At 39.9% G+C, this 935,407-nt stretch overlaps 1 protein-coding gene and 1 pseudogene across 19 annotated transcripts; both read right to left on the bottom strand.

Annotated features, from left to right (window-relative positions):
* Window positions 1–153,752: 153,752 nt before the first annotated feature.
* On the bottom strand, window positions 153,753–799,862 carry MAGI1 (membrane associated guanylate kinase, WW and PDZ domain containing 1; the record flags this gene model as incomplete). 18 transcript variants are annotated; one of them, XM_084248127.1, is made up of 25 exons in its annotated part: window positions 154,475–154,531; window positions 156,448–156,536; window positions 158,556–158,694; window positions 161,000–161,143; window positions 162,109–162,169; window positions 162,304–162,397; window positions 169,859–170,062; window positions 172,961–173,254; window positions 176,074–176,266; window positions 177,586–177,677; window positions 180,473–180,556; window positions 184,696–184,912; window positions 194,147–194,178; window positions 220,420–221,040; window positions 221,587–221,769; window positions 227,705–227,797; window positions 229,829–229,974; window positions 232,504–232,561; window positions 238,024–238,059; window positions 242,247–242,329; window positions 251,675–251,876; window positions 266,922–267,128; window positions 280,833–280,952; window positions 412,229–412,345; window positions 799,550–799,862. In XM_084248127.1, 25 exons carry the CDS (start codon window positions 799,860–799,862, stop codon window positions 154,475–154,477), a joined length of 3,879 nt encoding a protein of 1,292 aa, XP_084104253.1. The 18 variants fall into 18 exon arrangements, with proteins under 18 accessions (XP_084104251.1, XP_084104262.1, XP_084104261.1 ...); XM_084248128.1 differs by having other exon boundaries at window positions 169,859–170,059; XM_084248125.1 differs by lacking the exon at window positions 156,448–156,536 and having other exon boundaries at window positions 153,753–154,531; window positions 238,024–238,062.
* LOC311180224 (large ribosomal subunit protein eL27-like) lies at window positions 387,597–387,994 on the bottom strand (annotated as a pseudogene). The gene has a single exon. The product of its transcript is annotated as a large ribosomal subunit protein eL27-like (transcript).
* Window positions 799,863–935,407: the final 135,545 nt, after the last annotated feature.

Here is a 935,407-nt window from a genome sequence, read left to right as displayed (position 1 = left end):
CTCACAGCGATAGCAAACATGTGCCTCTCCCACTGCAACTTGAGCCAGTTCTCCAGGTGCTCAGTCATTTTAGCCATTTTACTGCCCTGGGGCCATGCCATGGCCTGGTGTCATTTGGTGTTTTGAGAATGTTCCCTCAGCCCGTCGTGCTCTCTCAGTCCCCTGCACCCAGTCTTCAGGATTCAACTCAATTGTCCTGTTAGGGAGAACTTTCTTTGAGCCCATTCTCTCCTCCCTCCACTCCACACTAAGGCTTAGACATGTTTCTAAACATTGCTAGCTAGACATTCATGCTGGGTCATGCCTATGCTGCACCAAACTCTTAAGGCCCAGGAAAGCAGACACTTATTTAATGTGTACCACTGCATCCTCAATGCAACACAGGGCCTAGCATGTAGAAGGCAATAATACCGGATGGATGGATAGATGGATGGATGGATGGATGGATGGATGGATGGGTAATTAATGTCTCAGGTGTCTTTTGCATATTGTGTGCATATTGTGTGCATCACTAAAGTGTGTGCATCACTAAAGTCCCCACAGGGGGCAGGAAAGCAACATATTTGTGTGAATTATGCTGGGCGAGGTCATAAAGAGGAGCAGAGTTGTACACTGAACTTTAAAATTTTCTTGAAACCCCAGGTTACAAAAATGCCCACTTTTTCGCAGCTTTTAATTGAGGCCTTTGAGAAGGTTGTTCCAGGACGCTCTTCCATCGGGTCATCAGAGAGAAAGGAAGGCTCTGGAGCTGACAAGTCTCTCCCCCAGACCTCAGTGGTATGAAGGCAAGGTCTGTTCACAAGCAGAAGAGACCCATACACACTCACGTCTAGTGAGGAAGGACTATTCTTTAACCTGGAAGCCAGAGATTGAATTCCTACCCTAGCAATTCAGTTTTTCAATTAATAAAATTTGTTCAGTAAATGGAAGGGAGGAAGAGAGGAAGGGGGCTGTTAAACTTTGTAAAAATACAGGAACACAAAAACATTTCCTGGGTGCAAAAGGAGAATTGTGGTTTTGAAATTCTGCCTTTTGTCTTCATGGGAAAAGCAGGAACTTCCAAGTTGAATAAAATAAGTGTCATATTGGTAAACTCACAAGACCTTGGCTATCGCTTCTCCACATCCTCAAGTGGGAATTTTTGCTTGTTTGTTTTGATGTTTCCTGACCATGATTCACCATGTAGAAATACTGAAGACAGAAGTCAAGCTAATTTTCACATAACATACTTACTCTTTTCTGTGAAAAGGACTCAATATAGTCTAGGTTTACATGTGATTTTGCCAGATTTTTACCATTACAAATCTTCTTTTCCCTTAACTGAAAACCACCTGATTCTTATTTTCCTTTGTTGCAAATGTGAATTTTACTATGTTTTATCTGAGATTCACAGCAGATGGGCTATGACACAAACTAACAAAAAAAAAATACAATGGGAGGAAAGAAAAGATAAAATTCTTGGGCAAAAACTACACAGAAAATGAAAAATTCTCAGATAGGGTATAATGGGGATGAAAGAGGAAATACCCACGAAGCTAACAATTAACTTTAAAGGAAGAAAGCTTTTTTTCTTAATAAAACTCTAGAAACAGCTGTATCCACCTTTAGTGTTGTTGCAATCCAGAGAGCGGAGATACATCAGCCTTACAGCATCCATATTTTTATGTCCTGCCATCAAAGATTCCGGCCCACTGCTTTCTGTATATTGTCTGGTCGTAAAAGAGCAACCATTTTCTTTCTTTTTTTTTTTTAAGATTGATTTATTTATACAAGAACCGGTGTATAGCAGGAATGGACCACTGAGCAGGTTTTCTGATCCCATGCCGACCGGGTAAAGGAGGAGTCAGAGTCCTCAGTGGTTTTGCAGGTTTTTATTGGGGTTCACCAGGCATATGGCAGGCAGGGATGCTGGGGGACTGGGAGGCTGGCAGTCCTCCCAGCCCCCAGCAAATCTTCACTCTATCTGGGCTCTCTGGCGTTCTCTGCTTCTGCTTCGGGCTTCTTCTCTTTCGGCTTCTGCTGCTGCTTTCTCGGCTTCTAGCGTCCCTGTGACGCCGCCCTTAAAAGCACAGTCTTAGCGCAGGTGTACCCACTTCACGTGCCCGCCATCAGGCATGCATTCAGGACCACAGGGTTCCCTCATCTATCCTGATGGTGGGAGGGCAGAAAAGACTGGTACCTTTTACCTTACCCTACAACCGGGTATAGGCCAGATGCGTGGAGGGTGAGAGGATTCAGAGCAGGGAACAGAACACGTAGACTGATGAAATGCATTGTTGAGGGGAGCAGTGGGTGAGACAGGAGAGTTCTGCCGTGCCATGTGGAACTCTCCCCGGCCAGCTGGGATCGAACCCACACTGCAGAGGCTGCGGACAGCCCCCAAGCGCAGTGTTCAACCACCTGCGCCACCAGGGAGGCCCCACAACCATTTTCTATGATGTTAAATCCACTAATTTACATATTCCTCACCCAAGACTGCATTTTTCTCAAGAAACAAAACTCAACCAGATTTTTTTTATTAGCCTTGCAGAAAGATATTATGAAAATCAATGTCCATTCAAAATTTAGTCCATCCAAATGGCTAGGTGAGAACAGAATCAATTAACTGAGGACGTCTATAATTTTTTTATTATGCTAAAATGCATGATTAAAGGCAAAGAGAAATTTGTATTATGATGAACAATATTCAAATAGAAGTTCAATCCATGTTATTGTACTATGCCCACCTGATGCCAAATAGTTGACTTCACAGTCCTAAGTTGAAACAACTGTGTTCACATTAGCAACTTGCTATGTCAATTCTATAGGGTCTTGATATGTATTGTTGTCTTTTTTTTTTTAATTTCTTAGCAGAAATTCATGCACTACCTTTATCTGATAGAAGAATCCCATTTCTCATGAGAAAAGTCACTGACAAAACTTGACTTTTAATACAAACCAAAACTTCATTTCCAAAAATATCTAGAGCACAGTTTTCAGCAAATTTAGATTAACAGATCAGAGTTTTGTGGTAAAATCTCATTTGGTCACAAGTCACATAAATTCACTGAAGCTTCCTGTGGGTCAGGGGATGAACACAATTATGGAACTCAAGGCCAGGAAATAGCTGATGAAGGATGGCACCTAAGAAATAGATAAGCAGGGGCCTCCCTGGTGGTGCAAGGAGTTAAGACGCAGCACTATGAAGCTATCTGTAGCCACTGCAGCACGGATTCGATACCCAGCCAGTGAGTCACCCACATGGCACAGCAGACCTCTCCTGTCTGGCCCTGTGCTCCCCTCAGCAGTATATTTCAGTCAGTGTACCTTTTCTGCTCCCCACTTTGCCTCTAGTGAATCCTCTCACCCAACCCCACATCTCTGGCCTGCACCCCAGCTCTCACATGCATAAATAAATAAATCTTTAAAAAAATGAGATAGGCAGTCTCTGGAGGTCTTGATACTGTGTGTGATGTCCGATGCCCTCAGCTTTCATCATCTCTCTGCTGAATAAGACTCTGGCACTCTGGGCATGACAAAAGAAGGTTATCTCCAAAATTTGAAAGATTGTGACTGTAGGGTAAATAATTATCAGGTTTTTCTGCCCTCTCACCATTAGTATCGATGATGAACTCCTACAGTCCTGAATGCATGCCTGATAAAGGGCACCTGGAGTAGGGTGTGGGCATGTGTAAGTGGGTATACCTGGGCTAAGAGACTGTGCTCATAAGGGTGGTGCCACAGGATGCCAGAGAACGGAACAGCAGCACCACGAGAAGAGATAGAACAAAGGCATGAGAGAACACTGGTGTAGGATAAGGAAAAATGTCAGGCTTTTCTGCCCTCCCGCCATCAGAACAGATGATGGATCCTTGCGGTCCTGAATGCATGCCTGATGGTGGGCACCTGGAATAGGGTGTGGGCATAAGTAGATAGGATTCACCTGGGCTGAGAGACTGGACTTTTAAGGGCGGCGTCTCGGGGATGCCAGCAGCAGCAGAAGCTGAAAGAGAAGCCGAGAGAGAAGCAGAGCCATGAGAAGAGCAGAGAGAATGTGAGAGAAGGCCAGAGAGCCCAGATAGAGTGAAGACTGCTGGGGGCTGAGAGGCCTGCCAGCCTCCTGGCCCTCCAGCACCCCTGCCTGCTGTGTACTGGGTAAATCCTAGTAAAAAGGCCTGCAAAAAGCCACTAAGGACTCTGACTCCTCCTTTACCCGGTCTGCTGGATCAGAAAACCGACCCTGTGACCCATTCCTGGCCCCCTACAACTGGAGAGGCCAGAAAGAGTGATGACTCCCTGAGGGCTGGGAGGCCTGTCAGCCTCCCGGACCCCTTGCACCCTGCCTGCCGTGTACCTGGTAAATCCCAATAAAAGCCTGGAAAAAAAAGGGCTCCAGGACTCTCTCCTTCACCCGTCTGCTCCAATCATAGAAAACTTGCCTTTTGGCCTTCCTGCTGCTACAGTGACTCCCCGATTTAAATTATTAGATAGGCTACTTTTCCAAACTCTGGATTTCCCAATGGGCTCTCACTGCCAATCAGCTTTCAGCACAGGGGGATATTTTCACAGAAGAGTGATCTGGAATTATTCAGCAAATTATATTTATGTATTTTCTATAACCTAGGAATTCTACTCCAAGGATAGTGTCACAAGAGTTCATCAAGGAACATGAATAAGGATTTTTTTTTTATTTTTATAAATCTCTCATATTTATTTTTTTACATCATTGTTCATTTTTAAACAATATTTGCTTCCCCCCACCCCCTCAGATTGAGTCCCCATAAAGTTTCCTTCCCCAACGCCCGTGCACCATCACCTCAGTCCCCTGTGCTCCTCCCTACCTCCCTATTCCCTCTCCCTCCTCCTTCCCTGCAGGATGCCTCTGATTTATAATTGTCTGTTTTTGCTTTGTTGTGTTTTGTACTGCTACTATTTTTTTACACTGATGTCTTATTTGGTTCCCCTATATTCCTGCTGTAAGTGAAACCATGTGATATTTTTCTTTTTCCTTCTGACTTATTTCACTGAGCATAATTCCTTCTAGTTCCGCCCATGTTGCCGCAAATGGCATGAGTTTATCTTTTCTGATTGCTGAATAATATTCCATTGTGTATATATGCCATGTCTTCTTGATCCAGTCATCTATTTTTGGGCATTTGGGTTGTTTCCAGGTTTACCTATTGTAGATAGTGCTGCAATAAACATAGGGGTACAGGTGCTCTTTTGAATCAATGTTTTTGTGTCCTTTGGGTAGATCCCTAGCAGCGCAATTGCCGGGTCGTATGGTAGCTCCAGTTTTAGTAGACTGAGAAACCTCCAGACAGCTTTCCATAGTGGTTGGACCAGTTTGCACTCCCACCAGCAATGTAGGAGAGTTCCTTTTTCACCACATCCTTGCCAATATTTGTTGTTGGTTTTTCAGATATGTGCCATTCTTACTGGTGTAAAGTGGTAGCTGAATGTGGTTTGAATTTGCATTTCCCTGAAAATAAGGGATGCTGAACATCTTTTCATATGCCTGTTGGCCATTTGCATTTCCTCTTTAAAGAAATGTCTTTTAAGTTCTTCTGCCCATTTCTTGACTGGATTGTTTATTTTTGTTTTGTTGAGTTGTGTTAGTTCTTTGTATATCTTTGAGATCAGTCCCTCTGAACAAGGATGTTCTTTGTGACAGCTTGTGGTGGCAAGAAGCTGGGTGTCCATTACTGGAAGAGATGACTAAGTGAAAATCTATAAGGGCCTCCCTGGTGGTGCAGGGGTTAAAGACAGCGCTACCCAGCTATCACCAACCACTGCAGCACAGTTTGATCCCTGGCTGTCCAAGGAGCTACCCACATGGCCCAGCAGACCCCTTCTGCCTCTCCTACTGCTCCCCACAGCAGCGTATTTTAGTAGATCCGACTGTTCTGCTCCACAGCCTCTCTGGTGACTCCTCTCACCACCCCCCACCCTGCACCTCTGGTTTACACCACAGTTCTTGTATGCATAAATAAACAAATCTTTAAGGGAAAAAAAAGAAAATCAGTGAATGCACATTAGAGTATTAACTAGCAAGTTAAAAGCAAAGGACTACACAGAGCCAAGTGAGAGGTGGTTGTTGAGTGCAGGACTTTGTAAGCTTCATATGAACAGATCTGAAATCCCAAGAAGGACTGCAACAAGATGTTGAACATATTGTTGCCCTTTATCACAACACTACGGAGAGAAGCTCTTGGCTCAGAGAGCAGTGAACACACGTGACCCAGCACTAGCTGATACTTAGGGGGGCGCTGCATGCCCCTGGAATCACCTGGGGAAACTTTAAATTGAGACGAGGTGTAGCCCATCAGGCTGGCAAGAGGGGAGGAAGAACTCAATCCCAATCAACTTGTTTCTAGTTAACCAGTTAACCAGAAGAGAATACTGGGCATTACAGTTCACATCCTATTGGTCACGGCACAATTTAAATACACAGTGCTAGCGGGGGGAGGGAAAATAGGAAATAGAAAAAGGCACTATAGAACAATAAAGAATACCATTTGCATGAACAGGAATGGAGTATGTGCCAGTGAAGCAGAATGAATGAAGAACAAATCAAACTTAGAGGATCATTCACAGAACAATGATAAAGGGGCAGCAACTGAGTTACACAATTAACTGAAACTTATCTACCAGAGAGACAAAAGCAACAGCAAGTTCTTAATAACTAAATAGACTTCCTGGCAATAGTTTCAGAATGGCTGTGGGGTGAGAGGGTCTCACACTGAGAAGATAGCCTCAAAGCTATAAAAACCTGTCACTAATCATTTGTACAGACATTAAATACTGATTCTGAACCAGAAATGAAGTTTGCTTTCGAGTGAAGTTGGAATGACCTTTATGTAACAGCCTATCTTTGTCACCAGGAGATTTTTCACTTACTGGTAAACTGCTAGGAAATAAGATTAATTCTTCTTTTCTTTGAAGGTGTTAGTGATAGTGATATCAAATATCCTCTTGACCTCAAAAATCCCATAAATAACAGTTCAGCAATGTCATGCTTCCTTGTTGTCAAGGAAAATCTTGTCCTTGAACAGTAAAGCATTTGTAGAGAAAGTGGAGGAAAGAAGTTCCCGGCAAATGTGTCATAAATCAATACAGCTTGGAAATGTGTCTGAAGGCACATGGCGTAAATGGATCTCCCGATTTCTGATCTTAAAATCTAGAAAATACTTACATATCTGTAAGAATTTACCTATTTCAAGTCTCGTCACTTTTTTCAAATCTACTTGAAAACAGGCCAAGCGTACTAACGTCACAGAGCATCTCTGGCCAATAAGGAACAAAGCAAGTTTTCCATGTCAGAGGATGATGACATACAAATTTAAGTATAAACTTTCCATTACACATCAACTTATATTCTCAACTGTTACCTTGTATCAACATAACGGGATTGCCAAAGAAAAAGTTTTGGGCGGAGGGAGGAGGGGCTCAGGAATGCTGGGTAAAGCCGAGCTTGGGGTAGAGCTGCCATTAAAAACAAGACCTCTCTTTCCCTGGAACTGCTTGGATCTCAGAGAACACAGATGATTGGTTCTGCAGGAAAGAGGCCTCTGGCCACCAACAGGCAAACAGAAGGTCAGGAGTTTAATGACATACACAAGGTCATGGTGACCCCTCACTTGGGTCTCAGGTTTCACAATTTATAGTATGGGTCTTAGGGGACCTGTGGGAGTTTACTGAGAACCATTTGTCCTCATTAGAAGACTTTTTGTTGTTGTTTCAAGGTTTTTTATAGCTCATCTCTAGAATTCTTACAAAGAGAACTATGTTTTATAAATTATCTCAAAACTAAGAACTTGGCTGAACCAAGGAAGGCAACCCTGGAAAGTGGGTAACATCTATTTTTGTTATCCCAAGTCTACCACCTATGCACTTCCAGGGATGCTTTATTACTAAACCCAATACATGTCACCAGTTACACACCCTGCATCTTGGTCCCCAGGTATCCTTAACTCCGCAGCTCTGATTTGGGTTTTGGCTAGGAGATAGCTGATAATAGGATGAATTCAGAATGTGAAAGAGTGAGTGCCTGCATCCCAATGTTCTATTAAGGGTATATCAATGAAATGATCGGGATTAAGGAGCACCTGTTCCAATGGCTCAGTGCCCATGCCAGATCAGTTATTAAATACTTGAACATTACTCTGCTTGTGGAGCAGGGTGCTGCATGTTTGAACTACATATGCCATTTCTTCTCTTCCCCCAGCTTCTCTGTTCCCTTACCCTATCCCAAGATTCCATCTCATGAATCAATGCCAAGGGTGAGTCACTGTGACCGATCAAAGTATGTGGTAAGCTGCAGGTGTTTTGATTCAGGAAAAAAATAAAATACAAGGACCACAGCTTAATTGTTATTGCAATTGTTCTTAAGCTTGGTTGCAGATTAGAAAATCAGACAGGAGAGATTTTTTTAAGTACTGTCTGGCTCAACCCTATGTCAATTAAATTATATTTTTCTGTAGATAATGAATGGCATCAATAGTTTGTTAAAGACTCTACATGTTGTTCTAATATGCAGCAAAGGTTGATAACCACTGGGTTGCCATAACCAGACAGAATAACTTATCTGTGCTTCAGGGTCTACCATCCTTTAACTCAAAGGGAAATTTCACAGATGAATTCCAAGTACTCTATTTCTTCTCAGAGTAAGAAATGCTGTAGAACAGTTTTGATATCTAGGATATAATCGGTCTCTTCTTCTATCTAAGCATGGAACACCAACATTGTGCCCTCAATTCTCATCTTATCTAAGCAACAGGGGCATCAGACTGACTGAAGACTCTGCTGAGAGGTGCTCTGATATCTGCTGGGTGTGTCTGATAAAAACCTCTCTAAGTACTTGTGCTCATGAATGCAAAATCAAACTCCATGGTACCATGCTGTTGAGTACTGAAATTAATAAAAGAAAGAAAGAAAAATCTATACCCTTAAGACACTTGACATATTATGCTTGATTTACTCTACTTAAGTTTAGTCCTTGCTGGCATTTCTACATTAAATTGTTTTTCCTGCTGTCTTATATTTTTAAGCCTTTTGAGAAGTCTGACATTAAACTGGCCACACAATAGAAAAATTGGGAGAAGTCGACTCCCTTCCACCCTCTTTTGTTAGCATAATTGTTTTTGATTAAGTCAGGTCCTAAACGAGAACCATGGGGACTTACATCACAGACATCCATCACAAGGCATGTTGAAAGCATTCTCCTACTCCAATTGGAAGTTCAACTTATGTGAACACTGAGAAACTTCTTGGAAATTCTGATGTCTCAGAAACATTTTTGTGAATCAGGTTAGGGAGTAAGGTATAGGTAAAGATCATTAAGTTAAATAACTCGAGATTAGGAAAATATCTCCCTAAAATAGTTTTTAATCAGAATTTTTACAAAATGATATCACCACAAAATAAAAAATTAATAATAAAATTTTAAAAATTTAAATTCAAGTGTTAGTTAATTTTCATGGGTTCAGCATTTCTTCTCTCATTACTTTTGTTTCTGTAACGAATATTTTCTGTCTTGATTTCAAAACCTCTATATCAAGCATAATATATCATACATGACGTATTTCTCCAGAGGGGATGGTGGTCAGGGATCTTTATTTGACACAGAAACTGATGTATATGTTTGTAGCTATCTGCAATACAATTCATAAATGCAGGATTCATTCATCGGCTTAGCCCAGATGCGAGTTGGCAGGGCCGGTCAAAGGTTCATCTACAGAGTCTAGTCCTTGCTTCTTCATACAACTATCACTCACTAAGTCTCAGTGTAGACTAAGCATGGTGCTCTGTCTTGTTGCATTTTTACCACAGATTTCCCCCCTCATTTTACAAATGAAAAAACTGAGTTCGGAGTAGTTAAGTTCCTTGCTTAAGGCAAAGACAGAGTTCTAGGTTATGTCATTCCAAATTTTATTTGTCCTCAATAACAGCTATGCACAATATTTCCTCATGGAAGAGAGATTATTAAATACAACTTGAAAGTGAAAGCAAATGCACGTTCATCTTTTTTTTCTTTTTGAAGATTCATTTATGCATATGACAGCTGTCGTGCAGGTCAGAAGTGCGGGGTTGAGAGGATTCACCAGAGACAGAGTAGAGAACAGAACAGATAGATCTACTGAAACACACTGCTGAGGGGAGCAGCGGGACAGGAGAGGCCTGCTGCGCCATCTTCTGTTTTGAATCTTCCCAGGCCTACCTTGAAGGCCACCGGGACTGGGATCAGATCATTCATGTAGATCAGGACTTTGCCTGCTCTCACTCTAGACATTCAGGGGCAAAGCTAATTCTCTGGTATGGAGGCTGTCCTGTGCATTGTAAGATGTTCAGTATATCCCAGGGCTCTAGCACCCTCTCTGCCATTGTGACAACCTAAAATGACTCCAGACATTATGAAGTATCTGCTGTGAGCAAAATCATCCCAGTTTGAGAAGCTGTGACAGACACCAAAATGAGAATGGGGAGCCCTGGAATTTTGCCAGAGCAGCAGCCCTATGACAGCCCACCCATCACCAAAATGTTCCAAATGAAAACTGAGATCAAAGTAAGTGAGTCAAATCAAAGGCAAAAGGGCGCTCCTGGAAGAACAGAGGGTTGGAGACTCCTCTAAAGCATTTATATACCCACCAGACAGACTAGACTGGAGTCAGTGCCACCCCCCAAGACGGTGACTTTACAGATAGCCACATTCACATTCCTCTAGGAGCCATCAGCTGATGTCACCTTGCAATGTCTGGTTTATGTCACACCCTGGTAGACCTATTGTCTGCTCTGTGCTGTGGTCTACATTTCCCATTTCTCAAAAGGAGAACAGAGAAGGGAGCCAGCAGCTTTGGCAGAGGTGAAATCTTGAGGTCAATGTGTAAAGTCTTGCTACTGGTCTGGTTTCCTTCACAGCATAAGGATTATTCCTATTCCACAAAATGTTCCTGTGTCATACATTCCAAGGGCTTTCAACCTAACATTATCCAAATTGCTGATACCCTCCCCTCTCCAAACACCCCAACAAAAGGAGGCAAACTAAACCACAAAAGGCAGTTATTTAAATCTTGGGACATTAAGACTTAGAATTAAGACCCTAAGAATCACTGAGCAATGAATTTTAACCTGAGCACCAGGCCGTGTTAGCAAAACAGAGTAACCAGGGGATGAATTTAATTTATTTGTTGGTCTTGGCATACTGATTTTCTTATCTCCCCAAGTGTTGATCCTGGTGGAATTGCAGACACTTTCAACTCCAGTTCAAGGTGATATGCAGGATGAATGCAAGCCACTTCATTAACAGTTGATAGCAAGTACAGAGAGAGGGGGGACAGACACAGGAATGTTCTAAAATTCCAAAGGTATTTTCTCCAGAGCAATTCTCTCTCCAGCTCAACTGCAATTTGGTTTCTATTTCAAACAAGCTCAAGAGAGTGGGCTCTGGCGAATTGCACACAATATTGAAAAGCCTTATAGCTTGGTTTCTTTTCAGGCTCCCTTTGCTTACTGCCACCCTGGATAGCACAGGAGATATGGTCCCCGCATTGTCATGGCAACAGGGTGCCACTAAGTTGGCTGAAAGCCACTAGGGGCCTGAAAATGATATTTCTGCCACATGGACGCTTCTCCCTTGGCACATTGAGGACCCCAACTAAACCAAAGGCATTATGTGCCTGCCAGAAATATCTCTAGGGGTTTCCCTCTAGTAAACTAGCACACAGACACGCTCTTGGCTGGAGAACTCTTCCTGCCATTGAACTCAACTGACAGGATGAGTTATTTTGAGCAGAAGAGCCTTCTTTGAGCTCAGAACTGATCTGCCCTAGCCAGATGGCTCAAAGAATGAATCTGACTTTTCCTCCTCCTTCCTAATCTTCTGATATCCAGGCCATTTATGTGTCTCAAATATTTTTTCAGGGAGTTGAGTAAGGAAAGAATAAACCAAGTAGTAAATGCTCCCACTCTGCTCCTTCAAATATTCTTCTGTTGTATAAGCCCCAAAAGAACTGAAAAATCACTGGCTGAAATAGGCACATCTGAAAACATGTGACTTTTCCCAATCTGTGAGCATGTCAATTTGTTTATCAGTAATTGATGGTTGGCAAGTTTTTTCCTTGCTGCTCAACACTGAGGCTGGTAGGTATGGATCATGTGATGCTCATGGTAAATCTCAGCTTCAGTGTGGTCAGTCTTGTCAGAGTTCAGAGAAGACAGTCAATGGAACACAGTCCAGAAATTAAACGAGAATCCACGTATGTGAACTGCTCACCCGGTCACCCGAAGAAGAGCCAGACTATGACCTCCATAAATGACATCTGTCTTTTTTTATTTCCTGCAATCTCTTCTCCATAAAGCATGCAGAACAATCAAATGAAAATGACGTCATGCTGCACCTCAGTTTAGAACAGCAAACTCCAAAGTTTTATCAGGGTCTCTTTGAGTTTTATTATGGTGTCCAGGAATTTTTATCATGATTTTAAGAGTTTTATCATGGTCTTCACAAGTTTTATCACGGCCTCCATGATCTGGCCCATGATCAGCTCCTTCTCCAATCTCATTTTTCAGCTGTGCCGTCTCAGTGACTCCAGTTCAACTCTCTGGTTTTCTTTTTTTTCTTTGAATGCACTGAGCCCAGTTCCTACCCACACATGGTTCAAATGTCTACTGACCTTTGAGGTCTATGCTGGCTGGCCAATAAAACCCTCTCATAGCCTTTTACCCAGAATATTCTTTATCACCTTTACTCCTTATTTTTTTGTCATAGTAAACACAGATTTATTTCTCATTCCACCCCTAAAAGGTCAGCTATATGAGAGCAGAGACAGGGTAGTCAAGGAAGGCCTCTCTGAAGAGGTGGTATTTGAGCAGAGACCTCGGTTGGTAAACTCCCAGGGGTGCAAAGGATCAAGGTGGAGGAAAGAGGACTCCTGTCAAAATAGAAACACAAAAACCCCGCGGCAGGAGTGACTTCAAGAAAATAAAAGGGGAAGTGTTTTTTTTTTCAATAATTTTGTAAGTTTTTTTAAAATGCTGGAATCCCCCCCAATTTCTCTGCCAAAGCTGTTTATTTACATTTGATAGCATTCAATGAAGACTTTGTATACTTAGAGGTTCACCAATTCTCTCCTCTGTGCATGAACATTTTCTGTACTGATACGTGTGGGCCAATAGGCATTTGTGAAAGACATTGTGTCTGGGAAAAGAAAACCGAGACTGCTAATCCATCCCTCGCTTAGCCCGGAGGAAGATACTTATCTGGACTTTTTAACATGCCTTCTCACTGTGGAACACTAGTTCTAGCCCATTTAGAAAATTGGGATTAAGCAAATGAAGTGTCATCTTGACCATTATCAAAAAGAGTAATTTATGGAGCATGCAGGCTAAAGCCTAATTCTCTGGAAGAATTAGAAAGATAGTCCAAAAAACCTTTCATCGGAGAGACGAAGTGCTAATTCCTGGTTACTCCACCACTCCACATTATGGAGAGAAATAGGATTAGATTGTGAATCCTTAAAATGTATATGAGATACATATACAAAAGCTGGCTTTAGAGAAATAAATTACGATACCAGGTAATACCTTGGGCGTAGATAGGAAAATGTAGGCCAGACACGTCTAATTTAATTATGCCAAAAGATCTGAGTTGCTCAAATTTTTAAAAAGCTTTAAATACTTTATATGTCTCAGACTAAGGAATAACAGTGGATATAAGTTCCATCTATCACCTAGCGTATAGGAAAAGACCAAATAAAGTCATTTCACCCTAAGGTGATGCAACCTAATCTGCCACCACGCCAACGTGTGTTTGCATTGTAATTTCATTCTGTTGAAAAGTTATTAAGCAATAAATCAGGCTTTCTGTTCACTGATTAAGCTTGTCTTATTTTTCAGTGATCTTTAATAGGATGTGGCTATTATAAATAGGTGACGGGGTTATAAGTAATTTTTAAAATGTGTGTAATAACTTTATCATCTTCATCACAAACTATGGACATTAACGTTCAACCAAAATCTCCCCAGTGAATGACCTTGTGCCACTTGACCCAAGAGCCTGAGCTTCCATCATCTTTGCCTCCTCACTTTGTCCCACAGTCCACGGGTGGAATGAGTTTTCTGTGGTTGCTGTCTGGTTACCAATTCCTGTCATCGTCTCAGCCTCTCTTTCACATCACCCATTAATAAGTCTCTTCATTTTAGACCTTCAATTGTATATAGATACAGAGTGGTCTGCTAAGATTGATTGGATCCTAACTCATACAGAGACCATGCATAACATGTCCAAGGCCATAGTTAAAAGAGATAAAGCGAAAGTGAAACTCAAGTCCATGTACATCGATACTCTTTCCCCTACTTGCTGTTGCTTGGATAAATTAACTCATTCAGGGAATATTTACTGAGCACCCACTATCTGCTAGGGACTGTAATAGGAAGTGGATAAATAAGATTCTGAAAGCTAACACAACTGGCAAAGATATCAGAGATGACCCTATTTTGGACTCTTTCTTTACAGATGAAATCTCTTCCCAAAAAAAAGTCTGATTCGTTGCTTTTCCTGTGTTTATGGCTACCTACTCCAAAGGGCAGCTTGGGCAAAGAGGAAATGCTTCACATTCACCAATGTCTCAGAAATGATTCACAAGACTCTTCTAATTTAAGGCAATGACAATGTTCATTTACCATAACGTCAGAAGGGGCATTCAGAATCAGATGATCAGAGAGGATGAACCCCATGACTGCCATCATCCCAATTCACAGATGCATTCTTGTTGGCGTGTTCTGTTTGGCTGAGTCCTTGAACCACCTCTCCCCAAACCCTCCTAATCCCCCAGCCCTGTACCTACTTTCCCCATGGAGATACACTCATAGGGAGTCTGGCCTGGGCGCTACAAACTTGTCATAAAATTCATGTTTCGTTATCTTCTGCTCCCAGAGCAGGTAACCCCTAAATGATACCATGAAATCCATCTTGTTTTAAGTAGAGAGAGTAGAGGATTAATAAAATCCATCTTGTATGCCCTATCTCTTCCTGTATCTTATCAGTAAGGGGAGGACTGAAAGCACATGGCAGTGGCACAGAGGCAGCAGGGAATTACTGAGAGGCTAGGCATGTCCATATTAAGGTTTATGAAGTTTATGCACATCTAAAAGGAATTTGATAAGATACAGAATCAGGAAAGAATTTTGTTTTGTATATGTCAGGCTGAGTACCTCAGACTTTAAGGTTTATAGCTTTTAGAATAAATAACTCCATGCTCAAGGTAGCCCAACAAAGAAATTGAGGCACATAAAGTTGAGATGACTTGCCCAAAGTCATAATCCAAGTTTGTTGCGAATACTGTTGTCCCCAGACAGAAAAGGATAACTGCTTAATTTGGTTTTGCCAATAAAACATTTCAAACTATTTATTTACACGCACATACATATACACATGGTTGTTTAGGAATTGTTGGAAAATGTAATGGCATGAAAGGAGATTAGACTTAGAAAGCAAAAAGCAATTTTACCACTCAGAATATCTATCTTCAATAAAAATGATTATTTACACAAGGAAACAAACCTCTAAAGAGATCCAACATCCTCTGTATGCACAATAAATGCAGTAACTTATAACTGAGCGAGTCCACTCTCCTCTTTTCACCACTAGGATTGTTGAGGTCAATAAATAAGAATGCAAATACTGGTGTGTGTATAAAGTCTCAGTATTAAAACATGTGTTTCTTTGGGGTTTACAGCACAGCTTAAAACAATGTGATTTTTCTTTTCACGATACCGAAAACTTCAATCCATGCATTTGGTGACTTGACCACCTTCCTCTGTGAAACACATCAGGTGTCAGTCACATCTTGGCCTCATCTGGGAATAATTCACAATTAAGTATTGGCTCAGAAAGACAAAAAAATAATATTTTTTATTTAATTTTTAGTGATGAACTTTTCATTTTTTTATTTAGGGAACAGCAGTTTACAACATTTTATGTGATTTAGAGACATAGGATCACACCCGTTAGGTGTATGTTACTATACCACACCCCCCCACCACCAAGGAACTGGAAGCCCTCCACCATAGTCAGTTATACCCCATCCTCATTTTGCTCTTTCCCCTCTTCTTCCTTTACTGGTAGATTCATTTCTTTGGTGAGAGTTCTAGGATTTGTTAATGGTTTTGTTTTGCCTGACCCTTTGTTTTATTTCCCTATATTCCATCTGGCATTTGTCTTTCCTGACTTATTTCACTTGGCATGACCCTGTCTGATTCCATCCATGTTGTTGCAAAAGAAAGGAGTTTATTTTTTTCTTTACAGTTGAGTATTAAATTCCATTGTGTATATATAACACATCTTCCTGATCAACTCATCTGTTTTGGGGTGCTTAGAGTGTTTCCATAGTTTGACTATTGTAAATAGCGCTGCAATGGTCATTGGGGTGTACATGCCCCCTTTGAAACAGTGTTTTTACATTCTTTGGGTAAATAACTATGAGTGAAATTGCAGGATCATATGATAGATCTATTTTTAATATTTTGAGAAATTTCAATACTGTTTTCCATAAGGAATGGAATTGTCTACATTCTTACCAACAGTGCATGAAGGTTCTTTTTTCCCCATATCTTCAACAATACTTCCTGTTTCTGATCTTTTTGATGTGGTCATTCTCATAAGTGTGAAAGGTATCTCATTGTGGTTTTGATTTGCATTTCCCTAATAATAAATGATGATGAGCATTTTTTCATGTGTCTGTTGGCCAGCTGTATATCTTTTGGGAGAAGTGCATATTTAGTTGTGCCAATTTTTTATTGGGTTGTTTTCTTTTTGTTGAGTTGGATAAACACTTTGTATATCTTCCATATCAATCCCACGTTAGATGTAATGCATGTAAATATTTTCTCCCATTTAGTAGTGTGTCATTTTGTTTTAATGCAGAAGCTTTTTAGCTTGATGTAGTCCTAATTGTTTATACTCTCTTTTATTTTTCTTTCTATTGAAGATGAATCCATAAAGACATCACTGAAGCCTGTTTTTGTTTTATCATGCAATGTTTTTGTCCATTTTTTTCTTCTATTTATTCTATGGCTTCAGGTCTTATATCCAAGCCTTTACCTATTGTGATTCAATTTTTGTGTATGGTGTGAGCCAGTGATCAAGTTTCATTCTTTTGCATGTAGCTGTCCAGTTTTCCCAACTCCATTTTTTGAAGAGGCTTTCCTTTCACCAATGTATACTCTTGTCTCCTTTGTCATAGATTAACTGTTCATATAAGTATGGGTTTATTTCGGGGCTTTCCGTTCTATTCCATTGCTCTGTGTGTCTATTTTTGTTCCCATACCATGCTGTTTTGATTATTTTAACTTTGTAGTGTAGTATGAAGTCTGGGAGAGTGATAGCACCCTTCTCCCTCTCAAAAGAGAACTTTTTAAATCACATATATTGGTATAAAAGCATATTCATAAATGCTCTGAGGATCCCCTTATCAAGCATGCAATTTCATTCCATTCCCCTTTAACGTAACTCTCTTCTAAGAATAAGGCAATGGAAGTCATACTCTGTGACTTCTCAGACTGTATCCATAAAAGGCACCTGGTGCTCTCTCCTCTTGAGCCACCATGTAAAAAGTCTGGCTACCATAAAACTGCCATACTGGAGATATCATACAGAGAGAGATAGGCAAGGAATTCTAGTTATATGAGTTGTCCCTGCCCAGCACCAAATATATGAATGACAACCGCTTTAGGGTGACTCAAGGTTAGCCACCACCTGTCTGTAACTTTTTTAATAACTTCAAGTAGCAATTATATAGTAGAGCCCTGTCAGCACATTGGATTGTGAGAGATAATATAATAAATGATCATTATCATTTTACACTATGAAGTTAGGGTGATATACCAATATATATCCACAGCATCCAAAAATAATTACCTTTCTAGTTAGTGGGACCCTGATACTTTTCAACTGCCTGAATCTTTTTCCCTTTTAGGAACTTTTCCCCATTCCAATTCCATATGATTTTTCTGGCATTGTTCACTAGGTAACTCAAAGACCTCTGCCTCAGTGGCAGATTTGTAGCCCAACCTGGCAATCAGAGTACCCCACCCTACAGATAATGATTTATTCAAGGCAGGGGACACATGATCCAGCAGGGTTAATCACAGACACTTGGGGAAAACAATTCAGACCCTCGATAAAGGAGATGTTGTCCTTTTCTCTGGATCCCCTAGTTACATAGTGGTAACTTTACTTAAAGGAAAAAGGAAGTTGGCCTGGAAATAAAGATAGGACAAAAGAATGCAGAGGCCAGAGATAGGTGTGGAAAGCAGAGAATCAAGGATGGGGGTTGGGGTGGAGAGATTGAGATCTATATTTTAACTGTTGTGTCTAGTCATACTGAAGCCAGGGTCCTCCTCTCAACATTTTTTTCATATACAGGAGTTTATAAAGCATCCTCTTTGCTTTAATCTAGTTTGAGTTTTCAAAAAGTTCTGTCTAATTCAATAAGCTTTTAGAAAGAAGGGATCAGGAAAGAGTTTAAAAGATGGATACAATTTTAGTATGAACAACTTACAATTATCCATACAAATGCTGTGTGCCAATGTTGGAAAACAAAGCATGCAATTCATTTTTAATACAGACAACATACTTAATCTAGCAGAAAATAGAAGTATACAACTGAAGGGCCAAGATAAAGATTGGAATGTGATTTAATATATATTTTACTTTAGGATGTAAATATTACTCTAAGACCCAAAACTTAATGGTTTAAGACATTTGTTCTCACCTTTCCTATGGGATAGCTTTTCAGGAGCAGCTTAGCTGAGTCCTCTCTCTTAGGATCTCTTAGGCTTAAAAGTGTCCAATAGAGCAAGAGTCTCATCTGAAGACTGAAATGGCAAGATCTACTTCCAAGCTCACTTGTGAAATTACTGGCAGGATTCATAACACCACAGGCTGTGGACTGAGAGGTTCATTTCTTCACTGTGTGTTGGCAAAAAGACACCTTGCTGCAGAATTCTCTAAAGGACAACTCAAAGGTGGAACTGGCTATCATCAGGATAATCAAATAAGAGAATGAGAGTAGAAGCAAGATAGAAATCACAGTCTTGTAACCGATACCAGAGAAATGACATCCATAACTTTGCCCTATTCTATTTCCTAGAACCATGTCACTAAGTCCAGCACACTCCTGAAGGAGGACATGAACACCAGGAGTCAGGGATCACTGAGAACTGATTTAGAATCTCAGTATCCCTCCAGGCCATTCTCACTGCACATAGAACTTCTACATTCTCTGCTACCACACTTAAATCCAACTGTCTTTTTTAAGAGGGAGTTCGCACTACAGAAACTGGTGGCAGAAAAACCATTTTAAAAAAGTGCAGGGAGAGATTTTCCAAAACCCGAGCTGCTCCAGGATTTCTATATATTTGGTTATTGTGAACTGACCAACAATTTTGTGAGACAGTCACAACTAAATTTGTCTCATTTTATTTTAGCTTATCGATGAGTGATCAGGAAAGGGCACAGGGAATGAGAGACAGTGATGTCACTAGACCTTCAAGCATAAGGTGTGCCAGCATCGGGATATGCTGACTCCTAACACAAGAAAACACAACTTTTTTTTTTAAGATTTATTTATTTATTTATACAAGAACAGGCCAGATGCACCGGAGGGTGAGAGGATTCACCAGAGACAGAGCGGGGAACAGAACAGGCAGACTGATGAAATACACTGCTGAGGGGAGCAGCGGGCGAGACAGGAGAGGTCTGTTCGCTATGTGGGTTGCTTCGAGGCCTGCGGGAATTGAACCGGCACTGCAGAGACTGCAGACAGCTTCACAGCACTGCGCTCAACCACCTGCGCCACCAAGGAGGCCCAAAAAAAACACAACTTTCATTGTCTTAGGGAAGACTGGCCTCGGACTAAAGCCTTCCAATTCAAGCCACTGAGGTCACTCCCCACCTGGCTCCACTGCTTAGAAACACAGTACACTTGAGTCTGCAGGAATGGTAGCTGGAGTTCAGAGTGGATAAATTTGAAGGCATGGGAAGATCATCACAAGCTATCTGTTTATCAGAAGCACTTAGATCCTCCTTATTCCAGAAAAAAATTAGTTCCTCTCCTTTATAACCATTAATTACTCCATAAAACCCTGTTTCCCTATTGTAAACATGTTCCTCCAGCTAAATGAATCTGTAAAACCAAACTGACACCATTAGAAGAGCTCTTTGTTAAGCTTAGAAAAGAACTTTCATTACTCATATTTGGCACAAGAAAAAGGATGAAATCATTTGCATAAAAACTACTGAATGTAGAATTTTAAAAGAAGCTTTAGATTCCAAGATGCTTTATTATAAAAATAGTTTTACTTTATTTAGAGACGCATTATAGAACGTGTTATTATCATTTTTATATTACCTTTCTCTCAAATAGAGCAGGAGGTTCTAGATTTCACTTTTGCTACTTATTCTTGAATTAGTGTCTTTAATTCCCACATACAGAAAGGGCCGTATAGATTTGTCCAGGGAGAACAAAAGCACTAGTCAGTGGCCTGAAGGTTTCTTTTATTAGCATGTTCCCTAGAGAGGAAGGCCAAGCTTGATGTAGGAAGTAAAGCAGCAGCAGAGACTTTTCCCAACTTAATTCAAGTTATGTGTATGTCAGGTTTACTTAAGAACACACACATACACACACAACCTATGTAATTACTAAATAAGGAGATTCTTGAGAGAATTATTGCATGTTAGTAGAGAGCTCTGCTACAAAATCCTTCCCATCACCAAAATACCAATATAAAAATTGAAACTTTATGTTTAGCTCTGACCATCAAAACTGTAACCAACTCTCCCTAATGTGCTTTTTCAAGCTAGTTATGACCAATCTAAGCACGAATCTAATATGGAGTTGTCTGTGAGAAGAGGCTTTAATGTTCTTCTCTCTTCCTTTGCCTTTCAATCCAAAGAAGAGAATTAAGGTCAGAAAAGACAAGTGTTTCCATTCTGTGGTCTCACTCAATATTGTCCATGAAAGGTATCTCAGAAGCATGGGAGGCTACCCTGGTTAGAGTAGATCTTAGGTTTTGCAATTAGAGTAATGACATCAAATGTGTGCCAACAGGAATCCAGGTACACATGGTTCTTGAAGTCATTTTAAAGTGGCTTACTTGAATATATTGTTCCATTCACTGCAATTGTGACAAGGGACATAATTGCAAAATGCTTGACTCATTGGTTTTCATTCTTAGTTCCTCCAACTTGGAAGGGAGAGTACGATCTTTTCCATCTAGCATTGGAACACCATACTTGTCTCTTGTTTCCAAGTTACCAACCTTGACAGATTTTTTTTTAAGGTTTATTTATTTATACAAGCACTGGGTACAGTCAGAAACGTGGGAGGGTGAGAGAATTCACCAGAGCCAGAGCGGAGAGCGGAACAGGCAGAATGACGAAGTACACTGCTGAGGGGAGCAGCAGGCGGCAGGAGAGGTCTGCGTGCCATGTGGGACCCTCACCCGGCAGCCGGGGATCAAACTGGCGCTGCAGAGGCTTCGGGCAGCTTCGCAACCCAGCATTCAGCCGCTGCGCCACCAGGGAGGCCCATCCTTGACAGATTTTTTAATCATGAACTACTTATAACCTCCTACCTGGACTCAAATTAATTTTAGCAATTTTATCCAGAACTTCAAATGAGTTATTTTGGTTATTTCCAAATATCCTCTCCAGCTTGGAAGCAGACTCACAGATTGGGAAGATGGAACCCCACTCCAGGTAAATTGTACTGCAATTTTGCAGTCTTTTGCTTCCCATGGAAGGCAGCTTAGTGGCCTTAAGGGTACAGGAAATATTGTCAGAGACTCTGAGTTCTAATCCTAGTTCTGCTTCTTTGAGCTGCATTTTGTTCATCTCTGCAATGGCAATTAATAATGGTACCCACTTTTACAGACATGTTGTAAGGGTTAAATGAGACAATCTATGTAAAACACCCTTAACAGTGGCATGACATAGGAATATAGTAGGATTCAATACAAAGCAGCACATACCATCATTGTATTTGTGATAGCAAGATTGTGTATTATGCAGCAGGTCTTCCACTTTCATACATTCAAAATAAAAAAAAAAAACTCAGAGTAACAAAGCATGAGTTTTCAAATGGGAATGTGTAATCTGAGTGGGTTAGAAAAAGCTTGGTTGATTCAGTAGTTGGATGGTTGTCGTGTGTGTCCAGTGGTTGAAGTGATGGTGGAAAAAGAAAAACACAAGCTCCTGGGCCTTTTAAGTTATACTTCTCCCAATATCTAGGGATTTAATGAGGCCATAATAAAAGTCCTAGTCCTACAGTCATAGTAACTTAGAAATATCAAATACAATCCTCTAATTTTAGAGATGGAGAAATGGAGGTCCAGCAAGATGAAATGACTTGTCCAAGATTATGCAACTGGTTTGTGGTAGAAGTAGTGATGCAATAAAGATCTTATGACAGTCATGCCATTCATTTTTTAACACCATTCAGTAAATAATTATATTTCCTGAATTATAGTTTTTATTGTAACACTATCATGAAAGTGTTCAAAGTGTCATGATCTTCAAATCAACTTTATGCTTCAACTAACTCCAGTTTAAGTTTTTACTACTAAGAAGACAAATTTGACATCATAAATTCCTTTTCATCAGGACTGAAAGCAAATTATTATTATGCTAAGAGTTCCCAATGACTGAATTCATCAAATTCAGCAGCCTACACATAAAATAGAGTGAAACATAGAATAGAAACTGGGTATAGGAAGAATGGGAAAAGGTGGAATGGTCAACAAAAATAGTGTGAGCTGAGTCAGAAGAACTAGAAGGTACTCTCATGATCTGCAATTGCCATTTGACTCATACCTGTCACAAGAGGGAAAACAAAGACCTATATTTCAATTATCTTCCACTCATGAGCTATGTGACTGGAGTCAGTTACTTAAACTTGCAGGGCTCCAGACTCTGTTTCTATAAACAGGAGATAATAACATGTGACTCACAGGGTTGTTTTCATGAAGCATTAAGAGAAAATGTTGATGATGTCCAGCACAGTGCCTGGTCCATTGTGTTTAACATTCTCTCAATCCAGGTATATCCAAATACACTAATTTTCTAAAAAGCAATGATAGTCTGTTATGCAGCAGGTCTTCCCTAATTGGGCTCTTGTTTTGTTTTGTTATGATTTTTCCAAATTAAAAAGAGTGAGATGGGAGCTGGTTTAGATTATACCATCACCACAAAAGAGTTGCATTACGACCTATTTTTAAGTTGGCACAGCATAACTGGGGCTATTTCTTGGTGTTGGGTAAAAGCAAGAACTGGCAGTCACCCCACCTATGCTGTGTGGGTCATATCAACCAATACAGTCATTAATAGCTCAGAGGCCTGGATTCATGCCTAGGCTCTTTCCTTCCTCTGATATTCAGGTGTCCCTCTCCATAAAGCTTGCTTAGACCACTATGCAGCATTATTGAAATGCCCTCTACTTACAATTAGAGTTCCAATCAAGGTGATCACAAGTGCATTTATGATGCTATTGATGCAACCTCTAATGCCATCTATTGGTGATGGGTAGAATTGATATGTTTCCAGTCCAATGCATAACTTTGTTGAGTTCTGCAACAATTTATGGTAGACTGTCTCCGAAGATGGTCATTAAGTACAAAAGGTAATACCAATGCCCTTGTTCTTCACTTTCTTCCTAGCCAATATAAAAAGCAACTTATAAAAAAAAAAGTATGCAATCATATTGTTAGACTTATAATAGAGATGTGGAATATTTGACAATAGTAGTACAAAGGGAGTGAATCAGAGCAAAGCTATCTTGGAGTAAAGAAATGATACCAGACAGTAATTTGAATGAATAGAAATAAATAGAACCAGAAATGATTAAGAAGGTTAATATAACAAACTATAAATATATACTGTTCCTTTCTTCTTTCAGTTTTGTCACATCCTTGAAATGTTGTAAAGCAATAATTTTAATGATGTATTATTGGGTTTATTACATATGTGTATGTAGATGTAGATGTGTAATAATAACAGCACTAAAGGAACATGGGGTAATAGAGTCATAGCATAGTAATGTTTTTGTTGTCACTGTAATAAAATTTTTACTAGTCTGATAAGTTCAGATATATGCGGTAAGACACAGCAAGCAGTAAGAAAACATCCTCCAAAAACAGTCTGTAAAGATCATTAAAGGAATTAAAAGTTTCAATGGAAAACATTTATATAATGTAAAAGAAAGGAGGGAAAAAGAAGCAGCAGTAAAGGAAGAAAGACATGCTCCATATACAAAAGAAAAAATAAAAAGACACACATAAATCCCACTAAAGAGTAGTAACATTAAATGTGAACAGACCAAACAATGCAAGTAAAAGTTAAAAATGTTACACTGAATTAAATAACTATATACCAACTAAAGGAGATACCCTTTAAATTTAAAAATACAAATACATACAAAGTAAAAGGGATGAAAAAAAGACACACCATGCAATTAGCCACCATAAAAGAGCTGGAATATGTATACAAATAATAAAATCTCTCTTAAAATAAAAATTGTTACTAAAGAAAAAAAGGATCATTTTATAATGGCAAATGTGTCCATCAATCAGGAAGACATAACAGTTATAAATATCAATGCATATAAAAATAAAACCCCAAAACACATGAAATGAAACTGACAGAATTAAAAGGGGAAAGAGACAATTCAGAAATAATAGTTGGTGACTTTAATTTCACTTTCAATAATGCATATAACTAAGATACTAACAAGGAAGCAGAAGACAAACAACATGATAAAACAACTAGACTTAACAGACATCTATAAAAAAGTACAACTAACAACAAAAAAGACACATTTTCCTCAAGAAGTACAGGATACTCCAAGATATACCACATGTTGGGCTTCAAAACAAACCTCAGTAAATTTAAAGGGATTGAAATAATATAATAATTAGTTGTCTCACCACACTGGAATGAAATTGGAAATCGGTAACAGATTTTTGGAAAGTAACATCCATGTGGAAATCAAAGAATTCACTTATATATAACCCATGAACCAAAGAAAAAAAATCACAAGTGAAATTAGAAAATATCTAGTGCTAAGGGAAAATGAAGACTAATACTCCAAAACTCATGGGATGCAGCTAAAGCAGTGTTAAAAGGGAAATATGTAGCTGTAAATGACTACATTAAAAAATAAGAAACATCTGAAGTCAGTAACATAAATTTTTACCCTAAGACACTGGAGAAGGAAAAGGTAAACTAAATCCAAAGCAAATAGAAGGTAGAAAATAATAACAAGTAGACCTGAAATTAAAGGATAGAAAAACAGTAAAGAAAAGTTAATGTTAACAAAGAAAAAACACCAACACTTCCTCCTTCCCACTATATACACGCATCTCCTTCCATCAAAAGGTGTGAGTTTATTTTTCTTCCCTTTGAATCTGAACCGGCATAGTGGCTTACACTGACCAATCAATTATGGCAGAAATGACACTTAAAGCAGCCACTATGCTACATAATACCCAGCTAGCATGCTGGGAGAGAGGTTTCATGGAGAGGCCCTGGGGGATGATGGGATAGGTGGTGAAGAACCAAGGTTTTCTAACCATCAGCCAGTGCTGGGTGTGAAACAGGGCTTTTGGAGCCACACAGTCCAGCCTAAACACCAAATGAATGTGAGTTCATGAGTTAACAGCCAACACCATGTAGAACAAAGGAGCTACCTTGTCATCAACAGAATTGTAAGAGATAACATTCAGTTGTGTTAACTTACTAATCGATAAATAATTGAAAAAAGATTTTAGGTTAAGACAAACAGATAGAGACACAAATGTTGGCTGGACGTCTGTCTCATTTCTATACTGTTAAAGATAGAAAGCACCTGATCTTCTGGTCCAGCGGGCTTCAGATGCCCACAAATGAAACTCAGTGAAAGTGCGGTTTCTCTAGTTGAAGTAACAACATTGTTTACAAGACACCCAATCCCTTTCTGTTTGGCTTCTCTAATTAGCCCTCACAGGCTTCTCAATCTCCTGCCAGATTTTGAATAATTTTTGAATAACCCAAACATTATTTTTTTTAAAGATTTATTTATTTATTTATACAAGCACTGGAGAAACGCGGGAGGGTGAGAGAATTCACCAGAGCCAGAGCAGGGAGCAGTACAGGTAGACTGATGAAGTACACTGCTAAGGGGAGCAGCAGGTGTGGCAGGAGAGGTCTGTGCGCCATGTGGGACCCTCGCCGGTGGCTGGGGATCGAACCGGCGCTGTAGAGGCTGCAGGCAGCTTTGCAGCCCAGCGCTCAACCGCCAACCCAAACATTATTAACACTATTTCAAGACCCTTAATTTAATACTGTGATTTTACAGATGAGGCAAAGGAGGGAAAAGAACATTTCTAAGTCATCTAAAAAGTTATTGCTGATTTATAATCAAAGCCTAGTCTCCTAAGTTTCATTCACTACTTCATTCTCAACACCAGAGTTTTTCTAAAAAGCGCTTTCACTCTCTGCTTACTTTTGGGGCCATGTCCTATTATAGGCTAGCTAGAGCATAGAAGTTAAAATACAGACTTTAGAGCCACATTCCCTTATTAGTTTTGTGATCTTAACCTCTCTCAGCCACAGAGACCAACACTGAGTCCCCAGTATAGCAACATTCCCTGGGGGTGATCAGCTAGTTACACTGGCCTGGTTGATTACCCTGGACGGCTTCCATCACAGAAGGCGCAGCATTTTGTTCTTGCAGGAATAGACGCTTACCCCTGATATGAATTTGCCCTCACTGAACTCAGTGCTTCTGCCAAAACTACCATCTGTGGACTTAAGGAATGCCTTAGCCACACTCATGCTGCTTGACACAGCATGCTTCCAATCAAGGAACTTCACAGCAAATGAAGGGTGACAGTGGGTTCATGTTTATGGAATGTACTGGTTTTGCCTTGTTCCCCACCATCCTGAAGTGACTGCCTTGACTGAATGCAAAAATAGCATTGCAAAAATTCAGTCATAGTGCCAGAGAGGTGGCAAAGACTGCAGCACTGAGCAAGGTTTTCCAGGAAGCTCATATTATTACAAATGTGTTCGTATATTAAGCAATTTTTTCCTTCCCTCTCTTAATTCCTTATCATTCAACATAAGAGGTAGTAAATTTAGTTCATGGTATTTAAGTTACCAGATATGAAAGGGAAGTGTGACTATCACCCCAGGACTTTGCACCCTCTTCTGAGGAAAGTGTTGCTGGTTGTAAGCAGGGTAACTGTATCATGTTAAGCAGAAGTTATAGTCTTTTTTAAATTATTATTTTATTTTTAGCATAGTTTTACATCATTCTTCAACTATAAACCAGAGACATTCTGCAGTGGGGAAAAGGGAGTAGGCTCAAAACGGGCTGGGAAGAGCAAAAGGGACTATGGTGATGGTACACGCGTGAACTAGTGGTGGGAATTTCACGGGGAGTATAACTGAGAAGTTACTGTCTTTATTTGGAGGTTAACTATGGTTTAAGGGGGTGTGTATAGGTGACAAGTTGACAAGAGGTGGACTCTGTTGATTAATTTTATATGCCAACTTGGCCAGACTATCTAGATGCTGTTATAAAGGTATTTTTAAGATGTGATTAGCAATTAAATCAGTAAATTGAGTATAGTAAATTAGCTTATATAATGGGGGTGGGCTTCATCAATCATTTCAAGGCCTTGAGAGAAAATGACTGCACTCCTCTGAAGAAGATGAATTCTGCCTCCAGACTGCCTCTGGACTCAAGCTGTAATATCAACTCCCCCAGGTATCTCCAGCCTGCCAGCCTGCCTATGCAGATTTAGGACTTGCCAGTCTTCAAACTCATGTGCTCCAATTCCCTAAAATCAATTCGTGTCTCTCTTTCTCTCTCTTTGACTCTCCCCTGCGTCCCCCTCCCAGGATAATATTCTCCCATTGGTTCTGTTTCTCTGGAGAATGAAGACTCCTGACTGATAAAATCACTAAAAAGTGGGTGCTGTTATATTACTGCATACACTTCCTTATTTTAGGGGTCTTTGTACACCATCTCAATTTCGCTTTAGACCATTATATCAACTCCTTCCCATGGAATACTTCAAATTAAGTATGTAAAGGCCTTACTAAAATGTAAGGCCTTAAAGACAAGAACTGTTTTGTTCATCATTATAATTCCACAGCAAAGACAGCTGATCAATAAATATTTTGAACAAATAAATGGTGAATGGATGAAAACAATTCTGCCTTCAAGAAGACACTGAAGTCTACCTGCTCATAGCTCATGTTACATGACGCTCATCAACTCTTTCAATGTCACCAATGGTTAAGCTTTGGTTATGTTAAAGAAAGACTGAAAGCAATGGCTTCAATAATGAATCACCTATCTTAGGATCCAGAAATGCCTTATAATGCTTTAGCTAATATGTATTAGCTAACACTGCCCAATAGTCTTAATCATAAGACAAAAAGGATACATTCTGGTTTCCAAAGTCAGCTAGTACAAGAAAAGCTGTATTCAGGTTTAAAGTGCTTAAGAATGACGAGGACATGCTTTGAGAAATGTGAGTAGCTCTCAAGACTTCATGATGCCTCAGAACCAGAGTCATAAAGAAGCCAGAGACCAAAACCTTCAGTCCATCATCCTCCCTTAACCCGACTGCGTGCCATCAGCATGGGGAGTACTTAACTCACTAAAACTGGGTTAGCCTATGTTTAGCAGCTTGTTCTTCCAATTTTAGCACATTTGCTGAATTGGTGCAAACCAGAAGGCAAGCAGTATGTCTGGAAAACCAGCATATATTTTACTGGCTAATGAGAGTCAAGTGCTGGAATTTCAAGAGAAACAGACTTTCATTATCATTATAATTAACAATAATAATGACAAGTGATTTTCTAACCAGCAAGGGTGAAATCACTCAACACTTGAAATTTACACATATTCTCAATCAGGATTATAGGCTCAACCTTTTAGCGGCTTGGGAATCTCCAAATTCTCCTATCACTGGGAGGAAATGAGCTTGAGGATTTGGGAAATTTGGCTTACAGTGAGTCATGGAACCCCAGAGTCTTAGGAGGTCAGAGACTACTGTAGAAAATCATCTACAATCACTCTCTTTAGAGTATGCTTAGCAATGAAAATTTGTCCATAGCGCCAAAGTGAAAATACTAAATTGCAAGGCAATACGTATAATACTATTTGTCACGAACAAAACAACCATAAAAAAAGTAGAAAATATGCTTTCTGAAATAATATATACTCTTCAAAATAAGAATAAATAGAAGATATTTATTCTGGATAAATCCAGATGAATATACATTAAAATGTTAGTGATTTTTTTTCTGAGGGGATCAATTAATTTTGTGATTTCAAAAATAGCATTAATTATTCCTCCATCCTCTATGTATGCTGCTTTGCAATGTAATTTTGCAATTCCTCTCACCAGAATGTGGAGTCAATTTCACCTGTTCTTGAATCTTGGCTGACCCTGTGACATGCTTTGGTCAAGAAAAGAAACAGGAGCAATGGTGTATGAATTACAAATCTAGGCCTCCACTTGCTCTTATTTAGGACCCTGCTCAACTCCCCTAAGAACAAGCCCCAGACTAGCATGCTGTATGAGACATGGCCCAGACACCTCATTCTCCCATCTGACAGCTGGGTCCACCGGATTTGCAAATGAGGTCATCCTAGACCAGACAGCCCCCTGCTGATAAATCAGCTGACCACAGACACATAAGCAAACTTAAGTGTGATTTGTTAAACTAGATCCAGATCAGCAAAACTACCCTATTAACAGAGTCACAAGCAATAATAAACACATTATTTCAAGCCACTGGTTTGGGGTGTAATTTATTGCACAGCAATAGCTAACTGATTCAAATAGTTTCAGTGTAATAATCCCTTTCTATAATGTTACCATTTTTTTTTAATATCTACATTTAAAGAGAAGAATGCTGAAGTCCTCAAGGATTTGCCTTGTAGGTTAGAACTGGCTACAAGTATTCAAAGTTGAAGCAAGTCTGTAAACTTGCTCAATCACAGGACTCTGAGAACCCAAGTAGGATATTTCAATTTTCAGTAGTGGTTGATTCTAGGTGAGCCAGTCATATTCATCTGGAATATGTTTTACCATTTCTTTTATATGTTTTCCTTATGGTTATGCTTCAATCTCAAGCAACACTCCTCTGAGAATAAGATGACCATCTATAGGTAGAGCAGCTGCTCATATACAAGAGAATTCTTTCCTAAAAATTATAGCAAAGTCCCAGGAGTCACTCTCATTGTCTCTGTTTGGGTCACATGCCCAACTCTCACTGAATCACTGTCCTCCTTAGTCAGGCTGTTTGTATTCCATCACTCAATAGGGGGTATGCACTGAATGAGTAAGGGGAAGTTACTCAAATGAAAGCTTAGCGCTACTGCTACCCTAGGAAGGGGAAAGTGGAAATTTGACAGGGAAAAAAAAAAAAAAACCAGGCTCACAACACCCAAGACCCTATGACTTCCAGGTCTGCTGATGCCCAGCACAGCAATACACAACAGCATAGCATTCTACATCTGGGCATAACAGGGTGTATCTCTGCCCTTGTACTTTTCCTCCACCTGAAAAGCAGCCTTAGAAGCTTTAAGAAATGCTCTCCTAGAGCCTCCCCTGTGGCGCAGCGGTTGTGCGCTGGGTTGCAAAGCTGCCCACAGCCTCTGTGGCGCCGGTTCTATCCCGGGCTGCTCCCCGGCCACCAGAGGCGGGTCCCACATGGCGCACAGACCTCTCCTGCCGCCCGCTGCTCCCCTCAGCAGTGTGCTTCAGTCCTTCTGCCTGCTCTGCTCCCTGCTCTGGCTCTGGTGAATTCTCTCACCCTCCCGCACTTCTGACTGTACCCAGTGCATGTATAAACAAACAAACAAACAAATAAATAAATCATGCCTCTATTAAAAAAAAAAAAAAAGAAATGCTCTCCTATTATGAAATCTCATGATGAAATATTGTGCCCTCACACATTAAAGTCAAGTACCCATAGTTCATTATTGGAAAGCAAAAAAACTCACATTTATTCAATAACTATCTTGTGGCCCCTCAGTATGCCTTAGTCTGTTCTATGACTATATCAGCATAGAAGTGAAAAGATAAAAACATAACCTAAAAGGGGGTTAAATTTCACTTTCACCTCATATTCCATCTGTTTTGCAAACTCTCCCAAGTTGAGTGGGAAAAAAATGCCTTATCACAGAAACATAGGGAGATCATCATTTGAGACAGGCGATAAACTGAGTCCATGAAAATAAAAGCTTTCAATGGGCTTTTGCTGTACTTAAATAATTTTCATGTCTTTCTCTTACAGTTTCAAAACACTTAAATATTATGGCATTTGCCATAACCTCTCATGGCAAAGCCTCCTAACTCACTTTAAAGTGGATAAAAATTAAGACCCAGAGAGATAAAGCAACACATCCAGGTTCACTGTTTCACCAGCGTGTCAGCTCTGATAATCCAGGAGTAGAAAGGATTCTGACCCACAAAGTGGGAGGCAAAGATATTTTTTTCCATATATTTTGACATCCCATCAACAACGCTGGCACATAGCGGAAAATATTTGATGCTCTCAGCATCTCCTCTGATTCATTTGGTAATTAATCACACACTGCCTCTGGAATTTCTTTTTCCCTTGGCTATTTTGAACTGGGAATTTAATCTGTAGACCTCCCTTTTCTCATGTTTGCCATGTCCCCAAATGCCATGTCCAAGCAACCACTGGTAACTGGTTGCAGTTTGATGCCAGGCTTCCATGGCAAAGAGGGCTGGAGTCGTTGGCAATGCCAGCCATGGGTTTCACACGCAGGGAGTAGGCAACCCCAAGTCTGCCAGGCACTTGGCCACCTTATAACCTCAGCTCCTGCTCTCTTCTCTCTTGACTCATCTCCGGTCTCTTGAAACATTAATCTGCATTATTTTACAAGACTCAAGCCCTTACATAGGTGTGGATAAATAAGTTAGGTCAGCATATGCAGGTACTACTGTAATAGTAGTATTGCTTTGTTTTCTGATTAGAATGTAATCATGTAATCATCTGGTTTGTGTAGTAAATTCAGAAAATAAAGGAAAAATGATAATAAATGTAACTGGAAAATGACTGTAATTAGATCATCCAGAGATAACCACCAAAAATGTTTGGGTTGGCAAAACGAAATTATTTTTCTGTTTGGATTCCCCCCAAATTTGGTTCATGACATTATATTGTTTTTATTATTTATCATTTATTATTGTATCTTGAATATTTTAAAAGTTATCACTCTTCCAAAAATGCTTTTATTTTTATTATAAATAATATTCCTTTATATGGATTCCCATGTGTTGATTTTCAATTTAGATATTTACATGTGGCTTTATTTGTATTAAATTATATTGGTTTTGATTTAGAGAACTATTTATAACTTTCCTAACAGCAGTAACATTTCTCACTGCATTATTAATAAATAAGACATTTTCAGGGGTTCTACTTCCAAACTAGAAAAACATCATGAATTCAAACTCAGTCAAGATGGAATTTGCTTTGCCTATATGGTTAGAAACACAAATGATCTTAAATGGAGAGAAGAATGATGGGTTATGTGACTCTACTGGAATATAATCTGGAAACAAATTAAACCCTTTTCCCTACTGAATTAAGAATTTACAGTAATCCATCTGGTTATCCTTTTTGTTTGTTTTTGTTTTTGTTTTTGTTTTTTTGTGGGACCCTCGCCGGTGGCCGGGGAACGAACTGGCACTGCAGAGGCTGCGGGCAGCCTCACAGCCCAGCGCTCAACCGCTGCGCCACCAGGGGAGGCCCCTTTTTGTTTTATTCTTAAGAGAGCCTCCACATACCTGGACCCATGGGGGTAAAGAATCATATTATCAACAGAGAATATCCTGTTAACCTTAGGGCGGATAAAAGCCTCCACATTTCATTCAGGGAACATCCTCAGGAATGACATCACAGAGAAGGAAAGGTCAGCACAAGCTTGAACATCCTAGCAATCATCCATAGTAGGCATCCTTATTATTTTATAGACTTAAAAAAAAAAAACATTAACTCTATTACTAGCTTTTTAAAACGTTTCTTCATGTTGATCTGCAGTAGTAGCTCCTAAATTTAACTGTACATAATGACTGGGGTTTGTTAAAATCTCAGATTTCCAGGGCTCACCCTAAAGCTACAAAATCAGAATCTTGCATTAGAGAAAAGGAAGCCAGAGAATCTATACATAAAATAATTCCCAAAGTGATACTGATGCAAATTATGGGAAACCACTGTCTCAAAGCAAAACCTGGAATTGAAAATCTCAGACAATAACCTCCTATTCAGTCTGCTTGATTTAATATCAAACTAACAGAATAACTTACCTTGATGAAATAGGTTTGTTTTTTTTTTCCCTCAAGCCAACTAACATGTACTAAACATTAACATCGTGTTTATGATCTCAGCCAATGGTTTGTAATTCTTTCAGTATCAAACCATGGGAATCTGATAGCTGGTCTTCTATACACAACCCAGGAAAATTCAGCAAGTCTTCTGCAGCCAAATGGCACATCTAACTAAGAATAAATAACTAGGATTACCATTCTGTTGATAAAATTCCAGCCAAGAGCAAAGAAGTTTGACATTTTAGGTGGCCTAAATGGCTCTGGGCTGGGAAAATACTTCATGTCTGCTTGACATTTTAAAATACTAAAAATAGGTCAAGGATTCTCATCCACCATTCTCTACTTATGGATCCCTGGCTGGGTATCAGTTTGCCAGCGAAGAAAAATAGAAGGCATAGCCTTACTTAAGACACTCACAAAGGGAGAGCAGAATAGCATTTACTCCAATAACAAAAAGGGAAGAACATGAGACACTGCATAATCGAGGCCTAGATTAAGAAGGAAGGGCCTTAAGTACCTGCACAATTTGTTGAGGAGAAAAACTATAGGATATTGGGTCTACGTAATTACATTTGCCTTGCAGATGGCGACTTGTCTGCAATCGAGTACTTTCTCATGATCTCTATTTTACATGTCTCATTATAAAACAATCTCTGGAGCCTAGGAGGGTTAACCATTTTAGTTTGTGAATATATTTGTGAATTTTTTAAAAAACCTGATTTAAACCATAAATCAGTTGGTAAGGACTCTCAACATAAAAATCCATTTAAAGAAGCGATTATAATTCACCCTCTCCTTGTGCCTGTATGAAAATAATTTTTCACCCCAGTGATCCAATTGTGAATTGTCCAAAAGACATCACTTTCAGAATAGTTTGCGACATATAATGGAGTGGAGACTTTGATCAGCAGCAGCGATTCATTCGTTCTATAGGCATGTATTAAGAATGCACTTTGTGCCAGGTACTGTGTTGGTGATGACAATACAAAGTTTACCAACCAGGGGACCTCCCTGGTGGTGCAGGGGTTAAAGTCTCAGTGCTCTCAAGCTATCTCCAGCCACTGCAGCCTGAGTTCCATCCCCGGCCAGGGGCTACCCACATGGCACAGCAGACCTCTCCTGTCTCGCTCGCTGCTCCCTCAGCAGTGTATTTCAGTAGATCTGCCTGTTCTGCTCCCCGCTCTGTCTCTGGTGAATCCTCTCACCCCCTGCACCTCTGGTCTACACCCCAGTTCTTGTATACATAACTAAATTAAATTAAATCTTTTAAAAAAAAAAGTTTACTGACCAGTGTCTTAAATGGAGACTAACAGATTCTCAGACATGATCCTGGAAGGATGTGATGTTTGCCGCATGTGAATCACATGCAGGGTGCCCTGAAAACCCACAGGACAAGGAGACAGGCTGTACCTAAGAGAGCAGAGCCACAATCACAGGGCATCGCCTATTCTGAGCCAGAAGGAATAGTAGTTTTCCAAGTAAACAAGCAAACAGGAATGAAAGGACATTATAGGCAGAGGGAACAGAAACACAAAAGCTCAGAGCCATGGAAGAGAATATGACATTGTGAGCAATTGCAAGGAAATTAAGGCTATAGTGAGAAAGCACAACTCCCAGCACAACAGGACATGAGGATGGAAACGTGGCCTGAACATCAAAGACCCATAAATGCCACATTAGGGACCAGGGCATGTAAAGATCATTGGAGAAACCCTTTTCTGAAAAAACAAGATTTTGAGGAGATTTTTATCTTTAAAGATCTGACTTCATTTGACCAGATTGTGAGAGGTTAAACAATATTACATTGAACATAGTATCTTCCTCACAGAATTATTCTAATGACTAACTGGTGGGGCAAGTAGTTTGACATTTGAGAAGAACTCCACACAATGCCCTAGCTATCCTCTGCACTCAGCAAGTAGACGTGGCAGTGTGAGACATGCTCACAGCGACCTTTTGTCGAAGGTGTGAGAGGAATGGAAAATCCAAAAGGGCTGAGCGACTTGTGTAAATTCCACCAGGAGAAACCTGAACTACACATGAAGCTTCATGGCTGTAAATCTAGTGCCCCCCCCCCCTTTTAACATCACAATGTTCTGTTCCACGGTGTCCGAACTGGTCAGTGCATTTCCTCCTGCCTTCTGGTTTTGATAGAACCAAATGGAACTGCTCTAAAAGATCTGCTCTCCATCCTCTCCATCCTCTCCAGAGAGCAAAAACACAGTTGGGCTAACCATTAGCCTGGATGAAAATAACATCATCCATAATGTTAACACAGCAGCAAATAACAACAGCATTAACAACCTCGAACTTTCACCCAGCATTTCCACGGGGTCACACCTTACATATAACACCATGTCACAATGCCCCAAATGAAGCACAAAGAGACAAATGAATTGAGGACCTGAGAGATTAAACAATTTGCCCAAAGCCACAAAAACAATAAATGCTAGAGTCCAACTTGACCCAAGGGCTTCTTAAGCCAGCCTTTTTAGCCACTGTAAACATTGTGTCTAAATACTTCCGGTAACGCATCTCTTCAACAAAAAAAGAAAATTCCACACCTTCACAGAAGCCATCATCAGATATTTTCTAGAATTGAGGCTTCTATACTGGCCCCAGGAATCACAAGGCTGATCCTGGCATGTGAAGGTGCAGTCTCTAGACAATCTCCCATCTTAGAGGCTGCATTGGGGAAAAGGCTCTTGGTGGCCTTAGAGCTAATAGGAATTTCTGCAACTGAGTAACACTTCCTGGTAGTGTGTCTAAGGCTGGTGATGAATGGAAAGCAAGAATGAAATTTACTGAACCAGGTTGTATCCTCCATGCAGAGGAGTGAGGAGCATCAGTAAGCAAGAGCGATTCGCTGAATCCGCTTTAGCAATCTGTGAAGACTTTATTTCAGACTCACAGCAGGGAAAAACATACTTAAATCTTGCCTGCCGAGCTTTCTGGGAATGAAATCTATCATATCACTGTAGGGGAAGAGAGAAATCAGCTCTGCAATTGTGTGCTGCATCCAGCAACCAGTCACTGCTGTCAATATTCAAACTTCCCTGGATGCATAATGAGATTCCACCAGCAATGTTCACACATGCAACATAGTACTGGCCCACAGGCAGTACTGGGCAGAGAGCACCTTTGATATAGTGCACAGAGGATGGGAGGAGACTTGGTTTAAAGGCTATAAACTGCCAGGTGGAATACAAACAGGATTCTAAGAACACACTGCTTCTGTCTCCCCAGTGATAAGTCATCCTCTCCCTAAGCCCAACGTGAGCTGCTGTGAGATCCAGCCTCCTGTGCGGCAGAAGTAGGTCAGATGAGCAGTCGCATTCTTGGGTAAGGGGAGACAGGAGAGCTTCAGCAGCCCTTTACTACCCAGGCCTCTTCCCTAACCATATTGCCTTCGTAATGCTATGAGTAATATTATGACTCCTAAAGTGAGTTGAGTCCTCACTGTGCGCCATGTTCTTAAAGTCTATTAAGCAATATAATTTGTAAAATGACCCTCCAAAGAGGGGAATTTTATTACCCTTATTTTACAGAGGAGATTTCTAATAATTTGTCTGAGGTCACCCAATTTATGAATGACTTCCTCACAGTGTATCTAGAACCTTAAAATGTAACTATTAAGCTACACCTCAAGTACCTACAATCAGTTCTGCCCTCAAAGGTCATTGGTAAATTACCATTTATCCAGAAGGGGTGATACCAAACCACTATTGAATTCCAAGTTCATTTCCTTCATAATAATTATCACAATGTGGACAGACCTCATATCCTTATGCTTATTTACTATTGTTTTCTCCAAGAGAGCAATGTCATGTTCCATGTTCACTAATGGCTCACCAGGACCTAAAACCATGCCCAGCATGTCCAAGGCTTTCATTACATATTTATTGAATGAGCAATTTTCCATTAATACAGTTGCTTTAATTAGTTATATAGGTCATGAGCTTCTCAGAGGCAAGGTCCTTATTTCATTCATCTGTGGGCTTATCATCTAATTCAGGACCTAATCCATAGTGAACATGCAATTAATGTTCATTGCCATGTGATGTAGTGTTAAGAGCAGACATCTGATTTTCTTAAGCAGACAGAGCTGAGCTCCATCACTCACTAATTGTGTGACTTTTAGAAAGTTCCTTAAGCAATCTCCGTCACCACCATTGCAACATCTATAAAATGACAAGGCTGTGGATGAATTAAATGATACAAAACCTGGCACCTCGCCACATCTTAACATAACTTGCAAGTTCTTTATCTTCTGTGTCTTGGGTAACCATAAGCCTGCAGTAGAGTCTGAGAGATGGTTGTTGACTGACTAAAAGGAACAAAGTGTTCTAGGAGATGAAGTTCCTAGTTCATGTGGCCAAAAGCAAACAATTTAGGGCTAGGGTTGGGGGTACTTCTCAAGACTAAAAACTATGCTGAACTGAGGGTGGTCCTTTTTCCTTTTCAGAAGAAGAGAGGATACAGAGAGCAAAGCCATATGAAGACACAGAGGTAGAGACTTAGCAGTGCATTTCAGTAAATCCTCCTTTTCTGCCCCCCAAGTCTGTCTTTCATGAATCTTCTCAGCCCCCACACCTCTGGCCTACACCCCATTTCTTCTACACAAAAATAAGTAAATAAATAAAAATAACAAACACAAGTCAATCCACCAAATGTTTTAACCACAAATTTCCTTTCTACACTTAGTAGCAAAATAAGAGATAATTATAAAAACCACTGTCTTTAAATCAATCGTTGTCCTTTTCTTCACCTGATTAAAGGAAATGGTGTATTTCTTAGACATCTTCTTTTGTGACTTTTTTAAATAGTAAATGACTTCATTCAAGTGTCACTAACATATCCTGTATAGAAGTGTATGGTTCAGTGAGTTTTTATAAATTTTTCACAACCTATAATCAGGCAAGGAATTGAATATGACCAGCATTCTACAAGCCACTGCTTCCCAGTAATTCTCTCTCCTACACAAGAAGTAGCCATGCTATTGACTACTAACACCTTTGATCATTTTGAGCATGTATTTTGAATAGCATAACATGAAATCATACAGTGCTTACTCAATGTCTTCTGGTTTGGCCAAATAACATCTCTTAAGATTTGTCCAAGTCATTGTATGTGACGTAGTTTGCAATTTTGTATAATTGTGTAAATACAACACAATTTATCTATATTCTACTCTTGATAAAATTTTGTTCCCAATTTTGTGGCCATTAAAAACAGTGCTTCTCAAAAGTAAACATGGGATCAGATCGAACTAAAATGCTTCTTGCAAAGCAAAAGATACTAACATCTTAATGGAAAGGCATTATACTGAATAGAAGAAGATAGTGGTAAATCATAAATTTGACAAAGAGTTAATTTCCAGAACATATAAAACTCAACAATAACAGAGCCTCCATGGTGGCCTAGGGGCTAAGTTTGAGCTCTATCACCTCTATGGCCTGAGTCCAATCCCCGACCAGGGAGGTGACCCACATGGCTCACCAGATCTCTCCTGCCTTGCCCGCTGGCAGAACAGATCTGCCTATTCTGCTCCCCACTATGTCTCTGGTGAATCCTCTCACCCACAGCATCTCTGGCCTGCAACCCAGCTCTTGAATGCATAAATAAATAACAAATTAATTAATTAATTAATCTTTTTTAAAAGAAGGCAGGGAATCTCAATTTCTCTAAGAAAACAGCCAACACACACATGAAGAGATGTTCATCATCATCACATCATTAATGAAATGCAAATCAAAATCACAAGATATCACTTCACACCTATGAGAAAGCCTATTCATCAAAAAAAAAGCAGCAACAACAAGCATTGGAGAGTATGTGGAGAGAAGTGAATCCTTGCCCACTCTTGGTGGAAATGTAAGTTGGGGCAGCCACTATGCAAAACAGTATGCAGATTCATCAAAAATTACAAATATAAATTCCATGCAATCCAATTTCCCACAAAGTTTTCAATATATTTTTTTCCTAGTAAAAAGTATTGATTTTCTTTTCTAATTTTCACTTTGCTTTTAGAGCTAACATTCTAAGTATGACTGGCTGGTTTAATCTGGTTTGTGTCCATACTGATGGCCTCTATTCATCACTGGAATGACCAACTGGAACCAATTTGTCTTATTGACAGTCAAATGATACAATTTTCCAGGATTCAGGTAGTGTAAAAAAGTACCTAAGATAATAGCTTGAGTTCTCTGGGAAGAGTGAAAAAACTTTTACACTCAATAAACAGATCAGGGCTCCTACTGGCATTTCAGACCTTGGGCCAGAGGTAGTTATGCAGGAAAACCCTGGGGGCGGTGGGAGGGGGCCCGGGGAGAAGACTGCAGAATTGAAAATGCAGACCTCAGACATTTTTATTAGGTGACTTTCCCAAATGCCATTCTGAAATGTTACCTATACACCCTCTTTGTTTGCCCCCCACCACTTAATCTTAGGAGAAGCTAGATACAGATCAGTAAGTGCAAATTTCCAACCACTGATCAAGTTATTTCCTCCAATAACAAACCTAAGTCTCTACCTACGATTTATACCCTGAATCTAGTGCTAGAGATAGCCACCAAAATTGATGACAAATAGCTTTGTTGATTCTGCTTACAAAATAGATCCCAGGGTCTCCCTGGTGGTGCAAGGGGTTAAGCACATCACCATGAAGCAGTCCACAGCCTCTGCAGCACGAGTTTGATCCCCGGCCGGCCAGAGAGAGACCCACATGTTGCAGCAGACCACCCCTGTCTCGCCTGCTGCTCCCCTCAGCAGTGTATTTCAGTCGGTCTGCCTGTTCTGTTCCCCACTCTGTCTCTTGTTAATACTCTCACCCCCAACTCCTCTGGCCTATACCCCTGCTCTTGTATAAATAAATAAATAAATCTTTAAAAACAAAACAAAATAGATTCTAATGAAAGAATAAAGGATATGCACAAATACTTGCAGACAAGGACAGTCATCTCAGCATTATTTATAATGGTGTTGCATTGTCAATAGCCTAAATATTAAACAATAAAAGATTAGAATTATGCTGTTTTCCTTATGATTGTTTACATGTTTTCTATTTTTCCATAAAAATGTTTAGTAAAAATTTATTTTAAAAATTAAGTAGTGATGGGCCTCCCTGGTGGCACAGGGGTTAAAGAAGTGCCATCAAGCTATTGCCAGCCACTGCAGCATGAGTTCGATCCCCGGGCGGCCAGGGAGAGACCCACATGGCGCAGCAGACCTCTCCTGTCTCGCCCGCTGCTCCCCTCAGCAGTGTATTTCAGTAGATCTGCCTGTTTTGCTCCCCACTCTCTCTGGTGAATCCTCTCACCACCCCACATCTCTGGCTTACACCCCAGTTCTTGTATGCATAAATAAATAAATCTTTTAAAAAATTAAGTAGTGGTATTAAATATCAAGACAGATAAGTAAAGGAATATGGGAAACAATCACAAGGTAGTATTTTATAATCCTTGAAGTGGAAGTTGAGGATGGGACTGAGTGGGGCTAGGCTTTAAAGTAGCTTCGTGTAGAAAAGGAGAAGTGCCAGAGGCTCTCATTTGATAGAAAATAGTAACCAGGATTTGCCCTTGTTTTCAGTAATAGTTACTGAGTAAGGGCTATGAGATGGCAGGCCAGATGCCAGAAATGACAGTTAGATGTTCCCCTTAATTTGGGCAAAGATATGATGCTGACATATTTTGTAAATAATACCTCTGTGTCTCCTGGCCCTCTATCCTTCCCAGCCACACTACTTCTCCCATGCCCCACTCCACACCATCCCTGTTCCCAACTCCCAAGTTAGTGGTTGAATGTCAAATACCTCCCTCTTCTTCTCCAGAATTATCAACTCATCTCTGCTAACTGTCTGGTACATTCTGGACTCTAACCCCTACCCCACAGTCACACTATGTACAACAAAGTCATTCATTCATTCTTCCATTCAATATTGAATCAAGACTCAAATCTGGGCAGACCAACTCCACAATTATGCTCTTCACCTCTCTGCTTTTCTACACTTTTCTACACTTAGCACACCCACAAGGTTTGTGCTGGCTGTTTCTAGCAGAATGGGATTGCCAACAAATCATTAAATTCAGCCACATTACCTTTATTTGAAAAATGGGTTTACTGATTGTCATGAGAGGCTTAAGGTCAGGGTTACATTAAATAAGACAATGTAGCAAAGCCTAACATACAGGCATATTTAATGAGTAGCAATGGTTACAATTCAACTAAGATACTGGTCCATCAAATTAGGTTTTTAAAAGAAATATTTATTGTGTTAATTGCCACATTTGGAAAGTCTCTATAGATGGGCCAAATAAACGAAGCTATTTGGTAAGTATATAGAGTTTCTATGGAGGCAAATTGTCCCCAATCACCCCAAATTGTTATTTTATAAAGGGCTAATTGAAGGCTTTCTGTTCCAGAAAGTAAGCATCTCCTCTAGCAAATTTTCTGCTGACCTGCCTTTCCCTCTGAGGAATAATCTTCTGGTCTCCTTAAGGCCTCCCCATAAGGTTTTAAATATTATCACCTTCTGTTCAAAAACTGGCACATTACTTGAAAGAAGGAAGACCCTTCCAGTAACATCCCTCCTGGTATGTCTCAGTCTCTATTTGCATCACCTGATATTCTTTGTTAAAATGCAGCTTCTGGTGTGGCAGCAGATCTGGGGATGATCCCAAAAGGCTACATTTCTAAGAAACACCCGCATATTGCTAACCTAAGGATCACGCGTATTAGCATAGTAACAGAGCCCCAGGTCTCAAATGCCACTGTACATTTGAGTCACCACAGACGTTATAAAATACTAATGCCTGGTTCTCACCCAAGTTTCTGATTTCACTAACATGAGATTCTTCCATCAGTGGGTGTTCTTGTGGTTGGTAGCTATATGTACACAATTTTTATGTTAAAAGGCAACACATTTTTAGTGAAGTATTCACATATCATAAGTGCACAGAATGCACTATGGTTCTCAGAAACAAGAGAAGACATGTTTACAGACACAGTGCAGACTGCTGTCTATCAGGGAAACTCCCCGTCAAGGACAACTGCTTCTTTTCTGTATTTTCTTCTTTTTTTTTTTAAGATTTATTTATTTCATGTATACAAGAACTCGGGTGTAGACCAGAGATGCAGTGAGTGAGAGGATTCACCAGAGAAAATGGGGAGCAGAACAGGCAGATCTACTGAAATACACTGCTAAGGGGAGCAGCGGGCGAGACAGGAGAAGTCTACTGTTCCGTGTGGGTTGCTCCCTGGCCAGCCAGGGATCAAATTCGATGCTGCAGTTGCTGGCAATAGCTTGACAGTGCTGTGACTTTAACCCCAAAGCCACCAGGGAGGACTTTCTTTTCGGTATTTTCTATGTACCCAGAACTTCATTAGAACACACACAAGTGTTATTTGACACTAAGACAATCTTCTGTCTTTTTCGCCTTTTCACACTTGATACTCAAACAAGTAAGTGGTTAGCCAACCTAATACCATTAGCAAGAGGCAAATTTGGGATTCAAAACTAGGTCTGTATAAACTTCACATATATAAAGAGTATGATTTGATGAGTTTGGAACTATGTCTCCATCTGTGAAATCATCACCACAGTCAACAAAATTATTCTATTCATCTCCCTCAAAAGTTTTCTTATTTTCTATGGCATTCCTTCTGGACCTGTCCTTTCCCTACCTTCAAGCAAGAACTAATCTTTCCATCACTATCTCCTGGTTTGCATTTCATAAAGTTCTATATAAATAGAATTATAGACTCTGTACATTTTTTTTTTTTTGTGTTTAAAGTCGTTTTAATGTTCATGGGGAAGATGCCACATTAATCATATAATTTGAACTAATGTGAATATTTTTATAGGGTTATTTTTTTTTTTTTGGTATTATATTTTTTTTTTCATATTTTTTATTTATTTATTTATTTATTTTTTTTATAAATTTTATTGTTATATTCCCCATACAATTGCAGCCCCCCATTCTGACCCCAATCCCTCCCCTCCCGCCCCCGCCCCCCTAAAAGTGTCTCTGGTTCATAGTTTTTTGTTGATTTTGATTTTCACTTTCTTATAGTTATTCATTTTCCTGGTCCCTTATTTAAGTTTTCTAGATTCCTGCTATGAGTGAGACCATCCGGTATTTTTCTTTTTCTTTTTGGCTTATTTCGCTGAGCATGATCCCTTCCAGCGCCATCCATGTTGCAGCAAATTGCATGTGTTTATCTTTTTTGAATGCTGAGTAATATTCCATGGTATATATGTACCACATCTTCTTGATCCAGTCATCTATTTTTGGGCATTTGGGTTGTTTCCAAAGCTTAGCTATTGTAAACAGTGCTGCTATAAACATAGGGGTGCAGGTGTTCTTTGGAATTGATGTTTCTGTGTCCTTTGGGTAAATACCTAGGAGTGGAATTGCTGGGTCATATGGAAGCTCTATGTTTAGTAGGTCCAGAAATCTCCACACAGCTTTCCACAGTGGTTGGACCAGTTTGCACTCCCACCAACAGTGCAGAAGAGTTCCTTTTTCTCCACACCCTCGCCAACATTTGTTGTTGCTAGTTTTTTTAATATGTGCCATTCTCACTGGTGTAAGATGGTATCTCATGGTAGTTTTGATTTGCATTTCCCTGATGACAAGTGATGTTGAACATTTTTTCATATGCCTGTTGGCCATTTGCATTTCCTCTTCAGAGAAGTTTCTTTTAAGCTCTTCTGCCCATTTTTTGACTGGATTATTTTCTTTGTTGTTGTTGAGACTCATCAGCTCTTTGCAGATTTTTGTGATCAGTCCTTTATCATTAGTGTTGGGTGCAAAAATGTTCTCCCAGTTGGTGGGGTTTCTCTTTGTTTTTGTTATTGTCTCTTTTGCTGTGCAAAAGCTCTTTAATTTGATATAGTCCCAGCTGTTTATCTTTGCCTTCACTATCACAGCTTTGGGTGATGTGTCTGTAAAGATGTCTTTGATGTGCAAATCACGTAGTGTTTCGCCTATATTTCCTTCTATATATTTTATGGTTTCAGGTCTTATGTCTAGTTCTTTAATCCATTTTGAGTTGATTTTTGTGTATGGTGTGAGGTGGTGGTCAAGCTTCATTCTTTTGCATGTAGCGACCCAGTTTTCCCAGCACCATTTATTGAACAAACTTTCTTTGCTCCAATGCATAGTCTTTGCTCCTTTGTCAAAGATTAGTTGACCATAAACCTGTGGGTTTATTTCTGGATTTTCTATTCGATTCCATTGGTCTGTATGTCTGTTCTTGTTCCAATACCATGCGGTTTTGATGATTATGGCTTTGTAGTATAGTTTGAAGTCTGGGAGTCTGATGCCTCCATTCCCTTCTTTTTTTTTCAGGAGAGCTTTGGCTATTCAGGGTTTTTTGTGATTCCATATGAATTTCATCAATAATTGTTCTATTTCTTTGAAGAATGACATTGAAATTTTGATTGGAATAGCATTGAATCTGTATATTGCTTTTGGAAGGATGGCCATTTTAATAATGTTTATTCTTCCAATCCATGAGCAGGGGATGTCTCTCCATTTCTTTGTGTCTTCTTCTATTTCTTTTAACAGTGTTTTATATAGACTCTGTACATTTTTCACTGCCTTTTTTTTACCTGGCATATTGATTTGAGATTCATCCATGTTGTTGGGTATATCCACTCCTTTTTATTGCTGAGTAATATTCCACTGTGTGAATGTGCCACAATGTATTTATCCATTCACTTTTGATCAGCATTTGATTGTTTCCAGTTTGTGACTACTGCATATACTACAACTAGAAATATTCATGTAGTAACTTTGTGTAAATATATGTTATCATTCCTCTGGCACAGAAAAAAGTTGTGAAATGTCTGGGTCATCTGTTAACTGTAGCTTTTTAATGAACTACCAGATTGATTCCCAAACTGGCTACACCATTTTACAATGACATGATCAATGTATGAGTCTTCCAGTTGCTAGGCATCCTCACTAACACTTGGTAAGAATTCATCCTTTTTATTTTAAGCATTCTGATGAATATGTAGTGATAATATTGTGGTTTTCATTTTCATTTCCCGGTGACTAATCATGTTGAGCATCTTTTCATGTACTCATTTCAAGTGCAAGCTTTTACATTCAACATCACCATTTCTCAAATAAATATGATTCTTTTTATTTATTCTTTTTAATATTTATTTATGCATACAAGAACTAGGGTACAAGCAGGTCAGAGGTGTGAGGGGTGAGAGGATTCACCAGAGACAGAGTGGGGAACAGAACAGGCAGATTGACTGAAATACACTGCGGAGGGGAGCAGCGCGTGAGACAAGAGAGGTCTGCTGCGCCATGTGGGTGGGTAGCTCCCTAGCCGGCCGGAGATCGAACTTGTGTTGCAGTGGCTGCTGATAGCTTCATAGTGATGTGCTTAACCCCTTGCACCACCAGGGAGGCCCATGTATGATTCTTTTTAAATGAAAAATAAAAATTCTAACCCCCAAACTTCACTTAAATAACTTCATAATGATGTTTATTTTTATTGTATTATTAACAGCATGCATACGAATATAAATGTAGGCAAACATTTCTTTTACTTATGTATTTCAAATGACAATAAAAAATTAAATCCAAATGAAACAAAAAAAAAATCCGGAATAATAATTTGAAAGATGATGAAGTTTGCTGACCCTAAGTTATCACTTGTAAGTTTATTTGAGTTGTCCACCAAGAAGCCCACAGTACTGGGTTACCTTTCTAAAGAAGAATTCGTAATTTATGTGTAGCCTTCATTCACTGGCCTATGACAATCAAAGCAATTCTTCTTAGATTCAACACAGTCATAAACACCAATGCAAATGTGGGCACTGGCATTGCATGGCCAAAGTTGGTTTTAAGGAGAACCAGATGGTTCAGAACATGCTTATACTGTTTTTGTTAGATTTTCTTCAAAATGAAAAACACAATATTGAAATACTCTCATAGCAAAGAAATCATTCCCTAAAGACTGGATTATGAATTCCAATGGTTGGCATACTCCATGGTTAGAAAGGTCCACACTGTGGCACAGTGTCCTGTGCTGTCTTGATTTGATTACAAACTCCCTTTATGTCCTCCCTCCAACAATCTGTTCACTGCCCCACATTACTCAATAACCCTCATGCCAATTTTTATTTCACTGTGTCACTTGATCCCAAAAAACTCTGCAAGGAAGGAAAATAATCATTTTGAACTGCTGATGGGGAAACTGAGGCTGACAATTCTAGGTGAGTCCTCCATAGTCATATAACAGAACCAGGTAGAGTCAAGACTAGAGCCCGTTCTTCCAAAACAACTTACATCTTTTCTTCTACATCATAGGACCTTCCTAGCATTATTACTAGGAAGAAACATTCTGGAGAACATGCAAACCTGGGACTTTTTAATAGTTCTTCTTATGATCAAACAACCAAATGTTTTCCACCCATTTCATTTCCACTAATCCAAAACAGACTCAGTACTCTTTTCCCTTTAATTCATGTCTATTTTTCTTTAGTTGTCTCTTTGTCCTGTTCAACAAGAAACACAGTCTCGGGCACACAACTGGGTATGACACAATACAGCTGCCACCCACCATGCAGCTACTGCCCATCATGTAAAGCAGGACCTCTTCCTCCTCATTCCCACAGAAGAGATCCTGGTGGTTTTATAATCATGCCAGCTTTCAGTACCTCCAGCACGTTCACAAATGTCATTAGGATGTCACCTTTCTTTTCCAGGTGGAACTTTTCAAACACAGCTCGAAGAACAATTACAAGGAAACCATGACATCTGCCATTCATTGAATCTTCGTTCCTTCCCAGGCACTCTACTGAAAGCTCACACGTCTCATCCCCATGCTAGGTTCCGACGCAGCAGACACTATCTTACTCCCATTTTGGAGATAGTGAAATGACTTTTGAGAGTGCCATTGTGACACAGATTAAAAACCAGTGGAGTCAAGAATCAAATTCTAGTCTTTTTAGTGGCAGTGATATAGGCATCTTATCATTATGCTAATATTCCCTCTGAGAAGTCTTTTCCTATTTCCCCCAGCTGTAGGAAATAGCTGCTTCCTCTGAAAATGTATGCCCTTCAAATATCTCTCTCTCTCACCCTACCTAGCATTTCTGACCTTGCATTACAGTGTCTTGATTTGTGAGTTATGCCCAACTCTACTAGAGAGTCTCATACAGGACATAGCACACTGCTTACATACAATACACGTTTTGTAAATGTCTATCAATTTTTTTATCCGGCTAGGTGGATGGGTAGATGAAGAGGACCTAGTTGCTTTCATCTTCATTCTGGAACTGACACCCACCACCATCACCACCTATTGCATCAGTGGTCAATCATGGGTGTGCACACCCTTCCCCGATCACAAGAATATAATTATTCCTGAACTTCCACATAATAATGATTGATCCAAAAATGGCAGTTAATCCCAGTACATTCCTTCCCTGTGGTCACAGATGAACACAGGTTTCCTTCCAGAATGGCTTAACTGGGACAATGTGACACTGGGATGGTCAGAATTCACTTTATCCTGACCTACTTAAAACTTATATTTATTTTAAATATCTTAAATATATTATATTTATTTTAAATATCTTAAAATGATATTTCAAGAGTAAAATATCACTTAACACCCTGGATTCAGCTGGTAATGCTTGAAGCATTAACCCCCTACAGACTTACCAGTTAAATGAGCCATGCTTGGCTTATATTTAGACTGTCCCATCTGAGGTTTGTCACTTCCAATTTCAAGTGTCCTAAAAATACAAAAAAAAAGCTAAGAATAAGATATGTACAGTTTCATTTACACAAATTCAAACTTGTGTATTATTATTAAATTGGTGATGAGAGGTAAAAAAGACAGGCATGCGTTGCATGCAATCTCTCATCATTCACAGGTCAAATACTATTTAATACACCTGAAATACCACAGCATTCAAAGGGGGCTTCTTCTCTAGTCTTTGATTTATATTTTTATGCATTTAAAAAAAGCAATTTATTTTCTCACTCAAATGAAAAGTCCAGAACTACAACTGATTTCAGGGTACACTCCAAACAGTATCAACAAGAACCTGGCTCTCCCTGACTCTATTCTGAACCCTACCTTGTCGGATTTACTCTTGGGTTTCACACATGTGGTGAACCTGGCGTTTTCAGGCGCTCGTGGTTATAAAATGGCTGCTGCAGTTCCAGCATCATGTCCTTATGCTACATCAGTCAGAGAAGGGAAAAAAGCCTCTCATTGCTACCAGAAAGCTTGCAGAAGTCAGGTTGTCAGTTCTCCCACAATCACATAATATAAATGAGAAATCCATATTCCCTAAAGCAAAACCCATGTACCGTATCATGATGAGAAGGCAGAAGAGACAGAGACAGATAGAAACAAAGAAAAAAGAGCCAGGCATCTGGATGTATATATAATTTTTCAATAATTTTATATATATATATATAAAAAATTTTCTTTTTTTTTTAAAGATTTACTTATATTTATTTATACAAGCACTGGGTACAGTCAGAAGCGCGGGAGGGTGAGAGAATTCACCAGAGCCAGAGCGGGGAGCAGAGCAGGCAGAAGGACCGAAGTACACTGCTGAGGGGAGCAGCGGGCACAGGAGAGGTCTGCGCGCCATGTGGGACCCTCCTCCCGTGGCTGGGGAGCAGCCGGGGATAGAACCAGCGCTGCAGAGGCTGTGGGGAGCTTCGCAACCCAGCACTCAACTGCTGCACCCCCGGGGAGGCCCTAAATATAAAATTTTCATGGTAGAAAGTCAGTGGGAAAGGAGGTATAGAGGTCATTAGTACTGTTCACCAAGTATTTCCAACTTAGTCTTTAAGGCCCATGGTGAATTTATACTTTCCAGCATCTTAGAATTTATATGTGGACAATTGACTTGCTTTGCCCAGTGGGACATGGGTAAGGCCATTTCTGAAAGTTTTGTAGGCCTATTTGTGACTCTCCATGTCTGCTTTCCACTGTTACATGATCAAAGAAGCACATATTGAAATGAAACCTACTTTAACTTGGGTCTCTGACTGTATGAGAACAGCTGCCTGACAAACCCCGACTGGCATGCATCTAAACAAGAAATAAGCCTCTCTCGTCATGTACCACTAAAACTTGACGTTTGTTTAATCACAGCAGCGACACCTAGATCATCTTGACTGATACAGAATAGAGGCTGTGCAGGAAAAACAATACTACTCCATTCTCTAAATAACAGGAAGCTTTAACCATAAAGCTTTAACTGCTAGAACATTCTTTAAAAGGAGTTCTCAAGCACACACTCAAAGTAAGCTAAAAATAATGATTTTGTTGTTTCAAATGATCAATCAAATTGTGGCCCCACACCAAACACAATGTGATCATTCTTTTGAGGTATCTGTGCTATTAAATATTGGGGAAATGATTCCAATTGCTGTATTTTCTGCTCTCCTATCCAACAAGAATGTAGCCCAGAATGGTGTTGGAGCAGCAAGAAAGTTGCAAAAGGCTAGACTGTCCTATTAGCCTTTGCTTGTGACTCAGCAGGGGACACATGATTACCCAGTCCCTTGTAAGGCAGATCACTGCACAATAATTCTAACCGTGAACAAAGAAAAGGGGAAATGTACCTAGCCCTTGGGAAGTTTCCAAGGAGAATTTATAATAGGCAAGTGGAAGTGAGTGAATGCACTGACATCAACCAGAGAAGTGAATGACTTCTCTTCACTATTCAGAGGAATCTTCCCTAACTACTCAAAACCCTATGCCCAACTCTATAGGAATCACCTGTTGTGGCAAGTGGCACTTGGTAAGGCAGTATTGGATTTTTTTTAAAGTAGTTCAAGTGACCTCTCCAAAGAGAACTCATTTAAAAGTGAAGTCACCTGGAGTCCACACTCCACATGGAAAAAAAGATTCTGTAAGAACACAGAGAGAATAGGAAAATGGATAGGTATGTATTTTTCGGAAAGAGAGAATCATAGAGTTTTTGGTGAATACCAGCTCGTGTCAGCTGCAGCATGGAGTGGTTCTCACCCACGCCTGGTGTTTCCTCTCAGCAATTCCTTCAGCACTGTCAGAAATGCTAGGATTTGACTAAATTGACTTAATAATCATATGATCTCCAGCAAGTTACCTAAAATCTCTAAGCCTCAGGTTCTCCATTGATAACATGGGAACAAGTCTTTTATAAATATTAAATAAAATAAAAATGTGACGTGTTTAGCAAGGACCAAGTACATAGTAAGAGTTCCATATAATTCAAGTTCAATGGCTATAATTCTAATTTTGATGTCTTCCTTGGGAGAATCCTGTGTGTTCTTCTGTGTGCTGGCTAGCCTCTTCCTTTCGAACTCTTCAAGGGCTCAAGTCATTATTTCCTTTCCTGTTTAATTCAAGGACATTAAACTAAGTGCCAGGCACTGTCCTCATAAGTTAGTGACAATGATGAATGAGATAGATTTCCTTGTCCTCAGACAACACACAGAATGTAATGTGATCGGAATGTAATACCAAAACCCTGGGGCTGTCCTCCCACAGAGGAGGGGCACCTGAGTGAACCTGGTTTTCAGTAGCTCTTCTCTGACTAGGTGATATTTGAATGGCATCCTCTCTACAGCCCAGGTCCATGCCCCAGGACCTGCATATGCCACTTCACTGGGGTTAGGAAGCTAAAGGTCCCCACTCCACCTTTCTGTGCTATGAAAGCGGCATAAGGAAAGCTCTCACAGGGGACTAAGGTGATGGTGCACGGGTGCACTGGTGAAGGAAATTCTATGGGGACTTCACCTGAGGGCAGGGGGAAGCAAATATTGTTTGAAAATGAACAATGATGTAAAAAATAAATTAAAAAATTATTCAGCACAATAAAAACACTCTAAAAAAGAAAGAAAGAAAGAAAAGCTCTCCAGGATACGGGGGGTAAAGCCTAGGGCCAAAGGCAATTGGACTAAAAGCAGGGCAGGGTGGTGGATGAGACAGGCATAGTTCCATGGTTTTCTTGCTTGTGTGCTGGAGATATTCATACCAAAACCCAAGTATAGGGCTTCTATTGCAACGGACAGTTCTCATTGCATGCTCTCGTCATCAAGCTTCATTTGTTAATCTTCCTGCATTTTGAATCTGAATTTACTGCTTCAGCAACACATGAACATTATATTGGCATGACCATACATCTTGATTTGACTGGAAGAGTCCGGCTTTAGTATGCCTGTCGTCATAGCATAATTATTAACAGCATTATCTTTCACTTTCCAAAGTGTACCAGCTTGAATAATAAATTACAATTATAAAATCAGCCTAATTTTAGTAAATCTTTCTAAAACAGTTTAGGGTCTTTTGGTGCTTCAAATATCTTAAAAGCATAAAAGATGTTGATTCATTTTTAGTCATTCATATTACAGGTTGACAGTCATACTAATGAAATTATTCACTATTCATTAAAAAGTAAATATGCTAGTTACTATACTAGGGATTCTCCTCATTTTATTTGAAATATAAACTTTATAGTGTCATTTTTGACCAGTTTCTACAGAGGTGGAAATGCAGCACAAGACTAGGCAGCAGGTTGTTGAGAAGTCATCAAGAGGTAGGTGGACGTATGCTGTGGAGGAAAGACAGAGTCATCATACCCAGCAGGGAATGGAGAAGATTCTAGAAGAAGAGGCATGAAAATAGGGACAAAGAAGAGACAATGTACTTTGCCTGGTTCAAGGCCGATTACACTCCTTGGTTAGTGCACCTTATATAAGTGGGATCACTGATGCTTCCTGGCTTTAGACCTTGAATCAAATATTCAGCTAACCAGATGCTTAAATGGAAAACTGATGTCCTCTGGACTCTAGAGCACTGAGACTCAAACCTTAATAACAACAAGGTTTCTTCTTTTCTCAATTATTCATCTCCCCCGTGCCCAACCCTAGCTTTTCCTTGGCCTTATATCACCTCTCCAGAGCTCTCTCAAGATATATCAGGTGATAAGGATAAGCATGACTTTAAAAAATCCAAAGGTTATTTAAAATGGATAGAGAATTGGCATGGCCTGCAAAATCACTGCTAAGGCTCTAGTACTGAGGTCTAATCCCCTGTCTTTGATGAGTCTACTGGCTACTGGAAGTATGGTCAGTGCATCTGAGCACTGGGAGATAGTTTCCAATCACCATCCTACTGCCACAAGTACAGGAGTCCTATTTCCAAAATTATGATTAACCTAATCCCTCCAGGTTTCCACAACTAATCACATCTTCATAAAGTTTAATTTAATGTAATTTAACGTAACACTGCCCTCTTGTGCCTCACCACACAAGGGGCCTGTCTGGGGAAAGATTTCTTTTTAATTAAAAATAAAATTTATCATTTCAGAGTCTTATTGAACATTATGGTTAGGAAGGAAAGGGATATTTCTTGTTTATCTCCCTCATCATTTATCCCAGTCTTTTGTTACATTGGTTTCCATCATTGATAACTGCTGGCCAAGGAAATCAACTAACCCTGAGGGCAGACTTGAACATAAATCCACATGTGATTATTTTAAAGTAGCATATGGTCGGAAATAGCAAACAATGAATCCAGGCTGTCCAGGAATGAGGAGTGCAGGAGAAACTGAGTAAGAAATCAGGAAATGAAAAGAAAGTTATTAAATAGACTTGCCACAGCTGGCTTAGTGATTTCAATAGACCTGGTTAATGGGAAAAACAATCATAGAGAGAGCCCTTTAATTGCTTTTCTGCCCAGTTCCTTTCCACATCTCCATGTTTGCAGAGATTAATTAGGAGTTCCAATCACAACCTAAAACTAAACTCAGTAAGACAGATCAGAGAATTAAAAAAAAAAAAAAAATGGAGGCATGCTCTGGGGACTTGTGAGTAGTGTGCCTCATAAAATGATGATCAGTGGTCTGGTTTGCAAAAATGTATTCATAAGGAATAAATAATGCAAGGCAGAACTTTAAGTCAAATTATGCACAAATCACTACTTTTTGAATCTTATTCCAAGCTCCAAAAAGTGGGTATTAGTATTGTTCTCCTGATTAGTCACTACTCAGCACTCTGGGCAAAAATGACGGGTAGAATAATGATCCAGAAAATCTTGGAAGTTCTTTAAATCACCAAGGCAGAAAGAATATAGCCTCTCTGATATAGTAACAGGCAGGACTGCATAAATGATGCTTTGAAAGTGTGCACTACACTTCTGAGAACGGTTCCATTTCTATTTGGTTTTCTAAATCAGGCACCCATCCTTGCTTATCTCAGAAGAGATAATCTTGGACAATTACAGATATCTGAGAATTGAGTGCACAGCAGGGGTGCCTAAAAAACCCATGTGTTTATTCCCCCATCCCTCACTTATCCCCTCCTAAATTATACTTTGCTTTCTGATGAGCTCTTTTTACCAAGTCCAGAAGTTTCAGTTTTGCCTAAGGTTCTGGACATTTCTGTTGTCTGAAACCACCAAGAAGTCTATCACTGCTCCCATTTTGGATTTGGTTTTATGTATTGCACCCCCTACTGGTCTGTTGTTTCACACAAAACCCTATTATGGTGCCATGACAGATATGCTGAAAGTGCGCTGGGTTTATGATAGGGTTGTCTCACCCAGCTGGGAAGGTAGGGACAGGTTTCCCTGGGGAATTCACACTCTCCCTAGGGAAGGGTAAAGGAGAGAAGAATCATTTCCAATGGAAGGCCCAGCAAGGGTGAAAACTAGAGAAAAGAAGCAATTTGATATGTTGGCTGAATTTAAAAGCACAGTTAAAATTAAACAAGCAAGAAGGAGACAACATCACAAGATGAAACTGGGAAGATCCATTCTATGCCCTTCTTCAGGAGAAACTACGAACTCTTGTCATTATACTACTTGGCTCCCCTTTCCTGATATTAGGTCCTTCCTTGCTCCAGGCATAAAAAGATCTGCACCTTGCAATTCCTCCTACCCACCAAAGCTATTTCTCCATCACACATCTAAAAAAATTTGGTCACATGGAGAAGTAACGACAAAAGCTTGATGAGTGACAGTAGTTTCTGAAGGCTCCTAGACCACAGAGCCCTCAGAATCTGTAGCCTGAGTTTAAATCCAGGGCTTCACCCTGAATTTCAGTTTCATCATCTGTGAAGTAAAAATATTAACAGTACCATCCACATGGTACCATTCACCAGAGACAGAGTAGGGAACAGAACAGGCAGAAGGACTGAAGGCACTGCTGAGGGGAGCAGCGGGCAAGGCAGGAGAAGTCTCGCCATGTGGGAATCTCCCTGGCCGGCTGGGAATTGAACCTACACTGCAGAGGCTGCAGGACAGCTTCACAGGTGCTCAACCTGCTGCGCCACCAGGGAGGCACCCATTCTTCATTGAGTTTTTTACAGGCTTGGACACTTGCAATTATTTCTTTAAGAATTCTGTACCAAGGGCCTCCCCTGGTGGCGCAGGTGGTTGAGCGCCATGTCTCTGCAGCCTCTGCAGCACCAGTTCAATCCCAGCCGCCCAGCAAGGGTCCTACTTGGCGCAGCAGACCTCTCCTGTCGCGCCCACTGCTCCCCTGAGCAGTGTATTTCGTCAGTCTTCCTGTTCTGTTCCCCACTCTGTCTCTAGTGAATCCTCTCGCCCTCCTGCACATCTGGCCTGTACCCTGGTTCTTGTGTAAATAAATAAATAAATCCTTAAAAAAAAAAGAATTCTGTACCAAATTTTGAATGCTAAAAAATTTCATTCACTTTATCATATACTATGGGCATTTTTCTTTTGGAACAATATCTAGTACTTTTAAATATAGGGTAATAATCATATTTGCCAAATAAATCATTACCTATCATGTATACAGCAATGATATAGAACATGTATGTGTTACAAGCGGCATTTGTTAAAAGCTGGAAATGAAAAAAGGGGAGCCATCAGGAGAAACACTTTCAGAATTTACGTTACTGGAATGGAGTTTATAAAGAATAATAAGATTTATCCAGGTAATGATGGAGAAAGGGCAGACAGAGGAGACAATCAGCAAAAGAAGCAGAGAAAGAAAAAAAGCAGATGGGACTTTGAAGGTAGCAGTGGGACAAAAGTCTCTTTTAGCGGTAATACTATTACTAATTCCAGGTGTTTTTATATCAAAAAATTTATTTTTTGTGTATGAAAACAAGTCCAAGCAGACAATGAAATAAAACATATTTTCAAGTGTTCAAAAAAAAAAAAGTGTATGTGTTGTGGTGGTGGGAAAGGATTAGGAAAGGGAGCAAATGATGAGGTCCAGAGCATAATCCAGCAAAGTTACAGCTACAGCATCCTGCTTCACAGTGTGGGAAAGAATCAAGATGGCAGTAGGGGCACTTAGCTTTCCATGTGCATCAGAATCCATTAAGGAGAGCTTAAAAATATGCAGATGTCTCTGTTCTGTCCTTACAATTCCTGACTCCATCCATCTGGGGCAAGACAGTGAGATTGTGTGATTTTTTTTTTTTAAGGGATCCTCAGGTGATTCTGATATATAACCAAGGTTAAGAACTACTTTAACAGGAATATAGGGGAACCAGAAAGGACATCAGTGCGGAAAAAAAATATAACAATAGTACAAAACATAACAAAGCAGAAACAGATGATTATAAATCAGAGACCTCCTGCAGGGGGGAGGAGGGAGAGGGATCAGGGGGAGTGAGGGAGGAGCACAGGGGACTGTGGTGAAGGTGCACGGGTGCCTTGGGGAAGGAAATTCTATGGGGACTACACCTGAGGGGGTGGGGGGAAGCAAATATTGTTTTAAAAATAAAAGTATAAAAAAAAGAACTATTTTAACTAGATAGCAATGGTGAGTCCAAATAAAGCATGAAGTTATTTGCCCTAGAATGAGACAGACTTCATAGAAGAGATGACCACTTGCATGTGTGTACTTGTAAGATGAATGTTAGTGCAACATATATGTGATGTCATCCTATACCTAGACCAACACAAGCACATAATTACTGGTGATTCTTAACTCCACAACCAGATAGCATGGTAACACCCAATGTAAGATATTAGAGATAAACAGGGACAATAACTAAATATAAATATGCAAGAAAGCATTTGGTACTCCAACAAGCAAGGATATTGCCTTTCTGATGTAAAGAGAACTTAAACTGCTGGAAGTTTAAAATAAGTAAAACCCTGTAGTTCCAAAGCTACAAAATGGTAAATTTTAAATAGCATGTCCATTGTTATTGAAGTGCTCCTCTCAGCCTGTCATTTGAGAAGAGGAAAGGGGCAGATGGGTGACATGAACATGGCAGTGCTACTGTGTATTGTTTTCCTGGAGTATCCCAAGGTACTCCAGGGAGGGAGGGAGCGCTGATATCTGTTTTAACTAGATAGCAACGGAGAGTCCCAAATAGCTCACTATGGCTTCAGCTTTGCTAGGAAGGTGAGGAAATACAGGGTGAGACCACCTGAACTCTATCATCAAAAGCACTCCCTCTCATTCCATTCTGCCATCCTCATAGTTCTGCTTGTATTTGAATGTATTGGCATGGCAATGGGCATTTGCGGTATTGGACTAGAGCTGGAGATACATTTAGCTTAGATTTTGTGGGGGACATTTATGTGGTTCATAATCACTACCATGTAATGACATGAAGGTAGAGGGCAAGAGGTTGGATCATGGGCCTCCCCGGTGGCACAGCGGTTGAGCGCTGGGTTGCGAAGCTGCCCGCGGCCTCCGCGGCGCCAGTTCGATCCCCGGCTGCTCCCCGGCCACCAGAGGAGGGTCCCGCATGACGCGCAGACCTCTCCTGACGCCCACTGTTCCCCTCAGCAGTGTACTTCGGTCCTTCTGCCTGCTCTGCTCCCCGCTCTGGCTCTGGTGAATTCTCTCACCCTCCCGCACTTCTGACTGTACCCAGTGCTTGTATAAACAAAAAAAAACAAACAAATAAAACATGCCTCTATAAAAAAAAAATAAAAAAAAAAGAGGTTGGATCATGATCTTGTTCTACAGTTCATATGTAGAACACGGGGCTCAGCCACCAGCATCTAGGGAGGAGACTCAAATCCCAGCCTGGGCCTTGCAGGGCCTAGCTCTTCACCTCAGGGCCCCACTCACACTGAGGAAGTATATTGCACTCAGAACTCAGCCACCAGCACCTTGGGAGCAGACAAAAGCCCCAGACCATGCTGCAGAAGGCTTCACACTATGTCAGTGATCTTCAGCAACGCTCTGCCCTCCTAACCACTGGCAATAGGCCCTGAGTCACCGTGGGGCCATGGTGAGGTCCCAGTGACAAAGTCTCTCTACACTCACCATGCCCCTCCTCCACTCCTGCCCCCAGCCCTTCCAGTCACCAGAACTTCCAGCCTGGAAGTGCTTCATAGGAGGCTATAGCATAACCTTAGATCCTACAAGACCCCAGTAGCTGTACCCACCATCAAGTAACCGCCCACTACAGTGGGAGAGAAGGACTCACACACAACAAAAGCCCCAATTACAACAGGAAAACCTAAAGCAAAAAAATGGGGAAAGAGGAAAATATAAATGGCCAAGCAAGCCCTCAGGGAGACAATTAAACAGAAGGAAAACAAAACCCCAGAGCCAAACCACAAACATGGATGGAAGAGCATCTTCACCTATAAGGCATAGAATTCAGGATGGCCATGATTAAGAAAAATAAAGAATGGGAATGATGCAAAGAAAACTCAGAAAAGGAAGGGAATACTATGAGAAAGACAATCAACAAAGAGAAGATTGAAAATGGAAACTTTAAATAAGAACATAACTAAATTGCAGGAAGAAGCAGAAAATTCAGGACAAAGCCATGGAGGTAGAATAGATCAAGTGGAAGGAAAAAAAAAAAAAGTGATCTCGAAAATGAAAGAAGTAAGGAGAAAGAAAAAGAAAGAGATACACAAAGAAAAAAGAATGAAAAAAACAATTCAGGAATTATCTGACGTTGGAAAAAAATATATAGGAATCCTAGAAGGAGAAGACAGAGAAGGGAATCTATTTAGAGAAAAAGTAGAGAACTTCCCAAACCTGAAGAATAAAATGAACATACAACTACAAGAAGCAAGAACACCTAGCTACCACAGTCCCCTGTGCTCCTCCCTCCCTCCCTCTGATCCCTCTCCCCTCTTCCTCCCCTGCAGTATGTCTCTGGTTTATAATTGTCCATTTTTGCTTTGTTGTGTTTTGTACTGTTGTTACTATTTTTTTTTACACTGATGTCTTATTTGCTTCCCCTATATTCCTGTTATAAGTGAAACAATCTGCTATTTTTCTTTTCCTTCTGGCTTATTTCACTGAGCATAATTCCTTCTAGTTCCATCCATGTTACTGCAAATGGCATGAGTTTATCTTTTTTTGATTGCTGAATAATATTCCATTGTGTATATATACCACATCTTCTTGATCCAGTCATCTATTTTTGTGCATTTGGGTTGTTTCCTGGTTTTACCTATTGTAAATAGTGCTGCAATAAACATAAGGGTACAGATGTTCTTTTGAATCACTGTTTTTGAGTCCTTTGGGTAGATCCCTAGGAGTGGAATTGCCGGATTGTATGGTAACTCCATTTTTAGTAGACGAGGAACCTCCCGAAAGCTTTCCACAATGGTTGGACCAGTCTGCACTCCCACCAGCAATGTCGGAGAGTTCCTTTTTCACCGCATCCTCGCCAACATTTGTTGTTGCTTATTTTTTTGATATGTGCCATTCTTACTGGTGTAAGGTGGTATCTCAGTGTGGTTTTTATTTGCATTTCCCTGATGATAAGGGATGTTGAAGATTTTTTCATATGCCTGTTGGCCATTTGCATTTCCTCTTTGGAGAAATGTCTTTTGAGTTCTGCCCATTTCTTGACTGGTGCATGGGTGCCTAGGGAAGGAAATTTTATGGGGATGTAAATATTGTCTAAAAAAATGTAAAAAATGATAAATGTTAAAAAAAAACCATCAGTTCCCATTAGGCATAAGGTATTCTTATCAGCTACCAATTTTTATCCCAATAAAGAGGATATTTTAATCCAAAAAAAAAGAAAGAAAGAAAGACAACACCTAGCTACCTAGATGAAAGGAAAATTACAGCAGGACACAGAATACTAAAACTCCAATTAGTTCAAGACAAAGAAAAAATAATGAGGATAATGAGGTAGAAGAAATAGATAATTTATAAAGAACACTGATTAGACTAATATCAGACTTCTCTAAAGGAACACCATGGACAAGAAGAGAATGGAACGGCATACTCAAAATAGTCGAAGGAAAAAATGCCAGCCAAGTGTACTCTACTCTGCAAGGCTCTGCCTTCTGCATGGGAGAGAAAGAGAAGGACTTTCTCAAAGAAAGAAAACCTTAGGGAGTCTGCATCTACTAAATATTCCCTGCCCCACAAGAAATATTAAAAGTTGCTTTAGGATCTGAATGAAAGAAAGGAACAAACACACAGAACTGAACAAGGAATTAAAAAGAACCACAAAGCTGGAACAAAATGGCAGTGTAGACATTTACATGTCAATAATCACTCTAAATGTGAATGAGCTGAATTCACCAATAAGAAGACACATACTATACAGTTGGACTAGGAAACAAAATCCAATCTCCTGTAGCCTCTGGGAAACACACTTAAGTACCAAAGATAAACATAAAAGTGAAAGGGATGGAAACATGAAAGTAAAGGGATGGAAAACAATCCTGCAAGCAAATAGACCCAAAGGCAGGCAGGAATGCCCATACTTATCTCTGCCTTTTAAATAGACTTCCATCTTAAAAAAGTAACAAGGAACAGGAATGGACACTATATAATGATCCAGGGAACAATAAAAACAGGAAGACATAACACTCATTGTATACTCACCAAATGAAGGAATACCAAAATACATCCAACAACTACCATCAAATTTGAAAACAGACATTGGAGAAAATACATATGTGGTTGGAGACATCAGTACCCTACTCTCACCAATGGACAGATCAATGAGACTGAAAGTAAGGAAGGACATAATTGTCCTAAACAAAGAACTAGGCCATATGGGTCTAATAGACATTTACGGGCACTTAGTCTGAAAAAATCCAAATACACACTTTTCTCAACTGCACATGGGTCATTCTCCAAGATTGACCATATACTGGGCCACAAGACAAACAACAACAAATTCATGAAAATCAAAGTCATACCAAGTATCATCTCTGACCATAAAGGTACTGAACTACACAACAACTACAAAAAGAAAACAAGGAAAGAAGTTTGAATATATGGAGACTGAATAGTACATTATTGAATGACCACTGATTCAATGAGGAAATGAATGAAAGAAATTAAAAAAAACAAAACATTTGTCTTTGAGACAAATGATAATGAGGACACAACCTTTCGGACTATATGGGACACAGTAAAAGTTGTTCTTATAAGAAAGATACAGCAACACTGGCCCGCATCAAGAAACTAGAAAGAGCCCAAACTATAACCATGTCTCTCATCTCAAGGAACTAGGAAAAGCACAAAAAATCCCAAAACCAGCAGAAGGAAGGAAATAATGAAAATTAGAGCAGAAATAAATGAAATAGAAATTAAAAAAGACAATATAAAAGATCAACAAAATGCAAAGCTGGTTCTTTGAAAAAATAAAATAGACAAATCTTTCACTAGACTCACTAAGAGGGAGAAAATGCAAATAAAAAGGATGAAAAATGAAAGAGAAGTTACAACAGATACAGCAGAAATTCAGAGAATAAGAGACTACTATAAATAATTATATGCAAATTGATCCAACAACCTAGATGAAATGGACAGATTCTTAGAATTATATAATCATCCAAGACTGAGTAGGGAAGAAATAGAAAACCTGAACAAAACAATCACAATCAAGGAAATTGAAACAGTAATCAGAACTCTCCCAAAAAACAGAAGTCCAGGACCAGATGGCTTCACTGGTGGGTTCTACTAAACCTTCAAACACAAACTAATACCTACCCTGTTCAGACTTTCAAAAAATCAAGAAAGAAGGAATTCTTCACACATTTTATGAGGCCAACTTTACACTAATACCAAAACCAAATAAAGACAGAAAACTACAGCCTAATCTCTATAATGAACACAGATGCAAAAAATCCTCAATAAAATCTTAGCAAACTAAACCCAACAATGCATCAATATGATTATAGAGTGATTCAGTCTCTGTAGAAAAAAATGTGGGGATTTCTCGAAAGACTAAAAATGGATTTACCATATAACCCAGCAAGTCCACTCTTAGGCATCTATGCAAAGAACACAAACAACACTAATTCAAAAGGAAACCTACATTCCTCTGTTTATTGCAGCACTATTTACAATACATAAGATATGGAAACAGCCTAATTGCCCCAGAACAGATGACTGGATCAAGAAGACGTACATATACACAATGGAGTACTACTCAGCAATCAAAAAAGATAAACTCATGCCATTTGCAGCAACGTGGATGGAACTAGAAGAGATTATTCTAAATGAAATGAGCCAGAAGGAGAAAGATAAATACCAGATGGCTTCATTTATATGTGGAATCTAGAGAAACAAAACAAAGAATCAAAGACTCACTGTAAGACTGACCCTTGAAAGCAGACCTTAGATCTGAGACACCAAGAGGTGAGAGGGCTGGGCAGAAGAGTATAGAACAGGGGTAGAAAAGCGAGGTGGAGGGTGGTGGAGGACTTGGGCACTTTGGTGGAGGGAAAACCATGGTGACCGTACCTGAGGGGAGAAATCCTCTATTGTGAGAAAATAAACAAGGATTTAAAAGAAAAAAATTTAATACACACAGCATAAAAAGAAAAAAATAAACTTCGTAGAAGAGAAAAATGACAAAGTGTATAGATCCAGACACTTACGTAGAAAATTCTTTCAATACTTAGCACTCATTAATGAAGGAAATTAGATAAAAAATTTCCAAATTTGACAATTCTAAAAATGTATGCTGTTGACAAAAGCTATGTGTTAATCTGAAACTACTTTTATAAATTATAAATAACAAAAATTAAATTTTGGTCAAATATGCTAGTGAGAAGACTGAATTACCTTCTATTCTCCTTAAGAACAATGTTATAAACTTTTATGAAGAGGATGCCAACTACAGTTCTTTTTCTGGATTTTCTATGTTTGTGGTATTTGTCAGCTTTTCGAAATCCGTAATTTGCTGGGATTTCTTTTTGACTTCCAAATTTAAAGTAAATACTCTTTACTTGTATCACTACAAACTTTTGGCTCTAGTAAATAAGACATCAGTGTAAAAAAATAATAACAGTACAAAACACAACAAAGCAAAAATGGACAATTATGAATCAGAGACATACTGCGGGGGGGAGGGGGGGAGGGATCAGAGGGAGGGAGGGAGGAGCACAGGGGACGAGATAACAGGTGCACGGGTGCATTGGTGAAAGAAAGTCTATGGGAAGTACAGGGAGGGGGGAGCAAATATTGTGTACAAATGAACAATGAAGTAAAAAATAAAAAATAATAATAAATAAAGAGTGAAAAAAAATTTTTGGTTCTCGTAAAAGCAGCAACAGAGTGATGCTAAACGGATGTACCTAGTCTTTAATTTCAGGAGGGTGGCAGCTCTCCTCCTAATACTGCCCTCTATGTCTATGCAGGGGTCTCTAGCAACTAAATCTGCCCCTTTCAGGCATAGCCTCCTGCCGCGTACGACTATGGAGGTTGCCTCGCTTTTTCTTTCTCCTTTTTCTAATAAACTTGCTCTTTTGGATATAAAATAATAATAATACAGAGAGAATATTGTCCCAAAACATATTTAAGCAGCATTTCAAATTTAAAGAACAAATCTGACCACACCATTCCCCAAACTATTTTTCCACAGCTTGCCATAACCTATTATGTAAGGCATTTAACCATATTGACAAAACCATTTATGATGTTGTCCCCGCCCAATAAACTCCACAGAGACATTTAACACATTTTAACATGCTTTAAGCTGCCTGAGGGTCTTGTTAAAATGCAGAATCTGACTCAACAGGTCTGCAGCAGGGCCTGAGATTCTGCATTTCTAGTATGTTCTCAGGTGATAGCACAGATCCTACTTCAAGGCCCATATTTTGAGTGGCAAGGGGCCACTGCTTTCCTTTCTGAGCATTCCATATGTAAAACCCTCCCACCACATCACACAACCCCACAGTCTCTTAAATGATTAGACTGGCACCACTTAGTGGAAGCGAACCACCTACTACAGAATTTCTGAGTGCTTTTCTTTAAAATGCTGGCTTCCTGATCTCATCCCATATTTACCAGCTCACAATCTCTGTGGTGTGTCCTGGTATCTGCATGTTAGCAAGCTCCCTGGTGATGCATACACGGCATAGCATTTAGGAGCCATTGCTCTGTTTTTGCCCATGATTAACTACTCAAAGTATTGCTAAAATACCTTTCACTTTCCCATCCCCACGGTTTTACATAAACTGGAACCCCCAATACCTTAACCAACATCACTCTCCACCTCCTATTTGGATTATTCCTGGTTAACCTTCATGCCTTCTTGGCTCACTGGTAGTCTGGGATGAGCATGCTCTGTGCTGCCTCCAAGCAGCCATGAATACCCTGATCCCCACAGTCTGGGTACTTGCTTGTCTCTTTCATAGCTTGTGAGCTACTTTAAGTCAGGAAATTCACCATTTTTAGACCAGGGTCATTACCAAGAGATATCAAGTATCTCAAAAGTAGGGCTCTTCCTCTCAAAATGGGAACTAGGTGACAATATATTGTTTGTTTTTTTTTTCCTTAAAGATTTATTTATGCATATAAGAACTAGGGGGTAGGCCAGAGGTGTCGGGGGTGAGAGGATTCATCAGAGACAGACTGGGGAGCAGGACAGGCAGACTGACTGAAATACACTGCTGAGAGAAGCAGCAGGTGAGACAGGAGAGGTCTGCTGTGCCATGTGGGTAGCTCCCTGGCCAGGGATCGAACTCATGTTGCAGTGGCTGGTGATAGCTTGAAGGTGCTATGCCTTTAACCCCTGCACCACCAGCGATGCCCGAATATATTGTTTTTTTAAGATCCATTTGAGAGTCTCTTCTTCCACAATTCCACAGCCTATGTTATCCACAAAGGGCACCTCAGTTTCTACCACCATAGCTGTTGTACTGCAAACGAAATTACGGCAACAAACCTCAGTCTGCTCCTCTTTACAAGAAGATAATCATGCTACTGACTTCATTGGGTAGTAGTGAATATTAAGTGAAGAAATTCAATTAACATGTGTAGAATAGTTGGACCAGGTATGTGCTCAGGAAATACACATGCAATTATTTGTAGATCTGTCTCAGTCTTTTCCTAAATTACAAGATTTTTTTTAAGGCAAAAAACAAAATCTATCCATTTTTGTGTCCCTAGCAGCAGGCTGTAAGTGATGCTCTTTTTTTTGTTAGTTGAAAGAATGAATAAATGAATGAATGAATGAGAGATAAGTCACTGAAAGAAGATCCAATTGTGTCCATGGCTAATAAGCAATTATTTTCAGACTATCCCACTGAAAACCTTAACTTTAAAGTCACAGAATTCTGTTCTTCATGTCATCTATCATAACCCAAGCCAAGTTTTCTCGACACCAGTGAGCTTTCTGATGCCTTTTCTGTTTCTACCCTACCTTCAACAACACCCTGCACCAACCTAGAACATCCTGCCTTTCCAGCCACAAAGGAAATGCTATGAGGCCATGGTTAGAAATTTCATCCTTCTGTCTTGCTTGTAATAAACTGTTAGATGACCAAATCAGTTTATAAAACTATTCTATGCCCATTTCAGTAAAAAATACATTTTATTTAACACATGTTCAAACCTGTAACTTTAACCTGCACAGTAGACATTAAAAAATGACCCAGGCCTAGCTCTGCTCCAGACCATTTGAATCGGAATCTGTGGGGGTAAAACACAGGCATCCTTATTCCTTAAGAGCTCTCCAAGTGATTTTCTAAAGATATAAACTGATATGTTATCAGTGATTGTCACTGCCTTGTGGGATTGTTAATGTTTTGATTTTCTTCTCTTTGCTTATCTCTTCCGCACCCCCCCCCCCAATAAACATGTATTGCTTTTGTGATAAGGAAAAAAAAAAACACAAATACAAAGTAGAGGCGTGAAGGCGGGTAGAGTGGAAACAATTTTTAAAATGGGTGAGTCCCTTACTAGAAGAAAAAGAACTGTAACACTAGGCATGCCGCAGAGTTTAAATTGTGATTCCAGAGGAGCTGCAAGGCATAAGCAGGGCACAAACACACCATTGTACTGCAGATCAGTGCCAGCCAATGCAGAGATAATGAAATGATAAGCTGGATAGTTCCAAAACACTAGATTCACTTTTCAAGTTATTAACCTTCTTGTTAGTGAAAGCCCAGTTTTAACTGCCACCAGACCCTTACCAAAAAACAGATACAGTATTCACAGACATTCCCCAAAGGTTCACAAGGCAGGCAAGATAACATAGATGTCAGTGACTACTACTATATGGACAAACAAAGTCAATTTTCTCTGATGTGCAGAATTTGAAAATAAGCTCTGATTTTTCTCTGCAGTTCAAGATAATCGGCAACATAAGTTGTTACTTAATTAGTTGGCTGGATATGGAGATCTGAGAAAGCCCACCCGTAATATATTCAGGGCCTGGAGCAAGGGTACAAATGCAGGGCTACATTCCATATGATAATGTTTCTAACTCAAGCTAACAAACTTAAATAAAATATGTCAGATTTCCCTAGCTTGATGAGTTTTCCTTTCAAAAAGATAAAAATGAAAAATTATAAAGGCAAGATATTTTTGCAATCAAAAATTAATGAAATATTAAAGATAATTTAATTTAAATATTATTTTACAGGGTTGAGTATTCTACAGCTGGGTCAGGAATTCGTGGATGAACAATAAAATCGAAATATAGAGATCCAGACATGCCCATATATAGATATTCCCTAAACTTTTTTCCTGCCATCATTTCTACAGAATCATGAATTATTTTGTTATAAATTAAGATTTTCATGTATTTGTGGATCTATGAATAGTAATGGTGAAGACAATTAAACATAAAATGTAAATTATATTCAAAGTTTGCAAAATTTGAGAATATTTTTATTCAAGGGCCTCCTCTGGTGGCTCAGGTGGTTGAGCACCAAGCTGTGAAGCTGTCCACAGCCTCTGCAGTGCAGGTTCGATCCCGGCCAGCCGGCGAGGGTCCCACATGGCGCAGCAGACCTCTCCTGGCTCACCAGCTGCTCCCCTCAGGAGTGTATTTCATCAGTCTGCCTGTTCTGTTCCCCACTCTGTCTCTGGTGAATCCTCTCACCCTCCTGCGCATCTGTAACCCAGTCCTTGTATAAATAAATAAATAAATCTTTTAAAAAAAGAATATTTTTATTCAAACATTAAAGTCAATGCATAGGGCCTCCCTGGTGGTGCAGCAGTTGAGCACTAGGTTGCGAAGCTGCCCGCAGCCTCTGCAGTGCCGGTTCCATCCCAGCCACCAGCGAAGGTCCCACATGGCACCACAGGTCTGTGGAGCAGAGACATGTGAAAAAACTGCACTTGCTTTTTGGTCCCAGAGTGGTTGAAACAGACATGGGTGTCTGTTTCAGAGCTGTGGGGAGGATAACAATGGCAACTTTATCTTGATTTTGATTTTGCTCTTTTCCTTCCAGAATTGTCTGGCTGTTTCTGACCTTTTTCTATGGGTCCCTGCCAGAAGGTGCTTCAGATTTGTGGCAGGCTTTCAGGCCTCAGTAGCCCTGCTTTGGCTGGGCATTTACCCACGAGGTAATTTTGGGTGCTTGATTTGGAAACCTTTTTGTCTTTTCTGTATTGCACGGTAATTGTATTAAAGTTCATTTACACTAAAAGTCTTATACACTAGAGTATGTTTTGTCTTAATGCTGCAGATGGCAAAACCTATTTACAACAGGCAAGTTTGGGGGATCTGGGGTACCCCTCTCCCTGTCCTGTGACAAAAGAAACAAGGCAAGAGTTTAAATTACATAATTATTTTCAATGTTTTATTATCTTTTTTATTCATTATTAAAGTTAACACTATTTAAAGCATTGCTTTCAAACTTGTTTATCTCCTAAAATATTTAAGTTGTCCATTAAAATTAAAAGATAAAATTTAAAATGATTCATGATTCCCTAAATTTTAAATCAGAACTACTTAAATAAAAGAAAAGTATATTATTTAATTTTCCAACGTTTATCCAATTCTGTTAATTATTTGTATAAAATAAAATTGCTCACAATTCTAATGTTCATTGACTTGAGAATAAAAAAAATGGTTTCTGGTTTACTCATGTTATATGTAGACCTAAATACATAGAAATTTAAGAGTCAATTTTTTGATATTGTCAATTATTCCATAGCTGCCTGGAGAAACTGTTGGCAATCAGAGCCAAGTCATGAGTAATCTTGAAAGAGGATTCTTATAATGCAAAAATCTCTTCTTGCATTTATGCTACTAAAAAGGAAGTTTTTGGTTTGTAATGTATCTTTTCCTGACTCAGTGCTTCTGTCACCTGAGACCCTCATGGAGCAGAAGGAATATTCTCTGATGTCATTAGCAGCACAGTCCACAGATCCCATGGCATTCAGAACAGTTACCTTTTACTTCAAGGACCTTGGGCAAAGGAAGTGAAGCCAATTCTCTGGATCCTGAAATGTGCTGATCACGGAAGTGGATATTTAGGCTTGCAGTCTCCTTTGTGCTGTGGCTGAGCAGCTAAACACTGGATCGTGTGTGACAGATGTACCATATGCTTGTTATTGAGAGTGAGAGAGAGAGAGAGAGACTCTGTGTATGTAATACATGGTATTCTCTTGCCTAGCTCTAAGAATAAAACGCATCTCAGAGAAGTAAGGAGAAATTCTTTAAGAATATCTCCTTCAGGGGAAGTTCAATGAGGAATGATATGTTTGCATAACCTCAAAGTATCTCCCCCCAAAAAAAATACATAATAATTACAAAGAGAAAAAAGAGAATACAGCAGAGAAATTTAGAAGACACCAATTTAACACTCTGATCGAATAAACTGGCCCTGTGCTGGGAAGCAATGAGGAGAACGGTCAGTGGCATCTGTGATAGTCCTATCAATGATGCATAAAGTAATCATGAGGAAACATCAGCAAACGCAATCAACAGAAATGATTCCAAACAAATATGCTATGATACTCAAAAGTGCCGCAGTCATAAAAGCCAAGGAGAGACTAAGGGACTGTTTCAGATTGAAGGAGACTAAAGAGACATGAAAACCAAATATCATGTGATCCAGCATTAGATCCTTTCGTTATAAAAGACATTACTGAAACAATAGACAAAACTTGAATGGAAATCACCTGTCAGTGTTGATCTGTTTTGATGATTATATTACAGTTTTATAACAGAATAATTTTGTTTAGATCAAATATACTCTAAAGCATTTAGGGATGACTGAGCACTATGTCTGCAACTTACTTTCAAGGGGTTCAGAGGAAAAAATTTGTAGTTTCTACATTTTTCTTTTTATTATTTTTTAAATTTTTTTAATTTTATATATTTTACATAATTTTTGTACAATGTATGCATTTTCGTCTTGGTTATAGTCACCATGATATTCCCACCAAGTTTCTCCATTTTTGCATATGACAGAAATTTAACTATTCTTTTTTTTTTTTAAAGATTTATTTATTTATTTATACAATCACTGGTTACAGTCAAAAGCGCGAGAGGGTGAGAGAATTCACCAGAGCCAGAGCGGGGAGCAGAGCAGGCAGAAGGACTGAAGTACACTGCTGAGGGGAGCAGCGGGCGGCAGGAGAGGTCTGCGTGCCATGTGGGACCCTCCTCCAGTGGCCAGGGGAGCAGCCGGGGATCGAACTGGTGCTGCAGAAGCCGTGGGCAGCCCCGCAACCCAGCGCTCAACCGCTGCGCCACCGGGGAGGCCCTAACTATTCTTTTTAAATTACCCTTCACTCAGTCTCTACAGTAAATAAAATTCCACTATAGCTGATAACACTAGTTCTTTACATGGGAAGAAAGCATTAACATCTTTCGGCTCCTCTTTTTAAACTACTAATATTTCTGAAGGGTTTTTATTTTTATTTTTTTTTTTTTAATAAATTTTATTGTTATATTCCCCATACAATTGCAGCCCCCCATTCTGACCCCAATCCCTCCCCTCCCGCCCCCGCCCCCCTAAAAGTGTCTCTGGTTCATAGTTTTTTGTTGATTTTGATTTTCACTTTCTTATAGTTATTCATTTTCCTGGTCCCTTATTTAAGTTTTCTAGATTCCTGCTATGAGTGAGACCATCCGGTATTTTTCTTTTTCTTTTTGGCTTATTTCGCTGAGCATGATCCCTTCCAGCGCCATCCATGTTGCAACAAATTGCATGTGTTTATCTTTTTTGAATGCTGAGTAATATTCCATGGTATATATGTACCACATCTTCTTGATCCAGTCATCTATTTTTGGGCATTTGGGTTGTTTCCAAAGCTTAGCTATTGTAAACAGTGCTGCTATAAACATAGGGGTGCAGGTGTTCTTTGGAATTGATGTTTCTGTGTCCTTTGGGTAAATACCTAGGAGTGGAATTGCTGGGTCATATGGAAGCTCTATGTTTAGTAGGTCCAGAAATCTCCACACAGCTTTCCACAGTGGTTGGACCAGTTTGCACTCCCACCAACAGTGCAGAAGAGTTCCTTTTTCTCCACACCCTCGCCAACATTTGTTGTTGCTAGTTTTTTTAATATGTGCCATTCTCACTGGTGTAAGATGGTATCTCATGGTAGTTTTGATTTGCATTTCCCTGATGACAAGTGATGTTGAACATTTTTTCATATGCCTGTTGGCCATTTGCATTTCCTCTTCAGAGAAGTTTCTTTTAAGCTCTTCTGCCCATTTTTGGACTGGATTATTTTCTTTGTTGTTGTTGAGACTCATCAGCTCTTTGCAGATTTTTGTGATTAGTCCTTTATCATTAGTGTTGGGTGCAAAAATGTTCTCCCAGTTGGTGGGGTTTCTCTTTGTTTTTGTTATTGTCTCTTTTGCTGTGCAAAAGCTCTTTAATTTGATATAGTCCCAGCTGTTTATCTTTGCCTTCACTATCACTGCTTTGGGTGATGTGTCTGTAAAGATGTCTTTGATGTGCAAATCACGTAGTGTTTCGCCTATATTTCCTTCTATATATTTTATGGTTTCAGGTCTTATGTCTAGTTCTTTAATCCATTTTGAGTTGATTTTTGTGTATGGTGTGAGGTGGTGGTCAAGCTTCATTCTTTTGCATGTAGCGACCCAGTTTTCCCAGCACCATTTATTGAACAAACTTTCTTTGCTCCAATGCATAGTCTTTGCTCCTTTGTCAAAGATTAGTTGACCATAAACCTGTGGGTTTATTTCTGGATTTTCTATTCGATTCCATTGGTCTGTATGTCTATTCTTGTTCCAATACCATGCGGTTTTGATGATTATGGCTTTGTAGTATAGTTTGAAGTCTGGGAGTCTGATGCCTCCATTCCCTTCTGAAGGGTTTTTAAACATTCTATTGTCTATTATTTATTCATTCATTCAATAATTTTTTTCAGTAGCTGTTATGTGCCAAGGACTATGTTAGGGCAGTAGGGATATGCTGGTGAGCAAAATTAACCTTGTTCTAAGCCGCTAATAGGATTTTGGTCTAGAAAAGAAGACACAATTAATCCAAAATTTACACAAAACTGCGAAATTCCAGTAATGGCAAATAATGCAAAAAAAAAAAAAAAGAAGTTTTTCATGTTACAACAGGATATATCAAGAGGAGTTGACCTAGATCATTTGTTAGGGGTCCTGGATATAAAAGGATTAGTGGGACACTACTCTTTTTTACTCCATGTTGTTTATTATAACACTGATGAGAAAAAAGAAACTTATTTCTTACTGGGGCCACGTGGAGTTGGCACATTTCCCCATGTCTGCATGAGTTTTCTCCAGACACTCAAGCTTCTTCCCACACCCCAAAGGTTCACTGGTGTGTCTCAAATGTCCCAGTCAGAGTGAATGTCTGCGTATGTCCCACCTCGCACCCTGAGATGCTTGATGGGCTCCAGCCACCTGCTCTTGAAAAAGCAAGTCATTGAATGAGTAAATGAAAGAATACAAATGACTGTTTAATTTTCATGGTCGGGGTCTTTATTTAGAATTTTGGTGATTTTTTTTTTTATGACAAGAAATGTACCATAGGAACTTAATACTTCCTTAATTAAGTTAGCCTGTGGCAAAATTGGTTTCATTATCCATTGTTTCACTTGTCCCAGTTTGAAATTAAGAGAGGGCTTACTATAACTGCATTCATCCAGAATTGAGATTCCAAAATGTTGAATGAAAAAAAGAATTAATGAATGAATGAAAGCGATCGATGCCTAAAATTTGGCTTGTTGAGAAAATTCCTGGGAAAAGCACAAGATACAACCTAACCTCTTTTGCTAATGTGGGCATCTGTTTTTTAAAAACACCACCTCATTTACTCATTACCCAATCTACTCAAGAGTTGAATTGTCTAGACTCGCACCCACAGCTTGTGCTGTGGGTGAATCTCTTCCACAAACCTTGACCAATGAAATGTGGTTTTCTGGAGGAAATAAGATGCTACCATCTTTAAGCTTTCTTTGACAAAGATGGGAATGTTTTAGCTATACAAACACAGGAGGGGTTGCATCAAAATATGTCAAGTCACATATTATGAGTCAGAACTTTATATAGAAGTGACAGAAACCCAACTCAAAACTAGTATAAGCAACAGGAAATTTATAGGAACGTATAACTGAAAAAACAAAAAGTTAATAGATTTAGGCACAGTCTGACTCAGAGACTCACAAAAAAATCAATGAAATTCTGTATCTACCTTCATTTCCTATATCTTCCTGGATTTCTTCAGTGTCATTTTCAGATAGGCTCTCATTTCATGTGGCAAACCATTACCAGAAGGGCCCCGTTCTTACATCGAATGTTTAGAACTCTCGGTGGCAAAAACAAGCTTAGCTTTTTCTTAGCTCTTAGAAAGGAGCTCTGGGGAAGACATTTATAGAACTAAAACAGATAAAGTGCACACCTATAATCCAAGCTCAGTGTCAAGAGGGATCAATTAGTCTAATTGGTAACCTCAGTCAGTATCTACAATGGAGCATGCTATTCCCTAATAGAAAAAATAAAATAAAAAAGATGTGTTTCCAGAGAGAAAAGGATGATGGGTACCAGGCAAATGAAACAATAAGTGTGGTAGATTTTGCAGATTGGCTCAAACCTCTTTACCACAGCTCCCTTGCAGTGTGCCCTACTAGATGTTCACAAGTGGAAAGCTAAGAACTATACATCTCTTATAGCCTAGATTTGCACCAGGCAGTTTCTGCCAGCAGATATGCTCAGCAAAATTGAGCAGCTTATGTTAACTGACAAATGCATTCATGGAGCATTTTGGTGAAATAAATATAGATGGTCCAAATTTCAGTAGCAAAAAAAAAAAAAATGGAGCGTGAGAGTTTAGGCATCTAATTTGCTGGTAAGGGTCACAGCCAAGGAAATTGGGTGTTGGAGCCAACAGCAGTGGGGGTGACGTTCTAGGCATTGCAGATACTGCAGCTCCTTTCGCCAGCCACTTCTGCAATGTAGTTTTGGGGACCTTCTATGAAAGCCAAGCTCCCAAATGTCTATATTAACCCTTTCTACTAAAATCAGGTAGTTACTTTCTGTTACCTGCAACAAGAACCCTGACCAATGTAGCTACCCACTGTAATTTTTTAACAGTGCTATACAAACAAAACCTTTCTTCTATATTCGTTATAAAGATATGGACTCAGAATCCAGCTAGGTGGAGTTATTCTGTACCTTTCACGAGTCCATTCCATGCGTGACAGCTCCAGCAATTTGACATACACTTTCTTCTTCCGATTTCTTACAGTTTAGTGATTTACTTATTCCTCATGTGCATCTAATTTGCTGTTAAACTCATCTTTTAAGAAGAAATTTTTGATTGCTATTGTTTTCAATTCTCATGTTTCTATCTGGTTCCCTTAAAAATCTGTTGTGTCAAGATCTACAGAGTGCATACCACTCAACAATAAAAAGTAAACAATCCAAGCAAAAAATGGGCAGAAGAACTAAAAGGACATTTCTCCAAAGAGGAAATGCAAATGGACAACAGGTATATGAAAAAATATTCAACATCACTTGTAATCAGGGAAATGAAAATTCAAACAATGAGATACCACCTTACACCAGTGAGAATGGCACATTTTAAAAAATTGGCAACAACAAATGTTGGCGAGGATGTGGAGAAAAAGAAACTGCTAGTGGGAATGCAAACTGGTCCAAGCACTATGGAAAGCTATGTGGAGGTCCCTCAAACTACTAAAAATGGAGCGTCTATATGACCCAGCAATTTCACTCCTAGGAATCTACCCAAAGGACACAAAATTAATTCAAAAGGATTCCTGCACCCCTATGTTTATTGTAGCACTTTTTGCAATAGGTGAGATAAGGAAACAAACCAAATTCTCAAAAACAAATGACTGGATCAAGAAGAAGTGGTCTACAGACACAATGGAATACCATTCAGCAATCAAAAAAGATAAACTCATGCCATTCACAGCAACTTGGATGGAGCTGGAAGGGATTATGCTCAGTGAAATAAGTCAGAAGGAAAAAGAAAAATATCTGATGCTTTCACTTATAGGAAGAATATAAGAGAACCAAATAAGGTATCTGGGAAAAATAATAATAATAAAAATTAGCAAGCAACTATAAATCAGAGACATTATGAAACGGAGGGGGAGGGAGAGGGATCAAAACAGGGGAGGGAAGAGCACAAGGGACTATGGTGATGGTTCACAGGTGAACTGGTAGTGGGAATTTTATAGGGACTACACCTGAGAGGAGAAAGCAAACATTATACAAAAATGAACAATGATGCAAAATATATACACATATAAATAATTATTTAAAAATCTGTTGTCATATAACAAAAACAAAGAGAAACCCCACCAACTGGGAGAACATTTTTGCACCCAACACTAATGATAAAGGACTGATCACAAAAATCTGCAAAGAGCTGATGAGTCTCAACAACAACAAAGAAAATAATCCAGTCAAAAAATGGGCAGAAGAGCTTAAAAGAAACTTCTCTGAAGAGGAAATGCAAATGGCCAACAGGCATATGAAAAAATGTTCAACATCACTTGTCATCAGGGAAATGCAAATCAAAACTACCATGAGATACCATCTTACACCAGTGAGAATGGCACATATTAAAAAAACTAGCAACAACAAATGTTGGCGAGGGTGTGGAGAAAAAGGAACTCTTCTGCACTGTTGGTGGGAGTGCAAACTGGTCCAACCACTGTGGAAAGCTGTGTGGAGATTTCTGGACCTACTAAACATAGAGCTTCCATATGACCCAGCAATTCCACTCCTAGGTATTTACCCAAAGGACACAGAAACATCAATTCCAAAGAACACCTGCACCCCTATGTTTATAGCAGCACTGTTTACAATAGCTAAGCTTTGGAAACAACCCAAATGCCCAAAAATAGATGACTGGATCAAGAAGATGTGGTACATATATACCATGGAATATTACTCAGCATTCAAAAAAGATAAACACATGCAATTTGCTGCAACATGGATGGCGCTGGAAGGGATCATGCTCAGCGAAATAAGCCAAAAAGAAAAAGAAAAATACCGGATGGTCTCACTCATAGCAGGAATCTAGAAAACTTAAATAAGGGACCAGGAAAATGAATAACTATAAGAAAGTGAAAATCAAAATCAACAAAAAACTATGAACCAGAGACACTTTTAGGGGGGCGGGGGCGGGAGGGGAGGGATTGGGGTCAGAATGGGGGGCTGCAATTGTATGGGGAATATAACAATAAAATTTATAAAAAAAAATAAAAATAAAAATCTGTTGTCATTTTTCCAGTTTTCTGACAAGATTTTAGAATTTTCAAACATAGTTATTTTATTTATTTTTTAAAGATTTTTTTATTTATGCCGACAAGAACTGGGGTACAGGCCAGAGGCATGGGGAATGAGGATTCACCAGAGACAGAGTGGGGAGCAGAACAGGCAGACAGACTGAAGTACACTGCTGAGGGAGCAGCGAGCGAGTCAGGAGAGCTCTGCTGCACCATGTGGGTAGCTCCCTGGCCGGGGATCAAACTCGTGCTGCAGAGGCTGTGGACAGATTCATAGGTTGCATCTTAACCCCTTGCACCACTAGGGAGGCCCCAAACATAGTATTTGATCTTTCCCACACCTGGGTAAGGCCTCTCTCTACTGTCTATTTTTCTGTCTTTACTCAGGGTGTGTACCTTATCATCTGCAGATTTAAAAGTATTTGCCTTTAAAAATATTTGAAAAGATGTTTGCAGAAATAATTTGAGAATTCATATCATATTATCTTGTTACAAAGTTTTTTCATTTAATTTTTTCAGACCACTAGAGGCATTAGGAATCTAAAATCACCTCTATCCAATTTCAAGGGTCACTCAGATAATTCAAAGATGGGCTACAGGCTCTAAGAGTGCATCTTTTGCTCCTGATTCACCATTTCTAATTAAGGAGTAGCCTTTGGGCCCCCCTGGTGGCACAAGGGGTTAAACGCAACCTATGAAGCTATCCGCAGCCACTGCAGCACAAGTTTGACCCCCAGCCAGGGACCTGACCCACATGGCACAGCAGACCTCTCCTGACTTGCCAGCTGCTCCCCTCAGCAGTGTATTTCAGTCAGTCTGCCTGTTCTGGTGAATCCTCTTACCTCCCACATCTCTGGCCTGAACCCCAGTTCTTGTATGCTTAACTAAATCTTAAAAAAAAAAAAAAAAGAGTAGCCTTTTATGTCTCCAACACAACACTCAGTGCTTTCCCTAGGTCTCTACCCTTAGAGGGTTTTCAACTCTGACTCATCCCACCACCTCCATGAGACTGTCAGAGCCACGCTCAGCCCTCAGCTGCCTTTGCAGTATCAGCAAGTCCACCATTGTAAAGCTGCCCAAAATGCTGGTTTCCCTCACTTGAGTGTTTCTGCCTCCCTCCTGAATCTTGGTTCAAGAATTTCTTGGGTTAGCTAAATTAAACCTTCAAACATTTTTTAATACATGATTTTTTTTTTTTTTATACAGCTTTATGGTTGTCATCAGCAGGAAAGTTGTTTCAAAGTACAGAATCTGCCATAATCCAGGGGCATTTTGCTTTTCTGGAATTCAGAGATAGCTTTTCAAACTGTCTAGCTCAGATTATATGGAAACTCAACAGAAAATAGAAATTTATATAGGATGTTTCACCTGTTTTAGCTTAAATAGTAAAAAATCATCTTGGGCACACTTATGGGATGGACTGGTCATTCTGAGGAAGTTAACGACTAAGAACTTTGTCCTTCTTCAAACAAAAAGTGACTGAAAACTCTCTTGTCAAGGAGCCTTCTCCTGGTAAGACAAGCAGTTCTCACACAACCGGCAGCTAGCTGGAGTGACTTCATTACCGACAACTACTCTGCTTTCTCCTCTCTCCTAACAACCTGAGAGGTTCCAGAATGGTTCTCCCGGGAAGCTTTTTGTGTGTGTGTCATATTTCATTTTTAGTTGGCAGAGCAGAAAAGTTGTGTTTTGGGGTGAAAACAATTTCCTCCAGTGAATGAAAGTAAGGCAATAACTTGACTCAAATATGTTTTACAAAGAATTTAAATTTTAAAGATATAAGACTTTATCATCTTTCGTGTCTTGCCTTAGTGTTTTGCAACACTTCTCCAGAGGAACTTATGCCTACTTTTAATACTTATCAAAAATCAGACCTGGTTTAAGCCTGGATGTTTTAACAGTCACTTGAGAAATTGTTTGTTTCTGCCCTGATGCTGAGGGACAGCAATCATAGAACTTAAAGCCATTTGAGCCGTGAAAAATCATGAAATAGTACCTAGGGAAGCTTCAGATTTTCTGGTTTTGCTTTGTGAACAAAATTTTTCATTTCACTCTACAAGAAATTGAGTCCCTCCAGGCTGTTCCTTTGGTAGACAGATTCATTATTGCTCAGAAATTGGAGAGTAGTTTCCATGAAATGCTAAGGGCTGCAGTGTTAATTGTATTTATTAAGTACCAAGGGTAAAATATTGGTGGCAATATTTCAGAAATCACACAAAATGATCCATGGAAGGCATTAACTTTTAACAGGGGAAAGGACTAGAGAGACTGTTTTCTGAGTTGCCCAGAAAAAAAAAAAAAGGAATGTTATTATTTGTTGTTAATGAAAGGCCCTGTGAAGTATTGAAATGGAGGTAATATACAAAGCAATGAGACACAGCCAAAAGACTGAAAAATTAAAAGTCATTTAAAATTGGTGTCAGGGAACATAAAAATTTAGGTCTTTGAATATTAGTTTTTCCATATGGATCTATGTAATGGAAGAAATGTTTTCCCCCAAGAGTGGAATGAAAATAAGCTCAAAGTCCAGATTGGCTCCTTACTAGTTATATGAGTTGGGGCACATTTCACAATCTCGCTATAACTCAGTTTGTTCACCTCTAAATTGGGGTTAATAATGGCTGCTCACAGGCCAGTTTCATGTGTCAAATTTATGACAGTAATTGGGCGTGGAATAACTGATGGATATTATTATTGTTGACAAGACCACGTTATTGTTAACTTGCCATGAAACCCAAAATCAAATGACAAAATGAAATGGGCCCAAGGGAAACTGGAGGAAGAGAGTACTACGGTGTTTTAAGATAGATCTGGGGCATTATGATAAAATATCGTTAAATCAAAATCCACTACTCCTGATCCAGAGCAGTGAAGAGCAATGCCTCACTGACATTTTCATCTGAATTTCAGATTTTTTTTAAAGATTTATTTATCTTATACAACAACTGGGGTACAGGCCAGATGCGCGGGAGGGTGAGAGGATTCACCAGAACAAACAGGCAGACTAATGAAATACACTGCTGAGGGGAGCAGGGGGCACGACAGGAGAGGTCTGCCGCACCATATGGGACCCTTGCTGGCTGGCCAGGATCGAACCAGCACTCCAGAGGCTACAGACAGCTTCTCAGCGTGGCACTCAACTGCCTGTGCCACCAGGGCAGGCCCTGAATTTCAGATTTTTAAAACTATCTTTCTACGAATAAAATAGTGGGAAGCAGATTAGATGGACTGTATACAACCAGCTTCAACAGAAATGGAACATGTGCCTGTTGACCACACAAAAATGACTGCTCTTGGCCTTGCCTATGAGCTCTCTGACCTTGGCAGAGAGCAATTTGCACAAGCAACTGGCTCTCCTCCCAGTTCTCTGACATTTCCCATCTTCATATTCTTGGCAATTTCCTCTCCATCTACTTACCTCTTAATTTGTATGGTTTCCAGTTGTTTGAGTGGCTTATTTTGCAGGAACCATATATCATTCAGGGCCCCTCACTCACCAAGGTGAGATCTCACCTTAATTTAACTTAAAAAAAATGGCTGTTGTTTAATAAAAAAAAAAAAGTGAAGTGGCATATGGACTTCAGCTACTCAGATGATACCCATCAGGAATCTTTTCTGTAATGTCTCCATTAAGTTTTCCAAGATGGTAGCTGTCTCTCCTCACAGCAAGCTGACCACCAGATGCTGCTCTGCTTAACATCATCAGCAGAAAGAAAGTTCCTTTTTCTAATGTACCCCATCATCTATCATAGGGTTGACTTTTACTTCATTGACTAGGATCCTTGCCCATCACAGAACCAATCTCTTTGCAAAGGGGGAAGAAGATACACTTTGCTAGACCATGATTACATACCCATTACAGGTAACCAGAAATGGGAATCAGTTATAGCCCAACTACCAGACTAAGCATGGGTGGAACAGTGAAAAAAGGAGAGGTATTCGGTTAGCAGAAAGAATTCTGGGAAGATAAAATAACAATTATTGCACATATCAGGTCTTCCCTGATCTGACCCCACCCTCTCCTCTCAGCTTTCCGGACACCCCCAATTATGACACCCAGAGAACACCCTTGGTCACATCCACCCCTTCATAAAGGAAATCTCATTCATCCTATAAGACTCAGCTCAGTTATTAATGCCTCCAAAAAGTCTTCCCTAATTATTCACACCACCATAATCCCAAGCTGGGTTAGAAATCCCCAATGATTCTATGACTCCCTTTGCTTTTCTCTATCATAGTACTTACACATTTGTGCATCAGTCTCTGCTCCTCTACTAAAGTCCTTGAACTAGGGTACTTTCTAACTTAGTTTCATAGCCCCTGGATTTAGCAAAGTATCTCACAAAGAGTAGGCACAAGTCTTCTTTGAGTGAAGGAATGAATAAAAGAAATTTCAACATAAGTTCAGAGGTCAAATAGTTACACACACACACACACACACACACACACATGACAGTCAGAATAGTAAACAATTAGAAAACTCATAGACCAGTCAGAAAGGGTCCTAGATATAGGATTCCAATAGGGACCAATAGGCACTTTCCAACAATCAAGTGCTGTCACTTCAGCTGCTGGATCATAGGGAGACTGAGGATTACAGGGAAGAGCAAGATAGAGCAAAGGTAGCAGCTACTTCATTATTTCATCAACAGTAGTTATACTGTGTATACTTGAAGATTACAGCTATGTATGCGTATATCTGTGCAGTATAACTAATATACGTATATATGTATAAAATGTAAGATTTCACCAGTTTGCATTTTATATACTCGCTTATGCAAAATCTTACAATGGTATTCAGGGCAGGTATCCAGGATTCTGAAAAATTTATCCTTGCTGGAAAAATATTATAACTCTCTTTCCCACTATACTGTCCATTGATGAAGTATCTGCTCTGTCTTCAGCTCCCAAAGCAACCCTCCCCAAAAAGATCCCATCATCAAAGATGATGTCTACTCAGTGGTGCTTGCTCCTCATAGAAGCAGTCTAGTCATATTCATGGCCTCACCCCAAACTCAAATTCATTTCCTAAGAGGGTTCAAAACTCTCCTCTAAAAAGACAGAACAAACATTAGGAGTCTTCAGTGATCTAAAAGCAACCAGGTTGGGGAAACCTTCAGGGAAGCTAATTTCACATTCACAAAGGAAATGGTGGTGGTCAGGTCCTGCCAGTGGGTGAAATTGCAACATATAATTCTTTCAGAATGAGATATGCAAATTAAATCAATTAAATCCTGGCTGTGCTTGGCCATTCTAATGTGCACACTCATCGCCACATTAATTGAAATGGCTTTGAAGGAGTCTTAAATTCAGGGTAATAAGTTGTGTCTGAGATAATCAACAGGCAATGCATTCATATTAGGGCTGAGTAGGAAAAGCTGATTGTAAATCATTCAAGAATCCAGCATTGCATGCAAGAGGGGCTAGCCATGTAGAGCTGATAACCAAAAAGGAGCTTCTTTTTTTCAATTCTATTGGCTAGAAGATACAACTTGCTCTGAAGAAGAGGTGGTTTTTGTTTGATTTTACTTTTTGGATACAGAGTCAACATCAAGGTGAAGAAGAGCAGGGACTGAGACTTTGACTCAGCAAGCGCTGAAAGGAATGAAATTTCATAATAAAACCAAAAAAAAAATAATAATGTCTACCACATATGAGTAGCAGCTCAAGACAAAAGTTGGGAGTTATCCTGGATTCCTCCCATTCTGATGATACCTCTCTCCATCAGCCAACCCATCATAAAATACTGATTTTCCTAAATACCCCTAATCTATCAGCCTCTGTCTCCTGCTCCACTGGCTCCACCACCCTAAATCAAGACATCACCATTTCTTCCCTGGACTTCTGTAATTGCTCCATCTCTTACTTGTCTAATTCTACTTTTGTTTCCTTTCAATTCATTCTCCTTGTAGAAGGCATAGTGTTTGTTATAAATACAAATCAGGTCGTATTACTCTTTACCTTGAAATCCCTCAATGGTTTCCTGGTGCACTTTGAGTAAAATCCAAACTCTGCATCATGAGCCAGCTGGCCAACCATAATGGTTCCCTTCCTTCCTCTCCAACCATGTCTAGATGCCCAATCTCCCTTTTTACCCTCCATTATCCTCCCCATTCACTATTTATAGTCCCATTGGCAATTTTCTGGTGCCATTCCCTCTGCCTAGAACATTCTTTCCTGCACCCTGCCCTCATCCCTAACCTCACTATACAGATGATTAGTCCTGACCTCACTGGTCTCAACCGAAATATGTCCTCCTCCATGAGTTGTTCTCTGACCACCTGCAAAAAGAACATCTCTCTCCTACTCTACGCCCAACACCACCTCAAAAGGAAAGAAAGTTCATCCCTTGTTCTAGGATTTCTGTATTATCACTTTTGCTTGTTTAGTGAATGAGCTATAGAAACCCCAATTTTTACTCTAGCCATCTCAAGCCTGTCAATGCTGAAGCACTAGCAATGAGAGATTGAATACGCAGAGATCTGCTCCTGCTGGGATCCATTTCCACTATCAGCAGGCACACTCCAAAAGGGATAGCATTCGGATGGCAGGGGGCCCACTTGAGCTGATTTGCCTTCAATCCAGTCAACCAGGCGAGACAATTTAGCCTCACATTTACTACCACTTGCTTTGCTAAGTACATCCTAACAGAGTTTTAATGACCTGACCCAGGGAGTACTTTATCTACACATAACTTGATTGGTCGAGAACTTTGATTTCCCCATTGGAGACCTCACTATTAGACCATGATTTATTAAGCCATTAGTCAAATATTTCAACAGCCCAAACATGCTGTCACGGGTATTTAAGCCACCCTCCTACCTCAGCCTTCTGTTCCATTTCTTGAGTTGACTTCTTGGGACCACTGCTTCTGAGTATCTTCCTCAAGAATGATTGGCATCCCCATTTGTCCTCATGTTCTGCACACACCCTCAGCATTTACCTCTGAATTATGCACAGAGGTCTTGACAGAACTGCTATAATCTTACAGAACTTCTACACCTCTTCATTTGATTTCACCCTTTTGGCATTACGTGTAAGTGAGGGCTGTTAATATGCCTGGTGACAGCTTCCCTTTTATCTCAACTGATTAACCTAACCCACTTAATCACATTCATCTTCTGAAAACTCACTCATTTTTGTAAATATGCTTCAGGACATGATATAAAATAGGTATATATAATGAATGTCACCTGCCAACCAAACATGGTTCATCAAATTGCTCATTTTGTATAATTGTTTTAAATGTATGTTTTAAAAAAACAAAATTGTACCTCTTATAATCTTTTTCTAGGGTTAAAGAAGTAAAGTCTGGGAGGGGGATAACCACCAGTTTATTATTAAATTCTGTCATAAGATACTTTCTTCATAATATGTGGTCTAGATACAGTAAATAGTGTACAACATAGATACAAAGAGAAACAGACATGTAGATGTTAAGCATTAGTCTAGAATTTAGCTTTCCTTTTTTTTTTTTTTTTTGTCATGTATTCCCTTTACCTACCAGAATCCCTAGTTCCAAGAAACCAAAACCATTTCTCTGTTTCTGGAGACAAATGGAGTTCATTGGAAGGAAACTGAATACTCAGAGATTCATGAAGGATTGGAAATATGGAACCCTGGGAAGCTGTGTTTCAGGGATATTTTGACCAGTTACTACTGCCAACCACAAGCCTCAAAAGACAACCAGGCCAGGGCCTCCCCGGTGGCGCAGCGGTTGAGCGCTGGGTTGCGAAGCTGCCCGCGGCCTCTGCGGCGCCGGTTCGATCACCGGCTGCTCCCCAGCCACCGGAGGAGGGTCCCACATGGCGCGCAGACCTCTCCTGCTGCCCGCTGCTCCCCTCAGCAGTGTACTTCAGTCCTTCTGCCTGCTCTGCTCCCCACTCTGGCTCTGATGAATTCTCTCACCCTCCTGCACTTCTGACTGTACCCAGTGCATGTATAAACAAAACAAACAAACAAATATAATAAATAAATAAATAAATAAATAAATAAATAAATAAATAAATAAACATGCCTCTAAAAAAAAAAAAAAAAAAGACAACCAGGCCTACTGCAGCTACTGCCACTCTAAGGGAATGCTAATGGACCCTTCTTTGTATCCTTTGCTTAAGAGTTCAAGTTCTTGGTGAGAGAATGTGGTAAGCTGAGCTAACTCCTCTTCTCATCTTCTGCAAACTCACTCATTTTTGTAAATATGCTTGAGGACATGATATAAAATAGGTATATATAATGAATCAACCAGAATTCCTAGTTCCAAGATACCGAAACCAATTCTCTGTGTCTGGAAACAGAATAGAGTCTGTTGGAAGGAACAAACATCCCCTGTGCACAGGCCCTGGAAGCTAGGCATGTGGAGACAGGGAAACTGGGCCCAGAAGTGGACACTGTGGTGTATTGCCGGTCCTTCCCTTCAGGACTTAAGCCCTCATCCCACAGCTGCTGGGAATGTTGCCTGTTGACTGCTCACAACTGAGTCCCTGGGAGGGATTTTCCACTGGAAGAGTGGCCTCATGCAAGGTTATATCATCTAATGTTAGCAGCCTGCTTCATGCCTGGTTGACATAGGGATGCAAAGGATGGTTCCCTGTGCCTTAAGTTTCGTTCATCTCTGAAGGTCATTCCAGACTCAGAGCTCCATGTGGTTGACTGACATCTCTGTGCAACTTGATCACAGTTCAACCTTCTTTTCTGCCCAGTCCTGCTTTTCCTGATCCCTCACAGAAGTTGTTGTTAAGACTACTCCCTAGTCAACCTTTACCTACAAGCAAACGTCTGTCTCAGACTCTTCAACCTATAACAACAGCCCCCCTCAGTCTCCGAAAAAGAATGACCCATAACAGGAGAGTCTGTCATAAATAAGGCAGAGTTTGGCTACTGGGGAACCAAATAAAATGACACATGTCCACCACATGTACAAGAGCTTTTCCAAGTTAGATTAGATGCTGCTTCTAACAAATGATTTACAATTTATAGTGCTATTATTTAAATCCTAGAAGACAGCTATCAATCTGTTATAGAGCAGCCCCAATATAAAACAGGGTGCCTGACTGTGGGTCCTCACCCACGCACTTAAAAGGACTTATCAATGCTCTACTGCAGGCACACGCGAAAGGTTAATAAAAGGTTTATTTACAAGGGAAGGGGAAATGAGGAAATGTACAGCTCAGGGAGAAAAGTGGGAGACAACGTTTTAAATGAGTCCTACCCGATCCGCTGATCTGGAATCCCAAATGGCACTCTGAGAGCTGGCCGCGAGCCAGGAGCCATGAAGCCAGGAGGCAAGGGACAGCGAGCCACCCCAAGGCCTATGTGTTTGGTTTTTATACCCAACCTGGCTGCTTAACTCCACCCTCAGGTGCCAGCCACCTTCCCTTTGGTGGTGACGGGATTTGTCTTTCCCAATGTCTTGATGGCTTTGGTCTGGAATGGGGGTGGAGTCCACAAAGCCTGTATGGGATTAGCACAGGACATCCTTTCCCCCTAACAAATCCAGTAGATTTCCAATTTCCTTACCCTCGCTCATACTCTCCTTTTTCCATTCCTCCTCCTATATTTCAGAGATAGATAGATAGATAGATAGATAGATAGATAGATAGATAGATAGATAGACAGATAGATAGATAAATTCTTATCTATCTCTTGAAATCATAGAACAGATAAGGGAGGAAATGGGGAGGGGAAAAGAGGAGGAAGAGGGAGAGAAGGGAAGCAGGAGAGAGAAACAGGGAATGAATGAATGAATGAGAAGCCAGAAGCAATTTTACTCCTGACTGTATTCATGTTCTTCTCCCTTCCTGGATTCCATCCCCCTTTTCTCTCTTATTCATAAAAGCAATCCCTCATGTTTGAAAAACACTTGGCTAGTTCTAAGTGCTTCAGTATACTTCAACTGATGTGATCTCATAAAATTTCCATGAAGAAAACAGAACAGATACTGCTATATCCATTGACCTATCTTAGAGATGTGAGGTAACTCATTCAGATTCATTTCTCGTTGTCTTGTGTTTGAGAGTCTTCCAATCAACTTTGCTTCTTCTCTCAACCATGGTAGTGATTATACTTTGTACACAAAACTTGATTAGGAATATTTTCCTGATATTCCTCACATGGATATAATTTATTTCATCCTAGCATTTGAGTTACTCTGGGCCCAGCTAGATAAATGTGTCCAGGGATCAGAATCCCATCTTCACACCTATCACAACATGGTAAAGGCCGAGAGACCAAGGCCAGTTCTGACATTGGCACTTCTTTGCTGCTCGACCTTGAACAACTTATTTAACCCCTCTGAACAGGAGATCCTTTGTCTATAAATGATAAATGCCTACTTTGCAAAATCATAGGGAGATTTTGCAAAATGATTCAGGTATTTGAAAAAACATATAAACAGTCACACAGTGGCCCCTTAATAAAGGATTATTCTTCCTTCATGTTCACTTTCAAAGCATACCAATGGCTAAATGCTTCTCATTAATAAATATTAATTTTTATGAGTATTTATTAATTTATCACGAAAGATATGGACATGGTTATAATTAAGAAGAAAAGGTATGGGGACTTCCCGGTGGTGCAGCGGTTGAGCACTGGGTGTGAAGTTGCCCGCAGCCTCTGCAAACACTGGTACGATCCCCAGCTAGCCGGCAAGGGTCCCACATGGTGCGTAGACCTCTCCTGCCACTCGCTATTCTCCTCAGCAGTGTACTTCGTCACTTCGTCAGTCTGCCTGTTTCTGCTCCCCGCTCTGGCTCTGGTGAATTCTCTCACCCTCCCGTGTTTCTGACTGTACCCAGTGCTTGTATAAATACATAAATAAATAAATCTTTTAAAAAAAAAAAAGAAGAAAAGGTATGTAGAAAATAGGCAATGGTCTGAAAACATGACTAAAAATGTGTTTAGTATTTGCTACACACAAACTCAAATATATATTTCAGTCACATCATCGATTAGTAAACACCAGCTAGTTCTTATCCCTTTTTACCAGCAATTCATCTGTTTTTGGTATGGACCATCATAGCCGATTAATAGAGATTTCATATGCATATTACCAAAACATACTATTTCATAAACTAAGGACAACCCTCATTTTGCGGATATGGTAACTTCAGCCTAGAGAATAAGGGATTGCCTAAAGTCACATAGTCAAAAACTAACAAAATGGGGGCTGAGATTCAGATTTTATGAGTCTGGAACCAAGATCTTTTTCTGTAGCCCACAAATGAACAGTGTTATTGCATGACTGGTTGACTTTCTCTAAGACTTATGGTGAAAACCCTGAACTGGACATAAAAAAAAAAAAAAAAAGATGAGATTAATGCTAGTTTATTTTGGCAAAGGTTTATAGTCAGTTGGTTTCCAAAGATGGAAACTCACTCAGCTTTCCTGAAGCAGAGGAATTTTTTTGGTTTAGGGGTTGTTTGTGGTTGAAGAATCCGGAGTTATCTTGCGGAATCTCAAATTTTTTGAGAAACTCAGAACTAGCAGGCTAGCATAAACCAAGGAAATGATTTTCTCTGACTCACTCTTCTCCAACTGCATGTCACACTGTCTCCTGGTCTATCACTGTGACTGTCTCCCCACAGGTACACAATCTTCTCAAACCCAGTTTTCTTAAACCAAGCATTATACTGCTTCCCATTCTACTACCAACAACTAGTAAACTATCATCCCTCTGTCCTGGTGCCAAACTCTCACGTAAGAACATCTGATCTGCTGAGCCCAACCAGTGGGAGGACTCACTCCACTCTGGGGTCTATACTCGTGTAATCTGCTCAAATCATGGGATATAGTTATTTAATGTAATCGTGACTACAGGGTGTCACTTCTTTGCATATGAAGAGGGACAATTTCTCAGAGAAGGGGCAGTGGTTTATAGGAAAACACTGGATATTAAAATGATGCCCTGTAACAATCATCTGATCCTCCCAACATCTCCATTTATGCATTATGACAGTCCAGCCAAAAAGAGATGTGAAGCCTAACAGTGCCACCATCCCAGGGTGCGCCACTCAGCTCTCCTTCTAAAAGAAATATTTGTGCCTCCATGTTCACTGTAGCATCATTCACAATCGTCAACAGTGGGAAGTTATCTAAATGATCTCAACACAAGAATGGATGAAAGAAAAATGTGGTGTGAGTGTGGGTGTATGTTGTATGTATATATATGTGTGTGTGTATACATACATGTATATTGGGTGTATGTGTTTGACACATTAAAAACAGGCTCTCCTGTATTCCCATAAGGGAAAAAGGTATGCATGTGAATTCATACTGATAGTTAAAGACACTGCATCAAGAAGATCCTCTATAGCCAACCTCACACCCCAGATGGTTTTAACTGCTCTGTTTCCTTTGCATCTTTCATACCTCCATTATCAAATTTAGCACACCATGACACACTTGTTTACAAGCCCATGATCCCACTGTGAATATGATCCTTGAAGATTAGGGGCATATCCTTATTTATTTCTGCATCTCCAGCAATTGCAAGGCTGCCTGGAAGTTAGAACATGCTCAAGAAATATTTGAAGAAGAGAAAAGGGCAGGAAGAAGTGAGTAAAATAGGAAGGTTAAAAGGACAGGCGCCATTTTTGGGATATCCCAGGCCATGGCTGACATTCAAAACTACCCACAGGCTGCACATATGCATATACCACACAGACAGTAGTCCACGCCTTCTGTCACCCACCCAGCAAATACGTATTGAGAGCTTACTGTGTGCCAGTGAAGAGAGCATGACTTAGACATGTGGTCTCTGTCCTGAGCATTGAAACACAGGGGAATTTGAGTCTACTGTCAGCTGGTATCCATGATCTCTCCAGCACTATTTGGTCAACAATCTATCCTGTACACATTATAGATTTTGATGGATGTGAGGCGGGGTGAGGGTCACCACTTGGGAAAGTGGACCTTAATGTCACTGACGGTTGTCCCTGCATGGCACAGGGAAACATGCCTCTTAATGACTTATTAGTCATTTTCAGGTACATCTTGAGCTTTCTCTTCACTAATTATGCTGACCTTTCTTGAGGCAATGATTTACACTGTGAATATATTACCCAGTTCAAAAATTAACTGTTTATAAATGAAATGGTGCCATGAAGCCTGGAGAGGCTTACAGACTTGGCTACATCCGTATTCCTTTTAAAAATCTTTGTTTGGAAGATTTTACTATATTTAAGCTGTTGAAGTTTTTAAAAACAATTGTCCCAATCATTTCTTAAATTTGGGACTTTAAGAACAACTACTACTAAATTTAGCCTTATTTTAGCTCAATCTTTAAAATTTGTTGTGGACTCATCTTTGCTTTGGGTAGATTTCTGAGTTCCAGAGTGGAGTGACCAGTAAGTGATGGAGATTGCTTCAGTTCAGTGTCCCTTAGCAACCATAATTTCACTTTCCTGTTGCCATAACAACTATAACATGAACATCAAGGTCATCAAGCCCACTGAGCCTCTCTCAGGAAGCTGAGTCTCCACACTCGAGGCTTCTCTTCTCTGTTCTCACAGGAGATGTTTTATAGAAAATGACATTTGCTTCTTCCTTCCTCCACACCACATAACTTTAGAGAACAATGTCTTTAAATAATCAAGATAATCCAAGAGAAAGGGGTTACAAAGACCTTGCCTGCAGCCAAATAGTGCCAGTGTAATCTGATATTTAAACTGTACTATAGCATCAATGGTTCTGCTTTAAAAGAATGGAGAGATAGTATGGCAGGGGAAAGGATTTTAAAATTCTGAAAGTCTTGGTTTCCAAAATGACATTTATCACGGTTCTCATACTCATGTCCTCCAGTTTCTCGGAAGAGAGGGGGAGGATGAATTTGTATAATCTCCAAGGTCCTTTTCAGTTCTCATATTCCGTGAATTCACATTTCGATGTGTCACATTTTGCAAAGGTTTGCTTTTAAGTGGTAAAATGAAGCTAGTGCTGGCAGAAGAAGGCCTGTCCACTTCTTATAAAACAATCAGCTTCACAGAACAAAAGAAAAGGTCCCTCTTGATATGAGGTTTTGTGCTCATTCCCATGCGTGCGTGGTAGCTGGCACTCCAAACTGTTGAATCACCACGAATAATTATGCAGCAGGGAAACTTTCCCTTTTTTTGTGTTCTCTTAAGAATTATAAATAGTCTACATTAAAAATGGCTCTTTGCCTCAGGTCTCACCCGAAATTTAGAGAAATTAACTAGTTATTAGCATTCAGAGATAATATAATTTCATAGCCCTATTAAGGCAGAAATATAAATCTCCCAGCAAAAAAGATTCTTTGGGGGAAAGAAGAGTCTACTTAGGCTCCTTTAAGAATATGTGACCTTTAGCCCATTCCAGATAAACCCCACTTGCCAAGTTTCCCATGTCATCAACATTAAACTGCAACTATTTTCCAAAATGCTACTGATCAGGCAATAAAGTCTTAACAGTAAGTAAATAAATTTGATTTTTATTTAAAGATTTATTTATTTATTTATACAAGAACCGGGCTACAGACCAGATGTGCGGGAGGGTGAGAGGATTCACCAGAGACAGAGCAGGGAACAGAACAGGCAGACTGATGAAATACACTGCTGAGGGGAGCAGCAGGCGAGACAGGAGAGGTCTGCTGCACCATGTGGGAATCTCCCCCGCTGGCTGGGATGGAACCCCCGCTCTAGAGGCTGTGAAAAGCTTCACAGCGCTGCGCCCAACTGTCTGCACCACCAGGGGAGGCCCAAATAAATTTGATTTTAAACCAAGTGTTTTATACTCATTTACTGAACAGAAGGCTTCCCTTTTTCACTCTTTTTGCTTATTTTTATTGGGAAAAAAATCATTAGTTCAGAAGAGTTCTTATGGCATTGTGCCTTTTTCTATTTGCCAAATATTTATGACATTGATATATGGTTTTCCTTTTCTTGTTTTCAAAAAGTACTTACTAGCTGTGATTCAGCTGGAAATTATCATCTGTGTCCCACTTGCTGGCTCCACCACACCTGAGTGACATCAAAGCCTCAATGCTTGCTAGTCACAGCTTTTTCTCCTCCTGCCAACAAGTGCACCTTGAGAAGCTTCTGGGGAAATAGGACTTCAAGAAGGCAACTTACATAGTTGAAATTTTTTCCTTGGGAAACAGAAGCAGGTTGCAAGAGAGAAAGGCCTTTTCCTGGCTGCCCTTATTTTATCAGTGCTTTCCCAAGAGGAACAAAATGGCTTTTGGCAAAGGCAATGGACCACCTGGAAATTAGTAAATAATCTCCTCTTGTAGGCACTGAGATCTGAGGAGTGTGTTCTGTGCAAAGGAGAGAAGATGACAGACTCACAAAAAAAATACTAATTCCTTAGAAAATGCTAATTTTAAGATCTGGCACATAGTGGGAACTTAATAAATATCTGTAGAGTGATATCTGAATCCCAATAGCAGCAATTAACAATTGCTGGGAGGAGATAGAATCAAGTTGCAACACTGAAGAATTAAATCAATTCATCCATTCGTGGATAATCTACCTAATTATATCTCATACTTAAAATTTATATGGCATTTTGGCTTTTCAGTGCTCCATCACACACTCTCACTGGCACTCACAAGAGCCTTTAAAGAAGAAAATTTTCCTACTGTCATTTTCTAGAAGAAGAAGCTGAGATAAACATTAAATAACTTACTGGAAATCATAAAGCTAAATGGCTACAGAGCTAGGGTTTTAATGTCATTTTCCTGACTCCAGGCTTTTACCCTAAGGTGGAAATTTTTCTATAAAATGCAAGGAATTTGGAATTAGAATTCTTTAGTTATAAAATAGAGCTATGGGGTTTTTTTTGTTTGTTTGTTTGTTTGTTTGTTTGTTTTTAACAAAGGGATCACTTAGAATTCCTGGGGCAAACAAGATAAACCAAGTGTAACCACCTTCAGTGAGAAGAATGTCAATGGCTCCATGTCAAGAGGTGGTTGGAAAGTCAGGTTTGGAAATCACCAGGATTCTAGGGCTGATTGGCTGGCAGTGGGAAGAAGTGCCATTCTCTCTCTCAGAACTAGTCTGATCAGAACATTGCAGGTGGCACTGCTCTTCCGTGCCATTGTCCCCAGTGGCTGTGCAAATTCCTTCAGTTTTTTAATAAATATATCACTAGTTCAAGACTTCAAGTCTCTGGAGAGAGCGTCTGAGTGGCTGAACTCAGGACATACAATCAGCTCCGGCTCTTTCTTAGAACACAAGGAGGAGGAATTGGTTCTCTTTTTCCCCACCCCCAGTTTCTGTAGCAGGACACTGGTTCATAGTGTGTCCATCTAATGGAGGAATAATTCCCTAGAAAAAAGCTGCTGCAATTAGGAAGATGAATGATTATTGGGCTAGTGAAAGTCAGGCTTGCTATACCATATTATACATCAGCACATTATCCAAGAGTTTGACTAAGAAGCTAAAGCCTAGACATAGAAAGCTGGGCCACAGACCATACTTGGATACTTCTTGGCATCTCAAGAGTAACACAGTAAGAACAGGGCTAGTAGAACATACTAGTAGAATACTATGAAACCTGGCTGACTTTGTGAGATGTGCAGCACCATGGAAGAAGACATCTTAATCCTGCTTAAAGCACACTGCTATAAAGGCTTGTGTGGGTTCAGCCGCGCCACCCCCCATGCTGCCAATCACAGTGTCCTCCCATGTCAGTTTACTCCTCTTTGCCATAATAAGCCACAGCTCAAACTGACAGTGGGGTTCTTATAGGAAAGAAAGGCAAGCCAGAATAGGTAATTTTTTTAATGCTAACATCAAATGCAATATTATTACTTATATAATATCCTTAGGCAAATGAGATTACCATAGAATTAATTTATTAGTGATAGTTTATGTGTTCTTAATTTCTTCATTTTCTTAATATTTTTAATTTTATTTTTTTAATTTTATATATTTTTACATCATTTTTCATTTTTGCACAATGTATGCATTTTCATCTTGGTTATAGTCCCCATACAATTCCCACCCCCTTATTTTGACCCTAATCCCTCCTCCCCTCCCCCTCAGTGTGTTTCTGGTTTATAGTTTAATCTGGAGCACAGCACTGCGGGTCTCGCGGGGTCATCTAGTGAGCACTTCAATCAGTTCTTTCCAAGGTTGTTTCTGCATCTTTGTTTCAGGGATACTCACCTGACTTAAGAGGTGTTTTGGCACCACAGTGAAAATTGTTAGTTTTACCTATCTAGCCCTCCTTCTCTTTTTTTTTTTCTGAAATAGCATCTGGGTTTTGGCAGGAAGGAATAAAACCTCCTCTGCTCTTAGAACACTTGGTTTATTAAGGCTGACAACACCCTCTCTTGATCCTGGGATAGGCATGACCATACACAGCTCATCTCAACAACCCTTCCCCCACCCCATCCTCCTATCCCCCCCCCCCACCCCGGCAATAATTACAGGTTCTAGAAATGACCATGTTATCCAAGCTGGGCCAATAATATTCAATGCTGGCATTTTGAGGGAATGATTAAAAGAAAGCAACTCTATTACTTTGAATTAACTAAATAGGGAGGATACCATCCACAACTTGCTGCAGTCTATTCTGCATAAGATAACAGATTGCCGAATAAAGATAACACAGAGAAAGAGCTGAGAGCTGGAGAAAAGCAGATTTTGACCCTCTGTTTGAGCCCTTGATGCAGTCATTCCTGCATCCATTCCTAAATCTATACCTGAGTTTTCAATTATGTGAGTCATTATTCCCTTTTCATGACTGAGTCCACTTGAATTGTATTTCTGTCCATGCTTGTTCTCCACAAATATTAGAACAATAAATCCATCCATTCATCCTGCAAATATTTATTGAGTGCCAGATACTCTGATAGCTACTGGGGTTATGGTAATGTACAAAACAGACATGAACTCAACAGTGTTGAGGTGGACAGAGACATCGGTCAAGTAAACACATGATAAATATACTTTGAAAAATTGTGATGAGTGCTAAGAAGGAAATATAGGCTTTGAAAAAGGCTATCTGAGCACTCCCTGACCACAAAAGAAATTAGGAAATGCCCAAAGGAAAAAGAGAAAGCAGACATTAGCGAGGAATAAAGGATCATCCTCAAGGAACCAAGGAACCAAGACCAAGGAACATAAAAGGAGATCAAACCAGCTGGGTAAGAAGTTCACCTCAATGTTATTTAAGAACCCCTCTTTTATTAAAAAAAAATATTTATTTATTTATACAAGAACTGGGGTACAGGCCAGAGGTGTGGGGGTGTTGGGATTCACCAGAGACAGAGTGGGAAACAGAACAGGTGGATCTACTGAAATACACTGTTGAGGGGAGCAGCGGGCAAGCCAGGAGAGGTCTGCTGCACCATGTGGGTCACCTCCCTGGCCAGGGACTGAACTCATGCTGCAGTGACTGCACATAGCTTCATAGTGCTGTGTCTTAACCCCTTGTACCATAGGGAGGCCCCAAGAATCCTTCTTTTTTAAAAAGGTGGTAAGAACACTTGATGTGAGAGCTACAATCTCAAACAAAAATTTAGGCCCACAATACTACTGTTAACTATGGGCTAAATGTCATACAACAAATCTCTAGAACTTGATCGTCTCGTGGAACTGAAATTTTATACAGGTTGAATAGCAAGTCCCCATTTCCCCTCCCCCATAGTCCCCAATAACTACTATGCTACTCTCTGGTTTTGAGTTTGACTAGTACAGACACCTCATATAAGTAGAATCATGCAATATTTGCCCTTCTGTGACTGATTTATTTCACTTAGCATGTCCTCTAGATTCACTTGTCACATAGCAGGATTTTCCTCTTTTATATGGCTGAATAATATTCCAGGGTCTGTATATAACTTAATTTTTTAATCCATTCATGGCCATGTAGGTTGCTTCCACTTTTGGCTAGTGTGAATATGCTGCAAGGAATATGGGAGTGTAGATGTCGATTCAAAATCCTGATTTTAGGGCCTCCCTGGTGACACAGGGGTTAAAGTCTCAGTGCTATCAAGCTATTGCCAGCCATTGCAGCCTGAGTTCAATCACTGGCCAAGGAACTAACCCACATATAATGCAACAGCCCTCTCCTGTCTTGCCCGCTGCTCCCCCCAGGAGAGTATTTCAGTAGATCCGCCTGTTCTGCTCCCCACTCTGTCTCTGGTGAATCCTCTCACACACACCTCCCACAACTCTGGTCTATACCCCAACTCTTCGAAGCATAAATAAATAAAAATAAATCTAAAAAAAAACTTCTAAAAATCCTGATTTTAATTCTTTCAGAAAATTTTAAGCATCTAATCATAGACATAAACCATGGACATAAAGCTGAGACTAAGAAAATTTAAGTCTTTCAGAGCAGGGAATACAGTGTAAATTTCAAAGGAAAACGTTGCAGAGAGAAAATCCTAAGTGAACCAAGTCTGAGCAATTTGTTTGCAATGAAGAACTCTGAGCATCTCATGTCTCCAGCACTGGGGAAGGCCCTGAGGGAGGCTAAAGGAAAATGGTAAGACAGCCTCACCCTCAATGTCATTGTTCAAGACAGTGATTCCCAGCAGAGAAGCAGCTACTTGATACTGGAAAAAGGATTCAGTAGCACAGAAATACAGTTTTACTTAACAAGTTTGTGACTGATAACGAAACACAGAAGACAGTGAAAAGCATTAAGAGACCCAGGTTTTAGAAAGATCTTGAAGAAGAAATGTAGCTGGGTATAGCAGTAAAGACTGTAGCTCTTGTAGTTATGAGGGTTTTGTGGTCAGATGGACCATGGTTCAAATAACAGCACCGCCACATACTAGCTAAAAGGACTCCGGAGCATAGGACCTCACTTTTTTGAGGATCAGACATCACTTTCAAATAATAGAGATTATAATGCTGCCTATTTTAACACTCAGGTACTACCATTACTATTGTTATTCTAGCCTTTGGTGGATGGAAAAGGTGTGGACAAATTTGACTGTTATAGACTAACATTGCCGGGCCTCCCCAGTGGTGCAGCGGGTTGACCGCAGTGCTGTGGAGCTGCCGGCAGCCTCTGCAGTGCGGGTTCGATCCCGGCCGGCCAGAGAGGGTCCCACATGGCACTGCAGACCTCTCCTGTCTCGCCCTCTGCCCCCTCAGCAGTGTATTTCTGTCATCTGCCTGTTCTGCTCCCTGCTCTGCCTCTGGTGGGTCCTCTCACCCTCCCACGCCTCTGGCCTGTACCCCAGCTCGTGTATAAAAGTAAATAAATCTTTAAAAAAAAAAAACTAACATTGCCCTGATAGCTAATAATAATAGTTAACTTATACAAAGTGTTGATTCACACCAGGCATTGTGCTGAGCTCTTTCTGAGTTAATCCCCACTCATAGTGAAATGGGTAAGTACCATTATTTGCAACACCAACACCAGGACCACCAATCTAATGCTGAAGTCGGTCCTTCTCATTGTGCCATGGCCTCCAGAGTAGATAGTGCCCCATCTTCTGCAATATTGAGTAACTGTTTTGCTGCAGTGCTAACTCATTTGGCACCAGACATAATTCAGCAGACAGGGACTCACTCCAAGTGCCAATTCTTACATCAAAGTCAAGAGTTTTCTTTGCCCAGATTTAAGGGCCACTCAAATATTAATTTCAGTTCCCTTATAAATCATGGGTTCTACTTTGTGCTTAAAGTCTTTTAAAATAGCTTGAGCTTTCTAGACTTACCAAGTCTGTGACCCAGCTTCCCCACTCTCTCACAAAATGTTAGGTAATCCATTAATGATCATCCGTGGCCCCCCAAATCCTGATTGGACACCAGCCTGTTAATCACAGCTCGATTCTGTGATTTAGAACCGAAAGGTTCCTCCATGATTCTCTGTGCAAACTCAGAACACAGAAGTTAACTGCTTGAGTGCTTTTGTTATAAGTTTGGCACAGTGTCACTACAAGCAGAAGCTCTATTTGATTTTCTGAGAAAATGTAGAATGAACTTTGCTCACCTAACCAAGACTGAAGTTATTCCCTATGGTCTGTAAAAACCACCGGAGGTAAGGGCTGCACACATGTGGCTTTCGGCAGAATCTAAAAGAAGTTATCACTTCCACCAGGCAATCCCAACAAGTCATTAAAAATGTAAGTGCAGGTGCCCATAGATTATTAGCACAGGCACATATATCCAACAGCATCCAAAGTCTGTGGGCACCATGTAAATGTTTTATCCAGGCCAGGAATTTGTATGAGGCAGCACCAGTCAATTGCTAAACTCTTCCTCCTTTTTCAGCATGATATCCCAGCAGTCATTGCGCTGCCTGCAGCAGCAATAAACCTTATTTAGACAAGTGTTTGAAGCACATTGTTCATACAACAATGGAAAGAGAGACGCAGAGCAAAAGCTCCATGCTTTGACTGATGTGCAGTACAGACTAAAGTGACATATTATAAAATATTTAGTTGAAACAATACATATAGCTGGAATTCATGCAAATATAAACACTAGCACCTTCATAGCAATTTCCTCATTATCTACTGGTGGTTTTCCGTGCAATAGCTCTTGCTTTATCCTCCTCAATAGAATACTTCTGAGAACTTCCTCCACTGACTTTCATGTGCTTTTTAATACAGATTTTTAACTGTGTTAAAGAAATACGTTTAACTTCATCCAAAAAATCTGGGACCAATGTTATTTGAAATCCAAACAACCTTATTTTCTGCACAAGGGGAAGTTGGAGGGTAAGCTGTGTTATTTAGTGGCATTTGACTTCAATCTGTGAAATGGATCTCTTCAGGATATATGCAGACAAGTAAGTGAGCTGCCTTCCAGCTCATACTCCAATGTCTCTGCCCTGGAATATGTATTTAAAAGAAATTGTCAGCACGTTAAATACCCCCCGTTCCTGACCTTTAGAGGAACAAGCAAACCATGAAATTAAATATAAGAGGTGAACTTGGGAAATGTCTAAGATTTTTCTATCCCTATTTCTGGTTCCTCTCCATAAATGCATTAAATATAGCGATGTGCTGTTACTCATGTGTCCCAAAACATACTTTTGTGCCACTGGGGAAATTGATTCTCTTTTAGTAAGAGTCATTTCCATATTTTTACAATTGATTCCGTGCCCCTACTTTTCTTGTTTAACGGCACATTCGGAATTCACTTTGCAAAGCCTGTCTAATTCTCAGTGTTACAGTGATTAAACACATTCAAGTGACAAATATGTATTGAGTACATCCTTTGTGATGAAGACACAGCCTCTACTCACAAAACAACTCAAATCAAAATAAGGCATGCATCTCAATCATCTCTCATCCTGACAAAGGACCACAGTGCCCATAATAGGGGTTACCAAATCATTGAGTGTTGCCATTTTCTAAGATATTGCGGCAACCTCCTGCCCTTTGCTATTTTTTTATCTGTTTGGGCTACTTAAAGTCAGCAATAACCTCTTACATGCAGCTGGTCCTGAGAGTTAAAATCAGAGTCACTGAGACAGATACAGAAAAGAAAGCTTAGTAAACGATCCATAGTAGTTCTCCATGCTTCCTCCACTCCTTTCTCAAGAGCCAAATTTGAATTTGGAGATCCATGTGTTTCTGGGATATTAATGACAGATAGCCATTAATATAAAATATTAACAAAAGTTGCTTTCAAAGACTTAAAGGGGCCTCCTTGGTGGCACAAGGGGTAAAGCACAGCACTACGAGGCTGTCCGCAGCCTCTGCAGCACAAGTTCAATCCCCGGCCGGTCAGGGAGTTACCCATATGGCACAGCAGATCTCTCCTGTCTCACCCGCTGCTCCCCTCAGCAATGTATTACAGTCAGTCTGCCTGTTCTGTTCCCCACTGTCTCTGGCGAATCTTCTCCCCAACCCCCCTGCACCTCTGGCCTGTACCCTAGTTCTTGTATGCATAAATAGATATTTTTTTAAAAAGACTTAAAGGGTGTGAACTACTTAAAACAGAAGAGCTGAATATTAATAAAAGCAGACAACAATACAAATATCACTGCTTAAAATAAAGAATAGATGACAAAGTAGAGTTGATGCTGAACAGTCAAGGAATAGAACGTGTTCAATAATTATTTCCAAAACTGCTAGTTTGGCTGAACTCTACCGTCATATTATATTCTGTTGAATGCCCTTCCACAGAAAAGAGTTTAATGGGTGAGATAGTGCTTCAAATACAGCTGTTCCATTGGATTAGCAATTATTCTAGGTCAAAGCCTTGGAGAGTTGCCCCGGCCTTGATTCTCCAACAAATTCTTTTGTGGTAGTCAATGTGATGTTTTGAAAAGTAGCTTTGTAACCTTCCAAGTATATTCTCTAAATTTCCGCCAGCTCTTGGCCCTGAAAATAAAGCCAAACAATTATTATCCTTCTAGTCTTTATTTTTCCCTTAAATCATCATCAAAAAGTCATTCAGCAAAATTTACAGTATAAATGCATACGAAAGTGGCACAATTTTTAGATAACTATGGAAGGGGATGGCTTTTCCTATAACTCAAAGTTGAATAAAACATTATCTTTGGGGGAAAAAAAGGAAATTTAAGAGATGAGAAAAAGTCAGATAGGAGATATTTACTCTTTACAGTCACAAATAAATTAGAAGCTGAGTTAGAATTAAAAATTCACACAGTGGGCCTCCTGGTGGTGCAAGGGGTTGGGCACAGCACTGTGAAGCTATCTTCAGCCTCTGCAGCACAAGTTCGATCCCGGGAAGGCCAGGGAGATACCCACATGGTGCAGCAGACCTCTCCTGACTCGCCCACTTCTCCCCTCAGCTTTGTATTTCAGTCAATCTGCCTGTTCTGTTCCCCACTCTGTCTCTGGTGAATCCTCTCACCTCCCACCTCCCTCTCACCCCTGGCCTGTACCCCATTTCTTGTACACATAAATAAATAAATCTTTAAAAAATAATAAATAAATAAATAAAATTCACCCAAAATTCCTTCCAAATTATTGCTTTCTAGACTGAGAAGACAAAGACAGTTGGGTAAGTAATGATGGAAAGATGACTTAATTGGTATTCTATGCAAAAGTTCATTCAGATTCAAAAAACAAAAACCAGGCATCCACACAGTTATTTTCATATATTATTTTGCATGTGAGACAGGCAGGGAATGAAGCAAAGTTCTTAAGAACAGAGATTGTGGAGCAAGACATTCATTCATTCCATGAACATTGATTGTCCCTGATACATACCATGATATATAGCATTAAATAAAACAGACAAGAAACTGCTGTCCTCAAGCCCTTAGGTAATGATCAGGGTTAAGCAAAAAGTTGTAAGGAGACTAGAGAGGCCTGTGGTAGCAAGGAATGGTGTCAGTTTTAAGTAGCCTGATCACAGCAAGGCACCCTGAGAAAGTAGTTATCTGTTATGCCATAGAAAATTACCCAGCTTGGTGCACCTTTAATTTATTATCTCTCAGTTTCTTTATCAGGACTTTCAGAGCAGCTTAGTTAGAAGGTTCTGACTCGAGGTGTCTCATAAAGTTGCAGTCAAGCTATCAACTGGGTTGCAAGCACCTGAGGCTTATCTAGGACTGGAGCCTCTGCCTCCCTGGTGTTGTAGGCCTCAGTTCCTCGTCACATGGATTCTTTTCTCTACGTGCTTCTGAGAAGCCTCACTACATGGAAGCTAGCCTTCCCCAAAGCCAATGATAAAAAAAAAAAAGAGAGCACAAGAACCCAAATGAAAGACAAAGGGTTTTATAACAGGTTTTTCACCCCAGCAATGAAAAGCCACACCTTCTGCTGTATACTCTTGGCCACACAGATTAAACCTGGAACACTGTGAGTGGACTACCAGAGGCCACGACCATGGGGGCCTTTGTGAAGGCTGCCTGACACTAATGTCAAGTTGGTACCTGACAAGCACATTCAGAGCAACACAATTTTAGGTAAGTCATTTAATTTTCACAAATTTCCATTTTCTCATAAATACACTAGACATATTTAGAAGGTCTGCATTGTAGTCATGTTGAGAAAACAGAGGCAAGCAAGCTTCTCTGGTCCAGTGCCTGGCACTCCATAAACAAGCAGTGAGTGCTAGCGATTAGTACTATTATCATTACTGTTGATGTGACTGTCATTATCATCCTCATTTTACAGATGAGGAAACTGAAATTTAAATACCCACTGATGGGTATGCCCCAGAAATAGTAAGTACGTTCGAGCTTTCAGAATCCCATGGCTTCTTTCTTTAATTCATGGTGATGCTTCCCAGGTATCATGAAAAGGATGAAAGTTTTAGAAGAATCCAAAGCAGGAAATAGAAAATTTAAATTATATGAGGAAAGAAAGGCAAGACAAGACTCAAATTTCCCCCCACTGGCAGTACCTAAGCAGGGCCATTAGGAGTGGTTTTGGCTACCGTAATAGAAAACTCAGCACTCTGTGGCTTAAACAAGACAAATGAAGGCAAGTAATTGCTGGCTTTGAGTGTGACAGTCACCTTTTGGGTCTTCTGTCTTCATGCCTGTTACCTCGTAGTTACAAGATGGCAGCTATAGCTTCTCTTATCATATCCACTCTCCAAAAGAAGGAACACCTTTGTGTTTCTTGTACAACAGGCAGGTTGTTCCACAGTTGGGTAGATCCCCCACCCCCAAGCCCCAGGACAGCACATACAAAGCCTGGACCTTTGGGCCACACTTTCCAGGTTAAATTGACTCAAAGTGAAACACTGACATGACAATAAGAGTAAGCATAGTTTTCTAGATAGAAATTTTGCAGATAGGCCCCTGGGCAAATGCCCAACTACCCACTGGAAGCACCTAACCTGATATCGCAGAGGCACTTCAATGAAACACACCTGGCTCAACTTGCTGGAGGTTCTTAAAGGACACAGTCAATAGAACTGTTGGCAATTCAACTGGATTCTACTGTCAGTGCCTGCTTTGTAGCATTACTTCCCTTGCCACAATACAGCACTGCCTGGTGTTTTCTTCCATGCTAATTCAGAAATAACACCTTTTACTCTTGGTGGGTAGCAAAAATTTTCTCACAATTCCAAACCACAGACAATCATGCATATAAACATTTAGCATAGAAAAAAAAGCACCTTTTAAATTTTTTCAAATTGGATATTTTTGTATAACTGTTTTCCATATTGCGTGCACCAGAGAGCCCCAGAGATAAAAATCTACAGTGGAAAAAGGTTTCAAAAGCTAACAAAAGTACACAGCAGACTTAGAAAACAATGACTTCCTCTAAGATGATCAAATGAAAGTACATGTAGAAGACTTTTTTAATTAATTCAGAAAAAGCACATTATTATTATTATTATCATTTGGGTCGTTTTTATATTTTATTTTATATAAATCTTACATCATGTTTCATCTTTGTACAATGTATGCACTTTCATTTTGGTTATATTCCCCATACAACTGCTCCCCCCCCTTATTTTGACTCTAGTTCATGGTGTGGTATATTAGGAAGAACAAAGTATCAGATTTCCTAAATTCTAAGCCCTCTTTACCTACCATACGACCTAAGGAATGAAGCAATTCACCTGTGATAAGGCAGAGGTATTTTCTGCCAACACCATGGTTTGGGGGAGTTGATACAGTTTTGAGCAAAATTAAAAACATAGCCTTTTGTGTGCAGTACTTCAAAAGCGCAATTTACTCTTAACTCATTTGACTTCAAATTGGGGATCAGAAGAGCCGAAGTGACTTAGTCTTGATTATATAGACATAAAACCATAGGACTAGGACTCAAATTTGAATTTGCATGACTCTTTCACCACAGGAATATTATTTGCATTTCAAAATCACACACAAAAAAGAATGTAATGGCCTATATTTATATTCACAAGACTTATCCACTTGCCAAAACAACTCACTATCCTTCAGATCTGCCCAAGTTAATACTTGAGAATCTTTAAACAAAATCCAACAATTTACTCTGGTACTCTGTCCTCTCCTGACAAATCCATTGCTTTAGAAACACACACATTTATAAACATGGGTAATTTGGGATTTTATAGTTTTAAGTAAGCTATCAGATGAATAAAGTGACTCAAACAGGCTAAATTGAAAAAAAAAAATAGAAGGAATAAAATTGCTGGAGCTACAAAACTTTTAAAAGCCAATAATTGGGATAGTGAAGCTTACTGACCTTTTTGATAAATACAGAAAATCAAAGAGATGAGAATTATGTGAATATTGTCCTGCCTTTTAAAAGTGAGAGGAAGAAAAAAGAGCAAAATAAGCTAAAGGAATAATTAAAGCAAGATATATTTAATCTCAGAAAAATTTCTTTGATAACCAGAAAACACCACACTATAAAGTTAGAAATTTCATACTCATCAGTCCACTACAGATAGAATCTTTAGCATGCTGGAAATAATTGAAAAGCTGAGTTATGCAATTGATCACTTTATAGCTTCTTTGATTTCTCCAAACTGTTTGAAGAATTAAATTCTGGAAGGAATTTGAAACAGGGTACACTAACCCTGACCATCTAATTGCCAATGAAGAAGAATGAATTACTCTGCAATTATATTAAAGGTGAAAGAGGTCCCAGGGAACAATCCTCACAAAAAATGGACTGACATGGGATAAAAGCTGGATTGGTGACAGCCATGACTATTAAGAGATGGAGCCTGAGTTCAAAGGGAGGACAAGATCAATTTCATGTTGACAATCTTAAGACAAGGTCACCACCCTCTACCAAGTATAGGCCAACTTATTCAGATATGACTTGCCATTCCATATATGCTTTCTTTACCCACAAGTTTAAAATATGCTATCATATTTGCTTACTGTTACATGTACCAAGGTTTGTCTTTAAGGTTTTACATCTAAGACATTAGTTTGACCATTGTCAAGTTAGATAAATTTATGACAGAACAGCATAGGTACACTCATTCTTACAAAGTTGTATATGGTCTGTCACCTTATGGAAATCATTTATCTCAAAAGCTGATAGAGCTTGAAAATAGACATAGATTGCAAACAGGTTTTGATAGTTCTTGGATGACAGATCTCAATGGGTTACTAGGGAAAAGAGGTCCAACAGCTATCAACTGAATCTCTATTAGGGTTGTCACATAAATACTAAATACCCAATTATGTCTGAGTTTTAGACAAGAAATAGTATTTTAGTATAGGTATGTTCCATGTAGTATTGAGAAATACTTATACTAAAAAAAAAGGATTATTTATCTGAAATTTAAATGTTTTGATTTTTGCTTTTTTGTGTGCTTACTTGTTTGATTTTGCCAAATCTGTCAAACCTAGCCTCTACTGGTACAGACTTCCATCTCAGCAGAATTAGTTTCTTAGTTGGTAAGTAAGAAAAAATATTGCCTATCTTTAAAATTATCATGGAAAATCATTCACATCACTCAAATCAAGTCTACTTGATTGTATACCATCATTGTACCATCTCACAATGATTCCAAGGCAGACAATTTTTCTGTGCTGAAACATTCTCAACTGAACAACAAATGAAGTCTTTGGGTTATGTTTATGGGTGATGCTGTAAAAAAAAAACATATTGTGTACATACAAAAGATCATATCACTATTATGAACATCTTACGCCAACAAACTAGATAATCTAAAAGAAATGGGTAACTTTTTAGAATCATATAACCTAAGATTTAATCAAGAAGAAAAAGAAAATTTAAGCAGACCAATTACAAGAAAGGATATCAAAATTGTAATTAATTAAAAGCTTCCCAAAAAACAAAATTCCAATACCAGATGGTTTCACAAATGAGTTCTATCACATCTTCAAAGACAAACTAATACTTAGCCTTCTCAAACTCTTCCAAAAAAAACTGAAGGAGTGGGAACATTTCCCAAAACATTTTATAAGAGCAAAATTACCCTAATACATTAAGAAGAAACATACACAATGACTAAGCAGCACTTATTCCAGAGATGCAAGGATGTTCAACAACCATAAATCAATTAATGTAATCCACCCCATTAACAAAAGGAAAGATAAAAGCTGTGTGATCATATCAATAGCAATAGATAAAGCATTTGACAAGATCCAGCATCCATTTCTGATAAAAAAGAAATTCTTAATTAAATGGAATAGAAGATAATTGCCTCAATATAATAAAGCCCATATATGACCAACCCACAGTTAATATCATACTCAATGCTAAAAAACTATAAACATTTCCTCTATGATCATGTACAAAACAAGTATACCCAATTTCACCATTACTATTCAACACAGTAATTAGGCAAGAGAAAGAACAAATATATAAAATGAACCCAAATTGGAAAAGTAAAACTATTATTATTTGCAGTTGATATGACAATATGCATAGAAAACCCTAATGATTCCACTAAAAAATTATTAGAAACAATAACTCTGTACCGTAAAGTGGCAGGCTACAAAATCAATTTACGAAAGCCTGATGTGTTTATATATGGAAATAATGAAATGGAAGATTTAAAAAATCAAGAAAACAATTTCATTTACAAACACATCAAAAAGAATTAAGTACCCAGGAATTAACTAAGTAGATAAAGACCTAGGCAAGGAAGACTACGCTATTGTTAAGAGAATTAGGCACATGAAGAATGGAAAGACTAGTTCATGTTCATGTATTAAAAGAATTAAAATGGTAAATAGCCATAGTGCCCAAAACAATATATAAATTCAACAGAATCCCTATCAAAATTACAAGTCATTCTTTTTTTTTTTTTATGTATAAGCACTTGGTACAGTCAGAAGCACGGGAGGGTGAGAAAATTCACCAGAGCCAGAGCGGGAAGCAGAACAGGCAGACTGATGAAATACACTGCTGAGGAGAGCAGCGGGCAGCAGGAGAGGTCTGCGCGCCATGTGGGACCCTCAACAGCAGCCAGGGATAAAACCAGAGCTGCAGAGGCTGTGGGCAGCTTCGCAGCCCAGCGCTCAACCACTGCGCCACCAGGGGAGGCCCATTACAAGTCATTCTTCAAAGAAATAGAGCGAACATTACTGAAATTTATATGGAACCACCAAAGAACCCAAATAGCTAAAACAATTTGGACACACAAGAAGAACAGAGGTATTAATTTACCAAACTTCAAATTATACTACAAACCAATTGCAATCAAAATGGTATAGTGTTGGTATAAAATAGATATGTAGATCAATGGAGTAGAACTGGGAGCCCAGAAGTAAACCTAGATTTATAACATAAGGGTCAAGAACATACTATGGAAAAAAGAAAGCCTCTTCAACACATGGTCTTGGGGAAAAGTAAACAGTCACATGCAAGGTGTGGACTAGACCACTAGCTCACACTATACACAAAAATTAATTCAAAATGAATCAAAGACTTCGGTGTAATACCTAAAACCATAATACACATAAAAGAAAACATAGACAAAGCATTCTAAGACATTGGTTTCAATTGTGTCTTTGGGGACTTCCATCCATTGGCAAGAGAAACAAAAGCAAAAATAAACAAATGGAAGTATATTAAGTAAAATTCACACACACACACACAAAACTATCACTAAAACAAACAAACACCCTACCAAATGGAAAGAAATATTCGTATATCATACATTCAACAAGGGGCTAATATCCAAGATATACAAAGAACTCATTCAACTCAGCAACAAGAATACAAACAACTCAGTTCAAAAAAATGAGCAGAAGAAGTAAAGACACTTTTCCAAAGAAGACATACAGATGGCCTACAGCCATATGAAAAAAAAAAAAATGTTTATCACATATTACTAGGGAAATGCAAATCAAAACCACAATGAGATACCACCTCAGCCCATCTCAACTTAAAAGCCCAATGTTAGATTAGTGGATAAAGACGTGTTATATACAATAATGGAATATCACTCAGGAATTATGCCAAGTGAAATAAGTCAGGAAAAAGACAAATGTATGATTTCACACATTTGTGGAATATAAAGAAAACAAAAATAAGCATTTATACTCTGACAACAAAATGGTGGTTACCAGAGGCAAAGGATGGGGGAGGGAAGGATGAGAAATGATCAGCTGCTGGGTGGTAGATGGCAAAAGGACAACTGGTTATAGGCGTGATGAGAAAATGTAGTCTTGGTACATATACACAATGGACTACTACTCAGTGGTCAAAAAAGATAAACTCACGCCATCTGCAGAAACACGGATAGAGCTGGAAGGGATTGATCTAGGCAAATGAGCCAGAAAGAGAAAGATAAATACCAGATGGTTTCACTTCTAGGTGGAATCTAGAGAAACTAAAGAAAGGATCAAAGACAAACTGTCAGACTGACCCGTGAAAGCAAACTGTAGATCGGAGACACTCAGGAGGGGAGAGGAAGGTGGAGGAGGAGGGCAGTAAAGAACAGGGCAGGAGGAGAGCGGGTGGAGAGTGGTGGACTGTGGGCACTTTGGTGGTGGGAAAACTATGGTGACCACACCTAAAGAGAGAGATACTGTACTGTGAAAAAAAAACAAGGATATTTTAAAAAATGTAATCTTGGAGCCCGTACAGCTTTGTAAACTAATACTACCTCAATTAAAAAAAAAAAAAGATGTGATATGTATAAATACACTGTGGATATATATATATATATCATATTTATATATGCACAGTGTATTTATATATATCCACAGTGTATTTATACATACCACATCTTTTTTTTCATAATATCTTGCCATGGATAGACCTAGAGAGGATTAAGCTAAGTATAAGTCAGAAGAAGGAAGATAAATGTCAAATGATTTCACTCAAATGTGGAATATAAAGAAACTTAGTAAAGGAACATATAAAACTGAAACAAATCAAGCCCTTTAATTGGATTTCAGAACTCATGCTACCAGAAGAGGGGGTGAGGTTGGGAAGTAAAGTGGGGAAGGGGCCTAATGGACTATGATAGATTATCAGGGCATCAGTGCTACATGTGGTGTAATAATGTACGTTTGAAGAGGTCTAAACCTAGAGTCCTAATACATGTGTTATAGGACAGGGAGAGGGGCAGCCCAAAACCCCGCAAACCTGCCTATTCTAAATGGGTTCTGCCATCCGCCGCATCAACACAAAACATAGGAGACTTTAATGAAAAAGAACTTTAATAAAACTAGGAAACAATACAGGTAAGGCAAAGAATCTAGTTTCTAAATAAAGCACCCAAAGTTACCCATCCCCTCGTGGGTAAAAGTCCATCCAAATGGGATTGGCCCAGAGCAAGGCCCCAAGGCCTGCCACAAGTCTAAAGCATCTTCCAGTGGGGACCTACAGAAAAGGGTCACAAACAACCGGACAAGCCCGGAAGGAAAAGAGCAAAATCAACATCAAGATAAAAGCTGCCATTGTCACCTCCCCATGGGTCTCACCCACAACTGTGTCACCCAGTCTATGACCAAAAGACAAGCGCAGTTTCGTCACGTGTCTCTAGGCTCCATGTGCCTCCTCCAGGTCTCCTGGCTTCATCCTGCTTCCTACCTCAGTCTCTTCTTCAGCTTCTTCTCTTCCTGCTCAGCTCCACCCTCCCTTGGGTGGGGCAGGGAATCTCCCCCTTTCCTGGGGACCACCCTGTTACACATGTACAGTGTTGTAAACTGTTACCTTAATAAACATAATTTTAAATATACAGTCTTTATTTTTTCATTAAAGTAACATTAACTTACTATACTGTCAATGCTTCAGAGGTATATGTGTATATATTTATATGTGTGTATGTATATGCATATATAGCCTTTTAATGTTTATCAAAATAACACAGATGCTTAGTTTTAAATGTCATACAGTACACTTACTTTCTTTTTTTTTAAGGTCAGGTATTAGTGGGTAGTGAGGTAGAGTGGGGAAGGAATTGAAGTCATGGTTTTGTTTCCAAAGCCTCCACCAAAACCACCCATGTCCATACCCCTTAATGACATGATGAAAAATTACATTCCTCTATCCATTTACTCTACATACTTTAAACAAATTCCCCATAAACAACACTCAACTCTGCTACATATTTTCATTAATATTTATTTCCATATTTATAAATAACTTGCTCATACTATTCTTTCTTAACTTACCCAATTTGGATATTATCTACATAATTTGTTACTTTGCATGCTTTTGCCTAATTTTCTAAGTACACATTATTGATATTTCTAGAATGCTCCATCTCTGCCATATTTTCAGTGTATTCAAACATGTCAGTTCCAGTTTTTTTCTTCCCCAAAGATCTCCCTCCCAGGGTTTTTGAATCACTTCACTCCATTCTGGAATTTCTTTTCTAGGCCTGCTAACCAATGGTCATTCTAGGTCTTTTCCTCTGCAATCCTCTTGGTAGTGCCTACTCCTGAGTGTCATGTCTGTGTTTGTGGTGTTTACTCAGTTGCTACTCCAAGCACACCCTCCTAGGAAAGACTAACCTGAAAATGAGTTTGAGTCCTTATAATCTAAAGTGTCATTTGGGTATTCTTAGATGAGAAGGTAGAATTTTAGCTTGAAAATCATTTCCACTCAAAATGGTCTTGCTCCGCTGCTTCTAGTTTACAATGTTACTGATGATGAGAAATCTGACTCCATCCTGACTTCTGATTCTCTACACATGACTGGCTCTTTTTTCCCTCTTGAAGTTTTTCAACTACTCTCCAGCCTCTGGGGCTCTGCAACATTATGCTGATATTCTTTTATGTGAGTCTGATCTCATCCTTAGGACTAGGTACTTGTATTAGTTTTCTAGGGCTGCAGTAACATAATACCACAAACTGGGCATCTAATGCAACAGAAAATTAGTCTCTCACAGTTCCAAGAAGTTTAAAGTCAAGGTGTCAATAGGCTTGGTTCTTTCTGGAATATTTCCTTCTGGACACCCAAAGGGAGAATCTGTTCCATTCCATTCCTCTCTTCCAGCTCTGATGTTTGCTAAATATCTTTGTCATTCCTTGGCTTATAGCTGCATCACTCCCATTTCTGTCTCATTTCAAATGGACTTCCTCTTTGTGTGTTTCCTCTGCGTCTCTGCATGGTCTTCTTACAAGAACACCAGCTATTGGAACTAGGGCCCACCCTACTCCAGTATGATGTCACTTCATCTTAACTAATTACATCTTCACAGACACTATTCCACACTACTCAGCAATCAGAAAAGATAAACTCATGCCATTCACAGCAATATGGATGGAGCTGGAAGGGATTATGCTCAGTGAAATAAGCCAGAAGGAAAAAGAAAAATATCAGATGTTATCACTTATAGGAAGAATACAGGGAAACTAAACATAGGGTCAAAAAATAAAGACAAAACTTGTAGGCAACTATAGATCTGCAACTTAAAATAGGAGAGGGGGAGGAAAAGGGATCAAAACAGGAGTAGGAAGAGCACAAGGTGATGGTTCATGGGTGACATGGAGGTGAGATATTTACGGGGACTACACCTGAGGGGAGAAATGAAATACTGCAAAAATATCAACAACAATGTAAAAAATTAATAAAAAATAATAATAGTTATCAATGCATGCCAGCTGAAAAAAAAAAAGACCCCATTCTAAATTAAGTCACATTCTAATATTCCAGGTGAACATAAATTTGGGGGATACTCTTCAACCCACAACAGTGCCCAAGGGTCTCCTTCATCCTAGAATTCACCTCTTTCATTTACAGATGTTTTTTCTTAATTAATTGATGTCTTCCTCCCCTCTCCCCTAATTTTTAGACCTGAAATTCCTATTATTTGAGCCCTGAATCTCCTGCAATCATCCTTACATTTTCTGATCTTTTCTCTATTGTTCTTTTTCTTGTTATGCCCTTCTTTGAACTTTTAACTTCAGCTTTTGTTTCCACTTATCTCAGCATTTAATCTCCAAGCCTTTTCTCTTCCTTAGATTGTCCTCTTTTTTTGTAGCCTCTTGTTCTCCTATCAGGGATGTATTATTTTGCGGTATCTCTGAGGATATTAACTACTGGTTGTTGTTGCTATTATTGTGGATTTTAAAGCTTCCTCTGGTTCCTGACTTTTCTCTTTTTCTTCCAGGGAAATGAAAATATCACTCAAAGTTGAAAACTTTGCTCAAATCTGTGTGATTTTTTATTGTTGTTGTTCTTCCAACTTTTAAAAAGGGAGATGCAAAAAAAATAAATCAAGTTGGAATCTCCCTACATAACAATGAGGCCAGCTAATGGGAGATGTACACTCAAGGCAATGACACAATAAACCCCCTTCTCACATTCAAATTCTCCAGAAAATAAATATACTGTCTCTTGTCAGGGGTGGATAGGGATAGGAGTAGTCTACTGGCTGGTCAGGGTGGAACAGAGAATCTAAGCTATAAAAGTGCGAGATAATTTTTCCCCCCAAACAACCTCTGCTTCTTTAAGCCCATTCATCACTCCTGCCCTGGGTAATTCCTTGTTAGAGGAAGACAGGGTTATGAAAGAAGTTACTATTTTTTATGGTAGAGTGTATACCAGGCACTTTGGCCAATTTAAGAAAGTGCCACCAACTAAATCTTCTCCTCAAATACTGCTTTTCAAATGATGGTAAGAATCCTACCTTATGTGATATGGAAAGAAGGAAATTACATTCACTAATACAGGCATCCTGGTTTTTCAAAAACTCACATTATGACACTTAGCTTTCATGAAAGACCTACATTAGTGCCTCGTTTCCTTAACAGAAGAAATTCGAAGAGGATTTTTGTTTTTATGACAAAAAGAAAAAACACAGTTCTGCAGTGGTTTTCTAGAGGCAGTTGCACCCCAGACAGTGAGGGTGGCCCTACTAAGTTCCTTCCCCAAGAACTACTTTAGACAGGCTGTGTGTAATTGCTTCTCGGCCTTTTGGCTAAGAACAAGTGTAGACAGGCTGTGTATTTATCACAGTACCCCTGCTTTTACTATATGATAGTGTTATTTTAGGCTTTATATGTCTTATGGTATGATAAGGTTGATTATATTTTAGTTTTGGTATGCTCAAAAAACTCCATATAAATTCACTGTAATTGCTTCTTTGCTTTAAATCATTTTTGCTTGCAACAGCTTTTATGGAAGCACTTCACTTAAAGATTGTGGGAGAAACCTGCTATCAAAGTAGTCCATCAAAATGGCATCGGAGAATTCTAGAACAGGTATGCATTGCAGACGCAGTAATTAATGGAATCGAGAAATTCCTCGCTGGCTAGGATGTAACACTAGTTGGAAAATGGTACTGGGCTTCAGCTAAGGGCCTTGGGGAAGGCCAGGATGGAGACTACCATGCTCAGAACTCCAGTGGTGAGGAATGGGATCTGAATTTGAGTCCCAGCTTACATGTCTCCTCACCACCTGATTCCAATTTCTGTCTCATGCTGAATTCTCCAACTTTGCCGTGAATTTCTCCCTCACTGGTGCTTTCCCTGAGAGTATCAGGCCACAGTGGACATCACCCCAGTGCCTTCTCTCCACAGTGTACCCCAGACATAAAATAACATCTGAATTCTTCCTACATGTGGTTCAGGAAAGAGTGATGGGGCATGCTTTCCTGAAGCATACAAAAAAATAGCTAAAGGGTAATGAAATGTCAAAGTGAAAGAACTTAGTTGTAAGACCTGCAAAATCTATGGTGCTATTCAGAACACTTTCAGAGATGTTGACTAAAGATTAGATTTTGGCCATTGTGTGTTGTTTTAATCCATTTGCAATGCTACTAGCTTTCAGTTTATCTCTAGCTAATTTGCCTCTTTCTACAGTGACTCTTGAGAGCTTTCAGACTCATATTTTATTTATTTTTTTTTTTTGGTGGGGAACATTTTTTATTACCTTTATTCTAAAATCATAATTCACACTACAGACTCATATTTTATTATGAGCAGAATGTTTCTTTGTTTTAATTTTCTACCTGAAGGACTTGTGTAGGGACCATCATATCATTGACAAGTGGCAAATTAATGTAGTTTGTTGAGAAAAAGTTTATCTTATCTAAAAAGAAAAAAATGTCGCTCCTTGAAGAGATAGATGTGACTGCATAAGTTTTATTAGTAAATAATAATTTTGTTTTTCTCACTCCATCATGCAATCATACAGTGTGGCACATATACGTGTTTGTATAAATACACACACACTCCATATACATGTATACATGTACATATATTACAAATATATGTGTATTATATATATTACATATTTTTCATACATGTACAGAGAGAAAAAGAGAAATCTGGGATGGTATTCACAAAAACTTGTTATAAAAGAGTGCTATTAAATAAGAGCTTTGGTTTTGTATAAAACATGAGAAAATGTAAGCAAAAGTATCTCCATTTAGGAAAAGTAAATTGAGTATGTGTCAGGTGACTAACAAATATGAAAGGTCTAACTGGAACCACAGAGAATCTAAAAAAGAACCAAAAAGAAAAAAAAAGACATTTATAATAGGGAGAATAAATCACAATCTTAAAAAACTCATTAAAACAGAGGCTAACACATCTTATGTGACATTCCTGTAATAATAAAACAGAGGTCCTGAGTGCATTTCATGAAGCATGAAAAAAAACGCAACCAAAGGTTAATGAAAAGTCAAAGTGAAGCTAGCTGGTTGTAAGACCTAAAATATCCAAACTATCGGGAACTGCATTTATGTTAAGGTTCACCCTACTCTTCCCAATTTACCTCTTCATAGGATTCTCTGTTTTTTCTACCAGATTAATCCAGTTCAGATCACTTTCTTTATGGAGATATGTTAAGCAAGTTAAGTAAATTTGTCAATGTGGTTGACGCGGTGTTTATGTATATATCCCACCCCACAATCAGCAGAGAAAGGAGTAGAGGTCTGTATTTCACTGCAGCAGTCACCAAAGCTCACTTCATTTCCCCTAAATGCCCTGAAGTTGAAGAAAACATGTGGCTCTTCCTGGTGGCCTAGGGGTTAAGTCTCAGCATTATCATCATTATGGGCTGAGTTCCATCCCCAGCCAGGGAGTTAACCCACATAAAGGGCAGCAGACCTCTTGCCCTTTGCCCCCCCTTAGCAGAGTACTTCAGTCAAGTCACTCATTCTGCTTCTCCTTCTGTCCCCGGTGAATCCTCTCACCCACTGAACCTCTGGCCTACACCCCAGTTCTTCTGTGCAAATATAAATATAATTAAAAAAACAAAACAAAACATGAGTCCCAAGAAGTTAAAAATAACATCAAAGTTCAAAAAAGAAAGAATTGGGGTATAAATCAAATGAAGGGGAAAAAATTTTCTGAATTTCTCAGTTTTTTTCCTGATAGTAAAAGAAAAAACATTATTAAGGATGATTAAAGATAATTCTTTAAAAGTTGATGAGATAGCAGTGACAGATCAGGTTATTTGGACTATCTCTCCAAAGAGAACAACAGAAACTGCTGCCTTAAACATTTTAATTCTATTAACAGTATCAAAGAGGTGAAAAAATAGAAAGGAAATGCCAAATCTGAACTAAAATAAGAAAGGAAAATGGAATACTGCAGAGTCGCCTTAGCTCTAAAGCCATCTGCCACTCTGGAAGAAATTAAGTTGTGTTTTTTTATGGTCTTGTGGGATGAGGAAAATAAAAGTTAAAATGTGTGTAACATACATAAAACGTGCTACACACACACTGCATACATACAAGAATAGGACTGGAAACACCCCAAAAGATGCCACTTTGACACAGCGATTCTTTTGCATCCTGGACACAGAAGGGCAGGTGGGCCCCAGAAGAAGATTCTGACTCCCTTTTACAAGTAAGATTAGAGGGCTTCCCTGGTGGCCCAAGGGGTTGAGATGCAACCTATGAGGCTGTTTTCAGCCACTGCAGCATGAGTTCAATCCCTGGTCAGGGAGCAACCCACATGGTGCAGCAGACCTCTCCTGACTCTCCCGCTGCTCCCCTCAGCAGTGTATTTCAGTCAATCCACCTGTTCTGTTCCCCACTCTGTCTCTGATGAATCCTCTCACCCCTCACACCTCTGGCCTATACCCCAGTTCTCGTATGCATAAATAAATAAATCTTTTTTTAAAATTAATAAATAGGGCCTCCATAGTGGTGCAGCAGCTTGAGCGCAGAGCTGTGAAGCTATCTGCAGCCTCTGCAGCACCAGTTCAATTCCGGGCCGGACGGGGAGATTCCCACATGGCGCGGCAGACCTCTCCTGTCTCACCCACTGCTCCCCTCAGCAGTGTATTTCGGTCCTTCTGCCTGTTCTGCTCCCTGCTCTGTCTCGGGTGAATTCTCTCACCCTTCCGCGCCTCTGGCCTGTACCCCAGTGCTTGTATAAATAAATAAATCTTTTTTAAAAAAGTGTGAGAACTTTAAAAAAATTAATAAATAAAACTAATATTAGAACGTATTAGTAAAAAATGTAATAACCAAAATTTAAAACTTAACATATAACTAAGATCACAAAAAAAAGAATAAGTGGGTCTCCCTGGTGGCGCAAGGGCTAAAGCACTGCACTATGAAGCAATCCGCAGCCTCTGCAGCACAAGTTCGATCCCCTGCCAGCCAGGGAGCAACCCACATGGTGCAGCAGACCTCTCGTGTCTTGCCCACTGCTCCCCTCAGTAGTGTATTTCAGTCAGTCTGCCTGTTCTGTTCCCCACTCTGTCTCTGGTGAATCCTCTCACCCCCCGCATCTCTGGCCTGTACCCCAGCTCTTGTATACCTAAATAAATTGTTTTAAAAAAGAGAGAGAATAAGTGATCCAGAAATGAGAGTAAAAGAACTTATTCAAAACACAGCCACAGATCAAATAATCAAAAAAAGACTTAAAAAAAAAAAGATGATGATAGAGGTAGAAAGTCTAATACAGATTTAATAAATTTTAAGAAGGTGATGAATAGTCAAGGAAATTGGCTACTGTGGCTTAAAATGTTAACTAGCCCTCAAAGAATAGTTACAGTGAAAGTCTTGGGAATAGGTAGAGGAAGCCCTGCCAGCCCCTTCCCCAAGGAGTCCCTCATAATTGCTCCTAAAGGAACTTTGAAATGTCTGGTGCTCAACCCAGAAAATGAGACATGAGCCACAGGCCCCACCAAGTTCCCCAAGAGAGAGAACGGAATCATGTACCTCATTGGCATTACAAAAGCTTTTTTATGATGTGAAATTCAACTTTCTTTTTTGATCACTTTCCTTGATACTTCTTTTCGATTTCTGTAAAATGAACATGTAAAGTAAAACTTACATATACATTAAAACTGGTTACATGAAGCCAAAGGAAAGTGCTACCTAATTCACATGTGATTTTTGCTCACTCACACATTTATTTGTTGGATAGATCACTGAGTGCATTCTAAGTGTCCAGGCTCTGTGGACACAAAGCCAGGCACTTTGTAAAGATATTTAACAAGCCAACTTTGTCCTCGAAGTGTTGGTAATATCATGTTAACACTGATATACATACACACTCTGCATGGCAGAAAAAGGAATTAATCTAGGACATTCTTGAACAGTGAAGTATTTATGTCATGGACAAATTAGCTTAGCGTTAAAGTTAATGTTTGCAAATAAGAGTAATTGGAAATGTAATGAAATGTGTTTCTGTGTAAACTTTCATTTCCAGTCAAGCTGAGCGACCTTGGACAAGTTGCAAAGTCTCTGTGAGCCTCATTCTTCTGACGAGGAAAACAAAGATAATAATATCCAACATTGCAGATTTTTTTATGGTTAAAATACCTCTTAAAAAAAAAAAAAGCATAGTGCCCAGCGAAGAAGAAACACAAATGCTATGAATAGCTGTGCCTACTATTATGACAAGTGCCTGAACAATATTAATCTCACTAGAGGGTAAAGTGTTTACATATTTCACGTATGCTTGAATTTTACAGTATTACCTTTCTTCTACTAAAGAGTCTGGTCCCTGAATTGTCCCTACTGACTCAGTTCTCATCAAGGCAAAATGTTTTATTTAAGCAAATAATATGGGGGGGGCACAAATTATAGAAAGAAAGCAATTTAAGAATCACATAAAAAAATTGAAGGTTTAAAAATTATTGAATTTAGGTTACACCCAAAGGAACTAGGAAAAGTAAATTGTCAATGAAAGGAAGGAAATAAAAAACTTAGAGCAGAAATAAATGAAATAGAGACCAAAAAGACAATTTAAAAAATCAATGAAAACAGAAACTGGTTTTTTTTTAAAGATTAAAAAAATGTAAAATCCTTTTAGTCAGACTCAAAGAGATAAGGAATATATATTAAAATAGATAAAACAGAAATACAAAGGATCATTAAGAGGGTATCATGAACGACTGTATGGCAACAAGTTGGATATGCTACAAGAAAAAAATCTTAGAATCATAGAAAATTCCAAGATGAATCAAGAAGAAAGAAAAACAGAACAGACCAGTCACTAGCATGGAAACTGAACAGTAATCAAAGCTCCTCAAAAAAAAAAAAAAAAAAAAAAAAAAGCCTACTACCATGTGGCTTCACTAGAATTCCACCAAACTTTTAAAGAATAATTAATAATTCCTTGACAAAGTATTATGACAAGTCCTTCTGTAAAATCGAAATGGAAGGAAAACTTCCAAAAACGTTTTATAAAGTCAACATTACCCTGGTTTCAAAATCAGTAGGGGATAATACAAAAAAGGAAATATTTACACCAAAATGTCCAATGAACATAGGTACAAAGATCCTCAACATAATATTAGTGAACTGATACATTATCAATAATACATTAAAAGTATCATAGAAGTACCAGACACTACCCAATTGTAACACTGGAATTCCATCATTAAAAGAATCAGGGCCTCCCTGGTGGCGCCAGGGGTTAAGCACCGCATTATGAAGCAATCCGCAGCCTCTGCAGCATGCGTTCGATCCCCGGCCAGCCAGGGAGCTACCCACATGGCGCAGCAGACCTCTCCTGCCTTGCCCGCTGCTCCCCTCAGCTGTGTACTTCGGTCAGTCTGCCTGTTCTGTTCCCTGCTCTGTCTCTGGTGAATCCTCTCACCCCCTGCATCTCTGGCCTGTACCCCAGCTCTTTTAAATCTTTTTTAAAAAAAAAGAATCATATACCATGACCAAGTGGAATTTTCCTCTAGGATGAAAGAATGGATCAACATATGCAAATTGATAAACATCATACACCATGTCAACAAAAAGGAATACAAATAAATCTTTTTTAAAGAAATTTAAAAAAGGAATACAAAAATTATATGATCATTACAATAGATGCAGAAAAAGTGTTTGATATGACAATATATTCTTTCATGATAAAAATCATCAACAAAATGGGTCTAGGAAGAACATACAACATAGTAAATGCCATAAATAAAAAACCCACAGATATAATCACATACAACGGTGAAAACCAACACCTTTTCCTGTGTTCAGGCACAAAAAAGGTTGCTTAGTCTCACCACTAATAGTCAAGACAGTGGTGGAAGTCCTAGCAAGAACAATTAGAAAACAAAAGGATCTAAGACATATCCCAATTAAAAAAGAAAAAGCGAAACTATAACTATTTGCATATAATTTATACTTAGAAAATCCCAAAGACTCCAGTAAAAAAAAAAAAAAACTATCAGAACTATTAAACAAATAAAGTAAAAATGGCAAGTTACAAAATCAATACACAAAATTCTGTTGCATTTCTGTACACAAATACCTTGGAATATATTTAACAAAAAAGGTGAAACCTGTACACTGAAAACTAGAAGATATTTTTGAAGGAAATGGAGAACACAAAGACAAGGAGAGACATTCCATGCTTAATGACTGGAAGAATTAACACTGTTAAAATGACTCATAACATACACAATATATAGATTTAATGTAATCTCTCTCAAAATCCCTATGGCAGCCTTCAGAGAAAACGAACAAAAAAGATAAACACATGCAATTTGCAGCAACATGGATGGCGCTGGAAGGGATCATGCTCAGTGAAATAAGCCAGAAAGAAAAAGAAAAATACCGGATGGTCTCACTCATAGCAGGAATCTAGACAACTTAAATAAGGGACCAGGAAAATGAATAACTATAAGAAAGTGAAAATCAAAATCAACAAACAACTATGAACCAGAGATACTCTATGGAGGGTGGAGGTGGGGAGGGGAGGGATTGGGGTCAAAATAAGGGAATTGCAATTGTATGGGGAATATAAAAATAAAATTTATTTTTTAAAAAAGACTAGCAAAAAAAAAGAAAAAGAACAAAAAAAAAATCATGAAACTTATTTGGAACAAAAGATCTTAAAAGGAAAAAGTAAACCTGAGGGGAAAAAAGAACAAAAATAGAGGTATGGTGCCCCCCAACTTCATAAAGTACACTACAAGGTGACAGTAATTAAAACAGCATCATATTGGACTAAAAACAGACACAAAACTCAAAAAGAATAGATTTGTGAGCCAAGAAATAAAACCACACATATGTGGACAACTAACTTATGACAAAGGAAACAAGCGCAAACAATGGAACAAAGAATGTCTCTTCAACAAATGGTGTTGGGATTATGGGACAGATAAGCAAAAGAATGAAATTAGACCACTATCTAACAACATACAAAAATTAATTTACAATGTATTAAAGACTTAAAAATACATATGATTTTATATAAATGTAAAATGCACAGAAATGTAAATCAAAACCAGGATGAGATGTCACCTCACATTTATGAGAATCGCTATTATCAAAAAGACAAACAACAAGTATTGGACAGAACATTGAGAGAAGGGAACCCTTGTACACTGTTGGTGGGAATGTAAATTGGTGCAACCATTATGGAAAGTAGTATCTCTAAATAGAAAGATAGATAGATAGATAGATAGATAGATAGATAGATAGATAGATAGATAGATAGATTTCATATGATAGTTATTCCACCTACAGGAGTTTACTCCCCAAAATGCAAAAAACACTAATTTGAAGAGATATGTGCCCCACCATTTTCATTTTAGTATTATTTACAATAGCCAAGAGCTGCAAAGAATCTAAGTGGCCATCTACAGATGACTGGAAAAAGAGAATGTGGTATATGTACATGATGGAATATTACTCAGCCATAAAAAAGGTTAAATAACACTTGAAACAATATGGATGGGTAAAATGTTTTATGCTTGATGAAATAAATCAGGTGGAATAATACAAACACTGCATGATTTCACTCATGTGTGATCTATGGAGAAACCAAACAAATGACTGCACTAAATAAAACAAAATAATTTTTTAGACTATGGAACCAAATTATAGGAGAAGGAAAGGGGCAGATAAGGTAGGTTCACTGAATCAATTGTATAGTAAATTATGAATTGGGCTTTTAGTGGTGTACTTTATGTGGGATACAGATGTTGGTTTTTATGACACACACCTACAACTTATATAACATTATAATTCAATGTTACCTAAAATTATTATTTAAGTAAATAGCACATTGTTAGTCTTCAAATGTGTTTACCAGTCATGGAATTAGCTGTCTTTCTTGTATTATCATCCACTAATCTTTTGAAATCCCTCAGAAGAAATCTCTTCACCTTCTCTATAAAATGAGCAATTCTGTATTAATTACTAAACATTATTCTGTAGGTGCTTCTTTTAATGCATTCCTATTTCTCTTCAACATAACACTACTTAACCATTTGTAAACTTATTCAATAAAATATGTCCTGTGTACCTACTAAGATTCAGGCACTGTTAATTTAGAACGTTAAACAATGTCACCAAGATAGCAAAATTCCTAACCTCAGATGCCTTAATCAAAGCTGCTGTTCCACCTGTGGTCCAAAAAGGTCTTTGGATTCTTTCATACATTTTCCTGGCTAACCATTAAAAAATTTCACCTCTTAAAGATGGCCAACACCATAAGTACCACTAACCTCCTATCTTTATTTATAGACTATAATTTATCAAGATTATTTTGATTTTCATTTCTATTCTCTAATCCACAGTTTCTCAAGTCAGTGGCTCCCTAATGGACAGAAGTATTTATGCTCAATTTTGGTGGCTGGAACATTATTCGTGTCAAGGTTTGATTGTACAATAAGTCACTCCTCTGACACAAATGAGGTCCTAATGCAACGTGATGATGACACATAAAAAGGAGGCTTTCTAGTAAATTCTTTAACGTTTTCATCAACTCAGCGGGTAGGAGAGATTGAATATGTGCTCAAAGCATGTGTTTATCAGGGACATATGCACTAAGATGTGAGCTCTCATTTTTCCAAGCAAGATTTTAAATTCCAAGTACTTTCATGTTACAAGACATAAAAGGCACTGAACACTCACTGTGTGAATTATAGCCGTTTACTGCATGGGGAACCAGTGGGTAATTCTGTGTACATCAAATGATGTGGCCACCACATTTCCCATCTCTCTCTCTTTCTTGACGTTAATACTAGCTTTGGCTGATCCTCCATGAAAGACTAGCACAATGTCTTTTTAAATGACCTTTTGCCTTATTGAACAGTCACAGACTGGGTATTTGGAAAAACCTTAGCAAATTTCTGGGAAGAGTTGAAAGTATGTATTGTTTTAGATGTTCATACCCTCCTTTATGGAGAGATGAGATAAATATATTTCTACAGGTTCAGCAAAAGTGTTTCAGAAGTTCAACAAAACTCCCGGAAAGCTGGAAGGATCAATTCCTTCTAGCTCACAGTAGTCTCTCAGACAAGTATTTAACAAATGGTGGCACAAGGTCTATATTGAGGTCCTTTCTGAATCACCTAATTTATACCCAGGAAGTAACTCACCCAGCGGGACCTTGCCTCTCTGTTGAATCACCCACCAGTTCTCCACAGTTCAATCATGATGATAAAGCACATTGCTAAAGCAGGCGCCCATCAATAGCTAGGAGCACCCCTAGGTGATCACAGGCTGCTAATTCTTCCCCTGGCTCTGCCCATCTTATGTTTCTCTTTCCATCGCAACAATTTGACTGATTGACACTGTCTCTGTGTCTATCTCTACCTCTGATTCTTCTTCCCTCCCTATTTCTCTGTAACCAGGTGAGTCTACTTTTGCCTCTGTTTACCTTCCCCATCTCTTACTCCCTCCCTCTCCCTCTCTCTCTCCATCTCTGTATGTATCTCTGTCTTGATTTCTCTAAGTTTCATATTCTCTCTCTCTCTGTGTCTTTCTGTCTCTCTGTCTCTCTGTCTCTCTCTCTCTCACACACACACACAGGCATTCATACACAAACAGCAAATGGCATTATTTTTTAACCTATATTATTAACCCCAATATATAATTACAAGTCTCCCAGATGATTACAATGAAAAACATGTTTCCATGCAGAAAAGTGTTCATAGAGACATCGTTCTTTGGGTATAGACTGAATATTTTATATTTAAACTCACTATTTTTTCACACATAGGTACTTCAAGGTGTCTTACTGTAGGATTCACAGATGTCCACAACAGACATTCATAACCCACTGAAACTATAAGTAACTTTGTCCATAAGCACTTTTCTGGAGAAAAGTCCTCTCATAAACACCCCAACAGCTTTTAACAAGAATTCTCATAGGGCCTCCCCAGTGGCACAGCGGTTGAGCGCTGGGTTGCGAAGCTGCCCGCAGCCTCTGCAGCGCTGGTTCGATCCCCGGCTGCTCCCCGGCCACTGGAGGAGGGTCCCACCTTGCGCGCAGACCTCTCCTGCCGCCCGCTGCTCCCCTCAGCAGTGTACTTCGGTCCTTCTGCCTGCTCTGCTCCCCGCTCTGGCTCTGGTGAATTCTCTCACCCTCCTGTGCTTCTAACTGTACCCAGTGCTTGCATAAATAAATAAATAAATAAATAAAATATAAATAAATAAATCTTTAAAAAAAAAGAATTCTCATAAAGTGTGCATCACTAAAAAATAACAATAATAATCATCTTATAATCGTGAAGGTGGTTTACATTTTCAAAATATATATATATATATAATCTCATTGCAAAGAGTTTAATTTCAGTCAATATATACTTTAACAATCAATGGATGCTAACAGGCATAACCCACCAACATGTGAAAGTTCACAAAACATTTTGACAATTAAAACAGTGCGAACCACTGTTTTAGAGGTTTATAAATTCCACCTACAAGAAATTTGGCTGTGCTGCTATTTTTCAATCTTGACTTAATATTTGAGAACAATTTATGACAAATGAGCTTCTTCCATAGATTTTTACCTTCCTGAACATTTCCTTAGGAAACTTTCTTTTCTAACATAGCTCTTTAAACAGACATTCATAGGAGAGGATAAGGACATGATGCATTTATCAAGTAGCACATTCTAGTGTCCACAAATAGTCCCACAGTGGAGGTGTGTTAGCAAAAAGAAAAGGTTACCTATTGTCTTGCTTCTCAGTACAGGATGAGCTTGTGTGTTTGACTTCAGCAACAAAACTGCAGAAAAATGGTCAAGGTTAATTCTATTTAGAAACTTCATTTTCAATGTAATTGTCACATCATTTCTAAAGCACTTAAAGAAATGATTGCTTAGGATATGACATTGTTTTTCAGAGAACTGAAAGCAAACATCAGTTTCTAGCTCCAGGAAGCAACATGAGACCAAGAATGGCCAAGTCCTTTAAGAAGTTCTACAACTCCAAAATGGGAAATCTCTTAAACTGGCCTTCAATACATCCTAGCATGTGACACTGAACTTCAGATCCCATCCTTACCTCAAATAGACTTCAACTATCGTACTGACTTTGACAGTTTTCCTTTTATCTGCTCCAAAGAAAGAACTTGCAAATCATCAGCACGTGCCCCTACCAACACAGCAGGGCTTGCCATGGTGAAGCTTGTCTCTTTGCACCAATGCCTTTGACTCTTTTCTCCTCTTGTTTTCATTTGGGAGTTTGATAGCAAGTTACCAACAAAATAGAGAGATATATTTTTTCCTTGTTCTTTTTCAAAGCAAGCTTCTTGATTTTTCTCTGGATAAATATCATCCATTTTGACTAAGAACCAACAAACACCAGCCAAAATGGAGTCCAAAATCTCATTAGATGAAAACAAAGCTGAGCATCCAGAACACCTGTGCAAGCAAACATTCCAGCACCATCCAGGGTACACACAAACAGTCCATGGAGCTGAAAGAGGCACTGTGGCACATATTGGTTCTAGAACTCTATTTCCTGTTTTATTTTCTTCATCAGACTTGAAATTAGTAGATCCAGAACTTGGATACTCTACAAGGCAAATGTAAAGTTGGGTTTCTCAGTCCCAGAACTGCTGGCATTTTTGCCTGCATAATTCTTTGCTTCAGAGGTTGTACTGTCAGATGTTTAATAGCATCCCTGGCCTTTACTCCCTAGATTCCAGTAGTGCCTTCCCGGTGTGACAATCAAAAATATCTCCAGATATTGCCAAATGTCACTTAGAGGCTACAATGGTCCCAAGTGAGAACAATTCAATAAAGGCTCAGTTATGTACCCCTGGGCAAGTTACTAATCCTCTTTTGCTCTCAGTTGTTTACCTCAACAGTGGGGAGTGATAATGTGATCCTGCATGCCTATAGATAGAAAATTTCATTATGTAATTCTCTGAGCTCTCTCTTCCTGATCCATGCTCCAGATGCATATGTAAATCTATAATATGCAATGAAGCCATTACATTGGATTGAGAGCATACCTATGAAACCCGTGATGGCCAAAATGGAATCATATTCAGCTCTGTAAACCAGTGTCAAGCCCCATATGTGACATGCTGTAGATTCTCAATAAATACTTAATTATGATTATATATTACCCATACTGTTCTTATGATTGGCATTACTGGACCTCTTGCACCCAGCATATAGTAGGTACTAAATAATTGCTTAAGCGTGTCAAATAATGTGGTGAGATCACTTTAAAAGCCAGTCTTTTATTAATTCAAAAATGTTTAACTTAACCAACTTTATTGATCACTTACAGTGATCTAAGTAGCAGATGGATAGATATGAATGGAATATGGCCCCCTGCCCTTCAGAGAGACAAGCCACAGTGGCATAACATAATCCACATTATATGACGTTCCATTTTACAATGAGAGATTGTTATAGTAAGGATGGCAGAGGGTTCAAAGGATAATTCTGCAAAATCTGCCAAACTTTTCCTTGTGTGGTTTCCTAAGGTCAGGAATTGCAGAGAATGAAAGCACATTAATCGATTTAACTACATTTTATAGAAATTAAATTATTTCTTGGTTAGAACATTTCATGAAATAGATCACATATTCCCCCACCTTACTGAACCATATGTTAGTTGATTTTGGTAATGATTTTATCTTCAGTGCCAACTTTGACAAATATTGGCTTTCAGGAGAATTATATTAAAAATGATTCTGAGACCATATTCAAAGCATGCTCAGTATCTGCTATGGAGGTGGCCTGATGAATCAGCAGCTGATCATCTCTGATTTAAGTGAATATTACATTGTAAATATAGCCCACCATCTCAGTAAATGACAACTCCAGCATTTGATTTTCCTGGGACAAAATCCTTGGAATCGCCATGGATTCCTCTCTTACTCTCATTGGCCACATCCCAAAGTGGGGTGCATGGGTAAGAAAAGAGGAGGTGAACTGATTATGAAGATGGGACATCACGACTTCATGGTAGACATTTATATTGTGGGATATACAATTTAGAGAACATGGGGTACACTTCACATATATATTACCTCCAATGCACTTTGAAAAATCCAGCCAAGCCTTCCTCAGAGGTCAGGGCAGGCAAACCTCCCTAGAAAGAAAGTCTTTTCACTGCCTACCTTCAGCTCTCCCCTCTACTGAGGACAAACAGATCTGTCACTGCTGAAAAAAAGTCTGCTCTTTTCTCACATATTACTGTCACCTTCAGGGACCCCTTCAGTCTTTTTCCCTCCTTACCTGCTTTCAGCTCCATCTAAGGAAATGGATTGACAACAAGCCCTGACCTCCCTCCAGGAGCAGAGTCGAGTTTGAAGGAGAAACCAGGATGATCTGACCCAATTTTAACCCTGCTAATCAACTAAATGAAAAATAATCAAACATCTAAAAAAATACTCCAAGTTGTTTTTTAATTTGCAGTTAGCTATTTATTTTGAAAACAAGTCCTTTTTAATCTCTTTTTTTCCAGTCTGAGGAATACGTCTACTATGTCACAGAACATACCTATCATATTCTGAAGGCGAAATTTTTGACATGGTGATTTCACTAGGGAATGTGTTTCACGAATGCCAACCTCAATGCTATATTTTACAAAGATGACCGCTGAGGACTGTGAACAACCTTTTTTTTTTAAGATTTATTTTTATTCACCTATGCATACAAGAACTGGGATGTGGCAGGGGGGTGAGAGGATTCAGCAGAGACAGAGTGGGAAGCAGAACAGGTGGATTGACTGAAATACACTGCTGAGGGGAGCAGAGCGCAAGACAGGAAAGGTCTGCTGTGCCAGGTGGGTTAGCTCCCTGACTGGGGATCAAACTTGTGCTGCAGTGGCTGGTGATAATGTGATTAACACTGAGACTTTAACCCCTGTGCCACCAGGAAGGCCCCGATTGTGAACTATCTTGTTTATATCTTGTGCTCCTATGGGGCCTCATACAGATTCTGATCATGATCTGGTATGGAAATGTTGGATGACTGTACAAATGAATTAGGTGAAGAAATCTGACAAGGGCTTATGGAGGTAGGTCTTGACCTGTGAGTCTTCAATTTGAGAATGTCTTATATCTTGCAGCTGGAAGCACATTTACTGGTGAGACTTGGTTACTGTGCAGAATAGCCTGCTTGCCCCTACCCAGGAGTAATTAGGAGAAGATGAAGGAGAGATACAAGGAGGACACACACAACATGGGAAGGATCCCTTTTTTACCACATCCTGGCACCTGACCAAAATGGCTGTAATGACTCCTCAGTTGGTGTTTAGGTGACACCATGAAATACAGTCATGATCTCTAGCTTAATAAGACGCCATGCAAATGTCAGAGTGCTTAAGTATTGAGGATTCTGGAAAGGTAGGCTAGTAGCAGCAGAATGAGTATGGCTTCTGAAGTTAGACTCCTTGCTCTGCCCCTGAGTCGGTCACACTTGGCTTTGAAACACAACTTACTCAACATCTCTGTGCTTAAGTTTATTCACATGCAAAGCTGATATAATAGGGCCTCCCTGGTGGCTCAAGGGGTCAAGCACAGCACTATGAAGCTGTCCATAGCATGAGTTCGATTCCTGGCCAGGAAGATACTCACATGGTGCAGTAGACCTCTCCTGTCTCTCCCACTGCTCCTCTTGGCAGTGTATTTCAGTAAATCTGCCTGTTCTGCTCCCCACTCTATCTCTGGTGAATCCTCTTCCACCACCCCCTGCATCTCTGGCCTGCATCCCAACTCTTGTATGCATAAATAAATAACTCTTTTTAAAAAAAATGGGATAATAATTGTCCCTACCTCTTGGGTTTTGTATAGATTCAACAAGTAGACAAATTAAAGCACTAAGTACAGTGCCAGGAATGAAGAAAGTGATCAATGCTCGGTACTATGATAGTGATGTTGGGGAAAGTGTACTATACTTCCAGAGTCCCATTCTAGGACAGTTTGTAATGCGGACAGATCTGGAATGTGTTCATAATCCTTGTGTCCTGTTACAAATTATGGATCAAGGGGTTCCACTATATTTCCCATATGCACCCACATGTGAGATGATTCTACAGCACAGATGTTCTGGGCCACCACCACAAAAGTGGGAGGCAGCAGAATTTAGAGCTCATGAGTCAGACTGGCATGAGCTCAAGTCCCAGCCGATTATCTATGCAGTGTGGACAAATTAGTCAACCCCTCTCTCTGTTTCCTCTTCTACAAAATAGAGATAAAAGCAATGCCTGTTTTCCTACTACTGCTGAGAAGATGAAATAAAATACCACATGCAAACTTTTTAATCTTTGATGTAGAGGAAGTGGTCAATGGAAGATAGCTATCATAATTTATTCTTTTGGTTAAGATGCTGGTGGGGAACACTGACCTGTTTCTTTGAGTCCATCACAGGACTTGGTTCAAAGAACAATCCACTCTCTGAGCTGAAAAGGAACTCCGGGATCATACTCCCCATGCTCCCTTCTTTACAGAAGAGAAAATCTGAGTCCCATAGAAGGGAAGTGACTTGCCCAGGCTTACCCATGTGAGCAGAGGTAGAACTATGATGAGAAAATAGTTCTGATGTCCGGAGGTGGCACTCTTTCAGCGACTCTGCAGGGACCCTGGTATGAACACAGGCCTCTTCATTCTCAGTCTGTTCTTCCCCTCCCCCACTGTAGATGATGCACATTTGTGGCTCAGCCTATGACTTTCTGGCCTGGTGAATGCTCTCTGGAATGTCCCACACTGACAACTAAGAATTACCCCCGATTACCGAGTCAGCTGCCCCAGAGGCAGCCTGCCCATAAACACACCTTGTATCAACGTCCTTCCTTTCTCGCCATGTTGGTAAGAATAATTCATTGCTGGGGGCTGCCCTTAGTCAGGAAAATTCAGGGGTGGGGACTATGCATTGTGAGGTGTTTAGCAACACCTTGGACGCTACACTAAATATCAGGGAGCTGCTGCAGACACTGCCGTCTCCCCTGCAGGGCAGTCAGCCCTGACTGAGGACCAGGCCTTAGACCAGCCAGCTTTGACAGGGAGCAGGTAACATGGACACAGGGAGCCTGGGGTGAACTGGACGGCCATCCTATCACAGCTTGTCTCTACTGAGATTTCTCCCTTGAACTTCAAATACTCCAAGATCATCCCCATCAAAGTAGCATAAAGCAAAACCCAAGGCAGTATTTTGCTTGAACTTGCCCCCTTTTTGTGTCTGCTATCTTGACGAATAGTAAAACCATGACCTGTTCTCACCAAGGCCGTGCCAGAATATCACCTTAGCTTCTTCATCTCCCCCATCGACTTCCAGGGCCACAAAGTTTTTAGGGTATCTCCCAACCCTCTTCTTTGCATCTGAGTTTCCAGACCCTTAGATCTGACCCATATCATTTTTTGCTGGACTCTGACGAGAGCTAACTGCCTGTGCTGTCCATCACCTCTCTCCTTTGCCATTGATTTTTTAGGCAATGGAATGTTCTCTGCAAAACTGGATCTCATCCTGGCACCTCCCTGCTCAAAATATCGTGTGCTCGTATTTAAGAAGCCGATGCAACTTTCTAGATTGGTATGTAATGTGATTCCCTGTCTTGCCTCAAAGATTTTCTCCATTTTCTTCTAGTTTCCTTTTCCTTCCTTAGTCCCTGTGATTAAGGAACTGCACTCGCCTGCAAAAATCATTATTTCAAAAGCCGTGCCATGTTTCTGTCAAGCCTTTTTAGAGACTATTGTTTTTTTTGTGGAACGAACTTTCCTTTTATTCCTAATAAACTCCTACCATCCTCAGCTGTCTCTGGAACACTCTCCTTGACATGTTTAGAATGAGATCCCTGCTTTCTCCTTTATGTTCTTGCAATGCTTTGTGTTCATCTACCATAACCTCTCGTTAGTCAGCAGTAACATATGTCCAGGAGCTAACAGAGCATTGGGCACCTACTACACACACAGCAAAAAGTTTAACTAAATGGATTCGTCCAATTTAAGTCTAAGCTGTTGTTACAAGGACAGCATGAAATCGTTAAATGCATGGTATCTAGAATCAGAAAAAGCCAAGTTCCAATCTTGGCTTTTCTCTACACCTGCGGTGTAATACTGGACAAGTTACCCTACCTCTCTATGTCGTGTCACTGAGCTCTGCACAGGACTGTTATGAAGCTCAAATAATGGATAAGTAAGGTTGCACCTAATAAGCACTTACCCCAGTGCCTTTGTAAGCCCTGAATAAATACTAGCTGCCATTATGCTCACAACCATCATCATTACTATCCATTTATATTCTGCCCAAAAGCATTCAGGTCCTCTGCTGAAAAGCCATTACTGACACTAAGTTAGAAGAGAGCCAGGAAAGACTACCCAGATTTGAAGGGTTGTGGCCTGGAAGCATTACCCAACACAAGCTGCACAAGCAGTGCTTTAGCAGAGGTTGGATGTCAGCATGTCAGATCATTCTGAGGCTGAGGACAGTGCACATTGGGAAATGCCCATCAGAATGAGAACTCTGGCTTAAATCCCCTAACCATCCAGTATTGGGCAGATCGCGTCTGGGTCTCAGTTTCCTCATCTGTAAAAATGGGCACAAAATTATCATATATACTTTCCAGGGCTTTGGAGGACATTTGAATAATATTTAAGACATTTTATTGTTATAGTGCTCCATAAAGCTTCAAAACTATCAGTAACTACAAATGTAGGGCCTGTGGATTTCCAGTCAATTGGATATTGCTGGCCATCCTGTATCCAGCAGAATGGCAGGGCTGTGGCAACTCAACCACTTGTAGGAACAGAATGTTCACAGAATCAGGGTAAAGACTTGGTCTATCGCTCAAATAACTTACCACACACCAAGCCACCTGGTGGAGAGGACCCATATTTGTACACACACTAAAATACACATTAGATTTCTTAAAGAGTGACATTTCAGCACCCAGGAAGGGGGAACTTAGTACCTAGGATCACAAGGTAGTCAGTGGAAGAAACTTGATTTCTCTTTGTGGAAACAGAGGCACTGGGGTTTCACAAAAAAACAAATATTCCATACTGTAGATTTTCAGCAAAAATTCAAATGGCTCCTACTATGTGTCAGTCACTTTATTAGGCACTACACATACTCCATTCTTAATTCTCCTCCAAATTCTAAAGTGGTAGGCATTACAAATTCCATTTTGTGGGTGAAATTGTAGCCCGGAATGATGCATTGATTTAGCTTGGGTCACACAGCTTATACATAGACTAAAAGGTGAACATATACATTACTCCAAAGCTTTCTACTCTATGACATCCTGCCTCATGTTCAATATATACTACCTCCTGGAAACATTCATTGTCTTACTCACTTTTTCCTGGCCTTGGTTAATTGAAGTTTTGCAGCCAGCACAATGGCTGCTCAAATGTGATTAAAAAAGCTCAGGGCTTTTCTCAAGTTGAAGATGTCAAAAGGATTATAAACGTGGACAAATGCAGCTTGTCTCCTAAGAAAAAGGTAATTCAGCCTGTGCAAGGCTGGAATCAGGCTAGTCTGCAGGCCACTTTTCCAGCCATAGTCAAGGAGGTCAAGGCTGACAGGAAATCCCAAAGGAGTAACTAAAGTGCTCAGCTGTCAATCAAGAGGTCTGCCAAGAAATTAATTCATTATGGAACAGGCTTCAGGGCCATGAAAAACACACAGCTTTTGATAAGGGCACAGAGGTAAGCCATGGCCCAAAATCTGGGAGCTTCCCATCCAAGGCAGAAATGGCATCCCCCATTTTGCAACCTTGGTGGTGTCCAGCTGGGGGCTCCCTTTGACAACCAACTGACCCCAGTTGAGATCATTTTCTTGGTTATAATGGCTACTTAGTCAACTTCAGAAATGAGGTTGGTGGGGGGGCTTACTGTGGAGGCTGAGGCGAAATCAAGGACATCTGGAGAAATAGGCAAAATCCAAAGTGAAAATGTCCAATGCTAAAATACAGAAACTTCATTTGGAAAAATAAAATTTGAAGTCATTTTAAGGTACAGAAAAGTCAAGAAGGGAAAATAAATGACTTTTTCATAAGCTCATCACTTTTGCAACAATTAAGGACATTCAGTATTTTATTCTCATAACCATGAGCCAGGAATTCATGCTGTCTTCAAATTAGGTTAATCATTTCATATCTTACTGTTATTGCCAAACTGCTGCCAAAGGAGACCGGCAATTTTTTCTAGAAGGGAAAAGCTACAGAGAACTCGAGGTTAAGCAAGCAATTAATCCAATATTGACAGTGGGGTTTGCTGATAGACTGACAGCTCATGTGTGATCTGGCTTCTGGCTGCCTAACATTTCCACTGTATTTGTATTAGTCTTTTTTGTATTAGGAAGAGAAGTCAATAAATATATAAGAAACATTTGTTAAGAGGTGAAAGGACCTGAATTTTAAAGACTGTTGTATTCCTGCATAGGAAGGACAAACAATAGGGCATGGGTGAAGAGTGTGGAAAATTGGAAGGAAAAAGCTGGGGAGGAGCCTCCCTGGTGGCCTAGGGGTTAAGTCTCAGCACTATCACCAATGTTCTATCCCCAGCTAGGGAGCTAAGCCGCATATGATGAAACAGATCTCTCCTATCTCACCCTCTGCTCCCTTAGCAATGTATTTCAGTAAATCTGTCTGTTCGTTCCCCACTCTGTCGCTGGTGAATCCTCTCACCCCTGCTCCTCTGGCCTACACCCCAGTTCTCCCACGAAACAAGTATTTTTTTAAGAAAGAAAAATCTGGGGAAATTGTCTTAAAGCTTCTACCACCAGCACAAGGCTTTTCTTTTTTTTTTTTAATAAAGATAGGAATTTTATTTTTTTATATAAATGAAGATTACTTTCTTTTTTAAAAATTATTTATTTATACAAGCACTGGGTACAGTCAGAAGCGCGGGAGGGTGAGAGAATTCACCAGAGCCAGAGCGGGGAGCAGAGCAGGCAGAAGGACCGAAGTACACTGCTGAGGGGAGCAGCGGGTGGCAGGAGAGGTCTACGCACCATGTGGGACCCTCCTCTGGTGGCAGGGGAGCAGCCGGGGAACGAACCAGCGCTATAGAGGCTGCAGGCAGCTTCGCAACCCAGCGCTCAACTGCTGCGCCACTGGGGAGGCCCAGCACAAGGCTTTTCCTATGATTGCATGCATATGTGCAGTGGGATACATGGGTTGATAGACACAAGCTTCTTAATAGCCCACGTGTGACACTGGGCAAGTTACTTAATCTCTCAAAATCTGAGGGATTTAGCAACATTTATTGAAGGCCTACATTGTCTAGACACTGAAGAACTAGTGGTGAAGCAAATGGAGATGTCCTGTCCTCATTCAAAGGAGATGAGACACAAAAAAATAATAGAAATATATACTGCAATTCCAGATAGTGTTAAGTTGGATAAGATAGTAAGGAGTGTTTGGGGGAAGAATACTACAATAAACAGTTTTTGGAAAATTACAAAGAAGTTTTTTCTGAGGGGAAAACAACTGAGCAGAGAACTGAGTAGGACATGCTTTCCATCCTCAGTATAAGCTGACATTTGGGGTCAGATAATTCCTTGTCATAGGGGTTATCCTGAGAAATGTAGGATGTTTAGCAGCATTCCTGGATTCCACCCACCAACGCCAGCTGTGACAACAAAATATGTCTCTAGACATTTGCCATACATCCTCTGTGGGAGCAAAATTGCCTCCCATTAAGAACCTCTGAAGAAGAGAGTAATGTATTTTGTTCAAGGGCAGAGCCTTCCAGGTAAAAGGAGGAGCAAATGCAAAGTCACCTGGGGGTGCAGGGGAGGTAGAGGACAGTATTTGGGAAGAACAGGAAGATGTCTAGATGACCAGACTGCCGAAGCCAGGGAGGTAGAAAGTGGCCCCCAGAGAAGTCAGATTAGTGGTGAGAAGCTAGATGATGCAGGCCTTTGAGATAAGGCTGGAATCTGAGTGTCAAGAGGAGCTATAGGAAGGTTTGAGCAGGAAAATGGATTTACATCTTTGAAAAGATCGCCCTGGCTGCCAGGGGCGATCATGAGGGAACTGACTCTAGAAGGGGAAGGGAAGCAATAGGACCACTTACAGGGGAGATTTGCTCGGGCATCTGAGCAGAGATGCTTGTGCTGCAGACAGGGGTGTTGGCATTAGGGATGTGGGGAAGCTGTCAGAACTGGGTTATATTTCTTTTTTAATATAAATTTATTTATTTTTAATTATTTTATATATTTTTACATCATTTTTGTACAATGTATGCATTTTCATTGGGAGCAAAGAATGTTTGTTCAATAAATGGTGCTGGGAAAACTGGGATGCTACATGCAAAAGAATCAAGATTGACCACTACCTCACACCATGCACAAAAAACCAACTCAAAATGGATTAAAGAATTAGACAAAAGAACTGAAACCATAAATTATATGGGAGAAAATATAGGCGAAACACTACATGACATACACCTTAGCAACATCTTTAAAGACATATCACCCAAATCAATGAGAGTGAAAGAAAGGATAAACCGCTGGGACTACATCAAATTAAAGAGCTTCTGCACAGCAAAAGAGACAGAGACACTCCACTGATTGGGAGAAAATTTTCGCACACAACACTAATGATAAGGGACTGATCACAAAAATCTACAAAGAGGTGAAGAGACTCAACAAAAAACAAAGTAAATAACCCAATCAAAAAATGGGCAAAAGAGCTAAAAAGAAACTGTTCCAAAGAGGAATTGCAAATGGCCAACAGGCATATGAAAAAAGAACTGGGTTATATTTCAATGAAGGATTTAATGACAGGAGAAATGGAGGGAACAGCAGGCAAAGAACTGCCTCATCTGGGGTGTGAGCAATTGAGCAGGGCAGCTGTCACTGAATGAGGCTGGGCTAGACTGAGCAGAGCAGGTTTGAGGGGAGAAACCAACAGTGCCAACGTGGACATACTAAGTTGGACAAGTTCTCCAGCGTTCAGGTCTGCACAATGCTCACCATATAGCAAGAGTTCAATTAATGGGGCAATAAAATTGGGGGTGGGAAGAGGAATAGATACCTGGGCAATCACAACATAGAAGTATTTACCTAACAGAGGTTTATGAACTGTTCATTTAAACTATGCATTTCTCCCAGCAAGGGAGAAATTAAGACACTCCAATTAAGACAAATTTGGGAAGAAAATTTTGTTCATTATCATTTACCCATGCCTTTTTGTTTCCAATACTTCCATGACAAAATGAATCAATTGACAGAATTATTTCAGTATCTGGGAGCCATCAACCATAAGATTCTTGGTTAATCTCCATGACTCTTCTCTATTTATCAGATAGTAAATCAGTGGTTCATTGGAACCAATCTCTTTACAATATTTTTCTCTACAGTTTCTTACATTCCAAAGAGAAAGCTGTGCTCCAGAGAGTATTACAGATTCTGATATGTTGACTAGAGAGAAAAGTCAAGGAGTTTAAGGGTAATGTTTATATTTAGAACAAGCTTGGCTCCCTGCTACTGAGTAGTGAAATTGCTATTGTTCATTAATTAAGTGACCCCCTGCTGTTTCTCTCCATGGAGCTCCCTGCAAGCATGTGGCCATGTGAAAAGCACTTCCATCCCAAGTGGGTGGCTGCCATTTGGAGGTCTACCTCTGCAGCTTTAAGCTTTTGCTTCTTATTTGAAATTGTTACTTTCTCTGTCCTTGCAGTCTTAGTCATTTTGGCACATCTCAGTCAATTATTAGCACATGAAACCTTAGTTTTAGATTCTCTGGAGCAGAGGATGGCAAACTTTTTTCTTTCGACTTTAATATTTTAGACTTTGCAGATCATACAATCTCTCAAAATTACATAACTATGGTTGTGATACAAAAGCAATCAGTCAGTATGTAACAAAATGAGTGTGAATGTATTCCAATAAAACTTTATTTACAAAAACTGGCTGCAGGTGGGATTTTTCCCCAAGGGCTGCAGTTTGTCAAGCTCTGTTCTGTAGGATGAATCTCTTTCAGATGACACTCAAGTTATTTGTACAGTGACTGCCATGTGTACCTATAGTCCATATTAAGACAATCATTTAGACTATAAGCTACAAAGCTGTTCAATATTATAAATAACACATATAGACAGAACTAAAGTACCTTTTCAAGTTTTACAAAAGGGACCTAAGCATTTCAAATTCCAATAGAAGAAATATTTGGTAGCATACCAGGCACATGAAGTTAAACAAAAAACAACCCAAAAGCTAGGAACTTAAAACAACAATCATCCATCATTTCTCCAAGGTCTATGTAACACCTAGATGGTTTTGCTAAATGGGCCCGGTCTGTTGATCTTGCTTGAACTTGCTTAAGTGTTAGCAGTCAACTGATGGGTTGGTTGGGGCTGGCTGGTCTTATATGACCTTGATGAAGATGAATGGGTTCTGTTCCGTATGGTCTCTCATTCTCGTGGTAAGAGTGAGCATGACCAATTGTGCAAGAGAAGTATGCAGGGCTTCTGGAGACACAGGCTTAAATAGTCATGCTATCACTTCCACTACAATAAAGCTAGCTTAGAGTCATATTGAAATAGACCTATAGTTTCAGGGCAAAAGGAATAAACACAACGAGATCATATACTATAGTCATCAAAACTGTTGGTCTATCTCTCTGGCCACTCATTACTAACTGATTATTGGCGCATGTTCTCAGGATTTAGATGCCTCATAGTATTTTTTAAACAGAGAAAGCTGGATGAACAACTGATTCAGATTCTTTGAAAACCTATGTTCCATACATATCACATTTTTAGATTAGCTGAAAAATAGCATTGCTTACTTCCATAACTATGCCTAAAAGAAGAGCTTTATAATTTCCAGGGTAATCGCTTTGCCCTCAAAGTTAGGACTTAGCAGAGACAAGAAGTTTTAAAAAGTAAAATGATACCAAAATACTCCAGACTCCAGTTGGATGGAAAACTAAAGGGAAAAAATGTACCAAAATAAAAAGCCTGTTAGCCCACAAAGACACAAAGCACAGTGCCCCCCCGCCTGCCGTCCTCCTGTGGCACAGGATGCTTTTTGTTTGGCCATATGAGTGTTTCAGACAAAAATCTTCTACCAGGAAAGCACATAAAAGATGTTTCACTTCTTTTGTAGCAAGTTCCATGGCAACTGTACCTATCTGAACCCTTTGGTTGCAAGTAAGAAATCAACTTGAGCTCATGAAGGAATTTTTTAAAAATCTTATAGAATACAGGTTGTCTGAGAACCCATGACAGAGAGGCAGCCGAGCTTCAGGGAAAGTCTGGAAAACACCCAAAAACCAAGATAGTCCTCTCTTTCTCTCACTTTGCAGATTCACATTTACTATTATTCAGCCCCCATGTGGTAGAAAATATGGGGAGGAAAATGGATTCCTATTGTTTGTTTTATATTTCTGATAGATTTATATCTAATTCAATGAATTAGAATGTCTATGTCCTAACTCTACATCCCTGAGAAAGTAGATTTTATTGGTCCGTCTTGGGTCAGAAGGCCACTCTCTTCAAATTATCTATAATCAGGGCTAGAGACTGCAGACAAGCTTCCCATGGTTTTATAGGTGACGGGGGCACTTGAGGGTCTGCTGGGAGTTGCTCAGGCACAGTCCTAAAGTGCTCAGGACAGCAATTCTCTCCACTTTAGGAAAGTTTCCATAGGAGGAAAAGTGGTCAATCTAGTGACAACATAAAATACATTCATTCAAACTCTCTTGCTTCTGTGCAAAACAATTCTTAATGTTCTTCTCATTAGGCACTCACGGCCGCTAGTGATCTAACACACTAAGAAAAAACTACTACCAGTTTACTAGTTTGGGGACCTCCAGCCACAAAAACCAAGTCAATATTCAAAAGAAATTTGCTTATTTGGGAGATAATCCTAGGAAATGCCAATACAGAAGTAAGACAATTAGACAGTGACTGTAAGTAACCAAGGAGTAATGAATCAATAAGCAAATCACCACTGTGGACCTTAATCCTGCTGGGGATCTCTGAGAAACAGGTAGCTTATGTACCCAAGATTTGCCAGCATTGGTTGAAAGCTGATGGGATTAGAATGTGTAATTCCCTGGTATAGTGGGTCTTCTGCTTCTGTGTTAAGAATGGCTTCACCAATCAGAGAAAGTTCACAGGCATTGACGTTCAGCTCTCACCACTGGAAGTAGACCTGGTTAAGCACTGAAGCAATTGCCTTCCCCAACCAGCAAAGGAAGTGGTGTAATGAAAGAGAGGTGGGGTGAAGGGCAGATAAAGGACAAGATCTCAACTACTTACAAAAATGCCCACGCTAGAACCACACAAGAAAGGTGGCAGGTATGGGAGCAGTGAAACCAACCAGAAGGCTATTGCATCAGTCCATCTCAAGATGATGGTATCCTGAACAGCATTAGTGCTGAGGATGGGAAGAAGTGGCTGACAAGTGGAAAGCCTCTAAGAATTACTAATGGATACAATGTGACGGGATGATTCCAGGGTGGATTTGTTTTGTTTCTTTGTTCTTGTTTTGTTTTCTCTGGCCTTGAATGGGTAGAATTTTGTTAGGAAGGTGAAGGTATTGCGGTCCAGCAGCAACCCAGGTGATGGCAAGTGACAGAACTTGGTATCTTGTAAGACTGAAAGCCTGGGAGGATCTGGTGCTGGGATCACTGATGTGTGTGGCAATGAGTGGCCATCAGAATTTACTGAGAATAGTGATGTGACCAGATCCAGCTACAAAGCTAGCCTAACACTGAAAGAACAAGGAATGAGGGTAAACTGGAGGCAGAAGCATCAGGAAAGAGGTGGAAGAGATGACCTGGATAGCATTTCAGAATGGTGGAAGAAGAGTCAAAGGAGCTAGTGAACAGATGCTGGAGCAGAAGCCTAGAGGCTCTGAATAGGTTTCCCAGAGGGGTTGACAGGGAGGATGGGAGGCTCTTCCCTGAGCGAAGGCACACAGGCAGGGAGGCTATTCCAGAGAAATAATTTTCTTTCTTTACGATTTCCAGATGAAAAATAGGAGGTCCGGGTACATTTGAATTTAAGAAAACAATTCTTTTCTTTAGGATAAATATGCCCTAGGTAAGACATGGAACATATTAATACTGAAAAATTACTCATGGTTTAGCTGAAGTTCAAAAGTAACTGAGCCTCCTGTGTTTTTATTTGCTGAATTTGACAATCTCCTCTTTGGATATTCTGAGTTTGATGTGGCTGGGGACACAAGGAGTAGGGGACACATAAGTCACAGTTAGAGGTACACACCTGAGAGTCACACATCGGGAATGATTCACACCTCTGCTTCTCCCATTTGGCTGCCTTTTGGAATGGTCCAAAAGCTTAAAAAAAAAAAAAAAAAAAAAAACACTGCTGGGGCCTCCCCTGGTGGCACAGGCAGTTGAGCACAGTGCTGTGAAGCTGTCCGCAGCCTCTGCAGCACTGGTTCGATTCCAGCTGGCTAGCCAGCGAGGGTCCCACATGGCATGGCAGATCTCTCCTGTCTCGCCCACTGCTCCCCTCAGCAATGTATTTCTTCAGTCTGCCTGTTCTGTTCCCCACTCTGTCTCTAGTGAATCCTCTGCACATCTGGCCTATACCCCAATTCTTGTATAAATAAATAAATCTTTAAAAAAAAAAAAACACTGATGGTCAGAGAGTCTGATTTAATTAGTCCATGGAACAATCTGGGTACTGGGATGGCTAAAAGCTCTCTGAGGTAATTCTTACAAGCTGCAAAGTTTAGGAACCACTAATCTAAACCATGGAAATAGATGGAATCATCAAAATAGAAAATGCCCTAGTTGATTTCCTGGGAACCATCAGCATTTCAAAGGGTCAATTAGACAACCAAGGTGGGGGAGGGGGATTGGTAGAGAGTACAGGCTGGAGACAGTGGAAGAAACACCAAAGGCAAAGGTTTAGAATCAAGAAGTGGTGGCCCTCAGTGTTCAATGTTCACAAAGGGAATAGAGGAAAGTGGCTTTGGACTTATCTATCAAGACAGTGGCCTTTGTGGGCTCAGAGTCATCGAGGTTAAAGCAGAAGCCAAATTGCGGGGGCTGAGGAGTGTATGAGAGGTGAGCAAGGTGAATTCACCAAGGGGCTTGGTATTCACAGACAAATCCTTTATCTCCTGTCTCTTTATCTGAAGAACAGGGAAAATACCACCTTTCCTAGTTGACTCTACAGGGCACAAAAGTCAGATCAAGCAAAGGGGCAGTGAAACTTCTTTTAGTTTGAGCTTCTAGAAAGAATGCAACAGCGACTTTGAAACAGTGCTGTCATCAACACTTCCCAGCACATGGGGCACTGTCCTAACAGCAGCCTCTGTGAACCTCAGTTACCACACGTGGCACCTATCTCCCCCAGGACAACGCCGGCTACATTCTGGCTTCATTTTCCCCCAAACCACAAAAGGTCATGCAAATATGATGACGGCGTCAATGACAATATGATGGGTATAAAAGAAGAAGGAAGCAGACTCCAAAAGTTTGCACGGAGGTAGTCGACACAAAACAAAGCTTTCCCTAGTACAGGCTGTGTATTATTTGAGAGTCTTCTAGACACCTAGAGACCATTGCTTTCCTGTCTTGGGGGATGGAGCTGCACAAGGAGGAGAAGAGACAGATGCATATGAATGAGAGAACACATCACTGATGTTTCAAAAGTGGTATCTTGAAATCTTCCATCGATGCTAAGGTATTTTAATTTCCCTTGGGGATGTTTTCACTGCTAAAAAAAAAAAAAAAAAAGAAGAGTATGAAAATAGCCATCACTCAGGAATGAGGCTTGCATGTTCCCATAGCAGGCCGCTACTGCTTATCCAATATCCTTCCTCCCAGAGAACTAACTGCTTAGAAAAGTCAGAAGGCAAGAGGATCAAAGCCACTTGTAATTTCTAAAAAGTACCTAATTTGCCTAATTATAATAGAACTCAAGGTGGATTTTTTATCTTTAAAGCACCTGACAAAAGTTAACTAATTATCCTCATGTAACACCTCTGAAGCATGTATTATTATTTAACTCAATGGAAGCTTCAGTTGGTGACTGAAATTTAAATCAAAATGTAGAATAAATGGTGTTCAGGCTTTTCTGTCCTCCCACCATTAGGATTGCCCTGCCTGATGGGGCACCTGTAGTTGTTACATTGTTGTGTTATTTACCTCTGTGGGCCATATGGGAGGGGTATTGAGATAGTTACCATGAGAAGCAGAAGCAATAAATAAGCAGAAGAGAGGCATGAGAGAAAAGGGGAGAAAGGCCAGAAAAGCCCAGAGTGAAGACTTGCCTGGGACTTGGAGGCCTGGCACCTCCTGACGGCCCCCTTCCACCCCCCCACACCCCTGCCTGCCATGTACCTTGTTGCTGCACTACATGTAAAAGCTCAATAAAAGTCGGAGAAACCCACTGAGCGCTCCAGCACTCTCCTTTACCCTGTCTGCTTGCATCATAGAAACCTGCTCTGTGCCCTTCCTGGCACTACACAAAGCCACGTGATAGTGAAAAGTAATCCAACTGAATTTGTGAACCAAACTTAAGATAGCTGTAGATGTCACAAATTAGTCTCCAAGAATTCTGTGTGTTGCAGTTAAGAAATTGAACAGATGCTTTGCTAGCTGTCTGAAAAAAAAAAAGAAAATTATTTACTAAGATACCCACTAATGTCAAAGAAACATTCAAAGCAGCAGTTAGGGAAGAATGCCAGCCTATCTAAAACTTATATCTTCTGCAATATTCTTTGAAATTGTTTTCCCAACTGTAGGGCCCTAGCTACTTTCTATCACTGGCTTAGAGAAACTTCTCCCAATCTCTGCACTTTTGACATTCTTGGCTAGATAATTTTTCATCTTAAGGGCTTGCCCCATGCTTTATAGAATGCTTAGCTGAGTCTCAGAACTCTACAGTGGGTACCAAACAGCATACCACTCTTTTCCCTTCCCCAGCTGTGAAATACAAATGTTTCTACACAGTTGTTAATTGCCCCCTGGGAGCAAAATTGCCCCTGTGTGGGAAGAACCTGGTGGATGAATAAAGGTCAAAGAATTTCTCTTCAGTATTGCACATATCCAGAGAGCCCATGTAGCTTTACCAGGAAAAATAATGTTGTTTTGTCCTCCCTGGATCATTTACTCTTTGAGTTAAATAAACTAAGAACCTCAGATTTTCCTCCAGCATGGGGGAACCTAGCTGTGTGTGCACCCAGAGGATCCCCAAAAGGTGCACAGAATGGTCAACACTGCAGTTTGATAACTAGATGCAGCTCCCCTAGGCAACTCTATCTGGGTAGTGACTGGAAACTGAGCTGGGGGTGTCTGCCTGCGGCTTGGAACTCTCTCTGTCTTCTCAGGTTTCCCACTAGCAATGTTAATTTCTAAGGAGGCTTGCAGCCCACATGGGGACATTTCTGGCCTTGGCTGCCTCCTTTGCATCCTCAAATGCCAGATTCTCCCACTTTCTAGTTTAGCTGGGAGAGAAGACGCTGAAAATTCCGTGGGATAGTGAGAATGAGTAACTGGATGTCAGCCTTTTCAAAAATCAATCTCTGGCTTCCCTATCCCTCCCCATTTCCATTTTTCTCCCTTGCCTTCCCAAAACCCACCAGAGGAAATCTTGGTGTCTTTTAGACCAAGGGGATAAAAATCATTCTGTACCTAAGCTTCTTAAAAAATGTTAAGGAATGTATCCACTGGCATACAAGGTTAAAGAGATTAAAAAAAGCGTAGTGTATGCATATTATACTTTATAGACTCTACTGTCTATATTAGTATGTAGAAACCCTAACTGCCACCACCCCCCTTCCCTGTGTGTGTCTGTATTAAGAGATAGGGCCTTTAGGGAGGTAGTTGAGGTTGGGAGAGAGGCTGAGTGTGGGGTCCTAATCAGAAAGGACCGGTCTCCTCACACAAGAAGAGGAAGAGACATCAACTGCAAGCCAGGAACAGATTCTCACAGGAACTGACAGGAATCTCCTGGCAGCTTCATCTTGGATATGCAGCCTCCACAAGTAGGAGAAAACAAATGTCTGTTGTTTAAGCCTCCTCCCCCGACCCCCCAGTTTTGTGGTATTCTGCTGTGGCAGTCTGAGTAGATTAAGACAATATGGAACACTATCTAGCAGGTTTTTGTTGTTGTTGTTTTTAAAAAGGCTCACTAATTTGGTAAGATCTGCAAAATGGATTAAGTGGGAGAAAACAAATAACACTGCCAAATGCTAGGTACTTTATCAAGCAACTGTCATTTCAGGATCCCACAAACGAAACACTATCTATGTATATATGATTTATGCCTTTGCTCACATACAGCGATGTGACTGGGAGAGCCTGGGGTTTGGAAAGATTGGGGTCAAGAGGGGAATTTAGCTTATACTAAATGGATTTTTTTAAAACAAGACTAATACGGTATATATTACTTTTCTCATAAAGTAAGTTTTAAAAAGTGTGTTTTGTTTTGTTTTGTTTTTTTAATTTTCTGGTCTCAAGTGCTCTTCCCAATCTTTTCAAAACCTAATTCATGGCTTCATTGAAGCCCACATCAGGCCCCTCCTAAAAGTAGCATTAAATGGTCGAAAATACGGAATTCTTTTTGGTGTAAATTCGTTAAGCGGCCCAGATCACGTCCCAACATTTGAGTGTAACTGTCCATGACGTCGTGGGGGAGAGGCACAAAGGTACAGCACCTCTCCTAAAATCCAAAGTTCATTAACAGAAAGGAAAATGAAGAGATTTTCCTTCTCTAGGCAGGAGCCTTTCAGATTTTGCATTCATTTCAATAGAATTCAGTAAGAGAGAATACATTCTTAATAAAAGCGAAACAAAAACAGCCCAGCTAAAGTGCACAAAAACAATAAGAATAAACCTCCTTGAAATAGATTTCTAAAGTAAAACTGAAATCAGTTGCACAATGTCGTCGGAAGCCAGACTGGGTGATTCTGAGACGGGGCTTCTTGGATATGCTTGCTTCTCTCTCCTTGCCTGTGGTCTTGGAAACAAGAACACTAACAATAGCACATGTAAACCTCAGCTCGGTAATTATAGCAAATCCTGCCTTACCCTCTGTCCCGAGGAACTTCGCTGTTCTAGCCGGTTGTTCTACCAGCCCAGCGTCCCCAGGACCAGCCGGATGCCCACGGGGGCGCATGCATCTTGCGAAGGATGCTGAACTTTGCCCGACCTTGTCCTAATCAAAATACTAAGATTTCCACCTGGGGGTACGGCTTGCCCTCCATATGCTAAACAAGTGATACAGGAAGACGTTTGTTCGCTATTGTGCCTGCACAGGGCTGCTCCAAAAACCTCCTCCCTCCCCCACCCGAAGTAGACTATGCCTCCCCTTGAGGGAGGCTCCCTGCGGCCTATAGGAGGGAGAGAGACTTTGTCCCTTGGGAGACGCTCATCCTTGAGGTCTCGGGAGTTTTCGGTTGTTCTAACTCGTCAATAAATCTCAGCTTTAAAATCCATGGCCACGGTTAGAGTCCTCATTTCACTCCTCAGCGAGGAACTCAAGAACCCACTGCCACTGGCGGTAAACAAGTCCGTGGGGATCGTGACTTTGCTCAGTAATTTTGCCCATCTAGCTTCAGAACTGTTTCTCTGTCTTACAAGTTTCCAAATAGACACGCAGTTATAAGAAAGTGACTGGCAGCAAAGTTCTCCCAGCTTAAGCAAGCTTCCCAGAACCCAAAGGTAGGCTCCTGCAGGGAGAAAATATCTGCTTCTTGAAAAACTTAAGTCCACACGCGAGTTTTTCTTCACATGTTTGTGGTTATTCAAGTAGGCTTTAGGATAATAGAGATGTTGAATGTGGGCCATTCTCACTGCCTTTTGTGAGTTATTTTTAGCAATTGGAGGTGTCACTTGTCCACTGAAATTTTCCTTTGGTCTGTCTTTTCTTCCCCAATGGGAACAGGCTTCTCTACCTAAGTCTCACAGACACATTGGAGGCCTGGCTTCTCTCTTTCCCTCCCTTTCTTTTTTTTTTTTTTTTTTTAGATTTATGTATTTATACAAGCACTGGGGTACAGGCCAGAGGCGAGGGAGGATGAGAGGATTCACCAGAGACAGAGCAGGGAACAGAACAGGCAGAACGACCAAAAACACTGTTGGGGGTGCAGTGGCCAAGACAGAAGCAGTCTGCTGTACCATGTGGCAATCTGCCTGGCCCTCCAGGAATCGAACCAGCACTGCAGAGGCTGTGGACATCTTCACAGCACTGGGCTCACTTCCTCCTTTTCTAAGTGACTTTAGTCCCATGACTCTTTGGTGTTATCTGAGGAATGCCATCAGGTCTTTGCCCAGGTGTCCTTGGGAAGCTCCTCCTCTTTGCCCGTTTTCTGTGTACCATCCAGATGACACCCCATATTATAGACACTCAGGAGTTATCACCTCCACCTCCATAGCTCTTATCACAATTAAACTCAATTACTTAATGTCTGTCTTTCTGGACACTAAACTTTAGTTTGGGATTTTTCTTTCATTTGTTTGCCTGAGTGCCCAGCACTTTGCCTGAAAAATAGTCGTCAGTATATATTTGTTAAAAAACTGCTTTGAACTAACCTGTTGTAGAGGCCGGACTGGCCACAGTGCAGGTTTTCTGATCCCATGCAGACCGGGTAAAGGAGGAGTCAGAGTCCTTAGTGGGTTTTTGCAGGTCTTTTATTGGGGTTCACCAGGCATATGGCAGGCAGGGGTGCTGGCTGGGGGGCTGGGAGGTTGGCAGGCCTCCCAGCCCCCAGCAAGTCTTCACTCTATCTGGGCTCTCTGGAGTTCGTTCTGCTGCTTCTCGGCTTCTCTCTCGGCTTCGGCTTCGGCTTCGGCTTCGGCTTCGGCTTCGGCTTCGGCTTCGGCTTCGGCTTCGGCTTCGGCTTCGGCTTCTACTGCTGCTGCTGCTGCTGCTGCTACTGCTGCTGGCGTCCCCGTGACGCCGCCCTTAAAAAGCACAGTCTTAGCTCAGCTGAATCCCATCTACCTATGCCCACACCCTATTCCAGGTGCCCGCCATCAGGCATGCATTCAGGACAAGGATCCATCATCTATCCTGATGGCGGGAGGGCAGAAAAGCCTGATATTTTCTTTACCCTACACCTGTATTTTTAGGATATAAGGGAAGGAATTAAAGTCAACTAAGATGTAGTTTCGAAGGAATAAGTGGAGAACCTGTGTAGCAGCAGGAAGAGCAAAGGGCAGGATCTCTATGACCCTAGCAGACGGGGTAAAGGAGGAGTCCTGGAGCCCTCGGTGGCTTTTGCAGGCTTTATTGGGATTTACCAGGTAAATGGCAGGCGGGGTCCCGGGGGCCAGGAGGCTGGCAGGCCTCCCTGCACCCTGCAAGTCCTCAGTCTTTACCGGCTCTCCGGCGTTCTCTCTTTCACTCTGCTGTTCTGCTCTGCTGGAAGCTCGCCATGACACCACCCTTATAAGCCCAGTCTCTCAGCCCAGGTGAATCCCATCTACATAGGCCCACACTCTATTCCAGGTGCCCGCCATCAGGCATGCACCTGGATCCATCATCAATCCTAATGGTGGGAGGGCAGAAAAGCCTGACAATTGTATCATTTATCCTACAACCTGCCTCATAAAATTCTTTCTAGAAGGGGTGGCTATAGATAGGACTCTGTTGGAGAGATGTGAAATTTTCGCTGGTCTTGCCACAATCAGCTACCAATGAAAGAGAGATGTTGCCTGGCTCCACATGGCAGGGCCCTTTCCATGTATTATTAAACTTCCCTTTGATCCTGAGTTAGGCCTAATCTTATCATAAGAGGTGTATTCTGCACCATTGGCCTTGGTCAATGTTGCAATCCCTTATGGTAAACCAGTGTTTCAAGGTAAATTGCATTGATTCCCAGCATTGTTTTCCCAAGAATTTTCTTTCCCTTAAATTTTCAGATATGTAAAATGTTTGGGTCATAAGTATGTTATTCAGTCAAAACAATTACTTCGGCCTCAAAGTTGTCTGCTAGAAGTAGTTGGGGGTGGAGGAGAAGCATCATAAGTACTTTGGAAGAACTTGCTAGAAAATAGTCTTTCATCCTTATGACTGCTAATTGCTAATTATTCAATATTCTTTTTCTTTCCTTGGGTTTTTTTTCGTTTAACACACCACATGTCCCATTTAATAAGAGTAATAAAATATTTCTCAAATGAATGTAAGTGAAAGTAGTCTGTATAAAATTGGTTTAAATGCTGTTGCTTTAATCACTATTTGAGAATAGAGAAATCTATTATACTTAGCAATGAATACTTTCTTACAGGAATATAAAATAGAACTAACAATCAATACATATAAAGCCCATTATGTTTATATGTTTATATTTGACTAAGAACTTCCTGGAATAGAAATGTTTTCTGTCTTACTTTGGAAAAAGAATCCCTAACCATCTTTTCTTTGAGCTGCTACTACATTGCATATTTCAAAAGGCAGCACTACATCATAAGGGAAAGCAACAAAATAAACCCATTCATTGTCACTCAGTCTATGAGGTTAAAGCAGATGAAGAATGAAATGCTTACCTATTAGAATCACCTGCAATTCTAGGCCACAACCCAGACTAATTATATCATGATGTTTGGGATGGAATCTGCATTTTAAAAGATTTCAGGTAATCCCAATGTGCAATCAAGGCTATGAATGTATGAATCGCTGGTGTAGATGTTATGCTGTGCTTGGTAACCCTCATCTGATGAGAAATAAATCTGTATGTAGCCTGCAAGCAATTTGTTAAAAACAGCTGTTTCCAATGAAAGCATGCAAAGTCTCAATAATATCAGTGTCACTAGAAATAAAAAAGGACTAAGAGTCCAATGCATACCTTCAAAAGTATTTAAACCAAACCACTCAAGAGTACCAAGTTTTATGTATAAAAAGGTTGTTTATTGCAACACATGTTTGTAATCCATATGGGACTAGTTAAATAAATGGTAGTCATCTTTGGAATAAGAAACTGCTAAGAGTGGATTATTTATATTCATTGAGCACCTACTATGTGCAAATACTATAAATATGTTCTTGTTTCAGGAATTTGGGGTTCATCAGAGTTCAGAATAAAGATCTTTGCCTTGTGATGTTTACATTCAAGACAAGGTCTGTTAAATAATTTGGGGGGCCTAGTAAAAATGGAAATACAGCTCTCTGTTCAAAAATGACTAATATTTCATGATAGTGACAGCAGAACATTAACCAAGCACACAGGACTATGTACAGGGCCATATGTGTCTGCACTGGCTGCATGCCCCTAAAGCCAGACCTGATTCTAGAGGGAGTTAGGTGATAAGCAACACAGATAACCTATTAGGTAAGTGCATAAATTATACAGCATGTCACAAGGTGCTGTGAAAGGGGGAACAGTAGACTCAAGAAGAGAATTCAGTTGCAATTTTCAATAGGATGGTCAGGGGAAGAGTAAGATTTGCACAAAGGATGGAATCAAGTACAGAAGTCAGTGTGAAATCTAAGAAAAGAACTTTCCAGACAGGGGAGGTCTAGCCAAAGCAAAGGCCCTGGGTAAAGCGGGCACAGATGTGGTGAGAACCAGAGAGGAGGAGAGACTGGATCACTTAGGGCTATAGAGCTTAAGCCAAGGACTCTTAACTTTAACTTGACGTTGTCAAAGAATTGTCCTGGATGCTGCGCGGAGAAGTGTGTGTAGGTGAGAAAGGCAGGGAGAACACTAATGAAGCTACTATAGTAATCTAAGAAAGAAGGGAGAGAGGACAGAGAGAATAAGAATAGATGAGATACATGATAATGGATATATATCTATGTGCACACATATATATATAATGGAAATTTTTTATGTAAAATTGCCCACAATAAATAAGCTAAAGTTAATAGTACATAACACACTATGTAATTGATGGTCCAATATTATGCACAAAAACAAAACCCTAGGGGCCTCCCTGGTGGTGCAAGGAGTTAAGCAAAGCACTGTGAAGCTATCTGCATCCACTGCAAGAGGAGTTCGAGCCCCAGCCAGGGAGCTACCCACATTGCACAGCAGACCTCTCCTGTCTCGCCCGCTGCTCCCCTCAGCAGTGTATTTCAATCAGTCTGCCTGTTCTGCTCCCCACTGTGTCTCTGGTGAGTCCTCTCACCCCCTGCACCTCTGGCCTGCACCCCAGTTCTTGTATGCATGAATAAACAAATCTTAAAAAAAAACAAACCCTAAACTACATATATACACATATATAAACGGGAAAGGTCAAAAAAATTGCAAATCAAACTGTTAGTATTTGTTACTTCTGTGAATTGGGATTGACAGTGGCCAGGAACAATTTCACCTTTTACTTGATATTCTTCTGACATACTTGAAGTCTGAAGGAATGAATTAGTTTTCTAAATTAAGAAAAAGCCTATTTTTCAATGTAGAATATCACCGGAGTGATTCCTCTAAACACTCAAACATGGGGCATATTTGACAAAGAGAATCCTTAATCAGGATTCTATAGTTTGAGAACTGTGCTTTATCTCAAAAAAAGTAGAAGCATGGTTTCTTGGTTTGAAACCAGGATCTGAAAAGCGAAAAAAGATAGTGAAGTGGGTTTCTGCAAACCTGGGGAAAACCAGTAGGATAGTAATGACTGACATTATCAAACGCAAGAAATCATGAACAGGTGTTCTGCGTGTATTAACAAGGGTATAGTGAAGGAGAGGTAGAAGGATTTAGGCTGGAAAGAAAATGAATTATTTAACAAGAGGAAGGTAAAGTTGGGTCTGGCATAACTTCAGCTCTAAGAAATCCCACTTTATCTAGGATGTCTTTATAAGATAATTCTTGCTGCCTGGGCTCACGCTATTTCCTCACTGGATACATCACACCCTCCTCCAATCTGTTCTCCTCAGTGGGGCTCACAGGCCAGGCTTCTCAACCTCACAGCTGAGCAGGTTGCCACCCCTCCCCCAGCACACACAATTTCTTGGGGAAAACTGACAAGCTGTCAAGGGCCTCCAGCTGGCCCTCCCTGGTGTAACCCCTTCCTTTTGGGAACACATCCACTCACACCTGGGCCCTTGTCTCACAGTCTACTTTCCTCCCCTTTCCCTGTTAACTCCTTTCCTTTTTGAAATTCCCAGAGGGTAAAGGTACTCTAGGCCATGTTTGTTGGTGTTTATAGAGTTCCAGGCTGTGAAGACCAAAATGTTATTTCATCAAGAGTGGCAATGTGGGCCTCCCTGGTGGCGCAAGGGGTTAAGACACAACCTCTGGGCCTCACCAGTGGCGCAGTGGTTGAGCGCTGGGTTGCGAAGCTGCCCGCGGCCTCTGTGGTGCCGGTTCGATCCCCGGCTGCTCCGCGGCCACCAGAGGAGGGTCCTACATGGCGTGCAGACCTCTCCTGCTGCCTGCTGCTCCCCTCAGCAGTGTACTTTGGTCCTTCTGCCTGCTCTGCTCTCCGCTCAGGCTTTGGTGAATCCTCTCACCATCCCGCGCTTCTGACTGTACCCAGTGCATGTATAAACAAAACAAACAAACAAACAAACAAATAAATAAAAACATGCCTCTGTAAGAAAAAAAGAAAAAAAAGAGACAACCTCTGAAGCTATCCGCAGCCACTGCAGCATGAGTTCGATCCCCAGCCAGGGAGCTACCCACATGGCGCAGCAGACCTCTCCTGACTCTCCCGCTGCTCCCCTCAGCAGTGTATTTTGGTCATTCTGCCTGTTCTGTTCCCCACTCTGTCTCTGATGAATCCTCTCACCAGCCCTCATACCTCTGGCCTATACCCCAGTTCTTGTATGCACAAATAAATCTTTTTTTTAAAAAAGTGCCAATGTGATGATTTAAAGCATAGAGGTCACGTGCAATATGTAAATATTTGCTGTCGATACCATCCTGTTTCTATGCACCTACCTTCACAAAGACCTTGTGCTTTGGATTCATGATCTCCTAAAACTTGCACTAGAGAAGTAAGGCCTTATAACTTCCATTGCTGCTGCCGAGCACAATGCATGAAGGCATCACTGGGTAGAACTAGTCAAATATTTTTCATAGAAGGCCTATTCCTGCAGAAACCACCTCAAATAATTGTTAGAAAGGGCCCAGCTTTGTCATTCCCCTTCTTAGAAGCTTGTGGTGATGATATGTATTCCCAAAGCACTAGGATCTTATTGTGCTGAACACCCGCAATGCTGATGGTGTTATCTGACTGTAAGAAAAATTACCTGCAGGAACTTGAAAGGGATCTACCTTTTACGATGAATGCAGACCATCAAAGGTGGTCTCAGATAGACCAGGAGCAGGAACAATCCTGACAGCTTTAACTGAGTCTTAGCACATTCTTTTTACTGTGGCTATTTATGGCAGGCAAAGAACTTGTGTGACATGAGAGCTTTACAAATAGCTTCTATTGTCAGTTAAGCCAGGGACCATTTCTAGATGCCTTCTGTAACAAAAGAGATACCAGGGAAGTGAGCAGTGTCCGTAATTACCACTTTGGTGACAAAATAAAGCAAAAGAGGGATTGTAGGAAGACCAACTATTAAACACAATACCCTTTTGAGAGCCTGGGAGCTTAGATTCTTTAGGAAAACTTTAACTATGTCATATTATAGGAACAATCCAAGAACAGCATGAAAGAAATTGGAAAGTCACTTGAAAGTACATGATCAAACAGGACACATATTAGCTAATTGGTTAACCTTTTCATCTAGTATGACTAGTTAGGAGTATGTCTAACTCCACCTACACCTTTCTCCAAAAGTTATGCTTTGCGACTATTTTTGCCTTTCATAGCACAGCAGTTTGATTTCATTTTTCAAAACATTGGTAAGTGTAATTACATTTGTAAAGTAGCATGAGCCATACCGTTTGTTGACTTTATAATTAAAACAAGGTTTTTCTCCCATTTCAGTGGACAAAATATTTTCTTCATTTTGATGGGGGAGGAAAACAATACTCATTAACATGCAGAAAATACTGAAAAAAAGTTTTGTGACTTACTGAGAATTTTTCTGATTGCTAGATGTTTGCTAAGTGCTTTGCATTTATTCTAACTGGCTCTGTGAGGGTATGCCCCTTTAAAGATGAGGAAACTGAGGCTTAAAGGTAGTTAAGTAGCTTGTTCAAGGTCACACAGCTAGGGGTAGATGAAGCTTTTGCCTTTATAGGTTTTGCTTTGGCAGAGTTCCATGTAATGTGCAAACTTTCACATGCAAATTAGCTGGGGATCTTTTTAAATGTATATTGTAAGTCAGTAGATTATGTGGGGTATTAGATTCTGCATTTCTAACACACTCCCCCAGTGATGATGAGGCAGTTGGTCCAGCGACCAACTCTACAAGGCACTATACTACAGCAAAGCCACATTCTTTCTCCTTCAACAGAATGGTTAGGTATTTTCATCTGCTTGGAGTCAGATACTCTTGATTACTTGACCCTGATACATTTGAAACAACACAGAGACAAGAAAGATATCAATCCAGAAGCGATAGTGGTTATGGAATGCATACATTTCCATGTATTTTTACAGTAAAAATGCATTAAAAAATCTTTCACAAAAGAAACTTAAAAAAAATACAAGTAGGGTGCTGAGTTTTTCACTCAACATTCTTTCAGGTATCAACCTTGTATTGGGTGGGATGGGGATTCCTAAAGGGTTTGATTTAATCATACAAAATACTCATCCATCATCTCTCATCAAGACATTTACATGAAGTTGGGGACTAGGGAAAGTTGGCTCACGAGAATCAGTCTCCAATGTAAGATTACAGTAGTTTAGAGAAAACGTTATCTTTCTGCTTAATGCATAGTCCCTTTACAGTACAACATTTCCAAAGCAAATTGTATGTGTGAAACTCATATTAAACTGCCACACTCAAAGTCGTCACAAACTGGACAAGCCCAGGTGGTTAGCACATAGATTTAAAAATGTCAGATATCATCTCTGACAACAAGAAAGACATCAAGATGTTAACTTCAGGATGTACTCCAAAAATCCACCTTGATTTATTTAAAACTCTGGATCACAATTGAGAGCATCAATCATTTAACATCACAGATTCTGCTAGAAATTGTAAGAAAAGTCCTAGCCTGGAACGTTAGGAATAAAATCCCAAGTTGGCTCGAGGAAATTAATGAAAAAGAGCATCATTATTCGATTGTATTCTCTCTCAGTCGTCATACTACAGTTCAATGTATGCCGTGTATGGAAAACTTGGATAACAAAAATAGCAGTCAGAGATTTTCCCCCTCCTTTTTAGTTATAGAATGTACGTTGTGTCTGTTCCAGGAAAGGAACTTGTTTCTTGAGTGTCCACACGACTACAGCTACTCATTCTAATGTCATATATAAACCCATAAATCAAATAAAGCTATGAACAATGTAATATTTATATATGCATAGTGTTTTATAAAAAGATTGGCCCACATACTGCTTTTCATCAATATAGAGAGAGCATTAAGTCCATAGCAAACTGCAAGAAATGAATGAAGAACAAAGAAAGCAAACAAGTGCTTAATAATTCACAAGAGCAGGCTCACCATGGAGGAAATGATATTCAACCCAACTAAAGCTTTAGAGAATTACTTATATAGTTTCCCCTTTTAAAACAGCTTTACATACCTGATTTAGTTTACATTAAAATATATCCCGATGAATCAATTTGTTCCATATTCAGAAATATAAACACATATCACATTCCCCACAGCTAAATTTTTTGTCATAAATTCTCTTTTATACAAGAAAAAGGCAACAGTTGTTTTTTTTTTAAACAGGCTCTATTAATTACAATTTTAAACTCTGTACACACAATAATTGGCTGGTTTTCTCCATTTTTTTTCCTTTTACTTTTTTTAAACAGTACCCTATAACAACAGTGATTGACTTGGAAAGGTTTGTGTAGGTATGGAAAATGCAAAACAGTACTACGGAAATACACAATGCACTGTAAGCAGCAGTTTGCTGTAGTGGTCCAACAGGTACAAGCAAACATTTGGCTCAGCTAGGCAGTAATCCATTTCCACCATCCTTAGGGCTATGGCCGACACACCGCACCTCTTGCGCGATGATGGCAAAGAATGGGTCTTTTTTGAAAGAAAAATTACTGTTTTATTCTGCTGTCCAAAGACTGAAAGGACAGGGTCATGCGGGCGGAGGTTTGCCAAGTAGGACCAGAACCACTGGGAGTGCATCTTTCTCACCCCTTCAGTCATCCTGGGGACTTGCAGGAGGGCTTCCAAGGGAAATCTGCATTTCTAAGAGAGAATACTCCCAATCCTCACTTTCAAAAATATCAACAGAGAGGTTCCTTCCACCATCACTTGTTCCCCTTCCCCCATTTGGTAAAGGACAACCACAGGCTTATGCTAAAAGGGGGAGGTATACAGTCAGTATTGGGGTATCTTATGGCTCCCTCCCACAGGATATATGTCCCCATTCCATCTACTATCCAGGCACAAATCAGACAACACAGAAAGTGTTTGTTGTCCAATCCTTCTAGTAGTCGAGCAAAGCTGTGATGGTGCTGCCTTAAGGAGATCTTATTAATGAACCTGGCTACCCGTGCTGGAGCTGCATGCCGGTAATAGTGGCCAACTTATTTTCTGTGTCTTTCTAAAGCCAGGGAGAGTACATATTATTTTCTGAATCAATAACTCGAGAACATAATATTTCTTTGTGCTGTGTAGCTTAGCTATAAATATCCTTCATTCCCAATAGTAGTCTCTTCATCGTTTCCTTAATTTTAGGATTATCTGCAATCCTAGCCCACCCCACAAGTCCTAAGTTTTTAGAAATATAGCTTTCACCTTTTGCTCTTTGTTAAGAAAAATTCCTAACGATCGTATAGCTCTACATCACTCCATAACAGTCTATAGCAAATGAATTCAGCTTAATAATTTCCCTTCCGTAGAGAAAATGGTCAACAGCCTCATTTAACCAGGAGAGAAAAAGATTGTCCAAAAGAGGGAACAACAATTCTTGACAATTCTACAGCTTATGTAGAAACAAAATGTATATCCCTTTGGGGCATCATTTGGCAAATAACTTCCAAAAAAGTATGCATTTAAAAATATTTTAATATACATCAGGCACAACACTTTTCATATATATTTTTTTTTCTTATAAGATTCCAAATGCATAAACGTTTGTTGCTATTCATAGGATCACCAGGTGTCAGATGCTTCATTAGGTAAGAAACGAAATTATTTCAGGTTTGTGACTTTCCTCTAAGAACCTTTGACACGGTAAAGGTTGGAATGTGATTCAGTCTCAGATACTGAGGTCGGTGCTACATTCTTTGTAAGGTCGCCTTCTCTGCTCAGGGGCGTGTCTGGAGCTTCTGCCTGCGTCCTGTTTCAGACTGGGCTCGTCCCTTTCCCGGTGACTGCCTTTGTCCTCGCGATTCCTCTTCTCAAGGGACCGCTCTCGCCTCCGCTCGGGGGACCGTGCTCGCCTGCGGTCGGTGGATTTGGCTCGCCTCTCCGGAGAGCTCCCTCGCCGCCGCTCTGGAGACCTCCTCTGATCCAACAGTCTTTCCAGAGACCTCCTCCGCCGGCTGGGCGAGCCGTCTCTTCTGCGCGGGGGTGACCCCTCTCTTCTGCGGGTGGGGGATCGCTCTCGCCTCCTCTCGGGAGAAACCTCTCTTCTCTTCTCGTGCTTCTCCCTTCTTTCCAAAGTGTTGTCAGCACTGCGAGTGCCTTCCCTGCGCTTCTCTGGAGATCTCCTCTTGGGGCCATTGGTAGCCATGCGCTCAGGCTGTGCGTCTCTTCGTCCTTCGGGCGCCCGGTCCTTGGGTCGGCATGCCCCAGTGTCGGGTTTTCTAGAAGTTCCATTCCATGTGTGATGTTCATTGGGTTGTCTGCTATGCTCTCTGCTGCCTTTTGGATCTTTCACGTGTGCCCGCTTTTCCCCGTGTGGTGATGATTTGTGAAGATCGGGTGGGTAACTGGACTCCAGGGACGGATGCTGGCGGCGGTCGGGAGGCCCTGCCCTCATTTCCGGAACACCTTGTGGACCGGTGGGGGGGCCGTTCCGGTCGCTGCTGGGGTCTGCCAGGGAAAGAAATGAGAGCAACAGTTTGGTAGAGGGATCTTCAGCTCCTGTCCCCACTCCCACACTTGAGATCTCATTAGTGACAACAAACAACTGTTAATGCAGTCAGGATCAAAGCCAACTGAATGAATCTTGGGTTAACTGCAACTACATAGGGTTAAAAACTAGGAGTTGTGGCTTTCAGCATCTAGCCTATTGTTCCCTTTACTCAAGATATTGATCATAAAAGAACTCATAAAAATCAGTCATGGCTTTAATCTTTAAAGGCACAACCCAAATAGTCTGTCTAGAAGTCTCAAACCTACCCCCACTCTATCCTGTGTGCATCTTCCCCATTCCCCCACAACCAACCCATCTGCCCTATCTAATTCTCCCTCACTCCCATGGGGGAAAACATTCTTTTAAGAACAATTTTTTAAAATGTGCTTACAAATAATCAGGGATACTGACTTGGAGGCAGATGAGGGAGCTTGCTGGGGGTGTGAAACTGTCTATATTTTGATCTGGGTAATGATTGAATGGATGTGTACATAGGTTAAAAAAAAGTCAGTGCATGATCCATTTAGGTGTTATGAGTTTTGCTATCTGCAGGTATACTTCTGTTCTTAAAACTAATCTGGGGTGATGGGCAAAGGGAATTATAGAGGCAGCACATTGGCCAGATGATGATTGGCAAATGTGATGCGTGTGAGGGTCCATTAAACAATCCTATCTTTGTGCATATTATTCAAGGATTTTCTCTATGTTTGTGTTAAGTTTCAAGTTTTAAAATGTGGAGACTTCTGGCAGATAAAAGGGAGTGCAGCAAAGTTGTCAGGTACGCATCTGATGTAACTTGGGAACAGATAGAGTCTTTGAAGTTCAGAGGCACTTTCTTTATGCTGAACAAAGCAGTCATAATTACATGTATGAGCTTTAGAGGCACTGGACTGCTTCTTATAACATCAGGATATCTATAGAATTAAAAGCAGGGCAGGCCACGAGGGCCCCTATTCATTATTAAACTATTTGAAACCAGCCTGCAGTTGTTTTAGATAGCATTCTGAATTTATGAGAACTCTTTTCAAAGCAGGGGTGTTTTGTTACAACTAGACCCAATTCATACACATTATGCCATCCCAGTCAAGGCACCTGAAATGAGGTGCTGTAGCTTAGAGGGCAAACCTGGGTGACAGAAAGATGGAGGAATCATGGGTGCTCTCTAAGGGCTTTCATTTGGCAACAAAGTCAACATTAAGCCATTAATCTCTTTCATGAGGATTTTCTAAAACCTACGGTGGGTTTCACAAAAGCAGGAGATAGCCTAGAGTAGGGATTGGTAAACTTTCACTGTAAAGGGTCAAAAAGGGTAAATATTTTTGGCATAGTGGTCCATATGCTCTGTGTCACAACTACTCAACTCTGTCATGGGAATGCAAAAGCAGCCCTAGAGAACATAGAAAAGAAGTGGGCATGGCTATGCGCCAATAAAACTTTATTGACAAAATCAGGCTAGGGACAGGATTGGACTGATAGGTTGCATTTGCTAAGAGATCATTGAGTGAGCATCTTCCTGTCCAGCAAAGTCTTATCTACTTTAGGTGAGAGTTCTGTGAGGTTCCTTGCTTCTAAATGCTTGGTAGGCTACTTGAATTAACACAAACAGGGGCTTACAATATCATTTCAAGATTTGAATGTGGGAAGGTACTCAGACCACTATCATTAAGTCTAGTCTGGGGTGGGGGGTGGTTGACACCTACTTTTTTAAGGTAAGGGGGAGCAAGACTTCAATAGGGTCAGCGGTGTACTTACAATTCAAAGAACGCAGGGTGCTCAGAATGAATTGCCAAACATATCAAAATAGAGCTAAGCAGAAGCAATGAGGAAATTAGGCCACAGCACAGAAACACCTAGTATTGATTGAGCTACAAACCGTAGTTTGATTATGGCCCATAAGGTAGAAGCAAGCCTCCCCGAGCTTTTCATTTCTCATACATGCAGCGATATTAGGAGGTATCATCGCTGTAGAAGGGAGGGCCCAGCACCAAGAACAGTCAGAAAGAGAAAGAGAGAAAGAGAAAAAGTTGAACATTTAGATTCCCTATAACAAAGAGGAAAGAAAAAAAAATCTGCATTTGTTAACATAGGGCAAAGAGAGTTTATTTGTCCAGTCAGACAGTCTAAGGCAACACTCAAATAAGGCTGCAGAGACCGCAATCAGAACAGTGACATTTTTAGACAGCCATATAAGGTGACTTGAGAACCCAGACAATGAATGCATCCTGTTTTCTTTTTCTTTTTCTTTTTTTTTTTCAAACAACTGGAACAATGACAGGCTGGCATAGGAGAGCATTAACAATAAACAACAAAAGAACAAAGTTCCCTCCCACCCCCCCTCCCCAAGACCGCGGCAGTTAAATTAAGTACAAAAAACTCATTACAAAAATAGCCTCACAGAGAAGCAGGTTCCAGTCAAGTCAGAAAAATATTGGAACTTAACATATTATAACCCATTTGTGACTCTAATCAATAGAATTAGAGAGATTTAGTCCGAACGACACATGGAGACATTACAGCAGCACAACCCTGGCACATTCAACCCTTCTTGGAAAACCGAGTATTTAAATGATCTTTATTTTTAGCCCAAAGAACATTTGTTAGTGTTGGATTTTCATCCTCAGTGCAACAGACATAGGTTTTGAGAAGGTACACAGGTTACTGACGATGACTCTCAAATGAAATATCACATCCAACAGAAGCATAGGGGAGACAGAAAAGGGAGACAATGTTACACAGTTTCAGTGGCATCGATACACCCAGGTTAGAGGTTTAGTACAGGGCACAGTTGTGGCATCTGAGTGTGGTCGGAATTCCTCCCCTGCGGTTGGTCATGTCTACAGGAACCTCCTCTGCAACCCACCCACGCCCCACCTCGGGCCCTTCTTATTTGCACCTGTATGAATGTCCAACACCTGGGAAGGGTGACCTTCAAGGGAATCATCCTCCTCCTTGAGTCACTTCTGAATTAAGGATCATCAAGTCTAAAATGCAACTGGGAATTGTGCAGAATGACTTTCAGAAAAGAGGGTGGTGACAGATAAATCCCTAATAAAGGGGACCAATGTATATGGGGACCATTCAATCACAGTTTCTATAGAAACTTTTGTAGACCTTTGGTTGGGAAAAAGCCCTACATCTAGGGCATAGCTTTTTTTTTTTTAATTTTAAACAAGCATCTCAAATAAATAGGACATAATTATTATAATATACAATATTTCGCCATCAGAACACTAAGCTATGTAAAGATCATTGCTGTTTACTCAAAGCAAGTGTATAGATATGACAAAGGAACTCTATGTATAACCTGGCTTTCCCCACAGGAAAGGTATAGTAACATGTTTCCCTCATGATGAGCACTGGGAATCTATTTCATCCTTTATCATTTAAAAACATATGGCTAATATATCAACAGTTCTGTTTGTTTTCTAGTCGTGGGTTCAGGTGGCCTGATTTGGGGGAGGGCCCCGAGGGGATGCAGAAGTGTTGTATACAGAGCAGAAAGGCGGTGAGCAAGGCCCCCAAATCATCTCAAAATTTCATGCCTCTTAAATAAAGACATCAAAAAACCAAAAAAGGAAAAAAATAATTGTGCCTCAACATATCACTCAGGAAACCTGCTTTCCTGCTTCTTAAAAGGAGTATAGTCATTTTGTGCTAACAATTGGATCTGAGAAACAGTTTGGCACAGTTCAAACAAACATTCCTTCGCTCTTGGTCGGACTAGACAAAATGTTCTCTCTGATTATCAGAAAGGGGGCTATAAAGATCTTGTCTTAGGCCATGCCCCAGTCCACGTAAGCAAGCAAAAGGATGAAATGTGTAGAGATTTCAGAACAAGCGAGGCAAATAATCACATGGTGCGAAAGGCTGGTAAGACACTGGTGAATAGGGGAAACAAAAAGACTTTCCTGCTGCAGTTCTGGAGACAAATTCATGGAGTCATGCCAGGGAAGGAAGGAATGTTTTCATAGTTTGACCCACCATATTCTGGTACTGAGCCGTCTCCCCGCTTCAGAAACAGACGTACTCTGCGGCCACCATTCTTAATCAGTTCTATAGCCCGAGAATGCTTCATGTTTTTGGTGGTCTCACCATTGATCTCTAAAATTTCATCGCCAATCTGCCAAAGCAAGAGAGAGCAAAGTGAGAAGATCACAAAAGTCTTTCCCCTTTCCTTTATTGGTCTATCAAATATCTATTGTGTATGTTCCAGAAAGTTTTCAATTACAAAAGGATGCAGCAGTGAAGAACACTAACCCCTGCCCTATGTGCAAGGCACCTGAATGCAGAAAGATAACTAACGAGAAAATTAGAAAAATACATATATGCTAGCTAGGTGCTAAGGATAAAGAAGACAGCAGTAGGGGGAATAGTAATTGATGAAGGGTGGGCAGCTTTTAGCATGGCCTCCAGTGATTTCTCCCTCCTGGCCGTCACAATGTGTGTAATGTCCTTTCATCTAATGTGGGTTGAAATTAGTTATTGCTTCTAACAGAAATGCCAAAGTGATGACATGCCAGTTCAAAGATAAGGTTACAAAATGATTTTGGCTTCTGTCTTACTTGCTCTCTTTTGTTCTCTCAGGGGTATGCTTTGATGTAGGTTCTAAGCGCCTCTACAAGAGCCCATGATAAGTAAATGAAGGAGGGCTGAAGCCAACAGCGCAAGACACATTGAATTCTGCCAACGACCCTGTGAGTGAGTTTAGAAGTGAAACCTCCCCAGCTGAACCTTCAAATGACACCACAATCTGGCCTATTATTGACTGTAGCATTTACTATGTGTCAGCTACTATTCTAGGCATCGTAGATAAAGCAGTGAACAAGACAAATCCTTACTATCATAGAGCTTATAGTTTAGAAGTTAGAAAACAAAAAGCATAGGCTTTGGAGCTTTAAGATTTGGATTTGAATCCTACCACTTGTTAGCTAACTGCTCAAGTCCCTTAACTTTTGGAATCTACTCCTTATCTGTAGAAAGGGATGACAGTAACACCCATGCATACACGGAGATGCAAGGGTTAAATTTGATAACACAGGTAAATGTGTCTTGTGAACTATTCAGAATTATATAAGATATCATGAAAATGACACTTCATTCAATAAGAAACTTTCAAAAGTGAGAAGACACAAGAACTATATTGCATGTATTTGAAATTTAAACAAAATATACATCACTGTATATATTCTCTGTGTAGACACAAGCATATGTGTTAAGGATCTACAAGAAACTGGTATGTAGTTTGACCCTGAATACTGTATACTTACTTACATCATGTTCACTGTTCAATTAAAATCATTTTTATGGTCTACTTCTGAATTAAAAAATGAAACATAATCTCCTTTAAAAAATTCAATCTGGGCCTCCCCTGATGGTGCAGCGGTTGAGCGCTGGGCTGGGAAGCTGCCCGCAGCCTCTGCAGCGCCAGTTCAATCCTCGGCCACAGGCAAGGGTCCCACACGGGGAGCAGACCTCTCCTGCCTTGCCCGCTGCTCCCCTCGGCAGTGTACTTCGGTCCTTCTGCCTGCTCTGTTCCCTGCTCTGGCTCTGGTGAATTCTCTCACCCTACCACGCTTCTGACTGTACCCAGTGCTTGTATAAATAAATAAATAAATAATCTTAAAAAAAAAAATTCAATCTGAACAAACTTAAAAATCAAGATTGTGCCTGAACTACCCTTGGTCAATCTGCTCAGGACCAATCTCATTCACATTTTTCCTCTCCTGACCCGACAATCGTGATTTCTTCTAATTCACTGCAGATTGGTTCCTATGTGTACGTCTCAATCTGTGTGACCTATCTATAATGAGCACATGATTTTTCTTTTTTTAAATCCTCTACTCTGACATATTCATCCACAGTCATAGACATTAGGTGCCTAAACATAGCAAAGTGGGCATTTGGCATTTATGTGCTTAAAATGTATGGCTTCGACTACACAGGGCAACCTTGAATACTCATGCACAGAGTCCTACTCTGCTCAGAGTTGACTCATTCCTGAGACCTCAGAAAAATAGCTGGTGACTAACTGGGGATTGAAGGGCTCTCACTACCCAGTGTTTGCACAACTACCTGGCTTTCCTGTTCTCTAGGCATCCTGTGTACCCAGGGGTTCTTGTGAAGTGATGTGTCTGCCTCTTAAGATTAAATAAAAGAACCATGGAAATAGGATTCAGAAGTTTCTACTTGAATAAGTTTACAGGTGATTTTAATCCTTGATTCCATCTGAGGTGGAAGGGCTCATCTACCTTGAGCAGCTTCAATTTTACTTTAGGGAGAAATTTACACTAGGGTGGAAGCCTTGCATTTAGAGCATCCAGAAAGCTGCTCCAGAATTGTTCATAATTCTCATGAACAAAAGCTTCTAGCCATAAGTGTCCATATGATTCATTTACACCATATACGCAATGCCTCTTTGTACTTACCCTCATCTTTCCACACCTTTCTGCAGGACCATCCTCTGCTAAGCGCAGAACATAGAGGTCCATGTTATACTCTCGGCCCCCTCTAAGACTAAAGCCAAATCCCTTGGCTCCTCTTTCCAGTTCCACAGTGTAAAAATCTTGTTCCTATTTAAAGAAATGAAACATGATCATTTGGAGGGAACTTTTATTCACATACATTTCTTTCTCTTTCCATTCTCTATGACTCTGGTTTGATAAAAAAAAAAGCAGTCTCTATCTTCCTCTTGGTGATTCTCAATTGTTTATTAATATTTATTAACCTTAGAAGTGTGGAGATCCAGAATTTGAAAATACTTGCAAACATGCCTTAGGAATGTACATCAACATGCATATATTAAAATTTAATTAGCAAGACTACATTTGTAGCTGCAGTAGGATAATTCTTCTTTATATGATACCATCCTAAACATTGCTGGCCGTTCAGTCTCCCTGTCCAATGCCTGAAAAATGCCAGCAGTGTCCATTGTCCACTGTAAGGTCACCAATAATAACCTCTACACACCTGGGCAGTTCTCTTTTGGTTGGGGAAAGTCATGGATGAATTCTGAAAAGCTCTGAGAAGGCCAGTAAAAAGAAGAACCTATTTAACTTTGCATCACCCAAAAGTTTTCAAACTGCTTCACCTACTATCAATATTATTTGTGCACACTTCATAACTACCCTTCAGGACAGGCATTTTCTCTAAGGGTTCACCTGAAAGTCAAAAGACTCAGAAAAACCTTAACAAAAAGAAATTCTCTTGGCATAAATATATTTATGAAAACCATGAGTAGACATGAGCTGTTCTGCTTTCTCTGCCTGCCAATACCTGAGATAGGTATGGCTTTTTAAATTTTTGTTTGCTTTCCCCCACTAGAAAAGGATATCAAGGAGTATTTTCCAAAGGCAGCAAAATAAAATGTCATTTTACAGACAACCAAATGTGAGTGTGTACTTGTTACATGCCCACACAACAGGTTATTTATTTTAATTGTAGAACCTTTCTGAAAGATTCACTCATAAATATGACTTCAGAAAGTTGGAAGGAACCAAACAAAGAAAATAGAGGAAAAAAGTGAAACAGTCTTCACCTGTGTTGCCTGGGGTGCTTTGAACTCAAACTGAGATTCCGGCTTTGGCTTGGTGGTATTCCTGCCAAAGTGAGAGAAATAAACATAAGAGACAACCCGTGGAGAAACAGCGAAAGAATCAAGGATGAGTACCGTCAGGTCTGGAGTTACTTGTTCCCCTTGAAACTAACAAAAGAAACCATAGCCACAGCTGACCTGGTCTCCTGGGCCCCTGGCTGAGAGGGCGTGTGCGTGGTGGTGATGGTGGCGATCTTCTCCGCATTGGTCAGCAGAGTGGCATTTGAAGACTCTGCAGGATGAGACCACACATGGAAATGAGGACCAGAAGACATCGTTCAACGAGGTGATGTGCAGAAGCCCCACACATGAATGACAAACCTGGCTTCTCTGTCACTATTTCCAACAGTTCTGCTTTTAATTTCTCAACAATCAAAAGTATACTCTCCCATTTTCCTCCTCCCAAACATCCCCACACATGAAATAGTTTGCCCAAGAAAATACTACTCTAAAATTTTCCCTAAGGTAGGTGCCCCTGACTTCTCCCCATCCCTTCAGGATGGCAGTCCCACAGAAACACAACATCACACCAAAACTATTTTCAAAATTTTAAGTGTCTTGCTAACATTTCCTGCAATTTATTAGCCATGTTTGGTAAGTGTGCTTGATATTGTCATGGGAATATTAAAAACAGAAGTGTGCTAGCAGCTTATTAAATACTCATATACACAACATCTACCCCCCCATTGCTTTTAATGAAGCACAAATGAAAATGTACAATTCTTGACAGATCTCTGGTATCATTCATGAAAAATTAATTTTAAAGCTGGCATTAGAGCCAGAGTTTGTAAATATAAGTTGTAAAATCATGAAGTTACCTAATGTAATGACTATGATTATATTCTTATGTAAATTGACTTTCTTTTCCACTAACCACATTCCTGAGTAACTTCATTAATCTCTACAAATTTGGAGATCCAGAATTTGATAACATGCATGAGCATGCCTACAGACTGCATACCAATGTGCAAATATTAAGATTTAATCATTCATATAGTAATGGCGATATGTTCCTGTAATAATTTTGTAATTATTTTGTCATTAAGATCTCTAAGGCAGAGAGCAAGCAACTATGAGTAAGTTGGATTTTTATTATTTATTATTAGATTGACTGTTTGGAATGTGGCATTAACTTCCTAATCAAGAAAGTGCTGAATGTGGTGCTCAGACCCTAAGATGAGCTTGTAAATGCTCATTTAAGTCAAAGTATGCTATGAAGCCCAGAAGTTTCCATAAGTCCTACCACCCATAGTAGGCATCCTGATGGACAGATGCATCTGTCCATTTATATATATATATATATATATATATATATATATATATGAGTCTCAAAGGGGGGATATGTTAAGTATGCAAACTGAGGAGGAGGGAGAGGGATCAAAGGGAAGGAGGGAGAGCATAGGGGGCTGTGGTGATGGTGCAAAGGTGCATTGGTGAAAGAAAGGCTATGGGGAGTACACCTGGTAGGGGGAGCAAATATTGTTTAAAAATGAACAATGATGTAAAAAATAAATTAATTAATAAAAAAAAAACCCTGGGATATCTGGAATACACCTTTCTCCACTGCAGTCCTGGAACACAAGACGTGCATTAAACCAACTCCTGGTGGTCTCCCAACCCTTCCATTTCATTTTCTAAGGCTATTTACTCAGCTTGGGTCTGGCTTCCTCTCACTTTATTTTCATTATACATAGTGGTTAAAAGACAGGCTTGAAATTCAAATCTCCTTTACCCTACTCATCAGCTGTGTGCCTTATTTTCCTCTGATGAGAGCAGAACATGACAACAATTCCCTTCCTGTGTATAGAAGTACGTGAAATGTTTAGTAGAGTATCTGACCTCCGATAAGCACTCACTACACATTTACTATAGCTGTGGTCCTTGCTGCTAATACTTGTATTTATTACTTTGGGAATTTGTATAAGCCATTTAAATGCTGCAAAATGAAAAAAAAAAGTTGAAATAAGATTTTAGCAGTTTGTATTCCAGCCATAAAGCCCATGAGTCTTACAGCTGAGGCACTAAATGAGTAAGAAAATGTAACTGGATCAAATGAACTACAGTGTGAGTCCCGTTCACACCTTAGGACAATGCTTCCCACAATCTGTTTTACCAAATGTTTAAAGAGATTCTGAGAGAAAAGAAACCTCTGGTCATTAAGGGTGGGAAATCAAGGGTGAAACAGAGAGAAAAGCTTTTGCATATCTGTGTTTTGTTTTTCCTGCAGACTCCTCCCGGAGTATTTAACTATGTGGATATGCCTTGTGGCCCTCCAAGTTGGGAAGCTTATTTTAGAGCTTACTGGGAGGCAGTTTAGCATAATGGCTGTGAGGTCAGATTCTAGAGTGAGACTCAGCTCTGGAATATCAACTCAAGTGCTGCAATTTACTGGCTGGGACTTAAGCAAAGTTACTTAAACTTTCTATTCCTCGGTTTTCTTATCTGCATGTGGGTGCAATGAGATGAGTGTCTGGTATTATTCTTGGAACATAAAATGTTCAAAAAATGATTAGCACATTTTTTGCTGGTAGCTTGTATTTATTACTGTTATGATATTAAAAGCATATTATTAGGGGACTGTTATGATTGCAGTTAACCAGCAAGTCAGCATGACAAATCAAGTGCTATCTCATAAAGTACACTCACTATGTCAGTAACAAAGTATTAAAAGACTGTAAATGCGATTTGCCAGAAGTTTATAAACACCTGTATCGGTCCTTTTAAAAACTTCATATTGCTCACTCTAATTAATTTTACGGAGACTCTCTGGGAAATCATGAGATTGTTCAGGCCATGGGGAAATCAAAACGGGATATCAAAAAGAATATTTCCTTGTAATTAAAGTGATTATAATTACTGAATTGTGCCTTTAGAGTTCTTGATATTGAGTTCTTGGGTGTTTTAGTAGCCAGTTTTACTGGCCGATCAGATCCCATTCTGACCAATTTTAATGTTTCTACTGCTTTCATGATCTGATGATTATAACACATAATCATTACTACACAAATAAACAGAATTACATTATCAAGTCTCCTCCTAGCCTTCATTTGCTATTTTTCCCACTTATATTTATATGCAAGTTTTCCTTGGGTAAAAGCCTTAACTTTAATCACTAAAAGAAATATTTAATATGCAATTGCCTATTTGTGTTCACTGAATTTTCCTCCTTTTGTTGATTTTTAATTTATTGAACTACCACAATTTAATGATCACTACAATATGTCAAGCACTGTGCTACTGCATTACCACATGGACTTTTTCGCTTGATTCTGACAATTCAATGAAATCAGGGCAATTACTATCTCCATTTTACTGATGGAAGACACCAAGGCTTAGAAAAAGTAAATGTCCAAGGTCATCCAGAGAGCAAGTGAACACACTTGGAATTAAACCCACGGTCTGCCTGAGAGTTAAATTTTAGACTCAATCTGTTTACAAGGGGATTATGTCTTGATATCCAGGAAATCATGTCTAATTGGTATGTTCCTTTCAAATAAGCAGTGTTTTTATTTTATTGCATAAATACCATTAACTTCACTAAGCATTATCATAGATTAATTAAAATACAAAATATTCTGCTTTGACTTTTAGATTTCATGGTCCATCTTCAGGCACTAAAATAAATTTTAGCATACCCTAGATTTCCAGGGTGCTTTTTCAAATATCAATAAAGATAAACATATTCAAATTAAATTTTATGTCTTCATTTGGAACTAAACCAAGAGTATGTACTGCAAATCTTTCTAGATTTTTAAAATAAAGAGCTGAAATCCATTATCCCAAATTTATAGCTCTATCCCAAAGCAAATTTTCCCCCATGTAATAGAAAAAATATCTAAAAGAAGGACCTGAAATAAGCATGTACTCCAGAAGCAGTATTATGAAGGGGTGTCAATGTTATTTGACTTTTAAAACTTCAAGGCAGATGGATAGATTGACTATTTCTATGATAAATCCTGAAAGTACACTACATCCTTTATTAAACAGCATTTACAACTACTGTAGCTCTCCCAGAGGAATGAAAATGGATATTGCTACACTTTCACAGCAATTGTCTATTAAGAAAAGCATATACTAGCTCTCATATCTGTCACTGTGCTGTTTTACATCAGGCCACTGACTCTGACAGGAGCTTCTATATTAGGATTTAACACATCTCGGTGACAAGTGATTACAATTCTAACCTTGCTCTCATGTTAATATCCTTAGCCTGCCTTATGTAATCTACACTATAAAGTCAAGCAGATTGACAAAAGATACAATCATTGCTCTTATAAATATTTTAATGCGTAAACACATGTAATAAATGTCTGAAGGAAGTATTTACAATTTTAAGCCCATCAATATTTGAAAAGTAGTGGGAGATTTTTTTAAATCTGTATGTTGTAACTCTGTTTCTTTTGCTTGAGTATATGTTAGCCATAAAATACCCACCGAGCCTTCTATTAAGATACTTAAACTTATACTATTCTATGCCAAGGAAATAGCATAGCTGCATTGCCAAGTCACACTGCCTATATAAGCAAATACTTCTCATCAGAGTAATCTGAAGTACAAATTTAAAATCATTATTTAAATAATGTACTTCAAAGTTCATGAATATTTTCATTCTGTTGAATTTGATTCAAACTGATGGTTCCATGTTAGACTGGCTCAGTCAAAACCTGTCCTGTCTGACAGGTTTTGAAATTTTGCTCCCACCTAGATTTCACAGGACTTTTCTATACAACCAAGTGTGAGGAAGCATGTGTGATTTGACGTATTGGATTTTGAGTTCTGATTCAGTAAATACAGCTATTTTCTGAGTCTCTCTTTGGTGCCGTTATATATTTATTATCCCGTGTCCATGTCTCATAGGAGAAAGGCTCTGCCCTGACCTCTACCTCCTATCCTAGTCTAAAAGGTAGAAAAGCAGAGACTGCGAGGACTCCTTTGCTTTAGCCTGTTCATGATATGTGAAACCAGACTTTCTAACAATGCTGTAATGCCAGATAAAGAGGAGGCATGTTTTGGAGCTTTTATTGGAGGATGCTGCAGCAACACAGGGAAAGAAAGAGAGGTAAAGAGGGGGAAAGATGCAGAGAGAGGAAAACTATTGATGGAGGTAAGTGCAAGTAAAGTGACTGATGACAAAAGAAAGTATCAGGCAGCATGAGCTAAAGAAGCAGATTCTGAGTGGGTTCCAAGCACTGCCCAAAAGACAGTGCATCCTTCTAAAGTGCCTCCTAGACTTTCTGAGAACTGTGCCCTGGACCAGGTGGATTTCTAAGAGCTTAGAAACCACTCTGAGGATCACAAAGCAGACTGCTTTGAGGTTACTTGACAAATTAAACATTAGAGTGAAGATCTGAAGGAGAACAGAGGACCCTAACATAGAGAGCACCTTTCTTCAACTACGTAACCTACCTACCGTGTCCAATACACTTCCATAGAGAAAAAAGTGGACCTAGCATAATTTTCTCTTCATCAAACTATAATAATCACACTTTGTCTGCCAGGTGTTAGCAAAATTTTTCTGGATTTCCCAGTTTGTCTATAGAAATTGAATTCTGCTACTTGAACTTTAATTTGCAAGATGACAATCTCAGCTGCATTTGAAAGACGAGCATCACAAATTCACCCTCTGCCATAGCTGATTTCCTGTACTTGATCTCTTATGATTACCATGATATTTATGAAGAGTTTTATTATCATGACAGTGAGTTCCTGAAATACCTTGGGATGAAGTCACATGCTCGGTAGCACATCAACCCTTAACTTTATCAATTTTAACATTTACTGTCTTCTAACAAAGATAATGTGAGATATGTCTAACTGAATTTTGTTTTTAAGTATTTAAGTTTAAAAACTATGTCCCATTGACAAATGTTCATGGATAAATACCTGGCATTTCATTTTTTGGTGTTTAGATTTTCCAAAAATAATATCATTCTTCTTGATTAATTATGCCAACACCTAGTATATGCACAGTGGTGTAAGTTGCTTCTTTGTGACTTTCCCAATTCTAAACTCTAATAAGCCTTTCCCTCAAGAAGCACTTGCTCCCTTTCCTGCCTTTTGTGGACAATCTCTTTACACATTAAGGTTGACCAATCAAGATCCAGTGATGGATCTTGTGTCCAATTCCTGTGTCTAGTTCTTTTGGGCTAGTTTTTTGGCATCTCTCCTTGGCATCTCTCTTATAAATGTATCTATATGTATATATTATATTTTGCTTTCTCAACCATTTCTCACTTAATTTTTCTGGCTTCCTTCATCCTTTCCATTAGGAGCCTATGGTCTATCATCTTGTGATCACTTTCCTCAATTGTAATAGCTTTCCAAAGTGGTGAACTAGTGGAATGGACTCCAGACCAGATGGTAAATTACTAACCATGCATTTGGAGGCAGGCTGTAGAAAGCATTATTCAAGGAGTTATTTTTTCCTCCACATTTGGTATGGGATATTTTTGGTACAGTGAAAATTCTTTGTTCTGAGAACCATAATTTTCAAATATTTATTGTTGGTTTTGAATTTACTTTTCCTAACTGGTACAGTCTAGACCATCCAATTGTAAACTAGTAAGGCTCATTTTTAAATAGTCAATATATAAAAATATTCAATTGTTAAGTTTCAGATAAAATCTCTCATTTTAGTTTACAGATCAATGACAATTTTTATCACACTATTCTATAAACCACATTTTTCCTCTTGAGAAATATATTTTTAATTTCATAACATGTATAGCAGGAGTGAAAAAAAAAAAACAACTACTGAAACATTTTGGGACAAGTTATCACTTCCTCCCTCAGGCAAAATCTTCTTAGAACGAATTCAAAATTTAGCACTGAATGCTCTGAAAAGTCTATACTTAGTGACATTAGTCTATTAACTTCACTTTTATTAAATATGAATAAAATTAGTATTAATTTTTTTGGCTAAGTAACTTTTTATGGGGAGGGGGTTGTACTGTGTACCCTCAGTTGCTTAGAGGCCTCTACCCATTAGAGACAATCAACACCCACTCAAGACAATGCCAAGAATCCCCAGGGTAGAGGTGGTGGGGGTGCGGCACAATCACCACTGCTGCAAAAGCACCAAAGATTTGAACTTAAACAACCAAGCAAGCACAGGCCTATAGTTTAATGTAGATATAACCTAGCAAAAATACAGTGATTTCATGTCTTCATCCAAATGCAAAAATTAGACACCAACACAAAGATTCCCCTACTAAAGAAAAAGTTTTGATACAAGCACTTATTCTGGAAAAACACACAGCCCTGGTTCTTCACTGTGATTATTCAAGTTTTGTGGTGTTACCACATTAAATGATTAAATTTTATTGATTGCTTAAAAAAGTCATTAGTGATTACCAGGTCAAATATCAGGAGATCTTCACCACCTATATTCAAACTATTCTATCATTTTAAAGGCAAAGGCACCAAATTAAATCAAAAGAAAAAAGGGTTTTCTGAAACTGTGATATCTGCAGCAGGACAGTGCCACAAGGCTAGAGGATTAAGTAAGGAGGGTGAAGTCAGGTTTAGTAACACCGGCTCAATGTTTGTTGGAGGGGTATGTTCAGTTAGAGATGGATAAGGCTGCTTCTAAATTGCCACTATTCAATTACATGGCACCCTAATGATAGAGAGAGAGAGAGGCAGTCAAAGGAAGAGAGAGACATTAGAGAGAGACACAATAGGTATACTTTACCATCCCCGGGAATGATGCGGAGGGTAACTGTGTTTCCTGCTTCCTTGATTAGGTTGACAATGTCTGAATGGGACTTGTTGGTGATGGAACATCCATTTACTGCCAAGATCCGGTCTCCTACTTTCAGCTTGCCACATCGGTCAGCAGGGCTCCCCTCAATAATCCGACCTATTTTGTGAGGCATAGCCACACATGCATTGCCTGCTTTGATAGTGAGTTTTAATTTTTTAAGTTACGTGGGAACATAGTGAAGGGAGGAGAAAAAGGGTTGAAAAGGGAAAGAGAAGGTTAAGTGTTAATTAATTAAAGCATTAAGCAAATGTTATTAAAGGAGAGCTCTGTGCCGATGGTGAAAACATTGGCGATATTAAGGGCATCAGTGTGAGAAGCCACTGCCCTGCACCATAGCTCACGGCTGTGGTCCCTTTCTGATTCAAAATGTGGGGGAAACCCAGCTTTCCTCCTTAAATCAATTACAAAATTTTTGATATTTAGCAACTTCAAAGATTCTCAAAGCCCCAAAATAACTTGCCATTTGCTTATTTAGGACTGCAAATGTGAAACTCAGAACTGCAATGGATGCTATTATGCATTCTGTGTTCATGTCACCTCGATTTTGTCAGCTGTTGTTTAAGCTTCTGCCAATGTTTTGTTCTTTCTCCATTTAGAAAAATAATCACTGGGCGTCTGGTGAGGCATAAGAGTCTGCTACCACCAAAAATTCAACCTGAAAACACCTAATGGACAAACACTTAGACTTTCTGCCTTCTATCCAGAATGATGAAAGCTTTAGAAAAAGGCTGTAATTATAAGATATGAGCCAAAAAAGCTCCCAACCACAACACCTATTTTTCCTTTTATGACCTTTGCTCAATCAGCCTCTCTCATCTGCTTTCAGGGCAGGGCCCAAATGGCTCATTAGCTCTGCAACCCTCCTTCCTGATAAAAATCCCCCTCAAAGGAATATGAAAATGCAATACCTACTCAGGACAATGATCCAAAGCTAGGTTCAGATCATTCCTTAACCCCTTTCCTTTAGTTATTTCCTTTTTTCAATATAAGTTATGATACTATATGAAAAACCAGGAAAAGTGCCTTTGGAGAGAAAGGCTTACTGTGTACTTTGAGAGACCCCATGTTACTACCAAGTGCATTGCTAACTTCTAGAGAGAGAGGAAAAATTAGCTTTGAGGCCTGACATAGTTTTTAGCTGATTATATACTTAGTTTTAAAATCTTATGCATATTTACTTATTCTGAGAATCTGTCTTTCTGGGGACTGTAAAGAGAGTTATACCATTGAGCCACCTTTGGGAAAGGATGACAAAATTAACACAGGAAACATCGAAACTAATTGAGTAGGCTCTTGCATTGTAATTTGAACCCCAAGGATAAAATGTGTGGGAAATGAGGCAGAACTTCTCTGAATTTCAGCATATTTATCTGAATTTGTATCATTGGATGTAACATCAAGGTAAAAGGATTTTTTAAAAAAAGTTAAACAGCCTTCTGGAATTCAACAAGCATGTGTGATGAAAATTTCCCATACACAAATTCAAGGTCTTGATTAAATTTAGCCCATCTCCAAGAAAAACTCGCATGAGAAAGATATCAAACAGCAGGTATAAGGAAAGCTCTGCATAGCTTGGAATGGAAGTCTCATGCAAGGTATTAGAGAAAGTTCAATTTGTTCATGTAAGAGCCAGAGGAAAATAATCAAAGATCAAGTAAGTGAATACATCCAATACCCATTAAATAACACACAGCCTCCCATCTGACTGTTTCATTCTAGAAAGTGACTGAGTATTCTGAAATCCTGAAAACATCACAGGGTGGGGGACAAATTGCAGAGCTGAAGAGTTCTTCCCCCAACTCCTGCTTATCTTTTTATTTTAAATTAAGTAGAAAAGTCTCCAAAATTAATTTAAAAATCAAAACCAAAAAAACCCTTGCCTTGATGTCAAGTCATCCATCCATGACAAACAGTGATAACTTTATTAATGTAGCTCACAAAAAGCACTGTTAGTAATGGGCATTTGTTATTGCAGCCACACATGCATAGACCTGACTGATGCATTGTCTCCGAATGAACAAATCTTGATGGGGGGAAAGATCTTAACTGGAAGTACTACACTGAGACAAAATGTGGGCAAAGGGCATTCTATGGATCAGGAAGTTAAAGAAAGCTTGTGGCTGTCATTTAGGGCTAGAGATGAGGTCAATTTCAAAGCCTTGCCTAGCCCTTTCTTGTCTCCCATCATATTTCATACTAATTAAAAAGTGTTTTGGGGGAGTAACAAATGACATTACATCAGTGTGGAAGATGGCTCATTTTTGGAGTACATATTTTAATCCATTCTAATAGGAAATAGATTCAAATATTACTAGTCCCTGGAATCATCTAGAGTCATCTTTGCCTCTGGCAGCGCAAAGTTAACCTTCTGAGGGGGTAACAAATGTATTTCTTCTTCATATTCTACCAAAACTCCCAACATTTGATAAGTCACCCCTGCTAGAATTCAAGGGTAGAGAAGAAAAATGGCTCTTAACTCAGATTTTAACTAGATTCTTAACCAGGCAACAGTAAAATTACTATTTAAATTCAAGTTAAAAAATTTCAGATGGGGATAGAACTTTGAGAAAGGTCACACATGGTAGAAGGGGCATGTCATGTAATATTTTTACTCCACATACCTTTATTATTTCTCAGGCATTTTTACAACCAATACGTCTTTGAAAAACAGCCTTTCTGAGGCCACTGGTATAAACGATATCCTATTTAGGATTTTGCAAAATACTGTCTCACAAGAATGTCTCACACTCTATACAGTCAAGGGGTTGCTCTGCAAATTTCACCTATGCTTGAAGTTGTAAAAACTTGAACATGCATTCAGAATGGAAGCTGGAGTTAAAAAAAAAAAAATTCCCAATTTTCAGGAAGGGAAATCTACCAAATAAGCTCCATCCCCAATTAAGACTTTAATTACCTGAAGCGAAAAGCATGAAAGCATTTCTGTTAATGAGATTTTGGCGTCTTTCACTTACAACAGAACATTCCCCGGCATCCTTTGAAACACTCGGGAAAAGAATGGTCCACACTTACCGAAAGTGGTGCCTGCTTCGGGCCGGCTTACTGAGGACACAATGACGAAGCCAAAACCTTCATTCTCCCCGCGCCGGATCTCCACGTCGTAGGGTTGCACCACGGTGCTCACCACGCCACTGCCCCCGCCCCCACCGCTGCCGATGCCACTGGTGCTGCCACTGCCAGAGCTCACGGTGTTTAAGGAGTTCTGGCTGCCCTGCGGGGTGCGCTTCTCCTCGGTCAGCGAAGCTGGCTGGTTGCTACTGTGATGAGACGAGGCTGGCGAGGGCATCTCGTTGTCTGTTTTGGGGACTGCACCACAGAAATGCACCTTTCAAATACCCAGCTTCATAAACAACATAAGCCCTGTCATAAGCCCATGCTCTTCCCAAACTCCACAGAGTGCAAGGTATCAAGAACATCACAGAGGTTAAGACGGCCTCTGGCCTCACAGAACAGAAATACAGGAGTTGAAAAGTTTCTCTTAACCATGGGAGTTCTGACTGAATGAATCCCTCAGGGCACTAAGTCAGCTGAGCACTGTCCAGAGTTGGGAAAAAAGCCTGCACCAATTTTGAAAAATTAAGGATTGAAAGATCTTTTTAACTTCCTAACATAGTCCTTTAAATCAGAACAAAAAATCACTTCTGGGGCCTCCCCAGTGGCGCAGCGGGTTGAGTGCCACAATGTGAAGGTGTCCGCAGCCTCTGCAGTACAGGTTTGATTCCCAGCCGGCCAGGGAGATACCCACATGGCGCCTTAGATGTCTCCTGTCTCGCCCGCTGCTCCCCTCAGCAGTGTTTTTGGTCTGTCTGCCTGTTCTGCTCCCTGCTCTGTCTCTGGTGAATCCTCTCACCCTCCCGTGCCTCTGGTCTGCACCCCAGTTCTTGTATAAATAAAAAAATAAATCTTAAAAAAAAAAAACTTCTCTTGATAAACATTGACTAGTCAGACTCTATTGTCTTGGGTCAATTGTAAAAACACCAAAAGGACACACAATTGTGTTATCATACAGCACACTGGACTCAAGTTTGCAGCAGCAGCCCAATCTGAAATATTTGCCAGTGCATAGACCAAAGGAAAACATACAGAGGGTATGGGCATGCCCACGCAAATGACTGCCACCTCCTCTGCCTCAGAGATAAAACCTTTGCTGTATATTTATATGTCATTACCCTTAAGTCCTCTTTCTGCTCAGTTTTCCAAATAGCATTACTTTTGACTTTTCCATCAGGCAAGATGCTGTAAGTTGACTGTTCCATTTAGGTGACCATATTGTTCGATTAGTAACAACACCAGAGGTACACTAGTTTAGCCTCCTAGTTTCCAGATGTCAGTTATCTATTCTGATCACACAAGTGGTATTAGTATCTTTGAGAATTACAGTTTTATTAAATTCTAGTATTGTTCTGTTAGGGTAAAATGCTCCTGAACAGCTAGAGCAGTGAGTGAGGATGGTGGTTGGGTGGACTAGATTATATTGATTCTTGAAAGTATCTCACTTCATAGTTCAAAAAAAATGTGGTTAAATATATAACAACATTTATTTTAATAATTTTAAAGCACATAATTCAGTGGCATAAAGTACAATCACACCTGTGCCATCATCACCACCATCCATCTACAGAACTTATTCATTTTCAAAAACTGAAACTCTGTAACCCATAATCACCAACTTACAGTTTTCCCATCCCCCCCAGGCCCGTAAGCATCAGTCTATCTTCTGCATCCGTAAATTTGACTACTCTATATACCTCATGTAAATGGAATCATTAGGTTGTCTCTTTGTGACACCCTTATTAGTTCACTTAGCCTAATGAGTCTTCATAGATGTAATATTCCTTTGACCCAGAACTAAAAAACCTGAAATATTTAAGATTTAAATATAAATTAAAACAAACAAAAATCCTATGCTCTACTATTTTTAATTGGGCCAGTGAAGTCAAAATGTTTTCATCTCATCACAAAATCCACTTCTAGCTGACTGGTATTGGTTGCAAAGAAGGACATCTATCTTAAGAAAGATTCTGAAGCCATAAATGAGCTGTGAAGGTACACCCCAGGTCTGTTAATGCTTTTTCCCCCTAGCTGTAATAGACAGGACTCTCACATTGTAGTATCTTAATTCTGCAATTAATTATATACTTTTTAAATGACTTGTACTAGTTTTTTAAAATAATCTGCCAGCTTATTTTATCTAATAAGTTGTTTCACTAATATTAAATTTATGGATAAATCCTATTTCATGTCACACTTCTTCAGTAGTTCAACTGATACACACTTAAACTGCCTCTTCTGCCCTCTAGGTCTGTCCTGAATACCTTGAGGTGGGGATTGCAGATAAAGATGAAGGACCCACATGTGTGCCTTTGGGGGGCTGGTGGATAGATGGAAAGGACAGATACTCACACCATGAGCTATCTAAAAATGGCAGATTCTGATAGAGAAATAAACCATGACTCACAAGATGGCAAGGAAAAGATGCTAAAATCTAAAGGCAATTGGAAGAAGGAATTTCCAAGGGTTTCACAGAAGAAGTTATATTTGTTCTGGGCCTAAGAAGATATGTGGTATTTTGAGAATTCAAGTACTTTGAAGCTTGCAGGGAAAAGGAAAGAATCAAAGATGACCTGGCCCTAGTCGGCTGGACAACTTTCTTATAGCGGGGAAAAAAAAAAAACAAATCCCAGTTTAATATGTATGGCCATCAACAACAAAGTAACTGTTTTATGGGCCTTTTTTATTTTGCAGCACAAACCTAATTTTTGTTCTTTTAATTTGATGCTATAATGCTCTTGATCATCATAATAACCTCTTCTGGTGAGAAGTACCATCAAATGAAGAGCATGACTAAGTCCTGGTTGGCAAGGGGATGGGGGAGGTAACATGTATCCAACCAGCCCTTTTCTAGAAGCCTTTGCTGAACATGCACAAATGGCACATTTAAGTATTTTTGACTGACAGTATAGTCTTGCGGGGTTTGAGAGAAGCAAACCATCTGGAAATTCTGAGCTTGATCACATTTGCAAACATTTGTTAAAATAGATGCTTGAGGAGGCAGACACAGGAAAGGGCCTTTTCTGTGCATAAAGTGACAGTGCACTGTCTGAAGCAATGAATGAAAAACATACCGGCAAACACCACTTTACGCCGCACTGTGAGATTGACGTGGCCTTGCTTGGCGGCTTGTTGCATAAGCTGGACCACAAGCTGGTGTGATTTTCCAATTACTGCTGTCCCATCCACACAGATTAATTCATCCCCAGACCTCAGGCGGCCATCCGTATCAGCAGCACCCAATGGTACAATGTGACCGATATAAATCTGTGGAGTAATTGGATGATGAATGATATATTGACCTTCCTGTTTACTATTACACTGACAGCATTCACATCCTTCAGAATGGTTCAATTCATTCGATTCATGCATTCATTCATTCATGCCACAGACATTTATTGAGCACCCACTGGGTATGAAGCATTGTGCCAGAAGATAGAACAATTTTTAAGTGGTAGAAAAGTAATTATTTCTTGTTTGTTCAAAGATGTTTATCTGTGGTCTGATGATTCACTCTTTTTCTCCTTGCAGGAACAAGTCATTTTTAATCTCTTTATTTTCAAAATCTTTTCTCCTTTTCTGTCTGAGAACCCTCCTTTCAAAACTCTGCTAATTACAATAGTGATAATACTACTTCCTTTATAGGTCCAACACTGTGCCTGGTAAAAGAAAATGCACAGGAAATATTTTTAAATGAAGACATGGATCAGTCAGTGTCTGTGCTGACATCTTTATACCTTTAGAATCTGCATGCTGAGCAGCCTTTATATTTAGAGTCTTACTGTTATATTTACCATTCATTAAACTTTACCTAAAATATTAGTGCTTTCCTTGCCTTTTCAGTAGATAATAACACCTCAAAGAATGTTAACAAATGAATGGTTAAGAACACGGGCTCTAGAATCAAACTCCAGTCCCTCCATTTACTAATGCTGTTATCTTAGGCAAGGTACTTAACCATTTTGTGTCTTTATTTTACAATTTGAAAACCGGGTATACATTCATGGATTTGATGGATAAATGAAAAAAAGGTATGTTAAAAATCAGCATAGTGCCTGGAACATAGTAAGTGGTCAATAAATAAGAGCTATCATTATTATTATGGGGAAATTAACAATGAAGTTTAGCTCTATTTTCTCTTTTCCAAAGAATCCTTTATGTTACGCTAAAACTTATTCTCAAGATGAGGAAACTGAGGTTGAAGGAGGTTAAATATCTCTTGACCCCGTTCAGATTTCTTTCTTTACTTTTGTAAAGACAGTGGCCCCACTTGTTCTAATCCCTTCCTGTATCTGTGGAATGCTCTCTATGCACTTACTAGCAAGGCATATACCTGCTAGCAGACTGAGCAAAACTGGTTAGAGAGATCAGGCTATTGTTTTTTTTAGATCAGGCTATGATTTCTTTGATGGGGATCGCCATAAAATGCAGTGAATAACTCTCACTGTTTGAGATGCAACAGCAACTGGTGCACTTGACTCAATTCTAGCAGATTTGTCACTGCTGCTTATTTGCTTTAAGTCTTAGAAAACAGGGGGGAGGGTGGTACTTAGAGGAGGAGGAGATGAGGTAAACAAGAGACTCACAGGTTCCCCTGGCTCATTTCCACCTAGAATCCTAAATCCAAATCCAGTTTCTTTTCTCCAGAGGAAGATATCCTGTTCTTGGTAATCTGGAACTGCAGAGAGAGGAAAGAGGAGAGAGATTATATCTTTGATAAAAGAAATTATGCTCACAAAATGAACACTGAGGCCTAACACTGATGGTGTTTGAGCAGACAACAATTTCCAACACAGACATGGAAACAAAATGATGATGTGGATAGATAACACAAGAGAACACTGGGCAAAAGTAATGAGCGGGATGAGTCACTGAGCCCTAAGTTTTTTCAAAAGTCTAATCACTGATAATTCCCAACCAAGCCCGAGCCATATCCCTGATAAGCCAGAAGCCTGCACTAACCACTCTCCTTGGAATTGTGCAAGGGAAATTTGGGAAATTATAACTATCATGTGTTGCACCACAGACTGGTTCCCACATGGAGAAAAGCACTTGTGCTAAGTCAGAGTCCTCTAAGCAAAGGCTGTCTCTTAGGATTTAGAAGTCCTTTTAAGTATTATGCCAAGTAGAGGATGAAAGAAAACAGGCTGGATTAAAAAGACTTTCCAATTTAAAAAAAAAATCACTTCTTTTTCCCTTAAAGTAATCAAGACTAGCAAAGCCAAAAATTTGATGTTAGATCATCTTTGCCAAAAAAAGTTACTACCAAATATTCCATTTTTTTCCAGATTTACAAAGTTTGCTATGATTGCAGAACAACTACCAAAAAGTAGCCAGCTTCCATACCCTTAAGATCAGTGACAACAAAAAGTTCTCTATCAATGAATTACATTTCATCATTAAAATGACTAACTGCCTTGCTTCATTATTTACCTAAAGAATTTCAATGTTATAAGTAATAATAACCTACTAACTTGCTATTTTACTTTTAAAATTCAGTAATGGTCCAGGGTTTTAAAATGAAAATCTCATTTTTTAAAAAATAAATTTCCCTGAAAAAAGGCTTTCTGGATATGAAATTATTTTACATAGTACTGTTACTTAACTTAGGTAATAAAAAAGGGTTATCATTTCTACCTCATTCTTATTTAATATTTTAATATATACACAGTATGTTTCATGGTCTACAAATTGTATTTTTTATACGAGAGAGAAAATACAGTTCAGTGGCCATGCATCCTGAAGGAGACTTTAACTTGTTCTGCATACTTTCTGGTTTATTTAATTAATTGGATTTTAGGCTGAGGGATTGTATAGGCCTGAGACATTAATCCTCATCTTTTCCAATTTTGTACAGTGGGGTACAGAAGAAGGCGGCAGTTATTTATGTTTCAAGATGGCAAGAGAGGTCCTTTTTAGTGACTTGCCAGCAAGCTTAAAATGTACAATGATTGACTATGCCAGGAGAAAAGATACTGAACGAACAGGTAAGTACACATCAGAGGAGTCCGACTCCAATATTTTTGCTTAAGCTATCTTAATGCTACCGGCTTCAATGGTACTTTTTATCCAATGCTTTTTTTTAAAATTATAATTGCTGAGGCTAAGTTTCAGGGGTCCATGGTATAAGCTACATAGTATGATGTTCATAAACAATTTGAGAATGATATTTTCTCAACCACGGAAAGGTAACAATATTTTCTTTTTGTTCCAGTAGCTAGCTACAGGGTATTTGCTGTAATAGCCTCATTGAAACAACAAATTAAATCAAGTTGGGTCTCTGTCTTGGGTTCACTCAAGCAGGAGAATTATTACCAAAATAGACCACAGGTGCTTTGTAGCTAGCACTAGATTTCTGGCAGAATCTGTCTTAAGTCAGCTGAGGCATTCTGTGAACAAAGAAAGGGTTTCTGCAGAGACCTCAAGTCCAGACTTACTTTTCTCAGCATCATTTAACACAAAAACATTTGCCCATTCTCCAGTGGCACCGAATGTGGCAAGTTTCTGCCTTATAATGCTCATTTTGGTATAAGCTATTATATTGGTGGTTGTGGCCACAGATTTTGGCTTATCATACAGTTTAGTTCATAGGGAAAAACACATGTGTTTCTCTGTAAGAATCAATGGGAAAATGGCAAATTTATTTAAAGACACTTGTTGAAAAAGGAGCTGTCCCATGATACCAAGAATGTTGAAGATGCAAATGATGAACCAAGAAAACACAAACATGATACACCAATACACAGACATGTTACAGAGGAAGTCTTTTGGCCCTTTGTGAGGCATTTTGGCAATTAAACTTGTCTACCAAACAAATGCCAGGTACCCAAATATATAACTTCAGTGATAAATCAGTCCAGGAGCATTACAGAATCATGCTCCCTGCTGCCATTTCTTCCCAGGTGCATTGAGGTTTTCTAAACTAGTCCCTAAAACGATTTATTCTTTATTTTATTTCTGGCAGATTTTATCAGAATTCAGTTTTTAGGAGACAGCAGGATAGAACCATCTTTCTGATATTAATATCCTTTTTTAATTTTTTTGAGTGAGGTTAAATCAAAAAGAGCTAAGAAATTCTTGTGCAGTTTCCTTCATTTTTAAGCCCTTGCATAGGGGACAATCTCAGCAGTTAATCTCCTTTGGTAACACCAGGGACAACACAATAAAGCAGTCAAAAGACTTCCTTTGATAATTAGGAAGAATGGAATCACCAGGTTTGCAGAGACACCCCCTGGTGTCTCCATTACTACAGACACACAACACATTTTCAGACAGCTGAAGCATGCCCGCACTTTTGATTTCATCTCATCTTTGCTCTTCTATGTTGGTCAATGAGCCCACCAAAACACTCCTTCATGGCCTTTTGCTTTCTTCCCTCCCTTTTCTGAGTTTCTGCCCAGCACCCCCGACCAATGAGAACATCAAACAGGATGAATAATAATGGAGAAATAAAAGTTTTCAGCAGATCCTTACTCTGACATTCTCCAAAATTCGAGGAATTGATTTCTCTCTCTCTTTCACCCTTGCTCAATCCCGATGCAGGCGAAGGTGACATAGCTGGAATATTAATTTCACAATTTTGCAAAGCTTAATGTATGTGCTTTCTCTTAGTTCATTTTAATTTCGTTTTGATTGATAAGGAACGTGCAGTTAAGCTTTCACAGTAAAGGTCATGGCTGCTGTGGATTTTAAAAGACTGTAGTTTGATTCCGGTTTTTTCTCCATTTTTTCATGGTGCTTTTCTTGTCAAAAAGTTAGAATTTACAATTGTGCCATTGAGGATTTTCACAGAACTACCATTACCATCTTAAAGTCTTCATTATTTAATTATACCTTAAAGCATGCATTTTCGTATGACCTTGTTTTAATCATGTCATGAACTTTAGGTTTGTCGAAACCCTCATTTTCTTTTGGAAAAAAAAATTAAGTATACTTTTTGTCACTGCCACATTATAACACTTATTTAAAAGGGGAGCAGATTCTTGATGGAATTCATTTTTGTGCTACTACCTGTTCAAATGAATTCTAGGCAGTTTAGAGACACAAATCGTCAAATCTGGTCAAGATCTGAATAAACACACAAACAAGAATTATCACAATAGCTCCTAGGGTCTAGAAGTATAGCTATGCTCCTTAAACTCACTATGATAAAGAAGCCCATTCACCAATTCCAAATTTGTAAGCCCGTCTCTCCTGAGGAGGCGGGACAGGTGCATAATGTTTGTTACTATGACAGCTTTGGCATTTCTTCTTTTCAAACTATTTTGTGAAGAGGCAAAATTGCAACTGCAAGCTTTAGACTTTCTTTTGTAGTTCACACTATTGGAAACTAGGTGCTCTTTTTGAACAGTTACTAATAAGATTGCATCTATGTCATTTTTAAAGGCACACACAATCAGTACCTAGAAAGCAGGCAACATAGCTCTTAAAGGATTTCTATGGTTGTCTTTGTTTTCAATTAAACACTAAGCCTTTCAAAGGGATTTATTAACACATCTGCAATTCAGGTTGATTCATTTTGACACTGCTGTTTCAACAGATGGCCATATCAAGAATATCATATTTTGCAAAGCATTTAGGCTGTGTGAAGGAATTTGATCAGAGATTGTGTTAATTTTCACATTGGCCTTCACAATAAAAGGAAATGTAAGAAAAACATATTTCCAGAACAGAGGGGATAATATATGGTACAATTAAGGTGTCATTGCTGACTTCAATTTTCCTTGAATACTTTGAACATTTTATTTTATTTTATTTTTTATACAAGAACCGGGGTACAGGCCAGATGCGTGGGAGGGTAAGAGGGTTCACCGGAGAGAGAGCAGGGATCAGAACAGGCAGACTGACGAAATACACTGCTTAGGGGAGCAGCAGGCGAGACAGGAGAGGTTTGCTGCGCCATGTGGGATTCTCACAGGCCGGCCGGGATCGAACTGGCACTGCAGTGGCTGTGGACAGCTTCACAATGCTCTGCTCTACCGCCTGCGCCACCAGGGAGGCCCTACTTTGCTCATTTTAATAAGTCTTGGGGGAAGGGCAGCCAATCCCATCTAACAGGGCCATGGGCTGTATTTTTCTTTTTTCAAAAGACAAAAGGAAAAAAAAAAACCAACCTAAGGGAATGACAGAAACTGATCTGGGATAAAGCAAAGTACTGATTAAAATAAGATTGATCTAGGTTCATTCCAAGGTAGAGTGAAGGAAGAAAATCGGTGACAGATACCGAATAATTATCACTGGGATGAAAAGTCGTATCATTATCGTCATTTAGTGGTGAGGAGGAAATCCAAGTGAACCTTATTGTCAATTAGGTTGCTAAGATCACTCAATCAGAAAGTTTCCAATCACTGAAAAGAAATTGATACTCATTTGTGTTGCTAGATCCTATTCCTTAGATGTTGAAGGCATAAAATTCGCACCTTTTCAAACACCACAGTCTGACTGCCACTTGAACAATTTCAATGCTGAAAGCAGTTGTCTGTGGCAAGATTACAGATCTTTTTTTTCCCTAATAATTTTTTCAAAAGATTTATTTATTTATGCATAGAAGAAATGGGGTGTAGGCCAGAGGTGCAGAGGGGTGAGAGGATTCACCAGAGACAGAGTGGAGAGCAGAACAGGCAGATTGACTGAAATACACTGCTGAGGGAAGCAGTGGGTGAGTCAGGAGAGGTCTGCTGTGTCAGGTGGGTCAGCTCCCTGGCCAGGGATGGAACTCAGGCTGCAGTGGCGATAGAGTTGAGACATAACCCCTAGGCCACAAGGGAGGTCCCTGATGAAAACTTGTTAAAAGATTGGATAAAATGCCAAATTCTTAAGAAATTTTGTTCCATCAAGGTAAAACTGTTATTTGAGCTGGAGGCTCATATTAAATGGAAACACTAGAATTTTCTATCAATCCTAGATGCCCCCACCAGCGCTTGAGAACACAGTTTATTTTATACAAGAAGATTCCTACATGGAAAACTCAATCATAAATGTGTCCTGTATTGAGAAAAGCAGGAGCATGTTCAATAAAGTAATATCTCAACATCAAATGAAGCTGGGTCATTGATTGGAAAAGCCACATGGTTAGAGAGAAATGTGAAGGGAATGTGAAAATATTCCTCTTTAGAAAACATTTCTTCAATAAAATCACTACAACTCATGAGAATACAGTGGGAACAGACCCTAGGTTCATACTTAGCAACTACTGCTTATAAGGGATGTACCAAATGGAACCTTATTTCCTTTGACCTTGAGTCACGCAAACAGGGACTCAATAAATCCCTTCTCATATTATCTGGCTTTTGTCAGTGTATGAACCCTTAGCCAAACAGCTTATTTAATTCCACATGCTGTAGTAAGAAGCAGTGCTATTTCTCCCTGGAAGAGAAAAAGGAGAGAGGAAGGCCTGAGTGGCTTCTAATACCTGGTAAAGACCAAGACTCCAGACTGTCATGTGTCCCTTAACTGCTGCTTCTCATGCAGCAGTACAGTAGTGCAGCCAACTTTCCTTCTCAGACAGGGATCCTGGCCTCACACCCCTGTTTTGTTTGGGTCACAGAGGGATTGCTTTAGCCAGCAAAGGAAATGCTTCAGAGCCAAGTCAGAGTGGGTGGGCACTGCTCCTACCACCTCCATGCTTGGACTCCGGAGGGGCTGAGGCTACTACAGTTGTGGCTACAAAGGAAACCTGTGCTGAGGGGGCAGGGACAAAGGGGATGGGCAAAGGCTTCTCTTCTTTCTTCAGGTTAGTCAGATCTTTGACCACACTGGGACTCTTCCCTCATTCAACATTCTTTCCCATTCCGCACCAAAAGGACAAAATGAAATGTATGAACTTCATCGTGGGCTTATTCTAACCAAGCATCCTCATGGGAAAGTGTCAGTAATAGCAATAGCCAAAATAGGGTCTTATTTGCATCACCTAAGATGAAAGCATTTTGGGGAACCTCCATTGGTAATGGTAAAATGTTATTTATGGGGAATTTTAAAATGTTATTTATGGGGAATTTTATTCATGAATAGTCTTTGAAAATCATCTCATAATAAAAAAACATTAAACATGAAGGCAATAGGTTTATAAGGGCCAAGAAGTCATGAAGTCTGCCATCACTACTTCATATATATTGAAAAGGTAAAGCCAAAGGAACACACTTAATCACAGTATAAATAATTAAAGTATAAGCCAATCACAGTTTTGTTGCTTTTGGTAAGGGGAATGTTTACAAAGACTGATAATGATAATGGTGAAAAAAATATCAGTAGTCTAAAAACCAGCAGAGCACTGAGGGCATTTAATTTCTTCTCATCACTTCTGCAATTCAATCGTATTTCGTATTTGTTCTGTTGTGTATCAGAGCTTTTCACAAGGTATAAGCTCAGAACATGCCACACTCTCCACTCAAGGAAGAATTAATGAGACAGCAGCTCTTATCTGCTACTTCTTTTAATTGAAAGGAAAAATAAGTCCAATTTTTTCCAGACCCCTATTTGATGACCATCATATCCACGCCTCCCCAAATGGAAGACATAATGAAGCCTCTGTGACTATCCAGCAGATTCTATCCATGCTCTGAGAAACTTTCACCTTTCACCTTGATTTACTTCTACTTATTTACAGGCTGACAATCTATTTTCAATAAGCCTCAAGAGAAAGTGGGGTGGGGGTTTGGGAGGGGTCTCAGGAAGACAGGAGTCAGGATGCTACTCACGTCGGTTTTCATACATGCTCCTGGACTGGGCCCAGATTTTAAAAGGATCTGGTTTTTTCTGCCCAGAGCTGTCGGTCTGATCTGGAGCAGGGGCCTCTGCAGGGGGGTACTCGGGGAGCACCTGTGTGTTGTGGCTTGGGGAGGCTGTGTGCAGGCTTCGGTGGCTGGAAACGCTGTGCTGAGAACTGTTCTGGCTGTCTTTTCTTTCCAGTGGTTGCTGAAAGTAAGCAAGTGAGAAAGGCAAGAAGAGAAGATTATTATTGGTTCTCCGAGTGGGTGTTTTCCATCAGTTTGTCTTTGTTCAGCACTTCTGTGCACACATACATAAATATATCAACATTTTGGCTTCCTCCTTTCTCCAGCTAATACTGAATGCAGATAAATCCCCAGGTGATTGGCAGACAGAGAGAGGGGTGGGCCAGATGGAAAGAATAATCACAAACCACGCTGCTCTCTGGGCTGTAGTGGAAAACAAATCCAATTTTCATCATGGGTTCTTGGCTAAAACACTGGCTCATTTATTACAAGGTATATCAGTTCTAATATCCTCATTTTTGGACAAAACATGTGACACAAAATGAGTGGTAAATGTAAATGTCCCAAAGAGATGTAATCAGGATAGACATGCATCTTGGGATTCCACATCTTGCATCTTTCAGTTGTAATAAATAATGAAGCACCCAACTACCATCTAAAGGTTTGCTATCAGTTCTTCTAGACAATAATAAAAGGGACCAGGTATTTTAAAAATCATACTTAGCTTTAAATGTGCACTTGCATTTACAAATATATAATAACTCTTATGAGAAGAGCTTTCATAATTCTCAGCTAATCAATTTCTCAGGCATCACATTTCACCTCTTGATCTCTTGACATTACTGTTGGTTGAAAACCAACATCAAATTTTACATATGGGTTGACCTCAGGGGTCAGTCTTCTTAAAATTGCAACTGGTCCAAAATCCAAGTAGATTTCAAAGGGAAAGAGTTTCATTTAAATTTCAGTAGAATAAGCAGGTTCCTGTTCTTAAAACCTGATAAGCAAAAAAGCTCCCAATTTATGAAATGCTCTTTGTTTGAATGGTGGTTGAATGGAGAGTAAAACCGAGTGGGAGGAAAAATGCCAGGTGGGAAACAAAGTAATTTCAGTTCTTATTTTTTCCAATAAAAGATGTGGTAGGCCCAGATGTTTAGTTCCCCCATTCAAAATAAAACCCCTAGAATCGTGCCGCTTGACTGGGAGACACCACACCCCTTTATTTATCTGCTAAGAGTACTGTAAAGAGGTGGAGGACAGGAAGCAGCACCTCTCTCCCATGGCTCCTGTAGAGCTTTTAATTTTTAAGTAGTTTATAAGATTTTTGACCTAGGGCACCCCAGTCCCCTAACAGTTCTTTACAGCATCAAATTTTTCCACCATTCTGCAGTCAACCCGATCATGACTCTCTTCCTCATTCTCTTGCTAGGTATTCTTTATCTTTCATTCCCCCATCCTGATGAAATTTTCCAAGGGCCCTTCAATTTAATTGCCAGGTCCCTCTATTCCCTTTCCTTTAGTTCTTGTCTTGAAGTAAGTATCTGAAGAAAGCCTGAAGATGACAAAAATTTTATTTGCCCTTAACAATTTACAGATCAAAGATCCTGAACATGGGTTTTGATAGAATTCAAAGTTGAGGAAAACTGGGCATTTATTTAATGAAGATAGACCATTTAAAATGATACATGGTGTGCCTTCAGAGAACTCTGATTACTATAGTCTAAATTAGAAAGAAGTCTTGGTACAACTGTGTGGAAGGTTTACTTCAAGCAGACTGAAGGAGATTGCCTGGAAAACAGCAATATTTGGGGGAAGAAGAGGGTGACAAACATCACTGCCCCATGTTACCACCATTCTCTTTCCAGGACAAAGGGCTCAGCTCAGCTCTGCACAGCAGAACCTGGTTCTGCCGATTTCCAGTAATGTCACCCAACAGCAAATTTGGTTCTCAGGCTCATGTATCCAGTTTCTGCTTCCAGAAGGTCAATACATTTACCTTTTTGCTCCCCCCTCCCTGGAGACATGCTGAAGCTTTTCAGTCAGCAAATGTTCATGACAGATACGATCCCCATTCTCTTTGGCAGGTGCACCGGAATTTGCTTTTCTCTTCATTGTGCTTCTCAACTATAAATGAGCATGTGTAGCAACGGTTCATTTTTGGTGTGAACACATGCTAGCATAAAATGAAAAAATAGTGGGATTCAGGGAGGATTTTCTTCTCCCCATATCTTTGTATTTTCCAGTATTGCTTACTTTTTATTTTTATAATACACAAGGAATTCTTTTTAATCAAGAAAAAATTTAAAGCTCTTCACTTTCAAATGGATCTTGGTAAGTAAAATTAATGGGGAAATGTTATGTCCTTTCTTTTTTTTACATTTTGGTAGCATTTTGGCTTTGTTCACCTCTTGGTGGGGGGAGCAGATATTTTAAGTGAAAAGCAAATCATGCAATAGAAAGTATGTCTGAGTTTACCCTGAGAGTTACAGCCCTCCTTCAAATACACTCTCTACTGTGTGAGTAGCACATCCAGATTGTGGGGTCAGTCCACGGACACTAAATTTATTTCACAGTTAAAGTCAGTCTCTCACCCTTGAAGTTCTAGCCTCCTTCCCCTTGAGCTTGCTCTTCACAAGATCTTATGACCTCCAGATTGAGTTTCACTGCAGGTTGACTGAACTTGAAGTTGTTCTGGAGTCCCTGGAAGTCCGTTTTAACTTTCTCTCTTATTCCCTCTTCCTAAACTGGAGACAATTATTTTCTTGCCACCCTGCCCCAATGAGAGAGGTTGATCAAAGGACAAAGCCTTTCTTCTGCATTAAAAGCACACATGCTTTGCACACATACTCACAAATGCAGGCACGCAGATCCTGTGTCACCTTGTTAGTTTCTGAGACATCTTCATGGCTATGTTAACAGATCTCTGACATGAGGACTTAGAAAGCTTTAGTTTTACTGAAGAGATGGCTCTGCCATAACCAGAGTGTGCAAAGTCTACAAGAAATGGTTTTTAAATTTTAACACCTTTTCTCACCTCCCTAATAAATGACTCACAGAGGTCCAGTGTAACACAAAATGACAGATACAATCTGGAATGAGTTTGAAAAACTGCCTTTCAATCATACTGTACTTCTGCATCCCTTTTAAAATCACCTAATCTTTCCTAAATATGGAAGATAATAGTAAACCAGCAGACTGAGACTATACTCTAGAAATTATGCCACCACTGAACTATCACTATATGGCACATTAGAACCTACAAGAATGGGCTAAAAGCACTTTAATTTGGAAGCTTTTTGGATTTGCCCCCGATAAGACTTAACTTCATATTTCTTCCCAAGGTCAGTTATGAGGATTACTTAATTTGAGATGAACTCCATATTTACTATATTGGTGGCACTCTGGGTTTTCCTAGCTATGCTCTGTGTGTGTTTTGAAAAGTTCAAAATGTGCCTTTTTATTTTCTGTGAACATGCTAACTAGCTCTGCCATTGTCTTTTATTTGGTTAAAGCCTAGAAATGTCCAGGAGAAAAGTCCTGTGTGTGTGTGTGTGTGTGTGTGTGTGTGTATATATATATATATATATATATATATATATATATATATATATATATCTCACTTAAACTAAAGTCAACTTGTACATCTCTTCAGCAGTCTGAAATACTTCCCCAAAGATTTGGGCATGAGAACAAATTCACTTCTAAACTAGTTCTAGCACAGGATCATATTTGCATCTAATTTGATTTTGTCTTTTGCCTCATATTTCTAGGTAAGAATGTAGCCTGAAGGCTGGTATCTATAGTAAAAAAGACTTTCACGTCTGTTAAAGTATGCTATCTAAGGACATGGCCAGAGGACATACCTACTACACCACTGACAGAGCATCCAGACTGTACTCTCCTGCGTAACTCCTGCAACTTATTGATTAACTCACCCAATAAGCACATACTGAGTAACTATGTGAGTCAGATTATGAGATGTATAATGTATTATTAAGAAAGAAGTTACCTGAATGCTTAGAATTTATCAGAGAATGCATCTAAGCATATGTGTGTATGTAGAGGTGTAGATGGATAATAACCAAATAATGATAACATGCTGATAAACTACTGCAATGTCCTTTGATAGGTGATATGAAGAAGCAAACAGGAGATTAGGCTGTGTGAACAACAGCCAGAAACCTAGCAAGACAACAAGGAAACGGTTGGTCTCAGTGAACAGACCAAATAAGGCAAGGGTCTTGTGCACTAGTTAAAGAATTTGGGTTTCAATTTTATTTCATGGGAGGAAAAATCATCAGTGAATTTAAAGCAGGGATATGCCAGGAGTCAACTGATTTCCAGAGAGTTGGGTCTGGCTGCTATCTGGGAACATGAGTAGGGAGGCGTGAAAGCAGCTAGCTACCCAGGAGGTTCTTGTGTGTACATGTGTGGGGTCCAAGGTGGCTGAGACTTGGGGAGTAGTGACAAAGGACAAATATGAATGCTGTCAAAAGACATTTTGGTCCCAAACTCAATAGATATTGCTGACAGATGAACTAGTGGTAAGGGGGAGGAGTAGATCTCAGAAACATAGATATCCACCCCCCAGGTCTCTGCTTCAGGAATTAGCTGGAAAGGCATCCCATATTGAAGTGGATATTTCAAGCATTATCTGTTATCACCACTTTTTTTTTTTTTTTTGGTTCATTTGTTTTTGGTTCTTCTAGTGAGGGCCGGAGAACCTGCTAGACAAAATCTAAGAGTTGTAACACTTATTGTGGTATTTTTGAAACAAGATTTTTATTTGTAAATATCAAATCAGTGCCAATGATGAAGAAAGAAATGGACTTAATTTTGAAAGCTCCATACAAGTCCTTACAAGTCCTTAACCACACACTAGCCATGAACTTGTGCCATAAGACCTTTTAAAATAAAACTACCAACATCCCTAAAACATGATTCTCTTTCTACTGGCTGCCCAAGGAAATCAGGAAGACACAATGGTTTTTTTTTTTTTAATGGAAATGGCAGGGGTTGGCGGGGGGAGAAATCAGCTCATCGGTATTGCACAGAATTTCAAAATGGAGGTGCTTATAAAGTGAGCTGAAAATATTTGCTCAGAGAAGCAAATGAATACAGACAGCACTTAGGAGCTTAAATGATGAAAAGAATTCATGTGGCTTAAAAATGACAAATCGATCCATTTTAAAGCAAAATTATTTACAGTTCACTTATCTGCCAAGACTGAAGGCCACTGCAGAGATTTACATGGACAACAGGGAAAATTCCAAGTGCAGATGAGATATTAGGCCAATGTCATTAAAGGTTGTATGAAGATAAACCAAAGCAGAGGTGGGTCCTTCCTTTTGTCTCTTTCTTTTATGGGGCTAGGACAACTTATTTCTTCCAAAATGGCAGTTGAGATGAGTTCATTCTTAAGAAAAGGAAGGTATCCATTGGCTAGAAAATGTATTTCAGTTCCCACTGAAGGCTGTAAAGGAATCAACTATAACAGTGAAGTCTATTTTCTAGACTATTTTCTAGAGTTTATTTTCTAGAGTTCCAAGGGGTTGAGAGTGTGAGTTTGCTGTAAGAGGTGAGTGGTGAGGAGACCTGCTTAAATAACCCTCCTTCTTCTTCCAGTCAGGTGGGGGATCTTTGGTAGGTTGTACCATTGACCTTGTTGTTGCACAAGTGGCATTAAGTAATGAGACAACTGAGAGTTTGAGCAAGAGGCAGCATCCCTAAGCTTGGATCATTCAGGCCAGGTCATTCACTGAGCACATTGCCTAAGAGATCTTTCTATCAAACCTTTTAAATGAATAGATGTTAGCAATGTCCATAGCATTCCTCCCAGGGGACACGAACAGAGGACAAGGGAACAGAAAGCTGTCAACGTTGCTGTCTTTCTGTGTGCTGCATCTGCTACAAAGAGGGGGTTGTAAAGACTGCCTTGCCCACCTTTCAGTGCCCCCTATGTGAAAACTTGGTGTGACAAGTTTTTAATAACTGAGAAATGTTGGCTCCTTAGTGACTATGCTATGTTTCCTTGCTCTGACCATCATAGCTAAGCAAATAATGTGATTTCCTATGTTGCTCAGGTTGCTGGGGAACTCAGAAGAATTCTAAAATTCAATCACAGCATCTAACTCAATCTTGGGTCTTTTTATGACCTGTCAATGTGGTTATTGTCTCTCCTCAGTTCCATGAAAGCAGGAGTGTTTTCTGTATAGTTTCTGTTATATACAAGCACTAGTTCTGGACCATAGAAGATACTCAATAAATACTTGCTGATGTAACAAATGGATAAAACAACGAACCCTTTTTTGATAGGAGCAGTCAATAAATCATTTGTTAGCTCCAAGAAGAAGGTACCAGGATGACCTTACTTATTTCAAAATTTCCAGTGTCTCACAACAATCCAGACACTTGATAGATTCTTAATAATAATTTGCTGAATAAATGGATGGAGATACGAAAGATGAATATATGGATATATGAAGGGATAGATGATGGGTGGAAAAATGGACATATGGAGGAAGGAGGAGAAGAAATAGTTGGAAAGAGCTAGTGAGGAAACACAGGTGAGCATTAATTTAAAACTCAGGGTTACATGTGATATTTAGAGCTTTAAATTCTCACACATTTAGACCAACAGTTTCAGTTAAATAATTTTCTGGTCATGATTATTAAATTGGGCCACAGAATCAGTTTCCCACTGAGGTCTAAAACCTGACAGCAAATATGTCTTATTATTGTCTCTCCCATTTGGCAGAAAAATTCCTGATGCTATAGAAGTCCAAGTTATCAAATTAATACAATTTTATTAAGACACTACCATTATCCCCAAGGAGTATATAAACCATAAATTCAGCATTTAAGCAAAATCTAGTAGGTGAAATTGCTTGTTAAGAGCAAGCTATAGAGGCTACCCAGAAGGGGAAACAAGATCAAAAAGATAAGTCCTTCTGTTCTAATAAAAACCCAACTACTTAATTATTGAAAACCTTAAAAAAAAAAAAAAAAAAGGTCTGAGGGCAAAAAGAAGCTGTCAGTCACATGAACAAGCCAACAATGTCAGAAGCCTCTGGGAGAAAATAAAAACTGCAGTCCTGGGTTAAGACTGTGTATCACAGAGTTTATGACACATGTGAGTCCAGCACAGCCCAGGCACAATCAGTGTGTGCATCTTGTTATGTACATAGCCTACCTAATGGACCCCACCTGTCACTATGGGAGTGGCTTTCTGGAACTATGACATATAGCATCCCCATGGATCACCTCTGACCTCACCAGAAAAATTCTACAGTCATCTGTCTCTCTGGCAGGACATCATCAAAATTCAAAGTGGGAAAGAGAAACAGCTTTAACCCACCTGTACAGAGCTCCCGCTGACCACAGATGTTAGCAAGGCTTTATTGGCAACACAGACCTTGGCTGGTATCCCCCAAATTTTGCACAGCAGTTGCCAGAGTAAGCCAGCAATGCTGTGAAAACCATCATCCCTGCTCTGGCACAGAAATCGGGTAAGGACAAGCCCCAACCTGGGGACTCATTCTTTCTAATCCAGCAATACACCCGTCTCTTAGCTTGTGGTAATTAAGAGCCAGCAGACTGTGGGCAAAGCAGTTAAGAGAGCTTTTTTCCTAGGAATGTAGCCTGAGTAATTGGTTTGCAGCTTGCTCATGGCATGGCTTTTACAAAAATAAACTGTCATAGGGAATTCTCTTAACAGGTTTAGTGATTGTAGGCTCAATACCTGTTTGAGACCCTTTGAGTTCAATTTTAGAATTCCAGAACACATTGGGAAAGAAGAGATGCAAATGAATCTACAAAAAGCCTCTTGCATAGTAAGTTTAAATAGGATGCAAGATAGGACTCCTTGCTACCTGATGTCATGTTGCTTGTGTACAACAACTGTATCTCCCCCAGTATGCTCTGTGTCAAGACTCCATTCCATATGGGTATGTAAAATCAGTCCATGTATTTTGCAGCATGGTTGAGGGTAAGGAAAAAAGGGAATGGCTCCCATGAATTCAAGCTCATGTGTCATGTCTTCCAGGTTGGTTCCTGTTTTTCGGAGGCTGAATAGGTTTCTGACTATGACCCAGGGTTGAGGACACACGAGAACACACACACACACACACACACACACACACACACACACACACACACACTCAACATTCTTTGGCATCTCTGTGGTTCCAATGTGGGCACCAACCAGCACTTTTCTGCCTGGACATTAACATAAACTGACAAGGGACGCAGCTCTGAAGTCACATGTTTCAATCACCACGACACTATTGCACTGGAATCACATCAATTATTGCAGGTTTTTCTCTTTGTATGACTTAGGAGGAGAACTTAAGAATGCAGGAAGCTCCCTATCTCATCTCCTTAATAAACTTCTGTCTCTCTCTGACAGATCTGGAGACAGGTGGAAAGAATTCAGCTGCAGCATCGTGAGCTGCAAAGTTTTAAAGGTTTTCTTTTCCCGTGTGGCAGAAAGCTGAAATTTTTCCTCCCCCAAAAATTCTAAGCCACATGGAAGACTAGCTCGTTATACTAATGTGAATGAACTGGGAAGCCTCTTCCACCTGGATCAATTTTATAGGCATTGGAGTTCCAATTTTGAGTTTTTAAGTAGCATTTTAATTTGTTGTTAGTGCCCCGGGAGCAGAAGCTCACACCACCAAGCAAAACACTACCAGCCTCTAAGCTATTAGCTAACACGTCAACTAGGTAATGCATCTTCAGGGAAACCAGATTAGAAAGGACAGCAAAACATTGATTTTTTTTTTTTTTAAAGAATCCTATACCTGCAGCATAATGCTGCTAAAGCTTGCAAAACAACAAAGGACATTTCCACGGCAAAGAAATGTCTTATTCTCAGTGCTGGGGCAGGGAACACTGTTCCAATCGAGCATGGACACAGACACGGGGCAGAGCAATTCTTCCTTAAACCCATAGGCTTTTAAATTCTGTAAATAATTCATCACCCAGTGCATAAGAAAGCTCTGAGGGCGATCTAGCCATGTGAAAGGCTGGAAACACCAGTTGAGAGCAATGCTACCTAGGAAGCAGGTGGAGCTTTTTTCTCCACCTCCCAAAGGAAACAATAGCATTTCTATCAAGTTAAAACATCCAAGAAAACTCATCCTTTTGAATGAGAGTTAGGATGCATTTACATAGCGAAGACTTCAAACATGCATTCTTAATCCTGGCTCCTGCAGCCTGGCCACAAATCATTAGGCAGTTAAAGACAAGTCCAAATACATTCGATACCAAACGGATCCCCAGAACTTAATATAATAAGCTCCGGCTCCCCCATTCAGTCAAAAATACATACAGTGAAGTCAAGCCAGAAGGCACCCCTCCCACCCCCACCCTCCCCCCCGCCCAAACAAGCACCAAGTAACTGATAAGTCCTTACCGACTTTGGGCTCTTCTTGGGAACTGGAAGCCCTGGAAAAAATGCAACAAGGAGGGGAGGGGGAAGAAATCATTAGCATATAAATGTTACCTTTTCCTTAAAGAACAATCCCCAGGTGTTTCATGGCAACCTAGCCATCTGCAGAGTTATGTCAGATTTCTCCCCAGCATCGGAGTTACCAGGCTGTTCATATCGAATCAAAGCAGAGGGAGGAGGAGACCGAGAGGCAGGAGATCTATCTGCATTAGCTATGCTGACTTGTACTGCAGCAGCCTGGAGGCTGGGAAAAGAAATTCACAGACCTCAGCGGCCTGGGAAATTGAACACTTGGACAGAATCTCAAATGCTCTTCTGGATTAAGAGAGACTTAACTTACAATTAAGTCCAGGATATTTCCTTTCTATAGGATCCACTTGTCAATTGAAGCGGACCAATCAGGACAGAGGGAGGGGTGTGTATATTTAGTTTCAGAGGAGTACATGGTTAAAATTAAAAAAAAAATTTTTTGGTTCCTTTTTTCCCCTCTGTCTTTCAAGAGAGGAAATGCCTTCCTTATTTGGATGAGCTGAACACCAAAACAAAGACGGATTTTTTTTCTTTTGCTACCACACAATACAAATGCAAGTCAGTCTAAAGGCCCCCTCCAGATCATCAGCACACCTCTCCGATGGGATGTATGCCAGTCTTCCAAGCAAACTCCGATTCAGCTTGTAGGAATGGACTCCGGGTGGGATTAGGGAATGCAGGTTGGGAGGGAGAAAGATAAATTTCACCAACCTGAGTGGAAAAAGATAATAATGGAGAAGGACAAAGGCAGAGGAGACAAAGGTGGTCAGGGAATCTGGCTGGCTCTTCCCAAACCCTGTCCTTAAGTGGGAGGGGGAGGACTGGAAGGCACCACTGATCTCTCACTTCTAGGAAACTCAGCAGCTATTAGGGACAGACTTATGGGAAATCTCCCACCGGGAGAGTACAGCAAAGGGAGGTTAGAAAGGAAAATAAAAGCACCAATTATTGGTGTTCCAAAAGTAACATTTCTGCAAGTTGCCCTTTCATTTTTAATATTTGATTTCAGCAAGGGTTTGAATGCAAAAGGCAGATGCCATCTGTAGTAGGCTCTGGAATCTGATGATTCTGCACTGGAAACTTTAATTTTTTTTTTGGAAAATGATCCCTAGGGAGATTTCCAGTCTTGGAAGTGACTAGTCAAACCATGAGCCAGGCTAAGTTCAGTGCAAGTAACGTGAGGCAAAAGAAGTGGGTGAGTGGGAGTAGGAGGAAGCCACCTCCAGACGCACTGCTAAGGTGCCCACTGTGAGTGGGGCGTGACAGGGATTACGCCTCCTCGCCAGGCTCATCTCATCACCAAAATGAGGTCAGCATGGTCTGACAGAATGGTTCTCACACTTCAGAGTGCATAAGGAGCACTTGGCAGCTTGTTAAATACGTACAATCCCAGGTCCCTCCCTCAAGGCCAGGAATCTGAAATACACGCCAGGAGATTCTGAAATAGGAGGTCTAAGGACCACACTTAAAGAAATTATGATACAGTTGAAGGAGGAACATTCTTTTAAGTCAGACAAACTCAGATAGGCAACCTCAGTTGAGTTGCTTCAGTTTCTCAATTTATAATATAGAGATAAAAAGACTCAGTTTGCAAGACAGCTATAATAATTCAAGAAAAGGTATGAAAGTATACCTGGCAAAAAGTAGCCTTGACTTCCAGCTCGTTTGCCTTCCTTTGCTTAATTTATACCATTCAGAAAGGAAGTGGTTAGGACTACCTTGCTCTATCCAGGGACAATGAATGTTAAGTACATTAAAATATAAGATAATATTATAGGGGAATTATTTTCCCTATGGAGAATTAGTATGTTGAGCAATTTAGATATTTTATTATGCTTGAAAATAATTATTGGGTGTTTTTATTTGTTCATTAAAGAATCCATCAAGTTATATTAATGTGAATTACTGCATCTACTTTAAATTATATTACATCTTTAAACGTAGATTTTTCTATAATTTAGATTGATCTCCTTAGAATTGAAATAAGCAAGATTTCACCAGAGCTAGATTTTACAGGACTTGATTTCACTTGGGATTACCATGACAAGCAACAAAAATTTGCAAACAATCTCCAACTAGGAGGAGAAGCCAAGGAAAATGGCTTCAATCCACACTCTGCTAATTATGGGTAAGACTGGTGATCTTAAATTCCTTGATTCTTGTAATTTTCATACATAAAACACAGGCACTTTTCATTCTCTACCTGAAAGATAATTCAAGGCTGCAGGTACAAGGAAGCTCAATGTAGCACTGTTGACTTGAAGGAAATCTAGAAACGAGTTCTGAATATACCATGGGATGGCAGGCACTTAAGCAGTCTGCAGAGGTTAAGTGGAATGAGCTATCTCTATGGGTCACAACATGGACAGTCTCCAAAACATAATTTTGAGTGGAAAACAGCAAACTCCAGAATGAGGAGGCAGGCAGAGCCTGGTGTTAAATGCACCCAAACACACGCACAGCATTCACCTTCCACAACCATGTCCAACTGCTAACTGGGCTACTTCTAGTGGAAGGAGAGGCACACATGGAAGGGGCTAACTGAAGACCTTAATTTAGAGTTCTTTTTTAAGAACTTCACATTTTGCTGAGGCGATGAAACATTAATTTCATATAAACATTAACAGCCCTTCTGTTAATTATACATTACCACCCAGCCTGAAACATACTGGGGTAACCAGTTAAGGTCTGTTTTCTCTGAGGAAGCACTTCATGGAACATTCCAGAAGGCCCCTGCTCCATTTCTACAATAGATTGTATAGATCAAAAAGATTTTTTTTAATTTAAAGGCGAATTTGCTCCTATTTGCTAGGCACTTGCCGAATCCCTCTTTTTAAAAAGCCACACCTTTGACAGTAATGAAACTGGCTACAAATTGATACTTACAAAGTCAAAAATCAAGAGACACCAGTTGACTGCTTTTTAAAAAAAGGTATCAGCGATGTGTTTTTGAGTCCATAGTGTTATTGAATCTTAAAATATGAATCCAGAACAAACCATATGATTAAAATTTAAATTAATTTTATCCAAATCTATTCAGGTGGAAGAGAAGAGTTAAGACACATAATGGAAAACACTAAAAAAAAAAATTACACTTTGGTAAAACTCTGCAAGGTCTAGAAATCACAGGATGTGGCTCTTTGGCTCCAGTGAACTGAAGGTGGGAGAAAGCAGTGGGATCCCACACTTCACAGCAGGGCAGTGGTTTTCCCAAGGACAAATGCAGACTTTGTGTTCCCAGGGGCAGCAGGAAGCTAGGGAAGTTGCTGAAACCATGTCACATGTGAAGCATATGGGCAGAAACGGTACCTACTAAATGGGCTCATCTGGTCCCTGCACCCTGAGGAAGACGAGTTTTAAGAAGAATCAGAAGCGTGCATGGATGGCACCATCTGCTCTTCAAGTTTTGAAGGTGGCAAATGCCACATCAAAGGGATCTTACAAAACTTTTACAGGGAAGTATACTTCGAAGTGCAATCTACGGAAGTGAGAATAGTTTGGGAGCTGAAGTTTAAAGTTTCCTATAAAAAGGTGTCCCTTTAGAGAAAACAAATGGTAAATTCTCTGCTAATAACTGGGATCAGACCAACCAACAATGAGGAGGAAGAATCTCTCTCCTTTTAAATATCAAGGTTGTAAACCATGCTACTGACTGACCATGTTCTCATATAAGTACATGGCAAAACTTTATCCTTGGTGAAGTGTTATAATGATTGTACACAAATAATTTATATGAAAAATGTGAAAATACAGCAGAATACACACACATATCTAAATATTTAGATACAAAATACTAGAAGGTCTAAAACTGTTCTTTTGGGTCATAGACTCGCAAATGGTTTTATTACACACATTTGTATCTTCTCAATGAAAGTTTCCTTATTTATTTATGAACTCTCACATACAAATGCCATCAACTGTCTATATTGCCTTTTTAGGTAAAATGAATACAGCATGTTTGAGAATTTTTTTAAAGATTTATTTTTTATTTATATAAGAGTTGGGGTGCAGGCTAGAGGCATGGAAGGGTGAGAGGATTCACCAGAGACAGAGTGGGGAGCAGAACAGGCAGACTGACTGAAATACACTGCTGAGGGGAGCAGCGGGCAAGACAGGAGAGGTCTGCCCCGCCATGTAGGTCTCTCCCTGGCGGGCTGGGAATTGAACCCATGCTGCAGAGGCTGCAGACAGCTTCACAGTGCATGGGAGGGTGAGAGGATTTACCAGAGACAGAGTGGGGAGCAGAACAGGCAGATGGACCGAAAGCTGCTGAGGGGAGCAGCGGGCGAGACGGGAGAGGTCTGCCCCGCCATGCAGGTCTCTCCCTGGTGGGCCGGGAATTGAACCCACGCTACAGAGGCTGAGGACAGCTTCACAGCACTGTGCTCAACCCGCTGGGCCACCAGGGAGGCCCTGTTTGAGAATACCTCATTGTACTTTTAAAGCTCTAGAACCATCACTGACCTCTGTGTATTTCAAGAATTGCTTGCTTTTCCCAAAATGAATACGTACATACAGTTTCCTTAAGCACCCTGCTGAGATCAAGATTGTGTTCATTGCACGGACTAAATGGAAACAGCCAATCAGAAAAGCCAAGCTTTGCCACTTTGGCAATAAGATCACCATAACCTGAAATTGCTGGGAAAGAAACCAAACTTCCCCAGGACTAATTTTTTCTAGGTTCAAAGGAAGTAAGAATGCCAACTATCTGAAAGAATCAATTAAAAGCCTGCAAAGGACTTTGAAAGGGTAAATCCTAAAGTCACTGTCACATGCAAAGCGTCACATGCAAAGTGTCACAAGACAAAAATGTATTTTGTCATTGATTTTGGTATTTTTTATTGCGATAGTCATTCTCCTCTATACTTGCACTTGGTCTCTAGAATTGAGTATTTTAATGGCCACTCTGATTTACTCCTCAGCATCCTAACAAATGCTGTGGTGCTGAATCACATGTTGTCGCACACATGGGATCCCTTAGCATTTTGCATCATGCTATTGCATTAAAAACTGCACTGAAATTGCATCAAAGAGCAGAGAAATGCTACACATATTTAGAAAAACAAGTTATTCATGAACACATTGAAAGTCACTGAAAGAAAAAGAATGAGAAGGTGGTCAGAGGTTAGTCCTAGATACCATGGTGGATAACACTATTCCTAAGTACGTTTTCATTTCAGAGCCCATAAGCTTTATCATCTGAGAAATCTATCATCTGAGAAATCTATCAATACATAATGCTAAATGCAGAACTTAATAATGATAGTTGACTAATTCAGGAAACTCATCATTGTGAGTTTTTATTAAGGAAATAACTAGGGTCTTGCAAAATTTACATAAAAGATGTTCAATATAGTTATTTAAAGAAGGTAAAATTTGGAAACAATATGAACTTTCATAAACAGAGTACTAAGCAAACATCTTGTTATACCAGTCAGATGAAAAATTATGAATCCATTAAAAATGAGCTCAATCAAGAAAATTTAGTGAGGGGGGAAAGTGGTAATGATATCAGACATAGGATAAAATAGGATAAAAACACACAAAATAGGATAAAATAGGATAAAAACTACACAAAGAACGTAACATTGTTAAAAAATTGGTGAACGTCTATATCCCAAGGTATATCATACACACAAAGACTAGAAATGTATTAAAATATTGTTTGTGAATTCTAGACTTAATAGGTGATTTGTGTTCTTATTTTCTGAATTTTCTAGATTTTTACATAGAGGATGGCAATAATCATAACAGCTAAGTATTCTAAGCAGTGCAGCCATACCGAGTGTGCTTGCACAATGGTATGTACTTAATGGTTTAGTGAACTATCAGATTAAAAAACAACTGGAGCTTGTTCTCAGTTCTCTCTTGGCTCAGTGATTGACATTTCTACTCAAGTGTCTGCGCTACTAAATTACAAGGCCATGGTCTTGATTGAAAATGGGCTAAAAAGCTGTTCAAACCCCTTCAAAGAAAAGCTGTACAGAAGCACTCAATTTTGCATACAATTTCAAGTATCTGAAACCTTGACCTGTAACCTTGAGAGGTCACATTCTACTGTGGCCTATGAGTCTCAGCTTAAACCACCTTGTTTAAGCACATGGCTGTGATGTCACAGACGCAATTCCTAGGGTGAGGTTCACTTTAGCAAAGTGTGTAACTCTGTTAAGGAGAGCTCATATAAAACACTCTATCTGCAAATAGAGGGAATAATGATAAGTATCAAGTAGAAAGAGAAAAATGCCAGTGCTTGTTTCTCCTGCTTTCTTGGGAGGATGTAAAGGGCACATCAAAATAATTTTAAGGAGAGAAACTGCATTACAGCATACATATCAGAACAGTTATATTTATCAGCAAAATTGCTGCTTCATGAAAAAATAATGAACCCAATAGGTAATGCTTTTATTGGGGAGGAGGAGGAAGGATGGCGATGAATCAAAATACTAGAGAGTGTGAGATACAGATGTGGAGGAGTGCAGGAAAGAGAGTGAGCTGTGATTTCCCTGGCACTGCAGAATAGGTGATTATTTGACTGCAAACCAGTGACTCTAAACAATTAACATTAATGGCCAGTAGCCACTAAAGAAAACCATCTGCACCACTCTCTGCCAGCGAGTTTTTCATTTTTTTGGTATTTTTAAATACAGAATACATAAACCATGAAATAAATTTAAATTGCCCTCACCTTACTGATAAAATGCTAAGGACAGTCAAGAAAACGGAAAGAGGAGGCATTAGTCAGCTCTAACTTTTCCTAGTGAGGACAGGAAGGGAAATCGGAAAAAATTCACTCACTCATTTAACCAAATTATGGCCTTCCACGTGCCAAGATCTGGCATGAAATAAAGCAATGCACAAGACCTACAACAACCTGTTTTCACAGTGCTTACATTCTGTGGGGAAACAATGAATTAACAACTTTGCAGATAATTTCAGAGTGATAACCTTGGTAAGGAGAATGAAGCAGGATAACGGAACAGGCTGCTCCCGGGGTGCAAAGCTCCTTTGCTCCAGGGGTGCAAAGCTCCTTGGGTGGCCAAGCATGTCTTTCTTGAAGGGACAGAATCTAAGCTGAGACCCGAATCATGAGCAGGAACCAGCCATGTGACTATTCACCCACATGAGATTTATTGAGCTCCACCATATGCCTAGTGAAGCGTTACTGAAGAGATAAAAGTAAATCAGACATGGCCCTGACCTGCAAGAGTTCATAGCCTGTCTTAAAAGATAAAGAAGTGGAGCGAAGCAACAAAGTTGTACTTCAGTGTGGTCCATGCTAAGTGCCTCGACAGAAGGGAAGCACTGCTCTTGGAAACAGTGTGAAGAAGTAGGCAAAGCGATGAGCTGATGAACTGAACATGGGAGGAAGGTCAGCATTTTTAATCATGAGGCTGGTGGTTGTGAGCAATATGCAAAGACTGATGCTTGACTGAATAACAACAATGACCTTTTTTTAGAAAGTTTTTTTTTTTTTTTAAAGCTAAATCTGTGTGCCAGCATACACTCAAGGCCAAGTTAAAACCAGAGTACATTGCATTGAATGACCTTACATACAGTATATATCACAAAATTGAATCCATAAAACAAAATGAAAAATGGTTCTAGTTTAGACATGTTGATTTTTTCTCCTTCCTCTGGCCAAATACCATTATCAACCCTGCGGTGTAATTTTTCAAAGTGAATATGATACCAGCTGCCAAGAACAGAAGCATCAGACCCAACGTCTCCCAGTAGATGAAGACATTCTTTCCTTGGGGGATCTACGGATGGTCATTATGAAATATTGTGACCTTCATAATTTAGAGAGATGGTGGACTTCAGATACCTGGATAAGCAGCTCCCAATGCAGTGTCAGTTGGCATTTTGTTAAGAAGATTAAGAATAGAGTTGTACAGCTTTACAGCCATGGAGAAGTCAGTTTCAATTACACAGTACATATAGCCTAATAAATATATCCTGAAGAGAAATAAATGGCTGGCCAGGCTGGTGGTTGTAATGGTTTACAGAGCCTTTCACCTCAAAGTCATGAGACTTGAACTGGCACAGGTGACGAGAGACCTGGAGTCATTAACATTCTGGACCACTCAAGCGCTTAGGTAAGATGGATGGGGTGTCATCATGCAATCCTAAGAGGCAAATGGTCACTTCAGATAACATGTCATTGAAATAACATGGAAGGTTCTATTGTTGTTGACTCAACACACATGGAGGTTACAAAACTTGGCTTCTCTTCTCATTTCTACAAAAAAAAAAAATCTTCAAAAGCAAGGGCTGAGTGCAAAAATAATAAGAATTGAGAGCTTGCCTCTGACACATATATTCTTCACAATTGCTATCTAAGTAATGAGATCATCCTGATTTTATAGATGAGAAAATTGAGGCACTGAAGGTTAAATAACATGGCCTAGGTAAGACAGTCACATGAGCAACCAAGAGGTGAGCTACTGACTGTTCTTTTCAACATTGAACTGTACATCTTGATTCAAAGGTGCTTAATCTATTTTGGATCATATCCCACAGGGAGGAACTAAAACAACAGTGTTTGTACATAGAAAATGTATTCATAGAATATTGTACATTCAGTTTCATGAGATATACAAAAGACCATCAATCAACGTAGGGGTGAATGGGCTGAAGTACCTTGGGCTCATAATTGTTATGTGAACTTAGGAATTCTTAATACCCTCTGGGGTTTTACTCCCAGTCACATACCTAAATCATTGATCATCCAAGGCTACACATGCTCAAGTATATCAAGACGGATTTCTGATTTGGGGGCAATGAAGCAAGTGTACACAGTCTCTATTTAATATAGAGACTTCATCTAAGCTTGCAAATATATCCTGATAATACCTGATAACATTTTTTTTTAATTGGTGGAAGGAAAAGATGCCGAGAGTCAGAAGTAGAGTGTCATATGCCTTCTCTCGGGAAGAGGAAAGAAAAAAAAAAAAAACTGTTGAGTTAAAAAGATCAACCAATTTGTCACAATGTGCTAGAAGGTCAGTCTTTATTCTGCAGAGAATATTCCTAGCAAGATCTGCTTTTAAGGATGGAATTAAAGACAGTTTCTGAAATGGTATGAGGAAAGCTCTCTAACTCCATGTGGGTTGAAAATATTTTGATTAGAGTATTTGGGTGTAGGGTCTTGCCTTGGTCTATAAAGGCTTCTGTCTGTGAGGAAGACTTCCCAGCTTGATATTTCTGCGTTTCAAATTTTAATTGCTTTTAATGCAAATGCTTAGGGCTTGGTCCTATTCCTCTTATCAACAATTCATAGAGGTGTCCATGGGGCAGGAGAAATTACTTGTGGCATGGAATCTCCAAACCTCCACACAGATGAAAAGTTTGACTTTTAGCTACTTAAGACATATGGGGGGGGGGGATTATAAGACAATAGCTCAAAATAGCTCATTGAAATAAAAAACCGATAAGCATTCCTTTTCTGGGTTGAAAAAAACAGGATGCTATTTGGGCCCTTGTTTTAAGGTCACTGGCCCTGAAGTGAAACTTATCATTGTAATTGGTGCTGAGAAGTGTCCAGGTTAAAAAAAAATATATGCCAGGATCCTTTACAATTACTGACTTTAAGAGTGATTCTTATCCTGGCTGCTTATTTTTAGCAATGTAAGTTAGGCACCCGACCACGAAACAGATCCAGGAGAATATCCCGAATTTTATCCTCATGGGACAGCAAATCTAAGGTCCCTCGTGAGACTTCATTATCTGCCACATGACTCTAAAACACATTCGGAATCCCTCCAAGTCTATCATGCTCCACTGGCACAGCCTGCTCTCACCTAGATGACAGAGAGCGTAAACACTGGTTTCTCTGCTTCATCCTCCATTCCCTAATCCATTATCCACACAGAGGCCAGAGACATCTTTCTACAGCATAAATCATATTATATGGTCTCCAGGCTATATGTCGCTGTGACTTCCCAACACAATTTCAGTGAAGCACAAGCTCTTTTCCATGTCCCACAAAGCCCTCCTTGACCTGACCCTGCTTGTTCTTTAATTCTTACTCTTTCCCATGCCCATATGTTCCAGTCAGGCCGGCATTCTTGCTTCTGGGCTAATTCCTTTCATTCCTCTGGGCATTTGGCTGGGCTATGCCCTTTGCCTAAAACACAGAGCCTGCAGATTTTGTGACTCAGGACTCTTCAAATGTCACTTCTTCAGAGAAGCTATCCAGGGATTCAGGCCTTCAGTGATATGAAGTGACCGTTCCTGCCACACTTTATTCACACATCCCAGTTTCTTTGTTTTCAGAGACCCTAGGACCCTCTAAAATTATTTGTTTGCTTGTTTGTTGTTTATCGTTATCATTTAGTTGTTTTTAGTCTTCTTCTCAGAGACCTGGTATCTTATTCTAGGGTGAGTTCCCAGCCCTAGAGCAATATCTGGTCCCAGTTCAATAAACATCTTGGGAGTGAGTGAGAGTATGTGAGGTTTATGAAGAGAGTTTACCCTGAGGGCTGTAGGAAGAGCTGATGGGGTGGGTGGGGGGGAGGTGGACAGGTGGCTTCATCTTTCTTTTCATCACCTCTGTGGCAACTACTTAACAGTTCTTGATCCAAGTCTGCTCCTTGATTTACTGGTGATCAGTCGGCCTCCCTCAATTCACTGTTGCCTCCCTCTGCTCCAGAGCAAGGTTCTGCTGTGCCACCTTGTGTTCTAAATTCCCATCACAACGGAGGCTCAAGTCTCACAATTAACTGAATGAAGGCTCACAAAGAAACTTTAAACCCTACAGTTTTCAGTGGCAGAAAGGAGTGTTCTCAGGGACTCTGAGTGTCTAAATAACTTTTCAGTAAGGACAATTTTACTCACATCATTCCATAGAAAAGCAACTTTTATAACAACACTGAGTTAAAAAGTTCCAAATGCCTCACTGTCCCCTACCCAGGTAGGCAAAAACTGATGAAAAAGAATTATTCCAGTTCTTTCTTCAGGTAAATCTAGGAATCTCTTGCACAGTTTTTAAGCACCACTGGTGTGACAATCACTTTTCTGCCACAGTCTACTTTTGCAAAACGGGGGAAATTTCCCTGTTGGCTTAATAAGGATGTCTACTAATTCAAGTAACATTTTAAGTATTTCAAGTAACATTATCCCAAACTTCTTAACAGCCACTAAAGCTACCCCTGGCATCATGTCAAACTTTACATTATTCTCCTAAGTTTAGGAAATCATATTAGCCTTAGAAAGCACAGGCTACAGTTAGCCACATCAAGGCCACTGACTTTGCAGTCCTGCGGTACTGCATTATTCAAAGTGTCTGGAAGTCAGATCTAAAGCGAAGTTTACCAAAGGGTCAGTTTTTTTTTTTTTTTAAAGATTTATTTATTTATTTATACAAGCACTGGTTATAGTCATAAGCGCAGGAGGGTGAGAGAATTCACCAGAGCCAGAGCGGGGAGCAGAACAGGTAGACTGACAAAGTACACTGCTGAGGGGTGCAGCGGGCGGCAGGAGAGGTCTGCGTGCCATGTGGGGCACTCACCCAGCAGCTGGGGATCGAACCAGCGCTGCAGAGGCTGCGGGCAGCTTCACAACCCAGTGCTCAACCGCTGCGCCACTGGGGAGGCCCCAAAGGGTCAGTTTTTGCAAAGAGCAAAGGACAAATGCTGAGCAGCCCATTCATCTCCCATGGAGATATTAAGTGTCTACAAAATCCCCTTGCAGAATCAATATCTGATCTAGTCTAAGTAATTATATGAATTACAGCGGAAAATAGCTAAAAATACTCTTTCCTTGACTTTGTCAATTTCTAATGAATTATGCCCCGTGTCACTCTGGGAAACAGCAGAAGCTTGTGCTTTGTTCAACTATCAGATTTCAGTTTTCCTTGTGTCAATATGCATTTTGCCGATTGGATTTACTAAAAGGCAGACTATACGGATTAGCTTCACCCCCTACACTCACTGTCCCATTCAGGAAAAATCTCAGTTAGACACAACTTTGACAGGTCAAAAATATTTAAGATGCAGGGAAAACCCAAGGATTGCAAACCTATTTAATGAAATATTTGGTCTGGGAAGAAGCTATATCACAGGACACTGCTTTGAAGGCGAACACTGCATTTATGGTGGGGAAAAGTAACAAAAATTCACACAGGAAATGAAATACATGTTTAGCCAGTAAGCATTTGTAGTGAGGACGCTATCTCCTTTCTCATAGTGGAGATCACATGTTAGGAGCTTTCTGTTTTCTTTCCTGTATAACTTTGACTCTTCCTGTTCCCTGTCTGCTCCCCCCCCCACCCCCCGGCCCTTGGCAAATAAGGCTCTGATCAGGCTTACAGTCAAAGCAGATGAAGACCTTAATGCAAGCACACACACTGAAAGTGAATTTTTAAAAAGTTGTCTGAACATTTTTGAGGCTGTTTTTATATACAAGAAATCAGCTGAAGATTTGGGCTGCCCCATGCATAGTGAATGTGCAGTTCATTCAATTTTTCATCTGCATTTGTATTTAACATTCTCTGGGTTACCCCAATAAATTATACAGGATAAGAAAATTCCTGGAAGAATCCGACCAGTACCTGTAGTATGAGAGAAGGACAACATGGGGGGAGTGAAAACTCAAGGCTTGCCTAGAATCCAAACTCAGCTTCTCGCTCAATGAAGAAACCATGAAGCAATGATCAGACAAAGGTGGGAGTTCCCAGGCCCCACCCACCACTGTCAGCTGGCTTTCCTTCTGTCCTGTTCTTATCCTCAGCTCCTGAGGGCCTCTCCAGCAGCTATTGCCAGATTTCAGATTTCAGCCAAAAAAATTATAAAACAGACTTAAGCAACTAATTATAAGTTACCAATTTCTTATTTTGTAAACTAGCAACATTAAAAGGGGAAAGGCACAGAACAATTAACTACCATTCCACAGGCAAAAGGATATGTAAGCAGTAAAAAAAGGAACGGATGTAATCTATAAAGGAGAGCTCTTCACCTTGAAAAAAACTACTTCATGAACAACCTGTAACTCTGTCCTGATTTTTTCTCACTTCACTGTTAATTGAAAATCATGTGATCATAGGTGATAGAAGGAACATATCTCCTGCTAGTTTTCCCTTGAGACTGTCCCTTTTGGATCTTCCCTTATCTTCTTTCTATCCCAGAAAATAAAGCTAGTACTTCCATTCTGAGCAAATGTAGAAACAATGACTAAGATGAAATGGGGCATTCTTACATTTTACCCATTCAAGTTCAACAAAAAATAATCCGCAAACTGATTTCAAATGCACCTAAAAAAAAATCAGAACATAGCATTTCCAATAAGCAACAATCAGATGGATGTCAAAGGGGTAAAAATATTGATTCTCAATCAGGGTTGACATTGCCCAGCAGCCAGGCCGAAGCCACTGTAGGATGTCACCACTGGGCACTACTGACCTCGAGTGGGTGGAGTCCAGGTATGTTGCTAAACATGCCATAATGCACAGGACAAGCCCCTCCCCCCACCAACGAATTATATAGTCCATGAGCTCAGCAATGCCAAGTTTGAGAACTTCTGGATGAAGAACAACTGTCTTTCTCCTTTTATCACCAAAACCTAAGTGAAAAGGCCATCTTCATCAGCACAGAATTGCATTAGTTCACGAGCAGTGCTATTATATTTTTAATGCAATCATTTGCCACTTTGGTAAGTGGTATCTATGGCAAAAGTAACTAGGGAGAACTTTTTTAAAATTAGAAACAACATAAATATCTAAGGGAGCATAGTCCTAATTCTATCTCCAAATGATAAAAAAAAAAAACCCTTGATTAGTGCTTATGCAACTATTAAAAAGCTTTTTAAAACACATCTTTTTAGATGGGTACATCATGCCAGAACCTCCTAAACATACCAACTGCCAAAACAAAAGTCTAATAAAAACTCAGGTTGCTGAATGTGGTGAGTTGACAGCCAACACCAGGGACAGAAAGAAACAGCTCTTTGCTGGAGTCTTAGAGGACACATTCAGCTTCCCATGAATATGATATGGCACAAAAGGATCTTCTGAACAATTCTGCCTCAAATATTAAAATCATAAAAGTGGCACATTGTAATTTTTCATGGCAAAGAATATACCAAATGAGATGTCTACTAAAAAGAATTATGAATCAAAAAAGGCGGGGGGAAGAGGATGAGATTAACCACACTGATTGCAGATGTTTGCCTGTCTGTCATTCAGCTATAAGGAACAATTAATATGGTGCTGAAGTTGCTTAAATGAATGAATGAATGAATGAATGAATGAATGAATAGCATTTACTGCATAGGGTGAGAAACAAAAAACCTTGAGAACATTAGAAACACAAAAAAGGGAACAGGAGTATGAAATGAACCCAAGTAGAAGGTGACACAAAAAAGGCATGTTCCTGTTGCCAGTGGAAACACAATATTTCTAAGGACCCAATTGTATTTTCAAAGTTATTAAGATTCTACGAATGAGATTTTCAAACTAAAAAGGATTATGTTCACAAGTTGGGGACATGATTAATATCTGTGCAGGATATAAGCAGGCAAAATACCAGGTAAAGGATAAGTTGGGGAATGTTTTTAAATCTGCAGGTGGCAATGCAAAGACAGACTCACTAAAAACCATGGCAAATACTTGACTCCAGATGGTGGTAAAGACTGTGATCTAATTTGAGGGAAAGGAAGGATGGTGGGAAAAGATTACACATAGAAATCCCTGCACAGATAATCATTTCGAAAAGGTCCACAACTGAAATAGAACAGCGGTTAGGAAGATACCTCTTGTAATAATGTCAAAGCACAGAGGAAGGAGGTAAAGCTGGTATCAGAGAAGGGAGACATCTCACATGGAAGATACGATCCAAGGCACTGATAGCCAAAAATTTAATTTTCATATGGAGCCAGAGTAGAGGTTAAAAAATAAACTCCAAAGTTAAGAAAAACATATATGAAACAGTCTTGGTTTTCTCACTTGAGAAAAAAAAGGAAAGCAGTCAGTTCCTGGAGTAGTAAATTTTGATGGTGATTCCAGGGAAATGGTTCAGGGCAGGTCTATGGACCCATATAACACCTGTCTTTGGGTCTCAAACTCAGCTTTCCATGGGCCACAGCCAGGTAACATACAAGATTCCATTAGGACAGGTGGAAGATAAAGGAGATGGCAGACTGTGGCAAAACAGAGCTGTCACCAACTAAATGCATCCAAATTTTAAAATGTATTAAAGGGACTATTAAAACTACAGGAATGGGTCATGCCAAATACTGCCCAGGACCACCAACTCACAACTCTAAATCCTTCCTATGCTTGAAAACTCTAGCCTCTAGTTCTCACTAGAGGATGAATTTGGTGTCTGTGGGTCACTTGCCAATATTTTGAAACATTTCGTGTTATCACAGCTTGGAGGTGGTTGTAGTGGAGGGGCAAGACAACCATTCAGAGACAAGGCATGTTGTTAAACAACCAACAATGCCCAGGACAGATGCCTATCACAGAGAATGATCTGGCCAAAAAGCTCAATGGTGCTGAGGTTGAGCCATTCTGTTCTAGTCTCATGTCATTCAGAAAGGCTCTTTTGTCACCCCTTGTCCCCTCCCCCACCCCAATCACCTCTTGCCAGAATCTGTATTACCCAGGTTCAGACTACACGTAAAATTTTGGTAAAACCACTGCTAAAATTCACTTATTAGTCTTGTCTCCCTAACTAGGTTGTGAGCACCCTGTTTCTCTCTCCTTACCTTATAATTATGCACAGAGTGCACTCAATCCTTGGCTTAAGAAATGTGTGGGAAAAAAAAAAAAAAAAAGAAATGTGTGGACTTTGGAGCCTCCCTGGTGGCACAGGGTTTGAAGCCTCAGCACTATCAACCTATCACCAGCCACTGCGGCATGAGTTTAATCCCCGGCCAGGGAGCTGACCCACATGGCACAGCAGACCTCTCCTGTCTTTCCCATTGCTCCCCTCAGCAGTGTACTTCAGTAGATCTGCCTGTCCTACTCCCCTCTCTGTCTCTGGTGAATCCTCTCAACTCCTGCACCTCTGGCCTACACCCCAGTTCTTCTATGCATAAATAAATTTTTAAAAATTAAAAAAAAATGTATGGACTGAAATGAAGCTTGGTTGAACTATGAAATTAAATAGGAGAGAAAACTAGTAACAACAGAAAAACTTCAAATGATTCTACCAATAGGAAAGCTCAAATATATAGAAATTTCCATAGCTTACTTTTAGGAGAAAAAAGAATGATCAAATCTGGTAACTTTTTCTGCATAGTTGACATATACTGGCCCCAAGGCCAAGTTTGATCTCCTTCTACTTGTTAAATACCTCACTCTTGCAATGATTCCCTTTTCTCCTTGGCATCTCCAGTTTCCGTCTCCTGAGTGATTTCTATCAGCATATAAAAATGCTGCAATATTTCCCAACTTAAAAACCAAACCAGCCCCTCTCCCTTCCCTCCACAGTCCAATACATGGGTCATAGCTCATTGACTGGGTAATCGCTCATAGATATGTATCTCCACTACCCTAACCTTGCCTGCCCTGAGCACAGACTCCAGACAACTGCCTGTGAGCTCCACTTGGATATCAAACGGGCATTTCACAAGGAACCTATCTGAGGAGGACCACTGATTCTAGAATTCAAAGTTCCACCTGCCCCTACCTCAGGATCCAAATCTTAGCTAATGGCCCTTTGTCTACCCAAAGGCCCAGGCCAAGAATCCAGGATTCACTTCTGGCTCCTCCCTTTTCCTTTCCTTCTGCAGCAGGGGTCAGTACACTATAGCCCAGGCACCAAGTAAAGTTTCCTTGGAACACGACCAATTTACTTGCTCACACACCATATGCTACAATGGCAGAGTCGAGCAGTGGTGACAGACTGTGTGGCCCATCAAGTTAAAATACTTACCAGCTGCCCTCGGAGAGAAACTGCTGATCCCTAGTCTGTGGTCATCCTAATTAGTCCTGCTGAAATCTCCTAAAAGATCCCTATTCTCCACTGTTACCCCTCCAGTCCAAGCTGCCTGCACACTTCTCAAATGCCTCCCATAGCCCGAACAGTCTCCCCATTACCACCCTGGCCCTCTAAAATGTGTTCTTCACACATGCCAGAAGGACTGCCTAAACATGTTAATGCTATCTTACCCCTTCACTGCTTGAAATTAAACCTTACACTGAAAATATAATTGCAGCTCCTGATGCTGGGGTCCATCTCTCAACTCCATCAGCACTGCCCTTGCTCACCCTTCAACAGTCACATGGGCTTCCACCCCATTACTTTCTTTTTTTTTTTAATAGAGGCATGTTTTATTTATTTATTTATTTGTTTGTTTTGTTTATACAAGCACTGGGTACAGTCAGAAGCGCGGGAAGGTGAGAGAATTCACCAGAGCCAGAGCGGGGAGCAGAGCAGGCAGAAGGACCGAAGTACACTGCTGAGGGGAGCAGCGGGCAGCAGGAGAGGTCTGCGCGCCATGTGGGACCCTCCTCCGGTGGCCGGGGAGTAGCCGGGGATTGAACCGGCGCTGCAGAGGCCGTGGGCAGCTTCGCAACCCAGCGCTCAACCGCTGAGCCACTGGGGAGGCCCCCCATTACTTTCTTGAGGCCTCTATACTAACTGCCCTTTCTTCACAGAATGCTGTTCCCTTCACACTGTGATTCCCTTCCCTGTGGGCACTCCAATCCCGCTGTTGAATCTCAAGGCAGACTTGCAGCCAACACTCCCACTCCCACTCGTCACTGGGCTTTGTTTTCTTCAAAACACTTCTTTCTGGTTCATAGTTTTTTCGTTCATCTGTTTATTTGGATTCTTTCTGTCCTCCCTCTAGACAAAAGCTTCATAAAATCAGGAGCTTGTTTGTTTTGTTTGCAAATGATTCTGTTATACTTCTAGTGCATAGACAATGCCTGGCATGCAATGCGAATGAATCTGAAATGTATATGGTGCAGGAATGTATATGGTGCAGGATAGTTCTCCAGCTTGCTATCCATGCCAGTAATTCAAACTTAGAATTCTTACACTCTTCCAGAAAGGGGTGAGGGTGTCACAGCTCCTTAATGAGAATCATAAATCACACAAACTTATAATATTGTACAAAAGCAAATCACTTGGTGCATTAAGGTTACCTTCAAGAAGGACTGGACATTCCATTACAGAAAAAAAGGGCAGAAGTTTTAGGTGTGCCAGTCACATAGCAGCATGAATATAACAAGAATAAAACTCAAACCATCCAATCAATTCTAAAACTGCATATAAATGTTAGATAAGTGAAGCCTGTATAGGTTTAAAAATTAAAAGGCCAATAATCCATTAAACATTTTTAAACCAAAACCCAGATTTCCTTAAGAAGCTGTAAGTGAAGGATCATTTTTATGTGTTATATAAAGAAAACAGAACCAAGACTTTTTACCTTTATCTCTTCTCTTGCTCTAAGTCATCTTAAATATAAATGTGACCTCATATACTATAAAACTGCATTTGTAATAAAGGCCAGAGGGATCCCAAATAGCAAATGCAATGCCATTCTCTTTAGCACCGCAAGGAAGTGCTAGGAAGGTTACTAATTTGAATTTGAACAACTTTTAACAGCTAGGAAGATAATGTGCAGCACACTGGATCTAACAAGAGAACTCAACCTCCAAAGTAATAAGAAAAAAAAAAAAAGCATCATAGATAAGTAAGAAGGTCAATTAGCTTTAGATAGTGATTCAGATAAATAAGCCAGAGACCTGGAAAACTTAAAATAGTCTGAGTCTGACAAACTGTAAGTTGCTAATAGCTCATGTGGCAGGCAGAATATACATTATTTTACATATAAGAATTTAAGGTGAGTTTTTCTTATGTTTTAAAGTGTCATCTCTTTTCGGATTAAAGATACTTTATAGAATAAAATAGTTAAACTTAGCCCCTTAAGCCATGTCAGTCCAGTGTAAAGATGAGCTGCCTGCAGCCTTGGCCTGTCAACCCAGTTCAAACCTGAGGCTGGTTTAGCATAGGGGTAGAACAGACTGCTCCATGTGCTAAGACATCACAGTCCTTTAAGCTCCTTGGCCCCAATTCTTTGTGACTCCCTAACATCTAGTTAACACCTGTAAAAAGCTAAGGGTGGTGCCTATACATGAAAAGAATTGAATAAATAGCACCTATTATTTTTACATAAAAAGAAATTCATTAATCATACTTTACCTTTAATGCCATATTTTTCTCTACTGAAAGGCGCGAAAATAACAGAAAGGGTAAAATAAAGGCTATTCAATGCCTCACTTTTGTTGGTAAGAGATGGGAAATCTCTAGAACAAGGCTGTCCAACAGTACTTTCTGTGAGGATGGAAATATTCTCTAACTACACTGTTCAATGCGGTGGTCAGTGGCTGCCTGTTGCTACTAAGTACTTGAAATGTGGCCAGTTGGACTGAAGAACTAAATTTTGAATTAGATTTAATTTTAATTAATTAAATAGCCACACGTGGCTAGTGGCTACTGTGTCGGGTGCTGAAGAACATGACAACTTAGTCAGCAACAGGATTCTCCAGTGTCTGGGCTTCAGACATGCCAACCACACATGTCTCCCTGTCACTGAAAGTAACCTGCCACACAGATTTTAGGCTTTTGAAGCAAACAGACTTGGCTTGGAATTCAGGCACTGTCACCCTTTCCAGGTGAGATTTTGTGGTCCATTTCTCATTGCCTATTTTTTCTCAGCTGTCATGATGGTGCTCACCTCCGAAATGTCTCTTGAGGATTAACCCTTATGAAACTGAGGGACTTGGTATTAATTCATTTCCTCACACACACAACACATGGAATTTTCTGAACACCTATAATGTGCCAGTCACAATTTCAGTGGTGGGGATAAAGCAGTGATTGAGGCCAAGTCCTTGTTGGCACAAGGTCACAAGTAAGTGTCTGTGCCATGTGGGAGAAGGAAAAAGCAGAAAGTGACAGTGGTGGAAGCTACTTGACTTTTAATGAAGTGGTCAGAGCAGGTGTCTCTGTGGACAGACCTTTGTACAGAAGCCTGAAGGGCCTGCATGAGATCGTCCCACAGCTAAATCTGGGAGATGAAAAATATAGACAGAGGGAAGAACTAATGCTAGGTCCCTGAAGCAGGAGTGGGTTTATCTGAATTGTGGAAAGTTATTTGGCCATCAGGAGTGTCTTGACCAAACTGACATTAAATGATTCTAGCCAAAGAATGGACTGTAGAAACATTGAGACCTATTGCAAAGCCAGGGGTCATATGATGACTGGTGGGGCTTGAGGGAGGGAGAGATGGAAGGTTACCCAAGTCTGGGCACACTGGGAAGAGATGGAAATTGCTGACTTGTATATACTGAAATTTCATCATTAGTAAGAAGGTATCACTTGGCAAGAAACCTGAATTCCCCTTTGGAGGCCCATAGCTTAATTTGAGAGATTCAGACATTCAAATGCTTGAGTGGTACAATTTGCAATTCATTCTCCTTTCCAAGACCTGAAGGAAAAGAGAGGGGCCTGATCACCCAGGTTTAACTCCCTAGTGAAAGCTCACTGTGGTTCTAATTACAATGGTTTTGCATTATTTAGAAGAGGTGGGGAAACCACTCACACACAGAAGACCTAATGATTGGTAACGAAGTGCTTAGATGATGAGATTAGGTATTACTTTCCCTATCTGGATCGATGATGATTTAATGAACTAAATATCATCAGTAAACTTGGATGAAAATTAAGTGGCATCAATTTGCCATGGGACTTCAGCACTTATTCATTCCTTTGTGTGTAAGATACACTCCTCAACAATTATGGTATTGGAGTGTTTTGTCTATGAACCAAGGCTACTTATCACAGTAATTAAGAGCCCAATTGATGGAGCCAGAAAATCTGAGTTCAAGCTGCAGCTTTGCCACTAGACAGTTGCGTGATTCTTGATAAATCACTGAAACTCACTGAGTCTCTGCATTCTCTTCTCTGAAATGGAGCTAAGGTTTTACTTAACTCAGAGTGTTCTTTGGAACTAAAACATAAAAAAAAAAAAATGTTTAGAATCAGCTATGCTTGGTACTTTGGGGAGGTGTCGCTTCTATTACAAGTGTTTTAAACTAGAGGAGTCTAACACATACTTTGCCAACCAAACCAGATATTTCCCCTTTGCTTTATCCTCATCAAATTTATCTATGGAATTTCAACATGAAAACAAAACTAAAAAAAACCCTTCTTTTATTTTCCCCTCAAGAAGGAAATTACTGTCTTCCCTTTCCAGAGAATTCAGATTCACACTACACAAACTGGTGGCAGTTTGAATGCAGTCATGACAATGGAGTGTTGTGAGATCTTATTTACATGCATGTATTGCTTGTACCACAGTAACAGGCCTGTCACGTAGTAAGGCCACAATCAATGATAGTCAGGCCATTTTTCACTATCACCACCATTTTCATATCTAATTTTTACCTTTTAACATCTCTTTATCATCTATTGAGATTTATGAAGTGTGACTGTAAAGCTATATGATTAATTTTCTATTGTGATGTGTAGCAAGTTTAATTTATTCAGTTAGTATTTACTTACGACGCCCCATGAGGTACTAGGAATAAAAGTGGGACATCGTCCTACCCTTCAGGAATCCTAACATATCATTATTTTGTAATCAGATCCTAACATCAGTGACCTGACAAAATTATTCAGTATAAGGTTTGTGCAAATTGGAAAGCAATTACTGTTGTGATTAAGAAAGCCACTGGGAGACTTTGCCCCAAACCAGTATCTCAGAGATCAATTCCTCCCTTCTATTTTCTGAAATAGGAAAGCTGGAATGGACCTTAAGGAAGACTGAGAAATCTTTTGTTATAAAGTAGACTTTAAAGAGACAAATATTACTCAGAAATGAAAATGATTTTGTAGCTTTATAAACTTATTCCCACCCAAAAGTTACAGATCATCAAATTAAAATAAGAACACTTTATGAGGCAGGACCCTAACACTGGATGTAACCTGACCGCATGTCAGACTTGCCAGCGGAGCTTCCAAAATAGGCAGGTGCCTGCATTGAGATTAAGGTTCTGTAGATCTGGGCTATAGCCTTTTACTAATTTTTTGTAAACACCAAGTGATCATTTGTAATTTGCTATGATTGCAACTTTTTGAATATGAAAAGCCACCTCACTTAGTTGCTTCTCCTATTAAGCAACATCGGTGAAACACATTATTTATGGCATGACTACTTTAATGTCAGCAATAGGCACAAATGCTACATTACTTCATCTATATCATGCATGTATACAAGCAAAGTAGGCAGTATTATTCACATTTTTTCAGATGACTTGTTAAGGATGTACACTGAGTGAAGTTAGGAGCTGAGATTTAAAATGCTATGGAATCTATGGCTTCTACTCCACCCATCATAAAATTGAGATGAAAGGGGTATCTCTAAAGATGACCCAATCAAATATTCATTTTTTTTGATGAAGAAAAGTGTATCAGGGCAGGAGAAACTAGTGTGAGTTACAGAGCAGCGTAGGGCAGAGATTGAACCAGATATGAACTCCTGACACCTCTAGTTCAGCTTCCTTTTCAATATATATGCTCTCTCAAAGCAAAACATGTTATCTACATTCACAAAGTATTGACAATTCTTCTCTTGAAGCATAGTATTCTGACTCAACCCAAAATTACCTTTTAAAGAGCTTCTGATCTACTACTGGGTGTCACTTAGCGAATATACAAAATATTTATACAGGGGGCACAGCTAGCTGTGTTACATATAATTCCTTTTTTTTTTTTTTTAAAGTATAAAACCTCTATGGGACCAATTTAAAATGTTGTGTTAATTAAAACAACAACAACAACAACAACCTGGTTTTGAAAAAAAAAAATAGTAAATTGCCTTCTAGTGTGACTTTCCAAACACCTCAAAAAAGTCTCTAGACTCACATGGGTGTCAGATGATAGGCCTTCTGAATGCAAATGCTATGTAAAATTTTAAAAATAAAAAGCATTCTCCTGACTGGACAGCAGAGGGAGAAGGAGGAAAGGATCCTCCACAGTAAGAGGGAAACCAGGCAGCAGCAGAAGCTTCCTTTAAAGATCATGACAGACCAGCAGGTGGGGACGCATTATATAAAGGAGACTACTATAGGAATTAGTGTGGTCCCAGATGCCAGGTATGGGGGGGGGGGATGCCCCTGTAGCTAAGCTTGACCTAGAGATGGTCTAACTCCTGAAATTTACAAATGATATTTTAACCTCTGCTTGATTTCCAAGTGAAGCAAAGACAAAAAAAGTACTAACAAATACAATATACCTCATCTCAACAAGAATAAAAATGACCTTGAGAGATAAAAACAAAATACAAATGTAGCCAGTTTTGCCCCAAAATAGAAAAAAAAAAAAAAAAAAAGAACACCAGTTCGTTAAGACATTTTAGAAAGGCTTGCCCTCAAGATCTGAATTCTTAAAAATCAAGGACAGTGTGAATTTAATGAGTTTATCAATCTGCTTACTAGGAGGTATGACAGAAATGAGATTCATTAGGAACAATCAGTGAAGTGGGCATTTATTTTCTCATTTAACCTAGCTGCTGTCTTTGTTGCTTCATCAAACCTTCTCATTTACACCCCCAACATACAGGAGAGATGATTAAAATGTCAGTCCCGATTGAAATAACTAATGTACAGCAGAGGCAAATATATTTACATGCTTTCTAGAAAGATTTATTAAGCTGGTACTAGTCTGCCAACTGCAGATGTACAAACTTTCCATGCTATACATAATTCAATGCAATGCATATGGTATATTTTAAAGACTGCTGATGTTACTGTGATTATAAATTAATCAGGTTCTATAATAAACTATGTAGATGTTGACTAATGTGGCAAGATAGCCTGGATTTTTCCACATTAATTTAATGCTATAAAATGCTATGGCATTAATAAAAAGGTCTTGTGAATTAAGGAGAGTGAAAATATATTTGAAATCGAGGGATATCATTCTATGATTAGTTGTTTCCTAGTTGGGCAAATTCATTACCAATTGGTTCAAGTAGCAATTGCAAATCAGTTGATTGTAACAAGACTTTATATTCTGGTGCCCTTCAAAGGGATTCTGATCGGAAAGAGAAACTCAACACCTTGAACAAAAATGAAGCAAATAAATGAGTCAGGAGATCAGGATTGCTTCTGACTGTCACATGAAACAGCAGCTGAATCAAAGATGGCCCGATATACCTAAAACTATTGAAAGTTTCCACGTTGCCAGCCACAGAAATCAGCAATTATGAAAAATATCAGCACTATTCAGAGTTAAACAGAGCAGAGCATAGACAGGAAACTGCAGATTTAAGGTTAAATATCTTCATCCTACTGGGCTGGCACCATCCTACCTTTTCAGGAACATGGTTAAAATGAAATGAGAGATATCTACGGGAATTGAAAGTGCTTTTTAAATCGCAACTTCTCTTTAACTCCTGGATATCAGGATCATTATCATCACCATTATCATTTGCATATCACCTTCCACATATCTCAATTACTCTTTAGAAACAACTATCAGCACAGTTCAATGATGTAGGCATAACAACAGACTTCAAAATTGCATCAATGGAAATAACATTTTAAAAACTAAAATTTACACAATGGTTTTTACAACTGTTTGAGAAGGGTTGACTGAATATTTCAGTTCCTAGAGACAATTGCTCTGAATCTTGGGTTTCCTTCTAATGACCTCAATCATTTTTGACCATAGAAGACACAGCTTCAGTTCTGGAGACCATAAGAACATTGCTGCTCTGACAAAAAAGCACTCCTCTGTTGCAACAGAACAAGAGGAAATGAAAATCAGGTTTCTGGTCTCTTTCCAAAGGATCTAAATATGCTGTGTACGAAAGAAATGAGGGGCGAGGATCAGGAAAACAACCAATCGTAGGCACACTGAGTAAGATGATCGGCCAATTCTAGTCACAAATTCATATGCTGGAGTAGGACTTTACAGCATTGTGGAAAATATTTCTCAGTGTGAAGTCCTGAGAGTTCATCTGGGGCAGGGGTGGGGGATTGTAGGCTAGGGAAAGGTGGAAGTTGAATGCCTCAAGGTTTAGAATTCCCCATTTCTAAGAAATGCTTAAACATTTCATTAAAATGTGATTTTTTTGAGATGTTTTTAACAGGACTGGTGAAGTTTTCCTGCCAAGTACAAATAATCACATATTGGGCCTCCCCTGGTGGCACAGCGGTCGAGCTCTGGGCTGTGAGGCTGCCCGTGGACTCTGCAGCGCTGGTTTGATCCCCAGCTGCTGGGTGAGGGTCCAACATGGTACGCAGACCTCTCCTGCCGCACCCGCTCCTCCCCTCAGCAGTGTACTTCGTCAGTCTGCCTGTTAGTTTCCCCGCTCCGGCTCTGGTGAATTCTCTCACCCTCCCGCGCTTCTAACTGTACCCAGTGCTTGTATAAATAAATAAACCAACCAACCAACAAATAAATAAATTGCTCAAAAAACAAAAACAAAACAAATAATCACATATTTAATCATTCACTCAATAGCACCTAGCAGAAGTCAGAGTCTGTGCTAATTTCTGGGGATAAAGCTATCAATATGCAGACATGGGGCCTGGCTTTATGGATCTTACATTCTAGCGAAAAAGAGAGAACAAAGGAAAATAAATAAGTAAAATAATGACTGTGACAATGCTAGCAATCATGATAGAGGCTATTAAGAAATGGGATGATATAGGAGAGGTTTCCGCTAGAAAAGTCATTCGAGAAGCCCTACCAAGGAGGAGACTTAAATGAGGCTAAGCCAGCCAAGGGAAAAGAATTCCAGGCAGCAAAAATGGGAAGTGCAAAGGCCCTGTGACAGGCAAGCGCTTGCAGCACTGAAGGTGTGCCAGAAAAGAATCTAGGCATCTAACGTACAGAAGGGAGGAGGAGGTGGGGAGTGAGATATGATGTTGAAACAATGGCAGAGAGCCGCATTTTGCATGCAGGCTATGCAAGCCAGGTTCAGGAGACTTAAAGGACAAAGGTTTGAAAAGGCAGAATCTGATTTAAGTTTAAAAGTCTCTAGCAGCATATGTACAGACACACAACCTTTATTCTAAGATTAGCATGTAGAGAAGTCAGAAAGCATTTTCAGTGGGCTTTGAAATCTTTACATAAAAATGATCTTGAAGCAGACATTCAAAAAGCCCTGAACAGCTGCTCGGAGACCAGTAGGTTAAATAATGGATTTTGTGTTAAAAATTCAAAGAACAAAATAAGCCTACATACCTCCTCGTTGCACCAACAATGTGACCTCACTTCCCTTTGGACATTCAATCAGCATATCCACGACTTGGTTGTGAGTCAGTGCCTGCACATTCTTCTTATTAACTTCCACTATCAGATCCCCTTCTTTCAGGCCTCGGCACCTTGGACTGTCAACAATCTGTTTCACTCTTTGGCCACCACCACCAGGACTGTCTGCGATGGTAAAACCAAAGCCCATTGGCCCTTTCACTATGTGAACAGTTATGAGTTCCGGCTGAGTGGCTATGGAAGAAGCCAAAGAGACAGTGTCACTGGGGTAACCATGGGAACCGTTTGAAGCCACGTCAGCGGGGCTGCTTGGCCTAGCATCCTTCATGCCATTGACTTTGCCAGTTTTACTACTGTGACTAGCTGGAGAATCATACGTCTCTTGCCCATTCACAATAATTGGTTCTTTATCCAAAATGGCCACCGACGTCACTAAGCTCGTATTGGGGTCATCTGGGTCAAAGGGCAACGGATAACCTCGGCAGAGTTCAAGGTCCACACTGGCACCAATGGGAATGGACTGAAAGATTTTCACAACTTGTGCATGTGTGTGTCCCAAAACACAGGTGTCGTTCACACTGACAATCACATCTCCTGTAAAAGTTAAGAGTTTGGGGGTTAAAAAAATTGTGCCCAGAAAAGCCATATCAACATAATAACATAACATACTACCAATAAGGAGATAAACTGAAATTGGATTTGGGTGTGGTACTAGAGGGCATAAAAAGATAGTTTCTAGTACTATTTTAACCGCTAATTATGCATTCTTTCAGCATCTAATGTATTTCCTCCTAATGAGAATATAATCACCACTGAAAGAATATTGGGGCTTTCATCTAAAAAAGATTCTCACTTCAGAAATCCATGTTTAGAATTAATTTATTCGAACGGATCTACATTTTTAGTAAATTACTGCTTTATTGTACTCAATTGTACCTGAACAGTTCCCCAAGGATAAAACCACTTCAGAGGTCTTCATCTATACTAGGGGGTCACTTTTCTAGTGGAGGAAAACTGTTCATTCACAAGGTTTATAAGAACATTTATAAACTCATGAAACCATGCTGCTGTTTGATCTTATTCAGGTACTGGTGAAAGTCTCCCTATACAAGACACATGAGGGCCAGGTGGTGTCCCTACCTGTTTCCATCTTGCCATCCAATGCAGCAGGACCATCTAGGACCAAGCTCTTGATCTGCAGAAACTCGTCAGGCTCGTCCCCTCCAACGACAGTGAAGCCAAAGCCACGACTGCTTTTCCGCAGCTTCGTGTGAATGAACTTACCTTTCAACTCCGAAGGGTTTCGTGTAAAAAAGGGTTTGCCTGGATTAAGACAAGAAAATGACAAAGAATGTCACCAAGTGAAAAAGGTGATCAAGTAAGAAATGATACAACTTAGATAACTCTCCATGGTCCTGTACTGGGACATGTGGGCAAACAGGTGTCTTTAGATAGTCCTCTCTTGATCTCAATAATCAGGCTCCAAGGCTGCTCTTTGGCTCTATGTTTAAGCACCGGAATACAGTAGTCAGAGCATGTCAACATAAAGGTCCAAAAGAAAACATAAGAAAAGGATGAACTCAGGGTCAATCACTGGTTTCAATTCATGAGTCTGATAGCAATTGAGCGGCTATGAGGTTCTTCTCAGAAAACGGAGTGGATTTTTTTTTGGTTTGTTTAGATTTTGTCTGTTATTTCTATTTTGCAACATGTTTTCCAATGTGCTGCTGCTTTGGGCTTGGCTTCCACTTGTAAAATGGGTTCAACAAAATCTTCAGCTTTTAATCAAACAGAAAACTCATTCTGAAAATACACTGGTAATACTAGGAAGCATTATGGTCACATAGAGAGTTTTGATAAGAATCCAGAATCACTACTTTCAAAACTAAAAGTTAGTTTGAATTCATTTTCAAAATTGAGTAATTTTTAATTGAATTATAAATTTCAACTGATTTTCCTATTAATTTGGATGATTTAAAAATTTGTGAAACAGTCAAGTAATATTGCTAGATTCTACTGCGAAAATTTATTTTTTTAGCTTAGTACACATGGCCTAGGAGGTGAACAAAATAGTTCTAACAAGAACCATACAGCTCCAAATTCAGCTGTTCTACTTAAATAGATAGAGAGAAGGCTAAATAACCCCCAAATAGGCTCTGCTAGGTTTTATTGGTTTTTTTGATAAATTCACAAATACAATTTTGTACACAAATCAAGAGTTTTACTTCAGTTTTTACCAGGTAGACATTTCCTGTAATTGAAAACCTTTCTGGAGTTTCTCTGGTTATCCCAAATAGTGGAAATAATTTGGCTCGCAGGCGCTTCAGTTCTCCTAATTATACTTCCCCTCTCCTGCCCTTGCCACAGCTTCCTCATCTACCCCTGTTGTTTTTCTTCGCATCAAAAAAAAAAAAAAAAAAAAAAAAAAAGCAAACAAAACAAAAGCAGAAGAAAATGTCTCCATGTACCCCATCACTCGGAACCTGGCACCCAGAAAGGAAAGTTATTTTTGGTTAGGTATATCTAAAAGTTCTTTTTAAAAAGGTCTCTGGGCACACATACAACTTTTAATTGCATATTTTTTAAGTTTCTGGCTTTTAAAAAGGCACTTACAGCTGCCTAGAGTCAAAGATCTGCTCCCCTCTGGTGCGATCCCCACAATGGCTGGAAGCATGACAAACCTCCCCCCCCCCACCCTGTCACTGCTGCTGAAGAAAAGACAAGAGGTAGCAGGATTCACCATGCAGAGTCCCCTGCCGAGGCACCAGGCAGGTGATGTTCCCTGTAGGCAGGGCTGGTCGGGAGACAGCTGCCATGCCAATTACCAAAGGGGAATCCAGGACAGGTGAAACCCCCCCAATTTTAATTTGGGGATGTGTACAAATGACTTAGACTCTGGAGGGAGAGACTGTTAGAGATAGAGAGTTCAGAAAGCTTGAAGGGGACAATATTCCAGGTATGCAAAGACATCAACAGCCATCATCATCCCCGTGACACTTTCCCTGATACTTTATTAAAAATTGCAATGCCTCTTCCACACTCCCATCCCCCTTCCCTGCCTTATTGTTGTCCCTAGCATTTACCACCATCAGACAGAGTACACATCTTACTATGGGTTTGGTGTCTCTCCTCATGTCCCTGTCTCTTGACATGAGGGGCACTGCACCTACAAGCAGTCACTGGAATACGAATACAAATGAGGATTTCCGCTTGTATAGCCGATGCCTACAATACTGCTGGTTTCATCTGCCATTTGGCCAAAAGCTGGTGTTGAATGAACCAACAATGGTGCAAAGAAATGAGGTTTGAGAAGTCTTTGCAAAGGCTGGAAAGAGGTTGGGGTGTTTAAGCACTTCAGATTTACTATAGGCAAAGTCAGAGAATGTGAAAATGTGCCTGGCACTTTATCTGAATGAATTTTTTAAAAAAGCTATTAACATATTTTGAGCTTAGAATGTTTTCAACTTATTAGAAACATGAGCAGAGCTTTGAACTTACACCACTTTTTTTTTTTTTTTTGTCAACACTTAACTAGGAAGGAAAGATCAGAGGATTTCACATTTATACACATTTTATTAGGTTTACTATACGGGAGGGATCATCAGTTAATGTAGCTTTTGAAAAGAAATGTTTTTCTCCCCACAATCAGTGAATTCTAGAGCTCTCTGCTGCACCCTATGATAATTTTTCACAGATGCCAGTCTGTTGACAGGTCACTAGTTGCAAGGCTGGTTAGGTATGAAAATCACATGGGTAGCTTTTGAAAATATACTCATTTCTCATTTCTAGGGATGTCCCTAGATTCATTGAATTAAGATTTTTTGGGTCTTGACCACAAAATCTACCTTAGCTGCATGCTTCCTTGGTAGGTTGGTTCTAGTGTTTAAATATCCCAGACCAGTGTCCAGTGGCACGTTCTGTGATGATGGGCATGCTCTGTATCTGCATTGCCCACCATGGCAGCTACTAGCCATATAAAGCTGCTGAGCCTTTGAAAGGTGGCATTTGGGACTGAAGAGCTGAATTTTTTATTTCTAAATTGCAATGGACTTAAATTTAAATGGCAACATGTAGCCAATGGAATCCACCCTAGATTTCAGATTATGTAATGAGGTATTTTGCAAGAAGTAGAAAGGTGTCAGCCAGAAATTAAACTATTCTTAATGATAATGATAATTAGGGGTCAGATATGTGCTCTGCTTTCTTTTTGGACTTGGGCAAGTACTAAACTTGCTCTCTACCTGGGTTTCACTAGTGTGAATGGAGGTGTCTGCACCAAACATCTCATGAAAATGATAGAGTAACTGTGACAGATAATATGGGTAAAGTGCTTAGGGAAGGGGGCCTGGCGCACTATGAGGATTCAATAGCTTTGAGTTATTATTTTGATGATGGTGGTGATGGAGTATGTTGCTGCAAAAATTTCTCTCCAAACAAGCTAGAAAATGGAAAGATTTCCTAAGAGTGAGTCTCTTAAATTATCATTTGCTGGAATTAGGAGTGTGTTCTTGATCAGAGGAAAGTTTAGGTGAGCAGTGAACTAAGCAAAATTAATACCAAACCTTCTAAGCCAGCAGTTATATGGCTTCTTCTTGACAGTACTCTCTGGGAACTAGATCAGGACACTGAGCCAGCAGGCAGGTAACTAACCCAGAGTTGTAAACAATGATGGTGAAGTCCAAGTTAATGTTTGTCACTATCTCTGCTTAGACTCAAAGGCCACAGATTTTAACTGGCTTCTGTGGGATTAAGGTCCAAAGATGATAACTTGTTTGACAGATGAGAATCAACAGGCAGACTACAAAGTAGATGGTTTGCTAGGATAGGTGAATAGTTCCCAGGGAGAGCTTAGTGAGCCTCTCCCAGAACTTTCTTAAACCAGTATGAAATCCAACAGGAAAAGAAAAAAAGTGAAAAAACAAACAAACAAGCAAACAACAGTTGCAGAAAAAGAGAAGAATCTGACATAAAATTCCTAATACATACAAATATCATCTGGACTCTTAACTCAGTTGGTGCATCAAGCATTTGACACCCTAGAATCTGAACCTACAAAGCTTTCATTTCTTTACTCTCTCAGACAATTCTTTTTTTTTCCAGATTTACTTTTTAAAAAAAAAATTTTATTTATTTATTTATACAAGCACTGGGTACAGTCAGAAGTGAGGGAGGGTGAGAGAATTCACCAGAGTCAGAGCAGTATGCAGAACAGGCAGAAGGACCGAAGTACACTGCTGAGGGGAGCTGCGGGCGGCAGGAGAGGTCTGCGTGCCATGTGGGACCCTCCGCCTGTGGCCGGGGAGCAGCCGGGTATCGAACTGGTGCTGCAGAGGCTGCGGGCAGCTTCGCAACCCAGCACTCAACCGCTGGACCACCAGGGAGGCCCTCTTAGACAATTCTTCAAGGAAGTGTGGATGGCATAGATGTACCTATTGTTTCACTCAGCAATGAATTTCAGCGGAAACTAGATGTCAAGGGATTATGCCTGCTTTGCAATACTCTAAGGAAGGAAAAAAAAAAACAGTCTCCTGACTTCATGGGATTTAAAGTCTAGAGAGGAAACTATTGTTAAATAATTGAACACAAATGAATAGCAATTATAAAATGTTCAATGCTATAAATGAAAAATAAAGGGTGGAAAGGGTGAAAATAACAGAAGAATCTAGCAAAAATCTGAGAAGAGTAGGAGTTAGCAAACCAAAGAGTGGGAGGAAGAGGCAGTCACAAAATAGGGTGCAGACATTCAAGGGCTTTGACTACAGTTTTGCCAGTTCAAGGAACTGAAAAGGCTGGTGTAGCTAACCTACCCTAACAGTAAGATGACACAGGCTGCAGGGGACCTTCCTGGTAGTGCAGGGGTTAAAGACTCAATGCTACCAAGCTATCCCAGCCACCACGGCATGAGTTCGATCCCTGGCCAGGGAGCTAACCAACATGGCACAGCAGACCTCTCCTGTCTCGCCAGCTGCTGCTCCCCTCAGCAGTGTATTTCAGTATATCTGCCTCTTCTGCTCTCTACTCTGTTTCTGGTGAATCCTCTCACCCCCTGCACCTCTGCCCTATACCCGGTTCTTCTATGTATAAATAAATAAAAATAAATCTTTAAAAAAATTAAAAAATACTGAGGAGGTCACAATCATGATGCTATGAATTAATATGCTATTTGCTCTGTTCTGTCTTTATTAAAGATATCTATCACCATCAACATAAAAACGTATATTAATGTAGAAGCAACGATTTTACATAAATTGATTTTACTACTAATCTCATGACAGCATCAGCTAACAGGGATACACTTCTTTCCCATGAAAATTATAATGGAAGAATCAAAATTAGAGAACTATTCTACTTATCTTTTTTGTATCTAACACAATTATGTCTCTTTAAATGTCCAGAAAATGACAAATTTTAGTCTTTTGAATGGTTCTGAACCACAAACATTTCCCACTTTCACTTTTCTTATTTAAAATAAAAAAAGAAACAACAAAAAAGCTCACAAATGTTTCCTATCATTTAAGAGTATTGAAGCCTGAAAGTAGCAAGATACTGGAGCTGCCAATTTACAAAAATGAACCTCTCTAGGGGGCTCATACTATTTGTGAATGTAAATAAGTGAGACCCAATGAAACGTAAAACATGCATAAGTATCGGAACTGGCAAGAAGCAGAGATGAGGATTTAGAATGCATTATGAAACACTTTACATTTATGGGAAATATTAATCAAAAAACAAATATGTTGATTAGAATTTTGAAATATCTAATATGGAGTCTTAAGTTTCTCTTATTTACCACAATATTAAATGCATGTGATCTCTGTATCAGCAGTTCACAACTCTGGGATGGTTTTGCCTTTCCCATCCCGGGGAAATTTAGGAGCAATTTTTGGAGGCTGCAATGGGGAGTGGGTGCTATAGCAGCTAGTGAATAGAGGCCAAGCTGCTACTGAGCATCCCACAATCACACCAGCTCCACAACAAAGAGCTATGTGGTCCAAACGTCAACAGTACTGGAGTTGAGAAATTATAGTTTAACTGATCATTAATAATAAGTAGTCATTATTTTGAGAGTACAACAAATAGTGGAAGAAATTTATAGTGAAATGGTTCTAATTTTTTTGGCAGTACTTTTGGAATTTCTATCATTATGGTTTTTACAATCAAGGACTGACTTGGGAGTTGTAAGAGTCCACTTCGTAAAATACCTTAAGCAAATTAGGCTTTTGAGCTAAAACTGTGATGCAATGTAAAAACCCTTTACCCTGAAGTGGAGCTTCTCTGGCTGGCTCCGGATTGCTTGGGGGGTGGTTTGAAGTAACAGGAGGCACAAGCGATGAATGATCTTCTGTCCATTCTATGAGAAAGAGAAAAAGTACTGATTTTCCATCAAACATCTCGCCAACACACTTAGAATTCACCTTATTTTTAAATATAAAACAACCCAAAGCTCTCAAACCAGATGCAGAGTGCTTATCTTGAAAAGTAATTGGTATTCTATCCTACTCTATGTTAAGGATTTCAAGATCTCCCCTCTGTCCCCCTCTCTTCATCCTGTCCTCTTTCCCTCTTATAAAATCTTTGAGGAAAGAAATATTGTGATATAACCAATGAAACCTTCAGTAGTCTCTAGTTGAAGAGTTCAAAGTGAAACCAAGTAAAACAAAATACCAGGAAAGATAGAGTCAACCTCAGCTGACCCCATAAGAAAGAAACCGGGCTACTATAATTGAGACATGGGCTTGTCTAGGTAGTGAAGGTGGATTTTAGCAGCCTGCCAAGGTGCTATCACCCAACATCTCTCAAACCCAAAAGGGGTCCATTAAATACCTTTGGGTCCTACCTGAGGTCTTAGTCTCCTTGGAGACTCATAAGAAATAACTCATTGAGGCCCTGTGAGATGAACCCCAAGTGTCACTTTCTACCTAACTTGCCCTATTCTCCTCTTTCTAAACTGCATTTTCTAATACCACGAAGTTTCACCAGCTCAGAAAAAAATATTAAAAAACATGTTTAATGGAAAAGAAACTAAGTAGAAAGAAGAATATTTCCATACATGAATATACACTTACATACATACTCTCTCTAAAATAGGCTTATAGGCCCCATTGGCCCCAAAGGCTATTTTTATATAGCTTATAAGCAAGGACAGCTTTTAATTTTTTTTTTTTTGTGTGGGACCCTCGCTGGCGGCTGGGAATGAACTGGTGCTGCAGAGGCTCCGGGCAGCTTCGCAGCCCGGCGCTCAACCGCTGCACCACCAGGGGAGGCCCAGCTTTTAAAATTTTAATTGTTGAAAAAAATAAAAAGAATATTTTGTAACACATGAAAATTATATTTATGTCCATAAATTGAAGTTTATTGGAACACAGCCACACCATTTTTTACATTGTCTATAACTATTTTCATACCCACCAGGGCAGATATCATAAGTAATTGTTAATAAAGACTACATTAGAAGCAAAGCCTAAAATATTTACTACCTGGCATTTACAGAAAAAGTTTTCCAACTTCTTCTCCATGGTCTATACTTACTATATATAACATTACAATAAGAACAGTATTATATTGATATTCACATATTTTAATGAGGGGGTATTCAGCCTGTTATTAAAAAAGTTGCAATGAAAAACCGGGGAAAACCCAAGTATGTATTAAAAAAAGAATACTAAATGAAGAAGCAGATGAAAACATTTACAAAATGGAATATTATTCAGCCATTAAAATTTATAAGGTAAATCTATATTAACCAAGTTTGAAATCAATGTGGAAGAAATATATTCAAATAAGGAAAACAAGTGACAAAACTAATGCATGTGTGTATTGTGTTTATATATGAATGAATTATATAAAAATAACTAAAACAATTTGATATTTTGTTAATATAGTATATCTATACATCCTTAAAACAACTGTACAGTGTTTTAAATTAAAAATGGGATGGAAGCAAGGGGGGGCAATTTAATGTTTTTCACTCCTGAATTTTTCATATTTATTTCACAAAGCATGATTTAACTTAAATTTTTAAAAAAGCACTCAAGATTTGCTACTTTTTCTCATTCTTGAACATGTAATGTTAAAAGATACCAGTTGCTGGGTAAATGTTGCTGAACAAGAATATTCTCTCACCCTCGGAAAGTTCTTCAATCTGACCACAGCTCCTTTCTAAATTCAAGTGCAAATCTGGGTGATTTTTAATTAGACCCTCTAGTTGTCTGGGTTCCAGGACAGGGGGAACTCTAGTAGAAGCTGTTTCCCTCCTTCCCCCAGAACCTCAAGTTCTCAAGGCAGAAGACATGATCATCAAGGCCGGTTCTGACCACAAGGGGGTGTCAACTCCGAGGCTTCAGCCCAAGCTCCTCTGCCAAGAGATCAAGAGAAAGCCAACCTTCTGACTGTTGCTGCTGCTGCTGCTGCTGCTGCTGCTGCTGCTGTTGCTGCTGCTGCTGCTGCTGTTGCTGCTGTTGTTCAAGCTGCTTCTTCCGTTTGGCTTCTAGAACTGGATTCTCATATTGTGTCTTCCTGTTGATGTGGCTGGAACAGGAAGGAAACACTTCATCCTACAAGCAAAACATCCACCAGGCCAAGTCCCTTGTTCAGAACTGAGTAAAGCAGTGGTCTAAGATGTTGACCATCTTATGTTAGAATGCAGTTAGGAGAAAGAAATAAAAATGCAAGGTCGCCATATCCTGCCTGCTTATATGTTCCAAGCATTGTGTTACTGGTTTTATATGTACTGTATTTTAAAACCTTCAATAAATGTCAGGAAGTAGGTTCTATTTTTATTCATATTTTATAGATAAGGAAAGTAAATTTCTGTGCAGATAAGTAACAGTGCAACTAACATAACATAGCTAAGTCAACAGTAAAGAGGCACGCAATTTCAGGTTTGTCTGAATTTCAGGTTTCAGGATTTTACCATAGGCTCGCCCCCAAATATCCAAGGGTGAGCTGCTTTAATTCAACAAGATGTAGATTTTAGAAATACTGGAAAATGAGATTAAAGTGAGGATGTAATGTTGTTTGTAACATGAGTATGTTTGCAACATGTATATGTAACAGAACTGCTATGTAACTTACTACAATAGAGTTCATAGACATGTAAGCATTCCCACAAATAATTAAGTTAGAAGGACTTCATTAAAATCTGTTAACTACTTTGGTCGATGACATGGAAGCAGAATTAAAAGTTTAAGTCTTGGTCAAAAAGACTACAAATGCAGCTCACCTAAGCAAATGTGATATTTAAAGTGACAAGGAATCAGACACTTTAAATCTTTCCAAAACTAATAAGGCCATGGCAAAACAAAAATGTATACACACACACACACACACACATATGGATACATATCCACTATATGGCCCTTTGCTGTGGCCTTCTATTTAGGGTATGCATATGTATGTGTAAATACATACAACCACAATATTCCACACACATACAAACATACACATATTAATTTTACTATTTTTTCATTAATATCATGCTTCCTTCGACATTTAGAGACATAACTATGGGATTATTTAAAACTTGAAATATTTTTTAAAGCTAGACTTATCAAATAGGGTAAAAATAGACTAATTACCCTCTATTCTTATTATGGGCTTGTTTATTAACTAACTCCTGCAATTTCATTCTAAGAACTAGTCTAATATGGATCTGAAAAGACACAGGAAAGACAACAGTACAGGAAGATCACAACTTGCCCAACCCTCGCCCCAACCAAGTCTCTTCATCCATTCAACTTTGTCATCACCTGCTCCTTTCTTCTCTTACTGCACAAGGTAGCTGAGGGAGAACTCAAAATGAGCTCCAAATAGGCAGGAGTCCCACTGGTATCTATAGGCACACAAAGGAATTTAATTTTATCAGGGTCAGCAAGATGACTGAGCTTGCCTTGCTGATGCCCGAAATTGCCAATCCTTGTTAGGCAAGAGGAGGCAATGTGTACATGGGTGAAGGACACTTGCTGTAGAGAACTCATTATTTTTTACAATAAGATGTTGAGCACTTTACAGCCTGGCATTTTTATATCATATGTTCTTATCACCAGGGTATTACACAAACGACTTTTCATTGGCAGCAGTGTGAGAGAGAGAAAGCGTGCCAGTTATCTTCATTGTAGCAGGCAGGATTATGATGATAGAACATTTATATGGCACTTGTTTCTTTCAAAGATTCTTTTCTTAGGTATTTCTCATCTTTCTCAGAGGAAATGACACAAAGAATATTCAAAGTTTAATCTCTTGGGTTTCTTTATTTTCTTTCAGTGTCACACTACCAATAAATGGTTCTGATGACAGGACAAGTACATTCCAATGTTAGAATAAGGTTAGAACCATGTCAGAATGAGGAGGGGTTGAGACTTAAAAATAAAAAATAGCCACATGTCTGGTCCGTGGGCAAGAGAGAAGCAAGGAGGCCAATAAAGTCTTACAACTTAACGTTAGGTCTCAACTTCCGCCTTAATCTTGGCAACATTTATGCATTGGGAAGATCTGTCTGACCATTTAGAAAGTCTGAATAAATAAATAAATAATAATTACTGAGAAGTTCAGACTTGAGTAGGGCAAAAAATGTAGGCAAAACAGGTTCTAATCCTGAAGATAAACAACCCCTACTCATCTGGTCTATTGAATTCTTCCTTTTAAGACTCACTCACTCACTCATTCATGCAGCTAATAGAGGCACTCATTAAGGAGCAGCCATATGTCAGGACTATGTTAGGCCCTGGTAATACAGATATAAACAAAAAGCACAAACAAATTCTCCCTGTGAATTTTAAAATATAATTTACACCTTCAGATTAATTGAATATATTCTAATTCATTAAAATGTATTATTAAATTATATATTACACATAATATATTATCACATTATTATTAAAATATTAAGATATTATTAAAATAATAAAAATATTTGCTTTACCATACATTTGCTGTTTTATTATTATATTATTGTTATTATTATTATTTAGTTTGTACTTTACAAGCGCATACTGTTCAACATAAATGTATATAATTATAGAGGGGTAGGAACTAGAGTGTGCATGAACTGGCACTTACTCTACATAGTAGATACCATACACAGGGTCTTCAATCTTTTCCCAACCAGCAGGCAGCTCTGAAATATAAAAGAACATTTAGTGCAAGAAGGCCCCATTCATGAGGGCTGAGGGATTTCCAACACACAAGTTAGGCAAAAAGAGAAAGAGTCATAAACATGCCTCCTATCCAATTAAGACTCTTTCCTCATTATAAGAAAGCATTGTTTTTACTTTTATCAGAGTTTTCTACATGACAAACAATTCTTTACTGATTTTTTGTGTAAACAAATAAAACAATAAAATGCAGTCTCAGATGCCTTCCTTCTAACTCAACTATTAAATTAGATTTTAATGGAAGTATAGTTTGCCTTGAATACTTAGTTCCTATCTTAAATATCTGCACTTGTCTCATTTTCTTTTTAGACTACCTTACTACACAAGCAAAAATGGATGAAAATTAATGTTTCTTTTCATTTTCATTATAATAGTGTTGTTTTTGCTGTCCCTGTAATAAAATAAAATTTGCATCTTGTTTTCTCCTGATATCTAATTTAAAAGCTTCAGGGTAAGTAAAAATGCCCTCACAGAGTTGTCTTTCGATATTGTATGCAACTATCCCTCAACTGCTGTCCTTAGACCAGCCCATACTCCTCAGCATTTTGCCTCTGAAAGCAGAACTATAGGTCCAGCTCTTTGCGAACACACGGCTAAGGAAAAAAGAGTTTATTCTTTTAAAGGTGGTGGTAAAATTGCATTGAGGGATATATGCGTCTTTCTGAAAACTCAACTGTGCTATATTGAACTTTACATCATAAAGTTTTATATCAAAGTTTGGAGCTTTATTACCTATGTAATAGTGATTTCTGAAACAAGAAACTATTGTGCAAAGGTCTGCTGCGCCAGATAATTTGACTTAGTGAAAGAAGCAACTAGATTGTGTTTTGTGCCATTAAACAATTCTTTCAGGCAGAGCAGCTTAACTTAATTTCAAGACCACCCTGATGTATACATAGTTAAGTCACCCTTATGTAATACCACACTCCAAAGTGAATCATTATTCCTAGAAGCAGTTATTAAGACCAACTTGAATGGAATATTTTAAACATTTGAAATATCACTTAATTTGAAATATTAGGACTTTTTAAATTCAAGGAATCATGAGGTTACTATTTCCAAATAGTGATGATTTCAACAGGACCCAGGGCTTACATATGTCACAAACAGTTCTACGCTGAAATGGAGTCACACGCGTACACACAACACATAGGCTAATTACTCAAAGTTTATGTTTTGTTCAGATTTGGCTGCATATCAAGAGACATTAATTTCATGGTTTTTGCTCCACATGTTATTTGTTTGCAAACAAAGAGACAGGTTTTCCCTATTTTCTTCTAATTTTTAAAAAAACACTTAGCAGGTTTTAAAGAAGACTTTGAATTCTGGGAGACATGAGCTACTAAAATGCAAGACAGGTCCAATAAGCAGATGTTGCTACAACTTGGCATTTTTATACACTGAGTCTTGCAGACTGATGCAAATCAAACGCCTGAGAAATGGTTTCCCCTTACAAAACTGGAAATTATCATTTAAATGGAAATGAAGCAAGAAAATATTTCCAAAGTGTTGGGAAATGGAAGATCAAAAAAATGCAAATTGAGGCAGAGTCCTGTGTTTGTTCTGACAAGGGAAGGAAGAGTGCTGAGTGTGAAAGGCCTGCATTATGGTTCAGTGAATTTTTTAGAAATCTGTAACCTTCATATTTGCCCAAATTATCTTCAGATAAAATAGGGAAAATATTAAGAATTCAATTCATTCAATTATTAATTTGCCAAACATTTATTGAGTGCTTAGTGTGTGCCTGCAGGTATACTAAGCACCAGGGACACAAAGATAATTTTGGAGAATTCAAACACCACGTGGTAAATGCTCTAGTGTATGTAGGTTTGAGAAGGGTGAAAGAAAAGAAAGTCACCTCTGATCTTTGCCCTTTCATCCAGCCAACAACATATACATTGTACTTGAAAATTAGGGTTAGTCACCTGGTAGTTCTGAACGAGTAAATTTAAAAATGTATTCTGGAACAGATTACCAAACGCCAAACATTTTCCAGCTTTTCAAGCTAAAGCTCATTTTAAATTGAAAAGATAAATTTCTCACTTCCAATGTGGTGATTAACTTAATAATAGGAATTACTCTCCTAATGCTTAAAATAGAAATGGGTCATCGATTTAAAAGGGAAGACGTTTCTCCTCAAATTTTCCATTTGGTCCTAAAAAAAACTGAAATGGCAGAAAATTTTTAACCTGGAAATTGATGACATTACAATATTTTAAAACTAAACACTCTGAAGATGTCTGAGGATTCCTCCGCCCCCACCATCAGACATCAGACATCAGACAGACTATCTGGTTTGTCGCATATAACTCAGGTGTCTGAGACCTTTTGGGAGTTGCCCTGAGCCCAACCCTTAAGATTTGCAGATTGAACCTTAGCTCTACAGCTTCACAAGTTTGGTGTTGGGCTAATTACTTACTATCCCAGAACCACACCTTTCACCTTTACCTCCAGAGTTGCCTGTGAGTTAAAAGAGAGTGCTTACAAAACCTTTTGCACAGCACTAAGAACACAGGTTCAACAAATGGCACCTACTCTAGGAAAGCACAAAAGAAACAGGACGGATTATATGGCTTACTTGCTGCTCTGCCTGCCTCTGAAAATCTCATGCTCTACTGTCAGTCATGACAGGAACAATATGGAAACACTAAACATTCTATATTCTTTTCAAAAGAGATACATCAGCACACAGTTTGAAGATCATGTTCAAAATCAGAACTAAATGACCAAACTGTGATTTATTTTTGGTTAGGTCAGGAGCTCACTCCCTTGTCTCTACCTCTGCCACTTGGTTTCAGCACATGAATATCCTATAATTCAAAAAAAAAAAGGTTCTGCACATGTCCTTTCAACTCTGGGGAGATGGCCACAGACTGTAGGAAATTCTGCAAACCAAAAGTGCATACTGGAGCTACTGATACAGATCAAAAAACAGTTGAAAAATGACAACTTTATAATCAAATGATCTATGTCCAATACCCAAGCCAATCACCCCTCTGTCTCTGAGTCAGACTACAGAAAAGTTGTGAATGGCAGATCTGGAACCATACTGTTCACCAAAAACTTGACAGTGACTGTTGTTTGAAATGAGGACCTTCTTATTAACAAAATGGGTAAGTGAATGCAGCAGAAAATTGTGTGTGTACACACACCACATTCTTTACACAGAGGACATCTGCAGACAATAATCAAAAATCCCATCTCTACCAAGATGGGTCATTTGAGTCATTTCTACAGAATACATATTTCTCCTTTCTCTCCTATACTGTAGGCAAGATGCAACAGAAGGGAGTATCAATAAAATGGAAACAGCTAATAAATAACCTAACTCTTAAAAACAGCAATATGTGTTGGTCAGAGGGACACATATTAAGACCCATTCTCATTAAGTCTGCTCATAAGGAACATGGCAGCGGTCTTTAGTCCCTCTTTACTAATAAGAAAATGCAGGTAAGAAAAGGTGAAGGACTTGCTCCAGGCCACATGGTCAGTAATTAGAGGGGTCTGGGTGTAACCCAGGGACAGATCCAACTCTTAGCAACCCATCTCCCAGAATGATGGCCATGACCTCAAGAAGGCATACAATGTAACCGTTAAAACTTATTTTCTTAAAGTCTTTTAAAGAATAGCAAAGTTCCTACAATATTACAGTTTCACGGGAAAAAGAATATAGAAATTTCTTTCCTAAAAATGTCAACTTTCAAACTCCCAGAGGAACAAATAAGGTTTTGACTATGGAGGCAGCTGTGTTCTCTCCACCAGATGACAACAGCCACTCATTCTACTCAGGTGGTTTAAGTTGTTTCAGGAGCAAATAACAATACTTGAAGATGCTTAAGTTGTTTCAGGAAATGAGTAAGGCTCACTCTTTTGTTTAGAAAACCTAGTTGTCTTTTTTGATTATTTTAATATCCCTGGCTTGATAAATTTTTGTTTTTCATAAAATTCATTTCAAATTGTTCTGTAACACAGGTTGAACCTGAGGTTACACCCACCACAGTGGTTTATAAGGGTAACTTAGCCAACGCTTAAAAAGGGAATCAATAGTGACGGACCATTGTTGGTATATCACTCAGTTGTAACAGGATATGGTCCCAACATTAAGAAAAACAGAGCTAAATTCTATTATATCATAATGCTAGAAACTGATTATCTATGTAACAAAACCAAAACTGAATGAAAACAAAATCTGTATTTAATATTTATATTTTCAATTCTTAAGGGAATCTCAAAAATCTAAGGATGATTACTAAATCCATTGATATCCAAAAATCTTTCATTTTAAAAACATACTATAGTCAAATTTCAATCACTCAAGCTCTTCATGTGTAATTTGGCTGAAACTTCTGTTTTCTCATTTATTCTTCAGTAGATGCATCAAATAGAACACAAACTAATGTTAATATTGTTCAAACTAAACATAAAACATTTAACTTACCTGGTAATTTAATCCAATATATTCCAACAGCAAAGATAATGGAGTTTTAGCATTCTTTGTTAATGTAAATTATTTTTTTCTTTTTTTTAAAAGATTATTTTTTATTTATTTATACAAGAACTGGGGTACAGGCCAGAGGCACAGGAAGGTGAGAGAATTCACCAGAGACAGAGTAGGGTGCAGAACAGGCAGACGGATCGAAAACACTGCTGAGGTGAGCAGCAGCGAGAGGCCTGCTGCGCCATGTGGGCCTCTCCCTGGCTGGCCGGGGATCGAACCCACACTGCAGAGGCTGGGGACAGCTTCACAGAGCTGCGCTCAACCTGCTGTGCCACTGGGGAGGCCCAATGTACATATTTCTAACCACAATAGCTAGAGTATAAGACTCGATTTACATTGCTATAGCCACTGTATGGAAAATGGTACCTATGAAATCGGCATCTGGTATTCAAGCTATTCACTATACTTACAAGGTTAATATTTGATCACTGACTTAATAACAACATAATATTAAGACTTATTAGCTATGCAGTTAATCACTGCACATATGTATTATATTGCTGTTACTCCTACAGAGATGCTTAATCTGATGGATTTTCATTTTGCTTTGCTTGTTTGTGTTACCCTGTAGATAACCACCCACACCAAACAAAGAAATGAAGCTGAGATAGGTTTTAGGATTCAAGGGACACAGCAATCACCTATCCCATTAGTTTTTTCTTAATCCTCAATTTACAAGATTCCCTATCAGCAAATCGCTCTCATTCTAGTCTCAATTCACTCTGACTTTTTCTTTATAGACACAATTTATTACAACTCAGCTTGATGCTTGCAGACACCTGGGTTGTAAGACTGACCTTTCATGGCTAAGACAGAAGGAAAATCATAATTGGAGGAGTGCAAACTAATGAAACCAAGGGATTAAGCAGTTCAGTAGAGACAAAACTATTCAGGGCAAGTCATGCAGCACAGGCGAGGAGGGTTTACCTAGTTCACTGTCCAGCTCCTCGGTGTGGACCCCTTCTTCTCCAAAGGAATAGCAGGAATGAGACAGAAAAGAGAGAAAATTCAGACACCAGCACCAAGAAAGAAACTCCCCTTAGAAAAATAGCAGCAAACACATCACTTTATTTTGTCCTTACCTGCATTGTGGCTTATTTCACTGTCTTGGCTAGTAAACTGGAGACCTCAGTTTAAATCACTAAATGGTAAGAGCTGATATTGGCAACATAATTATAGGGCTCATTTCCTTGCATGTCAAAATAGGGTTTGATTGGTTGTAAAAGATGACAAATACCTTTGCGGTTTCAATGTTCTTAAGTGGAAAGTCACTTATTACAGACCTTATTTCAAACAAACAAAACTGTTAGACCTTTTAATATTACTCTTTTTAATCCTTCAATAATCCTCTATTCACCAAGGCAATTATACTCACAATTAAAGCATTACTTAACTTATAAGTAATACTGCTGCCTGAAAAATGGAAAGAAAGGTCAAATTGAGAATACAAATTGTAAAGTAAGCTACACTTCAATGTCTTTCAACAGGATGGTATATGTCAAGGAGGTAAGGCTTGGAAACAGCCCTCCAAGAAGTATTGGGAGGCAGAGTTTACTTGGCCTAAGATTTCTAAATCAAACAGCTCACAGATATTAAAATGAAAATGCTCTCAATAACTTCAGCGAGCAAAACAAGCCAAGGTCCTTTCTATTCTTGACCTCTTCTTGCTGTCAGTAAAACATTTTATTACAGCTAAGAAGAAAATTCAGGACAACATACAACACATCAATTCAGACATAAGATCTCTCCAGCTACAGAGCAGGTGGCTGTCCCTTCTACTTTAAGCAATAAAGACACCGGGACTGAGCCTATTTTCACTACTGCAAATGCTCCGTAACTGCACTCTGGGCAATTTTGGGCCATAGAGTAGGTATTAAATATTTTTCAAATGAATGGGTGAATGAACAAAAGAACTGATTATTGACATTAGTAACGAATATGGTCCATGCATATACTTACAGTCCATAAGTTTTAATACCAGCAGTATTTCTTAAAAGAGGATATGATTTTCTCAAAAATTTTCATGAAAGTGCTCACTTGGATATTATTTAGTAACGCGTTTTGGGTTTTTACTCATTTCTTCACTATTTAGTGAGACCTACTATTTACTAGTGAATCCCTATACTAGATATTAGAGATGTCAAAATGAACACAACAAAACTCATCTGTATTCTTTGTGATGGACATGATCAAAGTTCACATAAATAAAAATAAAATTAAAGCTGGGGTTAAGTTCTCTACAGGAAGGTGCATAACAGAATGATCTAATCATATCTGCGGACAAACTCATGGGGAAAGACTGAGTTGTGATTAGACGGATACACAAACTTTAATGAAAAGACTTAGAGTGAAAAATGAGTAGAACTTAAGAACAAGGCTTTTGGTTACTGTTTATTGACATATCTGAAGTTCTTAGAATGCACTTGACATACAGAAGGCATTACAAAATTTATGGAAAATATGGATCTTCTAAGAGAGGACGGTATATTTAGCTATTATGGAACAGGAACTCTGTATTTAGCTGTTATGGAGCAGAAACTTGGGGAGCATGAGAACTAATGGGCATGAAAGCAGAGTGGGGAGAGGCAAGAAAGAGGAAAGCTGTGGAGGCCATACTACACAGGGCTTGGAGGGGAGAGCTGTGGATTGGGCATTTACTGAACAGAACAGAGAGCCATAGATTAAGGCTGTAGGGGACACGGTCAGTGATAACTCACACAACCACATCTACATTTTCAAAGATTGTTCTGAGTACAGTGTAAAGTGAGTGGGCAAGAATCTCGGTGGAAGATGAAAATGGCTTAGAATAGGATGGACAAAACAGTGAATGGAGGGAAAGTGAATGCAGGTGGTAAAGGAGTTAGAAATAGGCATGAAGAAAACATGTCAAGGACTACTCTTACGTATGAATGAATTTACCATCAATGGAGATAGAGAACACGGAGGATCTTGGCATAGGGAAGACAGAGGATCAGATTTTCAGAGGTTAGATCATTGGTAGGATTTTAATCATACTGAGTTTGAGATCTCCTTGAGATCTCCCGTAGGTTATTATCAATCAGGCAGCTTAAAACATTGGCCTGGAGCTCAGAGGCAAACTTAAAGGCTGCTAATAGAACTAGATACATACAATGAGAAAAGGAGTTACACACTCTGGGAAGAACTAAATTCTCATTTTTTGGAGATAGTAAAAAGAAAACAAAATCTTATATAATTTTCCAAAATTTTCAATCAGTATAATGCTATACTGTTATATTCCAAATGTATATAACCTACAGAGAGAGGAAAGAAATACAGGAACAATATAGTGTCCATAAGTGCTATTCTTGTGTCATGATATAAACAATACAAGATATTTTGCTCTGGATTCTGGAACAGAAAATATAACTATGGGAATTGATATTTGTTATAATGGCATTAACTTGCTATATATTTATATTGCTTATAGACACAGCCAATAGACATACATATAATTCCCACTAGAAGTAAACTATATGAATTCTAATATTGAAGGGATAATTACCATACTAACTGCATATGAACAAATACTTGTCCAAGGAAGTTACATTAACACCAGTGAGGAGAATTCTAAAAATTACAAAATTTGGTGACATTTATTATTAATTATTTATTATTATTTATTATTAATAAAATAATTTATTAATTCTGTTTAATTCAACTTTGCTCCATTCTCAATAAGATTTATGGAGTTTTCTGTCATCTATAAAATAATATTAACAGCAATTTTCATACATTCCCATTATAACAGATACCAACATTGAAAACACTATGGTAATAAGAGGGTCGAAAAGTGCTTTAAAAATCATCAGGCTTCACATAAAGATTATCATTTTTTAAGATTAAAATTCATTCTGTGAAGTTTTATGGCTGAAAGTATTTTGTGGTCTGATCTTTGAAAATTGGTCACCTATTGCTATATATTAAGCAGATTATTTGAATAAGGACAGTCCATTACCTCTTAAGCAGACAAGAGAACACAGCTGGCCACACCTGTTCCATTCCTCCTTCAGGAATGGAACCAAAATATAAAGAGGCTCAGCCATGCTGCCCGAGTAGGAGGCCTCTCTATTTTCACTTGAAGTCACTCGGATAAATATTAAACATGCAATTCTATGTCAATTTCATGTAATCTGCAATTCAAGTAAAACTGTGGAGTACAGTTTTGACAGTATTATACTTTACTGGCTTATATTTTCAAACAACCCTCAAGTTTATATATACAATTCTGATCCATAGGACAAATTAATAACATTTCACTATCTTATAGTAAAAATGAGCTCAATAATTATACTACTAATTCAAATGCCAGAAATGAATAATGAGTAGCAAAACAAACCATTTCCCTTTTAATTTGTCCATGTCAAAAAGTAATTTTGGTAGAACCTGGAACAAACTTCAAGGTAGAAAAAGGAACACATTTGCTCAGACATAGCGTTTGTTTGTTTTTTTAATTTTCATTTTGGGAAATTGATTAGAAAACCAAAGTCCTGGAATAATTTTTAAACTAATAAGTCTTACAGCCAGCTAATTTTTTCCCAATATTAACAGGGAGACTGGAGCTCTGGGTAAGACCTTAGTCCCTTTCTTGAAAAAAATATACTTTTCAGATATTTAGATTGTATTCTGAGTTACAGAGAGATCCCCAAACAAGTCAAGATCTGTTTTCCCTATGCCAAGAATGGTGAAATGACAGAATTATGAGACACATAAAGCTCAAAAAGACTCTTGATTTTTTTCCTCTATCTCCATCATAATATACAGCTGGGGTCCAATGTTTTATACCAGAACATCTTAGGTTTGTATATTCCTACAGACTGTCTAGAGTTTGCTCTAAGTTTGAAGACTGAGCTGGTATCTCCATTTGAATAGTTTCTGAGCATACTAACTTCAATTTATAATAGGGGTATTAGTATACATCTGCCTTTAGGTGTAAACAAATAGATTTTTTCTAACAGTTCTGATTTTCCTCCTGCTTTTGGAAACCACAGTGCATTTACTAGAAATTGGATCACCTTTAAAAGACTCATTGTTAAAACATGGTTGATCTTGCTATAACTTTTTATAGTTTGCATGTGTGAACGATGCCCTCCCCACCACCTCACCAAACCAAGACCTTTTTGGCCCCTTACCATCATCTTCACATTCTTCCAGAGGCTTCTGCTGCTTGTTCAGGCACCGAGGGTCTAACCAAGATGTAGTTTTTGTGTTATGGCTGAAATCCAGAAAAAAAAATTGTTTGAAAACAAAGAAGACAAAAAGTCCAATAACAAAGAATTATACAATCTTGAATATGTGCTCTTTAACTGAAGCAAAGATGCATTTCGACAGCAAAAAACTCTCTCAGGCCAGGAGACTTCGAGTTTGTAATTATAAAATGGTTTGGGAAGAATCTTAGATAGGCTTTTTAGTTACCTAAGATATAATCATTCTATTACAGAAAGCTTAAAATACCAATTTTACTTTTGAAAAATGAGCTCCAAATGGGCCCCCTGTCTATACTGTCTAACCTTGTCTAGACTTATTTATTCCCATTTGCCAAAGAGCAAACTCCAATTTTTATTTGTCTGTGATTTAAATTTTAGATGCTAGAATTCACAAAAAAGGCTGCTATTTGGAAACTCATTACATTACATAAGAATCCTCATGACAGTGTGAAACTACCCCCAATTCAGGGAAGTGGCTCAAAGCTGCTAACACATGTCATTAATCACTGAGTCCTAAATTATGCTTCAGACATAGTGAAGGCAACCTGAAATTACCTACCATAAATAAAACCTGGACCAAGAGAAAGCTTGGAGAAGCTAAACATATACCCAGACTTCCTTCTGCAGGATATAGTTCAACTCTATATGAAGCACTTCAACAGACACTGCTGCAAGCCGTAATGGTCCGAAAGTCTAGGGGAACATTCCCAAGAAGACTGACCTTCAATCATGTTAGAAATGTCGTGAGAATAACTGAAAGAATTGACCCAAAGCAGATCAATACATTGCAACAAAGTTCTGCTGGAGCACCCAGTCCACTCTACACAAACTAAACAGAAGTGGCAAAAAATCATTACCCCAGTAGTTCTGGGGTACCCCAGTAGTTTTTAAATTCAGAAATTTAAAAAAGGTTTTTGAATGTTAGGAAGTGACATTTTTCTGAAAGTCTAAAGTATAGCTAGAAATTCATTGAAAAGTTACTAGAAGTAACTTTTTTTAAGCACAGGGCTTAAAGATTCAGCGCTATTAAGTTATCACAGCTGTGGCCTGAGGTCCATAGTTCCATTGTTGGCCAGGAAGCTACCCACATGGCTCAGCAGACCTCTCTTGTCTCACCTGCCACTCCCCTCAGCAGTGTATTTCAGTAGATCTGCCTGTTCTGCTCCCCATTCTGTGTCTGGTGAATCCTCTTACCCCCCAACACACCTGTGACCTACACCCCAGTTCTTTTTTTTTAAGATTTAGTTTTTATTTATACAATAGCTAGGGTACAGGCCAGAAGTGCAGGAGGGGTGAGAGGATTCACCAGACACAGAGTGGGGAGCAGAACAGGCAGATGGACTGAAAGCACTGCTGAGGGGAGCAGTGGGAGAGACAGGAGAGCTCTGCTGTACAATGTGGGAATTTCCCTGGTCAGCTGGGAATTGAACCCACACTGCAGAGGCTGCGGACAGCTTCACAGCGCTGTGCTCAACCCGCTACACCACGAGGGGGGGCCGACCCCTTGTATGCATAAATAAATAAAAATAAATCTTTAAAAAATTTACTATGGCCCTTTATTTTAGATCCCAAATTTAATAATGAAAAAAATAAGTGAAAAACAGAATGTATACATATATACACACATTATCTCAATTATGCTAAAAGGAAAAACAAATGGAAGATAACATAGTAGCAACAATCATGGCCATTTTACTTGTCCACTGACAACTAGCAGAAACTTGTTTTTACAATGTGTTACAATTTATTTAATCCTTACAATAACCCTTGGAGAGAAGTAAACTCTATTAAATCGATCACTCTCAATTTATAGGTGAGAAAATTGAGCAGAGTGAGATAAAAAAATTTGCCCAAGGACACTGTGGATCAAACCCAAGGAGTCTCACCTCTAGTCCCCATGCTCTTCACCATTCTCACAAAGATCATAAAAATGCGCATGACTGGGGTGGGTGAGGCGGAGAGATCATGTATGATTTTAAAAACACTTTTATTTTGAGATAATACACTTATAAAAATTATAGTTATAAAAATGAACACAGGGAGACCCCACCCGCCTTGTATCCAGATACTACCAATGTCAAGATCTTGCAAGACTATAGTACAACATCACAACCAGGATATTGTTATTGATACAAAATACAAAACATTTCCATCCCTGCAAGAGTCACTTCTGTTATACTTCAATTGCCACACTTGGTTCCCTTCCAAACCTTACCTGGCCAAACCATTTTTAATCCCTGGCAGCCAGTAATCTTTTCACCATTTCTAAAATCTTGTCATATCAAAAACATTACATAAATACATTCGTACACTAGGTAATATTCTGGGATTAGAATTTTGTATTCGAGTGTAATTCTCACTGAAACTGTGGCATATCACCATAGTTTTTTTTTATTGCTGAGTAGTAGTGCATACCATGGACGCATTCACAGCTTAACTACTGAAGGACAGCTCGGTCATTTCTAGTTTTGACTATTCGGAATAAATCTACCATAAACATTCATGTACAGGTTTTTGTGTGAAGGTAAGTTTTAACTGCTCTGGCCAAAGGTGCAATTGCTGGTTTGTATGGTAGCTGCATGTTTAACTTTTTCTTAGTAACCGCCAGACTTCTAAAATGCCATGCAGCGGCATGTCCACAAGCAGTGTATACATCATCTGGTTTCTGTATCTTTGCCATCATTCAGTGTTGTCACTATCTTTTATTTTATTCACTCTAAGAGGTTTGTAATGACATCACATTGTGGTTTTAATTGCATTCCCCTAAAAGTCAATGATGTTGTCCACCTTTTCATATACTTATTTGCCATCTTTATATACTCTTCAGTGAAATATCTATTCATGTTTTCCTGTAGTTTGTCTTTACAAATATCTCTTATCAGGATCTTTTGCAAAAGTTTTTCAAGTTGATGATGTTGAATATATTAATTATTCCCTTTACAGAGGATGTTTTTGATATCAAGTCTAAGAACTTCTTACCTATCCCCAGATCTCAAAGACTTTCTTTTTTTTCTCAAATGTTTTACTGCTTTGTGTAGTACACTTAAGCCTGTGATGATTCATTCTGAATTAATGTTTTTGGATAAGTATAAGGTTTAGGTTGCGTTTAAGTTATTTGCCTCTGGCTAACCACCTGCTGCAGCATGGTTTTTTTGAAAAAGCTATCTTCCCTGCACTGAATTGATTTTACTTTTTTGTTGAAAATCAGTTGGACACATTTGAGGGTTCGTTTCTGAGTTCCATTGATTCATGTGTCTATTTCTTCACCTACACCACACAGTCTTTTTTTACTGTGGCTGTATATCAAGGCTTGCTATCATGTAGAGAGATTATTTTTCCTTGGAAAAGAAGAATAAATTCTTCTTTTTCAAATGTTTTAGTTCTAATTCCTTTCCTTTCTAATTCCTTTGCCTTTCTATGTATTTTTTTTTTTTTTTAGGATAAAACTTGTCTATGCTGACAAAAAGCCTCGCTGAAATTTTGACAGGATATGCATTAAACCTGTATGTCCATTTAGGGAGAGGGGACATCTCTACTATGCCAGTTCTGAGGCTTTCAACCCAGGACAGGGTGTGTCTCTCCATTTATTTCAATTTTCTTTGATTTTTTAAAAAAGATTTCTTTTTATTTATTTATGCATACCAGAACTGGAGTCAGAGGTGTCAGAGGTGTCAGGGGTAAGAGGATTCACCAGAGACAGAGTGGGGAGCAGAACAAGTAGATCTACTGAGATACACTGCTGAGGGGAGCAGTAGGCAAGACAGGAGAGGTCTGCTGCACTGTGTGGGTTAGCTCCCTAGCCTGGGATCAAACTATTACAGAAGTGGGTGGTGAGAGCTTGATAATGCTATGATTTTAACCCCTGTGCAACCAGGGAGGCCTAGAATTTTGATTTCTTTCATCATTTTGTACTGTGCTGCACACAAAAATCCTTTACATGTTTTGTTACTTACACCAAAGTGGGGTTTTTAGAAGTAAAAATGAATTTTATTTTGAATGCTGTATTCGTTGCTAGTATATTTACAATTGATACTTGCATTCTTTTCTAATTTCTGCCGGTCACATTCTAGAATTTTTATATTTTGTGATTTTCCATGTAGATAAGCATCTACTCCGCCAAAGGGAATAGTTGTATTCCTTCCTTTCCAATAATCTTTGTCTTTTTAAACTTTTATTTTTCTGTTATCCTGTCTTGCTAGAACTTCCAACATGATGTTAAATAAGTGTGGTAGAGCTAGTATCTTTGACTTGTTTGATTTTGCAGGAAAAGTATCTTGTCTTTCATCATCGAGTGTAATGTAAGCTATAGGGTTTTTTTGTAGATGCTTTTTATTAACTCAAGAAAATTCCCCTCTATTCCTATATTCCTGGGAATATTTATCAGGAATGAATGCTGAATTTGTTAAACATACTTAACTACACTGAGGAATATGATTGTGTGATTTTTTCACTTTAGTCAATTAATATGGTTACATTGATTATTTTTCAAAGATGAAACGATTCTTGCATCCGTGGAATAATTTCCACTTAGTAATGATATATAATTATTATTCTATACTACTTTATACTATTTACTAATGTATTGTTAATACATTTTTACATTTATATTCATGAGAATATTACTCTGCAGTTTTTTTCCTGGTACTGTCTTTATTTGCTTTTGCTAACAATATACATGTTTCTTAAACACAATTAGGAGTGTTTTCATTTTCAAGAAAAGACTGTGCAGAAATGGTGTTAATCTTTCTTTGAATAATTATCCAGTGAAACTATCTAGGCCTAGATATTTCTTTTTCAAGAGTTTTAAAATTATGAATTAATTTTCCTTAATAGCTATATAAGAGATATTTAAATTATCTGTCCCATATTTAATGAGTTATGATAGCCTGTACTTGTTGAGGAGTCGGTCCATTTTCTCTCAGTTGTCAAGTTTATATTTTTAGATTGTTGGCAGCATTCTCTTATTATCTTTTTATGTATTCATGGTCTGCTGTGATTCTTTGTCCACTTATATCCTAATATAGATAACTATGTCTTCTCATGACACCAAAGGGGTTGAGTAGTTCCTTGTTATTGCTGGGTGGGGTTGGGAGCTCCAGCTGCCTTCTAGGACTCTGAAGACACTAACATCGATGGGCGCTCCAAAAGAGCTTCATTACTCACCCCAACTTAGATTCTACCCACTCTGTGGGAATGGAATTTGGCTCTTTACCACTGATGGTAACAAAAATCCTGACTCTCTATCAAACCTCTTCTCATACTATCCCAACAAGGGCAGGAAGGAAGCCTCAAGACTGCCAAGGTAGGGCCTCTCCGGTGGTCCAAGGGGTTAAGCACAGCACTGTGAAGCTATCTGCAGCCTCTGCAGCACAAGTTCAATACCCAACTAGCCAGGGAACTACCCATATGGCGCAGCAGACCTCTCCTGACTCCCCCGCTGTTACCCTCAGCAGTGTATTTCAGTCAGTCTGCCTGTTTTATTCTCTACTCTGTCTGTGGTGAATCCTCTCACCCCCCACACTTCTGGCCTGTACACAGTTCTTGTATGCATAAATAAATAAATCTTAAAAAAAAATCAAAGACAGCCAAGTCAGGGTGAAAGTCCAGGCTCCCCACACATGGTTTCCATTGAATCCACACAGGGAAAGGGAGAATTAATTTTTAGCTAGGACCGTAGCCCCATTTCTGCACTAAGGCTTTTTGATGCCACCTTTGAGGGGAAGTTTGACCTCCTAATCAATCTTTGGAAGATAGAGGTTTAGGCTCCCCACTTTGCCCTGGCAGGTAGGGGTGGGACTAACCACAGTACTGTCTGTGAAGTTAGGGGGTGAGACCCAGTGGTTATGAAATTAAAGCTTTCTGTCTTAAAGGATGGCCCTTTCCAGATGCTTTGGCAGGAAAGTGGTTGCTTTTATATTACAGGTTCTTTTGTTTGTTTCTACCTGTGGGTGTGTCTGAGTTACAAGTTTCCTAGCTCCAAGTCTGGGATATCTGAGGTAAAAGGAAAACCCAGAGTACTCACTACCATTTGTTCCTTGGAAGCTACCTAGTAGTTTGCTTGGTTTTTTCTCTCTGTGCAACATCATTTTATGTTTATTTTCTATATAATTCCCAGGGTCTATAAGTTTATACTTGATCTTTCAGTGTTTTTTTTTTAATTCTAGCATTTCTAAGATTTCTCATAAACTGTAAAACTAAAACACTCAATCACATAGAACAAGATAGATTTGATTCTGTAGAAATTTGACTTGCTATTTAATATAAATGCTCTAAAATTTAACTTTTCAGAATACAGGACAGTGAAAAACCATTAACCAGGATATATAATTTAGGCTAAATTAAATTGCATGAGTCTAATAACTTAATGCTTATAGAACTTTATAGCTGCAAACCAAATCCCATAGTTGTCATAATAAGCTGTATTTTTGGATAACATTTCTATTAAACATTTGGCCAATGAAACACTGGCCTAATAACAGTTAAAAGCTAAATTAGGTAATGAAAGTGAGCAAATCCCTGCATTCTCCTATGAGTCAGCTATATCTCAGAGATTAGTATTTCACTAATGATCAGACCAACTTTCTTCTTTTCATATTTACTAAGTCACTTTTAAGCAAAATCATTGGTACATTATTTTCAAAGAATTTGAGTTCACATTTTACTCAGTCTCAGGATGCCTCTATTATACTTTCCTTTTCTGAACACAATCTTCCTTACTAATAGATATAACTTCAAAGGAAATTCATTACAAAAGTGAAATGCAAAATCCTGAGTTATGGTTGACATAAACTTTTATAATGTTGAAGGTCCCCTTTAATAACCAAAGAGGATGATGATGAAAATGGTACTACTGACAACGATGATAATTAATCAGTACCAGTGCAAGCATTATCTCACCTAATTCCCTCCACAATCTGACAGAGTAGGTATAATTCATAATTTTCATGTAGCTTAGCAGATATGGCAAATGGAAATGAAAACAGGTATACTCAAGTTCCCATGTACATACATAAATAGTGCTAGCAACATGACTTTTCAGAGTTTTTAAACATTATACCTTGCTCACTCCCAGCAAAAGCCTTCACCCTTCATCCTGTTTTTCATAAGTATTTGTGCTTTACATAAAGACATGTGTAGGGAACCTGGACTTTCACTCTGACAATCCTGAAACATGGATTGTCCCTGATGGTTGGAAAATAACACAGGAACTCTACTTACTACTCTTAGATTTACTAGGTAGGTACTGAAAAAGGATGTTCCAAGACCCAAGTCATTGTCCCTCATCCCATGCCTTTACTATACTAAATTACAAAATATTGGTATGTCAGAAAAGTCATGATACATTTTTTGCATTAAAAACACAGAAAAAAGAAATAAGCCAAAAGGAAAAAGAAAAATATTGGATGGTTTCACTCACAGCAGGAATATAGGGGAATCCAATAAGACATCAGTGTAAAAAAACAATAACAGTACAAAACACAACAAAGCAAAATGAACAATTATAAATCAGAGACATGCAGGGGAGGAGGAGGGAGAGGGATCAGAGGGAGGGAGGGAGGAGCACAGGGGCCTGAGGTGATGGTGCACCGGTACATTGGTGAAGGAAACTCTATAGGGACTATACTAGCAGGGGTGAGGGGAAGCAAATATTGTTTAAAAATGAACAATGATGTAAAAAAGTAAAAAAAAAAAAAAAAAACCTAAGAAACACAGAAAAAAGATGCCATGACTTTTCCAACAACCCAATATATGAGCAAATATATACAAGAATAAAAATATGTGTTCAAGCCCCAGAAAAATGTGTGTCATAGTTAAAAAGTAAATTTCATACATAACTCAAGTCATTTGGTTGTTTTTTTAAGTGGTAGATTAAACTATGGTGAATTTTATTTATTTATTTGTTTGTTTGTTTATTTATTTATTAAAGCTTTATTTATTTATACAATCACTGGGTACAGCCAGAAGCACAGGAGGGTGAGAGAATTCACCAGAGCCAGAGCGGGGAACAGAACAGGCAGACTGACTAAGTACACTGCTGAGGAGAGCAGCGGGAGGCAGGAGAGGTCTGCGCACTATATGGAACTCTCACTGGTGGCTGGGGACCGACCGGTGCTGCAGAGGCTGCACCTCGCAGCCCCAGCACTCAATCGGTGTGCCACCAAGGGAGGCACTATGGTGAATTTTAATACAGAATCATAATATTAAAGTCAAAGTAGAGCACTTTAAAAATTGACTACGTTGGTTAGGAAATCACATTATTTTAGATTTTCTAAAATTGTTTCAAACGAATGTGTTTTTTTTTCCTTTAGAGCAAAGGTTAGGTATTAAATGGTTAACTACATAAAAGTCATGTAATTTGGAAAAACTTTTTATGTCTATTTTTTCTCAACTTTTCTCCATGTTAAAAAAAAATTAAAATGGATCACAGGCTTAACTGCAAAATTTTAAACTATAAAATTTCTAAGTGAAATAAAGCAAAAAAAATGAATGGCTTATGACTTTGGATTAGGGAAAGAGTTAGCTATTAACTAAAACACAGTCCATTCAAAATTGATAAATTAGGGCCTCCCCAGTGGCGCAGCAGTTGAGCGCGGGTTGCGAAGCTGCCCGCGGCCTCTGAGGCGCTGGTTCGATCCCCGGCTGCTCCCTGGCCACCGGAGGAGGATCCCACATGGCGCACAGACCTCTCCTGTTGCGCCTGCTGCTCCCCTCAGCAGTGTCTTAGGTCCTTCTGCCTGCTCTGCTCCCTGCTCTGGCTCTGGTGAATCGTGCTTCTGACTATACCCAGTGCTTGTTTAAACAAATAAATAAATAAATAGATAGATAGATAAATAAATAAATAAATAAAAATTTTTGAATTAGATAACACTGAAATTAAGTTTTGGCTCTTTGAAAAACATAAGATAATGAAAAGAAAACCCTGACATTTTGCAAATGTTTGCAAATCACCAGCATAAGGGAATTTTATCTAGAATACATCAAGAAATCTAAAAATGCAACAAAAATAAAACTGTTAACCCAATTAAGAAAATATAAACTAATGATTTACCTATTTTTAATGACTAAATATATTCTTTATATATTTATTATACCATCATTTCTATAAACACTGTAATTTAGATGTCTAATCCTTTAGGGAAATTACTAAACTTATATTTCCTTGAGCTCTTCAGACTCAATGATTCAGATGATATGTTAATTGCCTTTTGGTGCAAAGCTTGTTAAATGTGTAAAAGAATATTTTCAGCGTGGGGTCAATCCTTTTACACTTAATTTACATCTATAACTGCTAGATAGAGAGAAGGAAGGGGAAAGGAAGGAATAGATTCAGGGAGAAATAATGACATACTTACTCTATAAAATAGACTTCTCCATTTTCGGTATAGGCCATCTCCCAGTTTTCAGGTAGAGGACCTAAATTATCCTCTGCAGAAAGAGGTAGGTATTGAGGGAACTTCTGAGAAGGGTCCGTGATGGGAGCAGCACTGGTGCTACTATTCACAGGCAGTAGTGTTGTTTCTTGGAGAGTGTGCTCTTCTTGGTCACCAGAATCGGCTATTTAATTAGGGAGGGCAAAGAGTGGGAGAAACAGAGAGAGGGAGAATCATCAATCATACTTCACTTGGAGAGTTCAACAAACATCTATCCTAAAAACCCCTTATCCTTTACTAATTGCTGACCAGTGTCTTTATTCTGTTTTACTTAGATGAAAGTTCTCCTAAAAGAAAGCATCAAAATGATGGAATAAACCTACTTTACCTGAAAAGAAAGAAGAGCAAAACGTGTCCCCAAAAATGCATTGTTACATTCTTGGAAATGTCAGAGAAGAAACAAATTTATGACACAAACCCTAAAGTCTCTTCAACTAAGAAGACCCTGAAATAGTCCAAGCATCACTCTCATTCCATAAGTATCATTTGGTTTCATAACTCAGATGACTCTTGGGGGCAAGGAAAAAGTCAAAGCTGAAAACACAGAGAGAAAATACTGTCCATTTTGTATAAATTATTGAAAATATTTTCCATAGATTCTGGCAAAGATTATAGACAAATCAAACTGGAAAGTTTACAAAAATTTAGAATACAGAGACAGCTATACCATGAGTCAGATTCAAGCCTCTTCTGGAAAAAGTGAGGATAATGTTCCTGTGAAAACTAAGTCAGTTATCCCCAGAACAGTATCATGTGGGTGGTCTGATTTGACTTGGGTCTTAAAAGAAGGCTCTAAGACGTGAGTCTCCTTGTCTTCTTATTAACTAAAAAAATCAAGAGATGATACCATCAAAGCATCCACAAACAGCAATGTTGACATTCTGGTTGAATTTTTATAAGGCTGATGTTATTAAATGTCACTCTCCATGGGGCTTTAAAACATTATAATCAGGGACTGTAGTTATTTCTCTCTCCAACAGTAATTCTCCTGTAGACATTTCTGATTTACTGAAAGCAGAGTAAGGAATAATAAAAGACTGTTTTCAAATCTTTCTCTGGTGAGTAACTGCCAGCAACATATCCGAGAAGGAAAGTAACCCAAATGTTGGATGGAGGACATGTTGAGTCTATTAAACAGATACTTCTATCAAAATCCCACCACTCATATAGAGGTTGCCACATACCCCTGACCTCTTCTGCTTCTACTCCTTGTTGTGGTACCACTACTCAGACACTCCTTGGGAAAACAACCCCCATCCCAGGTCCATATGGTGCAGGAAGGGATGGACTCAAACCCAGTCTGAGCTCATGCAGTGGACCCAAGTTACATTCTTTGCCTACCCAGAATATCCTATCACTCTTGCCACTGTAATAGGAATAGACACAGAATCCAAAGTGTACTAACAGATGTCAGGAGGTTTTGTTCTAAATACCAAGCAGGAGGTAACATCATATGCTGAAATTATTTAGCTGACAGGTAGGTGCCCATGCTGTTGGGGTTGACAGCCGTATTAACACAGCTTTGCAAGACCTGTTTAAAAGATTTAAGAGAATTAAGCCCACACAGAGGAAAACAGAGGTGAAGAGAAATTCACCTAATACCCCTGACTGAACTATTAATTCCATGTACCCCTGAGCTCTACAATTGCTTGATCCCCTCACTGCCTTTTCCTGCTTAAACCTGGTGAAAAATTGCAGATAAGTCTATACCCCGGATCGGCACCACCCTCTGACCCACTCGTAAACATCAGGGCAATATCAGGTTTTAGTGAGTCTAAAATATGGTTGGTTTGAAGTCAGCTGAGACGTTACAACTGGTTGTCCATGGTGCTTGCCAGAGACAGAAGAGGTGGCTCTGGATAGAGCACTGAAGAGGAGCATCCAATTTGAAGGCAGCAGGGTACTCAGTACCAAAAGCTTAGCATCCTGGAGAAACGCAAGCTAAGGGTTGCCAGACTGCTCATGTTTCAAGAGAAGGTGGTATAGGTATTTTTATGTAAGAATTCCCAACTTCTCAGTCATAATTACTTTTAAAAATAATGAAGTGCAATGAGGCAAAATTCAAAAAAAAAATAGTGACTACATCACTGCTGTAACCAGACTGCCTGAGCCTGAATCCTGGCTTTCACTAATTAGGGCAAAATAACCTCTGTATGCCTCAGTTTCCTCATTCACAAAACAGCGAAGATAACAGTATCTACACAGAGGGTTGTGGGAAAGACTGCATGAGCTAATTCATGAAAAGCAGTCAGTAAAGGGCTCGGCACACAGCACTCAGCATCCACTAATCAAAATTGTCATAATTTTTTGTCTTCAGGTTATTTCTGGCCCTCAGGTTACCAATTTGTCATAAATACATAGGAAAAAGATTGAATTTGACATTAGATCACAGATCAAATTATAGTTCTGCCTGTTTGGAGCAGTGTGACTTTGGTTCACGCAGCACCTAAATGAGTCTCTGTTTCTTCCTCTGTAAAATGGGAATAATATAGGTGTCATGAAAGTTCCATGATTTAATTCACGCAGTATCTGGTTCTCAGTGCTCGCCCATTAGTGCTATGGACTGGAGCCTAATACTGGAAATACAAATGCCCATCAGTGATCATTTAAGAGTCAGAGACATGCCAGGGCAATACTATCAATAGATGCTAAATCTTTTAATTTTTAAAAAAAATAATGCTTTAAAGCCCCCTGATTTTAAGAGGAAAAGGGTATTGGCAATAGGTGGAGCACACATAACAACCTAGAAGTAAACTCAGATTAGCAATGAATGTAATTTGTTTTAAAAGAAGATGACCTGCCAGTGTTCTACGATTTCAAGTACACAAAGGGAATATAAGCTTGTTAAGAAAATATCCAAGTTGAGTGGGCGGAGCAACATGGTGGGGAGGAGACGCTGCGAGTAAGATCTTCCATTAAAAAAAGTTAATAGGGAGGAAAAGCGGCAGGTCCCAGTGAGAACTGGGACACGGAAGATAAACGGACGACTCCAGCAAACTGCCCAAAGAAGAAAGTTGCCATAAAAGAGGACCAGAAGGGAGGGAAGCGCAGAACCCTGCTCCCCTCCCCCGCCCACAGAGGCGGCACTCTCCCACCGGCAGAGAGGAGGAAAACAACAAACCAAAACAGCCAACAAGAACAAAGGGCGCAGCAAGCGGGACTGTGAGTGGAAAGGAACTATTGCAGCCACCACACCCCGTGAACGGGAGCTGTGGAGAACCCTGCAGGATCCGCCCCAGAGGTGAGCTCCAGGCGCCATTAAAGAGAGCCCCGCCCCCCAGGAGGAGACCAGCACCAGCACACAGCCCCGGCCGCCCGGTAAGCTTCCACGGAAAGCGGCGCTCGGATTGCAGCTGCCCAGGTCCCAGCGCCTGCGACCTAGGCTTGTGGGGAGACGGCGGAGGCCCTCGCTGAGTGAGCAGGAACAAGGCGCCCAGGCAGGGGAGCGGGATTCAAAAGGCGCCATTCCCGCGCCACTGATCTGGGCTACAGCCCGCGTCCTGGAACTGAGGGCTTTGGAACTGAGACCCGGGGCACGAAATTAGGGGCGTGGGTTCCCCACGACGGTGGGGCACAAGGCAGACACAGCACCCCAAAGCCGTTGAGGTGTACCCTACCATCCCCGCTCTGCTCCCTGTCCCACGGGGTGGAAAATCAGCTCCCCAAGGGCTCTAGGAGAGATCTCTGGCGCCACCTAGCGACTTGAAGCCAGCAGAGGCTCCTGAAGGAGCTAGTGGCCAGCTGGGGAGTTAGCCCACACCGGGCCCCTTCCGAACAAGTAGTCTGAGCCCACAGGGAGAGCGAGCACCCACAGCCAGGGCAGACCAGGCGCGCAGAAGAGTGTGCCTGAGACCAGACGCGCAGGGAGTGTGTCCCACATCACCATTTTAGAACAGGGACATTTCTTCAGTAAAGACTACCTGCAGAAGGCTTCCTCAGGAGCCAGAGGTGAGGGGGGAAGTTCGCCCACGCCAGACCCCCTCTGGCCTGCAGTCCAAGCCCAGAGGGGAGCAGGAACCCACCGCCGGGGCAGACCAGGCGCACAGGGGAGTGTGTCCCCACATCAGCATTTTAGAACAGGGACCTTTCTCCAGTAAAGACTGCTTGAAACTGACAGATGACTCCTGGAGGAACCAGAGGGGAACAGAGAAGCCCACCCAAGATGCTGGCCAGTCCCAACAACACAGTGTCCCAACGCATACGGCAAATTAGAAAACAGACAGTAGGGAGGAGAAGAACCACACGCAACCTAGCAACTCTCCAGAGAAAAAGCACACCACAAAAAGAAAGCCAGCCCCCAGATTGCAAAGACAATAACTTGGAAGAATTTCTGAGCCTTCCAGAAAGAGAATTTAAAATTGCCGTGATTAAAAAAACTGACAGAAGTCATAAAGGAAAACAATGATAAGGGAAAAATAATCAACGATCAGAAGAATGCAATTGAGTCCCTAGAGAGGGAAAACAATGGTCAGAAGAAAGAACTTGAGTCCCTAAAGAGGGAAGTAAAAGAAATGCAGGAGATCAAAGAATTAATGGAAGAACTAAAGAATTCTGGGAAAAGCAATGAAAGCAGAATAGATGAAATGGAAGAACGAATAAGTAATCTTGAAGACACAGAAATAAAAAGAACCAAAACAGAAAAGGAAAGAGAAGTACGAAGGAAAAAGAACGAAGAAAGACTTCGGGAACTATCTGACTCCATGAGGAAAGGAAATATAAGAGTTATAGGAATACCAGAAGGAGAGGAGAGAGATGTAGGAACAGACAAAATATTCAAAGAGATAATTGAAGAGAACTTCCCAAATGTGAAGAAGGAGCTGAAAATTGATATACAAGAAGCAAGAAGAACACCAAACTTCCACGACGAAAGGAAAAATACAGCAAGACACATAATAGTAAAGCTCCCAAGAATCCAGGACAAGGAAAAAATAATGAAGCTGGCAAGAGGGAAGAAACAGATAACATTCAAAGGAAAACCAATCAGGCTGACATCAGACTTCTCCGAAGAAACACTACGGGCAAGGAGAGAGTGGAGGGACATAGTCAACAGACTCCAAGAAAACAGATGCCAACCAAGAATACTCTATCCCACAAAGCTCTCCTTCATCTTTGAAGAAAGAATATGGACCTTCCCAGACAAACAGAAACTCCGGAATTTCATTGCAACTAAACCCCCACTCCAAAAAATACTACAAGGAGTCCTAAAGCCAGAACCTCAGAGGGACGAATAATAATGAAAGAAGGCCAAAAAAAAAAAAGTTATTAAAAGAATAAATAAATAAAATCAAAGGAAAGACAAACACAATGGCAAATACAGATGTTAACATATCAATATTAACTCTAAATGTAAATGGACTAAACTCTTCAATAAAAAGACACAGAGTTGCAGCCTGGATTAAGAAACAAAACCCAACCTTTTGCTGTCTCCAGGAAACACATTTAGCTACAAAAGATAAAAATAGGCTCAAAGTTAAAGGATGGAAAACAATCCTACAAGCAAATGGACCAAAAAAGAAAGCAGGAACAGCTATACTTATATCAGATAAAACAGATTTCAAACTCAAAAAGATAAAAAGAGACCCCAATGGTCACTACATTATGATCAAGGGGACAATACTTCAAGAAGAAATAACACTCATTAACATATACTCACCAAACGAAGGAGCACCAAAATATATCAGACAACTGTTGTCCTCTCTGAAAACAGACATCAGAGAAAACACATACGTAGTGGGAGACTTCAACACACCACTATCAACAATGGATAGATCAACAAGACAAAAAATAAGTAAAGAAACCAAAGCTCTAAATAAGGACCTAGAGCAATTGGGCTTAACAGACATCTATAGAACACTAAACCCCAAAAAAACGGAGTACACATTTTTCTCAAGCGCACACGGATCATTCTCCAGGATCGATCACATACTGGGGCACAAGACAAACATCAACAGATACACCAACAATGAAATCATATCAACCATATTTTCTGACCATGAAGGCATCAAACTAGAAATAAACCATAAAAAGAAGGCAAGGAACTTTCCTACCTCATGGAGATTAAAAACCACACTACTGGAAGACCATTGGACTAATGAGGAGATCAAAGAAGAAATTAAAAAATTTTTTGAATTGAACGACAAGGAGGACACCAATATCCTAAATGTATGGGACGCAGCAAAAGCAGTAATAAGAGGAAAATATATAGCAATAGAAGCTCACATCAAGAAACAAGAAAGAACGCAAAGAAACAACGTAATCTCGAAGCTCAAAGATCTAGAAAAAGAACAACAAAAAAACCCCAAAACCAGTAGAAGAAAAGAAATAATAAAAACCAAAGCAGAAATAAATGAAATTGAAACTAAAAAAACAATCCAAAAGATCAATGAAACCAAGAGCTGGTTCTTTGAAAAAATAAATAAAATAGACAAACCCCTAGCCAGGCTCACAAAGGAAAAAAGGGAAAAAGCACAAATAAACAGGATCATCAATGAAAGAGGAGAAATCACAACGGACACAGCAGAAATCAAAAGAATAATCAGTAACTACTATGAACAGTTATATGGAAACAAGTTTAACAATCTAGAGGAGATGGACAAATTCCTACAACTCTACAATCACCCAAAGCTAGATAAAGAAGAAATAGAACACCTAAACAGACCAATTACAATTAGCGAAATTGAAATGGTAATCAAAAACCTCCCCAAAAACAAAAGCCCAGGACCTGATGGATTTACAAATGAATTCTACCAAACATTCAGAGACGAATTAGTGCCTATCCTTCACAAACTCTTCCAAAAAATTGAGAAGGAAGGGACAATACCAAACACGTTTTATGAAGCCAACATTACACTAATACCAAAACCGAACAAGGACAACACAAAAAAGGAAAACTACAGGCCAATCTCCCTAATGAACACTGATGCAAAAATCCTCAATAAAATTTTAGCTATCAGAATCCAACAATGTATCCATAAGATAATTCACCACGACCAAGTTGGATTCATTCCAGGGGCACAAGGATGGTTTAACATCCAAAAATCAATCAACGTTATCCAACACATCAACAAAAAGAAATATAAAAACCATATGATAATATCAATAGATGCTGAGAAAGCTTTCGACAAAGTGCAACACCCATTCATGATAAAAGCCCTTGAAATTCTTTGGATACAAGGAACATACCTCAACATCATAAAGGCCATCTATGACAAGCCAACAGCCAGTATCATTCTCAATGGTGAAAAGCTGAAAGCAATTCCATTAAGATCTGGAACAAGACAAGGATGTCCACTCTCACCATTGCTTTTCAATATAATACTGGATGTCCTAGCCAGGGCAATAACAAGAGAAAGACATCCAAGGAATCCAAATAGGAAAAGAAGAAGTCAAACTATCACTATTTGCAGACGATATGATATTATACATAGAGAACCCCAAAAACTCCACAGAAAAGCTAATTCAACTCATCAATCAGTTCAGTAAAGTGGCAGGATACAAAATCAACACGCAAAAGTCAGTAGCCTTCCTATACACAAACAATAAATCTGAAGAAGAAGAAATCAAAAAGACCATCCCTTTTGTTATTGAAACAAAAAAAATCAAATATTTGGGAATAAATCTAACAAAAGAGGTAAAGGACCTATACAAAGAAAACTATAAAACACTGTTAAAAGAAATAGAAGAAGACACAAAGAAATGGAGAGACATCCCCTGCTCATGGATTGGAAGAAAAAACATTATTAAAATGGCCATCCTTCCAAAAGCAATATACAGATTCAATGTTATTCCAATCAAAATTTCAATGTCATTCTTCAAAGAAATAGAACAATTATTGATGAAATTCATATGGAATCACAAAAAAACCCCGAATAGCCAAAGCTCTCCTGAAAAAAAAAGAAGGGAATGGAGGCATCACACTCCCAGACTTCAAACTATACTACAAAGCCATAATCATCAAAACTGCATGGTATTGGAAGAAGAACAGACATACAGACCAATGGAATCGAATAGAAAATCCAGAAATAAACCCACAGATTTATGGTCAACTAATCTTTGACAAAGGAGCAAAGAATATGCATTGGAGTAAAGAAAGTTTGTTCAATAAATGGTGCTGGGAAAACTGGATCGCTACATGCAAAAGAATGAAGCTTGACCACCACCTCACACCATACACAAAAATCAACTCAAAATGGATTAAAGAACTAGACATAAGACCTGAAACCATAAAATATATAGAAGGAAATATAGGCGAAACACTACGTGATTTGCACATCAAAGACATCTTTACAGACACATCACCCAAAGCAGTGATAGTGAAGGCAAAGATAAACAGCTGGGACTACATCAAATTAAAGAGCTTCTGCACAGCAAAAGAGACAATAACAAAAACAAAGAGAAACCCCACCAACTGGGAGAACATTTTTGCACCCAACACTAATGATAAAGGACTGATCACAAAAATCTGCAAAGAGCTGATGAGACTCAACAACAACAAAGAAAATAATCCAGTCAAAAAATGGGCAGAAAAGCTTAAAAGAAACTTCTCTGAAGAGGAAATGCAAATGGCCAACAGGCATATGAAAAAATGTTCAACATCACTTGTCATCAGGGAAATGCAAATCAAAACTACCATGAGATACCATCTTACACCAGTGAGAATGGCACATATTAAAAAAACTAGCAACAACAAATGTTGGCGAGGGTGTGGAGAAAAAGGAACTCTTCTGCACTGTTGGTGGGAGTGCAAACTGGTCCAACCACTGTGGAAAGCTGTGTGGAGATTTCTGGACTTACTAAACATAGAGCTTCCATATGATCCAGCAATTCCACTCCTAGGTATTTACCCAAAGGACACAGAAACATCAATTCCAAAGAACACCTGCACCCCTATGTTTATAGCAGCACTGTTTACAATAGCTAAGCTTTGGAAACAACCCAAATGCCCAAAAATAGATGACTGGATCAAGAAGATGTGGTACATATATACCATGGAATATTACTCAGCATTCAAAAAAGATAAACACATGCAATTTGCAGCAACATGGATGGCGCTGGAAGGGATCATGCTCAGCGAAATAAGCCAAAAAGAAAAAGAAAAATACCGGATGGTCTCACTCATAGCAGGAATCTAGAAAACTTAAATAAGGGACCAGGAAAATGAATAACTATAAGAAAGTGAAAATCAAAATCAACAAAAAACTATGAACCAGAGACACTTTTAGGGGGGCGGGGGCGGGAGGGGAGGGATTGGGGTCAGAATGGGGGGGCTGCAATTGTATGGGGAATATAACAATAAAATGTATAAAAAAAAAAAAGAAAATATCCAAGTTATCTTAATTTCTTGGAAGGAAAAAAAAAATTCCTCCAGAAACTAGACCTTATTTTAAATTATCCAAAATTTTATCCAGAAATTTATTATTTTACATTGCCTTTTTAAAAAATATCACTTCTTGAATTGTGATTGACATGTAAAAATGAGATATATTTTTTTAATTTAAAATATTTTGGGTATATTATTGATGGAATTGTAAGATATTTAGTGTACATAATGATAATTTGATCTATATATACATATATATGTATATGTATGTATGTATATATATGTGTGTGTGTGTGTATATATATATATATATATATATATATGAATTTTCTAAGGGTTCTTCCCATCTAGGTAATTAAGAACAACAGAAAAAACAAGGATATTTAAGCTATACATACTTAACTCTGCTTCTTCTTTCCAGTTCAATAGAATCTTAAACAATCTCATTTTTCAAAAGTGAATGATAAGTCTGAAAATGAGAGGCTGGGGCAAGGCTTAAAAATGCACAATTCCAATCATGGTGTTGACATATGCTCTGATTTCAAAAAATCTTTCATTAAATTTACCAAATAATTAGGATTACTACTGAATCCCAAGAACACATGTGGAATAGATTGTTGAAAAACACATTGGATAGAGACAAGAAACCTAGTTCTCCCATTGTCTGGTAAGGTGGTATACACCATTCCTCCGTGTTTTCTCATATAAAATGAGGATGGAAATACCTGGGTTGTTTATCACCCAGGAATTCCAGAAGGTTTACAGGATACATGTGAAAATGACTTGTAAACTATAAATGAATATGAGTGATATAGTCATTCATAGTTAATCAGAATCTTCCAGGCACTCACATACACATAGACACACTTTCGAAGGTGACTTGGAAGATACCAACTTGTGTTAAAATATACTTCTGGAGCTTAAATTATACATGCTTTTAATAATTATTAAAATGGCCATCCTACCAAAAGCAATATACAGATTCAATGCTATTCCAATCAAAATCTCAATGTCATTCTTCAAAGAAATAGAACAATTATTGATGAAATTCATATGGAATCACCAAAAACCCCAAATAGCCAAAGCTCTCCTGAAAAAGAAATAAGGGAATGGAGGCATCACACTCCCAGACTTCAAGCTATACTACAAAGCCATAATCATCAAAACTGCATGGTATTGGAACAAGAACAGACACACAGACCAATGGAATAGAATAGAAAATCCAGAAATAAACCCACAGATTTATTGTCAACTTATCTTTGACAAAGGAGCAAAGACTATGCATTGGAGCAAAGAAAGTTTGTTCAATAAATGGTGCTGGGAAAACTGGGTCGCTACATGCAAAAGAATGAAGCTTGACCACTCCCTCACACCATACACAAAAATCAACTCAAAATGGATTAAAGAACTAGACATAAGACCTGAAACCATAAAATACATAGAAGGAAATATAGGCGAAACACTACGGGACTTGCACATCAAAGACATCTTTACAGACACATCATCCAAAGCAGTGATAGTGAAGGCAAAGATAAACAGCTGGGACTACATCAAATTAAAGAGCTTCTGCACAGCAAATGAGACAATAACAAAAACAAAGAGTAACTCCACCGACTGGGAGAACATTTTTGCACACAACACTAATGATAAAGGACTGATCACAAAAATCTGCAAAGAGCTGATGAGACTCAGCAACAACAAAGAAAATAATCCAGTCAAAAAATGGGCAGAAGAGCTAAAAAGAAACTTCTCTGAAGAGGAAATGCAAATGGCCAACAGGCATATCAAAAAATGTTCAACATCACTTGTCATCAGGGAAATGCAAATCAAAACTACCATGAGATACCATCTTACACCAGTGAGAATGGCACATATTAAAAAAACTAGCAACAACAAATGTTGGCGAGGGTGTGGAGAAAAAGGAACTCTTCTGCATGTTGGTGGGAGTGCAAACTGGTCCAACCACTATGGAGAGCTGTGTGGAGATTTCTGGACCTACTAAACATAGAGCTTCCATATGATCCAGCAATTCCACTCCTAGGTATTTACCCAAAGGACAAAGAAACATCAATTCCAAAGAACACCTGCACCCCTATGTTTATAGCAGCATTGTTTACAATAGCTAAGCTTTGGAAACAACCCAAATGCCCAAAAATAGATGACTGGATCAAGAAGATGTGGTACATATATACCATGGAATATTATTCGGCATTCAAAAAAGATAAACACATGCAATTTGCAGCAACATGGATGGAGCTGGAAGGCATCATGCTCAGCAAAATAAGCCAGAAAGAAAAAGAAAAATACCGGATGGTCTCACTCATAGCAGGAATCTAGAAAACTTAAATAAGGGACCAGGAAAATGAATAACTATAAGAAAGTGAAAATCAAAATCAACAAACAACTATGAACCAGAGGCACTCTATGGGGGGTGGGGGGCGGGGAGGGGAGGGATTGGGGTCAAAATAAGGGGGTTGCAATTGTATGGGGAATATAAGAATAAAATGTATTAAAAAAATAAAACAAGAGACAGGAAAAAAGTAAATTATACATGCTTTTAGATTCATTCATTTCTGATGTATAACCATTCGAAACTTTTGAGGCTACCTAACCTAATAAACTTGATTTAAAACCTAAGTAACACAGTGGTTGAGTACCCAGGTTCTGGAGTCAGGCTCTCTGGATTGAAATGATAGTTCTTACACTCATTGGCTTTGTGATACTGTATAAACTGTTTGCTCTCCCTGGTCTATCCAAAAAGAGCTTAGCAATGCACCTGCCACCTAATTAGTACTGGAGAATCATTAGCTCTCCTAGTAATATTATAATCCTTTTATTTAAAATATAATCATAATTCCAAAGCAAAGTTTTATCATCACCTGCTAATGAAAAAGACATCAGCCACCGAATGTTCAACAATGGGGAGCTGTTGGGGGAAAAAATACACTCTAGAAATGTAATTAAATAACATATTGATGTCTCTTGAAGGTAGTTACTGGTAGAACCAGTTACCTTTTTTAAAAATTGTGCTTTATTGAGGTATAACACTACATATAATTTAGGCATGTAGATTCACACCATTTCTAAAGTATCTTACAGCACCAACTCACCACCAAAATACCCATAGTCCTCCACCACAGTCCACTGGGCCCCTTGCTTCTTTTTCTGTTCAGGTAGACTCAATTCTATAGCGTTCTAGGGTTTGTTTTGTCTGTTCCTTTGTTTCCTTATGTTCCACATAAATCTGGTATTTTTCTTGCTTCCTCTGACTTATTTCGCTTAGTATTATCCCCTCCAGTTCCATCTATGTTGTTGCAAGGGCAAGATTTCATGTTTGTTTTTTAAGTGAATAGTATTCCACTGTGTACGTGTGTGTGTGTGTGTGTGCATCACACCTTAATCCAGCCATTTGTACTTGGCACTTAGGTTGCTTCTATAACTTGGCCATTGTAAATAATGCAACAATGAAAATAGGAATGAACCAGCTGCTGTTTTAGATGTGGTGAAAGTTGTCTAATGAACAAAATATTTTTACAAATCTTTTTACTCATTTTTATAAATAACTGTGCTTTGGCCAACACTGTAACATGAAGCACATAAAGTGTTCTCTCTCTTAAAGGTTTCTTTCAGGTCCATAATTTAGGGACACTTTTTAGAAGACTGTCTTAGTGCTTTGGTTTCAACAGTCAGTCCTAAAGTACTTGGGATGAACACTCATTGTTAAGCTCCTGCAGTTATCACTGCCAGCAGAAAAGATGTGGGCCACTTCCATAGGATGCTTCTGGCTATTCGGTTCTCTGCTCTTTTGCCTGCAGACATGCCGGTGCTGTTAAGGCATGTTATTTAAACATTGTGTCTACCTCAAAAGACCCAAGCAGAAGTCAACTAAGATCACAGTAATAGCATATACTAGAAATATCTTGGTAAATAAAAATTTGATGGTTCATAGTTTTTCTACATTTGGAGATGATGCTCTTGCCTTTATTCTACCTGGTCCCACCAGGAGCCAAGATCCCATTATGCTACTGTCTGTCACTCTATATTTGAAATAGCTGGTGGATTGCTACTTAGAGAGGGTCAGAGTGCAAAATGCTTTGATACATTGAGTTTGATACACATATCATAGGCTGGGTAATGTCAACTATTTGAAAGAATCTATGAATTAATGTATGAAGGCTTTCAGCTGTCATAGTTGTAGTTTGGTGAAAGGGTGCATTTATTTGAGATATTCCTTATATATTGAGGATGTCTCATCACATATTGATCTCTGGGCTAATTTTCTCTGTGTGCATGCTAGGGGCTTTCTTGCTATCAAGACAGGAACTTGAACAAAACAATCAGGTGCCATTTGGCTTTCATTACATGCAGAAACTAATGATGAGATTGACTTGAGCAATGATGATGTGCACACAGAAGTTTTCCTTTGATGATAAGCTTTCATGTGGGGATCATATGGGATCAGATTTTCTGAGGCATGGCTTCTGGAGACAGACACATATAGTCATTAGAGGCAGGAAAATCATCAAGACCTATTACCCTACATGAACTTTCTACCAAGACATCTCTGTAATTGAATGGAGGAGAAATAAAGGCAGACATGCTTCTTGACGACTATCCACAAACTTGGCAGAATTGTTTTATTACATGTTACCTCCGAGCTCATCTACTGTTGAGTCTATATCTGTGCTTTGGGTTATATCCCGATTTGGTCTAAATTGAAAGATCAGGACATTAAAGCATCAGATCCTTTTTAAAAAGAAATACTGTTTTCATAATTTGCTTTCATACTGGTGAGGACTATTATAAATGGCTAACATATTTCAAAGTAGATGAAATCAACTGATTTCAATAAAAGCCTATATAAATGTTGACAAATTTCCCCTAGCTATTGGGAATCACTAGCCATTCTAGTTGAGAAAACGGAAATTTTCATAGAATCAAACTCTTTGAGCTAGAAGGGGATGTTAGAGATGACTGAATCTGAACCAGTTACTTTACAGATCAGGGGAAGTTAGACACAATAAGACAACTACCAAAGTCTAAACTTGGATAACACACTTGGCTTTCTCCTTTATCCAAGTTTTCTGGCAAAATCGTTGGGCTAATATTAGGACAATAAAGCCATGAAAAAAATTTAATTGTCATATCAAAGAGTTTTATGCTTCTGAGCTTAATAAATGAGTAAACCACAGAGAGGCCCATCGATCCTATAGAAAGCATTTAACCAATACAAAATTCTCCCTAAATATTCCATTAGACTTAGTACAACAAGGTATAAAATACAGTTCATTATTTGCCCAGGCTCAACCAAGTCTGATGTCAGAAGAGGCCACTGTGAGAAAGGACCCTGGAGGCTGAAAGTGAGTAACTGTTCCATACAATCAACTCTAAAATATTAAAGAACTATTTAAGCATAGGAAACACAAAAGAAACAAGATGGTCCCCAAGCCACAACATCGCAGACTGGACTTCCTCAGTCTTTTGCAGTTGTTACATTTTGGAACAGTGTCAAGACGAAAAAATACATGAACAAAATACAAATATTCACATATATTATTTCTGAGAGAAAAAGTGCTGATTATTATTAATTCTCTTTTGCAGATATTTTCCTTTCTCTCCCATAGGATAATTTGGGTGAAGTTCAAATATTCTTAAGGAGAAACATGAAAAAAAAAAATAAAAGGGCAGGGAATAGACTTTCTTTTCCCCAAGCTTTGTGTGCTTAGTTTGAATTCTGGTGACCCATCTGAATTTCTCAAGAATAGAAGAAATGCCTTAACTCTTTGTAAAAGCCTCCCACTACCCCTTTTTCCCCATATCCATTGAGAGGGATCATCAAATGATTTTTACCTGTAAAGCTACTGTTCATTTCAGGAACGTCATCCTCCTCCTCATTCTCAGTGTGGACTATGCCAGCATTTTGCATATCATTGTAGGACTTGGTTCGTTTTGGGGTCGACTGCTTGGAGCCAGACTGAAGGCTTTGCAAGGCATCCGTAGTAATCACTTTCCCACTGACTGGCTGGCTAGGAGGTTTGGGAGTCCCATAATAGTTTCCTAGGTGATGGAGAAACACATTTGCATGTTTTAGAAAGAATACTTTGTTTTTGTTCAAGAGTTCACATCCAAATCTTTTAGCACATTAAAAAAAATTTTTTTTAACTAGAAAACCAGTACAAACTGTATTTCATTTCCGGAATGGGTTAGAAAAGATGTTGATCCTGCCCAGCTAGGCATGGTGATTTCTGAAGTGAGGAGGCAAGTTGCATTGTTTGGGGTCAAAGAACCTACTAGAGCTAAAAACAAAAGCGGCTGTGCTGAATAGCAAACTTCATCCTCATTATGTTTGAATTTCAATTGGTTATCTTTTTACATATATGCACCAGCATCACACTGAATCTCATTTAGAGCAAGTCTCACAGAAAATAAAAAAATTCATTATGGCCTGCAAGCTCAAAGGCCTACAAAGTCAAGGTCACCTTCCCTTAATAAGGGGACTCATCAAGAGGGAATGGGGCAATATTTAAAAAAAGAGGACAGTAAGCACCACGTGGCACCTCTTTAAGTGAATTGCAGGATTGACTCTCAGGGTCATGTGGGGTGGGAACAAATCTTTGCCAAGTTTCAACAGAAAACTCTGTGTTATGGGTAGCACCCTTTCTAAGTCACTCTTTCAGTCATGGTCCATCTTTACTTGTTTCCCCACCATTAGGCTCAGGCCTGACTCCATTAGGCCAACTGCATTTGAGAGGTATGAGGATGGATTTTTTTCACCTTTTATTTTTTATTTTCATTGGCATGTATACACACACACATACACACACATACACACATGCATATATATTTTAAATAACTTATTTTAAAATTCCCATATACATTTATAGAAAAATTTTAAAAGATTTTATTTATTTTTGCATAGAAGAACTGGGGTACAGGCCAGGAGTATGTGGGGGGTGGTGGTGAGAGGATTCACCAGAGAGAGAGTGGGGAACAGAACAGGCAGGTCAACTGAAACACACTGCTAAGGGAGCAGCAGGCAAAAAAGGAGAGGCCTGCTGCACCAGGTGAGTTAGTTCCCTGACTGGGGATTGAACTTAGACCTTTGTGGTGGTAGCTCTGAGACTTAGCCCCTAGGGCACCAGGGAGGCCCCAGCATGTATATTTTTAATGGGCACTAGAAAAATGTAAGTAGTAAAGTATCGTAGTAACACAAAATATATTTAAAGTAATAGGTAATATTTAGAAGATAATAAGGAAAAACAATACTAAACTGGATATTTTAAACCTGAAGTTTCAAAAGACAGCTAATTTAAGAAATTAATTAACTGAATAAGTGACAGCAGTGGTAGTGAGAAGAATTTCTTTTCTGAAAACTTTAGCTCAAATTTTATTTTAAAGAAAATTTCAAATAAATAATAAACATTATGTTCACATATGGACAAAATCATGAAGGTGATTGATTCATGAATGCCCATTTTGAAAACATAGCTTATACTCATAGTTTATAATATAGCTTATAATATACTCATAGCTTATAAACATAGCTTATAATATTCAGTGGCTACATGATTAAAAAAAATCATCAGCATTAGAATTGACCTATTCACCATAATGTCTTTTATAGTAAGCAGAGAAGACATTATATTGACTCCTTCTATGAATCCAAAGCAATGTTTGTAATTCTATGCAAAGTAAAGCAAATTTGTAAATGACAGCAAATCCTATGCACAGTTTCTTCCCAAGGATTTCATTCCATTTTCCAACATCAGGATCTAACTACATAAAACATTTTATTATTGAAGCACGAAAGCAAAAGGACACAGTAATGTGTTATTCTGCCTGACACACATAGGGGATGAAGAGTTTGCTTCCATTAACCTTTAATTTTATAGTTAAAATTAATTCTTATTGTCAACAACATTTAAAATAGTTTTTGAATTACTAAACTCATTAATACATATGTATGTATCTATATATATACATGCATGCATGTATGTATATCCACTTTCTCTTTGAGAGTAGTAGAATAATTTGTGTCAACAGGGAAGCTTTGAACCCACAAATTAAAAAGCACAGCAGACGAAAAGGCACCATGTTTGAAGTAGAAAGATTCCAGACAGAACCTGATAAGCACAATCTGGTGACTTGTACTCAATCATTACAGTTCTTTCTCAGAAGGCGACATCAGTCTCTTCAAAAAACTTCTTTCATCTTCCAACTTAAGGTTCAGGGATGGAGTAGAACCAGCTTGAAGAAAGGCGTCCATGTGAGTTTCTCAGTGCTAACACATGCGTAGGGGAGAATTAACAGACATAAGCTAGACTCATTCTGCACTTCTCAGATGTGACTTCAAAGAATGTCCCATGCCTTCCTTGAAGTTGAAGTTAGCCCACAGTGTTGCCTTTTCATTAACTAAAGACCATCAGTGCAATTTAGGAAATTAAAAAAGTTAATATTTCAAAAAAAAATTTTAGTGAACAAAAAGTAGAGACAAAATTCTACTAGATTTAGTTTTAATTCTTTCCAATCACCACTGTCACAAGAAGATATCACATACCTTTTTTAATTAGATGTTACTAAGACCAATGGCTATCAATAAAAATCTTCCACTGAAAGATGTGACTAAGTTTTTATTCATAATTTTATAATGTCACTCATGTTCAGTGTCATTAAATTCAAGTAACATTCATGAAACAAATTTATAACTGCAAGAAATATTTGGAAAATAAAAGCTCTAATTGTAATCTTTGTATGTGGACTTTCCTTAGTTTTCAAGTTCAGGATCTTTCACAGATTAATAAATGATTAGCAGACTTCTCAGCATAATTACAAAGTCTACCAAACAATCTACTTATTTAGAGTTGTTTCCTATTCTAGATATTAGTTTAAGACTGATTGGGGACAGATGAAATACACAGCATTAAGTTGAACCATATGAAACTGCTGTTGCAGAAGACCAATCGTCAGTTATCAGATATTTTATTTGAGCTAATCAAATATATAGGCATTAGCAGTCCTTAGCATACAGTAGTGGTGAAAAGCTCAGAAGAGACAGCCTGGAAATCAAATGCCAGCTTCACCACCAAATGCTACCCTGGGCAAGTCATTCAATCATTTTTTAAAAACTGTATGTCCTCTTCTGTAAAATTGAGATTCTAAGAACACCAAGTTTCTAGGTAGAATACCTGCTATGAGGATAAAATGAGATGGCTCATTTAAAGCATTGAAACTTGAGTTCAAGACAGCCACTGGTGGGGAGGTTTGATAAATGCTACCCACTGTTGATGGTGCATGATTCTAATCCCTAAAATGAGGCTCATCACACCTTGCTGGGAGGGTTAATGAGAAAATATGTCTGGAGTGCTTGCCATGTGGTAATCAAGTGCCAATAACCAAACAATCTTGGGCAAGTTTTTTACACTCTTTCTAGTACATTCTCTGAAATGGCAGAGGTAGCACCAGACCTAGCAATCACAAGATTATTGAAGCTTAAACTGTAACTTTCTTGAAGGTCCCCTAAACCTAAAACATAAGGCTTTAAATGAGGTAGTGTTATTATGTCCATCTTTTCAGCATTTCTTATTTTCCCACATCACCTACAACCTTTACAGAAAAGCTTGTAATTTTAGAGGTTTTCTATCTTTTTTTCAAAGATAAGATTTTTTTTTATGTATTTTAAAAAATAATTTGAATAAGCAACATTTAAAATCAAAATCAACATTTATAACTTGAATGTTGAAACTGAATGTTTCTGATTAAGATCTGGATATACTAGGAAATATAACTTGACTGATTCTAAGGTTAGTTATAAGGACCCGGATGGCCACATCCATCTTATAGGCAATGTTGCCAAGGGTGTGACCAAAACCAATTCGCATGTAACAGGTTCACATGATTAAGGATTTCTGCAAGAAAGATTTTGCTCCTGTTCTTGGTTCTGCTAGGAAAGTACCTCAGTGTGGAAGAGTGTCCTGAGGTTGTTGCAATGGAAAGGCAGGAGCAGATCAAGAGACATGGTTGCAAGCATGGATGGGGTGAAAGAAAACCTCAAACCTCAGGAAATGCTCCTTCAGAATGATTTTTCAGTGAGGTGGCTTGGGTTGAATCGGGATAGAGCCAGTGTGGTCTTTATCATGACACAATGAGCACCACACTCCCAGTGTGCCAGTAGTAGGGGTCTCCGCTGCCTTGACTCACCTTACTTACTCTCTACCTTCCGGTGCCCAGGCATTGGAATTCATGACCCTTTCAAGTCAGGAAACTTTCCACCTTATCCATCTTTTCTATTCTGGTCACGAGTTCAAGTTCAGTCAGAGCAGAAGCACAAAACTTTCAGAGCATGCACGCAAGCTTCCCTCTGAAGAATATGGATCACTCAAAGGTACTAAGTAAAAATCATTTGAAAGATCTTAACTATTAAAAAATTACTGTGGGTTATCACTTGGCAGGCTGCACGGTTAATAGGAGACATGGGCTTTACTGTCCTGCGATCTCCACATTTGCCAACACACACTTCCTGAGGTGACCGGGCTCCCTCCCAAGTGGGAATGTGTGTGTCTCTGCTGCTATTTTCAGAGCTGGCTCTTCAGTAACATAAAGGGCTGGTGGTGAGTAAAGGGAGGGCAGAGGAAGCCTTGAGGAAGCCACTGCTGGCTGTAATTAACAAGCAAAATCTTTGGCCATGACCAACCCAAGGAAAATACTTTCTGACACACATTGAAAAATTAATGGGGACTGCAAATCAATTTTTAGAGCTTGATAAAATATGTAAGGAGGGCCGTAACCCTGAGTTTTAGTCAGAATGAATCAACTCTATTATCTTCTCATTTTGTACAAATTTACTAATCATCCATGTATTTCCTTACAGGAAAGGTTTTTTTTTTTTTTATGCCAGGCACTATGCTTGACACTAGAAATAAAATATGAAAATGGGACTAAAACACAGTCTTCATATTTGCTCTTAAGGTATATGTTAGTTAAACTTGAGCAAATAATAAAGTTACATTAATGCAGATTCTGATTCAGTAGGTCAAGGTGGGGCCTGGATTCTGAATTTCTAAATAATACATAGGTGATGGTGCTGGTCCATGGCTTCCCTTTGAGTGGCCAATATAAGAGGGAGAGAGAAGAGAATTCCTCCTTTGTAGCTGAGCAACCCCAAAACACAGAGAAGCAGAAAAGCCTTCCTTAGGGTCCCTTGGCTGGTCCAGGGTAAACAGCACTCAGACTCTTGTCCCTCAGTCTCATGTTTCTTGCATAACTTTGAACAGGGCGGAGGAGAGATTTGTCTGTCTCTTCCAACAGGACAGACTTTTAAAAATAAGCAGAACAGGATGGTAGTGACCACCAATGGCTGGGGATCTAGAGTATGTATTTTTAATGGGCAGTATTACTCCTAAGGTGTCAAAATTCCATTTTTCCATGGGGAAAGCATACGCCTAATGTGTAATGCACAGATATGTATTCCATCCAGAGAAATAGAAGCTGTGAGCATACCTGCCCTTGCCTTGCCTCAAGGCTGGGTTTGATGGACTCTTGCAGTTCTGGAGCTGCATCTTACAATTACCCATACTTGCTTTCTGCTCTAATTCTACTGGTTTTCTTTCCGTTCCCATGATTCCCCTGATTTCACATCTCTTGTACCCACTCCTCATTCCTTCCTGTTTATTCCTTTTCCTTCTTGTCTCATCATCTCTCTTCCTCAGGGGCTATCTCTGACCCCATCACTTAGATCAAAGCGGTCCTTAAGAGTTCTGCATTGCAAGGAAATGTGTATCTTTCTTTCCAAGTGTTTTTTGCTGCTTTTGGCACTGTTTAATCAGTATCAATCTTCACCTCTAGACTATAAGCTGTATGAGGCCATACACCTCTGTGTTTGTCACTCCTGCATCTAACACAGTACTGGAGACAGACTGTCACTTAGCAACTCTTTGCAGAATGAGTAAAAGAACAAATGCAGACATGAATTCCAGCCTGGGATCCTCCTTAATACCTATATTGTAGATCTGGTTTTTAATGGCATGACTCACGGCAGTTTCTTTCCAGTCCATCAATTATATCTGAATTACCTCTGATCTGCATCACTTCACTTTGCCGCTTGCTTGCTTAACACATGATGGTATCATTCATAAAATTCCCATCATTTTCTTTTTACTCGTCCTGTCCATATCTCCCCTCCCCCCAACACACACACCCTGCAATAATATGACTTGCAGCACAAGTGGACAATTAGCCAATGTCCTATAATTGGGTGCTTACTTTTCCCACTGCCATTTGGCTTTTAATATAAGACCAAGAGAGCAACATAAGTTAATCGTTTTGTGACACGGAGCAAGGTAAGGAATCTCTTCAGCCTCCATTCCCATGGTATTAATTGAAGATAAGAACAATAATAAAGGGCTTTTATGAAGATTAAATTAGATAATGTATTTAAAATACTCAGTTTCGGGCCTCCCCGGTGGCGCAGCGGGTTGAGCGCAGCCCTGTGAAACTGTCCAGAGCCTCTGCAGCGTGGGTTTGATTCCTGGCCGGCCAGGGAGAAACCCACATGGCGAGCAGATTTCTTGTCTCACCCGCTGTTCCCCTCAGCAGTGTATTTCGGTTGTCTGCCTGTTCTGCTCCCACCTCTCTCTGGTGAATTATCTCACCCTCCCAAGCCTCTGACCTGCACTCCAGTTTTTGTATAAATAAATAAATCTTTAAAAAAAAATACTCAGTTTTTTGCTTGGTACAATGTCACCATGTATGAAACATAAGTGGTCTAAAATTGTTCCTGAAGTCATGGACAAATAAAAGCTCTAAGCTGTAGAAGAGGATATTGCGATTAAAATACATATTCACAGAACAGTATTTCAAAAAGTAACCTTTAAATGCATGTATCAAGTCACTACCCATGTATTCACTTACTCTAATTTTTACTAACAATCCTATGGGTGGCATCAACAGCCTCATTTTCAAATGAGAATCTGACATTCACACAATTAATAAATGATGACTGGCATTTGAGCACAGATGTCTGTCTCCATATGCTTTCAACTACCAGAATCTTTGGGGATCTCTGAGCAGAGACCTAAGCAAAACTTCCCTGGGCCTTGTTCTCCTCATCTTCATATGCAGAGGGACAGCCAATTTCAGTATCGATTCCCTTTGGTTACTTTCATTATCAAGAGAGAACATTCCATGGCAGAGTAGGCCAACAGAGCTTATCATGACAGAAAGCTTCCAAGGCATGCCAAAGAACAAGACTCCAGAAGATCTCGTTTTCTTCAATGAAAACTAAGAACTCCCTTCACCCCTGCTTTATCTCTGTGTCCTGCAAAAGTATACTCTTGACAGCTGCTTTTGTGCAGACCTTCTAGAGAGCAAAACAATAACATTATTGAATGCTGATATTCCCTTTCCTATTTAATATGCAGAAATATGCAACCCATAACTCCAATTGAAATGTCACACTGGCACTTCACTTCCATGCTGAGGGAAAACCTTTGCAATGCTCAAAGTGTATAACCAGCCTCTTCTACCCAGAGGCATTTGTAAAACAAGCATGTTTGGAAGCACCCCCACAGAATAGTTCATCCCTTGTAAATTCTCTCCTAGAGAAGTCCCCAGGGCTGGCCGAGGCAGCAACCTGTCTCGCTGGGAGAAAATGTCAACAGAGGGAAAATAAAAGCAAGGCAAAAGGGAGATGGTTCAGCTGATTTATTTTAAGCACCACAGCAAATAAATTAGCTCAGTGTCACCATAAGGAAGCTGTGCCAAGGAGGAAAGTCACATTTACTCCCGACTTCTTTACCTTGATATCCACTCTGTCTACTGACAGAATGAGGAATTGGTTCAAATTGCAAAGCAGAGATCAATTATGATTTCCACTAATAACTTTTATGCCTTGTGAGGGATGATAGTTAGATGCCTTACATAACCAGGAAGGGCCTCTATTCTTTTGGAGGTTAGGCAAATCTGAGCATCATTGCTGGGGTGGAGAATTTCCTTGTGGAGCTCCTGTCCTATCCCTAGCCCCAACTAAACCTGTCCTTTCCCTGTGTTTCTTTACTCAGCAGTAAATGCTGATAACAGCATCTATTCAGTTATGTAAGAAAGAAACTAGCGGTCATCCTAAGGGGACTAAACTATCACCATCTGCTTCTTCTATCCCCTTCTTACAATAACCAGTGCATTACCAAGATAAACTTTCTAGTCACATAAATAGCTTAATATTCAACAGACTTATCACCACCGCCACCCCAGTCCAAAGCTAACTCCATCTGGAGTTACGCTGAATGAAATAGACTTGTGTATCGTTATTTGTTAAATCTAACAACCTAACTTCAGTTCATCCATCAGGACTCACCTCAATAATTACTCCACTTTATGGTCTCCCTGATAGATTCTAGCATGCTTATAAGTACATTTATTTCTATGATTATCTGAATAATGCTCCTTCTGCACTATTTTGTTAAGACCCATAAGGACAATGATCACATCTGGCTTTACTCAGCATTTCACCTTTAATGAATAAATGAATGAACAAACAAACTAGCAGTAGAGTCTATGAAAGTGTCAATTTCCAGGCAGCAGGTACAGGAAATGCTGGCATCCCCAGTCTGGCCTGTGAGATGATGGGGTGGTGGCATTTGGCCAGGCTTTGTCCCCAATTCCCGTAAGTGAATTAGACCAGTTTCTGTCTGGATCTCAATTCTGTCATGTGAAGAGAAGTGCTTTCCTGTATTTCCAGCTTTATAATCCTACAACCCTGCAATTCTAAACCTTAAACAGACATTGGGCCTGAAAGAATATTCTGAGAGGTCATTATGTCTGAGTTTTGCTGGTTTGCTCTACTTGTCTGCCTTATCATGTTGCTGAATATGTCCACAGAAGATCACCGCTTCTCCGCAGCAACATCTTGGGTGGGTTCAGAATTATGCTTTTTAAAAGAAGCTTGACTCTTAAAGATTTGCTTATCTCTCTGAAGTCTGCTGGACAAGAAGGGGAAAATCTTCTTTAATAGGTCTTCATTGTTCCTTTCAGAGGTTGTTATTCTAGAATTGCATTGTAAAATACGGCAATCATCACCCACATGTGACTATTTAAATTAGTTTATATTAAATTAAAAACTCAGTTGTCCAATCACAATAGCAACATGTATGTGAATAGTGGCTACCACACTGAACAGCTCAGAATGCTGACCACTGCAGAAAGGCTATCGGACAGCACCGGTTCAAAAGGAGACAGGCAGGGCTTTATCCCCTCCTTCCCAACATTCATGGCCAGTGCTGAATTCAAAACTAAAACAGGGCCCACCAGTCTCTTGGCTGACCTCAAGATATCATGACAAGATTGATTTCAAAGGTCACCTCTGCAGAGGGGCTTCTCTGATGTGAGCTTAGAGGCAGTGCCCAAAGTGGCATTTGTTTCTGGAGCAAGCCACAGCCCCTTCTCCCCATACTCATCACTTCTTTTGAAACTGTTTAAATGTAATTACCTCACAGACTGCAGGAACACAGTGTTAGCCCTGGAGCCACACAGCCTGCATTTCAATCTTGCCTCTATCTCAGGCTTGCCAAGGGAAACTAGAAAAGACAGCTGGCATCTCCCTGCCTTACACGCCTCTTCTGTAAAATGGGCATAAAAAAAGTCCACGTTTGATAGGACTGTGGAGGAATTAAATGAGTTGGTGCATACAATGTACTTTGAAGAACATCAGCACATCGTATACACTGGACAAATGCTGACAAAAATAACCAAGAAAGATAAACACTTGCAAAAGCAGAGCTGTTTTTGGTCTTCTGCCCTGTATATTGTATGCCATGCCTCAGGAGAATGTCTAAGGAAATGCTTAATAAATAATTGTTGAAAAGAGCTGGTGTGTACATTTAAAAGGTTGTGCTTTATAACTTCACTGCCAAATGCAGCTCTCCTGCCTGCCTGTGACACTGCAAGTGCTTCTTTCTTTCTCCTTTTCCTAATTAAGCCTGTCCTTTTAAAATGTAAAGAACAACAACAAAATCTGCACAGACAAGAACTTATCCTATAGACACATTCAAAGTAGCATACTGATATTTGCACAGGATGTCCATTGCAGCATTATTTGCAAAATATCAAAAAGGGGGGTCTCTGTGGTGGCACAAGGGGTTGTCTCACCACTGCCCTTGTGGTGGCACAGGGGTTAAGTCTCAGCCACTGCAGCATTTGCCGTACTACCCACATAGCATAGTAGACCTCTCCTGTCTCACCCACTGCTCCCCTCAGCAGTATATTTCAGTCAGTCCAACTGTTCTGCTCCCCATTCTGTCTCTGGTGAATCCTCTCGCCACCCTGCACCTCTGGTCTATACCCCAGCTCTTGTAAGCAAAAATAAATAAATTGAAAAAAAAAAAACACTAAAAAGAGGGTAAGTCTACCCTAGATGTATACCTGCAAGGGGATGGCTAAATAAATTATGTGTATTCACATATTGGGAAGATGTGCAGAATTTGCAAAGAATGAGGTGGAACTGTATGGGGTAATGCAGAAAGACTGCTAAGAAATGTTAATTGCAAAGGCCAAGGATAGAGTAATAAACAAGAAGACAATGGTTTATGCCATTTGTGTGTAAGTTTTGTGAATCTCCACAGACTAACTTCAGCTCACCCATCAGAAATCACCTCAATCACTCTCAACAACATGGTCTCCTTTAAAGATTCTCACACACTTACAAGCACATTTATTTCTGTGATTATTTGAATAAAGCTTCTTGTGCACTTTAATAGTGTTATCTGTGGGGAGGAGGAGAAGCAATATGGATTTAAATACTCTAAGTTCTTTACTATATGAAATATTCCATCATGTACATTTATTCTTCTTCACAAATGTTTTAAGTGTCTTGCTTCACATTGTGGGTTTTGTGGCTTTCAATAGGTGTCTTTTGTGGCACACTTTTTCCTCACTGGAAAAAAAACCGGAGCCGGGAAAAAAGATGGTGAGTAACTATGAAGTAAATAAAGATATTTTATTGACAAATTCACTGGTTTACTGACTAACCGAAGGGGGAGGGAATCCACTAGGGTGGCAATTTTGGGCCAGTCGTGTGTGTAAATATAAAAGCTAGGCTGATTGAGAGTTTGCATGTGTCAGATGCTGTGCTCAGCCCTTTCCAATTATTGTCTCACTTAATCCTACCTATGAGGAAACACTATTATTATTCTCATTTTACCAAAGGGAGAATGGAGACATGGAGCATTAAGCAACTTGCCAGAGGGCAACCAGCTCAACAGCAGAGGGGCTAAGATTCAGACTCAGGCAGGGCCTCAGCCAAGCCCGCACAATCCTCAGTGTCTAAGCAACAGCAGCTACACTCGCAGGGCGAGTCCCGGGGAGGTAGACATAGGACGCTCTCTCAAGGTGTATCCAGCCCCATTCCTAAAACACTACCTGGCATTTAATAAAAATTCCATTTAGCTTTCAGCTTGTAAGAGTCAACATAATAAACTACAATTGGTTCCAAAAAGGATGAGCTGTTTTATAAGGTGGAGAAATTATACAGCTAAAAGGTCAAGGGCTGAAGAATGCTGTACCACCAAATGGCTTGAAAATGGAATGGATTAATCCTGGGCCTGAGAAAATTTCAACTTGAAAGTAACTGAGCAACATTCAGGCAGTTTCATATAAGACGAGTATACATTCTGTGAAAAGCATTTCCCTGATGCACCGCTCCAGCAAGTTAGGTTCAAATACGAATGGGCTATTTCTACAACTTTTTGGTTATATTCAGGATCTTCTTCCTGGGGTTTTCAGGAAAGAGTGTGGGATCTGAAAGTTGAACTAAGCTGGGTTTTCTTCCTGGCTCTAGCATTGTAGAAATAGCTTTACAATCTTGAAAAAATTCCTAAATGCTACCTGGCCTCAGCAACCCCGTCTAGAAATTTGGTGAGAACAGGTACCAATGTTGCAGTGACAAAATTAAATGGGAAGACAAAGTGAATCCACCTATATAACACCCACAGTGCAAATATCTCAATAAAAAGAATTTATTTCCCTTTTCCCACTATGCAAATAAATTGTTGCCCAAGTCACACGATTTGATTTTCCTTTTCAACCCAATACTCTTCTGACTTTGTCCAGCCCGTTTCACTCTTAATCTCTCCAAAAAATGCAAATATGTATTTTTTTATATTAGGGGACTCAAGCTCCCCAGATGGACATGGTAAATGATTTCAGATAAGGGCAATTCATTTTCTCCTAACCAAAGAAGATTCACACCTGCTCTATTCTCAAGTCACTTCAATTTTTAATAGATTCATGTGCACAAGACAACATGTTGAAGAAGCTCCTGGTACATCCACTCAGCCTTCTTCCTCCCCTCAGCTCACCCCCAGACCGTTCTGAATTGTTACTTCTAGGGATGATCTCAGATTTCTCTAAACCACCAACCACCCCAACACCTGTATGAAGCTGAGACAACTGATAATTAGCAATAATGAAAGGAAATATTCCTGAGTTTACAACCAGGAATTAGATTAACATTTAAACAGTGTTCCACATATATTCACAAGAAATAAGTAGTGGGTACAAAGATAACACTCTTTTCCTTCCTACAGGGTGTAAAATAAAGCAGAATCAGGATGCCTAAGATTCATGATCATTACCTGACTGTTAGCCATTGCCTCGCCCAGGGTTTATTATCTCCAAGCTATAAAGTCTTGACTGTGTATTTACCTTTTGTTTTTAAGTCTAATCTTTAAAATATCCATGTGACTGATCAATAAATCCAAATTCTGAGTTTACAAGCACACCAATAAATCCAAATCCTGAGTTTATACACATAGCATATTAATGTAATTAAGTTAATAATTTGACATAGATAAGAGTATAGTAAACCCTCTGTCTCAAATAATGACATTTCAAAGAGCAAACAAGCTATACTGTTTTTTTTAATGTAAATTTAATTTTTCCTCTTACATTTGGCATTGATCTTGCAACCCCATACATGGGATCTCATCCTTTAGATATATATTTTCACCAGTGTGAAATAACATATCTATGCTTTTTGCTGGAGCAGTATTTTTGAAATTAAAAAACTGAAAATGACCTAATGCTTATACACAAGAAAGCAGTTAAATACATTACGGTATGCTCACACAAAGAGATTATATAGCCACTTAAACAAGAACATAAGAAAGGTTTTATTACTTAACTCTAAAGACCCATGAGACATACCAGTAAATAAAAAGAACATTGTTTTCATTCTGTGTACCACCTTGTTGGTATACTACATTTTGTGCAAAGCAGGGAAGAAATAAGAAAACATATAAAAATATACTTGTGTGTATAGATAGATACATGCCTCCTTGCATTTTTACATAACAAAATTTCAGAGGAGTGCAATTTTTACTCAAAAATAAACATTAAAAACCAATTAGTGGTAAAAATGATGTTCCCTCTAGATTAAAAAAAACACTAATGATATGGTGACATTTTGTCATTGACACTGAATTTTCTTACTCTTCTTTCTAATAGAACACATACCCATATTAAAAGACAATCTATATGTTTACATTAACAAATCAAAAGAGAAAACTCCTGGAAGAGAAAAAAAAAAACATTTTTAAAGAGTCCCTTAAAGTTTTCTCTCATATACCATATTAATATTATTAACACAATACAGTCAAGTGTAACCTCCTATTGTTTTTCAGACTTCTCTAGTTCATAAGCTGTCTAGATGGTCCTCGTTCTTCTGAGGTGCCCTGGAGACAGTCAGCCTTCTTGCTGCCATTCAGATAAGCTCACCTTCATAGGTGCCAATTTCCAGAAGCGTCCCGCTCTGTTCGAGGTCCAAGAACTCCTTCACAGTCAGAAAGTTATAGTCCACGCCAGGCACTTCTCCTTCTCTTGGAGATCGGGTTGTGCCTGTATCAGACAAGACAAAGGCACAAGAAACCATCAGTCAACTAAAATAAGAAGCTCCACATCCAGGTGTAATTAAAATAACCTGTTCAGTAAGTTAGACAACCCAAGATTCTGCAGACCTATCTGCCCAAACAGGGACCAGGCAACTTCTTTCTAATAGAACAGCATCCTCATTCTACCCTCTGGTGTCAGGATGCTTCAAAGAGCAGAAAGAAGAAACCAGGCACAGCTAGGGAACCTGGGAAGTGTTCTGTCATTTTTAAAAGAATGTACTGAATAAAAATGGTGAGCCAGATTTTATATAGAAAACATTCACAATCAGCAGCTTTCAGGACGCTAGTAAATACTAAGATGTTATCCACCTTAAGCTTGGAGCCTAAGGGGTTTATATTTTTATCACAGACCTCGAAATTCTTGTATTCTCTGGTACATCCGGCAAGTTCTAATGTAATAAGCCCTTTGAAGAAAATGACACCCACTGCATAAACACATCACTAGAGAAATGGATTGCTCAAGATCTGTGGTTAGACATCTCCCAGGGATTAAAATGCTGCTGCTCTCCATGTAATTAATACGTTTGGCAAAAAGAGGCCACCCATAAATTCTAACTGGAGAGAAAGGACATTGCATTTGCTGGAAAAATCTCCACTTAATCTGGTCACTTTCTCAGTAACTAGTAAATATAATAATTCCTCTTATGAAATATAGAAATCACAGTATTTATTTCCTCCAAGTCAGGTGCTGGGCTGTACGTAGTACTATCATTTTAGCTCAGTCGCTCAACTAAAAGAACAGAAGCAAAGCAGGATTTATAGTTTATCAAAAAAATTAAAAATAAAAAAATAAACAAGAAGCAATTATGTATTCCAGAGTAGGAACCTATGTTAAATAGCATAGTAGACAAAAAAGGAAAAAAAAACCACCCCATTTCTGCTGCTATAATCGAGTTAGGGATCTGGTCAACAATAGTTTACTTCCAAGGTACCAACTGTTACCTATGGTTCTCTGGGGTCAATGTTTCCTATATAATAAATAAGGATTTTTCTCTGCTCCCAGGAACATAATAAGCATGGATTTCCTCCTATTTCTAGGAACTTTAAAGTAACCAACCAAATGCATGTACCTAGTGGCTCTAAATTTCCTACAAAGCACAGTCTCTGATGATGTGCTTATATGAATGATCATGGCCACATAACTACAGTGCAACTACAGAATGCTCGGTGAAAAACTCAAACCTTGTTGCATATTTTAATGAGACTAAATACATTTTTATGTGAACCCAATTAGTCTAGGATCTGAAATTTGAGCCCTACAAATATTGCAAATGTCCATCAAATAGTAGTAATACAGTGTTTGTGTATCAAGCTCCTATTGCTACCGTTCAGGAAGCCTGTCTGAGTCATGTTCAGAGTCTACTCTTGTACTGTTTCTGAATTTGTCCCCATTTCTGCCTCACCAGAGGATGACAAGTCCCTTACAAATTTTAAATTTATACCTCCAGTGTCAAGCACATAGTAGGTACTGCAGAAACATAAAGTATATCATACTATTGATGAGCATGGATCTAGCATGAGAATAATGGGCTCATGGGCTGGCTCCCCAACTCACAGTCCTGGGTATGTTGTTCCTTAATTTCTGTTACTTCTCAGTTCCTTACTACGAAATAGGGAAAATAATGGTACCCACACAGTAGGTTTGCTGTGTATATTGAATGAGATTATTCTTTTAGAGGGCTTGGCTCAAAATCACTAGCAGCCACTATAGTTTAGATCATTGCTTGAATGAAATGAGTCAAGAGAATGTTATAATTCACGTCATATATGTATATAATTATATATATCTTATTTTGTAATGGTGCATCTATTTAATAAATATCTACTGAGGCCCCAACACCAGCAAGGCACTAATTAAGACTCTGGAGAAAGGGGCCTCCCCGGTGGCGCAGCGGTTGAGCACTGGGTTGCGAATCTGCCCACGGCCTCTGCAGCGCCGGTTCGATCCCCGGCTGCTCCCCAGCCACCGGAGGAGGGTCCCACATGGCGCGCAGACCTCTCCTGCCGCCCGCTGCTCCCCTCAGCAGTGTACTTCGGTCCTTCTGCCTGTTGTGCTCCCTGCTCTGGCTCTGGTGAATTCTCTCACCCTCCCGCGCTTCTGACTGTACCCAGTGCTTGTATAAACACAAACAAACAAATAAATAAAACATGCCTCTATTAAAAAAAAAAAAGACTCTGGAGAAAAACTGATAAACAAGACAAAGCTCCTTCCCTGGTGGCATTTTTATTTTATTATGAGAGAAAGAAAATAGATGTGTATGTGAACTGCAGGTGGGAGCGTACGCTTTCAGGGGAAATAGTTCCATAGGAGATATAGGTTAACGGATGGAGAGTGTGTTTGAGGAAGGAAGCAATGTGGGGAGTAGGGAAGCAGTTTTAGATAAGTGATTAGGAAAAGCCTGGCTTAGGATATGTCATCTAAACCGAGAGCCTTGAAAAGGTGTTGGGGATAGTGTCTTGACAGGGGAGGGCAAAGGGATTCAATGTGGGAATAAAGCTTTGCATGTTGTGGGAAGGGCAAAAAGGTTAAAGTAATTGTGGCAGAGCAATGGAAAAGAGGTTGGAAATGAAAGCAAGGGCCAGATCATGTGGGCCACAGGAAACACTTCCTATTTTACTATAGGGATGATTGGAAGTCACTAAAGAGTTTTGAAAAGGGTGATGTCATGATTCTTTTCTCAAAGATCATTGAGTTTTGCAGGAAATTGGCAATGGGCAGAGTGGCAGGAGTAGGTGGGCAAAACCAGAAGCAGTTAGGTGGTGTAGGGTAAGGTAAAAGGTTTCAGGCTTTTCTGCCCTCCCGCCATCAGGATAGATGACGGAACCCTGCGGTCCTGAATGCATGCCTGATGGCGGCCACCTGGAGTAGGGTGTGGGCTGAGGTAGATGGGATTCACCTGGGCTGAGACTGGGCTTTTAAGGGCGGCGTCACGGGGATGCCAGAAGAAGCTGAGAGAAAGAGAAGCCGAGAGAAAGAGAAGGCCCCAGCAAATCCTCACTCTATCTGGGCTCTCTGGCATTCTCTCTGCTTTTCTTCTTCTCTCGGCTTCTCTTTCTCTCAGCTTCTTCTGGCATGCCCGTGACGCCGCCCTTAAAAAGTCCAGTCTCAGCCCAGGTGAATCCCATCTACCTAGGCCCACACCCTACTCCAGGTGCTCCCCATCAGGCATGCATTCAGGACCGCAGGGTTCCGTCATTTATACTAATGGCGGGAGGGCAGAAAAGCCTGATACCTTTTACCTTACCCTACAGGTGACTAGTGCAATGTCTAGTGAGAAAAAAATCAGAGCATGAACAAGAATAGTGGGGAGAAAGTAGTAAGAAAAGGAAAGAGTTCTCTTACAAAACGGAAATATTTTAAATAAAGTAACAGGGTCTATAAGACAGAAAAAAAAAGTTCAGCAATCCATCAGCCATGCAAGGTCTATCTTTTGAAGCAGAATTTGCTTATGAAGTGGATATAGTGCACAAGAAAATGAGAAGAATAGCGATTGCCATCTTATTTTTTGACCTGGATACGTGGGTTGTCCCATTTATAGAGTTCAAGATTGGGAAAGTAGTTTCGGATTATGAGTTCCTTTTGCTTAACCCACAAAGTTTGAGATACCTATCAGACATTTAGCTGTAGGGAGCTGTAAACTGTAAGTCTGAAGATCAGAGTGGAGGCTGAGACATAAACATGGGAATAATAAGTAAACCACTAGCATCTGAAGATAAGAGACACAAAGCTATAATCTAGGGGATAGCATTGAAAAGGAAGCCAGGAAAATTGGGTCACGTAACTTATAAGTTTTAGAAACTGGGAGAAAGAAGAAGATGCTCAAAGGTGACTAAGAGGCAGCAGTCAGCAAGGCAGGAGCAATGGAGGAGAGTGTGAGGTCTTGGAGCCAAGTGAAAAAGCTATTCAGTCAGCTATTTGAAAACACAAATAGTGTGCATCATACTAGGAAATTCCAGTGCAGAGCAAGAATAGAATCTCTTTGAAACTTGCTGTGAAAGGATCTGTCATAAATATATTCGATGGCGACTCTCATACACAACCTCCATACCAAAGTCCATGTGCTGAATCTATGTCCCCACCACCACCTCCCAAAAAGATGAGGATAAATAAAACCAAACAAAAGATTTATTGGATTTTTAGTCTTCCCAAACCAGACAGTGTTGATTTTATTTCTTTTTCCTAGAGCCATCTTATCTTTGCCATTTCTTTCAACCATGTTTTCAAGACAAATTTGTCAGATTTATTTTAAAGACAACAATCACTGCCGGGCCTTAATTTCCGGAAAGGATTAAAAACAATCAACAACTACAAAAATGCTACATTTTAGGGAAACATGAAACGAACAGATCCAACTTTCCCATGTGTATAAATATGTTTAGAATGGCCTTAAAGCTGCAGGGAAAGGGAGGGAGGAGTGGTTAAGTCTCCACCCAAAAAACCTTCAGGGTTTATTACCCAGACAAAACCTTTCCACTCTGCAGGCTAGCAGGAGGGTTACTCCCAGTTATCCTCTGAGCACCCGGGCTGGGTCTGTGCCAACAAGACCAGGCTCCATTCAGTGACTCTGGGGAGAAAAGGGCCTGGGAGGGGACCCCGCCTCTTCTTTTCTTTCAGTAGAATGACAGGCTGCTGGCTGGACACACGCCTGGCAGATGGCATTTCAAAGGGTTTTCAGGAGCCATCTGGGGTGGGTACAATTATTACAAACCACGCTCCTAACAAAGCCAGAAGGGTTACTTCCTGGCAGAAGAGAAGTAAAACAAATTCTATCATGTTTTTCAGGGACAGCATGTTAAAAAAAAACCAGACTGACACACTGGGGTTTCCTACAGCCCCAAACACTGCCGTCTGCTTCTCGAGGTAGACATCGGGCCAACAATGTCTTGCAGTTATTAGCCTTAAGCAAATAAACACAGTGCAGACCTCTGCCTTCAAGAAGAAGAAAAGACATTATCAAATACTAGGAAAAGATTTATAGCTTCCATTTACTGGATGCTTACTTATGTCACAGGCAAGGTATTAAGTACTTAATGCTATTACATTTAATCTTCGAAAGAAACATGGAAGTAAGGATTATTCTTATACTCATTTTACTGATGAAGAAATTGATAACCCAGAGAGGTAAAGCAACCTGCCTAGGGTCACAAAACAAGTAAGCTGGGCAGAGTTGTGATTTGAATGCAGACAGTTAGGCGTTGGTGTCCCTGTTTCTAAACCATCACTGTCCTGTAGAACTTTCAACCAGAATGCAAATGTTGCATGTCTGTGGTGTCTGATATGGTAATCTCTAACCATGTGTGGTTATTGATAAGTGGCAAGTGTGACTGAGGAACTGAATTTAAAATTGTATCTAACTGTAATTACTTCAAATGTGAATAGCCACATGTGGCTAGTAGTAACTGAACTGGCCAGGGCAGCTCTACAGCATAAGGTGTGTGGGTTCCCTACACTGAGCTACGTCCAGTACAATTCCCACAAAGCTCTTGGAGCTCTCACAAGAATTACAAGAAACAACCTTATATTAAGCAGCAGATATCTTATATTCACACAAGAGAATCTTCCTTTTAAAATCTCTTACATGCTTTGAAAAACAATGTAGTCAAACTATGTTTTATAACAACATTCTGCTTGGTTCCTATTGCCTGTGGTCTTTTAGGAAGAAAATCTGCTTACATATTTCTGGCAGCATGGCTTGCAGCAAAAACAAAAACAAAGGACCAAAACAAAAGCAGCCTTCCAAACCAAAAACTGAGTGTCTGCTATTATGGGAATGAATGAAATACGGTAGATTCACCATCAGGAATATATTTTTGCTATGTAAAGAACAGTTAGAGCTACATGCTATTACCAGAAGAAATATCTATGGTTTATAGTTGAATGACACAAACTAGTTAGAGAGTAACATGTAAAATAACACTGTATTTTATTGGAAAGTAAAAAAAAAGAATCCTATAGATACTGCACGTTTTATGAGTTGAATGGGTGGAGTAATACAAAGCCTTTAACAATGAGAACCCACAGGAGGGTGCACTGAGAAATGGAATGTGATGAAATGATCACTTCCTTCTTTGAATACCTCTTATACTCTGAATTGTACTGATATGTATGTAGTTTTTGGTAGTTTATACACTGAATAAAACAATTATTTGAAGAATTTTAAGAGACCTGATACTTGGGTATCCTACTCAAATACCCTCATTATTAACTTAGTCCTCACAAAAATGTGCAAAAATATAGACTTCAAGTGATTGCAAAAAACAGTATGCCCCAAGGTTTCTCATCTCATAGTCTGACAGCACACCATGGATGACATTTGTCCTAGCATGTAAATACACTATAAATAAAGCTGAGGAGATATACCTGGTTTTCTTTCTTAAATCTCAAACTGTTCATCACTTAAACAGAACCAATTTGAAGTGTTAAAATACCTAACAATGTATATAGTGACAACTGTCCTTTCGGGGGCAGAGTTGGTGAGAAATAATTCTAGGGTGTAAGAGTGCAGAAAAACAGCAAAAAGTCAAGGAAACCCTGTGTACACACATGAATAAAATATAATTAAAAAGCAGAAAAAAAAAATCCAATACCAACCAAAATAAACTACCAGTAAATTTACACCAGAGTAATGAATGCTACCAACCCTTTCTGCCACTAGCTCATAACTTAACAAATTAATTTGAGCTATGCCCCAATGAATGTCTCAGAATGAATTAGCAGTGCCCCCAAAAGCTCATTCCTTGAAGCTTGAGTGGATGCTTGCTTCTTATGCACATTTTATGCTTCATAAACTTTTAGTGAGCCTGACTTCAGTGACCCTTGCTAAGGAAATCAGAAAGTCACCTCAAACTCTGCAAACCATGGCCACAGAAAGGAAACTGGATTTAGCACTCCTATGCTTTATTTCTGCTTCTCAAGGTCTCTTGAAATACTCAGGTGAGGCAGCCAAAAAGTCCTTGTGATGAGGCACTGAAAATGTTCCCATGGCTATGTGTTCCCAACACCATCAGGTTTCCAGGTAAGCTATCAATACCTGTCTAAAGGGTCTCAAGGCCAGGTTGCTGATGGAAGAATCACTATCTGCCCTAAATCAAATTGTTAACCACCTACTGATTTCACTAGTTAATTTGGGTCCTGCTTATCAAAATCTAACAACGAGACAAGAAATAATTACAGTCACCTCAACTGCCTCAGGGTTAGGAGATCATTTTCTGTAATAAAACTATTTACATTGCTGGAAATTAGATATCCAGAAATCGTCACGCTGCTCATTCTCCAGTAAATGGGGATGAGAAAGACAGTTGAAAGTTTTTGTTAAATTCACTCAGTTACCTACCTGTCACACAACTTTTGCTATATCTGAGGGCCAACAGTACTAGTTACTCAGTATTTTCCTTTCTAATTAAACAGCTTTTTAAAAATTCTTAAATATATCAATGTAAAAAGAAAATGCTTAACTACAGCACACCTACTAGGATGGCTTAAAAAATCTTACAATACCAAATGCTGGTAAAAAAAATATGGAGCAACTAGAACTCTCATATACTGTTGGTAAGGAGGCAAAATTATACAGTCACTATGAAAAGAGCTTGGCAGTTTGTTAAAAAGATGAACAAAATTTACCATTTGAGCCAACAGTCACACACTCATAGGTAATTATCCTAAAGAAATAAAAATGTGGGCCTCCCTGGTGGCGCAGGTGGTTGAGCGCAGCACTGTGAAGTTGTCCGCAGCCTCTGCAGTGCCAGTTCAATCCCTGCCGGCCTCAGAGCAACCTACATGGCGAGCAGACCTCTCTTGTCTCACCCGCTGCTCCCCACAGCAGTGTATTTCAATCAGTCTGCCTGTTCTGTTCCCCACTCTGTCTTTGGTGGATCCTCTCACCCTCCCGCACATCTGGCCTGTACCCTGGTTCTTATATAAATAAATCTTAAAAAAAATGTAATCATATAAAAATCTACAAACAAATGTTTGCGGCGGCTTTATGTATAATACCCCAAAGCAGAAAACAACCCAAATGTCCTTCAATTGGTAACTGTGCTACACCCTCCAATGAGATACCAGGTAGCAAACAAAACCATAGCTGTACACACAGCCATGTGGATAAGTCCAAGTTCACTGTGCTAAATGAAAAGGAAGCCAGACTCCAAAGGCTGTATGCTATATGAGTCCATGTATATGATATAAAAGGCAAAACCTACTGTAGGGGTGGAGAATATACCAGTGATTTCCAGATGTGGGGTTAGAAATGGGTTACAAGGGAACTGGGGGAAAAGTGGAGAGATGAGGAGGCAAAAACTGTTCTGCATTCTGATTATCATGCTGACTGAACCACTAGTATTTCTCAAACCAATAGAACTATACACCTCAAAGGGGAATTTTTACTGTTTATAAAATTTTTTGAAAGAAAAAAATGTACCATTACCTTGGGTGAAGAATCAGTTTCACCATGCCATAAAGTATAAGTAAGTAAAACTAAATGTGGCAAAACCAAACACAGTCATCTCATGTTCTCTAAAACCTCAGGCTCCGGGCCTGAGGTCTGTATGCTCTTACTACAGACTGAGATTAATAGACGTTAGAGAAATGTTAGAGACCTAATAAGCACCAAATTGAGACTTTCTCCTTAACATAATTGTAAGGACTTACAAATATATAAAGAAAATCTTTTGCTCACTATTGGATTAAATATTCAAGTAACATCTAAAACGCTGCCTACTATCATCTCATGTCTACTGGTTTGAGAACCACTGGAACTAAGCTTCTGACACCTGAGAAAACATCAGGACTGAGGTGTGGACTTGAGAAGACCAACATCTGTCACCACACTCATGAAACCATTTGGGTTGTTGCCTATCACCTCATTGATCACTAGGGTTGACTTAGCTGATCTGGCTGGCTAGGTTAGGCGGGTGTCCTCGTCTTCTCTTACTACTCCATGTGCATCCTCCTATGTGGGGTCAAAGAGGGCGGCCTTCCCCAAATAAAGACAAAGCACTCCTGGGCCAAGGGTACATGAGCAGCTATGCTCACCTGCTAGAACTTCTGATCAAGATCTGAAGAATTTATGTTGTTGAACCTCTCCAGGTCTCGCTTCCCTCACCGACAGGTGAGTATGCACACAATCAAAATATATAATGAAAATTAAAAGTAATAAAAATTTTTAATTGGAAATATTAGTATCTACACCTCAGGATACTGTGAGCACCAAGTGACACAAGGTCTCCATAGCCTTCACCACTGGGTCTAGTACACAGAAGTGTCTGAAATCAACATGTAGTTGATATTTAGCTGACTTTGATTGGACTAGCTTAGAAACTGGGAAGTGAATTTCAGCAACACACTTGAAAAACTCCTTGAGATATGCTCAAGAAGAATCTCTATGCTTATGACTTAGATATATTATATATTATTTTGTGTTCATGTAAAACACCATCAATGTCAAACCTGCATTATTCTTTGGATTCTGGCCTTCAGTCAATGCAACTGTTTTTACTCTGATGAGGTATTTACCTGCCTATTTTCTATTTCAATCATCTCTTCTTCAAAATAAAAATGGAGAGAATGTACACCCTACAGCCAAGCAATCTTTATGCTTTCACCCTGAAGGGAAAAGTCCTGCCTCCTTGGCTCTGATTCATGGATGATTTTGTCCCTTTTTCACTATTCCAGAAACACAAATCTTGTGGCACGCCCCACTGCAAACATTTTTTCATGACTAGATTCCATTTTTTAGGCAGCCTGATGAATCATAAAGAAGGATATAAATCCTGTTATTCCCAAAACAGACTTTGAAAACAATATATCCATAAAACTAATCATGTTCAACAATCTTAAGGCTATGGTGCCTTAACCCCAGCTGCAGGGGCCCAAATGTGGAGCCTCTAGAATATGTACTACACATTACCTTTCTGGATTGTTTTTCAATAAAAAACATTTTACCAAAGACTTTCTATCATTAATACACTTGTTAACATGAGGTGTCCACAGAGAACTGAGGACAGAAGACCAAAAGACTTTTTTAAAGAGAACATGTATATTATTTAAAACAAGTCTGCTGGTTTCCTGCTTGAGAAAGGGGATTTGCTTACATAGTTTTTCTCTAACTGTGAGGCAGAAAAGAAATGAACAGAAAGCATTAAAAGAAGGGGAAAAAGAGCTAAAAACAGAGGAAACACAAGGCTAACCCATTATAGGTAACTGTTGAAAGTAACTTCTAAGGGATACAGAACAACATGACTCAGCTATTTATTGAGCACCTATTATGTGCCAGACGATTGTTAAAAACTTCACAGATGATGATATCCTGATGCTTGGCTAAGAGTAACGGTCTTTCTCTTACCCCCCTGGCTAGTACTTTCTAATGTATGGTTGAGCTGACTAATCTTTCACATGATTGTGAAAAAAAATTTTTAAGGTAACATTGGTTTACAATGTCCAGATTCAGAGATAAAGGACCACACCTCTTCAGATGTATGTTACCATGATTTCTAAAATGCTACTGTGCATATGCCAGATACTAAGCAAGGTGAGCGTGGTCACCAAGACACCCAAAGAAAGCTTACAGCTTATGGGGAATAAAAAGTAATCACAATAAGATATAAAATGATATTAAAAAGAAACTGGGCCTCCCTGGTGGTGCAAGGTGTTAAGCACAGCACTGTGAAGCTATCCACAGCCTCTGCAGCCTGAGTTCCACCCCCAGCCGGCCAGGGAGATACCCACATGGTGCAGCAGACCTCTCCTGTCTCTCCCGCTGCTCCCCTCAGCAGTGGATTTCAGTCAGTCTGCTTGTTCTGCTCCCTGCTGTCTCTGGTGAATCCTCTCACCCCCCACACCACTGGCCTGTACCCCAGTTCTTGTATGCATAAATAAATAAATCTTAAAAAAAAGAAGAAACTAGGAAAGGTTCTGGATGCTCAGATGAAAGAGCTAAATGTGGAGACACAGCAGTGGAAGATGTATTAAGGAAGCAGGGAAATCTCAAGGTGAAAAGTGCTGGATGGGATGGTCATGGAGCTACGGAAAGGGCTGAAAGAACTTGTGGCTCAAACTGGGAGTGAGTGGGGGTGTCAGTTAGAAAAAGAAACAGTGGGAAGAGGGATGCCAACCCTTGATATTGGTGCTCCCAGATGAGACCGCCCCATGAAGTCAGAAAGGATCCCATGAAATGAATGTGCTCAAAGTGTCAGCTACTGTCGCCCAGCATCACGCTCACACACACACCACAACAGCTGTGCTGTGCTTCCAGCAGAACAAAGCCGAGAAGGTAAGGGGTTTGTCTTCAAAGCTTCAGAGTGACTGGTCCTGTGTCCAATCAAAATTGATGCCTCCCAAGGGCCTCCCTGGTAGCCTAGGGGTAAGTCTCAGTACTATCACTTCAAAGGTCCACTGAGATGGGCTGAGTTCGATCCCTGGCCAGGGAATTAACCCACACGGTACAGCATAACTCTCCTGTTTCGCCCATGGCTTCCCATAGCAGTGTATCTGCCTGTTCTGCTCCCCACTCTGTCTTTGGTGAATCCTCTCAACCCTTGCACCTCTGGCTTGCACCCCAGTTCTATATAAAAAATATTTTTTTAAAAAAAAATTGATACCTCATTGTAAATTGGAAACCAACTAAAAGGTCCTTGACTGCTATCAGCCCTATAGAACACCCTAAAAAGAAATAAAGAAGGGTGACCTAATTCTACAGCACTAAGAACTAAAGTTTTGAAACTAAATTAATTATTTAATGCTCCATATGAGGGAATCTACAAAGCATGCCTCACACCTTCACTTTATAAGCAAGTCCTATGAGGAGGGAAGGTCACAATGGCTACAATAGTTAAGTTTATGTGTAAACCTGACTGGGTTAAAAGATGCCTGGGTAGCTGGAAAAACATTATTTCTAGGAGTGCCTGAGAAAGTGTTTGTGGAAGAGATTAGCATGGAGCAGATAGAAAAAGAAACCTTCGCCAATGTGGCTGCACATCATCATCCAAATCATCGAGGGCCTAATAGAACAAAAAGGTGGAAGAAGGGCAAATTTGCTCTCTCTGCTTAAGCTGAGAAAACTAACCCCAGACAATGGGACTCCCGACTCTAGGAGTTTGGGGTGCCTCATGCAGACTTAAGCCATTAAGTCTAAGTTCTGGTTCTAAGACTGTTGAACTACCTATTCTGGTTCTCCTGCTTGCAGACACCATACTGTAGAACTTACTCCCTGGGCTCCATAATTATGCAAGCCAATCCCTATAATGAATCTCCTGACAGATGATAGATACAGACATAGATACATAAACATATTGATATGTTTTAGGTTTTCTCTGGTTCCCTAACATATAATGTTATGTAAATCGATCCTTTTGAGAAAGCATCATTTTGACTAATTAGGCATTCTTCCTCTCTAAACCTCCCAACTATAATAACAAAGGTTAGAAAAAGTACCCTCCTCCAAAGAGGACATGCAAATAGCCAACAGGCATATGAAAAAATGCTCAATATCCCTTATAATCAGGGAAATGCAAATCAAAACCATACTGAGATACCACCTTACACCAGTAAGAATGGCACATATCAAAAAAAACAGGCAATAACAAATGTGGACAAGAATTCACTGAAAAAGGAACTCTCCTACATTGCTTGTGGGAGTGTAAACTGGTCCAACTACTGTGGAAAGCTGTCTGAAGGTTCCTCAGTCTACTAAAAATGGAACTACAGGGCCTCCCTGGTGGTGCAGCGGTTGAGCGCTGGGTTGCAAAGCTGCCCCCAGCCTCTGCAGTGCCAGTTACATCCCCGGCTGCTCCCCAGCCACTGGAGGAGGGTCCCACATGGCACACTGACCTCTCCTGCCGCCCACTGCTCCCCTCAGCAGTGTACTTTGGTCCTTCTGCCTGCTCTGCTCCCTGCTCTGGCTCTGGTGAATTCTCTCACCCTCCCGCGCTTCTGACTGAACCCAGGACTTGTATAAATAAACAAATCTTTAAAAAAAAAAAGAATTAAAAAAAAATGGAGCTACCACACAACCCGGCAATTCTACTACTTGGGATCTACCCAAAGGACACAAACACAGTGATTCAAGAGCACCTGCACCCCTATGTTTACTGCAGCACTATTTACAATAGGTAAAACCTGGAAATAACCGAATGCTCAAAAACAGATGACTGGATCAAGAAGATGTGGTACATATACACAATGGAATATTATTCAGCAATAAAAAAGATAAACTCATGCCATTTGCAGCAACGTGGATGGAGCTGGAAGGAATTATGCTCAGTGAAATAAGCCAGAAGGAAAAAGAAAAATATTGGATGGTTTCACTTATAACGGGAATATAGGGGAACCAAATAAGACATCAGTGTAAAAAAAAATAGTAACAGTACAAAACACAACAAAGCAAAAACAGACAATTATAAACCAGAGACATCCTGCAGGGGAGGAGGAGGGAGAGGGATCAGGGGGAGTGAAGGAGGAGCACAGGGGACTGAGGTGATGGTGCACGGGTGCCTTGGGGAAGGAAATTCTATGGGGACTCAATCTGAGGGGGTGGGGGGAAGCAAATATTGTTTAAAAATATTTTAAAAATGATAAATGTTAAAATAAAAAATAAATAAAAACACACACACAAAAAAGAAACAATACCCTCATTTCTCTATCCTAGATCATAACACAGAATACTCAGTAAATGTGTTCTGAATGGAATATCGAAAAGCTGCTCAACTGAAGGTGCGTAAAGACAATTATTACATGTCAGCTACGAATCTCATGTTTGGGGTCAGAAGACCTTTGCAGGTTCCATCCCGCACATAGGAACACTGTGTATTGGGGCACAGTTATCTCATTAAGGGGAAAAACCTGCAAGACTTGAAAAGGACTCCACAGTTACTGTATTGTGCTGTGGATTGGGAGCCTAGATATCAGAAATGGGAAGCATTTGATTTGGTTTTCATGTTCCTACTTCTAGTTTTTCTCTCCACTACTGTGACTTGGGATGAAGAGAAAAAAGTCTTGAGTGCCGGATCCAAGTGAAAACCCAAATCAAAGATATTTCAACATCTGTCCAAAAAGCTGCTGTATCATTTATTTTCTGGCCAGTTGTACTTTATTAGAAGTTTGAACATATTATCTTTTTTTTTAAGATTTATTTATTTATTTATACAAGCACTGGGTACAGTCAGAAGCACGGGAGGGTGAGAGAATTCACCAGAGCCAGAGCAGGGAGCAGAGCAGGCAGAAGGACCGAAGTACACTGCTGAGGGGAGCAGCAGGCGACAGGAGAGGTCTGCGCTCCATGCGGGACCCTCCTCCGGTGACCGGGGAGCAGCCGGGGATCGAACCAGCGCTGCAGAGGCTGTGGGCAGCTTCGCAACCCAGCGCTCAACCGCTGTGCCACCGGGGAGGCCCTGAACATATTATCTTTTGAGATCCACACAATGTCAAGGACTCTGCAGATGTGCTGAGTGAATCACACTATGATACAAAAGAGGATTTATGCTTGTCTATAGAAGTCTTAGTGACACCCAATAATACCACAAAGGTAGCAACTCAAAGGAAGGCTCTGGTGACGAAAAAACAGGTTCTAGTTCTAGTTTAGCTAGAATTCAGTGAATTATGCCATTGACCTTGGACAATGCACTCAGTGCATTGCACTCAGTGTTCTTAGTTATAATAATGCACTCAGTGTTCTTAGTTATAAAACGAAAAAGAACCACTGCCCTGACCATATCACACAATAATTATGTTACACAATTCAACAAAGTCCTTGAACTATTTTCTTTTTTTTAAAGATTTATTTTATTTATGCATACAGGAGCTGGGGTACAGGCCAGAGGTGTGGGGGGTGAGAAGATTCACCAGACAGATTGGGGTACAGAATAGTCACACTGACTGAAATACACCCCAACAGCCAGACAACAAAGGAACAAAAGGGTTACCAGGTGTGAGAGGTCCTGGAGGAGATCAGAGGTACCTTTTCTGAGAAACAAAACCAAAAAAAAAAAGGAAAAAAAAAATCCAGGTGGAATATTTACTCACCATGAATAGGAAAATCACTACGGAGCCTCCACCTCTGCAGCAGTAGACTAGTATAAGCCACTTAACAATAAATTCTGCAGTGATCCTGGACCCTGGTACAGGCCAAACCTCTTTAAACTTCTTGAACTTTCAAGGGACTTAAAATTTCCTTCATAATAAACAAAAACACTATTTATACTTTATATGCATTATCTCATTTAATCCTGTCCCAATCCTATAAAGTAGATGTGATCATTATTCCCACCTCACAGATGAGAAAATCTGAAAAGATTATACATCTTGCCAGAAGTTGCACAGCTGATCAACGGAAATCAGGATTTGAAGCCACAACTTGCTACAGAGCAGTGCAAACTCTTGTACGCAAAAAAGATTTTGGGGTAAGGCAACAAACTGGGGGGTGGGAGGGATGAGAAGGAAAAAAATGAATTTCCATAGCTCTTCACCTAAGGTTGAATAAATCATCAACTGTCCTCCCACAAAAGAATAGGGTGGGGGGCAATGGTTTTGGAAGCCACTCCTTGATAACTTGCCTGATTCAAAACACAAGTTGTCTTAATAATAAATTAGGCCAGATTTCATTGTATAGGAAAGTCAAGAAATAACTTGAACCTAAATAGCAAGCACTCTTCCTTTTTCATGAAAGGGAGAAAACTTTGGCACACGTGGGAAGTCTGCATTCATTGAAAACAGAAAGTGCAAATGTCCACATTGTCGTTGTTCATTTGAAACACTGAACATTCAGGAAGAAAAGGATAACAATCTCCAGCACTAGACACAAATTTATCAAAAATCAACTTTTTGGGATTATCTTAAGGCATTTTTATTCAGAAAGGAATTCAAGGAATTCCAGAGTAAGTAATGTTAAATCCTAGTTTTATAGGCTGTCTGTGATAAAAACGGGGGTGGGGGGGTAGAATAGATAGATTTTCTCTATTATGTTGGGTAATAATTTTATTTTCTCAGAATTATAACAGCAGTTGTTTGTATAAAATGGAATGAATGAATTCCAACAATTTTGACCAAATAATTTCAAAAGTATGGGAGTGTAAATGTTTACTTTGGTGAAAATCTGTAATTAATTAAGAATATAACTTTTCCACAAATCTGGTAACTTTGCAACTCTAATATTACTAATACGGGCAGCTTTCTTTCTTACATTAAATATCAAGAGTGACTGCTACATTAAAAATCAAGAGTGACTGCTAAATGGGTACACGGTTTTTTTGGGGGGTAGTAAGAATGTTCTTAATTTAGATAGTTGCAATGTTTGTACAGTCCTAGCTTTCAATGAAGGTAAATATTATGGTATGTGAATTGTATATCAATGAAACTGTTAAAATAATATTATACTGCAGAGAAAAGAAAGCTGTTTTTGTCCCCAAGGATGTTGCAATTTAGTAGAACTATAACATCTTCATGAATAATACATGTATATTATAAATACAAACACTACAAATTTTACAAAAATTACATGGTCATCTCAATGCACTGAAAAAACATTTGATAAGATTTGACATCCATCTATGATTAAAAAATTGCAATAAAATGAGTTAAAAGGAACAAATTTCAACATAACAAGGCCATACATGATAAACCACAGTCAAGATCATACTCAGTGTTGAAAAGCTGAAAGCATTTCTGGAGCAGGGCAAGAATGTCAACTTTTACCACTAGTGTTCAATGTGGTATTTGAAGTTCTAGTCAAAGTAATTAGGCAAAAAAAAAAAGAGGCATAAGGTAATCCAAATTGGAAAAGGAGTGAAACTATCACTGTCTGCAGATGACATGATAATATACACAGAAAACCCAAGATTCTAACAAAAAATACTAGAAAAAAATAAAAATAGTAAAAATAAATGAAAAGAGTAAAGTGGCAAGATATAAAATCAACACACAAAAATCAACTATGCAAACAATGCATTAGGAGAAAGAGAAATTAGGAAAGTAATTCCACTTAAAATTGCACCAAAAAGGATAAAATACCCAGTGGGAGTAAACATAGCAAAGGAAGTGAAGGATCTACACACTGAAAATTGTCAGACACTATCAAAAGAAACTAAAAAATTAACAAAAAAATGACAATGTAACCTGTGATCATGGATTATAAGAATGAACACTGTTAATGTGACCATACTACCTAAAGCAATTCACAGTCAGTGAAATATCTATTAATATCTCAATGACACTTTCAAGGAAACAAATAATTCTAAAATTTTATGGAACCACAAAAGACACTGACTAGCCAAAGCAATCCTGAGAGAAAATAAGAAAAGTGAAGGTATTACCTTCCTTAATTCAAACTACACTAGACAGTAACAGTAATCAAAACAGTTTGGTATTACAACAAAAACAGAGACATAAGTCACTGAAACAGAGTCTGAAAATTAAAGCCACATAAATAAGGATAATCTTTAACTAAGGAGACTTGAGCATACAATGGAGAAAGAAAAGTTTCTTTAACAAACGGTGTTGTGTAATTTGGACAGATGGCCACATGCAAAAACAGAAGAAACTAGATCTTTACTTAACTTCATATGCAAAATTTAATTTAAAATGGATTAGAGGGCCTCCCTGGTGGCGCAAGGGGTTGAGCACAGCACTATGAAGCAATCCGCAGCCTCTGCAGCACGAGTTCGATCTCTGGCTGGCCCGGGAGCAACCCACATGACACAGCAGACCTCTCCTGAGTTGCCCACTGCTCCCCTCAGCAGTGTATTTCAGTTGATCTGCCTGTTCTGTTCCCCACTCTGTCTCTGGTGAACCCTCTCATTACCCACACCTCTGGCCCGTACCCCAGCTCTTGTATGCATAAATAAATAAAACTTTAAAAAATAAAATAAAATAGATTAGAGACTTTGATGTAAGACATTAAACCACAAAATACATAAAAGAAAATATAGGTGTTACACTGCAGGGCATTGACTACTGAGCTATATTTGGGGAAGCATCTCCAATAGTAAGAGAAACAAAAGCAAAAATAAGCAAAACAGAAACATATTCAATTAAAAAACATCTATATGATGGAAAAACCATCACAATAACAAAAGGGCAACCTACAGACTGGGAGAAGATATTCGTACACCACATATCCTACAAGGGATAATTTCCAAAATAAAGAACTCATACAACTCAAAAACAAAAATTAAAAATGTTCAATGTCATTACTTGGGCCTTCCCGGTGGCACAGCAGTTGAGTGCTGGGTTGCAAAGCTGTCCGCAGCCTCTGCAGCGCCGGTTCGATCCTGGCCACTGGAAGAGGGTCCCACATGGAGTGCAGACCTCTCCTGCCATGCCTGCTGCTCCCCTCAGCAATGTATTTTGTCAGTCTGTCTGTTCTGCTCCCTGCTCTGGCTCTGGTGAATTCTCTCACCCTCCCACGCTTCTGACTGTACCCAGTGCTTGTATAAATAAATAAATAAATCTTTAAAAAAATGTTCAATGTCACTTATAAAGGAATTTCATATCAAAACCACCTCACCCCTGTGAGAAGGGTCAATATGAAAAAACTTAAAAGCAATAAATGTTGGTGAGGATGTGGAGGAAAAGGAATCCTCATCTACCATTAGTGGCAATGTATTTGGTGTATCCTCTAAGAAAATGGTATGGAGGTTACTCAAAATAGTAAAAATGGAAATACTATGACCCAGCACTACTACATCTAAGTATCCACCAAATAATATGAAAATGCATATACCCATGTTCACTGCAAGAATATTCTCAATAGCCAAGTCATGGAACTAATCTAAACGCCCATTGACAGACTGATAAAGAAATTGTTGAATATGGCCCTCCCCTGGCGGCGCAGAGGTTGAGAGCTGGGTTGTGAAGCTGCCTGCAGCTTCTGCAGCCCCGGTTCGGGTTCGATTCCCAGTCACTGGCGAGGGTCCTACATGGCATGCAGACCTCTTCTGCCGCGCCCGCTGCTCCCCTCAGCAGTGTATTTCGTCAGTCTGTCTGTTCTGTTCCCCCCTCTGGCTCTGGTGAATTCTCTCACCCTCCTGCGCTTCTGACTGTACCCAGTGCTTGTATAAATTAAAAAAAAAAAAAGAAATTTTTGAATATATATTCAATGGAATGCTATTTATCTGTTAAAAATGATGAAATAGTGCCTTAGGGGACAAAATGGATGGATCTTGAAGTGACCATGCTAAGTGAAATAAGTCAGAAAGTGGACAATGGTTCCAGAGTGGTTTCATTCATTTCCAGAATATAAATAACCAAAGAAAATAAACTAGTAAAACACAACAGAGCTATCCTAGACTATGAAAATAAACTGGTTACCAGAGAGACAAGGATGAGACAGAGAAGGGCAGATGACAAATTATATAATTACATAAATGATAGACAAATCAATAAAATAAAAACAAACAAAAAATAATGAGAATTTATTAGAATAGAATGATTGAATTTAAGGACCTCAAGTTTCCTACATCCATATTATTCACATGTCTAACTCCTTTTAATTGAATGGATGTGATACTTATGAACAAATGCTATGTAACTGAATATAAAGAGAGAAATTAGTTTACATCTAGTACCACAACAGAGAAATTATGAGAGCAATTCAAGATGGACAGAAGAAAAAAGGAACATATACTGATTTAAATAGATATATTGGTTCTCACTTGACCTTGGCATGACAGTTCAGGAGGCTTTCTCAAGTATACAGCCAAATATTTCTCCTTGTGTAAATTTTATTTTGGCTCCTGGCTCCCATCAAGCAAACGTACTACTATGTCAAAGAACGCAAAAGGGGAATATTGTGTAATGCGGAATATGAAATGGGAATACGATATGCTAAAAGAAGAAAGAGGAGTTGGTACAATATTAAGTCTACACCAAAGAGATACTCCAGTACCAACTGTTTCCTTATGGAACAGAGAAGAATATGGCCTTTATGGTAGAAAAGAAAACAGTAAAATTTCTAGAGTTGTAATTAGGCCCAGTGTTGTGTGGGTTACCGAGTAAAAAAACATAAAACAGGGGATTTCTTTCAAATATTCATCTTGAAAAGGGTTTATTGGGGGCCTCCTTGGTGGCACAAGGGATTAATATGCAGCACTATGAAGCCATACGCAGCCTCTGCAGCACAAGAGAAATCACTGGCCGGGGAGGTGACCCACATGGTGCAGCAGACCTCTCCAGACTTGCCCAGACTTGCCCACTGCTCCCCTCAGCAGTGTATTTCAGTAGATCTGCCTGCTCTGCTTCCCAGTATGTCTCTGGTGAATCCTCTCACCACCCCTGGATCTCTGGGCCTGCACCCCAGCACTTGTATACATAAACAAATAAATCTTAAAAAAAAAAAAAAAAAAGGAAAGGCTTTATTGGCATCAAATACTCTAACACTCAGAAAAAATGTCTCATGAGCAAAGACTGAGGAACATAAATATGCAAAGATCACTGTGTGGCCTCCCCAGCAACTGAATACACTCTAGAGACTGCTGTTGTTCATAACCACTGACACTTTTCCCTAATAAATGAAAACGTCAGCAGATTCCCAGAAAACTGAATTACTGCCTTGACTTCCTACTACCCTGGGACCATCCATTACCTTATCTAAAGCTTGCCAATTATCTCTGTTACTATAAGTCACAATCCAAAAATATATGGACTTGGAGCAACTGCAAAATGATCTAGACTCAGCTGATTAACGGTTATTGCCCTCATTTCGATTAGTTCATTTCTCAATGAGCAATTACATTCTCACATTATGTAGTGCTTCTCTTGACACAACTCTGGTTCACTTAATATTAGAGACTACACTTTCTAGATAGATGAGTCGTATAAATTATTAGTCTTCACTCTGACTATTAAGCCAAATTAGGTAGCTTTCAGAGGTGAAAATGAAAAATTACTAATGCTTCTAAACATCTGTTTGGAAAATGTGGGCAGTGATGAATAGAAGCCTGGGCTGATGTGATGAATGGAAAATTTGATTTTTACAATAATTATTTCTCTAGAATAATGAAATAATTATTTAATGAGAATACTATATGATATACATGTGGTAGCTCCCTGGCCAGGGCTACATGTGGGTAGCTCCCTGGCCAGGGCTGGAACTCTTGCTGCAGTGGCTGCGATAGCTTGATAGTGCTGAGATTTTAATCCCTGTGCCACCAGGGAAGCTCAGAAGGCCCAGTTTTTAAAAAGCAAAATCTAGTCAAAATCTTTACTATTGTGGGGCCTCCCTGGAGGCGCAAGGGGTTAAGCACAGTACTGTGAAGCTATTCACAGCCTCTGCAGCACGAGTTCAATCCCCAGCCGGCCAGGGAGCTACCCACATGGCTCAGCAGACCTCTCCTGTTTCACCCACTGCTCCCCTCAGCAGTGTATTTCAGTCATTGTGCCTGTTCTGCTCCCCACGCTATCTCTGGGTTAATCCTCTTAACTCCCACACCTCTGGTCTGTACCCCAGTTCTTGTATGCATAAATAAATAAATCTTTAAAATAAAAAAAAAAATGTTTGAAAAAAATCTTTACTATTGTGACTCACTTAGAATAATTGTTACACAAAAACATAATTCTATGTCTATTAATTGAAACTGGTCCTTTCGAAACAAGCTTTGTTTCAGAGATGATGAGTGTGCTGCCTTCTACCATGGCCACATCTTTTTAAATCCACAGGATTCTTGTTAACCTCAGAATGCAAATTATGCCCTTGTCAATCAATACAAACAGGACCTAATTTGAGTCCAGATAAAATCAAATCAAGGGTCAAATCAATGATTCTGCTCAAGACAGAAATCTTAAAATCGATTCATTAAAAGGTAATGGCATTTTAGTTGTGACATATGAGCGACCTATTCTGAAAAGAAAGAAGTGAGTTGGGTTTTACTTTTATTTGGTTTTTGTTTACATATTAGTCAGTATTCAGTCACATGATGCTCACTGGTCTTCAATGTTGGCTTTCCTCTAATTCACGGTCCCTGTCAAGAGCACCCGCTGATCAAGGGCAAGGTGAGAGGAGAGACAATCTATTCCTTGATTTGACAGCAGAGCATGATTGCCATTAGCTCCCCGTCAGTAGGTGAAGACCCGCGATGTGACAGATGATCCTGGAGCTCTTACACGGGGTTTTTACCAGATACCTGCCTCTTAACCTATTTACTCAGCAGTTACATTCTTCTCTGCTGAGAACCCCACACTTTTGCTCAGAGGGGAATAAAGAGTCAAAGTCTTTAACAAATCTGAAAGCTAATGCCATGGGCTTGCACAGTCTTGGCTTTGCAAAACAAAACCAAAACAAACAAATACTATTTAGATGAGTAGGTTGGGAAATACAGAAAGCTCTTAGTCTCAATATGTAATACATGTTACATCTGAAAAGAGTAATGAGATTAAAGGTCATCACTGTAAAAGTTAGCAACTCTACAAACTTTTTTACAGGAATTTTCTGGTTTATGTTAAGTAAACTTACATAAACCAAAAATGAGACATGGAAGAGGAAATGAATGGTTTCTAAACACTTAAATACCAACTCATGTCAATTAATGACATTTGCAACAAAATAAATGGCAATGAAAACTATGAAATTCACAAGACAATAACTCAAGCTTTTACCATTACTCTTATATAATGATCAAGGAATTTGAAACCTAAGGCAAGAAATTGCTTGATGGGCTTGGCGAAATTTGGGATAGAAGAGGCTAACTTTAAAATTAATGATTTAATCTCTCATTTCCCTTTTCAAATGTAAAGAACAAGCTACAGAACATTTAGAACCCACAAAAAAAGCACAAAAGGGGCAAGCATCCCACCACTGAGAAAGAAACACCATCAAGCATTAAAGACTCTAAGTCCCCAGTCACCACTTAAGCCCAGGGTTCAAGACTTGGAATGTCCAGGTAAATTCACAGCCTCCACACACTTCACTTCAGTCAACACTCAAGAACCACGGACCAATACTTCACAAGGAGAAAGTATTACAATTTTTTCAAAACCGTATTAGCCCATCTGCCACTCACATACTTCAGGATAAAAATACTGTAAATGAGTATGAGGACACAACTCAAAGTTTGTTGGAAAAAAGTAGTGCTAACTGATGCGCAAATCAGAAATCTTTACATGGTGTGGAGAATTGGAATTAACAAAATTCTAACATCTATCAAAAGCAATTTCTTGCCCTAAGTTTCAAAATCCCTCAAGCATTAAATAATAGCAGTGGTAAAAGCTACAGTTATTGTAGTAGTAGTATTTGCAGTAATAAGAGGAAGAAAGAAGAGGAGGAAAAACAGGAGGGGCAGCAGCAGTAACAGCAAGTATTCAATCAAAATACAGGTCTATGATAACACCACCACAACCAAGTATTTATTAAGCATTTATATGAATATATATATTGGGCACTATGCAAGTACTTTATATTCTTTCTCCCCTTGAAACCTCATCATAGCTGCAAGAATAGTATTAATATTCCCACTTCTCAAATGGGGAAACTGAGCATTCGAAAAGACATATTACTTACCTAAGGTCATTACAAAGTTAAAGAGAGGACAGGACTGGAATTAAGATGCATGACTTCCTGACTAGCCTCAAATCTAAAGCTGGATAACATATGGCTTCATGTCTTATTTTGTCATCTACGTGTTCTCCTTCCTAGGTAGAACACTCCAGGCAGCATTCTGCCTCAGGACCTTTGCATTTGCTCTAACTGATCCCTACCACAAGACCCAGCTGGTACTTTTTCAACAGGTAGCCTTATGGCTACTCCCAAAGTTCCTTTAAGTATTTGTTCAAATGACAGGTATGGATGGAAATGTGTTTCCCTAAAATTCATATGTTAAAACCCTAAGCCCTGTATGCTGGTATTTGGAGATGAGGTTTTTGAGAAGTAATTAGGTTTAGATGAGGTCGTGGGAGCAAAGCCCTTATGATGAGATTAGTGACTTTCTAAGAAGAGATAGCAGAGAGTGCACAGCCATCTGCAAGGCGGGAAGACAGCCCCCTCTGACAGCCCACAAAAGCTGGCACCTTGATCTTGAATTTCCACCCTCTAGACTATGGGAAATAAATTTCTGTTGTTTAAGTCCTCAATGTATGCTATGTTGTTATAGTAGATCAAGCTCACTAGTCATTTCAGTAAAGAGCTCCCTAATGTCCATTTTAAATTGCAACCTTTTTTTCCCACTTATTCTATACCTGTATTACCAATCTTGCTCTATCTTTCTCCATAGTACATATTACAATCTGTGCTGGTTATGAAAGTAATCTTTCAGTTTCTAATCTCCACTCTATACTCCCTGCTCTGTAATGCCGGGGTTAGGAGCCTGCAAATTCACTCCCAGGATTCTTGCGCAACTAATATTAATTGAGGGAGAGTGAAAGGCAGCAAGAGTGGAGAAGGGACTTGTTTCTTTCCACGTGTTTGCTATTCTTGTTAAGACAACAAGCACAAATACTCCAGAATAGCCTGGGAGATGTCGCTGCTTACTCCTGACATTAACAAAAATTCAAATTTAAAGATCAGTAGAGGTGCTCTACCTGGTAGCAGCAGTTGGTCTTGGGTGTCACAGTTCCCCAGAAGCAGCCTCACCCTCATAGTTTTTAGAGACACCAGCACTCACAGGGGCTCTGCCTCCTTAAGCTGAACTCTCAGCCAAGGGGCTCTTCTCTGAGCCACAAGGGTTGAACACCTACCTCCTACTTTGATCCCCACTCTGAGGGTACAAGGGCTTTGTGATGTTATTTTCTTTCAAAGCTATCCTTTTGCCTGACCTTCAATACCAATTCCCTATATTATTATAGGCAATATACTAAGTAACAGTTGAAATACCAAGTGGTAGTTTTGTTTTCCTGAAACATGTTAATTTTAGATTATAAGCATCATTTAAAAAAAGCCTCTCACATGGAACATAGGCCCCATGAAAATAGGGGGGTTTGTTTTCCTTGTGACTGTTGAACCCCCAGCACCTGCAGTAGTATATGGCATATGGTAGGTGCTGAATAAACTTTAGTTAAAGAAATGGATCCTTCTAGTTAGTAGCTTCAAAGTAGCCAGATGCCACTGTCTAGGTTGCTGTATGAAGATCACCTAATACCCTAAGTCTTTCTTGACTCCATGTAAAGCAGATTCTCTCAAATTCTCCTTGCAGGTAACTGTGTATTTCATTCACAGGACTTTTAAAGATCTGTAATGACTGTATGTATTGTAGGGTAAGGAAAGATGTCAGGCTTTTCTGCCCTCCCGCCATCAGGATAGATGATGGATCCTTGCGGTCCTGAATGCATGCCTGATGGTGGGCACCTGGAGTAGGGTGTAGGCATAGGTAGATGGGATTCACCTGGGCTAAGACTGGGATTTTTTTTTTTTTTTTTTTAAGGGCGGCATCACGGGGACACCAGCAGAAGCCGAGAAGCCAAGAACAAACAGAAGCCGAGAGAAGAAGAGAAGCCGAGAGAAAGCCAGAGAGCCCAGATAGAGTGAGGATTTGCTGGGGGCTGGGAGGACTGCAGCCTCCGGGCCCCCCAGCACCCCTGCCTGACACATGCCTGGTAAATCTAAATAAAAGACCTGCAAAAGCCACTGAAGCCTCTGATTCCTCCTTTATCCGGTCTGCTGGATCAGAAAACATGCTCTGTGTCCAGTCCTGCCCCTACATGTATCTATGTACTTACGTTGCTGTTTTCCCTTTTCACTATGATATTAGCACATAAAGACAGAGTGGTAGGGCCTCCCCTGGTGGTGCAGAGGTTGAGCGCTGGGCTGCAAAGCTGCCGGCAGACTGCAGCACTGGTTCAATCCCCGACTGCCAAGGGTCCCACATGGCACGCAGACCTCTCCTGCCACCGGCTGTTCCCTCAGCAGTGTATTTCGTCGGTCTGCCTGTTCTGCTCCCCGCTCTGGCTCTCGTGAATTCTCTCACCCTCCAGCGCTTCTGACTGTACCCAGTGCTTGTATAAATAAATAAATCTTAAAAAAAAAAAAAGACTAGAGTAGTAATGTGTATCTTACTGTATCCCCAGTGACTAGCACAGACTGGGCATGCAGTAGTTGCAATTATTTATTGGGAGAAAGGTACATTGGGGCTTAGATATCTTCACAAGACAACAAGCCCTTTGAATGTTTCCGAAAAGAAAAGGTAGGAGATGAGAACTAGTAGACATTTCAACAGGATCACACAACCTGGAACTCCTGTGTGACTGAGGATACCTACTGACTTTAAGTCAAATTTAACCCCACAGCATTAGGAGACATGAAGTGAGATTCATAAATTAAAACACTTCAAAAACACCAATACCACAAAAATTTAAAATCTGTTGACATCAAGTTCCCCTAACATTCAACAAACATTTACCAGGCATCTATTGATACTATGAGCCAGGTAGAGTTAAAGGGGCTGGGTTTCAGTGAAAAAACACCAAATAAAAACAAAGTCTCTGTCCTCAAGGTGTTTACATTCTAACAGGTTGAGATCCACAATAAATAGGCTAATAAATTTGCACTATTTCACTCAGTGTTCTGGGGGAAGCAGAGTATATAAGAGTGATTGGGAATTCTGGGTGGTAGAAGTAGAATTACAATTTTCTATGGTCAGGGAATGCCTCACAGAGAAAGTAAAATATGCCCAGAGGTTTATAGAGAGGAAAGAATTTTATAGGCACAGCAGGAGACACCAAATGCAAATGCCTTCAGGCAGAAGCATGCTTGATTTTTGAAGCAAACAAACAGCAGTGTGAGTGGGGTAAAAATAAAACCTGGGATGAGAGAGACAATGGAGATTTCATAGAGGGAGATAAAAGCCACCTGAAGGACCTAACTCTGAAGGTGGCGGGTAAAGCACTGTAAGTTCTCACCAGAAGCAGGGTCACCATACTTTACCGACTTTAAAGAGATCACTCTGTCTACAGGATTGAGAAGAAATTCCATGATGGACTCGGGTAGAAAGAACAATTATGAGGATATTAATTGAAGTAATACATTCTGATAGGCTGAAAGAGTCACAAATCTCTCCTATGTAAACAAGGATTCCAATTCTCCTCCCATCAAATCTGAATCTGTTAAGGGACTTGCTAGACCAAGAGATTTTGTAGTAAATGTCATTGTATTTTTTCCAGGGTTAGACTGGAAAAATCCTTGCAGGTTCAGACTAGTCTCTTCCTGCCATCCTAGGAAGAAGCCTGAGAGACACTTGTGCAGAAGAAGTCACCCAACTGAGCCCCATTTGAGCTCCTAGTCATCAGCCAACGCAACTCGGCTGGCTTGTCAGTGAACCACCTTAGAAATAAAGTCCTTAGCTCCACTTGAACCACCCCAACCTACACTTAGTGCAATAGATACAAGCTGCCCCCCCCTCCAAATCCTAGCCTAAGTGCACATTCATGAACAATATGAATGCTAGTTATTGATTTTAAGTCACTAAGTTTGCCACCGGTTTGTGACCTAGCAACAGATAAGCAAAACAGTATTCATCGAGACTTGGACCAGTCATAAAAGTAAAGCTCTTAAGCATTTGTTTGGGAGACATTATATTAATATGGTTCAAAACTTGAGCTTTGGTACAGTTTGTATTTAAATCCAGCTAAGTCACATAACATGTGCACCAATACAAACAGCTTTTCTGAATTAGGATAAGGTAAAAAAAAGTATCAGGCTTTTCTGCCCTTCTGCCATTAGGATAGATGACGGAACCCTGTGTCCCAAATGCATGCCTGATGATGGGCACCTGGAGTAGGGTGTAGGCATAGGTAGATGGATTCACCTGGGCTAAGACTGGGCTTCTAAGGGTGGCATCACGGGCACGGCAGCAGAAGCCGAGAAAGAAGTAGAGAAGCAGAACAGAAGCTGAGAGAGAGAAGGCCAGAGAGCCCAGACAGAGTGAAGACTTGCTGGGGGCTGGGAGGCTGGCAGGCCTCCCAGCCCACCAGCACCCCTGCCTGCTGTGTACCTGGTAATCCCAATAAAAACCTGCAAAAGCCATCAAGGGCTCCAGGACTCCTCCTTTACCTAGTCTGCTGGATCATAGAAAACCTGCTCAGTGTCCTTCCTCCCCTTACACTGAACCTCAGTTCTCTTATCTGTAAACAGCAATAGGAACTAGATCCTTGTATGTAAATACTTTGCCTGCACCTGATACATAATTAGTGCTCTTAAAAATGAGGTAGTAAAAGCATTGATTTTTCATCATTTTGTAAAGGGCATCATGCCATTGAACATTTTCAAAATAGGAACATCTGTGGCATGATTCCCTGATTTCTGTTACATTGAGTCCACAATCAAGAAGAATTAGTCCCAGGGGAATCAACAACCACAGCTGACTACCTGCCTTCAAAGCGTGAGCAACGCTTATTAAGAAGCCTATGATGATCTGCGTAAAGCCTTTCTGATGCCTCTCTTGGCTGATGAAGCATGGCGGCAATGGAAGGCACGGACTGAAATACCAACTCTCAGCACATCTTTCCCAAAGACCATCTCTTGTACTGTAGCAAAGATTTTAGCCAACTCAGTGCAAAGCAAACTATAATGAGCCAAATTACAAGACTACAAATTCATGAAAGAACATGAATTTGTTCCATCCAAAATCTTACTGCTGGTAATTCCTGCAAACTCCATAAAATACTGGTATAGATGTACATCTGCCACAGAGAGTGGAAGAGACTTCAAATAGAAGAATCACTTTATCACTTTATTAACTTGGGCTTGATAAGATCACTGTTTGACACACTCACATCCCATTTCCATTTTATTACATAGATTATACCACATAGAGAACTGACTTTAACAGTGCAAGTTTTTCTGTGGCATTTATCCAGAAGCAGAAAATTCCAACCTAAGAGTTACAGCAAAACAAAGAACCGTACAGCCATGTACCTCTATATTAAATAGTCAGCCTTCAAGATACATCATTGGAAGGATGTTAGAAAGGAATGTTGCTTAAAAACCATCAATAGCCCATGATTTAGGAAAACATACAACAGATATTTAGAATTGGATTAATAAATATTTATATATGCTGACATGCCATTATTTTTTGAAATATCAATTTCAGAGAACATTGAGTTGAAGCCTGTTACTTAATTGAGTAAATACAAAATACAATGAATAATCATGAACAATAAAAAAACACTATTTTAATGTAAATGTGCATACCTGAGCTCATGAGTAATTCAGTCACCCATATGAGGGTTGTTAAATGATGATAAGTGTTAACCCCCTTACTACACGCTAAAGAATATTTTAAGACCTAAGAGACAAAAGTCAGGTTCTCATTTTAGATTGTAAGATATTGAAATGTATTAGGAAATCATTACAGACTAACAGATATAAAAATTATTTTTTATAAAGAAGCCACCACTTCTTTACTTATGTATAAAACATGCTTTAGTTATTTTTAAAAACTTACAATGGCTATTAATCTTATTGCTATTTCAATTCAATAGGATTTAATCTATCTGGGTTGTGTTCCTATTTCACTTTCAGTATTTGTCTTTATAACTCCATGAGCATAAGGTAGGAAAGAGGTTTCCAAACCCCTTTTTATTGCAACAGAGAAGTAGCAGTAAAGAAAGCACACTTTCACTGAGAAACAAACCCAAATAGAATTTCATACCCTCTTCACTATCACAGTGGCCTTCAGCAAGAACAGCAGTTTCTCCCTCAGCTTGGCCTAACAATGGTAACATTCCAAACAATAAAAAGATCTCAGCCAGTAGTTCTGGAAAGGACTAGGTTTAACCCAGCTGAACAGAATTCTTCACTACAAGACTTCTTAAACTACACTATGTCTATCCAACTCCTTCCTTGAGCATTAGAGAGAAGTAGTGCCCCGTGGCACACACTGGAAATACCAACACAGGCTGGCAAGGCTTGAGGACCTCTCCCCTCAGCCCCCCAGGAGCTCACTCATGGTCTTTTTTTTTTTTTTTTTTTTTTTTTGTGGGACCCTTGCCAGCAGCCAGGGAACAAACCTGCGCTGCAGAGGCTGCGGGCAGCCTCGCAGCCCAGCGCTCAACTGCTGCACCACCAGGGGAGGCCCTCACTTATGTTCTTAGAGGGACTCAGTGTGAGGAAAAGTTCTCTGCATTTATTTTCTCCCCCACATAAAACCAGGTTTGAGATGAAATCTCACAGGAATTTTTATGAGATAGGGAACACTTTCTAGATCCAGGAGATGAAAACAGCAAATACAGATCTAATCAGACCATTCATCTATTGAAGTCCTTCACTGGCTTTCAAAAGTCTACAGAGCAAAACCCCAATTCCTTAGAGTTCGTGACAGTCTTCCCATGACCTATTTCTGTTTTCTTCTCCATTCTTCCAGCACCTGGGACCCAGTTCAGGCTTCCCCACAACCCCTCCCAAGTAAATGCTACCAAAGGCAGAGAATGTTTGGCTTACCTATATATGGCATGTACTGTGACTATCTACAGTTGGGGAGCTTACCTGCTACTCTGTCAGAAAATACTTAAGCCACCAGTTCCTGCTGGACTCCCACATGTTCTTTCAATTTATGCTCGGCTTAGACAACACCTCTTCCAGGAAACCTTGCCTGATGCCCAAAGACTGGGCTGCTACGTGTTCTCAGGGCATCCACCCCTCCTCACTGCACACTGCTTACTATCCTATCCCTCCAGGGCCAGGGCTCATTTCCTCAACCATGATGTCTGTTCTCCAGTGGCTAATTACAGGGTCTGAGCACACATGTCTATTAAAGTATTTTACAAAACATCCAATCAATAAAGTTTATGTAGTCACTCAGTATGCAAGGCAGTCCATAATTTTCACTAAACAAACTACTGAACCAATGTATACCTGCCATTTCATCCCAAGAGAAGGAAATTCTACTTCAGATGCTAGGGGAGTTTAGTAGGACAGTGCTCTAGTCCATGGCACAGTGACAGTTCAAGAGGGCCAGAGGCCGTCACTATGAACGTTGACTAACATGAATAAACTTAATGAGTGAGTATGTAAAAGGGAGGAAGAGAAAAGAAAAGAAAGAGCACAAGAGAGAAAAGCAAGGTAAAGAGCACTGCTGCGTCTCTGTTTAAATGAACTTCTTCCGCCTGTAGTGACCGAGAGATGGAAGAGGTGGTCCCCCGCCGATCTCTGCTCCACGTGCAGTGAAAAGTGAGCCTCTTGCCCTGTGGAGTGTTAGACACTGCACAAATGAGGACGATTTCAAGAGAAACCTTGCCCTTAAGAAATCCTGTTTGCTTTATGTGCTTGAAAAGGGACTAGTTAGTAAGTTAGGATTTAATTGCATCAACAGTCTAGGAGACATTCTTTCAGTGCTGGCAGGAATGGGAAATAGTGACCAAATTAACCACAAGGATGAAAATATACATCCTTAGTTTTACGTCATTCAAGCAAACACACATATAAATACTCCAGAATGCCCTGGGTGAACTTAGGATATCTCCTCTTACTCGTGACACCAACAAAAATTCAAATTTAAAGATCACATAAAACACAGCTTTCAGTTACTACACTGTTACAAACTCAGTCCTCAATCAAAGCCTCAGAAAGGAGGGAAGGAAATATGAAGAGAGGAGCGAAGGAATGGAACAGAGGAGGAGGCAAGGGGGGCAAGGAACAAGAGAAGGAGAAATCACGGAGAAGAAGAAAGAAAAGTTTGGGAGAGTTTTGATATTTCACAGTAATCTTTTACAACTAAAACCATAATCTCCCAACCACAAAGCTTGGCATAGGGCATCCCTGGTGGCGCAGGGGTTAAAGTCTCAGTGCTATTAAGGTGTCACCAGTCACTGAGGCAAGGGCATCATTCCATCTCTGGCCAGGGAGCTAACCCACATGGTGCATAAGACCCCCCCCCTCCTACCTTGTCTCCCCGGTTGCTCTCCTCAGCAGTGTATTTCAGTACATCTGCCTGTTCTGCTCCCCACTCTGGTGAATCCTCTCATCCCCTCCGGCCCTCACCTGGCACCTCTGGCCTAGACCCCAGATCTTGTATGCATAAATAAATAAATCTTGAAAAAAAATCTTGGCACACAATAGAAATAGATAATAAAGCATACCAGAAAATATGGTATATGTTCTTTCTGGAGATAATGGAATCTCTTATGATTTCATAAAGAAAAATAAATGCACAGGTAAGGTAGAGCTTCCATTTCTAATAAACAGCTTATAAAACTGTCCAAATAATTCTAACTCACAACAAATAGTTTCTCTTACACAAGGCTTGGCAATTCACAGGTCTTAGTAAATGCAAAATCCTAGTTCTATTACTCTGCTTTTGCTTATGGAAAAATGACAGACACATAGCTGACTTGTCAAATTTCCAAGCAAATGCTGAGGTATTTTAGAGAATCATTCAGTCACACTTGGCCAAGCTACAGTGGAATGGGACCAGGTAAAACAGGGACACAGAGAAATTACACAAACACACCCCGCTCCCCAGTGCCAAGCCAGCCTGCTCCCCTGGCCCCCTGTGAGTATGAAACAACTGAGCAACATCAAAGCGTGTAGTCCTTACTGTAGAAACAAGGTGAGCAAACAGATCACCTCAGGTGGACACTTCATAAGCAGGCCATGCAGAGTTCCATGTGGTCACTCCCATTCTAACTCTCAGTTCCATGGGGGCTCTCTGGAGTTGGAGTTCAACCACCAGGTTTTGGCTATGAGCCAGAAAAATGTAACAGGAAAAGTGGCAAAATGCCCAGCCCAGCCCATCAATAATCTACAAACTGTGCCCTTCAGATCAAGTACGCAAGACCACAGGATGTTCAGGTACAACCTCACACATGTCTTCCAGAAACAATTACCTTAAAATAGACTCATTTGTGTTGTCTGGTAGAAATGGCCCTCCTCTCCTGGTAGTTACAGTTTTAAACACCTTCGTGGAATTGCATCCCTAGACTCAAATTTAAACATTTCCATCTCCTGATTATTAGTCTGTGGTCCCTTTCCAACTCACAGCTGTCAGTCAGCAAGGTCCCCAGATGTAGCCACACCTTGGCCTTGAAGTCAGAGTGGCCTAATTTGTGGCTAATTCTCCTGGGAAAACTCCAACATGTCCTGAACAGAAAGTCTCCCTCAAACCAGCAGCTCCAGTAGCTATCCTCCCAACCCGCTCACTGCTCCCTGGATTTGTTCCCATCCTCTTCTTCCTTAAAGGATTTATAACCAACCACATCTGCTGTACTGAGGTACTCTGCAGAGAAATAATTGGTTAACCTTTGGGATGCTCTTAAAATCTATAGAGCTAAGATAAACTCTTGATACCCCAGATTTCATTTCACCAAAGGATCAACAGTAATCCGAGAAATGCAAATCCTAAATTTAGAATATTGAGTTTTCAAGTCCTCTAAAGTAGCTCCAAAGAAGGTAAAATAAAATGACATCTTAACTTACAAGATGTATCAGTTTGGAATAAGTCTGTAGGCTGCACTCTGTGTCTTTTGAGATTAGTATCGTGAAGCATTCTTGTCACAAATACACAGAAACTCTGAGTTGTAAACATTTATAAAAACATTTATAAAAAACATTTATAAAATACAAAAAAATATAAAAAACATTTATAAAAAGAGATTTCCCTGTCATCCTCAGGGAAATGATGACAGTCCAGTTCTTCATCATACAATATTTTACTAAGTACCTACTAAGCTTAGTAGTAAGGAATGCAGACAGACATAGTCACCCATTGCCCCCAGGTTCACTGCCCTGGCACCATGGAGAGAGAAGAAATAGTTTTTCTAAAATCTATAAAGATAAAAGGTTTCCCAATCTTTGAGAATAAACCAAGTATCTTTTTATATGTAATCACTTTTTGTAAGAACTAATATTACATGGTGCATTTTATTGTGATTTTACATCATCCTAATTAATTAGACTTGCAAATTAGGAATATCTATTGGGCTGATTCGCTCCAACTACAGAACGGGATATGTGTTAGTTTCTTTTCTATTTTTTTTCTGTCCTCCTTCAGGTTCGGCTCACTGTGAAGATGCTGTTGACATCATTGCCATATTTTGCCAAAATGGCCACTCAAACTCAGGTAACTTGGGAAGTTATTGCCTGTAAAACAAATGGAGCGTCACTAAAATGGCTACTTCCTGCTTGTATATCATTTGAAACTTAACAAAGTCAGGGAGATGTGTCCCACAGGCATATCTCCAGTCAAAGCGCCAGCTCTAACAATGTATGTTATACAGTAATTATGCTACCAAGCTGTCCAGAATTCCTGATCTGCATGCAAATTAGTTCATATGTGCTACAGCTGCTATATGAGAGTATTAAAACAAGAATTTTATGTTGAAACTATCCTCTTTATGGAAACACAGTTCAATTATTCTAATAATACATTAGATCTATCTACAACTGCTCATCAACCAAAAAGCCTAATAATTCCCTCCTCACATGCCCACAACCTGCACTTGACCCACCTTCTCCTCACTTTAAAAAATATAGAGAATGGCTAAGAGGGGAATTTCTAGGTTACCTTTAATAGACTCTATTCTTTCAATACAATAACGTGATGGGAATGCTCCCACAAATGACAATATGGGTAACTGGGTGATTAAATATTCCCACAACTCTTTAAAAAATAAAAAATGAAATGGCCATCAAACCTGCATCTATTCACTCCTAGTTTTGTCATCAATCATTAACACTGAAGTCCTGGGACTTTCAAAGACCACCAGTGGATAGAATGAGAAAGGGAAAAAAATCAGGTCCTTAATTCCAAGTCTGAAATACCTACATAAAGTCAAGAATGCAGACTTTAGAAAGGTCATTATATTTCAGAAAGGCTAATATTCACCCACACATTTTCCTATTTCTTTAGCAATTTTCTAGATTTCTCAAGCAGTCATCCTAAATCATTGCTATTAGAGCGAAATTATGGAAAGAAAGGAAACACTCCACCCTTTGGTGACACCAGTGGCCCCCTTTCACGGAAACTGAATCCCAGCCCACAGTCTTGGAACTGCCCCAGCTTCTGAGTTTGGGATGTTACCATAAAGATACTTAGCAGAGTTTCATGTTGAGATATTTGCAACACTATTTTCAAAGTTTACTTCTATTTCAGAGAGATTATTTCAGAGATTAGCAATTTTATTAAAAAAAAAAAAAACAACAGTGTATTGGTCTTTACATTAAATAAAATTACTTTTCCAAAATGCTTTTTTTGGCTACTGAAAGAATACAATGATGTCAATAGATATATAATTTAATACAAAACTGCTTATTAATTCCTCTTTCTCTACTTCTCTTATTTACATTGTGAATGAACTGAAAGTTTGAAAAAAGGTGGCTTTGAAACTTAGAATTTTTAAAACAGATACTCTATTTCCACTACACTTTCCTTGTATTCCATGTCAATCTATACAGATTCATCTAACAGCTCAGAATTAATCTTTTTTTCACTGAGAACTGACTTTATTAAGTGGTGCCGTTGCCATCAAAACTGTACTGCTTTACAAAGCTGACATCCTTTGTCCATTCATCAACCAGATTCAACCCATACACCATGGCAGGGTTGGGAGTCCAGGACCCAGGTGACCATGAATGACCAAGGAGAAGGGCTACTGTCCCCAAGGAGCAGAACATCTAAGGAACCTTACACTCATAGAGACTATATTCCACTCTGTGAGGGTACAGGATCACCTATACCTCAACTCCTCTGTAACTGGACAAAATGCCCCCCTTCCTTCCAAAAGGGAGGCTGCAATTATTTAAATTTGATAACATAGTTAATCATTTTGCATAGGGCCTGAAAGAGAGCAAATGTGCAGCAAATGCCGACTGACATTTCATTTCCCTCTTTCCAAGGTAAAAATTCAGTACTGTGCCAATACATTATTTTTAGCTATTCAAAATATTGCTGTTAATTAATGTCTAATTTGAATTCATCTTTTTATAAAAATAAAAAAGAAATTCTGGAATTTCTGCTTCCATTTTAAAAGTAAAAGGTTTTAAATATATAATTTTCATAGTGGTAAAAATAAAAAGCAAAAAAATTGCATTTGAACCATTTTTAACAATTTAGTGGTATTTAGTATACTCACAACATTGTGCAACCATCACTATCTAGTTCCAAAATATTTTCATTACTCCAAACAGAAATTCTACATCTGGGCCTCCCCTGGTGGCGCAGCAGTTGAGCGCTGGGCTGCGAAGCTGCCCGCAGCCTCTGCAGCACCAGTTAGATCCCTGGCCTCTGGCTAGGGTCCCATATGGTGTGACAGACCTCTCCTGCCATGCCCGCTGCTCCCCTCAGCAGTGTATTTCGTCGGTCTGCCTGTTCTGTTCCCCGCTCTGGCTCTGGTGAATTCTCTCACCCTCCCGCACTTCTGACTGTACCCTATTCCCCTTAAACCTCAGCTTCTGGGAGCTACTCTGGATTTGCCTGTTTTGGACATAGCATATATTAGGTTGTTGGAAAATTCATGACATATTTTTTCTGTTTTTCAAGCAAAAATGCTACATGACTTTTCTGAAAACCCAATAAATAGAACCATACAGCACATGACTTTTTACTTACCATAAAATGTTTTCAAGGTTTTTTCATATTGTAGCACGTATCAATACTTCCTTCTTTTCATGGCTGTGTAATATTCTGTCATATGGATATGCCAAATTTTTCTTATCCATTCATCAGTTACTGGACATTTGGATTATTTCCACATTTCGCTAACACTGCTTCCATGCACATTAATGTACAAGTTTTTGCTTACACATATGTTTTATTTTGAGTATATAATTACAAGTGGAATACATTTTGAATATTTTTAATATGTACATAATATAAATATATAAAACAGACACATATACACATACATATAATGTACAAAGCTATCCTACATATACAAATATACACACAGCAAGCAGTTTACTTCCGCGATAAGCTTTTGCTATACTTGTTAAGGCTATTTTCGTCTTTCTCCATCATTACCAATCTTGACCTTCTCACTCACTATTTTTTTTAAAGATTTATTTATTCATACATACAAGAACCAGGGTACAGGCCAGATGCGGGGGAGGGTGAAAGGATTCATCAGAGACAGAGCGGGAAACAGAACAGACAGACTGACTGAAATGCACTGCTGAGGGGAGCAGCGGGCGAGACAGGGGAGGTCTGCCACGCCACGTGGGATTCTCGCCTGCCGGCCGGGATTTAACCAAATTTAACCAGTGCTGCACACGCTGCGGACAGCTTCACAGCCCTGCGCTCAACCGCCTGCACCACCAGAGGAGGCCCTCATTTTCAATATCTTAAACAACTTTATGTTCTCTCCAGACCTCACTTGCTCATGTATTCTCCATGTCTCCATGACCATAAGTGTATCTAGCACATTTTAGGTGTTCAGTAAATGGTTATTGAATACATGAATGAAGCTGTACATTGCATATTGTGAAAAAATACAGTTAGCATGTGAAAGAAAATCAGCTCCATAATCATATCTAAGGTTAAAATAGAGAAGAGCATACTTTAGTGTCCAAAGTGCTACTTTAAATATCACTTACTGGATACCTGTCAACCAGGTCACCCATGTTGTTGAATTAGGCAAGTTCTAGGGTTGGCCTCAATGCCTCCCTTCATCACAAAACTTCACTATAGCCCAGGGTTAAAAATATAGCTTTGGAGACAGATAGCCTTGTGTTGGAATCTCTACCAGCCATGTCACTGATTGCAGTTCTCTAAGCTTTTACTTACTCCTCTGAAAAATAAGGCAAATAATCCCATTGTCTTTGAGGTGCTATGAGAACTGACAACTCTACATGTAGTACTTAAGGTGACTGGTACATAGGTAGTGCAAGCAAGAGTAAATCTTAATATGAATTGAGTAAGTTCCAAGCATGAACTAAATCTCTCTTATTACATTAATACTCAGGTCATGCCAAAATCTCTGGGGAAATCGACACTAATTGCTCTAACCCAGACCCATTGCTCTATTCCTACAAACTGATGAATCTCAAATGTATGTTTCTAAATTTATAACTAAACTAGTAGTCTGAGCTACAGACTTGCTTATTATCCAACTACCTATGTGAAAACTCCACTTAGATCTCTAAGAGACATCTTACAATTAATGCAGTGTGTGCGAAGATATTATTACTGGGGAAAGAGGGAGGAGGGCAAACAGGAACTCTTAGTACTATGTTTGCAACTTTATGTGGCTGTTAAACTATTTCAAAATTAAAATTTATTAGGCCTCCCCTGGTGGTGCAGTGGTTGAGCACTGGGCTGTGAAGCTGCCTGCAGCCTCTGTAGCGCTGGTTCAGTCCCTGGCTGCCGGCGAGGGTCCCACATGGCGCGACAGACCTCTCCTGCCTCGCCCACTGCTCTCCTCAGCAGTGTATTTTGTCAGTCTGCCTGTTCTGTTCTCTACTCTGGCTCTGGTGAATTCTCTCACCCTCCCACACTTCTGACTGTACCCAGTGCTTGTATAAATAATAAATAAAACTTTAAAAAATTAAAATTTATTATTAATATACTGAAATTAGCATGGTCCAAACTGAACTGCAACAGATTTTCTCTCCAACCCCAATTTCCCCCTTCATCTCAGTATGTGAACAGTGCACTTGATCTCTCAGATGAAGCACTGAGATATTAACCTCAAATGCTTCGGAGCAGCATTAATAGCATGTACCCTGAGGCCATAATGCTGGGCTTGAATCACTGCTGTTCCAATTTCTAGCCAAGTGACCTTGGGCCAATTACTTAACTGTAACATGCTTCAGTTTCCTCACCTGTAAAATGAGAATAAATAGCACAGACGGCATAGAGCTATGAAGATTAAATGTGAGCCAATATACGAAAGTGCTTCATATGAGGCATAGTGCATTACACATTTTCCTTTGCCTTATACCCACACCCAACATATATTGTAAACTTGACCTCTACATGCTCTCTCAACTGCCATCAACTCTAGTACAACCCCTTACCATCATTATTACCTATAAAACTATATATCCTCCTATCACATACTCTTCCTATTCTTGCCCACCCAGTTTATTTTCCATATATTAGAATAAACTTTCTAAAGTTAAATCAAATCATCTTATTTGCTACTCCAGTGGTTTCTAGTCAATCAATGCTTCACCTGTTTTCCATCGAGAGCACTTTAAAAAAAAAAATCCTGACAATAGCCTAAAAAGTTCTGTATGAACTCACTTCTGCTTTCCTCTTTGACTTCTTCTACCTCTACTATTTCACTAATCACCAATCACAAATCGTCCATGCTTCTGCACTTGCTGTTTGAGGCAAGATTGCCACTTAACATCCAACGTCCATTCTTGTACTTACCTTTAGAAACAGAACTCCCAATCTCTTAAGGTCACCTCATGTTCTAGAATTGAGACTTTATTTCAGCCTGTCTTATATAGTTATAGCTAGGGGACTACATCCTAATCAATGGGATCTAAAAAAAAAAATGCGCAACTTTCAGGAAAAGAACTAAAATTAAGAAGGCATATATTTCATTCTTCCTTGATAAGAACAGACAATGCAAATACAGCAATTTAGTCTTGCCTGGCCATTTTGGAGCAAGAGGTTCAAAAAATATAAAGTAACAAGACAGAAGGGACCAAAAGCTGTGGAGAGCAAAGTAAGAACACAGAAGAAATCTGGGCTCAGGTGACCATCAAGCTATATTATCAGCTATAGGTTCCTTAGCTATGTATTGCACTCCTAGCCTTTTAAAACTACTAGTAAGTTCTTTCCCCATTCTGCTGCAGAATGATCTTCCCTACAGATCTCTGCATGGCTGCCTGGTCCTAGTTGATCAAGTCTTCTAGACAGTCACCTTAGAGAACCTTCCCTGACTACTCTAGTGCAGCCACCTCTCTCCCAGTGTCTACACATCACTTTCTTCTTTCTTCTCCATGCTTTCTTCTTGTACTTGATAGCACAAGGAATTATTTCCTTAATGTCTGTGTCCTTTTACCAACAGTAAACCTTTCTGGTGTCCTTTGTATACATCCTGCATTTAGTGCAACTCCCAGTTCACAAAAGGGATGAAATGCATATTTTTGACTGGCTGACTTATGGTATATGTAGATGACCTGGTATAACATCTCCAAATACTGGGAGATGTTCTTCCTTGTCTCACATTGGTGGATCTTATTCAGTTTAACATTTATTGGGTACCTAAACACATTGTGGCAGACATTGGAAAAGCAAAAATAAATGTGGCATGGTCACTGCTCCAGGGCTTCATAGTGTGGCAACACTGAATCCCACATCTCTTAGCATACCAGGAAATATTGAAGGAGTAAACAGTAAGCTGATGGCAACTTTTGTTCTGTATATACTTAGGAAGAAGCTTAGACTTTACCCATTATTTTCATTTTTGCATCCAGTTTTGAAATATACAGCAACCATTACTTTAATGTTTTGACTATCACAAAATATGGACCTCTTCCAAAATACAGTTTCAAAATGTCACTAAGCAGCCAATTACTGAAAAATTCTGTCATGGCACCATCCTCCCTTCAAAATCACTTTTCAAAATTCAAAGACTCTGGCTACCCCCTGAGAATAGTAACAAGTAGGTCTCCACCAATCCTTTTAACAAAACCAAACATTCCCTCAAGAGGCAACTCCTAACAGATCTCCAGTACCATATTTTCTGTGTCTTTGAATAAGGAATTATGCAAGTGGCTAAGTCAGTTTCTTGGTCTAATAGTAATTAAGGTGGGAGCCTTGATAATTAAACTTTCGAAGTGTTATGAATCTATCTCACCTATTATATCTATCCGATCCAAAATTCTCTACTCGGATCTAAGATCGCTTATGAAAGTTTGTATCACTTGTGGAAATTTTAGAGGTGGGAAGTTTTATAAAAAGCATAATCACTACCAGTCCTATTTCCAGATTATGTCATGACACGCAAACTAGTTTAAAACCACAATATAATACTAATATTTTAGCGTTAAAAGACACTGTTGACTAACAAGAGTATGGAATTTCGAAAGAGAAAGATGAGCGTCTGAATCTGGTCTGAGCCATGTGATCTGAACAAGTGCCTCCATTCCAAGAAAGCTAATGTGACAGATAAAGAGCAATTAGGGAATGAGATCGAGGTAACTGGCATAAATGTTCATTGTGATGTCAATGAGAACAATGGTGATGATCACTGGCAAGAGTGAACCAAGATTTGAACCCAAGTCTGATTGCTTCCAAAACTCAATCTCATTTCATTGTTTCTTACTCAGTTTTCTTATTCCTGGTTACCAATTTAGAGCATCTAGAGGAGGCTACAGCTGTGATTTTTAAGGTACAAATATTGCAAAGCCTCCAACCCCATTACCGGGGCAGGTAATTTGTGCAGCAGAAAGAGAGTGAATGGAAGGGAAGTGCCAATTCTCCACGTGGGAAACGAGGCACCATATGTCCCAGCAATTAAGAAGGAAGAAGACTGCCAAGGAGAAAAATAACCCTGGCAAATACAGTATGGCTGCCTGGAGATGTCAGTCCAGGTCAGTTCCTTCTCCATGTTGTTCCTATTCCCAAGAGATTTGATTGTTACTCCTCGCTATGAATTTGAAGAGATTTGAAAGATGAAAAGGAAGCCTGATGTAGTGGAGATTTCTAGAGCCAAGTCATTAAAAGAATTTTTCCTGGTCCTAAACGCTTGGTGCAAGAATAACTCTTCAAAGAGAAGATCTGATTCAAGTAAAGATCACTGTCCACTTTGAGGAAGCTTAACAAACTCTCCTCGCAAAAAAATGAGGCAGGTGAACTAGTGGAGAGGGCTTGTATCTTGCAGCTCTGAAATCAGCATCTGAGTTCAATAAGCCAGAGGCAGCTATGGGTAGAGGAGAAAGCTATGTTGAGTCATCGTACCCTATGAGTCGTATTTCAATATATTTCAAATGAAAAAAAACAATGAACATAGCAATCTTTTAAATCCAGAAAGCAACACAAATGTTCAACTTCTGTCTGTCTTTTTTTTTTAAGATTTATTTATGCACACAAGAGCTGGGGTACAGGTCAGAGATGTAGGGAGTGAGGTGATTCACCAGGGACAGAGTGGGGAGCAGAACAGGCAGATTGACTGAAGTACACTGCTGAGGGGAGCAGTGGGCGAGTTAGGAGGGGTCTGCTGCGCCATGAGGGTTGCTCCCTGGCCAGGGATGGAACTCATGCTGCAGAGGCTGCGGATTGCTTCATAGTGCAGTGTTTAACCCTTTGCACCACCAGGAAGGCCCTTCTGTCTCTTTTAAAGGAATGAAACTAGTTCTATCCACATTGCTGAAGGAATTATGCTCAGTGAAATAAGCCAGAAGGAAAAAGAAAAATATCGGGTGGTTTCACTTATAGCAGGAATATAGGGAAACCCAATCAGTGTAAACCCATCAGTGTAAAACCCATAAGTGTAAAAAAAATAATAACAGTATAAAACACAACAAGCAAAAATGGACAATTATAAATCAGAGACATCCCGCAGGGGAGGAGGAGGGATCAGAGGGAGGGAGAGAGTAGAACAGGTGACTGAGGTGATGGTGCGTGGGTGCATTGGTGAAAAGCAAATATTGTTTAAAAATGAACAATGATGTAAAAAATAAAAATAATAATATAAAAAAGTGACACTCACACACAGAAGTGAGATAAAAAAAAATAAAGGAATGAAACTATCAATGATATTCAAATGCCACCATTCATTCAGTTCAAAGCCATTGCATGCAAGTGACTGAAGGGATGATTCAAAGAAAAAGAGCCAAGGCCTGGAGTTGGCAAAGATTAATATTTCTTAAAATAGAGATCCTTAGGTAATCTTTATCTTAATTATGACACCTCAATATTTTTTCTGACAGCTTATAGTCAAAATCACCCTTGATTGCTGCTGCTTTGATTAAATAGCAGCTGAAGTAGCTGGCTCGGATTCAAGGGCCATGCTGAATTTTTTTTTTTTTAAAAGAATGAAGTAATAAGCATTAGCATCACACCCACTTGGTGTGATGCTCACACCATAAGGGGCACATGGAAACTGAAAACAAATGAAAAATATCAATTCATGCCTCTACTCTTACATACTCTGTGTCTTTTATCCACTGTGTTGAAAGGCAACTTCAAAATTTGTATTAAATATATACATCTATTTACTTATTATTGATTTTGCGTCACAGTTCAAAATATATTGCTATTCTTGCTCTGATCTTACTCCCCCAGAAAGTTATAACTTCTGCAAAGGTAGAATTCATCTTTGTATGATAACTCATAGCAAACTGTAGCGCCCTAGCTTCTAGCACTTCTTACATGGGAGATACTCAAGAACCCTTTATTGCGCAATATAAATTTTTAAAAAAGTGACCTGCTAAAGAAATGGATAAAAAAGAAAAAGCACTGAAAATATTACTTCAGCTTACCCTTCCTACCTACCAAAAAAAAAAAAAAAAAAAAAAAAAAAAGGTGGGGGGGATAATGAGCCTTCTGGCTGGTACCCTTACAACACTTACGAAGATAAAATGAAACAAAATGGATTCTAGTCTTTTTTCATAGAAGCCAACCTTTCTAATAGATTGGTGTGCAATTTATATTAAAATGTATCATTTTGGTCCGTCTAGTCTCCATTCCCATTTTACTGCAACCTGCTGCCAGCTCCAGAGGTCTGCATGTGACCCTGACCTAGCTCATCAACTTGGATTAAATCTCAGGGCTTTGGTTATAAGCGTTGAGAAAAAGAAATTCATTCTTTATGGAGCATTGCTAAACTGCGAGAATGGAAATGTAAAGCTGAAAGAAACCACCTCATCCCCAACAGAGATGAACTTATGAATAAACCAACACAGCAGAGGACCAAGGTGAAATATAGGGAAAGATACATGAAAATAACTTAGGTCCAGCCATGCCTGAAGGCAGTTATACCTTTGAAAGTTTTCATTAGATAAGCCATTAAATTCTCTTTTCTGTTTGAGCCTGCTTGAGTTCACATCATGGTAACGGAAGGGGTAGTAGTGAAACATGAGTGTTACGGAGGATTATCACGCTTGCAACATTTAGACGTTTCATAATACATCCCAAACTGCTTTCTCAAACCTCATCTGCTGTCATCCACCATTCAGTCCATGCATTTAAGTGCTAGGTATATTCTATATTGTCCATGAATACAGAGTGTTTTCATGCCATCATGCTTTTCCTGATTTTATGACCCTATGCAGTCCCTCCTCCTTTCTCTGTCTGGAAAATGCCTATTGATACAACCAGGCCCCTGTATGTGTGTCAGCCATCTCCAATGCTCACAGGCAGAAAAAAAGTACTTCTTTCCCTATGTCCCTTACAGCTCTCCCACAAATTTCTGGCATCATAATATCCGCCACCTCAGATAAATACTATTATTTGGGGCCTCCCCTGGTGGCGCAGGCGGTTGAGTGCCGCGCTGCGAAGCTGTCGGTAGCCTCTGCAGCACCGGTTCGACCACGGCTGGCCGGTGAGGGTCCTGCATGGTGCAGCAGACCTCTCCTGTCACGCCCGCTGCTCCCCTCAGAAGTGTAGTTCATCAGTCTGCCTGTTCTGTTCCCCGCTCTGTCTCTGGTGGGTCCTCTCACCCTCCCGAACATCTGGCCTGTATCCCGATTATTTTATAAAATAAATAAAATGAATTAAAAAAAATACTAGTATTTGTTCATTTGTTTTTCCCCTTGCTTGATAGTCCCTACTCAAGAACTGTAGCTTTTTCACTCTATCTCCTTAGAATTCAATGTTTAATAAACATCTATATGAAGAAGACAGGAATGAAAGGGTAACAGAAAAGAATGTTTTCTGAACAAGAGTCCCCTAAATACACCTTGTAATAAAAGCAAAAATCCGGAGAGCATACTACACTCAAATTAAGTCCAAAGGCTTTTCAACCTATTGGTTGATGCTGAAGAATGACTAGATTATTTATTGAGTGAATACAAAGGAAACAGCCACTATTAAAGTAAGAGTCAAGTCAGATTTCTATGTTCTCCACAAAACTGGAAACATACATTTAATGAAGTCATGGATCTTTTCAATATAATCATACCTGTTTCTCTCTGTCTGCCATTCCCCCTAACCGATGGCTGAAACAAAGACGAAATCATAGGGCAGAATTACAGGAAAAGAACAGCTTCAAGATCTCCAAATTCTCAAGGAAGTCAACAAGATGCCTCAATGAAGAATTATGCTTTAACCGGGAAAACCTCCAGGAGAAATGTATTAGGCTAAAAGGCACATGCCACACTTTAAGTGCTGTGATTTCAGCCAAAAATATTTGTCTCATGTGTTTATCATTTTCTAAAAGAAATACATGCACACAAAAATCCCCTACAGGTAGATCCATAGCAAGTTAGGTTGGGTTTAACTATAATATTACCAAAGCTCTTTGAAATCTGGAAAATAAAATATTAGGGCTACCAAAAGAAGCATGTAATTGAGCTGAAAAATTAATTATAGCCTTAACATAAAAGTCTTACATTGGAAAGATCCACTGGATGTCACACTATCATCTTACTCTTGTATAGAGAGATTCACATCAGAATCAGCAGGATGCAAAGGGTGGCAGCGAGACCAGAGTGGCCACTTTCTCAGCGTTTGGTCTTCAATACTTTCTTTCATGAAACAAGACACACATACAAACTAACCATTAAACTGAAAACTCTCCTCCTCACAATATTGCCAAGGAGTCATCTGAAATGGATATCCCCATTCTCTAGGGAGCAAGAACAGCAACAAAAAAGATGCCTGTGTCCTTTTAACCTGCATCCACATTTGTGATCAAGGGCCAAAGCATATGTGCTCAATAACAGGGGTATAAGGAAACATATGTTAAATAACTCACTACAGCACAACTCAGATCAAAAGCAGAGCCAGCCTTTCTCTGCTATTCCTAGACACAAAGGGAGCTAGCTTCCTTTGCACTTTAGCAGGCTGTGTACAACTAGTTAGCATATGAAGAGAGGCTCGTGCCTGTACCCACTTTCTGGAAACAAAAGCAGCCAGTCATCAATATAAATATAGTTTACATGCCAATGGTTCCTAATTAACCTTTCACCAGCAGTTTTGACCCCAAGTGCCTTTTCCTTCTTACCCTCAGGAACCTAGGAAAGGACTAACTCTGGACTTCTTAGTCATAGCTAATGAAGGGCTTGAAGGGGCTTGAAACAATATGGGGTTGAGTATCAGGGGCTGTCATTTAGGAGCTGTGTGAACTTAGGTCAATAACCTAACCACCTTTGCTCCCCATTCACTTACCTCCATTGAAAAGGCATAGCAACTACTTCATATGACCAGTAGGAATATGAGACTTAACTAAGGGGAAAGCGCTTGTCACCAAGATGGGCTCAAGGGAGAATCAGACACCACATACAATGACAACTGGTAGGTTGATGTTTTGTAATATTTAGAAAGTTATAATGGATATTACAGATCAATGATCACAACCAATAGAATAGAGACTTCATTTTCTTTGCCTTCCCAGGTTGCTCTATCCAAAATAACAACAGACTCCTGAACTCTCTCCTTAGCCTCTACCCTGCTTTACTGTTATATATCCCAACATGTATCACTCTCTGGTTTTTTTTTTTTTTTTGCATTTATTTGGGGTTTATTTTCTGCACCCATGTTCCACACATAATATGAGCTTGATTGAACCCACCATTATACTCCCAGTGCCCTTAATAGTACTTGGCAAAAAGGAGGCTTTCAATAAATATTTATGGGGTGACAGAATGACCATAAGTTTAAAAATGTAGGGGGTTAAACATTTTTATGTTTGTTTTGGGAGAGGACTTTATTTTATTTAAAGGGCTTTTAATATTACAGGTTGCTTTAAATCTGAAACTGGATCTCCATCCTATTAGGCAACCCATATTTACTGGACAGTATATTTTACAAAAAATAAAAACAAAAACCTGGGCCTCCCTGGTGGTGCAGGGGTTAGGTCTCAGGGCTATCAAGCTATCAACAGCCACTGGAGCATGAGTTTGATCCTGGCCAGGGAGCTGACCCACATGACATAGCAGACCTCTCCTGCCTCACTGGCTGGTCCCCTCAGCAGTGTATTTTAGTAGATCCACCAGTTCTATTCCCCTACTCTGTCTGTAGTGAATCCTCTCATCCCCACACTTCTGGCCTACACCCCAGTTCTTGTATGCATAGATAAATAAATCTTTTTAAAAATCCCCAAAACCTGCCTACTAGGCTCTGAGAAAGAGGTATGATTAGTAAGTTTCAGTTCTTACAGAGATTTTAGTAAAATGTTATTTACACACACCAGGGTGCATTAATACACAATAATCCCTCCCTCTCTGATATTTGACCCTCTCCCTTCTTCCACATGGTGACAGCAAATGCAGCGCCATGTTGGTGAACCATAACTACCAGCTTGCCATGAGAGGGAAGGAAGGAGCCGATGTGCAAAGCAGCAGTCGAGTTAAGAGAGAGTTTCAGGATTCCCAGTTGCTACCAAATCTCTGGATGGATAAGTACCAAGACATTTAAAAAAAAAATTGGGCAATATATAATAAGAACTCTTTCAAAGTACCTATTTTTCTAGGGAAATTTATACCAAAGAAATATATAGAAAGCTGAACATACAATGAAACACAAATAAGTTTATCAAAGTTATTTAGAAAGGAAAAAGTTTGGCCACTCTAGATGGGATAATGAATACCATTCTAGTCACATATACTAGATATGAGATACTGTTTAATAATAAAAAGTGTATGTGGAAAACCAGATTATACAAGGAAATGGGATATATTAAATGAAAAAGGAGTTTTTATATAAAACTATGTATACAGAATAATCCCAATTATCTATGCCAAATGGGTATGTATGTGTAGACAGAGGCATAAAAGTAGATTTAGACATAGATATATTCAAGGAAAACATCTGATTGCTTAAATGATTATATTTAATTATGAAATTAATGAGAATTTTTCTTTATTCTTGGTTAACAGTATTTTCTAGAATCTCTAGAGTAATTACTATATTAGTGACAAAATGCTGGAATTTAAAATATCACTGAAAGACTTCTAGAAAAATTGTAAACAACTAAATAGCAAATGGTTCAGAAGCCTTGCAGTTGAAGAAGGTGATATATTACTTATTGCCACCAGAGAATAGACACTGTGGGAAGCTCTCCAGGAAGATATTGCAGTGGACTTTTATAGATCAGGACAAGTGTCAAGGGACTTCAGGTGATGGGAGGGGGGGCTGGCTCATGGAAGCAGGACCTGGTTCTGGACTGGATGCAGTAGGCAGGGGAGGTAATTCTATGCTTGTGTACCCTAGTAATTTTTGTTTAGAACAAAGGAAGAAGAAGCAATGCTACATACTAGAGACATGTCACGACAATACGCACATCTTCACCATCATGGTTCTAGACATTAGAATCTATCTCGAGGCGGGGAGGGAGGGGCAGAGGGGGGTGACAACAGAAAGGTGTGTGCATTAGTTTCATTTTCCCAAGACGGTCAAGCATGATGGAAATTAAGACCCAAATCTTAGAAGTGGACACATTAAAAATTCAGATACAACTTTTAAAATACATATTTCTTCCTAACTCAAAGGTGTTACTCTTTAGAAGTCCACGAGAAAGACAACAGTGTAGCACCTCTACCAAAACACAGGAACCTAAAAGAAACCTGAGAAATGAAGGAAAATGTGGGCAAAATTACTTTCCATGGATGGGAGGGGTGGGGTGGAGAAAGGAGGGAGGTTCTCCCTGTATCCTCAAGGATCACCTTGCAGTTTGGAGACTGCCTTCCTAATGCACCTATATCAGAGGGCAGAATTCTGAAAGTGCATGTAGGATGTTTCTCAAATATCACCTTTTTTAAAAAAAAGATTTATTTATTTATGCATACAAGAGCTGGGGTGTAGGCCAGAGGTGGGGGTGGGTGGGGAGGATTCGCCAGAGACAGAGTGGGGAGCAGAACAGGCAGAACTACTGAAATATACTGCTGAGGGGAGCAGCAGGCGAGACAGGAGAGGTGAGCTGTGCCATGTGGGTCATCCCCCTGGCTGCAGTGCCTGGCCATAGTTTGACAGTGCTGTCTTTAACCTCTGCACCACCAGGGAGGCCCTCAGAGATCATCTTGAAGCAAAAATTACTTTTGCATTTGCCTTTATTGCTATGAAATTATAAATTCTTAAACTACTCATGGTCTATGTATTCATTCATTTAAAATTGTCTATGGAGTTTCTGAGAGGGACCAGGATTTGTATAAGGAGTGGGAAAGGCATGAAGACTGCTACAAAGAACAAGGAACAGGAGGGTCTCCCTCACCAGCATTGCCAAAGGCAGGAAGATGCACCACTTATCATTTAGGGATTTCATTTGGTTGATGCCCTTTTTTTCCCACCCACCCCTACCAATAAATAAATAATAAATAAAATCATTCTTATCATCAAAGGGTTGCAGTTATTTCAAAGAGATAGAAAAAAAAAAACAAAACAACAACCTGTAGTAGTAAAAGGCAGTGGGAAAATTGACATAGAGATTAAAGTTCAAACTCAGGGAAACCAGGTCCTTTGAAATGTTTTGTTTTAAATAGGTTCATGCATGTACTGAGATATATCTCAACAACAACAATAACAACAAAAAACTAAACAACCAGCAGAACAAAATTACTTCTTGACTCATCCCCCCAGCCCTACTGCAAAGACACCCAGTGTTTTCTATACACATATACATGTGTATTCACTCACTTTAAAACATGCATGTCTTAATATATTGTGTTTTTATATATATATAGTATATATACATATATAAAGTATATGTATACACTAGTCATAGGCACAGTTCTCTTTCGTCTCCATGAACAATATTCCCTGATTCATTCAATTATTTAAATAATTGAATGAATGAGCAACTATTAAGTAGCAAGCTCTGTTCTATGTGCTAAGTGATCAAAACAAATGAAATTCTTGCCCTCATGCAGTTGACAGCTCAATGCACGTTAGCATATAAAGCATACTTCATTCTTTCAGGATCAGTATCTATTCAGCATATGCTACAATAAGGATCTGGTTTAACCAGATTCTTAGTGATGAGCATTTAGGTGGCTTTTCTGTTTAGTCTCTTTTTTTTTTTTTATAGAGGCATGTTATTTATTTATTTGTTTGTTTGTTTGTTTGTTTATACATGCACTGGGTATAGTCAGAAGCGCAGGAGGGTGAGAGAATTCACCAGAGCCAGAGTGGGGTGCAGAGCAGGCAGAAGGACCGAAGTACACTGCTGAGGGGAGCAGCGGGCGGCAGGAGAGGTCTGCGCGCCATGTGGGACCCTCCTCCGGTGGCTGGGGAGCAGCCGGGGATCGAACCGGCACCACAGAGATCGCGGGCAGCTTCGCAACCCAGCGCTCAACCGCTGCGCCACCGGGGAGGCCCCCTGTTTAGTCTCTTTTTATAAAAAATGATCTTACAGCATCCTCTTCATTTATAAACACATATTTTGGCCAAACTCTTAACCGCTGTTTAAAAACACATTAATCTGTGTCAACATTATAGTTTGAAAATTCTTCATCCTATGATTTGTTTTCACTTATCAACATCTATAAAATCAGAAGGAAGAAGATATGCACTCTAGAATTGTTTAACTAAGTTAAGATTTCAGTTGATTATTTGTAACAGTTTGAACAGACTATGTTACAGTTTTTAAGAGCCTGTGAAGAAAGTAAATGTCATAGTCAATCCATGTTTTCCCCCTGCAACTGTTAGGTGTGGTGCTAATTCTTCCAGCTGGTTTTCAGGCAGCTTTTAAAATTAACTTTAAGTTTCTCTAGCCCTTAAAAGTCAGATTGATTCCTTTGCCAAGAGAAACAGAGCTTTTACTGAACAGTCAGAATTCACGACGTTTTTATAATTTCAAATGTACATATTTTGGGTTGTGTGTGTGCACACAAGCAAGCACAAGCACATAAATGTGTGCATACATGTGTGCAAACAAACTCTTTGAGGTGAGATTTATTGAGGGTCTATGATGCAGTGCGGTCCAAGAAGTAACGCTGGACCAACCTTACAATATTTTCATATGACAAAATAAAAACAAATCCAATGCACAATTTATGATTTATAAAGCAATAAACCCAACAGCAATATTTCTGTGTGTGCTAAGACCTGCGCTAACTAATTTAAATACATCTTCCCATTTGGTTGTAGATCACCCACTTTTCAGATATGAAAACCGTGACTTGGAGAGGCTTAGGTGTTTCGCGAAACTCAATTCAGCTCCTAAGTGTTAGTGCTGATGCAAATGGAGACAACCTCTGCTTTAAAATCTATAACTGGTTACCACATGGTGTTCTTGCAACTACAAAATACATCTAATAATACCTGTTTGCAAATTATGTGCCAGGGATTCCATATGTGCGAGGATTTCATAATCACTAGTGTATAACATACAGATTTATACAGGTTAAGTCACAAATTCTCTCTACATATTGGATCCATGATTCAACCTACATTTGTCTCACCCCATACTGTTCTATTGTCCACCTCAGGATACCCCAGAAAGATAATCATGGAGATGTCTTCTGACCACCTTCTGCAAAGAGGCAGGGTCAAGAGCATGAGCTCTGGAGCCATACAACCTGTATTCGAATTCCAGAACAGCAGTCAATTCCAGAACATAGTCGTGCCTGCTGTGCACACTGAATGAATTAATCTCCTGTGCTCATTTATCTGCTAACAGGATATTCTTGGTGGCAATAGGTATCAAAAGCATAATTTACCTAAATAGCAGAGAACAGTGACCAATGCTTAGGCACTCTGCATACCTCACTGCTGAGGTTAAACTGCCCATACTCATTCTACAATAGAGCTACAAACATATTCTCTATCCCCCACAGAAACAACCACAGCCTGTGGTTGAAGCACACCACATTCATAGGAAAGGCCAACTAGGAAGCTTCATTATTAGGATAAGGATAAAATTAACTACACTCAGCTGAGATGCAACCGGAGTAACTGAGGAAATCCCATGAGAGATTTTCTCCAGCAAAGCTTTCTAATGACCTCCCAACCTAGACTAGAACCCACGCAACCCACTGATGTGGATTCCTGTAGGGCTGGAGGAAGAAAATGCTCAGAGCTCCCAAGCATGGTTGTCAAAAGTTACATTTCCTCTTAGTGGGCAGGGATGCCATGAAAACCAGAGCCTTGGGGCATGTGGGGGCACCCTAGATGAAATGGAGCTCTCCCAGCTTCAGAGCGACCTTTTGCTCACAGATGAATTCCGTTAATGGGGAAAAGGAAGACAGTAGCTGACTGGCAGCAAGCCAAGAAGGTCAGGGGTGCCTTACCAACCTCTTTCAGTGCTGGGCACCACCAGAGACTCAGGGTGGAGGGAGAAAAGAGGTTCTACAGTGAGGCTCAGCACAACAGGGCCTCCTTTTCAGTCCCTCTCCCTTTTCTCCAGCTGAGCCCAGTTTTACGCAAACCACACTCTTTAAGGAGCTCAAAATCCCGGCTACTGGAAGGTTGGAGAGGGAGGGTAGGCGGGGTGAGCCAACAGTTCATTAAGTGGCAGCAGGCCAGTGAAGTGGGGCCGGCGGGAATGGGAGACCGGGAGAGGGGAGGGCCCCTGGCTCCGAGCCCCCGGGAGGCGAAGCAAAGCATCCTCCAAGGACCCCCGCCCCTAAGCAACGCCAGCCTGGAGGAGACAGGCGGCTCCCGCCGCCTTCCACCTGCCCCCGCGCCGCAGCCACGGCTGTGGCCGCTGTGCCCGCGCGCCGGCCTGGCCGCTCCACCGTGCGGCCGAGATGCTCGCCCAGAAAACATGGCTGGCAGGAGCCCCCGCCAGGCGCGCGCGAGGAGCGGGAGCGTTTTCGGGAGGGATGCGGCCCCGCGACCCGCGGCAGGGAAAGGTCGGAGGTGGGGGAACTTGTACGCCCAGGCTGGAGGCAAGTGCAGCGCCTTCCAGCAGCTCCCGGGCGCGGCGCCCGCCCGCCCGCCCGGCTCCCTCCGCTTTCCCCTCCTTTCCTTTCCCCCAGCTTTCCGTCTCGCCCGCTTCCCCGCTCCCCCAACCCGGTCCAGCCTCCTTCCTGCCTCCCCGGCCCCCGCCCCTCCCCTCCTCCCGCTGTCACTTGCAAGCCCAAGGGCAAAAGCCGCCGGCCCGCGCGCGCGGTTACCTGCCGGCCCCCAAGCGGCCCCGAGGTCCGCCGCGGTCACTGCCGGAGCCCAGGCGCGCACTCGGCCGCCGCCCGCCTCATCCCCGCGCGTCTGAGCCGCCCGGCGGCAGCTGCTCCTTTTATGGGGCCCGCAGGCAGCGGCACTGCCCAGGCGTCCCCAGCCCGCCCGCTAGCTCAGTGGCAGCGGCGTCAAAGCGCACTATTCACACTCGGGGGCCGCTGCTGGGTCCCCCGGGAGAGCGCGGCCTCCAGCCCGCCCCTATCCACATGGCCTGGGGGGGTCGGGGGGCGGGGACCCGGCAGAGGTGGTGTCACGTGGTTCTGGCCCAGGGTAGCCAGGGAAATTTGGGCCCCCTAAGATCATCTGGGCGACATAACCTCGGAAATGGAGGGGAAGATGTGGATCAAACAGGAGTGAGGTTTACTTTGGGATTGAATTGAACCTTCCACCATCATGGTTATTTTACTTATAATAACAACTAATAAACAGCACTTGCCATTTTATTAAGTGATTATGAGCCAAAAATATTCTCTACTGGTTCAGATCATTTTGAAAGCAGGATGCTAGTATTCTAGTCCACTCCCACTATGCTAAATACAAGTCCACTCATATCTTCCCTCTTCTAGAAACTTACATTGGTCCCCAATCCATAGTAATAAAGCTAACCACCTTAGCTTAACATTCACGGTGTCTTAAAAATCTATGGTGGCCCTACTCTCCAGCCGGAAAGCTGATGCTTCTCACCCTCATGCAACCCTAGAAAGGGGTAACTATTTGCCTTCCCTTTGAAAAAGGAAAGAAAAAATTAAGGCTCAGAGAGGTTAAGTAACTGCCAGTGGTCACTCAGTAATGCCAAAAGGATATACCTTTTGAATTTTGGAATATATTTTACTTCTCCCTTGGAGAAGCAAGAAAAAAAATTGGGATTCTCAGGACCAGGTGAAAGAAATCACTGAAAGCCCCCTTTGAATGTGTACCCTCAGGCCAGCTATCCCTTTTGATTCATATACAATTTTAATTCTAATTTCATTTGGACCATGGCAATAGTGAGAGGGATGTTCATGGGGAAAAAAATCAATATCACCACATTGGGATTGGCCCCCAGCAAGCTCACACCACTGCCAGGGACAGCAAATCATCTCCCAAGGAAGAAGCCAAAGAGCAATTATTTGATAGACTTGACACAATATTAAAATGATTTTCCCATGTAAATTTACAGAAGCGGGGGCAATAAAATCCATACCACAGATCTGAAGAGGTAGCTCCTCAAGGGTGAGGAAATGCATTAGCCAAAAGAACAAGCAACATTACATTTACCCCTGTGTCTTGTTTTTTAAGCAACCACAAGGGAAGGATTTGACAGCAAGGGTTCCCTTAAGAAAAGCTGGTACAGTATCCCTAGGTGGAGCTCATTAGAGGACTAGATAAGCCTGATTCTGGTAAGATGCAGAAAAGGAATGAGAAAGTTAGTAACTGCAAAAGAAGGAGCGGGAGGGAGGGCTGAGATACTCCTGTTGGAGTGAAAGTGATTTTCAATTTCGAATAATTATATTAGGTCATTCAATGTGTGGAATGGAGTGTCTGTAGTACATGGCGTTCCTGCTGAGAGGGTTCTCAAAGGCTGAGTGTTGGGAGGCAGAAAGTCTAATTAGAAACTCTGAAGCACTCACCTCTCCAAGAAGACAGGAATACAGCCTGCCCAGCTAGCAGGGCTCTGTGTGTGTGCCCTTACTTCCCAGCACCATCATCTAACTATGCCAAGTCTTAGGAGCTTCAAGGGGGTGGAAAAAGAAAAATTAAAAACAAAGGGAAACAAAAAGCCACTTTACAAGGCTAAAAAATGTGATTTAGAGAAAGAAATATTTGAACCCACATCCAAAAGCAGCTTGCGTCTAACATGGGGGTGGTGGAGTGGTTTATCCTTTGAACAGCCAGTGAAATTCCTAACCACTCTCAGATCCTGCACTGTACAACTTCTCTTTCATTTTCACTCATGGTAGATTTTCTGAGAAGCCCTCTCAATGCTGCCGGTAAATGCCACTGGGAACAAGAAAACTAGGTGGTGATGTCACCATCCTTTTGTCTATCTCCACTCATATATATTAAAATGGGCTTCTTTTGAGCCAATCTAGCTTTTCTAAGGTCCTGATCCTCTGAATTACTTACTTTAGACAGGGTCCATGAACACTGAAATTTGCATTTGCCCTAGGGGTGCTTTGGCAAATCCAAGTAGATTCTGTAGCCACTCCTGAACTTGACATATCTCAACAAGATGCAAGTGTTATGCCATGATAAGAATTATGAGATGAACTCATAGGTTCTGTGTAATGTATGGAATAATTCCTGTTTTCTATTCATAGATGGTCAATGTAAAATTTCCTAGAAATTTAGAGAGAAAACGGCATCCTCACACAATTTGGGATTATAGCTCATCTATCCAGTGTAACATCTATCTCAGGTAGGTTTAGACCCCACCTCAAACATACAGAGCTGTTCTTGATCCTCTGTTAAAAAAAGAAAAAAAAAAGACACTTTCATTATATTTCACTATCACCATACTATCTCAAACAATAATTTTGGGTTTTTGGGTTTTTTCAAGTCTCTCAAAATGGATGGAAAAATTAAGTCTGATTTAATCTCTCTATCATCTCTGCATGGTATAATAACATTAAGTCATATGTTTGGAGTTTGAATAGCTAGAGGCAATTTCTACATCAAACTCAACTGGCCACCCAGAACTTATATTCTCTGTGGTAGGTATAAGTCTTGTCCTACATTTGGTGGTTGGTGTTTATTTTCTTAAGTGCAAACATCATAGCCCTAACATCAAACACAATTCAGCTTGACTTAGGCATTCTTTCTGTAAAATACAGCATCCTTTCTCCTTTAGTCATTAACACATATTTTTTCATCACATTGTTAGGGTACTGGATGTAAGAGTAAACAAACAAACCAAAGCCCCTTCTCTCAGATGATCATATACCTGTACCTTATTAGAATACCCATCAGTAATGCAAACATATTCAGAGCTGACTCACAAATCCTAACCCCAATCATGGGGTAATATTATAACAAGAAATTGCAATGAATGCATAAGCCTAGAAAAGTCTTCCTTAGTTTTAGGATATGCTATGTATTTTTTCCATTGATTTTGTTAGTTGCTTTTTTTTTTTGTTTTTTTTTTTTGTATGTTAAGTCCATGTTTATTTTTTTTTAATTAATAAATTTTATTTTTATATTCCCCATTTAATAAGGATAAGACTACAACCTGACAAGGGCGATCACTGTTGAACTTGAGACTTTGGACTTTGGGGTCTGCTATGGATGAACCATGGGTTTGTCCTGGGTGGATAACCACATGCACACGTGCTTCATAACCTTGAGCAAGTTACTCAATGTCATTAATTTTCAGTTTCTCCATTTGTAATTTTTCATGGGAACAATAAGAATACCTCCCTCAAAGTACTGTAAAATTAAATGAGAAAACAGAAGGCTTTTTTGATGAGTGGCTTTGATGAGTGTTTCTCAACTTTTTTTCATTATTGCTCCTACAGTGAGCTTTTTTATAATGTCCCTCCTAAGCAACCTCTCTTCCAGTGAAATTTTAACACCACAGAAACCCTGAATATCTTTGCATTGCTGATGAGGATTCTAAACATGTCGGTTTAGGTACTGTAGGTGTCACTATACATTATAGAAAGAGAAATAAGCTTTTCATGGTTTGTCTCCAACCAATGCCAGTCTCCTTAGGAAAGTATTGCCTATTGTCTTGCACTTAGTGCCTGTGAAATATTAGCATTTATAATCATCTTAAGAATGATAAAACAAGTATTACACTCTCTGTCCTCAGATGAGAGAAGGGTAGAGTAGAATCTGATATAAAGATTATGAGGCGCTTAGCAGGTCTGATACCAGGAAGCCAGAATGCAACAGCACAGAAGTTAACATCTAAAGGCTGGGATTGAGCCCAATCAAAAAAAGACCTTTCTGATGGGAAAAAAGGCAAGACTCAGAGAAGAATGGCAGCTGGACAAAGTGTGATTTCAACACTTGACCAGTCAGCTAGGGCTATGTGCTGCCTGTACATGCAGAGAAGAATCAAGGCTACAGCAAAGTGCTCCAGGATGTAACCTGGTAGGGAGTCATCATATATAATGTGAACTCAAAATTAGTAATTAATACGAATATAAATTTAGACAAGTCACCCAACCGCAGACTTACCTACCACTAATGTCACTCGGCAGAATGACTTCACTAGAGAATACCTGATGCTAAACCCAGTCTGTTAATAACAGCAAGGCAGCACTTGATCTGGGTCTGGCCTGACTGCAGTCTCTCTCACTGGCTTGTATATCTATACCTAGAAGTTCAAGGCCCTAATAGACTTTCTCACCCTTGAAGGATAATTATTATTTTCTATGTTAAGTACAATGTCTTCCTTAGTACTAGAGGTAGATGCTATTGTCATCCAACCAGGAGACTAAGTGTGTTTATTTGTGTCAAAAATTTTCTATTTTTATAGGTTGATTTTTATTCCTCACAGATGACACTGCCCTTCTGTAACACTGAATCTAATGGACACATGTGGAATCATTTTCTAAGTAAAACATAGCAAGTAGTGCCATAAAGAGATGACAGACTATAGCCATATCTGACTGTAGCCAAATAAGCATCTCAAAGAGATACCTGCATTTCATGTTCACTACAGCATTATTCCCAATAGGCAAGATGTATCCATCTAGGCATGAATAAATAAAGGAAAGATGTATCCAAGATGTATCCATCTAGGTATGAATGAATAAAGGAAATTTGATATGTTGGAATATTATTCCACTATACTTAAAAAAAAGGAAATCCTGCCATTTGTGACAAATATAGTTAAGCCTGGAGGACATCATGTTAAGTGAAATAAATTAGACATGAAAAACAAAACACTAATGTGTTTCACAAGCATGTGTTTGGTGAAGAAGGCTTTTAAGACCTTAAAATAAAAGAAGAGCAAGGGCTGGTACTGATTGGCAAAACAGAATAAGATGCCAAGGTTCTCATTTGTCTTGAGTATATTTAATTTCTTACAATTACCTTGTAAAGAATATTATCATCCCAATTTTAGACATAATCTCATCTATGTGTAGAATCTAAAAATGACAAACCCATAGAGCTAGGGAGTAGGATGGTGGCTGTCATTGGCTGGGAAGATGTTGGACAACGGAAACAAACTTTCACTTATGAAGTCGGTAAGTTCTGGGGAGCTAATGTACAACATGCTGACTATACATAATGCTCTATTGTATATTTGAAATTTGCTAAAAGAGTAGATTATTTTAAGTAGTCTCACCATACATTAACAAAAACTAATTATGTGAATTAACTTGATTTCCATAATCATTTCACAAATTATATGCTTATTAAAACATCACACCATACGACTTAAATATATACAATTTTGGTCAATTATATCTCAATAAAGCTGGAAAAAATAAAATAAATCTCACTTCAAAGTTAGATATTTTTGACCCATTATCAGGCTCTGTACATACATAGAATAATTTATATCTTCCCATTGTAACATTAAAAAATACTACTTTCAGGAGAAGACATAGGGTGGTCCCTGGTACACATCAGTGTTGATTTTCTACTACTTCATAGAAAGTGACAAACCAATGCCCCTACATCAATTTTTTTGTGTTCATTAGGATACAGTAAAAAATGTATTCCTATCACTTATTCTAGCTTTTAATAAGGAGAGAGTACAACTGCGAGGCCAAATTTTAAAAACAGCTTTGGCTTCTAAAACAGTCAGTCACTTGCAATTAGTTTAACAGGATTAGACAAAATGTGAACTCTGTCCTATCTCACATTACCAGATATGGAAAGATGGACACACACAAGAAGTTTGCCCAGGTGGGAGGGTTTTGGGCTGTGATATCCACTAAAGACAGTGAGAGACATGGGGCAGATTCACAAACACCAGGAAGTCTGGGATGAAGACTATCCATCATTGGCCCAAGTGAGAATCTGCTAAAATCACTGATTTCAGGAACAAAGAAGATGATCCATGAAGATCACTTTTTATATCAGTACAAATGAAACCCACTTTTTGACAATGTTCATGTCAATACATCCTTCCCTCAGTAATCTTCCCTATGCAACACAACTAGCATGGGAGATATGTGGCAAAAATATAAAAATATGCTGTTCAAGACACTCAGACTTAGACCTGTGCTTCCCCCATTTCTTTAATGCACTCTACACCTGAGGGTTTTATCACAACTTTATACTGGTTAGTAGAATACAGTTTTATAATCTTCTAAGAAAACTCAGAAAATAGAACAATGATTCCTTTTCTATTGACAACTGTTCCCTACTTGGTAGAATTTTGAGAAATAGAGATCGTTTCAATAAAATATTTTAAGAACGCCCCTCCCCCTTTTCATACTTGTATTTGCTCCCTATCCTCAGCACTCAGAATAGAGTATGTATGGCTGGAACAAAGGAGAAGAAAGAACTGTAAGGTGGTGAAGACTTGCAAAGGGATTCTGGATTCCTCTAGAGAAGACCCAGAATCTTAAGATGTTCAAGTGGACAGGGCATTTGGATATAATTTACACCATGTCTCTCATCTTACAGGTGAGCAAGCTGAGACCTACAGGTGTTTACTACCTTCCCTCAAAGGAGATAAAATAGGAGTTTATCATTTTTTATGTCAAAACACTACTTTACAAAGCATTATTAATAAATGTAGACAGACTCAGCTGAACTATAGCTGGATAGTTACAGTCATCTCAAGCCTAACAAGCATTTCACATATATTCAATATATTTTCTAGAAAATACAAATAGAACATAAGTTTAATCAAATTGTTTAAAGCAACAATTACAGTTTATGAAGGCAGAAAAAAAGGCTGCCACTAATTACTACATGCTATTGATGGCAGAGTATATTTCAATGTCTTGAACATTAAGATGTAGAAAACTGGGGCCTCCATGGTGGTATAGGGGTTAACTCTCAGAGCTATTATCACAATGATCTGAGTTCTATCCCCAGCCAGCAAACAAACCCACATATTGCTCAACAGACCTCTCCTGTCTTGCCGGCTGCTCCCCCTAGCAGCGCATTTCAGAAAATTTACCTGTTCCGCTCCCTACTCTGTCCCTGGTGAATCCTCTCACTCCCTGCACTTCTGGCCTGCACCCCAGTTCTTCTACACAACAGTAAATAAATAAAATCATTAGGAAAAAAGAAGAGGAAATTAAGAGAGCTGCTTATTAGCTGATGGGCAGTGAGCAGGCTAAGGGGCACTTTCAGGATAAACAGCAACATAGTTAAATGGAGGTTCCTTCAGAGAAGTTCTCTGGATTTCCATACCACTGGGGCTACCAAATATCCCTTTATCCCTTGTCTCCTTTCCTAATTCTCCAATAATATACTAAAGCCAAAGATGTGTAATAAATTAAGGGGGTGTGATCACAGTTCCAGCAAGCCATAGGGCTGGGTGAAAGATGAGTAAATGCTACATACTCAAATGGAATGGGGAAAAAAGGGATATTGAACAACCAAACCCACAGGGTACTTGCAGCCTTTGTGATAGCAAGTTGTGCTCACAGCCAGAAATCACACCTCAACACCTACAGTGACTTTCTCAATCCTGCCTGCTTTCCTCTATTCTTGCACCGCATCAAATCTCCAAAAGTCCAAACTGGGGAGCGATCATCCTGTGGAATAGCCAGGCTTAAAAAAGCAGATCTCTGAAGCCCACATACAAATCTATTTCATAGTAAATCAGAGACAAAAGAAAAATGATCCAGAAAATACCTCACTTCAAAATATACAACTCACTATGTCTGCGTAGACAAAGAAAATTAATTAGCAGAAACTACTGACATTCTATTCAAATCCCACAGACAGGGTTTAGTTAAATAAATCGGTTTTGTGAATTACCAAAAGTAAGCTAATGTATTTTACAAGCATGTGTTTGGTGAAGAAGGCTTTTAAGACCTTAAAATAAAAGAAGGGCAAGGGTTGTTTCTGATTGGCAAAAACAGAACAAGATGCCAAGGTTCTCATTTGTCTTGAGTATATTTAATTTCTTACAATTACCTTGTAAAGAATATTATCATCCCAGTTTTAGACATAAGGAAGGATACAGAGACTAAGAATTAACCCCAATTCACATAGGCATGCTGATTTCAGGGCACCCACTTTTATCTGCTTTCCTCTAAGAAGGGACAGCTGATGCGTGGAGGTGTCTCTCCTTGTACTTTCTCCCCCTGGAACAAATCAGAGCAGGGGGCACTAGAGCTATTCACTCTGGGATACTGTGTATTCCTCCCAGCCATTCACCAAATTGCCCAGGCACAGGAGGTAGTGGTAAAGGGTTTCTGGTAAAACTGAAGTGGGGTGGAGGGGGCAATTAGAGCTGAACTCCAGCTCCAAATTAGGAGCTTGATTTGATAAGAACACAGACAATGCATCCTTCAGTTCCTCCGCTTTAGGGACTGTGACAGAAGGTAGAATCAAAATTCAGATTCAAAACTCAAAGTCACTCCCTGTGATCTATGATTTTGGGTAAGTCCGATAAGACCAACACCACCAGGTTATCATAAGGTTAAAGGAGTAGTTCCAAACAGCAAGCATCCATTACACAAATAGTACTGATCACTAATATCATCACTGGTCATTTGCAAAGTTTTATAATCATTCCAACCTGAGTTCATACCCAAACGTCATAGTTGGGTATGTTCATATTCATGAAATTGTCCTTACTATCGCACCTACTAAGGTAGGTACAATGCCTGGCACTTGGAAGTACTTTATAAATGCAGTTTCCAGCAAGAACACCCATGATCAATAAGCACTCAGACAATGGGAGGTTAGATACTGGGTACATTGCTCCTTGCTAGCCCAATAGACCAGCTTAGCTCTTGCATTTACCCTTTTCCATTGCTTTCCTTCTATCAAAGCTGCCCTCCTGAGTAAGTCAGTAAAAACCAACAGGAATTGAGTGTAAGGCTGGCAAGTGACCTCATGAATCCTGGACCAGCTCCTCTGCCTTAGACAAGGCTATAAAAATAGATAACAAATCTTTTAGGGAAAAAAAAGGCAGAACAAATCTATTTTAAAGATTCTTTCCTTCCTCTTACAATCACAATGTGCTTCACAAATGCCCTGATTTTGAAATTTCCACTGCCATCTTCTGCTCCAGCTTTTGGCTTCCTTCCACATCTAATTCGGATTTTTCTTGCTCACTGAATAGATCTAGCCAAGGCAAAGAGACAATTAGATGGCATAAGAATGAATGAGATTTTTTTTAATACCTTATAAATAACTCCCTGCAGAAATCTGGAAATAACTGTGGACAAGAATTGTCATCCAATTTACAATACTAACAACATGAGGGCCAAAAAAAAAAAAAAATAGTGGGTCACGTAATGGCTCTTCCCAAATCCCTTGGGAAATTAAAAATAGCCACAGCCTTGCCTCATGTTCAATAGCAATCTAAAGATTTATTTGCTTAACATTTTCATGGCTTAACAGTATTCTAACCCACAGTCAGGGTCAATGTTAGAGGGAATACTTGTCAAAAATGCTCTTAAATGGCATCACTAATGTTTTATCATTATTAAATGCTTGTGAGAAAATAAGTTTACTGGTCCCTCACTGCCAACCAACTCATCAGTGGCAGAAATACAGTGTGTTTCCAAAGGCTTCAGACCAAGTGGAACAACAACTTAAAAATAGAGTTGAGCTAGCAGACTACATATCCAGAGGACTGATTCCCTGGAGAACATAAAAACAACAGACCTTCAGTCAAGGCCTTTTGAACTTTTGAGATAATGTGGAGATTAGCTAGTCCTTCCTAAACCTGGATATTCACCCACAGGCACCAACACAAATCCATCGGCATATGTGCTCATAGCACATGCCTACACACGAGAATACACAAGCAATTCATGAAAGGGTTAAACACATCAGGCAGTTGAGTGCCTCCGCAGCCTCGGCAGCATGGGTTCAATCCCAGCCAGCAGGCTAGAGTCCCACATGGCATGGCGGACCTCTCCTGCCTCGCCCGCTGCTCACCTCAGCAGTGTATCTTGTCAGTCTGCCAGTTCTGTTCCCCGTTCTGTCTCTGGTGAATCCTCTCACCCTCCCACATCTGGCCTGTGCCCCAGATCTTGTATAAAAATAAATAAATCTTTAAAAAAAAAAAAAAAGAAATGAGCAAGAGGAAAAGTGTGCATGATTTAAGGCGCCCTTCCCCTTTTGTCTCATTATCAGATGATATGATCTATATCATATTTTGCCTTTGATCTTTATCAGATACCAACTACCTCTAATAGAAAATAAGTATTTTTATCAATGGCCTATCCTATTCCTCAATGTTAATCCATAATGCATACCCAAATCTAACAGGTCAATACTATTCACAAAACACATAGACACTTATAGATAACAAACATTTCACAAGACTTTTGTGAAAAAACAAAACAAAACAAAACAGGTCACATGACCTTTTTAAAAAAGGTACAGGGGCTATTTGCAGTTTTGCTAATAGGTTAAAGCATTTGTTTGCTTTAACACCTCAAATTCTCCCCTTTGGCCTGAAAATGTGGTCCAGTTTGGACGACAATACTCTTAATAAAAAAAAAAAAATATGGAGCAAACTGCATGCCCAAGAAGTTGCACATACAGCAACTAAGTGAAAATCCATCACACAATAGATTCAGAGGAAGCCCTTACGAATTACGTGGCTATTGCAAGAATTGGAAGAGAAAAATGTCACAATGTTTTAGGTAGCAAAAAGGGAAAAAAGAAATTTTAGTTAAAATAGATGCACATGTTTACATAATTATACAAATCATCTATATTCTCAGAAAAAATAAAAGGGAAGGCTATCAACATTTGAATATTAGTAACAGGATTCAAGGTGCTATTTCCCCACTTTGCTTACATGCAATACCTTCCCAGAATTAATGTAGATTGCAAATGATCTCTGTGATAAGTTCACTAGCTGCAAATGATAACAAAGGCAAAGCAAAGTGCTGACTTCATACTAATAATCTGGAGAAATTTGCTTCCAAAGTCACTTAAGGCTTTAGTTAAACTGACATGTGTACCTGGAGGTTCCCAAGTCAATGTTTGGGTGTTGTTTGTTTTTTTTTTTAATGCAAATTTTGCAATGCTTAAGAGTTTAAGCATTTAGTAAAAAAAAACCCAAAGTACAATAAGTTTTAATTAGCAGTGTCTCTACAAAGTCAGGGAAAATGGAAAGGATATTTGAGATGCAAAAAGAGGTGCAAGGATCCTTACACATTAAGGGGTCGCTATTATAAAATGTTATAAATGTTAAAATGGTTATCAAACTTGTTTGTTTTTAAATATATTAATGAAAATCTTGTGACTGTATCAATGTGGCTCTCTATAAACAGTCATTTGGAGATAATGTCAAAAGTCTACATATGGAACCATTTGTTCTGGCTCCCTTCAAACCCAGCCTGACCTTATAAAAAGTGTGAAAAGGAATGCCTTGCTGTTCTCTCGCCTCTCCCATAGAAGGACAATTAGTAAAATTTAAAAAATTTAAATGCCTTACTACCAAAAGCATTGGTGGAAAACCCTAGAATTATGACCTTAACTATTTCACCAACTAACTGACTAATTAAAGAAGAGGAGGGAAGCAGCAGACGCTCTTCATCCATGGCTGTTAATATCTCACCAGCCTGTTAAATTTACATTTAATTTAGGCTGCACATGACTCTAGCAAATCTCTTTAGCAACTGAATGGTTCCTTCAAAGGGACCTCCGGATATAAAGCCCGATTTTAGCGCTGGCAGCAACACTGTCACAGAACCCTTCAATGGCTTGAACCTATTGACCAACACAGGGACATCACCAGAGGGGGCGCTACTGCAAGAGACTGTTGAAGTGTCAAGCAGAAGCCTCAGGACCAACTCCTCACGTGATGGTCCCACATGTGGGTGAGCAGCACGCAGCACACATGTTGAGAGCAAAGCAGGAATCATGTCCCCATCTCATTACCCCTCGCCTCCCCAGTGCGGATCCCAAGCTTCGTGACAGTGAAAACAAATTTTGGCTGAGAGAACACATTTTTTTCCCCTTCTGGTTGTTCACAGGTGTTTAGACAGGGCTTGTTATAGTCATCCAAGCAATCTGGGTGATGCCTTGTAATGGTTTATTAGGTAAATCCTGGGCCATAATCCAATCAGGGCATAGAATGGAGTCATCTTTGTGAAACACTGAGTCAGAGACACCGCATAGGAGCAGGGAGCTGTGAGTTGATTACACCCAGGCTCTGCTCAGGTTGGCTGATTTGCCAATAGATTTAATTTTTATGGCGGTGTACCGAATAATAGAGAAGGAACGACCAGGTTCCGAGATGTATTCATTCATTCTGCACCTGTTTAGCACCTGCTTTGAGCAAAGCTCTGTGGGAGGTGCTGTCTGTTGGCTCCCAAGGGAGAAGGACCGCTGCCAAGTTTGCTTTAGGATTTTAACCACATTGAGTATTAAATATAAATGCAGGGTGTCTTGAAAAGTCTCTGATAATGCTCCATAAATTTCACTTATTGAATTAGTCAAGACTTTAAGTAGAAGGAGACCTGTCCCATTAGTGTGATTTTCAGGGTTGCTGTCTGCTATGCACTTCCAAGGTTTCAGTGACCTATAGCAATGACTTAATGATAATGTCCATGTGTAATTTTGGTATCCATACAGGGCAGCTGATACAATATGGTAGCCCACATGCTAGATCCAGCTAGCTGAGTTTTTTTGTTTTTTTTTGTTTTTTTTTTTTGGTCTGGTTCACATGGTGGTTTCAATTCTTTAAAAAAAAAAAAATATTAGTTGCCAAGTAACCCCAGTATCCATCAAAAGAATAAATGGATAAACAAAATGTGATATACATATAATGGAATATTATACAGTCTTGAGAAAGGAAACACTGGGCCTCCCTCGTGGTGCAAGGGGTGAAGCACTGCACTATGAAGCAATCCACAGCCTCTGCAGCACGAGTTTGATCCCGGCCGGCCAGGGAGCAACCCGCATGGCGCAGCAGCCCTCTCCTGTCTCGCCCACTGCTCCCCTCAGCAGTGTATTTCAGTCAGTCTGCTTGTTCTATTCCCCACTCTGTCTCTGGTGAATCCTCACCCCCCCCCCATCTCTGGCCTGTACCCCAGCTCTTGTATGCATAAATAAATAAATCTTTAAAAAAAAAAAAGGAAACACTGACATATGCTATAATATAGATGAACACTGAGGACACTACGTTAAGATGAGCCAGACACAAAAAGATATTTTATCATTTCATATACAGTCAAATTCATAGAGACAGAAAGTAGCATGGTGGTTGCTAGGGGATGGGGGAGGAGAGTGGAGACATGTCTTGTGGGCAGAGTTTCAGTTCTGTAAGATAAAGCGAGTTCTGGAGCTCAGCTGTACAACAAAGTAAGTGCATGCACTTCACACTCATTCATTCCATATGAATGGAATGCAAACAAATTGTACACTTAGAAATGATTAAGATGGGGGTCCTCTGGGCCTCCTGGGTGGTGCAGGGGTTAAAGATAGTGCTATCAAGCTATCACCAGCCACTGCAACGTGAATTAGATTCCTGGCCAGGGAGAAACCTACATGGCACAGCAGAACTCTCCTGTCTCACCTGCTGCTCCCCTCAGCAGTGTATTTCAGTCAATCTGCCTGTTCTGCTCCCCACTATGTCTCTGGCAAATCCTCTCACCCTCGCACCTCTAGTGCACACCCCAGTTCTTGTATGCATAAACAAAAAAAAAATCTTAAAAAAATGATTAAGATGGTAAATTACATGTGTATTTTAGAACAATGAAAAATAATTAGTTGCCAGTTATTTGTTTGGGACAAGTCATAAAAAAATAAATGCAAATTCCAATCTTGTCTTAGAAAATGGAAGTAATCTGGCACACAAGGCCCAGACTGCTGCCTGGCATGGCTGGCTGCACCAGTCTCCAAGGCCCCTCGATGTGCCCCAGCATTCCCCAGCCCCTAGTACTCCTGCTGTTAATCTGCAGAGCACACTTAATTTATTCATGTCAGGGATTCCCAACAAGGGGTGTGTACGGTGCTGTGTATGAATCAGGACTTAGTTACAGTTCTAGCCAGAGATCCTTATCCATACCCACACGAGCTGGGTGTGCCTGGTGGTCACCACACCTTATTAGGACTAACATTTAGGGTTGCCTGAATCACAAAAACATGAAGTCTAAAGCTAGCCACACGCAAGAAAGAAAGCAACAACCCACACTGGGACAATATATTGGGATGAAACGCCCTTGAAATCCCGCATCTCAATGACTATCAGTCTTGTTGAAGGATGGATCTAGCCCAGCACTCTCTTAATTCTGGAAACTCCAGTTCCTGAGCAGAGGTTCTGGACTTCATGCTATCTAGAGTCCTCATACTAGGGGAGTCCACAGTGATCACACTGGTGAACGCTGACAACACAAAGATCCTTCTTCTTCATGGTAACTAATGCACCATCATAGACACCCATCCAGAGATGATGTCCTGGAGCTCCCTACACCACTCCAAGGAATGTGTGTTCCCAGGAAGATTTAATTTAGGTAGGTTAATTATATGTCGCACAATCTTCTTTTTTATTGAATTACTATGCTAATAGAATTACTATGCTAATAGAAGTTACACGAATATGTTACTTCTGTTTCCACATTATTATTTACACCACAGTGACTGTATTTAATGCAACTGAATTGTAAGAGTTACAAGTGGCTAAAATGGTAAATTTTATTATGAATATTTTACCACAAAAAGGTTGAACAAAATACCTTCCTCATTTGCAAAAATTAATATATGTGCCCTATGGAAATCAGAAACTGTAGATAAGAAAATATAAAACCCTTCCCAACTCAGAAAGGAACACCATTATTTTGATTCATATCCTTTCAGCATTTTTTCTTCCTAAGGATCTGTTAAAATTTAAAAATTTCAAGAAAACATTATCTGGTAAATGCTGACTCATACTGTTTATACTGGAATATTCAGTTGGGACAAGGCAAGGAAGAACTCACAGCATTAAGGAAAGGTAGGAGGAAGAATCTGTTCTCAACACCTTGTTAGTGCTTTCCTATCTACAACACTTCTTCAGGAGCACACGATTAATCAGATCGGATTAAAAACACACAAAAAAGAAAAGTATTATAAATTGACAAAAAACTAAAAGTCATACTAAAACATAATGAGTACCAAACATCAGGGATTGTCCTTTCTCTGGCTTATAAACCAGATCAAACACTTTGAAATCTTTACAAATGAAATTCTGTTATATCTGGGATTTGCTTCAAAATAGTCCATTGAAAGGAGGAATAAAGCAGAGTGGATATAGAAGTGAAACAACATTGGCTAAGAATTGATAATTGTTAAAAGTAAGTAAAGGATATATCTAGATTATAACATTCTTTCTATTTTTGTAGGTATAAAACAGATCAAATTAAAAAGAGAAAACAGAACAAGTAATGAGTAGAGATTCTCCTACTTACCCACTCCATTTCTTGCTCTCTAGTTGTTTGGAATCTTTTTTAAACACAGTGGTTCAAAAGAATGATTAAAAAAGGGCCTCCCTGGTGGCGCAGCGGTTGAGTGCTGGGTTGCGAAGCTGCCCGCAGCCTCTACAGCGCCGGTTCGATCCTTGGCCATCGGGTGAGGGTCCCACATGGCACGCATACCTCTCCTGCCACCCGCTGCTCCCCTCAGCAGTGTATTTCCTTAGTCTGCCTGTTCTGCTCTCTGCTCTGGCTCTGGTGAATTCTGTCACCCTCCCGCACTTCTGACTGTACCCAGTGCTTGTATAAATAAATAAATATTTTTTTTAAAAAAAAGATAAAAAAAAATAAAACCAACAAACCAAATTGTCAACTACTGAACAGCACATTCGATTTTGCCAACTGTATCTGTAGAAAAGTGGATTTAAATATTTCTAAAACTCATATACACTTACTAATTTTGTTAACTTGAAGAAAATGGACAGAAAGGTAATCTCTTTTTCCAGAAACTTATAAACCACTTTGCTTTTTATTGTTTTTCATTAAAATTTTAAACATGAAATATGTTCTGGAAAATGAAAAACTCAAATGCACCTGCCCACATTAGAAATTAATTGCTTGGAAAATTCTATTTTAAAAATTGCAATGATTGAAACCAAGGGGTATTTTTCCTCTTTTACTCAACTGTAGTGAATTACAGTGTTTTTCTTAACTTAATATCAAAGCATTACAAATATGTAATAGAAATTTTTCCTTAAATTTTTTATCTTGGAAAATGTAGATGAAAGTAAGTGTTCATTAAATAGTTTTTAGAATCATGGATACATATAATGAAGACCTATCACTCAAAGAAAATTGTGTAGTGCTATTTATAAGATCATCCAGATGATTGTCAATTGAATCCCTAGTAAAAAAAATTTCAGACAAATGTATTAAACAGAATTTTCTACTTAAAAAGTTTATTAAATGTATCCTTCAAAAGCAAGGAAAGATTACTAGGATATAACATGACATTATCAAGAGAAAATTATCAGCAAGCTACTTTAAGAAATAATTCTTAGGTTGTTTTGTTTTTTTAATTGCAGATTGGGGGTTAAAGAATATAGCACAGGACATCTGGATCTCCAAAGCCATTTGGTTGGGTTTTCTTATGATGTGCTTGATAAGGGAGGAGCCACAATAACTGGACAACCACTGCCAAAAGGTATTGAGTGATAGATCCATCCTGAGAGATGTCACCAATTTCTAGATTTGTGTTTGTTAGTGATCTATGCATGTCTTAGAAATACAAATGTCATGCGGATCAAAAGTAGCTCTAAGAGGGCCTCCCCGGTGGTGCAGCGGTTGAGCGCTGGGTTGCAAAGCTGCCCGCGGCCTCTGCGACGCAGGTTCGATCCCCGGCTGCTCCGCGGCCACCAGAGGAGGGTCCCACATGGCGCGCAGACCTCTCCTGCCGCCCGCTGCTCCCCTCAGCAGTGTACTTCGGTCCTTCTGCCTGCTCTGCTCCCCGCTCTGCCTCTGGTGAATTCTCTCACCCTCCCGCGCTTCTGACTGTACCCAGTGCATGTATAAACAAACAAATAAATAAAATAAATAAATAAATAAATAAATAAATAAAAAACATGCCTCTATTTAAAAAAAAAAAAAAAAAGTAGCTCTAAGAGACAGTGCTGAGGGGGCCTCCCTGGTGGCTAGGGCTAAGTCTCAGCACTATCAGCACTATGGCCTGAGTTCTATCCCTGGCCAGGGAATTGACCTATATGGTGCAGCAGACCTCTCCTGTGTTGCTTACTGCTCCCCTCAGCAGTATATTTCAGTACATCTGCCTGTTCTGCTCCCCACTCTGTCTCTGGTGAATCCTCTCACCCCCTGCTCCTCTGGCCTACACCTCAGTGCTCGCTTCGGCAGCACATATACTAAAATTGGCCTACACCTCAGTTGTTCTACACAAAAATAAATAAAATCTTAAAATAAAATAAAAAATAACATGCAGACAAAACTTAGCCACTGAATGTAAACTTAAGACTCACGGCCCCCAGTTTCTTTGGTCCTATACACAAGAACAGAGCTAGTAGTGGCAGTAAAGACCACCATTTATTGAAAATGTTCTATGTGCTAGGTTCCTTATATAATTGGTTATCCTTACGATATCATTAGCCACTAGATTTTATTATGCCCATTTTAAACACAGAAAAATTAAAGGCCCATTCAAGTTGTTAACAAGATTCAAGGTCAAATCTACCTATTTACAAAAAAAAAACTACTACATTATTTTCCTTTCCAAAGGATCAACCAAACCACAAGAGCATTTCATTTGTTTGACAGTTTTAAGAAAGATCACACTCCCGCCAAAGACCAGATTGCTTGTCTCTGACTTACACAGTTCCCAATAGTTTAGCCTACTTATGGATTTCACTTTAGGCTTACACATTTTTTTTTTTCACAGTTAAAAAAGTGCAAACAAGTCAAAGATATGTGAAAGCAAAGATAATTCTCCCATCCCTATCTCTCAATCACATGCCCTGAGAGAGGTTAAATATTCACTCCTTTAATAAAAACCTAAATGAACATTTAAATATGCAAATATAAGGATTTTTTTTCCCTTTTTAATCAATGTAGAGTCGAACTGTACACACAGTATAGTATCTCACCTAAATATTGATATAAAAATCTAAATAAATATTAACAAATCAAGTTCAACAATAAATAAAAAGTTAATATGTCACAACCAAGTGAAGTTTATCCAATAATGCAAGATCAGTTTAATATCACACTCCACAATATAATTTGTCATCATTAATAAAATTAAAAAGAAAACACATATGACCATCTCAATGGACACAAAAAGCATTTCACAAACTCTGGCATTGATTCCTTATGAAAACACTTGACGAATTATAAATAGCAGGGATATTCTTCAAGCTGATAAAGAGCAAATACAAGAAAGTTACAACCTACTTAATGATGGAAGAGCAAATGCTTTTCCAAGATTAGAAATAAAATGAGAGGATCCACTCTCCCCATTTCCTTACTGTGTTAATACTGTGTTAACACAGTAAGGAAAGAAAATAAAGGACACTAGATTGGAAAAGTAAGATGAAAAACTGCATTTTTCCTCAGATGACATGCTGACTTATGTCAGGGATTGGCAAACGGCTGTCATTTTTATCAATAAAGTGTTACTGCCATCCAGTCACATATGTGATGGCCACGGCTGCTTTCCCTTGCAATGGATAATTGAGTAGTTGCCACAGAAACCTCATGTCCCACAAACCTAAAAGAGGTACTGTTTTGCTTTATAAGAAAAAGTATGCTGATTCTTGATCAGTGTAGAAAATCTGATAAAATCTACTAATAGCAGTTTAACCATATTGCAGAATACTAAATCAATATGGAAAAATCTATTTCTATACATGTACAATTTTTAACCAGGAATTGAAATATTTAAGTACCATGAAATGTAAAGTTTCAAATCTTATAATAGTACCAAGAATTCAAAAATTTTTAGGGGGCCTCCCCTGGTGGCACAGCTGTTGAGCACTGGGCTGCAAAGCTGCTGGCAGCCTCTACAGCACTGGTTCGATCCCCGGCCACTGGCGAGGGTCCCACATGGCGCTCAGACTTCTCCTGCCGCGCCCACTGCTCCCCTCAGCAGTGTATTTCATCAGTCTGCCTGTTCTGCTCTCTGCTCTGGCTCTGGTGAATCCTCTCACCCTCTAGCACTTCTGACTGTACCCAGTGCTTGTATAAATAAATAAATAAATCTTAAAAAAAAAAATTAGGGATAAGTCAGACCAGAGATGTGCATGACCTTTGTGAAAATTATGAAAATTTACAGGCAGAAATTTTAAAAAATGCACCCTTTTTTGTGGTCATTATTTTTTTTAATGTCCATTCTCCCCAAATTGATTTATTTATATATTCAGAGCAATCTTGTTGTGCTCATCTCTCACCCTATCCCATCTCCACTGTTCCGCTGCCCTCTCCTCCCTACCCTCTAGAGGCCTCAGATCTAAGGTTAGCTTTCAAGGGCTGGTTCAAATGTTTGTATTTTTCTGATTTTTTTTTTTTTTGGTTCCTCTATATTCCACATGTAAGTGACACCATCTGCTATTTATCTTTCCCCTTCTGGCTAGATAAATACTTTTCTATCTTTACTTTTTTGCCTGGCTTTGTGTCATTATATTGCTTTTCCAAAATCAAGGAAAATATGTTTTGTATTACTGTCTGCATTTGGTCTTGAATTTAAATATGTTTAATAATGTTCTCCTCTAAGAACCAATACAGGATTCATATTCCAGGAAACTTCCTATTAACTAAGGCCATGTCATAATAGGTTTGATTTTCTCTGAATCCTTTCAATACTAGGATCCGTTTTAGACAATGCCTTACTTCTTTGCTGCTAAGGTTATGTTCCTACCCTCACTTTTCTCACCTATAAAATGGTGAAAATGATACCTGTAACTGCAGAGCTACGATGAGGGCTAAAGAGGATGTATGCTCACCACTGGGATGTAAACTCCACAAATACTGGGATTTTTTTCCCTCTAATTTATGCTTTACTATATATAACCCTAGCACCTAGATAGTGCCAGGTGCATACTAAGTGTTCAATAAATAAATACTAATTAAATAAGTAAATAGCCTTTCACATTATTAAGTCACATCAAAAAGACTTCAGTTCATGTTCAGAGTGAGTATTTTTTTTTAAGAACTGAGCTTTCTGAAGTTACCCTGCATGCTTTTTTTTGTCCCCTTGAATATTTTACACAGGTCTTCCTTCTAAAATTAGAAATTAAGTATCACAAACAGAAGCAGATCAGGGTGAAGTGATTGAGCACAATCCTGGGGTGCAAATTTTAAAGAGCTGCCCCCAAAACTCAGTAATCAAGAGAAATACTATTTTGTTTTATGTTGTTAATTTTAGCATTATTTTAAATTAAAATACACTATCACGAAAGACCAACAGAATGTTATGGTTGCATTTGTATGCTTTACAATTTAAAAGCTTTCAAATTCACAGTGCCATTTATGTCCATATTTCCCCCCACTGCCATCCCTTATAACCCTTTGGCCCTTCCTCCCTTTCCCCTCCGTCTTAACCTCAGAAGCCACACTTTGTTAGTGATCATTAGTTTGTATAAATAGTTTGTCTTGTTGAATCATTCACTATGAAAATGTCCAAATTTGTCATTCTGGCTTGCTTTGCCATACCCAATTCCCCTGAACCCCTTCCATATAGCTGTAAATGGTATCATTCTGTTTCTTAGTTATAGCCAAATAATATTCCATGGTGTATATAGCTCATGTCTTAATCCAATCTTCAATCCTGGGCATTTAGATTGCTTCCATGTCCTGGTTATTGCAAATGATGCTGTAATAAACACTGCAGGGCATATATATACTTTTTAGTTAACATTGTCCATCTGTTAACTATTGTTTTGTTAGATGCCCAAGAGTGGGTCTGCTGGGCCATATAGCATTTCCACTTTTAAGTTTTTAAGGTAAATCCCGATTGTTTTCCAAAATGGCTGCACCAGTTTATTTTCCCACCAAGAGTTTAATAAGGGTCTTCTTTTTCTGAATCCTCCCTAGCACTTGTTTTTGGGGGTCTTTTTACTATATGCAATTTTCACACCTATGAGATGATAGCTCATTGTGGTTTTCACATGCATCTCCCTTATTAAATTCTATGATGAACATATATCGATACATCTACTGGCATTGTGGATATGCTCCTTGGGGAACTGTCAGTTCTTATCGCCTGCCCATTTATTGGAGTTTTTAAATGTTAAGCTGAATAAGATTTTTGCATATCTTGGATATTAATCCCTTGTCAATTGTGTAATGTTTAGATATTTTCTCCCACTAAGTAAGATTATTACATTGGCTACAGCTCTGGGCTATATGTAATTTAGCTGAGATAAGGTCCTTCTTCTTCCATCTTGTTAAGAGTTTTCACCTAAGTGAATACAGGAATGTTATCAAATGCTTTCCCCATATCTATTCATGTTACCACATTATTTCATATTTTCTTTTGTGAATGTAAAATATTATACTGATTATGTATGTTAGACATTCCTTTTATCTCTTGAATAAATCTCACTTGATCATGATGTATAATCCTTGTAATGTATTGTTAATTGGATTTACTAGTATTTTCTTGAAGATATTTTCATCAGTATTCATCTGGGGATACTGGTCTGTAGTGTGTTTTTTTTTTTAAAGATTGATTGATTGATTGATTGATTGATTGATTTATACAAAAACCAGGGGTGAGAAGATTCGCCACAGATAGAGCAGGGAACAGAACAAGCAGACTGATGAAATACACTGCTGAGGGGAGCAGCAGGCGAGACAGGAGAGGTCTGCTGCGCCATGTGGGACCCTTGCCAGATGGCCAGGATCAAACCGGCGCTGCAGAGGCTGCAGACAGCTTCACAGCACTGAGCTCAACCTGCTTCGCCACCAGGGGAGGCCCAGTCTGTAGTTTTTAATTCTTTTTTCTTGTGTTACCTTTGCTTGGTTTTGGAGTTAAGGTAATGCTGGCATCATGAAATGCATTAGGGAGCATCTGTTCTTTAGAAATAATTGAGCAAGATTTGAGTATTAATTCTTATTTAATTTGATAGAATTGGCTTGAAAAGCTACCTGGTCCTGTGTTTTTGTTTTTAGAGAGATTTTTGATTACTGTTTCTTTTCATGATTGCAATGGATTTATTCAATTCTGGTTTCTTCCTGGCTTAGTTTTGGTAAACTATACAATTCTTGAGGTTTGACCATTTCTTCAAAGGTGTCAAATTTATTGCTATATAGTTATCCATATTAATTTCTTATGATTCTTTTTATTTCTATGCTATCTGTGGCAATTTCTCCTCTTTTATTTCAAATTCTGATTTTTAATGTTTTTTCTTCATTTTTAGGCTAGCTAAAGACATTTACATTCATAAAGAACCAATTCTTTTCTTTTTTTTTTTTTTAAGATTTATTTATTTATTTATTTATACAAGCACTGGGTACAGTCAGAAGCACGGGAAGGTGAGAATTCACCAGAGCCAGAGCGGGGAGCAGAGCAGGCAGAAGGACCGAGGTACACTGCTGAGGGGAGTAGCGGGCAGCAGGAGAGGTCTGCGAGCCATGTGGGACCCTCCTCCAGTGGCCAGGGAGCAGCCAGGGATCGAACCGGCGCTGCAGAGGCTGCGGGCAGCTTCGCAACCCAGCGCTCAACCGCTGCGCCACCGGGGAGGCCCATAAAGAACCAATTCTTAATTTTTTTCTTTTGTATGGCCTTTTAAAATTTTATTTTCACTTATTTCTACTCTATTTTTATTTCCTTCCTTCTACTAATTTTGGGCCCCCCACCACACCTTTTCCAAATTTCCTTACAGTGTAATATTGTTTATTTGGAATTTTTGTCTTCTTTGCTTCTACTGTGGGATTCTGTTACATTTACCTTCCCCTAAAGATATCTCTTATTGCATCCCATAAATCCTGATAGTTTGTATCTTCATTTTCATTTGTCTTGAGGTATTTTTTATTTCTGCTGTAACTGCCTCTTAAATCCAATAGCTATTAAACAGTGTGGGATTTAGTCTTCATGTATTTAAGGTTTTTTAAATAGATGATTTCCAGTCTAGGTTACTATGCTCAGAAAGTACCTGGTATGATTCCAATCTTCACAGTTTTATTTATTTTTAAAAAGATTTATTTATTTATGCATATAAGAACTGGGGTAGAGGCCAGAAGCATGGGGGTGTGAGAGGATTCACCAGAGACAGAGTGGGGAACAGAACAGACAGATTGACTGAAATACACTGCTGGGGAGAGCAGCAGGCAAGCCAGGAGAAGTCTGCTGTGCCATGTGGATAGCTCCCTAGCCGAGGATCGAACTTGTGCTGCAGTGGCTGCAGACAGCCTTGCAGGTTGTGCCTCACCCCCTATACCACCAGGGAGGCCCCAAATCTTCACAGTTTTATTGACAATCCAACACATGGTCTATTTTTAAAAACATTCCACATGCATTTGTTTAGCAGCAGTGTTAGGGAGCATTGATACTGTTTACCTTGTTGATCTCTCCATTGTTGTAATATTTTTATTATTGTGTTGTGGACAATAGTTTCTCTTTAATTTGTTAATAAATACCTTATATATTGGTGCTCCATCATTTGGTGCATATACATGAGTTATTTCTTCTTATTGCATTAGGCCCATAATGTAACGGGCCTAATGGGACTAATACATTAGTCATAATGTAATGTCCAGCCTATCTCATCACTTTCATTAATTGTAAATTTATTTAATCTGACAAATATAGCTGTACCTGACTTTTTTTGATTGCCAAAAAATTGCTGTAGAATTATCTATGATACTCGTCTTGGGCGATAAGATGAGTTTCCTGTAAACAGCAACGGTTTGGACTTTGTTTTATTATCCACTCAGACACTCTGTGCATTTTAATTGGTGACTTCCATCCATTCACATTTAAGATAATTATTAAAAGTGCTTATGGCCATTTTGTTACTTTTGTTTTTTTAGATTGCCTGGTTTTTGACATCAATTATATTTTGGTTAGGTTCTACTCCCATTATTCTATGTGTTACTTCTATTGACTGTTGTTTGAACATTTTGCTGCTCTGAGAATATTAAGGATTATTTTTGAGGACTATTGGACAGCTTTATTATGGACTTCTAAATGAGCCACATTTTTACACTCCTCCTCCATGTTGACTAATTTAGATGTCTGTCCCCTCTAGACTTGCTGTGACCTTGTAATAGCCCCTTTAGTACTTCTTTCATGTCCAGTTTATTGTAGATCTACTCCTTAAATCTTAGTTTTTCATTCAAGTTCCTTACCCTTCCTTTGCCTTGAATGATAGTCATGTAGCATCAAGTATTCTAAGCTGAAATCTGTTACATGGAGTATTTTAAGTATCTCCAGCCATTCCCTTCTTACATGTAAGGTTTCAGTGTTCTCTGAAAAGTCCTCAGACAATATTATAGGCGTTTTTTTTTTATTTTAATTTATCTACTCTTTTTCCTCTTGATGCTTTTATTATTCTTTAATTGTCATCGGCTTTTAAGGTTTTAATTATGCATGTCCTGGAACATGTCAGTCTGGTGTTATTTTGTTTGGAACTCCTTGGGCCTCTTGGTTCAGGATGTCCGATTAATTTCCCAGGTCAAGATGGTCCTCAGAAATAATATATTAGAATAAATGCCTTGCTCTTCTCCTTCTGGAATCTTCATGATACAGAAACTATTTCTCTTGGGGTCCTAAAGAACTTTTACATTGTTATAATTTTGTTGTTCTCTTTTTTCTTTTTTATTTTATTCCTATGTTCTCCACCACTATTCAAACTTGCTGATTGTCTCCATCATTTGGATTTGTCTAGTGTCTATTACAAATTTTAATTGTTTATAGTATCTTTTAGACTCATTTTAGATTCATTATAAACAGTCTTTTCTTGATCTTTATGCTGTTCCTGATTTCGAGCAACCATTGTTTGCCCTGTACTAATTCAGCAAGTATAGTTAGAATTGTTACCTTAAACTCCTTATCAAGTGTATTCCACAGTTCTGCTGAATTAAGACCTCTTTTGAGTTGGGTGATTTTTTTTATCTTTATATATTTATTAATTTTTTTGCCTCTAGCATTTGTGATATGCTCGTCTTTCTCTGCATTTTTAACTTTTATGCATTTCAAAAGGGAGTTTCCTTTTCCTATCTTGATAAATTGGATTTATACCCCTCCTAAAAGAAGTTTGGTATAATTCTAGGTTTTTCACCCAGCACCCGTAGGTGTCTATTACTTCATAGAATGTTGTCTCTGCACCTGTTTAGAAGGCCATGGCACTGACGCCAGTCAGGTGTAATAGGTAGTGGGGAATAGGGGCAGGAGGGTACTAAAGGATGACTTCAGTAAACATCAAGGTCCAAGCTTCCTGTAGTGCTGCGGAATGTGCCAGCATCCACCCCTAGGCTGTGGATGAGCAACAGATGAATTGCCAGGGGGCTAGATTTGAGACAGGACCACAAGCTAGGAAGTGGTCTTCCTGCTTTTCAAGTTTGGGACTTTACTATGGCTTCCTATGTCTGTCATTAACATTCCAGGCTATTCAAACTCTGGTTAGCATTCAAACTCTGACAGCATTCAGCTGTTGTCTTGGTTTTGGTCCTGGGTAGGGTAAGGCAGGTGGTTAGCATTTCACAAACTCAGGCAGAAGTAACAACCTCTTCTATGGGGGATACAGGTGATCCCTTTTGGCTCTCCCCACCAATTCAGGATCCATCTGTTGTAGTTTGAGAGCCAAAGTCTCAAGTTAGAAATCACCACTCTGCACCCTGACTGTAATTCTCCAGTGGTGCCTCTCTTCCTGCACACTGACTCTGTGTACTCCCTTCTTCAGTGTAGTGGCAAGTTTTTTTCTTTTTTTCCTAAAGATTCAATAGTGACATTCCAGTTGTATATATCCATGGTAAATGTCCTTTTGCTCCCCACCCCCCCAACAAAGATTTATTTATTTATTTATACAAGCACTGGGTACAGTCAGAAAAGCAGGAAGGTGTGAGAATTCACTAGAGCCAGAGCAGGGAACAGAACAGGCAGACTGACGAAATACACTGCTGAGGGGAGCAGCGGGCGGCAGGAGAGGTCTGTCATGCCATGTGGGACCCCCTCCGGTGGCCGGGGATCAAACTGGCGCTGCAGAGGCCATGGCAGCCTCGCAGCCCAGCGCTCAACCGCTGTGCCACCAGGGGAGGACCTGTAGTGGCAGGTTTTTAAAATCCCTGATGTGGGCACGTGCCCTTGAGTAAACAACAGTTTACCCACTCCCCACCCTGTATCAGTCAAGATGCCCCAGTATTACTCTAAACAGTTTAACTGAAGCATTTTCTCACCCATTCTGGTGTGCCATTGCTCTTGACATATGCACTACATCAATTTATCTTTCAGAGGCTGTTGACTTTCTTAAGTTGTAATTTGTGACTATGTGGAAGAAACAAGTCAGGTGTCTTCACTCTGCTGCAATCTTGCAGGAATCTACTAAGATATAGTATTTTCAAGCAATGTTTTGGAAGTTCACAATTAATGCCAAAAATTTAGGAGGAACAAAAAAAATCAGTTTTAAACAAAGACTAGATCACTTAATAGTGCCATGCTGTGTCTTATTGAAGCCTGAGGCAAAAGGGGAAAAAAATCATTAACTGATCCTATCTTTATTTAAAGTAACTTTTATTTTTAAAAATTGCATTAAAGTCTCATTTTTTAAATAATGGTTACCAGAAGGGAAGGGGGAAAGAGGTCAATCTTATGGCGATGGGTAGAAACTAGATTTTTGGTGGTAACTAAAATACGGTAGATACAGATATTAAAAACTTACAGAATGTTATATACCAATGTTTCTTCTATTTAAAATGTTTTAACATATAAAATATATACATCATTTCTCCTGCCCTTGAAAAATCCCTTAGGATATCCATGAAATAGAATAGTCAGCACTTAATAAACTCAACCTAGTCAGTGTTTTCAAGAGCTCACCATTTCTCCAGGTAAGCCCTGGATGAAGAAGTTGGCTTAACATTCAAGAAGTCAAAATAGACAAACGATGGCGTGGGAAGTTCCTGGAACTGAGAGGAGCAAAATCAGATCTCCCATGTCATTCTTGCTCCAGGCACAGCCTTCCAAGGCAGGTAGACCCAACTGCATTATTTTTATTTATCTATGTTTGTTTATTCTTTGTGCTCTGCCTTCCCTTCCTTCTCCCTGTCTCACACAAACACACAGACATTTGTGCAGTTTGAATGCACAATAATGTGCCTCTAGCAGAAAGGCAATACAGTAGGTCCCTTTGCTCTACCCGACATGTTTGCCACTGACCTCTAACTCTGTTCTGGGGCGCCTTAGCTCCCACAAATCGCTAGCGGTTTCCTCCAGCCGCCAAGACAAAGGAGGCTCTGGCAGCCAAGAGATGTATTTATTCCTTTTGCTTTCCCTAAGTACCCATACCATGTTGCTTCCCACAAATTCACAGCTTTATCCTGAGATGAAATCGCACCATTTCTGCCAGGAATCATACGCAGAAACATGGCTCTGTTTTGTTTCTGGACATACTGTATTTGATAAAATTAGAAGAAGTCACCATATCAACATTTTCACACAAGAAGAAAGGGAAATAAAGAGAAGAGTGAAACTCACAACCGATGAGATCCAGAACAGAGAAGATAGAAGAAAAATGTTTCGAGCAGGCTTCAAATCTTGAGGCATAAAATATCCACTCCTGTTCCTCTTTGCTCCCACTTGTGGCATCTAGCCAATCACTGACTAATATAGAGTTAGATGCTAATTCTACTAAATATAGTTAAATCTATATGGGAATAAAGTCATGGGGGGATAGAAAATTTCCCTGATCTCTCTCACTGCGAACAGGTATTCCATGTAAGCTCTTGAAATCAGCTCCATTTTTGGGGTCACTGATATAAAATATGGACTTGGCACTGAGTTTCTCATGGCAGAAGGGTGGTTGGATAATTATGTTTGTGTTAATATACATGAGGGGAATGTTCTTGAAGTTCGTTAGGCATTGTCCACCATTATGATGTTATAAATCCTGGTATCTTGGTGCATCAGATTCTACCAGTATGTCCCAGGTATTTTCCAGATGAGATAACAGAGGCTTAGCAAGGCCAGGGGGAATGTCTTAGGTTGTACTGACAGTAGGTGGGGCTCTCCACGCAGGCTTCTGCTATGAAGCCATGATGTTTTCTGCTGCCTTGTAGCAGGACCATTTGAGCCCAAGCTGACCCAACTTCAGGCCATAAGTAATGCCCCCCTCATGGTGAGGAAATGAGGCCCCTCTTCCCATCACTACAAGTCAGGTCATGTTAGATGACTAGCTCCAGAAATATAGTCAGGAATAATATCATCAAAATGCCAGCTCCCAGAGCCTCTGAGACCACCCTAGGAAGCAACACAGATGGAGAGGGATTCATAAAAAACTGAGTACTGGTGCATAAAAAGGTTAGTGAAGCTAAACAAGTTCACTTGTACTCATTCTACATTAACAAATGTAATATTTTTCTAAAACTATAATAATCTCACAAAGCTATTAGCTGCCTGAACTTGCACAGCCAATTTCTATCTTGTTTTCTGCTCCATCCCCAGTTCAAGTGTGAAGTTAATATTGAGTATATGGTTCCTGAAGAAATGGGGAAAAATATATCTGCTCATTGAGAAAACCTAAAATGAATGGGAAACTATTTTAAATGAGGCTAAACCTTCCCCTTCTCTTACAACCCTCCATTCTCTTACAATGCAGAGAAAGTGCCTGCTATATTTTAAGATATTCAGTCCAGAATGCATTCTGTACATGCACATACAAGTTTTCAATCTAATTGGAAATTACACCATATATAGAATTTTGTATCCTATTTTCTTTTCAACTGACATCATATCTTAATTTTAATTTTAGCTTTCTCTTCAGATCTCTCTTCAAGTCAAGTGCATCCATAGCTACATGGATTAGAAATGAGTCAATTGACACAGAGTAAGCCAAAGTCAGATGCCAAAAGTTCTCCTGGAGTGAACCAATGGTGTAATAAAAAGTTCTTCTGACCAGATTCTAGTTGTATGTGGAATACAGAAAAATTAAACAAAGGGTCAGGGAAATACAAACATTAAAACAAACCTGTAAAATTGACTATAGATCTGAGGCATCCAGAGGGGGAGAGGGAGGGAGAGGGATGATAATGCAGGAGGGGAGATGGACGATGCTGGAGGATTATGGGTACTTTGATGGTGGAAGAGCTATGGTGACCACGCCTAAGAGGAGAAACCCAATACTGTCAAAATATGAACAAGATGTAAAACACTGGTATGGCATTAAAAAGAAAACTTCTTCTGAACCAGCACTGGCTCCCTATTCTTAACCCAGGTCATTTTTTTCATTGAACAAGTCAAGCTAGACCCATTATAATAGTTTTGAACTTTGTGGTATTCTCTACACAGAAAGGATATGTCTTTCTGCCCAAGAACAGAAAAAGAAATTAATTGAGCGACCATATGAAAGATGTGGCAAACAACAATCTTGAGGAGCAAATTACTCAAGGAACTCTGAATCCTGAAGACTGACATATGGTTCTTACAAGATTCAGAGATTTTTTTCCCCCCAACTATTTCTCTCAAACTATGTACATTGGTTTCTGATAATGCATTTCAATTCAGCAGACCTCTCCATCAAGATCTCTGTTTGGGGCCTCCCCGGTGGCACAGCAGTTGAGCGCTGAGTTGCGAAGCTGCCCGCAGCCTCTGCAGCGCCAGTTCGATCCCAGGCTGCTCCCTGGCCACCGGAGGAGGGTCCCACATGGCGCGCAGACCTCTCCTGCCGCCCGCTGCTCCCCTCAGCAGTGTATTTCGTCAGTCTGCCTGTTTTGTTCCCCACTCTGTCTCTGGTGAATCCTCTCACCCTCCTGCACATTTGGCCTGTACCCTAGTTCTTGGATAAAACAAATAAATAAATCTTAAAAAAAAAAAAAACAACATAAGATTTGAAAATTTTGGAAAAAAAAGTGAGTCACAAAATCAGCAAAATGGAATAATCTTCCCCTCCAAATCTGCAATCTGCTCAAACTAGGTAAATGATGACCTCAGCTTTCCTTTCTGGCTCAGGGAAAATTCATGATACCATCCTTTTTTCTTTCTTCCATTCCTCCTATCTAATCACTACCTTGGTTATATATAGATATAGGATATCACTTCCTGTACACGTTGGGCCAGTGCCCATCATTACTTGGCTTAATAACTGCATAAACTTCCCACTGGCCTTCCAGTAGCCAAACTTGCCTACCTAGAGTATAACATCCACAGGACATCCAGAACTGCCCTTTAAAAGACTGTCAAAGCCAAAAACTAACCAATCACAAAGAGACTGGTAGAGCTTTAGAATAATCAGGGAAAGAAAGTATATATTCCCTGAGACATGACTTCACTTTGGCTTCCTTGCCCCTCCCAGGCCTGGTTCCCTGGCCTGGGAGTCCCACTTTATTTCTGTTCTTTTTCTTCTCAATAAACTTTTTCTAAACAAACAAAAAAATAAATAAATAAAAAAATAAATAAAATAAAAGACTGTCAACATGGGGGGCCTCCTTAGTGGCCTAGGGGTTAAGTCTCAGCACTACCACCATGAAGGCCTGAGTTCAATCCCTGGCCAGGGAGCTGACCCACATGGCACAGCAGACCTCTCCATCTTGCCCACTGCTCCCCATAGCAGTGTATTTCAGTAGATACGCCTGTTCTGCTCCCCATTCTGTCTCCGATGAATCCTTTAACCCCCTAAACCTCTGGGCTATACCCCAGTTCTTCCACTCAAAATAAATAAATAAATAAAATATGGTCAACAAAGGGCAGTACAGGGAAGTATTTTGGAGTGATGTAATGACTGACTATATCTTCACTATGACAATGGTTACATAACAGTGTGCATTTGCTAAAATTCAGAGACTGTCCATCAATGAAAGAGAATTCTACTGTGTAAAAAAAAATGTCAGACCACAGAAATTCTGAAAGTTACCACATCATCTCATTCCCTGTTACCTAACTGACTTCATCTTTCAACTCTCTTTTTCTTCTTCACACACTCTGGTACTGTCACACTGACCACCCCTTACTGATCTGCAAACAAGTTAGGCATGCTCCTGCCTTCTCACTTTGCTCAGGCTGTTCCCTTTACCTGGAATGAGATCCACCTCAGCTATTTAGGTCACACCCTGTACTCCAACTCTTGCAAAAACATCACCTTCCTAATGAAGCTTACTTAAAATTGTCACTCATCTCTTATCATTATTCCCAGTAACTCTTATCTTACTCAAAATGTCCTTTCCTTTCACAGGCTTTATCTATTTCATTTTGTCCATTTAACTTACATATATTTCAGTGGCCATTATCTGACTCCCCAAATCCTCATCACCCACCTTCAGATGGAATCTGTGCTCATTGAGTACCCAAATACTTGGAAAAGTGTCCAAAACATACTAGGTATTTGGTAAGTATCTTTGAGTAAAGGAATACACATAAGTGGTCACCAGTAAGTGTGAGACTATGCACTAGACTATGTAAAGCGTTAAATAAATGGAAAGGGCCACACAATCCCCTGACACCTCCGCCCGCCAGATTCATTACTAATGAGTCTTTTAAACTATTTTTATATATTCTACCAGAATGTAAGCCCCAAAATCAGAGAGATTAGCCCTCTTTCTTGCTATTATAGCCTCAGCCCTAAAAGAGTACATAGCATATAATAAGCACTCAAAATTTAGTGAACAATGGGCAGGAAATACAACTCTTCATTATTTTTGAGGTTCTGATTCTATCTGGCACACAGCTGGAACAGCAGGCAGAGAGGAGAGGCTCAGCCCTGGGTGCTTTCAACCTGGTCTCCTAGTGACCAATCAACAAAATCCCAGTGGGCACCACTACACACAGGCCTCTTGCAATTTCTCAGGAATATTAGCAAAGGGATGATTTTAAACACAGCACACAAGCACTTAACTTTAGGTAGGAGTCCTTTAGAATTCCTATTAGGCACATCACATCAAAGAGCAGCTCATGAATGTTGACATGCATGAGGATTCTGAGCACAAAAATGAGGTCAAATTAGATTCCTATGGAAAGCAAGCTTCTCTGGAGAAATTGCTGGGGATTTCCCTTGCATTTTGACCTTGTTACCTCATTTCTCTATTTTGAATTTTACACTAAGGCCTCCCTAAGCCCAAAATCCATGCAAGAAGCCACAGTGACCATCTACTCCAAGTCCCTTTAATCGGCCACAGCTCTCATAGGTTTTGTTTCCATGAATGTGAATTTTCCAAAGACAGAAATGTCTCATTAGCAAATGAACATGACCATGAGCTAGGACAGTGATTCCCATAGCCTTTGGGATGCCATGGTCACAGCATCTTTTGGCACTGTCCAGCAAAGACATCATGTGAACCACAGATGAAGTTTAATTTACAGACACAATATTTATTTATTTTTTAAATATATATTTTTTAAGATTTATTTATTTTTTATTTATTTATACAAGCACTGGGTACAGTCAGAAGCGCTGGAGGGTGAGAGAATTCACCAGAGCCAGAGCAGGGAGCAGAGCAGGCAGAAGGACCAAAGTACACTGCTGAGGGGAGCAGCGGGCGGCAGGAGAGGTCTGTGCGCCATGCGGGACCCTCCTCCGGTGGCCGGGGAGCAGCCAGGGATCGAACCGGTGCTGCAGAGGCTGCAGGCACCTTCGCAACCCAGTGCTCAACCTTTGTACCACCGGGGAGACCCAGATACAATATTTAAAAGAGAAGCAAGGGGGCCTCCCTGGTGGTGCAAGGGGTTAAGACACAACCTATGAAGCTATCTGCAGCCACTGTAGCATGAGTTCAATCCCTGGCCAGGGAGCTACCCACATGGCACAGCAGACCTCTCCTGACTCGCCCACTGCTCCCCTCAGCAGTGTATTTCAGTCAGTCTGCCTGTTCTGCTCCCCACTCTGTCTCTGGTAGATCCTCCCACCCCTACATACCTCTGGACTGTACCCCAGTTCTTGTATGCATAAATAAATCAGTCTTTAAAAAAATAAAAGAGAAGCAAGTAAAATGTGTTTAATAGTGTAAATAGCCTAATCCAATGTATGTAAATTACCATAATTTTACATGAAATCGATTTAAAATTTGAGACATTTGACTTCTTTTTTCAAACTAAGACCTCAAAATCTGGTGCATATTTTCCACTGATAGTAACTCTCAATTCAGACTGGCCCCAGTAGGGATGTGCCAACATATTCCAGCAGTTACATGTGGCTAGTGGCTAATGGAAAGGACAAGGCAAGTCTAGTTACTTAGTTCCTTTTCTTCCAGGATGCCATTGTTGCTCGCAAACTATTACCATTTAAAGATCTTATAACTGACTTTAAAATATCTTCTAACATATAACAACAACACTTTTATTAATCTTAATTTCAAAACATGCTTCTTAAAAAGCAGTTAAATGAGGCAACATCACAGTGAAATAGGATTGCTCAATAGGACAGAGTCAATCTATCTCTGTTATTCAAAAAGAATGTGTTTCTCTGACCTCTATCTAGAACACATTCCTTGAGTTCTTAGAGAGGTAATTCTTATTAATGACAGGGCAAAAGTGTGTACCGACTGCAGGGTTTTTTGAATCAGCTGTGCCAAAAACAATAGGTGATAAACTGAACAGCAACAGAAAGGCTAGAAGGAGAAAGCTCAAATACATTTCTTCTCCTTATAATTGCACCCCTGTAGGCCAGCTCTCAGTGTTCTAATAGATGCAGACATGATGAGGCTTAAAGAACAAGACTCCTTAAGGACTCAAAGGAATGTTCTAACATTCAGTTTTTAATCAAGAGGAACTAAAAACACATTTAGGTTAGGTGTTAATTCACCAGGTAAGAGAATGCATTGAAAATCTGTACCAAGAAGAACTCTATCATTTTCTTCTTGAAGATGAGATTATTGCTTCTACTATCATATCAAAAGTGAAATGGACTGCCAATTATGAAGGGCGGGTCAATTTGCATAACTTTCCATAGGAATAGTGGTATGACATTCATACCTTAATGGAATAAAATAATACACACATTATTTCCATAACCAATGGCTAAAAAAAGCTATGCAAAAGAAAGCACAAGTTCTCTTTCTCCTTTTAGGGTGGGAAGTCAGTTTCATTATTGCTCATCCTACAGAATGAGATATTGTGGCCCAGTTATAACAACTGACTCAGCAGAAACCACTTGAAACAATGGTTTTTGGGAGACCAATGCTGGAATCGGTAAAGTTCAAAAGCACTCTGCCAAACTCAGTGATTTCTTTAAGGTTGTAGGAAGTCAGATGCTGTAACTATCCCTTTTTCCTCTCATGGAGAAAGGAAAGACCAGCTATAACTCACCCAGAATCCTAAAACCAGCCAAGAAAAATTGGCAGCAACCTCTGGTAGAATTGAGTGATAAGCAATGTTTGGCACAAAAGCTGGATGCCATTGATTTACAGTGCAATTATATGCTGATATCACAATCAGTGGAAGAGAAACCTAAGAACAAGTCAAGGGTCATGGCCCTACTGACATTTGAAAAGTATAAAAAAGCAGAGCAAAGAAGAAGGAAAACACGTGGCATTCCACCCTTAGGCCTTCAGCTTCCCTGAAAAATGAATTTGAAATGTATAGATAAAAAGATCATGATTACAGCACTAAAATAAATGGAAAATGTGAAAAAGGTACAACTCAACAAATACTCCTAGAAACAGAACAATGTCTTATAAAGAGTATCTGTGATATTCTTGGTGAATCAAACAAAAACAACACTCACTTTTCCTCCATTATTTATTCATTCAACCAGTTCTTTCAAGCCTTCATGTGCTGAGTACTACTCCAGATATTGGTGCTACAAAGGTAAACTAAAACTGCTAAGGACCTACACATCCATGGTAAGGAAGGCAGACATGCTACAAAAACTCACCCAAGTCCATGATATTTAAATTTGTAATAAGAATGATAATTTACGGGCCTTCCCTGGTGGCGCAGCATTTCAGCGCTGGGCTGCAAAGCTGCCCTCAGCCTCTGCCGCGCGGGTTCAATCCCCAGCGGCCAGCGAGGGTCCCACATGGCGCCCAGACCTCTCCTGCCGCCCTCTGCTCCCCTCAGCAGTGTACTTCGGTCTTTCTGTCTGTTCTGCTCCCCGCTCTGGCTCTGGTGAATTTTCTCACCCTCCCACACTTCTGACTATACCCAGTGCTTGTATAAATAAATAAATCTTTAAAAAAAAAAAGAATGATAATTTAGTGAATACCTCCCATGTGTTGTAGTCTATGTAAGGTACTTGTTTAATCCTAACAACTATCAATTAGGCATTGAGACCATTTTACAGAAGAGTAACTGAGTGTTAAGAAGGTCAAAAATCTTGCCAAGGTCATCCAGACAGTCAATGACAGAACCAGGATGGAAGCCCAGACTTGTCGACTCCCGTCATAAATTTAATGTTTGGAAATTAGATGGTTGCAAATAATGTTTGAAAATATCATCTTGGTGTTTTGGGTTTTTTTTTGAAAGGATTTATTTATTTACATATACAAGAACTGGGGTACAGGCCAGAGGTGTGGGGGGTAAGAGAATTCACCAGAGACAGAGTGGGGAACAGAACAGGCAGACTGAAACACACTGCTGAGGGGAGCAGCAGACATGACAGGAGAGGTCTGATGCACCATGTGGGTTTCTTCCTGACCAGGGATCAAATTCGTACTACAGTGGCTGCAGGTAGCTTCATAGGTTGCACCTTAACCCCTTATGCCACCAGGGAGGCCCATCTTGGTGTTTTTTTTTTTTTTAAAGATTTATTTTTATTTACTTATGCATATAAGAACTGGGGTCAGGCTGGAGGTGTGGGGAGCAGAACAAACAGATCTACTGAAATACACTGCGGAGGGGAGCAGCAGGCAAGACAGTAAAGGTCTGTTGCACCATGTGGGTTAGCTCCCTGGCCAGGGATCAAGCTCAGGAAACAGTGGCTAGCAACAGCTTGCTAGTGCTGAGTCTTTAACCCCTGCACCACCAAGGAGGCCCTCATCTTGGTGTTTTAAATAAATCATGAAGGCCTCCCTTGGTGGTGCAGTGGTTGAGCGCTGGGCTGTGAGGCTGCCCGCAGCCTCTGCAGCGCTGGTTCGTTCCCCGAATGCTGGCGAGAGTCACACACACACAAAAAAAAATCATGAAAACCATTGTTTAGCAGAATTGAATGATCATTTGTGCATCCCATTAAAATCTGTGATTGAAAAGAAAGCAATTTAAAAAGTGGATAAGGGATTTAAATGGGCACTTTACCAAAGAAGACATACAGGTGCAAATAAGCACATGAAAACACATTCAACAACTTTATAATTTGGAAAATACAAGTTAAAAACCACAATGACTTACTCTCTCTTGTAGCTTCCCAAAATGCTACAACTAAAGAAGGTCATGGCAAAAATGATAAACTCGATCCCTGCTGTTGTGAAGAAATAGGAGGCCAAGAAGGTGGTAAATTCTGTTTGAGAAAAGGCCCATGGGACAGGACATCCAGTCAGAAAGGGCCTCACCCAGACCTTGGGCCACCCATCATCTACTCAACTGTCTGAGCTGGTCCACAAATACAGAGGCCAAGCAAGAGAAGAAGCAAAGACTGTTGTCCTGGACTGAAAAGAAACCTGCCGTCCCTAACTAAGAGTCCACCTGTCCTCTGACAGGAGTTAACACTGTCACCACCTTGGTAGAGAACATGCAAGCTCAGATGGAGGTGATCACACATAATGTGAACCCCATCAAGCTGGCCATCTTCCTGCCTGGCCTGTGTTGGAAGATGGGGGTTCCCTAATGCATTACCAAGGAGAAGGCTAGACTGGGGCGTCTGGTCCACAGGAAGACCTGTACCACCATGGCCTTCACACAGATTAACTCAGAAGACAAGCTCTGGCTAAGCTGGTGAAAGATATCAGGACCCAATACAATGACAGATATGAGAAGATCCATTGTCAAAGGGGAGGTTATGTCCTGGGTTCAAAGTCTGTGGTTTGCACCCCAAACTGGAAAGACAAAGGCTAAAGAGCTGTCTCTAAACTGGGCTCAGTGTATGCAGCTGCATTTTCTGTGCACCAAAAAAAAATAAATAAATAAATATATGTGCTCCGTCAGTCATTGGGGAGGAAAATCACAGTTAAATACTGCCACACTTTCAATAGAAATTCTAAGGAGAAAAAAATTTTTTTTTTCACTTTGACAAAACCAAGTGCTAATGAAGATGTGGAACTACTGGAACTCTCATGTGTTAATATGGGTGAATGCCATTTTAGAAGAGTCTGACATCTTCTCATAAAGTTTAACATACCATGTACAACCCAGCAATTGCACTCTTAGGTATTTACCCAAGAAAAGTGAAAAAAACTTATATTTAAACAAAGAACTCTCCAGTACACCTCTGATTTTTTTCTTTGGGGTTATGAGTCTATTTCTTGCTTTGGCAACTCCTTTAGTGATTTTATTATTAATTCCCTATAACTAGAAACAATTCAAATGACCTTCAAACAGTGATTGGATAAGACCACTGCAGTACATTCACATGGAATACCATGCAGCAATACAAAGGAATGTGGGGATAAACTTAGGGAGGGATGCTTCACCCCTGTTCATAAGGAACAATCCTCCTCTAATTTATTAATAAATGAAAGAAGGTAAATCCAAAAGTTTCATGCTATATCGTTCTTTTTATATGACATTCAGAAAAAGGCAAAATTACTGAACAGAAAACAGATGTGTTTGCCTGGTATTGAGGGAAGGGGTTGACAACAAAAGGACTGTCCAAAATAATTTGGGGAAGTGGTGATAGAACATTCTGTATCTGGGATGACGTGGTGGTAACATAACTATGCATTTGTCAAAACTCAGAATTACACAGAAAAAGGGTGGATTTAAAATAAATTCAAAATGTGAATAAAACCCACCTCAAAAAATTGTGATTTTTAGAGCCTCCCTGGTGGTGCAGGGGTTATAGTCTCAGAGCTATCAAACTACAACCAGCCACTGCAACATGAGTTTGATCCCCAGCTAGGGAGCTGACCCACATGGCACAGCAGACCTCTCCTGTCTGGCCGGCTGCTCCCCTCGGCAGTGTATTTCAGTAGATCTGCCTGTTGTGCTCCCCACCCTGTCTGGTGAATTCTCTTAGCTGTACCACAACCTCTGCCCTATATCCCAGTTCTTAAAAAAATAATAATTGTGATTTTAATAGGAGAAATTGAACACCTCTCAAATATCATTAAAAAATAAAATACTTAAAATGCCTCTAGATCAAAATCATCTTAAACTACAAGCAGTTTTCTTAATGACGAGATGTTGGACTATACCTATTTTCAAACTGGCAAGGCATGTATTTTTTTCTTAACACATTCTTTGTGCTTGGCAAGCAGAACAGTTTGTTCAATCCACCCCTTCACTCTGCATGCTGGAAAATTCAAACTAGGTAGAGGGGTCCTTGGGTGGAAGAATGCAGGTTTCTCCTCAGTCTGTAATAAGTCACAAAATCTGCTCTGGCTAATGTATGTCTTTACAAAGGAGAAACTGCCAAGAAGCTATCATTGTTCAAAGGCTTGCTGGTTTCCCATTGAGGAAGATGTACCACAGAATAACCCGGTGAATTGCTCTGGGAGTTTCTATCCTAATCTACTGCTGGGTAAGTGCTTTGCTATCAAATTCATGGTTAAAGGCCTTTTGCCAACTTTTGTCATTCCCCAATAAGACATCTTTGGGCCCCAAATGTCTTTTCACACCTTGCTGCTTTTTTACTGTCATGGGAATATTAACAAACCCTCTTCCTACTTCATTGCATCTCATATTATAGCACAAATCAAACAGAAGCACTCCATCAGCAAGTGACTTTATGAAGAGTCTGGCAAGCCAGATAGATGCTCACCTTGGCAGTGACAGGAGGAGCAATACCTCTGGATCTCAATTCTCCAGCATACATTTGGGACTCTTCCCCGGGGCTCCAGAGTCTATTCATTGGCTCTCCTTAGATGCTGTTTTCATGAACAGCCCCAAAGCTCTGGCTCATCTGCCTACCAAAGACTCACTAAAAACCCATATTACAAGCAATTCAGAGCATGAAATGAAAATTGATGCTTTCAACTCCTGTAACGATGAAAACCGAAAGCTGCCACAAACTGTGTTCCTTCATTTTCTGTGTCAGTTTTCAAGAATAGAGATACCAGCTTGTTATGTGAGATAAGAATGTGAACAGGGGTGAGGCATCCCTCCCTAAATTTGACACCACTGAGGCAATGCTTTTTGTAGCAACACACAAGTCTGGTAGGGGTGTATTACTAGCAAAAAGAAAAACTACGGAATCAACACTTAAGAGTAAAGATGACAAGCAAATCCCCATACATTAAAACAATGAATTACTGTGCTCTTGAGTTGGAATCAAATCATACTGTTCAATCTGGACTACAAAGATGAAAACCTCACTGCTTTCTTGGAGTGAGATGAGCACTTCAAGCTCTATCTCTATGCAATTTAAACATCTGTAAAAGAAGAGGATGAACAAGAATAAAGTCTCAGAATTCTCTTGCAATATTATGTTCCATAGTTTTATGAACTAGAAAAGCATAGAGGTCTTCCTCTGTTTTTACCCTTGGTACTTAGCAGGGTACGTGGCATATACAATGTGCTCAACAATTCTTGTTGAATAAATGATATTAGAGGCAGGAAAATTTTGCCCTGGTTCGGTAATTCAGAGATAAATATTTATACATCTAAATGGTGATTTCATGGTAAATCCGAAGACACAAAAATGTATGAGCTACAACTTAAACTTGACCTTATGATTGAGATAGGGAATAAGCAATGTTTGCTTGAGAAAGGAACAACGCGGGCAGTAAAGTGTTTCCATTAATGTTATACAAAGGTTCAGAGCAGGAATAGGTGAGCACACACAGCTTGTGGTGTTTTCCTGACATGTGTGGACATGAAGTCTTAACTGGTGAAGAAAGATTAAAAACAGTGCAGATGGGGGACTCATTTCCAGAATAGATAATTAAATTGATAGTGGGTTAAGGTCCTTCTGGACTTTATGTACTAACAAGATACTATGAAAACAGGTCCAGCTTAAAAAGGTCCAGCTTAAATTTTTGAACACCCACTATGTTACTTCCCTGCTCATATTCCCCAGTCTGCTGACCATCTCCACTTAGACGTCTCTTCCGGTTTACCAGTCTATGTGGCCATTCTTCCCAGGTACCTGCGGGCCATCTTGGACTCCTCCCTCTGCCCTTCCTCTCACATTCCATTGCTAACACTAGGGCCTGCACTTTGGCTATATTGTTAATATCTGTGTAATGATGTCACCCCCTTAGTCAACAGATGACGAACTTTTCCTGTAAAGAGCCCTAGAATGAACAGTTCAAGCTTTGGAGGTCACATAGTTTCTATCTCAGCTGCTCAACACGGCCATGTCACACGTCAGAGGCATAAACAATACATGAACAAATCACTGTTCCAATAAAACTTTTTAAACAAAAGCAGGACCATGGCTTGATGGCCCCTGACTTTGATGGTTTGTCAAAATGGTTCTCAAAAAATACAAATAGGGCCACGTTGTTCTTCTGGTTAAAATTGTCCAAGACTTCGGCTACCCTCAGGATAAGTTCCAGACTCCTTGGCAGGACATTCAAGGGCCACCATGTCCCTCACAACCCTTTCAGCAGCACATTAAACAATCAGTGACTTGATGTTTTCCATAAATCCCAGACTCATGTGCTGTGGATGCACACATGGGGCTTTAGACTGGGATGACTCCACAGATCCATCTGTCCTTAAAAACCCACAACTGACATCTCTTCCAGGAAACCTTCCCTGACTGAATTCTGGACAAAGTCAGACCTATGACTCTGTTCCCTAAACTCCTTTACACATTTCTATAACAGTCCATATGACATGGGGCCATCACTGGTCATATATGTGTCTCCTGCCACCCCCACCCAACTCAACTAGACCCTCTGAAGGGAAAGGCTGTTTTTTTTTTTTTTTATAACTTTGTATCCTTTGCACCTAGTATAATGTCTAACTGGTCATAGTAACTATTTGATTCAATACTAAAGAAAGAAAATCACAAAAATTCCAACTTGGTGCTCATTAGACCTTGTATAACTTTAATAACACTGAATTCACTCACTGCTCTTAACTGCCGTGGTTATGCCATGACTTTAATTCAACAGTTGCTATTAAAAGTTGTCCAAATGTCAGAATGAACTGTTCTTTCTTAGGATGATATAATTCAAAATTCCCCCTTTTAAGAGAGATGTGCTTTAAAATTGCTACTTAGTTGTCTCACCATTAGTCTTTAATTAGCCGCTTGAACAATGCTGAATGTGTTACATCCTCTTGCAGAAAACCAAGTCCTTAAGCAATTACTTGTCCTACCGAATATGACCTCTGTCACCACTGTGTCCATGACAGACAAACCTTCCCAGAGCAGGAAAAATTTCCATGTTTGCCAGAAGCTGAACAGAGACTCTGAGGCCAGGGGACACATGAGCTCACAATAAAGTCTGTTTAAAGTTTTTCACCTATCAACCTGGCAAAACTTTACAAGATGATATTCAATTTTGGCAAAGATGAAAGGCACAAATACTCCTGGTACATAGTAATGGGGATGAACATGATACAGTTCTTTTGGAAGAGTAACTTGGAAATAATTTTCTAAAGTTCTTAGACTCAGTGATGCCAGTCTCAGGAGTTTAACCTACAGAAAGATGCACAATGGGGCACCCAGCCTTGTGTACAAGGACACCCGTTTTGGCCTTGTTTCTAGAATTTGAAACAGCAGGTTGGTGCTCTGAATGCAGGTATTGTGACATTACCCAGGAATCCCATACTCCAAACCCACTGCTTTCTGCACAGCCCACTTGTATGTCTAATAGACACCTCAAGATCATTAACTGAAATAAAACTTCATATCTGGGCCTCCCTAGTGGTATAGGGGTTAACCCACAGGGCTATCACCACTGCAGCCTGAGTTCGATCCCAGGCCAGGGAGCAACCCACATGGCGCAGCAGACCTCTCCTGCCTCCCCTGCTGCTCCCCTCAGCAGTGTATTTCAGTAGATTCACCTATTCGGCTCCCTACTCTGTCTCTGGTGAATACTCTCAGCCCCCGAAACTCTGACCTACACCCCAATTCTTCTATGCATAAAAATAAATACATTTTTGAAAAAAATTAAAAAATAAATATGCAGGTCTTCAATCTTCAAAATCTTTGAGATTTAAAATGTTCAGTTTTAAAGTACATCTATTTTTTTGGCGGGGGTGGGGCGGCTTCCCTGGTAGTGCAGGTGGTTAAGCGCAGCTCTGTGAAGCTGTCCACAGCCTTTGCAGCGCCGGTTCAATCCTGCCCGACAGGCGAGGGTCCCAAATGGTGCGGCAGATCTCTCCTGTCTGCCGCTGCTCCCCTCAGCAGTGTATTTCGTCAGTTTGCCTGTTCTGTTCCCCGTTCTGTCTCTGGTGAATCCTCTCACCCTCCTGCACATCTGGCCTATACCCTGGTTCTTGTATAAATAAATAAATCTTTAAAAAAAAAAAAAGTACTTTTTTTAAAGGAGGGGATTTTTAAATTTTTTTATTAAAGATTTATTTATTTATACAAGAACCAGGGTACAGGCCATATGTGCAGAAGGGTGAGAGTATTCACCAGAGACAGAGCGGGGAACAGAACAGGCAGACTGACTGAAATACACTGCTGAGGGGAGCAGCAGGCGAGACAGGAGAGGTCTGCTGCACCGTGTGGATTGCTCCGCGGCCAGCAGGGATAGAACCAGCACTACAGAGGCTGCAGACTACTTCACAGCGCCGTGTTCAACTGCCTGCACCACTAGGGAGGCCCAAAGAGGGTAATTTTGAATTACATCATCCTAAGAAAGATCTTCAACCAAAAGAATGCCCAATTCAGAAAGCAAAGTTCCATCCTTCCAGTTGTTCCGGTTTAAGAACAATGGAAATTGAGATATTCTCAATGCCTCTTTTTCCCCACTCCTCACTTCATTTATCATCAGATCATTTTAGTATCACTTTTGAAATATATCCAACTGCTTCTTCTATGTCTCTACTATTTTTTTAATATTATTCATTTATTTTTGTGAAGAATTGGGGTACAGGCCAGAGGTGCTGGGGGTTAGAGGATTCACCAGAGACAGAGTGGGGAGCAGAATAGTCAGATCTACTGACATACACTGCTCTCTATTATTACTGCTCTAGTCTGGTACCAGGATCCTATCTATGGACTCAACTTCCATCCTTCCATGAAGCCTTAATACATTACCTAAAACAAGACTCCACTGGCTCCCATTTCACCCTGGGTAAAGTGGTTAAAATGATCAAAAACACCTGGCATGATGTGTCAGCTCTCCCTTACATTCTGACCCCTCCTCCCACGGTTTCAGCCTATCTCCTTTGATTCCAGCCACTCTGGCTCCCTTGCTATTCCCCAGACAATGCAAACACCATTTCTGCCACAGGGCCTTTGTACTTGTGCCACAGAACATTAGTATTTTACCCAGAAACACACATGGCTCCTTCCTTCACTCATTCAAGTTGACACTTAAATGTTCCTTTCCCTGTGAGGTCTACCCTGACCACCCTAATTATTTTTTTAAAGATTTATTTATTTATGCACACAAGAATTGGGGTACAGGCCAGAAGTGTGTGTGTGTGTGGGGTGAGAGGATTCACCAGAGACAGAGTGGGGTACAGAACAGACTAATTGAAATACACTGCTGAGGGGAGCAGAGGGCGAGACAGGAGAGGTCTGCTGCGCCATGTGGGTAGCTCCCTGGCCGGCTGGGGATTGAACTCATGCTGCAGAGGCTGCAGATAGCTTCACAGTGCTGCACTCAACCCCTTGCACCACCAGGGAGGCCCTGGCCACCCTAATTAAAGCTGCAACGTACCCCATCCACTCAGTCTGGACCATCTTACCAGACTTCGCCCCTCATACATACCAACAATGTACTTAACTATTATATTTACTGTTTACTGTCTGTCTCTCTGACTAGAACATAAACACCATGAGGGATCTTTATCTGCTTTGGTTGATAATATCCCAAGTATCTGGAACAGTTCCTAGCACAAAGGTTGCTAAGTAAATACTTGCTGAATAAATGAATATACCCTAGAGTTATTTTGTGAGAACAAACGAACCAGCCCTAGCAAACAGCCACCTAACAAACATGTGCCAGTTATTATTAGAAAGAATGATGGGTACATATACGTATGCAGTCATGTGGAAAGCTGCTCATATGTAGTAGCAATAAAAAAAGATAGGCTTATGCAGAGATAGTGATGACAGCATAATTCGTAACACAAAAAAAGTGGAAACAACCTAGAATCTCTCCATCCAAGTGATATTTGATTAGATTATACCAACCTTCAGACCCATGCTTTGAACACCGGGTGGTTGGTACCAAGAATGAAGCAAGATATTTCTATTATCATCTTTTGTGCTTGACTTTTTTGCAAGCAATCAAGCAAACTTCAGTTTTTTCAACCGTAATAATTTTTAGGAACAAACTTCTCACAGCTGAAAGATTTTGTTTTAACTAATCATTTCAACTTTATTCCCTATTCCCTGATCTTATTAGGACCAAATTAACATGGTTCTAATACAAGCTCCAGGAGGGGTAGAGGATTTTCTCTGTTTCATTTACTGAGCTATCCCCAATACCTCAAAAATGCCTGGCACAGAGTAGCCACCCAAATACTTATAAGTAAGTCACTTCTAATATGAAATTACCTCCAGGTAAAAAATACACATGGTGAATTAAAGTGCCCAAAATGCTAGAAAAGGAATCAGTGGAAGCCTCCATAAACTGGATTACTAAACTTCATGGAAAGGAGTTAAAAGCGTTAGTTCTTTTGCTTCACTATCAGGACTCTATCTACAGTCATTACGTATTTTTTTTTAAAGATTTATTTATTTATTTATACAAGCACTGGGAACAGTCAGAAACGCGAGAGGGTGAGAGAATTCACCAGAGCCAGAGCAGAGAGAACAGGCAGACTGCCGAAGTACACTGCTGAGGGGAGCAGCGGGCAGCAGGAGAGGTCTGCATGCCATGTGGGACCCTCGCCCAGTGGCCGGGGATAGTACTGGTGCTGCGCAGGCTGCGGGCAGCTTTGCAACCCAGCGCTCAACTGCTGCGCCACCGGGGAGGCCCAATCATTATGTATTTTTAAAGCAACTCTGATTGGCATTGTTCCATAACTAATAAGAAAATTATGGCACCCCCTGTCTTATAAGAAAATTATTTCCTATGGTTGTTGTCAAATGTATAGATTCCCACATATCTAATCTTTATTAAGGCAAAGAAACATGACCGGTGTGGGTATTCAGACGTAAAGGTGATTCTTAAACAAGAGAATAGCAACAACTTTTAAAATCAATAACTCAGTGAATAGAAACCTAACAGCTTTTTTATTTCCAATAGAACTGAGGAGAAATGATCACTTTGGAGGGAAAGAATACATATTTTAAATACATGGGAAAACGGTTTTCTTTTAGTATTTTTAATTTTTTTTCACAGAGTTGTACTTTTTACTCTGTTTTGGTAATGACAACGCCACTCTAGAAGGTAGCTCAAACTTCTTAAAAATGACTAGCCAAAATTTTCAATGCATCTACTTATTCAAGTATATACCAAACACAAAGGTGCTAAGCACTGCGATTAGAACTGGGATATAGAATGAGTAATAGCAAAAACCTCTGTAAATAAGTGTTAAGACTCACAAAATAGAGTTAAAGGCATTCTGTTGTTTTTTTTTTTTCTTTTGCTGTAAACCTTAAAAATCTCTTCATTCAAGAAAACTTTAAAGCTAAAATTTTTCTCAAGAATTTTCAACCTAGTGATTAAATTTCAAGCCTCAAACCATTCTATTACTCATGCTTATCTTCTCAAACATCTTAGTAAAAGGTAAGATTGTCCACATCCTTTTGTTACTCTTGAGTCTGACAGCCTATTGAAAATGTAAAGGATGTCAATTTCATTGGCAGATGGAATAAAAATCAGCAACTGCAGCTCCAAGACCATCAGGAAAAAACATACAACAGATATCCTGATAGCATTCAGTCATCCAGTCATTGGAATGTTAGGGAATGAATGGATTCCATGCCATTTTTATCAGTAAAGAACCACATGTCAAATAGGTTTATCAATGAAACATGGCACATCGCACTATTCATAGAAAGAATTTGAACATAATTTTCCTGTCTGTGGGTATCCTAAGGGAATCAAGTAAGGCCCCACAATGGCAGAAACCTGTCACCAAGACCTGGTAAACAAGAGAAAGCAAGCAAGATCTTTGCACATAGTGTTTTAACCCTTCAAAAGCCTAAAAGTCATCCAGAACTGACCTATTGTAAGCTGTCAGCAGAGTTACCTAAAGAGTGGTTAGCAGGGCTACCCTTTCTTCCCACCAGACTTCTCAAAAAATGCCATGACAGTTTCTCTGGTACCAGAGGGTATCAGCAGGACTACAAGGTATATGCTTACATCCAAATATCTGGGGTCTGATTATCAAATAAGAAAGGTTTTTTTTTTTTTTTTTTTTTGTCCAAGAGAAAATATAAACATGCCAAGAAAAAGAAAGAAAAACATTTGGAGACTTTTAATTGGAGGGATCTTTTGATTTAAGCTTCTTCTAGTACTATCAAATTTTACCTATATTTACTTTCAACTTCAAAAATAGTACTTTTAGTTACTATTATCTCCCAATTTTTCTCCCTGGAGCAACTCTAATAAGCTAATGTCAGAAATTTACACACAAACTTATTGGGATTATTAAATAGGCAACCTCATTTGGTATTACATCACTTTTTATGACACAGGAGAGTCAAACAGAAATTACAATGTAATACTTCAATAACTGGTGTCAAGCAAGGTGGCTGGTCCCTTTATGAATATGGAGAGCTCATTGTCTCTTCTTTTTCCTCCCTATATGCAGCCACATGGCAAGAATAAACAGAAATCGGGGGAAAGGAGGCATGCCCCATCAAAAGCCTCTGCGAGATATATCTTAATAATATAGCCTAACGTTATTGCTTCTATGGAGCCTTTAATGCATTGGTACATTTTCTGTTTTTATGCATAGTAATGTCTAAGATCTAGAGTTGTTCATCATAAAAACAGTCCTAGCTAAAAAATGAAGTGTTTCAAGGAAGTCTTTTCTATTAATGAAACCCACAAGAAATTTTATTTGCAAGTTTTTAGAGAACCTGCGTTTGTTGGGTTGGGAGCACCAGCAGACACACCTGGGCCACATCATAAATTACCTCCACAGTTAACATAAGAGGAAGTGCAGCTCTGGTCCCTGCTGGGGGAGGTACCATAATAAACACAACTGCCCATGCTTGCTCACAGCAAGGAGCAGCAGGTAAGCCTCAAGTCTAAAGGTAATAACAGACCTATTCAGAGTCATAATTAAGTAAAAAGAACAGCCAGCTGATTCCACATCTCTTTATTATAAGCACAACAAATCCAAATGCCAAAACCCAAACATTTTTTAAAATGTTGCCACAGACATACAGCTTGAAATACACAGCCTAAGAAAGAAACTACTTAGGTATGCAAACAAATAACCTTCAGTATTTAATTCAGTGCGGTGGGAGGGGGGACAAGAAAATTAGGGATTAGAGGAGGGGACTCAGCAGGGATCCTTTCCCTCTGGCCCAACCCCTTCCCCAAAACCAAAAGCTGAAAGGTGTTGGGAAACAAGAGCAGAATGCTTCTGTTCCTCAGTTGAGAAATGGAGGAACAAGTCTCCATTGACGAGTTACAGTACAAGTTAAATCATAAAAAGAACATAAGAGCATATCCAATCAATACTTGAAGACTTCCAAAGTTACCATAAAACACCCATTTTCATAAAGTATTAGCCTTGGAGATGACAAAAGACCTTTATTAACTAAAAAGAGTACTACCCCAGAACCAGAAAGATAATATGTTATTCTGTGGGTTACCAAGTGCATATAATATACATGGGCTTATGTGCATTGCATATACACCAATACTTACTTTTTTTTTTAATATTGAAAGTCATAATGCCCTCATGCAAAAGCTTCCAGTTTTATTTGAACCCCCAACAAATATGTCCCCAGCATCTGAAAGCACTGAATACTAGTTCAAGAGGAGTAGTGAAGCAAACATCCACAAAAACCAGCCAGCCTTATTTGACTAGCACTCTTAAGTATTCCTTTAAATGATTCTCAGATTATAGAGCCTTGAGCACAGTAAATTCTAGGAAAGAGAAAAGGGCACTACTTACCTAATCCTTACAAAGAACCAAAACATACCCAATGATTTGGCTCACACACAAATCCACTCCCTTTGTGTGTTAGGCAAAGTCCCTGTGCCAACACCATGGAGATGACAGCTTCCTTGAACCCAGGTACCCAGGTCAGCTAGACTTAGGACTTGGGAAGAGGATGGGCGGGATAGCATTCCTGCCTCTTAAAAATCCCCGGCTTCCTGACTCGGCCCATTCACTTACAAGCACAGGATAGAGAGGACAGCCTTTCAGCTCCCTAGCACTCAGCAAGCCAGACTACACTCCGCTTTGTATTTTCTGGATGCCCACAGACATGCATATCTTACCTAGATAAGACAGTGCTCAGATACACACTTTAATTTCCAGGAAGCAAACTTAAAGAGCCTTCTGCACATTCTTTCTTTTTAAAATGGGGGCTACGGGAGGGGGGACCGCAGGTCTTTGCGCCTTTATTTTCTCGGAAGCGAGCAAAGCCCTCGAAAGTGCAAAGGCATTTGCCCGCCGCGCCCGGGAGAAGCAGCAATCCCTCTCCCTAAGCCGTCCCCAGCCAGGGCGCCCGAACAATGCAGCAACATACATTTACCAACACCTGCTGGAGCCTATTAATATGCACGGGGACGTAATGATCCCCCCCAACCCCTTCCCCTGCCCTCTGCACTGAGCAGGCTTTCATCTCCTCCTTTACCATCCATCAGGAACTCATTTCAACGGCCCCCTCCCCCTCCTGCCCCCAGTCCCCATTCAGCCGAGCCCCTCGCTCAGAAAGCCCAGGCTGACGAGCACACTTTGGAATGCACTTCATTAAAATTTAGCTGCCCGATTCCAACCTGCAATGCGGAGGAGGCAATACAAAGCGCGCGCCACACTTCCTCCAACATCCCCTTCAAAAGCTCCATTGTTCACTAGGCATCTGCTCCAGAGCCCGGCCTCTCCCTACCCACTGACCCCTGATTTTTTTTTCCTTCCCCCCACCTCCCCCTCCCACTCGGCCGGGCCAAACGGGCCTGCCTGGTGAATTAAAAGGCAGCCTCAGCCATCTGGTCCTCCCAAGCTGGTCCGGTTTTCCCCACCCCCCCTCCCTGGTCCACACACCACACGCGGCATCTTCACCTCCATGTATATTCCCACAACCCAAGCGCAAACCTCGGGTGGAAAGGCGCCTCTGCCGCCGCCTGCCTGTCCCCAGGCTTCCTCCAGCTGCGGAGTATTCGAATCCAGAGGTGGGCAGGGGGCGGGGGCGGGGGGCAGCGAGGAGGCAATCTTGGACCACTTGTACTTGCCTGCAAACCCCAGCCCAATCGCCAAGATTAATCCTTCCCTTTGTGAGCCTGAAAGAGCCTCCCACCACGCTGGTCCTCGGCTCTGCAGCGGCTGTAAAGAGAGGTGGGGGTGGGGGGGTGGGCTCTGAACCCCTTCCTAGGCGAGCTGGGGGCACCTCGGCCACCTGACCACAGAGCAGTTTTTCGAGGGAAGAAGGCGCTGGCAGCAGGAGCAGCTGACGGTGTGAGAAGGAAGAGATGATGCCCAAGCTTGCGCCTTTTATATTACTGGCGACATATCTAACACATGACAACAATTTCCATCTGTATTTAAGCCGGGAGTGTGAAAAAAGAGCATTACATCACAGAGCCCGGGTTCCTAGAGGCTGCCGGATATCTAGGCCAGGGGATTAGGGCCGCACCTGCAGAGCGGGCGGGAGCCAAGCGAGGCCACTGCCTTCCCTCGCCTGGCCTGTCAGGTCCCCGCGCCCGCGTGGTCCTGGAGGGAGCCCCCGACTAAGGAAAGGCGGGAAACGAAGCTGCTCCGTTTGCAAGTCTCGGGAGGCTGGGTGGGTGTGTGGTTAGGCGGGTGGAGGCATGGGAGGTGGTGACTGGTAGCTGGAGGTGAAACCTTGACATCCTAAGCGCAAGGGGCAGGCGGTGCATTCTAGGGGACCCACTTCTGCCTCTTCTTCAACTCCGGAGGGAATTTTGAGAAGATATCTCTTATGTTTAAAATAATTGTCTTGCTTGCAGTTACAATGAAAGTGGATGGAGAGACTCTGAATATTAATTCCAAGAAGCCACTTCCAAGAAACTGACACTTCAAGATAAGGGTAGAATCAGCTCCTAAATCATGCTGTTTCCTTAAGGCTTCTCTCTCTGTCATTCAAATGTACTCTTTAGAAGAATCTGGAAAATCCAGTAGTATTATCTCTATTCTCCTTCAGAGGAAGCATTCCTCCCCAACTCCCTCACCCCATTGGTGGCTCTTTATAGAGAGACCTCTGGCTTTGGAAAGGTAAGTTTTATCTATTGCTGAGTGGGCGTTTTTGACAACTGCTGAAACCATGCCTTCCTTGCCTCAGGATAGAGAAAACCCTCCAACTGCCTGAGGAAGGCAGGCCACAGCCCTTCCCTGAACCCAGGGGCACCCAACCTCCAATCATTACCACAATTCAGACTTGAGGAGATAAAGGGACTAGAAGGTGTCCTGAGGTAAGGAATAACAAGAAAACAGCAAAGGGGGTAAGAAAGGAAACATTTATCTTCCTGAGGTGTAGGAAGGAGAAAGGCAAGGTAGAACCTACATTCAAAATGGGTACATTTCAGGGCCTCCCTGATAGTGCAGGGGTTAAAGACAGCACTATCAAGCTATCACCAGCCACTACAGCAAGAGTTCGATCCCCGGCCATTCAGGGAGCAATCCACATGGCGGAGCAGACCTCTCTCCTGTTTTGCACCGCTGCTCCCCTCAGAGCAGTGTGTTTCAGTAGATCCGCCGGTTCTGCTTCCCACTCTCTCTGGTGAATCCTCTCACCCCCCTGCACCTCTGGCTTATACCCCAGTTCTTGTATGCATAAATAAATAAATCTTTAAGGAAAAATGGGTAAATTTCGCAGAATGGGGAAGGAGTCTTAAGGAAGAGGGAGAAACGGGTGACAGGGCAACAGAGCCATTCAAAAAACAATGCAACATATACATCCTTCTCTCAAAGGTAGTATCAGCTGGATTTTATAACATTTGAAAAATAAAATTTGTTCCCTCACATGTGCTATTATTCAACAGTCACTATATGCCTGTCTGCTCATCTGTTCCCAGAATAATCCAAAGTGCGGGCATTTCTAATGCTCTTGTCATCTGGCCACTCTTGATGGCCAAAAGACACAAAAGACACATCTCTCCACTTTCCAGCTGTCTGACCGTGGGTACGGTACTTGCCAGGTCTCTACCCCTTTCTCATTATGTAAAGAATGGAACAAAACTACCTAATTGTTGTGAGGAAAATATACCCCAAACACCTGGCACAGCTCACCACACATAAAAGGTGCTCAGTAAATAAATATAGTACCTATCATTATTGTCATTATTATTCTGACTTTATTTCTTTTATCCCACAAAATAAATACCTTCATCTTCTACTTCCGAGGGAACCTACAAATTGGAACAGCTCCCATGGCTTCAATCAGTGAAAATCAGACACCAGTGTTGGGGGAGGAACCATGTTCCCAGCCTCTGCTTAACTGTGGGGTCAGGTGAAGTGGTGTAACAGGGAAGGCAGGTGGGCTCTGGGAAAGAAAAAGGAGCGCTCTTGCTTTTTCAGCCTAACTTGTCCCCTTATATTGCTGGGAAGGAGACATGAAAAGAGACACAGGGAGTAAAGACATTTAGAGGCACTTATTAGAGGCCACTGCCTTCCCCCCTCACTTGGCATGTCAGGTTCCCGTGCCCATGTGGTCCTGGAGGGAGCCCCTGACTAAGGAAAGGCAGGAAATAGAGCTGTGAAATGTGTGAGAGACACTTGGGAGGCTGACAGTAGCAGCCATTGTCTTTATATGGTATCTCCTGTGGTCCCAGCTTTCTGGAACCTGCTTTAGAACCTCTTTCCTATGGTTCCCCACCAGAAGGTGCCTCGGTCTTGTGACAAACATTTGGGCTTCCGTGGCCCTGTTTTGGGCTGATTCTGTTTGGCAGGGCATTTACCCACGAAGGGATGGGTAACATGTGGTATTTCACTGGGAAAACTCTTATTACAAACTTTCTTCTTGTTCTTGCAGTTCTTATTATTTCTCTCTCTCTTCACACTAATTCTATTATAGTTCTTTCACACATACAGTCTGCTTTGCCTTTGAACACACAGATGACTGGACCCCTCCAAAGCATACAAGTTTGGGGGTCCTGAAGTGGCCCCCGGTCAAGTGCTAACACCAGCAGCCTAGACATCACTCAGTCCATCAGAAAAAGTAAACAAGATACCTTGGAAGAAAAACATTAATTTGCTTCATTTTTACTTAACATCTACTTTTACAACGGTGAATATGCCTAGAGAGCTGAATGCAAAGTATTAGCTTACATTTTTGGTTTAAGAGAAACAATAAATTTAAGGGAGCAGCGACTTTATATCAACCATGTACATAATACATATGAACATTCACATCATTTCCCCTCTTAATCATCAAAAAAGAAAAAAGAAGGAAAAAGTAGAATCTACATAAAACTTTCAAAAGCTTTTAGCCACAACCCAATGCTGAAAAATGGAATTTGTATTTTATTAGTTTTCCACAAGAAAATGATTGTGCAGTACAAATTAAATTGCTTTTTTGCAAGGAAGCTACACAGAGACTGTACCAAAGGGAACAAAAATACAAAACCATTCTCTTTATGAAAGAAAGAAGGGAACTTTTATTCAATAAATATCCAAGGATGTAGCTTTATAATCTTCAATAGAGGGAGAAAAATAGCCCTCATTTGGTTTGGAAATATCCCTAACAATAACAAATTATTTTCAATCAGAGCTCTAAGACCAGGTTTTTCAATTTACAAGTAAAGCAGAAGGAATAGATTCCATGAAAATCTACTAATTTTTTTTTATAAGATTACACACTTGATCTCAAAGCCTGAGGCTCTATGAGTTTGTGTGGTCTTCAGCATAAGACAGCAAAGGCATTTCGTCACATTTCTTCTCAACTCTTTTGTTACACATGAAAATTTAAAAACAAATAGGCCATGAAAGAGTCTTCCTTTGTGAACTTCTAGAGCTTAGGGCAGAGCTATACAGTATCTTAAGGTCAGCGTAGAGTGACAGTGTAGTGTATGTACATACTTCTTTTTTTTTTTTTTTTTTTGTATTTGTAATGACTAAAGCAAAACATTTAAAATTGCAGCTTCTGGAAGAACCATTTGTTCTTGCCAGTCTTGTACCTCTCCTCGAATTTGACCTTGGCCTCTCGTCGGGCCTTGCGTTTAAGAGCAGGATCTCTGAAGACATCCTTGTTGACAACAGTTTTGCCCAAGGGGATATCCACAGAGTACCTGGTGGGCATGAGGTGATTGTAATTACACACTTTCACAAAAGACTTGATCTTTGACCTTTTGGCAATTTTCTTCTTGCCCATGGCAGCTGTCACTTTGGGGGATAGCGATCAATTCCAGCCACCAAAGCGTGGCTGTAAGGGCGGTCTGCGGTGCCATCATCAATGTTCTTCACAATGACCGCTTTGTGTCCGGAGTAGCATCCGGCCAAGACCAGCACCACCTTCCCGGGTTTCATGAACTTGACCGCTTTGTGTCCGGAGTAGCATCCGGCCAAGACCAGCACCACCTTCCCGGGTTTCATGAACTTGCCCATTTCAGCAGCAACCACTCGGGCCTACAGCAAAAAGGGCGTATGTACATACTTCTTTACTAGCAATTTTTAATAAACAATTGTGAGAAAAGGGTAAGAATTCACATGGATGCATTCAAAGCAATGAGAGAAATGATTAGGAATCAGATTGATTAGATATTGTGGAAAAGAGACCACTTGGGAATGAGTAGAACATGTGGTTATGAGAGTAGATCTGGGACTAGAATAGCTGGGTTCAAAACCCACCTCTGACTCTGTGTTGCTGTGAATCATGGTGTAAGAAGAATTCCCTCGCAATATATCCACTTTCTCATCTGCAAGATGGGTATAAAGAGTTCCTGCCTCATAGGATTATTATGAAGACCGAGACACAGTACTTAGACAAATGTCTGGCACAGAGATAAGTAGTCAGTAGGAATTAGTTAACACTGCCACGTCAATCATTTCTAACCTAAGTGAGGATTTCCTCTAAAAGCTTGCTCTCTTCAAATCTTACCACAAATACTTACTGAGCACATACCAAATATATAGCACTACTGGATGTAATAAACAGGCACATGTAAAGAAAATACAAAAACAACTCTACAGTTATTTGTTAATAGAAATGCCCTTTAGATAAAATTATATTGAACTGGCATAATAATGTAGACTATATTCAGAGAGTGAAATGCAATGAAAATAGAAATTAACAGAAAAGATGCAAAAAATTATTAAAAATAAAATAAAATCTCCCATCCATGTTGCTGCAAATTGCATGAGTTTATCTTTTTTGATCACTGAGTAATATTCCATTGTGTATATATACCACATCTTCTTGATCCAGTCACCTATTTTTGAGCATTTGGGTTGTTTTCAGAGCTTACCTATTGTAAATAGCACCGTTATAAACATAGGGGTGCAGGTGCCATTTTGAATTAATGTTTCTGTGTCTACCTAGGAGTAGAGTTGCTGGATCATATGGAAGCTCTATGTTTAGTTGTTCAAGAAATCTCCACACAGCTTCCCATAGTGGTTGGACCAGTTTGCACTCCCACCAGCAGTGCAGGAGAGTTCCTTTTTCTCCACATCCTTGCCAACATTTCTTGTTGCTAGTTTTTTTAATATGTGCCATTCTCACTGGCGCAAGATGGTATCTCATTGTAGTTTTGATTTGCATTTCCCTGATTACAAGTGATGCTGAACATTTTTTCATATGCCTGTTGGATACTGGATGGTCTCACTCATAGCAGGAATTTAGAAAACCTAAATAAGGGACCAGGAAAAATACTAATTATAATAAAGTAAAAATCAAAATCAACAAGCAACTATAAGCCAGAGACACACTACAGGGGGTCGGGGGGAGAAGGGAGTAGGATCAAAACAAGGTGGGTGGGAATTGTATGGGGACTATAACCAAGATGAAAATGCATACATTGTGCAAAAATGAAAAATGATGTAAAAAATATATAAAATAAAATATATATAATAAAATAAAGTAATGAACAATGATGTAAAAGTATTTTTAAAAATTAAATCACCAAAAAGAAGAAGGTCATTTTTCCCTTAATAAAATCTTTCCAAAGGAGACATTATACTCTGATTCACTGTCTTAATTCCTCCAGGAAGCCCACCCCCACACTATCAATGATGTATCTCTTTCAACAAGTCAAAATCTTCATGAATTTTATGTACATGTACTATGACAATAAAGCAAAGATTAAACTATATAAAAAGATTATAGCCTTAAATGCATATAGAGAAAGAAAATAATTTATGCTTGCTACTTACAAAGCAATAAAATAAACTTTTTTTTAAAAAAAGGTGAAAAATTGAACAAATAGTGTTGGGACAATTGGATACCTACATACAAATAAATGAAGCCATCTCACACCATAAACAAAATTAACTAAAAATGGATCATAGACCTAAATGGAAGGCCTAAAATAATAAATCTCTTAGATGTAAACATAAGAGTAAATGACCTGGGGCTAGACAATGACACCAAAAACACACATAAAACAAAAAGGAAATAAAAATAAATTGTATTGTATCAAAATAAAAAGTTTTATACTAAAACCAATGCTACCATCAAATTGAAAAGATAATAGAGTCGGAGAATATATTTGAGAATGATATACAGCTGATAGGGGACTGGTATCTAAAATATATAAAGAACCCCTACCAGTCAACAATGAAAAGACAACCCAATTTAGCTTTGCAAATAGACATTTCACCAAAGAGGGCACACAGTTGGTCAATAAGAGGATGAGAAGATGTGCAAAATCATTAGGGAAATGCAGATCAAAAACACAATGAGATTCACTAGAGTGATTATCATTAAAAAGTGAAGAATTGGTGAAGATGTGGAAAATTGGAACTATCATAAATAGGAATGTTAAATGACACAGCCATTTTTGACAGTTACTCAAAAAGATACACAGTTAAGGCATACCCCTAGCTGTAAATCTAAAAGAAACAAACAAATGCATATACAAAAAAACTTATATATGAATGTGCACAGCAACATTATTGATATTAACAACCAAAAAATGGAAATAATCCAAACATTCATTACCTGATAAATTGACAATCAGAATGTGATGTATCCATATAACAGATTGTTATTTGGCAATAATAAGAAATAAAGCAATAATACATGCTACAACATGGATGAATTCAGAAAACATCATGCTACATAACTGAAGTCAGACACAAAATGCCACACATTGCATTATTCTATTTATGTGAAATGATCCAGAAGAGGAAAATCTATAGATACAAAGTAGATGAATAGTTCCTAGGGATTTGGACTTTAAGGGTACAGGGTTTATTTGGAGGGTGATAAAAAATATTCTAAACTTAATTGTGGTGACAGTTGCACAGTATTGTGAATATTTTTAAAGCTATTATTTTTAAATGGTTGAATAGTTTAGTATGTGAATTATATTTCCATAAAGTTGTCTATAAAAGATGGAAAGAGGGAATAGTAAAATTAAGGCAGAAATACAAAGAGGGAATTGCAGGCAATAAAGAAAATAATCAAGAGGATTGGCTATTTCTATGAAAGGACTAATAAAATTGAAAAAAGGGGGAGAAATCACAATCAATCAACTTTAGATACAAAACAAAGAGGCATTACAAATATATAAGAATTTTATTTTCATGTATAAAATTAATATGTACAGAGTTATGTCAGTCAATTTCAAAATCAGCTAGAGTAGATCATTTCCTAGAATAACAAATTAATGAAGCTGTCTTAAGAAGCAGTAGAAATCTAGATGACTATACCTAAAATGAGGTTAAAGAATAATCTCCTCCCTCTCTTTCCCTAGCTCCAATAAGGCACAAAACACACAGACTAGATCTGGATGGTTTATAGACAGATTTTACCAAGACTCCTAGAAAGAGACTGGCATCCTTATGTTAATCCAAAAGCACACAATATTTCCACTTTATATTATCTATTTTCTATGGATTTGCACATATTTATGAAAGACTGGAAAATGGTATTAGAGGAGTACTTTTAAAATGATGAGTTGTGAGCCTCCCTGATGGCACAAGAGTTAAGTCTCTCTCAGTGCTCTCAAGCTATCCCCAGCCACTGCCGCCTAAGTTTGATCCCAGGCCAAGGAGCTACCCACATGGCACAGCAGACCTCTCCTGTCTCGCCCACTGCGCCCCTCAGTAGTGTATTCCAGTCAATCTGCCTGTTCTCTTTCCTACTCTGTCTCTGGTGAATCCTCTCACCTCCCCTCCACCCAGGCCCCCAGCCCTAGTGGCCTACACCCTGGTTCTCTTATGCATAAATACATAAAAATAAATCCTTAAAGTGATGAGTTATGATGAAGAAAATAGTATGGGGGTGGGATGGTCAAAAGGGACAGTGAAATTAATTGTGACGTTTTCATTTTTTAATAAAACATGTATTCCGTATATAATAAAATTAATTACTGAAATGAAAAAATTAAGGCATTCATTGGGGAACTTGGATTAAATTGTCTGGCTGGTTAGCTGAACCATGGAGGATAGCTAAGGGGGTGGCATTATTGCCACCACCTAATGATAATTTACTCTAACTGAAGGCAAAATCTCTAAACAACTAAAAGCTGGCTCAATGCTGGACTAGGAAGCCTAACCCTAAACTCAAAGTAGAGTTAACATAAAGGAATAGCCTTGTATACTTTATAATAGGAAGATTTTCTTAGTTCTAAGATGTCATTAATTATAAGATACATCTTTGATTTAATAACTTTTCAGAAAGAAGAAATGTCACATGAAATATGTCCATTTATGGTCAACAGATTCCAAGTGCTGAAAAATATATGTATATGAGAATCAAAATTAACAGTACTATGTGACCAAGAGAGACCTTGGTGAAAGTGAAAAATCACTCTGTATAACATTTTAAGCTGTGCTTAGATTCTGCAGCCAAGTTGTACATAGAAAATGATGTTTAGTTAGATACTGAAATACATTTATAATGATTATTTAAGAAATGATAAATATCAGTGGTTATTAAAGAAAATATTGTTGGTTAGTGTTGATTAGGAAGGAAAACCCAAGTGCCTCAATAGGTCTTATGTAAATAGACCAAGTTGGCTAACAATAAGGCCAACATATTGACCAGACATTTTACTAGAGTTGCTTTTTTTTTGTAACTCATGAAAAATGATGACTTTCATCATATGAATGATAAATTACTTCAAAAATAACAAATCACTTCCTGGTTAATTATATACCCAAAGGGAGGAATATTTTTCCTGTAATAACCTTTGATTTCCACTACTGAAAAAAATGACCAGCTTGAGATACTGTTTTCCAGCTGCTAAATTTTAACTTGAACTGGAAGTGTGAGGAAGTGACCCCTCTATGAAGAAACAACTCCACTGACAATTTCCTGCCTTGTTAGTTAACTGCGGAACCAAACAGCAATGAGGAATCAAGAATTCCTAGGCTGGAAATTTCAGCAAGAAATGAAGCTAGAACAGAAATGCAATATTTAGCTGAAAGTATTACTAATACTGCAATGTTCTCTTCAAGATTGAAAGACAACCATTTTCTTGGATGGAAATCAAATGAGGATTTTTTACAGATTCTCCAAGAAAATGCAGAAAAAACAAAGTTTAAGCTGTTATGCCTGAAAATGGTTCACACAATGCAAATATGCAATTTCAGATAGCTGATAACAGAAAGAATGATCCTGTAATGGGCTATTAAAGGTGAAAATTCCAGGAACCTTAAAGTTTGTTTTTGGTCTTGTTTTTCTTTTTTTTTGCACAAGGGATATTATGAAAATTGACTGTTTAAATTGGTCTGACTAGAGCGGCTCAACAAATGGCTTGTTCAACAGACCATACCTCTATGCCTTTAAAACTCTGAAACTATTGGGCCTCCCCTGGTGGCGCAGAGGTTGAGAGCTGGGCTGTGAGGAGCCTCTGCAGCTGGTTCGTTCCCTGGCCACCATCGAGGGTCCCACAAAAAAAAAAAAAAAAAAAAAAAAAAAACCCTCTGAAACTATTAATACATCAAACTTGTGGACTTCACTTCAAAACACAAAGAGGGACTCCTAACAGTATATTCACCATGTACATGTCAGAACATTTTCACCACACTCACATACCAGCCGACAGAACTTCTGAATAAATCTGTTACAATGAAGAAATACAATGAATAAATAAAAAGGACACATTAAATACAGATTTGCTACTTGCCAGTGTATATGATATGATGTTGAAGGCAATTGTGCTTTTGGGGGGCCACACACTACTGTAGTGTGTGCCCACCTTCTGCAGAGAGACAAAGATTCAGTGATGGAGAGTCAGGCGTTGAGAAATAAAAGACAAGCTAGCCCTCGGGGACAAACTAGACCCTTCTAGGGTGCCTGTCTTACCTTTACAGATGCAGAAGGGATTCCTTAGATCAGAGTTAATGAAGAGGAAAGAACATATAAATGTACAATATTGTACTTGCCATTTGAATACAGTCATCCGTGTGCCTTATGTTAGTAAATTACAAACTCAGCCTGGATGGGTTAGATCTAGAGCAGACTTAACTCAATTGCAATTGCTATAATAAACATCAAGCAATAAAGCCCATTTTTACCCACAACACAGAGATGAGCTCCAGCAAGTCTTAGCGTGGAGCAAGGTAGTTAAACAGAAGATGCTTCTTCCTATGTATTCCTCCAATCTGCTCAGTAAAAAGTTGTCATGGAAATGAACACAGTGTGCATTTCTAGTCATAAACTACATGGATATATTTCTGCAGTTTGAATTGCTATGTGCTAAGCTTCCCGTGGTGTTTCTGATTTATCATGTAACTTAATTCTGACCACAATTTTATTTATTTATTTGTTTGTTTATTTATTTACTGGTACAAATACTGGGTACAGTCAGAAGTGTGGGAGGGTGAGAGAATTCACCAGAGCCAGAGCGGAGAGCAGAACAGGCAGACTGATGAAGTATACTGCTCAGGGGAGCAGCGGGCACAGCAGGAGAGGTCTGCGTGCCATGTGGGACCCTCGCTGGTGGCCGGGGATCGAACCAGCGCTGCAGAGGCTGTGGGCAGCTTCACAGCACAGCACTCAACCCCTGTGCCACGGAGGAGGCCCTGACCACAATTTTATAGGGATGGTGCTATTTCTATTTTTATATTAGGAAACCTTGGGGAAGTAGTTTGCCAAAATCACAAAGCAGAGAAAGGAGGGGGTGTGAATCAGTTCTAGCCATATCCAAAGCCTATGTTCAGACCTCCCTGGTGGCCAAGGGGTCAAATCTCAGTGCTATCACTTCTACAAACTGAGTTGGATCCTGACCAGGGAGGATGGCTAAATCCGCCTGTTCTGCTCCCCATTCTGTCCTAGTGACTCCTCTTACCATTACCCCATGCCTCTGGCCTGCACCCCAGTTTTTCTATGCAAAAAGGGAAAAAAAGCCTATGGTCACTCAGCAACCACAATCCTGAGCTCTGATAGCTGAAGGAGGCTACTTCTCCAGACAGTTCCCACAAAACCCAGATTTAGGTCAATGCTGATCAAGGTGCTTAAGGCAAGTTCCAACAACAACCCATGCCACTACAGTTCATTTCTATTCTTGTTTCTGTATATTTTGGAGAGATATAATCAAACAAAGTAACCTATCTTATGTCATATGGCTTGGGATGCCCAGGTCATGTCTATCATTTATGAATCTAGAATAGAAATGGACATTTGGGAACAGTCCCTCACAGTCAGATAGCATACCAGATCTCCACAGAGCAGAGGATTATTTGCTCCTTACTCACTCTCCCCCCTTCTACTGTAAGTCACACTACTCCCAAACTGCTGTTGACTCTGTCCCTGAAGCAGTTTTTCACTGGGAATGGTATAATATTCATTAACAGAAGTATCTTCAGCATCTCTGATATCATCCCCATCACCACCATGACCAATACCCATGACCAACCCCATCTGTGATGTGCTTACAGGAATCCAAGACTATGCTAAATTTCATGGCAGCTCTTGAAGGGAGGTATTATTATCGCTAAGGTTGCAAATAAGTAAACTAAGTTTAAGGACAACAAGGAAGAGGAAATAAAGGATGTGCTCTGATCACTACCCAGAGCAGGTAGATTTCTTTAATTCTTTAATTTATCTTATTCTGTTTTGCAGAATCTCTCTCCTTATTCTCACAATATCCATTGTAAGGACAAAATTCTTAGGAAAACTGATATACCTTTAAGTGTTCCTTTCAGTAATCCTTAAAGAAACCAATCACTCTAGTCCGTTGTGCACAATGCCCATGGTCACTGCCTTTCCCTTTGTAGAACATTTCTAAAAAGAAGACAGAGGAGAAGAGAAAGACAGGAAAGGCAGTACAATATCTTAATGGGCTATACATCTAAGAACAGATTTTTTTCTTCATTTAGATACTATTCACCCATGCCTTCTTTGTGTTTGCAACTATGGTCAGTGGCTAACATACATCTCCTTCAGGCATGCTTACCATGACCTATCTAGCAGATATTGCAGGCCTGATTCTATATATGGTGCTCAAAAAGGTCAGGTAACTCTTGTCAAGCACAGCTAATAAGGAGCAGAGTAGAAATTTAAAACCCAGCTATTTCTATAAATCAGCAAGAAAAAAAAAAAAAGACAACCCAATAAAAAGAAAAATGGGAAGACTTGAACAGGAATTTCACAAAAGGAGACATCCGAATACCACTTGAAAAGGTGCTCAAGATCATTCTACAGCAGGAACATGCAAACTACAAACACTGCATATCCACCAGGATGATAAAAAATCAAAGACTGACAATAGGAAATGTTGGTGAAAATGAAGAGCCACTGGAACTCTTACACAACGAGGTATGAGTGCAAATAGGTACAATCACTTGGAAACTGTTTGGCAATGTCTACTAAAGCTAAACATATGCCTACAATGAGATCCAGCAATCCTACTCCTAATTGGGAATTGAGCACATATATATGTCCACTTTAACAAGGATGTGCAAAACAACAAAACAATAAAAAAAATCAAACTGCTATTACATGAACATAATATAGATGAATCTCACAGAAGTAATGTTAGGAGAACAAGTTCAAAAAAAGAATATATATTATTCCTTTCATATGAAATCCAAGAACAGGCAAACTTAATCTAATCAAGTATTGAAGGAGAAGAGACAAGAGGGAGTCTATTAAAATGCTCAAAGTGTTCCTTCCAGATATTGAACTGGGTAATGGTTATGTGATAACAAGTTACACTCTTGTGATTACATAACTTACTAGGTTTATTTTATACATTGTTTTAAAAGGTCTCTATTAGAATGCAGAAATGCCTAGCTCCAGTTACTGTCCTGTTATCCTGCCAGAGTCTGGAACAAAGAAAAGGAAGAAGAAAAAGGGACAAGGGTATCTAGGGGGTGGAGGAAAGAAAAAAAGAGAGAAAAGGAGGGAAAATATTGGTTAGGCCCCAAAGTCTACAATATGAATTCAGAACAAAACATCAACAGGCTTTTTTTCAACTACTACATGTTCCTTAGAGATACCATATTTTTTAGTTATCTCTCACAGTTTGTTTCTCAATTTGTAATGATCCACATCTACATTCAACTGAAAAAGTATGAAATTCCTCAGGGGAGCCCAGACTGAGGTGAATACACATCAGTGCCTGATTCCAAAGTCACGTAGGAAGCTGATGACATCTTTCAATAGGCAGCCTATGGGAGGACTAGGGTGAACAGCAAACGTGAAACTCAACCAAAATCATGGTAGTTACAAACTTCTACACATTGAGAAAAAAAAAATTAAAAACACATACATTTCCAGAATTAGCTAGAGTTCTACAGGCAACACTGTCAGAACTTGGATAGGATTTCAGTCCACCTGATAGTTTCATCTAATGTCTCATTTTCTTTCTTTTTTTTTAAGATTCATTTATTTATGGATACAAGAACTGGGGTACAGGCCAGAGGTGAGAGGATTTATCAGAGACAGAGTGGGGAATAGAACAGGCAGATCTACTGAAATACACTGCTGAGGGGAACAGAGGGCAAGACAGGAGAGGTCTGCTGTGCCATGTGGGTAGCTCCCTGGCAGGGGATCGAACTTGTGCTGCAGTGGCTATGGATAGTTTCAAAGTGCTGTGACTTAACCCCTTGTACCACCAGCACGGCCCTGATGTCTCATTTTCAAGTCATATATATTTAAAGGATATTACACCTATAGCCCACGCAACATTTTCTTTCCATAATTCTACTATAATATACACAAGGGTTTCGTCCCCCAAATCACTAATTAAATGAGGTTGAGATTGTGCAAAACTGCTTAGAGGTAGAAAGAAGGAATGTGTATCCATCAAATCAATTGATGATGAAAACTAATACAGAAAAGGCAATTCTTGACTATCCTATAAGGTCTGTTTGTAATTGTCATATAAGATAAGAAAAGAAAAGAAATGTCAAGTTCATTTATTTACAGCAATCATAATTAGAAAGCCAAGGTAATACATTTTTTAAAGGTCAACAGCCTACTGACCTTGAAAATTACGTTGGACCTAGCTTTTTTTTTTTAAAAGATTTATTTATTTATACTAGAACTGGGGTACAGGCCAGATGCATGAGAGGGTGAGAGTACTCACCAGAGAGAGCAGGGAACAGAACAGGCAGACCAACAAAGGACACTGCTGAGGGGAGCAGCGGGCGAGACAGGAGAGGTCTGCCACACCAGGTGGGATTCTCGCTGGCCGGCCTGCTGGGATCAAATCCACACTGCAGAGTCCACAGACAGCCTCACAGTGCGGCACTCAATCGCCCTTCACCACCAGGGAGGCCCTGTACCTAGCTTTTAACTTTGTTGAAACTAGCATGCTGACCATAGATATGAGGCACACAGCAAGGGAGGAAGAGGGAGGTGTTCAAAACAGGAAAGGGAAAAACACAAGATAATATGGTGATGGTTCATGGGTGTTAAGGTGGCGGGAGAACTATGGGGATTACAATGATGTAAGAAAAAAATAATAAAAAGAGGAAAAAGAAAAATAAAGAGTGAAACTTAGAATGGCACAGCATAGCTCTATTGTTGATTAGCTATGAAATCTTGAGCAAGTTATTTGACCTTTTTATTCCTCAGTTTCCTTGAATATGGAGAGTAACAACACCTACATCACAGGACTATTATGAGGATTAAATGAGTTATGCTAATATATAATAAAACCTAATACAAGGTGAGTGCTCAATATATGTCAACAATAATAATAATTATACTTTTATATTCCTCTAAAACCCCATTAGCAGATTTTTTTTGGTCCATTTACAATAATTTCTTCCTCACTTGTTTCGAAGCATAATCAGTAGGTATATACATATACATGGTCTGAGCAAAGAAATGCAGTAGTTAAAAAGTGGGAGGCCTCCCTGGTTGAGCAAGGGGTTAAGATGCAACCTATGAAGCAATCCGCAGCCACTGCAGCACAAGTTCCATCCCCAGCCAGCCAGGGAGCTAACCCACATGGTGCAGCAGACCTCTCCTGACTTGTTCGCTGCTCCCCTCAGCAGTGTACTTCGATCAATCTGCCTGTTCTGTTCCCCACTCTGTCTCTGGTGAATCCTCTCACCTCCCTCCACCACTGGCCTGTACCCCAGTTCTTGTATGCGTAAATAAATAAATCTTTTTTTTTTTTTTTTTTAAAGTGGGAGCTCTAACATCTATCACAACTGACTGGGTTCCAGTCCTATTCCACAGTTGTAGGGCAAGTCACCTATTCGTAAAAAGCCTCAGTTTCCTCACCTGTAAATGAGAATAATAGCAGTACTTATTGTGTTGGAATTCCAAAAGGATTAAATGAGAAACTATAATTAAAACACTTAGCTTAAGGGCCTCCCTGGTGGTTCACGGGTTAAGATGCAACCTATGAAGCTATCCACAGCCACTGCAGCATAAGTTTAATCCCCAGCCAGGGAGCTACCCACATGCTACAGCAGACCTCTCCTGTCTCGCCCGCTGCTCCCCTCAGCAGTGTATTTCAGTCTGTCTGCCTGTTCTGTTCCCCACTCTGTCTCTGGTGAATTCAATTACCCCCCATACCTCTAGCCTCTACCCCAGCTCTTGTATGCATAAATAAATAAATCTTAAAAAAACATAAAACACTTAGCATATACTTGGTATTCCATAACTGTTAGATTTGTGTTTTAATATATGCACAATGTCTTTCAGTCTGGTCTCTTTCTACTTTAATAGACACAATCTGTCAAAACACTAACAAAATCTTAATTCTCAGTTAAAAACATTGATATTAATGGGGGGAAACAAAAACAACACCTCTATATAATCCCCTTTCCCTAAAACTATACTGGTTCCTTTTTTTTTTTTTTTTTAAGGTTCCAAGGAATCCTTTTTTTAAATATTTATTTATTTATGTATGCAAGTACCGGGGACAGCCAGAAGTGCGGGAGGGTGAGAGAATTCACCAGAGCCAGAGCAGACAGTAGAGCTGCAGGGGAGGTCTGAGCGCCATGTGGGACCCTCACCCGGTGGCCAGGGATCGAACCGGCGCTGCAGAGGCTGCAGGCAGCTTCGCAACCCAGGGCTCAACCACTGTGCCACCGGGGAGGCCCCTATACTGGTTCCTTTTTAGAGAGCATGGGTTCCTTATTTTTAAATACTTTCTTTGAAAATAATTTCAAATGTACAGAAAGCTATAAGAATAAGAGTATCAAGAATACCAGCTACCCTTCATCCACATCTTAACCTACTGGCTTGCCTTTAGTTCAGTCTCTTTCCCCGTACATATTATATTTTCACCATTTTTTAATATTTTGTAACCATTCCAGAATAAGATACATTATTCCAAAAACTAGGGGTGTGTAATAGGTTAATTTTAACTGAAACAGGAAAATGTCACTGAGTGGTTAATAAAGTCTCTTTGTTCATATTATAGATGAAATAACACAAACAACATTTTCTTTTTTAAATTTAAGGTGATCATTTTGGGCAGCTCATTCCATATGGATCAACTTTATGTAAGCTGATCAGAGCATATCAAGCGTATAAGAATCCTTATTTGCATCTTAACATAAAGGCAGAGAAACCATTACCAAAGCTGAAAATTCATTTGTACTAATTTTTATTGAACACATTTTATAGGGAATTGTTTTAAAGATATATTGTACTCCATTCGCTTGACTTAAATGATTCTTCAGAATTTAAGATATGGTAAAACCTTCTCTTTACATAAATAATAGATGATAAGGATACTGTGGAAATGTCCATGCCCCTACATAAATTGCTGTGCAAATTACTTTATAATTGCAACAAATCTTGATGAAAAATGTCAGCTAAAATTACAAAGCAATTACATAAATTAACATGGCTGCCAGATAGATATATTAGTAACCTACACCCAGCCCAGGACTAATCCATATGTTATTAAGAGAAGACTCTTTTTTAATTGAATATGTTATTTTAAAAAATGGTCTTTTAGTTGATTACACCCAGAGAAATGAAACAAGACCTTTGACTCATGAAGATGGTGGGAACTGGCTGTGAATCTGGGTTCCATCATTGTTAAACTGTGCAGCTGTGAACACCCTGCTTACCCAAGCTCTCCACATAGCTGCATTTGAGATACAGGGTGATCACACTATCAGGGTTTGGAGAGGATTAAAAGACAAAACTGGGTAAATCACTTAGCACAGGGCCTGGTATATTAATCGAGCATATACTCGATTAATGATAAATGTTACTAAGGAGTGAGGACTCGTTAAACATGTTTTCAGAGAAAAATTATAAATTGCATCAATTACAAGTAAACTTAACATCTGAATTCCTGTGGGGTTTCCCTTTTCTTCACCCTGAGAACCTTAGATCACCAGCCAAACCACATGTATATGATGTATTAACAGATGTGAATCAAGTTATAAACTTTCGTGCTTACAGTTTTTATCTTTTTCTCTGATATGACTCGACCCACTAAATGACAGTTAACAACATATAATAAGAAATACAAAATTTGGGAAACTAGCTAGTGTTGGGGATATGTGGAGAATGTGGTGATTTAAGCAAGCCAATTATTGACTAAATCATCCAATTATCAAACTTTACTATGTTCTCGCCTAGCACCTAGTGTTGGGTTGCTACTCAACATGCACTGGAAAACTCTTTTAAAACTTAGCTTATGGGCCTCCCCGGTGGCGCAGCGGTTGAGCGCTGGGTTGCGAAGCTGCCCGCGGCCTCTGCGGCACCGGTTCGATCCCCGGCTGCTCCCAGGCCACCAGAGGAGGGTCCCACATGGCGCGCAGACCTCTCCTGCCGCCCGCTGCTCCCCTCAGCAGTGTACTTCGGTCCTTCTGCCTGCTCTGCTCCCTGCTCTGGCTCTGGTGAATTCTCTCACCCTCCCGCGCTTCTGACTGTACCCAGTGCATGTATAAACAAAACAAAACAAACAAACCAGCAAACAAATAAAGCATGCCTCTATAAAAAAATAAATAAATAAAAAAAAAAAACTTAGCTTATGTGGGCCTCCCCCGTGGCGCAGCGGTTAAGCACTGGGTTGCGAAGCTGCCCGCAGCCTCTGCAGCGCCGGTTCGATCCCTGGCTGCTCCCTGGCCACCGGAGGAGGGTCCCACATGGCACGCAGACCTCTCCTGCCGCCCGCTGCTCCCCTCAGCAGTGTTCTTCGGTCCTTCTGCCTGCTCTGCTCCCCTCTCTGGCTCTGGTGAATTCTCTCACCCTCCCGCACTTCTGACTGTACCCAGTGCTTGTATAAATAAATAAAAATAAATTTTTAAAAAAACAAACAAACAAAAAAACCCATCTTAGCTTATGTGCTCCCAAAGAATCAAATAAATTACAGAAAAGACCCAAATCTAATGACACCTAGAAGAGAGAAGAGAAAGTGCTAGTCTTGAGAAGTCATGTTAGAAAGGGAAAGGAAAGGGGATATGGAAGAAAGATGCATGATCTGAAGAGAGGATCTTTATTTATTTATTTGTTGAATTTTAAAAGGACAGGTTTACTAGGAGAAGGAGCAAGGGAAAAAAAGAGACACCTGCATAGACACAGATGGGCAGAGAGCTGCCTGAACAGAAGCTCTTTAAATAGCAGACTTCTGCAGTGCCAGACTCACCCCGGCATGCTTTCAAACTTCTCTTACATGTCAATAACATAATGAGCAAGTACACTATGGAACTCTGACTAACCCACCCAAATCAACAAAATTCATAAGTGGTGAGCCTGCCAGCCTGTCTAGTCCACTACAGTTGAAAGTCCATAATAGGGCCTTCCTGGTGGCCAAGGGGTTAAGTCTCAGCACTATCACCACTATGGCCTGAGTTTGATCCTGGGCCAGGCAGCTGACCCACAGGGTGCAGCAGACCTCTCCTGTCTAGCCAGCTGCTCCCCTTAGGAGTGTATTTCAGTAGATCTGCTTGTTCTGCTCCCCATTCTGTCTCTGGTGATTTTCCTCTCACCCGACCCCTCCCCACACCTCTGGGGTCTACACTCCAGTTCCTCTGCACAAAAAATAAATAAATAAATCTTAAAAAAAAAAAAAAAGTCCACAACACCTAAATGTGCTAGGGAAGAGACCTGTCCAGTCCCGGAATGCTGGTGTCCTCAATCTCTTCATGAAGTCATGGATGGCATGACAGGAAGTAAGTATAGAATCCATGCTAGTAGCTTCAAAGTTTTCTAAGGGCACTGTAGAAGTGAGTAGAGTTTTGTTTTAGGTTGCTGCAAACACAGCCTGTGCTACTGATTATTGGCGTGGGGAGAAAGCAGTTGGGGGTTGAAAGTTCTACAATAAGTGGGTCCAGAATAAAAAAGTACTTTCCTACTTCCCTCACTACCTTTTGCATCCTGCCAGACATTTATTTGGATGAACAATTTTTAGAATTATCTGAGGCCAGATTCTTACTTCAAATTGCAGCTGAACAAAAAGTAATTTTTTTCCCAATCTCACAATTTTTAATTAGGAACAAAACTCTTTGGATTATTACGCTATTGTGACTTTTAGAAACACAAGTGGAATTTCATTTAAAACTTAGTGGAAGGGCCTCCCCGGTAGCGTAGCAGTTGAGTGCTGGGTTGTGAGGCTGCCCACAGCCTCTGCAGTGCTGGTTCGATCCCCGGCCGCCCGCGAGGGTCCCAGATGGCGTGTAGACCTCTCCTGCCGCCCGCTGCTCCCCTCAGCAGTGTATTTCGTCAGTCTGTCTGTTCTGCTTCCTGCTCTGGTGAATTCTCTCACCCTTCCATGCATCTGACCGTACCCAGTACTTGTATAAATAAATAAATAAATAAATCTTTAAAAAAAAAAAGTGGGAAAAAAAAACAAATTAGTGGAATAGGAAACTACATATGAGAAGAAAAACAGCAAGCAGAGGAGAGAATTTTCTGATATTGACAAATTTATGTTTATTTATTTTTTTTTTAATAGAGGCATGTTTATTTATTTATTTATTTGTTTGTTTGTTCTGTTTACACATGCACTGGGTACAGTCAGAAGCGCGGGAGGGTGAGAGAATTCACCAGAGCCAGAGCGGGGAGCAGAGCAGGCAGAAGGACCGAAGTACACGGCTGAGGGGAGCAGCGGGCGGCAGGAGAGGTCTGCGCGCCATGTGGGACCCTCCTCCGGTGGCCGGGGAGCAGCCGGGGATCGAACCGGCGCCGCAGAGGCTGCGGGCAGCTTCGCAACCCAGCGCGAAACCGCTGCGCCACCGGGGAGGCCCGACAAATTTATGTTTAAAGTGTTTTCTATGTTTATAAGACTCTGTTAAGCAGTATAAAAAGTACAATAGGGCCTCCCCTGGTGGCACAGCGGTTGAGCGCTGGGCTGAGAAGCTGCCCGCAGCCTCTGCAGTGCTGGTTCCATCCCCGGCCACTGGTGAGGGTCTCACCTGGCGCGCAGACCTCTCCTGCTGCGCCCGCTGCTCTCCTCAGCAGCGTATTTCATCAGTCTGCCTGTTCTGTTCCCTGCTCTGGCTCTGGTGAATTCTCTCACCACCTGCGCTTCTCACTGTACCCAGTGTTTGTATAAATAAATAAATAAAATTTAAAAAAAGAATTAAAAAAATAAAATAAAAATTACAACAACTAATCAAAAACATAGGGATTCATTCACACCTGTGAATCTGCTTCATTAACAGAACATTCCATTATACAGAATGTTTCCATTAGCACCATATGTAAATTCACCAGTTATATATCGAATAGGATGGAGAACGCTATACCACAATAGGAGCTATTCACGTCTTTGTTCTAACTCCTGGCTTCATTGACGATTACCTAGAAGGAAACCAGCATAGAACAAATATATTTTGATGGAGAAGGAAGATAAGGTCAGATGTAGGCAGTAAGGGGGTGGGTCAGTGGGTGGCAGACATTCCCAGACACTGACCAGTAAGGGGAATATGGGAAATACAGTACTGAGGGGCAGAAGAGACAGGGAGAGGAAGAATTAAGAGTTGATAGAGAAACGATAAAGACAAGTCATGACTGGATTAAGGGCAACAAACATCTGTGATTGAACCAAAAATGGCAAGATTTAAGAGACCAATTGGCTTGCATTCAGATCCTTAATATTCTGTGTGTCCTTGATGAGACCAGAGTTAGAGATCACAACAGATAGATATGTAGGTATAGACAAGATATACAGAGATATATAGATTATAGGTACATCATGGCGGAAGCCTAGTCCACAGTGGGTTTCCAAACACTGGGAAGCTATTATTATTATTACTAGACAGTTTTGCAACAGGCTAGACTTGAAAAGGCTAAAGCAATCCTTTCATTTTAAACAGCACTTACAGGGTTAGAGGACAAAGGCAATAAACACTGTGAAAAAGTTTCCAATGACTTTTGTTTCATCAGTCCCAGGAATGTTTGTAGAACTGTCTAGTTCATGAATCACAGTCTGACCCATTTGACTTGTATCAAACACAACCTGAACACAGGGATACACCATGCAGGAGAAAGGGAATTTTCCAATACCCAGTTCTTTATCCTGTCTTCTTGTTGATAAATTGGCCCAGTTCATATTATCAGCTCTAACTGTAGAATGAGAAATACTAGAAGCCACCTTGCTTAAGAGAAATTAATAGGTTCAAATAGTATCATAGGTAATTTACAACCCTGACATCACAGTCACATTCAAAATAATAATGCTAATCATTAATAGATACTAATGATTTGACCACGGCATGTCTAGCAATAAAGGCCAGTATCAGCCATGTTCACCACACCCATTTTAAATTGTCTTATAGATCAAATACAGTTAATCCCTTTGGAAATGCCTGTAAGTGAACGATCAATGCCTCTTTTAAACAGGTTACAATGGTCTCAGAGACATTCTTGATCAACAAAGTGTTAAGCTGCAGAACATAACTGACTGATCATTCCTCTTTTCAATGACCTTTGCTTGCAAAGAAAGATGAGTTCCACAGCGCCGAGCCCAGTACGGAAGGAGAAATGGGAGGGTGTTGTTCAGCATTCCAGAGAGCCAGTTCTACTGGAGGAGTAGTATCTCGTTTTGACAGCAGCTGTATCACAAGTGACAAGTCCTGTCAGGTACCACATTTATCTTCACAGAAAAAGCAGGATGCCAAAGCAAGAATCTCCACTGTTGTCACATCGGCTAGGACAAGAAGTCATAAAGCAGGAAGGCTATCAATGCAGGTGGCAAAGCAATACCTGGACTGCAGTTAGGAGGAGCTGGGAGTGGGCATGGGCTCCAGGCTCCCGGGAGCCTTGACTCTTTCCCTCTGGGCTTGGATCACCAGCTAGGTAATCAAGTGATTGGTGGAGTCCACATCAGGCATCTCTGAGTCCAAGCATCTGAGTTGCCTTTATTTATTTGTTTGTTTGTTTGTTTGTTTGTTTATACAAGCACTGGGTACAGTCAGAAGCACGGGAGGGTGAGAGAATTCACCAGAGCCAGAGCAGGGAGAAGAACAGGCAGAGTGACGAAATACACTGCTTAGGGGAGCAGCGTGCGCAGCAGGAGAGGTCTGTTGTGCCATGTGAGACACTCACCTGGCAGCTGGAGATTGAACCAGCACTGTAGAGGCTGCGGGCAGCTTAGCAGCCCAGCGCTCAACCACTGCACCACCAGGGGAGCCTGGAGTTGCCTTTTATTCTGAAAGCTTTATGGCAAAAGCAGCTCTGCTGTTTTTCCCAAATGTTAAATAACCAAGGGGGAAAAAGAGAAAAACAGAGCAATTTTACCCGCTTCTTCTGTTGTTCATTCATTCAACAAATAGTTATCTTCAGATCCAGACACTAAGGTAGGCAAGGGCTGCTCACTGAGGTAAATAAGAGTCTCTGAGTTCAGAAGAGTTGGATTCTAATAGGACAGTGTACTGCAATCAAACATACTGTGTGCTGGAATGGGACCAGTGTGGGTGGGTCTGGGATCAATGGGACAAAAAATTGGCCCAATCTATGGAGGCCTTCATGGAGGAAGTGCCATCTAAGTTAAAGTTTAAAAGAAGGCTGATAATTGGTTCAATGGAAAGGTAGGAAAATAATAAGAAATAATGTTCCCCAGTTACAAGAAGACACCAGGTGTGTTAGGGAAATGGATAAAGTTTGTACAGTTGAAGTACTGAGTGGAAAAAGATTAAGAATAAAAACATAACTTGAGGGCAAGAGACAGGAGTTTTATGCAAATGGTTCTGAAGAATGAGAGAAATGAGCAACATAGATGAGTTTTAAACCGATTTCAAATCCTTTTTTTAAATGGTAAATTTCCATGGCTATACTAAGTTCTAATGAAAGTTAAGATAAACCTTGACATCCCAAGAGAATCTTGGGATGCTTTTTAAAAAGTTGAATAATTGTTAAGTAATTATTAAAATTTTGTTGTACATATCAGTGAATTACTGGAAAATAAAAAAAAAGAGATACTTAATTTTAAGATATGGTACCTTATATAGTCCCTAACCCCCAAGACCTCATGCTTTTAAAGAGCTACCACTATGAAATTCAGCAGTGTGCAACTATTTCTCTTTTTTCTTTCACTCTCAATGGTCCATGCTGCACTGCTCAAATTACACGCTACCATGAATTACACCCAGCATGGGAGATGGGAGAGTCATGGTTCAACCCTGACCATGCTCTTACTAACTGCGTGACTGAGGCCAGCTATGAACTGAGCAAGTTTCCTCCAAAAGACCAGTTCCTAGGGTTGTGGTCAATAGTGGCTGTGACCTTCCTCTTGACCATTTCCATTTTACTACAGGGTAAGTGAGACTCCAAGAGGTTTCCATGAACTGTTCCAGGCCATCCAGCTACAGAACGGCACTCTGACTGCATGTCAGGACTTCTGACTCATTCCACATCCATTCCTCTTTTCTGTGATAATTTTTTATTTGATGGTGATTTTCAATGGTAAATATTATTAAATTCTGACGATGATGACCTTTTTCAAACTGTGGATAAAATAAAAGTTTTTGAATAAAGGCAAAATAAGAGGGCAGTAAAGAACAATAACTAGCAAAAATAGCACTGGAGGAACACTTAAATGGGTGAATTGGATGGTATATGAATTATATCTCAATAAAGCTGTTAAAATTAAATAAAAATAGCACTGGATGAGAAGCGAGTAATGTGGCACTAAAAGGGGTAAAATTTTGAGGAAGTTACATGTTGCTTCATTTTTCTTACCTATAAAATAGGGGTACTATGACCTATATGGTATTTCAGTACCAAATATCAATTCAGACAATATGAAATCCTGGATAGTGAAATCCATCACAGTGCACAAAAGTTATACTACACTAAGATGTCACTGAAAAATTGTGAATTAAGGCCTCCCTGGTGGCCTAGGGGTTGAGTCTCAGTGCTATCACTGCAAGAGCCTAAGTTTGATCCCCGGCCAGGGAGCCATCCCATATGGCACAGCAGACCTCTCTTGTCTCACCTGCTGCTCCCTTTAGCAGTGTATTTCAGTCGATCTGCCTGTTCTGCTCCCCACTCTGCCTCTGGTGAATACTCTCACTCCCCCACCTCTGGTCTACATCCCAGTTCTTCCATGCAAAAATAAATAAATAAAATCTTTTAAAAAATGAGAATTATATAGATGACTGGATCAAGAAGATGTGGTACATATACACAATGGAATATTACCCAGCAAGCAAAAAAGATAAACACATGCAGTTTGCAGCAACATGGATGGAGCTAGAAGGGATCATGCTTAGCAAAATAAGTCAGAAAGAAAAAGAAAAATACCGATGGTCTAACTCATAGCAGGAATTTAGAAAACCTAAATAAGGGACCAGGAAAAAGACTAATTATAATAAATTAAAAATCAAAACCAACAAGCAACTATAAACCAGAGTCACACCAGACACACTACAGGGTGGGATGGGTGCGGGTGGGGGGTGGGGTGGAGGGAGGGGGATTAGGGCCAAAATAAGGGGGTGGGAATTGTATGGGGAATATATCCAAAATGAAAATTCATACATTGTGCAAAAATGGAAAATGATGTAAGAATTATATAAAATAAAATACTGAAAAATGAGAATTAAAGGACTTTACTTCTTATTTCTTAAAATTATTTATTTGTGCATACAAGAACTGAAATAAGGCTAGGGGTGTAGGGGGTGAGAAGATTCACCAGAGACAAAGTGGGGAACAGAACAGGCAGATTGACTGAAATATACTGCTGAGGTGAGCAGGAGGCAAATCAGGAGAGGTCTGCTGCGCCATGTGGATCACCTCCCTGGCTGGGGATCAAACTCGTGCTGCAGTGGCTGCGGAAGCCATAGTTTTATAGGTTGCGTCTTAACCCCTTGCGCCACCTGGGAGGCCCCCTATTTCTTCATTTCCAATGACACCTGAGTCTCCTAAAATATACAGGGAAAAAAGTCTACCCCAATGGACAAGCACCTGCTCATGAGGTCATCCCTCCTAAAGAATGAAGTCACCAAAAAATCAGCAGCAGGACGTTCTGGAAAGCACAGATTACATGAGCTTACTTCCCTGTGGCACAGTTAACAACATAATCTGGAGGATCCATTCTCCAAATCAAGGGCTTCCTAATCCATTAGCACAACAGGTTGGTAGAGAGTTCTGTTTTACCACTCACATGAGCCAAAGAATGAAAATAAACACAAATGTGGCCAGAGTAATCTGAGCTGACAACAGAATCCCAAGTCGGCTCAGGTTCAAAGGCACACACTCTGCTCCAGACTCGGAAACAGACCTCCTGGATTTCCTTCCCATTTTATGAAGGAAATGTTAAATGAAATGTTGCCTGTTTTCTCTTGTAATAGGAAGACTATTTCCACTTTCCAAATTCCCGATTTACTGGTTTTGTAGAAATGAAACATCAATACCAAGGGCTTTAAACAAGCAAGCACCAAAACATGATTTTCCACTGTTTTTAAAAGAGTGAGGTCATTCTTGCCCCAATTTCTGCATAGTGGTAAGCTTAAAATCAAGCCATTTAGCTCACAGTCAGGTCCAATAAATCAGTGGAAAAAATAAATGGGAAAGCATGCCAAAATGTAACCATAGTAACACCACAGATGTGTCAAGAAATGGTGTGCTCATTGCTTCATTCCCCATTTCTTAAATTGGAATCTAAGTAGGGGAAAAATTACACAGAGAACAATTGTGATTCTGCAATTACTGAATTCTGCAAATTTGCATTCAACCTGTTGTACTAGGACTTCAGAGGCAACTCTAGACCAGCTACAAAAACAGCCCTGAATGGCTTAAGCATAAAAGATTTGGATGTGCCATTTACTGGTTACTTGATCTCTGTGACTCAATGTTTCCTCGTTTGTAAAACGGGTGTTAAAAATTGCAAATTCAAAGAGATAGTCTCAGAGCAAAATTGGAGAGGTTTTAAGAGTCAAGGCAATGGGCTCGGGTGCCCTGAAGCCCTGGTCACCTTTTAGCCTCACCTTTGTGCCTTGATTTCATGACATATAAAAATAGAATGATAACCAATGATTCACCTATGGGATTAAAATTAGGAATTATTATTAATCCACATGTAAAACTGCAAGAACTGAGAGCCAGAGATTCACACTAATACATGCTCCAGTTCTCTCCAGAAAATGCAGCTCTGCTGCTCAGCAGGAAGAGGCAACCCTGGGGCACTGGTTCCACGACATGCAGTCAACCTCCTTTCCTCTTGGACCCTCCACTTTATTAATTAGTAATAAAGGTGAGGGGGCTATTCTAGAATGTGATCTCTAAAGATTCCCATGTAGACTTAGAGTACTTGAAAAATCTATGAGATGCCTAGATTAGGTTTATTATTCATCAGTGGTATCAGGAAACATTATCAGTCCAGCATATCAACTGCAAAATACTTTTAAAAATTATAGTACACAAATGATAGAAATAGGTGGGATACCTTCAATTTCAAAGTATTCGCCTTTCTTTTTCTTAAGATTTTATTTATTTTTGCATAGAAGAACTGGGGTGCAGGTTAGAGGTGTCGGGGTATGAGAGGATTCACCAGAGACAGAGTGGGGAGCAGAACAGGCAGACTGACTGAAATACACTGCTGAGGGGAGCAGGGGGAGAGACAGGAGAGGTCTGCTGAGCCTATGTGAGCTAGCTCCCTGGCCGGGGATTGAACTCAGGTCAGAACACAGGCCAGAAGGGTGGTAGCAGTGCTGAGACTTAACACCTAGGCCACCAGGGAGGCTCCATTCCTCCTTTCTTTTGTAGATTAAAAAGTATTATTTCATAACTATAAGAAAGTGAAAATCAAAATCAACAAACAACTACGAACCAGAGACACTCTATGGGGGATGGGGGTGTGGAGGGGAGGGATTGGTGTCAAAATAAGGGGATTGCAATTGTATGGGGAATATAAAAATTAAATTTTTTTTAAAAAAAGTATTATTTCAAACGCTGAAGGACTGGGTAACAGAGAGGAATGAAGAAAATTCCCAAGTAATAAAACCAGAATCATTCTTTCATCTTGTTTTAATTAAGTCAAATAATTGTGTAGCTTCCCAGGAATCCGACCTATTCTTTAGCTGTATAGGAACATGGTAATGGGTGAGCTGTAAATTTACATTCCCCTGCCTCTTTGCTTCTCTCCTTCCCCTTAACACAAATATCCTGTTTTCACAATCCTTACGTTCAATGTCTTTTTCCCCTCAGATTTGGTCTGAGCAAATGATTTTAGTTCCTTGGGATATTTAATCAGCGGACACCGCTTCTTCAAACAAAATTATATGTGATATTCTGGTTTAGGAGTTAAATAGAGTTGTTGAACAGAAAGCATGAGGAGGATGAGAGCATCCACTGAGGCATTCCCTTTGCTGAGACCAGGCTGAAGACCTCGGTTGCTTTACTCTATTGATAACAATGATGCTTACAGCTTACAGAAGCTTACACCACGCCAATACTTTGCATACTATTTCCATGCGTCATCCACTTAATCCTCATAACAGTATTATGAAGTTAGCATGACTGAGATGCCCTTTTCACTGATGTGAAAACTGAACCTTACAGAGAATACATAATTTGCCCCGCATTGCAAGTTTGTCAATGGCACAGACAGATTTCAAAAGCAAAGCAGTTCACCAAGATGCTGAATATTCCATTGTCAATTATGATTCCTAGACTTAAAGTGTCACTACAAGGACAAGCTGCCAAGACCAGTTATTGAGCCCTCTTTCTCCCCTAACTTTTCACATGCCCAACCATCAATAAGTCACCCCAGTTTGTCTACTCACAAGGCACAGCATGGCGGTAAAGGTTATCCCTTATGGTCTGCTGGAGCTCATGATCAGGAGACCCTTTCTGGAACCGCTGATTAAGAAAATGTCGCAGGTCCTTGTTCAGCTTTCCTCCTGCAGGAAATACATAAAACAGACAGAACACATCAACAATAGGGCTTCCTAGGGCCTGTGAGCTGTATGCAGGACAGTTACAGGAAGAAATTCTACTGCCACTCTTACTCATTTGGAGGACTTATTTTAGGTTTCCTCTGCAGAGGAAAAAGCAAGCAAGCACGTAATAAAGATAAAACAGCACTGAACAGCATTCATTCTGGGGAGGGGGATGTCATTTCACATAATAACAGAAGGTTAAAATGACAAAGAATAGGCTCTTACATTTACAAAATGTGCCATAGACATTCGAAGATACTATTAGTGGGGAAAGTAAATGCCTGAATACTTGACAAATTACAGAATGTTCATTGACCAAGGATCCAACTGGTAGCAATCTATGCTATAGATATGCTTGCAAACATCTGCCAAAGTCTCCAGTATTGCATACTGTGGCATTTTTATACAGCCAACTAGACAAATGAAAACAAGAAACTACCACCAACAGTCAACTAAATAAAGCAGAGGTCACCCATGTAATAACTACTCTGCATAAGCTAGATTTTTATGCACTAATATTGCAGGAAAATATGTGGAGTAGTGTATATAGTTTGATCTTGTTTGTGTAAAATTTATGAAGAACAGGACAGATCGTGTACTAACGAAGGTAATTATTAGAAAGTATTAATAGCAATTTCCTTTAGGGAGAGGATTTGAGATTGGGAAGTGTCATGATTTGTTACATAAACAGATAAGAGATACATAAAACTTACTGTCCTGTGATGATTTACAAACATCAGATACATAACTCCTTTTTTATTATTATTTAAGCAATAGATATTTGGCTGGATTTATATGTCTATTTCCTTGTAATTCTCTTAACAAAACAAAAATAGTAGTTGAAAAATACTGTTTGAAAATTTTTTTATACAAAAGAGAAAGTATACTCCTTTAAAAATCATAAACATAAATAATAATCTACAGGATCAAGTTAGCTAACATTTTTAATGGAGACAGATGCTACAAATATCAAGGCCAAGATGGTCCTTCCACTTTTAGACAAGATAAAAATTAGGCAAGATCATTTCTAGCCTAAGAGAAACAGTTCAGTAATGTAACAGTTTAGTAATGGAAGCATAAAATTCATGACTTCAGATGATAACTTCCTCATAGTCAAAAAGATTAAATCATGGAATGACAATGATGGTTAAGATGACGATATGTCTGACCTGGGACAGGAAACTACTGATTTTTAAATTTAATATCATGTTCAAAACAAGATTACCTGCTACAGTTGATTATTTTAGAATAGACCAAGGAAACCCAATATGTACTAATTTATTTGGTTTGTATTGTATCTAAGGTTTTGAGTGACCTAAAGGAAAATACACATATTTGAGTCAGTCTTAGGAAGCTCAATAAATATTAATCATTCATCAAATATTTCAAGAAACACCTTCCCTATCAACCCTAACCCAAAAGGGCAAAAGAACTTGGAGTTCACAAAAGAGCATATATAACTGGCCATTAAGCACATAGAAAGATAGTCACCATCTTTAACTATCAAAGGAAGAAATTAAAGCCAAAATGAATCCCACTACATATATCCACTAGAACAGCAAAATTTAAAAAGATTGATAACGTCAAGTGTTAATAAGATTGCGGGAGCAACAGGAACTCTTACATGCTGCCAGTAACAGTACAAAGTGGTTCATCCTCGAGGGGGAAAAAAAATGTGGCAGCAACTTAAAAAGTTAAACCTTTACTAATTAAATGACCCAATATTTCCACTGCTATGTATGCAAGAAAAATGAAAACAGGTACACATACACACAGAGAGATATACACACAAATACAGAGATAAATCTTTATAGCAATTTTATACCTTATATAATAGTTCTATATTATAGATAACCCAACTATCCATTAAGAAGTGAATAGATAAGCAAACTGTATTATATTCAAATAGGAGGCTAAACAACAATTAAAAGGAGCAAACAACATAATACTAGTATACACTACTACTATGCCATACATATAGTACTAATACAATAATATTGATGAAACCCAAACCCAAAAGACTGAGCAAAAGAGCTAAATTCAAAATAGAACATGCACTATTGCTGCATTTATATAAGTTTTAAAATAGGCTAAACTAATTTACAGTGACTTTGAGGGTAGGCAGAGATTGACTGCAAAGAAGCAAATGAGAATTAGATCCAGAGAATGTACTAATGTCAATTTCCTGACTTTACTACTATTATGTGCCATGTAACTTACCACTAGGGGGAATTGGGTAAAGTTTACAAGGGCTCTGTAATTTTTCAAAATTTCCTGGGAGTCTGCAATGCTTTCAAAATAAAAAGGGATTTAAAAAGAGCACAAGAAAACTTTTGAGGGGATAAATCATAAAGTATATCTTGGTTGTGGTAGTGAGAACATGGATTTGATTGACAAAAGTTATGGACGTATATACATAAATGGTTACATTTTATAATACGTAAATCATATTGCAATAAAATCATTTTCAAAAGTTTAAAATATACATAAATATTGAATGACTATACATTACACTGTTCTAAATGCCTATGTCTCAATTTTCCAATAGAGTCAAAATGAAGGAAAAATAATCTTTGCAAATCTTGCCAGTTAAGACAAACAGGCTTAGGTTTAAATTGTGGTTCCACAACTTATCAGCTTGATCCCATGTGCACTGACTAATCTCTGAACTTCACATTTCTCATCTGTAAAAATAAAGCATTGGTATGACAGAGGCTCTGTCACAAAATTGTTATGAGAATGGAAGAAGATTCAGACAGTGTTTTGTAAAAATAAAGCCTCAATGAAAGATGTAAATTATCATAATTATATGGAGAGTGGACAAATTACTGAGGCACGTGGGGAAAGAACCCAAGCCAGTCCAAAGTGGAATATTTTTCTTTTTTAAAATGCACACCAAATATGAAACCAGTCATATTAATTTAGAAATGGCCAGAAACAAAACAGACCTAGAGAAATTTGGATTGAACGATATTTCTGGAGTTTCTGGAGGGGAAAAAAATCTACTTGTGCTAGCATGGCTTGGACACATGGAAACTGGATGACAAATAATTTGTGGGTATGAAATATATTTCTGGCACAGTACTGGAATTGAAGTTCAGAAGATGAAACCAACTGGTAAACACTGGTATTTGAGAGTCACACCTGTCAACCTTTAGTTACAGGCACTCTGAAACTTGAACAAAAAGATAAAAGTATTTACCAGCAAATTCTGCATTGCCCAGAACCTAGGGTTTTATATTCCCCTTATGAGAGCAGAGTTCCAGACTGTAAGAGACATATTTGAGCAATGATTAGCGGAGATGCCTACAGCATTCAAATGTACTGCAAGAGTCAAAAGCGAAATTTAAAAAAAAAGATTTGACAAACATTCTCCCTATCCCGTATATAACATGGCTCACATACATTTATGGGTCATATGTGATACCTAGTAGCTTGGAAGCCACTCTTAAGACACTGACACTCTTGGTTTCTACTTGAGCTTTACATTAAAACTAGCTAAGCTAGCTAAAGTTTATAATCATCAAACTAAAACACTTTTCTATTGCGGATGTACAAAAGGGCAAGGTTAACTACGCTGCCGGTTAACATTTACTCTGTGTTCCGTGACATTTGTAAAGGAAAAGTCTCAACTTTTGCATTACATTAAGAATACTGTACTTTTTGGCATCTAATCTCAAATTAATTGCCAATTATTCAGGGGACATGTCCATAAATTTTCTCCTAATTGTCAAGGGCAGTGAGCCAATGAAATAATAAATTGCAAAAGGAAGAGTTTGTCATAGTATCTTCACTTTCTTTGAAAATCAAGATTTGTTTTTGCAAATGGAGAAGAGAACATAGGTCAGGAAAAATGTAGAACTTTTTCCAAGGAAAGGATTCAGAGCTTATTTTAAGACCATTTACTAACTTAAATGGGCAAAAATGGGCTTAGACATTGTCCAGGTTTTACCATTATTTTATATATTCATCTTATCAATATAGTCAGAATTTCACATTGTAAATTTAAAGCAATCTACTGCTACCTTACTTATTAGCTTATGTAAATATAATAATCAATTAATGCAATGTTTGTTATTTTGTGTTGTATAATATTCCATTTTGAAATACACCAAAATATATTTCTCCTTCATAGAATAATAGGCTATCTCCACTTTTTTTGAGAATACAACAGTGATGCAATACATGTCATGTGATTCCATTTTTTCCCACAAGTATGCTTTTTTTTCACTCTTGACTATCTAAATCTGGAAATTACATAGAAATCTTACCTAGATGTTGCTAATTTTTTCTCCAAAATCGTGGTTCCAATTTACCTTTCCACAAAGAGTATTAGAAATCCTGTTTCTCTACACTGAGACCAATATTTGCAATTATAGGTGTATCAGGGGTCCAGGACCATGTCCAAATATGCTGAACAGGAGGATTCTCAGGCTGCTGCAGATAAATGTACTCATGTCTATGCTCTATTATAACAAAAAAGTGACAAAGCAAAATTAGCAAAGGAAAAAGGTCAAAATATCCAAAGGAAATCAGGTGCAAACTTCCAAGAGTCCTCTCCCAGTGGACTTACTCACTTTACTACCTATGCAATGAGTGTGAAAACATGTATAAAAAGTCCATCAGGAAAGTTCATGAAACACTAAGAGCCTGCAGTGTTTTTTTTTAAAGATTTATTTATAAAAATAAATATATAAAATTTTATATATTTTTTATACAAGCCAGAAGTGTGTGTGTGTGTGAGAGAGGATTCACCAGAGACAGAGAGGGGAGCAGAACAGGCAAACTGACCTAAGTACACTGCTGAGGGGAGCAGCGGGTGAGAAGGGAGAGGCCTGCAGTGCCATGTGGGTATTTCCCTCGCTGGCTGAGAATAGAATCCAGCTACAGAGGCTGTGGACAGCTTCACAGCACTGCGCTCAACCCGCTGAGCCACCAGGGAGGCCCAAGAGCCTGGAGTTTTTATTAAGAGCTGATCACATAGGCAGCCTCTGCCTGGCATGAAATAATTCTCCAGAAGGAAACATAAACCATATCTTTTGCATGAATAGTTTAGGCATAATGAGCCACTCTTTTCAGTTCTGGGAATGGAGGAAATCCTTTTGACATCCATATTTCTAGATGCCAGTCAATGGTCAACATGGAAAGCAGATCTGCAAATCAACAAATTAACTCCCTTTTGCACAGACCATTAAAAAAAAAAAAACACCTTCCTTATCTAATAAAACATAAAATAGCATGGTGGAATACTAATTTACAATTGCTGACTTTTTTTTTTTTTGCTTTATGCTGTTTCTTTTGCAACTTGTTCACATTCTTTGTGCATTTTCAGGATGGGGTGTCTTGTTATTCTTGACAAGGTTTTCTTCATCTATTCTGATTATGATTGCCTTATCAATTATTTATGTTGCAAATTTCACTTGCCATAGATTCACCATGAAATTATTCACTAACAGAACTGGGTGGAGTGGTATCTCCCCCAACTTTTCCTCTCACATGCTAGTTTTCTTTCAACTCAACCAAAGGCATTATTTTCAAGGTGATGGATTACAGGGACACTCTGCTTGGTCTGATTTCTATTTTCTTGAAAATAGACCCTAAGGGAGAATGCTAGTCAGGAGAAATAATCTTCATGATCAAGAAACTCTTCAGCGAGAGTACTTTTGAGACCTCTTAATTTATCCATTTCTGACCAAGAAGGCAAAAATCCAACTCTTCTCTGTCACATGTCTCCCAGAACATAGCTCCAGGAGGTCAAAGAATACTGTTTCATTATAATTAAGATGTAGGCTTTAATACAGTTCAAATTTTCAGTGCTGAGGGAAACTTGGAAAAAGGATATTAAACTAATCACACTTCCAGGTGATTCTTCTTTAGCACACAATTTCTTCAAAGAATGATTACAGTTGTGGGAAAGGCATATTTATGAAGAAAATGCAAATGGTTTGTAGAGTAGTGCAGCTTTTACAGCAAAAAAAAAAAAGTTGTGTCAATTCAACAGTTTAGAGTTATAAAGGACAGGCTTTCTTAACACAAATTACAAACTGAAATATAGTAATTTTTGTTAATTTATCCATTTATGCATACAAGAGCTGTGGTACAGTCAGAGATGCAGGGGGTGAGAGGATTCACCAGAGACAGAGCAGGGAACAGAACAGGCAGACTGACTGAAGTACACTGCTGAGGGGAGAAGTGGGTGATACAAGAGAGGTCTGCCTCGCCATGTGGGTTTCTCCCTGGCCAGCCCGGAATTGAACTCGCGCTGCAGAGGCTACGGATTGCTTCACAGTGCAGTGCCTAACCTCTTGCACCACCAGGGAGGCCCTGAAATATAGTCATTTATTCTTTCAGATCTGAACTACATTTAAATGATGTATATCTGGAAAAGATGTTTGCCAGTCTATTCTTTCTAATACATTTCTCCTAATATTTCTCTTACTGTAAATATAATATTAATTATTTGGGCATTATATTATATCAAATAATGATAATATTAATTATTCTAAATATAAGATTACTATTAAAATTAATAATATTAATTATTAGCATTTAAGGGGTCCAGAATTTTCATTAGAAAAGATGAAAATGGTCTGAAAATAGATGGTGGTGGCTGTACAACAATATGAATGTACCTACAGTCACAGAACTGTACACTTAAAAATGGTGAAAATGACAAACTTTGTTATGTGCATTTTACCACACACACAAAAATACAGATTAACTACTAGATCAAAAATTAAACAAAAGGACAACAAAAAAAGTGAAAATTGCCTGTAATTCCACTTACATCATCATTAACATTTTGGCACTATATGCCCTGCATAGCCATACAAACACACACACACACACACACACACACTATTATACGTAAAGACATTTGAGGAGATTCAGTCAACAAATATCTATGAAGTGTCTACGACCAGACACTCTGTGGACCCTGAAGGCCCCGACAATTCCAAGGCCCTGAGTGGGCAATGACAGGCCTTTGTAAGCAAGGACGGACAGGGCTGGCTTCTGGGCAGAGGTAGTTGTGAAAAATGAAAACTGAAGGAACACAAGAAACTGATTAAGTTGGCAAACTGTACGGGCATGAGCATTCTAGGTAGAGGAACAAGAATGCCAAAGGCTCGGAAGTATAAGGAGATTGGTGTGGGAAATGTTGTGAAGCTAAGACAGGGTTGCAGAGGGAGAGGTTAAAGAGAATCAGGGGTCACGCAACAAGAAGGCTTGCAGATCACGACAGGGAGTAGAGCAGGTGATGTCACTATGCCAGTGGAGTTGATCTCACAAGACCTGAAGCAGTCTGGACTGGGGATGGCTGGGAAGAGGGCAGGAGGGGATTGAGAAGAAACAGAATTTAAAGCTGGAATGGATAGGGTTTGCTGCTGTGATGGAACAAAACATCAAATGCAAGGGACGAGTCAGAAATGACTCCAATGTCTGGGTTTGACTGCTGATGTACAGCTTTGTGTGGAATCCAGGGTTCTTTTAGGTATCTATTAATTATGAGAAGCAATGGATCGTGTCATGTGTGTAGATTCATATTCGCCACATGTTTTAACAAATAATTTATAGGCATCTCCAATATGTTATTAGTGCTCAAAAGTACTTTTATTTTTTTAAAGATTTGTTTATTTATGCATACAAGAACTGGGGTAGAATCCAGAAGTGTGGGGGTCTGAAATGATTCACCAGAGAGATTGGGGAGCAGAACAGGCAGATCTACTGAAATACACTGCTGAGGAGAGCAGAGGGCGAGACAGGAGAGGTCTGCTGCACCATGTGGGTTACCCCCTGGCCAGCTGGGGATAGAACTGGTGCTGCACTGGTTGGTGATTGCACTGGTTGGCGATAGCTTGATAGTGCTGTGCCTTTAATCCTGTGCCACCAGGGTGGTCTAAAAATATAATAGCAACATAGTATTTTCTCTTATTCTGTCACAACTTATTTAACCATTACAATCTACAAGAACATAAACATTTTCCACTGTGATCATCCTCCTTGTACAGTATCTATCTGCATTTCAATTAATCTCTTGTGATCATTGAAATGAAAATATTGGGACACAAAGCATAAAAATGATTTAGGTTCCTGAAACAAACTCCCTCCAAAAATACTGTATCTTCTTCCCTTCATCCAAATGACTCCAAAATAGCTGTGTAGATCCATCATATTATCCATTTCATGTTAATGGACATTTAGTTTTCTTTTCTAATAAAAAAAGCAATTATAAATAATGCTGTATTGAGAAACCTTGAATACAAGTTTTAGCAAAATTTCCTACTGAAGTGTAAACTAGAGTAGTGAATATGAGTATTATTGCAAAGACTCTTGATATATACTGACAAACTACTTCCCAGGAAGGTCACAAGGGTTTCTACCAAAATCTGGAAGAATCACATTATCACTAATCTGACAACTACAGTGTCAAAACAAGAATGATTTTTTTTCCTTTTAAATACGTGGCTTTAAAAAGTTTCCAGCAATAATGTCAATATATGCCAGCATTGTATTAGAGAGGCACTTGTATGGTAAAACTATGGTTCTTCATTTTGAGAAATTGCTGATTCCAGTGAGAAAAGTAATTTGGAGAATGGTCTGTTGAGAAATAATAAATTCATTCAAGTAAAAAAATAAAAAACAACAACAAAAACCCTTGCATCTAAAAAACACACAAATTAGAAATACTCAGCCAGTGTGTTACAGAGATACTTCCAAGCTTCCTCACCCCAAATGACATGCAAACATTGATCTATGAGCAGGGGTCAGCAAAATTTTTCTGTAAAAGGCAAAAGGCAAGCTAGTCCATATTTTCTGCCTTTATAGAATGAAGGTAGCTATAGATTATATGCAAACTAGGTTGTTTGCCAGTAAAACTTTATTTAATTATCAGGATCAACTTAGACTTACTAAATTTAGAAACTAAGGGGATAGGGTTCATAATTCCATGTTTTAACAAGATACCCAGTTGATACTAATACAAGCCAAAGTTTATGAACCAAGGGTCTAAACCACAGCAAATCCCTCTAACAAGATATGGGAAGCTAACACTGAGAATGATCCTATTTCCATATTTCTCACAAATGTGTTCCAATTTCTTACAAACCTCAGGGACTAAGAGGGCTAAGAACAACACCTTATAACCACAGGCATATCACAAACCACTCCAGGCAGATTCCTCATCAGACATGCAGTGAGTGAATCCAGCTACAGTTGTTCTTTGAGTCATGTTTCTGTAGAACTTAAAAAGAAAGGAAACAAAAACTGTGCAGTTAGCCTGTGATATGAGAGAAAAACTGTAGGATAGATCCATCTATGTTGATGGATATCAAACTTCTATGTACATTTAACTCTCCATGTGGACAAGCAAGAAACATTTTCCTAACACTTCAGGACATCCACTTTATTATTTTCTGCCTGCTTTCTCTGTTCTATTTCTCTGGGTGAATCTTTTTAAATCAAATTTTATCCCAAGTTAGGAGAAAGGAACGAAGCAAGGTAAAAGCAAGGTTTAAATCCCATCATCTCTATTTTTTCATTATTTTCAGCCTTTTGTGCTTCCTATATTTATTCCAATAAAATTAGCATGGTAGAATAATGTCTGTGCACACAAAAAATAAAAGATTTATGTAGATAGAGCAGAACAACAATACTCCTCTGTTGAAAAGCAACATGGCCTATGAGAACTGATGTCGGGCTCTCCTCATGCACAGATGTATGACCTCAGCAAAAGCCACAATCGGATGTTTCTGTATATGGGACCTTTAATAAAATCTGAAACCTTTAAGAAGACATTGAATTCTTAAAAAGATACTCCACAGGGATCTAACAGAACTTTGCTCAGCTGACCTACTAGAACTCCTTGGGTGGCACTGAACACTAACTGAACACTTTTGACAGCCCAAGTACAGTGCTAAGGGATATCTTCATTCCAACCCAATGAGGATAATTCTATTTCCAGTCCCATTATACAGAAGAATAAACTGAGACTCACAGATCACCCACCACCCAATGGAAATAAATAAAAATTAAAGAGATGGAATGGGTATGGCAAGATATTTAAAGATGGTTGTTCTTTCTATGGCAGCACAGGTGTGAAGTTTTTCAACATGAGAGTAAAATAAAGCAATTTTTCTAAAATTGTTTCAATCACCATGCTACAAGAAAAATTCTAAGTGAATCTTAATATAAACACCAAAGACTGGCTTCCCATCCAAACTGCACATTGCAAAGTTGTCCTAATATTCCTCTCCATGTCTGACACATGAAGAATTAGAGGCTGTGACATCTGAAAGTCACTGTCTTCCAGAGACACTCAGGGAGTATAAGCAAAGTTCCCAGGATTTAAGCCCTATACTCCAGGGTCCTAGGACACTGCTGACAAGTAAGACATTTTAAATGCTATTATACAAATGCAAACTGAGATTCCATTGGAGTTCCATAGCCTTGGCTAGTCACAGTAATTGACACAGATGTTTCCTACCTTCCAAGCCTCAGCCCAATTTCTTCACAGACAGGAGTGGATAACCTGGGTCACCAGCTATATTCTATTATGGTCTGATGTCATTCACATAACAGTAGGCTGAGACCAGCTCTTCTGTCACTTTGACCTCCTCTGGGAAATCTCACATACAAGGTTACAATAGATCACACCACTCCAATTCCTGCCAGATTATGAAAAAAGAAACCACCAGCAACATCCCACATCATTTGATGGATCTGTCTGGAAAAGGTGAGACTGTCTCCCATCAGCAAAGCATCCTTATGAATCTATTCTTTGCACAATACCCTACTTTAAATATCTTTCAAAGCTGGAAACAAAAGAGAGAATTCAAGCATATGGTTGGTCCCAGACAGGTGAGAATATAAAGGAAAACATTTCAGGCATGAGTGGGATCCTAGAGCAAAGGCAGACAAAATTTATATGTGAAGACAGACAGTAAAGATTTTAGGCTTTGCAAGCTAGACAGTCAACAACTCAGTTTTGCTTTTTAAGCCAGTTGTTATATAAACAACTAAGCATGACTGTGTTCTAATAAAACTTTCTTATAAACAATAGGCAGCAGGCCGGCTACAGTTCACAGGCTATAGTTTGCCACCCCCTGTTTTAGAGGAGTGGCTGTCCCTCTAAAACATACTCTGTTTTCCTAAGATTGCCAAGATCGCACATTTGTGCACCTGTGTGTATGCAGGTGTGTAAGCTCTAGGTGTGCAAGCCAGTCCCTCTGAAAAGGAACATGAGCTATGGTCAGTTCTCATGGGGCTTTCAGAAAAATACTCTACAGGATGATCATACGCTATCCCCAAGTATTCGAGAAAATAGAATAAATTTGCAGGGCCTCCCTCGTGACACAAGGAGTTAAGATGCAACCTGTCTGCAGCCACTGCAGCACGAGTTTGATCCCTGGCCAGGGAGCTACCCACATGGCACAGCAGACCTCTCCTGTCTCGCCCACTGCTCACCTCAGCAGTGTGTTTCGGTCAATCTGCCTGTTCTGTTCCCCGCTCTGTCTCTGGTGAATTCTCTCACCCCCCGCACCTCTCGCCTGTACCCCAGTTCTTGTATACATAAATAAACATATCATTTAAAAAAATAGAATACACACTTAAAGACTTGGATAGACTTCACAGAGTTTTACCAGATGACTCCTAGAATAAAGCTCTTACTGAGTGAATCTCCAGGTTACAGAAATATGCAGGCTAGAAAAACTCATACATTATAAATAAAAATTTTCCTTTGATGATTATAAACTTGAAGCTTTATCACAAATTGCTTTTATGAACATTAGCTCATTCAATTCTTATTGAATTCAGGAGAAAGATGGCATTATTCCCACTTTACAACAGATGCAGAAAACACTTCCAGGGCCTCCAGGTGGCGCATCGCATTGAGCACAGCATTGTGAAGCTGTCTGCAGCCTCTGCAGCATGGATTCGATTACCAGCCAGCCAGGGAGATTCCCACATGGCACGGCAGACCTCTCCTGTTGCACCCACTGCTCCCCTCAGCAGTGTATTTTGGTTGCCTGCCTGTCCTGCTCTGTCTCTGGTGAATCCTCTCACCCTCCTGCGCCTCTGTCTTGTACCCCAGCTCTTGTATAAAAATAAATAAATCTTAAAAAAGAAAAGAAAAGAGGGCCTCCCCGCTGGCGCAGTGGTTAAGCGCTGGGTTGTGAAGAAGCTGCCCGCAGCCTCTGCAGTGCCAGTTTGATCCCCGGCCGCAGGGCGAGGGTCCCACATGGTGCACAGACCTCTCCTGCCGCCTGCTGCTCCCCTCAGCAGTGTACTTCATCAGTCTGCCTGTTCTGCTCCCCGCTCTGGGTCTGGTGAATTCTCTCACCCTCCTGTGCCTCTGACTATACCCAGTGCTTGTATATATAAATAAATAAAATGAAACAAAACAAAACGAAACGAAAAGAAAAGGAAAAAAAAAAAGACTTCCAATGCTGAAGTGACCAGATACAGCATGAGAACCCAGATGTTCTAACTTCAAAGCTCAATGTTTTTCCCTCTTTGCCTTGGTGACTTCAAACACAGGGTCTATCCAGGAGTGAAGGGATACTTTGCTTTGTCAAAACCATCTGCTTATTGATAATCTGTTAAAACTGGAAGGTTATGAAAAACAAGGAAAGATTAAGAACCAGCTACAGGCCAGAGGAATCTAAGGAGACATGACATGACATTAATTGCAACACAATACCCTACACTGGGTCCAGGGATAGAAAAAGGACATTCATGAAGCCTGAGTTACGTACGCTAGGTGTGGAGCAAGCAGTGAGCACCACTGTTAACTTACTTTTGACAAGTAGACCGTGGTGATGCCAGATGTTAGCATTAAGGAAAATTGGCAAGAATTCTGCACTATCTTTATAACGTGTTCACATTTTAATACTCCAAAGTAGAGTTTATATATAAAAATTGTGTAAAGATCACTAATATGTGAATGTGGCTGTGTGCAGGGTTCTTGGATTATTTTATTTGTTGCATATCCACTAAGGTCAGAACGCTCCTAGGGATCCATCTGTCTGAATTGAGCACAGCTTTCATATTTAGCAAGTGTGGTGCATAGTGGTGAATTTGACTATAAATTATTTGGTAGAGGGGAGAGAAAGCAGTGGAGGGATAAGAACAAAGAGGGAAGAAAGGTAGCACAGTGAATTATGGTGGTGGATTATGGGTGATCTGGTGGTAGGTATTCTACAGTGGCAATACCTGATGGAGGTTTCCTCATATTTCCTCAATTATACTAAGTAAATCAGGAATGAGTTCTTACTTCACTGTCTGATCACCAGATATTTCTCACCGCCATAATTTCATAAGCAATTATCACTTTCTCACTCTACTTGCATTCCAGTTTATTGTAATATTTCAGCTACTATTCAAAAGTGATTATAAATAATTGGACTATAAAAGTCACTCAATAATTGGGACATTCACTGCCATATTCCAACTTCTACAATGGAAGGTGATTTATTTAAAGGCAACATCATTACATCTTCCAGCACGGTTTCCCCTCTGATGGATTCTCCAGTTGAGGATCAGCTTGTACTTACAGCACTCTTTTCCTTGACTAGAGAACGGAAAGAAAAGCCAAAGTATTATAGCTTTGTAAATTTTATATACAAGGGAAGAAAAACTCAATAAACCATTTCCTATCGTATTTCACATATCCAGAGAATAGGCGGGAAAGCACAGAACCTCATAAACTGGATTAAAACAGTGTACTGGCCTTTGTCTAGAATGGGTAACACTTGCTAGTGAAATCCAAGGATAAAAGAACTCAAACCTAGCAGGCCAAATCTACGTACTCAATGCCAGAGACTTCAATATACATTGTTTCAACCTTTTATGTGATTCACCACATGCCTTAGCAGTACCACTGGCATCTGAGACCAATTCGTTGTTGCTGTAGCATCAGCATCCCTGTTCACTTGTACCAAGCCAATGCTTTGTGTGTTCAGCAGTCATCATGACAATGCTAGTGGGGCAGTCTCACCTGGGAGACAGATAAATGTTACTGTTTAGCTGTCCCTTATCATACACATTGAATTTTCTTTTGTTTTTTCCATTATGAACCAAAGCACGTTAGGAGAGAATTTTACAAAATGGCCCACACTGGAGATGATTGTAAAATTCTATGTTCAATGCATGCGTTTACAGATGTATACAAGTATTTCAGAGTAAGGATGCTGAGCTTGGTGCTGGGACCATAAGTTTGAGCTGACCTTCACATGGACTCTGCAATGTGAAGAAACTTGGACACGTTTCACCAAAGGAAGCACCCTGTCAGTGTCTACTCTGTTGCTTTGATTTATTGTGTCATTATCATTCTTTGAAATAAATTATTTCTTTTATCTTATTTATTTTCTGTGGCCTCCCCACACCAATAAAGCTTCCCTTGAGAGCTGAGATTCTCTCACTCTAGAGGAGGAGTTGGCATGAACTTAGTGACCCAATGAATGAATGAATGAATGATAATACTAATTATATATAACACAAGCAGTAGCTAAAGTAGAACCAGCTAAACCTATATTCTCATCCTACTTTGCCATTTGCTACCTTTGTTCTTGGGTGATTTCCTTAATCTCTGCATAGTAATCATTAAAATGGAGATAATGATGGTATCTACCCAACCAGCAGGTCATGAGGAATAAGTGGGATAATGTAACACTCAATAAACATTAGCTACCCTCCCCCTCACCATCTCACTGAAAAATAACATATTTCATCTATACCTTTCATGGAATTCTGTTTGCTCTACAAGGAGAGACTTTTTTAAAGATTCATGACTACAACTACAGTATAAAACAAACGAGTTAAATAAGCCATATTTTCCACAATGTCAGACAGCAAACTAATTAAAACTTATGTTAACTACCAGACTGCTTTTACATACTCGCTTGTGCTTCTAGAAGACTGTATGTCTGAAGGTGATCCAGCAAAGAGATAGGATTCTCAGGTTAATGTGAACTAGTCTGACAGAACAGTACAGTAAACAAACATCTGACCTTTGGCCCAGCACACTCACTCCTTTGTTCATTCACTTTATTCCACACATTATTTATATGTTTTTACACATGTATTATACTGATTATTGGTTATAATGTTACTTTGGATTACCCTCATGACTAATGATGTTGAGCATCTTGTCACACGTTAATGGGAATATCTATTCATTTGATCAGTTTCTTTTCAAAAATTTGCCAATTTTTTACAAGGCTGTTTTCTTAATACACAGACTAGATTTGTAAGAGTTCCTTATGCAACCTGGTTAACAGCCCTTTGTCAGGAATATGTTTTGCAAATATCTTCTCCCAGACTGTGGTTTGTCTAAGCTCCTCATGATATCTTTTGATGAGTGGAAATGTTGATTATCAATGAAGACAAATTTATCATTTTTATGTTTTTCCCTATAGTATTCATCTGTTAAAGATGAATCAGAAAATAGCATGAAAGTAGATAGAATAACACTGAGCAGAATTTGAGACCTAAATCTGTGTTATCTTTGTGCTTGAGTGTTAACTTTATGGTCAACTTGATAAGGCAACAGGCTATTCAGATATTTGGTGAAACATTATTCTGCATATTTCTGTGAGCATTTTATATTTAAATTAATGTACTGAGCAAAGTAGACTGCCCTCCCAAAGCTTGGTAAGCTTCCTCTAATCAGTTGAAAGGCTGAATAGAACAAGAAGATTGACCTTCCAGGAACTAGAGGGAATTCCTCTTGCCTGACCATTTGTCCTGGGATGTCAGACTTGAACTTAAGTATCTTCTTCCTGAGCCTCAAGCCTACCAGAATTCACACTGGAAAAACACCATCAACTCTCCTGTTTTTCTGTCCTTCAGACTCAGACTAGAATGATATCATGGCTTCTCTGGGTCTCCAGATTGCCAATGAAGATCTAGGGACTTCTTAACCTCCTTAACTGTGGAAGCCAACTTCTTTTTTTGTATTTATATATTTATATATATATATACACACACACACATATATATATGATGTAATATCTATACATGATGTAATACATATATGTTACATGTAATGTAATATGATGTTATATATATATATATATAAAAAACATCATCCTTCATTTTTGTACAATGTATGATTTCCAGTGAAATTCACCCCACAAATTCATGGGTGCCAAATTCTTATCTTCTTATAATAAATCTCTCTCTCTCTTTCATAACACAAACACACACATTTATACATAACACATTCATGTTTATACCTATATAATAAAGTAATCTCTATATAAATGCATACATACATACATACATACTTACATCGTATTGCTTCTGTTTCTCTAAGGAATCCTAACTAATATATCATCTACTTATTCTAGCACCAACACAGCAGGTAACATTCTAATAGGTGCTTAATGAATGTTGCTGTAATCACTAATAATTGGCCTTAGTTCATAAATCTGTCAATGAATAAACTGATTTGACAATCCCAGAGGTTTCTCCCATTCTGATACTTATCTTGGTCTCACCTTTCCATTCCCACATTGCCTTCTCCCTTGGGGGCCCTCTTCCCAAGTTAATTTGGCTATGCCTCTCAGAAAAAATTGACAAAGTACCCTCCTGGATAATCAAGTCAGCAGTAATTCTAACAGCCACTGCTACATATAAATCTGCTGGCTTGTTTGTCCCTGCTTTGTGGAAATAATGCTAAATACTTCAAACAATTCCAAGTTGTCTCCATTTTTACTCACAATAGATTGCAGCAGCTGAATTCTCTCAGCTTCTCTTGTAAATGCATTGCTTATATATAGACATATCCACTCCGCGTCTAAAATAATATTTTAAAAACGGCAACAAAGATGCCAAATGAGGAAATAAACCTAATTACTGACTGCCACATTAGGCAAGCAATTCCTTGACATTCCACAGTTACCAGAACAGAGAAGGGAACCCAACATTTGTTAGAGGAACAGATTGAAACATGTTAACACCTAAGCCTTTGGGAACCTATGACACCTTTTCATTGCTTGGTTTCAGACCTGTCCCGCTGAGAGAGAAATTTATCTTTAGAAATTAAAGTGCCTTTTAATAAATGTTGCAGTATTAGACCACAACTGAGAATTCTTGCTTTATATTGAAAAAGAAAATTAGGTGACAGTGCTTGAGAATTACCCTGAGTCCCGGAAGGAATTCAATCTACTGGGTGTCCCCACATGGCTCTGACAACAAAGCACAGAGCTGTTCTTTCCTCAGGTCCTGGAATGCTCTAATAACAGGGAGCCTGTAAGTGGCCAGTAAGGGGAAAGAAAAAGTGGTAGTTAGAGGTTATCTCGAAGGACTGAACATTACCAAATGTTAGAAACACCTAGGGTACATCTAAAATAATACCCATGCCTAGTGTTCTCATCCCTACCCAAAGGGGAAAAAAAAAAAATCTCATACCAATTATGGAAATATCTGTGGGAAGTGTAGAGGGATGAGTTTTCTTAACTTTTCATCTCCCTTAGTGATTCTGGGGTATAGTTAGGGTTCTAAGTCTATCCTCCTTCTCAGATCCTGAATTCCTAGTGGGTTTACTAATTGTCAGAATATGCAGAAACTTCTGTTTATGGAGCACCTGATAGGATCGCCTGAAATGAAGTGCCCTGAGCTTCAAAGTAGAACATAAGGCTCTGAACTAGAAGCAGAGGAGATGGGATTGAAGAACATCAAGGGGAAAGGGAAGTAAAAATATTCTAACACCCTCTTAGAGTCAGTACTCTGGGAATTTAAGTTGGGTTTCCTTATGCTCTAACTAGGGAAGAAAACTCAAAAGAGATGGGTAGAAAACTCATCTCAAAGGATAGGGAGACTCTGAGTAACCCGCACTTTGATGTCTCTCACTGCAGCTCAGCCACACTTTTCACTTTCACACCAATTCCTGAGAAAAGTCATAAGTTAACTTATATTTACTTTGAAGAACACACATCAAATGTAAAGGGTGGGATAGGAGCTGGGAAGGGATGGCATTTTCTGCCAGGTTGTAATCGATGACAAAGAGCAAGGTGAGAAAGGGCATTCTTCGAGGAACAAATGCAGGGTTCTCCCACACTGAAATAATAATACAGATGTCTTCAAAGAGGCACAGACTGACTTCTCAAGCTCAATAAAGAACCAGCACATTTAGAGGAACTAGAGAAGATGAAAGAATAAATAGAAGTTTCCCCAAAACAAGAAACAGAACTCAAGTGTGACTGCTGTGAATTAGGTGACTATTTTGTGAATGGAGTCTACAGTCAAGCTGGAACTAAGCCAGGTGCAACCTCAAAGGTTTCTTCAAGCACAAACACCAACTGATGCTTCTCACCGAGTCTCATTCACTGGACAAGCCCTTCAGTGCTCCAAGAAACAGTCAATTTCCTTTAATGAGATATTATTCTGCCACTGTTCAAAGATTTAGGAGCTATAACAACTATGTCTTCTTTTCAAAAGAATCCTAGCCAATAAGCAGAAAAAATCAGAGTTTTTTTCATCAGCCTACTAAAAATATTTCAATTAGCAGAAAAAACTTTCTTCATCCAGAAACCAAAATAAAGTATTTCTGTATTAGCCTAGACATTTCCCCTATCTGTAACTTAATATGTAGGTTTATTTATATAATCTGAAATCATACTGGTATCTTAAAAGTTCAAGCAAAATCAAATTGTGAAAATAAAACAGTTATACTTTCCTTTTTCTTGTTAAAAGAAGACTTACTTAACATTTGCTTTTTTACCCATAATTAGAATGATTCTGCAAAGAGAAAATGTAGTCAAACAGACTCGAGCATAATATAGCTAAAAGAGAAAGACCCATATATAAAAGAGTAACAATTAAGGAACAAAAGCTCCATCTCTCATTTGATAGCTAATACCTGCCTGGAAATTAGAACACACTTTTCATTATCTCCAGAGAAGACTTCTATTCAAAAAGGAGGGCCTAATGTTTGAATTGTGCAAGCCAAATCAGTTTGAAGGAACAGAAGGCTCTGCTAAGCTTTAGCAGAACAAGCCCTAACATAATATGCCAAGGAACACGTTTGACAAAACAGAAGTAGAAAAATATTTTCAAAATCAGTTCTTGGCTTAAATATAGCATGTGGGACCTCCAGTAAACACAGAGAAAAAGTAACCTGGTGGTGTCATGTGACTTTCTGAACTGCAGGAGGCCAGATGGTGGAGTAGATAATTCATTTCTCAGCTCTTCACCCTCTTTGCCCTTCTATAAGTGACTTTCCAGTTCACGGTTCCTTAAAAGACTGTAATGACATGAACTGCATAATTGCATATAACCAGCTTTCTTAGTAATTAACATTTCCTTTAAAACCACGCTGATGACAAACATCTCATGCCAACTTAACAGCTCTCATTATTAAATGTTATGGATTATTCAGCCAAGTCAATGTCTCACCTGCTATCTGAAAAAAAAGGAGTAACACTTCCTCTTCTGGGAAGGTAGGGCAGGTGTGCACTTCCCTATTCCTCTCTTTAAGTACAATTACAGACACTGGATGTCATCTAGCAAACAAACAAAAAGACTCTGCAATGCAAACAAAGTAGACTAGCTACAACCTCAGGATAGGTCTCAGCATAGAGGTTGAGATCCACAGGCTTTTTCAATGCTCTTCGTGTCCTAGACTTGGGCTCTAAGAAGCTGGCTGTTAGTAAAAACCAATGGGTGCAAACTATTTAAATTCCAACAAAAGTTCTTCTCTTTCTAATTAACTAGCAAAGAAATAGAATGGCAAGACAGAAAAGTTTTAGACAAAAAAACTACTCTACTCCAGACAAACCACATAGAGATGGGAGTGGGGGTTAGGGAGCATATATAATCCAGTAATGATAAAGTAGGGAGCCAGGACTTCCACCCTTAGCAGGTTGTAAGAGGGTCACCCAATCATCATCCCTACCAAGGATGGGATGATGTCAGAGAATGAGTAAAGACAGAAATTTCAGGGCCACCCTGGTGTGGCGCAGCGGTTGAACGCTGGGCTGCGAAGCTGCCCGCAGCCTCTGCAGCGCCAGTTCAATGCCCGATCCCCGGCCGCTGGGCGAGGGTCCCACATGGCGCACAGACCTCTCCTGCCACCCGCTGCTCCCCTCAGCAGTGTACCTCGTCAGTCTGCCTGTTCTGCTCCCTGCTCTGGCTCTGGTAAATTCTCTCACCCTCCCACACTTTTGACTGCACCCAGTGCTTGTATAAATAAATAAATGAATAAATCTTCAAAAACAAACAAAAAAAAAATAGGGCCTGCCCTGGTAGTGCAACGGTTGAGTGCTGGGCTGCGAGGCTGCCCGCAGCCTCTACAGCGCCGGTTTGTTCCCTGGCCGCTGGTGAGGGCCCCCCCACACACACACAAAAAGGTGGTCACTCTTTAAAAAAAAAAAAAGACAGAAATGTCATCTATTAGAATAAAAACGAACCCCCCTTCTACTCCCTACTCCCATGGAAGTCAGAATTTCTGTCCCACCTAGCAATAATAAAAAGCTACTTCCCTCACTGTCAATGGAAGTGAGGAGGTTGGTCTTCCACCCAGCCCTGGCAGTCACAAGGTGTCACTCGCTTTCCTGGCCAAAGTCGTATCAAACCAAAGCACCTAAAACAGAGGTTTAAGTAAGAATCTGAGTCATATAAAATAAAAGCCAAAAAGTGCAGACTAACTAAAAATCACCGATCATACCAAGAACCAGGAAAAAAAATCTCAAGCTGAATTTAAAATGCAATCAATAGAAGCCAAGGCTGAAATAACAAAGATATTAGAATCATCTGACAAGGATTTAAAAACATTTGTTATAAAAATGATTCAAGCATTATGAACATGCAGTTGAAACCTATGAAAAAGTACAATGTCTCAACAAAGTAATAAAAGATATAAAGATAAAATAAAGAAAAATTTAGAACTATAAATCAAAATCAGTGACACTTTAAAAAGTCGATGGAAATGTTCAACAGCAAAATGAAGGGGGAACAGGAATAAAATCAATCAACTTAAAGGCAGAAGATCAAAAATTACCAGTGTGAAAAGTGATAAAATAAATGCAAAAATAAAAATAAATAAACAGAGCCTCAGGATTTTGGAGAGATAACAAAAAAGTCCAATTTTTATATCACTGTAGTCCTAAAGGAAAGGACAAAGAAAGGTTAAAAACTTACTTGAAGCCATGATTGAAATTTTCAGATTCAGAAAAAGCCATAAATGTATGGCGAGCCTTAAAACTATTAAGGAAGTTGAATTTGAAAAGTAAAATTACCAAGAGGAAATCCTCCACCCCATATAGTTTTACTGGGGAATCCTACCATCAGAAGAATTAACAGGATTTTATATAATCTCTTCTGAAAACTGAAGAGGAAGGAGCATATCCCAAATTATTTTTACCACAATATTATTTCCACAATATCAAAACCAAAGTCAAATACAAAGAGAGAAAAATGTAAAGCAAGAACTCTTATGAAATTAAAGATCATTTTGAAAAATAAGCACACTGAACTCAGCAATATAGAAAGAAGTATGCATTTCAACCAGTCAGGATTATTTCAGGGATGCAAGGTTGGTTACATACTTGAAAATTAATCACTGTAATCTATAATATCAACATGCTAAAGAAGAAAACTGTTACGATTATATCAATTGATTCAGAATTTGAAAAAATTCAACCCCCATTAAGGAAAAAAGTCTGCCGACAATTATGAATAAAAAGAAATCTCTTCAGATAGATAGGAAACACCTAAAAAAAAAAAACCAAAATTACATTATGCTTATCAATGAAAACCTAAATATTTTCTCCTCTATGGGAAGTGAATTGGGAATATAATGCTTTTATCACTTTTCGTCAACAAAATGCAAAAAACAAAAAAATGCCAGAAAAGGAAATAGTAGGCATGCAAGTGAGAAAAGAAGAAATAGAGCTGTCATTATTTGCAGATGGCATTATTAAGGATTCTATTTAAAAAACCCAAAATATTATTAATAAGTGACTTCAAAAAAGATCCCAGGATACAAAAAACCCTCTATTCTATATGCTAGCAATGAACAGAATGAAATTTAAATTTAAAATATAATTTTCAGTGGCTCAAAGAAATGGAACCCTTTGGTATAAATGTAATAAATTACATATAAAATTTGTTTGTTAAAATAGAAAAGAGTGATGAAATTATCAAAGAAGACCTAAAAAAATGGAAAATATACACCATATTCATGGATTGAAATAATCAACATAGTGAAGAAAGAAATTCTCCTCAAACTGCCATATAAGTTTAATATAAGTCCTATCAAAATCTAATTAAAGCTTTTGTAAATATAGAGAAGATTAACCTAAAATTTATATGGAAAGACATAGAAACTGGAATAACAAAAACTTTTATAAAAAAGAATTGGTGGTATCCGTTTACTTAATTTCAAAACAGTCTATTGCTGTATCATTCAATACCAGATGATGCTGGGAGAAGACTAGACACAAAACTCAATGGAACAGAATCCAGAAATACATCCATATAAATATATGAAATTGATTTTTCGTAAAGATATAAAGGCAATTCAGTAGAGAAAGGAACACCTTTCACAAGTGGTGCTGGGTCAATTTGCTATCCATATTCAAAAAAGATAAACCTTTATTTAAACCTTTACTAATATTAAGTCAAAAATGAGGGTAGACCTAAATGTACAGTCACAAAATATTTACAAAAAGAAAAAGCAAGAAAATCCTTGATATCCAGAGCAAGACAAGGAGTTCTTAGACTTAACACCAAAAATCATGATCTATAAATAAAAACTTAATAAACTGGATTATATAAAAAAAATTAAGAGTATAAAAGACTAAGAGAAAATATTTGCAAACCACAAACCACTTCTCTGAAAAAGGACTGGTATCCAGAACAGATAACGAACTCTTAATACTGAACAGTGATAACAAATACCTCAAGTTGAAAATAGTAAAACGATATGAACTGATAACAGACAGACATCAGATATGAATATTTTATGAGAGAAGATAAACAGATGGCAAATAGGCACATGAAAAGATATTAACAACTTAAAAAATGCAAGTTAAAACCTGGAGACATCACTGCACAGCTATAAGAATGACTAGATAATATTGATAGCCTTTATACTATTAAGGATACCTAGTGCTGCCTAGGATAAAGACAGACTTGATTACTTGTACACTGTTTGTGTGAATGCAAAATAATAAATGTTTGACAACTTCTTAACTATCTGAATACACAACGATCATATGATAGTTGTAATTTAACAATTTCATTTCTAGACATTTATTCCAGCAAAATGAAAATCATACTCACCTAAAAACCTGTACATACATGTTTATAGCAGCTTGACGGGTAATCCCTCTTCCCCCAAAAAGGGCAATAATGAAAAGTCCTTCAGTGAGTGAAAGGTTAAACAAACTGTAGTAAGTCTATACCAGGGAATAGCAATCAGCAACAAAGTGAGAAAGAGTTATTGATATATGTAACCTAGACAAATCTCCAGAGGATTATGAGTGAAACATGTCAATCCTAAATGGTTACTTTCTGTATAATTCCTTTCTATAACATTCTTGACATGATAAGACACAGAAAGAGGAACTACCCTACAACTTCTGGATGGAACACATCCCTACTGACACCTTAATTTCCAACGTGTAGCTCCCAGAACTGTGAGAATTAATTTCTATGGTTGTAAGTCACCAAATTTGGGGCAATTTGTTATAGCAGCCGCAGGAAGCTAATACACCAGTTCTATCAGCAGGCCGCCTAGGAGCTTGTTACTGACCCTGCTGTATTGAATCAGAATCAGCATTTAAATAGTCTTCCCAGGTGAGGTGGATGTTATTAAAAATTGAGAGACACTGATTAAAACTAGTACACAATTTTTATTTACCTATCATAGGAATAACTTTGTACCAACATGGAAAGCATTGAGGATATCAATGCATGTAAAATAAGTAGGGTACACATTTAAAAATGCATGATGTTAGTATGATGTGTGTGTATGTGACTGTGTGTATAGTCAAGACCTGGATAGAAATAAACAAAACATAAAAATAGTTGTTTGTGGGTGGAGGGATTGTGACTCGTGTCCCCCTCACATTCCCTAGTTTTCAACAGTTTTTAGAATACTGCTTGGCCTTCGCCCTTTTTGCTCACTGCTCTCCTAGGGTAATGATGACCTGGTGAAAGGAAATTCCATACCATTAACTTACTTAGGTTTATTAACAACCAGCTCTACAAGGGACCTACTTGGTTTTAGCCTTTTCCGATGCCCAGGTGAACGAAATAAAACTGGCCCAGAGGATTCTTTTTTGAAGACACACCCAAAGCAGCTCAAACATGCTCTGCAGATAACATCCAAGCAGCCAAAATATCCACGCACTTTGCATACCCAAGTCTTTGGGCCCACATCTGTTCAGGATGCAGATATGGCAGCTGGATTTCTAGGAAATGCCCTGTGCCCAGACCCCGACGGTCTGCTGCGTGCCTCGATCTGCTGTGTGCCTGTGTGCATTCTGCCCACTTTCCCAGTCACATGGAATTAGCATCCACCAGACAATGAAACCAATTGACTGCTCAGCAATGAGTCAACTGTTAAATTCTTCTCTTCCTTCTTTTTCTCCCTGTAGGCAGAAATCCCAGGCATGCCATCCTTGAAAATGGCACTGTGAAAATACCACCAGATTTTCAGAGGCTCCAAGAGATAATCTTATTCACATATTTGCAAGTAACAATATGCTCCACACAACCCCAGAGTTAATTTTTCAGATAAGTTATTCTAAAAGACAACTTTTCCCTCTCATCTTAAAATGACTACATTTTCAGATGAACGATGTAGCTCATCTTTAGAGAATGTAGGGCTCCAGTTCAAACAAGTTCTGGAAATATTTATATGTAAACATCTAAAAGCCTATCTTCTGTAACACTGAGAGGGGGAAACACTTTTACTAAAAAGGTAATACTAAGTTGGATGAACAGAGCAAGTCCTACTGCCAAACGTCAACATCTGCATATGGGTCATTCAAAATGAAAACGAAACATGTCTAAAATTTTTATTATTGTGTTTATACCAATCACACTCATGAAGCTATTATTTAAATATTATTAGGGCCTCCCTGGTGGTGCAGGGGTTAAGTCTCAGCACTATCAAGCTTAAGTCACTGTGGCCTGAGTTCGATACCTGGCCAGGGAGCTGACCCACATGGTGCAGCAGACCTCTCCTGTCTCATCTGCTGCTCCCCTCAGCAGTGTATTTCGGTCAATCCACCTGTTCTGCTCCCCATTCTGTCTCCAGTGAATTCTCACAGCCCCCTGCATCTCTGACCTACACTCCAGTTCTTGTGTACATAAATAAATAAATCTTTAAAATGAATATTTTTAAGACCTGATTATCAAAGAGTACATAAACACATGTCTAAGAAATTCTAATTTCACTTTTGAATATAGTCACTTGCCATTATTTAAAGAAGTCAGTCATTCAAAGTGAGTAACAGAGGGGAGGAAAAAACACCTGAATATCTAGAGAAAAGATAATATAACTTTAATTCAGGATTTCCAATGTTAGTATTACTGACATACGGGGCCAGATAATTCTCATTTTTGAGGGGCTTTGGTGCCTTTTAGGATGTTTAGCAGTTCCCCTAGCATCTACCCACTAGATGCTTCTACCAGTTGTTAGAACCAAAAACATCCAACACTGACAAGTGTCTCTTGGGGACTAAATCATCCTCAATTGAGAACCTCTGCTTTGACTTAAGGAACAGGGCAATCTATTGAATAGCTAGCTGAATCTTGGTTAAACGGGCTTAGTGGTTTGCTAACCCAGCTACCACAATTCAGCCTCCTGTAACCATATTATAGGACTCATTCAAATATTAGTAAATTTCATGCAATGCAAGGTCATGTACAAAGAGCTGTCAACTTTACAGGGATGGAAATAATTGTAGTGTTAACTAGATTTTCTGGTTGTCTAGATATTGAAAGTATAATTCTGAAGGCTAACACCAAGGACCAGAGTATAACTGAGAAAGTTACTGTACCCCCAAAACTAACCAAGTAGGCTATAACTTATCATCTGGGCCTAAATTATCATAAAAACAAATGAAAAATCCCTCCCCCACCTCCATTTGCCAAAATTGATGGATTACAGAAAATGTAAGTAGTCAGAAGTCTACCAGTTGTGCTAACTCACAGAGTAAGCATCCAGAGGTCACCTGGAATGTCAAAACAACCTTAATGGGTGAGAAATCCTCTACATTTAAAAAAATTTTTCCCATGAAAATCGCCATTAAACTCACAACTTGTAGACAATTCCTTATATCCAAAATCAACTGTCTGAATAGAATACATAGAATACATAGAATGTCACATTCTATGTATCTCTTGAATGGACTCCACTTCCTCTGATCACTACTTTCATTGCTGGACTATCACAGAAGCCTCTTAATCAGTCCCCAAGCTTCCAACTTTTGTTTCTTACATGGGACATACAGTAATCTTTCAAAAATATGAAAGTATTCCTTCATAGGATTGCCAATGTGCTTAAATAAAATCCAAACACCTCCAAGTTTGTGTGTTTTCTGGCCCATTCATTAATGCAAGGTGGAGTGTGAGGAAGGATGCAGAAAACAATGGCAGGTGCAATGTAGTATCACCTTTTTTTTTTTTTTAAGAGTTATTTATTCATGCATACAAGAACCAGGGTACAAGCCAGAGGTGCGGGAGGGTGAGAGGATTCACCAGAGACAGAGCGGGGAACAGAACAGGCAGACTGACTGAAATACACTGCTGAGGGGAGCAACAGGCGAGACAGGAGAGGTCTGCCACGCCATGAGGGTACCTCCCCGGCCAGCCGGGATCGAATCCACACTGCAGAGGCCATGGACAGCTTCACAGCGCTGCACTCAACTGCTTGCACCATCAGGGAGGCCCTGTAATCTCATCTTATGCAGAGTTTGGTATTAAGAGTTTAAGGAGCCAAAATCATTGATAATCCAAATGACATCTAAAACTCCCCAAACAGCCAATGTGGTTCTTTGAGAGTTCAAATGCCAAGAATCAACCTCTCTAATTTCTCTTTGAAAATTTTTTTTAAAGATTTATTTATTTGTTTGTTTGTTTGTTTGTTTATACAAGCACTAGGTACAGTCAGAAGCACGGGAGGGTGAGAGAATTCGCCAGAGCCAGAGCGGGGAGCAGAACAGGCAGATGGACCGAAGTACACTGCTGAGGGTAGCAGCAGGCGCTGCAGGAGAGGTCTGCGTGCCATGTGGGACCCTCGCTGGCGGCCAGGGATAGAACCGGTGCTGCAGAGGCTGCAGGCAGCTTTGCAGCCCAGCGCTCAACCGCTGCACCACCAGGGGAGACCTTCTTTTTGAATTTTTATTGTACTTTTTTCCCCTGACACAAGCGAGAGGGAAGTAAGCTAATGTTAGTTTAAATCCAGGAGTAGAAGAGGGGGAAGTTACACTGGTGGTAAATTTTATTTACAATGTGACCTCAGTACATAAAACACATCTCCAACTATGTTCAAAATATATATACATATTATGCATATTTCCATGGGGTGGGAGGAGGGAAAGGGGCTTTTACACAGTGATTATATCTATATCTATCCATGCAAATGAACTAGAAAGAAATATAACCATATGTTAATATGAGTATGTCAGAATGGTGAGATCAGAGATGACTCATTTGATCCCCAAGAGTTTTGTGTTGTTTCCACTAGTAATAATGAAATAAGAAAAAATAATAATCTACAAGTTCGCTTTTTTAAAAGTTTGTATAAATGGATATTCCTACATATAGAACAAGTGGCAAGCAGCATGTCATTATTTTAAAATGGAAACACTGATTACCTGGCCTTATTCTAACATACAAATCTTTGTGCCCAGAAAACAGGGCACAGAATGGAAACCATTGTCATTTGGTGCTTTCACATGTTATCCCCAAAATCATCCCCAAGGTTTTTAACACACACGTAAAAACAAACACAAAGTCGAGTGCTTAAAAAGTTTGTGTAGGCGCGCAGACCTCTCCTGCCATGCCCGCTGCTCCCCTCAGCAGTGTACTTCGGTCTTTCTGCCTGCTCTGGTCCCTGCTCTGGCTCTGGTGAATTCTCTCACCCTCCCGCGCTCCTGACTGTACCCAGTGCTTGTAATAAATAAATAAATAAATCTTTTTAAAAAAAAAAAAAAAGTTTGTGTAGAATCATTGAAGGTATAGGGAGGGCTGTGGAATGCTGACCTGGCATGAATGTACACAAAGGGAGAAGTACAGATTAGAAACAGGCAGTCTTATATGATAATCAGCCAAAAGCTTATCCCTACCACTTTCAAAACTTCATTCAACACACACTACTGAATCTCTCTCCATGTGCTGGTGATATAAGTAGAGATGGCCTATTTTGCTGTTGCTACATTGAAGAATGTCTTTTTCATGACAGTATGCTCATATGTGAACTTGTCCAATTTTATCTATGTTTATGTCAACTCACCTAAAAGCCACGTTATGAATCTCGGTTAGACCATTAAATGAACGTTTATCTAGAGACCAACTGCTTAGTCACCTTCTACCTATTGTATTTCTTTTTCTAAACTTCTGAGTATTGGGCCTCGTGTAAGAATATAAGCTCCTTTGACTTTCTTTCCCAGTTGTTTAGAAATGTGAAGTCTTAAACATAGATTGCATATGGCATGATGATATATATTTTGCAAACGTCAAATAAACATGAAAAAGCCTCTTGCTATTTCTCCATTTCTTTCATATCAACTTTAAAAGGAGAAAATTGCCTCATACTTTGTAACAGCATGCTCAGTTGCAATCATTATAGGAGCCCTTTATAAGCTCCCTTTATTACATAGAATATGTTTCCCTACCAGTGTGAAGGCCAACGGGGGTGTCTCCTTCAAATCCCTGGCATCTAGCAGCATGGCAACTGGGAATACAGACAGAGTGGAGGGGAGAATAACATCTCACCACCTGTAGTCCCAGATGGCACTGGAAGACACTTCACTGAAAACTCATAAAGCTTTAAAAAAAAAAATACAAAGCTACGCACTAATTAAAAGGAAAAATCTACATCCAGCTACACAGAGTTATGGTACAGATTGTTACATACACAGTCAACTGTGACTCCTGAAACAGAAGCTATGGAAATGCCAGCAAAACACATATGAGAAATAAAGAGCTCTTCTATTCTACCTTCCACTAATGGTACCACCCATACAGACAAGTAGAGGATATTTCTGAGTTGTCATCATCCATCACCATGATGATGACTATATTATGGAACTGTGCTAAGTGCTTATGCATGTTAATTTTTTAAAATATTTATTTATTTAGGTGTAGAAGAATTGGGGTGTGACCAGAGGTGTGGGGGGTGAGAGGATTCACCAGAGACAGAGTGGGGAGCAGAACAGGCAGATCTACTGAAATACACTGCTAGGGGAGCAGCAGGCAAGACAGGAGAGGTCTGTTGTACCATATGTGGATTAACTTCCTAGTGGGGGATTGAACTCAGTCTGAGCAATGATAGCACTGAGACTTAACCCTAGGCCACCAGGGAGGCCACTATGTATGTTAATTAATTCAGTCCTCAACACTGTTTGAATGGGAACTGAAGCTCTGTTAGAATTTAGAAACTGAATCACAGACAAACTGAGAAAGTTGCCCAAGTTCACACAGCTTACAAGAGGTAAAAATTGAATTTGAACTGAGGCAGTTGAATTCCAGTATCCTGACCCCTTTGCACACTATGTAAAAAGTTAAGTTATTTAACAAGGAAATAATATCCTTAAAGAATTTTTTTCAGTCTCTTCTCAAAGCTCGGCTATACCTTGAGTTCACTCACAACCCAGAAAGCTCACAGGTGAGAGATAATACAGCTGATATAAATGTGTGGTTCTCCTCGCTGACCATTTCAGATTTTAGTTTTGTGATAAAAATACAATCCTCTAATGTCATCAAGTCTACAACAGGGGAAGAGAAATAAAATTTCAGGAGTGCTAAATTAAAAAAAAAGTTTCCCTCAAACTCACCAATAAAATTCTGGACCATATGTTGAGAAACTCATTCTTCTTAATCAAAAGTTAGAAAGCTTGCAACCTTTGTCTCTGATGCATTTTACTCTCTTTTTAACTACAAATCACACTGACAGGGCAAGTCTCCTATCTTTTTACTGTTTGTCTTTTCCAGTTGGCCCACCAGTTTCTAAAGTGTATCTCAGATTCAAAAGGAGTCAAATTCTACATTCCTAGCCATCATTAAACACAGAATAATATACATATTTTAAACAATTTTCAATTTAAGTTCTCATGTATATAAAATGTTGTGAAATATAGAAGAGGCTAATGGAATGAAGATAATTATCAAAGGTAAAAGAATAATGGGCATTTTTAGTACAAACTTCTAATTCCAGGGGAGAAAAATGAAACAGAGCTATCTAACAAAGGATGGAAAAATGAAAGAATATCTTTTATGTTCCACACCTAACACAGGACACATCAGGAGAAATGAAAAAAGATACAGGATGAAAAGATGAGGATAAAGAATAATGATATCAATAGCTAACATATATGGTAGGTCTATTCCCTGCCAAGTGTTGGGCTATGAAACTTATATGCATCCCTACCTTCAAATTCCACAACATCCCATATGAGGTAAATACTATTATTGCACACAATTTAAAGAGAAGAAAACAGAGGCAGAGGTAGGCAAAGTATATTGGTCTAAAGGAAATGCAGAACTTAGATTCAAATTCTAGAGCATGTCTTAATACCTGACACAGCCTACCAGGTGGAACATATAATGAATATACATTTCAATTAAGAGGGAAAAGTGCCCTCTATTTTGTATACCAAAGAACAGGCAAAGTAGAAAGCCATATGCAGTCATTTATTTAAGGAGCAAACTGTACTTATTTCCCAAATGAACACCTTTGTAAAAGAACACTAAGATGGATCGCCAAGCACTGCGGAGTAACAGTGCAGTGAACCTAATCCTGAGTCAACAGCCTGACTGAACTTGGTTTTTTTTTTTTTTTTATCAAAGTCTCTACTTGGCTGCATCCTAATTAGCCTGAATTTTGTGCAGGCAAAATCTGGTAGCAGTGAAACCTGCTGCCAAGTCTGGAGCAAAGTCCACTGAAAATGAACCCATCATCTATTGAGAAGATGATCTTATATCATCCTCCTCAATAGAAGAGACAGCAGTAGATTGGGTTTAAATGTAGAGACTGCCATTGATCAGCTACCTGCTGTTAGGAAGGGTCACTTGTAGTTCCTGAGTATAACTGCCCCATCTATTAGCATGTCTACTAGGATAACAGTGCCCTTCTTAGAGGCATTGAGATATTGCAGATATTGCAGTATCTTTACATGCAATAATTGAGAAATTACATGTAAAAACTTTGCATCATATCTCATATATTTACCAATGAATCATTAAGCATTACACAGAAAATAATTTGAGGTGTTACATAAATTCAACACGCTAGGAATTTAAAATGACAGAGAAACCATACCAAGGAACATATTTTTTAAAAGAATAATTCCTATTAAGAAGTTGGAATGAGGTGATGTTTATTAAAATTAACTGATTCTGCTTTTTCTTTTTTGGTTCAAAATCATGTATAACCTTTCTTCTGGACTCAAGGGAATTGTACAGCTTTCTTTATAAATATGCTTAGTTAGAACATGATAGACCAGACATCAATATGTCAGCACAGAAATGAAAGCTCCAGTCTGCCACCAAAAACCCAGACTGGCCAAAGCTCTCCTGAAATAAAAAAGAAGGGAATGGAGGCAACACACTCCCAGATTTCACACTGTACTACAAAGCCATAATAATCAAAACTGCATGGTGTTGGAACAAGAACAGATACACAGAGCAATGGAACTGAATAGAAAATCCAGAAATAAACCCACAGATTTACAGTCAACTAATCTTTGATAAAGGAGCAAAGAATATGCAATGGAGCAAAGAAAGTTTGTTCAATAAATGGTGCTGGGAAAACTGGGTTGCTTCATGCAAAAGAAAGAAGGTTGACTACTACATCACACCATGCACAAAAACCAACTCAAAATAGATTAAAGAAGTAGACATAAGACCTGAAAACATAAAATATATAGAAGGAAATATAGGCAAAACACTACATGACATACACCTCAGCAACATCTTTAAAGACTCATCACCCAAAGCAGTGATAGCGAAGGCAAAGATAAACAGCTGGAACTATATCAAATTAAAGAGCCTCTGAACAGCAAAAGAGACAGTAACCAAAACAAAGACACACTCCACTGAATGGGAGAAAATTTTTGCACCCAACACTAATGATAAAGAACTGATCACAAAAATCTACAAAGAGCTGAAGAGACTCAACAAAAACAAAGTAAAAAATCCAGTCAAAAAATGGGCAGAAGAGCTAAAAGGAACTTTGTTGGGAGAAACCCCGCGCAGTGAGCAGAAGGGCCTTGACCTGAGTCCCTAAGGCATGTGAAAACACATGCATCTCAGGGGAAAACCTCTGAGTGACAGGACTCAGTGTTGAGTGCCCGGAAAGTGACCAGCATGGAGTCAGGCCTCTACCTCTCCACAGTCTTAGAATAACAAAAATAATGAGTGAACTTCCCAAGCTCTAGCTAGGGGGCAATAAGATTATGTGCATGAGGACTAACCACCTGATACCCTACAGTCTGAAGTAAATAGATAATAATAAGAAAGTTGACTAATCATTCATATATGTTATCATTATATGGTATGCTTTGATGTTACACCTGCTGCAATTAAAATAGTATATAATGAACACTAAGACAATAAAGATTTACTGCATACTGGACATGACAGTCCCCCATGTCTGATTTCCCTCACCATCGCGTCCCAGGTCCAGGACTCACTAGAAGTCCACAGAACTTCTCCAAAGAGGAAATGCAAATGGCCAACAGGCATATGAAAAAATGTTCAGCATCACTTGTAATCAGGGAAATGCAAATCAAAACTACAATGAGATACCATCTCACAGCAGTGAGAATGGCACATATTAAAAAAACTAGCAACAACAAATGTTGGCGAGGATGTGGAGAAAAAGGAACTCTCCTGTACTATTGGTGGGAGTGCAAACTGGTCCAACCAGTATGGAAATCTGTGTGGAGATTCCTCAACCTCCTAAAGATGGAGCTTTCATATGATCCAGCATTTCCACTCCTAGGTATTTACTCAGAGGACACAGAATCATTAATTCCAAAGGGCACCTACACCTCTATGTTTATAGCAGCACTATTTACAATAGCTAAGCTATGGAAACAACCCAAATGCCCAAAAATAGATGACTGGATCAAGAAGATGTGGTACATATACACAATGGAATATTACTCAGCAATCAAAAAAGATAAACTCATGCAATTTGCAGCAACATGGATGGAGCTGGAAGGGATCATACTCAGTGAAATAAGCCAGAAAGAAAAAGAAAAATATTGGATGGTCTCACTCATAGCAGGCAGGAATTTAGAAAACCTAAATAAGGGACCAGAAAAAAGACTAATTATAATAAATTAAAAATCAAAATCAACAAGCAACTATAAACCAGAGTCACATTAGACACACTACAGGGGGGGAGAGATTAGAGTCAAAATCAGGGGGTGGGAATTGTATGGGGAATATAACCAAGATGAAAATGCATACATTGTGCAAAAATGAAAAATGATGTAAAAATATATAAAATAAATTAAATGTAAATTATCAAAAAAAAAAAAACACCCATGGCCAGGAAAAATGATGCTATTTTAATAAAGAAGTTTAATTTCAAAAATCATCTCCTCTGTCCTTCAATACCATCTATAAACACCAAGATTCCAATTTGTCAGTAACCAAATTAATGCTAATATACTTCAAAACCATATATGGATTTGTTTAGAATGATACTGATTCCATATGACTGGGGTGAGCATAGCCATTCTTCATTTTTAACAAGCTCCCAGGTACAGCCCATGCAGATGGCCCCTGAATCACACTTTAAGAAGCAAGGCTACAGGGGCAGAAGTCACCCCCCTCCCTTTCTCTGTCACACACACACATACACAGAAAGTAGTCAATTTCTATCAACTCAGAAGCCATTTTTGGTCCACCTACCTCAGAAGCAGTTTCTCTCCGATGTGAAAACCAAATTAAATACCTACATGCGCAAAACTGTGTTGAATCTAAATCTCAGCTAAATCTCATGTTCTATACACTGACACAAACATATCCAGAAGAAGACACAATAATTATTAGGCATCAATCAGAACCTATATCCATGCCTCCTTTCTTTAAGGATTAAGGATTAATGGCCTTGGTATCGTCCTTTACATACAATCCACTCCAAAGCCACCAGGTAGGTCTTTTCTTCAAGCCTGTTTTATAGAAGAAAGTGAAGCTTAGGCAGATTAAATGACTTTCCAATGTTGCCCAAGTGAAAAATATGGAGTCTGTGTGACTCCCAAGTCTATGTTCTTAAAAACTATGCTAATTATCTCCAAACGCCCAACTCTGTTTCTAGAGAGAAACAGTACCACACACTGTACATCACTGCGATGTTGATACCAGGTTCTACATAGCTTATGTCCAAATGAGTGGATGGTGAAGGGAGCAGGTGCCCAGAGTCTGACTGCCATTTCTTTGGGTACCAGATCCAGTCCTGGTTTATAATCTGCCCGAGTGACACAGGAAAGACACAAGTTATAGCTTGGGCACATAGAAATCACTTGATCATTCAATTTAACTGGTATTTATAGAATGATTCCTTTATGCTTTATGATCCCTATTATACCTCATAGGATAAATACAAGAAAGAGAATCCAAAATGTTTGGTCCTCCAAGAGAATCCAAAATGGTTGGTCTTCATTCGCTCCACAAATATCGATTAAGTGACTGTCAAGTCACCTACTCTGTAGGGTAGTAGAATCATGAAGTACAGATGTCAGGGGGTTTCCCCTTCTCTGAGTTTATAGTAAGATAGGAGAAATGGATGTTAAAAGTACAGTTACAGGAATAATCATCCTTGTAGTGAATACTAAGGATCAAATATAAGATGCTTAGGGACACTTGGTCTTGTCTACAGTCAGTGAAAACTAAAATTATCCTATAAAGCGTAGGCAAGGTTAAGATACTCAGACACTGCCATGTATTCACCTATGTGGGTTTTATTTTTCCTGTTCTAGCTACATAAATGGCTTTCCCCTGAGAACTCTGTAATCAATACATTCACTGGGAACAAAGAGACCTGAGATAAGCTACTTTTCATTTCTGAGCATTGGTTTCCTCACTAGAAAATTAATATCGTCCGGAAAAGTTTCCACATCTCATTAGGGAAAACAGACCAGATTTCTGCTTTTATCATATGATTACTTCAAACCATACTTAAAAATCACAGAAAACTGGGGTGTCAAAAAGTTTTCTGACATCTGTCTTCTAATGATTCTTTTCCCTTTCAGATGAAACAGATTTTTCTATAATGAAATAAGATGAACTGGAACATCATCTCCATGGGAAGCCACAATGCCTAGTCTTCCATAATAAACTATTACAACACGTTGGAATAGCCTATATGATGCCAAAGGACCAATTATTACTAGAATTTAATTCTGGGAATAAGATTGGTAGCAAGAAAAGCATCAAGTTCAAACAAAAATACACTCATCAAACTGGCACCTCATAGTCACATCAAAGAAAACACTAAACTACACCCCAGGAGTCCAGCATGAATACTCATTTTCTGAAGTAAATTAGGCACCCGTCAGGACATAGAACCATCTTTCTTGACATCAGTTTGGAGCTCTAGAAAATGAAAAACAGATGGAAAAGTCCAAATGCATATTCTGATGAACATTTGCTCACTGGATGGTTTACAACTAGATTAATTGTGGGTATCAATCCCCCCAGGGGTGGAGCTAGCCTTTTCAGCTACCCAGTCTAGAATCTAGATGAGTGGGGAGAAAAATAAATGTCAGAGGATACCTCCATTATCATATGTAAATTACAGAATAAATGATTTCCTGTCAACAAATGAATTCTGTATGTTGTTTTGAAAGTGGTGTCTCATTAAATACACAAGTCATTTTCATAATTAAACAAGGACAAATTCAGCAGGAAAAAAAGTGGCATTTAAAAATGACATCTTGGGGTTGTTTTTTGTTAAGAAAAAAAGCCTAAAAATTAATATTCCAAAATATGTGATCCAACATAAACCACAGTGGTGATTTGAAAGGTCCCTACCGCATATGGTTTGAAACTGGACTCAGACCAAGACATGTGAATCAGAATCCTCAGTCTGCTCCTGGTGAGCTGGGAGACCTTGGATAAGCTATTTCACATCTCTGAGCCTCAATTTTCTCATTAGGAAATGAGGGTGGGGGCGGGGGGCTTAGATTCGTGCGATATGAAGCATATAAAGCTCATAGCCTGGCATCTGGTCCTAGTACTTATTATTTGTTATTACTATTACTATAGTCATCTTGGTATTTTTTTATGATTGCTACCAAAAAAGCAGGACCACTGATAAGCTGCAAACAACAACAACAACAAACAAACCAGAAATTATTAAGAACTCTACTAACAAATTCGGGATAGACGCTCAATCAGAACAAACCAAAGGATCAATGAAAGGGGAAAAAAAGTAATTAGAAGATTCAATTCACTCTCCCTCACCCATAGTAAGTAGGACCTATTCAGCTCCTGGAGAAGTTAAACTGTTTATATTTAGCATGCAAATGAGCAGCCTAGCCTGATTTTACATGAAAAAGTACTCATCTAAATTAAAGATCAGCAAACATTTTCTATAAAAGGCTAGACAGTAATTATTTTAAGGCATTTCAGACCATAAGGGCTCTGTAGCAAGTACTGAATTCATCCAGTTAGCATGAAAGCAGCTACGGGTAATGCAGAGATGAACAGGCATGGCTGTATTCCAAAAACACTTTATTTAAACAGGGGTAGTTCACCAACCCTAATCTAAACAGAAGTTTGAGGTCAGTATGGTAGGTGTGTTCTGTTTGTTGTTATTCATGGACTTGGTTCTGTACACTTCCTGAGGTTCCCTGACAGCTGAGGGGCAGAAAATGGATGGTGGGGCAGAGAGGTGGGGTGCTGGGCTAAGTATCCAAGAATCCGCTCCAAAAGACATCTAGTTGTGCTATCACATATGAGAAACTCAATAAATATTACCATGAATCTTTACTTCTTTAAAACAGAAGTGATTCAGTGGATAGAAACAAGAGATGCAAGAAAGAACTTATGATAGCAATATGTCAACACCTGTGAAAGATGGGGCGTGCATTCTTAGTGTGGGTCTGTCTGGGCTTTTCAAACTACTAGAGGTAAAGGACCAGGGTTTTAAATTTTCATATTGCTATAAACTGATACTTCGTATATAGACAACGGACGCTGTATAGCATCAGTCATTTGCCATAAAAAATGTTGAAACTCTTACTCCTATTTTCTTGCTGGCCGCTTTCTGGACTCATAAGTTTGCAGACCAGCATCAATCCATGGACCACACTTTGAGCATTGCTTATACAATTTCCTGTTTTTGTCCTTATTTTAAAACATAGCACAATTAAAATTCCTTAAATAATAAAAACAGAGGGCCTCCCCGGCGGCACAGCGGGTTGTGCACCTTGCTATGAAGCTGTCCGCAGCCTCTGCAGTGAAGGTTCGATTTCCGGCCGGCCAGGGAGATTTCCACATAGCGCGGCAGACCTCGCCTGCCTCGCCCGCTGCTCCCCTCAGCAGTGTTTTCGGTCCATTTGCCTGTTCTGCTCCCTGCTCTGCCTCTAGTGAATTCTCTCACCTTCCCATGCCTCTGACTATACCCCAGTTCTTGTATAAATAAATAAATCTTAAATAAATAAATAAATAATAAAATCAGAAAAATCGAGAGAAATCACAGACTGAAACTTGAAGTTTGGAGGTCATGAAGCCAAACTGTGGACATGCCAAACCCTAATTCAACAAGGAAGGCTATGCACATTTGTGGATTCCTTCACTCACAAGTTACCTTTTGAGGGTCCCAGGTATCATCCCTCTGGCAGGATTCCTGAGAGTGAGAAAGTCACAGTGACTGTCTGCAGGGAAATTTCAGTTTAGTTCAGGATTTTTCACCCTTGACACTACTCACACCTTAGGCCAGATTTTTCTTTGCTGTTGGCAACTGTCCTGTGCATAACAGGATGTTATCTACTAGATGCTAGTAGCACCTCTTCCTACATTTGACAACTGAAATTTTCTCCAAATATTTCCAAATGCCCCTTAAAGATGAAAATCACTCCCAATTGGCAGACGAAAATGGTGAACCAGTGTCCTAAAGCAAAGCAATGATTGAAAATCATAGTCAAAAAAGAACTATAACATACTTTGTGATGCAGAAGGGACTTTAGCTCCACAATGCTAAATCCTCATGGAAAGGTAAAGGCTAGTATAAAATATAAACTTATGACTAAGCAATAGTGATGGTCTTTAGAAGAATGATAAATCTATTCATACGGCTCCATGACACCGCAACAGCGCTCAACAGTGTTGGACCTGAGACTGACTAACTTCTGCCATGGAGTACTCACAGTAGCACTTTCAAGTGATTATTACAGTAAGCACTGCATGGGAGAGAAAATACCAGGAGAATTAAGCTTTGTGCGTGGCAGAGATATGGTGGCACTATACCCAGGTTTACTGTCTCCAAATCTAATGTCACTACCACCATCAGTAACATAGAAAGTGGGCCTCCCTGGTGGCCAAGGGGTTAGTCTCAACACTATTACCGCTAAGGCCTGAGTTCGATCCCTGGCCAGGAAGCAAACCCACATGGTGCAGCGGACCTCTCCTATCTTGCCCACTGCTCTCCTTAACAGTGTATTTCAATCCATCCACCTGTTCTACTCCCCACTCTGTCTCTGGTGAACCTTCTCACTCCCATACTTGTGGCCTACACCCCCAGTTCTTCTACACACACACACACACACACACACACACATAATTAAAAATAAAGAAAAAAAAGTTAACTTAGAAGGTGACATTTATTGCCTTAAGTGAATATATGTATGTGTGAACTACTACCTAAAACCATGATCTCATTTAGTGCTCAACACAACCCTACGCAGTAGCGTCTCATACAATCATTCCTAGAGATGAAAGGCTGAGCTGAGAGATGAAATAACTGTCCAAGGCTATGGCACTCTGAAAGGGTGGGAAAGGGACTTGCTTCTGCCACATCAGTGGTTCCCCCATTTTTCTTCACATGAAAAATACAGCCAATCCAAATTATTCCTAGAGTAGATATTTGAGAATTTATCCACTCACAAGAAATTTATTGGTAACTCCCAAATCAACACTGTGGCACTTTGGCAGACAAAGACAGATGCAAAAAGAAGTTTAGGTGACAAAAATGCACGTTACCAAAGGACACCAAATAAAGCAAGGCTTTGCCTTCTTGCTTTAGCTCTCGAAGTATCAACAAGACTTTTCATGGTCTATTCAGTGGCCTCCTCTAGCATGTTTGTGCTTTCTGGTTGATGATTTCTCTATTTAAAATGGCTTTCATTAGCTCAATGTTAAAGTGCTATTTAGTTTTCCTAAGTGCAAGAAGGTTATGATGTGCTTTACAGAGAAAATACACAGTAGATAAGTTTTGTTCCAGTATCAGTTATAGCGCGTAGACTGTGAGTTTAACGTTAATGAATCAACAGTGACATGCATCCAGAAAAAGGAACAGAAAATTCACCGATCTGTACATGAAGCTGCTCCAGAAAGTGCTCCAAGTAAAATATATGGTTAAGTTTGTGGATTCATGAGAATACAACTGATTTTAAAAAAAAAATTATAGTAGACAGCGTTGTTGTGAGACTGAAAGCCAAACAAATTTGCCGTCATATTACCTGGGTCAGGAAAATATTAAATCTCCCCCATTTGTACTTCATTATAAAGAAATACTTCAAATGTGATTTATTAGAAGTATATATAAAAGTGTCTTTAAACAGGGGCTCCCTGGTGGTACAAGGGTTAAGCACCACACTATGAAGCAATCCTAAGCCTTTGCAGCATGAGTTTGATCCCTGGCCTGCCAGGGAGCAATTCATATGGCACGGCAGACCTCTCCTGTCTCGCCCACTGTTCCCCTCAGCAGTGTATTTCAGTCAGTCTGCCTGTTCTGCTCCCCACTCTGTCTCTGGTGAATCCTTTCACCCCCCACATTTCTGGCCATTGCCCCAGGTCTTATATGCATTAAAAAAAATAAATCTTTTTTTAAAAAGTGTCTTTAAACAGAAACATATATAAAACAAGAATTCGTACTGAGTGTTTGATGAAAATATGACTAGGGACTCACAGGAACAAATCCTGTATTTGCCCTGAGAGCAATGGAACTCTAAATAACACAACTCCTGTGACTAACAAGAATCCACTGTACCTGGATTGGTCCTCTCTTAGAAATTACATATTTCCAGGCTTCACCTCAGTGGCCCAGAATTAAAATTTTCAGCCTTGTGGCCCCAGACTCTGTATGCTTTATAGGTTCTTTAGCCACAGACCTGTGTATATGAGTCACTGTGATACACGGTGCACCCTTACAAAACTACTCATTCTAGCTGTTGACATCACTCTGACTTTGATTGATGTGGCACAGAGTTACCTACACTACAGGGCTCCGTGAAATTATTTGACTTATATCTTTGCTTTCACACAGCTATTTCTGTAAACTACTAAGAAATAAAAGTCAAACACCTTCCATATGGTCTTTTTGAAAAGTAACCTCAGCCAAATTTCTATCTAGAAGCCTACTTCAGAGGCAGAAGGCTTTCCATACTGACCAGTTACACTAACTCATTCTGATTACTACACAGCCGAGATTCATCCACTCCTTGTCATTCAAATTTTTTTTCCTATCCACCTCTTTAAAATTGTTCATTTTTGCGTGTCTTGACCATGTTCTATAATATTAGGGATTGGAACAATGCTCAAATAGCATTAGAAAAAAATGAGAAACAGTGACATGAAAATAAATAGTAGATTAAAAAGGTACTTTCCTAAGAGAATAGGGGACCCCCATTGGATTGGATCTTAGCATCATTCCCAAAGAAAATGAGAAACAGTGACATGAAAATAAATGGTAGATTAAAAAGGTACTTTCTTAAGAGAATAGGGGACCCCCATTGGATTGGATCTTAGCATCATTCCCAAATGTCCAACTATTTTTATTGCCAATAGAGAATTTTCCAGAGACTGTTCTACTGAACACAAGTCACAGCAAATGCTTTGGGAAGAAAGAACTCTATGGCAGATAAGTCTGGAAAAAGTGGGATAAAATTCTATGGATGCTCAATCCCATATTCAAATAGTAAAAGCTGAGAAGCCCTGAAAGGAAGACAGGAAGGAGATAAGTCCAAAAATAGGTTTCACATGCAGTCCCAGACAGAATTGAAGGTGATTTCTTTTGAACACTTAAATATTCCAGGGAACCATGCTAAGAATTGTTTGAATACCTTGGGCGGCAGAGGGAAAGACAAAACAATCCACTATTAATCTCCACTCCTTTTCTTCAACATAACGATTCATCACATATCAATTAATACACAGGTCAGATGCCTTCAGAAGATCAAAAGCTACACCTTTTCTGTATGACAAGATCCATCCCAAGCTGGACAATATGACCCAGGCAGCACCTCTGGCAATATCAATACTAGGAGAGATGAGTATGAAATAGGGATGTCTTTGCTCACTGTGAGTGAAAACAACCTTCCTTCTGATCAGAGGAGAAAAGTCTTCAAATTAAGACATTTTCACTTGAGGGCCTCCCTGGTGGCACAAGATGTTAAGTGTCAGCACTATGAAGTTATCCAAGCTGCTGCAGCACATGTTCGATCTCTGGCCAGGAAGGTGACCCACATGACTCAGCAGACCTCTCCTGACTAACCTGGTGCTCCCCTCAGCAGTATACTTCAGTCAATCTACCTGTTCTGCTCCCCATTCTGTCTCTGGTGAATCCTCTCACCCACTGCACCTCTGGCCTGTACCCCAGTTCTTTTATGCATAAATAAATAAATCTTTAAAAAAAGACATTTTCATTTGAAAAGGTCTTTGTATAAATTAGAGTGAAATTAGGTGGGTTTCCATGAAAAATGGAGCAATGGGCTAGGCTTTGCTGGCAATTCCAAATGGGCACGTGGAACTAGAGTAAGTGGGTATAGGTTATGGGTAAGGCTAGGATGGAAAGAGAAGGTTCCCAAATGGCTTAAACAGAATGAACAAATGCAATGAAGCAAAAAGTCTGGTTCAAAATTCCATAGTGGCTGATTCCTATGAGAAAAGCAGCCAGAAGGTAAAACTTAATTATTCTTTCTGAGGCCATTGGAGACATTCTTGTGAGGAGGGTGGTGTGTGCTTGGCACTAGCTGAAGGAGGAAAGTCTGCATGTGTGAGAGTCAAAAGAGACATGAGGAACGTCTTTCCAGAATCAGTTCTGAGTATGTCAAGATGGTCAACTGGTCTAAGGCATCAACAATAATTCTGAACTCTTAGGAAAAATTTTAATTAGTAACCTTAGAGTTTTTAAAAAAAATAAAATGGATAGTGTTGAGGTGTAGAGAATGGACTCTGAACCCACATGTGGGTCTAGAGGGTCTAGGCTTCCCATCCCAACTCTACCATTTACCAGCTGTGTGATCTTGGAATAGTTGCCTAAACTCTCTGTACTTCAGTTTTCTCATGCGCAAACAGGGATGGTACTATATCTACCTCAAAATGGTTGACAGGAAGTTTAAATGAGCTAGTACACTTTAAGTAGTTAGCATAGTACCTGGCACACAGTGTGATGTGTACACTTGCATACAAGACTTGGCTGGGGCCTCCCTGGTGGGGAGCACTCTGAAGCTGTCCGCATCCTCTGCTGGGAGTAAGCTCCCCAGCAGGCCAGGGAGCTATCCACATGGTGCAGCAGACCTCTGCTGTCTTGCCCACTGCTCCCCTCAGCAGTATATTTCAGTCAGTCTGCCTGTTTTGTTTCCTGCTCTGTCTCTGGTGAATCCTCTGGTCTCCACCCCAGTTCTTGTATGCATAAATAAATAAATCTTTAAAAAAAGAGAGACTTGGCTGGTATTGGCTCATGAGAACTAAATCTTGCAATATTCCGTGCTATATGTGATCCCTTGCAAAATCAGAGTCAGCTGTTAACATTTATCAGCATATCAGACATGCACAAACATGTACAGGATGGATGTGTGTACATACATACATGTGTGAGTATGTGCACATGCATACATAGATGTTTGCCATCAATATTATTACTGTTACAGAACGTATATCCATAAAAGGGGGGGAGGAGCAGAGAATTGAACAGGCACCATTTTTACTGGCCCCTCATACATGCAGCCACCTTGGATTGCAAGACCCAGTAAGCCCTGAACCTGACTTCCTGAGCTAGGGAGCTACTGGGAACTAGAACAGAGCTGAGCAGCCCCTTTATAACATGGAAGGCAGGGAGATCTACTTCTCTTGCCCAACTTGCACCCTGGTATTGCTGGAAGGAAACTTAGAGGAGACAGGGGAAGGAGAGACACATAAAAACATTTGGAAGAGATACTGAGACAAATGTGAATGACATGTAGGGAGACAGTCCTTGGCAGAGAAAATGGCAGCCATTATCTTGATTTTGCATTTTCTCTCCTCTGGTCCCAGACCTTTGATGCCTCAGCAGCCCCACTTCAAGTGGGCCCTGTTTGGCTGGGCATTTGCCCACAAAGGGATGGATAATTTGGGGAGTTTTACTGGAAACTTACTAGAGATATCCTTTCTGCTCTCTTTCTGTACACTAATTCTTAAAAATCCATCATACTAAGAATCTGCTTTCTTTGCTTTTGTGTAGTGAATGGCTGGACCCTTTTTAGAGCATGCACCCTTTAACAGTTTGTATGTAGTTCCTGAGTACCCATCGCTCCTGAGCTAACATAATTATTAAATATTTTTTATTATGAAACATAGCAGAGACAAGGCCTTTCAATTCTTGTTTTTTTGTATAAGTTACATGAAAAAGTTGAGGTGGTCCCCAAATCCACAACCCAACAACAAAGACAGCCCTCATCATTAAGTTGCATAACAGAGGTTCTTCCTTGCCCTTAAGAAGTTTACAATTAATAGCTCTGTCTTGTGGCTAAGATCAAATGTAAGAAGACTACAATTACCCAAGGTTTTTTGCAAAGATAATACTAGAGTAAAAGAAGGCTCAAACCCTACCATCTCTTATTCACCTTCTATAGGATTAAAGGAAGAGTAAGTGGGAATGTGCCAACACCTAGTTGGTGAGCACTATGGAGCTCATCTACTTGTCCTCCTTCCCCCAGGAATCTCAGTTATGACCACATTGAATAAGGATCTACAAAGGCACTGCCCTGAGGCTGTGCATATCTGCTACTCATCAAGATACTAGCTATCTACAGGAAAGCAATATACACCAGGCACATACCCATATTCACATTTTTCAATTTAATAGAAATCAGCAAGTCTCTATCAGCCCCTAAATGTGCCGAAGTATTTTTTGTAATTTTCCGTGGTTGGGAGCTGTTCATTCACTGTTTTAAGCTAGGTCTTCATGATATATCCATACTAAAAGGCATGCAAGATAGTTAATCACGCTACCTAATGTTTATTGAGTATTTACTATCAGTCATGTATCTTTCCAAGTACTTTACATTACTCCTCACAACCCTGTGAAGCGTCCTGTTAGCATCCCCATTACACAGAAGGGAAAACTGAGTTTCAAGATTTAAGTAAGGTAGCCAGAACCACAGAGCTGGTAGGAGCCAAAATTCGATGTGAAAGTGGGATTCCCTATCAGTTACTGTAACTCTGATGCATCTCAATCTTAGCACTATTGGCATTTACCTAGAAAATTTCTTGCTGTGAATTCCTATGCACTGAGATGTTGAACAGCATATCTGGCTGCTACTAAGGACAAGGAGCAATTCCCATTTTTGACCATTAAAAGTGTCTCCAGTAAATATAAAACACTCCCAGATGAGCTAGCTAAATGACCCTTACTGACCAAAATTGCTCTGGTTGAGAACCACTGCTATAAAAATAAAGAGGAATTCCTAAACATATTGGAAATACCTGGAATATACTTTCAAAAGATAAGACTAAAAATGCAGGTGCTGGGCCCCACCACTAATTAAGAGAATCAGAATTTCCCGGGCCCAGCAAAATAGTCCAGGAAAAATTAACAGACGTGACATCTCTGCCACCTATCAGTTCTGTCATCTTGGGGAACAAGTTGCCTTCTCTATGTCTCAAATCACTTCTTTATGAATGGAGTGGCTGGAAGCTAGACAAGTGCATAGGATGTCTCCAAGGATAACAGCCCAGGTGAAGTCACCTGACATCCAGTACTCCCCTACTAGACAGACTAGTACTCACCTGGCATCCAGTACTCCCCTCCTAAACACCCCACACCTTTGGGTACATCCCCAAAGGAAAGGGGTTGTCATTCTTTATAAAGTATGAGATATCTGGCCAAAGACAGATTCCAGGGCGGACATACAATCTATTAGTCATCTTAGAAACAAAGCCTGGGTAGAATCAGTGCTAGAAATAGAGAATGGCTGGTTTCCTCTTCACATCTGATAGAGGTAAAATGTAATCCCAAAATAGATATGCATCCCTGCATTATGCAAAGTGTCTGCTGCATCCCTTGGGGTGGGGGATGTAAAACACCCCAGTACTTCCATAAAATGCATTCACTAGAAAATTTTTGACTTAAAGTGACACCGGAAAAATGTTCATGTTCGCGTAATGTATTCATGTCATTTATGTAATAAAATGCAAAATAAAGTAGCAGGGATTATCTACACTCTAGATGTGTGGGCTTTACTCTGAAAACCTCAGACCTATAACCAACCCAACAAAATTCATTCCATGACAAGGAGTACTTTAAAGAATCAAACCGTCATTGCTATGTCTGTATATGCCAGTTAAGCCCAAAAGGAGGAAATTGCTGACAGGTCACACCAAATAACTTAAGAAGGCATTTTTTCTTCGCTTTTACCAATTTGTGGATAATCTGCAGGCTATATCAGTTTAGGTCACTACTGCTTTATATTCCCATGTGTCGAAATGGAATGAAAATGGTTACAATTGGAAATGTCACACGTCGTTCAAGTGAAGATGAAAATAATCATTCTTCAAATAGGAAGGAAAAAAATCCCTGCAAGAATACTGATACTTACAGAGGATAGAGAGGAAGGAGAAATTTACTGGATGATACCATGTACAGCCTTTGGCCCAGAAACTGAACATTATCAATTAATAAAGAGATGATCAGATACTGCTAAATCTATTTACTAGCAACTCTCTTCTAACAAGATAGATCTGTACTTATTATTTCAAATCCATTCCTTTAAAATATGTACTATCTGTACACTGTATCAAGGGCAGTCCCTCCCTACTAAATATTAAAATGCTAAAATATTATTCCAAATTTTAAGTGAGTATGGAGTTACAGAAGAAAGGAATCAATTGAGGTTAAATTATATGCCACCAGCCATGATCAAGTATGAAAAATTACTTTCTTCTATCCTGACTTCTTAGCTGATATGTTGGATAGATTCTAAAAAGGTGTTAAAAAATAATTCCCTGGGCCTCCCTGGTGGCACAGGGGTTAAAGTCTCAGCACTATAAAGCTATCGCTGGTCACTGTGGCCTGAGTTCAATACCTGGCCAAGGAGTTGACCCACATGGCGCAGCAGACCTCTCCTGTCTCACCCACTGCTCCCCTCAGCAGTGTATTTCAGTCGGTCTGCCTGTTCTGCTCCCCACACTGTCTCTGGTGAATCCTCTCCTCCCCCACCCCAGTTCTTATATGCATAAATAAATAAAATACATCTTTAAAGTAATAATAATTTCCCAAGCTGGATAGCGCAACACCTAAATGATCACCACAGTCATCTACTGGTGGAGGGCAGAGGTGCACTTTTACCCTTTGCTCACATCCCATCAAGATTCCTTAATTGATGTTCCACATGTGGAAGAGCATCCTTATACTATTCCTAATGATGTACAAGAACATTCTTAAACATTTCTCCTAATATTTATATCCCTAAAGTAGCCAGACAATGAATGGAGACATAGAAGTAAACTAGGTAAAGCCTAAAGCCACTGCCTCAGATTTCTAGACATCTAATATTTTATCTTAAATTTTCATATGACTTTTATGTTGTACAGTGGAGTAATCCATGTCTGGATCTATGTAAAAATACTTTTAGATTTATAGTTGACATCTACCTTTTTAAAAGTAAAAATTCAGGTTAAATTGATGATTAACTGGGTTGTTGTAGGGTAAGTGATACTCAGGCTTTTACGCCAATGGCCTCCGTAGCTATCACCTGAACCCTTGAATGCAAGAGGTGCTTGGGAGTGTACAGTTAGGGTACGCATGCCTGATGGTGGACCCCTGGAGTATGGTGTGGGCATGCACAATCGGGCATACCTGAGCCTGAAGGCAGAGTCACAGAGAATGGCAGGACACTACATTGCAGAATGAATATGAGAGGTGGAAACCATGAGATGATGCCAGAGATAGCCCAGAAAGTAAAAATATGCCAGGGAATGGGAGCTCTGGCAGTCTCCTGTGCCCCTCCCCCACCTGTCCTGCACCAGCTTGCCTCACTACAAATGGTGTAGAAAGATCATCGAAAGCCTGAAAAAGCCACTGAGACCTCCTCGACTCTCCTTAATCATCTCCCAAATCAATAGAGAACTTGCCCCATGTCTTGCCTGGCACTACAGTTGTACCATAGGTAGTCCTTGGTTTCATGTAACCCTGGGCAGTCACAGCTTCCAAAACTTCTTGCCCCAATTTGTGAAGAACAAGCATTAATTCAAGCACAGCTCTGCAGTTTCCTCATCTACAAGGTTTGGACTGTGGACAGATTTCTAGAGTAATTCCCACTGTAGAAGCCCCTCCAGACATAAGTCTCTGCTCTCTCTCAACTGTGAGCCCTAGATACATATGCATATAAAATGTGGGCACAGAAAGGTGTATTCTTTACTTTATATAATACATAACTGATGAATACATATTATAAGTAGGCATTTCCTATTTCATCTATATTCCTAAAAGCTTTTATATATTCAGGTTCATGAAATAAAATTCTCATTAATTATCTCTCTAATTTTCATTAGCAAAACAGAAAATGCTTCACTGTATGGGGTCACCTCTTGTAAGAACAGAACAAGAATTCAAGGGTGGGGTAAAAGGTGACAATGACCATACTGAAAGAGGTCTCAAAATTGATGTTAAGATTCAAAATACATAAAAAACTCTTAAAACTCAACAATAAGGAAACCCAATTAAAAATGGGCCAAGAGCCTCCCTGGTAGAGTAAGGGGTTGAGTCTTAGCACTATCATGTTATCACTGTTGCAAACTGAGTTCGATCCCTGGCCAGGGAGCTAACCAACATACGGTGCAGCAGATCTCTCCTGTCTCACCTGCTGCTCCCCTCAGCAGTGTATTTCAGTCAATCTGCCTATTCTGTTCCCCCCTCTGTCTCTGGTGAATCCTCTCATCCTCTGCACCTCTGGCCTGTACCCCAGTTTTTGTATGCATAAATAAATTTAAAAATAATAATAAAATAAAAATGGGCCAAATCCTGGGTCACCGACCTCACCAATGAACATATACAAGTGACAAATACACATATGAGAACATGTTCTACACCATATAGTATCAGATAAATACAAATTAAAGCAACAATGAGCACATTAAAAAACAGTGTGTACCAATTAGAATGGCCAAAATCCAAAACATTGTCAACATCAAATTCTGGCCAGGATATGAAGCAACGGGGACTCTCATTCACTGCTGGTGGGAATGCAAAATGGTACAGGGACATACAGAACAAGATATACTATTACCATATGTTCTAGCAATTATACTCCTTGGTATTTACCCAAAGAAGTTTTAAACGTATGTCCACACACAAACCTGCACATGGGTGCTTACAGCAATTTTATTCCTAATTGCCAAAACCTGGAAGCAACCCTGACATCCTTCAGCAGGGGAAGAGATAAATAAACAGCTGTATCTAACAATAGGATACTACTCAGAACCAAAAAGAAATGACATATCAAGTCATGAAAGATATAAAAGAACTTTAAATCCATATTACTAAGTGAGATGAACAGGCTACACTTTATATGATTCCAACTCTAAGACAAAACTATGGAGGCAATAGGGCCTCCCTGGTGGCACAAGGGGTTAAAGCGCAACCTATGAAACTATCCACAGCCACTGCAACACTAGTTTGATCCCTGGTCAGGGAGCTACCCACATGGTACAGCAGACCTCTCCTGACTCACCCGCTGCTCCCCTCATCAGTATATTTCATCAGTCTGCCTGTTCTGCTCCCCGCTCTGTCTCTGGTGAATCCTCTCACCCATCGCACCTTTGACCTGCACCCCAGTTCTTGTATGCATAAATAAATAAATAAATCTTTAATAAAAAAGCTATGGAGACAATAAAAAGATCAGTAAAAATCCAGGGGATGTGGGAGGGGTGGGGATAAACAGCACAGAGAACTTTCTGCACAGAGAAATGACTCTTGAAATATATATACATACACACATATATATCATAATGATGAATACATGCCATTGTACATCTGCCTACACCCACAGAATACACAACACCAACAGTGAACCCTAATGTAAATTAAGGCTTTCGGGTGATTATGATGTATCAAGGTGAGTTCATCAATATAAATAATGTACCGCTCTGGCAGGGGATGCAGACAAGGAAGAAGGATGCGAGGGGAGGTGAACGGAGGGTTTACAGGAATTCTGAAGCTTCTTCTCAACATTGCTGTAAACACAAAACTGTTTTTTAACAAACTTTTAACTCTAAAAAACTAAAGTCTTCAAATATATATATATATATATATATATATATATATATATATATATATAAAAGAAAAAAGACATTAAGTAGCTTAGATTTCCCTAACTGGCAGCCTGAGGAGTTTTCACAACCTGACAAGTGCAACAAGATACTGCACCAGCACAGAGGAGCCAATCACAGCCTGATCAGCATGAGACCTTCAGTTAAGAGGCTAGAAAATACTGATGAATGCAACCCTCAAACATATCAATACTTTCAAGAACAAAACCGTCATTTTATTTCTTCCCTGTGAATGCAGACATTCCTGATCCTATGAGGTGCTTGTGCAACTCTACACATGGGAATTATATTGTCAGAAAGCGGGTCAAAGACTCAGACCCCATGTACCACAAGAATAACCCCTTCTTTCTCTCTTTTACCGATGCACTTCATCTTTTCCTTCTTTCTACAACAGCTATACCACAGGTTTTATGTTCTCAGACAAATTTCAACACTCACTTTGCGCTAGTCACCACTATATTCATTAATTAACTAACTAATATCCACTGTGCCTGCACCATCTCAGTAAACCCAACCAGCCCACGTGTTCACTGGTTTAAAGGTTGCCCACCACAGGGCCTCCCCTGGTGGCGCAGCGGTTGAGCGCTGGGCTGAGAAGCTGCCCACAGCCTCTGCAGCACGGGTTCGATTCTCGGCCACCGGTGAAGGTCCCACATGTACGCAGACCTCTCCTGCCAAGCCTGCTGCTCCCCTCAGCAGTGTATTTTGTCATTCTTCCTGTTATGTTCCTCGCTCTGGCTCTGGTGAATTCTCTCTTCCTCCCGCGCTTTTGACTGTACTCAGTGCTTGAATAAATAAATAAATCTTTAAAAAAAAAAAAGGTTGCCCACCACACAATCAGCTATATAATTTAGAACCTGGCACGCTTGCCAGTCATATCAGTCAAAATTAAAGCTTAAAGCAATTAATCAGTTGCAAATCAAACATTAAAAATGGGGATTAATCTCATCACTGCAGACCAACAGATGTGTTTAGTGTTGATGAATAAACTTCAAACTACACGCTGTAAAGTGTATTCCCAATTTGCTTTTGTGTCTGGTTCCTAACAGAAAGGAGGAAGAGGACTCTATTGATATTCTAAGGCTGCACTATCCAAATATTCAAATAGTCACCTTTCCTCTATCTCAGGAGATCAAAAAATTAGAAATTAGAAGGGGAGAAACACTCTTGTCTCTTAACAAACCTTCAACCAATCCATCAATCTCAATCACATCGTGTGGACACTGAGATTCATGAGGCCAAATAAAAATAAAATTATGATATTCATTGACGCGGTGATGGAAGAAGAGTAGATGAAAAGCTCCATATGTTTAGAGTTTTAAATAAAATTGAAAACAGTAATGTATCAGTCTTAAAAATGAAACCCCCATAGCCTCTAAACTTCAAGGAGAATGGAGGATGCTTGCTTAGAATAAATCAATATGGCAAGCTGCAGTCATCAATCTCAAAGTAATTTCTACCAAAGTATAAATGACAATTTAAAATTGGAGGTGGGGGATGAGAGAGAAGGTGTCAAGAAAACACTACTAGAAAGTTTTATTAATGGTATTTTATAGAGAACACAAAAGTTATTTATTAGGGAATTTATGAAAAATACTCAGAAATGACCTCATATAAAATTATAGCACAATAACTTCAACAGTTTATTAAAAATACTCAAAAAGCAAACTCACCATAGACAAATTAGGGCTTAATCTAAATCTCCAAGGAAACTACAATAGATCTATGGGGTAAGGTATTTCATTACAATGGTAGAGTATCATACACTCAGAATTTCAACTCTATAAACTCAGATAAAAATGAAACAACAATAATAAACAAAGAAAAAATGTCTTTGACAAAAATTTAGGCTGTTCTCACTGGGAAATGTTAGTACATAAATAGAGATTATCTAATGGATTTTCTGGGTTAAAAATAATTGTATTTTTTTTTTATTGGGGTAATGCTGGCTTACTACACTGTATATGATTTTGCAGCATAGGTCTATACCTCTTCAATGTAAATGTTACCTCACCACACCCACCACCAAAGCTACCACACTCCTGCTACCCACCTTCACCTTTGAGTACTCTCAATTTTAGTCTGATTTCTAGGGGACACAACTACAATAACAAGGGAAACAAAAGCAAAAACTAAACAAGTGGGACTATGTCAAATTAAAAAGCTTCTGAGCGCGCACACACACACACACACACACTCATTAAAATGAAAAGATACCCTACCAAATGGGAGCCAATATTTGCACATCATACATCTGACAAGGAGCTAATATGCAAAATCTACAAAGACTCATACAACGCTGCAAAAAGAAAACAACTCATTCAAAAAACAGGCAGTACTAAACAGGCACTTCTCCAAGAAACACATGCAGATGGCTAGCAGGCCTTTGAAAAAAATGCTCACTGCTACTCATCATCAGGGAAATGCAAATCAAGACCACAATGAGGTAGGTACCCTCTCACACCTGTGAGAATGGCCCCTCCAAGAAAACCAGAAACAATAAGTGTTAGCAAGAAAGTGGAGAAAAAGAATCCCTTCCTTGTACACTGTTGGTGGGAATATAGATTGGTCCAGCCATTGGAAAACAGTATGGAGGTTTCTCAAAATATTAAAAATAGGTATAACATGGTCCAGCAATTCCACGCCTAAGTATCTATTCTAATAAAAAAAAAAAACATTTATTTGAAAGGATATATGCATTCCTATCTTTAGCATTATTTGTAATAGCAAAGTTCCAGAAAAGAACCTAAATGTACAACAACACTAGTGAATTAAGAAAATGTGGTATAGGTCTCCCCGGCGGCGCAGCAGGTTGAGTACAGCACTGTGAAGCTGTCCGTAGCCTCTCTGCAGCCCGGGTTCAATTCCCAGCCACCAGGGAGCAACCAACATGGCGTGGCAGACCTCTCCTGTCTCATGCCCGCTGCTCCCTTCAGCAGTGCTTTGGTTCATCTGCCTGTTCTGCTTGCTACTCTATCTCTGGTGAATCCTCTCACCCTCCCATGCCTCTGGCCTGTACTCCAGCTCTTGTATAAATAAATAAATACTTTGAAAAAAAAAAAAAAAGAAAATGTGGTCTATATACACACCATGAAATACTCAGAGATGACAAAAGATGAACTCTTGCCACTTGAAACAGCAAGGATAGAGCTGGAAGAAATCACCCCAAGCAAAACAAGTCAGAAGCAGGAAGACAATTACTGGATGAATTCATTCACATGTGGAATATTAAAAAAAAAAAAAAGAGAGAGAGATTCAAAGGATTTTGAAAATGTTGGCAATAGTCAATTTCACTTTGGTGCCTTTATACTTTAATGCCATGTACATATCTATAATTTCAAGAAAAGACATATGTTTACCTTGGCAGATAGTGTAAAGAAAGCATTTCATGAAATCGAGCACATATTTTAAAGATGCTTTCACTTAAGCAGAATATTTGCAGCATTTTATTTAATAGTAAATTTTGGAGACAACTCAAATATATATCTTTAAGAGAAATGTTACAAACTATGATATATCTCTATAAATTCTGCCACTACCATTAAGAAGAATGAGACATATGTACTCATGTATTAGTGAATATATGCCAACTAAAAGACAGAATGAAAACTAAAGTTGTGTTTTTCTAAGACCATGGCATGTACACATATATGTTTCTATATTTTTTTTAAATCATTGTAGAACTTTCTTTTTTTTTTTTTTTTAAGATTTATTTATTTATTTATACAAGCACTGGGTACAGTCAGAAGCGCGGGAGGGTGAGAGAATTCACCAGAGCCAGAGGGGAGAGCAGAACAGGCAGATTGACCAAGTACACTGCTGAGGGGAGCAGCAGGCGGCAGGAGAGGTCTGCGCGCAATGTGGGACCCTCACCCGGTGGCGGGGGATCGAACCAGCACTGCAGAGGCTGCAGGCAGCTTCGCAGCCCACGCTCAACCGCTGCGCCACCAGGGGAGGCCCTATGTTTCTATATCTAAAGTGAAAAGACATATATTAGCTCTGGGGAAAAAATTTGGAACAGCGTTTTCATATTTTACTTGATAAATTTCTGAAATCTCAGATTTTCTTAAACAAAAGTATGGGGGGTAATTACTAACAATAAATCTGGAGGGTAAGGAGGGAAACCTTTCATTGAAAACAGAATGGGAGGGCCTCGCCGGTGGCACAGCAGGTTGAGCGCAGCACTGTGAGGCTGTCCGCAGCCTTTGCAGCGTGGGTTCAATTTCCGGCCAGCCAGGGAGATTCCCACAAGGCGTGGCAGACCTCTCCTGTCTCGCCTGCTGCTCCCCTCGGCTGTGTCTTCGGTCCATCTGCCTGTTCTGCTCCCGGCTCTGCCTCTGGTGAATTCTCTCAGCCTCCCGTGCCTCTGACTATACCCCAGTTCTTGTATAAATAAATAAATCTTTTAAGAAAAGAAAGGAAAAGAAAGAAAAAAGAATGGGAAGCAACTCAGAAAGGTAATCTAAGAAAGGCTATGTTTACCATCTTCAAAAAGAATCTCCTTATGAAGACTTTAGGGAAGGAGATGGTAGAGTTCTGGGATAATCCAATCAATTGTTATGCAAACTAAATAGCGATAAAAAATCTTCCATTTATCTACCTCCTCCTCTTCCTTCTCAGCTCAGAGCCAATCCTTTTGTTCTTTCCTTAGGAGCTACAGAAAACAGATGGTCACACCATCCTCTGAATTTGTCAATGAATCACACAAAAACAACAGTATTTTTCTGGAGAGACAATATTGTGTTCTGCAATACAGAATGACATATCCCACTTTGCTCCTCACACAGAAACTTATCAGACTTTGCTACTAATGAGCCAGTCAAAAGGATTTTACCAGATGCATTAAATTTACTTCAAAAAGTAAGAATTCAGTGTCTCCCATGACCTGATATGTATTATGAGCTGAGGTGTGCCCCTAAGAAATTTAATTTCCTGGTGAAGGAGAAAATACGGAGAAGATAATTCAGGGGAATTTAAGATTAACTAGTACGTACCTATGTTATTAGTACAGGAGCATAAATAAGATCTTTGCAGTCAAGATGAGACTAAACAGGGTGAGCAGGCAGAAATTTTATGATTTTTAAAAATTAACTATATGTATTTTGGAAAGAAAAATTATATGTACATACCAGCAAGTATGAGTTTCGGGAAGAAGAGCAGGGAAGGTGAGGCCAGAGCAACAGAAAGGTTGAGGCAGGAGGAGCAGGAAAGAGGGGTCTATAGTCACTAAGCAGTGAGTGAGGATAAGGGAGTTGCGGGCAGTGGCCCACACACATCCAAGGAGATCTGACCAGGCTTGATGACAGACTAGCAAGGCTGCAACCTCAACAACAAAAGGGAATGCTCCTGGATCTGACAGACCCAGTGAAGAAAAACAATGGATTCGAGGGGATGCCCAAGATAATGTGTCAATTACATATACGTGGACACAACAAGGCAGTTTAAAACGTCAAATGATGGGCCACCGATTTCTCACATAAGAGCAGAAATCACCACTGTGCCCTGCCCCTTCACTTCCTTTACCTTACAACTGTCGGGACTTAGCATTTTCTCTGACTCTTACACCCACATCGAAAGGTAATTCTTGCCTTATGCCCAGTGACCAACTTCTGCCTCATCCAAGTTTGCAAAGGGATGCACTACAGAGCAAGACATCTTGGTGCATGCTGCCAGGACACAAATTCAGCACTATATTGCTGCTTCCAATCATTGGGTGCTTCCATTCCTAATATAAAAATACTAGCAATGGATACTGCAGAGTAGTCATATTTTGGGGTCTTCCTTACGTATCCACCTTCCAGACAAAACACTAAATTAAAGTTCTTTGCTAACAAAATAAAAATGTGTTCCTTGAGATCAAGTAAAGCCGAGTGGGATTATGGGAAACCACAGAAGGCATTGCCCTTAGGGTAGAGGGCGCCTCCTCCCACCACTGTGTTCCTGGGCATGGGGAAGTCTCGTAGTCTGGCTACACTGACACTAACTCACACTTGCCTGGCTGAATACAGAAGAGCAGAAAAGGGCAGAGCCATCTTTTTATTCTCCTGCCCATCAACGCTGTTCTTTCAGATATTGTCAGCATCTTATGCTAACGCTCCTTGAACAAGAAAACTGTCAATTGGTGCAACATCTCTCTCCCATCCTGCAGCTTAACAGACTTCTGAAAATCTGCAAAATTCCACACATGCTTATTCTGTGAATTTTGAGAATCTCGTACTTATTTCAATGTCTCCCTTTTACCTCTAAGATAGTTATTTTCTATCCTCACTGACATCCAAATGAATAATTAACAACCATCCAATCTTCCAACTCACACAATGGCCTATGTGGTGACAGAACTCTTTTTTATTCCCCTGTTCCTACTCGCTAAGTTTTTCCTCCTCAATCATGTTGTTTAATTTCTTGTCAGCTAAGCGTATCTTTGGACGAACGAAGCAATTTTCCCCTAGAGTATATCATTTCTTCAGGGAAGATTTTCCCTTTACCTGTCCACATGCCCTACTTGAAAATCATGAATGAGATATATTCAAGCGTCTCAAATATTCTGCATTTGCATTGTGTTTGACACAAGGACTACACAGAGTGAACCTGGTCTTAAAACCTAACACACAGTGACTACTTCTTCTTTCTGCAAGGCATCCATGGTGATAAAAACTGTAGTTGACATTTTCCTGTGTACTCTTTGATAAATCTTATTATTTCCTAAACAGCATACCTAGAGCCTCCTCGTGGACTAATCAGAAAAACCATCAAAAAGAAGGGAGATAAGTCAAAAGCACAGAACCACCTGGAGATTACTTCATTAGGCTCTGCTTGTTACTTGAACAGGCTGACTCAAAGCCCACAGCTGGCCAGCAGGTCTCAAAACCCTCCATCTGGTAGGGAAATTGTCATAAGAAACCATTTACAATCAAGTATTTGGGGGCCTTCCTGGTGGCCTACGGGTTAAATCTCATCACTACCAGCACAATGGCCCACCGAGATGGCCTGAGTTTGATCACCAGCCAGGGAGTTAACTCATATGGCTCAGCAGACCTCTCCTGTTTCACTGTTTGCTCCCCTTAGCAGAGTATTTCAGTAGATCTGCCTGTTCTGCTCCCCCGACTCTGTCTCCAGTGAATCCTTTCACCCCATCCTATTCCTCTGGCCTGCACCCCAGTTCTTCTTTGCAAAAATAAATAAAATCTTAAAAAAGAAAACCCAATCAAATTGTTTGGGTTTGCAATTTTCCCTTTTTCCTATAAACTAGAATGAATTTGGGGCACATCTGTATAAAAGCACACTCAAATATGCACTCCAACATGACTTCTTGAGTAAAGGAGAAATCCATGAATTTATAATAAAAGGTCAAATGTCATACACAATCCTTATTCGTAATAATGACAAACACTTCCTAATGAAACTTTTACAATTGTTCTTTGCTACAATTGTTTCTTTGTTTTTTTCCTTCTAAAGTGACATATTGTTACTCTAAATTTAAATGACACTTTTAAATTGTTGGTATTGTTTCTTATGTGCTGCTGATGCCACCCTAATTTTGGCCACTCCCCTCGGAGATTGTGTCACAATGTCACACATTTCTTAAAGGCGGAAGAATGACCAGGTTTCTGGACTACTCACCAAGAACAGGAGACAGGTATTGCTTTTACGACGATCCCTCACTTCACTCTCCTCCAGAAAAAATATTGCAGTGGTTGGCAAGGGGAGAGGACAGTTTGTGCTCTCAAAACTGCCTGGGTTTTCATTCTGTTTGTCACACATTTGAGTGCATGGGGCTGTGGGATCTTTCCCATCTCCCCAGTTGCCATGAAGGTCCTGTGGTGAGGAGTCGTACTTTCTTTCCTTCTTTTTTCTCTTGATGGAAGTGCGATGAGGGCAGATAGACCTATTTCCCCCATTACTCTCAAAGTTTTCTCCTTTGTAAGTATAGGTTTAAAAAAGCTGGGGTGCCATCCTATAGGAAAAGACTAACACCTCACAGACTTTTCCTTCTATACTTTCTATTCTTTCATGTAAAATAGGTAGAACAGAGGGAGGGAGGGAGGAGCACGGGACTGAGGTGATGGTGCACGGGTGCACTGGTGAAGGAAACTCTATGGGGACTACACCTGAGGGGGTGGGGGGAAGCAAACATTGTTTAAAAATGAACAATGATGTAAAAAAATAAACAAATAATAATTTTTAAAAAGAGGGGAAAAAAATAAAATAGGGAGAACAGATTCGTAGGGTCCTTGCTTGGATTCCTATGCTCTAGTCCAAACACACCTTGGCCAAGAAGCACCAGGGGAAGCAGCCGAGGATAGCTCTCTGTCCAGTATTAAGGCACAGTCTTTTGCTGCCCTCCTTCTCTCCTCCCTCCCTCCCCCTCCTTCTCTCCTCCCTCCCTTCCAAGTTGTCTCTGACTTGAGTATGTTTGGACTACACTGACTGTATAAATGGTCATCCAAATAAGGACACTCTTGCCAATGAAAGAGGTGGGTACTTTGAATAATTATTCCAGGACAACTAGGGATATATATTAGAATTGTCCCCAGACAAACCAGAAAATTATGGTCTGAATCCTTAAAATGGAGTTATTTCTCAAATTAGATATTTGAGTTTGGTTTTGGGAAGATTGAAGGATTGGTTTTGGCCTGAGTTAGTTTTTAAGTCATTCTGGTTTACCAAGGGACTCAGGAGAGGAATAGTTCTCAAGTCCATAGGTCCAGATGTGCTGATTGAAGATATCTAGTGTTGCTCTGGACAGGGACTTATGTTCTCGGATGTTGATTCATCATCTGTACATTAAGTGTCTCAGTGACACTGAGAATAGAGTTTAGGTAATCTGTGGTCTACTGGCTAGCAAACCATCATACACATTCCATTATTTATAACACAGGAGTATTTCTAAATCATTTTCCCCTCATTCCAAAGGCCTGGGTCTTGCTCACTTGATCATCTAGAAACATGTGCTCCAAACAGGCTATTCCCTCAGAGTCCTGAGAAGCAACAAAGGACCTGACTCTGAAAGATAAAAGCATCAATTATCCTGCCATTACTTTTGAATGTTAGTTACATGATTTTCATTCTAAATGAACAACTCAAGCAGTTTTAAGGAAAAGATTGCATATGTTTATGTATCCACCTGGGACAGATTACAATATACACTATCATTTTGCTATCACGATGTTTAGAAACATTTTCCAAATAAGGTAACCTAAAAATTTTTGTTTGAATAAACATGAGCAGACCCTCTGCATTTAAATTTAAGCTCAAATTCACTGATATTCCAGTGTAAAGCCATCTTGCTTTTGAGCAAGACACCAACAAATAGCCAGTGAGTGATTTCCATCTCTTCACCCCTATTGCCAATCATGTAGATAAATTCTATACAAAATGAAAAGAATTTTGAAACTAGATGCCCAAGTGAACAGATGATACAAAAACAGAAGAAAGTTATGGCAAGATATTTAAGAGTTTATCAGATTTAGGTGAGCATGGATAAAATCATTCATGTCCATTTTCCATTATTGGACAGTCACGGTATATTTCAAGAGTTAAGAAAACTGTGGTGTATGTGTGTCTGTGTGAAGTATTGTTTAATATATATATGAGAAGTATGTGTATGAGATAGATGGGTGGATGGATGGATGGATGGATGGATAAAAATATATTACTTAGCAATTAAAAAGGATCAGACTATTATTATTCACAACTTGACAGATCTCCAGAAAAGTGGCCTAGGTGAAATAAGTCAATTTCAAAAGCTAAATATGCACTATTCCATTAAAGACTTGGAAGTGATAAAATTTTAGAAACTGAAGCTAGATTAGTGAGTCTCAGGGATTAGAAACAGGGGCAGGAGAGAGGTGGGTGTGACTGTAGAAGTGAAACCTAAGGCATCTTTCTGGGAACTACTAAATTTCCTGACCATGGAGGGAGGTATAGGAACCTATAAAAGTGGTGATATTGTATAAAACTAAATACACATTTCCACACAAATGCAAACAAGTAAAAATAAAGTAATCCGAGTTAAGACGGTACATTTTATCAATGTCAATATCCTGGGTGCAATATTAAACTATAGTTTTGCAAAATGTTACCATTTAGACAAAGTATACAAGGAATATCACTGCATTATTTCATGAAATTGCATGTTAATCTATAAGCATCTTAAAATTTTCTATCAATAAAAAAGAGGTGCTAAGTGAAGCAACATTAAGATATATACATTATGTGCAAATGGTATATATACCATCTGTGTAAATGGGTATATGAAAAAATGTTCAACATCACATAATCAGGGAAATGAAAATCAAAACAACGATGAGATATCACCGCACACTAGTAAGAATGGCACATATTAAAAAAACCTGTATCAACAAATGCTGGTGAGGATGTGGAGAAAAAACATGAATACTCTTACACTGCTGGTGGGAATGCAAACAGTTCCAACCACTAGGAAAAGCTGTGTGGAGTTTCCTCAAGTTACTATAAATGAAGCTACCATACAACCCAGCCATTCTCCTAGGAATCTACCCAAAGGACACAAAAACATTAATTCAGAAGGAAACTTGCACTCCTATGTTTATTGCAGCATTATTTACATTAGCTAAGATATGGAAACTACCTAAATACGCAAAAACAGATGAGTGGATCAAGAAGATGTGGTGTATATACATGATGGCATACTATTCAGCAATCAAAAAGATAAACTCTGGACCTCCCTGGTGGCACAAGGGGTTAAGCACAGCACTATGAAGCTATCCGCAGCCTCTGCAGCAAGAGTTCGATCCCCAGCCAGAGAGCAACCCACATGGCGTGGCAAACCTCTCCTGCCTCGCCCACTGCTCACCTCAGCAGTGTATTTCAGTCAGTCTGCCTGTCCTGTTTCCCACTCTGTCTCTGGCGAATCCTCTCACCCCCCACCTCTGGCTTGTACCCCAGTTCTTGTATGCATAGATAAATAAATTAAAAAAAAAGATAAATTCATGCAATTTGCAGCAACAAGGATGGAGCTGGAGGGGGTTATTCTCAGTGAAATAAATTAGAAGGAAAAAGAAAAATATTAGATGGTCTCGCTTATAGGAGGAATATAGGGGAACCAAATAAGGGATTAGGAAGAAAAAAGACAAAACTAGCAGGAACTATAAATTGGAGACATCAGCAGGGGAGAGGGAGGAAGAGGGATTAAAACGGGTAGAAAGAGGGCCTCCCTGGTGGCGCAGTGGTTGAGCGCTGGGTTGCGAAGCTGCCCGCAGCCTCTGCGGCGCCAGTTCGATCCCCGGCTGCTCCCCAGCCACCAAAGGAGGGTCCCACATGGTGCGCAGACCTCTCCTGCCGCCCGCTGCTCCCCTCAGCAGTGTACTTTGGTCCTTCTGCCTGCTCTGCTCCCCGCTCTGGCTCTGGTGAATTCTCTCATCCTCCCGCGCTTCTGACTGTACCCAGTGCATGTATAAACAAAACAAACAAACAAATAAATAAATAAATAAAACATGCCTCTATATATTAAAAAAAAAAAAAAAACGGGTAGAAAGAGCACAAGAGACTATGGTGATGGTTCATGGGTGACTTGGTGGTGGGAATTTTATGGGGATTACACCTACGGAGAAAAAGCAAATTGCACAAAAATGAGTAATGATGTAAAATAGAGAGAGAGAAATTTTAACAGAAAACTAGTGGAACTATTTGAATTTTGTTAAATATGGGAGCACATGCATCTATATTTCTGTATTTAAAAAATTCGGAGAAAATATTTGTTAGTGTTTGGAGCATTGTGCACACTACTCACTTTAATTTTCTTCTCACACTTTTGTTTTTCAAATAGTCTATAATGAATATATTGTTTTCATACTCCCAGTGCTTGGTATCAGAAGTAGAAAAATCATCCCATCATAGATGCTTCTTATTAGGCACAACGTCAAAGAATGTATCTGAAGGTAAATATTTTAAGTTAAGAAACTATTTGAGGCAGTAATGCTGAATTTAGAAGTGGTAAGCCCTTGAATATAGTTAACTTTTGTGGTGCAGCTAATAAAACCCTCTCTACATGTTCCTATTTTCAGTCAGTCAATGCCATCTTTTCTATTTTGGAAATAAGGCTTTCGGTAGAACTATAACACAAATGTAAAACTTCAGAGGCAGCTCTGAATAACTGCGTCCCTGCAGTGTGGGAAAAATGCCAATGGCCTCACACTGGACAGACAGGGCCACAGAGAAGGTGCAAACTAAGCTGGAAAAACACTATTTAGTTTGTGGTTACTGGGAAGTTACACTCGCTTATTTTCTTTCCCCAAAATGATCTCCATTTGTTTCAGATTCATCACAGGCCTCCATTTAACACCCTCTCGCAGCACAGTGCAAAACAAATCTGTCAGCTGCAAATATGGCCCTAGCAACTTTCCCCCCAATTACTAGGGTAACAAAGTGAACAGCAGAGAAAACACCTCCGAAAAGAATGTGTCAATCTGCCGTCATGCGCTGTGCCATCACGGCAACTCTTATTTTCTTGGGGCTCCGGCTTGTGAGACAGTTTGTCTAAATAAACTATAGGGAGTCACATAATACCTAGGAACTTCCTGTGGCCTGGTCCCATTTTCTGGTCTTTGGGTACAGGAGTTCTCAACAACGGTACTACCTCCTGTGGGGCATCTTGGAAATCTGTGGTGGTGTTATGTTTACTAAAGACAAAAGAGGAGCAAAGTTTCTGCAACAGTTGGGAAGCAACATTGGGATCTGGGAGGCAGGGATCTAAGAGAACTGTGCCATGGCAGATAAGACTTTGGACAGTAAATAAAATGCCACCCATCTGAGCCTAGAAGTCTGCTTTGGTTCACATAAATGCAAAGCAGGTTTTTACAGTTTTAATATACACTGTGTCCAAAATTATGGAAACCAAGAAGAAATAACTACTTGCTTTGTATGGAACTTGACTAAGGACTGCTGGCCATTTCAGAGCCATCTCATGGCGGCAGTACTGCTTCCAGTGTTCAGCGTGATGCATCTAGAACAGTGGGCTTCCCAGCTGCAGTGGCCCGAGGGATCCCCTGTGTGGGTGTAAGCATCTCATCCCTTTGCCCTCTAGAGTCTTGCTAATTCAAAGAGGGGTCTGAGACCACCATACTAGCACTGCCTGGGGATCTGTTAGAAATGCAGAAGCTCAGCTTCACAGCAGAGCTCCCGAATTAACAGAGATGAATCAGAATATGGATTTTAACTAGATTCCTTGTAGTCACTCTAGTGAACTTATACCCAAACAAATGTTACACACCATTTATTATAAATTACTTTCCTTTTATTTTTATTTTCTATAGTCAGGTTCTTACATGCTTTAAAGAGTTCTATATGTTACAAAACACAGTATGCATATATATGAATTAGTGGTACATCCATAATGTGTATTACTATATAACACAATATTTTATGTATTATAATTAATGTAAATTTTATGATAGATAAATCACATATTTATAAAACTCACAGATATACTCATATATATAACCCATGTATGTGTATGTCCATATATATATATATATATATATATATATATATATATATATATATATATATATATGAGTTAGGTATATTAAAGGATATATTATAGTGCTATTAAGGTCATTTTAGAATTATAAAATAAAGGAAACCCAAAAGTTGCTTATCATAAAACATTTAAAGTGTCACTATGTTGAGGAATACTGAGTCAGAAAGTACTTACACAGTCAACTCTGTTTGTAGTTATTTTTCTACATTATCCCCAGCCCTGGAAAACTAGTTGAACTGCCACTAACTAAAGAAAAACAAATTTTCCTCAACTATGATTTTTGTGCCCCAAATTGTCCTCATGGAGGCAATGTGATGCTATGTCATTAAAATGTGGCATCTAGTTCAATTTGCCACTCACAAGCAGAAACACACAGTCCCTTTGAGACCCAGACATTAGTGACATTCAGGGAAAACAAACACCCCAAAAGCACTTCTCTTGAATAGTTTTATGACTTGATAATATTGCTTCTCATGAGAAAATTGCCTATACTTTTATCAGAGAAAGTTTGAATGGTGGTAAAGACAAGATTGGATTTTCCCAGGATGTAATAAAATGGTCCTGAGTCCCATATTTGCAACTGTGAAGCTGATCTACCAGCAGGTCCAAATGTCTTCAAATTCACCTTCAAATTCACACTCAGCAACTTTTAAATCTGCTTTTTCCACAACAAATTCTACAACAAATCATCAAGAATTAACTATGAGCCATGGTGACACCAAGATGAAAGCAACATAGCCTCCCCAGGGGAGAAGCTCAAAGACAGGAAAACTCATATTTTAGTCATATAATCTGGAATATTCTAAATTGACCTTGAACTCTCCCTTTCACTTCCTTCCCGTATTGAACCAACTGCTCAGACTTGTGGATTTTATTTTTGAGACATCTATTTATTTATACTACCAGCACGTAATTATCTAACAGACTTAATTAGCTGCAGCTTAACTAACTAGAAGCTCAATTACGTGAAATCTTTGAGTTGAATTACAGGAAAAAAAGGTGTTTCACAAGCCAACAAGATAAAGGATACAGGATACCTCTTGCCTTTACCTGCGAGGCATATGTTGCTTCTCTGGGTCAGAGCACCTCTATCCTCTTCTGGGGAATCCATATCCTATCCCTTCCCTGGCTTGGTGTATGGTTTCCAGTGGGTTGACCCTATCCTTAGGGGTGAGGGAGGGCACACAAACCCACTTTGCCTATCACATCCAGAACACTGGAATGGGCAGTTCAGACCCAAATCAGGCCAATGAAACTTACATCTGGGGCTCTGTTGGAAGAATGGCAAAGAGAAGTTCAATTTCCCCTGCAAATGCGAGTAGACCCACTGGAGTCTTCCTGCAGAATCAAATGACTACAGGGGAAGAGAAAACCCAGCAGCTGAAGTGGAGCTGAAGCCTGACGACACACTCTCAGTTAATAAATCCCTCTCCAGACACTTGTTTGCTAAAACCAGTTGGAGTTGGTTTTCTGAGAGTTGCAACAAAAGAAATACAGATGCTGTGAATTGTGTTTTTAATTGCTGAGTTGAGTAAAAATCTTACAGCCAGATCTATAAAACTTTAACCTCTGTATCAGTCTACATTAAAAATTGATATTTGGAAGGATGCTTATGAAATACTAAGATATAATACTGGATATCCTGAATAGTAAAAGACAAAATTCTGATAAATATACCCCACTTACCAAACCAGCGAAATATGTGAACTAATGTTAGATTCTAGAGAGACCATTCTCAGAGTGCTTCTCAAGACACTAGCCCCTTGCGGGCAAATGTGTATGGCCCTCTGTGAACTGTTTCCCCTGCCTGGAGATCATAATGTGCATTAGCGTATTAAGGAGTTTGTGAAGTTCAGCATAGAAGAGATCCTCTTTCCAGCGCTCTGGACCACAAAACTTTCTTTTATTATTATCATTTTTATGTCTTTATTTTTAGTAATATCCAGTCTCATCCAACTAGAGCAAACACTGTCTGCAGGGGCCCATCCGCTCCATCTGAAGAACCACACCTATTCCTGTTCTCGTTATGTTGGTGCATTGATAAAAATGTAAGAACCTTGATTTTCAAAATCTAACAGAATTTAAATCCCACTATCACAGCCAACCACAAGGTAACAGACTTCCAGAAGTCATAGTGTTAGCATCATGTCTCATTTTTCACTGTTGTATCTGAGACTGTTGTCGTTGCTGGTGTTCACGTGAGAGAAAAAAAAAAAAAAAGGTATGCGTAAGTGGACTGAAATCACCCCAATTCCAGCGTAATTAGTTTCTCATAGAAGCTAAAGCTCTGCCTTATACAACCAAATAGCTATTATTAAATCAAAGTCAAAGTGCTATATTTCAGAATAGAATAAAATTCAGGCTGGACCTAATCACTTCAAAATTGGAATTACATATTCTCTATCTGTAGTTTAATTATATGGCCCTACCACTAAGTGAGCTGAAGCCAGTAGAAAAGTGAAGGCACATGAGGTTTTTGTGTTTTGGTTTTTTTTTTTTTAATCTGAGGCCTCCCCGGTGGCCTAGGGGTTAAGTCTCAGTGCCATCACCACTACAGCCTGAATACAATCCTCTGCCAGTGAGCTAACCCACATATGGCACAGCAGACCTCTCCTGTCTCACCTGCTGCCCACCTCAGCAGTGTATTTCAGTAAATCTGCCTGTTCTGCTCCCCATCTGTCTTTGGTGAATCCTCTCACCAACCCCCTTCCCCCCACCTCTGGCCTACACCCTGTTCTTCTACACAAAAATGGAAAGATGTATTAACATAGAAACAATAACAATGACAACTCAAAGAATAAGCTCAGTTTTAGAAGATTTGAGACAAATGTATGCTTCAGATACTTCAATGTTTAACGCTGACCATCACTGGCGAGGTATCATTCATTCATAACTGCATACCTTTAATCATTCATTTAAAGGCTGGTGCTTTACTAGGTGATGAGGATACAGTGGTGGGCAGATTCAGGCTTCATCCCTTCTTCCCAAACCCCCAGGATACTGGCTAACCTGTACTTTTTCAACCTCTACCCCTGCCAATTCGTGTTGAAGTATCTCAGAATGCAGCTGCACTTAGAAATAAGGTTTTGAAGGGGGTAATTAAATAAAAATGAGATACTGTGGCCCCTAATACAGCATGACTGATATCCTTATAAGAAAAGTAAATTAGGACAAAGATGCACACAGAAGTTAACACAGAAAGACAACGGCCATGTTCAAGCCAAGAAATGAAACTTCAAAAGAAACCAATCCTGCTGACTACTTGATCTTGGCTTTCTAGCCTCCAGAGTTGTGAGGAAACAAATTTCTGTTTAGACCACTACCTAATTTATGATACTTTGTCGTGAAACCCTTTGCAAATTATTATATTCATAAAGCTTAACTCTATTTGGAGAGACAGTCCTTGATCACACACAAAAATCCCAGACCAGCAGCCTGGACTTGGTGCACAGAGATCCAGCTGTTAACACTGAGATCAGCTTTGCCAGAGGATAGTGACCTGGTAAGAGAGGCCAAAGTCTTCCCTGGGAAAGTGACACTTGAACTGAGACTGGGGGAGGGCCTGCGGAGACAGCAAACAAAGTGAGAAAAGATAGGATAGAAAGTACATTCTACGGAGAGGAAGCAGTACTGTCAAGTCATGCATCGTTCACATTTCAAAGAGAGACCACAGACAGCTACGGTTCAAACGGGCTATACCATCCAGCCAAGGTGTGCATTTGGCTCTCCCACCCTACGATGTTGGCACAATGATAAAATCACTCCATGATGCATTTCTCAGAAAGGACCCCTGCTGTTAAGTTGCACAAGGCTGAATGTGCACAGGCTGGAAGGAGAAGATGAGCGACTGGGAAAGCAGTGGGTCTGGGGGCACAGAAAGCAAGGCCGTGGGAGACATGGGACTCTGAGAACTTAAATGGAAAAATTACATTCTTATTTTCATTAGCTAAAAGTCAGCGTTTCTTTCTATGATGAATATGGGCAGTAAATTGTGAAAGCATTATAGCAACATCTGCAACTTTTTCACCAATAGAAACTACAAGTGTTTTCATATCATAGTAGGGTTCTCCTAGGCAGCTTGAAATTCATTTGTGTTAATTACTACTTAAAAATGACGATCGTGGGTCTCCCCTGGTGGCACAGAGGTTGAGCGTTGGGCTGTGAAGCTGCCCACAGCCTCTGCAGAGCCGGTTCGATCCCCGGCCACCGGTGAGGGTCCCAAATGGCGAACAGACCTCTCCTGCCGCCCGCTGCTCCCCTCAGCAGTGTACTTCATCAGTCTGCCTGTTCTGCTCCCCGCTCTGGCTCTGGTGAATTCTCTCACCCTCCCATGCTTCTGACTGTACCCAGTGCTCGTATAAATAAAAAAATAAATTTTAAAAAAACATGATGATTGTGGGCCTCCCTGGTGGCGCAAGGGGTTAAGCACCGCACTATGAAGCAATCCGCAGCCTCTGCAACATGAGTTGCTCCAGGCCAGGGAGCAATCCACATGGCGCAGCAGACCTCTCCTGCCTCGCCTGCTGCTCCCCTCAGCAGTGTATTTCAGTCAGTCTGCCTGTTCTGTTCCCCACTCTGCCTCCGGTGAATCCTCTCACCTCCCCCAGCATCTCTGGCCTGTACCCCAGCTCTTGTATGCATAAATAAATAAATCTTTAAAAAAATGACAATCATTCTTATACTGGCTCTAGATCTTGTTACTTAATGCGCTCAAAGAAGTTCATATATTACTTTCATGATCCATGTACTACCAATTTATTACAAATATATTTCGCTAGTGATAGTTTAATATAATTGTTAGTAGTATTGTTATTCTGTGCATAAATATAGTGTCATGAGGTGGTTTCCATAGGAGTTACCAACCTGCCAGAAAGATTCAGGCATTGAAAAGGTCAGGAAACTTGTTAGCAAGCTGTTATCACTGGGCGAGTTTCTCCATGTCTCTGAGCTTCAGTTCCCTCATCTATGAAATGGGAATTTAGAATACTATTATGTAATCTAGAGGACCAATAAATAATACACAGAGAATTCAGAGAACAGTGGCAGGACTTAGTAACAGTTGCTAAATGGTAGGTGTTGTTTTTGTTCTTGAGGAGACTCCACAGTGGTGTTTTACATAGAAGAAATTACATGATGGTTAGGTTTATACTTTGAAAGATCATCTGGCTCCAAAGTAAAGAATGCTTGAGAGGGGTTAGAGCAAAGACAGAGACAAGACACTGCTATAGCAGGGTTGCATTTGAAGAATTTTCTAATCTAATACTAAACGTTTTAGTAGAGTAAACCGTTCTTCAAATCAGATCTAAAGTAGAAGCCAGATACCTAAATCAGATAAAAGCACAGCCAGTCTGATTGAAGTTGGGTATGGGAGCCCAGAGTTATATCAGCTCAGCATTTCTCTGTTCTCCCAGAAAGTCAATCTCAACACATTTATAAGAAAATCCCAAATCTACAAAGACTAAATTGAAAACTGCTCAGTTATCTTCTGATAGGAAAATTTGAAACTGCCAAAACTATTAAGTAATAGCAGGTTCTAATAAACTATAAGATGATGCTTTTCTCAATTTGCCTGCCTGCTAAGTTTCAGTGGGATTCATTCATTTACTCAAAAGTATTTGCTAAGTGCTCATTTTGTGCCAGGCATATTCTAGACACTGCGGGTATAGCTGCACTTATAGCATTAAGTAAAAACTCTAGAGAAGGAGAAGAGACAGAAAGTAAACAAAATTAAAAAAAAAAAAAACAAACATCTAGACGCTCACAATAGATTATATGCATACTATATGGTGACAAGTATATCTTACTTCTTCACATCAAAGCCCAACCTTCACAAGACTCTAGACCTGCTCCCTGAATTTCTTGCACCTAATGATATTCTTTTAATTTTTTTCAGATTTTTATTATTATTATTTTTTTAATTTTACATATTTTTACATCATTTTCCATTTTTGCACAATGTATATATTTTCATCTAGGTTACAGTCCCCATTCAATCCCCCTTGTTTTGATCCTATTCCTTCTTCCCCTTCCCCACCCCGTAGTGTGTCTCTGGTATATAAATCAGATATTCTCTTTTATTATAACATTCACTGATTTTTATTTCTTCCAATTTGCTTATCTTATCTTTATTTTAAACACCCTCTGACAGTGGGCATGCCTGATCTCTATCTCTTCTAGTCCCTCCTTCTGCTCTTTTCACATGCTTGTTATTCTTCAGTCCCCTTGCCAGCAACCTGCTCAGCACCTCCTGCTGATGTAACAGGGCAAACAGCTCCACCTACAATCCAGCTGCATGCAAAGCCATCAAATGCCCTAAACTGAGCCCTGACCTACAGGATAAAAATAATACTTTGGCTACTAGTTACAAAAAGACCAAGCAGGGAAGAAAGAAAGCTCTGTGAAGACAGGGACTGTGTCTGTTTTTTCACTGTTGTAAGCCTAGGCTTCAAAAGGGCATTTGATGAAAGTGATACTCCAGGCAGAAAAAGGGAGGGGAATATTAGGGAGGGTAGAAGGGAGACAGGGAGGAAGGACAGACTGTTGAACAGAGAAAAGAATGGGGGGATGCAGGAAAACGGTAAGGAAAACTAGATATTGAGGGAACAAAGAATACATTAAAAAAGTATATTATTTGAGAGGAGGAATAAAGGCTTACAGTGGACTTAACTTACCCCTACATGGCTTTGTATCATGCATATGCCCCTATGAAATTGGTAGTATCATAACCACATGGATCAGCAGACCTCTCCTGCCTCGTCCGCTGCTCCCCTCAGCAATGTATTTCAGTCAGTCTGCCTGTTCTGTTCCCCACTCTCTCTCTGGTGAATCCTCTCAGCCTCCCGCACCTCTGGCCTGTACCCCAGTTCTTGTATAAATAAATAAATCTTAAAAAAAAAAAGAAAGCCAAGTGAGATGCTGAAAACACTGAACATTAGAAGTGAAGGGAATGCCCATAGTTTCCTGTGGGATCTTTATTGCCTTTTTTAAAATGTCTATCTCCCATCACCAAAAGGGAATCAAGTCAGTCTTCCAGGAAAATCCAAAGCCACAAAGACCCAACAGATGTTGTGCTCAGCCAGGATGCTGAGCATTTACAGGAGGGGGAAAGCATAAAAAAATTTTAAAGACTTTTTTATCAACAGAAAAACAATAAAGACAAAAATTAGTGCTGTGAAATGGAGCCAGAAAACTAAACAAACAGAACACAAGAGGCATTAAGAATCTAACTTCCTACAGACTGTAATATATTCATTCAAACTGCGTTGTTGATTTTTTTTAAGTTAAATCTAAACAGCAACTGCAGTTATTTTCTTTATATCAACACTTAGTATGTGTCAGGCATTGCAGTATGCAGCTCACTTAATCTCGCCAGGCTCTCTAAGCTATGGTTTCCCCATTAGCAAGATGGGGACAGCAAAATCAACACATCAGGCACCCGTGAGGATTAACTGCAATGATTTATGTAAAGTGCTTTGAAAATGCCTGGCAGGTAATAAGTGTTCAAAAAGTGAACTGTCATCACCACCATTCCGGTTCCTCCTCACAGCAACCCAATTAGGTGGATTCAATCAACTCCATTTTACAGATGGGTAAACTAAAACTTGTTGAGCCAATCTCAGGAGCTGGAAAGCAAAAATGACTGATTGTGAAGTGCCTTAATCAAGACAGTGCTGACAAAAATGACAACTGATTCTCCCTGAGCCTCTGCTCTGTCCAATCACACCTGGAAACTCTTCTACTCAGAGAGCAGGCACCCCAATACTCTACTAACCCATGCTCTGGTGACTAATCCCTCAGCTGCACTCAGAGCAAATCCCTCTTATGGGCAATAAAACAAATGTGCTAAAAAGCAAAAATCTATTATTTACAACCAAAGGCTTCCATGACAAAATAGTGCAATTACTACTCACTGCTCTGGCTAGAACAGATCAAATCATTAGTTTCCTTTATATCTTATTTTTTTCTATTGAATGACTTTTCCTGGGCATGTTTTTGCAACAGCAACATCAGAATAGAAAGTGAGAAATTTATTTTGTATATAAGGTCATTCATATTCAGGGGGAAAACTTAGTAAATTAGATGGGCATTTATTACTGAAAATAATTACGAATGGAAAAGGGTGCTAAAATAATAACTTTATTATTACATAAATGTCATGCAAATACCATTGTCAAATATTCCCCTAGACAATCCTTTTCAACATAGATAACTGGTGGAATGGAAAAACAAAAAAAAAAGGAAGGTAAGTGGTAAGTGAATTGGAGAAAGGCTAAAATATAAATGAGTGCAGAGGAAGATAGGTACTGTAAGTGGGAGAGCACTGATAGAAAGCCCAGAACTGATTCAGGCATTCATCCCCACCAAATGATGCCGAGATTTGCCCATCATGCCACCAGGAGAGAACTGCAGAGTCATACTCTGCATGGACTGTAAGGTCACATGTGAACAAAGAAGAAACCAGAAATGTTTCCAAAACACACTCCCCTCAGTATGGAACCTTAAACTTGCTGCCCTGCTGCTTCAAATGACCTCTTCCAGTTATTCAAATGGCCAACTCTTTGTTTTTCAGGTCTCAACCATGCCATTTTTCTTCAAAGCATTAATAATCTGAAATTTTGGAATTCATTTATTTGTGGACTTTTTTGAGTTGTCTGTTCCACAATGTTATATATATATATAATATATATAATATATATGTTTTTTAATTTATTTATTTATACAAGAACCGGGGTACAGACCAGATTCGCAGGAGGGTGAGAGGATTCACAGAGACAGAGCCGGGAACAGAAAAAACAGGCAGACTGATGAAATACACTGCTGAGGGGAGCAGCGGGCACAACAGGAGAGGTCTGCCACACCATGTGGGACCCTCGCCAGAGGGCCAGGATCGAACCAGCACTGCAGAGGCTGTGGACAGCCCCACAGCTCTGTGCTCAACTGCCTGCGCCACCAGGGGAGGTCCCTCAATATATATTTTTAATGAATAAGTGAATATGAGCAAATGCTGAGAACTCTTCTAAAGACAGATAAGGCATTGGAAAGCTATCTGAAATATGATCACTTTGGAACAGATATAGAGATCTCACTGGTGGGCAGATTCCAACAGCTGGGTTCTGGCTGCTCAGCGTGTTGAGAAATCATCCCAAGCAACACCCAGGCCACTGGGAAAGGACTCTGGGATTGATTTGTAATGTCTGCCACAAGTGCAGCAAGTAGTATACCAGTTTCACTCAGCTCAACTCATCCTGCATCACCTAGGAAGCTTATTTCACTCTCCCCAAGCAGCCACACAGCACCTCTTTTTAAGAGCAAGCAGATCTAATACTGCACTTCTCAAATCCCCCCAACAGCACTCCTTCTCACTCAGAATACAATCCATTGCCTATTCACCATCCACATTATGTGTCACTAATGAATTATTTTCTTTAAATACATCAAAAACACTCCTGCTACTTGTCCTGAAATGTTTTCCTCCATCAGAAACATGTTCTTCCCCCAAATATCCATGAGCAGATCTCTTGCTTCCTACAGTTACCTGTTCTACTATCCCTTTATTGGGGAGCCCCCCTTACTCATTCTATACTAAAACACTCTGTATCACCATTATCATTCCATAACTTCAACCAGATTATTCTGTACCAAAACTTCTATTTGACATGTATTTATTTATTGACTATTTCCTTTTGCCACACATTTCCCATGCTCTATCCAATGCCTAAAATCTATTAGGAATTTTATCCTCTTTATTCAAGGAATATCCAAAAACACTTAAAACAATACTTGAGTTCCCAATAAATATGTGCAGGATGAGAGACCAAATAATTCCCATGGACAGCTGAAAGGACTAGGGCGTGTTTTCATCTAAAAAGCAGCTTATCCACTCATTAAAGCATGTTGACATGAGTCTCATATGTTGCTACTCTCCTGCCAGAAACTGTAGCCCCAGTGTGAAACAATCGTGGTGAAAAGCCAAACAGAGAATGCACATGTGCATTCTCAGCAAAAAAAAAGTGATGTATTTCACCATGGAACACACATAACAAGCAGGGGAAAGCTCTCCCTAAAACCTCTTATTAATTCTCCCTAAAGCAGAGGTTTTCATAATGTGGCACAAGTACTCAGAAATAGAATGCCATTAGCAACTGGTAGAAATATAAATTCTTTGGCCCTACCCCAGACATCCTGAGTCAAACACTCTGAAGGTGGGACCCCAGGAATCTATGTTTTCACAAACCCTCCAAAGGAATCTAATATATACACAAATTTGAGAATTCCTGTCCTGAGGGAAAATGTGAGATTTTAGAAATTTAACCACAAACAATTTTCTTGGTTTGTCCATTTAAAACATAATTCCTTATAATATGGATGAAAGAGTCCTCCAATAATAAACAAATTTTATCTTATAATTTAATGCAATTATCATTTTATCTAGTAAATGTACACAAATGGATCTAATGTTAAATTATTTTTTAATCCACAGATGCCCTGAATCTACTTATAAACAAAACTGAATGAGCACATCTGACGCCATGCCAGTGTTGTGATTGTTTCAGGTAGCAGTTCTGATCATAGCAAGAGTCAGCAAATTAAAAAATGACTGTAAAACATCGTAAAGAATACCTCAAAGGACAGAAAATATGACTGTCTAACATCCCCACATCCAGAAATTTCACAAAATGCCTTTACCTGAAGCTGTTTCTTTAATAGCTTCTAATGAAGTCAATGCATGTGTTAATTAAATATTAAGTGCAAATTTGAGTACTTATAAGAAGCAGACAGCTCTTCACATCACCAAAATGCTCTAGTCATTCCCAACCCTAGCAGAGGGCTGGGATCTCCAAATCACTTAGTCAAAAACCCTTCTTATAATGGGTTACCATCAAGGAGCTCATTACCAAAGTTCAGAGACAAAAAGCATGCCCACCATATGGCTGGAGACAGTGTATATAAACAGGCTAGTAATATTAATTGCTGGCCATGCTAAGTGAGACATGCATATTGTTGACTTTTCACAATATGACTTATCCCTATGAAGTTTATATTTATCTCTAGTTAGAAATGAAAAACTGAACTCCCAACAGACAAAGTAACTCATCTAAAATTGCATTCATAAGAGCTGAAGTTGAAACCAAATAGCTTTCAATGCAAGATTCACTTTCTTTTTTCTATGACAACATGGCTCCCTTGAGCTTCCAAGTCAGGCTACCCAATAAAGGCACTTTTGCTACAGGACTAAGAAAGATGTGACAATGAAGGGCTTGAATACAAAGTTCATTTGCCAAGATATGGTTTTTGACAGAGTCGGATTTTTCCTTTATGCTTCTTTGATGCTTTGAGTCACAGCTGTAAATTTCTAACAAAAACATAGATGAATCACAACCAGTCAATATTAGCAAAAATAAAATAAAATAGGGAGAAATTACTTAGAAATGGTTGTACTGGTAGTCGTGATAACAATGCCTGAATATATTCCTTATCCCTGTTATTTAAAAAAAAAATTTATTTATTTGTTTGTTTGTTTGTTTGTTTGTTTAGCTCTCCCAAGGATATGGCCCTGGAAAATCCACACAGAAACAATGGGGTTCTCATCACCCCCTTGGCTCAGTGTTCTGGATGGAATATTTGCTGTATCACAGAAGACAAATTTGAGGGAGGTTTCTGATTAGTTTTCAGTACATATGTTCAGCAGTGAACCCACTGGTCTCCAACAATGACAGCGTTAAATCCAAATGCCAAAAAGAATTTGTATACAAATATTTTTCACTTGGTAGTTTAAAAGACTTCAGCCCAATTGCAGGCAGACTTCTGCGTCCCTACTTATAGAAATCAATGTGTGTGCACACACAAGCTCAACACAACAGACCATCTCTTGGACATACTCACTAGGCAGAAAGTATATGGCAGTTGAAGCTAATGCCTTTGAAATGAGGACTATAATGGAAATGAAGGAAAGGCCCATGTCCCCACAGCCTTTTGAGTCATGGTTGTCATTTGTCATAGGTCAATTTGCTGGCCACTCCAGGTAACATCTCTCACAGGCACATTCCTTTTACTTTCTAGAATTACCATGCCCTTTCTTGCCTGGCCGTTATACTTGCTCTTTCACTGCTCTTGATTCTCCTTTATCTATCCCCTTTACAGCCTGCAGTCCTCAACCTAAATGTCCCCTCTTCTGAGAGCCCTTTCCTGGCTAAAGAAGATTACCCAAATGTTTTCAATCAGTGTACTTCAGCAGCCTGTAAATTATTTTATGCATTTTATCTCTAGATGCCTTCTATAATCTCAACTCCTTGAAAGTAGGAACCTTGCTTATCTTGGGTAAAGGTACCTCTAAAGCCTTGATCTTTAATGCATGCTTGCCAAATAAATGAATAAATGAGCAGTGTTTCCAGTTTCTCCTCCTAAAAGCTTGAACTCAACACGTGGTGGTAAGAAACTCTTCCTTAGATCTCTGAGATTCAGGGCTCCCCACCTGCTAAGAATGATGGAAAGTACTTGCCTGCACTGAATACTTTTTACAGCAGAATCTGGAGCAGAGACACTGAGAGCAGGGGCTTAGGAAAGGCAGCCCACCCTCCAAGTTCAGGAGCTCCAGGCTGCCCTTGATAATCTGCCTTATTCTGGCTTCAAGGCATGATGTGCTTCTCCCTACTGTTTGGGCAGAGGGTGGCTGCCTTTTAGTCATTGCTGCTGTATGTGCTGCATGACTATTGAAACGGACGATGAGCAAAGCTGACAGCTGCTCCAATGCTGACTGAGTTTAACTAGAGTAACGAACACCAGGAGGGCATTCCCTTTCCCCGGGAGTGGGGTGTTAGGGCCTGACTGGCGAGTCAATTATCTATTCAAATGCTAGTAATACTGCCCTGGACAACTTTTCTCACTGATGAGTATAAAGATCCAATATAAACTTTTCTAAGAAAATTTTAATACCCATCCAGTGTCCTTTCTCATTTCATTAGATACTGTACCCTTAGGCTATTCTATCCAAGCCCAAGGCTTCAATTACTGTCTCTATGCTGATGAGTCTTCCAGGCTGGACCTTCTCCTGAGCTTCTCCCATTTAGGCAGCTGCTGCTTGGACACTCCTACCTGCATCTCTTGCAGGAGAGATATGGTATGCAGGCTCAATGTTCAAACTTGCCTCCAGTCAGACTGACAGAAAGTGGCAGGCTAACTGCATCAGGTTTAAATGGCATCCAAGAACATATGCAGACTTTCACCTAGTTGATGAGAATGCCTGAAGAGGGGTCGGAGGAGCACACTACTGTGCTGATGTGCTTTGGGAAAATGCACCTGGGGGAAATAGTTAATGGCAGTGAAGACAGTCAATAAAATCTTAACCCCACCCAGGAATTGCTCAAGTCAGTGTTGGCTCGGAATTTCTTAGACATTGATGGGCTTAACAGTTATTTCAAGAAATTCATTTGTCTAAAATTCAGTGGGTTTTTTTCAGAAGCTGGTACAATCTGGATAGCCCGTTATTGCTTAGTCTGCTTTTTCAGCCTCAGTCAATGAAGGTTCTTCCAGCACAGGGAGGGAGGAAGGGTGAAAAAGAGAAGGGCATCACTGATTCACTGTTTTCTCTGAATGATCCTCATGGGAAAACACCATTTCTTGAACAACATTATGTGAGTCCAGCTGGTGATATGTTCTGCCTCATTTCTTTTATGTTTTAGTTCACTGGCACCAATTGGCTTAGTTAGTTTCATTCCTGAATGGAGCTCTGTGGTCCTTGGGAGACACAGTTCATTTGCAGTTTGTTTCCAAGCTTCAACACTTTCCAATTTGCTTAGACAGTTGTTACCGACGAGCACCAGCCCCAGGTATCAACTCAGTCAACTCACCCAGAGACAACCACCCGTCCTTCCCTGTGCTGGGCTCAAATTGCACTGGCTTCTCCTAGACTACTTCACTTCCACATACTTCCTCAGGAATTTTTTGGCTATTACCACTTGCCAGGTTTCTACTGTACTTGATCGCCTCTGTTTCCAATTATCTCTGTCCAGACACATTATTTTGAGTTGGATTTTTTTTCCTTATCAGATTAGGCACCACCAACTTGTTCCTTTGACAAATAAGTCGGTAGGACTGAGGTGGTTTTTAAATTTAGGGATGCTATTGCATGCCAGTTTTGTTTTCCAAGAGTCATTTTAATCAGTCCCTGAGAATTTCTGTGCCACTAAATGCATGACCACATAAAGATTCATTTTTCTTCATGCCACAAGTAGCATTAGTGTTCATGCTTTGTAGAAACATATCTATACAGTAAGCTAAATACTTCTCCATCATGCACCAGAGTCATTACATGCTGCATTGCTCTGTAACCTATTTCTCATATTCACCCCCCCCCTTTCCAATAATCCTTATTTTCCTTCTAGCCTCAAAGCATGGCTTCTACTGCCACACAAATTCCTCAGTGGCTTTCCCAAATCCCCGATCAATTAAAAATGGCTCTGTCTGGCTGAATTTGTGGAGACCTATGCTGAGGTTAAGGATCAGTCACAGTTCATTTCATATTACTTTCACATGTATGCTAGGTAAGACTGATGTAAAGAATTGGAGGAGAGTTAATAGCAAAGGAATTATCAACTTCACAAAGTCAAGCTATGTCCTTCCTTATCAAGATCTATTTCAAGTATGAGAAAACAATTTCTAAACTTACATTTGGATTTGGTTAATAAAGTGCTACCTGAAATAACTTTAAAAAATTTAGAGTATCTTAGCTTAACTGAGTATTTTTTGGGCCATATGACATTTCACAAAGCAGTTGGCATTCAGTAGCACATCAAGAACCAGCTGTGAGGTGCTTCTGGAATTTATCAAAATTCTAGTTAAAAAGAGAAAGTATCTTGGTAAACCCTAAAGGAGCAATACCAACTATAAACCTAGTACCTTAAAGAGCAATTGTATGAATTCACTGCATACAGTTAAGGTGGATTTTTTTAATGTGAATTTAAGCTTACTTTTAAAAAGATGCAATGCACAAAGTGCAAAGTTAGTCAATAATCAGAAGGCTTGTCATGATCAAGAGGCTTCCTCACACATGGGGATCATTCTATGACTACTACATTTGCTGGCATAATCTCTAACCGATGGCATTGAATTATTCTCCAAAGCTAAATCATAATAGATCTTGGACACATTCAAAACCCATAGATGATTAGACCTTAACTTATTCCATTCCAAAGATTACTTGAGAGTGGAAAAGGAACTTCAAAATCAAATGACTATGCCCACCAATATAGAATAAACCTTCAAATTTCTTGTTTAACCAGGGCTAACATGCCTAACACAAATTTGAGACTACCATCCTCTCAATACAGAATCTAATGGATAGGTCTTATTAACAATGGAAACTTCTTATGATGGAGAGATTATTTCCTTGCCTGCAGTATATTTCTGTGGACAAATTATAGTTTAGCATAAAGTTTTAGAGCAAATTCTTCTCTAAAAGTACAAATTCTGTTTGTAAGGATATGCTTTCTGTTCAGCAGTTCAGTAGGTCCAAACTAAGTTCTCCAATTAATTTTACATTCTAACAGATGTAATGAAGATGTTAGCATTTTTGTTGGGAAACCATTAGTAGATGGTATACAGTCGAGTTTAAATGCCACCTTGCTTTGCATACAGATGGGACTTAAAACAAAATAATCTACCTTTATCAAGTTGATGTCTCTTTCTGAAAGGACAAAATTTGTTTTTTTGGTTTTTTTGAAATGTTCTGAAATAGCAAACCATGGCAACGGTTGACATGAATGAGCAAAATCTGAGCAACACTTTAAAAAACCTCACAGGAATATTTAGCAACTGTTCCAAAAAGAATAAGGAGCCATGCTAAAGTCTGTGTCTCCACGGAAATTACCAAGACTCCATTTGCTGAATCAAGCAATGTGTGCTGAACACCTCCTGTGTGCCAAGCAGGGCACCCCAAATGTAAAAACTCAAAAATGAGTCATGGCTCCCTTATTCAATGAGCTCAGAGATAGACAGCATTGGAACAGAATCCGGCAAGCAGTAAGGGCAGAGTGAAACTTGGGCTTCAGGGAGGGAACTGGGTATGTCTTAAGTGGAATGAAAGATGATGAAGGTTTAGGAAGGAGAAAGGAAAGAGCTTCAGGAAGGGGAAATGGAAATGCAAAGGTCCTAAGACCAAGCCTGACAGCCCCATCACTTTTCTAGTGACCACAGCATAAAGGATGGGGGACTGCAGGAGTAGCAGGAGATGAAACTAAAAAAACAGAAACAGACCAAATACTAGAGGGTCCTATTGGTCACAGTAATAAGTTTCTGCATTTTATTTAAATTTCAGCAGAAAGACACAGAGGGCCTTTATTCAGGATGGCTTCATTTGCCTTAAACCCAGTCCTATAATTCCATCTTCATGAGGCATAAACAAAAAAATTTCCATAACAAAACAACCTGTGCGTTTCATTCATCATTTCTAGTGAAGACTGTCTCAGCAAGGCAGCAGGATAAACTAAAGACTTGATAAAGAATTTTGAGAGATGACAGCTCATTGATCAAACATCAATGTGTTTGCTGTAGTTACTTAACTGTAGATGGTGCAGGAACTTCTATCCCCAAAGTCTGACCAAAACTTATATGTAGGAAACTTTTCTTCAAAGTTGATAGGCAGAGCTCCTATGGTGTAACTTTCCAACTAAATATGCTATTTCACACTTCCAAATTAAATATTTCATAACTCATATGGGCGAGGGCTGCTGCTATGCCACATGGAAGTACTTTGTAAATAATCAAAATATGCAACAAGATGGCAAAAGCATCCCTGGAGAAAAGAGAGTTATTAAGCCACAAAGATAAAAAGACATCTTACCAGCCATGAATTTCAAACCTCCTTCTCAAGTTTCATTCTTAGTAAAGCCTTTAAACTACATCAACAACTGAACCCAGGAAAAGGAGTCAATAAAATATTGACAACTAGAAAGTCTATGTAAAAACCCAAAGTTATAGCCATGTCAATCCAAACTGGGGTTGTCATTGTGTGAAGAATAATAAAACTGAGTAAGTACAAGAAGTTAAGCATCATTTGATAGAGCATCAATGTATAGACATGAAAACAAACATTTCAGTATAAAAGAGCATGGACTTGGACACACAACTCATCATCTGTCTTATTTACCATAGCAATCAACCCAACAAATGTAATCCACTTTCTATAAGTTAATGAATAATCACTGGAACCAGACTAGCAAAATCAATGCTTCTCCCAGAACTAAGCTTTCTCCAAACTGAGTTTCAAGGTTGCGCCAACAACTTGCAGATGAGATTCAAACTAATTTCCCCTGCTGCCCCCTTAAAAAAAAAAATCAATTCCATTTACATGTGGAAATGATTTTAAAAACAAAAAGAGCAAAGTCAATAAGGAGAAGATATCTAGAGCCAGGAGAAAAGACCTTTCACTGGGATAAGTGTTCTCCAGCTACTTGCAACTAAAAATGAGGAATAGAGACCCTTGCACCCTATTGGTGGGAATGAAATAGGTGCAGCCCCTGTGAAAAAAAGTATAAGGGTTCCTCAAAAAAATTGAAGACAGAACAACCTACAATGTGATCCACCAACTCCATTTTTGGATACTTATATGAAAACATTACAGATATACACATCCCCATGCTCACTGCAGCATTATTTACAGCAGCCAAGATATGGACTAAGTGCCCTTGGACAGATGAATGGATAAAGATGTGGTATCTATACACAATTAAATACAACTCAACTATTAAAAAAAAAAAGATTATATCTTTCCATTTGCAACTGACATGGATGGAAGTTGGGGGGATTATGCCAAGTGAAATATAAAGAAACAAAGCAAAGGAACAGAGAAATTAAAACAAACTCTTAGATTATAACAAAAGCACAGCAGGAGAGGAAGGGGAACAGGTAGAGAGAATTGATCAGAGGGGTAGATGGTAACTAGTCCATGGATGGTGCTGGTAGGCAGAGTTGCCCAGGGGTGAAGTTGTATACATGCAGTTAATTCCGTTTGGGAAACCAATGTAACCTCCACATAAAAGTAAAAAGGGGTCTCCCTGGTGGTGCAAAGGGTTAAGTCTTAGCACTACCAAACTATCTGCAGCCACTGCAGGATGAGTTCCATCCTGGCCAGGTAGGTGACCCATATGGCACAGTAGCCTCTCCTGACTAGCCCACTGCACCCCTCAGCAGTATATATCAGTCAGTCTGCCTGTTCTGTTCCCTCTCTGTCTCTGGTGAATCCTCTCACCCCCCACACCTCTGGCTTGTTCCTCAGTTCTTGTATTCATAAATAAATAAAATAAATCTTTTAAGAGTAGAGGCATCAACACAGCAGCAGAGAAACACTATGAGTAAGTCCTCCCATACAATCAATTAATAGGGAGGAAAAGCAGCAGGTCCCTGCGAGAATCGGGACACGGAAGATAAACAGGTGACTCTGGTAAACTGCCCAAAGAGGAAAGTAGCCATAAAAGGGGACGAAAAAGAGAGGAAAGCTCAGAAACCTGCTACCCTCCCCCACCACAAAGCCGACCAACAGAAAGAAGGAAAAACAAAACCAAGAACAAACTAGAGATCAAGCAGGACAGTGAGTAGAAAGGAACTACTGCAGGCACCGTACCCAGTAAATGGGAACTGTAGAGAACTGAGTGGGAATCGCCACAGAGGTGAACTAAGGGCTCTGGGTGCCATTAGAGGAAGATAAGGACTTGGCAGAGAAACCTGCAAATAGCCCAAGGCCAGCAGGTAAGCTTTTGCGGAAAAGCGCGTGCACACTCAAAAAGCATAGGTGGATTGTGGCTGCCCACGTGCCCATGCCCGCAACCTAGGTTTGTAGAGAGACGCACGGGAACCCTCACTGAGGTGAATGACCCTCACTGAGTAATCAGAAACCAGGCACCTGGGCATGAGAGTTGGGTGCAAAAGGTGCCATTTCTGCCGACATTGAACTGGGCTACAGCTCACATCCTGGATCTGAGGGCTTTGGAACTGAGAACCGGGGCACAAAATTCGGGGCGTTGAATCCCCACGAAGGTGGGGCAGAGGGCAGACACATCACCCCCACACTGTTAAGGCACTCCACGCCACCCCCACTCTGTTCCCTGGAGACCCACTGGAAAAAACACAGTTCTGGAAGGATAATAGGAAAGATCTCTGGCACCACTTAGTGACCAGAACAAAATCACAACTTCCTGATAGTTGGAAGCCAGGAATCCCAAAACTACTGTCAGGCTCTGAGAGAGGGTGGGCCATGCAAAGGGGTGGGGGAGGGGGAGAAGGGAAACAAGGCATGGAGCAAGACCCCATTCTGGAACTGAGAGCCAGGGTCAGGATCTGGGGTGTGGGACACGCCCATAACGGTGGGCACTGCACAGGGTGACAGCCAGCGTTTTGGATCTGATAGCCCTGGAATTGTGAGCTAGAGCACAGGATTCAGGGCACAGGATCCATACAGCTGTGGGCACAGCACTGGATGAACACAGGGGAGACACAGCAACCCACCTCAAACAATAGTCCAGTGTTGAGGTGCTCCCACCCCCCCATCCATTTCTCAGAGAACCACGGGGGAAAAAGCACAGGTCAGCAAGAACAGGTCTCTGGCGCCACCTAGTGACTAGAACAAAATCACCAACTAGCTAATTCCAAGCTGGAACTGAGTAAATACAGAGGGAGGGAACTCTAAGAGACAGTGCCCAGCAACACAGCATCAACACCCTGGTGGAGTTCTGGCAAAGAGTGGTGGTAAACAGTTTCCAATACCAGTGAAGGAGCACCCCAAAGAGATGCCTGCCAACACCAGTGACACAATGTCCCAACACATAGAACTAGTTAGAAAGCAAACAGCAGGGAGAAGGAAAAATATAAATAACCAAGTAAGCCTGCAGGAAGAAGACACACCACAGAAAGAAAAACAATCACCAGAGCTCAAAAATGACATGGAAGAACTTCTTGTCCTGTCAAATAGAAATTAATGATCATCATGATTAAAATCAAAAAGAAAACAAAAAGGAAAAAAATGATCTGAGACAAATAATCACTGAATTGAAGAATGAAATTGAAACCTCAAGAAAGGAAAGAACAGAAATGCAGGAGATTAAAAGATTACTAGAGAAGATAAAGAACTCTGGGAAAAAGCAATGAAAACAGAATTGATGAAATGGAAGAATGGATCAGAACTCTCAATGATACAGAAATAAAAAGAGGCAAAAAAAAAAAAAAAGGAGAGGGAAGTGCAAAGGAAGAAGTATGAAGACATTCTTCGACAATTATCAGAATCCAAGAAGAGAGGAAATGTAAGAGTTATAGGCATTCCAGAAGGTGAGGAGAAAAACAAAGGAACTGAGAAATTATTCAAGGAGATAATCGAAGAAAACTTCCCAAGCATGAAAAAGGAAACGAATATAGACATAAAAGAAGCAAGAAAACCCAATTACCACAATGAAAACTACAGCAAGACACATAATAGTAAAGCTTGCAAGAGTACAAGACAAGGAAAAAATGAAACTGGCAAGGGGGAAGAAAGAGATAACTCAGGGAAAACCAATCAGGTTAACTTCAGACTTCTCTGAAGAAATACTATGGGCAAGAAGAGAATGGAGTAACATACAACAAACTTCAAAACAGCAACTGCCAACCAAGAATACTCTACCCTGCAAAGCTCTCCTTCCTCTATGAAGAAAGAATATGGACCTTCTCAGACAAACAGAAACTCCAGAAATTCATTACAACTAAACCCCAATTCCAAAAAATTCTACAAGAAGACCTAAAGCCAAAACCAACAGAGGAATGAACAAGAAGAACAGAATAAAGCAAGGAATAAAATCACAAAGACAAACAAAATGGCAAATGCAGATGCCAACATATCAATATTAATTCTAAATGTAAATGGATTAAACTCATCAATAAAAAGACACAGAGTAGCAGACTGGATTTAAAAAAAAAAAATCCAACCTTCTGCTGTCTCCAGGAAACACATTTAACCACAAAAGATAAACATAGACTAAAAGTGAAAGGCTGGAAAACAATACTACAAGCAAATGGACCAAAAAGAAGGCAGAAACAGCTATAGTTACATCAGATGAAATAGACTTCAAATTAAAAAAGGTAAAAAGAGACAAAGACAGACATCACATTATGATCAAGGGGACAATACACCCGGAAGAAATAACACTCATCAACATAAACTCACCAAATGAAGGAGCACCAAAATATATTACACAATTATTATCAGCTCTGAAAACAGATATTAAAGAAAATACATATATAGTGGGAGACTTCAACACCCCACTCTCACCAACGGACAGATCAACAAGACTAAAAAATAAACAGACACTAGAGCCCTAAATAAAGACATGGAACTCATGGACTTAACAGATATCTATAGGACACTGCACCCAAAAAAATCCGAGTAAATTTTTTCTCAAGTGTGCACAGATCATTCTCCAGAATCGATCACATACTGGGCCACAAGACAAACATCAACAGATACATGAAGATCAAAATCATTCCAACTATCTTCTCTGATCATAAAGCCATCAAACTAGAAATAAATCATGAAAAGAAAACAAGGAACCCTCCCACTCATGGAGATTGAAATCCACACTACTAGAAGACCACTGGACTAATGAGAAAATCAAAGAAGAAATTAAAAAAAAAAAAAACTTTGAGTTGAACGACAAGGAGGGCACGACTTTCCAGAATGTATGGGATGCAGCAAAAGCAGTAATAAGAGGAAAATATATAGCAATACAGGCTCACATAAAAAAAAAAACAAGAAAGAACTCAAAGAAACAACCTAATCTCACATCTCAAAAAGCTAGAAAAAGAACAACAACAACAAAAAAAAAAAAAACTAAAGGCAGTAGAAGAAAGGAAATAATAAAAATCAAAGCAAAAATAAACAAAATGGAAATTAAAAAAAAAAAATCCAAAAGATCAATAAAACCGTAAGTTGGTTCTTTGAAAAAATAAACAAAATAGACAAACCTCTAGCCAGGCTCACAAAGAAAAACTGGGAGAAAACACACATAAATAGGATTATAAATGAAAGAGGAGAAATCACAACAGACTCAGTAGAACTCAAAGGAATAATCAGAGATTACTATGAACACTTATATGCAAACAACTTCAACAACCTAGAAGAGATGGACAGATTCCTAGAACATATAATCATCCAAAGCTGGACAAAGAAGAAATAGAACAACTAAACAGACCAATTACAGCAGCAAAATTGAGGCAGTAATCAAAGCTCTCCCCAAAAACAAAAGCCCAGGTCCAGATGGCTTCACAAATGAATTCTACCAAACATTCAGCAGTGTATTAGTGCCTATCCTACACAAACTCTTTCAAAAAATTGAAAAAGAAGGAATACCACCAAATACGTTCTACAAAGCCAACATTACACTAATACCAAAACCAAACAAAGACAGCACAAATAAAGAAAATTACAGGACAATCTCCCTAATGAACACTGACGCAAAAATCCTCAACAAAATCCTTGCCAACAGAATCCAGCAATGCATCAAAGGGATAATATACCATGATCAAGTGGGATTCATCCGAGGGCACAAGGATGGTTCAACATACAAAATCGGTAAGTGTAATCCCACACATCAACAAATAGAAAAATAAAAACCATATGATCATATCAATAGATGCTGAGAAAGCATTCGACAAAGTCCAACATCCATTTATGATGAAGGCCCTTGAAATTCTCAAGATAGGAGGAACATATCTTAACATGATAAAAGCCATATATGATAAACCCACCACCAATATTATTTTTAATGGCAAAAAGCTAAAGGCCTTTCCTTTAAGATCAGGAATGAGACAAGGATGTCCTCTCTCAACACTGCTCTTCAATATAATACTGGAGGTCCTAGCCAGGCAATAAGACAAGAGAAAGACATACAAGGAATCCAAATAGGGAAAGAAGAAGTAAAACTATCACTATTTGCAGACAATATGATAATATATGTAGAGAACCTAAAAACTCCACAGAAAAACTAATCAACTAATCAAAATAATCAACCAGTTCAGTAAAGTAGCAGGATACAAAATTAACACACAAAAATCAGTAGCCTTCCTATACACAATCAATCAATCTGAAGAAGAAGAAATCAAGAAAACCATCCCTTTCATAATTGAAACAAAAAATACCAAATACTTGGAAATAAACCTAACAAAAGAGGTGAAAGCCTTATACAAAGAAAATTATAAAACACTGTTAAAAGAAATAGAAAAAGACACAAAGAAATGGAAAGACATCCCCTGCTCATGGGTTGGAAGTATTAACATTATTAAAATATCCATCCTGGGCCTCTCCAGTGGCGCAGCGGTTGATCGCTGGGTTGCAAAGCTGCCCACAGCCTCTGCAGCACCGGTTTGATCCCGGGCCACTGGGCAAGGGTCCCACATGGCGCGCAGACCTCTCCTGCCGCCCGCTGCTCCCCTCAGCAGTGTACTTTGGTCCTTCTGCCTGTTCTGCTCCCTGCTCTTGCTCTGGTGAATTCTCTCACCCTCCCACGCTTCTGACTATACGCAATGTTTGTATAAATAAATAAATAAATCTTTAAAAAAAAAAAAAGTCCATCCTACCAAAAGCAATATACAGATTCAACACTGTTCCAATAAAAATCTCAATGACATTCTTCAAAGAAATAGAACAAATATTGATGAAATTAATATGAAACTACAAAAAATCACGAATAGCCAAAGCCCTACTGATAAAAACAAAGGAGAAAGGAGGTATCACACTTCTAAATAAAAACAGTTTGGTACTGGAACAAAAACAGACACACAAACCAATGGAACTGAATAGAGAGCCCAGAAATAAAACTACACTTATATGGACAACTGATCTTTGACAAAGGAGCAAAGAACATACAATGGAACACAGACAGTTTGTTCAATAAATGTGTTGGGAAAACTGGACCACCACATGCAAAAAAGTGAAACTAGACCACTACCTCTCACAGTGCACAAAAATCAACCCAAAATAGATAAGAGAACTGGACATAAGACCTTAAACCATAAAATATATAGAAGAAAATATAGGTAAAACACTACAAGACATACATCACAATAATATCTTTAAAGACTCATCACTCAAAGCAAAGATAGTCAAGGAAAAGATAAACACCTGGGATAATATCAAACTGAAAAGTTTCTGTACAGCAAAAGAGACATTAACCCAAACAGAGAGACATCCCGCTGATTGGGAAAAAAATCTTTGCACTCCAGTCAATGGATAAGGGACTGATCACAAAGATATACACAGAACTCACATGACTCAACAAAAACAAAATAAACAATCCAGTCAAGAAATGGGCAGAAGAACTTAAAAGACATTCTCCAAAGAGGAAATGCAAATGGCCAACAGGCATGTGAAAAAATGTTCAACATCCCTTATAATCAGGGAAATGCAAATCAAAACCACATTGAGATACCACCTTACATCAGTAAGAATGGCACATATCAAAAAAACAAATGTTGGTGAGGATGTGGTGAAAAAGGAACACTCCTACATTGCTGGTGGGAGTGCAAACTGGTCCAACCACTATGAAAAGCTGTCTGGAGGTTCCTCAGTCTACTAAAAATGGAGCTACCTTTTGACCCGGCAATTCCACTACTAGGGATCTACCCAAAGGATACAAAAACATTGGTTCAAAAGACCACCTTTTGAGGCCTTAGAGTGGGAAACGTGAGGTTTCATGAGTGTTAACAAATTGTTCTGATTTCACTGGAACCCAGAAGCAGGAGCAGTCCTCCACATACTAGCATCAGCCTGATGGGGATTAAGTTTAAACTAGCCCCTCAAGTCACAGGTGGAGATAGATACATAATACGTAACATAGATGCCTGTTCCCTTTAGTGTGACAGAATCTGTTCTGCAATCTACCGCCAACTCTCAGTTTTCTCTGAGTATGAAAAAGGGTAAAGAAGAAAACGTGCAGCCTGACATATTTTTTAAACCCAATCTCTAAGGCAGAGGTGGTTAGTGACATTCCGGAAAAGAAAACCTTCTATCTCTGCTTCCATTCCAATGCTTTTGCACACTGGATCACAGAACCCACAAAAGTTTCAAGAAAATACATCCTTGTGGCTGTGTCTTTTGCCAAGTCTCTGTCTTTAAAAGTGAGTTGATTCACCCACCTCTATGACTACTTCTAAGGTCTCTTTCCATCTTGAAGAGCCACTGAAAGAGGCAAATTGAAGGACGAGATATTTAATCTCTTCAGAAATATCAGATGATTTTGAGAAAATGAAGAAGCAAAATTAGAGATAACTGAAAACTATCAGCAGTCTCGCTATATTTCTTTGCCAAGAGAAGCTTTCAGTGAGACCAGATGGAGTTACCACCAGTCTTTCTGAATCTTCCCCACAAGAGAGGTGTTTAAGTTGATAACAAATGTTACCACATCGTTCAACATAGAAAAGGAAAACTCGTTTTTGAATATGTGAATGCAATAGGTTAAAAATTGAAAAATGCTTTGGCCAAACAATTGGAACAGAATTTGAGTAATTCTGATTTATTTATGGCACTAACCTCTAAATGAAACACTAACTATATCCCTGTAAATCAGGGCTACACCAGTGTAAGGGTAGGACCTGGCCACAGTGCAGGTTCTCTGATCCCATGCAGACCAGGTAAAGGAGGAGTCAGAGTCCTCAGTAGTTTTGCAGGTTTTTTATTTGGGTTCACCAGGCATATGGCAGGCAGGGGTGCTGGCTGGGGGGCTGGGAGGCTGGCAGGCCTCCCAGCCCCCAGCAAGTCTTTACTCTATCTGGGCTCTCTGGCGTTCTCTGCTTCTGCGTCGGCTTCTCCTTCAGGTTCTGCTGCTGCTGGCTGGGGCTGCTGCTGGCGTCCCCCCATGGCGCCGCCCTTAAAAGCGCAGTCTTAACTCAGCTGAATCCCATCTACCTATGCCCACACCCTATTCCAGGTGCCCGCCATCAGGCATGCATTCAGGACAAGGATCCATCATCTATCCTGATGGCGGAAGGGCAGAAAAGCCTGACATTTTCATTACCCTACAACCAGGTATAAATCAAATAAAGGCTTGGTACGCTCTTGCCAGGAAGTATCTGGTGTGCATTAAGTTACAAGGAGTAACTACCCCAAACTGAAGAGTAAAGCTGCCCAAAAAGCCAATTTGGATGGAAAACATCAAACACATAAAGCCTAAGTTTCTGGTTTCTGAAAGTTCTCATTTGTAAATTACCTCATCCTTAAAACTGGGGAGTTATTCTGCAAAATTTCACAAAATACTACAATATGGCAGAATAGGAAGGAGATAGTTAAGGCATAATTTTTGAAATGCAGGCTTAAACCAGTACCTTTAGAAGATTCTTGATTTTTAGTGTTATTTTTTCTCTTACATTTCTAGAGCAATTAGTAGTTCCTAGATTTGCCTCAACAACCTGAATGACAGACAGTGCTGATGGGTTATTCTTATTTCACAAATGAAGAAACTAAATCTGAGACGGACTAATTTGTCCAAGACCTAATAAAGAATAGAAAAAAGCTGGAGCCAATGTCCTCTGAGTTGCAACCTCACACTTCTTGACTCACGTGAAGATGCTTTCCTCAATGGCCCGAGACATGGCTCTTCATCTCCTTGCCCCCTTATCTCTCTAACTGCTGCTTTTTCTCTTGGCTCACTCTTTCTTGCTCCATCCCCTACATACGATGTGTCAATTTGACCAGGATAAGGAGTGCCCAGATAGCTGGTGAAACATTATTTCTGGGTTTGTCTGTAAGGGTCTTTCTGGAAAAAATTAGAATTTGTTTCAGGAGCCTGAGTTAAAAAGATAGGACTTTCTGATGTGAATGGGCATCATCCAGTCTCCCGAGGGCCTGAATAGAACAAAAAGGCAGGGGATTAACCAATTCCCTCTCCTCTTGAGCTAGGATCTCCATCTTCCTCTGCCCTTGAGCATCCAGACTCCACTTCTCAGGTCTTTGGAGTCTGGGATTCACATTAATGTGTTCCCAGGGCTCCACGTTCTCAGCACTCCACACTTGGGCCAAATTCCACCACCAGTGTTTTGGTTTTCGAGCTTATAAAGGGCACATCATGGAATAATCAGCCTCCATAACCATGTGAGCTAATTCCTATGACAGCGGGACATATATGAACACAACACCTCCATATCCTAAGGATTCACCTTCTCTGAGAACTCTAATGCAAATGGGCATTTTGCACTTTCTTTATATACTCATTTCACTTTGAGATTCTGGTCTATTTTCATGATCTCTCTGTCAATGACTTTCCAATCTATTGATTCCAATTTATACCCTGAATTCTAGTACCATACATTCATTCAACAAATATTCACCAAAGACCAATTATGTTTTTTGTACAGTGTCAAGTTTCAGGGATGGGCTATGAATAAGAGAACAAAGGGTCCTGCCTTTACAGAGTGTGCCATCTGTGATGGCATCATCTTTTGAACATTAACACATTCTTTACAAATGGATAGTGAATACAGTCAGAGATAATCACTATCAAGGAAAGGAGTTTGCTTTAGAAGCTAGATTCCTTTAAAGATACTTTATGGATTTTACTTTGCAATCCCATAAGCATTTTATTTAAACATAAAAAAATTAATTAAAAATTTTGCAACCCCTAAAGTAGACTACCCCAAATAATTTTAAGCATGTTAATTTGAGCTTAAACCCAGAGCAAGGCACATCTACAGATAAAAATGAGGGCCTCCATGTGGCGCAAGGGATTAAGATGCAACCTATGAAGCTATTAGCAGCCACTTCAGCACAAATTCTATTCCTGGCCAGGGAGCTACCCCCATGGCACAGCAGACCTCTCTTGGCTTGCCCACTGCTTCCCTCAGCAGTGTATTTCAGACAGTCTGCCTGTTCTGTTCCCCACTGTCTCTGGTGAATCCTCTTGCCCCACCACACTTCTGGCCTATTCCCCAGTTCTTGTATGCATAAGTAAATAAATCCTTAAAAAAAATGACCTGTGAAAAAAGTCTTATTAAATCCGTAGACTGAGCTTAATTATGTCCCTCCAAAGTTCTTATGTTATTACAAGTCCTAACCCCCTTAGAATATGACTGCATTTGCAAATAGGGTCTTTACAAAGATAATGAAGGTAAAATGAAGTTATATGGGTAGATCATACTCCAGTGTGATTGGTGCCACAGAAAAAAGAAAGGAAATTAGGACACAGACATGCAAGCACAGAAGACAGACATATGCTCAGGTGAGGAAGCAGCCAACTGTATACCAAAGAGAAAGGCCTCAGAAGAAACCACATCTGCCAGCACCTTGATCTTGGACTGCTAACCTATATACCATGAGAAAATAAACGTGTTTAAGAACCTGTCTGCAGTATTTTATTATGGCAGCCCAAGCAAACCAATACATTCCAAATATGGTAGCTGCTCGGAGTATGATCCCATCATGGCCCTTACTCCTTTGAAATTTACTTTTATTTATTTGATTTTAGACTGAAGTCCCTCTCCCACAGCATAAACTCCATGAGGATAGGCGGAGGATGCCCAGCACACAGTTGGCACTTGTGGTCTCTGCCACTCCTGCACTGAAAGTGGGGTCCATGTCCCCTTTCCTTTCATCTGGGTTCCTCAACATCATGAGCAGGGTGATACAGCAGCCCTGATGCTGTGCCAGCTTCCACGTTGTGGGCATGAGAGACTTCAACTTTCTCTGATACACACCCTTAGAAGCCAGCCTCCATGCAGGGAGAAAAGCAGGCCACATAGAGAGGCCAGGAGACTGCTCTTCTGACAGCCCCAGGTGAAGTTCAACTCCCAGCAGGCACCAATCGCCAGACTGAGAGCTGGGAGTCCCTCAGACTAATCCAGCTGCAGCTACCAGCTGAACTGGAACCCCATGAGGGGCCCCAAGCAAAAGCACCCCCCAACACCATGAGAGATCAAAATAAAATTGTTTAAGCTGCTATGGTTAGAGGTGGTATGCTAAGTAGCAATGGATTACCGGAATAACATACTGCACATATTAATTCAAAGAAGTGCTTTCTATGCCTTTCTATTCATTTTGCCCACAAGTGCTTTGATGTATCTCTGGGAACCTTAGCAGGTAAGCATCATTCTCCTTTTATTCTCTCACTGGTAGACTCTCCAACTTAATATGCATTCAGGAAAGTCACAGGAAGAGAAGTAATCCTACTGTTAATTCTTAAACACCAACACAGGCCTGTCTCTCAAAAATAAATTGGAAAAAGTTCCACAGACCAAAAAAAAAAAAAAAATTCAGAGCTCATTCCTTCCACTCATGAGTCAGTTTGTGTCCACTGTCACTTGCTGCAGACCTACCGTTTGTGTCCATAAAGGATGCTGGTTACTTGGTGATGCAATATCACCCTATCTTCTGCTTCCTCTCCCTCCACGCCAGCATATCAAGGCTGCAACCATCACCATGGAAACCAGCCCTGGAAGAAACTCAACATTCCTGGTCAAACCCTCTATTCTGTCAGCCACAGGGAGCTCTGGAAACAGAGTAGTATTTAAGTAAAAATGGTTATTTCCAATTCTGAGAAGCACTATTGCTTTCTCCCATTGTTTTCTCCGCATCAAGCTGCAAAAGTGATTAAAAAAATAAACAAAACACTTTCCTTTCTATCTGACTTTCAAAGAAGTCAGTGCCTACCCTTTGGAAACTCCTAAAACAAGACAGACAAAAATCCTAAATCTTCAGGATTTTTGTGCATTGGGTTGATCCATCATTAATTGAGAAGGACTAAGATTAATCATAAATTATGAGGCCTAAGAGCTAGACTGACCTCAGTTCAAGTCTTGGCTCCATTATCAATAATGGGCAAAATAATTCATTCATTTATATAGACATTTCACAAATACCTTTGTGTGCATACTGTGAGAGCTGAAGTATTTACCCTACACCTAACACACACTACCAGGTACTAATTTATTGCAGTTGCTGGGTAAACAAAAGTGTACAAATTGAGTCTTTGACTTTAAAGAGTTTTCATTCTAGTAACAGAAACAGAAAAGTCAAATAAAATGATATATTTTTATAAGAGCCAATAAATGAGACAGACAAGGAGTTATAACTGCAAAAATTAAAAAAAAAAAAAAAGTCTCACTTTAGGGCAATGGTCAGAGCAGGGAACGATCTTTTAAGTCTTTAGGTGTTAGGTTGCCTGTCTGTAAACAGGCATGCTACTGCACTGGATTATTGCAAGGATTCAAATGAACCCTTGGAAGAAAGCAGGCACGCTGTGCTTGGCCTGCAGTGATGTTCAGTCAAGGGTAGCTAGTGTTATCATCAACATAATATATAAAAGTCCCTTAGATGACTCTTGGGAGTGCCAGACCACTATGAGCCCTGAACCTTAAGTGGCCCTACAAAGAATGCTAAGCCCTGATTGCCCTTTGCCTGGGCAATTGCTCAGCGTTGTGTTTGCAGTGAGCAATTTTGCAAAAATCATGAGGGATAAGGTCTTAATCTCCCTCCAGGACAAAGAGCAGGCTTACCATAAAAGGCACATTCCCTAATCTCATGGTTCCTTGCTGCAAAGCAAAACCAGTGTGCACAGGGTCCATGTGGGCCCTTTGGCACTGACCACTTGGGATTTGGGGAGTGTTAGGGAGCCAATAAGCCAATAAATGGCATGATGCTCATTTTGCTTCTTGTGAATAAGGAAGTCCTTTAGCTCTAATCCAAGAATTTCCTGTTGTCTAGTAGCATGCATGAAACCTTAACAGATAAAATTCCTATCTGGCAAGTATGGTAAAAACCCAAATCCTGACAATATCCCTCAAGAATCACCAATGATCCTTAACTTAGTTTTCCACAGATAAGTCAAATTTCTCAGACACTGCATGCCTAGCATAGCAGACTTTTTTATTCACAGTTCTAGGTAGCATCATCATGGAATATACATACACATCCTACAACACCCAAATCATCCCACATTCCTGCTTTCCTTCAAGACTGATAGTTTCTTGTACTCCTCAGCACTGGAGAACTGTGAATGGTGGTGGTGTGTTCTCTCAGGAAGTCAGAAAAAGCAGAGGCCACAAATAGTTTCAGAATCAGCATGCAGGATGGTGACAAAGATATAAGATCAGAGAGAGAGAGAGAGAGAGAGAGAGAGAGAGAGAGAGAGAGAGAGATCCCCAAAGAATCATATAAGCAAAAAAGGTGGCAAATTTGCAAAAATGTTATAGTGTACAGATTTGCTCTCAAAATAGAAACCTATTCAGGAAGAAAAATGATCTCAGACAAGTAAGTTTCAATCAGCAATGTTTTGCAAAAAGACATTTGCCAAGGACATATCACTTTTATCAGATGGTAAAATATAATCTTTTGTATCCCAAGTAAAAAGTGCAAAATGCACAGGCAGCAGTTACGATGTTTGCAGGGCTAGAAAGGGTTTCTTGGTTCCCTTAGAGTATTTTCTTCCTTCTCTCCAAGTAAACTTCTCTTTAAAGAGCAAAGGCATAAGCTGAATTTGTTAGCTCTTGTTACATATGGTAAAATCTCAAAATTTGAAATGCATTTTTAATTAAATATGATGCCGTGAGCTTGGAAATTCCAATTGGACCTGCATTTTTTTCTATTTCAAGGTGGCTGCAAGAAACAACACAACTTTCCTCTCTCATTACCACTTACTCCTCGGAGTCACATACACATTCCAGGGATTGAAATGGAAGGTACAAAGAAACACGTCCACACACAACCACAGTTTCAGACACACATTTTCATTTGTTTAAAAATTAAGTCACTCAAGGAAAGGAAGCAGACTTATCACTTAAGCTGTGGAATTATTTCACGTTAAAGATAGTTGCATCAGTGAGATATTTATGTGCACTCATTACAAGAAAACACTCCATTTTATAACCAAGATTTTGTGCTTCTTAGGTAAAAACAAAAACAAAAACAAAAAGTAAAGAGTTTAGGTACTGAACCTAGTCTGGTCTGAATTTGTGAATTTATTAAACTAAAGCCTGGGGAGCTCCCTTATCAGTTGAGATGTCCTTTGGGTAACTAGGGGTACTGGAAGCAATTTACAAGAGTACAGTGTTCAAAAAGTTCCATGTCACAATTAAAGACATGTGAAATTCAGGTCTCTCCATGCTCTAAGGAAAACAAAGGCATAAAAATATATATATAAATGCCAAGAGAGCATTTGCTAAACCACAACATTCTGGCTCCTTTGTATTGTTTTATTTATTTTTTTAAATATTTATTTATTTATGCATACAAGAACTGGGATATAGGCCAGAGATGCGGAGGGTGAGAGGATTCACCAGAGACAGATGGGGAACAGAACAGGCAGATTGACTGAAATACACAGCTGAGGGGAGCAGCGGGCAAGACAGGAGAGGTCTGCTGTGCCATGTGGGTAGCTCCCTGGCCGGGATAGAACTCATGCTGCAGTGGCTGCGAATAGCTTCATAGTGCTGCGACTTAACCCCTTGCGCCACCAGGGAGTCCCCTGTTTTGTTTTAAATTAAAGTCATCCTCTCGTCCTCATCTTCCTTAGGGCTGATGTGTCAGACACCATCTTCCCAGGCGTGAGGCACCACATCAAACATATGGCTAGCCTGAGAATATCGAGGATCTCTGATGACCCAGAAGGCATCATAGGAACTCCCAGATATGCTACAGGCCAGTGATTTGTAATCCCAATGGGATCTGTGTAATCCTCTTGTTCGAAAACCCGCAGGCTCCAGAACACAGAAGACTGAGAACATAAATAGATTTCATCTTGAGAAACTGTTGTGAGATGGAAAATAACAATAATAAATTCTCTGTGCCTTGGATTGATTAATCAGTCACTTACTTCAATGTGCAATGCACCAAGAAAGGAAGGAATGGGTAGGCCAGCAATTAGGCCAGCAGAAAGACAGCCAATCTTATTTCACAGAGTGGTGGGAACAGTGGGGAGCTGCAACGCTTTCCTTCCTACCTGACTCTGAAAATCCCCAGCTCTTTTAAAACACTTAATTGCTTATCTTCACAGGGAATGTTTACTTCCTTTCTCTGCAATCTCTCCCAGAGCCCTGCATAAAAATTCAAGTTGTAGAGTTTCTAATAACTCATCGCCATGGAATCCAAGCAAGTGAACAGAATAAATCCAAATTCCATGAATCCATATGGAGGGCCCCTGTATAGACAGTTTTGTGTTAGGTGCTGGGGTTTAAATAAATATATCTGATTATATAAATTGAAGCACAATTTAAAGATTTATTTATTTATGCATACAAGAACTGGAGAATAAGCCAGAGGTGTAGGGGGTGTGGGGGGTGGAGGGGGTAGTGAGAGGATTCACCAGAGACAGAGTAGGGAGCAGAACAGGCAGATCCACTGAAACACATTGCTGAGGGGAGCAGCAGGAGAGACAGGAGAGGTCTGCTGCACCATGTGGGTTGCTCCCTGGCCAGCAGGGAATTGAACTCATGCTGCAGTGGCAGCTGATAGCTTGATAGTGCTGTCTTTAACCCTGAGCCACTAGGGAAGCCCAAAACACAATTTAGTAGAAAGTTTCATAAGCTAGGTCTCAAACATTTTATTGTCAATTCTTGCTGCTGTAATTGAAAGTCAAGTCAAACGAGTTTCAAGCCAAAAAGAAATGTATCAGTGTGGGTGGTAAGCAGAATAACGTCCTGCCAAAGATTCCCATGTCCTACTCCCCAATTTTGTGAATGTCACCTTATGTGATAAAAGGAACTTTGTAGACAAGGACCTCCAGATTAAGAGATTTGTGGATGGGTCAATCTAATCACACGAATCCTTAAAAGAGGAGAAACTTTCCTGTCTTTAATCAAAGACGTGTGATGACAGAAGCATGGATGCACAGAAGCAGCAATCGAAAACTAATATGGTACACATAGCTAAAATATCAGAGTTGCTACAAACTCAGCTAGCACCGGGCGTCCCTGGTGGCCTAGGGATTAAGTCTCAGCGATATCACTGCTACGGCCTGAGTTCGATCCCTGGCCAGCAAGCTGACCTACATATGGTGCAGCAAACCTCTCCTGTCTCACCTGCTGCTCAATAAATCCTCCTGTTCTGCTCCCCACTCTGTCTCTGGTGAACGCCTCTCAACACCACCCGCCCCTCTGCCCTGCGGGCCACAGAACCTCTAGCTTACACTCCAGTTCTTCTATGCAAATAAATAAATAAAGAAATAAAAGAAATCTGAAGAAAGGAAAAAAAACAACCTCAGATAGACCAAAACCTCAATCTAACCAGTAGTTCTTGGCTTAAGAAAATTTTGTCCCTCAGAGGACCAAATGGCTGGAAACATGTCTGGTTATCACAGCTATGGGTTTAGGAATTATGCTATCAGCATTTAGTGGGCAGAGGTCAGGGATGCGGCTAAAAATGCATTAAGACAGCCATCTAGAACAAATGATCCAAACCAAAACATCAAAACTCATGTAACCCTCACATCTTTTCTCTACATGTCTTGGCTTTGCTTTGCTTTATTCTCAGGTAAGATCTGCCTACATGGTAGCAGGTGGCTGTAAACAGCTTCAAGAACACAGCTTTCAATCATATAAATTCCTTCCTTGATAGGTCTGGCAAAAGGCTTAAATTAATTCTGATTGACCCAGCTGGCTCCTAAACTCGTAATCCTAGCAGCCATGGCGCACAGCACTACCCTGATTGACCAAGCTTGGTCTCAGCCATCCCCCAGGGCCAGAGGGCTGAGTCAGCTTCAGCTCTCCATAAGCCACAATGTAATAATAGCAGCGGGTGGGCCCCAAAAGGAAACAATGTAAGAAAGATTTTCTTTTAAGTGTAAGACAGTAGTTTCTGTCTAGTCAAGTAGACAAAGAGTCATTCTGAAGAGTTCTGTGATGCAGTTTAACAACATCTATGCACATGCTTCTATACCGCCACACCTCCTTCTAGGACATGAAATTGATTGGTCTATGAATCTAACTCCCCATTAAGGTGTTTTTCAAGGGGTCACGATGACATACAGTTGACGGCTTGTATTGTCTGAGGTTAAAGTGGCAGGACTTTAATCAATGCACACTTTCTTTTTATGAATGCCAGGCCAGGAACTTAACAGCAGAAGTAGCTCTGCAGAATTGCCAGAAGTGTTGTGGCTGGATCTAACAGCTTCCGAGGATGATGAGAAAAGGATTACTGTGAGAGCTTGTTGCAATTCTCTTGACAATACACATTGCTAGAACAAGATGAAGATGAGCCAGTCTTTGATCAGTCATATTGTAGACAAGAGAAAAGAGAAATGTGTCCCAGTATACAGTGTCCCAGTACAAATCCTGCAATGCCATGGCTTTGCTGTATCTTTTCCAAAGCGACTTCTCCCATTACCAGTCTGTCTGCTGTGGGGACCCTACCCCATAGTCTTCCTAGGATTTTCAAGGATAGTGAGGCCAAAAATCCTGCTGCTTTTAGCTAGCATGATGACTTGCACCCCCAAATGTAATCTTTGGAATTCTGACTTTGGAGACAGGGCGACAATATGCACCGTGACTGCCCTCCCTTTCCATCTCCCTTTTCCTTCCTCCATGTCTTTAAGGGGCAGGAATGGACACTGTGCAGGTTTTCTGATCCCATGCAGACCGGGTAAAGGAGGAGTCAGAGTCCTCAGTGGCTTTTGCAGGTCTTTTATTGGGGTTCACCAGGCATACAGCAGGCAGGGGTGCTGGGGGGCCAGGAGGCTGGCAGTCTTCCCAGCCCCCAGCAAATCCGCACTCTCTCTGGGCTCTCTGGCATTCTTTGCTTCTGCTTCCTTGCTTCTCTCATAGGCTTCTCTTCGGCTTCTTTCTCAGCTTCTGCTGGCATCCCCGTGATGCCGCCCTTAAAAGCACAGTCTTAGCCCAGGTGAGTCCTTTCTACATCTGCCCACTCCCTACTCCAGGTGCCCGCCATCAGGCATGCATTCAGGACCTCAAGGATCCATCATCTATCCTGATGGTGGGAGGGCAGAAAAGCCTGACATTTTCTTTACCTGACAATGCCACAGGGCCCTAACAGGTTGGGATCCATCTCACTCCACCACCTTGGTGGCAGGGTCTTCCCTTCCCTATAATTCATCATCCAAACCAGAACATATGTAGTCGTGAAAGGGCTGCCATTCATAATTAGACCAGGACGACATTCATCAACTGGAACTGTCCCAGCAAAATGGAAAGTGTGTGAACTTTGTTATATTGTGCCTGGTACTCAAGCCCACTGAGCCTACCTCTTGATATGGTAACAGAGGCTCAAGAGAGTTAGAAAATCTTACTGTGGTAGACAAAGTTGAACACTGAATGTTCCCTGCCTTTCTGCTTTAGAATTCTAATCTCTTGAGGCAAATGACAGCTCTGGATGATCAGGAAGGTGAGCACATATACAGAAAAATATAAGATAAAAGCATATTAATATACTCAAAATGATTTTTAACCCTGTTACTTACACTATCTTAATTAACATAGCAGTAAACATTTATGGAATTAAATCATTACACATTTACTAGATGACTCTCTCTCAAAGCCAAAAAACAATGCTGGAAATCTACTAAGCAACTTTTAATCTCCTATTTGCCAAAGTGCTTCATGACTCTGGGTTTTTGCCCACGCTGGTTTTCCGGGAATACCCTCCTACCATCTGCCCTTAAAACCCTTGCTGCCCACCTGACTCCCCCTTCTTCTTAAGCATTATGCAGTTGTTCCCTTCACAGCGCTCACTATGTTAGCACAAAACAGGAGACCTTTCCATGTTTAATACCTGAGTCAGGCAATGTGTGTAATGATTTTAGGAAGTAAGTGAAGTGCTCCCCACCCCCCATTTTGCAGAGTAGGAAACTGAACACAGTCAGCTGTGGTACATGTATTCACTCATCACGGTCCACCTTAGCTGGACTTTCCGTTGCTACCGGTTGGTTCCTATTGAATGTGAATACTCTTGGAAATAGGTTTGAAACTGGATGAATATAACGTATCACTTTGGATAAAATATATTTTATCTAAATTCCCAAACTTCCAGATGATATGAAAAGCCTCAAAAAAATCTTGATAAACGTTATAAGTGTTATGTGAGCAACACAATTCAGCCCTCCCGTGGTGATATTTCTGGAAATGGAAAGAAACAGGAGCATCACCACGCAGGCTTTCAGTCACGTGTGTTTCTAGAACTGGATACATGAGTGGAGGAGGGGAGGGGAGGGGGGGATGTAGAACATATGAATGTTGTCTTTGATTTTTAAAGATAAAGGAAGTATGTATCCATTGCCCTAAAGGAGGTGCAAGTGGGGATTTCTACTTCAAAGACCCCTGAGTAGGAACAATGACATTAGGATACCCTTAATGGATTGAGGTTGTCTGGACAGAGGTCATACATCAGAAAATGTCAGGCAGGCCCAAAAGAAAAACTACCTTAGAATCTGGACTAGTGACTAATGTTCAAACCAATCCCACATGAATGAGAGGAAAGAAGGTTCAGGACAGTGTATAATAGCGAAATGCCTGGTACTGAGGCTACACCAGAAGGGGAGAGGAGGAAGGGAGGGAAGGAAGGAGAGAGAGAGAGAGAGAGAGAGAGAGAGAGAGAGAGAGAGAGAGAGAGAGAGAGAGAGAGAGAGTCTATGAATGAATGAGAAACAAAGAGCTACAGCATCTCATGTTCTCCTGCCCAGAGGTGGCTCCAAAAGAAAGCTGAGAATCTCCAGAGGGCAGAAATAACAGCGAGGGAGAAATTTTGACACCTCTGGCTGTGGAACTTCCTTAAGCAGGGTCAAAGTTTTGGACCCTTCGAGCTCTTCAAAATTGTTCTACTGAGCCTTGGTCCCTCCTCGCGCTGATTCTTGTGAGGGGGAACAGATTCTGTAGATGGTACATTTGTAACATACTGGGTGACTTCAGACATCATTCCTAATAAGCTGGGATCACACCCCTTCAACAACACACCCTCCTCCTTAAACAGTCTTTCTCATTACTGTTAGAAAATTAACAACAAAAGCAATAAAGGTGACAAAATTTGTAATTGTAACATGTAAAATGCACATCTTCATCACAGTTTTGGTAGAGAACTTATGCTAACGTGAGATGTATGAAATCTAAATCACACAAAAGGGCTTCATTAGAGCCTCAAGTATTTTATCTGTGTTGAGATGCAGTGTGAGTGCCAGAGTACTTCGTGTAAAAATTAGCATGTTTTTGGATTAGAGAAAGTGAGAATTTGTTAGGTGTACGTACCTGTGAACACATATACTTTAAAAGTCCCATCACTCAGAGATACACCATCCTTTCAAACAAAGTAATTTTATACTTCAGGCAACGCACTGACAATTATAAACCTACACAGACAGGTGTAATTAGCCTGAACACTGTATTGCTTAAAAGAAACAATCCATGTAGTACTGCTTTCTTCCACCCCAACCAGGCTTTAGAAAAGCACATGTGTTTGCCCATAAACTCCCTCACATTGTCCTGTCAGAATTATGATGTAGAGGTGGAGAGGGATGCTAAGAGAAGTGGTTACCATGGTAACAAAAAATCGCCACTAGACTGGAGATGCCGGAGTGATTCTGTCTCATCTCTCATGTTCTTGCAGAATGACCTGCTCGTGCTATCCTTCAGCAGTCCAGAGAAAAGTCCTCCAGGCACAGGATTCAATTGTTCAGAATCACTTGAGTATGACCGCAACTACAAAGTCTTTGGGTAGGAAATTTTACTGCATAGTAGGCGCAGAAAACCAGCAGCCCTCCTCAGCAGAACGCATGCTACCCCAGAGCAAGGCTTTTCCCCGCTCTTGGTTCATAAACAACTACCCAGAACTTAGGAGAGTGTCTGCACAAATCAGGTGCTTAATAAATATTGGTTAAGTGAAGAAATGGATGGTCACTATGAAAAATACAACACTGATGAAAACCACAGCACAAATTGGTATACTTTGTTTTAAAGTTGCAAAGCCTGGGATTGGAGTCAAAGCACTCAGCTTTTCAATCTGTTCAAAAGAACTGCAAATCTGATTCCTATGCAACATAGTTTGATTCTTTATCTTTTCCAGTTATCAGTAGTCACTCAACTGAGACAGAATAGCACAGTGGTTATGTTGTGTGGAATCTGGATCCAGAATGCCTGGGTTTGAATCCTGGCTCTGACTCTAGTCCTGTATTAAAGGAATACTTAACCTGTGTGCCCCAGGGTCTCCATCTGGAAAACCAAAGGAGTAACAGAACCTATCTCAAATGTTAGCTATTGTGATTGAGTACACACTATAGCTTAAAAGATGAATGGCATCTCTAAGGGTTATAAAACCACTCACCTAGCATTACACATGTTGCTCTATATTTCACACTCTTCCCACAAGAAGGTAGAAACACCATCATGAGCTATTCTTTCACTGGCACAACTAAGCAAAAAGCTGGTGTACATTTTCTTACAATTGGGAAGTAGATTTAGAAACTCCATCAAATCTTTGAAGATCACACCACAATGACTAGATTTACACTTCCATCAGCTATTCAGAAGCTAAAGCTGGATAGCAAACAGGCAGGCTAACATTTATCATCTCTTGCATAGCATAAAGTAGAAGAAATGCAAAGAACTTCAGTGAGAACACACTAAAGGGGTCAAAAGTCAGTAATTGGTGAATCTCCCACTTCACTCTTCCCAGATCTTGGAATGAGTGGCAGAACCTTTTGTTCCCACCAACTTCAAAAAGGAAGCAGCACAGCCTTCATCAATGGTCACAGATGGACTGTGACTTCCAGGACATTTGCTGCAACAGGAGAAAAGTTTCTACATAGTGGAAACATGTGTAAACTCAACTTCTCAAAACTCCAGATCTTTTGTCTCTGGTCATAAAGAAAAGTTAAGAGAAATTATTATTGAAAGGGTTAGCAGTCTAGTTGCTTTTCAAATATTTTCTGACACCAGTTTAGCAGTCAAAAAGTGTTTACATAAACATATTCTTGGCAAAAAGAGTGTAGAAATGTAAAATTATGCAAAGACTTGTTGAGTTTAAGTGAATTACTATTGTATATGAATCCATGTTTTTAAAACAAGCCATACAGTATAAAATAGACATGGCCTTGTGGTTGATTACATTTACATTTCCATCTTTTTAAACTATGCCACCTGGATAATAAAATAATTTGATGCTTTTTATACAAAATACCTTGACTTAATATTTTACAATGAGAAACCTTGCTCTTGCATTAAATTATGCCAAAACGAGAGTCTAGGAGAATAGAACAGTGTTTAGGATGTTAATCTGGTAAAGATATTGAGTCTCGGACACTGGATAACTATTGAACTTTACATTTTCCTGCAGTTGGGAAAGTGGATTTAGAAACTCTACCAATTTTTAACTCTCGTGCCAGAGGGCAAGGCATATACTGTTTTCTTGCTAGAGCTCTATGATTCACAGCATTCACTGAGCCCAGAAATATTTAATGAAGGCCATTCTCAGTTCTCGGATGATATCTCAAAAATAGCCAGAGAGAATTATGGTCTTCTAACATAATGATCTGAAAGGCCATGAATTCTCTAGACCACCACCCAGAGGTGTAGAATAAGCAAAGCTTCTCAACCAGGATTCCAAGAAATTCTGATGCCTTGGCCCCAAGAAGCCTGGGTAAGGACTTAGGCAGTTGAGGGTCCCAGGACAGGCTCATCAGTGTCTCATTAGTGCCCTTGTCAGGGCTCTAAACTCCTTTCAAAGGGTCATGCAAATAGCACCATTGTCTTCTACAGTCATTACATGTGAAAGGTGGGAGGTTGATGGAGAAAATATGGCTCCAAGCAATGTCAACAGGAATTTGGAAGAGAACAAAACACGTAAGGATGGAGGAGATTCTATGTCCAAATAATATAGTCAACAGTGAAACAAAGTCATAGAGATTTCTTCACTACAGCGTTTTGAAAGCTTCCTTTATATGTTGATGGAATTCACTAAAGGAATATAACCACTGTGTTTCAGAAGCACTGCAGAATTACTACTAAATACTGCTAAAACTATTTAGCAGCACATTCATTTTAATGGACTTTCATCAGGAATAAGAATGCATAGAAAAGTTTGGTACCCCTGATTAAACATTTAATTTGTGTTACTTGATGAAAGGAGCTTCAATAAATACTTGACTTATAGCTGAATTATTTTTTCCAAATAAATAAAAAAGAAAGGGAGTGGGATAGATGCTTTATGATAAAAAAAGACTAACTGGGATCTGGGAGAGGTGAGTATACTATATTTAGGTGGCCTAAATTAATTCTGCCATTTTACTTCTGAACTATTACAGGTTTATTTACACATTGTTTCTTTGCTTTCCTTTTGTTTCATTCAAGGAACGTGAGTGACTACTCTGGGCACTGGGAATCCAGTTTTCTCCAGAGAAACAGACAAGATGAAGAAATAAAGTTGGCAGGATGCAACTTCTAGGTTCAGAGAATGACAGACAATAGAAATATAGAATAGAAATATATAAAATCCAGTCAGTTCTAAAGTGAAATTATGTTATGCTTTCAAGTGTGGTAGTTCAACCTGCATGGTGTCATAGAGAAAGACTGGGGTGGGGCAACTCTAAGGAGAGATGACGTAGCCACTGAGGCCCAGACTATGAGAAGTCAGGTGGGCAAAGATCTGGGAAAAGAGATGTCCTTCCCCAGGAAGGGCGGTACAAATGCTTTGAGGCCACAAAATGAGTTCTTGCAGAATGAGGAACTGAGCAATTAGCACTGGAGCCCTAGGTGAGTGGGAGAAAGTGGCAAAAGATGAGTCTGGAGCTGCAAAAAATGGGCAGATGATGTGGGATCTCAGGGTGCGTGGTGTGCACGGATGTCATCTAAAGGAAGCAACTCAGCAATCTGAAGCAGGAAAATGCCATGACATGATCTTGTTAAAAATGGGGGCTCCTGCTTGGGAAACAGCAGGAGGAAAGGCTAAAGAAAACGAAGGAATCATTTGCACCCAAACAAGAAAGGTAACCTCCTCAAACCTCAGAGCCTGAAATGCCAAATCCTGGAAGAATGAGTCAAACGTGTTATTTACCCAGCTGAGGAATGAAGAGATGTTCTGTCGTAAGTTGAACTTTTACACTATAAACAGTACTGTCAGAAGAGATGCAATCATCCCCCAAAAAAATGATGCAAAGAAAAATCATGCTGGCTCTCATATTACTTTGTCTAGAGCACCATTATTCTTTTTTTTTTTATTTTTATATTCCCCATACAATTGCAACCCCCCATTTTGACCCCAATCCCTCCCCTCCCGCCCCCCGCCCCCAAAAAGTGTCTCTGGTTCATAGCTTTTTGTTGATTTGGATTTTCACTTTCTTTATAGTTATTCATTTTCCTGGTCCCTTATTTAAGTTTTCTAGATTCCTGCTATGAGTGAGACCATCCGGTATTTTTCTTTTTCTTTCTGGCTTATTTCGCTGAGCATGATCCCTTCCAGCGCCATCCATGTTGCTACAAATTGCATGTGTTTATCTTTTTGAATGCTGCATAATATTCCATGGTGTATATGTACCACATCTTCTTGATCCAGTCATCTATTTTTGGGCATTTGGGCTGTTTTCAAAGCTTAGCTATTGTAAACAGTGCTGCTATAAACACAGGGGTGCAGGTGTTCTTTGGAATTGATGTTTCTGTGTCCTTTGGGTAAATACCTAGGAGTGGGATTGCTGGATCATATGGAAGCTCTATGTTTAGTAGGTCCAGAAATCTCCACACAGCTCTCCATAGTGGTTGGACCAGTTTGCACTCCCACCAGCAGTGCAGGAGAGTTCCTTTTTCTCCACACCCTCGCCAACATTTGTTGTTGCTAGTTTTTTTTTTTAAACCAATTATTGTGGCTTTATTACAAACAACAGTGATATTTAATCATATCACAATTACAATTACTCAAACTATGTACAGGCAGGTATTTATACAAGTCTACACTTAAAAAAAAGCAACGAAAGATGATTATCAACAGGATTTCTTCCTAAAAGTTATAGCCAATAACAGGAAATTCACAGTTATTCTGAAAATATTGTAAAGATGCAGGAATCATATTGCACATAATACGGTTAGAAACCCACCAGATTTATAGGGTTCACTCTAGTCATTCACAAGCGCACGTTATCATGCAATACTTCATGGCGGGGCTCGAATGAGTTGCCTTATAAACTTTGTAATGTACTGGCCACAAAATCAGAATTAAGTTGCTAGTTTTTTTAATATGGGCCATTCTCACTCGTGCGAGATGGTATCTCATGGTAGTTTTATTTGCATTTCCCTGATTACAAGTGATGTTGAACATTTTTTATATGCCTGTTGGCCATTTGCATTTCCTCTTCAGAGAAGTTTCTTTTTAGCTCTTCTGCCAATTTTTTGACTGGATTATTTTCTTTGTTGTTGTTGAGTCTCATCAGCTCTTTGCAGATTTTTGTAGAGCACCATTATTCTTAACATACTTCTCTTGAATCTTAACTTAAAGAAAAATATGGCCTGGAGGATGAAACTTTTTTAACAACATAAGCACTATTCCTCTAGCAGAACTCAGGTGCATATCGAAGCCAATTATTTTTTAAAATAGTAAGGTTTTGCCTTGATTCTGAATCAATCACCCATATGACATCTCTCCACAGAATGGTAACTTACCATCTTCAATGACTCTTGAGATTAAAAAGAAATTTCATCCAGAAAACCTGATTAAGTCTGACTCTATTAAATCGGATTAAAAAAAATTTTCAACCAGATAATCTGAATCTCTATTCTGCTTTATCCAATTTTTTTAATCTCTACTTTACAAATTAGCAATTCAAAATGGGGAGTCAGTATTCAGTCTAATGAGAACAATTTATATAGAAATATTTATATAGAGTCAATACCCTTCTTATAAACTGCTTTTCTATTCCTTATAGCGGCCATCTAAAGTTCTTTATTGTGTAGTTAACCTACTTAAGTTGCTGCACCTTCATATTACTAAATGTATTCATTTAAATATCTTTCCTAGTAAAAGTTTTCAACAGTTTTTGCTATGTTTATAATACAGTTATACACAAGTTTACAGTTGGCTTGAATCACATGAAATGTTTTCACATTCGGGGGTTGCAATATGCACAACAGATAATATAAAACAGACAAATTTTACCCAGTGAGTTGTAGATTTGGTTTGATCTGAATTTTTAAGTGGATTAACCTTCAGTCATTCAGGCTGAGAAATGATGCTGAACCTAAGAAAGAGGCGTCATTCCTAATCTTCTTGACCTAAACACTACAGCAACTGCCAGCCAGGCAAAATTCCTTGAGCAAAACTGTACCTGCCCTCCCCAGAACCCATATTTGAGGCTCCCCATCACTGACGAAAATGAAATCTACCTCCTGACCTTTTCAGCTGCTCTGGGAATCCAGCCATAACCAGAGTCTCCTGAGACTCAGGATCAGCCTCCTCTGAATCAGTCTATGGTGAATACAGTACTGCAGCCTGAGCAGCACCTGGACTAAATTTTATTTATTTATTTTTTATATTTAAAGAACAGGTTTATTTGAAAAGGGACAGAAAAGTAAAAGACATTTGCATAGACACAAGCAGGCAGAAAGAGCTGCTGCCCAGCAGAGGGAGAGAGTTGATAAAACAAAGCACCTGCATAGTCACAGGTAGGCAGAGGGACTGCTGCCTGGACCAAATTTTAAAACAAGCAGTTTGAAACAAAAGACAGCAACACTAAAATCACCCCATAATGCAATTCTGCCAGTTCTGATCTTCGGTTGTACAGTAGTACAGACTGATTTAATTAAGTAAGAAATGCTAGATTATTTTCTTTCTGTTGCCAAACACTTTGGGGGCCTCATGTTCAATTAAAAATTAAAACTTGGCCACATATACCAAGAGTGTAATTACATTTCTCAACATCTGTCTTTCATTCCAGGCCAAATGAAAATAATATTTACAGAATAGCAGATTGAGACAAAATATATTGCTGTCTTTTCATCTTGTTGAATCAGTGAACTTCTCCATGACATAATTTGCCTTTTAGGTGATATATTAGCTAAGAATGCTTTTGGTTGCAAACAAGGGAATCCCTTAATAACAGTGGCTCATCATTAGTGGCTTATTTTCCCCAGAGAAATCTGGAGGAAGGTGGCTAACTATTTGTTTGACTGTTCAACAATGTTGTCAAAGACACTGTTTGCTCCTTCAATTCTTCTATCTTCAGTATGTAAGTTGCCTGGCACCAGTGTTACAAGATGGTTGCTGTATTTCCGAGCAACATGTCCTCATTTGAAGAAGGAAGAAGGAACAGGAAACAGGTCTGCTTTACCTGAGGCCAAGTCACTGTGCTAAATACAAAAGTAGGGTCCTAAGAATATAGGGGAACAGCTACTGCATACGTAAGGACAGCAGTTTCCAAGAAGCATATCACAGAATGGAAGCATCTATGAATAAGCAAATAAACAAATGGCCATTTATTTTTATTTTTTTAAAGATTTATTTATTTTTATACAAGAGCTGAGGTACAGGCCCGAGTCGCGGGAGAGTGAGAGGATTCACCAGAGAGAGCAGGGAACAGAACAGGCAGACAACAGAAATACACTGCCTAGGGGAGCAGCGGGGGCGACAGTAGAAGTCTATCACGCCATGTAGGAATCTCCCTGGCTGGCCGGGAATCGAACCGGTGTTGCAAAGGCTGCAGACAGCTTCACAGCACTGTGCTTAACCCGCTGTGCCACTGGGGAGGCCCCAAACGGCTATTTATTAAAGAAGAAAAGTAATAATAGCACACGTTTCCCTAAAAACTTGAATATTGTAGAAAGTTGAAGTGTGGTCAAAGCTGTGGAACAGAATGAGTTATGGTCTCACTCCTTGGATTTTTATTTTGGTTATTATATTTAAAGAGCTATGGTATAGCTAAAACAAAATGGAATGTTCAACCCGTAATTATATTTCAATTTTTTGAATTACAAAAACGAGAGTCCGTCATCTCTATATCAAGTTTTAACATGTCCACTGCAAAGAAACAGGGCAAGTCAAGTCACCTCTGGAAATATCTTCCCAAAATTAAGTAATGAATAACTAGAAAGGCAACCAAAGTGCAACAGGGTATTTCACCCAATTTTCCAGGAAGGCAATTTAAATATCCATTGTAAATGTACAACTCACACCCCAATGATTTACTGAATCATATATAAAGAGAAGGCATATCTCACAAATACACTCAGGAAGGAAATGTCCTGAGAGTGTTGTAGCTCTAGAAGAAATGCAAGGATGTTTCTTTGCCAAATCAGACACACATACAAGTGATTTTCACATCCTAGCTATAAGCAACAAAACACAGTCAACCTTAACATTTGGCTGCAGTCTGGCTAAAATTGAATTCTAACAGCATATAAAGGAATTTACATCATCATGCATAAATTAGCATTTCTTAGTGCTTTAAATAGTAAGTAGTGCCTCTTAAAATCCCAATAAGCAAATTGTGCATATTTATCCCCAGGAATCAAGGACTGATACTAAGGTGAACACGCATGTTGACAGTAAAAAAAACTGGAACGTAAGTTGCAATCTCCATTCTTGCTAAGTTTACAAGCACAGGACAGAAAGAGTCTTTAAATTTTAGAAACTGCAAATGTAAAATTATTGGCGGTGACTATTTGGGTTTCAGATACAATATTAAGAAGATTATAAAATGTCACAGTGAAACGATTTTAAGTCTTGTGAGAAAGTTTCCCTTTTAAAATACATCAATTCCTGATAGAAAATAACACTGTAAATCAATTAAGTAAAATAGCTCTTGCTAAGCTCTTCAAGAATAAAAATGAATTCAGACTTGGCCTTAAAGAAGAAGAGAGACAAACCTAAGAACAACAATAGAATTGAGAAGTTCCTGTCTCTCTCTTTGATGATGGGAGAGATTACAGTGCAGCTGTTTTGCACCTAGCAGCTGAACAAAGCACATGTTAGATTTGGCTACTCTTAGATTTGGCTACTCTGAAAGATACACAGTGAGTTGCAAATACTTCTTATTTTATTCCATTGACACTAGCAAAAAATATCAAGCAGAGAGTACAACTTTTATCCCTCTTCCCATATCTTCCAAGTATGGAACTTCCAGTATGCCAGATTTCCTACACCAAAAAGACAGAAAAAACAGTTTCTGAATTATTCCAAACCACTATCTCGGTCTCATACTAACAGCAAGCTTCTCTCTATTGCCCTCTAGAGGATCTGAATATTATAGTAGAAAAAGAAGAAATGAGACGAAAAGCTAAAAGCTTACACATAAATGCACACTTATTATTCACTTATTTCTGAAGACTTACAAGGCAAGAATATGAAACTGACTTAAAGTAAGGATTTCTTGTACATAACATTCAAGACACTTGAGATATGTTTTTACATTTTGACTATCACAAGGAAATCATGCAAAAATTCTGCCATAAATTGAACATCACAATTAAGTATAAATAAACTCTCACCCCCTACTCCTGGAGTTTGCATACCCACTAACTGAGGGTGATAGACTCTGGGTTCTCCAAGGTGTCTTTAAGTTCAAGAAATTATGAGTCAGTAATTCTTGAATTCGTTGATTAGAAACTCAAATGAGAAAAGTGAGCTTGGTGTAAGACATTAAGGAATGATGAGAACTACGGCAAACTGGAAATCTCAGGCCCCATCAAAGGATGGGGATGAACTTAGTTCCTGCTGATGATGTGGCCTTGGGGTTGCAAAAACCATCTGATTTTTTTTTTTTAAGCCAAACTTCTAAAATGTCAAATCTCCCCATTTCAGAGGTTTAAATTACCTCAAAACATTGTTAGGAAAAACAATCATGAAAACAGATTGGATTTAGCCCACCAAAGCAGATATCTCTGCTCTAAGATCATCTGCCAATGGCAACTGCAAACAAGAGAAAAACCAGAGAAGGAGAAACTCATCCATCTCTCCTACAATGAGATTCATCCTATCAAAAAACCATCTGGTTAATAGGGACAGATGTAGCAGATGTGGTAATTTGAAGACTGTTTAAATCTTCAGCCAGTCCTTTCCTTGGGTGTTTCATCTTAATTTTGAAACAAAGTGCCTTTATATAGCATATTAAAGCATAAATAAATCACTCCTATAGTCAGGGCAATTTCTTCCCCTGCCAGCTCAGTCCAAAAGCTCAGAAGACAGATAATCAGGTGGACACTCTCTAGGAAAGCATGGAGGCCGTGGAACAGTGTTCACATTTGTAGGAGGCCATGTCACCACTGCTGTTATTAAGTCTTTCTTGGGCAAAGGCAATGCACTTGTTTAAATATAAAGGTTCAACCTTAATTCCCACATGTTGGGTCTGATTTAAATTCCCATCTATGCTTCTTAGGCATAATGATCCTTTCTTACAAGCATTTACTTTTTTCAAAAGTACATACTCTCAGTCCATTTTCTTTATAGCTGACAGACCAAGGGATGGAGACTAGATATACCAAATAAGGATGAGCTGGTAAGATGCCAACTTTTATTCATTTGTAGGTTAAATGCACTGTCTTATCTATATAACCTTTACTATCATTAGTCAAATTTCCATTTCAGCAGTACTGAAAACTCCTTAGTGGCGATTTCCAACTCAAATACATAGCCTTTGAAGGTTCCTGAAGGAAGCACAGTTCATAAATCAAATAAAAGGATCTACCCCTTTGACATTTACATATTTATTAGAAATCCCCAGGGATCCAAATCCAGTAGCATATCTCGATTAACAACTCTAGAAAAGAGACAGAAATTAAACAAGCAAGAAAAGAGACATAGAGACAAAAAGAATAAATCCTGATATTATACTATAGATCACTCCAATTAACATGAGATTTCCTCTATATATATTAAAAAATACATGTGCATGTGATTAAGTTACTTGAAATTCTGACCAAATATTTATTTATTATTTAATAATAAATTATTCCTGAAAGAAATGCTAAAGTTAAAATTAAAGACCTACAAATATCATTTAACTTTCAAAGATGTCTTCACATATCCCAACTGGATTTGTATGATATTCCTAGCATTTCATTTTTTCCTTGAAAATGAAAGAATGAGAGCCATGCATATAGCTTTGTTTAAAATTCCCCTTTATGGGGCCTCCCTGGTGGCACAAGGAGCTAAGTTGCAGCACTATGAAGCTATCTGCAGCCACTGCAGCATGAGTTCGATCCTGGCCAGGGAGTTGACCCACATGGCGCAGCAGACCTCTGCTCTCTCACCTGCTGCTCCCCTCAGCAGTGTATTTCAGTCAATCTGCCTGTTCTGTTCCCCCCTCTGTCTCTGGTGAATCCTCTTACCTACCTCCCCGCACCTCTGGCCTATATCCCAGTTCTTGTATTCATAAATAAATAAAATCTAAAATAAATAAATAAATAAAATTCCCCATTATGAACTGCTGTGTCCTAATAATACACAAAAGGAAGCAGAATCTATGTGTTGTTTTGGTTTCCCACTTCAAAAGTGGATGAGCACATTTTTAAAGTTGTTCTTTAAAAAGACAGAGAGCAACAGGAAAATATAAATGTTGGAAATGATGTCTAAGATTAGTAAGACAGTGAGAACAAGAGAGGTAACAAGAAGTTTGGGGTTGGTGGGATTCCACAAACACGCTGTATGTGAATAATATGAATCAGAATAATTAGTATGTTGTCAAAGGGTCAAGGGTAATCTGAAGATTTCGCTGAAGTTTAGACAGCACTGAATATGCTGTCCACAACTCTTCCTAGAGAATCATTCCAATTTAGCAAAACTCCCTGCGCTGCTACAGAAACAACCCCCCGTGTCCCAGAGTAGCAAATCAATGGTAATTATTATCAACAGTCCGTTGAAGAACAAAAAAAAAAAAAAAAAAAAAAAGGAAGGAAGGAGGGACGGAAGGAAGGCAGGCAGGCAAATGCTAACCAAGGAGCCTCTACAATCAGAGATCCATCCTCTGTTAATTCTCATTTTCAACAAAAGAAATTAAAATTTCAACGGAAATAGGTTAACCAAGATAACTGCCACCATCCATTCAATGTTTAGAATGTGCCAGGCATGATGCCAAGCCCTTTATAGGATCCATGTCAATAAATAGTCAGGATGTCTTTGTCAGGCTGATGTTCTTATTCCCACAGTGAGATTTCAGACAGGTCCATGGAGGTTAGATGTGCCAATGAAGGTCACACCACCAGGGAGCACCAAGGCTGCAACCCAAACCTATGATGGTATTTCCAAGAGACTGTTCTTACCTAAAAGGCTCTAACCAATAAACTCCACACAGAGAATTTTCAAGAATATTATCAGCATTTGAAAAGGGATTTTAGAGGGTCAGCTGCAGGCTATCCAACTACCTCCCCCAGCCTCTCATCCCAGTTCTCCTATAGTTTTAGATGGGTGTCACCACAAGAAGACTTCCATTTCTAATATTCTATTTCAAATCCATAAGAAAAGATATCAGCATCAGCAGTAGTCTCGCCAAACAGGATCTGCTGATAGAGCTGCTGGGAGCAGGGACAGGGCTCTGTTTAATAGACTACTACTAGTTTCAAAGATAACAAAATTTGTGGAATATTACAAAAATCTGTATTTTCCAAGCCTTTTTTAGTGGATGGAAGAATGAATGAAAAGATGGGACAAGAGAGAGAGGGATCTGCCCCTGAATTAACAGTAAAAACAATTTCTTCAGGTAAGGAACAAGTCAATCTTTGGAACTAATGTATTTATTCGCCAAGTGTGCTTTGAGATAGAGCTTGGCAATGTGCACAGTCACTTGGGATCCAACAGGGAACAGGGAAAAGTAATTGTGCAGTGTTGCCCCAATTGTGTAACTGCTTCAATGTGGATAAGCAAAGAGTATTATGGAAGGGTACTGGGGGAGACAGAAATGTCCTAAATACACCCAGGGCACTTTCCTTCACTGATGGCAAATATCTACAGGGTCAGGTGAGAACATAAGCGGTGGGACTTGAGCCACTCCTCACTCAAAACCCACCTGCCGCCACACATGGTTAACTCTCCCAGCTATTCTGAGAGTTAGGAGATGAAGATTTTAGCTGGGTAGGTGGCCAGGGTCAGATGAGGTAAATTACGTCAAATTAAAAGCAAAGAAAGGTTTCAAACAAGGATGTGAGCTCATCAGCTTCTATTTTATCAGCATCACTCTAGCCACATGTGGCAGATGGGCTGGACAGAGATGATGATAGATCATGAAGTTTCACTTAACCAATTACTGAGAACACATACCCTTAGTCTGGGAAACTAGCTTCATTAGGCCTTGTAAAATTAGATATTGTATTCCTGTACAATTTTCCAACTTACAAAGAAAAACGCATTGTAAGCAATAGTGCTTTTGAAAGCTCTCCACTGCTCTTTCCTCTTTCTGCCACATCTTCACTACATTAGCCAAGTGTTGAAACCACAGGTTTGCATTGAAACTAGCAATCATCCTGTTGATGTCCTCGAACACTTGTGATGACTTTCCCATGCTGGTTACTCACAGCCTTTGATGGAAATGTTCATACAGGTACCGCCACCAGCAGACACACAACAAAACATACACACAGAAAACCAGCAACCAATATTCATACCAATATTCAACCAATATTCTCACCTGACCCTGTAGATATTTGCCATCAGTGAAGGAAAGTGCCCTGGGTGTATTTAGGACAGTTCTGTCTCCTCCACTACCCTTCCATAATACCCTCTGCTTATCCACATTGAAGCAGTTACACAATTGGGGCAACACTGCACAATTATTGTTCCCTGTTCCCTGTTGGATCCTGAGTGACTAGGCACATTGCCAAGCTCTATCTCAAAGCACGGGCATACCAAGGCCCAGCTCCATGAAAAATGGCTGCTAGGTCTTTATGATGATCAACTGATAATGATGCCAATAGTATTCCTTAGTGCCAAATGGACAAAGCCCATTAGGGATATTTCCCTAATCTTTAATTTAATCCTTGCATGAATTTAGGAAGTACAATTACCATTCCCAATGTACAGGTATAGAGAGCAATGATGAGAGAGGTTAAGGAATTTGGCAAAGGTCACTCACCCAGTAAATAAGATTCTGAGATCTGAACATAGAGACCCTGACCCCTACCTTATGTTTCTACATGTCATACCCACTATACCACAGGCAAGAGGGAAAAAGACTATTCTCCACAGGCTCCTGTTAAGTACCAATAAAAAAAAAGCAACAGCAGGCGTTACTTACGGAGCACTTAAGATACATCCGCCACCATGGCAGATATACTATATCCTCTCAATTACTTTTAAGAGATGATTCTGCGGCTCCCTGTGCCAACATTCTAGACAGTGCACTAATTTTTTTCCATTTACAAAAATGCAACACACGCCAGAACATGTTCCTCATTTCAGTAAATCTCTTTTTATAAAAGAGCAAGTAACAGCCTTGGAGCCTGACGCACCAGGGTGGGCTACACTGTAAATTTTGGCAAATACTGTGCTCCCTGATTCTCTCTGTTTTCATTCACGAAATGAAGATCCCAGTCACTTTACTCACAGCTCTTCAGAGGATTACAGCGACTCCTGTGAGTAAATATGACTGCGCACGGCCCAGTTCCTGGTATGGTAAGTTAACGAGAGCTGACCAGTCTCTTATTCAAGACAAAACCTGTAACCAGTGGGTTTGATGTGCAACCAGTCTTTGGAGCAATTTCATCTTATGTGAATTACCTAAAATTCATGTATGATTTCCAGTGGATTCTGCTGAGATGGTAAACTTTTTTATCCCTGTATCTGTGAAAACCTATAGCATTTGTTGTATAATCGGAGAAGGGAAAAAAAGGCTTAATGAGCTGCTGTTTAATGAAGAAACCTGCTGATCAACAGTAAGTCTGGGAAATGTTTGTAAACGAACTGTGAAACATCTGTCCACACAAAGGTCTGAAACAGATATGAAAATTAGTTTTTGAAGAAAAGGGATCAATGAGAGGTAGGTTAAAGGAAGCCCAGTTTTATCGATGACTGGGACAAAATTCTTGTATGTTTTCTATTCACAAAGATCTCTCTACAGAGTTCTGGATGCTAAATATATATAGGTATACAAACAGTATTCACACCATCCCATGATTACCCTTCTAACTTTCTTGAGATAATGTATTAAAACAATTAATATATTTTTAGTCCTCTGGTGATAATATTCATATCCTACCATAAAAAATTCTACCCTTCCAAAGTTCATTCTTTAAATTCTGTATCAAGTTTCTACAATGTACCTTATAGTGCACAATGACATAGTCTAGATGATTGCTAATTTGTCCATCCAGTTCCTTATAATCTACAGTGCTCCTTCTAAATCAACCAGAAAAATGTTTCTGAAGCAGTCCTATTTTCCACCAGTATTTAAAAAGAAAAAAAGGCATTTCCACTAGTGTTAGTAAGGTTTTTGTTAAAATAACTATGATAGTTTTTCTTTATCTAACTAAGACATATTTGGTATATATTCATTTTCTTGTGTTTGTTCTAAAATCTTGAGTGGAATGCATTTTAATATAAAGTCTGAGGAGAATTAATTTTCAAGTAAAAATGACACATGTCCACCAAGACAGTATTATTGCAAGGTTTTGTCCTTCTATTACAGAGAGAGAGAGAGAGAGAGAGAGAGAGAGAGAGAGAGAGAGAGAGATCTCATAATCCATCAGAATGCAAATAAGGGGATGTATTTGGATTTTTAAAAATTATTTTCAAGATGTACATTGTATTACAAATCAGTTTTTAGGCAAGGTAAAAAGCATCTTGAGTCTCTACTGACAGAGAAAAGGAGAGCAGACTCTGGGAGATGTTTACAAACAGAACTAGCGGGCATAAGTCAGAGGATGGGACTGCACTGCTCAGACACCTCAATGGATCCCCCCACAAAGGAGACCCAGAAGTGACGGGTGCACAGGGGATAATCCAGAGCTCTATGCCCATCATAGACATGGGCAGGTCAGCACAACCAGAACAGCAGAGAGAGATTACAGCAGCTCTGGGCTTTGATGAATGTATCTGATTAGAATGAATTCTATTACAGCCAACTGGACAGTAAATGAAAGGAGGTTAAGATAAAGAAAGTGAGATGAAAAGCTTATTGTACTACATGATATTCCCTTCAATAATAAGAAAGATGACCAGGAAATATGTTTCCTAAAAAAAATAAGAAAAATGTACAGAAGTATTAACAGAGAAATCTCTGAAGGATGAGATTATGGACAATTTTTTAAATAGTTGTAAAACATATGGCATGAAATTTGCCATTTTAGCCATGCATATGTATAGAAATTAGCAGCCTTAATTATATTTACAGTGTTGTATAACCTATACATCTGTCTTTTCCAAACTTTATATTTTGTATCAATAAAACTGGAGGAAAAAACTTTACCATCACTCCAAAGAGAAATTCTGTTACTGTTAAGCAACAATTCCACATTCATTCTTTCCCTCCAACCCCTGGTAACTTCTAACTTTCTGTCTCTGCAAATGTGACCCTTCTAGAGGTTGCATGTAAATGGAATCATAAAATCTTGGTCCCTTTGTGCCAGGCTTATTTCATTCAGAATACTGTTTTCAAGGCTCATCCACAACTGTTAGTTTTTAATATCTTTGTACATTCAGCATTTTTTTACAATGGAAATACCCCACATAGGAAATCATTAGTCTTTGTGTTTTAAATAAGGAGATAGAGTGAAGCAGAGGAGAAAACAGAAGTCATTCCCAAGCAGGAATTCTGGGGCAGGGACAGGTGCAGAGGGCAGAGGATGGCATACATTTGCCACAACGGCTGGAGGAGTCGTGCTGATGATGAGAGGTCGGCAAATCAGATCACTACTCTGAAATCAGCCTAACAGAGAACGTATAGCACTCAGAATATCTTGCACAGCTCTTACCTCAAGATCTGCCCCACTGACAAAAGCACAAAGCACATTACTTACAATCAAAGCCCTAATTTTGCGGCCAAGCATATTTCACATGATTTGGCAGGTTACAAACCAGCATAAGAAGACAGCATCTGTCAAGTTCCTTGGGAAACCAGGCAGAACCAAATGTATTCCTTACCTGAAAAACATAAACACATAACACATATTAAAATTCAACTGGCATCATTATATGTCTTTCTTAGTAGTTTAAGCTATATGTTCAATTATTTCTTCTTATGGCAGGCTGGAAATGGCAAGTAGATATTGAATTCTGAATCTGATGCACATTTTTCACTGGATTCAAAACTGTTTAGATGTAAAAGTTCCCACCTAGGATATATATTTGATAAGTGTTCCCAATGAATAAATGTATAATGTATATATCACTGTATTGTATGTAAGAATTGACAGCAATTATTAACGGTGTATTCAGTCATTTCCAAAACACAATAATCACATAATCAACTCCCACTTGAACTCTTATACAACCCCTTAATCCATCCATTCACTGGGTGAATATACACCCATTCACCCAGCCCAGTCTCTGCTGAGCACAAATTATGTTGACAAGAAACAGAGAAATGGTATGATTCTAGTCAAGTACTCTATAATTTAATGTAGAAATAAATTATGTTCTGGCCTCTTAACCTGCACTAGTGAATTTCTGGAAAATAATTAGTTTCCATTCCTACCTAGTAAATCATTGATTTAACAAGTATAGTCAACATTTGTGCTAAGAGTATGCACTACAGGGTGAACAGAGGCCTGATTCCTGTCCTCAGGACACTTACAGGCTAATAACAAATACAGATATTCTGACATAAGCATTTGTGATCCAGGGTAGACAGGGAGACCTACTTTGGTGTAATAGAAGGTCTCTTTGATAAGATACATCTAAACAAGACCTGAAGGATGGGTAGGAGTTAAAGGTGAAGTGCCATTTAGGTGTATTGAAATGTTTCAGTGCCTTGCTGGTGGATGGGGCGTGATGACATACACCTGGAAGATGTAATATTAGTCCTTTAAACCATATGCAATGTTGTAAAGCAATATTATTACTTCAATTTAAAAAAAAAGTAAACTTTGGGCTTGAATTAAGTAATGTAAGGAGATGAGTTTATTCATTGCAACAAATGCACTCGTGAACACAAAATGTTAATAGTGAGAGAAATTAGATTTCTGTCCAATTTTTCTTTATATCTAACACTGCTCCAAAAACTAAATTCTGGGCCTCCCCAGTGGCGCAGCAGTTGAGCGCTGGGTTGTGAAGCTGCCTGCAGCCTCTGCAGCACTGGTTTGATCCCTGGCTGCTCCCCGGCCACTGGAGGAGGGTCCCGCATGGCGCGCAGACCTCTCCTGCTGCCCGCTGCTCCCCTCAGCAGTGTACTTTGGTCCTTCTGCCTGCTCTGCTCCCCACTCTGGCTCTAGTGAATTCTCTCACCCTCCCTCACTTCTGACTGTACCCAGTGCTTGCATAAATAAATAAATTAGTTAAAAACAAAAACTAAATTCTATTTTTAAAAAAAGTATAAAGGAATGCTGAGATCAAAAAGTTTGAGAACCACTGACCTCTAGAAATGGAAACTGAAGTTAGTAGGAGAGGAAGACAGCGAACCTGGAGACCAGAATGTGGGATAACCCAGATGACAGACAATTGGAACTAAGATGTGGCCCTAAAGAAACCTTTCAGCAAGGAATTGATATGCAGAATTACTGCTACAAACAGGGCTCTTCCCCTCCCCTAAAATGACAGCGGAGGGGCCTCCCTGGTGGCCTAGGGTTAAGTCTCAGTGCTATCACTTCTGTGGCCTGCGTTTGATCCCTGACCAGGGAGATACCCACATGGAGCAGCAGACCTCTCCTGTCTCACCCGCTGCTCCCCTCTGCTGTGTATTTCAGTAGATCTGCCTGTTCTGCTCCCCACTCTCTCTCTCTGGTGAATCCTTTTACTCCCCGCACATCTGACCTACACCCCAGCTCTTCTACACAAAAATAAAATAAATGAAATCTTTAAAAATAAATGAATGATAAAATGACAACTGAGCTAGAAAGAGAAAACTTCAAAGACTCAGACATCAAGCTACAGACAGGGGCCGCATGCACCTTTGTAGTAGAATGTAGACATCAAGGCTTATCGTGATTAGGAGAATTAAGATGTTCTTGTTGTTGTTTAATTATGTAACAGGTCACTCAAAACATGTCTTCAAAGAGTTACTGAGAGGAATGGCACTAAGCCAGCCCATCTCCACTACAGTTACTTTCTCCTGCAGCCAAGAGGAGACTAAGGTTGCGAATAAGCAGGATTCCATTCTCAAGATCAGGTCTTCTGCAGATGGCTAATACAAAGCCCAGGGCAGAGTATTAGCCTTTAGATCTGGCTCTCTACTGGGTTAGGGCTTTCAAAACTGAGTAGTAACCCCCAGACAGTACAGGATACAAGGGAAAAAGGACACAGGATAATATAAATTTGTTGTGGCTACTGTACACTGTAGTGCAGGCTTGGTTCAGCTGCCCATTCTTTCCACTGATATTTATTAAACACTTAATGTGCTCAGAACTAACACCAAGCACCTGGTGATCCAGTTGGAGAAACTGATTTAAAATATGAAAGTTTGATACATGTCCCGAGAGAGAAAGGATGCTATGAGTGTCAAAGGAAAGACTGATGTCTTGGAAGAAATATTGTCAAAATTGAGGCCTGTGAAGAAGTAATATTTGCTCAGATTAGCAGCAGAGGACAGAATAGACAATAGTGTTGAGACTGGAGAACCACACATGTAAAAGGCACAGTCAATACAGGACCCCAAAGCAGGCCTGAGAAGAGAGGACAAAACAAGAGGAGAATAGACAGGGGTGTGGATGGAGGTCTGGACAGCATCCCTAAATAGGTCAGCAGCATGTGTTCAGATTTAAGTATCAGATACGTTCAGAAAAGCAGATGTGTTCAGATTTAAGTATCATTGATTGGGCTCTGGGGATAATTCCATGCTTGGAATGAAAGGGAAGAATGGTCAATTCTCTCTGGGAGAGTTGATGTGCTTCTAAGAATTGGTCTCAGTGAAAGTGCTCAGTGGCACCCAGCAAACCCTAGGGAATGTAGAGGTGAAAATTAAATTAAAAAAATACAATATCTGTAAGTACCTTGTAAATGTCATTAATAACAGAGGTTGTTACAACTACAATTATCAGAGCTACTCTTACAACTGAGGCTTAGGTCAAATAAGATAAATTTGATTCTATCCTATGTAAATATAACCAAAATCAGCTGTAAAACTCTGCTGCTGGCAGATCATCTCTTATTAAAGGTTACATCCTTCCAGTATGAGATGACGTTGCTGAGTCAAATACTAGCCAAGCAGACAAAGGCAGAGTGCTCAAGCTATATTCTGGAATCCTGTTGTAAGAGGCAAGTTTTATTTTCGGCTCCTCAGGCAAGGTCTCAGTGATGCAAACAGAGCATGCTCTTTCCATCTGTTCCATGATGTAGGGGTTGCATTTAAGGTCACGATGAGGATACTAATGGAGAAGAGGTCAGGAAGGCTAGCGCACAAATAAGGAACAACCAGGGCTCTGGTTAAGGGCAGGCAGAAAAGGAAGGGGTGAATACTTGCTGAAGCTGGGAGACGAGCCACAGATTAAAGCCAGAAAGGTAATCTTGTACCCATGACAGCAAAACAAGTGGTATCAGCAAAATGAGGATGCAGGACCACAAAGCAACCAGCCTATAACTCTGCTCAGTGCACTGAGGGAGGTGGGGACAGAACTCTGGAGAATCTAAAAGCAGTTCAAAGGGGAGGTACACAAACAACAAAGAGGCTGAGAAAATAGGTTTTTCAAAAAGGGATTGAGGAACAGGGATTTATAAACACAGAGGTGAGAAGGGATCTTTAGTACTGCTTCTCATGTAGAGACAGACACATCTCCCTCTAAGTCAAAATTTGACATTAGCAACCAAATTTAAAAATAAATGAATTACAGAATGAACTCATCAAGTTTATAAAAGGTGTCTTCCAAAGTGTGCTCATTTAACAAATACTGGTCTATCCACATTTTAGAAACAGATACAATGTATTTAGTGACTTTGAGAATCAGAATTAGATCAAAGCACACTACAAAGATTAGAATTTCTCCAAATGTAGTCAATGAACAGCCTGCATCTCACTCCCTTGAGATAGTTGAAAAATGCACAGATGAGGGACCAAATTCAGATCAATTGCATTGGAACGTTTAGGTCTCATGAATGTTAATTTTTCACAAAATCCATTACGTTGAGTGAGCAAGTTATTTAACTTCTCTGAGGCTCAGATTCCTCATCTTTAAAGTAAGGATTAAAAATAATGCCATTAATCTATTAAGAAGATTGGCCCAACTAATATATTCACTCTATACACAGCACCTGGAACAGAGAAAGGGCCTGATCAGTGTAAATGGTAACTATCAGATAAACCATCTGATTAAAGTGATAACTAGCACTGCATTCAAGGAGGAGAGGAGTGTCCTTTATATCTCTGTTCTTCAATTTGCCCTAACTATCATAGAGACTCTGAAATAAAAAGGAAACCCTCCACTGGCAGCTTCTGGAGAAAAAACAAACTGTCCTGCCCCCTGCTGGGGAGTGGGGCATTAACAGAACTGAGGAAAAGAAAAATGCCTGTGGCCTGGGAGCTGGGTAGCGTTGTTTTCAATGTGCGCAGGGTCAGCTTCAAAGAGCAAACAGTGTCTCCCTTTGTCCACTTTGATGTCTCTTTTCAATCTAAGATTATGATGTTGCACTGACCTTCAGAGAATAGGGCACTGTTCTACAACAGGGCTGATAAGCTGCTTTCTAAAAATCACTTTCAAGACGCTAGTAGCACTTTTACTAAGAGGACATGACCAGGATAGTGTCATTTAATAGTGGCCTTAGGAAAGAGAGAGAGATGACAAAGGCAGATTCCAAATATCACTGAAAAATGGTCTTTGCAGTATTGCCAAGTCAAATGTGGCGTGTGTGTGTGCATGCGCACGCGCGCGCACATGTGGGAATATATGCCTGAGCACAAAATATGCATTCTTCTCTACCTAATTAAAATACATATAAATTCTACAATCAAGTCCAGGTAACACTTTCACAGGACAGAAGATGTATAATATGCAGAATCAAGAGACTTGATGATTAATCAATTATTTATTTACTGTTTTGTTCTATTGTCTTTTAGAACTTAAGGAAATCCATGGCTTCAATTGTCTTCTCTATGATGGAGAGATGCCCCCCTAAGTTTCTTGTGGGGAATAGGTGAAATAATGTGTGGGAAATTACTTTACAAGTGATAACCTATCACATAAAAATATAATTTAAAGTCAAAATTAATCATGTAATTAATTCAGTGATTGTGGCAATCATTGTTGCTTGCCACAAAATTTTAGAAATGACCTTGCAAAGTTCCAAAGACATCCCCAGAGGTATGATTCTTAGCATACAAGACCGAGTTACTGAGGGGATGGTGTCAAGCATGCATTGATTTTTGGTTGAGAACAAGGCCTTGACAAAGTACAAACTTTAGTTAGGCTCCTCTGAGTACTTGTTTTTCCTAGAACTAGATCTTAGCCTCTGTCTTGACTTTGGCCTCTGTAGCCATGTTTTAGGAAAGAATTGTACTAAGTCATCCCCCATCCTTTATATCTAATCATCTTGACCTGCCTTCAGCAGGAATCCTGCCAAGTGGATATAAAGAGAATCCCCTTCTCCATGACATCTTCTCTAAGTAATTTTCACCCCCCTAGCCCCTTACCTTATTCCTTGCTTCTAAATCCCCATCATGTGTCCCTGCTGTATTCCCTTGCTGACCCCACTGTCAGACCCTACTGCAACAATCCTGAATAGACTTCTTAGCATTTTAACAAGTGACAGAATAATATTTTCTTTAACAATGTATAAAAGAGAAGTAGGAGGAGAAAGTAGAGTTGATGGCAAGGGGGCGGGGGCACAAAGATGCCAGAAATAGATATAGGGAAAACAGGGAATGTCTATATGTCCTGGATAGAAATTGAGGACCTGAGGATTACAAGCATGTACAAACACAGACTCAGTTGAGTGCATGAGGCCTGAACCGCCCAGGTTCATTGTTATTTGGGATAATCAAAATACTCTGCCATCATGACCCAATGAGAAAAACCAAGAAAATATTAATATAAAGCATCCTTGTATGTATTACTACCTCTTCACCAAAAAAACCTATGAAGGAGGTGTTAAAGCGAACAAGGAAACCTCACACTAAGAGGGTTTTAATGCATTAGTAGCCTATGCAAGCAAACAAAATGCAAGCCTTTACTAATTCAAGGTGAGAAAATGAAATCTAAGGACAGCCAATCAATCACAAACAGCCCATCAGACTTTTCCAAATAATACAACCACTTAAGTTATAGCAGATTGAACAGTTTCCTTGCCTTGTTCCTGCCTCTTATCAAAATCCCCTAGATTCTTCAAGTTTGGTGATGCAGGATTTCAATCAACTTTTGCTGAAATAAACTCTTAAAATTTTAACATGTCTTAGGTATCTTTTAACAGAGATATGCTTATTATTATTCCCATTTTATTTTTGCAATAACTAATAATTAGAAAAGTAATTTGTACCAAGTAGTACAACTAGCAATTGGTAGAACCTGAAATCAAGCCCGTTCTTTTCATCACTACACAAAACTGACTCCTTGGGAGCAATATTCCATGAAAAAAAAAAGAAATGAAAAATAGAAATTCCAGGAAAAGCAGCAGGGGCCTGGAACTAGACACCCACCCAAACCCAATCCCACAGGCACAGCAACTGAACACACAGAAGCCGGCAGTATTTCAATGGGCATTTAATGCATAACAGAATGAATAAGTTAGTTTGCACTCCATGTTAATTAGGATCACATAAAATTCTTCTCATTGTTCTTTGAATATTCTCCCTAGAGAAATCTCTTCTCTTCCCTGCTCTATTTACTATTGAAATTATATGATGGTTATTGCTATAATACAGCAACTTTTTTACCAAGTATTTTAAAGCATAAAAGCAAAATGCACATGTCTTACTTATGGTTAAAAGATCAAATTTTGATGACCACCACAAAGAGTGAATCAAGTAAATATGCCTGGATCTGATGTAAAACCAATGGAACATTAAAAATTAATTTCCATCCCCATTCAAGTGACAGTTGCAAAAGGGAAAAAATAAGAACAAATTAGTGACAAAATGAAAAAATTAACTATTTAAAATATCTATCAAAGGCATTCATATTCATGGCACATGAAAACATAATCCCCGAATTTTATGCTTGCTCACTTGTTCTGGTTCTCATCAGTATTTTCCAAGAGTAAGAAAGTAATTCACAAGCTTCTGAAAACAAGCATTTTAGTCCACGTATTTCATGATGCCCTTATGAGGTTGTTGAGTCTATCTTGAAAGGCAATGCCTTAAGGAAAACAGTATAAACCACTTCTCCCTACCCACAAAAGGCAGTGTTACTTACTTCCAGGCTTTAAAAAGGATTAAAACTACTGAGATGCCCCCTAATGGGTTTCAAGTTCTTTATTCTCATGATTTCAAATGAACTATGTCATGCCATACACACACACACTCGCGCACACACACACACAGACTAAATTCCTAGTCAATCTGGACAGTATTTTGGAGGCTAAACCCATTTTCCATTTTTAAAATTATATCTTCCATTAAAAAAAAGACAAGAAAAAGGAAAGATACACCTAGTACCCCAGGAAATACAGTGCCTATTTACATTATCTCATTTCCCGCCCATCCATTGCCATCACACCTCATCCTAGCAACAAGCTCTTTTCTGCTTTTGTGACTAAAGTTTTCTTAGGATTGAACATACAAGCGAGTTTGTACAGTATTTGTCATTTTCTATCTGATATTTTACTTAGCATAATGCCTTCAAGGTCATACATGTTGTCAAAAAATGGCAGGATTCCCTTCCTTTTATAGCTATATAGTATTTCTTTGTGTGTGTATGTGTGTGTGTACATACACACTTTCATTATCCATTGATGGACACAGGTTATTTCCATATCTTGACTGCTGTAAATAATGTTGCAATGAACATAGCGGTACAGATAACTCTTTGAGATTGTGATTTCATTTCCTTTAGATATATACCCAGAAATGGAATTGCTGGGTCACACATAGCTGTGTTTTGAATTTTTTGAGGAACTTGCATGCTATTTTCAATAGTGGCCACAAAAATTACCTGCACCCCTATGTTTAAAGCCGCAGTATTTATAATAGCTAAGCTATGTAAACAACCCAAATGCCCAAAATTAAATGACTGGATCAAGATGTGGTGCATATACACAATGGAATATTACTCAGCAATCAAAAAGATAAACTCATACAATTTGCAGCAACATGGATGGAGCTGGAAGGGATCATGCTCAGCGAAATTAGCCAGAAAGAAAAAGAAAGGTACCGGATGGTCTTACTGATAGCAGGAATTTAGAAAACCTAAATAAGGGACCAGGAAAAAGACTAATTATAATAAAATAAAAATAAAAATCAACAAGCAACAAAAACCAGAGACACAGTATGGGAGGCGGGGAATTAGGGTCAAAATAAGGGGTTGGGAACTGTATGGGAACTATGACCAAGATGAAAATGCATACAGTATACAAAAACGAAAAATGTAAAAAACATATAAAATAAAATTTATTAAAAAAAGAATTCACACATTATCTCAATTAACACATTTCACCTAAGGTAGTTAAAGAGAAAGATCTTAGAAAGAGTTACTGATGTAGCCAGGTTCACAGCTATACCTGACCAGATTCAGCCCATACTCTCCACACTACACTATGGTCTCTGATACTGGTATATTTGCACAAGCACGTAGGAGTGAAATAAAAGTCACCATTTTGTTTAGAGGAGTACAGGAGGCAGAAGAATGTGGGTGGTATTAGAATTAATGTCTTCCAGACAGTCTGTGATGGGAATCAGCATGAGGTAGTAGGAATTTTCATACAGGCAAATAAAAAGAATGTCTTCTAAGAAAATGTAAATGAAACCTAAGGATACAACTATATATATTTATGACCTACAGGAAGGTTAGTGTAATGCTTTAATATTTACTCATGTGACTAATGAAATTAACTTACCACAATCAAGTCTGAAAAAAATTAAGGCAACAGCTATTTTGCAAAGTTACCATAATTATTAAAATGAAATCTCATTAATCCTGTGCCAACTTATTTCGGAGAGTAGCAATTCAAGAAAACTTGCCCTGGAGGCAGCTTTATGCATTACTAGGCTGTAATACAAATAATGAATGCTCTGAATGTGCATAACCCCAAATCAGTCATTTCTGATCTCTTTCATTGTAAATTCAAATAGTTTTAATATGATCATTTCTCCACTGTGATATGATCTCCTCTAAACTTTTTAAAATAATTTCAACTTTCACAGTAGAAGATTCCAAAGATATGCTAAATCTGGGAACAACTACTCAATACTTATGAAGTGCAAATGATAATGTGGCCGGGGGTGCGGCGGGGAGATGGTTACAGACTTTTTCCTTTCTTTTTCCCAACTTTTTCCTTTCTTTTTCCTCCTTGACCTCCCACTCACTGAAAAGGAAAAAAAAAATGAAAATATGATTAAGATTTCCAGTATTAGATCCTTGAGGGGAATGGAGATCGCCTCCCAGTCGGGGGGAGGGGGGAAGAGGGGTGCTGACCTGGTGGGAAGGAATTGCACCCATTTTCGTGCAGCATGGGTGAAGAACTGGAATGGAGGTGCATGGTGGAGGGGACGACAGTATAGTCCCCAATGTCAAGGAGTTAGAGAAAATAGAAGCAAGGAGAATTCAGTGAGAGTGGCTATGCAGTCAGTAATTTTTAAATCTCATAAAAACATAAGTAATGGTGGAGGTTTTTGTCAGGACCATGCCTCTTTACATGAACTGGACAGCATAAACACGGTCTTATAAACCCCACATGCTGATCTGGGCCTCCCTGGTGGTGCAAGGTCTTATGCACAACACTGTGAAGCTGACCACAGCCTCCAGAGCATGAGTTCCATCCCCGGCTGGCCAGGGAGGTACCCACGTGGTGCAGCAGACCTCTCCTGTCTCGCCTGCTGCTCCCCTCAGCAGTGTGTTTCAGTCAATCTGCCTGTTCTGTTCCCCACTCTGTCTCTAGTGAATCCTCTCACCCACCTCACCCACCCCACACCTCTGACCTGTACCCAGTTCTTGCATGCATAAATAAATAAATCTTTAAAAAAAAACCACGTGCTGATCAGTCTCCAGCACCAGTTCAGCCGAGGTGATAAGAAGCCCGACATGAGCAGTTCCTTACATGCTATGTCCTTAGCCCACTGTTCCCCTTCCAAAGTAAACTGTGGGTACACAGTGCCTTCCTGTAGACTACATTTATGAAAAATTACAGTCATATTCCCTAGTGACACATTCTGAGGTCATTAGTCAATACTCTTATCTCCAGTACACAGTACTGAGAAAACAGCTAAAATGAAAATTATACATGATATCTACTCTTCAGTCTTAAGGAAAATAAAATAATACCCATATACACAAACACACCATCAAACAGGATATTTAACTCTATTATCTATTCTTGACGAAAAGTACAATTCCTTTGGTAATGAGGAATTTATAGCTGGACCCCTGCGTGGAATGCCAAGTGTGAAGCATTTCAATTCAAGAAAATAACTCTAAAATCACACTAAAATAATTCTATCTCAGATATAAAGAAATACTTCAGGATCTCATATTGTCACCTATTTTGGGGTGGTTAATTTTTTTTTTTTTTTTTTTGCATAGAAGAACTGGAGTGTAAGCCAGAGATGCAGGGGGGTAAGAAGATTCACAGACTGGGGAGCAGAACAGGCAGATCTACTGAAATACACTGCTGAGGGGAGCAGCGGGCAAGATAGGAAAGGTCTGGTCCCTGGCTGGGGATTGCACTCAGGCCATAGAATTAACAGCGCTGAGACTTACCTAGTCAACCAGAGAAGTTCAGTGGTTACCTTTTTGAATGCAACATTTATAAAAACCATTCAAAACTCCACCTGAAAAAATACAGCTTCCCATTTGCTATTTTTTAACAATAATGTGGACAGAAAAATATTTGACTGTCTACATTGACTTTTAATCTTCACTGAGTGTGAGCTCACATAAAGTACTATAATCATTTTTAGAGAATTAAAACTGGGGGTGAAGGGAAGGTTTCTCATAAAAAATTAAAAAAGATTTTCTGAAAACAACAGCCTGCTGTAGCTAGTTGATTTTTCTTAATGCAGTGTGAATTAAATTTCTATAAATAAGACAATACTGTCCTGGTGACTTAAATCATCTTCATATTATGCAGGGGTAACTAACTCCTTCAGTTTTAGGTTTCTCTGCCACCTGATCCATCAAAGAAAACCCTAAAATAAATTATTTTCAAAATTAAAACCAGGCCAAAAAAAAAAAAGTGCTCATTTCTACTGTCTCTGGTTTCAAAGTTGAAAGTTTCATCTTTTAAAATAGGAAGCGAGACACGTGTGAATTTTTACTAAACGAATTACCTAACTTCCTTTGAAAAGCAGAAGGAGGTGTTCTGCTTAAAGAAATGCTTCAGAGCATTTCTTCTCTTGCCAGAAACTTCTCTGAGAGCGCCAGCTTGAGAGGCCCATTCCTGTGATTCTTAGCACCTTACAAACACACAGCTCAGAGGCATCTGAGACCCGGGAGTCTAATTAAGTGGGTTCTAACCCAAAAAAAGGACACTTGCTGACTTCAAGAGAGTATAGACTCTCAAGAAGATAATCTCCCAGTACTAGCTGAGTCTTTCAGAGGCACTGAAAGGACTGCCTAAAATGGAATTGTTGAACCAGTCACCACCCCGTGTCAGGAAGACACAAGAGAGCAGGGAGGAGGAGTCAGATAAGGCCATAAACAAAGCTTAGGGATGGAAGACAAAGAAAGGTTATGAGTCCTTTTCAAAGAGGTTTCCTGCCACTGATTTCATTGTATTGTATTTAAAACTTTCCAAATATCACGCAGTTGTCATATTACTTTTTTCTTGTGATCACTTGGAGTTCATTGAAATACAGTGGGAGGGGAGGGGGGCAGCAGGGGGGAAGAATAATTCCCCTTTTGTCCACAGAGGGCCAGATTCTGCAAAATGTAGCCATATACCTATTACCACGTTTTACCCAGTCTGTATTACATTGATTCGTAAGTGAATTAGTTGCCAATACATGATCCCAGAACAAAGACCCTTAACTGAAGTTGATGCCTGTGCCAGCATCTGGCAACGTCCAGAGACACTTTTGGTTGTCTCACTAGGGGGGTGCCGTTGGCATCTAATGGTAGAGGTCAAAGATATTGCTAAACACACCACAATGCACAGCCCTCCCACAAAAAAGAAATATCCTTTCTAAAATGTCTATAGTGTCGAGACGGAGAAACTCTGTTCCAGAGTAATCAGAGATTGCTTTTTTATTGCCTCCACTCAGTGAAAATAGTATTTCTCAAAAGGGTCAGCTTTCCAAGGCGAAATTCTTCATTGAGTCAAGAAGTTTGAAAAATAGGCACATATCTACCTATTTCCCACCTTGAAAAAAAGGTCCCAGGCCAGTATGTATAAGCTGAATAATATTTGAGTGAGCGGCCAAAAAGCTGGGAGAAGAAAGCCGACACAAGAGGCCTCCTTTGCAAAAATATAACCAGAGCGAGCAGCGGGAGGGGGATGGTGAAGAATAAGGGGGGTAAGACTGTTTTCTGGTAATGTGGGGCGCAGGATCAAACAAACATAAGTCTTCAGCATTGCTTTTGTTTCCTTTTCTGCTATGGGAAGGTCTTGAGTCATCGGGCAAAGCTATAGTTAACAAATGTACTGAGATCTTTGTCTGTTAACACCAATTGAGTTTCTATCTCCCTGTGTAAAGGGGTAAACGCATGGGTGAAGTCCCTCAAAATGGAGCTCGTTTTTACATGAATGTAGTAGTCCTAGAACTAGACAACCTGGATCCAGATCTTAGCTCTAAACAGTGGAGAGTTACATAACCTCTCTAAACTTCCATTTTCTTTAGACATGATAACAGTACTTTCTTCATAGAGTTGTTCTGAGATTCAAATGACACCAGGCATCTCAAACTCTTAATACCAGGCCTGACAATACTGTACATGTAGAAAAAAACTTAACAACTTTTATTGCTACTATTCTTCTCATTAGCAACATCATCGTCATGATCCATAACACTCAGTTCTAGGCCTAGCACACAGTAGGCTCACCATAGATGCCTGCTGATTAACAACTACCTAATTACGATTATTTATTACTTATATACTACTTTAGACATTAAATAATAGCTTACAAAATGTCAGATAATATTTTCTGAGGTAGTTAGTACCATTATCCTCTTTTAAAAGGAAGAAATTGGACACCAGAGAGGTTAAGAATTTGCCGGAGGTCACACAGCTAGGGGAGTAGCAGAGCTGAAATTTACAGGCACAGAACCATGTCCTTAGCTTATAATACCTTGTCAGGAACAAACACTGCTTTATATTGGAAGAAAAATGAAAGGGAGGGAGACTTAGAATTTTCTCAGAAATATATAATCTCAACATCTGACGCACCACCTTAAAATCAGAGAAAGAAACATTGAGCTAAATTCAGCTGGTCTGTCAGTGAGAAACTTCACGAAAACAGTTCTTTGCAACAAAGGGTGGAAGGAAGTAGGAAACCGATCTTGAGTGCAGTGAGCTTGTTTGCCATTTTAAACATATTTAGTGTACATAGAAAGATGGCCTGATGACAGAATTGGGGATCCCAACCCCTGACATAAGCAGATAATGGAAGAGAACAGATGTAGCCACCTATGTAGGTGATCAGAAACCCCCAACTCATCTTGATTCTCACAGGGCAAGTCCAATTTCTAGCATGTCCCTGAGATGCAGAGGGTAAAGGAAGGTATATCTGGGGGGGAGGTAGAAAGCTCTCAGCTATCACAACCTTACAGTCATACAATTTCACCATCTGATCATAAACTAAATTATAGAGAAATAATTACCAGATGTGAGAGAGTAACAGGAGACCTCTGCACAGCCAGAGAGGCAAATGGAGTCAATTTCAGAACACTTAGACATGTTTGTGAAGAATAAATCGTATTTCCAATAGACCTAAGAGTGGTCTTGTCAAGTAAGGACGCCACAGAACTACAGCAAAACACCGAATCCCTACATTGTTAAGCCATTTCCTATAGTAATTACATGAGGTTTCACTTCTAACCTCTCAGAACGCTTTTATGTCTATCTCTTTTCTAGTGGCAAAGGCAGCGAGGTTAAGAGGAGAGAGCCATTTGCTGCAAACAGGCCACAGACAGAACGCACAATGCCACAACAGCAGTGCTTATTCAGTCAGCAAGCCTGCTCCTCATTAACAGCGGAGAACCAGCCTAGAATCCACAATGTTGTGGTAATCACAGAAAAGAGATGCCTGTGAGGACTGCAGGTAAAACAGATTATTTTTGCTGATCAGTGCTCTCATTACCACTCGGTAGGGGATGCAGTCTGTTTCACCTCCATACCTGCCCTCAAAATTGTTGGGCTTCCATGTATTTGTGAAAACGGGTCACGTGTATGGACAGTGCTGCCAGAAATGAAGAATGGACTTGATGTGACAAGAGCTGCATCTCCCATCTTGACCTTAAATAGGTTTAGAAAGACACAAAATGGGGACCACTCAAGGCTTCAGGACCCATGCCTCTGCAGAGCCTCAACAGAGCTGATCAGGATGGGAGTGCAGAAAGTTCCCAGGAGGTCAGCAGGGCAGTAGTGAGAACTGTCCCTTTTTTCCTTTATAGCCACTCACTACTACTTATCCAGTGCTCTTCACACCCAGAATGATTTCAGGTAAAAACTTGTTCAAATACCCAGGTCCTTCCAGGCAAGCAATCCAGGAACAATCACAGCTCAGGATAATCCCATCTGTTCCCCCTCACCTGGCACCCCGCAACAGGAACTACAAATGTATCATGAGGGGGTGCCCACTGGCAGCTCATTGAGCATCCATTTCTCCCTTCTTAGGATCTGAAATTCTGTGTGGTGTTGGAGACCTCTGATGACAGGAGAGAGACCCATGCAGCAGGTGACTCCAGGGTCATTCTCTAAAAACTGGCGTCTCTTAGCAACCCCATCTCTGTATCACAGTGGACAAATGAGCTACAGAAAGTGGGAGGGGTAAAAAAAAGAGGAAACAAAAGGTACAGCTCCCAGAAGGATGCTATCAATATTTTACTTTATAATAAGACTCCCCCTCCCCCAGGAGAGAACAAGGTATTGTTCACTTATCCATTCATTGGTGAAGCATGAGCAGGACTCATGGGAAGCTAGAGTTTATCTGTAACAATAATGACAGTTTCTGTGGGTACACCATTTTTTTCTTTGGGTACATCAAGTACCCTGTGTTTATTATGGGCCAGACACTGTGCTAAGTGCTTTAGGGCTTCACTTGCTTTTCACATTTAATCCTTACAACCACCCACTGTACTACGGTTTCCTCCCATTTTACAAAAGAGGAAACTGAAGACCTAAGAAGATAAGTATCTCACCCAAGGTCAGACAACTACTAGTTAGCTAAGGTGGGATTTAATATCTGGTCTCCTAGTGACCTCCCTGGTGGCACAGGGATTAAAGTCTCAGCACTATCAAGCTATCACCAGCCACTGCAGCACGAGTTTGATCCCTGGCCGGGGAACTGGCGCAGCAGACCTCTCTTGTCTCACCCACTGCTCCCCTCTGCAGTGTATTTCAGTAGATCTGCCTGTTCTGCTCCCCACTCTGTCTCCGGTGAATCTTCTTCCCCACACCTCTGGCCTACATGAGTTGCATAAATAAATAAAAATAAATCTTTAAAACAAAGTAAATAAAATAAAATTTGGTCTCCTCCTTCCATCCCAGTCTGGTTCCCTATCTCCTCCTCCATTTCTCTGTACCTCCATCCCACCTTCCAAGGTAAGGTAAATCTAAAGATCTGACCCTGACCCTGCAAAGGTGGCTGATGCTCTATTTTACCACATTTGCTATATTTGCAAAACCACCAACATTTTCAAAGAAAAGTGAGATTGTTGGTTTATTTAACTTGGTTCTTTACTTTTTACTCTAAATCAAAGTTCAATTGACTTTAACATCTTAAAGAAGGCCTGCTAACTGAGACTTTTTGGAAAGATCATCTAACTCAACAGAACGTTTAAGGGAAAAATTCATCAAAAGTCCTACATTTTGGGGCCTCCGCTGGTGGCGCAGTGGTTGAGCGCTGGGCTGCGAAGCTGCCCACAACCTCTGCAGCACCAGTTCAATCAGTTCACCAGCAAGGGTCCCACATGGTGTGGCAGACCTCTCCTGCCACCCGCTGCTCCCCTCAGCAGTGTATTTCGTCAGTCTGCCTATTCTGCTCCCCGCTCTGGCTCTGGTGAATTCTCTCACCCTCCCGCGCTTCTGACTGTACCCAGTGCTTGTATAAATAAATAAATAAATCTTTAAAAAAAAAAAAAAAAGTCCCACATTTTGCAGGCAGCAGACATCCCCCATAAATCAATTTCCTTTTTTTTTTAAGCACCCTGTTTAGGATGTGATGAGTAAAAATAGTGTCATTTAACATGACTTCTTGAAAGGAATTTCAGAAATTAATTTGTTTCTGGAATAAGCATAGGTGTGCACACACAGATTCAGTATATGCTTGGAGCCTACTGATTTCTTCTAAACGTTTAAAAAGATCAACTCATCTACTTCTCTGTCTTTTTCCCTTGGCTCGCAAAGTGACAATGGTAATAGTCTCTGAAATATTTCCTTAGAGTTTCAACACTGAGTCAAGAATATAGCAGAAAAATGAACACCTAATCATCGAAGAAATTATAAGCACTAAAAATTAAGTTAACTGAACAGTGAGGTTGGTTTTTATAAAAGGGCTGTGTGTCCTAAGTATGTAATGCATACTTTCACATTGTGGAGGTCAACAGAAGACCCTTTACATGGTATTCTTAGTTCTTCCTGATTTAGTAATTAATATTATCTGACTTATCTATTCCCTTTATCTTTTAAATACTTTTTTATTGCAGTAATAATGCATTATAACATTTTTTAAAGATTTATTTATTTATGCATACAAGAGCTGGAGTACAGGCCAGAGGTGCAGGAGGTGAGAGGATTCACCAGAGACAGAGTGGGGAACAGAACAGTGAAATGCACTGCTGAGGGGAGCAGCAGGCTAGTCAGGAGAGGTCTGCTGCACCATGTGGGTTGCTCCCTGGCCAGCCAGGCATCAAACTCGTGCTGCAGAGGTTGCGGATTGCTTCATAGTGCGGTGCTTAACCCCTTGCACCACCAGGGAGGCCCCCATGCATTATAACATAAGTTATAACATTTTAAGTTTCAGGTATGCATCATAAATCAACATCTGTATATATACATTCACCACTAAAAATCTAATTCTGTTTTTCACGCAATTAATCCTCTTTACCTCATTTACAAGCCCCTTCCCTTCTGGTAATGTTTAGACTTACTGTCTAAACATATTGTCGGCTCCACTTATATTTTTTTTTTAATTAAGCTAACATTTGTTTAAATTATCTGTTCTCTTTATAATTTATCTGATCTCTTTATGAGATCAACTACAATAAAATGAAAACCTTTGGCAAATACAACTCACATTTATAGCTCTGGTGTTGGGAGATGGGATCATCCCAGAGGGAAAAACTACCCAACCCGTAACAGGATTGCTGCTAGGGGCTTGATTTTTATTTGAGACAATGTCAACTATGGGGCCGTGTCTTATCAATTGGTGGTAAGGATGACAACCATAAAAATACCAGTATGTAAATGGTGGTTAAGCCCAGAGTCTCACTAAGAAGTGTTTACTGCACACTGTAGTTTATAAAGCAAAGTGAACTTTTAAAATATTTAAGCAATTCACTCAAAGTCATTCAGCTAGAGAGTGAGAAGAACAGAGCAATAGGAGATTCAAGCCCAAGATGGTCAAATACTAAGTCCACGACACTATTGTGACTTTTCTCCATTTTCAAGTTACCTCAAAAAGTCATCAGGAGTTTTAAGTTTGGCCATCTTTAGAAATACTCAACCTTGGGCTGTACAGCCTTTCAAAATAATGTTTTAGAGAATTTAATTCTTGGCTGGGAATTGTTGATTACTTCCGTGTGAAAGCAATTCATTTCTTTCACTATGCGAGTTAATGGACAAACTTCAACATGAGCTGACATTTTCAGATGTATATGTCCTTGTCAACTTGTTTCTAAGAAGACAGTGATTTTTCTTATACAGCAGTTGCATTTCTGCAAAGCTGCCTAAGTGATTTATATATACATACATACGTGTGTGTGTGTTTGTGTGTGTGTATGTGTGTGTGTATATATATATATATATATATATATATATATATGAGCCTTGTTAATACAACCAAAATATCTGCTGCCCTTAACTAAATAATTTGGTTGCACCATTCTAACCCTCAGCACCATCTGTGGCTTTATTCTCACTATTTATCAAATTAAGATGAATAGGCAGAGTTGAACTCCGCCTAACATTTTCCTGCTGTTCAATTAACAGCCATGGATATTTGCATTTGCCTTTCTAACATATTTAGTATCAAATAAACCCGACAGATTTAACACAGCCTTTTCTATGGGGCACAAGTTAACAAATTAATCCTCAGAAGATGTCATTTGGGTAAGTTTGGGATATCTGCTTTGACCAGGTGGTTTGGCCAGCACGAACTTTCCAGATACATTTTATACCTCTCTATCTTAATAACCACCTGTTCACACATTTCACTTTCCAACCCTACCCCAGAAAGCATGTGATCCCTACCTTTTAAAGATTTTTCTTTTTAGAGATTAAAAATATGTGTGTTTTCTCTTTCTGACTCATTCATAGTTTTGCATGTTTACTTTTTATTAAAGACATATTTAGGCAGCACAAAGTCACTCACTTTCCCACCAAGGAAAATTCTTCCCCAAATGAAGTTCTGACAACTGAATTAGGTAAGTATCCTCTTGCTACCGAAAATCCTTCAAACAATTTGCAGGAAAAATTACTTAAGGATGTTGATTCCACTGTATCAAATTCAAGAACTGGTAAAACAAAGGTCACTTTCCTCAATCAAGTTTTTAAATCTTTCTCTATTTTTGTGTGCTTTACTACAGCTACTGAAATCAAACATCAGAAAGTTAGAATGCTTTCTGGAAAAATAATCACTCCTGCAGAGTTTACATACTATAGCCAACTGTGGGGTAAAACACTATCCACATCTATTAAATAAATGACAAAGATGAAGTGCAGCAATGAAGGCCAGGTTTGTTTGTTTGTTTTTTTCAGTTAAGGTAGCACACACAAGAGTCTGGGTTGGAAACTTCATAGGGTTTAAATTTTAATATCTCTGCGTTAGACAATGCTACAGTGACATTTCTTTAAAAAAATCATTATCACTTGGAAAATGTGAAAAACACTTTTTAAAAAGATAAAAACCATCCCACATAGAGAATTATATTTTCCCCTTGAACCTCCAGGGACACAGCAAATTTTCCAGTGCCATCTTACTGTAGCCCACTGGGATTCTGAGAAAGCACATCTATCCAAACTCAGTGCTAAGAACTCCTTGAAAAATAAAAACCCACAGAGTTTTGGTAACTTAAATCAGAGCTTTTCAGCTTTAAAGTCAACAACTCATTAACAAGTTGCAAAACTTGAATAGAACATTTGCTTTGTCATTGCAGAAAAGAAATAGGAAAACACTTTTTTTAAGTTGTCATTTTTCCCCCTGATGACAGAACTAATAAAGATGCACATAATCCTAACATGTATGTGTGTGTTTAGTGGTTGCCTGTTTTCTTTTTTAAAAAAAAAAAAAAAAACTTTCTTTTTTTTAAGATTTATTTTTGCATATAAGAACTAGGGTACAGGTAAGAGGTGCAGGGGGTGAGAGGACTCACCAGAGACAGAGTAGGGAGCAGAACAGGTGGACTGAGTGAAATACACTGCTAAGAGGAGCAGCGGGTGAGACACGAGAAGTCTCCTGTGCCATGCGGGCCACCTCCCTAGCCTGGGATCGAACTCCTGCTGCAGAGGCTGCGGATAGCTTCATAGTGCTGATGCTTCACCCCATGCACCATCAGGGAGGCCCCAGTTGCCTGTTTTCTTACGGTATTTTTACATATATAGGTTGACCCTATCCAGGTCCCATGCATCAGCATCACAGGGAGCTTATTAAAAATCTATCATTTCAGGGTCCACCCCATTACAAATTGCATTTCAAGGATATTGCAAGGGGATTTTATGCAAGTGAAAGTTGAACTAGTCCTAGAATTCATCTGGTTATGAAACACATTCCATAGTCTTTGCAGAAATAATACAAATCAAGATATTGTTACCACATCTGGACACTAAGGAAATATGTGTTCTAAATGTATAGATACTGTCTCTGAAGAACAGTGCCCTTTATAAAAAAAAATGTTTGCTCTGCCTTTTCTGTAAAGCACATAGCAGATGATGATAATGTGTCTTATTTAACCTCTGAACTGTGGTGAAAGCAAAAGCACAATTTAAAAACTGAATGCCAAATCATGGTAAGCAATTATCTCATATTATTATCCATCTCATTAAATCTTTGTGCAATAAATTCCATATCTCTGCCTGACATGAGAAAATCAACACAGAATGAGGTTAAAAGACCCCTTTAGGTCAGGTTTGAGGGGTGTTTGGGAGAAGCTTTCCCAGGGTCAGCACTTAGTCAATAAATGAACTGGAACGTCACCAGTGAGATGGGTTCTCTTGTCACATTTCTTTTTTTTTTAAGATTTATTTATTTATGCATAAAAGAACTGGGGTACAGGCCAGAGGTGTGGGGAGTGAGAGGACCCACCAGAGACAGAGTGGGGAACAAAGCAGGCAGACTGACTGAAACACACTGCTGAGGGGAGCAGCGGGCAAGTCAGGAGAGGTCTGCTGCGCCATGTGGGTAGCTCCCTGGCCGGGGATCAAACTCCTGCTGCAGTGGCTGCGAATAGGTTGCATCTTCACCGCTTGCACCACCAGGGAGGCCCTCTCTTGCCACAATTTCTAGGGAAAGTCACTGTATCAACACAGTAGGTGGGCAAAGATGTTCAGGTCCAAAACTCACTTGGAATCTCAACCTACAGATTACATGCCCCGCAAGAGAGACCTACCTTGGTCCACTCATGCTACCATGGCACTCAGCACCTTCTGATTGAGGATACAGGGAAAGTGAAGGAAATAGAAGCAAATAAATGCTATCACAAACCTCTCTCTGCTTACAACAGCTTTGTGCTCATTTCCTGCAGAAACACAACTGCAGGGACTACATCGTCGATGTCATTCAGCTGCTCCCAGAAACCCTAGACCTCCTCCCAGTTCTGAAGAAAGATTGGATCCTTGAAAACACAATAATCGGACTCCAGATCCTAACATCAAAATCGGCAGGTGCTTGTAGTAAGAAAAGAGGAAATTGACCCTACAAGGAAGGAACCAGGCCTACTACATTACATTCTTTTAAAATAGTGACCAGGCCTCCCTGCTGGCTCAAGGGGTTAAGTCTCAGCACTATGAAACTATGTAGCACGGTTCGATCCCCAGCCAGAGAGCTAACCCACATGGCAGACCTCTCTTGTCTCGCCCGCTGCTCCCCTTAGCAGTGTACTTCAGTAGATCTACCTTTTCTGCTCCCCACTTTGTCTCTGGTGAATCCTCTCACCCCCGCACCTCTGGCCTGTACCCCAGCTCCTGCATGCATAAATCAATAAAAATAAATAAATAAATAAATCTTAAAAAAAAATAAAATAGTGAACAACCATAAATCAATATCAAAAATAGTAAACAACCATAAATTAATACCTGCCCTGCAGTTTTCTTAGTACTTCACTTGGCACATATAATCTCTGATCCATCTTGGCAGGGGCACAAAAAAAAGAGAGGGGGAAAAAACCTGCAGGTCAGTCCTTGTTCTGACAGTGCCCAGTCACCATGGCCAGCGTCAAGCCACTCCAGGGGTCTCAGCTGGCTCTGGTGTGAGTGAAACCCACTTGCCTCTGGTGTTTCCCAAAGTGTAGTTCGAGTTTTCTGTGAGCTTGGAGGGAGGGTAAGATGCTTTTAATAGGTCAAATGTGTTCGAACAATAATGGTGGTTTGTATATAGATGTGCTTTTTTTGAGCAAGTGTTTTAATTTTTAAGACAGTTAGTTTAAAGAATATTATTAAGCAACTAGCAGCTCAGATGGTATGTGACTGTAGGAGGAAAAAAAACCCTGAAGATGGTTTTCAACCTTTCCACGCAGCAAAGCACCTGAAAGCGAGCATGTCTTCACGGAATGTGAAGAAATACTGAAACTCTATTTCATCACAATAGAAGGGAGATTTTATAATGATCTGATATAAAATTATAACTATCAAATGATAGACCAGAATTTTTTTAAAAACTGGCTATCAAAATTAGGTGTAATACCAGCCTTCCTCAAATGTGTTGGTTAACAGTTATTTGTCATTCACTTACATTGTTTTTATTTTTGGCTAGCATTCAAAAACAAAGAAACTAGGATAAGCATCAAAAAATTTTTAAACTTTGTTAAGTTAGTGAATTTAATTTTTTATCCCATAAGATTGTCATTTTTACCCTTCTTCACCCTTAATCAGGAATCCTTAGCGCTGCTGGAGCAAGCTATGAAATCCAGCACCAAATGGTATCTGAAGTCCATTTTATGATTCTAGATCATGTATGATATTAATTTATGGTTGTTCACTATTTTGTTTTTTTTTAAGATTTATTTATTTATTTTTATTGATTTATGCATGCAGGAGCTGGGGCACAGGCCAGAGGTGCGGGGGTGAGAGGATTCACCAGAGACAAAGTGGGGAGCAGAAAAGGTAGATCTACTGAAGTACACTGCTAAGGGGAGCAGCGGGCGAGACAAGAGAGGTCTGCCATATGGATTAGCTCTCTGGCCGGGGATCGAACACGTGCTACATAGCTTCATAGTGCTGAGACTTAACCCCTTGAGCCAGCAGGGAGGCCTGGTCACTATTTTAAAAGAATATAATGTAGTAGGCCTGGTTCCTTCCTTTTAGGGTCAATTCCTCTTTCCTTATCAAAATAGAAACTTACTGATTCTATACTCAAAGGTCTACCCTGATAGCAATGACAGACTGTGGGGAAAATGCATTCCTTTCTTGTCTCTTCTGCCTAGGCTCCTGAATCTCTGCAGTGCCGTGTACCGCGGTCCACACGGGACATTGCGCTCCTGTCACAGGGTGAGTTCAGGGCAGGGGTCACGTGACCAGTCCACCCTGATGTAAGTGTGAGATCCTACTGAGCCAACTGAGTGCTATTCAGGGAATGATGATGAAGCAGAAGAGGGGGGCCCTCTTTCCTTGGGCTCACTAGGTGTGGAATGATGTAAGCCAGGAGCTGTCAAGAGAATACATTCCTGAGAACAAAGCAAACACAGAGGCAGTGAATACAGAGCAGAGCAAAGAATGCTCACAGGTCCCAGATAAAGCCCACAAACCAGGGACTAGCAAACATCAGAGGAACTCGGGGTGGCATTTTTAAATTCGTCTATGTTTGGGGTAGGACATGCTTTCAGGGACCCGATTTTGTGATCCAGGTCCTCATTACTCAACAGACTGGTGAGGATTTCTTGCCTTCAAGGATGATGAAAAGATACAGTTAGCAATGTGAAATGTTATGGAGGGGAAACCACATGAGGAGGTGGGAATCAGGAGGTAATGAGGTCCACATTGCTGGTTTATTGCCACCTAGACTCAGCCTCCTTACCATGAAAATTCTGGCATCTTTCAGGGCCTAGTTTCCTCACCTGTTAAATGGGGAAACACTACCTGCCTTGGTAGGGCTGTTGTAAGAAATAAATGAAATCAATTGTATGAAGTTTTCAGAAAAGTACTTGGCACAGAATAGCTCTCCATAAAAGTTATTATTTTTACATCCATAAAATGAGAGGTTAAAAGAAATTAATTACCAAGTTCTCACCAACCCTGAATCACTATACCAAGGAGTAAGACATTAAGGCAACCACCAACACCTCCAAAGACTAATGACTGACCGGGGTTGGGAGGAGACCATAGGCCAATAAATTCAGAATATTCTGGAACCAGGGCTAGTTAAACCAGTTAGATTATTTAAAGCCAGCCATTGCCTTGGAAAATTCCACAGGTTGTGGAGCTGGTAGACAAGCTTTGGAATTCTAAGTTACAGTCACCTTTGAATTTGCTCTGTGATCTAGAAATTTACAAGACCGCCTTCTAGAGAATATGTGAATTCCGAAAGAAAATATAACTGGATTCTAATTTGCCTTTCTCAGGTCTCAGATTGCCTTGACTAAGCAGTTTATGCCTTAATTATACTTCAGTCATTAATTTTAATGACATTTTTGTGATTAGATACAAAGATTAGAATTTTTATATCCCATTGTACTCTCCTTAATACGAATTACTGTGGTTGCTGAACGAGTTACAAATTAGAATGATTTCTTCCAAAGAACAATGAGGCAGAGTTCAAGGAAGAAGTAAAATTTCAAAGGATAAATAGCTCTATGGCAGAAATCATACAGAATTCCATCATGCACTGACCCAATAATTAAGTGGCATCTGTTTCCAAAGCTCCAGATTCTCTAACAAATAAACAAATGTTAAAAGAAGGTGTATAATAATTTTTTTTATTCTACATTAGATGACACTTTTCATTTTTATGAATATCTGTTTCTGACAGATAATTCCACTGACAAAACTTCTGTTTATGATGAGTACAGAGGCCGGGGGGGGGGGGTGATGTTGCTTTCAATGATAGGGAAGATATTTATCACAGACAATATGACTGTGGCCTCTCTGGTATCCCGACTTTTTTGTACCCACAAATCTTTTGAAATGTGTTTGAAATGAGCACTGCTTTTGCCCTGTAATCATTCTGGGATCATCAGTTTCTGAAGTCCAAATGTGTACTACAGGGCCTCCCTGGTGGCGCAAGGGGTTAAGCACGGCACTGTGAAGAAATCCTCAGCTTCTGCAGCACAAGTTCAATCCCGGGCAGGCCAGGGTGAAACCCACAAACTCAGCAGACCTCTCCTGCCTCGTCCGCTGCTCCCCTCAGCAGTGTATTTCAGTCAGTCTGTCTGTTCTGTTCCCCGCTTTGCCTCTGGTGAATCCTTTCACTCCTCTGCATTCTGGCCTATACTCCAGCTCTTTATGCATAAATAAATAAATCTTAAAAAAACACAAATGTGTCCTACATTTAAAATCTTTTGGGGGGCAAAGAGTTCCTTCTCATTGTGAATGCTCACGTTTTGGTGGAAAAGGACTCACAATCAGCACTTGCACACTTTCCTCAGAACCCCACTGACATGCACCCCCCAAAAACTGAGTCTACATGCTTTTGTCCACATGGTCTATGGTGGGGTACAGTGCACCCCTCCTTTACCATCACATTTCCCTGCTCCACTGAAAGAAGCAGCACTTTCAAAATCTTTTCCCAACCTATCCAAGCTTTGGGATCCTAATCTATAAAACCAGGATAAAAAACATTACCAGCATCACAGAACAGTAGTGGAAATTTAATGAGACAATATATATGAAGTTGATATTGTCTGGCATCAAGGAAAAGCTCAAGATTATTAGCTCTAATTTTTATTCATTACTATTCTAGTATCAGCCAACAGAGTCATATTAATAGAACATAAATATAGATTTGTTGATGATCTCAGATGCAATTTTTTCTTTCTGTGTTTTTGGAAAGTGTGTGACATAAGGCAGTTTCTTTCCCCCATCCCCCACCTCCCGCTACCAGCACCCTGTAAATAGTGCTGCAGAGCCCCGCAAGATAGCAGCAGAGCAAGGGTGCAGGGCTCGCTTCCTCCAGATCCTCAGAACTAGACTGCAGCAGGATGAGGCTCAAAACCCCTGAAGGAAAAAAAACGGACCACCACAGCATACGCTAGGCACATCGGTCCTGAGGAAAAGGGCAGGAAAAATTCTAAGTGAGCTGTGTTAACAGTGACATCAGGGGCCTCCCCTAGTGGCACAGCGGTTGAGCTCTGGGCCGTGAAGCTGCCCGCAGCCTCTGCAGTGCCGGTTCGATCCCCGGCTGCTCCCCGACCACCGGCAAGGGTCCCACATGCCCGACCACCGGCAAGGGTCCTACATGGCGCGCAGACCTCTCCTGCCCCCCTGCTGCTCCCCTCAGCAGTGTATTTCGTCCATCTGCCTGCTCTGCTCTCCACTCTGGTGAATTCTCTCACCCTCCCGCGCTTCTGACTGTACCCAGTGCTTGTATAAATAAATAAATAAATAAATCTTAAAAAAAAATAGTGACATCAGGACAGAACAACCCACTAGAGAAAGGGGTGCTGCTGTTTGGATCCCCTGCCAGACTCTGGGCACACACCAGCACTGGGGAGTCTTAAGACTCTGGGTACACACCAGCACTGGGTGAGGGGATTGCAGAGTTAGCACCAGGGCAAAGGGCACAGGGCAGGAGCAAGGGGATTTCTGGCTTGAGCCTGAGGCTCTCAATATGAAATGGGAAGCCTGAATCTGGGGACAGAAACAGGTCAGAGAAGAGGTGACTGTGTCTCCTCAGAAAAGAGGTGACTGCTCAAAGCTGAGGCTGGGATATTTAAAACACCTGCCATCCTCGACGCCCAGAGCTAAAACCCAAACAACAAACGATCACTTGCATAAACTGTAATTTAAGCACCTGTTAATAACAGGAGCAACACACCAGGATAAGACTCTGTGCTGGAAGAGAGAACTGCTCACAGCCGGTGACCCCATGTCAACTACAATCTGCCTAGCACTGCATGCAGAGCTCAAACACACTGCTGCTTTTGTCAATAGTGATAAACGTTACAAAAGCATCTTATAATAAAGAAAAATGTGCATATATGTGAAAGGGTGTACATTTAAAAAGTCCACAATTATATACACCAAACTTTTCAGTGTGGTTATGAGTGGCCAGACAATAAGTCTTCTAATAGCATTTTCTAACTGTTGTTAGATGATCAGATCTTACTTCTACAACAAAGAAACTGGACTTCTAGTGGTGGACATGATGTATTATATACAATCATTAATTTATAATGATGCTTTCCTGAAGCATATCTAACATCATAATGGAATGTTACTTCAATAAAAAATGATTTTAAAGAAATTAACAAATTTTCCTCCATTAAAGAAAGAAAGCAAAACCCACCAACTTACAATATGTTCAAAATCTGGTAAAATAAATTACATGAATGCAATTTTTGGTCACCCTTATTTTCCAGTTCACAATTTTCACCAGTTCCTTGAAATAGAAATACTCATCATCTGTCTTCTCCATAGGTGGTAGAGAACAAATAAAAGAAACCAGTACTGCATTCTTTATTACCTGCTGCATGAAACACTGTTGGCTTTAGACAGCTGGGATTTTTATGGCTTCTAAATGTTTTACCTTCCATTAATTAAATCCCCCACCTTTTTTTTTAAACCAAAGTCATACAAATATTAAAGTCAAAAAGGTGATGAAGTGAAAAAATGGGATATATTTCCAATTTTTTTTCATGCTCTGAGTCCCAGAAGAAACAATTTTTAAAATATGACCCTTATATAAACACACACACACACGCATGCACGCACGCACACAAGAAAAAAAGATCTTGTCAAACATATTAAATTATAAATTGGACATCAGTTTTGTAAAGACCAATTTCTAAATTATAATAGGACACATCTGGGGTGATTTTCTGACTCTCCTTAAATATTTGGTTTTCTTGGCAGATGCAGGAAATTTTTGAGCAGACACTGCTACAATAATTAATGCCAGCTTTCAGGCATCATAATGAAAAAAAAAAATTCATGACAGCAACAAAAAAATGGTACCCCCCCCCAAAATAACCACAGATTTAATGTAAAACATGAATCCACAGGGTACTAGCCTGGAGCAGCTGAAAGACATTTGTGTGAGTCATGAACAAAGAGTCATTCGATCTCTTCCCTCAGACCTTGACTGCCTTTCAGCCTTCCTTAGCTGCTTCATTCATATCCTCGAGACTGCATGGTGAACAGTGTCCTGATTTCAACCACGACTTTCAACAAGATCTTTACATTCACTTTGCTTCCCATCTCCCACAGTCACTGACCAGTAGTCAGAGCCCAGCACAGTGCCTGGAACACGGTCATGCTCAGCAAAAGACTGTGGCCACCTGACTGGAGGGTGAATGAGTTTGAAAAAGACCAAGTGTGTGAACACAAAGTCAACACTGGAAAGTAAGACATCCTGGTTATAAAATGATTTCATTTGCAGGAATAAATTTTCTATTTTTTAGAAGCAAACATATAGATTATATGCTCATTAGTTGTGTGCCTTAGGGAGATCCCTTGGCCGCCAGAAATAAGAGATAATAACAATTTTTTCATTCTGAGTGTTGAGTTAGGAACTGTGTGTGAAGCACTTAACGGAGGGGCTGTCAAAAATCACTATGAGTCAACAACAACAAAAACTGAGTAAGAGCAAATGAACATCCAGTTCATTATCACTATTCTAATAAAACATTGGGTTCACACTTGGCATAAATGCCAATCAGATTTGAAAAATATGTCCCTAAAAGATGACAAGCAAATGTACACAGCTGACTTAAATCCTACTCAAGTTTTGATTCTGGTGTTAAATAATCTCTGGGCTTCTATGTGACCAAATTTTAAATGGATATAATAGTTTCCACCTTTTAGGGTTTAATGATGATAAAATTAAATAATATGGGCAAAGAACTCAGCAAATGCCTGCCACATCGTAAGCAATCAATACTTAGTAGCTTGCACTGCATTGAGGATCAGATAACACCATGAGGAAGAAGGTATGCATAGTAATTTATATTATTGTCTATCATTGTCTCTATAAATCACATTATAAATTATAGGTCTATAAACTATGATTGTCTATCATTTACTCATGCACTTATATTAAGCATTTTAGATACTACAATCTATAAACAGCCTTAACAGCCATGAGAGACATCATTTATAGCACTAACTTCATTTCAATAAAGAAAACAACTTAAAAAGAAAAACTTTTTGAAAAATGTAGGACAGGATAAAAGAAAGTGACATTTGTTGAATAGCCAGCACATGCCAGGTGCCCACAGAGCACCCTTTACATGTGCCATTAAATTTTGTCTTCATGATGCACCAAGACTGATACCATTATTTCACCTGCACAGATAGGAAAACACAGTGAGATACAAGACCATACAAGTCACAGTCATAATTCAAGCTCAGACCTACCCAACCTAAAGCCCACCTCTTTAAAACTTGTTAAACATAAAAATACAAAGATGAATAAAGCCTAGAAGTCCAAACTAACCTTCACTTTTGGTGACTTTTAAAGACAAACTCACGTCATCGCTCAAGTTACTATTAACAAGTTCCCAAATATTCTGTTTTCTAAAGGTTCTCTACCAGATGCTGGTTATGCCCTTGGGGAAACTGTCAGTGTCTAAAGACATTAATGGTCATCACAGCCAGGAAGGTACAACTGGCTTCTAAGTGAGTACAGACCAGGGATGCAGCTAGAAATCCTACAGTGCACAGAACATTCTCCCCATCCCATAACAATAGATCATCTAGTCCAAAATATCAGTAGCACTGAGGTAAAGAAACCCTGTATGAACCAAAGAAATAAAGAATTCTGACTTTCCAAAAAGGTGTACTGTGTCCAGTCATGCTCTAGAACTCCACAGGAAGAACCATTCATAATAATAAGTGCTCATTTTTCCTTAACTATTATGTTCATGCTTGAGTACACATTATGGCCGATACTACTTCTTCCATTACACTTGGGCTTGGCCAGCATGAATGTCAGTAGTGTCATTCCCCATGTGGACGTGAACAAATGGACTGATGCTGGCTTCAAGTGGCCACAAGGAGGCTCCAAGTGGACACAAGGACACGAGGAGCTTCTGCAAGGGCTCAGCACCAGGTAAGGAGGGTCAGAAGGGGGTTTTTCAGATGTAATATATTGTCACATTCAACATTTTCCCACATATAATACATCTTCAACCAGCAATGCAGTCTTCATTGCTTTTTTCTTCTGACATAAGAAACTGTGAGATGGTTTAAAATTAAACTCTGGAAAGGTAAAAGTTGAATCGCTTTCTAAAAGTAGGAAAAGCATGATCACTTGATAAATTTATGACCTAATTTGAGAGCCTCTGCTCCTCCCACAATAGCATTTTTGGGTCTACTCAGATGAATGATTTCCTGTGGGAACACATGCCTTTTTGAAAATCACAGAGTAATGAATTTTATTCGCACAAAGTTGGAAAAGATGTTGATTCCTTAAGGTGCCCAAAAGTGATCTATTTTGAAAGTGATGAGTGTGTAGTTAAGCCACAGTGGTAGCAAGTAACTCTAACTTTTTGTCTTCCCAAGTGGTTCTGTTATTGATTACATGAGAAGAGGGCATCAATTGCCATATAAATCACAGGGTTTAATCCTCATTATGGAAGGTGGGTGATAGCTGCACTCACTCCTTAGTTTCCTAACACATCTGAACAACTTATAGCACTTGGTAGAGTGTGCACTGTCATCTTAACTTGCCTTAAGAAGGGGCAGGAGGAAGGAAATACACTAGACTCATAACTATGGCCACCAAATAAGCCAGCAGAAAGGCAAAAATATTTCCCCTATCAAACATAGATCAATTTAAATCACTTAATTCTGAAATCACTAACTTCTTCTAAAGACTTATGAAAGCACAGAAGGTTGAAAACTAACCTTCTAGCATCACAATACTAAGGAGGTTCAAAAGAAGAACAACCAGATCTGAAACTACTGAAAGGATCTTTAGAAATTTAATTGTACATGTAATCAAGGAACGTTTTAATGCTCACACATGAGAGAACTCAGGGTCAGAAAGTATTAACAGAGCACTCTGAAAGAAGAATCCATTTTTATAAAAAGTCAAACATTACTAAAATACATTACTTTATTCAGTTGAATGGATAAACCCACCATGCATTTTCAGTGTGGGTTTGTTGTGAAAACTTAGAAAAATTAAGCAAGTTTGAATACCAAATTACTAACACTGGTGGAACAAAAGGAGGGATCTGATAAGGATATAGTCCACACAGGGCAAAAGAAGGTATTACAACTACTTATTTCATACTTTTTAAGAGTTGTGACTCCTGGGCCTCCCTGGTGGCTCAAGGGGTGAAGACCCAACCTATAAATCTGCAGCCACAATAGCACAAGTTCAATCCCCGGCCAGGGATCTACCCACATGGTGCAGCAGACCTCTCCGGACTTGCCCGCTGCTCCCCTCAGCAGTGTATTTCAGCCTATGAGCCTGTTCTATTCCCCACTCTGTCTCTGGTGGGTCCTCTCACCCCCACACCTCTGGCCTGTACCCTACTTCTTATATGCATAAATAAATATTTAAAAAAAGAGTTTTGACTCCAGGTGATTTTTAATTTTTTGTATTTTTCAATTGTTATGTTTTAGCACCATGTTTTATTTTTGAAAACTTGGCAGGAGAACAGAACAGTGTCTTCAAACAGCATCCGCCACCCCTAACACTGGTCCAGCTAAGATATTTCATGGCTTCCATGAGCAGGTCTCTTGCACAGGCTAGTAAGGGTCATGCTTCATTTGATCCTCTGCATGTCTGATTGGTTCATCTTCACAAACACCTTATCTACCCTGATGAGGGAAGGAAGTACATTGTTTTTTAAACTAAATAGTTTGTTTCACATATTGATTCATTAAAAGAATTATTATAGAAATTATAGAGCAATTGCAGCTTTTAAAGATTAAGGATATAATGAAATTGACTTGACATTAAACTCATATTATAGATAATTCAGTCTCATCTCATGACTGAGAAGCTGTTAGAGGATCATAACAGCTTCAGGGCCAATATAGGCAATATCCATGGTAACAGCTACCACCAAAGGGTTTTGTTACCGGCTTTAGATCCATACTGATTGATCTCCATCACACTGCCTTTCTGGGGCTACAGAAACACCATTTAGGTAGCTTCCTAAAGTCACGGGTCAGTGGCAGACTGAAGCATCTAACCACTGAGCCCCTCACTGCCAACATCAGACTGTTCGCAAAACCAGACAAGTTGAAAAATTCTCTGGTTGGACTGATAGATGGCTCAGCCTCAGAGAGTTTGGGATTTGATGCATTTCATAGCAATTCATCATTGTATGTCCCCAGGTTGGAACCCCTACCAAAGGAAATACTCTGCAATCAAGTTGGCAACAATTCTTTTTTTCAAAAAGGTTTATTTATTTTTGCATAGAAGAACTGGAGTGCAGGCTGGAGGTGTGGTAAAATGATTCACCAGACAGAGTGGGGAGCAGAACAGGCAGATCCACTGAAATATACTGCTGAGGGGAGCAGTGGGTAAGACAGGAGAGGTCTGCTGCACCATATGGGTTAGCTCCCTGGCCGGGGAGCGAACTTAGGTCCTTGGGGTTGGTCTTTATAGTGGTAGAGCTGAGACTTAACCCCTAGGACAGAGGAGGCCCAAGCTGGCAACAATTCTAACTAAAATTACGGTTGGCCTCCAAAGATGTCCATGGCCTAAACCCCGGTACCTGTGAATATGTTGTAAGGCAAAAGAGAATGAGGGGGTTAATCATAGTGACCTTAAAATAGGAAGATTTTCCTGTCTTATGTAAGGGAGAGGTGAGGGCTAAAAGCTAGTCACCAGGGTTCTTAAGTATAGAAAAGGAAAGTGAAGGAGTAGAATCAGGGGGGGCCTTGACTGGGATGAAAGGTACACACAGATGTAAGATCAAGAAGAAAAGAGCCTTTAGACACTGGAAGCACCAAGGACACGGATTCTGCCATAAAGACTGCAGAAAGGAAGGCAGCCCTGCCAGCAACTTGATTTTAGTACAGTGAGACCCACATTAGACTCTTAAACTACAAAACTGTAAGATAATAAATCTGTTTTAAGACACTAGTTTGTAGTCATTTGTTAGAGCAATAAAAAAATTGATATAGTGTATGGGGACTATAACCAAGATGAAAATGCATACGCTGCGCAAAAATGAAAAATGATGTAAAAAAATATATAAAATAAAATTAAATTAAATTAAATTAAATTAAAAAATTGATATAGGGAGGAACGATTGAGTTTTGTCTAGACATCTTGAAATAAGGAAGAATATAAGCTACTCTTAAAAGAATTAAATGGATTTTTTGCAAATGAAATTCAAAAGTTAGAAGAGAGGTTTGCTTTATTAGGATTGTTTGCCTCAATCTGCCTCCCAAAATAACTGATGTTTACTATTACAGTTAGTAAAATGGTGATGGCTTGAAAGGCTCTATTTTAGTCAAGTTGCTCTACTTTCAGGTTCAATAACTACAACAATTAATATTTAGAGTGTTTACTATGTTTCAGGAATAGGTATCATCTCATTAAGTTCTCACAACACCTATGAGGCAAACTATTATTATTGAGCCACTGGTAAAGGATGGTTCATGGATCATAAGCCAAAACATAAGAGACAAAACTACAAAGCTCTTAAAGGAAAGCACAGAAGTAAACTTCATGACCTAGAGTTAAACTATAGTTTCTCAAACAACTAAGAGAAAACAACAGGTAAACTGGACTATATCAAAATAAAAAATTCTTATGTCACAAATGATACTATTAGGTAAATGAAAAGACAATCAAAGAATGGGGAAAATATCTGCAAAAGAAAAGAAAATATTTGCAAATTATGCATCTCATAATGATTCATTATTTATATAAACTTCAACAACTTTCAACAATAAAAAGACAGTCTGGTGCCTCCCTGGTGGTGCAAGGGATTAAGTCTCAGCACTATGAAGCTATCAGCAGCCACTGCAGCACGGGTTCCATCCCAGGTCATGGAGCTGACCCAAATGGTGCAGCAGAATTCTGTGTCACCCGCTGCTCCCCTCAGCAGTGTATTTCGGTAGATCTTCCTGTTCTGCTCCAAACTCTGTCTCTGGTGAGTCCTCTCACCCCCCGCACCTCTGGCCTACACCCTAGTTCTTCTACAAAAAATAAAATAAAATAAAAAGACAGCCCAATTTAAAAAATGAGCCAAGAATTTTAATAGATATTACTTTGAAGAAGATCTCCTTATACCCACTAGACTGGATAAAATCAATATTATTAAGCATAATAACAAGTGTTGGTGAGGATATGAAAAAATTGGAATCCTCATGGGTCAGCCACCATGCAAAATAGTTTGGGAGTTCATTTAAAAGTAAAAAATAGAGTTACCATACAATCCAGCAATTCCACAGCTAGGAACATACACAAGGGAAATGAAAAGATCTCCACACAGAAACACATGAGTGTTCTTAGCAGCAGTACTCATAATAATCAAATAGTCAAAACAATCCAAATGTTTATCAACTGATGAATTGCTAAACAAAATGTAGTATATCCATACACAGGAATACCATTAGGCAATAAAAAGGAGCTACGTGCTCTTATATGTTACAACACAGGTAGACTGTACATACGTATGGGAGAGTAGCCAGTCACAAAAGACCACATTCCATGATTTCCATTAATATGAGACATCCAGAATACACAGATCTAGACAGATGGAGAGATCTGTGGTTTATTGGGCCCTGTGGTCAAGAGGAAATGTGAACAGGAAGTGACTACTAATGGATGTAGGATTCGATTTGGAGGGGGACAAAATATTTTAAATTTAAGAGTGTAACAATGGTCGCACAGCCCTGTCAATCTGTTAAAAACATTGACTTGCACGAGCTACTGGGATACACAGCATGTTGTATTAATTATACTTCAATAAAACTGTTTTAAATGTCATTAAAATTCTGTACTCCACATGTATGAGTTGCTGTGTATAGTTTCTATTTAAGGAAGCAGATAGCCGAGAAATAATTGTAAAACCATAGTCAACCACAAGAGGGCGCGTTCTTCATAGTTACAGAAAAGGAGAATCTAAATTACCTTGGGTAATTGTTACCAGTTAGATTTCATTCCCTCTCCTTATCTTTTTCTTTTTTTTTTAGGGGGGGGGGTAGATTAGGAAGTTTCATCCAATCCATTTAAGCTGACCGTGTAACCAAATTTGGTGACAAGTTTAGAAAATTATGACATGATTTAGCCACAGATGAAAAGTAAATGTTTAAATTAAACTTCAATAATAAACTGTGGATAACATTGCATTATGCTCATTTCTTTCCCTTGTAGGCATACAATGGATTATACAAGTTATTTATTTAGCATAAAATTCATTGAGATAATATAAATCATCACAAGAAATGAAACATGTTATAAATACTTGTCTCTGCTTCTCTATTTCTAGCCTCTGGAACAATGCCTGGTATAACTGACATTCAATAAATATTTATTATATGAATAAGATAAATGAATGAAAGAGTAAATTCATATTTCTTAAATTTGAGAAGACTTTCATCTACTCTGCCTTAGAAGCCAGACTGAAATAATTCCCTTCATTGATACTACAAATGAATAAAAACATTGGTAGTCATTTCACTGAATAAACATCTCTCAAACAAGTTCATAGTGACATTCTGTGGTGTTAAACATGACTCCTTTAGCCAAAGAATCCTTTAATATTGACTGACATATTTCTCTCCATTTGGTCCTCCTACTTAAAGTTCTTCAATCAATGTATCTCTTAATAAACCACAGACAGATAATTTCATTAGAGGAAACCAGACTCCTGTCCCTCTATCTCAGATTTCAAATAGTTTGACATCAGAGTAGTATCTGGAGCAGTAACAACACTGGCCCTACCTCCTTCCTGGCAGCCAAATTCGGTTGCAAAAATTCTATTTCATTCTAAGCTACGTCATAATAAGAATTAAGCATGATTTTTAAACATATTTTTCATTTGGGATTAACACGTGGTGAAGGGTGAGCTGTTACAGACACAGGACCCAGTCAACTTGAAGGCACTTTGAATTTATCAGGATTCTGGGAGCATTTACACAGCAACAACCGGATAACCAAATAATAAACTCAACTTGAAAAGTCTTCCTCTGTCATTTTTAAGAGAACAACCTACTGTCAAAACAAAGATATTATGTTTAGCCAGTTCTAGATGGCCCAGAAACTTTAAATAGAACACCAAAACACATTGCACTTGAGTGACACAGGAACTGACTCTCACCATTCATTTATATACCCTTAAAGACTGTTCCAAGCAGCTGGAGACAAACCTAAATGCTTGGGGATATGACTGCAAAAAGAGCATATCCCCTGCCCTGCTAGGAGCTCATGGTGTGATAGCCCAAGTGGACAAACAGCAATGGGCACGAACAAGAGAATGGGCTGGCAGCAGTCAGCACTGGTATTATGGGAACACGCAGGTTGAACACTTGAGTAATTGTTACCAGTTAGTAATAGTTACCATTACTTGGGTGGCTAGTAATAACTCTAAATGGATTGGAAAACACAACTGAAAGTTATAAGCAAGAGCTTAGTCATTGAATTGAGTTGAAAAAGAATCCTAGGCAAAAGGGAAATCTGCACAAAGGCCTGGAAGCAGAATAACATAGCAAATTCAAGAAACAAGACACAGTTCATTATGGTTAAAACCAACCATGGAACAAAACTAAGTGGAGTTAAGGAGACAAGCACCCACCAATCATGAAAAATGCTTAGCCTGGATTCTTAGGGAATCACCTCATTGGCCTCAAGTCTAGAGACTGCAAGTTTCTTTTCCCCCCACATTTTCTGGACTCTTAAATTTCCTTGGGATCAAACCAGAAACTTTAAGAAAGTAATTAACACATGTTGTCACTGAATTGTACCCAAGTAAGTGCACAAGAAACAAGTGTGAGAAATTCTCCAAAAGTCCACTAGGACGGGACTCATGTGTCACGTGTATGTTATGAATGTGGTAAAGATTTACAAAGAGTTTTCAGCTACAATCTGTACTGGCAATCACATGACCATGCTGCAAGGTAGGTGTTCTCATCCCAATCTCACAAATAACATTCCTGGGGTTCAGAAAGGAAAATGGACTGGCCAAGGAAGGTCAGGAACTGGAGAGCAGGACTTGGAGCCCACCTCTGGCCTGTCTATTCCACATATGATTTATTTGTTACCATAACAGCTGTTTCCCTCTGGAAGCAAGTTGCTAGCATGTATGTAAATTATGATCACTATACCCTGTGCATTTTAGACGATTCATTTCAAGCTATTTTATGGAGCTGCTTTTCCAGTTTGTTCTGCCTACATTCTCTCCTGTTAGGTCCACTTGCCAGCTGCATCACAGAGGTCTCGAGGTTGCAAAGACAGATTTCCAAGTTTGGCTTACATTCAAGACCTTCTGCTGTGATAAAGTCAACTCCACAGTAGCTCTCTCTACATTCCTTCCAGCTAGCATTATTCTTTGTGTTGCTACCCACACCAAACCGAAGTGCCTCAAAGTCAGTCAGTGTTCAGAAAACTGGGGCATTCTTAAAGGAAATACCATTAGCCCACCATGGCCTTTACAACTTTGTGTGGGAGTTGCTTAATAAAAAAAAAATAAGGAAAATTTAGAAGCTTCTTTACTCCCAAAGCAACAAACTCACAAAAACAAAACAAAATTAACACTAAAAACCTTTCTGGGGGTGGCAAAAAGAAAAGCAAGTGGGTAGACTATGAAGGGAGCAGCAGTCCTCTTGCCCCATTCCCAAAGGATCCTTAAGTTCCTTAGTCCCCAGCTCCTGCGGGCTCTAACTATAGGCCTGGATAGCACGATTGGGTGGCCAAGAGCCTGTCACAGATGCTGAAATTCCCTCCTATATTTTGTAGTAAGAGGTCACAGGACATTTGGCTGTTCAAGATGCTTCAGTTGGGCAAATTGTTGAGCATCATTTCAGTCTTAGCCAATCCCTAGAGGTATTGTAGCATAATTCCCACTTTACAATTGAAGTAGATGCTTATGGGAAAGGATTGATAGCAAAATCAACTAGCCAGTCTAAGGAAAATTCGGAAGTCAAATCTGTGAGTTCCAGTTAACAAATGACGACTATCATTTTTAAGAAAAGGTGCTTCAAGGTTCAAATCTCTCAGACCACTACGGGAAACTCTCAGGCTTCATTAAACATCAAATGAAGGGCTAGAAATGCCTCAGGAGGCTGATTGTGTGAGGGTCTCACTCCCCCAGGGGCAGGTGGCTGCATTTAGGGATCCCAAATAGGTGGACTATGTTCGATATATGGAATACTTTGCAAATGAAAAGAGCAACAAAGCTTGATTTTAAAAAGACCTTGATCAATACACAATCTAAACATTTGGGGTTGATTTTACTCTATTTGTTCTAATTTGCATATAAAGGAAGCATCGTGCACACAAATCTTTCAAGTTCTTGAGACAATCTTGCACAGAAAAACATTATTATATAAGCATCATCATATGTAATCGTTATTAATGAATAACCATTGTGCATGCCTTTCATTTCAATACTTGCAGACATAAATGGGATCAACACAAAGACGTTCTTAAAAAAAAAAAAATTGCTTGGGAAGAAAACTAGGTTTAATTTTCCTAAGAACCAAAGCAAGTTTATGCTACACCAATTTTACCATACAAACCCAACACTAAAAATCAAGATGCAATATTCATAATGCAAAATTCCATTTAAAACAACTATAAGACCACTAGACCATAATGAAGAAAAAAGAAAACAAGGGATAAAAAGTCTTGTTTGATCTTTTGATCTTATTGCCTTTGTAACCACAGCAGTTCATGTAACTGAAGAGGAAAGAACGAAAAGAATAAGGAAACTCATTGAGGCCTCCTCGCAAAATATTTTCCCAGCACAGCTCTGCTTAAATCAGTCCTTTATTAACCCAGGCTCAGAGAGTTTTTAATCCAATCCTTTTGAAGTCTGGTAATGATCCTTCTTTTGACTAAAAGCCAAATTGGGTAGTTATTTTACTAGTTAAGCAGAAAACACGATCGTTAGACAAAAACACAGAGTTAGATCTTGATAGCATAATGTTTTACTAGCCCTGTTAAATCAACTTAACATTAAAAATGTTAAGCTTAAGCTAATAAAGTAGCAAAATGGTAGACTGGACTCAGATCTTCATGGTATTTGAACTAGCAACCTTAACCTTCAGAAGTATATGGCGGAAGGCCTTTCCAGTCTGTAGTCTGATAAGAAACAGATATAAGGAAAGCATGTTCAAATCAGCATGCTTTTCACATGCGATCGTTTTGCAATCCAGTACATGCCAGCCAGACTGCATGCCACAACCACACCATCCATTCATCTGCTACTGTCAACTTCTCCTCAATCCAAGTCCCTGATGCTGAACCTGCCTCCACGTGAGAATCACATAATCAAAACTAACCAATCCAGGAGATCATCAGAGACTCCTGTCTGGTACTCAGAATAGAGACAAAGTTCTAGTTACTAGGTATGACTCTGTTGATGAAATTCTTCCTTCTTTCCAGGGTGGGATCTTGAAGTAAAATTAATCATCCTTTTAAAAAAAAAAAAAAGAAAGAAAACAACAACAACAAAAAAACACTTATTATTCACCTGGAAAACCTTGGCAATGCCACGGGAGCTGTGATTATTTGTTATGTAGTGAAACTGAAGTGATTGTTTGCTAGTAATTTTTGAACTTTGGGGGAAAAATGAAAATCTCAGTCTCTAAGATTCAAGTCAAGGCTCATTAGAACAGACAATAGAAGGTCTCTCCAGGTGTCAAAGAAGAGTAGAGACAGATGACACGACCATAGTAGTCACTAAGGAAGCCCCTGAGGAAGTTTAAATAGGGACGAGGTGCCTCAAGAGAGTCTAGGATTAACTAAATGCATTATTCCAGAAAATGTTGTAATTACTCTGATAGATGTATGACAATTCCCGTGCCTGATTAAACAGCCTTAAAATGAAAAACATAGAAAGCAGAGACCCAGTTTCCATAAATATTAACATTTTTATAATATTAACATTTGGGAAATTTGAAGAATCCAGAACAGAAATGGGGAAAACAACATTGCTTTTTACTGAAATTTCTTCAGCATGGAGGACAATCCGGCCACGGCCTCATGCCATGGCAAGTGCACCCCTGCCCTGGATTAACCTGTAATGACTGGCAGTGGGCAGGAGACTGTGGGGTTACAACTCCTGAAAGGGTTTTAACAGGCCTGAATTCCTAGAACACACCTTTGACTCTTCCCCTTAAAAACACAGCCACAGAAGCTTTGGACAATAGCTGTCCAGCCTCTCTCCATGCCCTTCTCCCTCAGAGGATGCATAAATCATCAGGACCCCTGGGACAGACACAATTCTGAAATATACATCAAAAAGCCCACTCTGGGGCCTCCTTGGTGGCACAGGGAGTTGGGCACCACACTATGGGGTGGTCCGCAGCCTCTGCAGTGCGAGTTTGGCCGGAAGCAAACCACATGGCAAAGCATGTCTTGCCCTCTCCTCTCTTGCCCGCTGCTCCCCTCAGCAGTGTCTTTCAGTCAGCCTGCCTATCTCCTGTGAATCCTCTGGCACTCCCCGCTCCACTCTACCCTGCATCTCTGGCCTGTACCCCAGCTCTTGTATGCATAAACAAATAAATCTTTAAAAAAAAAAAAAAAAAAGAGCCCACACAGAAGTTCCAAAGACAGACTTCAGAGTTAGGACTCAGGTCAAGATGGGTATCGGGAGCTTTAGTTCCTGCCTCTTTACCCTGGCATTGGGAGGATGGCGTGGGAGCTTTTAAACTCTATAGACTCAACTCTGAGAGTGGTCAAAATAAATACCCCAGGATCTAAGGCAGCCCTCATTGTGAACTGAGGTTTCTGTTAATTAAAAGAATTTCTAGAAATGCTACAGCTACATTAAAAAGGTGGTACACAGTCAGTTAACTGTAATGTTAAATAGATGATAAACATTTATATATTTCTTTTGACAAATGTTTCAAGAATTATTATTATTATTAGAAATGTTGTACGTTACGTATTTTACATCTTTTCACATATGAATAGCTGTACCCAATGCTTTAAATGAAAATGTTGAGTTGAAAACGCGTCTGGTCATTTGAAGAGAAAAAAAGTAGTGAGCAAATTATTTGAACAACTGATATGCTGTTCAAAAATATAATTTATGCTGTTTCCGGACTTTTCGATTCTCTGAAAATTCAGGTTACTTAATTCCAGGTCCATCACTGATTTGAGCAGCCTTAGGTATGGTACTTGATTGCCCTAAGCTTCCATTCCTCATCTGTTAATGGGGATAATAATACTTGCCCTATAGGGTCCTAGCAAAGAACAGACCCTTAATACATATATTCAGAATAATGCCTGGCACAGAGCAAGCCACCGGAAATACTATCATTATCCTCTGCTTCTCCTTCTTCATCATTAATTTTCATTGCTCACATTTCAAGGTGACATATTAGTTCAATGTATCAATGCATAAAATGTTGAGGGTCAAGTATTAACTATTAATACAATCCACCCTTTATCACCTCAGAGCATCTTACTTAAAACTAAAGAGCCTCCTTTAATAATCTGAGTTTCAGGTCTTCCTGGTGGCCAGTTGAAAGTTTCCATGGCTATCACCATGATGGCCTGAGTTCAATCCCTGGCCAGGGAGCTAACCCACATATGGTGCAGCAGGCCTCTCCTGTCTCGCCCTCTGCTCCACTCAGCAGTGTATTTCAGTAGACCCGCCTGTTTCGCTCCCCACTCACCCCCTGCACCTCTGGCCTACACCCCAGTTCTTGGATGCATGAATAAATAAAAAATAAATCTTTTTTTAAAAATTATAATATGAGTTTCTTTTCCTCAGGAGATGATAGAAGGAAACTTTAGGAAAGGTCAGGCCTGGGCATCAGCTTTTCCAATTCACTACTGTCTCAGTTTCCTTCTGATTCCTAGAGAACAGCCCGGTGAACAGCTCAGTAGGGCAAATCATGAACTATTTCAAAAGATTTGAATGCATCCACTGCAATATGTCCATTCTCACAAGAAATACAGTTTTTAATTAGGAAGAAAAAGCTGCCCTGTGAGGTACTGGCAATTTCTCTGGGAAGGAGAATAATAAACACTGAGAATGAAAAATAAATCTCTCCACTGCTGTGGTTTTTAACATATTTCAGTGTTCTTAGATTCTACCAGGAATTCCTTGGCATTTCACTCATGTATGAACTTCCTTTGTCTTAAAGTGAGTCCATTTGTTATATAGATTTTTGTTTTTCTTGGAGGCAAGAGGATTAGATAAATCAGGTGACCTCAGGCAAAGCTCCCTGGAAGTTCTTACTTAGCTCTTTTTCTTAGTCACCTTACATTTATTTGCAAACAGCTAAGCAACACTGGTTTCTATTTTTGATATTTATGAAAATGAGAGGTAAAGAACAAATCTGGGTAAAGCCATTCTGCGATAACCCCAGGGATTGAAAGTTTCCAACAGGATAGTAACTTCTGAAAAGAAAAGACACAATCACAGAATGTCAGGGGGGACAAAAAGATTTTAAAATCACCAAGGGTTTAACTCCTAGTTAAACCAAAAACACCAAAGCCATCAGTATTAATGACCTGAGGTGTTTCCAGATCTGATACTATACATTCAAAAGATTGACTAAGAGAATTAAATTTGAAACTTTGAGTGGGGAAAGGTAGTGTGGTGTTATCATAAGATGTAAAGTCCTAACATTCTAGAAAATGCCAGGTTGCTTAGATTTTAGATTCCACCAAGATGAATACCAAATCTGAAGAAAAATCTTTGCACTTGTATCACATGTTTGAAATAGCATCTTGGGCAAATGTGCAGGGAGAAAAGCTTCACATGATCTAAGTCTGAAGCAGAGCTTTATAAATCTGGAAATCATCTCCCTCATTTGCCAATAACCGCCCATCCCCCAGTTGTCCTACACACACCAGAGTCCCAGCTCCCAACTTTTCCAAATACACTGATAGGCTTTAAAGTTTAACAGAAGCTAATATGACAATAATTATATTTTTATAATGCTGGTTAGCAAAATACATATAAACAGAAACAATTGAAAAAACTCACTACTTTCTGTTTTATTAACCCACAAATCATCTGCATTCCTTTAAAAAACAGTCACTCAGTTAAAATTTAATTGAGCTCCTACTATCTGCCAGGCATTGAACATAGATAGCCCTTGAGAGATATAAACTGTCCTTAAAAACTCTGTCCTCCTTCCGTCTCTCATTCTCCGTCCCCTCTCTATCAGATAAGGTCTGAACAAAATGCTTGCCTCTATAAGGGGAATTCTAATTCTATTTGTTTGGGGGAAGGAGGGAAGAAAGTGAAATGGAGGCAATTTTCCTTTTGTCTTGGGGTTTTCATTTTTGATCATATGACTGCAATCCTAAATTACTTGTGTAACTGAATCAAATAAAATCAAAAAGAGGAAAGTAAAGTATTTCAGGGACAGATGTCTAGGAAAGTTAAAAGTCCTCTGCAATGACTTTACAGTCCCCCGAGAATATGAGGTACTAACAAGCCCACACTGCATGCTGGGATTAGAAACCAGTAGCTCTACCCAAAGGTTCATAGCAACTCGAATTAGTAAATTAGTAGCAGCAATACCCGAGGTAGAACATATTTCTCAGTTCCTCCTTGTAATCTCCACCAAGTACACAACTCCTGGCATATGACCAATATGCAATTAAGTGATTGTTGAACGGCTGACAGAAAAAAATGGGTAAGTGAAGAAGCCTTCGTCTCTTGCCTCAAGTACTGCACACCTGACCATTTTTTCTCTTTGCAACTCCAAGACACTACGCAAAGGATGATGTCCCATGTGTGTGTCTTTTACTGACCTCCAATCTACCCACAGCAAGGAACACAAACTTTGCATCTACATCTGGATGGTTCCTGCTGATGTGACACAGCCATCGTGATGCATGAAGACAAAGACAATATCTCTACCACTCCCCACCAACTCCTCCAAGGGTGTCTCCTTTAATCTTTTTAATAACATCTTGACCGGCTTTGAGTTTGTATCTTTGTTTTGCACAACTTGCAAAATGAAAGCAATTTTGAAGGAGCAAATAGCTAAATAAACTGAATTTTTTAACTACAAAAAGGAAACATCTCCAATCTAATAAAGAGAGATAGACTAAAATAGTATTAGGAATGTATCAGGAGATGAAAATCATGTAGGTGACATTTATTATAAAAAAGCAATATGCATATTAAGATATATTAAGATTCCTAATGGTAACACCCTTTCTCTCAAAACTCAATGCTAAAAAAATTTTTATTAACATTTTTATTGACTTCAAAAAAAGGACACCTAGGAAGTTTTTAGATGTGACCTGACGTGCACCCTCAAAATTCTCATCTTGAAATTGTTCCCTTTCTGAAGTCTTGTTCAATTTAATACTTGTGTTAGATAAAATAATTTATTAAATAGATTTGAGAAAGGACAAAATACTTCACACCTTCTCTAATGCAGGAAAGATGAGCACTTCAAAAAAAAAAAAAGTTTAATTAGGGTCCATAAAGATCACTCAAACCTTAAAGTTAAATAATGATAATTAACAAGAAGCTAGCACTGCTGGAGGCAGCTCTGAAGTTGACTCTCCAGTTCTCCCTGAGACAACTCCAAGAACATTCAAGTTCCATTTATAACATTCAAGTTCGAAAAACATTCATCTTGTGGATGGGGAAGCCCAGAGAAGTACCACACCATTAGCTCCTCCACTCAGCCTGGCAGTGGTTCTGCGTGGCATGGGACTGAAGTAAAAAAAGGCAAGAAGTGCTAAAGAATTCATCTTTTATAAAACAGGCCATTTTTCAGATGGCTTAGTACAAGGGGCACAGCAATGCATCATAGAACATCAAAAGGGAGGGCAAATCTCCAGATGACATCACTGATTGGGAAAGACAATTTATTTATATCAGAGTTTTCAACCTTGACACTTGGGACCAGATCATTTTTCTTATGACTGGGGGTTGCCCTGCACATTGTAGCATCCCTCTTCTCTCGCCACTAGAGCCAGCAGCACCTTCCCACATGGTGACAATCAAAACAACATCTCCAAACAAGCCCAATATCCCCAGAGGGTGAAACTGGCCCTGTCTGGAGAACCACTAATTTATAATGATGATGATGATCATCATCATCATCATCTTCATCATGATAGTAACAATAGCAACCACAGTAATAAAACAAAACAATCTCCGCCTTCAGTATTCTACATTAGTTATGGTGAGCACGTTATATGTTTTATTCTGTAAAGCAATCCAGGGGTACAAAATTTTCCACATTTTATAATGGAATAATGGTTCAGGGAAGTTAATGTCCTGTGCAAAGTCATACAGTTAGTAAGAGGCTGACCAGGGATTCAGTCTAAGCTGTGAGCTAGTAATTTTAACCACTATGCTATACACTGCCATCTCCACAACATGAAACATCAGTGGAGAATGCAACAACAGCTAATCCAAAACAGCAGGAAATGCAGAACACGGTACCCAAAGGATAGAAGAGATGATGTCTCCTGGCAGCTGAAGGAGGCCGCCAACACTGGACAGGGAAATCCAGTGTGGTTTCTATTAATAGCATCTGCTTTATAGTCTATGTCAGCACGCCAACAGAGACACCTCTCATTTAAATGGTGCAGGTAAGAAAACGGAGTTGAAGGAGGAAATTAATTATCCAAGCTCACATACCTGGCTTTCTCGAGGGAGCCAAGATTTAAAATGAGATTGGTCTGACAAGTGAGCCCGAAATGCTGGGGACACAATGATTTTAATGGGTTGAGGGACAGTGACATGAAAGGCCAGCACACTATTGACAGTAACTGACACAGGTTAAATAAATACCCTTCGGTCACACTGTGTGGTGAGAACTTCATTGGACCAAGAGAACTCAAGGCCCGGGCTCCAACCACCTCACAAATTAGGGACTGGGGGCCTCCCTGGCGGTGCGGGGGTTAAAGTCTCAGCACTATCAAGCTGTTGCCAGCCACTGCAGCACAAGTTCAATCCCGGGCCAGGGAGCTAACATAAGCCACATGGTGCAGCAGACCTCTCCTATTTCACCCGCTGCTCCCCTCAGGAGTGTATTTCAGTAGATCTACCTGTTCTGCTCCCACTCAGTCTCTGGTGACTCCTCTCACCTGCCGCACCTCTGGCCTACACCCCAATTCTTGTATGCATAAATAAATCTTAAAAAAAAATTAGCGACTGTTCCTTTTGCCTGTCAATCTGGACTCATTTCAGTTCCATATGGGTCTTGACCTTTTTTAAATCTTATTTTAGAATCAGATTTTTCTTTGTAAGTGAATTCTCTCGCGACAGGAATATTGGCTTTACAGCTATAGCTCAGCAGGGACATGCAAGGTGCATAAACATTGTGTCTCCTGGATAATCCAAAAGGGAAAGAAATGAAGCAAAAGATTTATGGTGGGAAAATGAGAGCAATACCCAGGGTGGGAATAACCTAAAATACGGATATTTAATCTGAGAGAAATATTTGGATACAGGGAATTCCAAAGGAGAACTGAACCCATGATTATGATTCAGAAGGTCCATGGGTGGGTTATTAAGAAATGCATTTACATTGAAATATTAGCTGTACACATACACACACATGCACACACCAGAGTGGTGTAGAAACATTGTTTGTGGTTTTCCACAGCGTCCCCATGGCAGAGAGTGATGATACGCTCTAATAGCTGGGATAATTGACCACACTGGGACCTTATGCTTGTTTCCAGACACTTCAGCAGCTCCAGTGTAGGAGATAAATTTAAATTTAAGGTAGTTAGGACACAGTAACAATTGTCATCCTTTCCAAAGGGAGGTTAAATAAGTAGGTGAGAGAATTTTATGTAAACCTTTACCAGGATCACAGAAATTCCTCTCTCAACTATCATCCATTGTAAATTCTCCTGCAATATGGAAATAATAGAGCTGATACACATCAGATGTCTGGAGGCAACTCAGTTGACAGAGAAGCGACATCAATGGAATGGGAAAAAACTATTTAAATTAGGGCTCTTTCAGAAATATTTGCACAGAGCTGTTCACTGATCAGTCCCATATCCTGGCAAAATCCCCAACAATCAAAACCCAATACAATTTGAAGTTGAGGTGATCTCATTTGCTGGTCCAGTCACATGCCCAGCACTGGAGCCCAGCAGCCAGACTACAGGCTGGGGCAGAAGAAGACAGTCAGCTGCCTGGAGAAAAGTGGGGCCCACTTACCAAAGTCAGGGGAATGGATGCTATTTGTGCAAAACGGACACACTTCACACACACTAGACACTCGGCCTTGTCCCACACCAATACTGGTGTGGGACACACAACTCCTCTTTCTAGAAGAGCTCTCAGTTCAATTTTTAGATGGCATCCAAACTTCCTTCCTCTCAACGGCCCTTCTGAGCGCCCACATTTTAAATATCTCACACCTTGATTTAATTTCCCTTCATTTTAGGACATGCTCTTTCTCCAAGTATCTTACGATTTCATCTATTACAGAAACACGAGCCAGTACATGAATTCACTCATCAAAAAGAGCTAACAACGTCATCCTTGCTTTAAAGTTACGAGTAAGGAAATATCATTTGAACTGGAAAGCAAGAATGCTGATTGTGGGGTTTCAGATACTGCAGGACTTGGGAGGATATTTCTTCCCTCTGGCCTTCAAATCATGCCATGGAGACAGACTGCCTCAGAAGCATAACCAGCAGGAGGTCTCTCTTTAATTCAGTCTCTACCAATGTACCTAAGAAGGACAATTAGTGTGCCAATAATACAACTACTAGAAAAGTAATACTTCCAAAAGGTTATTTCAAGACAGACTGTTAAATGAAACATGAGTAATTCCATTAGAGTGTTGATTAGGAACACAAGTCAGAAACTGCTCCAGACAAGAAACTAGTAACCACAACAAATGGAAAATGAATTCCAACTTGGCTCCCCGGAGAGAATCAAATGAACTGATGGGTATTTCCCTTCTCTAATTTCCAAGGATCCAGCAAAGGTTCCGTCCCTGTCAGTGGTCCTAGGGCAGATGATGTCAGCTCTCTGCTGGAGTTCTTGCATTCCCCTATCAAGCAAAGGGGGATAGCCCCATCTTGACATATGGTAACTGGATTTCTATACTCCCACAAGATATGGGCAGTACTAGTTCAAATTCCATGCTTCTGCTATTTATATAGCATATATACATACACACACTCCATGTACAATAACACACAATACTCAAACTGCCAAGTAACTCATGGGTATTATCAACAATGAGAGGACATAGCTGCCTTCTCAGGAATTCACTAAGTATCTGCGTTAGTGATTTTCTTAACAGTATACAGACTCTTTGATGTCCTTGAGCTCCAGTTTCATGGGTCTCCATTGTGCAATGACTTCTCAACCCACATTTCTGAATGTGGTGACAGAAATGGCATGTGCCTAGATGACTCAGGTGAAACTCTGGCACCCAGCTTTCCACTGACAGCCCCCTCGGCCAGCTGGGGAGTCATCAGTCTTTCCCACTCTGTGGCCTCCCCCTAGAGAAAGCTATAGGTTGCCTTTGAGGTGACCCCACAGGCCCAGGACCTCTCATTCCCAGATGTATTTGTGTGTTACCATCTCAGTCTTATGAACTATGAGCATTGTTCAAAGATAATGACTCACCGTCTACCCAGGTTCATTCCTACCACAATCTGCCTTGCTCATTACCACCCAGCAATGCAACTGCCCTTCTTTCAACCTGGAAAGAACGTTACCCAGTTCTTCCCATTCTCCCAGTCTCAATCCCAAGTGTCACCTCATCAGACAAGTCTTTTTCATGATCTGAAAGTAGTGGTTTGGAAAACAGCCCTGTTCCCTCCTCAAGAACACTGATTCTTAATTAATTCCAGCAACCTTTTTGAATCCTTCATTACACACCTTGTGATTGTGTTTGCTCTGTTACTCCCAGATGTGCTTAGTCTCTCTCCACGAGACTGTGTTTTCAGGAGGGCTCCAGCACTATCCTCATTACCATGTAAGGAACTGGCATAGAATAGCACATTTGTTGGGGTAACTCACCCACTGATTTTAAACAAAGCCTTAATGAATAATTTAATGAATAATTACATATTGTCCTAGTCAGCTGGAGCTGTCATAGCAAAATACCAAAAACTTGGGTGGCTTAAATAACAGGAATTTACTTCTCCCACTGATGAAGCTTAGGAAGTCTGAGATCCAGGTGCCCACTGATTCTGTTCCTGGCATGAGCTCTCCTCAGGCTTACACATGGTCCCCTACTCGTGCATGCCTCACATGGGGGGAGGGGAGGACAGAGAGACAGAAAGAAGGAGGGAGGAAGAGACAGGAGGAGGGGAGAGAGAGTGAGGAGGAGAACAAACACATGTTCTGGTATCTCTTTCTATAAGGACACAAGTCCCCACAAAGAAGCCCCATGTTCCTGACCTCATCTAAATCTAATGACTTTGGGAGTCATCAAATCCCATCACTTTGGGAGTCAAGGTTTCAACCTATGAACCTGGAGGGGATACAAACATTCAGTCCATCATGTGGAAAAAAGAAAGCTTTTCTTCTCAATGGACAATCAGTTTTTAACTTCTGAAAACTGACTGTGCAAAATGTTCTACAATACCAACAGATGTACATGGGAAAGAAAGAAGTTGTCGTACATGCTTCATTTATCTCCATGCAGTTTCACAGAATGATCTTTGCATCTTGGCTCCTCAACATGTGTTGAACATCTATTGCTATGGCAACTTCTGCCCCTGAGCCTTCTCATTCAGTCCCTACTGATGGGAACTAACAATGAAGACTGTATTTGCTCACATTTCCTGCTGAAAGTTTAGGAGATTCACGTCTAAAACCTGGGTTGCTTTTTTTCTTATTATATTGGACATCTTTTGGATTGTTTGCCAAGCCCAGAAGCCAGCCTTCTTCTTGGGAAGCTTCCTGTCAGATCCATGGGGAACCATGGCAGCCATGTTGGGACTGGGATCCAAGTCCCACCCACTGGCCAAGAGCAATCATCTGACCCAAGCTTGGCAAAGCAGAGGCTCTTTCCAGGGAATGTGAAACTGTGACTGAGAGCCAGCTAGTCAGTCTCCGTGGGTGGCTAGAACTGTAGAAGGAACCAAGGGATAGTCATGTTTTCTACCACATGAAAGCTGCTCTACACAGAAGGAGAAAATAGAGCAAGAACTAAGAAAGCAGAGAGACAAGGAAAAAGATAAAGCCCTGGTGGCTTTCCAGGTCTCCATGCTTGTCCAGTCCTGAGTTTTAGCTCATTCCTCACCCTGAGTGGCACAAGATATCTCTGTATAAAAAGACTCCCTCCTCCCATTTTTCCCGTCTGTCAGCTACCTTCATTGTTAGCTAGTTCACTGATTATAAAGTAATATGTTCTAATTTCTGAAAACATGAAAGCCTTTTCTATGTTTACATACACTGCATGTGCACACACAGCTATAAAGAAAACGATTTCTTTTTGTGGAAACTCCCACAGAAATTCTGGGGGAAGGGAGGTAAACCTCATGATCTCTGAATTAATCCAGCCTGAAACTGACCTGTGTATCTGTGTATCTGTAAGTCAAACCCAAGCTATCTAGAGAATTTTCAGGAAACATATTTTCCTAGAAAAATGGTAGTTTTTTCAAGTCTAAGGGAAAATAATAATGTACCAGTAAGGTGACCGTTCTTATTACAGTTATGATTCAGTATAAATGCAATACAAAAGTTGGCACAAGTGAGTGTTCTAGAAATGTGAATTGCTATAATTGTTGCTATTATTTTAGCATTTACCTGTTCTTAAACTAGTTCTTCTTTGTAGGGGTAGCAACATGGAAACAGAGGTTTCTGTGACCCTAAATCTAGAAAAACATCTATTCTGAGCCAGGAATGAAAAAAATTGCAAAATAATTTTAAGTATCAGCAATGACATTTGGTATTCTATGTCCCAAAGAAATTCTAAATAACATAAAATTAATGATAATATGTATATATAGATATATGCATACATGTATATATATATTTCATATTTATTAAAAAGAAAAATGCATAGCACAATGGCATTTGAGGAAATGAAAGCACCTTCCTGATTCTGGAAAAATCTAGATTGCACAGATCACCACAGCTTTGCCACTGTGCCAGGAATGCTCTTCCATCCTCTGCTCTTTGGATCTCACCAAGGCTAACACTCCTATTCTTCCCAGAGAAGCCAGGGATCCAGTGAGACTTGTAAAGAGCCAAGGGTCCTTTTATAGTACTTTACACCCGCTACAAGAAATCTTACAGCAAAGCATGACGATTCATTCACAAGCCAATGCTGATAACGGCAATTTAAAAAGTGGGTAAAGGGCCTCCCCGGTGGCGCAGCGGTTGAGCGCTGGGTTGCGAAACTGCGCGCGGCCTCTGCGGCGCCGGTTCGATCCCCGGCTGCTCCCCGGCCACCAGAGGAGGGTCCCACATGGCGTGCAGACCTCTCCTGCCGCCCGCTGCTCCCCTCAGCAGTGTGCTTCGGTCCTTCTGCCTGCTCTGCTCCCCGCTCTGGCTCTGGTGAATTCTCTCACCCTCCCACACTTCTGACTGTACCCAGTGCATGTATAAACAAAACAAACAAACAAACCAGCAAACAAATAAATAAAGCATGCCTCTATTAAAAAAAAAAAATAAAATAAAAAAATAAAAAGTGGGTAAAGCAGGAAATAGGAAAGTGATGGAATTTCATGATCACTTTTACAAACAAAGGAAATAGACACAATGGGATTCTATTTGGGGCCAATCAAAATGCTATTTATTTTTTTTTAAGATTTATTTTTTTTTATGATTTATTTATTTATACATACAAGCACTGGGTACAGTCAGAAGCACAGGAGGGTGAGAGAATTCACCAGAGCCAGAGCGGGGAGCAGAGCAGGCAGAAGGACCGAAGTACACTGCTGAGGGGAGCAGCGGGCGGCAGGAGAAGTCTGCGCACCATGTGGGACCCTCGCTGCCAGCTGGGGATAGAACCTATGCTGCAGATGCTGTGGGCAGCTTCGCAGCCCAGCGCTCAACCGCTGCACCACCAGGGGAGGCCCCAAAATGCTATTTATTCAGAAAAATATATACTATGTCATGACAGTGGGGATGTAAAAAACAGAAGACGAGACATTTTTCAATCTTTCTGGGGGGAATTTTGGCAATGCACCTATCTTTAAAAATATGCATTCTTTTTCACCCAGAGAGTCTATGTCTAGAAATTAATCCTACAGAACTCAAAAAATGCAAAGTACTCAGAGTAAATAGGTGTTCCAAACAATAAAGAGCACAAATGGTCTGATAACGGAGAAAATGGCACCAATCTAAAGGCCCCATAATAGTGGAGTGATTTTCCTGAAATACAGTGCTTGTATTTAAGTCCTAGGAGGTTCTTCCAACTGGAGGTACCAAGCACACAGAGATTCTGATGTATCTAAGGCCACCTGCAGTAGTGAATAGGGAATGCCACTGGGTAGGTTTCTTCCTTATTCACCCCTGACTTAACCTGCTTCACATATTAGACTCCTTCAAAAATAATGTGTAATGAAATTATTTTTAAAAAATTTAAAAATGACTGAATACTAAGGACTATTGCATTAATTTCAATGTGCACTATTTAAAAGTGTATTTAGATTAAAAAGAGCAAATAGTTCCCAATTATCTAGTGGATTTCAGTGGAGGTTGATTGTTTATTATTTACTAATAACGGCAGGACTTTCCTACCATATGCGAGGCCCTCATCCCTAATAAATTTAATAATGGTGTCACTTTTAATTTCATCTGTATAGTGCAGTGAAGATAAATTTAACTCTTAAGATGGTGATGAAGCAACTGAAATGATGCTTGTAAGTCATTACCTCAATGTCTAGTCCATAAAATTCTAAAAGGTACAAAATTCTTTTGGTACAAGTCAGCCTAAAGTTTAATAATTCACATTGAGTCAGTATTTATTCCTCACCTCCCATTCATGGAGCACCTGAAATCACCACCAGTTCAGACCTCCTAGAAGGCATCCATGAAACCAAGTCTTTATGATCAAAAATTACTTCTCTGGCCCAAAGGACTCCACAGTTTTTTCATTTTTGTTTTCTGCAGCTAAGGAAGTGAACATTTCATTTCTTAAGCACCTGCATAGCCTCACTCACCACCTCAACAGGTTTTAAGTAGTCCCCACTACCAAAGGATTAATCAGAGCACTGCAAATGTTACAGAAGCTTTCATGGAAAAAAGTGTATTTTTATGGCTTTGAGAAATAGTGATAATTTGGGTTTCCTTTATATAGTAATTTTATTTGATCATTTTAAAACATAATCATAAAATGGTTCATTTATATAACCAGTTGCTAAGAGTCTTGGCATTTTAATAGGTGGCTTATGAAAACATACCTTTTGAAAGAAAATACTAGTGTCCACAGAGAGGAAAAGGACGAATGAAGCTCATAAAGTTTAACTGCATTTTAGTTTTGACCTGGGAAATCTTTTGCAAGATTATCCACTTGGGAAACTCAATCCATAGATCCACTGATACATTGCTAAGTCCTATCTGGTAGAGTTCCCAGACAGTTGTCGAACTGAGAGCTCCTTGTCTAGAGGATTTCAGAAGCCAGCAGTGAACCCCAAAGTTGGTTACCTATACTTGCTGATAAGTGGCTGTCTGTTGATTGTGCTAAAGAATGGAGGTCCTAAAGGCCTGCTCATTTCTCAAGAGAGAATATTTGATAAAGGCATTCAAATTCAATCCCACAAGCTGAGAAAGCAGCCTTTGGTAAATAAAGTAGACTCTCCAGAAGTCTTTCTGCCCCCAAATATCTCCCCACTTATTTGACAAAGGAGTCTAAATTTACACCTTGACTTACCTTTGGATATGGTGAGAAGACCTATTTTAAATTTCCTTGAAAAGAAGGGCAAAATTCATGGAGAAATCATTTAGTATAATCTTAGTAATGCAATTATTTTCTATGATAAAATGAAAATATAGAATAAATTAAAAATATCACTATATTTTATAATACATTATAAAATATATTCTATTACAAATGTATTAATTTTTATTAAGGGCATAAATGTCAGGGACTATCACAAGTATTCTCTATACCTCACTTTAATTAATTCTCATGTTTTAAGGCAAGTACTATTATGATCTACTTTTACTCATGAAGCAACAAAACTTTTGAGTGGTTATATACTAGCTAGTAAGGGGCAGAATCCAGGCTTACCTAACCCCTAAAATTGATTTCTAATATTATATTCTACTGTCTCCATTTCTACAGGTTCCAAAAGATTTTGTTCAGTCAAAGAAAGACAGGGATACCAAGTTCAAGGTTGATTGGTACATTTAAAAACACCAAAATATTACTGTCTAAAATGGTAGTGCTAAAAGTAGCAGCTGACTGAAATCACTGAGGAAATTTTTTGAAATGCTGTTGTCAGGGACTTCCCCCTACTCCAACCCCCTTTCACAATTCTGATTCCAATTGGATTGCACACCAAAATTTTTAAATACTCCCCAAGTGATCTTTATGCTATATAGAGTCAAGATTAAAAACCACCATCTGAAAGGCTTTAGAATAAAATGTAAATGTTAACAGAAGAGGCTAAGTGACCAAATGAGGTTTTGAAATCTCCAGAATAGCACTTTTAGTAAGACTTCTTCAGTTATGGAAATATTCTAGACCCTGAACTGCCCCATAGGACTGCCACTAGCAATAATGTCTAATGGGAGTGAAGGACTGAATGCTAAATTACTTCCAATTTCAGTTAATTTAAACTTAAGCAGCTGCATGAAGAGAGTGGAGAGATACTGGAGAGCACAGTTGTCCATCAGTGCACCTCAAATTACTGGTGTGAAATGGGAAAGGAAGATGTGAACTGTGAGCAATGAACTGTTAGGATCCATATCAGCTATTAGACAGGACCCATTTTCCAAAATAAAGCTTTGTTGATAACAGATGCTTTGAGTAACTAATGGGGGAAAATGATCAATTCCATTGAAAATATGGCAAATACATTCAGCCAAATATGCTTTGAGAACACAGTCTTCAGGATTATTCTTACATTGCTCTATCAAGTACCAATGGCAAGCAAGGTCTATCATAAATGTCATATTATAATGAGAATGCAAAGGAGCACACCAGTGCTTTTAAATATATATTTAATGGATTAATTAATAACAACAACAGAGCAAATGTGAATACATCTATCCAATATCTTGAATATTGTAATTAATCAAGGAATATAATTGAGGAATACAATGGCTTAGGTATAAGTCACAGTCTACAGATATTACCAATATACCTCATTTATATTTCTTGGGTGCCTAACATCTCTCAGGTATGTAACAGGTATGCCAAGCTATTAAAGATTCCTTAATTTGAACCATAAGACTATAACTGTCAGTAGACTAATTCAAGAGATCTGTATATTCCCCTAAATTTTGCCATAAATTACATTTTTTGAAAAGCCGTGGGTTATTTGACTTTTGCATACCAGATGTTGACATGTTTTATATCTAAATTTAATTTAGAAAAGTAAATTACACTAAGTTAATTGTATGCTGAATGTCTCCATAGTTTAAAATGATTTATTATATCCTGAATGGTACTTGCAAAAGGAAACAACACCTATGGCTCTACAATTACCTTTATGACACAATAATACTAAAACCTGGGCATGGTACCAATCTAAAAGAAAACAAGAGCCTCATCTGGCAAGTGGAGTTGAATAGTGATAAAACCCCAAAAGCGTATTGACATATTTCCCTTTGACTCAATAATATGCTTGAACTTCCTCCCATTTTCCAAAATGAAGTTAGGTTAATAAGTGAGTAGCTATTAGAAAAGAGAGAAAGCAGTCAATGACACCGAAAATGTGTAAAACACACCCAGCCCATCCATTCATTGTTTGAGGACATACTCCTTTGGATCATTCCATTTCTACTCTGTCATCTAAGTAACAACTACTGCTCTGGCCTTGGTAAATATCATTTTTATGATACTAATGAAATGGTAGAGTTTGGCTGTGTTTCTAAGCTAATGACATGGCAAATGTAATAGAACAAGACACAATAGTCTAATAAAAAAAGAAAAGCAAATCCTAGAAGAAATTTGGGCTATAACAATGGCCTAAGAAGAAATTTGGGCTATAATAATGGTCATTTCCAATGCAAGAGACCATGATATCTCTAATTGTTCCTTTCTAGTCACACAGTGAAGTCAAAAGACAGAACACATTAACTGCAGTAAAAGAATAACTAAGAGAAATTCTCTCTTTTCTTTTAATAATTTAACTTAATTTAATAATTTTCTTTCAACTGGAGTCTGTATTCCTGAAACACTGCCCTGGTAGAAAATATTTGTTAGTTAATCCTCCTTGGGTTAATGCATACCCAAAACATGCGCTGTAGTTTACAGTTAATTTGTACTGTCATCTCCAGCATTTAAGTCAACAAATATTTATTGAGAAGCTTCCATTTGGAAGCAACATACCACATGCTGGGGATCTGATAACAATAAGTTCCATGTACTCATGGAACAATATACAGATTTATATCTGAATAAAGACTGATAAATGCCCCAAAGGGAGTGAATCACACAAAAGGTACTCTCAGATCACACAGAAGGGATAGGGCAGTGGTCCAGATGAGATAGAGTGAGGAAAGTTTTCCAGAAGCTGTAAACCTAATCTGAACACAAGTCAGTGAATGAATAGAAGCAGCAAAATGGCAGAAGATATGAAAAATAAGGAGTATCACCAGCCCCGGAAACGTCATGTGCATCAGCTCAGCAGTGGACACGGTACTGTGTGAAGAAGCAGCCAATGTTCAGTCAGCTTAAGAGGAGAAGGGGAGTGAGGGGGTTCAGGATGAGGCCAAAGAATGTGCAGGAGGTAACCACTGAAGGACTTGTACTTCCATTAAGGAATTTCAACTTTTATCCTGACAGTACTGTGGCGTCAGAGTTGACTTTTATAGGACAATTATTCTGGCAGCCTGAAAAAAAGAGAATGCAGTGTGGAAGAAGCCAGAATGAGCAGGACCCCTAAAGACTGCCTCCCAGAATGCAGTTTAACGGACTCAGTGCAAAATCAGCTATGTTGATTGACTCAGCTCAATTCATACTGAAAAACATATCCTTTTACTCATCATGCATTATATATTTCTGTCATTCTTTGCTAAAATTGTATGTATTTCTCAACCATGGAATTTAGGGTTTGTTTTACAGTTTTTATTTTATAATCATATAATTTTAGGCACTGTTTTCAATTTTAGGCAATCTAGTTCCTTCCCACCACCTTGACATTGGTCATCCTACAGATCAGCGGATACAAGTGTATAGTGGCATCTTCCCCTGAACCCAATTAACTTTTTAAAACAATATTGACTCATCAATGTGATAATATCCACCCCAGCATTAACACAATAAAAGGAAAAGCTGGTGAACAACGTAGATTGGGTATCCCTTTAGAAACTGTTGCACTGAATCATGTATCTATATGCATTAAGCAAATACATTGCTTTCACACAGTTATTTCTTCAAGAAGCATCCCACTGGACCACTCTGAAGATCATTCATAAATTTATTAACCAGTTAGTTGACCAATAAAGAGACTATCCAATACTCAGCATCCTTACAGGAACCAATCTTTACCACTGTATGCTAAGTATTTCTAAGAAAAAAGTCACCACAATTGAGGGTATCTACTGTAGCATTTTTTTTTTCTGCCTTTCAGCTTGCACTGCATACAATTGCCATTTTCTGGAATTCCTGCTGCTCCTGCCACAAAAGGGAATAGCTTTAGAAGTCTGTTCACTATCATTTGAGACTTGTCTAGTATCTTTGCTTGTATAGAGTCCATCTGTAGTGATCACAACCATCTGCAGCTACAACAGTGATGTCATACTCCACACCAAAGGGCTGATGGATACAACAAGCAGTGACAGGCTAGTGATCTCATTTGCCTAAGTTAAGGAGTAGCTTCCACTCACATGCAGCAACATCTATATCAGGTATCTTTAACCTTCTGGGATGATGAGCCCTGGGTCACACATCCCTAGAATCACAAAAACCTGAGTGTGACCTCGGAAGGCCAAGTCAGATGACCAAGTGCATGTAAGATTAGTTATGGCTCTTTGGGTTCCAAGAAAAAGGAAAGTCAAACTAACTCAAGTCACCCCCGCTCCCCGGGACTCTAGAAACATATAAAGAACATGACTAAGACTAACATGATCTTTAATAACATAGAACAACATGAGGCAGGAGGTACAGTCCAGACCAACTCTCTTCTCTATAGACTTCATTCTGAGGGTGGATGTGATGTAACATAGTGGCCAGCAATTCCTGGCAAAGATCCTCCAAAGTTCAAGTTTGAAGGAAAGGAGACAGCGCCCTCTGTCCTACTGCACCAACAAAACACATACTAGCTCTAATTGTTCTGAGTCACACACCCTCTTACATCACTGTAGCCAAGGGGGTGTGACTTTGTTTGTCCAGTTGTGCGCCACGGTGCACAAAGGGTTGGTGGTGGTGGTGCTTCAAAGTAAATCTAAGGGCCTCCCCTGGTGGTGCAGCGGTTGAGCGCTGGGCTGTGAAGCTGCCTGCAGCCTCTGCAGCGCTGGTTTGATCCCCGGCTGCTCCCCGGCCACCTGAGGGAGGGTCCCACATGGTGCGCAGACCTCTCCTGCCGCCCACTGCTCCCCTCAGCAGTGTGCTTCGGTCCTTCTGCCTGCTCTGCTCCCCGCTCTGGCTCTGGTGAATTCTCTCACCCACCAGCGCTTCTGACTATACCCAGTGCTTGTATAAATAAATAATTTTTTTAAAAAAATTAAAAAAAAAACAAAGTAAATCTAAGAGGATTTTGCCAGAAGATGGGGAAGTGGGTGCTAGTTACAAACTTCTGATCTGCACACTGAATTTAAGTAGACTATCTTTGCAGTAGACTCTTAGAATACCAGAATCTCAGAAATCAGGGTAAAATAGTAACCTAGACCAGTAGTTCTCAAACTATGGAACAGGGAACCTTGGGGGCCTGAGACCTTCAGTGCACTTGCAGGGGCTGAGTAATTCCCAGTGTTTCATACCCGGAGAGCTTCTGGAGCTTGGCCATGGTATTGATGACTATATGATTAGTGTCCATACCAACAACACCACAGATTATAAGCTTCATGCCTGTACACTCTTCACAGTTTGCCCCACACCTGGCCCATTCCCTAGAAGTCAACAAGTATTTCTTGAATAAGAATCTGAATAAATTAAAATACATTGTAGGGCCTCCCCGGTGGCGCAGCAGTTGAACGCTGGGTTGCGAAGCTGCCCGCAGCCTCTGCAGCGCCGGTTCGATCCCCGGCTGCTCCCCGGCCACAGGAGGAGGGTCCCACATGGCGCACAGACCTCTCCTGCCACCCGCTGCTCCCCTCAGCAGTGTACTTCGGTCCTTCTGCCTGCTCTGCTCCCCACTCTGGTTCTGGTGAATTCTCTCACCCTCCCGCGCTTCTGACTGTACCCAGTGCTTGTACAAATAACTAAATTAAATAAATAAATAAATAAATAAAAATAAATCTTTAAAAAAAATACATTGTAACACCTGGGGATTTCCTTGAATCTCTATTTGCAAATGCTCCTTCTTACCAAGTGAATTGCTCAGGTTTTTCTTAAACCTTCTCAGAAGTGAAAAAGATTACATAATAGGTAAAGGGGCCTGATTCTTTTCCAGCAGCATGGAGCAAGAGATATCACCAGAATTAATGGAAATCACTCATGACCTACAATAAATACCAAATCAAAGGAAGCAGCAATGACCTTAACCCAGTAAGATATTAATTTACTTGTGCAAAGGGATTTCTTGATATCCTGTTGCTTACTATCTTCAGATTAAGACAAATTTTAAGAAAAGCAGCTAAAACCCAACAGGATAAAGAGTACATGATGGTGAGAAATTCAGTCCCTAGCCAGGCATGCTCCGGGGGAATCAGAGCTAGGGCCAACTCAAAAACGCCAAGACAAATATTCTGTTTTAAAAAATCTTTTCTACATTTCAGAGTGACCATCTCTAACTCCACAAGTCATTCTATTTCATATTCACACACAGACAAATGATATTAAGTGTTTACATGCACCTGCCAACTTAAGAGGACCAGCTGGTCCACATGGTGGGAAATTCTGGACAATCCAGTCTCTTCATCAATGAACTGCAGAGAAAGGCAAATGGGGGCGGGGAAAGGCACAGCACAAAGGTGTCAATATGGAGAAGAAGGAGTGGGAATTGTATGGGGAATATAACCAAGATGAAAATGCATACATTGTGCAAAAATGAAAAAAAATGATGTAAATATATATATAATTTTAAAAAATATGGAGAAGAATTTAACAGGTACAAAGGAACATAAAGGACCAAACAACTATTCTTTCAAACATGTGGACCATATTTAGATCCTTTTCTAACAGAAAAAAATACCCTGAGACATGTGATAGTCATTTGAATGTTGACTGGATATTTGCTAGCTGAGGTGCTGTGGTTCTTTTAAAAATTGTTATTACCTTTTCAAACACCTTTCTCTCATACAAACACATACTGAAATATAAGTGAAGTAATAAAACATCTGCAAATTCCTTCAAAATAAAATAGGAATGACAGGATTAAGGCAGGTTTTATTGGGGGGGTTGGAGGGGGACACACTGGAATTCATTATGTTATTATGATTTCTCTTTCTATGTTTCATTTTATTTCCTGAAGACTAAAAGGAAAAAAGATTTCATAAAAGTACAGGTCTTGGTCATATTATTCTGTTATAATCCCAATCTCCAGCACAAAGTTTAAATAAAGAAGCAGCTCAATAAACATTTATTAAGTGCAGGAGAGAACATTCCCACTACTTCATATTACTCACTGCACTAGCCCAAGGCCTGCAGCAGTGATGTGCTGTGGTTTCCCCAGGCTGCTCCTACTGACATACATACTGCATGCAATGACATACATACTGCATACACTCACATGCATACTACATACAGTGACATGCATAGTGCACACACTGCTGTGGTCAACATCACCTGTTCATTCTGCTCCTCTCAGTCACCACTGGTAAGCCTCTAGGTGGCTCCTCCTGGGATCATAGCACCTGGGATACTGGCACCAGTAGTTTGGTGGAGGGTGAGTACAACATGTACATATATGGAAGAGGAAAATTGCAACCCCCAAAATGAAAATGAAACTATAAATATGTGCAATTCCATCTTTATGAAAATGCAATAAAAGTAAGAAAAACCCTACCAAAAGCAAACTATTTCTTTTATTTTGAATAATGGATATTTACGGAGCCTTTACTCTGTTCCAGAATTGATCTAGGTATGGGGAATGCTTCATGATGCTACATATTTAATGATAGAGACATGCCTGGCACACCCCTTCTCCAATTTTAACATCCTTTTTGAGAGAGGTAGCCTTGTGCACTGGGCCCCAGAACTCAAAAGGTCAGGTTAACAGAGCCACTTACCAGACAGAGGGACATTAAGTGAATTATTTAAACTCTCTTTGCCTCTGTCCTCACTGGTAAAATAAACAAGACTTAAACGTCTGCTTCCTAGACTTTTTAGAAATAAACATGAAGGGCTGACCACAATACCTGGTATAAAGCAATCATTAAAGGACTGATTACAGTACCAGCTTTTTCCTAGAAAAATTTTAAGAATTTGTTTTGATTAAAAGTTATTTGGCTAAGCTAGCCCCAGGTCTCCCCTCTGCCCCTGCATATGTGGAACTTGACGTGATTTTAAGAAGGCTTTCTCCAAGCCCTTGCAGGATCTTGGAGGAGAGATGTAATGAACTGCCAGAGCTACAGATGTGCAAATAGTGGGATTTGTTTGCACATCATGTCTGGACTCCTTTCAAATCCCTGGTGGCCAAGAGTTCTCCACAAGTTCCGAAGCAATATATCTTATCTGTGCACTTGCTGAATACATCCCGCTGCACAGATATAAGAAAGCAAGGGACCCAGCAGGCTAGAAAACCCTAGGTTAATTCCCAATATCAGGCTACTAAAGAATATGACAGGTGATGGAGATCTTAAGAAGCGGCATGACCAAGCCATGCAGATTATTCAAAGGGTTTTGCATAAGGTTCATTATCTTCAAAAATAAACCTGTCTCCTTTTCTCAGCTGGCCCAACCTCTTTCCATCACTAATGGATTCACAAACAAATAAACACAACAGCCCTTCATTCCCTCCTGAAACCAGTTGCCTAAATATTTTTCACCTCTAATGTAACATCTAGAGCTTGAGGTTTTTATTCAGGAGGGTATTACAGATACTCCCTGGGATAAAAATAATCAGAACAGTCCTGCGGCTCCTGCAATAGTGGAACTTGCTCAGCCTGGAGGCTCCAACTTGGTGGCAGCTCGTGTTCCAGCCCCTTGGATGGAAGTCCCGGCTCTATTGAGCCCCCTGCACCAGGCAGAAGACGGCCACGCCAACACAGGCCAGACCTTTCACATGATGGCATGGGTTTTGTTTTTGAATCCCACACCAGTTTTGAAAACAGACCAACCAGGGTCAGATTCCCATGGGTACCATTCACGGTTTTGAGACCATTCAGGTATTGTAAACAAACCCATCATATTCAAGATCAATTGCCGTCAATCAAGTCTTGGAAATGGAGCTGGTAGTGCAGATGGACAAATCAGGCTTGAAAAGTGGTACCCTGAAGGGGCTATTAGCTGAGGGTCCAAACAGCTCCACACAGACTCATCTAGACCCTTTCCTAGAAAGTCCTTCAAGATCTTCCCATCAGACCTCTGGCCCTGCATCTTGCAATGCCTACTGATGGCACCATTGGCCTAGGCCTGGAGTCTCTAAAAGAGCTGCCTGTTGTTAGGCTTTGCACAGGTCTCTAAGGGCAGTAACACTGGTACCACCTCTGAAAGCTGTTCACCACTAAGGATTATGCAGAACCACCTCCTGGTGCTGTGAGTCCAGCATCCAGCACTGCCCAGCCTGACCTGTGATGGCTGCTGCCGGCTTCTGTGGTACCACCTCAACAGTTGACCTGTGATCACCTCAAGCTGCCACTCTGATTGGATCCTGGTCCATCATTTACAGGTGTGCCACCAGATCCAGTCTCTCATAAAAGGGACAATGCCATCTTGCATGAGCAGTCTTTGGTTTGGAATACTCGACAATGTGGACACCATCCGGGTAGGACAACCAGCCTTGTAGCCTTAGGAACTCTTTCCTTTCCCCCAATTTCGCCTTTATTAATAAACACACTGTTATTACACCCTGATCCTGAGTTGTGTCTTGCCATTATAATAAGTACATGGGTGAGGACCCACAAACCATAAAATCCTCCAGACTTTGCAGTTTCAATATGATCAGCGCTCCTTACACACACACACACACACACACACACAAACACACACACGGGTTAAGCTAAGGTATCCATGAAGTAAAGGAGAGAGTAACATCTTCAAAAAGCACAAAGTCACAGAAAATGCATTTGTCACTTTTAAAAAGCATATCATTTAAGCTGTTTTTCGAAGATTGTCTTTGAAAGATCTAAGCCTGAGGTTCATTTTGGGAAAACTAAGAGTAGCAAGGAAAAGAAAAGCTTATATCTTTTCAATTAAAGATTTTGGCCAATGGCACATTCTCTCCTCTAGTGAAGTGTGTTTATCATGTTCAGAATCTGTCTATAATTTAAATAATACTTCTTCTAAAGATCTATCCTTAAAATCAATTGTTTAACACTTTGACTTAGTGTTATCGCTGAAGCTGTGATATCTGTCTCACAAAGAACAGCATCTCTTCCCAAATTAAGTTTCACTACCTCTTCACTGGCAGCCTGAAATAAGGAATGGGAGTACATTTATTTATACAGCAGAAATCAGCAATTGAGGGCCTCCCCAGTGGCGCAGCGGTTGAGCGCTGGGTTGCGAAGCTGCCCGCAGCCTCTGCAGTGCCGGTTCGATCCCCGGCTGCTCCCTGGCCACTAGAGGAGGGTCCCACATGGCACGCAGACCTCTCCTGCCACCCGCTGCTCCCCTCAGCAGTGTACTTCGGTCCTTCTGCCTGCTCTGCTCCCCGCTCTGGCTCTGGTGAATTCTCTCACCCTCCTGTGCTTCTGACTGTACTCAGTGCTTGTATATAAATAAATAAAATAAATAAATAAAAATAAAAATCTGTTAAAAAAATATACAAAAAAAAGAAATCAGCAATTGATACAAACCAGGGCTCATTTTTCTCCAGCAAGCCAGTTGTTAAAGACTTACTGTTACAGGATGTTACTATGAAAAGGGCAAAGCATCATCAAGGCCACAGGAACAGGTACAATTCCCCCACTCCCAAAAGCATTCTGCCAACTTCTCAGTGACCTTGCACTACAACTCCCAGCAGGCCATGGGTTGGACTTCCTGAATGGGGCTGTTGGGAAAGAGAAGGAGGGAAGGAGAACATGTAATATGAGAGTAAAGGAGGACACGCAGACAGGTGAGCTCTTCAAGGACAATGCCTGCCCTCATCTTGACCTCATGCTTGGATACTTGGCACCCAGCTTGGATGATACAGGGTGAATATCAGATTTCTCTGCTTCTCAGAGTCCACTGTGTCTGCCCATCTTACAGCTTTTTTTCCCTCTACTGGGCGGTGCCTTGCAAGCTTATGGGCCTCAGTTGCCCTTAGTTTGGGACAAGCCTATTTGGCTGGGCATTTGCCTCAAAGGGATGGGTGATTTTCATAGTTTGATTGAGAGTCTCTCCTGTACTCCTTACTCTATCTATTCTCTTTGAATCACTATTTTTTTTAAGATTTACTATACAAGAACTGGGGTGTAGGCCAGAAGTGCAGGGGGTGAAAAGACTCACCAGAGACAGAGTGGGGAACAGAACAGGCAGACTAACTGAAATACACTGCTGAGGGGAGCAGTGGGCAAGACAGGAGAGGTCTGCCGCGCCATGTGGGTTGCTCCCTGGCTAGCTAGGGATCTAACTTGTGCTGCAGTGGCTACGGTCACCTTCATAGGTTGCATCCCAACCCCTTGGCCACTGGGGAGACCCCTCTTTGAATCACTATTAAATACTTTGAGCATGCTAGAGTTCGGTTACTGCTTTGATGCACACAGATGACCACATTCTTCTAAGACAGACAAAATGGTATTTTCCCCTTCACAGTTTTAGGTCCCTGAGTGCCCCTCTGCTTCCTGTTTCATTACCAGCACATAAGAAGCTAGTATCCATCCAAAAGGGACTAGTTAAAGAAAATATGGACAGTTATACAACAGACTTATAAAATACCTGAAAAGTATTGTAGAAGTATATATTTTATCAATGAGGAAAGATCTTCACAGTATATTTAAGTTAAAATTATATATTATTTGTAAATTATATGCAAATATATATTTGTATGATTCCATTTTCCACATATAGAAAAAATCTGGGAAAATATACAACAAAATGGTAAAAATACATAACTGACAAATGCTAGGATTACAAGGGAATTCTGGTTTCTTCATCTTACTTTTCTGAATGTTCCAAAGATTTTCATAATGAATAGGGGACTACAATAAGACTTAAATAAAAAGAAAGTATTATTATATTAAGTAGGCATTTTAATGCTAGCATTAGAAATGAAGGAAAATAATTTTTTTTTTAAATATACCGAAATGGATTAGATGTCAAAGTTGTATGTGAATTTTCAAAAATTATTTGGACCAAATCAAGACTTGATCTCCTGCTGGGCTAATTAAAAGGTTAGCTATTCAGTTTGATAAAACTTTGAATATATAATATTGAGACAATATTTTTCTTAGTCACTTTTCCTATCATAACATACTGGTCTGCCTCATTTGACATTCTGTGCCCAACTCAGAAGATCAGACCAACCTGACATTTATCGGCGGGGATGCTATTTTTCATTCTCTCTCTAATTATACTATAGACATGGTATTGAGACATGAACAGTTTTGCCATTAGGATGCTACAGCAATCTCAGAGCCTCTCGAAACACTTTGAAGTAGGTTTTGAAGATGCGACAAGACCAGTTTCCCATTTCAAATGTGAGGGTTTTTTTCTCCCACCTTTTAAACATAATATCAATATCCATGGTAACATTAGGAAAGGAATAAGTCTTTAAAAATGAGTAAGATGTAATTCATAACCAGTAGACTAGAACTGGTCTGACTTTAGAAAATGAGTGCTGAATTGGGAGGTGAAACAACAAGTAGAGAAGAGATGGAAAAAAACAACTATTTCCATTTATTGATCAATCTACTGTAAGACCACAATGCAAATTTATTTTTCCTGACTCTTTCAATGACTAAACATTCTTTAAGAAGAAAATATTATGATGCACAGCTGAGCAAAATGAGTTAATACCAAAGTTACACATAGCTAGTTACTTAACTATACATAAAGTCTGTAGTTATGTATAGTCGCTTGATTCCGCATGAAACAGCCATTGTTTGAAAGCCCCTATTGCTAATACTATTGCCAATCTCCTGTCTCTGAGGAGACCAGGTTCTGAAACTTAAAAGGTCTCCGAAGTAGAGTGGCTGAGTGCAGGGAAGCAAACGGATGGGCCAAGTGCATCTTTACCTCAATGCCTGCTCATCCACATTCCTTCCACCACACATTCAACTTCTAATTCCCACGCTATGTACTTCTGGCATGGAGAAAGTTGCGGAAGGTTGCTGAGATCATTATTACAGAGTGGGATAAGCTTTCTCCTGTCTCAGCACTCAGGTGCACAGTCCTATTCGTGCTTATGTAACAAGTAGGTTATTTTTCTATCAAATCCTTTCAATTGCCTCCAATATAATGTTTTTTATTAAAAAAAAAGTTATGTACAAAAATAAACAGTATCTTCTTCATATCTATCCTGACAATGTAAGACTTAAATCCATCACAAAAATTGCCTGAGTACTTCCTGCAAGAAAAACCAAAAATCATTCATACAAAGTATTTATTCAACTAGGGGTGGTTTCATAATCTATAAATTAACATAGCTTCATTCTGCTATGACAAAAGCCCACCCTTCTCAAGATGGTCAGCATCAATCACCAACGTCACAAGAGCCCTCCAGAGCTGAAATTCCATAAGCAGAAGAGGCCCATCCCACAACAAGATTTTTCACCACTATAACTGAAAGTTAATACATCTCTACAGCTAAACCCAGTTTCTGCAATGTTCTCCGGGGCAGAATCTTTAAATCGCCCTTTTTGAGTCAGTGCTAAGGTAGATGACTAGAAGAAAGGAAATACACACTGTTGATATCCTGCGCGATTAGCGATTAATGGCTAAAATCTAAACAATTCCACAATGTTTTGAGTTTTTAAAGTAAAAACTGGCTATATAGAAAAATAATGATGACCTAGCGATATCCACAACCTAACCCCCAGTGAACATGCTACCTGACATTGCAAAAGAACTCTGCAGAAGTGATAGAGATATGGACCTTGAGACACTGAGATTACCCTGGATTATTCAGCACACCCAATCTAATGACACCAGTCATTAAAAGTGAGATCATTTCCTGATCAGATAGATTGGACAGAAGGATGTGACATTCCAATAACAAAAGAAACTAATCCACTATCACTAGCTTTAAAGATGAAAGAAGGGGAAAATTGGCTAACGAATATGGGTAACTTTTGAAAGTTAAGAATGTTCTCAGTTAACAGATAACAAGGAAATAGGGCTTTTACTACTATAATCACAATGAACTGAATTTTGCTAACTACCCACTTGATTAAGGAAACAGATCTTCCCCTGAAGCCTCCAGAAAGGAACAAAGCCTTGCCAATACCTTGATTTTAGCTCACTGAAATCCTTATCAGACTTTGACCTTCAGAAATATAAAATTAATTTGTGTTGTATTAAGTCACTGAGTTTGTAGTAATTTGTTATGGCACCAACAGAAAACTAATATATGAAGCCCATTTCTAAATATTTTCTTAGGGTCTCAGTCATTAAAATGAAAAGGAACTAGTTGCATAGTGTATTGTTTACAAATGCTTTTAAGCAAGTAAGAGTTGCTGCAAAACCACATTTGCAATGCCAAAGACAGATGTTGATGTCAGACAAAGTCTCTGAGAAATTACTACCGAAGATATTAAATCATGCCAGACTAATCTGAAAGGCAAAGATAATTAACTTTGACCAGTAATTCCAAGTTTTTTCAGTATAAGGAGCTTTCATTATGGCAAAAAGATGGCATGAAGCCTGTATGAACAGTTGTGCTTTCAGTAAGTGTGGATCAATAAAGTATATAATCCCTCAATCTACTCTGCATTCATCAACGTTTGTAAATGAGTTGGTGACTTATTAATCACAACAGCATCTGAACACAGATGAAAAATTATATTTCAGAAACATAGAAGACAATTAGTTATTCTAGACACAGTCTAGTACACATATGAATACAAAGATGCTTATGTGTTGACCGAGCCCACACTCTTAATGTGAAACCTGTGTCGTGGACCAAATGCCAGGCTTAGGGCCTTGGCACACACTGTGTGAGAGGGTACCTCAGCCTGAAGCATTCACAGATTTTCTAAATTCTATTTTAAAGTTAAGCCTTATTTTTGAATAATTACAAATCCCCCTGAGGCTATTTATATATGCTAGTAGAACACCTGGAGTAAATAAATATATACTTTTATGCATATATTTTTATATAAGCATTTCCAAATAGCTAGGGTAGCTGGAATTGGCATGGTTCAGTTTATCACCAATCCATGACTGGTTCAATCATAGCTCTGAAAAAAGTCTCAAACAAAGCATGTTTTAAGAAAAGAAATGGGGGCCTCCCCGGTGGCGCAGCGGTTGAGCGCTGGGTTGCGAAGCTGCCCACAGCCTCTGCAGCGCCGGTTCGATCCCCGGCTGCTCCCCGGCCACCGGAGGAGGGTCCCACATGGTGCGCAGACCTCTCCTGCCGCCCGCTGCTCCCCTCAGCAGTGTACTTCAGTCCTTCTGCCTGCTCTGCTCCCCGCTCTGGCTCTGGTGAATTCTCGCACCCTCCCGCGCTTCTGACTGTACCCAGTGCTTGTGTGTATAAACAAACAAACAAACAAATAAATAAATCTTTAAAAAAAAAAAGGAAATGGACTTGATTGTTTTTCTAGATATTAAAATACAGATAATCAATATTTGAAGAATATGTAGCAGCATCCATTCTCTCTCAGCAGTAAGGACTTCCCACCCTTCTCTCATAGCCAAACTTTGTGTCAAACACCTTACCAAGTCAACAAGGCTGACAAACATTTGCAATCAATTTCCAATACAGTTTATGTATAATGATATTATATGATATTATGCAATCTACTAAAAATAATCAGATTTGTTCATGTGATTCAACACTGGAACACCTGCCCAAAGTTTATTGAGTTTGCAATATTCCTAATTCAATATTTTGGTTAATTAAGATTAAAAAATGACAATACCTCCATTATTTATCATGAATCTCACTTTTAAAATATGTTGATAGTGAATAAAAAGGTTTTGTATTAAGTTGTAGTATTATGTTCAAGCAAACAAATGTAAAACTGGGAGTGGAAGGCACTGGATGGTTTCAGGAAGTTATAATATATCTTCAAGAAGTAAACATGAGCCTGGTGTTTATACTCTGCCAGTAATCAGCTAAGAATCTTAACGCAAGTAATCAGACTTCTCTGAGCTTTAGTAATTCTCCTCATCCCCCACCCTAGCTTCACTGAGGAAATGAGGAGCTGTTCTGCATTTAACTTTGAATACTATATGGAAGGGCAGTGTCCCTAACCATGATCTTGACTTCTGATGCTATTTCTCACTTTTAATTACAAGTCAGAAGTCAGTCCACTGCTCTGAAGCTGCCCCCGATTTCATGGAGAACCTCAAGTATGTGAGGCTTGCCCAGTAAGCCTCAGGGTCTCCTTGCTGAAAGCTGCTTCTTCCAATTGTGAGGAAGAACAGGGCAAATTGGGGAGAAATTTCTATATAACCAAAGTAACATCCTGTTTACAAAAATTAAAACAAAACCACAAAGCTAATAATTTTGATTTCCTTTATACTTTTAAGAATGAGGGTGTAGTAAGGAGACAGAAAAAGCATATCATTTTAACCAAATACACTATTTGACTTGACCATTCCTCCAAGATGCACAAAACACAACACTTAATCCATAAAAAAGGTTTGAAGATTGGCCTCCAACCCTTGTCAGTTGGCATGCAACCATAATAAAGAATGCCAAGTTGTTGTTTTTTTAAAACACAAAAACAGCAAAAAACTAAGGTCTTTGATTTGGGCAGGAAACACATGAAACCAAAACAAAAGAAACAAAATCCACAAACATTGTGGCAATGAAGAATTTGGAAAAGCAGCTATTGAAGAAAGCCTGCATGCAGAAGTGGGAGCTTTTGATATAATACTACTTAAACTATACTGACGGGGGAGAGCAGAGCAGGGTTGGGGAGGGAGGATTCAAGGTCTTACTACAGATCTGAAATTGGGAAGGCAAATCTGGAACATGCCATCACATACATGAGACACAAGGACATGATGAGAACACCATTCACTAAAGAAAACTGAGTAACGATTGTGGGGGCCTTGCTTCTAATATTTGCCAAGTCTCTTGAGAGAATTCACGCCATTATTTACCAAGACTTGTCCATTTTGCCTTCATCACTCCAAGACTGCCTTCGGATCTCTGACGTTTCCAACAATCCCTCTTTTTGAAAGCACCTCTCCTGTCTGCCCACAGACAAATGTTTAATCATGGCTGGAAAGGGAACAACTGCACAGCCGTCAGCATAAATCACACTGCAGATCCACCAACCACCACATTTAATTGGCAGAATTAATGTCTCCCAAAGCAGTGCCTGAAAATGCAGCTGGTTCAGTAGCATCCTCATGCCTTACAATTTAAGTTCTCTAAAAAGTATGCCAAGAGTGGAGGTAAGAGTGATTTTTCACAACAATAGTGAAGGACTTTGAGTGTGTTTTTAGCACACACATACATACTCCAAAAAAAAAAAAGAATGAAAGAAAGAAATCACTGCAGTCAAACTCCTGTGAACAGGGAAAGTACCAAAAAATAAAAAGCTTGCAGGCAAATTTTCATAACCGAACTGCTAGCACTGCTGTGAACGAATGGTGTGTTCTTCATGGCTGTCAGTCTTGCAGGCACAATCTTCCTGATCACTCTGTGTTTCTCAGAATCCTGGACGAAGCAAGAGGCTCCCTGCTCTGTGTCCCAAAAGAGCTTATCCCAGAACTTCTATTTCAGCAATGACCATGTATTTCACACCATCTCCTTCGAAAGACCTGAACTTCACTTCTGTCCCCTACAACCTAGCTCCACCCAGATATACAAGAGATTCTGCATAGTTACTGCAGTGACTACCAACCAGGCAAGTCATTTGTCTTCAACGTAACCACTGACTTGTGTGCTCGTTTGATTTGGACCTGGTACCTCTTGTGTGAAGAGGCAGCTGAGGAGACTCCAGGGCTCACTATGGAAAGCATCAAGACTGAGAACAACAATCATGTTAATTTGAAGGTGGCGGGTAGGGATGGCTTTGCGGTGCAGTTTAAGATTAAGGGGCATACACCACTTAATAAACTAATGAAAATCTATTGCGAATGACAGGGTTTGTTGATGAGGCAGATCAGATTTCCTATATGACGGGCAACAAATCAATGAAACAGATATATCTGCACAGTTGGAAGTGAAGGATGAAAATACAGTTGATGAGTTCCAGCAGCAGACAGGAGGTATCTACTGAAAAGTGAACTTGCTACTTTACCTCCAAAACTCTGTTCCTCCAGACCAAAGAGACATTCTCAATTAGAAAGGAACAATTGGGTTCCACCACCTGCTGACTATATATATACAATATAGTTTTCTCTATCCTTTCATTTTCTCTGTCCCCATTCCTTTATTGTACAAAAAGCAACTGGTGTATGTGCACAAGAGTATTACATTTCTGTAACTAAATGTTCAGTGGTATGTTCTGATTGACATCAAATAGATATGGGATGAAAAAAAACATTGGTTCTGTGAAAATACTCCCTTTCTCCATTAGTAGCCTGCTCATTCAACTCTCATCTTTATATTCCAGTAAGTTATTTTCCTCTCAATGTTTAACAACAACAAAAGAACAACAGGGCCTCCCTGGTGGTGTAAGGGGTTGAGCGCCACACTGTGAAGCTATCTGCAGACTCTGCAGCACGATTTTGATCCCCGGCCGGCCAGGGAACAACCCACATGGTGGAGCAGACCTCTCCTGTCTCGCCTGCTGCTCCTCTCAGCAGTGTGTTTCAGTAGATCTTCCGGTTCTGCTCCCCACTGTGTCTCTGGTGAATCCTCTTACCCCCCACACCTCTGGCCTATACCCCAGTTCTTATATGCATAAATAAATAAATCTTTTTAAAAAAAGAACATAAAAATTTTTGCATAACTTGTTCAACTGTAGAATTTTAATGTTTTTTATTTGTCATTGTAAAATCGAGGGCAATTTTATAACATTATTGTATATAGCTGTTACAGGTAGGGCAATCTGTTTTTAAGTAGGGATATATTACAATCAAAGAAATGAATCCCAGATAGTCTTCCTTTCAAGTCAAACATCTTATTGTTTAAATTAAATTGTGGTTTAAAATTTAAAAAAAAAATGTAACCATCATCTCTAACAGAAATGCAATGCCTTTGAGGAAACTTTTAATTGTAATGCCTTTGAGGAAACTGTTAATATTCAAGTCTGAATATTAATATCAAGTCTGAATCAAGTTATGCAATGTGAGGGAGGCTGGAGCCTGACTCACTAGGTTCATGTGGTATATGATTATGCCAAGGAAACAGATTAAAATATATTGTTTTCTATTAAAACCCTCACCACAATGCTACAGAGATGCTATTGTCATTCCCATACTTATAGGTGAGGTGACTAAAGCTTGGGAGGGTAAATGACTTTTCCAACAAGAAAATCAGTGACAGAGCAAGAACCAGAACCTGGAAGGATCAAACTTCCAACACCCATGCTTTATGACTTGTCTATCTTACCCAATGCGATATGTACACCAATTCAAAACAGAAATTAAAATCTTTATGACTTGTCTATCTTACCCAACGTGTTATGTACAACACCAATTCAAAACAAATAAAAATCTTGAGGAAGAGCTCATTGAATATGCTATTCAAACATCTATTTAATAGAGTAACCACTATTTGTTCATCATTCCCCTATCTGCAAGTCTTTGCTATGCTATACATGAAATAGAGAGTATTTGCTTTTATTTTTTAAAAGATTTATCTATTTATTTATACAAGAACTGGGGTACAGGTGAGATGTGCAGGAGAGTGAGAGGATTCACCAGAGTCAGAGTGGGGAACAGAACAGGCAGACTGATGAAATACATTGCTGAGGGGAGCAGCAGGCGCGACAGGAGAGGTCTGCTGCTCCATGTGGGGTCCTCGCTGGCTGGGCTGGGATCGAACCAGAGCTCACAGAGCTGCGCTCAACCACCTGCGCCACCAGGGGAGGCCCAAGAGTATTTGTTTTTAAATTCCAGTGAATTTAAGATTCATTGATTTGGCGAAATTTTAATTTCATGATTGCAACCAACTTTAGGGAATTATATGCCTTTTTTGATGAGTTAAGCAGGGAGATTTCTGAATGCTTTTGAGCATGTTCAACCTATTTCAAGCCAAGCTCCCTGAGTTGGATAAATAAATAACTGAAACTAAAGGCTAACTCAACACAGAGAGGTTGATTTTCTTTGTTTCATGGGCATGCAGTAAAGAGTTTATTAACTTCACAAGATCTCGAGGCTTTTTGTGGCAGTGTGCACACCTTTCAGTGACTAGTGTGCATGGCTACCTACGTGACAGAAAACTATAGTCCATTCAACAAATCCATACTCAATATCCTAGGGGCTGGGGATACTGAGGTAAACACATGTAATTCCTACTTTTCTGGACCTAGTTTGTGTGTAATTCTGACTGGTAAGTCATTTTAGAATGGTACTTCAGATATTAATAAATGCAAAGAAGAAAATGACAGTGTTCAACAAAATTTGTGGAACAGAGACAGGAATATATATCCTTAGGGCTTATGGCTCAGGATATAGTCTGAGTATATGAACTATTGATACTGAAAAAGAAGTATCAAGGTGCATTTCATATGAATGTATCAATATGCACTGCACATTTCATATGAATGAAATATCCTCTCAATGCAAATTAGGTTGTTGGTGTTGTTGAATTCTTCAACAATCTTTATTTATCTTCTCTCTAGTTGACCTAGCAAATGTTGAGAGAGGGATGTTGAGGTGTCCAATTATGATGGTGGATTTAGCTATTTTTCCTTTTACCTCTATCAGTTTTTGTTTCACATAGTTTGTGGCTCTGTTGTTTGGGCATAGACATTTAGAATGCAGTATAAACTTGGTGGAGTGAATCTTTTGTCATTATAAAATGTCCTCTGTCTCTGGTTACTTTATTTGCTCAGAAGTCTGAACAAATATGTGTATATATACATATATATGTTTGCTTTTGTTTCCCTTTGGTTAACATTTCCCTTTGCATAACATAGTTTCTCCATCACATTGAACATCTCCTATGTAGTTTTATTTAAAGCAAGTCTCTAGAAGACAACACGCTTGGGCCACTTGTTCAATTCACTCCATCGATTTTTAATTTGGTATACTTAGACCATTTGCATTTAATGAAATTATTAATACATTAGGACTTAAGTCTACCATTTTTCATTTTGTTATCTATTCTGTTTTAATTTTTTTCCTGCTTCCTGTTACTTGAAGGTTTTGTGTTTTGTTTTTTTTTTTTTTTTGAAGAATTCCATTTGATTTGTTTGTAGTATTTTAAGTGTATCTGTCTGGTAAAATATTCTTTTCACTTTATTTTACTCAGGGACTTATGTGCTAGATACATGTAAGAACATCAAAGAAACAAGTGATTATACTTATATCATCAGGATATTTAAAAATTCATTGTTTCAGATGTGTCTGGCAAGAAGCAAAACAGTGTCAAAGGTGCTCCTAGTAGCACTGACAAATGTAGCAGCAAGTTAATTTGTATCAAGTAATTGGAATAAAAATTGACTTTCAACCCAAAGCCAATCCATTTTCTAATTTCATGAATCTGCATTTCCTGAGTGTTTGATTCTTGCTACTTTAACAAGAACTCATAAGTATGACAAAGGCCATTCATGCTAAGTCAATATTTGAAAATAGATGACTGTGTACAAGAAATTAATAACTCTTTCTGGTGTATTTACTTCTATTGCCAAATATTATTTGCATTAATATTACATTTTGATAGTGAAATCTAAGAAATCTAAACTATTTAAATGTAAATTAGAACATTTTTATTTTACACTGAGTATTTATAGTCCATTATTTGACAGATTTTAATGATTTATATTTACAATTTTAGAACCCATTATACCACATATAAACTCTGCTGCCCTGTGCTTGAAACCAGAATGCAGCCCTTCTGTTAGCCACCCAGCTTCTCCCCTGCAGATTACATTAACCTTGTTTATTCCTACTTTAATTACCCAGTTGGTATCGGGCAGAACAAACATTAGAGGAACTGTCCACACCACCAGGAAAGAGCCTGGTGCTGCCACTCCATTCAGCATGAAGCCCCTATAGTTTGGTAGTTTCTGTCATGTCACTCATACAATCTCGGGTATGTAATGCAGTGTTGTACCAGCTCAGTGCTGCCCTAAGTACTGTGGCACTCAGGAGAGAAGTGTGGCATGCCACTGAGCAAAAGGTAAAAGGCACAGCACACAGGATCACAAAGTCAAGAAAGATGATATATAGGGGCCTCCCTGGTGGTGCAAAGGGTTAAGTCTCAGTGCTGTGAAGCTATTCAGCAGCCACTGCAGCAAGAGTTTGATTCCTGGCCAGGGAGCTATCCACATGGTGCAGCAAACCTATCCTGTCTCGCCCGCTGCTCCCCTCAGCAGCGTATTTCAGTCAATCTGCCTGTTTTGCTCCCCACTCTGTCTCTGGTGAATCCTCTCACCACACCCCCACCCTCTGGCCTGCACCCCAGTTCTTTATGCATAAATAAATAAAATATATCTTTTTTAAAAAAAAAGAAAGAAAGATGGTGTTTCATTGGACAACCTGTAAACTTTGCTCCATGGAAACAGGAGAGATTACCAACAGGAATGTAAACAGTTCTCAGTGGTGGGCTGGACATTTATAAAGAACCTAGGCACAGTGTAATGTTTCTTCACTTTACAAATTTCTTTTTTAAAAAAAGATTGATTTATTGATTTATTTACAGTCAGAAGCGCGGGAAGGTGAGAGAATTCACCAGAGCCAGAGCAGGGAGCAGAGCAGGCAGAAGGACCGAAGTACACTGCTGAGGGGAGCAGCGGGTGGCAGGAGAGGTCTGCGCGTCATGTGGGACCCTCCTCCGGTGGCCAGGGAGCAGCTGGGGATCAAATCGGCCCTGCAGAGGCTGCGGGCAGCTTCGCAACCCAGCACTCAACCACGGAGCCACCGGGGAGGCCCAGTTTACAAATTTCTTGACGATCTGTAAAACACAAACAGGCTGAGGAGCATTGGCTTACTGGTGATGATGGTGAAGAAAAAACAAAGATAATGGAGGTTCAGGACTAAGACACAATTGTAGGTTTCTTTTTTTTTTAAGATTTATTTATTTATGCATACAAGAACCAGGGTGCAGGTCAGAGGTGCGGGCGGTCAGAGAATCCACCAGAGACAGAGTGGGGAACAGAACAGGCAGATTGACTGAAATACACTGCTGAGAGGAGCAGCAGGTGAGTCAGGAGAGGTCTGCTGCACCATGTGGGCTACTCCCTGGCTGGGGTTCGAACTCATGCTGCAGAGGCTGCAAATTGCCTCAAAGTGCTGTGTCTAACCCCTTACACCACCAGGGAGGCCCAACACAATTGTAGGTTTCCTTAGGAAGTATTATGACATCTCAGCTCGAAGGAGACACAGATGGGACATGGGAGTCACCTCCAACTCAAAGTCATCCCAGGCAAAATATATTTTCCAAGGCAGATGTGTACCACCTGGTCCTACCCACCTCCATCCTGGGCCCTGGCTGCTGCCTTTGCTGTTGGCTGAACAGCACCTGATGTCAATATTAGCTGTAGCTACTGCCCTGCTAAGGAAACATATAGGACAATGTTGAAAAATGAAGAGGGGGAAATAAAACAATCTCCCACTGGCCAGAACAGATCTCACCCTGCCACATCCTCCAGTGTCCACACACCACTGCAGCTGTCCCAGCGCTCACCACAAGGGAATAGCACAACCAGTGGGTGCCTTTGTCCTTTGCTTGAAAGCAGATATGCAGCTGCTACAACCAGCTGTTCAACTAAGATGCAGCCAAGCTCCTGCTGCTTGGTAACAGCGAGCATCTTACCTGTGGTATGAAAACCACATACGAACGTAAAGCACAAAGTAAATCAAAGTTGCCATTTCTTTCTCTTATGCTATATTTTTACTCTTTAGATTCTCAGGAGTGGTTCTGTCAGCATGCTCGTCTATGTTGGTAGGCTTTGCTCATCTCTCATGAAATGTCAGATATTATTATCTGGTTCCTTAAAGGCATGACCTCAAATCTCATGCTTTCTTAGGGTTTCTCAAACTCAACTGACATTTTAGGTGGCTAGCTCTTGATTGTGGAGGCGAGGCTGGGTACGCTAAGAAAATTAAAAGCATACCTGGTCTCTACCAGTAGCAGCCCCCACACCACAAATTGTGACAATCAAAAACTTCTCCAGAGGCCTCGCTGGTGGCCGAGGGGTTAAGGCTTAGTGCTACAACTGTGAAGGCCCACTGTAACCACCTGAGTTCGATCTCCTGCCAGATTGCTGACCCACATGGCACAGCAGACCTCTCCTGTCTTGCCCGCTATTTCTCCCAGCAGTATATTTCAGTAGATCTGCCTGTTCTGCTCCCCACTCTGTATCTGGTAAATCTCACGATCCCCCACCCCGCACCTTTGGCCTATACCCCAGTTCTTCTTTTTTTTTAAAGATTTAATTATTTATGCATACAAAAACTGGGGTACAGACCAGAGATGTGGGCGGTGAGATTCACCAGAGACAGAGTGGGGAGCAGAACAGGCAGATTGACTGAAATACACTGCTGAGGGGAGCAGCAGGCGAGTCAGGAGAGGTCTGCTGCGCCATGTGGGTATCTCCCTAGCTAGGGATCAAACTCATGCTGCAGAGGTTGCAGAAGCTTCATAGGTTGTGTCCTAAACCCCTGTGCCACCAGGGAGGCCCTATATACCCCAGTTCTTCTATGCAAAAATAAACAAATAATAGATAAAAATATTAAAAAAAAAAAAAAAACCAACTTCTCCAGACCTCCAGACATAACAAAAACAAAAAAGTCCTGAAGGAAGTATGGTGGGAATTCTGACACTCAGAGAATAAATGATCCATATTGCAAGTGATCTGAAAGTGCCTGAGGGACATAGGGTTTCATTACAAGAGCAGAATCATTATCTAGTTTGATAATATAGACCCAGAAGAAGCCAATCTCAATAATGAGATCTTTAAATATCAGTGTGAATATTTTTATCACTCCATCTTTTCCAGTTCCTGTTCCAGACTTCCCCCCATAAGTGTTTCACCTCCAATTATTGCTGCCATTTCTCTACCGTCAAAACAGATGTCACAGCCCTGAGTGATGGACCTGTTTCCCAGAGAGCAGGAAGCATTTGATTTTTTCCTCCTGGGTGTCTTAAGAGATAGCAAATACACAATACCATCTTTTATGCAACACCACAATTTACACTCTAGTAAGGAAGGAGGTATAAAAGGTTATTTAATCAAGTACACAAATTCACACCTGTTTTCCTCTCTATTTTTAGTCCTGTCTCCCCAAATTTTAAAAATGTGAAGGTTTAAATGAATGTTGTTTCCTGCTAAAAGTAATATTTGGACTTTGGTAAAATGTCCCAATGTAATTCCTTCCCCTCCAAAGCCCACATGTCTGGCTTTATACCACCTTGGCTGCTTAACCCACCCTCAGGTCCCAGCCACCTTCTCTTTGGTGGTGATGGGATTTGGAGTACCCAGTGTCTTTGGCTTTGGTCTGGAGTGGGGGGTGGAGTCTACAAAGCCTGTATGGAATTAGCTTTAGGACATCCTTTCCCCCCTAACAATTCCAGCAAAAGTTTCAGAACACGTGGGGTTTCCAGGGACAAGAATCATGGTGACCCACTAACTGTCCCTGTAACAGGAGACCTCGCAGTCAAGATGAGACTCAACACCCCTTCATTCTGTCCTTTAGGTTCTCAGTGGAGGGAAATGTCAAAACCATGCCTTGAACTCTGTGAGATGTTTCTCGCACTGAAGCAAGCAAAATACAATGGAAGTAAGAGAAAGCAAGGACCAAATTTCGAGTCAGATTTCTTTTTTAGTTTTTGAAAAAAATTTTCTTGAGGTAACATTGGTTTGTGATACCACATATGATTTAGAGGTGCAGGACCACATCCTTCGTGTATATGTGTCTGGTCAATTTTCAGCACTAGTCTCAGAGGAGCTCTGAGAAAGGAAAGTTTCAGGTTCAAAACTGCTTGAGGAACACAAGCTATGTCCTCTTCTTGGAGAACTCAATGGCTTCTTAGGATATTGAAAGCTCTGAGAAATCCTACAAAGGAACTCTATCTAACTTTAAGATAATCTTCTATCTTAATCTCCTGTTAAGATCCTGCTGAGGTGACATTCTGAACATCATATGTTGGAGAATAGTTTCCAGAGCAGCAGTTCTCAAAGGGCAACTTGAAAAGCAAGTGAAATGTAATTCACACCAGTCTTGGATTTTGTTTTATAGAGTGTTTCCCAAAGTAGTTGAGATCCAACTATAAAAAGGGAGAATAAAGTGATACTGGTCATCATTTACCAGTGTTTCTCCAATGGACACTCTGGGAGAGAATCCACTCACTTCAGATTTGAACATTAGCATTCTATGTGGCCATGCATAAATTTCTCAACACTTTCTTTCTTTTGCTATCTGAAGTCCATGGGAATACACAATGAAGTAGTTAAGGTGACATGTGCTAGAGTAACTTTGAACTTGATTTCTCCCTTCATCACTTACTTTATGTGTCAATTAACCTTCACCCCCTTTATCTGCAAAACAGGGATAATAATACATGAGATTTACATTTAATTTTGGTACAATGTCTGGCATAGAATAAGCACTCAAATAATGCCACATTTTTCTACTGCAATCACCACCCAATCATCAGTCTTCAACTAACCAATTTAAGTTTCAAACAAAGTCCCACATCTCATCCACATCAATCAGAACTGCATGGCTTTCTTGTCCTTACAGTGACTTTAGATTTCCAGGCTGAGGAATCTGAGGTTTTCACTTCACTCTAGTATGGTGGCTCTTGGGTCCTCACTCCCACCTGTTTCAGACACAGCAGTTGAGTCCATCTTTAATTCCATATAGCAGTTGGTGCCATCACACAACCACCTTAATTTTACAAGTTTCACAGACTTTTACAGAAAGTAAAATTTTTTTTTTGCTTCTAATATCATTCAAGATGCCACCCAACATTTTACCAGCCTTATGCTTTAGCAGACAGGTTAACCTATAATGCATATCAATATGTTTTGTCCTTCCAAACTAATGTAAAGATGAAAAGTAGTAGGTAGATAGCCAGGCTGAAAAAGCTTAATTCTACCTACCATAAAATATGGGAATTAGTGATAATGCTGCTGTATTTAGCACTTTATTTGGCCCTTTTAATGCCTATGAAAATTGACATGGAGTGTGTTTGCGAACACAGAGAATGAAGAAACATGAGACAGGGTAGCTATAAATGGAACATCCAACAGCCCAGTCCTAACAATAACAGAAGGCAGTGGTTATGGGTAAATATCATTTTCAATATGCTCACTAGGATCTCTAAAGTTGATTAGGGTCTACCTGAAAACTAGTGCCATTTTGGGATGAAAGTCCTGATGTGAAATCGTTGTAAGTAAATAATAACTAAAAAGGGACATTTCATGCCAAACTACAACATTGCAAATCTAGGGCAAGTTTGAGAAGCTGAATACAGTTTGGCCCTTGCGAGACCTCAATAAGTCACTTAACTCCCATAAGCAACATTTTTACGTTTGTAATATGGGGGTCATGGTCTAAACCTTCCAAGCCATTAGAGTTCAATGACACTTAGCCACCAAGGGCAAAGCAGGGCAGCGACTCTGAGATGGGACCTTTGGCTCCAGAAGAGCCCTTATATTAATCCTAAGCAGTAACTGGCTCAACATAACTACATTCATGATAACCAATGTTTTGAGCATTTATTCTATGAAAATATGTTCGGATTTTAGCCCCATAATGAGCCCAAAGTAGGTTGGATAATTATCCCCACCCTGGATATCTACAGGCCTGATTAAGCAACTTTATCTAAAGCAGCTAGGAAATGGCGGGGCTAAGGTTCAAATACAAGTAGTCTAACTCCAGGGCCTAAGGTGTTGCCCATGAAATCACATTGCTTCCATAAGGGACCATATAATATGTTTGTGAAAGGATGGATGAATTGACAAACATAATTATCTGGTATGTTCATTCTCTGGGTTGTTTTTTTTTGTTTTTTTTTTTAAACAAAAGGGTAAATGACTGATTTGTACTCCTTGCAGATTATAAAGAGCAGCAGTGTCTTACTGAAAACCAAGCATATTTGTTTATACTAACTCTAAGACAATTACTTCCTAAACCCAATTTTTATGACCCTGAAAGTACGTATTTATTTCAACACCCACATAATGAAATGACTTTGTAAAAAGCAACAGCTGATCACTAGAGGCATTTTTTTTCTTCATTAAATACAAAAATCCTGGGCCTCCCCGGTGGCGCAGCGGTTGAGCGCTGGGTTGCAAAGCTACCCACAGCTTCGGCAGCGCAGGTTCGATCCCCGGCTGCTCCCCGGCCACCGGAGGAGGGTCCCACATGGCGCGCAGACCTCTCCTGCCACCCGCTGCTCCCCTCAGCAGTGTACTTCGGTCCTTCTGCCTGCTCTGGTGAATTCTGGTCCTTCTGCTCTGGCTCTGGTGAATTCTCTCACCCTCCTGTGCTTCTGACTGTACCTAGTGCTTGTATAAATAAATAAATAAATCTTAAAAAAAAAAATACAAAAATCCTATGGGCTAATAGAGTTCAGCATGACAAATCAAAAAACAGAGACAGAGTCTTCTAGATGTAAATTTAAAGCTCAAGAATTTCAGTGTACTTAATAACATCAAATTTAAGGCAGATGGCTGAATATTTAAAGAAACCTTAAATTGTTAACATGATCCTGGATGGAAATTCCTTACTTAGGTTTGTGTTCTCTCTGGATTAGAAAATGGCTGGCACCACCTGGTGGATCTTTTTTCTCTAAAACCTAAGTTTCCATGAACCATAAAACCAAAATCTGGATGGCATTCTTGCTGTCAAAGGCATCCAGGTAGGTAAGAAAGCAGGCAATATTTAATTAAGATTTTATTCATATAATTCTAACTAAAGTGTTGACCTAGTTTAGTTTTTTATCCATATGGAGATGTTCTCCTCTCTAGAGGAGTCTCTTAAATATAGAGTTATATAAAAACACATGAGTTCAACAGCCCCCAGACTCACCCCAGCATGGTGTGCACTCGCCTGACTTCCACAGCACAGGGAGCTGCCACGGACGCCCTCACGCACGCATCCATTCATGCTAAGGATGATTGCATATTAGCGATATGTGCCTTCTGATGTGAAACTCCGCTAGACACTTGACTCCAACATTTTACAGATTTACAGATTTGCTGATTAGGGTTAAAAAAAAGTTCAGTTGACCTCGGGTAGTTCTGAAGTTCTAACTAGTTACTCTTCCTCTGTAGAAGCACAAAGAGATAGCCAGGGGATAAGAATTACCCAATATGGGCCTCCCAGGTGGCGCAGCGGTTGAGCGCTGGGTTGCGAAGCTGCCCGCGGCCTCCGTGGCGCCGGTTCGATCCCCGGCTGCTTCCCGGCCACAGGAGGAGGGTCCCACATGGCGCGCAGACCTCTCCTGCCGCCCGCTGCTCCCCTCAGCAGTGTACTTCGGTCCTTCTGCCTGCTCTGCTCCCCGCTCTGGCTCTGGTGAATTCTCTCACCCTCCCGCACTTCTGACTGTACCCAGTGCATGTATAAACAAACAAACAAATAAAAATAAATAAATAAAAACATGCCTCTATAAAAAAAAAAAAAAACTTATTAAAAAAAAGAATTACCCAATATGGGGACTATACCCAAGGGCAAAGGGGGAGCAAATATTGTTTAAAAATAAACAATGATGTAAAAATAAATAAAAAAATGAATATCTAAAAAAATAAATAAAAATAAAATGTGGGGGAAAAAGAACAAAAAGAATTACCCTAAGAGGGACCTCCCTGGTGGCCTAGGGGTTAAGGCTCAGGGGTATCACCACCATGGCCAGGGAATTAACAAACATGGTGCAGCAGACCTTTCCTGTCTCGCCTGCTGCTCCCCTCATCCTGCTGCCCTAAGAACTGAGCTTACACTGTAGCACTTTCTACTCCTCAGCCCATGACCTGTCATTCCTCAGTTTATGATAATAAAATACTTCCCAGAGCTGACAGGTGTAATCATTAAACTGATCGTAACGTAAGGGACTTTTTTGGATAGAATTACACAAATCATGTTGTATCCAATTTTCTTTTCTATGCTTTCCTTCTGAGAGTTTGCATTGAAGGGGAAAATACATCATCATTTCTTAACAGATGAAAAGTATATAACAGGGAGAGGAGGAATAGAGTAGTATAGCGTAGCAGTTAAAGCTGGAGCACTAGACCCAGATAGTCCTCAGCTGGAGCCCAGTCTCCTGCAAGCAGACTGCTCTTGGTCAAGTTACTTGACCTTGCTCAGCCTCTTGTCTGCTTCCAATGGAGAAGCATCTTGCTGGGCTAGACATCACAGTAGCACATTCTCTGCTGTTTAGGCCCAGAGGGATCATGCTTCCAACCTCCTCTTTTATGGGTGGGTAGGGGGGTGTGATTAGTTCTGGCCCATGAGTTGTGTGCTGAAGTAGGATGTGTCCCTTGCAGTCCAAACACTTAACTACAGGTTCTGTTATAGAGCAGCCCCGATATTAAACGGGTTCCTGGCTGTGGGTCCTCACCCGCGCGCTTTAAAGAGACTTATGAATACTCTACTACAGACACACACAAAAGGGTTAATAAAAGGTTTATTTACAAGAGAAAAAGAAAATAAGGAAAAGGTACAACGCAGGGAGAAAATAGGGAAATAAAGTCTTTAATGCGTCCTACCCGATCCGACGACCTGGAAACCCAAAGTCACTCTCAGAGCTGACCGGACGCTGCAAGCTGGCCGAGAGCCCAAAATGGAGAGAGAGCCCCCCAAAGCCCACGTGTCTGCCTTTTGTATCCACCTGGCTGCTTAACCCCACCCTCAGGTCCCAGCCACCTTCCCTTTGGTGGTGATGGGATTTGGAGTTCCCAGTGTCTTTGGCTTTGACCTGGGGTGGGGGTGGAGTCCACAAAGCCTATATGGAATTTGCTTTGGGACATCCTTTTCCCCCTAACAATTCCCCCCTTTCACTTGTTGCCACCATTTCCATGGTGATGAAGATCGAATATATGGAGGTTGGGATGCAGTCTCAGATGAACATTTTGTCAGGTTCCAGTGTGAAAGAAAACCAGTCTCTCCAGGTATTTGTCCATTGTGGAAAGCAAAAGTCCTCCACTCCAGGAAAAATAGTTCATCAGTTTAAGCCAAAAAAAAAATTTGGAGGTGTTAGCCAAAACAAGACAGCAGATATGTAAAAATTACAGGAAAAAAAATCTTAAAATGGTTCAACTGATGTAAAAAAACCACAAATTTTCTCAACCTTGATCCCAAACTTTTAACAGCAAAGCAAAAGTTTGCAAACTAAATGTACTTTTAAACCATTTTTCCTATTTTTGCATAAAATCACAGGGTAGAAATAACTAACAGCAATTTATTTAGCTGGCTTTGTTGAAATATTCCATACAGGATCAGAGCGAACCGGTGGCATCCAGTCGATGTAGGCTTCAGGTATAAAGTTGGTCTCATCAGACTCCACCTGGGCTTTCCTCTTCTCGAGGGTACCAGGAAATTTTCGTTGGCCGGGTTGTCCAGTCCTGCCAATGGAGGCAAGCTTCCTCACCTTCTTTGGAGGTTTCTGGAACCCTACAAACAAGGCAAACAGGTTCTCCTCTTCTTGGTTTAGCTCTGTTTCAACTTTTTGGAAGAACTCCACACAAAGCCACACAATCAAACTCGCGTCCAATTTTTTTGTTAAAACAGACAAAATCCCTATGGAAGTTATGCTTTTCCCCCTAACAGTTCAAAACCACCCAGAGACTGCTTTCCTTTTTGCACAGCAACCAGCAAGGTCAGCTGGCATGGCAGTGCCTCTGTCAACCCCCCTCATCCACCGACCCATCTGATGCACACATATCCTAAGCTAAAAACAAACCTCTTTTTTTATTAAACAACAGCAATTTGGGGATTGGTTGTGTCTGTTTAGGGGACACCACACATATAAATCATTTCACAAGCAGGTTGTAAGCAGTCAATAAAATAATGCTGCCAAGATGCCCATAAGCATTCAATGAATAAATTGTTTTTATAAGAAGCAAGCATTTCTTCTAGGTGTGTACAAAATGGTTAAATGGCACTGTAGCCTACACAGGAAGTAAATTTTTCTTCACATCTAATAGAGAAGGAAAATAACTAAAATATTGGGACCTCCTTGGTGGCACAGGAGTTAAAGTCTCAGTGTTATCAAGATATTGCCAGCCATTATGGCATGAGTTCGATCCCCAGCCAGGGAGCTAAAACACATGGCACAGCAGACCACTCCTGTCACACACTGCTCTCCTCAGAGGTGTATTTCAGTAGATCTGCCTGTTCTGCTACCCACTCTGTCTCTAGTGAATCCTCTCACCCCACACCTCTGGCCTACACCCCAGTTCTTGTATGGATAAATAATAAAAATAAACCTTTAAAAAAAAAGATAATAACTAAAATATAAATCAACATTTTCTCCTCCTTTCCAGCTACCACTAAAGAGTTGATGTTGGTGTTCTACAATCTACAAATTTAACCCAGGGATACTAGTTTTCTCTTTCTAGATTCAACTTCCAACTACAGTATTTCTCTACAATGCAGATAAATGTGTTATTTTACTAGTGTGGTACAAAGTATGACCATATGCCTAAAATTAGCTTATCAATTATGCTCTATTGTAGTTTAGGGACATATCACATTTTTCTTCTAAATAACTGTATTAGAAGAAAAATGAAATATCACCAGCCAAACTAATTTTGAGATGTTTTTTAATTAAAAAATATTAATTTAAATGCAACTGCTTGCACAAATATTCTAAGACTTTGAATCAATGTGTTTGTATTGTGTTCTAAATTGAGGTAAGTGTAGTCACTTCTAACATTGTTTGATGACAATATGTGAGTGTACACGCTTGGCTATGTTGTTTCTACGTCTAGATCATCTCAAATAGCAAAAATAAAAGTTAAGTTCTTCATTCTTAGGAAAGCCATTGGTGGATTGGGGTAGCACTCTCACAAACAGTAGATGCTGTGGTCGTGATGCAGGATGCTATGTAGGAACACCAACGCATTCCATTTTATCCAAGATTTACCCCAATTTAGCCCTATCAGTTCTATAAACCCAGGGAATCTCTCTGCCCCAGACAAGGCAGGAGAGTCCAGGACTATCTCAGTATTAAGAAAGTTCATATCCCAAGCAGAGCCCCAATCTAGGAAAAACCAGTATGATTAATACAAACATCAGTGAAGCATTAAGATAAGCATACACATCTTCCCGGAGCATAAAGATACAGGAGAAACATTACATCATCTGAGTTTGATATGTAATATGTACTAGAATACTATATAAACTCTGGATGAACTTTTTGGAAAACCTCAAGTGAAGTAATGTTGAATTTTTTAATAGGGGCATAATTATAGAGAAGACTGATAAGAAAGACACCAGAAGAACATCCAGTGACATAAAAGCATCCAGGGAGACGTGTTCCTTTCCTCCCTAATTTGCCACAGGACCTCAGACCAACCATTCAACCCTTCAAGGCCTCAATCAAACTTCCTTTCCTTTAAAACACTCCCCACAAAAAGGCAGGGACTTTGCTCAATTCCAAATGCCTGGAACTATGCCTGATACACAGGAAAAGCCCACTCTGTAGTGTTTTACTAATGGGTGGCTAAATCTCTAAGCCAGGGATAAAACTAATAACCATGTTAGGGTTGTGAAGTTATCAAAGAAGATCACATATGTAGCAGTAATTTGCATATCAATAAGTCTGCAGTGACTTAATGGATATTATATCATTGCCTTGTTTGGATTTTGATGAATAAGGGTAATGGAGTGTAAACTTATAAACTTAATTTGGGAAAAATCTGTTGAGCTAAGTTATATAGTTTTACATATATATGTGTCACTCATCTGGTCACATATCTGGCATTATTTTCTAAAATATATAATATTAATAGAAATAAAATGCTTGTACTGAGAAATAGAAAACAAAGTTTAATCAAAAAAGTTTGAAGGGCATCCCTGGTGGCGCAAGAGTTAAGAAGCAACCTATGAAGCTATCTGCAACTACTGCGGCATGAGTTCTATTCCTGGCCAGCCAGGGAGCAACCCACATGGTGCAGCAGACCTCTTCTGACTTGCCCGCTGCTCCCCTCAGCAGTGTACTTTGGTTAATCTGCCTGTCCTGCTCCCCACTCTGTCTCTGGTGAATCCTCTCACCTCCCCCCATGCCTCTGGCCTGTACCCCAGCTCTTGCATACATAAATAAATAAATCTTTAAAAAAAAAGCTTGAAGACATATGTATCATGAGGCAGAAGAACCAGAAAAGGAGAAGGAACAGGGGAAGAATTTGAGGGGGATGTGAATAAGGCCAAAAGCTGAGATCCTGAGAGGAAGGTTTTGCAGTGGTGATAAAAGTCCACAACAAGGTGGGTGGGAGGGCTCAAGGGCTCCTGGGCCCAAGGTAAGTCTGTCCTTCTTCCACCTGGTGAGATACCCACAGCCTAAACATCTGTCCTACTACCTAAGGTAATTCTAGTGGCTCCTCATGAGTGCCCCAGGCAGCTAGTAACTGGAACATCATGCTGACGGGATCAGTGACCAGGGTCAGCATTGAGTATGCCCAGTAGGGAAGAGAAGGATAGTAATCAAACATATTATACTTTTGACCACTACCCCAAAGAATTTCATATTTTCACCCACCATCCTCAACAAAATGTATGTTGAGGATGGTGGGTGAAAATATGAAATTCTACTTAAAAATTAATTTGTATATGAGACCCACAAAATGGAGGGACCCCAGTGACTTGGGCCATGACAGAAATCTAAACCTAAGTCAGCTCACCTTCACTTAATGGAAACACCTGTCAAGAGAACCTAACACACACCAATCACTCCTCCAACTCAGCTTTGGCTAGCTCACCTTAGCCAAATAAGACCTACCAGCCTTCAAGAAGACCTCCAACTTCCTAGTCAACCATGGTCTGTGCTTTGCCTCTTCTAATGCTCCTTAAACCTTGCTCTTGCCTAAATCCCTCGAGAACAGAGTTCTGCTGCATGTGAGGTGCTCTGCTACCCCAGTCCAAAAATGGTGTTCCCATGAATGTAGGACTTAACTGTTTTAGTTTTGCTGATACTCCCTAAAGGTAAAAACAAACAGTAGCCTAGTGTGAACACACATATACTGCCACAGAAAAATGTTAGATGACATGTTTCTGAATCATTTGCCAAGTATTAGGAAATAATTGTGGTTGACACCTGCACCCACACCGCCAGCGGCCTTTATTGATTCCTAACTCCAGATTCAAGAAGTCCTTGTGATTTATGACACTCTCTAGCTAGCCCACCCGTTACAGATACAGAAACAGTTCAATGGGAACTAAAATTTAGTTCCCTGCTTATGAGATGACTAGTTCATCAAGTGCATGTTCAATGCATTGATAAGTGAGTTTCTGGCAGGGTCAAGAACTCAGCTCATTCTTCTGCATACCCCATGCTGATAAAATTTTTTTAACACAAGTTCCATCCCTGCAATGCCTCCATATCAAAAGTCTAAACACGGGCCTCCCCAGTGGCGCAGCGACTGCCCACAGCCTCTCAGCGCCAGTTTGATCCCCGGCCGCCAGCGAGGGTCCCACATGGCGCGCAGACCTCTCCTGCCGCCCGCTGCTCCCCTCAGCAGTGTACTTCTGTCCTTCTGCCTGTTCTGCTCCCCACTCTGGCTCTGGTGAATTCTCTCACCCTCCCGCACGTCTGTACCTAGTGCTTGTATAAATAAGTAAATAAATCTTTAAAAAAAAAAAAAACCACAAAAAACAAAAGTCGAAACAAATGTCACATTTTGCTCAGCTGCTAGACAGCTCTGCTGTATCAAATCTTTAGTCATTTCTCTGCTGTGTTCACGGTCCTCCCCAATAGCTTAATATTAGAGAAAAATATGAGATTCTGGATCAATAAATAGAGGGTAAGGGTAAGTATCCCAGAGGGACAGATGAATGACAAGGAAACAAAAACAGTGTCTTTCTACACAAGACAGTAAGTTGTTGTTTTTAGATGCTTTGCTGGACACAGTTTATAGCTAACATTGAAAGTTAAAGCCTTCCTAGGAAAAGGTCATCTTCTGAATCAAGAGCCTTTAAAAATACACTTCGCAAAATAGATTGGCTATGAAAATTATAACTTTTAGTTAAAAAAAAATTTTATGTGGACAGACAGAAACAAGAAACATCATAAATGCAACATGCTTTCTCTTTTTCACTCCCGAAGTTTGCCATCCCAATAACTTACTTTCTGCACTCCATCTTTGAAGGAGTGACTGGAAGATGTGCATCCATATCAAAAAGCTGAGGAATCCCTATGCCAGCAGTCCTCATATCCACATGACTGAAATAGACAGTGTACTGGTTCAATAAAAATGATTTCTAATTCAGAAGTACCATCCTTTCTGCAAAACAGGTTAATGTCCAGCTATATGCAAAGCTAGTCTCCTGAGCACTCTCCAAGAAGTCCTGAGTGGGGAAATTTACATAAGAAGTCCTACTGGAGGCAGCTCAGCCAGGCAGTGTAGTCTGACTCTTGGTTCCCACTACCCCCCAAACCTGTTTGTCTGGTTTCCACACACCTCCTGGGGTCACACTACTGTAATTTAAACAGCCCCACGGGGCTAATGACTGCCACCTTAGATAACAGGGTCTAAGTAGGTGGCTAGGATGTAGCCCTCAGAGGAGAAGCAAGGGAATTAAAAGACCCTCTAGAAATGGAAAGCACAAGTTACCTCCCTACATGTTCATAATTTCGTGTACCAGTTAAAAAGCTCATGGGTGAACTTGAGGGAATAATGTTGTGGGGAGAAGATCAGCATGAAGCTGGAAGCACAGAGGTGAAAGAATTCCCCAGAGACAGAGTGGAGAACAGAACAGGTAGATTTATTGAAGAAGTAGCAAGGGAGATGGGAGAGAGGTCTGTTCCAGAAGGAGGATTTGAGGCTCCTTTTTTTTTTTAAAGATTTATTTATTTATGCATACAAGAACTGGGGTACAGGCCAGAGGTGTGAGGGGTGAGAGGTTTCACCAGAGACAGAGCAGGGAACAGAAACAGGCAGACCCACTGAAACACAATGCTGAGGGGAGCAGCAGGCAAGATAGGAGAGGTCTGCTGCGCCATGTGGGTAGCTCCCTGGCCAGTCAGGGATCAAACTCGTGCTGCAGAGGCTTCGGATAGCTTCACAGTGCTATGCTTAACCCTTTGTGCCACCAGGGAGGCCCTGAGGCTCTCTTTTATACTCTGTTTTAGCAGGCTTTCTAACTTGGGCCATCAGCTTGCACCAGTTCTCTGCTGGGATGTCTGGTCTCCAGTGCAGGTCTTTGACACAAAAACATGTTCTGGCCTCTGCTTCTGCATTCCTGGAGCTGGGCTGGTTTTTCCGGTCATGGTGGTCATCGGTTTTATGGCCTTGTCCCCAAGGCAGCTTTATCCATTCCTTTATCTATTCCAGCCTCCCAAACCTGCCTGCTGGGTCAGGAGTGGGGGCGTTAGTTTTTAACCTTACTAAACTGTCCCAGACAGATAATGCTAGATGAAATAAGCCAGAAGGGGAAAGACAAATACTAAATGGAGTCACTCCTATGTGAAATATCGAGAAACAAAGAGACAGACAACACCAAAACAAAGAACAAGCCCTAGAAATCTTACTATAAAACTGAGGCTTGGGGTGGAGAGAGTTGGCGAGGAAAGAGAGAAGGAAACCCAATGGGTCATGGTGTGTGTGGTTGGCACGTACACCTGAAGAGTTACACACAGTTCTGTAAGCAAATACTACCTTAATTTAAAAAATAATAAAAAGCTCATGGGTTCAAATTTTCCATTCCTACCTCCCCAACCCTATAAAATGCCCTCCCCCATGGCAGAGAGTAACAATCAAGGTCCAATTTGATAAGTGCTTACCGGAGCCTTGAGTCAACATATTTGGGTTTCCAGTCTGATTTGGTTCAAACTACATGTTGCGAGATTCTGTTGGCTTCCCACACAGCCCTGTGCTGGGGATGACAAGGTCACCTTCCCATCTGGAGACACAAACGCTGCAATACTATAGAAAATAGGGTGTCTGGAACACACCAGCCTACACTCCTTTCTACTCCTACATATTTCAAATGAATAAATGAAGACACCACATGCTAAGCATCTGTGTCAACAATGCTTCCTCAAGAAGCTGAATTGTCCCCATGATATATATGTCTGGAGCAAAGAAGTTGAGAGTTGATGGTGTGAACACCCTAGAAATCTGGATTGGCTGGAATGGCTCTCCTCCCTGCAGCCAGTAGCATTCAGGGACAGGAACTGCTCTTTGCAGACACTAGTGGGTGCATATGCTCAAGATCACAGGAGACCTACTGGAAGGGGAACTCAAATTGCCCCTTGGGCCAGACTGCCTTTTCTCATAACTGAGTGACACATTAGAAAATGTTGACCAGGGCTTCCCTGGTGGCCTAGGGGTTAAGTTTCAACACTACCACCACTATGGCATGAGTTCGAACCCCCATCAGGAAGCTAACCCACATGGCGCAGCAGACATCTCCTTTCTTGCCTGCTGCTCCCCTCAGCATTGTATTTCAGTCACTCTGCCTGTTCTGCTCCCCACTTTGTCTCTGGTGAGGCCTCTCACCCCCACGCCTCTGGCCTGTACCCCAGTTCTTCTATGCAAAAATAAATAAAATCTTTAAAAAATAGAAAATGTCAACCAGTTTACCAAAATCAGGAATCCCATGAAAACCAATACAACCTTCCTGGCCTCTTCACTTGACAGGAATCAGTCAGCCCTACAGAGGCACTGGGGCTTAGCAGGGCCTGTGGCCCCACACCCATGGGACAGCAGGCAGAAAGGCAGCCCTTACTTCTCAATGCAGCTGATCTTGTTCCTGGGATCAGCTACTGGAATCATGGTTAGCAGCATTCAGAACAGAAAGGAGAGCTAGTCTTTATGAGGGAAAGTAGAGCTAGTCTTTCTCCCTGGAGGGAGGAAACAGGAGAGCACCACACAACATCTAAAACTCTTTCAGGTTTTTGTTTTTGTTTTTTTTTTAAGATTTATTTATACAAGCACTGGGTATAGTCAGAAGCATGGGAGGGTGAGAGAATTCACCAGAGCCAGTGCGGGGAGCAGAACAGACAGACCAACAAAACACACTGCTGAGGGGAGCAGCGGGTAGCAGGAGAGGTCTGAGCGCCATGTGGGACCTTCGCCAGTAGCCGGGGATCGAACAGGCGCTACAGAGACTGGGGGCAGCTTCGCAGCCTAGAGCTCAACCGCTGGGCCACCGGGGAGGCCCCTCTTTTAGGTTTTTTTAATCATTCCAATACAAAAATGATGCCAAGTAATTTGTTTTTCAGATATGTACTACTTCTCACATTTTAAAACCTTGAAATTTGATAAAACTGTATAATTATCACCCCGTGATTGTTGGTAAATCAGAACACTTTGATAGCCATCCTCTAATTTGCACCCTTTCATCCTGGCCTCCCTAGACCAGAGCAGATCTCTCTACCCCCAGGGTCCTGCCAGGCCACACTTTGGAGATGAATGGCTCTGACCTCTGGCAGGAAAATCTGCTGCATCCTGTTGTAAAAAGATGAGCCAGGCTGTGATTTTACCTTTTCGCACCCAGTATTTCTCTAAAGAACCAAGGTACAAACTAAGATGGTGCCATTCTCGAAATGTGGAAAACCGCTGTGCACTAGGTGGTTAGTTGTGGGGTGCTGTCGTCTGCTACCCACACAGATAGGACAGGCACAGGTAGAGCTTTATCTCTTCCATTCTTTTCAGGAGGGACACACTGAAAATACCTTCGGTGTTTAAAAAGAGCTATGAAAGGAAAGAAGAAGGGACCAGCGGCCTAGCTACACAACATTTACTTGATTAAGTAAAAGATTCATAAAAACTGAGTATGTTCATAGGTATTAATTCTAAAATGGTGAAAACAAGTACAGTATTTTAAAAATGGCCAAAGCATAAACACCATCAGTACCACTGAACAAAAATTCCTAACAAACAGAAGTTTTCCGATGACTTCAGAAACATCTCATGGCTCCAAGCTGACATAACGTGAAGTGATGTTATAATTTATGGGGCTAAACAGTCTGATCAGGAAAAGTCCCGCACCTCACACCTACAGCACGAGTCAGTTGTTTTGGAGAAAAGACATCAGTGGGTCTCCGCTACATTTAACTAATTTGTAATCTTGTAGATTTATGACCTTTGCTTGTCCAGGTAATTTGAGAAAATGAGAACCAGGATTTTCTAATTTTTAATAAGAGATAACTAAGTCATTTGTTCTTCCCAGCAGGAACTGAAAATGTCCTTACTTTGAATTCTACTATACTATACTTTTATCGCTTCATGAAATAATAATTGTGACTACCTCTGTCTTTGGAGGATGAAAGGGGATGGGAGATAGCAGTGTCACCCTAAATCTTTGCTTTTTAAATCCACCAAGGACTTGGTCTTCTCATCTCTGCAAGAAACTCCTCATGTAATGACATATTTAAAGCACAGAGTATAACACTGCAATTTCCAAGCATTTTTATGCAAATTCATAATCTCCAACTGCACATAAATTGGAATAGTAATAAATCAAATCCTATTTTCTCACTGACTTGTACGATTATTTCAGAGTTAATTCATCTTCATTTTTGAATGAGCTAATACCGAGTCTTTCTGCATTCATCACAAATACAGCTGAAGTCTTTCAACTCACAGAAAAAGATAGCCTTTTTTTTTTAAGATTCTATTTTATTTATACAAGAGCCGGGGTACAGGCCAGATGCTCAGGAGGGTGAGAGGATTCACCAGAGACAGAGCGGGGAACAGAACAGGCAGATGACGAAATACACTGCTGAGGGGAACAGCGTAAGAGACAGGAGAGGTCTGCTTGCCATGTGGGTTGCTCCGAGGCTGGCAGGAATCGAACAGGCACTGCAGAAGCTGCGGACAGCTTCACAGCGCTGCGCTCAACTGCCTGCGCCACCAGGGAGGCCCCCCAAACAAGCTATTCTTAACCATGGGCAGTTAGGGCAAGAAAGAAGAGGGGTCAATTACATGTGCCAGTTTCTGCTATGTGCTTTTTTGGGGGCACAGAAGAACTGTGGTGTAGGCCAGAGGTGCGGGGAAGGGTGGGGGAGGGTAGCAGGATTCACCAGAGATAGAGTGGGGAGCAGAACAGACAGATCTACTGAAAAACACAGCTGAGGGGAGTATCAGGCGAGAGAGGAGAGGTCTCCTGCGCCATGTGTGGGTCAGCTCCCTTAGCAGTAATAGTGCTGAGACCTAACGCCTAGGCAACCAAGGAGGCCTCTGCTATGTGCTTTTATTTAGTTCTTATGTGAGAATTATAGACAAGAACACTGACAGAGCTATTTTTACAGATGGCGGCACGCTGCATCAGGGAGGAGCTCGAGGTCACAATGATGAGCCCTGTGCTTGCTGGTATACCTGGCTCTGCAGCCCACATACTTTCCCTCCCTCCTCACTCTCAGAAAAGAAGTCCTGGGCCACAGGGATCTCAGGCTACATTTCTACCATGAGCTGGGGCCTTGCCCAGGGGATGGCATCCTCAGTCAGGTGCTAGGGGGAGGGCCCTCCAGGATTCTATTAGGAGTTTGCACTCTCTAAGTTAAATTAAGGCCATAGAAGGGATGCCTCAGTATTTAAAAAAAAAAAAAAAAGGCAGGATAGTGTGGTAGGTAGGCTTATGGTGAGTAATTTTCTCTCTTCCTACATTTCCTTTGAGGAGGGAGCTTGTCTTTTATAGATTTTACCTGGATTTGACAGGACAAATAAATTGTTTGGGCCATTTCTAAGTAGTAACAAACAATGATCATGACTTTCCCTCACTTTCTCATTACTTCTGAAATAAATAGGAAAATTCAAATAAGAGGCTTATAGGTTGTCCTTAAATGAAGACCCTATTTTAGCAGCATTTCAGAGGCCATCAGAAAGTCAGCCTCACCACATCCTGTGAGGGGCAGGATTACCCTCAGACTTGAGTGACAGAAAATAGATTATCCTTGCTCTAGATTTCATCTGGGAAAAGTCAGCAGACCTGGCTATATCCCTCTTATGCTGCCCCCGACTTTCAAAGATTTCTGCAGTGAGCAGTATTCCTTATCAGAAACCAGTGGGGAAGAGCACATCCCTTGGAAGTATTTTACTTGCCAACACATTTTTGTTTTGTTTTGTTTTGTTTAATGGAATCAGCAGTTTCTTTGGGCAGGCATGCACTCTCTAGTTCAGCCACCACCCCACATATTCTGATGATCTCACAAGCCAGTGTCACACTTACATCACCTCCCTGCCCCCCAAACACTGTATTTCAACCCCAGTATTTTATGCCCAGAGGGGAAAAAAACACAAATTATTCTTCACAAAAGTATGTCCTATCATAGTCCCTTTTATCTATAAACCTCTGAAACTGGGGACATTAATACCCTAATAGGAGAAACTGACTCTAGAACAGAGTATTAAAATAATTGAAAGAAGCTAACATGCAGCATAAACAGAGAAGAAAGAAAACCACACTTCCACTCAAGGAAGTTAGGGCACGTTTCAGACTGAGAGGCATGGTTCTTGGTCGTCAGGGGAGTGCGAGCTTGCAGAGGGGAGTGACATCTGAGACAACAAAGTCCAACAATGGCTGAGTCACAGGGATGATGCCTCCACAGTTCCATCTAAAATGTGCAGCCACCTTTCCTTTACCAACCAACTCAGAGCCACCACAAAAGCCCTTATGAAGCAACTCACCAAGATGTCAACAGATACGTACAGGCCATGGTGCTAAATCAGAGCCAGGCATTGTGGGATAGCAAATCCAGAATAACCGGTAAAGCCTCTTTCACAGAAAGTCACACAGAACATGTCCTGTCTAACTGGCACCACCAGGCTCCCGAAACTGGCACCTTGTCCCTCCTTGGATTCTTCTCTTTCCCTTACACCTAATGAGGCACTGTCCACTACCTCACACACAGTCCCCTGCTCACCTTCTCTCCCCTCCCGCATTCCCAGAAAGGCAGTGGAGCAGAGCAAGAGTTAGTCAGCAGTGAAGAGCTCAGGTGCTGCGCTAAGACCAACTTTGTTCTGAACGCTGGGTCTTCCAATTCTCGAAGTTAATTCCTATGCTCAGTTCTTCCGTTTGTGGAGAAACAGCATCACCTCATAGCATCACCTCATAGCATCACCTCATAGCATCACCTCATGATGTTTATGAAGTACATAACATAACACTTCCTGCTTGACAGTGAATACTCAATAAATGTAAGCCGCACTATCCGTGCTTCACCAAAGCCCTTTTCTTTCTCCACCCCAGTGTTTCTGCTCCTCCAAACCACTCTCAACACCACTGCAACAACTAAATTCAAAAGCAGTAATGAAGCAGGGTCTGCTATTCTATTCCTCTTTAGCCCATGCTAGACATCTAGACTGATTCTTTAGTCCCCGCGTGCCCAAGAAGACCACGAAAATGAGTTCCAGCCAATGAAAATGCACTTGAAGTGACATGACACCATTTTCAGATGTGGGTATAAAAAAATTCATGAATGAGCCTCCCTGGTGGTGCAGAGGTTAAAGTCTCAGCACTATCAAATTATCACCAACCACTGCAGTATGAGTTCAATCCCCGGCCAGGGAGCTCACCCAAATGGTGCAGCAGACCTCTCCTGCCTCTCCGGCTGCTCCCCTCAGCAGTGTATTTCAGTCAGTCTGCCTGTTCTGCTCCCTGCTCTGTCCCTGGTGAATCCTCTCATCCTCCACACCTCTGACCTGTACCCCAGCTCTTGTATGCATAAATAAATAAAATAAACCTTTAAAAAAAATTTCATGGGGCCTTCCCTGGTGGCGCAGGTGGTTGAGTGCAGTGCTGTGAAGCTGTCCACAGCCTCTGCAGCGCCGGTTTGATCCTGGCCTGCAAGGGTCCTACATGGCACGGCAGACCTCTCTTGTCTCACCCACTGTTCCCCTCAGCAGTGTATTTCATCAGTCTGCCTGTTCTGTTCCCTGCTCTGTCTCTGGTGAATCCTCTAACCCTCCCGTGCATCTGGCCTGTACCCCAGTTCTTGTATGAATAAATATTAAAACAAAACAAAACAAAAATTTCATGAAGTCTCTTGTCTGTCCTCTTCCACTGGCTTGCTGTGTGTATGCACATTGACAAAGAAGTCCATGATGAAGACAGCAGAGCCAAAAAGATGGAAAAGCCTGGTTTTCATCTGCCAATCAGAAGTAACCATTTTGAGCAATATGTGAGAATGAATTTAATTTCTGTGATATGGAGTTTACCTACAGGAGAAAACACTACCCTAACATAGTCTGATGAAACTGCTCTCGCCCCACTACATACAGAATGAAACCTGACTTTTCCTAGCATGATTTTCAGGGTCCTCTCCCAGCCCAGACCTAAGTGCTCTCCCAAGCTCATAACCTACCAAAAAGCCAGTAATATCGCAGCATTTTCTATAAGTATGTGGCATTACCAGGTCGCCACAGTCCTTGAAATCTTTACTAAGAATAACACTTATATCAAAAGGCCCCAAATTCCTTAAAACTGGACAAAATTCTGATCCTCCTTCAAGGATCAATTCAATCAACACCTCCTCTGAGAAGACCAGCTGGGGCTGGTCGCCATGTCCTCCCTTCCTCCAGAAGTCTGCATGTGCTATTGCAGAGCAAAATGCCCATGTGCCTACACCCATGTGTGCTTCGGGAGACACACTGAGCTCTTCAAGTTCACATTCTCAGTCCTTATACACTAGCTGGAATTAATAGGGACTTAGTAAATTTTACATTAGTATATATATATATATATATATATATATATGTAAGGTATATTCTAGCTATCATTAGGTAGCATGCCTAGGTGTAGTTACTTGACCTCCATATCCCCGAAGTGAGGTTACTTTCTTAGCGCAATTCCTTGGCATGTCAATTACCTTTGTATATAGTCAAGTCTGAGATTTGCAAATTTGCAGATGGTAATGTTGGCAAGTTCTAGCAAACCCACTCTACTGCTATACCAAGACTTCAGTCTCTAATCCACCCATCAAAAAGAATTAAAGAGATGAAAAAGTGGCAGAAATCTAAGTGCCCATTGGCAATTATACCTCAATAAAGCTGATAAAAGTACCCAAAACAATTTTTATGTAAATCACAACATATACATAAATGGAATTGTATATAGTTATAAACAATAATACAGTCCTCTCTTCTCCCCATTCCAGTTCCATCTCTACAAGAACAGATTTCCTTCATATCCATTGATAAGATTATTTGATTATTGTCTGTCTCTTCACTAAGAGTAAATTAATGACAGTGGAAAAATTCTTTTATCTTTAAATAGGGAATGAAGGAATATTCAGCAGAATGTTGACATGTAAAATAACATACAGGTAAATGAAAAAACTTAGGTTACATAATAGCATTTTCAGCATAATCCTTTTATAGATATAGATATAGATATAGATGATATATAGATATATATATATCTCCACCACCAACACACCTACCCACATACACACGAAACACTAGAAGGTTCTTCGTGAAAATAAGAACATGAATTTTTTAAGCCCAGGTTAAAAGTATCTGTATAGGGTGATCATGACACCAGTCAGAAGAGTGTAGGCTTTTCTATCTCTTTGTCCCAGATTATTTACCACTAAGTGAGAGGATGAATGGACAACTTCCATGAGTAGGAGGAGGAGGCCTGCTTTCCTACTTTGCTCACTGACTACAAAATAGCAGCTGTGATGGGCAAGTATGGCTAGTCCAGCCCATCCATCAGCCAGAGCGAGATGGTGGAAGCCGAGGCACCTGCCAAGTGGCTGCACCAGCCATATCTGGCACTGCACATCAGAACTGGGAAAAACAGCACTTCTCATTCAGTTTCCCAGCTGGTTCACTATGGAGAGAAAAAGAGAAAAATGAAGATTGGAAGGAGCAAAAGTACTCTCTGTCCTTACACTGTCACTTTTCCAGGCTGTTGGGGGAGAGAGGAGATACCAGGTGGCTTTTCATGGCAATACTGGAAATAAATCTATAAAAATGCATTAAATGAAGTTATACCACATATGGAGAGAGGAGATGTGGCGGGAGGGATTGTTGTTATTGACTGCTTTCAATTATTTTTCCTTTATTTTTTTTCCTTTAAAAATGAAATACGTGGGGTTTTTTTTAATTAAAAAAAAATGGGAACAAAGAGAAGAAACTTTAAAGCAAAACGGTAGATAGCTTCCTAAGCTGGGAATCATAACAGCCAGTTGAGAGACCAGGTCATTGTAGAATACCCTTTGCATGCTGGGCTAAAGAATGCAAGAGCTATACCATCTCGTTGACATAGATATATAACAAGGCAGTGTTTCCACTGTGAGCATTGCCTGCTAAACCTTTCCAAGATCCTCCTTCACTCCCCTTCTCCTAGGGGACGAAAATCACTGAGTTCTAAGGCTGACTGTTATTCTAAGTGCTGCCATCTTTACCAAATAAACTTTAAAAAAATCATAATGCAGGGCCTCCCTGGTGGCGCAGCGGTTGAGCGCTGGCTTGCGAAGCTGCCCGCGGCCTCTGAGACGCTGGTTCGATCCCCGGCTGCTCCCCGGCCACCAGAGGAGGGTCCCACATGGCGCGCAGACCTCTCCTGCCGCCCGCTGCTCCCTTCAGCAGTGTACTTCGGTCCTTCTGCCTGCTCTGCTCCCCGCTCTGGCTCTGGTGAATTCTCTCGCCCTCCCGCGCTTCTGACTGTATCCAGTGCTTGTATAAACAAATAAATAAATAAATAAATCTTTAAAAAAAAAATCATAATGCAGCTGCTCACAGCAGTGTGCAAAAGGATTGGCAGTCAGCACAGAGAAGAGGGTAAGATGTTAAGGGTCAGCTGGAGTTGGTGGGGAGTGTGGCTAACCAGCACTCAGCTGCCACTGGCTGTCACTGGGCATGATTTAAGATCATGGTCTGTCCTTAGATTTTTTTAAGAAGAAGCTGAAAACACGGTTGGGGGATTTCCTGCTGTTCTAAGTGTCCATGACCATATGGGTATATCCTTGGATGGGTTACTTAACCTCTCTAGTTGCTTCCTCATCTGCCAGCTGGAGAGAACAATAAGACCTATCTCACATGGTTATTGTCACATTTATTTTTTTATTTATTTGTTTGTTTGTTTGTTTGTTTGTTTGTTTGTTTATACATGCACTGGGTACAGTCAGAAGCGCGGGAGGGTGAGAGAATTCACCAGAGCCAGAGCGGGGAGCAGAGCAGGCAGAAGGACCGAAGTACACTGCTGAGGGGAGCAGCGGGCGGCAGGAGAGGTCTGCGCGCCATGTGGGACCCTCCTCCAGTGGCCGGGAGCAGCCGGGGATCAAACCGGCGCCGCAGAGGCCGCGGGCAGCTTCGCAACCCAGCGCTCAACCGCTGCGCCACCGGGGAGGCCCTATTGTCACATTTAATAAAAAAGTAAATCCACACAAAAGTGCTCGGAAAGTTACCTGCTGGAAAGGAAACACCTGGGGTTTATCATCATCCAACCAACACCTTACTCAGTCGTCCCCAATCTATTTCCAGCAGGAACCTTCCGATCAGCAGGATCATGCCTCTGCTAGCTTTGCTCACCAACCCCTAGCACACTGCTGGCAGCGGTGTTTTCTGGATACATGAGTTCAGCCACGGAATATTCCTGAAAAGTTAAGGTACATGAAGCTCTTTTTGGTCACCAGCCCAGACCCCCCCTAATCTCAAGGAGTGTGAGTAGACTCCACAGACAGTAGTCACCTGTGAAACTGTCCCTTCCCCCAGTGCCAAGGACCTGCCCTTGACTTTGTCTGTCTGAATCCCACTTTAGCTTGGAGACTCGGGATATGGCAAGTCTGGGGAGGCTGGGAACAGATGGCAGTCCCAGGGGTGACTCCTCGTAACTGCTGAACTATCAGGAATCCAGAAGCCATTTCTCCCTGTCCTTTCCTTGGTATACGAGTCCACCTGCTGAGAAAAATCCCCATGAGCTCTTTTGGTCCATATGCTGTTCTGAAAATTTGGCCCAGTGTCAGGGGGAGGAAATAGAAAGTGCCAGTGCCTTCCTACCATGGGCCTCTGGCCAGGGCTCGTGAGCCTTCATGAGACTAACTGTTATCTCAGTCATCTTGCCAGCGAGTCCTATGTGGAGACAAAACCTCAAATGATGCTGCAGATGAGAATGTAGAATAATGACTGCTGTTGTGACGACATGTGTCAGACCCCTTGCTCAACACTATCAAGGATCCTTACACCAGGCTTACAACAACCTGCTGAGGTGAGTATCCACAGTCCTGTTTTACAGGGGAAGAAATCCAATCTCAAAGAGATGAAGGCACACACCAAAAGTCAGTGCAGCATCGATTCAAAAAGTAGTTTGACTCTGCAAATAGGCCCTAAGTCACTTCACTGCTTAATCTCCCAGAGAAATTCTCAGTGCTCGTCGGGGGAAAATGCCCCAACATCTCTGCATGTCTGCATAGGGTCCCCCACATAATGTAGGCTCAGCAGATATCTCAAGAGAGTGTCTAATCACATCCTGTCTCTCATCTTCTGAGTGCCAGTGGAAATGTGTCTGTAGGGTTCCCTTGAGCACCTAATTATTTGCTGGGGGTTAACACCTCTCCCTTAGAAAAACTGAGCCATTAAGGGTCACAGATGACGGGATGAACAATTCCTCCATTACCCAGCTCGACAAAGACTTGGAAAGTGAGCTCTTAAACTCTTTTAGCTAAATATAGGACAATGTTTTTTGCTAATAGTCCACATATTTCACCAAATTTTTGGCTTCTCAATGAAGTAAAAAATGACTACCCCATTTAATACTATAGATTGCTAACCCCTGTGCATGCTCAGTCTCCTGAACCTACTCCACTTTCTCCATCGCCCTTATCAACTGCTAATATGCTATAGAATTGACTAATTGATAGTTTATTATCTACCCTAGCTACCCACTCCCACTAGAATGCACACTATCCATGGGAAAGATTTTTTTTTTAAGATTTATTTATTTATATAAGAGCTGGGGTACAGGCCAAAGGCATGGGAAGGTGAGAGGATTCACCACTGACAAAGCGGGGAACAGAACAGGCAGACTGACCGATGTACACTGCTGAGGGGAGAAGCGGGTGAGACAGGACCAAGGTCTCCACGCCATGTGGGTATCTCGCCGGCCAGCTGGGATCGAACCCGTGCTGCAGAGGCTGCGGACAGCTTCACAGCATCGTGCTCGATCCACTGTGTCACCGGGGATGCCCCCAAGATTCTCTTGTTTTCTGACTGATGTATTCCAAGTGCTCTTCAACACAGCCTGGCACATAGTAGGCACTAAATAAATACAGCAATCAATAGTTGTTCCCCACACACACACACACAGACAATATTGTCTTGCACCTAATGTTTTCAGACTACAATGAACCACTGGTAACTGAAATAGCAGAAAGCAAATGACAGGTGAAGGGGAGGGGCACAACTATATTTCTGAGTTGCTGTCAAGTTGCCATCACATTGAGAAAACAACTGTTCATTAAGTGCAATTTTTCTAGGAAAGAGCTATTTATACATAAATAAAATATAGGAATAAGAAGTTACTATTTAAAATGAAATTTGTTTAATTTTAAATAAACAGAATTTTTGTACCTGAAAAAAAAGAGCAATTTATTTTACCACAGCTATTGAGCATGTATTTATGCTACTAGAGAGAAGCCTACAGCGTTGACAAATATGCAATGATCAGTAAATAAACATGGGAAGGAAAAGGAAGGGACTGGACTTCATTTAATATGCTGGAGCCCTGGGATACTTTTTTATTTAATTCCCGAGATCCATTGTTGTTTTTTTTTAATATTTATTTATTTATTTATACAAGAACCTGGGTACAGGCCAGATGCAGGGGAGGGTGAGAGGATTCACCAGAGACAGAGCGGGGAGCAGAACAGGCAGATCTACTGAAATACACTGCTGAGGGGAGCAGCGGGCGGGACAGGAGAGGTCTGCTTCACCATGTGGGACCCTCGCCGGCCGGTGGGATCCAAGCTGCGCTGCGGAGGCTGCAGAGAGCTTCGCAGCGCAGTGCTCAACCGCCTGCACCACCAGGGGAGGCCCCCGAGATCCATTGTTAATTCAATACTAGAGTAACAGTCTTGGCCTCCAATGAAATGCCATTTTCACTCTAAATGAACAAGGAAGAATAGTAACAGGAAAATCCTTGCAGCAATTACTCACATTCCAGATCTCCCCAAAGACCTTGATCCCTTACAGGGTCAAGGGCAGTGTCTTAATGTATCTTTTCATCCCCCGACCCTAGCACAAAGACTGGACCACAGTGGCAACTGATTGAAATGAGGAAGAAATGAGAGAAGGAAGGAGGAAGCAAATAGGAAAGAAAAATAGAAGAGAGTACAGAAATGAGAAGGCGGAAGGGGAGGGTGGAAAGAAAGGATTGTGTACACAGACCTTACCACGTTAGTAAAAACAAGGAACAAAAATAAATGAAGAAAGACTATGGTCCCTGTGCTTTTATAAGTTCCTACAGATATAAAACGATAAACTAATAACAGTGGATGCCTGGGGTAGGGCAGAGAGAGTTGAGGTTGGAGGGGTAAAGTAGCTTATATTAACTTTTTCTTCATACACCTCTGTAAAGTTTGACTTGTTCCAGTACAGGGTTTGTGTGACTGCACGGGATCAGCCAGCTGAGTGCAGCTAAGGTTGGAGTGCTGAGAGGTTGGAAAGTATGGAGGGGGAAAGGGAGAAAGATAATTATGGAATTCTGTACTGGATCTTAGGGGAGCAAAGTGGTCATTGGTGAAATGGAGGTGTGAGGACCTTACAGCCCAGGACATGCAGACAGAGAGAAGTGGAGAGTCAGGGCAGGCAATTCTTCCTGAACCCGGAATAAGCGAAAAGCTTCAGAATGAGCAGGATGGAGAACCTAAGGCTGAAGTGGGGGTAAGGAAGAACATGCATCCACCATCACCTCGAAGCAAAATTTTCTAGTAAATGCCGGGAAAGAAACTTACAATCCTGCCCTCATATCCAGAGATTCCACACTTTTCCTTTCCCCTTCCACGTGGAGTCATTGTCACTTCTTGGGCATTTGGAAATCCCTGGATGAATAAGTTGTTGGTATTTTATCCTTCCTGTTTCAGTAATTACTCATGATCACAAGTTCCACCTTCAGGTCTTACGTGTCGCCTACAGCCTCTGCAACCAAAACTTTGGTGCCAATCTCTCAAATTCTCATGCTGTTAACACACCAGTTGTGTGACCTGGGAACATGATACTGAACCTCTTAAATCTTGAGCTTACTAATTGGGAAAATATCAGTACATAACTCAGAATCGTGGTCAAGATTAAATTTCATAATGATATTAGCAAAGTGGCTTGTACACAGGAAACTCAATAAATGTAAGCTGTTGCTTTCAGACAATGCTGCATATACCCTGATACAAATGATGCAAATGCTTATTGTTAGTTCCATTTTGCAGGTGAGAAAAACGTGCCTCAGAGATGAAATAAGTTTGCTGAAGTTAAATGGCTAGTAAATGGCAGTTAGGTTTTGAATCCAGATTAAAAACCTGTTACCCAACTCATTTATACAGTCCAAATCATTCTCCCCATCTTCTTCCTATCTTTCCTTAATATATATTAGCATATTCCTACACCCCTTTTTGAATCTATCAATTTCTCTTCCTCTTTCCTGTCCCTATACAACCTACACACACCTGGGGACACAAACACAAACTCTGAGTCGCAGAACTCACACAGTATGTAAAGAAGAGAACAGAATCAAAAAATCAGAATCCTGGGCCTACCCAGTGGTGCAGCAGGTAGAGCTCAGCACTGTGAAGCTGTCCGCAGCCTCTGCAGCACTGGTTTGATTCCCAGCCAGCCAGGGAGATTCCCACATGGTGCAGCAGACCTCTCCTGTTGTGCCCACTGCTCCCCTCAGCAGTGCTTTCGGTCTCTCTGCCTGTTCTGTTCCCTGCTCTGTCTCTGGTGAATCCTCTCACCCTTCCATGCCTCTGGCCTGTACCCCAGCTCTTGTATAAATAAAAAATAAATCTTGAAAAAAAATCACAATCCACTGAACAGTGTCTTCTATAGTCAAATGCACACATACCATCTAACCTTGCTCTTCCACACCTATGTAATTACATACAGAAATGTGTGCTTGTGTCTACTGAAATACCAGACAAGGATAAACACAGAATTTTTATTTATAATAGTCCCAAACTACCCAGCAGCTATAATAGAAGAATGAAAAAAATCTATTTTGGTATGATCATGCCAAGGTATATTACACAGGCAATTACAAACTGCTGACATATATAATAAAACAGATGCATCTCACAAACATTTGGACAATTGAAGGCAGGTATAAAAAGGAACATACTACAGTTTCTACAGTTTTTGTTTATTTGAAATTCAGGAGCAGGAAAAATAAACAAATATGTGGTAATAGTGGCTAGACCAGCAATGACCTTTGTGGGAAGAGAGCAATGAATGCCAAGGGACAGACAGAACCTTTGGAAAGGGCTGCAGTGTTCCATATCTTGATCTGGCTATTGGTTATACAAAAAACACATAGGCTAAAAGATCACCAGGCTTATTTAACATTAGTAAATCTTGCATAGTTTATGTAGTTTTCAATCAAAAAGGACAAATGTAATAAAAAAAATCTAAATATTTTTTACTACCGAGGTGTCCAGATTCCTGGGCCAGTAGCCAAGATGGTAGACTCTGGTGCTGACCACTGGAAAGGTGCTGACTTGCTCCTTTACTGAGACCTGAGACAACCTTGTTTGCAGAAATGAGAATGGTGTAAATCAGGTCATATCCAATGGAGTCACAGCCAAGTGCATCTGCTACTCTTTGCATAATTTGGTCCCACACATGCTCCCAGGCCTGCAGAGGTCTGCAACAAAAGCTGAGGCAGAGCTCACCCACAGCTGGACTGCTTGTGCTTATGCTATAAGGACATTCTTTGAGTAAACCTCAAAACTAGTTCTTCCTATTTTCTGACACATGTGATGATTTTTTGTTATTACATTACAGTATTTGGTTCTCTATCCTCCCCTTGTCTTCTAACCTAGAATGCATTACTCCAAGATATTTATTCCCCCTGGTCAGAAATCTTTCAGACAAGAGAGATTGTTGGAATCCATCGTTTTACGATTAGTACATTATTACATTAGTCACATGCACTTTATGGGAGAAAAGGATAGCAATGACAATATGTCAAAATTCCTGCAGATTTGCTTTTCAACAAGGATGCCAAGACAATTTAATGGGAAATGACTAATCTTTTAACAAGTGGTACTACGAAAATTTCATATCTCCATACAAAAGAATGAAACTGGGAAACTCATACCACACAAAAATTAACTCAAAGTGGACCATAGACTTAAATTTAAGACCTAAGACTATAAAACTCTTAGAAGATATCAGATTAAATCTTCATGCACTTGAGTTAGACAAAGGATCTAAGATATGAAACAAAAGCACAAACACAAAATATGTAACACTTTCATTATGCAAATGAAATCATAAACACAGTTAAAAGATGCCCCACAGAATGCAGGAAAAATCTGTAAATCATACAAGGGTCTTGTGTCTATAACATATAAAAAACTGTATAACTCCGTAATATTAGTAACATAATTTGAAACTGGAGAAAGCATCTGTATAGATATCTCTCCAATGAAGAAATACAAATGGCCAATAAGCACAGGAAAATATGCTAAATAACTTTAGTTACCAGGGGAATACAAACAAAATTACAATGAAACAGTACTTCATACTTGAGACTGGTATACTTGAAATAGTAACACAAATTGGTGATGATGTGAAGAAAGTGGATAAACTGCTGCTGGGAACATAAAATACTACAGCTACTTTGGAAAACAGTCTGGTAATTTCTCAAAAGTTTAACACAGAGAGTCCATAAGAAATATTAATTTGACACCTAGGTAAGTCCCCGAAGTAAATTAAAACATAGGTCCACACAAACACTTACACATGAATACTCAAAACAGTGATATTCTTAACAACCAAAATGTAGAAAAGTTGTCCATCAACTGATGAATGGATATACAAAATATACAGCTATGAAGTGGAATATTACTAGCCTGTGAAAAGGCAGGAAGTACTGATATGTACTACAACATAGATGAATCTCACAAACACGTTAAATCAAAGAAAGTAGTCACAAAAGATCTCATATTTTAAGTTCCATTTATATTTTAAAAAGCCCAGAACAGGCAAATACACAGATACAGAAGGTAGATTAGTAATGCTCTAGGCTGTGGATTAGGGAGTGATAGGGAACAGGACTTTTTTGAGAGGATAAAAATGTTAAAGTTAGACTTGGTGATGGCTGTACAATTCTGTGAATATATTAAAACTAATGAATTAAAAACTTTAAGTTAATTGCATGAAATTAGAATTCAGGCTCAATAAATGTGCTCAATTTTTAAAAAAAAAATTAGGAAAAGAGAGAAGAAATGGTTATAACACTGAACATTAAAAACAAAACCATATATCCTCATGCTCATGAGGCTACCAGAGCAAATGGAAAGACACATGAAGTGATGTAGTTCTGGCTCTTTCTATCCATCCCAACCATCCCTATGGCCCTAGGAAAGACATACCTACTTCACATCTCATAGTAAAGTGAAAGGTGATAGTTCTCTTCCAGCTCTAATACTTCCTGTACCTCTGAGATGCATTACAGATTTGTGATCATAGTACAGCATGTTGGCAAACAGAAAGACCCAGAAACGGATTAACAGTAACTAATGCTGACTTAACTATTTCATGCCTCTGCCTTAAATGTACTATCATTAAAGTCGCACAAGGCCCTGAGATAGATTCTTATCCCCAGTCTGCAGATGAAGAACTGAGGCTGAGAAGGGTTATGACTCCTTCTCTTTCTTGGATTATATAAAGAGCAATTCTAAGGTGACAACTGTTGAATGGACATAGGAAACACCTAGTTCAGATTACAGCAGACGACAGAAAAAAACATGAGCGGTCCCTAAGATATAAAAAAAAAAAAAAAAAAAACCAACCTATTTTGTTTGATTTTTTGTGTTTTTGTTTTTGTTTTTCCAGTTCTGATGCAGAGTTTAGGGAAGAATTACAAATAGGCCCAAAGAAATGAAGAAAATGAAGCAAAAGAAAAAGTAAAGTCGTGCTTATTAATGTTATAAAAAGCAATGTAATTATAGTACACTATGTAGTTCAGCTGTAAATATTCACCCCAAAATGCTGAAATACTGATAATGATATATAGATTTTAGGAGGCTAGAGGAAGAAAAGCGTAGGTTTTAAACAGAATGAAAAAAAATTAAACCCTCAATCCTGAATACAGGTAATAGCAATAGTAATAGCGGTAGTAATAACCGTATTTGAAACTGCAATAAATAGAAAAACAAACACATGATTCCTAAGTCTGGAGGGAAATATCAGAATAAACCGCTTACAGTATTAATGACACACCCTCTGGGGATGTCAGTGAAGGACGGGGAAGGATAATGCTGGAAATCCATATTTTTTGTTATTGATCTTAGAGTATTTTTTGAGCTTCTTAATATTTTAAATTTTTATTACAAATTAAGTCAAAACAAAATGAAAAACTTTGTCTACATTTAAGCTGGGATTCAAATGCAGATCTGAGTCCAAAAGCTATGCTGTTGCCTAACCTTTGGGACTTGGGCCCCCATAGTATTGATATAAAACATTCTTGGCTACGTCTTAGAAAACATTTTTATATAAAGTAACTCATGTTTGAAATAATCATCAATATGAGATCATTCATTCCACAGAAGAAATGAAACCCTTCATGGTTCAACTCTTTCTCTTTCTACCAACACTTAATTGGGATGAGTAATACTATTAAGGCTAAGACATAAACACTAGTAGCATCACTTTAAGTATGAGCAGCTCTCAAAAGCCTGCAGACATTTTATGTCTTTTTCTCCACTTCTACCCGTAGGGACAGGTTCCCCAGAGATAACGTCAGCTTGCATCCAGCTGCAGAAAGCAACCTCATCCTTGGAGAAAGTGCCTTAACTGTGGACACAGAATTAGCAAGGTAAGAAGAAGGTAGAGAAATACTTTCCCAGCAGGATTTTCAGTTAGCCAACATCCAGAAATTCAGTTAACATTAACTGAACTTAATGTTAATTAGTTCGGTTAACTAATGTTTCTGGTCATTGGAAAAGAATCTGATCGCCTGCAAGAACACAACAGTCAATACTTAGATACAACCATGGTCCATCACAAAACCACTGCAACTTTGAATGAAACCTTACCTCAGAAGTTTGAATGTAGGTCTGTTCTTGTGGCCCAAATAAAGAAAACATAACTATCATTCCCCCCAGTTAGCAGATAAGTGTGTTTATACTCCAAGATTAGAAGGAAGAAATAAAAGAACAAATTATACCAGAGAAAAAATGACAAGGTTTCCAACCATGACTGCCTATGATGTTTATGACAGCTTAAGTGAGGCTTCCATGTTCTCAGCCTGTTTCCAAGAAGCCTTCAGCCCTGCTCCTGATCAAAGCCCAAGGAAAGGCTGCCTGGATTGATGTAATGATCAACTCTGACCAGGAGCTGTCTCCAGTTTAGCTATGAGAGTAGATGGAGGAATTAGAAGTAAGAACTGTTCTTTGCACTAAGCAGTTTCTCCCTCCAAGCCACATCCCATATAGCCTATCTGAGCTATTTCACCTGCCCTAGAAGCCAGAGCTGAGCTCTGGCTGAGAGTTGAAACTGTTCAAAGTCAAGGAAAATCTGGCTTTGCAATGGCTTCCAAGCCATGAAGCCATCTTTACAAAAAAAAAAAAAAAAAAAGGCACTCCTTGGTAAACAAGAGTATCACCCAGTAGGCAGGTCCGCAGCCTAATTGGGGATGAGTCAGCTCATCAATGCACCAGAGACAGCATGAGTTGTTCCTTGAACATTTCTCAACTTGTTGATGCAAAGCCAGAAACCGAGGTGGAAGAAGAATAAATAAAAACATTCTAAGTTCACTGGGAGTCCCAGGACAGATAGCTAACCCCGGGAAAGCAATCATCTTGATTTGCTTTAAAGGGCAATGGAATACCACACCCACCGCAGGCAGAATTTCAGGATGGGAATCAAGGGTCCCTGCAGAGAAGACAGTACAGCCTCCATCAGGGAAGAGGCAGGTCTCTTAGACAATTAAAGGCCAGCTTGCCTTGTGACATTACACTTAGAATAAAAGTTAACAATGTTCTCAACGACGTTGTGCTAAAAGCCTTAGGTGCCATAACAACCTAGGACAAGCAGACCACCTGCATGTGTCCCTGTCCCACACAACTCCCCCTCTTGCTAGCTGTGTCTCAATAGGCAAAATTCTCAACCTCTCTGTGCTCAGAATCATCTGTAAATTGGGACTAATTGTCCCTTTAACCCAAAGGAGAGTTAAAAGTTTGGAAGTAAACAGTCTGGGGAAAATGCCTGGTACCTAGTAAAGAGTCAGCATCATCTTATGGTTATTATTATTTTCATTCTACAGATAAGAAAACCGTTCTCAGGGGAGGTACCATGTTCCCCATCCCACTTAACTACAGGTGGAGCTGAGCAGTGAGGTGAAGCTATATAACACGGAAGGCCGGTGGGCAAGAAAGAGAAGGGGAGAGCTCTTGCTTCTGCAGCCCACTTCCACCCTGGTATTTCTAGGAAAGAGACACGGAAGGAGATGTGGAGGAGAGATATGTAGAGATGCTTGAAACAGATATACGGGTGAGAGACGTGGGGAGGCTGACAATGGCAACCATGACCTTGGAGAAAGTGTACTTTGATTTTACTCCTTTTGTCCCAGTTTTCTGGGAATGCTTCAGAACCCCTATTCTATATTTCCCAGCCAGAAGGCACCTTAGACTAATGGCAAGCTTTCAGGTCTCAGCGGCCACACTTCAGGCCAACCTCGTTGGCTCAGCATTTGCCCACAAGGGAATGGATAATCTTGGGTATTTTCTTCTTGGGTATTTCTTCTCTTTGCACACTAATTCTATCAACGTGCTTTCACACTAAGGGTTTGTTTTGCCTTTGTGTCCAAGGATGGCTGAATCCCTTTAGAGAGTGCAAGTTTGGGGGGCCCCAGGGTACCCCTCGGTCACATATTAAAAGAATCATAAAATTCTGTAATGTTACACAGTTGGTAAGTGGCAAAACTGGGCTCCAGAGTACGTATTTTTATCACAGTCTCTTCTCTCCCCTGCATCATGAGTCAGCTATTAGCTTGTGTGTGTGATAGAAAATCTTGGAAGAAAACTTAAAAATCATATAATAGTAATGACAATGGTAGTCGTAGTGGTTATTACTGCTGTCATGACAGTGGTTGGCAGTGACCCACGGTGTGCCACTGTGGGTAAGCAGTGTGTATCCAGCATCTCATCTCCCCTGTTAGGAGAAATCCCACATGTCACAGTCCAGATAAAACATCAGGGATTTGGAAGTGATAGCACAGAAGGAGAGCTATGTGTTGGCAGGACACTTATGAATAAGAAATATTGCTGAATGGTAGCAAAACAACAGAAGGGGTGGGAGGATCAGCATATGAAATGCCCATGTCATAGAAATAGGCATGACACACCTCACATCTGAGGAGCTGATGAACAGCTAATAAGCACAGATCACAGCAAAATGGTCCTTATTAAATCATCACTGCAATGAAGGCAGGAAGAACCAGCCTGAATTTGTATCCACTACAGAAAATCACAGCCAAGTGACTACACTGAGGACAAAATTCAAATAAACAGTTGTAACTTCCTAAATTGAAAGATAAAAATTAAGATAGTACTCATGGCCAGGGACAAACCTTAACAATGCTGCATGGGTGTCAGCTTCTTCAACATTTTCTTTTTTCTTTTTTTATTTTTTTTTTTGTAGAACTGGGGTGTGGGCCAGAGCTGTGGGGATAAGAGAATTCACCGGAGACATAGTGGGGAGTAGAACAGGCAGATCTACTGAAATACACTGCTGAGGGGAGCAGTAGGAGAGACAGGAGAGGTCTGCTGCTCCAAATGTGGGGCAACTCCCTGACTGGGGATTGAACTCAGGCTGTCGGAGTGATAGCACTGAGACTTAACCCCTAGGACACCAGGGAGGCCCCTCTTCTACACGTTCATTTTTGGATTTGATTTTAGCTCTTCTGCACCCTATGCCATAAAAGAGAAAGAACTGCTCTTTACTCACTGCTGTATACCGGTATCTAGAACAGTATCTAACACATAGTAAATAGAAAATAAATATTTGCTGATTGCCTGAAGGTTGTATCTAAGTATCTTAAAGGACAAACACTAAGGACTTAGTCAATAAGCAATACCTGATTATCATTATTTTCTATTTTACTCCACAGAGGGATCAACCTATTTCTTTGGAGCCCCACAATCTGTATGCCTAAAATGCAAAGTTCATCCTCAACAAGAGCTTCACAAACAATGGAAAAAGTTGAACATACACGGCTAACAACAATTGCATAAACAGAGCAGTGCCATCATAAATGAGGACTTACGTCAAGCCTATATAATCCACACAGAGACACCCAGAGACCCTCAATACATTGCATGTATATTGCACATTTCCGTTCAAGAGAACACAGACGAATCCACACAAATGGAAAGGCAATTAACCAGACAGAATCATTCTTTTCACAATCTGGATACTCATCACTGTGGATTCCTCTTTTCCAGCCAGAAAGAAAAATTCCTTGAGGGCAAAAAATTAAGAGATAGAAGATTGCTACTTCCAGTTGGCCAGAAGGACAGATGAATACTAAAGATGAAGTTCAATTTTAAGGTTTATTGCAGACTTCTTTTAAGAGGAGGTTAATAATGTTTTAACAAAAAGGAGATGCTTCCCCATCTCAATTTTTCTGCTACTTATTCACCCCCAACTCCTACCTCATTGAAAAATTTATATCACTTTATAAATAAAAGAAATATCAAAGTATCGAAAGACCAAACTTTTCATTTCACCAATACAGAAAGGACCCTTTCACAAGAAAATGAAAGTGCACTCAGTACATTTAATGTTCTCAGTACATAATATTATTAACACAAACTGACTTTTGGTCTATAAAGGACATTAACCACTGCTATTATTTGCAATTTTGTCTCAATTTCTGTCCTACTCCTTTTTTCATATTCCCAACATCTACTTTTCTTGTCATTTGACATCTGTCCTGGGAACTCACAGATACGGTCTTTCAGCAGCTGCAGGACAACAGGGCCAGAGTTCCCAAATTGATGTGTAGATCGTGATAAAAAGACCCAAGCCTCAAGTATACAGCAATGGGAAAAGTGGCAGCTCACCAGCAATCCTCCCTCAAATCAAATAGGCCTGGCCTAGCCAGTCTGGCGGAGTCCTGGTTTCCATGCCTGGAAAGATTGAACCAAAGCTCAGGAGAGTGAAACCCACAACACTCTGTGATCTAACGGCCCCTCTCATCCATGGGCCATCTCATCTAGACCCTAAAACATATCACCAGCCAACAGGCCAAAAAGAAGAAGATGACACATCTCTAATTTCTCATTGATATTTCCTCTGCTTCCCAGAAAGAAAGGTAACAACAGAAAAGCACAATTCCCATGTGAATCAGGTGATAAACATAGAACAGGGGCCTCCCTGGTAGTGCAAGGGGTTAAGACACAGCACTATAAAGCTATCCGCAGCCACTGCAGCACGACTTCGATCCCCAGCCAGGGAGCTGACCCACATGGCACAGCAGACCTTTCCTGTCTCGCCCGCTGCTCCCCTCAGCAGTGTATTTCAGCAGATTTGCCAGTTCTGCTCCTCACTCTGTCTCTGGTGAGTCCTCTCACCCCCTGCACCTCTGGGCTGTGCCCCAGTTCTTGTATGCATAAATAAAATCTTTAAAAAAAAAATAAAGAACAAAGCAGCATCCATGCAATTGTAGAGAAGAAAAAGTCCTTCCAGGTCAAGTCCAATACCTTTCTGTTACACATAAACTAAAGTCCAGAGCAGTGAGCTAGATCCCCATGGAGAGACAGCGCAAACTCAAGTCTCCTGATTCACAGCTGTATGATCTTTCTACTACCCTCCTGTAGAGATATCATCTGAGCAGTCCAGGACTGCATAAATACAACTGTCATTTGTCATGTTTTGGCACCCTCCCCTACCCTATAAATCAGTTTGTCTTTCAAGACCAAATATAAAGTCATCTCCTCTATGAGGTCTACCCTGCACTCCCCCTGTATTGAAATCAATCACTCCTAACCCTCTATCATCAACTTAGCCCTTTCCTTGATTTTCCAACTAACCCTCAATTCAGTCCATCCTGTAATAAATTTTATATTTCACCACTTGTCTCCTCCTCTGGACTTGAAATTCTTTGATGGCTGGGTTCATCTTTCCACTGTCCATTCACCCCCAAGTCTCATAAACCCTGTATTTGCATGTATTCATTAAAATGTTGGTTTAATTCAACAAATATTTACTGAGCTACTTCATGCTACATATTGTGCTGTAATAGTATATGCAACACAACATGGACCAAGTCTGAAGCTACCCACTTTGGTCTTCTCTCTAAAAAGTCATGTTAAACAGGGCCTCCCCTGGTGGCACAGGCGGTTGAGTGCTGCACTGTGAAGATGTCCACAGCCTTGCAGTGTGGGCTCAATCCCGGCCGGCCGGCGAGAATCCCACGTGGCACAGCAGACCTCTCCTGCCTCGCCTGATGCTCCCCTCAGCAGTGTATTTCATCAGTCTACCTCTTCTGCTCCCCACTCTGTCTCAGGTGAATCCTCTCACCCTCCCACACATCTGGCCTGTACCCTGGTTCTTGTATCATGAATAAATAAATCTTTATTTAAAAAAAAAGTCTTGTTAAACAGGAAATTATTCAGATAATCCTGATGAGAATAATGTACTGTGTTTAAATGGGTAGGGTTGGCTGGAGTAAGTGAAAAAGCAAGAGAAATAAGCCTTGTAAGAGGTTCTCCATGTGACCATGCATATTTGGGAACATTCATACTTTTTATTAAGTAGTACAATGTTTTCTTTCCTTTTTTTTTTTTTTTTAGAGATGTGGACTTTTTTTTTTTTAAGATTTATTTATTTATTCATACAAGACTGGGTACAGTCAGAAGCGCGGGAGGGTGAGAGAATTCACCAGAGCCAGAGCGGGGAGCAGAGCAGGCAGAAGGACCGAAGTACACTGCTGAGGGGAGCAGCGGGTGGCAGGAGAGGTCTGCGCGCCATGTGAGACCCTCGCCAGTGGCCTGGGATCAAACCGGCGCTGCAGAGGCTGCGGACAGCTTCGCAGCCCAGCGCTCAACCACTGCGCCACCAGGGGAGGCCCAAGTGGTACAATGTTTTCAATCAGAAGATTTTGATGAGCATGAGTCTACCAAGAATAAAAACATGTTTGGGGCAGTAGAATCAACAGGAATGACTATGAGTCAAGTTTTTTTTTGATATGTGTGAGTCAAGTTTTTTTTTTTTTATTTAAAGATTTATTTATGCATGCATACAAGAACTGGGGTACAGGCCAGAGGTGTGGGGGGTGAGAAGATACACCAGAGACAGAGTGGGGAGCAGAACAGGCAGACTGACTGAAATGCACTGCTCAGAGGAGCAGAGGGCGAGACAGGAGAGGTCTGCTGCACCATGTGGGTAGCTCCCTGGCCTGGGATCGAACTCGTGCTGCAGTGGCTGTGGACAGCTTTATAGGTTGTGTCTTAACCCCTTGTGCCACCAGGGAGGCCCTGGTGAGTCAAGTTTTGATATATTGGAACCATAAAGAGAGAGAAACTGAAGTGGAATTTTGGAGGCTATTCTTAAAGAACATGCCTGAGGGCAAATGAGGAAGAAACAGAGTGATGAATAAGCAAAGGGTTCCCCAAGGAATAGTTTCAAACTATAACTAAAGTAGGTGGGGTGAGAAGATGAAAGTCAGAAAAGGTTTTGTCCTCCCAGAGGGAGGGACCAGTAGGTTTATATCAAGTCTGAAGTCAAGATTATGAATAACCAGCACATGTAGGCATCTGATAGTTGTAAATGAAACCAATTTTTAGGTTCCTTTCTATCTTCTTCTTCCACTATAACAATTCACATACAGCAGCCTGATGCTGTCTGGCAGACATGTCGATTCGTTCCCAAATAACATTTCAAACAGATATGGTTTTCCAGGAAGCTTAACCCATAAATTCAAAATCATTCTCTTGTCTTAAAGGACAAGATGGCCTTAGGGCAGATACTGCACAGAAGGTGTTGGGAAACTTGCCTTATAACGGCAGTTGTGTTTTTAATTTAGCTGGTGGCTTTTGTCAGGTCAATAAATAACCTTTTGTCTTCAATTCTCTGTCTGTAAAATGATTATCCAGAATGACCCTGTTTTTGAAAAATACTGAAATTTTATGAGAACTGTCAGGATGTATCATTGAATCAGCTTCAAACTGATTCCACAAGAACAGTCAATTAAAAATATTTTAAAAGTTGTTTGGGCTTTTGATGCAGAACAATTTTATTTGGAGATTATACTTATTTTTCTAAATAGTTTAAAATCTCTACCAGAGCTTTTACACTAATTAGAAAAATAATGACTCAATTCTCAAACCATGCAACCATGAAAACTCAAGAGCAGACACACTTCTGGCCAAGTGACCATGGTCCTATGTGACAGCATTTCATCGGTACAGAGGTACCAACAGAAACAGAGAACGCTGGTGATGGCAGGTCTGTTTGACTTCTTTCTAGACCACCTCACTAGCTAAGTAGACTTTGGATTTCAGCTTTTCTAAGATTGTTTTCCTCATGTGGGCCATGGAATTCAAGACCGCCTTATCTGCAGAGTTAATTTCAGATTAACAAAATTTAGCATACAGCATGGGAAGCACTAGATGATCAACAAATGATAACTGGAAATTTAAACAGAAAGGCCACTTTGCTCAACCTATGACTTGTCTGAGCATATACATAGTTCCCACTGTATGCTAGGTACAAGAGTCAAGACAAGAATGTTCAACATTAAAGTCTCCCAACAGTCATGAGGTATTATTATCTCCCATTTTACAGGAGGAAATTGCGGGATTGAGACTGTAAGTAATCTGTTTAAGAGAACAACCGGTCAACCCAGGCAGTCATTCTCCAGAGCCTGTGCTGTATAGGAACAAGGAGCCACTCTGTACTCCTGACCATGGGGAGTTTTATAGGAAAATTCTTCTGACCATATTAACAACATTAATTGAAAGTAAGAGTGTAAAATCAGAGAAAGTGGGGAAATCCATGAGAGCAATCCAGAGGAAAAGGAAGGTGATGGCAAAGAAAATAATATCAGTGGCACCAGCTTACCTAAGACTAAACTGATTCAGAGGCATGATGCAAAACATCTGGGGAAATAAAGTCTGGCTATCTTTCTCAAAAGTTGGGTCCCTTGACCAAACTCTAATCATCTAAAGTGTTCTACTATCAGGTTTCCGCCAACATCTTGAGGGAACAAAAAAAAGTGGGAGGAAGAAGTAAGGAATAAAGCTCTTCCTCTTGACCAATGGCTGTGCATAGTCATGATACTGTGTGAATGTGAGATCGTTGTAATGTGCACTGAAGAATTCTGCAACAACCAAAGTCCAATCCAGGTGGTCTGGTTATGATCCTGGGAAGTGAGAACCAGCATGTGGGTTTAATAAGCTTGTCACATATTTGTAATAAGCTCACTGATTGTACTTGACCTTAAGAGAGTTCAGATACATAGGAGAATATGTTCTTAAATTCAAAGATGAAGAACCTCAGTTCCTAGTATCTCCCTGTTTATCCAAGCACTTTTTCCAGCAGGTGGGCCGGGAGAGAAAAGAAGTTCAAAATTCTTTTGCTAACCTCAACAGGCAACAGCCAAAAGACATAACAATCTCTGGAAATCTGGAAATATAGTAGGGGAAACAGTTTAAGGTTGGTGGTGGCCATATCATCCAAACATTGTGAAGAGATCAGGTTTCTCCCTTGAGTTAGACATTTAACACATCCTACTCAGCAAGCAACTTTCTGTTTGTTAAACTCCTGACTTCCCACACGACTTGCCAACAGGGAACAAATGCACTGAAATGCTACAATAAGCATTCAATCCCCGTGGTTGATTTTCTTTGTAAAATTCATAGGTGACAATTTTAATTTGTTTATCATTCTTTGTGAGGTGAATTAATGTGTTTGCTCCTGACTGCTGAGTAAATATCCCTTATGAATCTCCCTCACTGCCATATAAGCGTCTCTTAAATTACAGAAAGGTACAACACTTAAAATAGGTTTCTTGGTTAGCAACAGAAACTAACTCTGCCTAAATTAAAAGAAAAAGTTTATTATGACATAAAATAAAAGACTGAAGAAAGAGTCTTAGGAAGGATGCGGATGGAAATATCTCAAGATCTAGGCATCAGGAGCTAGCAGCCTTTTCTTATCTCAAGATGGATAGTTTATACACCACTCAGTTCCATGTTCAACTTCAGGAAGAAAGCATCTGTTAGCCAACATTGGAAGGCAGAGAACTTTGGATGACTATCCCATTAAGAAGAATTTCCCCAGGGCCTCCCGGGTGGCGCAGTGGTTGAGCGCTGGGTTGCGAAGCTGCCCGCAGCCTCTGCAGCACCTGTTCGATCCCTGGCTGCGGGGCGAGGGTCCCACATGGCGCGCAGACCTCTCCTGCCTCCCGCTGCTCCCCTCAGCAGTGTACTTTGTCAGTCTGCCTGTTCTGTTCCCCGCTCTGGCTCTGGTGAATTCTCTCACCCTCCCGTGCTTCTGACTGTACTCAGTGCGTGTATAAATAAATAAATAAATAAATCTTAAGGAGGAGAAAAAAAAAAAAAGGAAGAATTTCCCCAATGAAAACAAACAAAAAAAGGAACAGGGAAGGGAAAAGAAGGAAAGGGGAAGATGAGAAGAGAAATGTGTACTGAATCCCTCGGTGCAGAAAATGCCCAGGTTCACCTCAGAGTCAGGTAATCACAACTATCCCTTATACAATTATTTATCTTCAAATTTCATTAACAACCCAGTTAGTTAGTGGGCTGAGCTACACTAAAGAGGTTGGAGTCCAGGTCTGAAAATCAAACAGTCTCTCATGAGAAGGGCAGAGTTGAAAATGAGTCCAAAAGTCATTAAAAAAGGATTCAGGTATTTCTTTACACAATCTTTATTGGACTGAATTTTGTGTTTCCTAAGCAAGTTAGAAATAATGTTTCAAAAAACACACCCATGCAGAAGTTGCAGTAGCAACTTTTTGACTAAAAGAAGTAAAATCAAAATAATTCTGAAATATGACCATCAAGAATGAACAAGAATATCTCTTTTATAAGCAGGGAGGGCCACAGTTAGAAGGAATTTAATACTTGTTAGACAAATAATTCCTTTCAACAATTATAACAAAGATTTACTTCTGAATTCCTCTAAAACTGGCAATTTGCTCTAAGAATCCACTGCTGGAAGACCACCCAGTTTAAATGGAATGTGTCAATTAATGAATTACCAATGAACACACATTTCAAAAGATATTCTTTGAAAGAGATTTATCACTTAAAATATTGGTATCAGAATATCCAATTGTGAGACAAATTATACATGCCAGGGCTGGCGCTGTCCAAACCCTGTCAACAGTCTTATTTTCATAAGACTGGTGCCACTCTCAAACAGAAGGAAAAAGGACTGTTGCATAAAAACAACGGTTCCTCTTGGGTTTTATGTATGCATGATGTGCCCGTGGGCATTGGTAAAAAATGACTTCTCCAAATAAACTCAGGAGATCAGCACATTTCCCTTTCATCAGGAAAAAATAAGCTTTATATTCTTAATTCCTCAGTTTACCAAAAAGAAGAAAGAAATGCTCTTAGAATCACTCCCTAAACAGGTGAAAAAATATCAGAAAGAAAATGAAAATCAAGATAGGGAAAAAAACAAGAATTAATAGAGTAAGATAGAGAAGGCACCAACAAAAAATTGTATGAAAGGGATATAAAGGTATGATAAATAAATTCAATTCCTGAAGTCATATTTTTTAAAGATTTATTTATTTATGCATACAAGAACCAGGGTACAGGCCAGAGGCGTGGGGGGTGAGAAGATTCACCAGAGACAGAGTGGGGTGCAGAACAGGCAGACTGACTGAAATACACTGCAGAGGGGAGCAGCGGGCAAGTCAGGAGAGGTCGGCTGCACCATGTGCACAGGTCCCTGGCCAGGGATCCAACCTGCACTGCAGTGGATGTGGATAGCTTCACAGTTTGTGTCTTAACCCTTGCGCCACAAGGGAAGCCCCTGAATTCATAATTTAACAGAATGAAGGACACGCCCAAAGGAGGTCTACCAGCCTCCTCCTTCTACAGATGGCGCTGCCACTTAACCATCTACCCGCCGATAATACAGGGGGCTAGTAACATACAGAACATGAGTTATCTAGGTGCAGGTTCATGAGTGAACAGTAAACAAAAGTACTTTCTTCAAATACAAGACAAGATCTTAAAGTGTGCATTTGAGCATTTAAGAAAAAGAAAATTAAAGACAAGTTGAATCAGTTTCCTGACTATTAAAGAACTGAAATATCAAGCAACAAATTTTGCTATTGGGTAGCAAACGTTTAAGTGAAAGATAATTCCAGGGCAAGACAGGAACAAGAAAATATGGGTCAGCACGTGGCCTCCCCAGAGGTGCAGAGGGTGTTGTGAAGCTGTCTGCAGCCTCTGCAGAGCAGGTTGGATTCCCGGCCAGCTAGGGAGATACCCACATGGTGCGGCAGATCTCTCCTGTCTCGCCCACTGCTCCCCTCAGCAGTGTTTTCAGTCCGTCTTGTCTGTTCGGCTCCCCGCTCTGTGTCTGGTGAATCCTCTCACCCTCCCACGCCTCTGGCCCGTACCCCAGCTATTGTATAAATAAAAAATAAATCTTTAAAAAAAAAAAAACCTTAAAAAAGGATACATTTCATCACCAAGCTATCCGACAAGTAGTATTTGTCTCAAAGAAACATTCAAATATTTAACATTGTATATACAAAGATCATTATCACAGGATTGTTAATAAAAGCAGAAGTTCAGGAACAATCTAAATATGTAACAATAGAACATGTTACATAAATTACAAAACATCTGTAAGATGATTATCTGGATAGTGAAGCCAAATGATGTCTTAACATGTACTTTAAACATCATTCCCTATCAGATAAAGATTATGTGGGGGGGGAAATGTAGGTTATGAAATAGTTAAAACCTGTGGGATGAATGTTTATATACTCCTTGGTGGCATATGTGCACATATACACATATATGAATACACAACTATACAGACATATAGATGCTATTTAAAATACAATCTTAAATGATTAAGAAGTGACAAATGGAATATATTCATTCTGAAATGCTTTTTGAAGAAGAGATGTACAGGATCAGTTTGGAGAATGAAATTACTGACTGGCTCTACTGTATTCAAGTTTTCCCTGTGTCAGCCAATATATGGTGGTTATCTCTGACTAGAGGCATTATAATTTTTTATTTATATTTTCTAATGATAGCAAATGTTTGATAAAATGAAAATTGTAAAAATAATGTGCTATATTTACACAAAGACTAGAACTATAATGGATGAGCATTTCATTAGATTGAGAGATTAACTCAATTTGGAATTGATGATTATTGTGAATGACTATTCCAATTTTTCCTATTTTATATAGTTTTATTACCTAATAAACTGTTGGTTAACCTATTCTGCACAGAATATATATATATGTAAAGCCCAATTATGAACAAAATTAAATGTGGTATTTTTGATGAACTATATAGACAGGTATGAACAATGAAAAAAATTAAGCAGAAACCTTTATTTATAGTTGGTACATCAATGGGGTATTTCATTTAATCTTAAATAAGTATTTATGCCTTGAGGATCCTTTCAAAGAAAATGATAGTCACACTCTTCAGCTAAAGACTGAATTGCCTCCTAAAATACTTTCTCCTCTTTCTCCAAAATCCCATTTCAGCATATGGCTGCCCTGATTAAAGTCTTCCACTGCATCTGATTATGGCCAGATGAATATGGTTTGGCTAATGAGATGTTAGCAGAAGTGAAATGTGCAATTTCAAAACATATCTGTGAAGAGAAGAAAGCTGCCCTCCCCTTGCCCCCATTCCACCAGCAGGAAGGCTAATATTCTGATAACAGCAGAGCAACAAATGAGAAGGACCCAAAGTTCCCAACCTCACAGAGCCATCACATTAACCCTGGACTATTATAGAACTGGACCATTATATAAGAGAGAAACAAACTTCTAAGATACTAAAGCCACTGCAGTGTTAGTGCAGACAAACCCATATAGTGGCTGACACAGGGAAAACTTGAATACAGTAGAGCCAGCAGTTATTTAATTCTCCAACCTGACCCTATACATCTCTTTCTTCAAAAAAACATTTCAGAATGAATATATACCACTTGTCACTTCTTAATCATTTAAGAAAACAGACTACCTAGTTAATGTCAAAGATTTCTGAGCATACACATAAAATACTATAGGTAGTTCAAATATTGGCTAAGGATAGTCTAAGTTGTAAGCGAGAAATTTAGAAGTACAATAAGTAGATCTGTCATCTAAATAAAAAATTCCAATGATAACATGCATATATTATATGTATAGAAAAAAACTGAAAATGTATATCTCAAATTGATTACCTTTGGAGGATTGGAATTTTGGCATGGGGACAGAGGTAAATAAAAAGGAAAATGTAGTTTTCTTCTTTTTATACCTGTTTTTATTAGAACTTTTGTAATAAACATGTATTACTTTAACAATACACAAAAACTATAAAATAAAGCCTAGTTTGAACTATAAGTTACACTAGTATAAAGAAGGAGGGAGTAGGGGGAGGCAATGAAATTTCCATCTATGAGTAAAATCACAATCTTCTGAATTCAATGAAGAAAATTCATAAACAGGTAACTTCTACTGTACATAAAAAATCTAGACCATACTATAAAACTTAAACCCATTTCTTTAACCTTCTTGCCTTTAATGGATACCATAACTTCTCTTAGATAGAGCCGGTAAACAAGAAAAAAAATAAACTCATGAAAAACTAAAGAGAAAAATATTCACTATCTTGTTAAAATGTTAATATACTCACAATCATAGGACACCACTGACATCTAAGGCACAGTGTTTTCAATGTGTTAATTCAGTTTATCTTCAAACCTCAATATCTAAAACCTGTCAAGACCATGAGGTCATAGTAGATGGTCATTTACTAAAGTAAGGCACAAATATATTAGGCATTAAAAAGTATTCCCACATAAGAACAGCATAGCCACACTACAATAAATGCATATTAAACGTACATTAAGGGCATAGACATAGAATGTTAGCAACTATTAGAGCAGTATCAATAAACTGACTATATCATTCAGGCTGCCATTAATTCAATAATGTATATTATATTTCAGGAAGAACCTTTCATGAAACTAAAACATCATTAGATCCACTGTAGTCAACCTTTGTGAAAGATGCCCAGTTGATTATCTAACTCACATTCTCACTACCATAAAAACAATTAACACCACCCAACTTCATGTTCGAAGGGTAGCCACACAACTTTGTGAGAAATGATCATGTTTAAATATTCCCAGAAAAGAGTGTTTCTAACCTTCAAGGAATTTACAATCTAAAGAGCAATATTAAATATCTAGAGCCCATCTCAACAACTTTATTAAGCTCCTAGGGTATTCAAAGAGAGGTAGAATAATGAAGAACTATATCTTCATTTCCATGGTGAGAACCAAGGAAAATTATTGAGCATAAAGTAGGACTTATGTCATGTCTAATGCTGACCTGCCCACCTCCAAGATATCAAAGGACCCATTATTACACTAAAGGTCCATATTTTAACTCTTATGAGGCTAAATAGAAAAGAAAAAAATGTTGGCAAACATTGTAGATTACCACTGGCAGATGTTAACAAAATAAAATTATCTAAGTGGTAAATAGGATAAGATTTCTAATATGAATGGAGGCAGTTTTAGAACCTAGCAAAATAGCAAAATTGATTCACAATAGTCTTAGGCCCACATGCATACACACAGAGATAAAATGCTAAAACAATATTCTTTATGATTTTAATAAAACTATTAAATAAAATACTGACTATAAAGAACTAAAGGTCTTTAATTTCCCCATTTTAGAAGAAATAAGTAAAACATGGAGGTTTTCCAGAAAGCTCAAGATACTCTGATCTAATGTTCCCATAAAGTGTGGTTCAAAAATCTGATAGATAGGAAACATCTATCCAAAGGGCTTGGATTCTATATGTACACAAAGTATTATCTGACTACTAAATAAATAATAAGTATTTTCCATTAAGTTTGTTCTCACACACTGACTCCAGATGTAATAACGTGTGGATAAAACGTACTATAATAAATTGGCATTTACTGAATTCACAGCAGTTTCCTAAAACTAAAAATCCTAAAAGTACAATAATTCTAAGGTAATGTGTATATTTTTTTTAATATAGACTCTAAAAGAATTCGGCCCACAACCCTTATTCAACCCTTTTAATGGACGTAGACAACATAATGTCTGCTAGGTGAACAGCATAACTAAATTAGCTCTAAGTCAGGGCAAGATGGCTGAGTTCAATAAGCAAAGGAAACAAACATCAGATATATAGTCGGAAATGTGTGAAAGGAGATGAGAAAGATTCAACAGTTTAAAAAGGCAAGAGCCCCTTCTGTTTCTAGAAGTATCTGAGAGGTGCACTTGCTGCTCTGGAATTTTGGGTGAGTACAGATGCTTCTTTTTTGAGTTTAGCAATACCACTCAATATTTTCAGCTCAGAGTCAGATTCCCTGTCCTTCCAACTATTCAGCTACCTAATGAGCTATAATGATGACTATTCTTACATAGCATTACTTTCAACAAATTCTAAGCTTATGCTAACCAACTTTTAAACATATGTGATGCAGAGGAGTAACATTCGCGTAGGAGCTGCAACTTGCTAAGATTGTATATGTCCAGGAAACTGGCCTCAGCTGATAGAAGGCAGCACAGATACTTCAATGTAGGATGTCAGCAGATGAAAGGATGACAAACAGGGGGTAAGAAGGAAATCTTATTCCATTCATATTCTGTACTAAGAACTGTGTTACAGGCTTTGGCTGCTTTGTTTTGTTGTGTTTTAGATACTCTGAGACAGATAGTAAGAAAATAATGGTGTGTTACTAAATTTTCCCTGTTCTTGAAAGTAGGTTGTTAGGGTTCTTCTCTGTCACATTACATGGAGAAAGAGGAATTTGACTATTGCAGTTTTGTTTCTAGGATAAAATCTACTATTCTGAGCTCAACTATCTGTTTGTTTCTGCCTCTGACCCTTAAGCAGCTTTGACTTCTCTAAGTCTGTTTCTTCTGCTATGAAATGGTCTAATAGTGATTCCTTCTTCCTCCTTTGGGGAGGATTCCTTGTGAAAGCATGTTATGTTCCCAATTTGCCTGATCATAAATATAATCCAAAAAATATTTGTTAAAACACTGGAACCCACCCCAAAGCTGCACAATCAGAATTTCCAGGATTCTGTGATTTTTGCATTGCCCCAGTTCTGTCTTAATATTAGGTTTATCTGGGAGACACTAAGAAGACGCATATTAAGTTACATCTTAGTAAATACGTGTTTAGTTGCTACAGTGCTTATTATAAGTACTATGGGTAAGGTTGGGTAAATTCCTTCAAGTTATTATGTTCTTAAATTTACTTTTATAGTTCTTGACTATTCTTGAGAAATAAATCAGAGAACGCTTACAATGTTGGTAAACCAATTAAATCTGTTTCTGCTCTCATTTTACATTCTTCCAGAAATTAGGCATGCACTTTGCTTTTTCTTCCCTTTCTAGATCATCAATTATCACAATCAAGTTAATACATTTCCTCCCAACTCACCAAGACTGTCACGGCTTGAAAGTATCATCGAATGAGATATTATTTTCTATAATATAATTGAAGAAAAATCATGTTGCTCTTAGGGTCACCGAACCCTGAGGGAGTTTCCCCACTGACTGCCTGTGAGTCTGCTAGACTTAAGGGGCCTGTGTGGGTCTGCTAGATTTAAGCGGCCTGTTCAGCCACCATTATGGTTGCCTGCAGTTCTGCATTCCTATACAAAGGTCAGAACCGTCCAGTCACAGACATAGAAGCCAAACCTTAAAGGGTGCCTTTCATATCAATCAAGAGCAGAAAGCTTGGGCCTCCCCTTGTGGCGCAGGTGGTTGAGCGCAGCGCCATGAAACTGTCTGCAGCCTCTGCAGCGCTGATTGGATCCCGGCAGTCTGGCAAGGGTCCCACATGGTGCAGCAGACCTCTCCTGTCATGCCCACTGCTCCCCTCAGCAGTGTATTTCGTCAGTCTGCCTGTTCTGTTCTCTGCTCTGTCTCTGGTGAATCCTCTCACCCTCCCGCAAATCTGGCCTGTACCCGGGTTCTTATAAAAATAAATCTTTAAACAAACAAAAAAAAAAAGCAGAAAGCTTGATCACTCTGGGAAGGGTATGCATCAAGAGTATGACCGGGAATGCCCAGGGGGCAGAGGATGGATGCATAAACTTACTCCCGACTCATACATCATGAGGTATGACCAGGAATGCCCCGAGGGGCCGAGGACCAATGTATGACAAGGGACCCCAGAAGCTGATCAGTGGAATGTCTTGTTGATAAGATTAGGACAATGGACAGGGGTCTGGGGTCTAGTTTCGATTACAACACTTGGTCATCATGCTAATAACATGGTCAGCAGACTCGTGTCCCCCAAGCCCTAGATAACATTCCTAAGTTTCACCAATCTTTTCCTTGTCCTCCTAATGCACACAGCTGATGCTCTATGATTGTTCTATCAATAAAAATGGCCAGGATCTTGCTTTCAACAGAATTCTGCCTTGTGCAGCCTGCTCCACAACTCCCATGTCTTTGTCAATGTGGTGTTGCCTGACACAATAACTACCTATCTGGCTGTGATTGCTCTTTACTTCATGAAAATTAGATTGAGAATTACAGCATTGATGTAATTCTCAGTTGATATAACTAAAGAGTATTTTCAATATAAACAATCTATACAGATGTATCTACAATGAGTTTTCTATACAAAGCATCTACTTCAAATTGTGTGTGTCTCACTGTCTACTGTAATCCCGTTATAACTGGTTACTGGTCACCAATTTGAAAGAGAACAATATGCATATGTATCCAAATCTTCCATTTTCATAGACCTGTGCACATGAGATATGTTTGTAAATGTTGCTGAAATTTTGAAGTAGGGTCTCTTTTGTCACACTTGGCTACAATGTGTATCCTATTGTCTTCTGTTACATAATGAGGAAAAGTAACTCTGATGTTACAGATAATTAAGTTATCAAGCAATGAATACTTATATCCCTTAACCTAACATTATAATTTATTGGTTCTTCATGTTCTATTGCCTAAGCTTCTCCTGAGTTTATTACATCTTTATACAGTTTTAAAATTTGTGCTTTAATAGTGTTAGTAATTAACTAAGGCCTAGATCACAAGTTGGCCAATGGTGGATGTTAGGGCCTGTCTTAGTGCCAGATTTATAGTGGTGCTCAATAGACTATTTGTTGCCATTGTAATTATTTGTCTCATTTTAAACGATAAATGAATGTATAAAAATTGCTAATGCATTATAATAGCTTCTGTTGTTTAAACAAGCAAGGTGACAAGTTCCATTCTATTTTCTTTCCACGTTTATTTGTAGTGTGTTAGCTACCTGCTAACAAATACGGTGAGAGGAATTTAATTGGGATCATTCCAAACTGAGATCTGGGTTTTAAGTTCAGGATTATGAACAGCCCTGCACAAAGTCCTTAACAAGAGTGCTCCTCAGTGTGCAGATTTATAGATGAGTGGGCTCAGAGCTCGTGATTCTTTCAACTCTGTCATTCTTGGCTATGTAGTTCTGCTTATCCTTTTAAAATAGTGTTTAGCTTGGGTTGAGTTTTAAGGTTGGAATGTTCTCGTAAGTCCTTTGCTTCTTTGGGAAGTTGGTTCCCAAATACTGACACTGAAACTGGGCTGTTCTTTGACAAAAGTTAGGATGCATGCACATTTTTTTAACGTAAAGAAAAAAGTAAATTATGCCATAAAAAGTATGGTAAAAGAATATCCAAATAGCAATGATCAATCACATTTTAGAAAGGCATAACTGGAAACACTATTGTAAAGCATTCTAAGCCTATGGATGATGTTGTATATACAAGGGTTTGTTTGCTTTTAATTGAGGATTAGTATAAGAAAAGGAAAATAAAAGACCAAAGAACAGGCACCACCTAGAAGAGTGGCTGGTGCAACCATTCAATGGATCCTAAATAGAACATAGTGTACCCAGGGAACACAAAGAATCCAGTGAGCCACGAACTCCATCTGATGTCAAGCCCACATGGGGAGTTCTCAGTCATCACCATTGACAGCCTCAAAAGTGCCAAGGCCTGCAATGAGTGTCTCTTCCGGCATGGGAAATTTCACAACACATCTTTATTGCAGGCTGAGGTTGCTTGCATCACCCAGATTTATTGCCTTATGAAAACCTGAAATCTGAGTGTTTACTGTTGTCATGGAATCTTCACATGAGGGCAAAGTAACACACACCCACCACTGTGGCAATTCCAAATGGGACTGAATGATAATAAGGATCAGAAATGGGAACACTTAATAAAGTCATTTATTAAAACAAATCAGAACTTCTCTTTCTTCAGCTATCTGTGCTGTTCATGTGGGACATAGCAATAGAAACATGGGCTTGCATAACTTGAAAATAAATCCATTACTTCTTTATTTCACCACTGGGTTGAGCAAAATACCAGGCATAAAAGACTGTATCTCTCCAACAAATGTGCTTATAAGTGGACAATGTCAGCACCTGCTCCCAAGATGGGTTCAGAGAAAGTACAGTTGGCAGAATACCATATTTAAAAATTCAGTCTCATTCCAAGAAAGAATTTTTTTTCTCTAACTATGTATGGAGATGGATGTTAACTAGACTTACTGTGATCATTTCATAATATATAAAAACATCAAATCATTATCATGCACACCCAAAACTAATAAAAAGTTATACATCAATTATAGCTCAATTTTTAAAATTCAGCACCTCCTTTTTTTTAAAATCCCTTTTCTCTCCACTCAAGTCTTGAGCAAGATACTAACAAATATAAGAGAAACTGCACTCAGAATTTACTGGTCTGGGTTTGTGTAGGTGACATCTTGAGGATTCAGAAGCAAATTATAACCTCAGAGTCAGAAGCTAGAATTCTGAAAGTTACTATCACACATTCTAGAAAGCAAAGAATGGCCCAAAATATACCTTTGACTTTAAACAGTAATCATGTTTTCTTTTAATTTTAAATCCTTATAAATGGTTAATGAGCATTGATCCTACAGTTTCCTTTATCAAGAGGAATATCTTAACCCAAATTAATTATAAATTGAAGTGCACAGTTCATGACTAAAATCAAAGTCATCTAGTTAGTGAAGCTTTATCCAAAATTATGCCAAATACCCTCCATATCACTTTTTTTAAAAAACAATGCCTATCTTTGTCATCAAGACACTCACTTCTGAACACTTTCCTCCTCTAAAAGGATCCTTCAATAATCAAACTACAATTGGCATTAAGCCCAAAAGAATACTCAACTGTGGTAATTAATATCTCCCTGGAAACCTATTCATTATTCAGCATTTCCTGGCTCCCTGGAAACTCAGAGATACCTGGCTATTCTGGGATGTAAACACTTGCCCTTCTCCAGCAAGGTGAGGAATATAGACCCAGCACCACGGCATCCCTGCCACACTTAAGAAAGGGCACCCAACCAGAATCACTCATCACAACCAACAAACAGCCTTGCTCCAGACAATTTACACACCTTTACCAGCTAAGGTCTGCTTCCCCTCAAAGAGAGTGGTCAAAAGGCAAATGTTGCCAAGGATCTCAAATTCAGACACAATTAAGTTAGACAAGGAAGAAAACTGAAGGTTCCACTCAAAACTGACCACAGGGCTGTTAAATAATCATAGTAATTAACAGCAACAATAACATTATGAATAGTAATAGCAACAATAAAAGCATAACCACGCTCAGAAGAAATTTTGTTCACATGTTATTTTTTTTTTTTAAAAAAGTCTTAGAATCACTGGAACCTTGGCCTTCACACTTCAATATCTGGGCAGTTCCTCATGGAAAATCAATAATCATGCGGGTAAAGATTTAGTTACATGGATATTCATCACTGAATTGTTCAAAATGTGAAAAACTACAGATAACCAAGAAAATTATGTAAAATATGTTCATACAATGGAATTTTAAGCAAACCTTTAAAATGATAGTGTATACTCATGTGTATTTTTCTTTTCCGATGAGACATGTTTGTGATTTATTAGCAAGTAAATATTCAAGTAGCAAAATGTATACAATTCAATGGAAATTTTAATTTTATACACATACCTAGAATGACAAATCCCAAAAGATAATACTGCATATAGATAGCTGTATCAATCTATCTACACAAACACATACATTTCTATGTGTTATATAATTACATAGATATTTATCTTTAAAATATTTATATGTAATTATATGCTTTGTGTGGTGTGTGTATGTGTGTGTGCTTCCATTAACATATACACAAACAACAAAAAGAGAACCTGAAATTCAAATTGTTGTTAAGTATAGACCCCAGGAGTTAAGTTGATGGCTCATTCATTTGTATGATTCATTTCAACAAAAGGTCATATTATTCACACAAAATCCTTCAAAATATACTGACCTAGATCAACAAATAAAACCAAAAACAGCCAGTGACAAAGCATGTATCATAAATGATGTCTTTCGGAAACAGAAAACGAATTCACATTGTGAAATCCCTACTGAGGTGATTTAACACCATGAAAACAGCCATCAGATGCAGGGAGTTCATAATTACTCAAGTCCATTTTCTGTCTATATTAGCTCCTACTAATAACATGTACCTGTAAGATCATTCATCTAAAGCAATCAAACTTATCATGAAATGAAAACAGATCACAGGAAGGCAGAAGAGGAACATCAAAACGCAAAGAGGTTTGGAAAAGCTTCACTGAAGGTAGTGGAAACGTCCCCCATGCCAAAAACCCCCATCCCTTCTGACATGGCCAGCTTATGCCACCTGATGGAAAACAACACAGAGGAAAAAAAATTAAGAGGGCTGAAAACAGAAGGAACAATTATAAGCTGTCTTCATTTTTCATGCTGCAAAATTAATTTATAGCAAGAACTTTAGCATCAATGTTAATTCTCCATACATACAGCAAAAAGTCCACAGAGATTTTTAATACAATTTCTAATATACTTCAGCTAACTTGTTTACATTTTGAATTAGACTTGCAGAGGGGAATTACAGTTAAAATAGGATTAAGAAATGCAAATTACAACAAACCCTCCCTGGTGCATATTTCCCTCAGACCATATAAGTCTTGATCAAAACCAAAGTTCTTTTGAGGGAAGAAATGTCCTGAAATCCACATCTTGTTCCAAAGAAAAATGGAAAGAAATGTTTTTCACTTATCAAGCAGTTAATCATTTGAATGCTTAACTCAAAGAGAGTAATTAAGTGAAGTTCTAAAAGAATGTCAGATCAGCTTTCACATTATCATGTGTCCCGTGATGACAATTACCTGGACCAAAAATATAATGAGCTTTTTACCCAACTGGGAAATTATGCTTCTTTGCAAATCTTTGGGACAAGAGATGGCCAGTGTGTGCTGAATCATCACATTGCATATTACTGCAAGGATACATGTAGTTTCTAACATACCTTTTGTAGGTCAGACTTCCTTGAAATCATTAATCGTTTAAAAATCATACCTACCACCCAGGACACAAAAGGTATAAATCAAATAGCACTAACCAATCTGCACAATAATTTCTCACCACAATAATGAACATGGTGGGTGAGGTGTGAGGAAAAAATAATAACATGGTACTAAATTAAATGGGAAGAAATAATGAAGATGTGGATGAAAATTAAATAAGTCATATATATAGTTTTCTAGCATTAGACTTGAAGTAGGGTTAACAAAGAATAAGTCCTCAATGTTCACTTAGTAATAACACCCTGGACATGATTACTTTTCCCTATCTGTCCAACACAATGCACATAAATACACACCACTATTTGACTAGATTGTGATGAAGTTAAATTGGGATCGGGAATGAGTTAACAAGAAGCCCAACAAACAAGCATAAAAATCAACTGTGGTGAACACTGTTGGGGTGGCCTGGTAAATACCCAGGCCATACCGCACCTATTGGTTACAACTTCCATCACCAAATTGGCATGGAACTCCATTGCATTGGCCATAATTTATTGATGCAGCTCAATGGACCATCAGAGCCCATCTCCCTAGAATTTACACCAAAGGTGCAAGATTCCAGTCCGATTAAGCTGATGAAAGAAAAATACATATGGTAGGGACCATGGGCACCCGGCTCCTGATATGGATCTGTCTACTTCAAAAAAAAAAAAAAATTAGAATGAAGAGTGAGCACATTAAGGGGCAAAGAATATCTCCCTACAGAAATGCCTGATCTGGTTCAAAGTTGAGTCCCAGGAAGTTTCTAAGGGCTTGGCTACATCCCTTAGCTATCCCTCAGGTACCTTATTAAACCCTAAAATACATACCCTCTTTTTATTTTTGCTCCAGAATGTTACACTTCTTGCAATTCAGTGTTTTACATGAAAGACTTTTCCTTTCTAACCAAAATAATCAACAGACAAGAAAGACAAAGACCAGGCTGCAGTAAGGGAAGGGCAAATAACCCAGAGGAATGGGTGAGAAAGGAGGAAACATATACTCAGAACCAGAGAGAAAAAGTGGGCATTCAGGGCAAGTGTGTGAATTATAGTTCTGTTCCTATTCTGTGGAATGGTGAGAGCAACATGGTGACTAAATTGGCTACAGATATCAGCGTCATTTTTACAATGTTTTAGTATCTGTGAATACCACATTCTTTTCCTTTCTTGTACAGTCTTGTTTGAAACTCTGGCAAAATGCTGCACAGGGGAAGCAATTGAAAGTTGGCTGAGACGAAGTTCTGTGATTTCAATTAAAAGCATTCTCTCACTCACAGCTTGCTACTGCTGTAGAAAATAAAGAACCGTGATGGCAAGGGTTTTTGTTTTTTCCTATTGAAAAATATTTTGTTAAGCTGTAGAATGGTGAAAAGCTTGTATCTACATACACAAATAACTTCTGTTCAAGCTACCCCAGAGCTCTGGTCTAATACCCAGTTTCTGGGAAAATGGCAAATTTTGTATAGAATAATGTTACTGTTATTTCCTAAGAGACTTCCATAATTTGCATTTATATATCCAGGAATGCCTAAAAGCTCCCAAAAATGTCTGTTATCCCACAGAGTTCCTATAATTATCACGTTTGCCAGTACATGCTCATTCTGCTTCAGAAGATACCTACTAGGCTTAATATTTCATCATTATTATTAGAAAACATCACTTTCACCCTATAAAAAGAACTATCAAAATTGTTCTCCCCTAGAGGACAACATACTTTCTAATCTTTCTCCATGAAAGAAAAAAACAATAAGCCTCTTTCTGATAGTTCTCTCATATGAATTAATGATAACTTTGAACATAGCAATAGTAGGGAATAAATGTCCAAGTTTGCTTCTGTTTACTGAACAAGCTTGCAGGATGGTATGCTAAAACTACACAGAGAAAGGCAAACAAAGAAAGTTGAAGAAGAGACTCCCAAATCTCTCAGCTTTCTTCTCCAGAAGTCTGTTCCTACATCCAGGGACAGAAGCCACAGACTGCACCAGCCTAAATGGAAGACTAACTTCAGGATGCAATAAGAACAAAAAGAGACAAAATGGTTCCCTGACAATGAAATACAAGCAATATAGGAAGACAGCAGCTCACAGCGGCAGACTTCAGAAGGCCAGGATAGCCTTAGTGCCTTAAATATGTAAAAGTAAACCCCCAGACAGGGTCATCCATTCCTGCAGGAAGGAAGCACCCAGCCCTGCTGGAGTCACAAACAGAGGGCCGAGTTTTAAATGTGAAAAAACAAACCGAGCTCCAGCTCTCTTACCTGTACCAGCCTGCGGCTCCCTCCCCCCTTATTCCAATTTGGGAAAGGCACCTAGGGCTCGCCTCACAGCTCTGAGGAAGGGGCGGGATCTTCTATACCACCTGAGAGAGAGAAACCAAACCGGCTCCCCCATCAGGGAAAGAAGCAGAAATCAGGGCACACATCCTCATCTCATGCTTAAGAATATAACCAGACCAGCAGCATCAACCCTCCAATATTACCATCAGCCTCAGGAAACAAGACAAAAATGAAATTGCTTAAGGAGCTTTAACAGAATCAGAAATTAAAATGCAAAGAAAAAGATCAAAACAGGTCGTGGGTGTCACTAAATGGCTGGAACAAGGCCACAAGGGCTGCCGAGGTAAGAAGGAGCCATAGAATTCGTCTACACCCAGACAGGCGCTCTAGATTGAAGTCTTAACACAGTTCTAGAGCAGTGGCTAAGAGCTGGGGCTATGAGATCTGGATTTATACAGTGAATATGCCATTACCTAGTTGGGTGTAACTTTGGACAAGTCATTTCCATTCTGAAATAACCTCATCTACAAAACAGGGATAATAAGCAGTGTCTAGATCATAGGGTGGGGTGAGAAATTCCTAACATAAAGAAAGCAATCATGAAATGTCATTATCAAGTACAATACAAACCAGGAGAGTCTACACACAGACACAACCCCCCCCACATCTAAACACACACACATACACATACACCTGACCCAGACATCAGTTTTGTTATGAAAGAGAAAAGGCACTTCCTGAAAGGCTTGCTTTTATTCCCTGCCAATTGGTTTGCTTTACTCAAAATTCCTAAGTGCTTTTCATAAATGCTCCAGCTTTCAATTTGCCTAAAATCAAATAAGGAAAATAATTTTAATTTCCTTGAAACCATGTAAATCTAGCATTTTGGAAAGGTACACAGGATACTTAGTCTTTGAGAAAGTCATCAGATTGTACAATAATTTTTTGATTCTGCTCTCACCTTTCCAACCAATAGCAGATAGTACAGAAACACTATCCCATTCATGGTTAATTAACATTTCCATAAAATATGCAGAAAGGGAGCCTGAAGGGTCAGAGTGACCAGCATAGACCAATCAGCTTCATTTTCTATTTTGTCAGCTTGACCTCAAATTCTCAAGATTAGAAGTGGCCTCTGCACCTACCACATCTCTAAAGGGTTGCTGGGTCTCTGAGATGTCAAGGAGCTCAATACCTGCTTAAGACGCTCTGATGCTGAAGCCCCTTACTATGGCCTTCAAGAGCCCATAGCCTGGCTTCTTCTGTGCCCCCCCCCCATACAATTCCCAACCCTCCCCCTGGGCTCTACCCTCACGCCACACTCTCAGTTCATCCACTCATAGAACTTTGCTCTCACCTTCCCTCAAACTAAAATGCCCTTTCTCTGCTTTTCCATCTCTAGCTCCTTTTCATTGTCAGGTCTTAAACCACCTTGACAAACAGTCCTGTTCTGCTGCACAGTCTGTGCCCCACTCCTAGCAGACTGGAAGCTGCAGGAAGGCAGTCCTTCCTGGCACAGACACTCCTGGCACAGAAGGGTGTATAGGCAGTGAGGAGTTGACTGCTTCTGGAGGATGCCCATCTCCTCTTTACACAGCATTTTGAGATGAAGCTGAAACAAGTAACAGGAGAAGAAAAGGCCTCAACTTGGAGACTTTTCATCTTTTATGGCAATTAACAAGCATGCACAAACATCTCAGCAAAATGAGAGGAATGTGAGAGGGGATCTCTGAGACCCACACTACAATGAACAGGGGACCTTTGAAAATAATAATAAAAAAATGATGCCTGAATTATATTCCCAAGTCTCTGTTTCAATTGATATGTGATAAGGTTCCTGGTCTGGGGATTTCTTCAGAAGCATCTCAGGTGAATCTATGGTGCAGCCAGGTTGAAAGTCATGGCTTTAAAGCACTAGCTGTTTCTTAAGTTACTTGTAGGAAGGACCAATTGTGTCTTTTTTCCAAAAGCATCAAAATACAATGAAAATAAATTGTAGAAAAACTAAGAGAAAATGTCTTCATTTGTTAAATTATTTAATTCAATGGATGCACATTACTCTATGACATTATAATAATCTCTAAATACTTGCTCTCAATTTCCATATTTGTACCACTGTGCACTGGTAACAAACACACAGTCTACACCCCAGCATGGATCTGCAGAACATGCTCAGAGTAGCATTACCCAAAGGATACAGAAAAAAAGCAAAAATATAGTCCATCCATTAGCCAATGGCACCACATCCAGGGTACACTGCACAGCAGTAAGTGGAGATAGATCGAAATGCAACCATGCCATAAAAATCAGAAAGACTTGTTCTCTGACAGATTGTTGCGCTGCTTCTGGATACAAGGAAGAGTTCCCTGTGTTTTAGAATGCTGAAATAACAGACTATCTGGGATGGTTTCTGCATAATTAAAATTACTTCCTTTTTTAAGACTTAACCTTGCTTTTGTTCACTTAGTTTTTTAAACATCTCTGAATTTGAACATATGTTCTGCATTACCTAATAATACAGAGGTATGTCACTCTTCTCCCTGAAAATACACTGTTTTCATGAAGGCAGAGGCAGATGCTGTCTAATAATACAGAATATATTACTTGAAGTAGGACTAAACAAGGAAAGAGAACTCATGGCCTTCGGTAAATTCAAGGATGGAAAAGATCAAGGTGGGTCACAAGTGCAAGTGAAGAAGGAAGCAGGAAAATTAGGGCTTGAAGAGTGGTGAGGGTTATGGTCCTTCTGCCTGTTCTGCTCCCTGCTCTGGCTCTGTTGAATTCTCTCACCCTCCCGCGCTTCTGACTGTACCCAGTGCTTGTATAAATAAATAAATAAATCGTAAAAAAAAAAAAAATGGTGAGGGTTAGACAAGCAGAGAAAAGCAAGGATTTCAGCCTTGTCTGAAAGCAGCAAGAAGACTGGCCAGGGGAAGCACTAGCCAGGGCTCTGCCTGGGAGGGAAATGTCGGGGGCAAATGTCTCTTCCTAGAGGGGATCATTCCTCCAGCTCCGGGGGCTTATTCCTGCCTTCCTCAGAATCCACTAACATTAATGCTTTCATTAAACTCTCAAGGGAAATGCCAAAGGTAAAAGGAAGTTGATATATGAACCAAAGTCCATGGTCATCATTGTAAATTTTAATATAGGGAACTTGAGTGTAGCTCTGCGCCTGAATCGTGGTAAGAAAACATGACAATTTCCTATTGTCTCCAGCAAAGATCCACAAATTCAGAATGAAAAAACTTGCCTCCTATTTACTTAAAACATAGTGGAGCAAGTTCCATTTGATGAAGGTTAACACAAAATAATTTGATTACAAAAATAACACTAGTTCTACTCAATTGCCTAAGGGAGGTCAGAGTGTCCTTAATTAGATTTTAATCTTTTTTTCATTAACTATTACAAATCTTCTTTTATTTTCTTTCTTTTTAAAAAAAATTATTGAGGTAAAGGTTTAAAACACTGCATAAGTTTTAGGGGTACAATTCCATATCTCTTAAAATGTATACCACACCACACCCACCACCAAAGGTCTAACGATCCACTGCCATCCAATCAAGTCCTTCTAACCAGTTTCTTCCCTTCCCCTCTTAAACCCACCATTCGGTTGTCAGAATCTAAGACCTTGATTTGTTTTATTTTGTCTGTTCATCTGCTTTTTTCTTCATATTCCACAAAGAGAAAAATCATAGGGTATCTGTTTTTCTACTTATTTCACTTAGTATTAATCATTTCAAGGTCTATGCATGTTATCACAAATGGCAAGATTTCATCATGCTTTTTATAGCTGAGTAGTATTCCATTGTGAATATACACCACATCTTTTTTATCCTCAGTGGACACTTAGGTTGTTTCCATATATTGGCTATTGCAAATATTGCTGTCATGCATACAGGGCTGCGTAAATCTTTTTGAATTAGTGTATTCACATTCTTCAGATAGATACTTAGCAGTGGAATCACAGGATAATATGATAGTTCTATTTTCAACCTGTAAAGAAAACTCTGTAGTGATTTCCAAAGTGGCTACATCAATTTACATTCCCAGTAACAGTGTTTAAGGGTTCCTTTGTCTCCATACCCTCACCAATACTTGTTTCTTATCTTTTTGATACAGATTTGAAATGATATCTCATTCTGAGGCTTTTCAAACTGCTAAGAATATTAGTGCTTAGCTGCCTTTGGTTTCAAAGATGATGTGATACATAACAACTATTAATAATAAACACATTATATATGTTAGTCCCATTGATCCTTCAAATAACCCTAGTGGGTGTATATCTCTGTTTTTAACAGACTGAGGTCTAATGAGATAAAGTTACTTGCCCAAATTCCCACAGACTGACAGGTGACAGACTGAGGACTCAAACTCAGGACTCTGATGTCAAATCCTTTGAAAGGCACCACCTGCCAAGGGCTTTCATTCTCACTGCCTTCTTAGATCTTAAAACAACTCAAGCAGTCAAGCTTTGGATACTGAAATAGCAGCAAATTTGAAAGCAAGGAAGACACATGAAAAACAAAAGTCCATTGCTTTAAAAATCTAGAATATTCTACTCAGAAATGGCCAACCAAAAGGCTTGACATTTTTCAGGTTGAAGTCTTCATACAACCCAGCCCTCAATCCTCATTCATAGTTGTAATTCTTCTGGGTAACCTCCCTTCAATCTTTGAGTCTGTTTCAAGCAATTCTTTCTCCATTCAAATTACTTTCCTCAAAGGTCCATTAGGTTTCTCAGATTTATTCCCGCCTCAGGGCCTTTATACTTACCTGTTCTCCAGAGAGAGCACTCCTAAGTCACCATATCATTGTGCCTGGCTTGGTGGTATATGTCTCCTCCAAGAGGTATATTAAGATCATCCTGGCACATGTTACCCGTACCCTACCTCTTCACCCTCTGCTGTTTTACTTTCTCTTCATTGTTTATCACTACCCTACCCCATGGAAACCCCATGTAAGCACAGCTTTTAAAATGGGAAAGAAAAGTTAACACAGAGTAAATAAACCAGATACCAGGGACATCATAAATAAACATACCCTTATGGAAAAGTTCTTCAAAGTATATATAGTCAAAGCAACAAGAGAGTAAATACTGAATGTCTTGCTAAGCTCATCTATAGCACAGAATAAGAAACACTACACAACAAAACATGAACCTTTTCTTCCTGGAGGTTCACACTCTTCCCTCTGCCAATAGTGTCCACAACAATCCTTAATATTGCTAAAATGAAAAACCTTTAAACTGTGTCTTAAAATTATGTCCTGTAATTCTCATTGTATGAAATATTTTAGGTTACAAAATCAACTCAGAATAAACTAATACTAAGCTGTCCAATGTAAAGTATATTAAGATACCCTGGCCAACTTCTCCCTCCAGAAAACTTGGACCAGTGCTTCCAACAGACTCCTGGGCAATTTTCCAGCATGCCTTATCATTACAGCATGCTCTTGGTCATTAGCCATGAAGACCATTCTTGACCTCCTCATTTCCATCTGCGGCACAAGGGGGCTTAAACTCAGAAGACAGCTCCTTCCTAATATGTCATGCTGACACAGATCAATTCTTTAATAAAAGTGATAAGTTTGTGGTTTTGAAAAATAGAAAATGACTCCCAGCTATGATAAAGTAACCCATTTTTAGCTATAATGTCAACCCCATGCACATTGAGAATCAAATTAAGTGTGACTATTTCCCAAGGAAAGTATGTATATGAATTGGGGGAATGCCTTCTGCCCATAATGCCTCCCCTCCTCCAAATAAGAATACCTTTAAATTGTATTCACTCACATAAAATCTCTTCTCCCACTGACACTGGTAGGGAAGGTCCATGTTCCCTGCTCCCACTTAGATGCAGTTGATTTGAACTACTACTAGGAATGATGGTCAGAGCTAAATGTCCAGGTGATGCTACATAACACAGTAGGCAGATGAGCTAAAAAGAGCACACTTGCTTCTACCATTAGACTTGCACCCTGGTATTGCTAGGAAGGAGAAGACACATGGAAGAAAGTAATGTAGAGAGACTTGAAAGAGACACATAGCTGAGAGACAGGTAGGGAGGCAGACAATTCAGACATTATCTTGATTTGTAACTTTGATTTTGCTAATTCTGTCCCCTACTAACCTGGTTCCTTTTCCCCCTTTCTTATGTTTCTCTACCAGAAATTACCTTAGACTTGTGGAAAGCTGTAGAACCTCAGCAGCCCCACTATGGGCTCATCCCTGGGCTAAGCATCTGCCTATGAGTGAATGGGTAATTTGGGGTGTTTTCAAGAAACTCATTAAGAATAGTCTATCCTCTCTTATCTCTCTGCACACACTAATTCTATCAAAGATCTGTCATACTAAGAGTCTGCTTTGCCTTTGTGTGCATGGATGGCCAGATTCCTTTAGATCATACAAGTTAGGGTGGGTCCTGGGTGCACCTTGGTTGTAAACTAACATCATCATCAAGGAAGGGTTGGCATCAAACTGCCACTCTTTTCAAAATGGTTGCAGTCAGATAGATTTCAGATATTTATGGATTCCAAACCAGAGAAGCGAACTCGGATGAGATCTATACAATGCCAGTTCATAACCATATGTTTATGTTTGGATAAAATTATACTGAAAAATTGAATATAAAACAATATGTATAAGAAGTTTGGGCTGTTAAACAGAAGACTTAATGAGTGAGTACCTCTATTAAGAGATAGATACAACTGGGAATGTCAAATTTATTGGAGAACACTTTTTGTCCTCTGAAAAGAAAATTCTCCTTATTTCAAAATAAATACTTCAAAAATGACAGCATGCTGATAAAAGTCTGTCAAATGCACATTTCAGAGAAGAAATAAACACCTTTGAAAATAAATTGATGAAAAACAACCAATAAAGTATGTTACCATACTTGAGTCATTGAGTGTCTTTCTTATTTATAGATTAATCAAAGTGCTGGGAATAAGCCAAAGACTAAAATGATGAGGAACAGGAAAGGATGAAGTAGCTGAGGAAAATGATAAACTAATCAGAGGTGAGAGTACTACTTTTTAAGCAATTATTTATTTAAATATCTTGCTTTAAAAACAAGAAGTCACCTTCAACGTCCAACAAACTCCTACAATGGCTTTCCATGATGCTAAGGATATAATCCCAAACTGCCTCTCAAACTTTATTTTTTTAAAGATTTATTTATTTATGCACATAAGAACTGGGGGGCATAAGAGGATTCACCAGAGACAGAGTGGGGAACAGAACAGGCAGACTGACTGAAATACACTGCTGAGGGGAGCAGCACATGAGACAGGAGAGGTCTGCTGCACCATGTCGGTAGCTACCTGGCCAGCGAGGGATTGAACACGTGCTGCAGAAGCTGCGGATAGCTTCACAGTGCTGTGCTTAACCCCTTGCGCCAACAGGGAGATGCTACCTCTCAAATTTTGCTTTCCAACATCCTCCCAATTTGAGGGGCTTGATCTAATCAAATGTCTGCTCATTATCTGTCCAACATCAAGGATGACTTTCTACATTCAGGTCTTTCCCATACATGGTGGAGAGTTGCTATCCAATATTCATTTACCCTGCTCCTGACAGAGCTAATCCAGTTTTGTTGAAGGAAAAACACCCATTCTCCACTGGCTGTTGTTTATAAATGAACTCCAAATGAGGTCCTCTGGGTGAGCATTTCACCTAACCTGGGCCATTTGGGGCATTTGTTCGTGGAATTTGAGTGTCCAGCAGAAAAAGATGGAAAATATGGAGTTGATTCATCCTCTGGGGGACACTAAACAGAGATGGTACATCAGTTCCCTCCAACCAGCAGACGTGGAGCAGTGCAATTTCTACCTTCCTGATTCCATTTTTTCAGGTGTCCTTCAGATTTGATAAGCAACTCTATGTTTCTACTGCTTGTTATTAATTTATTTTCTGCCTTAAGTAGATTTGGGTTAGATTTTTCTACTCCTTGCAATCAAAGCATCCTAATTCACATACTTGCCAAGTCATTCTGTTTTTTTAAATTTTATTTTATATATTTCTTACATCATTTTTCATTATTACACAATGTATGCATTTTCATCTTGGTAATATTCCCCACATAACTGCACACCCCTCATTTTGACCCCAATCTCTCCTCTCCCTGTTCCCCCCACACACATAGTGCGTCATTGGTCTATAGTTGCTTGTTGACTTTGATTTTTTCTTTATTACAGTTATTCTGTTTCCTGGTCCTTTATTTAGGTTTTCTAGATTCCTGCTATGAGAGAGACCATCTGGTATTTTTCTTTTTCTTTCTGGCTTATTTTGCTGAGCATGATCCCTTCCAGTTCCATCCATGTTGCTGCAAATTGCATGAGTTTATCTTTTTTGATTGCTGAGTAATATTCCATTGTGGATGGATAGATAGATAGATAGATAGATAGATAGATAGATAGATAGATCTTGATCCAGTCATCTATTTTGGGGTATTTGGGTTGTTTCCATAGCTTAGCTATTGTAAATAGTGCTGCTATAAACGTAGGGGTGCAGGTGCCCTTTGGAATTAATGTTTCTGTGTCATTTGGGTAAGTACCTAGGAATGGAATTGCTAGATCATATGGAAACTCTATCTTTAGTATGTTGAGTAATCTCCACACAGCTTTCCAAAGTGGTTGGACCAGTTTGCACTCCCAACAGCAGTGCAGGAGAGTTCCTTTTTTTCCACATTGTCGCCAACATTTGTTGTTGCTAGTTTTTTTTTAATATGTGCCATTCTCACTCGTGTAAGATGGCATCTCATTTTGTTGAGCCTCATCAGCTCTTTGTAGATTTTTGTGATCAGTCCTTTATCATTAGTGTTGTGTGCAAAAATTTTCTCCCAGTCAGTGGGATTTCTCTTTATTTTGGTTATTATCTCTTTTGCTGTGCAGAAGCTCTTTAACTTGATGTATTCCCAGCTATTTATCTTTGCCTTCACGAACACTGCTTTGGGTGATGTGTCTGTAAAGATGTCTTTGATGTGCATATCATGTAGTGTTTCGCCTATATTTCCTTCTATGTATTTTATGATTTCAGGTGTTATGTCTAGTTCTTTAATCCATCTTGAGTTGTTTTTTGTGAGTGGTGTGAGGTAGTGGTTAAGTTTCATTCTTTTGCATGTAACGGCCCAGTTTTCCCAGCACCGTTTATTGAACAAACTTTGCTCCAGTGCATATTCTTTGCTCCTTTATCAAAGATTAGTTGACCATAAACTGTGGGCTTATTTCTGGGTTTTCTATTTGGTTCCATTGGTCCATGTGTCTGTTCTTGTTCCAATACCATGCAGTTTTGATTATTATCTTGCCAAGTCATTCTTATACCTTGGTACCAAAAACCAGTCCCTAAATATTTTTCAAGCCCCAACACCATGACTCTCCTCAAAATTTTGGTAAGTTTTATATATTCCTCTTTTTCATTTACCCTGTGTTTCCAAATAAAATTCAAAAGTATGATGTTATACCTCAGTGGTTCGTATTCCAGCATCAAATTTGCCACTAATAAGGTGATAATTTTTTCTTAAATCTACAATTACTAAGTGCTTGTTATGTATAAAGCATTGTGCTAAGTAGCCTCCCATTCATTTATGTCCCAGGAGATAGATGTGATATCCCAATTCACAGATAAGCACATCAAGGTTGAAATAAGATTAACTTACCAATGGCACCCATACACAGCTAATAAATGGATAAATCAGAATTAAAATTCAAGTATACCCTCAAAAGCCTAAATTTTCCAACCACTGGTGAAGATGATAATAAAAATGGGGGGAGGAGATGATGGGTATTAGATAATTATTATCTTGGGATATTGCATTAACTAGCTACTGATTTCTACCCTCCTTTTGTATGTATGTATAAAACTCTGCCCAGCTGAATGACCGTGATCCAGTATTTGAAAACCCTTTCATGTTAAATCAAGCAATCTATTACTTTAGTTAAACAGAAGAAATAAAACCCGAGAGAGAGAGAGAGAGAGAGAGAGAGAGAGAGAGAGAGAGAGAGAGAGAGAGAGAGAGAGAGAGAGAGTTCTGCTGCCTTAAACCTTGGGGTTGGTTTCTAACTTACTCCAAAAAAGCCCAAAGGCAGGGCGGGAAGAATGAACAGCAGGCCAAGGAGCTCAGCCAGGATTAAAAATTAGCTATAAGTGGCTAATTCACGTATGGATCATTAGGATTTGGGCATGGTTAAAACCAGCTCACATCTGGTTTGATGTGGGCTCTTGTTTTGTCTAATAAACAAGTGCCAAAAAGTTAAAAATTCTGACTTGGCTTTAAAAATAGGTTACACAAAGGTATTTTTCAAGTCACACACAAATGAGGGTCAGTTTTGGGAAAGGAGCACTCCAGCTGGAAATCCTAAATCACTAAACTCACCACAAGACCATGAGCAAGTGACTTAATTTCTTAGTTTCCTTAATAAAATGGGGAAATAAGTTCTTGATAATTACTTCACGGGATTATTGTGAGACTGTAAGCAAAGCAGGTGGGGAGAATTTACCACAGTCACATTAGCAAAAGTAACCAGAGGAAGGCATCCAGGTCCATCTGAGTCTACATTTAGACATGTTTGTCTAACATGGTATCAATTGCAGCATCATCTATAATTCACCAAAATAGAAAGAAGCCCAGACCCTAAGCCATCGAGCAATGCACCAGACATCAGAAAGAATGACATAGCATTTTATTTAGTGTGACCATTTTAAATACTAGCAAGTCATAAAGTTCAATTTTTCATTAATAGTTGCTTCATAGTTGAAGACTTTCATTTCACAAAGTAAATCCATTTAATTGGAACTGTGCCCCCTCCACCCAAAAGAAAATAGAACAAGATATGGTTCTATACTTGTTGGCAATTTTTACAGGGAGACGATCTCAAAGTATGTTCTGGAGAAAGCTAAAAGGTATGGGATGTTTTGGAGGATAAAGAGGTGATGAAGGGCCTCCCTGGTGGTGCAGGGGTTAAAGTCACAGCACTATCAAGCTATCACCAGCCACTGCAACATGCTCCCAGCCAGGGAGAGACCCACATGCCACAGTAGACCTCTCCTATCTCACCCGCTGCTCCCCTCAGCAGTGTATTTCAGTAGATCTGCCTGTTCTGCTCCCCACTCTGTCTCTGGTGAATCCTCTCACCCCCCTCCACCTCTGGCCTACACCCCAATTTTTGTATGCATAAAAAGCATTGCCTGGGCCTCCCCGGTGGCACAGCGGTTGGGCGCTGGGTTGCGAAGCTGCCCGGAGCCTCTGCAGCGCTGGTTCAATCCCCGGCCGCCGGGTGAAGGTCCCACATGGTGCACAGACCTCTCCTGCCGCCCACTGCTCCCCTCAGCAGTGTACTTCATCAGTCTGCCTGTTCTGTTCCCCGCTCTGGCTCTGGTGAATTCTCTCACCTTCGCCTGCTTCTGACTGTACCCAGTGCTTGTATAAATAAATAAATAAATCTTTAAAAAAAAAGGCATTACCCAAATACATTGGTACAGAGCATCCTAAAGACAAAAGTCTCATGGGAAACACTCTGCATCCTATTCAAGAATATTCCTGATAATTCAGAAGGCATTCAAATGGGACCAGAATGCAATCCGTATAAAGCTGGAGTCATGGGGGATGGGCAGGAAAAAGGGAAAGAGGAAGGAAGAAAAGATAAAGAACGATAAACTCTCCTTTTTCTAATACTTATGAACAACTAACTTCACTTTTTTGTCTTCAATACCTTTAGCTTTGTAATAATCACCTCAGGGTATCTTATCATAATCAAACATCAGTCTTCAGATGTACCATATGACTATATTCACAGGTCAGCAGACAGACATTCAGCAAACAGAAACGAGGTGGGGAATTCTCCCAACAAAGGGCCTTCTGTGAAAAAATGTTAAAAGTGTTTTATGTTGAGTAATGCAAATACCCACAAATGAACACATCCTAAAGGGCACACTTTCTGGTTTAATGGTTTCTACAATTACAATTTCAGGTGCCATCGGGGGCCTTGCAAATAATCTTATTGAGTGGAGCAGGCAAAGCCCAAGAAAATTAGGAGTTAAAGGGACGAAGGGGGAGCCTGAGAGTTCAAGCCAAGCATCAAGGCATTTGTGCTCAACTCAACTAAAACACAGTGCTGACTTTCTGCTCACCCCCTCCAAAACAAAACAGGTGCAGTATAAACTCGACCCACAGGCTGCAAGTTTGAGACCTCTGGGAAAGCCACCTTCCTTAAGAGGATTTGAACCTGCTGCTCCACAAATGCCTGATGGGCACACAAAATTGACAAATCACCAAGTTGAGAAAAGAGTGTCCACCAGATGTACCAAATAAATTTTCTTTTTTCATTTAATTTTTTCCTTTCATTTTTCATTTCTATTTATACATACAAGAACTTGGGTGTAGGCCAGAGGTGCGGGGGATGAGAGGATTCACCAGAGACAGAGTGGGGAGCAGAAAAGGCAGATCAACTGAAATATATTGCTAAGGAGAGCAGCGGGCGAGACAGGAGAGGTCTACTGTGCCATGTGGCTGGGGACTGAACTCATGCCACAATGGCTGATGACTGCTTGATATTGCTGAGACTTTAATCTCTGCACCACCAGGGAGGCCTGCAAAGAAATTTTCTTATGGTGGAAGAATATTTGCAAGGTGTGTGTTTAATAGGCTTTCAACAATATACAACTCAGATAATGCCTTAGCGAAATGTGCAAGTTGACCTTGGGCAAGACATGTGACCGTCATGCATCTCAGTTTCCCCCATCTATAAAATGATACCAGTCCCCCCTGGTGGCACAAGGGGTTAAGCACTGCACTATGAAGCAATCCTCAGCCTCTGCAGCATGAGTTTGATCCCCGGCCGGCCAGGGAGAAACCCACATGGTGCAGCAGACCTCTCCTTTCTCGCCCGCTGCTCCCCTCAGCAGTGTATTTCAGTCAGTCTGCCTGTTCTGTTCCCCACTCTGTCTCTGGTGAATCCTCTCACCCCCCACATCTCAGGCCTGTACCCCAGCTCTTGTGTGCATAAATAAATAAATCTTTAAAAAAATGATAGCAGTCCCTCAGGGGAGTAGGTTACACAGGCACACATTTGAAACATTCTTCTTGTATACTAGGCACTGAACTAAATGATAGTTAATAATTTATATTACACATCATATGTAGGTTACTATTGCAACCAATGTTTAGAACAATTGATGTGAGGACAGAATGAGTTTCATAGGAAAACTGCTAGGTAAACGATGCTGATCAATCCTTTGGGAAGTGAGTCCATGTGTCATTACTCTCAGTCACTTTCCTTAAGTCATGAAGAGATGCTATTGCATCATGGAAATGCTCAGTCCCAGAGGGAAGAAAAAATACTGGTACCAGTCATTGTGAACAACAGCTTGTACACATTTAGCATTAATATTGTTAAATATTTTGAAACATGCAAAAGTGCAGATCTGACCGCACACAGGATGCCAGCACACAGCTCACTGCCAAACACCTTGCAATGTGCACAATAATTTGTCTTCCATAATCACACTCACTCATGTGACTATTCTCATCTTCCAGCCAATAGTCTATATACCTGCCCTTTTTTAGGCATTGAAAGCACTCCTACAGAAAATTTAAGTTCTAGCTTTTGGGGTCTTTTTTTAATCCCTGAAGAAACAGGACCGGGAAGAGGAAAAATGATGAAGTAATAACACACAGGTGCTTCCTACCTAATTAAAAGAGAAGTTTACAGCTGCGCTGGTAGTGAATCATCCCTGTGGGTTATCCACGTGTATCCTTCAAATGGCACGTAGCTCCATCAAGAACCATATTCCATATGCTTTCCCGAAAACCGCCTTCTCCGAGCGTGGTAAAATGATGACTATCAGGTAACTAATGGTATTTTCTGCTTCCTGGCTTTCCTCCCTATGGACATCCCAGATCATTTGTGTTTCCTTAATTCTAAAAATAATTAAGTAACCTTGAAGCAAGAGGCTCAGAGCTTAGTAAACCAAACAAAGTGTACTGTCAGTAAAAGGCCAGATGCAAAATTATGTACGATGTGTTACCATTTGTGTAAAATGTTATATATATGATATACACCGATATATAGTTATATATGATATACATATTACACATATATATTCCAATCACAACACACATAACATCTGTCATTGACTCTAGGAAAGTCAGTGGGATGGAGGTGAAGGAAAGCCAATTTAATAAGGAAAACCTACTCTTTGTTGTATACCCTTTGATCTTTTAAAAACTGTGTACCTGATAAATATATTAATAGTCCTGAAGTTTTACCTTTGAATTGTTATTCATTATCTGAACTGCCGACTGGTTTGTTATATTTCAGATTTCTAATGTCCAAGGTATTCAATTAATCTTTTTTTTTATTTTTTAAACTTATCCAGGCATTTAAACTTTTTATATATAACTAGGACAATGCTAGAAAGACATGCACCAACCCATTAACTCAAAGGATAAGGAATTACTTAGAACTACAGGTTTTCTCGCTCTTTCCTGTATTCCTCTGCTTTATTAGCATTGCTTTCAAAATTAAATAAATAATATTAAAAACTACACAGAAAACAAAACTGAGATACCACTACCATCTGTAAGTATATTCAAAACCCAAAACACCAACATCAAATGCTGGCAAAGGTATGGAGCAACAGCAATTCTCAGTACTCTGGTGGGAATGAAAAAATGATACGGTCACTCTGAGAGACATTTCTTACAAAACTAAACATGGTCTTTTCATACACATCCAGCAATTGCACTCCTTGGTATTTAACCAAAGGAGTTAAAACAACATCTCCGTAGAGAACACTATACCAATACTTACAGCAGCTTTATTCAAAATTGCCAATGTGGAAGAAATTAAGATGCACTTCAGAGCGAATGGATTAATAAACCGTGGTATACCTACACAACAGAATTATGATTCAATGCTAAAAAGAAATAAATCATGAAAAGACAAGGAAGAATCTTAAATGTATATTGCAAAGTGAAAGGAGCCAATCTGGAAAGGCTATATACTGTCTCCTTCCAGCAATGACATTCTGGAAAAGGCAAAACTACGGAGACAAATGAAGAAGTCAGTGCTTGCTAGGGTTTGGCAGGGGAAGATAAATATGCAGAGCACAGAGAAATGTTTAGGGCAGTGAAAATGCTCAATCCGATGCCATATTGGTGGAGAAATGTCGTTCTTTTCACATTTGTCCAAACCCATGGCATGTACAACACCAAGAGTGAGCCCTACTGTAAACCATGGACTTGGGCGATAATGTTTGTGATAACAAAGGTAGCACTATGGTGGGGGAGGCAGAGAAGGGGAAAGTGTGCATCAGGGTAGTGGGGGCAGGAAGGACAGGGGTTTTATGCATTATCTCTGCACATTCCTTTCAATTTTGCTATAAACCTAACATTTTTCTAACAAAATAAAATCTTTTTTTAAGCCACACAGAAAAATATCTGTGTGAATAAGACTGAATTAATTTTATAGTTACAAAGATAAGCGCTACATACTAAACTAGTGTCAGAATCAAAACAAATTCCAATACTTAGGCGTCTCTATTAAATGCCCAGGAGGACAGCTGTAACTTTAACAGGAACTTAAATAATTACATTAAGTTAATTTTCTGCACTCTTCCCTTTTGCTTATTTTGATTAAAAACCTGGCAATGGGGCCTCCCTGGTGGCACATGGGGTGAAGACGCAGCACTATGAAGCAATCCACAGTCACTGCAGCAAAAGTTCAATCCCCGGCCAGGGAGGTGACCCACATGATGCAGCAGACCTCTCCTGTCTCACCCACTGTTCCCCTCAGCAGTGCATTTCAGTCAGTCTGCCTGTTCTGTTCCCCACTCTGTCTCTGGAGAATCCTCTCACCCCACATCTCTGGCCTGTACCCCAGTTCTTGTATGCATAAATAAATAAATCTTTAAAAAGAAAAAACCTGGGATTGTAAATATTCACCTGTACATTGTACTCTTTCTAAGGAGTACAATATCTCCTCAGAAATATCTCCCACCACAACGTTCTTCAACTGATTTTCTTGGGTAACAAATGAGTTGTTTTTATCCTATTGTCTGGTGGCTATTCCCATATCAGCTTAAAATTATTTTGTGCCTAAATTCAGAATATTTAAAATATTTTTCTCCTCTTCAAACTGTCCCAACAACAAACAAATGCAAGATAAGGAGAATGCTTATAAAGGTGCTGAAGATTTCAACTTTATCCCAAAGAGACCATTTTTCTTAAGGAATGGCAATAATTCTTATTTTCAAACAAAAATTGAAAACAACCTGAAAAGGCATAAGATGTCAGCCCCACATCACTCTGGCAGAGAACAATTGTCTGTCCACTGGGACTTCCCGGCACATGAAATCAGGTAATACGAAAAATATTGATGTGAAAAGACTATCCGTTTTCGTGAACCTTGCTCAATGGAATTTCACAAGTTTTCTTTTAGAAATGATTGAATTAATTTCATTAAATTTGAATGAGATTTTTTTTTCCTCCCAGGAGATGAAATGCTGACTTCTTGTTCTGAAATTACATATGCAAAAACCATTTGATTTTCCATCTCTTAACAAGCAAAATTCTAACAGAGACAAGGTTTCCAAGAAAAAATCTGGATATTTTTTCATTCCCACTCTCTTTCCTTTCTCACCTCCACCCTTCACTCAGCTCCCACTTCACCTAGAAAAAGGTAATTTACCCCATATGGGGTACCAACATACCCCACTTGAGGCTATGTTAACAATGACGATTGAATGCTGCTGGAATAATTTTCCTCACACATTTTCTTAGTCTTCTCCCCAATATCCAGTGACTGTTTTTTATATCAAAATTCTACTTTTTAGCCAAACTTCCCAGACTTTCAATCACCTTGCTCTTATTTGTTTTGTTTTGTTTTTTTCCCAGTCATATCCCATTTGTCATCAAGTTAAGATTCCAGAAAACTCAGGAATGACAAGAATCTAAATATGGGGGCTCCCTGGTGGTGCAAGGGGTTAAACACAGCACTATGAAGCTCTCCGCAGCGCAGCAGGAGTTCAATTCTGGCAGTCCAGGGAGCTATCCATACGGCACAGCAGACGTCTCCTGTCTCACGTCTCCTGTCTCACGTGCTGCTCCCCTCAGCAGTGTATTTCAGTCAATCTGCCTGTTCTGCTCCTCACTCTGTCTCTGGTGAATCTTCTCACCCCTCACCCCCACACTTCTGGCTTGTAATCAGTTCTTGTATGCAAAAATAAATAAATCATTTTAAAAAATCTAAATAGCCACCAAATCCAACTTCTCATGCAATATTTAAGTCCACTTACAACTTCTGCTTGGAAAGACCCAGAAGAAACTCAAATGTAAGGGAACTAATCATCCTTCTAGGTAGCCACATCTAATTCTGAGAGTTTGGATCATCACTAATTATGCCCCATAATTCTGTTCACATCTCCCTGAATGACAGAGAACAAACTGAACTTAATTTACACATAGCAGCCTAGCCCTCCTCCATTCTGCTGCTTATTTTCTTCTAACAAAACACCTCAGATTATGCCCTCAATTTCTGTAAGACCTCTGTCTAGTCATTAAAGATACAGTGATACTCATGAATAAGTAGTTCCAAAAATACCTTATTTTTATTCTCAAATAATGTGAACAAAACATACTGGATCTTCAAATTCTGACAGTCATACAAATACATGTGAATTTTGGACCCTACACCATCTCTTTTTAGGACTATAATATATGGGTCAGGTGAAAACCCATTTTCTCTTAGACTCAACCATCTCAAGGCATTCCATGTTTATAAACTTCATTCTCTTTTGCAGCTTAAGAAATATCTTTAATATAAATACAGTATAATTAAATTTTGTCCATTTGCACCTTCTTTCAGAGATTCTTTTTTTTAAAAGATTTATTTATTTATGATTACAAGGACTGGGGTACAGGCCAGAGGTATGGGGGGTGAGAGGATTCCCCAGAGACAAAGTGGGGAACAGAACAGGCAGATAGACCGAAGTACACTGCTGAGGGGATCAGCAGACGAGACAGGAGAGGTCTGCTGAGCCATATGGGTAGCTCCCTGCCCGGGGATGGAACTTGCGCTGCAGAGGCTGCGGACAGGTTCATAGCACTGCGTTCAACCCCTTGTACCACCAGGGAGGCCCTTTCAGAGATGCTTAACAATATTTATTCAACCTCAAATATCAGAAGAAAATAAAAATTAATATAAACTGAATTATCCCTTATGATTATTTATACATGGACTTTCATTTATTTGACAACATTCACATTTGCTTAAGTACAAGAAAGGGCTTTTCCCTAGAGTGTTCAGAGGGAACATGGCCCCACTGACACCTTGATTTCAGACTTTGAGCTGCCAGGCTGAGAGAAACTTCTGCTGTTTTAAGCCACCCAGTTTATAGTACTTTATTATGGTAACCCTAGGAAACCAATACACCTGGGAAAAGAATATAATGATTTGCTGTATGTAGCATGGCATTCCAATGAAAATCTATGAACAGAGTCATTAAGAGGAGCCAACCCATCTGATTACCAGGTTTGTGTCAAATAATATCCACTGGCATATTTCCAGTCCCTTCCCACAGTCTTTGGAAATGCCATTTTTCAACTATGAAGATGATAAACATTGGTAGCACCACACATGATAGGAAAAATTATCATTTTTTTTCTTGAGAGCAAGAACATCTGGTTATGCTGAACACAAGAGATTCACAACAGAAAGATTTGCAAATTATAGTCTCCCTAAGGGCTGAGAGGGGCTTAGATTAATTTGATTATTCCATACCAGCCTCAAGTTTGATTCCAAGATTCCAGGTTCAGATGCACCACGCAAAAGATTTGTAATTCTTCAATGAAAGATCTGTTCTTGCTCTATCCATTCCATATGGATCCATCATGTACCCTTGCATGCAATTATGAAGGCTTCTTCCAATAAACAAACAATAAACATCAGAAATAACCTACTAAGTACCTGCCATTGTTCTTGTCAGAGATACAGTGATAAATACAGGTGCATCCCTTAGGGAATTTACTCTCAATCAAGAATGAGAGACACTCAACAAGTCATCTTAGGTGTGATGAGAATTACCAAGGAGTCATGAAGGATAATGGTATGGGGGATATTTGATCAAGTCATGTGCAGTTTACAGGCTGTGCACTGCACAAGGGCAGGGGACAAGCATGTAGAGGCTAAAGTGCAGCCCTCTCCATATATACAGTCTGACCGAAGTGTTATTTTCTCATTGCCACAAAGAAACAATCTGAACTAGCATCGGCTTTGAGGTTGTGGAGCGCAGGAGTCAGATTTTGCAGGCACCATCAGTGAATTTGGACTTTACATTACGGGTAATGGGAAATAATTGAAGAGGTTTTAAAGTATTAGACTCAGCTCTCTAGGGGAGCAGAGTCAGTAATTCACCCAACATGATTTCATCACTTGTGGAATACTGAAATAATTCAAGGAAATGTATAAGTAATTGAAGCTAACACCATCTGTAAAAATGCCATTTTGGCTCTTTACCAATTGACGTGCAGTTAAAAATCTTGATGAAAAATGTAGCTTTTTTCATTATTTTAACTTTAGGAGGATTTAAATGGTTTATTAATCAGATGCTCTTTCACCTGAGTAAACGAGGCTCTATTCAAAACTGTCTTCCCTTTCCATACATCAGGTTCTTACTTTCAAGAGATGCTACTAGCGTGCTCAAATGAAGAAGGGTCAAGCTGTGGAAATGGGGCACATTCTCCCCATCCAGGAGACTGTACATCTGGAAAATTAAACCTGTCACTTTAAGGTATGTGTCCAACCTCAAGCATTTTTAGCATGGAATCGATCAAGAATATCATTGGGAGAGAAATGTATATAATATGGTGATTTCAGGGCAGAAATGAGGGGGGTCCCTCACATGAGGTCAGAGTGAGGCCATCCTACATCCAAAATTATCCACATGGGAGTCAGTTTGCTTACAGGTTTAGTGCAGACTTCCCATGCTCCTCGTCATACAAGATGTGTCACAAAACCTGTCTCTGGACATAAAGTTTGGGAAACTCTACATCCTACACTCCAATTCCCAGCTCCAGACTCAGTTTCCTCATACAATGCACAAGAACAATTAGACTTGCCTAACTCATGGGGTCACTGGGAGGACTTACATGTTAACATGTATAAAAGTGGGCCTTCCTGGTGGCATAGGGGTTAAAGTCTCAGCACTATCAAGCTATCCCCAGCCACTGAGTCCTGAGTTCGATCCCCAGCCAGGGAGCTAACCCACATGGCACAGCAGACCTCTCCTGTCTTGCCTGCTGCTCCCCTCAGGAGTATATTTCAGTCAATCCACCTGCTCTGCTCCCCACTCTATCTCTGATGAATCCTCTCACCCTCCTTACCCCCGCACCTCTGGCCTACACCCCAGTTCTTGTATGCATAAATAAATAAAAATAAATCTCACACACACACACACACACACACACACCTAGACCCATGTCTGGGACATAGTGAGTGTTATTAAAAGTGACCTGTTATTAGTTTCACTTTTAGAACATCATGATGGATTTCTGTACTTAAACCTTCCAAGACATGGAGGTAGCTGAATTTACCCCATATGGGGTACCGTGGCGTGAAAGTTGAGAGCATGTATCCCAGTCTTTCCCAATACAACATTACCACCAGGGGCACTCAAGTCCTGTGGAGCCGAATGTGGCTTAAGATGCTGCTTTGTGTCTCTGCCCCATTTACTTCCACTGAACATCAGATTCCAGGAGACTTTATAATTTTAGCCATGAGATGGCAGAAGGAGAAAAAGCAGACAGAGGTTTAAGTCACCTTTAAATTTCCAGTTCCTCATTTATAAATTGACCTTGATATTTCCTTTGGAATTCAATTCCAAGGTAATAAAAGGTCTCAGGCCAGGTGGTGTTTTTTGTATTATTTATATACAAGAAACTGGCTGAAAGGTCAAGTGAAATGACAATAAGGGGCACCTTGCCCAGAGTTGGTGTATAATAAAAGCCCACCCTGATCCAACAAGGACAATTATAAACAACCCAGGACCAGTAAAAACACAATATACCAACAAGGAGCTGGGAGAAAAACAATGGACACTCTGTTCAAAATATTAACACAATGCAGCTTATTCCTTTTTCTATTTATATAGTCTAGAACACTAAATAACATTATTGTAACACTAGTCTAACTTGGTTAGACTAAGAAAAATGGAGAACTCCATCCTATTAAAAAAAATACTAATAGCAATAGCTCACACTAACATGGCTGTAATAATTGTTTCTGTTTTAACTCATTTACTCATCATATCTATCCTTTGAGGTAAATATATTTTTTTAAGATTTATTTATTTATTTATACAAGCACTGTGTACAGTCAGAAGCGCGGGAGGGCGAGAGGATTCACCAGAGACAGAGCTGAGAGCAGAGCAGGCAGAGTGACAAAGTACACTGCTGAGGGGAGCAGCGGGCGGCAGGAGAGGTCTGCGCGCCATGTGGGACCCTCCTCTGGTGGCCGGGGAGCAGCCGGGGATCGAACTGGTGCTGCAGAGGCTGCGGGTAGCTTCGCAACCTAGCGCTCAACCGCTGCACCATCGGAGAGGCCCCGCGTAGATATTTTTAAGTTTTAAAATAATATTTTATAATGATTAGATTTTAAGGTTATGAAATGGGTTCTTAAAATAATTTATGTCCACTTCTGACCCTGCATCATTATTCAGACATTCAAGGGCCAACTCCATAATTTATCATATTTTTAAGTCACCTAATATGTATTTCATACTTCTTTACATGAACTTGTTTGTTTTTTTTTATTTTTAACTTGAGTAGCCTTAATTTGAAATGAAATTTTATTTCATTACTATGAGGGGAAAAATCAGTATCATGTACTCTAAATAAAAGGTAGCCCTAAAGATAAATACAATGTAAGTAAATAGCAGTATTAATTTCTAGCTAAAAACTATCATCTGTAAGGAATCCAAGAAAGATCCTTTCTCTCTCTCTCTCTCTCTCTCTCAATCTCTGTGTGTGTGTGTGTGTGTGTCTGTCTCTCTCTCTCTCCATCCTGAAAATGTAGATCAGCAAGTGCTAAAAGATGTTGACACCAGAAGAGCCCTTCTCTCCAGCATGACCGCAAGCTGAAAGTCAAGTACAGGTGACAGCTCGTCTCACTGTAAAATTCATCCCATTCAATGCCACAAGTGTGGATGGCCGCCGGTCCCCTCACATCATAGGTGGTCCCACGTCTTGTGAAACACTGTTTCAAGGAGTATTAAGAACTAGAGATATCATAAATGCACATTTATTTGACAATAAATCAAGTTGGCCCTGTAGTATTTTCACATAATGAGAAACCACAGAGATAAATGTGAAGTACTGCCTCCAGGTCCAGTCAACCCAGGGTGAATGGCTGGGAGGGAAAACTGGTTGAAGCTGGCAGGCATTCCTGTGGAAAGGGACATGTGATTACGCTGACCACAAGGTCAACACCAGCCAAGAATATGACATGGGTCCAAGGAGGGGGACAGGCCTGTGAGGCTGCATTCCTAACCCATTAGGGGCCAAATAAAGGGAAGAAAGAGCGCACAGGCTGACTGTAAGTAAGCCAGGCAGACCACACCTGGCGCTCAGGAAACACTACTACTTAGCACAGCATGTCCTTTTCAGAAAAGGCAATCAGCAATGGTGAACGGCCTCTAAATGAAGTCATTTGAGTAATAAAATCACTTGATTTAAAAGGGAAACACAAGTCCCTCCAATCCAAGTCCCTCCATAATCTCCCCCACCCCCTCACCCCATGTTCTAATTTTTTCATAGATTTTCCACCTTCTAGTATGCAACACTCTTTGCTCTGATAGGCATTTATTGTATATCTCTCTCTTTAAGGATATTCTACTGTTCTGTTCACTGATGCACCCTATGGAGAACAATGCCTGACACATAACCGACGCTCAGTAAGCTGAATAAATCAATTAATTATTTCATAATTACTGTGGATGCTTCCAAGTGGAAAAGAGAAGGCTTAGAAGAAATGCAGTCAACTTATAAAATATTCGAACAGTAATTCCTGTTACATAAGGATTAAAAGTGCAGACTCCAAAATCAGAAAGACACAGGTTTGAGTCTCAGATCTGCCACTTACAAGCAACTAAACTCACTATGTGGCTAACTTCAGTTTTCACAGCAACAACTACAGAGATCGAGACCCCATTAAAATGAGGAGAGTAGTGACACCTCCCAATGATACTGTGGTTCTTACATAAGATAATGTGTATAAGAACTTTCAAAATTCCTAATGCCAATGAATCATAATCCATCCATATCTACAGTTATTCTATAATCAGGAATGATAATTTACTGTGTGTGGACCTTGGTGGTGGTAGGAACCAACTGTATTAACACCAAGGAGCGAATGGTATGCGATTCTTCTCAGTTGTGTGTTGACTGACTTTATTATACATTAGTCACATAAAACTGGCCACCAGAGGAGTATCGACACAATGAAAATTGGCAAGCACCACAAATCAATGCTTCTTGTAAGTTATCCATTCACCGGTATACAACTGATTACCCTTGAGTATAGAATTAGGGGCAACAGCAGACTCAGAAGTGAGAGAGCTCTTCGGATGGGAACCACAGCAGTGTTTAAACAGCAACTGCACAGCATCATCTGGGACCAGCACATGAGATGTTATCTGTGCACTTTTTCCCACTGGACTCCACTCTCTGCGGGGGCAGGAATCTCAACTGTCACATCTCTGCATCTCCCAACTCTGCCCAGTCACCAGTAAGCTGCAATTTGTGGCTCTATTTCATTGTTTCCTTCTACCTGAGATCCTAAAATTCCAAAACACATATCAAATCACATTAGGTCTAATCTCCTTGGTTTTTAATATCAAGAGAAAATAGATCACTGCTTCTTTTAAATATGAAAGGTGCAGTTTCTCCTTTTAAAAGCTACCTTCCAAATAAAAATGCAAAAACAATGAGCTATTACATAAAGAAAACCACACCTTGCAGTGGGTTTGTTTTTTTTTAATACCATCTCAGCCTCCAGGCAAAACAATTAAATCATTTCTGTTCTTCAAAACCATACGGAAAATGACTGAGACAGTTTTAATTAATGATGTGATTAGCATGAGTTTTCTGAGATACAAAGATAATCTCTGTGGTGGGAGTGACTTATGAGGTTACTACCGGTGCCTTTCAATGTATGAAAAGAGTCCCTGACAATACAGAGGTCTGTCTTGCAGCCTACCTACGCTTCATTCATCCTTGCTTCTCACTCTAACTCAAAATTCCTTCCACACGGTACGGTACCTACTCCCAAGCTGACAAAAACCCAGCCATCAAACAGAGAACAAGAATGGAATCAAAAGACTAATATCAAGAATTCAATGTAACCCACAGACAATACTAGAAAATTATACCTGGAGTAACAGAGACACTTTCCTGCTGAAAAGCTATCAAAGTGAAAAAGTAAAACAAAATCCCACAAACAAGATACCACAAATAAGGGGACCTCCAACAAACCAACTAGGGGAATAAGTCAGGACAAGATATTGAGAGGCACCAAAGGGCTATAAAATGGGAAGTAGGCTGTGTCAGAAATCCATGGATCTAGTCCATTCTTTGTTGTACAAATAGTTAGGTTACTTTGGCAAGCACTAAGACCAAACTGTAGTTTCCTTGGTCAGCAAAAGGGAGAAAGATTTCCTTTGGGGATCTCACCCCTTTCTTAGAAGAGTAAATTGCATCATGCATGTCAAAGCGAGTTTTAAAAAACAAACTTTGAATAACCAAAACTTACACTTATATGTAAAGCAAGCATTCAGATCTTCCAGCTGTGTTTCAGTCTTTACTGCTAGCTTGCTTCTCCAAGTCAAAGTGTAACAGGGTAGTTCCCAGGAAAAGGGGAGGTTCCAGGTTGTCTGCCCCACCCAAGGGAGGGTATAGCTGAGTAGGGAAGAGAAGAAGCTGGAGAGGAGACTGAGGAAGGAAGGAAGCAGGATGGTGCCAGGAAGAGACCTGAAGGAGGCACATGAAGCAGAGAGACATGTGAAGAAGCTGCACTTGCTTCTTGGTCCTGGACTGGTTGAAACAGATGTGGGTGAGAGACCTGTGGGGAGGTTAACAACGGCAGCTTTTATCTTGATTTTAATTTTGCTGTTTTCCTCCTAGACTTGCCTGGTTGTTTCTGATCCTTTTCTGTGTGTCCCTGCTGGAAGGTGCTTTAGACTTGTGGCAGGCTTTCTGGGCCAATCCCGTTTGGGTAGACTTTTACTCATGAGGGGATGGGTAACTGGGTGTTTGGTTTAAAAACTATATTCTTTGTCTTTTATTTATTGTTTACTAATTGCATTAAAGTTTCTTTCCATTAAAGGTATTACATGTTTTGTCTTGATGAGGCAGATAGCAGAACCTATTCAGAGCAGGCAGGTTTGGGGGTTCTGGGGTACCCCTCTCCCTGTCCTGTAACAAATGGACAGGCAATTACTAAAAAGACTTGCATACCTGCGTACTCTTCAACTTCTTTTCAAGTCACTGAAGCTTGGAGTTGCCAAATACTCAAGAAAACAGGCTAGATGTTGAAAATTCAGGCATTTTGGAATAGAAAGAAGCCTCATTAAATTGTCTGACTTCTTGTAGACACAAATGCTCACAAATATTTCAAAAGAATTGACGAAAAGTTTTTTTTTCAGTCAACAACATCTCAAACTTATACTTTATAATCTGATTCTACATCAGATTCTTGCTCATTCTCTCTTCTGTTCTGCTTAAAATAATGCAAAAAAAAAAAAAAAGGTCTTTCTGGAGACTTGTGGATTATGCGTTATTCAAATCAATTCATTATATTATTCAAGGAGGAAGTATTTTAGACATCTTGACCCTAAATCAAAGCTAACAAATAAGAGTATCAGAACTGCTACCTGTATCCCAAATTACAAGATTATGTTTGAGTTTACAATCACCAGAAGAATGACATTTGTTCTTACTCCCTCCACTGTTTTCAAATGTATGCTTACTGTGATGATTTGGAATAGCCAGAAAGAAGACATTCCCTATAGATATCACAAAAGTATACTATCAGGGCCTCCCTGGTGGCACAAGGGGTTAAGCACCACACTATGAAGCAATCCACCGCCTCTGCAGCATGAGTTCGATCCCCAGACGGCCAGGGAGCAACACACATTGCGCAGCAGACCTCTCCTGTCTCGCCCGCTGCTCCTCTCAGCTGTGTACTTCGGTCATTCTGCCTGTTCTTTTCCCCACTCTGTCTCTGGTGGATCATCTCACCCCCCACATCTCAGGCCTGTACCCCAACTCTTGTATGAACAAATAAATATTTTTTAAAAAGTATACTATCAATATATTCTTTGTTTTTGGCTTCTAATATAAGTAATAAGCTATTATTTTACCCCCAAATACTAAAGTCTTGAGAATAAAATGTATGATGCAGGTTCTAAGTGGGAATGAGTGTCAAGAGGGCAATTACAATTGGGTTTGAAATTCTATCTCTGCTTTGTAGAACAACAGGTGACTAATGGCTGCCTGAGTTTAGGTAACGCATCATGTTTTCTAATAGTGGCTCTCTCCTATGGTGGCAGACAACTTGGAGGGATCTGTCTGTCACATAGGTTCCTTTTTTTAGAATGTAATCTCCCCCTTGTAGCCTCTCCCCTTAACACACACACACACATCATCATCATCATCATCATCAACAGGAAAGGGCTTCTGGCAATCCTATTACCTCTCACCTTTGCAATGGCTGATTAGCTCAGCAACAGACATCTCACTCAAACTTCATCAATCAAACCTCTCTTTGGAGAAACCTAGAATATAGACACATGTTTGGGTGTGTGTGATTGAAACTGTCACATACCAAATTAGGAAGACGTAGGGTGCAGATGAAAAATCAGAGAAAGACCATCAGGAAAGAAAGATATTTAATGCAAAGAAAATATGAAGAGAACTTTCAGTTTTCTATTCCAATTCCAGACCCTGCATGAGGTCCTACTTCATCTTTACTCTTGGGTTCCATGAGACATCCCACTATATACAGTTGTCAGTTGCTTAAAGATGTTTCCGTCAATGACGAAATATATATATGACAATGGTCCCAACAGGGTACACCATCCAGTCTAGTTTTGCAGTAGCTCTGCCATCTCAGTTTGTGTAATTATATGCTATGACATTAGCACAACAATGCATTTCTCAGAACATATTCCTGTTGTGAGGTGATGCATGATTGCAATAAATTCTACTTCCTGTTTATGCTGTTACTTGCAACCAAACTGTGACTCCACACATTGCAACTGTGATTCATAATTAAGGTTAAAGAACTATGCTGTGCTGTGCTATTGTTAAAAATAGAAAAAAAACAGGCCCAAAATGGAGTCATTCATGCTGAGCCTCCACCCAGATTTAACACCTAATCTCATTTCAGTTTCCACCTCTCCAGAAAAATGTAATCCTAAACAGATCAATCTGGAGTTTCCTAATCAGCACCAGTGAGGTAATCTGCATGATAAAGTCTCCCATCCCCCTGCTACATTCCCCCCCAACTGCCTTCTGAGGAGGAAAAGTGGTTTTACCTGAAATAATCTTTTCTTTTGCTAAATAACTTGTCCTACCTTCTCTCTGACTATAAATACCCTTCATTTTATATAACCCCTTGCAGTATCTAGATGGGATGCTGCCCAAATCATGAATCATTTAATAAAATCAATTAGAGCTCTAAATTGGTAGATTTGTTTGTAGACACTATCTATATAAAATTTCCTTTACTTAGTTCTATCATTTCACAGCTTTAATCTTATGAGGTATGATTGATATGAGAGATGAGACAATTTTACCTGGTCTCTAAGTACTGCTGTAACAGGGTGGTCCCCAGGAAAGGGGGAGGTTCCCTGCCCCACCCAAGGGAGGGTGGAGCTGAGCAGGAAGAAGAGAAGCTGCAGAAGAGAAGGAGGAAGGAGGGAGGATGAAGCCAGGAGACACGTGAAGAAACTGCGCTTGTCTTTTGGTCGTGGACTGGGTGACACAGATGTGGGTAAGACCCATGGGGAGGTGACCATGGCAGCTTTTATCTTGATGTTGATTTTGCTCATCAAATGGTAGACAATCCAATGGTAGACAAAAGCCGTATTCTTTCCTTAATCCAAAAACAATGCTACGTAATAAATTACTCCAGGAGTCTAAAATTATTCCAGGAATATAAAATAACAATAATATTTGTTATCTCAGATCTTCTGTAGGTCAAGTATCTGGGAGCAGTTTGACGAAGTGGTTCTGGCTTAAGGTCTCTCAGGTAGTCACCATCCAGATGTTGGCCAGATGTCTAAAGACCTAATCAGGGCTGCAGTATCTACTTCTAAGAAGCCCAGTGATTTGGCTGTTAACAAGAGACCTGGATTCCTGACCAGGTAAACCATTCTAAAAGGCTGCTTTCATATCCTCATAGTAAGAGCAGCTGGTGTACCAGAGTGATTCAAAAAGCAGAGGGGGCCACACTGGTGGCACAAGGGATTAAGCACCGCACTATGAAGCAATCCGCAGCCTCTGCAGCAGGAGTTCAATCCCTGGCCGGCCAGGGAGCAACCCATATGGTGCAGCAGACCTCTCCTGACTCACCCGCTGCTCCCCTCAACAGTGTATTTCAGTCAGTCTGCCTGTTCTGCTCCTCACTCTGTCTCTGGTGAATCCTCTCACCTGCCCCCCCGCATCTCTGGCCTGTACCCCATTCTTGTATGCATAAATAAATAAATCTTAAAAAAAAAAAAAAGGCAAAGAGATCACAGTGTTTTTAATGACCTAGCCATGGGAGTGATATGCTATCATTCCTATCATATTTCATCAGCCCAAACACCGGTCCTATTCAGTGGGGCAATGGCTCCAAGAAGGTGAGTACTGTTGAGGGCGGGAGAGAGGGCTTAGGAGGCTATTTAACACAACTGGGAGGTTAGAATATATACTCATTAAAACTCTTAACACTAAATTCAGTGCTTAGAGAAGAGGAAGACACCTTGGATGAGCCACTGTTTATTAATTATTTATGGTAATATACACGACAAAGAAAATAAATTTGGTATAAAACATGCTCCTATTCTTCAAAGAGTTGAATTGAGGTGAGAAGCTGAGACTAGCACATAGAATAATTAGAAAGCCATTAGTGTGTGACAAATTGATTCTAAGAGTAATAGAGGTTCAGAAAATAAAGAACAGGGTGAATGAGCTAGGGGGAATTCTTCTCTTTTTACAAAGAAAGGCTTGGCTTTAGTTAGCATCTTCAACCCCCTACTTTATAGATTATAGGTCAGGCTTTTTTCACATAATCATTTGATGTCAGCAAGTGACTGAACAGGTCTAATGGCCCAGAAGGTACAAGAAAAGCCTTCCAATCTGATCATAAGACCAAGTCCATCTTCCATTGGGCTATTTCCTTTATGTCAGATTGCCAAAGTGAGCAGAAAACATTTTTAAGAGGCTAGAGGTTGGGGAAGACATCACAGACATCTTGTGAGCAAACGTTAATAAAAAACCTGTGCCAATGTAATCCAGATTCCATAATTATTTACTTAATACTACTCATTCAAAGTCTGTCACTGTTCTGGCTACAAGACACACACTAAGAACAAAACAGACACCATATTTGCCCTCCTATGATTTTCAATTTAATTGGAAAGGCAAAAAAAATTTTTTTTCAATTCCAATAAAGGCATGATGATCTCTACTGTGACAAGGAAGGCAAAGGAAACTATTAGATCACAGAGGAGGGTATTAGCAAAGCGAGGAAGGGAATACTAATCAAGTGACAACAAAGATAAATCTTAAGTATGTGTTGGAGTAGCTAGAAAAAATAGGCAAGAAAGAATATTCTAGATGGAGGGAAACACACTCAGATCACCAGCTGGAAAACAAGTTAAGTTTAAGGAATTGAAAGAAGTTAGTGATTAGAATGTACAGTGAAAGGGGGCAAGTGAAAAAACTACAGTGGGAAAGTTGGGCAAATTGAATTCTCTGCAGCAAATCCCAACAAGAGGTGGAGTCTGTTTTCTTGCCCTTTGAATTCTGGCTGGCCTGGACTTAACTCTGATCACTGGAATGTGGTAAGGGTGACACTGTGACCTTGGTTGCTTAAACCTTGAGAGACCTTGAGGCTTCCACCTTCACTCTTGGAATGCTGCCCTGAGGCCACCCAGTAAGGAAGCTAGTCTAGCCCAAAGGAGGAAGAGGCCAGGTGGACCAACACCAAGTGGCTCAGGGGACTTCCAGTACCACAGGCCAGGCACATAAGGGAGACACCTGGCACCTTCTAATTCAGTCATTCTTCCTAAACACAATAAGAGAGAAGTCAGTGTAACCAGACCAAGAACTATCTAACCAAACCCAATATCATGAGAATAAATTACTGTTGGCTTTTGGGGGTTTTGTCTAGCAGGAAACAAAGAGCTCAGATCATGCAAGATCAGGTTAAGGACTATGACCTTCATCCTGAAATCAATGGGGAGCCATGGAAGGATTTTAAGAACAGAGTAACAAACCATTAGTACCAAAGACACAGTGCCTAGGCCAACAGACTTGTTCAGAGCTTATAAATCTTGAATAGGTGGTAAAAGGCTTGGTTTTGACTGTGAAATACAAAAAGAAAAGGGCAGACAAATTAAGTTGTGTTACCACAGATTCTGCAATTCCAAGTAGGTCAACTGTAAATCAAGTCTCACGTGGTTATTATTTTTCACCTGGTAGACTGGGTACATTTAATTTGTTTGATTTGTCATGGGGATGGTGGGAAGAGCTGCTCTGAAAAGTACTTTGTACCTTTACCAACTTTAAGTTACAAAGACGGGAACAGAGAGATGGGCTCAGAAATGATGGTCACAGAAATAGACACAAAGAGCAGCAATCCCACTGCCCACCTGTGACCATGCAGGTGCCTCTTTTCACCAACTCTCTCCCTCTGCAGGGCAGCAGCCTTCCTGCCTGCCCATGACTTGTCAAGGTTGCCCGCCTGCAACCATGCAGGCCTCTCTCAGCAAACTGGTTCCTTGTGGGGCAGCTCTTCCTGCCCGCTTGGGTCTATGCAAGTGTACTTTACTTTTCTGTCCCTTTTCCTAATAAACCTGCCCTTTAAATATATATATAAAAAAAATAGACAAAAAGAAAGGCTTACTGCAAGATGTTCATCCATCAACACAGCAAAGAAGAAATTATACTTGCCTTTCCAACCAAAAAGAAAATTCAGCAAAATTTGAATGAACTGCTTAATCAAACTGCTCAAATGAAAGAGGAGGAGAATAAGAACAAGAACAAGAACTACACTAATTTTCTCTAAGGACAATATCTTTCATCCTGATGATAACCAAGTTCAAAGAGACTACCAAAAGCACAGACTTTATCAATATGTCTACACCAGAGAGAGACTCTCATAAGGGAAGCAAACTCCCAAAAGACAGGAAGATTTGGGCCTCCCCTGGTGGTGCAGCGCTGGGCTGCCAGGCTGCAGACAGCCTCTGCAGAGTTCCCAGGGCCGCCAGCGAGGGTCCGCCCCCCACCCCCCACACACACACAAAAAAAAAAAAGACAGGAAGATTTATATTCTGGAATATAACAAGCTATCACTATCAGAGATTTCAAAGAGTTGTCAAATGAATGGCGGTCAGACAAATACCTAGAAAATGCTTGTAGCCAATTTGTGAACTTCAGCCTGCCCCTCCTTGTTGCATCTCCCTTGCTGTTTCCCCTTAAATTCCCAAGACTCCCCAGCTTTGTCTGTTTTGCATGGCAGGGCAGAGTGTTCAGCTAAGGAAATCCCCTTCTTCCCCAGCTGGCTCACTTGGGAATTTTTTTGAAGTCAGCTTTTTCCTGGAGGTGCCTGGCTGCCCACAGGGAGAGAGGGAGGTCCTTCAGGAGCTGAGAGCACTCCTCTGTCCAGCCAACTCATGGGTGACAGGACAACCATGCGGCCACAAGCAACCTCTGCAGCACAAGGCACCTGGGGACATGTGTGTTTGCCATATGGCTTGTTTGGATTAGCAGAACACACAACTCTCTGTCCCTCACCTACTAAGTAGAATTTTTTAGTTACATCTTATTTTGTATTTCCAACTTAATCAACTGCTGGCAGGCAGGAAGCTGTTTTTCTTTATTTTTCATGGCAGCTCTATTTTTATTTATAGCTTGGAAATTGAAAAAAAATCTCAGTACCCTGAAGTTTATCTTTCTTGTTTGTATTTGAATTTGAAAGGAAAGATGATTATATTGACATTTAATAAGGAATATACTTCTTACAGGTGATATTTTATTCAAAGAAAGGGGAGGGTATAGATAATGAAAATACTTCAAATTTAAGTAAGATTTTTATGGAAAGGACATTCTTCTGAAAAAGGTGATTATTTTAACCTAAGTAGGTTAAGTCAGGCTATCAGTCAGTATATTGGAAAACAAAATATGGCAATTCTTTTAGTTTTTATGTAATTTTACTTATGTACTTAGAATTGTTAAGAACAAATTAGGAGTCTCCCTGGTGGCACAGGGAGTAAAGACACAGCGCTATCAAGATATCACTAGCCACTGCAGCATGAGTTCGAACCCCAGCCAGCTAGGGAGCAATCCACATGGTGCAGCAGACCTCTCCTGTCTTGCCCGCTGCTCCCCTCAGCAGTTTATTTCAGTAGATCTACCGGATCTGCTCCCCACTCTCTGGTGAAACTTCTTACCCTCTGACCTACAACCCAGGGTTTTTTTTTTTTTTTTTTTTTTTTTTTTAAGATTTATTTATTTATTTATACAAGCACTGGGTACAGTCAGAAGCACGGGATGGTGAGAGAATTCACCAGAGCCAGAGCAGGGAACAAAACAGGCAGACTGACGAAACACACTGCTGAGAGGAGCAGCGGGTGTGGCAGGAGAGGTCTGAGCACCATGGGGAACCCTTGCCAGCGGCCAGGGATCTAACCAGCACTGCAGAGGCTGTGGGCAGCTTCACAGCCCAGCGCTCAACCGCTGCACCACCGGGAAGGCCCCACACCAGTTTTTGTATGCATAATAAATAAATATTAAAAAAAAAAAAAGAACAAAATAGAACTCTTCTCTGGATGAAATTTTTAACCACATACCTTGATTGTAAGAAGTATATTTTATATTTAATATCTTTATGATTACCCTTCCTCTCAAGTACAGATACACATAAGGAAGACAAACTTCAAGATACTGATGATTTTTTATTTCTATTATCCAAGCTACAAATAAAAACAGAGCTGCCATGAGAAATAAAGAACTTGGTCAGTGGAAAGGAACAACTACTTTCCATTTACCTTAACTAACTAAAGTGTTACTCAGGGGGGAAATGCTGAGACACGCTTCCTTAATAAGGACCTTTAACAAAAACTCTGTCCTCATTTATCTGCTCAAGGTGATTCAAGTACTACATAGGGACAGAAAGAGAACAAGATGACCAACCTCTAAATGTCCCCTTTGGCTTTAGAATGGCTTTGAGGGCCTCCTTGGTGGTGCAGGCGGTTGAGCGCTGCACTGTGAAGCTGTCTGCAGCCTCTGCAGCACGGGTTCAACCCCGGCCTTGGCCGGCTGGCAAGAAGCCCACATGGCGAGCAGACCTCTCCTGTCTGGCCCACTGCTCCCCTCAGCAGTATATTTCGTCAATCTGCCTGTTCTGTTCCCCGCTCTGTCTCTGGTGAATCTTCTCACCCTCCTGTGCATCTGGCCTGTACCCCATTTCTTGTATAAAAATAAATAAATCTTTAAAAAAAAAAAAAAAGAATGGGATTGAAACAGCAAGTTGGTAGAATGAGTTGCCCTAAATGCTGTTTGAACCAGTGAACTAAGTCATGGACTGGCAAGCCCTGTCCAAACAATTTGACCCACCACACTGACCATGAGGCACCATGCTAGATAAAAAGCAACAGATTCCGACTAATTATTACCTCACAATTTCCTGAAGGGAGGAGGCTGCGGACTCGTATGCACAGTTGGAGTGTCAGCTGTCTATACATGCCCAAGTGTAGCCCGGCCCAGAACAAGCTTTGACACTGCTCTCCTCCTTCCACCTCAGGGACCTATTCTTTAAATATCTCCTCCTAACTCCCTTCAAGGAGTCAGGCTAAATTGGCCTTCTCCGAACTGGTTCCCTAATGCATGAGTCTCTAACAAAGCCTTGCTCGGTTCAATTACACCTGGCACTCTGGAGAATTCTGTCCCTAGAGGGAAAAGGACCAGGTCTTTCGGGTTGGGCTGTAACATGTTTTTAAATGAAAATCTCCCCCGTAGTTATATTCAGTGAAATTTGGTAGATTTTCATTTTCTGCATTTAGATAGGACAATTTAAAGCCCAGAATAAATTAAATCACAAGAAAGTGGTAAGCATGCACCTCTCTGAATGCATACCGCTTACGAAGAACATAGATGGGACAGCGTAATTAGGGCCGGGAGGTGAACTTATTCTTCAGGGACATAAGATCTACCATAGAAGTCCAGAGATGTATTAAGCATTTCCTGACATGAGACTGCATCACTGAATCAATGTATCAGATTAGGTTAGTAGAGGAAAGGGGGAAGCAGAAACAACAAGAACAAGGTTTGGCCACTATCTTTGGAGCAGAGGGTGGGAGGGTGCTCACTGAGGGGGCAGTCATTGTAGGTCAACAGCAACAATGCTCGCCTGCTGTTACACCCTGCCTGTTCAACCCATTAATGTAGGAGACCCTAAACCACTCGAGTCAACACTAGCATTAGTGACTCTTTGTGACTGCCACTCAGGTCATTTTATCATGGCTTTATAACAAGAGAAAAAATAAAAGTCTAGTTATACTTGAAATTAACATATATCACACATCCAATGGGCCACTCAGATCATCAACGAAATACTCTTTTGAACCTTTGATCAAATACTCTTTTGAAATCTACAGATGGACATGTAGACTCTTCTGCTTGTCTTCTCTTTTTTAACTTGCTTTTTGCATATTTTACAGTTTTCCATATTTCTTTCAGTATAAGGGGGAAGACCATACAATAGCTAAATGTATAATTCTTACTATTAAAAAGCATAGAGACTACATTTTACCATCAATATCATTATTTCACTGTCTTTTGTGTTTAAACTGTGGGGTCAGTCTCCACAAATGGAAAAGATAGCCTTTTCCCAAAGGTCCAGAGGAGGTCACATGTCACGTTGGTATGGGAACTAGAGGTCAATTAAGGGCTTAGGAACCTTGGGAAGTCTATTGCCATTATTTGTCAAATGCAGAATGTTTGGGGTTGAGATCAGTGAGCACTTGAAGGCCAGAAGATGCTTCTGTTCTTGCCTAAGTCTTTCATCCTTCCCTAATCTAAGAAAAAATCTTCATGTACTAAAGTTCTAGCCCTTGTTTTAATCAAAGAAGCCATTATAGCTTTCCCTTTTATGACCTAGAAGAATGTAGTTTGGGGTTCTCACCTAGTTCGATGTTTATCAGTAAACATGTCCTCTCTATCTAAGAATCTCATCTTTAGATAAGATCACCCACCACTCCTCATCTATCCTGTAAAGTCTCCTCCTTTATGTCCTTACATCCCAGATTCCAAAACACAGGGAAAATATTCCTGGTCGGCTCCATTATTATTTAAAATTTACAACCATGTAAATTCTCCACATATATGTAATTAAATTGTTTTCTCTTTGCTAACCTGTCTGATGCTGTGTTGATTACTCATCCAACCAGGGAACAACAAAGAAGGGTATAAAATGATTTACTTTGCTTCCCAACATCACTATGGGAGAATACGGTAAAGACGCAGCAGTTTACCAAAGCGAATTCAGGACAAATTATAAATAGTGAAACATAGACAATTATGATTACAGTTGATTTTTAAAACTCAGACTGAATAAAGTAAAAGTATCCCAAAGAAACACTATCAAATGGTCTTAGAGATGGTCCATTTTCTGACTTCAGAGAAAATATTTGGATGGTGAATGCTAAATTATTAGCCCATTTAAATTATTAACTAGGAATGACAGGGACTATAAAAAATTTCAACTCCCACTTTATTACTCAGACCAATTGCCCTGATCTTCCCTGGAATGTGCCATCTGCATTTAAGACCCAACAAGAATGGAAAGGCTGACTAACTGTAGGAGCAGAAAGACTTAAAACAGTGACAGCATCAAATAGTTTGGATCTAATAAGGATTTGAAAGCAAAGTCAACATTCCTCATAATCTCTGAACTTTAGAAAGTACAGTGTGGCCACCTGGTAAATAGTGATTCATTATTATTACTAAGCTTCTGGATCATTTCATAGTCTCTAGAAATGAAAGAAGAATCAAATGAGAAAGAAGAATCTTTTTTTTAAAGATTTTATTTTTACATAGAAGAACTGGGGAATAGGCTAGAGGTGCGGGGATGAAAGAATTCATGAGAGACAGAGTGGGGAGCAGAACAGACAGATCTACGAAGTACACTGCTGAGGGGACAAGGGGGCAAGACAGGAGAGGACTGCTGCACCACGTGGGTTAGCTCCCTTGCTGGAGATGGAACTCGGTGCTACAGTGGCTGCAGATAGTTTCATAGTGCTGAGATTTAACCCGTTCCACCACTATGGAGGCCCCAGAAAGAAAAATGTTAAGCACCTAAAATAAAAAACATCCGAGAAGAATTTTGACCAATCAGTGTGATAGAGGATGTGAGTTGTGTAACTGTTGGGAATAGAATCCCTCTATATCTTAGTGACAGATTTCCCACAACACTGCAGCCAAGTGCCAGGAGCTGGGCAAGGAGACCATCAAAGAGAGATGGTGTTCCATTACCAAAATAACACTCAAGAAGGTCTCCAAAACTCATTTCTTTTTTTTTTTTAAGATTTTATTTATTCATTTATTTATTATTTATTTTATTTATTTATTTATACAAGCACTGGGCACAGTCAGAAGCGCGGGAGGGCGAGAGAATCCACCAGAGCCAGAGCGGGGAGCAGAGCAGGCAGAAGGACCGAAGCACACCGCCGAGGGGAGCAGCGGGCGGCAAGAAAGGTCTGCGCGCCATGCGGGACCCTCCTCCGGTGGCTGGGGAGCAGCCGGGGATCGGGTATCGAACCGGCGCCGCAGAGGCTGCGGGCAGCCTCGCAACCCAGCGCTCAACCGCTGCGCCACCGGGGAGGCCCCGAAAAACTCATTTCTTTTTATCATAAACAAAGCAGAGCTCACAAGAAAGCTGGCACAGGGGTTAAAGTCTCAGTGCTACTATTTACAATAGGTAAAACCTGGAAACAACCCAAAATGCCCAAAAATAGATAACTAGATCAGGAAGATGTGGCATATATACACAATGGAATATTATTCAGCAATCAAAAAAAGATAAACTCATGCCATTCGCAGCTCCATAGATAGAATCAGAAGGAATTATGCTCAGTGAAAAAAGCCAGAAGGAAAAAGAAAAATAATGGATGGTTTCACTTATAGCAGGAATATAGGGGAACTAAATAAGACATCAGCGTAAAAAAACAACAGTACAAAACACAACAAAGCAAAAACGGACAATTATAAATCAGAGACATCCTGCAGGGGAGGAGGAGGTGGGAGAAGGATCAGAGGGAGGGAGGGAGGAGCACAGGGGACTGAGGTGATGGTGCACGGGTGCATTGGTGAAGGAAACTCTATGGGGACTACACCTGAAGGGGGTGGGGGGAAGCAAATATTGTTTAAAAATGAACAATGATGTAAAAAAATTAATAAAAAAAATTTTTTTTTAAGTCTCAGTGCTATTAAGTTATTACCAGCCACTGTGGCATGAGTTTGATCCCCAGCCAGGGAGCTGACCCACATGGCGTAGCAGACCTGTCTCACCAACTGCTCCCCTCAGCAGTGTATTTCAGTAGATCTGCCTGTTCTGCTCCCCACTCTGTCTCTGGTGAATCTTCTCACCCCCCACACCTCTGGCCTACACCCCAGTTCTTCTGTGTATAAATAAATAAAAATAAATCTTTGAAAGAAAACAACAAAGAAAGCAATACTAGTTATGAATGCCTACTCAAAGAATTTACTATTATCACCATACTTCAATACTAAGAATTAGGGAGTCCGCGGTTACTTTACTATTGAGATTCTTTCCTTGTCTTTAAAATGGTCACATTTTGCATTTTATTAATTACTATAAATATAGAGAATATATATACAAAGTCTTATTCCCAGCCCAGGGACAAGCAAAAGTGTATTAACCATGATTTGGTTTGTTCATAGCACATGTGTCAGTGGAAGTTCTCTCAATGCCTCACAAACTCCAAACCTGAAACAGATCCCTCCTACACAAAGTTCATCAATTAGAGAAACTCTATATAGTACGGCAGTGGCAACTGATGTCACCTTTTACATCTTCTTTTTTTTTAATATTTATTTATTTATGCATATAAGAACTGGGGTACAGACAAGAGGTGCGGGGGTGAGAGAATTCACCAGAGACAGAGTGGGTAACAGAACAGGTGGGTTGACCGAAATACACTGCTGAGGGGAATAGCAGGAGAGTCAGGAAAAGTCTGCTGCACCATGTGGGTAGCTCCCTGGTAGATCGGGGATCAAATTCCTGCTGCAGAGGCTGCAGATAGCTTCATAATGCTGTGCTTAACCCTTGCGCCACCAGGGAGGCCCAAACTTTTACCTCTTATTCTCCACCACAGCTTCCCCTCCCTCACACCAAGACTCATAACTAGATATAATATTATATCCAAAAAAGATCATTTTAATGGAATGAAGTTGCAAGGCCCGTTCCTTCAGATTCTTCTCAGTGTCAGGCCATATTGGGATAAGAATGTTTCTTTTCTCCTGGTACAGGAGGCACCTCTTACATGAGGGGCTTATGACCTTCCTCAGGTGAAGATCAAATTCCTTACTGTACATCCCCTTTCTTAAACTCCTTCAGCTTAAAATATCCAATAAGCCACGGTGTCATATTTTGGGTTGAAATCTTCCGAGGCCAGTCACTTTCCTCGCCTGTGCCAGGAACCTCATCACTCAGCATTTTGTCCATTATATTCACAATAGAGTTCAAGAGGAGGAGTACTTTGACAAATACCTTTTACCATATCTGCAGGAAAGGCAGATACAAAGTCAATAAGAGGAATAATCCTGACGCTACACTAGTGAAATATCAGTTATTTAACAAAAAATACCCCTTGCTGAAGATGACTGGCTATGACATGCAGTGGCCAGAAGTGGGGAAGCAACTTCTGAAGAAGTTTTACCCACAGCTGGAGAACAGTCATCTTTTAACAGCCCTCAGGCACAGAGTGAGGTTGATCATTCAAGGGACTGAGCATCTGGCTTGGTTCCCCAGCCCCATTACTGCGAGCGAGAAAGAACACTTGGCATTTTCCCAACTCTAATATAATATAGTTAGCTTCTCTTTTAGGTTTTATTGCCACAATTAAATATGATCCAAGTGATACATACTGGAGTAATTATTACTGTCCCTTTCTGATTTACTGTTAATTATACCATAAAGAATGCTAGCCAGTATATCAATTTTCTCATCTATAAATGGGGAAAACAGGAGCACCAAGACCCTGCAGGGTTGTTATGAGGATCAAATTAGTTATTATTTCTACAATGCTCACAACAGTGTCGGCACACAGTGATTACCACCCTAGTGCTTATTAAATAAATAAAATTAACATTGCTCTTATATTTTAAGAATTGGTATAATGCGTATACTTGCATTTCTTCCTATGGAGTTGGATATATTTTTGTGTTGTTTTGGTTTTTCTGTTGGTGAAAGAAGATGCAGAAACGTTTTTGAAATGTTCCTTTTCTTAAAAAACACACCTGGAAAAACTGTTTCAGGAAACAATACCCACACACAATTAATGAATACTAGATAATACTAATGTATACTAGATAATACACAATTAATGTATATAGATAATACATTAATTGTGTGTGTTTATGTACATGCAAATTCTGGTTGTAACCCCAACTTACCACTTTAGACAAGTATTCTTCAAAGAGAGTCCTGTAGAAAACATCAGGAGATATTAAAAAAAGATCAGTGTTAAAATTAATTTGGGAAAGTTAACGTTATATATATATATCCCATCAACTAATCTTAAGGAATTCCTCAACTAAAAATTTACTAATTCTGTAGAACACAAAGTTCTCAAACTTATTTGTGCACTAGAAAGTTTTTTCTTCCATTACAACAGATTGTCATCACATCGCTTGAGTAATCATAATTTTTATATTTATCAAAGGAAAAAAAAGACTCCCAGGGAGAAACATTCTTCTTGACTCAGTCTAAAAACGCCTAAACATGTGCCCTATTCAAAAGGCTAAGAACCCTTACCCAACGTCATTGAGTAATACTGAAATTTCTTAATAGCATTTAATGAAAAGCAACCACAAATCGTTTTCCCTTTAAAAGGTACTTACAAGGTAAGCAAGTAAGACTAGCAGAGATTGAATACGCTATGTGTTAATTCCTTTCAAAACTATTTTTAAAATCATTCACATATTGGGCTGTCGGAAAAGTCATGACACATTTTTGATTAAAAAAACACAGAGGGATGTTTATAGCAGCACTGTTTACAATAGCTAAGCTTTGGAAACAACCCAAATGCCCAAAAATAGATGACTGGATCAAGAAGATGTGGTACATAGACACCATGGAATATTACTCAGCATTCAAAAAAGATGAACACATGCAATTTGCAGCAACATGGATGGAGCTGGAAGGGATCATGCTCAGCGAAATAAGCCAGAAAAAAAAAGAAAAATACCGGATGGTTTCACTCATAGCAGGAATCTAGAAAACTTAAATAAGGGACCAGGAAAAAGAGTAACTATAAGAAAGCAAAAATCAAAATCAACAAACAACTATGAACCATACACACTCTATGGCGGGTGGGGGTGGGGAGGGGAGGGATTGGGGTCAAAATAAGGGGGTCGCAATTGTATGGGGAATATAAAAATTAAAATATATATATATTTAAAAAAAAAAAAACACAGAGGGAGGGCCTCCCCGGTGGCACAGCGGTTGAGCGCTGGGTTGCGAAGCTGCCCGCAGCCTCTGCAGCGCCGGTTCGATCCCCGGCTGCTCCCCGGCCACCAGAGGAGGGTCCCACATGGCACGCAGACCTCTCCTGCCGCCCGCTGCTCCCCTCAGCAGTGTACTTCGGTCCTTCTGCCTGCTCTGCTCTCCGCTCTGGCTCTGGTGAATTCTCTCACCCTCCCGCGCTTCTGACTATACCCAGTGCATGTATAAATAACTAAATAAATCTTTTTTTAAAATAATTAAAAAATTAAACATAGAGGGCCTCCCCGGTGGCGCAGCGGTTGAGCGCTGGGCTGCGAAGCTGCCCACAGCCTCTGCAGGGCCGGTTTGATCCCCGGCCACCGGCGAGGGTCCCACATGGCTCGCAGACCTCTCCTCAGCAGTGTCCTAGGCGCCCGCTGCTCCCCTCAGCAGTGTCCTCCATGAGTCTGGCTGTTCTGTTCCCTGCTCTGGCTCTGGTGAATTCTCTCATCCTCCTGCACTTCTGACTGTACCCAGTGCTTGAATAAATAAATAAATCTAAAATAAATAAATAAATAACATAGAAAAAAATACATCATGACTTTTCTGACAATCCAATATTTATTCAATCATCTATTCAAAATTATTTATTGATCATCCATGTGTGAGGTACTAGGTGCTAGAAATATAGACACACATATATAATATACATATGTTTTTACACATGATACACACACACACACACATATATATATATATATTTGGGCGGCATATATGGGGGATGGAAAATATAGGGGTGGCATTTCTACCCAATCGGCTTTTTTTTAAAGATTTTATTTATTTATAGATACAAGAGCTGGGGTGTAGGCCAGAGGCGGTGAGAGGATTCACCAGAGACAGAGTGGGGAGCAGAACAGGAAGATTTACTGAAATACACTGCTGAGGGGAGCAGCAGGCGAGACAGGAGTGGTCTGCTGCTCTATGTGGATCAGCTCCCAGATGGGGGATCAAACTCGTGCTGAAGTTTCATAGCGCTGCTGATAGCTTCATAGCACTGAAACTCAACCCCTGTACCACCAGGGAAGCCCCCCCCAACCAGTTTTATTGAGTTATAACTGATACATAATATTGTGTTGGTTTAATGTATACAACATAACAAATTCATCTATGTCTAATACCACAAAATGATTATCACAATAAGTTAATATTCATTACTAGGCAGGTACAGTTTTGTTTTGTTTTGTTCTGAAAATTATGAAGGGAGCTTTTGGATATTCTCTCTTCCCTCTCAAGAAACTTCTAGAAAGAATCTCTAGCTCACAAACACAAAAACTATATAATGCTTAAATCACTTATGCTTTATAGCATTAAACAATAATGGAAAATTGGTGGGGGAGCAGATATCCAACAATGGGCAACTGGTTAGGTAATACAGAGAGTGCCAATTTTGTTGGATAACATTATAACGTATAACAACTGGGTAAATGTTCATTGGGTAATATTGACATTCATTTGCTATATTGGTGATAGCCATTAAATAAAAAAGCAAGAGTGAGGTGGAGAATGTGGACTCTGGAGAATAGGAACTAAAATCTTCATGTTACCAGATATACATGAAAGTCAACAGGGAAACTGGAAGTCATTGGTATCTGAGGGCAGGTCACTCCTGTTCTCAACTACTAGGGCACAAATGAATCTTCTGAAAATGACTATTTTTAAATATAGATTCTCTTGTCACTCTCCCAGATATTCTGATTCTGAAAGCGGAGGGGTACCTGAGCATCAGCAATTATAATGACCAACCTGGAAGTTCTGAGGCCGGTGGTATGTGGGTCATAGATTCATTCATTGAAAATGTATTGGGTACCTGATGGCAGGTGCAAAATGTTATAAAGAACTACCATGTGAATGAGCAGTTCCACTCTAGGTATCTACCTGAAGGATGCAAAAAAACACTAACTTAAAGGAATATACACACTCCTAATGTTTATTGCAGCACTATTCCCAATAGCCAAGTTAATGAAACAAATTAAGTGCCTCAAGGACAAATGACTGAATTAGGGAAATGTATTATACATATACACAATGGAATACTACTCAGCTATAAAGAAGGATTAATTTCCCATTTGTAACAACATGAATGGAACTGAGAACATAATGATAAATGAAATAGACAGAAGGAGAAAGACAAATACCGGATAGTTCCACTTTTTAGGTGGAAAACAGAGAAACAAAGCAAAGGGTCAGACGAAATCAAACCAACAAGTCCAAGAAATCTGACTGTGGAATTGAGGCAGATGGGGAAAGATGGGAAAAGGAGAAGGGAAAGACAAAGAGGAGAGGAGGTACCATGGACTGTGGTGAAAGCCCTGGTAATGATAAGCACCTGAGAATTGTGATCCTATGCATCTGAATCACAGTGTTGTAAACCAATGGGTTACCTCAAAAAGAATTGGGGGCAGGTATCTAGTTTGTGCCAACCTCTGAGCTAGGTGTTATGACAGCAGCAAATAAAGTCAGACTTAATGAAGAAATAAGCATCAGATTGGTGACAATATTTTTAGTTCTTTAAAATTAAAAAAGTATTTCTCAAGTAAAATTCTTCAACTATCAATAGTTCCAGAGCCAAAATTTGACTGCCACCTTATTATTTACATAAGAGGTAAAACACTGAGATCGGTCTCAGTGGCTGGCCCCAAGGTCAGCCTAAATCATGGACACTGGAAGGGAATGAAATTAAGCTGGTCAGAGAGGACTTACAGCCACCCAGGAGGGCTGCACAAATGAGGATGCAGCATTTCCTGCCCTTCCCACCTGCCCTTGCAGGGAATTAAGGACAATAACTAGAAGCCAGAAAGTGATGAAAGAGAGGCAACAAAAAATATATTAACTCCCTTCTCCAGAAACACAAGATAAGACACTTTGAAAAACTCCAAGTGTGCCTCTGCATCTTTCCAGCTGTTGATCTTGCAACTCTGTGCCACGACAAGGCACTCCCTGCCTTTTCTGCATTTTATCATTTATTTCCTGATTTGGAATATTAATACTTCACTACGTCTTGTTTTTCTCCTTTTTTTTTTTCCTTTGGGCACAAATCTCAGTAAGTTTCTCTGGGTTAGAAAAAGACAAAGCCAAGGGTGGATTAAAATTTAGCAGGAGCAGAAGCAGCCACTAAGGAGGACAATGCAACCCTTTCTGTCTTTGTCTTGGCAAGACATTCCAGTAAAATTTTGGTTATGTCATTTGCCCACAAGTAGGCAGGCAGTGCTGATTTGCAGTCATTCATTTCCCAGAAATGATATCTTAACCACACACACACACACACACACACACACACAGAGCAGTACACAAACCTGCTTTGGTTCCAGAAGTTGTAGAGTCAGGTACAAGTGGATGAAAAACAGAAAAGACATGATCTACATGGATCAAAACATGTATGAAATTTAAATACTATAAATTTTTCACCCACACAGTAAGAAAGTACAAGGAAAGTGAACAGCTCAAGATTTATATCCAGTTACTGAATCTACACAACATGTTAAGTCTAAAATGACAAAACCATGAAAGCTAATGAGTACCCACAATTCATCTCAATATTTCATCTCAGGCATTTCACATGAATTAATTTCAATTTAGAGCTAAATGTCAAGGGGAATTGGTTCATTTTCTATAAAGTGTTATGTTGGTGCCCTTCAGGCCCTTAAGCCATAAATAACTTAAAAATAAACATTTTTATTCTGATTTTTATGTAAAATAACCCCCCAGTTTGTGCTTCCTGCAGTCCCTAAAAGAAGCAGAATCCTAACTTTGCAAAAGAATTAGATTTACAAGCCATACATACAGCAAACACTTCCTGAAAGCAAACCAACAAAATGCTAAGACAACAGATTCCAATCCCATTATATTTATGGTTTTATCAATACTAACTCTGAGATGAGAACTGGTAAAACCCAAACAGAATACGCAAGGCAAAAACATCCCATAAATACAATTAAGAACCTAGAAAAATTATTATGATCAATCTAAGGGGGATAGGGAGAATAAACAAAAGTGTTTCTCTAAATTCTGGCAAAAGATAAACTGTAAGGTTTAAAAATTCTGTATTTACATCTTAAATTCATCAAATGAATACATTGAGACAAGTTACAGTGAAATTATTTTCAAAGTACACTGTTTATAAATTCATAGTTTTAACTCCTGAAGGTTTTAAGTGAAAGCTTTAATGAACAATATCTTTTTAAAAACACTTGGCCACCATAGTGCACACACCACCAACTCACCCAAAAAAAATAAATTAAAAAAATGAACTAAGGAAAAAGCAAGATTGAAGACAATCTCATTTAATTTCACTAATATTTGAGAAGCATCACTTACAAATGTACATTTTCCTAATTTTAAAAAAGTCAGAAGCAGAAAGAAAAAAAATTTGCGAAGTGTGCTCTAGCAATGTTGAACTTGACCTGACCAGATCTTGTGCATCACAAAAAGATCTCATCAAGCCCTGCTGCACACCCCTCCCCCTTGCCCCACTCTGTGTTCAGAGAAAGGGATAAAGCAAAGAACCACTCTGCCCTGGAATATTCTGAGATAAGATACTATTCTAAAGTAAGACCTACTTTCACCCTTTTTCAATGAGACCTTCTTTTATAAAACCCTACATTTTCTCTTGACTGAAACTGTCCTCCTGTAATATTGCTATACCAACAGCCTGAATAAAATGCCTGGTGCATATGTGCTTTCATTATATTAGAATTCAAACTTTCCAAGTAGAATTTAAGTAACTTTGAAATAGGATTAAACGTCACTTGGCCAGTCTCACTAAACTACAGTGTGTGGTTAGACCCAAGAGCCTAAAAAAATGTTGTAAAGTTCAGTAGGGCTAATTCAAATACATCAAATCCACGGCTAAATTTTGGCAATTTTTTCTTTCAAAAATGAGGATTATCATTCAAATTGGTTTGGCTTACTTAATGTATTTGTAAAGCTGATCACATGTCATAGTGAAGTTGTTAGGGAGAAATTATGTCCTGAGCTAGTCCCATACAGGCTTTGTGGACTCCACTCCCAGTCCAGACTAAAGCCATCAAAACATTGGGAAAGAGAAATCCCATCACCACCAAAGGGAAGGTAGGGCTGGGACCTGAGGGTGGAGTTAAGCAGCCAGGTTGGGTATAAAAACCAAACACGTGGGCCTTGGGGGGCTCGCTGTCCTTAGCCTCCTGGCTTCACGGCTCCTGGCTTGCAGCCAGCTCTCAGAGCACCATTTGGGATTCCTGATCGATCGGGTAGGACTCATTTAAAACTTTGTCTCCCACTTTTCTCCCTGAGCTGTACATTTCCTCATTTCCCCTTCCCTTGTAAATAAAACCTTTTATTAACCTTTTGCGTGTGCCTACAGTAGAGCATTGATAAGTCCTTTTAAGCGCGCAGGTTAGGATCCACAGTCAGGCACCATGTTTTGTATCGGGGTTGCTCTATGACAAAGTCATCTAGAGCCTACAGATTAAAAAAGTCATGTGCCCAGATATAATATTTAAGCAAATGTTTAAATAACTTGAAATTTAAATAGTCTTAACAGTTTAAAAACTGGGCCCTCCCTGGTGGCACAAGGAATTAAGCACAGCACTATGAAGCTATCAGCAGCCTCTGCAGCATGAATTCCATCCCTGGCAGGCAAGGGAGCAACCCACATGGCATAGCAGACCTCTCCTGTCTCACCCGCTACTCCCCTCAGCAGTGTATTTCAGTCAGTCTGCTTGTTCTGCTCCCCATTCTGTCTCTGGTGAATCTTCTCAGCCCCCCCACGTCTGGCCTGTATCCCAGCTCTTGTATGCATAAATAAATAAATCTTAAAAAAACTTTAAATCTGTTTTGATTTTAGCAACATAAAAATCTCTTCGCCTCTTTGCAGTCATTTCACTTTTTTTTAAGATTTATTATTTATTTATTTATTTATTTATGCGTACAAGAGCTGGGGTGTAGGCCAGAAGTGTAGGCCAGGGATGGGAGGTGGTGTGAGAATTCACCAGAGGCAGAGTGGGGAACAGAACAGGTGGATTGACTGAAATACACTGCTGAGGGAAGCAGCGGGCGAGACAGGAGCGGTCTGCTGCACCGTGTGGGTTAGATCCCAGGTCAGGGATCGAACTTGTGCTGCTGATCGCTTCATAGTGCTGAGACTTCACCCCTTGGGCCACCAGGGAGGCCCTCACAGTCATTTTAGAAAACAGATTCTTCAAGGCATCAAGATGATGATACATATACACTATCCATGAATCACACCGTTAAATTTAATATCCTAAAGCAAAGGACTGAATCACCCAGTTTCCTCCACCTTCCCTGCAAGCATCCTGTGATGACGAGAAGAGCAGAGAGTGAAGCACACAGGGAAAGATATGCCAAGAAGCAAACTGTCACTCCTTCATGTTTGTCCTCACCAGACCTATCCCTCTGCGATTTTCAAAGCATTTCCCTGAGCATACGTTCACTGCAGCCATGCTGACAGCAACTATAAATTTTGATTCACTCAATTCATTAAAATGGGAGCGTACACATGTCATATCTGACACATTACCGACACTTGCATAATAAAGCTTGGTAAGTTCTGTGTCCATCGCGTTGGTCACTGTATTTTAGGCTAGATAAATCTTGACACATATTAAGTACCCTCGACGCATTTGTTGAATGAAACCGTAAGTGCCAACAGCTGATTTTGTTGTCATTACTACCACTTGGCTAGAAATTGCTAGTTTCTGTTAGGTGTAGAGTTGGAAAAACAAAACAGAATCCACTAACAAATGTACCGTCTGTCTCAATCATCATTTAGACTTGTCCAAGTTTATTGCTCCATTGTATCAAGACTACATCTCAAAGAGCAGGAAATATACCTTTTCTTCTTCCAGAAGCCCTCACAGTGTATAATATTCAACACACAGACCCAGGATTCAGATAAGGTATGAGACAAGTGCTCATGTTTCTAGGACCCAAAAGGTTCAACATTCTCTCCATGTGCCAAATATACCAGTCCTGGGCAGAATTTAATTATGACCGTATCAGAAAGCCCTCCATATACACCTAAACCCCCAAGTTTTTATGCCTTTATATTGAGAAAGCAGTAAGCTGGATTGGGGCTGGCAACTTGATTGGTTTGTAATTTTTACTAAGCTTGTCAATTTTAATCAAAAGAAATGAAAAGGCCACATTCAGTAAGGAAATCAAACACCCGCACAATCTAGGACACGCAAGTAGCTAAAATACCCGAGTGGCATATCGGTTACAAAATTACCTAACTTAAGAGACTCACTCCTAAAGGGGAGAAATCTTATACTGTCAAAATATTAACAAAGATGTAAAACAGTGGTATTTCATTAGTAAAACAATAAATTAAAATTATAGATAGTGAAATAAAAGAGTGACTCCTAGAAAGAAAAGGCCATTTCTAACAACTTTAACCTGCCAGAATATTCATGCTAAAGGTCTTCCATGTGGACTTACGGATCTTCTCAAGTGCCCAAGAGACTAAAAGGGGAGTCCTAAGTCTGCTCCAGCTGGTGAAGGCAAGCAGTGAATCCCAGAAGCACTAAGGTAAAAAATTAAATTTTGTCTGGCAAGACACTATGGGGAGCAACCAGAGGGTAGGGAGGGAGGGAAGGATACAACTACTAAAAATTCTTATGTAAATTGAAAGTCATTATTATGTCAAAGGGCTGCTCAAGAGAGTTAGGAGGGGATTAGAAAGTCTTTTCTCTAACAAATGGCAAATCCCCCTTTAACCAGTAGAAATGGAAATTATAAAATCCCACCCCCCACTGATTGCAAAAGTCACCATTAGAATGGAAATGCCTCCCTTGAGTCATAAAAACCCTGCCCAGAGTGCAGTAATACTGAAGTATGGGCCTATAGGAGCAGGCTGAGTATTGGGGATGCCTTAAGGAGAGAATCCCAAGAGCACTTGCTTCACTAACCAAAAAGGAGAACATGTATTGTTTTAATGTAATCTCCCCAAATGCCCTGTTCCCTCCTTTCTTTTTTTTAAAGATTTATTTATTTATGCATACAAGAACTGGGGTAGAGGCCAGAGGTGAGGGGGCGAAAAGATTCACCAGAGACAGAGTGGGGAGCAGAACAGGCAGAGCTACTGAAATACATTGCTAAGGGGAGAAGTGGGCGACACAGGAGAGGTCTGCTGCTCCATGTGGATCACCTCCCAGGTAGGGGATTGAACTGCTGCAGCGGCTGTGGAGAGCTTTATAGTGTTGCGTCTTAACCCTGTATGTCAGAGGAAGGCCCCTTGTTCCCTCCTTTCTCCTGCCCAAGGTTTTGTGTGTCCAGTCAGGCTCCCCAGCTGAGCTAATACAGAAATTACCAGTTACGAGCAGGTCTGGAACTGAATACTAAATTTATCTTCATCAGTTGAAGTTTAAATGACGTTATGCAGTTAATGCTTTTACATTATTTTTCAGTTTATCTTCATTTACAAACACTCCTATGACAGTTACCCTGTAGAAGGTTCTATTCTAATGAATACAAAAATTAACTCCATTAAATGTAAATATACATCAAATATTTCTACTGAAACTGGAGCATCTGCATAGAGATGTACTCGATGTACTTTAAGTACAAAATACACACCAGATTTCAAAGACTTGTTTAGCATGGGAAAAAAAAAAAACATAAAAATCTCATTATTAACTGAATAGTGATACCGTAATGTCAAGTCTTCAGGCCTAGTCTCCCAGCCAGGAATGGATCCCAGGCTGCAGTGGCAGCGCTGAGTCCCAGCCACTAGACCACCATGGGTCGGTGTCTCTCAAAGCTGCAGCAGGAACTTCACTGATGCTCAAGCAAACAAGTGAAGAGGCAGATTTGTTAAGAGCTGAAAGAATTTATTAGGGAGAAAAGGAACAGAAATAAATACAGAGGGACTCCCAGGCTGGCGGAACCAGGCCAGGGAGGGGCAAGGAAGCCAAAGCATAGTCAGTCCTGCCTCAGGGAATATAGATAGACCTTCTTTCCCCAATTATTCTAAAGCTCCACCAGTCTCTCTGTGATTGGTTAGTCCTCGGTGGTCTCACTCACTGCCTAAATGTCTCTGTGCCCAGAACTAAGTCACTGTGTCCCAGCCCTTATCTTAGAGTCCTTTTTTTTTTATAGTCATTGTCCAGGAATGTCCGGTTGCCTCTGGTCCTGGGATGTTTGATTAGTCCCCTTTGGAATTTGTTGCCCTTATCTCTGGAGCCTTCCTTAACTCTCCTGAAGTCCCTGCACTGCTCCTGAACTGCCTAATTACCCCTGACTTGCCCTAGAACTTAATATTGATACCTGTTGAAATGGTAACAGTTTAATAGATTGAGATGAAAAGAATAATTATCAACTTTATTTAATTCTAATGATAATTCATTCATAAATTAACATCAATATATTGTTTATTAAAATGATTATCAGTATTCATTAAATCTGTTCCATTTTATTTTTTTTAAAGCAGCTACTGGAAAATTTTAATTACAAGTGCTCACATTCTATTATATTGGGTAGCACAACTCCAGAGAATCAAATCATCATAAACTTTCAACTTTAAAATGCTTCCAAAAAATAAAAATAAACTCTTTAATCTTGTTTTTGTGCATGGTCTCCTTTGGCAGTCCGATGAAATCTATTGATGCTTCTTGGAATGACATTTATAAACTAATAAGATACAGCACATAAGAATAAAGAGGAAATTAACTGTACTGAAAATAGCTAACAAAACACTTTTAGAGTAGATTTATAATCATGCTTTTTCTTAATTAAGGCACTGAATAACAATAAATAGTGGTGTGTCTAATAACTAGTGTGATTTCTAAGTAGTGATAAGCATAAGTGAAACTGTCATGCCATGTTTAGGTATCTGAGATTTCTACTCATGATAAAGTCACATGTGTTGTGCTCATGAGGCTGTGGTTTGTTGCTTATATACAAAATTGAAGGAAATGCTCAAGTTCAGTTGAGGGAGAGGGGAAACATTAAAATTTTCACCCCAACCCAAATGTATCTTCTGATTTCCATCCACAGTCCCTCTGGGGAAATCTTGTGAGCTTCCAGTAAAGAATAGTTTTAACACCTTGTGAATTCCTGAAACTATTTGTCAAAAGGGACCCTCATTCTTGGGATGTCATTTACCTTGGCTCATGGCAGTTAATTTGGAGTACATGACTCACAATTCCTGTTTTTTGACCACAACCAAACCAATATTATAAGGAAGTGCTCGCTCTTGTTTTTTTCCCTGATACTTTTGCTCTCAAAAGAGAACAGGACGGATGAGCAGTAAGGAATACGTGTCTAAAAGGGAAAAGAATCTTAAATACTACCAAAAAACAGCTTCTGGTCTAATGATTAATTTCAGTATGACTGAATATTCTGCAACCAGAAAGCCCACATAAAATTCACTGGCACTTCATAAAACTGTAGATAATGTTTCTTGGATTATTTTCATTTACAAATACTTCTATAAGAGTTATTATGTACTAGGTTCTATTCTAATGACTACAAAAATTAACTCCTTAATCCTTAATGAACCTGAGTTGAGTACTATTAGTCTGATCCCTTTTTACAGATGCAAAAACTAAGGTTCAGAGCCAGGTTCAGCAACCCCCTCAAGGTCAGACAGCTGGGATTCCTACAATGTCCAGCTGCCTTTGGTGTTTTCAGGGAAAGAACAGTACCCAAAAATGCAGCCTTCTAAACGAACAAAGGTTATCATCACCTTCATTCCCTGTTTCTAAATCATTTGGTGAAAAATTAAACCTGGATGAGGTAAGGAAGGCAACCTTTATTCCTTCTGGTCTATCCACAAGCAGGTTTCAAAATTAAACCAAATGCCTTCTTTGTCTGTGAGGAACAATAAAACTCTTCTGTAGTGAATGCTGGGCCTGGCATTTTTTCCACTCTTATCTAAAATATGTTCCAGGAGAATCTAGGCGCAGTTGATATGCCAAGTTTCAACTTCGCCATACCAGCTTAAGAGAGATTACACTACTCGGGACTTAACCAGCAAGAGAAGAACACAGAAACCTCAGTTCCTCAGGGTCCAGTCACTGTTGACATTCTGTTGCCAGGGCCGAGCAAACCTGGCCTATGTCAGCAGCATCAGTGAGGTTGCATCTGTGAAACCAGCCCTACAAGTGTATCCAGGGAGGCAGGTGTACAACACCACATTCCTTCCTCCTGTGAACAAATAAAGGTTTGTCTCCCTGCTGTGCAGGGCACACTGAGCCAGATAAGATACTCTCACACAATCATCTCAACACAGAAACATTTGAGCTGCCATTCAAGATCATTGAAAGTAGAGTGGCTTGGGATGCCAACCTCTCAAAGAAAGTAGATAATGTTTCAATAACATTTATCTAGAAGGACAATGTTCATTAGGCAAAATTTAACTACAGGAAAAATTCTTAGGGCAGATAGCATCAATAAATATTTGTGGCTCTGAAAACCTACTGCTACCTTTTAAAAGGTCCCATGCACTGGTTTAAAAGCTTCATCATTTTCATGTGGCTGTGTGAACTGGCATCCCTTTCTAAAATGATAGAGTCCCAGTGGAAGCTATAATATCAAATAAAATGACTTCATTTCCTCCAGAGAAATATTTTTACCTCAACCCCCACTCTCCAGAACTCAAAACACTCAGGACTCCAATAGCAGGGGGCAAAAAGTCAGGCCTAATAGGCCTGGATCGTTCTCAGATTAACAACCTTGGGGGAATAATCCTGTAAGAAAATATTTTCAAGATTTGGGGTAATAACATTTTGGGCCAGATGAGATTTGTTAGAGTTTGCACTTTTTCCCTAAAAAATCTCTGAAGTCATTGGTTTCCCACAGTTTTTCTCAGAAGCTACTTTGTGGGAAAGAAAGCCAGTTCCTAGGCAGCAAGCCAGTAAGATCTGGGTTGCTTGGAGAGAAAGCCAGCCCCAGCAAGGCTGGGCTAGATGGCTGGCTCTTGCCAAGGTAGTTAATTTCTTATTAGGTAGAACTATAGGTACTGACATGGAAAAACATGATAGTGTCATGAAAAAGCATGATACAGACTGGGGTACACTGTGGAGGGATGGTGGGAAAATGGTCAGAGTGTGATTAAGGAACTAAACTGGCATCTTTTGAATGCCTGCTTTGCCATGTATTGTCTGAGCAACATTAGTCACGTTTTTTGCACATTCTCTGCCTCAGTTTCCCGCCTGTAGATTAGCACACACACTGCACAAAGCTATTGTGAGGATTAAATGAATTGCTGTAAGCCAAGATGGTTAGGCAAGTGGCACTAATTATTTTTGCAAGTCTCACATTTTACTTAGTAATATTTGGCATCTTTAACATAATCCTCATAGTAAAGGACAGCATTATGTTCCATGGAGAAAGCAAAGAATTGAAGTTTAGAGAAATTAAGGAAACTTCCCCCAACCATGCAGCTGATGAGAGGTACATGGAGGGGTACAGAGCTGCTGTGCAAACTCAGAGCCCAGCAAGGGCTTTTCTTTCCATCCTTACTTTCTCTTAGAGAGAGAGAGAGAGAGAGAAAGAGAGAGAGAGAGAGAAGAGAGAGAGATTGGAAGGGAGAGAGCATCTTAACTAATTACCAATGAAATTCATTCAGGTCAAATTCTCGGAGGTGACCAGATGTGGGCTACCCTTCCAACCTCCTGGCCTGGCCTGCACCTCAGTTCCTGCAATCTCCCCTGGAAGGTCAAATGAACCAAGTTAGGCTGCACTTAGAGATAAGTTATCAAACAGGTCACCTGAAATTTAGCTCATTTGTCTTTGAAGAATTTGTCCTACAGCTCAGAAGAGGTGGCAGATGAATCCAGTGGCCAGAGGAGGAAAAGAAAACCACCCATCAAACTCTTCTCCACTTTCTTCGCCTTGAAATACCTCCCAATTTCCCTCAAAAGCAAAAGTTATCTTGTGGTTCTTTTATTTCTGTCCATCACTTTTTCATTTCTGGAATTGCTATGGTTTTCTTTCAAATACCAAAATGAATGACAACTACTGATTGTTTAAAATGCCACCCCCGGTCACCATGCCATAGCGCAAACGGAAAAAACAGCAGTGCGGGCTGCCAGTCACAACATTCAGGGCGCTGGAGTGCTTTGTTTGTTTTCAGTGGAGGATGCAGAGTCGACAAAGGAAAAACAAAACTCCTCTATGTCAAAACACAAGTTGAGGATGATTTCCTCTCACTGCCCTTGTGTCAACAGCACACAAACCCAGAGCAGCCTGGACCCAGGAGTGTTTATGGCCCAGCCGACTCATAAACAAGTCATCCTTCAAAACAACACAGAGCCACCAGCACATCAAACAAACGAGGTAGATCCAGAAAGGATATATTAGGTCTTGACATCTGATGCTCTGAAGTGAATAACTTTGTTTCCCCTAAAAATAAACTAAAATAAATACAAGAGTGTTCCAGAGCAGAGTAGCCAGTCACTTCCTGTGACTCACAGCAACCTTGTGACATCTTTTTATAATAAAGATGGGGGCTCCCTGGTGGTGCAAAGGGTTAAACAGCAGCACTGTGAAGCTGTCTGCAATGCCTGCCCAGCCAGGGAGGTGACCCACGTGGCGCAGCAGACCTCTCTAGTCTCGACTGCTGCTCCCCTCAGCAGTGTATTTCAATAGATCTGCCTATTCTGCTCCCCACTTTGTCTCTGGTAAATCCTCTCATCCCCGCACACCTCTGGCCTGCACCCCAGTTCTTGTATGCATAAATAAATAAATCTTTTTAAAAAATCGAATCCCATATAAATGTCATGTCTTTACAACATCATACTATACAAAAAATGAAAATGAATGAAATGAATGAAAAGAAAATGAATAGACCAACCTTAAGAAAAATACTAAGGAAATGACGTTAGATATTAAAGAATACAGTGAATTCATCTATAAATACACAACATCACAAGACTCCTCCATGGGGACAGAGGTCAAGATAGTGTCTACCTTTAGGGAGGGAGCAATAAGTCCAAAAGGGAGCTTGTTGGTAGCTGTCATGGACTAGGTCAAGACTGAACTGTGTTACCCAATTGGGTTGACTTTTTGACACTTCATCCAATGTACACTTACGGTTTATGTGATTCCCTTTTCAGGTTACCTCCCTCTGTCTCCCTTCCAAATAACAAGCAAGGGAATTTCATAAAACCTTGAAATCTAAAACAGGCTTTTAACACTTGTACAGGAGAAAACAGGAACAACATAAGACATTCTAAATAGCTAGAGTCTTAACAAGCAGGAAGAACTTTGGAGAAATTGCTTCAGCAATATTTTAAATTATGTGCATATTGACTAAAAGACCTGCTTATTATGACATCAGAGAATCATACATATAATCAATCTCAACAAGACACAGATGTGTAGAGTGTCTAGGGTTTGAAATCATAACTCTAGTTGTGAAGTTATCTGGTGCTTTGCACAAAATACCTCAAGCTAGAGTAAAATCTAAGTATTCTCAGTGGCAGCTGCTTAAGAGAAGGGGAGTTAGTCTGGTCTTAAATGTCCTCTGCAGAGAGACAACCTTACTTCCAATGATTATACAGAAGACAACAGGGCATGTGAAAGGTAAAAAGACAATGCCCATATCGTAATAAGCAAAATACACACTCTGTCCCTTGGCCAGGATCCAAAAAATTCTAGAGCTACTTACATCTGCCAACATACAAACAAGGTTTCAAACTCTCCAGAAGTCTCTGAAAAGCATGGTAGCACCCAAAGAGATAGACTCTGGGACTCTAAACTACCTGTTTCTCCTGGCGCCTTCATTTGGCTAACTCTCAATAATATGGCAAGCTCCCCACTTTGGTTTTTCCCTGACTCCCCTTCCCTGGTGTTGGGTCCTTTCATTTTCTGCTCCCTTAGAATGTGGTTCCTTTCCTATTACACCTTTACTAGAATTATCATTATATCTTTATCTGGACAATTATGGCAAAGCACAACATCTGTGCATAGTAGGTGCTTTATAAAATTTTAATGAATAAATTCTCTTTCAATACCAATTAAAGCATCAGATACAAATATCTCTGTGGGGCCTCCCCTGGTGGTGCAGGCGGTTGAGCACCACGCTGTGAAGCTGTCCACAGCCTCTGCAGCACAGGTTCGATCACGGCTGGCCGGGGAGGGTCCCACATGGCGCGCAGACCTCTCCTGTCCAGCCCGCTGCTCCCCTCAGCAGTGCATTTCGTCAGTCTGCCTGTTCTGTTCCCCACTCTGTCTCTGGTGAATCCTCTCACCCTCCTGCACATCTGGCCTGTATCCCAGTTCTTGTACAAAATAAATAAATCTTTAAAAAAAAAAACACAAACATCTCTGTGGTCTTCTCAAACCAAAAACGACAGCCCAATAATGCTTCAGGAGTGATCTCAACTCACGCCAGATGGGTTTTTAGACAGCCCAATTGGCTTTCCTTTGAGCCTGGATTCCCCATGTGGAAAAGCGCCCAGAAAGGCTTGCCTCGAAAAGGAGAAAGTGATGTCTAGACAATTCTGCCTTAGTCTTCTGCTGGGAAAATCTCCAGCTGTTTCATTGAACCTTATATAACCATGTCATAGTTCACATTTCACAGATTCTTCACCGGGGTTTTGACATCTTTGGAGAAGAGAGTTGAGAGAAGAGTGGGCAGACATCTTCTTTTGAGTGGTGTCTAATAAACTGATAAATACAAGCAATTCTAAGAAGACTAGGCTGTCACTGGTCTCAGGTGTTGCCAAACGAAAAGGACGTCTGCCCTAAGGAATGACTCAAAAGGGTTAAAAAAAAAATGTCCATCATAACATAATTACAGCGTTTTATTCTAAAATCAGAGAGAACAAAATCACAGAGGAGGAAATCCCCCAAATCTGGCACTGGAATTATAGAACTCATTGTCCTCACAAATATACACAAGACAGCCTTTAAGTAGAACTGTGCCAGAAGGTGAGTCCTTAAAACCTTTTGCCCACTTTGCTGAGCAAAAAATCCCCCCATCAAGTTTCTCAGTCTTCCTCCTAGATGAGCACAAAGAAAAAATACTATGAGAAACAAGTCTATATGTTCCAGTTACATGCATTTTTTCCTTGTCTATTAACAATCCACCACTCTCACTTTCTGTACCTTATCTCTTAAGTTTTAAGCTCTTGGTGGGCACGGATTCATCTGTCTTTTCCATGAGACAGGCAGCAAAGAGCACATACCAGCCTGTGTCAGTCTTGCAAATACTGATAGGCTAAACAGATGAGTGAAATAGTCTCCTTTGAAATACCATGAAATCCCAGGAGAGTTTTTTGAACTTCCATGACATCATGCCTCTAGGGACAAAGAGGAATGGGTATATATCCCTGTGTCCTTCTGGCTTAGTCTGCATCACACTATTTCCTCCTCCTGAGATATATCAGGAGGAGGAAAAATAAGCACTGGCCTCTTTGCAGTCAAAAGTCTGTAGAAATAAAAGTCATTGTGAGCTTGGTACTACTTTACCAGCATGCACTGCTCCTCACCTCTGAATTCATTCAATGATTCAGTCCATCCCTTCCTGGGGGCAAGTTACTATGGTTTTACTATGGTTATTTTCAACTCAAGTTCTTTAAGCAACACTGAACATGTATAAGTAAACTGTACATTTTCAGGAATAAATTAATGACTGGCATCTTGAACATTTCCTATCTAAATTAAGAAAATATACAAAACAAAAAATATATACTGAAAAATAATTTTGTGCATTATACATGACTGACTACAACAGCAGAAATACCTTTGTATGTGAGCTATGAAATTATCTTGAAAAATAATATAAAAATGAAGCCCTTCTAGAGATACCAATGGCACAAGGAAAGAATAGTGCCTACATGGTGTTTCAAATGGCACTTTGTGAGAACAGGTCTCCTCATGTCCAATACAGTCAAAAGCTGAACAGATATCATAGAATTATACCCATTTATAGCATTTATTGTACATGTTTCAAGACATAAAATTTTCATGAAGACAGACTCCATTCCTCATCTCCTAGACCTTCCTGTTAGGCTTTCTTTAATAAGGTATCTGCCTGCTAAAACTTATGAATGAGCTCTCTAACCAAGAGCTAAGAACTCGGGCTCCACCGGGGCAATTAGCTAAGTTTATTGAAAAGATCAGGTCTTCTAAGAGGACAGATTCCTAGACACGGCATAATATTCATAAAGAGGCTGACTTTTTCCCACTATCTTTCCCATATCAGGAGTTTTAGGGTGGGTGGCAAGCATTTTTGCCTTGTCTATTTCATGGATTCTACTCTGAACTATATAGTATTAAAGTTTATCAAGTTTTCCTAAAAGTTTTTCCTATGTGTATGTCCGCATGCACACACACACACCCATACACACACCCATACACACACCCCAAATGTACTTTCTGATTCAGTTGATTGGGAAGATGAGTTCTGTTCTGTTAAATGAGTTCTGTCCTGTTCTGTCAGATGAGTTCTGTTCTGCTGTGAGTTCTGTCAAAAATTTTTATTAAAAAGTTTTAACACAATGAGTAGAGAAATTATGCTTATCTCAAGAGTATGTAAAAAGAGAACATTAACAGAATATCAGGTTTCTTATTAAATGTTGTGTATAAAGTAATGAAGTAATCTGTTCTCAGAATTTTGTTTAAATAATGACAACCCAACATAGAATGGGCAGTTCATAACTGCCAAGATAATTTTTAAAAGATTTATTTATTTATGCATACAAGAACTGGGTTACAGGCCAGAGGTCCAGGAGGGTGAGAGGATTCACCAGAGACAGAGCAGAGAGCAGAACAGGCAGACTGACTGAAATACACTGCTGAGGGGAGCAGCAGGTGAGACAGGAGAGGTCTGCTGCGCCATGTGGGTAGCTCCCTGGCCGGGGATTGAACTCATACTGCAGAAGCTGCAGATATCTTCACAGTGCTGTGCTTCACCCCTTGTGCCACCAGGGAGGTCCTCCAAGATAATTTTTTAATAATATTAAGAAGAGCCAGCCCCATGCCAAACCCTCTCACAGACACTAATTTATTTAAGTCTCACATCAATCCTAAAAGAGAGGGGAAGCAACTCCATAACAGCAGAAAGTTGTGCCTACTTTTTCCACCCATTTCTCTCAAAATTTGTTATAGTACCAGGCATTCAGTAGGTTCTTGAAATTTGTTGACTGAAGGTCAACATTTTTTTCATGTTAGACAAAGGCAGCCCATTAAGCTTAAGCAACTTGTCCAAATGGCTAAGCCAGACTTCCAAAAAAAAGCAGTGGATTCCCAAATCCTGGCACTCTGCACTCTGAGTCTTCTCCTTCTAGCAATACCATGACTTTAAAAGCCTTCACATTAACCCCTATTGCATCACATCTCTGCACGGCAGCTATGCCACACCATCCTGAAGAGTGAGAAACACAACACCAATCGTTACTCAGTAATTGCCCTGCCCATGTCTTCTACCCGTTCACTATCTCTTTCACAGTGTCCCTCTGCCTCCAGTAATTACCTTAGAATCCGAGATCCACAGGGGAACCTGGAGACTATTAGGGCTTGAGAGAAGCCAAGCACTGACCTGCTGACAGGTACCACAGTCCCCAAGTGTTGAAGGAAGTAATTTCCACACTAATATTAAATCAGATCTAGGAACATGAACCGCCAGCATTCTTACCAGTGAGTGTCGTCTTCTCTTTCCCAGGGAAGTGTCTTGCACTTTCTCTCCTTTTCCAACCTCAGGTTATTTAGCCATAACTCAGCTCAGACAGATTTTGTGCACAGCTGCATATCTTTAAATCCCTAAACAGAATCTCTAAAAAAAAATCATGCCAATCCTCAAGCTTATCAGAGATTCTCTTTCAGGGGCTCCCTGAGGACACTACTTTTTGATGTTCCTCTGCTTTAGGAAGCCACCCCAAATCTAACAGATAGATAATACCCATTTCATGGATGTCCAGCATAAAACATGCAAAGATTTTCAATGAGAAGTTGGAGGCCTCCCTGGTGGCGCAAGGGGTTAAGCACCACACTATGAAGCAATCCACAGCCTCTGCAGCACGAGTTCGATCCCCAGTCGGCTAGGGAGCAACCCACATGGCGAGGCAGACCTCTCCTGTCTCTCTTGCTGCTCCCCTTAGCAGTGTATTTTGGTCAGTCTGCCTGTTCTGTTCCCCAGTCTGTCTCTGGTGGCTCCTCTCACCCCCCCCCCCCACATCGCTGGCCTGTACCCCAGCTCTTTTATGCATAAATAAATAAATCTTTAAAAAAAAGAAATGAGAAGTAGGAACATCTACATCCAAGTCATCTACTCTGGGTATGGATCATAGCAAGGACCATCTCACAACAAGCAAGCTTGGCCCAAGCCCCAAGGCATAATTAGCCTTGTTCGAAAACCTTCCGAAGAGGCCAGAACCTACTGTATTTATTTCCCTTAGCCATGAAACAGATGTAGAGTGTAAATTATTTTCCACTGCACATCTCTGAAACAGATGCAACTATCTGATAAATGTTCCTCTGCCCACAACATCACTGTCATTGGAGACTGGACGGACAAAAGCAAAAAGTATTCTTTTGTGTTTAAGAAAACTGTCATTCGCATCGCAACCTCATGACTTTGGCCAGATCTTGAGTACTACCTTAACTATCCTGTCTTAATTAAAAAAAAAAAAAGTTTTTAATGTAATTAAAGATTTTAAGTAGAAACTTTGTATCACTCCAATGAGTAGAGTGAGTCTGCTGCCATAAAAATTAAATAACTTGAAAAGCAAATAAAATGAAAGCAAAACGATGCCATTAAAAACGATGGCCTCTTAATTAGAAAGGGAGATTCACCAATGTGAAAGGGTGTTGAGGACATATTAGCATGTAGAATTAATGGGGAAGGGGAAAGGATTGAATATGAATAAGACTGGAACTCAAATAAGAAAACAGAAGCTAAGGAAGGGCACTGTTTCAACATCCTCCTTACTGCCTGGGGTGCAAACATAACACAGCTCACCGTAGACCATTTCTCAGAAACAGAAAGATGCTATCAAAGCCACAAACTTCACCCTGAAGCGACCAAAAGGGGCTTTTCCTCCCCATATCCAGGTCTGCAAGACAGTCAGCAATCAAATTTTTTCTATTTTCCACCCTTCTTTCCAGAAAAGATTTTGGACAGCAAAGGATGGGTGCTTTTTCGAGCATCTAAGATGTTAAACAGTTGACAAATGAGGGCACTGCCAAAACACCCCAAGGTAATTCCTACACAGCTAGGTCAGCCAGAGCTCCACACAGCAAGAGAACCAGGAATTGAAAATGCTAATGGAAAGGAAAGTATTTTTAACAAGATACAAAACATAGCAAGGTGTTCTTTCTTCTGCAAGACTGACCTTCAACAGCTCAAAGTCACACCAGAGTGATAAAACTTTAGATGCTTGTACCTGTTTCCCAGAGCTCAGGTGAGGATTTTTTTTCTCAGCCACAGAAATCTCTGCCACTTTACACAATCCTGAAATTTCTCCATCTTGTGATTAGCAAATAAAGGATGAAGTCTGGAGACTTCTACCAGAGAATAAGAGAAAGAATCAGAGAGACATGTGATATAATTCCATTGCTGCCACTTTCTAAGCCTCAGTTTTCTCATTGGCAAATAGGAATAATGTTTAAATTTATTTTGAGGATCAAATAGCATCACGTCCACAATACCAGGCAAACAAGATATTCACCTCCCAAATTCATGGGATCTATTAACTTAGTTTTTTAAAAGTATAGAATTAAGATTAGTTTAGCACCTTATTTCATGTATAAAATTGTTGATATAACAAGCTTATTCTAAATATGATACATTAATTAATTACTCCTTCATTTAATTTCACAAAATCCACAGATGTTAATACCATTATTATTTCCATTTGACAGATTAGAACTTTGAGGCACAAGAGGTTTAGTAACTTGCCCAACGTGACAGGGTTAGTAGAGTGCAGTCAGGTTTCAAACCTGGCAACCTTGCTCCATAGCTCATACTCTCACCACCACACCAGGGCACCTCTGAAATGCCAGCCAGATACCACTTAGAACCCAAAATGATGTGCAGAGGTATATCTATGTCATAAAACAAATACAATAAAATGTGTGTCAGAATCTATTAGCGGACGGTTGGGTGTTTACTATAAACTGCCAACTTTGCTGCATGTTTAAATTTTTGCATAATAAAGTGTTGACAGGGGAGAAAAGAACCCCCAGCATGCCAAAAATTTTCAAAAACAGAAGCGTACTAAAGAGCGGAGTTGCCAATAATGTCACGGTGAAAGGATTTTTTTAAGTGCCGCAGTTACACTCTACAGGCCAGAGTCAAGTTCTGGATTCTCCCAGTTGGGGTCAAAGGCTGGGAAAGACAGAGGAGCAAGTGGGCTGAACCCTGGATCCTCTTTCAGCTTAGCTGGAGAAACCATCTCCGCAGCGAATGCACTAATGGCAATGCCAGGCCAAACAGTCCACTGGAAAGTGTTTCTTGTCCACGCAAAGAGACATTGCCTCTTCCGAAATGGCAAAAAATGAAGTGGTCCCACTATGACTACTTTTAAGTGCTGGCAAGCTGCCAGAACACCTGGATAAAGTTTGACTTTTCCAGCACTACAGATAAATAAGTACCAGCTCTTAGAAGCCTTCCAGGGAATGAGAGAAGAAAGGGTGAGGCAGGGGATTTCCCCTAAAAGTTGAGTCAGCAATGAAAGGGGGGGACATGGGTGGGTGCCTAAAGTTTTACATCTAAAGTTTTACCCCTGCCAGGGAGAAAATTCCAGCAGTGCTCAAACAGGGGAGAGTTTTGTCTTTCAAGAATGCTACCACCCATTTACTTGTTCTACAAACTTCGATGAGATAAACCCTTCAACTGAAGGCTTCCCAGATTTCAGACTAGGTCTAGAGGTAGCAAGAGGAGTGGAGACAGAAATGGGAAGGAAAAGATGATATGGAAACAGGGGATGAAATTTGAGGTATGTCTATATAGACAGCTGGTAAAGGTAAAAACTGGTGCAGCTTTTTAGAAGCCAAATTTGACAATATGTAATAAAAAATACACCTGCTTTTTAAAACAGAAACTACACTACTGGGATCATATTTTTTATAAATACAATTATATGTGCATAAAGATCAACATACAAGAATATATTACTCATTGCAGCATTTATTTGTAAAAACAAAAATCTGGAAAGAACTTTAATGCTCGTCAGCAGGGGACTGGTTAAATGAATTATGTATGGAACACTGACATGAAGGTGAACTCCAAGTCACTGGAAAGAATGAAATCAATCTTGGTGCTAATGGAAAAGAGCCCCAAAATAAAGTTGCAAATGTTAACTGTCAATAACAAGGAGCAGAAACTGATACATACATATCAAATATACATAAATTATATGTATGTATGTATGTATGTATGTATATACATATACATATATTTTCTACATTTTTCTAAATATTTATTTAGAAGGAGGGAAAGGGAAGATGAAAAAGTATACCCCTGCATATGTATAAGCAATTTCTAGAACAAGAGACCATTAACGGTGGCTCATCTGGGAAAACTTGAGACATCAAGAAATCAAAGATTTCTCATTCTATAACCTTTTGTACTGCTTGAATTTTTTATTGCACATGTATTTCTTATTCACTTTAAATAAAAGCAAATACATGTGGAGATGCTAAACCAGATCACTGAAATGATTTTTTAATATAGCTTCACAGTATATTTATTGTATTTATTTGTAAATCTGTAGTCAAGTATTCCTACATGGCTGTGCCAATTAGTGCATATCCTAAAATAATTTACATTTGTGTAGGACTTTACAGTTCACTTTCATACACATGATCTCTTCTTGTTTTAAATCTCTAGGACAAAAATGTGCCACTCCATGGACATTCTGTCAAAGATTTCTTAATAAAATCAAAGGCTCAAGTTGTCCAGTTTTGGAAATCATGTTAATTCATCTAGTTTCCAAGTGATTAAAACAGTCTTCTTTAAAATCATGGGGTCCTCTTTAAACGCATGTAGGTATTTTAATTCATCCAGGTGATGTTATGCAAAATCCCCTGAGAGGTTATCCCGGAATGCTGAGATAATAAGATTGAAAAGACATTTTACTGATGGACTCTGGCTTCCAGTAAAAACATATAGGACTAAGGGCCTCCCCGGTGGCGCAGCGGTTGAGCGCTGGGTTGCGAAGCTGCCCACAGCCTCTGCAGTGCTGGTTCGAGTCCCGGCTGCTCCCCGGCCACCAGAGGAGGGTCCCACATGGCGCGCAGACCTCTTCTGCTGCCTGCTGCTCCCCTCAGCAGTGTACTTCGGTCCTTCTGCCTGCTCTGCTCCCCGCTCTGGCTTTGGTGAATTCTCTCACCCTCCCATGCTTCTGACTGTACCCAGTGCTTGTATAAAAAAATAAATAAATAAATAAATGAATCTTTTAAAAAAAAAACATATCGGACTAAGCGTATCAGCCAAGAGGCCACTTGGAAAATATGATGAGACCCCACTGTTTGCTTTTTTAAGATAATATAAGATTTATGGGGATGTGACAGTTTATTTAGAATTTAGTCATGACATCTCCATGAGCTTACTGCACCTGCATACCTCTGAGGGGTTAGACGTTTCATAGAACTACTGAAATGTAATACCCAAATTACACAGACTATGACTTTAAGTGGGGGGGGGGGGGCTCTGCTACATAACATGCTGTACTAGGAACATTTAGCACAAAGTTAAACTCCAATTTAAAATAATTCAAGTGAAAAAAATGTAACACTGAGGTCCTTCACAGAACTCACACAGAGGACAGAGGCTGGTCTCAGTAGCCAGGGGCCTGGGACTTGACTTCATCAGTTGTTTTCAACCTCAAGGGTTTCATTTTTCTCTGATTGCACCCCAGATTCTTCTATGTATCAGAAAACATGGCTCTCTGAGCCCTTATCATTTCACCAGGAACAAGTATATATCCCAAACTTTGAATTATTAATATTTAGAGCCATATGCTTTGGGGGCTGAACTGTGCATTGTAAGATTTTAGTAGCCTCCCTGGCCTCAACACACTAAATAAGATACCAGTAGCATTTCCCCATCTCCACTGTGATAACTAACACTGTCTCCAGATACTGATGAATGCCTCCTGGGAAGTAAAACGGACACTGACCTAGAGAAACTGAAATGGTTGCTCAGTTGCCTTCCTAAGTGCAGAGGATTGACTGGTTTGTTGATCAAACCTGGAAGAATAAACAATGGCGAGCTTCTACTCACAAGGTGTCCCTTTGATGATATCACAGCTTAAGAGCAGAGTTTCCCAGAAAAAGTTTTTGCTCACCCCCTGCCATGTGTTTTTTCCATAAGTCAGTGCTATCCAACAGAACTTTTTGCAAAGATGGAAATGTTTTCTATCTGAGCCATCCAATCCAGTATCTGTAAGACATATTCATCACTTGAAGTAGCTATAAACAGAAAACTGCATTTTAAAATATTACATCACTTTATAATATTTATAATAACATTTATAATTATATTTGTATTATGCTAAATTATTAATTTATACTTAAATAACAAGTGACTATTGGCTATCAAAAAGGGAGCGCAATTTTTAAGTATGTAAAGATGTCAGGCTCCTTTAGGATAATCACTGGTATGTAGTAAATGCTTTGTAAGCATTTGTTGCATCAATGAATAAACAGACAAGGGTCTGGCATGGAAAAGATTATTAGGCAATATCTAATGGCTCCAGCCATAGGGAAAATGATAACTCAGGAACAAAGAATAAGGAAAGTAGAAGCAACTCAGGTATCCATTGACAGATGAATAGATGAAATATGGCACACATATATAAGGGAATATTATTCGGCCCTAAAAAGGAAGGAAATTCTAACATGCTACAACATGAATGAATCTCAAGGTATTTTGCTAAGTGAAATAAGCAAGTCTCCAAAGGACAAACACATTGAATAATTCTACTTATATGAGATATCTAGAACAGTCAAATTAATAGACAAAAAGTAAAGTAACAGTTGCCATGAGTTGGATGGAGGAGGGAAATGGACAGTGTCTGTTATATGGGAAGTTTCTGTCTAGAAAGATGGCAAAGTTCTAGAGATGCATGATGGTAATAATTGTACAACAATGTAACTATAACTAATGCACAGAAAGAACCATAGACTTAAATACAGTCAAATGGCAATTTTTAGGTCATGCATATTTTATAACAGTTGGAAGGAAGGGAAGAGGAAGAGAATGGGGGGTTAAGAAGAGAGAGAGAAGATACGGGGGAGGGAAGAGGAGTGAAGAGGAAGAGTAGAGGGGAGGAAAGGAGAAAAGAGAAGAAGAAAATCTGATTATGGTATGGTAGACTGAACCGCTGCTCATGATTCTTCATTTTGTCTCTATATTGAAATTATATATCCATGGTTGTTGCCACACAACTTTGCTATTCTTTCCATTACGGATGGAATATACTTTCCTGGACCATTAAATTGACTTGGCCAGGTAATCTGTTTTGGCGAAAGGCAGGCTCTCAGCATGACAGACACAAACAGACTCCAATGTGCTTGTGCAGTCTAGCATGCCCCTTTTAAAACTCTGATATGATTATTTCAGAAGTAACTGCTAGTCAGACAAGGAGCAAATAAATAAAACAGACCCTATACCTGAGCTAAGACCAGACAACCCACAACAAAAGCCATTGTTAATATAAGCTAAAGATTTTTGGGACAGTTTGTTACACAGCATTTTTAAAGCAAGACCTACCTGATACAATGAATCTCAATGGTCATGGCTTTGCAACCAAGAGAATCATCAAAGAATAGTGGGTACTTTGTCACAAGGATGCATAAGGGCCAGCAGGATTCTAGAATTGTAGAGATATATCAACTTTTTAAATTTTTTAAGGATTTATTTATTTATGCATACAAGAGCTGGGATACACGCCAGAGTGTGGGGGGGGGGGGTGAAAGGATTCACCAGAGACGGAGTGGGGAACAGAACAGGCAGATTGACCGAAGTATACTGCTGAGGGAAGAAGTGGGTGATACAGGAGAGGTCTGCTGCGCCATGTGGGTTGCTCCCTGGCCGGCCTGGGGATCGAACTCATGCTGCAGAGGCTGGGGACAGCTTCGTAGGCTGCATCCTAACCCCTTTGCCACCAGGGAAGACTTATATCAACTTTTTAAAAAACAATGTCCAAACTATAAATTTTTAAAATTATTAATTAAAAGGCCAATGAGCCCTCAGAGCCTTGAAGAAGGTGAGTCCAATGCAGAATTATGCTTCATTCCTTAGACCGTAGGCTGAAGCTTATGGTCTTCAGCGGTGTTGAACCTGAGGCAAACAATCCTGGCACCTCTCATAACTCATTATCCCAGAAGATCATCTGATTTTAAAAGGATCCAATTTGAAATGCTCCCTGAAGCACTTCAGACCCCACTCAACATGCTCCTTTTTAAAACGTTCTCTTTCATTAAGCCTGGCAGTCACTCAGAGCTGGCAGCCAACATACTCTACTATCTGGGACCCTTCACCCAGGGAGGGAATAAAGTCTACAACCAAGTCAAGCGCATTTAATTTTATACAACGCAAAGAAACCAAAATATGAAAAATCAGAGGGCTCACAGAAGCCCCGACATCACCCCCAAAGATACCTGAGGCCCAATCAAGCACACCATCCAGGTGCCTTTCTGGGTCCTGCAGAGAGGAGGCCTGCCTTCCCTGCTTCTTGCCTAAGGTGCTTCCCTGGGCTCTAACCAGGTCAATGTCCGGTCCAGCTTCCCTTCACCTCTGCACCAATTGGTCAAGGAGATGAAGCAGTTTGAATCTTTTTTCCCTCCAAAAAAAGCTCAATGTAGCTTCCCTTTGAGCAATAAGTGTGCTGACCCCTGCAAGCAGGAGCAGAAGAAAAATCCAGGAATAGGAGAAATAGCATTGGAAAAGACTGCTCTTAGGGGATGAAAGGGAATCTTGATCTATCTCTCTATCCCAGCAGCATAACTGGTCCCTAATTCTACCACATCATGTGGAAAACAGCCCATCCCTCATTTGGAAAATGACAAGGACATCAAGAAGCAGATGGTAGGAATACATAGCAGTAGAGAAAAAAGTAAAAGGGAGAAGACCATTGAGAGAGATTTATGACATAAAGCCATGGATTTAAATTCAAATTGCTAACTATTGTAAAAAGAAGCAGAGAATATAAATACTTTAGAAAGGTGCACACCAAAACATGAAATTTTCTGATTGCACTTTGGCAATTTTAGACATTTTCTGATGCAGCAATACCCTCTCTGTGTACCATACACATTTGTTTTTTCTTTTATTTAAATTGTAAGTTAATTAATAAAGTAGGTATTCCTTTTAACTCAATTTAATTTCTATGATGTAACCTCCTGGGCAGCTGCCACCATCTGACCTTCACTTGGCTGGAAACATTTTGTTCCCTGGTTTTTATTTGAAGTTTCTTATTCAACTTGAAATCTCATGTATCCGGCTAAAATCCTTCTGGAGGGTTAGGACTGGATAAGACAGGCTGCTAGTTAAGAAAAGGAGAAGGAGGGGGTGAAGGGTAATCAAGAAAAATGACCCCATGTTCAACTATTTATGGTCAACATGAAGTCCGGATATGCACTTACTCCTCAGAACAATTTAAAAGCATGCTGGGATTATTACAATCTCCAGGGAAGGGATGCCCAGGAGAGAAAGGTCACAACTAGGGACTTTTGTTCCTTGCTGCTCAATGAAATCTTCACTTTCAGAATATGCCTTGTGCATGACTCGTCTGAGAGCCCAGCTGCTTGGTGAGGTTGCCAGGCCTACTGAATCCAAATCCATAAAAGTAGTGAAACTATTTAGTGAGTTGCCTTGGGCCAAGAGGGCGGAGGTTTATAACTGGCATCCAACTCACAATGCCTATTTTGAGTTCCTGAGGACGCTGCATGTTCTGGCCTCTACAGAGACAGACCTTAAGACTTCAAGGGTGAGCAGCTGTGTCTGAAGATGCTTCGTGGAAAGGGAGAAACCAAGGAAAGGAGAGGGGGAAGAGCAGAAAAAAGAAATAGTGTTTGTCCATCAAGAAAGAAAATGTCTTCTCAGCCACTTAGAGCAGAAACAAGAGTTCTTTTCTTTCCACCTGCTGAAGAATTATAATCTTCCTAAATTGAAGATGATGTGGAAGAATACAATCATTTCCATATTGAAGATTAATCCAATTGAACTGTGACTGCTTTCCTGGACACATTCTAATTCTGCAAAATTATTTTGGCCTTGGTTTTATAATCTGAAGCTCACCTCATTCTCTAAAGAAATGAGGATATAAATCATTATTTAATGACCTGTTTGGGGAGGGGAGGATGGGGTGCTGGGAAAATAGAAGGGGAGACTCATTAAATCAGCATCCTGTAAAAAAATATTATTCTAATTTTATATATGAGAAAATAAGTTCAAAAGTGCTTAAGCATCTAGACTAAGGCCATGCATCTGATAAACAGCAATGCTTGTATTAAAGCCAGGGCCAATTAATCCAAGTCCTTTTCTCAAGAGAATTTAACTAGTGCATTGCTTCCTGGTGGGTGCCAAATACAGTCTTATAAAGGCAAACAGTGAGGGGAATTGCTCTCCTCCCAGGAGACACTAGTCCACTCATCTCAGTCCCTTCTGATGTAACAGTGATAATAACACAATGAGATAAAGTACTTTTACATTAGAATTCTAAGGAAGTACTAAAAGGCTCCTTTGGATAGCACAGGAGTTGATGAACTATTCTATTTAAAGTTCTGACTACTGTCCCATGATATCCTGATACAAATTTGGTCAAACAAAGTTTTAAGGGCTCTGTTTACATTTAACAGTCAGTACAATAGGAAATCTCTTGGCAAGACTATAAACTCTTGAAACACAGGCATAGTATTATCTATCGGAACCCAAGTAGGTACATTTATGAACAGCAGAGTGACTATGACCTTGGCATCTGGATTTAAAACTCATCCCAACTCTTTCTGATTTCTGAACTTTGTTCTAAACCTGAGTTTCGGGTTTAAAAACTTTTATTATCCATAAACCAGGGATAATAATTATAATGCCTTGTTAGGATTAATAGAAGAAATGTACATAAATTGCTCAGCACAGACTCTATTAACATAGAGAAAGCACTCCATTACTATTATTTATTATTATGTGCTGATTTGGCTCAAATTAGATTTTTCTTTCCTGGTCCTTAGTACCTTTCATTTTTGGAACAATTCATATGATCAGGGAAAAGATGTAAATAATGAATATAAAGAATCCACTTAAAACATTACACATCTTATAAATAGTGATGCCACAGAATATATTTCACATTCATTTCATCGTATAAACCAAATATGATTTAAATTGATGTTTATTGTTCCCTTATGTTCTGAATTAGCATAAAGAATGTAAAAAGGGAAGATACAGAAAAATAAGAATTTGCTTTAAGTACTTATTTGCTTTTAAAATGTACATTTAATCATAATAGAATGACACGGTAGAATTCGACTATAGTTTTGCTAGACAAAACTAGTTATTGTGCTCCTTGAAAACATGAATTGTGGCTTTATTTTAGCATCCAATTTATCAAGCATGGTTCCTAGGACATAGTAGGTCTTCAAACATTTGTTGAAAGTCAAGGAGATGGGGTGTGTGGGTGGGTGGGTGGCTAGGTGGATGGATGGCTAGATGAATAAATTAACCAATCTCATGCTATCATAAGGCTATCTATTGCATTAGCTAACAAACTTCCACAAACTTACTGGTTTCAAACATTTATCATCTCACAGTTTTTGGGGGGTCAGTAATCCAAGAGTGACTTAGCTACAGGATCTGTCACACCTTTGCAGTCAAAGTGTTATGGGGTCTCAGTCATCTGCAGTTTGACTAGTCCTGGAGGAGTCACTCACATGGCTGTTGGCAAGGGGGTTTAGGCCTTACCACATTTTAGGCCTTACCTCTCCATACGGATGCTCACACATGGTTTCCCCCAGAGTGAGGGGAGGGGGATGGAAAGAGAAAGAATGCCAATGATGGAACGCAGACTTTTATAACACAATCTCTTAAGTGAATACCACATCATTTCTATCACTATTATATTAGCATCACACAGACCAAGTTTGACAGTGTGGGAGAAGCTGCACAAGGGTTGTGAATCCTCAGAAGCATTGGGGGGGCACCTTGGAGGCTATATAGTTCAACACCAAATCTTCTAGGGCCTCCCTGGTGGCAGAGGCAGTTGAGCACAGCACTGTGAAGCTGTCCGTAGCCTCTGCAGTACGGGTTCAATCCCAGGCGGCTGGCGAGGGTCCCACATGGCACTCAGACCTCTCTCCTGTCTTGCCCGCTGCTCCCCTCAGCAGTGTATTTCGTCAGTCTGCCTGTTCTGTTCCCCGCTCTGTCTCTGGTGAATCCTCTCACCCTCCCGCACATCCGACCTGTACCCCGGTTCTTGTATGCATGAATAAATAAATCTTAAAAAACAAACAAACAAATCTTCTAAATCCTGAAGCCAAGCTCAGACAGTCACAAATTTAATATATCACCATAGGCCAAGGTATTTTTGCACAAATCATTCATGTTGCAAAGATTACAAGGGAAATATATATATACAAAGAAGAAAAACTAATTATCCATGAAAAATGTCAACTTTGGTTTTCTTCCTGATCCAAAAATGATGGAAAAGTTCTTGCCAGCCAACTTTCAATTCATGATAATAGTGATTTTCATTCTACAAATTTAGGACTTGAGTCAGCAAAAAAAGGCATATTTCCAAAGTCATATCTTATTTTCTGGAGCAGAGGCTAGACCTAAATGAAAAAACAATTTAGACCACAAAATGATGTGTCATCTCTGGTCCTTGTATAGGCACATTACATTTTATGTAAGGCATGAAATAGAAGGAAACATTTTTCTAGAATGTCTTATTACCCAAGTCTAAATTGGAAGATGATTTTTACATCACCAGAGGCTTTGCCCTTATTTCTCTCTGCTTCTTCATGTAAAATCAAATATCACCAGACTGGGACTAAAATTAAGTCAGAGCTCATGTTGACTGTGCCGATTTTTAGCTCTTACATGACTGGATCAAGCCATTACCTATCCTTCTTTGGCATATATTCTTTATTTTAAATATTTCCATAGAATTGTGGCAGTGGTCAGCATGTATTAAAACAACACACTTCATGGCCTCCCTGGTGGCACAGGGGGTTAAGAGGCAATCTATGAGGCTCGCCATAGCCGCTGCAGCATATGTTCATCCCTGGCCAGGGAGCAACCCACATGGCGCAGCAGACCTCTCCTGACTCGCCTGCTGTTCCCCTCAGCAGTGTATTTCAGTCAATCTGCCTGTTCTGTTCCCCACTCTGTCTCTGGTGAATTCTCTCACCTCCCCATACCTCTGGCCTGTACCCAAGTTCTTGTATGCATAAATAAATAAACCTTTAAAAACACACACACACATATTTCTGGGGCCCTCCGGTGGCACGAGGGGTTAAGATGCCACACTGTGATGTTGTCTGCAGCCACTGCAGCACCTTCAATCCCTGGCTAGGGAGGTGACCCACATGGTGCAGCAGACCTCTCCTGACTCACCTGCTGCTCCCCTTAGCAGTGTATTTCAGTCAATCTGCCTGTTCTGTTCCCCACTCTGTCTCGGGTGAATCCTCTCATCCTCCACACCTCTGGCCTGTACTCCAGTTCTTATATGCATAAATAAATAAATAAATAAATCTTAAAACACACACACACACACACACACACACACTTCAGAAGCATTATTTGATGAACTTAATCTTGTCTCTCTGTGTGGGTTTTCACCCCTTGCTGCTCCTCTGCCCAAGCAGCCTGTATGTGACACTAAATGACACTGAAGGAACTGCTGAGTCAGAAGAAATTTACAATTAAAGAAAATCATCACCAACACCTTAAAAGATGACATGTATTGTTTTTATTTATTTTTTTAAAGATTTATTTTATTTATTTTTTTATGCATATAAGAGCTGGGGTATAGGCCAGGGGTGCGGGGGAGTGAGGAGGTGGAGTAGGGAAAGGATTCACCAGAGACAGAGTGGGGAGCAGAACAGGGAGAGTGACTGAAATACACTGCTGAGGGGAGCAGCAGGAGAGACAGCAGAGGTCTGCTGTGCCCTGTGGGTTAGCTCCCTGGTTGAGATCGAACTCATGCTGCAGTAGCTGCCCATAGCTTCATAGTGCTGAAACTTAACTCTTTGTGCCAACAGGGAGGCCCCTGAAATGTATTGTTTTTAAACAGTGTGGCAGGAAGAGGTGGTAAGCTATAGATCACACAAAATTTATTTTAAAAACCTTTCCTACTGATGAGCTTATTGCTGGGGCAAAAAAATTTTTTTATCATGTTCTAGAGATAATTACTCTTGCATTTGACTTTGTCACTCTTTTTGAGCAAATCTAAATTACATATAAGATTCAATCAAAATGCACTTACTTAGCTTAAAGGACAGGTAAACTATGAAGAGGCATTAGAAATTGTATGGCATGATGCTCCATTAGTAGAAGCTTTATTACCTGCCCTCATTCAAAATGCACACTCTCACACTTGCTTTCTTCAAAGGAAACAACAGGCAGAAGGCATCCTCAAAGGACTCCTCCATTCTCAGCAGTATTTCTAACAGGTATTTTCAAGCAGAAATCGTTTGAATATTTCAAAGTTAAAAATAAATGGAAAGCCTCCAACAGGCAATCTTTCAAACTCTAATTCCAGAAAGCCAAAATGTCAATTAAAACATTTAACCTTGGGCCTTTTCAGTGATGCTCAATACCTATTTATAAATGATGGCGGCATTATTGGGTTTCCTTCCATTTAATTTGTGCTTTGGGCATCTCAACATTGGAAAAGAGAACAGAGGTCATCATAGAATCCAATGCTGTTGCTCACCCCTGCCCTAGCTGTTGCATACTGAAAAGGTATCACATCATCATTTCCAATGTCATTGTCACCTCAGAGTTCGGGCACTCACTCGATTTCATTCTGAGAGCATATTCAGGTACAGGTTCCAGAGCGGCTTTTTCAAAATCCGATAGATTATGTTACTGTCCAGTTCAAGTCCCATCATCCTTACAGTCAAATTCAATTCATCTCCAAAATCTACAAAGCTCTACATGATCTGGCCTTCCACTGCCTGATTTTTCAGTCATCTCCATTTGTGTGACATTTGAGTCATATTAGTCTTCTAGTCTTCCTCAAATTCACTAAATTCTTTTCTGCCACAGGGCCTTTGTTGTGCCACTCCCTCTACCACCATATCATTAAGAGACCAACCCCTCAGAATTGAGGTCCTATCTGAAATATCAACTTCTCAGAGAGGCATTCCCTAACCAGGCCGTCTAATATTGCAAACCCCCCCCTTACCTGCATTTATTATTATCACTTACCTGCATTTATTTGTTAACATACAGCTTACCTATCAAATGGGTACATATAAGAAGGTAAGTTCTATATAATAGCAGTTAGTGAAAACTGAGTTTCTACTATATGTAATACCAAGCACAGTTCTAAGCACCCCAGCTTTCCCAATGACCCAATAAGGCAACTAATAAAATTAGCCTCATCTTAGAATTTGAAGGCACTAAAGAACAAAAAGGTTCAAGTTGACCCTTGAACAATATGGGTTTGAACTTGGCAGATTCACTTTTTTATATACATGGTTCTGAAATCACAGACTCAACTAACCATGGATTGGGGCATTTCTGGTGGCACAAGGGGTTAGGTCTCAGTACTATGAAGCTATTAGCAGCCACTGCAGCACGTGTTTGATCCCCGGCCAGGGAACTAACCCACACAGCACAGCAGACCTCTCCTGTCTCATCCACTGCTCCCCTCAGCAGTGTATTTCAGTAGATCTGCCTGTTCTGCTCCCCACTCTGTCTCTAGTGAATCCTCTCACACACATCACCTCCCACCCCCCACACCTCTGGCCTAGACCCCAGCTCTTGTATGCATAAATAAATAAATAAATCTTTAAAAAAAAAAAAAAAAAACACTAGCCACGGATGGGGGAATTCATGGGTGCAGAACCCTCGGATATTGAGAGTCACCTATTATTACATATGGACTTTCAACTGTAGAAGTAGGGTGTCTCTGCTCCTAAAGCTCAAGCTATTCAAGGGTCAGAGATAATTTACCCAACAACAGCTCTCAGTAGTAAAGCTAGGATTCAAATCCAAAAGTATGTGGCTCTAGAAAACACGGTCTTAGCCATCACTCCTGCTACCTTCCCATCAAAGCAGAGACCTTGTCTGTTCTGCTCCCTGCTCAGTCTCTCAGGGTCTAGAATGCTTGAAGAAGCAACTAGAGGTAGGAAGGTTAACTCATCTACCCCCAGGTTGCCTTCTTTTTGTCCAACCACACCCAAAGACTACTAACTCAGGAATCCTGTCCTCTACCCCCACCAATGTACTCAGCTTCTTCACTGCAAGCGAAATCTGAAATCTCAGAACTCGAGTGATTCAATTCTACATTTCTTCATTCACAGGGGAATGATTTGAAAGAAATGGAAAGCATCTCGTCCTTCATTCAAAAAGCCCACATATCCATTTCACTCAATTGCTCATTTTTTTAATTCCATAAAAATGAGTCAACTTAGAGAAAACGGGAAGTTTTTTGCCACAGCATCACACAGAGAGAGCAAGACCTCTGGAGCAATAAATAAGAATGAAACATAAAACCCAGCCCAGTATTCTTACAGTAAACTATCAAGCAAGGCAAAGCCTCAGTCTCCTGATACTGTAGCTCCTCTTTGAGCCATAATATTTTTATCTCCAAGAGATCGCATTCCTGGGGCTGGGAAGTAGCCTGTTGCTTAATCAAAACACCATCCAACAAAAACCTTTCTAGCAGTTAAGTTTGGTTTCCATCAGGAGCAGTTGGCTGAAAGCTCACTGGGACATGTGGTTTCAGCTATTCTTGCTCTTCAGGGTAGTGCTATTTTTTTTCCTCAAAGCAACATAGCCCAGCAGCCCCCAAGGAAATCTGATTAGCTTCTTTGAGGATGTGCTTGCAAAACTCAGAGCTCTCTTTACTTTAGAGAATTTTAATGGCAGTATCTGTTTGCTATACTCGTAAAAGACCCAGAGAAATATGAGCAAAAATTGATGCCTCTTCTGGAATATTCCTTCCCTTCTCCTGTTTCTCATTTAGTTTCCAAAATACCGGTCAGGATTAGTAACTGGGAACTATACCTCATCTATCTAAAGAATAGCTACACTGATAAATTTTATTAATATGAGGTCCAAAGGAATTCTTAATAAGTGAATAGCATATGTGCTAACAGAACATGCTAATTACTCTCATGTCTGGGCTGCATAGCCCAGAAAGTTCTAGCACCAGCCATGAGATTAAGGATAGAGAATCAGAATCCTCATAAACCGTGAACTCAGCAATATTCCAAGATTTAGCTGCACTGTTGGCCCCGGAGAGTCATCTTAAAACAATGTACTGGTGACTCAAGAAGAACTGGCCTTAAAAAGTGGGTCAATACAAGCTGATCACCAGCCTGAAAAGAAGTCACTGAGCCCTAAGTACTGAGCAACCAGCAGGACTGGAAGCAGGATGAGAAGAGAGGGAAGGATAGGAGCCTCATTTAATTTAAAAAATTGTCATTTTGACCATTAGTTTTGCATTAATTTTGATGTGTAGAAGTATTACACTAGTGTTACCTTGATTACTGAGGTTTTGGTATACCCGTTAAATTTTATGCCCAAGAAAAGTGCCTCACCTGCCTCATCATAGTTCCTGCCCTGGGATCCCATGTGCACAAAGTAATTGTTTACATCTTAAGCTTCATGTACCAATTAACTTACTCATCTCTGCTATGTCATTGGATCTAATCCTCTTAGCAACCCTATGAGGTAGGTATTATTATCGTCTCCATTCTACTCAGGAATCTAAACCGTGAGAGATGTTACATAATTTGCTCAAGATTACACATTAGCAGTGAGTCCAAGGGCTTAACCCCCAAAGCAGCCAGAGCAGATTTTTCAACTATTCTGGTATTCCTTGACAGTATAAAACTCCTTCCTTAACTGCATCCTACATTCACTTAAAAGAAAGGGCAATGGACGAATACAACACGATTCTCCAAATACCAGTCCAAAAACAGTTTGAAAGAAGAAACAGCTTACTGGATTATCAAGCTAAACATAAGTAATGTTACACTTATCAGTAGAATATTTAAACCAACAAGCTTCTAGGTTTATAATTGACATTTCAAATATGATTAATGAACTACAGGAGAAAGAAATCTCAGCTCTCCAATCTGAGCCAGAACCAAACTTGCTGAAATCCTGGTTAGGCATGCATATGCCTTAGAGAAGGAAATCAAGTGCATCAAGGGTGAAAGGCCCAGGGATGAGTGCATTTGCACCTGGGGAACATCAAAGCGGGAGCTATTTTAGGACTAGCTTGCCCATTCGAATTCTTTAGCTTAATTACATATTTCTGCTAATAGAGCTTAGAAATTGGCCCTGATTCAGGTAAAAGAGACAAATTCAGGTGCATGCCCCAACTCATCTATAGATAAAATTAGTATAGGTTGTAAATGTATTTATAGGATCGATCTCGTTAGCTGAACCTGAGGATCTTGGTAAATATCAATGTTTCTACTAAAATAAGGCAATCATTTTTAAGTTAATATGGCTGAAATCTGGACCATATCCATAGAAAAAAATCAATGTCATGCATCACGAATAGCATGCATGTTCTATTTCATGTGCCAATTCCAAGTAACTGAAAATAACTTTGTAAATACATCCACATTTGGTGAGAAAAGGTACCATGATTGAATGTTTTGGGCATAGGGAGGCAACGACCACAAACATCTAATTGATTTGTTCCCCCATTCTTGCCCCTTGAATTGATTTAATCACCCCAAAATCATGAAGGATCTAGGGAATCTATAAACTAAGGTCTAAGTCTTTACAAATATGTGCAGTATTTAGTACATTCTTCTAGACTAATGTTCTGAATCAAGTCACTTAGCATTCTCAAAATGGACACTATTTCATTGTTTTGGTTTTAATGTTTCAGTGTTCTATTTCCAGTTGTCTTGGATTTTCTGCAATGCCACTACCCTTTTAACTTGAACTCAGAGATGAAAGAATTTGCTCCAAATTGGGTCTGTAAACTCACTCTCTGAACTCACTCTCCTCTTGGGACCATAGTTCCTATTTTCTGAGTTAATATGGCATTTCCTTCTAACAAATTAACAGTCAAATGCTGGAAATATTTATTTTATCCCCCTCAAATTACCAAGGAGGAAAAGGTAAGAGATTCCTACTTCAGTCTAGTAGCCTTGAACTCACTTCAATATTCATCTGTTCCACTGGATCCTTTTGAATATGACAGCCAAAGTAATTCTGAATGAAAACTGAGACAGATATGCTTGGAAAATTTTCCAAATTGCTTATCATATACATTTCTGACACAGAAAATACCAACTAGCACCAACTACCTGATGAAAATTTGCCTGTATATGACCAACATGTTTAGGCTACCAAATAAGCCAGTAGGGTCATTTTAGCCATTCTTAGTCGGAAAAGATTAAATTCATGAAAGGTCTCAGTTTAAATGCCATTATCTGCAGGAAAGCTCCTTTGACCTAAAATTCCCCTTTCAGATGATGATAAACACAGTATAAACAGAATTTTTTGAAAATAAATAAATGCTAGGTTCAAAGATCCATGAATACAAAATCTTATCTTTCTATTAACTACTACATTCCAAGTAGGCAGCACAGTGCCTTATTATTTGGTAAGTGAGGGAACAAGTTACTGAAAGGATGATGATGACAACATAGACAATAACAAAACTGATGACAATGTATTGAGCACTTCCTGGGTGCCAAGTACTACTCAAACTATATGCTTTAATTCACTTAATTCTTCCACCAATTTATTTTTTTTTTTATAAATTTTATTGTTATATTCCCCATACAATTGCAGCCCCCCATTCTGACCCCAATCCCTCCCCTCCCGCCCCCGCCCCCCCTAAAAGTGTCTCTGGTTCATAGTTTTTTGTTGATTTTGATTTTCACTTTCTTATAGTTATTCATTTTCCTGGTCCCTTATTTAAGTTTTCTAGATTCCTGCTATGAGTGAGACCATCTTCCACCAATTTATAAACTCCACCTATGATACTTAATTTTCGGGGTTAGTACCATCAGCACTAATCCAGGGCACTAAGGTACTGGGAGGTTAAGTAATCTGGCAAAGTTACCCACATAGGAAGTAGCTCTCCCATCAAGCACTTCTAAGGACTACAGGAATGCTAAGAGACTGCAAAAGTGAAGGCTTGAGAGAATAGTTGGGGGCAGAAAATACTAAGGAGGGTCAGCAAAATGACTTAAGACTACCCACCAAACCATTCACTTTGATTAAAAAATTATTTATCTAAACATATATTTAAAGAAAAGTACTCAAATGGAAATCATGCTAACTAAATTGCACAGTCCATTCAAATTTCTTTAATCCAAATTATGTGAGCAAAGTTTAAAAGAAAGCCCAGAGTCGCAAAGTTAAAATTGATTTTAAAGTCACTTCACCTTGGAATGAAGAGACCTTGGAGAACCTCAATGTGCTCTACTTTATTTGGATAAAAGGACCTCAATTCATTTTTTTCAACTTCAAAGGGGAGCACAAGTAAACCATGTGTCCATAACTACTGAAGCAGAGAGGACGCAGAGAGAAATAAATAATAAGCCTGCATAATAAGGAAGAGAGAAGCAAATATTATGTCACAAAGCAAACGAATTTTTCTCTATGCTATATCCTGCATTTTGCCTCTTCTCTAAGAAACCTCACACATTAAAATATCCATTATTCTTGCTATTAAAAAAAATTATAAGCCAGAATTTGTACAGGACTCCTGAGAGATTTTAGTCCCATGGCCCTTCAACTATAGATAATATAGTGACAGTAACGTGCTGGAGGGTTACTGGTGCTTTGACAGTGGATGTGGTGTGATAACATACATTTGTAGAGGCGTGAACATAGGCATCTACAACATACACAGTGTGGTATACTCAAGTTAGTTACCTCAATAAACATAATTTTTTTTTAAAAAAATTACTATAGTCATTACACCTTTATATACAAGCTTCATTATCTACCACACATCCTCCAGGATATTGATAATTTTACTCAAAGATTTATTTTTATTTATTTATGCATACAGAGCTGAGGGTAGACCAGAGGTATGGAAAGGGGGGCCAAAGCATTCACCAGAGACAGAATGGGGAACAGAACAGGCAGGCTGACTGAAATACACTGCTGAGGGGAATAGTGGGCGAGTCAGAAGAGGTCTGCTGTGCCATGCGGGTAGCTCCCCGGCCAGGGATCAAACTGGTGCTGCTGTGGCTGGTCATAGCTTCATAGTGCTGAGACTTAACCCCTTGTGCCACCAAGGAGGCCCCCAATTTGATGTGGCCCCCAATTTGATAATATATTTTATGAAATCGTAATTATCGAATAATGGCAGTCACTCCACATAGCATATTATGTGTATACTTAAAGCACCAATTTATTAGGTATAAATATTTTAAATATACCATTATTTTTATAGCCATATTTTTCATTTCTTCCTGTTATGAATGTACATGGAAGTTGTCCGAGTGGTTCTTGAGCTCTACCCATGACTGGGGATGAAGCATATAAATGATAAGGAGGAAGAAGGTAACAGATGAGGGATCTTTTTCCTTAAGGCTGTCCCTATCATATGAAGACAAAGCACCAGACACAGAGCATGTGGATCGCCCAGGTTTAGTTCTAGAGATAAGCAGAGAGTGGCAACTAAAACACAGGCTAAATTCAAACTGGTAGTCATGGAAACGTTCCTAAGTCAAGACTTCTCCCCAAAGCCACTTGGAAAGGACCAGAGAGATGCCCAAGGGACTGCCATCTTTCAAGCACCTCATACATACAATAGCTAATGTAATAGTTACAACAGGTTTACAAGGGGGCTACTACTAACACAATTTCACATATGATCAAACTGAAGCTCAAAGAAGCTAAGTAGTTTGTCCAGTGTCATCAGCTATTTTTAGTGGAGAAGTCCAGATTAGAACTGGAAGGCAGCAAAACTCCATGATCATTATTTTAGCAGACTCCCCAAAAAGTTAACCTGGGGACCAGAAGATTCACCTGACCGCTATAAAAACAATGTCCAATAGTGCTCTGAATACTGAGTGTAACTGCAACAGTCAGAGCTAAGGTAGCCAAATCAGCAGTCATGAGCCATATGTGGCCACCCAGCTCTTGAAATATGGTTAATGTGACTATGGAATTAAATTCATAATTTTACTTTATTTCAGTTCACTTAGTTGTAATCATATGAATTTAAATAGCATAAACAGGGCCTCCCTGGTGGCACAGGGGTTAAAGTCTCAGAGCTATCAAGCTACTGCCAGCCTCCGCAGCATGAGGCATGAGTTTGATGCCTGGCCGGGGAGCTAACCTACATGAAGTGGGAGACCTCTCTTGTTAATGCCCGCTGCTCCCCTCAGCAGTGTATTTCAGTAGATTTGCCTGTTCTGCTCCCTACTCTGTCTCTGGTGAATCCTCACACCACTCCCTCTGCAGCCCCCCTCACACCTTTGGCCTACATCCCAGTTCTTGTATACATAAATAAATAAAAGTAAATCTTTAAAAAAAATAAATAGCCTAAACATAGGAAAGGGTAGGCTTTCAAGCAAATGGATGACCCATGCCAGGGCTGACACTAACAAGTGAGCATTCAAACTCTCAGGACAGTGCTCTTCCCACAAGAGAAGTCTGGTGTACTAACGAGGTCTCTGACGGACACCCACACCCACCATTTATCCAGCCTGAGTCTCAGCTACTAATTAACACCTCTAGCTAAGCCCCAAGTTCTTGCACATTACTTTCATTCTTCATATATCCTTGTATTGTATTATTATTGTCCATGAAAATGAGGTTCGAAAAGGCTGTTATTTACCCATGTCCCACAGCTAAGAAACCAAGAATCAAGCCATTTCTGACTCCCTTCTTTTAAAGCTGAACGCTAGCGGCTTCCACCATTTAGTTGTGTAAAAGAGGAAAATTTCTTTCCCAATTATCTCATGTTGTTAAAAGGATAAAATGAGATCAATGGTCTGAAAATGCTTTGATGATATATGACAGATGCAAGCTAGTCTCTGGATACTTGCTTAAAAGTTTGAAAAACAAAAGACCTCTCAACTTTTCAGAGATTATTAATGCAGACTTAATGACATTCCAATCAAATAAGAAAGCTAAGTCAGTAAGTAATGGAAATATTCTGGAACCTCTCCAAGTCACTCAAATCTACACTTGTCCCAAAATTCATGGTATTCATTTATGTCTGTGATATCTAACTTTTTTCCAGCCTCAGATTCCCAGAGCCAGAGTGGCCAGCTATTTTTGACTTGAAGGTTAAATCAGGCATCACTATGTTAGTGACAACTGGTCCGAGTAAAGGAGGGAGCCAGACAGCACCCCTGAGTTCAGTGGGGGATAGGAAGGGCAAATGTCTCCACCCTCATCAATCTCTGCTGCAAAGCAAGATTTCTGCCAACCACATGAAAACATGCAACTCCAGGGCTCCACCCACAAATGAAGACAAATCCAGAGCTAACCCACTAAAACAAAATAAACACATGGAGGTACAGCAAAAGGGATTCTAACCTCTAGACACTGCCTCAGACTAGCCAGCTAATTTTTGTTTTAGTTGTAATTAGCAGCTGCTATTCAGTCTAAGTACCAGGAATAGCCCAGCTGTCCTATTCTAAGGCCTATCAGCAGGCTAAGAGCAAAAAATACAAGGGTAGTTTCTGTAATTAAAATGAGCAAGAGGTCATTTTTTAAAATCACCACCACTAATGTGAAATATATTGTCCTCAAACTCTTCCTACACTATTTTTTTATCTTCTTCCAGACTAGTCAACTGACAATATTTATATACCACGATACTCTTAAGACAAAGCATTTTAAAAATACAATTTTCTCATTTGACCCTCACTCAACTCTGAGAGCTAGGCAGAGCAGGGATTAGCTTTCCATTTAACAGCTAGCTTAACTAAGGCTCAGAAAGATGCAGTCAATTAGCTGAAATCTCCAAGTCAATAACTGCCAAAACTGACCCTAAAGCCCAACTGAGCTCACTTTCACCCCAGTGTTGAATCACAGAATTTTACACTTAAGATGTTCCCTATGCTGACACTATTCAGAACACTTTCTACATTACCAGTAAACCCAAAACTGGCAGTTTTAAGAGGATTGTCATAGAAATCATGTAAAACATGGATTGAAACAGGTGTAAAGTAAAGATGTTAAGAATGTGACCATATTCAAGGCTCAGGGTTTTTCAGTTTTGGCTGTACATTATATTCATCCGATTTATCCAGTAAACTTTTTAGATAAGTGTAGTGACAGAAAAGGACACAGTGCAGGTTTTCTGATCCCATGCAGACCGGGTAAAGGAGAAGTCAGAGTCCTCAGTGGTTTTTGCAGGTCTTTTATTGGGATTTACCCGGTACACAGCAGGCAGGGGTGCTGGGGGGCCGGGAGGCTGGCAGTCCTCCCAGCCCCCAGCAAATCCTCACTTTATCTGGGCTCTCCGTGATCTCTGCTTCTGCTTCTCTCTCATCTTCTGTTCGTTCTCAGCTTCTACTGGCGTCCTCATGACGCAGTCCTTAAAAGCCCAGTCTTAGCCCAGGTGAATCTCATCCACCTATGCCCACACCCTACTCCAGGTGCCCGCCATCAGGCATGCATTCAGGACCGCAGGGATCCATCATCTATCCTGATGGCGGGAGGGCAGAAAAGCCTGACATTTTTCCTCACCCTACAATAAGCTATACTTATATCCCATTCCCAAAAATTCTCACTTAATTGGTGATGTCTGGCAAACTGGTGAGTTTTTTATGTAATCTCTTTCCACATGAATCTACAGGTTTTCCCTGATCTTCAAAAGTAGAATGTTCCTAACTGATATTATTTGATTTGGGGGATCTGGAATGCTCAAAAAATTTTCCACATATATTAATATTAACAGTGTTCCTACACAAACTGGTGAGTTTTTTATGTAATTTCTTTGCATGTGAATCTACAGGTTTTCCCTGATCATCAAAAGTAGAATGTTCCTAACTGATATTACTTGATTTGGGGGGTCTGGAATTCTCAAAAATTTTTCCACATATATTAATAGTAACAGTGTTCCTACACAAAATGTAATCAACCAAGTTGCACCAAACAGAAAGTTCTATGTTCAGACAGCAGGAGAGACCTGTAATGTAACACTTCAACTGGGAATCATTCCTCTAAATCAAAGGTTAGTACCAATAATATGTGGCAAAAGGATGGCATAAGAAATGATTTTGTGATACCAGGTTGTAGGGAAAATGTGGAGTCAAATCAGGCTTTTTTCCACCTTCCCACAGCTAGCCTGTGGTCTTGCTTTTGGCTAACCTTCCCACACAGATGCTGGGGCTGAGGAGCCTGGGTGCAGGGCCCCAGCACCTATGACCATGGACACTGGGGCCCAGAGGGCACAGGAGCATATGTAAATACAGACACCTGGGCCAAGAAGGAGGGATAAAAGGGGCTTCTCAGCACTGGTGCTCAGGAGGCAGCATCATTCTGAGGCTAATAGGCTCAGTTGCTATCTCTGCTGTCCCCTGATTCAGCATTATGGGCCTGTAAAATGATACCAAGGGCTCCAAAATTCACTTTTCGTCTGCAAGAATGGACAATGAACCTACTGGGCCTGGGATGGATGCACAACACAAGTACAATTTTTTTAATGTTAACAGTTATGTGTTCATTTCTTTTTTTTTTTTTAAAGGTTTATTTATTTATTTATACAAGTACTGGGTACAGTCAGAAGCACAGGAGGGTGAGAGAATTCACCAGAGCCAGAGCAGGGAACAGAAGAGGCAGACTGACGAAATACGCTGAGGGGAACAGCGGGCGCGGCAGGAGAGGTCTGTTGAGCCATGTGGGACCCTCGCCGATGGCCAAGGATCAAACCCGCACTGCAGAGGCTGCGGGCAGCTTCGCAGCCCAGCGCTCAACTGCTGCGCCACCAGGGAGGCCCAGTTGTGTGTTCATTTCAGTGAGCATTTGGGAAAAGTCAGCTGTCCTATAAAGTCAATGCTTTTATGTATTTTTACAGATTAAAGTTAAAAAATCTTTTAAAGGAACTAAATATGAAGAAATGATAAAGGTAATTCAAGAATGATGGAAGTGAAGTCTAGATATCTGAGGGTGAAAGCAACAGGGGACTATTTCTAGGAAGTAGAGAGGGAGAAGCAGAATCAGGATGAAAACTGAAAACTGGCAGGATTTGCAGAATGACCTGGAAAAAGGAGGAGTTAACAAGAGCTGATCATGACAAAGTACTGCAGGAAAATGAAGTCAAGTACATCTTGCTCCAAGCACTATAAATACCTGTAGGTATTTTAAAAAGCATTCCACCATGAGGAGAAATGGAAAAGCTAAAGATGAAGGAAATTAGTGATAGAAGATCACATCTACATCAACTGTTTGGGCTTATTCTCTTAGAAAGATTTGAAGGCCCTTGACAGTGATACCTCCTATAATGGCCGCCTGCCCCAAGAGTCGCCCTGTAATAAGGGAAACTCCTTATTTAGCCAAAGCTTCAAAAACAGCCTGAGTGTAGCTGTCAGGCCATCCTCAGGCACCTGCTTCAAGTTTCATTCTTTAAATTTCAGTTCCTGCCATGGCACTTTGTTCCTTGGAGTCAGTTTGCCTCCTAGCACTGGGTTACTGATTAACATGACCTCAGGGTAACATAAATCTCCTGAAGTCCAACTGTTATAAATTAGAACACTTGCTCAGAGATGGCCCTAGAAAGAGAATGTCAACTATAAAAACTTATTTATCTGCAGCCAAAATGTGGAAGAATTTAGAGGCTGTACAGACACAAAGATAACAGTGAGTGACATTTGAGAAAATTTTTTCCTTTCTAATTCTTCCAACTCTTCTGGTTTTGGGTCTCAGTGTCAGATCTTGGCTATGAAGGGGGGGTTCTGCCTAACACTAGTTAACTGCACTTTATACAAAAGGACAATAGGATGCAGCTTCAGAAGTTTGTGCCTATGTAGGAATAATTCCTGGCAAACAGTGCAGATTTCTGCTTACAGTTATGACATAAAGTAGATTGTTAAAATACAAGTAATGTTTTTAATTGAATCATTTAAAAAAAACAGGCCAATAGTACAGTAATGATACATAGAAAAGTCAGGCTTTGAAGGTGGTTTCCATGTGACTCATTTAAGGAGCTCTGCTTCAGATGCCATGTTTTCGTGTCCTTCAATGGTATGACCAATGTTTTTCTAACCGTTCCAGTGTATTCAAGAAATGTAGGTGTTGGAAATACAGAAGTAGACATCACTTTCTCTTGTTCCCAAGAAACTAAAGAAATAGCATGGATGAGAATCCCCACTGTGTCCTGTCCTGCTTCTGTGGCAATGGAATTCAAATATTTTCCCACGTCAAATAAGACTTTAAGCCGACAAACTAATAAGTTTTGGTATAGACTCTTCTCTAGCTTGGATTCTTCTCTAATTCACATGTTGATTACAGTTAAAAAAAAATCCCAGTACCATAAGAAAGAAGTGTCAGGACGATGGCATAGAGGGACTAGGTGCCACTGAGGTGCAGTTTGATTGTGGGCAAGTAACCTCACAAACCCTCCACATCCTCAAGAAATTGAAAAGGAAATTCAATGAACCAACACACACAAGGCATCTCATATTCTAACTGAGGTATAATCAGCACTTCAGAAAAGTCAGCTCTTTCCCTTTTTGAAGACCACAGTTACATCCTATACTCCCTCACTGTGTCCTGAAAAAGAAATTTATCCATAAATACACAAGAATTTGCTCTCCTCCTGTCTGTATGATCCTTCATTCCCTATAATGAGTTAATGAGCACTGAATGCAATTTGCACCAAAAAAAAAAAAAAGTGAACAGCTTTGTGGTAGTTGTATCTTACCTACCTAAAAGAAGCACTTCTCTGTAGTTCTTTTTTTTAAAGATTTATTTATTTATGCATAGAAGAACTGGAGTGTAGGCCAGAGATGAGGGGGTGTGTGTGTGTGTTTGAAACAATTCACCAGAGACAAAGTGGGGAGCAGAACAGGCGGATCTACTGAAATACACTGCTGAGGGGAGCAGCGAATGAGACAGGAGAAGGCTGCTGCACCATGTGTGATTTAGCTACCTGGCTGGGGATCGAACTCAAGCAGTAGCAGTGATAGGGCTGAGACTTAACCCCTAGGCCACCTGGAAGGCCCCCAGGACTTCTCTGTAGTGTTCATCACTTTCCCTTGCATACCAAAGGACCTCACCAAGACTTTTTAATTTTCCCCCCCACCCCAACCCCCAGCATATGTTTAAGGTGTCATGGAACTACCTAGGGATCTTATTAAAATGCAGATTCGCACCTAATAGATTTAGGAAGGGAACTAAAATTCCGTATTTAATAAGCTCTCAGGAGATGCTGAAATTGCAGATCAGCCCATGGACCACACTGTAAACAGAAAAATCCTAAACAACACCAATAACTTAACAGGCCCAGTGAGGAGAACAAGGGATAGGAGCACATAGACCTTATCAGCTTTTATTTCACTTTATTTCCAGATGTTCTCAGCAGAGAATGAAGTGTCCAGCAGAAATCCCATTTATTAGGAACCATTGCAACAGGCCTTGTGGAGTCGGTTATAATGACACATTATTAATTTACTTACGTCAGACAATTTAACCAACAATCCATATGATGTCAGTTTCCCCACTTAAGCTTCAAAAGTGACATCTCTGCCTGTTATTCCGTAGGGTGCGGCCCTACATTGGCAGAACAAAAACCAGTGTAGCAAGTGGCTGCTGAGCCGCTGCTGCAAGAATCCACAAGCAATTAACAGAACCAGCAAGCCCTCACTGAACACCTACTGACCAAGAAAAACTTCTATCCAAGTAGAAGTCACACATTAGTCATTCACTCAACAACTGCTCACAAGGGCATTAAGAGTGCACCAAGTACTTCTAGTTCCTTAATCTGAACCCAAACACTTGGCTATTGCCATTGTAGCCTTTACTCCCTTAATAGACACTTCATTTTCTTTTAATCAAGCTGAATGAAATTTGATCACAACAAGCCCGTGAAGTAGGCGGCTCAAATATTATCTCATTAGATCCTGTGTCACATTAGCTTGCATAATATTCAGACCCCATCAGGTAAACATTATCTACAGCTGAGCGTGTATATGTGCTACAGCTAGTAAACAACGTACAGAAGTGACATCAGTATCTGTGCTTTTAGTCATTAGTTGGTGCTCCCTCCTCAGAAGAGAGAAATAATTCTCTGCCTGTCCTCAAAAAGTTTATCATCTTGAGAAAGAGCGAGCAAACCACACCTGCAAGGCAGTTAAGCAAACACAAAACAGTAAATGGTAAGCCCAAGTAAATGCTTCCGATGCAAAATGCTCTAAAACTCAGCAGCCAGGGAGAACACTACTACCCTTTTCAAAACAATTTTAAGTTTCTTTCTAGCCATACAATAAGCTCCCTGAGATGGAGAGACTGGTCAAGTGATGGATACACACTAGGTGCTAAATATTTCCTGAAAGCTTTCCTTTGGGTGTATTTCATACCAAACTAACCAAAACTCAATGTCTAAAAACAACCACCTCATTATTTCTAACAATTCTGTGATGAGAAAAGGAGGTTCATCTCCGCTCCCTATGAGTCAATCTGCTGGAGCAGGAGTGTCCAAGGTGCCTTGTGCCCTTACAAGTCTGCGGGCCCAGCCAGAACAGACTGAATGGCTATAGTCAGTTACAAATGCTTGCATAAGGTTAAGTAGTCAAGTGCTAAAAGTGAGGGCCCTGGAGACCTTGGACAAGATGCCCCTGCACCAGGGTACAAGTTTCTTGGGGGCAAGAACATTGTTTTGTTCCCCAGTGATCCTCCACTCTGACGTCCTGCAGACCCTAGACAAACACGGAAGGAACTGTGATCCTTTGATGAGTCACTTTGCTTTGGCTTCTCCCTGGTGCAGAAGGGTAAGGAACACATTTCCATAAAGGTGCTGAGATAAGTAGCAACATAAATAACAAATGCAATATGGTCTGGGGATAGACTGGCTACCCACAGATGCTTGTGCAGACGGGTTCAGCCATAGCCAATAATTACAAAGAGCCATTAGTAGGGGATGTCCCAACACCAGGGAGGAATGAAATAAGGGATAGACTGGTGTGTCCTACTGAAAGCTCAAATTAATTAGAAATTTTTAAAAATTTAAACACTACAGTTGATAGAAATGAAAGGACATTCTTTTTTTTAAAGATTTATTGATTGATTGATTGATTGATTTATACATACATACATACAAGCACTGGGTACAGTCAGAAGCGCGGGAGGTTGAGAGAATTCACCAGAGCCAGAGCGGGGAGCAGAGCAGGCAGAAGGACCGAAGTACACTGCTGAGGGGAGCAGCGGGCGGCAGGAGAGGTCTGCGCGCCATGTGGGACCCTCCTCAGGTGGCCGGGGAGCAGCCGGGGATTGAACCGGTGCTGCAGAGGCTGCGGGCAGCTTCGCAACCCAGCGCTCAACCACTGCGCCACCAGGGAGGCCCAAAAGGACATTCTTTTCACCCATTTTCCTTGTAGGGATTTATAGTTCCCTTAAAGCCTTTTTGGTGATAGGGGTCAGATCCAAAGTGTGTCAACGGTCCCCAAACAATGAATTCAAACCCTACTCAAGCTGTAGTCAACGGGAAGGGGAAATGACAAACCAGCAAGAATGTTCCCGAGATAGTCAATTTAACAACCTCGCATAATCTCTTCCAGCTGAGAGTGCACTGCATGGCTGGGGCTTCTATTCCCATTTGCAATCTATTCAGGTGTGTTTGTTTCCACAGTACTCTATGCCTACCTAAACCCATGCTCTGGTAGATTCCTTCAGACAAAAGTTTGTGTAATTATTAAAAAGAATATTTTTTCTGCTTTCGAAAGAAATAAAAATTTGGACCCCAGAGTATTACAAGTGAGGACTAGAGTGGAAGAGTCACCATTCATTGGCTACGTAATCTTGAGCAACTATTAACTTCTGTGACTCTCAGTTTCCTCACCGAGAATATGAGTGGTAAGAGTATTAAAAAAAAAAGTGACATCATGTCTGCCAAGAGCTTTACCCGGGACATGACACCCAATAAGATCTCAAAATTGCTAGCTACTATTCTAACTTGTCTTTTTATACAGTACTTAACCCTAAATTAACAGGGAAAAACTTTTTTCTAAGTCTCATAATTCCACCATTCAAGTCTAACTGAATTTAAAATACACACCAAAAACTAAAAGAGAAATCCAGGCACAGCTGCCAAATGGCAAGTAAAAAGCCGTAATTTTCCATCATCAGAATATATTTAGTGATAACTATAAATGAAAAGCTAAGAAAAAAATCTGCAACTTAAAGTCACCCTCCCAGTCTGACAGTCTGAAAACCAAAAATGAAGTTACTTCCGCTAACTTTGCTCCTTTCCACTCCTGTCTGTCAAGGTTGGGTGGAGACTCCCACATTTCCTGTTCTGAGTTGAGAGCTCTGCCAGGTAAAGCAGGGACACTCCCACTTGTGTTGGCCAGCTGAGACAACTGGGGGCTGGGAACTCAAGAAGCTCTCTACCTTCTCTCTGACTTATTTCCCACGTCAGCACCCTTAACTGTGAGAGGTCCCCACCAGCCAGGGTAAAAGATTCAATCAGCCAAGGACTAGCATGCCTGCAGCCCAACAAGCAAGCACAGTATCAAATGACATCACCTCCAATATACAGCTTGTTAGGTGTCCGACACCCATTTTTCTCACAGCTGAAAAGGAACTAGCCTGCTGGCTCCTCAATTTGCTTAGTGGAGAGAGAAATTTAATTGGGATATATATGGTTCTTCAGATGTTCTGAAGATTACATTGCCTACATCACTTTAGACTAGAGAACAGTCTCTGATCTAAAGGGTACTTTAAAATGTGTATTTGTACACACGGCTGCCTTGATGGACATGGTCTGGCAGCAGAATTCCTCACTTAGGTTGAGAAGCATGTGTGAAAAAACTTCAAACAAGATCCAACCCACTAAAATCTCCACTAACTTAACTGCAGACCGAAGTTCAGATTTGCCAAGATTTACAAAACTGTGGTAATGTCATACTAACAAGTAAAAAATATCAACCCTACAGAACTCAATAGAAATGACAAAATACATGAGTAAATTTTATTCAGTCATGTTCTACCACTCACTATCTGAAATTATCTTGTTCAGTTACTTGCTGTTGTGTTTACTATCTAGTTCCTCTACTCCAGTCTCTCAAAACAAGAACAGAAGCTCCGTAGATGTGTGGGGGCAAGAACTTTCTCAATCTTGGTCACCATTGTAACTCTAATCTCACAAGACATGGCAAATAGCAGTTGTGGTGCAACAGCTATTTTTTTGCAAATATTTTCTCTCTCATCCTCCTCCAAGCTTTAATTTCATTGACTGGTTTTGGACATGTGCTGAAATGATCATGTCATGTCATTTCCAAGAGCAGGCTTAACTCTCTGCACCTGTTCCTGCTTACACCTCTCAGGAACTTTGAGTGTTGCCCTGAAAAGAACATGTCACAGATAATCATTGTACCTCCAGTCTGGACCCCAGAATCACATACACAGTAGACTACAACTCAGTCAACTTGCAGACCTAGGTGTGTGAGAATACTTATTGCTCAATGCCACAGAATTTTGGATGACTTGTTACACAGCATTCTTGTGCCAATAGATGCCTGATACAACAGGCTCTCGATAAATATTGAACAAATAAAATGAATTTTTATTAACAAGTGAACAAAAAAAATTCACAACTGAAAAAGTTGTATTATACTCAGTACTTCCACAAATCCATTAATTGTGACAATGCTCCCACACATCAAGTTTTAAGCCTGGATTTTGCTCTGCATTCTCCTTTGTGTAGTAAAACAAAATACATATTCAGAAACTGAAACTTAAGAAACCAAGACTGATCTCTCAGGCGTTCCTTTTCAGGCATAGCTAAAAGGTAATGACCATTTTTACTTCTTCCATTTGTAGATTATACTCTGAAATGACTGATGGTTTTTACCCTCTCCTTTTCTAAAATGTTGGTGAAAAGCTTCAAGCTCAGAGGATACCAACTTTTAAAGGGCAGTATTCCTTTCATTTATAGCAAAAAGCCTTGAAGCTCATAAAAGTGAGACTGTAAACTTTTAAGGTATATAACTTTGCAGGGTTACTGTTGATGGATTTCCATTACTTAAAACATTTAATGGAAGTGACTTTACAGTTCACTTACTTACTGTATTTATAATTACTTCATTTCTTAGCACAGAATAGACTCACATTTACATAGGGGTAAAGCCACACTAATGTTTTAGAAGCACCTGTCATTCTGACCCTTTACCACTCAAGGCATTAGCAATAAAAGGATCCCTTTTTAATTTGGAGGAATAGAGAACGGATAGACTGACAGGCAGAAATTGGAAAGGACCTTTAAAATCTGAGCTCAATATGTTTCCCATCCATGCTATTGATATGCTTAATTTGAATGTGTCAGCCATATGAAATGCCAAAATTTTGTGATGATGGTTATAATTTATCAATGCCTTTCCCCCTTCAAGTGTGAAAACATATGGGAGAAGTACCATATGGTGACTATGTAGTAAAATACTGGATGAATAAAACAAGACTATTTTAACATAAATTTTAATGACCCGAAATTCAGATTAACTCAAAACGCTTTTTAGGTCACCTCATCTGTTCTATGTCAGAAAGCTTAAATCACTCCTCAATAGATGGTAATAATGTTGGTTGATTATTTTTAAGTTTCTAAGTTCTCTTTTCAGCCGTGATAGGCTATACCAGTGGTTCACAGTCTCTTTGCCATCAAGAACTAATTGCACCATGTTCCACAAATACAGCCCAGTCCTGAGAAGTCTATTCTTCCCACTGGGCTAATGAGTAACTTACCTGCCCCCAACGTACCCAGTGTACCACAGGAAGTTGAGATAATTCCATCTAAAAGTAAAGAAACTCTGACATTTCAGATGACCTAGGTAACCATATTTGCAGAAAATGTACTCTCGTCCACTGGACTCTGTGCTCTTTTAGGAAAGAAGATAGTTGGAGATTCCTTCTCCGAAGGCCTTTTGGGACCCTAGAAGCTCAGGATGAGAGCCATTGTTCTCTCTGAGCCCATACTTCCCCTTCTCTTTCTTCCTACCTCAATTAAATTTTCCTATTGAAATAAAAGTAAGCTTTTAAAAACACCTACTGTGACTAAGGCAAAAATAATCCCCGGTTATTTGCCTAAAGTCAATAATGACAGAGGGTGAAGCTTGAGAGAATGAAATGTAGGACCAGAAAGGTGTACCAAGCTGAGTATTTCAGTCAAGAAGCAGGTGGGCTGACTCCCCAAGAGGAATCCAGAGGTGTCAACTCAGTGCACAGGGCCTGGCCAGCAGGAGGCACTTAATATTTATTCCCTGTCAGCAACAGGGCAGTACCCTGTGTTATGGGCTAAACCTTCCATATCAGTCTCTCATAAAAGTACAGCCACTAGTCTCTCAGTCCACCAACCATAACGAGAATCTATGGCATGCCAGACCCTGTCTAAAATGTCTCACACCAATATCTCACTGACCCATGCCAAAGCTCCAGGGAGCAAGAAGGAAGCTGAGACTCCCACAGGTGCAGTGGGCATGGAGCTAAGAAAATACAATGCAGGTCGTCCTGGGGTTTGAGATGGTAAAATGAAGAAAATGGAATTGTTTTATTCAAGGGGACTGCTTTCGAATAGAGAAAACAGAATGGTTTTCAGACAATATTTGAATGTGTAAGAACTAAGAAGCAGCTAGAGGGTGCCCAGAGGAGGCCCATAAGCTGATATTTGTGGGGAGAAAGGGGAGGAGGCTCCCAAGTCATGGTATTTGGGCTCAGTCTAGAAGGACAAATGGTTTGATTGGGCTAGAGGGAGAAGGAGAGGATGGTGGTGATGGTATTCCAGGAGGAATGAATCACCTCAGTTTGGTAACAACTGTCCCATCATCTTCACAGTTTTACAGATATTACAGTTATCATTTCTTCTTCATTCACATGTTCACAACAGACAGGTATGAGAGTTCAATGGGAGGTTTTGATATAAAGCAAAGATGATAGTATACATTAGATAGACACATACTATCTCTGTATACTATATATTATGAATAGATTAATATTGCAAGTGTATTATTCCAGTTAGTATCAATCATTAGATGTAACTTCCTTACCTGAACTGAAGGCCTTCCTCTACCAGTTTTACCCAAAAATATCAGAGACCAGTTTTGAAGAGTACAATCCATGTAAGACAACAGATGAATCTGGGTAGCACTGATTCATCTTGGAAAAGACTCCATTCTTTCTTCCCCTATTTTCCCCCACAGCATTAAAAATAGGCTCTGATTCTTGCTAAGACCTATATCCTAACACATAAATTAGAGCTATAGTGTTGTTGCCTGTAGATTTGCATTAAAAGGAAATTAATGCCAAGTGATGAAAATTGGTAATGTAGGAAATTCTCTACTGTAGGGGCATCTAACAGAAAAAGATGTCACCTCTCCCATCCAAGCATATTTTTTCTTTTTTCTTTTTTAAATGTTTGGTTTTTTTTATTTTTTAAAGATTTATTTATTTATACAAGCACTGGGTACAGTCAGAGGCACGGGAGGGTGAGAGAATTCACCAGAGCCAGAGCGGGTTGCAGAGCAGGCAGAAGGACCGAAGTACACTGCTGAGGGGAGCAGCGGGCGGCAGGAGAGGTCTGCGCGCCATGTGGGACCCTCCTCCGGTGGCCGGGAGCAGCTGGGGATCGAACCGGCGCTGCAGAGGCTGCGGGCAGCTTTGCAACCCAGTGCTCAACCGCTGCGCCACTGGGGAGGCCCTAAGCATATTTTTTCTTTTCTTCACTTTGTTTCCAAAAATGCTAAAATTACTTTATTTCTAAGCTATTTATTAAAGTTAATCTATTGTCTGAAGAACTGTGAGGCTCTTTACTGCCTAGAGATTTCTGAGCTGGGCATTGGTTTGGGCTGAGATTCTCTTGGTGAAACAGAGGCAGCAAGGAAGTAGAATGGGTCAAAGCCTCTTACAGGGAAGGGCTGAGCACACTGAGGCTTGTAAGACTTGAGGCAAGAAGTGGTTTATCAAATCTGAGCTTGCTGTTGGGTGCAAATAGAAGGGGAAGAGTTGGTCTTTGCAGTCATCATACAAAACAGTCTTTTGTTTTATATACACAAGTGCTTACCATGCCCTTACCACGTCCATCTTGCTCTAAGGGCTTTCATAGCTTGGCCTGTGGGCAAACAATTGTTTCATTCAAATTGGCAAGATGTCCAGAACTTGCCATTGTTCTTCAGACTGCTTGCTTTTGACCAGACAGACACATTATTATTGACTGGACAGGCAGCAAATTCTGAAGGGCAAGTAGGAGCAATCTCTAAGGTGCTAATCATATAGGTTGATTATTTAAAATGGATTCTAATCACTGACTTGCCATGAGATGTCAAGTCATGGTACTAAACTCCTCTGAGTCTAAGTTTCCCCTCTGTAAAACCAGAATAATGTATAGGACCTACCTCCTCCGTTGTGAGGATTAAGAGAGATCCAGCCTATAAAGCACTTATGACAATGCCTGGCACATAATAATGACAATAATTTTTAGATGTTATACATCCTTTTTTGAATACTCAAAGTTTATTTCAAAACTTTCTAAGTCCTTTCCCCTTAAACAACAGCATCACAGAAGAGCCATAAACTCTAATGCAAACTCTTACATCATCTTTGGCTTGGGGTGGTGGAGGGAGAGGTGAAAACAGCATGGGGGTAGAGGAAGAACACAATGGGTCAGGGTGAATGGCTATGATTACGGGGTGCTTGTGTGGTGGGAGCGCTAGGGGGCCCACACCAGAGGGTGAGAATCCTATACTGTCAAAACACTAGCAAGGAGGTAAAACAATGGTTATTCAATTACGGTAAGTTCAAGAGTCAATTTATATACAAGCAAAGTCTTAGGTCCCTCCATTTCCTTCCCTGTCCACTGGTCCCTCGTTGTATGTGGAGATAGTGGCAAGCTAGTCACAGTGTAATCAGAAGTGTAGGTTTACACGAAGAGGAAAATCTATTGTCTTATTCTTTCTTTTCATCACTCACAGACAGATACAATTTCTTAAATGTATTTACTTATTTATGTACTAGGAAAGAAAGGAATACCCTAGTTTCCTCTCCAGTGAGCTTAAAAAGCCTTTACTGACACACAGACCAGCTTTAAGGCATTCCTACCCGAAGGGCAGAGCGATGGTCTGGAAAGTGTTGGTCTGAGAGTCAGCAGCCAGAATCTCAGTCTTAGCTCTACCACATCCTAATGTATGACTTCAGGCAAGTCAAGCACTGGACGTGGGATTCTGTAAGATAACACACCAGATGAGACGACCACCAAGGTCCCTGGAGCCCCTATACTCTTCATCATAAACTGTTCTAGAACAGTCACCATGAAATCCAGGAACACAGCAGGTCCTGTGGGATGCCAGGAAGCCAAAGGCTTTCAAGGTCCAATTTAGGGAGAAGCAGTAACTATTTTTAAGGCTATCCTGGTAACTGCTTGAAGCAAAGCCTCACTTTTATGCTTGTTTGTAATAATAGCACAGTCCCAGAGAAGGTAAGTATATAACAATAACCTAGCTCTACCCTCTTTTTAAGCTGACATGCTATTTCCTTTATACCTGGAAGACAAGCTAAAACAATTCATAAGGTGACGCTTCATGTTCTGACCAAAAAAAAAAAAAAAAAAAGTTGGAGGAGGGAAGGCATCCTACTCAAAATTCATTGAAGGGAATGTCTTTAATCCAGTTGCTCTCTTTGTGGTTACTAATACTTCAAAACAAACCAACTTAAAACTTTGTGGTATAAAATAATTATTTCATTATGCTCATGGGAACCAGGGTCAGGAATTCAGACATAATTAATTGAGTGTTGGATTTCACAGTGTCTTGGGCTTGGTGGGGGGTGACATGACAGTGGCTAGAATATCTGAAGGCATCTTCACTCCCATGTCTGTGGGCTGATACTGGTGATCAGCTGGACCACCTACCCATGGCCACTCCACGTGGTCTCTGCATGGGCCAGTTTGGTCTTCCTTACAACATGGTGGCTAGATTCCAAGAGTAAGTGTCCCAGAGGGCAAGCAGAAACACATGGCATTGTTATGGTCTTGCCTCAAAGGTATTATAGCGTGACCTTTGTCTGCTGGTTCAGACAGTCACAAAGGTCTGCTCAGGCTAAAGAGGAAAGGAAAAAGATGCCCCCACCCCATTCTATGAAGAGTGAAGGTGATGTTGTAGAAGGAGAACTGGGGATAAGACATAGTTTGGAAAGGCCATATTTTAATTTTATTTATTTATTGGTTTGTTTGTTTGTTTGTTTGTTTGTTTGTTTGTTTGGACTTTGATAAAAAAATTATTTAATGGACTAAGTTTTTGTTTTTTTTTATAATAAATTTTATTTTTATATTCCCCATACAATTGCAACCCCCTTATTTTGACCCCAATCCCTCCCCTCCCGCCCCCTACCCCCCTCATAGAGTGTCTCTGGTTCATAGTTTTTTGTTGATTTTGATTTTCACTTTCTTATAGTTATTCATTTTCCTGGTCCCTTATTTAAGTTTTCTAGATTCCTGCTATGAGTGAGACCATCCGGTATTTTTCTTTTTCTTTCTGGCTTATTTCGCTGAGCATGATCCCTTCCAGCGCCATCCATGTTGCTGCAAATTGCATGTGTTTATCTTTTTTGAATGCTGAGTAATATTCCATGGTATATATGTACCACATCTTCTTGATCCAGTCATCTATTTTTGGGCATTTGGGTTGTTTTTATATAAGCACTGGGTATAGTCAGAAGCGCGGGAGGGTGAGAGAATTCACCAGAGCCAGAGGGGAGAGCAGAGCAGGCAGAGCAGAGCAGGCAGACTGACGCCCGAAGTGCACTGCTGAGGGGAGCAGCGGGCGTGGCAGGAGAGGCCTGCACACCATGTGGGACCCTTGCTCGGCAGCCAGGGGTCAAACCAGCGCTGCAGAGGCTGCTTCGCAGCCCAGCGCTCAACTGCTGCGCCACAGGGGAGGCCCAACACCATATTTTTTAAATGTAATCTGCCAGACTGACAAAGAACTGACAGAAGAATACCACAAAGTGGTAAGTACAATAACCCGGGTCTCAGGCAACCTTGACTGCAGATATACAGCACATATTCTGATATGCTAAAGATCACAGCTGAGAATTAGAAGAATGGGATTTTAGCCACAGACACCCAACAAATTATCTTTGAAGCAGTGATTCCAAACACCAGTCCTGGTAACAATTAGGAAAGCCCTCCCCATCCCCCACCCCCAGACACATTATAACATTATATACCTTTGTTGTTTTGTTACAGTTCGGTTCCTTCTTCATCACATTGATATTTGATTTAAATGTACAAGAGTATTAAAACAGGGCCTCCCCGGTGGCGCAGTGGTTGAGTGCTGGGTTGCGAAGCTGCCTGCAGCCGCTGCAGCGCCGGTTCGATCCCCGGCTACTCCCCGGCCACAGGAGGAGGGTCCCGCATGGCGTGCAGACCTCTCCTGCCGCCCGCTGCTCCCCTCAGCAGTGTACTTCGGTCCTCCTGCCTGCTCTGCTCCCCACTATGGCTCTGGTGAATTCTCTCACCCTCCTGCGCTTCTGACTGTACCCAGTACTTGTATAAATAAAAATAAATCTTAAAAAAAAAAAAAAAAAAAGAGTATTAAAACATCTGCTGAATTCAAATTCCGAAGTTTTGATAACATTGAGATGAAAATCTACAAAACTATCAACTCACCATGTTAAATAGATTTTATATTTTTAGTGGTAACAAAGAGAGGAGTTGTTTACAAAGCTGCCTGGATGCAAAGACAAGGGTGAGGTCTAATTCAGAACTGATGTGACCTACAGCTCTTTAGATAAGTTGCAAAGGAGACCTTGGTCTTCAATAATGCAATAACTCCTAAGCCCTGTTCTCCAAGACAGCTGGGGAGGTGGGGGGAGCACCAGCAATGAGCATGTCATACCTTGGTTTTTCAACACCATTTTTCCCCTTCTTAAACCTAAAGCCATGCTACAGTCTCTTCTGTTTTAAGGATGTAATATGTCCGCCTTTTAGGTTATTAGGTTTATCACTAACCAGACCACCATTGCTATCAGATATTAAGCCAAGATCCTTATTTTATAAGCAAAAGTCCCACTCTCAGTTGCTCATAATAGTCACAACCTCTTTTCTTCTCCTCACCAGCTGAAAAAAACCTTTGGCATTTCTCAATCAGTAATAACCCCATACTTAAACTTCCTACCTAGTCCTCTGTGTCTTACTATTTGTGCTTGTCAGTAGAAAGTGGGAATCAAAGGGAGATATAATAGCAGCTGGAGAGAGAAGAGATGAGGAGGTGTAGCATGGTATCAAGGAGAGATGTGATAGAGAATAAGAAACATACGATGAGTAGACATTTAAGGTTTCTACCAGGTACCTAAAATTATACTGAAGACAAATAGGCAAGAGGAAAAATGTTGTGGAAGAGAATCACTTGGATTGTGCTAGATGATTTTCAGGAGACTTAAGAATTCAACGTTGGCTGGTAGAGTCCATTTTGTTAAATGAGACATTGCCTTAAGAGTAGACTACCTGGGCCTCCCCGGTGGCGCAGCGGTTGAGCGCTGGGTTGCAAAGCTGCCCGCGGCCGGTTCGATCCCCGGCTGCTCCCCGGCCACCGGAGGAGGGTCCCACTTGGCGCGCAGACCTCTCCTGCCGCCCGCTGCTCCCCTCAGCAGTGTACTTCGGTCCTTCTGCCTGCTCTGCTCCCCGCTCTGTCTCTGGTGAATTCTCTCACCCTCCCGCGCTTCTGACTGTACCCAGTGCATGTATAAACAAAACAAACAAACCAGCAAACAAATAAATAAAGCATGCCTCTATTAAAAAAAAAAAAAAAAAAAGAGTAGACTACCTTAGGATGCCTGGATTTCCTTGGGTTCTGTAGGACTAATTACAATGAGGCTTAGAAAAGTTACTAACTGGTAAAGTAACAAATGAATTTTATCAGTGTGAACTAACACTATATCACTCTGTCAGGTAAACAGAAATCCATATAAATTCATTAGCCCTTTTCATCAATTGCACATGAGGATTAAGTATTCACCAGGCCAGAGCCAGCAACCAGTGTGGAAGCATTCATATTGTCACTAGACAAATAATGTCAGCAAATAAATAACTCATGGGCATCTGAAAAATCATTTCTTCCAGTGGTGAATGCAAAACAAAAGGAATTTCCTCCAAGATAGAAAATTGCCAAGAATTTTATTTAAAGTTTCAAAGTCTTAAAAACTCCTCATAAAGCCAAACAAGTTATTTGTGACATAAACATAAACATGTACACATCTATATTTATGTTTATATATAGCTATATGTATTCATTTGGGGGTATATAAGAGTGTGTATGTCTGTGTCAAACTAGAATGATTTATTTTCAGCAAATGCAAAACCCTGGACAAAGGTGTAATAAAGGCTTTTTATTTGTTTAGACTATAACCATCCCATGGTACCAGAACTTCAGGAAGTTTCTAATGATGTCACATTGTAGTATTTAAAGAGTACAACCTAAAAATATCTGGACACCTAACACCTAATTCTTATTGGAGAATGGGTTATGATTTTTAAAATTTGGGAGTTTTGTCTTTTTTTTTTCTTTTTTTAAGCTCAGCAGGTTTAAAGAACACGCACTTCATGCGAATTGCATTGAGTTCTAAGCTCAGGGCATAGTGCAGAATCCAGGTCCCATGATGTTCAGAGGGGGCAGTTCACGGCGCAGCCCTGGTAGAACTTCACAAGTTCCATATGATCATCTCTTTCTCTTTCTTTTTTTTTAAGATTAATTTTATTTATTTTTGCATACAAGAGCTGGGGTAGGGCCTCCCCCGTGGTGCAGCCGGTTGAGCGCAGCACTGTGAAGCTGTCCACTGCCTCTGCACCACAGGTTCGATTCCCCGCCGGTCAGGGAGCAACCCACATGGAGCAGCAGACGTCTCCTGACTCGCCTGCTGTTCCCCTCAGCAGTGTATTTCAGTCAATCTGCCTGTTCTGTTCCCCACTCTGTCTCTGGTGAATTCTCTCACCCTCCCACGCCTCTGGCCTGTACCCCAGTTCTTGCATAAATAAAATATAAATCTTTGAAAGAAAAAAAGAAGGAGCTGGGGTATAGGCCAGAGATGCGGGTGGCGGGGCGGGGTGGGGGTGGTGAGAGGATTCACCAGAGACAGAGTGGGGAGCAGAACAGACAGATCTACTGAAATACACTGCTGAAGGGAGCAGCAGGTGGGACAGGATTGTTCTGCTGTGCCATGTGGGACACCTCCCTGGCCAGGAATTGAACTTGTGCTACAATAGTCCTATGACTGAACCCCTTGCGCCACCAGGGAGGCCCTATGATGATCTCTTTCAAACCCAGGTCACAGAGGCCCCCCCATCTTCTCTATGATTGGTTCACAGTCTCTTCTCCTAAATTACTAATTAACAGGCAAGAATCAATTTGCAAATAAGAAACTCAGGAAAACCTGCAGAGAAACTGGGCTACATACTCAAAACCTAATCGGTATCTGAGAAAACAGGAGTGGACTCCAAACCCTTGGACATATCATGTCACCAACACAGCCCAACCTAATAGAAGAAGAAAAGAAACTTAACCTACAGGGCCTCCCCGGTGGCGCATCGGTTGAGCGCTGGGTTGCGAAGCTGCCCGCGGCCTCTGCAATGCAGGTTCGATCCCCGGCTGCTCCGCGGCCACCAGAGGAGGGTCCTACATGGCGCGCAGACCTCTCCTGCCGCCCGCTGCTCCCCTCAGCAGTGGACTTCGGCCCTTCTGCCTGCTCTGCTCCACGCTCTGGTGAATTTCTCACCCTCCCATGCTTCTGACTGTACCCAGTGCATGTATAAACAAACAAACAAGCAAATAAATAAATAAATAACATGCCTCTATTAAAATAAATAAATAAATATAAAAAAAAGAAAGAAACTTAACCTACAGATGTGCAGAGATAAGAGCCACAGCGCAAGTGCTAGGGAGAAGTTTCTTAATTGCATTCTAAGCAGCTGTTGTCAGTAAAATCTGTCGCCACCACATTTTGAAGAAAACCTTTCAAGACCATTTATAAAGGGTGCAGAGACAGTAAAATGAAAAAGCTTGATAGAAAGAAAATATACAGCAGACAAGAAGGAAAACAGAATAAATGTGGCCCAGTCACAGTGAAATGGTTACATTTTCTCAGGAACAGAAGAGAATAAAAGGTACAAAATGGGGGCAGGCATGCCCATGCCAGCCACATCTGTTCTCTGGATCATATTTGGTTCCACACATTCTTATTATTCAAAGTGTGGTCCTGTAACAGGGTGGTCCCTAGGAAAGGGAGAGGTTCCAGGTTTCCTGCCCCACCCAAAAGGGAGATAGAGCTGAATAGGGAGAAAAGAAGTTGCAGAGGAGACGGAGGAAGGAAGGAAGCAGGATGCAGAGCCAGAAGGAGACCTGGAGAAGGCACATGGAGCCAAGAGATATGTGAAGAAACTAATCTTGCCTTTTGGTCATGGACTGGTTGACACATATGTGGGTGAGAGACCCGTGAGGAGGTGACAATGACCATTTTTGTCTTGATTTAGATTTTGCTCTTTTCCTTCCAGACTTGTCTCCTTGTTTCTGATCCTTTTCTGTGGGTCCCCACTGGAAGATGCTTTAGACTTGTGGAAGGCTTTGGGGCCTTGCTCTGGGCCAGTCCTGCTTGGGTGGACTTTTACCCACGAGGGGATGGGTAACTTTGGGTGTTTGATTTAGAAACTATATTCTTTGCCTTTCCTGTATTGTTTCCTAATTGTATTAAAGTTCCTTTTGATTAAAGTCTCATATGTTTTATGTTAATGCGACAGATGGCAGAAACTATTTAGAGCAGGCAGGTTTGCGGGGTCTGGGGTGCCCCTCTCCCTACCCTGCAACAGTCCCAGAACCAGCATCAGCACCATTTGGGAGCTTGTTAGCAACACCAGACTGGATCTACTGGATCAGAATCCAGGTAATTCATACACTTGCAAAGTAGGGGTTTGCTATGCTCAGCCCTGCACCATCTGGTATACCTGGAGGATTCATCTCTCCTTCATTTAGTCTCCAAATGTGAGCACCCACTAATGCAGGCAGGGACTGTTCTGGCAGATTCTGTGGATACAGTGGCCCTCACGCAGCTTGGAGTTGAGAAATGGGGGAATCAGACATTACTCACACAACCACAAAATACACAGAAAAATACAATCATGGGATGAGTACTGCAAAAGAGAAATATGTGGTATGTGAGTCTTAGAAAATGAGATTCAAACTCTGCCAGGAAAGGCTCCCTAGTGAACTGGATATTAGAACTGAGATCTGCAGAAATAGAGCTTAATCAGATGACTGAGGCTGGCAGACCAGGGGCGAGGTAGGGGGAGGAGATGGGTTAGCATCCAGGCAGAGAGGAAAGCACTTGCAAAGGCCACATGGTCTGAAAGAACAGTGTACATTGAAGGAACTACAAGGGAACAGCAAGTGCAAAATGAGACTGACTAGGGAGGCAGGATAGAGACCATAAAAGCTCTTACACTACCCTGACAGGTTTTAAGCAGGTTATACCAAATTAGAAAAACAGGGGTGAAGAGAATTGTTAGGCCCCCAGGATTTTACTAAGAAAGCAATGTTCAAACCTAGACAGCTCTGTGTATATAATTTATCTTCCCTCCCATTTGACCCTGGACAATATATCCTGACTCCCACCAACCCCACAAGATAAAATGAGCCCAACTATAACCAAAGAAATAAGCAGTAAGTGTCCTAACACTAAAGAAAAAAAAAAAAAGAACATATATACACAGCTAGTAAATAAGTTTGGGTGCCCCACCACGTAGGATGGTGGAGGGAATGTTCAGTAGAACCTAAGACTCTTAGAGGTGGGGCCTCCCCAGTGGCGCAGCGGTTGAGCGCTGGGCTGCTAAGCTGCCCGCAGCCTCTGCAGCGCTGGTTGGATCCCCGGCCACTGGCGAGGGTCCCACATGGCGCGCAGACCTCTCCTGCCTCTCCCGCTGCTCCCCTCAGCAGTGTATTTCATTTTCTGTTCTGCTCCCAGCTCTGGCTCTGGTGAATTCTCTCACCCTCACACGCTTCTGACTGTACCCAGTGCTTGTATAAATAAATCTTTAAAAAAAAAAAAAAAAGACTCTTAGAGGTAAGAAATACCTGGATTCAGACCAGGCCCTACCACTGAGTAACCAGACAAGGTAACTTTTCTGAGCCCTCACCTACTCACAGGGCACACCAATGTCTACATCACAAGAGCAGTGAGAGCATTAAACAAACCTACAAAGCCCTGGATATGACATGTAACACAACAGGTGCTCAATAAAACATACTATCTTTACGCAGCACTGTGGTCCTCAGCCTGCTCTTGTGAGCACATTAACTCTTGCAGCTTAAAAAAAAAATGTTTCTTTATTAAAAAAATAGTAATCAGGGCCTCCCCCGTGGCGCAGGGGTTAAAGTCTCAGCACTATCAAGCTATCACCAGCCACTGCAGCTGACCAGGGAGCTGACCCACGTGGCACAGCAGACCTCTCCTCACTCGCCCGCTGCTCCCCTCAGCAGTGTATTTTAGTTGATCTGCCTGTTCTGTTCCCTGCTCTGTCTCTGGTGAATCCTCTCACGCCCCGCACCTCTGGCCTGCACCCCAGTCCTTGTATGCATAAATAAATAAATGTTTAAAAAAAATAGTAACCGGGCCTCCCCTGGTAGCGCAGCGGTTGAGCGCTGGGCTGCAAGGCTGCCCGCAGCCTATGCAGTGCCGGTTCATTCCCCGGCTGCCGGTGAGGGTCCCACCAAAAAAAGAGAAAAAAAAAGTAACCATTACCACAGGGCAAGTCCTCCCTTCACAAATATTGTTTTATTACTCAAAACAACTATGAAGTGGATATTTCTATTAACGGCATTTTACAACAAAACACAAAGGAGCTAGGTGGCTTGTGCAGGCATTAAGTGTGGGTCCAGGTTCTCATCAGACTTCATGACTGCGCACGGCTCCCAATGAGCATCACCCTGGCCTGTGAGCTGGCTGTTCTCAAAGGGCTTCCAACTCACCCTTGAGCTCCCTGCACCACTGGGCTTCTTGGGTAGCAGGATAATAACTGAGGGCAACATGGCCTGCTGCACTCAAGTGCTCACTGAGTGAAAGCTTGTCGAAGGAAGCTGTTAGAATCCCACCCCATGAGTCTGGTGAGTGTTCGGAAAGGCTGAGAATATGTGTACTTTTTAGATGTTCCCCACTTACATCATCCTTTTCATTATTAATATTTATATATTTATGCATACAAGAACTCGGGTACAGGCCAGAGGTGTGGGGGGTGCGAGGATTCACCAGAGACAGAATGGAGAACAGAACAGGCAGACTAACTGAAATACACTGATGAGGGGAGCAGCAGGTGAGTCAGGAGAGGTCTGCTGCCCCATGTGGGTCACCTCCCAGCCTGGGGATCGAACTCATGCTTCAGTGGCTGCAGATAGTTTCACAGTGCTGTGTCTTAATCCAGTGTGCTAGCAGGGAGGCCCCCACTTACATCATCCTAATGCAGACAGGCTCTTCTTGCTAGCTTGCCTGGCTTCAATGTCCTCAGTAGGCCAAGTACCTGCAAATCCCTAAGGACTGAGTTTTAGTAGAATGTAACTTCCTCTTTGAAATTTTCTATTGAGGGGTGGGAACAATTGCATAATCCTTGCTTCATCTTAGTCATCAACTAAGTTGCCTTTGTTCTCCAATTTTTGCACACAAGGGTCACCACCAACTTGGTATTTACAAAGCACCTTTGCCCTCAGGATTTCCAGGGAGTGATATCAGCCTAGAGGAAGTATTTTAAGGCTGGCCCTATTCTACTGCTGGAAGGGGTATGCAGAATGCCAAACAGTTGTAAGCAAAGGACCAGGATTTGAAAGCTTTCTCTGAGGAAGCTAAGTGTTACCTGTAGTATTTAGATGGCAATGGCCTGTGGAGTCAAGTGCTTCCCCAGGGAATTAGATGGACACCAATTTGCTCAAAGTCACCCCTGGCTGGGGAACATAATAGAGGGCTAGAGTTCAGACTTTATTCTAGATGATGATTCATTTAGGACAAATGATTTTACACCTTTCCTTTCAACTCCCCCCCACCCCGTGATAAAAGGTACTTTGGAGAAAGCCAAGTCAGCAAACTTCAAGGGTGTCCCCACATTGCAGCAGACATAAAGCCACAAGGCAAACAAAAGGGACTGCCAGAGATCTGCTTTTCTAAGGCAACTAACATTGCAACAGTCCTATAGCAGCAAAAGAATAGGTTTGGAAACTTGTCAAACATGAGTTCAAATCCAAACCATTCCACTTCCAGAATATATATTATTAGTCAAATCACTGAAATAAGTGGCACTTGTTAAATGAATGTGTAACAGGGTGGTCCCCAGGAAAGGGGGAGTTTCCAGGCTTCCTGCCCCACCCAAGGGAGGGTGGAACTGAGCAGGGAGAGAAGAAGCTGCAGAGGAGACTGAGGAAGGAAGGAAGCAGGAAGGAGAGCCAGAAGGAGACCTGGAGGAGGCACATGTCCAAGAGACACATGAAGAAACTACACTTGCCTTTTGGTCGTGGACTGGGTGACACAGATGTGGGTGAGAGACCCGTGGGGAGGTGACAATGGCCGTTTTTGTCTTGATTTTGATTTTGCTCTTTTCCTTCCAGACTTGTCTGGTGGTTTCTGATCCTTTTCTGTGGGTCCCCAATGGAAGATGCTTTAGACCTGTGACAGGCTTTGGGGCCTTGCTCTGGGCCAGTCCTGCTTGGGTGGACTTTTACCCACGAGGGGATGGGTAACTTTGGGTCCTTGATTTAGAAACTATATTCTTTGCCTTTTCTGTATTGTTTCCCAATTGTATTAAAGTCTCACATGTTTTGTGTTGATGCGGTGGAGGGCAGAACCTATTTAGAGTAGGTAGTTTTGTGGGGTCTGGAGTGCCCCTCTCCCTGCCCTGTAACAGATTTACAGAAAAAGAGAGAGAGAGAAAGAGAGACCAGTATTACATGTTCTCTCCTGGATCCCCCTTGTGGTCATGACTTTCTCCAAGGTCACATCTCCTTCCAAGAACAGCCCATATCCCATGGCTACCTAACAACTCAGAATAATACGGAAGAACCATATTAATTTCAGAACTTCCTGTGTGGTCCTCAATGAAACTACAGTACAGCATAAGTTCTACTTCAGCCCCTCCAAAGGGGTGATCCCTAGGGCATTCCCTAACAGGGAGCCCCACCATACAAAAAAAGTGGAAGGAGAGATAGTGAATATGACCAGTTCATTATATTATACTATTTGTCATTTGTCAAGGTTAAATAAAATACAAGTGAGAGTTAACTTTTTTAAAGGGTTAACAAGGTACCCAACAGACACTCAAAATTTCCCTTTCCCAAGCTCTGATTTTCCCTCCATCACACATACTTATCTATATCAGATTTGGTTTTGTTTGTTTTAGTGATAAACAGCTAAGTGGATGTTTGCAAGTATATCCTTTAAATTAAAAAGAACAACTACTGAGACAATCTATACAGTCAGCAAACCTAAATAACCCAACTTTAAATTGCATCCATGTTTTAATCTCTCAAACACTTAATGAAACTTTTTTTGGACATGGCATTAAGTAATATCTCATTGAAATTTATTTCTTAGCAGAGGGCAAAGAAATTATACTATGAGTCATGAAACTTGAACAAACTATACTTTATCTAGTAAACATTCATTCTAAGTTTTTTTATGAGAAAATAAATATAAACATGAGAAGAGATAATATTAAAAGTTCCCTATCACAGCCTTGCCTTGAAACAATACAAAGACATAGAAGCTCAATTACGTGGACATAGGTGATAGATAAAAGCAGATGGGAAGAATTTTAACTCACTAAAAGGAGATTTCCCAGAAATGAACCATTCATTAGCAGGCTGAGCTACAGACTTGTACAGACTCTAAGGGAAAATGCATGGCACAAAGGCCAGATACCACCGAACAATTTTACCAAATGCTCTAAGCAGCTTTTCATTAAGCCTTTCCCTAGAACTCTGAGTGGAGTCATGTGGAATTGGTAATAGGAACCTTGATAGTGATAGCACATCGTGTGGCCAAGGAGAAGAGGAATAGAAGATAAGCGAGATGAATGAGCTAAGAAATGTCTTAAGGAATTATGCTCGGTGAAATAAGTCAGAAGGAAAAAGAAAAATATCAGATGGTTTCACTTATAGGAGGAATCTTGGAGAACCAAATAAGAAATTGGGGGGAAAATAATAACAATACAAAACAAAAACAAACAGACAATTATAAACCAGAGACATCCTGCAGGGGAGGAGGAGGGGGAGGGATCGGAGGGAGGGAGGGGCACAGGCGACTGAGGTGATGGTGCACAGGTGCATTGGTGAAGGAAATTCTGTGGGGACTACACGTGGGGTGGGGGGAAGCAAACACTGCTTAAAAACGAACAATGATGTAAAAAATATATAAATAAAAAGAAATTTTAAAATAACTAAAAAAAATGTAAAGAAAAGTTCATAAACTAGATGAATGAGACAATCTGAATAAAAGGTGACAACAGTGGGGAAAAAAAAGAAGAAATGTCTTCTTAGTTCAATATTTTCAACATTTTGACCAATTATTAAAGATTTTCAACTACTGTTTCCTAGGTTCCCAGTTACTAAATATAAATGAAAAGCAAAGAAATCTTGACCTGGAGAATCTACAAATCGCCAAGTGTTAAGAGTCTCTACCTACCTTTGCTTGACTATTCGCAGACTTGATTTGTCTGGATTCTACAATGTTCATCAATTTTGGTGAAATATGTCATTCTCAGGAACTATTCTACCCTCCGGTGGACTTTTCAGCAATGTTTAAAGACATTTTTTGTTTTCAGTTAAAACTGGAGGATATGCCTAAACATCTTCTAATACCCACCATGGCCTCCAACAACAAAGATTTGCCCAGCACAGCATGCCCAGAGACTCCAGGGGAGTAAGCGCTAAAATTCCAAATCAAAAGAGCCTGGATTGAACCCCAAGTACCTAGGGCAGGTACTTAGTTTTTCCAAGCTTTCATTTCCATACGCATACATGAGGCTAATGACATTTAGCCATTTGGGTCAAGAATAAATGAGATGACAGGAGAGAAATCACCGAGCACAATGCCTGGCATGTGCCCCATGATTCTGGTGAATCTGAATCACGGCTGTTTTTTACTGCAGCTATTTCCCACCCATCCCCATTTCCTCTCGGGTTTTACTGGGAAGCAAAGAAAAGAGGAACCCAGCCAACTCTGAAGCCCACTCTAGGTCAACAGTTTGCATGCAGCTCATCTAATAATTTTGAATCCTATTGTGTCTAAATTTATGTCTGAGGAACCTGGGGGTGGGGAAGGCCACAATTTTTACATTTTTTAAAAAGGTGTGTTGTTTTTTTAAGAAGAATTTCAATTCAATAACCTAGGAGCCAACTGAAAAAAGGAAATGCAAAATTCCCCACTAGGTCTTTGAAAAAGCATATTCGTGGGAAATGTGCACTCTTCTCTGGCAGTGAATGTCTCCAATAAGTTCATTGAAAACTTATTTCAGTTTCTGCCTAGATAGCTGACAAAAAGAAGAAAGATTGTGATGACCAGGCATGGCCACTCAGTAGTGAAACACTACATAGACTATTAAGAACATAATCCTCAAGAATGAAACAGGGTACTATTAATAATTACACAAGGACAAAAAGTAAAAACCCGGTATTTCTCAAGAAAATTGGAGCACATGGCCACTCTACTCAGAGGCAGCCATGAGTAACTGTTGTTGGAGACTTTGTTTTTAAAGAGGATTCACCAGAGACAGAGTGGGAAGCAGAACAGGCAGATCCACTGAAATACACTGCTGAGGGGAGCAGCAGGTGAAACAGGAAAGGTCTGCCTTGCCATGTGGGTTAGCTCCCTGGTGGGGGATTGAACTTGTATTGCAGTGGCTGCAGAGAGCTCACTGAGCTGTGACTTAACCCTTGCGCCACCTGGGGGGCCCCAGGAGACATTTTTATTTTTAAGGCACACATAAATACCCCCACCACAGGTAAGTTGTGAATGAGTTACACATCCTTAGTATGCTGTTCTGTCTCTTGGATTTTGTTTAGTTTTTAAATTTAATACATCATGTCATGTTAACATGTCAGGGCACATCGACTCACCTAATTTTTTTCACATAACTGGAGAATGTGCCACTAAAAGGAGTTGCCATAACTTTTCAATCACTCATAGCATATATGTCAACCTCAAAATTTTGTCATTACAGCAATGCTATAGACAATATCGTCTTATGAATATCTTTTATGGGTTTGAGTATTTCCAGACACTAGGCTTCTAGTGGTGGGAACGCTAGGTCAAATGTTCAATCATTTTTGATGAGCTCTACCCAAATGCTCTCCAAAAAGGCTTTATGAAATAATATCACAACCAACAGTTAATGAATATCTTTGAATTCCTGCCAAGCTGACAAAGGGAACATGTTCTCTCATTCCATTATTTTCTTACATATTTCCTTAACTTCATGTCGGCTGAGCCATGGGAAGACCTGTAACTTTCCTGCCCACAGACTTTTGTTCCTGCTGTTCCCAACACTTAGAATGACAGTCCACCCATCTCTGTATATCCTACTAACGACAAACACAACCTTCTCCATAAGGCCTGTTCTAAGCCTGAATGACTACAAACTGTCTTCACAGCATCTTCCTCCCCACCCCGCCCCCCTCGCCCATAGCTGCTCTTCACTTCCCCCTTGGAGCCTTTGTCCCAGTACCCATTATTCTGGGTAATGGATACTCAGAGACAGGTGACACAGGCATGCTAGGCATGGAGTCACACAACCTTATCAGCCCCAATCCCCAGGTCTTAGTATCATTATTAAGTATCCTTATCCTAATTAAAATGGGGAAAATTATCTGAGCAGATGTACAGAAAGCATTTAAGATGTAAGAGGAGATAAAGAAATGCTAACCATTTTATGTATTATAATTTAATAACAGAAATGATCCCTGGAGGTTGTGGGAGCATTCTCCTTTGGGAGTATGAGCCTTTGGAGGTCAGGGAGACTTTTCTCGACACTCAGAGTAGGCTTCAATGTCACCTTGGTGTGGGACTAGAGGTCAGTCAAGGCTCTGTGGGCCAGGAGAGTCTATCACCATGACTTGAAGAATGCAGATTGTTTTGAGTTAAGAACAGTTAGGGCACTCTGAAGGTAAGGAGAAGCTCCTGTCCTTGCCTAAATCCTTCACCCTTCCCTAATTGAAGAAGAGATGCCTAGAATAATGTAGTTTGGAAGGTCTCAGCCAGTTGTACATTTATCAGTAAACACACAACTGCTTTACTCTGGAGTTTGTGCACCTAACACATTCCGGAGTGTGTATTATTCAGCTGTGCCCCACACTGCATCAGTAGTACCTTAGAGGGCCTTGCTGGTGGTGCAAGGGGTTAAGACACAACCTATGAAGCTATCAGCAGCCACTGCAGCACGAGTTCGATCCCCGGCCAGGGAGCAACCCACATGGCGCAGCAGACGTCTCCTGACTCACCCACTGCTCCGCTCAGCAATGTATTTCAGTCAATCTGCCTGTTCTGTTCCCCACTCTGTCTCTGGTGAATCCTCTCACCCCCCACACCTCCGGCCTGTACCCCAGTTCTTTTATGTATAAATAAAATAAATCTTTTTAAAAAAAATAGTATCTTAGAGAGAGAAGTCAAGGCTTATTCAGATACAAGTTCTTTCATAGACCATAAAAAGCTTCATATTTATGGCCCTGGATATTCAGAGGGACACAACCTACCTTAGTACAATCATCATCAGGGTATCCTATCTCTACAATCACCATTAGAATATCCCTATTTCTTACTCAGTCCCATCAGAACCCTCCTGCAATGAAAGCAAATAAATGAGCACATTGGGGAGGGCTGGATGAAAAACTCTCATAAAGGAGGAATTGCAGGTCTCAGAGGGAATGCTGAACAGAGACTTCCCTCAGTGCAGGTGACCTGGGACATCTGTCCCATTCTCATCTTCAGTTTCAACCATTTATTCTTACTGTTCTGCTGCAGTACGCTCCCCCCAACCCCCAAGACAGGTTACATGACTGGGCACTGCAACAGTTTGGAGAACAATTCAAAAGAAGTCTTCATAACCCACCATGGCAGGAGCCCCTGGCCCCACATTCAATTCCTGCAAATCTTCAGCCCAGAGTGAATAAAGAAACCATATCCTTATAACAGCAGCTCTGGCTCAGTAGACATCCAATTAAAAACTTCACTCAATTTCAGCAATATGTCTTCAGGATACAACACATGTGTACTGATTGATACATAAAGTTATTTGAGAAGTAAATTAATTCATATAGAGCATTGACAGCAAAGTATAGCACACAGTAAGGGCATAATACTTTCAATAGGATTAAATGAGATCAAAGTACACGCAAATTTTTATACGCAATATATATCTAGGGGCTCCATTTTGATCCCATAGGCATCTAAACAAAACAACAGAGAGAGAAACTGACCGCACCAGGCAACTAGCCTACTTTAAAGGTTATTGGAAAATGTCTACATGCATTTGTTATCCTTCTACCTTTATGCCAATCATTTTAGACTTCTTAAGACTTAGGAATCATTTAATTGCTCTATAATCATTTGTAACTTCCTACAGAGTGGTGACTAAATTCAGCCTTCAAGTAAGAGATCTAAGGGAAGTAGCATGAAGAATAAAGATAAGTATACTTAGAATATGCTTCTATCAAATCTGCTTCATATAATTTGGTCCAACAAATTCAGCTCCATTAAATCTAAGGAAGTGGTAATGCCAGGAAAGACGATAAAAACCCAGAGTGTTAAACAGAAGTGTTTTGAGTCAATTACACAGTCAATTCTGCGCCTCCACAAACCAAAAATCAAAAGTTATCATATTCAAGGGAGGAAAAATGACAAACTTAATATAATAATAACTATCATTTATTCAACGTTTTTGCTCTACGTTCCATGCTGAGAGCTTCACTGCAACATTTCCTGTAATCCTCACAGCAGCCATCTAAGGCATGTGTTATTATCACTGCTTCTCAGAAGTAAGAGCATGCACCAAAGGCCACCTAGCAAGTGACCAGTGGGACTGGATTTGAATCCAAACTACTTGAAATGCACATCCTATGAGTGTAACTACAGTCATGTATTGCTAAATGGCAGGGAAATGCATGGTCAGTTGAGTCCCTAAATGTGCAAAATGTCATCCAATGTTATTACACAAACCAAGATGGTCTAGCCTACTACAACTATGCCCCTCTGCTCCATAGCATAGCCTATTGGGACCACCATGGTATATGGAGTCCATCGTTGACTGAAACATTATTAAGCAGCCCATGGTTGCACTGAACATATGGCTTTCTATCCAGAAAGGTGGAATGTTGGTCTGCTCAAAGCTGATGGTGGAAATGAAGCCCATCAGGGAAGACCAACAGTCACACCCTTTGCAAACTGCTCTAAGTGCCAAAGAGATATCAAGGAAATTTCTGGCAAGGTTTCACCAGACAGTATTTGGAGCGAGAGACATAGGCAAGTGGTGCTCCTGAAAAATCCAGAAGATCAAAAAGAACTATGAGAAAGAAGAAATGCAGAAGGGAGGAGGTCAAGATGTCAAGAAAATCAAGCTGCAACTACTTCTAAGGGGAGTCGAAAGACCAAAGTCAAATGGAAAAAGATAGAAACCCAGGGCTTCCCTGGTGGTGCAGGCGGTTGAGCGCAGCACTGTGAAGTTGTCCGCAGCCTCTGCAGTGCAGGTTTGATCCCCACCAGCCCCAGTACAACCCACATGGTGTGGCAGACCTCTCCTGTCTCTCCCACTGCTCCCCTTGGCACTGTATTTCAGTCATTCTGCCTGTTTCGTTCCCCACTCTGTCTCTGGTGGATCCTCTCACCCTCCCACGTATCTGGTCTGTACCCTGGTTCTTGTATAAATAAAATAAATCTTTAAAAAAAAAAAAGGTAGAAACCCAAAGAGCCACTGACAGACAAATAGATAAACCAAATGTGGTATATCCATACAATGGAATATTATTCAGCCTTTAAAAAGTGGGAAATGCTGATTCATGCAACAACATGGACAACTTTAAGGACATCATGCTAGTTGAAATAAACACCAAAGGACAGATACTGTGTGATACCATTTGCATGAGATACCTAGTATGATCTGACTTAGAGCAACAGAAACACTAGTGATTGCCCAGGATTAAGGCAAGAGGTGATGGGGAGTTGGTGTTCAGGGGATACAGACTTTCAGTTTAGAAGATGGACTTGAATGATTGTAATGGTTGCACAACTTTTTTTAAGATTTTATTTATTTTTGCATAGAACAACTGGTGTGCAGGTCAGAGGAGCAGGGGATGAGAGGATTTGCCAGAGACAGAGTGGGGAGCAGAGCAGGCAGATTTACTGAAATACGCTGCTCAGGGGAGCAACGGGAGAGACAGGAGAGGTCTGCTGTGCCTTATATGGGTTAGCTTCCTGGCCAAGGATTGATCTCAGGTTGTCATGGTGGGCCGTTGCATTGATAACTCTGAGACTTAACCCCTAGGCCACCAGGGAGGTCCTGTACAACATTTAATACAACTGAATTCTACAGTTAAAAACTGGTAAAAATGGTAAATTTTGTGTTATGTATATTTACAGAAACTTGCTGTCTATGAAATGCATGTTCTATCACCTAGAACCATGTCTGAGGAGAAAACTATCTTCATTGGTGCTGGAAGACACCAACATTGTGTCTGGGCCTTCAAATGGACAAAGAGAACCTTCCAGCTACCATGACCAGAATCCCCCAAATCAACCCCTTCCCCCAGCACAGATATCTCCATCCTCTAAGAAAACACAAGGGCTGCAGCCTGCCCCAGAACAAGGAGCTCCCAGGCTTCCTCAGACCACACAAAGTGATGCAGAGCCGTACAAAGGAGATTCTACCACCTGCCACAAGGGAACAAAGCAGCACTAGGGGAAAGCCTGGAGAGTCTCTAAGCTGCAGGAAACCCATCTGTGTCACCGAGTTAGCAGGGTCACCTGGGAAAAGTAACTGCTAACTTCCCCAACCTCAGTGCCCTCTGAAATGGGAGCATGGTGTACACCCTTCACAGTTCCAACTGAGGGTTACAGTTCATGCACACGCAGCCCTCAGAGCAAAACCTGACCTGACAAGCACCACATCAAGTGCTACTGCTGTCCACACATTTGTCAATAGCCTTCCCTCTTCAGTTTCTACTTCCATACTTGTAGCCGGACAGGAGGATGACATGACTAGGTGCAGAAGTGAGGATTGGAAGGCTTTTCACCTTTGACCAGAACTCAGGAAGGTGCAGTGAAGGAGGAGAAAGCCATCTGAGAAAACAGGGAGAATGTCAAAACCAACTCTATGAATAAGAAAGCAAACATCTCTTGTTTCAGAGTTCTTATCTGTAAATTACTTTATTCTCTTGGATTCATTTATTTTTCCTCTTTTTTTTTTTTTTTTGGTCAGAGATGGGGTCTTGAATTGTTGTTGCATTTACTCCACACACGTACAAACAGCCCCTGCATATTTTCAAAAACACTTGAACTTTCTGCTACCGCCACTCAGGAGATACAAAAGCTGATTATTCCCTCCAATAACTGTGAGCCTGGTTAACAGCAGTTGACCTGGTTCTCATTCCCTAAAGTTGACAACCCACTCTCCACCCATTAACCAAGGTATTCAGAGGAAGGATTTGAGTCCAATCTGCAATTTCAAAATTCTTAAGCAGGAAGCTCTGTGGCCTCTAGCCAGTCACTACAATTGTCACATTCAACAGATGAGCAAACTAAGGATAGAGAAGCTATGAGCCCACGGTCACCAAGCTGGTAAGGGGTAACACTGGAATTGAAGCCAGGAAGCCCCACTGTAACTTCTAAGTTCTCTTGCTTCACATTTTGCTGTCCCTTATGGTCAGTGCTACAGCTGTTGGTGGCCACCAACTAGGTTGGTTATTTTCTTTGCAAGCCCCTGAATTCTGAGTGCTCAGGGTCTTAATCAGCCACCCAAGCTCAGTCTCTCACCTCACTCAGTACAACATGAGTTGGTCCTGGTTACTTATCTCCCATTCTCTTTTAAGTCATTGTTTGTTGAACTTTACCAACAGACTAAAAAGCATATCTGTTCATCTCCCACTCTGCCCTTTGGGAATCTACAGTGTGTCTTCATAGCTCCCCGGGACTGTTCAAAGCTTTTGGTTAATTCTCATATTCACCCCCAACATTTCCATATCTGAAAGCACCTACTCACCATAAGGAGGCAGCTGTTTGGGGTGGTTCATGCATTCATTAACAACTGTTTATGCTGCTCACCTGCTGGAAGCCAGGTACCTCCCAGGCATAATAATAGTAGAATATGTAAATCAAGTGCTGGCCCTCAAGGGAATTCTATATAGTCCAGTGAGATGGACAATAAACACACAGACTAAGAATATTATGTGATGAAGTACACTGACCCAGAGGGGGACAGAGTTCTCTGAGAAAGTAACATTTGAGTCTAGCCTGGGTTTCTAAATCTCAATTGGCTGGTAGGACCAGAGGTTTCCTTGTTGTGGTGAACAGTCAGATGCAATGTGGGATGTTTAGCGGCATCCCTGGTCTCAATCCCTCTCTCTTCGTAACAACCAGAACTGTCTTCAGACACAGCTAAATGTCCCCCTGTAGGGGGTGAAAGGTGGGAGCAAAAACCCCCAGTTGAAAACCTCTGGTCTTGAGTAATAAATAACAGCACAGCCCGTGGAGTTAGAACCAGTATTTGAATCACTGCTCATTAGCTATTGAGTTGAGACAGATTATTTAACCAAATTTCAGTTTCCTTGTCAGTAAAATCGTAAAATAATACCTACCTCAAAAGTTACTGTGAAGGGAAAAAGACTAATCAATACAAAGTAAAAATCAAAATCAACAAGCAACTATAAACCAGAGACACACGGTGGGGGGGGGGGGGGCAGGGAGAGGAAGGACTAGAGTCAAAATAGGGGGGGGGGGGGGTTTGCAATTGCATGGGGAATATAACCAAAATGAAAATGCATACATTGTGCAAAGATGAAAAATGATGTAAGAATTATATAAAATATTTTTAAAAAAATTTTTTAATTAAAAAAAGAAATTAAAAAAAAAGTTACTGTTAAGAAAAATGTTACTATGAACTGAAGCTTGAATTAATTAATATATGACTACAACTCCTACATTAAACCCAGCATGGCTATCTTTGAAGATGGGGACTCTAAGGAAGTAACTAAGGTTAAATGAGTCCATATGGGTGGGCCCTGACCCAACAGGACTAATTGCTCTTATTAAAAGAGAAATTAAAGGTGGAAGGGAGTCATCTGCACGAAAATAAGAAACCCTAGCCAGAAGCCAAAATGTGTCCACACCTTGTTCACGTCCTTTAAGCACAGAATTGTGAGAAAATAAACATCTACTGTTTAAATCACCCACTCCAAGAAATTCTGTTATGGCAGTCCAAGGAGGTTAATGCAGATTTTCTGTAAGGATCCTGGTAAAGGGGGCCACCCTGGTGGCACAAATGGTTAAGTCTCAGCACTATGAAGCTATCTGCAGCCACTGCAGCACAAGTTCAACCCACATGGCCCAGCAGACCTCTCATGTCTCACCAGCTGCTCCCCTCAGTCAATCTGCCTGTTCTGCTCCCCACTCTGTCTCTGGTGAATCCTCTCACCCCCCACACCTCTGGCCTGCACCCCAGTTCTTGTATACATAAATAAATAAATCTAAAAAAAATAAGAAGAACAGGACTGAGAGAATCAAGGCGGTTTCTTATAATATCTAGGTTGCACCCTTAGAGGTGGTAAATATGGGCAGAAATTGAGACCACATCCTGCTCTCCAGGTCATGGTTGAATATATTTTCCCAGAAGAAATCTTTTCTTGTTTGAATGATAGCATTCTACGGATTAATGGAAAATCATAAAAATTTGACCTATGCCCTAATCAAACCCTACCTTAAGTTCCATCCTTCTTTCCTTTTTTTTTTTGAAAGATTTATTTACACATACAAGAGTTGGGGTACAGGCCAGAGGTGTGGAGGGTGAGAGGACTCACCAGAGACAGTGGGGAACAGAACAGGCAGACTGACTGAAGTACACTGCTGAGGGGAGCAGCGGGTGAGTCAGGAGAGGTCTGCTGCACCATATGGGTAGCTCCCTGGCCGGGAATCGAACTCATGCTGCAGTGGCCGTGGACAGCTTCATAGGTTGCATTTTAACCCCTGTGCCACCAGGGAGGCCCTAAATTCCATCCTTCTTCTGAAATTCTTAGCTACATACACAGGCAAACTCCTTTGTTGGTTAAGCCATCTGAGTTGATTTTCATTACTAGTAACCAAAAGCACAAGATGATAAAACAGTTTTGCCATCCTGAGATATGTCAGATCTCCCTTTCTACATAAAATATTCAAAGCTGAAATCATTTATTCAACTATCCATCATATTATAAGTGGTGGAGAAAGAGCAGTTCACAGGAGAAACATCATTCCTAACCTCATGGAACAAATATGTTCTATATCATCTACTACATTTGGGTGACTCAGCACACTGCCATATACTACACTTCCTTAAGTGTCATTAGTAAACACACTAATCAAAAAGATCAAAGGACACTAAAAACTGCCTATCTCAAGCTTTCACATTTAACAAGCATCAAGCCAAAGTGTCACTCCTGCCTCTCCATCTTGGAGCAAATGAATGAGACAGCAAAGATCTGTGATCATCCTTACCATTTGTAAAGGCACTGTCTCCTTCATAGCCGGATATGGTAGCCATTGGTCACATGGTTACTTAAGAATTAAATTTAAATTAATTCTATGTAAATAGAGTGGAACTGTTCATAGCGTGGCTAATGAAATGTAGCTACTTGCCACATATTATGTGCACAACTTCCACACATGCCTGTGAAAAGATAATGGACCTCACAGATAAGGAGTATGTGCACTTCACAGAAAGTTCTGCTGGATAGAACTGTCTTTGCTTTGGAGTTCCTCTCCTCTCTTAAAAAGAGAAGTGTGGGGCCTCCCAGGTGGCGCAGCGGTTGAGCGCTGGGCTGCGAGGCTGCCTGCAGCTTCTGCAACACCGGTTCGATCCCCGGCCACCGGGTGAGGGTCCCACATGGCACTCAATCCTCTCCTGCCACCCTCTGCTCCCCTCAGCAGTGTACTTCGTCAGTCTGCCTGCTCTGCTCTCTGCTCTGCTTCTGGTGAATTCTCTCACCCTCCCGTGAGAGAATTGTACCCAGTGCTTGTATAAATAAATAAAATAAAATCTTTAAAAAAAAAAGAGAGAGAAGTGTGGGGCCTCTCCGGTGGCTCAGTAGGTTGAGCGCAGCGCTGTGAAGCTGTCCACAGACTCTGCAGTGCGGGTTCAATCCTGGCCAGCAGGGCGAGAATCCCACATGGTGCAGCAGACCTCTCCTGTCATGCCCGCTGCTCCCCTCAGCAGTGTATTTCTGTTGTCTGCCTGTTCTGCTCCGGGCTCTGCTTCTGGTGAATCCTCTCACCCTCCCTCGCCTCTGGCCTGTACCACAGCTCTTGTATAAAAATAAATAAATCTTCAAAAAAAGAGAGAGAGAAGTGTGTACCCTAAACACCAGACTCATGCTAGCATCCTAAGGAAAACAAATGACCTTGCACACCCACATGTACACATATTCGGTATTTGCCGTCCTAGAAGTAGTAGCTCAAAAAGCCCAATTTGCTTTTTTATTCTTGACTCCTCCTAGTCAATGTTCATTTGAGTGTAGAGTGGGGTCTTTCATTAAGTGACTGGGATTGAAAATCCCAGTATTTTAGAGCCTGGAATCTCAAATGCTGGGTTTCCCACAATCATCACAAATATTCTTAAACCTATGGATTTACAGGGTCCACCCCACCCTGTGTATTTCACTACATAGTTCTGGGCTAGAGTCTGGTAATCTCAATATTTAATAAACACCCTGGAAAATTTTGAATCACTGGTAATGTAATGACCATTCTTCGAAGTTGAAGCATCTGGAACCTGCTGGGCAGGAAGACATGAGTCAGAATCACTCATGAAGCCACCCCCAGATGCACATAGCTTGAAAATTCTCCAGGTCATTTTGATGCACTTTCTAGTCACCAAAGTGAATTTGTGCACCACTTTCCAAAGCTGATCATTTTCTCCAAGCAGTTCTGCCTGCAATATGCTAGCAGCCATCAGGTGAATACAAGTGCCTGGTAACAGGTGCACAGAGCTACAAATTTCCCTTCAGCCTTTTCAGAATCCCTTTCCCCCAGGGATTCAGGCAACAGGGCAATATACCATGTTTCATTAAGCTCCATGGATAGTCTCCTTCCATCACAAAAAGACTCCGAGAGTAACAACCAGCTATTCTATTCCCATTAATGCCTTCTTCTCACAATCGCCTTTCTTTGAGATAATTATTTCAGAATAGCTTGAGCTTGTATTTTTAGCTCCAATGTCTCAAACAGATTCACATTGCTTAAGAAACCCAGGGCCTTTCTTCCTTATGGCAGCATTTCTCACAGACTTACAGAGACTTAAATAGGCAATAGCTACAAAAAAAAAAAAAAAAGTATCCTTTCCTGGGAATCGAATCTCTCTGACTTTTTTCTTATAAATAATGATACTTGTATAATATTGTGATAACCTTTTTTACTTTCTAAAGAGTTTGCATGCACAGGGTGGCTTCATAGGAGCTCTGCACCGTTTAGTAGCTCTGCACCAATGTGTGATTCACCCTGGCTAGATTCTACCTAAGACCTAAGCTCAGGATCACCTGGCCTAAAACACCACAGGACATAAACTTTTCCTGCTATAGTTTATCCTTGAGCATTTTAAAGTAGCAGAGAGAAGCCAAATTTCATGCCAACTTAAGAGGATTCTGGAGCCCCAAATGTGCTTATCATAATGAAGGAAGTAGATACTAGGACACAGGTAGTCTAAACTTGAAAACTCCCGAGTTTTGTCTCGCATCCAAAGACCTGGATTACATATAGAATATCCCAGCTAAAATTTGAATTCCTAGACAAACTATTGGAATGTTCTTATTCTTATAGGGGAATGGAGAGAAGGAAGAGGTCCAAAGAAGGTAAGAATAGGAAGACAGCATAAAGACAAGCCTAGCACAATTTAAACTCCACATGTAGCTTTTGTTGCCAATTTCATAGTTTTTGCTTTATAGGCCCTTCCTTGTTTAGATCCTTAATCGAAAAACTGTATTGACTAAACTTCTCATCTGATTTACCTGAGTCCATTGCCTTATCCTAGTGCAGCAAACCTGGTGCCGACCACAAAAGGTGCACCACAGAATAATCCATTCTACAGGCAGGAAAGCAAGAAGGGTTTTAAGAAATAAAATTCTACCGGGGCCTCCCTTGTGGCACAAGGGGTTAAGACACAGCACTATGAAGCTATCCACAGCCACTGAAGCGTGAGTTCGATCCCTGGCCAGGGAGCTACCCACAGGCACAGCAGACCTCTCCTGACTCGCCCGCTGCTCCCCTCAGCAGTGTATTTCAGTGAGTCTGCCTGTTCTGCCCCCCAACTCTGTCTCTGGTGAATCCTCTCACCCACTGAACTTCTGGCCTGCACCCCAGTTCTTGTATGCATAAATAAATAAATCTTTTTAAAAAAGAAATAAAATTCTACCACATAACAGTGGCACTGAAGAACAAATGCCCACCAGTTTTTGAGGTTAATTATGTTCCGACAACATCCACTCTTGGAGTAAAGGCTAGAGTCCCAATTTATCTACCAAATGTCTAAACAAGTTAAAAAGTCCTTAAGTGGGATACATAAAATACATTTATTATTTTACTTGTAAGGTCATATCTTTTACTGTAAAATCATCCCAAGCACGGAATATATACTATATGTATACTATTCCCACTACATAGTTATATAATATAAATATCAATGTCAAGATGCCATTTTATACTCAGTTTGAACACTCAGGAGACTAGGACCCTATGACAAGATATTCCAAGAAGTATAATCAAAAAGGACAGAAAGAAAGAATTATGGTCAGTTATCAAAAGATCCCCTTTCCTCAGCTCCCCAAATTAGAATGGGGGAATTATCACTAGCGGGGCTTCAAATAAATGCATATGGACTAGAATGACAAACTGAACCACTTCTGGAACCTATTATTCATTGCAACACATATGTATTGACCCTCATTTTGAGTTGGTCACTATCCTGGGACCTTGAGAATACAGATGAGAGTAAGAAATGTGATTACTGTTCTTGAAAAGATGAAGCACCAGAGATGTCAAAGTGAGAGAGTAACTAACTGCAAGTTTGTTGCCAGAGGACCAATATGGCTCCCAGATGTATTGTGTTTGGCTTATCCAGGCTTTTGAAAGAACTTTGAACCAACATTTTTTAATTGGTAAAGTTGGTTTGTTTGAAGAAATTCAAGCTTATGGATTCTCTTGAAAACTTGAAAAATCTGGCAAACTTAGGTCAAAGATCAAGAGGATGAAGCTGGGTGGCAACTGCTCCCTGGTGAACAGAACATGTTCTTCCAGTTTACTTCAGTCCTCACCACTCTCCCTAATGCCTTCAAAAATACCTGCTCAGTACTTGCATTTGTGATGATGATTATAAATAAACAGTTACAGTGTTAGGTAGAATCTATAACTGAGTTAAGAAATATAAGGCATTCATACATAGGTAGGCAGCAGTGATAGAAGATAACATATTCTTTGAAGAGTAACATGATGGTGGGTATTAAAAGTCTCAAGAAGATGAAATTCATGTAAGCCAAAAGTCCTACTTCTAGCCATTTAGCCAAACAAAATCTGTACAAAGATATTCATCGATGTGTTGTGGTAAAATAGGATACAACTGAAAACAACTTTCATCCTCAAAGCCATGGTTTAATATAGCACAACCAAAAATGGATTCCACAGTCACTGAAATGGTAAAGTAGATCTACATATGTAGTGTAGAAAAATGCCCATGATATATTGTTAGGCAACACCCCCCAAAAAAAAATCCTGCCAAAACAGCAAGTCATGAATTTGAATGATGCAACCTTCATATAAAATAGACCCTCCCCCCCCAAAAAAAATCACCAAAATATATGTGTGTATGTGATTATAAACATTTATATATCTATAAATGTTTGTGGGAAATGGAGTGTTAAGACATGCATTTCTCTGAAGTTGAATTATGAGCAATGTGGATAAAATTCCCTTTCATATTCACATCTCTCATTGTTTCAGTGGGGGGGTAGGGCGGAATTAAATTTCCCAAGAGAAAAACACAAACGATGGAAGCACAGGCTGACACTGGATAGTGACTGGCAATCATACAAGGTCATGATATTATTTGAGTTTTTAAAAGGTTAGAAACAAAAATCTAAATGATTTTTATTACACACACACACACACACACACACTTCAATACCAAAGAAAGTTCTTTTTTAACAACTTGATCTTAAGTTCTGAATTCTTAAACAAGTCACACAGACTTAAACAGGCTGATAGCTGGAGGAGGAAATGAACATGCTCTCCCCGTCAGATGTAAATGCTAACACTCAGCCAGGAATCCAGGTGGTAAAATACTGATCTATTTCAATCAAGCCAAAGTGATGCCTTCCATGGCCACATCGCATAAGCCTCAATCACTGTACACATCTGCTCAGAATAAAGGCCCTCTAAGACCTTCCACACAATTAATTCAATATTTTCTCTACAGTTCAAAATGCTACAACAACTGGCAGAAAACCATCTTAAATCATCACGGAAAAGTCAGACATATGGCTCAGTATATTCAATATGCCTTAAAAATAAGCCACAGATATGCTAGCCAACAAGATCTTAGACAAGAATTTTTATTTATTTAAAAGTTATGCCTACTCATTACCCTCAAGAATTCAGTTAACAGATATTTCTGGAGTACCTGCAGAGGGCAGAGATTACGAGGAGACATATAACAGGGGTCACTGCCCTTCAGAAATACAGAATCCAGTATGGGAGACAGAGGACAAATCTACAATAAAAAGACACTATGGTGACACCTGAAATCATGAAAATGATTTCATGAATCATGACAAAGATGTATGTGAAAAAGGGAGAGTGTGAAGAGGCGGCAGGAACCAGCAGGGCGGGTGCGGGAGAAGGGGAAAAGCAGGGTAAGGCAGCCCATAAGTAGAACCGCCCGAAAATACACAGCAGCACACTCTGTGTTCTAAGAACCACTTGGGGGGATCCATTTTTAACTTCTAGGACTACCTTCAGTGGGATCACCAGGCACAATGGTACAGTCTACTGGAGGTGCATAGACCCCCGTCATCAACGGGCAAAGGGAGCTCTCAGTTACAGAGTCAACACATATGCAGCATGGAAACCTAGGATGAAAATTTTGGTACCAGGTATCTGAGCTTGAATTTCAATTAATAGGACCAGGATAAATTACTTGACCTCTTCAGCTAATATTCCCATGGCTAAAATGAGAATGAAATCACCTACTCAGACAAAACTTTAATTCAGGTATCCCTGTCGTGACAGATCAATAAATAATAGTTATAATTATTGGCCGACCACCCCTAATTCACATTCCCAGTCTCAACCATGAAGCTAAATCTTAGTACAGGCTGCTGTCAACCTCAGACTTCATGCTATTTGGAGATAATAACTCTTTGTTTCTTTGTGCACTGTAGAACATTTAACAGCATCCCTGGCCTCTACTCCCCCATGCTGATGCCTGTTTCCAGGCATCACCAAAAATGTGCTGGTTAGCCTCATCACCTCGGTTGAGAATCACAGGTTTAGAGGAACTCATTGACAGGTCTCTATTTTGCAAATGAAAATGATCACAGCTGCTATTCTGTAGACATGTTAAGTGCAATTTACATGCCAAGCAGAGTATGAAGGGTTTTGCATGTATCTTGCCACTTAATCTTCACAAGCACCCTGTGAGGTAGATATTATTTTCATTTTCATTTGGGAGAAATGATGCTCTGGGAGGTTAATGTGCCAGTGGTCACTTAGCTGAGAAGTGACAGAAACTGAACTTGAACCCAAGCAGTCTGACTCCAAACCCTTTTAACACCAAGCCACACTGCCCCCAACCATTCCTGATGTGGGATCCGAAACATGATTCAGGATCTCAACATCAAGTTCTCAAGGATCATCCTTGCTGACACTGGCCTGCCAGCCCTCAGGAAATAGGGAAAGACTCATCCTGCCTTACAGTAACCTTTGTCACAACCTGGAGCCTGAGGACAATCATTAGAATGAATTTGTCACCAGTGAAAATGTGGGAGTTCAGGCAGCTCACACCTCCACCAACGCATGGTGAGGTCTAGAGGTTTTCTTCTTGCTTGTCTGAACTAATCCAGTCTCCGACTTTTAAAAAAATCAGTCTCTGAATCATGCAGAAAAAGAAGAATTTCTTCTAGACTTGAAAATCTCTCCAGGGAACTGTGTACCACAATCTCCATCTCTCAAGAGATTCTTTCTTCACTCTTAAGCACTTTCAAATGGGAAACATTCACACAGTAACAGAAGTCAATGTTTATTGAGCACTCACTATGTGCCAGGCGCTGCTGGAAGGAGTACTTAAATCTCATTTTATTCCTCCATCAACCTTAGGAAGTAGGTATCACTATTATCCTATCATCCCCATTTTCAGAGGAGGAAATCCTGGCACAAAGAAGTAAAGTATCTCGCCCTGAGTCACCAGCCTGTAAGTGGAAAAGCCTGAAGTCTAATCTATGTTGGCCTGTATCCAAATCGACAGCACATCAACAATCTGATATCTGTGGATTATTTTAGAAGCAAAACTGCAACCCTGTTAACACTGTATGTGGCAATAATTGTGAAACATGGCTTATAATCAGGGTATAATGACCATTTAATTGTACCATCATGCTACTGTCCATAAAGAGAGCTTCAGTTTTTTCTTACAATAGGCTAAAAGATTAACCTTATTGTCGAAAACATAACTGCATCTCATTAAAGGTACATGCAAATGCTTCCATTGGCAATAATGGAGAAATTGACACCTTAGCCAGGAATATATAATTTTCTTACATAACTCACCCTCACAAGACTGGAAATGGTAACAGAAAAATCCCACACCCACAGCTGACAGCGCCTGGAAGAACCTCTCACAGTCCATTTGAGGGTGAGGGACTTTGCAAAGTTCCCTGACAGACACAACTCAACTTTCTGAGACTTTCAAAGATCAGAATATTCCGAGCAAACTGAACTTGGGAGAGGGTGGTTCTGACTCTAAATTTGACGGTGAACCCTCCACAAATACTTGAGCATCTAGTTTGCACCATGCAATTTTCTTGGTACCTGGCATGCTGCAGAGAAAAGAAACTTAACAGCACTGCCCTCTCAGTGCTTACATTCTAGAAGGAAGTTATTTTGAAGTCATCTTCATATTATGGAGTAAAATAAATCAGAGAATGGGAACAGGGAATATAGGCCAGGAGTTACATTTTTAAGTAACGTGGCCAGAGAAGACATCACTGAGAAGGTGACATTTAAGAAAGATGTGAAATTCAGGAGACAGCAAGTCTTCTGGATGTTTAAGTGGGGACTACAGGGCATGGACAGGGACAGTGAAAGAATACCATGGGCCAAGTGTTGGGGGGGAGGGCAGGATGGGGGAATTTGGGGGGTTGCAAGTCAATACAAAGACTTCAACTTTCACCCTGAGATAGAGACTACAGAAATGATTACAAATAATAAAGCTCAATCCATTATTTACTTACCCATGAGATTATTAATCATAAAAGAGATCATTCAAATAATACTTTCCAATTTGACTACATGCCTTCAGAAATGTTGACACCCAAAACACAATGGACTCTTCAAGGACACTTTACTATAAAACAGAATGCAGTATCACAGGTGTGTCTTTGACCTCCGTGGGGGTTCAGCTGTGCAAACACCAAAACAAATTCACTGGAAATACTACCTTGATGCAGACATCCATAGGGGTGGCAGAACAGCAAAGCTCCAGTGTTTACTAGGGATTTTTCAAGGTTATAGATCTCACATAGGAGTTGCACAGAGACAGGCAGGAACTCACTAACCCACTTTTTAAGGATGTGAATGTCAGTCCTTAACGAATTTGACAGCCTTTATTCTCAGTGTATACAAAATCAGTATATCCTGTTACACATATATACGAACTCTAGGGAGGAACCACTAACATCAGAAAATGGTGTTTTGTATTAAATAACCATCGTTTATAAAGTAACATCCTTCACATAAACCCTTGTGGTAGGAGATGTCAGATTGTTTTCTCCTATAAACCACTTAATTCCCCTTGGTCAATTCTACCCTCCAAAACTAGCTGGGTAATGAATGCCAACAAATGCAGTGAGCCAATGTCTGCCATTGCATCATAAGGTCAAAGAATCTATTTTTAAATAACACAGCCATTGGCAAAGGTTGGCCACGGAAACAATGGACAAGTTGGGTTGCCTGTCCTTGTATTATTTTTTGTAAAAGCTGTGGAATGTTCTACAGTATGACCCAAAAATATCTTTTGGAGAGTGGTCTTTTGGCACCAAGAACAATAACAGATTGATTTTTGAAAGTTTAAGTTAAAAAAAAAAAAGACACATAAACACAAAGCGCAATTTAAGAGCAAGAGAGGACAAAAATCATACTGGTTTTTGTAGGAAAGCTCTTTTTTGCCATTGGCAGGGAATCCTGTACACTGGGACAATGTTATAAGAAAACGGAGGTAAAGTATCATTCTTAAAGCAGATTGACACAGAACAGGTCCCACATCAAGAGAAAATAGACCTCATCATCCGGCCTACTGGACAGCTGAAATTTCACTTATTTTTTTTAAGATTTATTTTATTTATGCATACAAGAACTGGGGTACGGGCCAGAGGTGAAAGGGGGTGACAGGATCCATTAGAGACAGAGTGGGAAGCAGAATAGGCAGATTGACTGAAATACACTGCTGAGGGGAGCAGCAGGCAAGACAGGAGAGGTCTGTTACACCATGTGGGTCAGCTTCCTGGCCAGGGATCGAACTCATACTGCAGTGACTGCTGACAGCTTCATAGTGTTGCATCTTAACCCCTTGTGCCACCAGGGAGGTCCCTGAAATTTCACTTCTTAAATTCCAGTTAAAATCAATAGACAGAAATACTTAAAGATAATTCATTAATCCTTGTCAGTCATGTATTTATAGCACACTATAAATTAGTAGACACCCAGAGTCAGCTGATAGGGAGACGTGGTGACGAGAAAGCAAATACATCAGGATGATCCTAAATGAGAAGTAATAAAAGATGAAAAGGGAGAAAAGGGGCAGAGATGTCTTAGACTATTGAAGAAGCCACAATGGAACGTTCATTCGTTCATATATTCAACAGACTTTTGCAAGCACCTATGATTTGCTGGACATGACTTTAGACGCTTGAATGAACAGTTAGGGGAAAACTTCTTGTTTTCTTGGAGCTTACATTCTAGAGGAAACAAACAAGAAAAAATTAAGATATACATGAAATTGTGACAAGGTTGTGATGATATTAAACACAATGACACAAGGAGCTGGGGCCAACTCATGCTGGCTGAGGAAAATGAAGTCTATGTCTCTCTACCCAACTCAATTTATGCTACAAGTCAGATCATCTCTCTTCTACCAGAGCCGGTTGTTGAGCATTTACAGCACACCACCTGATGAGGCCATCAATGAAGGTCCCTCAGAAGAGTCACTAAGAGCAAGAGTTAATCTTGTGACCATGTAGGGGGAATGAGTAAACAAGCCCAGAGACCCTGAAGCAGGAATTCAGGGGGAAACCAACAAAGATAAGACACAGTGTATTAAAGTAAAAACAGAATTATTTTGTCACAGAGCTGTCATAATATATTCCAAAACAAAAACAAAGACACAAAGAACTATATTCAATCGCATGTGGTCATAATTCCCTCATTACAGAGACGGGAGGAGGCGACTGGCGGTGATGTTGTGGTTTTTAAATTGCATCTTATTTATTGTCTTCATTCTGCCTGAAAAAACCATGGAGGGACAAGTTTAAGTTCCTGGATAATCTGCAAAACCACAGAATTCACCTACGAAATTGTGTAAGCATGGCCTATCATATTACCCATTTGGGAAACTACAATCACCATTTTAAACCTTTTGGTGTCTGGGTTATTCATGGAACCACATCATTTCATGAGTATGAAAGACCTCAAGGGCCATGCCCATTTAATTTTTGCATGAAGAATGCTTAGGCCAAAAGAGGTAACTTGCAGGAGATGACAGCACTCACTGAAAGAGCTTGTTTTGGAACTCAGGTGACCTACCTCATTTGATGTCATATTCTCAGTGACACCCTATTCCTCAGGGCAGTGGTAGTCAATAGTGAGCAAGCATCAGAATCACCTGAGGGTTTAAAATACCCATTGGGTTTCACCTCCCTGAGTTTTAGGTTTGGTAGCCTGGAGCGAAGCCCTGAAAACTGCATGTCTAACCAGTTCTCAGGTGACATTAATAACACTGGCTTGGGGGGGCCTTCCTGGTGGCGCAAGGGGTGAAGATGGAACCTATGGAGCTGTCCGCAGCCACTACAGCACGAGTTCAATGCCCAGCCAGGGAGCAACCCACATGGCACAGCAGACCTCTCCTGTCTCACCTGCTGCTTCCCTCAGCAGTGTATTTCAGTCGATTCTTCTGTTCTGTTCCTCACTCTGTCTCTGGTGAATCCTCTCACCCCCGACACCTCTGACCTGTACCCCAGTTCTTGTATGCATAAATAAATAAATCTTTAAAAAAAAAACACTGGTTTGGAGACCCTACTTCGACACCCAATGACTCAGGAATTGGGAGCACAGGTTTTGGGATCCAGCACAGCTGAGTTCCCCTCCACTTCTACCACCAGGATGAATTTTGGTAAAGTTCCCCAAACACTCTGAACTTCACTTTCCCACACATGAGTTCAATTGTGAGGCCTGAAGAACAAAGTGCCCATAAAGCACTTGTTTGGCCAAGATCTTAGTACATACTACCACAAGTGCTTCATAAATGCCAGTGCATCCTATAGCAAAGTTTCCTTAATTACTTTTTTCCCTTTTTCCACATATACTGGAATGGCTAAAATTCAAAATACACAAAAGATCAAAGATTCATAAAGAACGTGGAGCAACTGCACCATTTATAACAGCTTTATTCATAATAGCAATAGCAAACAATGATAAATAGTTCAAAATTCACTGACAAGCAAAAAGGCAAACTGATACATGGGTACAATGGAATACCACTCACCAATATAAAAGAACACAATGAATTGTGATCGCCAAAATATCTTGCACAGTGAAAAAATCCAGACACAAAAGAGTACATCCTGCATTATTTCACTCAAAACTAACCCATGGTGAAAAAAATCATGCAAAGCCTTGCCTCTGGAGGAGGGGATGGGAACTAACTGAAGAAGGTCATGAGGGAAATTTATGGGATGATAGAAATGTTTCTTATCTTGACCGGGTGACAACACAGGCATATACAATTGTCAAAACTCATCAAATTATATACTTAAGATCTGTGCATTTTACTCTAGGAACATCTATAACTACAAAGCATATATTGCTTTATTACATATATGAAGTAACACTATACATAAGATATATGTATCTTTTCTTAGATCCTTGGTGACAAAAGACTGTCTTCTCCATTTAAAATGAATCTACTCCAGGGCCTCCCTGGTGGCGCAGTGGTTGAGCGCTGGGTTGCAAAGCTGCCCGCAGCCTCTGCAGCGCCGGTTCGATCCCCGGCTGCTCCCTGGTCAACAGAGGAGGGTCCCACATGGCGCGCAGACCTCTCCTGCCGCCCGCTGCTCCCCTCAGCAGTGTCCTTCGGTCCTTCTGCCTGCTCTGCTCCCTGCTCTGGCTCTGGGGAATTCTCTCACCCTCCCGCACTTCTGACTGTACCCAGTGCGTGTATAAACAATAAATAAATAAATAAATAAATCGTAAAAAATAAAAGAAAAAAAAAATAAAATGAATCTACTCCAAATGAAATGGTAGAGCCACTTAGTTTGATTCCTTCATAATCCAGTCCTCCTTCATATAATACCATTTGCTATAGACTATTTTGGTCTGTGCATCTTTCCAGAGAGCTGCCATGAAATAGAAACAGCAGAATTCTCTCCCACAAGAAGATCGTGACATTTCCACACAAAGTACCCAGAATGACCCATGTCGCTGGCAATGGTTAGCTCAGGATGCAAGACAACACAAAAGTCACATTTTCCTTCACTATCTTCCAAAATGAACCACCTAGTATGATTAAAGCACATCAGTAAAGACACAGTAAGAGCAATTCTGTCATATAGTTTAAATCATATTCTCATTACAATTTCACCTGTCTTTTTCACCACAGAAGACTGGTGAAATGTTTTCCAGTACCATCTTTACTGTAATAAAGACATTCCAAGAGCTGTGAAATAGTAGCTTTCATGTTATAGTGAATACCAGGCCATCTGAGCATCTTCATCCACATATTTATTCTATCCCATTGAAAGGAGAGCAAATAGATTTACACGTACACACATGTACACACACACACCTGCTATAAACACTCCTGTACAGTGCACAGAAGGGTTCTGGGTGAAGGAAATAACACCTAAAGATACTATAGCTTCCTTGCAACCCCAGGGAGTCTGCTTCCAAATACACTTGATTATCTGGCCAATCCTTCCTAAATTCTCTGATGAGACAATCCTTTGCCAATGCCTGACACATCTTTGATAAATGATGGAAGTAGAAGGTTCAGTAATATGCAGCATCTTACCCAATGAAAACAAGTTCCCATACAGGACCTATTAGAGAGGAATAGGCAGGTCTCTCAATGGCAGGTGTCCCTACCTGGCCTTCCTCCAGTCCTTTCTCCATATGCCTCTGAATTGAGACCTGCAGCTGTTCCCATCAAATTCCTTAACACAGTACTTCCTCTGCAGCCCTATTAAATCTACCAAGACAAATTATTAAATTCATAATCTAGGCTCCTAATGCTAAAATCCTCGACTTAGTCATAAGTAACTGCTCAAATTCAATTTGAATATAACAATAATAGCTAATCTTTACTGAACATTTTCTATGTGCCAGACACTGTTCTGCACACTGTCCTCATATTAGCATCTTATGTAATACCCACAAGAAAGCCAGTCTACAGATGAGGACACAGGTGAGGACGCTGGGGCCTCAAGGAAAACCTTGGGAGATTGCAATGAGTGAGGTACAGTCTCTCCACTCAGTTAGCTTACTGTCTTGTATGGAAATGAGGGGAGTACCTAATTCATGTTCAGAATAAGTAAAAAACTATAAGGTACATATTTAGAGGAGCCCAGAGGAAGGATTTGTTTCTCCTAGAAGGATGTTGGAGGGCTTCTTGGAGGAGGTGTCCAAGTGGAGGGTGAGATTAGAAAGAAAAGAGCTGTCTATCGCTAAGTGGCAGTCACTCTAGTCCCAAAACTACCAAAAGGCCCCCTTTAACTCCCTGCCCCCCTCTTAGGTTCATCTGGAACAGGCCTGTTTCAAGAGAGGACCATCTCTGCTCTCCTTTCCTTTGACACATTCCTCCAGCTGCTGCTCATCCCCCCAGCCCAGCAGGCACATATGGGAACTTTTCACCACACTCAACATTGCCACCTCCTTTGCTGCTTTCATGGGGGAGAACCTGTGTCACACTGCTTGGTTGTATAAGGAAACCCCTTTAAGGCAGTTGGGTGTGTTGAGCTGATAAAGGGAGAGCCTGCACAAAACTGAGAAGTCAGGAACCCCACCACCATCAGCCACGGAATGCCTCTTACAAGAGGTCACCACTCCTCTCCAGGTATCTGACAAAGGAATTGTCTTCCACTCCCTTCTCACAAGTCTGTCCCTTTAGTCCCCAGGGGTTAGTAATCCCATACCAATTCCTCCTGGGGCTTAAGGCTCTGCAGCCAGGACGCAACTCCTCACTTTTAGTGTATGTGTGACCTTGGGCAAGTAATTTAAACAATATCAGTCGCAGTTTCCTTACCTGCAGTATGGGTAGTTTACAATAACTCACTCTTAGAATTGTGAATAAAACATTTTACAGGGGAGTCTGGCTGGCTTAAAGAAAGCTAACAATGAATAATAGCGATCATGATTACCATTATCGATTATGGTGATGATGAAGATGATGATGGTGGTAGTAGCAAAGGTCGCTGAGGGCTTGATTCACGGTGAGAGAGAAATAACTCCCCCCCACCCCCCACCCCTGTGACTGGGCCACAAGCTGGAGACATATGCGTCATTCAGCTGTGGGGAGAATGCAGGATCTTCAGGCGGCAGCCTTAGGAACTGCCAGGCGGTCATGCCCGAACCCACCTGCAGAGGTGTGGGTGGACACTATTTTCCAAAAACCATACACCATCTGCTCCTTCATACCCATTCTCCAGGTTTGAAAACAGACGAGTGGCCAAAGAACGCGGCAGCGGCGCCTGCTGCATCGGTGCTCCAGGGAGCCAGGACAGCTGGCACCTTTGCCCAGCCTCAGTCCCCCAACTCTCCTTCAGGCGCTGACAAAGCTGCGCAGCCCTTGGTGGCTGAGATAACAGGTTGGCAAACCAGGCCTGTGGAAAACATGCCCCGGTTTCTCTGAGCAAACGGAGCCCCCCTCTTCCCAACGCAGGTGGGCCAGCAACTCAAAACAACTTTCTGTATTTCACCACCACAGGGGGCATGGTCTCTATTTCCTTCGACGCTGCGCTCGACAGAGGAAAGCGGGAAATCGAGGGGGGTTGGGGGGGAGAGGGGAACCGCATATCGGCTCCCCTCTGCTGGGGGAGCCTCCCGGAGGTGCGTCCAGTCTTACCTTGTCTGACGGCTTTGAAGGTGACGGCCTCCTTGCAGCTGTCGATGACTCCCAGAACGTCATAGCGGGGCAAGCCGGACACCCGAATCCCCTGCACCTCCAGAAGCAGCTCCCCTTCGCTCAGCCTCGGGCCTTCGCCGCCTCCGGGAAGCCCGGCCGCCTGGGTAGCTCCGACCGCTCCGACATACGGAAACTCCCCGTTCTCGGCGCCCCCCAGCACCGTCACCCCAAGCTCGCCCAGTGGTCCCCGCTTCACGGTGCATTCGTGAACCTTGCTAGTCCAGTGGTTCTTCTTTTGGATCACTTTCGACATTATGAGTTACACCCCTCCTCCCCCCCAAAAAAAGAATAATAATAAAATGAGAGGCAGGTGCCCCCCAAAGTACAAGACCCCAAGCCTCCGCTGGTTCATGGGAGAGACATCTCCCTGTCCCCGGCCCCCCCAATAATGCAACGGGAGAGAGAAACTTGGCAACCTCGCTCCCCTGCACACACTCGTGCACTCAAGCCATCATAAAACAAACTTTCTCGGCTTCCCCGCGAGCTCTGCAAAGGCGCCTGCGAGCTTTGTTTGCATTCCGGTGCCTCCTGGTCCACGTTTCGGCGCCCGACCGTGCTCTCCACGACCAGAGTCCACTGTGCGCTGCTTGGGGTATTTTTTTCCCCCTTCCTTCCTTTCTTTCTTGCCTCTTAGAAATGCCGTGTCTCCTCTTTGCTTCCCGCCCGGTTCGCCTTTCCTCGCAGGCGGGCCGTTCCCGAGGGTCAGGGAAGCCCTTCTAGTCAGTTGCTGGGAGCCCTGGAGACGCGGCTGCCGAGCGGGGCTGGGGGGAGGGAGGCTCGGGAGGGAAGCGCCTGCGGCCCCTTTAAGCAGATACAAAGGCCAGCCTTGTTTTGTTACAGTTCATTCTATTCCGCGCTGCCGAGCGCAGCGGCCGGCTGGAGCAGACGCGCGCGCATGCGTCCCGCGGCCGCCCGCCGCCCGGCCCGCCCCACCCCTCCCTCCCGAAGGGAGAGATTCCAAAGTGCTTCCCGTTGGGTCCTAAAACCGAACCTCAGTGGCAGGCAACTTACACCCTCTTCATACCCCTCTGATTTCTCCTTTGGTCCAGTGTCCTTGACTCTGCAAGTCCCTCGGGAGTTAGGGGATGCGCTCGTGGTTGCCTGCAATTATTTGCAACTTTGGAAACATGCATAGTCCGGCTTAGGCATTTTAAAAACATTTCAAACAGGTGGGGGTGGGGGAGGCTCACACACTCGCACTCACACTCACGCACACACGCACGCGCTCATGCCAGCCCTAAGCTTCCCGACCGCCCTTGGCCAGTGGCTGGCCACGCTGTCGGTCACCCAACCTGGCTAGCCCGACGTCCCCACCCCCCAAGTCCTCTCCGCCTTCCCCTCGCAAACCCCAAGCCCGGGAGGCGCGCGCCAGCTCCCCTCCTGCCCTGCGCGGGTGGGATTCCGGGCCTGGAGCGGGGTCTGCCAGTGTTTTGGGGACCCTGGGGAGGCATCGGTGCGTGTCCCCTTGTTCCATCCTCCCCAGCTGGGATCCCCGCCACCGTTACAAGCTTCCACACACACCCGCAACCTTAAACTTCAGGGCCAACTTCTTAGGGCGCAGGGTAGACTATAAGCGAGAGTTAGAAGCCAGAGACTACAGGGAGTTCAGGTCTTCCGCTTAAAAGGGTTCTTGCTTTTTAACTGCCCTTCCAGCAAAGTCTTCTGGAGCCAGTCTTGACTCCCGAACACTTGAGAAACCTATGGACTCGCGCCGGGCACCAGAGATAAGGTTCGCCCCCGGGTCTGGGATCTGCTCTAGCGTCCGGGCAGCGCGGGGCGCGAACACCGGGACCTGGGAGCGGCGGCCACTTCTTGGAATTCGCAGCCCCGGGGGTCGCCGCCGCCCCTGGTTTCGCCCCGGGCGGGAATAAAGAGAATACCCCGCAGCTAGGTTGCCTGTGCATCCACTGGACTGCAGAGAGAAATAATTCTATTCACGGCTGGAATGACTGCCCCCTCCCCCAAACTTCCCCAATCAGCCTTTTTGGTAAGGTCTCCCAAACAATTTCTTGGTTGCTCGGTGATTTATAACTTGTTTGCTCATTTTTGTTCACGGGAGAGATCCCAAGTGCTAAATAAGGGAAGTGAATGGAAGGGATTCCGAAAGGATGGCATGCCACAGGGGTTGGGGTGGAAAGTCCAATTCTGAGGTTTAAATTGCCGCTGGTCCACTCTCTGTGTGACCTTGAGCAAAGGGAGTTCTCAAAAGCTGTATTTCCCCCTTTAAATGAGTGTAACAATACCTCACAAAGCCTTGGGAGTTTTTCATGGGAAAGCTCTTGTAAAGCCTCCAGCTTGTAAAGTGAATACTTATAAAGTTGCATGTAATTTAAAATGTGTGGTAGTAGAGATAGTGGTAGTGGTAGTAGTGGAGCAATATCAAGTCACATGCTGCATACATTCCCCTCCTTTCTGAAACATATAGGTAGACATATATTGTCTACCTATATGTAGGCATATAGGTAGACATATATTTAAATATTTTAAAAGTATTGTTTGTAGGGTGCTATTCTATGCTAATAAAAATAAGGGGAGAATGTTAATACTTCTCTCTTGGGATATCCAGAATTGAAAATCCCTTTGCTTTGTACTATTTGTGGGGAAAAAAGAAGTGACTGAATGATTTTCCTTGACTGTTCTTGGTGATAAAAACTATTTCTAATCCCTTTTCTCAGAAGCAATCAGTTCTGCTCAAACTTGACTGAGTCAAAATGAGTGGGAGTTTCAAAATACACATCCCTACCTCTACCAACCACCGTAACACAGACCCATTGAGTCAGAACCTCAGGCATGGACTCTACCATGTGAAATGTTAAGGTTCCCCTAAAGTGGTGTTGGTACATAACATTGAAAACCACACATATAACATCTTGACTCCGGAGAATTTTTTGCATCACATCCTTCTTGGAAACTGAACCGATGGTCGATGTCTTCCTCTCAAGTGTAAGCTCCAGGAGGGCAAGGAACTTTGACAGTTTGGTTTACTGCCATATTCCCAGTAAAACTGTATCTGGTTAAGGCTTGAGTATTTGTTTTTGTTTTTGTTTTGTTTTGTTTTGTTTAAGATTTGTTTATTTTACAAGCACTGGGTACAGTCAGAAGCGCGGGAGGGTGAGAGAATTCACCAGAGCCAGAGCGGAGAGCAGAGCAGGCAGAAGGACCGAAGCACACTGCTGAAGGGAGCAGCAGGCGGCAGGAAAGGTCTTCCGGCCATGTAGGGCCCTGGATGGAACCGGCGCTGCAGAGGCTGCAGGCAGCTTCGCAACCCAGCGCTCAACCGCTGCGCCACCCGGGAGGCCCCCTTGAGTATTTGTTGAATGCATCTTCCCACAAAAATTCACATTTTGCATACTGCCTTAGAGTGGAGTCACAGATTCCTCTTCAAATTGTAAGCAAGCTTGACCTTGTGAGTCTACCCACTTCTAGACTACATTTTCTAGAAGTCTGATTGCTTGCCGAGAGTTGCCTAGAATCGGTGGTCCCCTTCCTCTCCCACTCCCACATTGGAGGAACATGGATGGGTGAGAGCCGTGTGTTTTAAGAATCTTCCATCTTCCCCCTTCAGGATTCTAGGAGTTCCTGCAGTTGAGAAGGGGAAAGGATTTGGAATTTAGCTCACTTTAGATTTTAAATGTGAAATTACTTCAAGAAAAGAAGGAATACCTGAGGTACAGAGGGCAGAATGGAGAGAGTTCTAGAAAGACAAATTGTAGTGCTGGAACATAAAAGAAATAATTTGAAGCACCAAAGCAATTAAGCCTGCCAATTTCCAGGTACCAAGTATGAGATGCTCTCAAATTCTCTGCTCCATCTCAGATACTTGCCATCTACTTTTGTTTCACCAGTGTAAAGCTAGATGCAGCTTTAGGGCAAAAATCACATCTATCCTATGCAAACTTTGAATCTTCCACACCTAAATCCATGCTTGCATGGAGCATGCACTATATACATTTGTCAAATGAATACATGAATGCACAGGTGAAGTGTGACATTAAGCTGCATGATATGTGACCTTTGGCACAAAGCCCATTTAGATTTAGTGGCTAGAACCAAGGAATATAAGGCTTTTCTTCAAAGAGCTTAGAGTTAAGGGCCTCCCTGGTGGCGCAAGGGGTTAAGATGCAACCCTATGAAGCTGTCCGCAACCTCTGCAGCACAAGTTCGATCCCCTGGCCAGCCAGGGGGCAACCCACATGGCGCTGCAGACCTCTCCTGACTCGCCCGCTGCTCCCTTCAGCAGTGTACTTTGGTCACCCTGCCTATTCTGTTCCCCACTCTGTCTCTGGTGAATCCTCTCACCGCCCCCCCATCTCTGGCCTGTACCCCAGTTCTTGTATGCATAAATAAATGTTTTTTAAAAAGAGCTTAGAGTTAATCTCATTGTGAAGCAGATTTTTCTTTTTTATATTATTTTTTTATTTTTTACATCATTGTTCATTTTTAAACAATATTTGCTTCCCTCCACTCCCTCAGGTGTAGTCCCCATGGAGTTTCCTCCCCCAATGCACCCGTGCACCATCACCTCTGTCCCCTGTGTTCCTCCTTCCCTCCCTCTGATCCCTCTCCCTCCTCTTCCCCTGCAGGATGTCTCTGATTTATAATTGTCCATTTTTGCTTTGTTGTGTTTTGTACTGTTATTATTGTTTTACACTGATGTCTTATTTGGTTCCCCTATATTCCTGCTATAAGTGAAACCATCCGATATTTTTTTCTTTTTCCTTCTGGCTTATTTCACTGAACAAAATTCCTTCTAGTTCCATCCACGTTGCTATGAATGGAATGAGTTTATCTTTTTTTTTTTTTAATTTTTTTTAATAGAGGCATGTTTTATTTTATTTATTTGTTTGTTTGTTTGTTTTGTTTATACATGCACTGGGTACAGTCAGAAGGGCGGGAGGGTGAGAGAATTCACCAGAGCCAGAGAGGGGAGCAGAGCAGGCAGAAGGACCGAAGTACACTGCTGAGGGGAGCAGCGGGCAGCAGGAGAGGTCTGCGCGCCATGTGGGACCCTCCTCTGGTGGCCAGGGAGCAGCCGGGGATCGAACCGGCGCCGCAGAGGCTGCGGGCAGCTTCGCAACCCAGCGCTCAACCGCTGCGCCACCTGGGAGGCCCGAGTTTATCTTTTTTGATTGCTGAATAATATTCCATTTTGTATATATGCCACATCTTCTTGATCCAGTCATCAAGAGACACCCCACTGATTGGGAAAAAATCTTTGTACTCCAGTCAGCTGATAAAGGACTGATCACAAAAATATACAAAGAACACACAGGACTCAACAAAAACAAAATAAACAATCCAGTCAAGATTTTTCTTGAATAAACGTAAAGTGGGATCCTAGTGCTCTGACTTCTCTCACTTATGCTGTCACTTTGGCAATATAGTCTGATGGGGAGTGCCATAAAATACCTCACTTAGAGATTTACCATGTGAGCTAAGATACATAAATTATTATTTAATCATCACAACAACCTTGTGAAGTAGATTTGATCTTGCCTTTAACATGAATGACCTTGATTTTACAATTGAGGAAAATAAGGTTAGGGAATTTAAGAGACTTGCCCAAGAGTTTGGAAGTATAAATTAAGGTGTGAACCCAGACACATGACCAAGACAGTGAGGGGTGTGGCCACCTGCCATTCAGCATATTTGGATAACAGCATGGGGGTGGAGGGTCTTGAATCTACCTCATATTATATACATAGTAATTAAGTCACCCTTTTCTCAATGTCTTCCCTTTAATCTGAAGGAATACAGTGTTCCATGTAGAATCCAATCTCCTGCTCCCCATCTATGGGTTCTGAAGACAGAATGATTTAGTGGAATGTAAAGAGAAATAGTTTGCAAACATTTCTAGAGCATTTAGAAATCTGTGGGCTGTGGTACAGGTGACATGCCAATACAATCATTGCATGAGCATTTCAACAGTGGACTCTTCATTAATGCAGGAGATTCAACTGAGAAGTAAATGGTAACACAGTAAACTGCACAAATTGAGACCTTCTTTTTATACTAGTTCCACAAAGAGGAAAAAAACCCACAAACATAAAATGCGCATTTCTTCTCTTTCTCCCCAATACATTTCTTTGCAAAGTTTTCCATTTGTGATTGAAGAAATTTATAATTACAGTCTAAAGTAGTATTTTACCTCATTTTTCTAAAAATATATATGAGGATGATATATAAATTGGTTATCTGGTAATTTTTGAAGAAAGCCATCAAAAGGTTTATTTTGGAAATGTCAATATAAATACTTTATATCCAGTATAGTAACTGACTCCACACTGGTGATGTAGAGAAGACCACCATGAAAGACAGAAATGATTAGTTCAGATAGAAGGTAAATGGTAGCAAGAGCTATTTTCCTTGTCATCTCCTGGAAATACTTCTGTGATGTACTTGGTAACCTGTTCCTTTCCTCACAGAGAAACATATAGGTGGTTTTCTCTTACAGTATCATTCTTCCCCTTAGTATTTTCAGCTAGGCAGGAATAAATAAAATGTTAATGTTAGCAGGTGACTGAGGGAGTACCCAAAGACCCTAAACTATTAAGGGATACACAGTTTGCCATCTGCACACTTAAAGGGGAAAGAATCATCCTTTTAGTGTGAAAGATCTTTAGTAGAATTAATGTACATAGAGAGAAAGGAAAAGAAATATATTCCTAATAAAACTCTGAAGACTGACCATCCTCTCACAAGTCAACACCCAAACAGGCTTGGCCTAAAGCAAAACCACTGAGGCTTGAAAGCTTGTCATGAGTCTAGGTTTCAGAAAGCTGGGACAGATTTTTGGTATATATTGCAAAATATACCAAATGAAGATAATGGCTGCCATTCTCAGCCAACTACAAGGCATAGCCTCCCTGTGTCTCTCACACTGTCTTCCAAGTGTCTCTTCATGTCTCTCTTCCATGAGTCTCATTCCATGCCTCTGCTCAAAATCCCTGGGTGCAAGCTGAAGCCAAAGAAACAAGATTATCATCTAGGTGCGCTTGGCAACTCAACTCCAGCCCTAGTTTCCAGAAGCTTCCCTGCTCAGGAAGTCCAGCTCATGGAATCCTGAGACTTGTGACCAAGGTGGACGCAAGTAGGTGGGGTCAATGAAAATGGTGCTTACCTTTCACATTAATTCTTGTGATTTTCAAGATATCACATGTGAAACATTATCTTAATACCCCAGAGAAGAAACCCCAGAAGAGGGTTTAGTCCTGGCTAATGTTCTGGCTCACTTTCATGGGAAAAATGAATATTGGTAACTAGAAGATTTGAAAATTGATACTCAGTCTGAGGAACCAAGAGCAACCCAAGAATATATCATGGGATTCTGCCCTAAATTTTCCCAAATAGTTCAGCTGTCTAAAATATTAAGTATCTCATATTAGCTTATCATCCTGTATAATTCCACACAAGATATACCTTATGATGTTGCTAATATCCTTGAGAAGTGGAAATTTGCATCTTCTTGATAATAGACATTTGTATCTCTTTTATCTCTTCACCCACCAACTCTTTAAAAATATAGTAATGTGAACATGGTAAATGCTTAAATAACTCATGATTTTAATAATGAAGGTCTTTGATTGCAGGAACTTTTTCCTTTCTCTCTACAGCCATCCTGGCAGCTGCTCTTGGTTGGGGGCCATTCCGCGCCTAAAGTTGGAAGATGGTAGCCACGAAGAGGTCTAAAAAGGAACTGTAGTCAATCAAATCTAGGCTCCAACTGATTATGAAAAATGGGGAGTACTCATTATGAAAAGGCGTACAAGCAAACTCTAGAAATGATCAGGCAAAGTAGAGCAAAACTGGTCATCCTCTCCATCAACTGCCCAGCCTTGAGGAAATCTGAAATAGAGTATTAAGCCACGCTGGCTAAGACTGGTGTCCGTTACTACAGTGGCAATAATACTGAATTTGGCACAGCAGGTGGAAACTACAGAGATTTCATGGGTATCATTGCACACTGGGTATCATTGATCCAGTGAGTCTAATAGTATTAAAAGCATGCCAGAACAGACTGGTGAAAAGTAAATCATGCAAAAATTTTCTTTAATGAAACTGACCAGAGCTTTAAAAAAAAAAAAATAGTGAAGGTGTTTGCTCTCTGATATTTCTTCATTTTTCTTATTGAGAAAGGAGGAAAATACGTGTTGAAACCAAGGGTAGAGTGCCCAATACTCACATTTTCAAAAACACCCTAATATGTTTTTACAGAACAATTTAAGATATTTAAGTAAAAAGTCAATTTAAGATACAAGTAAAAAGGCGGCATTAAATATAATCATTCAAAAGCCTGTTTTCAAGAGATAATCATGTTTTACTTTTGGGTGTATGTCAAATGGATAATAAAAACACACACATGCACAAACACACATACATATTTGAGTCTCTTAAATTCTCTCTCTCCATTTGGAATTATGGTTAATTTATGGAAAAAAATCACCATTTATTCTTTTTCACTCACCAGTATATCACCAGTTTCCTGGGTATAAATTAGACCTATATTTATCACTTTTGATAGCACAACTATATCCATTCTTTGAATGTCCCAAAATATATTTAACCAATGTCCTAAGTGATCATTGAGGATTCCAGACAAGACTAAAGTTATTTTTTGTATTAGGACATTTTGGTTGTCAGTGATAGAAATGCACTTTAACTGCCTTAATATAATTGTAACTGGTAATATTAGGGAGAAAGAATGTCCTGAGCAAACTCCACACTGGCTTTGTGGATGCCACCCCCAATCCATCAAGACACTGGGAACTTCAAACCCCATGATCCCCAAAGGGAAGTTGTGAGGACCTAAGGGTGGAGTTAAGCAGCCATTTTCTCAGTTTATAAATAAAATCAGCCATGTGAGAGGGGTCTCAGGCACTTGGCTCATGCTCTTGGCCAGGCAGGTTTGGTCTCGGTGGGTCATTTGGGATTCCAGGGGGGTGGAACAGGTAGGACGCATTTAAGACTTTATCTTCCTCTTTTCTCCCTCAGTTGCACATTTCCTCATTCCCCTTCCCTTGTAAATAAACCTTTTGTTAACCTTTTGTGTGTGCCTGCTGTGTGAGTCCCTCTGAAGCTCGGGTGAGGACCCACAGTCAGGCAACCCATTTTAGAGCGGGGTTGCCCTATAACAGTAAGATCAGATGTGAAACTACTTTTCCTGCAAAATGCAGATTGGTCTTCCCACACAACCAAGAAAGATAGTACCAGCAGTTTTAACAATCTCAGAAGAAAGGAGATGGGAGAAATAATCACACAAATTCAGTCCATAATAACATGTTCCATTTCAATTGTTGAGACTTTTCAGTGGCTTTGACAATAAACCATCATCATAAATAGCTGCAGCTGCCTGGCCAAGTTCTACAGAGGGTGTGTGGGCTTGGAACCTCAGGAAAACCTCATCAAGGTGGGTTTCTCTGCAGGTTCTTACCTGCTTACCTTTTCCACAGTTTTAAGAATTCTAGAGTTTCAAAAATTCAAGTGTATTAGTTTGATTTCAATCAAAGTTACAGGGGTTGGCCCACATTTTGGTAGATATTTTGAAGATATTTTGAAGCTGGCAATAGTGCAGAATTGAGCCATTTACAAAGAAAGGCAGTCAAGTGTCATTCTTGTTTAATACAGATGGTTTATTAAACTACATAACATTGATTTCAGATGTTCTGACATGAGTCTTAAGTTTCTCTGGGGCTCAGTGGAAAAAGAATTAAACAGTCCAAGATGGCACGGGATTTGTTAGTTTTCATTCATTTATTCATTCAACAAATGTTGATTAAATACTTATTTTGCTATCCTTACTACATCTGATGGTACAGAAATAAAAGATACATTTCCCTAAAAACTAAAAGTGCCATTGTTAGGAGAACTTCTTGCCTCCTCCCCCTCTAGTTTATTTTAAGAAATAAAAGACAAAGTCCAGTTTTATGATCATATTATGGCACTCAAAGGTGTGGTTTATGGAGCCATTCATAGAGTTCTCAGGGTTAAAGTCACTCACAGTGTGAATATATGATTCCACAACTCTGTCTTGCCATAAAACTGATGCAGAAAATGCTAGGTGGAGTTTCAGAAAATGACTCCGGATAATGAAGCAGTCTGCAATCTGAGCAACCTTGCTCCTTGAATTGTGCCATTTTTGAAAAACTGTTCCCCTCCAAGTCTTTAAACACATTAATGAGGACCCTAAAAATGCATTATTCGCTTTCCAGATTTAACACATTCTTGGAATTTTAAACTTATGTTTATGGACTGGTGCCTAAGTGAGGGGAGGCTTAGCCAAACCAGAATGGTTTTGAGTGACATTCCCCAGGGAGTCAGTGCCCAAATTTGGAGTCCTTGTATCCCAAATATTCCTGACAGGACTGCCTGAGAAATTCAGCTTGCTGACTTTGGGTACCAAAAGGATTTTACTGTTTTTCAGAGAAATGCTGAATTAAGTTAAATGTTGGAAGACCCTGAAGATTTAATTATTAAGTTAGCCCCTTGCTTTAGTAAATGTACAAGCTGGCATATGCTTGGGAATGTTTCTGCTTCCAAACTCACAGTATCTGCATTTTTCAGATGTTTGACCTTGATTTTGTGACCTTTCCTCTAGAATCCTGACAGAGCTGGGAACACACAACTAAATGATGGGAGCAAAAACTAGGCAGACAGCAATTCTTTTCTTCTTTTGTTTTTTCATTTAAATACTTAGTTAACTGTGTTTTAGATTAGACCCCCACATTCTCTTCAGTTATTAACTGTATTTAACATATTTTGACTTTACTTTTTGGTATCACATGAGCCTAAAACTACAAAAGCTATGTGATCCACTTGCTAAAGCAAGCTGGCATTTCCTAACCTGCTCCCCAGTTAGCTGAGACCCTTCTCTAGGTTATTTTTTTTCTTTTCTTTTTTCCTGCTGGTCAGAATAAGAAATACACTTTGTATCACTATCCATTTCCCATACACATATATACATATGATTGAAACAAAAGAGTATAAAGCCTTACTTATTTGCTGCATATGTTTCACTGTGCCAGAGGTTATGGCTTCTAGCCAAATCCCCTCCTCAGTTTTTCTCTGTATGACCAAAGAGCTAAAAATGCTTCTATTTTTAAAGGGCTTTAAAAAAAGAATAACATTTATATTGAGACATATTTATAATTTGACATGCACTACTTTAGATATTTACAATTATTATCTCATTCACTCATCAGAATACTTGGTCTTTGTCTTGTTTAAAATCATGACTGTAGTAGATATGGTGGTTAAGATTTTTTGAGTGAGCGTTTGTTGTGCCGGGTGCTCTGGTACATGCTTTAGATGATGCATTTATTTGATATTCTCTTTCCTATGATGTAAGAACTATTAGTTTTCATGTTTTACATATCAAGAAATGGAGTTCTGACAAGATTATGTAACTTGCACAGGGGTATACACTTAGGAAGCAACTGTTGGGATTTGATTCTAATTCCTCTTCTTCCAAACATATGATTTTGACTACTTTTCATCCACTGTTACAACTTCTTGCCCACATCTTGACACATAGCATACACCCAATGAATATTTGAAGAATGAGTGCATGCATGAATGAATGAAGAACTCAAAGAAAGAATTATAGTCTCTTCTTACACAAAGGCACATGCTCATGAAATTTCCAAGAGTTCATTACAAAGAAAAAATATTGAAGGTGGCTAAGGCAAAATACCAAACAGGTAACCTATAAAGGTCTTCCCATCAGGTTCATATCAGAATTCTCTGAGGAAACTCTATGCATAAGTAGACACTGGAGTAACATCTTTGAAATACTTAGAGATAAAAACTGCCAGCTGAAAATACTATATTCTTCAAGATCCTCCTTCATATATGAGGGAGAAATAAAAGCCTTTCCATAAAAACAGAATCTGAAGGAGTTTGCAAACATTAGATTTCCCATACAACAAATACTGAAAGCTCTCTTATTGAAATCAAAGAGAAGAATACCCAAAAATGAGCAGAGATAGAAAAAGACAAAATGGGGCTTTCCTGGTGGCCTAGGGGTTAAGTCTCAGCGCTGCCACCAGATTGGCCTAAGTTTGATCCCTCACCAGAGAGTTAACCCACATGGTGCAGCAGAATTCTCCTGTCTTGCCCACTGCTCCCCTCAGTAGTGTATTTCAGTCATTCTGCCTGTTCTGCTCCCCACTCTGTCTCTGGTGAATCCTGTTACCCCCTGCACCTCTGGCCTACACCCCAGTTCAGGTATGCATAAATAAATAAATCTTTTTAAAAATTATATAGTCAAAATTTTATTATATATACTTTGCAAATCTAAAACTATTCTAATATTTAAAGTGTATTTTAAAATATTCTTAAGCACATGAAAAAGTGTTTAATGTCATTAGTCATTAGGGAAATGCAGATCAAAACAACAGTGAGATATCACAACATCATACCCACTAGAATGAGTTCAAGGGGAAAATAAAAAGTGTTTGCACAAATGTAAAGAAATTAGAACCTTTACACATTGCTAGTGGGACTGTAAAATGATGCAGACAGTGTGGAAAACATTTTGGTGATGCCTCAATAAGTTAAACATAGAATTACTATATGACTCAGCAATTCCATCCACTCAGGTATATATAAACAAGAGAATTGAAAACAATTGTACAAATAATACTTGTATATGAATGTTCATAGCAGCAATATTCAATATAGACTAAGGTAGAAATAACCCCAAGGTCCATCAATAGATGGACAAAACATGTATACACAAAACATGGCTATCCGTGTAATATATTATTATTCAACTTTAAGAAGTACTGCTGTGTGCTGTAACATGGATGGCAGAACCTTAAAAACATGATGTTAAATAAAAACACCAAAGATGAAAATTGCATGTTTATATGATTCCATTTATATGAAACATACAGAATAGGCAGAGTCCATAGAGACAAAAAATAAATTAGTGGTTACCAGGAACTGGATTGAGGAAGGACAGAGAGTGCTGCTTAATGGTTATGGGATTTCCTTCTGGGTGATGAAAATGTTCTGGAACTAAATAGAGTGATGGTTGCACAACATTGTGAATGTACTAAATGTCATTGAATTATATACTTAAAAATGATTAAAATGACAAACTTTATGTGAATTTTATCTAAATTTAAAAAAATACCTTGACACCATTTAAATATTGTAATATAAGATAATATAAAATGTGCTGAACTATGCATATAAATTAAAAAGAAAAGAAAAATATTAACACGAAATGCCAGTGCTCAGTAACCACTGTGAATTTGAACATGGACTTCCTTAACTCACAACAGTAGATCCAAAGTCTTGCTCTGTTCCATAATGGCTAGATGTCCTTAGGCAAGTTTTAGAACCTATATGAACTCACTACCCTCATCCATAAACTGGGTATGATTGTTTCTAATTACAATGAAATACATTCACCTATAATGAAATATTTTGTTATAATGAAATAAGTTATTATTTAGCCTAACAATGACAATGAGGATGATACACACTTCATAATTTTTTCCTTTGTATATGAATTGAGTGCTGTTAATCTTCCTAGTGATAATTACCTTAAAAGCTAATTGACCTGGGCTTGATGAGACAGCAATCATAATTTGCATGGTTTTTATCTCCATAGGTGGCTTACTACAACCCAGGAAGAGTATCCTGTAAATAGTCTTTAAAGTAGCTTCCAAAGGAGTATGGCTATCCACTTAACTATTGTGTGGGATATTGTTGAAATTTAGGCTACATTGCTATTACTAATATTTCTAGGCTGGTCACAACCTGTTACCAAGTAAGAGGCATGGCACCCAGGAGTTGATAGGAAAAAAGGGTATGGTAATAACACCTTAAGGGAGAGATCCCATACCTCCAAAACATAAACAATCATGTAAGCCAATATTACTTCAATTTAAATTTTTTAAAATGTACATATAATGAAACAATCTCAGGGGGAAAGTTTCTATTTGGTAAGCTTATGAGCATTTTATGAGAATTCAACCATTATGTTTGTTTTTAAAATACCTATTGTGTGAAAAAAATCCAAATGTTAACATTTTCTTATAATTCAGCAGCCCCCTGTAGCTACAGAACTTAAAAACATAAACATAATTATTCATACATGAATCATAAATAGAATTTCTCATTGATTCCTGAAATAAACTCCACCCCCATAAATTCTCACTCAAAATTGGCAGCAGCAAAATATCTATTTTATAACAGCTGTTTTACCTTTCATCTTAATTATTAACTCTTTGGGGATTAATTAAACCACCCTTGCAAAGTAAAAAGTGTGCATAATATTCTAAATTACATTTTTGGAAATCTGATCATTGCAATTATATGTTCCCCCCTACTAACTCTCCTCCTGAATAAATTCTCTTGATTATTTTAGTTATTTCTAACACATTCTGTGTACAGAAGTTGGTCATTTGCTGGATTATAATACAGAGTTGTTTGCAATGGACTGCTTTTGCTTTTAATTTTGTATCCTCCCTCTCTCACACTTAATTCTGAAGCCCCAGACTTAACATAGTATTTACATTAAGTCACAGCTTGTTGAAACCATGTCATTTAAACATTAAAAAATCAGAGCAATAAAACCGCCATAAATTCAAAAAAAATTTTCAAAAGATACCCACTTTTCCTTCCCTTCCCCTGATAATATTCAAACTGTCACCATGAGTATCAAGACTGCCATTTCTTCCTGTATTTGCATTTGATATCCTCCCAGGTAATTGATAGAGCAAATCTTGCTGCAGCTCTAGGAAGAACTGAGATCCTTCAGTAACATTAACTAACTTGAATGGCCAAAACATTTAAAGAGGTAGAAGAAGTTCATCTCCCCAAGCTTCAGACCCAGGACTTTGTTCTGCTCCACATACAATTCCACCACCACACAACTCTGGCTTCCTGAAAAAGAGAATGACACTTCTAGGACTCTGCCCCTAACCTTTGCTCCTTTTTCTATCTGGCTTTCCTGGGAGTTGAGGGATGCTGGAAAATAGCTGCAGGGTTTGGCTTCCAGTAGGTCAACCCCTGGAGTGAATATCTTTATGGGACATTTTTTTCATTCTCCATTGTTGGCAAGAAACTACAGGAAGAAAAACTGCCAACTGAGTGAATACAGGTCAAAGAGCAGAGGGGCGAGTCAGATGGTATCTGGGACAGGATGAGTTGAACAGAGTTGCCATCTCTACTCAGATATTCTAGTCTTATGACAATGTAACAAAGCTTGACTAGGTTTGACCTATTAAATTCATATAATTCATACAATGACTGAAACCTTCCTTCTTACTCTAAATATCCTATATGACTCCTCTAACAAATTTAAATGCCCTGCATTTGTTTTCATGGTCCTATACTTTTTCATTCACATTCATCAGTTTGCTAAGCCAACAATTTGCTAAGCACTAGGTACTAATCAGCCTTTCATTCAGTAAATATTGATTGAGCACTAAAACCTGCCAATAGCTATTTGAGCTACTAAGGGGGAAAAAATCAATTAAATGAACACAGGCATCATTATTAAGGAACTAGCAATACAAAAATAAAGAGGAAAAAAAAGGAGCTTTGAATAGTAAAGGTGCTGGAGATGGGGGAGTAGAGAGAAATAGCGATGTCCAGAGTTGGGATGGCTTATATGTATGAGGGGGTCAGGGAGGCCCCATGGCTAAGTTCACATCTGAGCAGAAACATGAAAGAAGACAGAGTGGACCATGTAGCTACCCAGGAGACAAGTGTTCCAGGCAGAGGGAACAGCAAGGGCAAAGGCCCTGAGGTAGGAATGTGTGTGGTGTGGCGTGAAAATACAAAGGGGAAACCAAGAGGCCATGCTTTTACTTACATAGATCATATCAACTTCTTGGGAGAGATGAATCAAATATCTCCTAAACAGATACTGTAATTCTGAAGGATTTGTGTGCCAAGAGGGAAACACTGATGGGGCTAAAAGATCCTACAAAGACTCCTAATCAAATCAGAAGGAAGGATTCCTCAAGAAATATGTTTTCAACTGAAATCTAAAGGACAGATTAACCTGGTAAAGTTGTTGGGTCTTTTTTTATTTTTTATTTTTTTTAAAGATTTATTTATTTTTATACAAGAACTGGGGTATAGGCCAGATGCACGGGAGGATGAGAGGATTCACCAGAGACAGAGCAGGGAGCAGAACAGGCAGACTGACGAAATACACTGCTGAGGGGAGCAGCGGGCGAGACAGGCGAGGTCTACTTTGCCATGTGGGATTCTCGCCAGCTGGCGGGGATCAAACCCGCGCTGCAGAGGCTGCGGACAGCTTCACAGTGCGGCACTCAACTGCCTGCGCCACCAGGGAGGCCCTGTAGGGTCTTTTTTTTAAAACAAGATTTATTTATTTATGCATATAAGAACTGGAGTACAGGCCAGAGTGGGGGGTGAGAGGATTCACCAAAGAGAGAGTGGGGAAAAGAACAGGCAGATTGACTGAAATACACTGCTGAGGGGAGCAGTGGGCGAGTCAGGAGAGGTCTGCTGCGCCATGTGGGTAGCTCTCTGGCCGAGGATTGAACTCATGCTGCAGTGGCTGCAGATAGCTTCATAGGATGTGTCTTAACCCCTTGTGCCACCAGGGAGGCCCCATTGCATGGTCTTAGGAAAAGTATTTCCCATAAAGGGAACAGTGTGTGTTCTAAGGGATGGAAGGGAACAGGACTAGTTCTAAGAAATAAAAAAATCCAGGTATCTCTGCCTTGCAGAGAATGAAGGAGGAAACACCTTTGGTAAGCAGAAAGATATGAGCAAGGGACAAATTACACAGGTTCTCTGCAGTTGATTTACTCAATATTTAAATAAATATGCTTACTATCTGCCCTCCCTACTGGAACAAGCCCAGAGGGCTGGGACCCATCTTAGTAGTCACTACTGTATCTCCAGCTCCTACCCAGAATGTAGCTCAGTTTGTATTTATTGGCTGGCCTACTAGCTGTCTCACTGAAAGCAATAGATCGTGACCAACTGATAGCCTGTACAGTGAAACTGCAGCTTTCCTTTTGTGAGTGGTTGACTCTCCAGATTCTGAGTTTAGAACAGGCCAGCCCAACTCAGCAGTATTTAAGCTATGATTTCAAAACCACAGATAAAAGCTGACCACGACAATGGCGAACTCCTTCCACTGAGAGGCAGCATCCATATGGTACATTTAGACCTCAGTCACGCAGCGATGAGGCAGAGCTGTCATCCTGACTTGGTGATAGCTCTCTTGGCCTTGGAAGGATGAACGAAAAACATTGTCGCTTCATTTCAAGAACATGTGTGATGTTACCGGAATGCCTATTCCTCTCCTCCCAGACAGTTTGCCAATGTGTAATCCGTGGCTAAAGCCAAAGACTGTTACAGGTGTTGCCCCATGGAGGGGGTTGCTGGTGAGGATAGATAACCCTAAGGGTGATGGAAATCCAAGAACAGATTTTTGCCCTCTAAAAAATGCAGCATCAGGGCCTCCCTGGTGGCGCAGCGGTTGAGCGCTGGGTTGCAAAGCTGCCCACAGCCTCTGCAGCGCCGGTTCGATCCCCAGCTGCTCCCCGGCCACCGGAAGAGGGTCCCGCATGGCGCGCAGACCTCTCCTGCCGCCCGCTGCTCCCCTCAGCAGTGTACTTCGGTCCTTCTGCCTGTTGTGCTCCCTGCTCTGGCTCTGGTGAATTCTCTCACCCTCCCGCGCTTCTGACTGTACCCAGTGCTTGTATAAATAAATAAAAATAAATCTTTAAAAAAAAAAATGCAGCATCATGGATAGGAAACCAGAATTGCTCCAACTTCCATCGTCTCTTAATTTTTTAAATGAAATCTTCCAGTTTTCCAATAGTTAATGTATTAAATATGTTAATGTAATTTTGAATAATTCTTTTAATGCCAACTGTATGAATGGGAATACAGCGAGAAGAGGGTTTCCATTCCACTCTCTCAGTTCCTCTACAAAAGGCAACATTTTAAATACTTTACACAATTTGTTATATATACTTCCTAAGATAGTTTTGTACATAATATTTCCTTTTTAACTCACACAAATGGTATATTATATGTCAGCCCCTTGTTCCATTTTTTGTTTGTTTTTGTTTTGTTGTTGTTTGGCTTAGAAATATTTCTCAGAGGTTTTTCTATATTATGAAAATATTTAAGCTTTTTAAAAAAAATAATGAAGTATAAATAGTATATAACATTATATTAGCTTCAGTTGTAAAACATGTGTCCATATTGGTATATACTGTGAAGTTACCTAAGTCTAGGTAACAAATGACCTCATACATAGCTAAACATGTTTTTTCCTTGTGATGAGGATTTTTTTAATTTCTACTCTTTTAACAACTTTCAAATATGAAATACAAGACCGTTAACTATAGTTACCATGCTGTGCATTACACCCCCATGACTTACTTATTTTATAAGAAGTTTGTACTTTTTGCTCTCCTTTATCTATTCCACTCTCTTCTCTCCTGTGACAATCACCAATCTTTCTCTGCATGTACGAACTTGGTAGTCTTGCTTATTTGTTTGTTTGTTTGTTTAGATTTCACATAAAAGTGTAAGCTGCTTTTTTTTTTTTAAAGACTTATTTATTTATTTATACAAGCACTGTGTACAGGCAGAAGCGCGGGAGGGTGAGAAAATTCACCAGAGCCAGAGCAGGGAGCAGAGCAGGCAGAAGGACCGAAGCACGCTGCTGAGGGGAACAGCGGGATGCAGGAGAGGTCTGCGCGCCATATGGGACCCTCCTCCGGTGGCCGGGGAGCAGCCGGTGATCGAACCGGCACTGCAGAGGCTGCGGGCAGCTTCGCAACCCAGCGCTCAACCGCTGCGCCACCAGGGAGGCCGTTATCTGCTTCTTAAATATGACAATATGATTAGTAATTTCATTGCTACCTGCAAACAAGGCAAGCATATTTATTTGATTGGTGAAATGAAGCAATAGCAGCAAAGACCTTCACAAGCTTCTGGGTAAATTTATTTAAGATTATTAAACAACTCTATCCCTTTTTTTTTTTTTTTTTGGTTCTGTAATTTATTTAACCAAACTCCTATAGAGTCATTTAGGCTGCAACATTTAGCTATCATATGGGCCTCCCTGGTGACACAAGGGGTTGAGAAGCAACCTGTGAAGCTATCCACATCCACTGCAGCATGAGTTCGATCCCCAGCCAGGGAGCTACCCACATAGTGCAGCAGGCCTCTCCTGACTTGCCTGCTGCTCCCCTTAGCAGTGTATTTCAGTAAATCTGCCTGCTCTGTTTCCAACTCTTTCTCTGGTGAATCCTATTACCCCCCCCCCAACTTCTAGCCTGTGCCCCAGCTCTTGTATGCATAAATCCTAAAAAAAAATCCAACATTTAGCTATCATACAAAGCAGCAACAAATGTTGTAAATGATCCTTTGAAAGCTGTATAAAATGCTCTAAACTTTATATATATATTATAAATTATAGGCTCTCTACATAGACTATTTTATCTGTATCTGTATCTATATCTAGCTAGCTACATTGTTAAACCAAAAGTTTTAAATTTGGGACCTAGAGAAAAAAGAATTAAAAATTGCTTTGTGCATTTGTTTGTCTGTTTTTGTGGAGACAGATTTAAACTTCTTTTTTTCCTACAAATAGATGGATTCCCTTTTCTCACTCATTAATCCATCCATTCATTTGTTGAACAAATGTTTTTGTGTCACTCACCATATGCCAAGAAATATTTTGGGTGCTGATTCTTACCTCAAGGATCTAACATTACATGTTCATTTGAGACAGTATTAGAAGTAGTGATTGTCCAGCCCTCTGTGGGTATTTAGACAGATGGATTTTTAAAGGATTTTGGTTGTAACAGCTTCATAGTTATTTCAGTTCAAACCAACTCAGGTTTGAACCTGTATCAGAAGGGGTCATTTCTGTGCTAGATCACTGGCTACTTTTTTTTTTAAGATTTATTTATTTATACAAGAACTGGGGTACAGGTCAGAGGTGTGTGGGGGAGGGTGAGAGAATTCACCAGAGACAGAGCAGGGAGCAGAACAGGCAGAAGGACTGAAGACACTGCTGAGGGGAGCATTGGGGAAGGCAGGAGAGGTCTGCCACGCCATGTGGGTATCTCCCTGGCCAGCGAGAATTGTATCCACACTGTAGAGGCTGCTTACAGCTTCACAGCACTGCGCTCAACCACCTGCGCCACCAGGGGAGGCCTGATCACTGGCTACTTTTAAGTGAAAAAGCAAGAGACCAATAATCACTTTTTAGAGAGAGCTTTCCATACAATAACTTACTGCAAGAAACAGTGCCAGGCTATTTCCTAAGCATCAGTGCCCTGCAAATTCCCTGTAGCCCCAGTTTATTAGCCATGACTGATTGGAACAGGAGTGGGCATGGGCCCTGAGGTCAGCCTCTTTATCGGTCAGCTCGTGGCCTAAGAAGTGGACTAACTCTAGAGCCTTGTCTGGTAGGAATGATGAGAACAACGTTACATCAATCAGATTTTCCTTTTGAACTGCTGTACAGAACAAACAGGGAAAAAAAGGTATCTAAGGAAGCAAAAGCCAAAGAGGAGTGGTAACTGAGCAGTGTAAGTATTGAACACCTGTAGTCAAGATAATCGAATACTGTGGCTACCCAGACATAACCAGGTCAGGGAGCTGCCTTCATTCTAATGATTCCCAAACTTAAGCATGCATTAGAGTCACCTGGGGGCCTATTTAGACATAGATGCTAGTCCCACCATCTGTGTTTCTGATCCAGTGGGATGCTGGGGATTAGGGATCAAGATATTACATTTCTAACAAATTCCTAGTTGATGCTGATGGTTGCTGATAATCACAGAGCTACACTTTGAGAACTACTGCTCTGGAGAAATATTCCACTATTCAAGTCTCTGTGAAGTATTGAAGTTCTGTTCTTACCCTAGGTCTGGTGGACCATTTCCTGGGTCTTTGTGAGATCAATCATTCTACCACAGAACCAAAATTCCCAGTTTCCTTACTTCATTTCAGATTCCTATGACATCTCCATATTGTTTAAGCTAATTTGCATGAGTCCTTACCACAATATGAGCCCAACAAATATAACATAGTAGTAGGTATCATTTATTGAGTCCCTACTCTGTACAGATGCAAGAATTCAAGAAGTGATAACTACATGTTTCTCTCAGGAATTGCACTGGGTTTTAGAAATATTTTGTCTCTGAATTCATTAATGCAATGTTTCTTATTTTATACTTCTCAAAAATGTTAAATTTCCTCTTGATTCTTACCACCAAGTTTATGTGAACCAATTCTGTTCCACATTTAGATTTTTCCATAGTTAAAATGTTCCATTCCATCATATCCTCAATGATATTAAGAGATTGAAAAAATAAGAAACATTCTAATCAAAAGAGACCAAACTCTTCTTGTGGCCTCAATACCCTATTCTTGACAAATGTGTATTATTGAAATATCTTACCTATGAGAAAATCTATGATCAAATTTTTTACAACCAAATTAAAAAAATCTATTAGAAGTCAATTTATATCAGACTCCATCCTATAATCTCAGGTCTCGTCCTTTAATTTTTGCATATGTCTGTTGTCATACTTTTCATGGACTGTCCTTTATATGACTATGTCATGTGTAACTCCTCTATGGAAACTGTGTTTCATGAGACCAACATTGGCTCTATTTCTCCACATTATCTCTCAAATCCTAAAACATGACAGATGCTCAGTAAATGTTAGTAGATGTTATGGACTGTGTTGCCCCTAAATCCTAGTCCTCAGTGGGATGTAATTCTGAGGTGGAGCCTTTGGGAGAAAATTAGAAGGTCAGGAGGGAGCCTTCATGAATGGACTCAGTGCCCTTATAAGAAGAGGCCAGAGATCTCCCTTGTCCACTTTCCACCATCGAGCACACAAAAAGAGGGAAACTTGGAGTTTGCAGTTCAGAGAGGGTCCTCACCAGAACCAACTATGCTGGTACCTAGTTTCAGACTTCTAGTCTCTGGGACTGTGAGAAGTAAATTTTTATTGTTACTTAACCACCCAGCTAATGGTATTTTGTCACAGCAGCCCTAGCAAGCTAAGAAAGTAGAATGAATTTATCTGGCTGTATTCTTATTATTAAAATGTTCTAGGGCAAATGCAGTTTTTATAATAAAATTAAAATAATAACATGAAAATAATAACTTGAAAATAAAATGGCTCATTTAGTAAGTCAGTGATTCTGATTCTTCATTCCATTGATAGGAATTCTACTTGGGGCCAAGGGCAAGTAAGTTAGGTTGTTTAAGCTATGAAGTAAGGCAACCACCAGACTTCTGAGGAAACAATTGATTTAAATGGTTTTGCTCTACATACTATAAGAGAAATGTAAGTGAGCCCCTAATAAAAATGACAGTCTGATGCACAAAAATGGCCCCTTTCATTTTGCAAGACCTTGAGGCATTTTGCAAATGATAATTATCTCTTACATCATCCCCTCTGAGGTAAGAATTATTTTCCCCATTTATAACTGAGTCTACATAAAATTATTTCTCCCTAAATCCCAAGTCATAACTGCTCTTTGAATCCCTTACCTCCTGAGATGTGTGCAAGTTAGCACATAAATCACTGTTAAAGAAAAACTTTAATCAGGGCAAAGTTACGTTGGAGCTATCAAGAGATGAAACTCATTAGAGATTTTATATTTCAAGTAAAAATTCCCCAATGGTCAGTGAAAATGGGAATGGACTGGAAGAATTTCAAGACAAAAATATGTTCAGTTCTACTTCATATTTTAATGACATTTTCAATATTTGGATGCCCTAAGAGATGAATTGATTTTAAAACACATTTCGAAATTGCAGGTGACCTGGAGCCGATATAAAGAAAATCTGACCAAATATACATTCTCTGAGGAATGATAATAAAATCCAAGACTGGGAGAATGTTTCATTTTATTGCTTCAATCCATAGACATTCGCCATGGCAGATCAAACTTTTAATATCTGGTCACAACAGGACATCATCCTTAATGATACCCAGCTGCAGAGTGTATATGCATAGAATTTTCACTCCTACCTTTGTGCTATTAGGGATCCAACACTTGAGATTTACAAAATTTTCAAACTTTATTTGCAAATAATTAACTGTCAAGAAAAAGAATCACAAAGATAGTATAAAAATACTCCACACACACTTTACCTCGATGCACTGATTGTTAATGTTTTGCCCCATTTACTTTGTCATATATATCAATTTTGCCCATACCATTTGTAGTTAAGTTGCATTCATCATGCTGCTTCCCCCTTAAATTGTTTAGTGTGAATTTCCTAAGAACAGGGACATCTTCTATAATTACACTACAGTTACATGGTTCAGGAAATTAAACATTAATCAATGCTTTTATTTAATCTACTATCTACATTCCAATTTTGCCAATTGATCCAGTAAGGACCTTTATTATATTTTATCTCCAGTACAGCATTCAGACCAAGACTGCATGGTACAATTTGGTACTATGTCTCCTTGAATTTTGATCAACTCTTAAGCTTTCCTTTGTCTCTCATGACAGTGACATTTTTCAAGAACACAGGTCCATTTTAAAACAAATTACATAGAACAACGTTTTTTAGAGCTTTAGATTTTGTGGTCATTGTTACTGTTTGCAGTGAGGAATTTTCAATGGTAACTACAACAAAGGGAAAGAATTGTGTTACTTTCCAATTCAGTACTGTGAATGAATTCTCTAACACAAGAATGAGTATGCTAAAATGAGTATGAGTATGCTAAAATAAGTATGCTAAAATACAGACATACTGGAGGCTCCTCAGTCTACTAAATATGGAGCTACCATATGACCCAGCAATTCCTCTCCTAGGGATCTACCCAAAGGAACCATGTAACTATAGTGTACCCAAACATTGATTCAAAAGAACACCTGTACCCCTATGTTTATTGCAGCACAATTTATAATAGGTAAAACCTGGAAACAACCCAAATGCCCAAATGTAGATGACTGGATCAAGATGATGTGGCATATATACACAATGGAATATTACTCAGCAATCAAAAAAGATAAACTCATGCCATTCACAGCAACGTGGATGGAGCTAGAAGGAGTTATGCCCAGTGAAATAATCCAGAAGGAAAAAGAAAAATATCAGATGGTTTGACTTATAGGAGGAATGTATGGGAACCAAACAAGACATCAGTGAAAAAATAATATCAATACAAAACACAACAAAACAAAAACAGACAATTATAAATCAGAGACATCCTGCAGGGGAGAAGGAGGGAGAGGGATCAGAGGGAGGGAGGGAGGAGCACAGGGGACTGAGGTGATGGTGCAGAGGTGTATTGGGGAAGGAAACTCTATGGGAACTATACCTGAGGCAGGAGGGTGGGAAGCAAATATTGTTTAAAAATGTACAATGGGGGGCCTCCCTGGTGGCGCAGCGGTTGAGCACTGGGTTGCGAAGCTGCCCGCAGCCTCAGCGGCACCGGTTCAATCCCCGGCTGCTCCCCGGCCACCGGAGGAGGGTCCCACATGGTGCGCAGACCTCTCCTGCCACCCGCTGCTCCCCTCAGCAGTGTACTTCGGTCCTTCTGCCTGCTCTGCTCCCCGCTCTGGCTCTGGTGAATTCTCTCACCCTCCCGCGCTTCTGACTGTACCCAGTGCATGTATAAACAAAACAAACAAACAAATAAATAAATAAATAAAACATGCCTCTAAAAAAAAATAAAATAAATAAATAAAAATTAAAATGTACAATGATGTGAAAAATAAATAAATTTTAAAAAGAAATAAAGAACAAACATAGGTACTGTCCAAAAAAAATATCCTCAAGGACACCTTGGAGTCTTACTGGTCTTGTATTGTCAACATCTAACAAAGGCTAGAGTTCAGAACACTGTTTGCTGGATGACTGGCTTCCAAGGGGTGGGGAATTATAGTCAGATGTATTAGATGCCAGCATCTTCCTTTTTCCCTTTTAATCACCTCAATGTACAAAGCAATCAGAACAGGTATTGAAAGCCTTGACCTTCTCAGGAAAGTCGTTTTTTCTCAGCAGGCATCAAGCATATTCCAGCAAACATTTTTTGTTTACTTCCCAAATGCTTAAAATCCGCTGCCATGGTGTGTGTTCTGTTTAATAGTCATTACGTAAGATTTTCTTCTTTTCTTTCTTCATTTTTCTCTCCAGGCATTCGGATATCAAAATCTTGTTCACTTAAATTCTGCTAAATTGAAATGTGTGGAATTTTGGAAATGTTTCCAGTCACATGCTAAACAAATTAAAAAAAAATAGTTGTTTGGATGCCCGTTTAGTCTACTTAAGGAAATCGATAGTGTCTGACTTAGGCATCATTTACACACAATGTGGGCTCATTGCAAATAACTGTATACTATAATTTAGTTACTAAATTTAGCGGACTGTGTTTCTGTATACTTGTTCTAATCCCTATGTCACCACACTTCAACCACAGACAAGGTCATTGAATTGGCCCAGGGTTATACAGTCAGTAAGTGATTCAGTTGGGATTTAAATCCAGGTCTCCAGCTTCTTCCTGGACTTGGCCTCTCTGGGCCAGACTCATTGAGTTATGTAGGTCCTTACAGTGTAAAAAGCAAAGCCGTGGTAAGCAGAACAAAATCATTTTTTTCCAAGATATTTTTTTGAGAAAGAATTAAGTATATGCTATTTCAAGAAAATCAACAATTTCCTATTTGTGGCAAAACCAAACTTTGACTTTCATTTCACTTATTTAGTGGATGTTTTTATTTTGAAATAGGAGGTAGGGTGGGAAGTAGCCATCATAATCCCTTCAGTCTTTAGAGCCTCTTAAAGTCCTAACTCCAACCCTGAGTCTTTTAGAAGTAATAAAATAGCATTTCATTTTTAAATATTCTATTCATTACTTTTAAAAAAAAGTCTCCCTCACATTGAGTTAATGAGCTCTTCCTGCAAAATACAGTTGTGAGAGATTTTGTTTCTGATTAATCCAACTCGGAACATATTTGAGCTCTGGAGAATCAACTGATAGAAAACACACACTTTTGTGTTTAGAGGAAGGTACAATGGAACTTTCAGAGAAGGATTACTTTGTGACTTTTCATTGTTTATGTTTTATTAACATAAAACAGTTCACCCTCAAAATCCTTTTTTCATATTTTGATAAAGTGCCCCTCTGAATACTTAATAGCCACCTGTACTTATAGTTGATTTTTACATTTTTTTTCTTCATAATGGAGGCCATAAAGAATAAATTGTATGAAGAATCTATTAGGAGTATGAAAGGAATAGAGTGCTGACTTCTTTAAAAGAAGAATCATGAAATGGTCCACCTACCCATATTTAAAATGCTTTTATGGCTGTGCTTAAGACTCTGAGACTAAACTGATGCATTGGCTGAAGGACAAACCAAGCTCACCGAGTGATAGTAACTTTACCTAGTATTCAGCAGTTACTATTTGCAGGCATCGAGGTAAGTACTTTACTTTTGGCCAATCCTCACCTTAAGTTTCAGAGACTGTGAGTATTGTTATCTGTTCTTTTTATTTTATTTATTTTTTATATATATTTTTTATTTTTTACATCATTGTTTATTTTTAAACAATATTTGCTTCCCTCCACCCCCTCAGGTGTAGTCCCCATAGAGTTTCCTTCCCCAATGCACCCATGCACCATCACCTCAGTCCCCTGAGATCCTCCCTCCCTCTGATCCCTCTCCCTCCTCTTCCCCTGCAGGATGTCTCTGATTTATAATTGTCTGTTTTTGCTTTATACTGTTATTATTGTTTTACACTGATGTCCTATTTGTTTCCCCTGTATTCCTGCTATGAGTGACACCATCTGATATTTTTCTTTTTCCTTCTGGCTTATTTCACTGAGCATAATTCTTTCTAGTTCCATCCACATTGCTATGAATGGCATGAGTTTACCTTTTTTGATTGCTGAATAATATTCCATTGTGTATATATGCCACATCGTCTTGATCCAGTCATCTGTTTTTGGGCATTTGGGTTGTTGCCAGGTTTTACCTACTTTACACCAGTAAGAATGGCACATATGAAAAAAACAAGCAACAACAAATGTTGGCGAGGATGTGGTGAAAAGGGAACTCTCCTACACTGCTGGTGGGAGTGCAAACTGGTCCAAATGCTATGGAAAGCTGTCTGGGGTTTCCTCAGTCTACTAAAAATGGAGCTACCATACGACCCATCAATTTCATTGCTAGGAATCTACCCAAAGGACACAAAAACATTGATTCAAAAGAACACCTGTACACCTATGTTTATTGCAGCACTATTTATGATAGGTAGAACCTGTTATCTGTTTTGTAGATGAAGACAATGAGGCTGGAAAAGTTAAGAATAAGGTCCAGCTCCATAGCTAATGATCCCTTTCAATTTGACTTTAGAGGCTACACTTGAATTTGGATAGGTCTCACTGCCAGTTGTCACAGAGGGTGAATTGGTAAGGACATTGGAAGATTTCAAAAAACCAGAGGAGGAATTTTGCAGCAGTCCAGGTAAGAGGTGAAGGTTAGACTAGAATTTTGAGGGTGAAAATAGAGAATTGTGAGTAGAGGTGGTGAGGCATGGCAGTAGATTGGATGGGGACATGTGAGAGAGGATAGTGTTGAGATGCAGCTGAATTTTCCCTGACACGGCAAGGAGAGTGGTGGAGGAGCAGGTCTGGAGGAAAAAAAATCCATCAAACTGAGTCATTCTGACTGTTAGAGGAAAGTCAGTCAAAATGACTGGAAGGTCAGAATGATGAAACATTCTAAAGGAAACATTTTCATTATTTCCAGGAAATAGAACCAAGCTACAAAAGTATCCCTGGTCTGAGTGCTTGTTTAACAAAGAATTAAAAATGGTTCACAATTCAAGAATTGGTTGGACCATAAATGGTATGCTCAAGAATTTGAAGGTGATTAACAGCAATGTTTTTCTAAGCAGTTTAAATATTCTCTCTAAAATAATCCAGTCAAAAAATGGGCAGAAGAGCTAAAAAGAAACTTCTCTGAAGAGGAAATGCAAATGGCAAACAGGCATATGAAAAAAATGTTCAACATCACTTGTAATAAGGGAAATACAAATCAAAACTACTATGAGATACCATCTCACACCAGTGAGAATGGCACATATTAAAAAAACTAGCAACAACAAATGTTGGCGAGAAAAATGTTGTGGAGAAAAAGGAACTCTTCTGCACTGTTGGTGGGAGTGCAAACTGGTCCAACCACTATGGAGAGCTGTGTGGAGATTTCTGGACCTACTAAACATAGAGCTTCCATATGATCCAGCAATTCCACTCCTAGGTATTTACCCAAAGGACACAGAAACATCAATTCCAAAGAGCACCTGCACCCCTATGTTTATAGCAGCACTATTTACAATAGCTAAGCTTTGGAAGCAACCCAAATGCCCAAAAATAGATGACTGGATCAAGAAGATGTGGTACATATACACCATGGAATATTACTCAGCATTCAAAAAAGATAAACACATGCAATTTGCAGCAACATGGATGGCGCTGGAAGGGATCATGCTCAGCGAAATAAGCCAGAAAGAAAAAGAAAAATACCGGATGGTGTCACTCATAGCAGGAATCTAGAAAACTTAAATAAGGGACCAGGAAAATGAATAGCTTTAAGAAAGTGAAAATCAAAATCAACAAAAAACTATGAACCAGAGACATTCTATGGGGGGTAGGGGGCGGGAGGGGAGGGATTGGGGTCAAAATAAGGGGGTTGTGATTGTATGGGGAATATAAAAATAAAATATATTATAAAAAAATAAAAAATAAATAAATATTCTCTCTAGAAAATCTTGTTATACTCTTCATTTGCTCCCCAAACTCATTCTCTTTTAAGAAAGGAAAACATAAACTTCAATCTAGCCTCTGTCTCAATTAATGAGGTTTTACTCAATTAGAAAATATTGACCGTTTGCATTCACCCATGTCTTCTCTGTGGTCAACAGAGGCACTTTTCACCAGGCACTGAACCTGCAGTCCACTTAAACCTTAGCTGCTCCACTTAGAATTCTGCATTCTGTCAAATAGACTGATGGGGTTTGGATGGGGATTAGAAGCAGAGCCTCAAAGCACACCTCACCTGGGAAACAAATTCCAGGTCACAAAGCTGTTTCCTCTAACATCTATTGAGTTCCTACACACACCAGTCTTCTACATACATATCTTCTCTAGTCCTCAAAACCAGCAGATAAGGGATGTGTCATTCTGTCCATTTCGCAAATCATAGAATCAAAACTTCAGCCCTGTACATCAACCACCTGCTACCTATCTTTATCTGTGCATTCCATGAACAACAGCCCAAACAACTCATTCTACTCCTCACCTGCTCCTTTTATGGGTGTCAGCAGCATTTTTGCATGTTTAGAAATCTAGACTCGTTCTTGCTTCTCTTCTCTCTCTCTCATTAACCTTGTGTATCCTATCAATTGCTTTCATACCTACAAATTTTCAGTTTTATTTTGGCATTTAAATCCTGTGTATTAGTTTTGAGTGCTGTAACAACCACAAAGAGTGACTTAAAACACAAATGTCTTCTCTTATGATTTTGGAGATCATAAAAATGAAATGTTTTTGAGTCTTATGGATCTAAAATCAATTTGTCAGTAAAACTGGTTCTTTCTAGAGGCTCTAAAGAAGAACCTATCTTTTCTATTTTGTGGAAGCTGCTTGAATTCCTTGGTTTATGGTCACTTCCTTTAGCTATATCACCTTTACTTTCCAAGCTTTTGGTGACATGGCCTTCTTCTTCTTTTTCCTCTCTTTCTCTCTTTTAAGATTTATTTATTTATACAAGAACTGGGGTACAGGTCAGAGGCACGCAGGAGGGTGAGAGAATTCACCAGAGACACAGCGGGGAGCAGAACAGGCAGATGGACCGAAGACACTGCTGAGGGGAGCAGCAGACAAGGCAGGAGAGGTCTGCCACCCCATGTGGGTTTCTCCCTGGCTGGCCAGGAATCGACCCACACTGCAGAGGCTGCGGACAGCTTCACAGCACAATGCTCAACCCACTGCACCACTGGGGAGGCCCACCTCTCCTTCTCTCTTATAAGGATATTTATACTTACATTTAGGACATAGCTAGATAATCCAGAATAATCTCCCCCCTCAAGATACTTAATAAATCACATCTGCAAAAGTCCTTTTGCCACATAACTAAATCACAGGTTCAAGCAATTAGGACATGACCATCTTTGGTGGTTGTCTTTTATCCCACCACGTGTTCTTGCCTGGCTCACTCTGTCCTCATCTCTCTAATCCTAGCTGGTCTCCTACATTTTAACTTAATTCAGCCTCCCTTCTGCCACCTGTGACTTAGAGCCGATCCATAAACTACCCTGTGGGAAGGTTGTTAAAAATATAGATGCCTGAGCTTTATCCCGAGAGACTCTGATTCAGAAAGTCTGATGGATCTATATTTTATAAATCCACCACCATAGTAATTTAAATAAGTAAGTGAACAAACAAAACTGTATATTTTGGTGACAGCTCCAAAATTTCTAAATAAGGGAAATTCAGAATAGGAGTTTGTTTTGGGGAGTGAGTCCCTAGAGGACTTATCTTGAGGCTGTATTTGCATAACAAACGTGCTGCTTTTGCATTGATTGATTATATATTTCAGATCAATGAAAATAGCAACATTTTCTAAAGATGTTTTTATGTATACATTACATTAGTATTTTAAAAATTGTTGTTTACATTATTTAGTAGCTTTATGGGGTTGATGGAAGCTATCGGGTGGCAGATTAATGCTAAAATCTTCCTTCTCCATGCCTCTCCTGGCATCCTACTGTTTCTCCAGGTCATTCTGATGCCCAGTGAGGTTTGGGAATCTCTGATTCTGACCCTAAACTTCTTGAGGACAAGGTTATATTTAGTTCTGTATTAATCCTCAGTGCCAAGGACACTGGCATGTAGTTGACATTTAATTAATGTATACTAAATGAGCAATTCAGTGACTTAATGAATAAATTTTAAAAATAAATGGTAGTACAAAAGAGTTTGCTGAGTTGTTACTAAAAGACAACCTATGTTGATGAGAAACTGTGTCGGGAGATTAAAGGAGCTGTTGGGAGAAGCACAACCAACCAGTTTGTTCAAAACTCAAGGTGAGCATTTGCTGTTGGAAAGCACTACCGCAGCTAGCTAGTGGTTGGTGGTTGAGGCATTCCTTGTGTGGGCACAAACACTCCTGGGAAGTAAAAAGTCATGCAGATTTGTGTGTTATTTTGTATCTGCCTAGCTATGGGCCCACAGATCATAGCTAACACATACTTATCATGGGTCAGGCCCTGTTCTAAGCTCTGTATATGTATCAACATGTATCATCTCACTTAACTTTCACAAGCAGCTTAATCTCTCACACAAACCCCATTTACCAGTGATGACACAGTGTGCTTAAATAACGTAGCCTTCTGTGGTCATACAGATACAGAGTGGATGCAAACCCCAGCAGCCTGCTCCAGAGTTCCTCAACATCTGTACTACCCAGAGATCTGGGTTATGTCATTGACAAGGTTATGTCATTGAAAGAAAAAACGTGAAAGTATGGTATAATTAGGTAGAAAGGATAAAATTATAGACCACATTTTGAAAATGTGACAATTTAATACAAATATACTTGTCTTTTGAAGACTTTAGAACTTAAGGAGGTCAAGTGATTTGTTTAAAATTGTGCTAGTAACTGGTAGACTTGAGACTAGAATCCACATTTGTTTGCGACCAAATCCAAGTACTTTGAAGTGTGGTGAGGCCTTCTAAAGTAGGTGCCAAGGGTAGCAAGGATGTTTAACTTAATTTTGATCTAAGAAATAACTGGTCTTATTATTATTTTTAAAAAATTATAACATTTAGTGATTTTTATTTGCTGAGTTTTATAACTACTACCAAAATCTAGCTTTAGAACCTTCTTGTCACCCCTGTAAGACCCCATATTCCCGTTTACTGTTAATTTCTGTTTCCCCTTCTAGTTATAGGTAACCACTACTCTACCCTCTATATCTTAGCTTTGTTGGGCATTTCATATAAATAGAATCACCCAGTAGGATAGCTTTTGTGTTAGCTTCTTTCTTTGGCATAATGCTTTTTTAGGTGCATCCACGTTGTAGAATCTACCAGTACTTCTTTCCTTTGATGACTGATCGGTAGTTCATCATATGGCTATCCTACATTTGGGTATCCATGTGCCAGCTGACAAGTATGTGGATGTTTTCCATCTTTTCACTATCATGAATGTTATAACCATTCCTGTATAAGATTCTGTGTGACTTAAGCTTTTATTTCTGTAGAAGTGCCTAAAAATGTAATTAGCTCAATTGTGGCCTGATATTTAAGCCAAAATCTGAACACTGAAGAAATAAAGAGACAAGGGAAAAGAAAGGATAAATATTCTAGGCTGTGGGAAAAGTACCAGTATCATTGTTTCATATATGGCACCTATAAAGTAATAATTAAACCCAAGGCAAAATAGGGTTATCAAAGGAAAACTGTCAATTTCTAGAAGGTAATAAATGTGTCTGCATCACAGCAAGGTTGTATTTTCCCAGTTTGAATTGAACTGTTGTATGACAAATCACTAAACACTACTACAACCCTTCCCATAGGCAGACTACCTAAAAACAAACAATTAAGCAAACAAACAAACAAAAAATACCCATCCTGATAATCTGGTATGAGAAGGGCAAATGCTAGAAGAGTTTATGCTACTTCTTATAGTCCATCTTTTTCTGAGCTTCAGCAAGTACATCTCACATGCATAGCAATAATATTTGCAGAGTCAGAAAGCCACAGCTCTGTTTACATTGATTCCCAGAAGACAAATGCTCTTCAGCAAAATGCAAGAAAATACTCATACCCTAGCCATCTTTCTCCAATATGTTTTTCCTCATTTTTGTCAGATTGAGTCAAAGTTGTTGTGTGTGCATGTGTATTTTCCCTTTTTGTGTACTTTTCAGTGCAAGACACAGCCAGTATTCATGACTCCAGCAATTCAACCCATCAGTTAAGCGCACATACGTTGGTTAATTCAAGGTGACCTGCAGGTTTAAACTTTGCAAAAGCATCTGCAACACAACCATGGAGGCAATTGCAACATTACAAACCATGAGCATCAAGTGAGAGCGATGATTTCTAAAAGGCCCAAAGAGGGTTTTCACTTCTTGGGCTTACGACCAGGAGTTCATGGCACATTAAGTTTTTTCATTTGAAAGCTAAGCAAATCCCTTGCCACAGTTTCTAACTTCTAAAAGTGATTGGAGAGAGAAAATGTCAGGATTTCTCTTGATGAAAAATATTCTACAAATGTAGTAATAGAACACCAGCTTTGTCTCTGTGCTAGAAGATTGAAGATGTAGCAATTGGCAGTACATCTGGATAGAGGTCAGTAGCAACCATTTTTAAAAAAAATCTATTTAAAATACTTAACAATAACTTTTAGAAATATTGTGAATTTCCTTTGTGAAATAATGCCATTTTCAAATTCATGTATAGGTTCATTGATCTAAATCATTATGCTCCAGGATAGGCATATGATCCAGCTTCGACCAACTAGAACAATGCACATCCTTGGCCACCTTGGTTCAAAAATGGCTATGTGATCCAAGCCGGGATAATGAAAAACTTGGAGCGTTTACTGAAATAGTCAGAAAAAGAGGTGTATTCTTCTCTTTGCATTGTTAGACTGAAAGAATTGAAGTTTAGAGCTGCCAGTGAACATATTCTCTGGCTGCAAGAAGGGGTCCTATCTCTACTATTTTAAAGATATTTATTTATGCATGCATGCATACAAGAACTGGAGTCTAGGTCAAAGGTGCTGGAGGTAAGAAGACTCACCTGAGACAGAGTGGGGAGCAGAACATGCAGATCTACCGAAATACACTGCTGAGGGGAGTAGTGGGGGAGACAGAATAAGTCTGCTGCGTCATGTGGTTAGCTCCCTGACTGGGGATTGAACTCATGCTGCAGTAGCTGGCAATAGCTTGATAGTACTGAGACTTTAACCCCTGTGCCACCAGGGAAGCCTGGAAGGTGGGGGAGGGGTACTATCTTCTATAGTAGAGAATGAAGCCTGGATAGAGGAAAGTAGAGCCAGGGATGGAGGAAGACAGGTTACCAGGGCATCACCTTAACATCCATAGTCAGCTATGCTGAAACCTGAACTGCTCCTTTCATTGATCCAAAAATTTCTTGTGTGTGTTTGGGTGGAAGGAGGATTCTGTGACATGCAATCAAAAGAATTCTGAGTGGTTTAGTACTGCAAGAAAATGGGCTTTCTCCCTACCTTTAACCTCAACCGAAACAAACTAGGAATTCAAAAGTAGTCTCAGCACCTGAAGATGGTTTCAACATACTTTTGCTTTATCTGTTCACAAGAGTTACACATAAAAATCTCAGGAAGTTAAAACTTGAAGAACCCTGGAAGACTCGTGACCTAAAAAGGCAAAGTGTCCTAGGATCATAGGCTTTGGTACAACTGAAGTGCCTTGGTATGGGAGTTTTCTACTCTCTTTTTATCTTTTAAGTGAAATGAATTTCAAATTTTAAGATCCTCCACATCAGTCATATCTAGGTAGTGATCACCTTTTAAAATAAGAGAAAAAGAACGCATAGCCTCAGTAAATATAACATATAATAAGGGTAAGTAATATTCTGGGGAGTTTTTTTTTCAGTTGTATGTGAAAATAAATGCATATCCACGTGTCTATAGATATCAATGTGGTGAGTCTGACGAGAACGATGTACTACTAACTGTGGTTGCTCAAAGTTTAAAAACCTTTTCAGTGCCTGCTTGGGTTTCTTTGATGAGCACTTTTTCATCTGAAGGGGGAAAAAATTACCTTTTTCATGACAGGAAAGAGTCACTGGCATCCCAGTCCAGCCCAGATTGGCTAGCACAGAGAGCCTGAGACTGAGTAAGAGCACAACATTCCCCTGTTTCGCTTCCACATTACTGAACTACCGTAATAAGTGCATTCTTTTGGAACACTTTGGGGATTCTTTGGGGGTTGGAAGTGCTGCATAAAATCAAATCTGGTCTGTTTATGGGTGGAATTCCCTGTGCCTGAAGATCGGGACGAGCACCATGTTCTGAATTACACTGCATCTGATTCTCATTAACTGCCGGTGATTTCCCCCCCGGATCTGGTTTCGCTGCCCTTTCTGAATTACTGTGCACATGGCTGGCTTCCGCAGACTGCTCAGCGCCCGATCATCTGCAATCCAGTCTGCTGCTCCCTTACAACCCGTGTGGCAATTTGAGTGGACCCATATCAGGCATGTTTTAGGCATAAAAAGTCTGTCCAGGGATTAAAGAAACTCCCTGAGCTAAACGCTGCTGGTGTTATAGAGTTTATTAACAAACATTGTGGAGAAAGTGTAGATTTGATTTCTTAGACCTGCAGTAAGAAAACCGAACAATAAATGTTTATAACAAAACTTTGTCAGCAAACAAGGTCTTTTCTTTTTTTTTTTTTTTTAAAGATTTATTTATTTATTTATACAAGCACGGGGTACAGTCAGAAGCGCAGGAGGGTGAGAGAATTCACCAGAGCCAGAGCAGGGAGCAGAACAGGCAGAAGGACCGAAGTACACTGCTGTGGGGAGCAGCGGGCGGCAGGAGAGGTCTGCGCGCCATGTGGGACCCTCCTCCGGTGGCCGGGGAGCAGCCGGGGATTGAACCGGCGTCGCAGAGGCCGCGGGCAGCTTCGCAACCCAGCGCTCAACCGCTGCGCCACTGGGGAAGCCCCAAACAAGGTCTTTTCAATCCCTTTTTAGTAACAAAAGAGAGAGGCCGACTTTTCCTTACCCTAATGAACATTAGGCAGGCCCTCCAATGTGCCAGACATGTTCTCAATGCATAACAATTATTAACTCATGGAATCTTCATAAAAACGCTCAATCAATGTGGGCTAAGTTACACTCCAGTAACAAACAACTCCCCTATTCCAGGGTTTAAAACTTCAGGTATTGGGCCTCCCTGGTAGCACAAGGGGTTAAGATGTTGGCAACCTATGAAGCTGTCCGCAGCCTCTGCAGCATGAGTTCAATCCGGGGCCCGCCAGGGAGCAACCTCTCCTAACTCACCCGCTGCTCCCCTCAGCAGTGTACTTCAGTCAATCAGTCTGTTCTGCTCCCCACTCTGTCTCTGGTGAATCCTCTCACCTCCCCGCCCCCACAGCGCTGGCCGGTACCCCAGTGGTTGTATGCATAAATAAATAAATCTTTAAAAAAAAATAAAACTACAGGCATTTATTTCTCCCTCACACTTACATATTCCTTGGGTCAGTGTGTGTGTGTGTGTGTGTGTGTGTGTGTGTGTGTTGTCCACTCTCAGGTACCTAGACTTCAGCTGGCAAATAGCGCTGCCCTGTGCCATTGGTAAAGAAGGTGGCAAATTGTACATTTGTTCTTAAAGACTTCTACCTGGAAGTGACACAGCCCTTCTGTGGACTTTTCATTGCCTAAAGCAAGTCATAGGCCTCACCTAACTTTAGGAGGACGAGGACAAGCTAGCCCACCATGTTTCTGGAAGGAAGAGAAGCATATTTATTGAAAGATAAAAATGACTATACCACAGTCATTCAAGGAAGAATGTGCTTTTGCTATTTCTATTGTAAAGATGAAAAAATGTAACAAGTATTTTTGTATAACTTGCCCCAGGTCACAAAACTTGCAAATTGAGTAGAGTTATCAGGGTTGGCAAATAAAAATACAGGATGCTAAGTTAAATACGAATTTCTTGATTTCAGAAAACAACAAATTATTTTATATATAGATATCTTATGCAGATTTGGCACGTATTTATTTGTTAGAAATGAATTTGTTGTTCATCTGAAATCAAAATTGAAATGGACATCCTATATTTAATTGCACAAGCTTACACTGGAGCAGCCAGGATTTCAACCCAAGTATACTGGTTTTAGAGATGAAATTCTGTTTACCATTTTCTTTGCTTCTATGAATTTCTGTTGTTCCTCTTCAAATTCAAATTTGTTCCATAACTATATGAATAAAATTGAAGATACTTGAAGACTTTCTCCCTGATAGTTTTAAAGTTCATGTACTGGAGAGCAGGTTGGGGGCAGAAGTTGCAAATAGAATAGGAGGGAATGAGAATCACTGCTATAGAAATCTCTCTGCTTTCGGGCACATCTTAGCTAATAGCAGGAAACATATGGGGCAGACAATCAAATGAGAGTGAATCCCCAAAACTTTCCTCTGTGACTTTGAAATGTGACATATTTTCCTTTTTTACTATGAAGCATTTAGGCCAATAATAAAATTAGCTTGCATTCTCTGACCACAGTAATGGAGTACAGGTTTGAGGAGGTGGATTCACATTAGTGGTAGACAGTGGAAGTGTAATCATGTATGTGAGTGGGTGTGAGCTTGACGGGGGAAGAGTAAGGAGCCAGACTGAGACTCCAGATTTTTCAAATACTTTTCCATAAGGTAAAGAACTAATATGCAAATAATTAAGTGTTATAGTAATAATACCTAATACATATTAACTTTTAATAAATACTTACTGCCTGGCACAGACGGACAAGTTTGATCTGTCAAAGAGATGCTTTGCAGAGCTCCTTTTGGTTTGATTTGGCCTTTGAAGGCCTTGCAGCAAGTACTTCAAACCAGTGACTCATTGGCCCAATTAGGAATAAGGACAAGCAAATAATTAGGAAGCGTTAATCAGCGTTCTTAAGCCCTTTGTATAAAAATGGTAACCAAGCACAGAAGATTAGCTTTTTCTTGCTGCTTGGTAGCCTGTGTTTCTCATCTTAATCCCTTGCAAATAGAGACAAAATCTTTCTTGAGGCAAGATTTTAAACCAGAGTGTTTCTTGCGGTTTGATGATCCCACCAACTGAACCACCTTTCTTTAAATCTTGCCTTGCAAAGCTACAACCTAAGTGATTCTGTTCTAGAAATAGCTGCTTATGCAAAAGTACTGTGGTGTTTGTTTTAATCTTGCAACCTTGCTTGTAGTTCAAAGAAACTACCATCTCAGTGATTCCTGCACAGACTAATTCCAGAACTGAGAAATGCAAGTCTGAAGAAGTAGTTTCTTTTTTTTTTTTATTCAGGAAATTACTCAACATTGATGTTCTTTGAGCTATTTAATAAATTTTGGCTAGGCACTAGGACTATATCAATAAACTGGACATACACATCTCAAAGACTAATATGTAACTGAAACAACACTCAACACTGTTAGTAAGTCTCAATATAGAAATTACCCAAATGCCACTCAATTTTTAAGTGGCATATATGTAACATGGCAACCCCAGGGTAAAATTGGTTGACCTGAGTGTGGGTCCCCATCCGTGCATTTAACTGCAGGCACCCAACTGCAGGCACACACAAAGGTTAATAAAGGGTTTATTTACAAAAAGGGAAATGAAGAAAGGAATAACCCAGAGAGGAAGAGACAGAGATAGATTGGTGAAAGTGTCCTACCAGTTCCACCGAGCTGGGACCCCAATAGCACGCTGAAAGCTGATGAAAAACCAACCACCCCAAGGCCCACATGCCTGGTTATATACCAAGTCTGGCTGTTTAACTCCACCCTTAGTTCCCAGCAATCCTCCTTTCGGTGTTGATGACATTATGGGATTTGTAGTCCTTGGTGCCTTGGATCTCTTTGGTCTGCAATACAGATGGAGTCCATAAAACCTGTGTGCAGGGTAAATTATTGTCAGGCTTTTCTGCCCTCCTGCCATTAGGATTGCTGATGGATCCCTGTGGTCCTGAATGTATGTCTGATGGCAAACACCTGCAGTAGGGTGTGGGCATACGTAGGTGGGTATGCCTCGGCTGAGACTGGGCCTGTAATGGAGGCAAAACGGGGATGCCAGAAGAACAAGTGAGAGACCAGAAGAGCACCTGCAGAGAAGCAGAGGCCATGAGAGAACGCCAGAGAGCCCAGGAAGAGTGAAGACTTGCTGGGGGCTGGGAGGCCTGCAGCCTCCCGCCACCCCCCCACCCCTGCCCGCACCCTGGCATACCTGTCCACCGTGTACCTGGTAAACTCAATAAAAGCCTGAAAAAGTTGCTGAGGGCTCCAGGACTCTCCTTTACTGGTCTGCTCGGGTCATAGAATACCTGCACGGTGTCCTCTTGCTGCTACACTCTGTTTGTGGAGTTCATTGAGGACACCATTCTCTCCCAACATATTCATACAATGAAACATTTGTTGCAAATATGCAACTACATACAGAGAAATGAGTGTATTTCACAAACATAATGTTCAACAAAAAAGCCAGATACATGCCATATGATTCAATTTTTATAAAGTTCCAAAACAGGTAAGATTGTTGTATTAGACATCTAGTGGTTAGCCTAAGGGGATGGTGTGGGAAGCGGGATTCTAAAGTAGCCTCATGATCTCCATTACTTCCTTGTATCCTCTCTACCCCTTGAATACAGGTAGAGCCTGTGATTTAGTGGGATATTACTCCTGCAATTAAGTTCCTTAATCACCTAAGAGAGTCTCCTGGGTGGCCCTGACTAATCAGGCAAGTTCTTAAAAGAACATTTGGAAGTCAGACACATAAGTTAGGACACAAACTCTTGCTGACCTGGAAGAATGCATCAATGTAAACTGCCTACAGGAGCCACCTAACTGTGGGTAGTCTGGACAAGCTGAGAATGGTCTTTGGTTAAGAGCTAGCAGGAAAACAAGGAACTCAATTATGCAGCCATAAGAAACTGAAGTCAGCCAACAGTTTATATGAGCACAAGCCTCAGATGAGACCCAACCTTTAGCGGACAACTTAATAATCACCTTGTGAGGCCCAAGAAGATCTAGCTACACCATGCCCAGACCTCTGAGCTATGGAAACTAAGCTAAGAAATTTGTGTTGTCTTAAGTCACTGTTTGTTATACTGCAACAGAAAACTAATTTAGGTGGAATGGATAGGAAGGGAGCAACCTGACTGCTGAGAGAGTTCTGTTTCTTGATCTAGGATATTGGTAAAGCAACATATTTTTATTTATTTTTTTTTCATTTAGATAATTTTTTTTATTATTTAACTTTTATTTTTTATATTCCCCATACAATTACAACCCCCTTATTTTGACCCCAAGCCCTCCTTTCCCCGCCCCTTTTTCCCCCATGGAGTGTCTCTGGTTCCTAGTTGTTTGTTGATTTTGATATTTTCTTTCTTATAGTTATTCTTTTTCCTGGCCCCTTATTTAAGTTTTCTAGATTCCTGCTATGAGTGAGACTATCCTGTATTTTTCTTTTTCTTTCTGGCTTGTTTCGCTGAGCATGATCCCTTCCAGCTCCATCCCTGTTAAAGCAACATATTTTTAATTTTTGAAGATTCACTAGACTTTCACATTCAGGATCTGTGCACTTTTCTCCATACATACTATATTTGTTATGAAGTATCACTAACATGTTGTAAAGTTGTCACAAAATTTAGACATGATCTTATGAAATAAGTTGTATGTTATAATCTCTATAGTTGAGCAATGGAAGCCCAGAGACACGCAAACCCAGGTCCACCTGGGTTTTCACTGTGCTATGAAGTCTATACCACATGTGGACATCATGTGATGTCCCACTTGTTAATCATCACTGAATAAAAATATTCCCTTGGTGGAGCTACTGAAAACAAAAAAAAAAGTAAAGGAAAAAAAGGTGGAGTATAAAGTGCATCAGACCTTTGAGACATTTTACAGTAATTATTCAGAGAACCCTGATAATAATTTCAATTACTCTCTAGAGGGCATTGCATGATCTTTGACTCCTGTGGCCTTTTATTATTGTCATGGTGCCACTCCTTCCAGAGACCAACAAAAATTGTATCTACTAAAGAGTCTGACTTTTGACCCTCTGTCGACAACTGAGAATGAATGTAGAGATAAGGATGACACATAAGGGTTCATTCAAGGTGTGTTTGCTCAGGGTAAGAGTATCCATTAGAGCAGCACTTTCTTTTTTTTTCTTTTTTTTTTTTTAAAGATTTATTTATTTATTTATACAAGCACTGGGTACAGTCAGAAGCGCGGGAGAGTGAGAGAATTCACCAGAGCCAGAACGGGGAGCAGAGCAGGCAGAAGGATCGAAGTACACTGCTGAGGGGAGCAGCGGGCGGCAGGAGAGGTCTGCGTGCCATGCGGGACCCTCCTTCGGTGGCCGGGGAGCAACCGGGGATCAAACCGGCGCTGCAGAGGCTGCAGGCAGCTTTGCAACCCAGCGCTCAACCGCTGCGCCACAGGGGAGGCCCAGCACTTTCTTAAAAAAATCACCAGGGTATTCCTGGTGGTGCAAAGGGGTTAAGATGCAACCTATGAAACTATCTGCAGCCACTGCAGCAGGAGTTTGATCCCCAGCCAGGGAGCTACCCACATGGCTCAGTAGACCTCTCCTGACTCACCCGCTGCTCGCCTCAGCAGTGTACTTTGGTTGATCTGCCTGTTCCGTTCAACACTCTGTCTCTGGTGAATCCTCTCACCCCCCACAACTCTGGCCTGTACCCCAGTTCTGGCATGCATCAATAAATAAATCTTTAAAAAAAGTCAAAACTAACAATACAAAAGACCTCAACAATAACAGTCTTAAAAATTACCAATATCACACACTATCATTTTAACAGAATTGAGCAACTTCAGAAAATAAAAACCTACGAGTTATATACTATTCTCCCTAAAAGTAACCCTAGCATCCCAGTGAACTCTTGGGGATGGCTTTCCTTAAAAAAAAAAAAAAAAAAAGATGTTCAGGGAAATGCAAATTAAACCACATTGAGATACCACCTTACATCAGTAAGAATGGCACATATCAAAAAAACAAGCAACAACAAATGTTGGCGAGGATGTGGTGAAAAGGGAACTCTCCTACATTGCTGGTGGGAGTGAAAACTGGTCCAACCACTATGGAAAGCTGTCTGGAGGTTGCTCAGTCTACTAAAAATGGAGCTACCATATGACCCAGCAATTCCACTGCTAGGGATCTACCCAAAGGACACAAAAACATTGATTCAAAAGAACACCTGTACCCCCATGTTTATTGCAGCACTATTTACAATAGGTAAAACCTGGCAACAACCCAAATGCCCAAAAATAGATGACTGGATCAAGAAAATGTGGCATATATACATAATGGAATATTATTCAGTAATCAAAAAAAGATAAACTCATGCCGTTCACAGCAACGTGGATGGAATTGGAAGGAATTATGCTCAGTGAAATAAGCCAAAAGGAAGAAGAAAAACATTGGGTAGTTTTACTTATAGCAGGAATATAGGGGAACTAAATAAGACATCAGTGTAAAACAATAATAACAGTACAAAACACAACAAAGCAAAAACGGACAATTATAAATCAGAGTCATCTTGCAGGGTAGGAGGAGGGAGAGGGATCAGAGGGAGGGAGGGAGGAGCACAGGGGACTGAGGTGATGGTGCACAGGTGCATTGGTGAAGGAATCTCTATGGGGACTGCACCTGAGGGGGTGAGGGGAAGCAAATATTGTTTAAAAATGAACAATGATGTAAAAATAATAAAAATAATAATGATAAAATAATAATAAAATAAATAAAAAAAGATTTTCCTACCTGTTTGAATTAAAAAGTAAGCGGAAAAATTAGAATTAGCTATCCTGTTATTATGCAAATACTTTAAAGTATCAAATACTTTAAAGTATCAAATACTTTAAAGTATCCTGTTATTATGCAAATACTTTAAAGTATCAAATACTTTAAAGCTGCATTGTCCTATCCAGTAGCCACTAGTCATATGTGGCAACAACTGAGCACCTGAAATATCTACATTGAGATGTCCCAGGTAAAATACATAGGCTATTTCATAGACTTAGAAAAAAGAGAATGTATCTTTGTGGTATTACATGGATTGCTTGGTAAAATGATAATCTTTTGGATATGTTGGATAAAAATGAAATACATAATAACTAAAATATATAAATTTATCTATGCCTCCTAATATATTTCTATTGGATAGACTAGCATGTTTCAGGTTCTTACAAAAGATACATACAAAGGGAAAAAATTAGACTTTAATTCCATGGCATCATCATTTTTTAAAAAATTTTATTTATTTATACAAGATCTGGGGTACAGGTCAGATGCACGGGAGGGTGAGAGGATTCACCAGACATGGAGCGGGTAACAGAACAGGCAGACTTACGAAATACACTCTGAGGGGAGCATCGGGTACAGCAGGAGAGGTCTGTATGCCATGTGGGACCCTCACCAGCGGCCGGGTATCTAACCAGCACTGCAGAGGCTGCAGGCAGCTTTGTAGCCCAGCGCTCAACCGCTGCACCACCAGGGGAGGCCCTGTCATGGGATTTAAAAAGTGGCAAAGTGTCATCTACTCTTGCACAATGGAAATGTTCTTAGAAGGGTTAGACTAATTTAACCAGGAGCTTGAAGGGCCCATAATCTGACTTACAGGGAAAAACTTAAAGGTGAGAGGACAAAGGACAATTCCTCCTAGCAAAGCACATGGAATGGGCTGTGAGCCAAAACAGTAGATACTTCATAGATTGGTAACCTCGTTAGAATCTTTTGGAATAATACCACCCTGAAGAAGTCTGTACCCAAATGTGGTAGTATGGATGAGTTCTACCATGAGAGTAGGCTAATATAAACTGTTAATGAAAGAGTACATTAACTAAGGAAATGGGGCACTCTCAGAAGTCCCCAGTATTGGGATGGAGAAGTATTCAATGAGTCTCCAAATAATCCATACAACTGCCCTCAAGGAAAAAGTCAGTGTTGGAGATTTTATGTTACCAGTTTAATAAGATCATATTGTGCCCTTCTGTAAGCTCTGTTCCCCCTCTTCACCCCAATCTAATGGGGTCCAAAAGTACCTGAGAATGACTAAAATTGGATGAAAAACAAGGAGAGAAATAAATCAAGTTTGCATTTAAACTGGGCTCAAGTCTTATTTGCTGGGGAGAAAAGCTTAAATTGAATGAGAAACTGAAGTTTTGATATTAAAACTACATTAGACATTTAAATACCTGAAAATGCAATTGTTAATTTTTGAATTTTCCTGAACAAGTATGGAATCTGTCCTAGACACATACCTGGGGTAGTGGAGAAAAACACAGTAGATATTTGAAGATAACAAGGGGGATAAATGAATTTGCTTCCTCTTGAATCATATTAAGTCCAATTTATTTAATTAGCCAGTTTTTACCAATAAACTTTCATTGCTGTGTAAATTATATTTCAGTTCCTCATAACCTGAGACAACCTGATGGACATAATAATCATATGTGACTTGTTAGTTGGAACCCAGTGAAGTTTCTCTACTAGACTGTCAGATGGTTCTTCCAGTTGACTGATTCTCTTTTGAGTGAACAGACCACTGGGCTATGTATCAGCAGCGTAGCACTCCCTGGGAGCTTTGGAAATTCAGAGACTCAGGCTCTAGCTCATACCTATGTAAGAATCTATATTTTAATAAGATTTCCACATCATGCACATTATAGTTTGAGAAGTATTTATAGAAACTCACTATGTTTTAGATAATCTGGTAGACAGGGAATTCCTCATTTTGATCTCAGAGTTGTAGAATACTGAGTTTGAAGGAGCTTAGAATAATAAGAACTGGGCCCTGAATGTGCAAATTACTTCTAGGAATTTCACTTGGCTTCCTAATAGTTGCTTAATCAGAAGAATTGTAAAGTCCTATCTGGCTCTAACATGCTCTAATTCTAAGAAATTTCAGTTAAAGTTAAACAGTTGAAATTTAATAAGCACTGTAATAAATTGAATAAAGGCTCTCTGCAGATTTACAATGTCATTGTGTAACTGCGATGGAGGATATTGTCCATGCATCCAAGCTCATGGCACAGTCCTGTTTAATAACAATTATCCTGTTAATAACAATTATCCCCTTTTCATTGAATACTTCATAGAATATTGCTATAACAAAATGATATTTGGAGCTGTGGACGTCCAGGAGTTTCTGGATCATATAATTTGAAATGGTTAAATTCCTTATTCAAAAACATAGCTATTTGGAGTCACTTTGGTGTGTAAGAATTTCTTTTCAAATATTTTCTGTTGAAAACAAAACCAAAGCATGCACGTCCAAAATAAACTCATGTTTGATCTTTTCAACGCAAGTCTTGTGTTGGTGTAGATAATAAGCTTCAGATGCATCAATGACACTATGTGACTTCTATGGTCAGGTCTATTAACTTAAAAGTGATTGGATTGGGTCATTCCATCCCACATGTTAATTCTTTTTAAAGATTTATTTATTTATGCGTATAAGAGCTGGGGTACAGGCCAGAGGTATGGGGGTGAGAGAACTCACCAGAGACAGAGTTGGGAGCAGAACAGGCAGACTGAGGGGAACAGTGGCCAGGACAGGAAAGATCTGCTGTGCCATGTGGGTTGCTCCATGGCCGGCCGGGGATCAAACTCTTGCTGCAGAGGCTATGGACAGCTTCATAGTGCGTTGCTCAACCCCTTGCGCCACCAGGGAGGCCCCCGCATGTTTATTTTTGCACCTTAATAGAACTTGTCTAACACTGAGACCTGAGAAGTAGAGCAGGATCTCAAGAAAGGAAGCTCAATGGGAAAGAATCAATCAATTAGTAATGTATGTTATGGATAGGGGAATAGGGAACAACAAGCTGAGTTTTATTTATTTGCAAATTCTTAGGTCAGAGGGTTTCTAAGTACTTTGGCTATTTAGAATACCTCCTCCTGAAAACATTATGCAAACATCTTATTATAAGATAAAATGAAAGAGAAGTAGACAGATTACTAGATTTACTGTTATTTTAGAGTCTTTTAAAAGCTGAAATTTGGGCCTCCCCTGGTGGTGCAGCGGTTGAGCGCTGGGCTGCAAAGCTGCCTGCAGCTTCTACAGCGCTGGTTTGATCCCCGGCAGCCAGTGAGGGTCCCACATGGCACGCAGACCTCTCCTGCAGCGCTCACTGCTCCCCTCAGCAGTGTATTTCGCCAGGCCTCCTGCTCAGTTCCCTGCTCTGGCTCTGGTGAATTCTCTCACCCTCCCACACTTCTGACTGTACCCAGTGCTTGTATAAATAAATAAATAAATCTTAAAAAAAAAAAAAACCTAAAAAAAAAAAAGCTGAAAGTACGTATGTTTTTCTGTTCTTTTTTTTTTTTTTTTAAAGATTTTATTTATTTATGCATACAAGAGGTGGGGTGTAGGCCAGAGGTGTGGAGAGGAATGGGGGCGCCGGGTGAGAGAATTGACCGGAAACAGAGTGGGGGGTGAGATAGGAGAGGTCCGCAGCACCATGTGGGTTAGCTGCCTGGCTGGGGATCAAACTCCTGCTGCAGTGGCTGCAGATGGCTTGATAGCGCTGAGACTTAACCCCTTGTACCACCAGGGAGGCCCACGTTTTTCTGTTCTTGATAGCAACATGCAGCTCAGGCTCCCAGGGGGATAAATGTGCCTGCACTTATATCTGGTAGGTTGAAATGATTTATGAAATGAGTCCTCTGTTTTGCTAGAACACAGATTGTTGTTCCATTCAGCTCCCTTTATGTGAAACAGATGCCCAATCTATAAATCAGGTACCTTGTTATAAGAGAACTGGGTTTCTGTATAAATTATTGTGGATCCAGGAAGTAAAAGCATGGATGAACACATTTTTACTGGTTTCTTGACAAAGTGTCATTTTATTAGTGGTCTTTCTGGGGAAATCTTTCCTCCAGTTTTGCTAGGGGATTGGTGATGGGTAAAGAGTTGGAAGTTCTGTTGGGAAACTTGTTCTTTGACCTAATCAGTCAGGTCTCAGGTTTATCAAGAGCTGAGTGGAGAAGCACCTCCCCCTTCCAGCCTTGTTGAGAGAGCACTCCTATTGCGTTTGGGTTTTAGTTTCAAAAGAAAATCCCCAAAAGGAAGCTGGATTAAAGTACACCACAGAATCCAGAGAAGGAAGACACATTGAGCTTCAGTTTTCTTTCTATTTCCCAGTTTAAAGATGAAAATTTCAATGATTTCTTGTTATCCCTAGGTTCTTGGATAGTTTTTTTTTAATTTAAATTTTAATTTTATATTCCCCATACAATTACAACCCCCTTATTTTGACCCCAATCCCCCTTTCCCCACCCCCCACCTCCCATAGAGTGTCTCTTGTTCATAGTTGTTTGTTGATTTTGATATTTTCTTTCTTATAGTTATTCTTTTTCCTGGTCCCTTATTTAAGTTTTCTAGATTCCTGCTATGAGTGAGACCATCTGGTATTTTTCTTTTTCTTTTTGGCTTATTTCGCTGAGCATGATCCCTTCCAGCGCCATCCATGTTGCTGCAAATTGCATGTGTTTATCTTTTTTGAATGCTGAGTAATATTCCATGGTATGTATGTACCACATCTTCTTGATCCAGTCATCTATTTTTGGGCATTTGGGTTGCTTCCAAAGCTTAGCTATTGTAAATAGTGCTGCTATAAACATAGGGGTGCAGGTTCTCTTTGGAAATGATGTTTCTGTGTCCTTTGGGTAAATACCTAAGAGTGGAATTGCTGGATCATATGGAAGCTCTATGTTTAGTAGGTCCAGAAATCTCCACACAGCTCTCCATAGTGGTTGGACCAGTTTGCACTCCCACCAGCAGTGCAGGAGAGTTCCTTTTTCTCCACACCCTCGCCAACATTTGTTGTTGCTAGTTTTTTTAATATGTGCCATTCTCACTGGTGTGAGATGGTATCTCATGGTAGTTTTGATTTGCATTTCCCTTATTACAAGTGATGTTGAACATTTTTTCATATGCCTGTTGGCCATTTGCATTTCCTCTTCAGAGAAGTTTCTTTTTAGCTCTTCTGCCCATTTTTTGACTGGATTATTTTCTTTGTTGTTGTTGAGTCTCATCAGCTCTTTGCAGATTTTTGTGATCAGTCCTTTATCATTAGTGTGGTGTGCAAAAATGTTCTCCCAGTCGGTTGGGTTTCTCTTTGTTTTGGTTATTGTCTCTTTTGCAGTGCAGAAGCTCTTTAATTTGATGTAGTCCCAGCTGTTGATCTTTGCTTTCACTATCACTGCTTTGGGTGATGTGTCTGTAAAGATGTCTTTGATGTGCATATCATGTAGTGTTTCGCCTGTATTTCCTTCTATGTATTTTATGGTTTCAGGTCTTATGTGTAGTTCTTTAATCCATTTTGAGTTGGTTTTTGTGTATGGTGTGAGGTAGTGGTCAAGCTTCATTCTTTTGCATGTAGCGACCCAGTTTTCCCAGTACCATTTATTGAACAAACTTTCTTTGCTCCAATGCATAGTCTTTGCTCCTTTGTCAAAGATTAGTTGACCATAAATCTGTGGGTTTATTTCTGAATTTTCTATTCGCTATCTTGGATAGTTTTTGATAGAAGTGACTAATGATTGCTCTTCCACACTTGAAAGCAGCAAGTTTATTCACTTATTCATTGAGTTAGTAAAATGTGTGCATTTAATCCCTATCTAGAATAAGACACCTGGCTGACCTCCGGGTTACAGTGTTCCAGAAGACATACCCAGTCTTTGAGATTTACAGCCTAGCAGGGGCCATAAATATATTCTTTAACAGAGAATTTAAACATAGGTTCTAATTGATTCTGAAAGTTTATATTCATTTTATATTATTTTCTTTATTTTAATTTTATTATTTGATTTGGTATTATACCCACAGGGTTCAAAACTTAAATTAAAAGAAGTTTTGGGCCTCCCCGGTGGCGCAGTGGTTGAGCGCTGGGTTGCGAAGCTGCCCGCGGCCTCTGCGGCGCCGGTTCGATCCCCGGCTGCTCTCCGGCCACTGGAGGAGGGTCCCACATGGCGCGCAGACCTCTCCTGCCGCCCGCTGCTCCCCTCAGCAGTGTACTTCGGTCCTTCTGCCTGCTCTGCTCCCCGCTCTGGCTCTGGTGAATTCTCTCACCCTCCCGCGCTTCTGACTGTACCCAGTGCATGTATAAACAAAACAAACAAATAAACAAATAAATAAAAACATGCCTCTATAAAAAAAAAAAATTAAAAAAAAAATTAAAAGAAGTTTTATTCTAACTCTTGACCACACCTGCCTAGTTTCCTACCATTCAGTCTCCTATATGTAACCACTTATTGGTTTCTTGTGCAGTTTTCAGTGTTTATAGTCGTGTGACTTAACCATGGGGTTACAGTCTGAAAATGTGTCATTAGACAATTTCCTCCTTGTGTGAAAGTCAAAGAGTGTAATTATACAGACGTAGGTAGTGAGCCTCCTGCACACCTTGGCTAAATGTCATAGACTGTTGGGGCCACTGTGTATTTTTTTAAAGATTTTTTATTTATTCATGCATATAAGAACCAGGGTACAGGCCAGATATGTGGGAGGGTGAGAGGAATCACCATAGACAGAGAGGGGAAAAGAACAGGGAGACTGACTGAAATACACTGCTGAGGGGAGCAGCAGGCGAGACAGGAGAGTCTGCCGCGCCATGTGGGTATCTCTCTGGCCAGCCAGGATCGAACCCGTGCTGCAGAGGCTGCAGACAGCTTCACAGCGCTGCATGCAACCACCTGCTCCACCAGGGAGGCCCCAAGTTGGGGCCACTGTTATATATTCAGTCTGTCCTTGACTGAAACATTTTTCATTGACAGGTGTCTATAATTTTGTGCAGAAGTAAATAAAAATACTTGTTTCCCCCCCCTTTTTTTTACATCGAAATTAGAGTATTCCATGAATGCATGGATTGTTTTGCATCCTGTCTTTTTCATGTGATAGTTTTTCTGAGATGTTTCCATACAGCATGTAGAACTTTTTCACTACTGTGTGATATTGTGTAGAAGTGCTCTGGTTTATTTCTACCCTCCCCTGTAGGTGGACACTTGGGCATTTCCAGCCTCCTGCTCATGCGTGCACACAATCAATAATGGAGTTTATCTGTCACTTCACTTCATGCTAGCTTAAGTACAGCTATAAAAAATTTCTCAAGAGTGTATATGCATTTATAATTTTGATAGGGATTGCCAGGGAGCACTCCCAAAGGTTGTACCATTTTACATTTGTGCCAGTAATATGGAAGAGCGCCTAATTCTGCTATTTATCATACAACAAGTTGGAAATTTTGAATTGATTTTTTGCCAACTTGATAGGTGAAAAATGATATACTTGTATAGTTTGGACTTGCATTTTTCTTGTTAAGAGTGAGGTCAGGGGCCTCCCTGGTGGCGCAGGTGGTTGAGCACAATGCTGTGAAGATGTCTGCAACCTCTGCAGTGTGGGTTTGATCCCCACCGGCTGGGGAGATACTCAAATGGCGCAGAGGACCTCTCCTGTCACGCCCGCTGCTCCCCTCGGCAGTGTATTTCAATCAGTCTCCCTGTTCTGTTCCCCTCTCTGTCTATGGTGAATCCTCTCATCCTCCTGCACGTCTAGCCTGTACCCCGGTTCTTTTATGCATGAATAAATAAAATCTTAAAAAAAATTTTTAAAAAAAAAGTGAGGCCAAACGTCTTTTAATATGGGTAACAGCTATTTATATTTCTTTTTCTGTGAAATCACTGTTTCTTTTTTTTTTTTTTTTTTATAGAGGCATGCTTATTTATTTATTTATTTGTTTGTTTGTTTTTTTGTTTATACATGCTGTTTTTGTTTATACATGCACTGGGTACAGTCAGAAGCGCGGGAGGGCGAGAGAATTCACCAGAGCCAGAGCGGGGAGCAGAGCAGGTAGAAGGACCGAAGTACACTGCTGAGGGGAGCAGCGGGCGGCAGGAGAGGTCTGCGCACCATGTGGGACCCTCCTCCGGTGGCCGGGGAGCAGCCGGGGATCGAACCGGCACTGCAGAGGCTGCGGGCAGCTTCGCAACCCAGCGCTCAACCGCTGCGCCACCGGGGAGGCCCGAAATCACTGTTTCTTAACAGATATTCAATTGTTGTGTCGATTCTTTTCCCACAAGTTCTAAAAGGAAATATTACTCTTATTCATGAATATTTATACTAAGAATCTCAGCTAAATCCTCTTTATATGTGTTCTCTTTCAATCCTACTGCAATCCTGGGAGTTGGGTATTACAACCCTTTTTTATTTTTTATTTTTTTAGAGATTTATTTTTATTTATACAAGAACTGGGGTACAGGCCAGATGCATGGGAGGGTGAGAGGATTCACCAGAGACAGACCAGGAAACAGAATAGGCAGACTGATGAAATACACTGCTGAGGGGAGCAGCGGGCACGACAGGAGAGGTCTGCTTGCCATACGGGTTGCTCCGAGGCTGGCGGGGATCGAACCGGCACTGCAGAGGCTGTGGACTGTTTCACAGCGCTGCGCTCAACCGCCTGTGCCACCAGGGAGGCCCACCACCCTTTTTTAAAAATTAGAAAATTCAAGTTCAAAACAGTTCGAAACAGTTGCAGTTCACATAGCCAAGAAGAGAAAAATATTTATGTTGAGATCCAAGTCGTCATACTCCTAAAAATCTTTTTCCTCTTTATCACCCAGAATCACTATTTTTCTTAGGCAGACACTAGAGTTACCAAATTCAAACTGATTTTCGTTGCCCAAGCTCACAAGATGACAAAGGGGGATTTTACTGGGATCATCCTGGGTGGTATGTGGAAACCCAGCTGGGATTAGAAACAAGCCATGTATCATCCACTCACTGAATAATCCCCAGGGAGATCGATTGTATTCCCCAGTTCCCCAAAATACTCACCTTGCTGTGAGGCAACTGAACTCAAGAGGAAAAAAATGATAAATGGCTGGAATTACACAGGAAAAAGATCCTACTGAGTCAGCCATCAAAGAGTACGTGCAGCCTGCTGTGAACCAAGCACAGAAGCTAAACTTTACCAAGAGTGCTTCCCAGAAATATTAAAAAATTTGCAGCTCCTCTGCCCTGGCTGTATGAAAGGAGACTTCAAGGAAACCTGTGTTACAGGTGATGTCTGAAGTCCCTCCCCTAGTTCTTTTTCAAACAGCTTGGGCCATCACCTGAAGCCTCAGGAGTTCTTGGGAAGGAGGGTTTCCTTCCTGGTGTGCTCTGCTTAAACGTGCTCCTGCTTTGGACGAAACATAGAACCTACCCTTAAAGAAAAATGTAGATATAACTGGTTCACTTACGGCATCTGACAAATTTGCAAGATTTGATGCAAGAGCTTGACCAAATGGTTAAAACCCTGGATTCTCCCCTCTGAGAATAATTGTAAGAACATCACATTACTTACAGAATAATGTAGTCACTACAGTTTTCTGTCAGTTCAAAAATATCGACAGGATGCCTTTTTAACTCTATGGACCAACTGCATGCTGAAAGTCATCTTCCTTTGGGCAAGTTTCTCTATCTTTTTCACTTTAGTTTATTACGACCTAATAATAAACTAGCCAATGGACTTAAACTTAATTACAGCTATGTCATATTTGTACACAAAGTAGCTGGTGTGAACCAGGGCACGCCCTGACAAGATTCAGGAGGTGTAGATATTGGGGCTGTGGGAATGAACTGGTCACTCACACAAGGATATGAGTGTGGGGGAGGGGTTGCTTTTGCTGAGCATTTACTTAAAGGTTTTATTAGGATACAGAAGTCTATCATTGCCCCTAAATGTGTATGGTCAGATGGAAAAAATCCTGGAAACAAAATTTTAGTGTTGTTCCCAGTGCTTCAGTTTGAGGTGATAGGAACACTGGTGTGGTATAACAAGAAAGATGTTTGAAATGTTGGCAGGGATGTGGAGAAAAGGGAACTCTTTTACACTGCTGGTGGAAATGCAACCTGGTCCAACTATGGAAAGTTGTGTAAAGGTGCCTTGAATTACTAAAAATGCAGCTACCATATGACCCATCAATTCCACTTTTAGGAAACTACCCACAGGACAAAACAAACAAACAAACAAACAAACAAACAAAAACACATTAATTCAAAAAGGAAACTTGCACTCCTATGTTTATTGCAGCACTGTTTACAATAGCTAAGATATAGAAACAACGTAAATGCCCCAAAATACATGACTGGATCAAGAAGATATGGTGTATACACCATATATATAGAGAGACAGGATGCCCTTTTTCACACCATGTATGCACACCATATATATACATGGAATACTATTATACATACATACACATATATATGGAATACTATTCAGCAATCAAAAAAGATAAACTCGTGCCATTTGCAGCAACATGGATGGAATCCTGACATAGAAGGGATTATGCTCAGGGAAATAAGTCAGAAGGAAAGAGAAAAATAATGGATGATCTCACTTATAGGATGAATATACAGGAACCAAATCAGGAATCAGGAAAAAAAAAAAAAAAGGAAAAACTAGCAGGCAACTATAAATTGAAGATATTCAGCAGGGGAGGGAGAAGAAGGGGGATTAAAAGCAGGGCCGGAAGAACGCGAGAGACTATGGTAATGGTTCACAGATGACTTGGTGGTGGAATTTTATGGGGACTATACCTGAGAGGAGAAATCAAACATTGTACAAAAATGAACAATGATGTAATATATATACATATATATGTAAATGTTTTAAAAAATAAACAAGAAATATGTTCCAATTGTAGCCACAACATACAGTAGAGATGAGTAAACTCTTTCTGTCAAGGGCCAGATAACAAATGTTTAAGATGTTTTAGGTCCCTGTCTCAGTCACACTCCTCTATCTCTGTAGTGGAAAAGCAGCCATGAGGAACACATAAATGAATGACTATGGCCTTGTGTCAATGCAACTTTATGTAGAAAATAGGCAGTGAGCAGGACTTGGCCCAAGAGCCCAAGCTAAACTTGCCATAGAGCAAAGCATGAGTGCTTTTACTCCAGATCGGAAATCCTGTTTTGTGCAGTGCCTACAAGTTATAAGAGAATTTGTAAATATGTTTCCTTGGTCATAAAATTGGATACCACCAAGAGGATACTGAGGTGGTTTTCCAACAATTCTTTATTTTCATTTTTCTCATCCTTGCCTTCTTTCAATCATCAGTCACATATGTAATACTGCCTTTGTCCCTTTCATGTATGTCTATCTCTTCAGTTCATTGTCTCTGTTTTCCTGCTAAACCTAGAGAAACCGTAGGGGGAGGAGCTGGAGTTTGGGCCTGTGGCTTGCTCATACCTGGGTTTAAATCTTGACATGGTTGCTTATTTAAGAAGATGATGACTAATGGGATCATGTTTGTTTGTCTTTCAAATGCAACTTGAGGTAAAAAAAAATCCATCAAGTTATTGTGATATTTAAAAAAGAGTATGAGGCCTCCCTGGTGGGTCAAGGAGTTAAAACACAAACTATGAAGCTATCTGCAGCCACTGCAGCACTAGTTCGATCCCCAGCCAGGGAGCTACCCACATGGAGCAGCAGACCCCTCCTGACTTGCCTGCTACTACCCTCAGCTGTGTACTTCAGTCGATCTGCCTGTTTTGCTCCCCACTCTGTCTCTGGGGAATCCCCTCACTCCCCCAAACATCTGGCCTGTACCCCAGTTTTCGTATGCATAAATAAATCAATCTTTAAAAAATATATAAGTATGAGCAAAACTTCAAAAATTAGTACTCAATAAACATAAGTTAAATGAACTAAATATGTCTAAATTGTTAGTAATTTGGCCTCCCTGGTGGGGCAAGGGGTTAAGACACAACCTATGAAGCTATCCACAGCCTCTTCAACATTCATTCGATCCCCAGACGGCCAGTATGCTACCCACATGGCGCAGCAGACCTCTTCTGACTCACCCACTGCTCCCCTCAGCAGTGTATTTCAGTCAATCTGACTGTTTTGTTCCCCACTCTGTCTCTGGTGAATCCTCTCACTCCCTATACTTCTTACCCCCTACACCTCTCTCTCTGGTAAATCCTCTCAGAATCTTGTCTGATTCCTCCCAGTAGAAAATAATCTTTTTTATTTATTTATTTATACAAGAGCTAGGGTACAGTACAGAGGTGTGGGGGGTGAGAGGATCCACCAGAGACAGAGTGGGGAACAGAACAGGCAGACTGACTGAAATACACTGCTGAGGGGAGCGTGGGCAAGACAGGAGAGGTCTGCTGCGCCATGTGGGTTTCTCCCTGGCTGTCCAGGAATCAAACCAGCACTGCAGAGGCTGGGATCACCTCATAGTGCGGTGCTTAACCTCTTGCGCCACAAGAGAGGCCCAGAAAACAATCTGCAGAAATTCGGGGACTTTATCTTTTTTTTTCAAGATTTATTTTTATTTATTTAGGTACACAAGAACTGAAATACACTGCTGAGGGGAGCAGCAGGAGAGACAGGAGAGGTCTGCTGCGCCATGTGGGTCAGCTCCCTGGTTGGGAATTGAACTCATGCTGCAGTGGCTGGCGATAGCTTCATAGTGCTGAAACTTTAAACTCTGAGCCACCAGGGAGGCCCTGTGGACTTTATCTTTTTTTTTTTTAAAGATTTATTTATTTTTATACAAGAGCTGGGGTACAGGTCAGAGGCACTTGAGGGTGAGAGAATTCACCAGAGACAGAGCAGGGAGCAGAACAGGCAGACGGACCGAAGGCACTGCTGAGGGGAACAGCGGGCGTGGCAGGAGAGGTCTGCTGTGCCATGTGGGAATCTTCCTGGCTGGCTGGGAATAGAACCCACGCTGCAGAGGCTGCAGACAGCTTCACAGCGCAGCACTCAACTCGCTGCGCCACCAGGGAGGCCCAGGGGGACTTTATCTTAATGCCACTCTTTCCTCTATACCTGGTACAATGGCTGACATATTGTAGATACACATTAAATATCATTAGTACTTCATGCAGAGTAGGTCCTCAACACAAATACCTGGAATGAACCCTTCAACTCTCTTGTATTCTTAGTGTAAGAGAATAGTTATATGCCTATTCAGTGAACATTGATCGTATGATGAAGAATATGCAAAGCATTTTATATTCTTTACCTCATCTACATCTCCTACAACCCCAGGAAAGGAGATGATGGTAGTGCTCATGGAGGTGATATACTAGGAGTAGTAGTGGCAAGTAGCAGCCACTTGCCCAAGATTATATCATTGAAAATGGAAAGCCTGGACTTGACCCAGTCATATCAGACTTTAAGGTCTGTAGTGTTAAATACCAGAGTGTACAGCTCACAAAGGAGACTGCTAAACTATGTGGATAGATTGAGATGATTTCAGGATTCCTGGACTAATTGGAATAAGAGAGGTTTGAGGTGCAGTAGACCAGTCTCTAATATGTGTTACAATGAGATAAAACGAAGCACTTTGCCAAGGAATTACTTAGTCATTGCTCATTGATTTGACAATGAGTCTGCCTGAACTAGTTCTGTTATTTTATTATGATTAGTGATAGACATTCAAGATAAATTCAAGGGAAAGTTAATGAGATGGAGCTCAAAAGTTAGCAAAAGAGGAAAGTAAATCAAGTTGCTAAAAAGCTGAAGTTGAAGACTTTCCCCCAACATTTGAAGTCACATTTATTTATCAAGTCTAAACACCTAAACTTTTCTTTGAGTAGGCATTTTTTGGGGGATAGAGTGCAGCTGAAAATCATAACTGGACTACGTATTATTGCAACTCTAATGATAAAATGATTTGGAATTCATTAAAAAAAATACAAGTCAAATCTTCCTTTTTGAGGTAGTGTGGGACTTAGAAGTCAGACACATTGGACTTGGAAATACTGTTGGCTTTGCCAGTTCCTGCCTAAGTAGCCAATCCTCAGTTCTCTGAGACTTGGTTTCCTTATCTTAAAAAAAGTGGGGACGGCATTAAAATGTCCACTATTCTGTTATGAAGAATCAATGAAATAAAAGACCACCCTACACACAGTGTCCACCAAGTACTTATAAGTCCCCTTGAAATGCTGAATTGGGCTGTGAATTTGACATCTGCTGGTGCCTCTCCTGGGATTTGCTATATTTACTGATGATAAATTGTATGATAAATTGTTTATTTCTGAACTTTTATTAGGCGCCTCACCCAATGCAAATCACTAAGTTCCTTATCAGTTTTACTTAGCAAAAAAAATTGAGGAATAACATATCACAGCAAAATGCATAAATCTTAAGGATTCTGCTCAGTGAATTTAAATATGCATGCATCCATGCACCCCCATCCAGTCAAAATGGGGACTACGTCCAGTACCCCATATTTTCTCATACCCCTCCCAGCTGGTACTTCCTGCAAGAAAACCGTTATTCTTTTTTTTTTTTTAATTTTATTTTGAGGGGCCTCCCTGGTGGCAAAAGGGGTTGAGTCTCAGCACTATGAAGCAATCTGCCGCCACTGCAGCACAGCACGAGTTTGATGCGCAGCTAGAGAGCTAACCCACATGTTGCAGCAGACCTTTCATATCGAGCCCACTGCTCCCCTCAGCAGTGTATTTCAGTCCATCTGCCTGTTCTGCTCCCCACTCTGTCTCTGGTGAATCCTCTCACCACCCACCCCCACACAACTGTGGCCTACACCCCAGCTCTTATATGCATAAATAAATCTTCTTAAAAAATTTTTATTTTGAAATAATTTCAGCCTTACAAATAAATTGCAAATGTAGTACAAAGGATTTCTGCCTATTCTTTATCCATCTTTCCAAGCATTAACATATTTCCTAATCTTAGGACAATTTCAAAACCCGGAAATTAATATTCATACAATACTATTAACTTGTCTACAGACCTTATCTCCATTATTCCACTAATGTTCTTTTTCTGGTCCAGGATCCAAGCCAGGTTCACATATTGTATCCTGTTGTCATGTCTCTTGAGTTTACCCCAATCTGGAACAGTTCCTCTGTTTTTCCTGTCTTTCATCACATTATAAAAGACACTAGTCCATTCTTTTGTATAATGTCCCTCATTATAGGTCTGATGTTTCCTCGTGATTAAATTCAGGTTGCACATTTTTGCAAGCCTGCCACAGAGTGATGTGTGTTCTCCTCAGTGTTTACTATTCAGAGAAACATGATGTTTCATGGTTTATGCTATTAGCCTTGATCACATGATGAAAGAGTTGTCTGCCAGATTTCACAACTGTAAAGTTGTTACTGCCCCTTTCTGAATATCTTGTTAGAAGATATTTTGAGACCATGCAAATCTCTTGTTACTCATACCCTTTAATTTTAGCATTCATTACTACTGTTTGCCAAATGGTGGTTTTTAAATTTTTATTAGAACTTCTACATTTATGAATTGGAATTCCACACTAAGGAGGAACTGCCCCTTCTCCTCCATTAAATTTTTTTTAAATGTAATTATTCATTAGATCAGACTGTACTCATGGAGATTTATTCTATATGTTATAATTCACTATTACTGGTCTGTAATTTTATTGCACAAATTGTCTACCTTTGGCTATCGGATGTGCTTTCAAGATGGCTCCTGTGTTCTTTATTTTTTTATTATTTTTTAAAGATTTATTTATGCATACAAGAACTGGGGTGCAGGCTAGCGATGCAGGAGGTGAGAGGATTCACCACAGACAGAGTGGGGACAGAACAGGCAGATTAACTGAAATACACTGGTGAGGGGAGCAGCAGGCGAGACAGGAGAGGTCTGCTGTGCCATGTGGGTAGCTCTCTGGCTGGGAATTGAACTCATGCTTCAGGGATGTGCATAGCTTCATAGGTTGCATCTTAACCCCTTGCACCAGCAATGAGTTCCCTCCTGTGTTCTTTAAACAGGCTCCAGCACGGGGCTTCCTTGGTGGTGCAAGGGGTTGGGATGTAGCACTGCTGCAGCATGAATTTGATCCCTGGCCAGGGAAGTGATCCACAATGCGCAGCAGATCTCTCCTGTCTCACCCGCTGCCCCCCTCAGAACTGTATTTCAGTACATCTGCCTGTTCCGCTCCCCACTCTGTCTCTGGTGAATCCTCTCACCTCCCTGCATCGCTGGCCTTCACTCCAGCTCTTGTATGCATAAATAAATAAATCTTTAAAAAAAAACATGCTCCAGCTTCTTTTTAAGGGTTGCTTTCTTACTTATTGGAACCATAGGCGTTTATAGCTCATCTTGTGTATTCTATGCTCTAGCCTTGGAATGAGTCACTTCTTTAAGAAGTCTTGGTTCCTTTTATTGAGGAGTGGCATAGAGACCATAAACTGGAATGAATATGTGTTCATGGTCCCTGGAATAACATTGTTTTTGTTGTTTCTGGGTCCTTGTAGTAGAACACATTAGGAAATATGTGTGTAAACTAACACATATTCACATTTATTTCTACATCTCTGTATGTGTGCATAGATACCAAGTTTCCATACTGTTTTAAATTCAATTCCAGTCCAAAGAGTTTATTCTGGTCTTCCTCCTTTTCTTATTTATAACTCTTTCCTCTGACAGTGAGGAACCTGTATCTCATCTATAATATCTTCACTAATTTACTCAATCCTTGAATACCTGTAAGAAAGCTTCACCTTGGGCATCCCTGGTGGCGCAAGGGGTTGAGCACAGCACTGTGAAACTATCTGCAGCCTCTGCAGTACGAGTTTGATCCCCAGCCAGCCAGGGAGCTACCCACGTGGCACAGCAGACCTCTCCTGTCTCTCCTGCTGCTCCCCTCAGCAGTGTACTTCAGTCAGTCTGCCTGTCCTGCTCCCCACTCTGTCTCTGGTGAGTCCTCTCACCCCACACACCTCTGGCCTGTACCCCAGTTCTTGTATGCATAAATAGATGAATCTTTAAAAAAATAATTTTTTTAAAAAAGTATATAGGCATATATTTAACTTCAGTGGATACAACCAAGCAGTTTTTCAAAGCATCTGTGCATGTTTATATTCCTACCAAAGATGTATGCGAATCCCAGATATTCCACAGCCTTGTCCTCACTTTCTATTATTAGTCTTATTAGTTGCCTTAAAAAAAGAAAGAAACTTTGTATGACGTACATTTTTCTTCTTTTTCAATTCAAGGGCCTTTCCTTGCTTTGGAAAACACATACATACATAAAGCAGGGCCCCATTTTTCATGACATCTAACAAATTACTCATAGCCGTGATGAATAATTCAGTTTTATAGAAAAACATAAAAAAAGCAGTTATCAGCCTAGATTCAGTGTAGCAGACGGTTTGTTGCCTACTCAAAAACTATTTCCTCTCTCCCTCCTTACTCGCAGAATTTTAATTTTGTTCAGCACCCATTCTTCAGGGAAGGTGACCCTATCTTCTGCTCATTAATTAGGGTTGTATCCTAATTAATCTGAGCTAATCATGGTCTCTTATTCCTTTCAGCAGTAATTAGCTGAGGAATGAGCATGTGACCCAGATCTAACCATTGAGAAATGAGGTAAAGTCTCCTGAGGGGGAAGGCTCATCCGAAAGGTTTCCTTACTGATAAGAAGGAGGTTCCAGGAGAAATGATCCTTTTTTCCTGTGGGTGTGATCTATCTGGATAACTTATGTAGAACTGCAACAATCATTTCACTGCCAGGCTGAAAATGAAGCACCTATATGAAAAGATCACAAGAAACAAGCAAAGAGTCTTTAATACTGGTCTTAGAAACTGCTCTAGCCAAGTTCATGTGAACAAATAAATTCACTTATTGTTGAAGATCATTTGGACTAGATTTTTCCACTCTGTCACTATAACTAAAAAACCTGACATTGGCCATTGTTAAAATAGCAAAGGGAGAACAGTATGTTTACTCATCCCTTATAAATATGTACAGCAATCTCCTGGTTCTAGAATAGTGGTTCTCATTCAACATTAGAATCAATAGAAAGATTTATTAAAACAGGTTGCTGGAATTCACTACAAAAATTTCTCTTTCAAGAGCTTGGGGGTAGGATCAAGAATTTGCATTTTTGAGTCCTCTCTGACTGCTGAGGGGTTAAGTCAGCACTATCATTCCTCAGTTTGATCCCCTGCCAGGGAGCTAATCCACATATGGCACAGCAGCAGCCTCTCCTGTCTCTCCCGCTGCTCCCCTTAGCTGTGTATTTCTGTCAATCTTCTCGTTCTGCTCCCCACTCTGTCTCTGGTGACTCCTCTCACCCCCTCACACTTCTGGCCTATACCCCACTTCTTCACAAAAAAATAAAATGAAGTAAAATAATTATAAAAAATAAACAATTTGCATTTCCTAAAAGATGCCCATGCAACAGATCCAGACACCACACTTGGAGAACCACTCTTTTAGAATATAGACTCAGGCAGCAGCTCTCCTGCCTGCCTCTTACCATGCAGGTGTTTTTCTTCACCAATCTTCTCCCTTTGCAAAGCATCAGAGGCAGCTCTGATCCCAAGGCTGCCCACCTGTTTCTCTACAGGCCTCTCTTTTTAACAGACCTGTCCCTTTCTGGGACAGCTTTCTGCCTTCTCATGTCTGTAAAAGCATCCTGGACTTCCCTTATCTTTTTTTTTTTTTAAAGATTTATTTACTTATGCATACAAGAGCTGGGATGTAGGTGCAGGGGGTGAGAGGATTCACCAGAGACAAAGTGGGGAACAGAACAGGCAGATTAACAGATATACACTGCTGAAGGGAGCAGCGGGTGAGACAGGAGAGGTCTGCTGCGCCATGTGGGTCACCTCCTTGGACAGGAATAGAACTCTGCTGCGATGGCTGCTGATAGCTTCGTAGTGCTGATACTTAATTTCTTGCACCACCAGGGAGGCCCTTTCCTTATGTTTTTATAATAAATCTGCCCTTTTAAATTAAAAAAAACCCTATAGATTCAATCTAACTATACTTAAAAACAAGCTTATAAAAAGCTCATATCCTTCATGAACTTCATGTCAGTGAGTACAAATCTTTATCAACATTTTGACTGATTACCTAGTATTATGTTATGTGGATTTACCAGGATTTGCAAAACCACATTACTAATAATAGATACTTCTGTTTGGGGGAACTTATTATATTAGCATGAACACATCTGCCATAAATATATTTTATAATAATCCTGACTGACTGTTTAATAATTTCCTTAAAGAAAATCCCTTCCCTCTTCTTGTATTCTCTTCCTCATCTCTGTAACTTCTAATCCATTGTTTTTAGGTTTATGCATCTTACTAGAGGACTTTTGGTTGATACAGCTTCAGCATGTCAAGACCTTGGGCATTTGGGCCTCCTTGGGCGCAAGGGGTTGAGATGCAACCTGTGAAGCTATCTGCAGCCACTGCAGCACAAGTTTGATCCCTGGCCATGGAGCTACCCACATGACACAGCAGACCTCTCCTGTTGCACCCGCAGCTCCTCTCAGCAGTGTATCTCATCAGTCTGCCTGGTTCCCTGATCTGTCTCTGGTGAATCCTCTCACCCTCCTGCACATCTGATCTGTACCCTGATTCTTGTATAAATAAATTCTTGTATAAATAAATTTAAAAAAAGAGTTAAAAATTAAAAAAAAAAGACCTTGAGCATTTGCCTGGCAGTGGTTTTCCTTTTAAAAATGTAGAACACAAAATACCATGGCAGGGCCTCCCTGGTGGCCTACAGGTTAAGTCTCAGTGCCACTACCACACCTGCGCACTGCCACAGCACAATTCCCAGCCAGGGAGCTAATCCACATGGCACAGCAGACCTCTCCTGTTTCACCCACTGCTCCGCTCAGCAATGTATTTCAGTCAATCCACCTATTCGGCTCCCCAGTCTGTCCCTGGTGAATCCTCTCACCCCCTGCACCTCTGGCCTGCACCCCAGTTCTTCTATGCATATAAATAAATAATGTTTTATTTATTTTTTAAATCCTTTTTTAAAAAAAAAAAGAAAAAGAAAAAGAATGTCATTAATCAATCATCAAAAAAAGCAAGACCATGGCATTTCTAGGTACAGGCCAATCCATTCTGAAAGTTAATTTAGTCATTTTTGCCTGGGCAAGTGAATGGAGCCCAAGAGACTCTTAAGTCTTTCTTTGCTTTTCATTAACAATTTGAACTTGCTTTCTGTCTGTCATATTTTTATTTGTGTCTAAAAGGAACCAACCACGCAATACTTCAAAGATCAATGCTTGCATTTAGATGTCATGTGTCAATCATCCCAGAAGGTCACACTGCAAGGGGATAAGCTGGTCAAGTTATCATGGTGATGTGTGGCCCTGTATTTTCAGATCTATTTGCCCTCCTTAATGGGAACGGCATCTTCAATTAAGCCAGAATGTTCAGCATCATTCAAGGGATAAGTGCTTACCAGAAGAAAATTGGTAAACAAAATGCAGAAAATACTTGATCGTTACTGTTCTTGACTTGCGATCTTGAGGCACAGAACTTTGATATGGGAGGTTTAAACCCATGGAGGTGTTGTTAAGGGATAGAAGCCAATGGAAGATGTGAAGCAACATGATGCTTTGTATTATGGTCACTTATGAAAAGACATCTCATCAGACTATATGCTTTACACATGTCACTCTTCTGCAAAGGTTGCAAAAAGGAAGTTGCATGGAAATAATCAGTCCAAGGAAAAGCACGATTCTGGTCCTTCACAGTTCTCATTTCCCATTCGTCAAAATTTACCCTGATGGAGCGTTAATTCATCTCTCTTCATCCTATATAATCCAACCCCTTTGCCAGCTTCTCAGAAAGCAGAGTTTCAAATTCTGTAATGTTCATGAGGCATTACCCAAAAGAAAGGAAGGGTGCTGTTATGTGAGTCTGAGATGGTATATAAGTTCTATGTTTCAATACACTATGTCAATTTGAGTGGGAAATAAAAGATTTCGTTGTCAAGTTTTCTAACTGATGTCTATTTCCTGGAGTTCTGAGACTGTTGCTCAGTACCTTACAAAATGAACTTTTAGATCAGACACTGGTAAGGAGAATGGAATTTCCCTCCATTCCCTCTTGGCCAAGAGCATTCCTCACCTGGGGACATTTTTATCAGATGTCTCACAACCAAAAGGAGGACTTCCTCTCCTTGCTCTCTCTCTCTGCCCCCAATTGATGTCAGAGTTTTTCTTCCCCATCCTCTCTCCCTTCCTTTTTCTCTCCTTCCCATTCTTCCTTCCTTCCTTCTGCCTTCCTTCCTTCAGAAGAGAGATTTGTCTGTGATTACCTTTGTTTTGTTTAGGAGCTCAAACTCCTTCATTTTACCTGGAAAACCAGCAACGGGCAAGCCAGCCATTCCCAATGGCACAGAAATGGACTGCTGGTCAACCTAATTAGTGTATAATTTAGGTTGTTTTTGACTGAGCTTGACATGTTTATTTTCTGTGAATCTATGAATTTAGAAATACCACTAAATCAAAACATAACCAAAAGCCCTCCCCATTCTCTAAATAAGAAACAGGCTCAGGAGACTTCTAAACACCTAACTATACTTTCAAAGTATCTTTTAAAAAAGAAATCTAATCACATTGCCATGAGTGCTATTTCAGCAGAATTCTTAGTGGTTAAAATTACTTTCTCTAGAATCAGAAGCCCTTAAAGAAAATTCTAGGTCTTCTTCTAAATATCAGTGACCTTAAATGTGTTATTAAATACTTAGACTCTTAGTTTTATAGTCTGTATAATGATGATTGTAACAGCAGCTAGAATTATAGTAGCATTTGTCATACCTACCTCACAGAGATGTGAGAGCTAAATGAGATAGAACATGCCAAGTTCCTGGCATATAATATGCTATTGATAAATGACACATGTTATTGATAAATGGCAAAAGTGATTGTGGTTGCTATGGTCACCATCGGCACCATCATCATTCAATTGTGTGGTTGACCATTGATCCATGAGAATCTGACTAAAATGTTGAATCTGATCAAGGAATTTGACATTAGAGGATTTTTGTGGCCCTTCACTTCAGCGAAGGGATAATGGCAGCTATCCGGGCGGAAGACCATTCTAGGGTGATGCCTGCACTGTCAATTCTTCACTTGCTGGTTTGTTACACATTATACTACCATTATGTTAAACTTCCTTTAACAATTGTCTTGCAAGTATGGGGGCCTCAAGTTTATTTCTTGTTAGGAAGCCTTATAAATAGTGTTTGGGAATTTTGTTTTGAAAACTGTAGATTACAGGTCTAACCTGTACAATGAAATTTTCTGATGCTCTGGCCTAAGAGGACAATGTCTAATATTTGAATTTCAGCCTTTATCTTACTGAAAAAAATAAGACAAAACAAAAACAAAAAAACCCAAACTCCTACCTCCCACTAACAGTTTGTTAGGGAAATAATCCTTTGGAATAGTTCATCGTTGACAGGCATCATTAATCAATCTGTTTACACTCCATCTAGGGTGATCTTGCTGTTCATTGGTTTCTAACAGAAATCAAGCAAGGGTTTATCTCATAAATTCTGCAGTGGTGGAACTAAGTACAGCAGGGCTCTAGCTTCATTTTTTGGAGTATATATCACTACCAAGGCTCCCTACCCCTCCACCTCAGGATAGATGTATTACATCTGGAGTTTCTGTCCTATAAAGCAAAGCATCGTATTTTTTTTGTATCAGCAGTTCTTAACTGCAAAGACAATAATTCATCTGGTCAATGCTAGTTTCCAATGGAAGGGAAAAAAAGAGCATTGGGAAGATTTAGCTAGAGACCCTGTCTTAACATTTCTCCAACAAGCCCACTTCTAATAAAACCATAGTTCAGAACCAGCAACATTGGATTTGACCTTTTCTAGCTTTTATTTTTCACTTGATGTGGGGTCAGATAATTTGGGTATGAACACCAAGAGATGTGCTTTAGTGGGGGCAGATGAGCTACTATAGAAATTGATATTTAGACTATAAAAGCTAGTTTTCTAAGCTGCTAAAGCAGAATATTAATAAACTCCATGAAACCTCCTTGCCCCTGTATCCACAGTACCTGGAAAAGTACATGGACTAGAATGGGTAGCCATGATATGTTTGTTGAATGACAGCTGTCTGTGCTGTAAGAACATGGAGAGCCAGATCACTTGGGTAATAGCTACAACTCTGTGTGGTGTCACTGCAGTTGGTGTTATTGTCCTGCCCAACCACCCTTACCCTAGAAAAAAACATCCATCCTCCTATGGCTGTGAGCCTTAGCTTAATCAAGGTGAGGGGCAATGCTGACTTGAAATAGGGTATTGTTGTTACAGGGCAGGGAGAGGGGCAGCCCAAACCCCGCAAACCTGCCTATTTTAAATGGGTTCTGTCATCCGCCGCATCAACACAAAACATATGAGACTTTAATGGGAAGGAACTTTAACACGATTAGGAAACAAGACAGCAAAGGAAAAGAATACAGTTTCTAAATCAAGCACCCAAAGTTACCCATCCCCTCGTGGGTAAAAGTCCATCCAAATGGGATTGGCCCAGAGCAAGACCCCAAAGCCTGCCACAAGTCTAAAGCATCTTCCAGTGGGGACCCACAGAAAAGGGTCACAAACAAGGAGACAAGTCTGGAAGGAAAAGAGCAAAATCAAAATCAAGACAAAAACCGCCATGGTCACCTCCCCATGGGTCTCTCACCCACATCTGTGTCACCCAGTCTACGACCAAAAGGCAAGCCCAGTTTCTTCACATGTCTCTCCATTCCATGTGCCTCCTCCAGGTCTCCTTCTGGCTCTCCATCCTGCTTCCTTCCTTCTTCAGACTCCTCTGCAGCTTCTTCTCTCTCTGCTCAGCTCCACACCCTCCTTTTGGGTGGGGCAGGAAACCTGGAACCTCCCCCTTTCCTGGGGACCACCCTGTTACATTGTCAGTGGGCTGGGGGCTGGAAGTGATTGGACTGTGGATTATATTGTTTGTGTACTTTTTTTGTATGTTATAATGCTTTGACATCTTAAAAAACCTTTCTGCCTGGGGAGAGACCACCTTTCCAGGTACTAGTTAATTCTGAGAGATAGTGCAGGGCTTATCATGTCTTTTTTTTTTTTTTTTTTGAAGATTTTATTTATTTACACATACAAGAGCTATGGTACAGGCCAGAGATGCGGGGGTGGGGGGTGAGAGGACTCACCAGAGACAGAGTGGGGGACAGAAGAGGCAGACTGACGAAATACACTGCTGAGGGGAGCAGCGGGTGAGACAGGAGAGGTCTGCTCACCATGTGGGTTGCTCCCTGGCCGGCCAGGGATTGAACTCATGCTGCAGAGGCTGCAGATTTGCCTCATAGTGTGGTGCTTAATCTCTTGTGCCACCAGGGAGGCCCGCTTATCATGCCTTTGTTATTTAAACTTTCACATCTGGAGACCCACCTCCTTTGGGCTTGGCACCCCAAGAGGCCTTGCTCCTCTGCCTTAATCATCCCAGGGTCAGTTACCAGGCAACTAGGGGTCACTCTTAGAGCTAAAAACCTGAAGAAATTATTCAAATTAGCTAATCCTAAATTACCCTGCTTGCAGAAAGGAAATAAAGGCCCAGCCCTTTATTTTTTTATTATTGGTTTATATTTTGCGCCTTCCTGTCTTCATCTTGCTGCCCAAAAACCTGATGTTTCTCACATGCCCTGTGTGTCATGCTGTGTCTCCTGTTTCTAGGAACTATGAACCATTAAATTTTGATCTCTTGAGCTTCTCCTGTATCTTTTTCTCATGGTCACACCTGGTTGACCATCACATAAAAGAATACAGACCACAGATATAGTTGATGGTGAGGCCAACAGGATTTCCTGGTGGACAGGATATGGAAAGTAAGACAAAGAAAGAAGACAAAAAAATGAGTCCAAAGTTTTTGGCCAGAGCCACTGGATAGAGGAAGTTGAAATTTGCTGAGCTGTGAAAGACACATGGGATAAGTCAGGGGTGCAGAGGAACAGGAGAGGTCATGACCATGTTAATTTCAATACCTGGAAATCCAAAAGGAGAAATAGAGTAAGTGCTTGAATAAATGAGTTTGGAGTTCAGGATTGTACAGATATAATTTGGGAGTTATTGGAATATCAGTGATATTTAAAATTGGGGAAAAAATCACCAAGGGTGTGAATATTTAGAGAACAATAAAGAGTCAAGGACTTACCCTAGGACCTCCAAACTTAGAAGACTGGTCTCCATTGGTCTCTAAATTTCATTTCCATTGTCTTATTCTGGAAGCATCATGACACTTTTATCCTAGCACTTAGATTTCTCAGTCTTTTCCCAAATCTAAATTCAATCTAAAATTAATTGAATTCGAATTGAATTTTAAAAATTCAATGATTTTCTTTTAGTTATTTATTATTTGAATCAAACTGTTATTGTGCCAGTTATTTATTGTTTCATAATAACATGTATAAAACACAATGACCTGAAACACCAACATTTGATTATAGCTCATCGTATGTGGGTGCAGCCTGTAGACTGGACTAGAGATTCTCCTGGTCCATTTTGGGTAACAAATATCTATTGATGGTATTCAGTTGGTGGTTGAGCTAATTTATTCACTGAAGTGATGCAAATGGAATCTGGTCAGCAACACATAAGAGCAGCCGAAAGAAGTTACACCATATTGTACAGAAAGTAAGGATTGAGCACTCTGGGAGGGGAGAGTTTACTTAGTCTTCTCAGCCTCTAGGGTGGTTAGAGAAATGAGGGGAATGGCCAGAAGTTTGGTAAATTGCAGCATAAATAAGAAGAGACAACTTTACTAGTGCACAGAGAAAACAGAATCCCAGCAGAGTAAGATTTTCTCTAGCTCATCATTCTCATTTCATCTAATAATTGAGCCATGACCTTGTGAACTGCCGATCCTCGCTCTGCCGCTATTCTACACACTTCTCAGGGAATACTTTCCAGACTTTTCCAGGCATAAGTGATTGTTCCTTATGCTGATTCCTACAGTGTTTTGTACCTGCAGGAGGTCCCCATCATCTGGCACTAGAGAGAGATTTCAAATGAGGAGCAAATTTGAGTACATAGCATGGATGTGTGTTTGGGGTGAAGGCAGGTATGGGGGAACTGATCATGAAAGAAAATGAAAATAAAACAATAAAAAGAAATTATTTCCTACTCAATAAAATGTTATTGCTGATTGAAACTACAGGCAAGAAGCAAAGAATGAATCAAGAGACTTGGGTTTTTTGGCATGAAGTTTTAATAAAATTTTATGATAAATGGCATGGTTAGTCATCCTTTAATCAAGTGTCGTTTTTCAACCTAATAAAAAAAAGATCATTTTGGGCCTCCCTGGTGCGCAAGGGGTTAAGTCTCAGCGCTATCAAGTTATCTGCAGCCTCTATAGCTGCAGCACGAATTCAACCCCCAGCCAGGGAGCTAACCCACATGCCACAGCAGACCTCTCCTGCCTCACCTGTGCTCCCCTCAGCAGTGTATTTCAGTCAGTGTCCCTGTTCTGCTCCCCACTCCGTCTCTGGTGAATCCTCTTATCTCTGGCCTACACCCCAGCTCTTGTATGCATCAATAAATAAAATAAATCTTTAAAAAAAATCAGTTTTTCACTAATATATACACACTTCAGTGTGTAATCTTGAGTTTCAATATTTTAAACTTTATTGATCAATAACATACTTCTAGAAAAGTGTGCAACTCATTAGTGCACAGCTCAATTGATTTTCATTTTAATAAACAGTTCACACTCATGTAGTCAGCACCTAGTTCCAGAAAGAGAGCACTTGATGCCCCTTTCTTGCCCAATTCAGTTATTTTGCTCTGTCCTCCCCTAATAACTATCATGACTTTCAGATGAGTTTTGCTTGTTCTTGAACTTCACATCAATGGAAGTATATGTTGAATTTGGTTTCTTTTTCTCCATGTTACACTGTGAAATGTATATATGTATGTGTGTGTGTGTGTGTGTGTGTGTGTGTATATATATATGTATATATATACTGTTGCTTTTAGTAACTAATTCATTCTTATTGTTGTGTATTTCACAGTATGCTCAAAATTTATCCATTTATTCAAGTGATGGAAATTTGGGTAGTTTCCAGCTTGTGGCTCTTAGAAATAGGGTTACTATGAACTCAAGTATATTTTAGTGTATCAATCTTGGCAAACACATGTATGCCTTTTCACTAGGTCATGATGTAGATGTTCTTGCCTGTGAGTCTGTTAAACTTGGTCATGTCTATTCAAATTTGTTGCTTTGACATTTTGCACATTGTTGACACTAAAAATGTTGAACTTAACTGATATACATTGCTCAGCATTACTATGAATAATTATAATATTCACAGTTTTTGTAGCTAAATAAACAGTAGTAGGGTGCTAATGATATTATTGAAACAAATATTTGACTAAGGAGGAATGATACTGATTCTTCTGAATCCATGGAAAGAAACTAAGAAGTCAGACATCCTTCAAGGAGCTGAAGCTGAAAATTATACTGGAGTTTCATGCTGTTTCTCAGATATGTGCAAAAGAATTTCTCATCACATCACACATCAAGCCATGTAACCGCTTGAAAGAGAAATGGTCAAATTCCCTGAAACAGATGAAAGAAACTTTGAAGTAGCAAGATGCTGATGTGCCTCATTCATGTGTCATGCAAGGCTGTCATTATAACCTTATAAACCTAGTGTAATTGGGAATATTTTGATTCTTCCTTGGAGGTAGGTAAATAGCAATGCAGTTACTAAGATTAATGTCTTATATTTGATGAAATATAATCAGAGTGATAATATTAAAGCTATAATTTATTATAGCTTTTATATTGATTACAAATATCCTTTCATTTAATTCGATCTTCACTGCAGTCCTATTTTTAGCCCTGGAGAAATTAGGTGCCTAATGCAAAGAATCTACACTGGGTAATTGATGGAACCAGGACTCAAACTTAGGTATTGTAAAGCAGAGAGGAAATTTCCCCTTAACCCTCTGGGTTCTTTTCAGACTAGTAAAGCAAGTAACTTAACATCAGACTGATCGATAAGAGAAAAAAATATATGTATATGGGAATCTACATGGGGGCAGATGCTAAATTAAATGGGGGCAATATAAGCATATAAATCCGGAATAAGAACAGGATAGAGGTCTGGAGCTTCAAAAAGAGAGGAGAGGGACTCAAATGATGAGAAGAAAATGACATATGATGAATACCAGGTATTTGTCCTACCACATAGATAAAATTTGCCAATAGAAAATTTATTTCTGGAAAAAATCCTAATTCTGGGTGAAACCCCCAATTTTTATTCTTCTATATAGTTAAGGGAATGGTAACAGTTCTACTTGGGCTTGTGGGTCCTCAGCTGAGCTCAGTTGGAAATAACCCATAGGCCAAAGTGTCACATCTGGGGATGGCTTGTTCTGGAGATCTTGGGGAGGCTGACCCATCCTATGTGCAACTTATTGAATGCTGACTCTGTCCATTTCCAGGAAGTCTGAGGTTATCTAGCTGCTCTAATTGGAGGATGATTCGGTTGAGTTGAAGAGGGGCAGGGAGGTCATTTTGGCATTATATGTAAGCAGCATTCATTCCAGCTTCAACGGTCATAAAGCTTTCGCTCTGATCCAAGTTCTTTCCATCTGTACCTATATTAGTTGAAATAACGTCCTTATAAGTCTCACTGCTTCCAACATTTCTCCCCCCTACAATCTGTTCTCAATACAGTAGCCAGGACATGTCATTTTTCTACCAAAACTTTCTATGACTTTTCATATCACTTGAGATAAAAGCTGAGCATACACCACCTTACAGGCCTTGTGCCTTGTGTCCTCAGTTTATCCTGTGACTTCCTCTCTTATCACTCCTGTCCCTCCATCTCTACCCTGATTCTGAATGGCCTTAAATGGCCCCCCTTCTTTCTCAGTCATATATATTGAAATTCTACTCTGTGCCAGGCACTGTGGGAGAATACTAGGAATATTGCCATATATCAGCTAGGAATAACTTTTGGCAGGAAGGATAGAAACACCAAAAGCAATGGCTTAAACCAAGTAAAGGTTTTTTTCCTTATTTAATTAGAAGTCTAGACAGAGGCAGTCCAGTGCTCGTACAGGGGCTCCAGGGGGCCATCAGGGACCTTGTTGGCGTCTACCTTTTTGTGGTCCAAGCTTGCTGCTCCAACTCCAGCAATGCCTGCATTCCAGGCAAGCAGGGGAGAATAGCAAAAGAAAAATGTGTGTGCCAGAGGATTCCTATGATCATGCCTTGCTGGAAAGCTCCACCCAATAATTCCTGTTTACATTTTGTTACCCATCACCACTTGGCCATCCCTAGCAGCAAAGGAGCTAAGAAGTGTAGAGCATTTGCTTGTTTGCTTTTGTTTCCTTTGGTAGGTTAATTGCTTCTGTACACAAGATTGGGACGAAGGGTAAATGAAATGCTTCCTCAAGTGAGCGACTGGCAATACTTTTCATATGACTAGTAGGCACCATGCTCACTCAGAGCTGTCATTGTAGTATCTGCAGACAGGAAACCAGGAAGCAAGCACATACCCACTTGCAAAAAAAAATGCCAAATAGCCACAAGTGCCATGCAAAGTAGTAAAGTGAGGAGAGAAGTTAGAGTGCCTCAGATTCTATGTTATACCTGCAAGTCAGGGAAGTTGCTCTCCAAAGAAAGGACATTAGAGCTGAATCCTGCATGACCAGTAGGCCAGCCTGCCAAGATCAATTTCAATTTTACCGATCCTTTGTTGGTTATAATTTAATCCGGGACACGAAAGCAGTATAACCATGTCTGCCTGGTTCTATAAAATCCGGTTTTCAAGATGTGGGATAAATCATCTTTATTTTTCCTAAGATTCCCTCAGAGCCTTTTCCTCCTTCTGACACTTTTTTTTTTCTTCTTCACTCTCTTCACCCTCACATACACACAGCAAAAGTTGGCATTGTTCCTTGATAATGTAAATAATCACAGGATGGAGAAGTAAGAAGCAGTTTTTGAGTTTTTTTGGGTCTGGCAAAGCCTAATGTCAGAAAAAATATCTCAGGGAAATAAGCCAGATGTGGGCAATTTATAAAAAAGAAGTAATTCTAGAAAATTCCGTTCAAGCCATAAGCCAGTCTGGTGAATGTAGGTATTATTAAGGAAGATGTATTTTTGCTTGAAGAGGTTTTCTGCGGAGGTGGGTAAATCTGCGTTACATTCTAATTCACACAAACTTAGAAAGCTTGCCAGTGCTTGGGTATTGGAACTCAGTGATTACATAAAATTGTGATTTTTAAATTTGGATGGTTTATAGGCTACAATGATGGATTCAAGTGTTACTGGATTTATTTTTTACCAAGACTGTCTTGAAATATAGTCTCTTGTTGTCGGTTCCTTTCTCCTGGTCTTTTTATGTTGTAGTTGGTTATCCTTTACCAGATAGAAACATCTTTGTGCAAGCTAACAACCACAGCCTAAAAAACCTTGGCTAGAGCCAAATCAGCAGGCACATTTAAGTTTCCTTCAAAAACATCAGTAGGGAGGAGGGTGAGGAGATATCAGGGCACATTGTAGTTATATGATGAGGTTATTGTACACTTACCAGTGACTTTTTCTGCTTCCAAACATGTTCGGTTGCATTTCATTTTTAGGTTACATGTTGTACTGTTTTTCCCTTTTCACTTTAAAGATGATGTATTCTTTTACCCCAGATACTGCCAAAGTGGCAGAGATGATTCAAAAAATAACCACGCCTAGATGATTTTTCATTCTTTATCTAGATGTTTCATCTAACTGGAAAAATTTTCCTCTTAATTGTAAGAAGTCTGTATTATAATGGATTCAGACATGTTACTTTCTCTATTGTATATAACTTTTAAAAATAAATCTCTTCTCTATATAGGGAGTCCCTGCTGTTTATTCTTTTGCACTTGCAACTACTGATAATAAACTCTACATTTTTATTTCTGAATTCCATAACTCATTCACATAATAGTTTCACTTATGGAAAACCCAGTTCTTGTATGCATAAATAAATAAATCTTTAAAAAAAATATTACCTGAGTGGTTCAAGTAAACTGGTGCATTATACAAAGGAATTGTTTGTAACAATTAACAACCATGTTCTTAAAATATTTATTTGATTTTATTTGTTTGTGACAACATCATCTTAAAATATTTAATGAGAAAATAGTGTTGATATTGTTGCAGAGGAGAGATTTCCCCCCACCCCTCTGGGTTCTTCTCAGGCTGATTGAACAATCATATTAATCAGACAAACTAGTAAGAGAAAGAACTAAATTTAATTGCATCTATATGACAAGTCAACATAGGCATAGATTCTGATTCTAGTGAGAGAAATGGGGGTGTAAATTCTCAACTAAGGAATGGGTAAGGATCCTGGAGCTGTAAGGAGGGAGTAAGGGGATATATGATGAGGATGGGGTGACTTCATAGGACAAAACCGTGCCTCTAGATACTTGCCTGCCTTATGATAGGTGTCTTGTGAGCCTGCGAGACCTCTATTGACCTCAGCTCAAAATAAACCGCACACCCAAGTGAAACATCTTGGGAAGATCTATCTTGAACAGCTTTGTTTGATATGTTGGATGAAAATAAGAAGAAAAGAGGATAATATAATTATTATTTTTACTAGAAAATAATATATCTAAGTATTAATCCCAGGTGGGAGGGAATTTGGGTAATTTTTATGTTCTTATTTTGCATTTTCATCATTGCTTAATTTTTTAAAATAACAAAAAATGATAATGATAATGATAATTTTTTTAAATAATGATAAATCAACTATAAAGCATCCACCTAAAAATTCAGGAAGCAATTAAGTAAGCAAAGCAAGTACATTTGGGAATTAAAGAATTACAATTTGGAGTATACATATTTAGGTAGAAAACCTAAAACATACCACAAGGAGTGATAAAGTTGGAGGGTTTTATGGGAAAAAAGGAGGAAGATGAGGTAAGTCATTAAACAAGAATTGATTAGTGTTAACAACTTAAACTATTCTTGGCTACACATAATTTGTTACTGATTCTCTGGAAAGGATGAAAAGGAAACTAATTGATTCTATCCTACATCTAAGAGTTCATAATCATTAGTTCACCTGATTAGGATATTGTCTCAAAAAATTGTTTGCTTTGCAGTTTCTTAAAATAATTACTTTTGGCCCAACTCAAGGGTTTCTTGCCCAATTTAAAGGTTTTTCTTTTTAAGACTTATTTATTTATGCATACAAGAACTTGGGTACAGGCCAGAGGTGTGGGGAGTAAGAGGATTCACCAAGACAGAGCGGGGAACAGAACAGGCAGACTGACTGAAACACACTGCTGAGGGGAGCAGTGGGAGAGTCAGGAGAGTCTACTGTGCCATGTGGGCATCTCCCTGGCTGGCTGGAAATCGAACTTGTGCTGCAGTGGCCGCGGGCAGCTCCAGAGGCTCCATAGGTCTTAACCTCTTGCACCACCAGGGAGTTCCCAAAGGTTTTTGACTTTATTCAAACAAGACAGGTAATACAATTTTTCTGTAATGGCTCCTTGGCTACTTGAGTTCACAGATGTTAGCTTTTCACAGAGAGAATACAAATTAATTTTTCAGTGAGGAGGCAATGCATGAAGGAGAAAGAACAATGACTTAGGAACTGAATAGATGTAGGTTCAAATCCATTTGACCATTTGTTACATATGTCACTTAACCCTCACCAACTTTCAATGTCTTTCATTCTAAGGCTAAAGAGAGGTGTGAGTGTTCTTCAAAATCATACCTTTTTAAATTAGTGTAATGACAAAGGGCTGCATCTGAGTACAGGAGAAATTCCCCCACCCCTCTGGGTTCTTCCAAGACTGGACTAGAAAACAAATTGACATCAGACAGATTAGCAGCGAGAAAGATCAAATTTAATGATGTATATATGGAGAATTTACATGGCTATAAATCCTAAAGTACTTGGGGGGTAAACCAGAGCTTTATATCCTTAGTTAAGGGAACTGGGTGCCAAGGAGCTAGACGGTCATGATCTTGCATGACAAAACTTTGCCTCTAGATATTTGTTTGGTCTTAGGATAGGTTTCTTCAGCAAAAATTTATTTCTGGTTATACCCCAAATCTAGGCAATCTTCATTATTTAAGTTATAGTAACAATTGCTTCTGAGGCCCATAGGGTTTCATTTGCTGTTTGTTTCGCATACCACAACGACATGTACCAAAAAGGGTCTGCTCTGATTATATTGGGAAAAGTTTGAACCTTTTGGGGGAGGGAGACTAACCCCACAAAATATAGGTCTGGGATTCATTCAGAACTTTTCCTGTGTTTTCTGTTTCTTAAGAACAACCAGGTGAAGATCATCCTTATGCCAAAGAGGTATATTTGGGGGTGCCATATTCTACTCTTCTTCAATGTCCTGTCCCCCAAACAATCACCAACACAAACTCAACATCCCTGTTAAAAGACTGCTTCTAGAACCTAGTTATCCTCTTTCTAAGAGAAAATGCATAATACTCACACACCAATAAAATACTACATATTGCAGGTACTCTATTAGGATTGTTTGAATCTGTCCCCACAAGTGGAAGGAAAGGAGGGCTACAACATTAAAATGACCACTTGTGCTGAGATAACAGCTTTTGTTATTTAGAAGTCTATTTTAGCAGACTTCCCTCCAGCTGGAAAACAAAACAGGGATGAATAAAGAGCTTCACTAAGTCTCTTTATCTCTTTCCATTTAAACACAGATATCCTGTTGTGATAACCTTTGACACTTTATTACACGGTTGTGGTAAATAACAACTGTCCCCATTTTGTAATGTCATTCCTGGTTAAACAGTGCCATTAATTACTGAACATAAAAGTTGAAGTTTTTGTGAATAGAAGGAAATGTCATTTAGATTCCTTAGCTTTGTTTGCTAAATTTATTTGAGGGCTTGGGTGGTTTAAGTGGCTTGGAAAATTGTCACTGAGAACTGCCCCTACAATGACAATAAGAATGAGGCAATTTGGGGGCAGTGGTAAAATGACCAGAGACCTTGACAGCTTCATTGAAATTCTGAGTTTGATGAAGCTCTGAAATTCTGAATTTGAGGGGGCCTCCCTGATGGTGCAAGGGGTTAAGCACCACACTATAAAGAAATCCACAGTCTCTGCAGCAGGAGTTCGATGCCCCTGCTGGCCAGGGAGCAACCCACATGGCGCAGCAGACCTCTCTTGTCTTACTCGCTGCTCCCCTCAGCAGAGTATTTCAGTAGATCTGCCTGTTCTGTTCCTCACTCTGTCTCTGGTGACTCCTCTCACCCCCTGCATCTCTGGCCTATACCCCAGCTATTGTATGCATAAATAAATAAATCTTTAAAAAAAAAAAGAAATTCTGAGTTTGAGTCACAATGAAAGTAAGAAATCTACTTCCATCCAGACAATCACAAGCTACCTTAATTGCTTACAAAATGCATCTTAAGTTAATACTTTTATTTTATAAAATGAACCTCTTTACTACTGAGACAATGGCAAAGGAATGAGTTAAAAATCATTATGTAGGGCCTCCCTGGTGGCGCAAGGGGTTGAGCACTGCACTATGAGGCAATCCACAACTTCTGCAGCACAAGTTCAATCCCGGATGGCCAGGGAGAATCCTACATGGCACAGCAGACCTCTCCTGTCTTGCCTGCTGTTCCCCTCAGGAGTGTGTTTCAGTCAGTCTGCCTGTTCTGCTCCCCACAAACTCTGTCTCTGGTGGGTCCTCTCACCCATCCCCCACCCCCCATGTCTCTGCCTGTGCCCCAGCTCTTGTATGCATAGATAAATAAATCTTAAAAAAAAAAAAATCATTATGTAGGTCACTTAGAAGAAAGTCTTAGAAATTGTTTTACCGTATATGTCTGTATTGATCAGGAAATTGAGTTAGAGCTTTTGTCATCTTTCATCTTTGATAATGTCATTCTTTGTCACTATTTTTTCATAAGAAAAGTCTGGATTTATAGAATACAAATTTTACAGAAAAATTGTTTTAATATTCTTTCTTCTATTATCAACTAATTTTTTCTTACATTTTAATTTCAGAATGTTTTATTTTTGTTTGTTTGATAAACGTTTGAAACTTAGCTTTAATAAAACATAGATAAACATTATCATCTGAGATAGAATCCTACAATTTTAGAATTGAAAAAAGACCTTTTCTGTCATTCATTTCCTATTAGTTAGATGATTACTACAGAATCATTAATATTGGTAAGATTTTTTTTCCCCTACTTGCTCCCTTTTGTATTATATAGCTGCTATTTTAAAAAATGGTATTGATTTTGGCAGAACATCTCTTTACAGTATAAGGAGAAATATAAGACTTTGTAACAAACAAAAAGGAGGATAGGATATTCTTTCAGTGAAAATGCTTAAGTTTCTGGGGATCATAGTGATAGACTTCTTTGTCTTTGACTAAGCTACAAGAGTATTTGAATTAAAATTAACTTGACAACTGTTTTACTATAAATTTTTGTATTAACTGGAATAATTTAGAAGTTGATGTTAAAACTGACATAATGCAAATAATTTTTGTCTAAAGACATGCAAAGAAATTCTACCTTGTGGATGGTCAATTGATTTCCCTCTTCCACTGTGGAAGAAGACAGTTTTCTGTCCATTTCTAAATTTATTTCAGTATTCCCATCTATATAAGTCTCTGCTCTATGATTTCACCTCTGAGTGAGTATGACATTCCACTGATTCTCTCATAGATAGTAAGTTTAGTAAAATATTTATCAGGTGTTCCTTTTATATTTGTAGAAAGTCATAATTCTACCTTTTTGGAAAAATGAGCCTTAAACAAATACAGTACCCAAATGATGATTGCATAGTAGAAACCCACTTATCCCTCTCTCTAGGTTTATAGATAAAGATATTGAAGCTTGGGGAAAGTCAGGATATACATGTAATAAATTGCTGAGCTGGATACTCATCTATTGGTGTTACATGGCAACCCCGATGCGAAATTGGTTGGCCTGAGTGTGGGCCCTCACCCTCGCGCTTAAAAGGAGCTTATAATGAGACTCAACTGTGGGCACACACACAAAAAGATTAATAAAGGGCTTATTTACAAAAAGGGGAAAATGACGAAAGGAGTAAATCAAGAGAAAAGAGAGAGAGATAAATTGGTGAATGGGTGCTACCAGTTCTGCTTAGTTGGGGCCCCAATAGCGCACTGAAAGCTGGTGAAAAAACCAAGCACCCTCAAGGTCCACAGGTCTGGTCATATACCAAGTCTGGCTGCTTAACTCCACCCTCAGATCCCAGCAATCCTCCCTTTGGTGGTGATGACATTATGGAGTTTGTAGCCCTTGGTGTCTTGAATCGCTTTGGTCTGGGGTGGGGGTGGGGTCCATAAAACCTGTTTCGTGGAGTTTGTTTAGGGCATCCTTTCCCCCCAACATTCTTTCTATCTCATAGCACTACCTCCTCATTGACAAATATTTTTAGCATTTAAAAAAGTTTTGAATTCCATGGCTAATTTGATGCTGATATTTCCAAAGTAATTCCATGTTATAAATAAAAAGATATTCTCCGTAATCTTAAGTTTCTTGGTGGCAAATTTTGATTTATATAGTTTTTGACCTAAGCCTTGTTTTTCTAACTGCTAGTTTTCTCTTTTCTGCTCTGGCTAGAATATTTCTCTTGGCTTTGCATCAAACAGTACCATATTTCTTAAAGCTTTAGTTATCACTTAAGGTATGCATTAAATTGCATGTAAAGGTACTCCCTTTCAGTGTTTGTTCAGACTTTCTGATTATGTCAAGAAGAAAGCCGTGGTGAGTTGGTAGTGTTGTTGCAGGGCAGGGAGAGGGGCACCCTAGGCCCCGCAAACCTGCCTGCTCTAAATAGATTCTACCCTCCACTGCATCAACACAAAACATATGAGACTTTAATGGGAAGGAACTTTAATACAATTAGGAAACAAGACAGGAAAGGCAAAGAATATAGTTTCTAAATCAAGCACCCAAAGTTACCTGTCCCCTCGTGGGTAAAAGTCCACCTAAGCAGGACTGGCTCAGAGCAAGGCCCCAAAGCCTGCCACAAGTCTAAAGCATCTTTTAGTGGGGACCCACAGACTCCAAAAATGACGACAGCATCCATTCTTAAGTTGACAAATTTTCAATTTTCTTGTTATTAAAAAAAAAAAGTAACAGTTGAGATACTATTATGTAGCATTTTCTAAATCTGTTAGTTTCATTTAATGTGAGGCCATAAGCCTTTTTACTTGGCATTCAAAATGTGTTCGTTCATCATGATTTTTAATATTTGGTCTGCATGGGGGGTCTTCCTTTCTCATCCATCAAGGAGCGTACCAACAGAATGTCAACCTGTGAACTCTTTGATAAAATGTTCTCAAATGACTGTCTGGGCCAAGAGGATAGAAGTGGGATGGGGACAAGAAACTGGGGGGGTGGGGAACAAAGTAGGGAAAAAGTGGTACTATAAAGGGAAGTGGGTAGGGAAAGAGGTCTGGAAGAAAGAACTGGACCTTCACAAATTGAGGGTGCTGATGGTTTCCTTGATGATGCCAGGAACCCACCCATTAATCTTGCGCTCCCCCTGCTGGCTTCGCAGAATACGTCCACCGCGTGATTAACTTGAGGGGTGAGCACAGTCAAGCCGCGTGGTTGAAATCACCGGTGATGGACCGAAAAGAGAAACAGTCACTCTTTGTGCACTCTTTATGAGATTAGAATTCAAATCTTCATTAAGTGATTGATTGATTGATTGATTGATTGATTGATTGTGGTGATTCAGGAGAAGCAAATCGGTGCCCGCCCTCCTGCTTCCCATCCCGATTCTCTGTTCTCCCAGCCCTCTTTCTCTGCTGCAGGGAAATAAAATTCTAAAGGTCTCAGCTTTTCTTTTCAAGATTCTTACTATTCCCCTGCCAGGTCACCGGTAATCTCGCTGGTTGTTTCTCTTTACTGCATTTTGCTGTTGTTTTCTCTCCGTTTTCATGATCTGTGTCCCGCCCCGCCCCCTTGCTGGGGCCATTTGTGAATTAAAAAGTAATGGTAAAAGCCTGCCTTTTCCTTGTAAAGTCGAGCTCTCTCAGCTGCTCTAATTATGCAGTCTCTTATTTCTCCATTTGTGCTTAATTCAAAGCTGTAAAAAGCTTTCAAAATAGGTGTATGCTCTACTTGACAGTTGTGATAAAACAATGCCTCCTATAAAGAGAAAGCAAGACACATTTGCAATTTCCTTTTCCATAATTTATAGTGATTTAGCTCCCCCCATCAGGAGATAAGAATTTCTTTGGGAACAATTTTCTTTTAATAGCTCCATCTGAAGCAGCAAACATTTCTTTTGCAGTCATTAGAGCTCCTAACCCACAAAACAGAGACTGAAGATTGAATTAGGGTTTAGAGAGAGGCAGTCTGTATCACATAAATAAACAATGAAGGTCCCAGTCATTTCATTACAGAACTTAAATAAGCAGTACAGATGGTCAGCTGCAGCATTACACATGCATAACCTATATAAAAGACATTACAGGGTCAGAAGCATTAATGTACTCACACTGCGACTCATTTACTCTACTTGAGTTACTTTTATACTAAGCACCAAAGCTGTCGATCAGACAAATTATTGCAAGCAGTAATGCAGACAGATGAGAACTTAAGGAAATTGTTGAATGATGAGAGGAAAAATACTAATATAACTTAAGTAGTTATGACCCCAAGCTAAAACTAGTAAATGCCATTTGCCACTAATCCTTCTCACTGAGTTGCAAGTGAGAAAAAAAAAAAAATCAACTCAAATTCATTTAAGCACAAACAAGTTATTTATTATCTTATTGGTTCATGTAACTGAGAAATTCTAAACTTGAGGTAAAGCTGATTCTAGATGCTCAGGTCCGGTTGTCAGCTAGCTGACTTCATTACAGCATGCTGTCACTGCCAGTGTTCACTGATGTTCCATGCCTATGTATTAATACCTTCAAATCCAATGGGAAGAAATTCTCTGTCCTAATCACTCTAGCAAAAAACAAAACAAAAACAAAACCTACACCTACCAACCCCCCTCCTAAATCAGAGATTTTTATCTTTCAGCCAGTTTTTGAATTTGTGCATTTTTGGAGCCAACCAGAAAAATTTCTTATGTCCAGAACAATGGAATGTATTAATTGCATCTGTAGAGGTAGAGAGGAAATTTCCTGACTCTTCTAGGTTCTTCTCAGACTTGTCAAGCAATCAATTTTACATCAGACAGATCAGAAAGAGAAAAGAATAAAATTAACGATATACTTATGGGGAATCCACAACAATGTGTATTCCAAAGACAATGAGGCAAAATGGGTGGTATGTGTCTTGAGCTAAAAAATGAGGAAGGGGCCTAGGACTTCAAGGAAAGAGAAAGGGGACTCACATGATGAAGACCAGATGTTCTGTAATTAGATGCTTGTCCTGCCATATAGATGGGATTTTTTTCTTTGCTTTCACTGATAGGTTATTTCTGGAAAAAAAAAAATCCCCATTTTGGAAACTACACACAAATTTTCATTCTTCTATGTAGTTAAGGGATTCCTGAAAGTTTTTTCTGAGCCTGCAGGGACTTGATTGACCTCAGCTTAAAATAATCCACATGCCACAGTGACACCTTTTTGGAAAGTATATTCTAAACATCTTGGGAAGGACTTTCTTTCAAGTCATATGCACATCCTGTGAGCCATGCGTGTGTAGGATGAGAGTTGTGAAAGAAGAGGGGGGTTGTGGATAGTCTTGTTTCACCCCCAAGCCAGCTGGAATAGGAGAAAAGAAAGGCCCTTGGAAGGAAATCTACATGCTTATTGTAGAAAACAGTGGGATGGATACTGTGTAGGCAAAATGACATGTCTAATTCAACAGTCAAAACAATTTAGAAAGGCACATTCACTAGAATCTTCAAATGAACTCATTTAACATACAAGGTATACCCCATGGAAACAATGGAAGATATCCTCAAGTCTGTTTATTTGCCTGAGGTACTAGTTTAAAGCAGAATTCATTAGCAGGCTGAACTAGCAAGTGTTCTTCAGTAAAAACAATCTAATCAACACATTTAAAATAAAAACTTGAAATGTTTGCCAACACTTAAAGTTTTCACATTTTCTCAAATGACAAAAGAAATTCTTATTACGTCATATTCCCCCAGCCTGTTGGATTAAACAAAATGTATGGCAGCTCTTCTAAGCACAATGTGGCTGTGAGGTTCAAGTGAGTATAAAAGGTATGGTAGAACTAACAGGTTCAACCTGACTGTTAACTCTGTCACTTCTCTTTAGGCATATTTCTTTTAATTTATACTGGAGACCATTTACTTCTGGTCAACAGACTATAATACTGAAAGAAACTGTTGTCACACTTCAATATAAATAGGACAATGAATAAACAGGACAATGAATAAGAAGAGTTGTATCAATGTCAATTTCCTGCTTGTGATAAAATTGTACTGTAAGACGTTACTATTGGGGGAACCATATGTCCTGAATGAACTCCACCCATTGACATTTTACACACTCCATTCCCAACTGTATGCCAGAGTTCCCAGATGCCGAGAACTACCACTCCTATCATGGGAGTCTGCCAGGATGTTTGTCTTCCTGGAGGAGGGATTGCTGGGAACTAAGGGTGGAGTTAAGCCTCTGTGCTTGCTTATTATGAAGCCAAAGGCAAATGTGGACGTGTGCACTCCTGATTTTGCATGTCTTCAGTGTGTCCCCCCCGCCCCAGCTCAGACAGCATTATAGGTAGGACATACTGAATTGTCTCTCCTCTTCTCATTTCCCTTGTAAATAAACCCTTTATTAACTTTTCCATGTGTTTCTGCCCTTGAGTCTTGTCCTGAGTTTTTTTTTTTTTTTAAAGATTTATTTATTTATATAAGAACGGGGTACAAGCCAGATGCGCAGAAGGGTGACAGGACTCACCAGAAAAAGAGCAGCGAACAGTACAGGTAGACTGACGAAATACACTGCTGAGGGGAGCAGCTGGTGAGACAGGAGAGGTCTGCCGCACCATGTGGGATTCTCACTGACGACCGGGATCGAACCCGCGCTGCAGAGGCTGCGGTCAGCTTCAGAGTGCTGCATTCAACCGCCCGCGCCACCAGGAAAGCCCTGTCCTGAGTTTTTAAGTAAGCAGGTGAGGTTTCACCCTTAGACCTTTCCGTTTCCTTTTGGGGTTCCCTGTGACATTAACGTTGGGAGTAAAGTGGTGGAGTGGACACTCTTTGGTCCCTCTGTATGTGTGTTTTTTGTTTTTTACAAATGTGTGGGCATCTACTGTTATCTCAATATTTATTAAAAATAGCTTAAGACCAACAAACGAAAAATCAACACAACGAAAAAAATAATATTAAACTTGGCATAGTGATGATGACAATATCCTGTGTCATCTTAATCGAAGCAAATATTTGAAGTATTTTTTCCAAATAATGATGTAAGAATACGGACTGGACTTAGTTGTGGAGTTCTGAAGAGCTCTGAAACAAGTTCTGTATGTATTCACTCAACAAATATTTTTTCAATTGAGGTAAAATTCATATAAAATTAATCTTTTTAAAACAAAATTGACCATTCTAAAGTGAGCAATTCTAGTGTGTTTAATACATTTGTAACATGCGACTGGCATCTCTTATCCAGTACAACAATTTTCATCACCCGAAAATAAAATAAAAACGCTTTACCCGTTAAACAATTACTTTCTGTCTCTCCTCTCTCCCCTATCTTCTAACTCTGGCACTCACCTGCTCTGGTAACCAAAGCTATCTCTATAGCTTTACCTATTCTGGATGTTTCATATAAATGGAATCATGTAATATATGAAATTTAGTGTTGGACTTCTTTTACTTAGCATAGTGTTTTGCTAAGGAAAGTGTTCCCACATGCTGTCGCTATATTAATATCTCACTCTATATGGCTGAACAATGTTCTGTTGTATGTATTATAGCATATTGTGTTTACCATTATCCGTTGATGGGCATTGGGTTCTTTCTACCTTTTGTTCACTGTGAATAGTGCTTCTATAACATTTGTATATAAGTATGTGTTTGTGTATCTGCTTTTAATTCTTTTGGGTATATACCTGCAGGGAAATTGCTGGATCATATGGTAATCCTATTATTAGCTTAACAAATATTTATTGAGTAGCAACTTTATTTCTTGTAAGTGTTCTAAGTGCTGACAACACAATATTGAACCAAAGAGATGAGATCCTTGCTTTTCTGGGGCTTAGCTGTTAACAGCAAAGATACAATAAACAAGCAGGAGGGGTATATAACTTGTGGTTGTCAAAGTGAAGAAATTTGCTCCTGCCCCTCTGGGTTCTTCTTGGACTGGTCAAGCCATCAAATTAACATTTGACAGATTAGTGGAAGAAAAGGACGAATTTATTTATTTATTTTAAAGAGTCATTTATTTCTTTATTTTTTAAAGATTTATTTATTTTTATTTTTTAATTTTTATTTATTTATTTTTAAGGATTTATTTATTTATTTATACAAACACTGGGTACATTCAGAAGCACGGGAGGGTGAGAGAATTCACCAGAGCCAGAGCGGGGAGCAGAACAGGCAGAGTGACTAAGTATGCTGCTGAGGGGAGCAGCGGGCATGGCAGGAGAGGTCTGTGTGCCATGTGGGACCCTCGCTGGTAGCCGGGGATCTAACCTGTGCTTCAGAGGCTGCAGGCAGTTTCATAGCCCAGCGCTCAACTGCTGCACCACCAGGGGAGGCCCAAAGATTTATTTATTTATGCATGCAAGAGTTGGGGTGTAGTCCAGAGGTGTAGGGGTGAGAGGATTCACCAGAGACAGAGTGGGGAGGAGAACAGATAGATCTACTGAAATACACTGCTGAGGGGAGCAGCGGGGAAGACAGGAGAGGTGTGCTGTGCCATGTGGGTTAGCTCCCTGGCTGGGGATCGAACTTGTGCTGCAGTGGCTATGGATTGCTTCATAGTGCTGAGACTTAACCCTTTGCGCCACCAGGGAGGCCCCCCAAAATAACAAAATTAATTGTATATGTATGAGTAATCTATATAGATATGGATTCCAAATACAGTGAGGCAAAATGAGGGTTATTTAACCTGAGCTCAGGAATGGTATAGGGGGATGGTACTTCAGGGAGGCAGAAGAGGGGGGCTCACATGATGAAGACCAGATGCTCTGTAGTTAGGTGTTTGCCCTATCATATAGAAAGTTTTCTCTCATAAGTTATTTCTGGAAAAAAATCCCAAGTCTTGGCATTACCTACAATTTTCACTCTTCTAGAGAATTAAGAGAGTGGTAAGAATTTCTCCTGAGTCTGCAGAGCCTCAGTTGACCTCAGCTTGAAATAATCCACATGCCAGAGTGACACATCTGGGGAAGGCCTGTTCTGGACATCTTGGGAAAATCTGTCCTTTTAGGGTGCAAAATGAAAGTGTAGGACTTCTTGGTTTAAAAAAAAATTTCAAGGGACCTTCCTGGTGGTATAGGGGTTAAGTCTCAGCACTATCACACTCTTACCACTGTGGCCTCAGTTCGATCCCCAGCCAGGGAACAAACCCACATATGGTGCAGCAGACCTATCCTGTCTCACCCTCTGCTCCCCTCAGCAGTGTATTTCAGTTGATCTGCCTGTTTTACTCCCCACTCTGTCTCTGGTGAATCCCTTTACCCCCCAGCCCCCCACTTCCACACCTCTGATCTATATCCTATTTCTTCTATGCACAAATAAATAAGTCCTAAAAAAAAAGTTTCAAGATGGCGACAGCAGGACATAAAGCCCCATGAAGGGCCCTTCTACATGTGGGGCCCTAAGGGAATACACATCTTTCACCCTCAAAGCAATTGGCAGAATAAAACATAAATATTGTACTTCCAGATGCCAAACATCCAGGTATACACAGTGGGGAGACATGCTAGAGAACTGCTGAGAATGGAAGAATCTCTTTACATAGTTGGTTGGGAAAGGCCTGTCTGGGCGGTGGTATTTAAGCTGAGACCTGAATAATAAAAAGGAACCAGCTGTATCAATTCTGGGGACAACATAGCCAGCTGTATCAATTCTGGGGACAACATAGCCAAACTGAAGAGACAGATTGAGCAGAGTACCCAGGTTTTGAATGCACTTGGTGTAGTTAAGAAGTCAAAACAAAGCAAACAAATAAACAAAAAGCAAGACTAGCGTGGCTAGAACCTGGTTATTTTTAGTCTGTGTTTAAGTATGATTTTTAACACTACATTCCTTGAAGAAGACAGTCAAGTGTTTGTATTTCTAGTGAGTAAAAGTTTGAGCCTGCTCTTTAAAATGAAACCAGAGAATGTTGGTAATTTCAGGTTCTCAAGGAGTAGGACATGGCACTGTGGGGTTTCCCAGATATTTCCCAAGGGGGGCCCAGACTTTGCTTTATGTCTAAAATTTATTTGGCTTCAACTGAGAATACTCAGCATAGTAGGTATGCTGAGCTGAGGGTTGGGTTACATGTGGTATGTGTGGAGTAAAATTTATCATAAATGATAAGAAACATACCCTAATGTCCATATAGTGCCAAAGATGGTCTTCTGGGACCTGGAAAATGTGGGTTTCTGCAAGCAGAGGAGACTGAACTGAGGCCAAGGGAAGAGAGGCAATTATGTGTGCATTTTCATAGACATCACCAGTGCTAACCTGTAGCTGACACTGCGTTCCCATCACTGCAGACAGCTTTAGTCTTTCTGTCTTTTTAAGTATGCCTTGAAAACTAAAATTCATAAAGTTCTTGGAATTGGAAAAATATGGAAAACACAATTCCAGACAATATTTACAAGGACTGTATAGGTGAGAAAGTCTGGCTGACCTAGCTGTTTACTTTGCAACGGGGGAAGTCCTAGCCCAAGAAGTAGGGTTTATATCCAAGTCAAGACTTATCCAGAGCTAGGGAGGGTGGGCAGTGGGGAGACTTGGTTACTTGGAAGTTTGAGAGCAAAACGCTAGCCTGATGAGGACCCTATTCCAGGTTGAAAACTGTTGACTTTTCATTATATCCTTGTATAGCAGAAAAGGAGTGAAAAAGCTCTCTGGGGTGTCTTATTATAAGGATACTAACCCCATTTATGAGGGTGTCACCCTCACCCTCATGAACTAATTACCTCTCAAAGGCCCTGCCTCCTAGTAGCATCAGGTTGAGGTTTGGATTTCAACAAATGAACTTTGGGGAGACACATACATGTGGTCCATTGTCAAATATAGCAGGTTCTGAGATGACTTCGTGTTCATTGGAATTCTGTTACTACTAATCAATGAGAACAACATTTGTGAGTGGTTTCAGCTCTGCCAGGGGATCTAGTTATAAGACAACTGTTGGCAGGAAACAGAGTCCCAAATCCTTTTGCCTTGTTTCACAGACTTTGCTGAATCAGCATTCCATTTAAATTGTGCAATATATAACTTTTGTGGTTTTTAAAATACTTATCATCACTTGGCAAACTTCTATTCTTTCAAAGTGAAATACCTAGGGAAATGTTATATCCTCATTTAGAGCTAAATATAACACCTCCAAATGGAAATAGAAATTAGAAAAAGTTCTATCTCAGTGCGATTCTGTCTTTCCCCCCTTCTGCTATAATAGCATAAAAAAATTCACTAAAAACCAATCAAGTAAAAAAAATTCCCTAAGTTTATTTTTCCCTGTCTGAGTAAAATTTGAAAGGTAGTCACTTCTTTAGACGAAAAACTCTAAAAATAATTATTTTGTAGTTATTTTGAACAAAGTACATTTATAATAATTGTAATAATAATGTTCTACAAAAATTTATTTTTGTATGATTGAAGTTTAACCTGAGTTCAAGACTTATTTCTACTCTATTTTGCCTGTGTATTTTTTTCTGTTATTTATATTCCTCAGATAAGTGAAACCATCTGATACCTTTCACTTTCAAACAATATTTTTTTTATTATCCATTTTTTTTCTTGGCTCTTTGTGGAATTGAAATAAATTCTGTTTCTATATCAGAGACCATTCACTCAACATGGGAGCAATAGAAATCAAGTGAGGTCTAATAGTCATTTGTTAAAGACAGAAGCAGTAGACATTAGTTAGTCTTTTCGTACATCTTTCATTTCTCCTGGGGAACTTTTCCTCCCTAACTCTACATAACGGAGCCATTAATCAAGGGTACCCATTTCCTTTGCCATGTGGTGGACATGGGACCCAGGCTGGCCAGTGAAAATACTCCATCTCCCTGAATATGGGGATAAGTGGGTATAAGACTTCTGTTCCAAGGACTAGTGGGGACACTTGGAAATAAAGGATCTTTCTCCTTCTAAAATCAGAAGTTTAAAGACTGAATTGGAAGCTTTCTCCATCTAGAGAGACTTTTGTTGAGTGCTGCCAACACGGAGGAACAGAACTAAAAGATGGAGGAAGAACACAAATTCCTGTTGACGTCATTTAAGCACCTGAAATCCTGCAGCACCTGAGTATAGCAAAACCCCTGGGCATCCCAGTTTTATGTTTAAATGTTCTTTTCTGTTTATATTGCTTTGAGGTATAGCTGCCACATTTGAAAATGAAAGTCCAGAGATAATTCTATTAAGAGTCTCCAATGAGGAGGATGAGGTGGCCATCATTACTGTTCAGTACAATCTGATCTTTATTGTTTTCATTTATTACTATAATAACCCTTTAAGGAGAGTAATAGTATCATTGCCATTTCCCAGGAAAACAAACTGAGATACAGAGAGGTTAAATAACTTCTTAATGACACAAAGGAACTAAATTGTCATTTAGATCTTAGTTAGCTCAATGGGAAAACCTATAATTTTTTAAAAATATATTTATTTATATACTTTCTTACATCTGTTAATTTTTGGATAGTAATTTATTTCTCCCTTCTGGTGTAGTCCCTGTATTTCTCCCACTGACATGCTTGGCACCTGTGATCCATCACCATAGTCCCTTGAGCTCTTCCCTCCCTTATTTTGACTCCTCTCCCTCCCCTTCCCTGCTGTTTGCCTCAGACCTATGGTCAGCTTGCACATTTTGTTTCTCTCTCTTTTTTTCCTGATACTTTGTTTGGTTTCTCTATATTCCTCATCCTATACTCTTAATAAAATTACTATGTAATTTGTCAACTGGACAAGGATACCTCTATGATGACACTGGAATATTAGGTATAAACCAGGCGATTTGAGGGTTCCAGGCCTCTGAGGACTGTCCCAGATGAGTGAGGGTCACAGGGCTGGTCACCATCTCCCCGTGACTCTTCTCATGCCTGCCTTACTGTTGAGGACTTGGAGATGTAGACAGATTATGAAATTTATCCAGGGGCACATGATACCTCATTAAAGCTCCATGACTCTGCGGGGAGGAGAAGGATTAGGGAAGGTGATTATCAGGCACAGCTGGGTCTAGTCCATGACCCAGTGTGAGGCTTTTCAAGGTTCATTGTCTCCTCATTCACAGATCAATACAAAGGCACAGGAGGCAGAGTTCAGGTTATGACAAAAACCTGTTTCCAATTCCTCAAACTAGAGGGATCTAAAATACAAAGGTGAACTTATTAAAAGATAATTATTGAGCTGTTAAAACAACAGAATTAGGAACTTTAAAGAATGTATATGGCAGGCCTACTTGGTGTGGCAGGCGGTTGAGTGCCGCGCTGTGAAGCTGTCCACAGCCTCTGCAGCACGGGTTCAATCCCGGCCAGCGGGTGAGAATCCCACATGGAGAAGCAGACCTCTCCTGTCTTACCCGCTGCTCCCCTCAGCAGTATATTTTGTCAGTCTGCCTGTTCTGATCCCTGCGCTGTCTCTGGTGAATCCTCTCACCCTCCCGCACATCTGGCCTGTACCCTGGTTCTTGTATAAATAAATAAATCTTTAAAAAAAAAAGAATGTATATGGTACCTAGAAGAATAACAGTTAACAGTCCTCCCTGGTGGCACAAGGGGTTAAGATACAACTTATGAATCTGTCCGCAGCCTCTGCAGCACAAATTCGATCCCCAGCCAGGGAGCTACCCACATGGTGCAGCAGACCTCTCCTGTCTCCCCCGCAGTTCCCCTCAGCAGTGTATTTCGATACACCTGCCTATTCTGTACCCCACTCTGTCTCTGGTGAATCCTCTCACCCCCCACATCTCTGTCCTGTACCCCAGCTCTTGTATGCATAAATAAATCAATCTTAAAAAATGAAAAAGAATAGCAGTTAACAGGATGAGTTTGAGACTGCATCAGAAACATGGATCTAGAAGTAAGTGAGGGCATTTTCTTTCTAGTCATTCACAAAAGCATCTGGATTATTCAGGAATTATTTGGACAATATTGAATAGGCCCTCTGATTTTTTTTTTTAAATAGAGGCATGTTTTTCTTATTTATTGATTTATTTGTTTGTTTGTTTGTTTGTTTTGTTTATACATGCACTGGGTACAGTCAGAAGTGCAGGAGGGTGAGAGAATTCACCAGAGCCAGAGCGGGGAGCAGAGCAGGCAGAAGGACCAAAGTACACTGCTGAGGGGAGCAGCGGGCGGCAGGAGAGGTCTGTGCGCCATGTGGGACCCTCCTCTGGTGGCCGGGGAGCAGCCGGGGATCGAACCGGTGCCGCAGAGGCCGCGGGCAGCTTCGCAACCCAGCGCTCAACCGCTGCGCCACCGGGGAGGCCCAGGCCCTCTGATTTTGATTGTAGTAGCTGGTACTGGGACTCAGCAGCTCATACTGTCTTTCTTTTGGGATCTTTTGTGTGTATGTGTATGTTTGTATATATGTGTGCATGGTATACATATGTGTGCACGTGCATATATGTGAATAGGGGTGGGAGACGTGTAGCATATGACCAGCAGTGTGCTATATACTTACTCTCTAACACAACCTCAGGCAGCAGGTGCAATTTTATCCTATTTTCAGAAGAGAAAAGTGAGGTTCACTGTGGCTAAGGAACCTGGGCTAGGCTATTAATTGGGGGTATCTGTTATGTCCATCTTTGGGCCAGTGTGAGTGGTAGAATGCTGAGGATGGGCTTACAATACTGTCAACTCTAGTCACTGTCATTGTGGCACTCACAGCAGATAAGATGTCAAAACCGGTTCAATCCAACTCAACCTGACCCACTCCTCCCATGTGTTGTCAGCCCCAAATAACAAGTATGGCTTGAACATGTTGAGCTGTGCTGGTCTACTCTGGCTAAGAGGAATGAAGGGGAAAGATATGAGCACAAGGTGTTTGTGGAAGGGCTCAGATTGTGCACCATTTTCTATTGAAGAGGTATGCCCTCCTGAAAATTGTTGTATATAAAATGTACCAGTGAATTTTTGTGGAACAAAGGAAACAACCAACAAAATAGAAAGGTAGCCTGTGGAAGGGGAAAATTACTTGCAAGGCATATGTGTGTCTGATGAGGGATTAATTTCATAGATAGATAGATAGATAGATAGATAGATAGATAGATAGATATGCCTACAACTCAGTTGGGAAAAAAAAGCCATATTAAATGGGCTAAGGAGTTGAATGAACATTTTCCCAAAGAAGACATACAATAGCCAATAGGTGTGTGGAAACACTCAATAGCACTAATCATTAGGAAAAGGCAAATCAAAATCATGAGATACTGCCTCACGTCTGTCTGGATGGCTATTATTAAAAGATAAGAGTTGGTAAGGATGTGGAGGAATATCAACACTTGCACACTGTTGGTGGGAATGCAGAATGGTGACCACTGTGGAAAACAGTATAGAGGTTCCTCCTAAGATTGAAAATAGAACTGTAGTATGATTTAATGTCCGTACCACTAGGTATTTAACTAAAGGAATTTCAATCAGAAAAAAAAAATAAAACAAAAAAGAATTTCAATCTGGATTTGGTAAATATCAACATTTCTATGTTCATTGCATCATATTCACAATAGCCAAAGTGTGGAAATAAGCTGAATGGGTAAAGAAAAAATATATATATACAAACACATACATACATACAGTTATACATATACATACACACACTGAAATGTTATTTAGCCTTAAAAAGAAAAAGAAATCCTCCAATATGTAACTACATGGTTGAACAATATGATGAACCTTGAGGATATTAGGTTAAATGAAATAAGTCAGTCACAGAAAGACATGATTCTACTTATTTGAGTGATCTAAAATATTCGATTTGATCGAATGTCTTTGATAAATAGTCCAAGAGTGGAATGATGACTTTCAGGGACTGGGGGTGGGGAGCAGGAAATGGGTTATTACTAATCAGTGGGCATAAGGTGTCAGTTAAGGAAGATGACTAGGCTCTACAGCTCTGTTGTACAGCACTGTAAACCTAATGTCAACAAAAATGTGCACTTAAAAATTTGTTAAGAGGGTAGATCTTGTGTTAAATGTTCTTACCAGGAAACAATAAAATTTTAGGTAAAATAAAACAGATATGGAAGTTAATTTCAGAGTAGTCGTTCTCAAAGTTGGGGCCAGGGCCAGCAGGATTTGTAATCACTTGGGCACTTGTTAAAAATTCAAAGTACAGGGCCTCCCCGGTGGCGCAGCGGTAGAGCGCTGGGTTGCGAAGCTGCCCGCGGCCTCTGCGGCGCCGGTTCGATCCCCGGCTGCTCCCCGGCCACCGGAGGAGGGTCCCGCATGGCGCGCAGACCTCTCCTGCCGCCCGCTGCTCCCCTCAGCAGTGTCCTTCGGTCCTTCTGCCTGCTCTGCTCCCCGCTCTGGCTCTGGTGAATCCTCTCACCCTCCCGCGCCTCTGACTGTACCCAGTGCATGTATAAACAAAACAAACAAACAAACAAACAAATAAAAGAAAAAACATGCCTCTAAAAAAAAAAAAAAAAAAATTCAAAGTACATAAAACCAAAACAAAACACAAAGCAGCAGTGGTGTGTTAGTTTGAGAGTAAGGAGGGTAAACTGCCTACTGTGCATTTTAAAGTATTATGTAGCCTGGCCCCTGGCCACCTGTCCAGGCTCATGAATGTGCATTCTCAGTTCAGCTCTCAGTATCCTGACTTTGCTGTCCTCTGGCAGCTCACTGAGTTCATCCTCCTACTTTGAAGGGCTTACCCAGAGTCCCTTTCTTCTGCTTGGGTAGCTTCCCCTTCACGTGTCCCATTCCTCACCTTTCACACCTTCTCAGGGAAGCCTTGTCTGGCCATGTTAATCAGATCAAATCTTTCCTCTCATGCTATACACCTCTTCAGGGTAGCACTTAGGTAACAGACACCTTAACGTGTGTGTGTTATTAAGTACTATCTGTTTTCTCAGGTAGAAAATAAGCTTCCTAAGGGTAGACACTGCCCCTTCACTCTTTTCTCACTTTTTAATTTTTTTTTTTAAAGAGAAAGTAAATCCCTTTTTTTTTTTTTTTTTTAAAGATTAACTTATTTATGCATTGTAGTGGCAGGAAGGCCACGGGGCAGGTTTTGTATGATTCCAGCAGATGGGTAAAGGAGAATCCTGGAGACCTCGGTGGCTTTTTCAGGCTTTTTATTGAGTTTATCTGGTACATGCCAGGCAGGGGTGCTGGGGGGCCAGGAGGCTGGCAGGCCTTCCAACCCCCAGCAAGTCTTCACTTTTCCTGGGCTCTCTGGCCTTCTCTCGTGGCCTCTACTTCTCTGCTGGTGTTGCTCTCGTTCGTTCTAGTCCTTCTTGTGGTTCTGTTCTTTCGCTCTGCTGTTGTGCCTGTGACCCTGCCTTTACAAGCCCAGTCTCTCAGCCCAGGTGCACCCACCAATGCATGCCCAAACCCTACTCCAAGTGCCCCCCAAAGGCATGCATTTAGTCTAATGGCAGGAGGGTGGAAAACCTGATACTTTACTTACCCTACATGAATACAAGAACTGGGGTACAAGCCAGAGGTGCGGGGGGTGAGAGGATTCACCAGAGAGAGTGGGGAGCAGAACAGGCAGATCTACTGAAATATACTGCTGAGTGGAGAGGTCTCCTGCACCATGTGGATTAGCTCCCTGGCTGGGATTAAACTCATGCCATAGTGGCTGGCCATAGTTTGAGAGCACTGATACTTTAACCCCCGCACCACCAGGGAGGCCCCCCACTTTTTAATGTTTTTTGTAAATGCAGTGCTAAATACATATTTAATGTTTTTTATAAATGTAGTGCTAAATACATATTTGTTGAAAGGGTGAAAGAATGAATAAATTGAAGAAGCTTAGGTGTTGTAAGACATAAAGCAAGACACCTAATCAAGTTAGAAAAGCCAAGTAACCATGTCTGTTTTTTGCTTATCATTGTCACCCTATCATCTAGCCCACTGCTTGAAAGAGCAGTTATTTAGGCTAAGGCTTCTAAAACTTTAATGTTCATTTCAGCCACTCAGGAATATTGTTACAGTGCAGCATCACTGTTAAACTGATCTTCTGAATCCGTAGATCTGGAGAGGATCCTGAGATTCTGCATTTCTAACAAGTTCCTAAGTGATGTTCAGGTTGCTTGTTCAAGAATAATATATTGCATAGCAAGGTTCTCAGCAAAATAATGTAGTTGCAAGAAAATATTGCATCCGTAAGAATGCTTGGATTTTAACTGAAAACCCAATGTAAACTGGCTTACTCAAAAAGAATAAAGATGACTTATTCTGTCAGGTAACTGAAGAAGACAGTGATGGGGTGAAATTCAGGTACAATTGGATCAAGACTCCAGCTCTGTTTTGCTGTGATTCTCTTGGTGCTTTCCTTTGAATGTCCTTTCTATTCTTTGGTTAACTTCCTTGATAGTGGCAAAATGATTGTAGCTTTTCAGCTGTCATATCTCTGGACTGTAGCTAGAGATTAGATAGAGGCATCTATTTTCCCAGCCACCAAGAAAAATTCTGTTTGTAACTCTGATTTGACCAAGTTTATATATGGGATGAGGTGGGAGGAATTTATAATGAATTTCGCTTAGGTTGTTCATTTGCTAGTTTCAGAGTAGGTGACTCATTGTCCTTTCTGCATGCATGATCCTGATGGTAGGCGCTCAAATATAGCAGCTCTTCCTTATCCTTGAGGAACATATAGCAAAACCCCTTGTGGATCATCTGAAACCATGGATAGTGCTGAATCCCATATATACTATGTTTTTTCCTACATATAAATGTCTATGATAAAGTTTGATTTATAAATTAAGCACAGTAAGAGATTAACAGCAATAACTAATAATAAAATAGATCAATATAATAAAACAATATAATAAATACAATATAATAAATACAATACAATACAATAACAAAACAATATAATAAAAATCATGCAAGTGTGGTTTCTCTCTTTTTTCTTTTGCTCTCACCCTCTCCCTTAAAATATATTATTGTACTTAATATTTTCTGTGTTTGACATGGGTAAATGAAACCTCAGAAAGTAAAACTGTGGATGGGGGGATTATTGTAATACCATCTTTGTGGTTTGAGGATTTTTTTTTAAAGATTTATTTATTTACGCATACAAGAGCTGGGATACAGGCCAGAGATGCGGGGAGTGAGAGGATTCACCAGAGACAGAGTGGAAAACAGAACAGGCAGATTGACCGAAGTATACTGCTGAGGGGAGCAGTGGGCGAGACAGGAGAGGCCTGCTTTGCCATGGGGGTTGCTCCTGACAGGCTGGGGATCAAACTCATGCTGCAGCAGCTTCGGATTTCTTCATAGTGCGGTGCTTAACCCCTTGCGCCACCAGGGAGGCCTAGTTTGAGGATTTTTAATGTCCATAAAGTCACAAACACACATAGACCCTTGCCTCCTAGCGTCTACCTGGAGTAGCAGTCCTCAACTCAGGCACAAAAGAATTACTTGAGAAACTTTAAAAATATAGGTGTTGAGCTTCTGCCTTTAATCAAACAAATAAGAGTTTCTTGGAATAAGGTCTAATAATGCAATTTTTACAAAGATACCTGAGAGATTCCAATGTGTAGCCAGGGCTAGAAACCACTTAACCGAAAATAAAATAGTTTTTCTCTTTGAGGAAAAAACATAGGATTTTGCCCCCAGCTGAGTCCATGCTTGGAGCCATTTTTTGCTTGTCACAACTGTAGGGAGTTACTGCTGATATCTACTGAATGTTGCTAAACATAATACACAAGACAACCACTCTCGCTCAAGCAAAATCACCTGGCCCAAATGTTGATAATAGAGAGCCTTAGAGTCACTGAGCTAAGAGGAAAAAGATGCTAGAACCAATGATTTGTTTCTAGCATATTCTAGCTCACTGATAGGGGGACATAGAATAAGTTTCCAAATTTTATTGTACTTCAGAATTAGCAGGGCCTCCCCGTTGGTGCAGTGGTTGAGCGCTGCGCTACAAAGCTGTCGGCAGCCTCTGCAGCGCCGGTTTGATTCCCCGCCGGCCAGGGAGAACCCCACATGGCGCTACAGACCTCTCCTGCCTTGCCTGCTGCTCTCCTCTTCGGTCCATCTGCCTGCTCTGCTCCCTGCTCTGGCTCTGGTGAATTTTCTCACTCTCCTGCACTTCTGACCTGTACCCCAGTTCTTGTATAAAATAAATTTAAAAATAAATCTTTAAAAAAAATTAGCAGAAGTTTCTGGGCCTCATTTTCAGATTATAGATTCATCCATTCTGGAGTGTGGCCAGCTACCTTAATGTTTATTCTGATTAAGGTGATTTGAACACAGGTACTCTACATCTACAAACCTTGCTTTGAGAAAAAAAAATCACAGAATGCACTAACTTATGTTAACCTTGCACCTTCAGATATGAAGCCAGGCTGAGCCCAGAAGTATTGCATAAAGGTGACAACTGGAATAAGCAGTCTGGGTAAAATTTTAGGCACCAACAGTGGACAGCATTGGGGCTGCTCACGCCCTGGCAGCTCCTCTCACTGCTTCTTACTGGATGAGGCCTTGTCAAATGGAATGAAAACCCCTGGCATGGTCTTGTCTTCCTCTGAGGAAAGATTGTCTAAAGACAGGGTTACTGCTTGCAGCTCACTGAGCACTCTGGGGGTGTCACTGACATTGGTTTTTATAACTCTCAGGAGGTTATTTCTATCCTTTGTCAGTGATGTGAGATACGTAGGGAAGAAAATAAGATTCCCCGAGGACTGTACAGTTTAGTCAAGCACTTTAATGTAATTGTGATTAGTCTGGTCTGAGCCTCTTGGAAGGCCTGTGACCGGGCTTGTCACAATGCTGGGTGTGTGAGTGTGGCACCTGGGTACCAGGGCCTGGCTACCGAGGTGATTTGGGAAAGGGTAGCAGGTTTCATAAATATCCATAGTGCCTCCCAGGGAACCTGGGCTTAGGCACTTGAACAGATCTGCTGGGACCCACCTCATAGCAGCTTCAGCAGAGAGAACTAAGTGCCTCTTCCCTTTGCTGCTTGCGTTGTTTTGGCAGCGTTTACCCTAAAAATAGCACAGCCAAGTCCTGCCTGGATGCCTTCTGCCTGAAGTTTCTGCTGGGTGAATAGATTGTAAGGATCTTGCTCATTGCCATCTCAAGGAAGGGGCGACATTTTGTGGGAGGAAGAAAAGGAAAAACATGGAGCTTTGGAAACAGTAGACAGGATTTAAGTTCTGCTTTGCTTCTGCCCAGCCTCATTGACTGACATAAGACACTTCACCCTTGTGGGCTCCATTGTACAGATTGGTTTATAAAATGGGCAGAATCTCACAGAATCAGTCTGAAGTTCAAATCAGATAAAATAAGTATCAGGTCCCTAGTAAAGAACAATATGAATTTTCCCCATTCTGAGCAGACGGGTCTCGTTAATATCCATGTTGATGTCGGTGTCTTTGCATAGCTTAACACCATTCCTGGCACACACGAGGCAGTGTGAGATGCAAAGTTAAATTCACTCTTTCTGTCTTTGAAGATTTATTTATTTATGCATACAAGAACTGGGGTATAAGCCAGAGATGTGGGGTGGGGCGTGATAAGAGGATTCGTCAGAGACAGAGTGGGGAACAGAACAGGCAAACTGACTGAAATACACTGCTGAGGGGAACTGCGGGCAAGACAGGAGAGGTCTACTGTGTCATGTCGGTTGCTCCCTGGCTGGCTGGGGATCGAACTTGTGCTGCAGTGGCTGCGGACAGCTTCACAGTGCTGTGCTTAAACCCTTGTGCCACTAGGCAGGCCCAATTCACTCTTTCTTTACTTATTCTTATTTGATTAATGTGATCTCTCAGTAGAATTCTATAAGGGCAAGGACACTATCTACTTTTTGCAAAACTGTCTCTTCTAGCTTAGTGCCTGGCTCAATAAGTATTTGTTGAGTAAATGTACAAATAAATGAATGAAGAGTGAATTCAAATAGTCAAAGGTTTTGAGGATGCCTCCTATTGTGCTAGGGTTTTATAGGCAGGAAATATTTGTGTGTAAGAAGTAGAAACCCAACCAAACTAAGGTGGACTGAAGGAAATAACCAAGGCTGAAAGTGTAGTTAACTCTTGTGGGTGTAGGTAAAGAACTGAAAAGTCAGCACACCAACATCAGCAAGTTCACTTGCCAGCACTCCGTCCCTCCCTTTCTCCCTCCCACCTCTCTCATCCACCCCCTCACTTACTCTCTGAAGTTCATTTTATTCTCTTTAGTTGCAAACTGGCTCCTTTTGCTTTGATCATACTTGAGACCAGAACACTCCAGTCTCTCGTTTTAAGCACCAACTCTTATTAACCAGACTCTCTGTGTCCCAAACCCAAATTTACAATTTCTCTTAGGGAAGGATTGGTTCAATCGGTTGTGATAGCATGAGGCAGTTTTGAGGGGGCTAGAACCCCTAGAAACTCAGAGGGGGCTTGGAAGGTGAGGTAATCATTGGTAACGACCTATCTAGAACACAGGGACTGCAGAGTGCTTGGCGGGGGGAGGGTGTTGTGCATCATACATTCATTCCAAAAATAATCATTGGGTGCCTGCCATGTGACAGGCACTGTTCCAAGCACTAGGGTTAACTTCATTCTATGATAACAGCAATTTCACATTATAGTAAGTAAGAACACAAGTGGAGTAAATTCATATAGTGGTAATTACGTGGAGAAATTAGCTATATAGTATAAGGTGATGGGTCAAGGGGAGAGAGGTTATTTTCCATTGCCTATTAGAATGTCCTAGAGTGTCCTGGCCAAAAATATGAAACATTGTGCCAAGGTCTGGTTGTTCTGTTTATAATGAAGAAAGTAAAAGAGTGCTAAATGTTCCTTGTACCTCTCCCTCACTTATGATGTAGGGGCAGTTGTGAGCAAAGCATCCAGCTTGGGCTAGATTAGGGATAGTCAGTCCCTGGAGACATCCTCTCTAACTCTTTTTGGAACCTATTAAAGTATCTGTGTGTGGCTAAGTTCATACCGGATTCCAGGAGCAAACTGTCTCTGCTTGATTCTGGGGGCTGCCTAACATGGGTTTCGGGGAAGTAGAGGGAAGTTATAGGAGACGGGAGGTCATTTGTTCATTTCAAATTCTGGCTGCTTGGACTTTCCCCAGTGGCCTCCCTTGGAAAGGATGCAGCACAGAATAGGGCTGTTGTCTAGGTAGCTATAGAAATAACAGTTAATGTTCCATAAGCTATGCAGTATTTTAAAAGCTCTACATATGTAAACTAATTGAATTTAACTTATGTAATTATACTATGTATTAGCTAATTTCAACGGTTATACTCTGAGGCAGGTACTTTCATTATTGCCATTTTACAGTTGAAAAAAATCAAGGCACAAAAACCTTATATAACTTGCTTAAAATCATATGGTAGAACTGGAATTCAAATCTGGTCTGTCCAGCTCCAAAATGCATGGTTTTTATAAAGAATGCCCAGTTCCAGCTGACTCAGACCCTTTCTCTGGCTTCCCTCAAAGTAAGTATGGAACAACTAAATGACAACATCCTGCTTATTATTTCCATTGAATTTTTACTAAATAAGTGCCATATGAATGTCTAATATTTTCAAAGCCTTTATTAAAATGCAGAAAAGAAAAGTGGAAAACCGTAGCTGTCAGGTCAAGTGAAGAATGATTTTTTTTTTTTGGCAATCCTTCCCCCAAACCATTATAATCTGTCACCCATTTGAGGAGAGAATGTGTTGTACTATAGTATTTGTCTTCATTTAGAGATGGGATTGGTCCCAGAGATTGCCCCACGAATGTGGAGAAAACAGAATATTAAAACACTTAGATGAGAATGTAGCTCCTCAGTAGTTTCAGGCATTAGCAAGTGGGAGGGTTAATATTTGGGCGATGGGCAGCCCCTTTGAAGCTTCTACCTTAATTATAATCCTCAATATAAGTATAGAGGACTGTATCAGCTGAGCCCATGTCTGATTTTTCTAAAAGCAATTTGAGAGTTGATGATTCTTTCTTTTTTCCTTATTTCTCACTTAAAAATGAAAAAAAAAATTGAGATCTAATTCATATACCACCATGTTAATCTTTTAAAGTCCATATAGTCACAGAATTATACAACTATTACTACTATCTAATTCTAGAACATTCTTTTTACTCCAAGAAGGCACTCCAAGCAGATGAGGAAGGTAGGAGTCCCCTGTCCACAGAGGCAGCAGTGCCTGGTCCCCACTAGCTATGGCTCTCAGAAGAGGGAAGTAGTTTCCCCTTTGGAAATAATGCTTTACCAGCATGTCTGGATGAGGCTGTCGATATCCTTTGGTGCAGGAAACCTGACTTTTTCCTAAAGGTGAACTGAAGATCACCAAGATGGCAATAGAGGAGGTTCCTGGCTTCATGATTAAGGATAACATCCAATACTTAACCTGAACAGAAGGAGTACCACAGATAAGGGGATACCCTTTTGTTATCAGAGACCAGAGTAGACTTTAACAGAGGTGACACAGAGAAGATTCATGCTTAATTAAATAGGAGATGAGTAGAGAGAGGAACCTGGAGGCTATGGTCAGTTATACTGTTATGTATGGTCAGTTATAATGTTATACAGTTATATATGGTCAGGGGGCTTGGTTCACCAGGGGATCCTGGGGAAGGGGGAGTAGAGATAGTGTGGAGACACACCCTTGAATGAGGAGTAAACCATGCAGAAGAACTGGGGTGCTCTAGACAGTCTGGAACCTACTTGATAAGAGCAGAGCAAGCATTCTGGCATGCACTCCTCTTCCCCCATTCCCTGGAACTCATGTTCTAGTAAAAGCACATGGACTACTGAGTCTATCATCCCAAACCCCAGAGAGGAGAGATATTGATGGTGCCAAAAATACAAACCATCCCTCCTCCTATCCACACCAGCTCATTCACAGTAACAACTGGATAGATGCAGTCTTCTCCCTGAGCCTCTCATTCAGCAACTGAAAAATGGGCCTAAGTACCTATAGAAACCATCAAAGGGGGGAAAAATCAAATAAAATCAAAACCATAGCACCACTTGAGGGAAAAGTAAAATTAGTTCAATCCTCTAAGTTACTGCTATATACATTAAAAATAATAGGAAGACTTCAAGTAGTAATATGGACATACAAAACCCCATAACAAACACATGACAACTTGAGACCTCAAGAGTATGGTATCACAAGATGAGAACAGCTCTCCAGAATCCAACCACAAAACAAGGAAGATTATATCTCCCTATCAGAGAACATTTAAAATTTCTATAAGAAACTCAGATAGAAAAAAACTCAGGAAGACAAGGGATGCAAGAGAACTCAGAGATGTTAATCAAAGAGGTACAAAAAAAATCAGGAAAACAAATCAATGAACTCAGAAATAAAAATCAATGAACAGAAGGTAGAATTGAAGCTTTAAATAAGAATGTAATAGAGATTCAGGATGTAAAGAGCACAATGAATGAGACCAAGAATTGTAGAGAAAGAGGAATAGACTGTTTGGAATATAGGATCAGTGAGCTCAAAGGACCCAGATAGAAAAGAGTGAGAAACGAGATGTTAAAAAAAAACAAAGAATCATTTTGAGAACTACATGGCTCTTTGAAAAATCAACATATAAGGATAATGGGTACCCCAGAAGGGAAGAAAGAGACAGAGGGGAACAGAGAGATAATTCAAAGAATTAATAGAGGAAGATTTTAAAGATTCCACCAAAAAAGATATTGGAAACAAATCAGTACAGTGAAATAGCAGGCTATAAAATAAATATACAAAAATCTTTTGCATTCAAATATGGAAACAATAAACTACAAGAGAAAGAGGTCAAGAAAGTAATCCCAGTTACAATAGTAACAAAAATACAAGGAATAAACCTAACAAAGGAGTTGAAAGGCCTGCATTATGAAAATTATAAAGCATTATTAAAGGAAAGATTACACAAAGAACTGGAAAGATATTCATTCCTTATATTTGGAAGAATTAACAATGTTAAAATTGCCATGTTAGCCTAAACAATAAGCAAATTCTTATGATTCCTGATCAAGTTTAAATGTCATTCTTCAAGGAAATAGAATAAACATTAATGAAATTTATATGGAAACATGGATGACCCAAATAGCCAAAGCCCAATTTTTCAAAGAAGAAAAATGGAGATATCACATTCATAGACTTCAAAGTATATTGCAAAATTACAGTAATCATAACAGTATGGTATTGGAATAAAAATTGACACACAAACATTATAATAAACTTGAGAGTCCAGAAATAAACTCATACTTAAATGAATAATTATTCCATCACAGAGTAATATACAGTAGTATACAATGCAGAAGGAAAGTCTTTTAAAAAAAAAAGTGCTAGGGAAACTGAAGAGACATGTGCAAAAGAATAAAACTAGGCCACTATCTCTCACATTACACAAAAATTAGCTCAAAATGGATAAAAGATTGAATTAAGACATGAAATTGTAAAATATACAGAAGAAAACATAGGCAAAACACTCTGAGATATTCGCTTTAGAGATGTCTTTGGGGACTCAACTCCAATTGCAAAGGAAACAAAAGCAAAAAATAAACAAATGGGATTACATCAAGCAAAAGACTTCTACACATCGAAAGAAAATATTATTAGAATGAAGGGACACTATACAGAATGGGAGAAAATATTTGTGCATTGTATATCTTACAAGGGGTTAATATCTAACATATAGAGAGAAATCGTACAACTCAACAAAAAGAAAATAAATAGCTCAATCAAACAATGGGCAGAAGTGCTAAATAGGCACTTCATCAAAGAAGATATACAGGTGGACCACAGACATATGAAAAAATATTCATTATAATTTATCATCAAGGAAATGCGAATCAAAACCAAAATGAGATGCAACTTTACACCCATAAGAATGACTCATGTGAAAAAGACAAGTAGCAATGCATGTTGGTGAGTGGTTATGGAGAAAACCCATATTAAATGAGAATGCAAACTGATCCAGCACCTATGGAAAACAGCGTGGAGATGTCTCAAAACATTAAAAGCAGATCTGCCATATAGTAACTTCACTCCTCAATATCTGAAAAATACAAACCCACTTATTTGAAGGGATAGATGTACTCCAGTGTTCATTATGGCCCTATTTACAATAGCCAAGGTATGAAAACAACCTAAGTGCCCAGTGATAGATGAGCGAATTAAGAAGATGTGGTATATTATACACAATGGAATACTACTCAGCTATTAAAAAGATGAAATCTTGCCATCTGTGAGAATGTGGATGTAACTGGCGAGGATTATGCTAAGTGAAATATGAGAGATGGGAAGACAAATACCAGATGATTTCATTCATACGTTGAATAGAGAAACAAAACAGACAAAATTAAATGAAAACTAATTTCGAAATCTGACTTAAAATAAGTTTCCGGAAGGGCACAGTGGCGGTGGGAAGGGGTCCAGTAGACTCTGCTGGAGGATTTGGGTGCTTTGATGGTGAGTATATCGTGGTAACAAACATCTGATGAGTTGTGAACCTATACCTGTAAGACATAAAACAGTGTTGTAAACCTGTAAACGTCAGTAAAAAAATGTTATAATTCAAAAAACAATATCCCCCAAATAAAAGATACCTCTTACCTATTAGCTGTCACTCCCCATTCTCACCTTCCCTTAATCTCTGACAGTGACGGTTCACTTCCTGTTTCTACAGATTTGCCTATTCTGGACATTTCATATAAATGGAATTAAATAATATATGGTTTTTGGGTCTGGTGACTTTTACTTAGCATTTTTTAGCATATTATGTTTTTATAATTTTATTCTATTTTATATATTTTACATCATTCCTCCTTTTTGTACAATGCATGCTTTCTCCTTTCAGGTGTAGTCCCTGCAAAATTCCCATCACCAGTTCACCCGTGCACCCTCACCATAGTCCCTTGAGTAAGAATACATTCCCTCTCCTGTTTTGATCCCTCCCCCTTTCCCTCCTCTGCAGACTGTCTCTGATTAATAGTTACCTGTTAATTTTGTTTTTTAATTTATTATAATTATTTTTCCCCTGGCCCCTTATTTGGTTCCCCTACATTCCTCCTATAAGTGAAACCATCCAATATTTTTCTTTTTCCTTCTGGCTTATTTCACTGAGCATAATCCCTTCCAGCTCATCCATGTTGCTGCAAATGGCATGAGTTTATCTCTTTTGATTGCTGAATAGTATTCCATTGTGTATATATACCACAGCTTCTTGATCCAGTCATCTATTTTTGGGTATTCGGGTTGTTTCCATAGCTTAGCTATTGGAAATAGTGTTGCAATAAATATGGGTGCAGGTATCCTTTTGAATTTTTAATGTTTTTGTGTCCTTTGGTTAGATCCCTAGGAGTGGAGTTACTGGGTCCTATGGAAGCTCCATTTTTAGTAGTTTGAGGAAACTTCACACAGCTTTCCATAGTGGTTGGACCAGTTTGCACTCCCACCAGCAATGCAGGAGAGTTCGTTTTTCTCCACATCCTCGCCAACATTTGTTGTTTCCTTTATTTTTAATATGTGCCATTCTCACTGGTATAAGGTGGTATCTTATTGTGGTTTTGATTTGCATTTCCCTGATTACAAGTGACGTTGAACTTTTTTTTCCGTATACCTGTGGGCCATTTGCATTTCCTCTTTGGAAAAGTGTCTTGTTAGCTCTTCTGCCCATTTTTTGACTGGATTGTTTGTTTTTGTTGAGTGTTGTGACTTCTTTGTAGATCTTTGTGATCAGTTTCTTATCAGTAGTATTGTGTGCAATACAACACAAAAACAGTAGAAAACAAAGGGTTTCTCTTTGTTTTGGTTAATGTCTCTTTTGCTATACAGGAGCTTTTTAATTTGATATAGTCCCAGCTGTTCATCTTTTCCTTCTCTTTCTTTGCTTTGGGGGAATGTGTCTTTAAGATGTTACTGAACTGTATGTCATGTAGTGTTTTGCCTATATATTTTTTCTATATATTTTGTGGTTCCATATATTTGATATCCAAAGCGTATTATTTTAAAACTTCATCCATGTATGCGGGACAGCATACATGTTGTAACATGTATCTATACTTCCTTTTTATAGCTTAATACTATTATATTGTATGGATACATTTCATTTTATTTCTCCGTTTGTCAGTTGATCAGAATTTGGGCTTTCATTTTTTGGTTATTAAGAATAATATTGCTATCAATATGTGTACACAAATTTTTGTGTTGATTTTCATGTTTGTTTTTAATTCTCTTGAGTTCACACTTATCAATAGGTGGTATTGTTCCTTTATCTGATTTATTTTTTTAATTTTTTTAAAGATTTATTTATTTATTTATACAAGCACTGAGTACAGTCAGAAGCGTGGGAGGGTGAGAGAATTCACCAGAGCCAGAGCGGGGAGCAGAACAGGCTGACAGACTGAGGACACTGCTGAGGGGAGCAGCGGGTGCGGCAGGAGAGGTCTGCACGCCATGTGGGACCCTCGCCAGTGGCCGAGGATCGAACTGGCGCTGCAGAGGCTGCAGGCAGCTTTGCAGCCCAGCGCTCAACCGCTGCGCCACCGGGGAGTCCCCTTTATCTGATTTTAAACCAGTGATACTTTTAGGTATTTTATTCACAGAGAGTTATATAAGATGGCTTTTGTTATATTGAATGAAAGAAGGATTTAGATCAATATGTGGAGTGGTAGTGAGAGAAGGGAGAGAGGAGGACAAGAGAGAGTTTTGTCACCCAGCTATATCTAAGGAAAGGTTCTTGAGTCAGGGAAGAAAGATCAGTTCAATTAAGTTTCTGAAAGATTCGGTAAGACTGTGCCAGCAGAATGCTTTGGGACCTACAGAACCAGGTTCAGCAGTATTGAACGGCTCCCCATGTTGTCGCAGGAATGCAGGACAGCATGGAAGGGGGACTGAGGACATGAGCACAGATACTACATGTTCATAGAGGACGTTGGGGAGGAACCAGAGTCTGGGAGTCTTCCTCACATGGTTGGTGGGTAGTAACTTCTTTAGGAGGCCAGGATGCAAGAGTGTGCTGAGTCACCTCTAAAGTACTGCTTCAGAGGTCAGAGTCAGCATGATTTGGGAGTGAATCTGACCCACAGGACAGCAACTGCTGGGACCAGTACCTATAGCCCTACCTCATAGGTTTTCTATTATTTTCCTTCTGGGGAATTTGAGGTCAGACAAGTAGAAGGAGCTTTGGTTCCTTATGAAGAAAGGAAAAATACAAACATCATGACCTTTTAAGTTCTCATTTTTCTATCCAGCCTGGTGTTTCTCATCACTGTTTTACAGGCTGGAAGAAAATAGATTATGTGCCCTGTAAATTATTTTGAGTTTAAAAAAAAAAAAATTATTTTGAGTTTATTGTCTCCTGCAGGAAAGCCAGGGCTGATTCCTCAGAGGGTATCTTATGCCAGTCCATTAGCATGAGCTCTTTATTGATGAACCAATAAAGCATACTCTGCCTAAGTCTTGTAATAGAATCTCCTGATTCATAATTAATATTCAGGTAAAGCACCACTGAATTAATCTGACTTCCTCCTGTGGTAATTGGTGGCTAATATCTATTTATTAGCCAGGATTGGTAAAGCTTGGGAGTTTTTGGTTTCAAGTATTTACTCTTAGAAACTGCTATAGCTTTCAGTGTTTGTAAGTTATTTGCAACTTCTGATAAACAAGGAAGTCTGCAATGCCTTAACTTTCTATGCACTTTCAACTTTAAGAAGCTCTTGCATGATCTCATTTGGACCCCATGCAAATTCTGAATCGTAGGGTGATGTAGGTGTCACAATTCCCCCTTTTATCTTATTTTTTTTAAAAAAAGATTTATTTATTTATTTATGCATATAAGAGCATAGGCCAGAGATACAGAGGGGTGAGAAGATTCACCAGAGACAGAATGGGGAGCAGAACAGGCAGATAGACTGAAATACACTGCTGAGGGGAACAGCAGGCAAGATAGGAGAGGTCTGCTGCACCATGTGGTTCAGCTCCCTGGCTGGGGATAGAACTCCTGACGCCACCAAGGAGGCCTGGACAAGTCCCCATGTTAAACTCATAAGGAAACAGACTTAGAAAAGGGTTGTAGTGGCAAAACAAACAAACAAACAAACAAACAAAAAAGGAATCTTGACCCTGATTCTTTCAACTATACACAGTTCCTGTATTGCTTTTATAAAATATTAATAATGAAATTTTTCAGATGATTTTATTGACTTGATTTGTCAAATTAGTTTTGTCTCCCATTCTCCACAAACCCAAACAGCCAGTGGGTAAAAATACTGTTTCAGAAGCTAATGCTTGGAGCCAAAACACTGTCAGGATGACTGATCAATTCAGCTAAAATAATATAAAGTCTGCCCAAGCAAAACAATTTAAAAAATCAGACAGTAATGTGAAAGGGGATATATTTATTCCCAATACACTTGGCCTCTTCCTCTCCAATACCACAAAATCTATATGCATAATAATCTGTGACAAACTTAAAGTGACATATTAGGTTAATGAACTATTATGAAATCAATAGTAATTAAAGGGAACACTTAACTGAAAAAGTTGGCAGAACTAAAAATATTTGTGTGTTCTTAATTTTTTTCTCCCTTCATTGCTCCCTCTTTCACTTGTTATCCAAATATCAAAAATGATAATCTATTCTTTCTAAATAGTAGGTGGTCAAAATCAGTTTAGAAAAAATTTAAGTGAAGCACCATAATTATAATGACATCATTTAAGTTTCAAGCAGCAAAATAGTGTATGCATTGGCGGCTTGGTAGTAGAATTCTCACCTGCCAAAATAAACAGTGCAGCTCAGTGAAGGTTAAGGGAAGCTGATCTAATATGGGCATTATTGGGTGATTTTAATTACTGCAAACATAAATTGGGACAGAAATGATAGCAAAACACAGAACCAAGATAATGGAAAAACTGACTGGAAATTTTTCTTTAACTATTTGTGATTCTAAGACCAAGTTTGGGAAAGATTTAAAATCTGTAACTTTATATGTCTACTAAGATTTAGATATTTGTATTTGATGTCAGTGAATTTAGGTAAATGCTGTTTCAGCTTGGAAAATGCGGTTTCAAATCCATGTCTTTCTTCAATGAGATAGCTTTTGTTGGCCTAAATTATCTGGATAATATACATATTTTTCCATTCATACCTATATGAATGGAAGACTGCACATCTTCTGCGTGTCTGCAGGCATTCAGGTAGGTTTTGATGATACAAGGCAAACACTCCCTGACTCAAGACCTATAATCATTCATACCTCAAGCCATCCATTCAACCCTTACACACCCACACATACAAACAAGACAATATGGGGAAAAGAGACTATGCTTTATGAGTAGTTTGAAAAGAAAAATTGACGGTGCTAAGGAAAGGTCATGGCTGAAGCCTGGGAATTCATAGAAGGCTTCTGAGAATGGCTTAGTTTACTAGAGCTTCCATTACAAAGTACTACACACTGGGTGTTTTAAAGAACAGGAGATTATTTTCTCATAGTTCTGGAGACTAGAAGTCCAAGATCAAAGTGTTGGCAGGCCTAATTTCATCTGAAGCCCTTCTCCTTACCTTGTAGACAGTCTTATTGCTGTATATCTGTGTCCTAATCTCTTTTTTTTTTAAGACACCATTCATATTGGATTAAGGTCTAACCATGTGACTTCCTCTTATTGAAATTACCAATTCAAAGGTCTTGTCTCCTAAGTCACATTCTAAGGTGCTGAGATTAGGGGACATAGTTCAGCTCATAACACAGGGGAAGTGACTTTTAAGCTCAGACTTGAAGAAAAAGGTTTTAGTCATGTCAGGAGCTGGGGAAGAAGAAAATTCTCTGCCAAGGCACCCATGTGTCAAGCCTGGAAGTGAGAAACGTGTCACATGCAGCAAACTGCAGGTTCTTGGGATGACTAAAGTCTAGATGTGACATGGAAAGGAACAAGATTTGAGACCGGAGCATGAGAAGGGCTGGATGTGGAAGTCATTGCCATCGAAGTTAAGGGGGGACAATGGGGCACACAAAACATTTCAAGGAACAGACTGAAGATCATATTTATGTTAATCCAATATCTAAAGCTCACTGTTGGCTGTGGGAACACAGCACGAGCCCTGCATAAGCAGTCAGTAGGTTATTCACCTTTCATAGAAAGATATAAATTGTGAAGGTGATGAGGATAATAATCCTCCTTGCATATGTAGGTACAGTTAAGACAGCTCTTTTATGTAGCTGCTTTTGTTTAATCATCTCAATTCACAGCCCAGAAAATCAAGGCTTAGAGAGATGAAAGACTAGTCTAAAAAAGGTTGCAAAGTGGGGCCTCCCTGGTGGCCGAGGGGTTAAGTCTCAGCACTATCACCAGTATGGCCTGAGTTAGATGCCTGACCAGGGAGTTTAAACCAAATGGCGCAGTAGACCTCTCCTGTCTTGCCTGCTGCTCCCCATAGCAGTGTATTTCAGTGAAACCATCTATTCTGCTCCCGACTCTGTCTCTGGTGAATCCTCTCAGCCCCATGTACCTCTGGCCTACACCCAGTTCTTCTATGCAGAAATAAAAAAAATAAATCCTTAAAAAACAAAACAAAACACAAAGGTTGCAAAGCTAGCACAAAGCAAGCCTAAGCTGAAACTGAACCTTTCAGCTCTTGATTCCAGGTTCCTTCTAGGAAATCAGCCTCCTTTCTGAGTAACAAATTGCATTGTTTAGCCTCCTTTCCAAGAAGCCCTGTAGTACATGTTTCTTTGTGATCTCCTTGACACTCTTGTTAAAATAGTTCACTCTTTGAAGGAGGAAAAAAAGCTGTCATTTGAGAGGCATTTACTGCCACAATTACAGCCACCATTTGGCGAAGCTGAGTGAGAAAACCCCAATGACTTGAGAGACAAACCACATTCCATATGCCACAATCTGTCAGGGTCCAGCATTTGACAGAAAACAGTTTAATGGAAACTGTCCTGTTGCATTTCCAAATGAGATGGGCACTTCCAGGGAGCCACTGATGCATGGATATCTTTTTCTCATGTTTGGTTTGTGTTTGTGCTTTATGTACAATCTTCTTATCTCCCCTCTCCCCCTCCTTTATCCTAATTGCTTCCCCAAAGAATGCAGCTACCTTGAATATTCTGGGTACCATTAGCCAGATCACATTTTTCTTTTCTGCTTTGCCTCTGCCCCTTGGTGGTCCCTGTGTTCTAAGACACAGACTAGGAAACCTTTCTCGTGCTCCAGTGACTTCTACAGACCAAAAGGACCAGAAGATGAGATTGCCAGCCTGACCCTCAGCTGGGGTTTCTTCAATGCCATGTCCCTCCTCTTTTGTTTTTGGGTCCCATCTCACCCTTTCAATGTACCCATTGTTTCCAAGTTCTCTCTGCAGTAACCAGAGTCTAACTAAATGCATGTGTAATGCAGAGTTTTACATAATATGTAATGTATGCTAGAAGTTAATATCCTGAAAACTATTCTTTTATACCAGTGGTTTTCTACCAGAAATGATTTTGTCCCCATGAGACATTTGGAAATGTCTGGAAACATTTTTGTTTGGCACAACTTTGGAGTGTTAGCAACATCTAGTGGGTAGAGGCCAGGGATGCTGCTAAATACCTTATGATGCAAGGAGAATGATGCACAGAGAATTAACTGACCAAAAATGTGAATAGTGTTGAGGCTGAGAAACTGTGGTTTAGACAAATAATACTTAGAGTTATTTTCTATGTCAGGTGTAACTGTAGAAGTACAGAATTCTATGGTAAACAGGATATTTTTGCCCTCTACAAGCATACTATATAGAGGGCACTATGTAATATTTAGAATGATTTCAAATGCAAGTAACACAATTCCAAAAGAATGACTTAAAGAGACTTTTAATTTTCTTATGTAACAAAAAGCTGGAAGTAGATTGTGTTAAGGATTACTTAGTCAAGCAACTCAATAATGTCATATCTCTGAGTCAGCTTCTTCAGAATATTTTTGGCTTTCCTTTCAAGGTTACAGAATAGTTGCCACAGCTCCATTCTCATCAGACATCCTCTAAAGCAGGAAAAATGAAAGGCATTTGGGGTTTCTTCTGATGTATCCATTTTTTTTTTCTGATGAGGGAGAAAAATCCTCTCCAGAAGCTCTCCAGTGCCCTATAGGCTTTCTCTTATATCCTACATGCCGGAAATGGGACATCTGCCTGTTCTACAATCTTATGTAAAGTTGGAAATGGGATTACTATCAACGACTTAGACAGATAAAACACCATGCAGCAAATACTTAAGGATTTGGGTGTAATATATGGTCTGTGTTACATATTCTTTAAAAAAAAAACTTTACAGCCTTTAAAAGTGTGAAATCTGGTTTTCACTCAAGGCTATACAAAAGCAGGCTATACAAAACCATAGTTTGCTGGTCCCTGGAAAAAGGGCTTTCTAACAGCCGAACAAAGTTAGGCTTCTGTCAACAAGGAGAATGGGGATAATGGTGGTTAGTAGGCAGATAACTTTGTCTGCTACAGAAGGGTATGAAAGTAAAAAGTAATTATAACACAGTGGGGAAAATGCTATAAGAATACATAAATGCGGTCACCAGCTTCCAAGATGGCCCCCAATTATCAATGCCTTCTAATATTCATGCCCTTGTATCAGGTTGATTGGTTGGACTAGTTGCATGTGACAGTACATACCTTCAGAGGCTTGATACTAAAAGATTACTTCTCATTGGATTACCCATTCTGAGGGAAAGCCCACTGCTGTATTGTTAGGCCACTCAAGTAAACTTTTGAGAGGCCCACAGTGAGGAATTGAGGCTTTTTGGCTGCAACCCATCAGTCAAGTGAATGAATTGCCTGGAAGCTGATCCTCAGGTCCCAGATAAGCTTTCACGTGAATGAAGCTTCAGCTAGTACCTTGACTGCAACCTAATGAGAAACTCTGAGCCAGAATTCTCAGCTAAGCTGCTTTTAAATTTCTGTTTCACAGGAATTGTAAGAAAATACATATATATTTTTAAGTCCCTTAGTTCTATTTTTAAAGATTTATTTTTATTTATACACACAAGAACTTGGGTGTAAGCCAGAGGCACGGGGGGTGAGAGGATTCACCAGAGACAGAGAGTGGAGCAGAACAGGAAGATCTGCTGAAATACACTGCTGAGGGGAGCAGTGGGTGAAACAGGAGAGGTCTGCTGTGCCATGTGGGTTAGCTCCCCGACTGGGGATCGAACTCATGCCACAATGGCTGGCGATAGCTTGATAGTGCTGAAACTTTAACCCCTGCACTACCAAGGAGGCCCAAGTCCCTTAGTTTTTTGAGTGATTTGTTATGCACTCTTAGGTAACTAAGACACAAGGGTCTTGGAATATATTTTTCAGATATTAGTGAGACAGTAAAGTGTGATGGGGGAAAATCCATCAGACTAGGATTCATGGAACCTGGTATCTCTAATTAATTTGTGAACTTGAGCCAAACTAATTGATTTCTTTGGATAACATAAGCAAATCCTTTGAAGGAGAGGGTGAATAATTGTCTGAAAATTGAAGGAGCTATCAAAAGTAGGTAAATAAGCCTATGTATTATGCTGCAAGTCTCAATTCTGTTTTATATGGTGTAGTAAATCAATTACCCCCCCATTAATCTTAAAAAACAAAACACAAAGAAACCCGCATCACCAAGAGAGGTGCGATAGGAGTACACATGGCCAGGAAAAGAAACTATGCTTGGAGTAGTGGTTCAGTACCAAGGACAGTAGCCTGCTTGCCCCTACCACTTCCCCCCACAGAAAATTTTGATACACATTTTCTGGTATACATTCTTTGATATATAAAATTAGAAAAGTTGAATCATATGCTATTTAAAACTCAGCTCTAATCTAAAATCATATTATTTGCATTGCTCCCAAACCCTTGTCAGTTTGTGCCAATGCAGAAGGTTAGACTTGTCTATCTGAGGGACATAGCATTGAAGGTGATATACTGAACTTAATCAATTTACCAAGGAAAAAGAGGACATGCAAAGGTGCTAATTTCTCTTTAGTCAGCTCACATTTACTGCTGCTTGCTATCATTTGCCAAGCCCTGCGGGGGATAAAGAGAAGACAGATTCTTTCTTCAAAAAGTTTGTAGTCTACAGGGAGAATGACAAGAACTCAAATACCTTTCCTTATTTTTCCTCCTCCTTTGTACCCTGTATTCATCTTCCCAAATAAGAGGGACTCTCAGAGATGGATCTTAAAATGGGCTTTTTAATGAGTTTAATTCACTGTGTTACTGTGTACTTTAAACTTGTCTATCTAATGAAACGGAAGGCTCATTCTTCTGTTAAAGCAGCTTGAGACCATTATTAAAAGACATTTTAAAATTTGGTCAAGTCTACCATTGAAGAAACCATTAAAGTTTCTTTATTTGAATAATGAGGCCAGCAATGTTGCCACTGCCTATTTGTAGCCTTTGTTATTTTAACATTTCTATTGTTGAAATAGTACCCCTGACTTAATTGTGATTCTGGTTGCACCATTAGTCATCTCTATTGCCTGGCCACTGGAATGGTCATAGTTCTGAAGTGGAAAATGATAGTAAGCTCTTCTATAGTTCATAGGGATTGGTTCAAGAGGGTGGTACATGGCCAAAGCAGGGCCACTTGGACTTCCTCATACAACTTGATTTCTGCTTCATCTGGAATTGCAGTCTACACGGATTATGTAAACTTTAGCTGTCTATCAAAATCATCTGCAATAGAGGACAACGCTAAAATTGTAAAAAAGAAAGAGAGTGTGTGAGAGAGAGATAGAGAGAGAGAGAGAGAAAGAAAGAAAGAAAGAAAGAAAGAAAGAAAGAAAGAAAGAAAGAAAGAAAGAAAGAAAGAAAGAAAGAAAGAAAGAAAGAAAGAAAGAAAGAAGGAAAGAAACTTAGATACAGGGAAAAGAGAAAGAGAGAGACAGAGAGAACAAGAGTGTTATGAGAAAGAGCTAGAGAGGTAGGGTGAGGGGTAGTTTGACCTCTAATCAGAATTGAATATAGCACATTTTCACATAAGCCTATAATTTATACCCTTTTATGCTTATGTATGTTCATGTGTTTCATTTACAATCTAAGAGAATCCTGACCTATATACTAACTGTAAGAATTTTTTTTTTTTTTTTTTTTTTAGAGGCATGCTTTATTTATTTGTTTGCTGGTTTGTTTGTTTGTTTTTGTTTATACATGCACTGGGTACAGTCAGAAGCGCGGGAGGGTGAGAGAATTCACCAGAGCCAGAGCGGGGAGCAGAGCAGGCAGAAGGACCGAAGTACACTGCGGAGGGGAGCAGCGGGCGGCAGGAGAGGTCTGCGCACCATGTGGGACCCTCCTCCGGTGGCCGGGGAGCAGCCGGGGATCGAACCGGCCACGGGCAGCTTCGCAACCCAGCGCTCAACCGCTGCGCCACCGGGGAGGCCCAAGAATTATTATTTTTATAATGACCAAGTAAAATATTCAAAAGCCCTTTGTTAAACACAACATATAAAAACTACTGTAATCAGGGCCTCCCGGTGGCGCAGCAGTTGAGCGCTGGGTTGCGAAGCTGCCCGCAGCCTCTGCAGCTCCAGTTCGATCCCTGGCCTCCGGCAAGGGTCCTGCATGGCGCGCAGACCTCTCCTGCTGCGCCCACTGCTCCCCTCAGCAGTGTACTTCATCACTCTGCCTGTTCTGCTCTCCCCTCTGGCTCTGGCAAATTCTCTCACCCTCCCGCGCTTCTGACTATACCCAGTGCTGGTATAAATAAATAAATAAATAAATCTTAAAAAAGAAAAAAACTACAGTAATCTCTGGGAGCTAACCCTTCAGTATCTCCACTGGCCTTCCTTTTGTGTGGGTTGAAAGTCTATAACTACTGAAAGTTAAACATAACCAACTTTTTGCATTACTTGATGTTTTGCCTAGTTGTAATGAAAGGCTGCCATTTAGGGTGATGGAATACTCCACCATCCTTGATTTTATCTGTGCTAGATAAATCCAATACGATGACATACCTGAAATTCAGAGTCAGAACAAACCTTTTTCTGTATGTTTACTGAGGGAATGTTGGTTTACAACACTGTACAGTCTTAGGTGCTTAGGCGCACGCCTCTACAAATGTATGTGACCACACCAAGCTCACCACTAAGTCCCAATAATTCAACCATTGGGCTCCCTCCTCCTTGGCTCTACCCCACCTTTCCCTACTGGTAGCCTCAGTTTTACACTTAGATTTTGAGCATTTGTTTTGATTTGTTTTTGTCTATTAATTCTTTTAGGTAATATGCTTTTGTAGTAGCTTTCACAATTTTTTCTTTAAAGATTTATTTTTATTTTATTTATGCATTCTTTTTAAAAAATTAATTAATTAATTAATTTCATTTATTTTATTTATACAAGCACTGGGTACAGTCAGAAGCGCGGGAGGGTCAGAGAATTCACCAGAGCCAGAGCGCGGAGCAGAGGAGGCAGAAGGACTGAAGTACACTGCTGAGGGGAGCAGCGGGCGGCAGGAGAGGTCTGCGCGCCATGTGGGACCCTCCGCTGGTGGCCGGGGAGCAGCTGGGGATGGAACCGGGATCGAACTGGCAGCTTCGCAACCCAGCGCTCAACTGCTGGGCCACCGGGGAGGCTCTATTTATGCATTCTTGGTTATAGTCCCTGTGAAATCCCCACCACCCATTCACCCGTGTACCATCACCATACTCCCTTGTGCTCATCACCATGCTCATCATCTTCCCACCCCTGTTTTGATCCTACTCCCAAGAAGCCATCTTCTTGATGTTCAGTAACTTCTAAAAACTGTTATATCACCCAAACATTTGTCTCCATCTTGCCACGTTGCTATCAGCTCACCCTTCCCCGCCCCATTAAAATTGCCACCCACCAGTCACTCTCAGTCACCTGACTCTGTTTCATTTTGTATGTTGCTTTGTGTGTCATTCTCTCCCCAGCATTTCAGCTCCCTGAGAATCAAGGCCTTTTTCTCTTGTTCACATCTGTGTCACTAGCTTCAAGAAACAATGTCAAAACAATGGTGGGCACTCAAATATTTGTTGGATAAAAAAAGCTGGCTTCCATGCAACTTTACAGATTAGCATGTAGGAATTAAAATTGCCACCCACCAGTCACTCTCAGTCACCTGACTCTGTTTCATTTTGTATGTTGCTTTGTGTGTCATTTCATTTTGTATGTTGCTTTGTGTGTCATTCTCTTCCCGGCATTTCAGCTCCCTGAGAATCAAGGCCTTTTTCTCTTGTTCACATCTGTGTCACTAGCTTCAAGAAACAATGTCAAAACAATGGTGGGCACTCAAATATTTGTTGGATAAAAAAAGCTGGCTTCCATGCAACTTTACAGATTAGCATGTAGGAATTAGATTCCTACTGGACAATGGCAGCGAAGTGCATAAGTGGACTGTGGTGGGTTTTGTTGCACTAAAAACATGATTACAGATTTTTAAGAAGTTTTAGAATCACTAATCAAGTACAAGTTTTCTTTACCTGGGCTTTAGGATTGGCTCTAGAAGCCTATGGGCCCACTGAAATTATGTGCCTATTCTTTTGGGGAGAAGGGTAACAATATCATAAAGTTCTGCATGTTCCAGTGGGATGGGTGGTGCTGGATGAGGCTTATTTGCTACTAATCAAGACTGAATCCAACCCAATTCTTGCAGCACCAGAGCACACACCAGGGCGACCAGCATTTCTGTCTTTCTTGCAAGGTGTAATTGAATATTTTTGTTTTTCCTTATGGTTTTATTGATTGTATATGAGAGAAATATTTAAAACTATTTAAGTTACTAAGAAATATTTCTAACATTGTGCAAAAATGAATCAGCAAATACGTTTTGAACACTTTTGGTAATTTTTTTGTTGTTGCCCAAAACTCCCCATTGAGTAAAGGATCTCAACACAGTTAGCTTCTATTGTCAACCTTGTGGATGTCTGCAATTTCAGGCTTTGGATTCAGATGCATTTCTGTCCAAATCCAGGCCTATCCTCATCATGTCAGCATGCACAGGCTACTCTCACTGGACCTCAGTTTCAGCATCATGAAATGGCTCACTGGCCTTGGAGGATTTTGATGGGGAGCATGTGGGACCCAATACCAAGTATTGTTCTCCTACTTTATATATGTTAACTTAGAGAATAAATATACAAATATACAAAATGTAATCCTTATTAGAATCTATGAAATAGGTAATTTAAAAATCATGTACTTTTTATATATTGGGAAACCGAGGCATAGAGGAGTTGTTACTTGACCAAGGAGACTAAATGTCTTTATAGAATTCAAACAACTTCTCTACACATGTTGATCCCATAGTGCCTGACACAGAGTGGGCCTATCATAGCCTCTGAAGTTGTTGAATGAGTAAATGGGAAGATGCATATAGGATGTGGAGCCTAGCGCAGAGCAAGCATTAAGTAGATGTTATTCTTTTGTTTAAAGCAGTCTTTCAAATTAGAATAGCCAAATTGCACGGGCAACTGTCAGTGGCAGCAGCAGTGGAATCCTCATCTCTGATTTTTTGGTATGAACTTGATAATGGTGCCAGTGGCTTGTTTTAGCCACTTTCTCCAGCCACGCTCAGCAATTATTCCATTTACTCAAGATCCTTTCAATAAAACCCACCCTGCCTTTGTTTTTCAGAAACGGGTTCTATTGATAATAACTAAGGACTCAGAGGTTTTTATTTCATTTATTCATCAAATATTGATAGAGCAGCCACTGTGTGCCAGGCACTAGGGATACAGCAATATATCACATAGAAAATGTCCCTGTGTTCTTCGAGCTTATATGAAAACAGCATTCCTCTTCTTTTATTTCTTTCCTGCAAGCTGCTTCATTTCTGCTGATTAAATATCCCCAACCCCTTCAACCTTTTCCTAGATAACAGTTTTAATCCCATGACCATCCTGGTCCCCATTCTCTGATAGGTTGATATCCTGTCAAGCTGTATAGGCTAGGATATTTGTAACGAAGCTTTCGTAGCAAGTGGTAGAAATGCAATGAAATTGGACTAAGTAAAGAAAATAATTATTGGTTCAGGAAATTGAAAATTCTAGAATAAGTCAACTATAGGCAAGTCAAGGAAGGGGTTCTGTATTGAGGGTTAGGGTTTCTATAACAAAGTACAAAATATTGGGTGACTTAACAACAGAAATTCATTGTTTCAGTTTGGAGGCTAGAAATTCAAATTCAAAGTGTGTGCAGAATTGGTTCCTTCTGAAATGGTTGGGAAGAATCTGTTCCAGACCTCTTTCCTTGCTTCTACTGGCATGTTGGCTATCTTTGACACTCCTTGGCATGAGCCTGCTTAATATATTAAGTAGCAGAGAACTGGATACTCCTTATTCCACAAATGAAACTTAATTCTTCTATGTTACAAAGTTCTTGGCTAATGAATGGCTCGCATTAGAATATTCAGGGTCTTCCCAAAGTCCTAATCAGAGGTAAATAGTTCAGAAAGGGCTTCCATGTACTAAGTATATGGAGCCCACACATATACATATATAAATTAGCATTTATATCCACATTTCTATTTTGAACCAAACTTTCTAGAAGCTCACTTACTCATGTGACAAGGTTCTCATAAGAAAAGATACTGTGCCTTGAGCATATATTAATATTCATCATTATTTCTAAATGAAGGCCAAAATGAGATGATGTTGTCAGGCTTATGAAAATGCATTATGAAAAACCACCAAATATTGCTATGCAGAAATACCACTAAAAGTTTTAAAGATACAGTCAGTACATTTCTGTCTAGCATCATACGTCAGCTAATCTCGAAAGTGAGAAGAACTACATGTGGGTTTATATGTTAAATGAAGCACAATTGACACATTGAGCACAAAGGTTGTGTGTAAGCCTGGCTTTCGAAACATACAGATCTGGTTTTAATTCCAGCTCCAGTTCTTTTATTTGCTGTAACTGAACTGCTTCAAGCATCTGTTTCCTTATCTACAATATAGAAATAAGCATATCTGGCTCACAGTATTGTTTTGAGGATGAAATAGGCTAATGTATGAAGTCATGTGGCAAAGTTCCTGTCTATAAAAAACACTCAGAAAAATGGTAACCAGTGTTAAGTTTAAAGGATCCAAACTTTTCCTTTAATAATTGGAAAAACATAGTGTCACTGACACTTTTACTTGAATTGGATGTTTAGATTTTGGAATTTTTGCAAAAACACATCTGAGTCATTTTTTTTTTAAATCTTGAGTTACCATATCAATTTGCGAAGGGACTATTTTATTGGGTGTTTAGTCTATAGCACAATAACTTACATGTCTAAGCAATTGCTTTGAAAAGCCATCTATGCATATATACAGCACAGAGTTCTTTAAGAAAAAAACTAAAGCAAATATCCTGGCATCTTCCACTGAACCTGAGAAAAGTGTGGAGATGTTATATAAGCATAAAGTACTAGGAATGATGACGGCTTTCACAGCCAGAACAGGGAAAATGTAGAGGGAGTTTGCAGATGGAGGCATCCTTTACAAGTGACAGTCCTTGTTTCCTATAATATGCTGTTCCAATATAAATTCAGAGGATGCCTTGGAGCCTAGTAAATCAAAAATACATTTGAACCTTATTGATTAAATAAAAAAATCAAATCCATCTTCTTTTGAAAACTCTTTGCAGTAACAGGATATTACCTGAAACTTGAGACTATTGAGGAGAAAATGTCAGCCAACAACAGGGTATTCGAGTTTAGAAGGTTTGTATTTACTTGACTCAAGATCTAACATCAGGTTATACCTAATCAATAAACAGTTTTATTTTTACTAGGAATATATTGCCCTTTTTTCTTAAGGGTCCCTCACAGTAGGATCTGCCGAGGATATAATTTTGGGTTGCCTTAATGGGGGAAGCAGTGAAAGGTTGTGAGATGGAGTGAAGGGGACGATGCTGTGAAAATCTACCTGCCTACCCAAAAGCACAAAAGGGAAGAGGTGTCGCCTCTCTTTATGCCAGATAATTGAGCCTATTATCCTGATGATAAATGACCTTCTTAGATCTCTTTCTAGCCCAATAATTTTGTAATTCTAAGAATAAAGTCTCTCTTTAGCTATCAAGGCAATTAAGGTAAGGATCACACTTAGGCAAAAGTAAGATTATGGCCCTGGAGTCCTCCAGATAATTACTGTAATCCTCTGTTTCCTTTTTCTGCACTGGAAACCTGGCAGGTTTAATCAAAAGAAAGGCCATCTCGATTGAGTGAGAGGAGGTTTCATGGGCTCACAGAGACCTGCAATTACATGAGGACCACAGTGAATGTCAGTTGAGGTAATCTCTGCCTTGCAGGATTTTGGAGGTACTAACACCGCTAGACTGAACACGGTAGATTATTTTGTACATTTGGGAAATATTAGCAATAATGACATCTAACAAGAATGTCTAGGCAAAGAAGTTAGTCCAAAGATCACTGGAAAACATTCTCTTTGCATATAAGGAGAATCACAGTGGACTCCCAGCAAAATTGCAAAGAAACAGAAACTTCTATTCAGCATTAACTCACATTTCCTTTTTCACCCACTCATGCTCTGAGCTGCTACCACTCTTGCCAGCTTTTTTTCTCTCCACCTTTATTTCTCACCATATACCCAACCTCTATCCTATTATTGCCCAGGGGGTGGAATGAGTGAGATCAGTGGGTGGTGCTGAAGCCCTCCCTGGTTAAAGACTCCTGCCTTGAAGAATCTGGTAAGCACAGCTGACATTTGAGGCCCAAGGTGGGATTGAGAGCTCACCATGTGTTTACTGAGCACCTACTGTGTGCTAGGGTTTTTTTTTTTTTAATAGCAGTGGCCCGTTCCCTTTCACTGTAGTCTAGTACAAGCCAACGAGGAAGATATTGTTGACTTTTCTCCCACTCCTGTGCAGATGCTTTTTCACTCTACTTATAGGAAAGAAAAGGGTAAAATGAGGGGACTAAGCATTATTAATTTTTGTTTGTTTCTGGGCTTGAGAGATGGGTGAGGAATTTTCTAACTGAGACAGCTCTGGGGAATTAGAAAACTTGCTTTTCCCATCATTTGTTGAATTTAAAGAAGCAGAGTAGGCCTACTCTGTGTCCTTAAATCAGCTTCATTGTAAGGAAGAAGGCTTGTGGCCCACTCTTTTTGGAGCCAGATGGAGCCTTTCCTGATACCTTCATGGCCTACAAAAGCGTAACCCAAAAGCATGGGGAAGCTGGTGTGCTGGGGTCTTCCTTAGCCAATGAAGAAGAGGAGAACAGATGAATCTTCTGGTTGGCCTTCCTTTAGACAGACAATTCTGGCCTGCATTTTATGAGCTTTTTGAGAAGGTCTGGTGTAACTGAGCCACTGTTGCTTCACCCAGTGGCAATTTCAGTAATGTACATTTACACTGGCTTGTTTACTCCCACTTCTCACTCTTGCTTACTGGGATTCTTGCCATAAGTTAACTGCACCAAATCTTTACCCTCAGGGATCCCAAACAGATTAAGGGAGTGACATTCTCTAATAGTATTCTATAAATTGTTGAAACTATAGGTGTCTCTCCATTACTTTGACTTTAAATTATGAAATATCCTAATTAAAGTAAAAAATTTCAGCAAGTAACGTAGGAGGGGAGTGTTTAAGAAAGGATTATGCATTAGGAAAAAAAAAACAAGTTAAAAGATGATAGACTAAGATGTGTATATAAGTGCTTAACGTTATAAAAAGCAACATCATATGTACTTGATGGCTACATATGAATAGATATACATTTACTGAATGGAATATTAATTGGAATGAAATATTTTGGAGTGAAAGATAATGTCCAAATTCATGGTGTGGTTTCCTGTGAGAAAGTGGGCAGGAAAAATGGGTCTTGCAAGGGATATAACAAGGACTTCAACTTATCTGTAATTTTCATCATGTAATTTTAAAGAAAAGATGGGAAGAATCTGGCAAAATGTTAACATTTGTTCATTTGGGTTGGAAAGTGTGCATGTATTTTTTATATTTTTCTCTTTTAGTTATTTAACGTCATTTTAAATGATTTTTAATAAAATCCAGTAAATTCAAAGCTTTGAAAAACCTATAGAAAAACCCCAAGCAATAAATAGTAGTGCCAACTGGATATGAATTTTTCCATTTTTTTAATTTAACATTAGTCGATTTGAAATGCAACTATTAATCTTGCTGTCTTTAGAATCTCAAAACTTTTATTGTTGAGGGCCTCCCTTGTGGCGCAACGGGTTGAGCACCACGCTGTAAAGCTGTCCACAGCTTCTGCAGCACAGGTTCAATTCCTGGCCGGCCAGGAAGAGACCCACTTGGCGCAGCAGACCTCTCCTACCTCGCCCGCTGCTCCCCTCAGCAGTGTCTTTGGTCCGTCTCACTGTTCTGTTCCCCATTCTGTCTCTGGTGAATCCTCTCACCCTCCCACACATCTGGCCTGTGCCCCAGTTCTTGTATAAATTAATGTAAATCTTAAAAAATACATTATTAAAAAAAAACTTTTATTGTTGACTGTGATAATTAGGAGGGAGGTGGTGGTAACAGAGAAATTTTTAAACTATTTTCATTTCTTTTCCAGAAATGGTGAGTTTAACATTATGAGAATAAGGGATCTGTCATGGTCACGTAGACAAGTTTCCCAAAGTAAAGAATATTTTTTCTTGTTGATGGCTGAACACCCAATCAGAGTTTTTGTTGGGAATAAATCAAGTTCTACCACATTTCTATCTTTCCTCTATCATCCATCTACAAAACTCCATAAAAAGCTTCATTCTATCTTTCAAAATAATTTCTGGTTACTGAGTTAATTATTTTTTTTTATGATTACAAATAGCCTTCATTAAATTTGCAAACTAAACCTACAATTTGAAATTTGTGCATGGCTGCAACTTGGTATTAGTATTATTTTTTATTAATATATGTGTTAGGAGACAAGAGAATTTTGATAAATACTCATGAAATGTGCCAGATCAATGCATATTTAAAGTACCCATTTGCACAAAGCAGTGACGTGAACATATGGCTCACAAGTTCCAAAGCCTGATACTGCTAGATAGATTGATGCTGGTAATTTATCATGTACTGCTAGGAGTAGGGAGATGAATTGCAAAAACCCTTTAATGGTTTCTGGCATCCAGGCAACAAACCTCTCTGGCCTTTCTCTCTTTGTCCCCATACTTATAAGTATCACTGTGAAGTAGGACTCAAGTATGAAGTCACTACAAAACTTTTTCTCTAAGTTTTCAGAAAACAGATCAGGAAGACTGCATAAGCAGACCTAAATAGAAAACACTAAGTCACAATTTATTTTCTTCTGAGGCTTTTTAAAAAGGACTTGCAGCGTTGCATGCTGCAAATTTATCCTTCTCTTTGCTTCTCTTTTCCTCTCATTCCCACCCCATAGGAGCCAGGAGTAAAAGTGTCTAATGGCTTAGGAGAAAGGGGTGGGGGAGCATGCAGCAAAGCCATGGAAGTGATTTTAAAACTCTTGTTTCCTTCAGACTCTTCAGCGCCAGACACTATAAATAGGAGTGCTTGGCAAGAGTGGGAGAAGGGAAAGATCTTTCACTTCTTCAGGATTCTGCTGAGCGGGAAGGAAAGGGCAGGGATGTTTTAAATATTTTGCACAAATCCTCTTCATTCCTTTACAGCAGAGCTACTGGGCATTATGGGAGAGTAGTTATCTGGGTAGAACTCAGAGTTGAAGAAATTTTCTGCATTGGCTGCTTTGGGCCTACTAAGACTTTTAAAAGACCCTCCTGCGGCAGAGGAGTGGGGAGTAGACAATATTTACAAATTTGATGGAACACTTACCTATTATATGTCTGTTCTGGACTAAAATTCACCGGCCCCCCCCATTCATATATTGAAGCCCTCACCCCCAATGTGACTATTTTTGGAGATGAAGCATTTAGAGAGATAATCGACATTAAATGAGGTGATAAAGGTGGGAACCTAATTTGACAGGACTGGCATCCTTGTCAGAGGAAGGGACACCAGAAATCCCACCTTTCCAGTTGTAAAGAGAAAAGGTCATGTGACAGAGGCAGGAAGAGGGTTGTCTGCAAGCCAGGAAGAAGTGTTTTCATCAGAAATCCACTCTGGGCACCTTGACCTTAGATTTTTAGTATCTGGAACCATGAGGGGGAAAAAAACCGTGTTGTTTAAGCTACCCAGTGTGTGGCATTCTGTTATGGCAGCTGAGCTGACTAAGACAGTATCTTTTAATACCAAGAGGCAGATTTAACATCATTTGGGTATGTTAAATGTCACTAGCTGCATGTTAAGGCCGAGAGGTGGCAGAGGGGTTAAGAGAACAGGCTGCTGGACACTGCAGGCCTTGTTTAAATCCCAATTGACCACTTAGTATGTATGTGACCTCCAGCAAGTCACTGTATGTTTCTTCACCTGTAGGAGAGGACTAATAATAGTGTGTAGCTGGAAGATTGTGGTGAGGTTAAATGCTTCAGTTTATGTGGAACACATCACGGTAGTTGGTACAAAATTCTGCCACTCTACAATATGCTACAGGATGATGCTGAGAGCCTCATTTGTTTATACCATTTTCAGTTTATAAATATGTCTGTAATCATTTTTTTCTTTTGAATTTTATAGCAATTTAATGAGATTAGTTGGGAAAGGAACTATTATACCCACTTGAGGAAAGAGGAAACCAAAATTCAGAGAGGCCAATGAACTGGCCCATCTCAAATTTCTAATAAATCAAGTAAGTCAAGCATAGCCAGGCTTCAAATTAAGATCCCTGACTCCAGGTTCAGTGCTTTGCTCACTCTCTGCTATCTCTCTGAATTGCTTTCTCTCTATGATCTTCTTTTACTCTCCCTCTTTTCTTGTCTTCTTTTTTTTTTTAAAGATTTTTTTTTTAATGAATACAAGAACTGGGGCACAAGCCAGAGGCATGGGAGGAGGAGAGGATTCGCCAAAGACAGAGTGGGGAGCAGAACAGGCAGACTGGCTGAAATACACTGCTGAGGGGAGCAGTAGCGGTGAGACAGGAGAGGTCTGCTGCGCCATGTGGCTGGTGGGGGAGGCCGGGGATCGAACTAGTGCTGCAGTGGCTGTGGACAGCCCCATAGGTTGTGTCTCAACCCCTTGCATCACCAGGGAGGCCCCTCTTCTTTTCTTTTGACCAAACATGTATCAAGTTTCCATCCTGGTCCAGGCATTTCCGCCTTCTCTGGACCTCTGGGATCTGTTTTGTTCTGGATGCATGTATGTGCGAGTCCCTGTCTGGGAGCACGCCTGCATGCCCATGCTTGTTTCCCTGTCCTGTGCCTGTCATTCTCTCACATGACCCCTGCTGTGTGTCTCCTGTCCCCACCTGCCACTTTTTAGCTCAAAGAAGTCAGCACACTCAGCTTTCAAGGACATATTATAAATAGAGCCTTAATAGCATTCTCTTTTCTTATCTGAAAACGGACACCCAGCACAGGCAACCAGGACAAAAAGAGAGAACTGGGTCAATGGTAGAGCAGATAATCAATATCTTTAAATGATATGAGAGCAGAGATTCCCAAAAGGGAGGTGAATGGGCAGCCTGAGAAAGGGCAGCCTGAGAAAGTCTGCTGAGTGCTTCTAGGGAGTGAGCTATAGGTGTTGTGTGAAAAAGCAGATTTCATATTACAAATTTTATATTTGGAAAAATGTCAAAAGTAATCTCTTATAGTATAAACTACAGAAATCAAAACCCTGAACAATTTCCTTGACCCTTAATTCTGTGTTAAAATTGCTGCAGATCCCAATGGAATAGGGGCTAGCTCTGAATTTTGAGGGAGATTATTACCTTACGGTTTTGGCCATTTGGGACATGAATTTTATTTTATTTTTTAAAGATTTATTTATTTATCTATATAAGCACTCGCTACAGTCAGAAGCGCGGGAGGGTGAGAGAATTCACCAGAGCCAGAGCGGAGAAGAGAACAGGCAGACTGACGAAGTACACTGCTGAGGGGAGCAGTGGGTGGCAGGAGAGGTCTGCGCACCATGTGGGACCCTCGCCAGGTGGCGGGGCATGGAACCGGCGCTGCAGAGGCTGCTGGCAGCTTTGTAACCCAGCGCTCAACAGCTGCGCCACGCCACCGGGGAGGCCCTGGGACATAAATTTTAAAAGCTGAGAACCATTTTTTTTTTTTTTGCAGAGTCTTCAGAAAAGAAGCTAGATCTAAAATTTTGAAGGAATCAGAACCTGAAACTTTGCCATAGACTTGAAAAAACGCTTATTTTACAGGTGAGGCAACTGAGGCACAGAGAACAATCACTGGCATGAGAGCTAATAGTTACAGCCGGATATGCCTTGCCTAGTACTTGTTTAATCCTGAAGGGGGAGGAGTAATATTGGTTAAAGACCAGGGAATCTTCAAGTGATCATCCTCTAAATCTAATACAGAGAGTTAAAGTGTTTCTTTAGGAGGCTGGAACCAATTCCAGGGCATTGGCTCAATGGGCCTGAAGGAAGAGACAGGGATGGCTGTAGAAACACAAAGGCAAATTTGTGCTCTAGATGGGTTCTAAGAGTTCTTCAGGTAGGCCTTTCTGAAGACCTAAAGTAATGGGTCTATGTAAGGGAGATAGAGGACCATGAAGCAGTTGTTAGCTTTTTGTGCAAATAGAGTTTTAACCCTTGCAAATGGGGTTTCTTGCCCAAACTCTCACCTGACACTGACATTGAGACTGGTTTTCACCTTCACCCTTGCATTGAACATTGACTCTGGCCTTGAGGCTGACCCTAATCTTATCCTGAATCTGATCATTTGATCCTAAAACTTAACTGACTCTGAATTTCATTCTGACCATGATCTGGACCTGACTCTCACCCTGACCCTCACCATGTCCTTGAACCTGACCATAGGCCTCATATTAATTTTAACCCGTACCTGGATGGACCTTTATCCTCCCTAAACATTTTTTTAAGATTTATTTATTTATGCATACAAGAACTGGGGTGTAGGCCAAAAGTATGGGGGCTGGTGAGAGGATTCACCAGAGTGGGTAGCAGAACAGGTAGATCTACTGAAATACACTGCTGAGGGGAGCAGTGGGCCAGACAGGAGAGGTCTGCTGCACCATGTGGGTTAGCTCCCTGGCCAGGGATTGAACTCGTGTTGCGGTGGCTGGCAATCTTGGCGATTGCTTGATAGTGTTGTGTCTTTTACCCCTGTGCCACCAGGGAGGCCCATCCTCCCTAAACCTTTTCCTCTACTCCCTCTGGATCTGATCCTAATCTTCATCCTGATGCTCACAACGACCTGAATCACGAGCCTGACTCTCACCAACACTCTGAACTGATCTTGACTCAGTTACTCAATCTGAGTCTTTGTGACTAAACTGTGACCCTTAAGTCGAACCTCACACTGACTCGCTTCATAACCCTGAGGCTGATCCTGAACTTGATGCTGAATAAGTGTCTAACCCTGAATGTAACCCTCACCTTCACTCTGCCTCTGAACCTTACTTTGAACCTGACACTCTTTTAACCTTAACTCTGACTTTCACCTTGACCCTTATCTGTACCCATATCTAGACTCTAATATTTCTTCAGATCTTTATACTCAACCTGATTTTGACCCTGTCCTTCATCTTTGGTATGGGACCCTCAACCTGATCTTTAACTTAGACCTTACCCTGAACCTTACCAGACCATGTCCTTCATCCTGACCTTTAGGTTGATCCTCAGCCAAGTCCTTAGCCTGAACTAAGGACTTTGGTCTAAGTTTACAACTAAGGTCATTGTAAACCTGACCATCACTGACATCATTTCTGACTTTCACTATGTCCCTAAATGCTCATAAGAAATTACCTGGGTCACATTTATCTTTTTGTCCTCTAGGTCTGTCTCTGTCTAGAGAAAAAAAAGGAAAGATTAATGAAAGATAGTATTTGGTATAGATAGTGCTTATACTGGGTACAAACATTGAAGAAAAATACAGGTATGTGTGTAGAATGTGACTTTATTTATTTTTAAAAGTTGTGCAGTTCATTCATGTAATAAATGTAAGATGATGTATTGTTTTATTTAGTTACCTGACAGTTTTATTTTATTTTATTTTATTTTATTTTATTTTATTTTATTTTATTTTATTTTATTTTGCATAGAAGAACTGGGGTGTAGGCCAGAGATGCAGGAGGTGAGCAGATTCATCACAGACAGAGTGGGGGGCAAAACAGGTGGATTTACTGAAATACACTGCTAAGGGGAGCAGTGGAGGAGACAGGAGAGGTCTGCTGTGCCAAATGTAGATCAGCACCCTGTCTGGGGATTGAACTAAGGCCATGAGGTGATAGCACTGAGACTTAGACCCTAAACCCCCAAGGAGGGCCCCCTGACAGTTACATTTTAAAACTCTACTTTAAATCTTTATTACTTATTTAGATGTTTTATATCTTGGTGTATCTTGATACATAGAGAAAAGCTATCTATCTTTTATTGCAATTTGTTACATAAATAATGTACCAAAAGAGCATAATTAGAATTTGGGCTTTTAGTGTAAAATGACTTGTTATTTTATGTCTAGGTCAATAGAAATTCCTTTTTGTTACCAACATTTAACTGTTGGTAACAGCTTACACTCATGCTTTTTGCACATTCTTCAACCATTTTCTTAGTGATTTTCTTAGATAGCCTTGACCTAATTTTATTTGTTCTATGGTAAAAATGCTATCAGAATTAAATTCACCTATTAGACACAGGTAACTTCTTGAAATTAGATTGGTTCAGATGATTGTTCTCATCCAGGCTTGCCAGCTCACAATAGTAAAAGTTCAGATTATAATAAATAGTAAATGTGTTTGTGAGATAGTATACAAATTCAGAATCATCTAGAAACAAATATTTCTAATCTTGGGGAAAACCTATACAAGTGGGACAAGACATTAAGGAACTTTTAGATGCCTTGCTATTTTACCTACAAAAATAGTTATAATAAAAATTAAAAGTAAAAAACGAAGACTTAGTAATGCCTTGAGTACCCTATTCAACAATGTCAACCTAGATAAATATTCTTCAAATCACATAGACATGAAAAGTGTTGGAGAAATACAAAGAGGCTGTTATTGACTCTCAAAAACAAGTCCCTGGTTCAATTTAGGATGCTCATTACCTCTTGGAATGGCTAACTGATTATGTCAAAACATTTGAAAGTGGAGTCTAATAAAAATGCCTCATGACATTACCCATAAAACAAAGACATATCAGCAACACTATTGAACTTACCACAGTGGGCTAATTTCAGATGTAGTTGCCAAGGATGTTTACAAAATCTTACCTGCCAGTTACATAAACTTGATAAAATGGCTGAAGTGGGTCATAGACAACGTCCTTTATGACCCTTTAAACATAAATGAGCTTCATACAAATACTTTTTGCAATGACTTGGTAATTTGTTACCTTTATTGTGCGTTTCATCTTGGGGCGCATTGAAGTTCTTTTCTTGCCAGAGACCAATGCCTATACTTGGGGTTAGCTTGGTTTTGTTTACCCACCAGGTGACTTTCCACTTCTAATTCAAATTCTCATTTTACTAGTACTGACATTAATTACTTTTTATAGGCAAACTTCACTGTCCTCATCACCTGCATGTCCTCAAGAACAGTAGCAAGAACTAATGGAATTCTAAAACAAATTAACAAAGCTCTCAGAAACCTTTGAACTCCCAGGGCCTAAACTACCATTAACTTTCAAATTTATGAGAGCAACCCTTTCTGGGACCCACATGTTTTCTCCTTATTCTGCAAATTAGAAACTTCCTTAAAAGGAGAAGTGGTTTGACCCCAGGTCCACTTGGGGTGCTGACCCTGCCTCTCACCCTTTTTTCCTCTTGGGGGAAGGGAAGAGACCTGCAACCAGATTTCTCTGTTCACTCCCCACCTCCTTTATCAGTGACCCAGTGATGGATTGTAGTTTTTACTGCACTCAGCAGCCTTTCGCAATTTAACTCTTCTGGCATGTCATCCTCCCACTGCTCCTCAACACATGCTCACGCCGATCTGTACAGCTTAGTCTTGGCAAAGTTTGCAGGAGGGAATTCTTACATGCTCTTTCTAGGGCCTGGGATGGGCAGGACGCACTGTTACTGTGAAACCGACCAGGGCCATCCCCTTGACAAATACTGACCTTTCGGAAAGGCTCCTTCTGAATATTGAATGTGCTCCCACTAACCAAGTGTGTTTGCAATCAAGTTGCTGTTCATGGGGGACTAGTGTGAGGGAGCCCACAGCAGCCCTGGGAGTGGCAGCCTGTTGAGGATGAGGGTTAGCAGGGAGATCTATTTTATCCACCTTCTCATAAAGAATGACATAGGAGACATTGTCAGGGCTTACATAAAACAACAGATTCCTACCACCTCTTCCTTCAAGAAAGTACGCTTGCTCTAGGCAGCCTCACGGCAGAAGGGGTGCTACTGAGGATCCTGAAGCACTCAGGCTGGGCATCTCCACCTGCTGGCAATGCAGTCTGTATTCTCCAGGTGAATTAAAGTCTGTGGTGGCATTTAAAAATACAAAGTAATAAAATTAGGTCAGGACTATCCAAGAAGGTCTCAAATGAATGGTTGAAAGGTATTCAAAACACATCGAGAACTACCAGTAAATGACAAAAGGAACTTAAATTGATCTGGACATAAAATAACTCAGTAATTCTACATAAAAGATCTAATTCTTTGTGCATATTATTTATGTGACAAATTTTTGTAAAGGATCTATTTAATATACATGTAGTAGTATGAATTTAGGCATGCATAGATATACAGACATAATTTAAAGTTTTCAACTATAGCTTTTGTAAGGCGGGAATAGACATGGTGCAGGTTTCCTGATCCCATGCAGTCTGGGTAAAGGAATCGTCAGAGTCCTCAGTGGCTTTTTGCAGGTCTTTGATTGGGGTTCACCAGGCATATGGCAGGCAGGGGTGCTGGGGGGCCAGGAGGCTGGCAGGCTTCCCAGCCCCCAGCAAATCCTCCCTCTATCTGGGCTGTCTGGTGATCTCGGCTTCTCTTCAGCTTCTGCTGCTGCTTTCTCGGCTTCTGGCGTCCCTGTGACGCTGCCCTTAAAAGCACAGCCTTAGCGCAGGTGTACCCACTTCAGGTGCCCGCCATCAGGCATGCATTCAGGATCACAGGGTTCCCTCATCTATCCTGATGGCAGGAGGGCAGAAAAGCCTGATACCTTTTACCTTACCCTACAGTTTAAAATTCAGTTATCCTATATGTAGATCTGTATATCTTTGCAATCTTTATGCCTCATATAACCAATATTTATATTAGTTAGTCTCTTTAATTAAAATATTCCAAACTTTTATTCTCTCTAGACATAAAAGACACCCAGCAGACAGAATGTTAAAAACCATCCAGCTTATACAATATAATAAGCATTGATCTCTTATTATTTAAAAAAATTGAAAAGATGAAAACAACATATTCTAACTCTGGCCAAGCTTACTCCACAGCTCCTGTACCCATGTTTGCATTCGACTTGTCAATGCCCTTGAATCAAAGACTCCCATGGATGTTCCTGTGACTGACTCATAGGATTTATTACTGTTTGCACTGAGGAAGAATATACAACCCTGGGAACCTTAGGTGACCCTGTAAGATGGTGTTAGTAAGTCCCTGTTTTAGAATTCTGTCTTTTGTTTGAATTTGTTTAAGGTCTAAAGAAGAGGGTTTGTTTTAGATTGGGTTTTGTTACAAAATGGTGCCAGTTCTATGATTATAGATATATAAATACAGAGTTTGATAATAATTTTTATTTTTTTTAAATTTTTTTATTATTTATTTATGCATACAAGAGCTAGGGTACAGGCCAGAGATGCGGGGGGTGAGAAGATTCACCAGAGACAGCGTGGGGAACAGAATAGGCAGATTGACCAAAGTACACTGCTGAGGGGAGCAGCGGGCGAGTCATGAGAGGTCTGCTGCTCCATGTGGGTTTGCCCTGGCCAGCCGGGGATCAAACTTGTGCTGCGGAGGCTGCTGATTGCTTCATAGTGTGGTGCTTAACCCCTTGCGCCACCAGGGAGGCCCCATAATTTTTAAGTTTTTAATGAGTACTATATTTTACAGAGTAAAATATAATTTGTCAGCACATTAAAGAAACAACACATTGCATATATTATGTGAATGAACTAAAACAACTTTTAACAAATAGAAAACCAAATAGAAACTCTGTAATTCTTATACCCAGTATAATCAATATCTACTTTAATATTAACTTTAATTGAAGTAATTATTCTTTTCTTTTTTTCTGTAGACATAAGTGACACCTAGAGGATAGAAAGTTAAAAACCATCCAATTTTTTATGAGCATTTTTCTCATCCTAGTTAAAAGTTTTGAGATGAATAAAAATATATATGTATTATCATTCAGAGACATTTGGATAGCTTGTAAAATCACTGCTATTTTAAGAAATAAGGAGTCAGTTAAAATTTTGGTTTGTAAACAGTGTTTTATGCCTTTACTCTATTTAAATAAGGTTGTATCTTTGAAGTGAATGTGTTTTGTGATGTTTATTTCAGTTAACTCTAAGTTATAGGGACTTTCATGTGAAAGGAATATTCTGAGACTGAGTTATTTTACACCAACATGAGTTTTTTCAATATTATTTCTTATTTGTCTAAATTGAGATATTTGTAGAATGCATTTGAGGAAAAAAGGTGAACAAAACAAAAAAATACACTTCATCTCAACTGCCCTTTCTTCCCTATGAGTTAGAACAAGATAAAGGCAACCCAAGCTGTGATGTGAAAATGAGCTCATATTTACACATTGTTCTCAACAGAAACTTATTATGCAAGTTAAACTAAATATAGTTGAAAGTTTTATACAAATAAGCGTAAAGAAATCAAATTTAGATTCAGATATTTGTCTCTAACAAAAATTCTTAATGATTGTTACAATTAATGTAACAATTTTTACACAGTTTTTATCTTAGGAAATAACAAAGATCACACATTTTTCTCAATTACACTTTGCTACTTTGAGTTAGACAATATTAACACAAATCACAGCAGTATATTTGAAAATAATCAGTACATGTGTAAGCAAGTTTGGAATTATACATGGTTCTCAAAAGTACATTCCTATTGTGAGTTACAAGGAATCTAGATGAAAGTAGAGTGAGAGCATACAGGATTTCATAAGGAAACTCTTCTTAACTATGGTAAGGCTTATACCAGAGCCAGGTCATAACAGTAGTCAGGGTCAGGCCCAGGGTCAGCCTCTAGTAAGGGTCAGGGTATTGATTAAACGATGATAGGGAGTGTCAGGTGTAGGATGAGAGTAGGTTTTAGGTCAGGATCAGGATACTAATGGGGGTCAGGGCCAACCTTTGTGTCATGGAGAGGGTCGATGTGAAGGTAGGTTTCAGACTTGAATGGAAGTCAGAGTTAGGCAAAGGGTGAAGACGAGTGTCTGGGTTAGTGAAAGGGTAAGAGGTGCCAGAGTCAGGGTGAGTGTCAATATCAGGTTCATGGTCAGAGATAAGGTCAGTGTGAGACTGAAGATCAGGTCAGGGGCAAGGGCAGGATGGGGTTAGAATGAGATTATTTCCAGGCAGTGCTAGTGGATTCTTGAGTTTCTCACTCGAGTGAAATGGGACTCTAACTATGGTACTTGATTTTGAAGATGAGATTATTTCAGTGATAGAACAACAGAAAGCTCCAGGAAAACCTTCAGGGTGAGTGTATCCCAAGGACAAAGCCTCTCCTTTCTATTGGCCACAAGGAGCCTAACATATTATCTTATATGTGGAGGTGGGGGGAAGAGGGAGATTTGAGAAGGCTTTGCACAGCCCCAGTAGGAGAACATTCTTTTCTTCATGCCTCCCATGTTCAGAAAATGGAGGACAAATTCCACCCAAAGGCAGAAATCTTTACTTATACTCCCAGGTGTAAGGTAGTATCTTATTGTGGTTTTGCCTTGTATTTCCTTGATGATAAGTGATGACAAACATTTTTTCATGTGCCTTTTGGCTATCTGCATGTCTGCCTTGAAGAAGTGTTTGTTTAATTCTTCTGCCCATTTTTGACTGAGTTATTTTCTTTTTACTGAGTTGTGTGAGTTCTTTATATATATGATGTGCAAATATTACTCCCATACACTAGGGTATCTTTTCCCTTAAATGATAGATCCTTTCACCATGCAAAAGTTTTTTAGTCTGATATGAAGTCCCATTTGTTTATTTTTGCTTTTGTTTCCCTTGCTGTGGAATCAATTCCCCACAGGTATCGCTGAAGGTCATGTCTCAGAGTGTTTTGCTTATGTTTTCTTCTATGCATTCTATGCATCTAAATCTAATTTTTTGTGTAATGTGTGATATTAGTCTAGTTTTATTTCTTTGCATAGGTGTGCTGTTTTCGCAACATCATTTGTATAGTCTTTGCTCCTTTTTCATAGATTAATTGTTCTTGTAGATGTGCATTTTCTTCCTGATCTCTCAATTTTTAGTCTATTGATAGGTGTGTATATTTTTAGTCTAATACCATGCTGTTTTTATTGATATAGCCTGGTAATATACTTTGAAGTCTAGGAGTGTGGTGCCTCTATTCTTCTTTGTAGGAAACACTTTGGTTATTTAGGATTTTTCATGGTCCCATATAAATTTCAGTACCGTTTATTTCTGTGATGAATGCCATTAAGGCTTTAATAGGGGTTGCATTGAGCAACCCATGAGCAAAGAATATCTTTTTGTTTTATTGTGTTTTCCAATCCATGAGCAAAGAATATCTTTTTGTTTTATTGTGTTTTCCCCTATTTCTTTTAATATCATAATTTTTGTTGTGCATGTCTTTCACCTCTTTGTTAAGGTTATTTCTAGGTTATTTGATGCAACCTAAAATACCCATACCATTTGCTCCTGGAGGTTCATTCTTTTGGATTTTTGGTGTTCTACTTTCACAAGTCACTTTTATTTTATTTTTTTAAATCTTAAATTGGCATTTTATTTTGTAATTTTTTTAATAATAAATTTTACTTTTATATTCCCCATACAGTTGCAACCCCCCCTTTCTGATCCCAATCCCTCCCCTCCCACCCCCCACCCCCCCAAAAGTGTCTCTGTT

This window comes from Talpa europaea (assembly GCF_964194135.1).
Source record: "Talpa europaea genome assembly, chromosome: 11".
In the NCBI taxonomy this organism is placed as follows: Eukaryota; Metazoa; Chordata; class Mammalia; order Eulipotyphla; family Talpidae; genus Talpa; species Talpa europaea.
Note: the sequence above shows the minus strand (reverse complement) of the source record. Positions and strands in the feature narration are given on the sequence as shown.